The 1,153,433-nt window shown below is 45.5% G+C and overlaps 2 protein-coding genes across 2 annotated transcripts; one reads left to right on the top strand and one right to left on the bottom strand.

The window, feature by feature from the left end:
- The first annotated feature begins 496,074 nt into the window (after positions 1 to 496,074).
- CORO2A (coronin 2A) lies at positions 496,075 to 1,129,820 on the top strand. Its single transcript, XM_069626393.1, has 12 exons — positions 496,075 to 496,364; positions 737,495 to 737,695; positions 756,079 to 756,195; positions 780,197 to 780,346; positions 802,907 to 803,086; positions 814,913 to 815,029; positions 837,914 to 838,018; positions 864,797 to 864,893; positions 953,680 to 953,792; positions 990,758 to 990,848; positions 1,034,015 to 1,034,286; positions 1,125,391 to 1,129,820. The coding sequence occupies exons 2-12, from the start codon at positions 737,495 to 737,497 to the stop codon at positions 1,125,520 to 1,125,522; spliced, it is 1,575 nt and encodes a 524-aa protein (XP_069482494.1). The 5' UTR covers positions 496,075 to 496,364; the 3' UTR covers positions 1,125,523 to 1,129,820.
- On the bottom strand, positions 1,000,379 to 1,033,830 carry LOC138511101 (uncharacterized). The gene is made up of 6 exons (XM_069626586.1): positions 1,033,776 to 1,033,830; positions 1,028,994 to 1,029,112; positions 1,025,040 to 1,025,142; positions 1,024,363 to 1,024,437; positions 1,024,010 to 1,024,090; positions 1,000,379 to 1,002,466 (listed from the first exon to the last, which is right to left on the bottom strand). The coding sequence occupies exons 1-6, from the start codon at positions 1,033,828 to 1,033,830 to the stop codon at positions 1,002,255 to 1,002,257; spliced, it is 645 nt and encodes a 214-aa protein (XP_069482687.1). The 3' UTR covers positions 1,000,379 to 1,002,254.
- Positions 1,129,821 to 1,153,433: the final 23,613 nt, after the last annotated feature.

Here is a 1,153,433-nt window from a genome sequence, read left to right as displayed (position 1 = left end):
TTTTTGGATGATCCATATACATATGTTTATCCTAGGATACAGCCTGGTAAAAGGTATCGATCACATTCTCATTGGGGGATGGAGGAACAAATTTAGACCTGTGTTTGTGTTCTAAGAGTTTAAGATTATGTTGATGTATGCCTAATTCTTGTTGGAGTGATATTCATGAAAGGTGTAAATCGTCTGTAAGTGACATAGAAGCCGAGTGTCTTCAATGTCTGCTATGGTTAGATGGCTGACTAGTTCTTTAACCTGACTAGACGAGAACATTTTGACTTGATTATGAAAAAACATTTTCAATTTCAGCTTGCGGCTAAATTTGAACAGATCAATTTGAAAATCAATAAGATCCGACTGGCGACTGGGTGCAAAAGACAAACCTTTATTCTGAAGGGACAACTCTGCCATGGACAATACTTTGTTTGACAAATTATACACCATGTTTTGAGAATGGATTTGGACTTGAGATTCCTGAGACTGGACCGAGTCAGACGTGTGTTTGCATTTCTCCCTGTATCTAACCCTAAATCCTCTTCCTCTTCTTCCTTGGAAGATGTGGTTGAAGTTGTTGTAGTTCGCACTAAAGCGAACTTGTTTATTAGGATAAACATTGGGGTTGGGAATATTGCCCTTCTTATATCGTTTAATTTCGACCAAAAACCCCCTTCTATGGTGGGTTAGGGTGGGGTAAGACTGCCCTCCCCTTTATCGGATGTTGTGGGTTGTTCCTCTTCAGATTTTACCTTGGAAGAAACTGGAGTCACAGTAGGTGTTTTAACTATAGAGCTGATGTTATCATGATCAAATTTGGCCTGAAAGGTATATACTCGATCATTGTTATAATCTCTTGCGTCATGAAAGAATTTTCGAAATTTGCGTATTTTAATTTCATCTTGATATTCTTTAAGCAACACATACATTTTGTCATAATTCTTTTCCTTAACAGCAATGGGATTTCTCATGGTTTCAATTTCTTTTTTCAATGTCTCGATTTGCAAAGAAACCCGTTCATGTTCACGTTCCGCATGTGTTACAAGTAATTTAAGCATCCTTTCTGAGCTCAGGGTAAGATTCTCTTCCCACTCTTGGGCAAGACCTTGATGATCATTATGTGTGAAATTAGGGAAAATAAGAATATGTAGGCCCCTTGGGACCATGCTGTGTTCTATGTAGTTAACCAATGAAACCTTTTCCCAGTACCTATTAATTTCTCGCTTGGATAAGCGTTCTAACCTCACAAATGTATTCAAAAGTGTTTCAGCTGATTGGCTATTACTAGTAAATGCATTGCCAGGACTTCAGTGGTCGAAGTGGGCGGGAGCAGTTGGAAGCGGTCCTCCTATACTTGTTTTTATTATGTTTTACAATTCCTATACTTTTATGTTAGAAAGAATCTGTTCCGGAATGATTTTGCTTTAATATACAAGTTTAGTAAGAAGCTGAAAGTTGCACTTCAGTGCACTGCACTGAATGTTCCCTTAACAGCAGCCACGTTTGTTTGGGGGTTTGTATTACATCTGGCCGGGGAGCGAGGCCAGCCTAGCAGGGAACATAGTTCCACTACTTCTTTTTGGACACTTCTACCACTAAAGGACTTCCTTTAGGGGAGCAAAGAGCCAGCCTGTCTCTTTCGCGATTAACAAGATAGTCTGCCATACTGATCAGAGGGAATACAAATGGGTTGGCAGACCAGCAAGCCTCACCCTTAAAAGACTAAAGCACAGGGGTGAATTGTCGAAAGACACTCATTTAGTCGGATTGGAAATGTGATTTTTTCTTTTTCATATTTGTTTTTGTCTGTGCTCAAACATCCCCTTGTGGTTTGAGTTGCAAGTTTTGTTAGTCATGCTTACACAATGATTGCATGGCCATGACACACACTGACTGATTGGCAGTGCTCTGGCCCTTTCTCGACTAACAGAGATAGTAACAATTAATTACAAACACTTCATTTGACTGTTCCTATTCAGAGTGATTTCCTCTTCTCCGACTCCCGATCCCCGCTGGCCCATAGAATTTTATGTGTGTAACCCAGGTGCACAAATTCTGTCTCCACAGACACTCCATTGAAGTTTACGGTTGGGCCAGGCAGCTTGAATAGGCCCGAGGTCATTGTCGGGTGTGTTTTGCTTGAGGCCTGCTCCCTCCTCTGTAATTCACTTCAATATATGCCTCCATCAACGGTGGAGGCAAGAATTGCAAAAGCCGGGGGGCGTGGCCAACTGCGCAATGCAGTAGACGTTTACCTCTGGAGATCCCGCTGCCGCGGCTCAACATCCTTTTATAAACGACTACTCAAATATATCTAGTGACCCCCAAAATACGCTCTCCGGTGCGTGATACCCCAGGGCACATCTGGGCCGAATTCCAGCCTGAAACGTGCCGGGGCTGCAAAGGTGAGAGCAGGGGAAGGAGACGCCGGTGTGGCCCGAGGACGAACCAAGATGGCCGCCGGAGCGCTGGGCGCGCTTTGAGTGGAGACCGGAGCATCCACACACCCTGCGGTGGTTGTCAGCTTGCATCGGAGACGGAGCTCCGGAGAACTGGTGGGCACCGGAAGCGGAGGCGAGGCGCCTTGGGACCCTGGCTGGGGGACACGGTGTGCCAGGCTCTGAGCCGCCCGCCCGGACGAGGAGAGATGGACGCAGCCATTATCGACCTGGGCCAGAGTGTGGCAGGACCGTAATCTGGACACAAGAAGACGCCCAAAGGGCCCGGTAACGGACATGGGGAAAGACAAAACTAGACGGCCCACCATGCAAAACAGAATCGACCAGTACATGATTCCTCCATTGCAACCCCCTGATTCTCAACTGTTGCTGTCGGTAGAGGAGGACTCTGCATCCGGGCTCTCCTTAAGAGACGTCATGGCAGCTATAGCAGACTCTCGCACATTGATGGAGCAGAAGATGGACGGAATTAGCCTGGATGTGTCCCTCCTCCGACACGACTTGCAGAAATTGTCAGCACGAACGGGTGAGGTGGAACACCGTATTTGCAACACGGAGGACGGGTTACACTTGGTGCAACAACAGCTTCAAGGAGTCTCTGCCAAACTTAAAACTCTGGAAGCCAGAGCGGAGAAGGGGAGGGCAGGTCCAGGCGCAATAACATTCGAATTATAGGTATTCCCGAGAAGGCTGAAGGCCCCTGTATGGAGCTTTTCTTGGAGCAGTGGCTGATGGACCTGTTCGACCAGCAATCCTTTTCCAAATTCTTTTCTATAGAGAGAGCACACTGAATGCCCACTGGTAGACCAGTGCCTGGTGCTCCTCCGCGAACAGTGATAGCAAGACTATTGAACTATCGGGATCGAGACGCGCTGCTGCACCTTGCACGAACCAAAGGCACAATCACCTTTAATGGCTCCAAGATAGCCTTCTTCCCAGACTACACGCGGGAGGTCCAGAAGGCAAGTCAATCCTTTGAAAAACTTAAAAGACACCTGCAAATGATGGGAGTCAAATACGGCCTGCTCTTCCCGGCTCAGCTGAAAATCTATCATAAGGGCACAACAGTCCACTTCAATGAACCAAAAGAGGCCTGGCGACGGGCAGAGCAGCATATTGAGGGAGACTGGTCGGCACCTGAACCAACAGGGACAGAAATCCCAGACCACCAGCGGGCCACCCTCCGGAGCTGGACCAGCCACCCTCACCGAACCAACCGGCGGAAGCTGGGGACTGACTCTAACTGGTTCCCCGTGGGACTCACTGCGTTTTCTACCCTTGTCAACTGACACCAATGTACAGGAGGTCTTAAGGGCAGGGCCGCCCCCTGATGAGAATGGCCAAGATTCACAGGTGTCTTTGTTGCACCTAGCATCCCAAGCATGTAACCGTAAATACCCCATTACCACAGATTGGCCTAGCGAGGAAACAAAGTGGTATACTTTGAAAGAGGCAATTCAAAAGGTCGGAGAGCATGCTATGAAAGAGGCAATTCACGTAGATGCTCCAGGACACATGGGGGCCGTGCTGCTCTCAGTTTCAACTAGAAATATGGTGATCAGAACTGCACCACCCGCATACAAAAGTATCATTATGACTTTGCTCGTTGGTATGACGGGCAAACCCACTGATGAGGTAGTGGATGCCATTCGGCAACTGGCAGATTTAGGGGAGTGGGACAAGAGTGATGATAAGCCACAGGAGAGAGAGGGGCGTAGTGAGAGAAGAACTGAAGGCAGGAGGCAAGATAGTAGAGACTCCCGAGTGTCCAGAAAGGACATGTTTTTGGCTTTGTTAAAAGATGGTGTGCCACGAGAAGAAATTGATGGCATTGAAACTAGGGTAACGTATGACTTGTACAAAAAGAGAGGGCTTGCAGCCAAAGAGCACTATAAACAGGTTAAGAAACAGGTAGTAACCAAGCCACAGGGGGACACCTCACCTTCCGCTCCTCCTGAGGAAGAACAAGAAGAAGGGTCTATGGGGACACCTTCCCGTACCACCCAACATACGCTGATTTGAGGAAGGTGGTGAGTGCAATGCTAGAGGCAGAGTCAGGTCACACTCATTCAAAATGTGACTAGGGTTACGGCCAAGCTCCGGCAGCATCTGCTCGCATAAAAGTTGATAGGCGGCCCTATGTTAATGTTAAGATTTTTTGGGGGCCAGGAAATATGCAAGGGCTGCGAGCATTGATAGACACCGGGGCGGAGGCCTCTCTGATTCATGGCAATCCAGCACGATTCAAAGGCAGACAATTTACTATTAGAGGTCGCGGGGGAAAGGAGACCCCCGCAGTACAAACTGAAGTGGAGATGAAAATAGGCAATTTGAATAGGCAGAAATACCAAGTGTTGATTGTCCCGATACCTGAGTACATAATTGGCTTTGATATTCTCGAAGGGTTGACTTTGGGACTGGGAGGTAAAACGTACCAGTTTGGGGTGAGTGCATTGACCTGCACACCCATTACCGTAGGCAAATTGAAGATGCCCCCAGTGCAAGTGCCTGTGGCAACCAAGGGGGTAGCAATGAAGCAATACCACATTCCTGGGGGGCACAAGGAAATTTCAGACACCATCAAAGGGTATGTGGAGGCGGGTGTGCTACGCCCTATTACTACCGCATGGAACAATCTTCTCTGGCCTATCAAAAAAGGGGATGGGTCTTGGAGGATAACAGTGGATTACTGTGAATTGAATAAACACACTCCTCCCTTAGTGCCCGCGGTCCCAGATGCCATTACCTTGATTGAGAATGTCAAAAATTTTGAGGGGACTTGGTATGCAGTGGTAGATTTAGCCAATGCATTTTTCTCTGTGCCAATTGCTGAAGAGTGCCAAGAGCAGTTTGCATTTTCTTGGAGTGGGCGTCAGTACACCTTTACAAGGTTACCTATGGGGTACATACATAGCCCGACTATCTGTCACTGGCTGGTGGCAGAGCACTTAGACAAGATACTGTGTAAACCTGACATACAAATCTCTCACTACACTGATGATATTTTGATTCAGGGCAAGGATGAGCGCAGTGTGCAAAACCAGTTAGAAGTCATTATGGAAGGATTGAAGAAGGAAGGGTGGGAGATTAACCCGAATAAAATTCAAGGCCCAGCTGAAACAGTGATATTCCTAGGGATTCAGTGGCATAATGGGCATCGAGAAATGGTGCAGAAGGCCCGCGAGAAAATACTTGAGTTCACCACTTCAATGAACAAAAAGCAAGCTCAGCAGTTTATAGGACTGTTTGGGTTTTGGAGACAGCACATTCCCCATTTAGGGCAGATACTGGACCCCCTCTACAAAGTGACACGAAAGAAATATGAGTTTCAGTGGGGGGAAGAGCAGCAGAAAGCATTTCATCTGGCGAAAGACACGGTGCAGCAGGTGCTTGATCTATGGCCATTGAAGGAAGGCGAAGTGGAATTGAATGTGTCTGTACAAGACAATTATGCTAACTGAAGTGTGTGGCAGAAACAGGACAGGAAACGTGTCCCATTGGGGTTCTGGAGTCGTAAGTTACCCGACGCCGGTAACTCATACACTCCGTTTGAGAAGCAGTTGCTGGCATGTTATTGGGCCCTTGTTGATACCAAGCAAATGACGGTGGGCCATGATGTATTGATGAGGCCAGAAATACTGATTATGCAATGGGTAGTAAGCTCTCCTAAAACACATAGAATAGGACATGCTCAAGAAGCCAGCATAATTAAATGGAAATGGTACATTCAAGACAGAGCCAAATCAGGGAAGGGTGGAGTTGCAACATTACATGAGCAAGTAGCCAACATACCGCCCTCAGATTACATACCACCGGAAGTGCCTGAAAAATGCGAGCGTCCCGTGAAATGGGGAGTACCTTATGGCGATTTGACCGTGGAGCAGACAGAGCATGCTTGGTTCACGGATGGCTCAGCCCGATATGTGGGAGCAGAGCGATACTGGAAAGCAGTGTCGTACAATCCTAAGACAAAAAAGATTTTGACAACGTCAGGGAAAGGGAAGAGCAGTCAGTTTGCAGAGCTTTATGCAGTTTACCAGGCATTGAAACAAGAGACCCCTGGTCGATGTCATTTGTACACGGATTCATGTTCAGTGGCGAATGGGTTGGCGGTGCGGTTGCCAACCTGGCAAAAGAATGGGTGGAAGATTCATTCAAAAGAGTTGTGGGGAAAAGAACTGTGGCAAGATATTGCAGAAATGTTATCACAAAGTGAAGTCACTCTGTATCATGTGGAAGCGCATTGTGCTACAGACTCATTGGAATGTTGGCTTAATTCTGTTGCAGATGAACACACCAAGATTTCATCTGTGGATGCGGAGGCTCAGGAAGACGATTTGGAGGGTTTGGCCAAGTGGGCTCACCAGAAATGTGGGCACCTTGGAGAAAAGGCTTCTATTAGGCGGGCACAAGCTCGAGGAATCAGTATTCCTTTAGAGGTAGTGAAAACGATAATTTTGCAATGTCCAGTGTCCCAACACCAACAGCATAGGCCTATCCCTCAAATTGTTTGGGGTACATTGCGAAGAGGAAAATTACCAGGTCAAATTTAGCAGATTGATTATTTCGGTCCCCTGCCAATCAGTAAAAGTTGTCAGTATGCATGCACTATTGTGGATACATACTCAGGATACATGATGGTTTTGCCGTGCAAGCATGCCACACAACTGAACACCATTAGGTTGTTAGATCAGATCATATTGCATTACAGAGTGCCTTTGCAGATTCAAAGTGACAATGGGTCACACTTCAAAGGCAAATTGATTCAGGAATATTGTCAGGAAAAGAGCATTGAATGGCTCTACCATGTGCCTTATTACCCTGCTGCTTCAGGGCTGATTGAACGAATGAATGGTTAGTTGAAAGAACAGTTGTGCAAATCTGGAGATGGCAATTTGGCAGGCTGGCTTGATCGTGTGTTTGATGCGGTGCAAGTGCTAAACCATAGGCCTGTGAATGAGCATGAAACTCCTTTGATGCGGCTAATGACTCCTGCTTTACAGATTCAACCCTCAGTCAGAGAAACCCTATTGTACTGGGAAATGACCCTGGGTTCTTTAGCTCCCTATCGGGCGACTCCAGAGTCAGCAGGGGTAGACTTGCATTCCCATGAGGAAATCAGATTAGACCCAAGTGGGATTGCTGTAATTGAAACAGGGATTGGAGTACAAATTCCCCCAGAGCATATGGGATGGATTGCCCCTAGATCTGGCCTAGCATTGAAGGGAGTTCAAGTGTTGGGAGGGGTAATTGATGCTGATTACCAAGGCGAGATCAAAGTCATCCTGATGAATAGTGGGGACCAATTGTTACCGATCCACAAGGGTGATCGGGTGGCCCAATTAATTATTATCCCCGTTAATTTGTCCATGATTAGGAAGGGGGAGCCTCCTACAGTGTTAACTACCTGTGGGGATCGTGGTTTTGGCTCTTCAGACAGTATGGTACAAGGTGCGAAGGTGTGGGTGGAAAGGCCAAGTGGCCCACCAGTGCCCGCAGATGTCATTGCATCAGGCAAAGACCAAGTAGTTTTAGTAATGGAGCCCAGTGGAAAGAAATGGCAATATGTGCCCACAGACAAATGTTACCTCAGAGAGTGATTTACAACACTGATATCTCTTTTCTGGGTTTGCCTTGTAGATCCTGTGTCTGGCTGGTGTAATTGTGGGACTTAATGGACTCCGTTCGGGAGAGTTAAACGGCATGCTGCTACCAATGAAAAATGTCACATCTGTGCCAGCGATCAAGGAGAAACTGATAATGATGAGTAATGATGTCCAAAAGCAGCCTTATGCCGATGCCGAAAAAAAGCCAGCCAGACCGAAGACATGGATTTGTGAAATGCGGCAAACACGTCAGGCGCAAGTGAAAACAACATTGATGCCAGTTATGTGAGAGACATCTCAGGACGGCGAAAACATTCTCCAATGATCACCCAAATGGAGAATATGTGGACATACCTGGCACAACAGGTGCTCAATATTACGCACTTTTGCCTTACTGACGTGCCCAATGCTGAAGCCTTAGAGACTACGTGCTTAGTAGCAGTGCCGACGCCAGTTCTGGTTCTAAAGCATATTTTCGGTGTCACGCACAATAATTCTTTGGTTCAAGATTCCGATATCAGTCAATCCTTTTCTGTCTATGAGTACTGCAGGTTTTGTCAGGAAACAGATCACAAATGGAGAAATTTGACACGTATTATAACCTATAATATAACTCAAGGTGATGTGTGTTACCTTATGACATGCAATGCAAAAGAAATTGGCAAATGCCAACAGCTCAATTTAAACAAACAGCAAAATCAAACTGTGTTCGAGAAACGATTGTGTTCACGAATTCCACGCACATGTACCAGTGTGAATAACACTATGGGCCTCATTACACGGTAGGCGGTAACCCATGGCGCTATTAGCGCCATGGTTGCTGCCGGTATTTTACTGTGTCCGCCTTGGTGGATGGTGGAATTACCGCCCTACTCCAAGGTGAGCGGGGGCGGAAATTCCCCATTCACCAAGGCTCTTCCCCATTCCCATTTTTGCCCCCATAGGGCATAATGAGAATGGGGAAGGTGCTAATTACGGTACCGCAAATTGCTGTACCGTAATTAGCTCCGAGGTCCCTTGGCAGCACCCTACTTTAACGGCTGGTAAAACCAGCCGTTAAAGTCGGGTCCCGCAAAGGGAACTCGTAGTAAGGCGGTAGGGGTTTACCGGTACCGGTGTCCTTACTGGTAACGGTAAACCCCTACCGCCTACCGTGTAATGAGGCCCTATGTCTTGTAATCATACAGTGATAGCTGCCAGTCATCTGAATCATGTGAAATTTCCAACAGGATGTCTCATTTCATGTGGCAACAACACATACACTTATATTCCAGCTAACATTTCCGGAGGTCCATGTGCCTTAACTTGATTAGGACTAATAATGTTCCCTTTACACCCAGCGATATCTCGAGGCAAAAGGTCAACTTTTGAGTCTGTGGGTCTATCCCCGATTGTGATTCACATGTGCATTTGCTAACAGAAGCTGAGGTTCTAGCATTAACCCTTTCATTAGTGGGAGTTTGGGGTTTAGCTGCTGGGGGTTACAAATCTTTTATCAAATTAGCATGTTTAGTAGTCAAAGGACTCAATCATACTTCTCAAGCATTAGAAGAGTTACTCCTTGATAGCAAAGTTATTAGAAAAGCAACTTTGCAAAACAGGGCTGCTGTTGATTATCTATTGCTAAAGCATAATTTAGGTTGTAACGCAGTTGAAGGTATGTGTTGTTTCAATCTAAGTGACCATTCACAATCCATTGAAAGTCATATTCGAGGTTTGAGGGATCTCATTTCTCAAGTGTCCCAAGATCATACTGGGAATTGGTGGGATTGGTTATTTTCATGGATTCCTGATATTGGGGGTACACTGCGTTACACTTTTGCTTGGATTTGCATTATATTAGCTATCATAATAGCTTGTTGTTGTTGTATCCAATGCATTCCCAACTTAGTTTTAATATTTTGTGGGTTTCAGAGACCGGCTCCTCTGCCACTGCGCTATGGAAGATAAATATCCAAGGGTGGAATTGTTATGCTTGAGCTAAAACATGGCACTGGTGCGCAGTGTATTCTGGGGGCACTCAGAGCCATAATGGATATTTACTCCATGCCTCAGTGAAAAGCTGTACTTACTTTGCTGAGAGCTGAATTTACTTTGCTGAAGAAAACATGCTTTCCAAACCTGGTATGCAGTCAAGGACATTCTGCTGGGAAAGCTGGTTTTGTTATGTCTTGTTATGAGTTATGGGACTGTTTTCCGTGGTGTTTGTTCTTAGGATAGGAGGGAAGCACTTTGCTCCTTGAGGTTACTGTGGGTTGACCCAGCTGGCAACCAACGGTTGCCCATCAATGCGCAAGTGCATTGCCAGAAGGTTCGAGAAATTACCACCCCTTTTTGAGCAGTGCATATATGCGGAACCCCTCAATGGTCAGACGGGACAAGTACAAAGATCTCAGTCGGAAGGGGGACGCCTTTGTCCGGCATACCTGTGGGCTGTTGTGCTCTCGGCCTGGCTGTTATCGGGGTCTTCCAGCCGCTTCTGGCGAGATGAGGGATTCAGTTACGCCCACAGTGATGTATTTTCTTTTGAATTCTCTGTCTTTTCTGTGATTTATTTCTGTGTTATCACTTGTTGCTTCCAAGCTTTGACTAAATAGCCGTATAAGTGCTCATTATTTTCTAAGCGTGCGTGTGGTTGTAAGTCATTGCGTCGTCTACCTGCGTTTAAAGTATTGGCTCTGCAATGGCGCTGGTGATTAATGACTGTCCGTGCACTCTGGGCGAGCAATACAGTGGGTCTGATCCCACAAGTGGGTGTAGGACCGAATTGATACTACAGACTATGCTGGGTGGTTCCACAAAGCTGTTGTAAGTCGTTTACGTCATTAATAATGTGGCTAGCGGTGGCGTACCTCCATTGCACCTGGGAAAAGGCTACGGGGCCCCCCTAACTTCTTTAGTTTTAACTTGAACAAGGGTTCGCAAGGTTGACGCCCTACCTTTCTTTTTGAGTGTCAGCGATGTTGGGGCTACAGGTACTTCGTGTTGGGGTGGAGTATGGGGAGGGGGAGGGAAGGGAAAGTTATAAAGAGTTTTTTGTTACCCTGGGAGCAACACGCCATTGCAAGCTCCAAGGTCTGTTGAAGTTCATGGTAAAACGAGGCTACAGATAGTCCAGACAGTGCAATATTCATTACTCCAGGCACGCACCACAATACATCACCATTAACGGGGATACCCTCCTCGTGAAACACCCGCCCAACCCTTTATCCCGATTTCTGGATGGCATCCATACAACCCCAGTCGATCCCGACTGAACGCCCCAAGTCCTTCAAGGTGCTCACCTGGAATGTAAATGGGATGGGCTCTGCAATTAAAAGGCGCTTGATTAAGTAAATACTCAGTAGACACTCCACCGACGTGGCCCTGCTATCCGAAACACACCTAGCGGGATCAAACTGTGCTCACTTTCAACGCACAAACTACAGGGCCACCTTCCATGCGGGATATACAATGGGATCCAGGGGTACTCTCATTCTTATACACAAACACATCCCTTTTGCCCTCCAAAGCTTGGAACAAGACCCTTGGGGCCGTTATGTGCTGATCCTGGGAACGCTTTGGAATGAGAAGGTCGCTTTTGCTTCAATATACTCCCCACCCGGACTGGGGCAGGAGCTACTGGAGGAATTGACTACCCTCATAGGTAAACACCAACCTGATAGGTTGTTTCTGGGGGGAGACTTTAATGATGTCATGTGCAATGTCACTGACCATACACATCTCAGACAATGCAACCCGGACACCCCTACGAAGCTGTTTAACTTTGCGTCCGCCTTGGGTTTGGGTGATGTATGGCGAGAGTTACACCCGGACACCAAGGGGTACTCCTTTCACTCTGGAGCCCACGGCTCCCTCTCCAGGATTGACTATCTCTTTGTCCCACACACAGATCTCTGCAGAGTACGGGCGGCCGATTTCCTTCCCCGGGGCATCTCAGACCATTCACCCCTACTTGTGGAGATTCGCACACAGGGTGCGTCCCTCCCCCCTAGAACATGGAGACTAAACAATTACTATCTGGGTTTCCCCGAGCTCATCGACCACCTTACGGAAATCTCCACCGAGTACTTTGAAATTAATGATAACAGAGAACAGGACTCGGTGGTGGTCTGGGAGGCCTATAAAACAGTCTTGCGGGACACCTTAATCTCATGGGTGGCGAATAGGAGGCGAGAGAGGCTCCAAGACATAGCAGAAGCGGAGGGCGAACTGACCCAACGGGAGAACGAACACATCCTTGGCCCATCCCCAAAGACCCAGCTCTCTCTTAAACGAGCCACCGAGCGGCTCCGAAACCTCTCATTAGACAACGCTAAACAAGCCCATTGGGACTCCTGAGCCAGAATCTATGAACATGGGGACAAAGCCGGCAGAATGCTAGCGTGGCTGGAGAAAAGGGATGAGGGACAACGCTGCGTTCGCAAGATTGTCACCTCACAGGGTGAAAGGTGCACATCGGACACAGAGATAGCCGAGGCCTTTGCACAATTCTATGAAACACTTTATCGGGCCCCAACTTCGCGGCTGGACCCAACCCTCCTAAATGACATACTATTCCCAACTCTCTCAGTATAGCAACGGGCGAGTCTGGACTCTGCCCTCTCGAAGACCGAAGCACTAGCCCAACTGCAGACCGGGAAAACGCCAGGCCCGAATGGGTTCCCAGTTGAAACCTGGCAGAAGCTGGGGGGGCCAACATTACATACTCCCTCCATAAAAGGTTCTTGACTGCCCGGGAACAGGCCACCCTCCCGCAGGACCTCTGTAAGGCCACCATCGTGGTCATCCCTAAATCTTATAAACCCCAGGAGCAGTGTGCCCCCTATTGGCCAATCTCGCTAATCAATGGCGAGGCTAAGGTCCTCGCCAAGCTCCTAGCCAACAGGTTACAACCAGTAGCTGATGCCCTAATACACCCAGATCAATGTGGCTTTATGCCACACAAATTGACCCGAATGAATCTGCGTCGACTTCACTTGGCACTAGAGAGGGCTCCCACCATTAACAACCCGCTTGCTCTTCTAGCAATCGACTTTGAGAAGGCTTTCGATTTGGCCCGATGGGATGGCCTCTGGGAGATCATGGAACGTATGGGCTTAGGGGAGGGGTTCCTGGGATGGGTGAAGCTGCTGTACACAAATATCTGGGCGGAGGTCAAGGTGAATGGGTGGACCTCTCGCTCCTTCCGATTGGGCAGGGGTACGCGGCAGGGGTGCCCCCTCTGCCCCTTCTCTTCGCTCTCGCGATAGAGCCATTGGCCATATGGCTTCGCTAGAGCACATCCTGGATGGGATTCAGGTGGCCAGAGGGACACGAAGACCGGATATCCCTATACGCGGATGACCTCCTTATATACCTGGGAGAGCCCGTCCAAACCTGCCCCATAGTGACCCATATGCTTGTCCAATACGGGGAATTTAGTGGTCTAAGGATCAATTGGAAGAAATCTGTTTTCTTCCCGCTGAAAGGAGGGGGGGCAGCCCGACCCATCTGATTGCCCATACAACATAAAACAGCTTGGCTTCCGATACCTTGGGATCTGGATAACAACAGATCTTACCAGTTATAGCATGCACAATCTGAAACCTATCATGGACCGATTCTCTAATGATGTACAACATTGGAAGCTTCTCCCCCTGACCCTCATGGGTACAGCTGCCCTTTTTAAAATGTTAGCTCTCCCGCGATTCACTTTAAAGGTCGTTCTGGGAGGGTGGGATCGGAGTGCCCCACCTTCAGATCTACTATTGGGCCTCCCAACTGGTGGTGGTCAATGAACTACTGCACAGAGACCGGGAACTACCCCATATCAAAGCCGATGTGGGAGCCATATACGGCACCGATCCATTGCAGCTATTGTCCCAAGGCCCCTCTAGACCCTCCCCACTAACAATGAAGGCACAGATTATTACCACTTGGAGGAACGTACACAAGTTTGTGGGGTGGTGGAACAAAATATCAGCGGCGCAGCCCCTCTGGCGAAACGCCAACCTGAGGGAAATTGCGAAGCTCGAACCTTGGCCGTGCTGGGTGAGGGCTGGGATTCAGAAAGTGGGGGATGTCTTGAAAGATGGGAATCTTGCCCCGTTTGCAGACCTACAACGCAGATTCCAGCTCCCAGACACTGAGAGATACCACCACATGCAAATGTCCCACTCCCTAAGAGTCCACATATCGACAGAGGACAATATCCCAGAATGCTCACCTATTGAACGCAACATTTTGAATGAATATATCCCCTCCAAATGCACATCCATTCTCTATAATGCCATCACATCCTTCGCGACTCCTGAGCTGACCAGTCTAAAGGCCAAGTGGGAAATAGATGTAGGGGATATCGACCTTGAGGACTGGATCTGGGTACTAATCCACCCACGGGAAGCCGCCATCTCCTCGAGACTCAGACTGGTGCAACTTAAAATACTGCATAGAGTGTACTATCCTAGAATTGCACTGTTTGGGTGGAAAAAAGCAACGAACCCAAACTGTCTCAGATGTGGGGATGTAGAGGGGACCTTCTTTCACATTCTCTGGTCCTGCCCCCGCATCCAAATTTTCTGGGAGGCCTGTTGTCGGGAACTGGCCCGGATACTCTCCAAAACAATAGAAATGGACCCGAAGGTCCTAATCCTGGTAGCACCGGGGGAGCACAAACTGAATAAATGGGAAGAACTGCTACTGCATACAGCGGCCGCCCTAATGAAACGCAATATTGCACAAAAATGGGGAGCCCCGGACTCTCCGACGCTGGAGCAATGGACACTGGACATGGACACATGTGCTATGATCGAAAGACGGATCTATAACGCAAGAGGCTGTCCCAACAAAGTAAAATATGGGCGGCATGGGAGGAGGGAGGGCCCTGATGTATATGGACTCAGGGGATGTTACTCTGAAAACTTACACTGTGAACTGTAGTCGTATTTCATGAGAATGGTGATGCAAGACATATTACTACTGTAAAAAGGGCCATGTCGGCCCCATTGGATGTAGCTGCCTTGTCTTTCTTTTGTTCCTCCCCTTTGGTTTTGGTTGTTTTGTCTATGTTCTAACCAATTGATAATAAAAAAAAATGATGAAAAAAAAGAATTGCAAAAGCCACAAAATATTTCAAAAGGTTTCTTTCCTTATCTGAAGGGGTGTGGTTTCACATCCCTGCACATAGGAGATTAAAATATGATGCCGGTAGCGCTTAAGGTGGTGTCAGAGTGGGCATCTCAGATGCTCGCCTTTCCTCAGTTATTAACAGTTATCTACAGCGCTGTTGTGCATTAATGAACATGGTACAATAGTGGTTTGATAATCCATTTACATCCTCAGTGTTGGATATTATTAGGGGTACCAACAGTGAGAGGCAGATTTCTAGAAATACTGCATGTAATATTTCTGATATTGTGCGTCCTTTAATGACAGTCCCGCAGTTAAGATGTGACAGTGCAGTCACCCTGAGATTTCCAAATACAGACCCGCAGATTACCCATTAGAGAAACACGGACAGAACATCTGAACAATTACTAATGAAGGCTTCGTCGCCTGCTGTGTTATTGCTCTTGCATGCTGCGCTTTAATTCATGAAATGTTATTATTGAAAATCTTCTGGCACAGATTTTTGTAAGACACTTGGTCATATTCCTTTGAGTTATGTGAGTTATATGCAGAACAGCGTTTAGCAATCCTTTCTCAAGAAATCCATTCCTAAACATATTCTCACAGACACAAACACACACCCACTCCTTCTCACAGTAGACAAAGGTAAACCTATTGTCTTTGCCAATGCTCGTCTGTTATTAGGCTCAGTCACTAGCACAGTGCTGCTGAGAAGTGCCTGCGGGCACGCTTGGTGCAGCCTCATTGGTGGTCGCCTTTGGTAGCTATGACTCTCCAGGAAATAATCCCGTTTAATTAGGGGTGTTTTTTTTCGCAATGGAAAATACCTGCCTGACTAAGCGCAGCTCATTCCACAAATAGAGGTTGCTAGGAAGTGACAGATAGAAACCTAACCTGTAGGAACCACTGGGACCGTGGACAAGGCATCTTTGAGTTCTTCTGAAAGACCCTTGTAGAAAACAGCCGTCTTCTTGTCTTTCGGCCATTGGGTTTCGGCTGTTAATTGGTTGAATCGTGCGATGTAAGCCAACAGAGGTTGAGTGCCTTGTTGTAAATTCAGCAACTCCAGATCTGTGGCTTGAGTAGCGTAACGCATATCAAAGACTTTGTTCATAGCAGCCAGAAGATCATCGCAATCGTACAACAAGGGGCTATTTGATTCCAATAAAGGATTAGCCCAAGCAGCAGCTGTACCCCACAAATGGAAAAGCACAAATGCTGCTTTAGTAGTTAGATCGGGAAACGAATTAGGCCGGCAAAGGAAATGAAGTCGGCACTGATTAACAAAAGTTCAATAGGTTTTAGGATCACCTGTAAACCTTTCCGGGGGAGCCAAGGGAAACTGTGTGGGCATAACCACTTTAAGAGTGATAATGATGGTGTCGTAGCCCCAGATCCAGATGCAGTGGCTACTGGAACCTGTGCTCCCTGAGGAGTGGCATGCATGGCATCTTGCATAACATCCATTCGATGCCGTAGCATGTCCTGTGCCGTAATCATTTCATTTCTCAAGTCAGTGATTAACTGAGTCAAAACAGTTAAAGGATCCGTACCCTCCATGGCTTCTGATTCTGTCATAAATCACCAATGTATCAATTGAAAAGGATACGGTAACCAAAAAAGGATACAATTGGTAGGGCTCTTCCGGATCCTTTTTCACACGACTTGATTGTAGGTAGGTCAAATTAGACCTTCCAAATGATACAACTATCTGACTGAAAAAACAGGCAGAGGGATGGATCACTGGAAAGGGCGTGGGTATTGTATCGTAAGTATGCCTAGGACAGATTAAGTATCATAAGAAACTGTACCAAACTCAAATCACTATGATAGCACAGTATTAGCATTAATTCAAAACACTGACCTTATTGCAAACTGAAGAATTCAACAAAAGTCTCTTGAAGAAAACCAGGATTTGAAACAACGATAAAGGAGGGGAAGATTAGTAAGGGAGACTTATCCCGAACACCACGAGGCTCACGCTAGATAACGGGTTGGTGCACCACAGGATAGCGTCCAAAGTACTGTGCACAATCACCTTCCAATAGTTCATGAAATACTTCCTTTCCCACGAAGAACAAAATTAGATTTTCACCTGTTAACTGTCACAGGCACCAAAGGTTCAAAGTAGTTCAGAAAACCACGTGCAGGATTGCATGCGCCAGCGTACACGCAGCCAGGCCAGCCGCGCTTGGAGACAGCGTTTCTGCGTGGAGATTAAGCAAGCGAACAGGATACACGCAGCCCAGGACAGCCGCGCTTGCAAACAGCATCCGGGTGTGGAGATTTGGCACGCGAACAGAATACACGCAGCCCAGGACAGCTGCGCTTGAAAACAGCGTCCGCGTGTAGGGATTTGGGCCGCGCTTGAAAACAGCGTCCACGTGTAGCGATTTGGTACGCGAACAGGACACACGCAGCTCAGGACAGCCGCGCTTGCAGACAGCGTCCGCGTGGAGATTTGGCACGCAAACAGGATACACGCAGCTCAGGACAGCCGCGCTTGCAGACAGCGTCCGTGTGGAGATTTGGCACACAAACAGGATACACGCAGCTCAGGACAGCCGCGCTTGCAGACAGCGTCTGCATGGAGATTTGGCACGCAAACAGGATACACGGCTCCAGGAATTAGCGTGTGGAGGAAAACACGCTCAAAAAAGGCCAAAGAAGTTGCTGAAGGGAATACGAGGACGCAGGTCCGGAGTTCAGCTACAAAATGAATTAATCAGAAGCAGCGATCGACGTTTCCACGCTGCTTATGTACGAACTGCCGTGATACACGTGACGGAACTAAGTTCCGTCACGTGAATTTTAACGATGTGAAAAATGCAGACGTCGTTTTCCGGGCAATGCATCGAACAACCTCCATTTCAAATGGAATGGTCTAGTGGTTCTATGGGCGTAACTCATTTTGTATGGAGAGGTCGTTCCTGGACCAGAGATATTTCCAGCAGGCATGACAAGGAGGAAATAGAAGAGAAGGAAGCGGCTATTGAGAAATGGGAGGTAGGGGCTATTGAGACTAAGAGGAAGAATTGAAAACAAATGCAAGTGAAAGTATGGAGATGTCATGTATTGATGAGAACATTTTTATTTTGTTTTTTGAAAGATTCTTTTGGGTTTGATTTTGAATTGTATGTGTAGGAGAGCGGCATTTGGCAGTACCACGCCCCAAGAAGCCTTCAAAAATTGATTCTTTGGTTTTGTATTGGGGTGTTTCCATTGTGAACATCTTAAATCTGTAGAAGAAATGTTTATTAATGTGCGATATAATGCAGTATGTAGCAAATGGGATTCTTGTTTACACTGGAAGCCAGCGTAGGTCCCTGCCTGATTAACCCAGAAGGACAGGGATTCTCACATCCTCTGCATTTCCATATGGAATGCTGAGGATGTGGTACCCACATACTACATCACCTGCTAATCAAGGTGCGCAGTCGTGTGGTAAAAGTTCATGACAGGCACGCATTTCAACATCAATGTGATGTTATCACTGTTGTACCCTGTATGAATACAATATGTGAGAGTGAAGCAAGAGTGATATAATTAATCAATGCCTATCACACATATGAGCTTTCCTATGCGGTAACCAGTTTCTGGATGGTCAATGGTGCAGAGGCCATTTCACATTTAATAAAAAACTTCAAAAATGATGGCCTCAAGGAAATTATGAAGGAACAAATCAGTCGGTTTTCCATTTCCATGACAGGCCTCTAAAACAGAGGCGGCCAGTGGAGCGGCCAGTGGAGCGGGGGCACTGGGAAGGGGGGTGGTTTGAGGGGGGGATATTTGGGAGGCAGACAGGGGAAGGACAGATGTCCTGGGGGAATGGTGAAAGGAGGTGAGCGGGTGAGACCCAAGTGCTGTTGTGAATGTGGAGTGGGGTAGACGGTGCAGGGAAGAGCTCAGGGGGTCCTTGGACAGAGAGAGAGAAAAATACTGAGTGGCTCCACTTGGGGAGATGGTACCTAGATCATCCGAGGACTCAGATAGTTAGCGCGTACCATAGGTAAGGCTCCAGGTTCGAGCACTTTGTTTGCCAATGAGCCACTATGAGGTCACCTATCAGGTACTAATGAATCATGTGTTGCATGGAACCTGGGCAAATTATGTGTGAGACTGTTCCATGAATTCATTCATTCACGGTGCGTCACTCTTTCTCAACTCTCATGCTGGACTTCCTTTGCATCTTGTACTCATGGTGGCCCTGAATCATGCTGTTCCCATCTTCATCTTGTATCCTGGCTTGCAACATTATGTGTTACTACTGACTTCTGCAATTGTATTCGCTCTCCACTCTTGCTTCTCCACTCTTTCTGACTGCTTACTCTCTTTTCTCTCCTCCTTTCTCTTCTCCCTTTTCCTATCTCCTCCCCTTACTTTCTTCTATGCACATACTCTATCAGAATTGTCCCTGGACCTAATATGATAGCAACCTCGTCTGTTTCTTCCACCCTCCCATTACTGTTTTTTTCCTCCCACCACCCTTCCAGTACTATCTGAAATGTCGCCAGGCCTAGTATGATAGTCGCTTGTTTTGTTCCTCTCCTCCCTTTCTGCACCCCTCTCCCTCACCTTTTGTTTTTCTCCGGCTCTACCAGAAATGTCATCAGGCCTAGTACTGTAGTCGCCTGTCTGTTTCCATTTCCTTCCCACTCTTCCCCTCCCTTCCTTATCTATGTCTTAGCTCTTGCACTATCTGAAATGTCGTCAGGCCGAGTACGATAGTTAATTTCACATCCTTACTGTTCATGGCCTGTAAGGATGTGGTTGTATTTTCCCTTGTTCCCTCCCTTGCCTTGAAGCGCTTTGAAACACATTGTGTATAGGCGCTATATAAATAAACAATCATATAATATCATATAATAGATCAGGGAAGACAGAGCAGTTACACACATCTGCTTGTATCCTTCATTTCGTGGGGCTAAAATGTTTTGTACATGTGATTGTGCACAGCCTACATACAAATTTTGGTTTCTATACGTGAGTGTGCAAATATGTATGAGTGAATCCTATGGGAAGCCAGTATGGCGGTAGCTCGTGCAGTTCAAATGGCTTTGTTATTTTTACACCTGATAATTTGCGTGGGTGTTTACACTGGAGAAAGGTTCTCTCTGGTGACATTTAGCAGGATATAGACTGGAGCAATTTTGCAGATGCCAGAAAAATCGTCCTGCTTCTGATCTGTGAGCGGGATATGGTAAATCGCATTTTGAAAAAGCACCGGGCATATTGAACTGTGCTTCAGAACAAGTCGCCATCAATTAGGCCAAAGAGAGTTGTTTGCTAGACGAACAATGGTTTGGGAACAATACTATGCAAAGTTGATTAGGCTGCAGAAGGCATGCATTTCCTTCCTTTTCTCAGCATCCAGCCTGAGAAACCTAGTGAACATGGATTTGCTTTACCTTAGTAAAGGCAAGAGGAAGGGAGAGTGGACAGTCAAAGGGAATGTGATCTCCTCTCCAGGGCATTAAATGGCCCACTCCTACCCGGCCCTTAGTACATGCCCTTCTTAGTTTTGAGCATTTGAGTATGAACCCGGAGGCCCTTTAAACGAGGTTACGATTTATCGGAAGGATGGCGATGCAGAATTTACTGTTACACCAATAATAAGACCGACTCAAGAAGATGGCAAAACTTAGCTGTTTTGATTGCAATTATCTAAAACAGGGAGTACAACGGACATCAACGGAAGTCTCACAGTATTTCTCTCATGTTACATGAAAATACAGAGTTATATAGTAAAAACTTGTCATCATTGATGTCACACTACGTGGCCAAATAAGAAAACCTAAGTTGGATTGTGGTTGGTCTACGGGGAACATCTAGGTATACCTTCTATGGGGGATAGGATTGTGATTGGGTCTCTACAGTTAGGTGGACAACTATGCCCACCCCGAGTGCAAGTCATCCTCAGTGTGATAAAATACATGATGTTTCATTGGTTTTCAAGCTATAGTGCTCTTTGCTACATAGACCTCTATAATTGGTTGGCACGCTTGTACCCTTCTGGAATATTCCACTCGCTAGCAGCATGCAAGCTTGTACCCCAGGTGGTTGTGGGTGGACTTCACCATGCCTTCCCACCCAATTATCCCATCATCACTCCTGCTGTCTGCCAATTCGAATTGTCTTTGAACTCAGCCTTGCAAAGTATCAATGCATCTGAGACTAAGAGGGAGTGTGAGCACAGCCTTATCTTCAGTCTCGATGTGGCTTGCCCAAAGTCTATTTTCATCTATACCATGTGACAAGAGACCATAATTTAGCTCCTTCTTCACCTTTACTACTAATAAATGAATAAAACCTGGCACTCATAATGTTTTTCCATTGCACCTCAACAGGAGCTCGCCTCGCTTCTCACGTTCATTGTATCTTTTCGGATAGATAACTAGTTTCTTTGCTGCCCCAACCCTTGACACTGTTCCAGACAATCCTTCTCGAACCTTCCTTCATCGGCATCTGTCTTTTTCTACTGCGCCACACTTTCCACTTTCAGCCTTTTTGCAACTGAAGTCCTAGTTTGCTAAAATGTGACATGGATCATCCAGATTCTATATACATATATATAATGGCGGGACCGCCTGCAGTCTATTCACTATGTATAGCCAGACTTCATGCTTACTTAGTCTACTTGCATTTCAGTATCTGTACAGTTATAAAGCAATTTTGCATTTTCTTCTGTGCCCTTCACACGTGCAATCTTCATTCCCGCACATGAAATGTTACTTGACTCTTTACTTCGTCATCAGAATCTATAAGGTTTATATACTCTCTTTCTTGGCATCCCTTCTTGGTGCATCACCTCTGCTTCATGCAACATCACCAGTCTCTTGCCTTCACTGCTCTTGGGCTACCAAATCCTCCATGGTAGCCCAAGAGCTGGAGCTCCCCATGCACCGTGAACTGTTGGAGCAGCCCACCAACTTCTGCCAGCATGTAGCTGCACTCCAGTAAGACTGTGTGCAATATGGCTTTTTCTGTGTGCAACTGACTATGTTCAATGAGCTACAGCGCAACCCCGACCTGCAGCTCCACTTTAAAAGCAATATTCCCACAGATCGTTTCATAAGCGATTTATACTATGATTTGCTAATTTTTGTTGTATTTGAACTAATTCTACCTGTGCAAACCGTGAGGCTTGCATTCTCCAAGATGGCCGTTGCAATCTAATTAGCACCTCCAGAGCAGGAGAAGTGCCTTTTGATTCTTGATTAGTGGACAGACTGTCTTTAGCCAATCGATTGTCACCGGCAGGTGCGAGCCGGCCCCCCGAATAAGGCACTCGATCAAGGCTCCTGACTGAGCTGACCGAGTGCAACGAGCAAGAGGCGACCACTCGCTGCCAGTTTTAACATTTGCATCCACCTTGGCGCACTTATGCCTTCTACTTCCCTGAACACTCGCCACCGGACCACCTCTACGCTCCCTCGCCTGATCCAAAGACGCCATAGCTATCCTGGACTACTGCTGCGCTGCATTTTCTGCCCTTGCTACTAATCACGGTGAGACACTTATACCAATCTCCCAATATCTTATCTAAGCATCCCTATGAGCGTACGCCTCACAGCGTACCATCTGCACCGTTCATAAACCACCGCTCTGCCAGATTCGTCACTCTAACTCAACCTGACCTATTAGCTCTCGGCATCAATCACAAAGTTCTGCTTAAACGTGTCAAGTTACAGTTGCCCATATAACGCGGTAATACCGTATGCACTGAAATTGCCCATCTCGTAACGACCTTCAGTACGGTGATACCCTGGTCTGTCTACCTTGCCATGGTAAACTCAGGGCACTACGCCTCCCGAATCACGGTACCGTGCCTACTTCTCTTTATCACGGTACCGTGCCTACTTCTCTTGTATCAGAGACTACCACATTAATACTTAGCAATAGGACCTATCTGTTCCAACTTTATTACCTTGTATGGATCTTTTTAAATATTATTGCAACCTACCATGTCTTATGTGACCTGCATTTAGCATTTCTGTTGCCACTGTACCGCATTAGTGACGGTTCCCATCCTGCAAACCCTCTCAGGCTTTGCTGCTACAGCTGTTACAGTAGTGCCGCGGTAGTGTAACGACTAGCAAATTCACCTGTTCTCCCACCGTTCACACTGTACATGTTTTACTGCTACTGTGATTGCTGCCCTTGTACTGCTTAAACCAGCCTCTATTCCTGTGATTGCTACCAATTGGCATTATACCTTTGATGTGCTCTGCCAGCTGCTAAACACTATCCCTGTTGTTTTGACTGTCATACTTAAATACTGTGTCTGGTTCTTTCAAATTAACATATTACATGCCTCCATCCCGCTACCTGAGTACTGTTATCTTGTGTAATTGCCATTGCCTTGCCCCGATCTGTAGAACTACATTTCCTGCTTCACTAGGCACCACAGCCACTACTAGGCACCTAGGCACTTCACGATTTACTACAACCCCGCCAACATAGCGTTTGCCCACCAGATCAGCAGTCTAGCTTTACCTATCTGAAAATAACACTGTGCTCAGTATTTTTTCAAATGGCCCTTCTCTGCCGCCTAATTTATAATGGCTACTCTCCTTCCTACAAACTTCACTTTCACCCCCACCTTTCCTCCGCCCTCCCCATTGTTTAACAGCCCATCAGCTAGCTGTAATACTCTGGTTGCCCCTTGTCCAATTACGCCTGAAGAATAGATGATTTGCTTCGCTTCACCTCCGACCCCTTTGATCCCTTGCTCTCTCACCATGAGAAATGCAAGGCTAGGGTCTTGATTATGTCACAAGGCATCTAGTATCAAGACAATTGCCCCCCAGGTCACCACTAGGCTCACCCTTATACAGCCACCGGGCAACGCTTATCTGCCCCTTTCAAAAGTTAGAAATCCTGATTCGACACCACAACCTCACCCCCTTTCACCTACATCCATTGACATCAAGGGAGCCCTTATCAACGCTCGTACCCTAGTAGCCCATGCACTTGATATTGCTGATGTCATCATTGCCAAGTAACTAGACTTCGTGGCCATAAAAGAAACTTGGCTTACCCCAGCCTCAGGACCCTTGCTAGTGTTAGCCCTCCCAGATAACTATACTATCATCAGGGCAGATAGAACCGCTGGTAAAGGGGGGGAGTATCGCCTTCATAGCTAAAACCCACCTCCGCCTTAGAGAGTTTTCCAGCACCTCATTACCATCCGCTGAATTACTCTCAGTTAAACTATCTCTCACCCCCACCTGTACCTTATTCCTACATCTCATCTATCGACCTTCCGGCCCACTGTCCTCCTTTGAGGAAGACATACCAATCCTTCTTACTCAAAATACCAAACCTAGCTCTCAAATCATCCTGCTAGGGGGTCTGAATCTAGGCCTCCACGACCCCAAAGACTTGAACGCATCCTCACTTGAAAACACACTCCCACAACTTAGATTCAATCTACGCATAACTGGCCCTACCCACTGCAAAGGGAGAACTTTGGATTGGTTGGCAGATCTTAACTTCTCCACCACCATCCTTAATAATGAACCATGCTCATGGTCAGACCACCATTGTATCTCCTTCTCCAAACAAGATAGTGTCTGCCTCAGTCCAGGACCAACGCTGTCGCCCCTACCTTGTCTAGGAACAAGCGTAACCTAACCCTAGATCACTTATGGCCCCTACTACAACCCATTGTCAATCTACCTTCTGATAAAGGCCCAGCCTACTTAATTGATCGGTATAACACCACTATGGAGCACGCTATTAATAATAAGATTGCTCATTTAAGGGCCAAACCTATATCCCACCTAAGTAAATGGTTTACCACTGACCTAAAACTGCTCCGTAATGAAAAAAGATCAGCTGATCCCATTTGGAGAAAGACTCCCTCCTCCCTGAACAAAGATAAATTTGTCTCCACTGCCAATTCATACAAAGTAGCTATTCTTAGAACCAAAATAAAAATATACAATGAGAGAAATCAGAATGCTAAGTCAAATACTAAGGCACTTTTCACTATTCTAAAGGAATTAGAATCCCAGGCCCCACCCAATGAATCATGTCTGAAAGACGCTGCCTGGTGTGCAAATATTCAGAAGGCCCTCCGAGATAAAATAGCACTGCTACAAATTAAAATTGAAACAAAAAAATGCAACCTTCCCCCTAGCTCAAATAACACCAAATCCAATGTTCACAAAATTTCACCTTGCTCTCCTTTCCACTTCTCTACTGTCTCCATTAAAGAAGTCGAAAACATAATCCATGGGATAAAATCGTCCAATTGCGATTTGTGCCCAGCATCAATCATAAAAGATGGAGCTAAAGAACTAGCACTGTTTATAACAACTCTGATAAACTCTTCCTTCAGAAACTGTTCAGTTCCTGATAACCTCAAAGAAGCGTGGATCATGCCGCTTCTAAAAAAAAACAACCCAAACATTCTCACGAATTACAGGCCGATTACTACGGTTCCCTTTCTTCTAAAAATTCTAGACTGTGCTGCCTATATCCAAATTCAAAAACACCTGGAAGATAATTAATTATTAGGCCTTCGACAGTCCGGACTTAGACCGAGACACGGTACAGAGACAGCTCTTTTTGATCTAAAAATACAGATGGACGAAGCAAAGGATAAAGGGAAACTGGCCATCCTTCTATTAGATCTTTCAGCAGCTTTCGACTATAAAATCCTGATTAAACACCTAACCACAGCAGCAGCCTTTTCTCCGAAGGCTGCCAAATGGATCCAATCCTTCCTGACTGATAGAAGCACCAGGGTCTTCGTGCCTTCGGCATCTACGCCTCCAGTGCCCATCCATTGTGGAGTTCTGCAGGGTTCCTGCGTATCGCCCACACTCTACAATATATTCACAAAGCTCCTCTTCGACCGGCTTGATAATCAGGGTGTCACCTATACTAATTATGCAGATGACAACCAGATCCCCATTATACTCTCTGGCTGCTACGCTAAAGATACCAAGATTTGAAACAACATCTATCTGGAAATCCAAGCCTGGATGGCTACTCATAGTCTATGTGTAAACGATGATAAAACTGAGCTCTTGATCATTGGCTCCCAAGCATGTTTTAAAAAAGTAGACAAACGCTACTCAGCATTTATCATCGATGGGAACACCATCAAAGTTTCCAGTGAAGTCAAAACGCTTGGGGTTTATCTAGACTCCACTTTATCGTTAAAAAAACAAGTCAACACCACAGCCTCAACCACGGCCTACACCAACAAGCTCATAAACGCCTACTAACCGTTCTTATCGACTAACAGCTGTGTCACACTCGCCAGACCATTCATCCTTTCAAAGTTGGATTACTGTAACACCTTATTCCTTGGCTCTTCTTCACGGAAATTAAATGAACTCCAAGCTCTTATTTTCAAATATATCACTTATCTTCAGTTTATATATCACTTTTTCTCAGTCATACCCTGATGTTGAGTCGCTGTTTATGATCACAAGCAAACAAACTTTGTTACTCTCAGGAATTCATTTTTTTTTTTACAAAAGTTTCCTACAGATACAAAACTGAGAAATGCAAACAAGAGAAAAGTGATATCCACAATGCGAGAGTAGGCCGAAGATGAGCTTGGCCGCACTTATATTTGAAAGCCACGCATTGTTGTTAATTGGTCATTTATATTGCATTTAATACCCAGAGGGTTCTAAGCGTGGACGGGGGATCGAACCTGTGTTGCTCCACCAGATTAAGCCTCAGCATTGTTCTCCTTGTTCATTTTTCTTGGGGATTTCTCACTGCGGTACGAATGATACGCACAACTCCCTGGCTTGTGATGTCACAACCAATTTCACAATTAATGAAGGCCATCACAGTTCATTTCACGGACGGGTGAACGCACAGGACTGGTTGGCATGGTTTGGATAGAGAGTGCATGTTCCTAGCCATGGAATGACGCATGTACAGTGGTTGACAGTAGGACCATCATGCTCCGAAACTGTGCTGAGAGAGAGCATGCCACTGACACAAAATTAGAAATTATTATCATAATCACCACTTGTGATAAAAAAAACAGACCTGGTATAGTTATACATATGCTCAACGGCAGATGGCAGATTACAAACAAACACAAACCAGCCCTTAAAAGAGTTTGCAAATTGCACCTTCGTTTCTGTGATCTGGGTCTAAGCTATAGCTTGAATCCCAGTAGCGAGCAACTCCACCTTTCAACCTTAATTTATGGATAAAATGTGTTTCAACCAAATTGGTTAGTAGTTCTCACACCTTGACATTCTATTTCAAGACTAAGAAATACCTCCCAGGGCCCCCTTATGTTCAAGATAAGACTTGAGGCCCAGGCCTGCCAAACTCCTCCCATGAAAATGTGCAATATCGCCCTTTGCTTTAGTGCAGCGGTCCTCCATAGCGGTGCAGCATACCCAAAGTTCTAAAAGCGCTAGGAAGCACCACACATGAGGCCGCACCTTAGAAATTTCACAATAACATGAGGCGGGCTCTGCCCCGGCCCTGATGGCCCAGCCAACGTCCATGGCTCCACAGGCGATAGTCATGCATGTTGAAAAAACATGTTATGAAAGGACCGGCACTGCAATGTAGCCAACACAAACTCAGAGAATGATACTGCAGTGTCCGCCTGCATTGCCACAAGCACATTCATCTACCCCATCCCCTAGCAGCTCCCTTATCCTTACACCGGCAATCTCCCCAGAACGGAATCTCACCCAGACCCATTGTTTACCCTCGCAGCCGCAAACAATCTGCCAGTGCCACCAAAGCACGTCGCACAAATTCCATACACAGACAATTTGTCACCATGTCCAACCTCACCATTCACAGTCACACCCCATGCTTAACGCAAGCACTCGCTCCTACTCTTTCCCCGCAGGCACACGACACACACACCGCTTAGCGCTCCTCCCCAACCCATTCCAACCCGATGCCGGCCCGTCGCGGCCCAGCCTGAACTCAGGGGCCACTTTGACTTATCTTAGTAGGCTGAGCTTATGTGAGGTCTTGTCGAGTCTCAGCCTCTCAGGACTCCAGGAGGTCGAGTCGGCGGCCGCTTTGCAGCAGTCTGTCGGAGTCACAATCTCTCACACTGTCAGGAGCATGCATCGCTGCCTGGCTAGAGGCTTCTTCTGGAAGCTGAGGAGGAGGCTGTGCAGCAGTGCACTGTGCACTCGAGTCGCAGGGGCACATGCAGTATGTTCCCGGGCCTGGGCATGTGACGCTCCAAATGCGCAGGCGCGGGGGGTAAGGGGAGGGGGAATGCACAAGCGAGCTGCGAGCAGCAGAGTTGTTGTTGTAACAAGAATCTTTAACAGTACCCACCTCTGCTGAACTGCGTGCAAACTTCTGTCTTTGAAGTTTGCACGCATCACTGCACAGGTTGCAGACGTCCAGAGAGACACACAAACTGGAGGAAACTGGGGGGGGGGGGTAAATGCCATTGTATCCCCCCACACAAAATGTGTCCTCACTGTACCCCCATGTCCTACGTCCATGTCCTTTAACCTGTAACGCTAACTGAGATTGCTTTTTGCTCAGCCACTGGAAAGAAACATATGTCTTCACAACATTGGACGAGCTGCTGTAGCCAAGCAGGACAAGGGTAATCCATTAAGGTCTCAATGCAGCCTTGAATTGAATGCTAAAATAGGTGGGGTTTGTAAAATGCCTTGGAGCTGACTAAGGGGCTGATTCATGGAAAAAGGCATATTGACCGCAAAGTTTGTGCCTTGAAAGGTGCTTTGCGCATCCCTGCGCAAATAATTAAATGTGTGTGCTCCATGTATTCACAGAATTTCCCACGCAAAACAACCCTATGCATAAGGAGCAGGCGGAATGTCCATGAAACGCCCCAACACAAAGCAACTCCATCCGCGCATACAGACCTTTGCGTACTCCTCGACTGTGAAGCAACGCACCACAAAAAAACAGCATGCAAACCCCCACATCCAAGGCAGCACACTGGAGATACTGCATAGGGTCCCTCGTAACTATTCCCAGCACCCCCACATCATGCGTATCATGTACCTTAAAAGTAGTAATTTCCTGTTAAATATGCATGCCAACCCCAGTAAACCATTTCTGCACCTCGCTACACTCCTTACGTTCACCCCTAAATTCGAACAGAATCCCAACTGCGTGCACGCACCCCTAAATGCAGCATGTGATCTTACCTCTGAGCAGTGATTCCTATGCACAAGTGTCTGTACGCCTGCCTTCAGGTGGCGGTTAGATTGAGAGATTTGTGTGGTCATTTCCCTGACGTGAGGTTGTGCGGTCAGATCCATGAATATGATTTGTCCTTCGCAGTTGCGGGCATGCAATTGCTTCATGCGGGTCTTCCCTCGGAATACTCACAATTTTCCTTGTTCTTCCTCATTTTGCGTGTTCCGCCCCCATACTTTGATCTATGTGCAGGCCACGGCCATGTTCTGCAAGGAGTCTTGTGCAACCGGCCGAAAGAGTACGGATTTTTCCGACAAAGTCGATTCCATGAATCGGCGGGTGGTGTTTTGCATGCTGAATGGCGCGCAGAGCCACTATTCACCATGCAAATAATTCAATGAATCAGGCCATTAGAGTGTGGTGTAAATAAAATACTCATAGAAAAAAAACACACTTAAAGTTAGACTTTCTGGCGTTTCACCAGTGGATTTCTGGCCTTATTGACATGTATTGGGAACCTGTGGGTTGACAGCCGGCAGAACTTCCACCAGAAGTCAGCAGCCAGAAAGTGTAAACTTTAAACAATGGGCCTCATTACGAGTTCGGCAGTAGCTGTGCTGGTAAAACCGGCAGGCTGCTACCGGACTTGTGTATTTTCCGGCTACTGGCTCCATGGAAACACAGAGGGATTACGACCCGGTGTTCCTGGAAGTCAATTAGGACTCAATGGGAATGGGGATGACGGAATCAGCGGCACCGTTAATAAAATGCCAGTGCTTCCCAGAAAGTCTGTGGGACGCCAGCCGTCCGCAGACTCGGAGTGTGCCAGACCGGTAACAACGGTGCCGGCAGACTTACCGGCACTGTTGTTACCGGACCGGTGTGCTCGTAATGATGCTCAATGCCATTTTTCACTGGTGGAAACCCAGAGGAGTTTACCATTCACTAAATCTGCCCCGTCTATTTTAACACCCACATCAATACAGGCATTGGGATGTTTACATCCATTTGCTTTATGAGTTGGCATTTCATGTCAAAAATGTGCATATATGTTCCAGAAGTGACGGTCAAAATAGTTAAAAGTCCCTAAATTCATCAACAAACTTTATTCAGGGGGGCCACCAGGGGGCGCACAGGCAATGGCAGCCTGAAACCCGCGCTCCGTCAGCGGCTAGGTCGAATTGGGGATTGAGCCCCCCCGAGATCCCCCAACGGAGAACGAAGGAGCCAACACGAACAGTTAACCCCCGGGGTCCCCACTGAGAGAAACAGCGACATCGGAAGCCCCCCCGAAAGGCTGAGATCCAGAGCCGCGGCCTCGGCGGCAAAACCGTCTCCGGAGAGCTGAGCGGGGGAAGAGCTGTGGGCCGCTTAATCCCTAGGCCTGCTTCCGCGCCGTGCCTGGCGCCCCACGCGAGAAGCCTGAAGAGCAGTGACTCCATCTCCCTCCGCGGTCTGAGTCCACCACCTGCGGACGCAGCGACGACCTCCTCCCGCTCCCGATCGGGCAGCGCGGCGAACCGCCGGAGACCCACAGAGGAGGGGCCCTGCCCACCTTTCCCCGGGCCCAAAGACCGTCCCCGCGAGGGACCCCACCAACACCACAGGCGGGTCGGAGCATCTGTTCTCCACCCCGGAGGGAACGAGGCACCCCCCCTCCCTGGAGTGCGCAGAGGACCCCAAAGGCCCCAGGACCCTTGCTATCGGTGTGAGGCCCCCGCCGGAGGCCGGCGGGGCGTGTGCCCACCCGACAGTGCTCGCTCAGACACCCAGGAGGCCCGAGGAGGGGAGAGCGAGTTATCGGCAGACCCGCCAGGCGACTTTGTGGCCCCCGCGGGAGCGAGGCACACTCAACGGTAAGCGGAGCAATCAGATGTGGTGGAGGTGGAGATAGACATGAGGCTGTCCGCCCTTGAGAAACGGGAGGAGGAGAGGTCGAGACAAATGGACGATTTTGAAAACAGGGAACGGAGAAACAACCTCAGATTCTTTGGGGTCCCCGAAGCGGAAGGGGAGACGGAGAGAGAGGTCACCCGAGTGGTACGAGGCATTATTGCCCTCCTCTTTGGAGATGAGATGACCACTGAGCTCATATCTGATCGGGTGCACAGGGCAGGGGGACGGGCGGGTGGACCTCGATCGATACTGGTCCGGTTCCACTACTATGCCGACAAGACACGGGTGCTGGAGGCCACCAGAAAAGCTCAGGAAGTCACGTATAACAACTCCCAGGTCTCCAACTTTCAGGACCTCTCCGCATATACGTTGGCAAAGCGCAGGATGTGCCGTCCCCTCACATATCTGTTAAAAGAGAAGGGGGTACGCTACAGATGGGGCTACCCCTTCTCTCTAACCTTCGAATACCTGGGTCAGCGGATGACGTTGACCACCGAAGAGGATATCAAGGGGGCCATCCAAGACTACGTGATGGGCCCGGCCCCTCGGAGGGGGCCAACGGGACCCGCCTCGGGTGGAGCGCAGGGCCAGGGCCCGTCGAGCGAAATAAGGAAGAAATCTGGCCCAAGGAAATACAGGAAGATGAACACACCCTCCCCGACAAAGGAGGGAGAACGGAATGACTCAGAGGGATGAACGCCTGGTATCCCGGCCGAGATCGGCACGGGAGCTCGGAACATGGGGACGTGTAGTGGGGCATGACCACTTGATGGTCTGGAAATGAGAAACCGCAGTCTAAGTAGTTCCCTGAATCCCCTAGTAAAGCAAGTATGGCGGGGCCAACCGGGGGGACGAGGGGAGGGAGGGGGCTCAAGAATATAGGTGTTTTTGAAAAGATTGCCTGGCCAAGGAAGGCGGGCTGGTGGTCTGGCCAAAATGCCAGAAATGGCGGAACTATCTGGCTGGACGCCGGGGTGGGGGGAGGGGGAGTACGAATTAGTTGGGGTTTGTTTGTTGGGGAAAGGGTTTGGGGGGCAGTTGGGGGAAGGTTCCGAAAGTGTCCAAAAGATGAAACAAGGGGAGCAAGAAGGGAGTAATGATGCGACGACTGTGGCTAACAGAAAGGAAAACATAGACCATGGCTGATGCCCGACCGGCCCTGGGTGTGGGCACCCTCAACGTGCGGGGGCTGAACACCCCCACAAAGAGGTCCCTGGTCCATAGGGAGTTTAGGAGGGCGAAACTGGACCTGCTCTTTCTGCAGGAGACACACTGGGCAAAGGGAAAAGAGCCTAGAATGCGAGGGGGAAGAATTGGGGAGGTCTTTCACGCCTCCCACAAGACCAAAAAAAGAGGGGTGGCCATATTGGTGGCGAGGGACATGGACTTCGAGAAGGAGACCATCCAGAGAGACCCCGAGGGTCGGGGATCCCCCTTGACTCTAGCAGTAGTGTATAGTCCTAACGAAGGCCAGGCCCAATTCTGGGAGGAGGTAGGGGACAAATTGAAGCTGTTCGTACAGGGCCCACTGGTGGTGGGGGGAGATTTTAACATGGTCCTAGACCCAACTATTGACAGAAGACGGGTTGGCCCCCAGTACCTCAGACACACAGACGAGGTCATGGCGCAGCACTTCCAGAGGGTTACCGGGGACCTGGGACTGTCGGATATGATCCAATCCCCCAGAGTAGGGACCCCCTCCTTTTCCTATTACTCAGCTATCCATAACTCGTTTTCGAGAATAGACCACATCTTGGTAGACGAGGTCCTTACTCCATATGTAGCGGGCTACAGGATAGACCCAGTCCCCTGGTCAGACCACGACATGGTCCGAATCACCTTAGCGCTGGGTTGGTGTGAAGAACGTAGAGGGCGCTGGAAATGCAATGACGCCCTATTAAGGGATGAGGTACTAGCCCAGGAAATCCTTGACTCCATAACAGAGTTTTTTGAGTTTAATGATAAAGCAGAGGTGGCCATGCACACACTTTGGGACGCCTTTAAGGCAACCCTACTGGGAGTCATCATAAAAATAGGTTCCATGAAGAAGAAGGAGAGGGAAGCCCAGGAGAAAGCCCTGCAGGGTAAAATAGCCTGTCTCCAGCCGGGGGGCTCCCCGGACCAGGCTTTAGAGCATGACCGTGTGGCTGCACTGGAGGACTACACGCTTCAACTGAAAGATCTGCTCCTACACAAAACTGAGAGGAGCCTCTTAATGGTAAAACAAAAATACTATGAGAAGGGGGACAAAGCCGATAAAATCCTACCCTGGAAGCTAAGGGAGGTTCAGAGAAGCAGAAGGGTGAAGGAGGTGAGGGATACCCAGGGACGTATCGGTTGCGACTCCTCCCACATAGGAGAAGCCTTTTGCCAATACTATAGAACCCTATACTCCTCGGAATATGACGAGGATGATACCCAGATAGAGGATTTACTGAACTCCATACAGATCCCATCCCTCTCATGGGAGATGGCAGAGGGGCTGGAGGGCCCAGTGACAGAGGATGAGATTGAAAAGGTGGTAGGTGGGATGAAAGTGGGAACCTCCCCTGGGGACGACGGCTTCACCCTCTATTTCTATAAAAGATTCCGCTCCACCCTGGCCCCGATCTTAGCGAGAGTCTTCAATGCTGTGCTGGAGGACGGCATCCTTCCCGAGTCCATGATGGGGGCCATAATAGCAGTCCTGCCCAAGGAGGGGAGGGACCCCGCGGAATGCTCCTCATATCGACCCATATCTCTGTTAAATATTGACGTCAAGATCCTGGCCAAGGTGGTGGGGAGGCGGATGGAGGGAATTATGCCAAAGCTAATCCATGGTGACCAAGTGGGCTTTATTACGGGAAGGCAAGGGTCGGACAATATACCCAAGACAATAGACCTGCTCCACTTTGCCCAGACGTCGGGGTGAAATGCATTTGTCCACTCCCAGGACTCGTAGAAGGCCTTAGACAGGGTCGAGTGGCGATTCATGGGGCTCCTCCTCCAGAGGATGGGCTTCGGGCCCCACATCATGAGCTCTACAGGGCCCCCACGGCAAGGGTTTAGGTGAACGGGAGCCTGTCTGAACTATTCCCCCTCTCCCGAGGGACAAGGCAGGGCTGCCCCCTCTCCCCCCTGATATATGTCCTCACGATGGAGGCATTGGCAATAGCAATTAGAGCTCACCCGGACATCAAAGGGATCAGAAGGGGGGACGTTGAATTCAAACTTTCCCTGTTTGCAGATGACATCTGGCATATCTGGTGGACCCTAGGGCATCACTTCCCCCCTTCCTGGCGCTGGTGGCCGCGTTCGGTCGCTTCTCAGGTCTGAAGATAAATGCCGCTAAATCTGTCTTACTCCCCATGAGGACAATTGACCCGAGGCTCGACCTTCTGGACTGGTTTCACGGGATTGAAGCGGAGAAGGCCGCTGTACGGTACCTGGGGGTACTCCTCACTAGAGATATATCGAAATTGAGCACCGCTAACTATGACCCCATGACGGCAGAGATCAAATCAGATTTGAGGCGATGGGACAAGATGATCCTATCGTGGTATGGACTAATGACTGCAGTAAAAATGAATATACTACCACGGCTTCTCTATCTCTTCACGGCTCTTCCAGCCAACATCACTGCTCAGACTTTTAGATAGCTACAAAAGGGGGTTCGAGACTTTGTGTGGCAGGGGAAACCCCGAGAATAGGAAGGACCACCTTGACTCTGCCTAGGGAGGAGGGGGGATTTGGGCTCCCGGACTTTCGCCTCTACTTTTGTACCGCCCAACTGCGCGTCCTACTGGAGCATATGAAGGAGGGAATGAAGACGTATTGGACATACTTGGAAGATATGGAAGCCCATCCCCTGAAGGTCCGAGACCTCTTGTGGGCCCCTCGCAGATCGATTCCACAACACTTAAGGTCCCACCCGACCCTGGGAGTCCTCTGGGACATTTGGAGAGAGGGTCCCCGGACTGCTCAGCTCACCACCTGGCCGTCCCCAATGACCTCTCTCTGAGGCCACCCCCTTAGATTGGGAGGCAGGGGGTTCCGGCACTCTCAGGAATGGTCGGATAAGGGAATGGAATGGGCTGGACAGCTGTTCAGAGAAGGGGAATTCCTAACATACAAGGACCTCAGGGACGCTCTTGGTAGAGATTCGCTATCCATCTTCAAATACCTCCGCCTGAAGGGCATCCTCTGCAACCCGTCATGGGGCCCGAACTTTAGGAGACAGCTGACCCCCTTTCAGAAACTCCTCGATCTGGCAACCTCAAGGAAGGGGGCGGTGTCCAACATGTACAAAATCATAAACACCTACGACCTTCAAGGCAGGAGGAACTTTCGTATGTTTTGGAACAACCTAGCAGGGGAAGAGATCTCCAAGGACTCCTGGGCCAGAATCTTCAAGATAGCATTTCCCAGAAATTTGTTTACCTCGGACATGGAGCATAACTTTAAGGTGTTACAGGGGTGGCGCAGGGACCCCGCGAAGTTGTCGAGGATGTTCACGGGGGTCTCGCCTAGGTGCCCGAGAGGATGCGGACAGTCTGCATGGACTGGGGGATGGAGGAGTGGCGGGGGGGGGTTTCGGGTTTCTGAATGTGTTTGTTGTATCTAAAAATGCTAATAAAAACTAAAGTTTAAAAAAAAAACTTTATTCAGCAGTCAGGCCATTAAAGTACATCCTAATGCAAAACATTACTTAGTTTCCATGATTCCATGATAAACCATGCATTATGACATTTTAACTTCACAGACCCATACCTGAATTAATTCCCAAATTACCTGAACCTGAGAGGAATAAGATACACACCTGATAGGGTATGGTTGGTTATAGTCCTTCCAGGAGGACCACCAATTCCTGGACAAATGTGCAGGCTAATTACGATCCCACTATTGACAGATCAACCATATCACCCAGACCTTCCCTGGGAACGTTTCGCCACACTCTGGTCTCAAAATACCAATTTTACAGAATCATAGCAGTTGTCACCTTCACTGGTCATTCTATAGCAGTGCACCAAATCTTCTCTGTATACAAATGTACAACCCCTAATGGTGCGAAGCCGATGTAGGCATTTGTTTGAGAGTGCGGTTCTCGCTTATTAGCTGGCTTTTTGGGAACCCTGTGAAGGAAATTATGGCACTACTTAGATCCCCTGGTCGTTGCACTTGATTGTACTCTCTGTAGAACAATACCATCCTGCTCTGGGTTCCTTCACACTTGGCCCCTGAGTTCCTGTTATACTCGGCTCACAGGCCTTGGAGGCTGAGTGCTTTGCATGCAGATTGGTGACCTTGCTAAGCCTGTTATTCTGAAATGACTGTTCATGCTGGGTCTGTAGTTTGTAGGTGTGTGCGTTGGTCTCATAGGGTGCAGTGCCCAGTGGTGGGGGCTCACATGATCAGGATTATGTCCATGAACATTTTCTTTGGAAGTCAGTGGCCCAGATGAAACTGGGTTGGAGGGCCATTCCAATGTTGGGTAATGGGACACTATGAGAACAGGTGAAGCACTCCCCTCCCCTGATTTCTCTATCAATGCTAACAGCAGGTTTTTTTATAATAGCCAATTCACTCAAAAGCTGTTCACAGTTACATCCCCGGGAAGCATAGTCCTCAGCAATTGGATCAGAGGTGGGTAGGGTGCCCTGGTTTATTAATTCAGGAGCCCTAAGCAGGGTTAGTCGAAGGAAGGAGCTTGTCCCTTACTACATGAACGGCATATTGGGCCTCATTACAACCCTGGCGTTGGACCATGGTGCTTTTAGTACCATGGTCCATGCCGGATTCCGCCATGGTGGATGGCGGATTTACCGCCCCATTCCAAGGTTGGCGGGCGGTAAATCCCCATTCACCATGGCCCTTTCCCCATTCCCATTTTTGGCCCATTGGGCTCAATGGGAATGGGGAAGGCGCTAATTATGGCACCGTAAATTACGGTGCCGTAATTAGCACCAAGGTCCTTTAGCGGGTTGGACTTTAACGCCTGCGGCGCCGCAGCCTTTTACGGCGCTGTTAACCCCTTAACGCCAGGGTTGTAATGAGGCCCCTAAGTCTTGTGTAGAACCAGGCATGAGCAAAGAAGCAGGAACCGAGCAAATGTTCACAGTGGAGGACTTAAATAACCCACCCACCCCGGTATCCCAGAGGGAGAGAGTTGGCAGAGGGGGCTAGTGCATCGACTGTTGCTAATGTTGATCGTTTCACCATTTCGGCTAAGCCTTGGATAAAGGGTCGTTCCCACAAGCAGATGCTTTAGTTTTGACTTTGGGAATGTCTGTGCAGGCAGATTTTCCTGCAGTGGCTGGCGGTCCTTCTTTTGCTGCATCTTCCCAGTTTTGGGGTGTATGGCTTGGTTCAGTACCCATGGCGAATGGGACAGCCAGGCTTCCGGGAACTTCACCCCCATGCTGGTCACCTACTGCAGTTGCTACCCTTCCCAGGGCAACTTTATCAGGCCCCAGGAAGTGATGAATCTCTTTTATCGGGGAGGAAACCTCCTCCATCAAATTGAAGGAGCTACTGTGGGATTTTCCCAGAAACAAAGTCATTATCCTTGCCACGACCCAGTGGACAGTCCCCCTTTTTCTTCTCATGACTAATATCTTATGATCAGATTTGGGTGCACAGTGATCTTGCATCATAGTCTCGGAGGTGAGCTGCTTATAGAAAAGGAGCACAAGAATCCCCAGCCCAACTTGGACTCTCGCTTCACTTCCAGCAAGGTGCCTTTTTCTTGCAGCCTGGCAATTCGATGCCCCTGCTTACACGGACCCCCACACACCCTTGGGTCCCCCGCAGGCTTGGGCCCCAGCAGGCCTTCATTGCAGTTTTGTTGAAACAGGAAGAAGCAGGATCTCAGCGACGGTGGCTCTCCAGTGACAATCACAGTAGCCCCCTCCGGTGCGAAACACTCCACACCCTTGGGTCCCCCGAGGGCTCCCTAGATTTCTTTTTGAAATGTTCCTTTCCTATACAGGAGAAAAGCATAGGTGTTTCCCTTCAATACAGGGAACATATTTTTTGAATGGGGACAATGGGAGGGGTGAAAAAAAATTGCAACACTTATTACACAAACCATGTTTCCCTTGTAAGTGTAAAAGGGAATGAATGTACAATTTAATACAATACAAAATGTGCAGTAGTGGTGGAAACCACTATTATAAACTCTACATTTCTACCCTTAAAAATGAGTGTAAATTGATATGTGACAAAATGTCATCTGGGAATTATGTTTCTGAAAGGGAGGCCTGCTAATCAGACCTCCTTCGAAAATGCTCAATGCCAAAATGATAGTGCACAAATGTGCCTTGCTGTAACCGGTTTACTTACATTTACAGCGCCAGCTCGGCAGTGTCACAGGGCAGGTTCAATTTTCACCTGTGGATCCCAGGCAGCTTCTGGAACACACAGTGTTTACAGGCAGAAGCATTTTAACTCTTGATTTGGCATGGGGACTTCTAGATTCTCACAATTATTAAGTCACATCAATTTGATATCACACCAGTGTCAACACTGAGAGCAGGGCTAAACTATGATAGAAGTCAGGACTGATGGATATTGGTGTGTGGGCTTACTGTGTCCACTGCTGCCATATGCAATAGCTAGGATGCTGTCCTTTTGATTCCTCAAGCAGGAAAGGTCACACCTTCTCCCAGGGCATAGAAGCGTCCCACAGAAGATCTCCTGGGAATGGTGCTTCAAACACAGCACAGACATAACAAAACCAGCCTCACATAGAGTGCTGATCACTGGCATTCCTTTGAAGCTAGCAGGCATGGGAAAGGGCTGGAGTTAGAGTAGACAGAGAGGCAAGGTAGGCTTTCACAATGGTCCCAAAATCGTGTCTTCTGTTAGGGCTATCTTCTTTTTGCTGTCCCCTCAAGTTCCTGCACAGAAGGTACTCTGCATGTGATGTCATAAGGCAAAGGGCACTTGCTACAACAGTATTACCCAAATTGATCATTTAAAAATGATCGTATGGTAAATCTGGTTAAAGTCAGCCAGTACCATTCGATCATTTTTAAACTATCAGTTTGGGTAATCACTACCAAACATGAGGAGCAGTGGTTGTGGTGGTGGCCCCCGCACCCCTATGTTTGGTAGTGACGGTCTTTGGGGGCAGCAGGGGTGTCCCCCGCTTCCGGAGGTTTGGAGGTGGGGAATGGCAAAGAGAAAAAAAGAAAAGAAAAGAAAAGCGGACCCTGCGGCGTCGGATCCGACCCAGGTTGGAGGGACGGATCTGACGCTGCAGGGTCAGAAACAAAGCGGCTGCCAAAAAGGTAAGTAGGGGGCGGGTGGGGGAGTGTTTTAGGGGTGGTGGGGGGGTTAAATTTGATCTGATTTGGCCGTGGCAGAACTGTCTTCGTGGCCGAAGTGACCACGGTCAATTTGGTCACAAACAATTGTGCCTCGGCCAAATTGTATACATCCACTACAACAACGGGATTGAACACCTTACGGAAATCTTGCTTTGAACCAATCCCCAGTAGCATTTTAGTTTTAAAAGGAAATGGGAACCCGCTCATTCTTTGATTCATCTTTGGACCATCAGAAGACGAACTCTGTTGAGAGTGTAGTCAATTTCAAAGTCCTCTGCCATAGAGATGCAGACAGAAGGCATACAACGCAGAGGAGAACTCTACCCTAATCATCCATTGGGAAATGTGTGGGTGACTGTTGCTGCATCAAAGTTTCACTATGGCTGCACTGGAAACAGGACCCTGTCACTGGAGGTGAGGGCACCCCTGTAGACCTCAGCTAATGCAACAGAATGACTCACCTTGTTCTGGAGTCCCTGGTTTGGGACTCCCCAGGACCTAGAAGTCCAAGAGCAGCTGGAATCGTGTTTCACCACCTTGAGCCATCTTCACGTTGCTTCAATGGTGTTCGAGATTCTTTGAGCTGACACAGGGCCCGTTGTGCAGCGTTTGGCCCTCTGTGAACCTCAAGCTGATAACCTTCATCTTTGAGTGGTCTCAAAGCCATCTCTCACCAGAGAAGATAACTACCTCCTCGACTTGAGTGCGTGCTCATCACTGTACATGCATCAAAAGCATGTTATCCTGACCTGCGCATCGACCGAACAGAACCTCATCTCTACCCAACTTCACTGCTGACTCGAACCTCTGGAAGCCTTCATGAAACTCACAGACTCGACCCAGCAGAAGCATTGTTTCGATGCGTTTTGACCGCCGACTTGAACCTGTTTGGATCCATCGACTCACACTGTCTCAAGCTCTGACAATATCCACCCAGAGCCCTCTCTCGATGATGACTCAACTTTGACTTGATGCTCGATAAATGCAATTCACCCATCTTGACACTGGCTCAACTGCAGGGAAGTACATAGAAGTATGGCTCAACGCTGTCATGGACCCAAGACAAATAAATTAAGTACTCTGAAGAGGTCCTCTCCTCTGTGTCGCTTTTGTGACCGCAGTGACTTTTGAACCCTCCTTCTCTGCCATTTTATTACAGGGCACCTTCTTGAACACTGACACTGTGCCAATTGAATGCCTGAGAGCCCCTGCTCATCTACCCAGAGTTCTATTCTACAATACCTTACATTTTCTGTGTTTCTCTACAGGTGTGGGTTTTTGCCAGCTTTTTTAGTTAGTTATTTGCATTTTATTGATTAATTAAAAGTCTATAATTTTATAAAGCCTTGTGTGAGCATTCTTTTATTTAGGATTATTTGTACTATTGCTGTTTGTGTTGCTACTGTTATCCTCTCACACCATGCCTGCCCGTGGCCTGAGCTCCGACACAAGCCGAAGCAGGGATATCTTTCCGGCAGTGCCTGTTATTATTTGGATCACTACTGCTTTAGTGTAGCACTGAGAAGGCAGTTTAAACACTACTCATCATTTTACTTCTACAGAGCGGTAATTATTGTCACAGGATAGACATTTTATTGTTAAAAATAATACCAAGTTGATTTTCTGGAATACCACTGGCGGTATTGCAGGAAGACCAGTACCATTACCATTACCAGTGAACCGCTGGCAGTGCTTTTTTCCTCTGGATGATTTTCTGCAGGGGATGCCTGCAAATCTGTATTGAGACCTAAAAGAGATGGCATATAAAGCATATCCTCCACCGAGAAACACTGCTACGTGAGGAACATAGATACACTAGAGTATGTGCACTAGAAGTACCTAAACCTATGCTCAGTACATTTTCACCACACACCCTGATAACATGCATTCATTAAAAGTACTGGAATTCTGCTGTTGTGTGAAGCTTGTCCTATGTCATGTCAGTTTGTAGTTTTTTTTGTACGTCTTCGATAACTGTTCGGTCACAGAACTGTAGTGTCTTTGGTGGTTATCTGAGCCTCTTATCTCCATCATGCGCCCAAACCCTCCCCCCCCCGCCCACTCCTCCCTTCCGGCTAGAAGAAGCCCCTGCTTTTGTTGCTGCGCAAAAAGGGAGGCGGTTGGGTCCTTTGCTTGATGATACCGGATATAGATATTGAACAGTCAGCTGCTCAACTGAAACCCTGCACTGGATGGGTCCTTCAAGCAAGAGGCGGGTTCCTCAGAGGTAGCACAAAGCCCAAGAGCTTGCATTCTCTGAAGCACACGTTTGACCTTTGAAGGGACTGAACTCGTGCAGTGACCAAAGGACTCCATGTTAACCATGCCCGAGTCATGAGCTTTCACTTCTACCTCAATTGCATTCCGGGAGGTCATTAAAGAGTCACTTTAATTTAATGAATCTGAATAAAGTAAAAGCAAAGGCCAGAGCTGGACTGCTCTGACCCCATGGCATGGAGTCATGCTGTAGCCATATTTACATGTCATACAGTATCAAGGCCATTTGGCAGTTGTGTTGTTTTTCTGCATCCGGTAGAGATTAGGGATAGCTAGATAGACCACACCCTACCTCAGGATGCTCCCATTAGTGTATGTATGTTTATGTCAGGACGATAACACACAAACTGCTCTTAACACGAACTGGCTCATAGCTTTCATCTGATGAGAAACTGTTGTAATGCAGCAGTACACACTGCTGAAATATGCAGCAGGGCATCATTAGAAATGCCAGAGTCATGGCAGAGCTCCATGTCCCAGACATCCCCATGGTTTGGGGTGTGATTTGTACTTATTCTACAGGTAGGGGTGTTGACTCCCAGTAGCACTAACTGTGGCAGCAGCTGCGTCTCATCATTTTACACATTCCTTGCGTGCAATGTGTTTGCGTCTTCTCGTTTGCATTGCATCTTTGCTTCTTGAGTCAGCACGCGGACGGAGCTGTAACAGAAAACCAGTGACAGAGGGTTACAGGACAGCAGACCCTCTAGCCCAGCTGACAGGAATCCAATAGCCGCCCATTAGCAGCGCACTGCCGGTAGCGTTGTGTCTCGTGATCAAACGACTTCTGGTTGCGTCTAATCTGATGAAAGCGGCTGAGGGCGGAGCAGAGTGAATTTGGGAGCAATAATGACATGGGCAATCTCAGAAGCTAAAAAAGAATCTCGATAAGCATCTGCACTGACAATGCGGCAGCTCTTAAGGCACGCAAATACACGCAAGCATGAGTGGCATAACATGTGGTACCGGGCTGCGGCATGCTGCTGTGCATTTGCGTTTCTTTAATATCACCAATGTACTTGCTGTACAGTGTTTCCATAACTTGATCTATATCCAAATGTATCTCTCGCTTTAAAGGGCAACGTTGGGAAGGGCTGCTGAGGGCTGTCACAGGTTTTGGTGAGGGCCGGTGCAAAAAATGTGGTGAGGCCTCCTATTTTTTGCAATGTGTCAGTGACAGCACAAATAGAAGAAGCAAAAACTCTCCCACTGAGTTGCATGGAGGCCATAGATATGTTGATGAGGTTTCTGAATGCTGCTGGGCGAAACTAAAATGTTGCTGTTTGTCACCTGCCCTTACAAAACGATGTGTAGGGTAAATCTGGTGACAGAGCACACTGAGAATCTTTCAAAGATCATGTCATGGTCCCCCAATATATGTCACTTCCACCAGTATCTAGGGTCATGAATCAGGAGCCTGCTATGTACACTCTGGTCACATGAACATCACTCCTAATGTGTGCTGCAGTATGACATTTCCATCACAATACCACCTGCCAGAAGCCTTCCATATTCCATGTGTGATTTGGCTTTCTCTAATTTGATATATTCACAAAGGTACAACTGGAGAGCAGTGTTTGTCTTTAAAGGCCACTCAGACTGGATGCAAAATCCAGAGCTTGATTGTTTTATGCTTCTGAAGCCTATCATTTTGTATAAACATACTTTAAGTTTTTATGTCAATGTCAAGAAATGTTCCCCTATCCAGGTATAATAGTTATGATATCATATTTGATACATAGTGCTTCATGTCTGACCAGATATGTCATTTCACCAAAATGCCAGCGGTAGCGGAAGTGACATCACACGACCATAACCTCTATTGACATCACAGAGAGTGATGTCATTTGACCCCACTCTGAAATGACATCACGGAAAGTGATGGATCACAACCTTGTTGGGTGGAACTCCCAGGTATGCCAGAGCGATGCTGGAAGTCAGCGGACTTGGAGAGCCCAACTCCCTCCCCCAGTATACATGGAGAACTCAGTCAACGGCAAATTCAAACTGTGGTTTATTGCAAATAAAACCAACAGGGATAAATACAAGAACAGAGGTTGATTCCAGTACTTCTCAACATCTCCTGGCCTGCAGGCCAGTTTTATTGCAAAATTGCATCACTACTCCGTCATCTCCAAAAACCTATCATTGTGAGGGATTGGCTACTGAGAGTCCCTACTACCTAGAGTGGACCTATAGGTGTTATTCTACTGGCCCTTGCATGTCAGGTGGCTGGCCTGTCCCATCCCCAAGAGCGAAATCTAAAATATTTGCAGAGTAGTGGGCTTATGATTGGTCCTTATCCCTTGCCATCAGCCCCTTGGAATACTAAACTGTGATTGGCTAGAGCTGATACCCCCAGTCCTGGGACTCGAACGAGTTCTCAGCTCGCTGTGTACCTTTTCAAGGTGATATGAACGATTCTGGATCTGTATTGTAACTTGTGTACCCCACCTTTGCATAGGAGAATGTGCTCCATACGTTGCAACAAGTGTCTCAGCCTGCGTCTGCTTTGATGGGATCGGCTCCCCTTTCCCACCATGGAAGACTGCCCATTGTTTCATTCGGCTGTACCACATATTTAGGGACCACAAAATCAAGCTCTAAAGCGCCTAACTATGAGGATTTATTCCATTTCTCTGCAGCTGGTAACTTTGTCATCTGGGGATTGGAATGCCTATTCATATCTCTGACATTGGCTGTGGGCCCTGTCTTACGCATCTTGCTCTCTGTCCAGTCTCATTCAGCTTTGTTCATCTCCTGCTCAGTGATTTGAGGCCTGCTGTAATTTTCCTAAACCTTGTAATGTGGTTTCTACACTGTCCATATTATGCTATGTTATTTATAGGTTTGTCACACTTGGTTCTGTTAGTTTCCATATATATTCCTGTAGTCCCATAAGGTTATTTGTGTTAAGCATCAGCAAGCTTCTTCAGGATCTCTTGTGCCTTGCGGTTCTGCGTTTCTGCATTTGGCTAATGACAAAATAATAAAAGCAATGACAATATGCATATGTATCTGTCCTCCAGCTATAGAACTGTGCGCTCATGTTCTTCATGTATTCGAGTGTGTGTTTGTGTGGAGCAGTATGGACTGCACGTGTGCTTCATGTCTAACGCTGCTATGTCGTGGTGTCACTAATGACGTCAGTAACATGGCGTCTTGGTGCTTAGTCCAGGCTGTCCATATATGTGTCTCTGTTCATGATCATGGGCTCTTCTCCTACACATGGAAAGATTTGCATTGTATTTGGTCTGTATGGCTGGCTGAGCGGGTACAGCTCTGTGTACTTGTCATACATTGATGAGTTTGGGATTCGTCCAAAATAAGCTGGGTGGCTGCGAGCATTTCTTGCCTTTTGTCTCATCAAGAACTTAATGGGGCACAGGGGTGGGCTTGGGACCCCAACACCCTCTTCAACCTTACAATATCACTGTAATGTGACAATGTATGAACCTCAGAAGGATGAATGGCTGATTCAGCGCTGCTGAAATATGAACTTCAAAATTGCAGGTTGGCACGTGTCAGAGCTATCCAACGGTGACACATGTTTGCTGGTTATCACCTGTCAGTTAAAAGGAAACCTATATTAGGATACTTACCCACTACCAGCTGCTGTCCCTTCCAGTGTGTTTTCATAAAACATTTATAACACTACTATTATCAGGTTTAGTAGTAGCCCATGACATATTCCCGCTGCTACTACGTGTTATATTAATAAGAAATGTGCCCAGAGCCAATACATTACCAAATGCTGTGGTATGCACATTGAAGGAGAATTAACTGGTAAGATAGCTCAGTGGGTTGAGTGCTCACTGCCGTAATTTGTGTATGATCTGCAAGTCACAGGTCTGCATCCTAGCAAGGTCTTCTCAATCTGTTATTCTTCTGAGATTGAAAAAAAAGTATTAATTTCAGTTGCCTGGTACTTTAATCAACGTGCTTTGGCAAAAGCGCTGTTTAAGTAATGGATTATTATAAATGCTTAAATGTTAACATCAATCAATCCAAGCATAGGCTCAGAATATTTCATGGTCTTAAAACAGTGTTGCTTTAAGAGTGACTTCTGTAACTATTATTCAACTTCAGACATGCCTGTATACAAATCACATCAAAGTGTTTCTTGTTTTCCTTGAGATGTGTTCATCTCATTTTATACTGGCATGGCTGAAGCTGAACAAGGCAGGGTTATAGATGCATGGGTAGTGAGATGATGGACCCTTCACACAGTTTGCTGTGAGCAAATATAAAGGACCTTTTTTCTCTGACTGCCTGTAGTAGAACAGGTTTGCCCGCCATATTTTGAGTAAGGGCTCCCTCTGCAACTTAACTTCATGCCTTTTCACTTTAATTGGCTAAGCCACTTCTTGCAGATCCTAGAGCAAGAAATAGCAGCATCATACACCCTTAGCATCGCATCTTGCGAGGCATTTGCTAGTGACAGCCTTAGGGATACTGAAAACGACGATGTACATTGTTTGTTTCATGGCTACCCCTGTGCAAGCTGTATTATCCATTGAAAAACACGGGTTTGGGTTTGGCAGGGGGCACAAACCTCTAGACAAGCATTTCTTAATCAGTATTTTCCCTCTTTCTACATGATTATTTTTGTGCAAGTAAAAATGCAAAAGTATATAGGAAGGGTGGTGAGAAAAGACTGGGCAGATACCAACGGGGCAGAAGAAAAATAAACACTAAGCAGGTCTGTGCTAGAACTGAGATGTGGTTAGGCAACACTTTGATGTTCACAGGAGCCATCTTTGCATTATCCTCTTAAAATAGGTATGGTTGCAGCTCAGTGCGAGGACCCTGTAGAGAGCGAGGCCTGGGGCAGTTTGCCACTCCCCCCCCCCGCCCCTGCATCCTCCTTGTGACGGCGCTGAGGCTGAGACCAACAACCCAGCCCCTTGCATCCCCCCATACTCCCAAACGTCTAAATCGCTCTTTCTTTTCCTCCCCTGTTTCTGGTCATTTTCAGCATCCCACCTTTACTCTGCCCTGCCTCTCCCCGGGGCTGGACTGAGGATCAAAAGTGGCCGGGGAATTGTTTTTCAAAGTGGCCCCATGCAACGATTCTGGGTCTGGCTGTATGATGACGATCCTGCACAAATCACATAACTGTGCCATAGCCTCCTAAATTGGCAGATATTTGAAGAAAAGGGCGACAGAGTGTGCTATGCACAAAAAGAGTAATTTTCGGCATCAGGGTCATAAACAATGGCTCCCATCAGGAAGCAGTGAGTGGTTACTGGGACGTCATTTCACCAGAAATGCCAGGGGTAGCGGACGTGACATCACATGACCCTTGACCTTTGATGTCTTTACAGGAAGTGATGTCATTTGACCCCACCCCAAAGTGACATCACGGGAAGCAATAGAACATGACATTTACCGCTTGACTAAACAGGAAGTGTCATCACATAGTACACTATGAAAAATATGGTTACAATATTACTGTAAGGTGAAAAACATTTCATACAAGAAATTATTTCTGTTCCATCATAACAGAAATAATTAAATAATTTCTTTATGAACGTAACTACAAAAAGAAACTAATTATTTTTGAAGTCCGAGGGCTCCACCCACCCCATGACATGGAAGACTCTAGGCTGGAGGCCTCCATGTCATGGGGTGGGAGAGCTCTATGACTTCCACAAGAAATAAATCGTTTCTTTTTTAAGTCACTCTGCCTTCATAAAGAAATTATTTCCATTATGGTTTAGTCCTTAACGGAAATTATTTCTTTATGAAGTCGGATTGACTTAAAAAAGAAACCATTTCTTCTTGAATTAATAGGGCTCCCCTCAACTCCATGACGCATGTGTGTGTGTGAGTGTATGGTGAAAGGGTGCACACTTAAATATATAGGTGGCTGCCTGTGTGAGTGGATGGTGAACGGGTGAACACTTAAATGTATAGGTAGCTGCATAGGTGTGCCTGAATGATGAAAGGGTGCACGCTTAAATGTATAGGGTGGCTGCCTGTGTGAGGGTATGGTGAAATGGTGCAGACATAAATGTATGGGTGGATGCCTGGGTGTTTTATGAGGCACTTTGACTCATACACTAGTAATGCGATGAGGCAGAGGGACACGAAGGTAATGCCTGGCTTAGTTACCTGTAATTTTCATTATTCCTAGTCCCACTCTTCCTCGTCCCAGCACTTGCATATGAGGCTTCTTCCCTCATATGTTAGCACTGGGACAAGGAAAAGGGATGTGGATGTGCTGAGAAGCTGATTTTGGGGGTTGGGGCAGGGGGTGGGAGGGAGAGGGGATGTGTGGGGGGTGGGTTGGGATTTGGATTGTGCAATAAATCATAATGATCATCCATGTCCAGGCTAAGCAGGCATGATATGTGGAATTAGTCGCTAGAGGGGCATTTTGGTGCAGCATTCTAGTCATTTCTTAGTTTGCTTTGACTTTTTTTTAACTGGGAATCTCTGATAAAGCAGTCCTGCTAAGTGTAATTGCCTGGCTTCTGGCATTTGGGCGCTGCCAGTCTAGCCATTTGTTACTGCAGCATCGTATATATTTTTCTGGGCAGCTGTGATAAAAATAACCATGATAAGTGTTTTGCTTTGACTGACAGTTTGGTGAATCCAGTCTAGGTATGTCTAAATGTGGCCTGGCATGCTTTACTGTAATATGTTAGTACGTGTCTAGACTGGTCTACATTGTGCAGCCAGTTGGGCATGTTTTCATTGTGGCATGGCATTTCTAAAAGCAAAGCATTATATTAATTAAAGCATTAAGGTTCCTGTGCACTGTTGGTGACTTGCATGTATTGGATTTTTGGATTGGTATTGCCCTACAAAACAATTGCAAACGCTCTGGCCTTTTAGCCAATCTTTCTCCTAGTGCAGTGTGCAGCATACCCCTTCAGCAGCACATTTGTGTGTATTGTGAAAGCCTGGTAATCTAGGCCAGCACAAACTGTGGCGTGACCCATGATTTGTTGCTGAGTTGTGTTTTGGGCCCTCAGCATGGCTTGCATTTGCACCCAAGCACTGTGTTACGACACTGCTGAAGCCATCAATGTGCATAGTCCCCAATAGAGGTACACTGAGCAGAGACGTACGCCTAATTACAAATGAGCCTCAAAGAATTCAGCAATCCAACCATCATGTATCATGTGTGCACTGTATCTATATTGAATGGGTCACAATAAAGCCAGTACCCTGTCCAACCTGTGCTCTATGTATAATTTGAGTAAAATGAATAAGGGTATAAAAAAAGACAGCACTGTGCACAAACCCCAGGTATACACTGCAAATACAACCATCCCTACAGATAAGGGGGGCATCAGACCCTTTTACCTCCTACAAATCGGCAAATCTCCCCAAAAAAGGAAGCTATACAGTGAAAATACTCCCTACAAAAAAAAACGTCTTTCACCCACACAGCTGCAATTCATAGAGCCGAGTGACAGAAGCTCAACAGATGGAAGGGCCTGATGCATGTGTCTGTGTCTCAATGAATCCATAAAACAGCAGGGGCTAGAATGTGAATATACACCATTAATAGAGATTGGGGATGGCCCCGTTTGAATACTGGTGAATAACAAGGAGTGCCAATTCATTCGTTTGGAAGAAGGTACAGCATTAGGCATGATAGTTCAGAAATCACACTACAATGCTGTTTTAAATAACCCAGTGATTGGAAACATCCCAGAAAGTTATGTCACCTCACAGAATTAATTGCCTGTGTCTTAAGATTCTAAACCAGGGGGGATGGTCAGGATTCAGTCTGTATACCCTTATGAAGCAAAGGATGTGATTTGTTATCATCCAAATGATTGCATCCTATTTAAGGTGGGTGAATTTGAAAAGGGAAAAACAGCAAATTGAAATACAGCAAATTGAAATGCAAACTGATGTGCCAAGATACTTGAGGGTGGCATCTATCCAAAGAGGCACTGCTACAAAACTAGAAGAAAGCACAGGAATCCCTCCTTTAGAGGATTTCCCAGAATTCTCTAAAATAGTAGAGAAACAAATTTAAGCTACGGATGTTTGCTCAAATGGAGAAAAAAGAGATCAGTTAAGTAAAATATTCATGGAATCCAAGAGGTATTTGCCAATGACAACTATGATTGCGGGCTTATTGATTTGCATGTTGCCAAAGAGATATGGAAGGGATCCTGTATTTGGGTGACAATATAGGCTACCCTGCGCCTGATTGGAGTCCCTAGAATAAGTAATCAAGAATTTAGAATCCAGAGGAAACATTAGACCTATCCACAGTACTTCAAATACACCCACATTAGGTGTGATAAAACCCGAAGGTCAATGGCGCTTGTGTGCAGCCTTGAGAGATTAAACAATGGGGTACCTGTGCCAAGGTGGTAACTTCCATTTATTGGGCCCTTTTGGCATTTATATTTGAACTGTTATCCTGCACTCTATATATGACCATTTGACCAGTTCGTTCCACATACGCCTGTTGGCCTTACTGGATTTCTGGTCGTTCATAACAATTGTATTTCATGTCTAGATCTGGTTTACCTGTCATACCCGTCCTAGAATTTGGTGAATTCGATTTTTCTCTGCACCCTCCAATTGGATGTGAATCACGAGACAATGTAATGGTCAGTTTCTGCTCCCCGCCATGGGATTTGAAACACGAGTGATTCTAGTTGACACTCAGCATAAGGTAATCACGTCTCTGACTTGTTGGTAGTCTATTTTGACGGTCTAGCCAGGATGGCTCCATGTTGAAACCTTGGCAATACTTTTAATGGCAGGATCAGTTTCTAAGACTCTGCTTGACAGGCTTAAGATTGGTGATCACTGCTCTTGATGCTTTTCCGTTAGACTGACTTGTAATTACGGAATGTCATTTTTGTTAACATAGAGTGAAACAATGTATTTATTATAACAGGTAGGATCCCTGAACAACTTCTGTCCTAGTAACACAAGATCAGTATACCCTTATCCAACACAGGCTCATATACCTGTAGATCCCTACATAGGGGAACAGTTGAACTATAACAGTGTATTTCCTCTACTGTAGGCTAGAATATTTGAAAATGTTACTAAACCGGACACTCCCAGCCCTGAAGATGGATTTGATTGAATCAGAAACACGTCAGCATGAATCATTTTGAAAGGAGTGTGTTGGAGTACTTATTCCAGAATTATCTGGGATTATCTTGATGATTGTATAATGATGTAACACTATTGATATGTATTAATCTATTTTCTGTTGTATGTTGAAAGATTTACTTTTCTGTATTGGACACTAGCCACCAAGTACAGATAGTTATATTTGACAAAGTATAAATTCAGATATATTCTTTCATGGAATCTTTGTTCTGAATTACACTCATTACCTTTGGAGTTAAAACGAATATGACCATTGCGCAAGAATATGCTTTTTTGCATTTGATGTTTGCTAATTAAGAGATTAATCAGATATTGTAAAACAATCACCTTTGTGGTCTATGGAAGGGAGCCCTATACAAAAGGAGGTTCGCTAACTTGCCAGACCTATAATTACCCTGGGATATTGAGTCCCCCAAGGAGTGCAACATAGGGTTACCGATAGGCAACAACTGTTTTTTTTTTCGTGTAGTTTTCCGTTAGACTAGGCCATGGATCATTGGGGGACACACATTGCTCAGATGATGGCTTAATCTTAAGTGTTTTGGTAGAGGATGTAGTCTACGTAAAAATCACTAAACATATGAACATCTGTGAATTACAATCGTTATGAATGTGCTGTTAATAATGTTAAGAGTTTTTGTTTATCTATTAAGATGGAAGAATAATCTTTGTATATATATTGTGATGATGGTGTGACTACCCATTTGTCTTGATTAATTTTTTGACAGAGCTTTTCTATGTAATATCTTTTCCACAGTCCGTTAAGGCTCTTGAAGAAGAGGAAAGAGTCCTCGAAACGCGTCAGCCACAGAGAACGGACTTACATCTTTGCTTTGCTTTGTACATTAATTCCTTGTCTGTAAATCAAATAATATATATTTTTTCATAAAAACTAACTTGCTTGTCATGACATTTTTATTCGATTAACATGCTCAATCTAATATATATAAAACAAAGTTTCTCAAAACAAGATTAGCCGGTCTTGCCAGCATTTGACATTGTGCAGGCGACGGGAGAATTCCAATGTCGAATCTTCTTCTTCTCCTTCGACAATATAGGCTACCCTGGGCCTGTTTGGAGTCCCTAGCATAAGTAATTAAGAATTTAGAATCCAGAGGAAACATTAGACCTATTCAGAGTACTTCAAATACTCCCATAATAGGTGTGATAAAACCCAATGGTCAAAGGCGCTTGTGTGCAGCCTTGAGAGAATTAAACAATAGGGTGCCTGTGCCAAGGTGGCAACTTCCATTTATTGATCAACCCTTGCACAGATTCAAGGGTCAAAGATATTTACCACTTTGGATCTTACAGCAGCGTATTGGTGTGTGCCATTAGGTGAAGATATTCAAAATCTATTTGCCTTTTCGTTTAACCCACTACTGTATGCATGGAACCGTACTTCCTTCGGTTATATCAATAGTGGGAGTGAGTTTGGGATATTTCTGAGCAAAGCACTCCCATATGCATCCGAGAGGGCAACTGTGATTTATGTGGATGATGTCCTGATTAAAAATTAAGACATGAAAAGTCACTTCAGTGAAATAGGACTTGTGCCCAGCCAGTTGCAAAAGGCTGGGGCAAAGGTATCATTACAGAAAGCGCGGTGGTGAAGAAAAAGGGTAAACTTCCTGGGACATGAAGTAACAGTGCCAGGGTTAACCCCACAAAAGAAAAAGGTTGAAGCTATTCAGAAATTAAAATATCCCACCAATCTGAAGGGCTTGAAGAGATTATTGGTTAGTTGTTTCGTGTGTTTCTGAGGCCTACGGCCTGCTGTTTCCCCATCTTGCCATTTCTGGCGTTGCTGCTGAGGTGAGTGCAGGACTGTTTGTGACCCTCCTGGGCCTCCCTTAACTTTTTACTGCCTGTGATCCAAGCGCTGTCGGCGCCGTGGTGTTAACCCTCCTCCTCCCACCCCGGCATCCACTTCCTGATCCCTCCCGTCTCCCATCCCACCCCCTCCCCTAATCGGATGGGCTGTCTGTTCTCCCTGTCCCTCCCACAGCAGCCCTCTGCCTGGCAACCCCTGTGGCTAAGGGCCCCCAACACAAAGGGCGGCTCCTTCAGAGACAGCTCCAGCTAGTGTCTGCCAGTCATTTTATAGGTTAGGCCCACATGCTTCCCTGCCTACCCCCTGTCTACCTAGGAGACTCTCAAACTTAGGTGGGTTTCCCTCCTGTTTTAAAATTTGCATTGTATCAATATTTAAAATTGCATTGTGAAACCTTGGCCTTTCTCCCTCTATTCAGGATTCTCAAACATAGGTGGGTTTTCCTCCTGTTTTAAAATGTGCATTGTTTTCAACATCAAAGATCAAAGAACTAGTGTTTCTGTGTGGAAAGCTCTAACATAATATATACATGTAGACAGTCATTATCTCATCACAAAAAATATCTGATAAAGAAAAAAAATAATAATAAGTGTCCTGTGTATAACCAGTCAATGAGATGAAAACATTCCATTCAAATCAATGAACACTATGAAATAATTAAACATTTTTATTCACATATAGAAAAAACATCATAAAAACTGATCTCATTATTCTAAAAATCATCAAGTATGTCAGTATCAGTGCACTTTTAAACCAATTCGGAGAGTCAATGACTCAACTGATATGGCACAACATTCTCATCTTGTCCCACAACAAACCACACGCCAGACATACCTCATTCATACTCAATCAAACAACATAACATCATTCGCTATTTCATTCAATTATAACATCTAAAGCATAAATATAAAACAACATACTAAAATACAACCTCTGTTCATTACAAATACGAACAGTAAGATCTTCACAACTGAGCAACCATGAATTGTGCAATATAATACAAAAAACGCTCAGTATAGTGTTTGTCAGTGCTGTCAATAATAGCATCAGACTCCCCAACCCGACATGTTTCTTTCTGTGCTAAAAATCATTCAACAGAAATTCTTCAGGGGCACGTAGGTCCAGTGTTGTCAAGGGAATATGAGTAGGATTATAGACAAGTAGAAAACATCAATGACTCACCTATAAATATAAATCAATTGAACTGAATGTACAAATCTATCAATTGATCATTGCTACCACCATACCATTTGCATTGTATCAGTATTGAAATTGCATTCTGAAACCTAGGCCTTTCTCCCTCTATTCAGGATTCTCAAACTTAGGTGGGTTTTCCTCTGGTTTTAAAATTTGCATTCTATCAGTAATTAAAATTGCTCCTGTTTTTAAAATTTTGCATTGTGATTGTTCCTTAATTTTGAGTGTCGTCTTCTTGTCCAATTGCTCAACCGTCTTGCTTATCACTGTCTCATCTGCTTACACCCTACCCTGTGTTCTTGCCTAGTTTTCTCACCTTCCCTCTCCCTACTCTCTCTCCTCTCCCTCTCTACCCTATGGTGCTCTCTGTCTCTCCTATTTTTTTTATAACTGCTTATCTATCGACTATCCTGCTCTACTCAGTAAATCTGGTATGAAGAAGTTTAAAAAGGACATCCTGGTCTCCAACCCAGGTCTCCCTATCGCTGACACCTTTACCAGTGCCTCCTCCAGGCAAAACCTCACCGACATCCTCTTTGTCGTTCCCTCGCCAGACCTATGGACTCTTCATATAGTCTCTGTGATTTCTCCTTTCTCTTCTTCTCCCATTAATGGCAGCACCCGGTGGGATGCCCTCCTGGCCTCCTTCCAGTCCTCTAAGGTCATCATCAATGTTTATGTGAATGGCACCATCCTGGTCCAAGGCCCTCAGGTCAACCTCCTCCTCTTCGATAGACGCTTCCTGCGCCTTATCAATTTCTTTTCTTCCTCTGCTGTCCCCTCTCCCCCCACCACGGCTTCCTCACCTCCCTCTGTGCCTCCTCCTCGGCTACCTTGCACTCCCTTCGCTTTCTGGCCCCCTCGGCCTCCTTCCTCACCTCCGCAGGGCGTACCTCGGACTTGTACCCCTCCTCGGAAGTCCTTCAAGAATGGCAACTTTCTCCATATTTCCACTTTTAACTCTCGCTCAGCTGTCAAACACTCCTCCGACATCTGCCGCCTTCGATGTCCTTGGTCTCACTGAGACATGGTTCATGGTCAGCTATGTCACAAGCTTTGATACGCTCCTCCCCACTGGCTACAAGATCCTCTCTGCCCCCAGAACCAACTGTTCCAAAGGGGGTGTAGTCTTGATCTTCCCTGAGTGGATTCCTGCCTCTGTCATTCCTACGCAGTCCTACTCTTCTTTCGAATGCCTCGTCTACAGGCTCTCTCTCTCCCCTAGCCATTCCTTACTGTGGCTACCATCTATCGGCCACCTGGTCAGATGTCCTCCTTCCACTCTGAGTGGGTGGACCTCTCCTCTTCCCTCCTGGTCTCGACCACTCAACTCCTCCTTCTTGGAGACTTCAACATCCACCTGGATGCCTCCTGTCCTCCCTCTGGACTCTTTTATGACCTCTGCGACTCTCTCTCACTCCCTATTCTCCCCTCTGGCCCGACTCACTCTGCAGGGCACACCCTGGATGCTCTGATCTCCTCAGACCTTCCCCTTTCTGTCCCTCTCTCCACTCCTCTCTCCTGGAGTGATCACTTTCTCCTTTCCTCCCATCTCACCCTCTTACCCCTCAGGCCAAGCCACTTCCAGCATTACCACCCACCTTCTCGGTCATCCGACCCATGAAGCGGGTGTCAGTTGAGGCTTTTGCTGCCAATTTCTCGCCCCCCCTCCACCTTTGGCTGACTCTCACCCTGGCACAGCCCTTTCCATGCTTCACTCTGCTATATCTGATATTCTTGATATTCTTGCCCCTGTCATGAGAATCGGCCTGAAGCCCAAATCCAAGTGCAACTCCTGGTACGACTCAGACCTCGTCACCCTTAAAGGCAAGTGCAGGGTGGGCGAGAAGAAATGGCATGCTTCTTGTAGATCCTCTGACAAACTGGCCTGCTGCCTGCTCCAAAGGCAATACCGGCTCTCTGTCCTCACCAAGAAGAAAGCTCATATCCAGGTCTGCATCTCTGCGGCATCTAACAACTTGGCTGAACTCTTTAAAATCTGCAAGGAACTGGCCAACCCTGCTGCAGTCTCTATTTCTCCTGTCCCTTCCCATGCCCTCTGCACGGCACTGGCTTCTTACTTCATCTCTAAAACTCAGGACATCCTGTCCTCACTCTCCTCCTCTCCCCTCCCTCCCTCTACTTCCTGCTCTTCCTCAGGCCCTTCTGCAGCCACATCTCCTCCCTCCTTCTCTGCCTTTCCCCTGTTCTCCGCAGACAAGGTTTCTAGACAAGTCCAATCTATGAAAGTCTCGTCAAAACACGTTCACCCCTGTTCCTCCAAAACCATCAAGGACCATATAGACTACCTGGCTCCTGCCTTGGCCGATTTCTGCAAGCACTCCTTCGCCAGTGAAGTCTTCCCATCCCCCCTGAAGCACTCCCTTGCTTACCCTCTTCTTAAGAAACCCTCGGCCGACCCCTCCTACCCGACTAACTATCGCCCAAACTCCATCACTCCCTTCCTGGGCAAACTCCTGGAAAAGCTGGCCATCTCTCAGCTTAATCTCCACACTGAATCTGTTGGTTGTATTCATGACCATCAGTCTGGCTTCAGAGCTGCCAGAAGCATGGAAACTGCTCTCCTGGACATCCGTGAAGACCTGCTCTCCAACCTCGATTCTAACACCCCCTGTGTCCTCATCTTGCTTGATCTTTCTTCTGCCTTTGACACGGTCAACCATGCCATCCTGCTCAAATGTCTCTGCGATAACCTGGGTATCACTGATCATTCCCTGGTGTGGCTGACTTCTTTCCTCCCTGACCGACCCTCCCAGGTCCAATTAGGTCCTTCCTCTCTGCTATCTTTTTCTCTACATGTGGTGTCCCCCAGGGGTCTAACCTCTCTCCCTGGCTGTTCAACCAATTCTTGGCACTTCTTGCCCACCACATTGCCGCCCGCTGCCCCAACTTTCGGTGCTATGCAGATGACAGAAGACTCAGCTCATTTTCAGGCTACCTTCGGCCACCTCTTCTCCATCTCTGATCACTAACTGTCTGTCTGCTATCCAGGAGTGGTGTGCCACCAATGACCACTGCCTTAATGCCAGTAAGACTGAGATTCTCCTCATCGGCACCCCCAATCCCTCCTTTCCTGTCACTCTCTGGCCGGCCTCACTTGGCCCTCTTCCTGCTCCCACCTGCGAGGCGAAAAACCTCAGGGTCATCTTCGACTCCACACTCTCCTTCTCTCCTCACACCTCTGACGTCTCTAAGAAGTCACACTATCAGCTGCACCTCCTCAGAGGTATTCTTCCTTTTCTCTCCTTCCCACAGAAGCTCACTGTCTCCAGAGCTCTGGTTCTCTCTAGGCTGGACTAATGGCAACAGCCTCTTTCTAAATCTGCCTGCCTCTACTGTCCGCCCTCTGCAACTCATCCAGAACAGGACTGCAAGACTTATCCTTGGCCTCAAGCCCATTGATCTTATATCTCCAGGACTGAAATCTCTGCACTGGCTCCCAGTGGCTGCGAGGATTAAGTTTAAAACCCTCTGCATTTTCCACAAGGCTTTCTGGGGCCTGGGGCCTCCATATCTTCAACTCTCTCTACCTAAATATCTTCCTTCTCAAGCTCTTCGCTCATCCGCCTCCAAATCCCTCATGGTCAGTCGCTTCTCCAAGCAACGAGTTGGTGTTAGATCTGTTTCTTCGGCTGGTGCCTCCCTCTGGAACAGACTCGCTGCCTCCCTGAAACTTGAGGAGAACCATCTCCGGTTCTGAAAGCATCTCAAAACCCTTCTCTTTGCTTCTGCTTTTTCTCCTCCTCTCACCTGCTGACCTTGTGGCTGAAACTGGAACTGCACCGGTTACCTGGTCACCCTCTGACCTCGGGCCCAGGTCCCTCCCCCACCGGTCTCACACACCTGCACTGCCTGCCTGGCAACTCCCGCACTTGGGGACAGTTTCTGTATCCTGACAGTCCCACTACCAGCACTTGACACCTGACTTCTGTACTTACTTTTGCACTGCCACGCGATGTCCGTTACTTACTTATTGTTGTTATTCCTCCCAGGTATTGCACTCTCCCTTACCCCTCGCCCCGTGCTTTCCCCTTCCCCCATGCCATGCACTTGCGTGATCTGAATGACACTTGGCCTAGTAGGATCGCTGCCTGTCCTCCTTTCGTTCTCCCTCGCTTGCCCCATCACGCCTTGAAACACTTGTGTATAGGCGCGTTACAAATACCATATCATATCATATCATATTAGGGATGATAAGTTACAGCTGGAAATGTATTGAAGAATATGCCAAAATTACACAACCATTGACTAAATTGCTGAAGCAGAGAGTACCATGGAATTGGGGAAAGGAGTAATGTGAGGCAGTAGCAAAGTTAAAGAACTGTTTGATAAAAGTTCCATATTTGCCTTATCCAAAGACAAAGCCAAACTTCTTTATAGCGATAGGGTTGACAGATCTTTGTATGTGAGCAGCATTATATCAAAAACATGACTCAAATAACAAAACCATTGCATATGCAAATCATTGTCACAGGGGAAAGCAAAATTTAGCGAATGTGAAAAGACACTGGTGACCACAGTATGGGCATTGCAACATTTTTTTCCCATTATTCAGGGGGAACGACTGATTGTTGAAACAAATCATTGACCTCTGAAATTTTTGCAGAGTAAAATAATCAGATCAGGGAACTTAGCTCAGTCAGGAATCACATCATGGCCATTGGCATTGCAGGGATTCCCAGTGGAAGTGAGATATGGACAGAACAAAAAGAGCCCAGTTGCCCAATAGCTGGCAGACTTACATGATTGTGCGGCTATCTGTGCCACTGATGACATCTCCCAACCGTATATGAAGATGGATGTGCATATCAAGTAGGGGATGATTCTGAAAAAGAATTGGTGGCAGGAATAGGGAATGTGTGAGTTAGAAGTAATGGTATCCCAAGAATAAGCATGAGGTTTGGTTCCAAAAGCAATCAAGTTGCAGAGTTAGCTGCCATTTATAAGGGAATATCCACAGCAGTAGAAAATAAAATTAAAAAAATACTTTTGGTTACCGATTCTGATTATGCCTGAAACTGTTTTGTGGAATACTTACCGGGTGGAAATTGAGAGGAATGGTCAAATGTAACAAGATGCCACTCAACCATGGTAAACTGATTCAAGCCATAGATAAACTTTTGTCAGAGAATGACATGATCATTGACTGGAGAAAAATATAAAGCCATTTGAAAACACCAGGGTAAGACAAAGAGGGAAATGACAAATCAGATCAATTAGCCAAGATTTGAGCAGTGATGGGGGAATGACTTCCTATTAAGCACCTCCTTGGTGAAATCCAGGTGGATGCGATCACTTGTTCCAAATCTCGGGGGACAGTTGATCAGCCAGTGGCACAATGGAGTTTTAATAGCCCTGATCAGGACTTGGTTAAGGCAAAAAAAGAACATTCCCATTTTAGGTCTCTTCTACATCTTGTTAGATGCAGAGCAAAGTCATCTGACAGAGGAAGACTGAAAAGGGAGAGAAAAATTAAGAGGATTGTTAATGAACAGAAAGAGCATTTGATTACAAGATGAACTGATGGTTCGGGAGTCCGTGTCAGGCCAAATCCAGTGGTTTGTGCCTTTGTCATTTATGGGTTTGATGCTACATCATGCCCATGAGGCCATAACTGCGGATCACCAAGGTTCACAAAAAACATTGGAAAGAATATGCTTATTGGCCACACATATCCAAAGATGTAGAGTTATATACTAAGGTATTTTTGGTGTGTGCACAGTTTTAACCTGCCTCTCCAACACATAGGGCACCATTAATGGAAAGAGGTCTGACATTTCCCTGGTCAGACTTGCAAATAGATTTCATTGGTCTGGTCCAAAGATTAGCAAGGGGAAACAGATATTTGCTGATAGTCACCTGTTTAATGTCCAAATGGTTGGAGTGCATTCCAGCACCTGACTGCAGCGTGCAAACAGCAGGCACATTACCAGTGAATCATATTTTCACTATGTCTGGTTTGCTTCAAAGAATAGAATCAGACTGTGGAAGTCATTTTACTAGTGCATTGATGACTATGATGTGGCACATTTTGGGAGTAAAAAGGAAACTGCATATTTCCTATCAGCCATCTTCTCCTAGTGGTGTGGAACATTGCAATAGATCAATCATTGACATTTTGAAAAGGTTTGCCGCTGAAGCAGGGTCCAGCTGGGATGTGTGACTCCTTCTGGTGCTAATGGCTATCAGGTGAACACCATCAAAAATCCACAAGCCTACATGAAATTACGACGGGCAGAAAAATGGTTTTGCCACAACATTTATTATACAGGACTAATGAACAAGTCCTAGTAAATGCATCCATGATTCGTGAGTATGTGGAACATTTGAGAAAGCACTTGCAGCATGCATTTGCATTTGCGCAGCAGAATTTGGAAAGAGCAGCTGAGAGTGCAAAATCATACTATCACAAGAAAACATCTGTGATGTGAGGGAATATGAAGTGGGTAGCGAAGTATTCAAATTTAAGCACAGGAATTCCAAGTTTCTGGCATCCTGGCATGGCCTCTATGAAATTGTGGACAAGGTTTCACCTCTTGTCTACAGGATCATGGTGAAGGAAGGAGATTTGGCTGTGGAAATATGTGTCCATGTGAACCAAATCAAGCAATTCCACCTAAAACAGGCTTGAACTGGCTGCAGAAACCAGTAGGGAATGAAAAGTATAGCTGTTGCACTAAAACAAAAGTTAAAAATAAAATTAAAAAAGAGAATAAAATAAATAGTTCCAGGAAATTAACATTTTACTTTGAAGGGTTTAATTGTAGCAGGTGAGAAGGTGTGCATAAAAGTATGAAAATACATTTTTTTTTAAAGGGGATGAAACAGGTGAGTAGGTGTGCATGGGAGTATGCATGTGGGGTGTGTAAATAAAAGAAAAAAAGTAGAATAATAAAGAAAATGTAGGCTTGTAATATTGCATTTCTAGGTTAATGATGTGTAGGATACATTTTGGTTTCCAAATAGTTGAAAACAAAGGGGGGTTGTGATTGAATTGAATGTTTTTTATTATGTTTAATCCACATATTTCTTTCCAGTTGGGGACACAGATAAATGGGGTGATATATTTTGTGTTTGTATGTTGTATAATGCATACACATTTTTTTCAGGTTGCAAAGGGAAAGTGGAATGATGGCAATAAAAAAAAGCATTTGACTTGATACGTAACCTGTGTATTTCTTTTGTGATTTAGATGGCTAACTCGTTTCCTTCACCAATGCCTCTCGAGCTGGGCATGGGAGAAGTCCACTGGATTGGAGGACCCTGGACCAGAATCCCTTCGACCGAAAAAGGGGGGAGAAGATGGTGAAACTGTAAAGCGTAAAGGAGGAGCCCAGGTGGAGGGAATGGAAACCTGTATCCATGTTGTGAGAAGATTTGTGGCAGATATGCCACCAACAGTTGGAAGGAGTTCTCAGTTTCCAGTATTGTTGTCTTGACTATTGTTCCTGTTTCTTTAATCTTTGACTATCCTTGATATATGAAGATTTATTGCAATCTATTCCTAGGTTAGGATGTTTATTGCAATGTATTCCTAGGTTTGGACATGTATTGGCATTTTATTATTTTTCAATGTCATCTGTGGAGTGCATGGACTATTTTTGCTCATTTTGAAATCAGTGGTCCATTACCACTGTATTTTCTTTTTAAAAGGAAGAAAAAAAGCATGGTGGCTGCGATATTTAACAGACCACATATTTATATATGTATTAATAATTAATTTCTGAGTTGTTAAGCTTGGCAAAAAGTGTAAAGAAAAAATGCCTATGTGCAAAATGAATGTACAAAGAACATATCCACAGGTTTTATGCCACGAAAATTGGTGGACAATTGTTACTAATTGTGATTCTTAAAAACATATTTTCACACATTATCACCTTATGTGTCGAAGATCATATGGGTTGGTGGAGGTACAGCTAGGATTTGTGTTTCTTATTTATTTAGGTCCTTACAGAAACAAAGGGGAGATACAAGTAGGTATAATTAGTGCACACATTTCATCTGTGTACTAATTTAATCAGAGCCACTGATCTCAATCGGGAAGTAGGCACTAATGTAAACGGGATGTCAGTATGCAGTTTAGGTGTAATTTGGGGCTGATGTGAGACACTGATGAGAACCATACAAACCAAAGCAAGGAGTTGGGATTTAGCATTGCATTGCAATGTAGTGTGTTCCAGGGACTAACAATTAATTGTACTAACCCACCTACCATACTTACCTCACTAACTTTAAGACAACTAATGTTAGAGGATATTAGTAATTGTAATGGGTTTGCCTAGATCATAACCCAGCAGTTGGACTAGAGAAATAAATGCACATTAAAAACTACTTTTAATGTGTGTGCCGATCGTGAGGTTTAGAGTAAGGAGGAAGAAAAATGTGGTGGCAAGTACAGCCTTTTGTTTGTACAGGAAACTGCAGAGGAAGCTGCTGGATTAAATTGTTTCATGTTCATCCGGGCCTGGAGAATCAATGCTGTACAACAGTGATTGTCAAGGAGCAAAAGGCTTCTGGAAACTTACCAGGTATTTGTTAAAGGGGAGGTTTTTGATGGGTGACATCAAATCACTTGGTACACATGGGTGGTCAAATCATATACTTTCTTTATGAAGATATATGCAAAAGGGACAGAAGAGAAGTGGGGGTATAAAACACAGCAGGAGAGGAAAGGGGGGCCATAGTGAGATTGGATGGAAGAAGAAGAAGGAAGTGGGGAGAAGGGAAAGAAATTACGAGTTTGGTGTGATGGCTGTCTGTGTGCCGAGCTGAGTTGCTTAGAGACTGCATTTGAATTCAGTGCCAGAAAGATGGCTGTTTTGACAGAAAGCATTTCCCATGCAAGCTGAAACCTCTCTTTGGGATTGATAAGCATAAGTGTCAAATTAAGAGAAATATTTTTTGTTTTGAAATAACCTTACCCTAATAAGTGAAATACAAAATTAGGCACAACAACGGAAAAGCCATTTCTTCTTTATTCACTGGAGAAAACATGTATTTTTCTGTACAGATATAGCCACCTATTATAAACAAAGGAGTTAGTTGTACTTTCAAAGTTACAGTTCTCAATGTTGTACATAAAATGCATATGCTCTGCCAAGTTTGCTGATGGTGAGACCTGCTTTGCTTGAGCAGGGGTGAGTTTTTGCCTGGTGCGTGGGTATAGTATTATCTGCTAAATTGGAATATGATTTTTCCCAATGTTTTACATGTATTGTGATATTGCTCTCTCTGTGTTTTTGTTATTTTCTGCAGAAAATCTATAAAGTGAATCACAGAATCATGAAGGCTGCTTATGGTTGGTTATTGTGTGATCTGCTTATTTTGTGATGCATAGAGTGTGAAGCCTGGTGCATCTGATACCATCAGTGGCAAAAGTTTAGTGTTCCCAGCACTGCACTAAGTCTAGAATTGTAACCAAGAGGTCCCAAATAAAATAACATAACAGCAAGCAATTCCCCATGTTTTAGCAAACAAAGAATCTGAGATATATTATGCGTGCTCCTGCAAGTACTGGAAGTGACCTAGAGATATAAAACAAACTGCACAGCCACAGGAGTGGTGACAGTGGAGGAGGAGGAGTGGTTGTGGCCATGGCAGTGGTGGAGATAGTGGCAGTTCATGTAGTGGTGATGCAGGTGATGATCTACAAATCGTGTGGTCTCATGCCGTGCTAGATTTTGAGCGGTTAGGGGGAACCACCATCTCTGGCCACCTTATACATCCTATTGCGCTGCTTTTGCCGCCTGCTTTACCTTGCCCGCTTCTAAAACAACTCTGCAAACAAGCACTGTGGGCCTCATTACTAGTTCAGCGGTGCAGTAAAAAGGGGCAGTAATTCCGTTACTGCCACTTTTTAGGGCAGTAATGGAAATACCCCCATTCTTACTGCACCTCCGAATTCCGAGTTTGGAAGAAAAGAGGAGGATTTGCATCTAGCAAATAGCTGGAGGTAAATCCTCCACCTTTCCTCCCAAAATCGGTGGAATTACTGCGTTGGAATTACAGCTCGCGGGAAATCCCCCCAAAATCCACAATGGGGACCTATGGACTCCATAAATGGGACCTAACACTGCCATACCCCCACTTGTAATCCTCTGGTAAACCCAGAAGACCAAGTGGCGGTACCGATAACTGGTTTTGGCAGGCCCAGGGTATATCTTGATTAATTTCAAACTTTCTGTCTGAAGGTAGAAGAGGTTAGCCAAGCGTCGTTCACACCACAGATTACTTGAGGTGTTTGACCCCCTCTCTTGTCCCCTGACTGATTTCCCCTCTCATCAGGTGCAAAATCCACCCTCTCTTACCCCTACCCAGCCCAATTCTACTTCATGTCTACACCTCACTCCTATAAAGAATATTCCCTCAACTCCTCTAGCAATCTGCTACCTCATCCTTTGCCCAACAACACCTATCCTGAAATCGAACACTACCTGCGCATCTACACTATTTAAGTAAAATCTACCCAAATCACTTTTCCTAAAGCACTGATAATGTTCGGAACTCAATTCGACAAAAATGTGAAATATGTGGTGTTTCGCCCATACGTTTTTCCCAGGCCCAATTGGGATACAAGGCTCAAATATTTGATGTACTCCTTCTATACAGGCTTCATCTCTTAGAGGCTCCCTACATTCTTTGTTAAAGAGAAAAGGAATTGTTTTTCAATGGTCACAGCAGAAACCAGATCGAACCACCTCAATACAAGCCTTCCCTTGCAGGTACAGCTCGTACATTATTCTCAGACAATAGCTGTGTGTATTGATTCAGGCTTACATCAGAGGCGTGATTGTAGAACGGCAGGGCTTTGTGCGCAGATCTCTTCTAAGCTGCGCCATTGCTTTCGTTTTTGGTTGATGTGCGAGTCGATAGAAACCATGAAACTCACCTGACGGGGCTTTGGAGGGGAGAGGCTCTGGTTGATTGCATACAATTCTGCACTCTTTATCTTAATACGCTACATACTACTTGCATGCATAGGATTCCATGCACGAAATTAATTTTAAACAGCTTTTTTGTAAGTAGAGTTGTGATCATGTTATTAGATGTAAGAAGAAAGGAAACAGATTTAATCGTAACTAATGTCACAAGGGAACTTTCACTCAACAGAAAGTCCTCGCTCTCTTTCAAGTCGTTGTGCTGAGACAAAATGTGTTTATCGAAGAAGAAAAATGTAAGCAAAGTGAGCACCTAAGCACTACTGCAAGATTGAAGACCAGACCATTTTCGGTCAGCTCGTCATACAGTTTAAGCAAACTGCCAATCAAGAATATCGACTCAGAAATGTTTCTTACATTCAGAAACCTGCGTTATTGTTCTGTTAGGGGAGAATGGTGTGAAGCCAGTGATTGAAGTCCAATGTTACAAATTAAGATGACATATGGGATTAGCACTCGGCACGAGGGAGCCAGCCAATCAGCTCCCTCCAATTCCGGGCTTGCGCAGGCAGTGAAAGGCCATTGTCTGCCTGTAATCCAGCTCATCTTTTCACTCCACAACCGCACGAAGCACCCTCTACTCCTCCTCACGTCGACACAGATCCACCTCCCTCTGCCTGAAATTACATACCATCCTTTTTCATCAATGATGCTGGCCTGCCATTTCTCATCCCCATTCTCAGCCACCATAGACAGCGATAAGGGACTGCTTCTGTGTCACTGTCATTTCCTTCATGCCCATCTTTAATTGGACAATCTTTTGCTTTGATGAAGGGACACACAACCACATGGTTGAGGGATGTCAAGTGATATCTGATAGACAACAAGAGCCAAGCTCGAGTTTTCTATCTTGGCACTCAGAATCCCAATGTGAAATATAACTCTGAATTGATAGCTCCCCAACTACTTTGTGAGGAACCGTTTTCCAACCCTTGCACTGTCCCTTGTGGACTATCATTACATGGGGTAGAACATAGAAAATATCAAGTTCTCTCTGCCCATAATCCACAGCACCCTAAAAAGGCAAATACAAAACTGGCAGAGAAAATGGTGTACTGATTAGCTGTGAGATCATGGAAACTGATTATGAATTCTGGCGCAGAGTGTCCGCGTGCGATTGACTGCGCCAGGCACGTGCGCTAAAACCGATTTCCGCGCACAGCGTATTCATGGATTTTAGGCTCCCAAACCAGCCGTGGCGCAGAGTATCGCAGCAACCCTGCAGCAGCGCCAGTAACGCCCCCAAGAACGCCCTCGCGCAAGGAAAAGCCATCAAAATCGCTAAATCATCGCAAAGGGCTGCGCTAACCCTGGACCAGTTTACAGGGCTGGCAAACAAGGAACGCAAAGCGGGTAACGTGCATATCAGGGGTACGCGTGAAGTTATACACGCGATTAGCCAGGGTACGTGTATTACAGGGCTACGCGGGAAGTTTAACACGCGATTGGCCAGGGTACGTGTATTACAGGGGTATGCGGGAAGTTTAACATGCGATTAGCCAGGGTACGTGTATTACAGGGGTACGCGGGAAGTTTAACACGCGATTAGCCAGGGTACGTGTATTACAGGGGTACGCGGGAAGTTTAACACGCGATTGGCCAGGGTACGTGTATTACAGGGGTATGCGGGAAGTTTTACATGCGATTAGCCAGGGTACGTGTATTACAGGGGTACGCGGGAAGTTGAACACGAGATTGCCCAGGGTACGTGTATTACAGGGGTAGGCGGGAAGTTTCACACGCGATTAGCCAGGGCACGTGTATCACAGGGGTACGCGGGAATTATCACATGCGATTTGGCTGTGTACGTGTATTACAGGGGTACACGGGAAGTTTTACACGCGATTCGGCTGGGTACGTGTATTACAGGGATGCGATTTGGCCAGGTACGTGTATTACAGGGGTGCGCAGGAATTATCACACGCGATTTGGCTGGGTACGTGTATTACAGGGGTGCGTGGGAATCATCACACGCGATTTGGCTGGGTACGTGTATTACAGGGGTGCGTGGGAAGTCACACGCGATTAGGCTGGGTGGGTCCTCACAGGTGTTCCCTGTACACCCTCCACGGCCCCTGCAGGCAGCCTACAAAACAGGGGACTACCCTGCACACCTGCTCATGTCCCCCTGCACCCCCACCCCCCAGCAGTGCAGGGGCAGCCTCCACCAGGCCCCCACCCATGCCTCCCACCACCCCCAACCCCCAGCAGTGCAGGGGCAGCCTCCACCAGGCCCCCACCCATGTCTCCCACCACCCCCACCCCCCCGCCACCAGGGGCACCCTCCACCAGGCCCCCACCCATGTCTCCCACCACCCCCACCCCCCCCGCCACCAGGGGCAGCCTCCACCAGGCCCCCACTCATGTCTCCCACCACCCCTAGCCCCTACCATCCAGGGGCACCCTCCACCAGGCCCCCACTCATGTCTCCCACCACCCCCACCCTCCCGCCACCAGGGGCAGCCTCCACCAGGCCCCCACCCATGCCTCCCACCACCCCCACCCCCCCGCCACCAGGGGCAGCCTCCACCAGGCCCCCACTCATGTCTCCCACCACCCCCACCCTCCCGCCACCAGGGGCAGCCTCCACCAGGCCCCCACCCATGTCTCCCACAACCCCCACCCCCCCGCCACCAGGGGCAGCCTCCACCAGGCCCCCACCCATGCCTCCCACCACCCCCAACCCCCAGCAGTGCAGGGGCAGCCTCCACCAGGCCCCCACCATGCCTCCCACCACCCCCACCCCCCAGCAGTGCAGGGGCAGCCTCCACCAGGCCCCCACCCATGTCTCCCACCACCCCCACCCTCCCGCCACCAGGGGCAGCCTCCACCAGGCCCCCACCCATGTCTCCCACCACCCCCACCCCCCCGCCACCAGGGGCAGCCTCCACCAGGCCCCCACCCATGCCTCCCACCACCCCCAACCCCCAGCAGTGCAGGGGCAGCCTCCACCAGGCCCCCACCCATGTCTCCCACCACCCCCACCCTCCCGCCACCAGGGGCAGCCTCCACCAGGCCCCCACCCATGCCTCCCACCACCCCCAACCCCCAGCAGGGCAGGGGCAGCCTCCACCAGGCCCCCACCCATGTCTCCCACCACCCCCAACCCCCAGCAGTGCAGGGGCAGCCTCCACCAGGCCCCCACCCATGTCTCCCACCACCCCCACCCCCCTGCCACCAGGGGCAGCCTCCACCAGGCCCCCACCCATGCCTCCCACCACCCCCAACCCCCAGCAGTGCAGGGGCAGCCTCCACCAGGCCCCCACCCATGCCTCCCACCACCCCCACCCCCCAGCAGTGCAGGGGCAGCCTCCACCAGGCCCCCACCCATGTCTCCCACCACCCCCACCCTCACGCCACCAGGGGCAGCCTCCACCAGGCCCCCACCCATGTCTCCCACCACCCCCACCCCCCCCGCCACCAGGGGCAGCCTCCACCAGGCCCCCACCCATGCCTCCCACCACCCCCAACCCCCAGCAGTGCAGGGGCAGCCTCCACCAGGCCCCCACCCATGTCTCCCACCACCCCCACACTCCCGCCACCAGGGGCAGCCTCCACCAGGCCCCCACCCATGCCTCCCACCACCCCCAACCCCCAGCAGTGCAGGGGCAGCCTCCACCAGGCCCCCACCCATGTCTCCCACCACCCCCACCCCCCCGCCACCAGGGGCACCCTCCACCAGGCCCCCACCCATGTCTCCCACCACCCCCACCCCCCCCGCCACCAGGGGCAGCCTCCACCAGGCCCCCACCCATGTCTCCCACCACCCCCACCAGTGCAGGGGCACCCTCCACCAGGCCCCCACCCATGTCTCCCAACACCCCCACCCACCAGCACTGTGGGGCACGTGGCCAGCAGGCAGTCAGGCAGCAGCAGGTGGGAGCGTGCTCAGGGCTCTGGGGGGCAGTAATTTGGCCTCCTGGCCAGGAGCGTGGTCTCTCGTGTGTGAACGCGTGGACAGCCTGATAGGGAGTGAAATCCCACACGTCAGCAAAGGCCCTTAGCGCGTAAACCCGTCAACAGCATATGCGCGCCTATAGTCACCTGCACGTGCAGGAAATTGTTGCGTGACACGTCCCAGTGTCAAAGCGTGTGATTGGTGAAAATGGATCTACACGCAGAAGTGACAAAGCGTGTGATTGGTGAAAATGGATCTACACGCAGAAGTGACAAAGCGTGTGATTGGTGAAAATGGATCTACACGCAGAAGTGACAAAGCATGTGATTGGTGAAAATGGATCTACACGCAGGAGTGACAAAGCGTGTGATTGGTGAACGTACACGCCGCATAAGTGACGCTGTACGTGTGGGCCAGTATATAAGGTACATGTAGAACACCATTTCCTTGTACGTGCTTTTCGTGGAGAGCGAGTGGGTGAATTCTGTACTTCTTGTCGTTTCACACGCGATTTACTTCACGGCGTTTCCAGTTCGTATTCCCTGTTACCTCTGACAGCTTTTTCTCTTTTTTCTCTTTTACTGGTTTACCTGGGCCTGTTCCCTCAAACAGTGTCCCCTTCTACTGTTGTCCTGTCTTCTCAGACAGCGTACACATCTTCTTTTGGCGGGGGTTTAGCCAGCCAAACGCACTCATTTTTCACGCTCTTTTACCTGGCAGACGGTGAGTCACGCACGTATCCAACTTCTGTGCTTGCCCCGTGTGTAGCCTACCCCTTCAGAGGTCATTCTAGGCTGCGTGTGACACGCATACGTTCATTCTTGTGTTAGTGGGTGCCACAGCGTAGTGCAGGTTTTTCTTTCTGCACACGTGGTCTAGGAGGGGTTGCGTGCACGTCATCTCCCTTTTTTGGGCCTCCTGTGCGTTGCGTGACCCGTCATCTTTCCCCAGGGGTTACAATCAGCCGTGCTAGAGCACTAGGGTACAATTACCATCTGGTACCCAACCCCTTTGACCCCCAATTGCCCAGGACAATTGTCTACAGCCACTCCCATACGCACATTAATATCAGTGCCATGGCTGGGAGGCGAGGATTCCGTAAGGGTGGCAAAGGTGGAAGAGCCACAAGTGGTGGCCGTGGTGGATCCGGTAGGGGACGTGGTCGTAACTTGCAGGGTGAGCCTGTCCCCCCATGTGTGGAGGACCAGTCAAGGGCACCCATCATCCCCCCCCTCCCCCCCCTCCCCCCCTCCCGTTGAGGCTGAAGTGGCTGACACCATCCATGCTCAGCCCTTGTTGGACCAGCCCATTGTGGCACCAGACCTGGCTGACTCCATGGCTGACTTCCAGGTCAGCAGGGCTATGACATGTGCGCTGGTGCACGTTGATGGCATCATGCCACGTGGATCTGGGGCAGCAAGGTCATCTGCTGCACCAAGGAGGCAGGGCGGAGAGGCTGCAGGGGCAGCTGCGGCTCCATCCACCCCAGCCCTCACACACCCAGCCAGGACAGTGTCGGTCCTAGTCCATGCTGCTGACATTCCCCCTGACACCATCACACTAGAGCCAATGCCTGCACCAACTCCCATGCTGAGTGTGCAATCCCACACTCCTGATACAGAGTCCACCAGGGCTCCTGCCCCTAGTGTCCAGAGCGGCGCAGGACACTCAGGATCACCACCACCTTCCAAGCGGAAGAGGAAGAGTGCTCGTCCGGCACAGGCTGATGCCCCAGACACGGCTACACAGTCCGGCCCGTCCAGGAAGCCCAGCTTCACGGATGACGAACTGAATGCACTTGTCGAGTATGTGTCCGGACATGACAACGAGATGGTCATTGTTGCAGGATCCAAGACCACACCTGCACAATGCCAGGCACACTGGCAGACCGTTGCGGACATCGTAAGTGCCCTTGGAATCGTGAGGCGCACAGCCAATGATTGCTATAAGCGCTGGAATGACCTAAAGCGCAGGGCAAAGAGTAAGCTGGCCTCAGGTCATGCCGCAACTCTAGTGACTGGAGGTGGGTCTCCAGTAGTAGACATGGAACTCACTCCACATGAGTCAGTCGCTGGGACCTACGTCACGGAGGAACAGATCCAAGGCGTGGGAGATCTGGCTGATTACGAGGCATTGTCCGGTGAGTGCACATGCATGTGTGTGTCATCCATGTGCATGGTGTGTGTGTGAGGGCTTCTGTTCGGGTGCCAGGTGAGAGTGTGTGCGCCTGAGTCGTATGGGTCAGCCATGTGCTTCATGCAATCCTTCCTGCGCAGCTGCATTTGGCTATAGCAGTATCCCTTCTGCCAACAGTAGACATCTAGCACAACTGCACGCCAGTTGCCCTTGAAGTGTCACCTTGACACAACATATTTGCTTCTTTTTCACTGTTCATTCAGTCAGTTTGTTTGCATTCCACCACTTTCACTAGGCATGTCGCTGTCCACTAGTCACATGTCTGACATGGGTATGGTAAAGTGGAGTGACTTTGTTACCTGGATATCATTTGTACACACATGTCCCTGTGCAATTTGACCATTTCAGACTGGCAGCTCCAGGTGAAAAATCTGACCTGTTAGAATTAGAAAAGCTATTACATGCGGGAACTGGACTGAATGAATAGGTGCTGCCCTCCTCTCCATCTTCACTCAATAGCAATGGTACATGCCATCTGTGTGATGGCATGTGTGTTTCACCTGCCAATCACAGGCCAATGTGTGATGCCACTGCCAGGCAGCATGCAGAAAATGTGTTCATCTTCCATCTTGGTGTCATCAGTGTGTGCCATTTGCCTGCACTTCATACGCAGTGAGGGTGCATGCATGGGAGGGTTTTAGTCATGTGGGACATGTGTCAATCAAGTACTGGTTCTCTTGCTTCTCAGCCCTCAATGTGTGCCATGGTGCTAATGCCTGTTTCCATTTCTTTGTTTACATGTCTTTGCAGGGGAAGACGCACCTGATACTGCTGGGGTTGTGGAGATGGCGCAGACCCAGGAGGTGTCCCAGGGCCGACCAACCACCAGTGAGGGACGTGGTGTGGTGGTGGGGGAGAACCCACAAGTGCTGCCGGTCGTGCTCTCAAGGGGTGTCTCTGGCTGCACCTCCCCCGAGCTGTACTCAGGTGTTGATTCGGATGAGACCTACGTGCCGTCGCAGGTGAGTGTTCCAGGGAGGGATTCTGTTCTGTCTCACCCACCTGCACCAGGGTCAGTACCCTCCATGGGGATGTCAGTGTTGGCAGCTACGCCTTCGGTGGTTACGGATGCAGGGTCACACTCCGCGACATCTGATCCTGTTCCTGGGCCAGCAGATCAGAGGGGGAATGCAGTCCTGCAGCCTCAGGCAGTGCCGGCACAGCAAGGCGCAGTTCGCCTTGCCCCAGACAGGTGTGGTGCCCGCCGACGTGGTGGCCGTACGCCACCCGGCAATACCGCATGGGAGCAATCCATTTACGGTATGGCTACACAACAGGCTGCATCATCCGAGATGATGGCTCAGGCCATGGATAGGGTGGCCACTTCCATTGTCCCCCCAGAAAGGCTGATGGAGCGACTAGAGCAGGCAACCGACTCCATCTGCCAGTCACACAGGGAGGACATGTTGGGGTCCAACAGGGACAGGCGGGCGGCACTGGCGACTCTGCAGGAGGCCATCTCCATTGAGTCCCAGGGCCACAGGGAAGCCCTGAGGCAGGAGCTCCTACACCTCAGGACGACTCTTGTTGAGCTTGAGGCTTCAACACACCAAAGGACAGAACAGCAGCTGGAGCGTCTCACCCGTACGCTCTCAGCTGAGATGCAGGCAACGAGGGCGGAGGTCCGGGCATCCCGTGAGTTGTTGCATGGGGACCTCCGCACACTCATCCTCCAGAACCAGACCTACCACACCCGCATGCTTGCAGCCATGGAGGAGCAGACTAGGGCCTTGCGTGGGCTGCCTCCCATAGTGCAACCACCTCCGGATGCAGCTGCACAGGGTGATAATAGCGACAGCAGTGATACTCCCACAATAGGGTAGCCGTGTGGGCCATGAGCCCATGGAGGTGTTTTATCTTCCCAGGATCCACGCAGGTGGGTTCTGGTGTGCATCCTGTCCTCGGACCTCCTGGGTGGCCTCCCCAACCCCCCCGGGCCCATCAATGGCCATTTTTGATTGTTTCTTATTTTTATTTTTATTTTGATTTCTTTTATTCCCAATTTTTTTGGGACGATCTGTTGGCTTCGATCTGTTGGCTTCGATCTGTTGGCTTCGATCTGTTGGCTTCCGTGGTTCCTGTGGGCATACGCTGCATTGTGGCTGGGCACATGCAGGCTTGTAATGTATTTGGTTCAGATGCTTGGGTTTGAGTCACACACACCCCTCCTGCTTCCCGTTTCCATGGGCTTGCAAAGGGTGTGCCCAAGTGACAGTGAATTACACAGTGACGTTGGACTCCCATGAGCTGTGTGGCCAGTCTGTAGTCAATACTGTGTATACATTCATAGTGCATATTGCTGTTGTGTTGTACACTGCAGGTTGCATTGATGTGTAACTCTTCTTCTGTGTCTACCTCCCAATTTGCAGGTCCCTTCCTCAAGTCCACACAAGGACCTCTAGTCTGGAGATGGGGACCATGTTGGCAGCAGTGCACCTACAACTCTACATGGCGCCAACACTGCACAGTTGGTAGTGGTGGGAGTGCAGGCATTTCCAGGTGGTGAGACTACTAATATGTAACATTTGTGATGTCATGTTAATGGTACTACGTGCTCAAGTATGTTGTTGGTCCGGCATTGCTGTGAGCATTTCAGGTGTTGCAGGTTTCTAATAGTGCCACTGTACATAGTGAGAGTGATGTCATGTTGTGGGGATTACTTTGTTTACCTGCAATTAGCATGACATGGCACGGTGTGTCGTGTGGCAGTGCTGGGGTTGGGTTGGCTGACATGGCACTGTCCTCTTGTTGCATTTTGCAAGTGGGTATTCATTTTAGCTGCTTCAATGTGTAACTTCACAAAACTGCATTGGTGGTGTCTGTGTGGGTAGGGATGCACACATTGTGACACTTCCAGGTGAACAATCTCAGGCTGACATGGTATTCCCGGTTCATTCTCCAGACATTCAGGATCAGTGTCAGGTTGAGTCATCATTGATTGTCAGATGGAATGTGCCAGGGCAGTGTGCACTCCACAGGGGTGTGATTTCTATGTGAAGTAATTAGCCACTAGCTGTGTACGGGCTGCCTCCCCCGTGCCCTTTCCCCTCCCATGCGCAGCGGCTGTGCATGTGGTTGGGGATGTGGGGCCACCACCATGTCCACGGCCAGGCCCCGGCGTGTTGCAACGTTGTGCAGGACACATGCTGCCACTATGATCCTGCACACTACTGGGGGAGCGTATAACAGCTGCCCGCCAGAACGGTCAAGGGAGCGAAAGCGTGACTTTAGCACTCCGAATGTGCGCTCCACTATGCCCCTGGTTGTAATGTGGGCTGTGTTATATATTACCTGGGGTGGCGTGGTGGGGTTCCGAATTGGCGTCATCATGTGGGGGCTGAGAGGGTAGGCACTGTCCCCTGTGGTGGTGGGGATTGGTATCATTGGTGAGGTTGTGACCTTGCTCAGTATCCAACATGCATGCATGTGCAGTGGCATACATACTCACCAAGCAGCCATGTATCGCCATGCCGCCCAGCTTCTAGGTCCCGGCTTAGGGTGGACATTCGGTAAATGAAGCTGTCGTGGGTGGAGCCGGGATAGTTGGCATATACTGAGGTGATGATTCCCTTGGCATTACATGCTACCTGCACGTTGATGGAATGCCAGTGCTTGCGGTTCCTATAGATGTGCTCAGATGCCCTGGGGGGACGTAGAGCCACATGGGTGCAGTCGATGGCACCTAGCACTTTGGGGAATCGTGCCACTGCGTAAAAATCCAGGGCGGCAGCATGCCTTTCTGCAGGTGTTCTGGGCAGGTATATGTGCCTGCGGACTGATGGGCGTGCAGTCATGATGTTCAAGACCTGGTGTAGGCAGCATGACTGGGTGGCCTGTGACACCCCACCCACTGTGGCACTTGTCCGCTGAAATGATCCAGTGGCTAAGAAGTGCAGTACATTGAGGACCTTCTCCAGGGGGCTGAGTGCTTGGGAGCACAGGGTGGGTGATGTGAGGTCATCCTCCCACTCACTCACCAGGTCCAGTATGATGTGTGGTGGAAACCTGTACCTCCCATACACCTGGTCATCAGGCATCCCGAAAAGGCTGGTTCTGGGTGTGAATATTCTGGCCCTCACTATCCTCCTCCTCCTCCTTTGGTAGCCCACTGCCACTGCTGCTAGGAACGGTATGTTCATCCTGGCGTCTGAGCTTGTTATTGTTAAAGTCCGCAATTTTATGCTTTGCGCGTGTTCTAGGCGAGCGTGTGACCCGCGCACCCCTGGAATCCAGTTCCCAGTCCAATAGCGTGTGGAAATTCACACGCACCACGGGATACAGCGTGTGACCCGCGCACCCCTGGAATCCAGTTCCCAGTCCAATAGCGTGTGGAAATTCACACGCACCACGGGATACAGCGTGTGACCCGCGCACCCCTGGAATCCAGTTCCCAGTCCAATAGCGTGTGGAAATTCACACGCACCACGGGATACAGGTTCGCTGACGTACTTGCGTGTGTAAGTGGCCGCGCACCCATTAAATACACGTACATAGGCCAATCGCGTGTACGCGCACTTTTGTCCAATTACACGCGATGACACTCTGACGTGCAGTATCTCCACGTGTGCCCCGTCATCACGTGCTGAGTGGGGAACACCCGTGCGGGTCACGTCACAGACGCGCTTACGCGCTGAGGGACTCTGGTCCAATAGAATCGCGTATGCGTGCTGACGCGCTTACGCGCTAAGGGCCTTTCCTCGGATTTCACGCTGACGTGCAGGATATTCACGTGCCAAATCACTCCGTATCAAGCTGGCCACGCGAAAACACACGGAAGCCCACGCTCCTGCCCAGAAGGCCGAGTTACTGCCCCCCAGTGCCCCGAGCAGCCTCCCACGTGCCATCTGCTGCTGCCTGCCTGCCTGCCTGCCTGCTGCCACCGTGCCCTGCCATTTGGTGCCTGCACATCAGCCATCTGCAGGGGTCCAGTTGCTGTGTCCACCCCTGCTGGAACTGAAGACTCCCGACTGGGATTACATCGCTCCACAGCCCAGCCCCAGGACCCAGTTGCCCACCCACACCTGCCTCTGGGGTTGCCATGTCGGGCACTTCCACATCTGGCACCAGTGGCAACCCCAGGCCAGAGGGGCAGAGGGGCACCAGCTTCACTGTCACCGAAGTTGGTGTCCTGGTGGAGCATGTCCTGGGGCAGTATGATGCCCTCTTTGGATCGTCCCGCGCCAGCAAGGAAGGACGGCAGAGGATCTGGGCCGACTGTGTGGTTGCCATCAACGCGGAGGGGGTGGCAACCCGCGACGTCCTGAAGATCAAGAAGCGCTGGGAGGACTTGAGGTCCAGGACCCTTGTGAAGGCCCGGCGCCTCGTGGAGGGGGGCCGGGGCCGCATGAGTTCCATCCAGATGAGGGTCCTGGAACGCGTACGCCCAGCGCTCCACGCCCAGATCCTTGAGAGGGAGGCCCGTCTGGAGTTGAGCGGTAAGTGTCCATGCATTACTGTGTGAGACAGGGCATGTTGCGGTGTGCTGGTTCTATGATACTTGCCTGTATGTGTGCCTTAGGCCATGTATGCATGTATGTGTGCAGGGACATCATGGTAATGCATGTGCGACCAGTGATGTGTGATGCACATGGTTGTTGCATGTGTTGAAATGCCGCATGGGGAGCCCTATTCAGATTTTGAACATGAGAGCATGCCAGTCTCTGTACCTGGACATGGGTGGGGGTGAGGGATGGGTGCTGATGCCAGGTACATATATGGTAGCCATGTCTGTGTGCCTGACCTGCGTGTCTGTGACTTGTGCATGCCATGGATGCATGACACATGTGTGTGACAATGCAGAGATTCAGTAAAGCAGCCAAATTACCCTTGTATCCGCTGTGTTTGGTGTGTTTGGGGCCAGATGGATGTGACTGAGGTGAAGTGTGTGCATGTGATGGGCATGAGCCATGATGCATGTGAGTTACATATCATTGAATGTTTCAAGAGTCCATTGGACATGCATGGAAATGTCCATGGCATGCACCATGCCTGTTACTGTGTGTGTTTTGCCTGGACTGACCCATGTGTTGTGGAGGGACATGATGGAAGTGTACTTTGACAGTGGTGCTCATCTGCTATTGCTTCCTGTCTAGGGGACCATTGTACAGTGCCCTGATGCTTGTGTTCTTTGTCTCCCTCTACGCAGCGGCTAGTGAAGAAGAGGGCGGAGACGGCGCTGTGGAGCAAGGCGGCGGGGATGCCCCCACGGCTGCAGCGGAAGGGGTGGGTGAGCCCCCACAGGGGCCTGCTACGGTGGGAGACGGTGAGGAGCCATCCAGGTTGGTGGTTTGCACAGAGGAGGAGGAGGCCGCCACTGGGGCACACATGGGGCCTGGTGGGGGCATCCCTGCTGGTGCAAGTGGTGCAGTCCAGGGCCAGGGGCAGGAGGCAGCACAGGTCACTGTGGAGGGGCCTGTGCATGTCGCTGTCCCTGACCCTGTGAGTGCACCACCATGCACCAGCAGGGATGCCCCGTCCCAGGCCTGTCCGCAGGTGGAGGGGATGTCCATGTCACCTGACTCCCCTCCACCTGCGGACGTGGGAACCCCTGGCCGTGCGGAGAAGGTCCTGATTGGGGTCGCGATGCGCACGGCTGTGATTCGTGATGCCGTGCGTGCTTCCCGGGAGGAGCACGCACGTCATCACGAAGTGCACCGTGCCGACGTGGCCCAATTGGGATCGGCCATGTTCGGGGGTTTCCTGCATGTGTTGGCCAATGTGGCGGCCCTCTCCTCCTCTGTGCAGGCTATCCACCAGTCGTTCTCCTTGCCGTCTTCCAGCCCAGATGCCACCAGGGCCCCCTGTGGACCTGCCCCGACCAATGCAGCCAGCTCGGTGGGGATCCCATCCCTGCCACAGTCGGGAGTCAGAGATCCAGCAGGGGTGGACACCAGAGCAACTGGACCCGAGCAGATGGAGGATGTGACGGCATCATCGGGCAGGGCACGTGCACGACGGCGTCGGTGGTTTCCATCAGCCTGGATGCTGTCGTGCTGGCACAGGCAGTTGCGTCGGAGGCAGCAGCAGGCTCAACGTGGGAGGCATCATGGCTCGGGGCCATCAACATCAGGGGTGCAGGCATCGGCCGGAGGGCAGGAGAACCCTGGAATGGGAGTGGCTTCCGTGTGGGAGAGGTTGTGCCAGCGGATAGGTGCGGAGTGGCAGCGGGCAGAGGAGGAACGGCTCACGATGGTCAGGGCGGAGGACTCCATGCGGAGGGCGCTGAGGCGGGCTGAGTGCCTCGAGGGTCTTCGCAGGGAGTTTGAGCTTGACACTGCGTTATCCCTGCGGGACCTCGGGGCCAGGGAACATGCCCGCCTCCAAGCCATTGACCAGGAGTTCGATGATGCCCTGGCCCATGACAACAACCAGTGAGCCGTCCGAATAGCCCGCTGCCTTTGTATATAGTTGTATAGTTAGGGTTAGGTTTCCTTTGTTTTTTTGATTTTTTTTTGGTTGCGATTGGACAATGCACCACTTTTTTGTATATAGTTCACTTTTTAGTTAGTAGTCAGTTAGGTTTAATTTGGTAGGGCTCATGGACCCAGGATGATCTTCTTCATTGGCTTATTTTAATTTTTCAGATTATTTTCTTGGACATTCATCTTGTTTTGTTTGATTTGCTTTGTGTTTTTTCTTATTTCATTTCCATTCTACTTGCTGTTAAATACATATTATTTTTTTAATCTTCAATGTGTCGTATCATCTCATTGCTTTCATGCATGTCATGTTGGGTGTTTTGTCATTCACTTGCAGCCATTGTGTGTGACAGACATGTGTTAAATTGCATTATTTAAATTGGGGGTGTAACATGTAATTGCCTTTGATATGTGGGTGGGTGTGATAGTTGGTTGGGCCTTTTGGCAGGGGAGGATGGGCATTACGGACATGATTGGGGAATGTTGGGACCCAGGTGCAGGGGGGCATGGATTGGACATGGGTGGGGGCCTGCTGGCAGGTGCCCCACAGTGCTGGGGGGGTGGGGGTGGTGGTAGACATGAGTGGGGGCCTGGTGGAGGATGACCCTGCACTGCTGGGGTGTGGGGGTGGTGGGTGACATGAGTGGGGGCCTGGTGGAGGGTGACCCTGCACTGCTGGGGTGTGGGGGTGGTGGGTGACATGAGTGGGGGCCTGGTGGAGGGTGACCCTGCACTGCTGGGGTGTGGGGGTGGTGGGTGACATGAGTGGGGGCCTGGTGGAGGGTGACCCTGCACTGCTGGGGTGTGGGGGTGGTGGGTGACATGAGTGGGGGCCTGGTGGAGGGTGCCCCTGGTGGCGGGGGGTGGGGGTGGTGGGAGACATGAGTGGGGGCCTGGTGGAGGCTGACCCTGGTGGCTGGGGGGTGGGGGTGGTGGTAGACATGAGTGGGGCCTGGTGGAGGATGACCCTGCACTGCTGGGGTGTGGGGGTGGTGGGTGACATGAGTGGGGGCCTGGTGGAGGGTGACCCTGCACTGCTGGGGTGTGGGGGTGGTGGGTGACATGAGTGGGGGCCTGGTGGAGGGTGACCCTGCACTGCTGGGGTGTGGGGGTGGTGGGTGACATGAGTGGGGGCCTGGTGGAGGGTGACCCTGCACTGCTGGGGTGTGGGGGTGGTGGGTGACATGAGTGGGGGCCTGGTGGAGGGTGCCCCTGGTGGCTGGGGGGTGGGGGTGGTGGGAGACATGAGTGGGGGCCTGGTGGAGGCTGACCCTGGTGACTGGGGGGTGGGGGTGGTGGTAGACATGAGTGGGGGCCTGGTGGAGGATGACCCTGCACTGCTGGGGTGTGGGGGTGGTGGGTGACATGAGTGGGGGCCTGGTGGAGGGTGACCCTGCACTGCTGGGGTGTGGGGGTGGTGGGTGACATGAGTGGGGGCCTGGTGGAGGGTGACCCTGCACTGCTGGGGTGTGGGGGTGGTGGGTGACATGAGTGGGGGCCTGGTGGAGGGTGCCCCTGGTGGCTGGGGTTTGGGGGTGGTGGTAGACATGAGTGGGGGCCTGGTGGAGGGTGACCCTGCACTGCTGGGGTGTGGGGGTGGTGGGTGACATGAGTGGGGGCCTGGTGGAGGGTGCCCCTGGTGGCTGGGGGGTGGGGGTGGTGGGAGACATGAGTGGGGGCCTGGGGGAGGGTGACCCTGCACTGCTGGGGTGTGGGGGTGGTGGGTGACATGAGTGGGGGCCTGGTGGAGAGTGACCCTGCACTGCTGGGGGGTGGGGGTGGTGGGGGACATCAGTTGGACATGGGTGGGGGCCTGCTGGCAGGTGCCCCACAGTGCTGGGGGGTGGGGGTGCAAGGGGACATGAGTTGGTGTTCATTAGTTCAAGGAGACATGTGCCTTTGCTGGGGGGCATGCCCATGGTGGGTGGGCTGCCTGCGGGACATGACCAGGGATGCAGGGTAGTCCCCTGTGGTGTGGGCTGCCTGCAGGGGCCGTGGAGGGTGTACAGGGTACACCTGGGAGGACCCACACTGTCAAATCACATGTGGAACTTCCCGCGCACCCCTGATATACACGCGCCCAGGCTATTCGCGTGTGGAACTTCCCGCGCACCCCTGGAATACACGCGCCCAGGCTATTCGCGTGTGGAACTTCCCGCGCACCCCTGAAATACACGCGCCCAGGCTATTCGCGTGTGGAACTTCCCGCGCACCCCTGAAATACACGCGCCCAGGCTATTCGCGTGTGGAACTTCCCCCGCACCCCTGAAATACACGCGCCCCCAGCCTATTCGCGTGTGGAACTTCCCCCGCACCCCTGAAATACACGCGTCTAGGCTATTCGCGTGTGGAACTTCCCGCGCACCCCTGAAATACACGCGCCCAGGCTGTTCGCGTGTGGAACTTCCCGCGCACCCCTGAAATACACGCGCCCAGGCTGTTCGCGTGTGGAACTTCCCGCGCACCCCTGAAATACACGCGCCCCCAGGCTGTTCGCGTGTGGAACTTCCCCCGCACCCCTGAAATACACGCGCCTAGGCTGTTCGCGTGTGGAACTTCCCGCGCACCCCTGAAATACACGCGCCCAGGCTGTTCGCGTGTGGAACTTCCCGCGCACCCCTGAAATACACGCGCCCAGGCTGTTCGCGTGTGGAACTTCCCGCGCACCCCTGAAATACACGCGCCCAGGCTGTTCGCGTGTGGAACTTCCCGCGCACCCCTGAAATACACGCGCCCAGGCTGTTCGCGTGTGGAACTTCCCGCGCACCCCTGAAATACACGCGCCCAGGGTGTTCGCGTGTGGAACTTCCCGCGCACCCCTGAAATACACGCGCACAGGCTATTCGCGTGTGGAACTTCCCGCGCACCCCTGTAATACACGCGCCCAGGCTATTCGCGTGTGCAACTTCACGCGAACCCCTGTGATGCACGTACCCTGCTGAAATCGCGTGTTAGACTTCCCGCGCACCCCGGTATACACGCACACGTATTTTTTGTCAGCGGGTGTCCGTGTTTGTGGGTACCCCTTTGCAGGTCATTTTTCCTGGAGGGCCACAGTATGGGACATTCATCATGGCAGTATATAGGTGCGATTTGTTGGCGCACCTTTTGGCGCACATTTCTTACAGCCGCAGAGACGCTACCGCCTGCTTTCTTGTGGCGGTCGTGTTTGTGCCTGTGCGCTGGTTTGAGCGTGCGCTTTTTTCCCCTATTCTATTCCATGAATACGTGTTGTAGGCGAGCGTGTGGGCGTTCCGCGCACTTGTGCCCTGTACTTCCCCCGTGACGCCCACGTTTTGGCAAGTTGTTCCCCATTCCGAGTGTTACGCCCGTGTTCCGCCTACTTTTGTTGCGTGCGCCGCGCTATGTGCGAATTTCGCTGTGGCCTGTGCGATTTTCGCTGTGACCTGGCGCACGCTGTTAGATGGCCTGTGCGCCAACGTGCGCCGCACACTTTTTTATCGCACATCCGCTGGTTTTCTCGCGCACGGCCTTCCATGAATCGACGTGCGCTGCTTTTCGTGCGATTTTCGCAATTGCACTGCGATTTTCGCTATTCCACTGCGAATCGCACGTTTTTGCCCACTTGCGCCGCGCTAATTATTCCATGAATCGGCCTCAGAGTGTCTTTAGTAGTCTGTTCATGACAGGATCTTCATTTCCATGTGGCGCCTCTGGCCAATCACAGTCTATGAAAACATTCATCCTACCCTGAAGTCCTGTCCTTCTCCTCTTTCTTTGCGGCTGGGGCAGCAGATAAGTTAATTTACTATATATCAAGATCTAGCAATGCCTCTGACGGGAATCATCAGGTTCCGCCGCTGCTGGCATACTTCCGTGGAAACACTGGAAATGTGCAGACACGCTCGTCAGAGAGCAAACATCAAAGCAAGGAAATAAATAATAAATAATATTTGTCTCTAAACGAAAGTAGACAGCGACACAGAGAGGCAGCATCTGCTGGACAGAGGTGGCAGTGTGCCATAATAGGCTGTCTGACAGCTGCAGCTGTTAATTTTCTAAACGGGCATGGTCCCAAGGGAAATAATTATGGGCCCAGTCCCAAGTGAACCTGTCAACATCTCCAGGAGTATTGATCATACAGGCGCAGTCCCTGGTGAACTGTCTATACTTGATTACTCCCCCAGAACCCCTTTGCTGTGAAGGTTATATTGATGGGAGCAGACCCAGGTGAACTGCATTACCCACTAGCAAGCCCACTAAACATATAAATCAAGATGAGCTGGAGAGATAGTAACTCCATACAAGTTGTAGCAGGATACATCCCAGGGTGGAACATGTGGTACAGAAAGCATTGTGTGCCAGCTTAGTGCTGCTTCACAAGCGTCTGGGCATAGTGGATGAACTGTTAGCTTTCTATAAGGGCATGCAGGAGTTGAGAAGAGGAAAGAGAGAAGCTTTCAGGGAGAAAGGGGGAAGAAATAAAACCTGCAGGACACACAGTGCCCACACAACCCTGGGTTTACCACGCAGGAAACACAGTGGCAAGAAAAGGGCGAGGTCCTGGGGTAAATACGATCATGAAAGTTCAGACGACTTTGTAGAAGAGATCTTGGGAGGATAGCTCAGGGGCAACATGCTCGACGTGGAACAACACAGGTTCGAACCCCGGTCCGCACTTACAAATCTTTGGGTATTAAGCTCGTTATAAATAACCAATTATAATTAAATTATAATATAACAGAGCAGTGAAGACTCATCTGGTGGGAGTGAGTGCAGTCAAAATGGATGAGTCGTTATCCGCAGTACTATGAAACACAAGATTAAAAGGAAGAGACCAATGGTCGATTAGGAGCTGGGTGAAAAGTTTGACCGTGATTCTTTAGAACACCTCATGAGATAACGGCTTGTCTGAAAAAGATATTGAGGGCCCTTCTAAACAAGGAGGCCCAGAACAAGATGAGGGCAGAGTGCCCCAGGCCACTGTTATCAGGCGAGGTGGTAAACACACTGGAGATGGATGAGCGGATGCTCACGTTCATGGGGCAGTATGGTAAAGTTGTCAAGAGGGGCATTGATAGATCTTGGAGAGCATGCCAAGACAAGCTGTTAGATGTAGTGGGCACAACAACAAGAATTTGGCAGCTTGCCAAAGAGGCCAAACAGAAGAAAGAGGTGGTAGACACATATATTTTGGCAGGCTGGGCACATAGAGCAATTTGCTTATTAGGAAATGCCAATATCGCTATGGCAATGCAATGAAGACAGTGCATTTTAGTAATGATTGACCCCAAGCTGAGTGAACTAGCACCTCCAGAAGCGGCAGCAGCATCTGAAGGGAAATTGTTTGGTGAAGCGTTCATCAAAGATATGGCTAAGTTTGCCAATCCTTACGCCACATTGGACAAGACACAAGCCTCATGAAAAATAGGTTTTTTTTGGCAGAACATTTTTTGATAGGCTGGCAGAGGCAGGGGCCGCTCAGCCAGCCGATACTCCTCGTATAGGTCCTCTAACAACAGAGAAAACTGGAGAGAGCAAGAAGACCAACATCTCAAACTGTTCTTCCCATCAAGGGGAAGAAGTCGAGGGTCGAGGCAGATGATGGCGGTCCAACAGAAAGCAACAAAGCAATAACTCGGGTTAAAGCGATGCCAGCAGCTTGCAATGCACAGTCCAACACAGGATTCCCGCCTGTGGAGGGGAGGGCGGGGGGAGTAGTGCAGCGCACAGACAAGTGGAGAGAGATCTCCAGAGATTCTCGGGTGTTGGAAATGGTAGGAGGTTTTCACTTGGAGTTCTATCAAGAACCAGCACAGCAGCATCCGCGAGGCCCGTCATATTAACCCGAGAAGACGAAAGGTTATTAGATGTAGAGATAGAGGAACTATGGCGAAAAGAAGCCATTGCTCCAACAACAGCTGTGGCGGGGATGTTTGTAAGCAATATGTTTCGGGTAAGAGGCAAACAAAAAGTGAGGCCGGTTATCAACCTCAGGTCTTTGAATGCATTTCTGATGTACAGACATTTCACGATGGAAGGGATTCATCTCTTGCGGGACATTTTACACAAAGGAGACATTCTGGACCGAGTGGACCTCAGAGATATGTATCTGATGATTCCTAGTGTACAGAGACAGCATCACCTCCTTAAGATTTTCTGGAAACGACAGAGATGTGAGTTTTGAAGTCCTCCATTTGGGCTGGCTTCAGCACCACAGTGTTTCACCAAGCTGATGAAACCGGTGGTTGGCAGGCTAAGAGATCAGGACATCAGGATAAATATATATCTGGACATCTGTCTGATGTGTCAAGACAGGGACCTGCTGCTGGAACAAGTTCACGACCGACTTATTACAACAGTTGGGATTTCTAAACAACTGGGAGAAGTTGGAGGTAGTCTCAGCTCAATCGATGGAATATCTAGGCTTTATAGTGGACACAGAGCAGGCAACACTTGATTACTGCTAGGAAAGGTACATTTAGGGCCTCATCATGACTTGGGTGGTATCCTGGTGCTAACTGTTACGGGATACAGCCCAGCGCTATTAGCAATTTGCGCAAGATCCCGAGTTGCAGTGGAGAGGTAAATCCGTATTCCCATTGGGTCCATTGGACCCAATAATTTTTTTTGGGCACTATCAGAGCAGACGCAATTAGCGCTGCACTGATAGCTCAGAAAATGGTCGGAAAGGAGACATTACCTCCAGCAAAAAGCTGGAGCTAAACTCCCACTTTTCACCCAACTCGAGATTGGGCAGAGCTGTAAATGCAACAGCAATAGCGTTAATGATGCATTTTACCGCTCTGCACAAGTCATGATGAGACCCTTAATCAGTAAAGAAATCAAGAACATCCTTATGAAGCAAGTGATATCTCTCAGAGACCTGGCCAGGTTAGTAGGCCAGCCATCACCCTCTATTCAGCATATATTCCCAGGTCCCCTCCATTATCGAGCCCTGCAGAGGCTAACAATACAGCACCTCAGGAAGGGGCTGTCATACGAACAGAGACTTTCTACATTGCAGGAAGAAAGGACTGAGCTTGTTTGGAAGTACCACCACATGGAGGTTCGGAATGGGAGAGCAATATTTGTATCATCCCTGGACCTTGTAATAGAATCAAATGCCAGCCGATGGGGATTGGGAACCCGGTGCAGCGATATGAAAACAGGAGGCAGATGGTCAGAAGAGGAACTGACTCTTTCCATCAATTGCCTCGAGTTGTTAGCGGAGTCATTTACAATATAAAGCTGGACACAGGAAAAGTCCAAATGCTGTATACCACTCAAGATTGACAATGTTCCCACATTCAGGTACATCAATCGTCTGGGCTGGACAAGTTCCAAGATGCTAGCGTAGCTGGCAAAGGATTTTTGGCATTTATGCCTACAAAGGAATGTCCGTGTTACAGCAGAACACCTGTCGGGTATTCAAAATCAGGCAGCAGACTGGAATTCAAGATGCCAGAGAGATGCCAGCGATTGGCAGCAGGATGAACAGGTGTCTCTGGAAATCATGAGCCGTCGAGGACCTTCTCAGACGGACCTGTTTGCCTCGAGACTTAATAGGAAACTCCCCCGATTTTACAGCTGGAGACCAGATGCCAAAGCGACAGCAATAGATGCATTTTTCCAGGTGCAAGGTCGAGTCACGGAGTATGCATTCCCTCCTTTCGCCATGAGGATGCTGGCACAAGTAAGGAGACAGAAGGTGAGATTAGTCATTGTAACACCGGATTGGAGAGGACAGGCCTGTTTTCCAAACCTGTTGTACGACAACCCCCTTTTACTTCCCCAGATGGAATCAATAATTCGAGGGCCAACAGGAGAGTTTCACACACTAGTTCAGATGGGGAATCTGAACCTAACAGCATAGGGGATTTCCAGAGATCCTGGACTAAGCAAGAACTTTCATTAGAGGCTCAGAAGTTCATCATAAAATCCTGGGCGCCTGGAACTAAGAAAGCTTATCAAAACGCCTGGTCGAAGTTGCATAGCTGGTGCTTGGAGAGGGACATGCATCCATTCAAACAGAGGTAATTCAACTGGAATTTCCTAGCTGCTTTTTGCCGATGTAGGGTTAAGCATATCGGATGATCAATACATATCATTCAGTGATATCGGCTGAAAATGAGAGGGTGGAATGTAACCCAAGAGGGAAGCACCCTATAGTATGCAGACTGTTGAAAGGCATAAAGTCCCAACACCAAAATACTCTCGTTTGTGGGATGCTAATGAGGTGCTGAAGTTTTTCGAGGCCTGTCTGGATAAGGAGGAATTGTCCAGGAAAACAATATAGGCAAAATTGACTACTCTACTCTCTAATTTCTTACAAAAGAGTCTCGGATGGCAGAACTTCAATCGGAAATTCTTTTGCCGACAGGCGTCACTTTCTATGTCTTAAAAAGGACAACAAATGGGATTAATACGATTGAATATGTGGCTTTCCTGGAACAGCCTAGACTATGTCCAGTTAGATGTTTAAAGGCCTATGAGAACATGTCAGGACCGCTCAGACCTGCAGGCACGTCTCAGTTACTAATTGCCTTGCGGAGACCATTTGCGGCAGTATCATCAGCTATACTGGCCAGGCGGGTGACATGGTGCATGCAACATGCAGGCATTGACATTGATCAGTATGGGGCACATTCGATTCGATGCGCTATGGCGTATAATGCATTCAGTGTGGGAGCAAGTTTGGAAGACATCCTGAAAGCAGCTGAGTGGTCTAACATGTCGATTTTGAAAAATGTGTTTTTCAGGCCAAGCGACCAGGTGTCTACGTTGGGGGTGAGTAAGCTTTAAAAGATCATTATCCAAGCCTCGTGGTAGTGACAAAGAATACAGATTTTGAATACTAATGTGATAGAAAGTCATGATTCTATTAAAGATACAGAGGTGAGGGATTATTCCACTATTGCAATCGCAAACAGTTGAATGTAGACATGGAGTGAGTGAATCATATAAGTTGAAGTAATAATACAGTTGATGTCTATATATATGATTGCCCACCCAGTCAACGTCGTGTTCAACATGCTTTAAATATGTTTCTGCAGGTATGGAGGCCAAAGCACCAGGACCATGAAGGATAACAGCAGAGAGCAGTTGAGGTTCTGGTGTTTACCGGTTGGGACGTAAGATATAAGTGGTTGGAAGTAGCAAAACAAAGAGGAGAAGGACAGGACTTTCTGGGGAGGATGTAGGTGTTCATGGACTGTGATTGGCCAAGGTAATCACATGGAAATGAGCATCCTATCAACAACAAACTACTAAAGACACTCAATGTTCGAGGGAAATGTCATTTTTTAATGTTTGTACTTGATTTGAGAAGTTTTTTCATATGCTGCTCGAGAAGTAAAGAGTAGAGTTGAGCATAATCCCTCGCCTTTGTGTCTTTAGTAGAATCATGACTTTCTTATGACGTTAGTATTGAAAATCTGTATTTCATAATCCTCTGCCATGACGTAACAGTAGGAGGATACATCATTCAGAAAGCAAAATAGTTACTTATGGCTTAAAGTGGGAGCCATGCACAAGATACCACAATGTCCACTGTTCGTAAATAGTTTACCACTTGTTATTTAATGTGTCCAAGCACATTGCCCAACCAATTTACATTTCCCGGTTGTAATACAACTCTGGCTAACCTATCTCAGAGTGATCAGTATACACTGCTTTGTGCTCCTTAACAAAGTCGTCAGCCCTCCTTTTGATTTCCGAGCAAGTGATGATGAGATAATAACTCTTATTTCAGCCTTTGAAAGAAGGCCACAGTGTGGTTGGTTCTCTGCTATGCCTTTTGACTTGCACAGGTCACAATGCAGAACCGTTCAACATGTTTAAATATCTGATTCCTTTCTGTACCTGTGTGATGTATTCTTTAAGATTGAAACGTAAGGAGGCATGAGAAGTTTATCCAGAACAGTCTAGCTCTTAGGGGATTATTACGAGCTGTGTATGTCAGCAGCAAATCTTGTCTGGACGCTTAATGAGCTAGTGATGAGGAAGAGATATAACCATATCCTTCTGGACTCCACTCTACCAGCAGATGACAGGAATAGCTAGCAGACAGGTGTGAGCACATTGAGAAAAAAACCCACAGGGGAAACACCTCAATAGAAAGAAGGCCAGCTGACAAAATCCGCCGAAGGTAGACCAAGCACCAAATACAAGGAGGGGACCACAAATGACTGAACACTCTCCTAAAGCAGACGTCCTAGAAGTCAAGGAACTGAAGGCTATTCAGGAAGAACCAGAGTAGTACTAATAGGGTGGGCGTCTGGGGGCAGATGTCAGAAGCAAGCCAGATGGAGGAGCTGGAGTCTAAATGGAGCTTAAGGACTGAGTACACAAATAGGCTTTCACAGCGGAAGAAATGAATAAGAGGAACACAGCAATACAATGTAGCAGGTGTATTGAAGACAAGAACTGACTGCTTTCGGAGAGTTTATCCAGCTATATTGTTGCAGACATTCCCTGGTGGAAGTCACAGTAATATGTTCTTTTTTTATATATTCAAGATGAAAGCAACAGAGCGCCACAAAAGGAATGCCAATTTACATGTTCTCGATTCATGAAACTGATTGGCATATAGCAATGATTATTGTAGATGTACGTCACTCCTTCGAACCACCCCCAAAGTGGTATCAAAGTCCCCTGCTTCACTCTCTGGGATTTTTGGATGGGGTGATCAAAGGAGCCGGTGCCACCACCCACAGTGTCATTCTAGGCACAGAGACAGTATACATGGGATCACCCAGACCACTCCATCATGCCCCAGTTCTGTGGCAGATGACTGTAACTAGACATGTCACTATTCTGGCATTTCAGCTGTCCAAGCACTGGTCCTCTCTCACCTGGATGGTGGCAGTGCCCTCTTGGATGGCCTTTCCGATGACCACCCTAGCACCCCTGAGATGTGTCCTACATGCTGCAGAATGATCAACATACACTACAAAATCGATCACATCACCCCGACCCTTATTGAACTGCACTGGCTGCCGCGGCAAGCATGTATCACGTTCAAATCCTTCTACATCATCTAAAATGCTGTTGCCCTCAAGTACCCAAGCTGTGTTGCTGACAAGCTGTTCTCCAAGGGCCTACAAACCACCAGAAGTAAAGACATGTGCAGACTTGAACTCCACTGGTGCAAGAAGGACAGAACCTGAAGACAGGCCTGCGTCCACAGATTCTGGAACCTCCTCCCCATCAACATAATATTTGCCCTTTGCTTCTGCATTTCAGGAAGAAACTCAAGACCCTCCTCTTAAAGGAATGTCTCCTCTCTAACACTGAGGTTCACACACACTCCACACCTAACCTGAGACTGGGTGATCTGCTCCCCCCTGTTTTCTCCCCTGGTTGCTTTTTGATCCCATGTTACCCACCCGTCCTCTCCCTACCCTATTGCTAGCTACTTCTCCCTTGTGTCTCTACTTCTCTCAAGGGTATTACTACCTCATCTTAAAGGGCTGGGAGCTCCAGTTCACACAGTAAACCATTCCTGACCCCAAATCAATTATTTCTTGCAGGTGCAACCAATCCTAGTAAGCACACCTCTCAGACGGCGGGTCAGGAGTCCAATAAAAGCTGAAAAATATGTAGCTGTTGTGTAGGCATTAGAAGATGGTGTGATAGGCATGTTGATTTAGGGATAGAGGAGGTTGTAGTAGAGCAGAGAGATAATGTTGTTTTGGAGTGGAGAACAGAGATGGAAGGATTGTGTGGAAGGAGGATGGTTGAAGAAAGACAGTGGAAGCAGGAGAGAGTATTGGGAGGAAGTTTTGGAAGAACATAAAATTGAGGCTGGCAGGAGATGTGAGGAGGAAGCAGAGAGAACATCAAAACAATTTGAAGAAGCTGTGTGGAGGCAGGTGGGCTGCAAGGAACTACATGGAAGGAGGTGGAACTAACACCAAAGAGGAAGAGAGGAAAAGGCCAGCCTAAGAATGTATTTGGAGAAAGAATAGGAGAAGAGGGAGGGGAGAGCATTGCCAGGGAGCTTAGGGGGAGGGGAGAAATCACAGAATGCTGGGGAGTTTAAGCCCTATGAGGGCAGAGTAAGAAAACATGAAGGAGGAAGTTGAATGGAGTACCAGGAGAAAGGTGGAAGGGAGTATCCAGGTGGATGCTGGAGAAAACCATAAGTAGATAGATGGAGAGTATATTTAAGGTGGCAGCTGGGAGGATCATCAGCGAAGCAGTATGTAGCTACAGAAGGGGAGGTGGCAGAATGGAGAGGAGAGAGGAGGAGAAAGAAAGGACCCCTGAAAAGGGACTGTTACAAATCATCTAGCCAGAAGAGAAAACTGGGGTTTTGGGGAACAGAGCTACAAACTAGGAGCAGGAACATGTCACAGAAGATCACATTGAGGTGCACAGATTCCCCATTCCTTGGTGGGAGTTGTCAGGCTTTGCCTGCCCCAACCAAGCCCTAGTTTCAGTCCTTCAGTCCTTGCAATTACTAGTTTGAGGACCACATGGTCCTAGATCGATTGGCGGGATCTCCTACTTTATCCAAGCTGTAAAGTAGTCAATTGAGCTTAAAGAAACATGGGTCAAGAAAGAAAATGTCGGGCACTTGAATACCACAGGAGTGCAAGTGACTACTTCCCTGACAAGGGAGGCCTGATTGAGATTTGAAAAACGTTTGAAGTCAAGGAGAAGACATCCTGTTTTCATTCTTGAACCTTGTTCATTTATGCCCAAGGAAAAGTCATACCAATGTTATTTGTGTACCGCATTAGGCTGAGCTCAAGGACAAGTAATTATTCTGGTATTGTTCAAGAATTTAAGGTAAACCCAAAAGGGAACCATCCTGTTGTTGTTGCTCAACCTTCTTTCAAGTTGGATGCCACCACTTAATGAAGCCTATCCTGTAACTAGCTGTAATAAACCCTACTTTAACTATACCTCTCTGTGTCTGTCTGATGTTGATCCTACTTTGCTTCATGACAATCTACTAGTATGTTTTAGCATTCCTTTTGAGCTAAATCATTTTTCCCTAGGTTCATTGTGAACTGATGTAGGCAATGTAGTCTACAACCTCATTAGGATCTTCTGCTGGGCCAGATGGCCTTGCTAGGGAGAATGCAAATGTTCTAGGTCAACTGCAGCCCCCAAACATTAACAGTGGCCTGCATGCCCGCTGACGCCATGCATGACAATTGACATGCCAACATATCAGATCTCCAGATCGGTCATTTTGTCGAATGTTTCACCCTGCTCATCTTCTTACCTTACCACCATTGGGGGCTTACGCCTAACAAGAGGTCCTAGTTAGGCCTATACCTCCTCAGCTTCAGTGTCTCGCCAATGTGAGTTGCCTGTAGTTGTCTAAATGCTGCACAATAGCATTCCTGTTCTATCAATGATCTGTCACCTGTGCTTTGGGCACCTTCTTTCACTGAGTTACTTAGCATGTTCTACTGAACTAAGCAAGAATGTCCATTGACATTGCAGCAGAGTGGATTCAGACTGAAAGCACAATTAAAAAAACACATCAGAGAATGGATTCACAATCTCATGCAGCACCAAGATTTGAATTACTTTCTTTGCACATTGTACATTTTTCTATGATTGTCTCACCTACACCAACCCGGATGACTCATGTCACTGAGCAACTGTCTTGAGGTGGCAATTCTATTTCCATTATAATGTTGTTCTTGTCTAATGCTCCCCACTGCCCCCTTTGCTTAAGGTGTGCCAAATGATAGATTTGAATGAAAGGTCTAAATATAAGATCACGCTAAAGCTACCGGGATCTGGATGAGCCTGGTCCATTGATGCCTACAAAATCTTAGTGAAACAGGAAATGTGGTGTGGTGTTTGCCTTCAATTCCAGCAACCATTCACAGGCAATAGCAAAAGCGCCATAGTTAAGGACGCTCCTGAAAACAAGACCCTTCAATTGCTTCCCCTCATCCTGTCATCCTAATTGACCAGTCATCATCTAGTAGTAGAATTCTGATGTCCCCTAATGCATCTGTGGTGTAGTCCAAACCTATGTAACACTCTTGAATTAGCCGTACTAGACAATGTAACTTAAGAAACATGTTTCAAACAAGTGCGCAGACATGTTCATACTATAAGGAACATAGAAATAAATATTCAGCTGAGCCAGCACCGATGTAAATGGGTAATTCGGTTCATCCAGGCACTGGGAAGCACCTCATCAACGTGTTCCCAATGTCCTGTTGTTGTGACACACTTATGCCCTCTACGCTTTCTTAGGTTGTAAGGTAAATCAACAAATAGCCCAGAGAGATGGTCTAGTTAAAGCAATTCATAATATAAAAAATTGTTAAAAACATTTTGCGGGCGTCAATTCAACAGCTGCTGGTATGTTACTATGCATGGGGTGTATCCATGGGTGCATTCAAAAATGCTCCCGTTCAATAGCAAATGTGAGCAATTCACCCTTCAGGCCTGATCTCTTGAAGGACGGAAACAGCACAGCTACCAACAGCTACCAAAGTGTTGTGAAATTACATGAAGAATGCATGTGGATGGGCATAGATTGCAGTGTGGCTGTCATGGTTCTGCATCTTCACGACATCACAAACATCATTGAACGTTCTAGTTTGTGGGGGCACTGTTGAGCGGCCACAAAATGGCCACAACTTACTGCGCCTCCATGGAAGCACACGGCTGATTGACATCTAATCCTGCATCCCGGATACACTGACATGAGTTGAGACCATATTTCGAGATAGAGGGCACATCGCCACAACTTGTCTGAGTCTGAGGCCAAACATTCTTGGAAAGCCAGAGATCTGGGTCTTGTGGTCACAAGCGGCCTAATCAAATTGAAAATGGCGAGAGCAGGCACTCTCTGAGACCCGGCGACTGCAGGGGGAACTATTGATCAGGCGTCACAAGCTGTTCAATACAGCACCGGAGCAACTGGGATCCAACAAAACAAAAATCTGTTGTTATTGTGCTCTGCACTGCTGCATCCAGAGCGCAGCTGGCCAGCAACTCAAGGCTGCTCCGACAGACATTTTGACAGTCGCAAAAATGTAGATTTATGCAAAATTGGCGCCGTGAGGGAGAATAGCTGTAACACGTGGACTGGACTGCTGCTGAGCACCCCAGTGCTCGAGAATAACATCTATGCTAGACCGGTGCATGGGGGGTAAATCAATCAACTGATCCTACACGACCCTCACATGGTGCTGCCCCTTGCACCCACAGCACCATAGACACACGGGGGAAGCTACACTGAGGCAGACTGGCTTAAAATCTGGACTAAGCCTCTAATATCCTGTCCTCCGCCACTGAAACACCTTCACACGCTACGGTAACATAAAAATCCAGCTGCCTGAAGGGACAAGACGCAAAGTGAAACACAGCAGGTGGCGGTGAAGAGCATTCTGGCTCCTTAATTTGGTCACTGTATCTGCTGCTAGCAACCACTTACCTTCACGCTGTGCAATATAGTCATTACTGAAGGGAATGGGACTTGCAGTAAGGTTGATACCAGACGTGGCTGAAGCCTCAGCACTACACCCTTGTCAAGTCAGCTGTATACAGCCACCGCTAGTGATAAATCACTCACATTTAAAAGACAACACAACATTTTCTCCCAACTGCAGCACTAAATCTGCCTCCCAATAATATAAACATCACCTAAAAGCCAGCCTGGCTTTCTCAGCAGAGATAAAACCAACTATGCCCAGAGGGGGCACCAATCAGAAGAAACCAAACACCCTGGATGCCTTTGCTAGATAGCCCATCCCACTTCGCCCAGACAAAACTACTGACCTACAAACCGGGATGACGCCTGTGAATCCCCAGCTGAGCCATTAAGCCTCAAGCAGGTGCTAGACAGTATGCAAGCCGGGTTTGCTTCAGTGAATTATAAGACTAACGGCATTATGTCTAACATAAACACTCTGAATGGCAAGATGGAGAAAATAAGCAGCCGAATGATGGAGGCAGAAATGCAGATCGGTACTGAGGAGGACGACATAAGCACCCTGAAGTCCTAAATGTCAAGAGTCACTACTGACTTGAAAAAAGCCTTGTTCAAATGTGATGATTTGGAATCGCGATCACAGAGAAATAACATCTGCATAATTGGTTCACCAGAAGATTTTGGTAAAGGCCCCATGGAAGTGAGCATTGGGAATTTCCTGAAAGAACTATTTGACAAGCAAAGTTTTTCCTCAATGTTCGAAGTAGAAAGAGCACACAGAAGACCGCCGGCACGCCCTAAGCCCACTGCTCTTCCCAGGCCAATAATCTTGAAACTACTTAACTACAAAGACCGTGACACAGTGCTGCGTCTAGCCAGGGAAAAAGGGTTGTTGCGCCAAGATAACGCCATACTTTATATATACCTGACTTCTCCCTGGCGGTCCAAAAAGAATGTAGGTCCTTCATAGCAGTGAAGCATATGCTCCAAGAAAGAGTGATACCATATGCTATGTTATTCCCTGTGCGCCTACGGATCATACAACGGGGAAAGGCACTGTTCTTCACTCTCCTGGATGAAGCAGTGAATTTTATGGAAGCTAACATACCGATGGTCTCCAAAGAGGAGGAAGAACTACTTGGAAGAACACCTTGATCTCCACCTTAAACAGACCGATTGAACAATTTTGTTTTGCTGAGCATGATAGAATTGGCCCATTTATTCACTTTAACTCATAGTACCTGTTCATGTTGTAAATCATGTTGTCCTGGCAGCATGGTCATAAAGTGAAATTTAGCAAGACATCCCAGAATTGACCTACTATCAAGGGTATTAACTATCCAAATAGTCGATCACCGGTTCCCCCCGGAAGGCCGGTGAGTTTTAACAGCAGCACCCCTTGCAACGTTTGCGGGGAACTGGTTCCTCAGTGTAGGACTGCACAAGTTGTCGATGTGTACTGATATTTGGGGAAGCGAGACAGAGGGGAGGGTGTTATAAATGGGAGGGCAATGTGGGAGGCAGGAGGGGGTACACGTTTGGGTGATAATTGGGAAAAAACATTCACAGTATAGGCACAAGTATTCAAAGATACATACAAGACACAACAGCTGTGATACGGCATTCATATAATAGCATAGTATACATGAACCGGCTGAGCTATCATGGAGACCATTAGAATTCTCACCGGCTGTGATGAACCGCTTGCCTTTCTTTATCCTTGGAGTCAAGGTCAGTACTTCCGAGACCAGCGTCCTTCCCTGGCTTGGTTATCAGCTCAGGAGGGTCTTGCGTACCGTAGACATCTGCTGCAGCACACACTGGCTATTGTTCGCAGTCTTATACTTTCTGCAGAGGTTTCACGGGCCTTGGATAGAAAGGGAAAGGTTGCTTCTCTCCTTGTTACCCTCTCTGTCTGCACAGTCTTTCTCCTCCTTTTGAACTGCCGTGCTGAGTTAGCTCTCACGTCGTACATCTTCCTTTCTCGTCCTGTGCTTTCACGCTGCACCTTTTATCCTGGGGGGATAGCAAATGGCTATCAGGTGTGTGTGATTTTGGTCAGTTGCCTGACTTTGCCTGACCCTTAGGTTGAGACATGTTATGTGAACAGTTCTTGAGTTAGTCCATTAATCTTTCGTGTTGTGCAAAGGTGTTTGTGTCAGAAAGGGGGTAGTTAGAGTATTCGAATATCCTACGGGGTATAGAGAGAAAGAGGTGTTGTATGGGAATATAGTTCTCTTGCAAGTGGTTTGGGTAAGTTCGGAAAGGGTGAGATTTGTAGGGTGTGTGGAATAAACGGGAATTACCAGGTTATTGTCAGAAAATAAACAGGAGGGTTTGTGGGAACGATAGCGTTCTGTCTGAGCAGGTTGGTAATGCAGGAAATGATAATCAGAGGGATGGGATTGACAGTTTTGGCAAGGTAGATTGGATGTTCTGGAAGAATAATCAAGGGAACATGAAGAAGAATGACCGGGAGTATTCAGGTAGCAAACCGAGAAACAGGGATCCTGGGAGTTGTGGTTTTTGGGTGTAACAGGGTTTGGGTTTCCCGGGTATTTACCCGATATAGAGGGTCATCGGATTTTGATAGGAGAGATCTAATCGGAGAAATAGGGGCAAATGTGGTACAGCCCACAAAAGCCTCATCATCCTCTTCCGTACAGTACTGTGTCTCACCCTGGATATTCCCTCAAGCATAACCCTGGGTTCCCTTACCCAGGAGATCCTCCCTTGCTCGTCCACCCCTCGGGTTGGGATCTGAGAGGGTTAGTTCTTCTCTAGCCACCTGAATAAGGAATTTCCGGGGTCTGCTTGGGAGAATACCCTCAGGTTTCTCACACCTGTACCTCAAAAAAGAAAACCTTTAAAAAGAAAACAAATACAAACAGAACCTATAGCAGATCTCTCAGCAATACCACTCATAAAATAAAGAACTGCTGCTCCATCAAACAGGACAACCACAAAACTATCTAGTCCAAAAACAACTGCACGCCCATGAGAAGACAAAGAGACAAATGTCTCTTCTCAAAAAACAACAGAGGTACAGTTCTCTGGTGCATTTAAATTCAGCAACACAACTGGAGTGCATTGCTATGCAAATGTAGCGATCAATCTTCTATTCCAATTGCTACCAATTGTTCACAGCATTTACTTAAACTGCTCAGACCAGTTGTGTTTGAAAATTCTCATCCTTCATAAAAATGCCACAAATAATTCTGACAGCACTTATAGTGTCTCAGGTACAACGCAAGAATTGGACTACTGTACAGGAATGGTAAAATTCAACATAAACACACAGGAAGATCCACAAGGATTCCTAATGTACTTACTACTAGAAACTAAAAACATCCCTAAATGAAATCTTCCAGATTTCATACACGTGGAAACATACATGCACTCTCTGCAACCATGTTTCAAAACAGCACGTCCCTAATGAACGATTTGTGTATGTGTTCATACCAAATTGTGAATCCATTCCATTTCACCAGCTTCTGCAGAATGCAAATCATAGCATAGTATACCCTGTTTGCAATTCAGACACTCGTTCCACCATACAAATAAACTCACATAGCCAATATGTCATACTAATACTTCTATGGTACAATGCAGATGGTACCAAAAATAACTGTAAGCTTACTAGTTTCACACACGGCCAAGTATCTCTTGGCAAGAGAACCTTCAAAGCAATAGGCATAATCTATTACAATGGTGCCACAACCACTACAGGCCACTATATTGCATATATCAAAAAAACAAGTGATTGGTTTTAATTTAACAACACTTCCGTTACTCCAAAGCATAGGTTACCAGCAAATCTAACAAATGCCTACTTAATATTCCGTCAACACAAATGTACTCACTAAAGTATAGTACAATCCACAGTTACAATACGCCAATGAGTATCTAGCTACTTCAAAAATAATTTTCATTGTAATGCCCTTAAAATATGCTAACACAGTATTGTTACTGCAAAACTCCTTGTAGACTCCAATATAGTTAGAATGCTCCAACAGGTATCTAACTACTTTAAACATACCCTTAATTACAACACACTTCAAACATACATCTTATCACACTTACACTCACACAATATATCCATTCTACCACACACAAGTATTCTGTAAGATGTACATCTTTTAGAACTATGCAAGTGTCAAAAACATTATGTAATTGCAGTCATTTTTTTATCCACTATGGATCTTTTTTCCCAACAACCCAACCATTATTTTATGTCAATATAACAACAGTATATCACACACTAATGTTGTAACATTTTAAAAGGTTTTAAACTATCTTGTTGTACAAATTATACTTTTTTTTCACAGAAAAAGAACCAGAGATTCCATCTTAATTACCATATGCAACTAAGTAGCCATACCCAGTACTATCCTATTTTTCTTCTTCTCAAAGAAACAATACAGATTCCATAAGCACTATCCTCAATTCTACTATGATCCTAAATATATACACTTCAATTATATAATTGTGCCATATAAACAATACTGCATACTCCCCCCTACAGTACCTATAATGACTATATACACATAATACTATGGCCGTGGCCAGATTCTTGGGGGCAAGAGTCTGGCCACTGGCCACAACCACAACAATAGAATTAAACCATATAACAAGTACATACAATACACCTTCAAATAACAAAACTCACCCTGAAGCTACCCACTCCCAATGACCTCCACTGGGATTAAAAGTGACTGCGGACTCGGCGGCACCTGCACTGCTTTTTTTCCCCTATAAAAACAGCTCCCTATCAACTTTTTTCCACTCCTCCACCCTTGCAGGCCCTCTTTCGGCCACAAAATAACCCCAATTGTAATTTCCAGATTTCTCACTGTGCTGTCCGCGAACAACGACTGCTGTGGGTGGATCCAATAAAAATGATTCTGCACCTCACATTTTTGAACATCCAATCAGCGTGCGTCTTTGATGTCCGCGGACATCAACCCACCCTCTGATTGGTCCAGACGTGTCTCCGAATCAGGAAATGAGTCAGCAGACCGGACCTAGATATCACTAATTTTCTTTTACCTACATTTTGGCCATTTTTTTAAAAAATGACTGGACCGATTTATACCAAATTTGCAAAACCATACGTTTGAGACCAAGCCAACGCTCCTCGCGCATGTTTGGTGAAAACCCATACAGCGGTTTGGGCTGTAGGAACAAGCAACTAAAAAAATCTATTGTGTCTATGATGATTTCAAAAATGTTGGGACCCCCCTATAACTTTGCCCCCCCCTGGACCAAACCGCACCAAACTTTGCACAATCATTCCGAGGTGGCCATATACTTTTTTATGCAAAGTTTGGTGAGGATTTGTTGAACGGCGCCAAAGTTATAAGCCACACAAAAAGTGCTCTATCTATGAGTTGAGGAACTCAACTATAACTCCAGGGACACTACGTCGGGTCATGTAATCTGTGTATATGTGTGTGTTGAGAGAGAGAATCTGCACACTAATGCTAAGCGGTAGAGCAGCACTGTCCCACTAGCATAACATCTATAAGGATGGGTATCACAGAAACACTTAATTGTTTTTCCAGCCTCGATTCAGCTGTTGTAAAAAAAAAAAAAAGAAAAAAGAAAAAGCCAGCCGTCATCTTTCTGCCAGCTTTGTAAATATATTACTCATCGGAGCCCTGTGTGCCTCCTCCTAGCAGCCTTGTTGGGACACAGGGGACAAGAGAAACTCCACTGGCAGCAGCTGCCCCAGTGGTAAACATTCACAGGTGCAAAGTCGGCTAATGAAGACGGAAAGAATCCAAGAATAAAGGCCTTGTGCAGCTTTCATTTCTTCCCCCACCTGCGGAAATAAACAGTGATCAGTCTACACGGTCAATACACAGCAGGTACCCGGCTCAGGATTATATCTGAAAAGACAATAATTGGAATTACCGGCCTTATCCTTGCAGACACACTTTTTCAGTCGTGACATTTTTTACTGCTCTCTCCTTCCGTTGTAATAGTCACTTATATAAGGATTAAATAAATAGCCGAAGGTGCAAATTAGATTGGCTATGATGAGTGTAAAAAAGCTAGCCGTATCACGCCTATACATTTGTTACAGGGCAGCACACCTCTAACTCTTAATTTAACAAGACATTTGAATGCCAGTATTCTATAGATGTATTTTTTTTTTAAATTAAGGACGCTTCAAACATAGGGAAACATGTTGTTCTTAAACGAGGATGTTAGACACAATGAATCAGCAAAACACCTACATGTATGCACCGTGGCGATGGGTATACTGGAGCCATTTGCCTAGGGAATGTGTTGCTTTGCCCCTGCATTGAAAGGGAGCACTTGTAGAAAAGGGCACATTGAAGCACATATTTTGCTCCACATTAATAAATTAGCACACTATCTGTGGGTGTAGCGTCCTTCTTGGCTGAATCCCACATTTGTATTGCTTATCGTTAGTCACTGCTAAAACAAAATATACACTGGTTTCCGCCTTGCCTTCCTACTTCCTCGTATTGATGCAAATTGTTTGCACAACTACATTCTGCACAAGCAGTACATCTTTCACTTTGTTTGCAAATTCGACACCTTTTGTGCATGAGCAAAATGCACTTAATTTGTGGGAAAGGCTCAATTTGAGAGTAACACCCTTTTATAAATGAGGCCGCAGGAGGTTCCTATTAACAATGTGGAGAATTCCTGGTCTCCCATTCTGTCATTAAGAGCTCCTCAGGAAAGACCTCTATTTTTCTATTTGGGCCCACCATCCATCGAGTATTTTTAGGAGACACCATGACAAATATCCAAAATGCAGCACTGATTTTTCCCTAACCTGACTCCAAATGATTCTTTGGCTCCACTTCAGTGAGCTAATGTGTGATATCAGGAAAAAGCAAGCCAAGAGCAACCCCGGTGCTAATATGCTACTGTAGTATGAAATCCTGGCCATCAGCAATGGTCTCACTGCTTTCCCTAAGAATCTCAGTCACATTGGGTTTAACTGTTTATGTCAATTTCTGGTTGCAGGCTTTCTAAGGTACATTAAGTTTATTTCTGATGATAGCAACAAGCAAACAAAATGTCCGGCCACACAATCGGGCCGAATCCCTGTTCAGATTGACAAACGCGTGCCAACTTCCCAAGTTCTTTAATGTAGCCCTTCTGATGTTAGGATGTAGGTAGACTGCCTGAAGAATGCTCGCGAGACGTGGCACCGCCGTAGTCTCACGAGATCTTCCACAGGAAGCGCGCTGAGACGCCAAAGTGGCAAAAGCAGAGTACATGGCGCCTGAGACACCAAGTAGACATGCTCCTGGCACTCCTACTTTTTGAGGAACTTAAGACTGCTACCAGGCCCCTAGATCAGCGTTGAGGCTCCAGACAACACACCCCAATCCCAAGCAGCCCATGGACAGTATATGGACTCAATTTAGTGTTACCTGCAACCATTCCTGTTAAAGCAAATAAAGCTGTTACTACAAGCCATTGATTACCTGATTATTATACAACATATTTGGAAACAAGGACAGGATTTGACGCCCAAAATTCATCATGCAAGAAGCAACGCCACCCCCGCCATTCCTGCAAATGCCAGGAAGGCCCGTGATCCCATGGCCACAATGGAAACCACTGTTCACAACATACGTGGAGGCACTAGGAGGTGCTGGGTATATGGCTGCGAGGCGCAGAGCGATGCCATTGAATGCTTTAGGAGTAGAAGGACAATGAGTCTTCACCGACCTCATGCCTGAAGCAGCCATCGATGAGAAAGACAAAGTGTACAAGGAGGCTGTGAGGAGAATCGTGAAGTGTTTGCAAGCAAGGGAAACACAGTGCTGCACAGAATACGATTCTGCAGTCGAAAACAAGAAGCATCAGAGACCGTGGACGATTATGTGACCAAGTTGCGAGAACTAGCCGCAATGTGTAACTTTGGCAATAATGCAGAAGGAATGATCTGCGACATGTTGACGGTCCACACCAACAGCAGGAAAGTGCAGGACAAGTTCATCCTGGAGAAGGAGCTTCAGCTAGATAAGGCCGTAGACATAGCGAGAGCCATAGAAGAGACCGCAGGACGACAGAAAGAGTTTGGCGGAAGCTCCGGCCCAGCAGAGGTATAAGCAATCACGTTCAGAAATAGAAAAGAGAAGCAAGTGGACGAAGCAAGAGAAGCAAAGTGGCAAAGAAAAGAACTGGTAAAATGTCACAGATGCACTGGTATGAAAAACTTGGACAATGACAGACAATGTCCGACGAGGGACATGGAGCGCTCTGTGTGCAACAAAATAGGTCTTTTTGCATTGGCTTGCAAATGGTGCAACACGAAAGTGACGACCATCAATGCAGAACACGCAGAAGCAGAATCCTCTTTGGAAGAAGAAAGTAGACCCACAGTGCTGATGGTGAACAGCTCAAGAGCCAGAAAAGAGAAGTCCCATTGTGTGATCTTAGTAAACGGAATGGGAGCAAGAGAGATGGCTGACTCAGGCTCTGACTTGACCATATTACCCCTCCACACGTACAAGGAAATGATGGGAGCTGACAGAGTTGAAGTACTCAGCACGCGCCATAAACCCACTGTTTTTGGAGGCACGTCAGTGAACCTGTTAAGGTACATTAAGGGAGTTGTGGAGTCCAAAGGAAGGGAAACCTATACTTGTCCAAAGAAGACCCAGCGGTCAAGGGATGGGACACCAAGCAGAGCTCAAAATCATACTAGATACCAGCACGGAAGATCAGGTTTTAGCAGTCAATGCAGGAGGAGCACCGGTGGTGAAAGGAGGTTTCCCTAAATTGTTTTCAGAAGGGTCAGGGAAAATCAAGAACTTTGTACACAGAATAATGCTCAAAGCTAATGCAGTCCCTGTCAAACATAAAGTAAGGCTGGTACCATCAACCGCCAGGGACATACTCAAAAGCAAACTCAACAAAATGGTCAGAGAGGGCACCATCAAAGAAGTAGAAGATTCATAGTGGCTGAGCCCCATTGTGCTGATCAATAAGCAAAACATAAAGGACTTGAGAGTATGCATAGATCTTCGGAGCCTCAACTTGGAGGTCATTTCTGATAGCTACACCATCCACAGCATTAATGAACTCATCCTCATGATGAAGGAAACAAAGGTGTTTTCCAAGCTGGATATGAGGGATGCATATCATCAAATTCATCTACACAAATAATCCAGGCCTCTCACAGCTTCATCACCCCGTTAGGCACGTACCAGTTTACCAAGATGCCTTTCGGTTTGTCATCAGCAGCCTCGGCATTCCAGCGAATGATGGACTCACTACCTCGAGACATAGGAAACGTCTCCTATTTCCCGGGTGATATGCTAGTGTACGCTGATGACGAGCACACGCATGATGTCACAATGCTAGAGGATGCAGGAGTTAAGCTGAGTTACGAGAAGTGCATCTTGAAAGCACAAGAAGTCGAATACTTAGGGTACAAGATTCCTGCCAGAGGGATTAGCCCCAAACAAAACCTTGTGCAAGCCATTGTCAAAGCTCCAGAGCCTGTCAACAAGGATGAAATAAAACAATTTCTGGGACTTGCAGAATATTATGCCAAGTTCATCCCCAATTTTTCAGGAGTCCCTGCACAACTGAGGGATCTGCTCAAAAAGGGAACAGAGTTTAACTGGTCCGAAGCTAAAAAGGAGGCTGTAGACAGCATAAACAGACGGATAGTGGAAACACCGTGACTACAGCTGTTCAATCTCAAGTGGGATTCAGCCATCACCACGGATACCAGCGCGTGTGGGTTAGGTGCCATGCTCACCCAGAAGAAAGGAGATACAGAATAAGTGGTGGCATTCGCCTCCAAAGAACTGTCCTAGACCGAGAAGAACTACCCCACAGTGAAGAAAGAGATGTTAGCCTGTGCATGGGCAGTAGAGCATTTCAGAACCTACATATGGGGCACAAAATTCAAGTTGGTCACCGACCACACACCCCTCATCCATATGCTCAGTCCATTAGCGACAAAGTCGTCAACACCCCGCCCGTCGCGCATAGCTGCGAAACTGCAGGAATACATGTTTGCGATAACTCACATAAACGGATGGAGGAATGCCCAGGCAGTCTGTATGTCCAGATTGCCAAGAAACAAGGAGAGAGACATCACATTTATGCAGGTCGAATGTATCGTTGCGTCTATCCAGGACCTCAGGGGTCCAGAGTTCTTAAAGTTGAGTGAAGGCCACTGGAACAAGGAGGACAGTAAGGACCCCACCATGGTGAGACTCAGAGAGTGTGCCAGGAGTGGTTGGCCAGAAGAAAGAGCCATCCCAGAAGGAATGAGGCCTTACTGGAAGGTGGCAGATGAAATATCAGAAGCGGAAGGGCTGATCATGAAAGCCAACCAAGTAATACCACCAGTGGGAATGAGAAGAGTCATCCTGTGCAGAGCCCACTCAGGGCATTTAGCGAACACATTGACACATCGATGCATGAGAGAGGCGTAAGGTTGGCCAGCCATGGATCAGGACATACGCTCCATGATTGAGAGATGCCACGAGTGCATCAACAGTGATACACGTTTGAAGAACAGACAAGCCCCAATTGTTCCCTCTGAAATCCCTGAAGCAGTATGACACAAAGTGGGATTGGTTTTCATTGGTCCATTAGAAGCGATGGCTCCCGAACATCAGTATGGCATAGTGATGGTAGACTATCTGTCAAAATGGGTGGAGGCAGAATTCGTCCCCAACATTACCACCGCAACAGTTATAGACCAACCTGTTTCTGGTCTCAGAATTATGTGCCAGGACTGTATACTAGGGATTGTCAAATTAGTGATGGCCACTCAGTAAAAAGAGTGATATATGAACAAATATCTTCACACACCTTTTGTCAACTGTATGTCTTTCTCCATTGATTTCTTCCATTCTGCCTCCGGGTTTGGCTGACTCAACACTGACATGATGTACTCTGCGGATGCTTCACTTTCTTATTTGTCAATCGTGAAAGACAATCTGCAGTGTGATTCTTGACTTTCCGGTACATATATCACATCTATTGCATGCTCGTGGAGTTCTACTACCAACTTCTTTATTCGGTGAGACACTTTGTCCAATCCCTTATGCAGTGCGATTTTCCTTAATGGTTTATGGTCAGTATGGATCTCAATTGGCACTCCCCATATGAAAGAACCGAATTTTGTTACTGCCCATCTTGTGGCCACCATTTTTCCTTCTCTATTTTATTGTAATCTCTTTAAGCTCCTTTCAGCAATCTCGAGCCAAATGCAATTGTTTAATCTTTCTCCTGATCTTTCCGTATGAGGGCCGCCCCCAGGCACACATTGCTTGGTCTGTCGCAATTATAGTTCTCCTACCCTGCTTGTAGTTGCTTAACTTGGCAGCCTTTCTCAATGCATACTTTAATGCTTGAAATTCCTTGTTGCATTCTCTGGACCATTCATATCTTAAACCTTTTCTCACTAACACCCATAGGGCCACTGTCTTGCAGGCAAAATATGGTATGAATTTGGCATGATACCCCGCTATTCCCAGGCATTTCATCAACCCTTCCTTGCTCTTGGGTGGTGGTGTTCATTTGATGGTGTCTGCCAATTCTTTCTTTGTTACCATACCCTTTTCCAAAATTGTATGCCCAAGGTATTTAATGTGTTACTTATTCAATTTGCATTTATCTTTGCTTAATGACAAGCCCACTTTTTCTAGTTTTTCTAACGCATTCTTTAGCCTCTCGTTATGTTGCATGTCATTGTCTTTATACACTAGAACATCATCTTGGAAGAATAATACACCATTGTCTCCACTGAAAATATTGTACATGATATTCTGAAACCAGCCCAAATGGCATCCTCACATATTGATATAGGTCTTCTGGTGTGATAAATGCTGTAAGGTGCTTAGATGTTTCATCTACACGGACCTCATCATATGCAGGAGTGAGATCTAGGGTGGAGAATAACTTTGCCAATCCAATAGTTGGCAATAATTAATGAATGTTTGGTAAGGGGTGCAATACCGGGATCACACAAGTGTTCAGTGCCATAAGGTTGACACATATCCTGAGCTTCCACATTGGCTTCCTCACCACTACCAAGGGAGGTACCCTTTTTAATGCATGGATTATTTCTCTTATTGCTTGCTTTTCTAGTTCCTCTAATTCTTGCTTGACCATGTTCCTCATTGTGATGGGTACATGTTATGGCTTTTGCACAACTGGTCTTGAACCTGTTATCATCTTTATCTGGTGTACGTTCCCTTTCAGACACCCTAATAGGTCTGATTTATTTATCTCAGACTCCTCTACACACATGATCACTGCGTCTTCAGAGTTGGGGTCCAGTTTCATTTCCTGCTTTTTCTGGTGAGCCAAACTCAGTAATGGCATATCCCTTTTCTATATCACATATACTTTTTATTGTGCTACCCTGTCCTTAAACTGTGGGTTGCAATGAAACATGTATAGTTACAGAAGGCGCAATGGTGTAGAAAAAGGGTACATTTCTTGGGACATGCAATCACAGACCAGGAATTGAACCCACAGATGAGAAAACTAGAAGCCATTGAAAAGTTGAAGGGTACCGCACATTTGAAGGGTTTGAAGAGCTTTCCAGGGATGATAAGTTACAAAAGGAAATGTATTGAAGATTATGCAAAAATCATACAACCATTAACTAAGCTACTGAAACAGGGTATGCACTGGAAATGGGGACAGGCACATTGTGAGGTGGTGGCTAAGTTAGAGGATTGTTTAGTAAGGGTCCCATGTTTGGCCTATGCAAGGAAGAATCAGGAGTTCTTCATAGAAATAGTAGTCACAAACCTGTGCATGTCAGCGGCCTTGTATCAGAAGCACGTCTCGGGTAACAAGATCATTGCATATGTCAGCAGAGCTTTCTCACAAGTAGAAATCAAATTTAATTCATGTGAAAAATAACCATTGACAACTGTTTGGGCATTGCAACATTTCTGCACCGTTATTCAAGGAAAGGGGATAATTGTTGAAAATGCACATCAACCTCTACAATTTTTTACAAACTAAAAGAATCAGATCAGGAAATGTAGCCCAATCAAGAATTACATCCTGGACATTGTCATTACAGGGACTTCCTGTAGAAGTGAGATACAGGCAGAAAAAAAGAAGTTCAGTGGCCGAGGAGCTTGCAGAATTACATGATTGTGCATTTGTAGGAACTACAGACAGTACTGCGTTGGAAACTTATTTGGTTGAATTTGAACATTCACTTTGTAAAGCATTTGACGAAGAAATATTTAGCAATCTCCAAACCCTATATGTGAATGGGTGTGCATATCATGTGAGTAATGATCCTGAAAAGAAAGTAGTGGCAGGAATTAGAAATGTTTCAGTCAAATGTGAAAATATCCCATCATTGAGCATGAGGATATGTCCCAGGATTAGTCAGGTAGCAGAGTTGGCTTCAATATACAATATACAGCAGTAAAAAACAAATTAAAAGAAATAGTGATGGTTACTGACTATGCCTGGAATAGCTTTGTGAAACATCTACCATGATGGAAGCTGAGATGGATGGTCAATTGTAACAAAACAAAAACTCGAGCATGGTAAGCTGATACAGGCCAGCAGCAATCTTGTCTCAGAAAATGAGATGAAAATTAATTAGAGGAAAATAAGGGGAAATCCCAAAACACCAGAAGAGATAAGGAAGGGAATGATAAGGCTAATCAGTTGGCCAAAATTGGGCCAGTAATGGGAGACCCGTTTGCCATTGAACATTTACTCGGTGAGATACAGATAGACGTAGTGACATGTTCCAACTCTCAAGGGGCAGACAATCGACCAGTAGTTAAATGGAGGTTTGACGCACCTGATCAGGATTTGATTAAGGCACGAAAGAAAGATCCTCTGGTATGGATGTTATGACTATATGGTAGACGCAGAAAATAATCCCATTACAGAGGAGGACTGCAAGGGAAGAGAGGAGTTGAGAGTGCTGATGAAGAGTAAAAGACAGTTTCAGCTACAAGACCGACTGTTGGTCCGAAAATCCATTTCAGGTCATATTCAGTGGGTGGTCCCTATTTTGTTTCGAGGCCTAAAGTTACATCATGCCCATGATGCGATAACAGCGGGTCACAGAGGTACTCAGAAAATGTTTGAAATATTTAAGGAATATGCTTATTGACTGCATATTCTCCAAGATATGGAATTATACATTCAGGGGTATTTTGTGTGTACAGTTCCAGCCCACTTCCACAACACCTAGAGCACAATTAATGAAGAGAGGATTGACTTTTACATTGTTGGATTTGCAAATAGATTTAATTGGCCTGGTCCAAAGATCAACACAGGGAAACAAGTGTATGCTGAAAATTACCTGTTTAATGTCAAAATGGTTGGAATGCATACTTGCTCCTGATTGCAGCGCACAGACTGTGGCTACCTTGTTGGTGATTCACATATTTTCCAGATGTGGGTTGCCCCAGAGAATGCTGCAGAAGTCATTTTTCCAGTGCACTAATGACCAAGATGTGGAACATTTTAGGGGTGCAAATGAAGTTACATGTTTTGTATCAGCCATCCTCCAGTGGAGGAATGGAGGAATGCAAGAGATCAATAATCGATATACTAAACAAGTTTGTGGCTGAAGCAAGGTGTAGTTGGAATTTAGTACTCCCTTTAGTTCTCATAGCCATTAGAGCAACACTATCAAAATCTACAAATCTCAGTCCACATGAGATAATTGCAGGCAGGAAAATGGTACTTCCCCAACATTTGTTGTACAGGATCAATGGGTAGGTCTTGGTAAACGCATCAACAATTCATGAGTATATGGAAGAGTTGAGAAAGCATTTGCAACACGCATTTGCATTCACACACAGAAATCTAGAAAAAGCAGCTTATGGTGCCAAATCATACTATGACAGAATGTCATCTGTTAGAGAGTATGAGATAGGTGACCAGGTATATAAATTCAATTTTGTGAAAGGAAAAAGCAAGAATTCGAAGCTCATGGTGTCCTGGCATGGCCCATTCAAAATGGTGGACAAAGTTTCACCTGTGGTGTACAGAATACTGATGAAGTTAGGTGATCTGGCTGTAGAACAGTTTGTCCATGTGAATCAAATAAAACCATTCCACCCAAAACATGAAATACGAAGAGTAGAAATGACCGAGGATTGAAATATGTGATGGTTGTATTCGAATTAAGGATATACCCTGATCTAGGTGAGGAAATCAGTTCATGATGAGGGGGCGGGACGCGCGGTTAAGAGGAAAAGGATTCCTCGTAGCAGGTAATTAGGTATATTTAGTGTGCTTAAGGAAAAAAAAGAAAGCCAAGAATGATATTGAATGATTTAAAAGTGTTTAAGTTATGATATGCCTAGTTACATGGACACAGGCCACACAGGCAAATGGACAAGTTTTACTCAAGCTTTGTCCAGTTTCAGGCATTGTTGTAGAAGATGCCCCTGGATTCATATTAGGGAAGAGACGTCTTTTGTACCAAAATATTTATACTAGTGTAAATTCAGATTTAATTTTGGAAAGAAGTTTTTTTTTTTTTTTTTTTTTTTTTTTTTTTTTTTTTTTTTTTTTTTTTTTTTAAAACCTTTATTTTTGTTGCACTTGGTCACTACTTTCACTTGGTTACAGAGACATCATAATTATAGACATTACATTTTACAATATGAATCACATTACAGCATCAAGTTGTTCAAGTCCGCTTTTCTCGGCGAGATACTGTTTGTACCTGCCCCAAATGTTTTTCGGGCGCGAGGCTGGGAGCACAGTATCAATATACAGTTCCTCCATGTCGTTCGCCCATGCCATGTCCCTTTCCCAGTCCGCCTTAGTAGGGGAGTGCGCACTCTTCCATCTGAGGAGGATCGCCCTTTTGGCGAGGAGCAGACTTACATTCAGAAGCTTTCGCCAACTCGGGCTTATTTTCTCAATTGACCCCAACAGGCATAATCGTGGGGTCCACTCTAGTGGGTGGTCTGCCATCTCGTCTATCGTCTGACATACAGCTTCCCAGTATCCCCTCAGTGCACTGCACCCCCAAAGCATGTGATAAATGCCAGCATTGTCCGCATGGCATCTCGGGCATTCCCCTGTCATGGTTGGGTATATGCGTTTGAGTTTCTCTGGGGTGTAATGTGTTCTCTGAAGAATTTTATAGTGGATTAGCCTGTATTTGGAATTGCAGGATATCTGTTTCACGAGTGCACAGTATTGAGACCACTCCTCTTCCCCCACCTCTTCTCCAAGGTCCTGTTCCCATTTTGCCCTTGCCGGACGTTGCTCTTGTGGGCGTGTGTGGAGTATGGTCTTGTACAGTGTGGAAGCTGTTATTTTTTGGCGTCCCCCCATAAACATGTATCCCAGTCCCATGTTGACTGGGGGTTCATCAGGGAAGGTTGGCCATATATTTTGTGTAGCTGCCCGCAGACCAGAGTATTGTCGCCTAGCCGTAGGTGTGTTACCCACCTCCTCCCTGATATCCTCCCATCGAATGAACTGCCCGTCCACAAATATCTGCCCCCATTGTGTTATGCCCTTAGCAGACCAGTGGCGGGCCGTCTCTCCCTCTGACGTAAAAGGAGTCTGCGGCATACCCCAGAGCGGCATACTAGGGTGGTATATCCTTTCAGTATTGTACATTTCAACAATCCTGGACCACGCAGTGATCACCACTTTAGAAGGTCTCAGGGAGTTATAATGCTTAACACCTGACCGTGTAATTTGGTGGAGTGCTAGTGTGGCCTCTTTTTCCAGTTGGTTAGGTACTGGGCCCGCTGGGTTGATAAATGTCGTCGCCCATTGGTTCGCATGTTGTGCCTGCGCGCTCAGGTAGTAGAGTTCAAAGTCTGGGGCCATCAAGCCACCGTACATGTAGTCGTTTGTAAGTGTCCCCCAGCCCACTCTCGGATGGCCATCCCATACAAATGAGGAGCACGCGCCCGCAATTTTAGTGAATAAAACACGCCCCGGCCACACCGGCACCGTGCTAAATAGGTAAAATAGCTTAGGAAGGATTATCATTTTCACCAGTGCGATCTTACCCATCATGGATACCGGGAGGGCCCCCCAGCGCTTTAGTTTCAGGCACAACGAGTCCACAAGCAGGTTGTAGTTCAATGCTCGGGATAGCTGAGCAGTCCGAGCAATCCATGCTCCCAGATATAGAACATGCGTCGGGCACCACTGTAGCCCATGCAGGCCCCGTGGCTTCTCTGTGGCCCCTGTGATAGGGAACACTTCTGATTTATTAATGTTAAGTCTGAGTCCCGAGAGTCCACCAAACCTCTCCACCACCGCCAGGACCCTCCCCAGTGTTCTGTCTGGATCTCTCAAATATAGCAGAATGTCGTCTGCATACAGGTTTATAATGTGCATTGTTGCCCCTATTTTTAGCCCACAGATGCCGGCGAGAGCCCTCAGTTCGTCTGCTAATGGTTCAATTATCAGAGCAAACAGCAATGGCGAGAGCGGGCAACCTTGTCTCGTGCCCCCCCGGAGCTCAATCTGCTCTGTTAGGGTGCCGTTAATTCTAATCCTGGCCTGTGGGGACATGTACAGTAACTTTACCCATCTCAGGAAGTTCGGGCCAAATCCGTAATTTCGCAATACCCCAAACAGGAATGGCCAGGACACCGTGTCGAATGCTTTGCGCATATCCAGCGACACTGCTATCGCCTGCTGATCCGGGGGGGTCGTGGTTAGGACCTCATGGCATTTCCTAATATTAGTAGCTGCTGACCTGCCGGGGATGAATCCGGCCTGATCTTCGTGGACCATGAATGGCATCCACGGTGTCAGTCTTGTGGCCAGTATCTTTGCTAACAATTTGGCATCTGTGTTAATTAGTGATAGAGGTCTATAAGACCCGCAGTCCTCTGGGGGTTTACCAGTCTTAAGCAACAGTGTTATCACCGCTTCCCTCGTGGACGCTGGGAGCTCCCCTCCCTCCAGGGCCTCGGTCCACATAGCCAGTAATCTGGGTGCCAGTAGGAGCTTAAATGCTTTATAAAATTCTGCGCTTAGGCCATCTGTACCCGGGGCCTTCCCGTTCGGGAGAGCTTCGATGGCCCTTATCACTTCCGCCTCAGTTATCGGGCTTTCCAACACTTCTCTCGTGTTTGCAGCCAGCAGGGTCGTCGGGATACGGGATAGATACTGCTCGATCTCACCTTCAGTGGCGTCTGACTGGGGTGAGTATAGCTCCTCGTAGAATTTATGAAACGTGGAGCGTATACTGCCCTGATCTGTAGTAACCGTGCCCTCCGCCGTTGTTATACATGGAATGTCGGTCGGACCCCTCTCCCCCCTTACCGCTCTGGCCAACAGCCTCCCCGGTCGCTCGCTCTCACCATAGCGGCGAGCGGCCGCCGGTCTGTCAAAGTAGCGGATCTCTTGATCCGCCGCCTCATTGAATTCGTCCAGTGCGTTTTTTAGGTCTAAGGCTAACTGAGGCGTCGGTTGAAGCTCATATTGTGACTGTGTAGCAGCTATTTGTGTTTCGAGGCGCTGCATCCTATTCCTTATATCTTTGAGGATGCCACTCTCACTCGATATAGAGGCGCCTCTAATACACACCTTGAATGCTTGCCACAAAGTCGCCTGGCGAGACACAGAATTATCATTAAATGCAAAATACTCCAGTATGTGCTGTTCCAGCGTGTTCCTATAGACCAGGTCACGCAGCGCTGCAGGTTTAAACCTCCAAGGGGGTCTATGCACTGCTCCGCCCGGTATTCGGAGGTCCAGCACTATCGGTGAGTGGTCAGAGAACGTCCTGGGCAGTATCTGTGCTGCGAGTACCCAGGCCAACACTACGTTGTCTAGTAGCCACATGTCTATCCTGGAATGCATGTCGTGCACCGTGGAGTAATAGGTGTATCCCCTCTCGGATGGGTGTAATGTCCTCCATGCATCTCTTAGCCCCAGGTCTGCCATATGAGCCATTATCGCTTGGGCGGCCTTAGTCAAAGTTCTCACCTGTGTTGAGGTGCGATCCATGTCCACATTCAAAATGGTATTGAAGTCCCCCCCGCAAATCAGGTGAGCAGTTGGATAGTGGGCCAGCAACCCGAAGAGTTCGGTGTAAAACACCGGGTCATCCAGGTTGGGACCGTAGATATTGAGGAGGACCACCTCTCTATCTTGCAAATTGCCATGTACCAAGACATACCTGCCCCCTGGATCACACCTCACCTCCTTGCACGTAAATCGGAGGGTTCTGTGTAACAGTATTGCTACTCCCCTGGCCCTATTCGAGTAGGTTGTGAAGTATTGATGGGTTCCCCACTTCGGCGCCAGTTGTTCCCCGTGTTGCGGGCCAATGTGTGTCTCCTGTAAGAATAGGATTTGTGGGGCATGTCTGTTAATGTAGGCCATGATTTTCCTTTTCTTAACCTTGGAGCCCAGGCCCCGAACATTCCAACTCATGATTCTGATATTCTCAGAGCTCCTACCCGCCATCCCGTTCAGTGTGAATGCATTGTGAATCTGTAGAAGAGTGTCTCATATAGTTCCCATTCGTGCAAGTATGTTGTAACCTCGTGCTTTTAACTTTCTCCCCATAACAATAACACATCCCCACTTCCGTCCCGATCCCACCTCCCCCCACCCTCACAGCACCCCGAACTTCTACTGTGCTTAAAGAAACCCCCTCCCCCCCACTAACTTTTAGCATATGCACCTGCAATTGGGGGGCCTGCGGAGATCCCCAGGGCCGATGCTCTTTCAGACTTAGAAAAAAACAAAACACTTAATCGGGTCCGGCATTACTCTCACACATATTAATGGCGGCAAGGACAGTCCCCTCGTAGCACAAACCGTAGACACTGATTTCCCACCCTAATGAGTGTCCCCCTCCGGGGAGAACTGTTGAAGTAAGTGGAGCGGGCATGCATTGCCGTACCTCTCCGGGCCCTCCCCAGGGAAGTCATTCTTGATTAGCGTCCTCGGCGCTCCCCACGACCGTAGGGATGTGCGTCTCCACAAAGTTGGCGGCCTCCTCAGGGAAGGTGAAGAAATGGACTTTGTTCTTGTACAGGATCTTCAGTCTCGCCGGGTAGAGCATTGCATATTGGACCTGTCGTTCCCTTAGCAGTTTCTTGACACCCGTGAATTGTTTCCTTTCTTGTTGTACCGCCAGTGTAAAGTCAGGGAAGATCCGTATCACGCTAGCCTTCCATCTCAGCTCCTGCTTCTCTCTTGCCGTACGTAATATCAAGTCCCTGTCCCTGTAGTTAAGCACACGTGCGATTATTGGTCTCGGGTACGCACCGGGTTTCGGCTTTGGAGCCATAGATCTGTGTGCACGCTCTATTAGGAACATGGGGGACCACCCTGGGTCGCCCAGCAGGTCGCGGAGGAGGGCCTCAACTCCTTTCTCCATAGAGCCCTTCGTCGCATCTTCAGGCACCCCTACAATACGGATGTTGTTGCGTCTTGATCTCGCCTCCAAGTCCTCGCATTTAGATTTAACAGTTCCCAGTTCAATCGCCATTGTGGACACCGTGCTTTTCAGGTTTTCGAGCGCCTCCTCCGCGCCTGATATTCTGGTTTCCGCTTCGGCTATGCGCGTCGTAGTTTTATCCAGTTTAGCCTTAATGGATGCCACATTTGCAGTGATCCCGTCGAGTTTGTCGTTCAGGGCGCCGAACCCCTGCTGCATAGCGAGGAACACCGCTTGGGGGTCCATCTGAGCTTGCGGTGTCGTTTGTTGATCTGGGGTGGGCGCCGGGGGCTCCATCTGCGAGGTGGTTTCCTTCTGGATATTTGTGGTGTACTTGTCGATGGCCCCCCTAGTCTTCTTGGATCCCAGGCTCTTGGGCATTATCCGCTGTTATTTGTATGGACTGATCGCCCCAGGCCACCACGACCCTCAGCACACCCGCCGACAGGCGTCCCCGATGCCTCCGGTGCGCAGGGTCCCTCCTCGGCAACCCCCAGCGGACCAACTCTGGGCCCCCAATGTTCAGGTCGTGCGTTGTCAAGCCACGGGAGGGGGGGGGGTCAAGAGACCGTGCCGTAGAGGAGACCTCAAGCCTCTGGAGCGAGGGCCGTCGGGGGCCTTTTGGAAAGAAGTTTTAATTTCACAGAGGTGAAATCCGCTCCAGTCAAACATTGGATTGAAATACATAAGGAAGGAGCTCGAAGTGCGGTAAAAGAAATATTAACGCAGCTGGAGAAGACTTTTATAAGCACATCAAGCATAAGAGAAAAGGGTAACGTAGAATGGCAGTTTTTCTGATTGCTACATTTGTGGTCGCCGAAATTGGGGCCATTTCTGGGACAACTGTGGCAACAGCAAATGCAGAATCCGTGAGCACGTTGGATGACAAGGCCCGAGAGTTAGGCCAAGATTTGAAGATGATACAACAAAGACTAGACAAAGTTGGAGTGGAACAGAAGGAACTGATTCAGTATGTAAATCAAACTATTGTAATCCTGAGTGCTATTAGAGCATAGTATAAATGCAATGGTCAAGCAGGATGAGATATTAGAAGATATGATGAACTTTGTGAATCCGATGGAATTCTACTAATCAAATTTATACGGGAAGTTCAAGATGGGGTATCTCAGTTGATACAGGGTCACATTTCATTGTATTTTCGTGTCGTCTGATATCATCCGGCAAATGATGACACGGATAACCTGAAGAGAAATAGAAACAATTCAAGAAATTGAGATGCGAGGTGTGATTCCCATATACATAGATATAGAGCGGATGGAGGTTGGGTTTCTTTTGAGTATTCCATATATCACCCCCAAATTGATATATTAAGCCAAAATCGTACATAATGTAGGCTTCTGGTAGAATGCTACATTGTGACTCCTGAAATTGTTGCTTTTCAGACATGTGAGACGGGTTTGTACCTCATTCAAAAATTAGATACTTATATAAAGTTCAAAGAGCAAAATTACATATGCCAAGGGAAACCATTCATACCTGATGCAAAACATGCGCTATGTGGGTTGTAGGCAGATCTGAGTGTTCCAGAGAGATGTGTGGTATCAATAAGTAATGCATAACCTGAAGAGTTAGCACATGCCAAATTAATTAAGCACAAGTGGTTGGTCAGCACATGTGCAGTGAATTATACAGTGACACACCTCAGTCATGGGTCGTTTGTTGTCAGGCCATTACATTACAATGTGTTCTTTATAACAGTAGGTAAGGATTCTGTGGTAACAGTTGGAGGTCTAACATTGATTCATGTAGATTGTGATCTATGGGAAGGAAGAGTCAAAAACATTGAGCTATTCCAAAGAAACAAATTTACTATGGATCCTAATATAGAGCATCTCCTGAAACATAAAGGACCACACAAAATCAAATTGAAGATAGAATAGGAATTTCACAGTGAGTGATCTGAGTTCGACAGACGGAGATGCACACACATGGGAAACAATACAGTGGACAGAGAAGGGATTAATAATTGTAGGTGTGTCTAAAGATGACATCATCATATGGTTAGTGGTGCTAACAATAAAGTTATAAAACAATTCAACAGGGTTGACACCTACAGAAAATAATAGAATATGGGTGAATAGGGCGCATGATTTGTAGCCTTGGAAGTTGGTAGTTCTGCAGAGTGCCATGTTTTGATCAGTGTCCTCTGCAGAAAAGGGAGTAGATGTTAGAGTATTCATGAGCTGAACGATTTTTGCAGTATTTTCAGTGTGTACTGTAACATTTTACATTAACATTTAATATTGGGAGGGTAAATAGAGTGGGTCAGATTTGCTTAGGTGTCCAAAAGTGCTGGCTTAGCTGCAGGTGCATGAATATGGCCGGGTCTAGTAAATAATACAAAATTTAAAGCTGAACAGCAGTACTTCACAAGGAAAGATTCAGAGTATGCGATGTAACAGCGCAATGAGCCCTGAAAATAGAACATGTATTCTTTGCGCAAAGCAGGAAAGGGGAAGCAATGGTAAGGTGAAGTGCAACATTATTGGGAGATTGTGCTAAGCAGAAAGCTTCTCAAAGGTCGCAGAGGAGGCGATATGGTTGCTGTAAAGTTCTGGCACATGACGTGGCCAGAGGTGACATCACAAAAAAGACTGGTAAATATTAAAGAAATTTACAGAAACATATAAAGGAGGCGGTGTTGAATGAGGGGTTTGAAATAGAGGGGGAAGAAAAGGGAGTGTTTTTTCTCAAATGGCTGGAGCTTTGGCTAGGATCATCTGCTGATCGGTGTAGCTGGGAGTAAGAGCTGCAGAGGAAACTCATCGAAGGCCATGGTTCGGCTCTGGGGGCAGTGTACTTGCAAAGATGGGCTGGTGCATACCTAGCTGCAGGAAGGGAGATCGCTAGCCAAGGGCGAGACAGTCTTTCTGAAAGCCAGTTTAAGACAAGACTCAATTTCATGGTGAGCATAATAGGCAGACAAATAAGCAGGACCCCTCTTCAGGAAAATTGGCAGGGTGTCGGATTGGACACAAAATGCAACACTTCCTTAATCTTTAAGGTACCAAAGATTAATGGAGTAGCCTGAGTTCAAAGTCTTGAGTGGGGGGTTGTCCTTTCATGCAGAGGAGGCCATAATTACACACGCCTTCCAATGATAAGTGAGAGGGGGATAGTGTCAGTGCACTGGAACTTTAATGATTCTAAATTTGTTTTAATAACATTGTTAAAAAGAAAAACGTGTACATTTAAAATGTCATGCTAATATAAAATATGTTTTTTTCTACATGTGCCTTTTAATGAAGGCTTCATTGTGTTTCATATATGTACTCAACATAACAGAATTGGCTGTCTCTTGCTGATGAGATAAAGTGACTAACTGTGAAAGTGTGTGTTGTCTTTATTGTGTCCAGTAAGTAAATCAGTGATTAGCAAAAAGGGTACAGTGTGAAGCCTCACAATGCATAGATAAGGTCTTGAAGTATAGTAAGAGTGGCAGAAAGAAAGAAAAGTGAAACGTTTTTTGCTGTATCTTCACACTGTTCCGTTATCAATTCATAGTCTGTCTTTAATTCTGTATAGAGATGTATATAAAAAAGGTAAGGTTAGCTGTCTCACCTATCTAAATTTGCTTGAAGGTAGTTTCCGAATCGCAGCTAAGTCATTAACTTTGAATAGTTAGCAATGTGTGCATGTTCCTTATAAGAACAACTGCTGCAAGGCCAGAGTGTTCTGTCATAGCATATGTGATGAAAAACGCTTCTGTGGTTTAGAAGCTCTCTGAGTTCGGTCATATGATCTCACGTTACACTAAAATGTGTAGTATGAGTGTGCAATTTACGAAGGATGGCTATGTTGCAACTCTGCCTAGTGTTCATGTTATAAAAAGGCAGCCACATTAAACTGACCTGCCTATGATGCCAACCTTATTGGAAGAAATAACAGTTTGAATGATCACTGGCTCACTGTATATAATAATGTTTTTTTATGAACCACTTAAGCAATAAGCAATAAGTGCCAACAAGACTGGTATCCTCCTCATTGGTAGACCTTCATCATCCTTTCCCCTCATACTCTGGCCAGCCTCCCTGGGCCCCCTTAACCCCCCAATTGCGAGGCTAAGAACCTCAGGGTCATCTTTGACTCTACACTGTCCTTCTCCTCACACATCTCTGACCGCTCAAAAAAATCAAACTTCTTAATTCACCTCCTCAGAGATACTCTGCCTTTCCTCTCCTTCCCTCAGAAGCTCACTGTTTCCCAATCTCTGGTTCTCTCCAGATTGGACTACTGTAACAGCCTCTTTCAAAATCTACCTTCCTCCACTCTCCGCCCTTTAAAACTAATCCAGAACAGGACTGCAAGACTTGTCCTTGGCCTCAAGCCCTGGGATCGTATCTCTCCAGCTCTGTAGTCCCTCCATTGGCTCCCTGTGGATGCAAAGGTTAATTTAAAAACCCTCTGCATTGTCCTCAAGTCTTTCTGGGGCCAGGGTCCAAAATACCTTCAACTACCCCTCCGTGAATACCTCCCCTCTTAAGCCCTTCGCTCCTCCACTACAAATTCCCTCAGGGTCAGTCGTTTTTCAAAGAAACCTTCTGGGGGTAGATCTCTGTCTTCGGCTGGTGCCTACCTTTGGAACAGCCTCCCTGCAACCTTGAAACTTGAGGAGAACCATCTCTGGTTCCGGAAGCTCCTCAAGACCCTCTTCGGCTCTGCCTTCCCCCTATTCTCCCCTGCTGATTCTGTTTCTCTCTCTTGGCACTGTGCACCTGGCCAGCCTCTAGCCTTCGGGCCCAGGTACCTGTTGACCCTGCCACCCTGCTGCACTACTTCCGGGCCACCACATGCACTGGAGCCTGTATCTGTACCCATACAGTCCCCCATCCACTTGGTCTTCTGCACGTATCAGATACACCCTATCTGACTAAACTGGCACTTGCCACTTGTTGGCTGCACTACCACTGTTTATCGCCATTATCTATTTCTTTATTTTTTTATTAATATTTATTCTGTTCTCTCCTCTGTTCCGCACTTTCCACTTCTCCCCCCTTTCATGCACTTTCACCCTTTTCCCTTTCCCATGCACTTGTGTGTTCTTAATGTCACTGGGCCTAGTAAGATTGCTTTTTTTTTGTTCTCCCCTGTTCCCTATCCTTTGCCAGGTTGCGCTCTGAAACACTTGTCTATGAGCGTGATATAAATAAAACATCATTTCATTTCATTTGGCTAACTCCCACCCCCTACACCCCTCCCCGGCCCATTGCCTAGCTTTGTGAACAGGCTTTTCACCAAAGCAAGTCATTGTCCCATACATTATTCACGACTAACAGCACACCTGTAGTGGCAACGTTAAATTCCATGCCATCTCTGAGTGTCTGCTCTTCACATTATGCAAATGAAAACCGATCTCTTGAGCATTAATCTCAGTGGCATGGAACTTTTTGCTTCCTATTTTACCTGGACCTAACATTAATTCGCCCACAAACCATGGCCATGAACCACTGGTTTATTGTCAGGGAACTGCGTCGGCCTAAACACTTGGGCAAAACCAGAACTCATATACGAGCAAGGCTTCCACTCCCTAGTTCCCCCTCACGTTCGCACTCTCAGGTAACTGTGCCACATAATCCTAAGGCCGTGAATATCCGCCGTTTATCAGTTAGATGGTGTTGGGAGTTACCATGGAAACGAGGTCCCTCCGCGTTCATTCAAATACGTGTCTTTTCATGTTGAGCCTTGTTTCATCCTGTCATGTGATATATGGTTCCTATTTATGCCCCCCCCCGTTTTTGAATCACTGCTTCTTAATTTGTTTTCTACGGCCTTTGAAACTTTGTGTGAATTTGCTTTCTTGGTTTCCTACCCAGCTACGTCCTATGGATTATCCTTGTCTTGCTCCCTGTCTGTTTGTTCATGAGTGCCACATTACGACCCTTGGAATGCTTTTGACCTGCTACGCTTGCCGATTTTGTACTTCTTACTGTCTGCACGGATACTGACCCGGAACCCTCGACTATTCTTCCTGTTCGCGAACTTGGTATTCATTCACTGTCCCCGCACTACCTTACCTTGAGACTTTCTCCATCGCGTGTACCTGGACTGCCTTCAGGAACTTCATTAGGCGTCCTCATGCCGGCGGGTGTTAGGAGGAGCATTTCTTCACTTCAATTGAACTTGGACTGCTTCCTGGGAACTCTGCTAGGTGTCCTCGTGCCGGCTGGTGTTATGAGGAGTCTTCTTCACATCGGTTGACCTGGGACTGCCTTCTGGGAACTTTGCTAGTCGTCCTCGTGTCGGCGGGTGTTAGGAGAAGCATTTCTCCACTCCAGTGGGACAAGGACTGTATAATAGCGGGTAGGGCTTCCCAGTTTCATTTCCCCTCAAAACCTTTTTCGGATACCTCGATCTACAGAACCCCACATATGGTAAGAGGGTTGTCTTGTTTTGTTATACTGTTTGTGATACTGCTACTCTTCTTGGTTAACTAACCTAACTCATTATACTGTTGTCCACTTCATAGGATACGCCTGTTTACATATCATCAGTATTACTGATCTTAGTACTGGGACATTATCTGCTAGTCTGAAGGTACTATTTCCTCGATCTTGCCTTTTCATTTGTTGACGTGCATACATTTTGTACAAACCTTGACTTTCCCTTGCAGGCCAGCGGAATCCTGTGGCGTCCATCCATCCTTGGGTCAATTAACTCCTCAGGCGATTGTTATACATCCCTGAGAGGTACATTGGCAGAAAGAACTCGTCAACTACACGACTGGTTCAACGGCCCGAGCAGAACTCCAACCAGGAATACTCAGAAGCCACTTTCCTGAATGGACACTTCCAGTGACCCGTTGACCATTCTGGCTCAGATAGTGGCAGACCTAAGGGCTGACATGACAGCCGCTCATGAAGCCACTCAACGAAATCTTCTCGAATTTCGTGCCAGCATGCAACCTAGTGGGGTAAACACCTCGGGGACGGCATCGGGCTCAGTTTCCACTTCAAGCTTTTACTCCACTAGACAGGAGAGTACCCTCGTGTACATGGCTGCTCAATTCCCTCTTGCTCCATCGGAACGTTTCCATGGTAATCCTAAGCACTTCTGTACTTTCATCAATCAGTGTAAACTACACTTTTTGTGTCGACCTTCCTCGTTTCCAGGTTCTACCACCAAATCGGCCTTTATTCTGTCCTATTTAGGTGGTACAGCGGCGGTTTGGGCTAATCCGTTGCTGGAACAAGGGAGTCAATTGCTTCATGATTGTGATGCATTAATCACTGCTATTTCACGGGTGTTCCATACCAGATACAAATCCCAAGCTAATGATCTGGAACTCCTGTCCTTGCAGCAAAGGGACACCCCTTTGTTGGCTTATCTTGCCCATTTCAATCAATTGGTTGCTGAGACTGAGTGGCCTGATGAAAAGAAGGCTGCTTTGTTCTACAAGGGTTTGTCGGACACATTGAAAGATGTCCTAGCCACGGTTCCGGTGGTGCCCCCCACATTCCCTGAATTATTGGACCCAGTTTTGCAAATAGACGCTCATAGGCCGGAAAGTAAAGGGGAGAAAAGAGGCGTGTTTCTTGCTGCACCTCCAGTTAATATTCCATCCACAGTGGAGGGAGAACACATGCAGATCGGGGCAATTCGGGGTCCCCTAACTTCTGAGGAAAGAGAACACCGTAAAAAGAACAGTTTATGTTTCTATTGCGGTTCTGCTGAACATTTCCTAAGAGAATGCCCGAAAAAACCTAAGAATCAGGGAAATGCCAAGGCCCGGCAATAGAGAGAAACCCCTTTGCCGAGCATGAATCATCAGGGTTCCTGCTTATCAGTACCTTTTATTTTACATGCCACGTTGACTGTTCCATCTGAGGAGTCATGGTCTGTTCAGGCTGTTTTGGACTCCAGCGCAACCAGGAGAGACATTGATGCTCAATATGTACATGACTGGAAAATCCCGGTCACAGCCAAGGACCATCCAGAGTTAGTCAGCGCCGTGGACGGTACCACGTTGTTATCAGGTCTGATCACTGAACGTACCGTAAACCTTGTCATGACTCTCTCCTCCGGGCATGTGGAGGAGATACATTTTGATGTTATTGCAGTACCTCAGTTCAAACTCATTCTGGGTTTACCATGGCTAGTGTTGCATAACCCCTTGGTGGACTGGCAATCCGGTGTAGTCAGGTTCACTTGTAATCATTGTGAAAATCACTGCTTTGCCCCAACGTCTGAAATGTCCAGTCCATGTTTCCCGCTGTTAGATGCAGCTTCTGTGATTGGGGGCATAGCCTCTGTCCCTCTACCCAAGGAGTATGAAGCATTTTGGGATGTTTTTGACAAGGTAGGGGGAGAGAAATTACCACTGCATCGCCCCTACGATTGTCCCATCGACCTTGTGGAAGGGGCCAGGATTCCCTAAGGGAGGGTTTATTCCCTTACACAAAAGGAGAATGCGGTCCTGAAAGAATATCTGGACAAAGCCCTGGAAAATGGTTTTATACGTCCATCTCACTCTCCGGCTGCCTCTCCTCTCTTCTTTGTACCCAAGAAGGAGGGGGGCCTGCGTCCATGCATTGTTTATCGGGAACTCAATGCTGTAACCATACGCAATCACTGTCCTATACCGCTCATATCTGTCTTGCTAGACCAGTTGGGCACCTCCGAATACTTCACGAAATTGGACCTACGGTGTGCTTACAATCTCGTAAGGATGAAGAAAGGGGATGAGTGGAAGACGGCTTTTAAGACCAAATATGGCCTGTTTGAATACTTGGTTATGCCATTTGGACTTTGCAATGCCCCGGCCACCTTCCAGAGATTCATCAATGACATACTGTGTGACATTCCGGATAGATACGTAGTAGTATATCTGGTTAATATCCTGATTTATTCTCCTTCATACGAAGAACACGTCAAACACGTGTCTACTGCTCTACAACTGTTAAGAGAAAACCGCCTGTATGCCAAGCTTGAGAAATGTTTGTTCCATGTTAAAGAAGTGGAGTTCCTTGGATACGACATCACTATCATGGGGATCAAGATGAGAGATATCAAAGTAAAGGCCTTTTTGGAGTGGCCTACCGCTACCACTGTTAAAGCCTTGCAGTCGTTTCTTGGCTTCACAAACTTTTACCAGTGATTTATCCAGTCTTTTTCGGAAACCGTCACTCCGTTGACGGCGTTAACAGGTAACAAACATCAGTTCACATGGAGTTAGCAGGCCCAACTAGCCTTTGAGGCCCTGAATGTGGCTTTCACGACTGCAGCAGTCTTACAACACCCTGATCCCGGACTTCTGTTTCATGTGGAGGCTGACGCCTCGGACGTTGTGGTTGGGGCGGTCCTCTCTCAAGATTGCAATCATACTGGTTTGTAACATCCAGTAGCGTATCACTCACGGAAACTAACACAGTAAGAGCAGAACTATACAGTCACTGAACGCAAACTCCTAGGGGTTAGGGATGCATTCATAGTATGGAGGCACCATCTACTCTGTACTGTTTCTCCTGTACAGGTGTACACAGATCATCGGAACCTACTCGCATTGCAATCATTGAAATGCACCATGGCTCGTCATGGCACGAGTTCTTCTCTATGTATAACTTTGTGTTAACATACCGTCCAGGTCAGTTCAACTCAAAAGCAGATGCCCTTTCACGGATTCACGGTTCTCCATCCCGGACATGGAATGGTACCGTCCTTCTTGATAACCAGGTGGTCTGTTCATGCACCTTACAACCGACATTGAAATCCTTGATCCAGGAATGGGTGGCTAAAGAACCTATTGAAATCCAAGATTACAACATGGATGTGATCAAGAAATTGCCATATGTCCAAGGCCGTGTCTACATTCCCGATCAAGTTACGAAACACGTGGCCTTACGATGGTGTCACGACTCATTGGTGGCTGCACATCCTGGTAAATGCAAAACCCTGGAACTACTACAACGTTGGTGCTGGTGGCCCTCTATGCACAGGGATGTATCCGCCTAAATATGCTCTTGTTCCATATGTGCCCAATGTAAAGGTGCTACTACTAACCTTGACTTTCCCTTGCAGGCCAGCGGAATCCTGTGGCGTCCATCCAACTTTGGGTCAATTAACTCCTCAGGCAATTGTTATACATCCCTGAGAGGTACATTGGCAGAAAGAACTCGTCGACTACACGATGGGTTCAACTGCTGGAGCAGAACTCCAACCAGGAATACTCTAGAGTTCTGACATTTATCTGTGCACATTTCCAAGGAGGTAAGAGAATTAAAACTGCAAACCTATCTGGGCAGGAATGGAGCGTCTTACATAGGGGCGTGTTGCGGTAGAAGAGTTTGCTGAGATGCATAAGGGGTGCAAGAGAGGGAAGTGGGCTCCAAACAGAATTGGGGTTGAGTGGCCTGCACTGGTCCTCCCTACTTCCTTTCTTCCCTTCCATAGCTTCCAAACTGCCACTGTTCCCCCTACCCATTCCATTAACCACTGCAATCTCTACATGGGTGAGTTACCTAAGTGCAGCACTGTGTTGCTTCCCAGCTGGTTTGTGTCTTAGAAATCCTGACCATACAAATATACAAATAAATATACAAATATAAATGCACCAGTTGCCCATGCAGCTTGTATCTTGACATTCTTTGTTATGTTATGTAATGTTACCCTAACTTGATATAGTGCAGCTATTACCCTGGGGTATCTTGACGCTGTTACTGAAGATGGCGGGGGTCTCAGAGAGAGTAAGAAGCGAAAAAGCTAACTGGGTCGGTGAGGATATAGGAAGGTCTTGAGGGCTTTATGAAAGTTGAGATAGTCATCAACAAGGCTCAAAGTCAGGGGCAGGGAGTTCCAGAGGCGGGGCTCCGCCACAGAGAATGTCTGACTGCCAACCATCCTTTTTCCCCTCTGGGGTTCACATAAAAATCGGTGACCAGCAGAACATAGAACCCTACCAGGGACATAGGCGGTACGCTATTTTTTGAGGTACTGGGCCCCCTGACTTTGGAGTGCACGATAGATAAGGCACAAAACCTTAAACTTCACTCTGCCCTCCAGAGGGAGCCAGTGTTCAGAATGGGAGAAGCATGGGAACATTTTGTCGGGTGATTTTCAAGATTCTAATGGCGATTGGGTCAGGTGTTGCAGAAAACTGAAACATAAAGTGGCTTGGCTCAAATGACTTATTCTTCTTTCACATTTCAGGTGGAAGGTTTTTTTTTTACTCTAGCTGTTTTAAACCCACCTTAACTTTGCTGGCGTTTGATAAACATATACAGGTGTAGATTGTTGCGCGTATGTACAAATGTTCAGAATATTGAGGAATATCACGTTGTTGCAGCAATTGACCACGTCTGTTGGCCTTGCTGCGTGTAAGTAAATATGAATATCCAAAGGTTGCCCCTACTGCCACCCTGCACGAACAGGCTGGGATGAAGCCCCTACTGCCACCCTGCACCAATAGGCTGGAATGAAGCCCCCACTGCCACCCTGCACCAAGAGTCTTTAATGGAGCCCCCACTGGCACCCTGCATCAAGAGGCTGGAATGAAGCCCTCACTGGCACCCTGCATCAAGAGGCCGGAATGGAGCTCCCACTGGCACCCTGCACCAAGAGGCTGGAATGGAGCCCCCACTGCCACCCTGCACCAAGAGGCTGGAATGAAGCCCCTACTGGCACCCTGCACCAAGAGGCTGGAATGGAGCCCCCACTGCCACCCTGCACCAAGAGGCTGGAATGGAGCCCCCACTGCCACCCTGCACCAAGAGGCTGGAATGAAGCCCCTACTGCCACCCTGCACCAAGAGGCTGGAATGGAGCCCAATCTGCCACCCGGCACCAAGAGGCTGGAATGAAGCCCCTACTGCCACCCTGCACCAAGAGACTGGAATGAAGCCCCTACTGCCACCCTGCACCAAGAGGCTGGAATGACGCCCCTACTGCCATGAAACCTCTACTGCCACCCTGCACCAAGAGGCTGTAATGAAGCCCCCACTGCCACCCTGCACCAAGAGGCTGGAATGAAGCCCCCCACTGCATCCTTCACCAAGAGGCTGGAGTGAAGCCCCCACTGCCACCCTGCACCAAGAGGCTAGAATGAAGCCCCCAGCCCCCACTGACACCCTGCACCAAGAGGCAGGAATGAAGCCCCCACTGCCACCCTGCCCCAAGAGGCTGGAATGAAGCCCCCACTGCCACCCTGCACCAGGAGGCTGGAATGAAGCCCCCACTGCCACACTGCACCAAGAGGCTGGAATGAAGCCCCAGCTCCCACTGCCACACTGCACCAAGAGGCTGGAATGAAGCCCCCAGCCCCCACTGCCACCCTGACCAAAAGGCTGGAATGAAGCTCCCACTGACACCATGCACCAAGAGGCTGGAATTAAGCCCCCCACTGCCACCCTGCACCAAGAGGCTGGAATGAAGCCCCCAGCCCCCACTGCCACCCTGCACCAAGAGACTGGAATGAAACCCCTACTGCCACCCTGCACCAAGAGGCTGGAATGAAGCCCTCACTGCCACACTGCACCAAGAGGCTGGAATGAAGCCCCCACTGCCACCCTGCACCAAGAGGCTGGAATGAAGCCCCCAGCCCCCACTGCCACCCTGCACCAAGCGGCTGGAATGAAGCCCCCACTGCCACCCTGCACCAAGAGGCTGGAATGAAGCCCCCACTGGCACCCTGCACCAAGTGGCTGGAATGAAGCCCCCACTGCCACCCTGCACCAAGAGGCTGGAATGAAGCCCCCAGCCCCCACTGCCACCCTGCACCAAGAGGCTGTAATGAAGCCCCCACTGCCACCCTGCACCAAGAGGCTGGAATGAAGCCCCCCACTGCATCCTTCACCAAGAGGCTGGAATGAAGCCCCCACTGCCACCCTGCACCAAGAGGCTAGAATGAAGCCCCCAGCTCCCACTGACACCCTGCACCAAGAGGCAGGAATGAAGCCCCCACTGCCACCCTGCACCAAGAGGCTGGAATGAAGCCCCCACTGCCACCCTGCACCAAGAGGCTGGAATGAAGCCCCCACTGCCACACTGCACCAAGAGGCTGGAATGAAGCCCCAGCTCCCACTGCCACACTGCACCAAGAGGCTGGAATGAAGCCCCCAGCCCACACTGCCACCCTGCACCAAAAGGCTGGAATGAAGCTCCCACTGACACCCTGCACCAAGAGGCTGGAATGAAGCCCTCATCTGCCACCCTGCACCTAGAGGCTGGAATGAAGCCCCCAGCCCCCACTGCCACCCTGCACCAAGAGGCTGGAATGAAGCCCCCACTGCCACACTGCACCAAGTGGCTGGAATGAAGCCCCCACTGCCTCCCTGCACCAAGCGGCTGGAATGAAGCCCCCACTGCCACCCTGCACCAAGCGGCTGGAATGAAGCCCCCACTGGCACCCTGCACCAAGTGGCTGGAATGAAGCCCCCACTGCCACCCTGCACCAAGTGGCTGGAATGAAGCCCCCACTGCCACCCTGCACCAAGAGGCTGGAATGAAGCCCCCACTGCCACCCTGCACCAAGTGGCTGGAATGAAGCCCCCACTGCCACCCTGCACCAAGAGGCTGGAATGAAGCCCCCACTGCCACCCTGCACCAAGTGGCTGGAATGAAGCCCCCACTGCCACCCTGCACCAAGAGGCTGGAATGGATGTGAAAATGACCGACCTCAACAGACCTATGGCTTTTGACAATCCCAGCATTGCTCTTTCGGGCCTGAAATAATATTTATTTGGTATACGCTTTTTGTTTCAATATTATTTCACTATATTTCAATAGTAAATAATGTCTTGCATAATTTACGAAGGCTTGAAATAGTGAGAAAGGCAGACCCTGTTTTGTGCTCAGACTAGTTCAGGGAGCCTCCCACGGGCCTGCAAAGAGACATGAGATTCCACCCAGCGTCAGCCGGGAAGGTGCTCTGGCACTGTGCATGCAACAGCATCCCGCGTGCACACCAGCTGTCGCCAGGACACAGTGCCAGACAGTGTTGGCTCAGGCCTGTCACTGGCTAGACCATAGTGCGCCCACAATGCCAACTGTGAAAGGACAAGCCTGCACGCCCAGAGCTCTTCCTTCACAGCGGAGGGGCACCAGTAGGACCATCTCAGCAGATATGCGCTGAGGTCAAACTTAGGAATGTCCTTATCGGTTCGCAGACTGCTGCCTAATGGATTGCACTGCAGTCGGGAGAGGGCACAGGAATGTGCCTGCCTCACCACAGCACAGTGTGCATCCACAGAAGCATTCAGGCGCTGGGTAGGGGTTTGCTACAGGAAAAGAAATTATAAAATTGAGCAAAACTCATTTGCTTTCGAATTGTTCTCGGGAGGATAGCTCATGGGCAACACGCTCCCCTTGAAAGTAAAATGACACAAAGCAACACAGGTTCTATCCCCGGGTCAGCGCATTATAAATAACCAATGATAATAATTATATGGATGTCACAATCAAGAAAGAAAAAACCAAAAGAATTGGGAGGGTATACGGTAAGTGTGCTTTTAAGGGGTGGGAAGTGGAAGTCTTTGGGGAGAGCAAATAGCACAGGAAGCCCATTAATAAGGCCAATATCTTAATTCAAATTTGGAAATGTGCATTTGTAGGAAACACATAGGGGGTCATTTTCGTAATTAAATCGAGGCGTAATGCTTTCACACCTTCATTTGACACTCTCCCCATTTGCGCGCCGTTTTTACAAGGCACAGGAGGTCAGCAGAGCAGAGTTTGTATCTCTGCTTTCCTTTCCTCCTCCCACTTGAAAGAGCAAACAATGTTATTCCTGCATGAGATTATTTAAAGGCAGTCTCAAAATAAATGGATGCCAATGGAACACGCCTCGAATATAACCTTTTAATAGCCGGCAGTTTCCATTGGAATCCATTCTAAAACGCTGACTATTTTGCAGGAAAATTGAAGAGAAAAGGTGATCTCACCTTGATGCGTTTGCACTGCACTTTGTGAGTGTTGGGAATTGCATTGCAGGAGAAAGAGCAGCATGTAAGGGCTAACGTCGGCAGGTGCTCTGCATGCAAATGACAGTTTTTATAAAAATGACCCCCACAGAACCATCAGTAGAGGGCCGCAGGATGTATTAAGAGTAAAATGTTAGAGGTCAGACGGTGCCCCTCAAACAAGTCTCTGGGTGGATTGGAGTGACAGTCGGCACAATCCCTAAACACGAAATGTTTACCTCAAACGAGTCACCTGGAGACAGATGCATGCATAGCTAGTACCACGCCCACAATTGCCAGTTACTAACAATATGGTGAACACATGTATAGTGGCTTGCGTGCATTGACTATGTTCATGGATAGAAGGCATTGCCATTTTCGCCCATATGCTATGTTATGTTAATGGATCTTGTATCTCGCACTGTCTCCACTTGCGTGGTCACCTGGCACTCTGGCGGATCGGTAATGGGAGGGGCGGAGGTTGTTTGCTAGTGGGGTTCAGAGGGAGAAGAACAAGCTAACTTTCATGTGTTATTGGCCGCTTCAGTTCGGCGAAACCGGTCACTGAGCGTTGACGCGTTTTCGGTCGGTAGCCGTCATGTGCTGTTGAGGTCTGGTTTGGTTTTGTGTTGGGTGTTGCGAAGTGCGTGCGGTTTGTGGTGCGGTAGAGGTATGGTTATGTGTAGTTCAGAGTTTGAGGGGGAGTATGCAGAATGGTGAGTTTAAAGTATGGTAATTTAGTAACAATACATATCCTACCACCGACCATCCATCTAAGTGTGACAATTTAGTGTTCATATGGGTTCACCATTGAGTCTGTCTCTCCAGAGATGATCAAGTTTCAGGTTAACCCATTCCTAATCCTATTGTGGCCCCATAAGGACGGATACAGCTGGTTATGTGCACCATACAACCCCAGCTGCAACCACAAGGGAACAGATGGCATGAGTGCAATGATGGCTTGATGGGGGCAACTATTGAGACTTTTGCCCTTGCCCTTTGCCTGCTCTTATGGCATTTTAAAGTAATGCATTGTTAGTTTTACTAATAACATCTTTATCTGCATTTTGTGATTTCAATAAAGTTTAAAGTGGGGTGATGTCCCCTCATATGATTTTCATCAAGGTCAAAGATGGCACAATGTCACTTCACATCATCAGTTGGTGTCAAAGGGTGTGTGATGTCACTTCTGCTATACCTATGAATTATGTGAAACAACACCAGTGCATCATTTATTTTCCATACTAGTCAAGTATTCGAAGTCTACAAACAGAACTCTTTTGGGAATCGTTATGTAACGCCATTGTCCCCAAATTAGGTTAATTAAATGTGAATAAGAGTAGATATATGCTAAAAGGACTATTTCAAAATGTGTCTATTCCGTGCTGGACTACAGAAACTTGAGTAAGGGTAGTTCCAAGCAGCACTTCATCAATTCTTTGTCTCCACGTAGAGAGAGTTAGGGCAGGGCTGCCAATGTGTCTATGTATTACATAATGTGAGCAAATGTGTTTTCCTCTTTTTTTCGGGGGCTCGGGTGATTGAGGAAGTAAATACGTAAAAAAGAAGAGCCAATTCACCACTAACTTCCTCCTTTCCCACACAAATGTTAAATGTTAAATATTAAAGATATCTGTACCGCGCACCGTCACCAACGGAATTGGTCCCCAGGTGCTCTGGCGGATCTGTAAACGATAAGGTGGGATGGATTAGTAAGGTGGAGAGGGAGTAGGATTGTGAGAGGAGTGGTGTTCTGTTGGCAGCTTCAGTTCGGTAGACACCAGATACTGAGCTTTGGTGCAGGTATTGGATCGGTGTCAGTCCGCGTGTGCTGTTACTCCGGCTTATGTGTTGTTGCAGTGTTGTGAAGTGCATGCGGCTTGTGGTGCGAGAGATGGTTGTGTGAGTTTTTGAGTGAGATAAGTATGCAGAGTTTGAGGTTATATTGGTTAGTGGGCTGAGGCCATGGGATGAGTATTCCCTGAATGATTTTGACTTTCACTCAGTTATGACTTTCAACATCAGCTAAGGTATCAAAAAGGCATATTTTAATATGTATACACATCATATAAAAGACCACATGTAACAAAAATATGTGAACAATCAACTAAAACAAACAGACACAATGCCTGTTCAAGGCCAATACAACAAATAGCATTTTCATGAAGAGAGTTGAGCCAAATGCGTCACTCAAACAACATGTAGAGATAATCTTCACAGCTGCAGGCAGTGAAGTAGATCTGCATACAGTTTTTTAGCATTCACAAGTGTTACTAACATCACACCAGTTGACCTTTTAGCAATATGTGTGCCTTGCAACTCTTCCTTGCATTGAACTCCTGTAACAAGCAAGCGTTTGAAAGGCAACACTTCGGCTCGTTTACAGGCATTTGAGAGAAATTTGCCAGAAACGGGCATCATATACGCAGGTACTTGCCTCATTTGCTAACCGTTGTTATCTTATGACCATGAACTTTTCTGGCAGTGCCTGGCCAATGCCTAACCCTCACTTCTACAAACTCCTCTTGGCTATCCAATGCCCTTGCAGGGAAGTACCACTGTCATGTACATGTTGTGAGGAACTTGGCACATTTTTACTCCACGCGGTTCTTTTAGCAAAGTACCAGATTCAACGATTTTAAGATGGGGGAGGGAAACAAGTCTTTTAGGTGAGTTCAGATGAGAATATGCCGTCCAATGGTAAGCCACCCTCATCACAAAAGACAGAAACCAATGCATAGTGGCAATACAAGGTTACAGGCAGTGATTAAGTTCGACTGGAGCACTAAGAATGTGGAAGCGCTGTAATCAGATGAGCCAGAGGTTGGTGAGAGCATGCCGCAGGAGGATCCAGGCCACAGCTGACATATCCCCTCTATTGAGGACAGAGTATCTCACGGTGTACCCAGGCATACTAGAAAGCTGTGCATCAATGGACATAACACTGGAGGAAGTGGCATGTTCACTGTGAGAGCACATCTTGATTTTTGCTTTTAAACACAAATAACTACCAGCCCAGTCTGTAAGAGCAAAATCACTCTGGGCTCAGCAGATGCTCAGATTAAGGTAAAGCGTAAAGGCCCCTTAGAAAGAACAAGCCCTCAAAGAGTTGGTGCTATTCAAGTACAAAACGATCTTGCCTACTTTAAGTTGCCATCTGATCCTGCTGTAGTACTAAAACATCAACAATAAAGGCAGTCAGTGAAGTCTACAGGATCTTGAAAAGGAGATTCCAACAAGCTAGTCTTTCTGGATCTGTCAATGACGTCCAACACTTTAGACCACCAGGCCCTCTTCACTACATTATCTTCCAACATGAGCCTCACGACACAATTCCACAATCTAACAGGTACATTTGTGGAAATGGACCTCTCCAATTTCCCTTTGACCCAGCATTCTGCCATGCATCCCAGGGTCTCATACTCTCGCAAATACTTCTCAGTCTTAATAGGGAACACCTGTCATGACCCATAGAACTTGCCCTTTCTGGAACTCCTGGTCCTTATCGCGCCGGGGCTTGTATTCCTTGTTACTCCCAACATGGCCGCAACAAGCGACTAGCCTCACACCAGCTTTCACGTCGCACAAGGCACGTCCTATAAATTGGCCATGCCCCCGCGGCCCTGCGCGTCTCAACGCTATCATTAGGTAGTGACTTGATGTGTGTGTGCTGTTCGGCGAATCTTCTATCCAAGATCCTGGTTTCCTTCCTCCTTCCTTCTCCCTTTCCCTCTATTCGACTCCTGGAATCCCCACTCTTAGCGACCGCTACCTACTTTCCTGGACATCCTGGAACAGCGGCCTTCCCGGAACTCTGAACACGCTCTGCAGCCAGACGAGACTCGAGCGAGTCTATACAAGACCCGATCCGTCCACAAGAGGAATCCTCCCGGGGAACAGAGTAAGAAGCGATCCCAGGTGAGACGGGGGGGAGATTTATGACAGTTTGAGACGCCAAACGACCGACACTGATACTGCTATGGAGAAAGCAGTCTAGGACCTTATGCGTGGCATGCAAGAGCTCACAACTGAAGTACAGAACTTAAAGGCTGAAAATGCTGTGCTAAAGCAGCTCGTTTTGTCTCGCAACCCCGCTACCAAGGACAGTGTGTTACTTGGTGGAGTGGTGGACAAATATGATGGATCGGCAAAATCCTTACGTGGATTCCTGGATTCCTGCTTGGTGCATTTTACCTTTAAGTCCTATTATTTTTCAACTTCTATGGCAAAGGTGGGCTTCATTATCTCGCACCTCACAGGGAACGCGTTAACCTGGGCTACGCCCTTAGTCAACTCAGGGGATGCCCTCCTGGATGATTATGATGGATTCATTCAGGCACTCAAGACTATGTTCGACCGCCCAGAACAGGTTTTTAGTGCTCAAGAACGCTTACTTGATTTCCGACAGGGTACCCAGGATATGCTAACATACGTTACTAGATTGAAACAACTGGTCAAGGAAGCGGATTGGTCCTCTGAAGCAAGTTTCACTCTATTTCACAGGGGTATAAACAAGGACATTAAGGATGAATTAGCCTGGGTGGCTCGTCCTAGTTCCTTCCAGGCTCTTATGGATCTAGCCCTGCAGATAGACTTTCGAATCCAGGAAAGAAAGGCTGAAAGAAGAAAGACCAAGACACCTTTTCAAAAGAATTCCCTTGAGACCTCTGTTAAAACCGATTCTGAACCAACCCCTGACACAGATCCGGAACCCATGCAAATCGGAGCCTTCCGTGGGCCTATTTTCCCTCAAGAAAGGATGAGAAGGATCCGCACAGGCTTGTGCATGTATTGTGCCTCGGATAAACATCTTGTTAGAAAATGCCCTCTAGCCCCTCCACGGCTTTCGGGAAACGCCAGCTCCCGATCCTAGATGGAGCGAGGTGTCGGGAGAGAGATGTTTGCTCCACATCAATTCCATCCTTCAACTCTCCTGGACAAAATAGTTTGGTGATACTACAGGCCTTCCTCTCGCCCTCCAAAGACAAGACATATCCCATTCTGGCCTTGGTGGACTGCGGAGCTATGGGAATTGTCATTGATCAAGACTGGGTAGTTAGTCATCATATTCCGTACGAGACACGAAACACCATGCAGCCGGTGGAAGCAATTGACGGAAGTCCCCTTTCTTCAGGACCCATAAGCCTGCAGACTAAAGAGATCCAACTTTCCATAAATCATCATCAAGAGCGGATTACATTCAACATCATTAAGTCAGCCCATTACCCCATGGTTTTGGGTATGCCCTGGTTACAAAAGCACAATCCGTATATCAATTGGACAGCAGGATCATTATTCCTGGGCTCAGAGTTCTATATGTCCCACTGTCTATCCCTGGACCCTTCCTCGATAACTCCTAAAGAACCTCCAAGACACCAAGAAACACCACTCATGGTTTCCAATATCATACAAGTTCCAGAGTCCTATCAGGAGTATGCTGATGTATTTTCTACCGCCATAGTCCAAGCATTACGCCCTCACAGGCCTGAAGACTGTGCCATAGATACAGATCCCTCAGCTGTAATTCCCTTCGGCCGAATGTTCATCCTTTCCGAACCTGAGAAAAAGGCCCTTTGGGAATACCTCGACATCAATCTTGAAAACGGCACCATAAGACCCTCGAAATCTCCAGCGGGTGCTTCGTTGTTCTTCGTTCCCAAGAAGGACACCAAGGAACTCAGACCTTGCCTCGACTATGGAGGCTTAAACCAATGCACCCTCAAAGATCGATACCCAGTGCCCCTGATTTCGGATATCCTGGAAGCTGTGAGAGGACCCGTAATTTTCACGAAGCTGGATCTCTGGGGTGCCTACCATTTAATTCGGATCCGGGAAGGGGACGAATGAAAGACAGCCTTTAGAACACCCTTTGGTCACTTTGAATACCTAGTCATGCCTTTTGGACTAGCCAATGCTCCCGCAGTCTTTCAGCATTTTATGGACAGGGTGTTCTCTGATATGTTGGTCCTCTTCGTCATTGTCTATCTGGATGACATATTGATTTTTTCCAAAGATCCTCTAAAACATGAAGAACACGTAAAGGCAGTACTACAACGACTTTGTGAAAACAAACTGTTAGCCAAACCCGAAAAATGCTGGTTCCATATTACTTCTGTTCACTTCCTCGGATTCATCCTTAGCCCAGAAGGAATTGGCATGGACCCTTCGAAGGTAAAGGCCATACTGGCTTGGCCCGCTCCCACTTCTGTGAAACAGGTGCAATCCTTCCTGGGGCTCGCCAACTTCTACCGGAAGTTTATTTCTACCTTTTCCGAGATTGTTCAGCCGATCGTAGCTCTATTGAAGAAGGACACCCCCTTTATCTGGTCTACATCGCAAGATAAAGCATTCCAACGATTGAAGACAGAGTTCACGCAAGGCTCCATCCTGACCCTACCCGACACTAATCGCCCATTTCTAGTGGAAACGGATGCCTCTAACTACGCCATAGGGGCAATCTTGAAACAGGAACTTGAGGATGGACTGGAACACCCCATTGCTTACCTTTCACGAACCCTGACCCCCAGTGAGACTCACTATTCCGTCCTGGAAAAGGAACTCTTGGCCATCCGCCAAGCCTTCACTGAATGGCGACACCTACTTCTGGGTGCTAGATATCCAGTTCAGGTCCGCACAGATCATCAGAATCTCCAAATCCTACAGTCTATGGAGTGCAGGAACAGTCGCCAGGACCGTTGGGCCTACTTCTTTGCCCAATACCAGTTTTAAATCACTCAAGTTCCCGGATCACAAAACATGATTGCTGACGCCTTATCTCGACGTCCAGACTACAAAGCCACTGAGGACAAGGGACAAGGCCTATCCTAAGATGTTTCCCCAAACTATCTTTGTAGCTCAAGCAATCAACCTCCTGGAAGAAATCTGAGCGCAAATCCAGTCCTCTGACCTCTGGAAGGAAATTTCAAGGAAGAATCCATGGAATCTAAGAATCAAGGAAGAATATCTATTCAAGGACAATGCACTGGTCATTCCTACGCAGGAATTACAACACAAGGTAATAAACATCTGCCATGATACCCCTCACTCCGGTCATCGTGGTATAACTAACACCCTCCGTCTTATACAAAGTCAGTTTTGGTGGCCTCAAATGAAGACCGACATACAACAGTACCTCAAGGCTTGTACCTCTGCAGTCAAAACAAACATGATAACAAGAGACCGGCGGGTCTTCTACTGCAACCATCGCTGCCAACAAGACCATGGGAGTTTATTGCTACAGACTTCATTGTGGAGTTACCACCTTCCCGAGGGTACACGACCATCATGGTAACCATAGACCTGTTCACCCATATGGCTCATTTCACACCTTTGTATAAACTGCCATCCTCCTCAGAACTTGCTGGAATCTTCCTGGAACATATTTTCCGTCTCCATGGACTTCCTTCCAAGATCATATCGGACCGAGGACCTCAATATGTCTCACAATTCTGGAAACATCTCTGTCGTATTCTAGGGATCCAATGCGCTCTCTCATCAGGTTATCGCCCACAAACCAACGGAGCCACGGAACGTGTAAATCAAACTCTGGAGCAATATCTTCGTTGTTTTGCCACCAAGGTTCAGGATGACTGGTCTCTCCTCATACCCCTGGCCGAGTTTGCCTACAACAATTCCGATCACTCAGCACTCAAGCTCAGCCCTTTCTATTACAGTCAAGGTCTTCACCCGTCCGTTTTACCTTCTGTTCTTCTACATCCCACTCCAGTACCTACTCTTGGATACAGACTCTCATCAACATTCACAAGGAAGGCAAGGAACAATTGAAAGAGGCCCAAACACGCACTAAACTCTATGCGGATTCCAAGAAAAGACCAGCGCCCTCTTAATCTGTTGGTGATCAAGTCTGGTTGTCCTCGAAACTATTACCCCGACATCTACGGCCAAACAAATTGGCTCCTCGGTACTATGGACCATTTTCCATAAAGGAGGTTGTCAATCCTGTCTCATTCCGACTCAAGCTACCCGATTCCTGGAAGAAAATACACCCAGTCTTTCACACCTCCCTATTGAAACCTTACATCCAATCATCCCGAAAATCTTACAGAGCCAGTCCTGTTGTTGTGAATGATCAGCTAGACTATGAAGTGTCCCGAATATGCGATTCCAGGTATAAACGGGGTCGACTTCAATACCTTGTTGAATGGAAAGGATACCCTCCTAGCGAGAGAACCTGGGAACCAGTTTCTAACTTAAATACCCCTCGACTGCTTAGAAGATTCCATCTCATACACCCGGGCAAACCTGGTGGAACAGGTCTTCGCAGGAGGCATGCTGTCATGACCCATAGAACTTGCCCTTTCTGGACCTCCTGGTCCTTATCGCGCCGGGGCTTGTATTCCTTGTTACTCCCAACATGGCCGCAACAAGCGACTAGCCTCACACCAGCTTTCACATCGCACACGGCACGTCCTATAAATTGGCCACGCCCCCGCGGCCCTGCGCGTCTCAACGCTATCATTAGGTAGTGACTTGATGTGTGTGTGCTGTTCGGCGAATCTTCTATCCAAGATCCTGGTTTCCTTCCTCCTTCCTTCTCCCTTTCCCTCTATTCGACTCCTGGAATCCCCATTCTTAGCGACCGCTACCTACTTTCCTGGACATCCTGGAACAGCGGCCTTCCCGGAACTCTGAACGTGCTCTGCAGCCGGACGAGACTTGAGCGAGTTTATACAAGACCTGATCCGTCCACAAGAGGAATCCTCCCGCGGAACAGAGCAAGAAGCGATCCCAGGTGAGACGGGGGGAGATTTATGACAACACCTGGGTTCCATGCTCACCAAACAAGACATATGCACCAGTACATAGATGAGTTTTGGCTTCAAGTCCAGACCCAGGCATGATTTTCCGATATGCACCTCAATGTCTTCAACCCCTCCTTCACCACGTGTATCAAGACACTTCACTTATGCATTGGCCAGCATTTTCTTGGAAGGAGCAATTGAATCAGAAATCTTAAGAAGACTAGTATGAACTAAGCTCCTCGCCAACCAAAAGTAGTCCAGCCTCAGCCAGTTCTAATTAGCATTCCGGGACTTCATGATTTGTATTGATAATGATATGATATGAAAATCATTTATGGAAAAAGATCAACTTCTAATCAAATAGTGCAAAGAGTAAACACACAACTGGGTGGCATACTGAAGCCGACATAGGGTACTTTATGATGGTAGTTTGCTTTCTGTTTTTGCAAATGGTTAGAAAAGGAATTTCCTTGGAGATGCCACCCATGGATCGCCATGCACTCCCACCTCCTTACTTTCTGGCACCAGGTAGGAGGTCTGCATGTTGCAGTGATAATTGAGAAAGAAGAATTAAATAATGGAAAATCGACCAGCTGATTTTTATTGTGGGACTTTAAATTGATGTGTGCGCCCCCCCTGCTGCCCTCTGTTTTCCTTTGCCCGAGCACGATGCTGTGCTGAAACAACCTCATTTCACTTCTCTCTACAGACAGCCTTGCATCAATTCCATCATGGCCGCCACATTTTTGAGACCCTTGCAGCCTCCCCTTCTATCCTGTGCTGCTCACCGCCATTGGTCCAGGGCTATTGAAATCTGGCCTATTGTGGACCGGCAGGCTTCAGCCAGCCCACTTGCTCAAAGGCCCACTATCTAAGGCCCTGTCGGCCCCCTTTCCACTATCAGGTCATGTCAGGGGGTCAGTTCCCATGACCTACCCCTTCCCTCCTTTTCCTAATTCATCTTATCTGGCTGTCCTTCCTGTGTATGTATGTGCCTGTATGCCTGACTCTTGTATTTTGCTGGCCCTGTGTATGTATGTGCCTGTATGCCTGACTCTTGTATTTCGCTGTCCCCCCTGTGAATGTATGTGCCTGTATGCCTGACTTTTGTATTTCGCTGTCCCCCCTGTGTATGTATGTCAGTGTATGCCTGACTCTCGTATTTCGCTGCCCCCCATGTGTATGTATGTACTGTATGCCTGACTCTTGTATTTTGCTGTCCGCCATGTGCGTATTTACCTGTATGTCTGACTCTTGTATTTTGCTGTCCCCCCTGTCTATGTATGTGCCTGTATGCCTGAATCTTGTATTTCCTTGTTCCACCGTGTATGTATGTGCCTGTATGCCTGACTCTTGTATTTTGCTGTCCCCCCTGTGTATGTTTGTGCCTATATTCCTGATTCCTGTATTTAACTATCCCCCCTCCCATTAGGCTACCCTCACTTCAATTCCTCCTATGCTTCAACAATCTCGCCCTGCCCACAGTCAAAGTCTGACTGTCACATTATGTTGGTATCATCACTGCTTTGTTGCTGATGCTTTGAATTGACTTTTTTACTCATGTTGTTTCACCCATCTTGTTTCTCGTCATTCTCTTACTGAACTTCTTTGAAACATCACACAATCTTGGTGGCCTGATCCTTGCTGTGCCCCTCAATGACTTTGAATCTTGACTTGAACGTGCTGGACTCTGCAACATAGGGTGTCCAGTGCCCTTCAACGACTTTGAATCTTGACTTGCACTTGCTGGACTCTGCAACATAAGGTGTTCAGTTTTGACCTCTGCATCTTGGCGGTGCTCACTCCATCTGTTTGTTTCTCTACATCACGGTATTATGCCGGTTTTGATTCTTTTCACCTCATGCACTGTTCCTCAGTCTTCTCTTCTTCTCCCTTGTCTGTATCTTCTCTCCTCTACCCCCTTCCTTCCCCCATACTCTATGCACTTTCTCTATCGGAATTGTCGTCAGGCCTAGTATGATAGTTGTTGTTCTGTTCCCCTCCCCCCTTCCCTCTCGCCCTTTCCCTTACCTATTGTCATTCCCCTTGCACTATTAGAAATGTCATCAGGCCTAGTACAATAGTCGCTTGTCTGTTCCTCGTCTTCCTTCCTCCCCCCCCCCCCGTTCCTTCCTTTTAATCGGGTCATAGCTCTTGCACTCTCTGAAATGTCTCAAGGCCTTGTAATAATGTTATTGTATTTTTCCCTTGCTCCCTCCCCTGCCTTGAAGCGCTTTGAAACATGTTCTGTATAGGCGCTATACAAATAAACTATCAAAATCAATATTACAGAAGGCCATGCCAGGTTGTGTGGACTTGAATCAGGTAAGAAATACAAAACATATATTTGAGTGTTCATGTATGCAAGGGTTTGGGTTTGGAAGTGGGTGAGTGAATGAGAGAGTGTGTATTGTTTCCGTGGGCATGTTTATGTGAGAGGGTTTGAGTGCTGCATGGTTGCAAGGATGAATATGATACTGAATGAAGAATGAATGATTCTGAATGAATGCTGATGCGTGTGTGTGTGTGTGTAACAAATTGACTTCTGCCCTGCAGAAGTACAAAGATGAGTAGAAGCAAAAACACCCACTCAGCACTTAGACTTCTACAAACCAAGAGCCAACGCAATCATAATGGTAAAACAGGCACAGTCAAGAGATATATCTAATTCGCCTTTTGTGTTAATGTGGGCTGACGGATGGCTATGTTTTTAAGATGGGTGTGAACATGGTTCAGTAGCAACCCAAACAGCAAAGTACAAAATAAATAAATGTATTATCATAGTTCTATAAAAATACATACAATTTAATTAGACACTCCTTTACACTAATAGCTAACAAGAAACACACAACAAAACCTAAGGAAAGAACACAAAGTAAGCAAAGATAGTAGATGCAGCACTTTGGGTCATGAATCAAGGGTGAAAGGCAAGCAAAAGCAACAACGTTCTTGAAAAAGGATATGTACCTATGAGCAAAATAGGTTCAAAGTGACCTAACTAGTCTCTGGGGCCCAAAAATGGACCAAGGGGGCCATTAGCAGTCAATAACATCTTTGGAGTTCTTAGTGGTTCGGCAGTGCTGATCCAGACTTCTTGGTGCTGTGCGAAGATCATGAGAGAGCAAAACGCAGCAACGTCTAGTCCTGCTGGTTCAAATGTGTTCAAAAGTTCATGAAAACATGCTCTACGCGGTTCTGTAACGGTTTTATACCACGGCACACTCCAGCCAGGGACTCCTTCCACTGACAATGAATGTGGCGCACAATAAAACTGCGTTTATCTTTAATCAACCACAGGTTCTTTATTTGAGTAGGCCCCCAACCCGTCTCGCACCCACCTTAACAAACACCCTGTGTCGCAATGGACTAGGAACCAGGCCGGTGTGTAACAATATGATATTTATAAAGTTTATGGTCAAAATGAAAAACCAAGAAAAATCAAACAGATGGGCAGGAGCCACCCCACAACACAGTTAATTCAAACTCCTAACATAGTATACAGAAACCTTTAATAGCAAGCCAAAGAGAGATTGTTTTTAAAAGCAACAGATAGTGTTCAAGTTAAGCACTCCCCCTTCACACTCACCCCAAACTCATGCTAACTAAATTCTTTGTGGATGGAAGGCAGTGGCAAGGAGTCAGAATGAAGAGGGAAAAATTGGATTTTGAATTCAGCCCACCACCCCAAAATAGAAGGCCAGAAATGAAAATGAAACCCTTCTTTAGGACCAAAACAGCATACTCAGATTTCACTTGTTACTCGCAGAGCAGTTTACAAACGCAGTGTGATAGCTAGGACAGAAATTCTTGTTGCTACACTTGAAAGATAAGGAAGCTTACAGACTACTAGCAGGGCACCAAGGAAACGTGAACACAGGTAAGAAAATCGATTTGGGAATGAAAACAAATGCAAAAGAAAACACATGCGGCAGAATGGGAATTCTTTTCTACACAGGACTTGGGATAACAGGCAGCCACGGAAAGGGCTTGGCTGTCAAAAATCGGTTTTCAGGACAAGGAACAGAGTACATAACAGATGGGATTCTGATAGAGAAGTGTGACTCTTAATGGGACTAGAGTTTGGGTTTTTCTATGGGACAAATGCACAGTAGAAAATCGGAATTGGTGAGAAAGCACACAAAACACAGGCAAATTCAATTTTTATTAGAAAAACACTAATTCTATTTAGGCTATATTTGAATGACTATAGTTATTTAAAGAAAGACACTGATCGCAAGGGGGTTAATTTCAAATGTTAACCAGCTCGCACAATGAATTTCCTTATAGGGGAATTACTTAATTTACTTCAAAATGGTACTAAGGACTTACACAGATAACGGAAAGAACTATAAAAGGAATACACTACAGACACAGGCTAACACAGATTCTTCTATGGAAAGGTGAACAGATTATACAAAGAAATTTGGGACTTTGAATGGGATTTCAATGGGGTTCAAGGGTCGAAAAGAGCAGGATATGCAGTTTTGGGAACTTGGGGTTATGTGCTACTTATATGTAAGCTTGAGTTTGGGATTCTGGACAGCCAGCGAGGTCTCTGGACAGCTAGGCCAAGGGATCTGGTCATGCTGGATGTCTGGGCTAAGGGATCTGGTCACTGGGACAGCTGTGTCAAGGGATCTGGTCACTGGGCTCTCCTGGATGGGATGCTGGACAGCTAGGTGAGGTCTGGTCACTGCACTCTCTAGGATGGGACCAGATGCCTCCTCTCTATTCTCCCTGGATCTGGATGAATGGATGGATCTGCCTGGATGGATGTATCTGGTTTCCTGGATCTTGACTGGATTGTGATTCTTGAGTGATTGAGTCAGCAAGAGTCCCGTGTGTTTCTCTGTCTCCCCCTTATATATAGCCAAAATGGCATCATCAAATTTACAAGCTGGGGGGAAGAACCCTCGAATTATTCCTCTCCTGGGATAGGACCGCCTACCAGTCCTATCCCCCACCCCCTGGGCCGATTGGGTCAGGGGAAATGACATTCTTTATGTGTTTGCATTTATGACCTTTCTTTGTCTCTCCAGCCTACTTTTTACCAAAAATGAGTTATAGATCTAAACTTCAAACTTATACTAGCCCACGCCATGAGAAGTAGATATGCAGATTCACTAGGTCACAGGGAATTGGACAATCCGATCACCGACTCTGTGCGAGGTCACAAAGCCCTTTGACACATTTTCGCTGTTTTTATGAAATGCATAGTATTAAAAATTCTTCTGATGACTACACATACTCCCAATAACAACTCGCATCATCCCACCTAGTTTCATATTTGTCCCATTTATAATTCACCCCAACATGCGTCTTTCATGGCCATTTCAGTGCTAGAAACATGTACTTAGTCTTTTTACACTTGTACAAAAATCACATGTAAAACTGGCATAATACAAAATGATTACTTATTCAGGGTGCTGGGAGAAATGTCTTAAATACTGCAGTCCTTTAATGTCAATGGGGTGGATTCGTCACATGTGTGGCCGGTGCTGCAAATCCCCACAGCAAACTGTCTCTGCCAGGCTCGGCTTACAACAAAGGTCTTTCATGATGCCCTTTGATGTTTGACAGTTCCTCCTTCAGAGGGGTGCAATTTGAGCATGCTGGTTCAGCAAAAGGAAACAAAAGCCGTGTTGAGTGAAAAGCAGAACTCTCTGCCCGCATGTGATTTCTCGGTAGACAATGCCGTTCTTGGGAGGTACTGCCTAACATGTTGGCAATCAGATGAAATAAATCACGCATGGGTGTGTTTCAATGAAGTGCAAAACTTGGTGGTGTTGTAAATGAAAGAAAGTAAAAAGCAGGGCCATCTTGAATGTTGTGTGCAACTTTTGTCTTTCCGAGGACAGAAGAGCAAATGTAGAGCCGTTCTGAATGCAGGTCTTTTCTGATGATTCAACTTGAAAATCAAGCAAATGCAGACCCATTCTTTAAGTAGCAGTGTTCAAAGCTTGCCACACATGTGCCAGGAAAAGAAAAGCACTGCAGTTTTTGTGGCATTATTTCAATGTGGTTTTTGGTTTGAAGGGGATTTCTGCTGAGGGCCTTAAATGTACCCCACAGTTCCATGGCAAAAAACCCTATGATACCGGCTGTCATGGCTCTCAGGGTGCTGTGAGTCCCATTCCAGGTATTCAGGAACATGATTAGTCATTTTATCATGCTCCCAAACACAGGGAAGGTTGGCTCACAACTTCAGGGGCCCTCTAACATGGTGAGGTCCTGTGTACTTCTGTGTCTGGATGAGAGGCAGTCTTGCTCCAGCAGCAGGTCACGTCTTAGGTTGATGTGAGTCACTCCAGGGACTCAGGCTCTCAAACGCGTGGGATGCTGGCACACAACTGCAGGGGTCTTCCTACATGGAGAGGTCCTGGGTAAAACTTTGGCTGGCAGAGAGGCAGGCCCGTTTCAGCAGCAGATCACTCCCAATATTCTCTGTGGATGGTTAGGGGACAGAGCTGGTCTCAGCCATGGAACATCTGCCTCAACCTCACAACTGGAGGACTTTGGAGAGGACTGCTCTCTCAGCAAAGTCCAACAAGATCTTCCGGATGGTTCAAGATGATTCCAGATGACTGAAAGAAGTGGTGGGAGACCCCTTCCTTTATAGTCAAAAGTCCCCAGGTGATTGAACTAAGGCTAGCGTGCATTGGGGGCCAATCCCTGCTCTTTAAATGTGTGGACCTTGCCCTTATGATGTCACACCCAAAGTTTGCTCCAGAGGAAGTGGAGGGGACAGGAAAGAGAAAGAGAGCCACAAAGAATCAGGATGGCAGAAACCTCCAGAAACTGTGCAGACTCCTCTCTGGCTTACTGTAGGTCCGCCCGCTCCCCTCTCAATAGGATCAAAGGCCTTTATAAATGCAGCCCCATGGTGTGAAGCCTGTCTCTCTGTGATGGTTGTGCCTCTGGGTTTCTGTTCTGATACCAGTGTCCTGTGGAGTGGCTGTCCTGGGGTAGAGGGTGCTACCTGCCCTCACAAAGGAACAAAGATAAGCAATACTGGAAGGCCAAAAATCAAAACACGTAATACTTAAACAGACACCAACCAATTATAACACACTCTACATTTAAAAAATGTAATTTCACAGAAAACATATATCCCGACATGTTTCAGTTCTTATCGGCTTTGGATGCATGAACTTTCTTCAGGGGAACCTTTATTTGCACAAATGTTTTCACCACCATGCAATCCAGGGTCAGGCTGGGAGGATCCAAGTTCAAATGAGGGACCACCTACAAAGGACGACAACATACACCACCAAAAAAATAGTGAGCCAAGTTCTTAAAGTAACTACAAAAACCCCTATCTCACACCCAAATGGTGTCTAGAGGATCATGGTACAGGTCTCACCTGAGCCTGTCCTTTCGAACAATAACTACTTTACCTCTAAGTGGGACTTGGGTAGTGCTAGTGTAAAAATCCACACAACATGGAATTCAAAATGGCTGCCGGGACTGAGTAGACGTGCCGACAGCTCTCCCGTGGCTCAAAACTGGTTTGGGCGTCCCACCACCCCTCCAGAGCCCCCAAATCACTCTGTAGCTGCTGTGGGAGCCGCGCGATGCTGGAAGTGGACGCGGGACACCGAGCACTTTGGAGCAGTGGTAGCGAACTGAGCGGCCCACCATGGATGTGCTCGGGAAGAAAGGAGAGGGAGCTTTGACCTGAGGCGGGCGGCAAAGCAGATTCTGCGGGCATGAGGAAGCTGCACTTTTCTGACCTCTGAGGAGGAGCGCCGTGCGGGGGAGAGCAGGATCAGTGCAGAACTGAGGAGGTGTGGGCGGCCGGTGGAGCGGAGCTCTTGGGCTTGCGCAGAGGACGGCGCAGACAGCGGGCTGGTGGAGGAGGGGCGGAGAGTGGCTGAGCCCCGGGAGTCCCACAGGGCAGATGGTCCGGCGGTGTCCCGCGGTGGAGCCGGGCCCATGGAGAGAGACAGACGGGAGGAGCCCCTGAGAGGAGGAGGTAAGGTGCAGACCAAGGAGACTGGAGGGAAGGCCCCCCTGTCACTGCTTCATGGAGGAGGTGGCTGCCTCCAACACATAAAACTGAGACGCCCGTGCAGTGGGTAGCAAGGGGGAAGGAAACATCAGCTGCGGTGCCCCCCTGGAGGAGGAAGGGACAATAAAGGAGGTCTCCAAGCCTCCCCGTGGGAGGAGGAAGGTTGCGGGCAGGTCTGGGCCCGCGGGCACATGTGGACTGAGTCAGGAGGACTCTCTGTGAGCTAAAGAAGCTGGAGTTTGGGGAACTGAGCAGGGTTCTGATGGGTGCAGTCTCTTTGCAGTTTGGGCCCCGGGGGTCCTGTGAACTGGGCGGCCAGCTTGGGCCCCCCGGGAGTCAGAACCAGTTCTCCATCTGCGCGTGCCACCCCAGTAAAGGCTGTCAGACCAGTTAGATACGGGGAGAGAATTTCCCGCGCCGGTGTGGAAGGAAAGGTTGAAGGAGGGAGAGGAGACCCAGGAAGCTCCGGAGGGCAGAAAAATAGTGCGGGAGGAGACGGAAATCAGAAGAGTATGACTACGAAATCAAAAGGAAGAGGAGGAAAGCCTTCCCAAGCTTCAGGAGATACATCGGGCATCCTCCACGCAATGTGGTCTGGGCAGAACACCAGGGATGGAGCTGGCAACAGCCAGGAGGAGGTCGGGCAGGGCTCTCTTCCTGGAGTTACGGAAGGTTTGACCTCAATGTCCCGACAGGATCTTTTGGGTGAATTCCAGGCATTGCAGACTAATTTGAAAAAAACATTCCAAGACCAATTTCAACTAAAGTAGAGCCGATCTTAATGAGGCCCTCAGAGGGATCAGACAAGAGATGAGACAACTAGGCGTGAGAACTGATCTCTTGGGAAAGGGCCTTCAAGAAGTGGATAAGGAAACTACTGCGAATAGTGAAGCTATTGAAAGGCTCGATGTAGCAACACGAAACCTGGAAATATAAGTGGAAGAACTGGAAAATAGATCCCGAAGGGAAAATATAAGGATAAAACTGCTGCCGGAATCGGTGATGGATAAAGATTTAAAGATAGTGGTCCAGGAGGTGTTCGCAGAGATATTGAAGGAAGAGAACTCGAGCAGGATTGAACTGGATAAAATTCACAGAGTGGGGAGACTGGTTAAGGGCCGGGTGGCGAGACCAAGAGATGTCCTTGCAGCATTCACCAGATGTGCCCAGAAGGAAGCAGTCCTTCTGGCGGCAAGAAAGCAAGAACCTATTGTGTATAATGGGCAACAGATTGCATTGTATCAAGATCTGGCGAGTATTACGCTCATAAAGAGGAGGCAAATGAGCCCAGTGCTGAGAGCGTTGAAGGAGAAAGACATCCGGTACAAATGGACTTTCCTGTTTGGAGTGGCTTTTGAATGGGACGGGAGTCAAAAGCGCATTACCTCGGTGCAGGAAGGATCGGACATCTTGCGCATAGAGCTAGAAGGTGTCGCCTCAGGATCCGGCTTGCAGAGTGTGAGCAACCAGCCTAGACCGAGACCATGGGAGTGGTCAACGGCCGGGGAGAAAAGGAGAAGGGCTCTGCAGGAGAGAGGACCAAAACAAAAGGAAAACACAGAAGGAATAGCGAAGGGAATGCAAGAGAGCCCCTGATGTAATATGGTGGTATAAGGGCTGGTGGGCCTCTAAAAGGAGTAATGAGATTTTTGGGCTTGGTGGGGAGCAACCATTTTGAAACAGAATGGGCGGGACTGCCCGAGTTAGGAGTGGAGGAGAAGCGGGAAGGAAAAGTTCTTCCAGGGGGGGATGGGGGAGGGAGTGGCGGAGGGAGGGGGGGTGTAGGGAGGGGCAAAGGGTAGGGGGCGGGGCAACTCTTCCGGAAAAGAAGGTGAAAAAGAGGGACGAACGGCTGGGAAACAGAAGTTGGCTGGTGATCCTTCAAGTGGTTAACACATAATGTACAAGGGCTGAACACCCCTCTGAAAAGGAAGAAGTTGGAACAGTTCACAAGGAAAGAGGGGCCGGATATCCTGGGGCTTCAAGAAACTCACCTATTGTCCAAAGATCAGGGGCGGTTGAAATTGCAGGGGTTCGATCGGATCCTTCATGCAACTGGTAACAGCAAAACGAAGGGAGTGGCTCTGGCTTTTAGAAGTACGGTGGACTTTAGGATTGGGGATGTCATACGAGACAAGGAGGGGAGGTATATAATAGTTAGGGGGAAGTTTCAGGACATCCCCTATACCATAGCAGCAGTGTATGCACCAAACTCGGGTCAGGAGCAGGTTTTACAGCGAGTGCTGGGGGTATTGGAGGAGAGGGCCCGGGGCCAAGTGATCCTGATGGATGATCTTATCTTAACATTGCATGGCACAAGGAACGGTTAGACTTGGGGGCCACGTAAGAGGAGGGGGGGCAGTGATAGCGGCAGCCACCCTTCGGACAAGGCAACCTAAGGCACTTGAATCACAGCTGGAAGCGGATGTAGAGGCAGCTAGGCAACAAATGGGGGTGACTCCGTCCAGGTCTGCCATGAGGGAATACAGGAGGGCGGTGGGGCAATTAGAGGTTCTCCGGACCAAAAAAGCGGAGGGAGCTCTGCTTGCGGTGCACCAGAAATATTATGGAAAGGTGGGTAAAGCTGACACGCTGCTGGCACACCGCCTTATAGGAGTGAGATTGAGGAATTCAATTATGGGGTTAAAAACGGGAGCAGGAGAAAGGGTGACATGTTTAGAGGAGCTACAAGAAACACTCGCAGAGTATTACGACTCACTCTTTGCTTCGCAGAACCCTCGGGCTGACCTACAGGAGAGGTTTTTGGGGAAGGTGGAGTTGGGGAGAATAGGGAGGGAAGTACGGGAGTCCCTAAATCAGGAGATTACGGAGGAAGAAGTAGGGAAAGTGATTAGGGGAATGCAGGCTAATAAAGCCCCAGGTCCAGATGGGTATACAGGAGCCTTTTATAAAACATTCAGCACACTGCTGATTCTGCACCTGACCTCACTCTTTAATACATTTAGGCGGACAGGCAGAGTAACCCCTTTCATGGAGGAGGCTAAATTACCCCTTTTTCTCAAGCCTAATAAGAACCCAGAGGAAAGAACGTCCCATAGGCCCATCGCGTTGATAAACACTGACGCCAAGATCTTTGGGCATTGGGCGCTATCCCAGTGGTATTACCACCGGGATACAGCCCAACTCGTGATCAGGCCCTATGTCACTAAAAATAAAAATATTTAAAGAAAATAACTAACTGAAATAATGAATTGACAACTTCATCTGAGATTAAAGGTTTATTTGCTCGCACTTGTCCTTCACTTTCTCTGCAATAAACTGTGTATGGGTTTTTTCAATCCACCTTCGATTTTTTCCCAATGACCCAATGATTATTAAAAGTGACGGCAACAACAAATGTTGTATCAAATATAGTGCATACGATGGGTCAACAAAATTAAAGATATGTGGACAACTGTAGCTCATTTTATTTCATAAAGTATATTCTCTAATTATACTTCATTTTTTTTAACAGACAGAAACGCAGAAATGATACTATTCTCGCCATATCTAATTATCCATACCTAATATGATGCTTATTGGAATTTGTAAGCCCAATAACCACATTATTCTATTTACAATGTTCATATCCATTACATAATCACTGTGGACATATTACTGTGGCCATGGCTAGTGTCCAGATAATTGGGGGCATGGCCTACGGCTGTGCCCACTGTATGTAACTATACCATGGCCACAACTATATGACCAACTATGGCCACAACAATACTGGTGACATCAGTAATTACATTATGAATCACATCAATGATGACATCATCAAAGGCTATGCGTACTGGACACCTTGTGGAACTTAGGAACGGTTTAACTTGGCATGTTCCTGTTGCAAAGCCCAAGAGGACATATATTTTAGAAGAGAATGGCTTGACACTCACATAGAAAATGGCATTATGGGGATATAGCATTATGGCGGATAAGGTGAGAAATGTATCGCAACTAAACCCTAGAAATTCTGTGTATTTGGGAACTCAGGACTGGCTTAACTTTGGTTGCTACAGTTCCGAAACCCAATAGCATATATTTATTAGAAGAGAATGGTTTGACAATCACATAGAAAATGGCATTATGGGGATGTGGCATTAAGACGGATATCAACGGAAATGCACTGAGTGAAAGCCTGAGGTGTTTACATTTACTCTTTTGAACTGTCCAGCCAACCTACCCCCATTTTCGCTACTCCTACCTGCACTACCTGCACCCTCTCTACCCACCCCAACCCTACCCTGCCTTGCCTACTCCATCCTCTCTACCTCCACTCACCCACCCTACTCCGCCCACTGCTAACCCACCCACCTTTCCTCACCCTCCTCTGCAATTGCCCATGCATCATACCCCATCCTCTCTACCCCTGTCCACTGTAACCCCACCCTTTATATCGAACCCATCCTACCCATCCTCTTCTACCCTCACCCACCCAACCCCACTCTCAGTTCTCTCACCTACCGTACTCCCAGCCTCTGTCCTCTAACCCATCCTACTGTACCCTGTGTACCTGCACCCACTAACCCTATACCCACTGTCTATATTCCCACCAATCCACCCTACCCCACCCTCTCTTACCCCACTACCCTACTCCCACCCTTTCTCCTTCCACCCTCCATACCCACAACCTCTCTACCCCACCCAATCACCCTACCCCCACTGGTCATCAACACAACCTACATAAAATAGATCACCTAAGATGTAGTGATCTATTATTGCAGTTTCTGTTTTATTTCTTCTATTTTTATAACTTAGAGGTTGGCCCTGAAAAGGTCTGTTTTGGGGGCGAGGGAAGGAGGAAGGTGGAACTGGGAAGGGAAGAACATTAGGTTTCACACATTTAACTATGGGTAAAAAAAGGAACATTTATTTTTGGTCTTTTTTTAATTTTTTTATTTTATATTTTTTACAACGGGGGGGAATTGCCACTTAAAACAAATATATAGTCCTAGTGGCAGTGGGCCTGGTGTTCTGAAATGGCCTGTGCCCAGCCATCTAGGGTGGCATCTCCCACTATGGCCCAATTGTAACATCGACAGCACAAAACTTTGCAGTCCTTGAGATCTGGACAGGGCAGCAGTAGGGGGAGGTTAGGTCCTGGTGGAGGTTGTGGTAGGTACGGTGATGGAGGTGGATGGTGCAGAGATTGCATGTTCATTAATGGTGTTCAGGTTGACGCCACGGCAGCTGTTTTATGCCATACATTGTTCCGCCCATCATCAACGTCATCCCAGTGGACGGGGATTAAGTGCTGTATTAGGACGAAGCCCCGAAGCTCTGCATGGTACATTAGAAGGTCCACGGCATAGAAGTTTTTGTAGAATTTAAATTGCACCTTTCAATTTCTTTTTGTGAATGGTGCTCCTCCACCAGAAAATAGTGCCAACTTTCTGAAGTTGTTTTCATGGTGCACAATTCTTTGCGGGGGGATAGATTCAGAACTCAAATTACATCATTGATGATGCTGCTGCTGTGTTTAGACATATTGTGCAATGTCTGATTTGGAAAAAATAAAATAAAATAAAAAAGACACAACAAAAAGGACTATATAAAAATATTTTAAAACTAGAAAATAGCTAACTAAAATAATGAACTGACAAACAGAACAAATGGCAATACAAAGGAAAGAGGTGAATGGACAAAGGAGGGCAAAAAAAGGATTGGAAAAAGTGAGGAGTTTGTTCAAAACCTTCTACTTTACCGGCAACCTGCTCAGTGGTCAGAAGAAAAATCAATGAGGAAAAGTAAAGGAGTTGTTTTTGGGTGTGGTGAATAACCACAACCACACCCACTAACCAAATGGATGGCATAGATTATTGACGCGGCTATGAGTCATGTGTCACCGCATTACTGCAAGTGCAATCTGAATGGTCAATGGTGTAAGGGTGGATACGTCATTGTGCCTGGGCATAGCCCCGTTAATGCACCACATCACCCAAATGACTGATCTCGTACATGTGTAGGCGCATAAGCACAGTGTGCAATCCAATTGGCCATTGGCGTACACATGGCTACGTCATTGCGCTTGGGTGCATAGCCCCGTTAACACGCTGCATCATCCGATTGGTTATAATCATTGACCCAGCTATGACTCATGTGTGCTCACGTCACCTCAGTGTGCAATCCAATTGATCGGTGTGGAAGGTGTAAATGGGGGTAGCGATGTTAATGTACCATGCCACCCGATAGGCTAATCTTGTTGACATGGCATGATCTACCAAGATCAGGATGAACCGATATCCACCTGAAGTGGGAGGGTCAAGGGGACCGACAATGTTGACGCCCACCCTCTCAAATGGTTGGCCAGCCACTGGCAACGGCTGCAGTGGGGCAATGACACTGCCTCCAGTGTTGCCAGACAACTGACAAGTTGGGCAGGTCCTGCAGTGGGACTCCACTTCTACTCCCATCTGGGGCCAGTAGAAATGGGCAGAGAGCCTTTGATTTGTCTTCTTGCTACCAAGATGACCAGCTAAGGGCACCTCATGCGCCAACTGCAGTAGGAAGGGCCTGTAAACCTGTGGTACCACCAACTTCTTGAGGGCTCCAGGTTCAGGCTTAGTGGGTTCACTACAAAGAAGCTCAGCCATCCAATAAATCTGGAAAGACCTAGGCACTTCTCCTTGTGCCTGGGCCTGTTTTCTCAGACCCTCAAGACAGTGGCACTCTCTCTGACCCCTACAGAAGTCTCCCCTAGAGGCCCCCCCTTAGAGAGCAGGCATTGAAGGCCGGGGTGATCTTCTGGGTTGAGCACCTCTCCCGCAGGCGGGTCTTCTGCATCTTCTCCCTCAGGATTGAGTTTGGGTTCACCACTGGACCCAGCCCGTCCGGAGCATGAATCCCATTGGGTGCTGCTGAAGCAGCAGGAAGAGAAGGAGACCCCTTCGCAGAGGTGGCCTTCTTACTCTTCTGTCTTCTTGCCTTGGGTCGCCCCTTTGGCTTGAGTACCTGACTGGCAGTCAGACCCGGAGGTACCTGGGACCTAGTGACTGCAGCAGCAGTCAGGGGAAGAACATCAGAGATCAACCCCAACTCCACTAGATCATTGCCTAACAAAATGTTAGCATGTACATTGTCCTGAACAAGGACAGGAAGCTTTGCTGTATGGTCTCCAATCATAATGTTGACTAAGGCTACAGGCAATAATTTGGTAGGCCCACCAGCTAACCTGATAGTTCTCAGAGGAGCACCTACATAGTCCTCTGGCTTGAGCAGGGTCCTGTCCACCACTGTCATGCTCGCCCCAGTGTCTCTCAAGCCAGTAGAAGGCTGACCATTCAAGAGGACACTTCTCAAAAACCTATGGGTGTTCTGTGGGATTGTTGCCAGTACATCTGCATACTGGTCCCAAGTCCCAAGGGACACTAGGGAAACCTCTACAGGAGCACCGAATGTCATCCCTGTAAAGAAGGGGAGCACAGTGGCCTCCACCTCAGGCATGGGGTAAGGGTAGGTCAGGTTGACAGCCTGGATTCCAAGTGCCTTACCTTTACACTTGGGGTCACCCTTCTTGTGATCCAGAGCCCCACAGTCCCAATAAGTGGCAGGAATGTGGGGTACAGTACTGGAACCACTGGGAACCTGCTTTACAGCAGGTGGACCACTACTCTTACTCCCACCCACATAGCACTTATCCCCACTAGTTGTTTGGATCTTAGGAGAGGAAGGTTTTGGTTTACCCGACTGTGATTGCTTCTGGGACTCCTCAGACTTCTGAGAGGTCCCCTTTTCTTTGTCCTTGTCCTTCCCACTGGAGTCCTTAGGGGACACCCGGTGGCAGTTGTCAGCCAGTCTGGCCAGCTTAAAGGGATCTAAAATGTTCTGGTCAGCAACATACTGACGCAGCTCTGGTGAACAGGCTTCAGAAAAATGCTAAAAAAACAAGAGGTGGGACAATTCAACAAAAGTTTTCACCTTGTATCCATCAATCCACCCATTCAAGTTCATATGTGCAGCACTCACCCAGTCAATTCAAGACACATTCTCTCTTTTCTTAAAATCCCTGAAACTTTTAAGGTATTAGTTAGGTGTCTTGCCAAACTTGCCAATCAAAGCAGACTTCATGCACTCATACTGACCCCTTTCTTCCACACTCAGTTTAATAATACAGTCCTACCCAGTCTGCGGCACCCTGCTCAACAAACACTTAGCCCAATCTCTCTTATCAGTTCCATGTAATAATGTCCCCTCAAAAATAACGCCATGCAAAACAATTGCTGAAAAATGGCAGTTTTTTGCTGGGACATTATTAGATGGAACATGCGGGGGACACCCACGCAACCCCAAACCCTTTTTTTCTCCAATGGGAATAGGGGGACACCCCACAAGCCCCGCTCCCCCTGTCCCTATATATATGGTCACCTATATAATGTTGACACTACCTTTTCCCGGCGACATTATATACGGCAACCATATATATGGGGATATTATTACCTGATACCCTCTTATCAACATCATGGATTCCACAAGGTATTTCAAATGGTTCAATCCGTTGGAGGATATCAGAACCCTCCACATACACACCAACCAAATCTTTCATAAACTTGGTGGCTGGGGACCTGACACTCTCAACTGGTTTTGCTGAAGTCTCCACTCTAGCTCTCTCCAGCTGAATGTTCTGGTGCTCAGTGTCCCTATCTTTGAGTATCACTTGTTGTGCCAACTCCTATTTCTTCAATTCAGCTTCTGTTGCCAACTTTTTATATTGAAAGGCTAATTGTTCCCATTGTAGTTCCAATTTTAAAAGTTCAATCTTCAGGGATTTCCCCTGAAGTGCAGTGTTGGGGTTCGGAACAGAGGCAGCAGGAGTGGTGGCAATCCCAGAGTCAGATTCAATAACAACCCCAGGGGCGGGGCCTCAATGGTTGCATCCCCCCCCTTCAAGAGCTTCACAATCTGTCCGGTAGTCCACCAGGGCAGCTATCAGCTCAGCCCTAGAATTATCTTCAAAGTCTGACTCCCTGGCTTCACAAGCACTCTGGAGAGCCTCTAAGCTCATCCTAGTCAATTTACCATTTGCAATAGATTCCGTTGCTTGTAATTAGTTGTCTAGTACACAACTAAACCTCAAAATAACAAAGTGTAGATATGTTGTAAGTGGAAAGGTTACACACTGATTCTTAAAACCATTAGCATCCCACTGCAGCCACCAGTGTAAAGACTGGAGGGGGGTTTCTGCACTTCTGCTCTCTATATGGCAGAGTTGAAGCACAGAGTACCCCAGCCAAGATTCTCTATTCGGTAGCTATGGTCGAGAAATCAAGGCTTAAGCTCTCAGGAAGTGATTAAGGCTGGTTCTTAAGTACAGTTTAGTCCCCAAGCACCCACAACGGAATGTCCACACACTATGTTAGTGAAAACACAGTTCTTTAAATAAATAGGCTCAAGTTATGTACACAATCACAATAACACACTTTGTGCTGAAGATAATCTAAAATGGTAAATATATACAGTTTCTAAGTGGTACCACAATTACTCTTTGATTCCATTCAAATACATAAACTCTACTCAGTTCAAATGTCATACAAATCAGTTAAGAATCTGAACCAACAATGGACATAGGAGTAAAGCAGGTTGGTTAAAACAGTAGGCAGAATACTGGCCCTGTTACCTAGACACAGTTCTGTGTGAGGATCCCCCCACCTGGGCAACCTGTAAATAAAGATATGATACAAGCCCAGTCCATATATTGTTTATATGAGTCTTATTTCCTTCTAAATAGTTCTACCACCCCAATGTACCTGGAATAGCTGAGTTCGACGTCGGGTCGTCGACAGATCCTTCTTGAGCGACTCCCTGTAAGGCAGGAGCCACGGATCATCGAGATCCCTCGAAGAAGTGGTGAACAAAGGCATCGAGGCAGCAACTTCGGTCCTGGCGGTGCTCATCGACGATCGGTTGTGGACGTCCTGCAAAGATGAGGCATGCAGTGCACCTCGACAGCAATAGTTTGTTGCCACAAAAGAGTCTATGAATAACTTTGGCCCAGCAATGGCGTCGATTCGTCGAAGGCTCTGATGCACCGGCAGATGCTCCTCAGCTCGTCGGCAACCTTGACTTTCTCTGGCGGGACAAAGCGGTCAGCGGCACTGGCGAGAGCGTCCTTGAATTCAAAGTGTCTTAATCAATTGAGCATTGCGGCTCCTGTCGTTGGTGGCTCGGCATCAAGCGGTTACCGCTTCTTGGCAACACAGCTTCGATGGGCCTCCAGCGGTTATAGCAAACATGCGAACCCCGGTCGAAGACAGTGGATGGCTGTCTGGTGCTTCTCTTCGTTCTCCTCAGTGGTCCCTGTCGACAGTCTTTCGAAGGCTGACTTCCAATGCGCTTTGGTGAAGGTTTAGCGGTGCACAATGGTCCCTCATAGCTCGGGAAGAGGTCTCCTAACCAGGTGCTCTTTTGGATCAGTTTCTCGGCAACACAGCAGCTTTCAGATTGCGGTGAAGGTAACAGCAGTAAACCTTCTTCTTTGGGCTCAGCTTCGAGATCAAGCATCAGTTTCAACTTCAGCTTCCGAACAATTTCCAACAGTGAGAGGACCCAGATATACTGTTTGGTCTCTCATTCACTCTGCTGGGTCACACTCAGGCAACCAATCACTCAGAAAGGCATTCAGGCAGGCAGCCTATCAGACTCACAGTGCATTCAAGCCATTCTCCTCCCTCCAGACACTCACAACAAGGATTGTGTATTGGGACAAGTACCCAGCCATGCAGCACCCCACACTGCATTCATACCAGTTTTGGGCAGGGCTGTCTCATTTTTTGTGTCACATACCAGAAACCAGACACCCATAACAAGAAGTGCATATTGATCACACACTCCAATCACCCAGGTCCCACCCCAAGGGTGTACCCACAACATACAATCACTGGGAAGGCTCCAGCCAGTCTGGCCTGGACTTCCCCACAATTACCATATATGGAACTTCCACCCAACAGCCAGCCAGGGGGAAGGGACAGGGTCAGGGCTTACCAGGACTTTGTGAAAACAAGGTAACAGGCAATAGAAAGCAAGAGGAAGGGGCCTTCTTGTCTTCTATCAGGAATCAACTGATTCCAACGGCAGGCCTGGGTATCCCAAAATGGCGGATACTCAGAGCACCTGTCAAATTCAGCATGGAGCTGCCACCAGCCAATACCCTGTTCTGTGGGCCACACACAGGTGCCCGACAACATACACTATGGCTACAGGGCTGTACCCCCACCCATGGGTGCTGTAAGGGTATCCCAAGGGTCTGTACACCAAACCAAAAAGAGGAAGAGCTGCACTGCCAGGAGTCCCACATGGACTTCTGTGCAGAAAACAACACATAACACACATGAACAAGGAATACAGGACAAGGACAGGGAGGCCCTGTCCCTCCAATGCATTTCCAGCATCACACCAACCACACCCATCCACCCTGTACAGAGGGGGATCCAGCCCTGTGCTCTCAGTATAGGTGATTTCGGGAGATTGACGATTTTGCGCTTTTCCAAAAAAAGGAAGTTAGGACACAATGTTGGCATACCAGTCTGGGGTGTACTGGCGATAGTGAAATTTGACCAACCCCACCCATTTGCACTGCACAGGGCCGGGTATGGCCCTGTGCTATCAGTATTGGTGATTTCGGGAGATTTTCGATTATGTGATCATTGGCTCCAGCCCCAGAACAGTTGGTTGGCTGATGTTTTGGCCTGAGGTCGGCATATTAGCCTGGGGTGTACTGGCAATATTGAAATCTGACCAATCCCACCCATTCACACTGCAGAAGCTGCAGTCCAGCCCTGTGCTCTCAGTATAGGCGATTTGGGGAGATTGAAGATTTTGTGACTTTTCCAAAAATAAGAAGTTTGGACACAAGGTTGGCATACCAGTCTGGGGAGTACTGGCAATAGTGAAACGTGACCAACCCCACCCACTCGCCCTGCACAGGGGTGGAGTGTGGTATTAGAATCAGAGATTTCAGATTTTGTGATTTTTCAAAAATAGGAAGTTATGACACAATAAAACATACACAAGGCCATATACATATACATATAGCAGACCCCCACGTGCATGTCATCTACAGACGCTTGCAATGCCGGGTGATACCGCTAGTATCCCTATATAGTAGTGCTCTCTGGGTAATTATAGATTTTGACTGGTCCTGCCCTAGTCAGGCTTTCTACAGCATTCATGTCTATTTAGGCCCTGCTTTTCCAATCCCAAATGTGATCTAACAGTTACTCATATACCAAGAAACTGTTTTCTTCTTTTTACTCAACCAAATTGTATTTGATTCCTGTGTTTCCTAGGGAAACATTTCTCTCTTTTTGAAATATTTCCATCTGTTCAAAACTTACTTTCCTGCTACCAGTTGAACTTCATTATATAGTCATGCTTTCTAGTGAGAAATATAACGCTCTGTAAATGTGGAAACAATACTCCTCTGTGTATATTTATACATTTAGGGTGTGTGTTGTGCAGTAAAGCATTACATGCTTTATACATTTTGGAAATGTAATGTTGCACCACATGTAAGCTCAACCTTTTTGGTGCAGTTGTTTTCTGTTCCCACTCACAGTTCTATATGGGAAATGCAAATCTCTGGAGTAACAAGTGATGAATATGTGTGGGAATTACTCATCAGGTTATGGAATCACAATAAAGACATTAGTACATGTGAGCCTCATTCTGTTACTGGGAATCATATAAAGTGGTCTGTGTTAGAAAGAAAAAGTGATTATGCAAAATTGTTTAGATTTGGAGAATAGGAAAGGTTTTAATGGGTGAACCCTTGGCAGGGGTGCCAAAATGCTGAACATGAGTGTGTATTGTCCAGTGAAGCATTATCTTTTTTTCACTTTATATACCTGGAGTGAGCTACAACTTAATATTTCTGTAAACTGAGATTTCAAGCAAATTCACGTTTTGCTCCCTAATGAAACAAACATCTAGAAATGTGCACACAGTACTGCTGTACGCGTATTTTTAGATTTGGAGTGGCTGTAGGAGAATCAGGCTTTCTGTATCATACATCTCAATGTAGCCCCTGCTTTTGAAATCTAGATTCTATCTAATAAATTACCATCACAGCAAAAGGGAGCTTTTTTCCTGCTACTGAACACATTTTAACCTGAAAACGGTATGATTTACAAAATATTTCTGACCTGGTAAATATGTCAGCATTTTTAAACTTAGATTTCGCTAACCAGTTGAACCTCATGATAAAGTGGGATAAGTGTTTTCTATTCAAAGATTTCCTCCCACCCTATCTTCTCTACCCTAACCTACATTTCCTACCCCTAAAAGATTGGACCAACACATTAGACAAAATGTACCGGGCTTCCCTGGAATCACTGCTGGGCTTGGCGACGTTCAACCCACATGGGAGTCAGCTGCCCAAGGCCAGGAATATGACCCCCGCCTACCCTCAAGCTCTGACTGGGTTGTGTTATAGCTTCTCCCCCCAGGAAACGACAGGGACCCTGCCGAGGCTCCCTGGAGCCGCTGCTGGGCTTGTGGATGGCCAATCCACATGAGGAACAGTCACCCAAGGCCAGGGACATCACCCCTGACCATCTTGGAGCTCTGGATGGGCTGCATTAGAAAATGTCCCCCCGGGAAGTGATGGGGTCCCTGCCGGGGCTCCCTGCGACTGCCGTTGCACTTGGGGATTGTCAACCCACATGGGAAACAGGTGCCCAAGGCCGGAGACATCACCTCTGACCATCCTGGAATTCTGGCTGGCCTGCGTTACAGCTTTTCCCTTCAGGAAAGGACAGGGACCCTGCCGGGACTCCCTGAAACCGCTGCTGGGCTTGGGGATGGCGATCCACAGCCAGCAATGCTTCAAGGAAGGTGTTGTTGGAAAAGGGAGAGTCTCCCCTTTCCCCTTTCCAATGGCACAATGATGTGAAACTGAAGGCAATCCAACCCCTGGGCCGTGAGGAGGAACCTCCTCCTCACATAGCCCGGGGGTTGGATTTCAAAAAATGTGTGATCGCTGCTTTGCAGCGATCACACAAATTGAAGTGCCAAAAAGGACGAGGGATCTTGTCCTTGGCACTGTGAACGTAACACCAAGGACGAGATACCTCGTCCTTGGCACTTAAGGAGTTAAAAGACGCCTCAAAAATGTCACATAAAACTCAACCATGTGCTGCAAAATATCACATTCCTTGCTGCCATATCCCAGAGCATCTGATCAAGGCAGAGGACCCCCCCTCCTCCAGCCCATGCATTAGTCTCTTCAGATGCAGTCTAAGCGCTCCGTTTAGATTGGCTACGGTCCACAAGCACTGTCACCCGGCCAACCACCAACCCCTTCTCTTCCCCATCCAACCTCACCCCCTCTGCTCTAACCCTAGCTCACTCCCAAATGTTCCCCTGCCAACTCCCCTAGCTCACCCCTCTCTGCCTACACCCTACCTCACACTTCTCTGCCCGCACTCTACCTCACCCTTCATTGCCCTCACACTAGCTCACTCCCCCATGCTCCCCTGCCTACTCACGCTAGCACACACCTCTCTTTCCACACTCTACCCCAACTTTCTCTGCACACACCTTACCGCACCCCTCACTCCTCTCTGCCCATACCCTACCTCTTTATCATCAACCCTCCTTACTTAATTCCTGCCAACACCCACCAACACTAGCACACACATGGCAACCATGGGGAGTTATACAGGGTTCGGCCCTGTCTCCCATCCTATTCAATACATACATAAAACCAATGATGGCCATCATTCAGTCATTTGCGTGTTCTTTCTACCCATACACAGACAATATCCACTTCAAAAGGTGTTCCAGATTAAGCAAGAATGTATGGCAATTGCAGCAGACATCAGGAATTGCCTTTTTGCAATTGGCCAGTGGATGAACCAAAATTGGCTTAGGTTAAACGGGCACAAGACCGAGGTTCTGATCATTGGTCCTCCATCTGGAAAAAGCCTTTGGACCATGGAGTGGTGGCCATCAGAACTCGGTACTCCTCCAAACCCCTTGGCATGGTAAAAAAGCTAGGCATACAAATCTCGGAATCCCTGGCTCCGACACTCCAGGTCAGGGCTAGGTGTAATGCAGGGCATCGGAAACTGAAGATCTTATGGAAAGTTCTTTTATTTCTACCAGAGGAACTTTGAGCTTCATTGATCTCGGCTTCTATTTCGGGAACAACAGATCATTGTAATGCCACATTACTAGCACAGCCGAAAATTCACATTGAGCTCCTGCAGGTCTTGCAAAATTCAGCTGCAAGGCTTGCAACCAAATCTTCCAGATTGAGCCATGCTTCCCCACTTCTAAAAAATTGCATTTGCTCCCAGCGGAGGCCAGAATTAACTTTAAGACCCTGTGCCAAGTACATATGACCTATTATGACACAGGTCGAGAACCCTGGGGAAAGGCTTTTCAAGTACAGACCAGCGCGAGCGTTGAGCTCGGCATACAGATTGCTATTGATAGTCCCTCACTTTAACTAAAGTACAATGGACAGCCGCGCCTTCTCAGTGGCAGCTCCACAACTTTGGAATAGACTGCCATTCATGCTGCAGGCCACTGAAAGCTATTTAGTCTTTAGTAAACAATAGAACACGTTCCTGTTTCCAATGAAGGACTAGGCTTTTAGTAGTCAGTCTGGAGGCCTTGTTTGCAGGGGTGGACTGGCCTATAGGGAGCTCTGGAGATTTACCAGTAGGCCTCTGCACCCTGGGCCTCATTCGTGCAGTATTTCCAAATGTTCCCATAGGAAATGTTCTGGGCTTGCAGAAAATGTGTAATATGGGGCCACTTTGAAAATGATCTCCAGGGCCTCTTTTGGTTCCCAGTCCACCCCTGCTTGTTTCACAAGACTCTGCTTTCAACACTCTTTTCTTGCCTTTTCTCAGCACCAGGATACCCCATGGGTCACAGCTGTGCTTTACAAAATACCCTACCATTTCCACCCTGCCTGCCGTCCAATGTCAACCTGCACCCCCCACCACACCCCACCTGAGCTCACCCCTGCTTCACCAATCCAGCTAACCCCTGAAATCACCATACATACTTTAAAAGTCCTCCACATACCTGCAAGTTAGTGTTTGCTGACACATAACATTAGTAATAGAAATTGTTAAATGACTTTGATACACAGGAGCAAAGTCCTTATCATGTGATTATAACTACTGAAATAATAATAACTAATGCAAAAATAACTAATACAAAATACCTAATTCCAAAATACCTCATTCATTTTTCGTTGTTTGGGTTGGTTCTCCAACTCAAAACCCCCTTTTTTAAAATAATACTTTTTCCCCAGCCCCAAAACCACTATTCCCTCTCACAACAGCGTTTTTAGTTTTTTTCAACATTACTTATTTTGGTATTAGTTGTTTTTTCACTCGTTATTTAGTTGTTTTGTATTCTATGTAATCACTGCATACCAAGTAGAACCCAAGTATTGATTGCATTCTTACCTAAAATATAAAATGCATTAAACAACTCCAAACGTCAAAACTATTGGCTTTGCCAATTCTGGTTTCACTTTGTGTTGTTTTCCTAAGTTTGTTGAGCTTCTGCTGAAGCGTGTGCTTGTTTTCTTTCTTTCAAAGGTGATTGAACATGCAGCATTATGTCTGCAGCAATAGAAGCAGCATTTAGTTTGGCTGAGAGTCGTTCTTTGCCTCTTTAAAACTGAACCTGCGCGGATATTTTAGAGAGTATTGTGTGCGTTAGATGTTTTGGACAACGCACTCAATCAGTAGTAAAGGAGACAAGATGAGCATAGCCGTCCAAAGTGATTCTTTCCTCGCCGAAAACAGCATGGAGACATGCATGGATCGCTCTGACTTGACAGCGTAGCTGCCAAGGCCCCTCGTCATGGATGGCACCTCCAGACACTCCCAGCCCAACAGACAAATGCACTTTGCCTTACTAGTGTTTCTCTTTTTCTATTTCAAGTACGTGACTACAAGTTCCAGCATTCAAAGTGTTGCCTGCTAAAAAGCCAGGACCTGTTGAAGGAGTCTGTGAAAGATACACCCAATCGTCTGCCCACTGTATCAGTGCCCCTCAGCCCCTAAGATGCCTTCTCGTTAAAGGATAGTTCCGGGACTTTTTTTTTATTGTCCCTACAGTTCGGCCATGTGTTTTTAAGCATAAATCGGTAGATCGTAGAAAACTTTCCTATGGACCTTACCCGACTTTTCGTCCATTAACGCACTCGAAATCAGCCGCCATTTTCTGATAATCCTATCATTTCCCCCCATCGCCCTGGCTCACCTGCTTTTGCGGCACTAAATCAAATCCCCCGCCCCTGAGCCTGACATCAGCAGACGCGTACCGCCCATTTCCCAACGCCAAAGCACGTTTCGTGTCAACAATCGCTGCGCCTCAGCTAATGAAGTGTCGCCATGGAAATGGCAGGACGCCTCTTTCCTCAATAAGTATAAACACACCGTTTCACAACACACAGCAGCAGATTTTCGATTCCATTACTCTCTCTGTGTTACTTTGAGTATTCTGTGACTCGTTTCTGTGCTCTGGTCAGCTACCTTCGCCGCTTCTAGCCTTGTGAACACCTGTACTATCTCTGTAAATTATTTTACTTTCTTTACCCCACAATGGCTACAATAATGCCGTATATGTACGAGCCCGAGTACACCGAGGAGGAACTACTGGAAAGGCAAGCACGCGAAAACGATGGGGATTCGGACGGCAGTTGGGAGGACCAGTCAACGGATGAAGAGCCTGGACCATGTCGCATGGACGGCGTCTCCACCTGGTGCACGTGCAATCGGTGCGAGCTAATGCCAACTGAGGAGGAGAACTGCTGCTGCCGTGAAAATTCCGGGTGCTTGGCCTACATTTCGGAAGGCGAGCCAAGTCCGCAATGCATCACCGAGCTGCCAGAGTTCAGGGAGGCCTGCCTCTCACGGACCGTGTTGAGGATGATGATGGTGCTTATGCACGAACTTCGCGGCACTGTTCGTCCGCGTAATCCGAGTAACGAGTAAGTATACTCTGGTTGTGATGTCAGTGATGCCACTACTATTTCATGGTCGTCTCCCACATATAAAATTACATCTACATATCATTCGAACGCATGTAAATTGGTTCCATATTGTGCATTTTCTAGATAGAATTTTTTTCAAAGCAGAATGACATTTTTTACCTGAATCGACATTGATAAGAAAGTTTTGTCGTTTTAATACAGTTTGCATCTTTCTTTTTCACAGGTGGTACAGGCTGGTGGCCTATCGTTGCTTCACTTGGTGGCTTCACGGGAGGCTCGGACACCGCGTTTGGAGAGTAATACCTGCCTGTGCGGTACTTGCCATTAGAAAACATTTCCCCAGCGACAGTGGACAATACCGCGGATTTTCCCTGGATGTGCTGCAACCGGAACTTTACAATGTGTAATGTTTATTATTTATGTTTAATTGAAATTAAGATCTAAAATAAAACCCAACATATATTTTAACAATGGTTGTTTTGATTTTTTAAATGAATCTAGTGTGTCTCCATCCCGGCCTTGCCTCCTCCCCCAAAAATACTTAGCACACCACTTTGTTCAAGCGTTGGCAATAAAAGGCCGTTGGATTTTATTGATACAAAACATGGTTATAGGTAAATAATCAATATGGTTGATCATAATAAATCATCCTTTTGGGCACCGGGTACAGAGATGACCCCCTCTGGCCCGTGCCGCCTTGCCACCACAGGCCAGCCTGCTGCTGACTAACTGCCTAGGCACCCAGGGTCTCCAGGGTGAACTGCACCCATATATTCTCCTGGGAGGGTGAGGTATTTATAAACCCACCCCCCTGCCTTCCATGTACTAGATCCTGCAGCCTGCCTCTTACATGCAGTTAGATGACCTCTCCTTGGTGAGGCCCTGCGGCAAACGAGTCTTGTCTGCACGACCACCGCCCCAATCCACCCCCCCGCCCTATCAAAGGCAGTTCGCACCGGGGTACTTGCGCTGGCAAGTGGAGCTGTCAGGGAGCGATAAAGGCCAAGAGGTGCCAAAGACCATGTACACTTCAAAGTGGTCTATAGAGCATGGGTTGTTGTTCCCATGTCTACCTCCAGACCCTGTGTCTCCTGCCAAGCATCCCCCCTCACGCTGGACGCCCCCCTGCAATCCACATAAGTGTGTCTCCATTCAGGAGTCTTCCTGTGTCTTGTCTGCACGACCACTGCCCCAATCCACCCCCCGCCCTATCAAAGGCAGTTCGCACCGGGGTACTTGCGCTGGCAAGTGGAGCTGTCAGGGAGCGATAAAGGCCAAGAGGTGCCAAAGACCATGTACACTTCAAAGTGGTCTATAGAGCATGGGTTGTTGTTCCCATGTCTACCTCCAGACCCCGTGTCTCCTGCCAAGCATCCCCCCTCACGCTGGACGCCCCCCTGCAATCCACATAAGTGTGTCTCCATTCAGGAGGCTTCCTGTGTCTTGTCTGCACGACCACCGCCCCAATCCACCCCCCGCCCTATCAAAGGCAGTTCGCACCGGGGTACTTGCGCTGGCAAGTGGCAAGTATAATGCCACGACATATTCACGTCATTCATTCACAAACACACCCCTGTTTCGAATTCTTTATAACCCACTTCATATTTCTAATGAGAACTTCTTTGCGCTTTGCTAGTCAACCCGTGAAGGTGCTGGTTATCTGCTCTTCGTCTCTGCGAACTTCCGTGACCACTTCGAGCAAACTCGTCAGTTTGCAACCTGTGAACTGCTCCCTGTTCTACGACAAGAAACTACTCTGATCCCTGCATCTAACTGTTTGTTCGTCAAGGTAAGGCCATGTACTATAATCATTTTGCGTCCAATTTTTTAATTTATATCTATTTGCTAGTAGTCATCAAATTGCATCCATGTTTTCTTTTCGTTCAAGACAGTACATGCAAGGAACTAGTCACATGTTCTGAGTTTAGTCAAATTATTTTTCTATTTTTTTAAAGTTATTCAAAAACTTATCCGCATGTGAATAACGTGTATAGTTCCAAGAACCAAAACGAACCTTGCATTGAACCTTTTATGTGTCATTTAATTTTTTAACACATTGGTATTCATAGAGAATTGTTGATCTTTACTTTTCAGAACTTTCCACAATGCCTGCCTGTTCCATTGGCGGTTGCCCTTCGAAGACCCATAATAAATCTGAAGGTACTATAATGCATGTTTTCCCTAAGACAATAGATCAGATAAGAGAATGGGTCCGATATTGCGGATATCCACCGTCTGAGCTTGAAAGTAGAGTCCTAGAAGTCTTTGCGGACAAGAGGGGTGATCGATACCGCATCTGCAGCAGGCACTTTAGCTCAGACATGTACTCCACATCATTGCTAATAAAGAAGATCACACCGCGAGCGAGGCGAAAATTGCTCCCAACCGCTATTCCCACTCTATTCGTCCAAATCCCTCCACTGGTGAGTCAAGTTTACGGATTTAGCTCTCGGCCTTGCGTTAGTGTGTAGCATTAGCTAACAATAATTTCCCCATTTATGTATCCACTCAATATGAAGGCGGAAGATTCTCCATCCGTGTCGTTATTGCAGTCATCAGCCACTTCAAGCGCCTATCGGGTAATCTTACTTAGCTATTCTGCCACTGACTTGTTTTAGGCATGTAAATCAATAGTTTTAATTTATCGTGTAATTATTTTACTGAATGGTACACCCTTGTACTCGTCCTCTAGTCTTTGTCTTCAGTTATAATTATTGTTATCCAAAATAATGCAAGAACTGTCTTTCAGGGAGATGCTGACGTGTCCAACGCATTGACGACAACCGTTGATGTCACTCAGATGCTCGAGGTACGTTTCCGGACAGTTCCATCGATGGAGATCATCAGATCATGCATTCTTGTAGCGTGATTGTTACACACAATGTTTCTTTCGTTTTTAGCCATTGATATGTCCTTCTGTCGTCGCCCTCCTATGTGTCTTCTTTTTTCAATATTGTGTTCATTACTAATGAAAGTCCTATGTTTCAGGGAGTCGATGGAGCATTAGTCCAAGAGGAAGGGGGAGCATGCAGTTACGGGTAGGCGCAACAGCTTGCAGAAGTGTGCACCGCAGTTACAGCGTCCCTTGATGTTCTTATGCATTTCTAGGTATGGATACTGACAGTTCGATCAAGCAAGATCATATGACGTGATTACATCCGCTATACTTCCTTCTTTATTAACGCAAGTACTATGTTTCAGGGAGATGACGGAGCTTCTTCTACAAGAACATCACCCCTAGTAGTTGATGCAGATCTCTGGGTGGTGACACTTCCACCGATCGAGCAAATCGAATCATATTTCGATATCCATTACTTATTTTAGACAACTGATCATTTGTGCAGGTCTATTTAGATGAGCCGTTGACGCCTGCACAAAGTTTATGTTCTTTTTAACAAAATAGAAAACCATACTAATGCAATTACTGTGTTTCAGGGAGTTGCTGAAGCGTCATCTTCAATAATATCATCAATGGAAGTCTATGCGGAGCCCGAGGTATGGATCTTGACAGTTCCATCTAACTAGATCAACAATGCGTGAATAATTGTCGTTTGAATGTTCTACACAATGTGTTCATTTGTGTTTTGCTATTGAGATGTACGTGGGTATTGGTCCCCAAGTACATTTTGTGTTTTCAATATTATTATACATACTAATGAAAGTTCTATGTTTCAGGGAGTCGATGGAGCGTCAGTGCGTGATGGATGTGCTTATCATGAAAATATAGTCGTTGCAGCGCAAGAGGAAGTGGAGACATGCACACACGAGTCGGAGCAACAGCGTCCTGATGTTGAAGTTCGAGGCAAGAAAGTTTCAAAGAAAAGAAAGCAAAAGAAGGTTAGTGTCCTGGTCACCATATTATGTTGTTTTTCACTGTTAATAGTTCAATACTGTAAGTTGTGTTTAAACTGAACATCCCTTTTCCAATCTGTCCTCTAGTTGCGAGTGGGTGTACGAACTGGATCTACACAGACAGTGAAGCGAACGAGAGATGTTGCTTGTCAAACCTTTTGGCAGGGACTTGAGACTGGAGATGCATCGTGCCAATGGGAAGAATATGAAGTGATTGACAACGGAGCTATACCACCACCAGCCATTGATAGTGAATGTCCTCCTGGTAGTTCGGATGCAGTTGGAGATCAATTCACAGAATCCACACCCGCAAAAACTAAGACTGCGAGAAAGTTGAAGAAATTGTTTTATTCACCCATCGCCGGAGAAGGAACAGATGTTGCAATGGAAGAGAATGAAGTGGACGACAATGAAACACCATCAATATCACTGAACATAGCGGAAGACGAGATTCTACATTTCATGTGAGTGACATGTCCTCAACGTTACAGGCCGAACCAGCTGGGATGCAGAGTGACAGTATAAGGAAAGAGGCCAAATTCATTGTATTCGATAGTTGTTTGATTGATATTATTATTAGGATGAAATGTGGGCATTCGGTTGGTGGGGAAGTATGTGGGGAGCCATTGATTAATGTGACTCGTGCAATTCGAGGCACTAACCTTAAAATACATGCCACCTGTACAAAATATCATCCTTTCTCACGGTCTGCACAACCCATGCCTAGGCAACTGCCAGCAGGCAATCTACTTTGTGCAGCTGCCGCACTTTTTAGTGGTTCAAGTTTTAAAAAGTTAGAGTATTTCTTTCAGTTTGTGGGAATCCATTTCATTGCGAAAACTCAGTTCTACAAATACCAAATCGATTATCTATTTCCAGCCATTAGCGAAGCTTGGAGAATGGAAAAAATGTCTATTGATAGTACATTCGCGGGCAAACGGTTCAGGCTAGCCGGTGATGGACAGTGCGACAGCCCAGGATTTTCAGCCAAGTACTGCACCTACCACTTTCAGGACATGGAAAGTAAGAAAATTGTGAGTTTGGTGGTCGTGCAGGTGTCACAAAGTACATCCTCAGTGGCCATGGAGAAAGTTGGCTTTGTAGCATCATTGCAAGAACTACAATCGCGGGGAATGGTGATCGACCTGATAGCCACGGACAGACACGTTTCAATTGTCAAGACAATGAGAGAAGAGTACAAAAATATAAATCACCAATTTGACGTATGGCATCTTGCAAAAACAATCAATAAAAATATTTCGGCTGCAGGTAAAAAAAAAGATATGCAAGGTATTTCACAGTGGTCCAAGTCAATCAGCAACCATCTTTGGTGGAGCTCAAAAACATGTGGAGGGTCATTGGAAACTCTACTGGAAAAATGGCGGTCAGTAATGCTACACTGTAGCAACGTTCACCGCTGGACCACAAACCAACATTTCCACAATTGTGAACATGGCCATTTGTCCACAGAGGAGGCACGGAAGAAGAAGTGGTTGATTCCTTCATCACCCACTCACAAAGCCATTGAAAAGATTGTATTTGATAAAACTATAACAAGAGATTTGAGGGGACTCACGGAATTCTGCCACACAGGAGATTTGGAGGTGTTCCACAATATGTGCCTAAAGTACAGGCCAAAACGATTGCATTTTGGCATGGAGGGCATGATAAATCAGACTCTTCTAGCGGTCTTGGCACATAACCATAATGTTGGCCGTCAACAAAGTAGGACGACCGGAACTTTAGGGACGCTTCGCTACAATAAGGCCTTCACTAAAAGAAGTAAACAATGGGTGATCAAACCAGTGTTTGAGGATATGCAATATGAGTTTATTGAGAGACTTATTGTTGATGTCCTAGATAGGCACATACATGGAGTTGTGACCGAACCTGTGCAGGGGACAACTGCATTGCCACCCAACATTGCCTCTGTTCCATGTCCACCTAAAGCAGAGCTCATTGAGAAATACACATCACGGTTTAAATGATTGTAATTTGATTGTCTGTTCTCTAGAGTCTCCTCATGTTGCAGGCCCATTGAATATGTGTATCTATGTAATGTGTAAATAAAAGTGATTGCTCAGTGTACATGCAATGTGTCTCTCCACCCTTGCCCCTCCCTTCACCGTGCAGTTGTGCGAACCACCCGGGTGTCACCTGTGACTTTGCTCTGGAGTCTCCTCATGTCGCAGGCCCATTGAATATGTGTAGCTATGTATTGTGTAAATAAAAGTGATTGCTCAGTGTACATGCAATGTGTCTATCCAACCTTGTTCATTTGCGCATTAAATTAAACCAAACAGTAATATAAATCATTTTTCAAAAAATATAGAATGTCTCCGTATTTATGGTTCTCTGGGGCTGCAAATGCACGCAGACAAAATGCAAAGATGGAGTGTAAATTTCAAGTCCTGTGAGATGGCCTTACACTGAATGTAGCTAACTAGGAATGTGTGCTCGTTCAAAGTGAAGGTCAGCTGCTTTGATTTTTTGCTCGGGTGCCGGAATGGCCCACGACTCAGTATAAGGTTCTATTGTTATTTGACCTTGACAGGCCGGGACCATCCCGAAAGACTTCTTTTTGGGGGTGTGGTGCAATAACGTAAACGATAATGAATATAATTTCAGAAACAAAAGCCATTTAATGTTCGTTCATTAGAAGAAATAACGTCGGCATAGAAGGAGTGGTATTTCGGGGCTGCCCTACGCACAGACACAATGGAAAATGCAAATATAATGTAAGTAACTCTTTAGATGAGTTTATACCGCAATTTAATTACTATACAGTAGCTTTAAAGACGGGTTAAGTTGTACTTGTTCGTTCTGTGTGGCATATTGTTTTGTACCGCGCACTATCTTGAGGAGAACCATCTCCTTTTACGGAAGCACCTCAAAACCTTGCTCTTTGCTTCTGCTTTCTCTCTCCCTCTCCCCTGCTACAACTGGTCCACTGTCTGCGACCTCGGTCCTGGGCCCTTCCACTCTCCACCTGCACTGCCTCCCTGTCAACCCCTACACTGGGGGACTGTCTCAGTATCCTATAGCCTCCCCTTGACGTATAATACCCAGTTGCACTGTCCTAGCTATGAAATAATTTCCCGACCTAATATATAAAATGAATAATTTTAATAAAGATCTGATGGTGAGACTAATTTAATTTTTTATGTTTTTAAAACAGGTACATCCTTCATTATTGTCTGTGTCACGAGTACCAGACACCGGCGGATGGCTTTTACAACCGCCAGTTGCTTCTCCGCGTGAACAACGTTTCCACCCTGACCATTTTATGGGACAATCGCCAAGTACAAGTATGCCCTTACGCGGTACTAACGGCTAGATGCAACATACAGACCGTTGTGGTGGCCTAGTGCCTCGTTGTTGGAACAGCCATGCGATTATCAGTGCGACCGAAGAGCTTATTTTATCGTAAACCAACACCCTGTGTACTGCACACGAACATCGCTTGCCTCAAGACGAACTATTTTGGATCGACAGCAAAGAAAAATGCAAATCGCTGAATATTCTCTAAACATTTGATGTCCAATAAATGTACTTTGCCAAATGTACAATCTTGCCGTTTGCTTTTAAACCACAGTTTCATATTCCGAATTGTGGCGCTGTATTGTGAGATGATCTAAGATCCTGTGTACAGCAAAGGAACATCGCATGCCTCAAAACAAACTTTTTGGAACGTGAGCAAATAAAAATGCAAATCGCTGAATATTCTCTAAACATTTGATGTCAAATAAATGTACTTTACCAAATTTACAATCTTGCGGTTTGATTTAAAAGTACAGTTTCATATTCCGAATTGTGGCGCGCTGTGTTGTGAGCGGATCTGTGTTGGTTTCCGGGTTCTGTGTGGAGTCGCGTAGAAGACGCCTGGGCGCGTTTGCCTACGCAGCACAGTCACGTCACGGATAGAGGCGGGGAATATGAATGTTTTGATAAAGTCTGTTTCAGGGGCGGGGGATTTGATTTAGTGCCGCAAAAGCAGGTGAGCCAGGGCGATGGGGGGAAATGATAGGATTATCAGAAAATGGCGGCTGATTTCGAGTGCGTTAATGGACGAAAAGTCGGGTAAGGTCCATAGGAAAGTTTTCTACGATCTACCGATTTATGCTTAAAAACACATGGCCGAACCGTAGGGACAATAAAAAAAAAGTCCCGGAACTATCCTTTAAGCTTCAGACCTATCTATACTATAGTTATTTAATTTTCATCTGAGCCTCAGGCCTACCGAGCAGTACACGTGGTTTACCGGCAAGAGCCAGTCTCATGTCGTTTTCTTTGGCAAGCATTATTCCCTTGGTATTATACATTTATCCATGAATGTATGATACATATGTTCTGGAGACCATTGGCAATGTTATATTGGTTGGAGGTGTGCGTTTTGCTTACCCACCGTTTCAGCATGATGTCGACTGTGGAGTTGTAAAGAGAAGTGTAGCACGCCCATGACAGTGACTAATGGTTTTAGAAGTCTGGCAGGAAGAAATTGGAGACAAAGTACACGCTGTTTGCAAACTGAAACACGTACACAGCTGAAACCATTGTCATCAGTGGGGGCAGAGGAAACCTTTCGCCAGAAGCAAAAGAAGGCATCTCCATTAACACATGCACTCATCCTTGATTGTATAGAGATGAAATTCATGAAAAAAGCGTGTAATGTGAGAGCAAGCGTTTGTTCAGGTTTATAGTGTGCTCGTCGGTGGTGTATTATTCTTAAAATGTCATATATTTTTCCACATCCTGCTTCAAATATATTTACTGGCACAAAAGTTAACCGGAAAATTGAAGCATTTCGCCATTTTAGGCATTAGATATACTTTTGTGGTGTTATGTTAGTCTTTTGAAGGATTGTTCCCACTCATTTTGTTTCCCCTCCTCTATGTCTGCCTCTGGTTGATGTACAGTTTTGCTACATTCTACCTCCTGTAAGAGTGGCAACCCTAGTCCCCTTTCTGTGCTAACCGCTACAATAAGGCAGCAACAAAAAGAACTATCAAGAGAAGGGCATCCAGGAGTAACGTTTAGACTAATGTCATTACATTTTGCCTCATTGCAAGTAAGGGTGGGGTCAAACTCACACGTTGCCTGGGGCAGCATACATTCTTTCAACGGCCACGCACCTGCAATATGCACAGCGCTAAATGGCTGTTCTGTCGAATATGTAAAAATAGGTCTGATGAAATGTAGGTCAGTACAATTTACACCACCCAGCAAAATATAAAGTCCTAACAACAACACAATTTAACATTACTCTGGCTATTGTTCAAAGGCACCCTATGAATCTTACACAGATAGGGCCTCATTACAAGCCTGCCGGTCCGGAATTAAGGGTGCCGGTAGTAACGTACTGGCACACATTCGGGACCAGCAGACTACAACTGTACCTGCTGGGGCTTCTGACTGGTGCAGCGGCCCCAGTAGGCATAGTTGTCACAGAAGCACTGGCACCGTTAGCAACAGTGCCGGTGCTTCCGTTTCAGAACTCCCATAGAGTCCTATAGGACTCTATGGGAATGGGGAACAACATTTTCCACCGACTGAGATCCCAGGCCGGGACTTGTAATGTCCCGGTGGCACCGGGATCTCAAGCGGCAGAAACTGTGTTATGGGATTGGTGGCAACCCACCGGTGGCGCCAGCGGGTCACCGCCAACCTCGTAATGAGGCCCATAGTGTCATAGGCCCATAGTGTCATAGTGTCGAGAACGGCTTCATTTTTTCTTTCTTGTCAGTATAACTTCAAAATGTAGCTTAGCCTACATTTGTGGGGTTCCCAAGGCTCCAGTTTATCCCCCTTATCTCCACTATTTTTCAAAAACTTTATGACTCCCACCCCCCTTAGAAATCATCAGCATCTCATCTACATGCAACACCTATGCAGACAAGACCATATACAAATCATTTACAAGTGTGCCGTCACCTCAACCCCAAATCAATCAGACAATGGCACTTACCTCTCACATTTAAACTTACTGATGATGACAAATTAACTGCAACTAAACCCAAGCAAAATGGAACTCAAGATGTGTGGCGCCGCCACAAACAACTTCACATTGATTAATTGGTCTGAAGAAATGTGCAAATGTCCCCAGGGGACAGCGATGATAAAAAACAGTCCCCACCTGGGCATAAAACAATATTTGCTAAATTACTCACCAAGAGTTCAAACGATTCAGCTAGACACCACCTAACAGTTCAAAGATGGAAGCACATCTCCCTGTATTGCTGAGAACTGCACAGACTCCCGTCAAACCCTCTGAATGAACCAGCATGCCTTCCACAGCAGGACCCTAGAATCCACCAAGGAAACATTCATTAGAAAACTTGGCTCCAGCAACACCTTCAATAGGCAACGGCAAGGAGCACCCTCCTTCTCATTCCAACTTCCTGGAACGCAGTGCTAATGTAACTCATCTGGTCTTTAGAACATCTTTCAAAACCTGGCTGCTTACAAGATAACAGACAAACTAGGATGGCACTATCAAAAGAATGGAACAACCATAACCTTCAGCCTACTGGCCACCTTGGATGCAAAGACCCATTGAAAGTACACGGAAAATGAACATGGGCATGCAACTCCCGAAGGACAGAGCATTCAGACTTTTACAAGATAATCACCACCACTAACTGGGACAAAAAGATTGACCACAGCACTAACGTCATAAACAAGAACAAACCTCTGAGAGGACCCATTAGGGTCAGCCTTACTGACATGTACAAAGGTGACTGTGCACAACATTTAAATCTAGATTGCACCCGAGATCGGACTTGGGTGAGTCTCCCCAATTGTTCACCCCTAGGACATTAACACAATGCTTGCTATTATCTTAAAATCCAAAACATTAACAACACCTCAACTCCACAAATACCAACACGACAGGACGTCTGCTGTCAGCCTGATGACATACAGGAACTCTACTGGTTCAGCCTAGTCTTAATCGTCAATGACAGGACTCCTCAATGGCACCTAATCTATCTTTCTCTCCCACACCCAAAAAATCGACTTGCATTTTAATCTGCTCTTACCACACACACACACATGCCTCCCAGTAGCACCTCCACCACATTAACCTCAGTGGGCCTGATCGGAGCTCAATAATGGACCCGCAAAGTCTTTCGCCATATCCCACAGGCCTCACCCCTCCTAAACACTGGATTTCCTGGTGTCCCAGTCCCAGCACTATGAATGAATACATGCTAGGATTCCCCCCTCTGGATAAAGCATATGCCAAGCATCAGCACCACAAAGCAGGTAGAATCATACCGGAACTCAGGCCCAGGTACCCCAGGCCTTCAGCTCAGGTTTCACACCCACCTATCCCACTACCGCACTACTCTCAACTGTGCGCAATGAGGCCACCATCATGGCATAAGTGCACTATACATATCATATCTTATCATATCATACAAGAGCACTTTACACGAAATTACATTACATTAAGAGTATGCCCCTGTCATTGGTACAAGAAAGCAATAAGCACTCAACCTTGAACTATACAGTATGGTATAAACTGTTACTAAGCTTTGCTTTAACAGCCACTGTCTATGAATGTATATCTAGTGATGGCAAAACAAAACGTGAAAAAGAAACAATGATGTACTGAGGCAGCACCGCAGGCACCTTTCAGTTTCAGTCTGGAGACAGCACTTCAAACATCTCTTGCTCTCTCTCCTCACTATTTTGGATTGCTTTCAACTTGGGGTTTCCAACATATGTCCCTCAAAAATTCATTTTCAAGTAATGTCCAGCCTTCTCATTGAAGGGACAGAACCCAGACCCAGAAAAGGAGAAGAATTGCCCTTGTGTCTCGAGCATTACTAAGCAATGAGGTAGGCAATTTCCCCAAAAATATATGGACTTTTTCGTCATACATAATGTTGAATGTATTATTTATGCCACAATTGAACTGGAGAGGAATGCCAATGGAAATCATATTTTATTTGTCAAAAGTGTTTTTATGAACTTATAGAATTGCTAAATATCTGGGGTTTATATGTTCATCAATGATGTCTGCCACCTGTAATCCGTGGCAAAACCTTTTGGACATACACTGAATTGAGAGAATATTGCGCATTTCTGGCAAAGCAAGCAGTTCTTAATTTGATCAGTCCTTCTGACAAAGTGATGTGGGTGGTATGGGTGAAAATAGTATGAGTTTGGTTTCAGGATCAGTCTTGTTAGGCAGAGAATTAATCAGGAGGTTGCAAAAGCAACTGATGGAATAGGATTTAGATCAGGTAAAGGTAGAACATTTAAACAGACTTCAGCAGAGGAAGAAGTTGGAAATTAAAATAGGATAGGTCATATATTTGTAACCTCAATATCACTACTACTGACTCTATTACATCCCAGTGACCAGTCCACCTTGCCTGACATACACATGTGATTGTCAGTTTGAGGAGAGAGAATAACAGCACATAATTAGAGTCAGCCAAGAAATGTTAATACATTCAGGGCCCGATTCTGAGCTTGTGATAAAAGTAGTGAAGAAAGCAAACATTCGCCCATCCAATTCCAGCAACACCATTCCGCGGTGGGTGGAGGAATTTGAGGGGAGCTGTCGTGCTCTCCAACAGCAAAAAGCTGCTCAAATATATCCTTTTGATAGAAACATGTGCACCAGTGGCACTACGAGCATTTCTTAAAAGACGACACTTTCATTTAAGAACATTTTCTTAAGCTTTCAGTAAATTAGAAAAGTGGTGCTGAAGTCTAGGAAATACTATTTTTATAAAGGGAAAACGTGTGTAGTAGAGTTTGACGTAACCTTGCAGGTGCTGTTTTGTATTGACATGCAAAACCAGGTCTAATGGATGGAGAATTGCCTCGCAGTACCTACCCTGCAATCCTGATGGTTGCTATGGCTGTTCTCAAGCCATAAATCAGACACATGCAAAAGGCGAGGCTTTGATGCCAGGCTGCAACATTTTCACTTTCACAGAATATGGTGCTTATAAGGAAGGTGTTCTTCCTTCATTGAAGAACACATTTCTATTTTTGCATGCACCCCAGTGTCTGTAATTGAGTGCAACATCTCTAAGTGACCACACCAAATACTAGTTAGATGTTTTAGAGAAAGAAATCCTATATTTCGTGGTAAGAAAGAGGATATTATACCCAGTAGCTATACTGCATGTGTTGTCCTTCAGTTGCCATATGAAATACTATTTTCAGATAAATGCCCTAATTACGAGTTTGCCGGTATTCTCGCATATTGCCGCCAGGATACCGGCAACCTGTAACTTGATCTGGTGGAATTACTGCCAGATTACAAGTGTCGGTAAGGGCGGTAAATCCCTATTCCATGTGAGTAGTATACAATGATACCTTTTCTCATCAAACGAGCCTTGACAGCTTTCCACGCCCCTTTAGGGCGGGATATCCGGTCCCTACGACGTCATATCCTGGGCGTGGCCCCCTGGGGCTTCCCCCGGAAGTTCTGCCTGGGCAAAATCCTGTCCCGGAAGTGATGTAGGTGTGTTTAACAGGCCCTGGGTCCTTAGTGGGGGTGTCCCACCGGATGTGACATCATGGGGGCTATCGGGAAGGTCCCCCCAAGGGTTGGGGCCCCAAGGGGACTTCCTCTGGATGCCCCCCAAAGAACCGGAAGTGTGGAGCAGGGTTTTGAAGGGTGGGGCGTGGCGTGCAGGGTGTATATATATATATAGCAGTGTTTTGGCTGTAGGTCCAAGCCAATCCTGAGGACCGTGTTGAAATTCGGATTAAACAGCATCAGCGCGACCGGGCAGGTGCGGTAAGGTATACATAAGATTGAAGCTTTGGGCGTTGACCAGGGGTGGCTGTGTTAAAGAGGGTCTTGAGTATAGGGTGGCAGGGTGTCTACACTCATAATAATACAGGTAAGAATTAGAAAAAGAAAAAAGAAAAAAAAAATCGAAAATACATTTGTAATTATATAAGAAATGGGAAATTATTAAATATTAATTTTTCTTTTTTATGATTAGAAAAATTAATATTTCATAATTTTCTGGACGGTTGTGCTGGGGAGAAAACATTTTTTTTAAAAAAAAAAATAATAATAATTTATGAATAATAATATTCATAATAAATGTTGGGGTGATGGGTCTGAGTCCAACAGGATTGTGAAGCAAGACCCTATGGTTCTGCAAGGGTCCATTTGTGAATACTGGGCCATCGGTGGAGGTCTCTGTCCTTTTCAAGGCACTCAGGCTGCAAAATGACATGCACAAGGGTCTGCGCAAGCCATGTTCACCCCACACCCCTGCCAGACGTCTATACATATAGAGAGAGCTCAAAAGAAGATGTTGGGCCCAGCCCCGTGGTGTTACAGCTGTAATTCAACAGGAACAGTGCCAGTGGACATGCTGTTGATCTCTGAAATTCCAGGGGAGGCCGGAAATGGCCTCGGTGTCCGCATGGTCTGTTCTTGCAGCCCTCAGCAGGATGGGAGGGGTGGAAGTGCTGTGGTCTGAGCCCCAAGGGGCAGCTCTGATGGATCACTTTGAATTTCCGGGGGATGTTGCCACACCCATGCAGCCCCAGGCGGTGGAGGAGCCCTTGAAATTTCCGGGAGGATGGTATCCGGCTGACCATGCATCCCCCAGCCCTCCCCTTCCCCCAACACCCTTAGATCCGGTCTCAAAGTCCTAGGGCCTTATCTTGAGTGGCAGAAGCTGGTGACCATCTGGAGTTAATTTCACAGATATCTGCAAAGCCCGCCACTTTTGAGATACCATTATAAAGAGGGGTGGGTTAACTGTTGTCAGCCCTTGTGCGACGCCTGTTAAGAATTAACCAGCTGCAGACCCAGTGTGTGTGTGAAGTCATCGTGCTCGTTACAGCTACCATTCAGGAGCAGGATCAGACAAACTATCAGGTAAGGGATCTTTAAACTCTGACATGCTGCAGCCTCCATTAGTTTTACGTAAAATGCTAACTTTTCCTAATTTATCTACAGGACCTCTTCCCAGACCTTTCACTAGGGGTTGTGCTAGATTTTAGTCCTGCCCCAGGTACTATCTTTTATATTCAATTATTGACATGCCACTGTGTTTAAAAATATATACATGTGCATAGGTACAAAATATGTTTGTTTGTTAGACTCTGGGGTAAATGCTGGGGGCCGCTATGTTTAAAACAATGGTCAGCGTGTGGTGCTTTAAAGACATATGTGTAGTTGCACCGTATTAGCTTTTTAAAAAACAATTGCCAGTCTGGCCTGTCTTTTGAAAAAATAATAATAATAATAATGATAATAATAATGTGGCCCTTTGTATTGTGCATGCATAGCCATGGGCCCCGTGGAGGGGTGTGCTGAGGTGCCCCGGTTTTGCGGGTGTCTTTGTCTGTATTTGGGGCTCTGGTTCCCCTTTGCCATGATTATGCGCCCATTGGAAACTGCAGTGTTCCCTGTTTTATCTTGTTGTTGTAGTAGGGTCCTTTGTGCTGTGTGTGAAGAAATCAACACACTCAAAACCAAGAGAGGATATTTTCTTCTGATAGTGTTTCTGAAAACGTTAAAATGTGGGCATGCTTTAAAATCCAAGGCCGAATACAAATGTTTTCCCTGGATCTTGCAGAACCAAAATGGGACATTTAACTTTAAGTTGTTTGTTATTTTTCATCAGGCTGTATAGTGCACTGGTGAAGTGTCTGGCGGCAAGCCGCCTGATGTTTGATCCACGAGGTCGACTTTAACTCATAAATTCAAAGTGGCCAGTCAATGTTTCACATTTACCCTGACTTGAGCCCTGGTTTACAGTCTCTATAAAACACACATGAGGAATACCGTATTCATTTTTAAAAGACATGCATGTTCTTTTAAGACAAAAATAAATAAATAAATAAATAAATAAATGTTTACAGAAGCGTTAAAGCACCCGCGGGTTACAGGCATTCATTGAAGTATACACCCTGTTCTTTATAAATCAAAGGGATGATGGCACACCTGGTTTAGGCATTTTATTTTATAACAGTCGCATATTTACTGCTCCAATTAAACCATTAACTTTCAGAAAGCTGTTTTGAAATAACTCTGGAAGGCATTTGCACTATGTTTGATGTTATTGTTTGATAAAGCTAGCACAAGGAAACACCACAATGGGGCACTTTGGGTTTTTAAATAATATTTATTCATCAACCCCGGTCAAAGCGACTAGCCCCAACCCAGAACCATGGGTTGGCTGGGGTATGCCTGGGCCCTAAGAGTGTCTCAGGCACCAACGAAAAAAAGTATTCCACATTTGCAAAATGGCCATTAATTTCTTTTGTGACACGGTTTGACCCGCACACTAGGGATAAGGTTTATTTTTTTTGATAAAATGTGTGGTATATTGTACATTTTAAAGAATGTTATGCATCAAGCCTGGGCAGAACTATTAGCCTCCCCGTCCAGGTCCCCATTGAGTTGATCCCCAAGGGTCCACAGTTAATAAGGGCCCCAAGCAGGGGGTGTTGTGCTTCTTGTGCGTGCGGGTGTCTGTTACCCCCAAGGTTTGGGCATTTGCAGTATGGGAGACCCGAGGCTTATTTATTTATCTATTTATTTTATTTATTGCTTCCAGCAGATGGCTATGCTGCATGGGATGCCTCCTTGGAAGACGCATGTATAAATTCCGAAGCACTTATCGACCTCTTGGCAGAATACGGAATTCCTAGTATCGATACCGCCGGTGTGTACTTTTAATACAGATGTTATTAGTAACTGTTATTAATATACATAATGTAGTTTTATGGCATGAGCATAAGATGATTATAGTTATTTAATAATGGGTATTTACAATAACATATGTTGTTTCCTTATTTTCTAGCGGTGATCCATGCGGGCGCCGCTTCTGCAGATGTGCGAGAGGCATCGGCTCTTGTAGCAGGTAATTATTATAGGTGAACCCTGTAAAGCATGTATGCTTTTTTTTTTTATAGGAGTCCTGATGCTTTCCACAAATTGAGTCTTTAGTGTAAAACATGATTATGTATTTGAAGCATAGGTCTGCCATGTGACGATTTGATGTAGAACCTGGTGGTAACTGTTTTCTTTGGTTTTTATTGCAGATACACCCATTGTAGGACCAACGGCATCACGACCCTCAGCTCTTGTGGCCCCCGGGCTGTAGAGATATAACACCACCGCAGGCATACACACCTACGGTCCCTAACACCGAGAGATCTATTAGGACTTCTGAAGCTCTAGAAGGTGGGGGTGTTCAACCTAACACCAGGGTCGTCCTAGAGGCGACGCCTATTATAATAATTTCAGATTCCCCCATAAAAATAGGGTCTCAAAACTGCGGATATTCATCTGTCATCCGTGAAACAGGATATTCCCCGAAACCCCTTGATCTGTCCTACAGGGGGCCCAACGGTATAAACCAACAAAGACGCATACCCGTCATTTATTGTACAGATTCGAATATACAACCCTTAAATATCCCAGCGCCTGTGAATCTCAACACAGCGAACAGTTTTGTAAATATACGTGCTTCTAAAAAGGGACACGTTGTAAAAGAGTTATTTCGGGCCCCCGGTTTAAAAAAACTGCGAAAGGAAAAACACTTATCAGGCCCGCATAACAGCTCTAGATTATGACGCCAGGCCTGGCGCTTGAGACATCTGTTTGGTAAAAAAACATCTAGTAGACATGCGTAAGCGCGTGTCTAAGGCCAAACAAGCCCTTTTCGCTAGGGATTCTAAAAACAGGGTGAACACCATAGCTAAAAAAAGGATGAAAAAGAACACACCACCAACTCTTAAAAACAAACTTGAAAAGAAATGGGCGCTACAAAAGCATATACCGCCCCGGCCTGGTTTTGCAGAACCCCCAGAGCCTTTAAGCACAGGGGTGGACCCTGGGATGGGTACATCCGAGTCCTGCTTAAATGCTGCGCCCGAAACACTGCGGCCAGTGTTGGAAAACACAAACACCCCCTCAAACTCTGTTAAACAACGAGGTATCTCTTTAAAAGATTTACCGGCACGCCGTTTAAAATGGCTTCAAACCCTCAGGCAGCGGAAAATGTTTCTCAAACGCCTGAGAAAAGTTAAAATGATAATCATGCAGCGAGCCCTTAAAGATTTAGAGGCTCAACCCCAAAACACACCCCCTCCGGATGAAACTGACACGGTTTTCTTGCAGAGTATGGGCACATACCAGCGAGATCTACCAAAGTTTCGAAGCATTGAACACTATGAGGTGTTCCGCTTTATAAATCTGGATAGGTTAAGATCAACCGGTCAAGGTCTCTTAGTGATCACAGAAACTACTGAAAGGCTCATCTCTCAGATTCTTGAAACGGTTGGGCCTAACGATTTTGTCCAGATACGCCTAGACAGCACTGTTTTAAACAGGCCTCTTTTCACCAGGCGATCGTTTCAGCAGACCTTTGATGTTTTGCAGTTTCTAGAAAACATTGGAAAACTGCTACAAAGTAAGGCAGAACTGGTCGTAACCAAGCCCTTGCGACTTGTGTCAGTGGTTGTCAGGGCTAGAGAGGGTGGTGTGTACAGACCCCTGAAGAAAACCCTTTACAGTATGGTGGTTTCCAAGAAGAAACGCTGGCTCTTGGATTTTAATTACGGGGACCTGAACATATGTATGGCTGCAAGCATTATAGGCCTGCTAGAGCCTAGAACCGTTACAGATGGATACATTCAGGCAAGAGCTATGGAGGTTCACAGCGTATTGGGTATACCTCCTGATGTTATGGTTGGTTTTAATGATCTGCGTTTATTTGAGGATCACTTTGGTGTGCCTATCAAAATCCTGTATAATGAGGACAGGGTTTGGAAATACTTCCCGGCAGGTGACAATATGAATAAGAACACTATATATATTTTACACCACGAGCAGCACTATTATGGAATCTTAAACCTTCAGAGTTTCCTAGGGGCTCACAATTTATGCCTGCATTGTTGTCACATATACAGCAATAAAACCGCTCACAGGTGCCACTTACACTGTAACATGTGTCAGAGAGACGGTTGCGTGGTGACCAGTGAATCAGGCTTTAAATGTCCCCGGTGTAAAACATTTGCCCGATCCAAAGACTGTCTTCAACAACACGTTGAAAAGGCGGCTCAAGGTACAGTCGTATGTCATCTTAAAACAGACTGCAGTTCCTGTGGCCGTTTTATAAAGGCCAATCATGAATGTAAGGGTCGGATATGTCCCCGCTGTGATGTAGAAGTGGTCTCCGTGGATGAACACCAGTGTTATATGACACACCCGAAAGAAATAGCCAAAACCGAGAATTACATAATCTTTGATATGGAGTGCATGCAGGAGACCGGCATACACATACCCAACTATATCTATGCCAGGCATCTGACTCGTGACGACAGTTGGTCATTCGCTGGAATTGACTGCGTCAGCCGCTTCATTACAACATTTCTGACAAAAAAATTCCACGGGTATAGCTTTTTGGCACACAACAGTCAGGGCTACGATGGCTTCTTCATAATACAACAACTGATTAAAGAGAGAGTCGACGTCAAGCTGATAACTCAGGGTGCAAAGTTGAAACTCCTCGCTGTGCCAGACCTTAAAATCTGCTTTATCGACAGTTTGAATTTTCTACCCATGAAATTAAGCAAACTGCCTAAGGCTTTTGGCTTCCCTGGTTCCAAAGGGTATTTGCCCCATTTCTTTAATACAGTACAGAATCAGAGCTATGTGGGAGCCATCCCCCCTATGGAGTGTTATGGGTCGGAATACATGATGCCTGATGACAAGGAGGCGTTTCTGAAATGGTATACGGAGGCCCGAACACAGGTTTTTGATTTTAAGAGAGAACTAAAAACCTATTGTCGTGAAGACGTCAATATTTTGAGAACAGCCTGCAACAGTTTTCGAGACGGCATCATAGACATGACCCGACAGGTCCACACTATGGATGATCCTGAAAACCCCGAGATGAAGATACATTTTGTTACATATGTAGATCCCTTTACATTCATCACCCTGGCTAGCATGTGTATGCATATATACAAGCAACTGTTTCTAAAGTCTGAAACAATAGCCCTCATACCCCCAGACATGTATCATGGACGCCAGAAACGATTTTCCACACCCTCCATCCAGTGGCTAATGTATATGTCTGAACAGATCAAGACACCTATACAACATGCCCTGCGCGGAGGAGAGAAAAAGATCGGACCCTATTTTCTAGACGGCTATGCGTCTTTAAACGGTGTGCAGATGGCCTATGAGTTTAATGGGTGTTTTTATCACGGGTGTCCACAATGTTATAAGAAAGATGACTATAACACCCTGACGGCGTGTACGTATGATCATCTTTACAGGAGAACTCTTTTAAAAAAGAATTTTCTTGAGACCAGGGGTCTGCGCGTTATTACGCTTTGGGAGCATGAGTGGACCGAAATGTTGAAAAAAGATTCTGATTTAAAGATTTTTCTCAAGCATAAGAATTTACCAGAACCCCTAGAACCGCGTGACGCTCTTTTTGGAGGTAGGACTAATGCCATCAAGCTCTACCACGAAACAGCCCCTGGTGAGAAGATACACTACTTAGACTTCACCAGCCTCTATCCCTTTATCAATCATTCAAAACCCTATCCTTTAGGACACCCACGGATCATCTATGAAAATTTTGGGGATATTAAGAAGTATTTTGGACTGATCAAATGCCAGGTGTACCCCCCTAAGAAGCTTTATTTTCCGGTCCTCCCTCAGAGGATTTCTGGTAAGCTCATGTTCCCATTGTGCATGGCTTGTGCAGAGTCAAAACAGACTGAAAAATGCACACATAGCGATGAGGAGCGTTCGATCACGGGTACCTGGTGTACCGTCGAGTTAGAAGTAGCCTTGCAGAAAGGGTACCGTCTGGGGAAGATTCATGAAATATGGCACTTTGAGAACATTATGGTAGAACTCTTTTGCGAGTACATTCGTATGTTCCTGCGGAGCAAACAAGAAGCTTCAGGATACCCCGAGGGCTGCGATGACCCCGCAGCCCGCCAGAAGTACATAGATGACTATTACACACATCAGGGTATCCGTTTAAGACCAGAATTCATCGAGAATAACCCTTCCAGACGGCAGCTAGCCAAGCTGTGCTTAAATTCCTTATGGGATAAATTTGCTCAGAGAACAAATTTACCAAACACATCTATTATAACGGACCCTGATAAGTTGACAGCCTATCTTTTTGACGCAGGTTATGACATTTCAAGCCTGCAGTTTATAGATGAGGAAACGGCATGCCTCTGTTGGAAATACGCTGAGGAGTAGCCTACGTGTTCCAACAATATAAACATATTCATCGCCTGTTTCACAACCGCTCATGCCCGTCTGGAACTTTATACAGTCATGGATGCTCTCCAGGAGAGGTGTCTGTACCACGACACCGATTCGGTTATTTTTGTTAGCGCCCCCGGCCAGGAGAATCCCCCACTGGGTGATTATCTGGGTAATCTAACAAGCGAATTAGCTCCTGGTGAGCACATTATAGAATTTGTTTCTGCAGGGCCCAAAACATATTCCTATCGCACATCCTCAGGGGCGGTCTGTATGAAACTAAAAAGGCATCACTTTGAACGTCAGCAACAGCTTGAAGATCAATTTTGACAGTTTGAAAGAGCTGGTGCGTGAGTACACTTTAGAAAACACCATCAAATCTATTGTGGTGCAGCAGCCATTCATAGTGCGGGAGAAAAAACGCTGGGAGATCAGCACCCAGACACTGCAGAAGACTTTGAGGGTGGTGTTTGATAAAAGGGTGCTCACAAACGACTACAAAACATTACCCTACGGTTACTGAAAAGGAAGCATCGTGTATGATGGACACGCGCCTTCAACACCCTTTTTCATGCGTGCTAGCGGGTCCTTCCAGCTGCGGTAAAAGTTATTTTATCAAACAGCTCCTAGAAAATGCCCGCACCACCCTGTCGGCCCCACCTGATAATGTCATCTGGTTTTATTCGTGCTGGCAGAACTTGTATAACGAACTGGCCTCTAAAATACCGCATCTGAAGTTTGTGGAGGGGTTACCAGAGACTCTGAATGATGATCGGTTGCTACCACCAAACCTTATTAACATGATTATCGTAGATGATCTCATGATGGAGGGCGGTCAGAGCCCCGAATTGGAAAAGGCTTTTACCCAATACTCACATCATAGGAGCCTTAGTATCTGCTACATTGTACAGAATTTATTCTACAAGGGCAAGGGCAACCGCTCAATAACTCTAAACGCCAGTTATATCATTCTGTTTAAGAACCCCAGAGATAAACAACAACTCTCGGTTCTAGCATGCCAGATGTATCCGGGTAACAGCCGATTTTTCATGGAGGCCTTTGAAGACGCTACCCGTAAACCTTATGGCTAGTTATTGGTGGATTTAAAGACAAACACCTTAGAGGACTACCGACTGCGCACGGGTATTTTCCATCCGGATTTACCGGTCGTCTACATACAGAAGCCCTCTAGAAAAACCCGGTGAGGTGCAAAACAGACCTCATTAGTACCAGCGACCGACCATCATGACGGCACGTATACGCCAGAACTACGCTCTCCTTAAAATGCTAGTAACGGCACCGCCCCAGCAATGCAGGGCCATTCTGTGCTCGGCTTCTGATGATCTAGTATCGGCTATAGCCAAGATTGCCTTCAATACCGTCAGGGGGAACGTACCGCTATCCGGCCGTCAACTAGGTGTCTTAAAAAAGAAGAAGCTAATCCTCAAGAAGCTGGGTAACAAGCGGGCCTCCATAAAAGTTAAAAGAAAGCTTTTAAAACAATCCGGAGGTTTCATAGGAGCACTCCTAGGCCTTGCATTGCCTCTGATCACCAGGCTTCTAGGGGGCGGTTAATGGAGCACAGTCAGAAGATGTATCTGGTTGACAAGCGTCAGCTGGATGGTCTGAGCACCCATAACAGGGAAGAGCCTGATATTCGAAAATCAGCAATCCTCCGGATCGATTCAGAAATGCAAGATTTCCTACGTCGGCATGATTTATCAGACTACGACAAGGTTACCCTCTATTCCGCGATTCTCCAGAAATACTTAACACATTTTAGACAAGCCGCCAATGAGAAGAACTAACTAACATTATACATGCCCGCTGAAGAGCCTACGAGTCTCGGCAACACAAATCCCGGACACCCCGTTTCTGATCCCCTGGTCTCTGAAATCCTGAATACCATTAACCCCGTTATCGTAAGAATGCGGAATTATTGTTGAACAAGATGACTGGTGAGCAGGGGCTGGTACCCTGGAACGCAAAGGGGGAGTTTGTATATAAAGGTACGCCTGTCAAAGGTTCAAATGTCCATGATTTAGTTTGCAGCATTACCAACCCACAGGCCTTTGGAAGACACAAAAAGCCTAGAGGCTGGGATCTGTTCATGCAATCTGCTGCAGACTTAAACATTCCTGCCACTTTAGTGGGAAACATGGGGCATCGCGAGCTGCTTAAGACATTGAAAGACACTGGTGTTAAATCCACGTCCGAGGATGTTGAGTCCCTAGATATTTCCGTAAAGAGAAGAAGGCCTGGTTTAGTGTGTAACTGTGTTTTCTCTTAATTTTAAGAACAGTTTTTAACCTTTGTCATATGTATATGTATATGGTTTATGTATCTGTTTTTTATAAGTATACGCACACGTGTTGATTAAACAAATGCGCTGTTTGTAATAAAATACGTGTTTATGTAAATGTCTTTATATCTATACCCACTACAGCCTGTATAAACAAAGGTTCTGTTTGTAATAATAGAACATTATTATTTATACCAACCATACGTTTTGCGTCTAATTATTTCAAGCATGGCTAGTACAACATTTTGTTTGTTTAAAAAAAAATAAAATAAAAAATATTAAACATGACACAAGTAAGAAGGAGACGGTTGTTTAAAAGTACAAGATGTTTTTATTTAGCCCTGTACACATATCTACTGATTATTAACACACTTACATTTCTGGCAAAAACTATATACATTTACAGGTGGCCGGCGATATTTACGTTTGTTCACAAAAGCCGTCACCATCTGATCATTCTGCCTGAGATCAAGAGAGTAGGTTTGCATAACAGCCCGCAGTGCCTGTTTCTCAGACATTTTAGATACAAAGTAGCAAGCATGCTGCCCACATGTCACGGCTTCAGAATGCTGCACCTGTGCTCTATTATAATGTACTATGGGTGCTATATGTTTAACATCGTCCAGTAGATCGCCGTCATATATAGGGTGGCTTGGGAAACACCCCAGACTATCAAAAACAGTTATTGCAACAGTGTCTATAAACATAGCTATCCAGTGTGTTCCTTCTTGATGCTGGGGATCGGTGTTCACAACAAAGCTGATGGGCAGCTCCCCCGGTATACCCTGTGGAATGTTATCACACGAATACACGCCTCGAAATGTTTTCACAGCATGTTTGTCTTTTCACAGGAAACGCATGTTCTGGTAGGTATCCATTACATATCGTACAGCACCTGTCGCTGGTTGTTGAGTTCTATGACAGAGTCAAATAGGGCCATAATAATGAGATTCACAGTACTTGGTAAATTTGCAGCAAACCTGACCTCAAGTCGTAAATTACCATTCCTAATCAGATTATAATGTCCTGATGATGCATTATCGGGTCTCAAATCAAAAGCCAGCAAGGTGTAACCACCATCATAGTCGTCACGTGGTATCACAAATCCTTTATCGTGCATGTGCTTGCCGCTGATGGAATCTAGTCCCAGATACTCCCTAATTGTATTTTTCTGTTGAAAACTAGGGCTGTAGGCTCTGGCGGGGATGACGACCCCATCCTTAAAAAGGGCGGCGTAGTTAATGTTGTAATGTTTAAAATTAAAAGGATTGCTTGCGTAATCCCCTGAAAAAGCGGTGTTATCCACAAAGCCAATAACGATTATTTTAGGTAGCTGTCCCAAGAATAAGTTATCTTGACTGGCGACACGGCTGCCCGCTGGTACACTGAAGATTTTCAAGGAGGTCCTCTCCACAGGGTATTTCAAGTTAGATACTTGTAGAGCATCAGCATGCGCGAGTCTGACCGTCGGTGACACGTTGACCCTTTTAATGAATAAACTTGCTGATACTATTACCAGTTTGTAGGCTTCGGCATCATCACTGTTCAAACAGAAAGCATCTTTATTTCGCAAGAGTTTAATTTTCAGATCAACACCATTCACCATCAGCTTCTCCTGGAAAAACAGATCCGAGTGTAGACGCCCTAGTAAATCAAAGTTTCTGCTACCTGTCGCATACTCTGATCTCTTTATAAAGCCCTTGTTGTTTCCATTTAGAGCATAATCCTCCATATGCCCCGCTGTGTCCTTATAAAAAAGCCCTGCAGTCAGCTGGGTGTCCAAAGTGTCACTGCTGTAGTTCAGAATGCTTTCAATATACGCTGTATAGGCATACATATTGTCGCTCTGTGTAATCATGCGATCACCTAGAGTGATGTCCACCTGGTTGAAAAAGGTGGCCACCGGATAGGCAATCGTGGCCACCTTCGCCGCTGCACCGATAGCCGTCCCATCCTCTTTTGTTATTCTGCAGGTTAGGTAGAGCAAGGTGTCATTCAAATCCAGGTACGTCTCTGTTGTGCCCGATATGTAAAACTCGATGGGGGCTAATGGTGATAGTGCCGCTAGGGGCGCAACTTCCATGAAAAAACTGTTTTCAATGCTTGTCTGTGTCGGGGGCACGACAAACAGATCTAGTTCCGATTTCACACATTCCCCCGAGGCACAGTGGATAAAGGCCATCTTTTAGAAAATATTGATGCCGGGTCTGTTTTTATTTCGCTTGACCCGTCTGTTCTTTGACGTGCGCTTTCTCTTCTGAGCGGTTTTGGTTATTGTTCTTTGTTTTTTATGAGGCTTCGGAGGCCCCCGCCGGCGCGAAGCTCACCTTTTTCTTTTTGCAGGGCTTTTACCCACGTAAACCAGACCAGAGCCCTCTTGTGCTGGTTGGTTGAAACGATTTGCGATGGAGGTTGTTGCAGTAGACACCACATCCTTAGCAATGTTTGTAGCAGCTGTTTTCATATGCGGCTTGGCTAATTCAAACCCTTTGCGCAGGAAGGGCATGGCTCTCCGAAAAAGACTTCTAAAAATACTTCCTAGCCCCTCACCATACATCACAGGCGCACCTTGGAAGTAGGGCTGATTTCCATAACCGGCCTGTCTGCGGTAATAATCCCTATAAGCGTGCGGCTCCCCGTAATTCTTCATGATTACCATGTTCTAATTGTCTCTCTCGCGTCTAGGGCGCAGGTGTAGTTTCACCAGGACCTTCCCGTATTTAAATGAGACCAGATCTCCCTGATCGTCCCTTATCTGGATGTTGATGGTATCAAAATGACACTTAGAAACAGGAATATAATCAGGCTTCATGTATTGTATATTAACAATGCCGTTATTTTCGCCCTTGACTTGTGCGGTCCGCATCAGGGGGGTGTATGAGTCACCAACCCTTTGGTATTCTACTATATTGCTGTAGATCATGAGGCTGTAAAATCCACCATCAATATCTGTACGTGTTTTGTCCGTATTTTTAGTATTATTTTTTATATGCTGAACGTTCCCCAACACCATCGAGAGTTTCCCGCTACATATAAACTCCACGGTAAGATCGGGTGATCTTACAAATACTTTACGGCGTGAGTTATTTAGAAACAGGTGTATATCTGCATAGCGCTCGAGACTCGCGATTGATTTGTTGATAGTATCTAGCAGTGCCTGTATTGTGGGGTAGAAGCCGTGAGGAAAACCCACATTTATCAATTCAGCAGGTTCTCCACGTCTGATGGTATACCAGGAATCTCTTTTGTCCAGGGTGTCCCAGGTATGGGGGTACTGAATCTCCATCAACCCCGCTTCCCACGGACCTTGTAAATAAACGGGTTTAGCCAGTTTAACAGAATAATCCGATATTTCGTTTTTGGGGAATATATCTAAAGAGGCGTTACTGGGCAAGGTGATATAAAAGCCGGTGTTTTCCATCTTCTTCTTCTTCTCAGGGATCGTCTCTGCTTTTTAGATCCTCTAGAGAGGCCGCGTTGACCCAACTGTTGAATTTCTCAGGCCGTCCGTGCCATTTTACCAGGTGCTGTTTCTTAGACCCCTTACCTTTACTCTGAATAATTTTCTCAACCCTATAAAGACGCCGGGGATCGTCGATCACCTTTTGTAACTCCTCTGTGTAGAAATTACCGCTTACAACTTCACCAGCATAATCATTCAGCTGATATATGTATGCCCCCTCTTTCACAGATGCTTTTGCCACTATGAAAATGTCGTCAGTAAAGGACTGTTGGTAGCCTTTTGTAAAGACACCTTTTAACTTGGATACTCGGACGTGGTCCCCTACGCGAAAGGATGCTTTCTTGATCTTCTCCGATAGCCGTCCAGCATACAGGTTTCGCCACGCTGATAATGAGTTTTCAGAGGTTACAGCCCGGGGAGGCATTTTAATAGACCGGTGGTAGCTGTCATTATACACATCAATAAAAGTCTGTAATATATCCACATAGCGTTGTGTATTATAGGCTGTGAAATATCTCCATAGTTTAGATTTTAGGGTTCTATTAAAACGTTCAACAACCGCCGCTTTAACTTCCGTGTGGGTTATAAAATGATGCACGCCGTGGTGCTTTAGAAGGTTTTGCAGGGGCCTATTCAGAAATTCCTTACCGGCATCAGTTTGTAATTTTACAGGTACGCAACCCTTGCTGAAGATATGTTTGAAGGCCGCCGCCACTCTTGAACCAGTCTTATCCCGCAAGGCCTCTGCAAATGCATATTTTGATAAAACATCTATCACCGTCAGAATGTACCGCGCACCATCGTTCTGCTTTTCAAGGTTAGAAACATCCGCCAGGTCTGCCTGCCACTGCATACCTGCCGACGCGACAATGGTCATTCTTCTTTTAAAACGTTTTCTAGCATTTTTATGAAGGGTATACGTCTCCTGGCCGGATAGCCATGTCTTAATAGCTCCACGCGTGATGGGGTGTTTATCAAGCTGTAATTTTCGATAAAGCGCATCAACACCCCCATAACTCTCAACACCAGATTTATCATAATAGCATTCATGCAATCTTGAATGTGTGTTGTTAGCCATTGATGCACTACAAAAAAATAAGCAGACGCAGGGTTGGTGTATAGCGTTTTATTTAATTTTTCTTTGTACTGTTTGGTATACATGTATGGGGTGTCGAACAGTTACCACCCCTGATATTTTATTGGTCGCATCATATAACAGGCTATACACATCAACATGGTTACCCCGCCTGTAACTCTGTAGACACCAGACACTTGTAGCATTTAATAGTTCAGATAGTTCAGAGGCCTGTAAAACAAGACCTTTAAGGCGTAGGAATCTTGCATACATTTCAGCCTCAAAACGGTTCTAGGGCCCATGTATAAAGAACCCCAGTTGTATCGGAATACAGAACCGTATTCATCACACGCCGACATCTTGATGGTGCTACAAATTACACTTTGACACATCCGTGCATCTTGAAATCTCGGTACATCAAAACGCCACAGCCGGGGTGGGGTGTTTACCGCTATTCTCGCCTTCCGCATAGCGTATAAAAGTTTTTCCCCACACAGCCGTACAGGCATCAGATAGCTCTCCACACGTCCGGTTTTTCCTCCAGAAACGTTACCCTAGAAACAACGGTACACATATAAGGAGCAGTATTATTGTGTTTTCATCTTTTTAAAAAACAAGCTTTTGCGGAACCGGACACCTCTGCGGGTTACTCCTCAGCCTGTACAGGTTAGAAAAGTCTCTCTGTATTAAACGGGTTATATGGTTTCTAAAAATCACGGGGCCTGCCAGGCGTAAAGATTTCATTTTTTTCTCAGGCTTGCGACACGTTTGAATTTCCAAGATTGTTTTTGTTAGACAGGCCCCCCACACTCGCATGTACACGCATACCCATGGTTTTATAAACCCTTTTAAGCATCTGATAAACGTTATATGACTTCAACATCTGACATATCGCCCGTATTGCTACAGATTGATAATTCGGGAGTAAACGATCATGAGCATCCTGTTGCGGGTATCCGTATTTATGCCCTTCACACCATCGGTAATAGTCCCGCTTCAAACACGTTTTCACAACAGCCGCCGCAAACGCTTGAGCCGTTACAGTCTCCAAAAGGGTTATATTATCATCTTCTTCCTCATCAGAACTTTCAAAACGTTTCAAAGTATCGCATTTCTTACACATATCACCGACTGGGAATGCTGAACTTTCGATCCTTTTTGAACAGCACACGCAATAATAATTGACGGCGTTAAACGAGTTGTTCAGGCCCACAGTTCTGTTATGGTTATCTGGCGTTTTCTGCAATTCAAAAAAGAAAGAAGTTTAGCTCTTGAGCATGTGTTTTCACAGGTTTTTTCACACACACAAACACCCACATCGTCATACTTCATTACTTACCATAGCCAATGTTTCAGAACCAACATCTTCCAGCACAGAGGAGCAAGTAACGTCCATAAACAGCTTGTCTTCATCAGATGCTGTGTCTACCGTCGAGGTTATTGCGGCCTCTGGAAACAGTTGCTCTAAAACATTCAGATCTTCATACGGGGTCTCCTCCAGAGCCTTAACAGCCTCATCCATATCCACATAGTCTGCATCGGTGTAGGCGTCATCCACACCGGAGTCGATGACACCCGGCTGTTTCCCACTCCCAAGATTCAACATATCAAAATGCTCACATAATGTACCCTTAGCCGCTGCGTCATCAGGACCCCCATCGACGGATAGCACCGGTGCCGGCGGACTTTCAGGGCTGTAATATTTTTGAAGGGTTTTCAAATCCTCAGCAGCTGTATTGTCCTTAGAGTAGTAGCTGTAACGCTTCATAATTCCTGGTATTGAGGTCTTTTGAGTTTTCGTTTTTTTTTTTTCCAAGGCTTCAGGGACGGCTTGTACATCCCCCAATACGTATCTGTATATATACACCCTGCACGCCACGCCCCACCCTTCAAAACACCGCTCCACACTTCCGGTTCTTTGGGGGGCATCCGGAGGAAGTCCTCTTGGGGCCCCAACCCTTGGGGGGACCTTCCCGATAGCCCCCATGATGTCACATCCGGTGGGACACCCCCGCTAAGGACCCAGGGCCTGTTAAACACACCTACATCACTTCCGGGACAGGATTTTGCCCAGGCAGAACTTCCAGGGGAAGCCCCAGGGGGCCACGCCCAGGATATGACATCATAGGGACCGGACATCCCGCCCTAAAGGGGCGTGGAAAGCTGTCAAGGCTTGTTTAATGAGGAAAGGTATCATTGTATACTACTCATGTGGGATTTGACAGTATTACCAACGATAGTAATACTGGCTATTCTGCTGGTGAGGTGGTGGAATTACCTTCAGCTCCTCGCTGGAGGTAATTCCAGCCACCCGACCGGCAAACTTGTGCTTTGCGGGTGCTGTAACATGCTGCTAAATGGAACAACCGGCACATTATTTCCACACGGCAAAGCTGTAATGAGGCCCAAAGTGTTATATTTTGTGGTAGGGTGGTGGAGGTTATATTAAGTGGTTATCAGTGTGCCAGTTCTCAGTGTCTAGAGAAAAAACTATGTATTCCTAGTTGCAGAGAAAAGGTATTACATTTATCTGTAGCCATGAAGAGATTAGATCCAACACCTGTGAGTGTGTTTCCTTTTAGTTGCAGTGCCAAATAATAGTTGCAGAGAAAAGGTCTTCTTTTCCCCTATAGGCAGAATAATATATTCAGTGGCTGTAAGTATATGGGTCAGACCTGCTTTCTGTGACCAGCGCTAACACTAATAGTAGTTGCATAGAAAAGGTCTTATTTTTCTTGGTAGGATGGATAAATGATCTGCAGTGGTATTCATTAACTGAGTGTTTTGTATTTTATTTACCATATCTAATATAGTTTTTGCTTCTAAGCAATGCTCCCTCTAATTGTATTAAACTTTTTGAGACAAGACAATCCTTGTGTGTGCACTGTTTTATAGCCTTGTGTGCATCTGAATGATTGGATAAGACACAGAGGCGTACCCAGGGTTGTCTAACAGGTGGGCCCACCGTGACATTTACATCTGTAAATGCCCACACAGCGCTAAGAGAGGGTTGTGGGCCAGAACCTAATTTCAGGAGTGGTGTGGGGGGGTGCGAGGGGGGGTGATAAAAGCGTGTGTGAAATTGTGCAATTTTTAAATGTAAAAAAGCTGGAATTATATATTTTGTCTGCATTGTTTAAAACATACATTTCACAAGGATGTGTAGTTTATTTGTTTTTACCAATTCAGAGCAGTGTGAATAATAGGAAAATTAAATGACAAAGCTAGCCTACCAGCCTGCCCTGCTGGCTAGTGCATATGCAAGCAGACATGCATTCATCATGAGAGCCGTAGCACTACATGGCAAACATACGGGCCTGCCCTGGCGTGAGTGCAGCAATGCGATAGTACCACAAGTCATATTGTTAAAGCACAAACCTGATCTTGCCCAGTTTGTATTAGAAAACCGAGCAGCAGCGTCCTTGTGTGTATTCACACGTGAATTAGTACATTCATGTGTTTGCCACGGTCTGGCGCCTGAGAGAATTCTTATCCTTGGGTTCATACTCAGAATATACATGACGTTTTCATGCTGTTTTAACTGAAACCACTCGAGCAGGGTTAGAACTAAAGGAACTGCATCAATCATTTTTGATTTACGTCTTTGAAATCTGGGTAATCATTCAGAGAAAACTACTGGCAGTAGCCCTGAAACTGGACCAAAATGCTTATTACGTGGGTGGCCCGGATAGAGTTCAATAATATCCCAAAGAGCTATTCGGCTTTACGATTAGAGAGCATGGCAAGACTTCAAACGGAGCTTTACTTGATGAATGGCCATGTGGGCACCTGTGTATGTTTAGAAATAAACTACTCCACATGACTAGCTGCTCCTCCCATCATTGTGAGGTTAATTGCAGCCTCAACAGCCCCAGTAACAAAAGTGTTTCTCTGCATAGAGTCATGATGTCTATAGGGTGAAAAGGTAAACTGCTACATTACATAAGGACGTGCCTATCATGGGGTGTTTGGCCTTTGGTCAGGTCTAGATTTCCCCCCTCCCTCCTTGCATGGGGCAACGCTTAGAGTTACAATACAGACTACTCATCACTATGTTAGCAAATGCATAGACGCTGCATTGTAAGGTAAACACAGTTTGAAAACGGACATTTCAATACAAAAGGGGAAAACAAGTAGATACTTCAGAATGTTGCAGACTTATTCACGCCGTAGCAGCTGCATTGTAATGGTTAAAACAAGTTCACATGACAATATGACCCCACAGAATAGAGGAGTTTCAAGGTTACACATTTTGGTCACAGGAGAATGTTGAGATTTGACCACAGGTTTCCAGGTTTGGCCATAAGAGATGTGGCAAGTTGGCAGTAGCCCATATATTCTCCTCCCATCCCATCTTCAGTATAACCCCGTCATGAAATACCTTCGGCATAGTTGCCTTGCAGTAAATCAGGAAAGACCCTGTTCAATAAGGTTTGCCTTGCATATCACCAGAGAACCAGGTAAATCAATTGCACAATTTATAAGAAAACTTTATGGAAACAAACTAAGCTGGGAAGGTAGATTCACTCATGGCCACCACAGAGAATGCTTATCTTCAAAGGCAATCCCCATGTGGATAAACACACACATCTCTGTTGGTCACTGCAGAAAGTCACATGCAGGGGAGGAACCACTGTTAAAATGTTGTGGGGACCATTATTACAAGATGTACATGTAAGATTCTGGTGTTGGAGCAGTTTAGCGGCACTTAAGATAACATTACTCAGTAGCCTATGTTGCTAAGTAAATTAGCGATATAAAGCTACAATATGGTTTCTGCCTGCAGGAAGGAATGAGCACCCATCTATCACCTATCGGAAGGTTTAACTCAGTGAGGACTATCTTTCATTAAGGAAATGTGAGTTTTCAGAGAGGCGCTTACCTGTTGAACTTATGAGCTAAGGGGCTTCACCCATCCGCACGTACTATAACCTAAAAGATTGATGTACTCTAGGAGTTTGCCCATGGATAGAACATCATCAGTTGTAGAGGTTGGATTCTGGAGATTTGCTTATGGAAAAACTACCTTTCACCTGTAGGGGCGGCTACATTCTTCTTCCAAAGGCAAAGACTGTGCTACCTGTAGAAAGAATGCACTCTGAGGATCAGCATGAGGGGAGAACCTACCATTGACATTTGAAATTGTGCCATTAAGCACTATACAAAACACAATCAGTGCTATAATGGAAGAATTAATTCTGATGTTTAACAAAGAGGTGATGAGCCAGTCACCTATAGGAAAGATTGATTCTGGAGAGTGGCCCACGATAATCATCTAGTTACCTATGGGAGGAAATGGTTTTGTGGATTCAACAGAAACAGATAGATGTGTTGCCTGAAGGAAAGCTGGGTTCTGGAAATTTAGACACAGTTCAGGAACCTCTCTGGCTGTAAGCTGTATGATGCAAAATGTGCTCTCACAACACCCTACTCAATCAACCATAGTCAGAGACAGGCTAAGTTCCACCACAAAGTTCCCCTAGCTGACACATGGGTACCATATCCATCCTTAAGATGTATCGCTGCCAGATGTGCCGGGTGTTAATAACCCACAATCACAATGCAATTATGAAATGGAAGGACATTTATTTATTGGACATTTGTATTGCACCTATACATATGTGTTTCCAGGCACCATAAGACAACTGTGGGAGTGGGGGAACAAAGGAGAGAAAAAACAACAGTAACGGTCGTACAAGCTCTTGTGACATTCTTTCCATGCAAATGCAAAGACAAAAGTGCAGGGGAGATATAAAGGAGGGTACATGGTGGCAGTGCTGGGTTGGGGGAAGGGAACAGAGGGGTAGAATTGCAGGAGTAAAGGGCCCAGGCGGGGGGGGGTGAGCAGGTGATAAGGGAGCCACTGAGGACAAATGGCCAGGGGAAAGGGGGAAAGGGAAGCAAGTGCAGTGGACACTGGGAGACCAGATCCAGGCTGGTCCAGTGAGCATAGCATCTGCTGCATCAGGAATAAATGGTTTGCACGGACATATATAGTTTTGCTCTTTGAATTTCACAAATATCCAAATTTGGAATCAGATAAACATGAGGTTCCCAGGGTTGGAACGCTATTGTCTCCGGAGTTCAAATCTGTATGTATTTCTCACCCTGCCAAAAACCTACATTATGTACCAATTTACAGCCTGATTCATGGAATTATTTGCGTGAAAATCGCAGATTTGCCTGCCTTTCTGTCCGAAAATCCCTGTTTGAAGTATGGGGATTTTCAGGCAGAAAAGCACGCAAATCTGCGTTTTTCACGCAAATAATTCCATGAATCAGGCAGTTAGTTTGATAAATCAACTCTGGAGCAATGTATGGAATGCATAACAGGAAACCTATTTCCATCCTCTCCACATTTATGTATAACGGCATTGCACTTCCCATCTCAAACACAATCTTTTCCTGTATCATTTCCACCTCTCTTTGTGTGATCTGTGCCATCATTTGACTGATGATATCAGATGACACAAAATACAAAGGTATATGTCCTAAAATTAATTTGGGATATTGCACTTTGAATTTCCTGTAAATATTTCTCAATCAACCTCTCAATTGGGTTTACTATATTTAAAATCTCTTGTAGCAATTTATCATGTTTAACAATGACATTGGTACTATGCTCCACAATTCTGGCTTGTTCGTTCAGTAGCAAGATAGTCTCATTTACATATTTAATCACCTAATTTTGTCCACCTCTGATTCCATTTAAGGTTTGTTGCAACAATTTTAAATAATTTGTTAATTCCTGTGCCTTAGCACTTAAAGCACCCACAGACACTGCATTGGTTGTGGACATTGTTGTGCCCACTACAGCGCCAATAATAGTTATCACAATGAGCGCCACGAGTAAACCCGCCATTGGCTTCCCTCTCCTTTCTTTATACCGGATTAACTCACAAAAGTATTTTCTAACTGCAATATGATCTCTATGGTTGTCCTCTGAGCTTCCTCCTTGCGGGGTTGCATCCATTCCTTTACCTGATCTGATGTAATCTCTGTTTCATTCAAAAATCTTTCAATGATGAAGTCAGGATGTAGGCTAATATACATGTTCTGAAACAACAACCTTCTTTTCCCCAAGATAAAACCCGGTGCTTCTTCTACTGCAATCCCTGATGCCGGTCCTGGCTCTATCACGACCTGCGCCTTTGCTACCATGGCACCTGATACGGTCATAACTAGCATTATAAGAAACAGCCAGTCCTCATGTCTGGTCATCATCTTCATGGTCTCTGAAGACTTTATCTAAACCCCCCTTCTTCGGTCCGGGGGGCTTTCCCGGAGCCTCCGATCCAGTGGCATCCTCCAGAGGCCCAGCGCTTCCAGGATCCGGCGCTGACGAGTTAATTCATTTTCTAGAGTAAAAAGAAAAAGACACGTTAAGTACTCAGCACAATCCATTTTTCATCCCTCCTCTGCTGGAACATCTGAAAATAAATGGTATTATTATTATTTAGTGCCAAACATAGGTACCCGTCTGCCACGCTGGAACACCTGAAAATAAATGTATTATTATACAAATCAGAAGTATACATAACATTGTAAGCGATATTCAACCAACACTACAGCTAAGTCAATGCCTAGTCTGGGATGCTGAGGAAAACCCTTATTGATGTATTTTTATGTTCAGTTCAGTACTCTGGATGACAACCCTTGTATAACACCCCCCTTTGAGAATTCCCCTGACCCCACTGAGCCAAGAAGTAGGTTTGTTTTGCAAATTAAAAGGTTTATTTGAAAAATTAAACAATATAGATATCTCACACTTTATAATAAATTAATATCTGATAGTACACTTAGACATATGATGTTGATCAACAATGGGTAATCTGGCACTAGCACACTTCTTTACAATCAATGAGGAGTTAGTATAGGATGGATAAAGTACCAAAAATACTTTTATGATTTCAAGGGAAAAGCAATGAGGAATAAAATGCAGTACAGAAATACTTGATATGATTTTAGCAAAAGATAAGATAATCACTTTTTCTCTGGCGATTCACCCCCCTCCCCTATGCAATGTAAGAAATGGAAGGAGATGGAAAGAGGAGCACACAGTTCTCAGGAATGCAATCAAATACAATACGAAATTCAGTTCCCCCCCAGCAAGCTTAGAGGAAACAGGTAGGAGTTTGAAACACAGGCACAAAATGCTTTTTAAATGTGATGGCAATGGATCTGAAAATGTGCCAACTGATTTTAATTCCCTCTAGAGATTCAGGGTGAGTGGGAGATGCGTGTTGGTATTAGTTCAGGCTCACTTTAGCAATGCTCTATGAGTTATTACCAAGTTGCAACAGATTTTAACAAAAGAAAGAATGGAGCTGCTATTTTGACAAGTGGAGAAATTGAGCCAAAATCGCAAATCGCAGTAAATTTCGCGAGTGCGTAAATCGTGATTGCGGAAAAAGTATAAGGAGTAGGAAGTCGGTTCTAGGCTCGTTGGAAAGCCTAGATTCTAAGCTTTCAGATGAATTTCGTTCCTAGCCCAAACGGTTCCAGAGATACGGACGATTAAATAAAGGTAGCTTTTCGGATTTAAAGTAAAACTCAAAAGGACAGGTGACAGCTTGCAGCTTCAGAATTGACAGGTGACAGTTGTGCAGCTTTAAAAATGACAGATGACACGATTTCTAGGCGGCAGTTCTACTTAGGTTAAAATAGTTTGGATTAGATTATTTTAACTAAGAGATTGGTTCTGCACAGTTCTGCTAGGTACTCACAATATAAATTTGAACTAGGCCTCGTCACAGATCTGGTCAACACGTCCGGCTGCGGTTCTGTCTGCTCGGCGGGTCAATCAGGCACCAGTTCTGCTCACAGCGATCTGGGTCAGCTCTGCTCTGCTGGTCTAGCCTCTCTGGGTTCAGCGGCCTCTGGTTCTGGATACTGCTCTGCTTTCCGGTCTGGATCAAGTGGATTCTGGATGTAACACTGCTTTCTGGGTACTGGCAAGAGTTCTTGGCAAAAGAATTCAGACAGCTCGCCCGGCTGTGGAATAGTTTGCAAATGATTTTGAGGCCTGCTGACAAATACTTTTGCTTGCAGTGGGCCTTCTTGGTTCAAAGTTCTGTAGTCTCTGTTTAGCTTGGAAGTCTAAGTGTTGGATCTCTGGATGTGAAGTCATCGGTCAGCATGCTCCGCAGCAAATGGAATTGAATGTCTCTACCTGTCCAGCAGTCTCTTTTTATGTGTTTTGAAAATGGGTGTGTGCGTTGGTCATAACTAAACCCGCCCCTCTCTACTTGTCATTGGCCCAATTCTCCCCTCTCCCATTATTGGGGGAACTGAGTTGTGAGTCAGAGTGATGAAGTAGATTTTATGGCCAGAGGGCCCTCCCCTGTCATCTTTAAACACAAATCTATATTTGATCCAAATACATATTTTCCCAAATACACAGTTCTTTTTAAATCACCTACACACATCATATATCATATGAGGTAGGCACTGTTCTGACTCTGGCGTGTCTAGGAGCTTGGTTAAAGAAATGCCAACTTATTTTCGATTTTAGTGGCTTATGCAACATTGGTTTTTCATTAAAAATTATACACATATACACGGCCTGTCCATACATACTCCAGTAAATTCCCATGTCTCTAGCTTAAGCACAGAGTCTGTAGTATCAATAAATAGCTGGGTTTTGCCCCAGAACATCACACAAATTGGAGTTTGGGCTTGAATTGTGGGCAAAGTTTTAATTTTAAGGATCCCCAAATTTCACATTTCTGTCATCTGGTTACCAAGATTTATCAGTGTTTCTGTAAAATATATATTTGCTTTCAATTCAAAGTACTGCAGTGTTTGAGTCCGCCCCCAAAGTTTGGGGATGACAGTGATCACATGTCTCTCCTGGCTGGCAGATCTTTGTTGACAGGAAACAGTCAAAATCACCATATCCTATTCAAGGGAAAAGGTCTTTTGTGTGGGCTCCAGCAAGCTGAGGTCAACAAACCAGGGGGCCACTTTGTATTTGGTTAGCATGACCATGTGATATCCTGGGCTTTCTGAGGTGAGAAGGTTTCCCAGCCTTTTGGCCTGTTAATCAAATCAGATTTCTCTGGGAACAGCAGGTGGTTAGATTTCTAATTAACCCACAGTCTTTTGAAGTCCCAATTGTCACAAAAGGCTGATTAGCTTCTAAAGTAGCAGTTCTCCTGTCAGAGTTTAAACCGCTAGCGCCGCCTTGAGTCCAAAGCGGGTACTGCATGCATTTTTTTTTTGGATCAGTCTTGAATTAATGCATTTCAAACAAGAGATTTTACATGGAAGTATATTATCCAGGTTCAGCACATGGCACTGGTGTGGTTCTGCAGTAAAATAATTTTGTGCCCATAATTTAGCCATATTTGACCTGAAGAAAATGAATTCCCAATAGTTATGGGTTGCTTTTGGCAATCAGCATTGCCCCTTTTGCAATGGTTTCAGGCTACTGTGTGTAGCCCAATGGTGGTTTTAGGCAGTGCCCTTCTGTGCCCACAACATAGGCAAAAATGGGTGGCAGCATGCATTTCCCTGTGCATTTTCTGGGAAATCTGGCCATCATGATGTTTTCAATGCCAGTAAGGCACAGTTTTTGTGGTAGGGCTCGGATGCATGGGTAAAAACATCCCACAACATGTCATGCAACCAAAACAATTTCAATTTCAAAAATACACACCTCCCCCCACATTGTACCTTTATACTTGAACCCCTTAGCACTTTCCAGGCCCTCATTACGACCCTGGCGGAAAGCGACTGACCGGAGCGCCACAGCGTAAATAGCGTTTCCGCCATTGTACGAAGGAGCAAAGTGCGGCCCATTCCGACCCATCGGGCACGAGCACCACGCCACGGCGGAAGTGCAAAGTCCGCGATGGCGGAAATGACCCCAAAACGGCCCACACCGCCGCCGTACGGCGCCCTAGGTGCAATACCGCCACCCCTCTTAGCGGTCACCGCAGTGTGCGCCTACCGGAAAGTACGGTGCCCGGAAATATACGGAAACGGAAGTTAAAACATGGGCCCGGAACGGGAAACATCCCGGCGTACACCTATAAAAACACCAAAACAACACAACCACTAAAATCACTACCCTGAAACACACCCCAACCCGTCAACCACCCTAGCGAAACCAAGAAAAATGGGAAAAGTAGCGAAGAAAGCGTGCGACCGCAAGCGGCAGGTCCACTTCTCCCGTGAGGAACTCACCGTGCTAACAGAGACCCTCCAGGAGAATGCAGCCGTCGTCTTCTCCACGCAAATGACCAGGACGGCACTTGCAAACAAGAAGGCCATATGGGCTCTGGTGGCACAGCGGGTAAGTGCGGTGGGGACCGCACCCCGCACCCCACAGCAATGCCGCAAGCGATGGGACGACCTGCGGATACGCGTCCGCAGCATACTCTCTGCCAACCGCAACATTGCCACAGCCACCGGGGGAGGTCCTGAATCACCCATCAAGTTGACCCCCTGGGAAGAAATCTGTGCCTCCACCATCGGAATGGAGAGCATAGAGGGAGTCGGAGGGATGGAGAAAGGAGTGCAGACATCCGAAGATTCAGGTAGGTGGGCCAGATAAAACAATGCCAAATCCACACAGTCCATCCATGTGAAGTACCATGCGTCCACATAGTGCAACAGAAACACATGTCCAGGAGAACGCCCACACACATCGGCCTGATAGCGCACGTTAAAACCCACAATAAATACATAAATAATTAAAAACCCCTAATACACGCACTACACGTGCAGCAGGCACACCCTAACTGCAGGCTGCCAAACAACTGCACCCTCACTCCACACACAAATCAAAGCACCTCCAAGACCCCGACCCAAATCACCCTCAGGTACCACCCCAATGCATGTGATACAATGCCATTCCAATTCCCACTGACCCATCAATAACCCTCGCCCTCCTTTACTCCACCACAGGGTCCGATCCAAACGACGAGCTACAGGACACCCCTACCAGCACACCTGCAAAGAGGGCCAAGACCAACGGCCAGAGACCCTCCACCTCAGCTGCACGCATCAAGACACGGCAGCAGCACAAATCAGGTGGCAGCACAGAGGAGGGAACATCAACAGGCACCCCAGCAGCCAGCATGGCCACAACACCACCACCACAGGTCCCCCCAATGGATGCCACAGAAGGCACTGCCTCTGGTGGCAGCAGCACCATAGGTGACACCCCATTGATGGCAGCATGCTCGGACACAGAAGACGGGGATGTCGAGGTCAGATCCATCCATGACCTGTCCCAATCCCCCTGTCTGTCCCCTCCCGTACAACATGAGGATACCACGCAGGTGCAGCCACAAGACGACGACTGGCCATCCCCCACAAGCCCTGTGGCAAGGCAACATGAGGACAACAGCCCCTCTGTGACACCACCGCAAATGGCCATGGCCCAGCAGAGGCAACAGTCCCTCGACAAGTTAATCGTCCAACAGCAGCAAATGGCCACACTCCTCAAGGGCCATGCCGATGAATGTGGGGGCACCAAGGCAGACATAGAAACATCAACAGAGACACTTAGGGCAGAAATGGAGAGAGGTACAGAGACGCTAAGGGCACAAATTGAGAGTAGCACCGAGAGCCTGAGAGTCCAAATGGAGAGTAGCACCGAGAGCCTGAGGGGGGAACTGCATGCGACGTCCAAAGACGTATGTGCCGAACTTGCCGCAGTGCGCCGTGTGCTCACTGAGCTCTCGCAAACCCTTAGGGACATGCATGGACGTGAGCAGGCAGACACATCATCCGTTGCAAGTTCCGTCCAGGGCAGCCCCCAACGTAGATCTGGAAGGAACCTGCGCTCCACAGGCAGGGGTGCCCCTGATACCCGCAGAGGGGGCATGCAATAGCGACAGCCCACTGACAATGAGCATCTTTGGACACTGGTGTTCGGGGGGGAGGTAGGAGGGTGGAGGGGGTGTGTTGGGCTCACTTGGGTGGCGGGTCGATAGGGTGTTCAACATGATATCACATATGCCATAAAAAGTGCACGATCAACCAATGAGAAGTGTGGACATTGATCTTTGTGTACTAGGCCATCATAGGCGTACAGTCCATATTGTGCATGTCCCAGACACACGCAGTGCCACGAGTCCCGTGTCCATGTATCAGCCACCAGGCGTGAGTGCTAGAAGCATACATCAATGAGATGCTGACGAATGTCACGGGCCTCCGGTGCCTCGCAGACTCCATGAGGTGCTGCCACATCCCCACCCTCATCATGACCATCATCAGGTGCTTGCAGTTCTGCGTCAGGGGGCATGGGCACATTTCTACGTACGCACATGTTGTGGAGCATGACACATGCCATCACCATCTTTGCAACCTTCTCATGGCGGTACAGGAGTGCCCCGCCAGACCTGCTGAGGCAGCAGAAACGGGTCTTCAGTAGGCCGAATGCCTGTTCAATGACTACACGGGTACGTGAGTGGGCATGGTTGTAGTCCTCCTCATGCTGGTCCCGTGGGTTCCGGACTGGTGTGAGGAGCCATCTCTTCAGTGGATATCCAGCATCACCTGTATGTGGACGAGAAACGTATGATGTGGAATGCCATTGATACGTACGCACACCCCCCCCCCCCCTTCCTGGCAGGTCATTGACAAATCACATACCCCACATCATCATGCATGTAATGAGACTCACCGAGTAGCCAGGATCTGTTCCCTGCGTGTCGCTCCATGTAGCGTGGTATTGTAGAGTTCCTCAAGACCATAGAATCATGGGTTGATCCAGGGAATCGGGCACAACAATGTGTAATGATCCTGTTGGAGTCACACACCATCTGTACATTCAGGGAATGAAATTGTTTTCGGTTGCGGTACTGGGCCTCCATGGCATGTGGGACGACCAATTCAACATGGGTGCAGTCGATGGCACCAATGCAACCCGGTATGCCGGCAAGTGCATGGAATCCCACTTTTGTGTTGGTTATTTCCTGCTCCGAGCGTGGTAGAGAGATGTAGTCGTCTGCGTGCTTCAGGAGGGCATCGAGCACTTGCAATAGTGTCCGTGAGAACAGTGGCTGAGAAATGCCATGCAACTGTCCGACTGTGTGCTGGTAGGTGCCTGTGGCCAGGAAGTGGAGTACAGACACCACCTTCAGTAGGGGTGGGATGGCGGTTGGGCTATCTATCATGCTGACAAGGTCAGCATGTGTCATGTCCACAATGGCGGCTATGGTGTCCCGGTCCAGACGGTAGAGGGTGTGGATCTGCTCATCAGTGAGGTTGAACGGATGTGCTCGGAGGCGTTGAATTGCGGGCTGCCTGCGTGGTGGTAGTGGCTGTGCTGGTGGGCCTTGCTGGCCCTGCCTTGGCCTCCTCCTCCTCCTGCGTCTCCTCCGTGCGGCTGGTTGTAGTTGGTGTTCGTCTACTTCTTGGAGTCGGAGCACTTGCAGTGCTATCAGGTCCCCCAGGGCCAACATCGCGAGTCCTGCCGGTAGCATTTCGGTGTGGTTGTGGGAGGAGACTGGCTGTGCAATTTATGTGTTTTCAGGCTGTATGGCCTCCACCTGTGGTGATTGATTCCACCTGTGCAAACTGCTCTCCCCTTTGGCCGAGCACGTCCCGCGCACAACGCTGCAATTCGGGGAATTGTATCTTGCTATTGCAATCATGTATTTGTACCCGATGGCCGTGTAAGATTGGTTGATATGTTCATTCTGCTGTGGTCCCATTGTTTCACATACTATCTGTGCAGTCGCGAACAGACTTGTGAGGGGTCAGTGGGACGTAATACTCGAGTAACGGTGGGCCCTCATGCATCACTGTACCGAGTTGCAACGACGGGCGGGGCGTCCCATTCGTGGGTGAAGGCAGTTGCCATTTTCACACACAGCCGCACTCGATGGAATAATTAGTGATTTCAAACGGCCACAGATGCCTTTTCGACGTGATGTTGCAAATGAGGAATTCGAAGGGCGGCGCTTTCGGTTTCCAGCTAGCGGCGAGGAGATGCCCACAGGTCTGACTGCAAATGTAACGTTCTATTGTTCTATGTCCTTGAGACAGGGCCCATGGCGAGGGAGCAATGATTGATATGAATAGTTTGGGATGCGCAATAGCTACGTGGGCGATGAGGCCGTCCGTTACCAAATACATGTTACTTCACAACACTGGAATTACGGGCTGGGGCACTGTGGATTTAGCAGGCTGCATAACGCACAGACTCAATGGATGTTTCTAATGTTATGTGAGTAATTATTCTGGCATTTTGATCCCGGGATGAGGGAATGATGGATGGATGCATGGGCAGGTGATTTGATACAGAGTTTGCCATGTACAGGGCTTCTTGGGATCTATCCGCCTCCCCTACGCTATGTGATGCAGGGCTGCCATAGTGGGACCATCGTCCATCTGGCCTTGTTGAGCCCTCCCTGTCTCGAGGCGCCCTCAGACACTCGTTTGTGATGGTGTTTGCACCTCGATATAGATGGTTATGAGTCGCAAGTGGTTTTGGGGTGGTGATGTTCCTTTGGAGTGGGCTAGCATGCATATGGCTGTGGATTTCGTGTGATCATTGAAGTGAGTTGTTGGTATGTAGTTCTGATGGCCATTCTGTTCTTTTTCTTTTCTTTTGGTTGACAGGTATCTCCTCCCCTTTTGCCACTGCCATCTGTATGCCACTCCTGCAGATGGATTTTACTCCCGACACCTGCTGCTTCGTGTTAATCAGTGGAGCAGCATTACGATCTTATGGGACGATCGCCAATGGGCCACATGCCCTTACGCAGTACTGGTGGCTCGGAGCAACATTTCGGCCTTTCAGCTGGACTAGTGCCTCCCCATTGGGACGGCCCTGCGGTTCTGTGCGCTTCCATGTTGCCTTTTCGTACGTGAATGTGGCTCTGTGTACCATGGGGGAACAGGGCGACACACAGGTAGTGGCTGGTCATTTCTTGCGGAAGCAGCCCACAATGGTGATTGGTGTTTTGGAGTTCATGGCCTGATGGCTGTATGTGCTTTGTGATTTTGATGTGCATAAAATTTCTATTCTGATTTGGCCCGTGTAGCGTTTTTCTTTGCAAGTGATGTGGCATATGCCTATTTGGGGGGCGATGTATTGTGAGGAGATCTGCATTGGGTTCCAGCTTCGGGGTTTAGTTGCGTGGTACTGTGCTGTGCGCGTTTGCCTACGAAGCCCAGTGAGGTCAGGGATGGGGGCTGCCAATATGCCAGTTTGAATGTTGTCATGCTCAGGGGCGGGGGATTGGGTTTTGTGTAACAGATGCCGGTCAGCCAGGTGGACTGGTTGAATGATGTGGTCTTCGGAATATTGCTGGTCACAGGTGCCTGTGTTTGCGTGCGTTTCTTGGTGGGGGACTGTGGTCATGTCCATTGGGATGGCTTCTGTATTCGTGCCATCTGTGCCCTGCAGCTCCCATTGGCCCCTCTTGTGTTTCTTTTGTTCGTTGGCATGCATGGGTGACTTGTACATTTCAATGGTTGCATTGTGGCTTCATTGCACCTACGGGGAGTTGTACTTTGTGGGCAGGGAGCGGTGTACAGGCACTCAGTGGGGCCGTTTACGGTTGATTCGCGATGCCGTACTTCTCGCCATGGCGGAATGGTACATTCCGCCATGCCTGATGGCGTTAGGTACATGTCCGCTAGGGTCGGAATTGGCGTACCGTTGCACCATGGTGGTGTTTGCGGTTTGGCATGGCGCGCGCGCGCGTGCTTGGTGCAGTTAGCGTTGGCGTTCACTACGGTGTCGCTAATGGCTTCGTACTTTGCGGTGACGGGTCATAGTCGCACCGAGCGCTATTCGATGGCGGTATTGCATTTCCGCCATCGTTTTTCGATTTCCGCCAGGGTCGTAATGAGGGCCATTGACTCCCTGGCTAGGACAACCTTCCATTTTCCACTCATTATTCTTTTTTTTTTAACTAGCCTCAACTTGCTAAAGCTTCTTCACCTCATGTTTCGGGTGGAAATGTTTGATTTGGTTTACATGGACAAACTGTCCCACTGTTAACTCACCCTCCTTTTTAGCTATTTAATACACTTCCAGTGATATCTTGTCTGTAATATTATATGGCCCTTGCCACGCTGCAAGAAATGTAAAGTGTGTATGTCTTCCCTTTCGAAAATTAAACTTGAACACCTGATCTCCTACCTCGTACTCTTTTGTAGATGTCTTCCTATCATAATATGTTTTTGCCCCATCAGCGGCCTTTCCCAAATTCTGCTGCACAAATGCAAACGCATGTTGTAAGTGCTTCCTCAACTCTTCCACATTTTCGTGAATTGTGGAGGCATTTACAAGTGTCTGCTCATGGGTCTTGTAAAGTAAATTCTTACTGAAGCATAAAAATGTACATACAATTAGAATGAATCTGAAGAAGGATAATATTACTCTGAGAAGTCTAGGTTTAATAGAGGTGGATAGGTTCAATTGGGGGACATGGATTGAAAGAGGTTTAGTGATTTTGTCAGTTCGATAATACTGATTTTGGTATGGTTGATTGTTCTTACCATTAAGATGAAAATATTGATACTGGTTTTGATGACAATGGGAAGGGCGAAATTTAAATTGGGAGCTGCACATACATTTTAAAGCATTTGATTTTATTTCTCCTTCAGTGATGTCCAGTGGACACCAGCAGTAGAAAAAGGAGGGAGTATGTAGGAATACGTATGTGAGGTACAGGGGTTCATACATATGTAGTGGTAGGGGGTTAATGTAGAAATACAAACATCAGAAATGGCTGGCGCGTGTCATGAATGAAGTACACATATTCTGGCAATGAGCACAGGTTTTAAAAATGCTGCAGTTCAGGGTAACATTTCATCTGTCTGGCTTGCACTATACCTAAGTATTAATATGAACTAACAACCCCTTCTCAATAACCTATAACCTATCATTAACAAATTAGTGCAAATGAGCAGATGAAATAACCTGAAAATTAGTGTTCATCTGCAATGGAGTTAAATGTGCAAGCAGATCAGCTGTGTGGTTTCATTCAGCATGGCATGAGCTGCAAAATTGGAATGTGCCATGTTGAAAAACACCATTGTGTTTGCAGCAAGCTATGTTTCAATTATAGTTAGCAGTTTTCGAGGGGAAAAATACTGCGCTGAACGGATGAGGTGATATGTGCTAAGCAAGTGAAGGGTTATTCTTGAGTGACAGCAAGTGGTTTTAAAAGAAGCTGGGAGAAGGGGGTGATGTCAGACTTGTAGGTAGATGTGCATGAGTGACTTGGGAAGCAGGGATCCTCTGCCAGGAGCTGGGCTGAGCCAGTGCTGGGAGTGCAACCTTCTTTATCAGTGGTGAGCCAAGAGAGAGGGGTTTTCCACAGTCAGCAGTGCCAAGAATCTCATCAATTTCTATGTAATTATGGTTTTTAAGTGAGGCGATGCTGGAAGTGCCTGTCCATTAGTTAGTCAGCGGGTGCTCATTTCATGTGTAATGTTTCAATGTCAAAAGTAAATGCGGTTCTGAATTTACAAGGTTTTGTTTTAATAGTTGGATATTTATAAAGTGTAACTCCTGCCAAGTCCTGTACTCCAAGGTCGGGTTAACAGGACTGATTACAGTTCATTCTATTCTTGAGATGTGCCGTTTGTAATTGTTTTTTTTCCCACATTCGCACTAACAAATGTGTTCATTGCAGAGCTGTTACCATGTGTAATTGGTAAGTGTATCTGTCATGATAAAGACACAGTATAAAAATTACTTTGTGTTTGTTCTGATGCACTTTGTGACCTTTGGTTAGTCTATTTAATCTGCACACACAGACAGGTACGCTATATTGGACACTTTCATGGGAATGATTTGATGTGAAATCTATAGATAGAAAGTGAGCGAGTGAGTGTGCAGTATTTTGTTGTGCATGTTTATAACTGTGCATATCTGCACTCAGGGCATTTTTCAGCATTGTAGATAAGTTGCTGAATGGTAAATTTACTGCCAAAACCAAGTGCATTAAATCTAGTAACTGCTATTCAGAGAAACCCTGGGAAAAAAGGACAAGTGTTAGGATATATTTAGGGTTTCCTGTTTTAGTTTATTCTTTTTCACTTCTGGGGGTGTTTTTTCACTGTTTTCACAAATGTTCAGAATCTGTCTTTATCTGTGTTTTCCCATTTGCCCGCTTCAAATATAAACCAGGTAAATGTTTTTTCCAGTGTAATAACACAAATATTCTTTTATTGTTTCATTGCGTGTATAAGCAGGTAATGTCTATTAGAGCAAAATGTTATGAACACTTTCCAAAGAATAAAGAGGAATGTGCTAGTCCAGTAATATCTAACTCACTTTAGTGGAGATAAGGATTATTTTGACTGCCAAAAGAAATAAACGTCAAGCAGATAATAACTGTTTCTCAAGTGCTGCTCACTAAAAAATTAGAAGGGAGTCTCATTAAGGTACCCACTGAGGCTTGACTGGAGGGGGTGAGCAGGCCAAAACTGTTTGTTGGGTGTGGGAATATCAGTGTATCCTATAGCAGAATGTTGAAAAAGCAACTCAGCAGGTTGGGTGATTGTTGTTGGGAAGTTTTATGTTTATACTTTCCGATAAATCATATGGCTTTTTCCCTATTCTTTCTGCAACATGTGCTTTAAATTCTGTTTTGACTGGGGATGAGCATGGGTCTCTCGCTTCACCCTGTGTGGGAACCTTTGACCCTGTATCAAAAATCACCCATGAATATACTCACAGTAAGTGAACATATCTTAAAGTGAAATATACAAATGTAGTTCCCCTTAGAAGAAAGTGTGCAAGAGTTAAAAAAAAGTAATTAACACCAGAAAAATAACCTCAGAGAGGAAATGTTCCAATAAATGAAAAGTACTTATACTATAGCAAGGTATTCACACAAATATATAAATCCTTATAGAACTATGGTAGGGAAGAATTGTACAATTGTGACATTATTCCCCCCATCTTGACTGGGAGACTATAAATACCAGAATGCAATTCAGCAAAAGGCAAAAAATGGCCTTTGGGTTTTGAAAGGCTTATAACAAAATGTAATGTGTGAAAGGGTTACCTGTTTGTGTTTGACAAATGCAGGTTTCATCTAAGATGTGACAGAAATATTATATTCTGAAAATAATTTAGTTTTAAACTGTTCTGTGTTACATTTGCCTGGAGGATGGCATAGATTTAGGCAACTAACTTGTGCTTTCTGTGTGCTTTCAGAATTAAATGCCCATTTGCATTTCTTTACACGGAAAGGTTACAAGTGTTTTGTCCAAAACAATGGTCCCTTAAATGAACCATCATTTATAAATCGCTCCTAATTTTAAAACTCTCCTTGAAGGCAGAAAGTGCTACATAGCAATTAGGGGTCTGCAGCTTCTGATTGGCTGCTGGGTGCTGGTGCTCTAGAGTGGCAAAGTAGGTTGGTACGTGATTGTGACACTGTGCCCTCATGCCAGCCTCGTACATGGAAGACTCACACAGCTTTCCTTTTAAAGCTGACAGGCAGCTGAAACTTTTCACCGCTCCTCCAGACAGAAACACATACACAGAGGATATGTTGCCATAAACAGAGACACTATAAAATCCACGTTAAACAATTTTTTGTAAATACAAATATTTGCCAGTAGTCAAGGGCTACTCTGGGGAATTTTAGCCAATTTTAAGATGTGAATCATCAACCACAAAAATGGCTCAAATTTGTCTACAATTCCTAAAAATAGCCCTGATCAAATATGAATACAAATATTTTTTCTTTACAGAGAAAATGATGTAACATTGAATGTGCAGTGTTTTTGAATAAGGTCAGGGAACAGGTGGGGAAGCAATGGGAAAAAGCGAACAAGGATATATGGGGGAAGTAGGGCCCTTTTCCTATTGTCTGCCAAGCCCCCTCTACAGCCACCCCTTCAGCCCAAACATCCTCCCAACCCTGCTCACACTAAAGCACCACTGGGATAGAGAAAACTGTTTTTCAGTTTAAACCTAGAAGGCACCCTTTCTTCAGGGGGTGTTTTTCCGCTGTTTGTTGAATTTCACTGAAAACAGGAAAGCCTACATATATTCTGAGGATAGTGTTACTACTATCAATAGGAAAGCCACCAATGCATCACTACAATAATAATATACCACAATAATATATCACAATAAGATACTACTCTATATCACAATAATAAAACACCCCAAGGTTAGGTGTAACTACTCCAGAAAATATATCTAACAGTGCCCAAGGGCAAGTGCTGAAAAGGGGGCATGGGGGTCTGGTCAAGAGGGGGGCCCTGACCCCAGTAAGACTCAGAAGAGACCAGGCATCAGATGCAGTGGCAAAGGGACATTAGCAAGGGAGGGAGAGAGGGAAGGAGGAGGAGAAAAGGAAAGTCTTGAACAGGTTCCAGAATTTGAGAAGATCCGGTTTAAGTCTGAGGGGGCAGGGAGGGCATTCCAGTTGGAGGCACCTGCAGAGAAAAGAGATCTACCTCCACTCTCTTCTTGGAGAAGCATCTGAACTGCAGAGAGTTGGAGTTAAGAGGACCGAAGAACTCTAGCTGGGAGGTATTTAGGGAGATAAAGCTAGAGTTAGAGAGGCCCCAGGCCCCAGACAACCTTGTTGTCGATGCAGGAGGTCTTGAATTTGATCCTTGCGGTCACCAGGAGCAAGTGGAGTGATTTTAGGGCTAGTGGGATGCGGTCCCTGGGCTTGTGCAGCCCTATTCTGGATTAGTTGAAGAGGGCGAAGGGAGGAAAGATGCAGATAGGTAGATTTAGGAAGAGGCAGTTGCAGTAGTCCAGCTTAGTGGGAACTGGAGCTCTGGAGACAATATGCTTCTGGGGGAAGGTGAAGGGGAAAGGGAGAATGCCTCTGAGGAGGTGGAGCTAAAAGTTGGACTTCTTGGCAAGGTCTAGGATGTGCGGAAAGAAGGAGGGTGAGGAGTCAAAGATGACCCCAAGTTTTTTGCTTCACAAGATGGTGAGGGTAAGGGGGCCCGAGGAGGGGTGCCAGAGAGGGTTGGGAAAGCAGGGAGCAGGCATACCAATGAAAAGGATCTCTGTATTATTAGCATTTAGGCAGAGATCATTGGCAGATCACCATGTCTGGATAGCAGTCAGGCAGTCTAATATGAGAGAGGGAGGAGAGGAGGTAGAGTAGGGACGTTTAAAGAAGAGCTATGTGTCATCAGAACAGCACTGGAAGTGAGAAGCAAAGGAGGAGATCAAGTGCGCCAGCAGGTCAAGGTAGATGTTGAAGAGCCATGGCGATAGGATGGGGCCCTGAGGAACGCCACAGGTAGAGAGTGAGGTGGAGGCGAGAAAAGGGCCCAATTGTACTTGGGATGGTCGAATTGAAAGGAAGGAGGTCAGCTATGCCAGTGCCCAGTCGTGTTGCAAGGGTGTCACAGAGACGATTTATGAGGATGGCATGACTGACAGTATCGAAGGCAGAAGAAAGATCAAGGAGGATCAGAAAAGAGGGGGATCTTGAGTCCAGGTTAGAGAGCAGGTCGTCACAGGTGTTCAGGAGAGCGGTTTCCATGCCTCTGGATGCCTCAAAGCCAGACTGGTGGTCGTGGAGGCAGCCAACTGATTCAGTATGGCGGGTCAGATGGATAATGACCAGCTTCTCCATGAGTTTGCCCAATAAAGGGTTTATGTTATGTTATGTTACTTTGCATTTATATAGCGCCTTATGTACCATTGGTATGGTCTGAAGGCGCTGGTGGGTTGAACACCCTCGGGAACTGAAGTTCAAGTCAGTAGAGAGAGTCAAAGGTGCTTGTGAGCACCGGATATGTGTGCAGCTGGTGTGGCATTCGTGTAATAGCTGCTTCATAGCGGTAGGTGTGGTGGTTGAGAGATCAGGGGTATGTGTTCGTTCTGGCAGGTTTTATCCAGACCGGTTCTGGCTGCGTTAGGCCTGAGGAGAATGCCTGGCTGGGGGTTGCGAAACCAGCAGTGATTAGTTAGAGTGATGTGAAGTATGAGGTGGATGTTGGTATGAGAACAGCTATACCGAATGGTGTCATAGTATCTCTGTGTTCTAGTTGAATGGTGGTGTAAAGAGGAGAGTAAGCATGGTGATGTGATAAGATGGTTTACATGCTCTTTCAAAAGTTACATGTATTCCAAACCATTCATGTACGTCGTGCACTTCTAGGCGATCTAGTCCATTCCACGCACTCTAGTCCATTCCAAGCACTCTAGTCCATTCCACGCACTCCGAGCCATTCCACGCACTCCGAGCCACACCACGCACTCCGAGCCATACCACGCACTCTGAGCCATAACACGCACTCCGAGCCATACCACGCACTCCAAGCCATTCCACGCACTCCGAACCATTCCACGCACTCCGAACCATTCCGCGCACTCCAAACCATTCCACGCACTCCAAACCATTCCACGCACTCCAGACCATTCCACGCACTCCGAAACATTCCACGCACTCTGAAACATTCCACACACTCCGAACCCTTCCACGCATTCCACGGGTGATAGAGATAGAGCAATAGTTGGTCGTCACGATGATTCTGCAGACGGCATTTTTAGAAGAGGGTGCACAAGAGAATGCCTTGAAACCCATGAAACACTTGTGTATAGGCGCGTTACAAATACCATATCATATCATATCATGCTTGAGTGGTTGACAGAAAGAGCCAGTGGCAAAAGATTGGCTAAGGGACAAGAATGGAGATGTTGTCCTTGATAGTTTTGGAAGCGCAGGGGGGCACCTGTTTGGAGGTTACTTTCTTAGAGCATACTACTCTAGAGACATCATCTGGTACAATGGGAGAGTAGGAAGACAGTAAGGGGAGAGGAGACGAGAGGGCCCAGGGAGGCAAGAGAGGAGTGGTGGAAAGGAGGGGAGACAATGACAGTGGAGAAGTGCATGGCCAGTGCAATGCAGAGGGCCTTGGAGGGAAGAGGAGAGAAGGAGACTGGAATAGGATTGGCCAGTTGCTTGCAGATTTTGAAGAGTAGAGCTGTATTGTTGGTGGCAAGTGATGCAGGCTTGGACATGAGCCCTCTTATTGGAGAGGATGGTGAGACAATATTGCCTTTGGAGCAGGCGGCAGGCCAGTTTGTCAGAGGATGAACGTGATGAACTTGTTTTCATGCCTTTAAATTCAGTAGCTTTGCCGTGAATTGAATGTGTTTTTATTTCTCAATTTATCATTTTTAAAAGACTTTTAGGAAATCAATTTTATGTAGCCTTAGTTATAAGCACTAGAATGTATATTAGTTAATTCATAGTGAGCACCTAGCACTTTGTCATTCTTTAGCTGCGTTCGGCATCTTAAATTACTTGTTACATCGCCGGAGGGCTTGGAACTACATTTCCCACAATTCTTGTAGTTCCTTTGCCCTTTAGAAGACACAGCCAAGCGCGTCCATGCCAGCGCACCTAAGCCGGTTTGTGCCAGTTAGTGTAAGGTGAGTGTACCTAGAGTAGAACCCTTGTTTATCTCCTCTTTAATTTGTTACTCCTCTTTTATATCATGTCGACTCAATGCAGCCTTATTGCTGCTATCCAGACGACTTGCAAGGCCTGTTTTAGGGCTAGATCAGAGGAAAGTACATGGGAGGACTGTACCATAGAAAGAACATTATATCCCCCGGAAAATGATCTGCTTGGTGTCCCATGCAGCTCTACTCTGTCAGGAATTTCGAATGACGTCGCCCAGTCACACGTTTTTGCTCAAGGTATCCCAAGCAATGCTGAAAAGCATAATAATAGCACTAGTTTACTTTCAAATCCTGAGGTTGCAAATAAAACATTGAAATGTTGCCTGATTAATACCCGATCTCTGGTAAAACTTGCTCCTGAAATTGCAAACTTTATTCTGGAAATTAACCTTGACATCTTAGTGATTACTGAAACGTGGCTTCATGAGACAGCTCACCATGCTACACAAATGGCTACTCTTACTGTATACTCCTGCCTCCATAATGATCGAGTCGGAACTAGAGGTGGGGGAGTAGCGGTACTCTTTAAACAAGAGTTAAACTTACATTGATCTGCCCATCCAATTTTCGACTCATGTGAAGCTATGTTTATAAAAATGAATATACATCCTGTCAATTCTCTTAGTGTTCTACATTTATACAGACCTCCTAAGCAAACAGCACTCTTTGAAGAGAAACGTTTATCTTTTATCGGTGGAGCATCTAAAGACACAAAGCCTTTTATTATCCTTGGAGATTTTAATTCATAGGCTAATAATCCCCTAGATCATGAGGCCCTGTCTTTATTATTATCTTTATTCTTTCTTTATTATTATCACTCCAAACAATTGGCATCTCACAGTTTGTTCTGTGGGATGTTTTTACCCATGCATCCAAGCCCTACCATAAAACTGTGCATTACTGGCATTGAAAACATCATGATGGCCAGAACTCCCCAGAGAGTGCACAGGGAAAACATGAAGAATAGGCTGCCACCCATTTTGCCTATGTTGTGAGCACAGGAGGGCACTGCTTAAAACCACCATTGGGCTACACACACAACAGCCTGAAAACATTGGGAATGGCAATGCTGATTGCCAAAAGCAACCCAGAACTGTGGGGAATTCATTTCTTAATGTCAAAAATGGATGCAATACTGGTGCTCACCACTATCAGAAAGCCGGCGTTTTAAAACCACCAGACTTGTGTGTAAAACTGAACAAATGAACCGAAACCAGGCCAAGGAAAGACTTGCTAAGAGGTGGATACAATGTAAAACTATATTCTGAAATGACTTGATGGAAGTAATTATTTAATGTATATATAAAAAATAGCTCGGGATGTCAGCAGCTTAAGTGAATTTGGGTTTAAAGCCACTAAAACCGAAATGTTTAGAATAAATGAGTGACCTACTTGTGAGTGTCACATAGGTTGCAATTGTTTAAATGTCATAGTTTTGAACTTAGAATCAGCATTCTAGCTGCATGTGCAAAAATTGTAAGTTGGATTTGAATGTAGAAAACTGGGAACTAAAGTGACATTTAGCTGAATTCTGCCTGACAACTACCCCCGACAGGAGAAACCTGCTCAACAACTCTTCCCAGGCCTGGCTGCATCCTGCTGCCCCCACCAAAAGGAGGTGACACCTCTCTGATTGAATTAGAGGAGTGGTACCTGCAGACTGCAGGAAATTGAACAAAGCCCTGTCCTGGACTCAGGCAAACGTTATATTGGGGGGGGGTCGTAAAATGGCTTCCTCTTGGGAGAAACTGGGAGGGGCAGTGCCTGTGAGAGCCAGCTGAGCTTGGGGGAAGTGGATAAAACAGAAATTCCACCATGTGCTTTGGAAAACCACACCCCTTTGGGGCCAGAGCATGATTTTAAAAAGATGGATAATTCACAGTGCGGACTTGTCAAAATTATATAAATAACATCATCATTCTTGCGATTTTTCTGTGCACATTTTAAGAGGTGTTAGGACCCTGTGGAATGTTCTTGGGGATAGTAGCAGAAAAAAAGGTTGTTACTCCAAACGTATGCATGTTAAAAATCGGACACTTTATCATCTGAAACCCATATCCCTGGTGCACATTTGTGTAAAATCTGGAAAGGTTTAGAGGTCGTTATCTGGATGAAAAGGGGAGAATTCTGTCATAAGTGGACACAACATCGTACAAAGATAGGGATCGGATGGTTTGGTGCTACAGAAAATATGTTAACTGGACCTATAATATTAGAAAAATGGTACATAGATAAATATGTATTTGGGTCAGAAATAGATTGGTGTGCAATTTGACAAGGGGAGGTTCCTCTGACAATAAAACCTACAGCATCACTCTGACACTCCATTTCTTTCCCCCAATCAAGGGAGAGAGGAAAGCTTGGCCAATAATAAGTGAGAGGGGCAGGCTTAGCTGGGCCCAGACACGCACCCATTTTCAAAACACATAAAAAGAGCCACTGGAAGCCAGACAGGACATTCACTTTACACTTTCTTGCGGGACGCTTTGCCGGGAGACTTCAGACTTCACATCCAGAGATCCTGTCAGGATCCTCTGCCGATCCTCCTGGTTCGAAGACTCTCCCCTCCCCCTCCTCCTCACCTGAAGTCCCAGTGTCCGATATTTGGATCTGTCTCTTCTGCCATAGAGCCTTTTTTTTGTGAGTGGATAGGGTCTACCTCGGAAGGAAGCCACCCTGACCGAGGATTTGGAGGTCAAGGAGGGGGGCCCCTCTTCCGAAGTAAACGGAAAGGGGAAAAAAGCCAGTCGGCACAAAAAAAACCCTCTCTGGGCAATGTTGGTCGAGGTGTCCAGAGGGTAGCAAACAACTGTTCCAGATGACGGAGCACATACTGAAGGCACTGGAAGAAGGTGGGTAGAACTAGATAAACAGAGAAAAGAGAAAAAGTAGAAGCCAGCCGGAACGGAGGAAAAAAGGGAGAAACAAAAACAAACTAAGATGGAGGAAGAGGAGAAATGTAAACACCTGGGGGGGGAAGAAGAGCAGGCAAAGGAGCCGGGCGGTAAACCAGAGGCAGAAGAGGAGAAGGCAGAAAGAACGAAGCGAAGGCACAGCGAAGCGGAGAAAAACTCGAGCAGTGTCTCACCCGAAGCCTGACGCGATAGGGTTGCAACGCGCTGGCTTCCGGGTGAGACGCACAGAAAAGGCTAACCATGGCAGCACGTCCTGAGAGGCTAGACGTCACTGGGAGAAATGCGGAAGGTGAGACGGTACAATCAATGGCCGCTCAAGCGCCACCTGTTCCATAAACGCCAAAGACTACGGCGTGTGACAGATCCAGACTTCAAATCCATCAGTCTCCAGAGACCAGAAATTAACTCCAGAATTTGTAGCAGAGAGGCCTGAATCCACAAGCTGAATCCTCTTCAGCAGGCCTCAAAACAAACCAAACTATTCAACAGCCGGGCGAGCTGTTTGAATTCTTTGCCAAGAACTTTTGCAAGAACCTGTAGCAGTATCCAGAAAGCAGTGCTGTATCCGGAACCAGAGAGAACCAGAGACCAGATCGCTGTGAAGAACTGCTAGCAGAAGTCCAGCCAATCCTGACCCGATCGTTGACGAAGTCGCATTCCTGTCCAAAATCTAGTGTGAGTACCCAGCTAGCACTGTGCCAAAACCAATCTCTTAGTTTAAAATAATCTAATCCAAACTATTTTAGCCTATTAGAACTGCCTCCTAAAAATCATGTCATTCTGTCATTTTTAAAACTGAAAACTGTCATCTGTCATTCTGAGCTTTAAAATTTCAAATCCGAAAAACTACCTTTACTAAATCGGCCGTATCTCCGGAACCGTTTGTGCTAGGAGCGAGTCTTAATGGTCATCTTAAGGCTAAGATTCTAAGCTTTCCAACGGGTCTAGAACCGACTTCCTACTCCTTATAGTGCCTCCGTAATTGCGCTCGACGCACGTGACTAAATTTGCTGTGATTTGACATTTTGCTTAATTTCAGCCACGTGTAAAAATATTTGTCCTTGCTTTCCTTGCTGAAATTCGTGTGCAACCTGATAATCATTCATAGAGAATTGCTAAAGTGATCCTGAATTAATTTACGTAGCTGTCACCCACCCTGAACCTCTATAGGGAATTAAAAGCCTTTTTAGCATATTTTTCACTTAATTGCAACCACATGAAAGGATTTTGCCTGTGTTTAAAACTCCTACCTGTTTTCCTCTAAGCTTGCTAGGGGGGAACTGAATTATATTTGATTGCATTGCTGAGAACTGTGTGCTTTCCTCCCATCTCTTTACCTTGCATAGAGGGGGGGGAGGTGAATTGTCAAAGAAAAGTGATTACATTGTCTTTTGTTGAAGTCATATCAAGTTCATTTTCTGTACTGCATTTTCATTCATCATTGCATTGTCCTTGAAGCCATAAAAGCATTCTCAACTACTTTATCCTCTCTATATCAACTTCTAAGCATTAAAAAGAGTATACCACTATAACATTATCCATTGTTGATCAACATCATATTCTCAAGTGTGATATCAAATATTAATTTACTATAAAAGTGTGATAGATATATATTGTTTAGTTTCAAATAAACCTTTTAAATTTGCAAAACAAACCTACTTCTTGGCTCAGCGGGGTCGGGGGGGATTCTGAGAGAGGGGTGTTATGTAAGGGTTGTCATCCAGAGTAAATTAACAGGACATAAAAATACATCAATAAGGGCTTCCATCAGCATCCCAGACTAGGCATTGACTTAGCTGTAGTGTTGAATTGAAGTCGCTTAAAAATTGGGGGCTCGTAGCCGGGAAATTCTGGATTAGATTTACCACTTGTGCAGCTTAATACTGTATGTCAACTGACCGGATACACATATCCGGTTAGATCACCACGCTGTTTTACACTGTGAAAGCACCCCTCAAAGGAATGCTCTAAGGAAACGGTCTGTTTTGCAAAATAAAATACAAACTTCTGTAAATCAGGAAGGAACTCAAATTCCAGAATGACGACACTGGTAGACATCAATATAGCCAGAGAGCACTGCTTACATAAGCTATTTGTGAGAGGTGAATGGACTGAGCAGGGCCACTGCAACTTGGTTAGATATCTGGAGAGATCAGGGTCCCTTACATGTGGCCCTGAGTGAACTATACATGGCTCCTAAAGCTAAAGATGAACACGACAAGATGGTTAGGATAGCGGCATATTTGTATCTATATATGGGAGTCATGCAGGACAAATGTGCTGAAGGCCAAGATCTGGCAAATAGGCAACAGATAGCGTTAGAGAAGGCCCAATCTGACCTGGTCTCTTCTGAGCAGAGGATGCACAGAAGCCAGGAGTCAGAAAATGAGAGCAGACAGTATCTCATTAAAATCAAAGAGGACATGTGTATCCTGCAACAGGAAACGTGTGACCAGGATATCAGATTTCTGGCCTTGCAGAAGGAGTTCCAAGAAGGTTTGGACTCCCTACTGCAGAGCCAGAAAAAGCTGGAGCAACAATTAGATTTCAATAGGGCATGTGCTGAGCAGGTAGTCATCCTGCAAAGCCACCTAGATAGGGAAAAGGCAGAGAGCAATAAACTGATCCTGAAAGACCTGGATTCCCAGGCAGAGTTTGATCAGGAGCGCCAGAAAGCTGGTGCCCTTCAAAGGCAAAGGGACGACCTGGCGGCACAGATGCAGACTCTTAGTCAGGAAAGGGACACCTTAGGCCAGGAAGTCTGCCATTTAAAAAGAAAAACTGAAGAAAATCACTTGGCCGTCCAGGGGCTGGGTGACCTCCAAAAAGAGCATCAGAACCTGTTAGAGCACACCAGGAGGGTGGAAGAGGCTCTGGCAAGAAAGGAGCAGGCCAGTAGGGATGGGACTCAGGAGGTAACCCTCCTGCAGCAAAGACTGGCCCAGTACTCCAGGACCAATCAGGAGGCACAGAGAGAGAATGAGGCTCTCTGCCAGCACAATGATAGGCTCCAGCAACAGGTAGCCATGCAGGAGAGACTGATAGAGTCTAGTAAGGCCTTAACTGAGGAACTGAAAGTGCAGGCTCTTGCATTGCAACAGGGAGTAGGGGCTGATAGAGATGAGGTTCGCTGGGAAAGGGAAAACCTGAGCATAACCTCAAGAGCCCTAGTACCAGAGGCCTTCATCTCTCCCAGTCCCTGGACTCTGCCACCCCCATGCCCCCTGGCGCACATGAGCACAGGGCCATAGGGATGGCAGATTACTATCCAGCCAAAAGGATGGGGCTCATAGGCCAGTACCACCCAGGAATGGATGGGCGGGCATCTGGGTATGGGCACCTAAGTACAGTGCAATTTACTGGGGAACCCCAGGAGAGTAGGCCCACTAAGGGCATCCTGAAAACCTCTGCCCAGTTAGGTCAGTGGGGGGTGTACCCATTAAATCCTGGTAGCAAGGAGGGATCTGAAGACTCCTCTGAGCGTCACAATACACAGGAGACCAGGTCCCCACATTCTGCCAGCTATTCCCAGGCTCGCAGAATCCGGGAAAACCTGGAAGATCAGACGGGCACCTCTGGGAGCAGTGCTTCTGAATCAGAGGATGAATGGACCAGGGTTACCCGAACCAAAAAGGCCAATAAGGTGAAAAGGGCCTTGCTTAAGGACCCCTTAAAACAGATTAAGGCAATCAGGAGTGTTATCACGCCTTATCATAAGAACGCCAAGTATTCTGTTTGGGAACACTTGGAGCTCTATGAGCAAATGATGGAGACTTTCCATTTGAAGGACAGCAGTAGCTGCATCCAGTACGTCAAATGGACATTCTCCCCTGAACACTCCAGTTTCTTTGCGGGGCTGGAGGACCAAAACCATTCAAGATGGTCCACATATAGGGCGGCCATCTTGAAACATTTTTCTGTACATAGAAATCCCCAAGAGGCTCGCAAGGCAGCCTACAATTTGCAATGTGGGGAGGATCAGGCCCCACAAGAATTCATGCAATAATTGAAGCTTGCCTTTGCACAGACCACCAGAAGGGTGCACACGGACAGCAGAGAATTCATCAACACATTTTTCCATGCTCTTCCCAAGTACATAATGACCCAGCTCGTGAGAGATTTTCACGAGAAAAGATCTTTAGACTGGGTCATTGAGCAAGCCACCCAGATCTATGAGGTGCAGAAGCCCATAGAAAATAAAAGTAATGCGCAGAAAACCCCCAAAACCAACAGCACCCCTGCTGCTGCCAAGGTGGCAGAGGTAAAGGTTGCCCCCGTTTTAGATTTGGAGATGGGGGGGCCTGAAAACCTGCCTGCACCAAATAATTCACAGCCCAGAAGGCCCTCGGGCCAGTCACAGACATGAAGTCGAGGAGGTAGTCCCACAAATGGGGTCCCCCGCTCCCCTGACTATGTAAGTCCCCGCTACAAGGGAAACCGACCAATCCTGGGTTATGTGAGGACTCCTCCAGCCCAAGGGGGGGATCCAGCCAAACACCTGACCCAGGGAACTTCCCTCCTATCTTCCCACAGGAGGGCAGAAATTCCCCCAACACTGGGCAGAACTTTTTCCCAGTTATCCACAAGGTTTCCAGCCCCAAAATCATCCATCCTTCTTTCCCCAATTCCCTGAGCCCAGACAACCTAATCCGGGAGAGGGGAGGCCAAGGGTGGAGGGGTACCCAAATCTTCCCAACCCGGGGTATTACCAGGGAAGGGATAGCTACCCTTCCCGGGATCAGCCCAGGGGAGAAAACCGGACCCCGTATCAGCCTGAGCGGGTTTCCCAACTTGAGCGCCAGGTCCAAAATATGGCACAGGATCTGGGTCACATACTGAGGGCTCAACAGAACCCTCAGATGAGCATGCCACCGCAGAATGCCCCAAACTCTGGACCTGGTTCTCCAGAACAATGACGGGGGCAGCACCCCGATAACCCACCAGTTCCCAGGGAGGAGGCACAAGGGGAAGGGGGGTGTAAAGCCTTGGAGGAAGTTTCCTTCCCAACTTGTAAACAGCCCCTGGAAAACCAGGAACCGGAAACAAAATCTCCTACCCCTGAAAGTCTGCCACCCAAGGAGCAGAGAGAGGGTAGGAGAAACAAAGTACCCAAACAGACCCACTTTGTAGAGGAGGTACAGGTCTTCCAATTTGAGGGAGAGGGATCCCAAGAGGATCCTGGGAAAAGGACCTTCTCCTTCCGAGATGGGGGAACTCCTACCAAGGAAAAATGGGACCCAAGGGATTTCAACCCAGACTGGGTAGATGTGGGGATTGAGCTGTCGCCGCCCATCATCCTATCCCAGAACCAACAACACCAAACTTTCCTGGTTCAAACCCATCCTGGTGACTGCCTCCAAAAAGGCAGGGGCGGCCCAGAACCGGAACCAGGGGAACCTAAAACCGAATCAACAGACTGGGTAGATGTGGGGATTGAGCTGTCGCCGCCCATCATTCTATCCCAGAACCAACAATACCAAAATCCCATGGGTCAAACCCATCCTGATGACTGCCTCCAAAAAAGGGGGGCGGCCCAGAACCTGAAACCATTTCCAGTTGGCAACTTTTTCTTTCCGATTCCCCAGGCTCTCCACAGACTTCTGCCCAAATCTCTTCTCTTGCCATGTCCAAAACCAGAAAATTAGCCCACCAGTTGTCCAAAAATGTGCATTATCTGTGCCCCCTTGAGGAGAAGGAGGGAAGATACTATGCCCTGGTACAAGTACAGGGGCTGGGTACAATTTTGGCACTGGTGGACACTGGATCCCAAGCTACACTTCTGTCCAGAAGGGCCTTTGATTAACTAAATGCAGGAAGGGGGGAGAATTACCGAATTCCTCTCACCTCTCTTCCTGGACAACTGCAGAACTTTGACAGGAAGGAAAATCCTGTCGAGGGGACTGCAGATTTGGACATCAAAATTGGGCGACACAAGGTGAAACACCCGGTCATAGTAGTGACTCCAGAAGGCACCCCTAGTTTACTAGGGAATGACCTCCTGAGAAGGTTGTCACCCCTAATAGATTGTGTAAACAAGGTCCTCTGGACCCAGAGGAGCCGACCAATAAAATTAAAGCAGAGTGTCAACCATGTTAGTTTAAACGGCACATGCCACATGGTTGAACAAAAGTAGAATTTCACTTCCAGAACAACCAAATTCCAGACGTGACAGTAATAGCAGTAGGACAACAGACTGGTGATGGGGGGTCCTCTATTTCTGAAAATCAACCTTCCTTCCAGTTTAAGGTGGTATTCCACACTGGAAGGAAATACTCTGAAATTCTTTACCAATCCACAATCAGACACTCCCACTCCTATAGTCCAGAAAGATGTGAAATCAGCTCAGAGCCTGGCTGATATTCAGCAAATTGGAGAGCAGTTGTTCATCCCTGTTCAGATAAATGATGGGAAGGACTCTGTTCTCACTCGAGTGTGTGTGAACAACGGTAAGAGCTTCATTAGCGAAGCCATGTTCCGCCAAATCCCAAAAGATCCAGCTATTCCCACATTTAAACTGATAGACAAATGGGAAATGGATCTGGAATCACCCAATTCGAAACATCTCCTGCCAAGCAGGTGTATTCTCAAAATCTCCATTGGCAACAAGAGCATAGTCCATAATTGTTGGGTCGTGCGAGACGTCACTGCCGCCTTTTACTTAGGCAGTAACATTCTCAATCGCTTCGCCATTAGTTTGGACGTAATAAACTTCAAAGCTTGGTCCCGATTAGCGGATAATCCCATGGACTTTGATGATCAAGAAAAATCATTTAGGTCAGCTCAATTGCTACCTTATGCAGTTGAAATTCAGCTTAAAGTGGAAGTCACCATCCCAGAAAGGACCCGACAATTCTCCCTCGAAGTGAAAGTTAAGAGAGGACAAACATTGAAAAACCCTGATGCTTATATTCATCTAAATGCTTCTCTCCAACAGCAAGGGTTAGGGGTAAACTCAACCCCATTAGTCAACATAGAACATGACACCATTCCAATAGAGGTGGATAACAGCGACTTAAAGAGTATTACTCTAGCCGCAGGCACCATTATTGGAATGGCGGTTGATGACTGACATATCTCCATTTATTTAGGAAATGAACTGTTAGAACAAATCCCCAAGGACTGTTGTGACAGTGACAGTGAGGACAATACAACACCAGACAGGATTTTCACCCGGCATGGGGGGAACTTCCATGTGTACACTTCTTGCCCTTATGGTAAGGAAGATGTGACTTGTGACTTCAGGAGGGATGAGGTGATTTTCCAGGTCCATGAGGGCTGCCTTTCCAACCTGAAGCCTCCAGTCCAAATCAGCACTCTGACCAGGGACTTCTCCACCCAGCTGGAGGAGGCCGCTGAGATAGCCAAACCAGAAGTCTTTCCAGGCTTCAGGCAGATGGTGGAAGAGAGAGTCAACCTAGCTGATGCCTGTGTGACTCTGGAACAGAGGCAAAAGTTGAAACAAGTTTTCTTGGATTTCCAAGATCTCTTTGCGGTTGACTCATATGACTGTGGTCGCACTGACATCCACACAACAACAATTCCCACGGACCCTGGAATGACTCCAGTGTTTGTGAAGCAATATCGTTTGCCTCTCGCATCCATGGAGTCCCTTACTGAAATAATTAAGAACCTGGAGTCCCGGGGAATAATCCGTCCAGTACACAGCACCTTCAATAATCCGGTGCTGGGAATATTGAAGCCAAACGGCCAGTGGAGACTCTGCGCCGACCTTAGGGAGCTCAACAAACGGGTCCATACTTCCCGATGGTCTCTGCCCTACATTGACCAAGGGCTGGCCCAGATCCAGGGGTCACAGGTATTCACTGCAATAGACCTGACCAATGGATACAGGACTGTGCCTGTCAGTAGGGAGGACCAATACAAACTGGCTTTTACCTTTGGGTGCCAGCAGTACACATGGACCTGGACTCCCTTCGGATACGTCAACTCCGGCAATTAATTCAACATTTTCCTACATAAGGCCATTCCCGACCTGGGTGCGAGGGGTAACCTGGCTTATGAGGATGATGTCCTCATCAAAAGTTCATCTGTGGAAGAACACATAGCAGAGATCCGTATTGTTCTGACACAGTTGAGGGCCGCCGGAGCAAAACTTTCCTTTCAGAAAGCACAGTGGTGTAGAACCCATGTTAATTTCTTGGGGCATGAGATTACTCCTCAGGGTCTCTGTCCCCAGGAAAAGAAAGTGGAAGCACTTCAGAAACTGAAGGATCCCACAACTCTGCGGGAATTAAGGAGCCTCCTTGGACTGACCAATTACAGCAGAAAGTTCATTGAGGGCTACGCAGAGATCACCAGACCCCTGATTCATCTCTTGAAGGGGGGGGTCAAGTGGGAATGGGGTCCAGAACAATCCGAGGCAGTAAGACAACTCAAGAGAAGCCTCTCACAAGCGCCTTGCCTAGCTTACCCTGTCAGAAACAAGGAGTTCTTCCTGGAGACAGGGTTTTCCAATACATGCTTGACGGCAGTATTATACCAAAAGCATGACAAGGTCAATAAAGTAATCTCCTATGCGAGCAAAACTTTATCCTCTGTGGAGGAAAAATTCAACGATTGTGAGAAGGCACTCCTGGCAACGGTGTGGGCATTGAAGAATTACCGCCCGTTTATCCAGGGGGAACACATCATAGTGGAGACTCCACACCAGCCTCTGCAATATCTCCAAAATGACAGAATCCAAACCGGAAATGTGAGTAATTCCCGAATTACTTCCTGGATTCTGCCAATGCAAGGCTTTCCTGTGGAGGTCAAATATGGCCAAAACAAGAAGAGTCCCCTCGCGAATGTGCCAGAGAAAACTGTCTCGAGGACGAAAGTCTAAAAATCAAGGACAACATGGAGGCATACCTTAATTCCCCACACAAAGTCTTTTAAGAAGACAAGTGTGAGGGAATGGCCACTGTCTATGTGGATGGATGCTCTTACCATGTTGAGAACAATGGGGAAAAAGAACTGGTGGCCGGCGTAGGGAACGCATGGGTGAATGAGTCCCCAGAACCCTCCGCTGGATACAAAATTGGTCCCCGAAGTAGTCAGGTGGCAGAATTGATGGCTGTGCATCAAGACATCCTCTCTGCTGTCCAACATCAACTCCACAAACTGGTCATAATCACAGATTCGGATTATGTACGGAACGGGTTCGTGGAGCACCTGGTTAACTGGAAAACCAGAGGCATGCTATGTGCTAATAACAAACCCCTGAAACATGGGAAGTTAATTCAAAACATTGATGATCTGGTCACCTCGAATGGGATGACCATCTACTGGAAGAAGTTCAAGGGTCATTCCAAAGTAGAGGGACCAGACAAAACTGGAAATGACTTAGCTGATCAGCTGGCCAAATCCGGGGCCATCCAAGGGGATCTAATAGAAATAGAGTCCCTGTTGGGGGAAATCCAGGTCACTGCTATCACTAGGTCCCAGACAAATGCTCACAATGATCTTTCAACTGCACAATGGAGTAAGGAGACCCCATGCTGATTTAATTACGTCTCAAAAGGGGATCCAATAATTGGTAAGTTTTACCAACACATTGAGGACCCTGAGAACTTTCCCCTGACGGATACCGATTACATTGGGAAAGAGGACCTAAGAGTGTTGATGAAATGTCCAAAAAGGTTCCGAATCCAAGACGGTTTGTTGGTAAGGAAATCCCAAGCTGGCCATGATCAGTGGGTGGTTCCTACCTCATTCCGAAGCCTGATGTTAAGTCACGCCCATGATGCGGCCACCGCCGGTCATAGGGGGTTTCACACAACACTTGAGATCTTAAGAGACGTTGCATACTGGCCACACATGGGGCAGGACCCCGACCAATACTTGAAGGGGTGTCTTGTTTGTGCACAATTTCAGCCATCATCCCTCACACACCGTGCACCTCTCCAAAAGAGGGGGATGACACTGCCATGGTCAGATTTGCAAATCGACTTCGTAGGCCCTGTAATTCGCTCGTCTAGAGGAAACAAGTACATGTTGACCGTCACATGCTTTTTTACCAAGTGGGTGGAATATCTCCCGGCCCCAAACTGCAAGGCAGAAACAGCAGCTGCCCTGATGATTAACCACATCTTTTCCCGTTTTGGTCTACCTCAAAGGATTGAGTCAGACAGAGGTAGCCATTTCACCAGCGAGGTAATGACAAAGATGTGGGAGATACTGGGGGTTAAAAGGAAGCTACACATTGCTTACCGGCCAGCTTCTTCTGGAGCAGTGGAGAGATACAACCGAACCATTGTGAGCATCTTAAAAAAGTTTGTGGCAGATCCTGGGCCAAGTTGGGATATCCGATTACCTGTGGTCCTAATGGCCATCAGATCTACCCCTTCATCTGCAACTAAAATGTCACCATTTGAGTTGATGACCAGACGCAAGATGGTGCTTCCCCAGAATTTGCTCTACAGGACCCAAGAGCAGACACTGATAAATGCCTCCACAACTCATGAGTATGTGGAGAATTTAAGGAAACACCTTCAGCATGCTTTTGCCTATGCTCAGCGGAATCTAGAAAGATCAGCTGATAGCATGAACACCCCCTACGACCTGAAGACCACCAGGAAGGAATATACTGTGGGAGACCGGGTCTATCTATACAATTTCCAAAGGAACCAGGCCAAACAGCGAACATTTTTGCCTACATGGAAGGGACCGTTTGAAATTATAGACAAAATCTCCCCTGTAGCTTACAAGATCCGCATCCCCAAAGGCAGTTCGGCAGAGGGGGAAGACAAGTGGGTCCATATAAATCAGCTAAAGTGTTGCCATCCCAGGCACACTCTGCAGCAACTGGAGGAATCCTCTGGAATCCCAGAGGGGACCGCTCCAGATTAATCCAGTTCCAACCTAAATTATCCCAGGAAGGTAGTCTCTAAAATATTATGATTCTTATAAAAATATTTCCTGTTATATCTTGTTTTTAAAACAAGACTGAAAAATGTAACCGGATGTATAAAATGTATGTGTTTGCCACACCATTAATAGTGGTGGAAAAAGGTCTAGGAATGTGTATTGCCGCTTTGCTTTGTCGTCCTAGGAGAAAGAAAACCCAGAGACTAACCACGGAAGGCGACCTGGGGACCGGGAGCGAAGATCCGAGGGGCCCGGGGTACCGCCCAATCCTCCCATCAGGACCAGCAAGGGGAACTGATTGATCGACTGGAGGGAGGAAAAGATGCTGAACTGTGCCATCTACAGAATTGGAAGAAGATGAGGCGAACATCCCAGATCTTGTGAGTTCCATCAGTGAAAGATCAGAATGGCCATCACAAGAGGGGGGGCTTGTGGGTTGTTTTTACCCATGCTTCCAAGCCCTACCATAAAACTGTGCATTACTGGCATTGAAAACATCATGATTGCCAGAACTCCCCAGAGAGTGCACAGGGAAAACATGAAGAATAGGCTGCCACCCATTTTTGCCTATGTTGTGAGCACAGGAGGGCGCTGCCTAAACCCACCATTGGGCTACACACACAGTAGCCTGAAACCATTGGGAATGGCAATGCTGATTGTCAAAAGAAACCCAGAACTGTGGGGAATTAATTTCTTAATGTCAAAAAATGGATGCAATACTGGTGCTCACCACTATCAGAAAGCCGGCGTTTTAAAACCACCAGACTTTTGTGTAAAACTGAACAAATGAACCCAAACCAGGCCAAGGAAAGACTTGCTAAGAGGTGGATACAATGTAAAACTATATTCTGAAATGACTTGAAGGAAGTAATTATTTAATGTATATATAAAAAATAGCTGGGGATGTCACCAGCGTAAGTGAATTTGGGTTTAAAGCCACTAAAATCGAAATGTTTAGAATAAATGAGTGACCTACTTGTGAGTGTCACATAGGTTGCAATTGTTTAAATGTCATAGTTTTGATCTTAGAATCAGCATTCTAGCTGCATGTGCAAAAATTGTAAATTGGATTTGAATGTAGAAAACTGGGAACTAAAGTGACATTTAGCTGAATTCTGCCTGACAACTACCCCCGACAGGAGAAACCTGCTCAACAACTCTTCCCAGGCCTGGCTGCATCCTGCTGCCCCCACCAAAAGGAGGTGACACCTCTCTGATTGAATTAGGGGAGTGGTACCTGCAGACTGCAGGAAATTGAACAAAGCCCTGTCCTGGACTCAGGCAAACGTTATATTGGGGGTCGTAAAATGGCTTCCTCTTGGGAGAAACCGGGAGGGGCAGTGCCTGTGAGAGCCAGCTGAGCTTGGGGGAAGTGGATAAACCAGAACTTCCACCATGTGCTTTGGAAAACCACACCCCTTTGGGGCCAGAGCATGATTTTAAAAAGATGGATAATTCACAGTGCAGACTTGTCAAAATTATATAAATAACATCATCATTCTTGCGATTTTTCTGTGCACTTTATTATCTGAAACCCATATCCCTGGTGCACATTTGTGTAAAATCTGGAAAGGTTTAGAGGTCGTTATCTGGATGAAAAGGGGAGAATTCTGTCATAAGTGGACACAACATCGTACAAAGACAGGGATCGGATGGTTTGGTGCTACAGAAAATATGTTAACTGGACCTATAATATTAGAAAAATGGTACATAGATAAATATGAATTTGGGTCAGAAATAGATTGGTGTGCAATTTGACAAGGGGAATTTCCTCTGACCATAAAACCTACAGCTACACTCTGACACTCCATTTCTTTCCCCCAATCAAGGGAGAGAGGAAAGCTTGGCCAATGATGAGTGAGAGGGGCAGGCTTGGCTAGGCCCAGGCAGGCACCCATTTTCAAAACACATAAAAAGAGCCACTGGAAGCCAGACAGGACATTCACTTTCCACTTTCTTGCGGGACGCTTTGCCGGGAGACTTCAGATTTCACATCCAGAGATCCAGACTTCAAATCCATCAATCTCCAGAGACCAGAAATTAACTCCAGAATTTGTAGCAGAGAGGCCTGAATCCACAAGCTGAATCCTCTTCAGAAGGCCTCAAAACCAACCAAACTATTCAACAGCCGGGCGAGCTGTTTGAATTCTTTGCCAAGAACTTTTGCAAGAACCTGTAGCAGTATCCAGAAAGCAGTGCTGTATCCGGAACCAGAGAGAACCATAGACCAGATCGCTGTGAAGAACTGCTAGCAGAAGTCCAGCCAATCCTGACCTGATCGGTGACGAAGTCGCATGCCTGTCCAAAATCTAGTGTGAGTACCCAGCTAGCACTGTGCCAAAACCAATCTCTTAGTTTAAAATAATCTAATCCAAACTATTTTAGCCTATTAGAACTGCCTCCTAAAAATCGTGTCATTCTGTCATTTTCAAAACTGAAAACTGTCATCTGTCATTCTGAGCTTTAAAATTTCAAATCTGAAAAACTACCTTTACTAAATTGGCCGTATCTCCTAGAACCGGCTTCCTACTCCTTAGCTTACCTCCGTAATTGCCCTCGACACACGCGACTAAATTTGCCGCGATTTGACATTTTGCTTAATTTCAGCCACGTGTAAAAATATTTGTCCTTGCTTTCCTTGCTGAAATTCGTGTGCAACCTGACAATCATTCATAGAGCATTGCTAAAGTGATCCTGAATTAATTTAAGTAGCTGTCACCCACCCTGAACCTCTATAGGGAATTAAAAGCCTTTTTAGCATATTTTTCACTTAATTGCAACCACATAAAAGGATTTTGCCTGTGTTTAAAACTCCTACCTGTTTTCCTCTAAGCTTGCTAGGGGGGAACTGAATTATATTTAATTGCATTCCTGAGAACTGTGTGCTTTCCTCCCATCTCTTTACCTTGCATAGAGGGGGGGGTGAATTGTTAAAGAAAAGTGATTACATTGTCTTTTGTTGAAGTCATAAGTCTAAGCCATTAAAAAGAGTGTACCACTATAACATTATCCATTGTTGATCAACATCATATTCTCAAGTGTGATATCAAATATTAATTTACTATAAAAGTGTGATAGATATATATTGTTTAGTTTCAAATAAACCTTTAAAATTTGCAAAACAAACCTACTTCTTGGCTCAGCAGGGTCCGGAGTATTCTGAGAGAGGGGTGTTATATAAGGGTTGTCATCCAGAGTAAATGAACTGGACATAAAAATACATCAATAAGGGCTTCCATCAGCATCCCAGACTAGGCATTGACTTAGCTGTAGTGTTGAATTGAAGTCGCTTACAGTTCATACTCCTCCACATAGCCGGGAAACATCTTGAACTGGATTCTGTCGTAAAACTAAACCTTGCAGGTTACATCAGTGGAACAATGTATCTGATCTGATCACTTATTTCTTTCTTTCTTTCTTTCTTGATTTTGAGGTTCCCCTCCCATTGCTTTCTACTAAACCACCAAAAGTAGTTAGATCCTCCATACTAAATCGCAACTGTAAAAAAGTCTCAATTGAGGCCTTTGCGCTTCGAGTACTTCCTATCTTACCATCTATGGACGAGAGTCTTTACCTTGATGTATTTACATCCACTTTAAGAGCAGCCACTAACACAGTATTTGATTCTTTAGCTCCCTTAGGACTAGTTAAACAGAACTAAGTAGTTAGTTTCAACCAATGGTTTACCTCAGAAGTTCTGCATACCAGAGGGGTGAAGGGCTAGGCAGAACGTAACTGGCAGTATTATCTGTCAGAGGATACTGCGTGCAAATACAAAACTGCAGCTAGGACCTTCAAGGAGGAAATTTCCATAGCTAAACAGGAAAATATGAATGAAATAATAGAATTCACAGTATTACAAGAACTTAAAGAGTCTGTGGTTGAGTCATCCACTGGTGTAGACAATGACTGGTGCCAACGTATACACGACAGCTCTACCCAAAAAAACAATACAACATCAAAAATGTATACTGGATCAAGTGAAGCTTTTAAATCCAGCTGGAGCCAATTTTGCATCGGCATGCGATGTTACGACCCTCGGCACCATCTTGTTTTCTTTTAAAGAAGTATTGGAAGATGAGGTGTTGGACGTTATACAAAAAATCAAGCCCACATCTTGTAAGGGAGATATTTTCTTTGCAATGTTTTTCAAGGACTTTGACAAAACGCTTATGCCATGGACACTAGATTTGTAAATCGCTCCTTTCAAGAGGCTTACATCCCAGGAAATATTAAGGAGTTGTGGATAACCCCCTTAATAAAAAAGAAGAAACTGGATCCAACAGTCCTTAGAAACTATAGAGCAATTTCAAATGTACCATTTCTACTGAAAATAATTGACAACATAGCCTGTGTCCAATATCAGAATTTTGTGGAACAGAACAATGTCCTAGCGAATGAACAATCTGATTTCCGCATGAATCACGGGACAGAGACTGCTCTCCTAGATTTAAAATGAAATATCATGGAAATTATTGAGGAAGGCAATGCAGCACTACTCCTTTAACTGGATCTTTCTTCGGTCATTGAGTTGGTCGACCATGCGCTCTGAGAGACTGATCAAGGTAGGTAAATGTACCACCCAAGCTGCAAGCTGCTTCAGATCTTTTCTTGGACCCAGGACGGCTAATGTGGTGAAGGACAATGCCCAGTCTTTAAGAACACTTTTAACATGTGGAGTTCCACAGGGTTCATGCCTGTCATCATTATTGCTTACCATTTATTCTAAGCCTATATGTGACCTTCCTGTTTCCCTTGGGGGTTTATTTTGCAAATTATGCACATGATTCCTAACAGAGGCAAGCTGTATCACCCTCGCCAATGCGCTAATATTGTCAAAGCTGGACTATTGCAACACCCTATACCTAGTAGCCAACAAATATGCCTTCAACAAACTACAAACACTTCAAAATATTTGCCCTGAGAACTGCCCTGAATCTAACCAATAGAGAACACATTTCCAAGCTCAGAAGAGACCACCACTGGTTAAAGATAAGTGATAGGATCAGAGAGAATGATCAGAAAAACCTTGACTCGCCCATCCAGAGCGGCCAACTCCCACTGTCTAGAGATACCTAGATTCAAATTAACCAAATCGGGAGGATGTAGCTTCCCAGTGAAAGCTGCACAATACTGGAACACACTACCACTAACCCTCAAAATTGACCAATCTTATCTTAGGTTCAGACAAAATACTTTAAACTGTTGATATATGATCCCTGGTCACCATGTAATACACACTTGTGTACCTGTCTATAAATGTATGTTATCTACTGTACCTACTGTACCACCGTTACATGAATGTATGTAACCTACTGCACCATCCCTCACTGTAACCTATTTGTAGCTTTTCCGCGTGCATTGTACTGATTCCATGTTATAACTAAGTCTAAAGTATTTTTATCTGCTGTGCCCAGTTACCTACAGGTTCGGTGCACATTAACAAATAAACAAACAAAGATACCCAGATAGTGTTTAAACTATCTGGGGTCTACAGTGAAGATGTGATCAGAGTGAATGAAGTATTTAAGGCCATACAGATATGGATGGCTTCAATCTCCCTGGGCCTGAATGATTCAAAAATGGAATTGCTTATCATCGGCACCCAACATAAACTAAATAACCTTGACACTCGGTATAAATGTTTTGAAGTTAATGGCATTGTCATTGTAGTGTCTGAGACAGTTAAAACCTTAGGAGTCTTCTCTGACTCTCATCTTACCTTTAAGAATCATGTCTCCTATCTTAAATCTTCCTGCGCTTTCCTTGTCAGCCTTCTGTGGCCGATAAGCCCATATCTATCTAAGGATAATCGAGCAATGATTGCCGCAGCCCTTGTAAATTCTAAATTGGACTACTGTAATAGCCTCTTGGTAGGCACCTCCAAATCCAATGTAAGGAATTTACAGGTGTCACAGAACAAGGCTTTTCGTGCTGGATTTGGGCATAGTCGTCACTCTAATATCTCAGCTTCTCTTAGGAAGTTACATTGGCTTCCTGTTGAGCAGCAAATACAATTCAAGGGGTCAGTCTTGGTATTCAAATGTCTTTTAGATTAAGCACCTTCTTACCTTTCTTTGAGAGTCCAAAGAACCCCTTTCAGACGAACTCTCTGCTCAAATAACAATGTGACGCTACATCAACCCTGCGTCACCTTAAAAAAGATTGGCGTGCAGGTTTTAATGCCTGGGCACCCACCATCTAGAACTCCCTCCAATTGCAGCTTCGAGGATGTGGTTCAATGACCTGGTTTAAGAAGAAACTAAAAACGCTCCTGTTTGACAGGAGGATGGATTAAACTAAGTACATAATCTATCGTGCAACTGTACGGCTTCCCCCCCTCTACTCTTCCCCCTTTTTCTGTTCTTTGTTGTGTGTCATGTGAGTAAACTGAGGTCTACGGGCGTGTGGCACAATATAAAAAAAATAATAGAGGGATAGAGGCCTGCCACTTCCACTCAACAGCTTTGCACATGCGTTTCAAAGCTGCCAAGCTGGAGTCATACCAAGAGTTGCATTTGAAAGCAGAAAAGATCTGAACCAGCTTGCAGCTTGGGTGGTACATTTACCTACCTTGATCAGTCTCTTTTCTAAGAGAGCATGGTCGACCAAGTCGAAGGCCGAAGAAAGATCCAGCAAAATGACTGCCAGTCAAACCATATCATAGTGATAGGCATGCAAGTTTTCAGTACTGTTGCAATTCCCACCAAGTGTGTGATGGTGTAGAAAGCTTAACGTTGACCCTCTGGAGGTGTACATTGGTTGAAAGGAAGCCAATGGACAGATGACTAACGGCACTAATGGTTCAGAATGTATCTCAAATAAAGACCTTGACACAGGGTCGATGAATACATAGGTGTGAACATTTGAGCTTGGCTTGGGGTGAAGTTCATACTGAATGCGGACTGAGGACCAATTGGCACGGTGCATGGGGTTAGGACTCAACGCTGGGCCTTAGACATTTCTTTGCTAGGAGACTAAGCATTGCATAAAGCATTGAGGGGACTTAGGAGCATTCTAGGACAGGGTTAAACGGAGGCAGTAGTAGAAGACCAGCATCCTGGCATGCAGTGTAGGAAGGCTGCGCAGGCTAAAACAAACGATCACTGATAAGCAACTACCTACCTGTGGCAATAGCTAACAGAATAACAGGGAAAGTGAGGGACATCAAAACAATTATTTGATCAATTTTAAATCCATTAAAGTGTTTTCCAAGAGTGCCTAAAATGCATATTTCTGACAGAAATATGAAAAAACAAATAAGTAGGTGTTTTCCAACCCAATATTGAGAGGACACTTTTTATTATGAGCATGTTCCCTTTGCAGGAAGGGATTTCTTATGCCTGCATGGGGAAAAATTAGACATGGGGGAAGACTTGTGGCAGTAGTTAAAACCACATTTATAACAATTTATATTCTGGGAAGAAACCAGAATGGCCAGCATTGACCAAAGCGATCCAAGGACTTGAAGAGCAGTGGTGGAGGCCGTAACTCTTTACTATCTGCTTCTAAGAAAGCCCTCATGGACCCTACACAGTCAGACAATTCCCGGACGATTTCAAAACTCCCCTATACTAGGAAACTATTGGAGACTCTAGTAACATCAGAACTTCAATCTTTCACATAAGAAGCTAGCTGGCTACACGACATTCAGCCGGTTTCCGCCTGGGTTGGAATCCTTAATCAGTCCTGCTAGCCACATTAGATGACCTAGAATTCTGGATAGAAGCACTGGCGTATTTATTTGATTAGATCTATATGCATCCTTTGATATGGTCGATCATAGCATCCCTTTGAACTCTATCTGTAATCTCGGATTACAGGGAAAGGCATGGGAATGGACTATCATTCTAAAGTAAACACAAACAAATAGTGTGCCCTTCCCCCTTTTCCTCAGCTATGAGAGACGTCCACTGCGGGGTCTCTTAGGGATCCTCTTTTAGCTCTTTGATTTTCAACCCTTATATGCCTCCTTTGGCAGAGCAAGTTTGTAGCTTCAATATGATTTGTTGCATGTATGCCAATGATGCTAAGCACATTTTTCTCTTGGGTAATACAAACGTAGGCGTATCTGCACTCCTGATGTAGCCCCTCATATTATGAGGCATGGCTTTGCCATACTATGCACGTACCCTGATTGTGTCCTTTGTGTATCTGCACTCCTGATGTAGTCCCTGTACCATGAGGTGTGGCTTTGCCAGACTGTGCACCTACCCTGATTGTGTCCTCTATGTGTCTGCACTACTGATGTAGCCCCCATTCCATGGCGCTGCTAGACTGTGAACCTACCTTGACTGCGTTTTTTATGTTTCTGCACAACTGTAGTAGTCGCCGTACTTTTTGTGGCGTGCTCTGCCAGATCTTGTTTCCAAGAACCACCCGCATGTTGTAACCCTTTTGCGTGGTCCTGCACTTTGTAGAAAGTCACGTTGCACCTACTGTAACTAGCGCCGAGATGCCTGAGGGTTTTGTGCACTGCTATATATGTTAAAATAAATGAATTAACACAAACCTGATTGACCGGTTCTAGAGCTGCTTCGAGCAAATTGAAGAGATCGATGACAGCGAACTTTCTTCAACTAAGTGAACAAAAACAGAATTACTTATTTGTAATCCGAATAAGATTAATGTATCCGCTCAAGAATATTTGGGAAAGTGGGATTTCTGTCCGTCTATGCTGGGATCCTGTCCCAAACCTTCTTTTTCATTATATAATCTTGGAGTCTGGTTAGACCCTGAATGTTCCTTAGATGGACAAATTAGCAAAGTGCCGAGCAGCTGCTTCTTTCAACTAAAAGTTCTAAAGGGCTACCTGAGATATTTCTCCTTCTCTGAATGCAGTTTATGAATGCTTTATTTCCAGTCACCTTGATTACTGCAATTCGATCTGGGGCTCACAAAAAAATCTCCATCTAAATTTCAGCATTTCCAAAATGTGGTCGTAAGGTTGATTTTCCACCTTAGGGAATATTACCATATTTCCTCTTCTATTTGCTCCTTGCACTGGTTTCCTGTTGCTAAAAGAGTGGAATGTAAAGCCTTGTGCCTAACGCATAAAACTGCGTTAGAAGAACCCATTTCATTTAGCATGTTCCCTGACGACATCGTGCCTCCACCTCTGCTAAATTCTTGACCACTCCTAAATTGAAGAGACATAGATGGGGCTGCCACACCTTTGCTGTCCAGACTTTGACTCTCTGGAACTCTTTACCCTTTACAATTGGGGATGAGTCTGACCACTTCATTTACAGGAGTCACTTGAAGACCTGTCTGTTCCCTATAGTTTGACTTTTAACTGGTGGCCCGAAATTGAGATCTGTTTCCAGTGCCTTGATCCCTCGTCTTAGGAGATTTATTGCGCTTAACAAAGTTTCTATCTAGTTGCTTGATGGCTAAGCATAGAAGAGGCCCATTTTAGGACAGACCTCCTGGTGAGTTATTCCATGTGATGCCTCCGTATCTCTCATGATCCCAAAAAGGTGCAGGGACTTCCGGGATAGCTGTGTGCGGTCCAACCCATCAGTGAGCTTTTCAGTGCTCTGCAGGTACCTGATGGTGGAGCAGGGCCAATGGAATGATGTTACCTAACCATTGCCGTAAGAGTGAACAGAAGAGGTGTCTAGGAAAAGGGGTTTGAACATATATAAGTCAGAGGGACTCATTTTATAAATTTCAGACAATGAAAGAATGGGTTTGCAATGCTAGTATAATCTTCTGGTGTTCACACAATTCTTTGTAACAGATGCTAGATACAGCTAATTGCAACAAGCAATGGACACCACCTTCCTTTTAGCAGGTCCCATCCAGCGGGGTTCGGTGTTATGCTATGCAGGCACTGTGCTGTCTATAGAAGAATTACAGAACAACAACTCAGAGTGCTATACTTGAGGATAATCAAGAGGATGTGCAACCCACACAAACCCTCACACTAGGCCTACTGTAGTCACTATAAAGAGTAACGCAACCCAGGAATCCACTAACACTGAAAGCCAGGTGTCAGGATAAAGAGAATAAAGGAGGGAATACAAAACTAACATCACCACCAGGATTTCAAGAGAAACCAGAACTAACAGTGCATTATACCAAGGCAACACAGCACACTCACCGCTGCGCACCAATTTCAAAATCTAGTCTGGAAATTAGCTGTAAGTCCCACTATACATGTGCAGCCCTCCCATAAGTCTCACCTCTGCATGATGACCTATGCAGAACCAAACAACACAACATCTAGACCACTAGCAAGTAAGAGGTGATATGTATCTGTGCTGATCACTGCCCCTCCCCCTCACCGCTACTCCAGGCCTTGTCCTCACCCTTGAGCCTATGCTGTCACCAGGGCCTCTTCAGAAGCTGGCACCCAAGGTATAGACCATAGAAAGAACAATGCAGCAGCAGGATTCAGACAGTCTGTTCCCCAAAAGGCACTCATCGGATAGAAAAATGGGATTTGAATATTAGCTCAATGATATCCTTTCACCCAAAGTGTTTCAATCTTAATGGACATCACTCAGTGTTCAACTGTTGAGGTACTGCATATCGGCAAGGCTACATCAGACAATGCGGCCTACATGTTTATAATTAAGAGTTCATGGTTCTGGGGAGGAATGCTCTGAGATGATATTTTGGAAAACATTTGCCCCCAGTAAGGCAAGCATCAGCCTTGCTGGAATTAAGCTTCAGTGATGCTCTTTGTATAGGTACATTGTTGGTGATCAACAATTCGAAGTAATAACAAATAATTAATCAAATGCATGTCGATGGTATTAAACATTCGATCTCTACCTTGAAATGATTAAAGAAGCCCCAGAGAAATAACGTGGCAATAAAAGATGAGATTGAATCCTAGGGAACACCATTATTGATGTCAATCATTCTTGAATTGTATAATCCGAGACCATTTCAGAATGGGTTGAAACCTTTTATATCCTAAGAATTAATTAGTGGATGAACATTTTTTTTTCTTTTTTAATGTGCTAGAGTTTGTACAAACTTTTCACAGAATAGTTAAAATATTTGGTGACAACATTTTGCTCAACCAAAGTAATGATCGCATACCCTATACTTTTTAGAGCATTAAGTCCCACGTTATTCCCAATCCAGCACACTTCCCTGACAATAGAGAAATGAGCCCATGGGGTCATACAGTGGTGAGAGAAGAGATTTCACTCCCAGATGCACAGAGGCTAAACAGGAGATGTCTTCCAACCATAACCTAAAAGCCTGGAGTATCAGCCATCCTACCCATTCTAGCGCAAGAGAGGAAAAAGACGCCCCCTGGTTCCCAGGTGATTAGTCAAAACATGTCAAATCTCCTGGGTTTTCCTCCACATAATGGTCAAGAACATAACACATGCTTCATAATTACCACTTAGATACTGAGCCCGCAACTCTCCGCATTTATACTTAATGGTAAGTCTGCAGAGAGTAGGGGGTTTAGAGATTTGCATACTGCCAGGAAATGCTCAGCCGTTCCGAGCATGTCATCCCCACATGAATCACATGCTCTATTCTCTCTCAAACGGCCAGCCCATTTCCCCTCCAAGTGCAACAGCATAGAACTTAATCCTGAGAGGGTTGTTCAGCTAAGGAAAGCCTGGTGCGGTGGGATACATTTATGTATTTATGAATACATTCATAAAGGAGCATTGAAGAGTGTTATAATGCCATCTGACGACCACTTCAAAGCAAAGGTGGAGTGAGGGAGAAGGTGGGAGGTGGGTAGAGAGGTGACTGAATCTGGAGTGTCCTGTGGAGGTCTTCATAGTGTCACAGTGAGGCTCTCAGTCCAAGCAGAGTCCTGTTGATCCAGCACTCACGGCAGCCGGAAGGCTCATCGTCAAAGCACATGTTGACATAGACAGTTGCATTGTGATGCTCAAACTGGGATTGAATGATTAGTTTGGAAAGGATTTCAGGAAGGAGAGAAAGCTTGATTGTGAAATGCGACATTAAGTTGATCTTTTCCTTCCTACCCGTGCCCTTTAAACATTAACGCATGCAAAATAGGGTTTACTCGCTAGGTTGAGAGCTCCCGGTAACAGGTTTTCGTAATTACCATCATCTTTATTGCCCACATTGTGGTACTCAATTTGCAACCTCTGAGGGATGAAGCCATGAATCAGAACTGAGTAGTGCTAACACATGCCCATATTTCAGCTCCTACTCATCGGATATATGCACCCTAGGCGTAGAACTATTTTCTCCTGCCAGTGCTGTACACACACACACACGTGTTCTACTCTGGTTAAGTTTTTTCACAACAAACCAAGTGAAAAACACATGCTGCTTTAACTCCATCGATGCTTACTCCCCACCACCCCCCAACCAGCCACTATAAAACGTCATGGGAAATAATGACAACAGGGGTGCACAAATGTTGTTCCTGGAAGCAGAATGAACCAGTCAGGCCTACTATGGTCATCCAGATTGTCCAAGGGGCAATATAGGCAGCCTTTTGTGCTGCAAACGTCTTTATAAAAACTGGCAATACCAAACATTTTGAGATGCACGTATAAACTTTATTGCTCTATTTTGAAGTGTAATATCCATGTATGTATCAAAGCAAACATGTAAGGAATCAAGCTGTGTGAAGCTGTTTTAATTCCCACCTTCTTCTGCTTGCTCTCTGAAGTGTATCGATCCAACAACCGGAAACATTGAGATCCAGCGACTTGAGGGCGATACATCATACACTGATCACCCCACCTGGCATGTCGGACATATATTGTGCACTACTGAATGACACGATCTTGCGAAAACAATCTGTAAATGAAAATGTTCTATAATATAATCCAGAGATTAATTTACTATAATGTATAATCAGGTAGGTCCCAGCATCACCCAGATGGACCACTTGACAATACTGCTCTAGGTAAGATGCAATGGCGCAATAAAATGCTGTCCTCTGCCTCTCAGAAACCGTGATTGTTATTGGCTGGTGGCGACTTATTTCAACCACACTGTAATTCAGCAAAACATATGGAAAACAACCAGAAATACAAGAAGCCCTAAAAGCAACAGCCAACAATTGTCTTCCCAGATTAAACAGCTGTACTTGCTTTTACACAATGGCCTATACAGCAACAGAGTGTGATGCACACTTTAACCATCATAGAGCTGTTGATTAACACCGAGGGCCATATGCATGCTGCTACAAGAGATGTGGCAGAAAACCAAAGCTCTCGCCAGCAATGCCAACAAAAGGCAGCGCTTCTGGCAACTCCAGTAATCCAGTAGTGTTAGAAAGAGGTCCGAATTCCATATTTTTTACCGTAATACACATTGTTTTAACATGGTCGTTTTTTCTTGTTCATTAAATAACGTGTCTACACATTTATCATTTACAAGTGTCTTTGCAGGAGCCTTAGGTCATATTTGTGTAAGTGAAAATAAAGGGTCTGGCATGCCACCCTTACATGTTTAGTATGGGGTGGATGTGGTGGCCAGACTGTCCTATTGGACCAGTATAAAAAATAACAGACCAAAAAAAATGTGTGCAACCTTTACATGACTAAACACGCGTTGTTACGCGAGCCAGTGAATTGTGTGTCCACTGCTGAGATCTGTGTGGCATATACAGTCACTAATACCACCCCTCGTCGTTCTGCTCACCTTGCCACCATCCGTTCTGCGGCTGATACAATCAGTAGCCTTGTGCTTGCTTAACAAAATACCAGCATTTAAAGCACTTTCCTAGTGAAACCCATAACATGGTGCAATTTACATGTGTACTATTAATCATATTAAACATATTCTAATGCAGCTGGAGGTTTTCTTAAGTTTAGACAGCATCATTGTGCTGCTCGGTTTGTTCTAGGAGAGGCTTTGGCGTCTCGAAGGTAATACCTACCGTCCTTGAGCAACTTCTGGGAAGGGATAAATGCTGCACTCCTGGGATTCTTGACACGGCATCGGAGATGTGTATGCAGTTGACAAACACACTGACATGTGAATTTCAAGTGAATTGCCTGGGTGCAATTGACGGGCTTAACGCAGTTAGACAGTGACCATGCCGTGAAGTTAGTTGTGTTTGTCATATCTGGGGTCCTTCTACTTTGGTTAGGTTTAAATCTCGGTACAAACCCAAAGCAAAAGTAACATAGCTAATGTATAGTCACAACCAGGCTTCAGACACTGTGTACAGAGTAATACAGAGAACATTATGTGCAGACTTTCAAAGTCCAGGTGCCTCATCTGATGCACGACCGTTGGACAAGGGTCTTAAGCAGAAGTTGTCAGGCTGCATGAGAAAGGGGGAGGTGCAGCAAAAGGGATGGCGATACGCTGATTCCCGCCCTTCATGACAAGCGCTATGTCGCTCAGTCTGTGACTGAGAGGAGTAAATTGCTAGGGGAAACTGAAATAGGTGTGCATCCTGGCAAAGGGTGTGTGACAAATCAACTTCCAGGGCACCAGTGGTCCAGGGATGAATATCGGTTTCTAAACCATCAATCGGCCCCACACCTCTAGTACACCAGAAGGGATCCGAACAGATTGGAAACACAAGTAAATTATAAACCTCCTTGTCCAATTTTGGTAACGTGGATGGAATGGCAGGCTTTTCTCTGCAAGGTCGTGGATCGATGGTTAGTTGCAACACAGCGAAAATGCAATTATTATGCAATGATAAAAGGGACTGTCCAGTCAAGGTGGTATAAAAATAGGTACTTTATTATCATTACAACAGACAGTTCTAGCACACTACAAAATACAACCTGCCATGTAAAGGAACACAGAGGATAGACAGTTTCACGAAGAAAAGGGATGCACTCTGGATACCTACAGGAGGGTAGTTGGTAAAGCAATCAGTCTTAACTGGTCATGGTTATTTGGTTTCAGCACCAAGGGAGCAAGGGGTCGTAAATATCACTAGGCGTCTTCAGAGAAGGACCAGGGGGACAGAACCACAATGTACGTGGTGCGTGAGATGATCTTGATGCTCAACAACGTAGAGTCAGTTCCAGAATGCTTTGCAGCTCCTGCAACAGAGTTTAAGACGGGAGGCAGCTGCGGGTAAGAGGCGGCAGGCAGTTCGGCAAGCTAGGCTAGAAGGATGGCTGCAGGCTGGCCTACACGGCGGCTCGGGGTGAAGAATCATTGTCTCTGTGCTGATTGGCAGATCTGGAATGCTGATCGAGGCATCGCGGACAGCTGTAGTGACTGCAGCATGATAACAGTCAGTGGTGCAGCCAGTCATGGTTTGAGGGTTCGACTGCCTCAAAAACATCTTTCAAAGATGGACACTGGTTGATGCTTGCTCTGGCACTCCTCCTAGCTTCTTTGCTGGGCATGTGTCATCCTTTAAGGTGGGCAGCCTAAAGCTGAGGAGAGTGTTTGCAGGAAACAGCCTTGTCCTCTGGTCAGATACTCTCTGGCACTTCTGACCTGGCAAGTTTGCTGGCAGAACCTAGCAGGACACACTGTGTGCTGGCTGGGTACTGGTTCTGGAGCCGCTGGATGGTCCTCTGAGTTTGATATCTGCCTCTGGTCCCTGGGAGATGTTTAGGGGAAGCTGTAAGGCAGGCTGTATCTTCAGCCAGGGTCCAAATGAGTCATTTTTTTTACTCCTTTCCAAGTTGGCAGATGACCTGCCAAAATACGGGCTCAACCCTCTTTTAAAGCCAAATGGGCCCCAGTGATTGGTGCAGGCTGAGCCTACCTTAATAAAACAATCCTGGGTCCCCACCAACAATCTACTGTTATGTGTGAGGTCATAACCAGAGTGCTTTGCAAAAGGAACGGTAAGGGATGACAACATGTACTACTAAGTCCCACCCATCTTCTTGTCTGTTGTGTATCAAAGTGTCTCCCTGGTTAATTGAGCTCTCTGTGGGTCCTGATCAAAGCGCGGGTCTCCTTTGACCTTTGTGGCAAGAACAGACTTTCTGAGTCCATCAAAACACATACTTATTCCCTCTGAAAGGGGGTCCCCTTGCAGGGGTTGCCTGCTGTAAACCGTTGTCCCAGACATGACATTCACTGCCCTTGATACAGAGGGGTGGGAGCTAGCTTCATGTTTACACATGGCATATCAAAAAGGTGTTGAGGGTTTCCTGCCCTTAGTTAGTTCTGTGACCAGGCCTCTTCACAGGCCTGCTTCAATTAACTCTCATAGTATGCAATGCCACCACACAGAAATACAATGGGCAGGGCGGATCCATGGAGCCTTTGATATTTAATTAAGATGGCCATGGCAGGAGGAAGGTGTTGCCTTCCCCCTTCCTGATATGCTTTCATGTACTCCTGGCTGTCACATTCCAGCTAAATGTGAAAGGCAGGAGTGCGCCTGTAGGCTGTTTCCACCCACAATACACTTGACTATGTGGTTGTTGTGCGGCGAGCATTGGAAAATGTGTGCGAATTGGCCCCACAAATTTTCCGAGGTTGATCGCACATCATTCCATTTCTTACACATTTTCAAAAAAGCCCAGGCGAGAGCCCATTCCCTGTGTGGTTGGTCAAATTATCTGTTGGGTAAAAAGAGGTGATATGAAATATACAGCTTGGGCTGGCAGCATCTAAGCCTTGCAATTACTTATGGAGGACAGGAAATCGTGACCTGGCTAGATTTATCATGATGCTAAGATTTAACATTCTCCCCTGTTTTGAAGATGTAGGCAGCTGGATGGGAATACCAAGAGAAAAAAGAATATGTAGGCTATGCCTAAGTGAGATCGAAATGATAAGACACCTCTTAACTGGTTGGGATACATTATTGGAACAATATTATAAAGGCTACAAAGACTTCATTTATAATTTTAGAATGATTGCTACAGACCAATTTTGGTCTAGTATTTATGCGGCAGAACCAGTGATGTATATTAGTGCAGCCTGTTATTATGGAGAGAAATTTTAAAAAAGTTGTATGAATTTCCCAACATTAGAAATATGATTGCTGATTAGGGTTGACATCTTTTTTTTAATTAGTTGTGTTGGTTCCGTCTTTTTTTATAGGTTTATGGTATGTTTTATATGATATTTTAAATAGGTTTTAGTGTATAAATGGAGCCATTTTTCTTTCTCAATTTTGTATCAAATCTATGTAAACATTGTAATTTAGTAAATCTGAATCTTATAATATGTGATGTGGAACTATGATAAGTAATGTATTATGTAATGAAATGAAATAACAAATTTGATGATAGGCTATGGAGTGAAATATGAATGAATTTGATAGGATTTGATAAGATATGTCTTTTAAAAGTTTTTTTTCCTGTTGTTAAGTGTTTAAGGTTTTAATTAACCAATTACACTATAAATTAAATAAATAAAAATAGCTCGAAACACCCGCCCCTGTTATCATGAATCAAAAGTCAACACTTGGTATTGTGTTCAGACAACTTTTACATTCCCTTTCATGCTCACTCTCACACAATACATAGCTGTGCCACCACACATCGCCCCATGTCCAGACAGACAAAATACATCATCACAAACTCAGCTTTGCACCACTCTTAACATCCTCGTCCCCTCAAACCAACCCCATCATACTCCTGAATAATAACCAAAGCACAATCACCCAAGTATTCAACCAAATAGCCTCCCTAAAAAAACAAAAAACCCACAACCACTATGCAGGCCATCTTTCAACTGCTTCTTTCTCACCATCAAACAGGAATCCAGATAACTAGGAAGAGTCTGGCAAAAGAATCCATGTCATCCAGCAGGCAACCCCTCAAAGACTACTGATGCCAATACAAGATGCCATATGCAGCAGAAAAGCAGCCCACTACCACCAAGAACTTCAATCGACTCCCAATCACACACAGAAATCATTAAGTCAATCTCAAAACAACAGTTCACCACTATTGTTATTATTATTATTGTTATTGTATTTATTGAGAATGGACCTAGCTTCAAGATGCAGTGCAGCACTTTACAGAGGTATACAAAAATACAGTTACATGACAGAGCGCTTTACAGCGATGTAAAACAGTAGAGATGCATAACAGCACTTTTCAGAGGTAACAACAGAACAAATATACAGCCGGAGTAGGACATTGAGGGGCACAGTGGAGGGTACAGCTGTAACGGGAGGCAGTGAGGAGAGTTGTGGGTGGTCTCTAGAAAAACAGGTGGCACGAGGGGCGACGCGATGGCCTAGGTGTTGAGGAGGAGATGCTCCTTGAAAAGATGCGATTGCTCTTGAATTCTTTTCTGAATTGTAGATGCGTGGGGGCGAGCTTGATGCTGATGGGCGAGAGGTTCCAAAGTCTTCGGGCGTAGGCAGAGAAGGCTTGTTTTCTGGTCCTTTCCTGTTTGCAGTGGCAGATTTGAAGTCTGCACATGTCCTAGCTTCTGATGGTGTGGTGCCTGCCGGAGATGCTGAGTTTCTCCGCGAGGTAGCTGGGTGACTTCAGGGCGACTTACACATAGATGATTCAGCAAGACTTGAATGTGATTTGAGCGTGCAATGGGAGTCAGTGAAGGTCAATGGGGGCCAGCGTGTTGTGTCATCGTACCTGCATAGACCCTTGATGAGGCATGCACCTTCATGTAAGACATTTCTCAGGGGCACAAGGGAGGAAAACGGGAGATCTTTGAAGAGTGCATTGCCCCATCCAGGTGGCATAGAACTAGTGCTTGAACAGTGGATCTAAAGCTGTCCTGAGAGAGGAAGAGCTTGATTTTCCAGATGGTTCAAGCTGATACAATGCTGAGTTTTCTTAGCTATGTGTGTCTTGAAGGAGAGGTGTTTGTCGATGTGGAATCTGAGGGACTTGGCACAGGGGTGAGCTCGGGTGTGAAACCCTCAGAGTTCATGGTTGATAGAAAGGTCTGTATGTCTGGGTGTTCGGTGTTGGTGAGAAGTAGGAATTCGGTCTTGGAGGGGTTCATCTTCAAGTATGCACTGGATAACCAAGACTAGATCAGTGAGAGACAGGTTTTAAGCCTATGGATGTCCTTGATGGAGCTGGTTTTGAGGAATAGCTGTGTGTCATCGGCGTATTGGTGCATGTGGATGTTGTGTGTGGCTAGGAGGGCTCCAAGCAGCTCCATGTATAGATTGAATATCACTGGGGAGAGGATGGCTCGCTGCGGGTCTCCACAGGTGACAGGTAGCATTGGCGATCTAGAGGAGTCCATCAGAACAAACTGCTGGTGGTCGGCAAGGTAGCACTTGAACCACTTTAGGACAAGGTTGCTGATCCCCATTTGCCTCAGTTTACAACTTTCTCATGAGCTACTTCAACTCCAAACTATCATCAAACAAGCCCTTTTCTCCACAGATCCACTCCCACAGCCTACTCCCAAGCCCCCCAACACATGAAACATATTCCACCATATCAAGAAATACGCCCTCATCAGCCTCTCAGCAAAAACAAAACAAAACCACTTCCTGAATGACACCTGCCACATCTAACTACCTCACGACCCTGGCTCCACATCGTGTTAACCTTATCACCTCCTGTCTCTCACACAGTACCCCCATACTCAAAACATGACATATCTCCCCCATCTCAAGAAACCATACCTCACCTCACAATCCCAAACAATTTGCCACAAACCAACTCCAACAGAACATCACCACAAACAACATTCTCAACCGATTCTAATCAGGTTTCCACCCCAGCCACAGCATGCAGACTGCAACACTTGCCATTGGGGATGACCTCCACAACATCCTTGACCTCTCTGCATCTTTCGAAACGATTGATAACACCATCATCCTAAACATCTTGTCCAAAAGGCTGAAACTCCTCCCCAGGTATTATTCGCAACTGATTTATCACCTTGCTCAATTACCGGACACACTTTATCTCCATTCCCCCTTTTTTATCAGATTGCACCCCAATCAAGTGCACTATTCCCCAAGGATCTTCTCTATCCTCCTGTTCAACCTAAAAGTTGAATTCCTACAGGCCGATTCATGGAATAATTAGCGCGGCGCAAGTGGGTAAAAACGTGCGAATCGCAGTGGAATAGCGAAAATCGCAGTGCAATTGCGAAAATCGCACGAAAAGCAGCACACGTCGATTCATGGAAGGCCGTGCGCGACAAAACCAACGCATGTGCGATAAAAAAAGTGCGCTGCGCACGTTGGCGCACAGGCCATCTAACAGCGTGCGCCAGGTCACAGTGAAAATCGCACAGGCCACAGCGAAATTCGCACATAGCGCGGCGCACGCAACAAAAGTAGGCGGAACACGGGCGTAACACTCGGAATGGAGAACAACTTGCCAAAACGTGGGCGTCACGGGGGAAGTACAGGGCACAAGTGCGCGGAACGCCCACACGCTCGCCTACAACACGTATTCATGGAATAGAATAGGGGAAAAAAGCGCACGCTCAAACCAGCGCACAGGCACAAACACGACCGCCACAAGAAAGCAGGCGGTAGCGTCTCTGCGGCTGTAAGAAATGTGTGCCAAAAGGTGCGCCAACAAATAGCACCTATATACTGCCATGATGAATGTCCCATACTGTGGCCCTCCAGGAAAAATGACGTGCAAAGGGGTACCCACAAACACGGACACCCGCTGACAAAAAATACGTGTGCGTGTATACCAGGGTGCGCGGGAAGTCTAACACGCGATTTCAGCAGGGTACGTGCATCACAGGGGTTCGCGTGAAGTTATTCACGCGATCGGGCCTGGGGGAGCGGGCTACGTGTATTTCAGGGGTTTGCGTGAAGTTTCACACGCGATCGGGTCTGGGGGAGCGGGCTACGTGTATTACAGGGGTTCGCGTGAAGTCCCTCACGCGATCGGGCCTGGGGGAGCGTGCTACGTGTATTTCAGGGGTTCGCGTGAAGTTCCTCACGCGATCGGGCCTGGGGGAGCGGGCTACGTGTATTCCAGGGGTGCGCGGGAAGTTCCACACGCGAATAGCCTGGGTGCGTGTATTACAGGGGTGCGCGGGAAGTTCCACACGCGAATAGCCTGGGCGCGTGTATTACAGGGGTGCGCGGGAAGTTCCACACGCGAATAGCCTGGGTGCGTGTATTACAGGGGTGCGCGGGAAGTTCCACACGCGAATAGCCTGGGCGCGTGTATTACAGGGGTGCGCGGGAAGTTCCACACGCGAATAGCCTGGGTGCGCGTGTATTTCAGGGGTGCGCGGGGAGTTCCACACGCGAATAGCCTGGGTGCGTGTATTTCAGGGGTGCGCGGGAAGTTCCACACGCGAATAGCCTGGGCGCGTGTATTTCAGGGGTGCGCGGGAAGTTCCACACGCGAATAGCCTGGGTGCGCGTGTATTTCAGGGGTGCGCGGGGAGTTCCACACGCGATTAGCCTGGGTGCGTGTATTTCAGGGGTGCGCGGGAAGTTCCACATGTGATTTGACAGTGTGGGTCCTCCCAGGTGTACCCTGTACACCCTCCACGGCCCCTGCAGGCAGCCCACACCACAGGGGACTACCCTGCATCCCTGGTCATGTCCCGCAGGCAGCCCACCCAACATGGGCATGCCCCCCAGCAAAGGCACATGTCTCCTTGAACTAATGAACACCAACTCATGTCCCCTTGCACCCCCACCCCCCAGCACTGTGGGGCACCTGCCAGCAGGCCCCCACCCATGTCCAACTCATGTCACCCACCACCCCCACACCCCAGCCACCAGGGGCACCCTCCACCAGGCCCCCACTCATGTCTCCCACCACCCCCACACCCCAGCAGTGCAGGACCAGCCTCCACCAGGCCCCCACTCATGTCACCCACCACCCCCACCCCCCAGCCACCAGGGGCACCCTCCACCAGGCCCCCACTCATGTCTCCCACCACCCCCACACCCCAGCAGTGCAGGGTCACCCTCCACCAGGCCCCCACTCATGTCTCCCACCACCCCCACACCCCAGCAGTGCAGGGGCAGCCTCCACCAGGCCCCCACTCATGTCACCCACCACCCCCACCCCCCAGCACTGTGGGGCACCTGCCAGCAGGCCCCCACCCATGTCCAACTCATGTCTCCCACCACACCCACACCCCAGCAGTGCAGGGGCAGCCTCCACCAGGCCCCCACTCATGTCACCCACCACCCCCACCCCCCAGCACTGTGGGGCACCTGCCAGCAGGCCCCCACACATGTCCAACTCATGTCTCCCACCACCCCCACACCCCAGCAGTGCAGGGCAGCCTCCACCAGGCCCCCACTCATGTCTCCCACCACCCCCACACCCCAGCAGTGCAGGGGCAGCCTCCACCAGGCCCCCACTCATGTCACCCACCACCCCCACCCCCCAGCACTGTGGGGCACCTGCCAGCAGGCCCCCACCCATGTCCAACTCATGTCTCCCACCACCCCCACACCCCAGCCACCAGGGGCACCCTCCACCAGGCCCCCACTCATGTCTCCCACCACCCCCACACCCCATCCACCAGGGGCACCCTCCACCAGGCCCCCACTCATGTCTCCCACCACCCCCACACCCCAGCAGTGCAGGGGCAGCCTCCACCAGGCCCCCACTCATGTCACCCACCACCCCCACCCCCCAGCACTGTGGGGCACCTGCCAGCAGGCCCCCACCCATGTCCAACTCATGTCTCCCACCACCCCTACACCCCAGCCACCAGGGGCACCCTCCACCAGGCCCCCACTCATGTCTCCCACCACCCCCACACCCCAGCCACCAGGGGCACCCTCCACCAGGCCCCCACTCATGTCTCCCACCACCCCCACACCCCAGCAGTGCAGGGGCAGCCTCCACCAGGCCCCCACTCATGTCTCCCACCACCCCCACACCCCAGCCACCAGGGGCACCCTCCACCAGGCCCCCACTCATGTCTCCCACCACCCCCACACCCCAGCAGTGCAGGGGCAGCCTCCACCAGGCCCCCACTCATGTCACCCACCACCCCCACCCCCCAGCACTGTGGGGCACCTGCCAGCAGGCCCCCACCCATGTCCAACTCATGTCTCCCACCACCCCCACACCCCAGCCACCAGGGGCACCCTCCACCAGGCCCCCTCTCATGTCTCCCACCACCCCCACACCCCAGCAGTGCAGGGGCACCGTCCACCAGGCCCCCACTCATGTCTCCCACCACCCCCACACCCCAGCCACCAGGGGCACCCTCCACCAGGCCCCCACTCATGTCTCCCACCACCCCCACACCCCAGCAGTGCAGGGGCACCGTCCACCAGGCCCCCACTCATGTCTCCCACCACCCCCACACCCCAGCCACCAGGGGCACCCTCCACCAGGCCCCCACTCATGTCTCCCACCACCCCCACACCCCAGCAGTGCAGGGGCACCCTCCACCAGGCCCCCACTCATGTCTCCCACCACCCCCACACCCCAGCCACCAGGGGCACCCTCCACCAGGCCCCCACTCATGTCTCCCACCACCCCCACACCCCAGCAGTGCCGGGGCAGCCTCCACCAGGCCCCCACTCATGTCTCCCACCACCCCCACACCCCAGCAGTGCAGGGGCAGCCTCCACCAGGCCCCCACTCATGTCCCCCTGCCCCCAGGTCCTGACGATACACAATCATGGCAGTAATGGGCAGCATACCCAGCACAAACACCCAGGCAAGGATTGCATCCACCCACATAGTGAATGCAATTACATGACACAACCCCAATGGCAAGTATGTAAATGAACACATGTCCGTCACACACACATACACAATGGCTGCAAGTGAATGTCAAAACCCATATCATGACATGTATGAAACCAAAGACAAAATAAGACAAGTGGAAGTAAAAATAAAAAATGTATTAAAGATTAAAAATAAGTAAACAAATCAAACATACAACTATGTGGATAACAAAATAAATGGTCCATGTTGGAGAACAAAAGTAAAAATCAAAAAACGAAAAAGGAATAAAAAAACAAATGTTGACCAAAGCAATATCAAGTAGAAGCAAAAGAATGAAAAACCATTTCCACATGGTGAACACAATAATGAAAAAAAGAAAATTTTCCTTCAAAAAACAAACTAAATACAGGAATGTACCAGGGTCCATGAGCCCAACACCATAAAGGAAACCTACTACTACCTAATGAAAAAAATATATACAAAAAAGTGGCCATTGTCCGAGCGGTCCAAAATAATAAAAACAAATAAAGGAAACCTAACACTAACTAACTATATAACTATATACAAAGGCAGCGGGCAAGTCCTGCGGCTCACTTGTTGATGTTGCTGGCCAGGGCATCATCGAACTCCATGTCGATGTCCTGGAGGCGGGACTCTGTCCTGGCCCCGAGGTCTCGCAGGGATAACCCCATGTTCAACTCAAACTCCCTGCGAGCTTCCTCGAGGCACTCAGCCCGCCTCAACGCCCGACGCATGGAGAACTCCGCCCTGACCATGGCGAGCCGCTCCTCTTCCGCCCGCTGCCGCTCCGCACCTATCCGCTGGACCAACTGCTCCCACACGGAAGACACCACCATCCCAGGGTTGCCCTGCCCTCCGGCCGATGCCTGCCCCTCTGATCTTGATGGCCCCGAGCCATGATGCCTCCCACGTCGAGCCCGCTGCTGCCTCCGACGCCACTGCCTCTGCCAGCACGACGGCATCCAGGCTGATGGAAACCACCGACGCCGTCGTGCACGTGCCCTGCCTGATGATGCTGTCACATCTTCCATCTGCTGGGGTCCAGTTGCTGTGTTGTCCACCCCTGCTGGACCTCCGACTCCCAACTGTGGCAGGGATGGGATCCCCACCGAGCTGGCTGCATTGGTCGGGGCAGGTCCACAGATGCCCTGGTGGCATCTGGGCTGGAAGACGGCAAGGGGAACGACTGGTGGATAGCCTGCACAGAGGAGGAGAGGGCCGCCACATTGGCCAACACATGCAGGAAACCCCCGAACATGGCCGATCCCAATTGGGCCACGTCGGCACGGTGCACTTCGTGATGACGTGCGTGCTCCTCCCGGGAAGCACGCACGGCATCACGAATCACAGCCGTGCGCATCGCGACCCCAATCAGGACCTTCTCCGCACGGCCAGGGGTTCCCACGTCCGCAGGTGGAGGGGAGTCAGGTGACATGGACATCCCCTCTACCTGCGGACAGGCCTGGGACGGGGCATCCCTGCTGGTGCATGGTGGTGCACTCACAGGGTCAGGGACAGCGACATGCACCGGCCCCTCCACGGTGACCTGTGCTGCCTCCTGCCCCTGGCCCTGGACTGCACCACTTGCACCAGCAGGGATGCCCCCACCAGGCCCCATGTGTGCCCCAGTGGCGGCCTCCTCCACCTCTGTGCAAACCACCAACCTGGATGGCTCCTCACCGTCTCCCACCATAGCAGGCCCCTGTGGGGGCTCACCCACCCCTTCCGCTGCAGCCGTGGGGGCATCCCCGCCGCCTTGCTCCACAGCACCGTCTCCGCCCTCTTCTTCACTAGCCGCTGCGTAGAGGGAGACAAAGAACACAAGCATCAGGGCACTGTACAATGGTCCCCTAGACAGGAAGCAATAGCAGATGAGCACCACTGTCAAAGTACACTTCCATCATGTCCCTCCACAACACATGGGTCAGTCCAGGCAAAACACACACAGTAACAGGCATGGTGCATGCCATGGACATTTCCATGCATGTCCAATGGACTCTTGAAACATTCAATGATATGTAACTCACATGCATCATGGCTCATGCCTATCACATGCACACACTTCACCTCAGTCACATCCATCTGGCCCCAAACACACCAAACACAGCGGATACAAGGGTAATTTGGCGGCTTCACTGAATCTGTGCATTGTCACACACATGTGTCATGCATCCATGGCATGCACAAGTCACAGACACGCAGGTCAGGCACACAGACATGGCTACCATATATGTACCTGGCATCAGCACCCATCCCTCACCCCCACCCATGTCCAGGTACAGAGACTGGCATGCTCTCATGTTCAAAATCTGCATAGGGCTCCCCATGCGGCATTTCAACACATGCAACAACCATGTGGATCACACATCACTGGTCGCACATGCATTACCATGATGTCCCTGCACACATACATGCATACATGGCCTATGGCACACATACAGGCAAGTATCATAGAACCAGCACACCGCAACATGCCCTGTCTCACACAGTAATGCTTGGACACTTACCGCTCAACTCCAGACGGGCCTCCTCTCAAGGATCTGGGCGTGGAGCGCTGGGCGTACGCGTTCCAGGACCCTCATCTGGATGGAACTCATGCGGCCCCGGTCCCCCTCCACGAGGCGCCGGGCCTTCACAAGGGTCCTGGACCTCAAGTCCTCCCAGCGCTTCTTGATCTTCAGGACGTCGCGGGTTGCCATCCCCTCCGCGTTGATGGCAACCACACAGTCGGCCCAGATCCTCTGCCGTCCTTCCTTGCTGGCGCGGGACGATCCAAAGAGGGCATCATACTGCCCCAGGACATGCTCCACCAGGACACCAACTTCGGTGACAGTGAAGCTGGTGCCCCTCTGCCCCTCTGGCCTGGGGTTGCCACTGGTGCCAGATGTGGAAGTGCCCGACATGGCAACCCCAGAGGCAGGTGTGGGTGGGCAACTGGGTCCTGGGGCTGGGCTGTGGAGCGATGTAATCCCAGTCGGGAGTCTTCAGTTCCAGCAGGGGTGGACACAGCAACTGGACCCCTGCAGATGGCTGATGTGCAGGCACCAAATGGCAGGGCACGGTGGCAGCAGGCAGGCAGGCAGCAGCAGATGGCACGTGGGAGGCTGCTCGGCCTTCTGGGCAGGAGCGTGGTCTTCCGTGTGTTTTCGCGTGGCCAGCTTGATACGGAGTGATTTGGCACGTGAAAATCCTGCACGTCAGCGTCAAATCCGAGGAAAGGCCCTTAGCGCGTAAGCGCGTCAGCACGCATACGCGATTCTATTGGACCAGAGTCCCTCAGCGCGTAAGCGCGTCTGTGACGTGACCCGCACGGGTGTTCCCCACTCAGCACGTGATGACGGGGCACACGTGGAAATACTGCACGTCAGAGTGTCATCGCGTGTAATTGGACAAAAGTGCGCGTACACGCGATTGGCCTTTGTACGTGTATTTAATGGGTGCGCGGGCACTTACACACGAAAGTACGCCAGCGAACCTGTATCCCGTGGTGCGTGTGAATTTCCACACGCTATTGGACTGGGAACTGGATTCCAGGGGTGCGCGGGTCACACGCTGTATCCCGTGGTGCGTGTGAATTTCCACACGCTATTGGACTGGGAACTGGATTCCAGGGGTGCGCGGGTCACACGCTCGCCTAGAACACGCGCAAAGCATAAATTTGCGGACTTTTACAATAACAAGCTCAGACGCCAGGATGAACATACCGTTTCTAGCAGCAATGGCAGTGAGCTACCAAAGGAGGAGGAGGAGGATAGTCAGGGCCAGAATATTCACACCCAGAACCAGCCTTTTCGGGATGCCTGATGACCAGGTGTATGGGAGGTACAGGTTTCCACCACACATTATACTGGACCTGGTGAGTGAGTGGGAGGATGACCTCACATCACCCACCCTGTGCTCCCAAGCATTCAGCCCCCTGGAGAAGGTCCTCAATGTACTGCACTTCTTAGCCACTGGATCATTTCAGCGGACAAGTGCCATAGTGGGTGGGGTGTCACAGGCCACCCAGTCACGCTGCCTACACCAGGTCTTGAACATCATCACTGCACGCCCATCAGTCCGCAGGCACATATACCTGCCCAGAACACCTGCAGAAAGGCATGCTGCCGCCCTGGATTTTTACGCTGTGGCACGATTCCCCAAAGTGCTAGGTGCCATCGACTGCACCCATGTGGCTCTACGTCCCCCCAGGGCATCTGAGCACATCTATAGGAACCGCAAGCACTGGCATTCCATCAACGTGCAGGTAGCATGTAATGCCAAGGGAATCATCACCTCAGTATATGCCAACTATCCCGGCTCCACCCACGACAGCTTCATTTACCGAATGTCCACCCTAAACCGGGACCTAGAAGCTGGGCGGCATGGCGATACATGGCTGCTTGGTGAGTATGTATGCCACTGCACATGCATGCATGTTGGATACTGAGCAAGGTCACAACCCCACCAATGATACCAATCACCACCTCCACAGGGGACAGTGCCTACCCTCTCAGCCCACACATGATGACGCCAATTCGGAACCCCACCACGCCACCCCAGGTAAGATATAACACAGCCCACATTACAACCAGGGGCATAGTGGAGCGCACATTCGGAGTGCTAAAGTCACGCTTTCGCTCCCTTGACCGTTCTGGCGGGCAGCTGTTATACGCTCCCCCAGTAGTGTGCAGGATCATAGTGGCAGCATGTGTCCTGCACAACGTTGCAACACGCCGGGGCCTGGCCGTGGACATGGTGGTGGCCCCACATCCCCAACCACATGCACAGCCGCTGCGCATGGGAGGGGAAAGGGCACGGGGGAGGCAGCCCGTACACAGCTAGTGGCTAATTACTTTGCATAGAAATCACACCCCTGTGGAGTGCACACTGCCCTGGCACATTCCATCTGACAATCAATGATGACTCAACCTGACACTGATCCTGAATGTCTGGAGAATGAACCGGGAATACCATGTCAGCCTGAGATTGTTCACCTGGAAGTGTCACAATGTGTGCATCCCTACCCACACAGACACCACCAATGCAGTTTTGTGAAGTTACACATTGAAGCAGCTAAAATGAATACCCACTTGCAAAATGCAACAAGAGGACAGTGCCATGTCAGCCAACCCAACCCCAGCACCGCCACACGACACACCGTGCCATGTCATGCTAATTGCAGGTAAACAAAGTAATCCCCACAACATGACATCACTCTCACTATGTACAGTGTCCCTATTAGAAACCTGCAACACCTGAAATGCTCACAGCAATGCCGGACCAACAACATACTTGAGCACGCACTACCATTAACATGACATCACAAATGTTACATATTAGTAGTCTCACCACCTGGAAATGCCTGAACTCCCACCACTACCAACTGTGCAGTGTTGTCGCCATGTAGAGTTGTAGGTGCACTGCTGCCAACATGGCCCCCATCTCCAGACTAGAGGTCCTTGTGTGGACATGAGGAAGGGACCTACAAATTGGGAGGTAGACACAGAAGAAGAGTTACACATCAATGCAACATGCAGTGTACAACACAACAGCAATATGCACTAGGAATGTATACACAGTATTGACTACAGACTGGCCACACAGCTCATGGGAGTCCAACGTCACTGTGTAATTCACTGTCACTTGGGCACACCCTTTGCAAGCCCATGGAAACGGGAAGCAGGAGGGGTGTGTGTGACTCAAACCCAAGCATCTGAACCAAATACATTACAAGCCTGCATGTGCCCAGCCACAATGCAGCGTATGCCCACAGGAACCACAGAAGCCAACAGATCGTCCCAAAAAAATTGGGAATAAAAGAAATCAAAATAAAAATAAAAATAAGAAACAATCAAAAATGGCCATTGATGGGCCCGGGGGGGTTGGGGAGGCCACCCAGGAGGTCCGAGGACAGGATGCACACCAGAACCCACCTGTGTGGATCCTGGGAAGATAAAACACCTCCATGGGCTCATGGCCCACACGGCTACCCTATTGTGGGAGTATCACTGCTGTCGCTATTATCACCCTGTGCAGCTGCATCCGGAGGTGGTTGCACTATGGGAGGCAGCCCACGCAAGGCCCTAGTCTGCTCCTCCATGGCTGCAAGCATGCGGGTGTGGTAGGTCTGGTTCTGGAGGATGAGTGTGCGGAGGTCCCCATGCAACAACTCACGGGATGCCCGGACCTCCGCCCTCGTTGCCTGCATCTCAGCTGAGAGCGTACGGGTGAGACGCTCCAGCTGCTGTTCTGTCCTTTGGTGTGTTGAAGCCTCAAGCTCAACAAGAGTCGTCCTGAGGTGAAGGAGCTCCTGCCTCAGGGCTTCCCTGTGGCCCTGGGACTCAATGGAGATGGCCTCCTGCAGAGTCGCCAGTGCCGCCCGCCTGTCCCTGTTGGACCCCAACATGTCCTCCCTGTGTGACTGGCAGATGGAGTCGGTTGCCTGCTCTAGTCGCTCCATCAGCCTTTCTGGGGGGACAATGGAAGTGGCCACCCTATCCATGGCCTGAGCCATCATCTCGGATGATGCAGCCTGTTGGGTTGCCATACCGTAAATGGATTGCTCCCATGCGGTATTGCCGGGTGGCGTACGGCCACCACGTCGGCGGGCACCACACCTGTCTGGGGCAAGGCGAACTGCGCCTTGCTGTGCCGGCACTGCCTGAGGCTGCAGGACTGCATTCCCCCTCTGATCTGCTGGCCCAGGAACAGGATCAGATGTCGCGGAGTGTGACCCTGCATCCGTAACCACCGAAGGCGTAGCTGCCAACACTGACATCCCCATGGAGGGTTCTGACCCTGGTGCAGGTGGGTGAGACAGAACAGAATCCCTCCCTGGAACACTCACCTGCGACGGCACGTAGGTCTCATCCGAATCAACACCTGAGTACAGCTCGGGGGAGGTGCAGCCAGAAACACCCCTTGAGAGCACGACCTGCAGCACTTGTGGGTTCTCCCCCACCACCACACCACGTCCCTCACTGGTGGTTGGTCGGCCCTCGGACCCCTCCTGGGTCTGCACCATCTCCACAACCCCAGCAGTATCAGGTGCGTCTTCCCCTGCAAAGACATGAAAACAAAGAAATGGAAACAGGCATTAGCACCATGGCACACAATGAGGGCTGAGAAGCAAGAGAACCAGTACTTGATTGACACATGTCCCACATGACTAAAACCCTCCCATGCATGCACCCTCACTGCGTATGAAGTGCAGGCAAATGGCACACACTGATGACACCAAGATGGAAGATGAACACATTTTCTGCATGCTGCCTGGCAGTGGCATCACACATTGGCCTGTGATTGCCAGGTGAAACACACATGCCATCACACAGATGGCATGTACCATTGCTATTGAGTGAAGATGGAGAGGAGGGCAGCACCTATTCATTCAGTCCAGTTCCCGCATGTAATTGCTTTTCTAATTCTAACAGGTCAGATTTTTCACCTGGAGCTGCCAGTCTGAAATGGTCCAATTGCACAGGGACATGTGTGTACAAATGATATCCAGGTAACAAAGTCACTCCACTTTACCATACCCATGTCAGACATGTGACTAGTGGACAGCGACATGCCTAGTGAAAGTGGTGGAATGCAAACAAACTGACTGAATGAACAGTGAAAAATAAGCAAATATGTTGTGGCAAGGTGACACTTCAAGGGCAACTGGCGTGCAGTTGGGCTAGATGTCTACTGTTGGCAGAAGGGATACTGCTATGGCCAAATGCAGCTGCGCAGGAAGGATTGCATGAAGCACATGGCTGACCCATACGACTCAGGCGCACACACTCTCACCTGGCACACAAACAGAAGCCCTCACACACACACCATGCACATGGATGACACACACATGCATGTGCACTCACCGGACAATGCCTCGTAATCAGCCAGATCTCCCACGCCTTGGATCTGTTCCTCCGTGACGTAGGTCCCAGCGACTGACTCATGTGGAGTGAGTTCCATGTCTACTACTGGAGACCCACCTCCAGTCACTAGAGTTGCGGCATGACTTGAGGCCAGCTTACTCTTTGCCCTGCGCTTTAGGTCATTCCAGCGCTTATAGCAATCATTGGCTGTGCGCCTCACAATTCCAAGGGCACTTACGATGTCCACAACGGTCTGCCAGTGTGCCTGGCGTTGTGCAGGTGTGGTCTTGGATCCTGCAACAATGACCATCTCGTTGTCATGTCCGGACACATACTCGACAAGTGCATTCAGTTCGTCATCCGTGAAGCTGGGCTTCCTGGACGGGCCGGACTGTGTAGCCGTGTCTGGGGCATCAGCCTGTGTCGGACGAGCACTCTTCCTCTTCCGCTTGGAAGGTGGTGGTGATCCTGAGTGTCCTGCGCCGCTCTGGACACTAGGGGCAGGAGCCCTGGTGGACTCTGTATCAGGAGTGTGGGATTGCACACTCAGCATGGGAGTTGGTGCAGGCATTGGCTCTAGTGTGATGGTGTCAGGGGGAATGTCAGCAGCATGGACTAGGACCGACACTGTCCTGGCTGGGTGTGTGAGGGCTGGGGTGGATGGAGCCGCAGCTGCCCCTGCAGCCTCTCCGCCCTGCCTCCTTGGTGCAGCAGATGACCTTGCTGCCTCAGATCCACGTGGCATGATGGCATCAACGTGCACCAGCGCACGTGTCGTAGCCCTGCTGACCTGGAAGTCAGCCATGGAGTCAGCCCGGTCTGGTGCCACAATGGGCTGGTCCAACAAGGGCTGAGCATGGATGGTGTCAGCCACATCAGCCTCAATGGGAGGGGGGGGGGATTATGGGCGCCCGTGACTGGTCCTCCACACATGGGGGGACAGGCTCACCCTGCAAGTTACGACCACGTCCCCTACCGGATCCACCACGGCCACCACTTGTGGCTCTTCCACCTTTGCCACCCTTACGGAATCCTCGCCTCCCAGCCATGGCACTGATGTTAATGTGCGTATGGGAGTGGATGTAGACTATTGTCCTGGGCAATTGGGGGTCAAAGGGGTTGGGTACCAGATGGTAATTGTACCCTAGTGCTCTAGCAAGGCTGAATGTAACCCCTGGGGAAAGATGACGGGTCACGCAACGCACAGGAGGCCCAAAAAAGGGAGATGACGTGCACGCAACCCCTCCTAGACCACGTGTGCAGAAAGAAAAACCTGCACTACGCTGTGGCACCCAGAAACACAAGAATGAACGTATGCGTGTCACACGCAGCCTAGAATGACCTCTGAAGGGGTAGGCTACACACGGGGCAAGCACAGATGTTAGACAGTGCGTGACTCACCGTCTGCCTGGTAAACGAGCGTGTAAAAGGAGCACGTTTGGTTGGCAACACCCCCGCCAAAAGAAGATTTGTACGCTGTCTGAGGAGACAGGACAACAGTAGAAGGGAACACTGTTTGAGGGAACAGGCCCAGGTAAACCAGTAAAAGCGAAAGAAGAGAAAAAGCTGTCAGAGGTAACAGGGAATACGAACTTGAAACGCCTTGAAGTAAATCGCGTGTGAAACGACAAGAAGTACAGAATTCACCCACTCGCTCTCCACGAAAAGCACGTACAAGGAAGTGGTGTTCTACGCGTACCTTTTATACAGGCCCACACGTCCAGCGTCACTTACGCGGCGTGTACGCGCTAGGGCCATTTCCACCAATTACACGCTTTGTCACTTCTGCGTGTAGGGACATTTCCTCCAATTACACGCTTTGTCACTTCTGCGTGTAGGGACATTTCCTCCAATTACACGCTTTGTCACTTCTGCGTGTAGGGCCATTTCCACCAATCACACGCGATGAGACTCTGACGTGCAGTCTTTCCACGTGTGCTCTGTCATCACGTGCTGTGTGGGAAACACCCGTGCGGGTCACGTCACAGACGCGCTTACGCGCTGAGGGCCTTTGGTCCAATAGAATCGCGTATGCGTGCTGACGCGCTTACGCGCTAAGGGCCTTTCCTCGATTTTCACGCTGACGTGCAGGATTTTCACGTGCCAAATCACTCCGTACCAAGCTGGCCACGCATAAGCACACGGAAGACCACGCTCCTGCCCAGAAGGCCGAACTACTGCCCCCCAGAGCCCCAAGCACGCTCCCACCTACCATCTGCTGCTGCCTGACTGCCTGCTGCGCACGTGCACTGCCATTTGCTGCCTGCACATCAGCCAGGGGTGCTGTTGCTGTGACCACCCCTGCTGGTACCGAAGACTCCCGACTGGAATTCCATCGCTCCACAGCCCAGCCCCAGGACCCAGTTGCCCACCCACTCCTGCCTCTGGGGTTGTCATGTCGGGGCAAACACCATCTGTGACCACTGACAACCCCCGGCCAGAGAGGCAGAGGGGCACCAGCTTCAGTGCCACCGAAGTTGGTGTCCTGGTGGAGCAAGTCCTGGGGCAGTATGATGCCCTCTTCGGAAGTTCCCGCGCCGACAAGGAAGGACGGACTCGGATCTGGACTGACATCGTGACTGCCATCAACGCGGAGGGGGTGGCAGTCCGGGACTTACAACATGTCAGGAAGCGCTGGGAGGACTTCAGGTCCAGGACCCTGAACAAGGCCCGGCGCCTCTTGAAGGCAGCGGATGCCAAGGGGCGCCGGGGCCACTTGTCGGAAGAACAGATGGGGGTCCTGGAACGCATATCCCCAGCGCTCCACGTCCAGGTCCTGGAGAAGCAGACCCGTCTGGAGTCGAGCGGTGAGTGTACATGCATCCTGATTGTGAGCAGTGCGTGTGGTGATTATTCGGTATTGTGCAGGTTGCACATCTGTTTGTATGGGGTCGAGTATGGGTGGGGGTGTACATGGCCGTGGGGCTGACACATGCAAGGGCTGTAATGTGTGAGACATGGATGGTGCTTGTGTGTGTAGGCTTGCATGGCAAATGCAGTTGTGCGTGCACACATGTTTGTATGTATGTGTATGTAAGTAGACATGTCCGTGATGTCACGCATGTATGTTGTGTTGGGCTGCATGTATGAGCACTGTGTACATGTGCATGTGTGTGTATTTGACAAGGGTGCAACAGTGATGCAACATGGATGCATGTGACTGCGGTATGTGTAAGCCTGATTGGCAGATGTGACATGGATGCCCGTCTGAACAGTGCGACACTTGGCCGAGGTGTACACATGCATGCAAGTGTGGTGGTGTGTGTACATGTGTGGTGCACTTCCTGTGTTGCATGTGATGTCTGGGTCACCTCTGGCTGCTCATGCTGTTGTATGTGTATGGATGGTGGTGGCAGTTGCGATATGGCTGTGGTATGGCTCATGTGTGCGAGTTGCAATGACATGTGTGTTGGGGATTGTGATGACATGTCTGAGGTTTGCCAATGCCACTCATGTGCAACTGTCATGTGTGTATGTGTCCATTGTACAGTGCCCTGATGCCTGTGTTTTGTTTCTCCCTGTCTGCAGCGTCAACTGATGAAGAGGGCGGAGAAGGTGCTCTGGAGCACAGCGGCGGGGATCCGACCGCCAGCCGGAGACGCAAGGCCCGGCTCCCCTCCCGTGTTGTCATCTCGTCGGGGAGTGAGGAGTCCGGTGCCGCGTCCCAGGCCGCAGCTGCCGGGGGGAGGTCCAAGAGGCGGAGGTTGGAGTTGGACTCCTCGGCAGCAGAAGGGGCAGCTGGGACCCCACAGGGCCCAACAGGGAAGATGGCACGGAGTCATCCAGGTTGGTGGGGGGTCTGGTGGAGGAGGAGGCCGTGCAAGCACCAGAGACGGGGTCTGGAGGTGGGGATCCCACTGGTGCTAGTGGTGCAGTCCAGGACCAGGGACAGGAGGCAGCACAGGCCGCCGCGGAGGTGCCTGTGTGCAATCCTGTCCCCGATCCTGTCCCTGCATCATCTTGCACCAGCAGGGATGCCTACGTCCAGACCCGTTTCCAGGCAGGGGATGAGCTGACGTCAACTGGCCTTCCTCTGCCTGCGGACGTGGCTATCCAGGTCCGGGTTGAGCCTGTCCTGGCTGGTGTGGCGTTGCGTCAACGGGCCATGCGAGGTGACCTGCAGTCTTTTCATGGAGAGACTGCACGTCATCTCGAATGGCTCGTTGACCACGTCAGCCTGCTGGGACAGGTCACCCAGACCGGATTCCTCCGTCTGAAAGGGCTTGTTCCGACCCCCTCCTCAACTGGATCCCCTACGCGCCAGTCGTCCTCTGTGCCATCTTCCCACCCATCAGTCACCTGGGTGCCCTGTGGAGCTGCCTCTGACAGTGCGGCCAGGCTGGTGGAGGAGGCATCCCTGCCACAGTCGGGAGTCGGACGTCCAGCAGGGGTGGCCACATCAACAACTGCACCCCAGCCGGCGGAGGATGTGCAGGCAGCAGGAGGCAGTGCACGGGCAGAGGCAGAGCAGCAGCAGCAACATGGTGGGAGCCATGAATGCTCGGGGCCTTCGACATCGGAGGGGCAGGCATCGGCCGGAGGGCAGGAGGACCCAGGACAGAGAGTGTCTTCCGTGTGGCAGCGGTTGGGCCACGCCATAGGTGCGGAGCGGCGGCGGGCGGAAGAGGCGCGGCTCACAATGGTCAGGGCGAAGAACTCCATGCGGAGGGCCCTGAGGCGGGCCGAGTGCCTCGAATCCGCAGGGGGTTGGAGGAGGACACGGCGTCGTCCCTGCGGACCCTCGGGGCCATGGAACTGGACCGCCTCCGGGTCATCGAACAGGAGTTCGATGATGCCCTGGCCCGGAACACCACGGAGTGAGCCGCTGGACTTGCCCGCCGCCTTTGTATATAGTTCTTTAGTTTTAGGTTTCCTTTGTTTTTTCTTATGATTTGGAGTCGACGGACACTGCTCCACTTTTTGTATATAGTTGATATTTAGGTAGGTTTTTTAGGAGGTTTCCTTAGTTCAGTTGTGATGATGGACCCTTGTTATTTTTGTACATAGTTCTTTGTTGCATGGAGAGTTTTTACATTTCACTTTGGACAATATTATATGGATTTGATTTTCTACTTTTGTGTTTTTATGCGGACATGCAGCTTATTTTTTCACATTTACATTGTAGTTATTTTTCTTTCATTACCATTTGTATTTTTGTCCAATACATTTTTTTTTCCATTGTTCACTGTGTGGTTTCATCTCATTGGTTTCATGCATGTCATGTTGTGTGTTTTCCCATTCAATTTGAAAATCTGTGTGTGACGGACATGGGTTCATTTGCTTCATGAACATTGGGGGTGTAACATGTGTTTTCATTTCCATTTGGGTGAATGGGTTACTTGGTAGGGCTTTTTGGCTGTGGAGGCTGACCATTACGCACATGATTGGGGATTGTGAGGACCTGGTGGGGGCTGCACATGGTGGCAGGGGGGTGGGGGTGGTGGGAGACATGAGTGGGGGCCTGGTGGGGGCTGCCCATGGTGGCAGGGGGGTGGGGGTGGTGGGAGACATGAGTGGGGGCCTGGTGGAGGGTGCCCCTGCACTGCTGGGGGGTGGGGGTGGTGGGAGACATGAGTGGGGGCCTGGTGGGGGCTGCCCATGGTGGCAGGGGGGTGGGGGTGGTGGGAGACATGAGTGGGGGCCTGGTGGGGGCTGCCCATGGTGGCAGGGGGGTGGGGGTGGTGGGAGACATGAGTGGGGGCCTGGTGGAGGTTGACCCTGCACTGCTGGGGGGTGGGGGTGGTGGGAGACATGAGTGGGGGCCTGGTGGGGGCTGCCCATGGTGGCAGGGGGGTGGGGTGGTGGGAGACATGAGTGGGGGCCTGGTGGAGGGTGCCCCTGCACTGCTGGGGGGTGGGGGTGGTGGGAGACATGAGTGGGGGCCTGGTGGGGGCTGCCCATGGTGGCAGGGGGGTGGGGGTGGTGGGAGGCATGAGTGGGGGCCTGGTGGAGGGTGCCCCTGCACTGCTGGGGGGTGGGGGTGGTGGGAGACATGAGTGGGGGCCTGGTGGAGGGTGACCCTGCACTGCTGGGGGGTGGGGGTGGTGGGAGACATGAGTGGGGGCCTGGTGGGGGCTGCCCATGGTGGCAGGGGGGTGGGGGCGGTGGGAGACATGAGTGGGGGCCTGGTGGGGGCTGCCCATGGTGGCAGGGGGGTGGGGATGCAGGGGGACATGAGTGGGGGCCTGGTGGAGGGTGACCCTGCACTGCTGGGGGGTGGGGGTGCAGGGGGACATGAGTGGGGGCCTGGTGGAGGTTGACCCTGCACTGCTGGGGGGTGGGGGTGCAGGGGGACATGAGTGGGGGCCTGGTGGAGGGTGACCCTGCACTGCTGGGGGTGGGGGTGCCGGGTGACATGAGTGGGGGCCTGGTGGAGGGTGACCCTGCACTTCTGGGGGGTGGGGGTGGTGGGAGACATGAGTGGGGGCCTGGTGGAGGGTGACCCTGCACTGCTGGGGGGTGGGGGTGCAGGGGGACATGAGTGGGGGCCTGGTGGTGGTTGACCCTGCACTGCTGGGGGGTGGGGGTGCAGGGGGACATGAGTGGGGGCCTGGTGGAGGGTGACCCTGCACTGCTGGGGGGTGGGGGTGGTGGGAGACATGAGTGGGGGCCTGGTGGAGGGTGACCCTGCACTGCTGGGGGGTGGGGGTGGTGGGAGACATGAGTGGGGGCCTGCTGGTGGTTGACCCTGCACTGCTGGGGGGTGGGGGTGCAGGGGGACATGAGTGGGGGCCTGGTGGAGGGTGCCCCTGCACTGCTGGGGTGTGGGGGTGGTGGGAGACATGAGTGGGGGCCTGGTGGGGGCTGCCCATGGTGGCAGGGGGGTGGGGGTGGTGGGAGACATGAGTGGGGGCCTGGTGGGGGCTGCCCATGGTGGCAGGGGGGTGGGGGTGGTGGGAGACATGAGTGTGGGCCTGGTGGAGGTTGACCCTGCACTGCTGGGGGGTGGGGGTGGTGGGAGACATGAGTGGGGGCTTGGTGGGGGCTGCCCATGGTGGCAGGGGGGTGGGGGTGGTGGGAGACATGAGTGGGGGCCTGGTGGAGGGTGACCCTGCACTGCTGGGGGGTGGGGGTGCAGGGGGAAATGAGTGGGAGCCTGGTGGTGGTTGACCCTGCACTGCTGGGGGGTGGGGGTGCAGGGGGACATGAGTGGGGGCCTGGTGGAGGGTGACCCTGCACTGCTGGGGGGTGGGGGTGCAGGGGGACATGAGTGGGGGCCTGGTGGAGGTTGACCCTGCACTGCTGGGGGGTGGGGGTGGTGGGAGACATGAGTGGGGGCCTGGTGGAGGGTGGCCCTGCACTGCTGGGGGGTGGGGGTGCAGGGGGACATGAGTGGGGGCCTGGTGGAGGTTGACCCTGCACTGCTGGGGGGTGGGGGTGGTGAGAGACATGAGTGGGGGCCTGGTGGAGGGTGACCCTGCACTGCTGGGGGGTGGGGGTGCAGGGGGACATGAGTGGGGGCCTGGTGGTGGTTGACCCTGCACTGCTGGGGGGTGGGGGTGCAGGGGGACATGAGTGGGGGCCTGGTGGAGGGTGACCCTGCACTGCTGGGGGGTGGGGGTGGTGGGAGACATGAGTGGGGGCCTGGTGGAGGTTGACCCTGCACTGCTGGGGGGTGGGGGTGGTGGGAGACATGAGTGGGGGCCTGGTGGGGGCTGCCCATGGTGGCAGGGGGGTGGGGGTGGTGGGAGACATGAGTGGGGGCCTGGTGGGGGCTGCCCATGGTGGCAGGGGGGTGGGGGTGGTGGTAGACATGAGTGGGGGCCTGGTGGAGGGTGCCCCTGCACTGCTGGGGGGTGGGGGTGGTGGGAGACATGAGTGGGGGCCTGGTGGAGGGTGACCCTGCACTGCTGGGGGCTGGGGGTGCAGGGGGACATGAGCAGGTGTGCAGGGTAGTCCCCTGTTTTGTGGGCTGCCTGCTGGGGCCGTGGAGGGTGTACACGGGAACACCTGTGAGGACCCACCCAGCCTAATTGCGTGTGATAATTCCCGCACACCCCTGTAATACACGTACCTGGCCAAATCGCATGTGAGAATTCCCGCGCACCCCTGTAATACACGTACCCAGCCGAATCGCGTGTAGAACTTCCCGTGTACCCCTGTAATACACGTACCCAGCCAAATCGCGTGTGATAATTCCCACGTACCCCTGTAATACACGTACCCTGGCCAATCGCGTGTAGAACTTCCCACGCACCCCTGTAATACACGTACCAAGCCAAATCGCGTCTGATCATTACCACGCACCCCTGTAATACACGTACCAGGCCAAATCGCGTGTGATCATTCCCGCACACCCCTGTAATACACGTACCCAGCCGATTCGCGTGTAGAACTTCCCGTGTACCCCTGTAATACACGTACCCAGCCAAATTGCGTGTGTTATAATTCCCACGTACCCCTGTAATACACGTACCCTGGCTAATCGCGTGTATAACTTCACGCGTACCCCTGTATTACACGTGCCCTGGCTAATCGCATGTAAGACTTCCCGCGTACCCCTGTAATACACGTTCCCTGGACAATCGCGTGTTGAACTTCCCGCGTACCCCTGTAATACACGTTCCCTGGACAATCGCGTGTTGAACTTCCCGCATACCCCTGTAATACACGTTCCCTGGACTATCGCGTGTTGAACTTCCCGCGCACCCCTGAAATACACGTACCCTGGCAGCCTGGCTAATCGCGTGTATAACTTCACGCGTACCCCTGATATGCACGTTACCCGCTTTGCGTTCCTTGTTTGGCAGCCCTGTAAACTGGTCCAGGGTTAGCGCAGCCCTTTGCGATGATTTAGCGATTTTGATGGCTTTTCCTTGCGCGAGGGCGTTCTTGGGGGCGTTACTGGCGCTGCTGCAGGGTCGCTGCGATACTCTGCGCCACGGCTGGTTTGGGAGCCTAAAATACATGAAAACGCTGTGCCCGGAAATCGGTTTTAGCGCACGTGCCTGGCGCAGACAATCGCACGCGGACACTCTGCGCCAGCCGCTTGCGACACTTTTCTGCAAAATTCTATGAATTACCCTCTAAGTCTTCGATCCCACAACATAAATTTTCACTGATGAGCAGACAATTCACAAATACACTTCAAAATATCCTTCACCTCAGAACTTTGCACCCCCAGAGTCTATCTCTTCACAATCACCCATACCAAAACAGAACACCTACTCTTCCGCCCTAACAGGTAAAAACCCAACCTCGCCCCTGCACCAGAAGATTCACCACTGACACATCTTGTTCTCCACAACAGTCAAATTCCTAGGCTTTACTACTGACCCTGACTATCTTTCACAGACTATATAACGGCAATCACCAAGGCATGCAACATACAGATGCACTTCCTATGCAAACTAGGAAACATCCTTCCCTGTGATGACTTCCGTACACCAGTCCAGGCTCTAGTTCTCTCCAGGCAAGACAATGGAAACACAAACCTCACTGGACTCCCCAGCAACACCCTCGCCCCCCAGCATTCTCAGGACTCTTTCCTCACTTCCCCAAACAATCACACATCACCCCAGCCTTCCCCCAGGTTCAGTTACTCTCTATACCTCAGAGTTGCTTTCAAAGGGCTTTGCAGCATACACCGGGCCATCCACATCATAACTCCATCCTACCTTCACGTTAAACTGAAACCCATCACCCACACGAACACCAGACAAAACCACAATCGTCACCTACACATTCCACTCTGCAAGATAATCTGCACCCAAAAACAGATCTTCACCCAATGCACCCCAGGAGCCTGTAACACCATCAGACCCCGAATCCGTGCCACCTCGTCATCATCACCTTCCACAAAATGCTCAAGATGTATCTCTTTCCCCCCGCCCAATCCAGCTAGACCTCCTCCCCCACTATACTGTATCTCTCTTGGTCTTCCTATCCTGTTCTGAAAAACATTGCTACTTCTTGTTCACCTTCTCCCTTTGAACTTTGTATAGTGCTCCAAGACACTCCGGGTAGGGCCACCATCCTAAATAACAGAAAACGAAATAAAATAAAACAAAACAAATGGCAAAATACCAGAAACATTTGCCACTGGTTTAAGTAAAAGGGGAGTTCATTTGCAAACTAACAGGTCCCTTCTACTTTTTTCATTGTGGCCCCCTGGAAAGAAAGTAAGAGTTGCAAGTGGGCAAAGGGAAATGGGGTAGCCAATGATTTCATGTAAGAACGTCTGTAAATAGAGGTATAGTTTAAAAGGGGACTGCAGAGGCAAAGAAGACATGGAAAAGGGAGGCCTTTAGGGGAGGGTATACATGTCAAAGGGAATGTTTGGGGAGCAAAGGCAGAGGCCAACAGCAACTTTTGTAATGCACACTTACACAGGGGAAATAAAGAGCCTGTTTCATGCTCTCTGATTGGCTGAGTCATTTGAATAGGGTGTCTTGAACAAACTTCATCTCTATTAACAAGATCTGTATGTAAATACATTTGCAGTCCACCTATGGCTCTTTTTGACTGCCCACTTAGAAGAAGCCCTTTGTCTGTTTGGTCCCTGTTAGAGCTTGCAAGCACTTGAAGCAATGTTCCTATACATGAGTGACTTTACCCAGATCTCACTACATGACACCCTTGGAAGTCACTCTTTCGGCAGCGCTAGGGCTGTTTAATTCTTAATACAGCGGAGAATTTGGGAATAATGGAAAGGCAAAGCTAAAGTCACCCGATTGGAAAGAATAAGCCCAGTACGGAGCAGACTACTCGCAGCTGACATGTAACAAGACGGAATCCGTTGAATAATCGCTTGCGGTGAACTAAGGAACTGAAAACCTTCTTCTAAGAGGGACAAATGACGTTTTCAGAGCTTCTCTTTCATTGAACAAGCAAATGCATCCAAGAAGACTGTTCCTTGAGGATTTGCACCTGTGAGCATCTCAGAATTGCCCTGGCTATCCAATACATGATTTATAAAGACTAAAAAGTTAGCAAATTTGGAGATAGATCTTTCAGATGCTCACTGGAAAATGATTTCCTCCAGTTACATGCCTTTTGAATCAGTTTTGGGAGGATAGCTCTGGGGTAAGGTGTTCATCTTGGAAGCAGGTTCGATCCCCGGTCTGTGCTTAGAGACCTCTGGGTATTAAGGATTTTTATTATTTTTTTTAATTTTATTTATTTGTAGCGCGCCACAGCCCACAGACATCAGAGCGAGAACAAATAACGACTACAGGACAGAGACCAGGGTGGGAGCCGGCATTTGATAATGTTCTAAATAACTACTTGAAAAGAAGTGTTTTGAGTTTCTTTTTAAATGCTGTGAAGTTTGGTTTAAGTCTGAGCATGGCAGGAAGATTATTCCAGCTTGTAGCAGCTCTAACTGGAAAGGATCTTCCTAGGACATTGGTGTTTTTGATACGAGGGATTTTCACTAGGCCTTGGTTCATTGAACGTAGGGATCGTCCTGGTTGGTACAGTGATATTTGTTCTTTTAGGGATACTGCGGCAGTGCCATAGATGCAGTGATGAACTATTGAAACTGACTTAAAGGTGATACGATCTTCGATGGCCAGCCAGTGTTTGGATTTTCTGTCCTCTGTGACGTGATCCTTTCTAGTTTTGTTCTTAATGATTCTCACTGAATCATTTTGTATGACTTGACATTTGGATATGCTGCATTTATTTGCTCCCAGGAGTAGGGCGTTTCCATAGTCGAGTCTTGATAGGATAATGGCTCTGTCTATGGTTGTGCAATTTTTCTCATATAGGACCGGTCTTAAGTGCCTAAGTAGTCTTTGGTGGTATCTGCAGTTTTTCTTTAAGTAGGCTACGTGTGCTTTTGCTCCTAGTGTAGGTTCCAAGTACACAACTAATGTTTTTACTTTATCGGAAACTAGGATACTGGAGTTTTTTCTGTAAAATTTAGCGTGATCTGGGCTGAGTTTAGCCCTTGCCTGGGAAGATCCGAAGATAATTAGCTCAGTTTTACTGCTGTTTAAACAGAGCCAGTTTGTTTTCATCCAAGTTTCAATTATGCTGTAAATATTTGTGATGGCGGAGCTGTCTTTGTTGTGACATCCAGTCAATTCTATTATTAACTGAGTGTCATCAGCGAAGTTGGTAAATTGCACGCCCAAGTTGTTTAGGAGGGTACACAGGCAGCGAAGATATAAGTTGAAAAGAAGAGGCGATAAGCTAGCCCCCTGTGGAACACCACAGTTTATGTCTATGAGTTTTGAGCGTTTGTTGCCCCAGTGTATTTTGGAACTGCGGTCCTTTAAGAAGGAAGAAATCCAATCTATGGCTTCCTGGGGATAGTTTCCCCATGATGCTAGGACTTCTTGGAGTTTGCAGTGGTCTAGCAGATCAAATGCTGCTGACAGATCTAAGAGCATCAACATGCCATTTTTTCCCTTTTCCAAGATGTTTAACATTCTGGTTTGGAGGTCAAGTAACGCAGTCTCCGTACTGTGAGAGCCTCTGAACCCGGATTGTTGTACATGGAGTAGATTTTGATTGTCCACATGTGTTTGTAGCTGTTTGGTTGCTACTTTATCGAGAATTTATAGCAGGAGGTTACAGTTGGTGATTGGGCGGAGATTGGAGGATCTTTTTGGTCTAGCCCTGGTTCTTTGACCAGTGCGGTAACCATCACTACTTTAATAGCTGCAGGAACTATTTTGTCTCTGAATGAGGCATTTGTCATTCTGCAGAACAATGGTGCGAAAATGTTGCTATTTTCTAGCACGATTTTAGGGGGTAGAATGTTCTCCGAGCAACATGTCTGTCTCAAAGAAGAAAGAAGTTTCTTCATTTCTTCTATGGTGAGGGGAGTACATTTAAATTTGCACTCTCGTGAAGTGAAGGTTTCGAGGTTGTTCAAAGCTAATTTAGCTTCAGTAGATATCTGACAGAGGTCGATAGCCTTTCAAGCTTTTTTGTATTTGCTCGAAAAAGGCAAGTTGGACCCTGTCACAGTCATCTTGAGTGGGCTGAAAAGGGGGGAAGGGATGTGGGTTTTTCCACTGATTTTAAAATTTGGAAAAGTTTTCCTGTGGAGTTAGCAGCCCCAGATATTTGTTTATTATAGAAGTCGTTTTAACCTCTATAAGCTTGTTTTTGCACTGGCTGTCCATGTCCTTCCATTTCTTTTTATTTTCTTCAGATTGTTTTTTTTGCCATTGTCTTTCTAATTTCCTTTTGCCTTTTTTCAAGCTTTCGGTTTCTTCGTTAAACCATTTTTGATGATTCGTATTTAGTCTAACCTGGTTATGTCTTGTTGGAGCATGTAGGTCTAAGAGTTCTTGGAAATGTTTATTGTAAGTAGCAACGATATCGTCACATGAGTCCGTATCTGAGATGACTGCCATAATGTTGACAATAGTAGGTCCCAGCACGTCAGGCGTGAGATTTGTGTAGTTTCTATTTGAAACTTTTATGGGTATATTGTTGGGTTTTTCGAGTTTAGAATTAGGTGTAAGTTTTAATTCAATTTTATGGTAGTCTGACCAGATGCAGGGAATTGTTTTTTGTGTAGTGACGTCAATGTTGCTGGAGATAACCCAGTCCAGTTGGTTTCTTGTGTTCGTGGTGGGCTCATTATTTACTACCCTGTAGTTAATGAAGTTGAGGTCTTTTTCTAAGGCGCTAGCTTCTTTGTCTTTGCTATTGCCTCTCCATCTATTGGGGTCTCCTAGGACCACTGTCCCTGTGTTTGGCCCCTTCAGAGTGTTGAGAATCTGTAGTAGATCTTCGTTAAAGTCAGAGATCAGAGAGGGGGGCGGTAGATTGTTAAGAAGTTGATACAGTTGTTCTTAGAGGGTGTCATTTTAAGTAGGAGAACTTCACAACCTGGGCAGTGGATGGGTGAGGGAAATAAGTGTAGTTCCTCTCTAGCTATTACAGTTACTCCTCCTCCCTTTCCTAGGACTCTATTTTTATAAAAAAAACATTGTAGCCTGGGGGGACAGCTATGTCTATTGTGGGGCCTACTGGTTCTTGAAGCCAGGATTCGGTGAGACATAACATGTCTAGGTTTTCCTAAGTAATATAATCATGAATATTTTGTGCATGATCATTCATGGATCTTGTGTTGAGTAGAGCTATTTTGATGTTGGTACAGTTTCCAGCCTCTAGCGCGCTGGGTGGCGCAGTTGGAGGAGTTGACCGCATATTGATGTTGATAGTTGTATTTGTTGCGGGGGCTGATGTGAAACATATTTTAGGGGTTGACTTGTTTGTTACTTCAGTCTGTGAGATCGTTGGTAGGTAAGCCGGTGTCCTAGTGTTCTGTTTAATTTCAATTAATCTTTTATCTACAAACTGTCGTATTAGATTCAGTTGGTGTGCTCTTTTGGCCTGAGCCAAGAGGTCGCTTGTATCAGGGTAGCCCATGACTTAATTGATAGGGGTCTCTCCGTGAGGGCAGCGAAAGAGACCAGGCCCGAGCGCCGAGAGTCGGTGAGGACCGGCGAAGACCGGCATGCCGCGGAAGCGCTGGCGCTGAAGCACCTGACGTTTCCCTAAATGCTGGCTTTGGGCTGCTGTATGAAGTGCGTTATAAATAACCCATTACAAATACAAATGCAATTACAGTTATAAAGTAGCCGGAGCCAATCCGAGATGCTCACGGGCACTTCCTAATTTGCTGTTAGATAACTTTAATTCAACAATTTCGATGACTATGCCTGATATCAGTGATTTGTAAAAGGAAATCCCAATACTTAAGAAATATCCAAGTGAAATGAAGTCATCAAGTGACCTAGTGTTGTAAGACATCGACAAGTTGTTTTTGTCATTTGTGATACAAAAAAAAGTTGAAATATGAATCCAGTGGTTTTTATCTAAGGCAGCTGGTATTGCAATCTGTTAGGTTAAAAGCTAGCTTAATCATATTTTGCCAGACTGTAATTCCCATAATGCACCAGATGGGAAAAGTAAATAGCCTAGTCGGTTTAAGAGCTATTTTTGACACACACTTTTTTTCAAATACTAAATAGGATGTCTTCTGACCATTGCTGGTCTGCTTTTCTCATTACATCGCCGCCTGGAAAATCTCAGTAGAAATGCATTGAACTTACATGGGATTTTCCAGTCCAAAGCAAAGTGAATGTATGCAAAAGGTCTGCCAGAGCCAGGCTGTATGGATTTTCCACAACATGAGGTATTCTAGTCATTTTTTTCAAATGTGCCTTTCACCCCTGACATTCTTTATCAGAACCAAAGTGAAATGTCTTGACGAGGAAAGGATCCCCTTTATTGGGCTGGTAGCATTTGGGGGGTCCCCCCTAAGCATAACACAGCTGTCCTGTGGAAAGAAAGAGGTGTGGGCCTGCATCACATTTGCAGAACGGCGGCAAAGTATTTATCCTGCATATGTGACGACGTTTAAGGCAGGGGGTGCATCCGTCCAGGGACGCTCATGCGTAAGACTTTAAACTGCATAGTGCGAATCCCCGAATCACGAAAATAATGGCGGGTTTAAGAGTTGTGCAAGAGCGGTTCGAGCTAGTTGTCGTCTCTCCCATGCAGTTGCAATTCGCGTCTGTGATTGTCACAACCATGATTAAAACAAATGCAATTTGCAAGCGAGTGATAGAAGGAGAGAATACGCCTGAGTGCCTATATTTGGCAGTAAACCAAGTCACTTGATGTTGGCCCTTTTAAGGGAAGCATGTTTTCCCAAAGGTTGTGAGTGGATCAGGCAGTTGCTTCACGTGGTTTCAGGTTACAACACCCCATGGTTCATCAGACAGATAGCGTCTCATATAGTGACATAAATGGGATGGGGCACGTCATAGAGGGCTCGACTAAACATTGTTTTGTCGAGCAGGGAAACATTTAGTAGAGCTTGTGGCATATGGGAACAGTCCACCGACGTAGGTATTGGAGATTAGACTGAAGTAAAAAAAAATTTAAAAAAAAAAAAAAAAGAGATTAGACTGAAGTGGCACCTAAGTTGCAGCAGCTGTTGTTACAGGGAGATAATTACACCACGGGCCTGATTTACAAAAGCGTTTTTCAATGAGGAAGCCCCTTTGAAAAGCGCTTTATAAATCGGGCCCTACATCTTTCAACACGACTGAAATTCACGACTGCGTGAATTTCCGGATGTTATCATCCACCAAGCCTTTGCATGTTTGCTGTCTGAGCACATACCACGGATGCATCAATGCACGGCCGAATCAAGATGTGTGATAAGTGGAACTGGGTGAGAGGAGAAACGTCTACACATCCCGACTGAACATTCCAGAGACGTCACGTGTGCACAACGGCAGGATTAAGCCACAACATTGTATCAGTAACAAACCATGTCGATTCCATTTGATTTAAATTCTTCATTTAAATTGAACTGTTCTTTTTCATGTTTCTGAAGGTGTAAACCATGAGCAATAAAGCTAAGCTGTAATTACTGCCAATTTAAAACATACATCTGAGGGACTTGGGTCTATTGAACTGTAAGAGTGGCTTGTATAATGCTGTGGGGCAGATTTTAAAACAAATCCCCTTTTCATGTAAATTACTACAGCTGTAAAATGCTCCTAAGGGTGGTCTTACACTACATCTCCTAGCACGGGAGCCGACTTATGAATTTCCCAGGGGGGAGGGGGAAAGGGAGTAGGGGAGGCCCAAATATAGGAAGTGACATCACCAGCAGTTATGTGACTGCATTTGCACGTAGTCGCCAACTTGGTGCAAAGGAGTGTGAGGGGGGACACAAGACAGTGGAAACCTTGGCTAGCATGTACTGCATATACTAAAGGTGTTCTTGTAAGTCAATGGGGCTCATTCCAAGTATGGCGGTCCGGAAACCACGGTGCCGGTAAGGTTACGGCTACCGTTGTTTCTGGACCAGCATACTATGAGTCCGCCTGCCAAAGCCGCTGTGCCTGACATAATACCCAGGTCTTTCCGACAAGTCCACCGCAGTAAATATTATTTACGGGGCCGGCAGCAACCTGACGGAAGTACCTGGACGGTTACCGCCGGGCTCGTAATGAGCCCCAATATGTTTCAACAGATGGTCTAAACCACCTCATTTGGTTCTTGCAAGAAGAAATGGCTATTTGCAATCACTGTTCAAGTGGCAATTGCGATAAAACAGAGAATGTGCCACTTGTGAGCGTGTACATCTCTCTGCAAATATCATAAAAACTGACAAGCCCTCCTTATACTGTCTATGCCACTATATTTTCTGGCTAGTTCTGCCCCAAAGGGCCACAAATCTAAATCTCCTTTGATTTTCATTTAAGGGCTACTTAATTCACTTCATACCCTCTGTTAGTGGAAGGGCTATACTCTATGATTAATCTTCAATCTCAGGGTCTCAGGCGCATCCCTTTTTAAGTTCTGGGTAATGCATCATTCAGATTGTCATTGGCCTTACTAATTTCATGGGTAATATTTCATTTCATATTCTCAGGCACCAATGTGTTTAACCTCAAATGGTAATATTGCACAAGTGAGTCTCAGCCCCATCGATTCATAATTTCTGCCTGCCCAGCCTCATGTTCAAACTCAGGTTCCCCGTCACAGGCTGTTCCATCCTTAGAGGTAAATGAATCGTCTAAGATTGTTTCTCATAGCCCCACTGCCCTCAGGGCTTAAGCATTGCAGAACCTTTAGGATTGACTATTTGAATCTCAGTGTGAGTAATAATTTTACAGGCTCAGGTACTCACCTTCTAAATTAATGTCCCCTCGCAGGGTCCCCCTTAGATCCTCTCTCCCTAACTTCATCAATAATGGGGGGGGCTCGGTAGAGAACAGAATGGCAAAAAGGGAAGGAGCTGGGCAATGCGAGGCCTGAGGGGGGGACAGCAAAAAGGTGGAGTAGTTTGGACAGCACTGGGTTTCATGAAGGGGAAGAGTCACGATAGGTTAAGGGAAGAACGCAATGAGGATCAGTAAATTGTAAAGTAAAGTGTAAGGTAAATCGAGAACACCAAGGGAACAGGTAAAGGGCTAAAGAAGAGGGTAATGTAGGGGAAGGAAAAGGAATAAGTAATGGGGTGCAAATTGATAAGTGTATGGAACCAAGTAAAGGAAATGAAGCGATAAATGGCAAGTGAAAAAACGAAAAAAAAATTGAACGATGAAGATGAAAAAATTAAAAGACAAAATTGAAAAGAAAAATGGCCAGGAGGTAGAGAAGGACGGATAGGGATGGACGGGGCCCTAGAGAGGTCCGCAAGGACCTTAAAGGGGGTGTTAGGATGCTACTCTCAGCGCAGAATCCTGAGGGTAGCGGCGAAATGGAACACCTGTAAGATAACTCCTGACTTTATGTTCGTCTGATGCAGTGGATAAATTACCAGCCTGCAAGCCGGGGACGGCGGGTTTAATCCCAAGCACGGCAGTAATGCATGGGTTCTATGAAAACATTCAATGTGTATTTCGAGTTTAAAGGTGGATTATAATCATACCGCAATGCAGTCTCAAATTTAAAGAATTGCATATATGGCACGCACTGGCTTTCGATGGATGTGGTTGCTAGTGGGTTATGGAGAAGGCTGCTGTAAAACATGGCAATATTAATTGGGGTTGTTTTATCTTAGGTAAACAATTTAAAACTGAGATTGATACATTAGAAGTTGACGTGTTACGGCACAGAGAAAATAGAAGAGAGGGAACAGGCCCATTGACAAATATGACCCTAGATACGCCACTCACACACATTTGCAAGCATCTCCCCTTTTGATCGAATAAAAAAATACCATAGCCAGTGGGTAGCTGAAATAAAAGGGGAGGGGTCACCTCATATCTGGCCAGAAGGAAGGTCTTTTGATAAGAAGATATTGGGCAATGTAGCAACCTATTTAATGGCAAAGTACAAAGGGAAACAGCTTCAAAATAGACGGGAGATGCTACATTTGTGGAGGATGTTCGAGGAACCGCCCCCTACAAATAAACAGGAAAAAGAAATAGAGCACACAGCCGTGCCAAACAATGAAGGAGGAGATAAGGGGAAAGAAAGGGAAGAACCAAAGAAAATATACCCATTGCTTACGAGACCCTCAGAGGGGTACGTAGACCCAGTGTATATGCCAGGAGCCAGTGTGCCCGTAACTCCAGTCACTGCACCACCTCCTCTATACGTTCCATCAAGCACAACTCCTGCCCCCATAGGGCCCACCACTCGAGATCTAAAAGTAGCGTTAACATCTACCCAGGCAGAGCTAGCCCAATTACGAACATTGTGCGGGACAACGCTGCCCTTATCCAGGGGTGGGCAGCCACCATCACCACACATGCAAATGAGCACCGCTGCATTACCGGAAGATTAATGGAAGTCCGGGGATTTCCTTTTTAGAATGCAGTAGCCCAATACAAGCAGTACGAGTGGAACGAGAAGGTGAGTTAGAAAGCGTGGGATATGATACAGTAGCCTCAGAAAGGGATGAGGAATGTTGGAGTGACTTTGACGAGGCTGAAGAAGGGGCGGTGGGAGGTGTACAGCAAATACAATGGGCTACCCCGCAGATAACGGCAACAGAGGAAGGATGGGAGGGAAGGCTTCCGAAACAGGTTAGGAAGAATGGCATTGGCAAAAAAGAGAGGAGTAAAGGAGAGTAAGGGGAAGGTGAGATCAAAATTACAGATGCCTGTCATTCACAAGGGAACAGGATGACCTCATTATGTACTTTGGTCACTGATGGACAAGAACAATCTCCTCAAAGCACTTCCACCGCTTTCAGGGGGGGGCAGGAAATGGATATATGCATTTGAGAAGAATACAGCAGGAGTGCCATTAGCAATCGGGGACATTAAGAGCCTTTTAATATCTGTAGTGGGAGATCAGGCAGACGCAGTGTGGTTAAAGGCAGGGTCCTCAGGAGTGACCATGCATGCATGACTGGGCATCCTTTAACCATGTGCGGACACGAGTATGGGATGCACTGCGGAGGACCTTCCCTGACACCCCTGATTTACACTTGGTAATGCAATGTACCATGGGGAACGAGGAAGAGGCTGTGCAGTTCCTTCTTTGGGTGCAGGAGCTGTGGCTGGCGGAGACAGGCACGTCCTGGGACCAGTCCACCTCCCCCTTCTATTTTATCATCAAGCGAGGCCTCCCAAAGGAGGTACAGAAGGTCCCTGATAAAATTGCGGGGATAGAAGCCAAGGGGTGCCCAGAAATACAAAGCATTATAGTACACCACTGCAGGAGTATCAAAGAAAGGGAAAAAGAAATAGCTCAGAGGAGGATAGCGGACGAAGCAAAGCTGGTACAGAGTAAGTTAGTGAAGGTTGCAGCAGTAATTGCTGAACCACCCTCAGATTGACAGGGAGAAGAAGGGGAAGGGCAGCAAGTGCTACAGGCTAGGATGGCAGCTGCATGGGTAGACAACGGTCAGGAGCAATGGGTTCGAGAGGAACAGTAAATGGGACCTCAATGGCAGGGAAGACGGGCAAAAGGAAGAGGTGGGTATTGGGGACCGCAAGGAGGAGGGGGTGGGTAGACATATGGAGGGCAAGGTCCGGGGGGGTGGACCTGCACCATGCTGGTCATGTTGGAGATGGGGACACTTTGCCAGGGAATGTCATATCTGACCCGTAGCTAATTACCAAAATACACAGTACAGCAGTGAACAGCCGAATGGCCACCCACACCCAGGTAGCCCGTATGGACTCCCCATGGGCTCCCTCACAAAGGATGGGCAGCCAGCCTGACAATAGGCCCACACCGGGATATACTGCACAGACCTGTCCAACTCAGCAAAATCGCATCGCGCACACACAAGCAAACCCCTCGGCCATCACAGCTAACGGTGTGGTCCAGCACCTTATCAAGGAACGTGTGTGGTAAGTGAAAATGTTTTCTCTTGCCCAGGAACAAACAAACACCCACCCAGATTAAGACAGCCCACAGAGAGCGCTTGCGTGTCCAGTCCTATCCACTACCTTATGTCCAGATGAGGAACCACTGGTGGGGGCAGAGATAGGAAACAAACAGTTCATCTTTATGGTGGACTCAGGGGCAGAGAAATCATGTTTACGTGAAGGTGATTTTTCGTTATCTGGCAAAAATCTCAAGACGCAAGGATTCTCTGGGGCTGTAGTAATGGTTCCTTACACAGAAGAGCTAGATGTCAAAATAGGAGGAAGTACAGTATGAGCACCCCTACTGTATCATGAGGACTCACCTGTGAATTTACTGGGTCAAGACTTACTAAGCAGACTAAACATGACCATCGAGTTTACAGACCGAGGGATAGTATGTTCCACCCCAGGCATGTGCTCCATACGAGCAATGCTTCTCATCCAAACAATAGCAAAAGAGACGGCTTTCCGAGGGATACCAACCAACGCAGTGTTTATGGCATACAGCTGTTAGCAAGGGTGGTGCCAGAGATTACACATAAGGATTGGAGAGTGCCCTCTGATTTTGTTTTTCGTCCTGTAGCGACCCCCGAGATATTGCCTGCCACCATTTTGTCTCTCGATCTGCAGGGGGTTCAGGTTTCCGCAAAACATATTGTGGCTATTGGCCTGGACATGCATGGCTGTGAGTGGAGAACAGTATAGTGTATTGACCCGAACATAGCACTGCACGAGTTTACTGATGAAGAGCTGTTCAATGACAATGACACTGATGGCAAAATAATAATGGAAATGTATGCCTTGTACAATAATGGTACAAAACAGAAGAGTGACGAACCCCCTCATGACCGTTGTCAGTGCACCGCCATCTTTCTGTGACAAAGATCTGCAACTACTGCCACCCAATTTATGGACTATGAACCGCAATGATGTAAGGTTATTGAAGGAAGTGACCCCAATAAAAATAAAGATTAAACCAGGAGCAGTGTTGCCCAACGTCAGACAGTACCCCCTAACAAGAGAAGCAGAGGAGGGCAAAAAAAAAAGACACTATATAAGCACTATATATGCACTATATATGCACTATTACAGCAGGGCATCATTGTCCCCTCCAATTCCCCCTGCAATACCACAATTTATCTGATTAAGAAAGTGAAAGGGGGGTCATGGTATATGGTACAGGATCTCCGCCCACTTAATGATATTGTCCAAATAGAGTTCCCTCTTGTCCCGAATCCGGCGTCCATCTTGTGCAGTATCCCAAAGCAGGCCACGTACTTTACCGTGGTGGACCTTAAAAACGCCTTTTTCTCAGTGCCTCTTGATCCATACTCTCAATATCTGACAGCCTTTACCCTAGGGGGGAAAAGATACGAGCATTGTCGACTGTCCCAAAGGTACTGCGAAAGGCTGAGCATTTTCAATAGAATATTGTACGAAGACCTCTGCAAAATTCATGTTCAAAGCACCATCATTCAATACGTTGATGATCTCCTAGTGTGCAGTAAAGGGGAGGAAGTATGCAGGAAAGACTCAGTCACCTTGTTAACATTACTGGCCCACAAGGGGCACAAGGTAGATAAGAACAAACCCCAATCCTTTTCGGCAGAGGTGTTGTATTTGGGCCAATTAATCTCCAAAAATGGCAAGAGGATAATTCCCGACAGAGCAGCGACAGTACGAGCAACAGCTAGACCACACACAGTGAAAGACATGCAAAAGTTTCTTGGCATATGTAATTATTGCAAGGCATGGAGCTTAGACTATGCCGCATACACACAACCCCTACTACAAGCTTTAAAGGAAGTACAGAAAGAGAACACAGCCATAACATGGACACCTGAAATGCATACTGCTTTCACGACATTAAAAGAACTCATATGCACAGCACCTGTCCTCGCCACACTCAATTATGAACAAGAGTTTTTCTTGTTCTCACATTCAAACGGAACACAGATGACCGCAGTATTGACACAAAAACCTCATTGGGCCATAAACCATTAGCTAGATTCAGTGATGCAAGGTCATTTCGCGTGCGAACAGGCTCTCGCAGCAGCTGCAATTGAAAAAAGCTCCAACAATTGTGATAGGATGCTCATTAACATTATTTGTCGAACACTCTCTGTTTGCCATTCTTGAGCGGTCGAAGTCCACACTGACCACACAAAGGGCTACTGCCTATGAAATCATCATCTCAAGCCCAAACATAGATGTGATATGTTGCAAAACAGTGAACCCAGCCACATTCCTCACAGTGCCATGTGCATTGCATGATACGCAAACGCATGACTGTGCCACTTATGAGGGAGAAGGAGACATTCCCAAAGCAATTGAAATTCCTTTGAGTGAAGGAGAAGTATATTTTGTAGATGGGTCAGCGTCCATTTGTCCAGAGACAGCCAAAAAGCATGTTGGTGCGGCGGTAGTAATATTGGAGGGAGGGGAGTACAAGGTGTTAATACAGAAGAGATTGCCAATGCATTATTCAGCTCAAGCCGCAGAATTGGTAGTGTTAATTGAAGCATTCCATGGAACCAAAGGATGTGCAGTGACAATATACACAGATTCAGCATATGCAACCACCGCAGTACATGCTGGACTATCTAGATGGAGGAGAAGAGGGTTCAGGAAAGCAGATGGGTCACCAGGGCAACATGCGGGATTGCTAAATAAATTGATAGAAGTACTTGCAGAACCATCAATAGTAGCGCTGGTAAAATGCCAAGCCCATACTAAAAACAAAGACAAAATATCACTAGTAAACGCGGCGGCATACGCCGCTGCAAAACAAGCAGCGTACTTCCAGAAAGACTTAGCAACAGAATGCGTGATGAAACAATGAACAGAAGAGCCTGAAGACAGCGGCTAGAACTCCCTCCCCACATTGCAAATAATAGAGCTCCAAAAGAAAGCACCCCAGTCAGAACAAGACTATGGGCAAAACAGGGCTGCACGCAGTCACCCACAGACCTCCTATGGAGGCAGGACACAACAGGGAAAGTAGTGATGCCTGTAGAATTGTTGCAAGTAGAACATTGCCCACCTAATCGGACCTTTCCGTGGACTGCACATTGATTATGCAGACATGGGAGAAAGGTGGAAAGGGGCTAGATACTTAATAGTAGTGGTTTGTCCCTTTTCTCGCTGGGTGGAGGCTGGACCCTGAGCCCACCCAGATGCGAAATATCTAGCTAAGTTTCTAATAAGAGAAGCAGAATGGGGCATATGTGATGTCATACGCTCCGACAATGTAACACATTTTGTGAATGATGTTTTCAAAGAAGTGACTACATTATTGGAAATAAAGCATAAAATGTGTTCAATTTATCACCTGCAAGCGAATGGGATGGTAGAAAAAAATGAACGGCCTCCTTAAAAGCAGGTTGTCCAAACTGTGCCACACTCTTTAAAATAATTGGGTTCATTGTCTCCCACAGACTTTATTCCAACTGCGTACTCAACCCAGTAAGGGCCTCCATTTGTCCCCCCATGAAATAGTAACTGGAATGCAAACGCCCCTGTCCCCAGTAAGAAGAATGTCCGATGCCCATAGAAGTGCTACAGTGCTGGGAGAGGAATTTAAGGAATACCTCATTCAGCTCACAGGGGTAGTACGAGTAATTTCAAGACAAACGGCCCCACCGTTCACTAGAGAAAATAAAACAGACACTTCAGCGCCCTCAGTAGATAGCCCAACAAGTCCTTTAATGCCTGGCGAACTAGTATATGTCTGTAGCTTTGTACGCAGGTGGAACAGCCCAAAATGTCATGGCACTTATGAGGTTATATACTGCACACCCTCGGCAGCGAAGGTGAAAGGCCTAAATTACTGGATCCACCTGTCGGATGTTAGAAAATCACATGACAGTGTAGTACCAGAAACACTCCAGCAAAACAAACGTGAGGCAGCAACTCCTTAAAACAAATATACCGGATAAAACAGTATAGTGACACAAAGATACATGAGCAACATCGATATAGTGGTTAGAAGAAATATATGTATTAAAATGTACTGTGTACAAAAATAATGTATTACTTATCATGCTATTATCTCTTTCTCTCGCTCTCTCACTTTCTCTCTCTCTCTCTCTCTCTCTCTCTGTCTCTCTCTCTCTCGTTCTCTCTGAATTGCACCTGTACTTTTAAGGTTCGAACTTGCTGAACAACTGAAAGTATGTTTAACCCCTTATATCCCACTTTGTGGGTGCAACGATGGTGGAAAGTAGCTCATTGATTATAAATAGAATTCAGTCAGATAGCCATAGGAATAGTATAAGTGTGACTAGGGCATATTCGTATGAATGTGATATATTATATGATATGATATGATATGATATGGCATTTATAGCGCGCCTATACACAAGTGTTTCAAGGCCATTATTTTATGGCCATTGTGTTTTCCACAATATTATTGTGTTTGGGGTTGTACTGGAGAATTTCTTTTATTGTTGGAGACATTAAAAAAGAGGGAGGGTGGGGGAAACCTAATACAAGAAGGGAGCAAACTAATGGGAGGGTGTGAAACTAATATGGGACCATAATACCTCCTTGAACATTACTAAACTACACAAGAATCTTACAAAGGTGTCATCACAGTCTGGGCGACTTGGAATGAATGAAAGTGAAAATGTAATGTATGTATATGACGACGCGTTTTCCACTCCAGTAATGCTTACAGTACCACAAGCGACCCCTACACAGCCAGATATCCTACCTCAAATGTTGATAATATATATACTCTGTCTCCTGCTGACATGTCAGAAGCACTTTCGAGGACTAAATGTTGGCAGTTTAACAATGGTACTAATGTAACATCAGACGTGGGTCTCTTCCCGATCGATCACTCACATGTTTTCAGTATAGACAAACAGCATAAAAGGTCACTAACTGCTGGTAAAAACAAGTTAATTCACAGACGGAAGTGGCAAACAAAGCAATACCAATACGATGCATATCATGGGTTGGGGCTGGATAAGGTAGAGGATCTTCGTCATCTGGAAAAGTGGTACTCTGATATGAGTGCCACAGGGAAACAGGCCACAAACAGTAGATGTTATTTGTGTTCACTGATCCTTCAAGCGTCAGGGATGCCTAAGGTTTTAGTGCCACAAGAATCCCCCCTAGTGGAAGCCCAGTGTCTCATTCATATCACACTATGTACGAAAAGGAGCACATTCCAGGCACACACAGTAAAACTACAACTGCTTCCTCCAGATGAAAAGGTATGCAAGAATAAACCTAAAGATGTGACGTGTGTTAAAGAGCCATTCTTTGCAATTAATTGGACAAGGTTCGCTGAGAACAAATGGCAAGATGCAACAGTGATGTGCAAGGCAGAAGTGCTACGTGGTCTATCGTATAAAAGACTGCAATGGATGGAGGACACATGTGCCCACGTATGGTCTCACCACATCACAAAACTAACAGGGGTCACAGCTCTCAAAAAACCAATCAAGATGCACCATGAAGAAAAATACAAACTGTGCTACTGAGGAGAAGGGAGAGTGCGCATAGGTTCCAATATGCGCCCCAACAGAACTCTCGTAATACACGACATGCGAAAAGGAACTGCAGCTTTGATGGACCACTACTGGGTGTGTGGCAAACAGGCATACTTGCACATCCTGTCATCATGGAGGGGCCCCTGTGCTCTGGCAACGCTGCACTCTGCACTGCTGGTGATTCCAGAGGAGCACATCCAGGGGGAAGGGGGTGCCCAATCGATGGCAACTGGCACCCAAACCTGCATGCAAAGAGCCCCCAATCTATGATGTGTTATCAGTAGACAAGCTGCAAGATCAAGTGTACCGCAGAAAGAGAGAATCCAATTACCTCTCGAAAGACTCTTCAGACCTCTTGGTGCAAATCCCTGATCAATATAAACTGTTCAACCCAGCAGAGACATTTATTGCATCACTTATACCCAGCATCCAGGCACGAGCAAACGAAAAATGGGTACAAATAGTGCACTGGGAACTGATCCAGTTAGCCAACAACACAGAAGAAGGGTTCAATGTAATAAAGGTAGAACTAAGAGCACTTAGACTGATGACAATGCAGAATTGATACATACTAGACCTGATCACAGCAATGGAAGGCAGTGTTTGATAAAAAATCGAGAGTGCATGTTGCACGTTCGTGCCTTCTTCAGATGCTGAAAATTGAACACTCTCGCATGTAATGGCAGCAGTGCATGAACCTGGAGTGTGGATGAAAGAAGAATCCCCAAAATGTACCCCCTCCTTATTCCCTACCTTACCACCTTCTTCAACATCTGTTTCTCCTCCGCCACCTTTCCTTCAGCTTTCAAACATGCTACCATAATCCCTATCCTGAAGAAACCTTCTGCTAACCCTCTTCTTGCCTCCAACTTCCGGCCAATTTCCCTTCTCCCCTTTACTTCTAAGCTCCTCGAGCACCTTGCCTACTCTCAACTTTCTGCTTTGGTCTCATCCCACACCCTCCTCCCCACCTCTCAATCTGGTTTCCGCCCCAAACACTCCACTGAGACTGCCCTCACCTATGTCCTCAACTCTCTCCTCACTGCTCGCTACGCTAAGCAATCTTCAATTCTCATCCTCCTTGATCTTTCTGCAGCTTTCAATACCGTAGATCACCCCTTACTTCTTAGCACTCTCTCCTTATTCGGCTTCAAAGACTCTGTTCTCTCTTTTCTCACCTCTTACCTCTCCAATTGATCCTTCACTGTCTTCTGGGGCGGCCGCACCTCCTCCAGCCTCCCCCTGAACTATGGCGTCCATCAGGGTTCTGTGCTGGGACCCTTTCTTATCTCTCTCTACACCTCCCTTCTTTCCCCAGTCATTTCTTCTTTCGGCATTTCCCACCACTTCTACGCTGACACCCAACTCTTTCTTTCCTTCTCTTCCTTCACATCTGACCTCCACCTCACTCTTTCTTCCTGCCTCACGGCCATAAAAGATTGGATGTCATCCCACTTTCTTTCCCTCAATATTGACAAGACTGAGGTGCTTTTCTTCCCTCCTAACACTCTCTCCCCTTCTCCCCCTCCCTTCATCCATTTTCCACCTTCCAACCTCCCCATATGTTCCCATGCCCGCAATCTCGGCCTCCACCTCGACTCCTCTCTCTCCTTCTCCAACCACATCTCTCTAACCTCTCGAGCCTATCGCCACCACCTCTATAAAATCCGCAAGATCTGCTACTCCCTCACTTTCCATGCTTCCAAACTCCTAATGGCCTCCCTTATTTTCTCCCGCCTCTTCTATTGCTCCTCTCTCCTCTTTGGACTCCCATTCTCTCACCTAACTCCCCTAAAATCCATCTACCACTCCTCTATCCGTGCTCTATGTCTCCTCGGCCCTCAAGACTCTATTTCCTCCTCTCTCTCTCTCAACTTGACTGGCTTCCCTTCCTCTCACAACTGAAATTTCAATTCCTCTGTCTTGTCTACAAATCTCTCCATGACCTGGCGCCCCCCTACCTTTCCTCCCTCCTCTCATTTTACTCTCCCTCCCCCTCTCTCCGCTCAGCAAACCTCTATCTCCTCACTGTACCCCCAGCCCCATGTGCCTCCTCACGCCTCTGCTCCTTCCAACTCTTGGCCCCCCTACACTGGAACTCCCTCCCGCTCTCCATCCACTCCACCCCTACCCACTCATCCTTCCGCCACTTCCTGAAAGCTCATTTTCTTCACCCACCCTGACTTCCCTTCCCTACCCCTCCCCTCCTGCCCTTGACCCCCCTATTTTCCCCCATCCTCTCTCCTTCCCCTCTGACCTTAAATTGGTAACAAATACTACTTAAGGGCAATGAGGACACCAGATCACTCCCCCTTCCCTTACCTTCCCCTTTCCCCCTCTCTCCTCCTCCCCCTACCTCAAAACCTACACCGTAACTCCCTTCACCTACCCACCCCTCCTCTACCTTCCCCCACCCTCTCCCCTCCCTTGTAAATAGTTCTACTTATTGTTCTAATGACCTGTTCATGTTTGTGAATATGCTTCTCTCACTTTTGTACCTGTTGTTATAATGTAAAGCGCTTTGGCTTAAAGCGCTACATAAATTCAATAAACATAAACATATACATATGAAGGTGGCATTTAATCTAGTGACTGGTTCAGCGTGGCATTCGACTGGGTAGCATCATGGCTCGGAACTGCAATGAAGTTACTGGTCCCTGTTATTGTCTTCCTCCTGCTGATCTTCTGTGTGTGCCAACTGGGAGTACGATGCTGTGCAAAGGCGATTTCTAAAAGTGCAATGATGATGGTGACTATGGGCAATCCAAACAGAAAAGGGAAAATGCCTCATGATACTAGGGAAGCCCAAGTACAAACAGGCGAAACTGATGAACCCAAATATTGCATGGTGGCCATCCACAACACAGGGGATATAGTAGATACTCTATGGCACACAACCATCAAACAGCCCCAAGATTTGGAAAACCACAAGGAAATGTGGGTTGACCTAGCGGGGGATGGAAGGTGCATTTATATGACGTGTACTCCTGAGGAATATGCGCGGCGTGGGGAAAGTCTAAGAAGTGTGTGCCATTAAACGGAGCACCTGCATGGAATGAAGCAGTAAAAAGGGCAGAGGAATGTAGAAGTGCTGGAGGAGGGTATCCGTTACTTTAGGAGTAATGAAAGGGGGGAGTGTTGGGGGAGAGGTGGTCTATCCCGCCCCTCTCACCACTCCTGCATGCAACAATCTCACTTGTGCTGAAGGGGAGAGACGTCCCCATTGCCCCCCTGCCCCCCGACTGTAATCTGTGTTAATCACCTACTAATTACTAACAAGGAAAGCATGTAATTAGGCCTTACTAATGTACAAAGACTCAATTTTTAGGTAACCCGCCAAATCCATCTTTGTACTAGGCCTGGAAATGATCTCTAAAATCTTGTCTCTCCCTCTTCCCTGTGCCTCACTCCACCAGCTCAGGCCCCCACACCACTACCGTCTTCCAGCTTCGCACAAACACTGTTCTCATAGAAATTCAGCCATTCATTGTTGCAACCTTCAGTGCCGTCCCAGAACAGATTAGCTCACTGCACCGTGTGAGACCAGAACATGCCCCCGCCTGAGTGCCCATCCATCTCCAGTAACCTACTCATGCCCCTTCTGACGCCCACCCTGCTGAGCTGTAATCCACCAGGCCCATGCCACTCTGCTCTTTGATACAGATACACATCTGACCTCCTGTAGTGGCCAAACGAAGACACCCCCGAGAGACCTGACCACAGACACTCATATATTCTTTCTAATCCTAACACTTGTCTTTTCATATCATGAGGCATTAGGTAGATCAAAACTTCTGAAGGTGGGCACCTATGTTGGGGGAATTAGGTTTATGGGTACCGGGTTGCAGATGGTACAATGCATACCTATAACTTGTCTATGAACTCTGGAAAGCACCCACATTCCTACTAGACTTTAGGATTGTCATTTATCTCATGCTCTCAAATCCTGTTATTGCAAGATCAGTTAGTCTGGGAAAGTGTCATTTTTGCACGCCTGACCTTCACCTCACGAAGATGAGCCCAGCTGACCCACGTGCTGCGGGAGTGACACCCAAGCATCAACCAATCCTATGTGTTCGGCGCCTACAGATACATACAGCACCGACAAACCCAATTGTATTACAGAATTGTGCATTTGTAACATGATGTCACCAATGACAATTTTCGCTTTCATAATGTGCTGTCTGTGTAATGTTTGGCAGAGCGCTCTCTGGGCAGCAGAGTTCTCTGCGTGCACAATGTATCTTATATAAACTTTGTTCTACTTGCAATCTATCTCCTGGTCTCATTCCCTACTGGGGTGTGTCCATTATTCTGATTTTTGGATATTGTGTCAGGGAGTGGGCAACTTCAGGGTGTTGGGTAAATAAAATAACAGTGGTCGGGGATAAGGAAAAAGAGGGCAAAAATATGACAGAGAACGTGCTGCTCTCTGCTTCGGCTGGTGGCGTTGTGTTCTGTGTGCCTGCTGCTCCTTCCATAAACACAGGCGAACAGGAAGTGAAACAACAGAAGCTTCCGGTAGCCCCTCAGCACTCCCCTCCAGGACCATCCACCAATATGTGGCCTAGAGGGGACTGCTTAGTTAGAAATGTTTGCTGATTTTACCAGGGCCAGAGAGAGACACAGTATGGATGGAACAAAGGGCCATCCATACTGTGTCTCTTCTATCCGGCCAAGGGGGGGCGCTCATACCCAACTTCATTCTGGCGGTGGGTGCCCGGGCCAAGGAGGACCTGTGTACTCAGTGCCCATGTCTCCTAGTGTTATTCACAAAGAAATCGTGTGTCTAGGAATCCATAGATTAATTAAAAAAACGTCCCCTTACACCAAAAATTGTCGGGTTGGCATGATTAAAAAGAAAATTTAACAAAAAAAACGTGTATACAATTATTTCCTCGCACTCCAAAATATGTTTATACCTCAACTACCTTCTCAATTCTTATCAATCCGGCATTCGTCCTCTCCACTCAACTGAAACTGATCTTCTTAGTGTGACTAATTCCCTTTTCTCTGCTGCCATGCCAAACGTCTTCTATTCTGACCTTACTTGATCTCTCCGCTGCCTTTGACATTGTTGACCACCCTTCTCTCTTTTCTATCTTCTACAGAACGCTCTCGTTCTGTGTTTGAATGGTTTCATTTTTAACATTCCGATCACTCGGTTTTCATTTTCTTGGGATAGAAGAACATCTGCTGCTTTTCCGTTGCTTGTATTTCATGTAATTACTTTGTTATCATGTTTGTTTACTCTCATTTGTTCTACTACCAGTTATTTTGTTCAGTGCTTTGGTGAAAGTTCTTTATAGATCACAAAACACAAATACAGGTATGACTTCTTATTACATACTCATCTCATAGAGTTACATTGGGCCTCACGTTGGGCTTCACGGGGCTATTCCAAGTAGAGTTACATTGGGCCTCACGTTGGGCTTCACGGGGCTATTCCAAGTCCGGCGGCCGGGAAGTCAGGCACCAGTAATTTAGTTAATCCCATGGGAATGGGAGCACGGGAACACCGGCACCGTTAACAACGGTATATGTGCTCCCATAACAAGTCTGCCTACCGTGGCCGCCGTGCCCGGCAGGGTCAGACCTGTTGTGCACAGCGGCTCCGGTAGGCAGACTTGTAGTCTGCCAGTCCGAAATCAACTGTGCCAGTAAGCTTACTGGCGCCGTTGTTTACGGACCGGCAAACCTATAATGAGACCCATACACTTTGATTCACTTTGACACCTCAGGTTCAGCACTGGGACCATTCAGGTGTAAAGTAAATGTGTGCATCACAGTTTGTAAAATAACTTTGAAGTTCTGTAAAGAGATGTAAAATTACACATTTGTCAATGTGCTCCTCTGTTTCCAATCCGACACCCCCTAAAATCACCCAAGTTGAAGCTCAGAGAACAGAAAAGGCACAAATAATGTTGTGGTTCACTCATAAACCCTTTTGGGAATTCAGTGAAACTCACTCATGAGTAAATTACTACTTTTTGTAGGAATAAATCAAATGCTTTTCTAAGGAAATGTGGTCTCTGTATGATGAGCGAAATGTTGGTGTCAGTGCTATGAGGAATCATACAAACCTACCATAAAGCCTCAGCGGCAATCTGTTTATGCTCCTTGCTTAACAAACATATAATTTACAAGTAACAATGCACCTGTGTAGTAAGAAAATATCAGCGCTAATCCGTGGCTCGAAGCAATCGTGTTTGTTGCAAGCTCTGTCCTGCGTTGCTCGGAGCAGTGCTGTGACGCTCCAAGATGGTGACGGGTTGGAAAGCAGCCCATACCGAGAGGGTGCCAGTAAACAGTTCTACTGTTGATAAGCAGTGGATGATACGAAACAGCCCTTTGCTAGTGCCCTCTTGCTTCAGCAGGATTTACAATGTGGGAAGAGGTCAGCTTCAGAGATAGTGTGTTGTAAATGTTAAAAGATATACTTTTTACCAGTAGAATTCCTAACTGATTTCTACCTTATTGCAGCGGCTGGGCAAAGTCTCACTTGTCTCAGACCAGAGAGTTTACTCTGCAGGCCCAGGCGGCGTCAGTTTCTTTCACTCTTTTCATTTGAATCGGGCCAGCATACCTTGTGTCCTCCCAGCGCTCCATGAAATAATAGCTGTGTTCAGTGGTCATTTAGTGTTACAGCTCCCTGCTCTTCGCCTGCCTTGTTTCTGCTTTGCACCTGATCCATGAACATCTGCAGCAACCCATTTGCAGAAATGGCGATGCCTTAATATGTAGGGGCAAGCAATATAAAATGCCTTTCATTATGCAGTGAGGGTGCATGAAAAGAGCTGCTCCTTGCCCTCGTTATTTGTGCCTCCTACCCTGAGTTGTCCCCTAGATGTGTACCTTCAATGCAAGTTTTCCCTGTTTTTCTTTTCTTTTCGGAAAACAGTAAAACAATTTTCTTTTAAAGTTCTTTTTAGAGCCATTTATTTGGTCTAAAAATATTTGAATCTACACACATACAAATATATAGATGGGCAGTTATCAACTACAGGGATATCAGCCACCAATGGGTTCCGAGTGACAACCGATTGACAATAGATTGCTCTGAATCATCAGGTGAAATGCACAACATATTTTAAATCGACCCATCTGTAATTGTATTTTGTATATGGCCCCTTGTGCCCCTTTTCGAACCCCTGTACTGTTCCTTTTGGACCAGACTTTCAGGGAGTGTAGCGTGGAAGAATGATGAACTATATACGACATATAAATACCAAGGGCCTCACTACGAATTTAGCGGTGCAGATATAATGTGGTTTAAGTTGTGTTCATTCCATCACTTCCACCTATACATTTACTACAAACAACTAATACAAAGAAGGATATTCACTGTGGGAAATGAAAATCGAAGCTACGGGCGCATTATTGTTTGGATCATGGTTAGAGGGAAAAGGGAGAACAGCCTAAAGAAATCTTGCTAAACCCAAGAAAACCTGATTATTCGATTGGGGGACTTCAGTGTATTTGCATCCTTTCAGTGATTCTCGAAATATATCTGACATCTTCCCTTAATTTGATACTGCTGTTCTTCATTTCTGAGCAGAAATTAATTAAGTTGTCTATTCTTTGACCTAATTTTTTTATTCTTTACTTTAGCTGTTTAACATCACTCTTGTAAATCCGGACCTCTTACTCCTTCTGTCCCTGGACTGTAAAATGTACAGTTTCACCTGATGTACTCATCAAAAAGAAGAAGACAACACACAACAGTCCTTACCTATTTACCAGATGATGAAGCCGGAAACTCACAAAGAATAAGTCAAAAGGAAACAAATAACCATACTCTTAGGATGTGGCCTCTCACTAAAAGTCCTGTAACCCAAAGTAAATCTAGATTTCTATCTACATTTTCCAACTACCCTTATGTAAATGCATTCATGAGAAATCACTTGTAAGACAGAGTTCACTGTCCCCATACCATCTTCAAATATTGTATAATGGCAACAGTGTAACTACTTTCAACACTAACTTGTCACTTACAAATCAAGACATTCTACGATTCTCTCACAATAAGTCCATATTTACTGACCAATTTATAATCTTTCAGCAGTTACATTTTCTCAGTGGGAAGGTTCTCCTCCGGCCAATCCAGTGTACTTGCCATGTCTACTGTCCACCACGTTTACTCCTAAGTGTAAACCACCATGCCATGGTTGTCTAATTTTTTAAAACATCTCAGAACCCTTCTTCATAGGGCTGAATGAAAAAATAATAAAACATCAGAGTGGTGCAAACTTTCAACTCTATTTTTCCCTTCATCATTCTTGTTCCCTTTCTCTTATTCAAGTGACTGCTGATGAATTTCAATCTCTTATTCAGCCATAGGCCCTCGTTACAAGCTTGGCGCTGAGGGAAAAAAGTGGCAGTAATTCCATTACTGCCACTTTTCCTGCACCATCAAACTATAAGTTTGCTGGTTGGGGTTGACTGATTCATCTCCAGCTAAGAGCTAGAAGTAAATCAGGCCCCCACTGGCAGAAAACAGCCAGTATTACCGGTAATCCTCCCATGGAGTCCTATGGAATGGGGATTTACCTACCATTGCTGGCACCTGTAACATCCCATAAATTCCAGCATTTAAGGCCCCAGTAACAGTAGGTACATTTGGTGGCATCCCACCATATTTAATGGCAGGATACCAACAAACTTGTCATGAAGGCCATATTCTTCTTATACTTTTTTATTTTCTACTATTCATAAATTATTGACACCACCATTCCCCAATTCTCCTTCTAGTTCTAATTTAGATTCTGATGATTTCACAAACTTCTTCTTGTCTAAAGTTCAAGACATTAGCTCTTCATTAGATCACTCAAATTCATTGACTTCTGCATCTAATATCTCTAGCTCAATTCTGATGTTATATTTATCAATGTTCATTCTCATCCTACTTCTGCACTGTCTGACCCATTTCCAGCCTTCCTAATTAAGTCTATTTTACCTTAATTTGCTTCAGTTTTAGCTACTACCTTTAATCCTTCTGTAACTTCTGTGATTTTTCCTTATTCCTTTAAGGTAGCTATTAGTATTCCACCACTGAAGAAACCCACTATGGATGTTACTGATTTTTCTAATTTCCATCATATTTCTAACTTGCCTTATTTGTAAAAAAAAATACTTGAAAGCATTGTTCATTCTCAACTTACCTCCTATTCAAATTTGCATCATCTACTGCCTTTTTGTCAATCTGGTTTCTGCACGGGCCAATGTCCGGGCCATTCTAGAGAACCGATCCTGCTTTCTGTTTCAAATCCTATTCTCCATGCCCATCATCTGAAACGTTCATCCATACTGGTTCTGCTAGATCTCAGTCCGGCATTTGATATGTTGGACAATCCAACATTGCTTTATAGCTTCTCTACACTAGGTATCTCTGGATTGCCTCGTCAGTGGTTTCCTCTTAGCTATCTCATTGTTCTTTTGTTGTGTCTTGGAAGTGTTCTCACACTCCTTTCTTCTTCCTTACGGATTTCTGCAGGATTCAGTTTAGATCCTCTTCTATTTCCTCTTTATACTTCAACTTTGGCTTCCGGATTTCTGACCATGGATTTCAGGCACATTTTACATTAATCACACTCACCTTTGACATTTGTATTCATCAGCATCTCACTGCCTGTCTCCTTGCTGTTAAATCTTGGATGTTTTCATATTTTCTATGTCTTAATCCTTAGAGAACTGAAGTCCTTTTCTTTCCTGCTTCTTCAGCTATTATTTCCCCACCCCCTATTTCTTTTCCTCCACTTAAATTACCAGTTGGGCTTCAATCCCCAACATTGGTTTTATTTTCTCTTCATTTACTTTTCAGTCACAAATTGCCAACTTGGTTCAATCTTGTCATTTTCCTATTTGTAATATTAAGAATATGTGTCATCTTTTAACCTTTGCTTCTACCAAATTACTACTGAAAACCATTGTTCTATCTCACCTTAATTATTGTTGTTACTTCTACATCGGTCGTCCTGGTTATGCTCTTTTTCCTCATCATTCTCCTGTTAGGCTACTGCTTTTCTAATATAGCGCCCTATTTAGCTTACTATTACATTTCAATTGAGTTTCCTTTTCTTTGTTTGGTATTTAGGTGAGTTCATGCGTTGGTGCTAAGTTATTTCTCTCTGTTCTTCGCTCTCCATCTGCATCTTTTCGGTTCGATCTTTCTAAATTGTAGCTCCTAAATTCTGGAATTCCCTTCCCTTGGATGTTCGCTTCTGTTCTAATTTAGCACTTTTAAGAAATGGCTCACACTCAATTTCTATGGTGCCTCACATTGTTCTTTCTTGACTTGCTGGCTGTGCTGTGATTTTCATTTGTTTGGTTCATACTCTTGTCATTTACCACTTTTGCACTGTTTGAATTATTTGAGGCACTTTGGATAAAAGTGCTATATAAAAAGTGCTATATAAATGATGTAATAAATAAATAAATACCATGCCTTACCGTACATATAGTCCCAGGACAATATAACATCCAAACCCACAAGCTCCTTTACAGGACTACAACCAGACCCAATGGCAGTGACTGCAGTACCACATCACTTAGTAGCACACTATCAGGGTAAAAGGAATACCAAACCATCTTCACTTCCAGGGTAAACTGCCAATTGGGCCTTGCAGCCAAGCGTCATGGTCTGTTTACCCTGTCACTCAGGATGGTCAAATCCACTAGCCTATTTACAGGACTCCAAATAGACAATGTTCAGTGACACTGTAAAGTCGCCATAGGGCTTTACAACCAGACTAACAGCAGTCACTGCAGTACCACGAGACACACTAGCCAAGCCTGTTGGATAGTAACCAGGCCCTGTGGCCATTTTAAAACCAACCCAGTTATGGCATGCACACTAAGATAAGCACTGATCTCAATTCACACATTTTTGCATTAGAATGTTTTGATGTTTAAAACCCAAATGACTGGTGCTAAACGCATCAGGTACTCCAACTTCGACCTATATATAACTGTACACATTTGCCCAATAGAAACCCTATCTGGAACCCAGTTGCACTCAATGACCACAGCAGTTGCCAATCAATACTTTCTATATTTTATCATATTTCCACAGAACCAAAATTTCACAAAATATTTCAATCAATAATAATTATATTCAAACTAGACCATAAAATGAAATAAATTCCATTGAAACGTAGATGTAGTAGTAAGTAGTGGAAGGCCTACCCAGGAGCAACCCAGGAACATTCCTGCCCCTGCGATGGACAGTGGCAGTTGAAAGGACCCAATTCATGTCTCCCCTAGTGTCTAACATATTTCTCAGCATTACACCTCTGTCTCAAACTATGCCTCCAATACAAGATACTTGGCAGTGTTTGTCTATTAATTGCAGTGACACATCACGCATGCCAGAAACCAAGAAGAAGCCTAAAAGTCTGAATTCTGAGCAAGCACCCTGCATTCAAGCAAATCAATGCAGAAACGTAACCTTCACCTAGCTGCAGGAGTGATCAGCCATGTAGAGACCCACAAAAAGAGATTGAATCCCCGGTATCTATGCGGTCCTACACCACAGAGCCCCCGCTAGGAGAGAAAGAGCTGCAGAGAGCAGGTGCTTCCATATGCAGCCAGCAGAATGGCTGTGCTGTGCTGTCACACGATACTGGCAAGAACGCGCAAGGAGGTGGACAATCCCTAGACCACCAGGGACAAAAGGGGGATCGCCCAAGACCCTTTCCTGTTATACTTACCTCAGATACACCTAAAATCAGTCCCGGGAACACAAACACAAGCGATCTCCTTCTGCAGCCACCATTGTTTTTCTAAAATGGCCCAGGTGGGGAATAAGGGCCAGATTGACCAAGGTTAGAAGGCCAATACAAGCAGAGAAAGGGGATATAAGGAGGCAGTAGGAAGCAGGAAATGTGTGTAATTTGGGTAAGGTCACAGGTGGAAGTTGTGCATGACCAAGAGACCAGCAGGAGGAAGGAAAGAGCGGCAGAGTGTGGAGCCAATTTCTGGGGAGGCTGAGGCACTGGCTATTGTGAGAGTTCATGGTATTGGGGCGAGTGTGGTTAGTTGAGTCAGTGTATGGAGGAAGTGTGAGGCATATGGAACTGGGTGAAAGGAGGATGGCTGAGTAGGATTGATAGTGCAGAGGAAGGAGTAGAAGTGTGGTGAAAGGAGTAGTAGAGTGGAGGAGGGGATATTAATGTGGAGGAGAGAGTTGTAGTGTGGAAGAGGGAGTGGTAGATTGGAGGAGTCCTAGAAAGAGTGGAAGACATTGAAGGGACAGAAGAGTGAAGGGAGGAATGAGAAGAAGTTTGTAAAGAAAGGGAAGAGTAGGAGAGGACAAGAAGAGAGTGAGTGTGATAGGAAATAGACAGAATTCAACAGCATATCTGCCTGGTACAATTCCCAAATCCTGTAGCACACTCACAACTGGATATAATTGGGAAAGTTAGGAATTCCCTGAGGGAGCCTAACTAGAGAAAGCAGATTTGCCTTTAGGTCATCGTCTCTAGCATAAAACAGAAATTAGACAGAAAGGGTCAACCCTCTGTATTTACTAACCTGGGTCAGGTACACCTGGGTTAGGGAGGTGGTACTAAACAAGGCGAGAGAGAGGCCAACAAAATCATCAATACAAATCCTTGATCCTCCTCTGAGAGTGGGAGTGATTTGTGTGCTATCTGTGGCACATCATGTCAGAAGGGGGATAGTCCAGTCCCCCTGTAAAATTCTAAGAATTATGCCAACTGATGAACACAGCCCAGTGGCCCACTAGTGTCAAACCAGGGACAACAGGTTGTGACCTTATGGAGATAAAGAATTATTGACCGGATTGAAAATGGAGATACTGGAGGGAACCTATGAAGGAGAAAAAGAGAAGCTCCAAAAAATTGGGGTTGGCCCATAAACATTCCCTGGAAGTAGGAACAGGATTGATTGAGCAGAATTTTCAAGGCGAGGCCAGGTGATCCTGTTGAACCTCTGAAAAACTCCCTTTCTCCTGAAACAAGGCCAAACCATTGCCCAATTTATGTGCAAAAATATACGGGTCTCTGCTATAAAGGAAGCCGAAACTTTGGATACTACTAATCGAGTTGAAGCAGGATTCAGGGAAATGACCAAAGCATGTGAAACGGAAGTCGCACCATTGAACTTCACAGCTCTGCTTTGTTGGAGTTTGCAGAGGTGCAGAGTATGGATTCACTTATGTACCAAGTTCAGAAGAACCTGGTCTTGGAGGGCAGAAGACGAAAACTGAATACTCTGCATTTCATAGAAACAAGAGGACTCCTGTATTGAATCTGTGTAAACCACCAAGGAGCTGGCATCAACTATCACCAATTATTGTTCCAAAACCCTTCCAGAAGGCCATGATGGAATTAGCCCACTCCAATTTAACTGTTGGTCATACAGGGCTATTGAAGAGGCAGAAGTCACTACTTAGTCGGTTCTATTGGCCAGGAGCGTATGCTGAGACTAAACTATATTGTGCCTGTTGTCCTGTCTGTCAGAAGACATCTGCTGATGATGTGCCCAGAACACCTCTGCAACTATTACCAATAATCGAGGACCCTTCCACTGGATCGGTAGGGACCCCTCGAAATCAGGCTACATATATCCTGGTCTTTGTAGAACAAAAGTCTGGATATCAAGAAGCGTTTTCAATGTGTTCTCCAAATCCTCACAAGAGTGGGGTTTCCCGCAAAGTAGTTTAATTTCAAAATGAATAAGTGAAATGAAAGAACTGATGAATATCTGAACCCTGATGTCTTTGATTTGCCATCCCGAGACTGACGACTGCTTCAACAAAACCCTGAAGCACATTCTTAGGAAGTTGGTTTCCGAAGATTGACTTAACTGGGACAACCTAATCCAGAGGGCTCTATTCGCAGTAAGTAAGACCCTCCCCCCAGGCATCAACTGGGTTCTCGCTGTTTGAATTGGTGTATGGATGGAATCCCTGAGATGTTCTGGATATCCTATCAGAAGAACCTGAAGGTCCCAACAATAAGCTAACTGGTGACCAACTTGTGATCCACAACACCAGAGAATACATGGATAGAGTCAGGCAGCTGGTGAGAACACATATATTGGAGGCACAGGGCTGCCGGCAGAGAGTATACATTGAGAAGCCCAGCTACATACTTTCAAGTGGGGCACCAAGTGATGGTCCTGTTGCCCACCACACTAAACAATTCTTAGTCCATTGGCATGTACCATATACCATCAACAAAGTTGCCCCCATTCTAACATATAAAGTACATCAGTCGGATTGGTCTAAGCCCTCTCAACTATACCACATAAACAAAACGTAAAGCTGGAGGGAGAATAGCAACCCACATCTGCTCTTGCTGTATGCCAACAATACCCAGAAAAGCCCTTTGCCTATTGAAGCATGGGAAGTCACTGTCCCAGTTGGGCTAACAACCACCAAACATCAGGAGCTGGCACAGTGGGTTTAAAGTTATGCCGATGTATTCTCATCAAAACCTGGAAGAGTACAAGGGATAGTCCACACCCCTGCGGGTAGAGTAAAATGGCTTAAACCGTATTGATTACCAGAAGCCCAGAAACAAGTAATCCCTGATGAATTGTAGAAGATGCTCGATCTGTGGGTCCTTCAGTGGTCGCATAGCTAGTAGCCATACATGGAGGTTTTGTATCAACGTCCGAAGTCTGAACGAGGCATCCAGATATGACGCATACCCCGTGCTGAAAATAGATTAACTATTGGAGCGACTGGGGCCAGCTAAATACATTTCTACATTGGCCCTGGCAGGTACCTATGGATAAGGAGGCAAAAACCAAGACAGCCTTCTCAACTTCAGAGGACCTCTTCCAGTTCACAGTTCTGACCTTTGGACTGCATGGAGGGTCCAGCTGATGGCCCCCTGATATGCTTTGGTGGGGCCTACCTACCTAGAAGGCAATAATATGATATATAGCTAAACCTGCAGAGGACATTTGCAAAATCACACAGCCGTCACCAATCGGCTGAAAAAAACACAACTGACCTCCAACCCCACGAAATGTAATTTTGCCCAGCCATCAGTCAAATATCAGGGGTTCCAAGTTGGCCATTTTCAGGTTCTTCCCCAGAAGTTCAAGATTGGGACAGTCCAGCAGGTATTCCGACCAGCCATGAAGAAGGGCATAAGAGCGGGTATAGGGTTGGTTGAATATTACCACAGTTGTATCCCAAATTTCTCACAAGCAGCAAGTACCCTGACTGATGAACTAAAGAAGGGGTATTAATATTATTGAGTGGAATGACAAGGCCCAGAATACCTTTGATCAACGGAAGACATCTTTCTGTAGAAGCCCCATCTTGATTATGCTTGATTTTGCTAAATAATGTATTTTGTCAAATTAGACAGTGGGGGTCAACTTCTGTATATACTAACCTGGGTCAGTCACATCTGGGTTAGGTAGGAGGTGCTAAACAAGATGAGAGAAACAGGGGTGGCCCTAGGGCCAAAACACCAATAAACCCTCTTTAGGCTCCTCTATGAGTGGGAATGGTTACTATGATATGTGTGACAGTGACCCTGGGCCCTGACCTGCTTTCCGTTTGAAAAATATTTTCAGTGGACTGTCCGTGGAGTTCACATATGGTCGCTAACAGAGTGCAGATTTCGAAATATTATTCCATTCCCCAGGTTTCTTTATTAAAGAATCAGCTGTTTCAATAGACCCATCTGATTGGTCGAAAGTGACTATGGGCTTGAAACACCCATAACTATGTCTGCAGACCAAAACTAGATATCACTAATTTCTTTGCCTAATTTTTAGTAACTAGTTAATAACCGGAAGCATGCTTTTGTGACTAGACCGGCACTTGTCATGAATGTTTTGCACAAATGTATCCAGTGGTGTGGACTGTAGATGAACAGGAATATTTTCAAGTGCAAGTTAATGGCTTTTCAAAACTTTTGAGACCCTTCTTATAACTTTTCCCCCCTTGACCAAAACACATGCGACATTCCCAAAATAGTTCATAGTTGGGTTTGTAGTTTTTTGGGAAGGTTTCATGCAGATTAATCAAAAAGTACTAAAGTGCCCAAAATTGACTTTTCCTATGTCAGAGCTATTTGATAACTACCATAATTATTGGGTCACTATCAACAATATCCGACCCGTATTTCCTGTGCGTTTTCCCTCGCAGGAGTGGGTACTTGCTTGGCCATTACTTCAAATCTCAGTATTTAATGTATTGTTTGAAAACTTCCAATGCTGATTTAAAATGCCTGGGTAGTATAGCTTACCCGTAGCCCATGTTATCTGAGGAGATTTTATCTACATAAAAGTAAAGCGTCCATTCATATCAGTGTCTTAATGCTGTGTTTCATACAAAGATTCTCCTATAGAAAGTAGGTCTGAAGAGTTGAAGCTACTATCTATAGGGACTTGTCATACATTTGATCTGTGAGAAGTTATGTGTAATCAGGATTGGAGAAACAGGCTGTTTTCCCTGGGAGTTCAAGAGTATGTTGTTAATTTTAAAAGAGTTATACATGCCTTCTGTTTCACAAGTACGATCGTCAGCTGTTTGTTATTCTACTTTGGAACAGATGTCCATTTGTATGAGGAACATACATTAAAGAAATAGTGAAATAAAAAAAACAATGATTTCCGGACAGGTAAGAAATGCAATTGTAATTGTTCATTTGTAAAGCGTTTATACACAAGTCAAGTGCTTCAAAGCGCTTGAAGACAGTAAGGGAACAAGGGAATACAGAGTCGTTCTTAGGCCTTGAAGTTTACAAATGATCCAGCAAAATAAATAGCATACTAAGCCTGATAGCATTACTACTAGTGTAAGTGCATTAGAAGAAGGGAGGCGCATTAGAAGAAGGGAGGCGAGAAGAGGAGGAGAGAGGGAGAGGGGCATACAATCATTAAAAACTGTGCTAGGCCAACAACTTTTCAGATAATGCAAGTGCATGACAGAGAGTGAAGTGATAAGGGGGTGAAGGGGAAGAACATACAGGTGATAAGGGGGGAAGGAGAAGACATACAGAAACAAAGAACCACCATACTCGGCTGGCGAACTAGGCCTAATACATTCTAAGGTAATGTCAGTGCACAGACAGGAAGTGGGAGGGAAGGGGAGGGAACAAGTGCGCCCAGTCCAGCAGGGCCCTGGGTTAAGTGCAGAGAGGTTACGCTTCCCATGGAATGAATTCCAGAATTGCAGTAGTGGTGAGCAGAGTGCAGAGGCCTGGGGGCAAGTGCAAGGACTGGCGGGGGAGCCTGAGACCAGTCAGGGAATGGAGCAGAATTAGGGAGAGAGGGAGGAGGGAAGTAGGCAAGAAAAGTGAGGGGGCTAACAAGGGAGAGGGAGAGAGAAATAGGAAGAGAAGAGGAAGCTCTTGGGGAGTCTCTGTAACTTAAGGAGATCACGCTCAAGACGGAGAGAGGCAGGGAGGCTGTTCCAGAGGGAAGCATCTGCAGAGGATAAAGATATAAAGATCTACCCCCAAATCTGTTTTGAAAGTGGCTCACCTGCAGAGAGTTGAAAGAGGACGAGCGGAGGGCTCTAGAAAGAGAGTATTTAGGGAGAGTGAATTGTAGATAGTGCGGGGCCCAGCCCCAGAAAGCCTCGAGGACTATCCAGAGGGTCTTGAACTTGATCCATGCAGCCACAGGGAGCCAGTGGAGGGATTTCAGTGCCGGAAAGATGTGGTCCCTGGGCTTGAGGCTAAGGATAAATCTCGCTGTTCTGATCTGGTAGAGTTGTATAAGACGGGGAGTAGAAGTAGGAAGATTGAGATAGAGACTGTTGCAGTAGTCAAGTCTAGAAAGAACCACAGCTCTGGAGACAGTGAGCTTCTGGGGAAGGAGCGGAAAGGCAGAATACCTCTAAAGAGGTGCAGCTGGTAGTGGGACATTTTAGAGATGTCCGAGATGTGAGGGCAGAAGGAGAGAGTGGAGTAGAAGATGACCCCTAGATGTTTTGCCTCACTCGTGGGTGAGGACGCAGGGCCAAGGGAGGCCGGCCAGAGTGAAAGTGGGAAAGTGGGAGCAGGGGTCCTAATGAGGATGATCTCTGTCTTGCTGGCATTGAGGCAGAGATCGTTTGCATACCACCAAGACAGAATTGCGGACAGTCAGGAATGAGCGAGGAAGAGGAGGCTCAAGGTAGCCTGAAAGAGAGCTGCGTGTCATCTGCATAACACTGAAAGTTGGAGGTGAAGGCAGAGATCCTGCCGGCCAGAGGGGCCATGTAGACATTGAAGAACCAGGGGGATAGGTTAGATCCCTGGGGAGAAACACAAATGCCTAACAAGTGAATTGCTGCATAGTTTCTCTCAAATATATAACATCCAGGCCAGCACAGGCATGTAAACTAATCTTACTGTGAACATATTATAAGTTAATAAAACATGAAGCTGAGTTTAAGATATTGCCTCTGTCAACTATGAAAAGCCATGAAAGAAAATTAATAGCTCTATGTGCAGATGGGCCCGCAGCTTAGAAGGACATTAACTAAATGTATTGGCCCTCTACTGCCACCAGGAGTGTGACCTATGAGCTTTAGAAATAATAGTTTGTGTGAGAGAAAAATTAGACACTTCAAAAAGGTGTATGCACGAGATTTAGGAACAATAGAACCTCCTAGGTTATAACACTAAGCGCATATGAAGGGCAAATATGTGAGAAAAAAACGAAACACTTTAAAAAGGTTTATGCAGCAACAAACACACTGGTAGCATCTCAGAAATCCATGCTAATAAAAGGTATATGTAGTTAATAAATATGTGTGCATAAATACATTAGATAATAAAACTTAGCTGCATGACAGAAAGGCCAGAGTCAATCTGATTTAAACAGCTCGCGCTGAACAATAAAATGTGAATTATTGGAAACATTTAAAGGAGAGTTGTTCCGATATCTGAGGCTGGACCCACATAGTTTATCAAGTTCCCAAGCTCCCAGCCGAGGGGTATTGAGAGGTGGATTGTGTGTCTGTTCCCTTGGGTACAGTGGCTAGTGATCGCATATTAGCAATAGACCTGTGCCACATAAAACTAACTCTGATATTAGGGGTAAGAGGCTATTTAACACAACATGACAAGTAGGGATTCCGAAAATTCAGACCATGAGATAAGGAGCCATCAGACCGACGGAGAAGGAGAAAAAGAGGAAGAACAGAAGGGTGAAAGGCGTGCATTCATGGAGGCCCCTAAACAATACTGGTAGCAGCAGCAGCAGACCTCTTGACTCTAGGACTCAAAGTCTAGAAAGGGAGCAGCTTTCAGTTCCCGTCTTCCAGATCTTCTGCGGCCCTGCTGATTTCTTTCCAGAGGGGAACAACATCTGACAATAGCTCAGGAGAGCAGAAGGTGCATTCTGACAGAGACCCCATGCCTCACAAGTTTATATTGTGTCCCGCATTCCAGTTCCCAACTACGAGCTTTCAAAAGTAAGTCAAACTGATAATTCTGTATGCCAGTGGTCTTATTTTCATAATAAACAGAGAATTTGGGACATAGTCTCTATAAAAGAAATTAGTTCAAATTAGCCTTCGGTTTAAAATCACGTTCGCCGTTCACTTGGCTCAATGAGACTGAATCTAATTTCAAGTCCAACTTTCAAACTGTTCCAACGGTCAGAAAGCAATACAGACACCCTGACCATAATTCGTCACTCCAACCTAATGTTATTGATTTATATTCTCTTTAAAATGTTACCTCTTAAAGCACCAATTTGAAATTCCATTATCATTTCATTTTAATGTGGACACTGTTTAAATGCCTTTTGTGAATGTCACACCAGTCATTTAACTTACACAATTTAAACACATGTATTATTCAATTATATATGATCATTTAAATGTATGTACCTGTGTTGAATAGTGATGCCATTCTATTCTATATATCTTATACATAGTGAATATTGAGAGTTGAATGGAAAATCCCATTGCATTTTATGTGTCCTTTGTTCAAAGGCCATATTTGCTAACAGTATTTAGGTGATTTTCCCCTGTACTTGGAGATGGGAAACATCTGCATTTCATATAATGTTCTACTTAAATAAAAGAGAAATATGGTAACAAAAAAGTTTGTTTCTTTCCCAAAAATGTTGGGGAGGGTTGTTGTGTTATGGAACCATTTAACTGGATTAAGGATCTTAAATAATAATCATGTGAATCCAATTTGGGGTGGATTGCTAAATTTCTCTGGACAGAGGTTTCCCACTTAAAGCACCAGCATACACCATAAGGCAAAGGGGGTATACAATCTATGGATGCCCATTCATCTTTTTGCCTAAAACACCTTTGAGTCAATGTGTTGTGCCAGTTTGGACAATGCAACGCAAAGTCTTTGCTCCCCCAGTTTACTTATTCTGGACAGAATAGGATTTCATAACAATGGTGGCAGCAAGAGGATTCCACACTAGATTGTTCCTACAGCTAATTCCGCTAAAATATAAGAACTGTGCAGATAGTGTTAAAAGCACTAGTACAGGCTTTATCTATTCTTGAAGAAATAGGATCCATTCCAAATTTCAAAAGTCTCATCCACAAGCAAGCTTGGCAAGGAGAAAAGGGGTCCCCATAGCTGGACGGGAAAAGGACTGTACTAGTTGCTAGCCCATTAAGCTGTGAGTCATCCCTGGTGGATTAATGAGGAGCGCCATCTCCTGAGAACAGTAGTTCTAGTCCATGAGAAAGCAAGCTACTCAGAGTAGTGATGGGGACATGTGTAGAACCTTCCATGACATCACACTCATTATGCTAAATTCCAATAAAGTGGGAAAAAAGAGTGGTTATGTGGTGTTTAATAGAGTGCTACAATCCCCAGAAGGTAACTCGGTGCTATAGAAGAGATCAACAAGCAAACATGTTTAGAAGAGAGCCTAGTTCAGATTAAAAAGAAAGGTTTTTAGTTGCTTCCTGGAGGGCACTAGGTTAGGCTCTCTGTGTGGAGAGTACAGTAAGGTGTTCCAGAACCTAATTGCCTGGACCATGAAAGAGCGGCCCTTTGTCTTTCTTCCCTATATTTAGGAGTAGTTAACCTTCTGTCCTGATTTGATCTTGAGGAGCATGTTGAAGAATGTAGCCCAATTTAGTGAAGTGCGAATTGGCATTAGGATGTTGAAAGCTCTTGAAAACCAATCACATGCTTTTAAACATTATCCAGTTGTTCACAGTGAGCCAGTATAAGGAGCGTAAAGCTGGAGCAATATGGACACTTTTCCTCTATTTCAGAAGAATTCTGACTGCTGTGTTTTGAACTCTGCAGTTGAGAATTTGTAGCTTTAGTGGGACCCAAATAAATACTGTTGTTAAAATCCAGGTTGGAAGATACCAATCAGTTTGTTACCAGAACCTGGTGAGGAAAATATAGGTAGGGTAGGAGTCTTTTTATTATTTTCTCAATCATAAAAAAGCATGTTTTTGTGACCAATGCCATTTAGCTGTTCAGAGTTAGTTTATGATCCATAAGTATTCCCAAATTCGCAACCTCTATTTTCGGATTAGGGCAATGTCCAAATGTGCTAGGCCAGAAGGAGCGTCACTAAAGGGCATAGGTAGACATTAAAGAATATTGGTTGAGAGAGAGGATCCCTGTGGAACCCCACATTTCAAAGGAATGGGGTTTAGAGAAAAAAGGACCTAGGTGTATTTGTTGCCGGGTATCTTCCTGGAAGGACTGAACCCATTTAAGGGCGGGCAGTCTCTAGGATTATGATATTATGAAGTCTTTGAAGTGGAATTTGGTGATCTACCATGACGAATGCCGCCGACAGTTTGAGGAATATCAATGCACCTGTTTCATTCCTGTCTGCTTTCCCTATTAAAGGGTCATAGACTGAAGTAATGATTAGCTCTGTACTATGCTTTGGACTAAGTCCAAGTTCGCCATCATCTAGTATATTTGTCGATTCAACAAAGTTTAAAATCTGACTAACCACTACCCTCTTTAACTGTTTCGGTAAGAAAGGTAGTTGAGATATAGGGAGAAAGTTGCTCAAATCTGCAGGTTCCAAAGATGTTTTTTTATGAGGGTTTTGATGACCGAACATTTACAAACATCAGGAGCAATGCCAGAGGCTAAAGATGTATTAAACACAGTTAGGATTTCATCGAGAAAGAGAGGACTTACATCACAGGCGATTCTAGGAGAAAGTATATTTTGAGGATAACCTGAGCATTTAGAAGAAGCAAGCAGAGGAAGGAGATTTTGGTTGGCCAATGCTTAAATGTTGTTAAGTGGTGTATTGGTTGGGTTTATAAGTTATAGGATGTGTTCAGGGCACAGCAGATAGCTGAGTACTACTGGAGGACCACATCTATAAAACAAATTGTCCCCAGAGGGCTTATAGGCCCTGGTAGATTTTATGCCCCATCACAGGTACAGCTATACCCACACAAAAAGTACTCTGGCGGACCGTAATTTCCGTAAGTATAGGGAGATGTTTGTTGAGAGTTTTGGCATGTTCAAGCACAGGCTTAGGGACCTAATTCAAATTATGTCTCAAGCTCAACAGATAGGAAATGTATAGTGCAACTGGTGGTTAGAAACTAAAACTTTGCATGGCACTTTGGTATTGGTATTGTTTATTTGTAAAGCGCCTATACACAAAGCAAGTGTTTCAAAGCGCTCAAGGAGGGAGAGAACAAGGGGAAAAAACAACAGTCATTCAGAGCCCTTGAATTTCTGAATGATACAAGTCTACAATAGGCAGAGTAAGTGCATGGCACAATTGCATAAGTACAATTAACAGTGTAGATAACAGCAAATAGGTCTGACGACGATTCTGCAGTTTTTCCAAGGGCATTGAGGCGCGACCATGCAAGGCGGGGAGACAAGGGAAAAACAGGTACACAATCTTCAAGGCATGGTACATTAAGATTGTGCAAGTGTGCAGATAGGTGCTGGAGAGGAGATGGGGGAAGTGAAGGGAGTGGTGGTGGGTGGGGACCAAGTGAGCCCAGTCATTCAGAGCTGGGGTAAGTGCTGAGAGATGCCATTCTCATGGGTCAATTGACCAATTGCAGTAACGATGAGGCAAGGCCTGGAGGTAAGTGTGAGAGGACTGACGAGGGTGCCAAGGACCTGTCAGGCTCTCAGGTACACCAGGCGGCCAGTCAGCGGGTTGTGGTGAAAAGGAGAGAGAGAGGCATAGAGCGAGAGAGAGGATAGCAGGGTAGAGGGAGAGAGATGGAAGAGGAGAAGAGGAATGCCTTAAGTAGTTTCTGGAATTTAAGGAGATCAGGCTCCAGACGGAGGGTGGCAGGGAGGCTATCCTAGAGGGAGGCTCCTGCAGATGATAAAGATCTCCCTCCGAATCTCTGCTTGGAGAACCGGCTCACTCGCAGAAGTTTGGAGGGAGATGAGCAGAGGGTAGAGGGACAGTATTTAGGTAGGCATCATTGCAAGTAGGTAGGTAGTTTTGTCTGATTGTTGGCGCAGTGCCAATTACCAACTGTTGTCATGCAATTAAAACACTTTTGAATGCACAGTAGTGCACTGCAAAAGGTTCCCTCAGTAAGGAATGCTGTGGAGAGGGTCCTCACCCACAGGGGTGCTGGGCATCCCACCGGGGACAGGGTTGGGGATGGCTTGTGACTTAGTGTGTGGGGGCTATGTGGGGGGTGGGAAGGTCCTGTACTTTTGGCAGCAACCGTTTCACATCTAATCCATTCAAACGAGTCGGTAAGTAAAAGGGCGGGGAGGATATTGCAGGTGGGGGGCAGTGTCCTCTCTTTGTCTGTTAATCAATAGCATGCCATGTATGAGGGGGTGTCCGGGGTGCAGTTTGCGAGGCAGGGGCTGTGTGTCCTGAGGACAGGTTCCTGTGTTTCTTTCCAATGTAGTGTGTTTTGTAGGTGGGGCAGTGTGTAGAAAGTGGCAATGTCCTGAATACGGGTGGGGTGGGAGGGCATTTTGTCTCCTGCTTGGGGTACAGGGCAGCTGAGTACTGCTATTTGGGAGGGGACACTTGATTGTGGACCCAGAACTGTGAAGCACAACTGCTCAATGCACTACAAGGACACACCAATGACAATGCAGCGCTTTACCATTAAAGGAATAGTGCGTTGAAAATGTTATTGTCCCGAGCGTTCAGGCATGTGGTTTAAAGCAATCTATGATCGATCAAAAAAACATTTCCTATGCACGTTAGCATAGTTTTCCTCACTTTTACACATACGAAATCAAGCATTGGGTGCGGCCATCTTGTGCTAATCTTATCTGTTTCCGCATCACCCTAAGTTTAACTGCCCTCGCGGCACTAAATCACATCCCCGGCCCCTGAAGCTGACATCACTAGACGCGTACGGCCCATTTCACAATGCTAATGCGTGTCTCGTGTCAACATTCTCTGTTAGCCAGCTAAGGATGTGTCTGCATGGAAATGGCAGGACGCCTCTTTCCTCAAAAAGTATAAACAGACCACTTCTCATCAGACATCTGAGTTGCTTTTCCAATCGTTTTACTGTCTTTTTTTGTATATCCTGTGACTCGTTTCTGCTCTGTTCAATTATCTTCGTTGCTCTTAGCCTGTGCGAACAGATATTAGTACTAGCATTAATACCAGTATGAGCCAGAGTATTCCGATGCAGAATTAGTTGAAAGAGAAAGATGCAGAAACGATGGGGCATTGGACGACAGCTGGGAGGACGAATCACCGGATCCTGAGCCAGAGTCTAGTCGGCTGGAAGACATCTCCACCTGGTGTACCTTTAATCGGTGCGGGGCCATGCCAACCGAGGAGGAGAACTGCTGCTGCAGAGAAAACTCTGGATGCTTGGCCTACATATCGGAAGACGAGACACAGGCGCAATGCATTACCGAGCTGCATGACTTCAGGGCAGCCTGCCTCACAACGTCCGTGTTGAGGATTATGATGGTGCTTATGCACAAACTTCGCACAACAGTTCGCCCTCGCAATCCAAGTAACGAGTAAGTGTACTCTAGATGTGATGTAACTTAGGCCACTAACATTTCATGTTTGTCTCCTATATTGTCGTAACTTTGATCTATCACTGCTAAATGAATGTAGTCTGGCAATTCAATACATCTCTCGTGATTTGGGGAAATCATAGTGGTCATTTTATGTGTCTTTCACGTACAGCCAAGAAACAATATTTCTCTGTCCCCCAAACGTTATGGATTGCATGGGTGTTCACTTTTGTAATGTGTCTATACTTTAAAGCCCAAGTTGATTGATCCATGAAGTAACATTTGTACTGGCAACTTTGCCATAGGATACAAGATTGCATTTTAAACTTAGGTTTGTACACTTATCATGTTCATTTAAATACAGTTTGTATGTTTCTTCCACAGGTGGTACAGGTTGGTGGCCTGCCGTTCATTTACATGGTGGCTTCATGGGAGGCTTGGCTACCGCGTTCGATGTGTAAAACCCCCCTGTGTCGTTGGTACAATTCGACCCAAATTCCCAAGTGACAGCGGTCAGTACAGAGGAGTTTCCCACACTGTGCTGCAACCCGAAGTATACAATGTGTAGTACATTTGTGCCATCAACATCAGCAACAAAATAAAATAAAAATCATCTTTTATGAATAGTTGTTTTAAATTTTCATTGAATCAAGGACATGTTCACGTGTCCTGGCAGGGCTGGCAGGGTGGGAACGGCCAAGCTGCCAAACACCATGTACACTTCAAAGGTATCTTCCGTGCAGGGGCAATTGCTCACATGGCCTAGCCAGACCCAGTGTCCCCAGGCAGGCTCCCCTGAAGCAGGTCGCGCCCCTGCAATCCACATAAGTGTGTATGCATTCAGCAGTGTTCCGGCCCTTTTCTGCATGCCTCATGCATCTCCATCACCCCTCCAGTATTAATGGCGGTTCGCACCAGTGGCCGTGCGCTCCCAAGGGAGCTGGCAGGGTGGGAACGGCCAAGGTTCCAAACACCATGTACACTTCAAAGGTATCTTCCGCGCAGGGCCCATTGTTCACATGGCCTCCCCAGACCCATTGTCTCCAGACAGGCTCCCCTGAAGCAGGCTGTGCCCCTCCAATCCACATAAGTGTGTCTCCATTCAGCAGCGTTCCAGCCCTTTTCTTCATCACATACACACCCACTTTTCTAATTCTTTATAAACCCCTTTATAGTTATCCTGAGAACATCTGTGAGCACTGGAAGTCAACTCGTGATCGTGCTAACTGTTCTCCTGCTACTAACTGCCCTGCTTGCTGAATCCAATTGTTTGTTAGTCAAGGTAAGGGCAGGTCACTGAATCATCTCTGTCTGATCTCAAAATCCCTATCTATTTCGAGCGAATGTAATAGTAGTGTAATGTTCATTAATCTCAATTACTTTACCATTGTCTACTGTTTAAATTTTTCCGATCTCGATATATAGCAAATTTCATCATTTTCAATTGTGATAGAATTGCATCTTTCTCGAACCATGTCTATAAGCATGTTTCCTTTCAATGCATGAAAGTACATTCAACGAATGAGTAACACGTTACGATTTATGTCGCATCAATCAATTCTGTATGAAAGTTATCCCAGTGGATATTCGACTACGTTACACAGGTTTTGCTTCTTTGACCAAAAGAAACATTGCATAGAAAACTTTGATATAATCCCATCAATCTCATGCATTCAGTAGAATTATTTTGTAATTATGTGTACTTTTTTATACAGATTTTTCAAAATGCCTGCTTTTATGGTTTCCGGTTGCCGTTCTAGGAGCCATGTCAAAAATATGGGCACTATCATGCATAAATTCCTGACGAATATTGATTAAATAAGGGAATGGGTTTGACGTTGTGTAAATTGCTTCCAAATGCAATTCCAACTCTATTCGTGCACACGCTGCCTCAGGTGAGTCCCGGATGATGAATTGCATATTTACCCGATTTACCAGATTGTATTACTTTTTAACTATACCACATTTTACTACACATCTGTCCCTGGTTTATGGAGCATCATAGAAAGTAATTATGACCATAGACAACAATGCCATAGTGTCCTTCAAAAGAAGCATCATCTTTTCCTAATCGTGTGCTTGACATGTCCATTTCTTTAGGAGAGCATACTGACTGGAGCACAGACCCTTGCAGTGCCGACACCACCGACACATCCAGTATACCAATGGTGAGCCCTAGAGACTTGCAGAAGTTCATATTATCAAGAATTGGATCTTCCCACATATCTAATGCAAATCTAATTTTCCCTTTTACCACTTTGTGACAATGCACTGAAAATGAAGGAGCAAGATTCTGCATCCATTTCTTTTCCAGAGTCAACAACAACTTCTAGCGTCTATCAGGTGATTTAATTTAACTTTTCAATTACGAGAATGTATTATGCTTGGAATTTCAAATAATATGAAATCGTTTATGCATCCTGTGGGTTGTTTACACTATGTGTCACTTAAGGGTTTCTCTTTGTATGTACTATTGTCTGCATTTGTCTCTGTTCCATTTCGCTGTTTTCATCCATACTAAAACAAGTACTGTGTTACAGGGGGATGCTGGTACTTCGACTACAATTACATCATCCTTTGGAGCTGGTCCAGAGTATGAGGTATGCGTACTGACATTTCCCTTGAATGAAAGAAAGTAAATCCTACATAGGATAGTATTAGACAGTGACATTCTTATAAATGTGCAGTCTTTCAAACTTTTATAATTTCAGTTCTAACGTTACAATTTCTCCCTAATGAAGAATACATTGCAAAATGTTTGAGGGCAACATTACAATCAGTATGTTTGGCATGGCGATCTCTGATCAAGTACACTTGCCATCAATCAGGTGAAATTCGAAATGTATATTTTGACTAAATGACATACACTGTTTACGAGGGTATGTATGTAAGCGATGTGTGCGATGAAAGATTTTAATTTCAAAAATGTTTGATTCTTTTTTTTGTAATCAATATTCTATTCAAGGAATGTATACAAGGTCGAGAGGTAGAACAGGAGGCACATGTATCAAAGGTGGTGGACCAGCTTGCTGGTGCGGTCGTTACAGAGAAGGCCACAGTTTCACAGAAAATCAAGAAAACAAGGGTAAATAAAATAAATGTATTTGTTTTCTCAAAGTGTTTTGGGCTGGTGTTTTCTTCATAACATTTTTTTTTTAATTTAAAGTGCTATCTACTGTATGTGTGATTTACATTGAACATGTTTTTACAACCCGTCTCCTAGAGGCCCAGAAGGAAAAGAAGTATAAAGACACAGACAACAAATGAAACCAAAGATGCTGCTTGCCAAACAGATTTCACCATGTAGCAACTACTATTTGAGGTGCATCGTAGTCCAGTCAATAAGCAGACTCAAGATGCTTATGTCCAATGGCCAGAAAATGAATTGAATGTGACCGGTGAAGCCAGCAAAGTGTTGTTGGACAATTGCTACAATGTGAGAACATGACAAGATGAAGATGAAACTGAATATAATGAAGATGCATTGGAATTCCTCGAGGACCACTTGACACAATCTACACCCACAAAAAAACGTCCACCCAATTAACATCCGTTGTTGACGGTTTCTCCAATTCGTGTGCAAATAACACAAGCTGAACTAACAGAGACTGATTCTTCAATGCAATTGACCGAGGAACTTGCCAAAGATCTCGACAACAGTTTGCCTAGATTGGGCAAATTGTCCACCACAGTTGAGTCACAAACCACAATAATGCAGGACGATTGGCTAATAAAGGAGCAGAAATACATTGTAATCGAGAGCTCCCTGGTAGAGATTACAATGATGCGTGCATCCAGAAATGTGTGCATCCAGTGAGAGGGAAAATATGCGGGGAGCCATTGGTGATTGTGACACGTGTATTACAAGGCACTAACTTGAAAATCCAAGCCACCTGTGCCCACCTCCATGATACATTTTCATGGTCCGCTCAACCGATGCTGGGCCAAGTGCCAGCTGGGAATCTACTGTGATCAGCAGCTCTACTTTTCAGTGGCTCTACTTTTAGTAAGTTGTCCAGTTTCTGTAAATTTTTGGGACTTCCGTTCCTTGCTAAAATGCAGTACTACAAATATCAAAGAGAATTTGTATTCCCCGCTTTATTCCTTGCTATTAATCAAGCCTGGAAAATTGAACAAATTTAAATTGAAAGGACATTCTCGGTTCAGGCTAGCTGGCGATGTACATTGTGACGTCTCTGGATTTTCAGCAAAGTACTGCACATACCACTTTCAGGACATGGAAACTAAAAAATTGTGAGTTTGGAGGTTGTGCAGGTGTCTGAATGTAAATCCTCAGTGGCCATGGAGAAACATGGTTTCGTGAAATCCCTCGAACATCTCCAACCGAGGGGGATGCAAATAGAGCTTATAGCCACTGACAGACATGTTTCAATAGCCAAGGCCATGCAAGAGCAGTTTCCAAACATTTGCCATCAATTTGATGTATGACTCGTTGCCAAATCAATCAATACAAAATCACAGCTGCAGGTAAAAAAAAGGGTTCTGAAATTGTTTTACAGTGGTCCCATTCTTTCAGAAACCATCTTTGGTGGAGCCCCAAAACTTGTGATGGATGGGTCTGTGGAAATTCTACTTGAGAAATGGCGCTCATTGATGCACCACTGTTCCAACGTTCACTCATGGCATGAAAACCAACATTTTCACCAATGTGCACATGGACCTTTATCGGAAGAACAGGGACACAAGAAGAAGTGGTTGGTTCCATCTTCACCTCCACACAAAGCTCTTTAGAAGATAGTGTTTGATAAAACTCTTTCAAGAGACCTGAAGGGACTCACAGAATTCTGTCACACTGCAGATTTGGAGGTGTTCCACAATATGTACCTAAAGTACAGGCCCAAGAAGTTGCATTTCGACATAGACGGTATGCAATATCGAACATTACTAGCGGTATTAGCACATAACGAAAATATGGGGAGAGAACAATCCAGAACTGCTGGAAACTTTGGGATGCTTTGTTACACAATGGCCTTTGCAAAAAGAAGCAAAAAATGGGTGGTCAAGCCAATATACCAGGAAGTGGAATTCGATTTTGTGAAAGATCTCTCTTTGACTGTGTTGGACATGCATACTCATGAAATCAATCATGATTTTGTTCCTAGGACACATATATTACCACAAAAAAATTGCAAACGTGCCCTGTCCACCAAAAGCAGACCTTGTCGAACAGTTGACTTCCCGGTATAAATGATTAGCAGCGCTGTGTATGTTCCACAATGTTTGTACATTGTACATGGCCAATGGAAATCTATTTAACTTGAATTTAAAAGCTATTAAAAGTATTAAGAAGTATTAAGCGTCTAAATTGTCTTTTCAAATGCATTCTCTTTGTCCATTTTTTTTTTTGCAAGAAGTGCCTATTGGAGGATGACATACAGTGTAACTCTGTGTTTTTCCCCTTCCCGCTTTCGGCCAGTTCTTGCGGATCCTTCACTGATCAGGGCACGGGAGGGTCAGATGGATATCAGCATGAAAGTGACTGCGAGGTCTGCAGTTGCCTTAGCATGCACGTGTCCAAATAGACAGAATAAATACGCGTCCCACTAAGGAATGAGACCTAAGCTAAATAACAAACTTGCCATGCAAGAACTAATGACTGTAAGCAAAACACTGCATGAAAGTGGGGCTGTTGATGTGAAATATGTGCATTTTGACCTATATTTGTATGGGGGCATGTGTTAGGGATTGTTGCTTTCGGATGCCTTATCAGAAGGGCTGATCTTTAATTTGCGGCCTTAGGAGTCTTACGATTTCAAACACAGTGGGAATAGGTGTTAGTGTTACTGAAATATATGACCACTCTAGATTAGGTATATATGGTAGGTGAATTTGAGGTGGTGCATAAGAAGGGTCTGGTGACCAGATGCGTTGAAAGGGAATGGGGTCATGGGTTCAGGGGACCGCGGCCTGGCAGGGAGGGGTTGGTGATGGCATGAGTCAGTCAGCAGAGATGGATGGGGCACTCAGGTTGGAGCAGGCCTTGGTCTCACATTCTTGGATGAGCATATTTTGAAAGGGCTCTACTCGCTACTTGCAAAAATTAATAGCTACATTTCCGTGAGAACAGGAGATGTGCTGAGCTGACAGAGGACAGAGGTGGTGGGGGCTGGCTGTGCACCGCGCTGGGAGAGGGAGAGTGAACAGTTCGCCAGAGGGGCAGAGGGCCTCCAAAAAGAAGGCGTTTGGAAGGACACAAACTGGAGTTCAGAGTATGCACATTAGCATGAAACATGGGTGATGCAAATAGGTACAGGAGGGGAGGAGATGTCTCCCACCTTAGCTTATACGTCAATTGCCCGGTACGAGAATGGTACAGGGATGCGGGATATACCACCTCTCCTCCAACATTTGTTAGTGCACTGGAAGTTCAGTGGAGATGGAAGGGCACTTTGATTTATGACCTTTCAGTGTCTCACGTTATCCCCTGAGCACATTCCTCTGCGGAAACAGGGTGCACGCAGATGTGACAATGGGGAGGACACTAACTGGAATTTATGTCATAAAAAAACTAAATCACTATCAATATAGAAGAGTAAAAAAGTATTCACGATAGCGCGGCATTGGTGGATGCCAGCAAACAATTTGTTTGTTTTTCGAACATATTTCAAATGCCATGTCGGTCAGCCGGGCTCATCACTCCCATGGGAGTGAAGGTCACTGCGTTTGATGTTGCAAGTGGGCTATTCACACCGACGCATCCTGTACAGTATGTTTCTGATTTGTGGCTTTCCTTCACCAAAAGGAAACTTACCATACACGCTCCTAAGAAGGTTCAATTGTTGTTCATCCTTGGAAGAAAGGGAGGATTCGCTGTGGATTGAATGATGGGAGGTTTATAGTACCTGCAAAAATGATAAGGTTCACCATTTCAAAACTGGACAAAGGAACATGTAATTTCATTTTATGAAAACGGTTGATCCGAGCGGACACTCTGCGTTACGCCAAGATAATGGAAATACCAAATATAATGTAAGTTTTACTGTAGACGAGTTTATAGACAAACAAGTTAAGGTTTCATTTTCTGACCGGTATTGCTGGCTTACATTGTAATGGGTTGTTGGTTGGGGCATGTTGTGACGACACGCAAACACAACCTGGATGTATTTGTCTTTCGGCCTCATTACACGGACGGCGGTGGACCAAGGTGCTATTAGCACCTTGGTCCATGCCGGTAAAATACTGGCACCGCCTTGGTGGAAAGGGGAATTACCGCCCTATTCCAAGGTTGGTGGGGCGGTAATTCCCCCTTCCCCCATTGCCCTTCCCCATTCCCATTTTTGCCCCATAGGGCATAATGGGAATGGGGAAGGTGCTAATTACGGCACCGCAAATTGCGGTACTGTAATTAGCTCCCTGGTCCCTTTGCAGGTTGGTTTTTAACGCCTGCAAAAAGCAGGCCTTAAATTCCCCAACCCGCAAAGGGACCTCGTAGTAATGCGGTACGGGTTTACCGGTACCGGTAAAATACCAGTACCGGTAAACCCTTACCGCCATCCGTGTAATGAGGCCCTTTGTCTTTGTCCCGGGCACATGGGCAGTCCAGCACCGAAATGCATGGAGTCCACGTCTGGGTTCCCCCAGGTTCCCCCAACGCCAAGTTTGTTGCTAATATTCTGTTATAATGCTGTCTATGTTTTGTTCGAATTCTTCCGTCAGTCTTCTGCATCCGCATCCCATTGCAAGCTAAACATACTCCACAGTACTAACCTCCCAAGCACATCGTAGACTCCAACTTTCCACAATGTTTTCTCTGTGTTTCCATTGTTTCTGGTTTGTGTTCATTATTAGGTTTCACCCGGTGCAGAATTAAAGGTTAAATGGATAAATTAGAATAGAATAAAGAACGGCTTCTGAGATATATTTCTGTTATGTTTTCTACCCAGCTACATCGTTCCTTTCTGGGAATGTCATTGTTTCCAGCTACAAAGTGGCAGGTTCTTCAGCAGGCAGTGGCAGATACACCTAAATGGATGGCTTACAATTACGCTGATGTGGGACGATCGCCCCAGACCGCTATGCCCTTTCATGGTACCAGCTACAAGGAGCAACCTGACATCGTTTACAGTGGTCGAGCAAGAAGCTCATGCCGAAGCCTTGCGATTCAAGGTGCGTCCAATGTGTTTCATGTTCTCAGAGCGTTTCATGTGAAATAAAAGCACATTATAAATTGCAGAGTATTGGTGTTTCCTTTAAAAATAGGGTTTTCTAATCTGATTTGGGACGTGTTGTGCTGTGAAATAATGTGTGTGTTGTTATTCCGGGTTCTGCGTCAACTAACGTTAAGACATAGGTGATGCCTGGGCGCGTTTGGCTACGCTGCACACTAACGTTATGAAAATAGGTGGAGACTATCGCTAGGAATAGTGATGTCAGCATCAGGGGCGGAGGATACGATTTGGTGCCGCGAAAGCAGTTCAACTTAGGGCGATGGGGCAACGGATAAGATTAGCACAATATGGCCGTACCCCACTGCCTAATTTCGCATGTGTAAAAGTGAGGAAAACTAAGGTAAGGTGCATAGGAAATGTTTGTACGATTGATCACAGATTGCTTTAAACCACATGCCGGAACGCTCGGGACAATAAAACTTTTGAGCGCACTATTCCTTTAATACAGAACAGTGAAAACACTCAAAATAAGCTATTCAGGATGGAAAACTCTTCCAAGCCCTGAATGCATGACTTTCAAGAGCCCCCTCCTCTAATGCCTGTCATTATTATTGGGTAGGGGGTGACACTGAAGGGAGCGCTCTCTGGGCTGGCCACTTCTCCTCTGTATAGTTTACCTTTTCTGGATGTGATTTTTTTATTTGGGGTCTTTGGTCTTCAGTGGGGGTCAGAGAAGCTTGGTGGGGATTTCTCTCTAATGTTGCCAGCTCTGCTATGGGGTTAAAGCATCTTCTCCGGAGTGAGGCGTCCCTGGCCCAGCACTTGAGCTGATACTCCTGCCCTGTGTGATCCTCTGCCCTGCCCACTCCATCAGCACTTCCCACGCCCTTTGATACTCTGCCTGCTCGCTCCATCAGCAATGCACATGCTCTTTGATACTCTGCCCTGCCTAATCAAACATCCTTAGTACTCTATATGTGCTGTGTGATCCTCTGCAGTACCATGCTCTTTGTGATCCTCTTGGTGATACCCACCCCATTATCCTTGGAACTGCATTTGCTGTTTGATCTTCTGCAATGTCCGCACCATCATCCTTTTTTCACTCATCCTGCTCTGCGTGAGCCTCTGCAAAGCCCAGACTGTGTGATCTTTAGCAATGCCTGCTCCATCATCCTTGGCACACTGCTCATGCTCTGTGTGATCCTATGCACCTGTAGTCAGGCGGTCAAAGGCACTTCCGATGGTCTCTGTGACCCGTGTGATTAAATACACTAACTGATGTCATGAAACACTGATACATGCCTCTCCAGCACACCTTACTCTTCATAATGTGCTGGAGAGTTGGGCGGGAGCTGAAATGTTACACACCTCTAGGCTCATAATGTTCAATCCTGGTGGAGCTGGAGACTAATTTATTTGTTCTGATAAAAAGTGCAGTTTAGGAGTTCTGGTGTGCATTGCCAGTCATTGTTTGCATTATGTTTTATGTAAGCCTAATGCAAGAGCAAAGACAGAGCTTGAGATGTATTCATGTGTGTGATGTAGTAACATGCAGGCCAAGGGGCAGTGTTTTTTGTTATCTGCACTGGTGGGGTCAGATGCTTAGAGTGGCAGGTGGCGTGAGCAGGGGCTGGGGAGTCAGATGGGTCTGTGAAGGAATTGAATGGTGATAGGCGTGAGGCAGGAGATGGGGGTCCTAATGACGGCTGAAGAAGTTTTCTGTCTTCATTCCTGAAAGGGACAGATGGTGTCCGGGACACCACACCACGGGACTCAAGGGGCCATGTTGAAAGCAGGCATTCTACATGCTGGGCAGTTTTCTTGTAATGTGTTTTATTTTTTTGGCGGACACTCTGTAATTTGTGTGCCCCCCTTGCGTTGTGTTTTATCCCAGGTAATATTTATAAAGATGGTATATGCTTGTTAGACTGGTTAATGGCAAATCAATGCTTCTGTTGTGCTCACAGCAGTTATTAAGAAATTAAACAGTGGGTTCATGGGTGCCAACTTTTGATTTTAGCTCGAGAGGCAAAAATACCCCCACCGCCGCCCAATAGGCATGCATGATTATATTGGCGATCAAGTGGCCCATTCAAACAAGTGCTATGAAATGTGTTTGGCCAGGGGATGGGTGCCTCAGACTCGTTCACTGGTGCCTCAGACTGCTTTCCACCATAAGAAAGGCACGGTGGCTCAGTACGCTGAAATCTGACCTCTCCTCTGTGGGTATTTAAGACTCTGTGACTTGGTGGACATGCAAATTGGCAGTTTGTACTGTATGAGTATAGCATCCACTATAGATTCTGTCTTTATTAATTTCAGAGGTACAGATGTTAACAAAAGGTCTGCTTTCTTTGCAGGACTCAATAAGTAAGTCTGCTTGAGTGCTACTGGATCATTACCTGTTGGTATGAAGCAGGGAAACAAGTACAAGGACCACTTAGCTCAAGCTTCCACTATTGGGGGTAACAGAGACTGTCTACTGCCAGTGCTTATCAAAAGGGTGCATTTTCTGCATCTCTACTGGTCCCACAGTTGTATTATGTTTTTGTCATGTGCATATGTTAAAATGCCATCTGCTACTAACATCACCAAAAAAGCTGATATATGGGGGCATGAATTATATTGTATGGAAGCATGCGCATGCACTGCAGGCCGCTTCTAATGAGTTGAGGTGTCCAAAGTGTCCTGCAAAACCATTTTGTAAAGTTGACCACCCTAGATCTCGGGCACTCACAAGAGATCAATACGGCAGCTGCACTTGGGTCATATATTGATTGGAGACGCAGTTGCATACTGACAGAAAACCTGTTGCACAAGGCATTGAAATGACCGGCTTTCCGAATGCCACTTCAGTGGTATGAAGTATCATGCTAAGGGCATTGTATTTAAGCATCACCCACAGCAATTGGTATATTACATATCTAACTAGCAACTCACTGAGTATTTGAGCAACACAGCAATACACTTTGTGTGGTATCCTGATTAGGTGCAGCAACTCCTGATTGTATTTTTAACTACCAAACCCAGGAAGATTCATGCGCATGATGAAATCTTGTGTCACATTATTTAGGACAGGTGTATTTCCTACAGGGAAACTATATAAGTAGGACAAATATTTACGAGATGGCAGTGACATACGTACCAGGACTTGCCTTAATGATGGAAACATATTTGTGCCCTTTTAGGGGATGGTCACATAAAGGATTGACTGCTGCAAAATGGCCCTCTGTACTGTTTGCAACATGGCATCTCTGGTAGTAGAATATTGTGTGGGTTCTCCTCTGAGAATGGTTTGTATCTTAGGTCTTTTTGTGCAAGTTTTCTTGAAAATTGTGCTGCAGAATGCACCATTTCCACTCCTCGTTTAAAAACATATTCGGAGTCGGGCTTGTTCGCTTCACTCGCTTGCTCAAGCTGTTTGGGAAATACATTTACGCCCCACCACTTTAAAAGTTATCTGCCAAACATAAGGGAAATGGAAAACTGAAAATACAACTGTTAGTCTTGCCAAAGCTTGAAGCTAAAGTTTTTGCTGGCTTTATTTCCAATGAATCAGACATGAGACACTTGCAGCTCACAGATTGCAGCCTGTTTTGTGAGGCAACAGTAATGAAGTGAAGTCAAATGGCTGTGTAGGAGGCCTAGGCCTGTGCACAAGGGAGTCCCCTTTTCAGGATGGAAAACTCTGACTCACTGCTTAGGCGCTAGCTCTCTAGTGCACTTTTAACTGTGACATTTTAATCGGCTTCTGGGTTTTGAATTCACATGTTTTCTATTAGTTGAAATGAATTAAGCCTGCTGGAAATAGTTCATACTTGTCTGCTGTTGTATGAGATGATGACGTTAATATTTTGCATTGTGCTAATGTTGTTTTAAAAGAGATTTAAATGTATATTTCAGTCACGTGTTTATATATTTTTGCAATGGTGTATTGAGAATTTTAATGGTTTGTGTTTTTCAACTTGATGTGCAAAATTACCGAAATAAACCTGATGAGTGACTGATTATTGGTTGCAAGTCAGGCTTTATGACATTTCCATCCCTCGCCTTCTATCGAGATGAACATTTGCAAATGTGCATTTAATCGCAGCCTGACTCTTAAATCTGGATAGCTAAAATCTAACCTGGTCTGTCCAGAGGCATCCATTATTTCTCTAGACTTGCTCATGACCTGTCCTGAAACCACTCTGCTGACTGATGACATACAACAGACGCCCAATGCTGGTGCACCCCACTTTTACACTGGATTTTATGATAAGGGACACTAGACATTTTAGGTAGTCATTGGGGCCTGAATGTGCTACACTTACCTTATCCTAATGGGAGCCACGATGCAGCATGACCTACATATTTCACAACTTTCAAGTGCTAATAAGCAACGGCTGGATATGAGGTCAATGAAGGCATGAGTTATTGAAGAATCTAGGTGTGTTCACATCCTGCATTTGTTTTGTTCTGCTAGTTAAAAATCCAATTTACTCCCTTGCCCTCTGTACTGTTTTGTTTCTTGTTCCCTTGTACCCTGCTTTTAGCTCCCACTGCTTCTCCCATTCCTATTGTGTGCTTCCTTTGTGAGCTTGCATCCTCCTGTTAACTCCCTCTGGCGTGCCTCAGCTGCTCAGTCTGGTTAAATGCACCACAATCTGCGCCCCCTCACAATGGCGCTTTCTATCTCTCCTATCTTCTCTAACTGCTTCTCTATCTCCTATCCTTCACCGCTCACTAAGTCTGGCAGGAAGAAACTTAAGAATGACACACTTGGCTCCAGTCTAGGCCTTCCTATCGCTGACACCTACGTCAGTGATTCCACCAGAGAGCCTCTCACCGACATCGTCTTTGTCACTCCTTCTCCCGACTTATGGACGCTACATATGGTCGCTCTGCTCTCTCCCTACACGTCCTCACACATCAATGGTGGCATCCCCTGGGAGGTCCTTCTTGCCTTCCCCTCGACCTCCAGGGTCATCATAAATGTCTAACAAAATGGTACAGTCTTGGTACAAGGGCCTCACCTCAACCTCCTTCTTTTTCATAGGCTCCTCCCTTGCCTTATTAACTTTCCACCTTCCTCCTCAATGGCTCCTTTGCCAACTGCACTGATGTCTCCCTGGCTCCCTTGCCTGCTAGGCACACCTTGGCTACCTTGCCTCCGCCTGGTCAAACCGCCTCTCTTACAATGGCTCATTTGATGTCTTCTACTATCATGGCTCCCTTGCCCACGCTCTCTGCACTGACAACCTTGTCAGCCTCTCCCACACTGGTGCCCTTGCCACCCACTCCTTATGCATCTGGGACTCCCTTGTCCCCTGTGGCCCCTCTTTCACTGGCTCCCTTGCTGTCTATCACTGTCCCGGCTCCCTTGCCTGCACTCCCTTCAGCCCCTCTGCCTTCTCTTGCCTCTATCTCTCAGGCACCTGCACCGCTTAAAGGGGGGGACATCTGTCCCCTGCATCCCCCTGTAAATCTTTCAAAAATGACAATCTGCTCCACGTTGCCACACTTAACTCACGCTCTGCAGTCAAGGACTCCTCCGACATCTGCCACCCCCTTGAACAGCTGGACCTTGATGTTCTTGCTCTCACTGAGACCTGGTTTAAAGACAGCTCTTTAACACACATGAACACTTCTTGGGGTCCACTTTTTCAGCGTGGAGACTGACTATTATTCTGGTACCATTTAATGGGTGACCTCAAAGAACAATTTTCACAAAAGACTTCTCATAATATATGGGGGCTTCTGTCCTTAGGCGTGGGGGGTATAGGTCTGCTACCCATTTAGGGCTTAGAGGTTTTGTGTTTCAGAAGTGCTTGGGGCCACATTTCAGAGAGGAACTGTTTGCATGGGTTGTTAGACCTTTTTTCTTTTATTGACCTTCATAAGAAGTGTGTGGTCCCCGAGTCATAAGACACTTGATGATTGTTAAAGAAACAAAAAAGATATATTTTTGAAGAAAAATTAAAAACAAGGAACTACTTCCATAGCACAATGTTGTATGGTCTAGTTCACAGGGTATCCCTGGTTGGTTTCTGGGATATCCTTGGTTAAAAGGTGGTTGGCCCGGTTTCGATGATTGCTATTTATCATCTTCTTCAGGACTGTGATTTGTGTTCTTGTCTCGGTCAGATCAAGGGTTGGGGAGGATCGGGGAGGTCATCATCCCATCTACCTGAGAGAGAGAAAACCAAAAATGTTTTTCTTTTTAAATCTTGAGGTCACTATAAGTTATTTACTTTGACTTATTCAATAGTGGTTACTAGTTGTTTATAGAACAAATTAAGTTGTCTAACATTAAGAATATCTGAACAGTCTTTTTTGGCCACTCGAGACTATTTTGTGCTTGTTATTACCTTATTGCAGGTCTGGCATGTGGATGCTGTCAGCCGAGTTTCTGATGTGTATGGCTGTAGTGGGGCATCTCTAAGATCATGTAAGACACCAAAAAGGGAGGGGAAGTGTTAGGACATGCCCACTTGGTGCTCTGTTGTATTGTATTCACATGCTGCTCGGAATATTTATACTCTATAGTGTGCGCATTCCGAGGAGAGTCTGGGTTTGACACCATATTCAGTCCTGCGCACTCTCTTTTGTTAACAATAGACACTCTGCAGCGGGGGTCAGGGCGCTGGTGTGTGCCCGACTACCCGTCCCATGACTGGTGGGTTATTGCAGGTTGGCCTGGTAAGCCATGGGGTGATCGCGTGCGCGGTGGCCGAAATGGCTTGCCGCAGCTCACGATCGAGCGCGGAATTGGGGAATGAAAGCGCTTCGTTCTCATTAGGAGCGCATAATGTTAGTAATTGCGGGGACACCACTCACCGTGTATCTTGAGCGACTTCTGCTTGCATTTGGCCGTGGGATGCCAGAGTTGTTGCTCTATGTTTTAGCAATGGTTGCCCAGCAACGAGGACGTTTTAAGCGGTCCGTCGTTGCTGGTGGTGGCCCTCATTTTGGTGGCCATATTGAAATGTCTTAGGTCCCATGTAATTAATATGGGCACTACATAGAATGGTGTTATGTTAGGCAAGACTGTTACTGCGGGAGCCGCATCATTATGTCCGTTCCAGTTGTACAGTATGGCGAGAGAGCTTACATGCAGTTTGATATTCTTTTACAGAGTGTACAGTCCTTGTTACCATATTATAGGATCATATCAATGCATTAATTGTACATAATACACTTGTATACGCCTTCTTCCTTCGTCGTTAGTGCTGTGCTGATTGTATTACAAATAATGTTAAAGGAGGAGGAGCCAAATTGTCTATGTGGCGGTGTGATTCATGGCACTGACACCAATTGACTGCGGAAAGAGGGTTCCACATGTGTAATGCATACACAATGTCCTTCTTAGGAAAATACATCAGGCTGCATCCCTGGTGAACAGTGTTGCGGCATCTTGGATGTTCTTCATGCAATATCTTTTAGTATCGTTGTTATATATATTCATTTCATTAGGGCCAAGTTATTCCATTGGATTTTCTCATTCAATCCATTTTTTCCTGTGTTGAGTCTAAAAATCCACAGTTGTTCTCGTTTGAGGAGCATTTGTCCAAAGTCCCTGCCTCTTCTTGGTGGAGTTAATTTTTCAAGAATAGTCCACGTGAAATCATCCTGTGTATGTCCTTTTTTGACAAAGTGATTCACCAGAGGGGCCGTCAATTTTCTGGTTCGAATGCATGATTTATGTTCAATGAGTCTTTTTTTCACCTCCCTTGTTGTCATGCCCACATACCGGAGGGTACATGGGCATGTAATGAGATAGTCTACCCCTTTGGATTTACAATTGGTGAAGCTTCTTTGTTGCCACGGTGTGTGCCATACAATCTCGAAGGTCTTACTTCTGGAGGTTTGTGCGCACATGGAGCATCCCCCACATGGAGTATGTCCCATTGGTTTATTTGCTCCCCAAATGGTGTTCTCTGCCTCAGAGTGGATCCTGTTTCTGCCATTCCCACTTAGGTCTATTCCTCTTTCGAATGCCTGGTCTGCAGGCTCTCTATCTGTCTCCTGTCTCCTCTCTTACTCTGGCCACCTCCTATCAGCTGCTGGGCCAGTCCACCCTGGTCCTCTAGGAATGGGCTGACCTGGCATCTTCTCTCCTTTACTTCTCCTCCCAACTCCTCTTGCTGGTGGATCTTAACATCCATCTTGACTCTCCTTATGCTTCCGGAGCATTCTACAACCTATGCAACTCTATCTCTCTCTCTCTCTCTCTATCTCTCCATTTGACACTCTGGCCGCACCTTGGATGCTCTCATCTCCACAGACATCCCTCTCCCTATCTCTTTCACTACCTCACTCTCATGGACTGATCACTCTCTTCTCTCCTCTCACTGGAAGCTTTCTTCTCCTTTAGCACTAGCACACCCTGCACTGCCTCCCACCTTCAAGGTCACCCGAGTCAGTGGCTGCCTTTGCCATCACCTACTCTCCTCCTCCTCCTCCTCCTCCTACTCTTGCATCTGACTCCCACCATGACACAGCCCTCTCTAACTTTCACCTTTCCATCTCAATACCCTCGACATCCTTGCCCCTGTCATGAGGAAGCCTGCCAAAAAGTGCAACTCTTGGTACTACTCTGACTTGGATGACCTTAACGCAGGTGCAGGGCAGCAGAACGGAAATGGGGATCGTCAGGTGCACCCTCGGACAAGCTGGCCTGCTGCCTTCTGCAAAGGCAATATACGCTCTGCATCTGGTCCAAGAAAAGAGTCCAAATTCAAGCCTGCATCTCCGCGGCATCTGTTAGGTAAGCATTAGTGTAGTCCCACTGGTGAGACTACACCAGACTTATCTGCTTGGTATTAGGTAACCCAACTTTTGGTATAGGTCTGTACTACACAAGTTGGTAGTGTGTCTGAGAAACCAGGCCTACCTCAAGAGGGGTAAATGTGAGCTGTAGAGCTGTACAGATGAAATCAGTCAATACAACTAGCCAAGTAACACTTATACTCAAGGTCTAAGTTATATATAATGATTTATTTAACATCATTTTTGAATAAGCATTCTTTAAAAAGGCAATGGATTGTAACAATTCAAGTAAACTTTGAAATTACTTTTCAGAATCAATAAGCTAGTGGATAATCTTTGGATATGCTCAATACACTTCTCCTACACTCTGAGGTGACTTCAATCACAAGGATAGTATTTGCATTTATACATCACACCAATATACTTTGTAGGTTCTGAGTTGCAGAAAAGAAGGGTTAAGGGAAGCAAAAAGGTTAGAACAGTTTCTCAGCAAATGTGAGGACAGCTGAATCCTGCAATGAAGTCCAGATAAGTCTTTCCCAGCAGTAACAGTGTTCAACAAGCTACAACCTATTGGGGGATAAGCAATACCAAAGTCAATGGATTTAGAATAGTGCCTTTAGGGAGCCAGGACAGCCAAAGACTTTCGGACACATTCTATAGTTCTGATGCACTTCTTGGCTAAAAGTCTTGCACAAAGTTAGAGAGTTCAGAAAAATCACTTGTAGGAACACAAGCTGTTAAGTCTGTGCAAAGGGAGTTGAAATCAACTCAGAAAGTAACTAGGTGTGAATCTCAAGTGAGACAGCACGACTTAAGGCAAGAAGGTAAGTACCCCCACGTCTGAAAAAGTACCTTTGGTTAGAAGAAAGGGGTCCAGCTGGATTCCTTCTTGCTACAGCCAAGCAGACCCTGGTTCCTGAGCCTCAGTGATGGGGACAAGAGGGAGGACATCTGGAGAGCTCCTGCTGCAGTATTCGGGAAGGTCATCGGCAGCTACGGGTTTTCTACATTTCAGCAGCACTTCACGGTTTCAGTGCTTTGCAAACTGCACGGATACGGAATGGTTGACACTGGTTGGATTTTCCTTGCTCCCTCAGTCCTGCACTCTGGTGAGGGGACTCTGGATTGGGGGTTCCTGCTTCTGGAGTGTTCTGAGGAGGCTACTGCAGCTTTTGGCCTGATTCATTCCGCGTCAGACATTGCACTCGGTTATGGACACTCAACCCCCTTGTATTGGGCTTCTGCAGCAACAGAGAGGTACAGCCAGTTGGAGATTGCGCCAAAGTGGAGTTGGTCTCAGGCTTAGTTGGTCCCACTAATATAAGGAAGAAGCCATCTATCCGGAGTTTCTCTGTCAAGTTGAAAATGGAGGTCAGCACAGCAGCAGGGCTTCACCGGGCAAAACGAGGTCCAGGAGGTTGCAGCAGGCTTCTCTTCACAATTTCTTCTTCAGGTGTTTCTTCTAGTGGTCGACTCTGTCTGTTGTTCCAAGGCCCTTGCCTTTTAAGCAAGTGTTCCCATTCATGCTCAGCCCAGGCTGTCAATCACACAGCAGGGGGCTGTCCTTTCAGGACAGCCAGCCAGCCAATCAGGACTGGTTTCGATCAGGCACACCTAGATACAAAGGATAGGGGAGTTTTTGGACCCTCCCTCACATCCAGTCCTTCCAGACACACTGGAGCCAGGGTCTGGCTTCAGGGCTGAAGCCTGCCAATGACAAGACAAACAAAGGGGTCAAACCTGTCTCACCTGCAGAAGACCTCACAAACAGAACATGGTGAAAAAAGAAGACAGGAACCATTTTGACAAAATGGTCGTCCATGGGTGCTGTACTGCAGCTAGGGCTCAGCCTGCGGTAGAAAAGCACAATGGTAGGAAAAAGTAAACCACTGCCGCCAGCGATTTAAAGTAGTGAGAGTAACAAATAATGTTACAGGAGAAAGTAGGATAAGGGGCTACTAGTTAACCACCCCAGCACTCCACATACGATGGTGTGTGCTGGACCTACAAAGTGAAAAGGTAAGTAAAGCCAATTTCACTTTAGTATTCTTGGGAACTGTAGTTCACCCAAGAAAAGGTAGTTACACCTTAATAGAAATCTAAAGGATATCTCAGTGACTGAAGGTGAGGATCTACGTGATCCGACCTCGGCTGATTTTCCCGTGACGTAAATGTTTCCATGTGAAATGTACGAACAACAAAAGGTTTGTACATTTCCCAAATGCGAACACACATTCAAAACCCCTACACAACCAAACTCACAACCACAACACACCCACACCCCCAACATAAGCAAACCCTACTTACCTTTCTTACACGCTGAATCCCTGCGGCGCCCGTTCCCTTTCACTTCCATGATCGGGAACAAGCAGCGCAGGGTCCTTTTATTTTTATTTTTTTTACTATAAAGTATAGTGAGCGGGGTGTTGCGGGGGACACCCTCGCAGCCCCTATTTTTTTTCTTTGCTCGGGTGTGCTCTGGGGGTGTACCCCGCAACACCCCGCTTACTATTCCACACAGTATAGTGAGCGGGGTGTTGCAGGGGATACCCTGGCAGCTCCCGTTTTTTTTTAATGTCGGGTGTGCAGCAGAGGTGTCCCCTCCAACCCTCGCTCACTATACTGTATACTTTTGGTGTTCGAACCTTTGGTGGTATCATTTTTCTTTTTTTTTTCTGTCCGTTCGTACAAATCTGAAGCTACTGTGTGTCACTATAAAAAAAGCAGATGCCTATGGAGTTTGTCAGACTCCAAAAACAGTGAAAACATGAAATTCAAATCAGGGAAAAACACATGAGAGAGCGAGAAAATGTCCCACTCACTCAGGAGTTAAAATTAAAAAGTCCTAAGTTGAGTAAAAGAGCTGGGGGTCTCTAAGGTGGGAGTATTTTCGCACATAAATTAAAATTCTCCCCAACAGCATCCAACAACATGGCCAAACTCTTCAAAGTCTGCAAGGAACTGGCCAACCCTACTGCAGCCTCAGCGTCTACTTCACCCACCCAGGCCCGTTGCGTGGCCCTGGCTGCACAATTCACCACCAAAACACAGGACATCCTGTCTTCTCTCTCTTCCGCACCCACTCGTGCACCATCATCTCTTGGGCCCCCCTCGGCTGCCCCCACCATGTCCCTCTTCTCTCATCCCTCTCCCCGTCACACCTGAGGAGGTTTCTAGACATGTCTGGTCTATGAAAGCCTCTTCCAAACAGGTGGACCCTTGCCCCTCCAAAACCATCAAGGACAACATTGACTCTCTAGCTGCAGACTTGGCAGACCTCTGCAAACTCTCCTTCACCACTGGAGTTTCCCCACTTCTCTCAAGCATTCTCTTGTGCACCCTTTGCTCAAGAAACCCTCTGCTGACACTTCTATTCCAGCAAATTATCGCCTGATCTCTATCACTCCTTTCCTGGGCAAACTCCTGGAGAAGTTGGTTATCTCTCAGCTAACCCTCCACCCTGAATCTGTTGGTTGTCTCCATGACCATCAATCAGGCTTTAGAGCATCCAGAGACACAGAAACTGCTCTTATGAACACTGGTGAAGACCTACTCTCAAACCTTGACTCTAACTCTCCCTCTGTCCTCATTCTTCATGGCCTCTCCTCTGCTTTTGATACGGTAAACCACAACATCCTGATCTCCCATCTCCTTGATACCCTGGCATTACAGATCAGGCCCTTTCTCTCTGACCGTCCTTCCAGGACATGGTCCTTTCTCTCCGGTATCACTCTCTCTACTTGTGGCATCCCCCAGGGATATAATATATCCCCCTGGCTTTTCAATGTCTACATGGCCCCTTTGGCCCACAGGAGCTCTGCCTTCACCTCCAACTTTCAGTGTTATGCGGATGACACACAGCTCTCTTTCAAGCTACCCTCAGCCTCTTCCTCATCCTCATCCTCGCTCATTCCTGACTGTCTGTCCGCAATTCAGCCCTGGTGTGCTGCTAATGATCTCTGCCTTAGTGCAAGTAAGACAGAGATCATCCTCACTGTGACCCCTGCTCCCGCTTTCCCACTTTCACTCTGGCCAACCTCCTTCAGTCCTGAGCCCTCACCCACCAGTGAGGCAAAAAAATATAGGGGTCATCTTCGACTCCACTCTCTCCTTCTCTTCTCACTTCTCGGACATCTCCAAAAAGTCCCACTAACAGCTGCACCTCCTCAGAGGTATTCAATCTTTTCTCACCTTCTCCCAGAGGCCCACCGTCTCCAGAGCCCTGGTTCTCTCCAGGCTAGACTACTGCACCAGTCTCTTTCTCAGTCTTCCTACTCTTTGACCTCTTCAACTTATCCAGAACGGAACCGCAGGAGTTATCCTTGGCCTCAAGCCAGGGACTGCATCTCTCTGGCGCTGAAATCCCTCCACTGGCTCTTCGTGGCTGCAAGGATCAGGTTCAAGTCCCTCAGCATAGTCAACAAGGCTTTCTGGGGTCGGGGCCCTGATGATCTATAATGCTCTCTTCCTAAATACTCTTCTTCTAGAGCCCTCTGGATGGCCTCCTTCAACTCTCTGCGGGTGAGCCATTTTTCCAAACAGAGATTTGGGGGTAGATCCTTATCCTCTGCAGGTGCCTCCCTCTGGTACAGCCTCCCTGTCTCTCTCTGTCTTGAGCTGGACCTTCTTAAATTCCGGAAACTCCTCAAGACCTTCCTCTTCTCTTCCTCTTTCTATCTTCCTCTCCCCAGCTAACCTCCTTTTTCTTCTCTCCTGCTTCCCTCCTGCTTTCTCTTCCCCAAGTTGCTTAGTTCGCTGGCTGGTCGCCTGGTGCAACTCCAGAGCCTCACAGGTCCCAGGCTCCCCTGCCAGTCCTGCACTTGCCTCTGGGCCTCTGCACTCTGCTTGGCACTCCTGCCCTCGGAATACGTTCCATGAGAAGGGCAACCACTCTGCACTTAACGCAGGCCCTGCTGGACTGGGTGCACTTGTTGCCCTCCCCCTCCCTTGCACTTTCTGTCTGCACACTTACACGACCTTGAATGTACTAGGCCTAGCAAGTTTGTCTTTCCTGTCGTCCCTCTGTCTCCCCTCCCTAGCTTGGATGTGCCTGAAATACTCGTGCATAGGCGTATTTCTGATGACCAACCACCAATCAATCTGAAATGTCGCCAGGCCTAGTATGATAGTTTATTGTTCTGTATGTTCTTTTCCCTCTCCTCCCCTCCACCCCACTTCTCCCCCCACTCTTTGTCCTGCGTTTGCCCTATCTGACAAGTCGTTAGGCATGTACAGTAGTTTATTGATTGTATGCTCTTTCCAGCTCCCAACCCCTTCTCTCATTCCTTCCTGTCATGCATTCACATTAGTAGAAATGCCTCTGGCCTAGTATACTGGTTATTTTTGTTAGATCATTTGGAATCTTCAAGGCCTGAGAATGAAGACTCTATTCCCTTTTTCTATTCCCTCCTTGAAGTGCTTTGAAGCACTTAACTTGTGTATAAGTGATCTACAAATAAACTATTACAGTTACAACAGTGCAATATTTAATTTGCACTAGATTGTATATGGTGCACTGCCAGGTTTGGCCACCAGGGGCCATAGGTCAAAAACTTTACACTGGTGTAAGTACAATTTTGAAGCATATTTGCCTAGTGGGAAAACATTTGGGCTGCATTTAAAAAACCTTTGCACTATTACACGTACCCTTTTGCATGGTATTAGCAGTGGGGCAAAATGTGCCCTTGGCCATTAACCTCTTCTTTCAATGCATTCCTGCATCTGGGCAAAGCTTACCCTAGTGCTAATGTAGAATGGTATTAGCACTATGTCAAACTTTGCCATGCTGCAAAAATACATTGTAAGTATATGTTTTTTGCACTAGGAAAGTTTCTGCAAATTGCACTTGCCAGGGTACAAATGTCTTCTAATATGTTATTAATGTTTTTTGTGTTATGCCCTAGTGCTAATACTGGGCAGAATTGCACTTGCCCCAGTGCAATGTTTCTGTATCTGGCCCCAGTTGCTGGGCCTCATTATGAGTATGCAGTAGAATACCCGGTTACCATTACCGCCATTCATTTTGGTGGTAAATCAGGCAAATTACAGGATATTGGGTAATCAAATCACAGCAAAAATGTAGCTGTTAAAAAAAAATCACGGCAAAAATGCTGTGCTTTGACCCGGTAAAGGTGTACCTCATTATACCATTTAAGAGGAGCCAGGGTTGCAGGGGTGTCCCCCGTTTCCCATAAATGGTATAATGGGTCTGAGGGTTGCGGGGGTGTCCCCTGCATCCTATACATGTTTGTGGCGGGCAGTGGTGTTAGTCCCCATTTTTTGGTTTTGGAGGAAACCCCCCCATTGGGGTTTTGGAGGAATTACCACCTACAGTAATTTTGCTGGCAGTTATTATTCCATGGAAGAGAAATGTACAGTAATATGCTGGAAGCTTATCCCCCAAAGACACACACAACTCTGTTATCACCTCTTCTTTCCTGCACTGCCAGGTTGCTTATAATGAGTGCCAATGCACTGACACTCCCACTATGGGCTTAACATTGGCTTTTCACGGGAGTGGTGCTCACATTTGCATGGAAACTTTGGCCTTTGGCTACCAGCAAGGGGGTGGTCCTGAAGTGTAGGTGTCTAATGTCCTGGGCAGTACACAAAAAAAACACGTACCTCCCTCTCCATTGGCAACAAAGTATGTAGGTAGGTCCCTACAATATTACAGCACTGCACAAAGTGCACAGATATATTTATCTACTTAGTCAAAACATATACAGGGTAATTCATAGAATTCAGCGCACAAGTAGCGCACGCGGCTGGCGCACAGCGTGCGCGTGCGATAGTCTGCGCCAGCCGCGTGCGCCAAAACCGAATCCGGCGCACAGCGTATTCATGGATTTTAGGCTCCCAAACCAGCCGTGGCGCAGAGTATCGCAGCGACCCTGCAGCAGCGCCAGTAACGCCCCCAAGAACGCCCTCGCGCAAGGAAAAGCCATCAAAATCGCTAAATCATCGCAAAGGGCTGCGCTAACCCTGTACCAGTTTACAGGGCTGCCAAACAAGGAACGCAAAGCGGGTAACGTGCATATCAGGGGTACGCGTGAAGTTATACACGCAATTAGCCAGGGTACGTGTATTACAGGGGTATGCGGGAAGTTTAACATGCGATTAGCCAGGGTACGTGTATTACAGGGGTATGCGGTAAGTTTAACATGCGATTAGCCAGGGTACGTGTATTACAGGGGTACGCGGCAAGTTAAACACGCGATTAGCCAGGGTACGTGTATTACAGGGGTACGCGGGAAGTTCAACACGCGATTGGCCAGGGTACGTGTATTACAGGGGTACGCGGGAAGTTCAACACGCGATTGGCCAGGGTACGTGTATTACAGGGGTATGCGGGAAGTTTAACACGCGATTAGCCAGGGTACGTGTATTACAGGGGTGCGCAGGAATTATCACACGCGATTTGGCTGGGTACGTGTATTACAGGGGTGCGTGGGAATCATCACACGCGATTTGGCTGGGTACGTGTATTACAGGGGTACGCGGGAAGTTTAACACGCGATTAGCCAGGGTACGTGTATTACAGGGGTACGCGGGAAGTTTAACACGCGATTAGCCAGGGTACGTGTATTACAGGGGTATGCGGTAACTTTAACATGCGATTAGCCAGGGTACGTGTATTACAGGGGTACGCGGCAAGTTAAACACGCGATTAGCCAGGGTACGTGTATTACAGGGGTACGCGGGAAGTTCAACACGCGATTGGCCAGGGTACGTGTATTACAGGGGTACGCGGGAAGTTCAACACGCGATTGGCCAGGGTACGTGTATTACAGGGGTATGCGGGAAGTTTAACACGCGATTAGCCAGGGTACGTGTATTACAGGGGTGCGCAGGAATTATCACACGCGATTTGGCTGGGTACGTGTATTACAGGGGTGCGTGGGAATCATCACACGCGATTTGGCTGGGTACGTGTATTACAGGGGTACGCGGGAAGTTTAACACGCGATTAGCCAGGGTACGTGTATTACAGGGGTACGCGGGAAGTTTAACACGCGATTAGCCAGGGTACGTGTATTACAGGGGTATGCGGGAAGTCTAACATGCGATTAGCCAGGGTACGTGTATTACAGGGGTACGCGGGAAGTTTAACACGCGATTAGCCAGGGTACGTGTATTACAGGGGTACGCGGGAAGTTTAACACGCGATTAGCCAGGGTACGTGTATTACAGGGGTGCGCAGGAATTATCACACGCGATTTGGCTGGGTACGTGTATTACAGGGGTGCGTGGGAATCATCACACGCGATTTGGCTGGGTACGTGTATTACAGGGGTGCGTGGGAAGTCACACGCGATTAGGCTGGGTGGGTCCTCACAGGTGTTCCCTGTACACCCTCCACGGCCCCTCCAGGCAGCCTACAAAACAGGGGACTACCCTGCACACCTGCTCATGTCCCCCTGCACCCCCACCCCCCAGCAGTGCAGGGGCAGCCTCCACCAGGCCCCCACCCATGCCTCCCACCACCCCCAACCCCCAGCAGTGCAGGGGCAGCCTCCACCAGGCCCCCACCCATGCCTCCCACCACCCCCAACCCCCAGCAGTGCAGGGGCAGCCTCCACCAGGCCCCCACCCATGCCTCCCACCACCCCCAACCCCCAGCAGTGCAGGGGCAGCCTCCACCAGGCCCCCACCCATTTCTCCCACCACCCCCACCCCCCCGCCACCAGGGGCACCCTCCACCAGGTCCCCACCCATGCCTCCCACCACCCCCAACCCCCAGCAGTGCAGGGGCAGCCTCCACCAGGCCCCCACCCATGCCTCCCACCACCCCCAACCCCCAGCAGTGCAGGGGCAGCCTCCACCAGCCCCCCACCCATGCCTCCCACCACCCCCAACCCCCAGCAGTGCAGGGGCAGCCTCCACCAGGCCCCCACCCATTTCTCCCACCACCCCCACCCCCCCGCCACCAGGGGCACCCTCCACCAGGCCCCCACCCATGTCTCCCACCACCCCCAACCCCCCGCCACCAGGGGCAGCCTCCACCAGGCCCCCACCCATGTCTCCCACCACCCCCACCCTCCCGCCACCAGGGGCAGCCTCCACCAGGCCCCCACCCTTGCCTCCCACCACCCCCAACCCCCAGCAGTGCAGGGGCAGCCTCCACCAGGCCCCCACCCATGCCTCCCACCACCCCCAACCCCCAGCAGTGCAGGGGCAGCCTCCACCAGGCCCCCACCCATGCCTCCCACCACCCCCAACCCCCAGCAGTGCAGGGGCAGCCTCCACCAGGCCCCCACCCATGCCTCCCACCACCCCCACCCCCCCCGCCACCAGGGGCACCCTCCACCAGGCCCCCACCCATGTCTCCCACCACCCCCAACCCCCCCCCACCAGGGGCAGCCTCCACCAGGCCCCCACCCATGTCTCCCACCACCCCCACCCTCCCGCCACCAGGGGCAGCCTCCACCAGGCCCCCACCCATGTCTCCCACCACCCCCAACCCCCCCCCACCAGGGGCAGCCTCCACCAGGCCCCCACCCATGTCTCCCACCACCCCCACCCTCCCGCCACCAGGGGCAGCCTCCACCAGGCCCCCACCCATGCCTCCCACCACCCCCAACCCCCAGCAGTGCAGGGGCAGCCTCCACCAGGCCCCCACCCATTTCTCCCACCACCCCCACCCCCCCGCCACCAGGGGCACCCTCCACCAGGCCCCCACCCATGTCTCCCACCACCCCCACCCTCCCGCCACCAGGGGCAGCCTCCACCAGGCCCCCACCCATGTCTCCCACCACCCCCACCCCCCCGCCACCAGGGGCAGCCTCCACCAGGCCCCCACCCATGTCTCCCACCACCCCCAACCCCCCCCCACCAGGGGCAGCCTCCACCAGGCCCCCACCCATGTCTCCCACCACCCCCACCCTCCCGCCACCAGGGGCAGCCTCCACCAGGCCCCCACCCATGCCTCCCACCACCCCCAACCCCCAGCAGTGCAGGGGCAGCCTCCACCAGGCCCCCACCCATTTCTCCCACCACCCCCACCCCCCCGCCACCAGGGGCACCCTCCACCAGGCCCCCACCCATGTCTCCCACCACCCCCACCCTCCCGCCACCAGGGGCAGCCTCCACCAGGCCCCCACCCATGTCTCCCACCACCCCCACCCCCCCGCCACCAGGGGCACCCTCCACCAGGCCCCCACCCATGTCTCCCACCACCCCCAACCCCCCCCCACCAGGGGCAGCCTCCACCAGGCCCCCACCCATGTCTCCCACCACCCCCACCCTCCCGCCACCAGGGGCAGCCTCCACCAGGCCCCCACCCATGTCTCCCACCACCCCCAACCCCCCCCCACCAGGGGTAGCCTCCACCAGGCCCCCACCCATGTCTCCCACCACCCCCACCCTCCCGCCACCAGGGGCAGCCTCCACCAGGCCCCCACCCATGCCTCCCACCACCCCCAACCCCCAGCAGTGCAGGGGCAGCCTCCACCAGGCCCCCACCCATTTCTCCCACCACCCCCACCCCCCCGCCACCAGGGGCACCCTCCACCAGGCCCCCACCCATGTCTCCCACCACCCCCACCCTCCCGCCACCAGGGGCAGCCTCCACCAGGCCCCCACCCATGTCTCCCACCACCCCCAACCCCCCGCCACCAGGGGCAGCCTCCACCAGGCCCCCACCCATGTCTCCCAACACCCCCACCCACCAGCACTGTGGGGCACGTGGCCAGCAGGCAGTCAGGCAGCAGCAGATGGCAGGTGGGAGCGTGCTCAGGGCTCTGGGGGGCAGTAATTTGGCCTCCTGGCCAGGAGCGTGGTCTCTCGTGTGTGAACGCGTGGACAGCCTGATAGGGAGTGAAATCCCACACGTCAGCAAAGGCCCTTAGCGCGTAAACCCGTCAACAGCATATGCGCGCCTATAGTCACCTGCACGTGCAGGAAATTGTTGCGTGACACGTCCCAGTGTCAAAGCGTGTGATTGGTGAAAATGGATCTACACGTAGAAGTGACAAAGCGTGTGATTGGTGAAAATGGATCTACACGTAGAAGTGACAAAGCGTGTGATTGGTGAAAATGGATCTACACGCAGAAGTGACAAAGCGTGTGATTGGTGAAAATGGATCTACACGCAGGAGTGACAAAGCGTGTGATTGGTGAACGTACACGCCGCGTAAGTGACGCTGAACGTGTGGGCCTGTATATAAGGTACATGTAGAACACCATTTCCTTGTACGTGCTTTTCGTGGAGAGCGAGTGGGTGAATTCTGTACTTCTTGTTGTTTCACACGCGATTTACTTCACAGCGTTTCCAGTTCGTATTCCCTGTTACCTCTGACAGCTTTTTCTCTTTTTTCTCTTTTACTGGTTTACCTGGGCCTGTTCCCTCAAACAGTGTCCCCTTCTACTGTTGTCCTGTCTTCTCAGACAGCGTACACATCTTCTTTTGGCGGGGGTTTAGCCAGCCAAACGCGCTCATTTTTCACGCTCTTTTACCTGGCAGACGGTGAGTCACGCACGTATCCAACTTCTGTGCTTGCCCCGTGTGTAGCCTACCCCTTCAGAGGTCATTCTAGGCTGCGTGTGACACGCATACGTTCATTCTTGTGTTACTGGGTGCCACAGCGTAGTGCAGGTTTTTCTTTCTGCACACGTGGTCTAGGAGGGGTTGCGTGCACGTCATCTCCCTTTTTTGGGCCTCCTGTGCGTTGCGTGACCCGTCATCTATCCCCAGGGGTTACAATCAGCCGTGCTAGAGCACTAGGGTACAATTACCATCTGGTACCCAACCCCTTTGACCCCCAATTGGCCAGGACAATTGTCTACAGCCACTCCCATACGCACATTAATATCAGTGCCATGGCTGGGAGGCGAGGATTCCGTAAGGGTGGCAAAGGTGGAAGAGCCACAAGTGGTGGCCGTGGTGGATCCGGTAGGGGACGTGGTCGTAACTTGCAGGGTGAGCCTGTCCCCCCATGTGTGGAGGACCAGTCAAGGGCACCCATCATCCCCCCCCCCTCCCCCCCTCCCCCCCTCCCATGAGCTGTGTGGCCAGTCTGTAGTCAATACTGTGTATACATTCATAGTGCATATTGCTGTTGTGTTGTACACTGCATGTTGCATTGATGTGTAACTCTTCTTCTGTGTCTACCTCCCAATTTGCAGGTCCCTTCCTCATGTCCACACAAGGACCTGTAGTCTGGAGATGGGGACCATGTTGGCAGCAGTGCACCTACAACTCTACATGGCGACAACACTGCACAGTTGGTAGTGGTGGGAGTGCAGGCATTTCCAGGTGGTGAGACTACTAATATGTAACATTTGTGATGTTAATGTTACTACGTGCTCAAGTATGTTGTTGGTCCGGCATTGCTGTGAGCATTTCAGGTGTTGCAGGTTTCTAATAGTGCCACTGTACATAGTGAGACTGATGTCATGTTGTGGGGATTACTTTGTTTACCTGCAATTAGCATGACATGGCACGGTGTGTCGTGTGGCGGTGCTGGGGTTGGGTTGGCTGACATGGCACTGTCCTCTTGTTGCATTTTGCAAGTGGGTATTCATTTTAGCTGCTTCAATGTGTAACTTCACAAAACTGCATTGGTGGTGTCTGTGTGGGTAGGGATGCACACATTGTGACACTTCCAGGTGAACAATCTCAGGCTGACATGGTATTCCCGGTTCATCCTCCAGACATTCAGGATCAGTGTCAGGTTGAGTCATCATTGATTGTCAGATGGAATGTGCCAGGGCAGTGTGCACTCCACAGGGGTGTGATTTCTATGTGAAGTAATTAGCCACTAGCTGTGTACGGGCTGCCTCCCCCCGTGCCCTTTCCCCTCCCATGCGCAGCGGCTGTGCATGTGGTTGGGGATGTGGGGCCACCACCATGTCCACGGCCAGGCCCCGGCGTGTTGCAACGTTGTGCAGGACACATGCTGCCACTATGATCCTGCACACTACTGGGGGAGCGTATAACAGCTGCCCGCCAGAACGGTCAAGGGAGCGAAAGCGTGACTTTAGCACTCCGAATGTGCGCTCCACTATGCCCCTGGTTGTAATGTGGGCTGTGTCATATCTTACCTGGGGTGGCGTGGTGGGGTTCCGAATTGGCGTCATCATGTGGGGGCTGAGAGGGTAGGCACTGTCCCCTGTGGAGGTGGTGATTGGTATCATTGGTGGGGTTGTGACCTTGCTCAGTATCCAACATGCATGCATGTGCAGTGGCATACATACTCACCAAGCAGCCATGTATCGCCATGCCGCCCAGCATCTATGTCCCGGCATAGGGTGGACATTCGGTAAATGAAGCTGTCGTGGGTGGACCCGGGATAGTTGGCATATACTGAGGTGATGATTCCCTTGGCATTACATACTACCTGCACGTTGATGGAATGCCAGTGCTTGCGGTTCCTATAGATGTGCTCTGATGCCCTGGGGGGACGTAGAGCCACATGGGTGCAGTCGATGGCACCTAGCACTTTGGGCAATCGTGCCACTCCGTAAAAATCCAGGGCGGCAGCCTGCCTTTCTGCAGGTGTTCTGGGCAGGTATATGTGCCTGCGGACTGATGGGCGTGCAGTCATGATGTTCAAGACCTGGTGTAGGCAGCGTGACTGGGTGGCCTGTGACACCCCACCCACTATGGCACTTGTCCGCTGAAATGATCCAGTGGCTAAGAAGTGCAGTACATTGAGGACCTTCTCCAGGGGGCTGAGTGCTTGGGAGCACAGGGTGGGTGATGTGAGGTCATCCTCCCACTCAGTCACCAGGTCCAGTATGATGTGTGGTGGAAACCTGTACCTCCCATACACCTGGTCATCAGGCATCCCGAAAAGGCTGGTTCTGGGTGTGAATATTCTGGCCCTGACTATCCTCCTCCTCCTCCTTTGGTAGCCCACTGCCACTGCTGCTAGGAACGGTATGTTCATCCTGGCATCTGGCTTGTTTATTGATAAGTGCGCAAATTAATGCCTTGCGCGTGTTCTAGGCGAGCGTGTGACCCTCGCACCCCTGGAATCTAGTTCCCACTCCAATAGCGTGTGGAAATTCCCACGCAGCAGGCATACAGGTGCGCTGACGTACTTGCGTGTGTAAGTGCCCGCGCACCCCTGTAATACACGTACATTGGCCAATCGCGTGTACGCGCACTTTTGGCCAATTACACGCGATGTAATACACGTACATTGGCCAATCGCGTGTACGCGCACTTTTGGCCAATTACACGCGATGACACTCTGACGTGCAGTATTTCCACGTGTGCTCCGTCATCACGTGCTGAGTGGGGAACGCCCGTGCGGATCACGTCAGACGCGCTTACGCGGTGAGGGACTCTGGTCCAATAGAATCGCGTATGCGTGCTGATGCACTTACGCGCTAAGGCCCTTTCCTCGGATTTCACGCTGACGTGCAGGAATTTCACGTGCCAAATCACTCCGTATCAAGCTGGCCACCCGAAAACACACGGAACACCACGCTCCTGCCCAGAAGGCCGAGTTACTGCCCCCCCAGTGCCCTGAGCAGCCTCCCACGTGCTATCTGCTGCTGCCTGCCTGCCTGCTGCCACCGTGCCCTGCCATTTGGTGCCTGCACATCAGCCATCTGCAGGGGTCCAGTTGCTGTGTCCACCCCTGCTGGAACTGAAGACTCCCGACTGGGATTACATCGCTCCACAGCCCAGCCCCAGGACCCAGTTGCCCACCCACACCTGCCTCTGGGGTTGCCATGTCGGGCACTTCGACATCTGGCACCAGTGGCAACCCCAGGCCAGAGGGGCAGAGGGGCACCAGCTTCACTGCCACCGAAGTTGGTGTCCTGGTGGAGCATGTCCTGGGGCAGTATGATGCCCTCTTTGGATCGTCCCGCGCCAGCAAGGAAGGACGGGAGAGGATCTGGGCCGACTGTGTGGTTGCCATCAACGCGGAGGGGGTGGCAACCCGCAACGTCCAGAAGATCAAGAAGCGCTGGGAGGACTTGAGGTCCAGGACCCTTGTGAAGGCCCGGCGCCTCGTGGAGGGGGGCCGGGGCCGCATGAGTTCCATCCAGAAGAGGGTCCTGGAACGCGTACGCCCAGCGCTCCACGCCCAGGTCCTTGAGAGGGAGGCCCGTCTGGAGTTGAGCGGTAAGTGTGCAAGCATTACTGTGTGAGACAGGGCATGTTGCGGTGTGCTGGTTCTATGATACTTGCCTGTATGTGTGCCATGGGCCCTGTATGCATGTATGTGTGCAGGGACATCATGGTAATGCATGTGCGACCAGTGATGTGTGACCCACATGGTTGTTGCATGTGTTGAAATGTGGCATGGGGAGCCCTATGCAGATTTAGGACATGAGAGCATGCCAGTCTCTGTACCTGGACATGGATGGGGGTGAAGGATGGGTGCTGATGCCAGGTACATATATGGTAGCCATGTCTGTGTGCCTGACCTGCGTGTCTGTGACTTGTGCATGCCATGGATGCATGACACATGTGTGTGACAATGCACAGATTCTGTGACGCACCCAACTAACCCTTGTTTCGCCTGTGTTCGTTGTGTTTGGGGCCAGATGGATGTGACTGAGGTGAAGTGTGTGCATGTGATATGCATGAGCCATGATGCATGTGTGTCACATATCATTGAATGTTTCAAGAGTCAATTGGACATGCATGGAAATGTGCATGGCATGCACCATGCCTGTTACTGTGTGTGTTTTGCCTGGACTGACCCATGTGTTGTGGAGGGACATGATGGAAGTGTACTTTGACAGGGGTGCTCATCTGCTATTGCTTCCTGTCTAGGGGACCATTTTACAGTAGCCTGATGCTTGTGTCCTTTGTCTCCCTCTACGCAGCGGCTAGTGAAGAAGAGGGCGGAGACGGCGCTGTGGAGCAAGGCGGCGGGGATGCCCCCACGGCTGCAGCGGAAGGGGTGGGTGAGCCCCCACAGGGGCCTGCTACGGCGGGAGACGGTGAGGAGCCATCCAGGTTGGTGGTTTGCACAGAGGAGGAGGAGGCCGACACTGGTGCACACATGGGGCCTGGTGGGAGCATCCCTGCTGGTGCAAGTGGTGCAGTCCAGGGCCAGGGGCAGGAGGCAGCACAGGTCACCGTGGAGGTGCCTGTGCATGTCGCTGTCCCTGACCCTGTGAGTGCACCACCATGCACCAGCAGGGATGCCCCGTCCCAGGCCCGTCCGCAGGTAGTGGGGATGTCCATGTCAACTGACTGCCCTCCACCTGCGGCCGTGGGAACCCCTGGCCGCGTGGAGCAGGTCCTGATTGGGGTCGCGATGCGCACGGCTGTGATTCGTGATGACGTGCGTGCTTCCCGGGAGGAGCACGCACGTCATCACGAAGTGCACCGTGCCGACGTGGCCCAATTGGGATCGGCCATGTTCGGGGGGTTCCTGCATGTGTTGGCCAATCTGACGGCCCTCTCCTCCTCTGTGCAGGCTATCCAACGGTCGTTCTCCTTGCCGTCTTCCGGCCCAGATGCCACCATGGCCCCCTGTGGACCTGCCCCGACCAATGCAGCCAGCTCGGTGGGGATCCCATCCCTGCCACAGTTGGGAGTCGGAGGTCCAGCAGGGGTGGACGACACAGCAAGTGGACCCCAGCAGATGGAAGATGTGCCGGCATCATCGGGCAGGGCACGTGCACGACGGCGTCGGTGGTTACCATCAGCCTGGATGCCGTCGTGCTGGCAGAGGCAGTGGCGTCGGAGGCAGCAGCGGGCTCGACGTGGGAGGCATCATGGCTCAGGGCCATCAAGATCAGAGGGGCAGGCATCGGCCGGAGGGCAGAGCAACCCTGGCATGGCGGTGTGTTCCGTGTGGGAGGAGTTTGGCCAGCGGATAGGTGCGGAGCGGCAGCGGGCGGAAGAGGAGCGGCTCGCCATGGCCAGGGCGGAGATCTCCATGCATCGGGCATTGAGGCAGGCTGAGTGCCTCGAGGAGGCTCGCAGGGATTTTGGTGAGCACATGGGGTTGTCCCTGCGAGACCTCGGGGCCAGGACAGAGTCCCGCCTCCAGGACATTGACATGGAGTTCGAGGATGCCCTGGCCAGCATCACCAAGTGAGCCGCAGGACTAGCCCGCTGCCTTTGTATATAGTTTTTTAGTTAGTTAGTGCTAGGTTTCCTTTATTTATTTTTATTATTTTGGACCGCTCGGACAATGGCCACTTTTTTGTACATATTTATTTTATTAGTTAGTATTAGGTTTCATTTGTGCTGTTGGGCTCATGGACCCTGGAACATTCCTGTATATATTGATATATTTTGGGAGATACATTTTTTAATTTTTTTATTGTTTACACCATGACGTAATGGTTTTTCTTTGATTTCCTACTACATGGTTTTGCTTTGGACAAATTATATTGATTTTTTAATCCTTTGTTTTTTGGTTTATCATTTTTGTTCTCGGACATGGACCTTTTATTTACTTTGCCACATAGTTGTATGTTTTATTGGTTTACTTGATTTGTGTTTTTAATACATTTTTATATTATCTTACACTTGTGTTATTTTCTCTTTGGTTTCTTACATGTCATGATATGGGTTTTGACATTCACTTGCACCCATTGTGTATGTGTGTGTGACAGACATGTGTTCTTTTGCATACTTGCCTTTGGGGTTGTGTCATGTGATTGCATTCACTATGTGGGTGCATGCAATCCTTGCCTGGGTGTTTGTGCTGGGTATGCTGGCCATTACTGCCATGATTGTGTATCGTCAGGACCTGGGGCCAGGGGGACATGGGTGGGGGCCTGCTGGCAGGTTCCCCACAGTGCTGGGGGTGGTGGGAGACATGGGTGGGGGCCTGGTGGAGGGTGTCCCTGGTGGATGGGGGGTGGGGGTGGTGGGAGACATGGGTTGGACATGGGTGGGGGCCTGCTGGCAGGTTCCCCACAGTGCTGGGGGTGGTGGGAGACATGGGTGGGGGCCTGGTGGAGGGTGTCCCTGGTGGATGGGGGGTGGGGGTGGTGGGAGACATGGGTTGGACATGGATGGGGGCCTGCTGGCAGGTTCCCCACAGTGCTGGGGGTGGTGGGAGACATGGGTGGGGGCCTGGTGGAGGGTGTCCCTGGTGGATGGGGGGTGGGGGTGGTGGGAGACATGGGTGGGGGCCTGGTGGAGGGTGTCCCTGGTGGATGGGGGGTGGGGGTGGTGGGAGACATGAGCAGGTGTGCAGGGTAGTTCCCTGTGGTGTGTGCTGCCTGCAGGGGCCGTGGAGGGTGTACAGGTAATGCCTGGGAGCACACAGCCATATCGAGTGTGGGACTTCCCGCGCACCCCTGAAATCCACGTACCCGGCCATATCGCGTGTGGGACTTCGCGCGCACCCCTGCAATCCACGTACCCGGCCATATCGCGTGTGGAACTTCCCGCGCACCCCTGAAATCAACGTACCCGGCCATATCGCGTGTGGGACTTCGCGCGCACCCCTGCAATCCACGTACCCGGCCATATCGCGTGTGGAACTTCCCGCGCACCCCTGAAATCCACGTACCCGGCCATATCGCGTGTGGGACTTCCCGCGCACCCCTGAAATCCACGTACACGGCCATATCGCGTGTGGAACTTCCCGCGCACCCCTGAAATCCACGTACCCGGCCATATCGCGTGTGGAACTTCCCGCGCACCCCTGAAATCAACGTACCCGGCCATATCGCGTGTGGGACTTCGCGCGCACCCCTGCAATCCACGTACCTGGCCATATCGCGTGTGGAACTTCCCGCGCACCCCTGAAATCAACGTACCCGGCCATATCGCGTGTGGGACTTCGCGCGCACCCCTGCAATCCACGTACCCGGCCATATCGCGTGTGGAACTTCCCGCGCACCCCTGAAATCAACGTACCCGGCCATATCGCGTGTGGGACTTCGCGCGCACCCCTGCAATCCACGTACCCGGCCATATCGCGTGTGGAACTTCCCGCGCACCCCTGAAATCCACGTACACGGCCATATCGCGTGTGGAACTTCGCGCGCACCCCTGCAATCCACGTACCCGGCCATATCGCGTGTGGAACTTCCCGCGCACCCCTGAAATCCACGTACACGGCCATATCGCGTGTGGAACTTCCCGCGCACCCCTGAAATCCACGTACCCGGCCATATCGCGTGTGGGACTTCGCGCGCACCCCTGCAATCCACGTACCCGGCCATATCGCGTGTGGAACTTCCCGCGCACCCCTGAAATCAACGTACCCGGCCATATCGCGTGTGGGACTTCGCGCGCACCCCTGCAATCCACGTACCCGGCCATATCGCGTGTGGAACTTCCCGCGCACCCCTGAAATCCACGTACCCGGCCATATCGCGTGTGGGACTTCCCGCGCACCCCTGAAATCCACGTACACGGCCATATCGCGTGTGGAACTTCCCGCGCACCCCTGAAATCCACGTACCCGGCCATATCGCGTGTGGAACTTCCCGCGCACCCCTGAAATCAACGTACCCGGCCATATCGCGTGTGGGACTTCGCGCGCACCCCTGCAATCCACGTACCCGGCCATATCGCGTGTGGAACTTCCCGCGCACCCCTGAAATCAACGTACCCGGCCATATCGCGTGTGGAACTTCCCGCGCACCCCTGCAATCCACGTACCCGGCCATATCGCGTGTGGAACTTCCCGCGCACCCCTGCAATCCACGTACCCGGCCATATCGCGTGTGGGACTTCCCGCGCACCCCTGAAATCCACGTACACGGCCATATCGCGTGTGGAACTTCCCGCGCACCCCTGAAATCCACGTACACGGCCATGTCGCGTGTGGAACTTCCCGCGCACCCCTGAAATCCACGTACCCTGCCATATCGCGTGTGGAACTTCCCGCGCACCCCTGCAATCCACGGACCCGGCCATATCGCGTGTGGAACTTCCCGCGCACCCCTGCAATCCACGTACCCGGCCATATCGCGTGTGGAACTTCCCGCGCACCCCTGAAATCCACGTACACGGCCATATCGCGTGTGGAACTTCCCGCGCACCCCTGAAATCCACGTACCCTGCCATATCGCGTGTGGAACTTCCCGCGCACCCCTGCAATCCACGTACCCGGCCATATCGCGTGTGGTACTTCCCGCGCACCCCTGAAATCCACGTACCCTGACTAATCGCGTGTGGAACTTCCCGCGCACCCCTGCAATCCACGTACCCGGCCATATCGCGTGTGGAACTTCCCGCGCACCCCTGAAATCCACGTACCCTGCCATATCGCGTGTGGAACTTCCCGCGCACCCCTGCAATCCACGTACCCGGCCATATCGCGTGTGGTACTTCCCGCGCACCCCTGAAATCCACGTACCCTGACTAATCGCGTGTGGAACTTCCCGCGCACCCCTGCAATCCACGTACCCGGCCATATCGCGTGTGGAACTTCCCGCGCACCCCTGAAATCCACGTACCCTGCCATATCGCGTGTGGAACTTCCCGCGCACCCCTGCAATCCACGTACCCGGCCATATCGCGTGTGGTACTTCCCGCGCACCCCTGAAATCCACGTACCCTGCCATATCGCGTGTGGAACTTCCCGCGCACCCCTGCAATCCACGTACCCGGCCATATCGCGTGTGGTACTTCCCGCGCACCCCTGAAATCCACGTACCCTGACTAATCGCGTGTGGAACTTCCCGCGCACCCCTGCAATCCACGTACCCGGCCATATCGCGTGTGGAACTTCCCGCGCACCCCTGAAATCCACGTACACGGCCATATCGCGTGTGGAACTTCCCGCGCACCCCTGAAATCCACGTACCCGGCCATATCGCGTGTGGAACTTCCCGCGCACCCCTGCAATCCACGTACCCGGCCATATCGCGTGTGGAACTTCCCGCGCACCCCTGAAATCCACGTACCCGGCCATATCGCGTGTGGAACTTCCCGCGCACCCCTGAAATCAACGTACCCGGCCATATCGCGTGTGGGACTTCGCGCGCACCCCTGCAATCCACGTACCTGGCCATATCGCGTGTGGAACTTCCCGCGCACCCCTGAAATCAACGTACCCGGCCATATCGCGTGTGGGACTTCGCGCGCACCCCTGCAATCCACGTACCCGGCCATATCGCGTGTGGAACTTCCCGCGCACCCCTGAAATCAACGTACCCGGCCATATCGCGTGTGGGACTTCGCGCGCACCCCTGCAATCCACGTACCCGGCCATATCGCGTGTGGAACTTCCCGCGCACCCCTGAAATCCACGTACACGGCCATATCGCGTGTGGAACTTCGCGCGCACCCCTGCAATCCACGTACCCGGCCATATCGCGTGTGGAACTTCCCGCGCACCCCTGAAATCCACGTACACGGCCATATCGCGTGTGGAACTTCCCGCGCACCCCTGAAATCCACGTACCCGGCCATATCGCGTGTGGGACTTCGCGCGCACCCCTGCAATCCACGTACCCGGCCATATCGCGTGTGGAACTTCCCGCGCACCCCTGAAATCAACGTACCCGGCCATATCGCGTGTGGGACTTCGCGCGCACCCCTGCAATCCACGTACCCGGCCATATCGCGTGTGGAACTTCCCGCGCACCCCTGAAATCCACGTACCCGGCCATATCGCGTGTGGGACTTCCCGCGCACCCCTGAAATCCACGTACACGGCCATATCGCGTGTGGAACTTCCCGCGCACCCCTGAAATCCACGTACCCGGCCATATCGCCTGTGGAACTTCCCGCGCACCCCTGAAATCAACGTACCCGGCCATATCGCGTGTGGGACTTCGCGCGCACCCCTGCAATCCACGTACCCGGCCATATCGCGTGTGGAACTTCCCGCGCACCCCTGAAATCAACGTACCCGGCCATATCGCGTGTGGAACTTCCCGCGCACCCCTGCAATCCACGTACCCGGCCATATCGCGTGTGGAACTTCCCGCGCACCCCTGCAATCCACGTACCCGGCCATATCGCGTGTGGGACTTCCCGCGCACCCCTGAAATCCACGTACACGGCCATATCGCGTGTGGAACTTCCCGCGCACCCCTGAAATCCACGTACACGGCCATGTCGCGTGTGGAACTTCCCGCGCACCCCTGAAATCCACGTACCCTGCCATATCGCGTGTGGAACTTCCCGCGCACCCCTGCAATCCACGGACCCGGCCATATCGCGTGTGGAACTTCCCGCGCACCCCTGCAATCCACGTACCCGGCCATATCGCGTGTGGAACTTCCCGCGCACCCCTGAAATCCACGTACACGGCCATATCGCGTGTGGAACTTCCCGCGCACCCCTGAAATCCACGTACCCTGCCATATCGCGTGTGGAACTTCCCGCGCACCCCTGCAATCCACGTACCCGGCCATATCGCGTGTGGTACTTCCCGCGCACCCCTGAAATCCACGTACCCTGACTAATCGCGTGTGGAACTTCCCGCGCACCCCTGCAATCCACGTACCCGGCCATATCGCGTGTGGAACTTCCCGCGCACCCCTGAAATCCACGTACCCTGCCATATCGCGTGTGGAACTTCCCGCGCACCCCTGCAATCCACGTACCCGGCCATATCGCGTGTGGTACTTCCCGCGCACCCCTGAAATCCACGTACCCTGACTAATCGCGTGTGGAACTTCCCGCGCACCCCTGCAATCCACGTACCCGGCCATATCGCGTGTGGAACTTCCCGCGCACCCCTGAAATCCACGTACCCTGCCATATCGCGTGTGGAACTTCCCGCGCACCCCTGCAATCCACGTACCCGGCCATATCGCGTGTGGTACTTCCCGCGCACCCCTGAAATCCACGTACCCTGCCATATCGCGTGTGGAACTTCCCGCGCACCCCTGCAATCCACGTACCCGGCCATATCGCGTGTGGTACTTCCCGCGCACCCCTGAAATCCACGTACCCTGACTAATCGCGTGTGGAACTTCCCGCGCACCCCTGCAATCCACGTACCCGGCCATATCGCGTGTGGAACTTCCCGCGCACCCCTGAAATCCACGTACACGGCCATATCGCGTGTGGAACTTCCCGCGCACCCCTGAAATCCACGTACCCGGCCATATCGCGTGTGGAACTTCCCGCGCACCCCTGCAATCCACGTACCCGGCCATATCGCGTGTGGAACTTCCCGCGCACCCCGGTATGCACGCACACGTTTATTTTTTCTCTCAGCGCGTGTCTGTGTTTGTGGGTACCCCTTTGTACGTCATTTGTCCTGGAGGGCCACAGTATTGGACATTGATCATGTCTGTATATAGGTGCTATTTGTTGGCGCACCTTTTAGCGCACATTTCTTGCAGGCGCAGAGACGCTACCGCCTGCTTTCTTGTGGCGGTCGTGTTTGTGCCTGTTTGTGCCTGTGCGCTGCTTTGAGCGTGCGCTTTTTTGCCCTATTCTATTCCATGAATACGTGTTGTATGCGAGCGTGTGGGCGTTCCGCGCACTTGCCTCCTATACTTTCCCGTGCCGCCCACATTCTTCCCCATTCCGAGTGTTGTGCCCCATTTTATTCCCCATTCCGAGTGTCCCGCCCTGTGTTCCGCCTACTTTAGAGCTGTGCGCTGCGCTCGGAGTGATAGCGCAGTGGCCGTGGCGCACGACGTTGGTTGACCTGTGCGCCGGCCTGCGCCGCGCGCTTTTTCAGCGCACGTCCTCTGCTTTTCTTGCGCACGGACTTCCATGAATCGACGTGCGCTGGTTTCCCTGCGCTTTTCGCTAATTTTCGGCGCAGCGCACGTATTGGCCCCTCTGCGCCGGGATTTTCGGCGCACATTTATTCCATGAATCGGCCTGATAGTTTACAAACCTGGGGCTCAGTCTATGCAGGTGGTAAATAGTGTGCCCCAGATGGTCCCAACATTTCAGAACGTGAAGGCGTCTGTTCCTGTGAGTTTGCCCTCACCAGTGATTCCTTCTCTTGATTTTAAATATATGTCTGGACAGGCCCGTCACTGTGCTGCCTGACGACGAACCATAATCCTCTGGGGTTTTATTCCGTGCATTCCACATCAAATATTTGAATTGTATTTCAAACATAATTAAAATAAATGGAGACCGATAAGGCTGCGCAGCGTCCTATCAAGCTAATACATCAGGCTAATGATTGTGAACATTGAATTGAAATCCCCAAAAACCGGAACTTGCGCTGTTTGTGGCAGTTCAGTTCTGATGCCTAGTGTTGCTCAGGATGCAGCTCCCCAGTTTGTACACTGTTAGGTTATCAGCGTAATGAGAAATAGAAAGGTTTCAAATAGTACGGTAAAGAGATGCTTCGGTCCATCTGGCCAATATGCTTCCAGAATTCTCTTGGAGGAGCAGAACACTCTTTGGAAGATGTGTCCTGGCCTCATTCCTCTCGTGGAGAGAGATTCTCTTCCGGAGTGGAGGTTACGGTCAGCGAAGCAGCCTCTGTGATGTAAGAAGCCCGCCCTTTCAGTGCTGGAGGCGATGAGTTGTGGAACGCATCCGGTGAGTTTTGTCTGGAACGCAAATGCCACAGGCTACACTTTATGTGGTGCAGCTGTGTTCTACCTGCCCCCTCTCATTTCTGGACAATGACACATGCTGTGAAACATTTGCCTGCGCGTCTATGCACGTTCCATGTTGTAAACTGCAAACGGACCTCACCTCTATTTGGGGCAGTGGCTCTGTCTTTTTGCATGTGGTGACACACCAATTCCCTCAACGTTGTACAGTAGTTTCATCTTTGTTCCAATTGCTCCCAGAATGAACAATATGAATATTTTTTTAATAAGCAGTCGCAAATACTTGGTAATTGGGAACCCTGGTCTTCAACTTAATCCCCCTCTCCAGAAGTTTAGGGGTCAGTGCGGAATACAGCAGTAGGCCCACAACTACGGCATTCTCCCTGTGGACTACGCCAGCATCATCACTCGGGTGCCTCGACAACCAGCATTTCGCTATGAATTCAGGATTTGTGTTGCACACAGACAGCATCCTGAGGAACCCAGAAACACGTGTGAGAGGTTCAATCCAAGTGTCTCCCTCTCAGAATTTGTACCAGGCATGGCACTGGCTGCGGGAGTCCCGGGATTACGCAGCCAAATGAAACTACATCCGGAGTGACGCCATGTCCCAGGACTGGGCTTTCATGACTCTATCAATGACCTACTACGAGTTGTAGTGTTGGCTCAGTCCCAATGAACAAAATGGACTGAATTACAAGTAAGACCCGAGGAGAAAAGTATTCCCCATTACATAAAATTATCTGGCAACCCCACCAAGGGGACGGTGCACAGCAGGAGGTCCCATATGGCGCAAACTCCCTAGGAGCTGCAACCCTCATCATTCCCTGGCCACCACCATGACTGGTATTCCTTGACATGTACAGGATGCGGGTCACACACAGGGAAGGGCCGGGATGCCCTGAAACGCTGAAAGGAAGCTCTGCCCTTCAGGTGTACTTACATCGCACAGGTGAGTGCTGGGAACTCCCTGAAACCCTCGAAGGAAGCTTGGCCCTTCAGATGTCCTTACATCAAGCATACTCGCAAACAATGGCGGGACAAGATTTAACCAATTTACAGCAATTTCCGCCCATGACCACCTTCTGGATGTTTTTCCTGTAATGGATGTTTCAGTGCCACAACCTTCAGTCTCATTTTTCTGGAGCTAGGGTGGTTCTTAACTGTGGGCGATGATCAGCTGTTTGAACCTCTTGGAGTCTTGAGAGGGCCATATAGTCCAGATGCTCTGACCTTTTTTCCACATAAAACTATTTTGGATGGTTAAAAACTATCCAAAAATGAAGGTTGGCAAATCAGTCATCAAACACATCCTGGAAAACTGTCAGCTGGAAACACACAGGAGCCTAGACGTACAAGACATGGCTGAGAGCTGGCTTTGAGATGACCCCAAACATGTCCAGGATGACTGGATTTTTTTCCTAGATAAAATACAAAAACTCAACAGCCGTTTAGGCTTGAGTGTATCTGGCCTCTATCAGCACACTGGCGCAGCGCTAGTTGTTTTATTTTCTTACCCGCATGCATCAAGCATTGGCAGTCTTTCTTTGCTGTCCATCAGGCAGAATCACGGGATTTGTTCTGGCAATACAATGTGTCCACATAAAGAAACTACTACAAGGAAGCACAGCAAACAAGCACAGCAGGGATGTACTCGTCGCCCTGAAATTGTACCTAAATTAAGCCTGTCTGTGCTCATCCGTGCGCAGTTTGAGCCATGGGTATTACCAGTCTGTTCCACAGACTTGAGGAGAACCATCTCCGGTTCCGGAAGCACCTCAAGAGCTTCCTCTTTTCTTCTGCCTTCGCTCCCCCTCTCCCCTGCTGATCTGTTCTCTCTTGACACCGTGCACCTGGCCACCCTCTGTCTTTTGGGCCCAGGTACCTGCTCATCCTGTCACCCTCCCACAGTGCCTCCGGGCCACACCTTGCAATGGGGTCTGTATCTGTACCCATACAGCCCCCCTTTTTTCTTCCTGCACTTATCGGACCTACCCTGTCTGCTGCCTTAAACCTAGCACTTGCAAATTGCTGGCTGCATTACCACTGTTTGTTGCCTTTATTATTTATTTATTGTTATTTATCTGTTTCTCCTCTGCTTCGCACTTTCCACTTCTCCCCCTTCCATGCACTTTGCCCCTCCCCCCTCTCCCATGCACTTGTGCGTTCTCAATGTCATTGGGCCTAGTAAGATCGCTGTTTTGTTCTCCCCTGTTCCCCTCCCTTGCCTTGTCGTGCTCTGAAAAACTTGTGTACGAGCGCGATAGAAATAAAATATCAATCAATCAATCAATCAGGCACCCTTGTAAGTTCTTCTACGCTGTAACGTGAGAAGATACTGTGCTTAGCACCTACTGGCACAGTGATACCTCCCCTTGTTGAGTCCTGCTCTATACACTCCTTTCCTGCTGATAAATTTAAAGATGACCCGTATAAATGTAAGTTAATTAATACACGTTCTCTGGTTGCACACTCAGCGTTCTGCTATGATTTGATTGCTGAGTCATGCCGTGATTCCCTCTGTACAACAGAGTCTTGGTTTAGAGACTCCTCTGGTCCTTCAACTATTCAGCTTCATCCAGATACTTATGACATCATCCGTTTCGATCGTATGTCTGCTCATCCTGGTGGTGGGGTCGCGGTAATTTACATTACTCAATTTACTGTTACACCCTTACCCCTCCCACATAGCATTAAGCATGAGGCCCTCTTGGTACATTTCACAATTTGGGCATCCGTGCCGATACATATTTTGATGGTGTACTCTTCCCCTGGTGCTTACTCTTTTGAGCCCAGTTCTTGGAACTGGCAGCAGATTTTAATAATAAATGTTCTAATTTATACATTGTAGGTGATTTTAACTTCAAATGTAATGTTCACATTTCTCCGTCAGCTACCCAGTTATTTGATGCTGTGCGTGATTTGGGCCTGACGCAACTTGTTGCCAAGCCTACTTATTCATTCATTAGGGAACATTATGGATCTTTCTTGTCTTCTGAATCGCTCAGTACTGTTTTCCCTCCTTCCCAGATGATGTGGTCTGACCACCTTGTGGTTCCCTTTTTGATACATACCCAGGCCACATGGCCGGTCCCTATGGTTAAAGAAGTCTATAAACGCAGCTGGCATACTGTAGTCAAAGTGGAGATCATAGACCTATCCAACATAAGTGCAGCAATGCCCATTTGGTACATTTGACTTTTCTAACCCATACGCTCACTTCCCTAGCTGATTATTTTGCCCCATTGAAGCTTCGGAAGCCTCAGCATCGCCCCTCTGAATCTTGGTTCAGTGATGAGCTGAAAACTCTTCATCTCGAATGAAGGCAAGCTGAGCACAAATGGCGTTCACCTTATTTTTATGACAGGCTTACATTTCAGCAAATCACCAAGCAATATTATTTAGCCATCCGGGAAGCTAACTGTGTTTTTGACACTAATAAGGTGGAAAGTGACTTGAACCAAACCACGCAGTTGTTCTGCTTGGTGCTGTCACTTTCAACTAATACCACTGTTCCATTGGTTGACACCCTTTATGTGTGGTCCACTTTTCTGATGTTGCTTTCGGGTTATATCTCAGTGGCTACCAAGCTTCTTCAATCCGTTTCTCCTCTAGATCCCATTCCTCTTAGTGTCCTTGAGGAAATGAAGTTGGAGATTGCTCCCTGGGTGGCTCAATCAGTGGTTTTTTGGTGCACTCTGGCTTTTTTGCAGTCACATTAAAGCAAGCTATTTTTATTCTGCTTCTGATGAAGCCTTTGTTGGACCCTGCTATTCTTGCTAATTTCTGCCCCATTTCTCTTCTCCCTTTCTTCATGAAACTTTTACAATCTTTAATTTCTCCTCTTTTTAGTTCCATTTTGGAAAATTCTAAACTCTTTGACCCCTTCCAGTCTTGATTTCGGCCTGGTCGCGCACAGAGAGTGTTCTGGTCTCTGTGATGGATGATCTTACTCAGCTGGTTGACCAGGGGGGTGTAGGTGCTCTGATTCTTTTAAATCTGTCTCAGGCCTTTGATAAGCCCGAATGATGACAAAAGAAACTCATCATTGTTGGCTCGCCTTACCGCCTTAAACACCTAGACCCCCCCTTTGCCTCATTCTCTATCAATGGCAATGCACTAGCTGTCTCCAAGCATGTAAAAACTCTATACGTTTACCTTGACTCAGAACTATCTATGCAAAAACTTGCCAATGCCCTTGCCTCTTCCATAACGTACTCAACTATGCTCATCAACTCCAGCAGATAATTCCTCTCCTCTGAAAATTGCCTTACGCTAGCAAGAGCCACCATTGGTAGCAAATGAGACTACTGCAATGCCATCCTTGCTGGAACCTCAGCCAAAAACCTCACCAAACACCAACTGCTGCAGAACAATGCACTCCGGGCAGTCTAGGGTCTAAAACCCTCGGACCACATCTCGCATTCAAGATGAGAGGCTTACTGGCTACCCATCAGAGCACGCATCGACTTCAAAATTCTGTCTATCACATATCGTTCCATCCATAACCAAGCACCCTGCTACCTCAACCAGAGCAGTTCCAGGAGCACCAAACCGCGCTATCTACGTTCCTCCTCCACTCCATCACTGACTACTCCCAGATTCACTAGAGAAAGAGCCTGCAGAGCAAGCTTCCCTGTCACAGCCCTGTCTCACTGGAACTCTCTGCCTTGATCCATCCAAATGAACCCTCCAAAGCAACATTCCGCAAGAAACAGAAAACTGCCTTATTCAAAATATGTATAAGCTAATACTATGCATTCTTTAAAATGTGTCTATACCTGAGTATACCAATCTGTCGTAACAATGTACTGTAATCCATATAGCCCTGTGATACCACAGGCTCTGGGTGCTACCAACAAATGCAATAAATAAAAAAATACAGTGGACCACTCCCTCCTGATCGGCTGTCTGGCCTCGGCCAGACTTTCTGGGCGGGTCATGGCATGATTCGCCTCCTTCCTGGCTGATAGGGGCCAAACTCTTGCTCTTTTTCCTTTTCGCTCTCAACCTAGTACTCTTTCTTGGGGTGTCTCCCAGGGCTATGCATCGTCCCCAATCCTATTTAATAACTCAATTCAACCTCTTGTGTTACTCATCCACACCCACGGCGTGCATTGCTACTCCCATGCTGATGACACGCACATAATCCTCCGGCTTGATCGTGCTCAGCAGGACAAGGCATCTCAGCTTAGGGGTTGCTTGGTGGCAGTGGGATGTTGGATGAGTGACAACTGACTTATACAAGACGCAGGTACTGGTGGTTGGCCCCTGGTCTTGCTCTCCCTTTTCTCCTGTTTTCTCCACTCCTTCTCCCTGGCCTCCTGGTCTAGGGCCTTTTCAGACACCAGTTTCTGTGGTGAAAAATGTAGGCTTTAAAATCCCTGCCTCTTTGTCCATGGAGGCAGAAGTGAGCTCAGTTTGCCAAACTGGCCATTTTCATTTAAAGGTTCTTTGTAAGGTTCTCCCTTTTCTTTATCCTCATCTCCATGCTCCAGTCATTGCTTGTCTTATCTTGCGTAGCATTGATTATTGTAATTCTCTTTTTCTTGCTCAGCCTCTGTATCTTAACTACCGTCTTTAGCTTCTTCAGCATTTGGCAGCACAGGCTGCCACTAACACTCGTTATGGCTCCCATATTTGGCCACTATTCCGTTATTTGCGTTGGCTGAATGATTCCAAAGGCTTTGCGTTTAAGTCCTTATGCATAGTGCACCGTACATTATAATGTCAAGGTACAGAACATTTGCAAGCCAAGTTCGCACCTTACCTACCTGTGTTTTACGCTATCAGGATGCCCTTGTGCTCCCTGACCCTAGGTTTTGGCTACCAGGATGGGTGGTCGGTTTTTTACCATCGCAATGGCTAAACTTTGGAAATCTTTACCATTTTCCCTTCGGGCTACTATGCTCTTTGAAGACCCACCTTTAATGGTTCTCTGATTTAGCTTTTCCTGTTGTACCCTTGGTGCCAAGATGCCTATGGTGAACGTTCGCTTTCCAAGTATATTTCAGATAACTTATTTATTTATTTATTTTCACATTTATAGCAGCGCACCAAACCCTCAGGCATCAGGGTGCTAGTTACAGTGACAAGTAGGTTCAAGCTGCAGGTTTACAGGCTTAATATGTGACAATCGTTTTCATGAAAACATATTGTGAAGTGCAAGACATAATGGTTAGCATCTCTGGCGAAAGGAAAGGTCAAGCCCTGTCAGCTAAGTCCACGTGTGAGCACAGAGGTTTGGTGAGGACACAGCAGGCTAATTTAGGGAATAGGTAATCACTAGACGCGTCAAAGATAGTTATAATTCAAATTAGATCCCAGTTACATGTTGCCAGCACAGATAAGCCAGGAAATCGCAATAACAGTAGATTCAAGCATCCCTAAACGTGGCGAGACAAAGTGATAAAATGACTGTAGAGTGACAACATGCCCTGCCTGATAAGCCCTGATGAAATCACTATGGTATTGCAGGGATGCAGCAGTATCAAAATGAGAACAGAGGTGTGAGGCACCTGCTTGGAAAGCCGCCCCCTGGCGGTTGAAGGCTGAATCAGCGGTGCACACTGTGGAGTCAAAATCACAAGTATGTTAAAGCGAATGCTTTTGTGGACACAAGGTGAGGATTAGTAAGTCAGGTACTGCAGCGGCAAGTCTTTGTGGTAAGTTAGGAATGGGGGGTTTAACTCATAGTTCGGCGCATCCCGGCCACTCCAGGCCGCAGTAGGGCACTTCGAAGCAGTTGGAACAGGAAGGGTGTGGGGATAGGTAGAGCAGCGCTATGCTGGCAGCAACAAAACGGGACTGAGCAATTACATGTTGAAGCGGATGCGGGCGTCGGTAGCGATGAGCAGGGCTTACCTTGCATAGAAGTGTCATAACAGCATTCAGTAGTGGGGTGGGCATGTTGGTGTGCACCACGCCACTTCGCTGGCTGAGACCAGCAGAGACACACAATCCTGGCCTTATGTGCAGGCCTTGGGTAAAGGCTGGCATCGACTTCCGGCTCATTCCGAGGGCGTTGGTAAGGCTAGAGAGTAGCCAATCACAGGCCAGCAGTACAGCTTATGCAGGCAGGCAGCCTGGGGAGACCAGGACATCGCAGCCATCTTTAGGTGGTCAGGCCACCCTTCAAGGCCTAAGCAGGCATGTTGGTCGATGGTGCTGAGGGTATCAGGGGGCCAGGCAATAGATGTTGTTAGGACTGGCAGAGACACACAATCCTGGCCTTATGTGCAGGCCTTGGGCAAAGGCCGGCATTTCCTCCAGACTCGTTCTGAAGGGCATGATAAGGCTAGAGAGTAGCCAATCACAGGCCAGCAGTACAGCTGATGCAGGCAGGCAGTCTGGAGAGAACGAGGACATTGCAGCAGCCATCTTTAGGTGGTCAAGTCGTCCTTCAGGGCCTAAGCAAGCTTGTTGGTTGATGGTGCTGGGCGTTTCAGGGGTCCAGGCAATGGATGTTGTTAGGACTGGCAGAGACACACAATCCTGGCCTTATGTGCAGGCCTTGGGCAAAGGCCGGCATTTCCTCCAGACTCGTTCTGAAGGGCATGATAAGGCTAGAGAGTAGCCAATCACAGGCCGGCAGTACAGCTGATCCAGGCCGGCAGTCTGGAGAGACCGAGGACATTGCAGAAGCCATCTTTAGGTGGTCAAGTCGTCATTCAGGGCCTAAGCAGTCATGTTGGTCGATGGTGCTGGGGGTTTCAGTGGGCGAGTTCCATGGATGTTGCTAGGACCAGCAGAGTCACACAATCCTGGCCTTATGTGCAGGCCTTGGTCAAAGGCCAGCATTGCCTGTCGGCTCGTTCTGAGGGGCATAATAAGGCTAGAGAGTAGCCACTCACAGGCCAGCAGTACAGCTGATGCAGACAGGCAGCCTGGGGAGACCGAGGACATCGCAGCGGCCATCTTTAGGTGGTCGGGTCGTCCTTCAAGGCCTAAGCAGGCATGTTGGTCGATGGTGCTATTGTGGTGGCAGGAAGGCCACCATTGAGTGTGATGGCAGTGATACATCTGCCTGCAGTGGGACAAATGTAGCTACCTGATGGCTGCTTTGTCTTCAGTAACCCTGGGTTTTTCCATGGTCGCAATTTGTACTAACCGGCATCCAGTGGTTGGACAGGATGTCATGCAATGTCTCTGACCCACGCCTCAATGACTGGGGTCACCTTCAAGGTTTGGGCCAGCGATGACCTCCGCAGGTTTACAGCATATGGTGTAGATGCTGCCTACCAGTGGGATGGAATGAGTAATCGGGCACCTGCATCCTCCAGGACGTCCAAAGGGACGTCCAAAGAGGTGAAACTTGAGAAAAAGGAGGACAAAGGTACAAAGGTATTGTTAAGAACAGAGATGATGGTGGTTCTAAGCTGGGCATTGTGCAAGGTGAGGGGAAGCAGGTCGTACCTGGCTTTAGCAGGCATATTTGGGTAATGTGGCATGACTCTCCAGAAATTTAAAAAAAGTATATGGATCTGTTTTCTTAGCTTGAAAACCGTGTAACTGAGGAATCACAAAAGGATGTAAGGGATGCCAACACTGGGGACCAGAGGGTCAAGATGGTGCCGGTGGAGAGAACAATTGTGAATTGGCCTATGGGTTTCTCTGTGTATGGCAATAATGTTGGAAAAATACCCGGAATTGGCTCCCATGATGGTAGCTTACCAACACTTGATTTTGTCAGCAGAGAGAGATTGCTTGCCTGGCGCATGGGTAGGGTAGGTACAATGAGGGGATTAGAGAGGTAAAAGCTGGCAACCTGGAGTCAGATTGGGGAAAGAAAGCAGTTGACATTTGGTTAAACAATATTGCAATAAAAGAGAGCATAGTTAGCTAGCAGTGGGGCACAACTTTCCAGAAGTAGCGAGACCTTTCAGTCTGGGGTCAAGCAGGCAAGAAGAAAGGGACCTGCTGGCCATTTAATAAAACAAACATGCTCTATATCTGCCATAACATTCAATTTCGGATAGTCTGCTCATACTGGGGTCTGGGTTCCCACCCTGAATCCCAATACCACAAGAGGTCTGCATAGAACAGAACTAGCGCGGTAGGGGGGTCAGCCTACAGACCTCCAAGGAAAATGGGCAGGGGACGGTTGGTGTGCGTCGCAATGCAAAAGCCCCTCAAATTAGAGGTCCTGACATGTTAGTTGCCATCTTGCCCTGCATTTAAGGAGGCCTTGTTTTTACACTGGGGTTTTAAAGAGGATTTTCGCATACCAGCCTCCTGGGTTGCCGAAAGGCCAGTAGCATCTGCATTGATGAACCCAGATATTGTTCTTAAGAAAATTGAGAAGGGTAGGGTAGCAGGTTAATTTCCGGCCCTACCTTACAAGGCTTAATTTCTTCATCTTTGAGCGTGGTTCCCAATAAGGAGGACGGCCGATTTGCGCACATTCCCAATTTGTGGTTACTAAGGAGTGCATCCATGAATGATGCAATAGACCGGGACGGGAAGTTGCACAGTGAGATGCGCATCATTTGGTCAGGACGGCGAGCGATTGAGGTCCTCGGGAAAGGCTGCTCTACGGGCAAAGGCGATCCACAAAAAGGCCTTTTGGTTGTTGCTAGGACACTGCAAGGGCTGTCACCTCCTAGGTTTTGACTTCAAGGGGAAATATTATTTTGACCCGGGTATGCTGATTGGTTGTTCGGTGTCAGCAAGTTTCTGGAATGGGTGTCTAAGACGGAGTCAGGCTTCCTCCAGTTGTTGTATTTCCTAGATGAGTTCTTGTTTTTGGGGCTCATACATTTGCAGGAATGTGACCAGACAGTGGATCATTTTGTCAGAGTTATGGAAATGGTGGGAGTGCTTTTGACACATGAGAATACAGAGGGGCCTACAAGAAAGCAGACATCCTTATGCATCAAGTTAGATTCTGTGTCAGGGGTGTGTAGGCTGTTATTGGGAAAGCTGCAGGTGTTCAAGGAATCCATTCAGGAGTGTCGGGAGACAGAAAAGTTGACTTTGTACCAACTCCAGATCTTGGTGGGCCAGTTGAATTTTGCCCTCAGGATGATACCAGTGGGTAGGCCTTTCTCGATATCACTAAGGAGGGCAAATGCTGGGTTGAAGGAGAAACGCACTACGACCTGGCTAACAGGTGACTTTTAGTCCCATCTGAATGCCTCATTGTTATGGCCACTGGCAGAAGCATGCAATAGAGAGCTTGGTCTGTCCACAGATGCAGCAGTGCACGTGGGTTATTGGTGCCATCCTAGGTGCTTGGGAAAATTCTGCGATTGAGCTCCTTGAGAGAGGATGCACTAATGGCAAAGGCGGACTACAGAACTGTCTGGGTGCTAAATGGTACAAGTCTTAATGGACAGAGGAGTGGGTCACTTCAATGCTAGTTAGGAATGTCATATTTCTGGAGTGCTTTCTCATAATTGTGGCACTGCCCATCTGGAATACTGATTAGAAGCACAGGGGCATGGTGTTTTGTTCTGACAGTATGCCTGTAGTTTAGACCTTCAATGATCAGAAGACGATGTGCAAAATGGTGTTGAGATTGCTGAAAGAATTGATGTTGATTGACTTGAAGGCGAATGGGAATTTCAGAACGAATCATGTGCATATGGGATCAACAATAATGTAGCGGCTGCGTTATCTCGTTTCAAGATGCAGGACTTCAGGTGATGGTTTTCCAGCAGCAGAGGAGCAGATGACCGACTTCCTGGAGGCACTGTGGTAGTTTACTGCCCAGCCCTCCCACACCGAGTTGGAGCAGATCTCACTCAAAAAATGAAAATGGCCTATGAGAGGCTCCTTCCCATCTTTTGCCAAGGGGGGATGGGGGGTGGGGTGGAGGTTTCCTAGAGGTAACATACATTGTAATACTCTGTGTAATTTCTCAACAGGGGCAGGAGTGTGGCTTTTGCCAAAAGACTGGTATAGCATTCTTCCCTGGATTGTCAGGGGAGTAAGTTGATTCAAGAATTTCCTGGTCAGAAAACATTTTGCAGGTTGGGGTAGGAGGAAAAGGCCCCTGCCTATGGAAGGATGCCTTTGGATGTACAGGCATTGGGGATGGTAGTGGAAGGATTCAGGCAGGTCTGTGATGACAATTTCAAGTTCTTGCTCTTCAGGCCATTGTTCATTTTGGTATTTGATGGGAAATTTCGCATAGGGGTGTTGGTATCATATAGCCTGACGGAGGAAGTGGTGGTATTAGATGGCATAGTGAGGGCAAACAAGGATGGACGGGGTCATTTGTTGATTCACTGAGATGGGTCGATGCTGCCCCAGTTTCAGTTCAGAAGGATGCTTCAAAAAGCATTGTGGCTGTTAAGACTAAAGAAAACTGGGTAATTATAATTTTTGTTTTATAATTGTTCGTTTATAAAACGCTTAATACCAGCAAGTGGTATTTAAGCACGGGATCGTGATTCATACCTGTGTTGCGCTGCCTTGCTTTCAAGACAAACGCATTGCCCCTGTGCTATCCTTCCTCCCAACTTTGTACTCCTCACATTCTTTTAGCACTGGGGCAGGCACTACAGCAGTGGGTGCAGATATAGGGGATGAGCAGGTAGCGAGTATTAGTAGTTGGATGCTTTTAGGCACTATGACAACACTTTCACACTTTTTAATATTGTCTTGGTGCTTTCAATGAGGGGTTATCGTAATACCCAATTATTATGGCACTCAATTTATTGAGCAAGGAATGAAGAACGGCTGTAACCTCCAGGTTAAAGACAGATCTCAAGAGGGATCTCAGGGGGGATCTAGGTGTTCACGCCCAAACATGACTCCCCTAATTGGCTTCAGCTCTTCCCTCTTAGTGAATTGCTTTTAAGTGATTTGTCTCTTTCCCCTGTCCCTGGTTCTTTTTGACTCACTGGGGGGTTCGGAAAAGGGGGGGGCAGTGGGGCACTGCTTCCAATACCGGCTTGCCACTACCACTGCACTTCTCGATATGGGATTCCACCCTGTACTCCTCTCCAACCCCTACCGCAGCCAGCTACCTACCCTGCCCCCACCCAGGACCTCCTTTCCAAACTAGCCTGACCCCTCCCCTCTCCTCTCCTCTCAGTGTCTGTACTTCTCCCCTAACCCCTCACTTATGACAAAGCCTATCCCAAGCCCCATAACCGCACCCCCCATTTTATCCTTACCTCTTCTTCCATGCTGACTGATTCTCTCCCTGCCTCTTCATGGCATACACTAGTCTTCGATAGTGGACCATGCTTTGTATGAAACTGTGTTTGTTGTGCCGATGCATCAACAGGCCAGAGATCAAGTGAATGGCATTCGGTGGAGATGGATTTGGTGAATCCATCTTCCTTGAATATGGGTATATCCCACAGGACAGAACCCTTTATTCATGGAGTTACTCGACCAAGGCATAAACAGACAACAATAAGATCCATTTAATTCGTGTGGCACAGTGGCCAACATGTTCCAATCACAACTACAAGCTTTATAAAAATAAAACAGTTGCCTTATACTCTTCATTGACATCATAAGCCCAGATTCTCACATGATTTGGAAGTGGTTGCAACCTTATGCTCAGGTAGAACCATCATGTGTTGGGTAATGCCATTGCATGGTATGATTCAGTACTGAGGACATAAGACCAGTTGGGGCAAGTAAGTTATGAGTGAAGCCAATATTAAGATGTTCACCTTTGCTGGATTTGTTTTGTGAGAGGGTGTGCAGACTCACTGGTTCACCATTCCTGTTTTCCTATCATGAACCACTATTTCATCTCACTCATATTGGTGTAGGTATGCTTTAAAATAGAAGAATGTGACCCTTGACATTAGAATCTTGCTCACTGCTGAAAGAGGGGGGTCAGGTGTTATTAGTACCATAGGGGGACAATCAGATTGTTATGAACAATCTGATTGGTCCTCATCGGGCCCTTACCAGCCAGACAAAGCACCAGTCGCAGCCGTGTCCCTCAGCGTTCCTTTCCCAACTGCCTGCCGAAATCCCTTCTCTCCGTTCCCTAGTGGCCATCTTATTTTTTTTAACAAACAATCAATACCCGACATTGAAAGGGAGAAGGGACTAAGTGCAGTCTCTTCTTGCCTTTCCATGGCAGTCATCTTCTTTGTTTTCTTTTGTTTTCCTATTTGCGTGGCCGCCATGGAAAAGGAAAAGGGACTACTTATAGTCCATTCACTCCGTTTCACAGCAGCCATCTTTTATTTTCTTCTATTTTTCTGTTTAAATCTCTGCCGTTTCACAAATAAAATAAAGACACTATTAGTACAATGATCTAACGGGCCGGGGTACTAATAGTAATAAGCCCCTTGCTTTGCTGGGGCCTGTAACTATGGGCCACAGGACATTACCTGACGCTATAGCCGTCCCTGAGAGGGTATAGGGGCAATTGCCCCCCATTTGGCTTATTGCACCCCCCTAATTGGTGGCCTGCCCCCAACCCCCTCAGCAAATAACATTTTCCAGGAGACTTACTTAAAGGTGATCCTTTGCTCAGCCGTCATTCACGCGTTTGCAGGTTTCATTTGCTGAGCCTGAGGTATTGCTTCTGGCCTGAAAGGGACACCACAGGAATAGATGGGTCATTAATATCACTGGGGTGGATGCCATCACTGTTACAATCAGGCTACCTACATGCTGGCCACACTATTGGTTTCTAAATGTGCATTTTACACTTGTCTTAAAAAAAAGAAAAAAAAAGATGTGGCCAAACTGAAACAGGCTCTTAAAGCTACATTCACTAGTTTTCTTTAAAATATGTTTCTTTTTTTGTCAGACTACCACACAAATACCCTGTGATTTTTGTGCCCCTTCCTTTGTGTTTTATAACAGGATATTTTTTTAAGCTGTTATATGCTTGTCAACCTGCTTAATCACAAATACATGCTTCTATAGTGCTGACATCAGTCAATAGGAAATCAAACTATCAGTTCATGGGTGCCAGCTTTTGATTTTCACTATGGGGGCAGAAATTCCTGAATATAACCAAACTACCACCCCAATTCATCCCCTGGCCCACTTGATAAGATATACAGCCAGTTTTAAATATATAACATCTTAGCAACAGTCACTCAACCTGCTGAGCTGCCCTAGTAGCCTTCTACTGTAGAACATGTCTATGAGTCCCTTAATGTGTTCAAAATCACTGTATTAACAACAGTGCAGTTCATGTACATGACTTCAAAGTCAACAGTATTTAATCTCCAGCTACAGTGACCCTGTGCATAGATTCATTGACAGTGTACCAGTGGCTGCTTCTCCATAATGGGCGACGGGTGCCGACCCACAGGCTCCTTCATCCATTATGGAGGGGCCAAGGAGCCAACCCTGTGTAAACCCTGAGCTCTCCCTCAGCTGCTTTTTGCAGCTGAGGGAGCGTTTTGCGGCTGGCTTAAACTCTTAAAGGAAAACACGGTTTCCGTTTGACAGTTCTGTTCCCCAGCCTTGAATATCAAATGAGCCATACAAAGCCAGGAGCGTTTTGCTTCCCCAACATTGCATGGCCAATTGGGGATGCTAGCTGAGGAACTGCATGTTTTTATGTGCAATGGGAAGCACTATTGTGCCTCCTTGCACATACAAACAAAGCAGGCCCCTTCATCATCAGCGCTCCAGCTCTTGTGCGGAGGTGCACGAGCCACGAAGCGCTCTTTGATTGCTGCTTCCTGTTCATGCTACACAGAAGCTGGAGTGCTGGAATGGAACATCAGGACCGATGTAGAAGGTATGTTAATTTAAATATCTGTATGTATGTTTGTATGCTTGTCCTGTGTGTAATGAGTGAGTGTGTGATGATGGGTGTGCATGTGAATGAGCGACTGCATGTGAAGGTTGAGTGAATGTGTGTGCATGCGTGTTTGTACTGGGACAGGGAGCTTATTTTGGCAGAGGGTGTTGTGCATCTGTCAAAATCAGCTCTCCATGTGAGGCGATGGGGGGGGACCAGCGCCGCAGGCATGTTATATTTTGACAGGCCATCTATGATAGATGCCTAGTAAAAAATACCACGCCTACCCCTTGGGCCCCCCAGCACCTTGCATGCACAAATAATCACATTGTGTGTGGGCGAGGTGCTGGGGGAACCAGAGGGCAGGCATGGCTTTTTTTTACTGGGAATCTATGGTAAAGCAAGGATAATGAGTGTGGTTATGTGGCTAGACTGACATTTTGGTGCAGTCAGTCTAGCCATTTCTTACTGTCACGTGACATTTTGTATTGGGTATCTTTGATAAAGCCAGCACAATAGGTTTTATTATATAGCTAGAATGACATTTTATTGCAGCCAGTTTGGACATATTTTCATACTGTGGCAGGGCATTTTTTATGTTAAAGCCAACTGGAGTATGTTCTTAAGTGGGGCTACTGCCATATTTTGGCAGAACATGCATGGACATGATTTCTTATAGTATTATTACTGGCATTATGCATAAGGCAAACATGAATATGTGATTACATGGGAACACTGGCATACATTGGTGCAGTCAACATGGGAATGTATGGGTGCAGCCAGTGTGTAAATGTTTTTATGCTGGCATATATTGTGGGGAAAAACAACCTGAAAATTTGTTGGCGAAATGCTCCTCTGCAATGTTGGTAACTTGCATTTGTTGGATTTTTTCATGTATTACAGTACATAACCAATTGCAAACTGTTTTGCATTTTACCCAATTTAAGCATCATTTTAAGCCATTATTTTAAAAAAATCTCCCCAACACCTCTTAATTGGTTGGGCATCCCTCGCTATGCTCCGTCACACTGGCATGTTTGGGGGAAATATTTATGCCCCTCCAATAAAAAAATTCACCAGCCGCCACTGGGGTGTACAGCCAGAAACTGAAAACTGTGAATTCTATGGGGGAAAAGTAAGATTCTTGCAACCATTGCTAGCAGTTGCCTCCTTTCCCCTGTACCTTGCACCTTTATGTGATATTTCATCTGTTAAACAGACTGTCCTTGACTATCATTTCAAACTGAGGTTTGAGGACTATCTCTTCTGTTAAACTGACCATTTTTGACTAGCTATTATTTAAAGCTGAGCCGTAAGTGATATCTCTTGTGCTAAATAGCACCTCAAACTACACATTGTTTGAAGCTGTGCTGGGAGTGATGTCTGCTTGAAGTAAAAGAATGCAGTCTCTTGCTGAGTGCGAGAGCATTTTTGCAACTGATGAACACGATTTAACTTTTTAGGATGTATATTAACATGATGCAAAACCTTTTTATTGCATTAAACCTACTCTGAACATGCTTAATGACACATTTGTTTAAACAGATTGGTAAAATATAGGTATACTTAAATCAGTTTGGGCTGTTGACCCTTATTTGGTGTGGCAACACCCCGCCCCACCATGCTGTACTTTTGACCCCTCTAATACTGATTTCTAGTGATGCCACTGCCTGACGTAGTAATGCCCCCCACCAGCATGGGGTTTATTGCTTAATTAGAGACAAAGCAAGGTATTACCAACCCCATCAGTGATTTCTTTCTCTCTTCTCGGGTGACACAGTTTTTGCTGCTTGGACGTGAAGTTATTTTTCCTCCTCATGTCGTTGGCTTTAATATCCTGTGGCAGATCAAGTCCTACTGTTCTTTTTCCGGGGTTCCTCTTATGCAATTTATCCGGTCACGTAGGCCAGAAAGGGCCAAGTCCGCACGGACTTGTAGTAGAGCTCGGTTCATACATTTGTAAAAAGGGAAAGTTGGGTTTAGACAATAACCATAAAATGAAAAAAAATCTTCAATGCAAATAATTGTACGTACAATTTATCACATAAGCAGTCAACATTGTTATCCCAAAATATTACTAAAGTTAACTATTTGTGGAATGATGAGCCGGGCCCTAACGTGTAGCTCTAGGGCCTTAATTGGCTGCGGATAGGTCATGACCTCTTTGGGATTGTTTTGGACTAAAATGTTAAAATGTAATTGTAAAAGATCTGTTTGCCATATTGCTTGCCTTTTTTGCTACTTGTTACTTACCTGATTACAGGAAATAAGTAAAAACACGATTCTTAAGTTTAAAAACATATCTCTAACATGACTCGCATAAACTCTCAGGTCTACGTCTTTTCAGGTAAGTGTGAAAGGGGGATAATGGGTAAAGCGTTTTTTGAGATCCACTGAACAGTACATCGGGTCTTAAAATGACGCTGTTCCTTTACTTGGCAGTGTACGATGATTCCACAGGGCAAAGTGCGGCCTTGTTTACTTCCTTCATCGATTGGTCTGGCTGCAGTATGTTGAGCTTAGTTCATTGATTATACCTCCGCTTATCGCTGTTCGTCGAGAAAGAAAGTGGCCAGGGAACAGCGTCTGCAGTAACCAAGAAGCTGCCTGTGTTTAATGTCTGCAACATTACCCAGGAAAAGACCGGGGAGGGTGGAGCGGGGGCCAGCATTGTGCTTCAGGCACAGAAAGGTGAGTTCATGGATGAACCATACCAGGAAGCAACCTGTGTTCACACGCACAGACAAGCAAATGATCCATTGCAGCTAGGCACACCAGTGGAAAAACGATGGGGCCGTTAGGGACAACATTCAGCATTCCTATCGATACTGCATAGTGAAATGCATACATTATATATTGAGATGTCATATGTACTATGTTGAGGTACATACAGTGTATACTGAAATCTATATGATGCACACGGAGTTAGATATATTTTGTAATTAGACGTATAAGCAGTGTATTGCTATGTGTTTGTTATATATTTAAATATACAAGCACATACACAGAGATACATTGTATACCAAGATGGATGCACTGTATACTGAGATTCATGCATTATATATTTATTTATTGTATTTTTATAAAGTGCCACATGCACGCAAAATGTTTCAGAATGCTCAGGGGAAAAGGGGGTCTAGAGGCTGTTGGCCATTGTTATGCCGAGAAGGTTAGGCCGAAGATAATAATGAAATATATATGCTGTATTCCGAGATATAGACATTACAAACCAAGGTGTATGTATGGTATGCTATGTTAAATGTAATTGTAAAAGATCTGTTTGCCATATTGCTTGCCTTTTTTTTGCTACTTGCCTGATTACAGAAAATAAGTAAAGTAAAAACCCGATTCTTAAGTTTAAAAACATAACTCTAACATGACTCTCATAAACTCTCAAGTCTACGTCTTCTCAGGTAAGTGTGAAAGGGGGGACAATGGGTAAAGCGTACATTGGGCCTCATCACAAGTTGGGCGGAGCGGTAAAAATGCGGCGGTAACGCTATTACTGCCACATTACCGCATAGTTGGGCGGAAAGTTGGGGATTAATTTCCAGCTCTGAGCTGGGTGTAAATCCACTGACTTTCTGCCAACTTTCAGCGCAATTACCGAAAATGCCCCTTTGGGTCCAATGGACCCAGAATAAATGGGGACTTACCATGCCACCGCAACTTGGGATCCAGCGCTAATAGCGCCGGACCAAGTTACGGTAATGCTAATTCCATTGTGCGGTATCCCAGCGGTTTGCCATTGGGTTAACACCCAACTTGTAATGACCCCCATTGTCTGTTAAAATGTATATGTGTACAATGAGATGCATGGCACCAGAGAACTGTCTAGGCCAGTTTGATAGACCCTGCATGTAGCTAAGGGCACGTTTGGCTCCTCACGTGCACATACAAGTGGCCACTGCCTCAAGGCAGTGCTACTGTGGTTATTACGGTTCAACAATCAGCTGTGCTTTGTTCCTTAGTAAGCCTAGCAGGTCCAACAGTACAGCCTTTTTGGCAAAGTGAGAGAGAGGGTGGGGGAAAAAAGAGAGCCGGGAGAGGAGGTGAGAAGGAAAACTGAAGAAGCACTTAGAAGGTAAACATAGTAAAGGAAGATGAATGAAACAGAAGGAGAAAGGAAATAGGCCGGGTGGGAAGAAATAGGGGGCAAAAGGGGACAGAATATTGTAGAGATGTATGAGAACTTTACAATGGGAATACGAGCACAGGTGAGGTGGCAGCGAATTGAGACAAACGGAACAAAGAATAACAGTAAAGAAAACATGAGAAGAGAAGAGTAGGAGATGAGAAGGGGAGAGAGAGCAGGGGATGAAGAAGGATATAAGCCAACCAAAACGTGTAAGGAAAAATGACACAGGCAAATGGAAGTGGAGAGAAAAGAAAATAAGTGAAGCAAGTTGGAAAGCAAAAGACAGGGAAATAAGTAAGGAATGCATGGAAAAAGACCAAAAGAGGACAGGAATGCAAGATGTTATGATAAATACACAGTGTCAGGGAAGGAGAGGTAGGATAAAGAAATGGAAAGGAAGGAGCTAGGAATGAGAAAATAATGCAAGAAGAAAGTGTGAGGCTGTGTAGTGAGCGTTGTGAGGAATGTAGACGGAGGCAGAGAGAAAACAAAGGACAGTTAAAGAGTGAAAGGTTTTGAAAATCAGAACAAATCCCTGCCAGACATTTATTTTCAAATGAATACATCTCTACCCACAGACTCCCATTGATACATTTTACCAGTCAAGCCCAGTGTAGAAATGAAAGGGGCTTGCAAATCGTCCTTGACCCAGGTTCCACAAATGCTCCTGAATGGCAGGGAAGCAGAAAACCTTTTGGATTATAATTTGTGTAACAATGTCCTCAATGGGTGACAAGACGAGTGGAATATGTTTTTAGTTTCTATTGCAGAGATATATACAAAAAGAAATAATTGAGGCTCCAGGTCTAGGGGTGTCCTTTCCTGGCCCCTGTCCCTTTCCCTCCTCCGTATAGGGGGCTCAAACCTCCCTAGCCCAGGATCCCTACGTTCTTATTGCAACACAGGTCTTCTACAGCCTGAGTACGCCTACTGTCTATTGTTTTACTATCCTAAGGCAAGCCTGAAGGCCATAGCCTTATCTCTCTAAATCCCTGAAGGACTTCCTAGGTAACCTAGCATTCTGATCACCCGGCCGAGCCTTTCCTCCTGATGACTTTCTCTCAAACCTTTCCTCACTCTCCTCCCCTATACTATTTCCTCTCTTCTCCACTCTCCTCTCTGAGTGTCTCTTCCTCACTTCTATCCACACTCCATCTCCTGGTCTTATCTCTCCCTCTCCCTTCTGTCTCCACTGTCCAGCTACCCTCTAATCTTATCTACCTCCTGCAATCACTAACACCCACAAACTCACACAAACATCCAAATTGGTACCACCCCCTCAGTCACAAAACATTAACTTTACTCTCTCCAAACACTCCAAAGTCTCTTCCAAGTCCTGCTCCACCTGCTACTCCCTACACTGTGGTCTGTTTGTTTTGCTACAGCTCCTCCAACCTCGCCCAAATACCTCTCATAGAAAAAATAACTCTGCTGGCCCACCCCTTCCTGCCCATCTCTGCCTGAACTAATACTGGGCTGGAATATCCCCAGGAATTCTTCATAGGAGCTTTATCCCCATCAACATTTCAGTCTCCTTTTTCTTCGAGTCTGCCATGTGGTCTATGGCGTTGTTTGCTTTCTCTTCCACTCTGAAAATATACACCAAGGCTTTGGGGAGGAATCCATGATCCATGGCTTTGTCATTCTCTGCTAGTTCCAGATCTGCCTCGGATGCTACCTCTCCCATTCACCTCATAGTCCATTCCTGTTGGGGGTGGGGGGGGTGGGGGAGGGGGGGGGGAGAGAGAGAGAGAGAGAGAGAGAGAGAGAGAGAGAGAGAGAGAGAGAGAGAGAGAGAGAGAGAGAGAGAGAGAGAGAGAGAGAGAGAGAGAGAGAGAGAGAGAGAGAGAGAGAGAGAGAGAGAGAGAGAGAGAGAGAGAGAGAGAGAGAGAGAGAGAGAGAGAGAGAGAGAGAGAGAGAGAGAGAGAGAGAGAGAGAGAGAGAGAGAGAGAGAGAGAGAGAGAGAGAGAGAGAGAGAGAGAGAGAGAGAGAGAGAGAGAGAGAGAGAGAGAGAGAGAGAGAGAGAGAGAGAGAGAGAGAGAGAGAGAGAGAGAGAGACATCTTGCAAGATGAACCGAGACAGTAGGCAGGGTCCCTCTTTGATGCAATCTCTACCTGGTTTCCATGGGTGCTCTGCGGACAGAAGGTGAAAGTGGTCAGTTGGAGGAGGAGACGATAACGAAGGCCTTGAGTGAAACGACCAAATGGTGAGTAGACTGCGAGGAATGGCAAATTAAGGGGACAGGGTTGTGGTAATTTAAAAGTAATGGGAAATCTTGTCTGGCGATAGAGAGAGAAGCACCCAGAAGCCTGACCCAAGGGGGCCTAGAAGAAGTCGTCTCACACTCCAGTAGGAGTCACTAGGCTACGTGTGGACAGGTTCACATAAGGAGATGTTTTAAATCCTGTGACATGATATTTGAATAGGGTTGAGGAAAAAGGGTTATAAGGGAGTACTTTTAGTAAATGTGTAAAGTCAACTAGTCAGTCTGTGTTATGTGTTGAGTTAAAGTGTTGAAGAAGTGACAAAAGTTGTGAAGGAATTGAAACGAAGCTAAGGAGCTAGGAAAGTGGTTGGTACCAATCCAGAGATAGACAGAGATAATTGGAATGGTAGAGCCTCGAGAGGCTTGAGCAGTGATGGTTGGAGCACGCTTATATTTGTTGTTTTAAGACTACTGAAAAGTGACCAAAGTATTGTCTAAAACCTGGTAAGTATTGACAGTAAATTGAGACTCGTCACAATGGGAGATACTCCCCTGATGCATTTATGTAAGACATTGTCAAAGCACATGCCCAAGCTCAAACATTATAGTGCGGAATGGGTGAGAGGCACGGCAGATAAGATGTTCATGACGTGACCACAAGGGGATCACTGTCAAAAGAAATATTGCAACACATGACCACATACTTGCACGCTGAGAAATTGGAGAAAAGATTAGCTATCCTAGAGCTCTGGAAAATGTACCAGGAAGAAAGGGAAGGTCTGCCACCTGAGGAGTGGATGCTTAGCCAGTGAAAGGAGGAAGGTGTCGAGCCCTCAGCTCCCCTTACCTCACCTGAAGTAAAAGGTGCTAGTGTGGACGAAGTAGGGTTGTATCCTTTAAAGGAACTGAAAGTAGCAATGGGGTATAGTAATCCGATATACGAACCACCAGCCTATTGTAGTAACGATAGTCCATAGGAGAGTAAGAGAAAAGAGAGGATCTTTAAGATCATACAAGATAAAGAAGAGAAGAGTGAGCCATCAAACACATCGACAGAATTAGAAAGATAGATTAAGAGATGGAAAAGGGAAAAGGACAAAGCTGATGAGGTAACACTTGTGCAGAACGAATGGATGGGAGGACATATATTACTGGTACGTTTCTCACTGGTAGTTCTGTTGCAAAAGGGAACAAAACAGCAATCTGTTAAAACACATGTACTACCAAGCTCACACATGTTGATTGTGATGAATGAGAGGAATAATAACAAATATAAAATCCCTGAATACAGTGGAGCAATTAATAACAGAAGCTATGTCATCATAAAACATTGTCACGGTCAATGGCAATTAATTCCTTTTGCGACAGACTGTTTGAGTAATACCGAAGGGGAAGGTTTTTGATAAAATGTAATGCAAATTGTGCATTTTAAAGAATATATGTTCAGTAACAATGATCAAAACTACTAGCCGCTGGTGAAGTAACTTATCAAATTGGAAAAAGTGGTCCACTTGGACCACAAAAACTGGCACACACTAGCATTTTGCGTTCTTGGTTTGGGCATTGCCCTATTGCCCTATAGGCCAGTCCGAGCCTGAACATAGTGGGGATTGAAATGACATTACAAAGGGTATCAACAGTGCTAGTACATGTGTTTTTCTTTAACAAATTACGCTAGTGAGACACAAATTGAACTACAAATCAACAACAGATCAGACATTGTAAACATCTATTGCTTGAATATAATAGCATATGTATCAGCGCTTACAAGTTAATGTAATGGTTTTCTGTTATCTGGGTCAAATTAATTGAGTACTGCTCGTCTTTTCCTTGCATTTTATTGACTTAAGATATTCATGAGTTCTGTGACAATGCTAACAGATCAGTCACTAATATGGTCGCCCTTCATGGTCTGATTGAAAATCAACCAACTTGTTCTGGATTGTTCTTGCTGAATACTCGAGTTGCTTAGAATGGTTTAGACGGCAAAAATTTTACCCCCCATGCCCCCTCTGAATGTTTGATTAACATTTGTGTAGGGAAGGGACAACTGTGACATGTCATCCTTTATAATCAAGTGTGCCTAGGCCATTGTATACATGCCTCCATAAAGGTAAATGACCATGAAAGACAGAACATGTGATACTCATGCCTACGATAGCAGAGGAGTAGGCTACTCTAGCAGGAGCTCCCTGCTGAATGCTCTACATCCAGTCTGCGACTGAATTTCATATGATGCCATTCATCAAGGAAAACCTGCAAGAGATTGCTGGGTCCACAATCGTTCCGAGTAGCCTCTCTGGCCTCCATTTTCCTTGAAGCCTCCCAGATGGCTTGCAGCCTCTCTGTCCATCGCTCTGTAATTTCGACGCTTAGGGAAGTGCTCAGATGTACCAAGGAAAAGGGGAAGATCGCATGGAATCGCAACATTGGGTTTCGAGTGCAAGATGTTACCAGAGCTAGAGCCGTATGGAGCAAAAAAGTCTTTTAATTTAAGCAAACATTAAAAAAACCGTTTTAGAAAACCTGCTCTGAGAACGCTCCGCTGTTTCTAAATCATAACCGTCATGTCACGAGTGTGTGCTGACAGACAATCCGGGACGGGCAGGGGGAAGATGGAAGACGGCTGACAGGTGAGTGCCTGTTTGTGATTTTTTGGTAAGTTGTGGGGAGAAGGTGTGTGTCTGCCTGTGTGTTTGTGTGTATGTGTGTGGGGGTTCGTCAGCTATGCAGCTATGGTTATGCTGGGGGGGTTGTGTGGTTTTAAATTTTAAAGAGGAGGATTAGGGGTTTAACCCCCCCCCCCTCATTTCATTGGGCGAAGTGGAGGGGGAGTGATATATTTAGAATCTTAAAGGTCCCACCAAAACGGCTGAAAAGAATCAGTCTTTTTTGAGTGCAGCCTTTAATCATCGTGAATATCATATCACATAGAACCGCTAGCAGCGCCGGTCATTGGGCCGTCTCTCACCGGATCTGAGATCCGGCACCAGATGTGAAGCCGGATATTTGGATCCGGCCAGAGTCAGCCCCCAAACCCATGCTCTGGGTTACTTAAAAAAAGAAAGCACCCGCGACGGCGGGGTGCGGATCAGCTCCTTGCAGAGCCCGCGATCTAATCTGCCATGTACTCTTTGTGCACAGAGTTCTGCTCTCACAGGGCAGATTAGATCTCTGAGCCCCCACCTTGGTGGGCTCGGAGTCTAATCTGCCCCACGGTGCAATCGGACCGTGCACACTGCGCATAGCATTTTTGTTATTTTGCACTCTCCCCTCGGGTGCTTTAATTTTCAACGTGCACCCATTTCCTTTGTCTCGCTGGTGTTTATTCTTAGTTGGTTATACTTATTTGTATAACCAAGTCAGAACAAACACAGGAGAGACACAAGGAGCCAGCACACATTCAAATCTGACCTCTATAAAATGCAGCACCTCAGATACGTTATATATTATATGATGTGCTGCATTTGTTTAGAGGACAGATTTTAATGTGTGCTGTCTCCGGTGACCCTATGTACTTTGTCTTGTTTGGGTTCGTGCACAGAGTAAAAGTGTGGTTTGTGAGTGATGCTGTGGGCAAATGTTATGCGTCTGCATACTGATTACCAGGGTTGGACTGGGGCATAAACTTCTCTCGGCTTCAATGCAAAAGTGGCCTACAGTTGCACATGGCCATTCATTCCCTTTGTGCCAGAATGTTTGATATTGCTGTTTTAAACTATTATTTTGGACATTTCCTTTGATCGGAGGTCAACTGCCAGCTCCGCCCCCTCTAAGTCCCAGCTCCTCAGACACCTTCCCCAGCCCCAAACTCCACCCCGGCCTTTGTGGGATCCCCCACCAACTTTTTTCCATTTCCACCACTGACCTCTAGAGCAGCATGAAGAGTTCTGGGGTGGAGGGTCGTCCCCAAAACAGCTTAATGCCATCTGTGGCTTATTTCATACCTGCCCTTTTGAAGTCAATGGTACATCCATGTTTTGAGAGGCCATCAGAAACATCAAGCATGAAGACATAGAAGTGACTGAGCCCAGGGCAGCGGATGAAGGCTAGCTGCGTGAAATTCAGTGAACAGAAAATATTTCCCAATCTTGTATATGTACTTTCTCTGCTTTGACTATTTTTCCCATTGTTGGTCTACTTCTTAAATGATGCAACATATGTAGTTTTGCAATCCAGCCCAGTTTCTTGACCAATAATTGCTAACTCGCTTATTTTTCCACTACTCCTAGGCACAAAACCTCCGAGCAACAGCACTTGAAAGTAACATTTAACTGAACAATTAACATAAATGTTAGTCTAACTTAATGTATTTTTTTTTATTAGTTACTTATTAAGCATTAATTGCACTGCATGATGTAATGAGAATGAGTTAAAGTATGTATTGTTCCATGATTCGCTGTATAGCGCCCTCTTTAAGCCCTCTTTAGGATGCAGGTCATATTTGCAGTTTCTTGCGTTTTAATAGGAGCAACTCTTCCCGTTGTATATTGATCCCTATATCTGAATGTCTTCATTAGGGATATCAGCAGAGTCCTGTGGCATTGTTCATGGTCGGCTTCTTGCTCTATTATTATGTATTACTGCTATAAGATGTTCTGTATGTATATGTTACCTGTCAGTGGGTACACACAATCGTTTTTCATATCTTACCGCTATGCAACTTTTGTGGACTCATGGTAGCAGCACCACATTTGGCGGCTGCACACTTTTAGTAGAGTATTCACCACTAGGGCTTATGTATACCTCTGGCACTTTAGTCTAATTGGTGGTCTCGTGGTTGTCTTCTGTATTGCAATACCACATGCTAAGGTTTTCCATTCACTTATATTAGTGATGGACATGGAGCGAGAGGCCTTCTTAGTATCTGCGAAAGTAGAGATGTTCAATTCTGAAAGTCTTCTGATGACTGAGAAGTCAAGAGTCAAGTCTCTGAAAGATGTTCTTATGCGTGAATACATCTGCTGCCCTCTCCCAAGAAGAAATGGCACCTGCCAAGTAAGACATCCTGTGCTGCCTTCCTACAGCGGTGTGGTTACTTCATTAGCCTTGTTGATCTTTTTTGACACAGATAGGGAAGTGTGATGTCGACTTCCTCCCCATGCTGTTATATTGTTTCTTATTATTGGATAAGACTCTTGTAGATAGAGACAGATTTGAGTATTGTCGGCAAAGATGTGAGCAAAGGGATCAATTGGAGCGCAGCATGGAGCAGCAGAACAAAGGGTGGGTGGAAGTTCAGAAGGGGGGAGGGCAGGTGTGGGATAGAGTGGAAAATGTGGGGAAGGTGGAGTAGGATTGATAGAAAGATAGATAGGATGTATTTTGGGGATTTTAGTGGAGAAGTAGGAGGGTAAGTCATCCGTGAAAAAAGACAGTGGGAGGCAAAGTGTTTTTTTGGGGGGGGGACGATGGCCTACATAGTTCTGAATACTTTGTGAGGGTGTGAACAGAGAGAGGGAACCAATTAAATAATAGGAGGAGTTGGCTGTGCCAAGAGATGGGATCCCAGTAAGTAGAGAATACTTGCAGGTAGCAAGGATTATGGGAGGTCCATCTTTCGGCCAGCAGGCTGAGCAGCAAGTCATGGTTTTTCTCAGAAGCTGGATAACTGGTGGGGTCCATGCTGGAGTATGAGGATGTGAGGTGGCAAAGGAGCAGGAAGGGTAGTTAGCATTGATAGGTGTGGACAGTGCAGAGCTGAATTCAGAAAAGGCGAGATCAATGGCGTGAGAGAAGTGAAGGAGCGAGGAGAGCTTACAGCAAGATGTCCACTTGGTTGAGGTAAGGCCCATGGGGTTGGATTTGAGTTTAGGGTTGGTAGTAGATGAGGGAGGGGAATGGGAATTGTGGTAGGAATAGAAATTGTGAAATTAATGTGAGACTGGTCAGAGAGAGGGCTCAATTGTGGGAGCAGAGGAGACCAGGGCAGAGGATAGGTATATATGATTGAGAGAGTTCCTTATGTGGGTGTTGAAAGGTTCTTTAGCTTGACTGGTGTGTTGTCAGAGGAAGTGGTGTCAAGTTGGTCATATTCTGCCTTGAACTGAAAATGCAAGGTTTTTACTCTCAATACATCTTATTAAGCTTTAGTTAAACTTCAAATGGAATAGAATGCCAGATCCACCATAATCACACGTGATACCTTAATTCAAATGATAGAAAAATACCCCAAAGTCAAGAAGCAAAGACACTTGATGCCCACTGAAGTTAATTATAAGGGTGCAAGGATAATATCTGATGAAATTGCCAATGCAGTTGCTAATTGTTGGCAGGCGAGATGGCCCAGTGAACTGAGCACGCACCTTGGCATATATGTGTGTAAACTGCATGTCACCAATTCTAATCCCATTGGTGGTGACCCAGCCCTCCATACTCACAAGTCAATACTTTTAGCACCTGTTATTTGGGTGACAATAGAAGCTATTATTACAGAGGTTAGAGTGTGAGGAATCACGCATAAATTGTTATATTATTATTATTATTATTGATATAGAAAATGTGAAATTACACTATAAAGGCTTATATATGCACACCAGACTATACCCACTGGGTACCTCCTTAAGTAATTCGTAAGGAAGATGAGACTTCTGAATAGAAATAAACGGGATGACTCCTCTATCGAAATGATAAAATGCTTGCCTCAAGTCCTAATACCCATCAGCAGTTTTTGTAAAAGGGAAAATCTGGGTCCAGACGGCCTCTCTGTTGTCTTTTTGGGGATTTGAAAGATTTACTAGTACGACGACTGTTAACTTTATGCAACAATTTCAATTAAATTAATCTAATGCGAGGTACTTTTCTGGATGTGTCAATCTCTAACCTTTCCAAACTGGACAAACATTTGACATTCACTTACAATTGCATGTCTGTCATTCTGATTAATAGTAAACTGAAGCTGTTTGGGAAAGTATTTGCACCGAGAAGAGAAAGACTTCTGGCCATTATGTTTCAGGCTGACCAGACTCGATTCATCAAGGTAGGTCTCCTCGGGTAACACAATATTATCATCTGCATTACCTAAAGCCGATCGCACAGAGCAAAAATATTCCGTGACGGTGACAACAAGGAGGCCTTCAGCCATGTGGGAGGGCAGTAGCTTGGAAAGGTTATAGAATGACTTCAGAATGTTAGTGATTCTTCATAATGATGAGTCTACAGCAAAGGAATTTACCAGCAGTGTTTTCGCACCTCACTTTTCCCTGTACAAGGGTACTCGGTAGGGATGTCCCCTTCCTCCTCTCCTTTTTGTACTATCACATTAGGATGAGAGAGCAACTTAAAGCAGTATCCATTGCTAAAGAGACACATGTGACACTTTATGCTGATGATATACTAACATGTCACAATGATCCTGAGAAGTCATTCACGAATGGCATAGAAATAATAAACTCCTTTTCATAGCTTACAGTCTGCAATCTTAATGCTGAAAAGACAGAGGTCATGCCATTGACGAAGGGGTGCTTAAAGGATGATGTACGGACTTCTGTACTAGTTTGGTTACATAAGAAAATGAAATAATTTAGGCCACTCCTCATGCTTTCTCTAAATGCTACAATTAAAGGAGAAGTGCTCTCAGGAATTGTATTGGCCCAATGGATAGGGCATGTATTTTTGAGCATATATTGATCGATCCCGCATTTTTTCCAAAGCACTTTACCTTTGATTTTCTGACATTTAGACATTTAGACATGTGAACTGCACAGGTCAGAAACCGCCATCTTGTGATAATCTTATCAGTTGATCAATCGCCCTAAATTGAAGGACCCTGGTGGCAGTAAAACATAACAGACGTCCCTGAGACTGACATTGCCACATCAAAATGATATGCTAAGTCCCTTGTCAGGATGTCTGTGCACAGTGTACCCAAACGTCCGCTTTCAGCAACTACGCCATCACATTACCTAACACAAAACACAGAAGATGCTCACACACACACAGCTAATGTTTACTCACTTTTCATTAAAAGAAGATAACAAGTTCCACTTTTCAATAATTACTTGGATCTGCGTGATTTTTCCATCACAGAAAAGTGAGCGACGAAGAAGTTTGCATGAGAAATGTGCGAACCACAAAAGGTTTGCACATTTCCCATGCAAACACGCATTCAAAACCCCTACATACCCACACCCCCACCCACACCCACAACATACCCACAACACTCCCCCACCCACACGCTCAATACACCCCCACCCACACCCCCAACATAAACAAATGCTACTTACCTTTTTAACAAGCTGAGCCCCTGCGGCGCCAGTTCCCTTTTAGTTCCGTGATGGGGAACCGGCACTGCAGGGTCCTTTTCTTTTAAAAAAATGTTTTCGGGATATGCAATAGTGTCCCCCGCAATCCCTGCTCACTACACCCAAACCCCCCACCCCTGGCCCCTCCTGTTCTTTTTTTTTTTTTTCTCAGATGTGCTGCAGGGGTGTCCCCCGCAACACCCCTGCAGCCCGCAGTCTTTTTTTTGTATATACTTACCTACAATGCTACCACCAAAGGTTTGAACTTTTGGTGTTTGAACCTTTGGTGGTAGCATTTTTCTGACTTTTTGTACGGTCGGACCTTTTTTCGGTCCGATCGTACAATTCCAATTACTCATAGTCAGGAATGTATATATTTATTAATGCAAAGTAAACAGTCAAATGCATCCAACGGAGCAATAATGAAAGGAAGAACAGATTGTTTACTCCAAGCCATAGTAATCATGTTTAGGTCGATGGTCAGATGTTTTAATCCCAGTACTTGAATTGTGCATTGAAAGTTCTCTGTGTTGACAAATAATTCTATGGAGTTCCATCATCCATTTGGTGTTCCGTTTGTGAGAACAATTGATTTGTTACACTTCAGTAATAAAACATTGTTCATTGATGAAATGCGGCCATATTGGTCCCGATGACCAGCACTGCAAATGGGCAAGGGAGGGGGTGCACAATCGTCCACAAATATGTATATAACGGTTCTGTTCATGATGGTGATGCTCCAGATTTCGTTGAAAACTCATCTACGGGAAAATGTTGATCATGACATATACACATTTTTAGGACATAGCTATGTTGATGTAAGAAAGAAAAAATATATTTTAGTACCCATTGTCAAAATTAATAACACTATTAACTACATTTAAAAAACATATGCGTCCAGTTGAAGATAAATGTAAAACATCATTTCGAGTCAAGCACACATTTACATAAATAAAATAATAGTTACGAAAACACAACCTTCATGAAATGCTAGGTTTCCCTTCTCGCAATGTAAAAAAGCAGGTTGTTCTCTTTTGACAGCTATTCTAAAAAGAAATGTGAATTTTGCCTGTTGTGTTTCTTTCAACTTCATGGAATTTTTTTCCTGCCTAGTTACTAAATGTTATACTTGGAATTTTTAGTATGACCATTTCAGGGACAACAACTCCGAGAAAGGGCAGGATCACTCTCTGCCGTATTAACTACACCCTGTCCAGGAGAAGTCTGAACCAGGAGCATTCCACCATTATTTCGGGTGAGACCCAGGAGTACAATCGGTGCGCTTGAGCCCGACTTCTTGCTCCTCTAATATCTCCTACGCTAAAGCGTGCATCATCCCTTTGTGCGTACATGATTTTCGCCGACGCATTCTGCCTAACTTGTAGCATTTTGAAATAATCCCTCCTTTGTTTGCTGAGACCATAGCCACTTGAAAATAGCCGCCACATCATCTCTCACCTTGTAGAGATTTGCCGATCCGACCATTCGCTTTTACTTCACCGAAACGCCTTCACCGGAAGCGGAAGCCGGCCCTTATTCTCAAAAGGCCAGTTTTTATGAGGCCCTGTCTGAGCCTCAACTACATTCACACACCAACAACTCGGAGAGAGGCCAGGAGCCCTCTCCCCAGTATCAACTACGCCTGCTTCAGGAGAAGCCTGAACCAGCAGGATTCCACCATTATTTCAGGTGAGACGCAGAAGCACAATCGGTGTGCTTAATCCCGACTTCTTGCACCGCTAATATCTCCTAATCTAAAGCATGCATCATCCCTTTGTGCGTAAATGATTTTCGCCAACGCATTCTGCCTAACTTGTTGCATTTTTAAATCATCCTTCCTTTGTTTGCTGCGACCATAGCCACTTGAAAATGGCTACCACATCATCTCTTACCTTTTAGAGATTTGCCGATCCACCTGATTGGCCATTCGTATCTACTTCACCAAATCGCCTTCACTGGAGGCAGAAGCCGGCCCTTTTTTTCTGAAAAAAAAGGGCCGTTTTTATAAAGCCCTGTCTGAGGTTGTTAGAGACGCCGCACGCCAGGGACCCTGCGCTTCCACGGTTCCATCCCTACTGCCGCCATACTAGCTGCAACATCTTTACCACGCGACCGCTCTTCATTCTCCTCGACTACTACGTCTACTCTAGATTTCAAAGTTGAGAAGCCAACAATCGTTGTTTTATTACGGTAAGCGCACTGCACATGGGCATGCCATACCTGTACACGTGTATGCCTACACATGACTCAATCACGCCTGAGTGCTTTCTTGTATATGACATATTGCTTATCCTTGTGCCAGTCTCCAATAACCACAGGCTCTTGTCAACAACCGCCTGCAATACAGATTCAAGCAGATAAAAGTAAAAGCTTGCACTAGGGGCTGGCACTTGATTACTACACTCGCCAGTCTTACTGTGCTTACTTTACCGCCACCACATCACTTTGCTCCAATCTGCCACTTGTGCCGTCACACCCTAATGGTACTAGTTCATCATGTATGCTAGTGCCCACATTTCTCATTCCTCAATGTAACTATCAGCCTATATGCCAAGCCACAAGTTGATCAGTGCAAGCTGCTATTTTCCCAAGGATTAGTAGCAATACACTTCCGCTGCCTTTACGCTGATTGCTATTCAACCTACAAACGTATTGAATTAATGACTGCATATACTGCTTAAATGTGTATCTGTGTATATGCGTGTATGGCAAATCAACATTGTTCATGCTTTTCCCGAAAGTCTATAGTACATGACCGTATATCTGCTAGTCTACTACGATTGCCTGTCGTTAACTGATCTACTTACGAACTATACGCGCCCTAATGTCGATTTGCAGCATTCTGCACAATTGACCTTATGTGTTTTGTAGCTGCTTGACACTACACTCTGTAGTCCATTACTGCCTCACATTATAGTCTGACATAGTGCTTCATCTCAGCTCACCTAGCACATAGAACTCTACATTCCTATTGTAGCCTGGCATCACTGGTAGCAGCTCAATACAATGCCCACCAGTCTAGTCATGCACCTGCTCACGTTAATTATCACATGCTTCCTAAAGAGATGCACCCCACTATTGCTACTCATCAGTGGTCGAAGTGTACGAAAAGAAGTAGTGGAGCTATGTTCCCTACTGGTCTGCACCGCTCCCCGCAAACCCCATCGTCTCACCCCCTCCCATGCACAATATAAACCCCCAAATGCATGCACCTGCAGTTTAAGGGAATGTTCACTGCACTGCACTGAAAGTGCAAGTTTCAACTGCTTCCTACACTTTTATTTTAAAATGAAACCGTTCCGGAACCGTTTCTTTTTAAAATAAAAGTATAGGAACGGTAAAACTTCACTAAAAGAAGTAGAGGAGCACCGCTCCCGACCGCTCCCACCCACTTTGACCACTGCTACTCATTATGGCATCCCTTACCTCAGTCATCCTTGCAATAGGTAACAGTAATGACTCCCAGTTACTTACCACAGACCATGGTGCCTCACCATCTGAGCGGAGACACAGCATACATTGGCTAGCAGTCAATCAAAGAATCACATTCAAAACCTTATCACTCACATTCAAATGCCTCTCTAACCGAGCACCCAAAGACCTGAGTGACACATTTGTTCGAAACTTATCTTATCAACCTATTAGATCCTCACAAGTACACTGCCTTAAGATCCCTAGGCTCAAGCTCCAGAAGGCAGGGGGTAGCAGCTTCCCAGTCTTAGCAGCAAAAATGTGGAATACACAAACCTGTCGTTCTTAGAGCAGAACCATCGTACCTTAACTTCAGAAAAAACATAAAAATGTGACTTACACTGCAGGAGCCTTAACAACCTGTACTGCACCGCCGACTTCAATTTCCCTTTCTTTATCCATTGTATATTACTTAATTCCTGTATTATTCTAAATGGCTGCAATATATACTGCAATTGTAATTGATTTTTGTAAATGTGCAATTTATATAACCGCAAGAAATGTGCCTAGATACCTAAGGGTTGGGTGCGCTATATAAATAAATAAATAAATAAATAAATAAATAAATAAATAAACTTAAAATGAGACTCTTCTTTCAGTGTTCAGATTTCCAAGTTCCCCTTAGCTTTCAGTGTTGCCTTTACTGCAGGAATTAAAATTATTATGTTCCTATTTTTATTTAGACCTCGAGATAAAAATATTTTTTCTCTACACCAGAACTTAATATTTAGTTCAAACGTTACTATTAATGTACACATTCTTAATTAAACCATGTTAAATTATCATTAATTAAGCAAACAAGACTACATGCACACGTGGGAGAGTGTTCTTGTGTTATTTCTGGTCTGCCACTTTTACATTGCAAAGAGATTAGTACTGGTTTTCCCAGTCAAATTTATTTAGGTAAAATGAATAACGACTTACTTGTTTTTAACCCAAGTAAAACAGTTTTCTTTACTAACAACGATAATTCAATACCATTTTCTTCTGTTATTTGAATAAAGTAGTAACATTTTACAAAATAGAGTCATCTTGGTCTACAATTGCAAAAACCAAGTACTGTCTTACATTGTGGAAGAGACAACGATGGATGGCTGGATTCCCAGGGAAGGGAGGCGGAAGGGAGGTGGGATGAATGTAAAGTTACTAACTGAGCAACGATGTTTCTTCATAAGCTGGACCCAATCAATATTGTGCTTTGAAGTCAGTCTGTACAACAGTCTTTTTGAGAGTACAGGGATACAGAGTTACAAACAGAGATCAATACAATCAAACAATATTTCTCACATAGAGAGAGACAGACAAACATAGAGACAGTGGGTGGGTGCAACATATCTAGTGGGCCACATGTCTATCGAGTAACACAGAGCTCTAAACAAAACTGCAAAGATCCAGAGAGAGATGGATAGAGATAGACAGATGCATAGAGAAAGATGGGTAGATAGAAATGTAGATGGAGGGATATGCATGGAGATAAATGTATACTGAGAAATGGATAGCGGGATATAGAGAGATACATACAGGGAGATGCATAAATGTAGACGGATAGAGACCAATGTATGAAAAGATTTATAAATAGGAAAAAAGATACATACAGTTACATTTGCAGGGATAGATGGATAGAGAGCCATAGAGAAATGCACAATTTGAGATGTAAAATGGTATATGGATAGGAAGAGATGGATATGCAGATTGATATACATAGCTAAAGAGATATATAGAGTAAAATGTATAGAGAGATCTGGATAGAGATAGATAAATAAATGCATAGATGGGCATGCATATACATAGATACACAGCCATCGATATGTGTATATGAGAGATGTATAGAGGGTGCTCGACAGACAGACACACACATAAACAGAGAGATGGATAGATATATTGAAAAGCAAAAAGATGAATGTAAATATGCGTGTTGACATACAGAGATGAATGCAGTTAGAGATATTGATAGAGGGAGAAGTATGCAAACATAGAGAGGCAGATCCAGCCATGTATAGAAATTGGAGGAAGCCCGCGGCGGGGCAAGGGCGCAGTGTTTGATGCTGCAGGTCCCTGAAGGGACTTCCTGCTTCCTGGCCACACCCCCCTGGACATATTCCCATGCCACAAGCCCTGCAGCGGTGAAGCCTGCGGTGGGGTAAGGGCGCGGTGTTTGACGTCACAGGTGTTTGGCGCGAGCTGGCGGCGGAGCGCTTGTGAGCCAATGAAAGAAGATGTGGCACCACCAAGGGGTCTAACGCGCAAGGTAGGGTGGGCCGGTCTGGCATGACAGGCCTGGGAGCAACTTGAGGTGTTGTTGGAAACTGTTGGACCCTGTTGGGACTTATTCTTTGGGGGTGCGTATCCCAACTATACCCAAATTCCGCTACTTAATTTTGGCACTGATCCCCACCTACCTTAGCCCAACCAATGGAGTCCTCACCCCCTTCCCCTCTAACCCCGCTCCTTTTCTGTGCCCTTCCTGGCACGCAAGATGATGACCCTTCTGGACCTAAACCAAAGCGCAGGCTGGTGACACTGAGTAGGCGGAAACACAGAGGCCTGCACCAAACATTGCCCTGTGACCATGACACTGGGGGTGAACCTACTTTTGGGCAACCTGGGGCCCTGTCCATGACCTTAACTTCCCCCTAGGGGAAGGAGCTCATGCTCATTGATAAAATCTACCAATATCTGGGGGGAAGCCCTGGAAGGATGCCTATTGACTCCGTAGTATCTGTTGGTAAAGTCAAACTTTGTAACCCAGTGGGTCCACTCACCACCGCCACCAGGACTCAAGCCCCTTTGGATACCAATGAACCTCACGAGTTTTCTGAGCTTTGAAATATAGGTCCACCGATGACAATGTCTCCTGAACCCAAATCCAAAAGGCAATCTACAAGGGAGGAAGTCATCATAGGAGCACCTGTTAGCCAAAGTACGACCATCAGCCCTTCTTTGTTGAGCCCACACCCGGCCCCAGTTTCCACCCCTGTCTACGTCCAAGCACCTGTCCATTCACCAACGCAAGCTCAGTCCCGCCAAGAGGAACCAGGAGAAGTAGCCACCGACCCCCAGGTTACTAACCCAGTAGCATCGGGAGTGAATATATGCCAACTCCCACAGGGGCTACCTCCTATTTTCACCTATCTCAAATCAGGACACCGAAGCGCCCTCGGGCTGCAATCCAACTGGGAGTGGGGCCTGGTAATGACTCATCCCATGAGGGCGATTGCTCCCCCCGTGGGTGCAAGTGCACTCAAGTACTTGCTGAGCTTTTAACCATAAATATAATGCTTCAATCTCTGTTGTCAAGGTGCGGCGAGGGAGTGCCAGGGAGGGAGGAGCCCTGCATCACTCCCACAGCGGGCAGGGAGGCTCCCCCCCACCCTGTGGAACTTGCAGCTGTACACAGGCCCCCACATTTTTGTCAATCTGTTCTGGAAAATGCCTGCCATACTAGGGTCTTGGGAATCTAAGCCCCCTTATTATAAAAGCCCCCCATGATAAAACAGTTAAAGAAGGGGGGCTGGAGGGATGCACTACCACAAGCCAAACGTTACCCACCGGGCGGAACCTGTATCAAGTTCAGCGGCTCCAAATTCTCCAAGCCCAAGGGCAAACAGAATCCAAGCCCCCTGCCAAAGAAGGGGAAGGTGTAAGTCCACTGGTCTGGCCCCGCTCGGTAACACGGTGTTATATCTTCATGGGGTCCCAAAACCACTGTTGAACAAACCCGAACCAAAAGATGCCTTGCTAAATAAAAGTCTGCACTGGCTCCGGTCAGTAGGTGGCTGTGAATTTGTTTCAAGGGATACCATGGCGGGATGCTGTAGACTCTCAAGTACTAGCCAGTACACCCCTGATATTGTTGAACTGACCCTCTGGATCTGGAGAGTGGCCCTGGTGGTCTGGGAACGAGGGGGGAGGGATGGTCGATCACCTAATAGTGGGATCAGAATCAGTCAGTACCTGTGCCCTAGCTCACCTGTCCTTCTTAGCCGAAAACAGCGGAACATCCCCCTAACTGGTGCAAACCTCACCCCTTTTGGGTAGAGGAGCGTGTGGGGCTAATTGAGGGTGTCTCAGGACTGCTGGTGTTTGCCTATTTCTGGTTTGTTTTTTGATGGGCTGTACTTTGTTTGGCTACTTTAAACTTTATTAGATTGTATTATGTTAATTTGTTAGGATGCACTTTGCTGGCCGCTACCCGAATAAAGTTTCTTGATGATGAGAAATTGGGGGAAGGGATTCATATACATATGCAAAAATTACTAGAGATGGAGGCAGAGAGTAGGATGGAGCTAGACAGAACTATTCACATAGAGAGATGCAACAACAGATCTGCATGGACAGACAGAGAGATGGATACTGTGAGATATACAGATGCATAGATAGAGATGGAGAAAGAAATCTAGCTGAATATAGAGAAATGGATAGATATAGAGACAAGAGGAAGCAGTTGTTGTCAAAGAGGTATTAAAGAAGAGGGGCAGAAGAGTCAGCCTATCGTGCTCCAATCACTTGCTGGGCTACTGGGAAGATGGAGTCATGTAGAAGTTCTATTTCATTTTACTGACAGTCATTTTGTCAATTAATTTTTTACCCAAGAAAATCCATCGAGACAAACTCATCGACATTTCTTTTTTTAAATGCTGGGCCCCTCCCCCGCAAGTCCCTATTTCCCTATGTTATTAATCCCACCCTGACCCCCTCCTCTTTTAACTCCTTACCCACCCCATACATATTTTAATGAGTTTTTTCAATGGATTTTTTCTGTAAATATTACATTGAAAAAACTACTGTTGGAAAAAGGACACTGTACCCATGGACTCAATTCAGGAATGTTGCTAGTTTACCTGGTCAGCAAACACACATGGGCATACACAGTGTCTGATTAGGATGCAGAAGAGGCTATGCCCCAGACATATGATTATTGCACCCAGTGTCAACCCTTGTTGGTAATTTTAGCACCACTGTGTCACAAATATTATTGGTCTCTTTCAATCCTCATCATCTTCTAACAACTCTGATTTACCAATAAAGTCACAGTTCATACATCGTTTAGTTAGTCCTTTGTTTCATTCTTTAAGATAGCTGTGTCTATGCTTTTAAAAAACAAATTCTTTCTCAATGGTGACTTCATCACACAAATAGTCACCTATAATCTTCATTCTGACCCATCCATGTTACTTTATCGTGCTTATAGAAAACTGTTTTTTTAAATATATTCATGTTACGCTCCAGCAAAACAAATTCCAGGCGATTTATATATGTATTCCTCCTCTTTTGAGATGTTGTGAAAAATAAGCAGATCCAAAGCAGAAGTTCAGCCTGTAACACACCTCCAAGTGTTTATATGTAATACTGTCAGTGGTATCTGATCAAACGCAGAATTATTCAGGCAGAAAAAATGCAAGCATTTTCCAAATTCAAATCCTTTCAACATTACCACCAAACTCTGAATAACTACCCAAGTATTATATTTAATGTCTCGTACAGAACAGTCTTATGTGACCAAGAAAAGACACATATTCTCATCATCATATTCAAATATAAAAATATATAATCACATGAACAGACACATCTACTTTGCCCATTCACAATTACACTCAAACGCATCACCACTGTTAGACGCAAATATATAGACACAAGCCCCCACGCACACGCCCTCCACCTTCATTGAAAATACACATATATAAATAAATATGATAGGTCACTCTTAATTTCTCTACATTAAACCAGTCCTTTGTCTACTGCACTCGCAGTGAACTCTGCTTCCATGAACTGCAATCTGCAGCATACTTTACAATTAAGTGCATCTTTGTTGTACCCTCAGCCTCTTTGTTCTGCATTGTCCAAGTTCAAACCCAGATCCACAATTGCTTGCAACACCACAACTAATGTTTTTTTGTCTTCCTGTCTGGCTGAGGTTAACTATCAAATTAAGTCGGTCTCCCTTTTGCATTTGAGCCAGGGCAATGTATTTATAACTTATAGTATGAATGACCAAATATTAAACATTTAATCAATGCGTGCTAGCAAGGAGGCAGGATGGCAAGTGAGTTTCCTATGTTGTGGGTGGGTTGCTTTGACAGGTTGACAGATACAGGATTTGGGTTGTGGTGTCTGGTGGCAGGAAGGAATACATTTGTTTTGATGATCTTGCACGTCTTACTCTATAAGCAATCCCAGACCTCCTGATTAGTATCTGTCATTCCATTATCTAGCTTCTCCGCCCCTCTTTCCATTGGTGTGTAATCAAAGATGTAATGATATGTAGTTCGATGAGAGGACATGCATCATGCTCTGAAATTTCAAAATGGGACATGAGGTCACGTCATGTATCAGCTTTCACATTTTTAACTAATCTAATGTCCTGATGAAGTATTTGTACTACTTTTCCTAGGTGGGTAAGGATCCCTGTAGCCCTGGTCTGAAATAAACAACAATCATAACTGAATTATAAGTTTTATAAAAAAAGAAGGTAATGTGAATAATATTGATGATATATTCAGAGGAACCAGGAATGAGACAAGGACACAGAGGGATTGTTATACACCTTCATTGAAATGATAAACTTGTTTGAAAATGCCTAACTGTCCCTAATCTAGGAGGAATTTTGCAAACATCAACCAAAACTAAGGGTCTGTCTTGTGTCATGATGTCCAAAGCAAAAATGTCCTGTGTCCCAAATCCTACCCTAGCCCTCTCATTTTAAAAGTAACTCTAAGGTGTTAAGAGAATTGTCTTTGGCTTGAAAAGTGTGCAAATGTTCAATTTCAATAAAGAGGTATAACTCCAACAAACGTTCCAAATGGATAATGTTGACAGTTCCAGGGAATGGCTCCCTTCCCAAGGTTTCTCTCCAGCTAAACAAAAGTTCAAAAGAATAACCAATTTCTTTGTAGCCCAGGAGGATAGCACCCTCCTCTTGGTATTTATTTTCAATTGACTCCAGGGGAAATAACTCCCTTCCCCAGGTCTTTTCCACATTCAATGGAATTCCAAATCCTAACGGCATGAATCTTCCTTGGGATTCACTTTTCATGATATCGCAACTTGGGTGTGGTTTTCAACTCGCAAAACACCTGGTATACTCTCCTGCCAGGTTTTCACACACAGTTCCTTGATACAATTTGGGTGCAGGTCCCAGACTCGCAAAACAACTGGTATATTCTCCTGCCAGGTTCTCTCATATGTTCATTCACTTTCAGAATCTAGGGGCATACGTTTTCCCCAAGTTCCTCTTATAACTGGCACATATGAATCTCCCCAAATACTGGGTCCTTATAATCAGTTAGTAATGTAAGCCATATGGAATATGCCTCCTGAATCAGTTATAGACCAGGAATGCATCTCCAGCTGCCTCCCAGGGCCCTGACCTTCCACTACGGGCTCACCGGCTATCGGAGAGCTCATGTGGTTTATTTGGCCACCGCTCTGGTCCTACGCAGCTTCTGCTCTCTCTCTTCACTTCAGGCAGCGTGTCTCGGAGGCTGGTAGCAGTCTGCATGTTGCTCTGTATTCCCTTGGTGGTGCAAAGCTCCTTTGCCTTGCATCCTGCTCAGCATCTCTCCTGCCTGCAGGAATGCCTCTCTGTTCCAGACACTGCCTCCCCTTCTCTTTGTGCCACTTCTCTCATGCCCCGCTCGCTCTCGTGTTCCCCTGACAGCTAGGCTTCCCTGGCAGTCACTGGCCAAACAGATCGCTCTGCATTTCTCCACTTCTCTATCTTTGAACTCCTGCATTACTGACGGAAGCCGTTTGGAGTCAATCAGATTTCTCCAACAGCTAGACTGCTCACTTTGGTCTAGCTGAGCAATCTTCTTTCCATTTACTCTCTTCCTCTCGTCACTCTTTGTTACTGATGTAATGACGTGATGTTTAAAAGATCTATGAATAAGTGTTGGAGAATACTGAGGGTTAGTGCCACAATTACCATGAGGAGTTAGTGAAGGGGTGTCCCTAAAAAGGAATTGGGGATACCCTGTCTCACCAAATGATGTCACTCCACCCCCCTGAGGGTCGCCTTCCCCCACATGGTCCTCCCTCAAATAGCCAGCCCCATGGACAGGATCAGGTAGCAGCTGCCGTCCACTGGCCACATGTTGAGAGGCTACCTATGGGAAAGGAGTGATGACATCATCAGATTCTTCACAATATACTTCGTAATGTGAGCATGATGTAGAGTTTGTTATTGAGTTTAGTTGTTATGGAAGTTGGGGGACCTCATATTCCATCTTGTGCCACTGCACCATCTTCCAGAGTATTGTACTAGCCCCCCAGGCCAAACGTTTCAAGTTCTCCCTTGTGTACATGGTATAAGATTTACATATTTATGTGTACATGTGTATATTTTTTGAGGTGGGAAGCATGTCGTCTGGTGTTCTTTATGCATGCATTATGAAAAACAAAAAACAATTTAAAGTCACTTGTGTCACCTGTCTGATGCTTTGAATGCCTCAGTGCTGTTCATGGGATTTATGTGCCTTTTCTCATGTTTATCTATTACAACTAACACTATTTAAAAATGAAATGACACCCAAATCTATGTTTCATTTTAATAATCAATATACTCATTAATATGAGTGTGACCAAGAAGTACTGAAACTCATCTTTTCCTTCACATTTATTTTTTTAAAATAAAAAAGTATTTTTGAGAAATATTATACGCATTAGCTTAGAAAAATACTCAAATGTATTTGACAAAAAATAGATACATTTAAAATATATATATATACATTTATAAAAAAATATGTACATTAAACAAAATGTAAAATAAATGTTTATTTCATAGGATTAAAAAAAGAAATTCTGAAATATTTATTCAAACAGGAAAACATTTTAAAAACCATGCCACTTCATTTCAATCTTGATGTTAAATATTCCCCAATTTCACCTTTTGGAGGACCAACCATATTAGCAATGTTCTTTGTTATAGACTGCTGCCTGCAAACATAATCATTTGTCAGTTTGTGCTTTTGCGTGGCCTGTGCAGTCAAAGTCAAATCTTTCACAAAGTCAAATTGCATCTGCTCTAATATGGGCTTAGCTCCCTATTGCTTTTCTCATTTGGCAAATGCCATAGTGTAACAAAGCATACCAAATACACCTCCTTTTCTAGCTTGTTCCCTACTAACATACTCAATGTGAGCAAATACAGCCAGCCTATTCAGGCCTCCATACCATCTATGCTGAAATTCAACCTTTTAGGCCTGCACTTTAGGCAGATATTATGGAAAACCTCCAAATCACCAGTGTGGCAAAATTCAATTATGGCCTTCAAATCTTTGGTAAGCATTTTGTCACACGCAAGCTTTTGAAGGGCTGTGTGAGTAGGGGACCAATGCATCAACCACTGTTTCTTGCAATCATGCTCTTCACTCAAAGTTCCATGTTCACCCTTGTCAACAAAAAAAATCATTATCCACCCCTGAGTGTATGTTTGAACTATGATGGAGCATTGAACGCCACCTTTCAACCACTGAACTCTCACAAGTTTTTTAACACAACCATAAATGGTTGCTGATGGACTGTGACCATTTTAAAATTACTTTGGACCCCTTTTGTTACCAGCAGCCGTGACTTTTTGGGATATTGGTTTGGTGATGTGCCATACATTAAATTGATGCTTTATGTGCGGGAACTGCTCTTGCACGACATTTGCTATTCCCACATGTTTGTCCATTGCTATCTATTCTATTTGCAAGCACCTTGATTGCAGAAGTTCAATGGATTTAATGAAAACATATTCCCCCATTGCAAAAGAGTATGTACATTCTTAAACTTGCACCATGACAGAACTCACTATTTGTTGGTTGTCCATGTCCTGGAAGTGGTAAGCACAGCACTTAGCTGAAAATCCAGGACTGTTGCACTCTTCATAATCAGCAAGCCAGAGTCTTTTGCCTGTGAGAGCATGGTCTATGGCTACCTGTTTGTGATTCCAGGCCTGACCAATAAAAGGGAACAAGAACTGTCTCTGATATTTGTAGTATGCTGTTTTAGAAATTAATCCAAGTCCTAAAAATTCACAGAAACTTGAGATTTTACTAAACATTGATTCAATGGACAACAGAGCACAAGAACAAAGTACATTTTCAGAAGGTACTTTTCCAAGAATGGGTTGAGCAGACCATGAAAATGTTCAATGCTTGGGCACATAGCTCCCCTTGATCTTCAAGTTGGTGCGCTTGACCTCGAGTAAACTTCACCAATGGCTCTGCACAAATCCTCACACATTTCCCAAAGTTGCATTCAATCATTGTTATAATCTGCATCAGGCAGCTGCCAAAAACAATGCACTTTGGTTCCCTTAACAGCCAATCTTTCAGTGATATACTGGTTTCAGATTCTATGGTGGTGGATACGTCCTTTGCACTACCCATGGTGTAGTCCGGGTCATGCACATCATCGTCAATGCCTCAGTGATTTCAATCTGTGATACTTCTAAATGTTCAGAAGGTATTGGAACAGAAAATATTATGTCTTTCTTTGACAGAAATAGTTCAGAAGGCATAGATTGGGTGAAAGGATCAGCAACTAATGAAGGAGCATCTTCTGTTTTTCTGTCAGTTCCGGTGGATGTGGTTTGCTGTAACAATGAGTCATTGTTACTTTCCATGCTTCGCTTGTGATATTCAGTTCAAATTCTGGCCACTGCACATCACCATCCTGATTCTGAACCTTTGGCCGAGCAATCACAACCGCAAACATTAGTTGCTGCCAAGTGACATCATTTGTTAGAGGTGTGCTCAGAGTATTCATGTTCTTCTTCCTCCTAGGCCTCTTACAGATTAGAATAATAAAGATTATTTCTTTCCCACGTCCAAAATGTATGAACATCAACTGTGCAATCCAATACTGATAAACACATTTGCAAATAATGACTTTGAAACAAATTGAAGAGCTTAAATAGTATATACCCTGGTTTTCCAAGTGCGTTTTGATACAGTCAATCTTGATGTGCCTAGATCATTCCCCATCTGTAACAGAAAATTCAAAATAAGTTTTAAACAACCTTAAATATATTCAGTGGCAAGAAACATAAATACAATTACAAAAAGTAAACTATTTCACTGTGATAAACACGTTACATAATGAAATGAACATTAAATGGTGAATGGATGATAAATAATGACTGTCACTATTAGTTGTATACTTGTGGTCCTCGTGTCTCTTCCATCTAGACCACTTCAGTAGCAGACCCATTGTACATAAAATCACATGCAATAAATATCAGATAATAATTATCTAATCAAATTTTAACTTGTTTGATAATGAAAATGACATCTTGATAAGTGGCTGAGTATGCTTGATACATTTCAAAAACAAGTTATTGCAAACACCAAAGAAAATGTAAAGAACTTTCACTATTTATAATTGAAAAATCATTTGTTTTTTTATAAAGAGAAAGTCAACCATTATAACTCACTAAAAATGTGAACAATAACTGATTTTGAAATGTGTCTGTTGAACTTCACTGGTGCCAAAAGGAATTGGCGTTTGTGATAGCACAATACTCTCATCCTTTAAAAAAAATGAGACTACATTATTTAAACCAAAAATATGTAGTATTATGAGATATTAGATATTTAAATAATAAAAGAATCCATGTAATTATTTACAATCATACTTTTAGGAATGCCTTACTTTCAATGTTGCATGTTGGAAGGTGAATGACACTATTGACGATTGCATGCGTTCATATTTTTTTTAAATGGTATTCCTTGTAAACAAGATGTCAAACTTTAAATTATTCCCAGAATCCAAGATACCATTGATTATTTTCTGTAAATGTTATTATTTTTAATAAAATAGTTCCAATTTAACTGAATATCATTCAATAGTGCATCACGTGTCGTACTTCCTCCGCCTAACTGGTAGCAGATGAAGAAGAGTATGTCACCTAAGTACCGGCATCCTCCTGCATATAAAATGTGTTTAGTTATAATTATAGTGTTTGAAAAGAAGTATAGCAACATACATTAAAAAGATTATAAATACTGTTGCAAGGTTCTACATTCACTATATTGTCAAAAAGACAAATAATCAATAATAATGATCAATTTGTTAAAAGTTGTACTTGACCTTAGACATCTATAGTCAGACTAAAGGCCAACCTTTAAAGCTAAAGGTCAACCTTTATTCTGATTTAGGAGTGAGAATAGTCAGCTTGTTTTTCCTTTGTCATCAGATTAGGTCATTCTTACAATGCACAACCACCTTAGACGGAATTAATCATTGTATATGTTTAGAGTGAATAACACTGTATGGATGCAGTGCATTTTATTATTCTCTGTAAATATATAAAAGGTTTAATGTGAGGTTTAACATTGTCGTTTTTTTCCACCAGAACTTCTTAGTTTGCATTGTGGTAGAAAAATTAAAGTAATAGTGTCACAACTAGATACTAACCGCACAGCTTGAGAAGGTGTCCACTTTTAAATGTGTTTTGGGGCATCTAAGCATTTAGGTATAATGACGTGACCCAGTGTTGTGTAACATTGTTTGTGATATGAACTGTTTTTTGTCAGAAATTATGAAATATTAAACAGTTTTTTAACATATCTCTGGTAGACTGCAGAGGATTCTTTCAGCCATACCACAGAGCATAGTCCAAGGCTATTAGTAGACATGGCAAAGGGAGGGGTTGTCTGTTTTCTTGTTTTGCTTTAGATGTGTATATATGAACATACATTAATCATTCATGTTTACTACTCACATGACTGACTGTATGTGATGAAACAAAGTTGGAACAGCTTTGGTAAGTAACTTACGAGTGAATCTGGGGCAACGCTTTTTAGTGAAATTTAATGTTTCAAACATATCTTCCAAGAAGTGCATGCTGTAGGCACAGAATCGATTGCCCCTCACATCCTCCAAGACATCCGTGGCTCAGCTGTCAATCTCGGATACTGGAAAACCACAACTGAGCAATTCATATGAACGACATATCCTTACACAGAGTCTTATCATGGCTGATATCAGGCGACCCCAAAAAAATACATGAAGGCATTTTTTTATGCTCAGGTAAAAGAATTACAAAAAGTTAATAATTATTAAGGTATAATAGTGATTGATTCAACAATAAAAACATCTTGCAATTACAAAGTGCGCTTTAGAGTTTGGTAACTGCCTTGTAAGCTAGTCTGACCCACCAAAATGACCACCCACTTTTATGTCAATGTCTGCAAAACTAAGAAACATATTACTGGTACTTTGATCATCCATTGTGCCACAAAAAAATAAGAGTGATTACAAAACATTACATATTCTAAAAAGACTCTATCATGTAATATAGGAATTCAAGATATAATAATACATTGAAAGGTTGATAATGGAGAAGTAATTGGGATACATGAAAAGAAAATGTTGATATAAATTGAGTAAAACACACTATAAATGTACCAAGTTGAAAACGAGAACACTGTAATAACCAAGAGTTCAATTACCTGTACGTGGGATAATCTGTGAGAAAATCAGCAATGAAGATAACAAGCTCTGCGAGGATGATATCCATAGTAGACTGCAGAGATCTTTTATTGCTAAGGATTTGAATTTGTTTATAAACACTTCAAAAAGTGGATGTGTATGTGAATTTGCTGGATGAAAGGACTACCTCCAAATTTTGTTGGTCGGTTGTTTTTAGGGGGTGTGATGAGGTATCGGTACATAGACATATTTTGGTATCTGTAAATATTGATGGAGGTGAAGGATTGATGCTGTCAAATTTCATAAAAGAATGTAGGCACATACCAACAACTATTGCAAGCACATGTTCCAAGTGAGAACGGCCTTATGATAAGGGCGTGGGTGGATAAGGATGAAGCAACTGGAAGAGCCCAGGGCCTCATGAATGGTCACATACATGCCTTGATTGCAGAGCTAGGGTCTTCAAAGGAGGTGCAGAGACACTGAATGTGGGGTGGCCATGTGGCCTTTGGTCCCTAGAGGTAAGATCCCTTTGAGTTGTACATGGTATTCAGCATCTTGTGGGTGCCGATCCACTCATCCCCATTGCGAGCGCATGGCCCAAATGAAAACTGCCTTTGATGAGGGAGGGGGTGGATCTGAATTTAGCAAGCAGAATAGGCCAGGCACCTTGTCAAAGGACACACAGATATGTTGATTGCAAAGATGGAGTCTTCAAAGGGGAGTATGCATACACTGGCTCTTAAGTGGACAAGTGTCGACAAACGCAAGAACACATTGAGTTGTAAATTCACTGACACTCTGGTGTACCTGTTGGCCTATGCTTCCAATATGGCGCTCACTGTACGCTCCACTTGCCTCACACCCACCCCAGAAATATTGTGGCCTTGTCCATCAATATTTCAAAACCTGAATTTGCAATTTGAAGGCATCATTTGTAACATATTCAGCAAAATGGGGCGCAGTGGAGATTAGAGTGCAAGTGAGTTTTTATACCTGGCTAGTGACTTGCATCTTGAATTTACCTGGGCTAACTGGTGGCATGCAGGTAACATGTTCCTCAATGTAACTGTCCTGTGCAGTGTGAACCTTTCCACCAGTGCACATTTCTGTTACAACCTCTTAAACCCACTCAAATCCTTAATGTATCCAACTTCAATGCTACCACAAAGCTGCATCCGCTGGCTCTTTGATGTCCTCTTTCACTCATCTTCTCCACCCCTTCATCAGTAATTATTAAGGGTCACTTTTTCACTTGATTTATCCTGGACATTACATCACTTTCCAACTTATCTAAATGTAAATAAAGCTTAATCTTTTCTAAATGTAAATAAAGCTTAATCTTTTCAAAACAGCCACATGAACAAAACAACTTATGAAAATATACAATTTCAATCTGGTTTAGCAGAGACATTTGCCAATTATGTAACAATTACTGAAAGTGAAGGAGATTTGTGGAGAAAAGTCTTTAGAACTAGTGTAAGTACTTTTTTAGGTTCTATTCATGATAGTTGTTAGGGAGCTGAACAGGGCATGAAGGAGTTGTGGAGGATCAAAATGCAATCGATGGACACGAAGGCAGCAGAAATGTTGTCTGATCAAAAAGGTTTTGTTGATATTTAGGGAGCAAATAGGAATCTCAGAATTTCAAAGGAGAAACATCAATAGATTGTGTACAGAGGATGTTTGAATGAGATGTGCAGTGGCATGGTGACAAAGGGCATAAGCTTAAAGTTAGCGTCTGCTGATGTCATTCTGCATGGAACGGATTGGAGTGCATGGAACGGATTGGAGGGCATGGAACGGATTGGAGGGCATGGAATGGATTGGAGTGCATGGAACGGATTGGAATGCATGGAACGGGTTGGAATGCATAGAATGGTGTGACTTACATGGAATGGTTTGGAGTGCATGGAACGTTTGTAAGAGCATTGAAAGGAACGGTTTGAGTGCTCGAAACGGTTGTATGCATGGAACAATCGGAGTACATGGAACGGATGGAGTACATGGAACTATTGGAGTGGGCTCGATCTCAAGCACCTAAGGTAAACCACCATATCACATCTCCACGCTTACTCTCTTCTTTACACCACCATTCAACTAGTACACATCGATACTATGACACCATTCGGTATAGCTGTTCTCATACTATCATTTGCCTCTCACTCCCCATCACCCTAACTAAACACTGCTGGTTACACACCCTCCAGCCTAGGCATTCTCCTCAGGCCTAACGCAGCCAGAATCGGTCTGGATAACAACCTGCCAGAACAAACACATACTCTTGAGCTCTCAACCACCACACCTACTGCTAAGAAGCAGCTATCACACGAATGCCACACCAGCTGCACACTTATCCGGTGCTCACACGGACCTTTGACTCTCTCTATTCTCTCTACTGACTTGAACTTCGGTTCCTGAGGCCGTTCAACCTAACAGCGCCTTGAGACCATACCAATGGTACATAAGGAGCTATATAAATGCAAAGTAACATACAGTAACATAACATAACATTCTAAATGTCAGAAAATTGAAGGTAAGATGCATTGGAAAAGTACTGTCGTTGATCGATATATGCTCAAAAATACATACCCCATCTAATGGGCCCTATAAAATTCCTGAGAGCTCAACATTACTGTCTTCATAGATAAGTACAAAGGGGAACTCGTAAACGGACCCCTCTTTCATTAAGCCTTTAGGGGAAAAGGGTACCATTAAAATTGTGGGTCCTCCATTTGCCTTATAGCAGTTGATGATTAAGCATCCCTTGGCCCAGACCATTTTTGTTAAATTGGACATTTTCCTCAGTCCAATCACTTGGTGCAAACAGAATGCCAGGCTACTACTTTAAAAGGTGAAATCAGAAAAAGGTCTGGTTTCCTGACTTTCTGCTTGCCATACATCTTTACTGTTAGACAAATTAGCTTGTGCTTCCCCAGGAAGAGGTGAGAGGAATGATTGCCCGTGGCTCCTTTCATTGATTGGATTTACAGACAATTCATATTTGTATAAGGATTCTGTTAATAAAATGGAAAAAAACAGGTGATCTAATTACAAAGGGGCAAGCGTGCTCCAACAAAATGTTATCAATTTCAATGATAAACCAAAAATATAAAGGGGTCAGGGGGAGTCTATTTATCAAATCACTTGGTGTACATGCAGGAAAATGGAGGTGTCTCAGGTAGATGTTCTAAGACAAATTGAAATATTTCAAGACCTACTTAAGGATTTTGAGCTTCGTTTGAGTGAATTCCTCCATCATGTTCAGTTGATACTTTTTTCAACCTCTGGCGGAACTTGTTGCAACGCACTCATTCTGCTCACAAATCCCAGTTCCTGCTTTGAGAAAGCTGCAACGTTCAGCGTTGTGCATCTCTGGATCTATCAGGTGTATTATGTTCACCGATGAGTTAGCTGTAATTCAAGATGGTGGAAAAAAGACCTGGTCTGGGAACTAGATGATGACCTTTGGAAAACCCTGCAGCTGAAACTACAGCATACCTGAAGTTAGCAGCCAATACTCAATCTCAGGGTTTTATTTACCACAGAGATCTATGTGCCCCTACTATACTGTGCAGATCAAATCTGAAAGAAGAACACCATGGTCGGTCTTTCTCCAGCTCACTGGGATCACTATTTCATTTTCTATTCAAATATCCTAAAATAACTTGTTTTTGGGAGAACCAATGGCACAGAATATGTGATATTTATTAATGTATTGATTACCTTTTTCATATTTTTGTATTTGTATTTATTTGTTGTACAAAACCAATTTTACAGGACAATAACAAATTAGCAAAAGGTTACAATAAACAATATATGTTACAGGGAAGCTAACAATACAATTAAGGCAAAAGTAAGAAGGTCTTTAAGACAGAACGGAAAGTGGGGTAAGAATGAATAGACCGGGCGGAGAGAGGAACAGCATTGCAGTAAACAGGAGCCAGAAGAGAAAAAAAACGGAAACGAGAGGAAGCACAAGGGGAACGAGGAACAGTTGAGAGAAAGTGGGTATTAAAGCCTCCATGGGTAGGGTTGTATTTGATTTGCAAAATCTCTCTATGCTGCGTTCAGTGCCATGTAGTATTAATGGGTGTCAAAGAGGGAGAAGCCACCCTCCATGAATCTTTACCGCTCAGGGGGTCCGTGCTAAAGCTGTGTGTGAACACACTCTGGAACTCATTTTGCTCCTGGTGCACCATTAATTCAATGCGTAAAAGACCTGCCTAGCACTTTCATGCATTCAATGAATGGTGCACCACATTTTCATAAAAGAAAGGAGGGGCGGATTGTAAGCTCCGATTCTACCTGCCACTTTCTCTCCACCAGACAAATACTCCACGCATTTGCGCCAGCATGCATTCCCATGCTAGTGCAAATTCTGTGGATTCCCATGGACTTAACCTGCATTTTACACCACTAAAAAGCAGGCAGCTTCCATAAAATGCTGTGTGCCAATGCATACATGGTAGGCAATGTTTACTCATTTTGCACGGCAGGGTGCAAAAGGGTGGAGTACAAATGTTGAAAATTACATGGCAGAACCACGCCTACGCAAAAGTGCAGACATAGCAGGTTCCCTCCATGTAATTTACATGGAACTCCAAAATGGTCTCCTCTGAAAGGGCATGGGGAGTAGAGTAAAAGATATGCGAAAAAATGTTACATGTGATTTTTACTCTACTCCACATTTGCATTCCTTTTTATAGTGGACAGGAAACACGCAACAGAATTGGGGCCTAATTCACAGAAGCGTTTGCATATAAATGCAACCTTTACTACAGCATGATATGTTCATGCTGGTGTAAATGCTGTGGATTCATTTGGAATCCGCCTGCTTTTTACACCAGCAAACAGCAGGAGGATTACTTTGGAATCCATTGTAAACGCTGCCTGATATGTGCAGGTGCCACTTAATTTGCACTGAGAGGTGCATAAGGTAGGAGTACTGGTGATTTTAGCTCCTTTTTATAACTGACTTTTGCATAGAAAATTCCATGAAGGGCCTGTTTGCATAAAACTGCAAACGGCAGCGTACTGCATTCAATGTAGAGGCACTTGGAAGATTCGCTTCATTGTAAATCCTGCCTTGCACTGCATATGAAAATTGAAGTGCAAAACAATGCATAAAGCGAATTTGCCTGCTTTTACAAATGCTTTATGCACTTTGTAGTTCAAATTAGTAACAATGCACGGAGAGGACCTGTTGAAACCTAAGTGCCAACGTAACGTGTCCCCTCTGTGCAATTTACGTTTGCGAGGAAAATTAAGTTCACTGTATATGACTGAACAAAGGGAGCTCATATTTCCTGACCAAGAGCGTCATCGTGCATTGCTGTTTGGAACACAAAAGCAGACTTTGAGCCACAGGGAGGGGTGGTGGCCTAAGCATTTGCTGGAAGGACGTCGGCTGGGACTGAGTCTCTCTTGCTTGTCTGTTATTGGGTGTGCAAACGCCCTTTCCCCGCCTCATATGTGGGCGCCTGCTTGTGCAAACAGTGCAGACATTTCATGAACTACCGGCTTCAAACTGCTCACACCTGTGAGCGAGGAAGAACAGCTTAGATCTAAAACGGTGTTGAACATTTTTCACGCGGATCACTTACCCTTAAGGAGGTGAAAGGTGATCAGCCACTCCCAATCTGCATTTCCTTCTCGGAAATAAATCACCTTGTTAATAAATCATCTCCTTGACATTGACGGATTTGCTTTTTGCAGTAGAACACACGGAAGGGGCATTGCTGCATTCTGACGCATTGCTCACACAGCATTCTGCTGTGCCGAGGAACCATGTGCACTGGAAATCCCTCAGTTGCGTTTACAGCTAGGACACAGCTTCCCACCCTCCACTTCCCCTACTCAGTTTCCGGCTTCATTGCAAGTTTGGTGGTATCCCGCTGGTAAATCTGACGTGATATCACCAAACTGTATTACTGTTACGCAACTTGGTCCGGCGGTAAAAATGCCAGATTACAAGTGGCGGTGCCGGTGTAAATCCCCATTAATGTTGAGTCCAAAGGACTCTATGGGTCATTTTGCCAGAATTATCACAAGAGCAATTCCGGCGCTGGTAATTCTGGCAAAATCGTCCAGAAAGTTGGCAGATTTAGGCCCTCATTAGGAGGTTGCCGGTAGTACCTACCGCCAACCTCAGCTTACCCTTTCCGCTGCCCGATATCCTAGTAATACCAGGTATTACGGGCAGCACCTGAACGGTAAGTTTCCATTCCTGTGGAGTCCCATAGGACTCAATGGGCGTGGGAACACTGAAGCAGCGGCACCGTTGTTAACGGTGCCGGTGCTTCAGGGCGGTGCGTCAGGCCTGCCGGTAGTTCACTGCCCCTACCGGCAGACTCGGAATGAGCCATCCAGAAAAGGTGCCGGTAACGTTTTTACTGGCACCTTTTTTCCAGACCGGCTCACTCCTAATGAGGGCCTTACCTCCAGCTCTCAGCTGGAGGTGAATCCTCCAACTTTCCAGCAAACCTGTAGTTGATTGGTGCAGAAATGGGCCGGTAATATGTTAATACCAGCGTGTTTTTACTGCACCGCCCAACCTGGACAGATATTGAAGGTTTGTCCTTGCATGGCATGGGTTTCTCTTGTTTTCTGTGTCATCCCATATATCCCCTATTACCAGGGGTCAAGTCGTAAAAATTAAAGTGGGGGGACTCATCAACAAACACAATGGGATGTGACGTCACCAGAAATTACCATATCACGGTGAAATATGCACATTTCATTAAATTGCCTTTGCATAACCAATCAAATTGTACAGGACGAATGGCATTTGCATTTCATGAAATCAACAGACACACACAAAACCAAGTCAGGATATTTTCTTCTGTGTTTTTGAAAACGTTTAAAGGTGTGCATGTTTTAAACTCCAAGAACCAATACATATTTTTCCCCTGGGATTTGCAGTATCGAAATTGGATATTTCACCTTTAGTTGTTCATGATTGTTCTTCAGGTTATATAGTGCAGTGGTCAAGTGTCCGGCCTAGAACCTAACGACTGCAGTTTGATCCCTGAGGTTTGCTTTAATTCATACATTCAAAGAGGACATCCAATGTTCCTCTTTTATCTGGGGGGGGACTGAGTCCACCCTCTGAATAAAGTGGGTGGACTCCGTCCCCCCACGTGTACCCTTGACTTGAGCCCTGCCTATTACCCCATTGATTTCTGAGTCAGATATCTCTGTGTGACATTAATTCACAGAATACAGTAACGCTCTCATTACGAGTTTTCTGCTGTGTAGTATTTACATTTTACCAGACAACCCGCAGTACACAATATGCAGGCTTGGTAAAACGTGCAGTGTCTTAAACAATATGGTGAACTAAGTGGGCAGTACCACACATTCTAAATGAAAAAATATCACAAGTCTTGCTTCACCCTAATTGTAGCATGCTGCCAATAACAGCACGCCCTTCTTCATCCTCCTTTCACGAACCAACCCGTTGCTCCCCCTCCCCACCGGTAACACTGTGTGCCAGTGTCAGTATGCATGCGCACAGAACTGCCGACATTGGCCTCCTTAATGGTAGATTTCTTTGTCTACACAGGGCAGATGGGGCGCCACAGTACACACCATAGAAAGCGGGGAAGCTAGTTGTACAGTGCTCTCTCAAGAATCATGTGCCTATGCCACCAGGGAAGCATGTGGGTGAGGGTGGCGATCACGTGATAACTCTGCAATGCAACCACGTGCCACACCCAATTTCATTGAAAGACGACTCCTTACACATCGAGCAATCGTGATTGTTTTAATGCAGCAAAACCTGATCAAGCAGCAATATGTTTAAATCCATCTCATCCACCAGCATTCCATAAGGTCAACACACCCTCCCTCTGTTTCCTCTGCCTGGCCCCCATGAGGATCCCCACCCACCAGTAGGTCTTCCCCTCATTGTCTGGATCAGTGGGCTATCAGGTGGAGACACTTGATTGGGTGGTGCGATCGGGGTTCTCCCATTGGCCATTTGGTTCAGTCTCTGCTCCTGGCATTCCAGGACGATGGTGAGGGCCGTCAAGCCCCCTGGCAGCCTTACATATGCCCCCAGCCACACGCCTGCTTACCTGCTACTGTTCCTGCTGTCAAAACTTCAAACCTCCATACCACTCTAACATTGTAATATGTCGGACTCTTGGGGCCTGTGCGCACCCTCACAGAGCACCTCCTGCAGTGGTTCATGCCAGTAATCTAGTTCCTGGTCACAGTGTCCCACAGTGTCCTTCGGGCATACAAGTTCAAGCGATACTGGTGTGTCATCCCCATACGGATGCGTATGGGTGTAGGTGGGGTAGTGAGCGGGGCACCACTCATGCTCAGCACATCTGCTGATGCGCTACCTAGGTTTGATCCGTTTGGTAGAAGGGTTCGTGGGCACTCACCCCTGTACCTGATGGAGGAGCATGTGTGGTGGCAGGACGGGACACCAGCAGATATAGTTGTGGGAGCTGGAGGAGCAAATGGTTTGGAAGGCACAGACAGACTCCTCACAGAAGATACCTCATCACCTGAGCAGGCCTTTTCATTGTCAGACCTGTACCTGTGTGGTAGATGTGAACATGATTGCAAGAATCTATTCCTTCATGCTTAGTGGGCGTAGATGACTCAGTGTCACTGGGGCACCATTTAGGCAGTCCTTCCACCAGAGGTGTTGCTAGGGGGGGGAGAAAAGGGGGCTATAGCCCCTGATCTTTTGGTTGTAGCCCCAGATAGAATCTCAGGAGCTACAATCAAAAGGCTAGCTAGCCCCCAGTCCCGACAGTTCCGACATCACCGTAGCCCTGGGTCTTTTCCAGACCTAGCAACACCCCTGCCTTCCGCCCATATCACTTCCTGTTGCTTTCTGTGAGTGCATGGGGAGGCCAGGACTCGTCAAGTGGTGCCCACTTCTGGTACACTGTGAAGCTACCCTACACGTGCATCAGTACACTTTCCTGCAAATGACTGATAACCACACACCTTGATCATTGTCTGCTGCCACAGGAGCCCTACGATCTGCACCAGTTGATGGGTTCCATGTCTATGATGGAGCCAGTGGCTTAACAACATTTGGGTTTTAATGCATTATGAGAACACTTTCTGAGAAAAATTTGCTAAAAGGCCAGAGCGTTTGCAATTGTTTTGTAGGGTAAAACCAATCCAAAAATCTAATACATTCAAGTCACCAACAGTGCACAGGAACATTAATGCTTTAATTAATATAATACTTTGCTATTAAAAATGCCATGCCACAATGAAAACATGCCCAACTGGCTGCACAACGTAGACCAGTCTAGACACGTAATAACATATTACAGTAAAGCATGCCAGGCCACATTTAGACATACCTAGACTGGCTGCACCAAAATGCCAGTCGAAGCAATAACACTTATCATAGTTATTTTATCACAGATGCCCAGAAAAATATACGATGCTGCAGTAACAAATGTCTAGACAGGCAGAACCCAAATGCCAGTCTAGCCAGGCAATTACAATTAGCAGGACTGCTTTATTAGAGATGCTCAGTTAAACAAAAGTCAAGCCAAACTAAAAAAATGACTAGACTGGCTGCAGCAAAATTCCTCTCTAGCCACTAATACCACATATCATGCCTGCATGGCCTGGACATGGATGACCATTACGATTTAATGCACAATCCCCATCCCACTTCACCCCACCTACACATCCCCTCTCCCTCCCATCCCCTGCCCCAACCCCCAAAATCAGCTTCTCAGCCCAGAATTACCTTCACATCCCTTTTCCTTGTCTGACTGCTTATGAATGAGGCTCCTTGCCTTATAGGTAAGTACTGAGATGAAGAAGAGTGGGACTAGGAGTAATGTAAATACAGGTAACTAAGCCAGGCATTGCCTCCATGTCCCTCCACCTTACCCCAGTACTAGTGTATGAGTCAAAGGGCCTCATACACAAATACTGGGACGAGGAAGCATAGGGCTATGAGTAATGTAAACAAGGGATTAAACACAAGTAGTGGCGAAACACCATTGAGCTGACTGGGCTTCAGCCCAATCCCCTGCACACCCCACCTCAAATTTAGGGCTATGTTGACTCGACTTGGTTGACCTACAGAGCCGTTGTTGGACAGAGCAGGACACAGATGTTCAATGGCACCTGGATTTTGCTGTTAACAAAGGCCCAACAATTACTAACGTAAAGCATTCCACTATTAGGGCCTGCATTCAAATGCATAATTCTTTAGGCAATTGAAATCTTGATGTAGGTGTAAGTCTTGCATGCCAGGGAAGTGATTGGAAGGGTAGAGAGGGGACGGGAGACGGCTTATTCACAAAGCAGTCCATAACTGTGTGCTTTTAGACTTAAAGGAGAGAGTTACCTGCTTGTAACATTGAAGCTATACTAGAATAGTCTCATTAGAATGCATAAAGAATTTAAATGCCCCACACAAACACGTTTGCCACCACCTGTGAAGTTAGCACCTCTCCCAACATTTGAAGGGTTAGCACCCCTGCCACACCTGAACACAAGCATGCACACCATTCACCATACACACACATGCACACCCAGTCACCCATACATTTAAGTGTGTACCCTTTCACCATACAGGCACACCCATGCAGCCACCGATATATTTAAACATTCACCCATTAACCATACAGGCACACCCAAGCAGCCACCCATACATGTATGTATGCACCTTTTCACCATACACTCACACAGGCAGCCACCTATACATTTAAGTCTGCACCCTTTCACCATACGCTTACACAGGCAGCCACCTATACATTTAAGTCTGCACCGTTTTGTCATTTGGGTACACGTATCAAGCCACCCATGTATTTAAGTCTGCACCCTATTACCATACACTCGAAATGCACACCCAGCCACCCATACATTAAATTGTGCACCCTTTCACCATACATTCACACACGCACGCGTCATGGGGTTGAGGGGTGCCCTATTACTTCAAAAAGAAATGGCTTCGTTTTCTTTTTTAAGTCAATCCGACTTCATAAAGAAATGATTTCCGTTAAGGACCGAACCATAATGGAAATAATGTATTTATGAAGGCAGAGTGACTACAGAAAGAAACTATTTCTTTTTGAGGTCAGAGCTCCCTCACTCCATGACATAGAGACATGCAGCCTTGAGGCTTCCATGTCATGGGTGGAGGAGTCCTCAGACTTGAAAAAGAAATTGTTTATTTTTGGAGTCACTGTGCCTTCACAAAGAAATTCTTTCTGTAACAGAAATAATTTCTTTTTTTTTTAGTCCAATGGGGCACCCTCCCAGGACATGTGGTGGCGGGGCCCCTGCACCATGGAGTGTGCGGGGGGCCTCCGTTACACCAGTGGATGGAGCGTCCTGTTTGCTTTGTAGAGGGCGGCATAAAAAGTACCAACTCATGAAGCCACTGAGTCCACTGAGCTACTGAGCCCATACTGTGCTCTGAGACCAAACTACACACCACATATTTTAGATGTCTACAGTGAAGCAGGCCTGTCCACCACTGTGTTGACTCAGTCCCAGATGAATGATATGATATGAAGTGGCATTTATAGCGCGCCTGTACATAAGTGTTTCTAGGTGTGATATATGATACAATAGGTTATTTATAATGCGCTTAATACCCATAGGGTTATAAGAGTGGACCCGGGGATCGAACCGGTGTTGCTCCGTATCGTCTTGCTTCCAAGGCGAGCATGTTGCCCCTAAGCTATCCTCCCGAGAGAATACATGCTACCACATTGCCTGATGTTACATCATGCTGAATTTTGACCTGCCTACCAAAATGTTTTGTCTCCTGCAGCTCCACATCCTCAGCAAATTACCTGTATTTCTTCAACAGAGAACTTAAATGTTCTTTGACACCCCCACGTTCCCATTTCATCAGCTATCCTGATCCACACAGGTTCCAGGGAATGTGTATACACTTAAATGTGATACATTCATTTAAAATGTCTTCTCTGGTCGATTTTTTGTAACACAGTCGATGACAGTAATCTCGTTATGGCAGGGTAACACATGGAATTAGGGATGCAGCATTAGTTTGACTGCATAACAGGTGCACTATTAGTGTGTAGAGATGGAGCCAAGTACCCCCCCAAAGCTTATCGCCCATGCTGCCTATATGTTGGGAACCAGAGTGCGAGACACAGAAAGTACCAGTGAAAATACTGATACCAAAGAGAGTCTTGGAATTAAGGTTCCCATTGAAGAAGTCATACATGCATTCACGACAATATGATGGCCATTTGAATGAAATCCCGGAGGAAGTGTGAAAACCGAGTAAAAGAGAAGATTGGTGATGTCATGAAGAAGCAGAGCTGACGCACCCAGAAGAGATGCAAAAAAGAGAGAACATAAATATTTTATAGGCTCTAAAGAGGAGGTGTTAAAGATGAGCATCATTTCAGGCTCGAGATGAAGATGTTCATGCTACAGAAATAATGAAAAAGATATTGAGTCATTTTACAATTTTACAGATGCAGTAACGCAAGTAGACAACGTTTTAAAGGCTGGCTATGTAGTGAATAGATTGCGGCGATGCGCCAACATATATGCATAGAAAATGTATCGACTATGGATGATTCCATAACATACTTTAGCAGGGCTGGATCCTGTAAGCAGCAAGGCTTTTTCAGTGTGTCGCAGTTAGAAATTGAAAACTGAACCATGCAGGTGAATCAAAGAAACGCTTGGTCGGCCCAAGACCAGGAGGTCGAGGCCACCGTGGGCCTGAATGATCAAGCAATGGCTACAGAATGTGTGAAAAGAACAAAACTCCTATCTTAAGTGAGGAGTGAGAACATCAAAGACGTCAGAGGTTTAACATTTAATAGTATTTTAAATGCAGAAAGACTCTAAAACATGGTCTGCAGTCATGTGGTCAGATGAAAATAGACATTGCGACCAGCTGTATCGAAGCCGAGAAGACAGAGTATGCCTATACTGCCTCATATTCTCCAGCATAGAGAACATTTCCAAGGTCAAGTTCAAAGACTTAATTGACTAGCAAGCTGCAAAAGTCATGATAGATGACAGGCTAATTGGTGGGAAGCTATGGGTATGACCAGCCCATCAGCACGTGGATGCCAGCCTGCGTGCTGCTTACGTAGTTGGAATATTACAGAGGGGTACGAGGATGTCAACCAATTATAGAGGGCCACGTAATAGAGAGCCCTATAGTTTGTATAACCAATGGGACGTCATGTATTTGATGATGTTTCATAGAAACCTGCACTAGAGGAGGGCTTAGTTGCCCCACCTGATGGTAGAAACCCAATCACCTTCCCTGACAAGTATGGAACGTATACCTAGATGTTCCCTGTAAGCCTATCACCTTTCCAAGTAGGTTTTTGTAGTTTGCAACGTAGGTAGACGTCAATGATGACAAGATTTTACTATAAATGTTTTTTTTGTGAAATTCGCGGAGTGTGAAGATCGAGCGAGTTTGTTGTACTCCCTGTTTTAGTTAATTGATATTAAAACAGATGCACTTTGCCAACTTCCTGAGTCAGTTTGGTTATTGATGTTTGAGTATATTCTGCATCTCCATCCATCTCAAAGTATTGCTATCTCGTCTTAAAGGGCTGGGTCGGACACTCCAGTTCACGTGGTAGGAGAGAGATGATGGTTAAAAATCCATCGACCCAGTAAGCTTTGGGGTCCCGGAAATATCAGACGTCCTCTGAAATTTAGCTGAAGGAACGTGAAGCTCCTTGTAGATAGCGGTCATTAGTTTAAATAAAACTTGCAAGTACAGGTGGGACGGGTCCCTTTTTTTCAAGTGGAATCCCCTCCCGACTTCTACAGGAAGTGGAGCAGATCAAAGGTTGAAGCAGCTGTTTGAGGAGGAGACGATCCCGGGTCAGAAGTCGAATACGCAAGTGGTGAGTAGGCTGAGTGAGGTAGCAAACTGAAGGAGCACGGAGTGGAGAAGAGTGATAACGGGGATAGCGTAACAGAGGGTTGGTTGGGGTATTTTATTGTTTGGGTCAAGGTCAAGACGAAGAGCGTCATAGTTTAAGACAATGAGCGTCAGTTTAAGTAATATAGACGAGCAGCAATCTATATAATAAACCCAGAATCCTACATCATGGGCGTTTAGAAGGAGCTTGTCCTAAAGTCCAAGTGGAAGTTATAGGCTACGAATGATCAAGGATCGTTAACCAGGACCGATCATACTCCGATCGGAGTCATTATTAGGGGCAAGAATGGTCACGAGGAGCGTTGACGGAAATATATGTGGGCCGACCAGTCTGTCAGTCTGTCTGTTTGTTTGTATATTGTATATGGTGTATGTGCCAAGGAAATTAAATATTGAAAATAAGAAAGAAATAGACTGTGGAGGAAATATTGAGATTTGAAATTTAATTATTTATTTATATAGTTGACTGATGATGATCAGTGAATAAGTATATTGAAGTAAAAAACGTGACACAGAGATTTGGAGCTGTGACGATTGGTGCAAGCTTATATTGTATTATTTTTCTGGAAATCAGTTCTTTGTGTGAAATAACGACAAGTTGCGACAGTCGATTGAGACTAAGTCATGAAGGAGGATATTACTCCGCTTATACACTTGTGCAGACAACTATCAAAACACGCACCCAAGCTCAGGCAGTACAGTGCAGGTTTAGCTAAGGCTACAGCAGATAACATGTTCATGCCATGGTCACAAGGGGAATCGCTGTCTAAAGCAGTTTTGCAACATATGATGACATATTTGCATACAGCATACACAGGAAAAAAGTTGGAAAAGTGGTTAGCCAGTTTATAGCTTTGGAAGATGTACCAGGAACAAATGGAAGACCTGCTTCCTGTAGAATGGATGCTTAACCAGTGTAAAGAGGGGGGTGAAGAGCCTACTGCTACCCCTACTGTGCCTGAAGTAAAAGGCGATAGTAAAAAAGATGAAGGATTATATCTTTGTAGAGAGCTTAAGGCAGCAACGGGGTATAGCAACCCAACATATAAGTCACCTGAATGTAGCAATGACGACAGTCCTGAAAAGACTCCAGAAAGAGATGTGATTACTAAAGTCCCATGGGACAAGGAGAGAATTGATCGACCAGGTATGTCTATAGATATAGAGCGAGAAATAAAAAGATGGAAAGGAGAGATAGATAAAGCAGACAAGGTAGCGCTCGTACAGAACAAATGGATCGGTGGTCAGATATTGCTCAAACTTGATGGAAAGAGCATTGAGGAAGTAAGACAAAAGGAAGATCAGGACAAACAAGATAAAAAAGATAAAGAAAGAGAAACGATTGAAAGAAGATGAGGCCAAAAGAAAGAGTAGACAGAGGCAAAACAGCTGTTTCAAGATGAACAGTTGAAAAAACAGGAAAGAGCAGAGGAGCAAAGGAAGTATGATAACAGGCAAAGGGCAACCGAAGAACGAGATTGGCTAGAAAAGAGAAGAAGAGGAAGAACAGAAGTTAAGAGATAAAAGGATACAAAGAGACAGAGATGAAGAAGTACGTAGAGCAAATGAGAGAAGAGAGGTGAAAAGATAGGAAGATGAAAGGGTAAGAGAGGAAGCAAAGAAAAAAGATACTTTGATGAGAAAATAGAACTCAAGGGTAGGCAAAGGGCACGCGACATTGATCGCATAGAGAAAGAGTTAATGGAAACTAATCAAGTAGTAGCATGGGAGGACATAGAAGAGTTCTTCCCAACACAAGGACCAATGCAAGGGCCATCAAGAGCAGATGTAGAGGATAATTCTGATATAAGAAGCATTGGAGAGAAAATCAATTAGGTTTATCATGAAATGAGGACCAAAAGTGAATAAAAAAATAAGGGAAAAAACGATCGATTTGGAGGTGCAGAGACAGAGGTTGGTCCGGCCTTGAGATTAGAGCCTTTTCTTTGGACAAGTTGACTCTGAATAGAGATGAGAAAGAGGGAAGCCACACTAGTTGGGGACAAGATATGTCAGACGAAGACAGAGAAACCTTCTGTGGGGAGGAGGGAACTAATACATGTGATTCTGAAGGGTGCTCTCCGACAGACAGGGAAGTGAGATAGTCAGATCTGGACCTTCCTAAGTCGAGGATGCCAGAGCCCCAGGCGCGGCCAGATCGACCTAAAGGGTGATCCCATAGTGTGAGAAGGGACTCGCCACCTTATGTCAACAGACTACGGTCAATACCGGGAAGAAGATGGTGCAGAACCATTCCATTGTCCCTGCTATAGACAGGCAGACGATGGGGGATGAATGCGATTTTGGGATCTCACAGTTCCTGTTGTTAGAAAAAGGAGGGGTCAGACCACAGTATATACAGTATATACAATGGATAATGTAAGGTGTAAACTCCTGAGTCTGACGGGTGCTGGAAAATGGATCTATGAATTAGAGAAAATGACAGGAAGAAACACGGTAGCTATAGGGGACATTAATGGTCTTCTAGCAGCTATACTTGGGGAGAGAGCCAATGACATTTGGTCGAGATCAGGATACGCAGGTGTCACTGCTTAGAACACAGCTCATGATGGAGCACCGTTTAATAATTGTAGAGCGGCAGTCTGGAAAGAGCTTCGAGTACACGGATACGTCGGGTATGGGAGCTATAATGACACGTACGATGCAGGAACCGGAGGATTTGCTTATTTATATTCAGAATTTCCAAGAGCAGTGGAGCTTGGAAATGCGCAAACTGTCAGGAAAATCTATACCTGTATTCTATCATATATTATGTCAAAGGCTGCCAGATAAGGTGCAGAGACAGCTCAAGAAGCTGGTGGGTATGGAGGCAAAAGCACGGCCAGAAATACAGCTGACCATAGCGCTTCATTGTCGATTGTTGCAAGAGAAAAATCAAAAGAACGAAGACGGTAGGAAGCTTGGAGAGGGCTAAATTGGTACAGACAAAGCTATCAAAGTATGCTATAGAAGGGGCAATATTAACTAGTGGAGAAGGATCAGGATCACAACAAGTAGAAGGTATGCCATATGAGAATAACCAGCGGCAGTTCGATCAAGGACGGAATGGATTTATACCAAGAGGCAGAGGAAACCTCAGTGGAAGAGGAGGCTTTCAGAATAATCAAGAACATTTCCAGAGTAACCAAGGTGGGTTTCAGCCTATGCAGAACGATAATCAAGGCATGCAGGGAGGGCAAATTAGAAGGCTCCCTCCTGTATGTTGGACATGTGAATGACAGGGCACATATCACAAACATGTGGGAGCCAAGGGTATGTGCAGAATGGGCAGTTCTCAAGATGGGGACTACTTATCCGCCTGCATATAGCTCACAAAACAGGGACGGATTTGCCCAAGATCAAACAGTGTATCAAGCACAATCGCCGAGAATGCAACAGGCTTTGCAACCACAGCAAGCACCATTGAATCCGCCACAAGGGCAGTCACAGCATGCACCTATGCAGATACAGCAGAGCACAAACACAGGACAGTTATTGACTCCCAGTATAGGGGGTGTCACATTTGAGGGTTGGAATCCTTTCACAGGCACAGGAATAAGTATGTAGCCACAATAGAACAGCTCACTGGGTGACTTGATGTGTTCAGTACTATCAGTAACGCAAAAATCCTTAAGATGAACCAAGGGTTGACGTCACGATAGGAGGCAAATCCTTTTCTTTTTTGGTAGACATGGGTGCAACTCGCTCATGTATATGGGAGGGAAATGTTTTACTATCAGGTAATGCCATGAATGCTCAAGGTTTCACTGGAGCTTCAAGTATAGTTCCTTTTACTGAAGAATTGCCAGTCTCTATAGGAGAATGTGATTGATCTGTTCAATTTTTGTATTCAAAACAAACACCAGTTAATATACTGGGTGGAGATCTAATAACGAAATTGAACATGACGATTTCTTTTACTGATGAAGGCATAGTGTGTTCAATGCCAGGAATACATTATTTAAATGTGAGCAAATTCATTATGGCATTTACAGGACAAATAGCCATACGAGGAGTACCGTTAAAACCAGAAGTCTTTCATCATGGGGTATGCATTTAGTTAACATGGCAGCCTGGTTAAGTTGGTAAGACTATGAGAATATCTGATGAATTTCCCTTTAGGCCAGAAATTCCCATGGACGAAGAGGGGGGGATGGATTTTTCCCCTAGAGTTACAAGCATCTTTGGTGAGAGGGGTCTTGGCTACGCTTATAGGATTTGATGATAAAGGCAGATCATGGAGCACTGTGATTGCTATTGGAGAGGGTTACAGATTAACTGAAGTCACTGATAAGGACATATTTAGAGATAACCCATCTGATGACAAAGTAGTGTTCGAAATGAGCATTACATATTGTGTTAGGGCAGAAAGACGCAAGGTTCCACAGAGAATGATGATAGTGAGACAGCGTCCTGCATTTTTTGATGAAGACATGGCAAAAGTGGCAGTTTCATTATGGACTATGGGTCCTTATGACATATGCCTATTAAAGGGGGTTGGAGAAGTTAAGATTAAACTGAAGCCAGGAGCAATTTTACCTCGAGCATGACAGTATCCTATGTCTCAAGAGGCAGATGAGGGTATTTTTAAGACAATATCTGCCATGATGGATCAAGGCATTTTAGTGATGTCAGAATCAGCATGCAACAATACCACAGTGTATCCTGTAATAAAAAAAATCGAAGGGGGGGTTGTGGCATTTAATTCAGGACATGCGCCCAATTAATCAGATTGTAGAGGCCCAGTTTCCTCTAGTTCCTAATCCAGTGACGATGTTATGTAGTATTCCTTTTGAGGCGCAATATTTCACTGTGATTGACTTGAAAAATGCATTTTTCTTAATCCCATTGAATAAAGATTCCCAAGATCTGACGTTGTTTATGTTCAGACAGACTAAGTTGAAAATCACAGGATTACCCCAGGTGTACTGTGAGTCTCCATCGATTTTCAATAGAGTCCTGCAGATGGACTTAAGCAATATTTATTTGTCAAGTGTCGTGCTGCAATATGTAGATGATATTTTGGTCTGCAGCATGTCAGAAGAAGAGTGCAGATGTGATTCAGTTCAGCTGATGATTGTTTAAGCCGAAAAAGGATATAAGGCGACAAAGAAAAATGGCAGTATTACTAAAAAGGTGTTATGCATAGGTAAGTAAATTTTGCTTGAAGCAAAGAAAGTCACACCTGAAAGGGCTGAGGCAATTTTGAAAACAGCTAAACTGCACACAATAAAGCATATGCAAAAATTCCTGGGACTATGCAATTATGTAAGAGCATGGGTATTTGATTATAGTTCATTCACAAGGCTATTGTTGCAGGCCCTAAAAAAGGCTCAAGCAAATTAGGAAAAGATTGTATGGACTGAGGAAATTGAGGAAGGGTTTGATGAGTTAAAAAAAGGCAATTTGTACAGCTCCAGTTTTAGGGATTCCTAAATATTTGGGGGAATTCTTTTTATTCTCCCACACAAATGGAACAGTCATGGCAGCAGTATTCACACAGAGAACTACGTTGGGGTACAAGCTGTTTGCATATTATAGTGGGATTTTAGACACAGTAATGAGGGGGTCACTTCCCGTGTGAACAATCTTTGGCAGCCGCCGCGTTCGTCATTGAGAAATCTGCTAGCATATTAATGGGGTGTTCCATGATGTTGTTTGTTGAGCAGACGTTATTTGCTGTTTTGGAATAACCCAAAGATACACGGACGTCTCCAAGAGCTTCTGCTTATGAGATGGTTATATCAAATCCAGCGATTAAAATAATCAGATTAAAGACAGTGAACCCTTCCACATTTGTAGCTGAACCTCTGGCAGAAGATGAGCATGTACATGATTGCTCAAACTATGAGGAATTCTATGATGAGATCCCGAGAGTGCAAGAAAATGCTTTGGCATCTGGGGAGATTCTTTTTATAGATGGGTTTTCAAAAATTGTTCAGACTGATGGGCAAAGATATTCAGGCACTGCAGTCATAAGGCACATGGCTAACAGGGAATTCAAAGTAATAACAAGTGCTCGACTACCATCTCACATTTCAGCACAGGCTTCAGAATTAGTGGCGCTGATTGTCATGCTCGAGAACAACGGAGCCAGGAAGTAACCGTGTACAGTGACTCCGCCTATGTGACGTCGACAATACATGCAGGGCTAGCACATTGGAAAAGGAGGGACTATCTCCGAGCAGACGGCAGTCCAGCCGGCTTATTGGACAAACTTATTAAAGCACTACAACTCCCAGCAGCCATCCCGATCGTTAAGTGAGCAGCGCACACTAAGAGAGCAGACATTATTTCACGCCGAAACCAAGCCACAGACAAAGAAGCAAAAAGAGTTGCATATTCAACAGCCAGTCTGAGCTTTGATACGTCTGATGTGAATGAAAACATGGTTGTGATGATGATTGTAAATGAAAGCTTTAATAACTTATCGAAGACACAATTAATGGAAGTTCAAGGTAGAGCACCACAAGATGAGAAAGATCTGTGGCCACAGAGGGGGTGTTCTTTATCCCCCTCCGAGGCATTGTGGTGACAGGAAAGCACTGATAAACCAGTGATGCCTGTAGCCTTATTCAGGGTGGTGTTGGAACAGCTACACCACCCTGCACATGTCACTAGGGAAAGCCTCATCACAACTATTGTGAAGGACTGGTTTGTACTGAATTTGTTAGAATATGTGAATATGTTGGTTTTTATGTAGTAAATTGCATCGTCTGTCAAACTTTTACTGCTGGGCACATGCTACGAACAGTCAGAGGAGTTATACCTCGACCGAATGGTCCTTTTCAGCATTTACATATTGATTATGGTGACATGTTGCAGGTTTGCAGTGGTTATAGATATCTGATAGTGGTGGTGTAACCCTTTTCTAGGTGGACCGAGGCTGGTCCATGCACACACCCAGATGCCACTTGCGGTGCAAAGTTCTTAGTTCGAGAAGTATTTCCTAGATGGGAATATGTGAGGTATTTAAATCAGATAATGGCCCACATTTTGTGAATGAAGTGTTTGAATACATTAGCTTATTGCTCAGTATAAAGCATAGGTTTTGCTCAGCTTATCACCTGTAAGCAAATGGGATATGTTAGAGACTCATTGGTCTGCTATGGGAAAGGATAGCTAAGTTAAAATTAATTTTGAAAAAAGGATGGCCACATTGCCTGTTTCTTGCATTATATGCACTGCGGAATCAACCAGGCTCTGACCATCATCTCACGTCCCACAAACTAGTAATGGGGAGGCAAATGAAAACGCTTCTCACTCCTCCATCGAGGACTAGAAGTGATGCCCAAACAACAGCAGAATTGTTCGGCGATGAGTTACGTGCGTACTTAACATGTATGACTACAAGTATCTCTGTCATTTCAGATCAACTTAAGCAGATGGGGTGTCGCTCTCAGAGCACAGATGAAGACCATACAGCAACTGGACCAAATGAACTATTATTGCCAAAGTTATTTCTCAGAGATCAAATTCTGATCAGGAACTTTGTCCGCAAATGGCATCAACCCAGATTTAATGGTCCTTTTATCGTAGAGAACGTCACACTATTGGCAGTGAAGGTCTTAGGGAGATGCACTTACATATTCCTCTGCAACGTAAAGATCTACACCGGCGAGACTGCTTCACCACCACCCTGAAAGGGGCCCCTAGGGGTCCCCCGCATTATGGAAACAAGGCAAATCCCCACACACGATAGATACGCCAGACACGAGGTTGTATTCCCAAAGCTAGTTTTTATTGCAAAGCAAATAGTCTCAGTTGGCCAACTCTGTCTCACGCCCCGCGACGTGTATCTCTAGACCTCAAGGGATGCAAGAGAGCGAATTACGTACATCAGTTACATATATACAAAATGCATATCATACAATCAGCTGTGACATGTTTAACACCGCCCTTTATTGGGTTTCTTTGAACTCGGTTTAATGATGGACAATTTTGACAAATATGACACCTTCAAATATCTATTCTAGCAACAATATGCAACCTTGCAAGTGTAGAGACATCTTTTCTTTGTTGAACAGAACACAGTGCTTCTGTTCTTGTAAGCGAGTTACATACAGGGAAAAGAGTCACATTCCAGACCTTACTATCTTTGAGGTGCTATTTGTGTCCTAGGAGCCGACACGCTCTACAGGGCTCGGGAGAGGGGGGCCATAAGAAGAGCATAATTCAAGCCTTTAGCTGCTTTATTCTAACATTTTCTACCATATAACAAGACTGGCTGGCAGCTGTGAAATGATTAAATGCCCTGTGGCTCTCCTTCATGGCTATATTCGGGAGGGAGCTGGGCATTCCTCTCCTGAGCTGCCTATGTTGTGTTTCAACGAACTCCTTATTAGCCTCGTGGCCTTGCGGCCTTGTCCTTTCACTTTCAGACAACAATGTTAACAGTCGAGCAGTGTAAGCAAAAAATGTGCTGCGAAGCAGTTTGAACAGAAAGCAATGAGCAATCGTTAGAAAACAAAATGGCGATCCTTGTTACATCAAAATGGCCGCTCATTGGTCAAACTCGGAAATCTGTACTTCTATCGTTATGTACATGAGACGGTTGGTCTTCGGCCACCAAAATACGTTTACCGTCAATCGTGAGAGGTGTCCATTTTTCTAGACCGACAAACCCTCCTTTTGGCCGTATGCCAAGTGTCTCATTCATTCATTGTATCCTTCTCTGATGACGATGAGTCTGAAGTACCTATGTCTGAATTTTGCATGTTATTATAAGCATCATCATCGTCATTAATATCTATAGCCATTAATTCTTTCACTGTTTTCATTAAATTCGTGTCTCTGTCATCCCAGCCATAAGTTTGTTTTCTTTTTGTTATCATATGCATACATCCCTTAGTACATCCCTCAGGTCTCTCAGTGCAAACTATTGGTAGGCAGTGTATGCAACAACAGCACGTTATTAATATTCCAAACACTACTACTAATATTGCAATCAACTTCCATCCCCAAGAACGCAGTATTCCCCAGAACCAGGTCCCTATTCCCCAGCCCCCCTCTCCAGTAGGGAGTTCGGAGCTTAGGACATACATTTTTTTTATTGCTTCAGAAATCGTAGGGGAGTAGTCATCTACGAATATGCAGCACGCTGATCCCACAATTTTGCAAATTCCCCCACAATCAACCAGGATTACATCGAGAGCCATTCTATTTTGCAGCGTCATTAACCTAATTCCCTTTTCTTCCAACGTCATGTTAAATAGTATATCTGTCGTTGTGTTTATCGTATCCTTTAGTATTCTGGACAGCTGCCTTATGTTATAGGAGTTCACTATCTGGGACAAGAATGGTATGAATGATTTACTACGTCTACGTCCTTCGCTATCAAAACACCTTCGCTACTCCTTCGGTTTCTAGATCTGGATAGCCTGGCTATGTCTGCTGTTTCTAAGAGGAACACTCCCGGGAACAGTAGACCTAGGTAACATGTACCTCCCCAGTTTCTGGGCAACAAAGGATATGCTTTTTCTCCACATATATAACATAGACAGGATCTTCCACATATACTGGTTCTATTTCCCATTTTAGTACCGCTGTATTCATGCATCCAGTAAATGTTCCTACTAAATAGGAGCCTTTCTTTTTTAGACAAAAAGGGACAGTTCTCGGGTTGTAATTCACCGTGTAGGAAGGGGGGATTGCATCTTTGTTCCCGTCTGTCCTTACATGAAACATCATCACAGATGTTTTAACTGGCGGGGACAATCTATCTGGTCTATTTTGTCGTCTTATTTTAGGTTCTGGGATCATCACTCGCGCTTTATGGAATATGGAACAACCCACAGGCCTCATAATTATTTCCTCAAACTCATTCATGTTTGTTCTATTTAATTGACCCGTACTACTCTTATTCCACTTCCCATAAAACATTGCACTTAAAGATGCACTGCATGCAAAACTTAATGGTAATGGTTGTACACACCAGCCTATTCCTTTCCCCGCATGCTGCGGTAAATGGGCGCATACCCAGCAATTATTTTTCTTTAGAATTGCATGCGTCATGTTCATGATGAGTATTAATGTATTGTTTCCATTCCCTTCTCTGTGTCTCTCTTCCATTGGGGACAAGGTATAAGTAATCACCTGAGCCGGGCTTTCAGTAGTGGATACATTAACTATTGGTAAGAGCATTCCCAATGGGTGTATAGACTCCACATACCATAACACAAAGGCTGTCGTTATTGGTGCTACCACACTCATGAAGCACATGACTATTGTCAAGATCAGCATACAATTTTTTTTACCATGCGTTTTCCCTAAGTTTACAGTCTTTATAACTAACTCATTCTCAGCAGTGATGCAGGAGAATGCTGAAACCGGTCCCGACATTTTATCTCACCGTCCTTCTTCTTCCTGACAAAGTTCGTCGTGGATATCTCTCTTCATTGCACTTGTCCGGATGTCAATAAGTTCAAAGGAATTGTCAACAGTTTAGTCCGCCAGCTCTTTGAAGCCTGGGTTGCTTATTCGTTCTAGGCAAGATCACTTGTCCTTTCTCACACTGCTCAGAGGACTTCTGAACAGTTCTCTATTGCCTTTGTACCATGTGTGCCCAGCTTGTCCGCTCTGGTTCAGGACACATGTACTTTTTATGATTGCACCGAGGAGCCGCGAGTCTTGAATTGTCCGACTTGCACAACTCTCACGCTTCTCTCCTCTACACCTCTAGTTCCTTCTCCGTCCATGAGCGGAACCAGAGGTTAGCATAAACACCAAAGAACTGTGGATCACTCTGTCTTTCGAGGCCGCAAATCATATCGCCTCACTCCTGGTATTGTGTGATCCGTGAACAGTGCCGGTGCACTTCCAGATCCAGGCTCAGAGTCAGCCTGTGGCGCAATGACAGGTGCTGGTGTGCGCCGCGACAGTGATGCAGATTCGGTCTTTGGCTCTGGCACAATGGCAAGTGCTGGTGGGCCCCAAAGGGGTACACGCTTAGTGTCTGCCGTTATTTGCAATGCAGATTTTGTGTTGGCCAACAGTGATGTAGGTTCTGCTGGACAAGGTTGGAGCACTCTTTGCCCTTCCCCCTTTTTGGCAATCTTTTCAGGCTTTGTTTCGAGTTTCACTTCTCGCTCGGACAGATTTAGCAGCAGTGGACTGGCAGCAGTTTCTTTCGTTTCTGGGACCGCTGTCTCTTTCCGGTCATCCAGATTGGGCAAGTCTTTCAGTGAAGATGGGATCTTTTTGGCATGGGTGGCATGGATCCACGCCTTCCTCCCATCCACCCGTATCGCTGTCTATGTTGCCAGAAGCAATTGATAGGGCCGCGCCACCTGGGTGCTAACGATGATTTTCTCTCAAAGTTCTTAAGCAGCACCCAGTCTCCTGGCTCCAGCGCATGCCCCGGACCAGTATATCTTACGGGTAGAGCCTCCTGCACCTGCTGATGAATCAAACGCAATTTCTGCATTAAAAGGCCACAATAAGTGCTAAGTACAGGATGCTCTGCTTCACTCAGTCGCTTTGGCTGAGGTGCGCACCAAACATTCGCCGGCCTCCCTATCACAATCTCATATGGGGAGAGCCCAGTTCTAGCCTGTACAGATGTACACATGCACAATAGCGCTATCGGTAATGCATCCACCCAACTCAACTTGCTCCCTGCACATATCTTGCTAATTTTTGACTTGAGGATTTCGTTGTGCCTCTCAAGAAGACCGGCCGAACTCGGATGCCTCGAACTATGAAATCTCTTATCAATCTGAAGACCTGCACATATCTGTAATACCACTGCGCCCACAAAATGTGGACCGTTATCTGACCATATGACACGGGGCAAGCCAAAACGGAAAAAGTATTCTTTAAGCATTACTTTTGCCGTACTCATTGCTGTGCAGTCTTTTAAGGGATATGCCTCCACCCACTTGCTGAATGCACAGATCACCACTAAGACATATTTCAAGTTTTGGCACCTCTCCATCTCTATGAAATCAAAATGGATTACCTCAAAAGGCATAGATGGCGGGCCAAAACTGCCTATTGGAGTCGCTATTCCCTTCATTCCTACATTGTGTTGTAAACACGTAATGCAGTTCTGCACCAACCTCTCTGCATTCTTTTTTATATTTACATTCTTCCATACCGTAGATAGGTGCTGGATTATTTCCTTGGCACAGATGTGGGTAGGGCTGTGAGCCATTGTGACCATTGCAGTTACATAGGAATTTGGCAACATCCAGTTTTTAGTTCCCTTGTCCACCCAACAACCCTCTAAATCTAACTCAGCAGAGCCCTCTGCCCACCCTTGTATCTCATCGGCCGTGGCTTCGGCCTGCATTTCTTTGACAGTGGCAATTCCATCTTCTATCATACAGGGTACTTCCTCAGTCTGGACTGTCATCATTTTAGTATTCAAATCAGTGGCAGTTTGTTTCGCAATTCTGTCTGCAAATGCTTTTCCCTCTCCCACTTTGCATGTTACCTTTTTATGTGCTTTGCATTTCACTATTGCTAGGCACTTTGGAAACGTGAGTGTAGACAGCAATCGTACAATCAAAGGGCCATGTTGAATTCTGGCCCCATGCGATGTCAAGAAACCCCTCTCAGCCCAGAGTCGACCAAAGTTATGGACCACCCCAAAAGCATACTGACTATCAGTATATATATTCACGTTCAAATTTTCAGAAATCTCACAGCCTCTGGTCAATGCTATTATTTCTGCGGCTTGTGCCGAGTTGTAGGGGATTCTTTTGCTTTCTACAACGCTATCTAGGGTAGTGATAGCATAGGCGGCAGTTGCCGTGCCATCAGGTAGTTTAAAACAAGAGCCGTCACAAAATAACTCTCCATCTGGCTCCTTTTGTGGGATGTCACTTAAATCAACTCTCCCCTTTGTTTCTTCCTCAGTGACCATTAAGCAATCATGGGGTGGTGATTCGTTGTCACCAATTTCATCTGTGGGCAGTGGCATTAATTCTGCAGGATTCAAACAGCTACACCTCATAATTTGGATATGGGGCGCGAATAAGATAATTTCATATCTTGTCAGTCTAGCAGAGGTGAGGTGTTGCGTCTGTGTCCTATTTAATAGGACATCTATGGCATGTGGCACCATCAGAATTAAAGTATGCCCCAATACCATCCCTTCCGTTTGTTTCACCGACGCGGCAGCCACCGCGACAGATCGCAAACATCGTGGTAGTGCGCGCGCTACAGGGTCCAGCGCAGAAGAAAAATAGCCGCACGGCCTATTTCTTCTACCTTGTTCCTGTGTCAAAACAGCCAATGCACATCCTTCATTCTCGCATACAAACAATCTAAAAACCTTTTCATAATTCGGTGTGCCCAAAACTGGGGCAGAACATAATGCAGTTTTCAATTGATCAAACGCTCTCTGACATTCTTCATTCCACTGCAAAGGCATCACTGCATCCTTCTTAGTTAATAGCACCACTGGCTTCACAATCTGCGCAAAATTACTGATCCACTGCCGGCAATAAGAAGCCATGCCTATTATGGCTCTGACTCCTTTCTGTATCTTTGGAATAGGCATACAAGAAATACTTTCTATGCGTTCTGGCGTTATCCTTCTCCTTTCTTTCGAAAGTAGGTAGCCCAAATAAGCCACCTCCTTTCGATTATATTGAAACTTCTTCAAACTAGCTTTATGGACATGTGCCGCTAGGTGTGACAGTAGTAATACGGTGCTCTTTTTACAACTCTCTTCTGTATCAGCAGCGATCAACAGATCATCTATGTATTGCAGTAGTACACACCCCACTGGTAATTCTAGCATGTCTAGCTGCTCTTTTAACACTCTACTGTAAATACTCGGACTTTCCGTATAACCTTGTAAAATGCGCGTGAATGTAAATGATCGTCCCCCTAATGTGAACGCGAACAAATATCTACTGTCCTTGTCCACCGGAATGCTAAAGAAAGCATTTTTTAGATCAATTACACAAAAGTATTCTTCTGAGGCAGGTATCATTGTCAATATTTTAGTGACGTCTGGGACCAAGGGAAATTGTGGATCTACTACTTTGTTTTGCGCGCGCAAATGAATTATGAAACGATATGGTACTTCATTGCCTCCTTTCTTATACACTGGAAGAATCAGGCTGTTAAATGTACTGCCTGTAATTTCTTCAATTACCCCTAATTTCACCAAATCTGAAACAATACTTTTCAATCCTCTCTCTCCGTTAGCCGAAATTCTATGCTGGGGAATTCGCGGCAGTGTAACTCCTTCTTTCAAAATGATCCTCACTGGCTCTATCTTCAAGCATCCTACATCATTATCATGCATCGCCCATATACAGGTTGGCACTTTTCTTAACTCTTCTGGCAAAGTTTCAGACATGAATTCTGACACAGGGGCATCTTGTGACCAAATCGTCAAAAACACCCCGTCTGCCGTGCAATGTATAATCGCACCTAACTTTTTCAACAAGCTTAATCCCAACAGGTTCTCCCCACAATTTTCTGTTAGGAGAAAGGGACAATGTTCAGTGAATGGTCCTATGGTAACTGGGACTGGTTGGGACACTGGGTTTATGACTGGTGTACCTGCGAACCCTATAGAAATATTCTTTTGCCCTGACAGTGGTATATCCGGAACCAAGTGATGGTCTATTGAACACTTTTGTGCTCCTGTATCTACAAGGAAGCGGTGCTCCTCATTCCCGACTCTCATTTCTACGTAGGGTCCTCTCTGATTCATGGGAATAGACACTGGTTCCGACCCCTGCCCTGGGCTGTCCTATTGGGGAAATAACACATCATCCAATGTGTAGTCACTACTATTACTGTAATACGTATTTGGCTGTGTATTGAAAATGTTGCCATTCTTTCCTCTTTTTCCCCCACTCTGATTCCCATTCTGTTGGTTTTGCTGGCCCTGACTCTGGTTAGGAGCACTTTGGTTTTGGGCTTGGTTTTGATTAACTTCATTATTGTGGTGCTGCTGCATACTATTCCTATTTGGTCCATTTGCTCCTTGGTGCCCTCTGTGCTGTCTTCTCTGGCCAGATCCATTTCTATTCTGTAAATGTGGACATTGCGCTCGCCAGTGTCCTTCCTCCTTACAGTATGCACACTGATTTGGTCCCAATGGCCCCCCATGCATATTCGAATTACTCCTCCCTTGTGCGTTCCTTCTTCCTCTATTATGTCCTGCTACTTGCTGCAGTAACACCCTTGTTTTCAATATGCATGCTTTCAAGTCTTCCCCCACCTGTTTTAACAACAATAATTCGTCCACCATCGTCTTTCGCCCCGGCGATGGTAAATGTTGCCGTCGATTATGTGGCCCTAGCACTTCCTTCCTATCTCTCCTGATATCCTTACCCCTGTACCTAGGTGCAATAAACGTTTCAGCATAATCATTATCCAATTCATTTTTAAGCTCAAAAAGTCCATATACATGTTCCCTTACTTCTTCATCTCTTTCTCTACAGCGTGCTAATGCATTCAGATCTAACAATTGCTGCGGTGGTAATTTCCCAATTAACTGTTTCCATCTCTCCACCAAATATTCACCCATGCATTCCAACACTACCTGTCTTTCATTGCTTCTTCGGAAGCCATACATCGAAGCCAATGTGGCCGTCCCATCATTCCCGTCTATATACATCTCTGCCTGTTGCTGCAATTCCACCTTCCTTTCTTTGCTGATCGCACTGCGAGTTACCCTTGTGCATCCTTTTTGTTCAGTCCTGCCCCTCGCCCCCGTGGTTTCAACTTCAACCCCTGGAGGGACGGATGGTACCGAGTCTGTATCTAGGGTGGGAGGTGCGGATGGGACAATAGGAACGGGGAGTGTCTGCTGTGGCCTGGCTGGCTAATAGGAAGTGCTACGTGCGCGGTCTGTGGCTGTGGGAGGGCTTGAGCTACGGGAGGGAGTGTTTGAGCTAAGGGAGGGCCTTGAGCAATAGTTACTGGTGTGTTTGGCCTTGCTTCTGATCTTGGGCCTTGTTTTGTCTGGATCAATATGTTTTCCATCACTTCATCTGCTATGTGCAATTCCCGTTGTGGGTATATTTTTTCTATGTTCAACTGGTCCTGTCTACCTGACCTCCTTAGACTCTCCGTCCACACCTCCTCCTCCTTTTCGTCCGCTACTTCATCTTTCGATTTATGCCTGTGCGCATGCTTCGCTCTACTTCTAAATCGGAGCATTGCTTCCCTTCTCCAGTCCTTAACGATATCAAGTGCTGCAGGACGCGCTTTCTTTCTTATCAACACCCTTTCCAGGTTATATATTCTCGCTATCTCAAAACTACCATTTATCGGCCACTGATGGTCTTGTTGCTTTCTGGTTTGCCTATGCCAAGTCTCACAGAATATTATCACTCCCACACCATACTTTGCATACATCCCATACGCCGGCGTTCCCCTAGGTGGTGCAATTTGGCCATTCTCAAAAGATTGTCTACCGCAGTGGAAAAACCCTGCTAGGGTGGACAATACCCCAGGCATGTTTCAACCTCCCCTTGGTTAATCAACCTTACCCTGGGCGTTTGATTTTGCAAAGTCAACTCTCAACCAATATCAGGGTTATTTTGAATCGGGTTATGACTCACCTGATAGATCAAATTGTCCTCCAGGACACAATTCGTCTGTATACTGACGCAACCAATGACGTTGTGTCTGCATTTCTTGGCTTCTGCCTCGTTTTGGGACCCTCGCCTCCTTGTTCTCTGGCCAGATATGTCGATCAGGCATCAGATGTGTGCAGATCTGCAAAGGAATCTCTCATCACTTCTACAGGGCGCCCCGAACACCTCTTGATCCCGGCTCGATCGTCCTGTCCTCGTCGTTCTCTGCCTTTACTCTATTACAATGTACACGATGGAACACGTGGGGGAGGGTCCCTATTCGGGCGCCATCTTGAAAGGGGCCCCTAGGGATCCCTCGCATTATGGAAACAAGGCAAATCACCACACACGATAGATACGGCAGACACGAGGTTGTATTCCCAAAGCTAGGGTTTATTGCAAAGCAAATAGTCTCAGTTGACCAACTCGGTCTCACGCCCCGCGACGTGTATCTCTAGACCTCGAGGGACGCAAGAGAGCGAATTACGTACATCAGTTACATATATACAAAATACATATCATACAATCAGCTGTGACATGTTTAACACCGCCCTTTATTGGGTTTCTTTGAACTCGGTTTAATGATGGACAATTTTGACGAATATGACACCTTCAAATATCTATTCTAGCAACAATATACAACCTTGCAAGTGTAGAGACATCTTTTCTTTGTTGAACAGAACACAGTGCTTCTGTTCTTGTAAGTGAGCTACATACGAGGGAAGAGTCACATTCCAGACCTTGCTATCTTTGAGGTGCTATTCGTGTCCTGGGAGCCGACACGCTCTACAGGGCTCGGGAAAGGGGGGGCCGTAAAAAGAGCATAATTCAAGCCTTTAGCTGCTTTATTCTAAAATTTTCTACCATATAACGAGACTGGCTGGCAGCTGTGAAATGATTAAATGCCCTACGGCTCTCCTTCAAGGCTATATTCGGGAGGGAGCTGGGCATTCCTCTCCGGAGCTGCCTACGTTGTGTTTCAACAAACTCCTTATTAGTGTAACGCTCACCTGGTTCCCACGGGGGCGCTGGTCTAGTCTGGATTGCTGTGGCCTCTTCTAGCGTGATGCGCAGGACCCGGAACACCGATTGGACAGGACCTCCAAATCGTGCTTGCCTGGCCCGTAGGAATATACTTCTGCAGATGAGAAAGGGGATTAACAGTCTGCAGAATAGTGTGCTAGCTCCCTCCTTTCCCCCTTCCCCCTTCGTTCCTCTCTAACTTCCTCCAAACCCCGGTTTAAGCTCACCTTATGGTTTGGAAGGATGAACTCTCCATCCTGCTTCTGGTGCAGGGGCGCGTGTTCGTCCAGTTACTTCACTGGTTTTCAGAATGGCGCTGGCAAAATCCACTCGACTTTCCTGAGCGATGCGCCGTAAGTATGAAAGTTCAAAGTTCAAGTGAGGCCCCCTTTATGTTGTCTTTCTAACCTGTGATCTGTCCTTTATTTCAGGTGCAGAATGAAGGCGATGCGTCGAGGGGTTTAACTGCCGAGGTGAGTAGTGATGAGGGCGATCCCTCTAAATGTCCTTATCATTCCCCAGAAATGTCTCTTGTCCTTTCCCCATAGGGGCTGGGGTACGGTACCTGCCAACGGGGCGGCGCCGACCTGAAATGTGGAAGAAAAGCCGGTAAGTATTATGGCTGTTAATCAGGCTTTCCTTCTGTGTTCCTTCTGCTCACCTTTTGTTTCTTCCTCTCTCCCCTAGGTGCAGAGATGTGGCGTCCAATGCTGACAGCCGCGATGGAGCCGGGAGATGTCTCGAGGACAGGTGAGTGAAGCGTGGCGCTGCAGCGAGCAACGCGATGCTTTTAAATGGAAGTCTTTCTTCAGGGATGCTGGCGAGAAGATTCCGGATGCAGGTAAGAAGTTTGAAATAGTCCTTGGTTTTCGCCTTTCTCTTCTCTTCCTTCCTTGCAGGTCTTCCAGGTTCGAGGCGGGCGTGGCTGGAGTCCAGGAGCAGGAGCAGACACGGTGAGCGTTAAGCTGCAGGAAGCAGAACAATGCGAAGCATGAGCTGCTGTCTGGGCGTGGCTTAAATAGCCTCCAAAGAAGTCCCAGGTATGTATCCTTCCCCAACTAGGTATGTATCCTTCCCTGGCCACGCCCGAGTGAAAAAATAGTCCCTATGAAATAATAGTCCCTTTCAGGTCTCAGGGAGGCCTGAAGCGTGCAGCATGGTCTGCATCAGGTAAATGCACAAAACACCTCCCTTTATGGCGCCAGGACTGATGTCCAACATGAGCCTGGTGCCAAAGGCGCCAGGACTGAGTCCAAAGAGCCCCTATAAGGGGCCGCTGGGCTTTTACCCAAGGGCATGATGCCTGCTTCCGGGGGTGCTGGGCCTGGCCTGGTGCTCCGAGGGTAGGCATCATGACAGCACTCCCCCCCAAGGCCCCTCCCAAGGTCGTTCCTTCTGGAGGTTTCGGTTTGTTTGGGAAATTCCGATGGAACCTTTTTACCAGCCGAGGTGCATGTACGTGATCACTGGGTTCCCAAGACCTTTCCTGAGGCCCGTACCCTTTCCAATCAATTAGATAGAAAAGTTTTGATTTTGAGATCTTAGAATCCAAAATGTTCTTCACCTCGAATTCAGGCTCCCCATCTATCTGAATCGGTTCTGGTGGCTTTGTTAATCTGATTCCTGGGTGCACTGGTTTCAAAAGTGACACATGAAAAACGGGGTGAATCCGCATGTTAGCTGGTAGATCGAGCTTGACTGCCACTGGGTTGATTATAGCTTTGATCGAGTAAGGGCCTAAATACCTTGGATTAAAAGTTCGAGGCCCCTTGAGTGATAGGTGTTTGGTAGCCAACCATACTTGATCCCCTATTTGGTATGGAGGCGCCTCTCTTCGATGCAGATCTGCATTCTTTTTGTATTTCCCTTTCGCATGTTGCAAATGTGCAGTTGCATCCTTGAAGGCTTGAGTAATCGTAGAATGCAAATGGTCCACTGCGAGCATTTCAAGGCTCAGAGTTGAGTCCAAGTCTGAAGTACGAGGGTGATGTCCATATAGGGTATAAACGGGTCACTGACCAGTTCCAGAGTGTATCGAGTTATTGTATGCATATTCTGCCACCCATAAAATGTCCTTCCAATTACCCTTCGATTGGTGCAACATACATCATAGATATTGTTCAAGGGTCTGGTTCGTTCTCTCCGTCTGACCATCGGTCTGTGGGTGGTGGCTGGTTGAGAGTCTTACGTCGATTTGTGCCAGTTGACAACACTTTTTCCAAAAATGAGAAATAAACTGGCTTCCCCGATCGGAGACTAGTATGGACGGGAATCCATGCAAACGGATGATATTTTCGAGGAATTCTTTGGCAAGAACAAAGGCTGAAGGTAATCCTTTCAACGGAATAAAATGGGCCATTTTGGAAAATAAATCCACCACGACCAGAATAGTATTGTAACCATTACAAGAGGGCAGGTCCGTGATAAAATCTAGTGACAGGGTGTGCCAAGGTGCTGGTGGAATGTCTAAGGGCTGAAGAAGACCGGCGGGTCTTGTCTTTTGACCTTTGTTTTGGGCACAAACTCCACAGGACATCACGAAAGATTTAATATCCTTTCGCCAGGAAGGCCACCAGAATTGTCGTTTAACCTTTTCCTCTGTTTTGGCAATGCCAGGATGTCCTTCCATGAGGGTATCATGATGACGGGAAATAACCAGTTCTTGCAATTCCTTTTCTGGCAAAAATAAGCGTCCTTGGAAGTAAGGTAAGCCATCCTTGACTGAAAAGTTAGACCCCCTTTTGATCCAATCCTGCAAGGCTGAAGAGTCCAGGAATTGTTTCACTCGTGCTTGAATGTCTTCAAGGGTTTGTAAAGTGGTTATCCCCAAAATTCTTTGTTCGGGAATTATCGGCACAGGTTCTGAGTTTGTGTCTATTTCTTCCATTCCAATTCGGGATAAGGCGTCCGCCTTACCATTTTTATAGCCGGGGCGGTAGGTGATTACAAAATCGAACTCAGCAAAGAACAAATCCCATCGGAGCTGTCGAGACGATTGAGCCTTGCCAGTTTTTAAATATTGTAAATTTCGGTGATCAGTGATCACGGTGATGGTATGCCGGGCGCCGAGGAGATAATGCCGCCAAGCCTTGAAGGCGGACTTAATGGCTAATAGTTCCTTATCGGTGATCGCATATTTTATCTCCGGCGGCGAGAACTTTCTGGACCAAAATGCTACGGGGTGCAGTTGGTTGGTTTCAGGGTCTCTCTGAGACAGGACAGCTCCCATGGCTAAGCTGGACGCGTCGGTTTTGACTATATATGGGAGATCGGGACGCGGGTGCTTCAAAATAGGTGCGGACGTGAACTTAGCTTTCAACTCCTGAAAGGCCTGTTCGGCTTCCTGGGTCCATTCAAAACGTTTATTTTTTCACAAGAGTGCAGTGATGGGTTGCACCACACGTGAAAACTCCGGGATAAACCTGCGATAAAATTTGGCAAAACCAAGCATGCTTTGGACACCTTTCACCGAACTAGGTGATGGCCATTTGAGGATGGCATCCACTTTGCGTGAATCCATTCGGACCCCTTTAGGTGTCAGGATGAATCCGAGAAACTCAACCTCGGTGGTATGGAAAACACATTTTTCCAGCTTGGCAAACAGTTTGTGCTGGCGCAGTTTCTCTAGGACGGCCCTGACATGCTTTCTGTGATCAGATTCCAAAGAGGAGTACACAAGAATGTCATCGATATACACGCCAACACAGACATCGATGAGTTCCCGAAGGACATCGTTCATGAAGAATTGGAAGGCTGCAGGCGCGTTGCACAACCCGAAAGGCATCACCTGGTGTTCGAATAGTCCATATTTTGTACGGAAGGCCGTTTTCCATTCGTCGCCTTCTTTTACTCGTACCAGATGATAAGCCCCCCGGAGATCTAACTTGGTGTATACGCAAGCGTCCTTCACCTGGTCAAGGAGTTCAGGGATCAGAGGCAGAGGGTAACGATTTTTAACAGTTATCTGGTTCAATGCGCGGTAATCGATACAAGTTCTAAGGTCGCCTTCTTTTTTAGGCACGAAGAACAAAGCTGAGGATGCCGGGGACTTTGACGGGCGAATGAAACCATTGGCGAGGTATTGATCTAAATATTGTCTCAAATGCAGATTCTCTGGTTCAGTAAGGGCGTAAATCCTGCTACAAGGGGGTTGTGCACCGGGCACCAGATCGATTTGGCAATCGTACGATCTGTGGGGAGGTAACGTGTTGGCCTGTCCCTTTTTGGAAGACGTCCTGAAAGTCTTGGTACTCTGGAGTTAGTTGCACAGGGACAGAGGTTACTGATGCTAGATTAATCTTTGGATTTTCTGTGTAGCAGGTTTGTGCACAATCCGGGAAGGTTATTCTCTTCGCTCGCCAATCAATTCGAGGATTATGTGTCTCTAACCAAGGGATTCCGAGAATAAGCTGAAACTGTGGAGCCTTGATTACATCAAACACAACTGCCTCCCGATGGCCATCCGGACCTACAATTGTCACCTCAGCTGTGGAATGTGTTACCGGTCCAGAGGCAATTTCGGTTCCATCTACTGTGGTGATGACATCTTTGTTGGTTTTAGGACGCAGAGGGAGGTTTATCCTAGAGACCAATTCTCGATCCACATAGTTTCCTATAGCCCCGCTATCGATGTATGCCTTTATAGCATGCAACTGTTTAGGCTGTTCCGGATCTACGAGGACCATTGGCACAATGAAATGCGAGGTCTGAGAGTTAGTTTTCAAGCTCGGCAAGCGGACCCCTACGCTTGCCGGGCGTGGTCGTTTCCCGATACAGAGTTTCCATGGATTTTATCAGCGGCTCCTAACACCTTCTTGGGCGGCTTAACCGGGCAATCTCTTAGAAAGTGTCCAGAGGACCCACAATAAAGGCATAATTGTATCTGTCGTCTTCTTTCCCGTTCTTTTTGAGTTAGGGGTCCTTTAACACCTCTGATTTGCATAGGCTCCGAGGCATCAGCCCCCTTGGGGTTAGCGTGGGTCTTGGCCAACACCCGGGTTTCAAACTTGGACCGATCTGCTTTTCTGTTTTGCAGCCTGTGATCCAATTGGACCACTAAGTCTATATATTCAGTGCATTCTTGGGGCGGATTTACAACTTGTGCCAGGACATCTTTAAGTTCTCCGCGCAGACCTCGATAGAATAACGTGATTCTTTTATCCTCTGGCCAACCAGTTTCCACAATTAGTCTATTGAAGGTTGCAATGTAGGATAGAAGGTCTTGATTGCCCTGCCGCAGAGATAGAAGTTCGTCATCCAGAGCCTGTCCCTGGGAGTGTTGAGCAAATAACCTTTCCATGCTTGTTTGAAATCCTTGAAAATCACGAAGAATCGGGTCATCTTGAGTTACCAGTGGGACTGACCAATCGGCAGCACAGCCGCTGAGATATGACAACACAAAGGCTACCTTGGTCTGATCATTAGGGAAGGCCCCAGGTCTGCATAGGAAGTGCAAACCACACTGATTCATAAATATGGCAAATCGTTTTGGGTCCCCAGCAAAGCGTTCAGGTGGGGCCAGCGGCATGTTTCCAGGTAGATTAATCTGCACCGTGTTACTGGAAACCACAGCAGCGGGGTTCCCCCCGGAACCGGGTAAAGGAGTTTGTCCAGCTTGACCTTGCAAAAGCTGTCTAGCCAGGTCATCAGCTATATCCTTTATTACAATCACTTCCCTCCTGAGGGCACTAGTCTCTTGATGAGCGGCGTGTACTTCGGCCCGTAATTCCCCCAGTAATTGGGCCAACTGGTCAGTTTCGGAAGTTTCCATAGCGCCTGGGTGGGAATTTGTAGGAAGGCTTCGCGTTCTGTAACGCTCACCTGGTTCCCACGGGGGCGCTGGTCTAGTCTGGATTGCTGTGGCCTCTTCTAGCGTGATGCGCAGGACCCGGAACACCGATTGGACAGGACCTCCAAATAGTGCTTGCCTGGCCCGTAGGAATATACTTCTGCAGATGAGAAAGGGGATTAACAGTCTGCAGAATAGTGTGCTAGCACCCCCCCTTTCCTCTTCCCCCTTCGTTCCTCTCTAACTTCCTCCAAACCCCGGTTTAAGCTCACCTTATGGTTTGGAAGGATGAACTCTCCATCCTGCTTCTGGTGCAGGGCCGCGTGTTCGTCCAGTTACTTCACTGGTTTTCAGAATGGCGCTGGCAAAATCCACTTGACTTTCCTGAGCGATGCGCCGTAAGTATGAAAGTTCAAAGTTCAAGTGAGGCCCCCTTTATGTTGTCTTTCTAACCTGTGATCTGTCCTTTATTTCAGGTGCAGAATGAAGGCGATGCGTCGAGGGGTTAAACTGCCGAGGTGAGTAGTGATGAGGGCGATCCCTCTAAATGTCCTTATCATTCCCCAGAAATGTCTCTTGTCCTTTCCCCATAGGGGCCGGGGTACGGTACCTGCCAACGGGGCGGCGCCGACCCGAAATGTGGAAGAAAAGCCGGTAAGTATTATGGCTGTTAATCAGGCTTTCCTTCTGTGTTCCTTCTGCTCACCTTTTGTTTCTTCCTCTCTCCCCTAGGTGCAGAGATGTGGCGTCCGATGCTGACAGCCGCGATGGAGCCGGGAGATGTCTCGAGGACAGGTGAGTGAAGCGTGGCGCTGCAGCGAGCAACGCGATGCTTTTAAATGGAAGTCTTTCTTCAGGGATGCTGGCGAGAAGATTCCGGATGCAGGTAAGAAGTTTGAAATAGTCCTTGGTTTTCATCTTTCTCTTCTCTTCCTTCCTTGCAGGTCTTCCAGGTTCGAGGCGGGCGTGGCTGGAGTCCAGGAGCAGGAGCAGACACGGTGAGCGTTAAGCTGCAGGAAGCAGAACAACGCGAAGCATGAGCTGCTGTCTGGGCGTGGCTTAAATAGCCTCCAAAGAAGTCCCAGGTATGTATCCTTCCCCAACTAGGTATGTATCCTTCCCTGGCCACGCCCGAGTGAAAAAATAGTCCCTATGAAAAAATAGTCCCTTTCAGGTCTCAGGGAGGCCTGAAGCGTGCAGCATGATCTGCATCAGGTAAGTGCACAAAACACCTCCCTTTATGAGCCTGGCGCCTATGGCGCCAGGACTGATGTCCAACATGAGCCTGGTGCCAAAGGCGCCAGTACTGAGTCCAAAGAGCCCCTATAAGGGGCCGCTGGGCTTTTACCTGAGGGCATGATGCCTGCTTCCGGGGGTGCTGGGCCTGGCCTGGTGCTCCGGGGGTAGGCATCATGACAATTAGCCTCGCGGCCTTGCGGCCTTGTCTTTTCATGTTCAGACAACAATGTTAACAGTCGAGCAGAGTAAGCAAAAAATGTGCTGTGAAGCAGTTTGAACAGAAAACAATGAACAATCGTTAGAAAACAAAATGGCGATCCTTGTTACATCAAAATGGCCGCTCATTGGTCACACTCGGAAATCTGTATTTCTATCGTTATGTACATGAGACGGTTGGTCTTCGGCCACCAAAATACGTTTGCCGTCAATCGTGAGAGGTGTCCATTTTTCTAGACCAACAATCCCACTCAGAAGCAAGCCACGGATAATTCAGCATGTGCAGACTAGATCAATGATGAGGAAGGAGGACGCAGAGACTGTCCAGTAGACAGATAAAGAGTTAATGGGACTGAGGTTTGTTCGAGACACTCTTTGTAGCCGCTAAGCAAGGAATGAAAAAACAATTGTTCTTGAGCCAAAGGAGCTTGCTAACATTGTACTGAAACATATTGAAGTCTTGAAGGGAAAAGAAATGCCAGACCTAGAGTTCATCTTTGACGAATGGAAAAGGGAGCAGTTCTCCGATTCCTTCCTCACTGAGTTTCTCTTTGGAGGCACCCGTGATGGTGCCTAATGGCAACGTTCATCGGATCATTCTTGCTGTTTTCCTCTTCATTCTTCATGCATATCCTTCATTGATTGGGAGAACTGTTGACATACATGTGCTCCTGCAAGATCCTAAAAATTGTCCAATCGTGAGGAGACTGCTCATAGCTATCTAAGAGCAAATCCTCCAGCTACCGGAGCATAGTAAAGCAAGCACAGATTGTCCTGTCTGACGAGGAAGCAAGCACACAAACTGTTTGGAATGGTCTTTTATTTCTTGATTGAAGAGCATCCTTATCTTGTTGGATGACAAACCAATACATGAAATTCAAAGGAAGATCTGTTTATTGTCTGACACATCTCGTTGAAGGCATGGATGGTCTATCGAATGACGATATTCACAACTTATTGCCCCTGGTATTTTACTATTCACTAGAAGCACATCCTCATTTGATTTGGTGAAAATACGACTCTTTTGTATTTATTCGGAATTCTATCAACCGTCCTGCAATCAGCCATTTGCTTGTTCTGGAGCAGTCAACAGTTGCCAGAAAATGTTATGAGATTGTCTGATTAAAAATTGTTTTTTCCTTCCTTAAAAGTAATCCTAGGCACTATGGGCAACATTGATAGCAACAACAATGTGGCAAACAATGAGAGAGCACCACGACATGAAAGGAGCAATTTGTCACGCTCATCTGAATCTCTGCAGGAGCGATGGAGTCCGCCGACCTCTGCCCTGGGCTTTCTACTCACCTGGGGTAATGGGAATTCTGCCTGTAAGGAAAATAATGGGTTAGTGAGTGGTGCTATCTGCATCCAGGGAGCCCTCTTCCCCAGTTCCCTGTGTGCTGGAATACAGTGATTCAGGGGCTCACCTCTTAGTTTAGGATGGTGGGCTCTCCATCCTGCATCTGCAGGGGCGCTATGGTTCGGAACCTGTTGGCTGGTGCTCCGGCCTGGTACAGGTTTTGCTGGCTGATATGCTTGCACTGCAGTGATTCGCACTGCTGTTTAGTTGTGGTGAAGAGGCCACTTGGGGGAATGGGTTGGGTTGGTGGAGTTCTGAGGATCTCCTGATAATTGTCACCAGAGCCAGTTACCACACTGGATCCTCTGAGCTGCCAGGTTAGTAGATGAACACAATTGGATCACTGAAATCGGATTTGGTAAGTGCGGTATCCCTGCGGTTCCCCAGTTGCTTCACTGGGTTAGGGCACGTGAAATGTTCAGGTTCGTAATATTACAGTCTATGGTATTGCAACTTAACAATGCTCTTCAAGTTCTAACTTGTTTTCTCTGCTCCTTTCTTTTGCAGGATTTCAAAGAGTTGCTCGGAGATGGAAACCTGAAGGCGGCTGATGAGAAGGTGAAGTGGGAGTGACTCGCCGGACTGCAAGTCGAAGTGAGGGTCGCGGGAGACTCCGAGAGACAAGTTCCGAAAGCAGCCGCTGGGGAGGTAAGTGGGAAACAGCGGGATCTTGGCAGCAGAACTAACATCTTCTTTCCTTCTCTTTTCAGGCGCAAGAGTTCGCAGAGAAGAGGACTGACTTGCCGGCCCCCGCGTGCTGAGAAAATGCTGCAGAAGACTCTGGAGTCAGGAACAGGTAAGCGTGTGCCTGAAGCTACAGAATGCACACAAAGAATGGTTTGTTCATTGGGCGTGGCTTTTATAGACAGCCACGCCCAGAGACTAAAGCGTTCAACCTAGTTCTGGATTGGCACATAAGGATCCATTTTAGTGGAAACTGGAAGTCTCATGTTATTCTATGGGCGCAGGGAATTCGTATGGGTGGAATGGATGTTAACCTATTCCTTGCTCGCCATGCTCTCACCCACATTGCTCCGGCCCGTTTTCCCCCTCTGCCATCATGAATTAAGGACAAAGATGACTTGGTAGTGCTACTCAGGCCCGTACCCATGACACTATTGTTGTATAAAATGGACATACTGGTATATAATATATACATGCATCATGTTGATTGTCATTCTTCTTTCTCTTACAGTAAGTACTGTCTATAATGTAGATTCAAACAAGTCAGTAGTTCCTGTATATCTTCCTATGCAGCAGTAGGGTACAGATGTGGCAATTATAAGGCAGCCAAGGCCTTATGTGATTGTGCCTACTCCAGTGGTACATATGAAAGTGCCTGGTCCGATGCCAGATAGGTCTAAGCTTCCCTTTTGGGCATACATGATTCCTGTATGCCTTCGTATTATGCCAATAGGAAGAGACCTTATGTGACTGTTTCTACACCAGTAGCAAATGTAAAGATGCTGATTTCAATGACAAATGTCCCTATTATTCCCCCAGTGGGAAGGAATTATGCTGATATACTTCATGAGATGATTATAAAAAATCATGAGGCAAGAAAGAGACCTAAGAGAAGTGCAAGGAAGGATGATCATGATTTAAATGACTACCTAGATAGTACTGCACACTTGGGTAAAAATATATGGTATCAGCACATGAAAGAGGTAGGCAAACGAAACTCAGAGGAGGAATGCTATGTATGTGCACTCCTGCCTTATAGTATGGGGAAGTCTAAGATATTCATAGCCATTGAAATAGATGTTCAGACAGCACATTGTTTATCTCACATTGCACTCTGCCGATCAAGAGGTCAGTTCATGGGCAGAACAGCATATTTAGTATGGGCAACAGAATAGACAGATGCAGATGAATATGATTAGGTTCAAGACACAAAGACAAGAGCAAGAGCCCATCCATTTTCCACAACCATTGACGTTGTGGAAAATGGATGCAAACCGTTATGGCCTAGACTTGCTAAACTACTGACATGGGTCGAAGACAAAGGTGGGCCCTTGCAGATAGTGCCTTTGGATAGTGCAAAGCTATGTTTCAGAAATAATAACACAAGAAAACTTGGAGAGAATCAGAATTGTGGTCGAATCTTTGATGTACCAGGAATGAGCATTGGAACAACAGTGATAATGGATCACTACTGGGCTTGTGAATCCAGAGCTTACATGAAGCTGCCCAGAGATTGGGGAGGACTTTGTTCTATAGTGAATATCCATGTTCCAGCATTGGTAATTCCTAAAAGTAACCTGAACATTGCAAAAGCAGATGCTCACCTGAGGAAGAAGAGATCTGCCGATCTCCTGAATCGAATGAAGAGAGATAACTATTTCTCAGTTAAGTCAATAGAAGCCTTTGATTCTGTTACTCATGAACACAGATAGTTTAGTAAGACTTCTATTGATATTTATGATCATTTTCATGTCCAGGATACAGACAGATGCAAATACTAATAGGTTAAAGATAACCAGATGGGAGCTTTTGCAGACGATCAACACTACCATAAAGGGATTCAATGCTATCAAGGAAGAGGTGAGAGCCATACGACTGATGACTTTTCAGAATAGATATGTCCTGGACATGATTACAGCTATGGATGGCTGTGTTTGGGCCAACATTGGAGAAGCGTGTTGCACATTCATACCTTCTCATGATGATGAGAATGGCCCCTTGACATCTAGCAGATTTTAGTAGCTTTGGATACAATTAGGCACCACTATTGTGCGGTTGCATACGACATGCACGTTTTACAGTTTTCTCCATAATCATCTTTCTCAAAAATGTAGGTGAAGACACCAAAAACTTGAGTATTGTTTTATTGTTTATATCCATATGTGAAATATATTTCTGATATCACTTACCTATGTAACTTATAAGGGATTCTTATAAGTAGACTTCCCCTTATGTAGTCTGCTCTGAGTGGTAGCTCTCAACATGCTGTTACTTGAAAGATTGTATAACATCTACCTGATTGATTTGTACTATTATGAAAGTAAACTCTCTAAATGTATGGGTTGTAACACAAGCCAATATGTCTTTTTTTCTTTGTGTAACGTCCATCAACAGTCCTATTAGGCTATTGGAGAAGAGGAATTGCCTCGAAACACGTCAGCCGTCGATATTGGACTACTTGATGTGCTTTGCTTTTACATTTCTCTATGATTAAATGACTTTGTTTTATAAAATCTGCTTATGTGAACTGCTGGTTTAACTGACACATTGTAACAGTACATCATTGTAAATTGTGTATTACTGCTCTAATTGAATCAATAACCGCCATTTTAGGCAAATATAGATAGTGTACAGGGGACGGGAGGATTCCAACTTTGGATCCTCTTCCTTTTCTCTTATATATAGTAGGGCCTTGTGCCAAGGCCTTAGATCCTCCCCTGCACCTCTAAATTCCTGACACCAACTTTGCTGGACTCTGAAATATTAAATATTGTTTGCTTTAAGTACCAGTGTGCACCCATTACCCCATTTCTTTGCAAGAATGGAACGCATACCTAGATGTTCTCTGTAAGTCTATCACCTTTGTAAGTAGGTTTTTGTAGTTTGCAACATAGGTAGATGTCAATAATGACAAATTTTTACTATAAATGTATTTTGTATGAAATTCGCGGAGTGTGAAGATCGAGTGAGTTTGTTTTAGATAATTGATATTAAAAACAGTTGCACTTTGCCATCTTCCTGAGTCAGTTTGATTATTGATGTCTGATTATATTCTGCATCTCCATCCATCTCAAAGTATTTCTATCTTGTCTTAAAGGGTTCGGTCGGACACCCCAGTTCAAGTATGACTGCATACCAGGTTAATGCAGCAGATTACAGATTAAGTATTAGTATGACTGCATAGCAGAGTGACACACTATTCAGTGTTAGTACAGTGTTACAGATACAGTGTAAGTATGACTGCGCAGCAAGATATTTAGCTAGCTTCAGATGCAGTATTAGTATGACTACATAGCAGGGTCACACACTATTCGGTGTCAGTACAGTGTTACAGATACAGTGTTAGTTTGACTGCACCGCAGGGTATCTCATCAAGTTACAGATGCAGTGTTAGTATGACTGCATAGCAGGGTGACACACTATTCAGTGTTAGAACAGTGTTACAGATACAGTGTAAGTATGACTGCACAGCAGGTTATCTCAGCTAGTTACAGATGCAGTATTAGTATGACTGCATAGCAGGGTGACACACTATTCAGTGTCAGTACAGTGTTACAGATACAGTGTTAGTATGACTGCACTGCAGGGTATCCCAGCAAGTTACAGATGCAGTGTTAGTATGACTGCATAGCAGGGTGACACACTGTTCAGTGTTAGTACAGTGTTACAGATACAGTGTTAGTATGACTGAATAACAGGGTAATACAGCGGATTACAGATTAAGTATTAGTATGACGGTATACATAGCAGGGTAACACAGCGAATTACAGGTGCAGTATTAGTATGCCTGCATACCATGGTAATACAGCGAATGATAGATTAAGTATTAGTATGACTGCATACATAGCAGGGTAACACAGGGAATTACAGATGAGTATTAGTATCACTACCTATCAGGGTAACACATTATACAGTGGTAGTACAATGTTAAGAGTGTTACAGATAAAGTGTTACATGACTGCTAAGCAGCATACCACAACAAATTTCAGGTGCAATATTACTATGAATGCATATCAGAATAACAGAAAATGACATGTACAGTATTAGTATGACTGCCTATCAGGGCAACACACTATACAGTGTTGGTACAGTGTAACACTATTACAGACACACTGTCAGTATGATTGAATAGGAGGGTAGCACAGCTATTTACTGTTGCAGTATTAGTAGGACTGCATAGCAGGGTAACACGCTATTCAGTGTTAGTACAGTGTCAGTAGGACTGCATTGCAGGATATCTCAGCTAGTTACAGATGAAGTATTAGTAGGACTCCATAAAAGGTTAGCACACAGTACAGTGTTAGTACAATATTGCAGATACAGTGTTAGTATGACTGCATAGCAGCGAATTACATATGCAGTTTTAGTATAAATGCCTAGCAGGGTAACACACTATTCAGTGTTTGTACTTCATAACACTGCTATAGATACAAATACAGTGTTAGTAAGAATTAATAGCAGGGTACCTCAGCTAATTACAGATGGAATATTAATATGACTCAGGAGCGTACCGAGCGGGGGTGGGGGGCAGAAGGGGTAAGCTCCCCCCCCAGAGGCTCTTTTGAGAGTCAGACTGGGACATTTGTCATTGAGACACCTCTCCCGTTCAGCACTTCAATGAGGGTGCCCAATGGGAACGGTGTCCTGCTGGCAGGACAATGTGTGCTGAGCAATTCCTGCTCAGCACGCTCATTGTCCTGGCAGCAGGACACCTTACTCTTTCCGAATGGGAGTGGGGTCAAGCTCTGGGCATTGGAGGGTCTCTCACGTTGCTCTGTGTTAACAGAACATTTCAATGTGAGCCATTAGGCACTGATGGGAGGGAGGGGGCACTATTAGCAGGGACAGTTGTCACTTTAGAAATGGGAATGGGAGAGAGTGATCCGAAGTGAGAAGGGTGCATAATGCAGCATGCTTTATGAAATACTGACTATGGCTGTAAAACCCAAGGGGGATTTGTAAGGCTCATGTTAAATCGGCATGATTCTATTTTGACTTTCCATGCACGATGGGGAGAATAAAACTAAAGCCATTCTCTTATTGCTCAACATATTTCTATGACAATATATGTAGAGTATAGTTAGTTTACTATGAAAGGTTAGTTTATTATGTAATGTGGTTTGCTCCCAAGGTATTGCCTTAACAAAAGTATTATTTAAGTGCATGAAATGCAAGCAAAACCTTAATAAATATCCATATCAACTAAACCTGGGAAGATGTGCTCAGTTGCTTAAATAGTCCACATCCCGGTTTCACCATTTAAATATAGTGTGTGATCCTGGGCAAATCATTTAATCACCCTGGGCCTCATTACGGGCCGTAAACATTTACTGGCGCCTGACTTCCCGGTGCCACCAGGAGATTACAACTGCGCCGGCCCGGAAAATCAGGCGCCAGTAAAATGTAAGTCCCCATTCCCTTAGAGTCCAATAGGACTCTATGGGAGTGGGGACACGAAAGCACCGGCACTGTTGCCAATGGTGCCAGTGCTTCCGTGACTAGTCTGCCTATCGAGGCCACTGTGCCTGGCATGGTCAGACCTGTCAGGCACAGTGGCTCCGGCAGGCAGACCTGTAATATGCCAGTCCGGAAACAACAGTGCCAGTGACTTTGCCAGCAACCTTGTATCCGCAACGGCAGGGTCCTAATGAGGCCCACTGTGTCTTATCTGCAGCTCTGTAAGTGATTCACTTCATAGCTTATTTTAATATAGCATGCCTTGCGAGGTCCTTTTCTGTGAAGTCATTTCTGTTGGTGGAATTCATATGCAAATTAGAAGGTTTGCATGTATTTTCCCCCAGAGCACCTGGACAGAGTGCTAATAGATGAGTTTCATGCAGCTTCAATGATTCTGCAGTATAATTTTTTTTGTTATGTCATGAAATGCCATCTGCCAATAATGTTTCCCAAAAGGTAGATTGCAGCAGGGGTGGGCAGTTTGGGGGCATGAATGAGACTGTATGGAATTGCACGCACTGCATTTGGGGTGGGGGGAGTACCAGGACTTTTTTGTGGCTCGCTCCCCCCGGCACTCCCTCCCCCCACTCTTGCAATGCTGGATACTCCCCTGATATGACTGCATAGCAGGGTAACACAGAGTAACACAGAGAATTAAAGATGCAGCATTACTACGAATGCCTAGCAGGGTAACACAGCATACAGTTTAGTAAAGTGCAACACTGTTACAGATACACTGTTAGCATGACTGCATGGCAATGTAGCACAACAAATACAGATGCAGTTTCAGTATGCCTGCAAAACAGTAGTTTAGTGTGTTTTTTTTTATTTTCAACTCCAAATGAATTTGAAAGTGAGTTGATGATTTAAAGAGAACTGAATGGTGAAGGGGAAGCAATGCAAACCAATGTAGAACTGAAAAAATGACATTAAAAAAGAACTTCAAGAAATCAACCGAACGAATACCATAAATTCAAAAACAATTACAGAAAAGAAGCTAATCACTAAAAAGCGCACACACTAACAATCCCTTGGTCGTGATCTGTAGGCTTTGTGATGGCTCAAATGCTGGACAAATAGTTGCTTTTCTATAACTGAAACTCCCTCGGTGCCGCTAAGTGCATTGAATACTTGCATTTGTAAGAACAAGGGGCCAACATGATTGGAAGCTGACAAGAGACCGATTCTCCGGGTCAAAAGGTCAGTGCGACCCACAATTACACTCTTCGAGAACGGGAATTAACTTCTAAGAGCAGGTTAAACAGGTGTGACCACCTCGTGCACGTACTGACACAGTCGGCAAGTAGACGCAGGAGCAGCAGAGAGCTTGTGGATGTGGAATGTGCATAATGGTGCAGACCTGATGACGTAAGTGGGGTGAACAGGGTGCCACGGGAGCAGGCAACCCCGCATGCTGATTTTAGACAACGAAAGGGAAACCAAAAACCCAAGTCAAACTTACCTCCTAGAATTCAGAAAAAAAGTTATATTAAGGGAAGTTGAAAGTCAGATACGTGGTGGGAAAGCCTTATAAAATAGGCACATAAATATATATATTTGATTCAGAGTTCAAACCACTACTCCCAAAATCCATTTGTTGTGCTCCCGCCCAGGGACCTTTCGGGCTAAAAGCAGTGTTGAAAATTTGACCAATTTACTGGGAGATGCCTCTAATCATTGGAGTGGTGGGCCTCGGAAAGAAGGGGCAAGTCTGTGGGGACAAAGGGGCAGGCTGAGGGGTGTGGTCTCAGGCCAGGTCACCAATATAGTGGGCTTCATTACGACCATGCTGGTCCGGAAAGAACAGTGGCGGTTAAAACTATGCCATCGTTCTTTCCACAACGGCTGATTAAGAATCCTGCAGGCGGGAAGTGTCACTCCCGCCAGGTCTGACCTGGTGGGAGTATCGCCACCCGCCTGCAGGCGCAAATGGAAACACTGGCTCTGTCATAGACGGAACCAGTGTTTCCATTGTCCCCATCCCCATGGAGTCCTATTGCCCCAGTGATTCTGGGAATCACAGAGGCGGAATGGTAATACGGGTCCGGCGATAGCCTGCTGGTTTTTCCGGCACAGTTACTGCCGGACTCGTAATGAGGCCCAGTATCTCTTCATAGAACCCAATCCTGGTGATTTGCATAAAAGCAAAGAGCATTATGGGAACATATGTATGTCCAGAATTTTACATTTGACACATTTCTTATTGTGATTTAGCAAACCCTTTTGAGTGAATAATGGAAGATGAGCTCTGCAGTTTTAATTGGTCACACTACTCACCCTAAGAAGAAAATGTCTGTACATTGCAGGACATATATAACAATCTGTACAACTAGAGCAAGTAAGAGCAAGTATATAATGCTTTGCCTGTTTCTGTGTTCATTTTCACATACTGAGTCTAGTGAAAGTGTCTGTGGGTTGCACTTAGATGTAATATCCCAGCTTCAGGACTAATACTTACTGCTCTGAATCCGAGCAACAAGAGTTATCACATGCACAAACTGCTTCCTGCACTTTTATTTTAAAACAAAACCATTCCATAATGTTTTATTTTTAAAATAAACGCCTCCTGTGTAAATGTGTGAATGCCTCATTCAGTGAATGTCATGTACCGGTGGCCATTAAGAACACTTGGATCTCACCCCTGATTAAAAAGCCAGTTCTATGCCCTCTAAATCCCCTGAATTATAGGCCTATTTCTAACTCTCCCCTTCTGCTGAAGATCCTTAACCGCATAGCCTATACAGAGGCACGCCATTTGATACCCCTGTGGTCTCCCTTGATACCCCTAAAAAATAGTTTACAAAAAATCTTTTTTTTTTTTATTGAGGTTCCTGGGCTGTTGTCAGCAGCATGTGGTTCTGTGTTTCTTGAGTGGCTCGTTTTCTGATAGCTATAAATGGTAAGATAGCTCAGTGGGTTCAGAGCTCGCTGCTGCAATTTGCCTGTGCTCTGCAGGTTGCAGGTTCGGTTTCTGGCCAGGTCAACTCAGCCTTTCATCCTGTTGAGGTTGATAAATGAGTACCAACACAGGTTGGGTGATATTGTATGTATATTTGATCTATATGAAGTGCTTACACAAAAGTGCTATATAGTAGCACATCATTATTGTTTGGCCTTGGACGTCTGCTTGTATTCACAGTAATTTGGTAAACGAGCCTATATGTGCTGATTTTAACCATACATATGGTGATCCATTCTTGTATGCAATGTATAACACTTTACAGTGATATCATAACTATATTATTCGTAGTGTACTTAGAAACAATGTCACTTCCTGTTTTGTCGAGGGGTGAAATGTTATGTTCAATCGCTTCCCGTGATGTGATTTTGGGGTGGGGTCAAATGACATCACTTCCTGTGATGTCATCAGAGGTCAAGGGTTGTGTGATGTCTCTTCCGCTACCCCTGGCATTTTGTTGAACTTACATCGCTACATATACACAAGTTATTACGCAGCTACACGCACCATAAGAACAATAAGATCCTGAGCAAATAACAATCAAGATTTAGGGAAAACCATGGCACAGACACTGCCCTTCTTGATCTTAAATCCAGACTTCTCTGTATCTTGGATAATGGGCAGACAGCCCTTCTCATTTTGCTGCACCTCTCCGTCGCCTTTGATCTGGTAGTTTGAGTACTATTGCTTTCTCGGCTGAGGAAGGTGGCGGGGTTCTCAGGATCAGTGACTCGTTGGATGGAATCATTCCTTACCAATGGATGGTGTAGAGTCAGCAGCATGTCTGCTGACGCAAGACCGGTGTTGCTTACACATGCGGTACCCCGAGGGTGTGGGGTACATTTAAGGCCCTAAGCAGAAATCTCCTTCAACCAAAAACCACATTGAAATAATGCCACAAAAACGGCTGTGCTTTTCTTTTCCTGGCACATGTGTGGCGAGCATTGAACACTGCCACCCAAAGAATGGCTCTGCATTTGCTTTACTTCAAGTTGAATCATAAGAAAATGACCTGCATTCAGAACAGCACCACATTTGATGTTCTGTCCTCTGAATATTAAAGCAGCGCACAGCATTCAAGACGGCCCTGCATTTGTTCTTTCTTTTAAAACACTAGCAAGTTGTACGCTCCATTGAAACATAACCCTGCATGCTTTATTTCATCTGATTGCCAAAAAGTTAGGCAATACCTCACAAAAACAGCATTGTCTACTGATAAATCACATGAGAGGCAGAGAATTCTGTTTTTTACTCAACACAGCTTTTGTTTCCTTTTGCTGTGAACCATCGCACTCAAATTGCAGTAAATGAAAGAAATAACGTGGAATTTCTTTTTCCATTTCAATATCAAGGAAATTCTGTGCATTATCTATCTGTGTACATGAACCCACAGTACATGCAAACCCCCCCAGAAGATTAATTGAAAGTCATCCACTCTGAAGGAGAAACTGTCCAACTTCAAAGGGCCTCATTAAAGACGTTTGTTGTAAGCTGACCCTGGCAGGGACTGTGTGCTGTGGGGTCTGCAGCACAACCCACACATGTGACAAATCCACCCCATTGACATTAAAGTACTTCTGTAGTTTAAGACATTTTTCCCAGCACCCTGAATAAGTAGTAATTTTGTATTATGCCAGTTTTCCATGTGATTTTTGGACGAATGTTAAGAGACCAAGTACATGGTTCTAGCACTTGGTGAACTGAAATGGCCATGAAAGATGCATTTTGGGCAAATTATAAATGGGAAAAATATGAAACTAGGTGGGATGATGCAAATTGTTATCTGGAATATGTGTAGTCATTGGCAGAATTTGAAACATTAAGCATTTCATAAAAAGGGCTAAAATGTGCCAAAAGGCAATGTGACCTCACACAGAGTCGGCGATCGGATTGTCCAATTCCCTGTGACCTAGTGAATCTGCAAATCTATTTCTCATGGCAGTGGCTAGTATAAGTTTGAAGTTTTGATCTATAACTCAGTTTCGGTAAAAAAGTAGGCTGGAGAGACAAAGAAAGGTCATAAATGCAAACACATAAATTATGTCATTTCCCCTGAACCAATCGGCCGGGGGGAGGAGAGAGGACTGGTCAGCTGTCATATCCCAGGATAGGGGTAATTCCAGAGTAATTCCTTCCAGGTTGTAAATTCAATGATGTCATTTTGTCTATATAAGGGGGAGGCAGAGAAACACAAGGGACTCACTCACTCACTCAGGACTGACTCAAGAATCAAAATCCATTCAAGATCCAGGAAACAAGATACATTCATTCAGGTAGATCCATCCACTCATCCAGATCCAGGCACACCCAAGAATCCAGGGAGGAAGGAGGGGAGGCAGCTGATCCCATCCTAGAGAGTGCAGTGACCAGACCTTGCCTATCTGTCCAGGATCCCATCCAGGAGAGCCCAGTGACCAGATCCCTTGGCCCAGCCATCCAGAGTGACTAGATCCCTTGGCCCAGCTGTCCAGAGAGCTTGCTGGCTTTCCAGAATCCCTAACTCAAACTTGCATTGTATGTAGTACATAACCCCAGTCCCCAAACTGCATATCCCGTTCTTTTGACCCTTGCACCCCATTGAAATCCCAAATTGCCAGCATAATCCGTTCACCTTTCCATAGACTAATCTGTATTAGCCTGTGTATGTTAGTGCATCCCTGTTATAAATCTTTCAAAAGTCTGTATAAATCCTTAGCATTACTTGCAAGTAAATCAATTATTTCCTCTATAAAGAGATTCACAGTAAGTTGGTTGACATTCGAAATCAACCACCTCATCTCAAGTGCCTTTCTTTAATAATTGTAGCCATTAAAATATAGCCTCAACAGAAGTAGTCTTTGTCTAACAAAAAACGAATTTGCCGTGTTTTGTGTGCTTTCCTACCAATTCCGTTTTGCATTTGTCCCATAGAAAAACCCAAACAGTAGTCCCATTGAGAGTAATTCCATTCTATCAGAATCCCATCTGTTATGTGCCTCTGTTCCATGTCCTGAAAACCAATTTTTGATTTTGACAGCCCAAACCTTTCTGTGGCTGCCTGTCATCACAAGTCCCGTGTAGAAACAAATTGCCATTCTGCCGAGTGTGTTTCTTTTGCATTTGTTTTCTTTCCCAAAATCGATTTTCTCACCTTGTGTTCACATTGTCTTGGTGCCCTGCTTAGTAGTCTGTAAGCTTCCTTATCTCTCAAGTGTAGCAACAAACATTTCTGTCCTAGCTATCACACTGTGGTTGCAAACTGCTGTGTGAGTAACAAGAGAAATCCGATTATGCCATTTTGCTCTTAAATAAGGTTTTCATTTTCTTTTCCGGCCTCCCATCTTGGGATGGTGGGATGAATCCTAAATCTGATTATTCCTTCTTCATACTGACTCCTTGCCACTGCCTTCCATCCACAAAAAATTTAGTTAGCAGATGTTGGGGCTGAGTGTTGCAGGGGAGTGCTTAACCTGAATGCTATCTGCTGCTTTTAATAACAATTTCTCTTTTGCTTGTTATTAAAGGTTTCTGTATATTGTGTTAGGAGTTTGCATTAACTGTATTGTGGGATTTTTGCATTTGTATTGCCACAACCTTGGTGACTGCTGCCCAATTGTTTGATTTTGCTTGAATTTTCATTTGACCATAAAATTAATAAATATCATATTGTTACACACCGGCCTAGTTTCTGGTCCATTACGACAGGGGGTGTTTGTTATGGTCGGTACGAGATGGGTTGGGGGCCTACTCAAATAATGAACCTGTGGTTCATTAAAGATAAAAAGCGTTTTTATTGTGCATCACATTCATAGTCAGTGGAAGGAGTCCCTGGTTGGAGTGTGCCGTGTTATAAAACCTTTACACGGGGCATTCTGTCTCCCACTTTATATAACATCTTTACTGTGCCATTCCTTGACCACCTTGAGGAAAATAAAATTGATTTCACTAACTATGCAGATGATACACAGTGTGCCATCCCTCTCTCTGGAAATCATGCAGAGTATGAGTTCATATTACATCAAACTAATGACCCAAGCACGCCCTTTTATTTCTAGACCAAAACTTGAAATACTAGCCAGGGCCGTAATTAACTCTAGGCTTGATTATTGCAGCAGTTTTCTTGTTGGCCTGGATAAGTCTGACATAGGTCGCCTTCAAGTAAATCAGAATAATGCAGTTAGAACCATTATGGATCTCAAAAGAAGGGATCATGTCTCGGAGGCTAGAAGGAGTCTGCATTAGCTTCCTATAGAGGACAGAATCATCTTTTCGACCTTCCCTTAATAACACAGAAATGCCTGACAGGATTGTCGCCTTTATATCTGAGTGATGTGCTGGAGACAAAACTAAATGCACGCAATCTTAGATCTAATAACACCAACCAACTCAGGGTCCAAGTACATAGGATGACCCAGGTAAACAAGGGAGTGTTTTTGGTATTGAGCACTCCAGCCTTTATATCATTAGAAAACTGTTTCCCCGGTAAAAGAACTATGCCCCTATTGAATTGGAAGCTTTGACAATAAAGTGGGCAAAGCTTCCAATTAAGTATTACCTTAAGGGCAGGAATTTTAGATTGGTCACAGATCATGCTCCCATTACTGATGCCCTGCCTCTCTGTCCTCCACAGGCACGAATTCAGACATCAACAGCGATCATGTGGCAGCACAACCAAGAACACCTGCATGAAAGTCCAGGAGTGAGGGCGATGCCACCAGGCCATCCGCATCCAGGGGTGCAGCACCAACCAAAAGGAGAGCCAAAGCACACACCAGTGCCCAACAGGGTACACAGCCCCTACCACAGGCTGAGCAGCAACCTGCCCCTGTCACCCTGGAACACCATGGCGGAGGAACCCGGGCCAGGAAGGTTGGCCACATGCAACAATCAGCCCCCCAGGAGACACCTCTTACCGAGGATGAGCCAACATCAGTAGCAAGTGTCATGGATGGCACACAGTCAGAAGCCACCAGTTCCATGGGCGAGGTTGCAGCATAGGCCCAACACAGTGCTGACAAGAATGAGGGGCCTGAGGAGGATCCTAATGCAGGAGTCAGCATGTTGGAGAATGGCGGACACACGCCCAGCCCGCATGACACACCACAGGGTACCCCTGAGCACGAGTCCAACAGCCACTGCTGCGAGAATGAGGAGTCTCCACAAGAATACAGCTCTGTTTTGAGCATGTCACCATCGGACATGCAACCATCCCAATGCACATCAATCAGGGACCTAGAGGGCCGGTTGACCCGCATGGAGGGGAGAAAAGAATCAATGCACGATATGGTAAGGCAGTATTTAACTGATGGGGAGGCAACGCGCAAGACCAACAGAGACAACACTGTGGCCATCATCCGTGCTGTCAACCGTGTTGCAAAGCTGGTCCATGAGGGCTTCACATCTGTTGCATAGACCCTTGATCCCATGGCCAACAACATGGAACAACGCTGTCCTGCCGCACCCGAACCACAACCAACTACATCAATGAGCACCATGCCTGCAAGCTCCACACAAACTAGCCCTGTGTGCAGCTCCCTGCACAGCATGCGCCATCCAGAAATGCAACCCCCTCCATCAAAAAGGGGGCGGCAATAGCAGGGGACCCTTGGACGTTCTCTTTTGCAGTCCATTTTAAGACATATTGAGCTGTGGGTGTGTGGGGGTGTTCGGGGGTGGGGGGCAGGGGTGTGTGGGGGTGTTCGGGGGTGGGGACATGAGTTTGTGGGGCTGTTGGGGAGTGGGGGGTGGGACGACTTTGACATACTGAGGGTGGAGGGTTCATTCATGTAAATAGTTTCACCAGATCAATACACCTGTTGTGTCACAAAAAATCACATGACTGAACATTGCTTATTGAGTGTGTGTCAATTTATTATACAATAGTGTCAAGTGCCCAGAGTCCCCCAAACCCAGTGCCCGGAGACCCCCAATCCCAGAGCCCAGAGTTCCAAATTTCAAGCACCCTCTGCAGCCCGAATCCCAGTGCCCAGAGTTCCACATTTCAAGCACCCTCTGCATCCCAGTGCATCAGAAATGATGGGCAATCAATGATTAGCCGACAGCACGTCCCTCTGTGCATCGCAACCTGGCCAAGGTGCAGCATCTTCTTCTTCATCATCTTCATCCTCACCCGGTGGTGGCTGGTCCATGTCAGGTGGCAGTGGTACATTGCGCATGGTGTGCAACATGACACATACCAATATGATCTTGCCCACCTTCTCAGGCCCGTAGATGAGTGCGCCACCCGACCTGCTGAGGCAGCGAAATCGTGCCTTCAACAGGCCAAAGATCTGCTCTGTCAGCACATGAGTGCGTGTATGAGCACGATTGTAGTCCTCCTCGTGCCTGTTCTGTGGATTCCGGACAGCGGTAAGGAGCCACGGCTTCAGGGGATAGTCAGCATCACCTGCATGGGAGCACAATAATGTACGTGTGTGAATATTTATTCTATTCCATTTGTGTACAGCATGTACATTGTTCATGTTCATATGCATTGGGTCTTCAACAACAGTTATTGGCAACGCATCTGCGCAAATATCAGGAATGTGTACTACTTGGCAATCCATGATGGGGGGCATGGGTGACATACACGATTTAGGGGCATTAACATCAGATTCACCACTCACCTACATGAGGTGCGAATGTCCATGATATACTGACATGTGAGGGATGTGTGGCAGAGGATGTTACCATATGCATGTTGGGAAATTTTCAATGCATTAGGCTGATGTCCAACATGTTACAAGTGGTGTTGGCAATCATGCTTTCTGATTATTGATGATGCCATGCACATGTCCATCAACATCTTCACACATGTGACAATGGCACAATGTGGTTGTTGGTATGGTGCGCCAATGTAGGGATACGTTCCTTGGATGAGGCTTGGTGTCGACTGACATGCTGGTACTTAAGTACTGTGGATTGTTACTGGTCAAATCGCACACATGTTGCTGATGTTCACTACTTGATGGATTCCATTTTCCAAACCTTGTGGCATGGTATTTTTGAGTTTGCCGTCATATGCACATGTTGGCATGGTCTTATGCAGTGTTACTGTCGGGAAGGGGCAGTGAAGGGGGATTCCATGAGTGGCATTTTGTCTTGCCCAGTCATGGATGCATGACCTGTGAGGTCCTTTGATACGCTCTTGTGTATTTGGCTTTGTGACTGCAGGATGGTGCAATATGGTACCTGTGGCTGCGGTCTGATGATGTCCAGTGGACATGTGCAGGGGTGGCGCTTATTTGTATCTGACATTTGCACAATGAGGTACAGCCATGGTACGTCTGCATCCATTGTCAGCGTCATGCATCAAGTTGAAATGCACAAGGGCACAGTGTTTGCCACCAAGGACAGTGTCCAGACACCCAAAAAAAAACATTGCCAGGAAAGCAGACAGGTTGCATATGCATGTCACTCCCTCCCAAAAAAAAACCCATTGCCAGGAAAGCAGACAGGTTGCATATGCATGTCACCCCCCCCCACCCAAAAACACCCCATTGCCAGGAAAGCAGACAGGTTGCATATGCATGTCACCCCCCCAAAAAAAAAAACATTGCAAGGAAAGCAGACAGGTTGCATATGCATGTCATGCCCCCCTAAAAAACACCCCCATGGCCATGTGATCAGACTTACTCAGCAGCCAGGCACATCGTGCAGCATGGCGTTCTATGTAGTGGGGAAGCAAGGAGTTCCGCAGCACCATTCCATCATGTGTGGATCCTGGGAATCTGGCGCAGCAATGTGTTATCATCTTGCTTGCATCACACACCATCTTCACATTGATTGAGTGGTATAGCTTCCAATTGCGGTACACCACCTCCACGGCATGCCAGACTACCAACTCAATGTGGGTGCCGTCGAGGGCACCAATGACATTGGGCATGCCTGCCAGTGCATGAAATGCAATTTTGAATTCATGCACCTTCTGTGCTGTCTGTGGTAGGAATATGTAGGCCCTTGTGTAATTTAGGAGTGCATCCAGCACTTGGATTAGCACACTGGAAAAATATGGTTGCAAGATGCCATGCAGCTGCCCCACTTTGTGATGGTATGTGCCTGTGGCCAGGAAGTGGAGCACAGACACCACCTTCAGCAGAGGGTGGATGACGGTATGGATGTTAATCAGGCTGACCAAGTCATCATGCATTAGATCCACAATGGTGGTGATGGTGTCCCTGTCCAGGTGGTACAGGGTGTGGATCTGTGCTGGGGTTAAGTAGAATGGACTGGCCCTTATGCGAGGGATCGATGGCTGCCTGCGGGGAACCACTGCCTGCACTGGTGGTATTTGCTGTGCCAGTCTCACCCTCCTTCTCCTCCTGCGTCTCCTCTGTAATCCCTGGTGTAATGCCTGCTCAAGGAGTAGCAGTGCAGGCATGTCCTCCAGCTCCAGTTTTGCAACTGCAAGTGGAATAATTTTGGTCTTGGAAGAGGTGTGGTGTGTGGGCGTGCTCCTTTTGTGCAAGGCCAGGCTCCATTGCCTCCACCTGTGCTGATTGTGTGCACCTGTGGCAGTTGGGAACACAGCAGATTGCTATTAACGGGTGATCCGCGTTGCCGGTGTTACCGGAATCATGGTGACCCTTCTTACCGGCATCTGGATGCCGGTATGTGCATGTACGTGTGACTCGTAATGTCCTCTCCCTTGCGGCATGCCAGTTTTACTGGCACAGCATCCGTGCGCAAGCCTGTACGGTGGTGCACGGTCACAGCGGGTCCCTGTCAATGCCGGCAAGACCAGCATTGCAGGTCGTGATGGCCTGGTCCGGTTAACGATGCTGCTAATGCCTTACCAGGATTATTCTTACCGGACCGCCAACCTTGTAATGAGGCCCATTCTGTGTCTATTTGTTTCTATAATGTGTTTAAAAGTACACAGTCTGCACCACCTTCGTTCCAATAGGATCCCGTTCCTAGGGCCTGTAACTCCCCACGTTGGAAGTTGATTTAACCTCATCAACATGACAAAATGCCTCAAAACAGGGGTGGGAGATTTTATCAAGTATTTTTGAGAGCTCAAATATGATGTCTGTCATCCCACATACTGAGTATAGGTTTTTAGTTTTATTAGATATTCATGATTTAAATTCCAATCCCATAATTTCAATCCGCTGGAATAAAAATGTCTCCACCTTATGGTGATCCCTATCCCAGTTAGGAGCCCAATTTTAAATAGATTGCAGCAAGGATGTACCCCCTATGTTAGCTCTATATTGCGCCAATTCTCTAACTTTAGCAAAGAAAATTACGATTAGGTCAACAGGCTGCACTTTAAATTGCTTGCCAAATTGAGAAATCCCCCTAATAAACTGATTCATGCATGCCAATTGGTTTTCAGCATATTTGTGAGTGTATAATCACAGTGTGAATCACAACCCAAGGTAATAATAATATTTGTAAAAGGGAATTTGATTACCATTAGAGTAAATGTTCCTAGCAACAATCCTACGAGTAGCAGGAAAGGTCATGGCTTCATTGGATTAAATAACAAGCCACGCTCATTCATGTAAAGAAAACAGCTATCTGTAAAAGACCATAAAGCGTAAGGGGCATTTGTCAAAAGCAATGTGTTGTCCTCATAAGCCAGGTAGTGCATTTGAACACCTTCAGAAGATGGCACCTCAGGCTTGCCTTCTCATATTGTGGAGTACAATGAGATAGTATATCAATTAAAAGGAAGGGATGCTAAATTGTAGCCCTGTGAAACTTAATTTGTGACATTAAAAGAAGATGTAACATGCCCATTGCGAATGACACAGTACCACAAGAATGAAGAGACGTCAATATGTGGAGAAGCTCCTCTGGCATTTCTAGGTACTCTAAACTGGACCAAAATTGACCTCTTTTAACAGCATGAAAAGCGTTCCTCAGGTTCATGAATGCTGCATATAATGGTTCTCTTTTAATTATAGGGCGTTGGGCACCACCATATCGTTAAGGTGAAATGTATGAGCCACAGGAAATGCGAAAACTCTATTGCTGATAACTTTAGTAGATGGATTTGGATGAAATTTTACAAACAAAAGGTTTGTCACACTCTTCGTCCACCCCCCTACCCTGCCCTTATCCTCTGGCCCCAGCCCCATTCTGGTGGTTTTGGGAAAGATTTGTTAAGAAAGCCAAGAAATGCTATTTTCGGCCTACCCCCCATTCATTTTCCCATAGAGAAAAAGTCAAATATTAGGTCAGCTAAAGCATGAAAACCGCCCGACGGATTTAGACCAAACAAGAAACAACTTGGGCACAAAGGATTGACTCGATTTCTAGGACTGGTTTGGGGTAAATCTGTCCAGTAGTTTTTGAAATATTTGATGGGGAAGGGGGTGCCCCCAGATCCCAAAAAATATAGCCATATCTTGCATGGCACTTTGCATCAGAGAGGCTTTTGAGAAATGAAAATCCGCAATTTATTTTCTTTGCTCGATGCAAATGATTATTGCATTAATACCAAGGGAAGCCAAAAATGAAAAGGGCTCAAAAAGCTATTTGGAGGCGGAAAATGATGTAATGCCATCAGAATAGATGTGGGGGGTGCAAAGCAGCGACCATGTCAAGTTGGAGAATTGGGGGTGGTCTGGGGAGCCAGTTATGGGTACAAAATGTACGGCTTATCAGGAGAATACTGGGAGAATCATGCAAAATTGCCGAAGTAATGCGTACGGTATAGAAAATGCATCATACGACACAGAGAGGGATGGAGTAAAGGGATAGGGTTAGGTGATGAAAAGGTACTTCAGGAGAGTGTGGGGGCAAGGAAAGAGGAGCTGGGCACATGGTGAGTGCCTTCGAGGGCGGGGAGACTTTAACTGCTTCTCAGCTGGGAATTACCGCTGCTTTTCATGGGTTTTTATTATCGGGAGAATCCTGCAGGAATAGGGAGTGGGAAAAAAACATTGTTACATCTGCAGATATCACAACTATTAGGCAGGGGGTGATGGGTATCTGGGAAGAAATTGGAGTTGCAACATGTGCAGTGGCTACGGCCGGGGCCATGGCTAGTGAGTCCTGCAGAGATCACAAGTACTTGGCAGGTGACAATGAGTGTTTGGGAAGAAATTAGTATAGTAACATGTACAGTGGCCATGGCCGAAGGCTATAGCTAGTGGGCCCTGCAGAGATCACAACTAAAGGGTAGGTTGCAACGAGTCTTTAAGAAGAAAATAATGTTTTAAAATGTACAGGTGCCACAGCCAAAGGCTATGGCTAGTGGGCCTTAAAGAAACTATTGTACAACAACACCCTTGAAATTCAATGAAAAAAACCTTAGTTAAGGGAGAGTTAAGGTGATCAGATGTAACACACCAAAACCCTTGAAATTCAGTGGATGTGGGAAGAGATAATCATCTTACCTTGGGGTACCTCCTGTTGTAATCCCCATGAGCACACACATAACAGATGGGATTCACAATGACATAAAAAATTAGATCATGGTGTAGTAATGTGTTCTTGGGAGTCTGGCATTAAGGGAACAGGCTAGTTTCTTATCAACCAGCATACTATGGATTTAGCATGAATTTTAATCTGTATTTTAATCTGTAATTATGAAAATAATTTCTCCTGCAATGTGTTCACACAGTGGTGGAAGTGTCTCATTACCGCAGGGATTTTAATCCAGATGGCACTTTGTATTTCTGTAAACCTAATGTGTCCATAACAACATACGATAAATCCTTTTATTATGAAGGGATAAAGTCAGTCTCATGGCACTCTTAAATCTTCCACACAGCAAGGCTGAGTGGAACAGCTAAGCAGGGCAAAGGTGGAATTTTGACATGTGGCCAAATCAGCAAGAGAAACAACCAAAATAAGAATTGGCCAAAGCCATCTATAGAAAACCATTGATTTCTCATACATTTTCACATCTATGTATTCCCTATTTTAAAATATCACACATACCAATCCTTGTATAATCACCATAGGTTTTTACTTTCATTTAAAAAAGTAACTGTCAGCCTCATTACTGGGTCGGCGGTAGAACTCGCTGATAGGTGGCGGGATATTATGACAGGCGGCGGAACAGTAAATACACATTCCCATAGGACTCCACAGGAATGGGGTAACTGAAGCAATGGCACTGTTTCTAACAGGGCATGTGCTTCAGTGAAAACACTGCCATGAGGGGCCTGAATTTCCAGCAGGTCAGGCCTGCGAGGTGTTCCGTGCCCCTACCGGCAGACTCTTAGTTTGGCTGTCCGGAAAGGGTGCTGGTACGTTGCTACTGGCACCCTTATTTACAGACCGCCAAACTTGTAATGAGGCCCACTCTTATGATTTAAATAAATATATATTCTGAAGGAATGAGCAAAGTTTTAACTTTCTGTTGAAAAATGAAAGACGCTGTTGACATTGGAAGATTTCTAACACACTGGGCATTTTCACATGTTTAAAGAGATGTAGTTCCTTGATTCTTAAGGGATGAGGTGATTGTTGATGAAATACAATGCTTCTCTGCCCTTCATTGTCATTTCTTGTTTTTGTATTCCAATAACATGTTTTGTTTTAGTGTGGAAAAGGCACTTTTATTTCTGAATGTTGAGAATTGCATTTTAAACTGGGGGTTTATATTTACCATGCAAGACAGTATTGTTGCCGATATGTGACAAACTCTTCCTTTTGTCGGATGATGTCTCTCATGAAACCAAGTACCTATGTGCATCTCGCAGGTACATCCCATTTGTGGTCATTGAAAGAAACATATACATATGTGAATGAAGCACAGCATTATTCCGGCACCTCTTCACTTTAAACTAAGGCAGTCTCCGTGTTTCTTGTTATATGTTGTCTATTGCATGAGGTAACACCTATCTGCTAGCTTTATCGGTGCAATCTTTCTCCATCCAATTGAGCCATATGCACCACACTTGAAATAATCAGTGCAGCCTTTTAGCATCAGTTTGCTTTCAGGTGATTACTTTTTTATTCCTTTTATTTCCACAATGTATGGGAATCTACACCGAAGAAAAGGATGCATAGAAAAAAAGTGCTGAATTAAAAAACAAAAATGTGAGCTGCAACCTGTGCACAGCATCTGAATAAGGCACATGTTGGGAGCCCATCAAGAGCAAGAGTATATGTCCAAAGTAAACGAGAAGGCACAAAACAAATCTTTTCAGTTATATGGAAGAATCCAGCAATCTTTTGTTAATTGGAGAACAGTCCAATCTGGGATGAAAAGCAGAGCATTTAATAAGAAAGTCAAAAACCAAATTGGGGCCTGCATTGTGTATATTTTCCTTTACCGGACAAAGAATGAGCATTAGAAAATCAAAACCTACAGAAACTCAGAGTATAGGTCTTTGACATGAGTTTGATTTCTTTTATTGTGTTTGTGTTTTTAAATTAAACATTTCACATTTTATAAAAATGTGTACATAATAACACAATGAAATCGCAATGACTGTGAATAAATAATGCATGGTTAGTACATATTATTCACTCCATTCAAAACAAATATGGATAAAAAGAGCTAGCCTTTTACTTTTAGAAATTAGAGTATAGTCCTCTGGTAATCTCCCAATAAGGTAGAATCATGTTTCTTCCTTAGTATCCTGTATAGAAAGTCAATTAATTAAGTGCTACGTGCCTACATTACGATGATAAAAAAATGTGCCATATGTAGAGAAAAAAGAATACCTAAGTAAAGAGGATAAAATCCAGTTTGCAGGGACTCAACCTAAGGCAGCATGTTAATGTAAAATCAAGTTGAAATTCCCCTCCAATATTCAACAAAATAAACTGTGTAGAGAAGGAGCCAAGTACCCCCACCTCAACCACTTCGCCCATATTGCCTATATGTTGGGAACCAGAGTGTGAGACACGTGCAGTACCAGTGAAAATACCGATACTGAGGAGAGTCCCGCAGGCAAGGTTCCCATTGAGAAAGCCATACCTGCATACAGACAGTATAATGGCCATTTGAATGAAATACCAGAAGAAGCAGGACCAATGAATGGAAGAGCAGATTGATGACATCACATGAAGCCAGACCGATATACATGGAAGAGATGCAGAGACAAGAGAATGCAGATATTCTATAAGGCATCAAGAAAGTATTAAAGATAAGTGACACCTTGGCATCAAGATGAAGAAACATATGCTACAGAAATGATGAAGATATCAAGTTATTTTATACGTGTACAGATGCAAAGAAACACAAGCAGACGAAGTATTCTTAAGGCCAGCTTCATAGTGAATAGATTTTGGCATGCGCCAAAATATACATACATTGAATTGAGTAAAGAATGGATGTTTCCACTACACATTATAGCAGAGCTGGACTTAAAAAGGAAGGCCTCTTTTCCAGTGTGTCGCTGTTGAAAAAGCAATTGAATTACAGGAGCGGATCTCAGAAAGGCAAGGCTGGATGAGCCCCAAGAAGCCAAGGTCTTATCAGAATGGGGTGAGCAGACATGGGATACAAATCGTGTGAAAGAATGAAACTCTTGTTCAGAAGACATGTACAAAAACAAGGAAGACGTCAGAGGTCTTTTAGAAAATAGTATTTTAAATGCACTAGAGCTTGATGCTGTGGGATGAAGTTGGACGAGCATGACGACCAGACCTACGCATGAGGGCAGAGATTGCCTTCACTCCCCTGAATTCTCCTGCACAAAAGAACACTCCCAAGGACAAGGTCAAAGCCTTAATTGACAGCAGACCACTGAGGTTATGATAGATGAATATGTTAATTGGTGGGAAGCTATGGTTAAGACTAGCTCCCAGCACCTGGGAGACCAGCTTGGGTGCTGCTAACATTGGTGGAAAAGTACTGACGGAGGTTAGAGTGCCAACCAATTGTAGGGGGCGGCATGATTAAGCGTCCTATAGCTTGTGTAACCAATGGGACATTGTGTATTTAGTGATGTTCATAGTGACCTGTTTAAGGGGAGGGCTTAGTTGCCCCTCCTGATGTTAAGAAACCTATCACTTTTCTTCACTCTCTCAGACTAGTATGGACAGTATATTTAGATGTTCCCTTAGAACTATCACAATATCCGCTAGGTTTTTGTAGTTTGCCATGTAGGATGACGTTAGTAAATACCAAGGTTGAAGTCATCAATGGAAATTATTTGCTATAAGAGAATGCTTTCTTTTAAGATGCATTGAGAGATCATACGCTGAAACGTCCGTTGATGTCCAATGTACTCCCTGTTTTAGATAATTGATATTAAAACAGTTATCTTTTTGCCAACTACCTGAGTCGTTTTGATTATTGATATATGAGTAATTTCTGCATCCCCATCCATCTCAAGGGTATTGCAACCTTGTCTTAAAGGGCTGGAGTCTCCCAGTTCAACTGTCTATTTACAGTATAGCATACCATGGTATCCCTGATTCGTAGGATGTCTGTTTACATTCCACATGCAAGAATAGCCTAGATAAATGTATGAATACCTGGTCTTCACAATCAGTCTGAGCTATTGTCTGCAGCTAAAACCGCCACAATAAGGTCTACTCAATAATCATCTGACTATATATTGCATACATATCCTGTTTAAGCCAGGCCTAACTCCTCTCTAAGCCCAGGCCTAACTGGTCCAGGGGCGGAGTGGGCCTGACCTTCCCTGAATGGATCTCTGACTATCATACCCACTCAGTCCTACTCCTCCTTCGATTGCCTCGTCTGCAGGCTTGGTGTCTCGCCTATGCTCTCGCTGACTCTTGTCACCCTCTATAGGCCCTCTGGTGTGGTCTCCCTCTTCCTTTCAGAGTGGTCTGACCTCACCTCTTCTCTCCCGGCCTCCACCTCCAAGCTTCTCCTCCTCAGAGACTTCAGTATTCACCTTGACTCCCTGGTGCTGCCTCTGCACTCTTCCGCAACCTCTGTGACTCTCTTTTCCTCTCTATTCTTCCCTCCGGTCTGACGCACTCAGTGGAGACACCTTGGATGCTCTCATCTCAGCAGACATCCTCATCTCCAACCCTCTCACTACACCTCTTACACTACTTTTGCAAGCAGTATTTATGTTGGCTCACTTTGATTTTTGATATTTCTGGTCTGATCATTCTCTCCTGTCCTCTCACCTGGACCTCCTGGGTCCCCCGGCTAAGCCCCTGCCTGCACTGCCATTCTCCTTCTCTGTCATTAGAGCAATGAAGCGAGTGTCAGTTACTTTTTGCCACCACCTTCATTCCCCATCCCACTCCTGCCACTGACTCTCACACTGATTCAGCCCTTAGTAACCTTCAACTCTCCATCTCCAACACTCTGGACATCCCTGGCCCTGTCATGAGGATCTGCATTAAGCCTGCCTCCAAGCGCAACACCTGGTATGACTCTGACATAGCCTCACTGACACGCAAGTGCAGAGCCTCTTAGTAGAAGTGGCAGGCTTTGAGCACATCCTTTGACAAACTCTCCTACCGCCTACTCCAAAGGCAATACAGACTAATCATCCACTCAGAAAAGAAGGCCTATATCCAAGACTGCATTTATGGGGCCAGTAATAACCTGGCTGAACTTTTCAGAATCTGCAAGGAACTCACCAATCCTACTGCAGGCACCATTTCTCCTTTGCCTTCCCCAACCCTCTGCACTGCACTGACCTCTCACTTCATTACTAAAACATCCTGTTCTCACTCTCCTCTACACCACTCCTGTCTCCCTCACCCGCTCTCAGGCATCCCTTGGACCCCCTCTGCTCTTCCCTCTTACTCTCCTCTTTCTCTCCCTTATCACCTTATGAGGTCTCTAGACAAGTCCGCTCTATGAAGGTCTCACCCAAACAGGTGCTCCCCTGCTCCTCCAGAACTATCAAGGACAACATTTCGTACCTTCCCCCAGCATTGGCTGATTTCTGTGATCACTTGTTTGCCACTGGCTCCTTCCCGTTACTCCTCAAGCACTCCCTTGTGCACCCTCTCCCGAAAAAGCCTTCTGCCGACCCCTCGTGTCTGGCTAACTACTATCCTTTCTCAATTACCCCCTTCCTGGGAAACCTCTTGGAGAAGCTGCCCATCACCCAGTTTATGCACCACACTTAATCTGTTGGTTGTCTCCACAACCACCAGTCTGACTTCAGAGCACACAGAGGTACAGAAATTGCACTCCTGAACACCCATGAAGACTTTGCCTCTAATAACGATTCCAACTGTCCTTCAATTCTCATCCTTCTTGAACTTTCCTCTGCCTTTCATATGGTCAACCCTGCCACCCTTACAAATCAGCCCATCACAGACATGGCTCTGGACTGGTTGACCTCCTTCCTCTCTGACCAACCTTCCTAGGTTCAACTGGGACCTTTTCTCTCCTCCATCACACTCTCCACCTGTGGTGTCCCTCAGGGCTCTATCCGCTTGCTGTGACTCTTCAACATCTACACTGCCCCTCTAGCCCACCTGATCTCTGCCTTCTCTCTGTACATCCAGTGTTATGCAGACGACATGCAGCTCTCCTTCAAGCTTCCCCCCACTGCCTCCTCTTCTTCCTCTATCATTCCTGACTGTCTGCCTGCTCTTCAGGCATGGTGCACTGCTAACAATATCTGCCTTAATGCCAGTAAGACTGTGATCCTTCTGATTGGAACCCCAGCTCCATCCTTCCCTCCTACTTTCTGGCTGCCCTACATGGGCCCCCTCCCATCACCCTCCTGTGAGGCAAAAAACAGTGGTGTCATCTTCGACTCCTCGCGCTCCTTCTTTCCTCACACCACAGACCTTGCCAAGAAAGGCCACTTTCAGATGCACCTCCTCAGAGGCATTCTCCCTTTCCTCACCTCCGCCCAGAAACTCAATGTCTCCAGAGCTTTGATCCTCTCCAGGCTGGACTACTGCAACAGCCTCTTCCTCGATCTGCCTAATGCCTCCCTTCGCCCCCTTCAACTAATCCAGAATAGGATTGCACGACTTATCCTTGGCCTCAAGCCCGGGGACCACACCCCTCCAGCCCTAAAATCTTTCCATTGGCTCCCAGTTGTTTTGAGGATCAAGTTCAAGACCCCCTTCAGGGGCTTGGGTCCGCGCTACATCCAACTCCCTCTCCCTAAATGCCTCCCTGCTAGAGCCCTTCAGTCTTCTAGCTCCAACTCTCTGCAGATCAGATGCTTTTCCAAGAAGAGACTGAAGGGTAGGTCTCTCGCCTCTGTAGTTGCCTGCCTCTGGAATGGCCTCCCGCCCCTCTCAGACTTGAACCAATCTCCTTTAGTTCTAGCAGCTTCATGACACTAATTTTCTCTTCCACCTTCACTCCCTCTCCCCTGCTAATGTCCCTCTCTGCCTCTTTTTAACTGGCTGCCTGGTCCCTTCTGATTCTTACAGGACACCAAGCCTCCCTCGACCAGCCTACCCCTGCACTTGGTCTCCCCTGAACCCCCCTAACCCGCACTTGCCCTCCCGGGCTCCCTCACCCTTGCACTTACCATGTGGACCTTCTTTTCCGTGCACTCTCTACATTCCCCTGGCACTTGTCCACCTGGTCCCCCTTTAGCACTCATCTAACCAATGGGCCATTTTTACACCAAGACTGACACTTCCCTCCTCCCCTTTCCCCTGCACTTCTTGTTACTGCACTTGCACAATCCGAATGACACAACCGTTTTTGTTTTTCTTCATCCCTGCCCCCCTTGTTTTGTTGTGCCTTGAAACACCATTTGCTGTATATGCACATTATAAATACCCAACAAATAAAAATTAAATATAAAGTCCAATTAGGTGGATAGAAGGGAAACTCCCAGGCTCCCGAAAATGTATTGGAGAAAGATGTAAGTGCAAGAGTGATAGCTGTTTTCCCTGCAAACATCTAGCCTAGAATTGCTCACGATTCAAGGGTCTCTGGAATGCACAAAACAAATGAAGTGCTTATGCCTTTGCTCATCTAGTATTACTTTGGCAAACCCTGCACACCCTCTGAGATTTTTCAATATTCTTTATAGGACCAGTAATTTCAAGCATGTTCAAGATGTTTAACCGGAATCTTAAATACCAGCTCCTATTAGTATTGCAAAGAAATGTCCTCAAATATCCCATTGGTTGGTTCACGAGGGTGGATATTTATTGAATTCTATCATCCGAGTATGCAAGCTTAATTGTACCCCATTTTCAATGATATCCCATTGTTTCATTTTTTTGCTTAACTGTGTAGATTCTGTTACATAATTAGTTTTCAATCTCCTTAAGGTATCCCTCACACGCAATCACAAAGGATTTCATAACCAATTCGGCCTCTGAATTCGGGCCCAGGCACCTGCCCATCCAGTTGCAAGTGTGCACTGCCTACTGGCAACCCCTGCACTTGGGGTCTGTATCTGCAACCCTAGAGTGCCCTTACCTGCACTTGTTAGACACCTGTTGTCTACACTTTTAACACCTGCACTTGCCACCTCTTGGCCACACTACTTGTTGTTTCTGATCCCATGTCTGGCACTTGCCCACCTTACCCTCCCCCCGGCACTTTTCCCCTTCTCTCTCCTGTGCACTTGCGCGATCTCAATGTCACTAGGCCTAGTAAGATCACTGTCTTTGTCCTCCCTCTGCTTCCCCTCCCTTGCCTTGTCACGCCTTGAAACACTTGTGTATAGGCGCACTATAAATGCCATATCATATCATAACAACATCTTGCTTTTCTTAGCCATTTTTCCTAATTTTACAAACAAATTGTTATTTTTGGCAGGGGGCTGTTGACATTTTATAGTAAAATTTCAGCTTATTCCATTTAACAATTGATAACATTGATCTCAGATGTAATTCAGCAATATTGGTATTAAAGGTGCCACTCTCAGAACTGTCCTCCAAATTCGACCTTCAAAAATAATAAACCATGACAGTTTTTTTGTTTCACAGTACAGCTGTAGTAACTTTTGCTTTGTAAAATTCTAGCACGGGTTGGAGGGTAAATCGCCCATATTTTCTCAGTATGATTTTCCTTTGAGCTATGAATACCTCGCATTTAGGATACTGTTTAGCCCTAACCCCCAACATGTTTTTTATTTGTAATTACAAATCCCAGGCACACCCGTTTTTTTAATTGCTTGAGATGACTATTGTGCAGATACCATTTGTGGTGCTGGTATTTCGTGTGTCCTCTAAAGTTAATAACTTTAGTTTTAGAAAGGTTTGTTTTCAAGTTCTTCCGGGAGGCAAAGTTAGCAAAACTGTTTACGCTTCTCTGTAGGCCTACTGGTGTGGTGTCCAATAAAAGGATGTCGTCCAAATAGGTGAACCACCCTACGTGTAAGAGGTCCTACATTTAGCCAAATCTTCTTGTACACTGGAGATGTATAAGTTAAACAGTCAGGGTGCCAGGACGTACCACTGCCAAAGACCAGTGTATTTTTGTATTTCCTTTGTGACTGAGCCCCTCAAATCTAGACTAATTTGCAGGGACGTATCTGTGTGGAAGAGAATGACCACGTTTAGAAGTCCCAGTGGAATTTTCCATGTAGCTAGTTTTTGCCACCATAGGTTACGATCAAGGCATTCAAAGGCCTCGGCCATGCCTAAATAAAGCTACCCTGTGATCCCATAGCCTGCTTCAGGCATAGCCATTGCCTTAGGTACCCATGGAATTCCTGAAGCCTGCTTGGAATATGCTAAGATGTTTGGTAAAGTCTTCCCAGGAAGTTAGGTCCTTCAGAATAAGTGTTGCCAATACTATACTACTTACTTCTATTAATGAGCTAGGTCTGTAGTTTAGTGGTGAAGTCCTTGTGCCTTTTTATAAATAGACACTCTGATAGTCTTGTGCCAAGAGTTTGGGAATATCGCAGCAATTATTACTTATTCAAAGAACTTCAATAGGATATTGGACCACAGATGTACAGACTTTGAGTGTCCATCTGCCACGAGGGTCTTGAGTTGCTAAATCCCTGTAAGAGGCTTTGTAAGTCCTCTCTGTGAAAGCTAGGCTGCCAGGAAGGTAGTGAATACTATGGCACAGACTTATCTGCTGTGTTAGGGCTAGCACATACGTTTTTAAAATGTGTGGTCCGGGCATTGCTATTGATACAGTTAGATTGTTTCAAATTTTGATGTTCTGGATCATCATTCAACAAGTGCCACAGACCTTTCAAGTCGTTCTTTAGGAAACATATCAACGCTCGTTGTCCATCGCCTATGTTTAACTATATATTAAACATTTTGAACCCTTTTCGTCGTAGGTGTTTCCTAATTGTTACTCCGTTGACATTATCTAGCCCATATTCTCGGGTCACATTTTTCAGAGAAGTTCATAGCTCTCTTTTCTTTATAACCATATTGAAAGCACTATTTATCCTTTTTTTGATAAAGGGTTTCCTTCTACTTATGCTTTTGTGCTAAATGTTGCTTTGCCATATGTCAAGAGTTTTATTGAAGTGTTGTGGATTGCAGCTAGCACGCTTAATTTTTCGGTGACAGTATGTTGCCAATACCTTATAGTAGTGGAGTTTCGGATGCCAGCATTCCGTGTGTTACATTTCAATCTAGTGCCTAGAGTCTAGATTGTTCGCCATCACTGAGTGCCTGGTATATGCGTTGGGCAAATTGAATGATAAGTCTGTTAGTGTGCGAACCAATTGAGCATGATCACTCAATCTGTATGGAAACACATGCCTCATACAGCGTAGTTGATATAAACGTGTAATCAATCGTAGAATGTGATGTCCTGCAAAACCAAGTTTCTTGGCTAGGGATATAACCCTCTAAATCACCATTCATTTTAGCCATATTCCCGATAGAGCAGAGTTCAACCCTTATCCTTCCCCTAGCATTCAGAAGGCTTGTACCAGACTCATTGTTTGTATTAGTGCTCATTGTTGAGGAGGAATTAGTCAACCTTGTGCTAGAATGTCAGGACAAAAGCAATTAAAGTTGACATTACGTTTTGTGAGCACCGCCCTGGTCCACCCACCAATTCACTATATCCGACAACTTGGCTCTCATTAAGTCATCAGATTGTGTTTTGGGGTTAGAATGAAGATTTATCAAAATACGATCATCTTCTTTCATTCATTTTTTGGGTATACACCGCTAAAGCACATATCATATTCGTATTCAGGGGACATTCTATGTATGTTGCATCGATAGTATTTTTGACAGCCATCAGCAGCCTCCCATTGGATGGCCTAAATTCACCTTTTTAGCATTCTTTAGTTGGACTGTAAAGTCATCTATTACTGGCTGTTCGCACAACCAGACTTCCTGAAAAAGCAAGCTATCCATGTTAGCCAATTGATCGCATTAGTGGACAAAAAACCTTTATGGCCACTGGTGTTCCAGCTCATAATTCGTAAATTCTCCATTTTCAAAAGCTGAACGGTTTCTTGCACTCGGTTGCAAGATGGATAGGGAGCCATGACCGTGTACCATCCCTTTTGTCTGTATGTTGAAACCCATCATTTTCTCCATAGACAAGCCACCCCCCTAGATTCTCTATGCCAAACAATTGTTAGAGGATAGGAGTGATGCCTGGCCATGGAAATGTGCGTATTGATACTGAGTTCATACCACGGCATCACATTTAGTTTTCCATTGTTGTTGGGGCTATATTAACATCTATTCCTTTTTGAAGCAGAAGTGCCCATCCATTGCATACCAAAAGAAGGGCCATTCTGAAGTCAAAGTGTAGCAAAACTTTATTGACTCTGGAGTCTGATCCAAATTGCACCTGCCTGATATCTACTGAACTTATCTTCTGCAGTGCAGGAATCCCCCCCCAAAAAAGTACAGCATTGTACTCCTCCTCTACCATGAAGCATATGTAGCATCTCCTTGGTAATCCATCAGTGCATCAGTGCACATAGGGAACTGCGAGATGCTTGGGTCGGAGTATCCTGTGATATGTTCTCTCTCTCGGGGTGGGGGGGGGGCATATGTCTCCTCTTCCAATGGTATTTGGATGTTGGATTCACTGCAGTTCTCCCCCCTCCTAAATATGGTACCCTCTGTAACATCTACTATGCCCTCCATATTATTGATTAGTGTGTTATGTGGTTGTTCATGCTCTTGGGCAAAACACGTTGAATGTCCCTACATTGGACATTGTATTTTGTTTTTTAGTTGTTAGGCTCGCTCTGGTGTGCCTGCTTCACTGCTGACTCGCCTCTTATAGGCCCCTTAAGCTATATACTTCGCGCTAATGATCGTAAAAACGTATGAAACCCTTTCTTCTTGTCTTTTTGTATGTTCTTGATATTTTCAGATTTCTTCATATTAATCAAAGAGGCATTGATGCTTTCATCAAGGCATGCAGTTTTAGCACCATGGGGGTTGGAGGGGCCAATGGTTCCTTTTCCCGAACACAGCGATTAGGACTGATGGTGAGCCATATGATACCTAGCAATAATGCAGACATGTTATGATATTGCCCTCTTTAAAATGTCAATTGCAATGTGCAAAAGAACATTTCTTTTAAATGCTTCATTGGTGAGTGAAGCCAGGAGCTTTGGCATATTAGGCAAAATGTCAATTCTTTCCCCTAGCCACAACAACAGATCAACAGGAGGAGATTGCTTGCTTTAGAGAAGAGAAACCCAGGGTTTGAAACTCAACTATACATTTCATAACACTTCTTGTTTGCCTTGTTCTCAGAAGCATGCCTGGGTAATAAAAACAAATGCTTCCCCTTTACAGCTCCCAACTGCCACAGGGTCAAGTCTAAAACCCCTTAAAATTATAACTAATATGCTCTGGGAAGTGGCCTGCAGTGTTCTGCTCTCCAAGAAATCAGATCTTTCCATCATCCAAGTCTTCATAGCAGGCTGAAATTCACACCTTCGGAGGCTTGGAGTCTGGCTAAAGTGACAGAAAGTGGTTGTAATCACCAAAGGGCCAGTGGCCTGCATCAACAAACAACCATAAGTGACTGATTTTCGAAGGACTTTTATCATGATGACTGTTAGGAAAGATTTCGTAATTGTAGGTAATTTTCCTTCCATGTGGCAACCCCTAAACTTTTTGCTGTTGTTTTCACCTTGTTCTTGACTTTGCCAGAGAAGTGCAGCCTTCTGCCGCACTCCTCTGGGCTTTCGCTCTTTTCTTACGGGGAAACTGACATGCCCTTAAGACAGTCAGTACAGGGGAACGCTGTTTCCCGTAGTTTCTTTTATCGTGTTGCGGCGTTAGTGCAACATGACACAAGAGGGCACTGTAAGCTAAGTTACAGCTCTCTTGGGTCTCTAGCCTTCTACAGGCCCTAGATACTCTTTTAGGATGGTATTTGATCGGTGCAAGTCATTCAGGGACTCGAATGGTGGCAGCGATCGTTTTGTTTATTTTGAGCTCCTTTTGGCGTTCTGAGCACGTTTTTCGCACTGAACCCAAAATGGTGGCCTGGCTCCCAAAATGGCCAGACCACGAGGCTCCTTTGTCTTGTCCACTGACCGTCTTGCTCCCTTCACCTTCCCCAGGTCGAGAGACCCGGGGCCTTCCTTATTTGGGCATGTACTTTCCCGCGAAACGTGGTTGCTTTCGCGGGCTTCTACATGTCGTTTGTGTGCCTCCAGGGTGTGGGCTGGGATGTCTGGTCCCAATACACATCCTGGGTGCCAGAGAGTCTAGGGTGGTGTGAATGCCTGGGACCACCGTGGTCCGTGATTGGTCCACGTATGGTATGTGTGTTGATGAGCGGATCTCCCATTGGCTCCCCTCCGTTTTGGCGCGAAGGGAACCGTGGATAAGAGGGAGCTGGAAACACCACTGCCATGTCGATCTCCTGAGTTCTCACGAACGAAGGAATACAGGAGCCAAGTATCCTGCAACCAAGAGGCTGGACCGAGGAATCGCTGGTGACCCGCTGAAGGAATCCTCCTTTGCACTGCTGTCGTCCTGTGAAACCCTTTCCTCCTTGGATCGAACCAGAAGGCCTGTACTGGTGCTTCGACCTTTGGAATAGCAGGAACAGCTATTCCCGGCGACTTCATCATCTCCTGCCAAGTAAGCCTTCGGAAGTGTCTCTGGGCCATCCAGTTGACTGACCAGCTTACAAGGGAGTCCTGCTCTGTAACCGCCGCCAGGTTGTGTTGTATTCCGAGTCCTTGTCACTCTCCCACGCTTCGTACACTTGGCGTTCCCAAGTCTGAAGGGAGGAGTGTACATTTGGCTCGAATACACACGGCCGCTCCGTTGTCCTGCTGCGGCAACAAACTGTGCTGGTTTCGTCGATTGGGACGTCTTTTTGCTCTACACGACTACGAGGCGTTCCCTGCTCTTCTGAACCTGCCAGCTGCTGAAACTAACGTGGAGAAGCCTGGGTCTGCTTGCTTCGGGGACCGGTGAGTAGTTTAGCTAGGATCTGGTCGCCCTCCTGCAGTATCCCATTGCTTTTCCCTGCTGTGTAAAAACAGCACCCTTTTGGCCGTACTCGCGCTCTGCTTCTGCCCGCTGTGGAGGCTGCGCTTGAGTTGCGGAACCTGTTCTCCTTCTGCTGTGCACTAACCCGAACTGCCTGACTTCCTCCGAAGAGCTTCCCCTTTTGCCCGTTGGCACCGGCGTGGCAGGTACTTTGAGCACAAGGCTCCACTCTTCGCAGGGCTCGGACTTCCATCTAGTTAGGTGCCTCTGAAGGCGAACTGAGTCTAAAGCGTTATCGCACTGCCTGTTTTCCTTTCCTTTCAGGTGGACTACATATTTCGTGCTTTAAACGCTTGCGACTGTGTATTTGTATATATATTGTGTTGATATGGTATGTGTTGGTTTAATATTGTAATATTGTGATTTTCTCGCTACGGTAATTGTTTTAAAGGCCTTAAAATAAATGTGTATATATTTTTGATATAACAACTGTTTGGAGTAGTTTGTAAGCACTCTTGCTTTGTGTGCTCATTGCGGGCTTTCAGTCACCCTCACCCCTCTTGAGACCTAGTCTTGACCGCCGCGATCGCTACCTTGATTGGTCTGGCTTGTCCAGAGGTTACCCTGTTCCAAGTAATTAGGTTGGCCTTCTGAACTTCTGCGCCACCAGGACAGAGTTCAGAAATCCGTCTTAACAATGACTAGGCCTCTCTGGATCATAAATGCCACAGTGCTGAGCCTGAAAGGAGCTGATACCATACCGCCATGTTCCCCAGCCAGGAACAGGGGATGCCATTTAATATTTTGCAAATAGAAAACAAAAACGATTCAAATTTTACATATGGAATAATATTTCTGTTGATCACATTTGGGGGAAATGTAATATAAGCTCACATTTTTAAAATTGTTCAGGTTGGAAAGCTCTATCAGTTGAATGTAAAAGGCTATGTCTTGATAATTGTTTAATTATGCAAAATTAAACGAATGTAGATATTTTTGTGCAGAAACGTCACACCTCACTATAGCATCCATGCCAGCAAGCCCATTACTCTGAGATGGAAATATTATTTGTATGTGAAAGTATCATAGTGTAATACCCAAAAATCTGTAACACCCATTTCACATGTCATGCTGAAATCAGAATAACATCACCGAATGCACCTAAGTGAGAGCAATCTGACAAATCAATTAGTAACATGATCACAAGTAAAGGACATGAGGTTTCAGAAAACCACAATTATTTGATGTAGAGTTATCCAAGATGACATCACATTAAATGTGAGGGAACCAGATGTCTTAGTTACTTACCAGTAACTGTATTTCTCCAGCATTGGTATCTTTCATAGATTTTCATTCTTGAATATTCCCCATCAGCAGACTGGGAATCCTCAGATAATAACAGCATAACATTTTTCCTTTTGGAAAAAGCTATACCCACAGAGCTTTATAGGGCCTATGTAGGCCTTCACTTGTGCTGTCCTTCCACCTCCTTTTAGACACTAACCGATGAGGTGCCGTGGGTGAAGACTCCTCCCCAGTAAGCCATCTTCAGATTTTAAACGGTGAAGGCTAGCAACTGATGACTGACTGGAGAATAAGCAGCCTCTCCCCAGGGGAGGAGGGTGGGTGCATGTGAATCTATGAACGATACCAATGCTAGAGAAATACAGTTACAGTTCAGTAACTAAGACTTCTTCAGCATTGGATCTTTCATATATTCACATGCTTGAATAGAATACCAACCAGTTAACCATAAAACAAGCATGCCTGATAGCCGGAAGGTTGTATGTGTATGTGCATGCGCTATATATATATTTTTGTATAAAATGCGTATAGCATTCATTGTAAGGCTACCAGAGAAAAACATGCAATGGGAACACAGGAAAAAAACAATAATAAAAGTTAAGGAACATTAGGCTGCTCCTACCTTAAGCACTTTAGTGCTCTTGCCACATCGTTTCACTGCAGTTGTGTGGTTGCCAAACAAAGTGGGCAAAATTATTCTTATGCTAAAATAGATTCAGACATGAATCTGGGAATTGATTTAGGTTAGGTTGGAGAACAATCCTGTGCCTGAGAAAGTTGGTGAACAGTGGCTCGGTGAATAATGCTTGCAGCTCCCCAATGCACCTGGCTGAAGTGATGGCCATTAAGAGGGCTGCTTTCTGTGACAGGAACCCTGTGTCGCACCTGTGAATAGGTTTGTAGGGCGCTCTCATTAGCGCAGCTAAGACTGTGTTATGACTCCAAGCAGGTGTAATTCTCCTTTGTTTGGGAAAGGAGCGCATAAACCCTTTCGGGAAGGCTTTGACTGCCAGATCTGTTACCAAGGAGCCTTGGTGAGGTTTGGTGGTATGAGCGGAGATGGCCGAAAAGGTGGACCTTGATGGAAAAAAGGGCTAAACCGCTCTTTGCTAAATGCAGATGGTAGGGCAAGATTTGTTCCACAGATGCTGAGAGGGGGTCTGTGCCAGCTTCTAAGCACCATAATGTGAAACGCTTCCATTTTTTTCCAGAGCCCTGGCAGCTCGCAGTATGCCCCAGCATTTGGGGTCTAGAACTAGGTTGTGGAATTTACATTGCTGAGGAGCAAGCCATTGAGAGATAGGCTGGCTGGGTCGTGTAGAAGCTGTTTGCCCTTGTGCTGTGACAACAGGTACAGGTGAGGTTGGAGATGAATCAGCTTCTCCAGTACTAGTTGAAGGAGTGCAGGGTACCAAATTTGACGTGCCCATATCAGGGCTATTAATATCATGGTGCGGGGTTGCTCGTTTATCCTGCACAGCACCCGTGGGATCAATGGAGCCAGAGGAAACCCGTAAAAGAATTTCCCCTTCCATTCTATTGAGAACCCGTCTCTCAGGCAGTGTTTCTCCGGTACCTGCAAGTGAACTGATCACATTTCTTGTATTCAGGGGTTGCAAACAGGTCTATCATGGGTTTTCCCCGTCCGATGAATAGTTTGTCCAGGTCGTGGTTGTTGATTTTCCATTCTTGGGATTGGAGCAATTGTTGGCTGAGTTTGTCTGCCAACACGTTGTCTTTGACGGGGAGACGTTCTGCCCTCATGTGGACCTTGCAGAGTAATACCCAATTCTGGAGATGTTGATCCTTTAGCGAGAGGATGCTGGACTTGGAGCCACCTTGTTTGTTTGTGTAGTGCATTGACATTGTCCATTTGCACTGTTACCATTTGTCTGGAAAGCACTGGTAGGAAGGACTTCAGCACCCATCGAATGTCCCTGAGTTTCAGCACATTTATGTGCAGCTGGGATTTTGCTGGTGACCACACCCCACTGGGCTGTAGATTTCCCAGGTGGGCTCTCCAACCCGACAGTGAGGCGTCCATCCTTAAGAGTAGAGTGGGCATGGGTAGTTGCAATGGTAATTCCTGTAGAAGATCAGTGTGCTTGGCCCACCAAAGGAGGGCCTTGTGGAAGTTTGGCATGAGTTGCACAATGTCCTCCCATGATCCGTTCTGTTGAGCCCATTGCACGTCCAGCTCCTCTTGAAGCAGTCTCATCTTCAGTCTGCAATTTGGTATGAGAAATATACAGGAGGACATCATACCCAGGAGGGGCTTGTATTGTCTGACAGTGGAGCTTGTTCTTTTTTGAAACCACGCATTGAGGTTTTGTATTGTCGTCACTCAGTCTGTGAAAGGACAAACCCTGGTAACTGGAGGGTCCAGATCTGTACCTAGAAAGATCGCTGTCTGGGAAGGCAGGTGTGAAGACTTGTCCTTGTTGATCAAGAACCCTCTAGGTCCTGGAGCAGGGTTGTTGTTTTTACCACTGCTTCAGGGAGCCTCCTTTTACTAGCCAGTCATCTAAGTATGGGAATACCGGCACCCCCAAATGCCTGAGGTGGGCGGTGACTGATGCCAGGCATTTTGTAAACACTCTTGGTGCGGACTTGAGCCCGAAAGGGAGCACCCTGAACTGGAAATGTTGATCGCTGACAACAAACCGATGGAACTGTCTGTGGGATGGATGGATGGATGGATGGATGGATGGATGGATGGATGGATGGATGGATGGACATGGAAATAGGCGTCACCTAGATCTAGGCTAGCAAGGAAGTTGCCCTTTTTGAGCCATGGAAGGACAAGCTGAAGGGAGGTCCTTTTGAATTTTAGACAGCGAACATATTTGTTGAGGGCTTGCAGGTGCAGTAGCGGGCACCATTGGCCGTTTTTCTTCTTTACTAGGAATAAATGGGAGTAGAGCCCTTTCGCTTATTGCAGGGGCGGAACTCACTCTATGCAGCTTTTAGTCATAATTTGTCAGCTTCTGCCTTTAGGTAATGCAACAGAATGATATTTTTTCTATGCAGCAGGCGAGGCAGCAGTTGCCGAATGAAGCCTGTGGTATGTCCACCTTTGATCACCTGAAGTACCCATCTGTCTGACGTCATGGTGTACCATTGATTCAGGTGCCGTGAGATGCGTCCTCCCACCAGGATGGAATGTGGGAGAAGCACTGTGTATGAGTCAGTTTTTCTTGGCCTGGCTCTTGCCTTGGCCTGAGCCCCTCTTGCCACATTGATTTTGCTACCTGGTGGAACTCTGCTAATATCTACCTCCTGATTGGTATGAGGTTGAAGAGGACATCTGACCCTGGAAGGGCCTGCTGTATATGACCTATATTTGGTGGTGGCACTTCAAAGGGAATGAAAAATACAGCGGTCATTGTCCTTGTCCTTTAGGGAGCTGATAACCCTAGCGGTGTCGGACTTGATGCCCTTCAAGTTGTCATCTATTTTCTTTCCAAATAGGTTTTGCCTACCGAAGGGCATGTCTAGGATCTGAGCTTGCATGTCCGGTGTGAAACTTGTTGCATTCATCCAGGCCTGGCGTCTTAAGACTTTGCTGTGTGCTAACTCTCTGAAACCGCAGTAAGCAGTGCCGCAGGGCAATCAATCATGTGGTACGAGACCGCTTCACCATCTGCGATTATGGCTTTAACTCCTCTGGAAGGTGTTTCATGAGACAGGACATGGCACTACTTGCTCGTACTGTTAATGAAGCCACTGCTGAGACTTTACACCCCATCGCCTTCCGTTTACGTCCCTCCTTATCGGGTGGAGCCATGAGGAAAGAAACTGGGTTTGGTAGCCTTTTTCTCGCTGCCACCATGATAACGGAGTCAGGTTTAGGGTGGCCTCTGAGACACAATGGAGATGAATCCGGGGTTTTATACTTTTTCTCTAGTCTAGCCCCCAGCGCCGGAGTGGAAAGAGGAGTGGCCAGGATTTTTTCACCTGCGTCCCAGATTGTTTCCAGTATTGATATCGTCATGAAGGTCCGGCGTCTCTTGTCCCTCTGTTCATAGAATACTGAAGCCTTCTCTGCGGTGACTTGTATTTTGAACATTTTTGCCAATTTAGTAATGACAGAGCGGAAGGAGACAATATCCTCTGGAGGTGAGGACCCTCATGGTGAGTCACATGTTTTCTGTTTAGTGAAGACAATAGATTCCCAGTCATCTGGGTCTGTGTCTTGTGCATCATGAGGCAGTTCACCTTCTTCAGGTTCGTTGTGTGTATCAATGTTGAAAAACTCCCTGAAAGTGTCATCTGGTTCCCTGGTGTCGTCAGGCCATTCAGAAGTTGTGGCGAATAAGAGCGCTCTGGGAACTCTGGTTCTTTGAGGTGAGGACCTTGAACGGGATTCAGAGCTTCTCCTCTTCTGAAGCCTGGGTGACCCACTGCAACCATGAACGTTGCCCCTAATGGCTGGTAACTAATGAAGACCGCTGTGGAGTATGATCCCTGGCAGACCTGCTTCTAGCGTGGTGCACCATTGATGTGCTTTATGAGGGTCTGGCCTCAAGACCTGTCTAGGAGACAATTAACCTTGACCTCTTTCTCCTCCATTATAGTTTGCCAGTGCAGACTGTTCACCTTAGGTTGTACTGGCCTTAGCTCCTGTTAGTTCTGAAAACTGCTCCTGCAAGATGATGTCAGGCAGTTTGTTCATTTCAGTTATGAGGAAAGTGGAGTAGTGCCTTCCAGCCCCTCCAGATGTGGTCTATGGATGATTAGAACCTCCTCTGGGTAGGTAAGAGGTTTGTTGGTGGCGTCTGGTGATGGGAAGACCATTGACAGTCATGTTTTGGTCAGTTTCTTGGAGCTCATCGATGGTACATCTGTGGACATTGATGAGTCCTTCCTCAACGACTGTTTAGTCATCGACGGGTATTTCATGGATGAGTGTTTCGTTGACTCCTTCGTTGATAACGATGTCTTCGTCGACAAGGTGGTCGGTTTTGGAGTGGGTGCCGGTTTATCCATTGATGACAGAGCAGCCTTAGTGGACGGTCCGGCTGTAGATGATGAGACTTGTTTGGGCCTGGACAGTGTTCTCGTGGATGGCCATTTCGCTGATAAAGGAGAAGAAATTGAAAATTCTTTACCTGTGTCTAGATCTCCTTCTAGCAGGCCTTTAGGGATTCCTTTTGAGTCTGTTGAGGATTTCCCACTCCACTTCTTGGCCTTGGATGGTGGATAGTCTGCTCTGTTCACTGAAGAAGCTCTCCTCTTTGGAGCTTGCTTCTCAGGGTGCCTGGAGGAAATTCTAAGTGCAGGCCTGCTGTATTCATCATCAGATGACATCTGCCTGCTCTGCAGGTGTAGTAAGAGTCTCCTATGTCTGTCCTCCAGAGTTTTCTTGGAGAATGTCTGACATATTTTGCATGATTGAATTTTGTGTGGGTACAGAGTTTGTGGGGATCTCTGATGAAGATGACTTTTTGCCACACTTGAGCAGTCCCTGAAGAGGGAGGTATTTTCCTTTGCAGCCTGTACCTGAGTTTCAGCCATGAGGTAAAGGCAGGAAGCCTAAAGCACAACATTTTTAGGTGGAAAAGGGGGAAACCCTGAGCCCAGAAGACTAAGCCGGTAAGCCCCAGTGGTAAGTAAATAAAAAAGCTTTGAGGTATGATTTTTTTTCTAGAATTACGGTAGTAAAAAATGGAAGTAGCTCAGAGAGCTGAAGAGGATTCCCCTGTTCAGTAGACCACAGTGAAAAATCTGAAGATGCCTGACTGGGGTGGAGCCTAAGCCCTGCCACCTCATTGTTTAGGGTATAAAAGGACCAAAGAAGGTGGAGGGACTGCACAAGTGAAGGGCTGCATAGGCCCTATAAGGCTCTATGGGTATAGACTTTTCCAAAATTATTATTATTATTATTATTATTATTATTATTATTATTATTATTATTAAATTACTGATGATACCCAGTCTGACAACAGGGAATATTCAAGCATGTGAATCTATGAAAGATGCAATGCTGTAGAAGTAGATGTTACACCCATTAGATTGTCATCTCATTAACATGCCCAATGAACTTGAAGGGTATGGTTAAGTGTGATGTCACTTTTGGAACATTATCCAGTCACGCGCACTGACCAATGAAGTTAGAGAAATTATAGGCACCTCTAAAAAGAAGGGGTATCATCTATAAAATGTCCAAAGCCATAGATCCTTTGGACTCACTCACCCACTCATTGATTGACTGGCTGATTGATTGATCAGAAGAAGGAAAGAAAGGAGAATTCACAACAAGAGAAAGGCTGATTGAATAGATTGCTTTCCTTTTGGAGCAATTTTTGGATTACCAGTAGTATGCTGTAAGAGGTGCCTACCCAAAGGTAAAGCCACAGGCTGTCTTCTGTGGAAAAGACAGTAGACAGGCTCAATACAGAAAGAGGGAAGCCAGGATGTGGAGGGAAGCTGGCCCATCTTGCTGACTGATGCCCACATGTTCCTAGAGGAGGAGAATGGAACCAGTCCTTAAGAGAGTGTCTGCATGTTTATATTACGAGTTTGGAGGTAGCCATGCCGTTTTTAGCAGCATGGCTATCCCCAAACTCGGGTCTGGGTCCCGAAAAATGGGAATCACCGGGCCATTCCGACCTTTGTGGGCCCGGTAATTCCCATTCCCGGGACCCGGACCTGGTACGTCCCAATTCCCATTTGAGCCCCCATAGGGCTCAATGGGAATGGGGAGGATGCTAACAATGGTCCTGTTAATGACGGGACTGTTGTTAGCATCCTGTTCTGCTAGCGGGTGCCGCTCTGCACATCTGGTCTGACCAGGAGTACAGGTGGCCCTGCAAGCAGAACTCGTAATGAGGCGGTGAGGCAACACCGGCGCCGTTGTTGCCTTACCGCTAGGGTCGTAATGAGGCCCATTGTTTATTTAAGTATAATATTAAGGGAAATAATGACTGAGGGGAAATATACTCAAAAGGGGAGTAGATTAAATCTGAGCCCTTTTTATTTGTGAACGTTCTGAGGGTGGGTACATAAATTGACTGTACATTTTGGGAAATTAGTAAATATTTCAGAAACGTATATGTGCTTCTGGAATTATAGATTGAATAGAATAGGTCCTGTGGTGTGAATACTGGGAGGATCCTTGAACCCTTCTCTGTGTCATGCTCAAGCATAGAAAAGTATTTTGGGAGCCAAAAGGATATCTCATTGTGTACATACTTAGAAAAATCAGGTATTTGAAGGCATTCCCTAGTTACATCCCCAAGCAGAGTTCTGTTACTAGGGCTGAGGCACTCAGGAATCAGGGAAAAGGGTTATTAATTGCCACCCATTCTCCCAACTTTTAGTTGCTCATTTAAAATATCAAAGGTTCGCACATTAATGCAACAGGAACACCACTGAAATGGATCTTGTAAACATACATTTTCTTTTTGCAGGCGATTTACATGCAGGGATGAAAAAGTAGCTTGTCTTTTAAATTTAGTTTTCTGGAATGCTGTTTGAGATGCACACGTCTTTTGGGTAGAACAGAAATGTTTATTTTCAATGAATTATAATTGATCTTTTGTAACATGCTTAATACCAGGGACCAGTTTCTAAGCGCAAAACCGGTATTCAAACCTGTGTTGCTATGCATTGTCTTGCTTCCAAGACAAACATGTTGCCCCTGAGCTATCCTCCCGACCTAAATAAGAAGTAGAGAGATTTAGATAGGCTGAGATGTCCTGGTTTAATTTCATTTTTTATCAAATGAAAGCTTTATCCTGGATCCACAAAAATATTTCAACCCATGATGGTTGTGCGCTTAAGGTAAATAGGAGGCACAGATGATGATGTGTGTGTTTCCAAAAGTCCACATTCACGTAAACAAAGCAGAGAAATGTGATGCGACCAATGTGTTGATCATTCTACATTGTAGTCACCATTGACATTGCAATTTCATAGATGCATAATTTGTTTATATATAAATTGATTTATTTCTATTTTATTAATAGATTGACCTTCTGTGTAAGTCTCTGTGTTTAGTGTCCCGAAAGGGGAGGGAGGTGTAGGGAAACAATATTATGAAATTAGGATCCCAGGTTCAAAAAAAGAACTGTATTCAATAAATAAAGATTGTGTACATCTGATTTGGGGTGTGTGGAAAATGTCCCTGAACTAGTTGTCACAAGATTAAAACATCCCACAACATTAAACCATTGGATAAACAGACATTTCCTAAATTTCACACTGCAAAAAACTGAAGTTCTGGTAGCTTGCTCTTATTACCTATATATTTCTTTAGCCTGACCAGAAACTCTGAGTCTTTGCCATCAACTTGCTTTGGAGGTGAAGGATATAGGCATTCTTCTGGCTAAATAGCCTAGCCTGGAGCCCGAGATTAATCAATTTACCAAAATAGGGTTCTTCATATCTTACCAACTGTGCAAGTTGCTTCCTTACTTGGATCCCTCTCTTAGACGGTCATGTCATGCTCTCTTAACTGTATTTCATTAATTGGATTTACACAGACACTCCAAAGTTTCTAATTCATAGATTACAGTGGTTGTAGAATGTGGAAGCTTTAATCAACTTATTATGCAAGTTTTGGAGTATCAGTAGAACTTCCCAAGCAATATATTGGATGGAAAGACACTGGGCCTCATTATTGTCACCGATTTAAAGACACGGCACACTCCAGACCAGGACTCTTTCTATTGGCCAGGGATGGGGCGTGTAATGAATAGACTTTTAAGTTTCTTAAATTCAGATTCTGTTTAAGAAGGCAGCCAACCTGTCACACACCCCCCTTGACGTACACATTGTGTCGCAATGGGCCATGAACCACGCTGGTGTGTAATAATGAAATATTTATTTATCTTTAATTTTGAATAAAATCAAACTTATTCAGGATAGGGCAGCAATCACCAGTGTGGTGATAATTACACAGCAAAAAGAAAATGATAGGATACCCTTAATTTAACCTTCTAACATCAGACACATCAATACAAAAATGAATGAAAGCAAGATTACGTTTAGGTAATTCTTTTAAATAGCACAACTGTTAGGGATGCCCCTGCAACACTCGCTCAAAACCCTGTTAAACAAGTTTTGTGTGGGTGGATAGAAGTAGCAAGAAGTCGTGTATAATAGGCAATAATTGGATTGGAAATCCTACCTACCACTCCTGAATGGGAGGCCAAAATCCGATTAACAACCGTTGAAAAATGAGCAAAATGGCATTCGGAATTACTGAATAGTTATTTTACATGTGCGGTGTCATGGTTAAGACAGGAATTTGTGTGGCTGTACTACAGAAGAAAGAAAACGTACAAGCTACAAGGCAAGATACTAACAACATGCATACAGGTGAGAAAATTGACTTTAGGAAGGAAAAACAGTGCAGCAAGAATCACATGTGGCAAAACGTGGTTTAAAACACTCAAACAGCTTCAGAAATGAGCTAAACAGACAGAATCGGAAATCGGATTTACTGAGGAGGTACAAAGGTACATAACAGGTATGATACTAAACTGAAAGGTTGACTCTTGATGGGTGACAGTATGGGATTCTTTATTGGGGAATAAAATTGGTTTCTAAAAGGGAAACATTTTCACAGGCAAACTCGGTTTTGTTGCAAAAAATGATTTTTTTTACTGCAACTATATTTTAGCGGCTATAATATTAAAGAAAGACACAGTACTCAAGGAGGTTAATTTGCAAGGTTAACCTATTCATGCCGCGTTAATCTCTATTGGAAATTAATTAATGTATTCAAAATAGTACTAAGGACTTACATAACGGACTGAAATGTTTTGGAAAGAATTACGCTATACATGGAGACTAACACAGATTTTTTTAAGGACAGGATACACAGAGGATTCTGACAATTTAAGAAGTTACCTGGGAACTTATAGGATTTCTTATAGGATGGGACAAATTGCAAGGTAACAGAACAGTGTATGCAGCATTTTGGTTCTGGGGAATGGTGATACTTACAAAATACACTTGGGTGGGGTAGTTTGGACAGCTAACTGGGTCTCTGGACAGCGGGACAAGGATATGGTCACTGCGCAGTGGCGGCCAATCCTTTAAGGGAACAGCGGGGCAACCGGGGTCTGGTCACAGTGGACAGCGGGGTTCATCAGCTGGGCAAGGACAGGTCGGGTCACTGCATTCTCCCAAAGGGTTCATCAGCCATTCCTCCTTTTTCCCTGAATGATTGGGATTTTTGTAGGGCTTAATTCTGGATAAGTGGTTCTGCCTGGATAGGAGGTTCTGCCTTGATATGGATCAGCTACTTCTGGCCTGGCTATGGAGTCTTGCAGGGTGAATGTGGAATGTTGAATATCTGGATCTGGATTCTGAATGTGCTGAATTTTGAATGTCCTGACTCTCTCTATGCCTCCTCCTTTTATAGGCAAGATGACATCAGAGAATGTTTACTATGTGGGCGGATATAACCTGGACATACCTCTAAAATAGGATAGGTCAGGCTGAGGATATTGTCACCCCCCTGTAGGCAGATTGGACCCAGAGAAGTGACATCAGTTTTAGGGTGTGTGTTTTATGATTTGCTTTGTTATACAACAGTTACTTTTGCCATTTATGAAACAAAACACGTATATTTACAATTGTTATATTCCTGAAAATCAGATAGGTAGATCCCACATTTTATAAGGAATATGTCATTTCAAACTCCAAATCTGTGCAATGCTGTTTTGTCCTACTGGCAATCTTTCACCATTTCTATGTACAGCATTTCACCTAGAATTTGCCAAATCCACTACTGTGAAGTAGTGTGCCTGGGCAGGGACATTACAGAACATTGTTGTAGGGTTTGGAACCAGAGGATATTTGCCTCTTTAATGTTATTAAGAGGGCACAAATCCTGTATAAAATGCCACACCCCTCCTTTTCATATTTTGATCAGATAAATTGCCATGTTGCATGGTGAGGTAGACTCCTGTATAATGCATTGCTGCCATAGGATGTACAGTGTCTCATATTTGCCTTTGTCTCCTTGTCGTGGAAAGGGGTATTGCTTTACTCGTGGTAGCAGTGCTCCTTCCTTTATCTTAATCTGAACTGCCCCTGCCCCTTTTTGTATTCCCATGTCGTGAGGCCCTGTTGTCCATAGACTCTTTGGTACTTTCTCCAAATCCTCCTGCATGTATTTTGTTTCTTTTTTCAGCAATTGTGTTTTCTGGGGCACTTTGTTTCCAAAGTATATGTTGAATGCGACCTGAAATATAATACCTGCTTTTCATAGACTTTATTTGACACAACAATTCCGTTCAGGGAGGAATGGCCCTCATTTGATAGTGTTCAGCCTGAATATAGATGGGCATGACTGTGTATTACTGGAACCAAACTGTGTGATGTTTAAAGATGGACATAGCACCAGTGCAAGGTCGTTTTGAACGCAGAACATTTTCTTTTGCAGTTTTACATTTTTGAGGTGACAGCACCGCAGCGCTGAGCCATTCTGCCTTGAATTCCTCTTTTTGGGTGCACATGAAGAAAATAATGCAGCCATTCTCAGGGTGTCTGTGCTCCATCTTGCCCCATATGGGTTTAGTAGACACAGTGCAGCCATGATTTCTGTAACTGCTAAAATGCTGTTTTGAATCAAGGGAATATGTGCTCAGCAGCCACAGCACAGCCATTATTTCTGTAACTGATAAAATGCAGTTTTGTGATGCAGGGATTTCTGGTGGGCTGGTAAATGTACCCCACGGCGAGTTGCGGCCAACCTCGTAACACTGTTTTCAGCAGGTAGCTTCTAGTGCCACCAGGACATTACAAGTTCCAGCGGACTGGGAAGCTAGGGCCTGGAAAATGTTAGTCCACACTCCCATGGAGTTCCATAGGAATCCATGGGAATGGGTTCATGGAAGCACCGTTACCAATGGTGCAGGTGCTTCCATGATGAGTCTGCCTACCGGGGCCATTGCTCCCGGCAGATTCAGACCTGATAGGCGCAGCAGTCCCAGCAGGCAGACTTGGAGTGTGATGGTCCAGAAACAAGGGTACCAGTAAGCTTACTGCACCCTTGTTTCGGGACTGCCACACTCATAATGAGGCCCACTGTGTCTGCTTCAATATACAGATTTTGCTAAATTATACAAAGTAAAATTGGGATTGTTTTAAGCCACAGACATGCAGATAAACGCAGAGCCTGTGTGGACTTCTGTAGTCAACTTAATTGTTTTCAAATTAAAAGTGTTTCAGCCTTGGGCTATGGTGGTCAATGTCCTACATTTGGAGCTGAACCTTGACCATGATTGATGGCTTCTCTCGGGTTGATGGATGGTCCTATTGTAGATGAGTTGAAAAGATGAGCAATGGCGACATGAAGAACTATATGGATGAAGTGAGGGGCAGAGTATCTACCCTCAACTGAGCTGCTGGCAGTGGAACTATAGGGCATGCAGTGCTAGTGTGAGCGTAGGACCCTTTGGATATTGTGCATACAAGGTATGGGGATGCAGAAAAGTTCTGACACCAAATAATCGAACCAACTCAGGAGATGGCAAAGTGTACTGTTTTAATATCAATTGTCTAAAACAGGAAGTTACAACAGACATTAACGGACGTTCACTCGAGCTCTCTGTACATTTCATATAAAAACACATTTATATACCAATATTCACCATAGGTGATGTCATACTTTGTGGCAAATGAGTAAAACCTGCGAGGAGTTGTGATAAGCTCAAGGGGAACATCTACGTATATTTTCTATACGGGGTGGGCTTGTGATTGGATGTCTACTGTCAGGTGGACAACATATGCCTCCCTCTAAAACATTAGCCAAAACAAACAAAGTCCCAAAAGGCTACCCTTAGATGTTACATCAGCGGGGGACTTAAAATGAACAAACAGAGTGAGATACCATCTTTCTAAGCAAATATCAAAGATGGAAAAGGTCGGTATATAGAAAAATATATAAGATTTATTCAAAAACACATGTTGTAAAACTCAGACCACCAGGTCATGAGGACAAACAAATTGGCCCCCGAAAAAAGAGGTCCTTGCTTGTGTGCTTGTTGAGTATATAACTAATTTAGGACAACGCTGTGGTTGGCTGAGCTCTACCAGAAATCAGAATGGAAAGTGTTAATATTGTGTCATTCACTGAAGACACATATAAGAAATGTTTAGACATGGCCTCAATCCTTGGGAGCCCAGTCACGGGACCTAGCCCCACTCTTCCAGTCATTATTAATGACTTGGAACTCCTGATTCAAAAAACAAAGAAATTGATCCGAACCCAACTCATGGACAAATGATGATCGAATAGCTAAAAGCCGGGGTAATCCCTGAAGGTCTCCAGATTAAAAACATACTAAAAGTATCCCTTGAGAATCCTAGATTTATGAAAGGATTTAGTGGAGTTGGAAACAAATGTTCCTGTGACTGGGTTATCCTTATAATTGAGACGGCAGAACAGGAGGGAAAAAAACAGCAAGAAGAACTAGACACGCTAGAGAAAAAAATCAAAGACGACTCAGTGATTCCAGATATAAAGTCAGCACTAGAGAAAATGAATGAGGAAATGTCCAAATTCAAGATTTTCACATTAGACAAAATAATCTGGAAACTTAAAAAAGATGTAGAAAATTACAAGAAGAACATACTTATCCATACCTGGTCCATGGGTTTTTTCAACAGTACAACAACAACCAAACCAATTGGAAAGGACCACACACAAGGACTCAAAACAACAAAAGATTTGTTAGTTTTTCCAATTCCTCCAACAGTAGCGATTTGACCGCTACAAATAATGGTCCCAACACCAACGTGAATGGCCCACCCATAGAAGTCAGTTTTTTCAGCGGCGGAGAAACCGGGGTAAGACCCAACAATGGGGCAATCATGCAATGTGGACACTCCAATGGCTGCCACCACCCCAAAATTGAAGAATCCCATCTTTAATTTAAGCTCATATTCTCTGTCCCGGGTTGAACTAGCTGTCCTTTCAAGGACTTTCCTTTGTCCCAGTGTGCAAAGCAGACCTGTTTCAGACAGAGATTGAAATGCGTAATTTTTTCAGAATCATAAGACTAAAATATTTCTTCCATGATAAAAACGACCCACCCAAAGAAGACGACAATAGAATGGGGAAAAAAAACACCTTCCACCTTCACTCCAATTCAATCGATGGTATCCCCTGAGATTTTGGCATTTGAAAATAAAATTCTGAGAGATGTCAAACTTCTTTGTAAGAACAAAAACACATGCAAAGATAATCTCTCTAAAATGGAACGGCAAGCCCTCATAAAACTCAAGCCAGCCAATAAAGGAGGTGGAATAGTCCTATGGGACACCTTTCTTTACAAAGCAGAGGTTGAAAAACAAGTGTTTGACAATCTTGTCTATAAACCTATTGCACTTGGTCCTACTAACAAAATCCTGGAAGAAATCATTAGCCTTATGACACATGCGCTAAGCGAAGGCTGGATCAATGAGGATGAATTCTCCTTTCTCATTAATAAACAACCAGTAACTCCCACCTTTTTCTGCCTACCAAAAATACACAAGAACTCCTGGTCGGCCCATTGTGTCAGCAATAGGCTCTCTGTTAGAACCATTATCCATCTATGACGTTGTTTTTTAAGACCGTTTGTCAACAAAATGAAGTCTTTTGTACAAGAATCAACCTCCATGATAAAAAATTTTGATACTCTTTCCATTCTTCCCGATGACATCTTCGTCACCCTAGATGTCGAATCTCTTTATACTAACATCCCGCAGACTGAATGTACTATGACCATGTTCCAGCTTTTAGAGAAAAGAGATGACAAACGTCCACTCTCCAAGCTTATTGTTGAATGCATCCACCTTGCACTCAGAAAAAACGTTTTTCTTTACAATGGGATGTATTTTCAACAACTACACGGCACCAGCATGGGGCAACATTTTCCCCATACCTGGCGAATCTATACATGGACAATTTCGAAAATAAGTCTATTTATGCTGACCACAATCTTTCTAAAGAGAATATTATCTCATGGCATCGATATATCGATTATATTTTTTATGATCTGGCGAGGCAGTACGGAAAAACTGAATTCATTTGGAATTTGGCTAAACACCTGTGAAAGAACCATCAATTTCACTATAGAAGCCAAAAAAGACAAAATCTCATTCTTAGATCTTGAGATATTTCGTATGGCTGATGAGAAGATCGGTACCAGCCTATACAAAAAACCAACTCAAAAGAACACCTTATTACAATTTGAGAGTTTTTACCCTCAAAGCCTAAGGGAAAACCTCCCTTTTGGACAGTTTCTCTGTATCAGCCATAACTGCACTATGAAATAGGACTTAAAAAAAACAACCTAAAAGCCAGAGCATATCCCTCCTATATCAACCATAGAGTATATAAAAGAGCTGCCAACGTCTCCAGGACCGATTGTTTGTCAAAACAACCCAGAATCAGTCTTGAAAAAATCACTTGTGTATCGTCCTTTTCCCCTATCAGTAATGATTTAAGGAAATCCATACTAAAAAATTGGAACATCATCAATACTGAAAAATTCAAGATCACCATTCCTCGTTTTGCGTTCAAATGCATGTCTAATCGAAGAGATAAACTGGTTCACACCTATCCTCCACCAATAACTAATGCTCCCACACAAGGCACCCTCTGGAATCTCCCTCCAGTTATGGGGCACTTTAAATGTGAAAAATGCTCAATCTGCAATTTGACTCAGAATCTCAAAACCATTGATCTGTATGGAACAAGATGGCACTTCAATTCGTTCACTAATTGTGGCACTAAGTGGGCTATTTATTGTATCAAGTGCCCGTGTGATCTAATCTACATTGGGAAAACTAAAAGACCCGTTAGACAAAGAATTGGAGAACACAGATCTTGTGTCAAAAGCGGTATCACTGACATCCTCTAGTCGAGCATTTCAAAAAAGCCAATCACAACCACAAAGACATCTTTTGGTGTATTCTGCAAACCTTAAAACCACACCCACATGGGAGGGGCCTGATCTAAATCTTCATAAACTTGAGCAAAAATTGATTTTTTATTTAGATTCGGTCAATCATGGGCTAAATCTATACATTGAGTGTAATCTATTCTTGCGTAAATGAAAGAACATGAGGGAAAAATGTCCACCTTTCTCCTCATAACCTTTAAATGTATCCTATTTATTTAAAAAACACACTTAATACACCATTGGATATTTACACCACTTCCACGGGACCAATGAAATTCGAAAAAGCTTTTCCATTCTATGTGGACTTATGCCCCTTTTGTTGACATTAGGGCACACATATTGGTAAAAGAGATGTTTTTCAATCACATAATTTGATGTTAAAAGCACAATTTTGGCTATGTGAACATCGAAATATTGGTAACGCCTGCCACTCGCATTCCATTCATGGTGGATGGTCACTACATTCTCCTGACTAGTACAACTTCTCCACGCGCGTATGACCCGTTGTGGTCCATTCATTTCATCTTCACCCAATATGGCGGACTAAGTCCTGAAAACGTGCTGTCTTTTTGTCCACGCTATGCCGACCTCGTGATATATAACATGATCGCTCACTGCCGGATCCCCCGCACAACCGTTACGGATGCGACCGGCTAGCAAATGAAAGAAAAACATGCTCGAGTAAGTACGATGAGTTACTTTGATAATCCCCTTTCCAACTCAATCCATTGTAATGGCTTTCTATAATAGTTTGCAACAAGAAGATTCCATCGTGGCTACTTCTTCTTACAAACGTGACAGTGGTCAAGATGTGGCATACTTATAAAGGTAGGCTTGGCTCCAATTTATACTTAGTCTCCCAAGTATTAGAACACTACAAAATGGGCTAAAACCACACTATGTTTATATTTAAGTTGCCCAACCATGCAGTCTTCTACATAGCAATGCGATCTCACGTGTGCTTGCCCTGGTTTCACAACTACACAGCTTATCCACCTGGCAGTGCAGCCAGCTTGCGAAGACATCTTCGCACTTCACTTATATAAGGTACCATGACATCTCTTGACATCTATATTGAATATGAATGTATTTGGGAGCACACATTCAAAATAATCAATATAAGAAATGAATGGATTATTCTGTGTAGAAATTACCAAATTAATTTGCGATATATTAAGAGTCAACACTTACATGTGAATCAGGTAATGTTGGAACTATCTAGGGAAGGCTCTAGGAACTGTTCAAAAAAATTAAAAAAGAAATTATGAATTACAGAAACAGTGTTCTGAAGTCAATAGAAATGTAAACTAAGAAAGGAAATGATGTTCATCTATAATAATGATGCTGGGTGAACTTGCGAACCAATAGAGTGTCTTTATATAGTTATCTGTCTTATGTATAAAAATGGTTGATCGGTTACGACAACAGTATGTTGATACATCTTTCATGTTTGTATTTAGAATTGTGTATGCAGCAAACTTGAATCAAGATACAACATATTTTTCCTCTAACAAGGCACCTTATGTCCTGAAGAAAGCCTTTTATTGTTGCCTATATTTGTACTATTGACAAAAAGTCCCTTTTTTTGTGTTTAATCACAAGGCTGGAAACAGATTTAGACTGTCGACACCTATGTCTGTGGGGGCTGATGCATATATGAAGATAAAACAAATGCATTGAAATAAGTCACCCATAGGTTACTAACATCACCGTATTTTGTGTGTTACAGCTAAGTGGATTCAGAGAAGTTATTAGTTGATCTTCTCTCAAATTAATATGTCAGGCCAAACTGATGTTTTCATATGAAATGTATCCTTGATTTTTCAGTTTTATTATTGTTTGTCCTCATAAACGTGGTCTGAGTTTTACAACATGTGTTTTTGAATAAATCTTATATATTTTTCTACATACCAGACTTTTTCCATCTTTGATATTTGCTTAGAAAGATGGTATCTCACTCTGTTTGTTCATTTTAAGTCCCCAGCTGATGCAACATCTAAGGTTAGTCTTTTGGGACTTTTTTTGTTTCGGTTACTGATACTTATGTCCTCTCCCAAATTGGCCCCCGAAAAAAGAGGACCTTGCTTGTGTGCTTGTTGAGTATATAACTACCTCTAAAACATGTGATCATCAACACTATTAAGTACAAGGTATATCATTGGCTCTCAAACTATAAGGTCCTTCATTATATGGCCATCTATGAATGGTTGGCATGCTTGTGCCATGTCTAAACCATGCAGTTCACTTAGCAGCACGTAAGCTCAGACCCAGGTGCCAGGAGGTGGACTTGACTTTACCTCCCGGCCCAATTAGCCCATCATCTCTCATCACCCATGCCTTCTGCCATGAACATTGTCTTTGAACTTGGCCTTGGAAAGTATTCTTGTCTCTGGGAAACTAAGGGAGTGCGAGCACGCACTTGTGCTGTTCTAGAACTCCAAGCCAAACTCTATTTCCATCCTTGGATCATGTGACAGGAGACCACGATTTGGTCCATTTTGCAGCATTTAAATGTCTTAAATGGATTAAACTTGACACGCTTGGTGTCCTTTCGTCGCACCTTGACAAGGGATGATTTAGCTTCTTATGTTCACTGCCTTTGAGAATAGATGGCCTTGGCTGCCTCAACTTTGGCACCAGGCCAAACAGCCTCACCATTCATATCCACGATCTCAGCTAATTCTTGCTGCAACACAGTTCTCTGCCTTTCCTCTCAATGGGTCTGGGGTTACTAAAATTCATGACACCAATGTCCAGCTACTATACAATGGTGGCTTCACCTGCAGTTTATTCACTACGTATATTGCCAGCTTCTAAGATTACTTAATCCACTTGCATTGCTGTATCTGTACAGTTATTGAACGGCTTGCATCTTCTGCAGTGCTTCACACACGTGCAATTGTCTTTTCGCATATGAAAGTTTACTCGAGTCTTAACTTTTTCATCAGTTTCTATAAGGTCCATACGTTCACTTCAGCCAGTATTCTCAGTGTGTCATGTTCGTCTCTCGTGACGTCACCAGTTCCTCTTTCACTGGTTCTCATATTCCTTCAGGGAGTTCCTCCCTCAGATTATCGTCTCTTCGGGAATACATTTGATAGGGTTTCCTCAATGGGTATCTTCTCTTGAATATTCGCTGTGGTATGGGCACAATTGCTGGTATCAAACATGGCACAATCTCAGGCTTCCAACATACAGTAGGTAGGGGGTGGGACTTCCTGCAGAGGCATGGCATGCAACTGCTCCTCTACAAGTGCAATTACAAAAATGGCTCACATACATGCTTGACGCTCAAAATAGAAAAAAAGATGAAGGCATTGTGTAAAGCCTCTGAGCTTGCCTCGAAAATATAAAATCTTCTAAAATTGCCTATTTCCAGGAGCACCAGAATATGAGCCCCTCATGGCAAGGGCAAAGCCCACACTGGCACAGGATTTCCAAATTGGTTCTTGACCCCAGTATTAGTCCAACTTTGCCAATGCAACAATAGACCAGAATGTGCGGAAACCAGCACACACATTTTGGGGGGAGGGGGTGGAGGGTTAAGCATCCAACGCCATCAGAAGGCAGCTGTCTGTAGTGCATAATGGTAAAAGAACAAGTCTTCCTTGCTTTCGGGCCTGTAGTCTACGGGTTGCATCCAGCAGCCTGAGCAGGTCTTGTAACCCCATGAGCAATCCCAATGGTGGTAATGGGACCTGCAAAGTGCCTCAAACTTCCCTTATGTTAGCTGGTTAGAGGCTTGTAGAGAAATCTGCTGATTCATGGGCAGTCAGAATGGTTATCCAGCACCCTCGAATTTACTCTGATCACTAGAATAAAGTTTGAGGTGCCTGTGATTTTTTTTTGGGGAAATTCGCCCATGAGTAGTCATGACACTGGTGCACTAAGGATTTGTATTTCAGTTTTTTAAACGTTATATTTACCACAAGTTTAATGTGTTCCTATGCTTCTGGTTGAGGGTAAAACTTAGTGACTATATCATAGGAAGACTCTTCTCTTGCATAGAGTTGTCAGAGTAATATAGTTAAGAGGTATGGAAATGGAAAGTGTTTAGTCTCAGAAAATATTCCGCTAATGGAGCTGTCAATCACAACGTTTGCTGCCTCTGCAAGCAGGCATTGTGACATCATAATTCATATTTAATAATAAATCCTTACACTTGAGTAGTGCTTTCACTTTCTTATTACAAGTGAGTAGAGATGTTGCTGCTTGAGGGAAAAAACATGTGCAGGATTTCAAACAGGTATCGCAGACTTTCGTACAGTCGAGGGTCATAGTACATGGTTACCTGTTTTGTTGCCAGTATGTATAAACAAGTCATTTCCATTGTATTAAGCCATTGGAGTAGCAAGGACCTGGACATGTTGTTACCAACTGTGCTGAGTCCTCTGGTTCTGTATCACATAAGAGGATTTGCCATACTGGAGCTGCCACGTTCGGCGAATCAGCAAAAGACTGTAGCCGAGCCAGTGTGTCAGTGCCCAGCCTTACTTAAAAGAGGGCTAGGCCTTTATTTACCTGAGTTCAGGCCATGCCGCTGACAGCCTGCCCCGTATATACCTGCGACCTCAGGCTATCTGCTGCCTGCTGCTCGGGAGAGGCCAGCCAAGCCCCTCCCAGCGGCTCAGCTTCCCTTCAAAGGAAGGCTGAGTCCGCTGCAGGCTGCTTCCTCTGCACTGAGATGCGCGCGTGTCCGCATTGCCCACATGGATTGGCACCCGACGAGCTGAAGACGCTGGGTACTACTATCTCGTCTCCTTTGCCCTCTCCTCCTCCTTGTAGCCTGCTGCCTGCGCCGGTCAGTCTCGTGGGATGGCCAGCAGGACGTGAGGACTGAAGACCTCCAGAGCAGACCAAGCCCTCTCCTCCCTCCTCCTTTTTCTGCAGCAGCCTGCAGAGCTCGGAGAGGCTGAAGGTAAGGCAACACCTCTCTCGGCGCAGACATGCAGCATTGTGCAGGGCAGCCGACGGGGAAGCAACTCGATATTGTTTTCTGTCTCGTGACTGCCTGTTAATCTATCGCAACGCTCTGACTGGATTAATCTTTCCGTTAGGAAAGTTTAATGAAAATATCACCATACACCAACATGCTGTTTTCCGGATGTACTGTTTCTGACAGACTCGTCCACGGATCATACGGGCTGGGCTTGCTTAGTTTAACCGGCCAAGGAGCTGCTGGTTTCCTCGTTCACTATTCAGTCCCGAAAGACGGAGATAATCTGGGAAGTTATTTGATATGTGCCGTCGGTCACTGCAGCTGTGCAGGGATTGTCTGAGTCAGCCGAGCACCTTACATTCATTTTCTCTGAGGGATGTGTGTTTGTGTTTTCTTCTTTTAACTCGTTGTTTATGGTAAAAAATCAGCATATGTGGATTGGTTTGGGTTTGGAAAAAGAATTGCTGTTTTCCTTTCCGGTTGAAATGTAGATTATAATGGGTGATTTAAAAAAAAAATCCTATTGGGTGGATACAGAAACCAGATTGCTTGAAACGGGCGATGCCCGATTGCTTTGCCACTGCACAGTAATGAAGCAGTCTGGCGTTTGGTAAAGCGAACCCTGGCTGACACGCCTGCTGTGCAGAGCGGTGTGCCACCTGCAGGCCACAGACTTGCATGTAGTTGGACTCCATCTTTTGTAATAGTAGCACGGGTTTTAACATAATGCTTAGAAACAAACTTCTAAAACTACATCAAGTGGAATGTCGAATTGCAATGTATTTTACTTAGAATCTGCCCACTTGATGAAGTCAGGAGTATCCCTTGCTTCACACGGAATTGCTAATGCTTGCTTTTATCTCTTCGCGTGTAGATTATGGAAACACTGCAATATCTACTTAATGCATAACCGACTTAATCCGGGCGAGTTTGCTATAGTTATCAGGAGCACATCATAGCAAAGGTCTCGCATTGACCCATGACAGGCACTGGCGGCTGGTGAACTTTGAAACAGGTGGGGCAGAAATACCTGAACGAGCGGAAAGAGGAAGCCTGGCACCTCTTGGTGTGGAGGGGGGCGGGGGTGTTCTGCTGCCTCTCTAGACACCTTTTTATTAAAGTAATAGGATGAAATGGTGTTTTCTGCAGCACAATTTTCGCGACAATTTAGATAAGAAACCATGGGATTTAGAGGCAGTTCTGAAGAAGAGTGAGCACGTGCAACATTGCATTACTTGAGATGCGCTACAGTACAAGGGGACATTTCAGGGACGGCAGCTCATTAATGTTACTGTGCAAAAATAGTGTGTCTGATAGACATCTTAGTTGCACAGTGGACTGATCTTTTTGCTACATCACTGAGGCATTACCTGATCCAGCCTGTCAGTACTTCCACAATGGATGAATGCTAGTGTTCCTTATTTCGGAAAGAGCTATTTCACTAGTTTAAAATACTTTGGTAAGATGTATAATGTATATCATTGGTCCTGTGCTATTTAATAAAATACAATCATTTTGCCAAAAAATTAAATTCACTCACAGTTACTAATGTATGCAAGAATGCTGCCAACAGACACCGGGTTAATTACAAAGTATATTAAGGTATTGCTCCTAGCTGAGGGGTCTGCAACCTGTGGCTCTCCAGATCCTTAGGACTATAACTCCATGATCCCTCACCATTGACTATGCTGGCTATTCCTAATGATACATTTGACTAGGCAGCCTTAAATACCCAATTGAGTTAGCCTTATGTGTCTGGGCACACCACTGCTTGAGATGAGCCTAAGTGAAGTGACTCAGGCTGTGGGATGCCATTGCTCAGAGAAAGCCCAGTGAAAGCACTGGGTCCTGTGGGGTGTAATCAAAGGCCTCAAACCAACAGAACTGAATGGCCAACAGGGAGGGAACATGGGCGCATTAGGAATAAGATGGTAAGATAGAGTCAAACCTACTAGGCCTTGTGAGCATTCAGAACATGCAAGTGCAGAGAGCGAGAAGGGCTGGCGGAGTAGGGGTGAGTGCTAGGTGCATCGGGTGGTAAGTTCTAGGGAGTGAGCAGCTGTAAGTGCCTAGGTGGAGTGGACAACCACCAAAAAATAGGTAAGTGCAGGCCTGTGGTGGCATAGCCCAGTGGGTGCCAAGGCAAAGTGCTGGGAGGGGCGGAGGCTGTAGGTGATTGGGTGTGGGAGGCCAGAACCCATAAAGGCCATGGTCACCAATCTCAGCAGCTGTGGGGTTTATCATAGGAGGGAGGAAGGGAAGGGGGAGGGGAGAAGGAGAGTCTTGAGGAGCTTCCGAGAATTTGAGGGGATCCGGCTCAAGATGAAGAGGAAGGTACAGGAGGGACCATGCTGAGGAAAGAGATCAGCGTCCAGCACGCTGTTCGGCAAAGCGTTTAACACACAGAGGGTTGGTGCCGGAGGAACATAAATATCTGGAGGAAGAGTATTTAGTAAGAGCAAGTTGCAGATAGCGTGGTCCCTGGCCCCAGACAGCCTTGTGGATAATGCAAAGGGTTTTGAATTTAATCCTTGCAGCAACCCAGAGCCAGTGGAGAGTTTTTTGCGCTGCAGAGATCTGGTCCCTGGGCTTGAGGTCAAGGATAAGTCCTGCAGCCCTATTCTGGATTAGCTGGAGGGATCATAGAGAGGAAGAGGGTATATTAAAGAAGAGGCTATTGTAGTGTAGCCTAGAGAGAGCCATAGCTCTGGAGACATTGAGCTTCTGGGGGAAAGTGAGAAAAGTAAGAATTACTTTGAGGAGGTGGAGTTGAAAGTGGGAATTCTTGGCAAGGTCCTGAATGTGAGGGATGAAGGAGAGATGAGTCGAAGAGGACGTCAAGGTTTCTGCCTTGAGATGAGGGAGAAGGGGAGAGCCCATAGAAGATGGCCAGAGTGAAGGAAAGAGGGACCAGGTGTCCCAATAGGAAGGATCTCTGTCTTCCTGGCGTTGAGGCAGAGGTCATTGGAAGTACACAAGGACTGGATGGCAGATGGACAGTGAGAAGAGGATCAGAGGGAATTTTCAAGAAGAGTTGTGTGTCATCTGCATAGCAATGGTAGTTAGGGGAGAAGGTGAAAATGAGGTGTGCAAGCAGGGAAAGATAGTTGTTAAAGAGCCAAGGAGAAAGGCTGGAACCTTCGGGGGATGCCGCAGGTGGAGATAGAGGTGGGGGAGGAGAAAGAGCCCAGAATGACCTGGGATGGTTGGTCATTGAGAAAGGAGGTTAGCCAGTCCAGTGCCCGCTTCGAGATAGCTAGGTCATTGTGGAGCCGTTTTATGAGTATGGAGTGGTGGACTGTATCAAATGCAGAGGAGAGATCAACTAGAATGAGAACAGTTGGAGAGTGGGAATCAAGAGATGCAAGCAGTTCCTCATGGGTGTTCAGAAGAGCAGTTTCCATGCCATGCCTCTGGATGCTCGGAATCCAGATTGATGGTCGTGTAGACAACCAACCAGTTCAGTGTCCTGGGTCAGTTGGGGGAGGACCAGCTTCTCCAAGAGTTTCCCAAGGAAGGGGGTGACAGATATGAGGCGGTAGTTGGCTGGACAAGACGGGTCGGCAGAAGATTTTTTTCATGAGAGGGCGCACAAGGAAGTGCTTGAGGGAGGAAGGGAAAGTTCCAGCAGCAACAGAGTGGTTGCAAAGATCAGCAAGCACAGGGGCAAGAGAGACAATATTTGCCTTAATGGTTCTGGAAGAGCAGGGGAAACCTGTTTGGAAGAAACCTTCATGGAGCAGAGAGCTCTAGTGACCTCATCAGGTGTGATAGGAGAGAAGAAAGAGTGAGAGGCACAGGGGAGCCATAGGAAGCAGGGGGATGAACAAGGGGAGGGGGGAGAGGGAAGCAATGGTGCTCAGGGTGTTCTTAGTTTTTGTGGTGAAGTGAGTGGCCAGTGCTTAGCAGAGGGCCTGGGAGGGAACAGGTGAGGAGGAGACTGCAGAAGGGTTGGCTAGTTCCTTACAGATTTTAAAGAGTTCAGCTGTGTTGTTGGATGGACCGGAGACACAAGCCTGGATGAGGGCTCCTTTCTTGGTGTGGATGGAAAGTCTGTATTGCCTTTGGAGCAAGCCACAGGCCAGTTTGTCAGAGGGTGAGCCTGAGTTCTGCCACTTCCATTCCGCAGCTCTGCACTTGCATTTCAAGACTGCAAGTTCAGAGTCGTGCCAGGTGTTATACAAGGAGGCATGTTTCAGGCGGATCCTCATGACTGGGGCAAGAGTGTCGAGGGTATTGGTAATGGCAAGGTGGAGGTTGCTAAGAGTAGAGTCAGAGGATGAGTCAGTAGTGGGTGGAGAGGGGGGATAAATGTAGGTGCAAAGGCAGCAGCTAACACTCGTTTCATCGGATAGATGTTCATGTACAAGGTTGGCAGGGCTGATGGAGGAGCAGTTAGAGGGCCGAGAGGACCTAGGTGAGAGGAGAGGAGAGAGTGGTCTGACCAGGAAAGTGGGGTGGTCAGTGGGGAGGATAGTGAAAGGTCATTGTGGATAAAGGCATCAAGAGTGTGCCCAGCCGAGTAGGTAAGGCCAGAAGGGAGGGAGAGCGAGGTGCAAAGGTCACAAAAGAAAGTGGATGCCATGATTGAGAAGTCAACATGGATGTTGAAATCACCCACAAGCAGGAGTTTAGAATCGGTTGCGAGGAGAGAGAGTAGAAATCAGCTCATTCAGAGAGCAACAGGGTGGTAGAGCCAGGAGTCCTGTAGATAGTGGCAATGGTCCGCGAGGAGGAAGGAGAGATGACCAGCTTGCAGACCAGGCTATCAAAGGAAAAGTAGGGTTGGGTAAATATGAGGGAAGAAGGGACCCACTCAGGGAAGATCAGAGCCACTCCACCACCAGCACGGTTAGGGAGAGGCTTGGAGATGATCTTATAGCCATAAGGGAGAAGGGAGTCAAAAGCAGTGACTGAGCTGGCATTGAACCAAGTCTCGGTAAAATCAAGGATATCGAGGTCAATGTCTTCAAGAAGGAGGCAGATGTCGGCAGAGTGTTTGATGACTAAACAAGCATTACGCTTGGCAAGATGCACAAGGTCTCCACCTTTAAAGGTTTTCCGAGGAGGGGTACAGGGGCGTTGTGCACCAGTCAGATGGGGACAGAGAGAGTGGAGGAAGGAGTAGCAGATGTGGGAAGGATTTTGATGACAGATGGCAGGTGCTGGTCAAAGAGAAGGAGGTTGGGTGAGGACCCTAAACCCAAACAGTGCCAGTGTGATAGACATTAATGATACACCTGGATGATGCAAACCCTGCCAAGAAGACTTCCCATTTGATACCACCATTAATGGGAGAGGATCTGTATGTCGAGAGTGTAGAGGTGAGGAGTTCAAAGATCTGAGAAGGGGACAGAGAAGAGAATATCAGTGAAGACCTGTCAGGAAGTTGCGCTGACATAGGTGTCTGTGATGGGCAGGGTTCATGGTCAGGATGATATTTTTATGCTTTTTTCTTTCAGATTAGTGAGAGAGGGAGGATGGGTGATAGTGTAGCAGTTAGAGAAGATAAGGGAGATGGCGAAACTCACCAGGCGGCCTACTAGTTGCAAAAGGACATAAAATGCAATGCCAAAATGGGTGCAAAGATGTTAAAAAAAACACACCTTAATTCGAATTTCAAAATGGAGCCCGAAATGCAATGCAAAATGGGGTGCAGAGATGTTAAAAACACACACCTAAATTCGAATTTCAAATAGGGGCACCAAATGCAATGAGTGAGGAAGTAGATTAGGTGAGGCAAGGAAGGAAGAGTGATATAGTCTATTGGGTGCCCTATTCGTACCTATTTGGTTTTATTTCTACCTCGTCTGTTTGGGTATTCTCATCTTTGCAAGGAGAAATGGCATCTCCTACCTTAATTGCAAGTATCATTACACTGCTTCCATGAGACACACAACAGACATCATTACTTGGTACAGGCTCCAAATTAAGATTAATAAAATCACAATATCAGTTATCTATCTTGTTCCTTCTTGATTCCTCCTCTGTAACTATCCTTAGGTGATGTAAAGCCTTTATTGCTACACTTAAAGACCCATTATCCTTATCATTTGGGGGCTCATATGTGCAACATATACTTCTGATTTTCTGACACACACCTGCTTCCATTGCTGTGAGGAGGTCGAGTACCATACGATTCTGCAATGTCACGATTCGAAGCACTCACATCCCTACTTGCACGGCATTGAGGCCATGCTCTGTGGCTTTAGAGAGCTGCAGGAAGTTCCATCAAACAATTTGGAGCCATTTGGCATTTGTGGTGGCCTGTACTCCAGGGGCTAGATAAGATATGAAGAATAGTTCAGTTTTCATGAAAAGGCAGTAGTGCATTGGTACCTTCCCCTGGGCTTTGTCTGCTTCTTTTCTAAAGTAGTTCGATCTCTTTCTGCGTGATAGTGTCTGTGAGTTGTTCTGTTTTTGTACCTTTGGGGGCAATGCAGGGGACTGGGCTTTACTTTTTGGGATCGAAAGGTGTTCTTCCGGGATTAAAAGCACTACAGCATGAAGGTTCACTAGGGGACGCACCCCGTTCCATGATGATGGTAGATGGAAGTAGGCTTTGGTTCCGCACTGCCATAAAATGTCCATTATCGTAGCTGTACTGTCTCGTAATGCTGTCATTCGTGAGAGTCTTATTGCATCCTTTATTCCCACAGGTACATTACTTTCACCTCTGAAAAAAATAAATATTGAGTGAGTTTCTGTGCTTTTACTGGTTGTTCATGTTGCTGCAAGCTGGTTAATGCTGAAATATTATGCCCTAACTTTTTGGCACTTTCCATCTACATTCTTTATGACATCTTCTGTGTACTCCACCAGTCCCTCTGCTTTAAATTCTGCTTGCCCCTCCACCCATTTTTTGTTCTAGTATGTTGCACCATCTATGTTCATCTGAGGTCTTACTTCACACTTGTAGTCTGGTCCTTTTATCGCTTCACATTTACATGTGTCTGTTTCTTCGAGCCATATTTTTACTGTGTTGTCCCTGAAATTCCCCTTGTAACTTGCAAGTGCTAAATATGCGAAGCACTGTGCCTATAATGTTGGCACTTCTTAGCTATGAACAGTCTGGGGTTGACAACCGCATGTGGGATAAGCCAGTACACATAACATGAGTCGTTATACTGGGCCCTCCCTATTTCTTTCATGGTATTGTACCATATATGAATTCCTTCAGAATTATGTTCATCCACAGTACTGGCATTTATGCTTTCTTCTTTTTGAATATCTCTTCTATGTCTGGTCATGAAGTTACCTCTAATTGCTGTTACAGTCATAGACTCACTTTCATTTCTGTTCCTATTTCAAATCCCAATGGTCATTAATTTCATTATAGAATAAGAAGGGAGAAGAGAGATAAACAAACAACATACATAGTGTGTTTCATTCTTTTGCTGTTTTCTGCTTGTGTCTCTAAACCTTGTGTCGTCCTCTCAGTTCTTGCTCGCCCAAATGGTCGTACTCTTCGAAAACATAGTTTCTAATCTACTCAACTTTGGCCACTGGTTCTTCTTCCAGGATCTGATTCTCATTGGAGCTCTGTTGCTGTGTTATTGTCTTTTCGAATGTCTGATAGATGTACCCAAGATTTTCAGTTTTTCAGCTTCACCGCAGTTGGGGTGGCATAGACAACCTCATGGGGAATGATGAACTTGGGTTGCCTTCAGCTTCTGTAATTCTGTCTGGTGTAAACACTGTCCCCATGATGTATTTGTATGGGCTGTGTTGTTTCTGTGTTGCTTGAGAATACTGGTGCCCTTTGGTGTGCCTTGGTGGTTACCTTAGGGGACAAAACATTTATACATATTGACAGATTCTTAAGGTATGCATTAATATCTTCCCCAAGGATATCTGCACTCTTGTGAGCATCTGTCAGTGTTCGCGTTGGGGCAACCTGCAAGTGCATTTGCCTACCCGTCACCACCTCATGCAGTGACAAGTGGTGGTCCTTGCTTGGCTGGTTGCACAAACTGAACAGTGCTAAAGGCAGGCAATAAAGGCAGCACCCATTTAGCATTGCACATAGTTTAGTCAACTTATTTTTCAATAAGCTATTCAATCTCTCAACGGTTCCGTTGGCTTGTGGGTGGTACGCTGTACAGAGATTGTGTTTGATTCCCAGTAATTTTATAATCTCATTGAAAAATGTGTTTGCAAAATAAGTGCTGTTGTCGGATATCAGGACACTGTATATTTCCCATCTGGGAAATACCTCTCTGACCAAAACTTTGGCCTCCGATTTTGCATAACCTTGTATATAAGGACTAGCCTCAATCCACCAGGAAAATGGGCATACAATCACAATCATATAACAGCAAGTACTGCACCTGTTCATCAACATAGAGTTCCTTGAAAAGCCCTCACAGGTGAGGCAGTGTTGCCCTTAGTGTTTTCAATGTGTATCTGGGGTGGAACATGTGTTAAGTACTACAATTGGCACAGACTTATCCACTTGGTCTGCTAGATTTGATACAAGCCAATCTTCACAGATGTCAGCAGCAATGTGCTGCTTAGGTGCACGCGTTGGATGGCAGAGTTTCTCCAAGGCAACGTTTAGTAGCTCCAGAGGCATCACTACTTTACCTGTGCTGTTTTGTGTCCATACCATATCAGTGGATGATATTGTACATCCTCATTTCACCTATGTCGCTTGGTCCTGCAACTCTACAATGTGCACCATGGACACCGACCTGTATAGTTCTGGCAACTTTTCCTGTTGTACTGCTATAACAGGTGTGTTGCTTTCCATTGGAAAGGGGATATAAGCTGCTTTTTTGGCAGCTGTGTCTGCAGCTGCATTTCCACGTGAAATTGCGTCTTTTCCCTTGTTGTGCTCTGTGCACTTCACAATTGCTACATGGAGGGGACATGTCGGTGACCCATCTGATTTACTGTACTAATTGTATGCTGAAGGATCGCGTTGGAGTAAGGAAGTAAATCCTGGTGAAACTCACCCCCTCAGCACTGCGAGCTGAACGCAGCTCTTGCTGAGACCTCGGGCTTCCTGGAGGAGGCAGAGCCGAGCGACGTCACGTGACTGAACATGTGACATCTTTGGGACTCATATTGAGCCGAGAGCCGCCCGAGCGGCGTTTCTAATTGTATGCTGAAGGATCGCGTTGGAGTAAGGAAGTAAATCCTGGTGAAACTCACCCCCTCAGCACTGCGAGCTGAACGCAGCTCTTGCTGAGACCTCGGGCTTCCTGGAGGAGGCGGAGCCGAGCGACGTCACGTGACTGAACACGTGACATCTTTGGGACTCATATTGAGCCGAGAGCCGCCCGAGCGGCGTGTCTAATTGTATGCTGAAGGATCGCGTTGGAGTAAGGAAGTAAATCCTGGTGAAACTCACCCCCTCAGCACTGCGAGCTGAACACAGCTCTTGCTGAGACCTCGGGCTTCCTGGAGGAGGCGGAGCCGAGCGACGTCACGTGACTGAACACGTGACATCTTTGGGACTCATATTGAGCCGAGAGCCGCCCGAGCGGCGTGTCTAATTGTATGCTGAAGGATCGCGTTGGAGTAAGGAAGTAAATCCTGGTGAAACTCACCCCCTCAGCACTGCGAGCTGAACGCAGCTCTTGCTGAGACCTCGGGCTTCCTGGAGGAGGCGGAGCCGAGCGACGTCACGTGACTGAACACGTGACATCTTTGGGACTCATATTGAGCCGAGAGCCACCCTTGCGGCGTTAAGCCCGGCCGAGTAAAGCCCACTGGCTGTTGTGCGGCTGTTTGACGCGTGGGCGCATCAGCCACTAAGCCTCACTGCAGAACGTGAAGAATAAGGTAAGCCTAACCGCACAATTAAGTATCATCTACCGGCATAGTCCTGGGGAGTCTGTGGAAGATTACAATCTCCTTCGATCCTTACTAGGAACTAATAACCTTCTACATAGACCCTCTAACCTGAATTATACGCATCTACTGCTGAACGACTTGCCACTCCTAAAGATTGGCTCTTTCGGCTTACTACTTTTACTTTCTCCCTCGCTACTCCTCGGAGCCTAAATGCCACCTAAAGCACGCGGGGCAAAAGCGCCCTACAATTTACGGAAAGGCAGAACAAATCATCCCTATACACCTACTATCAATCCAAGTGGTGGGGATAGTTTGAAATCGCCAGCTAACGTTAAAGGCACCATTCCTGAGCTATTTAATAAAAAAAAAAACTTGCCTGAATGCATCGACGAACATACGGAGGTGATACTTCCAGCTGAACAGAACGCAAGCCGACCACTGGATGCTACATCCTTTGACGATATTGACAATAATTCGTTATTGGATTTATGCCTGTCCATACAAAAATCTATGGCCCCTCTTCCTAATTCAGGAGAATTAGGGATTATCGAGATGGGGACTGCCAAGAAAGCTGCAAGTATAACAGTGGAGGCTCAAGTGCTACAACCTGCCAATCCCCCTCAGAGATCTTTATGTTCTGGGCGACTGTCTGAATCACCAAATCTACTGATCGACTTAGAGGAGCTAGAGCAAAGTAAGGCCGACCAACCTAGTGAACTTTCACAGTTAAACTCTGCAGCTATTACTGAGATACAGGCGTCCTTATCCTCTCTCCAATTTGCCCTAAAAATTCTCCTAAAACTATGCGGTAGAATACACGTGAATACAATTCTACAGTTGAATCTCCCCGTTCCAGATTTAGATCATGAAGTAGGTCATGTAGAGGTAAAGGAGCCTCAGATTCCATCTAGCCCAATTAACGTCGAGGGGAACGAACACCCGACAAACGAAGGAAATGCTCGCCTGACTAAGAAACAGCGTAGAATGGCGAAAAGAGCAGCCTTAAGAAATGTTCCGGTAGAGGTGGCCTCTCCACTACCAAATACAGCAATTCCACAACAGAAATCTAAAAAGGCTAGGAAAAGGGCTCTTAAAAGAAAGAAAAACCGAAATAAAGGTCCGGGTACACTCACCAGCTGGATATTGACGGAAAAATCCAAAGAAATTTCCGCAGTGAGCAATGATAGCCAAGACTCTATTCTTACAGGAAATCATTCTATTGACAATCAGTTTTCCACCCCTCAAAGGAATAACCCCAATAGTACATTTGAAAGCATGGAAACTGATAGAGGCACACCGGCTCTAGCAAAGGAAGAGAATAGAGAAGGAAATAGGATTTGCATTGTGAAGAATCTGAATCAGCAATGCCGTGGCAAATGGCTTCCTCGGACAGGCATGCTCGAGAAACTTCACCTAATACCTCAACTAAGAGTTATTAGATCTGAGGATTTCTCATTTGTTGAGCCTTTATGTACCACTAATCCTAATGTTACAGCACTGCATTGTACGGTCCTGGCCTCAGCTCAGCTGATCCGTAAGCATAAAGTCAACTTAGCGCAAGTAGGATTGGGGGTAGATGTGAATCCTGACGATGCAGACCCTCTGATCAAAGAAGCTTCCGAGTCTACTAAAACTGACAATAAAACTAAACCACCTCCTCTTGCTGGGACCAAAGTCCAAATGAGTGACATCCAGAACAGTCTAAAATGGCTCGCAGAGGCCTTGCCCACGGTTATAAATCAAACCTGAACTTGCTCATTACTATCCTGGAATACCAGGGGTTTCAAACATATTACCGCAACTAATGGCTCGTTACCTTTCATTATGAACTATACCTTTTTTCTGCTGCAGGAAACTTGGCTAACTGCCCCAATTATAATAGATGGGTATAAATTGTACCACATTCTTGCCAAAAAAGGCCAAAAGGGAAGACCTTTTGGGGGCTTGTTGATCGGTGTAAGTAAAACTATAGCATCTAGTGAAATTACTAACGATCATGAGGATAATATTAATGCGGTGGAGGTGATTATACCGATCAAAAATAGTCAGACGAAACTCTTGCTGGTCAATGTTTATAATCCATACGATGCATCAATGAGTGATCAAATACAAGATAGACTACACGATTTACTCACTAAGTGGACGAATGAACACCAAAATATTTTTTTTGTTATTGCTGGAGATTTCAATTGCGCCATCAAAGGGGAGGGTGGTACATCTAATAACAAATATTTACACCCGTATCCCCTCATGCTTCAGAATTATAGCGATAAAGAAGGGGAGAAGTGGTTGTGTTTTATGAAGAGCTGGGACTTGGAATGCCTAAACGGTCGAACTATGAGCGACCGCCCGGGACATTATACTTGGAAAGCAGGTACTGCTCGCCGCACTCTTGATTACTGTTTCATTAGCCCGGAGGTGGCTTCCCTGGTTAATGACATGGAAATAATAGACAATGACTGGAGTGATCATAGAGGCCTGAGTTTAAGTCTGAAATGTGATCCGGTATCTCCTTCAACAATAGCTATAGGAAGTGTGTTGGTTAATCATGCTGGTTCACGATTAATATGGTCTGAGAAAAATATAGCTAAAGCTTGTCAAGATTGTGGTGAATGGGATGCTGATTATCACACTATGTTTGCTAACCTCTCAATAGAACAACTCGAAGGGTGGATTTATAATTTTACGGGTAAGTATGCTACAAAAAAATCATTACTTGTTATTAGAGAACAGGGCTCGATTGAGGTTTATGACAAAACAATTTGTGATGCTAAGCGTACTCTGAGAGGGGAGATACGTAGAATCAGAGCCCACTCCCATCTAATTATGGATACACATACTAAGATCAGAAAGATAAAAAATAGGTATAGGACATGGTTAAAACACTGGAACAGATCGAAAAAATTGGTAAACTGGCAAAAAACTGTGAAGACTATTTGCTCGAGAAATCCCCGGAACATCTGGGCACTTCTAGGAGAAGCTAGGGAAAGCAGGGTAACTCCCCAAATAAACCCGATTGATGCGGAGGAATGGGTTAATTTTTTGGAAACGCGTAATGGTATGACAGCAGTTAACCCCGGAACTCTTCCAACCACCTCTTTAGTTCCAAAGCCGTTTCCTATCTCCCTAGAAGACCTGATAGGTAAGATTACTAAACTTAAATCCTCCCGAGCCCCGGGGCCTAACGGTCTCTCTAATTTACTTATGAAGAGTAACCCAGTTTTCTGGGCTAACCTTTTGAAAATCCTCTTTGAAAAAGTCTTAATAGAGGGAGTAATACCTGAGTCCTGGCAAAGAGCAATTTTAGTGCCTATTTTTAAGAAAGGCAATAGATCTGATCCTGCCAATTACCGTTTGCTATCTATGTTAGATTGCTCTGGTAAATTATTTGCCTCCTTACTGTTACAGAAACTACAATCTTGGACTGAAACGGAAGGGATTCTGGACCGCTTTCAAAGCGGATTCAGATTTGGTTACTCTACCACTCACAATCTTCTCATCATGAACAGCCTTAGAGATAAAGCTCTACTCCCCAATAATCCGCCACTGTATGCCTTATATATAGATTTTAAGGCAGCTTTTGACATGGTTAATAGAGAGAAGCTATGGAGGAAACTTAGGGGCCTGGCGTGCCCTGAAGGCTTGCTCCATTATCTGCAACTCTTACACCATAACACCACAGTCCAGTTGAGGCTTGACGGAAGTGGATCTACAACTAGGGTGATAGAGCAAACAAGAGGGGTGAAACAAGGCTGTGTCACCGCACCCATGCTATACAATTTGTTTGTCTCCGATATTCCAAAATGTATCAGAGAGGTGAGTAACTGCCCTCCCAAAGTTGGCTCCCAACACTGTTTAATTCTGGCGAACGCAGATGATGTGGTTATTTTTGACCACACATTTAGTGGCATCCTACGCTCGGCCGAGCGACTTTGGGAGTATGCGGAGGAGAATGAACTCACAATTAATCACACGAAAACAGAGTTGATCCTATATAGTCAAGGCAAAGTGAGCCGCCCCAGAATGACTATAAGAGGTCAGGAAATTCAATATACCCATAGCTATAAATATCTGGGAGTTGAATTCGACTCTAAGGGTAATTCCCAATCATGTGTACAAGCCCGCAAAGCAAAAGCAGCGCAACTTACCTCTATGATATATCAGTTCACTCGTAAGAAGAGTGGATATTCCATGTGGGCAGCTCGCCAACTTTATATCCAGTGCCTGATACCCACGGTAATCTATGGACTGGAAGCCCTAGTTAACCTTAATTTGGACTGGTTGCAGAAACTGGAAGGACGTTTTTGGCGAAAGCTGTTGGGATTGCCACCGGGAATACCCATGGCGATACTAAGATTAGAGCTAGGTTTACCCTCTCTAAAAGCTCTGATCTTGAAGAAAAGAGCCGAGGTCTATATTAAGATGCATACTAACCCGATTAATCCCCTTTTGATAACCGTGAAAGAAGAAATCGACAGGAATAAGCAGGCCCGTTTTGTGAGAGAAATGAATGCTCTATTTAAGGCGATAGAATGGACCCCTAACTGGGAGGACAATTTTATAAATCTAAAGTCCCAAATGGTAGAACGACTTAAAATTTGGGACTGGCAAGACAATTTTAGCCATCTTGCGAGTCTTCCCAGTTACGGATTTATAACTCATGTTTTATATACCTTCAGGAGAGCACAAGGATATCTCAACCTTTGCCCCTCGGCTAATTTAAGACGCTTCCTATTACTCCTACGTATCAACCATCTACCAGTCCTAGCGGTGTTGGGCCCCGAATGGGCCATTTCTAAAACAGAGCGTTTTTGCAGGGTATGTAAGAATAAAGACTTACCTGAAACTGCAAGACACGTTCTCACACTATGCCCTAGATTGGGATTAACTTACATAAAACATTATAGCAGATACGTACACAATCTCGACCATATTAAGTCCAAAGACTTCTGGATAGCATGTATTAACACTTTGAATCCTAGCCTACATTTGGCCTTATACAGAGTATGGTATACAGTTAAGGGAATACTAGAAATTTGAAAGCTAGCTTACTCTCTTTGCATCAATAAATAATAATAATAAATGAGCTTTTACATGCTATCACATGAAACTGCACGAAAGTTCACTTCTGACTATAACCTGTGACATTTTTTAATAAGAATGAATATGAACATGATTTCAAACGTTTTTTTCTTTTCTTCATTTTAATGATGAATTGCTGTTTAAAAATTTCTGTTTAATAATTCAAAAATTTCTTTTTAGACTTATGTGTAAAGTTTTTGCTTTTAAAAAACTGTATCACATTAAAAATAAATAAATAAATAAATTTACTGTACCCTCTCGTTTTCCATCTTGGTAGGCCTGAGTGGACTGTGGATGTTACACGAGCTGAATCTGTATATATGGTGACCTCATCATCCGATGACGCTTTGAGTGCACTGAGGTCTACTGCTTGTGCTGAGTAATGTGAAGGAAGTCATTTTACATTACTGTCTGGTATTCTTCCTCTTATCTCTTCACATATTTTACCACTGCTGCTTCTGTGTGCCTTTGACCATTCCCCTCATTTTTCGTAAATGACACGTCAACAAAAAGTATTTCTCCTGTTTCAAGTACATCCTCACTCAGGCTGCTGTTCTTTCCTGGATCTCCCTCATGCACTGCACAACCATGTATCCGATCCTGTGATTCAACAGGCTTGGCTACAAATGATGCAGGGTTTACAATTTGACACTTGGCTATGTTAATGGCTGGGTTGAAAAATATAATGTCATACCCACATGCTCTCTGTATAGTGAGGGTAGACTTGTTCCTCTTTAATATGGTGAAAACTGCATGTTCGACATATAACACTAGTAGGCATCCCATTGTAATGGTGACAGATTTCTGAATTCCAAATGTAGCGATACTAGAGCCTGTTCGTATGGCAAATGGCCTTGCATAACTGGATCCACGAGCCCACTCTAATAGGATAGGGGCTTGTTTTTCTGAGAAGATCGATGTGTAACAGATGCTGTCATTACCTGTCAATTTGCATGTGAGAACAAATAAAATTGTGTATTGTAATCTGGTGTTGTTGACACTGGGGCATTGCTTATTGCTTATTTTAGATTGTTTGAAACATTCTGTCATCCTGTCTGTACATTGAAGGGTTCCTTTTCTTTTCGGGGCATCTTTTAGTGCTTGTAGCAGGTGCTTGCCATATGTTGAATAATCAAAGATTCATGTCCTGCAGTAATTAAAAAACCCTAGGAACTGCTGCGTCTCTTTTACTGCACTGGGCTGTAGTCTGTTCCTGACTCCTGTGGCTCTGTCTGGTGTTACTCTTCTCCCCGCTGAGGACAATATGTGCCCTAAGTGCACCACTTCCTTTTGGCAATGTTATAATTTATCTTTGTCCACCTTGCATCCATTGTCTGTGTCTTCCCTGCACTGATCTTCTGTGGTGCTATACTAGCAGATCATCTACGTACTGCAGCACTGTGCTTGGCATCTGTATGTTTCCTAGGTCCATCTGTAGGACCCTATTGAAGATACTAGGGGAGTCACAGTACCCTTGTGGTAAACAAGTGTGTTGGTGCCCCTGTCTGTGGTAAGCTACTGCGAACCTCGGTGCAATGGCACAGACAAAAATGCATTTTTGAGACCAATCACTGTAAAGTTTGTTGCCTCTGGGGATGTTGCAGAGAATTAAAGCTGGGTTTTGCACCTAGTACTTCTACTATATTGTTTAGAGGCTTGAGATTTGGGATGAATCTCCATGATGAGCCATTTGATTTCTACACAGGGTGTATAGCCATGTTGCATGGTGAAGTGGATGGTACTATGATATCTTGCTCAATTAGTACTGTAATGGTGTCATACATTGCCTCATCTGCTTCTCTGGGTAGCGAGTATTGCTTCACTGTGGGGATTATTGCACTTGGTTTCAGTTTGATTCTCACTGCTTCTATGCTGTTCAGTAATCCAACATCATGGAGATTGTCTGTCCATAGTCTACTGGGCTCTTTTGACAAATCTCATACAGTCGTAATGGTAGTGCTGTTGCAACTACTATTGTCTGTGTTATCTCTCTGTGTTGTACTACCATGTGACAGGGTATACAGATTTCAAACGGTATTTCCCGCCTTGACTCTGGGTCTTCAAATAATTGTTTGTCCCCTCTTTATCTGTGCCTGTTAGAATGATGGAACTTCTTCTGGTGATCACTGCTTCTATATGTAAAGTGAACATTGTTCCTGATCCCTTATCTTGTGGGACTACTGGTCTAAATAGGAATTCCGCTGACAAGTGAAATATCATGCTTTGTACCCCTGGGAGCCATCCAATCAGGACTGTCACTGCGTACATTATCACCTATTCGTGCACTGGTAGTGCTCGAATTGCATCAGGGCTGCATCGTGCTTGTACTACTGTGGCTACTGTGGAATAATGCATGCCTGGTGTGGAGCACATTCACATTCCTTTATCTGTGAATGAAATTGTCATATTTAGTTTACTCAATAGGTCTCTACCCAGTAGGTTTACTGGGGTCTCTGTGCTGTACAAAATTGGTGCTAACATTTCACTTTGTCCCTATGCTAATGGGTATATATTCTGTAAGTGGAACCTTGGTAATAGCCCCAGAGAATACCTGTGTCTCCATGCCTCTGTTGGTAAAAGGAAACCTTCCTTCCTTCCTTTTATAAAGGACATGCTGGCTGCTGTATCCACCATGAATGGGAACATCCTGTCTCCTATCATCAATCCCACATTTGGTTCCTTTTCTACGTTCGGGGTGACTGGTAGGGCTTGACATGTCAGGGCTTGCTATGGGCTGTCCGGTTGTGAATACATGTTTGTCCCTGGGAGTGGGGATATGACATCTCTTGTGACACTTGGTCCTGCATAATGTGTTAACATCCCTCGTGGCAGTGCATTCTGCTCACACAGCAGTGTGGTGGCTTGGGAAGGTGCCTGCTGCGTAGCATTCTGTGTGGTATTCGGGTTTGGGTACTGAATGCGCTGTACATTTGTGGGTGCGGCTATCTGCATTGGGCCTGCATTCTGTGGCTGTGCAGACCCCAGACATATCCCCCATATGCTGGTGCCCTGTATAATGTATCCTTGGCAGGATACTGGTTTGAGGTTGCACCTGGATGATATTGCATGGCTGGCCTGTTCGACAATCTCACACTGCATGACCCACTTTTCCACATGCCCCTTCAAATCTTGGTCTCAATCCTCTAAATCCCCCACCTTGCCCTCCCTGAGAATTACCTCTTGCTCCTTGTACCACTCTCATGTTCCTTGCATCATTTCCTTCATTACCTGACCATCCCAGTGGCAGCTCCTGTTATTTTTGCCCATCCGTGGCTTTCATAACCATTGCACCTTCCATGCATACTTTTGCTAGCTTTTTCTGCACTAACTTTGCTTCTGCTCGCTGCGCTTGCTCTTCTTTTTCTCTTTCTTCCTCACACTTTTGCTTAGAGTAGTGTACTATATGTGCTTGTATCTCACCTCATCCTTTTTCTCCAAATCCCACTATTTTGTTTAGGTTCACCTGTACCTCTGTGGAAGACCTCTGCTTACCATATGGTTGAATTTTGGTATGGTTTTGTCCCACGCTTCACCTTTTTCCTCTGTCCACATATCCTGAATTAAATGTATGTATAATGCTGGGTCTTCATTGGCTTGCATCATGCATGCAATGATTGATCCCATGTCAGATTTAGCCTAATACACTCTTCTCGGAGCCTTCCATACATGGATTCGGGAATTATTAAATGGAGCCCCATCATGTGCATCATTTTCTAGCCGAACTCCTGGGTACCCTGCCTTTTCCCAAATAGTGTTTGTCTATTCCCCTAATATGGTGGTAAGCAAGCCCTTCATGTCTCCCATTTCCAATGTGACCCCCGCTGTCTGTTTTTCAAGTGCATTTATCTACTTTCCAGCTCCGATTGTACGGGTGGGAAGTGCCTTTATCAAGTATGTATGTCTTTATGTGGCGAGGGCACGTAATGTTATCTCCTTATCCCCTTCTGTATTCATGAAAATGGTGTCCCCTTCTTCTCTTTGTTGAATATCTTTGCCCTTTTTGTCCCTCTTGCTACTGCTATTGATAGGGGCCTTTTCTAAGCTTTTCACCCCATGGAGTTCTCTTCCTCTGTTTCCCAGTCTTCCTTGTCTTCTTCCTGATCGTCACTATTTTCTGTTGCTTCTGACTCCTAGTGGAAGTTTTACTTATTTTGCCCCCACCGTGACATGCTCTGCTCATTTCTCCCTTCTGTATGCATGTCTTCTTCTGTTTCTATTTTCACATCCTTAATCACTGCACTATTCATTTTCCATAATATATCCCCTACTGTCCATATATAAGCATTTATCACGGGCATGGTCTTTCTCATTTCTTCTCTCCGCTATCCTTTGAAGCTCTTTCTCTTTTTCTGGATAGCTGCTTCTAAATCCCTATGTACTTCATTGTCTAACTGTGTTATGATTGGATCTCAACCTTTATTGTTCTCTGAAGCACCCCATGACGCTGTCGGTTCGGAGTCTGCTCTGGGTTTGTAATAGCGATTTAAATATCCCGCTGCAGGTTTTACAGGATGCGTTCTCCAATTGAGGGTGGATCTGTTGGCTGCACATGTGCTGGAGCCTTTGCCAAATTTGTGCCTTTCCCTAAAGTGCCTTGCAGAAAAAATCGAATCTTGGTATTTTACATCTGTGTAGCCATTTTCACTGTGTCCTTTACAGATGTACATAGAAGGTGCAACATACTGGAACAAAAAATGGGTGAAGGGGTGAGAAGCATTTAAAGTAGAGAGACTGGTGGGGTTAAACACAGGGTGATTTAGCAGTTTACATAACATGGTGGTGAGGTTGTTTGTGCTGGACAGTAAACTGTCGATGGGCAGAAAGAAAAAGTATGCAGCAGGTCAAAGATGGTGGTTACAGTAAAATAAAAGTTAATATACAGCACACTGCTGAGTGTGGGTCAAAATGGGTCACACATATGGGGTCGGAGACAATAGGTTGCGGAACGCATGTGGAATCGTCGAGCGATGACCAGCCTCACATGGATGTGTAGGAAAGGATAGGCTGAGGTGGGAATCAAAGGGTTGTGGGGAGACACAGCCATGTATTTCTGATCTGTGTAAGGAGATGAAGAATCTCCTACCTGTTGGATCAGCATCCACACAAGACAGGGAAACACAGGGACTGCAGCCTTAGAACTGTGCCTTTGAGCAGGGCCCAGCTTTGCCTCCCGGCTTACTGGAGCTACTCCATCTGTTATGGGTATTACCGAATCAGTCATAAACAAGAGAGGGTTGGCCCCTACATTTTTGTTCACAGGGGCTTTCACGTATAAATTGGGGGAATACATATAGTATAAAGAACTAAGTGAACAGCTACCCGTCACTCAGATCTCCAGTTCTAGTCGGGACTCTATTTCTGGTGCATATATATCATTAGAAATGCACTACGCCTTAGTGTTTTTCTTGGTGCATACAAGAAATTTTTATTTCTGCTTGTTAAGCACTCTCCATAATAAGTCAAAATATTCAATACATACAAATCATGACAAACATTAAAACATTCAACAACATTTTCTCATACATTATGCGCTAGGCTTATTTTCCGATTTGCCTCTCATGTGGGGTAAGTATTCAAAAGTGCTTTCATTGCAATCACAATATCAGTGTTGATTTCAGAGTTTTGTACAATGTTTTAATGGGTGACTGCTAATAACTAAGGAGTTCTTACATCTAGTTGGAAACACTATTGTATCACTTTTCCCTATCTAGACTACAGTCTGTTTTGTTTACTTCCGGTTGTATAATAAAGCTTGAAGCACCCAGTCGCTACACGCAAGTAAACACAGTCACCATTGTTCAGTTTATTGCTCGGATGTGATTTTTGGTAAATGCGTTGACACAGAGTGTTTCGGCCCTTTTGGTAATGGTGCGTACATTCAGGCGACCATACCGTATGGTGTTCTAGTGGGCCTTCATCAGGATGGGGGAGAATTAAAGGCACAATGTAAATCAATATTCTATCCCTTGAGTTTTAAATGCAGATCTGGCAGTGACTCAGATCCTGGGGACAAAATTATCTCATATGGTGGATGAATTCTTCAAGACCGTTGAGGTATGCTCTGGCTGTTACTCCTCGAGCACTGTAGTTTAACAGATTGCTTGGAGTATTTCTTTTACAGTGTCCACCGATATGGCTATCCGTGCTGTCAACGAACAAGAAGTACTTCATGATAGGTCTCCTAATCACCTCTGACCTATTGCTACCAACATTGTGAACACAACCGCTTGTAGGAACTTTTTATGACAATTTAATATGTTATCTCATCAGTGATGTCATAAATTACATTTTTTATGTCATCTTTGATGTCCTTGGTGTTATTGCTAGCAGTGCACAGTGGTGCACAAGTTATGGTTGCTTAGCTTACCATAACTGGCAAATGTCTGCATTTTATTCAGGTTTACTTGTAAACATAACGTCCCTGTAACAATGTTTTCTTCACTGATTTCCATAGGTTTTTATTAGTGCAACTTAACCATAATGTCCCTTTAACAAAGTTTGTTCTTTAAATTTCATAGGTTTCATTAATGCAAATTAACCATAATGTCCCTTTCGCAACGTTTTTTCACAGAATGTCATGGATTTTTACCAGTGCACCCTAATTTGCTACAACTTCCTAATATGATACTTACCCCCATATAGCCACATTTCCGACCGATGTACAAAGTTTTAACTTAAAACATTGGCATGCCTCGCCTCCTTGCAACATTTTTAACACTTCCATACACTTTTCGCAATTTTGTCCACTGTTCTTATGTTTGTCGATGCTCGCGAACATCTGACATCACTGCAGACTTTCTGGACAGTGTCACATGACCTTGCACGTGTGCAGCATGATGATGTGTTCGTGAATGCATCCGTACTTCAATTCTATCTGATTTAGGTAGTTTAAAACGGAAAATGTACCCTTGCACAGCTTCTACACCCATTTTTACTGATTATCCATTTGCAATCTAGGACACAGCATATGTCACAGAAATTGTTCAATATCAAGGATGTACAACAAATAAAACTGTGATAGCTGGAATTTATTTAATGTGATCCACAGCCGACACGTGTATCGACCATCTGGTCATTCTCAAGGCCTAGTCACAGATGAGGCGACTTGGATATTTGGAGACTATTAGTTTATTGGGAAAGGACTTTTTCAAGATATTATCTACCCGTCTAGGACTGGACATTCCTTCCAGGAGATTGAATCACATGTGTCAGAACTAGGCCTTGAGAATGACCAGATGGTCAAAACACGTGTTGGCTGTGGATCACATCAAATAAATTCCGGCTATCACAGTTTTATCTGTTGAATATCCGTGATATTGAACAATTTCTGTTTTACCTGAGCACGAGTCACCTTCCCAGAACTTCCAATATTCTTGCATACTCTTTTCAAACCCTAGTGGGTGGGTTTGTAAGATTTGGGGTGCTCGCTGCCGGAAGTGTGAGTGTTCCTCAATTTAGAGTGGTAACTAGCGCACAATAATTATATCGAACCCACTTTTCACATTCATTTTCTGATTGGTTTACTGACTACCCTCCTGTCAGTATCCAGAGTGCATCCATTTCCTTCGTGAAACTGTATGTCCTCTGTGTTTCTTTACAGGGTGGGTTCAATTTTGTAGTGTGCAAGAACTGTCTGTTGTAATACTAATAATAAAGTAGATATTTGTATACAACCTCAACGGGACAGTCCCTTTTATCAAGGAAGGGATTAAGTAAAACAGGAACACAAAAGCACAGTTTTCTGAAGTTTTCTGAACATAAGGAAGTCCAGCTCAAGTATTAAAGGAGCAGGAAGGATGTTCCAAAGAGAGGCACCAACCAAAAACAGAGACATACCTCCTGCAGAGTATAGTAGTTACATCAGCGGAGCGCTGTAGCAGTGCAGTGTTTAGGGAAACAAAGTGGGACATGTTATAGTACTTGCAATTAGCAGGACCCAATGTACACATTTTCGTACTGCAGAAGTATCATCCATGGGCTTCAGGCCATGGATAAGTCTTGCAACCCTATCCTAGATTAGCCAAAGGGGGGTATAAACAACAAATGAGGAGGTTAAGGAAGAGGTTGTTGCAGTAGCCCATCCTACACAGTACCAGGGATCTACAGACAGTAAACTTCAGGGGGAAGGTAAGGAACAGTACAATGCTTGTAAGGAGGTCAAGCTCAAACCATGGGGTTCCTTTGGAAGCGCCAAAATGTAAGGAGTAAAAGAGAGAAAAGATTTAAAGATAACCCCAAAGTTTTTGGCCTCACAGAATGGTAAGAGTAAATGACCCAAAGACAGCAGCCATAGGCTAGGAGAAAAACAGAGTACAGTTATCATAATAAGAAAGATCTCTGTCTTACTGCCATTGAGGCAGATATTGTTAGCCACACACAATGCCTGATTGGCGGTCATACAGTCAGGGATAAAAAACGAGGAGAACAAATTAGTTCAGGGAAGTTTAAGTAAAGCTGTGTGCCATTAACATAACACTGGAAATGAGAAAAGAAGAAAGACATCAGCGAGCCAAAGGGGAGAAATAGATATGTAATTGCCACAATGTTTGGATAAAACCCTGGGGTATTCTTGTGAGGCATTTGACCATCCTCATGGGGAATGTCCGCTCACCTGGGCTTTTTTGACATTTTGTAATGAAAATGAATGATGGGAGATCGACCTCAGAAAATGTGTGGGGCTAATCCGCACACATTTTCCTATGCTCGCCACACAACAAACACATAATTCCGGGGGGACACAGCCTACAAGCGCAGTCCTCCCTGTCACATTTAGCTGCAATGTGACAGCCACAGGTACATCAAAGCATCTAAGGAAGGGGGAAGGCTACACCTTCATCCAGCCATGGCCAGCCTAATTAAAATATCAAAGGCTCCATGCATCCACCCTCTCTATTGTCTAGGTTCTGCTGGTGGCATCACATACGATGAGAGTTAATTGAAGATGGCCTGCGAAGAGGCTTGTTCGCAGAACTGACAAAAATGAACAGGAAACCCAACACCTCTTTGATATGCAATGTGTCAACTTTAAGCTAGCTCCCACCCCCTCTGTATGAAGGTAAGTATATTGTACCTCTGGGACAACTGTTTACAGTAGGCAACCCATGCCGGAGACCCCCTTTCAGTGAATTGATGGAGACAGAAGTCTGTTCTCACTACAACTTTAAGGGAGACTTGTGCTTTGATCAAGAGCCACAGAGAGCTCAATTAACCAAGGAGACACTTTGATACACAACAGATGGGAAGATGGGTGGGATTAAGTAGTACATATTGTCACCCCTTACCTTTGCTGTTGCAAAGCACTCTGGTTATGACCCATGATTGGTGTTTATGGTAGGCTTAGCCTGCATCAATCGCTGGGCCCCATATGGCTTTAAAAAAGGGCTGAGCCCCTCTTTTGGCAGTTCAGCCAATGGCTTGGAAAAGAGTAAGAGGAGGGACTAATTTGGACCCTGGCTGAAGGTACAGTCTGCCTTACAGCTTCCACCAGTAAAAGAAGGCCAGGATTTCCGAGAGGGAAGCAAGATCCTTCCCCTAAACATCTCCCAGGGAACAAAGGGAGATACCAGACTCAGAGGACCCGTCCAGCAGCTCCAGAACTGGTACCCAGCCAGCACAAAGTGTGCCCTGCTAGGTAACGCCAACAGGCTTCCTAGGTGGGACGTGCCAGGAGTCTTTGAACAAAGGACAAGGCTGTTGCCTGCAAGCATTCTCCTCAGATTTGGGCCATTCTCCTTAAAGGATATCATTAGCCCTGCGAAGAAGCTAGGAGGAGTGCCACAACAAGCATCAACCAGCGTCCATCTTTTAAGGAAATTTCTGAGACAATCGAGCCCTCAAACCGTGACCGGCTGCACCACTGACTGTCTTCACGCTGTAGTCACTAATGCCGTCTGAGACGCCTCGACCAGCATTCCAGGTTCACCAACCAGCACAGAGACTACGATTCTTGACCCTGATCCACTGTGTAGGCCAGCCTGCAGCTGTCTATCCAGCCTCTCCTGCCGAACTGCCTGCCACCTGATACCCACAGCTGTGTCCCGCCTTGAATTCTGTCACTGCAAAGCACCCTAGAACCGACTCTATGCTGTTGAGCATCAAAATCATCTCAAGCACCAGGTACATTGTGGTTCTGTCCACCTGGCACTTCTCCGAAGGCCCCTAGAGACATTTACGACCCCTTGCTCCCTTGGTGCTGAAACCAAATAAACTTGAACAATAAGACATATTGCTTTACTGACTACCCTCCTGTCAGTATCCAGAGTGCATCCATTTCATTCATGAAACTGTCTGTCCTCTGTGTTCCTTTACAGGGTGGGTTGTTACTTGTAGTGTGCTAGAACTGTCTGTTGTAATAATAATTACATTGAGTGCATTTATTGGCCAACAAGGTGGGTTCTCTGTCAGCACTATTGTGCTACTATATTCCTCTAAGGTGGTATCATATCTGCTTTATGCTGCAGAAATATGGGGAGGTAAATTTGTTAGCAAAATTAACCGTTTTGAAGTAAAACTTCTTAAAATTTTATTCAGAATGCCAAAATCATTGCCAGGAGAGTATTTGTTTTTAGAATGTCATGTTATGCGAGCCATAGACCTTTTATAATACAAAATGGCTATGTTTTATGTGAAACTATGTAGACTGTGTAATAACACTTTTATTGTGGGAATTATGAACGGTTTTGTAACAAATCCCAACCTGATGGACATTGGAACTGTAGCAGTAAGTGTACCTGAAATGGGCCAAAGGAAATGCAGAAACTTGGTTACAGTGCTCTTTTGTTAAAACTAAATTGATATTTAATTATGCACAAGAACGTGATATGATTAATTTGGGGACCAAAGTGAACAGTGGCCATTTGTTGAAATAGTGGATGAATTTAACATCTAAACCAATCTATCAAGCAGCTTATCCTGAAGGTAGAACCATAAGACAATCTCTATTGTTTAAATTTAATATGTGTGGCACGCTGGAGATTTTAGGAGCTAGAATTGGAACTGAAAAACATATGATATAATAGAATCAGTTGACCATTTATTATGCCAATGTGAAAGCTTGATTTTACTTAGAAGAAAATATCTGAAATCATATGACAACAGTTACAATAATGATAATATGTACAAGATCTGGCAATTACTACTGTCTGGAAATGACTTGAATCTGATATTTCATATGATGAGATTTTATGAACTGGTTTTATCTATTTTAAAGGATTTGTATGATGGTACATTTTATTGATTTTAATATTGTGGGATTGATTTTAGTATGTTAATGTGTTTTTAAAAGGAATTGTATAGTATGCAATGATGTTTATATGTAAAGCCATGTGTCTGTATGCATATTAAATAAAAATGAAAAAAATGAAATGAAATCATAATAAAGTAGATATTTGTATACAACCTTGACGGGACAGTCCCTTTTATCATTGGGTAATAATTGTAATTTTGCTGTGTTGCAACTAACCAACGATCCCCGACCTTGTGGAGATAAACCTGATTGATGGTTCAGGAACTTATATGAGCGCAAGGGGACCACTATGGTGGTGATAGTGCATGGTACAAATATCCTTTAACATTAACATCCCTGGACCACTGGTGTCCCAAAAGTTTATTTGTCACAACTCTGCAGGTACACGGTGAGGTGGTGGAGAACAAAAAGCCCAGTTTCAGCTGGGAAGGGTAGTTAGTGAGGAAAACAGATCAGCCTGCTTTGAGAAACCTGAAGGTGTCTCCCTGACTAGTCCCTGGGGGGACTTTCATCCAGGTGGCCAGGACACGGCCATCACTATTGGATCCAGTTCCTGCGAGTGGACCAGTGAGGGAGGATCACCTGGATTGGGGGTCCTCGGGGAGTAGAAGTGGGACATTGATGAGTGAAACGAGGTATCCCTCTTCTTATGACACCTTTTCCACAACCTACTATATATGATACACAAAAAATAACACTTTACTCCCACCCCTATTCGACGTGAATACTTTCGCATATCACGAAGGATGAAGGACTAACACTAGTGCCATTTACCTGACTTGTCCCAAAAACAGGGTTAGGCAAAGGTAGGCAATTGACCAGAACTGCACACACCTGACAGCCCTTTCCCTTCCCCACAGGGATAAAAGGTGGTGCGCAATACAAGCAAGGCAGACCATGCCCTTTCCAACCAAGGCCCAAGGAAATTCTGCAGAAGGAATCGTAAGATCATGAACAATAGCCACTGTGTGTTGCAGCAAATGTCAACGGTACACAAGACCCTCCTCCGCTGATAACCAAACCGGGGAGAGACGCTTGTCTCCAGGGTATCAACCGTGCCTCCAAAGAGAAAGAAAGCCAAACGGTTCATCACAGCCAGTGAGTCGAGGGGAGAGTCGATAGAAAAACAGAACTGTGTTGAAGGAAAAGTAGCAAACGGCTAATTGAACTGTGAAAGATTAAAATAGCTATTGCTGTAAAAAGGGGGAAAACCAGCAACAGAGGAGTCTGGCACCACGTGGGTGCTCACTAAGGGAAACTATGGGCGATTACCCGATTGTTGAAACTACCATAGCAAGAAGGCCTTGGGAAAGGCGAAAAGGGGGTCAAAGTGGTAATACAGGGGTCTTGTAAAATCCTCTGTACAGTCGAAATTCTTTGACCGACAGATGATTGTCAAGCCAAGGGAAATGAATCCTGCATCGTAAGAGTTGAATGAGAAAGGCACAAGTGACAAGATTGGCAAGAGTGAATCTGAAGGAGGCATGCCGATAAAGAGGGGGTGAAGTCTAAAGTCCTAAAATAAAGTGTGTTGACAAGAATGATGTTCACAGTGAACTGTCCAAAAAGACATTAAGATTTGTGAAAGTCACCAACTAAATTACATTGAAAGCCACATTGAATCGAGGGAGGTAGACAGTCGAGTCAGATCTGAGCCCGGAAGAGGGGGATCCAAGGGTGAGAAGCCAACACCCACCAAACTGTGAATTCCACAAAACAAAGTACAAAAGGGAAAGCCTTTGAATGCATGCCATGCCAGAGTGAATCCAACCCCCAAATTAAGAGAATAACTTTTTGTTGAACTTTTGTTTTGATACTTTGAACCACAGGCCCTCGAAAGAAAGAGAACATAACTATCAGAGGTCCTAGTTTCATTAAGGAACTTTCTAGGCATCTGTGCCGGGAAGAGTGGGATCCAGGGATGAAAGACATCACCCAATGTATATGTGAAAAGGAACTCTTTGTTTACTATTTGAATACATCAGGCCTACGGCAACAAGAAACTTTTTGGTAGAAAAGAGACTTAACCAACGAAAGCCCTGATTGCTGAAAGCAAAACTTTTAGCTTGTGCTGGTAAGGCTCGAGCGTGTGTTGTGCTCCAAAGTCCTACCTTTGCCCGTACTGAAAACGTGGGGAAGGGAGACCCCAAGTACCTCATCCTGACTTATCATTTGTGAACACTTGCTTCTTTCTTATAAACCTTGTCCTACACTTCTTGTATTTAGCGTAAGGATTGGCAATGGGTTTTTTAGTATAGGCCCTTTTATTTGACAACAACACCACTAGGACTGCCTTAGTATTGTTTGATGCTCGAAGGTTGCTCCCATCTTAGATGTAGGTTTAGATTGGGTGTTTTTCCAACCTACCTATACGGTTTAATAAACACCCTTGAACTGTGATCACTTGTGTCTGTCTTTACTGTTGCCACCATGAGTTCGTTACACAGCCCGGTGCCCAGTCCATGATGCTAAAGGTATCATGTAACCGTTTAATAAGGATACAATGGTTCACTGTATGAACGGTGGTCGAGACATCAAGGAGCACCATCCTCAATTGCACTAAAATCATAAATACTTTATTCACTTTAACTATATTATTTCACCATATTACAAATACTGTATACTCCCCCTACATTGCCTATAATGACTATACACATATTACTATACTATGTGTTGTCGGTGGCCAGATGAACTTTAATGTTAATGACATTTTCTAGTGATGTTTATTCTTTCCTCCTTACTGAAGTTTCCCTCTATGTGTCTCACATTTCTGTACATTGTGGCTTTTCATATGTATTGGTGTTACTAACACAAGTGTGTAGTGAGTCTTCAATTCTTAGTTATTTATTCCATAATTAACATTAGTCAAAATTCTGATAGGATTGAAATTATTATTTTACTGGCCAATATTACCAGATTAAACATTCTGTACTTCTATGGGGCATGGCGGAGCCATTGCCTATGAGTATGTATGATCAGATTCCTGTATTAACAACAACACTTAAATATAATGTTTTGTTTAGATGTTTACATTCTTTAATGCATTAAGTATTTAATGATAGGTATCCCGATCACCCCAAACACCTTGTTACCAACATTATAAACATAAGCCCTTGTAAGGACTTTTCATCAAAATTAATTTAATATGTGATGTCATCAGTGACATGTGTGATGGCATCTTTCATGTCCTGGGTATTAGTCTTAGCAGTGCATGGTGGTGACGCACATTATGGTTGCTTAGCTTACCATAAATGGCAAATTGCTGGGGGGTTTCAGTTTTACATGTCACCATAATGTCCCTTTAACAAAGTTTTTCACAGAATTTCATAGGTTTTTATTAGTGGAATCTAACCATAACATTCATTTAACAAATATATATATATATAGAGGGCCTGCAGTAGTGGCCCTGTAGATATGGTTAAGTTGCTCAACCCATAGGATGAGCACTTTTTGGTGGCTGCTAACTTCGCCCCCCACCACTGAACAAATCCTCACGAAACTTTGCAAAAAAAGTATATGGCCCTGTTAGATTGAAACTGCAAACTTTGGTTAGATTTTATCAAGGGGGGCAGTTAGGGGAGGTCCCAAAATGTGTGGTTTTTCCCATAGATGCAATGGGAAAGAAAATTGCTCACATCTACAGCCAAAACCAATGGATGGATTTTCACCAAATTTGCAGAAGGAGCAGCGGCTTGGTGCCAAAACCGTGCTTTTGTAAACTTGGTGTAAATCTGTCCAGTAGTTTTTATATAACAACCAAAAAGAAGGTACAAAAAATTAGTGATATCTGGGTTCAGTCCGCAGGCTCACTTCCCTGTTCAGTCCGCGGACGGGCCTCCATTTGGTTCAGGGGGCGGTGTGAAGTCTGCGGATATCAGGCGTGCCCGCTGATTTGATGGTGAAGAACATGTGATGCGTCACATTTTTAGAAGTGCCCGCCATGTTGGATCCTCGCACAGTCACAGCAAATAGCACAGTGGGGAAAAAGTCTGTAAAACACATTTTGGGTCATTTGGTGGTGGAAAGAGGGGTTGGGAAGGGTGGGGGAGTGGAAAAAAGATATTGGGCTGTTTCTGTAGGTTGAAAAGGGCTGTGTAGGTGCCTTAGCGGGAAAAGACATTTGGGGTAATTTGATGGCTGAAAGAGGGAGTAGAAATGGTAGGGAAGTGGAATGAAGGTAATGTAGAGCTGTTTTATAGGTGAAAAAGGGTTTGGAAATGCCACTGGGTCCGCGGTCATTTTCAGGGTCCGCAGATATCATTTTGATTGCAGGGGGTTGGGGTGAGTTTTATTAGTTGACTGTATATGATACGTACTTGTTATACAGTTCATTGTGTTGTGGTCAGTGGTCAGATTCTGGGGGGCATGGCCACCACAGAATATGTACACTGGGGACCATCTCCACAGTAGTAATATGCATATTGTAATTATAGGTAATGTAGTAGGAGTATGGCCAGAATCACCATAGTAGAAATATGTATAAAGTATTTGTACGTAATGTAGTGAGAGTACAAAGTGTTTGTAATATGCAGGAATTATGTAATTGAATTACATACAGTACTTCTGATTGTAGTACAATTGAGGATAGTGCTCACATAATATGTAGTTGATTAAGATTGTTGTGGCTACTTAGTGTTGTAGCGTCATGAAGCTGCAATCTCTGGTTTCTTTTCTGTGGAATAAAAAACAATACAATTCTTTAAGCATGATAGTTCAAAAGCTGTAGTGGTATACAGTTTTCAAAATATATTTTCTTGTTTAGACCCTCATAAACAGTAAACTATGTTCGGTACAACATTAGTGTATGACACACTGCTGTTGTTTTGACCTTACATAATCATTTGGTCATTGAGGAAAAAAAATCGTACTGGATAAAAATAACTATTACATTTACGTAATTGTAAGGGTGATAGTATGTTTGTTTGAAGTATGTTGTAATTAAGGGAATCCATGAAATAGTGAGATACCTGTTGGCGTTTGTCATATAAAAATTGAGATGGCGTATTTGATGTGCTTTGCAATGAAGGGTGTTTTTAAAGTAGTTAGATACCTGTTGGCGTATTTTTAACTAGATTGACTTTCAAAAGTGCTCTTGCAGTATTATGGAGGTAGTCTGATACCTACTTGTGTATTCTAACTGTTAATTGTGCTATAGTGTAGTGGCTAAATTTGTGTTGAAGGAATATTAAGTAGGCATTTGTTAGATTTGCTGGTAACCTATGTTTTTGGGTAACAGAGGTATCATTGCATTCAAACCAATTACTTTTTGTTCCACATATGCAGTGTAGTGCCCTGAAGTACTTGTGGCACCAGTGTGGTATATTATACCTACTGTTGGGAAGGTTTTCCTTCCAAGAGATACTTGGCCGTGTGTGAAGCCTTCAAGGTTAAAGTTATTTTTGGAACCACTTGCATTGACATATTGGCTATGTGAGTTTATTTGTATGCTGGAACAACTGTCTGAATTGTAAAAAGGGCATAATATGCCATGATTTGCATTCTGCAGAAGCTGTTAAAATGGAATGGATTCACAATTTGGTATGGATACATATAGAACTTGTTCATTAGGGATGTGGTCTTGTGAAACATGGTTGCAGAGAGTGCAATGTTGGTTCTTTGTGTATGAAATCTGGAAGATTTCATTTATAGGGATGTTTTTGGTTTCCAGTACTTGTAGTAAGTACATTAGGAATTCTTCTGGGTCTTATTGTGTGTTTATGGTGAATTTTACCATTCCTGCACAGTAGTCCAATTCTTGCCTTATACCTGAGACACTTTAAGTGTTGTCGGGATTATTTGTGGCATTTCTGTGAAGGATGAGCATTTGCAAACACAACTGGTCTGAGCCGTTTAAGTAAATGTTGTTAACAATTGGTGGCAATTGAAACAGAAGATTCATTGTCAAATTAGCATAACTATTTAATCCAGTTGTGTTTCTGAATTTCAATGGACCAGAGCATTCTGTTTGTGGATCGTTAGATGGGCCTGCAGATCTTTCTGGAGTAGAGACATTTGTATCTTTCTTTACAGATGGATGTGATGTTGACTTTGTAATAGACAGTTTTGTGGTTGTATTGTTTGATGCAGGAGTTGGGTGTTGTTTTTTACAGGTATTGTTGGGAAATCTGCTATAGCTTCGGTTTCTATCATTTGTCTTTTAAAAGGTTTATTATTTTGAGGTACATGGTACATATCTAGATGGGGGTGTATAGTGCCCGTAGCCTGTTGTATTCTAGGTTGCAAGGAATTTCATCAGTGACTTTGCATCAAAGTTAACTAGGAATAGAGCATTGAGTGTATGCAGACGTGAAAGTGCTGCGTAACTCAAACCTTCTTTAAAGACTGTGCTGCCAATGGCAATCAATGCTTGATCTAGGGTTAGACATTGTGATTTGTGAATAGTGACAGCATATGCAAGTGACAGAGAAAATTGCTCTCTGCGTACGTACATGTCTTTGAAAAGAAGGAAACGTCATATTGATCGGCCAATTTTTTTGCCTTCTGCAAGTTTGTCAAAGCGGATATTGACAAACTGAATGTTGTTGTCATGCAGTTATGTTTGGATACCAACAACTGTACCAATGGCTCATTGACTAAGCCTCGTTCTACGTCAAGGTTATGTTTTAGAATTACTCTGCGGTTCAGACACAAAGTTAATATTTTCTCCAATCTGGCTGTGTTGGAGATACATGTTCTAAGCGATCTAGTCGTGTTGTTGCTTGTTGACACATAGGAAATGTCATGCCATGCACTTCTAGTTTGTCTGTGGAGCTGATATGCCGAATAGGTTGCATTTCTTTTTTCAACATTGTCTCGTTGAATTGACTACAGCTTGCAAAGGTTGTCATTAAGGACATACATTTTAGATTTTGTTGAGTTCATTGTTCTGTTCCATGACATCAGGAGCAGATGTGTTTCACCCATATAGCTCATGGATTAGTCTACTATTTAAAATGCATTTAGCATATTCAGTAAGCAGACCAGTTCTAACGCTTTTTTAAATGTTAGCCTATGTGAGGTCTGCAGAGTGGCACATGTTGTGTTAGTTCTCTGTAGTGAATATGTTACCAGAGATTTACATTTCCAATGCTGCCAAGAGTATTACGCCATTCTTTGTGTCCTAATGTTTTGAAAATAGGTTGCCCTTTCACTGGTGTTAACTGTAGGAGGTCCCTGAAAACAATAACATGTTTCCTCCAAACAGTTCCTCGTAGTTGACTTTTAGGACTTCTTGCATTCTGAGATGAATTAAAGTCAACATGAGGTTGGACACCATGCTTTCTTCATCTATCAGGAGCACTTTTATTTGTTTTAGAATTCTGCATAACTCAGTAGCAGCTTCGGCTTCCAATTTGTAGTATTCTAATTTGTTTGGTGTTCTATGGGGAGGGGTAGTAGTCAGTGTAAAGTGACACAACCTATGTTCTAAGCAGCTAAACCTGTGGGGGCTGTTACCACAGCCAGAAGGTTCTTTTTTGTTCAGTTTTATAGAAATGTGCTGTTTATTTTCATTAAGAATGTTTTGCCAGAACCAGCTTCACCACTTACACACAGGAGCAGAGGATTATAATTTGTACAGGTTTTAGTTTCATGTTTAAAACCATGCTCAATTTCTTGAGTGACTTATGGATAAATGGTGAGTTGTTCATCATTTAGCTGAGATTCCAGAACTGACAAGTTTTCCTTAGATTGTTTATATTGATACTTGGTATTTTCTACCTCAGTCATGGCTATTTCTGCTTCATGTAGAATGAGTGCTTCTCCAAGTGGGTTTCGGCGCCCTGTGAGGGAAGGTTGACTGCCCTCAGGAATGTCTTTGTCTAGTTGAGCTTCAATTTCTTCCTCTTGTTGGCGTTCATTGTCCAACATTTGTTTGTATTGTTTGAAATTGTCATTTGTTATACTGCTTTCATTTGCTTTTAATGCAACTTCAAATGACTCATAGTCACCAAATAATTATTTTTCTTTTCACCAAGGTTTAAAAAGTTGGAGTAGGGCCACGTAATATAGTTCTCTATATTGTGGAGTTTTAAATGATAACTTTACATGATTAATTAGACTGGGTTTGTTTATTTGCACTAGGCTTCTTTCACAAGTTGAAACTGAATATTTGTCAGCTGTCTCATTTGGTGTGACATTGTTTTTTTGGGTAGTATGTATCAAGTAAATTGTTTTTTAAAATGTCCTGGCTGTTGGGATCATTTGTGGCTATGTTTTCTATCTCCTGGTTTGATTTTAGTACTCTTTTTCAGAATGAAGCTAGTCCAAGGTTCAGCCAGACAATGTGCTCAGATTTGCCATAAAAGGCTGTACCTGTTAAATGGTCTGCAGCTTCGTAGGACCCGCATTCTCTGTGGGTGGGTATTTTTTATACTGAGGCTGTACACTTTCTGTGATAGTGTTTTGTCAAATGATATGTCATCCCAGAGGTCCTTTAGCTCTGTTTTCTCAGCTTTGGTGAGATAGGCTGTGACATATCTTGCAAATTCAGTGGAATTGTCTGCAATGTATTGTATGCCTATGTTTGCATTCCACAAGAGGACAATGATTGCATTGTAATCATTGATGTACTTGAATGCTTCATTCCCTTTAATGTTGTATGTATTTTTAGGGGATTTGCCTTTGACGCTGTCTCTAACAGAAGACATCAAGCTGTTTACTTGTCCTTTTTTCAACACTGGTCTAGGGAAGCCAAGGTGACATTTGCTATAGTATTTCCCTTTGTTTTTATATCTACATCGGCCGTATTTGCCACATTTATGTTTTTGAAAGCGTACCACTTGTGTATGTAAGTCACTATCTGTCGTTTCTGAAGGGATGTCGCAGTTAATGTATTTTTCAATAAACTCTAAAACAGTGGCATCACCATCATGGCCAAATTTTGGAGCATCATTTATCCATAAAAGCATGTGGATGTGTAATGCTCCTCTGGATTAATATTCTTTTCTCCAATGGTGTTGCACTTCTCCGAGCTGAGGGGTAGTTTTAGTGCAGATAAAATGCAACACGGCTATGAAGTGATGGTGAAAGTACCTTCATACATTTTATAGGGTCAAAAGAATAGAATTTTCCTGGTTTTTTATGTCTATTCCATCTTTATTTTTGTTTGCAGTGCGTAAAGACATGCAAGTCATCCCATGTGTACTCTACACAACTTAAAGTAACAAACAATGTGGGTGAGCCCAGGTTCCTAAGCATACAACGTACATCAGCGTGACGTCGGAACCAGTATTCTTTTGTACCACTCATGTTTGCCAAGAGATTTGTGATACTTGAATGCAAAACTTCATTGTTGTCTTTTATTTTTTGAAGCAGTTCGTTAGCAGATATGTTAAAGTTAGAGCCTGTTTTTAATGTGTGTGCAACTCCATAACATAGAGTAGCTAGTTCCCTTTCAAAGGGAAGGTGGAAAATGTATTTGGCATTTTGCCTGAATCTGGGGTCTTCAGAAAACATTCGTAAAGAGAGATATACTTATGCACTAATGTGTGCGGACCTTTCATCACATCTTCCTCCTTTTCCTGTAGGAAAGAGTAGAGGAAAAGAAGGTGCTTCTGCACTTTTTTCATATGCTCCTTGGGGATCCTTTTGCTTGATTAATTTGATATGTTTCTAATGCATCATCAATTGTGTCTTTGGAGTACAGTGGGTGAATGGTATACTGGTCCAAAATGTTGGCTGCTGTAACAGGATCTACACATTCAAATTGGCCAGTTTCTGGTGACTCTTGAATAATGTTTGTGGTTTCTTTTAAGTTTTCCTCTATGTTTATATCTTTGTAGTATTAATTGGGCCTCATTACAAGTTTGCCGGTACAGTAACAAGGTAAGGTTAAGCTTGTCGGTACTGTTGCATTTTCGGGCGGACCGGCACCCGCGAGCATAACATGTCGGATGCACCGGCACCATTCTGAATGGTGCCGGTGCATCTGGGCTCCTGATTCCTATTGAGCCCTATGGGGATCAAATGGGAATGGGGAGCATTTTTTTACCAGCGCCCGCGAATGGGCAATTACGAGGTCCGGCGGGGCCGTAATGACCCGGTAATTGCCCATTCCCAGGTACCAGTAAAATTTGCAAGTTTGGCGGCAGCCTGAAGGTTTTACCGGCAAGGCTACCGCCAAACTTTTAATGAGGCTCATTGTTTTCTTTTAGCTATTGTAGGGCTTGTCTAACTTTCTTTAAGTCAACTAGTTGTTGCCAAATCTTTTTGTCTTTTGTTGGCACACCATTAACTAGTATAATCAAAGAGTGATTTATTTCCCATTGTACTCCTATAGTTTGAACATTTTCTTTTAGATCCAATGGTAAATATACTACTTTGCCACAGACACCACTCAGTAGCTCAGAATGGAGGTAATTTGGCTGATTTTGAAGGTGTATGTTAGCTTGAAATTTGTGCACTGCTTGTCTTACAATGTTCTCATACAAGTTAAGCTGTTGGAGAGCTTTTGGAAGTGCAAATATGTCTAAGGTATTAGTGGTAGCACGTGATGGCATTTGGTTATTGTCAAGCTGTGTGTTGCAGAACGTAAACACTTTTGAGGGTTTAGTTACTTTGTATTTAAATTCTGCTGTTAGATATAAAGCTAATTAGAAAATTTGGATTTTTCATTGTCTTCTATTTTGTAAGCTAGATCTACTATTTGTGTGCTCTTTTTATAAAACGTTCTGCGGCAACAGACACATATTTGGTCTGGTATTTCAGCAGATGTGTTTTGAAATTAGCTATTTCTTTTTTGTATGTTGGTGTTTATGAGATTTTCTGTAATGTTTTCTGAAGGTACAGAATTCTTTAAGTCACCTTCAGTTCCAAAGTATTTATGTTGGATGTCTTCTATTTCTTGAAGGAGTTCTTTGGCTGTTCCATGTAGGAGAATGTTATATAAATGTTGCAGTTCTAGAGCAGGAGCAAATTATAGTCGATGCACAAGATTCTGTATAGGAGAATGGTGTGGCGCTAACATTTTGATGTGGTGGAAAGAGCTTTTGCAAGCAGTTCCTAAAATACAGCTAATAAATGCCCTCGCAGACCTGTGTGGTTGTGCACTGGACAGGAGTATATGGTTTGTAAAGTTTTCATTTTACTTTTGTCTTTGGTCTTTTAGTTTTATATTGTGTTTGAGGAATTGTCGTAAAGATTTAAAGGATTGTTGGTGTACATTACACATTGAGCTGCATGTCCATTTGTACACTGGACTGTATGGGTGAAAGGAGCATTTGGTTCAAAGTTTGTTGGGGACTTTTTTTTCAAAAAGGGTTTCTTGTTCCACCATTTCATACCCTCGACCACTATTGTCTATGGCTATTGTTTTTTGTTGTTCTTGTTTATACGCTTCCTCATTGAAGTATGGTTCTGTGCTGCTTGTATGAATCCATTCAACATCACTGAAGTTTGAAATAATTTCTATATTGCCACGATACATGTTTAGAAGTATTTGTTATGTATTGATTAATTTGGGTAGTGGTTTCATTCTGTTTAAAATCAATATAAATAATGTTCTCTTCAGTAGAAAAGTGCTGTCAATTAGAGCTTGCAGGATTATTCTTCTGCTGCAGTTTTTAAGGAAAGACCATGACTTTTCAGATGTTTTTATAAGTTTGTGAGGAACTCTATGGTGGAACATTTTTGTAAAATAATGTTTTGGATTGCTTTACCGTGACTACGTTAACACTGGTAGATAGAGGATTGTGTTTGTTGGTAGGTCTGCTTTTCTTTGTACATAATCTTTTCCTTTTTGTTTTTGCAAGAGGGGCTTTACCTTTTTTAATCGTGGTTGGCTTAGTTTTGTTGGGTGAGGTTACTAGCTCTTTTGTTTTAATATGTTCTACACATCGTTTTAGAGGTGGATGAATATATGATGTGCTCGTAGTCTCATCTGCTCTACGTTTTCTTTCTTTTCTATGCAGTTGCTATTTAGTAGGCATTTTGTTGTGCCTGTTGGGAAAAGAGAAAGGTTGTATTGGAAAGTTGTGCAATGTATATGAATGTATGGTGAATGGGTGTGTGAGTGTGATTGTAGAGATGAATGGAGTGCTGTTTGATTGTGAGGTGGTACATTAGGTGTGGTTGGGAAGGTTGTGATAGTACGAGTGTACAGAGGTGTGATGTGTTGGGTTAGTGAGGCAGTGGTGGTGTGATGGAAACTGTATGGTGATTGTGCTGTTTTGAGGAACAGTGGGTGTTGCAATGGTGGCGTGTAGATGGGAATAGTATGATTGTGAATGGTGGAATTTAATGGGCTATAGTGAAAGAATGCTATAATTACATAGATATACCTGGTACATTAATGTACTTACTTTGTCGGGTGCGAAGGGTATTCGTTATTTGCTTGTTGATTGCAGTGATTTGCTTCTTTCCTGTAATTGTAAAAGAAAGTTAGTGGGGATATGTGGTAATGGCGAAGTACTGTTAGGAAGCAAGGTTCATATTTACAATGGAAGGAGAAGTGGTGAGGAAAAAGTTAATAAAATGGTCACTGGTTAAAAATGGTTGCTTTTAGCAGCATTTTCCTGATTTTTAAGAAATGTGTATGTGCATTTGCAGAAGCTCTGTAACATTTTGTAAGAGAGAGGAAAAGATGATAGAAAACAGTAGTACACTTTTAAATGGGAGTTGTTGTGTATACGTTTAATGTGTTAGGAGTATATGCATACCTGCCAACATGATGCATTCTAATCTGTAGGTGTTTATGTAGTCCTAGAGTTTTTGTTTGCATAATGGGACTTGTAGTTCTACTTTTACCATTGTGCAAGTTGAAGTACAAGTCACAGAATATAGAGAACAAAGTAGTACTTATCTTTATTAAACGTATAATGGTGCAGACAAAAACATAAAAACTGCATAAGCAGCTGCAGTTTGAATGGGTTATGTTAGGAAGTATACATGTAATGTTAATATATTCAACTTGCACACACTGAGTGCTAATTACAAATGGTGTACAAATCTATTTTTCAGATTTTACTTTCTTTTATGAAAAGTGGAACAGTGCTGCTGGAAAGGCACATATGTATTTTTTTACTTTCTTAAAATTGCTTAAAAAATATTTTGAAAAGCACAGCCTTTTATATGTTTGATATACTTGTCACAGTTTCGAATCTTGAAGTTCAGTCATGTTTTTGTCTTTCAATTCTGGGAAAGACTTGAGAAGCACCTATACATTGGAATGGGTGATGTTGGGGGACGTATGCGTGTGCTGCCAACATATTAAATTGCGGGACACTAAGTGCCACTTCAAAATGGTATACGGGTCTATTTTATCTGGTTTTCTCTTATTTTATGGAATAGTGACACGGTGCTGCTGTACATGCACATATGCATTTTATTAAACTTTCGTCAAAATGTTTGGAAAAAGAACATTTCAAAATGCAGAGCATTCTAACAGTTTGCTGCTTCATGTGAGCTGGTGATAAATGCTGCACTGCATGGCATTTGTTAGAGTGTTTAAAAAGAAAAGAGACTATGCTTATTGAGAAGCTTATTACATGGTAAGTAGCAGGAACTCTCTCTCTCTCTCTCTCATATATATATATATATTTGTGAAAGAATTCAAGAAAATATTTTTTAAAGTATAAGCATACCTGTACTATGTTTTGTTAGATGCATATCTTGTTGAATCTGGAAATAGTAATCTTGGGCAGTTGCACAGTAGTTTTTGATGCAGATGTCTTTCATTAGCAGATGATAAGTACTCTGAGAGTTCAACTGTACATCTGAAGTGTTGAAGTGAGATGACAGGGTTAGGTGTAGAGGTTTTGGATGTGATTGGCAGATGGATGTGTGACTTTGAAAGCAGCCAATGAGGGAGTGCTGAGAACATGAATGCGGAAAGGGTAGAAGAGCTGCCCCTGTGTTAAGGGGTCCGCGGACACCGCGGTAATCCATGAATGGCACATGCCACAATCGGGTCTTTGGAGGATGCGTGGCATGGAAAGGGGACTGTGGGGACTGTGGGCTGTGGCAATCAGGTTTGCTGTGTGTGGTGTACAGGAAGAGAGGATAGTAGGAATTTTGTTTGCGGGAGTTGTGAGAGCAGTGATAATGGCTATGGTGTGTTTGAGAAGGCAGACTCTGTGGATTCTGAGGGACTCTTCAATTCAGTCATTGAAGCTATATGCTGATAATCCTTGGAAATATTGGATTGGCAGAAGTGGACGTTTCCTGGAATGCACTGTGTGGCTCAAACTGGGCAAGCTTGCTTTCTTTCTGTGAGAGTATGGCTCACTTTAAATGTCCAGATATTGTGATTGTCCATTGTGTAGGGGACAGTTTGGGGTTTGTGACTCCAGTGTCTTTGCAAGTTAAGCTGAAGATTATTTTAACAGCCTAATGCAACTGTTTCCGCTGGTCAGATTATTATTTCGGAAATAAATCAGAGACACACATGGAGATGTCCAACAAACGTTTTCAGTCCTCAAATTGAGCAATCAAGGCAGATTGTCAATAAAGGTGTATCTGCTTTTTTGTATGCTGCAGGAATATCATATTTTGGGAAGGATAGTATCAATTATCAGGGTGTGAATTTGTTTTGTCCAGATGGAGTTCACTTCATAGATGTCAGAAAGGCAATTTTCCTTTACAATCCTAGGAATGCATTAAAGAGGTTCCTGTGAGGAAATAAACCCCATAAAAGATTTTAAAAAAAGAAAAGAAAAGGTGTTTGTTAACAACACCCCCCCAAGAAAAGGTTCAAGAGCCACCAGTAAAGATTAAATAACTTATATTGTGTTTAATTCCATTGCCCAACCCCTTCAATTGGATTATCTGTCCGCAGACACCACAGTAGGCCACGGACGGAACGTGCCACATCCGGGTCTTTTGAGGATCCCTGGCACGGGAAAGGGGACTGCGCAGGCTGCGGACTGTTGTGCTGACAGGATCAGCCAATCAGGTTTCCTAAGTGTGGTGTACAGGAAGAGAGGATAGCAGGAGTTTTGTTAGTAGGAGTTGTGAGAGGATTGAAAATGACCATGGCAATGGGGGTCATTATGACCCAGGCGCTAATTGCGCCAACTTTACCAAGGTGAGTGGGGCGGTAAATCCCCATTTCCCATTTTCCCTTCCCCATTCCCATTTTTGCCCCATAGGGCATAATGGGAGTGGGGAAGGCGCTAATTACGCCACAGTAAATTACGGTGGCGTAATTAGCATCATGGCAGGTTAGCGCCATGGATTTTAACGGCTGCTAAAAGCAGCGGTTAAAATCGGAATCAGGCGTTAAGGGTTAACAACGGCGTTAACCCTTAACGCCTGGGTCATAATGAGGCCCAATGTCTTTTACCAGTGTTTGGATTTTGAGGGACTCTTGGGACTAGTGGGTGAAGGTGTATGCTGAGCATTGTGGACTAGCCAAAAATCTTGGATTCCCTGAATTGAAAGTGTTCTGGTATGGAGTGTGTGGAATGAAGTGGGTGGACTTGCTCCGTTGTTGGGCTAATATGGTTCAATTGAAGTATCCAGGTATTATTATCATTCATTATAGTGGGAACAGTTTGGGGAACGTGACTGGAATCTCTTTGCAGTTTGCAATGAAGGAGACATTGAGAAAGTTGAAGGAAATGTTCCCTAATTCCAAAATAATTTTTTCACCAATTGCCCAGAGACAGTTGTGGATGCGTTCCAGTTCATTTGGTCCGCAGCAAGGCGCAAAGTCAATAAAGCTGTGTGTGTGTGTGTGTGTGTGCGTGTGCTTTTGTTTGCAATGTTGGCATGCCATCGTTTCATAATGAGAACCTTAAATTTGATAGGGCCACAATTTTTCGGCGAGATGTTATCCATTTAACTAACGTGGGTAATCAGATTTGTGTGTGAAACTTTCAAAATGCTTTGAAGCAGTTTCTGAGAACGTGAGAAGAAATAATGAAAATGTGTGAAATGTTTTCTTAAATCAGTTTGTCAAACCATTTTTTTTTAAAATGTAAAAGCCACAAAAAAACAGTTCTTATAAGAGCCACCCTTTTTGAGCGCAAAACAAATGCAGCCTGTGACTTTTTAACTCACTTCTATTTTGCAACTGTGAAAGGTGGAAGGAACCGTGTTTTGTGTGTTTTTTGGGGGGGGTTGTATTTTCTTTGTGTGGCCGTTTCAGTTTTATTTTGCAGGAGAGGGAAGGTAAGCTGGGGAAGGGAAGGGAGGGAGGCGAGGGAAGGGGAACCAACCACAAGACATTGGACGTGCCTTAAATTGAAGGTAGGGGCCACTGTTTCTCGTGCTCTTTGACAACTGCCTCAAAAGCACTGTTGAACTGTTCCTCCCTGCAGAGTGGTGTGTCACAGTACATGCAGCACACTGTGACCCTCGAAAGCTAAGGATCTACAGTATCCCGTATGATATGATATGATATGGCATTTGTAACGCGCCTATACACAAGTGTGAGGCGGCTGGTTGGATCCTCCGCCCGACAGGAGTACCCTGTATGCTGTCGGGAGCGGGAGAAGAAGATGGCACAGAGAAAGACAGCCTTTCTCAGATCTACCGGGTGGTTAGAATGGACGTGGCAGGGTGTCCCGCCCACATGGGCAGTCTTTGTCCCGCCCACATGGGCAGTCCAGCACCGAAATGCTATGGCAATTCCTTTCTGAACAAGAGTACCAAAAGCAACCCCATACACGTGTTTTAGCCTTGTTGGGCCTCATCAGTGAGGTGAAGTTTTGCCTCTCTGAGCACAGTGAGCAGGAAGTCCACGTCTGGTTGCCCCCAGGTAACTCAGGGTGACCAACCCTGACCAAAGCATTGGTGCTTTTGGTACTCTTGATCAGAGAGGAATTGCCATAGCATTTCCGTGCTGGACTGTGGGATGTATTTACCCATGCATCCTAGCCCTACCTCAAAACTGTGCAGTACTGACATGAAAACATCATGATGGCCAGAGCTTCCCAGAAAATGCACAGGGAAATGCAGGAAGAATAGGCTGCCACCCATTTTTGCCGATGTTATGGGCACAGAAGGACGCTGCCTAAAACCACCATTGGACTACCCGCACAGTAGTCTGAAACCATTGGGAATGGCAATGCTGATTGCCAAATGCAACCTAGAATTGTGGGGAATTCATTTCTTAAATCCCAAAAATGGGTGCAGTACCAGTACTCACCACTATCCAAAAGCCGGCGTTTTAAAACCACTCTGTTTCCCTGAAGGCAAGTCAAAATGCCTATTTTCAAACATTGCAATATGTGCAAAATATTTACTGAACACCAGCAGACATTTGGCAGAATGGAGTTTTGTGTGCCTACAAAATCTGGGAAATGAAGATCATAAGACAAGGTTTATAACAAGACTGGCTGCGCTGTGGATTTCAGCAGTTTAAGTTGCACTGGATTGAAAGACACTAAAAAAAAAAATCTAAATGTTTAAATTGACTGAGTGACCTACTTTTGAGTGTCACATAGGTTGCAATTGTTTAAATGTCATAGTTTTGCACTTAGAATCAGCATTCTAGCTGCATGTGTAAAATTGCAAGTTAATTTAAAAAGCAACAAATAACATGACAGTAGCTGAAAGTCTGGCTTAAGGAACTTGATTCTGCCTGGCAACTACCCCCATCAGGAGTGAAATTTGAGTCACCACTGTGTTCCCAGGCCAACCTTCCTTTTGCTGCCCACACTAAGGATATGCCATCTATCTGATAATTGAATTACCTGTGCTCTGCAAGAGAGTGAACAAAGCCCTCTTCACTCAGGCAAAGGTTTTTATTACCGCAGTCGTAAAATGTAGCTTCCTCTTGGCAGGAGCTGGGAGGAGCACTGCCTGTGAGAGCAAGCTGGCTTGGCAGAAACTGGAAAGACTGGTTTCTATACCATGTGACCTGGGAAACCACACCCCTTTGGAGCCAGAACATAACTTTAAAAAGATGAATAACTCATAGAGCGGACATGTGAAAATTTTATAAATGATACCATAATTCTTGTGATTTTTCTGCCCACATTTTAAGAGGTTTTTCGACCCGGTGGCATGTTCAGGGGGGTTTTAGCGGAAAAATGGATATTACTCTAACTGTATGCATGTTAAAAATCTGAAACTTCTTCAGTTAATGTCCATACTCCCTGCACACATGTATGTAAAGTTGGGTCAATGTCAGAAATTGAAAAATCAGTTAAAAAGTGAAATATGTGCCATTTCTGAATGCAAGCTCTTAGAAACAGCAGATTTGGACAGAGACATGGCTAAATTCAGCCACACCATGTATATGTAATTTCAAGCAACTGTGTAACTGTGAAATATGTCTTTTATTATCAAATATAGGATATGTGCAATCTGACAGAGGAGTGTCCTATCTGCAAGCCATAAAATGACATCCCTCTGACTCACAGTTCATTCCCCAATCAAATGATAAATGGAAGTTTGACCAATTAGAAGCTGAGAGAGAGGTAGGGTCAGTGATGCTAGAACACACCCACATTCTAAACACATAAAAGCAGACAGACAGGACAGATAGGGACCTTCCAAATCCATCTGCAGCGGGACGCTCTGCCGGAAAAATCCATACTTACCTCCATACAACATCCAGAGATCCAGACTTCAAATTCATCAATCTATCCAGAACTAAGAGACCAGACCAGAGAGAAAGCAGTGCTGTACTAAGAGACCAGACCAGAGAGACCCAGACCAGCAGAGAGAGTGACCAGAGCCCAGTCTAAAACCCTGACCAGATCCGTGATGAGGCCCATTTAATTCAAGAATATAGTGTGAGTACCCAGCAGAACTGTGTAGAACCAATCTCTTAGTTTAAAATTCATCTAATTCAATCTATTTAACCTAAGTAGAACTGCCTCCTAGCTGTCACCTGTCATTTCTAGTTGCAAGCTTTGAAATTTGCAAACCCAAAAACGACCTTTATTAAATCGCTCATATCTCCGCGACCGTTTGGGCTAGAGACTTGCAGTAACTTTCCTCTGATAGCTTAGAATCGTAGCTTTGAATCGCACCAAGAACCGCATTCCTACCCCTTATAGTTTTACCGCAATCGCGGAACACGCATCCGCGAATTTTACCGCGATTTGCAATTTCTTCACATGTAAAAACTGCTGCTGTTTGCTTTCCATTTGCCAGAAATTCGTTTAACCTGCTAACTATCCCTGCATCATTGCTAGTGTGAGCCTGGACTAATATTAACTAGATACCACTCACCCTGAACCTCTGAAGGGGAATTAAAAGCGTTTCCAGCATATTTCTCATTCATTGCCAGCACATATCAAAGCAATTTGGGCCTGTGTTTTCAAAACTCCTATCTGTGTTTTAAACTTCTGTTGTCTAAGCTTGCCGGGGTAAACTGAATCACATTTGATTGCATTTCTGAGAACTGTGTGTTTCCTTCCATTTCCTTGCCTTGCATCAAGGGGGGGAGGGGATTGCCAGAGAAAAGTGATTACATTGTTTTGTTGAAATCATATTGAGTATTTCTATACTGCATTTCATTCATTGAATATTGCATCCACCTGAGCTTACATAAAGCATTCTGTACCACCTTCTTCTTTTGTTCCTATTCACCTGTGTGCTATCTTATCCATTTCATGTCAACTCATTAGTGATTATAAGAAGTGTGCTAGTGCCAGATTCTCCGTTGTTAATATTTATCATATCAGATTAAGTGTGATATTCAATTATTAATTTACTATAAAGGGTGATATATATCTATTATCAAATAAACCTTTTAAATTTGCAAAACAGAACTACTTCTTGGCTCAGTGGGGTCAGGGGGATTCCAAGAGAGGGGTGTTATATAAGGGTAGTCATCCAGAACGCATGAACTGGACCTAAAGATATATCAATAAGGGTTTTCATTCAGTATTCCAGACTAGGCGTTGACTTAGCTGTAGTGTTGAATTGAATCCTCTTACAAATTGGGGGCTCGAGCCGGACGTTTGGGTTAGAATACCACTTGTGCAGCTTAATACAGTGTGCTAACTGACGGGATACATACATCCGGTCGGATCACCACGCTGCATTACGCTGTGAAGCATTCCTCAAAAGGGACACTCCAAGAAAAGTTCTGTTCTGCAAAAATAAAATACAAACTTCTGTAAGTCAGGACAGAGACCAATCTCTAGAATGACGACCTTAGTAGACATGAAAATAGCCAGAGAGCACCTCTTGCATAAGCTATTTGTGAGAGGTGAATGGACCGAACAGGGCCAGGATGCCTGGTTGCAGGCCATCACGCGACAGGTCACTGAAACAGGGTCAGATATATATAGAGATCAGGGTCCCTTACATGTGGCCCTGAGTGAACTATATATGGCTCCTAAAGCTAAAGAGGAACACAATAAGATTACCAGGATAGCAGCATACCTGTACCTATATATGGGAGACATGCAGGATAGATGTGCTGAAAGCCAAAATCTGGCAAATAGGCAACAGATGGTGTTAGAGAAGGTCCAATCTGACCTGGTCTCTTCTGAGCAGAGGCTGCAGAGGAGCCAGGAGTCAGAAAAGGACAGCAGACTGTACATCACTAAAATAAAGGAGGATATGGATGTGCTGCAAAAGGAAAAGTCAGAACAGGATACCAGATTTCTGGCCTTGCAGAAGGAACACCAAGAAGGTTTGGACTCCCTACTGCAAAGCCAGAAAAAGCTGGAGCAACAGCTAGACTTCAATAGGGCATGTGCTGAGCAGGTAGTCACCCTGCAAGGCCACCTAGATAGAGTGAAGGAGGAGAGCAATAAACTGATTCTGAAAGACCTGGATACCCAGGCAGAGTTTGATCAGGAGCGCCAGAAAGCTGGTGCCTTCCAAAGGCAAAGGGACGACCTGGCGGCACAAATGCAGGCTCTTAGTCAGGAAAGAGACGCCTTAGGCCAGAAAGTCTGCCATTTAAAAAGAAACATGGAAGAAAATCACCTGGCCCAACAGGGGCTGGGTGACCTCCGAAAAGAAAACCAGAACTTGGTAGAGCACACCAGAAGGGTGGAGGATGCTCTAGCAAGAAAGGAGCAGGCCAATGGGGACATTGCCCAGGAGGTAACCCTCCTGCAGCAAAGACTGGCCCAGTTCTCCAGGACCAATCAGGAAACACAGAGGGAAAATGAGGCTCTCTGCCAGCACAATGAGAGGCTCCAGCAACAGGTAGCGATGCAGGAGAAACTGATAGAGTCGAGTAAGGCCTTAACAGAGGAACTGAAAGCACAACTGCAGGCTCTTGCATTGCAACAGGGAGCAGGGGCGGATAGAGATGAGGTCCGCTGGGAAAGAGAGACTCCTGACCATAACCGCAGGAGCCCTAACACCAGGGGCCTTCATCTCCCCCAGTCCCTGGACTCTACCACCCCCATGTCCCCTAGCGCACATGAGCACAGGGCCGCAGGGATGGCAGATTACTATCCAGCTAAGAGTATGGGGCTCATAGGCCAGTACCACTCAGGAATGGAGGGGTGGGCATCCGGGTATGGGCACCCAAGTACAGTACAGTTCAATGGGGAACCCCAGGAGAGTAGGCCCATTAAGGGCATCCTGAAAACCTCTGCCCAGTTAGGTCAGTGGAGGGGGTACCCATCAAATCCTGGCAGCAAGGAGGAATCTGAAGACTCCTCTGAACTGCGCAGGACACAGGAGACCAGGTCCCCACATTCTGCCAGCCATTCCCAGGCTCGCAGAATCCAGGAAAACCTGGAAGAACAGACGGGAACCTCTGGGAGCAGTGCCTCTGAGTCCGAGGAAGAATGGACAAGGGTTACCCGAACCAAAAAGGCCAATAAGGCAAAAAGGGCCTTGCTTAAGGACCCCTTAAAGCAGATTAAGGCGATCAGGAGCGTCATCACGCCTTACCATAAGAACGCTAAGTATTCTGTTTGGGAGCACTTAGAGTTGTTTGAACAAATGATGGAGACTTTCCATTTGAAGGACAGCCAAAGCTGCATTCAATATGTAAAGTGGACCTTCTCCCCGGAATACTCCAGTTTCTTTGCGGGGCTGGAGGACCAAAATCATTTAAGATGGTCCACCTATAAGGCGGCCATCCTGAAACATTTTTCTGTTCACAGAAATCCTCAAGAGGCTCGCAAGGCAGCCTACAATTTGCAATGTGGGGAGGATCAGGCCCCACAAGAATTTGTGCAGGAGTTAAAGCGTGCTTTTGCACAGACCACAAGAAGGGTGCGCACAGATAGTAGAGAGTTTATAAATACGTTTTTCCATGCCTTGCCCAAATATATCATGACCCAGCTCGTGAGGGATTTTCATGAGAAAAGATCTTTAGACTGGGTCATTGAACAGGCTACCCAGATCTATGAGGTGCAGAAGCCCATAGAAAATAAAAGCAATGCCCAGAAAAACCCCAAAGCCAACAGCACCCCTGCTGCTGCCAAGGTGGCAGAGGTAAAGGCCACCCCCGTTTTGGATTTGGAGATGGGGGGGCCTAAAAACCTACCTGCACCTAATAATGCTAGGCCCAGAAGGTCCTCGGGCCAGTCACAGACAGGGAGCCAGGGAGGCAGCCCCACAAATGGGGTCCCTCGCTCTCCTGACTATGTAAGTCCTCGCTACAAAGGTAACAGACCCATCCTGGGTTATGTGTGGACTCCTCCAGCCCAAGGGGGGGGATCCAGCCAAGCACCTAACCTTGGGAACTTCCCTCCAAACTTCCCACCGGAGGGCAGAAATTTACCAAACCCTGGGCAGAACTTTTTCCCCAGATATCCACCCGACTTTCAGCCCCAAAACCATCCATCCTTCTTTCCCCAATTCCCTGAGCCCAGATCACTGAATCCGGGAGAGGGGAGGCCAAGGGTGGAGGGGTACCCAAATCTTCCCAACCCGGGGTATTACCAGAGGAGGGACAGCTACCCTTCCCGGGATCAGCCCAGGGGAGAAAACAGGGCCCCGTATCAGCCTGAGCGGGTTTCCCAGTTAGAGCGCCAGGTTCAAAACATGGCGCGGGATATGGGTCATATACTGAGGGCGCAGCAGAACCCTCAGATCAGCATGCCGGCGCAGAACGCACCCAACTCTGGACCTGGTGCTCCAGAACAATGACGGGGGCAGCACCCCGATAACGCACCGGTTCCCAGGGAGGAGGCACAAGGGGAAGGGGGGTGTAAAGCCTTGGAGGAAGCTTCCTTCCTCACTTGTAAACAGCCCCTGGAAACCCAGGAACCGGAAACAAAATCTCTTGCCCCTGAAAGTCTGCCTCCTAAGGAGCAGAGGGGGGGTAGGAGAAACAAAAGACCCAAACAGACTCAGTTTGAGGAGGAGGTACAGATCTTCCAATTTGAGGGAGAGGGATCCTCAGAGGATCCTGGGAAAAGGATCTTTGCCTTCAAAGAGGGGGGAACTCCTCCCAAAGAAAAATGGGTCCCTAGGGATGCAAATTCAGACTGGGGAGATGTGGAGACTGAGCTACCGCCGCCCACTATCTCATCCCAGAACCAACAGCAAGAAAATCCCCTGGTTCATACCCATCCTGGTGACTGCCTCCAAAAAGGGGGGGCGGCCCAGAACCGGAACCAGGGGAACCCACAATGGCTCTGATCTCCAGTTGCCAACTTTTTCTTTCAGATTCCCAAGGCTCTCCACAGAATTCTGCCCAAAATTCTTCTCTCGCGATGTCCAAAACCAGAAAGTTAGCCCACCAGTTGTCCAAAAATGTACATTATCTGTGCCCCCTTGAGGAGAAGGAGGGAAGATATTATGCCCCGGTCCAAGTACAGGGGCAGGGTACAATCTCGGCACTGGTGGACACTGGATCTCAAGCTACCCTTCTGTCCAGAAGGGCCTTTGATGAACTGAATGCAGGAAGGGGAGAGAATTACCAAATTCCTCTCACCTCACTTCCTGGACAACTCCAGAACTTTGACGGGAAGGAAATTCCCGTCGAGGGGACGGCAGACTTGGACATTAAGATCGGGCGACACAAGTTGAAACACCCGGTCATAGTTGTGACCCCAGAGGGCACCCCTTGTTTACTAGGGAATGACCTCCTGAGAAGGTTGTCACCCCTAATAGATTGCGTAAACAAGGTCCTCTGGACCCAGACTAGCCGACCAATAAAATTAAAACAGAGTGTCAACCATGTTAGTTTAAACGGCACATGCCACATGGTTGAACAAAAATCTGACCAAGTAGAATTTCACTTCCAGAATAGCCAAATTCCAGACGTGACAGTAATAGCAGTAGGACAAGAGACTGGTGATGGGGGGTCCTCTCTATTTCTGAAAATCAACCTTCCTTCCAGTCTAAAGTGGTATTCCACGCTGGAAGGAAACACTCTGAAATTCTATACTAATCCACAATCTGAAACTCCCACTCCTATAGTCCAGAAAGATGTGAAATCAGCTCAAAGCCTGGCTGATATTCAGCAAATTGGAGAGCAGTTGTTCATCCCTGTTCAGTTAAATGATGGGAAGGACTCTGTTCTCGCTCGAGTGTGCGTGAACAATGGTAAGAGCTTCATCAGCGAAGCCATGTTTCGCCAACTCCCAAAAGATCCAGCCATTCCCACCTTCAAACTGATAGACAAATGGGAAATGGACCTGGAAGCACCCAATTCAAAACATCTCCTGCCAAGCAGGTGTATGCTCAAAATCTCCATTGGCAACAAGAGCATAGTCCATAATTGTTGGGTCGTGCGAGACGTCACTGCCGCCTTTTACTTAGGCAGTGACATTCTCAATCGCTTTGCCATTAGTTTGGACCTAATAAACTTCAAAGCTTGGTCCCGATTAGCGGATAATCCCATGGGCTTTGATGATCCAGAAAAAGCATTTAGGTCAGCTCAATTGCTACCTTATGCAGTTGAAATTCAGGTTAAAGAGGAAGTCACCATCCCAGAAAGGACCCGACAATTCTCCCTGGAAGTGAAAGTTAAAAGGGGACAAGAGTTGAAAAACCCTGATGCTTACATACATCTAAATGCTTCTCTCCAACAGCAAGGGTTGGGGGTAAACCCAACACCATTAGTCAACATAGAACATGACACCATTCCAATAGAGGTGGATAACAGCGACTTAAAGAGTATTACTCTAGCTGCAGGCACCATTATTGGAATGGCGGTTGATGACCGACATTTCTCCATTGATCTTAGAAATGAACTGTTAGGGCCAATCCCCAAGGACTGTTTTGACAGTGACAGTGATGACAACACAACACCAGACAGGATCTTTACCCGGCATGGGGGGAACTTCCTGGTGTACACTTCCTGCCCCTATGGTAAGGAAGATGTGCATTGTGACTTCATGAGGGATGAGGTGATTTTCCAGGTCCATGAGGGCTGCCTTTCCCACCTGAAGCCTCCAGTCCAAATCAGCACTCTGACCAGGGACTTCTCCACCCAGCTGGAGGAGGCCGCTGAAATAGCCAAACCAGAAGTCTTTCCAGGCTTCAGGCAGATGGTGGAAGAGAGAGTCAACCTAGCTGATGCCTGTGTGTCTCTGGAACAAAAGCAAAAGTTGAAACAAGTTTTCTTGGATTTCCAAGATCTCTTTGCGGTAGACTCCTATGACTGTGGTCGCACTGACATCCACACAACAACAATCCCCACGGACCCTGGCATGACCCCAGTGTTTGTGAAGCAATATCGCTTGCCTCTCGCATCCATGGAGTCCCTTACTGAAATAATTAAGAACCTTGAGTCCCGGGGAATAATCCGTCCAGTCCACAGCACCTTCAATAACCCGGTGCTGGGAATATTGAAGCCAAACGGCCAGTGGAGACTCTGCGCCGACCTTAGGGAGCTCAACAAACGGGTCCATACTTCCCGATGGCCTCTGCCCTACATTGACCAAGGGCTGGCCCAGATCCAGGGGTCACAGGTATTCACCGCAATCGACCTGACCAATGGATACTGGACCGTGCCTGTCAGCAGGGAGGACCAATACAAACTGGCTTTTACCTTTGGGGGCCAGCAGTACACATGGACCCGGACTCCCTTCGGATACCTCAACTCCGGCAATGAATTCAACATTTTCCTACATAAGGCCATGCCCGACCTGGGTGCGAGGGGTAACCTGGCTTATGTAGATGATGTCCTCATCAAAAGTTCATCTGTGGAGGAACACATAGCGGAGATCCGTTATGTTCTGACACAGTTGAGGGCCGCCGGAGCAAAACTTTCCTTTCAGAAAGCACAGTGGTGTAGAACCCGTGTTAATTTCTTGGGGCATGAGATTACTCCTCAGGGTCTTTTTCCCCAGGAAAAGAAAGTGGAAGCACTTCAGAAACTGAAAGACCCCACAACTCTGCGGGAACTAAGGAGCCTCCTTGGACTGACTAATTACAGCAGAAAGTTCATTGAGGGCTACGCAGAGATCACCAGACCCCTGATTCATCTCTTGAAGGGGGGGGTCAAGTGGGAATGGGGTCCAGAACAAGCCGAGGCAGTAAAACAACTCAAAAGAAGCCTCTCACAAGCGCCTTGCCTAGCTTACCCTGTCAGAAATAAGGAGTTCTTCCTGGAGACGGGGTTCTCTAATACGTGCTTGACGGCAGTATTATACCAAAAGCATGACAAGGTCAATAAAGTAATCTCCTATGCGAGCAAAACTTTATCCTCTGTGGAGGAAAAATTCAACGATTGTGAGAAGGCACTCCTGGCAACGGTGTGGGCATTGAAGAATTACCGCCCGTTTATCCAGGGGGAACACATCATAGTGGAGACTCCACACCAGCCTCTGCAATATCTCCAAAGTGACAGAATCCGGGCCGGAAATGTGAGTAATTCCCGAATTACTTCCTGGATTCTGTCAATGCAAGGCTTTCCTGTGGAGGTCAGATATGGCCAAAACAAGAAGAGTCCCCTCGCGCAAGGTCTGGCAGACTTGCATGATTGTGCCAGAGAAAACTGTCTCGAGGACGAAAGTCTAAAAATAAAGGACAACATGGAGGCATACCTTAATTCCCCACACAAAGTCTTTGAAGAAGACAAGTGTGAGGGAATGCCCACTGTCTATGTGGATGGATGCTCTTACCATGTTGACAACGACGGGGAGAAAGAACTGGTGGCTGGCGTAGGGAATGCATGGGTGAATGAGTCCCCAGAACCCTCCGCTGGATACAAAATTGGTCCCCGAAGCAGTCAGGTGGCAGAATTGATGGCTGTGCATCAAGCCATCCTCACTGCTGTCCAGCATCAACTCCACGAACTGGTCATAATCACAGATTCGGATTATGTACGGAACGGGTTCGTGGAGCACCTGGTTAATTGGAAAACCAGAGGCATGTTATGTGCTAACAACAAACCCTTGAAACATGGGAAGTTGATCCAAAACATTGATGATCTGGTCACCTCGAATGAGATGACCATCTATTGGAAAAAGATCAAGGGTCATTCCAAAGTAGAGGGACCAGACAAAACTGGAAATGACTTAGCTGATCAGCTGGCCAAAACCGGGGCCATCCAAGGGGATCTAATTGAGATTGAGTCCCTGTTGGGGGAAATCCAGGTCACTGCTATCACTAGGTCCCAGACAAATGCTCACAACGACCTTTCAATTGCACAATGGAGTAAGGAGACCCCTGATGCTGATTTGATTACCGCTCAGAAGGGGGATCCAATAATTGGTAAATTTTACCAGCACCTTGAGGACCCTGAGAACTTTCCCCTGACGGATACCGATTACATTGGGAAAAAGGACCTAAGAGTGTTGATGAAATGTCCAAAAATGTTCCGGATCCAAGACGGTTTGTTGGTAAGGAAATCCAAAGCTGGCCATGATCAGTGGGTGGTTCCTACCTCATTCCGAAGCCTGATGTTAAGTCACGCCCATGATGCGGCCACTGCCGGTCATAGGGGGTTTCATACAACATTGGAAATCTTAAGAGAGGTTGCATACTGGCCACACATGGGCCAGGACCTCAACCAATATTTGAAGGGTTGTCTTGTGTGTGCACAATTTCAGCCGACATCCCTCACACACCGGGCGCCTTTACAAAAGAGGGGAATGACACTGCCATGGTCAGATTTACAAATCGACTTTGTAGGCCCTGTGATTCGCTCGGCTAGGGGGAATAAGTACATGTTGACTGTGACATGCTTGTTCACCAAGTGGGTGGAATGTCTCCCAGCCCCAAACTGCAAGGCAGAAACGGCAGCTGCCTTGATGATTAACCACATCTTTTCCCGTTTTGGTCTACCTCAAAGGATTGAGTCAGACAGAGGTAGCCACTTCACCAGTGAAGTAATGACAAAGATGTGGGAGATACTGGGGGTCAAGAGAAAGCTGCATATTGCTTATAGACCAGCTTCTTCTGGGGCAGTAGAGAGATATAACCGGACAATTGTGAGCATATTAAAGAAGTTTGTGGCAGATTCTGGGCCAAGTTGGGATATCCGATTACCTCTGGTCCTAATGGCCATCAGATCTACCCCTTCATCTGCAACCAAAATGTCACCATTTGAGTTGATGACTGGGCGCAAGATGGTGCTTCCTCAGCATTTGCTCTACAGGACCCAAGAGCAGACACTGATAAATGCCTCCACTACTCATGAGTATGTAGAGAATTTAAGGAAACACCTCCAACATGCTTTTGCTTATGCTCAGCGGAATCTAGAAAGATCAGCTGATAGCATGAAGACCCACTATGACCTGAAAACTTCCAGGAAGGAATTTCAGGTGGGAGACCGGGTCTATCTATACAACTTCCAAAGGAACCAGGCCAAGCAGCGCAAATTTTGGCCTACATGGAAGGGACCCTTTGAGATCATCGACAAGATCTCCCCTGTGGCCTACAAGATCCGCATCCCCAAAGGCGGTTCGGCAGAGGGGGAAGACAAGTGGGTCCACATAAACCAGTTGAAATGTTGCCATCCCAGGCACACTCTGCAACAACTGGAGGAATCCTCTGGAATCCTAGCGGGTACTGTATCAGACTAATTCAGTTCCAATCATAAAACATACCACATCTAGTCTCTAAAATATTGTGATTTGCATGAAACTGTCTCTTAGTTATACTGTTGTTTTTCAAAATAAGAATGTAATGTTTCGTGATGATGAAATGCATATGCTGCCCCACTATCTCAACGGTGGTGGAAAAACGTCTATGAATAGGTATTGCCGCTCTTCCTTTGTCGTCCTAGGAGAAAGAAAACCTTGAGACGGGCCAAGGAGGATGATACGGAGACCGGGAACGAAGATCCAATGGGCCCAGTGGACCGCCCAATATTCCCATCAGGACCGGCGAGGAGAACTGATCGATCAGTACCGGATGGAGGAAAAGATGCTGAACTGGGCCATCTATTGGAAGAAGATGAGGAAACATCCCAGATCTTGCGAGTCCCATCAGTGAAACCGAATGGCCATCGCAAGAGGGGGGCTTGTGGGATGTATTTACCCATGCATCCTAGCCCTACCTCAAAACTGTGCAGTACTGACATGAAAACATCATGATGGCCAGAGCTTCCCAGAAAATGCACAGGGAAATGCAGGAAGAATAGGCTGCCACCCATTTTTGCCGATGTTATGGGCACAGAAGGACGCTGCCTAAAACCACCATTGGACTACCCGCACAGTAGTCTGAAACCATTGGGAATGGCAATGCTGATTGCCAAATGCAACCTAGAATTGTGTGGAATTCATTTCTTAAATCCCAAAAATGGGTGCAGTACCAGTACTCACCACTATCCAAAAGCCGGCGTTTTAAAACCACTCTGTTTCCCTGAAGGCAAGTCAAAATGCCTATTTTCAAACATTGCAATATGTGCAAAATATTTACTGAACACCAGCAGACATTTGGCAGAATGGAGTTTTGTGTGCCTACAAAATCTGGGAAATGAAGATCATAAGACAAGGTTTATAACAAGACTGGCTGCGCTGTGGATTTCAGCAGTTTAAGTTGCACTGGATTGAAAGACACTAAAAAAAAAATCTAAATGTTTAAATTGACTGAGTGACCTACTTTTGAGTGTCACATAGGTTGCAATTGTTTAAATGTCATAGTTTTGCACTTAGAATCAGCATTCTAGCTGCATGTGTAAAATTGCAAGTTAATTTAAAAAGCAACAAATAACATGACAGTAGCTGAAAGTCTGGGTTAAGGAACTTGATTCTGCCTGGCAACTACCCCCATCAGGAGTGAAATTTGAGTCACCACTGTGTTCCCAGGCCAACCTTCCTTTTGCTGCCCACACTAAGGATATGCCATCTATCTGATAATTGAATTACCTGTGCTCTGCAAGAGAGTGAACAAAGCCCTCTTCACTCAGGCAAAGGTTTTTATTACCGCAGTCGTAAAATGTAGCTTCCTCTTGGCAGGAGCTGGGAGGAGCACTGCCTGTGAGAGCAAGCTGGCTTAGCAGAAACTGGAAAGACTGGTTTCTATACCATGTGACCTGGGAAACCACACCCCTTTGGAGCCAGAACATAACTTTAAAAAGATGAATAACTCATAGAGCGGACATGTGAAAATGTTATAAATGATACCATAATTCTTGTGATTTTTCTGCCCACATTTTAAGAGGTTTTTCGACCCGGTGGCATGTTCAGGGGGGTTTTAGCGGAAAAATGGATATTACTCTAACTGTATGCATGTTAAAAATCTGAAACTTCTTCAGTTAATGTCCATACTCCCTGCACACATGTATGTAAAGTTGGGTCAATGTCAGAAATTGAAAAATCAGTTAAAAAGTGAAATATGTGCCATTTCTGAATGCAAGCTCTTAGAAACAGCAGATTTGGACAGAGACATGGCTAAATTCAGCCACACCATGTATATGTAATTTCAAGCAACTGTGTAACTGTGAAATATGTCTTTTATTATCAAATATAGGATATGTGCAATCTGACAGAGGAGTGTCCTATCTGCAAGCCATAAAATGACATCCCTCTGACTCACAGTTCATTCCCCAATCAAATGATAAATGGAAGTTTGACCAATTAGAAGCTGAGAGAGAGGTAGGGTCAGTGATGCTAGAACACACCCACATTCTAAACACATAAAAGCAGACAGACAGGACAGATAGGGACCTTCCAAATCCATCTGCAGCGGGACGCTCTGCCGGAAAAATCCATACTTACCTCCATACAACATCCAGAGATCCAGACTTCAAATTCATCAATCTATCCAGAACTAAGAGACCAGACCAGAGAGAAAGCAGTGCTGTACTAAGAGACCAGACCAGAGAGACCCAGACCAGCAGAGAGAGTGACCAGAGCCCAGTCTAAAACCCTGACCAGATCCGTGATGAGGCCCATTTAATTCAAGAATATAGTGTGAGTACCCAGCAGAACTGTGTAGAACCAATCTCTTAGTTTAAAATTCATCTAATTCAATCTATTTAACCTAAGTAGAACTGCCTCCTAGCTGTCACCTGTCATTTCTAGTTGCAAGCTGCACTTGTCATTTTGAGCTTTTGAAATTTGCAAACCCAAAAACGACCTTTATTAAATCGCTCATATCTCCGCGACCGTTTGGGCTAGAGACTTACAGTAACTTTCCTCTGATAGCTTAGAATCGTAGCTTTGAATCGCACCAAGAACCGCATTCCTACCCCTTATAGTTTTACCGCAATCGCGGAACACGCATCCGCGAATTTTACCGCGATTTGGAATTTCTTCACATGTAAAAACTGCTGCTGTTTGCTTTCCATTTGCCAGAAATTCGTTTAACCTGCTAACTATCCCTGCATCATTGCTAGTGTGAGCCTGGACTAATATTAACTAGATACCACTCACCCTGAACCTCTGAAAGGGAATTAAAAGCGTTTCCAGCATATTTCTCATTCATTGCCAGCACATATCAAAGCAATTTGGGCCTGTGTTTTCAAAACTCCTATCTGTGTTTTAAACTTCTGTTGTCTAAGCTTGCCGGGGTGAACTGAATCACATTTGATTGCATTTCTGAGAACTGTGTGTTTCCTTCCATTTCCTTGCCTTGCATCAAGGGGGGGAGGGGATTGCCAGAGAAAAGTGATTACATTGTTTTGTTGAAATCATATTGAGTATTTCTATACTGCATTTCATTCATTGAATATTGCATCCACCTGAGCTTACATAAAGCATTCTGTACCACCTTCTTCTTTTGTTCCTATTCACCTGTGTGCTATCTTATCCATTTCATGTCAACTCATTAGTGATTATAAGAAGTGTGCTAGTGCCAGATTCTCCGTTGTTAATATTTATCATATCAGATTAAGTGTGATATTCAATTATTAATTTACTATAAAGGGTGATATATATCTATTGTTTAAATTATCAAATAAACCTTTTAAATTTGCAAAACAGAACTACTTCTTGGCTCAGTGGGGTCAGGGGGATTCCAAGAGAGGGGTGTTATATAAGGGTAGTCATCCAGAACGCATGAACTGGACCTAAAGATATATCAATAAGGGTTTTCATTCAGTATTCCAGACTAGGCGTTGACTTAGCTGTAGTGTTGAATTGAATCCTCTTACAGGACTGCCCATGTGGGCGGGACAAAGACTGATATGCAAATGGATATTTCCCATCTGGGAAAGGTACAGTGAGCAAAAAGCGTGTGCTGCAAACTCTCACCTCAGAACAGATTATCATGCCATGTTCTTTCTGGAGAGGAGCGCCTGCTACCTTTTTTGAAATATTTGCAAGGAACTTGGGGTTGGTCACCCTGAGTTACCTGGGGGCAACCAGACGTGGACTCCCTGTTCACTGTGCTCAGAGAGGCAAAGCTTCACCTCACTGATGAGGCCCAACAAGGCTGAAACACGTGCATGGGGTTGCTTTTGGTACTCTCCTTCAGAGAGGAATTGCCTTAGCATTTCGGTGCTGGACTGCCCATGTGGGCGGGACAAAGACTGATATGCAAATGGATATTTCCCATCTGTGAAAGGCACAGTGAGCAATAAGGGTGTGTTGCAAACTCTCACCTCAGAACAGGTTATCATGCCATGTTCTTTCTGGAGAGGAGCTCCAGCTACTTTTTTTAAAATATTTGTAAGGAACTTGAGGTTGGTCACCCTGAGTTACCTGGGGGCAACCAGACGTGGACTCCCTGCTCACTGTGCTCAGAGAGGTAAAGCTTCACCTCACTGATGAGGCCCAACAAGGCTGAAACATGTGTATGGGGTTGCTTTTGGTACTCTTGTTCAGAGAGGAATTGCCATAGCATTTCGGTGCTGGACTGCCCATGTGGGTGGGACAAAGACTGATATGCAAATGGATATTTCCCATCTGTGAAAGGTACAGTGAGCAAAATGCATGTGCTGCAAACTCTCATCTCAGAACAGGTTATCAGGCCATGTTCTTTCTGGAGAGGAGCGCCTGCTACCTTTTTTGAAATTTCTCTAACCATTCACATGTGCTTGCCATTTCTGTGAGAAAAAAAGGCCTCTGTCTTATAACACATGTTTATGTAATGAAAGCTAATAAAAGAGAAATAAATACAATGGGGGTCATTCCGACCCTGGCGCTAAGGGGTTAACGGCACCGGTAAAGGTGCTGGAGCCGTCAACCCCTTACCGCCTCATTACGAGTTCTGCTCGTGGGACCCGCTAAGACGCCTGGTTTTAACAGGCAGCCTTAGCGGGTCCCGCGAGCAGCCCAGCATGCTAACAACAGGCCTGTTATTAACGAGCCCGTTGTTAGCATGCTCCCCATTCCCATTGAACCCTATGGGGGCTCGAATGGGAATGGGGATGTACCGGGTCTAGGTTCCTTGAATGAGGAATTACCGGGCCCTCCAAGGTCCGAATGGCCCAGCAATTCCTCATTCAAGGAACCCGGACCTATTACCCAGTAAGGGGGTAGCCTACCGCTAATAGTGGCATGGTTACCTCTTACCTTGTAATGACCCCCAATGTAATTACTATTTAGTGAGAAAGTCTTGTCCAGTATGCGCCTGCTGTTTCTTAATCTGTATCCAGAGTTGTATTTAGGAGATTATATGAAGTGTACAGTTATGGTTTGTAATTGGTGCATTCCATTGCAATGTGTCTTACATAAAGATTGGAATGCTTTGGGGAATTTTGGATTTCAGACCCCCCTTACTGAGCGGCCTGTGTTGGGGAAGCCGGATAAAAAGGTCAAATTAATTTAAGAACAAAGACACCCCTCTTCCTTAAGAAGTCGGGGTCAGCTAGACAACAAGATTACCCAGAAATGACATCACCAATTTTACAATCATGGGGAATTACCCTGCAATAATCCCTGCCACTAGGATTGGACAGTTACCTCTCTCTGTCCTCCCAACCCCGCCTCCAAGTCAGGATTGGTTTAGGGGACTAGAGCAATATATGGCAATTGCGATTCGTCATCATCCTTTATTCTCCTTTGAACTTTTTGGCAAAAACTAGTTATGTATCACAACTTCATAATTTTACTAGCAACTGCCATACTAAACATATTTTCTGATTTAGGTAATCATGGAGAATTAGATAAGCCGACCACCAAATGTGTACGATGGAGCATGGCCATGTGGGATATTTCTGCCGTTTCCGTAAAAAGAACAACAGTTATGAATATATAAGTTATTAAGCATATCCCTAATTTCATGTTCCACCGGCTCACCAACTCTCACATTTGGAACATGTTCAGATTAGCCGCGCCAGAGACCTAGTCTAACTGGCCATTACATTTCCCAGAGTCACAGGTAGATGCATTTTATATCCCCAAAACCACCTGGAAATTACATTAAAAAAAGATACAAAAATGAAATCAATCCACATTATGGTTGCTGGAAAAAGGCCTAAATGATTATAGTCCTTTTAACTTGTGAATCTTTATGTTCAGCAAATGGGAGACCTGCTTCATCCAGCACATCCATCTGTCTCCCTGGCCCAGTCTGTGACCAGAGATTTCTTTATGAGTCTTTTTGAAGTTGGTAGTTTGCTCTTTGAAGTTGCAGCCCCCATTTTCACACATACTGGTCGTGCTAAAGCCAAGAGTGAATTTCCTTGAAGCCGCTGCTTTCAGAGCCAGCAGATCTGGAGACCGCTGGTCTTCCATCACCTTCAGCAGCACATTTTATTAAAGGGGTTATTAGATGGGAGATCTGACATCCAGATTGAAAGTGGGAGATTTACTTTGTGACGTTTTGACCACTGCCAAAAACAGGTTTTCCTTGGGCTGACATTTCTTTCATGAAGACAAAGTGGCTCTTCAAATGTCACTTGAGTTTTGTAGGTGAAACATAATATACATTGCTCTTTGTCAACACACACATCATGTTTTGTTTTCCTGACATTTTTCTGTGATTATTTTTCCATGGGCAGGTCTTTTTTTGTTTTCAATGTTTCAAAATCCTGTTTTCCATGTGACAGGGATCTTTGATTCCTCCTTCTTTTGTAAATTAAACTGCTGCTTGTCCATTGATGATAACTGGTAGGCCCTTTCCACACGGCTCTATAACTTTGCTTGAAAAACAAAAACAAATGCCAGGCCGTCTTTGTTTCAGTGTTTAACATCTTGCTATTCATGTGAAAAGGACTTCTGGTTGGGTCCTTTAAATGCACCCCATAGCTATGGCGCAGATCATCATCCCTGTGGGCCCTGGGAAGAGTCCCACACATGTGCTGCAACTCTCCTGGACAGCAGGGATAGGTCCATGGCAATGAACACCCACATTTAGAACAGCTAGGGACTCGTCCTTTTATGAGTGTTTTGTTTTGGATATGAAGTCTGATGGTAGGGCTGCAGCTACATGGGGCACGTACCCTTGCAAATTCAGCCTCAGTCAATTGCTGTCCATTAGTGGTGTGGGGTGTTGACTCCCGCTGGCAACAATCTTCTTGGCATGAGCCTCTGCCTAAAGCTTTTAGAGTTGTGGAATAGGCAGACCACATCACCCGCAACTAGGACCCATATTTTCTGTTTAATGAGGACCAACGTCCGGGCCTCGTTCAACTTTCTGACCTTACACCTCCCTACCATTCAGAATAGGCAGGATGTATGTAATGTGCATCGGGTTAAATCCATATCAGTGGACTGAGCATCCATCAAGGCATGTTAAGTAAGAACTAAAATGGGTGGTGCGTTATCTTTTTTAAAATATATATATATTTGTTTACAACCTTAAAATGTAGCAACCTTATTTTAGTTGTTCACCAATTTATGGCATTGTTTACGTTTCGTTTTTTGGCCTGTTATTTAAAAACACACATTGATCACTGGATATTGCATTATGTATAACTGTTCCAAATGTTAATGGCAGCTACTTATTTCCATTAAGCAACTTTATTGCCCATTAGGAACCTTTTAGTCACAACATTTCAAATGCAGGGAGCAGAACAAAGTAGGCGTTCTAGGTAATCGACCAGCCGCAATCTGAGTTTTAGAAAAAGAATAACTCCAATAGTTGAGCCCTCCTATCGTACTGCTAGACCTTTTTTCTGTAAAAGGGCATGACTGGCGAACATGATCGTTGTGGCTCTTCGGATCCAGTCCCCTTTCCATAGTTCATCTGCTGCCTAGACATCTATCTTTGGGAAGCTGGTGTGCCGTGCTGTCTGTGTGCACCTCCACTGTGTGGGCTGTTTGTAGCAGGTCACTCTCAAGCACATGCACCGCAGAGTATTTTCTAAATCAAGCTGGCTCTGGGCAGAAAGGACTTGCAGCAAGCTAAGTGTTCATGACCTCCAAACCTATTAATGGTACCTTTATTAGAGCATTTTAAAACGCTAATTATTGAAAAAAGGAATTTGTTATATGATGTTTGTTGATAATTTGGATGTACTGTTGTATTACTGGGTTAATGGACGCACAGTCTGAATACATTTCATTTCTGTCTCTAAAGACTAAAGACTCACCTCGGCATACCAGAGTTAAAATTAAAGCATCTTAAAAAAATCTCTTACGGGAGGAAAACGGGCTCAGATTGTCATTCAATGGGTTGTTACTTTAGCAGAGCTGGTCATGTTTCTGGTGTAGGTTACCTAATGGCACCATTCCCCAGTCTAGTAGCGTAGTCCACAGTCACTACATCAGTCTGGTTCAAACAGTATTCATCTGTTTTGTCCAATAATGATACATATCAAACACAAGATTAATTGGGAAGGTGACGTTCAAACAACACAGGAAGGAATATGTTGAAATCTCCACCGACCAATGTATCCAATAAGACTCTGTCTCGGCGGATTCTAGGATTTAATAACATGACGCCCTGATGGTCTGAGATCAAGTATACCCAGATTTGTACTCTCCTACTGTGGCACATGTTTTTTATTGCTGTTATAAAACCAGTGAAAATACCGGGACCCTTGTCACACAGTATTATTATCCCAACCTAAAACACGCTTTGGCAGAGAAAACAGTTTTAACTTTTGTGTAGGCAAAGGTTGGCTTTGTCAATGCTTGATTTTAACAGGATCTCAGTGCAAGGAACAGATATAAAAAAGGGACTGAAGACACAGGGCCTCATTACACGGATGGCGGAGAACCATGGTGCTATTAGCGCCATGGTTCATGCCGGTAAAATACCAGCACCGCCTTGGCGGAAAGGGGAATTACCGCCCCATTCCAAGGTTGGCGGGGCGGTAATTCCCCCTTCCACCATTGCCCTTCCCCATTCCCATTTTTGCCCCATAGGGCTCAATGGGAATGGGGGAGGCGCTAATTACGGTACCACAAATTGCGGTACCGTAATTAGCTCCCTGGGTCCCTTTGCGGGTTGGTTTTTAACGCCTGCAAAAAGCAGGCGTTAAATAACCCAACCCGCAAAGGGACCTCGTAGTAAGGCGGTAAGGATTTACCGGTACCGGTATTTTACCGGTACCGGTAAATCCTTACCGCCATCCGTGTAATGAGGCCCACAGTCTCGAGAGGATAGCTCAGGGGAGGCACGCTCGTTTTGCAAACAAGACGACGCAGAGCAACACAAGTTTGATCACCGGGTCTGTGCTTAGAAACCTCTTGGTAATAAGCGCATTATAAATAACCAATTATATATATATTGTATATTACACCAGTACCACATCTGTAACTGCAATTAAGACATTAAGTTTCAGCAAACTGCTTAGAAATAACACTGGCAGGACAAAGTTTAAAGTTACTGCTTGATAGCGAGAGCTGGTGACCTGGTGCTGACTTGCTTTGTTTGCCATTTAAGTGCAGTTTTCACCCATGAAGGTAATCCCCCAAAAGGCCTCCACCTTGGGCCCTTCTTAGTACCCCTGGATTATTACCTCTTCTAGGTCCCATGTTTCTTGAAAGGTGATGACATCATTGGCCCTCATGAATCTCACTCAAGTGCTTGGTGAGCCCTGCAATGTTCCATGACAGGAACTTAAGGGGATTAATTGATTTATCAGTTATAGTTTCAGCCATCAATGCCAGTCAACCAACTACCTCTAGGCCATTGTGTTTGTTATGGAAATTAGATTTAATGGGAATACCAACTGGGTCTTGGGGTAGGCTTCTTCCATGGGGGGGCGTTATGCAGCCCAATGAATGACTATAGGTGCCTGAGTAAAAATAAAAAAGACTGCTCAATTGTCATAGAAAAGAAGCAAGCACTTGATCTTTTTCACTGACGGAATGTCCAGCGTGGTTTCACTATTTCTTCATCCGTGTCATTGATCTGTAATTTGAAAAGGGGTGGTCCTAGGAGTTGCCCTTGCTAAACTCTTTTTTAGTTTGAGATGAACAGGGTCAGATAGTTCACCTTCTATGACAGATGTCTACAAACATGCTCTCCAGATGTTTGGGCCTGCAGTTCCCCTCAACCCTAGTCAATTTAGTCAAGGAAGAGGCTTCATGGGAGTCGTAGTCTAAATATTTGGAGAGCCACAGATTGCAGACCCCTCTCCTGGGATAGCCTGTATTTCCTGTACAGGGGTGTGTATTTTCTTTGTTTTCTTTTTTGATTGACCAAAATAATTCCTAGTGCACAGTAATTCTTTCATAGCTGGATCTTTCAATTGAATAGAAGGGAATGTTGGCTGGAAACTTGTTGGCTGAGGACTTATCTTCCTGTGTGGGTCTATGAAGGATGTGGTAGAGTACACTGACCTGATGAATGGTTGTGAGACCCTCACAGAATCCCCATAGAGCCAAGCATAAGATATTTCAATTTTCCATCCAATCCTGATGATCCAGAAGGACCTCTCTAGTACAGAGGTTGGTATTGATGTGAGGAGGCTATTTAGTCAGCTGGAAACAGGATCAGACATCGGTCCTATTTTTGTGTATTGGAACTTTAGTGTTTTTCCTCCAAGAATCTGGGATGTTGCCAGTCCTCAATGTCTCGTGGAATGTTCACATCAGAACGGTTTCCTGCCACTGATGTTTTATGGCACTTGGTCACAAATTTTGATCACTTTGGTTGTTATCCAAGCTGAGTTGACGTTAATTAGACCCATTATTTGGTGGGTGATTTCTTTATTTCCATCATAGTATTCGGCATCGCTGCAGTTAGTCCATACATCCACAGGAATTTTAGAATCCTTATTTCAGTGAGATCTGTTTCAAACTTTGGAAACTAGCTTCCACAAGTGTTGTATTTTTGTCCTCTGCAGCACAAAATAAGATCCACCATCTCCTGTCCCCGAAAGCTTTATTCTTTTACTTGTTGCTATACACTAAGGTCTTCACGGAAGAGGGGCATTGTCCTGTGATTTCTAAAGCAAGCTACTTCCGGCACTCATGGATGAGAACAAGCAAAGGCGAACCACCTGTCATTGCTGTCACTGTTCTTTATTATATATTGCATCTTTCTGAGGGATTAACTTGACAAGCGCCACAAGGTGAGAGGTATCCCACCCATAAAGATGTTATTGCAAACATTCTTCACTGCTGCTTCTTGCCAATAGCGCTTAGACACCATGGGCCTCATTACGAGTACGGCAGTAGGGGGTTAACGGCACCGGTAAGGATGCCGGTGCCAGTAACCCCCTTTCACCGCATTCCGAGGTCCCTTAGCGGGGCCAGCCGCCCTTAGCGGGACCTGCTAAGGGACCAGGGAGCTAATAATGGGCCTGTTATTTGCGAGCCCGTTATTAGCTCCTTCCCCATTCCCATTGAGCCCTATGGGGGCTTGAATGGGAATGGGGAATGGTTTTCAGAATGGGGACTTACCGGGTCCTCCAAGGTTGGAATGACACGGTAAATCCCCATTCTGACTACCCAGACCCGGACACGGGTTTGGAGGGAGCCATGGTGCTAACAGCACCATGGCTACCTCCAAACTTGTAATGAGGCCCAATGTCTTGCCTTCTACATTCACTGGAAAACTGAGCCATCAGCCCAGTTTATCTAGCGGATAGTCATACTAACTAATCTATTACTCCCAAAAATGGGGGATTTCTTCCAGTGGGAGCAGTGCATATTCTATTATTGATCTATTCCCCGTTTGCATGTTATGTGCGTTCTGAGGGAATATGGCGAGGATCTTTCTTCCCTTTTGTATCATCTTTCTGGCAGGGTTATTGGAATATTGAGATGATGTAAGCTGTGCCTAGAATAGTGCACCCAGTATGATTGATCCAATCTTGTTCATTTATGACAGCCCCCTTATGCATCCAATTCAGGTAAATGGAGACTATGGGCCTCATTACACGGAAGGCGGTAAGGGTTAACGGTCACCGGTAAGGGTACCGGTGACCATTAACCCTTACCACCTTACTACGAGGTCCCTTCGCGGGACCTGACCTTAACGCCTGGTGTAGACCAGCCGTTAAAGTTGGGACCCGCAAAGGGACCTTGGTGCCAATTACGGTACCGCAATTTGCGGTACCGTAATTACCGCCTTCCCCATTCCCATTATGCCCTATGGGGCAAAAATGGGAATGGGGAAGGGCCATGGAGAAAGGGGGAATTACTGCCCTGCCAACCTTGGAATGGGGTGGTAATTCCCCTTTTCTCCATGGTGGTACCGGTATGGTACCGGCGGCAACCATGGTGCTAATAGCACCATGGTTTACCGCCTTCCGTGTAATGAGGCCTTATGCATTTTTTCAGGGTGGCCAGTACATTTTCCCAATTTACTTTTTTGTGAAATGGCCGTCAGCTCTAGCCATAGACTGTTCTTGTGAGGGCACCTTTATCATTCATTTAGACTCATTTTTTTGCAGAGGATGTTTTGCATTTGTTAGTGATGTTACAGCAATTGTACTTATAGGGCTTCCGAAAACCTTTTTCAACAAGCAATGTAGAATTTAAATAGGTGTTTTCATCGCCTCATACTCTTATAGGGTCTCGGACATTTTGAGATCAGCACAGATCATGAATTGCACGCTGATATTCATACATTTGCCAGATCTTCTTCTCCGCCCTGATGCTGATATTATCAGCTTTACTTTTCATCCTGAAATAGCATCTATTGCAGTGCCTGCGATCTGATATTCAGGGAACCCGACAGGCACAGATCTCGAAGCAGCAACAGTAGTTTCCTCATGTTGTATGTTACTGGCAAAGAAATCTACAGCTGCATTTTCAGAACCTTGAGGTCAGGCTACCAGAACTCGGCATTCTTCGCACCACTCGTCTCCACCCAGCACTGCCAGGCCCAGGGGCGTAGGAGACACATAAAATCTGGTGGGGGACAGGGGACATTTTGGGGACTTTGCTTTATTTATTGTGTTTTAAGTCAAAGAACTCGACTTTTCACAAAATTAGAATTAAAATAGCAGTACGTATTAAATTACAAATATCACTGTATAAAACAAGAGAAAAGAAGAAAAGAAAACAAGAAAATTAAAGGATGCAGCAGCAAAGAACATGTCTTTGTATGTTGCATTTCTGGATTTTTCATCTGACTATGAGCTCATGGTAAGATAGAGGAAATAACAATTACTTCCAGTGGGCCACAGCTAGGACGCCAGCATGTAAGAGGCAGATGATCACCTGTAAGTGGACTCCTGCCAATTAAAGGAGTTTAAGCCTTTTCTACCAACTGCAAGTTGCTACATTGTTGTGTCAGGCAAGGAGACGTGTGTGTCTCTTGGAATGGAAGGATGGGGATTTCAAAGAAAGAGGAAATCTTGTTTGTACCCCTGAGTAAGACCTGTAATAGGAGTAGAGGGACCAGGTGTGTGATGTTGCTGCTTTGACTGTCCTCTGGGGGATCGGGTGGGGGTGTACAGCAAACGAGGAGGATGAGCGATCGCAAGCCCACCCCTTATAAGCACTCCCCAGGTCCGCGGCCGGATGCCTAGTAGGTGGGGTGTATGTGGACCCAGGGGGGTGGCCAGAGGGGCCGCCCGCTATGTGGGCGGCCCCTCTAGCACCCTGCGAGGGCCGGGCCTGCCTCTCACGATGAGCCTGGTCCCTCTTATTCCATCTAATGCTGGCTTCAGAGCCTAGCCTTTCTTTGCCTTTGTTATTCTGAATGCAGAGCTGGACTCTGTTCCTTTCTCGTTTAACATTTGCTGCAAAGCCTGATCTGTTTGATTCTCTCATATGTTACTAGGACAGCAGAGCATGGGTCCTCTGCCCTGTTACATTATTCAAAGAGCCCCTCTGGCCTTTCTTTTTCCCTCCCTTGTCTCACTGCTTGCTTGCTTAATACATAGCTCCTTGCTTGAACACTCAACATATTCTCCCTAACACAGCAATGGCAGCTGCAGTCTGTCTTAACTTCTATTTGTTCTGTGTCTGGAATTGGCCTCTTATTTCCGCTTTTCTGTCTGCAGGGGAAAGGCATTTTCCAGTCACTTCCATGATGGTTCTACCTGGCCATAAGAGGGCAACAGCTAGCCAATACTGGAAGAACATGGGCATATTATGCCAGCGGCTGGCAACTGCCTTCCTAATGCCTACACAAGAGACACAACTCTTGCCTTTGTTTCTAACAGTAATTCAGTGGATGAAGAAACGCGAGAACACACATATTGCTTATAAATGAAGGCGATGATGTTGCACTTGGTTAAGACATTTTGATCACGCCAGGAGCTAATTTCCAGCTGCAATTAAGCGATTACCTTTTAGACTTCTGGCTTTAAATAACGTTAGTATCACCTGGAAAGCACTTAGGTTTCTCAAAAGGGTTCCTGGAGCATGAGGGGTACCATACTCGTAGGCATGGATGATTGGAGGGCATTCTTGCCCTGGTTTGGAGCGTGGCCCCTACAGCCATGATGGTGGGGCCTATTAATTTTGGTTGTACGTACCCTTTGAGGGTGGGCAGACATTGCCTCCTGCTTTAGCCCACTAACAGCTCTGCTTTGCAACTTTATCACAGATACCTGTCAGGTGGCATGTAACTCAATGCTACTAATGTTATCAGCCTCAGAAGTCTGGAATCCTTTGCCACATCAATTAGGGTACAGGCTTGCCATCTGAGACTTACCCATGTCTGAGTCGGCATCTGTCGCCCTGTGGGGAAGACACACACAGAAAGAGCAGGGCACAGTGCCCTTGTGGGTTTTTCACACTTCTTCCTTGGGGTGGGCACAATTCACTTTGCAGAGGAAGTGTCACATGCTGGGCAACATTCTCCCACTTTGACAATGTCACCCAAAGAGCGAAACTGGCCATTTGAAATACCTCTGTCGACTGCTTAACGCGAGATGGCAATTAAGGGCATTTGCCAACGCATTCAAGAAGCACAGGGCACCCTTTTACCAGCGACATGCCATGCTCACTCATTCTGATCACGAATTGCCATTTATCTGGGGTCATGTTAAATGTATTTATTTATTTATTACATGTGTAGCATCACACAAAACCCCCAGGCATCAAGGCGCAAAGTAAACTGCATGGAGTGGACCACTTCCATTGTCGCTCGTTTTTACTTTTTCCGCCACAAAAGGAAAAAAGGCAGGTGAAATCACATTGCTTTTCAACTTTGGAAGAGTGTAAATACCTTGTGCAATTAGCGATTGCTGGCGGAATTGACAATGGCTTCCTCTGGACTCCACCCACTTTTACCAGGTTTCATTTCCAAGCAGATCCCAGAGGAGTCCCCTTCCTTATTTCCAGCATGAGAATCCATGCTGGCAGTAAGGCCGCATTTGTCTGGTGGAGCGGGAAATACAGGGGGTCCTGGTGTGTCCACTCGGCTCCCGAACTCCACCCTGAAAATGCACGAAAATCTGGCCAATTAGAAAAAGCAACACTAATAGTGTTTCCCACCACTTTTTCTGAACCAATTGACCTGAACAATGCTGTGTTGCATCGGAAGCTGAATGCATTCACTCTGCCTATTATCCCACCGGAAGATTAAGCCAGGTGCTGAACACAGGTGTTACATATTCCTTTGCACAATCTGCATTTGGAGCATTAACTAACTGAGCTACCTTACAAATGATATCTCCTCTGGGGCTTTACCGTCTTAACCCCTTAGCTGCCATGGGTATTTCCCCCCCAGTGCCAAGGCCTTTTTTGGTGATTTAAGTATGTTGCCATTCAATCCCTTGTAACTTCTTTGTTACATGAGATATCTCGGCCAAAGTTGGCCCCTTTTTCCCCACATGTAGGGGGCCATAACGCCACCCAGGAATCCTAGTTTGCTGTAGGGGGGTGAGAGAAAATAACCAAAAAGGAGAACATTTGTTTTTTTTCTTCAGAAAATGCCAATAAAATGTTGTACAATGAAGCCTGTGGTGTTTTCCTTGTAAGGATTTTTGTATGTGATATAATGGACTGAACAAACATTGGAAGGGAGTTGGAGAGGGAAGAAATTAGGAGGGGGTGAGGTGAGGGTTAATGTTATTTATGTAATTTGATCAGTGATGGATTCATCAAAGGTTGAGTGAAGATACAAGGGAGCAAAAGTGAAGTCATTTTCAAAGGGGAAGTTGATGGCATTCAAAGACAGTATGAAGTCAATGCTGCCTTCACGCAGCCTGGTCCTGGAATGTGAATTTGCATGTCTACAGTATTGCTTTGGTTTCAACATCACAGCAGGCAAATATAAGCGCATGTACATTGTCGCGTGCTGCGTGGATAAGAATCTTTAACACTATCTGAAAAGTTCCACATGTTCTCCAAACTTGCTTATCTTCTGCTGAGGGCTTTCTAAACCCGTCCTCTTACTCTTAATTTAGGAGTGTGAAACCATGCTCTCACTGGAACTGTTAGTGAGAAAGTGCGGTATCAGCCCAATCTCGGCTCCCCATCTCTCTGACTGAGAAATGTCCCTTTGAGGAAAGGACCTGCAAGATCTGCATTCATCCTTTCTTCCCGCTGAATGGCACAAATGACCTGAGAAAATGTTTAGAGATCTCATTAGGAGTATGTCGGTGCAGTGTTAACATGCCGGTAATTCTGTTTACGGGCACATTACCTCACTGGCATACTCCCAGTTGGCCGTTGGGGGGCCTTATTTACCTCCAGCCAAGAGCTGAAGGTAAGTCAGGCACCCCACTGGCAAAAAACAGCTGGCATTACCAGCACAGGTATTACCGGCAATCCCCCCACAAGGAGTCCTACGCGACTCCATGCAATGGGGATTAACTTACCCTTACTGGTACTTGGAATCTGCCTGTAGTTCTGGCAGACCATGTGCCGGTAACAGTAATTCCGTTTGGTGGTATCCCGCTGGATATACCGGCGGGTCACCAACAAACATATAATGAGCCCCAATGTGTTTCTCCTTCACAGGGGCGTAGGAGACACATGAAATCTGTGAACAAATGGTTTGCTGTGCTGGATTTGCCATTTTCCAGGCTTTCAAGAAGATATTGAGTGGAAACCAAAATGACATATTTTGATACATACATTTCTGAAAAGTGGACAATATTCCAAGTTTAGGAAGGGGTGATTTGCGAAGGTCAGGCAACAACTATGCAGGGAAAGATTCCATAGTTTGGGGGGAAATCGGGAAAATAACACACTTTCCGCACATTTCACTCTGGTCACCACCCGAAACACACAGCCAACAACACATGACCTACCTTCCCGCATTCCCCTAGGTTTCCAGACGAAAACGGTACCTCACATGTGTGGGTGCACCTACCTGGGTGCAAATGGAAAAGCCTAAAACACTGGTAACCCCAAGTCTTTTCGCACAGCAGATTTTCAGGAATTTTGCTCATGTGGACAAACTACAGATTTGGGCTTAGGGTGTCGAAGCCACAAAGGAAATCGGGGAACCCCATGCATTTCCGAAAAGAAGACACCCGTGGGAATCCACAGAGGTCTGACTTGTACGAATCGCCCCATAATTTATGACCCACAATCCCTGATAAAGTCTGATATTTGGTGGGAAAAACACAATTTTCACTTTGTCTGGGATTGTGGGTCATAAATTCTGGGGCGATTCGGGCAAGTCAGACCTCTGTGGATTCCAACGGGTGTCTTCTTTTCGGAAATGCATGGGCTACCCTGTTTTCCTTTGTGGCTTCGACACCCTAGGCCAGGGGTGCACAACTGATTTTGACAGAGGGCCGAAAGTACCTTACATGAGGGCTATAGTGAGCCGAAAAGTAAATGTGGGCGGGGCGGTAGGCGGGGCGTAGCAGGAGGCTTTTTAAACCCCAAATTTGTACTAAACACATGGAAAAAGAATGTTTTTGAGGGGTAACGATTTTTATTTGCATTTCAAACTTACATTTTGTACTATATTTTATTGACCCTAGTTTGGACATGCCGTTATTTTGGACTGCTACAGTTTGCTATTTGAGTTGCCCAAGAGGAGTATGGCCTTCGTTGAGTCAGGTTTCCTCAAAAAGCCAAAGATGAACATCTCCTAACTGTGCCTGTTTTAGCTTTATTATTGGGTTCACTCTTGGAGTGCAACACTATGCCCCATGGCCCCCTCACCCCCAACCAAACACTATGCCCCATGTCCCCCTCACACCCAACCAAACATTATGCCCTATGGCACCCTCACCCCCAACCAAACACTATGCCCCAAGGCCCCCTCACCCCCAACCAAACACTATGCCCCATGTCCCTCACCCCCAACCAAACACTATGCCCCAGGGCCCCCTCACCCCCAACCAAACACTATGCCCCATGTCCCTCACCCCCAACCAAACGTTATGCCCCATGGCACCCTCACCCCCAACCAAACACTATGCCCCATGGCCCCCACACCCCCAACCAAACACTATGCCCCATGTCCCTCACCCCCAACCAAACACTATGCCCCAGGGCCCCCTTACCCCCAACCAAACACTATGCCCCATGGCCCCCTCACACCCAACCAAACACAATGCCCCATGGCCCCCTCACCCCCAACCAAACACTATGCCCCATGGCCCCCTCACCCATACAGACCCGAACCCTCCACCCCCCAACTCTCCACACACACAAACATGCACCCATACAGACCCGAACCCCCACCCCCAACTCAGCACACACACAAACCAGCACCCATACAGACCCGAACCCCCACCCCCCAACTCAGCACACACAAACATGCACCCATACAGACCCGAACCCCCACCCCCCAACTCAGCACACTCTCAAACATGCAAACATACAGACCCAAACCCCCACCCCCAACTCAGCACACACATAGACCCGAACCCCCCACCCCCCAACTCAGCACACACACAAACATGCACCCATACAGACCCAAACCCCCCCACCCCCCAACTCAGCACACAAAAAACATTCAAATCAAAACATTCATACACATCCGACAACCCCCCCACCCCCGCATCTCAACATACACACAAAAAACATTCAAATACAAACATTCATACACATCCGACAACCCCCCCACCCCCGCATCTCAACATACACACAAAAAACATTCAAATACAAACATTCATACACATCTGACACTCCCCCCACCCCCGCATCTCAACATACACACAAAAAACATTCAAATCCAAACATTCATACACATCCAACACCCCCCCACCCCTGCATCTCAACATACACACAATACATTCAAATCCAAACATTCATATACATCCGACACCCCCCACCCCCGCATCTCAACATACACACAAAAAACATTCAAATCCAAACATTCATACACATCCGACACCCCCCCCATCGCAACATACACACACAAACATAAAGCAAAACAGACCCGACACACAAACACAAACAGACCACTTACTGGAGACGTGCTGGAAGGCAGGTAAGCGGCAGGTAAGCTGGAAGTCACTGGAATCGTACTACGGTTGGCGTGGTCCAAGGCTGAAATGCCTTCCGGAATCAAGCCTTATGGACCACGTCAGCCGTAGTGCTGGCCCTCCATTGGTGCAGCACACACGCATTACGTGGCTCGTAGGAGCTATGTGGTGCGTGTGTGTGCTGAGCCAATGAGGGCCAGTGTTTTGTCCGGCCCGGAAGACAACAAAGACTTTCCTAATGGAGGGCAGCCGTGGGCCGCCCTCCATTAGGAAAGTCTTTGTGCCTCGCGGGCTGGACAAAAGAGCATGGCGGGCCGCAACTGGCCCGCGGGCCTTATGTTGTGCACCCATGCCCTAGGCCCAAATCTGTAGGTTGTCTCCCCAAACCCTTTGGGGGTTACCAGTGGTTTAACATTTTCCCTTTGCGCCCAGGTAGGTGCACCCACACATGTGAGGTACTGTTTATGTTGGGACACCTGTGGGAATGCGGGAAGGTAGGACATGTGGTGTTGGTGGTGTGTTTCGGTGGGAGGCAAGAGGGAAATGTCTGAAAATTGTAGTTTTTTCACCAAATTTCAGACTTTGCTGGGGATTGTGGGTGATACATTCTGGGGTGATTCGCGCAAGTAAGACCTCTGTGGATTTCCACGGGTGTCCTCTTTTTGGAAATGCATGGGGTTCCCTGTTTTCCTTGGTGGCTTCCACACCCTAGGCCCAAATCTGTATGTTGTCCACATGAGCAAAATCTGCTCTGCCGGAAGGCTTTGGGTTACCAGGGGGTTAGCCTTTTCCATTTGCGTCCAGGTAGGTGCACCCACACATGTGAGGTACCGTTTTCGTCGGGACACCTGTGGGAATGCAGGATGGCAGGACATGTGTTGTTGGTGGCGTGTTTCAGTGGGTGGCCAGAGTAAAATGTCTGAAAATTGTGTTTTTTACAACCAAATTTCAGAGACATTTCCCTCTGCCCATCCACCAAAACAAGCCGCCAACAACAGATGTCCTACCTTCCCATGTTCCCACATGTGTCCCGACAAAAACGGTACTTTACATGTGTGGATGCACCACTTCACATGTGTGGATGCACTTATCTTGGCGCAAAAGAAAAAGGCTAACCCCAAGCCTTTCGGCAAAGCAGATTTTGCTCATGTGGACAATCTACAGATTTGGGCCTAGGGTGTCGAAGCCACCAAAAAAAGAGAACCCCATGCATTTCCGAAAAGAAAAGAAGACACCCGTGGGCACCCCCGCCTTTACACTAAAAACATCCATGGTGGTTTAGTGACCCCCACACCCACCCAAAACAAGTTATAATTTTTTTTGTTTTGCCTCTTTCCTAGGGGAAGATTGTACTAGCAATCTGCCCCCAGGGAGGGCTACATGAGATGCCCCCATCCATTTGGGGTGGGGAGAGGGTCACCCCCTTTCAACTAAAAACATCCATGGTGGTTCAGTGCCCCCCCACACCCACCCAAAACAAGTTATCTATATATATTTTTGTTTTGCCCCTTTCCTAGAGGCAGATGGGCACATGTGTGTGGCCATCTGCCCCCGGGGGGGCAAAACGCAATGCCCCAGGCTTGGGAGGTGGCTCTGCCAATATTTGCAGTGGCCTCCCCCCCATCCCAAATGGATTGGGGCATCTCATGTACCCCTTCCTAGGGGCAGAAATCTACCCACAGGGAAGGCTACATAAGGTGCCCCTATCCACTTAGGGTGGGGGGAGAGGGCCACCCCCCCTTTTAAACACAAAAAATCCTGGTGGTCTAGCGGGCCCCCACCCAAAACAAGTTATAATATATATATTTTTGTTTTGTCCTTCTCTAGGGGCAGATGGGCCCATGTGTGTGACCATCTGCCCCCGGGGGGGGGGTGGCAAAATGTACTGCCCCAGGCTTGGGGGTGGGGTGGCTCTGCCATAATTTGCAGTGGCCTCTCCCCTCACCCCAAATGGATGGGGGCATCTCATGTATCCCTTCCTAGGGGCAGAAATCTGCCACCAGGGAGGGCTACATAAGGTGCCCCCATCCACCTAGGGTGGGGGGGAGGGCCACCCCCCTTTCAAACACAAAAAATCCTGCTTGTCTAGTGCCCCCCCAGACCCCCACCCAAAACAAATTATCATATATATATTTGTTTTGCCCTTCCCTAGGGGCAGATGGGCACGTATGTGGCATTCTGCCCCCGGGGAGGGGTCAAAACATACTGGCCCCGGTTTGGGAAGGGTGGCTCTACCAATATTTGCAGTGGCCTCTCCCCCCACCCCAAATGCATGGAGGGGATCTCATGTACCCCTTCCTAGGGGCAGAAATCTGCCCCCATGAAGGCCTATATAAGGTGTCCCCACCCACTTGGGGTGGGGGGGGGAGAGGGCCACCCCCCTTGCAAAAATCCCTGGTGGTTAGTGTTCCCACCCGCACCCACCCCACCCAAAACTATGTTTTAAAAGAAATCTTTTTTTTGTTAGCCCCCCTTCCCTGGGGGCAGATGATCACCCATCTGCCCCCAGGGTATTGCCCCCATGCTTTGGGGGACAGTGGGGAGAGGGCAGCTTACATAGTAAGCAGCCCCTCCCCCCACTTCAAAAACAGATCCCTGCACGACAAACCAAACACATATTCTGGGGGGGATAAATGATATTACATCCCCCACTTAAAATTGTGAGGGGGATTTGTCCCCACTGTCCCCCCCATGTCCTACGCCCATGGCCAGGCCAGGTTGCATTTGAATGTGGATGTTCCTCATAGAAAGACGGTGCACCTTGTGCCAATGCAGTCTGCCCCCAGAAATGGTTGTGCAACTCCAGACCTACTGGTCTTACTAATGTGGATGTGTTTTGAATCTGGTGAGCACAGTGTTGTGGGCGGAGTCCTCAGGCCGTAGCCCACCTTGGGGAGGTTGGGTCAAGATGTGAGGGAGACGAGGAACAACAACATTGACCATCCCATACCATGGCCATTTCTGCTGCGCTTTCAGGAAACACCCAGAAGCATTCAAATCTCCTACGTAGTAAAAATGGGCCATTTTACCACTTGACCCGGCAGAGAGTACATTCTTTGTGTAAAATGCTCAGTAAACACTTAAGCAGCTGCCAATGCACCCCACCCTGACCGGCAGTTCCTCTACCGTAATGAGGGCCTACAACCTTTCCCAACCAGTGTTTTTGCTAAAATGTGAATCACTCATGTATGTGTCCTCATAGCAGCAACAATGAGTTGCTGTTATTCGGCGGTAGCTCAATTTGACGAAGAGGGCAGATTGTAGAAGCATAATAAATGGGCCTGCATCCAGTGGCGTCACTAGAAAACAGTATTGTGGGGGAGGGAGGTTAAACCAATTGGCATAAATAGAGTGAGGGGGCAGGGTGGTGGCACATCAACTATGGGTGAACTGGCCAAAATGGTTTTAAATAAGCATATATTTCACCCAGCTGGTTAACATTATTCATGTTAAAAGTAAGATTAAGAGAATAAAGTTTTTCCACCAAGTTAATATGCACCCTAAAAAGCGAACTCCTCTTCAACAGTTGCAAAAATGCCTTCAAATGGCATTTAGTCTTGTTTACTGTATGTTTTTCATTGAACACATTTTATCATCATTGGTTGATCGAGCTATACAACAATTAATGAAAAATGACACAAGAAAATAAATAAACTGCCTGTTATCTTCCTCTACTCTTCCCTTTTATCAAATACTGTCTGGGTCCAACCCACAGCACCTTGAACGTGCATATTACAACTTCATCATGACAGTTCAATTGTCTTGCTTACTCAGTGTTTTTAATAGATAACCCGTTACAATGCTCCATCTAAGCCTGGACCATTATTTCAAATGTAATAATAACTAGCAAGTGTACTGTGCTTCGCACGTTAATTCCTACGTCAGTCCTAGTTTGAAGTTTATTTAATTAGGTAATCCAATGCTTCCTTGTAGACAATATTGCTAGTCTTCCTGTAAGAGTGTCAACAAATTGTCATTCTTTACAACTCTGGAGCAAGCCACATAAAGCTGACCATGAACGAAGCATGAATCCCGTAAATCAGTTCCAGCTACTTTGAGTTGGAGCTTTGAGATTGCACAGCAACATTATTGGTGTCCGATCTACAGCCGAGGCAGCAGCGACCTTAACATAAGTGCCGTACCTGTAGGGCTGAAGCATGTAAGCTTGAAGTGCCGTTCCCGTACATGTACAGCTGAAGCATGTGTGCTGTGTACTGTTGACATGCATTCATCAACATCTGTGGGAAATGAAGTTTCTGTAATAATCATGAGAGATTTGCCATGATGTGACAAAAACATCATTGTGGTCACTATTGTAGAGACATGCACCTTTTCCTGTCACCCGCATTACTACGAAAGCGCTGTATTGTGTCACCCGCATGACTTCAAAAGTAAGTGCTGCTAATGTGAGCTAGAATACTGATAGTGTGGAAAGCTAAGAAACAATGAACTGCTGAAGTTTTAATGAACTGCTGAACTTTAGGAACAATGAAGCTAGAATTATGTCGAACAGAAACACACCCATATCCTCAAATGTCCCTTTTATATATAGAGGGATAATGTCACGTTTGTATATGGTGCTTCATGGTGGATACCCCCTCGTCCACATGCTCTAATAAGTGGTATTGTTACACAAACTACTAATGGTAAGGTAGTATAATGTAACGTGGTATTCTGTAGTACATACAGGAAGTTTGTGGTAACCTTGTGGCGTGGAGTTTTGGAAAAACAAAAGATGGTGTGTAAGGGAGAGGCAAGTACTAAATATGTGGTGCTGATGAATGCGGCCGGAATTACTAAAGTCCTGATTGGTGCCATGGTTCTGTGTGGTTTGTGGGATTGACACTTGAGTATGTGTCAATCTAGAAGGAAAATTAAAGATCGATTAGATGACTGCACCGGGACAGTGAGAGAGCCCTTGACAGAACACAGTAGCAGGTGATAGAGCTAAACATGTAGCAGGCTATGCAATGAGCCCAGAGATGCTGGCCAAGGCTCTTTTGGTTGGGATGGTGTTAAGAGGTGTACACCTGCTTTGTGTGTTGTAGTCCTTATGTGTAGTTTAAAGGTGCTAGTAGATTAAAAGTTTGGGGAAGCAGTAGGTGTTTTCAGGCTCCTGAGGATTCTTAAGGCAATTGTAGGATATACTGAATCGGTGGATTCCAAGTTGTATTTTTATCCATCTTGGTGAGGTGGTGTCACTATTCTGGGTTCCATTTTTATTACTGACCCAACTGGCTTCCGATCTCCAAGGTGCTCTGATTTAAGTGTTGTTATATACAAGCATTGTGCACATGTCGTGAGATGGATCCAAATAGATGAGTCTCTTCCACGTCCTGTTTGTGAGCCTGGTGTGAAGTTGGTGCTCTGACCAGTTTTTGTGTCAAGATTTATAATAGCTAAAATCCAAATGGTCCATCCTTTGAGATTTTCAGGACCTTGCTGGTTCATCTGTGTGGTTCTGGTGAGTCTTACAGCCCCAGCCTGGTGTGGCTGGAAGTTGAATGTTCTGCCTGGTCCAGTCTTTAGAGTGTCACATTCTAGTTTGTTGGTTACAGTCTACTGAGCAGCCAGGTTTGGTCAGGTTTTCTGAAGACTAGGTGACCATCCTCTGTTTGGAGTTGCATTGGCATTGAGTTCCACAGCTTAGTTGGTAGAAAAGAGGTGGCAGATCTTCAAGGTGCTCAATTTGTCAACTTTTGAAGGATGAAGAGCCAAGTTGCCTGCCAGAATTAAAAAGTGTGACCTCAGGTTGCACACAAATGAAATAGGTGAACGCCTAATTATTCTAACATCAAACAGCCAGACATCTTTATTTTGAAATGATCTGCCTACACTACCCACAATAGGCCTGCACTGCCAGCCCTGTACTCACTTCTGAGCAAAGGGTCATCTTTCAAAGTTTGGTTTTGACTCACAGAGAATACTGAGGTCCGTCTTGGGGGTGAAACATGACTCTGGCATAAATCAAGCATAAACATTTAGGAGGCTAAGTCTTTGGGGTAGGTGGGTGACCTGCATTGGAAAGAAACATTGGCAAATAATCAAATGTATAATAGAAGCAGGTGGGCTGGGTAAGATCAATGCGGTTAAAGGGAGAGAGGGACAAGTAGGGGGTGGTGTAGGTTTATGTCTAGATTGCAATTTCTCTTCCTATACTGTATGATAGAAGCTTCCACTTCTGCTGCCCATGCAAACATTCTGCCTCTGCTGCACTAAATCGAATTTCCCTGATGGGGCCAGTTGGTGCTTACAACAATTCTGACTATGTAGCAATTAACATTACATTTGGATAGTTGGATCCTTCTATGCCCAAACTACCCTTAAAGGTTTTAGCTCCCCTTTTATGTGCATATTGATTGCTATAACATAATTATAGTTGTGTGTCAGTTAAGGCGTGGGGTTGACTAGAGTGACCACATTACTACATGTCACTGAGACACCTTTTTCCAGCCGCTTTTAATTCCTGAAAATATCCCAACAGTCTGAAGGAATGGCCATGGTGGTACAGGACTGCTGCGGACAGAAGGAAGCTCGAAAGGGGAGTCCTGTAAAGGTTCAGATATTCAAGTCTTTGTCTTCAGCACATCTTATGCAATATAAATGCTCAGCAATTGTAGTTCTACTTTCAGACTACAAAGTCAGGCGTATAAGTATCAGAATGGAAGGTAATGATAAGAACTTGTTTACCATCTCATTTGCCTGACATGACATTATTAATTTGAGATGCCCTTAATCTTCCCACTGGTTTAAACACTTGATAGTCCCCTGCACTTAGTTTTTGTTTAATAAAGACTTGTGTAGCGTGTTGCTATGCATGATGTGCATATAAGCAAGAGAAAGCATACCTTTAATGTGAAGACATCACTCATAGTTCAACCATTTAATAGTATGTACTCAGCAAGTGACTGAGTGCTTTTAACTAAAACAGACGTCTCTCCTGGTTCTGCTGCAACTAATATGGAGTTAGAGATGGTGTTTAGCAGAAGAGACATCACTCCTAGCTCCGATTCAACTAATATCCAGGGCCTCATCACGAGTTGGGTGGTAACGCCAGCGCTAATAACGCTGGCGTTTTTAGCCCTACCGCCAAACCCACCGGCGCTATTAGCGCCGGATCACGGGTTTGGCAGAACGGGAAATCCCCATTCCCCATTTGCCCCATTCTGGAATTTCCCATTCCCCGTTGGGCTCAATGGGGAAATTTCACGCTTTTACCGCAGGCGGATTTCCCGCCAGTGGTAAATGCTGCGAAAATCGGCAAATTCTTGGTGGATTTCCCCCCAGCTTAGAGCTGGGGGGAAATCAGCCAAAGTCGTGATTTGACAGACCCTTAAATCCGGCAGTAACAGCGCTACCGCCGGATTTGAGGGCTACCGCCAAACTCGTGATGAGGCCCCCAGTCTTAAATAGTTTAACTAAAGAGATAGCACTCATAACTCAGTTTGAAATAGGTAGCCAAAGACAGTCTGTTTAACAGATATAACCCATTGGTGCTGGGTACGGGAGGGAAAGGGGGAAACTGCTCCCTTAATTCGTTAGCAAAGGGGGCAGGAACCTCACTTTGCCCCCGTAGAAATGTTTACAGTTTTCAATTTGTGACTGTACATCCTAAATGAACCTGTGCACAGTACCAGTGTGGCTGGAGATGAAATACTGTTGGCTTTAAAGCAGTTACAGCTGTTGAATTATTTTCACTGGTGGAGCGTAAGTGCTTCCCCTGACTATACAGGAATGTTATGTTATGTTATGTTATTGTGCTTATACCGCGCCAAAGCCCGTAGGCATCCAGGAATGACTGAGTGGGGACACCAAACAAGCATGTGGGGGCTGGGTTTGGGATTTTTTGCAATATTGGGTTAAAATCCTGCATTTTCAACACACTTTCTCAGAAAAATTGGGTAAAAAGCCACAGTTTGCAATGGATTTTGGTAACACATGCAAACATCTAATAGATGCAAGTACTCCACACTGCACATGAGCCTTTTCAAGCTTATTTTCATGATGCCTTTGCACACAATACATGCTATTATAAAAAACATGTTTCCATACATGTCCATGGAGACTGCATCAATATATGCCATTATTATCAAATGCCATTATTACCATATAATAACATACACATGTTGGCTTTACCACTTTCAAATGCCATTCCATTTTAAGAAAATATGTCTAGACGGGGCCCACCAATGTGGGCCAGTACCATGTAGGATCACTCATGCAGCCTGCACCCTTGATGGGCAGTAACAAATGCCAGAACACAGTAAAGAAAGGTGTCAAGACGGAACCCACCTAAGTGGGCCAGCAGCAGCAGTCCTTACGCTTGCTTCCCCTTTGTTTTGCCCAATGATAAAATGCCATGCAACAGTGAATATGTGTCCATACTGGACACACCAATTAACAAAAACGCTACTGGCTGCCGTCCTCCCCTACTCCCCTCCCCCAACAAGAGGCCTGCTGCCCAGCTGGTACACATTCATTGCATTTGTCAATGATCATTCATACATCATATGTTCAAACGCATCAACATTCATATGGCAACATGTATCCTTTGTTCACTCTCACATTCTCACACACATGCATCAGCATTCATACAGTATCATTCATTCTTCATTACCTCAACTTCCCTCTTCCTTGTCCCTCTACCTAGTTGTGACAGAAGTGCTGTGAGGAAGCAGAGTTGGACTAGGAGTAATGAAGATTACTGGTAAGTAATCCTCACATTCACTCTCCCATTCACTGACATGCATCAGCAATGAAGACACTCTCCCCTTCATACACGCGCATCAGCATTCATACACCATCATTCATTCTTCATTCACTCTCCCATAGACACACACACCTCCGCATTCATTCGGCATCATGCATTCTTCATTCACTCCCCGCTCACACACGCATCAGCATTTACATTCCTTCTTCATTCATTCTCACATTCACCCTCTCATCCATACAGCATTTTTACACTCTCACATAAAAAGTGCAGCCAAACAACACACACACTCGCTCAATCACGCACCACCTTATTTATTTATTTTATTTTATTGTTCACTTGTTAGGCGCTCATACAGCAAGTACATACTGTTTCAAAGAAGCTACAGGGCAAGGGAGGGAACAAGGGAGTGATACAAATTGAATACACAACAGAGGATAAGAAAGGAGAAAAACGACGAACCTTCCAAGCCTTGTGAGTGAACGTGCAAGTGCAACAAAGAGGAAGGCAGAGGGGGAAGGTGCTTCAAACACAACCCTTGCTTACAATCACACACACAAATATTTCTTTTGCTTTCTTACCTGCAGCCCCACTACGGATTCTGGTCTTCTCAGCCTCGGGTTGTCTTCTGTAGTAAAGGCACTCCAACTCCCGTGCTGCATACAGGAGCTGGAGCTTCTCCATCATGCCACCCCTTTGGTCCTGGATGCGTGGAGAGGTGCAAGAGCACCCCTCGCACATTCAGACATGACCAACAGTAGAAAGCTAGTAGGGTAGCTCAGCAGGTTGAGTGGGTGTTGCCGAGATGTTGCATGTTTAAAGCGGGCTGTAAATGTTATGGCTTTTTGCAATTCCTTAAAGTGCTATAAAATGTGTTCAGCCAGGAATGGGTTTGGCTGCTCACTTGCACATATTCGTGGCAGGGATGGGGTAATTTCGGTCCCCATAACAAACAACAAAAGTTGCCACCCAGAGTTCAGTTTCCTAATAAGACCTGTTAGCAAAATGGAAGCCTTTACTTCCAATTAAGCAGTTTTACAAGAACAATGTGGATGTAAGTTAAGAAGCATGATTCACTTTGCACATTTCTTTTTGGTTGTTTCTGTGACATTGAAAGCTGCACAGCATGTGTGAAACCTGCTTTTAACATCGATGGCCCCCACTTCAATGATGGTCATGCAGGCCTGGACTGACCCACGGGGACACAGGGACTTTCCCCAGTAGGCCGTGCGACATAGGGCCTCTTTTCCTTGGTGGAAGGATCCATGGTTATGTGCCATGATTCAGCGCAGCAACATTAACCTTGCACAACGCTGTCAGTGGCACGCCTCGCGCCTGCGCATTATGGTGGTGGGAGGGCACCACACGGGCGATCCGCACGTGCCCTTACGCGCTGCTGCCTGCTACTCGCATGCGCAGGCACAGTCCACAGCGAGTGTACGACGTGAGCGCTGCAGCTGCCGGCCGCCTGCTCCCTCTCTGTCGAATTTCGGAAAAACCCAAAAGGGTTCCCTGGCAGTGCCAGCAGGCAGTAGAGCCAGTGGGGCAAGGTTCCAATCCTGTATCCTGACCGTCTGTTGTCCCCCATACCCGTTACTTCCGCTTGGGGTTTCAGCAATAGGGAGCGATGCCTGGGGTGCCACTGCCATGGTTGGGATGCAGCTGCCAGCAGTCTCCGCTTTCAGGCTTTTGGATGACCTGCACTGGACGTCTCCATGTTAGGGTATTTGCACGCTTGCCAAAGAATCAATGGTCTACAATTGAATGTAAGCAACAACAACAAAATCTCATAGCATAGCCTACTATGACGTACTGTGATATGATCGCATGACATGACGTTTGAATGCGGTTCCCCCCCTTTTGTACATTTAACCAGGACTACTTCAACCTTTTTTTGCTCATAAAAGCTGTTTAGCCTGCCCAGTGCTCTGGGCTTTCTGTACTGATACTGAGCAATTATTATTCGGTCACGAAACCATCTGCTCGAAGCCCTCGTGTGATTTGCTTCGAACACTCCTGTGCTTATGACCATCAGGAAAAAAAAAAGGGGGAATAAAAAAAACACATGGCTCGACACATGAGCTGAAGAGAGGGCGCTTTAGAGGTGGAGAGGCGTGTTCTTCACTATGGAGACTGTCTGGCTGCTGCTTTAAGGAGGAAGACTTTGGGGGCCAACAGTAGCCTCGGATGCTGTCTGGGCCTTACGGGATAGAAGCATTTTGGAGGCAGAAAGATGCTTTGGAAATCAGCGATGCGTTGGAGACAGATGTGACATGGGTCATTTTGTGCATTCCAGTTTGCTGTCGAAACAAGCCGGATTGGACTGAAACTAAGGCTGAGCCCATAATACCTCATAATGAGGTATGGCACATTCTGGCTAATTTGTCGCATCCTTCAGTGCGCTTGACAGTTTGTTCAGGGCAGATTGATGCTCGACAGGTTCCATCGCCAGGCCTTATTGCTGCTCTCGAGTACTATACTGGTCTGGAGAACAGTTGAGACAGCGCCCTTAGGTGACCAAATATAGAGCATGCCTTGTGTGTGGCTCTGTGCGTTGACTATAAATGCAGGTAGTGGCAGGGCTAGTCCACAGGGCCTAGGGACACCCAGACAGCACTGCAGGGGTTAAGGTTAGGCACAGAGGAAAGGTTAGATAAATGTCGCTTTCCAGGCTGGCACTCCACATGTGTGATGAAGACGGGTGGTGACAAAGAAGCTATTCGTGACCATGTCTGAGATCTCTAAGCACTCCTTTTCCATGCTCCTATATGAACTGCCATTTAAAACTGCCTGTACTATTTAAGTGTATAGACTAACTTATTGTGATAGCTATGAAGAAATCATTCAGCACAACGAGAGGCAAAAACATGTTGCAATGTGTGTCTGCCATGCATGGATTACAGACTTTTTTTTAAAATAAAAGATCATATGTCACCGATTCAAACCCAAGGCAGCAACTGCTGCCGACTCAGAAAGGAGACACTAATGGCTACTTTACAAAGTAATTGTGCTTGGCCTAGCTTATGTGCTGCACAGCACTTTTTTTATACATATTAATTAGGCAGCTGTACTTAGAAGTGAGAGCCATTCACCTTCCGCGCCTATGGATGGCCTTCCTGCATTTGGGACGGGAGCGCACCCCGGCATCATGGCAATAGCCTGGTGCCTTTCATAATATGCCACTCAGCCCCCTCTGCCTGAGGAGGGGGCCCAATGCTTTTGAACGCTAGCCATGCCTTTGCCCTAGTAAAGCCATCTAGCGGAGGGCATTGCTTCTCAGGCCGGACTAAGCTTATATAAGGAGTCTGCAGCTGTACAGAGGTTTTGTACTGCGACTCCGTGATTCCTCAGCATTGACTATGAAGGCTAGGAATGATGGACGTTGCAGTTAAAAAATATGGGGGAGCCAAAGATTGCAGACCCAAGGTGTAAATGTTTAATTCATGTGAAATTCAATTGGTTCACGTTGCGCTCTGTTGAAACTTTTTCCAAGGATGGAATGCACGAGGATAACGTGTATTTTGTATATGTCAGACTAGAACTAATAAACAAACACCAGGGGTAGGATTAAGGTGCATTTGAACATGTGCCATCAAATTAGGACATGTACAAATTATATTTGAACTTGTGCAATCACATTAGCACATGTGCAAATACACCACAACTAATTTGCACTGTAGCTAATGTAGTTTGCAAACAATCAAATACCTTCCGTTCACGTGAACATGTTTTGTAGTAGGGACCCAGGGGTCTCGTTACAGAAACGTTGCACCAGTGCAAGGGCAACTTTGCAATAGGTAAAAACCGCCTAGGCAAAAAAATCTTCTTCAAGGCATTTTTCTCTAGGGTGATCTTTGTCGTAATGTTAATATGGAACAGTATTAGCACCAGGAAAATTAGTCCTGTTGCAAACATTTTTTCCCCTTGTGCACCTGTGGTTCAAAATCACGTTTGCACCAGCACAACTTTTCTGCATAACAACCTCTAGTATTGTGGCACTTTCTGTCTCTAGTATTGTGGCACTTTCTGTCCTGTGCATTATAAATTGCAAGCTGCAGACCTGCTGCCTGCCACGCCAGCAAGAGAAGTCTTCACGCAAGGAAATGCTAACAATTCGAATGTGCAGGTTGCTGTGAATACGCAAGTCCACTTCCAGGGCGCTATATTTTGCACAGCAATGTGGTTTGCACATTTTATTCCTAGTGCGTTACTCACCTCCCCCAACCCCCCTCTTCGCTGCACAGGTGTTAATCAACACCTCAGAATGTGATTGTATTATGGGTAATGAGTTAGGTGGTCTCTGCCCGGGTTCTGAAGTTGTTCTTCCTGTCTCCACGTTTAGTTTGCTCCTCCACGCAATTATCCCCATTGAAGAGGCATGTATTGGGAACAGGGATGGACTGGCCTATAGGGATTTCCCAGTAGGCCTCTGCAACCTCGGCCTATTTTCTTTGGTAACCTATTTTCTTTCCACATTTTCTCATAGGAAAAGGCTTTTGCTTGCTGAAAATGTGCAATATGGGGGCACTATGAACATTATTTCCAGGGCCTCTTTTCGTTCCCAGTTCACCCCTGTGCTCATGGCCTATCTATTCCCATGATGTCATGTTTCAACCCAGAAGAAAGAACAGACTAATCACCAAAGGCTGTACATGTGCGAGCACAGACGTCATTTAGGGGTTGCCAGAGGTCGCAACTGTGACCTCTGAGGTCTCCCTTGCAACCTCTGGGGTCTCCCTTGAGACCTCTTAAAAAAAAAGGATTTTTTTAAAAAATGTTTTAACATTTTTCTTTAATTTTGTAATGCAAACTCATGGCTTGTGGCCAGCACCATGTTGGTCTTTACCTCTGGAGAAGAAAAATAAGAACAGGACAAGTCTAACTCTTTCAGCACTGACCCTAAATAAGAAAGATTAGGAATACCAAATAATGTGTCTTTCTGGAATACTATACAATAATTGCTAGACTCATTAAAGGTTTATTTCAGGCACACTTCAGGGGCTGAGTCACTGATTTAGTATGTTCTGAACCACCTCAACTCAGCCTTTCATCCTTCTGCGGTCGATAAATGAGTACCAACACAGGTTGGGTGATATTGGGTGTATATTTTTTCTACATAAAGCGCTTAAGCATAAGGGCAATATAAAACACATCATTATCATTTGGTCATGGACGCCTGCTTACATTCACAGTAATTTGGTAATATGGGCCTATACACACTGATCTTAACGATACATATGGCGATGCATTCTTGCATGAAATTTACATCACATTATAGTGATATCGTAACAATATTTTTCGTAGTGTACAATGCTATGTGATGCCACTTCCTGTTTTGTCAACGGGTGAAAGGCTGTGTTCCATCGCTACCCGCGATATCACTTCAGGGTGGTGTCAAATTACATCACTTCCTGTGATGTGCTCAGGGGGTCAAGGGTCGTGTGATGTCACTTCCGCTACCCCAGGCATTTTGGTGAAATGATGTTCCTGCTTGCGAGTTTGACAGCAGGTCGAAGAGCACCTTTACGACTTCTGAAAGTGTTCATTGTTGGGCAGACCATGGGGGACAGACCAAAAATGAAGGGGTGCAAAGTAGTATGCTGCCCTCTATGCACGCCTGTGACTGCATCCCATTTCTCTTTCTCCTCCTATTGACCTCAGTTTAGGACAGGCAGATTTTCTTGAATGAATGACTGCACGCTTTAATTAACTTTTCACATATGGTAATTTTCCAAACCAACTACATTACAACAAATCTGCCATGTTGGCGGTAATGGAAGTAGATGTCCTGAAATACTGCTTGTAGTATTCCTGGGAATCTGCATACATTACTATTCTGATATTTTGTAATCCATTTTCGTGCTAATTTCGAGAATGTAAATTGACTGTCTATATCAGCAGTTTATGCAGCTAATGTAAAGCATTTTCTAAATGCACAGGTTGGTCATTTCTGACCCTTTTTTGCACTACCTGGCAGTCCATGAGAAATTCCCATTTCCCCTCCCCCTCTAACCCCTTCTTGAGTGTCCACATACAAAACAGTTTTTGTTACTTTGGACCCGTAAGTACTTCCCTTCAGTGCAAGAAACAAACGGTTGATGGAATTTCAGGGGGAGTTTTTAAAATGTTTACCAACACCTTTTTGGTGGAAGTAAAATAAGAGTTAAACATTCAATATTGGACCTCCTAGCAGCTGAGATTACTGCATGCAATCGTCCTATGGGACAGAGCATGCATTCAATCTGCCCAAGGCATAATAAGATGGGTGGGGAAAGCGGGTTATTTCCGAATACCGCCTCTTTTCTTCTGTACCACCTTGCTCCCAATGAAGGCCTGTATAGTCAACTGCGCCTAGTGGATTCCCAGCTTAGCGGGCTCATTTTATTCCAATGACATTTAGAGAACTCGGTGCTTTGGGAGCATTTTGCAGTCAGAACGCAACGCTGCCCATAATTGCAGAAGAGGGGCCCCTCAACGCTCCTAGAATCTGATCTCCTTCTGAGCTCATCACATAAATAGAGCATCTTCGGCCTGTAAAATTAGAACGCTTCCAATCTGGAGCTCCTCGCATTTTCTGCAAAACGTGATATTGTTTACTATGGCTTGGGGCCCAGAATACTGTCAGAATCTGCTACTTCTGTTGTAATTACATGAAGGTTTCATAAAGGGGCAATCTAATTTTCATCAGTTCAGAACCACCATTCCCGAAGCAGTGGTATATATAGTGCATTATAGCCTTTGGTATTCTATCAATGTGTACCATCTCAGGAAACAGTGTTTCACTAAAACCTGCACTAGTTGCGTTTCTCCTGCATTCAATCTTTCATCGCTTTGCACCACCCGAGACACTTTTTTTCACATGCATTTCCATCGGTGTTCAGAACTCCCAGAATCCAGCATTCTGGCAAGACACCTAGGACCCTCGTTCATAATGTTAGCCTAATTGCAGCAAGTACAGCCAATTCGTGTTTACCTGCTGGTGCCGAGTGCAACACACCAAACCAGCTTTTCTCTAGACCAATCATCTGGTTAACCCGAGCACCCCGCCCCGACTCCCCGCTGCATGGATAAGACACATGCATTTAAAAGATGACAAAGAAGAAATGAGAACATGAATTCCCCTCTCCGGTAGGTTTCATCGCGTATGACGCAGCAGACCTAACGCCGCTTTCAATGTCCAAGCATGTTTCCCTCATGTATCACAATCGCCGCTCCCTTCTGTAGAAACCCTTTTCTTCTTTGCGCTGCTGAATTGCATTGTTACTTTGTTGGCGGGGAGACGGAATCGAAACTAAAAGTTTGACAAAGGGAGGGTCCGCACGTTTTAAGAAAGCTATTTTTTTCCAAGAGCCATTATTTCATTCGTTTGTAGACTGCACAAACACTTCCTTTATTTAAAAAAAAAAAAAGAATGGCTGGCGAGGATGAAAGAATGTTCCCATGTCTAAGAATAAGTCTAAAAATAAGTGACATAAGTCATGGCTTTGAAAAAGCCACCTGTGCCGCACCTTGTTTTACGAACAACGATTGCGTGGATATGAGCCCTGCTGCAGACTGCCCTTCCACTCATGGAAATTCGATGATGCAGCATAAAGAGCCATCATGCGGCTCTCTGCGTCCATTACTTAGCATGGTGTAATAGTTGGAATGTAGCTGGGACAAGTACCACTATATTCAAAACCTTCTTTACCAAAGGAGTGTGTTAGGCAAGGACATAATTTCATCAAAATGCCAGGGGTAGCGGAAGTGACGTCACATGACACGTGACCTCTGAAGACATCACCAGAAGTGATGTCAATTGACCCCACCCCGAAGTGGCATCACGGGAACCGAAGGAACTTGACCGTTTACCCCTTGACAAAACAGGAAGTGGCATCACATAGCATTGTTTCTAAGTACACTATGAAATATATGGCTACAATATTACTGTAATGTGATATACATTTCATACAGGAATGGATCACCATACGTATCGGCAGAAAAAAATCATGCTATAACTGCATAATTGTGAAAAGCAAAATACATCAATAGGCCCTCATTACAACCCTGGCGTTGGACCATGGTGCTAATAGCACCATGGTCCATGCCGGTAACTTACCGACTCCGCCGTGGCGGAATGGGGAATTACCGTCCCATTCCGAGGTTGGCGGGGCGGTAATTCCCCATGCCGCCATGGCCCTTCCCCATTCCCATTTTTGCCCCATAGGGCTCAATGGGAATGGGGAAGGCGCGAAGTACGGTGGCGCAAATTGCGGCACCGTACTTAGCACCAAGGTCCCTTTGCGGGTTGGTTTTTAACGCCTGCAAAAAGCAGGCGTTAAAATCTCCAACCCGCAAAGGGACCTCGTAATCAGGCGTTAAGGGGTTAACAGCGCCGCCACCTTTTACGGCGCCGTTAACCCCTTAACGCCAGGGTTGTAATGAGGGCCATAGTCTGAAATGGATGCTTATTGTACTCTAAATGCTTTTTTTGAGGATTTTGTCTGCATTGTGAATTTGAGGTGTTACAGAACAGACAAAATCAGTGACTCACCCCCTGAAGTGTGGCTGAAATAAACCTTTGATGAGTCTAGCAATTATTGTATGGAATTCCATAAAGACAAATAGCTCAAATAGCCACATGCCCAGGAGTTTCAATTGGTAAGAAAGTAAAAAAAAAAGGTTGTTTTAGGGGTAGCAAGGGAGACCCCTGGCAACCCCTAATTGACATCTCTGGTGTTAGGGAGATTTTGCTTAAGCCCTGTGCTGAAGGTCTTTAGGTTTATCTTCCTGACGTATGCATTTTTAGGGATTCCCTCAATCTCGCCAGGCTCTCCAAGTAGTAGTGGTGACAGAGCAGATCAGGTCTAAGTCTCAGGAGGTGAGGTGGTTGCCAGGTACTGCACACACGTTTCATTAATACCCAGTGCGAGAGTGTCCACACACTATATATATTTATAAAAATACATTCTTTATATTCGAAAATGCAAAGAGAAAAATCTCTGAATTTTGCAGGAATGTAAACATTTCAAAACCAAAATGGTTAGCAAAACAGTTTCAAGAAGTGTTCAGAGTTCAAAAATGTATTTCCTAGAAGAGGAAAAATGCAGTAACAGGTAAGCAACACACTTTTTCTATCTAGGCCAGTAAATTAAGAACAGACCAAGGGGAGCAGTTGCACACATTTGGGTCAATCTTTAGTGTCAAAGGGCTACCTTTGGCAAAGGCTCCCAAAGAGAAGTTCCCGGAGTTACGATTGAGTTCATGTGACAAAATACCCTTGAAGAGGAAGAGAGGGTCCAGGGATGAAGAAATAAACAAAGAAAATGCAATGCCTGTCAAACAAGAAAGCAGTTCTACAGCAGTGGGTTGAAGGTTTCCTGAGGTCGTTTTTGAGAACATTGTTTGGTGACTACCTTAGGTTCTAGTGATGAGATACCAGTGCAGGAGGGACACCAATACCCTGAGGAAGGATGATTAGTCACGATGCTGTGATTCTGTGGTTGTGGAGGAGATCGGCAGTCAATGTTGTGGTCGATACAAACTTCCCTTTGTCATCCTCGGGCACACAGTTCAGCTTTTGAGGATGGGCATCAGCTTGAGAAGGCCCCAAAGAAGAATGCATATTGAAGAAAAGCTTGCAAAGTCACACCAAAGAGGAGCCAGCCACAGAAGAAGGACTGGGAGGTAAGTTTGGAGGTGCGGTTGGAGGATCAAATGCAGTACAAGCCTCTGGAGCTTCTCAGAAGAGAGATAAGGAACCAGAGTACTTTTCCAGATGTCCTGAGAAGAAGAGGCTCCGGTTGGTTCAGTTTGTGGAGTATTCAGAGCCCAGGCCCCAAAGGGGTCCCTGCTACTGGACATGGTCAGGGGGTTCAGGGAGATGAGGCCTTCAAACAGGAGGTGTGATTCAGTTGTTCCTACTGTATCAAATGGAAAGAACACTGCAGTCAGCCCCTTCTGGTCTGATGGAGGAAGCCTGGGCAAATCTCCTCAAATTCTCCTGTAAATCCCTGCTGGCTCAATCATTGAATTCAGGTGAATCCGCAGGAGCAGGTGGAATAACTGTGAAGTTCAACTTTCTATCTCTCGAGATCAGATGAAAAGATGGAATTGGGCATGCACACAGGGTTCAGACATGAGCATCATAGTGACGTTGGATTCAGGTATTCTCGTGTGAATTTGGGTGAGGTCGGAAGACTAGTTCAGAAGCCAATATAGCAAACCATCAACTTTCTGTTTCCTTTGTGGCTTGTTTAGTGGCAGGAAGGCAAGAGAAGACTAATCCACGCTATGAGTTGGAGAAAGTGACACATGTTTGAGGGGTTGGAATGATTTTAGTTTTCGTTTTGAGGACTCTGTGTGTTATTTTGGATTCTTTTTTTAATTATTCTATTTTTATTGTGTTCCAGCTCAAAATGAAACTTTCACATACAAATACACTAAACATCATGTATATAATTTAAAAACTTCAATTTGAAAACAATATATGATACATCTCATACAATGTTATTGAATACTACCAATTCCTAGTCCAATAATGCAAGAATTCATATCACGGTCTGCAGTAATTTATGACAAGATTAAAACCATCCTATTATATTAATTTAACTCTCTGAATCAGTGTAACTATCTTTTAGCCTCCTAATGTCTTTGATTCAGCATAAGAATCCTGCTCTAAATCTATACCATGTAATTACACATCAGACCAAACAGCTTCACCATTGCTAGCATTCAAGTTCTACTTTTTCACCACCTCAGCAATATTAGGAAACGCAGCACGGAAATATCTAATCACAGAGGCCCTCATTAGGACTCCGGCGGAAAATGCTGGAGACCGCCATGGCGGAATGGGGAATTACCACCCCATTCCAAGGTTGACGGGGCGGTAATTCCCCATGCCACCATGGCCCTTCCCCATTCCCATTTTTGCCCCATAGGGAATAATGGGAATGGGGAAAGCGATAAGTACGGTACCGCAAATTGCGGTACCATACTTACCTCGAGAGTCCCTTTGCGGGCCCCTACTTTAATGGCTGGTCTAGACCAGCCGTTAAGGTCGGGTCCCGCAAAGGGACCTCGTAGTAAGGCGTTAAGGGATTAACGGCGCCGACACCTTTTACGGCGCCGTTAACCCCTTAACACCTGGGTCCTAATGAGGCCCAGAGAGTGATAAGGACGTTTTTTTTCTTACTTTGGGAGCCAGTCAGTTTATTTGGGAAGCCATTAAGTTAGGAATACTTTTCTTTTGTGTTATGATTTGAATTTGAAACCTTTGTTACTTAAGTTGGGAAAACCTTTTATTTTGTTTCTTTCTTTGGAAGCCAGTTTTTTGATTAGGGAATCCTTCATTAGAGAAATAAACTTGCAGTTTTATCTTGTTAAGGTAAGCCTCTTTTTTTGTTTGGAGAAAAATTGCAGGGATGTGGGGAAGGAATCTAATGTGGTGCCATCTGTACAGAACAATTACAGGAACCTATATCCACCAGTGGACCTGGATCTCGTATTCTCTGTCTTGGGAACTGGAGAGGGGGAGAGAGAATTCCAGAACATTCTGTGATGAGGCACACAGATAATCTGCCTCCTCTAGCGGATTATGATGCTACTGCACATGTTGGTGATATTGGTGGTAGGGATGATGATGATGGTGGGAACAGTGGTGATACAGAGGCAGTGGAGGAGCCTATGCAGTTGCACAGCCAGTGCCAGAGGGGTCCGGAGGAGAGCCAGTCCTGCAGGTGTAAGTAGGAAGAGATTAGTACTGCAGGTGTCAGGAGGAGGAACAAAGCCTGGTAAGGGGAATGTCCAGGAGTTCTCTAAAAGCAAAGGGGCGGGGGTGCAGGAGGATATGATGTGCCCGTCGTCAAAAACTGTTAGGAGAGGACAGAGCTCTGCTACCATTTCACCCAGAACTGGATGGCATTAAACAGTCTATGTCTTAACGATGAGAAGACGGAAGTCCTCATCGTAGGAGCTCCAGCCAAATTAGCAACCCTCCAACCAGAATATTCAACCATCAACATCGACGGCACCAATATTCCAGTATCAAAACAAGTAAAAACACTGGGAGTGTACTTCGATGCTAGCCTGACCATGACTAAACAGATCAATGTACTTTCCTCCTCCACGGCCTACACTTCCAAATTAATTGCACTCAGCCGCCAATTTCTGACTCCAGTTAACTGCCTCACCCTGGCCAGAGCACTGGTCTTATCGAAATTGGACTACTGTAATGTATTACTACTGGGCACATCCAACACCAACCTAGCCAAAATGCAACTTCTGCAAAACAAAGTCCTGAGGGCAGCGCTAGGTATAAAAAAATCAGACCATATATCCAAGACCAGGAAAGATGCCCACTGGCTCCCCATCAAAGCCCGCATCATTTTCAAAACATTATGCATCACCCACAAATGCATCACAAAAAAAGGACCCATCTACCTCAACAACACTCTGCATCCTAAAACTAATATTAGACTTCTGAGATCCAATGACAAACTCCTCCTGGACCCCCCCCGATTCAAAACCGCAAGAGCAGGGGGCAGCAGCTTCACCACTCTAGCCCCCAAACACTGGAACACCCTACCCACCACCATCAAAAAAGCATCCTCCTTCACGACCTTTAAGAAACAGCTAAAAACCTGGTTATTCAACCAATATTAGCACCCAAAGATAGGTCCCCTCCCACCGGATACTGCTGTGAATACCTAGGCCACTGTATATTATTGTGAATATGTTTGTAACCTATATCATGTAAAGCAACTAATGTAATGTATGAATATGACTAATTCCTAAGGCATCTTATATCCTCGCCGTGACACCTGAGGGTCTGGGCGTGTAACAAATAAATAAAATAAATAAATAAAATAAATAGAAGCGCTGGCACTGGGTTTGTATGGCAAGTCCACCCACCCCAAGCCCATCAGAGACTGCAGTAGGACCGCCCAGGAAAGTGAGGAATGGAAACTCTAACGTAAGTGTAGGTTTAAGCATGCAGTGAGCGAGTCTTGTTCGTGTAGTGATGAGGTGGTACCTACACACAAGGACTAGGCCAGTCCCAGGTGCCATTTGCCATAAACCTTTGTTTATGACAGGCTATTCATCGTTTTATTTTCGCCTTGCTTCCCTTTAAAAAGTAACACAAAATTACAAAAGATCAAAATTTTAAAAATAAAACCACAAAAAACAATAACAAGATGGGGTAATGCTTTGAGTGTTGAAGACTAAACATTCAAGGGGGAGGTAGAAAAGTAGGTCTCTGTCAGGATTCTGGATGAAATTCCTTTGGCAAGGAAAGCAATCATGTGACACTCCCTAAGACATTATTAAATATGGGCCTCACTACAGTTGGGTGGTGTGCGTAAAATGTGGTGGTATTACTGTTTACCACATCATTACCAAATTGGCAAAATATAAGTTTGGCCATAAGTTGGTGGATTCATCTCCGGCTATGAGCTGGAGGTAAATCTGCCAGCTTTCTGCCAAATTTCAGTGGATTTACTGTGATGGAATTACCACTGCAGTAATGCCGCCAAAAATCCCACATACATTCCTACAGACTCAAAGTGGGGACTTACACCACAACCGCCACTTGCAATCTGGAAACAATACTGCTGGACCAAGTGGCGGTAACGGTAAGGCAGTTTGGTTTATCTGGGCGGATTTACTGCCCAGATACCACCAAGCTCATAATTAGTCCCTATTGTTATTTTCTCTCTTTCCTCTTCTATAATGGTGGCACACAATTCACTTGTCTAGGGAGGTAGTCTGTAAATAGGGACAGTTGTCTTTCCTAACACAACAAACACAAATTAGTAAGACTGCTTGTGAGTCTACCCTTTGGGAAAGTTGTAGTATACCTTGCTGAGATTTGGTAATGATGTTTTGCAATACATCCCATCATATGAAGGTACTCAGTTCAGACTTAAGAGTGATCCATTAATAAGGTTCTCTCTATTCGGGCTCAATTATCACGCAAGAGGGACATCAACATTCAGGTTGTGCTCCCACTGCTCCTGAAAGTGTTAGTCTGAGCACCCACCCCAAGAGAGGAAATATGTAGAAATGTAGTCCAAATGACTCTGTTCAATCATTGAAACATCTAGGGTACATTGATCATGCACAGCTGTGTTATGTTCTGATAGTATAGACAAAAAGCAGCACACTTAGGGCACGGTTGGTTCCTCTGCGATTGGGTCTTTGTGCCTCCAATCATGTGGCAGTAAGATTGCAAGCACTGCGTGCATCTTTCCCGGAAGTGATGTTGCGCATTCATATCTATGAATACGCTTGGTTTTGCGCATTGCTGGGTGTTCGATTTCATTGTGTAGCCCGTACCTCAACACACCCACGTAATTCCTTGTTCGTCATTCTGCGTGGGGAATGGGGGATATGCATGTTCTGCCCCCTATTTATTTCCTTGCATAGGCCTGTCCCACACTTTACGTGGAGTCTCACACAAAGTGCTCGACTACACAGAAAGATGTGATGGACCTGCGATAAGTCCCTGCAAGGTCCTGGAAAAGTATGCAAAGTCGGATCCATGAATCGACGAAAGGAGTTTTGCGTGTTGAAAAGTGCACAAAGTTACTTTTCAGCACGCATAAAATTCTAGGAATCGGGCCCTTAGTACTTAACAACCTGAGCATGGGCGTCATCAAATGTGCTGTTGATCATCCCCTCCGGTCACCATCCGTCACTATCACAATACAATTTAATCTTCAGGTCATGAGCTAGTAGCTCCACTAGAACCCAAACCAGACACCTCCAACTTCCCCAGCAAACCCCCCTCATCCCACTGGCCGAACTGCCCTCTCCACTGAGGCAGAGGTTATCCTGACTCAACTATGCCCTGATGCTGAGTTTGAGGATCTTGTCACTGTGCTTGCAAAAGCAACAGTATAATGTCATAATTCACAGGGTGCCCATTCATGAATGCCCATTCTTCATGCACTTCCTCCTAGGTACCAGCTCTAGATCCACTGTAAAGTGCTGAGTCCTGTTTTTTAGGACAGGGGAAACGCTGTTGTCCCCAGGCTGCTCATCACGCCCTAGCTTCAGCATATGTATGACAACATAACAGCCACGCAATCATCAAATGTCAACGCCTGCCTCTGCAAACACGCATCCCTTTCAAATCCAAATGCACAATGTGCAACACTAACTCCACACATGCCCACTCTTCCCTTACTGACAGTCACCATCTGCCTGTCAGCCCATCACCAGAATTCCGGACCTGGCCAGAGGGGCGCAGCAGAAATGCAATAAAAGAGAGACTCGGTAATCAAGCATTCTCAGTCCATGCCCCGCTTTCCTCTCCATCAGCATTGGACTGCCGTTCTCCCCTTTACAGTTCAGGAAAGAAATCAAGACCCTCCTCGCCTCTTTCACGTGTTGTAAGATATACTCCACTGACGGAATACAGCCACCTAACTATCCCTCTTGATGGCCATCATCTACAGCCCACACTTGTATGCCCCAACACCATTTCAGCACAGTTACATGCTACCCAGCCACCGTCACTGTTCACTGCTCCCTGCTACCCTAAATGATATACAGGTGATGCATGGTCTATGGTCCCTTCCCTGAGTAATCATCTCGTGTATGCTTGTAACCCCTATTGGTGGACTGTGCTCTGTTGCTTTTCAAGCCAGGTTTACACAATAAGACACATGCTTGGTATCAAGTCCATCTTCTGATTGCACCACTGATCACACCCTGGATCATTTTACGGACAACCCCACAAACACACAAACCTCCTCCCACTCCCCTCCATCACCCTCCTTCCCCTTTCTCCTCACTGGGGCTGGAGCAATGGGGCAACTGTCTAAGCTGTCTATCAGGATCCCCTCCCCAAATCATCTGGTCTGCTTCCATTTCCTGGCTTCTAACATCTTGTGTGTCTACTTATGGATGCTATAGACCCCCAAATAGGCATTGGTCGGAAGCTGTGTGGAGAAATTCGCTTGACCCGTGAAATATGTGAGTTTACATCTCATAGCTCCTGATCCTGAAAAGGGCCCACGCCACCCGCATTTCCCCTCCTAAAAGATTGTACAGGCATCCGCGCGGATGGGAGCGCATTGTCACAGTGGTACTTCATGCAGGCTTTTGCTATATCCACAGGCAGGAGCAAGGAGGCTTTCTGCCTGAGCGATCATACATATGTCGCCCAACACTGGGCCTAACATCACATGACTTTTGACCCCTTCTATTATAAAAACGCTAAACGTGTACATAAAAGTTCAAATTCAGTTTACCACTTAAAAAAGCGAATGAATTCGAAATATTGTAGATGAATTCGCAGAGTGGACACCACTTTGGTATATAAGCAAGTATGTAATGTGCTGCAAAGATGTGGAGTGTGTTTCCAGCCACACACGTCCTTCTCAGTAACGTGTGTGTGGGGGTTGAGGGGGCAGAGAGAAATGCAAGATGTCCGTTCCAATCTCAATAGAAAAAGCGCAGTAGCTTTAATGCCTGCTGCGGAGATCAGTCTGGCCTGCATGTCCCAATCTACAATAAAATGTGCAATGGGTCATATAATCGCTCAGTCGGATGTTTCAATCCCAGTAAAATGGCAAGATGAGCGAATGCACTATCCCCTGACATCCTTGTGTAGCCTCTGTGTCCGGTGTTCTTAGTGTAGTATGACAGGCAATTGAGTTGATGTACTTAATGTGGAGATTGGTTTGCAATATATTGGTTACGTGGTAGTCCCATTTGGATAGCTTGATGCGTTGGGCACTTGCTGCAGACTATTGTGTTTGAACTGCAGGTCGCAGGTACCAATCATACAGATAAACCAGTGGGTCCATGTGCCTACTGTGAGAAATGAGTAGGCTGAAAGTTGTTTTCAAGTACCAGGAAGACAGTTCTAGTAAGATAGTTCAGTGGGTTAAACTGTGGGAAAGCTGCACAACACAGTCGAACCTCGTCAGAGGGGGTCATTACGAGTATGGCGATAAGGGATACCGGGCACCGGTAAGTAGACCGGTGCCAGTAATCCCTTACCGCCCAATTCCGAGGTCCCTTAGCGGGAACCGTAAAGGACATGTGGTCTGATCACATGTCCTTTACGGGTCCCGCTAAGGGACCAGGGCGCTAATAACAGGCCTGCTATTCGCGGGCCCGTTATTAGCACCTTCCCCATTCCCATTGAGCCCTATGGGGGCTCAAATGGGAATGGGGAATGGTTTGGTGAATGGGGACTTACTGGGTCCTCCAGGGTCGGAATGACCCGGTAAGTCCCCATTCACCCAGACCGGACCCGGTTTGGGAGGCAGCTATGGTGCTAATAGCACCATGGCTACCGCCCAACTCTGAATGGCCCCCAGAATATGTCAGTCTGTCTGATCACAGGTGAATTCATGTTATAAAAGAAAGCTCATTGAGTCATTTCAACCTCTGCACAAATACATGAACCGCAAGTTACGCTGCAATCACAGTGAGATAGTTCAGTCAGTGGAGGGCCTACTCAGAGATGTATGCAGGATTAATTACAGGTCATGAGTTCCTTTAAGAATGTATATAGTAAGTTATTTGTGGTGGGTTTGAAGTTATTTGTGGTGGGTTTCCGTAATCAGACTCTTAAAACACTGCCACACATTTCAAAGATTGTATTCAAATAAAGTTATTGGCATCAAAGTTCAATTCTTCCTGCCTATGGCAGTCTGTCACTTCTGTTCACAATCTTTCCCTAGTTCTTTGTCACTACATTTTCCAAAAAGCGCCTTTTTAAATTTGAAGTGTCTCTGTAGTTCTTTGACACTACAGGTCCCATAATGCAGTTTAGCCTTTCAAGCCTCTAAGTTACTTTTTATCTAGGTATTGCTATGCCATCTCGGTTCCACAGCATAGTTTGCTTTATGTGTTGTTCTTATCCTGTCACTGGGCTTCAGCGCTTGGAACTGTTTTCTCTTTTTTTATTCAACAAGATTTTCAATAACGACCCAGCCACGTCTTTCCCTCTGGGTTACTTGCACGTGTAACAGTGATTCTCACGTTCATGCCTTTTATACTTTCACCATCTCACGTCTGCATACCTCGTACCGAGGTTTTGAACTTGCAACCATTATCTACGCTGTCTTAACGGCAATACGCATTGCTGTTTCACGTGCGCATGCGTAGAACCCTGCAACGGTTATCCTCCATCTCTGAATGCCAGTGATCTTAATCATCACTTTGCTTTACCTGCTTTCTATGGTAGAACATCCTTTTGTTACTGTACTCCTCCCTCTGAGATATCACTGGGGAATGTTAGTCGCGTCCTCAGTTTACTATGGCGGCACCTCTCAGCCTTTCTCGGCTACCTTGTCCATCTTGATGGTTCCCTTCCCCCGATCCCACTTGTCAGCATCCTCTTTGAGTCCTTTTGTGCATTCCTTTTGCTTCTCGCCTGGTGTACTCCAGTCCTGTCCTTCTTTCATAAAGATGTGCAAGCCAAGGGATGTATAGGGAGAGCCAAGCCAGAGCCGAGCCAGAAGTCTGGCTTGGCCCTACGAGCCAAACCAAGAACTGAGCCATTGGAAACCAAATTGTGTAAATTAGACAGCCTACGTGAAATAATAAACATGTTGCATTTATCATGAACATAATGTATCAGAAAAAGGTCAGGTTTGCATTACCTCCATGCAAAACTGGGCTGGTTCATTCCCCTTATTACCAGTAACTAAAAAGGTAGGGAACTTGAACTGGAGAGCGCCTACACTCGTGGTTTTTTAAATATAAAAGAGAGTGGTTATAACCTGGGCATTTGTCCATTAGCTATGCCATTTGTATCAAACATTTCTCATTTTGCAAGCCCCTTTCCTTTCCCCTCCAGTAAGGTGCTTCATGAGACACTTCTTTTGTTTTGGCATAACAAGGCCGCAGATTTATTTTTACATATACATAACCACTGCAAACAGGTATTAAAAATTAGATCCAAAAGGTGTGGCGACTGCTCCTCGTCCTGCTTCCCCCTTTACCTCCATGTTGAATTGCAGGCACAACTCCCCCAAGGCCTTCGAGCCTGAGAAACTGCCTGCCCCTGCAGGTCTTTGCGGACTGGGGGAGCGCCGTTTGTTGGGGGGGGAAGTTGAGCTCCAATTGCTACCGCCAGACACCCCCGCCGTTTAGGCTCCCAGGAGGCGCTGTCTAGAATGGGCGAAGCCCCTTCCGGTTGAGCAATGGCTCATTCGGAGTCTTTGTCTTATCATAGGTTGCCACAACCCGCCTGGTCATCCTGCGACAACGACGTCCAGGTTTCATCATAACTGTAGGGTGGGAGGGTGGGAAAACGAAATCCTCCGATTTTGGCGGGCGCCCGGCTGCTGGAAGAGCTGCAAGTGCTCCTGTGCCGGGTGCCCGCCGCTTATGTAGCCGAAGCTCCTCCTTCTTCCTTTGTTACCCTTCGCGGGCTTTTGCGGGCTTTTGGCGCCCTTTCCTCTGTTCACCTTGCCGCCCTCTCCCCTGCCCCTGTGGGGGGAGGGACGAGAGAGCGGAAGGAGGAAGGCCCCTGCCCCGGTTATCGGGGTGCCTCCTCCATTCTCTTCGCTCACCCGTTCGTCACCTTCATAACCTGGGCATTTGTCCATTAGCTATGCCATTTGTATCAAACATTTCTCATTTTGCAAGCCCCTTTCCTTTCCCCTCCAGTAAGGTGCTTCATGAGACATTTATTTTGTTTTGGCATAACAAGGCCGCAGATTTATTTTTACATATACATAACCACTGCAAACAGGTATTAAAAATTAGATCCAAAAGGTGTGGCGACTGCTCCTCGTCCTGCTTCCCCCTTTACCTCCATGTTGAATTGCAGGCACAACTCCCCCAAGGCCTTCGAGCCTGAGAAACTGCCTGCCCCTGCAGGTCTTTGCGGACTGGGGGAGCGCCGTTTGTTGGGGGGGGAAGTTGAGCCCCAATTGCTACCGCCAGACACCCCCGCCGTTTATGCTCCCAGGAGGCGCTGTCTAGAATGGGCGAAGCCCCTTCCGGTTTAGCAATGGCTCATTCAGAGTCTTTGTCTTATCATAGGTTGCCACAACCCGCCACGCCAAAGGTGGGTTACCGCCCACCGTGGCTCCCCCCTTTCCGGGCTTATAACTCCAGTAATTTTGTGCAGATATTCCAGAAAAAACAAATCCATTCCTTGCTCCGACAAATGCACTCCGTCTTTCAAGTAGTGCTCCCTGTTTTTCAGGTTGATCAAACCATGTCTGATATGCTGAAAGCCTCTCCCTTTGCAAAACTTAACCATGGCCCAATTCAACTTCCTTCTTGAATTCTCCCCGGCCGCCTGACTCTCAGCGGCCCTCCATTCGTGCCTCGAGATGATTTCTGACCACACGATTTCGGTCTCCCCCATTTCCGCCGATAACTCCTGAAATGAAGACATCATTTCCCTGAGCAAGATCCCCCTCCCCAGACCAGCCAAGTCATTGCCACCGAGGTGCACCACCAGAACATCAGGCCTCCGATGTTCCCTCAGGAGTCTGCGCACGTGCCCCCGCAGCTGTGCCCACTCCATACCTGGCACTCCATGCCATTGCACCCGGTATTCCCCGGCGGTCAACTCCTCTTGCTTGGCTTGACACAAACGAAAGGCCCACCACCCAGGCGGACCGTCGCCTTCCTTTCGTCGATGCTACTGAGAGGAGATAAGAGGGGGGGGGGGAACCATTAATCTTACATTTTGCCGGGCCTGACATATCGCTTAAAACAACCGGACTTCCATCCCCCAATCAGCTTGATTGCTTCTGCTCCCAGGCCCATCCCTGCTGCTGACGTGGCTGCCCCTATCCCGAAGGAATGTGTCCCGTAGACCCCCATCGAGAACCCTGCTTCCACCAGTGCCATGTCCATTACCTATTTAAAATGAAAAAGGCTTGAAGCTGACCCATCGCTATGCACCAAAACAGGCTCCTCCTCCCCCGTGCGAATCCTCAACCTCAAATACGCGCTTACGCATCCTACTAGACAAACCGGGCTGTCCCGTGTACCTCCTAACATGGTGCTTCTGCCTTTCCCTGTTTGATCCGTCTTGGATCTCCTCAGCAACATGTATACCCGCTCTCCTTGTACCCCTATGTCACAGCTCCTCAGGAAACTCAAACCTTGACCCCTTCTTGTTGGCTGGCACCAATTCGCTTACCCTTAGCGCCCCACTTTTAGCAATATAAATTTTGCGATAACATTTTTCCCGACCCAAGAACGCTCCCCCCTTGTGTTTCACTTGAGCATTTTTAATTCAACCCACAGGCCCCTTGCATCAAGCAACCTGGCTGCCGTACCGTGTACTCCCACTGTCGTTCTTGTCTGTTCTGGAGACTATGTATCTGACATATTATGTTATGATATGTTATTTTGCTTTTATATAGCGCCTTAAAACCCATCGGTATGGTCTGAAGGCGCTGGTAGGTTGAACGACTTTGGGAACCGAACATAAGATATGCATGAACCCCTGGTCCTACGGCCAGATCATATGCCACCAAAAAGTCCCCTAATATCAAAACTCGAAACTGTTTGTGCCTGTACCTTGCCAATGGGTCCTCCTTTGATAATCCTGTCACAGACGTCAGCCAGTTAATGCACACCCGATGCCTTCCTACCAACTCCAATACCTGTCTCCTAGTCCGTTGTAAAGGCTGCCTAAGCCGTACCTGTTCGGGTCATGTTAATCGGCACGCATCTTCATTTCAAATACAAACCATTGTGAACACATTAAAATCTCGACCCTGGGGCCCACAAGAAGTCCCTGACGCGGAGCCGCCTCTCTGCTAACATCATACAATATGCTTAATGGCCAGCATTTTCTACGGGCGGACCAGGTGCTGGACTCCGGTCTGGTTAGTGTCGTCCTGCTCCCAAGCGGGATGAAACTACTTCTGCATTTATATAGCGCTATGAACCCTCAGGTATCTGTGCGCTGCTTATTCTTACTGAACAGCTGAGTTTGGCCCTGCCGGGAATCGAACCTGTGTCCCCAGGTTCAGCCCAGATGTCAAAGTGAGGGCTCCCTCCTGTCATGCAGCTCTACTTGATGCTGGCCTCCCGCGAAAGAACGTGACTCCGTACCGCAACTTGCGATGCAGCCGGCTCTCCCTGAGCATCGCAAGGCCAGCCCTCATTCACCCGCCGCCCCCGCGCAATTTGTACCACAATTACTGATTGCAGGTGCCCGTAATTAGCCCACCTATCCCTGTGCAATGGCCCTGCTCACGCGTGACTCCCTTGAGGAGGCCATGATTAACCCCTTCGCCAGACCCTCAACCGCCACGTGAAATCTACTGAACCTGCGGTCTTTACGGTCATAACTCCCCCATGGCCACATTAATCCCATCTTTAGGAAACCTGCTATGCGCATCCGTTCCAAACGTGGTGAAGGACATCGTCTGGCCACCATGCTGGTTAATTCCCCATGACAGTAATGTAGGTGATCGTAATTGTGAACACCTTCTGTTCACAAATGTAACCCATAAACTGATGGTGATACTCCCAGCCACGGATGCCGACCCTCCTGCACCAGGTGAAGCCTGACATTTTGAATAAGTGGCACACTAGCCGCTCGAGGCACCCTGGTTCCTGTTTCCCCTTCACACGGGCCTACCTCTACGCGCTATTGTGCACTAAGGCTGTTCCTCCAATAAACTCGCAGAACAATTGAAGGATTTGCCCAAAAGCTTTCTCCCCAAAAGACATCGCCCATAATACTTGATTTTAGTGCGTACAATTCCCTTATCCCTACGACATTTTTCTAAGCACACCAGTGCCCTAGAAACCGTGTGTTTTTAAAACCAAAAGGGGGCCTTCCACCATGCTGTGCGCGACCTCAAAGGAACTCCCTTTCTCCTGCATACCTAATGCGCAGCCTAGCGGCAAATAGCCAAACATTTAACCCCACGACCGCACTGGGGATGCGCCCTGTGCTCAAAGGGTGACATGGAGTGTACATCGTAGCAACCTACCTTCCTAACACAACGACAACCATCTGCAACCCCAAGATAAATTTACAGAAATTATTTAAAAAGTGTATCCACCTATATTACAATTTCACCCAATGCGCAGACGCATTTTTCTCATGAACCAAGCCGAACGTTCCAATTAACTCGCTACTTGACGTCACTGCGTCACTGTTTGCTTCAATTCACAGTCATCCCCATCCGATGTTCTTCCTCCCAACTTCCGAAACTGCCTGCTACAACGTGGACAGGCATCCTAGTTCACATTCATGTGACCACCCACGACACATGTTCCCCCACTCGTCAACCGCCGACTTATGAAACACCTCGTGTGTGGCGGAGGTCCTCGCTCATGCCCCTTGCAACTTTTCTCATATATCGGGAGACCTCTTCACAACTTAAAGATGTTGCCCCGCGTTGATACACTGCTACTGAATTATTCCAAACTCGCACATTACAAAAGCGCAGGGTCATTTCGGTAACTCATGTCATGTACTACTTTGCAGTTCTATGAGCTGTTTATATTAGGAGTGCTCTATAGATTTACCACAGCCTGCATTCCCGCAACCCATGCGGGGTGGTTACATAACTTCATGCCTTGCAATATTACACGGACGTCCTGTAATGGCAACGGCAACCCCCTACACCACTAGCCAAGAGTTCACAACTGGAAATATCGCCTGATGCCAGAGCAGGTGGCAATGCGGTATACAACAACACCATACACGCTGCAGTACAAACTAAAACAACTCACAGCAATCTACCAACACTCCAATATAGCACAGAACGCTGCCAGTGATGCCCAGACGCCATGACCTATACTACTGCAAGCCCCACTACAGATTGTAGCACTGAAAATGCCTAGCTCACAGGTTAACACACGAGCCGTGTACCATCCTAATATTCGCTGGTGCCACCGCGCAAGGTTTCACCCCCCTGAAAGTCGCTGGTGCCACAGCATAAGGTTTCACCCCCCCGAAAGTCGCTGGTGCCACAGCACAAGGTTTCACCCCCCTGAAAGTCGCTGGTGCCACAGCACAAGGTTTCACCCCCCTGAAAGTCGCTGGTGCCACAGCACAAAGTTTCACCCCCCTGAAAGTACAACCTTCGTTTTATCAAAAGGGGGGCTTGCTACAGCCGTTTCGTACCCCTATACCATACAACAGTTATGAATCTACGCAATTAAGTGCCACTCATTATGTTCATTCCAGTAAAGCATTAAGTTCAAATCAAAATAACACTCGGATGAACTAACAGTCTGTTGATACAATTTGCACAAACAACGATACGAAATATACACAGCAGTTTCAAATGCGTGTATTTCCAAAATACATCGACTCTGGTGGGACTCGAACCCACAACCTTTGAATTGCTTCACAGCATCCTTAGAAGTCCAACGCGCTATCCATTGCGCAACAGAGCCTCCTAACAGGCTTAGCACAGTGTGCATTTTTATAGCGCTACGAATTTTTACCTACAGTGTGCGGTGCTCATTTATCGACCTCGGACGGATGAAAGGCAGAGCTGGGCCCCACCGGGTTTCGAACCTGCGTCAGCATGTTCTGCACAGATGTCCAAAGCGAGCGCTCTGCTCGCTGTGCCACCTGACTGGCTGGACGGGGGCCTTGGACATTTTGCAGAACCCCAGTGCAAAAGTCTGTAAATATGAGGCGATGAAGCCCAGGCTCGGGGACTATTTATTTTCCAGCCCCTTTAAAAACCGGGTGGGCCGTTTCAGATAAGCCCTGCCAACATCCTGAAAAAACCAGCCCCCGCTCGCTTTATCTCTTGCCTGCCCCGCACGTGCCATAAACTCCCCCAACTCAAGTCCAGCGGAGGAAATGCCTGCGGACTCTTGGCCTCGCGGCAAGGGTGGCGCTAACACCACACCCTACCTTAGGTAAAGCTGACGAACTCCCGAATAGACGCCCTGCTCTTTCCGCCTCGTGAGCAACTGGATTCCTTCCTGTGCTGGAATTTCTGCCGCCACTCCAACCGGACCGCTTCTCTCTCCATAACCCCCGAACAAGGAACAGGAAAACTAACGGCACTTGCACTCCGAAACGAAATCCTTCTTCCATGGCGTGTAGGAACGAAAACGAAATCCTCCGATTTTGGCGGGCGCCCGGCTGCTGGAAGAGCTGCAAGTGCTCCTGTGCCGGGTGCCCGCCGCTTATGTAGCCCAAGCTCCTCCTTCTTCCTTTGTTACCCTTCGCGGGCTTTTGCGGGCTTTTGGCGCCCTTTCCTCTGTTCACCTTGCCGCCCTCTCCCCTGCCCCTGTGGGGGGAGGGACGAGAGAGCGGAAGGAGGAAGGCCCCTGCCCCGGTTATCGGGGTGCCTCCTCCATTCTCTTCGCTCACCCGTTCGTCACCTTCAGAAAAAAGGGTGATGTGCTGCAGTAGCAGGGGATCTGGTGACTTCCCTATATACAAGACTTTTTCATTCAATTTCAAAATAAATACAGCCACACAGGCCGAAAATCCTTTGAGCATCTCTTTTGAGATTAGTATCTTCTCTGGAGTAACAAACAGTAACTCTGTTGTTGAGCGCGGCAAGTAGAGGACAATCATCTGTTTGCTCATTATTACCATTAACCACTTGCGCTGAAAAGGCATTTGTGCCTAACAGAGCACTGTCTTCAAGAACTCTGGCTCACCCCTTGCACTAAATGGTGTGGCCCAAAATCAATGCAAAAGCAGCATACATTGCAAGTAAGGAGCCCTCTGTGTTCCAGGCATTGGGCTGGGTTGAGTCCCACAAACTGTGGTCACATTGCAGGTTTGCAGTGACAGATGCAGTTTTCTAGATGTTCTAAACATTTTCTAAAAATACACCTGAAAATGATTAGATTTCTGGCTGTGGTGCATCTTTGTGGCTTGGACTGTTTGGGAAACGGCATTGATTGTAATTCACTATATATATCTTGGCCGGCAGTAGTGACTAACGTCTCTCGGCAGTCAACCTAGATTTCACCCATTCATAGCTTATCAAGGACTCTCGCTCACTGATGAACCTCACAGTGAGTCAAACACAGAAGTACGCAGCCAAAGGACTGACGGAATATTGTGAAGGTTTATAGCAATAAATGGGTCATTTTAGGCTATTTAACTAAAAATGAATCAACCAACCGCATCAGGCTTTCCAAAAGGGGGTCACTGGCAGACTGTGGAGAGTGGAGACTCCTTTTAACTTTGACAGGTTCAGGTAGTAGAAACCTGAGACTACTGCGCCATGGGAAATAAGCATTGTACAGTCGGCAGCCTGGTATTCAGTAATTAACAGAAGTGACATACGTGATATTGTCGTTCGCATCACCCATGTACTCTGCACTAAATATGATTACTTTTTAATTAGACAGCAAGTACAAAGATAGAGCTCTCCTTTTACAGAGCGCTGTGCACCAGTCGCGCAGTCAGAAAGGGGTTGGGCGATAGATATTAGGCTGAACGCTTCATGCTGGATCCATCCCAGTTCTATGCGCTGCAATAATCCGTGCTATTGCTCACCACATGAATGGTACTCATTTTGACAACCTCAGAAGGATAAAGGGCTGAATGGCTTTGCCGGGATTTTAACCTGTGACTGTGGAGTGCAGACATTTGAGACCAGTGCTTACAATGTTGCTTTTTCCCAATATCCTTTCATGTGCAACAATGAATGAGGAAGGCTTGTGCTTCTAGACTGACACTGCAGAGTGTGTTTACAGTGTCTTTCACAGAAGGGGCTGGAAAGTAGATGTTTTCAGCTTCATAGTCTTGCACGTGACTGCATGAGACATCCTTTCCCAGTTCCCTGTGCTCTGATTAATCCGCCTATTTCATGCAGTGATGCAAAAGGATATTAGAGTGGAGGCACCAAACACGGGCAGCTTGTGCTGGACTGAAAGGTGCCTGTGCTGGAATATGTTTTCATTGTGTTGCGTTGATATTCATCATGCGTATTCAATGAGGTGTGCGGGACTCTTTGCCTGGCAAACACATTTCTAATGTTTTATTTCACAGCAAGATTAGACTTTTCATTGGATCCTGAGATGATGGTGTTTGCTGAACTCTTCCCCCACATTTGGTGGACTGATGTCCCCCACATTTATTTTCCATGCGCTTCACTGGGCTTCACAAACCTTGCAAGTGCTGTTGCAATCCTTTGTAGGTTTATGTAAATGAGTGATCGTTGCTATGATCCCCAGGCATCCTAGTGCCATTCCAAGACAAATGGACTCCCACAGCACTGAGGAAACTCTATACAATCACCTCCTTTTCATCCCGCTTTTCATGAATATATACATCTCCCTAATGTTCCCATTTCTTGTCAGTCTTTGTTCAAATGCCTTATTTCTCCTTCCCCTATCTTGTTCAGCACTCCCTACTACCGCCACCGCTCTTTTTTTGTCATCTCCCCGTCTGCACACATGTTTGCCTCCTCCCAACTCCCACCTCCGGCAAGGACTTGCACACGAATGTCTGGCTTGGCTCTTGATACCCGGGGGGCCTAGAGCGGAGCCAGAGCCAGACATTTGGCTAGAGCCAGGCCCGAGCCCTCATTTGCTTGCTCACCTGTACTGTTTCCTCCTCTGCTGTTGGCTCCGCCTACACAATGCGCCTTGCACTGCTAGGCTCCTCCACCACCGCCGAGGTGCTGTCTAGCAGCAGGCCTCGCCAGGCTCCCACCAGGGTCGCTTCTCATCTCTTTTGCTGCACAGAGGCTCGGAATCCGACATTGCTCGTGAGTGCTTCCATGTGGTGTCTAATCCCAGTACTTCACTGCGTCCTCTTGCAGGGTGGCAGTTTTCTGTTGACTCCGCGTTCAGGTTCTTGCTACTGCGCAGCTCTTAACTCAACTCCTAGCTTAGACTTCCTCAATCTCTCTGAAATGCCAGTTAGCTACAGCTGCAGCACCGAGACATGGTGTGCATGAATGTAGTGAGGGAAAACCAGCTCCGCTGGGGGTGGGGCTTCTCCTCCTTGGTTAATTCACACAAGTCGCACATGTGTCCTTACCCTACCGCTCTCCATTGCATGCCACTGTGCCATGCCTTCTCAGTCTCCTCCTACATACGTTACCCTTTCGGGTCTGCTTGTCTAGCTACAAACCCTCCCGTCGATTTGTTTTTATTCTTTTGAATCAATTCACCAAAAACAAGCCTTAACGCTCCAGTCTCCAGCCCCGTATTCAGAACACCCTTGGCAGCCGTTTGTAATTGCCTTAAGTAGAACCGACAGCGGAAGGAACAAACCACCTTGCAAATTATTAACTCTCCCTGGTTGGACGTTACTGTGCCAACAAAAACGTGCTAACCAGAATGTGAATGTGTGCCTCACTACAAGAGAGCAAGGAATGTGGGTGCATTGTGTGGACATTGTCACACCCACGAGGGAATTAGCAGCGCACTCTCTTCCTGAGTCTATGTAGGCATTACTCAGCTTGTGCAATGAAAGCCTAATTAGCTACCTTTAAAAGTAACCAACAGTATAATTCGCCACGCCTTGCCCTTCTATCACCTCCACCAACCGCAGGTGCTCTGAAGAAGCCATGCCCGCAATGGGTGCCTTATGAATGAATAGAGGTGTCCTCGTGAAAAGCGGGTTACGAGTGGGAGCATCCACCGAACCAAGCCTAGGGTTGTGGCCTCTGCATTGTGCCAGCCTGGCCAGACTAGCAATTACACGAAACATCCCAATATCACACTATGGACCCGATTCTAAGAATTTTTTGCACTGTTCAAAGTGACTTTGCACTGCCGAAAAGTGACTTTGCACTGCCGACACAAACCCTGATTCATGGAACTGTGCAAAGCACATTTTTGCAGTGCAAGGTCAGTGCAAAGTCATTGTATACTGCACAAATAACCATTTGCACTGACTTTGCACAGCAAAAATACACTTTACACAGTTCCATGAATCAGGGTTTGTGTCGGCAGTGCAAAGTCACTTTTCGGCAGTGCAAAGTCTCTTTGAACCTTGCAAAAATGCCATGAATCGGGCCCTTTGGCTCTGTTGTTGAAGGTGGCAATGGGACATTCTGACATGTTGTGCTGTTGGCCTGTGGTTATGGTTACTTGCCTGACTACTCCATTAATGAACACTTTTACTTTGCCTGTACTCGAAACCAGGAAAATCCATCGAACGCACTGGAAACTAAAATGCAAATGAAAAGACCTTGGGGCGGGGAGGCGGGGAGAAAGGGGGGGATTTGCCTTGCTGTAACATGTGTGTATTTACTGTAACCATCTCCAAAATGTGGTAGTGCCACATTCTACAGGAAGTCAGATTAGTCCTGTTTCCGGCAATAATAGAAGGTATGGATGCGTGTTGAAAAGCTTTTTTAAAAAATCCTGTCTCATTAGGATACGTGACCGTCTTTCGAGAACAACATTTTCTGAACAAGTGACCATTTTCCACGTAATATGTTATCCATCTGCGTTTTTAGACGGGTTGCCATTTTATAATAAGAAGACTTGTGATTCACTGAGCTACCAGCATGATAGCTCCATATCAGAAAAAGACTGACAAAGACAGTCATTGCGTCGTCCAAAACTGTTCTAAAACTGATGTGTTACATGAATGTGTCTTAAACAATCTGACATATAGAAGGTGGCTGAGCCTTTCTTAGTAGAGTGCTATGATTCGGCGTCCTTAACGGTTTGAAACTGCTCGCACACCACCTTCTACCACTCCCACTCCAGATTCCATCCACTGCATTCCCACCTCCCTCGCTGGCCCGCGACAAACCCGCCTCTCCTTTTTGTACACTTACATTTTAAACAGGCAAAGGGAATCGTTTTTGCGTTTGTTGTTGCTCATTACGTTTTACAATAATAGATAAGAATGCAGTAAATACTTGGGCTATACTTAGCCAGTACTTCCAAACATGTCTGAAAATTACTGCGTGCAGAAAAATAGCATTAATGGTAGATATAGTAGAAAGACTTCTCTCCACTGCAGTGTATGGAAGTCTTTGTTAATATGCATGTTACTAATGTTCGTTGTCAGCAAACACTATTTTTTGAGGTTTTAAGGGTGTGCTAGGGTTACAAGAGAATGGGGAAGCTAAGGTGGAAGGGAAAAGGGTGAACTAAGGTGAGAGGTAGGCTGGGGTGTGCATGGTAGGTATGGATGAGCTAGGATTAGTGGGGGAAGTCAGAGGTGATCTGGGGAGGGTGGATTGGAGGAGATGCGCACGGGTGACGTAGGATGGGTGTAGGATGATTATGGAAAGGTGGTTGACAGAGATACGTTAGGGAAGCTGAGGTGAGAGTGGGGTGGCGTAATATGGGTATTAACTATGATGAGTCACGGTAGGCAGAGGTGAGCTAGGGTAGGTGGGTTGTTGGTCATAGGCAGGGGTGAGTTAGTGTGAATATGGTACTGAGGCAGGGAATGTGTGAGTTGTGTGGGGTGAGTAATGTTGGGTGGGGCAGAGTGGGGTGAGGTGGTGAGGGTATAGTGGGATAAGGGTGTGTGCGGTTATAGAGAGGTGTATCATATAGAGGGGTGAAGTGGGTGGAATTAGAGAGGCATGAGGCAGTGTGGGGTGGTTAGAGAGAGGTGAGAGAGTAGGTGGGGTAGAGTGGTGTGGGGCGGGCTGGACATATGTGATGATAGAATGAAGGTTAGAGGTTGAATTGAGAAAAGGGCAGAGCTGGGAAGAGGGGTAGAGTGGGGGCATGGTGTTAGATTGGAGCAGGTTAGAGTGGGAGGCTTTGACTGGAGGTGTGGAGCAGGGGATGTGGTGGTGTGAAGTGTTGTGGTACGTTGATAAGGTGTGTTGTGGAATGATGTGTTGGAAGGGTGTGGTGTGGAGGTGCGCTATGGTGATATAGGGTGGGGAGTAGTGGTGTGGAGTTGGGGTGTCTGTGGAGTGGTGGAGTTTGGGATGTGGTAGAATGGCATGTGGATGTGGGGTGTAATGGTGTGGTGATGTAGTGTGGGTGTGGGTGTGTGGAGTGGCATGTGGGTGTGTGGTGGTGTGGAGTGGTGGAGTGTGTTGTGGGGGTTATTATGGTGTGGATTGGGGATGTGGAGCCGGGGTCTGGAATTGTGTGGTGTGGAGAAGAAGTGTGGATGCGAGGAGTAGAAGTGTGAAGTGGCTGTGTAGAATGAAAGGGTGTGGGGATGTGGGGTGGGGTGTGTGGAGTGGTGGTTTCAATAGGGAGTTTGGATTGGTGTTGGAGTGTGTTGATGTGTAGTGGTCAGGATGTGATGAGGTTGTGTTGTAGAGTGTAGTTTAGTATGGTGGAGGGGTGTGGTTGTGTGGAGTGGTGGTGTGGTCATAGTGTAAAGTGAAGTGGGGTGAGGTGAGATAGCTGACAGTGAGGCAACCAAAAAAAAAGCAGAGTGGGTCATGTGTCTCTGCCGGCTCCAGACAGTGCTGCAGCATGCTGAGAATGAGGCTGCTGGGTTGAGGTTTAGACGCAATTCTGAGTGGGGGAGTGGAAAACAAACCCTGCCTCGCTTCCTGCTGCACAGTAGGACTAACCAGCTGTCTTGTCTCTTTGAAGTTATGTGGCAGTGAGCGGCAGGATAGTCCGGCAGTGGCATGGGTTGGATGCAAAATTGCTGGGATGGGGAGGGGGAGTTATCCAACAAGGGGGCATTCTGTGAATGTTGGGTCTAAATAGTGATGGGCAGGGCCTAAAGCGGGCACCGCCTAAACTAAACAAGACACCATGAGGCCCTGCAAGCAAGTACTTTGGGGACACTCAGTATGGTCTTGGATGTTATTGTTTGCATTCAGTCTGCATATAATTGATTCATTTGTCTGGGGTTTGTAAATGGATCACTCGCTCACCCAGTATGTAATCCATATAATCTATGAGTAAATAAATCATTCTCATTCTAGAAATAATGTATGAGAAAGGGGAGAGGTAAAGAGACCAACTGTGGTTTATTTACAAAGTGCATAAAACAAAAGAACATCTTTGTCACATAGAAATGACCACATAATTTAACATTTGAAATATGTCTGATCCTATTTTAATTTGAGATTATATTTTATGTTTATAGTTTATATATGCCTGTGATTCATGCATGGAACCCTGCTGAGTATCTCATGCATACTGGACTCACTGCTCACTCGTGTGACCCAAACCTGACCCTAACAGTAGAAGGTGTGCACACAATATGCCATATGTTCATATTTGGACAATGTTAATTGATGAAAGGCTTTGGCTCTTCTGCTTAAACAGAAGCGTGTAGACCGAGCACTATGTCCCGGTCACTTATCGTGAGTCCCCAGAAGTGTGTTTCTAGGACAGGATAAATTACATGGGCTGCTTTGGGAAGGCAGAGGGAGCCCAGCATGGCTGGCGGCCAGGTCAAAGATTTTCAGGTGCCATGTTTCTAGCACTGTGTTAACCTTGTGCTTAACACAGCTAGGCCTGTATGGCGTCCAGGGTGGTTGATAGGGGGATATTCACATTTTGTGCAGTGACAACACGGGTGTGAAAGAAACATAGTCAGTGGGAGGTGTACAGTGTTTTTTTTTAGAATTTTGGCTAGTGGTTCACTCAGATGTGACACACCAATCATACACACCCATTTATACAATCCCGCCGCACAATTCAAGGAAAGGAACAGACAGCGAGGTATTAAAAAATCGAGATTAAAAAAAAAGAATAGTTCTGTTTTAGACCACTGGGTTTATGGCTTTACCCTGGCACCCACTACAATTGGGTATACATACAATTATATAAAACAAAACGGTAACTGGCTACAGGAATCTCCCTATTCTCCAGCATGGGGTCTGGCATGGATTCACATGCTCATGAATATTCCCCGTCGTCAGGCTGGGAATCCTTGGTAAAGAAAAAACCAATATCAGTTTCGTTTCTGATCTGTCTTTCGTAGTAATAACCAATCACTGGTCTCTGCGTCATACTGACCACAGCCAATGACTGCCCTCTACCTAAGCACCGCCTCTGGCAGCCATCTTCAGATTTTTACCGCACGTTCATGTGTTGGGATCCTCGTGCTATTGCTCTCGAGCGTTAGTGCTTTTTTTCGCGCTTTTTCACAAAAAAACTTCGATTCTTTCGGTCAAAAGAGCCTCAAGCTCCACCTATCCTACATCCGATCAACGGGGACCCGTGTCGGATTCATCTGTGCCCCTCAAGGGTGAAGATTTCGTCGAGCTACGCTTCGGAGGACTCCAGAAGCTTCTCAGGCCCGGTCTCGGAGATGGCCCAGGAGAAGGGAAGCTCGACGCCCGGAAAGCTGTTCAGGGTCTGCCCTGGATGCCAGCTGCAGAACGTCTTCAAGGAGGACGAACACTCTTTCTGCCTTTACTGCCTTCATGAGGACAAGACGCACGTGGAGAAGGACTGTGCGTTTTGCGGCAACATGTCGGAACGGACCATGAAGGACCGCCATCAACGTCTCGCCAACTGGCTGGAGGGTAAGAGCCCGTCTGGCGAGAAGAAGAAGAAATCCGAGCGGTCTTCTAAGACCTTTGAGGGCGCCCCGGCGACGGGGGCCCAACATAAGGCCAAGCACCGCGAGTCCGCTGGCACCGGGAGCGCCGAACGGTCGGGCTCTACGGGCGCCAGGCAGGGCGCACCCTCCCCGGCACCATCAACCACGAGCCAACGCTCTGGGTCGGGTAAGAGGAAGGCCGAGCACCCGGCGAAGCTCCTGGAGAGGCCCCGGTCGAGCTCTAAGGCAGAGGAGGAGCGTGGCAGTGCCCCCTCCCTCAAGGATAAGGCGGTGAGCGCACCTAAGGTGGTGAAGGCCTTGATCCATCCGACCAAGCCCTCTATCGAAACGGTCGCGGCGGCCCTGGCTCAGCCTGTGGTGGCTACACCAGTGGTGGCGACCTCAGGGCCCAGAATCTCCCTGCCTCCTCGGAGGGAGTCTTCCTTTGTGCCCATCGATAGGACCCCCGTGAAACCCTCCGTGGGGAAGAAGAAGGGGGGGCAGGGCGTCGTCGTAGATTCGGCCTCAACCTCAGAAGAGGAGCTGATCGAGGTCTTAAGCCACGGCCTAGGCGTGGAAGAAGGCCAGCCCGTCGGAATGGACCCCGACGCAGGTGACGACGACGACATCGTCGAGGATACCGACGGGGCCCCTGCTCGCCCGTCGGATTCCCCTCTGCCAGCGCCGCAAGACAACTCGGCGGCCATTTTGTTGGCCATACAGTCCTTATGCTCCGAGATAAGGACGAGGCTACCGTTACCGACGGAGGAACCTCTCCCGTCGGGGGATCCAGAACCGGGACCTTCTGGTGTTCCCCCTACCAAGAAAAGAAGGATCCATCCACCACCTCCTTTTCAACCGTCGCGCCCCGTCCAGCCCTCCTCCCCGTCCACCCGAGGGGATGATACGGGGACTGACACGGCAGCGACGGGTACGGACGACGAGGCATACGACGAGGATTTTCCGTCGTCGCCTCCCACCAGGGCTTCTCCGCCCGACGAGATCGGATCTTTCCACTCCATGATCTCCAGGGCGTCCGAGCTTTTCCAACTCTGCCCTGAGGAGAAGAAAAAGGAAGGCTTCCTTTATCAGCGGCGCGAGGCCAAGAGGAAGACGGTCCTCGCAGTGCCTCTGTTGGACGACATTTGGGATGAGGGCCTTTCCCTCCTCAAGAACCCTTCCACGACGCCAGCTAGAAGAGACCGGTACGAGAAAAAGTACCGGGTCCCGGACACGGCCCCCCTATGCCTCCGGGCGCAGCCTACCCCGGACTCCGTCGTCTCCGCGGCAGCCAGAAAGAAAGCGGGGGGGGTGCGGCCTCCACATCGACTTCCCCGCCGGACGGCGAGGGAAAGAAATTGGATGCTATGGGACGTAGAGTCATCTCGTCGGCAGCGACGACGATTAAAGCGGCCAACGCCTTGGCTATCGTGGCCCGCTACGACAGGGAGCTCTGGTACAAGATAGCTCCCCTGCTGGATTTTCTGCCGGACGACAAGAGGGCGGAGGCCCTTGAGATCCTGCAGGAAGGTGAGGTGGCGTCGGACCACGCCATCACCGTGGCGACGGACATCGCCGACACTGGGTTCCGCCAGCTGGGCAACGGCGTTTGCCTTCGACGTCGTGGATGGCTCAAAGCTACGGACTTTCGGCAGGACGTCTAGACCAGAGTCCTGGACATGCCCTTCGACGGGAACAACCTGTTTGGGAAGACAGTGGACGATTCCCTTCAGGCCATCAAGGCGGATACTGAGACGGCCGGGGCCCTTGGAGTCCTGCAGCAACGACGAACGCCCTTTCGGAGCGGCGGAGGCAAGGGCGCCTCCAAAGGTTCCGGCGGCGGTTTCGCTTCCTACCGTCAAGCGGCCCGCTCGTCGTCGCAAGAGGCCTACAGAGGACGAGGCAAGTCTAGCGGACCCCGCCGTCGTCGCCAAGGAGGTCAAGGCGGCAAGGCCGCGTCCAAGCAGGATTGAACCGGCCGTGGGGTCGGGCCCCCACCGAAGCACCCCGGTGGGAGGCCGGCTGGCGGGCTTCGTCAGCGTGTGGGAGTCCATCTCCACCGACCGTTGGGTGCTGGACGCCCTGGCCCGGGGCCACGCGCTCGAGTTTCTAAGAAGGTGCCCGCGCGTCCCCCCCGTGGCCAGGAAAGAACTTCACGTCCCTCAACTTCTCCTGGAGGTAAAGGCGATGCTCAGAAAGGGCGCCATCGAACTCGTCCCAAAGAGGCTTCGGGGCTCCGGAGTCTACTCGCGATACTTCCTCGTGAAGAAGAAGACGGGAGGATGGCGCCCCATCCTAGACCTGCGACGTCTGAACAAGTTCATCAAGGCGCAGAAGTTCCGGATGGTCACCCTCCAGCACGTCCTGGGTCAGCTGGAGGAAGGAGACTTCCTATCGTCGTTGGATTTGGAGGATGCCTACTTCCACATTCCCATCCTAAAGGGGCACCGAAAATTCCTCAGATTCGTGGTCCAAGGGCGTCATTACCAGTTCAAAGCCCTTCCCTTCGGACTACGGTCGGCACCCAGGGTATTCACCAAGTGCCTTGCACCGGTGGCGGCGCAGCTGCGCCGCGAGGGGATTCACGTCTACCCCTACCTGGACGACTGGCTCATCCGCGCCAAGACGAGGGAGCTCGCCGTGGTCCACACGGCAAGGACCGTCCAACTCCTCACGGACCTGGGATTCTCCGTGAACTACGCCAAATCCCACCTGGTGCCCGCGCAAGTCGCACTGTTTCTGGGAGCGAGGCTCGACACAGTGTCCCTTCTGGCCTCCCCGTCGGAGGAGAGGACCAGGACCATCTTGGGCAAGGTGCAACGGATGTTGGTGGCCGACGCGGCCAAGGTGAGGTCCATCAAGTCCCTCCTCGGGATGATGTCTTCCTGCATCTACCTCATTCCCATGTGCAGGCTCCGGATGCGCCCGTTGCAAGAATTCCTGGATGCGCGCTGGATCCAGACGACGGGCAGCTTCGAGGAAAGGATCAAGCTCGACGAGAGTTTCCGACGAGCGATACGGTGGTGGGGCATCCGCGCGCATCTGACGGCGGGCATGGACTTCCAGACCCCAGCCCACCAGGAGACTGTGACCACGGATGCCTCCCTGGAAGGGTGGGGAGCGCACACCGAAAATCTGCACGCAAGGGGACTCTGGCTCCCGACGGAGAAGTCCCTGCATATCAACGTCCTGGAGCTCCGTGCAGTGTTTTGGGCCCTCAGGTCCTTCCTTCCGTCCCTCAAGGGCAAGGTGGTGAGGATCTTCACCGACAACACCACCACCATGTTTTACATCAGGAAACAGGGCGGAACCAGGTCCCCAGCGCTGTCCAAGGAGGCGCAGGACCTGTGGCATTGGGCCGTCGCCCAAGGGATTTTTCTGGTGCCGTTTCATCTGGCAGGGATAAAAAACACCATCGCCGACTCACTCAGCAGGGAGCTGCGCTCGTGCCACGAGTGGGAACTACGGCAGGATCTGGTGGATCGCCTCTTCCGACGGTGGGGCACACCCCAGATCGACCTGTTCGCGACGGCGACGAACACCAAGTGCCGGAGGTTCGCCAGCAGGTTTCCCCAGACGAGGAGCATGGGCGATGCTTTCTCGTTCCCCTGGGAGGGCCTGTTCCTCTACGCGTTCCCTCCCTTGCCTCTGCTAATCCGGCTCGTCAACCAGCTCAAGAGGTCACGGTGCAGGATGATCCTCGTCGCACCTGCGTGGCCGAGGCAGATATGGTTCCCGGACCTTCTGGACTTGTCAGCGTCCCCGCCGATCAAGCTGCCGGCGGACGCGGATCTACTCTCCAGGGAAGGAGGCGCCATCCTCCACCACGACCCGAAGTCGCTGAACTTGCAGGCCTGGCTCCTGCAGCGCTAGAGTTTGGAGGATACGACATACCGGCCGATTGCAGAGAGGTTCTTGCAAAGGCCAGGGCGTCCTCGACTCTTAAATGCTACGGACACAAATGGAAGAGGTTCTCTGTCTGGTGCCACGCACAGAAGATTAACCCTCTACGGATTACGGCTCCCCAGGTACTGCCGTACCTGCTGACGCTGGCCAAAGCTGGTCTGGCACACGCGTCCATCAAGATTCATCTTGCTGCGATCTCCCGATACACCAGAACCACGGGGCGGACGTCCTTGTGGTCTCATCGTCTGGTGAAAGAGTTCATGAAGGGACTGTTCAGATCGTTCCCGCCGGTGAAGGCTCCGGCCCCGGCGTGGGAGCTCAACGTGGTGCTGACCAAGCTCATGGGACCTCCGTTCGAGCCTCTGCACTCGGCCCCGTTGAAGTTTCTATCGTGGAAAACAGCTTTTCTTGTGGCCATCACCTCCGCACGACGAGTGGGAGAGATCCAGGCCCTTTCCTGCAAGGCCCCGTACTTGACTTTCCACGACACGAGGGTAGTGCTCAGGACGCACCCCTCCTTCATGCCCAAGGTACCGTCGGACTTCCATCTCAACGAACCCTTGGTGTTACCTGTGTTCTTCCCGTCGCCTTCATCGCCGGCTGAGAGGACTTTGCACTCGCTGGATGTAGCTAGAGCGCTGAAGTTCTACGTGGACCGCACGAAGGGTTTTCGGAAGACGTCACAACTCTTTGTGAACTTTGGACCTGTCAATCAGGGGAAGGCTCTCTCGAAGGCTTCCATCTCCAGATGGCTCTCCGGCTGTATCATGTGCTGTCACCGGTTGGCAAACCGACCGCTGCCTGGCCGTCCGAGAGCCCATTCCACCAGAGCGATCGCAGCTACCACGGCGTTCCTATCTGGTGTGCCCCTGCTGGACATATGCAGGGCTGCTACGTGGAGGTCGACGCACACCTTCACGAAATTCTACTGCGTCGACCGGGATTCCAGGGAGGAGTCCAGGGTCGGCCAAGCAGTGCTGCGCAACCTGTTCGCCTGAGGTGAGCCTGGTGAGGAGGTAAGATGCTTAATGTTGAGTTGATGTGATGCTTAATGTTGAGCCTTTGCCACCTCCCGTGGTTGTGCATGTGTGTACTGCTATGTATTCTTTATTCATGAGCATGTGAATCCATGCCAGACCCCATGCTGGAGAAGGAACAAGTTACTTACCTGTAACTGTTGTTCTCCAGCATGGGTCTGGCATGGATTCACATGCGAACCCTCCCGCCTACCCCTCTGCGGCTCTTCACTTGGTCATACTGCCACTTCACGTGCTTCCAAATCTGAAGATGGCTGCCAGAGGCGGTGCTTAGGTAGAGGGCAGTCATTGGCTGTGGTCAGTATGACGCAGAGACCAGTGATTGGTTATTACTACGAAAGACAGATCAGAAACGAAACTGATACTGGTTTTTTCTTTACCGAGGATTCCCAGCCTGACGACGGGGAATATTCATGAGCATGTGAATCCATGCCAGACCCATGCTGGAGAACAACAGTTACAGGTAAGTAACTTGTTCCTTATAAGTCCACAAAGGCAACCACCTTCAATCACAACAATCACTGTATAAATATGGTGTATTCTAATAAGCACGAAAAAATAACATTTCTGGTTTACATTGATCCCTGTATAAACATCACCAATCTTTCTTAGTAGGGCCTTTTACATTATGCAAGTATGGTTAAATATTTGATTTTCTCCTGCATCAAGACAAGTATGGTACCAGAGAAAATTGGATCAATCAAGATTCAAAGTACATATATAATACACCAACTCCCATGTGCAGGTGGGAGCTGGGTGAATATATTAGCTATGTAGAGTCTACTGGATAAATAGACAATGACTGGCTAGGATAGGACTAAGTGTTAAGCCACGGACGTGCAAAACGTGACTTGTTTGCATTGGCTCATGCATGATTACATTCACAAATACTGTTTTCGGGAATCCATATTTTCTGTTCTGAACCCACCTGAGCTCTGCGTTTTCTAAATGTGTGGGTGAAGCTTTATTTATACCTGTATCTATACATGCTTGTGTGTAGGTGCATGTAGGTGTGTGAGTGTTTTATGTCCGCTAGTGCATGTATATTTCAATGTTTATAGGCTGCCCAACATTAATGCACCTGTGCGTGTATGTTTCTCTAAACCTGGATATGTTCTTTTCAATTTATATACATGCACAATTTTAAATGGGCCTGCATGTGATGCTTTCAGTCTCTTTATATAACTGGCTGGAGATGTACTATTCTCCCATAACAAATGTTTAAATATCAAATCCCCTTCTCTCCCACATTACACCTGACTTTGCCTATGCATGGAGGACAAAAGGAATGCAGACAATTTGCACTTCACACAGTTATTAATGAACAGACTTATTTATTTCAGTATGCAAATTGTGTCTGAAACGTTTCAGAGGAGACTGAACTATGTGTCGGTTGGTGAATAAAAATGCTTATTTTCAATAAATCAGAACAAATGCATCACAGTGGATGTCAGTGCTTATACGTTAGGGTCCACCCTATGAAAGTGGAAAAAACATGATGGTCTTTGCCTCAAAGGCATTATCCCAATTAGGACAGACCTATTCCATAATTGTAAGAGTTGTGCATTTCAGCAGTGTGAGTGTTCTCTGGTTGTCGGTTGATCCTGGTGTATGCTGTTGAGTGGATACCCAATGGACGTGTTCTCCTCATGTCTACATGATGCAATCTGATGCATTACCTGTAACAAGGAATATAGAAGAGGAAAACTACCGCATTGTTCTACACCTCTCTCGCTCCAGCTTGGTCTCGTCAACTACAACTTGAATATAAGAAACTCTTTACAGAAAGTAGCATCCATTTAGTATCCCACAAAATGGTGGAACTGTGTGTACGGGATGTAGGGGAACCAAAGCTGATGCATGATATGAGATATGCCATAAGAGCACTGGTCATTCAACCTAGAGGCTGGGTGAAGACTCAATAAAATTACAAAGGCCGAGAACCCTTTCTAGGTATAGTAGCATAGCTACAATCATGAAAATAGGACGAATATTGTGTCACAGAAGATAGCAGAGTGTAAAATAGAGTGAGATGTGGCATTTGCTTTGGATAATTGAGGTTGACCCCAGCCTAATCCCCCTCTCAGAGTCGTCAAGGTTGGAGGAGAAAAGAAGAAGTGATAGCACATTTGGAAATTAGTCTTTTAGTGAAGGCAAAACAAGTATTCAGTCTGACAAAGATGGAATATGAGTTCCAGCAAAAACAGTTGGGCCGTTCTCACCTGAGAGGATACTAGGACAAAATCAACGACTTCCTTCCAGTTGTAAAGACTGTGAACAGTATTGCCGTTCTCGTCAAGGACATGTCTTTGTAGGAAAAGGTGGCGATGTCCTATAAGTGCCTAAGAAGAATGGGACATGTGCAGCCAGCGTGCAAATAGGGTGCCCGTGTGCAGCACGTAGGTGAGCAGAAACACAGAGGGGACTGATGGAAGGGGGCACAGCAGTTGAGAGGTTGAATCTGCTTGGTGATTTAGAGATCCCAAAAAACCCACTTGGCCCTCCACTTTGTAGCATAGCTTGAAATCGCATGATAAACAAAGCTGAGGTACAGTAAACCTATCTGCCGTGTGGGCTTCATGTGTCATAAGGGGAAGCACTACAACCCTGCTCTCTTCTCTCTGTCCTTTGCCAGCATCCCTGCCTTAACAGATCCTTGACAGAGCCTTTTTCAAGCCCATGAATGCATGCCACCTTGCCATTAGCCAGGACTCTTGCCATCCACAGCCCCCATTCCTTACTCTCTAGTCCCCACTCCAAGCCTCATCTCTACACTTCCTCTTCCTCCTTCATTGAGTCGCTTTCAGCCTTTTATTGCCTTTCCCACACGTGTTCACAGCTGTGTCTCTGCCTGCAATTCTTTTTTGGGACATTAAGGCATGTTTATGTATCACACTAAAGTTTCTGACTTTTGAAATGTCCATATCCTTCTTTGGACTGAGATATTGTAGTTTTATAGTTTTTTTATGGCCGGTTTCTCTTCAAGATGGAATTTTATATATGCATGGGTGAACAGGAACAGAGATGGCAAAAAGATAGAAAATCAAATTGATGAAAGTGTAAAATGAATGGATTCCTATGAACTCCGCCTCGCATAAGCACCTGCTAATGAGCAGACTGATTGCATAGCAGTCCATTAATAAACACCACCAGTAGAGCGTAATTTGGAAGCAGAGCTTACATTTTTGAAATGCAGAAAGTAAAAGTAAAAAATGAAAGGCCAGTTTGCCTTGTTTTATTCTTTACCTCTTGTAAACGGTGGACATTGCATGCAGAGGACCCCTGAGCACATAAGTGCTAAAGTCAGAGGTCCTCTGCAAGCGAATGGCATTTTGATCAAAGCGCCCCACTAGCACTCTACCGTGGAAGCTTGGCTGCCAGCACAGCACTTTTGAATGCACGTCACTGGCTTACTTTTAGCCTTGGCAGTTATGTCGACGGAAGGTTTTGCACTAATGCATTGAGTATGCATCGCATTCCCAGTCCAGCTATTGGCAGATTGTCTTGATCCTTCCAGGGGAGAAAAGTGTGCTTCTTTGACTTTCCTTCTATAATGTACAGACATGTATACACACAATGGTTTTCCTAATGATGATTTGATTTAATCACCAGGTTTTGGGGGCTGCTGCAGGGATTTGCTTGTTCTTGTTTCCATGTAGCTGTTATTACTACTTTCTGTTATTTTCCAATAATTATAAGTACACATTATAGGGTGGGGAGCTCACGGGTTAATTGCTTGCCTTTGTCATTTGGACTATGCTGCACTTCTGAAGTTAGGGTCACAGCTTGGCCCACTCAGGCCTTCCTCCTTAGGAGGTCAATGCTTTCAGTACTATTATATCGGGAACATGTAAACCTCTTCTTCTAAATCACTGGGACGCGGCAGCGCTTCCGAGGTGCTCTCTTGCTGTGGGGCGCAGGCTTGGAGAAGTGTTAGAATGCATCTTGCGAAATTAGCAAGTGCTGCTCACTTCAAAGTAGGAAGGCCCCTCGTGTCCTGTCATGTCTTTTTGTCAAATACCTCGTGCAATATGTGCTGTCAAATGTCTCGGTTTGATCGGGAGTTCTCTCACTTCGCCCAGTGTCTGAATTTCTGCCCTGTAGCGAATATCAAAGTTAGCACCCCTAATAATTGCAACCCATTCGTTCTTAGACCAGTTAATTGAACGCATCCCTTTGGCCATAAGCAAAGAAATCCATCGAGGAAAACCCAGCAGCATATCAGTAACCAAAAATGCAAATCCCATTTCTAAATTAGAATATGAGGAAACCGATAACTGAAAGCTCAATTAAACAGGAATAATTTAAGTGTCGACAGTTGTTCCTAGTTTTATGTCCGAAGTATCGCACAAAAATGTCTAGATTCTAGATAAAGTTCAAGGCAGCGGCTGGCATGATTGTCTTGTTTGGCATCAATGTTTTGCTCAGAAATAGCCATTTCTCACCATCTGAAAATGGTGAGCTGCAGTAATAGCATAATCGGGACAACTTGTGCAAGATCTTGCCTATACCTTTTCCTGTACCAAAGGGCCATTCCTTATCTGTATTGCCCTGTGTAATTGTCTCCTGGGAGACTCTGCGTTATCTCGGTCAAGGCTTTTGGTCGTCATGTGCTTTGCAGCACCAGGTTGTTCCTGGGAAAGTGGAAGATATCTTAACAGCAGACTGGATGACTCCCAGCATGGGTCTCTGGGAACAGACGGTAACATAAATGCTAGGATAACATCTCTGCAATGGCCCTCATCAAGCAGTAGACATGTAGGCAGCCCGAATAGAGGGCTCGTTTATTTACTGTTCATTTGAAAGCTGCCCACTCTGGGACTTTCCAAGTGTTCTTTTTTTGGCAGCCCCTTTACCTACGACTGGCATAAGCAGTCATCCCTCTACAGCCACCTTTGCAATGTCCTAGTGGATGGTATGTGGTTGGTAGTGACCCTCCCACAGATTCCTCTGAGACCCTCGCCATTGTCACTCTGAATGGTAATGGGGATCCATAGATCTGGCATTGAGAATTAAAGTGTAATTCCGTTGCAAATTCCTCCACGCTAATGTCTTTTCCTGGTTGAGATACAATTGTGCTGAACTGGACTGACTGACTTTGTTCATCCAAGCCTTCTCGGGGCGGTGTGAGGGGCGGGATGAAACAGGCCATGCATATGGGCCCTGGCCCTTATCTTGACCCCACAAAACGGACATAGATGCAGTCACATGCCAAAATGGTATCAAGCCTTGCACCCTTTTCTTTGCAGTGCTCATTTTTCATCATATAACATTCATCGGAGGTCAATGTGCCAAACCATAATCCAGATGTTGTTGGTTTGACCCCACACACATCTATAGATGGTAAATTCACACAATTGTAACATCTTCTGTAAACAAATCAATTTCACTTGGAGGCAGTGAAAGGTTTTTTAAGCGAAGAACATAAAAACTGTTTTGACAAAAAGCTTTTTAGTGTGGTGATGGAACTTTGGGGTCACTTTGCCAACAGTATATATGTTTGACAATGTTGAAGGGCAGTGCCATCTCAAGGTGCTCTTCCATGAGGATAAGAAAAGCCCTGATTTATTTTGGTCTCATTGGACAGAGTAAGAGTAATGCAGTTGATTCTAATACACATTACACACTTTAAGACGACATGCCAAGAAGCCTCAGTTTGTCACATGTCATCTTCAGTCTAGATCTTTGGTTGAATCACCTGCGGACTCCTGTACCAGGTCCTTTTTCAAATGTCTACTGGGTTACTCTACAGTGACAGAAGCCACAAGGATCCTGACCTATACCCCCATCGGTTCAGGGTCCTTCCCATATGAGTTTAAATACTCCCACTATGAACCCTTACTTATTAGGCTTGTATCCAACCAACCTCGATAATTAGGGGTGGATTGCCAACCGCAAATTCCAAGCCAAAGGATAGTTAATGAACCCACAAACCTCTAAACTTCCCTCAGTGCAAGAATCGCCTAAACTCAGCCAGGGCTGACTTCAGACCTCTGGTGACACAAATTCCGCGCTCGATATGGTATGATCTATAGCAACTAGCACACATTAAGAGGGGGCAACAGGTTTGATCTATTGGCTGCTTTCAATACCACACATTTTAACATCCTTTGACCTAGGCATCGGAGCACCTCTACTGGAATGTTGCTTGTTATCATGTCTTTTAAGTAAAGGAGTTTGGATAGGGCAAAACTCACAAAGGAGTGCCTAGTAACCAAATGACAGTCAATTGTTAACAAAAAGGTAATGCTATTACATCTGTACAACAATGTATTGCAACGTACTTCACACTCGTCATGATATTGGAGAGGAGGTAGCCTAGAAGTCTGCACACTACAAGAGACACACGGAGAGCGTGATTGTCTAACTAGACCTGCCTCGTAGGATGCTAGGATGCTAATACTAAGCTTCACTGGTGTGCCTGAGGTTTTTTGTTTTTACTTGTAACCATAACATCCCTTTAACAAAGTTTTTTCTTTGATTTTCATAGGTTTTTATTTGTGCAACTTAACCATAAAGTCCCTTTAACAACGATTTTTCAGTGAATATATATACTTATATATATTCAGTGAAAAAACTTTGTTAAAGGGACGTTATGGTTAAGTTGCGCTACTAAAAACAATGACATTTGTGATGTCATCTTTGATGTCCTGGGTGTTAGTCTTAGCAGTGCACGGTGGTGGCACGAGTTATGGTTGCTTAGCTTACCATAACTGGCGAATTTCAAGGGTTTTTCGGTTTTACTTGGAACCATAACGTCCCTTTGAAAAACCATGATGAAACCATAACGTCCCTTTTTCACTGAATTTCATAGGTTTTTAGTAGCGCAACTTAACCATAACGTCCCTTTAACAACGTTTTTTCACTGAATTTCATAGGTTTTTAGTAGCGCAACTTAACCATAACGTCCCTTTAACAAAATCTTTTCATTGAATTTCATAGGTTTTTATTAGTGCAACGTCACCATAACATCCTTTTCAATAGATGAAGACCACTAACATCTAAGTGGGAACGCCGGGTGGTAAAAAAAAAAAAAGATTTTCCTTCCTACCACCGGGACATCTTTACCAAGATGTCCACCATGGAAAGGGAAGGCGGGGTGTATAAAGAGAACTCAACAGGGCATGAGCGGGGGGTGGGGGGAACAGGGGAGACACATGGGCATGAGCGGGGGGCGAGAGGGAACAGGGTACAAACGGGGCATGAGCAGGGGTTGGGGGGAAAGGAAGGAAACACGGGGCATGAGCGGGGTGGGGGGAACACGAGAGAGACATGGGGCATGAGCAGCGGGTGGGGAGGAACATGAGGGAGACACGGGATATGAGCGGGGGTGGGGAAGAACACGAGGGAGACACGGGCATGAGCGGGGGGATACAGGGCACACACAGGACATGAGCGGGGGGGAAAGGAGAGAGACAAGGGGCATGAGTGGGGGTGGGGGGAACACGAGGGAGACACGGGGCATGAGCGGGGGGGTGGGGGGTAACACGAGGGAAACACAGGGCATGAGCGGGGGTGGGGGGAACACGAGGGAGACACGGGGCATGAGCGGGGGGGTGGGGGTAACAGGAGACACAGGGGGCAGGAGCGGGGGGTGGGGGCAACAGGAGTCACACAGGGCTTGAGCGGAGGTGAGGGGGTACACGATGGAGACAGGGCATGAGTGGGGGGTGGGGGAACATGAGGGAGACACAGGGCATGAGTGGGGGTTGGGGGGAACACGAGGGAGACACGGGGCATGAGCGGGGGTGGGGGCAACAGGAGACACACGGGGCATGAGCGGGGGATGATGGGGTACATGAGGGAGACACGGGGCATGAGCGGGGGGTGGGGGGAACACGAGGGAGACACGGGGCATGAGCGGGGTGGGGGAACAGGGCGCACACGGGGCATGAGCGGGGGTGGGGGGCACAGGGCACACATAGGGCATGAGCGGAGGTGGGGGAACAGGGCGCACACATGGGGCATGAGCGCGGGGTGGGGGGAACAGGGGAGACACGGGGCATGAATGGAGGGTGGGGGGAAGGGGAGAGACACACAGGGCATGAGCAGGGTGTGGGGGGAAAGGAGGGAGACATGGGGCATGAGCGGGGGGGCGGGGGGAAGGGGAGAGACACACGGGCATGAGCGGGGGGTGGGGGGAAGGGGAGAGACACACGGGGCATGAGCGGGGGGTGGGGGGAAAGGGGAGAGACACACGGGGCATGAGCGGGGGTGGGGGAGAAGGGGAGAGACACACGGGGCATGAGCGGGGGTGGGGGAAAAGGAGGGAGACACGGGGCATGAGCAGGGGGTGGGGGTGGGGGGAAGGGGAGAGACACACAGGGCATGAGCGGGGGGTGGGGGGAAGGGGAGAGAGACACAGGACATTAGCAGGGGGCTGGGGGCAGGGGGAGAGAGACACGGGGCATGAGCGGTGGGTGGGGGAAGGAGAGAGAGACACGGGGCATGAGCGGTGGGTGGGGGAAGGAGAGAGAGACACGGGGCATGAGTGGGGGCTGGGGGGGTAGGGGAGAGAGACACGGGGCATGAGCGGGGGAAGGGGAGAGACACACGGGGCATGAGCGGGGGAAGGGGAGAGACACACGGACCATGGGCGGGGGTAGGGGGGAAGGGGAGAGACACACAGGGCATGGGTGGGGGGAAGGGGAGAGACATAGGGCATGAGCGGGGGTGGGGCGTAGGGGGGAGACACACGGGGCATGAGAGGGGGGTGGGGGGAAAGGAGGGAGACACGGGACATGAGCGGGGGGTGGGGGGAACACGAGGGAGACATGGGGCATGAGCGGGGGGTGGGGGCAACAGGAGACACATGGGGCATGAGTGGGGGTGGGGGCAACAGGAGACACACGGGGCATGAGCAGGGGCTGGGGGGAACATGAGGGAGACACGGGGCATGAGTGGGGGGTTGGGGGAACATGAGGGAGACACGGGGCATGAGCAGGGGTGGGGGCAACAGGAGACACACGGGGCATGAGCGGGGGGTGAGGGGGTACACAAGGGAGACACAGGGCATGAGCGGGGGGTGGGGGGAACACAAGGGAGACACAGGGCATGAGCGGGGGGTGGGGGAACACGAGGGAGACACGGGGCATGAGCGGGGGGTGGGGGAACACGAGGGAGACATGGGGCATGAGCGGGGGTGGGGGGAACAGGGCGCACACGGGGCATGAGCGGGGGTGGGGGGAACAGGGCACACATGGGGCATGAGCGGGGGTGGGGGGAACAGGGCACAGACACGGGGCATGAGCTGGGGGTGGGGGGTAACACAAGGGAGACACGGGGCATGAGTGGGGGTTGGGGGGTAACAGAGGAGACAGGTCATGAGCGGGGGGTGGGGGTAACAGGGGAGACACGGCGCATGAGCGGGGGCGGGGGGAAGTGGAGAGAGACACAGAGCATGAGCAGGGGGTGGGTGGGAGGCAGAGAGACACACGGGGCATGAGCGGGGGGTGGGCGGGAGGGGGAGAGACACACGGGGCATGAGCGGGGTGGGGGGGAGGGAGAGAGACACACAGGGCATGAGCGGGGGTGGGGGGAGGGAGAGAGACACACGGGCATGAGCGAGGGTAGGGGAAGGGAGAGAGACACACGGGGCATGAGCGGGGTGGGGGTGGAGGAAGAGAGACACGGGGCATGAGCGGGAAGTGGGCGGGTGGGGGAGAGACACACGGGGCATGAGCAGGGGGTTGGGGGAGGGGGAGAGACACATGGGGCATGAGCAGGGTGGGGGGGAGTTAGAGAGACACACGGGGCATGAGCGGGGCGTGGGGGGAGGGAGAGAGACACACGGGCATGAGCGGGGGCTGGGGGGGAGGGAGAGAGACACACGGGGCATGAGCGGGGGGTGGGGGGAAGGGAGAGAGACAAACGGGGCATGAGCGGGGGGTGGGGGAGGGAGAGAGACACACGGCTTTCGTGTGCAGGCGGCAGATCCCGCTCCTTGGCCCTCCACTGGCCACCATGTGCCGATGGCATGAGCGGTGGGCTGGAGGAACAGGGGAGACATGGAGCATGAGTGGGGGTGGGGGGACAAGAAGGACACACGGGGCATGAGCAGGGGTGGGAGGAACAGGAGACAGACACGAAAGACTTACTGTGAAGGCGGCAGATCCCGCTCCTGGTGACAAAGCCTCTCATGCGAGGAACAAAGATGGCGGCGTCTCTGAAGCCAGACGCACTGCACGCTTTCACCGCATCCAATGAGAGAGCACTTCAGATGTCCGCGGACATCACGCAAGCTGCTTGCCCAATCACCGTCCTGTCCGCGGAGCGAACAGGGAAGTGTGTCAGCGAAGCGAACACAGATATCACTAATTTTTTTCACTTACATTTTTGTCATTTCTTTAAAAACTACTGGACGGATTTACACCAAATAAAGCAAAGCACGCTTTCGGGACCAAGCCGCCACTCCTGACACAAAGTTGGTGTAAATCCATCCAGCGGTTTGGGCTGTAGGCGTGAGCAAAGTTTTTTCCCATTATGTCTTTGGGAAAGAACAAACGTTTTGGGACCCCCCCTATAACTTTTCCCCCCCTGGACGAATCCTCACCAAACTTTGCAAAAAAATTCAGAGTGGGCCATATACTTTTTTGCAAAGTTTGGTGAGGATTCGTCTAGGGGGAGCGAAGTTATACGCCGCCCAAAAAGTGCTCTTCCTATGGAAACACCAACTTAACCATAACTACATGGCCACTAGCGTGGCCATGTAATACATATATATAATGTGTGTGTATATATATATATATATATATATATATATATATATGTACGTTTTAAAGAGAGTACTGTAGTTAATAACTGAAAAAAGCACCAATCAATGGGTTTATTGAAAAAGAGAATAACACATATTCTTGTTTTTAGACTTGATGTTTAATATCAAGCTTACATGATTAACATCTTCCAAAAATGACATTAATCTTCTCAATTTCCTCATTGATAAAGAATCAATTATAATTTCCACATTAGTTATTTATGTGTTTTTTGTAAAATCTCCTCTACACGTGTTTCACTGCCTTGTGGGGTGGATCTTCAGGAGGGTTTTATTCCATTAATTCCTTAGAATTTTGTCAGAAATGGAACAAATTTAGACAAATGTAATTTGTTCCATCATTAACTAAAAAAACATCTTCTCATCTCATCTTCTCAAAAATAATTCTTGGCTACCTAGGTATATCTGGTTTTGGAGAAAAGGCACTAAAGTATGCCAAAAACATTTCAATGAAATATTTAGTTTAACACCAACAAAAGGTTACTTGTTTAGCAAGGTGCTCTCAAAAGAGTTTTGAGTAATTATTCTGCACCCAGAAGAATTATAAATGCAGAATCAAAAGTTGTGTTCAATGGCTTTAGCAACATTCTTGGATTAATTTTAGAATAATGTTACCTCAACATTTTCAATGCCTACCTTAGTATCTTCTGAAAAACTGGATAGAATAACCCAAATGTCTTTTGGTGTCCATGTTGTTTCCCCTTAATAAATGGGGAGATTGGATTTGTTTTTTCATTCTTTCTAGTTCTTGTAAGTAGATGTAAATTGAACACTCTAACCTGGTCTCTTTTAATCACACAATATATCTCTAAACTAAATAGAGTAGCAAAAACAATTAATCCTGCGAGGACATACTTGTTTCCATATTAGAACTGGGCGGCTGTTTTCATTCTGCGTGGTTTCCTGCGGTTCAAAATGCCAGCTGTTTGTTTATAGTTAATGACATCTCGCTGTTATTTTAGCACGTTGCCCGTAGCCATCCTTAAAGTTATTGAATTCCATCCTTTTAGTGATCGAATCAATATTTATGGACAGAGCTGTTATAGTGGACACAATTTGTACCACATTTCAAAGATCTGTTCTGAATATTTGGTGATTCTAATTTCTAAATTGTCCATGCTAATTTGCAGATGTTTTAGGTATTTCTCTGAGCATCACACCAAAACCGATTTTCCCTTGTGTTACCCTGCTTCCTGCCACTGCCTTCCATTCAAAGGAATCGAGTCAAAATCAATGTTTGGAGGGTGAGGGTTGTTGGGGGGGAGGTGTTGCTACATTCCATGATTCAATTCCATGATTAGTTTAATATTGTGATCATTATTGTTCAAATAGTCAGTGTAATCTTTCAATGATTTGTAATCTCTGTTCCAGATCAGCAAAATATCATCAATGTACCGCCCCCAATAGACTATGTTGTCTTTTTGAGTGAAGGCTAGATGCATCCAGGAATATTCATGTTCAAAATTGCCCATGAATAGATTTGCAAAGTAGAGCATATTTCGCTCCCATTGCTGTGCCTTGCTTTTGGCAATAGATATGACCATTAAAGCAGAAATTAATATTGAGTGAGAACTATGTATGTGCGATCTGATTGTGTTCAAAATATTAAACTGACCCGGATTTAAGAAAGTATTCTGCCGTTGTAATCCCTGATTGTGTTCAATGCAGGTATACAACAAAGTTACATCCATAGTGACTAGCATGTAATTGTAATTGTCTTGCCACATTATTGCTTCTGTCAGTTGAATTACATGCTTTGTGTCCCTTATGTATGATGCCAAGTTCTGTGCAAGTTGGTTTAGGTGGGTGTCTAAACATTCTGATATTCTCTCTGTAATAGATCCAATTGCATTGATGATCGTTCTACAGGTTGGACATTTGGTGAATGTTTTATGAATTTTCAGTAGGAAATATAGTGTTGCCATTATTGGGTGTTGGCAATTCATGTCATTTTATTCATCATCTTTAAGGAGGTCCATGAGATGCCACTTCTTGCTAAGTATCTGCCAGTTTTCAACTATCTTTGTAAGTGGATTTGAATCCATTTTCTGGTAGCAATAGCTGTTCTTAAGATGTTGGTTGGCTTCCTGAATATAGTCTCTTCTGTTCATTAATACAAGTTTTCCTCCTTTATAAGCAGATTTTACTATATTTTCTTTATTTGTTTTGAGATCTTGTATTGCATTTCTTTCTTCATAATTCAAATTTTCCTAATTTGGAGGGATTATGCAAAAAGTTCTTTCTTAAGTCATGTGTTACAATTTGATTAAAAGGTTGATGGTATTATCCTCTGTCAGATGTTGTGTACATTTTGGTTTGGGTTTTAGTCTGCTCTCTTCTTTTATATAGGTGTTTATATCATGTTCAGATATAAATTCTTCAAAGCTGTAATCTTCGTCTACCCCTTCCAAATTCAAGAGGATGAAAGTGTTCTTAGCTAGGTCTAGAGTTAGTCTAGAGGGAACTGCTTTACATTCCTGTTTATCCATTCTGATATTTGTATTAAAATATTTCTTTAATTTCACATGTCTACAACATTTATAGCTGCCTATATTAGTTTGTAAGTAGTCCCTGGTATTAGTTAGGCTGAAAGAGAGACCTTTGCTTAAACCAGAAATAAGGTTGTTGGAGGGATGCATATCTGATACATTCAAAACTAGGTTTTCTTGTAGTACATTCTGATTTTTTGGGACCTTATCATAATTCCCATATTTTCTTCTTCATGTTTTCCCTGTTCTTTTGCCTCTTTTGTGTGCTGGAAAGTGGTTGTGATATTTACTTCTCTTGAAAAGTGTCCTGCATAGAAGATTTGTTGTGTGGTATTTTGATTGTTCTTTTTTTAGAAGAGTTCACAATATACAATATGTTGCAATTTCAGGAGTGTTTTGGACTTTGTCTGTTTCCACATCACTACTGAAATGTGTTTGCCATACTTTAGTGTCTTTTTCTCCAAAACAAGATATTAATAGGTGCCTACAAATTACTTTTGAGAAGATGTAGAGTGATTATCAAAGAATGTTTATTAGTTACCAATGGAACAAACTACTACATTTTTCTGAATTTGTTCCATTTCTGACAAAATTCTAATGAATTAATGGATTAAAACCCTCCTGAAGATCTACCAGACAAAGTGATGAAACACATTATTCTGTTAGACTCAGTATCTGCACGGTGGCTGTGAACTGATGATGCATCAGAGAAAAAAATAGAGCGCACACGTCTCTTTCAAAGGACAACAGCAATCCTAGGACTGTTTGCTGTGTTATAACACAGAAAACAGCCCTTTGATTGCCAGTTCACAGCTAAGAAACTAGACCACACAAGTGAAGTGGCAATCGTTTCACACCTAAAGAACTAAACCACACAGGTTCCTATCAGAGGACACCTGCAAGTGTCTTATGTGGCCTAGTGGTTAAGGTTTAGCCTGTGCAGCCATGTGAGTTGGGTCCGAGTCCCGGTCTGTTTATGTCTCTGGTGCATCACATTTTTTTTTTAGAAACTGAATTTGAGAAACAAAAGAAACACCCAAGCTAGGACGTGAACCCAGGTAAGAGCTAACCCTTAAACCCTAGACCACCCGGGTCCCTTTCAAAGTACAAGGCAATTGCACCCTGTTTAATTGAATAAACAGGGAGTGCTTGTCTTGTTAGAACATTCATATAACGTGCTCAGAAGAATGAAAAGGTTAAATGTCTTTATAACGTATTAACTAATAAAAGATTTAATCTATAAGGAAAGAAAAATAACAACATACAATAACAAATTTGTGTTTTTTTGTTTTTTGGGGGTTCCCCTAAACCCCCGTTTTTCCAGCTAAAAACCCACCCCAACCACTGCCCCACAATATTTAACCATTTGCCCCACCCCCACATATATTTTAATTCTTTTTTATTTATTTATTTTTTATATATAATCATTTGTTAATTATTTTTCGTAATAAAGACCGTATAGCAGTTTAATATACGGTCACAAACAAGTCAGGGATCTCCTTCCCCTACAATGAATGGGGCGCACAATAAAATTGCTTTTATTTCTACAATGCAAGTCCTTTTTCAGAAGGCCTCTACCACTCTCCCAGACAACCCCAATGAATACCCAGTGCCCCCAATGGACTAGGAACCAGGCTGGTGTGTATTAAGAAGATATTTATTAATGTATTGTTTATGTCAAATTAGAATAACCATATTACGCCAGCCACCAATATTGTGGCAACAGAAAACAAAATAACCTTTTGTAAGTAGCACACTGATATAACTCAAGAATAGACAGTGACAAGAAAATGAATGCACACAAAATTACACTTTTCCCCCCAACAACCCTCACCCTACAAACATCGATTTTGACTTGATTCCTTTGAATGGAAGGTAGTGCCAGGAAGCAGGGGAACACAAGGGAAAATCGGTTTTGGTGTGATGCTCAGAGAAACAATATGGGCGACAGAAAGGAAAGGGGAACATTTGTTTGCAAAACGCAATGGTCAAATGGGGTTTTAAATTATTCATCACAACTGCTATGGGAAAGAATAGAAAGGAAGGGAATTTGTTTTTCTTACATTAAAAGGACAGGCAGGCCTGTGGGGAATCTTAGTCAGCACACAATGTGAAAATTGGATTTTAGGTGACTTGATCACAAAAGCAGAAAGAGGAGACAGAGATGCAATGAATGGGAACAATTTGTTTTGCCACACCTGACAATGACGCACAGGGCTTTACATTCTATCAGAACAGGATGGGAACATCGATTTTGGGATGTTTAACACAAGGGCAGTGGGAGGAAGAAAATGAAAATGGGAATTACTTTTTTCAGAACACAATGGACACAGGGACAATTTTGTTTTTACACCCTGCACACACACGTGGAAGCAGGGCTGGGGGGTTAATTCTTTTGGCAAATCTTTATGACTATACCAGCTCAAAGAACACTCTGAAAAGATTGTTGGTTTTGAATTCCACCAATACAGATCCCGTGGATTCAATGGGGGAATTAATTGATTTTCTTGTATAAATATGCTAAGGATCTACACAGACAATGGGGGATTTTTCAAGGGGACAATTACTAAAATACACAGGCAAGAAAGGGATGGGATGTTTCCATGGGGAAATAGCTAAGGGAATGCTGAAAGAATATATGTCTTATACAATCTATGGCTTGGGGTATTTCTACTTACAGGAGAGGTTTGGGCTGGGCATCAGAGCATCAGGGAACACTGCTGGGACAGCAAAAGGGGGTCAGTCAAGGTCACTGCTGAGTCCTCCAAAGGGTCACAAGTAAGCTTCTAAATCTCCTGCCTCTTGTCTCCACTTTTAGATTAGGCCTCCCTCTGCTGGGATGTTTCTCCAGATTTTGGCAGTAGGTCACCTCATGGAATTAGTGGGAAAAGTCCTGCTCTTAGGCAAGTTAGCTTATTTATAGGGCAGATGACATCACCGATGTGTCATGATTCCCGCAGAAGGGATTGGCTAATGCTCACTACCCGACTTCCCCCCTGAGTGCTGATAGGACACAGGGATGTGGAAGTGCTTTGGCACTCTTGGGAGGAGAGACCTTCATCATCTCCCTGTGACAGGTGGGCTTGGTCATGATTTTGCACTTATATCTCACTATCTTGCAAGTACCCTTCCACGTTTTGACAGATATGAATGCATTTATGTAAACAACATTTTGCTGTGAGTCCAATGGCACTAATCATAAGTCTGTATGTTGTTCCTGTGCAGAGCTACAGTTTTCTTCGTTTACTCCAGAGCCATATCATTGAAAAACATGTCATTTTACAGGCGTCATCATGTAAATTAAGTTTGCAATGAACTATCGACTTTTTGCATGCCTGGAAATCACAGGAAGGCCCAAAACACATTTGCATTCTCCTATCTACTCCAACTGCTTCTCTATCAACTATCCTTCCCTTCTCACTAAGTCTGGTAAGAAGAAGTTTAAAAAGGATATCTTGGCCTCCAACCCAGGTCTCCCCATCGCTGATACATATTCCAGCGCCTCTTCCAGACAGACCCTCACCGAAATCCTCTTTGTCGTTCCTTCACCAGATCGATGGACCCCTCATATGATCTATGTACTCTGTCTTGTCTCTTCCTCTACCATTAATGGTGGCACCCACTGGGAATTCCTCATGGATTCTTTCGACTCCTCCAGAGTGATCATAAATGTCTACCTAAATGGCACTGTCATGGTTCAAGGCCCTCAGACCAATCCCCTCCTCTTCGATGGGTGGTTCTGCTGCCTCATCAACTTCCTTTTATCTCCGGCTGTCCCCTCCTCTTCTCCCTTGACTATCTTGCCGTCTCTTCCCTCCTCCTCTGTCGCACCTTGGGCTTCCTCCACACCTCCGCAGGGTGTACCTCTGATCTGATGTCCAACACTCCCCTGACATCTGCCACCTCTTGGAAGACTTTGACCGTGATGTCCTCGGTCTTACTGAGACATGCTTCACAGCCAGCACTATCACAAGCTTTGACACTCTTCTTCCTGATGGCTACAAGATCCTCTCCGTGCCCAGATCCACCCGGCCTGGAGGGGGTGTAGCCCTTATCTTTCCTGAGTGGATTCCTGCCTCTATCATCCCCACTCAGACTTACTCCTCTTTTGAATGCCTTGTCTGCAGGCTCTCTCTCTCTCTCTCAACCAATCTCTCACTGTTGCTACTCTCTACCGGCCCCCTGGTCAAATCACCTCATTTCTCTCTGAGTGGGCAGACCTCTATTCCTCCCTCCTGGCCTCAACCACTCAACTCCTCCTCCTTGGTGACCTCAACATCCATCTTGATTTCTCCCTGTTCCTCATCCCTACTCTTTCATGACCTCTGCGATTCCCACTCCCTTTCTATCCTCCCCTCTGGCCCGACTCACTCTGCAGGACACACACTTGATGCCTTGATCTCCTCTGGCCTCCCCCTCTCTACCCCGTGACCACTCCTCTCTCCTGGAGTGATCACTGCCTCCTCTCCTCTCATCGCTCCCTCTCTTCCCCCCAAGCAAAGCCTACCCCAACACTGCCACCTACCTTCTCAGACATCCAGACCATGAAGCATGTGTCAGTTGAGGCTTTCGCTGCCACCTTCTCCCGCCCCCCTCATTCCCCTGGCTTACTCACACCCTGACACAGCCCTGTCCCTGCTCTACTCTCCTATTTCTGATAGTATCTGCAAGGAGCTAGCCAGCCCTGCTGCAGTCTCTACCCCTCCTCTTGCCTTCCAGGCTCTTTTCAATGCCCTTGCCTCTAATTTTATCTCAAAAACCTAGGACATCCTGTCCACCCTCTCCTCCCATCCCCCTCCTCTCTCCTCTCTGCTTGCGCTTGCTGACCATCCTTCAGCCACCCCCAACCATCTTTCTCATCCTTGCCTCTTTTCTCCCCTGATGAGGTCGCTAGACAAGTCTGATCTATGAAAGCCTCGTCAAAACAGGTTCATCCCTGTTCCTCTAAAACCTTCAAGGACCACATCGATACCCTTCCTCTGGCCCTTGGCGATGTCTGCAACCTCTCCTTTGCCTCAAGATCCTTCCCCTCCCCTCTAAAGCACTCTCTTGTGCATCCTCTTCACAAGAAACCCACAGCTGATCCTTCTTGTCTGGCTAACTATCGCCCAATTTCCATTACTCCCTTTTTGGGTAAACTCCTTGATAAGCTGGCCATATCTCAGCTAAACCTTCATTCCGATTCTGTTTGCTCTCTCAATGACCACCAGTCTTGCTCCAGAGCGCTAGAAGCATGGAAACTGCTGTCCTGAACATCTGTGAAGATTTGCTCTCCAACCTTGACTCTAACATTCCCTCTGTTCTCATCCTACTCAATCTCTCTTCTGCCTTCAACATGGTCAACCATACCACCCTGCTCAAACATCTCTGGGATAACCTGGGTGTCACTGATCAGGCTGTGGCCTAGCTGACCTCGCTCCTCTTTGATCAACCTTCACAGGTCGAACTTGGGTCCTTCCTATCATCTATCTCCCTCTCTACCTGTGGTGTTCCCCAGGGGTTTAACCTCTTGCGATGGCTTTTCAACCAATACCTGGCAACTCTCGCTGACTGCATTGTCATTTTCTGCTCAAATTTCCAGTGCTATGCTGACAACACTCAACTCATTTTCAGGCTGCGCTCAGCCACCTCCTCTCCTCTCATCTCTGATTGCCTAACTGCAATTCAAGATTGGTGTGCTGCCAACGATTTTTGGCTAAATGCCAAGTAGACTGAGATCCTCCTCATCAGTACAACTGCACCATCCTTTCCCATCACTCTCTGCCTGGCCTCCTGTGGCCCTCCTCCTACCCCTACCTGTGAGGCTAGGAACCTCTGGGTCATCTTTGACTCCACACTTTCCTTCTCTGCCCACATCTGTGACGTCTTTTAAAGTCAAACTTCCTACTGCACCTCCTCAGAGGTACTCTGCCTTTCCTCTCCTTCCCCCAGAAGCTCACTTTCGCCCAAGCTCTGGTTCTCTCTAGGTTGGACTATTGTAACAGCCTCTTTCTAAATCTACCTGCCTCTACTCTCTGCCCTTTACAACTAATCCAAAACAGGACTGCAAGACTTGTCCTTGGCCTCAAGCCATGGGATCTTATCTCTCCAGCTCTGAAATCCCTTCATTGGCTCCCAGTGGATGCAAGGATTACATTCAAAACCCTCTGCATTGTCCACAAGGCTTTCTGGGACCTGGATCCAAAATACCTTCAACTAGCCCTCTGTAAATACCTCCCCTCTAGAGCTCTTCACTCCTCTACTTCTAACTCCCTCAGGATTGATCGTTTTACAAAGAAATGAGCTGGGGGTAGATCAGTCTTCGGGAGAGGCCTCCCATTGGAACAGCCTCCCTGCCACTCTGAAACCTGAGGAGAACCATCTCTGGTTCTGTAAGCACCTCAAGACCTTCCTCTTTGCTTCTGCCTTTGCCCCCTTCTCCCCTGCTGATCTGTTTCTCTCAGCACTGTGCACCTGGCTACCCTCTGTACTCTGGGCCCAGGTACCTGCTCACCCTGCTACCCTCCTGTACTGCCTCTGGGCCACCCCTTGCAGTGGGGTCTGTATCTGTATGATACAGTCCCCCACACCCTTTCTTTTCTTCTGCACATATCAGACACACCCTGTCTGCTAAACCCATCACTTGCCACTTGCTGGCTGCACTACCACTGATTATTGCCTTCATTATTATTTTTGTTTCATTTATTTATTATTTGTATCTGTTTCTCCTTTGCTCCGCACTTTCCACTTCTCCCCCCTTCCATGCACTTTTCCCCTTTCCCCTTTCCCATGCACATGTGCATTCTCAATGTCACTGGGCCTAGTAAGATCGTTGTTTTGTTCTCCCCTGTTCCTCTTCCTTGCCTTGTCACGCTCTGAAACACTTGTGTGCAAGCTCCATATAAATAAAATATCAATTCAATTCAACTTTAGTTATGTTTATCCCACCAAAATCGTTTTTAGATGTTAGAAGGGGTTCACTTTTACCTTTCCAAAAATTCTACAACGAGTGTGGTGTGATGAATATTGACAATTTTACATGATAAAATACATTTCTCCACTTTTGCACAATGGGCAGTCACACCGCTCCTTGGCTCTGGCCCCCACCCTTGCTTTCCCAGTTTCGTTTATCTTCAAGTATGTGACATCAAGAGAGGGAATCTGTGTTTAGATTAACTTACCCATTCCCAGAGCTAATGACCACTAATTCAGTTTTTTATGGGTTGTCTGACCCGCAGGTCATTAAGGCTAGGGAACAGACCTGTCTTTATCTGGTCCACCCCGTGAATTTGATCTCAAAGCATCTTATTTCCCGTATTTATAAGGGAAGGCACTGATGTTTGAAGTTACAGGCCAGGGCTAGGTCTCCAGGACAACCATGGGAAAGAATGCAGTTTCACATCTTGTAAAAAAAATGGCAAGCAGCACAAGACCTTTCAAACTCAGTTGCAAATGGCATTTTAACTCACATTTTACTTTTAAATAAGCTATTTAGAATGTACTCAGTTTCAGTATATATAAGTGTCCTGCAAAGTTGTCCCTTGCATACGGTTGTTAAAGAAGAACATCATAATCACACTTTTAGTGGCTTTGGTGAACATTTTGCTTTGCAGATTATCACTTTGGAGGAAAAACGAAATGTCGTTCTATTTAGTTCACACATGAAATAAACTCCATTTTACTGCAGCTGCTTAACACCAATTCAGCATCCCTTTATAGATTCTGTGCACTGTTGTTTAATATGTGATGGGCTAGTGGTGGACCGAAACCAAGTTCACATTTTGAAAGTCTTGCAAACATTTTGCTAAACATATTATTATTAGTTTAAAGGAAAACATTGAATTAAAGGTATTTGTTTATTTCACAGTAAAAAAGGCTTTGATTCCCTGTGACGGCTTGAAACACAATCTTGGCATTTTGATTCGAGATTCTGGGCACTGCTGTTTCTGAGAATGTTATTTCAGCTTGCCAAGAATTTTTCAAACATTGGGGGTCATTCCGAGTTGGCCGGTAAGGGTTAACGGGCACCGGTAAGGATGCCGGTGCCGGTTGACCCTTACCGCCTAATTCCGAGGTCCCTTAGTTGGAACCACAATGGATGTGTGGTCAGACCACACGTCCTTAGTGGGTCCCACTAAGGGACCAGGGCGCTAATTATGGGCCAGCTATTTGCGGGCCCGTAATTAGCGCCTTCCCCATTCCCATTGAGCCCTATGGGGGCTCAAATGGAAATGGGGAACGGTTTACTGAATGGGGACTTACCTGGTCCTCCAAGGTCAGAATGACATTGTAAGTCCCTATTCAGCCAGAACGGACCAGGACCCGGGTTTCGACCTCCAAATTCGGAATGACCCACATTCTCACATGTCTTTCCTTTATGCAAGGCAGTTTGCATCTTTAAGCATCTTGAGGTTATGAGGCCCAATTTCACTCCTTTTTGCTTGGATTTCATTGGCCTTATGTTGGACATCATCTCTGTACAGGCCTAGGAATCTGGTGAGTCCTCATAACATTCATAGGACTACACACTCCTATGAATGTATGAATGTTCTAAAATTCGTGTGTGTGTGTGTGTGTGTGTGTGTGTTTGAATTGACTTCTGTGACAGCAGTAAATAAGTACAAGCTTCCTTGAAAAGCAGGACTTACAAGCACATTAAGTTACTCACTTAATATTCGATTTATTTGTAAAGATTTGCATATTTCTTTACATTAACAATATTTTTGAGCTATCATATTTTTTGAGTGAACCTCTGCTTTAATAAGGAGTCTGGGAATTACCCATATTAAGTTTGTGTGAGACGCTAGTATATTTTGTTCTACTGTGTGCCCGCTATAGACAATTTAGAAACAAATAGATAATACCTTGCATCAACCGGGAAAGCATTAGACAAACCTTAGTGGCCATGAACTATTAGAGAACTGGAAGCTCTCATGATCCAATTTTAAGTATAGCTAATTTCCGAGATGGTGTGTGGTGCCTTCATAGTAGGCTTATGAATATGAACATTAATTTTATGTAAAATATTTATGTAAAATATAGTTCTTTTGTTATTATTTTATTTTATACAAATATCTGTATGATATTGGTAATGTGATGGAAATGTATTATTACCAACTAAAATGATGCTCATATAGTGATCTGCAAAATCCATCTACATTTGGCTTAATCACCAGCCCTGCAAGGTGCCTTTTAACTAATTGTAACAATTGATCCATGTTTTAGGTTTAGCTAGTCCATGCATTACTCATTGACCATATTTCAATGAGATACATATTAGAGAGGTGGTCTTGGTGTCTGTCAGCTTGTCATGCATAACCAGTGCATCCTGCTGTAAGCACCTTTACACTAGGAGTCATTTTGAAGGAGGAAATTAAGCTGCTGTTATTGGGATGAAAGTTGGTAAGAGCTTTTTGTTTTCATATTGCTTGCTGCATTGATGTTTTTTCACTTTTGTGCTGTGAGTGGAGGTGTCTACATTCGTGATAGAGGTGTTGAATGATTTGAATTGTATGGTTTCTTTCCATGGTTCTTGTTCAGTTTAATACCACATGTAGCTAATAGCGGGTGGTGTGCAATCTGGCACAAGTAATGTAACTGCAGCCAACCTAAACATGTGTCACTTTAGTGCAAGTGGCACCTAGGGCCATGAATTGGGCTTCCTTACTTTCATTTTTTTTGCAGTTCGTTGGTATTTATTTCTATAATCTGCTGCATTCAGATGCATTGTACTTCTATTTTTGAAAAGGGAGCTGGTTGATGACTGCAAGGGCTCTTTTAGTCTACCCTGCATAGTGTCTTGATATGTTTTCATCTGTGTACTACATTTATATCCATTTTCATTTATTTGTAATGGAAGCGGCCTGCTTCATGATGCATGCTTAAATGTCAACAAATATTTGGCGAGGGGTCCTGTCTGCTAGTGGACATGCCACCACTTTTAACATATGTATCATGTCATTGCACAGAACCGTGAAACCAAACAGCAGCACTTGATGCACAGGAGTCCACTATCACAGACTTTCATATTCAAGATTGTGCAGTTGGGCACCAACAACTGATATATAAGGTTTCAGGGCCATAAGCAGTCACTAAATGGCATTATGCAGTCTGGCACAAAAACCTGCCTGCAACAATCGAGTACCACATGTGATTAATAGGTCATGCTGTGAAGTCTCGCACAGGATATAATTCTGTCATTTGTGTCCGGGTGAAGCACAGGGCTTAGGATCTTTGCTTCTTTGTTTTTCATACGTTTTTGCAGTGCATTGATATTTTATCCACCTGTGTGCTTCATTCATATTTACTCCGCTCATTTTTCTATAAAGCGAGGTGGCTAGTCCAGATGCAAAGCCAAACACAGTTGCATATTTTTTGTGAGCGCCCTCCTCTACCAGGACTTCAGAATTAAACAGATGTTAAAGCTGAAGAGGGAGACCTGCAACACAGTGAAGAATCATGGAATACTCTTTTAAATGAGCACATGGCTTGTGAGTGGACACGATCATCCATTGTGTAGAAGCCAGTCCCCCTGTGTAACGTGAGGCTAGAGTTGTAGAATGTTGCCTATAAGAGCTCCGTTAGTCTACCATGCCTATTGCATTGATATGCTTATGTTCCATCTATATGTATTCTTATTCTTTTGTAAAGGGAGCAGGCTGTTCCATGATGCATGGCTAAACAGTGACACATGTTTGACAAAGGGTGCATTCTGCTGTGTGGGGGCAAGCCACAGTTTTGATCTACGTACCATGGCATCATGGGGTACTGTGTTTCCTGGCACCAGCACTTATCTACAGGAGTGCACTGCTCAGGCTTTATTATGCAGCATTGCACAATTGGCACCAACATTAGATGTATGCGATTGCAGTGCCTTAGGCATTTAATAGGTGGTGTGATGATGTCCTCTTGGGACTGGTCTGGGCGGAGGCAATGTGCCAGTCCCCTACTCTCCACATCTGGATTTATGGCGATAGCCAGGGATTTCCTGCATGCCAACCTCTGCGCCATTGGTCAGCCCACCATCCACTACTGTGGTGTGGCAGGGGACTGCCACAGTGGTGATCTGCAGTCTGGCACCTACAGTTCAGTACCACACCAGGTTAGTAGGTAGCACTGTGCAGTGTCTCAAAAACAATGAACCTCCAGCCAAGCAACACCTGTGCCATAGGGCTATGAATCTCGGCTTCTTTATCGTTCACATGATTTTCCATCAGCTGAGCTGTTCCACTCATGCAGGCCTCGAAAGGCAGCATTGTGCAGTTGGGCCCCTACATTGGATGTGTAGGGGTGAACTACCAAGAGCTGTTAACAGGTGCGGGTGTACAGTCTGTCACAAGTATTGGATGTGCAGTCAAACTGAACGTGTGCCTCTGTTCTATTTGACACAGTGAAATATCAGGTTGCGAAAGCACACATATTCATGGACCCATTGTAGAATTGATGTCCTCATTGTTATGCTGTTTACAAACGGGTCTTGAAAAGCCCACACGTGTTCCTATATGTATTTTGTGATGTGCAGAGAGTTCTCATTTATGTGTTAACTATTTACTCTTCTGCCATGGTACCCAAGTGTTTTCACAAACAATGGTTGCTACACACGCACATTTGTACCACAGAACACGAAGGTTGACTCCTTAAGCCCTTGCGTTCTGGTATACGTTTTTCCAAGGGACGTTAGCAATGATAACCTGAACGTAGGAGCGTAGGAGACACGTCATCTCTTTTAGGGAGATCAATAAAAGCCACAGGGGCTGGTACTGACACTTCTCATCTCAGCCCAAACCAAACTGAATTATTTCTGTGTGCCTTCGAGGCACTATCTATATTGCTATATTTATGGGGGAAGCACACCAAAGTGTGCCAGTTTTACAAACATTGATGTGCTTTGAATTGCAGTTTACTCGGGTTTTGTGCAATCTTTAAAGATTATTTTAACACATTTTGTTTCCAGCTGGTGTTTTTTGTTTTACTCATTGCAGCACAGTCACCGCTCTAGGCTATGGTTACACATTCGAGATATTAACCCCTTCCTCAACCATGTAGAAAAGGGGCAGAGTGCTGAGGACAGCAGAGAGATTCTCACCTGCTCTGTTTGAATAAAGAATCCCAGTCATGGGCTATTCAATTTGCAAACTCCAAAGACCCATCCTGTGACTTTCTCACAGAAAGAGGGATATCTGCTATTTGGTCGAGGAGCAGACTGACAGCCCTTTGCATTTTAATGGCTGCAGAAGCTGATTTCAACTCTTGCCGTTTACCTGTGTCTTGTGGACAACATTTGATTAAAGAGGCCGCATTGAGCATGTTTACGCTGCATCCTCTGCTCAGGTAAGTGAGGGGAAAAGGTCCTCTTCTTGCCCCCATACAGAAAAATGGGGGTATAAGATCTTGATCCCTCTGGTTCCTACTCCTCCACTTCAATGCCATTTTAGAAATTCAGGAAACCAGCATATGCATTTGAAATATAGGGAGTTTTGGGACAGATAATATTTATGTTGTAATCAAATCAGATTCTCAAAAGTAGGGACAGTTCTGGATAATCTATTTACAGACATCCTTTAGTTGATGTGGTCTTCGAAGTCATGGTTGGGAATTACTGTTGTCTGACTATTTAAAAAAAAAAGAAAAAAACATTCAATGTCAATACAGTAAACGGAGGATAGCACAGGGGCAACGCGCCGCAGATGCAACAGAGGTTCAAATCCCAGAAACCAAACTCCGGTATGGTATTAGGTGTTATAAAAAAACAATTAAAGTAAAGTAATACATGTGAGTTTGTAAATTTCGAGGTTAAGCATTTTTTGTAAATCACCCACAGGACAAACAAGTGATCTAGATCCGAAAATTGCTCGTATATTCAGCGACATTGTGAAGGGCTTCATGCCTAAGGCCATTCATTGTACGATTTGTCTCTGCCTCTCCACCCTCGACACTTTTGCGAGGGTCCCAGCACACTTATGCCTTCCTGTAGCTCCCCTGTTCTGCCACTCACCTGCCCCAGACAGGTACTCCGGACCCCACTCTATTTGTGATGGTCTTCTGTGTGTCCCACTTCTCCCACGCAGCCAGTAGATGGCCAACGCAAAAAGGATTTTTTCTCTGCATATTCAGAACCAGACCTATTGGCTTGTCTACTGCTTGTTATACTTGGGGTCACCTTACAAAAAGCATTCACCCATATTATTATTGTTGAACGCTCATCAACGTCTCTTTAATAAATAAGAAACATGTGAGTCCCGAAATCTAAATGTTTGAATGCAATACAACAAGCAGAGTGTGTAGGAGCAGGAAGGACCCAGGTGATTGGATGATCTATTTCTTGGGAGAAAGTTTTCTTATCCTCTTGTCTGTCTATTCAGCAAATTTCCAAAGCACAATGTTTATAATGACTTGATTAAAATGGCAGCAATCTCACTCCCGAGAATTGACCCATACACTCTACCGGGAGCACCACTGAAAAAGCTTCAGAGCAGTTGGTGAAATCTTCACAACCTTCTTCAAGTGTGTTAGTCACTGGATGTAATAAATGAATGAATGTGCAGACAGTCGGAAATCAAAGCAAGGGTAATCGATTTAATTTAATAATTACTTAAAATAAAACAATGGAAATCAATAAGCCGGAATGAACTTTGAAGCATGGCAATAAATGTAACGGAAAAATGTAAACGAAACTCAAAGCCAAGAGATTGCAGAAGTGGAACAAGGCAAAAAGGTCGGCATGCACAGGATAGACTAAATAAGCTCATCACTGGGCATCAGATGTAAATGATACATGAATGCCTTGCGAAAGGGCCCAAATCCCAATGCTCCAAACATGTCCCCACGGACATCAACATATCCATCCTTTCTATGTGGGGTCTCCTGGAAGTATTTAGTGTACTGCTGGGGATAGTCAGTCAAGCCTACTGGGCTTGACTGTATTCCATGTCACGTCCAATGTAGCCAAACCCGGGGCCGATGCCAGGTGTCTTAATAGACCAATCTTCATCATGCCATGGTGCAGTCATGTACAGAGTCGCTGGGCTTTGGTACAAAGTGGATCTTCATGCATCTAACAATTGCTTTGCCTGTCCACTGTATAGAGCATTGTGCAGTAGTTGTTTTATTTGATAAAACCATCAAATTCCTCTGTCTGCACATATTGTGATTTAATGTCGGTATTATTTACAGGGGTAAGACTTTTAAACCTTCTAGAACAGCTCATTCAACCGCACATGGGATTGCTCCTCTATAATGTTTCAACTAATGGAAATTGCTTTGAACTAAAGAAGGCAATATTAAAAGAAATGCCAGACATTAACTCTGGCATGCAAAGGTTTGGGAAACATCCAATATTCCTCAACTCTCACAATCTGCCTTTTCTACAGCTGCTTGATTCTCCCTGCAGACTACATTTAGCAGGTTGCTGTACTATTGTAGTTGTGTTCAAGAAGACGGCTCGCCTTGTTTCAAGGTCGTGTCCTCTTTCTTGCCTTCTCGCTAGCCATTTATTGTTTTCATCCTCACACCTGTTCTTAGTTGATTCTCCCATTGTTCTCTCGGGGCCCATTGTTGGTAGCCCCAAATGGGACTCCAAACTGCTTACCAAATTCCACCTACTGCAAAAAATACCAAAGTTAAATTCTTTGTGGGATCAAAGAAAAATGGAGATGCCTAAATCTCTTCATGAAAAGTTCTCCATTTCTCATTGCCCCCACAACAACCCCCACATAAGTGCATTTTAAAGGCTTACTTGGTAGACCACCATATCCTGTTAGAAGAAATGTTCTTTATGAACATCACAGACCAAGCTATGGTACTCTCTGAATGCATTCTCTGCTGCAGGCTCATTTTTTAAAGGGAAATCTTCTCGGATGTAATGGGTATTTCATTCTATATGTGGGGATTTCAGAAGGTATTGTGCAGAATAGGAAAATGTGAGCTAGACGTGCACCTGATAGTTGGATTATTGATTTTTATCAAATAGGAAATCTTGATCATGTTATCAATGGTTCAACAACATTCTTCCACCAATAGTGGGTATGAATGATCATGCAATGAAGATCCGTATGGACAAGCTATTGAATGGAACTTGCTGTCCGATACATAGATCCTGAGGAATAAACTTTGATGACGCAAAGAGCGGAAGGAGCCATGTCAGAAAGCAAAGATGACGAATTCACATTGGCCTACAAGGAGCATTGTATCCCTACAGAGCACCACAAGTGAAAACCTTACCAAAAAAGCAAACCAATACATTCAAGCCAATTGATGTCACTGATTCAATATTGAGTGCGACGACAAAAGGTCAGATTTACAACTTGAAGCCAAATGTAATCACAGCCTGTCCCATCTAAGAAAGCAGTATGGAGAATATAAAATACTGATTGGTTGGAAGAAAATTGAGTTATTTTAGAGAAGAAGGTCGGAGATGCTAAATTCCATTTGTGCAAATAGTTATAAATAATGTTTCCTATTTTGCGTGTTTATTCATTTTTTTATTCTAGATTTGTTGGTCAGTGTTTTAAAAAAGATAGATTCTGCCATTGTCCATATGCTGCTCAAGAAATCACTGACCATTGTGATTTCTGGCATGCATAAAAAAGGTTTACTTTTTTTGTTTCATGTATAATACGACATATTGAAGCAGTAAAGTCACCCAGTTTACAAAGTTATTGGACACAGTTGTGTTTATATATAATATTGACGAGACCAAAGTTACAAAGAACTCAAAATTCAAACATTGAGGCCTATCCATTGGGATATTTATAAAAACTATGCAAAAGCGATTATGGTAAAGCTACAATCTTATTTGATATTAACATAGACAATCAAATTGGTGCACAAAGGCAAGATGAATATCTGTGAAATTAGATAACTAATAAGGTGGAGTTGAGGTTGGGGCTACTTTTTCTTCCAAATGTTTTTTATTTGTTTTATTTTGCTGCCCTTGCCAGATTGTAGAATATGGACTGTCTACACCATTTGCTGTATAGGCGCATTGTAAATACCCAATAAATAAAGTATGATAGACAATGTCCCTCTTGTGATCTTACAAAATCAGTGGCAAAAATCCCTTGAGCTCATCAATAGATGACTCTATTAACCTTCCTATAAATTGTCCTCATATAAAATGGCAATCTGATTTTAGCTGGTTTTAGCTGGTTAAACATCTCAGACAACTGGCTACGAGGTTCCAGGCAGAGTAGAAAAACATAACTCTGCCCCCTTGTCATTATTGCAAGTGGTCCCTTCTTCTGACAATGAAAATGCATTGGCAATATCGGGCATCACTCACGTGATCCATCTTGCATCCTGGAATATTGGTGAATTAGCCTCTAACATGTCAGATGAGGATTGGTATTCACTGATATGCAATTCTGAACTTACTATGTTTGAAAAAACATATTCCAAGGACATAGGGCCTCATTCCGAGTATGGAGGTAGCCATGCCACTTTTAGCGGCATGGCTACCTCCATACCGGGAACCGGGTCCGGGTTCCCTGAATGGGGAAATACTGGGCCATTCCAACCTTGGAGGGCCCGGTATTTCCCCACTAAAGGAACCCTGACCCTGTACATCCCCATTCAAAGTCGAGCCCCCATAGGGCTCAATGGGAATGGGGAGGATGCAAACAATGGGCCCGTTAATGACGGGCCTGTTGTTTGCATCCTGGTCTGCTCACGGGACCCGCTAGGGACGCCTGGTAAAACCAGGCATCCTTAGCGGGTCCTGCGAGGAGACCTTGTAATGGGGCGGTAGGGGGATAACGGGGCCGGCCCCATTATCCCCTTACCGCACTCCTCGTAATGAGGCCCATAGTTAACACACAATGAATTACTTGTTTTGCTGTGCAGTGCAGCTCAAAGTGTTGTCAAGAAGGGCCAACCCTCGGGACGGTGGGGAGAAATGTTAGCAATTCGTGTCAGTTAGTTAGTTTCATTATACCTTCAATTCACATAAATATTTTGAGGACAATATGGACGCATTGCTCCTACTAAAGCCTCATTACAACGTAGGCGGTAGAGGGTTAACAGCGCCGGTAGAGCTGCCGGTGCCCTTAACCCTCTACTGACTCATTACGAGGTCTGATTGCTGGTCCCGCTAAGGACGTCTGTTAAAACTAGGCGTCCTTAGCGGGACCCGCAAGCAGACCAGGATGCTAACAACGGGCCCGTCATTAACGGGCCCATTGTTGGCATCCTCCCCATTCCCATTGAGTCCTACGGGGGCTCAAATGGGAATGGGGATGTACTGGGTCCGGGTCCCGCAAAAGGGAATTACCGGGCCCTCCAAGGTCGGAATGGCCCGGTAATTCCCCATTCCAGGAACCCGTACCCGGTATGGCTACCTCCATACTTGTAATGAGGCCCATGTGTTAGTACCAACTAATGAATACAATAGGAAGACCGGAAAGCTTGGTTAGGAGGTTGAAGCATTAAAAGAATTGCTGGGGATGATTCATGAAAAATGGGGCCAAACCACACAGGAAGAGTGCATGTTGGTATTGGGAGTGATTTTAATACTAAAATGGGGAATGGTCCTGATGTATCATTTGATTTAAAAGAGAATTACTTTCAATTGAACCCAATAACTGCATCTTTATCACACCTTAATTCTTGTTGTTCTCTAAATTCGGGTCTTTTAAATTATGCGCTCTTTCACCTTTGCTCTGTTTTGCATTCTCCTGTGAGAAACTTGTTTGGTTTACATTGGTTTCCTTGCTCCGTATTTGCCTTGACTGCGTTGGCATCCTTTGAAATTAAAATATGAGTACCACTTTCTTTATTTGGCCTTTAAATGTGTTGATGCCTTAGAGTCAATGTATCTCTGTTATCCTGGTTCCTTAGAATCACCCACCCTGGGCTCTCCTTTATGCTTCTCAATTCCATCTTTCTGCTCTTCGTCCTCCTTGTGCGTCCTCTCATTTTCATTCATTTCAACTGTTAGTGCCTACATTGTGGAATTCTCTTCCCTTGGCTCTTCATTCTTGTTTAAATTTAATCCAGTTTAAGAAACGGTTTAAGATTCATTTTTTGCACCTAGCCTTTACACATGGTGTAGATTCTTGTGTTGATTTTCCTGGCTTTCCAGCATATGAGTTAATATTCATGTTTATTTTCATTTATACTGATATTAGTATTGCTTAAATGCTTCTTCAGTGCTTTAGATAAAAGCACTATATAAACATTGTCAAAAATAAAATAAATTGAATAAAAATAAGTTGTGTCTTAGGAGCCTACATTTGTAATAACTATTGGATGAACCCAGATTAGAGTCATAAGTGTTAGAGTTGACCTGGACAATTCGTGCCGTACACCTTCAAGAACAGCATGACCAAAAGTGTAATAGATTGTTTTACTGTGGTTGAATATTTGGGCCAGTATAAAACCAAATGGAGAAAGTGACCCCAAGCCTTTATCTCTCAGCCTTCATATGAGTTACTGATGTGGTGTATAATCCCAAAGATGATATGGATCAAGTAAGGCTGACATATACTCTTAGATGAGTGAGATGGATGTTGGTAGCTCAACCAGAGATATATACTTTTCTACCTGTTGCTGGCCAACAGAAAACCAGGCAGTGTCTAGTAGCGAATTTAACAGAAGGTGAACAAATTGGAGGTTTTGAGAGTTGGTTTCATTACGTTTAAGAAGACCCTGACTAGGCCATCTAAAAACATGACATCCTCTGCAAACCCTCTTGTATAGATGTATCCTTTAGATAAGGTAAAAAATGATCTTATACTGCTTGTGGTAGCAGCACAGTTGAAACAGGGTAGGGTCCATTAATCATGTACTAAATATAGTTGTATGTTTGGGTTGATACTGGGTATCTCGAAGAGTGTGAAGAAACTGCTATCAATTTGTATGATACTGGTGAAACGTTGTCTATTCATGCTCTGGCCGAGCCCAACAGCCCGGGCAGTGTCCAAATGGTTAAGAGAATTAGCTTGGTGCTGTGGCATGGGGCAGGAGTGCTGCAGAACAATACCTTTGGGCTTCTGACCAGCAGATATCTGGGACCCTGTGCGGACTATGCTTTCTTCAAGCGAGGATCCGGCCTGAAGTGGGAGGATTACGATTGGGGTGCAATGTTTGGAGATGCATATTACACCACTGGGGTGGCCCCGGCGAAGCAAGGGAAGCGTTGGTTTATTGTGTGGGAGGTGGAAAGGTACAGGAGAGCCTTTATTTTTTGTTTTACGCTGACAGCGATATCTAATGCAGGGACATAGCCCTTTATGTTAACATGGCGGTGCACCAGATTTCTGTTGCTGTAAACATGAACCTATATAAATAAAGTTTAAAAAAAAGAAATAATATACTTAATATAAAAGGGCACAGAAAAAAAGGAAGGAATTATAGGATTTAAATGGCATGAAAATGTAATGCTGCAGCTAAGCATACGAATTCTGTAGATTTTTGGAAGATTGTTGCTAAAAATTGCGGCGTGACACATGGGAGGCAGGGCTGAAAACACACATTGCCCCAAACAAAGGCGTGGATTACTCTTCCAACCATTATAATGACAATGCTAGAAGTGCATTGGGTGCTTTGAGATTCGCCCCCTTTATTAGTTACCACTATAGATGAAGATGTTTGCCTTGACTGTAAAGTAGAGCCATTACAATGCAGAACTGACAGAAGAGCCCTACCTTGGATGGCATCCCGGCCGATATACACAAATATCAGCCCATTCTCTTGTCTCCCTCACTGAGATTGCTATCATAACATCAGGAAACTATACAGCATTATGGAAGAACAGTATTATAGTTCCGATATATAAGAAGGATGCCCGGGCACTACCTGAGACCTATCGCCCAATAACACTACTCATTTTGACATTTAAATTATTTGATATTATTTTACATCTGGTACTTATGGAGTGGGTTGGTAAGAATAACATAGTTTACCACACCCAACTGGGGTTTCAGCAATATATGGGCACTGACTAAAAATGCATGCTTCTCCAATTGATTTGCTTGAAGTATGCTCATGAGGACATTTATGAATGTAAAATAGCCTTTGATCATGTGGATGGGGCATTGTTATGATATAATTCACAATGCATGTGTGCACTAAGGAATCCTTTGGCAATTCATATAACTTGATATGGAGTCTGGCACATATGTCAGGTATGTCTCAGGGGGAGGAAGATATTCTTGTTGGAAAGCAGGCACCACAAGGCTGGATCCTGGTACTGACCATTTATAATATATCTAAGTCAGTCCATGAGGTATTCTAGATGGCCAGGGTTGAAGAAATCTGCCAGTAAGATACAAGGCCACAATATGACCCATATGGAATTTTCTTTTGAATTTAGACTAATGGAAGGCACTCTATCTTCAGTCTTGTTGGCAGCATTTTACATTGGCTTGAACAATTCCTAGGCAGATAGCACAATTTGACCTCTCTGCAGGATGGGTTCCACACAAGTTGCTTAGTCATATGACCAAATATGTCTGTTAGGTCTTCTCCCGGCTGCACAGACCTATTTATTTTTAGTATGCCATGTTCTGGTTTATATTAACTATATATGGGGTGCACTGATCAAATGTACTCTAAAGTATAGCCAATTGGTCTATAGTTTCCAATCATATCTTATGGTCTGAATAAATGAAAACTAATTTGAGGAAAGCTAAAGTCAGGAACTAAAGTATCTTGTAATCTACAACAATAAGTCAATGTCGTGGTATGCCATGGGCAGGATTTAATCAAGCTTCCTCCACCTGATGTTCCATCTAGTATGGCCAATAAGAACCAAAGGCGCCCGCCCTCTGAGACTGTAGGATCTCCAACCTTCCACCAGTCCTAGAAATGATTCCCTTACCTCTAGCACCAGTGGATCATGGGCACTTTCAGCTCTAAATTGGATACTAAAGCCTTCCACGTGGTGACATGCCTCTAAATTGACCAAGACATCATCTATTCTACGTTGGCCCAGCTCATTCTCAAAAGTTGGGAAGGCAGGGTCATCCCCAGGAAAGCGCCCATTAGACGCCTTGAGATTGGGAACAACAGGGTAGCTACCTCCTCAGTGTTCCTGTGTTACTTTTTTGGTATACGGCTGCCTACCCCCCAATGACTGTCTTCCTCCTGTAATTATTCTGGAATATTTCTGCCATACTGTTTAGGGGATCAAACTGAATGTGCAAGTCCCCCCATGACCAAATTCTTTAAGGAGTCAGATGGACTGGTTCTCTAAAGGTAAACACGCTCAGTCACCTTTAAGATGAAATCAGCGCCTACTCCAGGCAAACCCCTATTACACAAATGTGTGAAGAAGATTATAGAATCATTCTTGAGTTTCAAATGGAGTTCGAGTATGTCATGGACCCATATAGATTTTGAACAATGCAACATCCACCCACATCACCAGCCCCCCACTTGGGCAGCCCTTCTTACCCTGACATTCTGGGATTGAAAAAATAAGCTTACCCTTGTAAATTGGGTGCTTCAATAGCACAGGTTTCCTAGAGACTTACTCTCCCATGTCCCTGGATAATATTCTGCAGTCGTTATCAGGTAGGTATTGTTTACCCTGGCGATATTCCAACATAGGACACTCACCCCAGGACTTTGGTGGTCAGGACTACCAAGGGGATGCTGAGGTCCATTGCCCCCACACCCATTGGATTCAGCTCCCTTGTTAGTTCAGCTGCAGCCTGTCCATGGTTGGGGTGCCCAGCACCATCAATCCACAGGATTCCCAATTGGCTTCCCTTACCCAAACATCCCAGAACCCTGACCTCTCGGTACAGAGAATCCCATGAGCTATATTAGGGCCATTCTGACCAAGCATCAGCCGTGGGGGACAGAGATCCAGCAAAGCACTACATAAAGCACGAAAACACAGTCAGAAGGAACCAGAAGAAACAGGATATCTGGTGAAATCACAAACAGTACAGAATACTCCATAAAAAGCGTAAGCACACGGTGTAGATCCGCAAAGGTCCCACCACACTTGCCCTGCACAAGAAGCAGTAGAAGCAGTGTTAATTCCTAAACAACCGCCAACTCCAAAAGGCAACAGCCCTAATCCTGAGAGATAACAGCAACAGGTCGGTGAACATTGTTGGCCTTCTGCAAGCCAATTCCAGAATCTTTGAGTCTTTTTATCATGCCTGATCTATCTCACAATGGAACATCTATGTAGCCTCTGCCTGTGATCTCTTGTCATGATGCCTACCCCCGGAGCACCAGGCCTGGCCCAGCACCCCCGGGAGCAGGCATCATGCCCCCGGGTAAAAGCCCACCGGCCCCTTACAGGGGCTCTTTGGACTCTGTCCTGGCGCCTTTGGCGGCAGGCTCATGTTGGACATCAGTCCTGGAGCCATAGGCGCCAGGCTCATAAAGGAAAGTGTTTGGTTCACTTACCTGATGCAGACCATGCTGCATACTCACCTGATGCAGACCATGCTGCATGAAGACCCAAGCCAAATGAGGCTTAGGAGGGACTATTTTGTTACTTGGGTGGGGCTGTGGAAGAATACTCACCTAGGACTTCTTCCAAGACTATTTAAGCCACGCCCGGACAGCCACACGTGCTTCGCGTTGTTCTGCATCCCAGCAGCTGAACGCTCACCGTGTCTGCTCCTGCACCTGGACTCCAGCCACGCCCACCTCGAACCTGGAACTCCTGTAAGGAAAGAAGAGAAGAGAAAGGTGAAAACCAAGAACTTATTCAAACTTCTTACCTGCATCCGGAATCTTCATGCCAGCATTCTTGAAGAAAGACTTCCATTTAAAAGCATTGCGTTGCTCGCTGCAGCGCCGCGCTTCACTCACCTGTCCTCGAGACATCTCCCGGCTCCATCGCGGCTGCCAGCACCGGTCGCCACATCTCTGCACCTAGGGGAGAGAAGAAGAGACAAAAGGTGAGCAGAGGGAACACAGGAGGAAAGCCGAATTTTCAGCCAAAATACTTACTGGCTTTTCTTGGTGAACCATTCCACATTTCAGGTCGACGCCGCTTCGTTGGCAGGTACCGCACCCCGGCCCCTATGGGCAAAGGACAAAAGACATTAATGGGGAATTATAAAGACATTTAGAGGGGTCGCCCTCATCACTAACTCACCTGATTTTACCATCGGCAATTTAACCCCTCAACGCATCGCCTTCGTTCTGCACCTGAAATAAAGGACAGATCACAGGTTAGGAAGACAACATAAAAAGAGGCTCACACTTGAACTTTTGAATCTTCATACTTACGGTGTATCGCTCAGAAAAGTCAAGTGGGTTTTGCCAGCGCCATTCTGAAAACCAGTGAAGTAACTGGACGAACGCGCGCCCCTGCACCAGAAGCAGGATGGAGAGTTCATCCTTCCAAACCATAAGGTGAGCTTAAACCGGGGGTTTTGGAGGAAGTCAGAGAAGAACGAAGGGGGAAAGGGGGGAGCACGCACACTATCCTGCAGACAGTTAATCCCCTTTCTCATCTTCAGAAGGATATTCCTACGGGCCAGACAAGCAAGATTTGGGGGTCCTGTTCAATCGGTGGTCCGAGTTCTGCGCATCACGCTTGAAGAGGCCACAGCAACCCAGACCAGACCAGCGCCTCCGTGGGAGCTAGGTGAGCTCTCTGGACAGAAGTGCCGCTGTGGTTGTCCCCTCTGGCGCCCCTGTGCAACCAGGATGGAAGAACATATTTCAGCATTGAGATGGGCCAGGTCCAATTGTTGTAAGGGAAGAGTAGAGCAGAGCATAAGTGAAGACCCAGTTTTACACCCTGCTCTCTGAGCCAAGCTCTCACAGCCCAAAGGGCCTTCTGTTTGGACAGCATGGTCAGAGCAGGAGCCTGGAAAAGATTAACACTGGTGTCTCTGAACCAGACTGATTTTTGGGACATCCACAGGATTTTCTCCTTCAACCAGAGGAAATGGACTTGTGTCTTCACCCACGACCCATGTCATGACATTTCGAATAAGGACTTTTTCTTGTTGAAGGGGCATGCAAACCTGATGTGTCCAAAATCACCTTAGCACTGTCAGCTAGAGAAAAGATACAGTGTAACAGTTTCTGCACTAAGCCCTCCCAAGAACCCTGTACATGGTTTGCAATGCCTTGCACTCTGGATGTTCTGATCTCTTCAGACCTTCCCCTTTCTATCCCTCTCACCACTCCTCTCTCCTAGAGTGATCACTTTCTCCTTTCCTCCCAGATCACCCTCTCTACCCCTCAGGCCAAGCCAACTCCAGCACTGCCACCCACCTTCTCCGTTATTCGAGCCATGAAGCATGTGTCAGTTGAGGCTTTCGCCGCCACTTTCTAACAACCACCACCCTTTGGTTGACTGACACGCTGACAAAGCCCTTTCCATGCTCCACTAGGCTCTATCTAATACACTTGATGTTCTTGCTTCTGTCATGAGGATCTGCTTGAATTCCAAAGCCAAGTGCGACTTCTGGTACGATTCAGACCTTGTCACCCTCAAATGCAAGTGCAGGATGGCTGAGAGGAAATGTTGTGCTTCTGGTACATCCTCTGACAAACTGGTCTACCACCTGCTCCAAAGGCAATACCGGCTCTCTGTCCGCCCCAAGAAGAGAGCTCACATCCAGGCCTGCGTCTCTGCGGCATCTAACAACTTGGCCGAACTCTTTAAAATCTGCAAGGAACTGACCAATCCTTCTGCAGTCTCGACCTCTCTTGTCCCCTCCAAGGCCCTCTGCACAGCTCTGGCTTCGCATTTCATCTCTAAAACTCAGGACATCCTGTCCGCTCTCTCTTCCTCTCCCCCTGCTCCCTCTACTCCCTGCTCTTCCTCTGTCCTTTCTTCGGCCAACAGTCCTCCCTCTTTCTCTGCCTTTCCCCTGTTCTCCCCAGACAAGGTTTCTAGACAATCCGATCTATGAAAGTCTTGTCAAAACAGGTTCATCCCTGTTTCTCCAAAACCATCAAGCTCCACATTGACTCCCTGGCTCCTGCTCTGGCCGACTTCTGCAACCACTCCTTTGCCAATGGAGTCTTCCCTTTCCCCCTGAAGCACTCCCTTATGCACCTTCTTCTTAAGAAACCCTCTGCCGACCCATCATGCCCGGCTAACTATCACCCAATCTCCATCACTCCTTTCCTGGGCAAACCCCTGAAAAAGCTGGCCATCTCTCAGCTTAATCTTCACACTGAATCTGTTGGTTGTCTTCATGACCATCAGTCTGGCTTCAGAGCTGCTAGAAGCACGGAAACTGCTCTCCTGAACATCTGTGAAGACCAGCTCTCCAACCATGATTCCAACACCCCCTATGTCCTCATCTTACTTGATCTATCTTCTGCCTTTGACACGGTCAACCATGCCATTCTGCTCAACCGTCTCTATGATAAACTGGGTATCACCGGTCAGGCCCTGGTGTGGCTGACTTCTTTCCTCTATGATTGACCCACCCAGGTTTGGGGTCCTTCCTCTCCTCTATCTCTACCTGTGGTGTCCGCCTGAGGTCTAGCCACTCTCCCTGGCTGTTCAACCAATACCTGGCACTTCTTGCCCACCGCATTGCCGCTCACTTCCCCAACTTTCAGTGCTATGCGGATGACACTCAGAGGTATTCTTCCTTTCCTCTCCTTCCCCCAGAAGCTCACTGTCTCCAGAGCTCTGGTTCTCGCTAGACTGGACTATTGCAACAGCCTCTTTCTAAATCTGCCTGCTTCTACTCGCCGCCCTCTGCAGCTCATCCAAAACAGGTCTGCAAGACTTGTCCTTGGCCTGAAACCCAGGGATTGTATCTCTCCAGCACTGAAATCTCTGCACTGGCTCCCAGTGGGTGCAAGAATTAATTTCAAAACCCTCTGCATTGTCCACAAGGCCTTCTGGGGCCTGGGGCCTCAATACCTTCAACTCTCTCTTCCTAAATGTCTTCCTTCCCGAGCTCTTCACTCATCCGCCTCCAGCTCCCTTAGGGTCAGTCGCTTCTCCAAGCAACGAGTTGGTGGTAGATCTTTCTTCGGCTGGGGTCTCCCTCTGTAACAGCCTCCCTGCCTCCCTGAAACTTGAGGAGAACCATCTCTGGTTCCGGAAGTACCTCACAACCTTCCTCTTTGCTTCTGCTTTCTCTCCTCCTCTCCCCTGCTGAACTCCTGGCTGAAACTGAAAGTGAACTGGTTATGTGGCCACCCTCTGTTCTTGGGCCCAGTTCCCCTCTCCCACCAGTTGTACACCTGCACTGCCTCCCTGGCAACCACTGCACCTCGGAACTGTTTTCTGTATCCCTACAGTCCCCTACCAGCACTTGACACCTGATGTCTGCACTTACCCTTGCACTTGCCACCAGCTAGTCGTACTTCTTTGCTTATTGCTTTTATGTGTTCTATTCATCCCATGTACTGCACTGTTCCCTTCCCCCTGCTCCCCCCACATTTTTCCCTTTCCCCCTTCCGCTACACTTGTGCAATCAGAATGACACCTAGCCTAGTAAGATCGTTGTCTCTGTCTTCCTTCTGTTCCCCCTCCCTTGCCTCATCGCGCCTTGAAACACTTGTGTATAGGCTCGTTATGCATGCCATATATCATATCATGAAATGCAGATGTTGTTCCTTATAGACCTATTCTCTGCAACGGTTTGCAGAGCTACGCATCATGCTTCCAGGGCCTTCACTCTTGGACAACTCAGAAGTTTCATAAACCAGGTCCCTAGCAGTGTTCTCCTCTCCATCCAGCCATTTCTTAGCCTCCACCACCTGCTTAACAAGAATTAAAATGTCCAAGGCCAGTTCAGCACCACTACAATGGATTTCTTTCTTAACATACGTCAAGAGCTATTGTAGACCTAATTTAGTGGCTGGGGCATTAAACACCTTGGCACTGGGGTCACCAGGAAGCTTACCAACATCCTCTAAATCTGTCTTTCTCCTCTCATCCTAACCAGACTTCAAAGTGATATGTCGCCACTCCTGAGGCCTTGTGGCCACTTTTCCATCCTGGTTGTGTCCCAGACAAAGAATGCACAGAACTCTCACTGATACTGAACCCTACCACCCAGCAGGCCTTTCCATCTGGCAACCAGTGAAGAAATGCAGAACACAATCTGCTTCAGTAGATCAACCAATGCCACTTCTGGGCACCCTCCAAAATAGGGTGGCCCAGGCCAAGAAGTTATGGGGAACCCAGTTCTGATGATTTGCCTATAAAATGAACACATACCTCTGCCCAATTCGCAATCATATGGGAACTCCTTTCACTGACCTAAACGCTGCACAAATCCTGAGTACTCCACTCCATTAACAGGGATTCAGATTCCAGCTGCTGGCCAGTGCCTCAATTCTGAGCAACATGCAACCTTCAATGGGAAAGACAGGGCAGTAGCCCATCTAGCACAGGCTACCCTCACCTCTAAGGCAAACCTCACTGCACATGCTCCGGGACTCCTCACATTCACTCCCTCGTGATTCTGTAGGAGCAAAGGACCCTTATTTATCCTCCTAACTCTCCTTCCCTTGCCTCGATCATCTCTATTGGTTTTCTGAAGTTCCCCCTTTTCTCTTCTTTTGAATATCACGTCCAGACTTTCTCCAAACCTTATTCTGGGACATTTCTTACTATCTGCCACCCTCCTGGCCCTCTTTCTAACTTCTATGATGACCTGGATTGTCTTCTTTCCTTTCCACGTCCATGCTCTCTAACCTTCTTTCTTCCCAGGGCCTTTAATTTACATGTGTCCTTTACTCTATTCATCTGTCATCTCCCCTGCTGCCACTTCTGGATTCCTTTTCTCTCTTCCTCATCAGTACCCCTACCTGTCTCATATCTCTGGGTCATATCTTGAAATGATCTTTTCCTCTGCAGCTCTCAATGTCTTGATCTACTCCCATCAGATCTACTTGTTGGATCACCTTCTTCTCTGACTTTCTTTTCAACTTCTCCCTTCTTACAATCCTTCTCCCTCTTCCATTCCTTTCTACTGCCATGATCTGCGCTACTTTTCCCACTCAGCTTTCACATCCTCTATTCGTTCTGCACTTCCTCCTACTGAAAGCGTGTCTACACTCTCCTCTGACCATGCTGCTACGACCTTTCACGACACCCTCTCTTCTACTACAGACTTGCTTCTTACTTCTAGTCCTTTCTTTCCATCTCATGTACCCCCTCAGCCTTGTGCTCCTTGCATGATCTTAACTGACTGTCATTCTTCGCTATTCCCATGGCACTTTACTCTTCATGCAAAAAAGCAATAACTTTCATCTCTCACACTATCTCTTTCCTCGTACCCTCACTGTCTGTTTCAAGGGATTAATACACTACTTTCTCTCCCCTGTCCTGATCCAACTCCTCTACACGTTCTGCTACTGATTTTGCTGATTCCTTACCCTCTGAAGGCTCCAACCTACTTTACACATTTTATGATTCCCCCTCCTGACCCTACTAACTCCCTCTCTTCCTAATCTACAATCTCCTAACCCACCATCTCTTCATTTTCTTCCCTTACTGACCCGGACACTTCTCACTCTCTTCTTCCTCTTAGCTGATCTGGTTTTCGTTCTGCACACTCTACAGAACCTGCCTTTCTTCACATCTCTACATCTGTGCTCGGCACAACAGGTCTACTTTCATCCTTCTGGATGTTTTAGCTGTGCTTGACACTGTGAACCATCCTACTCTACTTACTGCCCTCTGCTCTCTTGGTTTCTCAGGATGGCTCTTGTTCTGGTTTCAATCCTATCTTTCTGAAAACGCTTACTCGGTCTCTCGGGACCGCCACACTTCCTCGACAGTGTTCCTCAATGGTCAGCACTTGGTCCTTTACTCTTTTCTATCTATACAATTCCATTCACTTCAGTTTTTGAATCCTTAGGTCTCTCATGCCATTTCTATGCAGACGACACCCATATCTTCTTCTTTTCCTCCTCTTTCTCTGATTCTCTTCACTCTGTTGTTTCTGCTTGTCTTTCCTCTGTCCAATACTGGATGTCTTCCCGATTCCTACACCTTAACCCCTCTAAGACTGAGCTTCTCTTTTCTCCCCATCTTCTCCCTCCCCCTCCAATCCCCTACTTCTTTCTTTCTCTTCCTCCTTCCTACCCTTCTCAGTGATGGCTCGTAATCTTGGTATCACATTTCATTCAGCTTGCTCTTTCTCCCACCATATTTCTATTACTGCCCAAACTTGCTGATATCACCTCTTTAATATCCTCCATATTCACCCTTTTCTCTCCCTTTGTGCTGTTAAACTCCTCATCACTTCATCAATATATTCTTGACTTTACTGTTCTGTTCTCCTTGTTGGTCTCCCTTTCTCTCACTTCACTCTGCTCCGCTCTGTGTTTATTCTGCTATCCATCTTATTGTTCAGCTTTCCCAACTTTTTCCACTCTCTCCCTCTCTTCTCTCCATCTCCCTTCTTCCCATTGTTCCTGGGCTCCTGTTCCACTTTCTCTGTATTACGTTTAAGTGCTATCATGGCCTTGGCCCACCCCACCTCTGTTCACTGATGTCTGTGTAACTTCACGTCCCCTTCGTTCCCAATATCTTCATCTTCTTGCTGTCCCTAAACCTCAGTGTACTCTTTCCCGCTTACACTTTCTCCCTTCTTGCCCCCCGACTCTGGATATCTCTTCCACCTGACATTCGATCTTCGAAAGCCCATCTTCTCGCCTCTTTTACTTCTTCAATCAGTGCTTGCTTATTTTTGTAATCTTACCATTATTTTTGTACCGTTTCTTACATTTTCTGTGCAGCGTTTTGTCGAAAGTGCTTTATGAATTGCAATAAAATGAAAATGAAATGGACCCACACCATGTCACCTGACTGTTACTGACTCTAATGTGGCTAGAGTCCCCTCCTGGGGACTCCTCCTGTGAGGCTGGGTTGATAGAACACAGCATATTCAGCAGGTCATTAGGTCAAAGGGAAGGAGGAGGAGGAGGAGTAGGAGGAGGAGGAGGAAGAGAATGTAAGGGTTGAGGCATGGTGATGTGTGCCGCAAGACGATATATATCAGTGGTGGGTGTCTTCCACCCCAACCTTTGTAGGAATGCCAGATCTCTCTCTCCACTTGCAGCACCACCCACGGGTGCAACAGCAGCTGCTGTTTCTTTTGGTCTGCCCACACGCACCAGCTTAGCATCCTGGCAGGTAGGTGACCTCTATCTTAACCCTCTTAGTTGGAATCTGCACAGCCTATAGATCACTCTAATTCCAGGGCACTCCAAAATCAGATGAGAGTGGAGGAATTCTGCATTCGATGCCATGTTGCTTCCATCTTTTAAAAGAGCAGTTGGTTGCAAAGCTGAAGGGCTTCAGGCCATTCAAGCCACGCTGGAGGGATCATGCTTGGCAGCCCAGCAAGTCATTCTTCTGCCAGGATCCTCAGCCAACACACCTGTGGGGACGTCACGTGATCGCGGGAGCGCGGTCTCGCAAGATCTCGGCATACTGAGAACGTTGGCGCCAGAAGGTTGGCGGAGCGCCAGACAGTGGTCTGAAGACAGCGCTGCTCCTGATAAGGAGCCACCGTAAATGAGGCACAGAGGAGCCTATGCAGCCCAGCTTCCAGGGCATAAGTCCAATGCCATAGGAGGCCTCATGGGGGTCCTGGAAGCCTACAGCGTGCCATCCATGTGCACACCCTGCCTCCAGTGAAGTAACTGGGAGGTCCAGACTGAACTGGGAGTACTTGCCCCTGTTCTGCACATGGACAGTTTACGCCTACCTGTTGTGTCCTTTAAATAAAGGCAGTTAGAACCACTTACAGCGTCCTGTCGTCCTTAGAGGCCACCACACCACCCCAAGGTAGATCCTTAAGTGTAATACTAGGGATGGCTCATTCATAAATGGCAACGGGATGCCGACCTGCCCCCATTTTGGAAAACCTGAGTGCTCCCTCAGCTGAAGCATGCATCTCCTGGGTTGGCAGTGTTGTGAGGAAACGATTTCCCCTTGGGTAAAGTATCCCAGCTGTACAAGCCCAATGATCCATACATTGACGGTGTTTTGTTTCCTGAACCTTGCAAGACCTACTGACCATGCTGGCTCAAGTAATGCACCCTCAAAATGCCCAAGGGGTGCAGAGACAGGTGTTTGACACCGCTCCCTGCTTCCTGCCTGGCGGGTTTGCTGGGAAGGCCTACCGGAGTAGCTGTGCAGTGAGTGGAAGCCTGGAGCCGAGCCGATTAACAGGTAAGCATTTTTTCTAAGTGTGTCTATATAGATGTGCTTAAAGGTATGTCAGTGATTGTGTGTGTATGTTAGTGAGCGCAGTATGTGTATATGTGAGTGAGGGTGTATTGCTGTGAATGTGCACATGAATGAATGCAGATGATTGCTAAATATGCGAGTGAATGAACGCTGCAGATTGCGTGAGTGTATGAATAGGGAACGTGCAAGTGAATGCATTATCGTGACTATGAGAGTGAATGAATGCTGCTAACTGGGTGAGTGTATGAAGGGGAACTGTGCGAGTAAATGTTTGCTGGTGACTGTGCGAGTGACTAAATGCTGCTTATTGCATGAGTGTATAAATGGGGAATGTATTCCAGTGAATTTTCTTTTTCTTTCTGAGTAAATGTTTGAATGCGTGCATGCGACTGGCTGTATTGGTGCGTGTCTGCTTGTCGGATGAATGGCTATGCATGTGTATGTACATGCGATGCTGGAGAGCAAGCAGGGACGGCTGAAGATGTGACAGGACTGATGCAGGCCCATCTTAACATGGTGTTTAGGTGCCCCACTTGCATTACAGTTGGGAAAAACAGTCAGAAGCGTCTGTGGGGTGTTTCCATTATAATAAGGCTAATGTGCGTTTCTAGTCTACATTTAATGAAGACAACTATTCTATAAGAATACAATATTATAAAAGTTTGCTAATGTATCCTCGCAGACATTAGCAAATGTGCTAATATTGTATTATTATAGAATATGTATCATTTTAATAAATGTTTGTTCATCATACATTACATACTTGCAGATGAAGTATGTATGAGTAACACAGGTGCAGCTGCATCATTTTGATAATAGTACAAAAAGCTAGAAACATAAATATTACAATCACAGTATTTGGGTGAAATTACTATTCACACAACCTGTGAATTTATATGTAATAAATTATAGTAAGGTCAAAGGAATGCAGCGAGGTAGTGAATAACTGCAGATCATCATAGGACAGGCAGCCAGCATGGGGCTTTAACACGGCATGTTCGCTGAAAAACAATGAATTACACTTTGACTGCAAGAGGACAATGTCGGGGAAACCTGAATAAAAAGGCAATGAGGTGCTAAGAACGTTGCTGGAAACTGCCGGTGGGAGATGGCGCCCTGGGGCCACAAGCAAAGGCAACCTGTAATGTGAGCGCAGCACACGCTTAATGTCCCGGATTAAAGGTGTATGCTTCTGCATCATAAGACTGCCAACACAGTGAAGCTGCTCGGGCCCCGCCAGAGCCACAGGGCCCATTTGAACTGAAAAACTTGAAAGGCCCTGACACTATTCCTGGGGGAGGATTAGTGCACACAGCCAGCAGGGGCATGTTTGCTTACTGCAGCATGGCATTTCAGATACACAGACAATGGCCCTCATTCCAAGCTGGGTGCAAAGGGATTCCGGGCACCGGTAATGACACCGGTGCCGGTAATCCCTTTACGCCCTATTCCGAGTTCCCTTTGTGAGTCCTTCCTTAACGCCTGGTTTTAGCAGGCGTTAAGGACGGGACCCCCAAAGGGATACCGGGGTCAATAACGGTACCATAATTTACGGTACCGTTATTGCCGCCTTCCCCCTTCCCATTGAGCCCTATGGGAATGGGGAATGGCTTTTCAAATGGGGACTATCTAGTCCCGTAATGTTCGGAATATACTGGTAAGTCCCCATACCACCAAGTCGGTGGCGGTACCGGTATTGGTGCTAGTCATGGCGCTAATAGCGCCATGACTAGCACCAACCTCGGAATGAGGCCCAATGTCAACATGAGTGTTCTCACATGTGGGTGCTGGCATAGGGGCATTTGCATTTGTGTTGTCAGCAAAGATTTGGTGTTTTACTATGGCATGGCATTCTATACTGGCTTTCAGAGCAAAGAAAACACAATTATGTTTCTTACATATGGAGGGCATTTGTATACCCACCAAAGATATGTTTTGTTACGATTTCATAGCATGTTATACTGGCATTAAGTACAAAACAAATAATCATGATTGCCCTTACATATGGGAGGTGAGTTAATAATAGCCAGCAAAGACATGTTTCCTTACTATGGCCTGGCATTTTATACTGGCTTTAAGGGCAAAGCCAACATGATTGTTTTTACATGGGGCGGGCATTTGTGTAGCCAGCAAATACCTGCTATTTTACTGTGACATGGTATTTTATATTGGCTTTAAGGGCAAAGTCAACATGCTGATTGTTCTTAGAAGGATGGCGGAGCATTTGTGCAGCCACCAAAGACTGTGGCATGGCATTTCTATTGGTATTAAGGGCAAAGCGACCATCATGAGTATTCTAACATGGAGGTGGGAGGGCATTTCAGCAGCCAGCAAAGACTTGTTTTTGTATTTTGGCTTGGCTATTTTTCCTGCCATTATGTGCAAAGCCAAACATGACAAGTGTTTTTACATGGCCATACTGGTGCAATCAGTCTGGGCTATATTTTATTGCTGTTGATGGCAAACCCAACAGGAGTATGTTCTTAAGTGGAGATAATGTCATACATTTGCAGAGCAAGTGTGGACATGGTTTCTTATAGTATCATACCTGGTATGATGGGCAAAGCAGAAATGTGTATGTTCTTATGTGGAAATATTGGTATGTGTTGGTGCATCCAGCATGGACCTATATTGGCACTGTCAGCATTAAAATGTTTTTCGCACTAGTATATAATGAGCAAAGGCACCATGAAAATGTGTTAGAAAATGCCCTTGTGTACTTGGACGTTTTTCCCATCTTTCCCTACAAAACTGATTGTAAACGGTGTGGCCTTTTATGTGTGCTATGCAATGCACCATTTTAACTCATATTTTAAAACACCCTTCAATTAAAAAATTCACCACCCGCCATTGTGTAACACAGAGTCCACAACAAGCAAATATAGATTTTAGTTGTCATACATTTCTAAAAGCATTGTTCAAACAATACTAATGAAAGGCACAGACACGCCTTTACGACGAGTAAAGTGCAAAGTCTGAAAAACTGCAAACTTTGTTGGTCGAAGAAAATAACTAGACCGCAGAAATGTATTCAGTAAAACGAGCCTGGTAAAGCCCATTGGAAAGTAGCAAATGCACAAATTGTTGTTCAAAGGCAAGAAGCTTGGTTTTCCATCAAAAAGTGACTCTGAGAGCACGACTGCTTGAAAGATGCAAGCTGCCTTTCACATGTTGCAGGGTCGGTCACACAGATCGAATCTCTACAGAATGTGCTTGTGTGATAACAAATCAGTTGCACATCAATGGTGCAACCGCAGAGACCCATAAATCCAAAGTCCTGATAGAGGCCAAATGGTGTGTAATTAAAGGTTCTAATTTACCTTAGCTGGCAATATTCTAGACCATCTTAAGCTATTGATAACTAATGAATCATTTAAGCTGTGCATTGCACCAATCAACAGGGATGCCATTTCACCAAAACGCCAGGGGTAGCGGAAGTGACCTCACAGGAAGTGATATAATTTGACCCTGCCCCCAAGTGACATCACAGGAAGTGATGGCAAACGACCTTCAGATTTTTTAGATGCATCGAGCACCTGTGTTTCCAGGTGCTCTCATTTCAGCCAGATACAAGAACAGAGGCACAGAGGGAGGCATGATTTGTCCACAATTACACATTTGGGGAATGCTATTTTCCAGATTCGACGTGGGGTCTATATGTAAAACATACATAATGCAGTATTTCTTACAGGGTACCCCAAATCTGTAACGCAGGCTACAGCTAGTGTATGAAACATCTATAGATCAATGGACACAGAAGTACGTGTTATCTGTGGTGTTGCTGTGTTACGAAAGCCAAAAAAGCACTGACCTCGGGAGGAGTGCTCTGCTGTTTAACCAGGAGACAATACTGCATGAGCAAGGCCTGAAAATTAAATAATTCACCAGGATTTAGTATCAACAAAATTCCCTGGTTATAAATGTATATATGATTCAGCTACCACTACGATAGAAGAACCCAGTGTTGCCCAATGGCATAGCACAACATTTGGCAGCTCCCCTGCGAGCCATGCTGTGGGCCCCCACGCCCAAGCTCCTTAACTAAGCATAGAGCACGCCACACCCCGGGCCGTTGCGAACACCACATATGCAGAATGTACATGATGATTATGCCGCTGCAGGGGCATGCACTACTGCAAGTGAAAGAAGTAAATATGCTTTTCAATCAAAGCTTAAATCTTTAACTTAACACAGAGAGAAGGGGGCGGTGCCTGGTTCACAAATATACCAGCCACCATTGGTGTCTGGTGAGTTGTTGTTTTTTTTTGTGGGTGTAAATATTTGCCAAAGTATGTGATCGCGACTGAGCATAGCGAGGGAGCCCGAACTAACAAATGTGTTGCGGGGGCCCAGGTGGATTTGTCTCCCTCTCCAGAGTAAATGTTTTGAATAATGTGTTAAAATGGTGCATTACAAAACACACTTAATGGGAACATTTAGGTAAAAGGCTAACAATGTGCGGAAAAGGCCAACAATCGGTTTTGTAGGGTGTAGGGTAAATCATGAAAAAAAGTATAATAGATGCCAGTCACCAAAAGTGCACAGGGCATTTCTCAATGCATTATCATGCCGGTGCCTGCAATATATGCCAGTATAAAAATAATTTGTATGACGGCTCCACTAACATATGCTAGTATTCCCTTACAAGACCATACTTGTGTTCATTTTAAGATGTTTTTCTATAGTATCATTACTGGCACTGGGCACAAAACTGGCTCTGCCAATATATGCCAGCACTCCTATGTAAGTACATACTCCTGTTGGTTTGGCCATTAAAAGTGACATCTCACAATAGGAAAACCTGTCCAAACAGGTTCCAATGTAAGCCAGTCTAGCCCCATAAGAACACTTATATTGCTTGATTCATCATCGATGCTCAGTTAATAAAATGTCATGCGACAGTAAAGAATATACAGGCCGCTACGCCAAAACATTAGTCTAGCGAGGTAACACTACTTATCAGGCTTGCTTTCTAAAGATGCAAAATAATAAATGGCATGCCACTGTAAGCAATGGCTAGACTGACTGCACCAAAATGCCAGTCTAGCCAGGGAATGGCACACAAGAAGTTGCCTTTGCCCAAAAATACCAGTAGAACATGCAAAGTTAATAAAGGATGTGGCAAAAGTGCTCCAGTGATCCCCAGTCTCTAAGGGCCTTACACACACACATGCATCCCCTTTCACCCACTGGTCACTCACTCATACATCTCCTCTCGCACTGTCTCACACTGGATTCACCACACAGGCACACACCGAACCCCACCCAGAACATTCAAACACACACTAGCACATGTATGCTCATTCACCCACCAGTCACTCACTGAAACCTTCTCTTACATGCGCTCATTGCATTCTCTACACAGGCACACACCTACCCAGAACATTCGAAAACACACATCACATCACTTCTCATTCACCCACCAGTGACTCACACCTTCTCTTACATCCACTCATTGCATTTTCTACACAGGTGCCGCACACACCCACCCACCCAGAACATTCAAAAACATTCCATCACATTCATACTCATTCACCCACCATTCCCTCACACACACATTCTCTTACATCCACTCATTGTAGTCTCTACACAGACACACACCCATCCACCCAGAACATTAATAAACACACATCACATCACTTCTCATTCACCCACCAGTCACTCACACATTCCCTTACATCCACTCATTGCATTCTCTACACATGCATTTACCTACCCACCCAGAACATTAAAAAACACACATCACATCACTTCTCATTCACCCACCAGTCACTCAGACCTTCTCTTACATCCACTCATTTCATTCTCTACAAAGGTACACACCCACCCACCCACAACATTCAAAAACACACATCGCATCACTTCTCATTCACCCACCAGTCACTCCAACTTTCTCTTACATCCACTCATTGAATTCTCTGCGCACAGGCACACACCCACGCACCCTGAACATTCAAAGTACACATCACATCACTTCTCATTCACCAACCATTCACATACATACATCTGACACACACTTCACATATACAAAACACACATCATATTACAAAAATAAAGCCTTCTTAACTTTTTCTTGAAGCTTCGGTCCATCCTCCCAGGCCCCCTCGGCTCCTCTGTGCTGCTCACAAACAGGAACCAGGAAGCTGCGAGAGCCTCCTGGTTCCTTTATATGAGCTGCAAGGAAGCCAAGGGAAAAGGGGTTGGAGTTGAACGTGGCATGTGACGTGCCACATGTCAGGGTCAGTTCCAACTCCTACTGAGTGCCTCCCCAGCCCAGCCTTCACCCTTCTGTTTCTTCCTCACATTAGCATTAAAAGTCAACAACAATCTCCAACTGCTTGCAGACACCTACAGGGGTTAGAGACAAAGGTACTGCATCATCCGCAAACAGCAAAGCTGGGAGCTTATCACCCACCATGGAAGGAGTGTCGGTCTGCGCACCCAGGAGCTTTTTGAAGACTTCATTGATGAAGATACAAAACAATTTGGGAGCCAAAACGCAACCCTGATGGACCTTATCCAGATATCAATGCTGCTAGTGGTGCTTCTGTTGACCCCCCAATAGACCGCCACAGTGTTCCCTGTATCCAAGCTCTGAATAGCTGAAAGCAGTGCACCTGGGATGCCGAGCTCCGCTAACATCTCCCAGAGATGTGATCCTGGTACAGTGTCAAATGCAGTTTGTAAATCAACAAATACTGCGTACACATTAGACTTTCTGAGAATAGCATATTTCTCACACACCAGGTGTAGAAGGAGGCTTTGGTCTATAGTGCTCAAGCCCTCACAGGACCCCGCCCATTCATCCAGGTGAAACAGTAATGCCCGGGTAAATGTTTTCCCCCGGCATCCAGTAAGGAAATCGGCCTTATATTTGAGGGGTCATCGCAGGCTCCCTTTTTATATATTTGTACAATTTCTGCAGTTGTCCAGTACACAGGGACCGGCTTCCTACACAATGCTGCAATTGAATAATTTGGGCAGGCAGGGTACCCAGACAATAGGCTCATTTCTTTAGAAGTCTATCGTAATCCTGTCAGGTCCAGGTGCCTTACCTGTTTTTTGACGCACCGGTGCCAATTCTACTTCGTTTGTAGTGAGTATCAATGGAGTTGGGTAAGTCTCCCCAAATGAGGCAACACATGCCTTGACTGAACTCGGTGTTGTGGGTGCTACCGTTTCTTGCCGATGTAGGTTGTAGTGTTCTAACCATACTTGTTCAGGAATCGAGCCCTGCAATTGGTTGTGGTTCCTTCGCTGACCTGCCCCCATCTTTGTCCAGAGGCACCTAGTATCTCTTCTCCCTATTACTTCCAAGAGTGCCTTCCATAGATTTTCATGTCTCCCCCTCTTCTTCTCGTTCAGCAGCCTGTTGTATTTCCCTCTTGCCAGCCTCACCTCAGCAGCCCACTGAATCCCTTGGTTCTTAGCAGATGTGAGAAGCCACCCCTTGGTCACCCTGCATTCCTTGTTGTACCAAGGAGTAACTTTCTCTGTAAGCTTGCAGACCACTTTTTCGGGCTTTGAAAAACGTTGACCCACCTGCACCATTATTTCCTTGTGAAGGGAAATCAGTGCTAAAGCGTCACTAGGGTCAGACTTTGCATACGCCTCTAACAGGTGGCAGATATCGTCATACATCTGGGGGAGAACTCCATCCAAGTCAATGCCGCCCCACCTCAAATTTATCCTAGCGTGCCCTATGGTTTCCATAAAAACTGCACTTTCCCCAGGACCTACTTGTCTCTCGCCTGGACCCCCCCCAATTCCTCGAACACCTCAAGGCGCAAAGGGTGATGATCACTCTCCACCCTCTTGATAACCGAGAATGCTCTAAAGGCTCCCCATGCCTCGAGGTTGACAAAGATATAATCAATTTTATTTGACAGCAGATTAGTGTCAAAAGTTGGGGTCGACAATCCCCAGGAAATCGGCCATTACATGCCCTTAAATTGGCCAAGACTATCAGAATGATATGATATGATAGGTTATTCATAATGCACTTAATACCGAGAGGTTTCTAAGCACAGACCCGGGGATCGAACCTGTGTTGCTCCGTGTCGTCTTGCTTCCAAGATGAGCACATTGCCCCTGAGCTATCCTCCCGAGACATTGCTATTTCTTCCGCAGACTTGTGCTGTCTCGCCGGAAGTGAGGAAATCGGGGGGGCCCAATCCCCAGTGACTGTCTTCTTCTTCTATAATGTCAGCAAGACCATGGAGAGGCTCAACCTGTAGGTTAAGGTCCCCATTGACTAGGACTTTTGGCAGTCCAGTAAGAGATAACCTCCACTCTAAGATTTTACACATGGTCCTCGCAATAAATACCACACCATTGCCCCCTACAACCCTGTTATAAACATTTATAAGCAGCAACGATGTACAGTCCTGCAGTTTTACATGTAATACTAAAACATCTGGCGAATACATGTCTATCACAGTAATTGAGTTAAATAAAGCTGTGTTAACCCAGGTCACAAAGCCCCAGAAGGGCGTCCCCTTGCTCCCTTGGTCCGCCGCAATAAAAAAAGTTGTGTACCCTTGCATATCAGTGGCTTCGAAAGGCCAGGATTCCTGCAGAGAAATCACCTCAAACTCACGGACAAAGGCAAGCCAATCTTTGTCAACAAGATACTTTTTAAACCCTGCATATTCCAAGACAGAACCTGCACCCCGGGCAAGGATAAGACTGAACCTTCAGCCAAACGGGGGTTTGAAGTTCCTTAAGCATCCTGTCATCCCAATCAAGGGTGACAGCAGATGGAATAAACTTCTGTCTCTGCCCAGGATGCCCTGACCTTCAGGTGCTGTGACCCGTCATCTGGTACTCACTAAGCTGAATCAGCCTTTGCTGGATCCCAGCCTATTAGAATTAAGCACCCTGGGATACCTTCCACTCCCTTTGATGACTCTAAAAGCACTCTTGTTACTAACCCGCCTACTAGGGAGCTGAGTATACTGTAGCTGAGAACGTAGTTTGCCCTGGGCTCCACTTCCCCAGGCAACATTTTAATTGAGATCAACAACTGGTTGGGGGGGTAATGCCCGCTGTTCCATTTTTAGGATACCGATAATGAGGCCTGGATCTTTCACCCTAACGTTAATGGCATCCATACCCTGTGGTAATACCAGTCTCTTACACAATGCCAAGTTGCATTGATGACTGAGAGACAAACCCTTCTATTCCTCAACCAGTGTCTAACCTTGTTGGTCAGGCTATAGCCACGCTCCTGATGAGGATGCTGGGACTTGGGCAAATTCACAAGAAAGAAACTATCTTTTATCACAGCTCCCGCACCACCATAGGTTGGGAGATATGTTGCTGAGGGCCTAGTTTCCCCTTTGCTACCCACTGCCAACATCCTTACAGCATTGGGAGGAGGGAAGGCGATGAGAGTGTCAGAGGTTACAGCGTTCCTGGTCAATGGGCCAAAGTGACTACCCAACCCCTCCTCCCCAACACGCCCTACGCACACTCCACTCCCATCCATGGAGGTATTCCTTTCCACTCCAAGCGAGTAGGGGGCACACGTCATCAGATCCTCCACCAGTTTTACCATCCTACGATTCTCACATTTGAGCTCAGCGTTCTCTAACCGCATGAGCTCTAGGAATTTTAAAGTACTCCTACACCCCTCACGCCCCATTGTATTCTGAGCCCCCTCATCAGCAGCAGTATGTGAAAGGTTAACCCTGTCTAAGGTAGCTTGGGGAAACCGAGAAAGTGGAGCTGTATCCCGACACCTCCCCATAGCCATGGTTGGGGGTGTTTCACTGATTGCAGCTATTGTAGTTAAGGTCTCGAACCTGTTACTAGTGGGAACCCCTGGGGATAGTGTAAGATAGTTTCTGGAGTACCAACCCACTCAGGACACCCACCCACAACCTCACCCTCTTCCAGTTTTACCCCGACCTTGCCGACTGCAACCTCAACCAGGATTTTGTAGTGCATCCCCTCCTTCCGATTCTGAGCATGTTGGACTTGGTAGCCAGGGAGAATGTTGCCCACATTGACGAGGGCACCCAGACTTGCCTTCTTCGAGCCCAGGCTTTCCTTAGCCAAGGATCGCATTTCCTTAAGGCTAAGCTTGCCCTTGGGACCTGCCTTGGGTCTCTGCACATTGGCTGAGCCGTCCTTATCATACATACCAATCAGTTCAATCCCCTGAATAGCATGACTACTATAGTTTGAGGACGTCCTTGGGCCTGGTAATCCCTGCTTTCCCCCCTTGGCGGACATTCCTGGGAACCCAGCCATTTCTTTGATCATGGCATTTGCCTCATCAATTCTTTCGATGTATGCTTACTTGCAGAACTTGCAAAAGAGCGGCTCTGAGCCTTCCTTTTAGACATATTCACCAAATATTAAGCACCCCAACCCAATCCGATTAAAACCCATAGAATCCTAAGAAAAACAAAACAGTAAAATAACATCTAAATTGACCAACAAAGCCTGTGCAAGGCCTATGTAATTTTTAAAAGCTTTAAAATCTGTATCTTAAATATTAGATGTTAAATTGAAGAGAAGGTCCCATCACCCTCTCACTATAGGCCTTGGCACCCCTGGGTCAGGAAAGGCATGCTGAAACACATCAGGACACTCAGGCTGGTTTTCAAGAGACATCGGTTTATTCTTTTCAGCGGACCAGGACACAGCATACACAACACTAAAGAAAACTCTACAACTCCTAACTTCCCTCAGATTCCAGCTCCTTATATACTATTTTAAAAAGTGATGTAATGCAACGATCAATATAAAACATCCTGATTGGCTTTGGTGCTTGAAGACAACCCCTTTTCCAATCCCTGGTTGGTTGCCTTAGCTGCCACTCAGAACTAGTTTAAACAGGTTCCACCTATCTCATTCTACACCAGTGCACTCTCCATGAACTTCTATGAAAAAATTATCCACTGACCTCATCATAACTTTACACAAATCGATCATTTTGTATGCTCAAGCATCCATTTTAGAGTTGCCTGACTTGTCTTAACAAAAATGGCCGACCAAATTACAAAGTGCCTGACCAATCTATTTTTACTCAAAATTTGGTACCTGCTCAGTTTCGAATCTAGTTTATTTGGTAATTTTTAATGAACATGTACTACTTGACATATTCTCTACCGTGCCCAACATTCTGGCCCCACAAAACAGATCGCCTTTAAAGTGCTTTTCTGAAATGTGCTACATTTCTGATTTTCGCAGTATTAGTCATTGATCAACCCGGCAACTTATCTACATTTGGTTTGAGGGAGGTGGGGCTTATCTCCTATGTAGTCAGTTTGAGGGGGACGGGGGGCTACCCCCTGTACAAAGTGTTTGCCGCTGCAGTGCCAGTGATCACTGCTCAAGTGTCACCAATACCTGCACCACCAGGAACGGTCTCAGGTTAATCTGCCGGCTCAATCGATTAGTCACTTTAGACAGGTTAGAAATTGCAAAAAGAGCATGGAACACCCAACAGCTAAGGAGGCTGCCTGAGTCTGACTCCTCCTCCCTGCTCCTAAGCATGACAGGACGCAACAGCAGTTTTCCAATAATATTAGGAAGTCCCCTGCTACAATCTCTCCAGAGCGGGAAGAGTGCTTAGGTGCATCCACAGTAAACGCAATAGTCACAGTGGGGCGACAACAACCATTGTTAGAGACCTCTGTCGTAGCCAGTCATTCCCACTCCTCTGATCCCTTCGATCCAGTAAAAACCTCTGATTCTCAGTTCTCAAGGAACAATAGCCTAGAGCCAGCACGACAACCACAGCTATTGTATTCAGTAACACTGGTCAAAACTACTAGCCGCATGGTGAAGTAACATCAAACTGGCCCACATTGGCCCAACAAACTGGCCCACACTAGCATTTTGCGTTTTTGGTTTGGCATTTCCCTACAGGCCAGTACGAGTCTGTTTCAGCTCCGAAAACAGCTTTAGCATCAACGACAGACGCTATCAATTGTATGTGCATTTGTTTTATGGTGTTTTGTAATAGCGGATGGATGTGTACTTTGTGATTACATATTTGTATCTGGATTTGCACATTCAAAAACTTTAGTTGAAATTACGTTATTATAATAAGCATTCAGTTTTAAGGACCTTTATAAACTTTATTTGAAGTGGCATTAAGGTTACTGTTAAATGCAACAAATGCCCAGAATTCGCCATTTAAGTTTGCAACACAACCTTAACTTCAATCAGCTGATGAGCTCATTGATTACATCAGATACACCATGCTAAAGACATCCCATATGACATGAAAATAACATCATCAATAACTTCCCTAATTACCTGAACAATTATCTCATAGGTGGAATAACCCGAAAGAAAACGATACTGTGTGTAATTGAAAATTAGGTGCCTCTAGCTCACCTACGCATCTTTGGAGGCACTCTCCAATGAACCCCACCCCTTTGGAGTGTGTGTGGCCTGCGAATGGAGGTTCTACAATGGCCTCCATAACTTGGAGATTTGCCAGCAAGTATATCGTGCTCCAGTCCACCTCACTGCTTTGAATATGCACACCTGTCAGGGGGGTGCTTGGCTATGTTGTCTCTTATACCCACCATTTCTTTGGTGAGCCTGTGGCAGGTGCTCTTTAATACACCTCAAGACATTGGATACACTCGCCAATGCACCATGCCATTTTGGGAAGCATCTAGCCAATGGCTGGTAGATCTCCAATGCCCTCCACTTGGGCAGCGTTCAACTTCTGGCCCTACCTGTCTGCAGTGTGGGGACCCTGCCTGGGATCCTTTCTGGGCTTAGTGTTCAGCCATGCCACATACATGAAGCCCCTGCCGACCATGGGCATTGAGCAGTGTGTCTGGTGCATGGCCCTTAGCTGTACCTTGGGCACAGTGACCCTAGCTACAGTCCCCTTGGTGAATCACCTGTGGCCATGCCTGGCAGCAACCATAGCCATTGGCCATGCACTGCTCACACCGCCACTGCCTGCATGGGCAACTGTACATGGCCTGGGTAATGTGCATCATTGGCTTGGGCATGGCCTGCACACTTACCCAGTAGTCAGCCCACCTAACCGGGTTATGGCATTTGGTTGGGTACATGGATTATGTCTACAGTGCCCATTTGGCACCGCCTATACGCTTGCCCCACAGAGAGAACCTTTGGAAACTTTCTACTTAAAATTAGCGTGGGCTATATATTATTGTTGGTACTTGTCATGCTGTTCCACCAAAGTGGGGCAGAAATCTAGGACAAATTATTATTATGGGATAGCCTCATAATGTTGTACATCGGGCCAGTTTCCTTACTACCCACTGAAAGAATCTCTACCAAATCTTCAAGAGGCACTGCCAGGGTTGAAGCCTCATTAAACAGAATGGGCCTGTAATAAACATGTATAACTGTTCTTGTCCAGACTGGTCTAGCACAACAATGATATAAACCCATAATTCATCCTCTGGGCACCTGCAACCAAATGCATCCAAACAAATATCTGGCTGTTGTAATTTGATGGTTTAATTTCGATGGGTTCTCCACACAATTCACCACGAGTTGAAAGTCCCTCCGATGCACCATCGACTAAGACCTCTCCTTCGAAACCCACACTGGAAAGAAGATGCTGCCTGTCAGCATCTGCAATGAGTGTTTTGGGTTTGGTTATGGCAGTCAAATGGTCACAGTCCATCAAAGAAAGAAGTCGCAGCATACTCCACAGTCTTTCCTGCCCCTTGCGCATAGAATGCATAACAATTCTGTTAAAAAACACTGCGCATACAAGATTAGAAAAGTCTCCCAAATCCTTTTAGGACCGAATGTTTTTACACAGGTTTATCTCTACTTTGTATAACCCTGGAGGTCTACAAAACGGTTCGGGGAAATTACTCAAATGATACTATCTATGGTGCTGTAAAAATATGCTGCTAAACACGACTAAACTGTTGTCCCATCATTTCTTTTTGTATAGTCCCTTCTCTCTGCACTTATGAGCCACCTGCTGGCTGAGATTGTGAGTTAACTGCACAACCCCTTACCATCCCCCCTGGAACTTCTCCCCTTCTCTCTTCCCCGCACTTGTGTGATCTGAATGACACAAGGCCTAGTAAGATCGTAATTTTGTCCTCCCTTTGTTCCCCCTCCTTGTCTTGTCACGCCTAGAAACACTTGTGTACAGGCGCGTAATAAATGGCACATCATATCCTATCATATCATATTTGTTTCTAGACAATTAGCTTTGACTGTATCCAAAAAGAATTTATCAAATTTGAAGCTGCCTGATTTCCACAAGTGTCATTCATGAAAGATGCACCAAAGTCCTCATTATGAATATGCTGGTAAAAGTAAAATCATGTTTTTCTTTAAATATAACCAAATTATCAGTTGGGATCACAGCTAAATATGTGCTGCATGCGGTAGATAGAAAGTACTGCATGGGATGAAAATGAATTATTGATCAACTTGTCTCTACCTCCTCCGCCTCTCCCTTTTCTCTCGTAGCCACCTCTTTGCTGCACTGCCACACACTTCTGAATATCTGCACACCAATCCTAACCCCCACACCAATAGGCTTGCCCCACCATGGATCCCTCTCCCAAAGGTAACTGGGATCCAGACTCTGGGACTAGTTTCGCCTGCAAGCTTTTTGAAAAGGGGCTTAGTAATTATCAGGTAGATAAATGAACTACCATGGCAGGAAATCCATTCTAGGCACTACGCCCTCATGCTTCAAGTACATGGTCCACTATTTTGGACTCGTGTTGGGAGTGGCCGTCATTCCTGAAACACTCAGTGTGATCTGAGTATGTGTGCATTGATATTTTTCTTCCACCAAAACCAACAGGAGCCCCTGAAAGGTTGTGAGCAGCGTAATTGTATCAGGGATGAACTGGCCTATAGGGAACTCTGGAGAACAGCCTCTGCACCCTGAGGGTGAGAGGCCCAAACAAACTGGACTGAAAGGCCCACTGTAAAAGTGACCTGCAGCCTTCAAACACCTTCACACTGAATATGGGCCTGTTAAGGCAGACTATGTGAGTATCTTTCTGCAATTGAAATCCAGAGAAAGCTGATAAAAATGTAATCGGAGTACAAATTGGAAAGACACATCACTGTGCTGGCTGAGAGATACATGCAGCATTTTCACTGCAAATGCCACCCATTGAAAGGTGGTGCATTATGACAACTCATTCCCACTTTGCAGTATAAAACAAACAGCATGTAATAAAAAATGCATTATATGAAAGACTGAAATAAACAGTCCTGTACATTGAGCTGTCATATTTAAAAACCAAATGCTGTGTGAAAAGAAAGAAGAAATCCACCAATGCAAAAGCAAAGTGAATGATGATCAGTAAAACACACAGTATTTCTAAGGATAAAGGCAGATATTAGAAAATACAATATTTGAATTCATTCAACCAAGGACAATCAGTGGGTTTCAAGGCTGAATTAGCAAATGGCTTCCCCACTGCAAGCCTGTCAGCCTGTGGATCTGGAAAGGGAATTCCCTTGCAGATCTTGCATCCCAGCTATTTACAACTACATCAAAATGGGGCCTGCCCGTAATGGTGTTCAAAGTAACCCATGGCCAGACCTGGTGTCTCTGAAGGCTAATTTCTTTGCAAGACAAATGGCCCAGCCAGTGCGTGACTGGAATGTGGGAGATCTGTGTAGCCTGTGTAGCCTCCCAACTATTTACGACTTGCAGCCTACCACCTTCAAACAACAAAGAAGCTAATAATAACACAGGCCAGGAAGCTCTGGTCACATGCTAGCCAAGAATGGAAACTGGCCTGAAAGAAGGAGAGCTCAGATTTGCATATATGTTAAGATTTCCTATTAGTTTAAATGGACTATCATAACTAATGAATTTTCTCAGCAACCTCAAGTCGCACTGCATCCATTTATGTGTAATTTTTAAGATCATTTCAAGGTGATTTTATGGAAAAAAAATGTATCGACATGCAATTTATGGAAATGTAATAGCAAGCTAAAATGTGTTTCTGGCTGCTCTGAAAATGTTCTGAATTTAAGAAGTAGTGGGCTGGTGGAGTGCAAAATTAGTTATTTGGAGAGTAAATTGCATGTTCATAGCGATTATACTTTACAGTGAACATTTTACACACGCCCTTGCAGCATCGTGCGAACCCGGGTGTCATTTTATTAAATCCCCCATGATTAGCTGAAGCAGAATATATATATATTATGGCAGTTATTAGTAAATTACGAAGTTTTGCCCTATAGCTACTTTCTGGCTGATGTTGACATATGAAAAAAAGGGGAATTTCAAAGGGGAGTTGCAATACTTCTCTTCTCGACTCCTGAACCAATCCTTAGACAAGGGATGGGCTGGGGTTTGGAGAGAAATGTGAAGGTCCTATCAAAGGCGTGAGAATTCTTGCAGGGCACTGCCCAAGATTAAAGTCTTGATGGTGTCATCACTGGTATATAAAGTGGGTGCACTATGAGAGAAGGGAGAGCTGCTAAAAATCACAAACAGGAGAGCTGCTAAAAATTACCACCAGAAAGAGCTGCCCAAAGATTACCAAGCGGGACAGCTGCCCGAAAAATTACTAAAGGAGATTTGCTGAAGTTTCTTCTGGGTGCAACGATTACTGGGGAGAGTAGGAAAAACAGAGGCTGTGATTCTTCACTGGGGCTAGAGAGAGAGAGAAGTGCTGTGAGATCTAATTCACTGAAGGACTGGCTAGAATCCTGTTTTAACCCTACAAGCAAAGCTGCTCAGTCCCTGAATGGCAAGCCCAGAGATTCATAAATGTAAGTGGACTGTCCAACAAAAAGTCAGCAGTGGGTTCTATTTAATTAACCCATTGCCTTTCATTGGTAGGTTTTTTTTCCATTAGTGGGGGGGATCATGTAGATCCTTAGCCTATTTGACTGAATATAAATGTAATTAATTGCCATTTAGCAAAACACCTGGGGTGATTTCTGTTAAAATTTGAAATTAACAAATCTCATTCCCAGTGTATGCTGAAAACTATAGCATGTGATGTAATTAGGTAATCCTATTTTTCCTGTTGATCCCGACTTCTTTAAAGAAGAGAGGTGTCTTTGTACCAAAACAAAAAAATCCCTAAACTGCCAAATTCCCCAACACAGGCCAGGGGGCTGAAAATACAAAATTTCTAAATCATCACCATTTTACTGTCCATCTTCTCCAACACAGGCCTTTAAGTGGAGGGTGGTCTATAAATCCAAAATTCCTAAATCATCGCCATTGTACTGTTCAGCTTCTCCAACACAGGAATTTAAGTGGAGGGTGGTCTATAAAGCCGATATTCCTAAGTCATCCCCCTTTTACTGTCCAACTTCCCCAACATAGGCCTTGAAGTGAGTGGGGTCTGAAAAACAAACATCTAAACTGTGCCTACTCCCTAGACCTGGCCTTTGAATGGAAGTGTGCTGCATGTAATTGATGCTTGGGTTTTGGGGCTGGGGGAGAAGTGCTTGCAAAAGTGAGATCTTGTGGATCCAACATTGTAAACCAAACTGCTAGCCCTTGCAGGAAAATAGAAATTGCATAGCACTCCATATGCAAATTAATTTTGTTCATTGACCAGTGTAGATTATTCCTTGAATTGAAATCTATATAAAGTAAAGTATTGTGATTTGTGTTTTCCCAACCAACTTGTTTGATTTATTTATGTAAAAAGAAGTTTAATTGTGAGCCACAGAGACGGTGGCGTGTGTAGTTTTAGGGCGATCACCATTACTTGCTATTCAAATAAATATAAATATATTTTCTGTGCACCAGCCTGGTTCTTGGCTCATTGGTGCACGGGTAGGGGCACCCAAGGGGCATGATATGAATCGGAAATGGGGCTGAACAAGAAGTCCATTAAAGAGTTTGTTGTGTGAAACCTTGATTGGGGAGGGAAGGAACTCTCCGTGTTGATGGTGGCCTCTCAATAAACTGTTACAAATTGGGGGCTCTGGCCGAAATTTGACTGGCTATTTTACACTCTTGACATGTGCATTGTGACAGACTATTCATTTTGATGTTATTGCATTAAGGTGGAAGAAAAGGTCATCTCTGCTTTGTAAAACTGCCACAAGGACTTGGCCGCTGAGTTCCAGGTAGCCATATCAGTGAAAATTTTAAATTGAGTAAGAATTGATTTTGATTTTGCATTGTGAGTCGAGATTAAGCGGGAACAGGGTGATGTTTGCCTCTGTGCAAAGGAAGTTCTACAAACAATTATTACAAAAAGCCATTTTAAAAGGACTACCATATATGTGTGTGATGCCAAAACATCTCCTCGCCAAGCGGTTCATTCGTGAAGAGTGAACAGAGGTGCATGAGGGGAGCTGACCAGCTAAAATGATGCAAGAGATTAAATCAGAAGGAATCGACGTTTGGCTTGAAGATGGGAGGTTGCACAAAGCGTTAGAGGCATTTTACATGAACCAAACTACACATGAGGAACAGATTCAAATGGCTCAACTTGCGGCTCATTTATATTTGCAATTAGCTGAAGAGCAGTTGCAAATAAAAGAGACCAGTGTCTTGAGTCAAACTTAGGCCCTAAAAAAGGCTCAGCACACATGTGAACAAATGAAGGAGAAATGGCAACAGAGCCACATTTTGGGTGTGAAACATGAAAGTCTCCTATAACAACTGCAAGGTGAGTTAAGAACCCATGTACAAGCCAGTGCAGAGCGGGAATTAGAGTTTGCAACTCTACAAGATACCTATGGGGAGTGTGCGGAAATGGTAAATGAAATTCGAAGGAAATTGAATGATCAGACGGTTCATAGTTGTGCATTGCTGGATGAAATAGTGGCTAGGAACTGAAAAAGGAAAATAACCAGTTAATTATAAAAGGGGTTGACTCCCAGAATGAATTTGAACAGTTGCACCAAGATGTAAAGGCTTTAAAACAACAGAAAATGCAACTGGTGAAAGAAAAAGAAAGCTTACAGCAGGATAATAGTGTCCTCTTACAAAAAGTAAATCAATTAGATGGATTCAGAAAAGGGTGAGCCTGGGTTCCAGGAACTCACCAAAGTGAGAGAAGAAAGGAGTGAGCTAGTAGAATGTGTGAGACAAATAGAAGCTGAACTATCAAACTGGCGCATTGTAGGGGTGTGTAAGAGAAGATTAGTCTCCTGAAGGAAACATGCCTTGAAAATGCATGCAGCATACAAGGCTCCCAGAGGGAGGATGAATCACCTCAGAATGAGGTGCAGCAAACAAAAGATTGGTCGGTAGCTCAGAGCAGGGTGCTTTTGACTAATCAGGCCTTAGTGTCAGAATTGAAAAGCCAGCTCTCTGAATACCAGGAGGAAATCTGGACATAGAAAGGCAAGAATGACAAATTAAATGAGGAAATTAGGAAATACAAACATGCGCTGAGGTACACTGGTCAATAAGGATATGTTGAGGCTGGCCTCTCAATAAAACGTTACAACCTTGGGCCTCTTTGTGTGGTAACCTATTATATTTCCAAATGTTCTCATAGGAAAAGGGTTGGGCTTGCTGAACATTTTTAACATGGGCCACTTTCCAGGGCATCTTTTGTTTCCCAATCCAGCCCTGCCCTGTATCTCCTCACTCCAGGGTGCATTGACTTTACGGTATAGCTCAAGGATGCCCGCAGGAGTGGGACGATAAGTGGCATTCATTTCCCTCCAAGTCTCTGCTGATGCCTATGTAACCAACGTGAGAGTTTGGTAGGACTGTTATCAGACAAGGCTGGGTATGGAGTGGTGGAATACTTCCCTATGTACCACCAACTGCCTCACTGACCGGGTGACAGTCCATGCCCCCTCAGATCACCCAACTCTCAGCCTCCAGTTTGTGACTTCATCACAGTACTCCATATTGTGAATTTCCCATATAGTAATCTGCTGTAGACGTATTCCGAACAAATATGGGCAAAATAATATTGTTGTTCCTTTCCCGGTCTCCATTGCCGTGTCACCAGAAGACTGATGCACCAAAACTGTGTCCAGAAGCATCAAATGCAGTGCGTTGGGATTCTTGGGATATGTCCTGGAGACTGGCAGAGAAAGCAGCAGGGGACACAGCAGGTAAATGGAAGAGGCAGAGGGGCTGGGCAGTAAGTCCACGTAGGAGGGTGTGCATGGCGGGGACCCCCTGAAAAGGACCAGGAGAAGGGCACAGAAACAAAAGACTGACCGCAGAGGATGGCCATCACGGGCTGCCTTCCGCAAAGTCTGCCTTTTGTTTTTGGTGTTCGCACACCAAACTCTTTGTTCATGTGGAAAGAAGACGCCTTGTCAGTGAAGTCGGAGCCTGTCCGTAAACCATTTGTTCTTGTGAAATGTTAGTGTGGACCTTCAGTAAATAAAACTTCCAATTTAGCCACTCTGCAGACTGTGATGGGCACCAGAAAAAATCCTGTCCGACAATGGAGTAAAGGAACATCTCCCATATGTTCAAATGGTGTGCCCTGCATTGCTTTCAAGACCAGTGGCATATTCTATGATGGCAGTAGTGTCCATGTTACAGGACATTGCAGTGAGAATCTCTACAGTAGTCTCATTGCGAATCCCTCTATTTGGGTCACACTGTTCCAAATACCCCTTCTCCCACAGGGCTTGAAGAGCTAATAGCTCAACACAAAATGTGATACAGATAAACAAGGATTCTAACCGGATTCAAGAAAATACATGTACTGCTGCTAATTAAAGGGTTTATTCCAGGGTGCATATACCGTAAATCGCAAGAGATATTTTAATCATTTATTCAATTATGTTTTAATCAAACCTTTTATAGGTTTAACCGTTAAGCATCCTTTTCAATTTTTAAATATGTAAAAACTCCATCACTAAAGGTTTAATTCACCTATCATGATTTTTCCCATTTTTACCATGCCTTCAGAATTATTCTCTGACCATTATTTCCCCTCATTAGCGTACACCAAAAATCCTCAAGATACTCGTTCTTTTAAAAAAAAAAAGGCATTGAAGTACTTACTGTGCCAGCGGACACACAACTTTTGAGCAAATTGGGAATGCCCTTGAACTTTTTGGGGCCTTTACGCAGAGGGCATTTACATCTTATTTCCCTGGCCCTTGGTACCTCGTTTGTGTGTCTAAGTGTGTATCCCATATTCATATACTTCTTGCGCCTAACAGAGCAGGAAAATGGCTTTTCAGGATCTGGCACACAATTGGGCATAGCCGGAGTCAACATTTTGGAGAGAGAGTTTTGGGGGGAGGGCAGGCGGGCCGGATGACAGTTTTAAAAGCTGGTAGGGAGTTGGGCCCATAAACCCATTGTGATGTTGGCCTCCCCACCTAGGCACGGGTTTGGGGACTTTCAGCTTTTTCAGTAGAAAGTGGTCCCAACTGGCTGCCTCATGTTGACAGTTTTATGACACAGAAACATACTGATAATCTGCAGCTATTAGCCCCCTTGCTGCATTCAACCTTATTATTAATTTAACCACTCCACTGGTGCCTCAACCTGTTTTTCACAACTGTAAGCCAAGCCCCCCAAACACCATAAAGAAATGGGCCCCCACCAGCCCTGACTCCTCTTCAGCCATGTCTGTCCCCACTTCCTCTGAGTCCAGGAGCCTGAATAGCTATTTTGCCTTCCTTTTGCCCATTTGATGCATCCTTCACCTTAATTCAGAGGCTATTTACTCTCGCAATGCCATGCTACTCATTGGAGGCGTAGGCCATCTAAAAGCCGAGGCCAGCTTTGGCTTTGTCACTGTTGACATCGTCTGAGCATGCTTTTTCCCTCTGCACGTTTGATTCTGCTTCTGCCACACGTTAATGACTGTTTAAACGTAAGCAAATACAACGCTGCCCGAGTTGAGAAATGTCACAAGCTCTTGCTGTTGCCATCTGAGCCAGGGGCTGGGCATCATCACAAAGAGGACATCTGCCTCAAAATGGGAGGGCTCCAGCCAGTGGTCGAAGTAGGCGGGAGCGGTGCTCCTCTACTTTTTTAAATTACCTTTTATGTCTCCTATACTTTTATTTTAAAAAGAAACCGTTCCGGCACAGTTTCGTTTTAAAATAATAGTGTAGGAAGAAGTAGAAAACTGCACTTTCAGTGCACTGCACTGGACGTTCACTTAAACAGCTGGCGCAAGTGTTTGGGGGTGTCTATTGTGTGTGGGAGGGGACGCGGTGATGGGGTTTGCAGGGAGTGGGTGCAGGCCAGCAGGGAACATAGTTCCACTACTTCTTTTCGTACACTTCGACCCCTGGCTCCAGCACTCCCAAGGCAGTGGATGGCACCGCCCATAGACACATCCCACGATATTTGGTAGTGAATATTGTGAGAATCCCGGTGGTGGCACTTGAACTGATTTGCGGTCGGCATCCTCGTCCCTAAAAATGTGGGAAAGGGTGCTATTTTAGGTTGTAAATCATGAAGGTCTGCCTTCGTGAAATCTTAACAAAAGGGTTGTTTTTGTATATTGCAGGCCTAAGTCATAGCCGGGCTTCAGGGGCACATTCCCCATGACTGCTTCTTTCAGGTCGTATCTTTTATTACTGGGTTGGCACAGACACAAGTGTGAAATGGGATGTGCTAATGGCCCCCCTATCTGTGAAGTCACAGCTCACTGGGAAGAGGACGTTAGCATCCCAAAGCCCCTCATCCTGTGTATACTGTACATTAGTACCCGGCAAGGGTCAACCAGAATGCAACATGCATTCCGTTTGGCTCTCACCGGGGCATTACCCGGCCGGGAATCCCTAGCACGCTGTACGTGCCTTTGGTTCCCAGCGGAGGGCGTGGCGGCCCGTTAGCCAATGAGGAGGCTTGAAACTGTAACTACGGCCCTGGGGGCATTACCTGGGGCGGTATTGGCCCACCGTCTTGTGGCTTATTGCCACAGTAAATGCCTCCACTACACACACCTGTATGGTAATAATGCATTGTATGCTTACAAATCGTATTCAAAAGATTCTTGTGGAAACTGAGCCTAATTCAGAGAAAGTTTTCCTATGGGATGGAGGCGTTATAAGGTGCTTCTGTAAATCAGGCCCAGTGACTTTTGTGCTATTAAAATAATATTGCACTACACAGAGATATCCGGTTAGTTCTTAGATGGCAAGACATTTTCATACATAAGGGTGATGTAATTGATTTACTTGCACCTTGTTTTTGGTAATAAGGGGTGTTTAAAATGAATGTTGAAAACGAGGAAAGCGGGTGTTTAAAAAAAAAAGTGACTGTTCTCACCCACTACCGGGGTGAGAACAGTCACTTTTTTATAGTCTTTTGGTTTGATAATGACTTTAAGCTTATCTACCTCTAGTCCTGCATTGAACACAAGGACTGGCTGGAGTAAATGACTTGGGTAGGACAAGACCCAACTTCGAGAACATTCCCACCTCTGTCTTAAACCAATTTGGGTTATCAAAAGCCTAAATCCCAGATCTATACGGTACTAGGGACAGATGGATAGCTCTACCCTGAGCGTGTGTGCGCCCCTCCAATGAGGGAGAACTGCCGCCGCAGGGACAAGGGTTCATAAACCTGCCAGACCGACTCAAGCCTTCATCCTTCAGAGATCGCAAATTGAATGTCACAATTGGTAGTGATAATGGTTTATTTATAAAGCACTTAGACACAAAACAAGTGCTTCAAAGTGCTCTAAAACCGGAGGGGAACATGGGACACAATCATTCATAAGGCCTTGGAAATTCCAAATGATATACAATAATGATAAGCATGGTAGGCCTGATACTATTTCTGCTAATTCAAGTGCGTTAACAGATAGTGGGGAAAAGCAGGCGGGGCAGAGGGTGTGGGGTGGTACATGCAAAACAAACTGACCATAATGCAAGTGTGTGCCAAGCAGTGAGGGTAGGAGGGAAGGGGGAGAGAGGTGGAGGCACGTAGCAACATACCAGCCTTACTAGAGAACATTTCTTGCTAGAATTAACACAAGTAGACATTGGGCTTCATTACGAGGAATGCGGTAGAGGGATATGATATGATATGATATGATAGGTTATTTATAACGCGCTTAATACCCAGAGGTTTCTAAGCGCGGACCCGGGGATCGAACCTTTGTTGCTCCGTGTCCTCTTGCTTCCAAGGCGAGCACGTTACGCCCTAAGCTATCCTCCCGAGAGCTGCCGGCCCCAATATCCCTCTACCGCCCCATTATGAGGTCTGCTGGCGGGTGCCGCTAAGGGCGTTTGGTAAAACCACGCATCCTTAGCGGGACACCAGGATGCTAAAAACGGGCCTGTCATTAACGGGTCCGTTGTTAGCATCCTCCCCATTCCCATTGAGCCCTATGGGGGCTCAATGGGAATGGGAATGGGGATGTACCGGGTCTGTGTCCTGGAATGGGGAAATACTGGGCCCTCCAAGGCCGGAATGGCCTGGTGTTTCCCCATTCCAGGAACCCGGACCCAGTACCCGGTATGGGGGTAGCCATACTGCTAAAAGCGGCATGGCTACATCCATTCTCGTAATGAGGCCCATTGACTTAAGGTGAGTGGATCAGGGGAAGGGAAGGGGAATGGTTGAGTTGGTTGGGCATTTTATAATGTGCCACTAACACAAGTGTTTCAGGTGCACAATGTTAGGAGGGGGGGGACAAGGAGAAACAGAGGGGCAGACAGACAACAAACTTACTGGGTTGGGTGCATTCAGTGTATTTAAGTGGGCAGACAGGAAGGGTGAGGGATGGGGAAAGGGATAAGTGAGCCTAGTCCAGGAGGGACGGGTTAAGTGCAGGGGGTTATCTCTTTGGGGAAGTGTGTAGTGCAGCAAGTAGTGCGGGCCGGAGGCAAGTTCAGGGACTCGTGTGGGTGCCTGGGACCTTTAGGGTTCTGAGATGATCCAGGAAACCAGTCAACTAGCTGAGCAGAAGGAGAAGATAGCAGGTAGGGAACTGAGGTTTGCAGGGGAGAGGTAGAAAGAAGGCAGAAGAGAAGAGGAAGGCCTTCAGGAGTTTCTGGAATTTCAGGAGATCCGGCTCCAGACGGCTCGATTGAGGTTAATAGTTGGTAATCATAACACCTGTTTACCAAAGTGCTCTCAAATCACTATCCTAGGTATGCAATGCTTTACAAAACACCAAACACAATTATTATTATTGGTATTTTTATTGTTACTACCATACTTCTTTTAGTCTAGAAGCAGTAATTATTGGCATCATACTTTAGCCACCATTCCGCAAATTATATCCTTTAAGAGGTGACCTGAAGTTGTTTCATTTTGTGGGTGTTTTCTTTCTTCCGAATTTTCCCATTGTATTTTTGATTCATCGCCATTCCCAAATCATCAATGCTGCACACTATCTCTATCTGGTTGCTTTCTAAAGACCACCTAAAGGTGTGAGTTTTTTTAGCGTGTAAAGCATTCGAATTTTGTCTTTGATGTATTTATTTCCAACTCGAGCCTTCTGAATACTTAGCTAGAAAAATGATCACCCTCTGCAAGTCAACAGGGGTGTGGTCCATCGCAACCAATCATCCGCATTCCATAGACTTTGCAAGTAGGTATTGCCAGGTTTTGTGATGGGCGTGTGGGTGGGTTCTACTTTTCCCCCGAACTTCGAATATATACAAATTAACAAGCAATGGCCCCAGAACACAGCCTTATTTGAGCCCCCCGTGGTTTTTGGTATTTCTATTGCCAATTATAATTGTACCCTGGCCTTTACGTTCATATTCGTGTCTAGACCCACTATAATTTTTTATTAAGACTGGTGAACTACCCCACTCACATAATGTTGCCCAGAATTGATTGTAGTTGACGCGGCCCTGCGCCCTTGAGTAGTGAGCAGATGTGGCATCCACGGTCAGTCCTGAGCCTATGCTGGTCTCAATGTGTGTGTTCACCAGATTCAGCATCTTTGCACTAGTCGAGAGGCCACATCTAATTCCAGTTTGGACAGGCACCAGCAGGGGGTTCTTGCCTGCCTATAGTGCAGGTTCTTATCTTGGCATACAGCTTCCCTGAGTGGCCAAGCAAAGCCAGCTGATTATAATTCAGTTGGTCTGTCCTCGCACCCTTCTTGGGGACCGGACCTGAACTTGCGCTTTTCCAGGAGCTAGGAAGATCTGCCTCCTGGCTGTTTAATGTCCTACTGTAAGAAACCGCTCCCCAAATGGCAGGTGCCTGCTATGCCTGTCCAGGCAGGGGCTCCTCATGTCAATGACGCTTGTGCAACCTGCGCACGCGTGCTCAAAATGCCACTCGGCTGAATGGCTATGGATCTGAGGGCAATGCAACAGCATCCTTCCATTGAATGATAGCAATAACTGTTATTTGAGGAATACACAATGGCACAACTACAGTAGTTGGCTTTATAGAAAACGGTGCAGCCCTGAGGAGTTCGAACGAAAGAGAAGTTGTATGTCACGAGTGGTTTGCACCCGCAGGATTTTCTTGGGATGCTAGACTGCTTCCTCGTGATGTCGCCACTGGATGTGTTAAAGATTGGAACTCTTTCCAACCCATAATTATTGGGAATTAAGCTGAAACCGTGATAGTTATTATGTCCGAAGAAACCAAACATTGACAAAGGCCATAGTTTGGCTTTGTGTTTAAAGACAGCGTTTTTTGCAAGGGTTCAGAGGAATGAGGCAAGTGCTCTGTGGCCAAACGAGTGTGGTTGGTGTGTGCCTGCCACACAGTCCCAGCCCCGCATGCTTACATTTGGCCTCCTCAACGCATGTGATGATTGCCCTGGTAAACCACCACATTCCTTAAGAAAAGTGCACGAGCTGAAAGAAAGCACATATGCAAAAAGTGATGCACTGGCATGATACAAGCATGCCGTCATGCCAAGGAGTTATTCTGGTATCTTTTCACACTTTCTAATGCTCTGCTTTGGAGGGTAAAGAGGTCAGTCATACTACATGGCCAGGCAATCCCTGCCTTCACTATTAAGTTGTCTATTAAAACAACAAAACTAGACTATACGCAGTGTTTTAAATGGGCCAGGGCCGAGCCCCAGCAGGCTCTGAAATCTCGTTATCAACGGTGCCGGTGCTGCCGTCATCCTCATTCCCATTGAGTCCTATGGAACTCAAATGGGAATCAGGATTAACATTTTTTTGACGCCTGACTTCCAGGAACACCAGGGTCGTAATCCCCCAGTGTTTCTGTGGCGCCAGGCCCTGGAAAAATACACGAGTCCGGCGGCAGCCTGCCGATTTTACCGGCACGGCTACCGCCAGACTCGTAATGATGCCCAATGTCTTAATTCCAGCTGTAAATGGGCTACCGATCTAGTCTTCAGACACTTGATTTAGATCTGTTACTTGCACTAAAATTCTGCTAAAAGCAAGCATTGACCAAGTTAACAGTTTTGGCTCGTGTGTGGGTATTTGATGGGCATTTGCCCGACACTGCTATCAGATGCTCTTGTAATGACACCTAATTATTGCTATTTCATGGTGGGGTAGCACCATTATGGGCATTATTAGAAAATGCCTAAACTGGTGGCTTTGCCAATGCTGGTTTTATTGCACATGTATCAATATATGCTAAAAAAGGTATCAGGTAATAAAATTGCAGCAAAAATGTCGCTGGTAAAAAAAATCACAGCAGGTCTGACCCGGTTAAAGGGTACCCCATTATACCATTTAAAGGGAGTGGAGGCTGAGGGGGTGTCTGTCCCCCGCTCCTCTTAAATGGTATAATGGGTCTGGGTGTTACGGGGGTGTCCCCTGCATTCTCTACTTGATTGTGGTGCAAAATACCACGCCATTTTGCTGCAATATTTTGTATTCACAACCATTTTTGCCGCGATTTTAAGACATGGAACCCTAAAAAAGCAGCCTTGTTTTTCCACCACTTTGCATGTCGTAATTAGGGGAAAAGGGTCAGTAAGTTCTATCTCCACCGAGACCCCAACAGTGTCCTGTGGTTAACAGTTTTTGTGAGAAAACTCTCGGCCCGGGAAAGGAGCATACAAGGGACTTTGCTTCCAGATTGAGCAAGTAGCCGCGTGTGGCATTGGGTTTGGGCGTTGAGAAACGCATGGCCCACTTCCAGTGATAGCCCACGCATTCTCCAGTCACTGCTGTTGTCCCGGACCAATAAATGAGTTCTCCAAACTTACTTAGAGTGAACAGAGGGGACCAGTGAGGTTAGTGCAGGCCCTGCTGTTGGTGAGTAACCAGTCTTATCTCCTCGTGATGGGTGAGATGCTCACGAAGTGGTCATGGAATACTATTTTGATTGGGGGTGTCTCTTTATCAGACTAAAGTTGGCAGCTATGGCAGTTAGGCAAATAAACGGACACAGCCGTTCATTTTGCTTCTGCTGTGATATTGGGCTTCTAACGTGCTCTCTATGTCCAAATCCCATTTCACAACACTGTGCTGCACTCGGTTGAGCAAATAGACTTGTTTTATAGAGCGGTCACTCAAGTTAGCATCAGGCGTTTCCAGATATTCAAGGCTTTAACTTTAATACAACAATCTGTCCATAATGCTAGATCGTCAGGAAATGACCCCCACCATTAAAAAAACAGCGGTGTGACCTCAATGTTAACCTCTCATTTGTAGGGTGCATGAGTAAAGGGACTCAAGGCGCCTGCTCCTGAATTCAAGACCCCTAGATTGTGAGTCATCCATCAAAGATATCATGGCTCCCAGAAAAATTCTACCTTTCTAGGGCCAGGATACAAAAAGTGGGGAGTCCTGCCCCACCTGCTTGTAGATGTAAAACATGACATAGCCGGTCTGATAGCACAGCAAATAGATTGCTCGCTTTGACATCTGTGCAGAGCCTGCTGACACAGGTTTGAATCCCAGCAGGGCCAAACTCAGCCTTTCATCTTCTGAGGTCGATAAATGAGCACCACATAATGTGGGCAATAACAAGCAGCGCTCAGATACCTGAGGGTTCGTAGCGCTATATAAATGCTTAATGATTATTATTATTATTATTATAGTCTGTGTAAACCAGCCTCTGAACCCCAAATGAAAAGATTTAAGGGCTAAAAAGATTGCCTCTTATTCACCATCATCATCATTTAACTTTATTCGGCCGTAAGACCATCGAAGTACAGACAACACATCATAAACATTACACATGCCTCATGTATGATTAAAAGAATAACATCAACTGAATCCCTGTACCACAGGAAATAACTGCCAGTATCGACCACCCCAGGGTAGTTCTGGTGTTAGCTGCCTCTAAAAAATTAAGATACTGCATATATGACATCTGTCAAATACTCTTGCATCCATTAGTGACCTACTCGGGTCTTTGCCCCAATGGGGCTAAATCGGCTCCAGACAGTTGTTGATGCAGGGACCTTTTGCCCATGGGGTATATATTTCCCAATGTTTTGGCATTATTGCAGTAGGGGGAGGTGCTAATTACAATTGGGCTACTTGGCGGTTGGCAGCGTCTCATTCCAATGCCTAATATGCCAGCGGGCAGTCTTGAGTCCCTTAATTCATTATGGATGATGTCATGGATGCTTCCCTTATTATGGCTCAGACTTTTACAGGTTGTAATGTCCTACCTAATTAGAGCACAGCATCCATAGACGGGTCTGAGCCAATGGGTGCGTGAGTTTGTAAGGGATGCTCTAGCTTCTGCCAGATCAATAGGACATTTGGGGGCGCCATGTAAAAATACCACTCCAACCCTGCCGGGCCCTCTCATTGTTCCACGCCCCATACCTTGTCCTGGGTCATTTTGCAGCTTTGGGATACTGTGGGACACCAGTTCTGGGACCACTCTGCAATCTACTCTTCCTTATCTCCACACACCAACTTACCATGCAGTTAATTATACTGACCCCCGTGGTTGCCCTCCCCAAGAGCCAGCCCGCCCGGCATTTGTACTGGTTTGTAATGAGGTTTACTGGCTACGGGGGAGAGAGGGGGAATGCCACAGTCACATTCTTTCGAGGGCCCCTTTTTTACTGTCACTCTAGATCGAAGCTCGGTGTGAACAGGGGGCTGGGGGTGCATTTATAGCTGACTGAGACTCATCCATGTTTGGGGTGTGGTAAGACTTCTCCACTGCTGGTTCAGGCCAACTTGAATTAGCCTCAGTGCTTAAGTGATGCTGCGCCACCGGGTTCTGCCACCTAAACATCTACAATTGGCAAGGACCTGCATGAAGAGGTTCTTCATGGCCGCTAGTTCAGTGAGGACAAGAGAGCATTGGCAGCCCTGTGCTGGTTCCATGGGGGTTGAAATAGGAACAAAGTTAGGGGCAAAAGTATGATATGATATGATATTTTATTTATATCGCGCTCGTACACAAATGTTTCAGAGCGGGACCAAGCAAAGGGAGGTGAGCAAGGGAGAACAAAAAATAAAAACAACGATCTTACTAGGCCCAGTAGATTAAATTCCTGGTAGGGTCCCTATATTATCTAGATTAATACACAAAGGGGTCCCTTTCTTAGCAGACTAGGTCTAGACATCGAAAACCTCGTCCCTTGTGAATCTCTTTCCAAAGTGCTCGATATATCATTTGGAGATTTGGCAACCTTGGTTCCCTCCAAGTTCAGATCTAAAGATGCCGCAGCAACTGATTCATATGTGCAGTTCCCGAGGTCACCTTTTAAGGATAAAGACATTGGTAAAAGGGGCGGGTCAGTTGCAACAATACATGTAATGATTTTTAAGTCAGAAGCCCCCAAAGGATTATTGTCACAAGATGGCGTCCCACAAAGTATCAGGTCCATTGAAAACGGATGACCCTTCCCATAACTAGTTATTGGCGCTGCATAGTCTTGCTTTTCATCGCACTTAACAAGGTCACCCACTGTGAGAGTCTTGCGTGTATTGTTCACCTTCACGATCGTAGCACCTCCCAGCAAATGGATAATTTCGTTAATTAGGCTATAGGCCTCGCCCGTAATCATGCTGCAGGCGCCCACCTTGGTAACACCTTGGTCAGAGGCTGGAGTGGGCTGCTCATGCCACCTTTGTTTCACAATCAAAAGTTTCCTCTTAGTTTTACAAGGCACGGGAGAGTTACGTGGTACCAAGGGGGGGAGAGAAACCCTTCACTGCGGGAGTTGTCGCCAACATGGCAGTGCCAGTAAAAGGTGGACAGGGGGAAGTATGACCTGGACAACAACTGGGGGCAGTGACGACAGTTCAAAATGGACCCCCATATCACACTCCTCACCTTGGGTCATTTGCCTTCGCTCTTTTGGAAACTGAGGGCCAACGACAAACAAATGCCCCCCTTCTGTTGCTTAACACCCCCTGTGGAAACTCAATACCACGGTCTTCACCCTGCATGTGGATTATGGGTCCTTTTATGTCCAGAGACCGTGGAGAAAGTGCAATGAGCACAACAGTGGCAAGGCAGGAAAATGAAGAAAGCGCCCCTGCGGGAGCTCAACAACCCATGCCTTTGTCCCGCGGGCTTCCTCTTATTCAGAGAGGTACCCAAGCCGTAGTCGGAAGATCTGTGGTGATGAAAATTGTGGGATCTGGTTTGGCAGAGAGTAGCCATGAGGATGCGTTTGATATTGACTCAATCATCGAGCTGGGAGGAAAGCTAGAAAGTTAGGCACCCCAGGAAAGGTTTTGTGTGGAACATGCTGCCAGAGTTTGAATCTTAACCTTTCATTCATTTGAGGTCGATAATTGAATATCACATGAGTAGGTTACCAATATCATCAATTGTGCAGCTCTTAGATACTGGAGGAAGCTGATCTGTGACCTTATATAAAAATTAAATCATTATTTTTTTATAGTATCAACATCAAGAAAGATTGAGCCGGTCAAAGCTTATAAACTATAAGCCAGATGCAATTGCATCTCCTCATTCTGACAAAGGCAAAGTGAACCACCAAAATGCAACAAGACATCAAGCCCAAAATTTGGTAATAAAAATAACACAAAGTGTCTTGGGGACCGAATTTGGACAGTCAAGCTTTTTTATTCCTTCACCAGCTCCAGAATGGGTAAATCCTGTCCCACCCTGGTGTTCTCTATGTAATCAATAACACGTGCAGTGGTGGTCTGAGTTAGACAAGAGACCACAACAAAATGCAAAAAGTGAAGCATAAACTAGGGTACCAAAGTATAGGGTGGAGAGGACGCTCTAATGAGCAAGTACAGCGAGGGGGAGACTGGCATGTCTCTCTAATTGGTCACCATCACACAAATATCCGTGGAAAAAGTCAGAGGAGCAGTGCTGGGACCAAAGCAGAGGGATGAAGTGGTACTGTGAACCAACTGCTGCAAAGGGAAAGACCAAATCAGGATATGGAGATAGCCATCCTAGATCAACCACCACACACATAATCTGACATCTGAAGTAGGGAAATAATCGCAATCACCTTGAGACTGGCTCTTGATGGCCTGGACCTGAGACTCAAGATGTTTGCACACAACTCCTAGGAGGGATTATCCATGGGTCCAGAGTGCAATTTCTCCATACTGGAGCTATTTTATATCAATATTAAAGCCACACCTAAATCTGTACCATACCAGCGTCAACACTGTGACGTAGTCCAGCCATGGACAGGCTGTGTGGATTGCCCCTAGACTGGCTGTCTCTTCTGCAACCAGCAGGGCAGCAGCCAGTGGGAGTTGCCGCTAGTGATCCTTTGTGAGGTTGGGGAACCTCTCTCTGCAACAAGAAAATCCCTCAACAGGAGCTGTCCTGTGAAGCAGGAATCAAAGGGCAAACCCTACACAAAAGTGCTAGCCTCACACGAGAGTGCTGCATACAAAAAGAGTCTTTGATACTATGGGTCTGAGAAGGGGGCATGACTACTGTAGCCAGAGGGGGCTCTGCACAAGTGGGGAAGTGTTCCACCACTATGTTTCACCCTTTAGCTCACCTTACATCCTGTCTGCTCCACTTCCTTTAGAACACAGCACTTTGGGTATGATGCAAGCCACCAAGCTCACTTGTCACACGAACAGGGAATGGATCCTTAAAAACAGGCTTGCTTGCCCAATCACTTGTGGATTTTGCCTTTACAAGAGGGGGTCTCCCACTCCTTCTTTGATTTACTTTTGGACCACCTAGGATTTAAAGAAGAATTAATGTTGACCTCTTTTGGAAGAGTTGACCTTTCCAAAGCCCTCGGCCATGGAGGTGAATAAGGATTCCAAGGCAGAGGCAAGCTCTGCTCCCTATACACTCCCTGGGCACATTGAAGGTGACCTGCCACTCTCAACCAAACATCCTACGCTGGGAAAGCAAAATCTAAAAGGACTCACCCTGCCCTAAAGCCCCTGTAGTGGGTCTCACAGCATCTGGAGGGCCAGATCAGTCAGGATCCTTGTCACTGGCATAGTGTGTGCCCCCACAGCCCCTGCAATGCAGGGGACCCTACAGCCCCTTGTCCAAGCCGGGTCCCTCACCAAAGACCACCCTCTAACTAAAATCAGGGTGAGGGCTGGGCTGGAGCTGACAGCAGCTCTCCCTGCTTCTTAGTTCCTGCCTACATGGAGCACTGTAGCCGGATGCCTGGAGTGACATAGCACACTGGCGGACCAAAGCTGCTGTGGGAAACAGGTAAAGCTTTTTTTGTATGTGTAATGTAAGTGTGTGTGTGTGTGTGTGTGTGTGTGTGTGTGTTTGTGTGTGTGTGTGTATGTGCATAATATGCATGCGTACAGTGCATGTCGGATGTATATGTATGTATATGGTGTATGGGTGAGTGGCCGGTTGGTGAATGGGTATGAATGTGATTATGTGTATGTCTGTGAATATTGTGGGTGTGCCCATGTGGCAAATGTAGTGTGAATGATCTGGGCGCGCATGTGAGTGCATGTGAGAGAAAGTGTATGGGTGAGAGACTGGTGTGTGAATGGATATTAGTGTACATGAGCATTTTCCAATGCATTTTCATGATGGCTTTGCCCACTATATGGCAGTATAATAAAACAGGCACATGCTGGCTGTGCTCATATATGTCCATGCTTGCTGCAACAATATATTCCAGCCTTAGTAAGAAAACATGGCTGTGCTGTCTACTGTCTGCTCAAATGAGCCATCCAACCATATGTAAGACCACTCAAGATGTTGGCTTTGCCTGTCACAGCAGTATAAAATACCATGCCACAGTAAGGAAACATGCCTTCGGTGACTGCAAAATCAATTGCTTACACCCCATGTAAGAACACTCACATAATGTTGGCTTTGCCCTTAACTTCAGTATTAAATGCCCTGCATTATTATTAATAAACTATCTCTTTCGTGGCTACACAAAGGAACCCCTGGTATATAAGAACCCTTATCTTGTTTGTTTGGCCAGGAACACCAATATAAAAGGCTATACAATAGTAATGACATATGCCTTTGCTAACTACACACATGCACCTCTCCTGTTATGTAAAAACACGCTGCATGTTGGCTTTGCCCTTAACGCCCGTATGAAAAGCCATGGCATAGCAATAAAACTTGCTTTTGCTGTCTACACAAAGGATCTATGTGATCACTGTGCTGCCGAAAACGTCGACCAAAAAAAAAAGCTGACTGCAATTACGGCGAGATCACCTACTCCTTTTCCCCATATCCGCTTACCATTTCCTTTTTCTGTGTGTGCTATCGACTCCCCTCTATCCCAGCGACGTCAGTTCCCTTCAATTTACGTGGGTCAGAGCTGATGCTGCAGGGTCCTTTTATTGATTTTGTAATCTTTTTTTAAACTTTCTTGTACCCTGCTTTCCATGTAATGGAAGCAAGGCCCACCCCGCAACTCCTGACTCCCATTCAAGAGGAGCGGGAGACACCCCTGCTACCCCCACAACCCTTAATCAGTGTACAATACTGCACATGTCTGCCGTACCAGTCAGAATTTTGGTACGGCATAAATGCTCAGTACTGTATTAGTCAGAATTTTGGTAGCGAAATGTTCGTATGATACCCTACACAAATGCCCCTTCCATATGTAAAAACACTGCAGCAAGTTGTTACCCTTAACACCAGAATAAAATGCCAATCCGTAGTAAAAATAACATCTATTTGCTGGCTACCAAATGTGGGCTTTCCCCTTAATGATGTTGTTATGATATATCTAGGGACAACCATTAGCATGGGGATTTCTTTCCCTCTCCAATCAAAACTGCCACACCGATATACTATGACGTTCAGTCTAGTCCTGTCTATGATTTGTAGTTCCTTCCCCCTTTGCCACAGATAAGCCAAGAACCAGGCCAGTGTACAGAAAGAATATGTTTTTACTTATCAGTATGACCAATTAATATGTGGAAAAGAAATCACTATATACAGCACTTTCTCTGTGGCACAAAACCTCAATACAAAGACTCACTCTTTGGGAATCAACATTAAGGAACAGAATCTGAAATTACACCTCCTGTGTGTTTTCACTTTTGGGTCTCATGGAAATAGAACACAGGTCAAATAGACAGTTCAAACCTTCTATCACAAACTCAGAAATCCCTTAATGCCAAAGTTAGACAGTACCTTGGAACATTACAAGATCATGGGCATTGGCAATCCTTGATAATAAAGTTGAAATTGAAATCAAATGCACCATTTTTCTATTTTCAAAAGCAATTTCACTCATGCTGCGCTTTGCATATTGTATTTCCTTGTGCACTACAAAATGCTAGCCTTTTCAAAGCACAATTGACAATGTTTTTGATGCATAGAACTCGTCTTCCTTCGCCCCTAGGTAATGGAGGATCTCTCCTACCAGGAGCCACTTTCTCACTCTCTGCAGAGAGTGTGCATTTCAATTAGCGACTTCACTTTATTTCATTTAGCAAGACACCTTTTTGCCCCGACACCAAAACCCAGACATTCAGTTTACATTTAGCACCACTCTGCTTAAAGGCAAGTTCTAATGAATGGTGAACAGTTAGGAATTTTGTTTTTAATGTACCCCTCCCTTCAGGGAATTTTGCGGTTGGCAAAAATAAATAGGATTACCCAATTATTTTAAAGACCTATATTTCTATTCATGCTGGAACAATGTTGTTGATTTTGAATTACAACAAAATCAGCCTGTGTAATTTAGCTACATGGGAATTAGTTAAATTATTGTTTAATAAAATGCAAAGGGTCTACTCAGTTTGCTCCCACCCACTCACTCCAGGAAAGGTATTAACACCACCAGATCCCCAACACACTTGGTTCTGTTAGGCAAATTACTTACATAGAATGTCTCTACTTTTGGTGCTCATGAAAGACATCAGTATTCTGTACCTGCTCTTGGAAAACAGGGGTCTGGTCTGGCACTTCAGTCATGGATAGCCACCAGCATTCATCCCTCTATTTGGCTTCCTTGCAAAGGTACCAGTATCTGTCTCTTTCCTGGTGGTTAGCAGTTCACCCATTTGATCTTAGTCAATCCATGTCCTTTATTTCCCAGGTGGTTCTCCCTGGTTTCCTGTGTGTGTGTCTACTTAAGAATCTTTAACCACACTCCCAGAAATGTCTAAATGCCAGTTCATTGTTCATAGGTTTTGATTGGACAACCATCTTCTATCTCCTCATTCAAGCCTAGCCCCCTCTCTTTGTGTAGGCCCCTGTTGTGATTAAGTTTGAATTATGGGAGGCATCAATCCACCCACTGAAATGTACATTTGTACACATGTACATTTTTTTCTCAAAAAGTCCTACATGATAAACTTGTTTATTTTGCAAATATGTTCTAATGTGTTCAAATATGTTCAAATATGTTATAGGTGTATCTAATAATGGCAAATTTATGAGGTGTCTCCCATTTCAGGACGAAGTTGCAGGTGCGAACAGCAGTTTTCCTCAATTTACTCAAAAATGATGTCAGGATCACCATATTTTACATACAATTACATGAATCACTAAGCTAATAACGCCCCCAAATTCCTGCTGTATAACATTTTCTGGGGAGCCATAATCACATTTCAGGTCGTAGCTCTGAGTTCCCAAGGTCAAATTTGAATGTCAATTACATCACCAGATTGGTCTTGTGATAGGTTTTCCAATGATACATGTCCCATTTCTATAAGTATCAATGTTCCAAGGGTAATGGGCAAAAAGTGATTCCTAATATAAATCTTGGCAAAATATATACATTCTTCTGTGTCCTTCAGTTTTCCATTTCAGTTTAATTTCCCTTCTGAAAATAAGATCTGGGCATCTGCTGCCTTCGTTGACTTTGGCCTGCAATCAACCCATCAGCCTTTCTTCTCGCAGTGCTGAGGGATTATCTTCAAGAGCAGGCCCCCATAAAATTCCTTCTTGGTCACTGCCTGAGTATTCTGAATAGAAACTGAAGCCATTTCTCATGAAAACCAAAATTGGTGTTTGAATGTCACAATTACATTACAGATGAGGCCGTGTGTTAATTTTTTATATAATTGTGTCTGGCAAGGGACATTTTGACTCCATGTGTTTGTTATTTGAGGCTGCAAATATACACATTTCCATTATAGCAGTTTCTGTGTTTGCAGATTCCACCCTTTCAAGGGAAAGTAGGGCTCAGGTTTTAAGCTCTGATAACTGCATGCAAGGCCCTTTGAGTAAGTGTACTACTCTTTCTTTGAAAACTACATTCTGGTGTCTGGCATATGAAAATGAAATGCTGACTTTTTCAGTTTGGCAGTCATCTCTGTGTGTTTTCAATACTCTGCATTTTGGGCCCAACGGAGCCAAATGCATTTTTTCTTTTGTCTTGGGTTTAACACACCCCACACAGTATAAAATGCCATACCACTGCAAGAAAGGATGTCTTTGCTGGCTACACAAATGTCCCCCCTCCACATGTAAGAGCACTCTGCACAAAGGTTTTGCCCTTAACGCAGGAATAAAATGTCATGCCGTACAAAGAAAACATGTCTTTGTTGGCTAACAAAAGCCCCATATGTAAAAACATTCATGTTGGCTTTGCCCTTAATGCCAGTATAAAATACCATGGCAAAGAATTAAAGCATGTCTTTGCTGCTACCAAATGCCCACTCATCAAGTCGGCTTTTTCACTTAATGCCAGTTTAAAATGCCATGCCATATTAAGGAAATATGTCTTGCAGGCTTAACAGTGGTGTCTCTAATGTGGGCGCATGGGAGGCACTGCCCCCCCATTCCATAATGCCTAGCCACACCTCCGCCCCCCTTGCAATGAGCAGTAGGAGGCCCAGTAAAGGACACATGCAGCATACAGACACTATGATAAGCATCTGCCTTCAGTTTACAAGAAAGTTCATTTCCACTGAAGTCAGCTGAAGGATGCACACATTGTAGTTAATGTGGGCTGCACTATATCACTTCTAACACATTACCCCCCTGGCAGAACTTGAATCCTTTCATGTGTGTTTTGGCTTTCTTTCAGTGGCTAATGTGATCTCTTTGCAAGGGAACCAGCAAAGGGTAGTAGTGTTGGTTTATATAGGACAGAAAGGGTATCCAGTTAAAATGTCGAAAAAAGTGTTTTCGAATGCAATATTGTCGAAAATACTTATGCAGAAAAATGTTATTTTGAATGTGTATTTTTTTATTTGTATGTTTTTTTGGGTCTAGCTAGTAACTATAAATTGTAAATAAAAACAAAACGGGGTTGGGGGGGAACCCCCATTTAAAAAAATGTTTTTTAAAAAACCAAATCATTATTTTTGGCTTTTTTGTTCGACATTATGGCATTCAGAAAAATGTCATTCGACATATTCACTATAAACCGACAGAAAGACTGCATGCCTCTGTCCTGGATCTTGGAAGTTGTATGTTTCTGTGGCCTATCATTTTGTACAAGCCAACATTTTGATGTTATTGCAGCCTATATTTTCCAGTATACTGCTAGAACAGTGAATATGACATAACATTTGTATTTATAGCGCTCATGCCCGTTTCCTGCCACTTTTAAGCACTGCACATCAGTTGTTATTACGACCACGTGTAATAGCATGCCATTTGTTGATCCTCACCCTCTAACATCTCGGGTTCCTTCAAATTCCTTTGCAATACAAATTATATCATTAAAATTATCACATTTACAAGGTGCACCATGGCACAATCCTCTCCCTTCTAAGCTCGTTAATAATAGGTGTTGCATTAATGAGAAATATAACCCCAGAGACAAAGGCCTCATTACACGGTAGGCGGAGGACCAAGGTGCTATTAGCACCTTGGTCCATGCCGGTAAAATACCGGCACCACCTTGGTGGAAAGAGGAATTACCGCCCTATTCCAAGGTTGGTGGGGCGGTAATTCCCCCTTCCCCCATTCCCCTTCCCCAGCCCCATAGGGCTCTATGGGAATGGGGAAGGCGCTAATTACGGTGCCGCAAATTGTGGTACCGTAATTAGCACCCTGGTCCCTTTGTGGGTTGGTTTTTAACGCCTGTTTAACAGCAGGCGTTAAAGTACCTACCCGCAAAGGGACCTCGTAGTAAGGCGGCAAGGGTTAACGGTCACCGGTACCATTACCGGTAAGGCCGTTAACCCTTACCGCCTTCCGTGCAATGAGGCCCAAAGTATCAACACGAGCTGTGGATGTCCACAGTTAGGAGAAAAGGCTAAAGTTATCATAAACCATTCCAAACAAAGGCTCTGAATAATGTCAAAGCCTTAAAATAATGTTGCTTGAAGTGTGACTTCTGTGACATTAATTCAACTTCAGACATGCCCTTATACAAATCATAACACAAGCTTTACATTATTTCATTGAGATATGTACCATTTATATTTGTATAGTGGCAGGTCTGAAGCTGAATGCGATTAGGTTATGGAAAGGCAGTCAGATGACATTGCTTAGAGGGAAAAATCTGGATGGTATATAATATTAAATACACATATATTCCACACAGAAATTGACAGATGTGTGCTGCTATCGTCAATTAAAGGTGGCCCCGACATTTTTCCTATCAATTCCTGTGTGCCCCCAAATATAGTTTCTGGAGACACCACTGGCCGGCTCTGAGCACTACTGTCACCCCTAGCCTCGCATACACATACACACACACACACACACACAGACATTCAAACCCATTCATACAAGCTGTCACGCACCCATTCAGCCCCACACATGCACACATGCATGCATCCTCCATTCACACCCTTGCACATTCAACAGCTTTCATTTACTTGCATATTGTGCGTTAATTCACACACACATACACCAGCATCTTTATTCATTCACTCGCACATTCACCAGGCCCACCTCACACAACCTACATACACCATCACGCATATGTATACTGCACTCACAAACACACACACACAATCTCAAACACAAAAAACATGCACGTATGTATACAGAAATATACACTTTTTTTTAATTAATAGGATGCTTACCTGTTTGTCGATTCGGCTACATCCACAGTAGCTCTGGAAATCCTGCCCTGCACACCCTCCAGGGAGGAAGCAGTGAGAGGAGTCAATGAAACACCTCTCCCTGATTCCTGGTGCCTGGAGTACGAAGCGGAGTGTCCCCAAATGACTGCCCCAGGCTCTGCTAATGCATGGGAGGTACGGGAGCGCCCCATGAGCATTGTGAGAGTGCAGTAACCCAGCCAACATGGCCAGTGTGCCTTGCAGGTCCGGGGCAGCAAAATGTCCCAGCCTTGCATGGCTAATTTGCCATTTGCAGCTGGGTTAATTCAACCAAGGGAACCCCTGTTTTCCCACAACATGGCCAACCCAGGAGCATTTCCTTAGCTGCTTGCTGCGGCTGAGGGAATGCTCAGGTTTTCACTGGGCTGACTTAGGCACCTCCATAATGGGTGGTTAGGGTCAGCGCCCCATGGCACATTATGGAGGAGCTGCCACTGGCTCAAAGGATCAACACAAGGGAGCAGAGATCTTACATTGAGGTCAATTAGGCAGCAAGGGATCTACAAACAACCAGGGGAGGAAACTGGGAGGAGCAGATTGCCCAGTCTTTGGTTACGAAGTGAGGTAGACCTGGGTGTTAAAGAGGAGACATTCCTTCAAGAGGAGGGTCAAAGCTCTTTCCTGGAATGTAGAAGTGAGGTGGTGAGTCTTGTGTCGACAAGGAGAGGGTTCCAGAGTCTCTAATCATAGACCAAGAAGGCCAACCTTCTGATGCCTTCCTCACTGCACCAGTTAAAGTCTACATGTGCTGGCTTCTGGTAGATTCTAGGATCTGGCGATAAGTAGTTTACTTTTGCTTTAAACTTTTCTTTTAGCCCCCGACAAATAATATTTTCTGAAGTGAATACACCAATTGCATAAATTACATAAACATTCTGAAATATTTCTAGTGCTGACACTCTTAAGGTCTTCAGCTAAAGCCTTGAACAAACTCCAAAAGTCAATGTACACAGTGTAACACAAAATGTGCTCATATAATGTCACAATATTAATTTATACCAAATTGTGGGGTTTTTGCCACATTTCGGACTTTGCTGGGGGTTGTGGGTAATACATTCTGGGCTGATTCACGCAAGTCAGACCTCTGTGGATTCCCACGGGTGTCCTTTTTTCGGAAATGCATGGGGTTCCCTGTTTTCCTTGGTGGCTTCGACACCCTAGACCCAAATCTGAAGGTTGTCCACATGAGCAAAACTATACATATATCAATGGGAATAAATAAAAAGAAGTTTGCAAAGGTAGCGGGCGCCCCTCTCTCGACAGAACAAGGCCTGATAACCTGTTCAGTGGTTATTAACCACTTGAGAGTTCGCAGCCACTGCTTTTACTCACTGTGCCTTTCACAGATGGGAAATATCCATTTGCATATCAGTCTTTGTCCTGCCCAGGGGCAGTCCAGCACCGAAATGCAATGGCAATTCCAACCTGAACGAGAGTACCACCAGCAACCCCATACACGTGTTTCACCCTTGTTGGGGATCATCAGTGAGGTGAAGCTGATGCCTCTCTAAGCACAGTGAGAGGGAGACCACGTCTGGTTGCCCCCAGGAGACCTAGGGTTACCAATCCCAGGTTCCTTGAAATTTAGTTTGCAAAGGTAGCGGGCGCCCCTCTCTCGACAGAACAAGGCCTGATAACCTGTTCAGTGGTTATTAACCACTTGAGAGTTCGCAGCCACTGCTTTTACTCACTGTGCCTTTCACAGATGGGAAATATCCATTTGCATATCAGTCTTTGTCCTGCCCAGGGGCAGTCCAGCACCGAAATGCAATGGCAATTCCAACCTGAACGAGAGTACCACCAGCAACCCCATACACGTGTTTCACCCTTGTTGGGGATCATCAGTGAGGTGAAGCTGATGCCTCTCTAAGCACAGTGAGAGGGAGACCACGTCTGGTTGCCCCCAGGAGACCTAGGGTTACCAATCCCAGGTTCCTTGAAATTTAGTTTGCAAAGGTAGCGGGCGCCCCTCTCTCGACAGAACAAGGCCTGATAACCTGTTCAGTGGTTATTAACCACTTGAGAGTTCGCAGCCACTGCTTTTACTCACTGTGCCTTTCACAGATGGGAAATATCCATTTGCATATCAGTCTTTGTCCTGCCCAGGGGCAGTCCAGCACCGAAATGCAATGGCAATTCCAACCTGAACGAGAGTACCACCAGCAACCCCATACACGTGTTTCACCCTTGTTGGGGATCATCAGTGAGGTGAAGCTGATGCCTCTCTAAGCACAGTGAGAGGGAGACCACGTCTGGTTGCCCCCAGGAGACCTAGGGTTACCAATCCCAGGTTCCTTGAAATTTAGTTTGCAAAGGTAGCGGGCGCCCCTCTCTCGACAGAACAAGGCCTGATAACCTGTTCAGTGGTTATTAACCACTTGAGAGTTCGCAGCCACTGCTTTTACTCACTGTGCCTTTCACAGATGGGAAATATCCATTTGCATATCAGTCTTTGTCCTGCCCAGGGGCAGTCCAGCACCGAAATGCAATGGCAATTCCAACCTGAACGAGAGTACCACCAGCAACCCCATACACGTGTTTCACCCTTGTTGGGGATCATCAGTGAGGTGAAGCTGATGCCTCTCTAAGCACAGTGAGAGGGAGACCACGTCTGGTTGCCCCCAGGAGACCTAGGGTTACCAATCCCAGGTTCCTTGAAATTTAGTTTGCAAAGGTAGCGGGCGCCCCTCTCTCGACAGAACAAGGCCTGATAACCTGTTCAGTGGTTATTAACCACTTGAGAGTTCGCAGCCACTGCTTTTACTCACTGTGCCTTTCACAGATGGGAAATATCCATTTGCATATCAGTCTTTGTCCTGCCCAGGGGCAGTCCAGCACCGAAATGCAATGGCAATTCCAACCTGAACGAGAGTACCACCAGCAACCCCATACACGTGTTTCACCCTTGTTGGGGATCATCAGTGAGGTGAAGCTGATGCCTCTCTAAGCACAGTGAGAGGGAGACCACGTCTGGTTGCCCCCAGGAGACCTAGGGTTACCAATCCCAGGTTCCTTGAAATTTAGTTTGCAAAGGTAGCGGGCGCCCCTCTCTCGACAGAACAAGGCCTGATAACCTGTTCAGTGGTTATTAACCACTTGAGAGTTCGCAGCCACTGCTTTTACTCACTGTGCCTTTCACAGATGGGAAATATCCATTTGCATATCAGTCTTTGTCCTGCCCAGGGGCAGTCCAGCACCGAAATGCAATGGCAATTCCAACCTGAACGAGAGTACCACCAGCAACCCCATACACGTGTTTCACCCTTGTTGGGGATCATCAGTGAGGTGAAGCTGATGCCTCTCTAAGCACAGTGAGAGGGAGACCACGTCTGGTTGCCCCCAGGAGACCTAGGGTTACCAATCCCAGGTTCCTTGAAATTTAGTTTGCAAAGGTAGCGGGCGCCCCTCTCTCGACAGAACAAGGCCTGATAACCTGTTCAGTGGTTATTAACCACTTGAGAGTTCGCAGCCACTGCTTTTACTCACTGTGCCTTTCACAGATGGGAAATATCCATTTGCATATCAGTCTTTGTCCTGCCCAGGGGCAGTCCAGCACCGAAATGCAATGGCAATTCCAACCTGAACGAGAGTACCACCAGCAACCCCATACACGTGTTTCACCCTTGTTGGGGATCATCAGTGAGGTGAAGCTGATGCCTCTCTAAGCACAGTGAGAGGGAGACCACGTCTGGTTGCCCCCAGGAGACCTAGGGTTACCAATCCCAGGTTCCTTGAAATTTAGTTTGCAAAGGTAGCGGGCGCCCCTCTCTCGACAGAACAAGGCCTGATAACCTGTTCAGTGGTTATTAACCACTTGAGAGTTCGCAGCCACTGCTTTTACTCACTGTGCCTTTCACAGATGGGAAATATCCATTTGCATATCAGTCTTTGTCCTGCCCAGGGGCAGTCCAGCACCGAAATGCAATGGCAATTCCAACCTGAACGAGAGTACCACCAGCAACCCCATACACGTGTTTCACCCTTGTTGGGGATCATCAGTGAGGTGAAGCTGATGCCTCTCTAAGCACAGTGAGAGGGAGACCACGTCTGGTTGCCCCCAGGAGACCTAGGGTTACCAATCCCAGGTTCCTTGAAATTTAGTTTGCAAAGGTAGCGGGCGCCCCTCTCTCGACAGAACAAGGCCTGATAACCTGTTCAGTGGTTATTAACCACTTGAGAGTTCGCAGCCACTGCTTTTACTCACTGTGCCTTTCACAGATGGGAAATATCCATTTGCATATCAGTCTTTGTCCTGCCCAGGGGCAGTCCAGCACCGAAATGCAATGGCAATTCCAACCTGAACGAGAGTACCACCAGCATCCCCATACACGTGTTTCACCCTTGTTGGGGATCATCAGTGAGGTGAAGCTGATGCCTCTCTAAGCACAGTGAGAGGGAGACCACGTCTGGTTGCCCCCAGGAGACCTAGGGTTACCAATCCCAGGTTCCTTGAAATTTAGTTTGCAAAGGTAGCGGGCGCCCCTCTCTCGACAGAACAAGGCCTGATAACCTGTTCAGTGGTTATTAACCACTTGAGAGTTCGCAGCCACTGCTTTTACTCACTGTGCCTTTCACAGATGGGAAATATCCATTTGCATATCAGTCTTTGTCCTGCCCAGGGGCAGTCCAGCACCGAAATGCAATGGCAATTCCAACCTGAACGAGAGTACCACCAGCAACCCCATACACGTGTTTCACCCTTGTTGGGGATCATCAGTGAGGTGAAGCTGATGCCTCTCTAAGCACAGTGAGAGGGAGACCACGTCTGGTTGCCCCCAGGAGACCTAGGGTTACCAATCCCAGGTTCCTTGAAATTTAGTTTGCAAAGGTAGCGGGCGCCCCTCTCTCGACAGAACAAGGCCTGATAACCTGTTCAGTGGTTATTAACCACTTGAGAGTTCGCAGCCACTGCTTTTACTCACTGTGCCTTTCACAGATGGGAAATATCCATTTGCATATCAGTCTTTGTCCTGCCCAGGGGCAGTCCAGCACCGAAATGCAATGGCAATTCCAACCTGAACGAGAGTACCACCAGCAACCCCATACACGTGTTTCACCCTTGTTGGGGATCATCAGTGAGGTGAAGCTGATGCCTCTCTAAGCACAGTGAGAGGGAGACCACGTCTGGTTGCCCCCAGGAGACCTAGGGTTACCAATCCCAGGTTCCTTGAAATTTAGTTTGCAAAGGTAGCGGGCGCCCCTCTCTCGACAGAACAAGGCCTGATAACCTGTTCAGTGGTTATTAACCACTTGAGAGTTCGCAGCCACTGCTTTTACTCACTGTGCCTTTCACAGATGGGAAATATCCATTTGCATATCAGTCTTTGTCCTGCCCAGGGGCAGTCCAGCACCGAAATGCAATGGCAATTCCAACCTGAACGAGAGTACCACCAGCAACCCCATACACGTGTTTCACCCTTGTTGGGGATCATCAGTGAGGTGAAGCTGATGCCTCTCTAAGCACAGTGAGAGGGAGACCACGTCTGGTTGCCCCCAGGAGACCTAGGGTTACCAATCCCAGGTTCCTTGAAATTTAGTTTGCAAAGGTAGCGGGCGCCCCTCTCTCGACAGAACAAGGCCTGATAACCTGTTCAGCTTCACCTCACTGATGATCCCCAACAAGGGTGAAACACGTGTATGGGGTTGCTGGTGGTACTCTCGTTCAGATTGGAATTGCCATTGTATTTCGGTGCTGGACTGCCCCTGGGCAGGACAAAGACTGATATGCAAATGGATATTTCCCATCTGTGAAAGGCACAGTGAGTAAAAGCAGTGGCTGCGAACTCTCAAGTGGTTAATAACCACTGAACAGGTTATCATGTCTGTTCTTGCGAGAGAGGGGCGCCCGCTACCTTTGTTAAACTATTTGTTAAGGAACCTGGGATTGGTAACCCTAGGTCTCCTGGGGGCAACCAGACGTGGTCTCCCTCTCACTGTGCTTAGAGAGGCATCAGCTTCACCTCACTGATGATCCCCAACAAGGGTGAAACACGTGTATGGGGTTGCTGGTGGTACTCTCGTTCAGATTGGAATTGCCATTGTATTTCGGTGCTGGACTGCCCCTGGGCAGGACAAAGACTGATATGCAAATGGATATTTCCCATCTGTGAAAGGCACAGTGAGTAAAAGCAGTGGCTGCGAACTCTCAAGTGGTTAATAACCACTGAACAGGTTATCATGTCTGTTCTTGCGAGAGAGGGGCGCCCGCTACCTTTGTTAAACTATTTGTTAAGGAACCTGGGATTGGTAACCCTAGGTCTCCTGGGGGCAACCAGACGTGGTCTCCCTCTCACTGTGCTTAGAGAGGCATCAGCTTCACCTCACTGATGATCCCCAACAAGGGTGAAACACGTGTATGGGGTTGCTGGTGGTACTCTCGTTCAGATTGGAATTGCCATTGTATTTCGGTGCTGGACTGCCCCTGGGCAGGACAAAGACTGATATGCAAATGGATATTTCCCATCTGTGAAAGGCACAGTGAGTAAAAGCAGTGGCTGCGAACTCTCAAGTGGTTAATAACCACTGAACAGGTTATCATGTCTGTTCTTGCGAGAGAGGGGCGCCCGCTACCTTTGTTAAACTATTTGTTAAGGAACCTGGGATTGGTAACCCTAGGTCTCCTGGGGGCAACCAGACGTGGTCTCCCTCTCACTGTGCTTAGAGAGGCATCAGCTTCACCTCACTGATGATCCCCAACAAGGGTGAAACACGTGTATGGGGTTGCTGGTGGTACTCTCGTTCAGATTGGAATTGCCATTGTATTTCGGTGCTGGACTGCCCCTGGGCAGGACAAAGACTGATATGCAAATGGATATTTCCCATCTGTGAAAGGCACAGTGAGTAAAAGCAGTGGCTGCGAACTCTCAAGTGGTTAATAACCACTGAACAGGTTATCATGTCTGTTCTTGCGAGAGAGGGGCGCCCGCTACCTTTGTTAAACTATTTGTTAAGGAACCTGGGATTGGTAACCCTAGGTCTCCTGGGGGCAACCAGACGTGGTCTCCCTCTCACTGTGCTTAGAGAGGCATCAGCTTCACCTCACTGATGATCCCCAACAAGGGTGAAACACGTGTATGGGGTTGCTGGTGGTACTCTCGTTCAGATTGGAATTGCCATTGTATTTCGGTGCTGGACTGCCCCTGGGCAGGACAAAGACTGATATGCAAATGGATATTTCCCATCTGTGAAAGGCACAGTGAGTAAAAGCAGTGGCTGCGAACTCTCAAGTGGTTAATAACCACTGAACAGGTTATCATGTCTGTTCTTGCGAGAGAGGGGCGCCCGCTACCTTTGTTAAACTATTTGTTAAGGAACCTGGGATTGGTAACCCTAGGTCTCCTGGGGGCAACCAGACGTGGTCTCCCTCTCACTGTGCTTAGAGAGGCATCAGCTTCACCTCACTGATGATCCCCAACAAGGGTGAAACACGTGTATGGGGTTGCTGGTGGTACTCTCGTTCAGATTGGAATTGCCATTGTATTTCGGTGCTGGACTGCCCCTGGGCAGGACAAAGACTGATATGCAAATGGATATTTCCCATCTGTGAAAGGCACAGTGAGTAAAAGCAGTGGCTGCGAACTCTCAAGTGGTTAATAACCACTGAACAGGTTATCATGTCTGTTCTTGCGAGAGAGGGGCGCCCGCTACCTTTGTTAAACTATTTGTTAAGGAACCTGGGATTGGTAACCCTAGGTCTCCTGGGGGCAACCAGACGTGGTCTCCCTCTCACTGTGCTTAGAGAGGCATCAGCTTCACCTCACTGATGATCCCCAACAAGGGTGAAACACGTGTATGGGGTTGCTGGTGGTACTCTCGTTCAGATTGGAATTGCCATTGTATTTCGGTGCTGGACTGCCCCTGGGCAGGACAAAGACTGATATGCAAATGGATATTTCCCATCTGTGAAAGGCACAGTGAGTAAAAGCAGTGGCTGCGAACTCTCAAGTGGTTAATAACCACTGAACAGGTTATCATGTCTGTTCTTGCGAGAGAGGGGCGCCCGCTACCTTTGTTAAACTATTTGTTAAGGAACCTGGGATTGGTAACCCTAGGTCTCCTGGGGGCAACCAGACGTGGTCTCCCTCTCACTGTGCTTAGAGAGGCATCAGCTTCACCTCACTGATGATCCCCAACAAGGGTGAAACACGTGTATGGGGTTGCTGGTGGTACTCTCGTTCAGATTGGAATTGCCATTGTATTTCGGTGCTGGACTGCCCCTGGGCAGGACAAAGACTGATATGCAAATGGATATTTCCCATCTGTGAAAGGCACAGTGAGTAAAAGCAGTGGCTGCGAACTCTCAAGTGGTTAATAACCACTGAACAGGTTATCATGTCTGTTCTTGCGAGAGAGGGGCGCCCGCTACCTTTGTTAAACTATTTGTTAAGGAACCTGGGATTGGTAACCCTAGGTCTCCTGGGGGCAACCAGACGTGGTCTCCCTCTCACTGTGCTTAGAGAGGCATCAGCTTCACCTCACTGATGATCCCCAACAAGGGTGAAACACGTGTATGGGGTTGCTGGTGGTACTCTCGTTCAGATTGGAATTGCCATTGTATTTCGGTGCTGGACTGCCCCTGGGCAGGACAAAGACTGATATGCAAATGGATATTTCCCATCTGTGAAAGGCACAGTGAGTAAAAGCAGTGGCTGCGAACTCTCAAGTGGTTAATAACCACTGAACAGGTTATCATGTCTGTTCTTGCGAGAGAGGGGCGCCCGCTACCTTTGTTAAACTATTTGTTAAGGAACCTGGGATTGGTAACCCTAGGTCTCCTGGGGGCAACCAGACGTGGTCTCCCTCTCACTGTGCTTAGAGAGGCATCAGCTTCACCTCACTGATGATCCCCAACAAGGGTGAAACACGTGTATGGGGTTGCTGGTGGTACTCTCGTTCAGATTGGAATTGCCATTGTATTTCGGTGCTGGACTGCCCCTGGGCAGGACAAAGACTGATATGCAAATGGATATTTCCCATCTGTGAAAGGCACAGTGAGTAAAAGCAGTGGCTGCGAACTCTCAAGTGGTTAATAACCACTGAACAGGTTATCATGTCTGTTCTTGCGAGAGAGGGGCGCCCGCTACCTTTGTTAAACTATTTGTTAAGGAACCTGGGATTGGTAACCCTAGGTCTCCTGGGGGCAACCAGACGTGGTCTCCCTCTCACTGTGCTTAGAGAGGCATCAGCTTCACCTCACTGATGATCCCCAACAAGGGTGAAACACGTGTATGGGGTTGCTGGTGGTACTCTCGTTCAGATTGGAATTGCCATTGTATTTCGGTGCTGGACTGCCCCTGGGCAGGACAAAGACTGATATGCAAATGGATATTTCCCATCTGTGAAAGGCACAGTGAGTAAAAGCAGTGGCTGCGAACTCTCAAGTGGTTAATAACCACTGAACAGGTTATCATGTCTGTTCTTGCGAGAGAGGGGCGCCCGCTACCTTTGTTAAAATAAATAAAAAGAAATCTGCTGAATCACAAATGCAACAGAATTTTACAAAGAAAATTTAACATAGACCATCAACCAGTCACAATTTTGATATCTTGCCAAAATTAAAAATAGTCACATAAGTATTTGTAATGACAGTAATCCTTAACAAAGAAGATGGGGATATTTTGAAGTTTCGGACGATGCTCCTGAAGAAGGGTGCAGCATCACGATTTCAACAGTGGGCCCGATTGAAGGTCTATGTAACCTTTTCTTTGTAAAATTCTGTTGCATTTGTGATTTTGCAGATTTATTTTTATTTCAAGATTCAAGTTGCAGAAAGCAGGTGGGTCCAGCTTCGCAGTCCTAGCCTCAAAATTATGGAACACACTCCCTAACCCTCTCAGATCTGAACTGTCTTCCCACTCCTTCAAAAAGAAAGCCAATGCATGGCTATTTGATCAGGATATAGCTGCCGCATGTCCACAATAACGATCACCAATCGCTGGCTTTTGTACGACTACTCAATAGGAATGATTGAACCACCATCATTCTGTATCCTTTTTATCCTTCATATAACTCCCTGTATAATTCTCTGCAAACGTTGTAAATGCTTTGTTTAATATTATGTACATTTTAGTATTTATAATGCACAATTCTATTAAAAAAAACTTTATTTACTGCTTATTTTATGCTCCCTCACCCTGGACTGTCTTGTACATTACTTCAAGTCTATGTTACTACGTATGACTCTATTGTTATCATTACTTGTAAACTATTACTGTAAGAAATACGCCCAGATGCCTTTGGGCCAGCTGTGCAATACAAATAAATAAACTACAAATACAAATGTATTCCTTTTGACATATGTATAATTTCGTTTGGTACAAAATGATATGAAATCATTCTTGTTGTAGCAAATGTCCAGAAGTTCTGCCTAAGGATAGTTTACAAAGGAGGGGGAGCAATAGTTGCCACTTTCCCAACACCTTACAGTCAGTAGTGAATGTCTTTTTGGCTCATGCTGGTCAAGCTTTAAGTCCTTCTGAGACACTTGGATGTTCATTTTACTACAGCGATTACAAAATCGTGGCTTGGTATTGTACAATTTCATTACTGGTTTTAGAGTATTTATACTATTTTCCTTCTATAAATTGTAAAAGAGAAGAAAGTGGATAGAGCATTCTTCCGGTAGGTTGTTGCATATACTTATGTAATGATGTAATTTAATGTAATGACGTTTTACATAGGACATCTTCTGCCATTTGGGGGACCTCTAATGCCTTGCCTAAACTTCTTTCAATGGTGAGCTGTTGAAATCACATTTTTGTAATCTATCTTCTCATGGGGGTCATTTTGAATTGCTATCACATATGATTCCAAACCCAATCGTGTTTGGTTTTGTGCCTTCTAGTAGTTTTCTAATTAAGTATACCTCTTTCATGATTTATTTTCCCTGCGGGTCAATGTTCCCTTCTATATAGGGTCTGTAATGGAAGCAGTTATTGAATCCCATCTTATATTGGTCCATTCTGATGTGTTTTAACCACTGTACCTTTAAGAGTTGCCAACATTGCTACTTCATCAACGTCAGTTATTGTTGCCTATAAATTGGACTACAGAGATGTACACAAAATGGCTGGGCCTTTTTTAGATGATTTTCTAAATGTTTTACTCGGAATACTGCACGTGCCAGATTGGTTATAGTTTCTCTTGGAACAGCCAGGATACTACGGAATAAACATGTTCTCAATCTTCTGTAGATGTATTCCTAGATACAAGTGGCATAGATTTGCACAGATATTGATTTGGTTTACTATATTCTTAGAGCAGAACCAATTGATCTGTATACAAAACCATTAGCTATGGTTCATCTGCTGGAAAAGCTAAATGAAGGATGCCATCCCTGCTAAGGGGAACCGCAGGCTCACCAAAAGCACCTGAAGCAAGCAGGCTGGAGGGGACTGAACTGACACTTCATCCGATGCTGTTCAGTCTGTCATGATTGGAGCAGGAAGGGGGTGACATAAATTGATAGTGGATGGATCTCGTTGATGAGATCCACAAAGTACTCCCTCATGAGCAATGAGATTATGAACCTATACAACATTCAGAGGAGGCACTCTTGTGAAAAGCATTGTACTTCCCAATGGCATGGAGTAGCACCCTGGAGAGCATGGACTGATGGCAGACTGAAAGCAGGAGAACTGCGGTCAAGCCCTTGACACAAGTCATCTAGGGATCCCCAAGTGCAGAGCAAATGATGCTCAGGGAACATGGTTTGTGTGAAGATATTAGTCGGAGGACCAAGATCCACCCCATTCACCGGGCATTCTATCATCAATGTGGATGAGTGAAGTTTCAGAAACCTCTGGCTCTTTCGTCCCATTAACGACCAGCAGCGTGAACAGGACCAGGGGCATCCTAGAAAATGCCTGTGCATGAAAGGGCTCCCTGGAGCCACTGCATCTGTAACCAGAGGGACATAATGGCCTACACACTGATCTCTGCGCTCCTCTGTTTCTCTGTGTGATATCAGGTTCTGGGGGCCTACATACAAGGCAGACCATTTCTGGGCAGCAAAGCAGGGGAATCCAACATGCTCCAAGCTTCCCTAAGTGAGGCATGATCCAAGAACATAGTGCAGTATGAGATTAATGGTGACATTCATTGACATTGTGGGTGATGGCTTAGCGATAGGCCCTGGTCAGCCCTCCACATAGATCCAGCATCAGAGTCATTAGGCTGCAGCAGTGGTTCGTTATGGATTACTTTGGTACAGTGGCAAGTAGCTCCCTTCAGAAGAAGATCACCAGAGTGAATGCTGATTAACTGACAATTTAGGCCATGGAGGCATCTCTGGATCTAAAATACTGGTGTTAGAGCCCGGAAGCGACACCTTAGAGTAACCTCTACTATGGCTGTTACTGTTCAAAAGACGGCAATCCCTCCAGGGGTACTACACCGGGCCAGGGAGATGTGAAGGATGCTCTTACCTGCCTGCCTTTCTTCTCATCAGCAACGAAGTCAGCTGATAACCATGGGGAAAGGAATACAATCCTCTCCCAGCACCGAAGCTGCGAAGAGAGAGATGTGCAGGGAACTGCACCATGTTAGATGCAGAGCTGCCAAGAGGGGTCTGAGCCCAGACACTCCAAACAGAGCTTGGGCTGCTCAGAATTAGAATCAAGCTTGTTGAACATCATGCTCCTTTTAAGGCGTAACTTAATGGCATCATTGGTGAAAAAAACCTTATAAAGCGCTGCATGGGGAAATAATTAAGGAGAAATACAGACACCAGAGGCGTCTACAGCCCTCTTATGATCTTGAGGCCGGTGTGGATATACATGCGACCTGGCTCCCACAGATTTATTTATTTTAAATACTGGCTGTGCAATCCTGAGGTCCCCTCCGTAGAGGATGGCTATCCCAACAACATGGTGGAAATGGCACCAAGGACTAACAGCCATGGCGAGCTTCACGTCCTGTCATTAATGTGTTCGCATAACTGGGCAAACGCTTATTGGGTTACCCTCGGTACGGTTTTGGGAGTTTCAGAAGTTTCAAGGCCCATTTCGGAGTCATGGTAACTCTACGGAACCCAGGCAACGGATTTAGGAAGATGTGAATAGGGAGATCATGTGTGACCGGAATATAGACCCAAAGGAGAGTGTCTGAAGTGGTTGTTAGTCAAGGTAAACACGCAGCACAGGGTCTTAGAGATAGACAGGCACCAAGACAGTCTGCCTGTGTCTCTGCCTTTCTCTGTGTCTCCAACTTTCTTTCTTTCTCCTTGTCTGTCGCTCTACTGTTATGCTCTGCCTCTCTAGATGTTATTTGTTAAGTAAGGGTCATATTTTAACAGCTGGAGGGTACACACAAAGAGGGTTAATAGCAACGACACTGGTGAAAGAGAGAAGCCTGATTTATGGTCCAGTTCTAACCATAGGTTGGAACACATGACGTCCCAAATAATGCAACCCACAATGGGCAGCTATGAAGCATGAGGGGCGGATTGTAAAACCTCCTTCATGGGCAGGAATTCGGTTCTGGATCGATCAGCCCTCAGAGGAAAAGATGGTAGGATTTGCAGAAGCAAAGAAACAATCGCTGCATGTTTGCCATGAGGGTTGTCGCTTTCCTGATTTCACTCCCACCTTGGGAAATACAGAAGTTCGGAAGTGTGGACTCCAACTGATACTAATGGGTGCCTTTAGGTAGCATCACAACGTGTTTACTAGAGGAGTACCCATAGAAACAGGCCGATGGGTATAAATGCATTCCTGTGGACATTTGTGGGACCTAACTGACACAACGGTGCCCTACTCACAGGCCTTCAATAACTTGCATTTGCCTGGTAATGATAGCCAGCAGCGAGAGATCCATTATTTCGGTTTCTTAGCAGCCGACTTGCCATATGAGGTAAGTGGGCCACTTCATCTGTTCATCCGAGGTCAGGTTGCCAATGCAGCCCTACATATGCTGTACTTGACAAGAGACATTTGCACATTTTACCTGAAACTGATGTGTCATCGAGATATTTTACCACTATGTTGCCTCCAAATCTCCCCAAGGTGTCCCCAAAACAGTTGTGTGAAATGAGGCCTATTGATCTGCCACTAGGTGTCTCCATGTTGTTCAACAAAGTGGGCGTGTGCATGTGTGTGTGCCCTGTCCACGGTGCACCGGGGCATCCTACGATTAAAGTAGGTTTGAAGGCTCTCTGCTTCCCATCCTCACCAGAATGTTGGTGGACCAGAGGTTGAACTTGCCGGGGAAGTCAGGAGCTGCAGCAACTGTAGTTTGATCCTCCCTATCAATTAATTTGTAATATTAATTTTAACTATTATTAATCTTAATGCGCCCATGAATTATGATCCTAATTCTGTGCCACGCAATGTGAAGAGATCTTCAGCCTGAAGGTGATATTTGGCAGTTGGAGAGACTAGGCCGGTTTCTTTCCCTCCAGCATTAGCCACCTGAGATTCATCAGACTTTGTAAATGGACATGTTTGGCTGATTCGGCCATTTCATCGAGAGGACCACCGCTCTGCAAGGATCTGCATGCTCAGGTTGAAGTACCCGTGTGAGCTTTTGCGTTGGTATGTTATGGGGGAGCGCCTTGAAGGGCTGGAGTAAAACCTTGCTAGGGATGTAATTCCAGTCTACCGGAATGCCACACTAGCACAGTGCACCCTTGATGGTTAGAGCAGCAACTGTGCAAGCTTTGTCTGCGTGGAATTGTAGAGAATACAGAGCCAAGATATTGGGGGGGTTACTGTAATGAAGCCAATAGAAACAGCCATCCATCACGTTACACATCTGTAAGTCACATACATGTCCTCACAGAACATTCCTTTTTAAAATGCTTGTCAACCAACGACTAGTTCTCCTGATTTGCCCACTCTAAATTCAGGACGAAAAGTCCCTGAATACAAAAATAAACCCTGGGCAATTATGTCCCAAACAATAATGTGTGAGGAATAATTAAAACAAATCGGTTTTATAACCCTGAAATTAAAATGAGGGATTGAAACTGCATTTTGGAAATGATTTGCATTTCCAGGATGCTCCCTCGCCGTTGCTGTTTTCCCTCCAAATAGATGAATACCAAATGCAAACCTACTGTGCAGGGCCTTGGGCTGGGTCAGGATGATGATAGAAGAGGGGCCCCCCTTGGATCCTATGATTGTTCTGCTCGGGGTGTGCAGAGTCTTATATAAGCTGCGGCAACCTCGCGTTTGTCCTTGGCGATGGCAAATCAAAAGAGAGGATTCGTGAGGTGTTGCACAGGATTGTCATGGAGACATGTAGACACATACTTCACAGCATGGGGCAACGCGCTGCCATCAGGTACCAGGGCCCGTCCATCAACGCATGTGCATGGCCGCCGTTCGTCAAAGCTTGCTGAGGCATGTCCTGAGGCAGCTGTGCGAGACACTCGCGGCCCTGTCCGGACATTGTGATTCGGGCCTAGCCCTGCGTAGCCCACTGCCAGAGAAGATGCAGTTGCTATGAAGAAGTACCTAGTGCCAGAGGGCACGCGCGGCTTTTAGCATTCAGCTCACCAGCAGCAGATCGAAGGACAAGGGACTGTGTGCACGTGGACTAGTGATAAAGGAATGTGGCTTGGGTGCGCTGTCTTTCTGGTATGCATCCCGTGGTGGCTTCACTCTTGGAAGCAGTGTTTCGCGATTGTGTATGGTGTTTACGAGCTAAGACACCAAGGACTCGCCAAGCTGCTCTGCCTACCCGCTGTGCCCCCTCCCGCCCATCAACTTCCTGTCATCCATGATGAACTCTGCTGAAATGATCAAGCTAGACACTTCGTGGCCGATGTTAACATGGCGTTCATCCTCTTCCCCGGCCACTTCCATGCACACTGACGCCGTGCTGCGTTATGGAAAGTGTATCTGCAGAGTGCAATTATTGTTCTGTTTCTGCTGTTGGTCACCCCTGCACAAACATCTGGCGTATTATCTCCCTGAGTAACCTAAGCAGTCCAGCCATCGCCCTCCTGCCTAACACGTGCTGACTCAATGCAAGGCTCCACTCATCCATGTGCATTGCAGACATTACAGGAGAGAGCTGTTCCAATACATCCCCAGAAAGCTCTGCGAGTTCAGTGGGTGCGAGAAAATAGCATTTAGCGTGGTGTCGTTTTCTGTGTGGTTTTGCACCGAGGGCAGGATCATTTCCCTTCAGAATCCTTTTTGCTGACCTGGATCTCACAGCAGGCCTGGCAGTCCGCATCTGTGGAGGAGGCGGGGTACGTTTCAAAGCAGGAGCGATTCAGACTGGCTGCTTACAGTGCAGCGGCTGAAGTAGCCTGCTTCCAAAGGTTACCTCATATTCAGGAAAATGTGCGTCATCCGTTATCGCAACGTAGTGAATTGGAAGGAATCTGCACGCATCGCTTATTCTTACATTCTCTTGTGATGATAAAAACGAAGCCACTCTGGTTGCGGTGTTAACCAGAAAACCAACGTCCGTTACAGTTGTGTAGCCTGGGAGCGTGGTGGGAGTTGAGTGTCTGTAGGAAGATAATGAAATGGAATGTTATATGAATGACACTAAGGGCCTTATTTACATAGCGTTCTTCAAAGGAATTCTCCCATTGAAAAACGCTTTTGTAAATCAGACCCTAAGTGTGAAAAGTGTGTTGTTTTAAGTGAAACGCAGGAATCCTGCTTGCATTCACCACGCAGGAGCCGCACATAATGATAATGCTCCATGACAGCAGGCAGCTTTAAAACTCGCTCCTGGTCTAGATACTTCCAACCCAGAAGCCAAAGGCACAAAAGGTTGCGCACAAAACAGAGCTTGGGGTTGTGCTGCCCAGACTGCCATAATGAGCCAGACAGGGGGTGGGAGCGGGTGAAGGGCGGTGGAGTGACACCTTGCAGTAAACGGAGGTGCGGGGCTAGACCCCCAAAAGGTAACGGGTTAGGGACTCTTCCAGATGCAGCCTTCTCGCCCTGGAATCCGCAAGGGTGGACTTTTGTAACAGCCCTTTGGACCCAGAACCTCAAACTTTGTCCCGCTTCTGGACACTTTCTGTGAACCCCCTAGTAATTCAGCTGCTGAATCCCTGGGTGAGTTGCCTACCAGTGTTACAGCAGAATGATCAGCATCCGCACCATTGGGGTAGCTCCTTTCGAGTTCAGGGACAGTGGAGGAGACAAGCTCATAAGTGCTCAAGCTTGATTTGAGGCCAAAGCCTAATTGGATTTCTGCTCTAGCTCATGTGTTGGTAGGGAACCAAACCAGAGATGAGTCAAGTCTCCTGGTTCCTGCCATCCTCCCAGCTACTTTCTTGTGGACCTCCGTACAGTGATAATAATAAAACTCTTTGGATTAACCCTGTGGGAAGCAGGGACGCGGGATTTCCACTTAGCCATGATCCTGTCAGAGTTGTAACGAGAAGGGTCCATTCAGAATTCTGCTTTTTTAAAAATTTCTAATTAAAATATTCATATTTTCCTTTGGTGACCCTCTAACGTATTCCTCTAGCCCAATACTCACAACTGAGAACTTTTGGATTTCACTTGCCCTGAGCTTTGTCAGCAAGTGAGTTTAGTTGAAAATAGCAGGCACTGGACCGACGTCTGGGCATACTCGACCCACTCAGGGTGACTACAGCTAAACAAAAACATGATGACTGGAAGGTTTCGAATTAATCTGAACCTCTGGCATTGCTCTGGACAACCCTTCAGACCATCGTTTTTTCGCTTGCCAAGGCTTTACAAAAGGCAAAGAACATATGCAAATCAGGCTTGGTCCCACCCCAAAAGGGGTAGTTCAGCCCAAACTGCTTGGTCTCATCCCTTGTGCTTAAGACCACAAGCATCCCCAAACATGTTTCAGCCTTGGTGGGCCTCATCAGTGAGGAGTAACTTGGGTCTCTAAGCTCAGCAGGCATGGGACAAGGGTGTCAGTCCTTTGAATCCACCTAGGGTTCCCAGTCAGATTCTATGTCTCCTGGTTCCTGTCTCCAATGCAAGATTTGGGCCTCTCTGTTTGGATGTTTCCCACAAGAGTTCAGCAGCAGGTTGCCTCCCGGAATAAGTGAAAAGCCCAGATTTAATGCAAACTGGTCTGCTTAAAGGGCAAATGACATCATAAACTTGTCATGATTCCCGCAAAAGGGATTGGATGGTTTTCCCTACCCACTTCCCTCCTGTGTGCTAATAGGACAAGGAGATGAGGGGTGTGAGTTATGACAGCTGGGGGAGGAGAAAGCTTTGTCATCCCAATTTTCCAGGTGGGCTCGGCATGGACAAAACTCTAAAAATGTATCAACATGGCAAGTACCCTAATTTTTCAAATCTTTACATGTATGAATATATTTTTAAGAAATACATTTTAAGACAAATCAGATGATGCTAATCTGAAGTTGGCACACCATTCTAATGCAGAGATAAGTTTTTTCTTCATTTACTCAGGAGCCATAACAGTGAAAAATAGGACACTTCATAGTTTTCATGTTAATTATTTCCTTCACCCTCACGCCAACTTTCAAATCTCAAGGAACAAGGGAAGGGCCAAATATAATTTTCATTAATAACTTTAGTTATTGTTTATCACACAAAAATAGTTTTAGCATGGTTCAAAGGTTACTGGCACCTTTAATAAAAGTCTAAAATGACCGCTGTAGCATCTCCACCGCCCCTTTTATGCAATGAAATGTATTTTTCTATTAATTCAACTGCAGCCCTTTTCCTTTGTTCTCTTAAGTGGTATTTACCCTTAAGCATGTGACCAACCATAGCTGGCTCATGTTTATGTTTGCTTCCCCCTTCAAGACCTGTGAGGGCCCTGATAGCAACTCTAATGGACATTTTATGGGAATTGTGACCTCAAGGTCATTCTGCTCAAAGAACAGGCGTAGCCTTATCTGTTACACTGTGGTTTCAATCTAAGCCATGTATTTCTTTCTATATTTTTAAGTAATGGCTCTGATTGATGGTTGACAACCAAACCCATCTCGCCAGGAGAGCAGAGGAAAGGTCTTGGAGTTTAAATTTCATCTTTGGAGAAATGACCGGCTGCATGTAAAATTCTGCAATAACTGCTTTTAAACCCACACACAATGCATTTTATATGACATTTTATAAGGCACCTCAGCGTTTTCCATATGTAATGTACTGCTTTAATTTCACAGTTTCAAAATACATGAGTATCACTTCTGGATTGTCCATAGGTATAGCACAGTTATATGAGAAAACCATGTTCAAACTCTGAAAGTCTAGTGAGCACTTCTCTCTGCTTACTGTCATTTGGATGAGGAAAAACAAAAGGAAATTATTTTATTTCTTGTAATTGCAAGAAGCTTGATTTCCATTTAGATGACTGGGGCACAATTTGGTATTACATTGAAGATAATATGCGCACTGCTGTCTCTATAAGTAAAAGTGCAGCTCTCCATGGATTGAGTAAAACAGCATTGTCACATCACCATTTCTGTGCTTGCCTTATACTTTAATGGGCATTTACAAATCATTCTGGCCTCTTTATTTCTGGCATTCAGGGGCTATATTTCACCCCACAGTCTGCCCCACCACAGTCCTTTGTCTTTTGTTTGTGGTGCCCCTCACCACCTGGTGCACCACTACATAATGCCTTTGCTAAACCAAACATTTCCTCAGGTGGCCTGTTTGGCCAGGGGACCGGCCGCACTCACTGCCTCAAACCCACATTCTTTTGGTTCTTCCAGCAGCCTGTCTTCCACGTGGGGCAGCCTCAAGCACTGCCATGGCCCGCCACACTCAGCTCTTCCTCAGCAGGCCCTATGCGTTTGTGGGGCTGTCAATGTCCCAGCATCATGTTGTTTCTTCAGGCGGCTGCCCCATTATCATGGATTTTACTCCACCACCCTGACCAATGCGGCAGGGCAGACATTGGGTGCCTCCTCCCTGTCTTTACCTTCCAGGCTGAACCAGGCATAAGCAGCCCAGGAGGACTTATCTTCTGAGCCTGCCACGCTGGGTCCATGGAAGTCCGACAGGGGGCACGCCCTGGTCACCCGTTTATGGCTGCCTTGCACATTCGGCCCGGACTGGGTGGATCTTCTTTTCCCCAGACAATCCGGTTAAGTGCATCCGGTTCAACCCCTGGGTGGGCTGACAGCACACAGCCCCTTGGTTGTGCTGGGCTGTTCCGGACACACAGACCAGGCTCATGGTAGACATCTAGTCAACCCACAAATGAGGCCCATTTTAATGTCTTTTGAACCCTGCAGATGCACTCGATGCCAGAACCCCTCAGGGAACCACCATCAGCAGGCTCTGCTCTTCTTCCTCTCTCAATGGTTCACCACAATGGTCCTTTTTTTAAAGATCTTCGTTCCCCACTGCCCAGCCCACATCTGGGAAGGAAAGGTTCTGTACAATGTGCCCTTTTCTTTTTTTTCATATTCCAGTTTTCATTGAGCCTAATGGTGCGCTGAATGGTAAAGTACAAGTAAGAAAATACAGAGCACTTTTTCTAAAACCAAGTGTGTGTGTCTTTATTTCGATATGTCACTCAGAGGACAAACATGTGGCCCTATCTAGCATGGCCTGCTGCTCAAGGAAGTGGAATACCCTGGACACATGATTACAGCTGAACATGTAAAGGTCAAATTGTATCTACTTGAAGCTATTTGGGATGCAGTCCTCAGATGTAAGAGAAGCCATTTTCGTTTTTGAGATTATGTGAGCTGTTTTCAAAATTTGTAAAGACCTTTGCATCTATGGTTGAGTCACTATTAAAGTTGTTAAAGAACCTCGTTTGGGTAAAGGACCATGAAACATTCTACAGAATGTCCAAAAAGCTGCTATTGATGCACACACTTTGAAACAATTTGCCACTTGATGATGCCAGCAAAAATGGGCTATGAACCTGGCACAGCCGAGGGATCAACAGATGACTCCACACCACATATAGCTTCTGTTTGTTTTTTTTATTTTGAAGTCCAACAGAAAACAAGGATTGGGGTTTTGACTCAGCCTTTCGTTAGGACTCTGCTCCTCAGTCCATTTTTCTCACTAATCTAGGTCCACTCTCTTGATAGAAAACAGTCACTTAATATTTGGGATTATTCTTCCACACATCTTTCTAGGTCTTTGCAACGTCATTCTTGATTGTTCTCCATGGAGCCAGGATCCGGCGTTGGTTCATCTGAATTCTTCTACCAGTTCCCCCACCTGGGCCCGAGGTCATCTGACGGGCTCAGGCATTATGCAATTGTATGGATGGTAAGAGCCTAGGGGTTAGCAGGCTCCTCCATCCCTCCAGAGCTCCAACTATTCTGGTCTGACGAGCCTACCAGCTTTTAGGTTATTGTTTTAGGTCCCAACTACACCACTGTATGTATGATCCTGCTTAGAAAAGACCATCTGGGAACTATATCGCTTTTACGCCCTTTTTCTCCTTCCACATTTCTGTAGCTTTTCCTGTCAGTTGCCTCCTACTCTCTTCTCCTCCTCCTGGTCCCCTTTCCTCTTGGCCACTTTTTCTTTTCCTCCCTGCCCTTCCCCACCTCTCCTTCATCTGGTTCTCTCTTGTGCCTGCTCGCCTCCTCATCGCCCTGCCACATTCTCTCCTTCCTCCTTTCCTACCCGCACCCGTTCATTTTCCGCCTTGCTCTTTTTAGCCCTATTCTCTCTTCTATGCCTCCCCAATCTGTTTCCTGTCTACCTTTTCTGCCATGCTCTCTTCTCCACCTCGTCTTCACACATCTTTTTTCTCCATCACCTCAGCACTTCTGTCTCTCATTTCTACCTAATGACCCCCTTCTCCTCTTCTCATCCCCCTGCCCATTCTCCTCTGGTCTCCCCTCCCTCATCTCCATCCCCTCCTCGCTGCCCAACCTCACACTAACCTGCACCTGCATTTGCACCTCCACATTAAATCTCACAATCCCGTTTTGCATCCAGCCCTTTTTAATAAGCAAGCTGAGACGGTACGACGTTCTTTCATCGTCAGGCATTTCAAAGCCTGCAGTTTAAACGTGTTTGCCAGTTCATCGAATTGTTTTTGGGGGGGGGTGGGAAAGGGCAGATAAGTCGTTGGGGTGGTTGGTTATAGGTAAACATAGGTGCAGGAGGAGGGGTTGGTGAGGGGACCCCCACCCACAAAATAATTATTTGATGAACTGTCAAACACGTTTAAATTGCAGGCTTTGAAATGCCTGACGATTAAATGACATAGGACCGCTGAGACATTATTAGACCTGTAATCGTTTGGCTGTGCTCAGCTGGGTGAAAGGTATGAGTAGGGCCTTTGACTGTTTATGGCCTGGGTGAACTATTGTTACTCAGCTGTTGACTGTTGGCTAGTAAACCTCCTTTTGGTCTTCTAGCTGAGTTAATGTGGCTCCGCCATCTTGGATAAACTTGGTGAGCAGCTCCCACTTCTGTAGATTCACTTGAGGAATGATATGATATGGCATTTATAACGCACCTATACACAAGTGTTTCCAGCGTCTCCTACTTTACCTTCATGTACGGCATCAGTGTTATTTCTATTGTGTAATCCATGGACCCTATGAAAGAGGTCCATTGTCCTATTCACATGCAGTGCTTGTGAAACCTTGCCTCTCAGAAAACCCAGGGTATTTACCCATTGTCTGAAGCTTACCAACATCAGTGGTTTTATAAGCTACTCAGTTCTCTTTCCAAATGGTTTTTACTACTCCGCTAACATTTTCCAATCATGAAGAGGATCATAGTTAGGACACATTGTCGTACACAAAAGGCTAGGGATGGATGAGTCAACCGCCATGAACGTCCTCTGGGTCTGACTTCAGAGTGGCAGTCCCCAGCCAGCAGGGTCAGTACAGGTCCACTCCTAGCCTACAGCATGAGAGTTTGTTACACAACATAATGTCACAACTTTAAGGAATGTCTGAGGTATTTATGTCTTTGCTCCTTGCGCAGAAATTAACTATTCAGTCATTGAACGAGAAGTGGTGGGGTCGGCCTTGTCCCCTCTATTATTCAATCTATATGTGCGGATGTTGGCCAACGTTATCTCTGACTGTGGTGTGCTCTTTTTGGCTGGACTCTTCTGTGAGCGGCCTCCCAATCAACTGCGCGATTGCCTGCAGAGGGTGGGTTCTTGGATGCCAGCTAACTGGCTCCAACTAAATGGCAGTAAGCAGGAGGTGCTGGTGGTGGGACCAAAGGGCAGCAACCATCTCTGGAATGCACTATATTGGCCAGAATCCCTTGGCCCCTGCCTGGTACCTTGTGCTTCTGTTAAAAGCTTGGGCGTGAAACCCCTACCTGATGGGTCGTGTAAAGCCCACATTTCTGCTATTTGTGGGGCGGGCTTTGGAAAATGTAAAGGCCTGCGTAATGACTGGATATGATTATTTGTAAAATGAAGATGGCAGCATAGCCTATGTGGACAATAGATGCAGTAGTAATGCATCTTCGCGGAACAATGTTTGCTGGCAGACAAAATGATCAAGAATTCACCAGCTTGATTTTCCCACTGGGACACATGTATAATAAGTGTGCAAAACCTTCCAGATAGTGGATATTGAATTGCACTTCAAGATGAATTTGGTTTTTTAGGGATAAAAGTACAGGACGTTCCTTCCATGGGTCTGAGAGGAAGGTTAATGTGTAATGCTCATCTGCTCATCAGGGGCATTTAGGTTAGAAATCCCTTCCAGCAAGAGAACCCTTAGAGCAGGCTTTTGCTGGCCAGCAACTCCAAAGTGTGTTTAGAGACACAGGCGCTGGGACAGCATTTAGTGGCAGTCAGGGGTAATCGCATCTACCCTTGCCCTCCCCTTTGCTACCCTGGCATTGCTTTTGCAGCCCTTGGCTGTGAGGGGACAGGAAGCAGGCAGGGAGGATGTCATGCATGAATCATGTATGAAGGGATTGCATCTTAAGCATGAGGTTGTGTAGGCCGACATCCCCTTGCCCACCTTTCATCCCTGTCCCCAAATGTATGAGTGTTAAACATCACCGCAGGGTGTACCAAATTCTGAAATGGAAGTCATAAACTGCGCACTTATTGTCTGTTCACACCATATTCTTAGCGCTGGCCAGCCCTAATATTGATCAGATCTGACGCAAAGAGCTGTTTTTATATAAGTGAGGAACATTTAGAGGTTGATCTAGCGGTCTTGCTTTTACTGTGTCTGAAACCATCTTACGCCACTATGCGTTATGCTGTTATGCATGGGATGTCCTTTAAACTGAATTAAGCATCATGTGATGATCAATATACATGCATTTATTAGCAAAATTATTGCACAATGTGTGGTATTTTGCTAATATATTAGTATGCAGCATTTGAAGATGCTCTTGGCGTTTGATGGTAGCACCAGGAAATGAAGGGCTGCGACTGTTCGATGCATAGCGTCAGGGTGGGCAACTCAAGGAGGTAAGCATTCGCCTAAAACATGGGCCCAGCCTGAGCTGTACAAGGGACAGTTCAGAGCCCTTCAGTATTCCTATTAAATTGACTACTGTTACATTGAGTAAACTTGGCTCTTCGTCTCGAGAGGATAGCTCAGGGGTAACCTGCTCGCCTTGGATGCAAGACGCCATAGAGCACCACAGGTTCGATCCCGGATCCGCACTTAGAAACCTCTGGGTATTAAGCGTGTTCTAAATAACCGATCATATCATGTCACTCACACAAGCCCCGTGGCCTCACTCTACCTTGCAGCGCCACCTGTATCATTGATACATGTGATTATGTCTATTCAACTATACCTCACGATGCTTTGTGACTTACTCATCTATGTTCTGTAACTAGCGCCCAGATACCCCCGGGTTTGGCGTGCTGTACAAATGGAAATAAATACATTAAAAAAATATATAATAACATACAGAGGGAGGAACCGGCGTACAGCCATAAAGAGGAGAGCTATTGTTGACTGAATATTGCTGTATTGTGGTAATGTGCACATTCCATGGAAATTGTAATGAATACTGTAATGCCTACATCCCTACGCCTCTGTACTCTTTCCAAAAGGAAAGCGGCTCTGCAGCACATGTACCCACTATATTGGCCATGTATCCTGGCTCTACTTCAATTCACTGTGACATCCTGAGCAATGTAGGCAGCCCCCCTGCGCCCGGCAGCCCCCACGCTCATCCCTGATCTTCACAAAGCCTTCTGCTCCCAAGCAACAAAAAGGGGGCAGAAGGAGATGAAACGGCGCTCATTCCAGCAGTCATTTCTTCATTCACTTTAGTAGATTTATAACGTGGGAGCCAGGCCCCAGGGGCGAGAATTCACATTGCAAAATAGCACTACAAATACAATTACAAAAGAAGGGGCAGAATACCAATAAAGCATGTATCGGGCGGGGCACCTGCTGATTCCATGGCATTCTTAAGACATCTCTTCATAGTTTTTATTGCAGGCAAGTTGCAGAATGTAAGAGTGCTACAGCACAGTTGTGCCGCCCCAATTAATGGCACGGGACTGTGTGCTGCAGCAGGTGCAGTGGGGCAGGTCATGATGCTCAGAGTGGACCAATGGCACTAATGCTTATTTCAGTAGGAACTGCTTCCGGGTAGGGTGGGTTTCTAGCATCAGCTGAACGAATTGTCATGGTGGCTCCTGTTGGTAGCTGAAGAATCCTGCCAGAATAAAACCCCTGTAGCATCCACCGAACGTCAGCAAATACCTAAAGTGTGGTGGTGAGAACTCGTGCAACAGTACTGGCCTCCATGACCTTTGGATGAGGGTTTGAATTCCATCCGGTAATGAGTTGGTGGATTTGGCGGCGGGTGCGGGTATGAGGAGAGGCGCGGTTGATGTGAGGAGACCTTTGAGTGTGGATGAGGTGAAGGCTGTGGTGGTGAAGCGGGTTATGGATGAGTGGCAGGAAAGGTGGGAGAGTGGGGTGAAGGTCAGGTGGATATTTGGTGTTTGTGAGAAAGTGTCTGTGAAGGTGGATGCAGGGAAACTGGAATGGAGGAGGAGGGTCGAGGTGATGCTGAACCGGTTGAGGATAGGGCATGTGGGGCTGAATGACAGTCTGTTTCGAGTGGGGAAGCGTGAGTGGAGGGACTGTGCGGTGTGTGGGGTGCCTGAGACTGTGGGACATTTTCTGCTTGCGTGTGAGAGGCATGTTGAGGAGAGAGAGTTGATGAGGGTTCGGTTGTCTGCGCTGGGAGTGGCTGAACTGAGTGGGAAGGCTTTGCTGGGAGGAGTCGGGGTGAGAGGCAGGGAGAGGAGTAGTGCGCTGCTGGATTTTGTGGGGCAGACGGGGCGGTGGGAGGAGTTATGAGAATGTGCGGGCTGTGTGTAAGATTGGTGGGGTAGGTGCACATCATCCTTTTGGATGGGGAAGCGCCTGCGAGGGTCCGCCCATTCATTCGATATTTTGAAGAAGGAGAAGATCCTAATAGTGACCCCCACGCCCTGTCACAGACACGTCTCTACCTCAGACTAGTGCAGGGGTCCTGCAGTGCCACGACACACCAGGGTGCTTCACAGCTGCAGTCACACTGCTTCAGTACCATACCGTAAGTGAACTCATTGGAATCGATACTGTACAGGCCCATTAATTCACCGGCTGTAATAACGCAGAGAACCCTGGCCATCACAATAGCCTGCCCGCAAGAGCTCCGCCAACAAGGCGCCAAGTCCCATATCGGTATTGCGTGCAGTTACAAAATGTCCACACCTTCGCCCATGCATTGTGCAGAATGCAGGTTATACCTTTCAGCAGTCAGGCTCTGCGGTAGTGCATTAATGTTGCCGTCTATTAATGTCTGACCTTTGTGACACAACTGAGATGTCAAATGTGAACATTAAAAATGCTTTCACAGAGCGGAGCATGCCAGGGGAAAACGCTGTCCAATCCTGGGCACGGTGGGAGTAACGTTCTGCTTGATGGTACAACGTCAGGCACAACTCGCCTCATTACAGATGACACTGCGTACCGGTAGGGGACACCGAAGCTCTCTTTTCCAGTGTATCATCGCAAACGTATCTCCCAGCATGCGTGAAAGTCATTGAGGCTAGGATCATTATTGGGGGGCCCAAACCAAAGTGATTACTTTTACAAATAATGCTGAAAAGGGGGCCTGAAGAGGAGAGGAGAGGGCAGGACATTGAAGGCAATGTATTCAATTTTAAGAAAAGACAATCGGCCTGCTGCTCCATATAATAGACACTAGGTAATATCTCCAACATGGCAAGAAATACATGTGTACAGAGCACACGAGTTCAGAATGAATACTGTTTATCCAAGATCACATAGTTATACTGCAATGCAATCCTCCCAGCCACCCATTGAAACAGTAACTTCTCTCCTACACATTCCTTACTGGATGGAAATACTGGCAGTACGGGACTCACCCCCACAATATGATGTTTGCAAAAGTGCCAGACTATGTTTTATTTTTGTTTATAACAAAATACACATTCACTTAAAAGGCCACAAGCGCACAATGGCCAGCTAACATTTCCATTACGCAGGGACAAGAGCATTCCAATTTTACAATTCCTGCCACAAAAAACTGTGCCAAAGAGTAACCCCCGTCCCTTGCTACAGTTGGTGTGATCCGCATGTGTAATTGCGGCAGATATTCTGTGTCCACCTTGACCCGGAACGGACCCTGTGCACTTTAGCTTGTGCTGCTTGTCAAAATGAAACTGAAGGGAAAGGACTGTGAGCAATATCCTATTGTACAGCTTATGCAGCACAATGTTCTACTCCAGCAAAACACCTGCAGCTCCGGTCACGCGTGTATCCTTGTTGCGGGACAGCCCTTTCAAGCACAATAGACTCTCTGGCCCACCGGGTATACAGAGTGTGTAGGGAAGTGCTCATACCACGGGGAAGTGCCCTTCAGTGATGGGGGGGCGGTGGGGCGAGGAGAAATAGAATAGCCAGGGGCCACTCAACGAGGCAAGTGGTCTGAATTAGGGTCAAGTTGGACATGAGCTACTGGCCGAAATGACACATCCCAATGACACTAGAGGCGAATGGCCTTAGCCAAAGATGTTACAGTGTTGAGGGGTGGTTTGCAAACTGTCTTACTGAATGGGCTGGTAGTAGAAGAGGTGATTAAATGTAACAGTCTCTTCACTCATTTGCATGCTGTCAGATATGCAATGTTCCAGACTTGTGAACCTGAGGCGCTTGCTGCATTTCCCGAAACCAAATGCATGCTGGCATGCCTTTATTGCTGTCTCCTGGGAGATGAAACCTGACCATTTCGTCTTCTTTGAAACATGACATTTACTTTCCTCCTTCTATGAAATCCTTCTAACATCAGCATCGGCCAATTGAGCACATTCTCGTGCGCCTCTTCTCTCCTCACGTGAAACTCCATCCTCTCACCATCCACCATACTGTGATAAGGCGAGTCTGCACTTACTGCAATACCCCAAACAGTTGTATGTTCTGTTGTTGTTTCACATTAATGCCCTGTCGCATTTCACAAAGCTGGTACGTGTAGCACACTTCATAAAATGCCCCAAATGGCCAGATAAATAAATCCTGTATATATAAGTAGCACCCCGTTTATGAGAAGAGCCCTATCACCCAAAGCAGACCATCAAAAGCAAGCTGGCAAGCAGGCTCTTCACCACACTCGGTCCTTTGATGTAACCTTCTAGAAGGGTCGCCCCCCTGGATTAATGGCTGAGTAGCGTATACAAGCTTGGATTAGGCAGATTAACTCTCAAAAGAGCCCAGCCTCAGCCCAAGGAGAATTCAGACGCCCACACCTCTATAACCATCCCCGTTGGCCTCATTCCAGGACATTGCTCCCAAAAAAGCCACAAGTCAAAATCCATCCTTATTTAAAATTGTCCGTAGTTCCTCCCAACTTTGCTCTCTATGGAAATGGTCTGTTTCGAGCGAGCCAAAGGAGTAAGTACAATGGTGTTTGCACGTGTGTTCCCTTGTGTTTTGTTTTAACAGACCCTGCCATGCGGATTGAAGGCCCCAGTCTGACTATCCCTGAGCCAAAGAACTACTCTCACTGCTAGAACATTTTACACAGACAGCTGGCCTGTCCCTTTATATTTACCCTGTCTGTCTCAGTCAACATTCCCCTTTCACACAGTCTATTCTTTACTTAGCCATTAGGCTTGGCAGTCTCAAAATGACTCGCTTGAAGTGTGTGCTTGAACACATCTCAAGCCCTTCACACAGCCATAATCTAATTTCATAATACCTACTTATCTCGTTGAAACTACCCTCTTTCAGATACCTTAGAGTTTACTCTCTCAATTTTTGGCAATCCTGATCAAAGATCTAATTTGTCTGGTTGAATATGCAGCAAAGCTATTACAAACAATATCCTAACCTGCCCCACCTGTTTTTGCACCACCTGTTAGTGTTATGTGAACCCTCGGCATCCACCACTTTACTCCTTCCCTTTTCTCTGCAGACTACATTCAAAATACCCATGGTTTAAGTACAATATGCCTACTTCATGACAGGTCACTGAACAAGAGCACTATGGGTGGTAATTTGGCACAATATCAAAGATCGCTAACCTAACATGCTCAATTACACAGCTTTGCATTCCACTACATTTTTCTTCAGATTTCCTTTGGCAAACTGATCATAAGAGATCCACTCCAGGCATATCATGTTTTGTCGTCCCATAGGCATTCAAGTGGAGTAAGGAGAGGGAGTATAGGGGTCTACTTCCCTTACCATATTACAGTGATCTCTTAATCACCTCTCTCACAAAATGGCCTGAAGGTATGGATCGCGAAGGTTCTGGTTTTGGTTTTTCCCTTCTTTAAATTCTCACCTTCCTCTTTGTGTTCACCAAATTCTCATGTATATGGGCAACTCTTATGTCTGGCACTGCTGTCAGTGGGCTGTGTACTCCCAGATAACCCCTTTGGTGAATGGGGGAGAATTTAAACTTTATCTGGGAAAAAAGCCTCCAAGGTTTAAGGCCACGTATGAGCGCCTGTTTAATCCATCACAAGGCCGTGTGCTGACTAATTCTAGTATCACACAACATTGTACTAGAAAATGCCTTCACGAAAAATGTTTGCCATTACAGACATATTTCATTCCCAATTCTCATGATCAGCGCGCTGCATGATCCATTAGCAAAAATTACACAAGCGCCCCAACTACCATAATTGGAGACGCTTGCCCTGCAAACTCTCGTACCTTTCTAATTGTTCGTCAGTTAGGTTCTAATCAACTGCACTTTTCTCCTCACCTCTTTGCCCTCTTCAGACCACACGCGTGTTAACCCTGGCATCGGCACTATATATGCCACTATCCAGCCGAGCCACAATGTAGTTCAAATCGTATTAACACGACATAACATAGCAGAACTACAGAATCTTGTGTTTCTGTGTTTACTGTGTTCACCTGCAATGCTTTATAGTAGAACATCTGGAATCAAACCCAATCGCCTGTAGGCCGCAATCCATTTTTGGATTGTGCATTGCCGACTTTCTAGATGCAGTTAGGTACCGTCGCTCACTTCCAAGCGGAACCTTTTTGTTGATGTGGGTTTAGTGGGGCAATCCTGCACTAAATGTCCCGTGTTTCAAGAGCACCTTCATTACCACCCATACTTACGTTGCTTTAGCCATCTTTCCTCACTGAGCCATGAGTTCAGTCACTGCCGGAGACTCCAGGCACAGGCCTCTGTTTTTGTGTACCTGCATCCTGCTATGAGTCTGAGCCGTGTGTCTCTTGAATTCCAAATACCTCTCGAACATGTGACTTGCATCAGAACACGGTTACTTTAGGAGTCAGCGACTCTCTTTAGCACTGTACTGCCTCTCCAGTGTTCCTGTTCACGTTGCACTAGTTAGGAGGGGTCTACTGTGTTACCCCGACTCACCAGGGCTCAATTGGGCTGGATTTTATCTTCCACAGATTTTTATCTCTACTCATTTGTATCCGTCCGAGTGATATTTTTCAGCTTTGCAAATGAAGGGAGGTTATCACGCCCCTTTGCATTGCATTCAAATATGAATCTTTTTAGGATTCTCATATCTCACCTGCACTGCTTCTTGTAATGTGTGAGGCTTTGTCTTTGCGGGTGCCTCTATAGCTCTATGGATTCACCCCAAAGAGGTACAGAGGGGACAGAAGCTCAACAGAAGGGAACCATTCGTTTTTCTGCCACTAGTGGCTTAATCAACACCAAGGTTTTTCCTAAACATTATTTGTTTGCTTTCACACAAATAATATAGATGAAAACCACAAGTCCAGTAATGAAAAGAACCCTAATATATCAGATTTTTAACAGAACACGCTGATAATCAGCATCCTTCTTGATGTGGTCCGGCAGCCTAAATATTCAATGGCTTGGTCCAATAAAGGCAATATTCTTTTTATTTTGCACTGTGTTCTCCAGAGATCTTTCCACTTGCACACTCATTCTGTGCAATTTGCAATACTTACCACAGGTGGGTCACAGTGAAAATGTGCATAGCATCATATGCTTCATACGCCTGAATTCAAAACTTCTGATAACTATGTGTAATTAAAAGGCCTCAATGATTGCATACTCATTATCCCATGTCCTTGACCTCAAGCCCAGGGATCGTATCTCTCCAGCACTGAAATCTCTCCATTGGCTCCCAGTGGCTGCAAGGATCAAGTTCAAGACACTTTGCATTCCACAAAGCCTTTTGGGGCTTGGGATCAAAATATCTCCAACTTTCTCTTCTGAAGTATCTTCCTACTCAAGCTCTTTGCTCCTCCACCTCCAACTGCTTGAGGGTCAGTCATTTTTCCAAGCAACGAGCTGGGGGCAGATCTCTCTCTTCGGCTGGTGCCTCCCTCTCGAACAGCCTCCCTGCCTCTCTGAAACTTAAGACTTCCCTCTTTGCTTCTGCCTTCTCTCTCCCTCTTCCCTGCTGATCTCTTGACTGATACTGCACTGGCTACCTGGCTACACTCTGAACTACGGTCCCAGGTCCCTGCCGTCCCAGTTGCACACCCGCACCAGCTCCTGCAACCCTGCACTTGGGGCTATATCTGTAACCCTACAGTCCCCCTACCTGCATTCTCTATCACTTGCTGCTCTGCCCTTAACCTTGCACTGCCTCCTGTTGGTCGCACGTCTTGTTTTTCAATGTTTAGATCCTATGACCTGCACTTGCTCCTCTTCCCCTTCCCCCAGCACTTTTCCCCTTCCCTCTCCCCTGCACTTGTGCAATCTCAATGTCACTGGGCCTAGTAAGATCATTGTCTTGTCCCCTCCCCTGCCTCATCGTGCCTTGAAACACTTGTTAATAGATGCGCTATGAATAAAATATCATATATCATTAACCTTTAGCTTGCCTTACCAATGTACTTTCTTTTGGAAAATAAATTCTGTTTAATTCTACAAATGTTTGTTTTGAAATAATGTATTGCATGAGGGTAACTGGCTGTGAAGCTACTGCATATTCTTTTTTTTATTCTCTCTAAAGAATGATAGATCTGGGTTTTCAGTGACTCAAGTTTATTTTTGGGTCAGTGGGTCAAACATTTTTGAGATAGAGTGGCAGAGAGAGAAGGGTCGCCAATGGTTACGGATGATAAGGAGTAGAAGGGGTTATTAACAAGCCTCGACTACAAGCCAGTTCTTTACTTTGGTTTTGAAGGACCAGAAGGATTGTTCGGTTCTGATCGAGAGCGGGAGAGAGTTCCAACATTTGGCGGCCAGGACTGGGAAGCTGCACCTCCAGCAGTTTTTAGGTTAAAACTTGGGATGCTGAGGCAATGTGAATAGAAAGATCTGGTGGGTCTGGTTGGTTAGTTTCTGGAGAATGTGTTTGAGAGGTATTTCGGTGCGGTATTGGATAGACATTTGTGCGTGATAGCAAGCGTGCAGAACAAGATTCTGTCACGAACCAGGAGCCAGTGGGTGTCCTCTGTGAGGCTTGAAATGTGGTGGGACCTAAGTATGTTTAATGCTGCCCTCAAGGCATTATTCTGTATGGCCTGTAGTCTATTGAGGTTTCGTTCTGAAGTGCCTAGGAATAGAAAGTTGCAATAATCCAACTTAGATAAGACTAAGGCCCTGGCTAGCATGATGCAACTGTTAGGAGATAGGTATAATTAGCATGCATTGATGAGCTAATTAGTGTAAGTAATGGAGGAGGCAGTAGCGCTCACTTGTTTCTTGAGTGAGAGAGTGGAATCTAGATAAACTCAGAGGGTCTTGTCCTCCTTGGCAACCTTAATGGTGTTACCGTCAATGTTGAATGACGAGTAGCGAGGGTCAAGTTTGTTTAAGCGAGATTGGGTACCAATGATCAAAAGCTCTGTCTTGTCATCATTGAGACACCGGCTGTGAGCAGCCATCCAAGTCTGTATTTCATGATAGTTTTCATTTATCAGGTTGGAATCATTCTCATAGCAACCAGTGAGCGTAATGAGAACCTGGGTGTCATCGGCGTAATTCGTGTAGGTGACACCCATGTTATCAAGGCGGTCAAAGAGAAGCTTAGTGAATATATTGTAGAGCGTCGGGGAGATGCAGGAGCCCTGGGGTACTCCAAAGGTAATGGGAACTGGCTCAGCTGAGGCTGAAGGTGCAAAGACTAGTGGTTCGGTTGGATAGGAAGGATTGGATCCAGTTTGTTGTGATTGGGGAGAAGGCAGCAGCTGTAGTTAAGTGTTCTGTAAGGATCTGATGATCTGTTAAGTCATCCCCCAAAATTCCATTGGCTTAACCTGTAAAAAGAAATCTAATCCCCCCTGTGATCTCTTACATAATTGGAAACATTGACAAACCACAATTCCCTTGTCCACATGCTTTCTTTCCATAATCAATCATAACATTCTAAACATAATACCCTTATTATCTAAAAAGAAATAAATTTATGACTTGTCCCATTTCGTAGGAAACCTTTAACCAAATATGTGATTTGCAAGACTTTTACAAGAACACTTCAAACAAGAGGAGAGAGAGCAAAAAACAACCATGTCTTTGATCAAGCAATAAACATTTTATCCCAGACGCGCGGGTGTCCCATGTTATTCCTTCTGCATTCCTTCATGTCACCTTATTTGTGACTGCCGTCACAGATCATATAGCCTCCAGCTCAGGTGCTGCTTATCTTCCTTAGTGCTCAAACAAACCCATGAAACACTGGCAAACTATGCCCTTCAGCACCCCTTCCATGTATTTTATTAACTTACCACAATTCGACCATTTGGCCAGACATACCAATAAGACTCTGTTCTCCCAGGAAGAATTGTTCCCTATATCCACAAACCCATCTAGTCGTAAACACATAACCCAATGGCACTTCCTTTAATCTTTGCCTCAAGTAACCATTTGAGGCCATCAACAGCTGCCCAAATGTGGTTTGCTTCATTCCTCCTTCCTTGACATGGTCATTCAACCCTTCAGACCATTCAAAGTTCAACTCAGCAAACCAAACTCTCCATGGCCTACATGGAATCAGCTATGGGGGAACGGTGATCTATGATGTTTCCATGTACTCACAACGGAACCCGTACTCCCCTAATATCCCTGAACATGTCTCCCATCTAAAACATTATCGAATCCCACATGTACATTGTTCAGGACTACTGCACCCCTCACAGTGGCATTCCCATTGTGGACTTCGCTTTCTCCCATGCATAAAGCTCCTTGCTTCCAACTCTAGGCACTAAATGTTGAACATTGCACAATTACATTGTGTCCCCATGACTTCTATTTTGTTGCAACATAATGAAAATCTAAAATGTATCCAAACTAAACACAAAGTAATGCATATAGTAACATTCATCCCAATCCATGTACCTAGACTGAACACATGTAAAATTGCAACATCGCATCTAACCTAGCCACACCATTCTTCTAATACGACATGTACATTGTGAACCTCGAAATTCAAACTGTAGCTTCCCACATAACTCTATATCTCCTTAAACACAATCCCCCCCACCCTTTAGTTCATAGTATACTCCACTGTGCCCATACACACTCCTTTTAGACACGGGTGACTAGCAGGCTCTTGTCCACCCTCACATAACTTTTTGTATTCCAGTCCCTCAGAAGGCATTCAACCAACAGTATTTTGGGACCGTAATAATGGTGAAAGGCACTATACAAATGTCAAAATGAATGAATGATTAACCTCTCCCTACGTTGGGACATGTTTTATAGCTGGTGGTTTAGTGTCAACATTATTCTTGGCAATAGGTGGTGCTTTTGCAATACCATTAGTTGTGGCTCATGGATGGCACTTTGTTATGCTTTGTGGTCTTAAACAGTCTTGTATAGCACACTTTTTGGCATCTGCATGTCTCTTGACGCACTATGTACTGCAAGAGGGAATGGGATGGTTAGTGGGGTAGTTGGCAGAGAGGTGGTGCATAGCACCACTTTCTGCGGATGTAGTGTAGGTTGTTAGTGTAGTAAATCTCCCTGGTCTCACTGACTGGAAACTATAAAGGGACCTGCGCGGTCAACGGCGTTCCCCTTTCCAAATATACATGGGTGGGCTTTGCCAATTCTCATTTTAAAAGTAATGATTTCATGAAAGTTTCAATTTCATGTGTTTCATAAATGAATACTTCTAGCAAATAATGCAATGCTATCGTTGTTGCATTGTTTAATCGCAGTGGACACAGGCCCACGAGTGTCAGAACACTCAGATTTCACCCAATTAAGGTTTTTGTTTTTATATGTAAGCTTTGATATGTCTTGCATAATATTGAAGTAACTATAATGCAGTGGGTTAGAGCCAGAAACCATGTGATACGTCGTTATCTGAAAATCTTCACTGGCCCTTTATAACTGTTGCTGATTTGCTGCGTCTTTCTTTCTTGTCTTTGCCCATTTTCCAGATGTCATGGCAGCCTCAATACCGAAGCTCAAAATACCGTCATGTGTTTGGCAAGGCTGCGACCAAGGAGAACTGTTATGACTGCGTGCCGATAACGAAAAGCGTGCATGAAAACCACTTCTGTGCGGTCAATCCCCACTTTCTTGCTGTTGTGACAGAATGCGCCGGCGGTGGAGCTTTCCTGGTCATACCCATACAGCAGGTGAGCACTGCTTGCAGCAGTTACTTCATGCCTGGAGAAGGCCTTCGCAACTACGAAGCAAAACGTGCCCATGGCTAAATACCAAGGAGCTCATTTTCCAAGGCCCTGGAGCGTAAATGAAGGTGCAAAAGACGGGCGCAACAGCGTCTTGTGCGCGCATGGTAAGCAGTGTTCCCAGTTTAAATGAAACCCTCCCCATGTGAGAGCATGTCGGGCAGGGTTTCATTTCATTTGTAAGCACTGCTTGCCAAGCAAGCATGGCAAGTGGCACTCGCAAACAAAAGTAAACGCTGCCAGGCAGCATGCCAGGCAGCTTTTACTCACTTTGCGCCGAGGGGTGGAAATGTGAATGGCAAAAGATGACAAACATGCTCGTATGCTGCCTTTTGCCCTTTACATTTGGAGTCGGGGATCTCCTTACCTTACAGTGTAAACGTAATGGCTCCCAACGTCAAATTACTCATTTGGCAAAGATGAGCTTCTCTGAAGCTTATTTTATAAGCCCCTAACTGCAGAAGAAATGCATAAAAGCAAGGCATTGCAATTCGCACCTTCATTTTACACTTCAGGGAATGTTCATCATTTAGAGGTGGAGAAGGAGCACAAAACATTTCCGCCATGCATTCCTCTTCCGACTTCAAAGGGCGCATGTGTTTACGCCTGGGGGCAGTTTCTTTATGAATCGAAAGTAGATGCTGTGTTTCGGCATCTACATTTTTTACAAAACAGAAAGTAAAAGCAGATAGTAAAGGCGATTTCAGCTGCTTTTACTCCTTACATTTGCAGCCTGTTTCCTAAAATCTGAAAATTCCTGGCAAGGGTCCCAAGAGCACAAAGTGCTAACCTGTGCAGGTCCCTGAACACTTTTGCAAAAGGATCCCCGATGAGTTACTCAAACACTACTGAAGCGTTGAAGGCCGCATCGAAGGGCTCTGTTGTGTGGGAGGTAACTGTCGTCCAAGTGAATTGCCCCATGAATGTTTCACTTTTTTTACTGACTTACACTTTTGCTGCATTTCTCTTACCGAATTTACCACTTTTTTACTGCAAAATCTGGGGATACCCCATACGCCCTCACACCCTCCTTCTATATGCCTGACCCCAACATACCATCTGCATTTTGGTATAAAAAAGAGGAAACACATTTGTCAAAAAGCGAATTCAGAAAGAGTGTAGGTCGGCAAAAAGTGTGTAATACTCGACTGTCACCTAGTACCCAATGGGGTCCAATTGTAAGGGCTGCAAAGCTGTCTAAAGAAAAGAAAACATGATCTAGTCAACCTAGGAAGTGGAAGAAGGCAAAACTAAGAGAATTGTCATTTGCTCAGCACTAGCAGACTCGACTGTGGAAATCCAGTCAGGACTGTAAAACGTTGCAATCGATAATTGTTGCTCCAAGAGACGGATATCCTGTTTATCGGTCACCACTCCGACTGGACTTGTCCTCTACATTGCTTAAATGGAATGAGAAATCAGGGGGTGGGGGAGGGGGTAATAATGGGACATGGTCTAAGAAGTTCAAGGCATGGCCTAAAAGGGGTGGTGGGCAAGCTGGGTTAGGGAATGCATACCGGCCCCAAACACCACATAATCTTTTTTGTGGGGTATGTGGAGGCAACCCACACATTTGTAATGAACAAACATTTCCTAGTATGTGAATATGCTACAACAAAGAACATCTTTTTAATATCCACGAGTCATAATTATTGGTTTTGTCAATGCTGCACCATAGTCTTGTAAACCATGAGTGTGGCTTTTCTGGAGTAGCATTCACTGCAAACACAATCACTTCTGTGGACCCCACATTTTAGCAATCAAGCAAAGTGAGATTAACTGTTTTGCTCAGGATCTCATACTTTTAATATGTGGTGTATATGGGATTTGAGTACAGTCTGCAACTTAGTCACTTGACCTGATATTTTCCTGATTCTAGTAATCAAATCACATAATAAAACAAACTGAAAGTATATAAACTGATATACAAACATGTTCAGCACAAAGGGTATGGCTTTTGCTTCATTCTCCCCATCCCAAAGTGACTTAAATGCACAAGGAAAATAAAATAAATTATAGTCACCTGTGTGTAGTTTCACACAGCACAGAGTTTACTATGCACTGGTCCCATTTTTAATGACATAGCATTTGCAGTTGTTAATGGACATCCCACTAACAATAACAAGTGTCATTCCCTCACTGCTGTAGCTGCAGTCATCTAACAGTAATCATCCATTTTAAATGCTGTGTTGGTAATAAAAAGACACCTGTTTCTTACTTTATGCTCGAATTGCAAATGGGCATTTTTTAAATAAAAAGAATAACACCTGCACAAGCAGTTGGCAAGGAAGGAGTGTTTAGGCCAAGAGATATATACTCCAGTGGGGTAGCTGATAAGCTATGCATGTGGATTACTATTATTATTTCAAACTCTAAGTGCCTTTAATAAATCCTTACCTAGTGCTGTAGACCTCCCTTCCTGACAAAAACTAAGTGTGATAGTGTGCTCTAGCACCTTGAAGCATCTTTGTGCTAGATGGAATTACCAATAAAATGTCTCAGCCCGAATAACCAGACAGACTCAAAGAAGATGGTAAAATACTGCTTTTATCTCAATGAAGGAAAGCAGGGTTAATCGTCATTCATCAAATTGATTTATGCGGGATCACAACGTCTTCTTGGTTATAATTAGTTTATATAATACAAGATGCATCATCTATCACGCCATCCTACGTGGCATAGTACAAAAACCTATTGAGGGGTTGGATTGGTTTAGGGGAATATGTCTACATATGGAATGCATGAGTGTTAGTCTCTCATTGGCGGGCCCTTGTCTGCAGGGCACACCCTGAGCTACTTCTACTCGCATAGTATACTGATTACAGCAGATAATATGGCAGCAAAATAGTAATTTGCAACATTGTATGTAAAAGTGCATGTCAGGCTTTTCTGATTGGTTGAGAATCCAAATCCAACCTTGGACATTTGGCTCACTAACAGCACATACACAGAAACGAAACCCAAGTGCTTTGAGAAATGTCCCCTTGTTTTCCCCATTAGTCTACCCTCTCTCATCGGTAGACCTCATGCCAGGGCCCTCTATTTGAATATTTAACTTGCCAGTCTGCACTGTCTTGGAACATTCAAGGGAGTAAAGGCACACCATTATCTTAGTTTCAAGCCTAATGAAGAGCCTCTGTTTGTGAGCTCTTCATCACATGTTAAGAGACCATGAATTTGTTAATTTCAACAATGTATTTAAAACTATTTGCTTCAATTATACTGGGTGCAGTTGCTCTTCTTGGCCTTTAGAAACTTGCTCACTGTATCCCATATAAACTGTATACACTTTTAATTGTCCAATACTTGGGATCTGTAAATGTTCTTGTTCCTCCTAATCTTGAACAACATGGCCTTCGCACATGATCTGCTTGTTGGACTCCCTTTCGTGCTTTACCTTCATCTCTCGAAATAGCATGCTTGGTCCCAGGCCAATGTACTCCTCTATTATGCAAGGGAAAAACAGCCTCTTCATCGTCTTTTCACTTCTTGATCCTGGACTCGTATTATGAGGTAGCTAAATTGATTGACAAACGCTGTTGACCTCTTATAAGCATGCTTCTATATGTTCTTTCTGCCATGCGTTTCAGCATATTTACAGTTATTGACCAGTGAGTAACTTCATTCTTCATTGTGTTCATGATTACTGTATCACTGGGTACATGTTTCTCTTAGATCTCTAGTTACATCGTCATTCTTAAGTATTTTCATATAATCTCAGCATAGGTTTTATATCTTCTTTATGACATTCTTTTGCTGTCCTTAGACTTTGTTTTAACGTACATCCATTCTATTCATGGCTGCAGTTCGACAGCTCGGCAAGGGACATCCTTCTCGGTAACATGCCTCCATTATATCAGCTTGCGGGTACACTCTTGTCGGGGGGAAATTCTGCCGGGGTCGGCCAGGCCATCCGCAGACCTCCGGGCAGGGAGGCCCCAACTCCTCCCGTATATCCCAAAAGAGATAGAGTATGAGACACACGCAAGAAGCAAGGTGATTCTGCTGTTTATTAGACAAAACGGCAGGGATGGGTCAAGGATCGTACGCATCCGTCCTGACACACACACAATCGTGGGGCTCGCAGGCCCTTTTTACCTTAGTATGACGCGCTACTTGCATCACCTTAGAAAGTTTAGCAAAAAACCTATCTCCACTCTGGATTGGTTACTCGAGTGGTAGGGTTAGTATAGCATACGTATAGAGAACGGTGTTAGTGGTTGAGGGTTAGTCAGGTGATATACTTGGGTTGTCCCTTCAGTTTGATACATGAAAATTGTTACATGAAGACCCCTGAGGATTGGTCAATGCTAATGGCGTCAGTGATAAGAGCCCCATGTTCTGATTGGTCCGCTCGCGAGCCTCCCAGTCTGGGACCATCGCTGTTCCCAGCTCGCGGTGTACCTGTCATTTGCAACAATGTTTCACTATGGGTAGGTGCAGACAATGTGAGGATTTATTCATCTGCTGGAAGGCCGACTACTCCCACTGTCGCAGATGTCCATTGAGTCTTTTAATTGTATCTGCCTATGTCTTGAAACGTGGGATTCAGGCGTCTCTTTCCCCTGGCTTTGGCATCCTGTCAGGTTTGGCTTGGTCACGTGAGGTGGGACCGTGTTTGAGGCAGAATTCTGCACAATTAATATTGTTTTTTCCACTGTGTGCCTGGTTTAATTTGCAGGTGCGACCTTGACGTCGGCTTGCGGCGTGCGAGATTGCAACATTGTACCCTTGGCTGTGTGCTTTCGCCGGGCTCATTCTGCAGGGTCAGCAACTGAGCTCTTGCTCATTTAATGTTCATGGAAGCTTTTGCTTGCGGCCTACTTGGGCCTGGTGCATAGGTGGGACCGTTGGTGCACTGCGCTTTAGGTTACGGTATCATATTGCTCTATCCCCAGTATCGTGTCTTCGTTATATTCTTCATTATGGTACATGGTTTTAGAAGAAGCGTGAGCAAGCCTTTTTAGATAGGTTCATTATGCGTCTTGCGTTTCTGCATTTTGAGAGCCTATGTGGAAAATAATAAAGATGCACATCCGTGGGTGTGTCCGTCACCTACGTCATAGCACTGAGTATGTTCTTCGTGTGGATTGGTGTGGGAGTGTCCGGTGTGTATGTTTTGCACAGGTGTGCTGACCGTTGGCTAGGTCGTCATGGCATCTCTAACGATGTGTTGGTTTAGTCGAGTTGATCTATGCCGCAGGTGTCGGCATGGGCGGGTCGGGCTGCTGGGCAGGTGGGTGGGCACATCCGTATGTTCCTGTACCAGGGTATTTGGTCGTCTGGTAGATAGGCAAACTCCTCTCGTGGCGGGTGTCTAGGCCGTGATCCTCTAGGCCAAGCGCGAGAGGGGATTGGCGGGAGCTTGTTCTTCCATTCTCCCACTTCAGTCACCCCTCTGGTCGACTTGTCGACCACAAACATATCCTTTTCTTTATCTCCTCTCACTCTCCATATTTTAGTTATTCCTCCCAAATGTCCATAGTGGTTAACATGGTCTTCAAATGACCAATACATATATGCACAGGTTCCTCCAGGAGTGCAGTATACCCACTTCCCTATGTAGCTCCTTGGGTTTCTTGGGTTTTCGAGCTTCACAGATGGTGGGTCCAGGTGGTTGGTGATGATCTGGTTGCGCAACTTCTCTCTCTCTTTTATGATTGTGCCTGTGTGTTGGCCGTTATCTGTTGGCATCAAGGGGTGCATACCAACCATTTCGATCATCTCGTCTGTGGTGCGTGCTTTCCGGGCTTTCCAAAATCTTATTATGATCAGTGTAGCTCCAGCCAAAATAGTACATCCAACTATAATCTTCAGTCCATCCGACAGCCAAGATGGCATCCATGACCATAATATTGAAAACCAGCTCTCATCCTTTTTCACACCTTTACTTTCATCTATCATTTTGGAGTGCATCTGGGCCAATTGTGAAACTGCTTCTGTCAGTGTACCATTGTCAGCATCGTTGGCAGGGATGAATGTGCAGCATGATTGTCCTATCTTTGCGCAAACTCCTCCTTCCATTGCTGTGAGGAGGTCCAGTACATATCTGTTCTGAAGTGCTACCATCCTCACAGCTCGCAGTTCCTCTTTTATTGCGTTGAATCCATTTACTGTAGAATTAATAGTCATCATTAGTTCCCATCGAGTTATCTGGAGCCACTTTGCGTTTGCGTAAGCCTGCAGTCCTGGATGTATTATTGAGGAGAAGAACATTGCTGCTCTGCTGAATAGTCTGTGTTCTGGCGGAAATGAAGTGAGTGCTGTTTCTGACCTTCCCCATAGGTAATTTCCTGTCAGAGGTTCTCCTTGTCTTTTCTTTCTATTCAGGACCATATTATTGCCGTTGTTTTTGTTCTCTGGCCCCTTCTGAGGTTGTACAGATCTCTTTTTCCTCTTGTTCCCTTCATCCATTTTGGGGAAGTTCGCCACATTGACATGTTTCTTGGGTACCACTAGTGATGGTACATTAATATGCACCATTGTGCATATACCATTCCACAGAGGGGGCAGTGTGTGGTATGCTTTTTCTCCACAGGCTCAGTAATGGTCCATTATTACTGCTGTTCCTGCTCCCCCCTCAGGTAACTCCATCACGCTTGCACAGTTGGTGTTGTATCCTACGTCCACCTCTCCTTTATGTTGGTAGCATACCTTAGGCGCAGTTAGCGGCAGTATTGTTATTGGGTCTTCATCCTTCTCTATCCACGTGAGCATGGGTACGTTCTTGACCCAAGTCATCCAACACCTATGGTTGTGTCTATCAATAGTTGAAATATTTTCTCTTGTTACCATGTTGCTGCCAACCACTCCTATGTCCCATTTGTTGTCCATGTACACCTTCCCTGTTATTGTCACCAGTGGTCTTTCCCAACATCCTTGTTTACCAGGAACTTCAGTGGCGTACCAATCACATGGTAGGTACTGCATTGTTACTTTCTTTGTTTCTCCTTTTTCAGGACCACTTGTTATGTATCTGAATGCTTCAGCATGTAAACTGCTCTTGTGGTAACTCAAATAAGTCTTGAGGAAGTTGTTTTCATATGGATATTTATCTCGTGTTTTCCACACCAGCTGAACCACTGTCCCTTGAAATCTTCCTTTCGTCTGGAACAGTGCCAGGTATATAATACATCGTGCTACCTTTTCATCTATTTCCGTGGCAACGAATGTTCGAGAAGCGCTCATGGCGTATGGGATCAATGAGCAAACGTAGCAGCTGTCTTCTGTTGTCTGCTTACCTATGTGGGTCATGTGTTGGTACCATATGTTGTTTGAGATGTGTGCTGAATCTTGTAGGTAGTTGTCAATACCTTTATTATCTGAGTATGTGCTGCGTTTAACTCTATTTCCCTTGTGTGGGATTTTACTAGTACCACCTGACGTAACACCTGTTGCAGCTGGGGGTGGGGGTGCATTAGGTTTGGGTACAGCAATAATATTGATAGCATAGCTGTACTGCCATACAGAGGCAGCCAAGAAACCGGTGATCATTAAAATCCCTATCAACTTTATTACATATGCTAATTTCACCGGCATTTTGCTCTTACCTTGCTGCAGTCCGGCAGCTTATTCTTGCGACGTTAAAGTTGCCCGCCTGAAAATTCTCAATATGCTTGTTATTATTGTTAGTTGTTGTTTATTAAGCTCTCCCTATCAAATAGTCATTCAGTGCCCAGGCGAAGAGCTATTCCCACGCCAATCTAAGCGATCTATCTCTTAGGGCAGGCAAATATGGTTGGAGGTGGGGCATTGAATGTTCTATGGCCAAGAGGAATGTTGTGTAGTAGACACGTACCCTCCTTCTTTTCAGGTACGTTGGCCTTTTTATTTCATATACAAATTGGTGTGACAATTCTTCTGGGTAGTTATCATCTGAGGGTACCATCTACTCCTGGGCAGTGAATTTGTTATTTATCTACTTTCTTAGCAGTACAATAATACGCTGTACCTGCATGTGCGAGAGAAAAGAAAGAGAACATTCAAGTGTTTACATGTGTATATGTGCAAGACAGTGTCCTTCAGTTCAGTTATTAACTGCAGTGGGTAGGGGGTCAATGGGCAGAGGGTTTGGGCTCAAATGGCGGAAGTCTCTTTACTCTTTGACCGTGTGACCATGGGGTGGGCGGTATGGGGATCACCCCTTTCTTTTCTGGTAGTTGTCTCTGGGGAATCTGGGGGGTGGCAGGGTATGGGGACACTTTGGCCGTTAGTTGTGCTAGAAGTCTCTTCCTCCGTTGGTGACGCTGTTGTTGTTCTTCCAGTGGCCCTGTCGGTGGCACTGGGGCGGGTCTGGGATTTGTAGATCTTTACGTCATGTAGGTGATTCCAGGCACGTTTGTCTTGTAGCTTTACTGCTCTTGTTGATACCTCCTCTACCAGATGAGGGCCAGTGAAGCGTGGGCTGTTCCACTTTCTGTTGAAATTGCGTAGTAGTACGTGGTCACCTTTAGCAATTTTGCACAGTCTTTCCTTTTCCAGTTCTTTGTCCGCGTCTGCCTGTTGATCGCTGTTAGACCCGCCCCGCGTGCGCTCGAGCTGTTGAGACACAAACACTACACTAGTAATCAAAGAAGACACATATTGGTACATTTCATCACCAAGAACAGTTGCAGTATTCTCGTGATCTGTGAATGCTCTTGATGTTGGCGTTAGGGGAAGGCGCATTTGATGTCCGGTAATCACCTCGTGAGGAGTGAGGTGGTGGTCGGAACCTGGTCTATTCCTTAGCTCAAATAGGGCTAGCGGGAGGCAGTACAACCAACTCTTCTTTGTTGTTTGCTGTATTTTTGCAATTGCCTCCTTTAGTAGGCCATTCAGGCGTTCGCATATACCGTTGGCCTGTGGGTGATATGCACATGCACATTTATGTTTGATGTTCAGTAAGGATGTGATGTGCTGGAACATTTCGTTTGCGAAATGAGGGCCATTATCTGACCGCAGTACTTCGCACACTCCCCACCTGGGGAAGTCCTCCCTCACTAGGAATTTAGCTGCTCTGAATGCATCTGGGTGTGAACAGGGCCCTGCTTCAATCCACCTTGAGAATGGGCATACTACTACAATCATATACCTATTTCCTTGACATACGTTGATCATATCAACATAGTCAATATGGAGATGTCGGAAGGGTCCCTCTGGCCGGGGTATAGTACCTTTTATCACCTTCAGCGTGTGACCGGCCGTGAACTGTTGGCATGTGAGACAATTGCTGATAAAATTTGACACATGGGAATTTAATTCGGGGCAGAACCAATCTTCTCTAATTCGTGCTGCAATTACTTCATTGCCTGTGTGGGCTGGGTGGTGTAGTTGGCTCAGGGCGGTGTTCAATAGTGCCAGTGGCATTACAATCTTTCCAGTGTTACCCTGGCGCCATAGTGCGTCAGTTGGTGACATTGTGCATCCTCTTTTTACCCATGTTTCTTTTTCTGCCATTGGTGCAGCCACTTGTAGCTCCATTATCTGTGTGGCTGGGAGATGGGTGTACCCTTCTCTTATCAACATCTCCTTAGCCATTCCCCTCCCTCTCCCTCTCTGGCATCTTCCTATAGGCTGATCCCGTCGTACTAGTCCGCTCCCCTCCCTTGTGGACACCTGTCACTGCATATGGTGGCGGGCTGTATGTCGGGTTCGAGTACCCCTCAGCCGCCCTTAGTTGTTCTCTTCCTATTTCTCCTAGTTCTCTTAAAGGATACAACCCCCCTCCCTCTGTTTTCACTACCTTTGCTAGGGTTATATCGTCGCTCTGTTCCTTTTTAATTTCATTTTCTTTTGGGTTGTTATTCTTTTCTCCTCCCTCTTGTCTGTTCCCCGTGTTCTTTGGGCCTTCACTCTCCTTTTCCCCATTCTCTCCTTCCTCCTTGATCTCTTTTTCTTCCGGTGTTTCCCCCACAGTGAACATTCCATTTGGTCCTGGTCGGGACCTCTGGAACATCCTCCATAAGTTAAACACCTCCACGTGGTGTGTCAACTTCTTCCCCTTGTATGTGTTATGCAGATGGTTTAATAGTGAATGTTGAGTATATGGATCGAAGCTACCATTAGGCGGCCATGGTGTTATCATTTTGTTATCCGTCCCCTGTGTCCATTCTATGCTATATTTGATCAGTTTCTCCCTGTGGGGTGACAGTGTTTTACATATGTGTTGTAGTAGGGTAGTGAGGGTGTTCCCCCACCCTCCCGATCCTGCCCCGTATGACATAGTAGCGCTCCACTTGTTATCTTTCCCCTATCTGGTAGCTATTACTTTACTAACACTTACGATACACAGCCTTATACCTTTACCTGGCCCCGTAAGTTTGGGGACTTGCGATAGTCCGCTGAGGAAAATTATTAAAATATAGTATTTACATTTGTATATTATTTTCTTTCTTTTCTTCCTTTACAGAACACCCTTACGGCCCCCTACGGCCGAGGCGCACGTAGCCCCCTGCGGCTGCGTACCCCTTATGACGTTCTTATATAGCCGTCCTATTTTCATTTGCTCCTCCTCCCTCTTCAACACGTGCCGTGGCCGGCGTTCTCCGTGCACAGCCACGTCCCCCGTTTCGCCTTCCCCCGATCAACTCATTACCGTTAATCTCCGTTTCCACTCCCTTACCACAATTCTCTTCCCCACCACTCTCAGAAAGAAAGATGCCTTGTGCTCGGGATATCCTATGAAAGCCCTACTGGTGACGTCACCAATCTCTTCAAATTATTAGTAAGTTCTTAATACACTTGCACTCTACCCCCGTTAACCCCACAGCTGTCTTCCTGTCACGCCTGGAACAAGGTAATCAACAATATATAATCGGACTGCGCACACTGCGTCGCCTCGCGTGTGATACGCCCCTCGACAGGAGGGCTTAACCAGCCAATTATCTTCCGTATTGGGCAACTAGCTAGCTACCGCCTACAGGGAAACGTCATCTACCTATCGAGTTTCTTGCTCGAACAATAGGGATCCTCATCTACTCATTGATCAATAAATGCCAAATCGTAGGAAACCACACACACACCCTTACACGTAGTCGCGATCTAGGCCAATCAGTGTCTACGAGCGGCCGCACGTGATGTTTTCGTGCTCCGCCCCCTCTCTCGCGTAACGTAGCCGACTGCTCTCGCACTCGTTCGGCTACCATTCATTTCATTGCCAACACTAAATTGTCAAACCTTCGCCGCGCACCTGTGCAACACCTCCCACCTCCCGTATTTAATTCCTCCCCCCTCCCTCACAATTTCACATTGCTTGTTGTGCGTGGCATGCTCACCAAGTTCTCTTGATGCGGGGCCGCTCGACTGCATGCACCCCTCCAAGCGGCTTGCCACCTCCCCTCGTCTGGACCACGTCTGGACACTCGCCAACCGCGGGCGGGATACTTCTCAAACGGCTCCCGAAGGCCAATATCCGGATTGCGCTGTCCGGTCTTCTCGCAGTTCCGCGATGGTCCTGTAGTCCTCAGTAGGGGGCAGCGGCAGAGGGGGCCGCGCCGCCGGACCTCCTCGCAATGGGAGTACCTGGAAAAATAAAAAATAAAAAGATCTTAAACAGATCTTAGCAGTGCCTCCAACTTGTCGGGGGGAAATTCTGCCGGGGTCGGCCGGGCCGTCCGCAGACCTCTGGGCAGGGAGGCCCCAACTCCTCCCTTATATCCCAAAAGAGATAGAGTATGAGACACACACAAGAAGCAAGGTGATTCTGCTGTTTATTAGACAAAACGGCAGGGATGGGTCAAGGATCGTACGCGGCAGTCCTGACACACACACAATCGTGGGGCTCGCAGGCCCTTTTTACCTTAGTATGACGCGCTACTTGCGTCACCTTAGAAAGTTTAGCAAAAAACCTATCTCCACTCTGGATTGGTTACTCGAGTGGTAGGGTTAGTATAGCATACGTATAGAGAACGGTGTTAGTGGTTGAGGGTTAGTCAGGTGATATACTTGGGTTGTCCCTTCAGTTTGATACATGAAAATTGTTACATGAAGACCCCTGAGGATTGGTCAATGCTAATGGCGTCAGTGATCAGAGCCCCATGTTCTGATTGGTCCGCTCGCGAGCCTCCCAGTCTGGGACCATCGCTGTTCCCAGCTCGCGGTGTACCTGTCATTTGCAACAATGTTTCACTATGGGTAGGTGCAGACAATGTGAGGATTTATTCATATGCTGGAAGGCCGACTACTCCCACTGTCGCAGATGTCCATTGAGTCTTTTAATTGTATCTGCCTATGTCTTGAAACGTGGGATTCAGGCGTCTCTTTCCCCTGGCTTTGGCATCCTGTCAGGTTTGGCTTGGTCACGTGAGGTGGGACCGTGTTTGAGGCAGAATTCTGCACAATTAATATTGTTTTTTCCACTGTGTGCCTGGTTTAATTTGCAGGTGCGACCTTGACGTCGGCTTGCGGCGTGCGAGATTGCAACATTGTACCCTTGGCTGTGTGCTTTCGCCGGGCTAATTCTGCAGGGTCAGCAACTGAGCTCTTGCTCATTTAATGTTCATGGAAGCTTTTGCTTGCGGCCTACTTGGGCCTGGTGCATAGGTGGGACCGTTGGTGCACTGCGCTTTAGGTTACGGTATCATATTGCTCTATCCCCAGTATCGTGTCTTCGTTATATTCTTCATTATGGTACATGGTTTTAGAAGAAGCGTGAGCAAGCCTTTTTAGATAGGTTCATTATGCGTCTTGCGTTTCTGCATTTTGAGAGCCTATGTGGAAAATAATAAAGATGCGCGTCCGTGGGTGTGTCCGTCGCCTACGTCATAGCACCGAGTATGTTCTTCGTGTGGATTGGTGTGGGAGTGTCCGGTGTGTATGTTTTGCACAGGTGTGCTGACCGTTGGCTAGGTCGTCATGGCATCTCTAACGATGTGTTGGTTTAGTCGAGTTGATCTATGCCGCAGGTGTCGGTATGGGCGGGTCGGGCTGCTGGGCAGGTGGGTGGGCACATCCGTATGTTCCTGTACCAGGGTATTTGGTCGTTTGGTAGATAGGCAAACTCCTCTCGTGGCAGGTGTCTATGCCGTGATCCTCTAGGCCAAGCGCGAGAGGGGATTGGCGGGAGCTTGTTCTTCCATTCTCCCACTTCAGTCCCCCCTCTGGTCGACTTGTCGACCACAAACATATCCTTTTCTTTATCTCCTCTCACTCTCCATATTTTAGTTATTCCTCCCAAATGTCCATAGTGGTTAACATGGTCTTCAAATGACCAATACATATATGCACAGGTTCCTCCAGGAGTGCAGTATACCCACTTCCCTATGTAGCTCCTTGGGTTTCTTGGGTTTTCGTACCAGGGTATTGGTCGTCTGGTAGATAGGCAAACTCCTCTCGTGGCGGGTGTCTAGGCCGTGATCCTCTAGGCCAAGCGCGAGAGGGGATTGGCAGGAGCTTGTTCTTCCATTCTCCCACTTCACTCTAAATGGTTGCCTGAGTGCATATCGCCTCTCATATACTCGACGTAGTAGAGGAATATTGCAAGGATTCATGCATGGGTCCCCACTTGTGGCTCTTCGTCTGTCATTCCAATGGGATGGTGCTAAGGGGGCGGGGTCCAGGGAGAAGGTGTCCACCTGCTCCTCTAAAACAGGAACATAAAGCAAAATAGGAATTGGAGACTTGCACACTCTAAAAACCAAGGCATAGGCTGCAGAGAGAAAGAGGTTTAAAACCCCACTTCTTTACAAACGAAAGTGCTAAAGTCCACCCACAAAGATGATAAAATGGTGGTTATAGAGGCCAAAAAAGTGTATTATAATACGCAGATAACTACTTCAGAAAACTCAACTATGACACCTTTTAGAATTCTTACACAACTCGTCACACCAGCTTGTGCACCTTTGGGCCACACAAACGTCTAAGCTTTGGTGTGTTGAGCTAAAGCATTTCTTTAAAAACAAGATCGGGGAAATTCGAATGCTACTTCATCCAAATCTCCCACCTCTTCTGGTCCAACACCTGACATATTTATGGCACATCATTAAACCCTTTGCTAGGAAGAGTTCTCCTTTCATTCTCTTAGCTTTGATGACATTCACCTGATCAAACAATCACTAACTCCAACTTTGGGTAGGGATCCATGTTCCTCTATGGTCAGCAAAACTCATGAGGATGTTTCAGAACCTCTTGTCACAGATCTCATTAATCTTTCAAACTCCTGATTCGTTTTGAAAAGAGTTGGCCACTCTATTTTTAAAGAACCCCTCCCTCAACCTGCATTTTTCTCCAGTTATAGCGTTATATCCAACTGCCCCGTCCTATTAAAGATTTTGGCCAAGGTAGCTTCTCTCCAGTTAAAGCAGTAAATTAAGGAGTTTCAGCTCCTTGGGGATGGTCAACAAGGCTTCAGGTAAAATCATGGCACTTAAAACATCTATTAGATATAAATGAGAATCTCCTACAAATAATTGAACCCAAAGGATCGGACATATTGATGCTGCTCAACTTGGCAGTGTTTGACACCATTGATCATCTAATGGTACTGGATAGATTCGCTACAGTTCTACACCTTGATTGCATAGCCACCAATCATAGCAATCCTTTCTTCACAATAAGGTCTCCTCTATCAATTTTGAGGATTATAAATCCTGTTCCAGCTTTGTGAATTGCAGAGTGCCACAATGCTCCTGCCTTGTCCATAGTGTTTGATAAGTACATCAAGCCCTGCCACAATCTATTATTCCGGGCTGTTGTGTCACAACTGTGCTGATGCCACTCATATCCTGCTGAGATTGGCTGGTAATCCAGAGAAGGATTCAGAGTATTTGCAAGCTCTTTTCACCTGCACAGAGGTATGGATGAGGACAAATTGTCTGTGCTTAAATCAAATGAAAACGGAATTTCAACTTTTAAATAATGATTGTTTAACCTGTAAGATTTCGACTGCATATTCACACATCCCCATCGCTCACACAAAAAGCCAACCAGTGGATAAAGCCAAATTGTTAGGTGTTTTGTTGAACGCTATGCTGTGAATTCGTTATCAAGCTAACATCATTATAAAGTTGTCATCTTATGACTTGATGCACCTGAAGGACACCACATGATAGAGATCTGGGAGTTGACTTAATAATAAAAGCAGCACTATGACTTGCTTCAAAATCTGTTGTCTATTGCCACCTTTTTAAAGATAATGATAATAATTTGTTATTTATCCACCAAAGACGAAAATATGTCCACCACCCCATCCTCAAGGAGCTTGGTTAAAGAGGGGAATCAATTTGTGAGTCTAGGTCAAGGTCGTTGTGCACTACTGGATCAGATAAATCAGCTTGCAATAAATTAGTTTTGAGTTGTGTTTTAGCTGGTCGCCTTGTCTCAGTTAGTTTTGCTGTTCATTTCTGGTCGAGATTCAAAAGGACCTCCTTCATTGGCACAGCTTTTAATTGGACCATTGAGCCCTCAAGTGGCAAAGATCTAAACTGCATGTCAAAAAGTCTTTGCCTCACAGTATTTTGGCCAGTGTCAGTCTAATGACATAAAAGTGGTTATTGGCATTAAAACAATGTTCTCTCAGTAAATCTCTGTGTATGACTGACGGGCCTCCTTTTGCATGTCTCAACCAGTGACTCCACTTGTTATGTAACTAAGGATTGATTGATTCTTATACCTAAAAGGCTAAACGTAGCACACCATCACTAAACCAGGGGATAGTTCTAAACCAGATGGAAGAGGAATTTCTCTGCCTGTGTGAGTGTATTTTTTGTCATTCAGTTGCTTATGGTTGATTAAAGTTTTAAGCAAATAGATCTGAGGATTAGCATAGAAGTGAATTTGGTGATGAGCTGTGAGTAGCAGCAAGATTGGCTATGTTTGAAATGAATCGATCAGAGTTCTTCAATATCTTAGCTTGTTCATTAGTATCAGAATGGCTGCCAAGTGTGGTTAATGCTAATGGTGGTCAGACTATTACACTATTTACATAAGGTGCTGAGCTGGTTGGTGTGATGGTAGAATAACTGGCATTAGGTTTCACATTGGGAAAAACGTTATGGGCTGAATAATGGAACTGTGCATTTCTTTTAAATGACTCTGTGGTTAACTGGCAGCCCATAATATGCATCTATTTCATTTGTGTATGACTAAGCGGTCGCAGTTTCTCTTTCTCATACCTACAATCAGTTAATCATGAATCAAAATAAAATTACCAGATAATATTGACATTATATTTACAGTTCTTTTCCACCTCCATGCTAAACGTCGAACATAAGAAATTGATTTGGAATGTTAATATTGGTGATTATGCCCATTTCACAAGCAACTTTATGAAGTGATTGGAATACCGATAGGATCCGAATTCTCAATGATATGCCAGCTGTATACTGTTTCTGCAGATTCATGAATTTACAAATAAATCTCGGATCTCCCTATATCAATAGTTGCTGTTGCGATCATGCTTTGGGAGAAAAAATCCAAAACACTATTTTCCCTTACATAGAATGTAACAAAACATGGAAGGATGTGCCATATTAAGGAATTATGTTTCCCAATATCCTTGTATGCTTTGTTATGACTGAACGCTGGCCGTATCTCCTAGCCGGGACAACAAAAGAGTTCAGATACCAGGATGTGGTAAAACTAGTTTTATTTAACACAAAAGAACCTTTCCTTGACAATACAAATAAAATAAAAGAATCAATACATTTTTTTTTTAGTTGTGCCGGTTTCAAAGTGCTCCTTCAAAAAGTGTAATCATTTTCATTTTATTAATCAGCATAATATTCATTATAATAAAACAAATACATTTAGAATCATTGGACAAACTAAAACAAAATTCAAAAATAAATATACAAAAACAAAATCAGTATGTTTGGTGGTAATCAATCACCTTACAGCTCCCCCTCCTCCCTTTAGTTTCCTTCTCACATCCCATGCCCTGCTGATATAGTGTGCTACTGAGATCACCAATAGGGGGGCAGCAGTACTGTGTGTGCAGGGCATACCCTCACTAAGGTGTCTGATGTGGGAATCCCTCAACAGTGGCTTCAGCCAAATGGATCTGAAAAACTTATAGAAGGGGCACAGAAACGATGCTATGGGTTCCACCACACCTGCACAGTTACATGTGCACTCCGACGGATAGAAATTCTTCCACCTCCCACCACTGCATTTTGGAAGAGATCCAATACAGAAACTAATAGAAAGTAAGCGCATATCCACAGCAATATTTCGCATGCCCTCTTTCCATCTTCAGCTATCGATACTGGGATTGTCGTTCATGTAAAGTGGCCCTCATCCAAAAATAGTTCCCTTTTTAATTTCCATTATCTAGCCTTGGCGAGCCAAGAAAGATACCCGGTCTAAAAGATGCACACCCTGCCAAATTGCCTTAAACCAACTCAGGTCTTCGTTCCCAGGATGATTGTACTTATCTCTTATAAACAGAGGGATACTCAGCTGTCCATTATCTAACCTAAAATATCAAAGGCTGGAGTGTAATGTCATCAAAAATGTATCTTACTCCCATTTCTTCATGAGCTATACCAGAAAAGGTGAACAGGAATGTTGATCAAATCTGTTGCATGCACTGATTTCCGTTTAAAAGCACACATTGGCAAATTGAACAGTTTTGGCTCTTGTATATGCATTAGATTGACAGTTTTCTGGCACTGCCATAATATGCACAGTACGGGCAGTAACATCTTTTGTCAACAAGTGCTATCTTACAGACTGGTAAAACCATTATGAGAGTGCCTGGAAAGGTGTATTGCATGCCTTGACAAAATCTAAAACTCTTTGCTATGCTAGTATTTCTGAAATACTGTATCATTTCATCAATTCATGTAGCAATCACGCCCCAGCAAGGGGGCGTGCATGGCTGGGGGCCTCAGCGAGCGTTGTGGGCTGTGGGTTGTTACTGGTTTGTATGTACCCCAACTGGGGCGTGATTGTTAGTAGCACATGGTGGTTAGCTCAGGTGGTGCAAAAAGGTATTTTTTTTTCTCAGGAGATGGGCCCGGCACTATTGCGCAAACCCAGGCTCCCGAGAAGAAAAGAATAAAAAGATAGCAGCCGCCTTAAGAAAAGTGACTACGTCCCTTTTCCATTTCCATGGCAGCCACCGGCGGGAGGAGCGCCTGGATCGGAGCACAAAGCTGGGGGGAAGTGGGAGGGAAGGGTGCTGATATCATTGGGATAGGGACGTGGGAAGGCTACCCACAATCAAGATGGTGCCACCCAGGAAGGGCCTTGGGTGACTGTAAAGAGCAGGTGGTGCACACTGTATTCTCACCCGCTCTTCCAGCCACCTAATTAGCTCTGCACCCTTTCCCGGGTGCAAATTTTGTATCATGTATCTCTCAAATTGGACAATGTTTAATGTAAACTTTTCAAACAATTTATTTTTGTAGACTGGAAAACTGGATCCCCATCATCCAAAAATCTCTGGGCACAAAGGCAACGTCTTGGACATAAAGTGGAACCCATTCAATGATTTTGTAATCGCCTCATGTTCTGAAGATACCACAGTAAGAAACCTCTTTGCTTCAGGTCTTTTTGTCTTGGTTGTGAACATTTGCAAAAACTGCTGCTGCCCTGGCGTAAGCACGTTTATAGCGTTTGAGTCAGCGGTCTAGAGGGGACGGTGATTAAACAGGTGAATATCTCTGTGTTCCACAGGGAGAGCTTTGCATGTGTATTGAAAAGGACAAACTGAGATAAATAACCAACCACTGATGTATTTATCACTGCACAACTCACAGCACCGCTGAAGCGGAGCAATTGTGGCACACACGTCGTCGTACAGTAAGTCCAAGCCAGAGGCAGCTTCGGGTCACTGTAGGAGGGATACCTAGCCTGGTTTAAATGTTTGCCTTGCTGGCCCGCGGGTTTGTGCAGTTACCAGCAGGAATTGTAAGGATGGACAATTCACAGGCTCAGTAGGCCTCTGATGTAAACTACAGATGCTTTATGACCACTATCTTTTAGGTGTCGGGAAATGGGTTGTGTGCTAAGAGGGGGGCGGGATGTACTGGCTCCAGTTGTAAGCATGTTAGCCGTCATGTTTTAGGGCCAGAGAGGTGACCCCGTTGTAGCACTTTCTTGTTTCTGCATGCAGTGGGTGCTGGTGTATGTATGAATGATGCTGGGTGCATGATAGAAATGCCCTGCGTCCTTCCAGGCGTGTCCTTCCTGTCCAACATGTGTGTCCACTGTTAATGTTGATGTTAATTATTTCTTATAAGGCGCAGGTCACACGTAGGCCTCAGCGCACAGCAAGTAAGAGAGCTCAGCAGAGAGAAGCAAAGGGTAGACCAGGGAGAGGCACTAGTCATAAGAACAGTGTGGCACTAGCTAGCTTTGTGCATGATGGCCAGAGATGTGCTCCAATCTTGCCACTTTATGCATGCTTGCTATGGCAAACTTTGCTAAGGTGTTGGATGGAGATTCACAGATTCTAGGGCATGCAGAGTTGCTCACACTTGCCCGTACTTGTATGTGAAGGGAAAATGTAATATATTGTAAGGTCGATACAGTTGAGTGTTAAGTTGGGTAGTCCAGTGACAGTGATGATATCCTGCCCCCCAGGCTATCAGGGTGGACTGGGGCATAACATTGTCTCAGGCACCGATAAAAAAATGGCCCACGGTTGTAAATGACTTCATTTCTGTTAGGAAAGATTTCCATGTATGTGTAATTTTCCCTCCAGTTGTGAACCCCCCCCCAACCTTTTGCTGTTGTCTGACCATCCTAGCCTGACTTTTTCCAGTGTATCCCAGCCTTCTGCTGTACTTTGCTGGCCTTTTGCTCATTTTGTTATGGAGAAACTGACATGCTCTTAAGACAGTCAGTACTGGGAGATTTTGTTTCCCTTAGTCTTTCACGTTGTTGCTATTGCTTTAGCAACATTTTATCAGTGCACAATGTACCTTACTTTACAGTGCGCTGGGGTCCCTTTTTCATTTTTAAGGCCCTAGACACACAAAGGATTTTTCAGTGAATGTATAAATGTGCATTGGACAGAGCTGGTGGCAGCTGTTACTTTTCATGTATTTTTAACCCTTTTCTGTGGTCCATCCCAAATTTACCACGTTTGGCCCAGGACAGTGGCCAGTGCCTAAAATGGCTATGCCACGAGATCCTTTGTTCTGTCTTCTGGCCAGCTTGTTCTTTTGACTTCCCCAGGTCCTTATTTGGTCAAGCAGACCCCTGACAAACCAAAGCTTTGCAGGCTTCTGCATGCCTTGTGGGTGTGCTCCCAGGCTGTGGGCTGCACTGTCTAATTCCACTGGACTGCTGGTGCCAGGATGTCTGGTGTGCTGAGAATTATTGGCACCACTGTGGTCCGTGATGGTCCATGTCTGGGATGGCTGTATGTGAGCAGACCTCTCATTGGGTCCTCTTCGTTTTGGCGCAAAGGAGATTCTGGATAGGAATCCTACACCCATTCCATGTTGATCTCTTGAGTTCACACCGAATTTAGGAAAGTAGCCTAGTTTCCTGTAACCAAGAAGCAGAGCAGAGGAACCGCTGGTGACCCGCTGGAAGGTTTGACACCCTGAGCCCGTTATCATCCCGTTGGGCCCCCTGTTTTTGATCAAACCTAGGTCTGCAAAGGCACATTGACCGGTTGGAATAGTGGGACTAACTATTCTCGGCATCTCCGATTTAACCTGTAAGCAAGCCTGCTCTGAAGTGTTTCTGGACCAACCAGTACATGGACCAGTTTGCACAGGACATTTACCCTGGAACGGCTTCCATCTTGAGTTGACAATTGAGCATTTGGAGACTGTAAACACTGGGTATAAGGCACTCTCCCGTCGAGTTTCGTACACCTAGCATTCCTAGGTCTGGATTTAGGAGAGTATGCCTGAACCTGAGTATACGCAATCACCAAGTATCCCAGCTGTGGTGATGAACTTCGTGGGTGCCTTGCTGCTGTGCCCCCCTGTGCCCTCAGACTCGCTGCAGAGGAATTGGCCTGATCCCTTCATCAGGAGCAGAGAAATCGCCAATGTCCCACCACAGAATCATCCCTGAAACACAGCCCCTGAAAGCTGCAGAGCCGCACAATTGCAGGATTTGAACCTGTGACCAAAGTGGGCTAGATTGCTGAAGTTTGGTCTGCAGTGTGCCTAGGGTCAGCAAGTACTTGCAACTCTTACCGGTGGCCCCATGAGCATCCATCCATTTTTACGCACGTGTCCCCTGAGGGCCACTCTTCTTTATCGAGGTAGCCTGTGCTACTGAGCTATTCCCAACTCTTGGATCCTGTTCAGCCCTCTTGGGCAGACTCTCCTTGAATAGTGGGAACTTATTCTTCACTGCCTCACCCACCTTTCTGAGTTGCTACAGCCCCTGAAAGAGACCCCGTTCTGGGTCAACCGCAAGATTGCGTGCAACAGCACCGAAAGTACTTTTGAGCAGAAGCCTCCACTCCTCTTAGGGATTGGACTGCCTCTCAGTTAGGGTTTGAAAAGGGTTTGAAAAGTGAAGGACTTCCTAAACGATATTTGCACTGTATGCTCCCTTTCTTTACAGGTTGTGGACCCTTACTGTGTACTATTCCTTTAGGCCATTGGTAACTGTGTATGTGTTTAATAGTAGTATTGGGTTGGTTTAGTTATAGTTGTTGAGATTTGCTTTGTGTATCATTTAAAAGACCTTTAATAAATGTATATGTATTTTTGATATATACACCTGACTGAGAGTCATTTGTAGTGTAATTTACTGTGTGTGCTCATTGTGGGCTTTCGATCACCCTCACCCCCCTGAGACCTGATCTTGACCACTGCCAATGCTACCTGGATTGGTCTGGCTTGTCCAGAAGGTTACCCTGTTCCAAGAAACTAGGCTGGCCTTCTGAACCTCTGCCCACCAGGTCAGAGTTCAGAAATCCATCTTACCAGTTGCTTTTGTGACACTGTATGAATAGTATGCAAGGGGGAGTTTTTTAATAAAATGTGGTGCAAATTGTGCATTTTAAAGAATATTTATTCAGCAACACTGGTCAAAACTACTAGCCCCATTGTAAAGTAACCTATAAAACTGGCCCACATTACTAGAAAAACTGCCCACTTTGTCCCAAAAAACTGGCCCACACCAGCATTTTGTGTTTTTTGTTTCGGCCATGGGCCTATTGCCATATAGGCCAGTCTGAGGTTGCATGCTATTATTCTATGGCTGAGAAGACTTTAGTTCTTGGAAGGCTGGGATAACAGTCGATTTGGTGATTGGTGTTCCGGCCATAGCAAGATCAATGTTGCCCTCCGATCCTAGAAGAAGGAACACTGTTTTTAAGGGGTCTCTGGAAGCAAGGTAGTTATAGGCCCCACAGATCCCGAAGGAGTTGGAATTCCAAAGCTTTATGGTTTGCGCCGAGATTAAGCAGCAACTATTAAGTGAGGTTTTTGAGAGGCTTTGGATTTCCCTCCAGAGATGGCTTTCAGAGCAGGGGCTGCATATTAGGCAGTACCTGAGAAATGTTCTTTGTTGAAACTTGTGTCCAGTTCCATGGAATGTCTGGTGAGGGATTAAGTAAGTAATCTTTATAATACGCTTAATACCGTAGACCAGTCTCTAAGCGTGGCACCGGGAATCAAACCTGTTTTGTTCTGCGTTGTCTTGCTTCCAGTACAAATGTGGTGCCTCAGAGATATCCTCCCATCCGAGATGTATAACTCTTTGCAGAGGATTTGGTGACCTATAGAGCACCTCTTCTCGGGTGGAGTAGATGCGGCATGAATCTAGCCTCGGAATTCTGGACATGCTTCAGGTTCTGCAGGCAGTACACCATGCCTATATAGAGACCATTGGCATAGACTAGACAAGATGGGATTAACACCTTGGTGTCCCTGACTCTGCGAGGGAAGCCCAGACATGGAACATTATGCCTCAGAACCATGAGAAGATGGAATTGGGTCTTGGCCATTGAAATTAATTTGAAGAGCTAGATAGAGATGCAGGTCTAGATAACCCCTAGATTGTTCATTGCCTTGGATGGGGTGAATGGATTGGCAGGGCAAAACAGAAGGGGCTCGGCAGCTGCTTCCTTTGCCAGAGGTCATAATCTCTTCTGGTTCAAATATATTTTAAATTCGTTTTTAGTGGTGTCTTTTGTACCACTGCTAAGCAAAAACTATTGAATTGGAGTGCATACACGAGTGAGATGTCAGGAGGGACACACAGCGTTTGGGTGTTTGAATTCTTTAAACCTTATTGAAAGGAAAAAAAGGCCCCAGTGTGAAGAGTCACACTGAGGATGTGTTTATACTGTATCATTAAGACCCACATATATTGGTTTACTTGTGTTGTTATTATGTTGTTTTTTACACAATGTTTTATGTGACGTGATCTTTTTATGACTGTTAAAAAAATCTTGTGACTAATAAAATGTGTATTATTATATATGTATGAGAACAAGATGCAAGTTGCATAATTGTTTTTGGTTACCCATGTATATAGGCACATTGACCCATATCTTCTTTTTGTAGAACTGATGAATTCTTTACTCATTTTTTTTTTACCACCAATGGATAGCCTAATCCCTATGGCCATTTCCAACCACTTGACTTTGAGATAGCTCTATCACGCAGTAGCATCAAACTGTGTGCTGTATGGGGACAGCCTGTGTTATTTGAAAGCAACCCTCTGAGATTGAATGGCTTAATTGCAGCTGTGAATTAACTCCTGCTGAAATCAAAATGTTTTAGCCATGTACGTATTCAGTCATTTGATTTATAAGCAATATGTAGGTTCTCAAACACATGCTTTACTCGGAAGTCCTATTAAAACAAGCATTGGCAAAGCCAACAGTTCTGGGTATTAGATAGGTGTTTATCAGGTACTGACATCAAATGCCCAAGTACTCAAACTACTTTCCAGTTGCTGACATCTTATGTAGTGCCATTATGTCAGTGCCTGGCTAATGCCTATCCCATTCTAACACAAAAGGAAAATCTTGCATCTTTGCCAATGCTTATTATAAAATACCACCTAATAATGAGATCAGGTCACATCCAATATTTTCGGCATGGGGGTTCATACAAAGCCCTGCATAGGGCAAACATTGGTTATTTGCCCAATGCTGTATTATCTATGTACAGCTGAAGGTTGATGCCTGGAGGTTTATGAATGAACCACAACCACTGGCATTGCTCTTGCTTGGGACAACCCTCTAGACCCAATTTGATCATTACAGAAGGGGAAAGACCATATACAAATCAGACTGCGTCCCACCCCAAAAGGGGCAGTTGAGCCTGGTGTAGGTTGGGGCTTCGAGGCACAGCAGGCTCTGGATCGACATCTGGGCATAGCCGTTCCACTCAGGGTGAACAATATAAAACTGAAGTTGGATGGCTGGAAGGCTTTGAATGACCACAAGCAACCACAGATCGGATTCAGCCTCAGTTTTCCTTATAATGAGCAATACAATACCCCCCACTTAAAAATATCTATGGTAGAAGTGTAGATCCCCAAATGCTCACAAGATCATTTTTAAGATCAACTGACTCTATTTTTGATGGTAATTGCTGCAATTTTCCACCATCCGGTTCTTCTCTGATGATTCAGTGTGATCTTGTATTCACCTCCGGCAGCAAAGTTACCAGATGTGTCAATTTTAGCACTACCAGTAAATATGCTTTAAAACAATCTTTCAGTCAAGCGTTAAGCCGAACATGTGAGGACCCCTATATTAAGTGTGAACAACCCCTACTGAGGGGGTGTCTTCTTATTCTATAGGAATAGGAAGATGCCTTCTCATTAGTGGTCTGTAATCCTATTTTATCCTTGTCTGGTCTCACCCACAGGGACAATCCAGCAGCAAAATGCCAGGAAATTCTTCTCTGAACAGGACTATCAATAGGAACCCCAATAAGGGGGGCGGTGGTCCAGGTCTGGATTACCTTTAATAACTTAATGTGAAACCGCAAACATTGCACCTTTTTAAAATAATGTGAGAGGCTCTCTGCTGACATTGCACAAGGCCAAAAAACATTTTGTTTTGGATGGTGGAAACACAGGAGGATCTGCAATCAGAGGTCAACTTTGTGCCGTACCAGAGGAGAAATATCCATGTTGCTACTGTCGTGCATCTTAGGGTGGCCAGATCTAAAAAGTAAAAAATGGGCACAGGGCAACTAACCTAAAAGTAGGACTAACTCTTGAAAGTGGCTGTCAAGGCACTACACTCCTTTAGCGTTTGGAGGAGAAGGGGGGGTTAACTATTACTATTTAAATGATCATATATTATAATTAATTTATCACAAACTAACACTATCTTAAGTTTAAAATACAGCATTTTTTTCTGTGTGAGATTGTGCATTCCTGCCTGCCAGCTATGAAGACCTACTACAAAAAAACGGTACAGCTGCAGTGTCCAATGGAAGCATAATCCCGGGAGAGGGGGGCAGAGCAGCAAATTCCAGGACAGTCCCGGCAAAACCGGGACGCCTGGTCACCCTAGTGCATCTAAACATCGCCTGCAAATAGACATTACAACAGTATCTGATTTTACAGTGAAGTAGTGTTTAACCCTTCCATAATTGGGACTATTTAGCAGCTGGAGTGTTTGTTAATTACCATCAGTGGCAGCATTACCACTCTCAGGATGAGAAGCTCTGGGGTTTTAACAGTGTGAAGTCTGATGACTACACGTGGAGCAATGTAGTGTGTTTTGACCTGCTAAATCCAACACTCCTCTCTCCCCTTTCACATCGGGGAAATCATCCCTCCCCTGACTTCTGTGCTGTGATCTGTAAGGGAGGGGAAAGAAAAGTGGCAAAGCTAACTACAGGGGCACTCTCCCCAAGTGAAAGCTTACGTTTAGCGTAAGCCTCTTGCATGAGCCAGGAGGGCAGTAGACACCACAGCATGGCCCCACTTCACACCGTGCACAGGTCAGTCTCTGGCATGATCATCGCTCTCCTCTCCCTTCTCGCCTCTTTATTTGCAGATGCTCGCTCTGTCCCTGTGTATGATTCGTTCTTGCCCTCCTCCCTCCATGTGTGTCACAATGCAGCGATGCTGTAGAGTAAATGGAACTCTGGAATCCCTGCTCTCGCCCATAATGTGGCTACACATCGGACACAAGTAAAGCGCTTCCCGTGTTTTCACAGTGGCTGTTTTCGAGGCATCTTTGTTTAAAATAGTTATTTGTTGTGTTTTTGTGGTAGGTTATTGGGGGGCGGTAGGTGGCTTGGTGAGGTGGTCACGGCGGGTTACATAAGGGTTGGGTGGTGGGAACCAAGGGCACCCACCCATTTAAAAAAGAAAATTGTCGATACCAGCTGAGGAGAAAAAACCACGAGGAAAATGACAATGTTGAACACAGCCGCGATGAAAAACGGGAAACCAAATAAAGCATTCTTAAGAAACCAAAATGAAATTGGAGATGTTCAAGAAGTGTAATTTCTTCAGAATGGGCACTAGGGGAGAGGGGCAATTGACACTCACAAAATTAAAATCAGGACACAGACAATAAAACCAGTAAGTTGCTAAAACACCTAGGAGCTCATGTTAGTCAAAAACGTTATTTAATGGCGGGGACCTGGTATGTTTGCACTCAGACGTAGCCAGCTCCACTCTGTCAATTTTTTGTCATTTGCACAGCAGAGTGCCAATGTGCATTGCAAAAGGTGGTGTACAAGTGGGTACACTGACTTTTGCACTCCGCTGTGCAAAGTGAGCAAACCCTGCATGGAATGCCTGCTTGCCGGGCAGCGTTCACATTTAGAATTGAATACTGCCCTACATGCTCCCATGTCATCCACCGTGATAGAAAACCTGGGAATACTCATGGACAACGGACTCTCACTAGTACCACAAGTCAATGAAATAGCAAAGAAATGCTTCTATCTCCTGCGAATAATCTGAGGGACACCCCCTACCTCACCTTCCCACAAAGAACCCTCACAAATCTTATTCCGGGTACTATCAAGACTAGACTACACAAACAGCCTCTACCATGGAATGCCAAAATTCCTCACAAATACTGCAGCAAGACTACTCCTGAGACTAAACAGAAGAGACCACATCACGCCAGTGCTGTGAAGCCTACACTGGCTTCCAGTGAACAAACACATTCACATTAAAGCCCTATGCATCGCTCACAAATCACTACATGGACAAGGGAACACATTTCTCCAAGCCAAAATCAACTGCCATCTACCAGGATGAAACCAAAGAGCGATCAATAATCTTCACATATAAACGAAACACTAGTACAAGAGGACATTTTGGAGGAACCCCATTCTCCCGTTTGATAGCCAAACTATGAATTTGATACCGAAGGAAATAAGAACAACAGAAGATCATCTAACCTTCAGAAAATGACTGAAAACCTGGTTCTTCAATTTACAGAGACAAGCATAAAAACAGACACCATTCACAACTCCTATCTGGAATCTCTGTGGCCCTCCTGAATCAGCCTCCCACCTCAATGCTTCTCATCGTTCTTGGTTTAGTGGAAAGTCTTTGTGGGGACTCTGCAGCCCTCCTGGATCAAACTCCTGCCAAGGGGCCACCAAAATGCTTCTCAACACTCTTGGTTTAGTGGAAAGTCTCTTTTCCTTTACTTTTTGGAATTTTGCTCCCACTTCGGATTTCACACAGCTCCCCTTTTTAGGATCTCTATTTTCCTCGGTTTTCATATTCACAGGAGTTTCCTATTCAACTACAGAGTCTTTTTCAACAACGTGTACTCCTGCACGTGACCACTTTGTTACTTTGTATCAGCAGAATCCTCTTTGTCATTTTCACCCGACGCATCTTTCACCATACGCGTTGAGCAATAACATTGTATCTTGCTCAAACACACCGGGCTTTCTCATTGCTTGCCTCTCCGGTTGTCTTTCCTTGCCTTTTACTAATAGTGTTCTTGTAGTCTGAGGTCAGGGTCTTCCCACCTGCCCCTCAGACACTCCTGGATCTCCGACTCAACCCAGGCGAACGAGCACATGGCATTTACATAAAAAGGGATTTGCTCGCCTCCCGGCTCCAGTGGAGTAACTTTGGGAAAATGTTGGGGGGGGCATGACATCTGAAGAAAAGGTGCCCCATCCAAATGAATGGGGACAAAATGGTGTGCCATGAAAGTTGGAGGGGACAAACACCCCTGCCCCCCCTAAAATTACACCCATGCCCGGTTCCCTTTTCCAGATTATTTCTCACAACTGGAGGGGTAGGCTTCTGGCCATGATGTTGTAGGGCGCTCCCTTGTGTAAACCCTAAGCATCTCCGCATCCTGGATTTCCTCATCTGGTCCTGGGCAGCCACGGTACCATAGCGAGTGATTGAGTACTTTTTATACTGTTCTGTATACCTGAGAGGCTGTAGGTGTGCATGGTTAATGTCAGTTGCCTTACCTAGCCTGGCCTCGTTAGTTGGACATAGAAAATGTAGAGGTTTATATGCCTTGATCTGCATCTTCTTCTCAGTACTATAATGGTGTTTCTCATAGGAAGTCTGTACTCCTCTTGACTTCCTCTTCTTCATCACAGTACTTAGATAGTACTCAGGGAAATAAAGATGGTGTGCCTTATAACAGGAAGGTGGTTATAGTTCTTTCACTCTAATATCCTTAATAAATGAGGTTAACAGGGAAGCAAAAGATTGGGTAGTTTATACGATTAAAGAGACGGGAGGACAAGTCAGTGTTGTAGTTAGAGAAAGGGGTTTGCTGCCCTGGGGTTTTACAGTCCCTTACTTTCCTCTGAGTGTGAGTGTTTGACGGTAGGTCTTGGCGTAGGGCAGGACATGCGTGACAATATCCTATGACAGTAGAGGGGATGTAGGATAGATTGGGATTTCGAAGTGGAATACCATGACTTACCCTCAGGCATCCCACATATGTTCTACAAAGACCATCTATCCAAGTAGTTCTCACTTGCAGGCTCAGCCCTGGGGTCGGGATCTGTCAACTTTGCCTTTCCCTTGTTTACCTGAGGTGGGTCCTAAGGGGGCTAAATATTAGAACGCCCTCTGATTTCTCGCACTACATGCACCACAATTTCCGATTGTTCCTCATTCTTCATCGGAGAGGGGGCTCTGGATCTTCTGAAAATAGTCTCTGAATGAGCTTGTTCGCTGCACTCTTCACTGTTTGGTGGAGCAGTCATTGAGTCTGTGGGCTGGTGAATGTTTTGTGGAGAGCACTGGTTCACAGTCTCAAGCTGGCAGCACATCTCTCTCTCTCTCTCTCTCTCTCTCTCTCTCTCTCATGATGTGTAAGTAGCATGGCCTTGCAATCCCTGTAAAAAGGGCTCTCTTGTGGTCAGGCAAGCAGTCCATCAGACTAGTTATATCCTGAGTCGATACATCAGACCTGGAGTAAAAAATACAAGCTTCTTTATTTGGCTCGAGTGCATTCTGGGTGCCGTAGGAGGAGTCAAACCAGTTAGGGTGTACGTAATTACCCATGTAATTGAAGGAGCACTTGGACTCCACTCTGAGCTTTGTCATTGTTGTTGCTTTTTTAGCCTGTTGTTCCTTGAGCCAATTTTTGCATTTTGAGAACGTAATTATTTTAGTAGTACAGTTAGAGGGAACAGTACAAAATAAGGCAAGGTGTGGTTATGTCAGCGCTCACACCTTGACTTATTTTGTACTGTTGTTATTTCAGAGACGTTGATGGGTGGCTCTGTTGGTCTGGTTCGCCCACTGCCCCCAACCACATAGAATGTATGTAACAGCTTTGTGGCACTTTAGCGCCTTCCAACTTTGAGGATCGTACCCGTTTCCAACAGTTAGAGGGAACCTCAGTTGTCATCTGTGATTGCAGTTTTTACTCTCGGAACATCAATGCGAATAGTTTTAGAATGTTTCATGGCACTCACTGCTTCCGTTCACTTGGATTCGTTCACTGTAGTTCGCAGAGCAGCAGAACACGCACTCCCATTGTCATTCACTGGACACTGGAGGCTCTATGTCACCTGTTCACGTGCAACTGGGAGACGGTGTGATATTGATGTGCTTTGCGTGCATCGCGCATGCCGCTCTCACTGACCAGGCATATTGGTGGAGGTCTATCTATATCTTTAAGCCCTAGTGACCAGAAATAAAGCATGTGACTTAATGTAGGAACTCATTTTAGAATTTGTCAGTCAACCCGGTTCAAAAAGTAACCCGCCACAAAAATACACAAGCCATAACCTAGAACAAATGTAGTAAGAAAACAAACACATCTGTTATCTAGAAAAAGAATCACCACATAACAGCAGGACGCAAATGAACACACACACATACATGCACACACTCACACACACATACACACATCGTGTTTTAGCAGACTTGATCTCAGACACCTGCTTGATCTTCTAGGGGACTGTTCTTTGGTCAATGTTGTGGTGATAGGCTGCTCTGCCATATCTCCCGCCCGTAGAAGGATTAGGAATGATAGAAATATAATAGTGACCGCACTAAGGAATGTGTTAACTATGGACCTGAAAGGGATTAGGCCTGGGAGAGCCCTCTCACAAAGGTGGAACGTGCACCTTGCAAATGCCAAACCATCTGTAAACATCAACGGATTTGAAAATACGTATTGTGTTTCCTGGGTGCCTATATTGAGACTGTAAAGAGACTAAATCCACTGGCTTTGAGTGGGGATGTTCAACTCAACAGCTGCAGTTTTCTCTTCAGCGGTAACATCTTGCATTCTGTCTCTGTTGCCTACAAATGGGTTGAGGTCTTTCATGAAGGACAATGTTGAACAAGTAGGACCAACTCTTTAAGGCAGTTGAGGTTTTAGCTTGGTGTCCAATAGATAATGAATAAGATGAAGGATGTATCCATGCTGACTGTAGAATGAGTTGCCATGTACCCAAAGGAACTTGGTTACTTTGATTGGTTTATAGAACTATAACAGAAATTAAATAAGATTTCAATACACAGACATAATATCATAAAACAAGGGTTACTGCGGCCAAACAAGTGAAAAAGAGTAAAAAGTGAAAACCTATAATGTCTATGTCTGAAAAGGTGATAAGGGAAAAATAAATGTGTTTAAGGACAGGTGACAAGGCTCTCGGGCAGTCACTGATATGGTTTAATAAATGTTTGTGGCAAAAGTCAAACTACAAATTCACTCAAAGTTCCTAGGTCGGCTTTCCTATCCTGACTGTAAAGCAAGTTGTAGATGAGCGCTAGGTGACTGTTCATTTCTTCCTCCTCAGTTGTGGGTGGGGGTGAACTCTGTCATCATAGCCTGGCGCACAGGGAATAATTTCGCTGGACCTGCCTAATGTAGTCCGCACCTGGGCACAACCACCTGGACACATAAGGGGGCCTCTGGGACAGTAGTTTCTGTGTGTGCAGTTGCTGGCTCCAGGCTGATGGACATGTGTCCCTAATATCATGTATGCACTTGCCAATCCCACCTGGCACATGCTAGTCACTACTTTCTATATGTACTCCTAGTTATCAATTCAGTTTCTCCTTCCCTCCTTCTCTGGATTAGCAAGGGGTCTATATTAATGCTGGTCGTTTTGCTACTTCCACTGGATTGCTGGGCTGCTGCCCAACTGTCTTGATTAGGGCAGTCTGGGCTTGATCCTCACTAGATCTTGAACCCAGGCTAATCAGGCTTCCACGAGTTCCTGTCCTGTTGCCTTGGTAGTCTGCCAGTGCTTGTCACAAAGATGCCACATACAATCTCTTATTGACTCTACTATTCCCTGGTTCTTTTGTCTTAGCTACCCTTGGGGTCTGTCAGCTCCTCCACCCTCTCCTCACTCTCTAACTTCTCTCCTCCTTCCCTCCTCCTTTCAGATAGTTCTAATTAATCCTTTCTCCACGTACTTTCTTCTGTGTCCCGTGGTCCTTTTCTCTAGCAGATGTTGACCTCTTTGACCTCCTCCTCCTTTCACCTCTCAATGTGTCTTTTTTTCATTAGCTCCTTCTGCTATTTCCCTCTCTCCCACTCCCCTTCTTTCTTCTTCTACCTCATACTTCCTTCATCCTACTCCTGCGCTCATTGTTCTTGTTCCTCTCCCGCTCCTTCCTTTTCTCTCTTTCCTTTCTAACCCCCTGTCCATTTCCAACTTCACACCATCTCCCCTGGCTCCATTCCCTCATCATACACTTCATGAATTATGGCCCTAATGAAAAAATACAGGGAAATGGTATCACCTGTGCAGAGAAATGAATTGGGCCTTCTGATGTTCTGAGGCTAATCAAAGTACCATTTTACAACGTGTGAGTGTTTGTGTGTTTGAATGAGCTGCTGATTTATTAACCAAGGGTACAAAATAGCAGACTGCAATCTAGAGTCAGGTGGCCCTGCCCAGGTGGCCACCAGACTCCAGCATGGCACTACCGGTCTGTGTCAGCGTGGAGGTTTGCTGCCTATGTGTTTCCCAGTACTGCTTTTTTGACCATGAGCCGCTGACTCCCAAATCTGGTGATCTGTCTGAGTTACACAGCTATCATCCACATGTCCTCTTTTCCTCGCTGGGCCAAACCATGGCTCCTGTGATCCCACGAGCAAGGGCTCTTGAGCCACACGCATTTGCAAAGGCAGTTATGCACTGACAGGAGCCTGACTACAAGCCACATTTTGGGACTTTAGAAAGAGGGCACAGGATATGAAAGCTCCTTCTTGTACCACCTTTGGGTTGGCATCACTGAGCAGGTGATCTTTCCCTGTCCTCAGTGTCCCCTGGCACGCCCTTAAGTGTGTGTCAACAGTGACTCTGTCAAAATAGGTCAATGTGCACTCACTAACCAACTGATGTGTAGCCATAAGCAATACATTTTAGTTATCCATTAGTTGTTTAACTGGTATACCTTTTAGTGCATGCTACTGTACAGACATCAATGAAGAGAATATGGACTGGCAGCTTTAGTAGGAGGAAACAGATATTCCATACACACTTATATATGTTACAGCATTCATGTCACAAATTCTTAATGGCCCCGAAATCTCCAAGTGTACCTAGTCGTGTTTTGAAGAAATTGTTCTTAACCAAAGGAAAATATGCTTGCAATAGCAGATTGGATGGATGACCAATAGTGGGATTTTAATGGAAGCACAACCATATTACGCTCCCCTGCTAATTATGTTTATTGCCTGGCGATAAATATCTGAATAGCAATGTTCCTTTTTGAACCTTGAAATAAAGGATGCATTTTTCTGAACAATTAGGTTCAGTAGAACAAATAAATGAGTATGACAAATTTTTACCTAAAAGTGATTTAACGTCAGTCATTCAGAAAGAGACTTGACAAACATAAATCATCGCTAAATGAGTGAAAAATGTCCCTTCTATAAACAAGATATAAATCCAATATAACAAAGTTGGAAAGGAAAACAATCGCCTCTCTAAAAAGAAAGAGGGTCAAATCACAATCGGAGGGGAAGATGAGGAAGGTGAGTGATCTGGTTGTTATGGAGGCAAAGGAATACAAAGCGCAGATTAGCGTCCGCTGTCCGATGGTGATCCTATCTAAGAATGGAGCATGAAACGACCAATCAGTCATACACCGGTGTTGGAATAGAGGTTACATCACTGAAAAAGCAGCCAGGTAGCTTATGCAGACGGCCCTACAGACAGTGGACCTAGATATGTTGCCAAAAAACATGCACATCTGGAATACCATTGTTGGACGACCAATAATCCCACAATGTAGTTGCATTGTGGAACCACTGCCAGCTGCATAGAGGATTTTATTGAAAAATGCCATAACTAAGGTACCAGAATACACCACGGATACTTTGTACTTAAGAGGGAAAACAGAGAGTGTAGACTTATGGACAGCAAACACAATGGTAGAGGCAGAAGATGTTATTAGGATCAAATATTCTATATGGTGAAGGCAACAAAGTCATTCGAGTAGCATTACTGAACAAACAACATACCTGGTGTACATCATGAATTTGTAATATGCCTTCTCAGCTTATCTCTGTATAACAACTACTTTAGGTTACGGAAAACTTACGTCAAACAGAGAAAATGCATCCATGGCCATTCATTGTATGGCTTAATATGCAAACGTATTCATGGACAATGAAAGGCCTTATTACGAGTTTGCCTCCAAACTCATACACCGTTACCTCATGCAGTAAGCACGCAGTAACAGGAAAGGGGCTCAATTCAGAGTAATGCAGACAGTACAATTTTTGCCCATTCCAGAGTCCCCTATGACTTCCATGGCGACAAGCAGTACTAATGCACTTGTAATATCACATAGGTAATTCCCAGGGCTTTAAAGGGGCCGGGGCAGGTTATGGCCTCCCTATTAACACGCAACTATTTTCCTCAAAAATCATGTTATAGTTAAGATTCCATCACCACTCAGTGGGGATGATGTGAAGTGTTTCGGTTTTACATGGAGGAAGACCTTTGAGTAATGTTGTTTGTGTTTGTCGCCAGTAGTCTGGCTTAGGGAGCACGTTTCAGCTCTAAGCAGAGGGGGCAGGGAAGGGACATTATGGATCTGTCTGCAGCCTCCGCAGGAGCATGAAACCACTGTTTGTTCTGGATGCAGACCACAGTGGATGCATGCAGCCTTCTGCAGGCAAAGTGAGGGTGGCAAGAACACATAAGAGTCAAATCCGCACCTGCTGTCATGCTGTTATCTGACGCGGACTGCATGTGCACTTGCTTGACATCAAGCGAGAATTTAACTGTGACTTGTTAATGGTGCATCACACCTCACAGGACCATGTATTGCCTGCAGCCAGAGGTATTGCCAGGGGGGCAGGGCAGCTGAGGGGGCTACTGTCCTGGGTCTTTGGTTGTAGCCCTGGATAGAAGCTCAGACACTTCAACCAAAAGGCCAGCCCCGATGGTCCCGATTTTAGCATAGCCCCAGATCTTTTACAAAACTAGCAACACCCCTGCCGGCAACAGGCCCCAATTAATCTGATTTCCAGGTTAAGAAAATGATTTCATCTTGGACTTTCATCTACGTATTTAGAGAAGCTGCAATACTGTGTTGCCAAGATGAATAGTGCACATTTTCTGTTGGAGCAAAAGACAGACGATCTACAGGCTTAAAGTAAGCCCTCAAGATCCTGTGCTGTTTTTTGAATTGCAAATAATATGCACTGTTCAAAAAGACGAAATAAAAAATTACTGTAAAAAAAAATCTTAAACTGAAATCCACTAATTGATTCCTGAAAATGAATGGAATTTAGTGTTTTTGTGAGAATGTAACTTGCAGTCAGTGCTTTAAGTGGGGTAAGAAATTGAGAGGGGGCCCTCGTTTGGAGGCGTGGCCTCCATTGTGGGCGTGGCCTAAAAGTGCACAAATCATAGTAAGGTGCGCAAACAAATATATAAATGTATTTGAACATTTATATATTTGTTTGCGTACTACTATGGTTTGTGTATTTTTCAAGCCTTCTTTTATATTCATAGCAATGTTACATATTTCTATGTTTATAAAAGGTGGCTTGAAAGTGCACACACCATAGTAAGTTACGCACACTTGTGTGCTTACCTTACTATGGTTTGTGTACTATTCAAGCTGCCTTTTATAAACATAGACATTTGTAACATATGTCTATGTTTATAAAAGACGGCTTGAAACGTAGGCATCTTTTATAAAGCGTTGAGGGCGGACAAAACCCAACGTGACTTTGTCCGTCGACAAAGCTTTATAAAAGTTGCTTTGAATTGTGTACGATTCAAGCCATCTGTTATAAACATAGAAATATTTCTACGTGTATAAAAGATGGCTTAAACGTACACAGTTGAAGGCATCTTTTATAAAGCCTTGCCAAAGGAGAAAGGCGCCTCGGGCTCAGTGATCTCTGCTCAGAGCACTGACCCCGAGGCGTCTTTCACTCTCTGCGAACCCGCGGGCTCCGTGATCTGATCTACATATTAGATCACGGAGCCCGGGTTCGCTGAGGGTCAGTGACCTGGCGAGGGGCACTAAGGGACTGTAGCTTCCTCTGATGGCCCCTCAGATGAGGGGTCATCAGAGAAAGTTACAGAGACTGACGGAAGTGCCAGCCAGTCACAGCGACGCTGTGGCTGGCTGGCACTTCTGTCAGCTTGCCTGACGTTAAACTGGCGGGCGCATCTCTCGTTGCGGCTGCGGCCACGGCGGGATAATGCGTCCTGCCATGGCGTGGTGGGGCTGGGGGGCCCCGGCAGGGCCCCGGCTCAGCCTCACTTTTTGGAGACTGCCGGGGCCCGGCCCCGGCAGGCCCCGGCCCACTTAAAGCACTGCTTGCAGTCACATGATACAATCCACCATGGCCACCCACAGGCTAAGGTATTGTTTAGAGCAGGCTCCTATTGCATATGTCACCATCACCTGCCCCCACATTAGGCCACGCCCAACACTGGTAGTACTTTAGTGTAAATGTAATTTCCTCCTCACAAAAGCAAGCAGTTTTCAGGATGTTCAGTTATGAAACTCGTTATTTGGCAGAGAGTTTTTTTCTAAAACAGCTGACCTCGTAATGACGCCTTTAGAGAAAACCAAAATATTTGATGAACTTTTATGATTCCAAGGCAAGTCTATTTGGACCCATTTTATAGATGACCTATTGGTACTGGCAGATTATTCCACAATGATTTTCAATCTGTTCTTGCATATTTGAAAAGCACTGATACAACAATAACATTTACATTTAACATTGGTCCAATATTGTGAATTAGTTTGACACAAAAGTCGAAATAGATTCCAACATTGTAGTATTTTCCTTGCAGAAGAAATAAGACATTAAAACTCATTGCTGCATACGAGGTCCATATTCTGAATATCATGTGATCGTTACCATATTCCCAACACTGAGAATGAGGTGGATCACAAACAACCCTGAACAATTTGAATCCTCTGCACAAAACATTCCTAGTCATTTTCTTCAATGAAAGTGTTGTTCTGGGATTAAAAAAAAAGGACAAGCAATACCGCACACTGAAGCAATATCCCCCAAAAAGCTCCAAAAGAAAGTTAACATAAACTGTACACTAACATTTAGTCCAAGCAGTCAATTAATGTAACAGAGCATCAGAAAACATTTTTTTTGTAAAACAAAATCTGAATGTCATGTTTTAGCCACGTAATTTAAGATTTGCATTTAATACAGCAGATATGCCCATTCATTAATTCAAGGTGGTTTACTTCAAATGGAAGATACCCAGAGACAGTACAGTCAATTCCCATGCCCTCAGCGCGCCTCTTTCAATAACATAATTGAAGGTAATGCAGTTTCTCATACGATTTCAAGAAACACATTCAGCAATTTGATTATGCCACTTGCTTGAGAGCATTTGTAGTGCAATCCTTAAAATGTCCTTGCAAAAAAACTGTTAATAAAAAAAGAGAACATTTAAAGAATGAAACATAGCGCTTTTTAAGACCCCAAAGTTCAAAATCTAGTGTGACAACAGTTTATGGAACTGAACAATTTGGTCATTTAATTGAGAGGACGATTGCTTGAGGTTGTCAAGCGCCACATTTTAACAGTGATTGTGAATAGTAACTGCTCCAGAGAGAAACATTGGACAGATTGTTTGGGTAGTGAATTGCTGATTGGTGTGACAAAATGACCAAATGGGCATTATTTTTGTAATTACATTTGTACTTTGGTAATGTATTGTTTTGAAAAATACCATCAGATAAAATATTTTTGCCAAGAACGCAGCATTATTTTTCATGTCGATTCATCACGCCTTGATATGACAAAGTATCATATGCTTGTCTTCCATGTTTATTCTCTGAACAAGAAGTGGCATGATGCTAGTTATGTTATATGGTATTTGTAGAGCGCCTACTGCCATCAGTATGGCTTTGAAGCACTGTGGGGATGAATGCCCTTTGGAAGACCCTAGCCAGCGGTTTTAGAGGTGATGAAAGAAATTCTAAACACGTGTGGGCATTTATAGCCAGCACGAAGGTAGGTAGGGAATGACTAGGTCCCTAAAATCAGCCAATAATTATCAGGTGAGAGGACGGGTGCTGTGACAAAATGTCAAGTGAGACAGGAGAGTCAAGGGAGTTAGAAGAGTTAGAATATATGAACGGCTGGACCACATTTTGCGTGAGACTCAGCTATATTCTATTGAAGGTGGTGGTGTGTGTTTTGGGAGGGTGGGTGTGGTCGAGCAGGGTTGGTTGCAGATGGATGGAGATGGGTGCCTGAACCCCCAGCGTAATACAGCTGTATTCCATGTGATCGCGTGCATGACGTTCTGGTGAAGAAAGACTAATGCATAGTTGGATATGGTCTTGTCAGCGTATGATAAAGGCCTGACTCATTTGCAGTCTTGGGGAGTGTCCCACCTCTTCGGCATTTCAGGTGTCCCTGGTATTTCGTCAGGGGTGCGCGATCATCCACACACAAGATAGGCTAAGTCTGTGAGGCTGCTGAAGGGAAAAGCCAGGTTTGGAGGGCCTTCCTGAAGGCGAGATGGTCTTCTATGCGGCAGATGGTTAATCGCATTGAATAACAGATGGTGGGTGCTTGGACTGAGAAAGAGGAGCCGCCCATTCGGGTGTCATCTGTGTAATTCTAGCTGCATAGGCCATGGGATCGAATTAGTGTGGAAAGGGGGCTCTGGTAGAGGAGTGGACAACTGGGTGGGGAGTCAAGGAGAAAGGAGACAATTGTATTATTTGGGATCGTTTGGAGCAGGAGGATATCCACTTCAGAGCTGAGTTCCAGATGCCAGAGAGTAACGTCTGTCCGGGAGGATGGAATGGTAAATGGAGTCGAAGTCTGCCAAGAGGTCAAGTAAGATTAGGGCTGGGCAGCCTTCTGACTCTGAGTGTATTTAAGATCACTCCAGCTGGACACATGGCACAATTCAGTTCCTCCATAGGGTCTGAAGCTGGTCTGGGCAAAGTCAAGCATCTGTTTAGATTCTGTGAAAAGGCATAGTTGTGAGAATGCTGCTCGGTTGGTTAATTTAGCTATAAAATGGTTGTTTGAGATGGATCTGCAATTGGTTGCGACAAGAGGGTCAAGTGAGGACTTTTGTTAGCAGGGGATTGATGTAGGAGATTCTGAATTCTGCTGGTGTGAAAGCCAGTTGTTTGGTTAATTTTCACTTCAGCGATTCATTGGGATGGATTATGACTGAAATTAGCAGGGTAATTTGCTTAAAGTTCTAGGTAAAGCTCTTGGTTTAGGTTTTTAGCGTTTGTATTGTATTTATTGCTTAGCTATTGAGATACACATATACAGTCTCAGATTATTAAATATATTTACGACTTGATTAAGGGGAAAGGTAATGGATTTACTTGAATATAGTGAACTAATATGATTAATGAAAACATTAGTATATCAAACTGTGTAATGCTAATTGTGACCGAGTGCAAGGTAGGATTGAGAAAATGTAATCTAACAATACAATAAAAGGCCAGATGTATCTTTATCCCTGTATGTTTGTCTGATCCATAGCTTCACCTGTTGTCAACCCTGGAGGGAGCTGTTGCCTAGGATATATAGAGACAATGCCAATTTGCATAGCTATGCTTGTTGTTACAGCTAGAGGGAGCTGTTGCCTCAGGATAAATAGTGGTCCTACTTAAACTCCATCCTCCTCTGCATGACAAAGACACAAGACATAGAGTATCTCACTGTCACCATCCACACTATAAAACCCTGAGTGCTGAAAGCACAATAAACAGGCGCTGCATTAGGATTTGTGGTTCTAAGGAGGAGCAGCCCAGAGGCTGGGGGTGCTGTTTCAAGAGCAAACAGGCCATACCTCATAGCTCCTCACAGCTGCGAGGCACAGAGCTCAGAAGAAAGCTCTAGGCATGGTTCCGGCATCAGAAATAAAAAAAGTCAACAGGCCCTCGCACTTTCACAAGCATTCTGTTTGCAGGTGCTCTTTCAGACTGAGCCCAGAGACTACACACACACCGCCGGAGACCACACAAAGTGGGTTGGGCTCCCTCGCACGCACCACAGAGAGGCTGGATGTCAGTCTGAGAAGCAACGCCTGGGAGCGGGGCCGAGCGTGTGAAGCATTACTACTGCTGTGGCCCAATCATAAACCTTGCTCGGAAAGCACACCGGTCACTGCCTTCTCCACTAATGACTCCAACTCGTGCTAACGCTGGCCTAATAGGCGGGGAAAGGCCTACAAAGAGTGTTTTTAACACAAATTAACCTGCTGCCTCGTGTCAAAATAGCCTAACCCCTGTGCTGAAGTCACAGTCAAAGTCTCAGGTTAACCTCCGGAGGCTGGATGGTCAAAGTCACTGGAAAACCTGCACTTTGTCCCGTTTACACAGGCTCTGTAGGGTATTTTGTGGAGATTTGGGGCCTGACGGTATTTTATTACCGCCGAAAAATAACTTAGCAATAATCACTCCTCGTATTCACATTGGGCCATGTGCAACAATAATAGAGTGGACATGCATTATTTCAGCACCCAGACATGCATATTTGGTATGCGTGGTTGGTATGCGTGGTTGGTGGTATTTTGGTGAGCATAATTCCCTTGTTTTATTTGTGGCCCCAATGTCCAGAATCCCTTATCTTTGCTTAGATTTTTCGTGTAATCACTAGAGAGACCTCAGACCTACATTTTAGGAATACCACATTTTCAGTGTTAGTGTTAGTGTGCCACCATGGGCGATCTCACTGACTTATTTACGACAGAGAGCTATATGTGGTAATTTTGTGGTAATTTCCACTACCTTATATATGGTAGGGAACTATGTTCAGAGAGTCCCTCTTCCCGTTGGCTCATGTACCTCCAACGAGCTATGCTACAAACAATCACTCTCAACTGTCCATACTGAATATGATCATGCACACATCTGTCTTAAAATGACAATTGCATTGTTTAAAAATCTCCCCTCATCCTCAGCACTGTATTGGTAAATATAAAATACACCACCCGTCTGCTTTCAAATATTTTTCTGTATTATAAAAGTTGCATTTAAACACGATCTCACTCTTTACAGAAATAAATAAAACAGCACATTAACAGCATTGTCTGTAATACACTGAAAAAAAATGGCGGAGAACAGAACACAATTTGCAACATTAACGTGTGATTAAGGCACCGGAATCTCCTTTCCTACTCTGACTGAACATTCTCGTACACACTCAGCTCCCACACTTATGTAATTACCTTATCTGTTCAGAGTTTTCTTCAGCTGTTCTCTTTCTGAATGTGGCTCCCTTGAAGATTAACCCCAGTGAAAAGGAGCGCCTTTCCTTCTCAAACTGGGGTCATTGCCTGGAATTCTCAGCTTTTGCAGATAGGAATGCTCCAACCAGGAAAAAGGTCCTTCTCCCAGCTCTGCCAAATCTTGACTGCCCTTCTCTCTCCTCAAACTCCCCCCAGCAAAACTCTGATCACTCCCTCTAGCATGATACTTGCTATGACGCTGCTCCAATCAGAATCAATCATGCCATCTCCTCCTTCTCTACACAATGGCTCATTTTTATAGTAATACTTTGTAACCAACTGATTTCCTGTTCTTTCGAGCTCTTTTGCTTCCTATAATTTATGTGGACAGGGCATCAGAGAAAAGAAAAAAAAAATGGATGTGCATTTAAAAGTTCACTTTCAGAATAGGCCTAATTCTGCAGTGGAGACACATTTTTATTAGTGGATTATGTTAACTTTAGTTTCATTAGTCAGGTTAGTTATAAGTAATGTTAGTTATTATTTTCAAATGTGTCTCTCGCACCATAGGCATTTCAGGTGAAAAATAGTGTGCATTTTTGAATGTGCACGTGTGCTTTTAACTGTAAAAATAGATTTGCATCTTATATGTTAAAATCGTTTTTGACTGAATAGCCTGTCTTTCCTTGTTAATCGGGTAATACATATAGCAATGCACCGCACCCTTGTTGTGGTGCTGCAGAAAAATTGCTACCTGTGCAGTAGTGCTGTACTCTGTGCTGTTTGCTACCTATGCAGTAGTGCTGTTTGCTACCTGTGCAGTAGTGCTGTACTCTGTGTTGTAACACGCCAAATATCCATACAGCTCTTTCACTAGTCATATATAATGTGCAATAGCTATAAACAAGCTTCGCTTCTGCACATGTAGGCATGAATCTCTTATCACATGTATGTATTCAGTATGATTAAAACGGCCCTTGTCACCCCAAAAACCGACATCCGCCGTCCAATCAACTCCCTGAGCAAGCGATTCTTTGCACGCTGTCAATCGGTATTTCCTAAATTGTTTGCATGTCTGAAAACGAGCTGTGCTCCGGAAGGCAAATAAATAGCAAGGTGGCATGTAGCACCCAGTTACAGAGGAATCCCTCTGGATTCGAGGATTCGTTTGCTTGATATGAATACAGACTGTAAAGGAAAACAAAAGAAAGGGAAAAACCACATTTGAGCACTTTAGGCCAACGGATGTCCTTTTCAGAGGCATGTCTAATGTGGGAAACATTCGTTTGAACATGAGCTGTGTTTCAGGCTTAAACTTCTAGGGTTTGATGGTGTCCTCGTCATTGGGGCAGGGCATAGATTAGCCAGTTCTGTTCAAGCAATTTCAGCTAAAGGTTGTAAAGAACGTGAGAAATGTAAAATGGCAATAAATAGATCTAATGAAGTTTTCAATTTATGTTGTTTGCTTCCCTGCAAGGTTAAAATCTGGGAGATCCCGAAGCATTTCCTATCAAAGAGCATCACAACGCCTGCAAAGGAGCTCCTCGGTCATGCTAGAAGGGTTGGTCTCATTGAATGGCATCCAACTGCAAACAATATTCTCTTCAGCACAGGGTACGATTACAAGGTAAAAGGCATTCAATATGTACACTAGCTATTCATTCCTACCTTTCTGAAATCTCTATTGCTATTTCTTGCATTAAAGGCAATCAAGTGGATCCCTCTGCTCATTATTTTCTGATCCCTGTCTATACCTGCCCTTGTCAAACACAAACCGGAAAGCATCTCCACTCAAATGTAATAATTCTTTTTTCAAGTGGTTTCTCACTTTCTGGTTTTGGCGCTTTGGTGGCGTAAGCCACCTAATCGCTAAAACATTGGTAATGTAAATGTAAAAAAAGGAGAAAGGGAAGTTCGGGAGCAGTGTATGACGTTTGCATGGCAACTTGCCAATGCTTGGCTATGAAATGGCCAAAGCACCATTCATGCCTTCAGCCTCTCGCTCACTTCTGGTGGGCTGCTGCTGTTGGCGGGGATGTGTGTGCACGCTCCAAAGTAAGAGCAAAATGACTTTATTAACTATATTCCAGTTATTATTTTAATTTCTATGCACCAATGCTTTTTTTAAAACTTAAACTCCTGGCGGACTACGTTTAAAGTCTGCTGCGGAGTGATCTGTTTTTGAGGCAAAGCGCTGAAGGAGGTGGAGCATTGCTATGGTCCATTTGGTGTCTCTGAGCTTGTACGAGAGCTACGCTGCCAAGCTTCTCATACCTGGTCTGGTTATAGCATTCCTGTGGAATGAGGTGTCGGCTCGTGGTTTGTCCATGCCCTGGTTTCTGTTTCTCATGTTCCGACAGTGAACCTTTCATATAAGAAAAAAAACATATGCCAACAATTCTGTCTGGGTCCAGAATATTTTTGAGGTTTCGGGTACTATACATTTATAGTGTGGCTTGCAGTAAATGTGTTTTGAAGTAACTGCGGAGGCAGGACTGGAATAGGAGCCCCACTGTGAACTCAGCATATAAAAAGAAACAAGTGCCTTATGTGACTGCAAACGCATCTCAGCTGGGCTAGTCTATCGGTAAAACCTTGCACCAGTATGTGCAACTGTGGAGTGTGCCAAGAGAAATGTGACACCTTTATGTAACCCTTTGGCCATGACCATGCACATCCTAAATCGTTGAGTCTACTTTGTTTACTCTTAGGACTTATTAAAATGATGCAATGATTGTCTCTGGTGACTGGTATGGGCTGTGCTCCCATCACCACCCCTCCCCCCACACACACAGAAACACCACCCCAACTGCGTGCCACCACCCAGTAAATGGTTATAAATATCCCTAACATATAGATGCACTGGAACCAGTTGCATGGTAAAGGTTAAGACACTGGACGTTGCCCTTAAACAAACTTTACAACCACTTTAAACACACACAACCGGAGCCCATTGTCCTCTATGAGTTCCCTGAATTATCAAATATGTACAAATGGCAGCTGGGATTTTATCATTCATTACATTGTTTCAAAATTGATTGCTTGGTTTGGAAAAGTGTGCTCTATAGGCAAGAACCGTATCCCTGAACACAAAAGGGCCCCACTGATTGTGAGGAAATAAATATTATTATGATGTACATTCCAAAACTCTCAGAAATGTATAACTATGTGCCTATAGAGTACACCCTCCGCCTGCCAAAAAGTCTATTCACTTTCAATTTTTTTTTTTTTACAGATCCTCTATTACCGAATGCATGTGTTAGTTATTCTATCAACCTGCTGGGATTCAACCCTGTCCGCAGCAAATCAGAGCCAGATGTCTGCAGCTGGTGCATTAATCTGCTGAGCTGATCTGTCTGGAGAATTTGACAAACAAATGTTATATTTTTCTCACAGCTTCACACTTTACGTATTTACTCTTGACGCCGCTCAACGGAAGACTTATGTAGGCAAACTCTATCTTGTACTGGATTCAGCTGTCCGAAATGCTGAGTCTTTGGCTCCAAATTTCGATTTTCTCGCCTGTCTTTAAATTCGGTTAATGCACGGTTTATTCAAGATGCCCAGGTTCCCTGTAGGATGTTGGCTCTGTCTCTCCTCAGGGCAGCGTTATGCCACGTGTGTATCATTCTAGCGCAAGAGACTCAGCAGGGCGGTTTACCAAGATGACACCAATGAATATGAAAAGAGCTTTTTCGATACAGGTATAAACCAAAGTGCATTGCCAAATGGCTGCTCATGGCTCAAACAGGCTGTATGTAAAAGGCAGCATGCCGCGTTGCCAGGAAAAGCAGCATTGTTGAAGCCTACCCTGAACCACATACTAGCCCCAGCATTATTATTACATCACCACATCAGCTTCAAATTTCCTTCAAAACATATTTACCTGCATAAAAGACTCTGAAACTTTGCAGCATTGCAGTGTGATTTTGCACTGGTATTTGCATCAGGGTAAAAAGGCACTTGATATACAAATAAATTGCTCTAAAACTTATTTTCACTTGGACAGCATTTAAGTTAAATACTCTGTGGCTTATTGTGTTTTATTTTTAATGTAGGGTTCCCCCACATCTCCCTACCCACTTTCAACCCACCCCTCACCCCCTACACTTCCCACCCCTCTTTTGCCTCTTAACCCCAAACATGCCTATTTAAATTACTTCAGCACAATGAAAATGCATCAACATAAATTACCACAAACAGCAAAGTATACGCTAAATGGATCTACAAGTTTTTGTAATTGTCTATTGAAAAGGTACTGCATATTTGAAACGAAAACTATGTTGCAATGTTGAGGGGTTGCAATGTTCCACAGAGGGTGCTTGAAAAGGCACTGGTAATACCTCAATATTTTCTAAAATCCTTTCGGAAGAGGCAGCTATTATTAAATCAATGAGTAAGCAATTAATGCAGCTTTGTGAAACAAGGTTAATTAGACGTTTCAGCAGTGCCTTAATTGATTTATTTATTAGCATTTTTAAAGCATGCAGCAGCCCTTAGGGATCGTGGCGCAGTTACAGAGAATCTTGCTGGTTACATAGCATAGCAAGCGTGGTTACAATACCATCTTAGAAGTTACATAGGATGCAGTTAACTTAGTTATATGATATGTTGTGCGTGGGAGTGGAGGAGCTAGTTGATCAGAGTGGTTTTGAGGGTTTTTCAAAAAGTGGATAGGGTGTTGGTTAGGGAATTCCAAAGCTTGGGTGCTATGTGAGGAAAACCTATACCTCATTGTTTGCGCTTTTGATGCAAAAAATGATGCATTTGTGCGTTAGAGTGAAGTTCTTGAAGTTGACCCTTTCCCTGACTGGGAGCCAGTGGGCGGCTCGTCTGGCCTGTGAGATGCGGCCTCTTTTGGGGATGCTTAGGGCTGTGCCGAGCGTGTTGTTTTGTACTGTTTGGAGCCTATTACATTTCTTTGCTAAGGTGCGTGCAAGGAGAGCATTACAGTAATCCAGTTTTGCTCCTATTGTGGCACAGGCGATAGAGAGGCAGTTTTGGGTGGTTAGAAAAGGTGTTCTGGCATTTATAAGTTTGGTGGTGTGGGCAGAGGCAGAGGCAATGGCGCTAACCTGTCTCGATATTGATAGGGTCGAGTCAAGGTAGACTCCTAGGGTCTTTACTGAGGTGGAGACAGGTATGTTGGTGTTGTCGATAGAAAAGTTGTCATATTTTTGGTTGAGTTTGGGCAGTATTTCCTTTGGACCTAGGAGGATGACCTCGGTTTTGTCCCCATTTAAGCAGAGGCCATTGGCTGTCATCCAAGTTTGGATGGTAGTGTAAATTTGAAGGAGTGCTGCTGCGTCTTGGTCATATGAGCCAGAGAGAGGGAGGAGAACTTGGATATCATCGGCATAGTTTGTGTAGGCTATGCCGAGCAAATCCAGCATGTTAAAAAGTGGCTTCGTAAATAGGTTGTAGAGGGTAGGTGCAGTACATGATCCCTGGGGCACTCAGCAGTGGATGGTGGTGGGAGCTGTATTGGCCTGATCAGAGTAGACCTTCATGGCTCTGCTCTCTAGGAAAGAGGTTATCCATGAACTGGCTTTATTTGAGAAGTGGGCTGCGTAGGGGAGATGGGAGGTCAAGATGTTGTAATCAACAAGATCAAACGCAGCGGATAGATCTAGGAGAATCAGGAGGGCAGGTTTGGCCTTGTCCATTATTTTGGTGATTTGGTTTTTTAGATCTAAGAGGGCGGTTTCTGTGCCATGGCCTTTGCGGATGACTGATTGTGTTTTGCCTAGGATGACATTTGATTCAAGGTAGTGTTGGATTTGGTTGCGGGCAGCTTTATCTAAAATTTTGAGGAGGAAGGGGAAGGTGGTGATGGGTCAGTAGTTGTTAGGGCACATTGGATTTAAGGAGGTTTCTATTATGAGTGGACGGACCCATGCTTCTTTTAGGCTTTGTGGTACAATTCCTGAGGAGATGGAAGCATTGATGAATGCAGTGATAATAGGGTTCAGCACGTCAGTGCACTCTTTGATGATGGCCGGTGGGCAGATGTCCCCTTTACATGTGGAGGGTATGATGTGTTGGAGGAGATCTATGACTTCTGTTTCTGTGACGTCACTGAAGGACAAGAGAGGGGTATCGGGCTGAGGAGTAGGGGAGATGTGCGGGGGCAGGCTGTCCTGTTTGGGTTGTGCTTTGCGCTGTCATTGGATTTTTATCTTGGAGAAGCTTGACTTTGTTAATAAGGGCTGCTTGAATGCTGGAACACCAAGCTTCATCTTTGTTGACTTCGTCTGGACTGGTGGAAGGGGTGATGAGGTCTTTGAAGATCGAGAATATTTCCTTAGATTTAGAATTTGCTGTGGAGATTGTACAGTTGAATGATTCAGAGTTGGCTTTAAATATAGCTTTTTTGTATGTTGAAGAGATATTTTTAAATTCTGTCAGAGTTGATTGATTAGGCATGGATTCCCACTTGACTAGGGCCAGGCGTTTGTTGGCACGTAGGGCTGATAGCTCTTCCGTGAACCAGGAGTTGGTGCGCATAGATTTTTTTTCTTTCCTTCTTTTCTTCCATTCGGGCTATGGACTCAAGGGCTTGGGTGAGGGTGTGGGCATAGATGTTGGCAAGAGAAGCAGGGTTGTTGTCAAAGGGTGGTTTTAAGTTCAAGGATGTCAAGAAAAGGGAGGGGGTTGGCCTTGGAAAGTTTTTTGGAGCCTCTGACTTTAGCTGGGTGGGCATATGAGAGCACTTTGGTGATGGGTCTAGTAGGGATAATGAATTAGATACAATGGTGGTCAGTCCAAGGGTGCTCTGAGATATTGGTAATGGAAGAAAAGCAGTTGTGGTCTTCAATCCAGTCAATGGAGCGACCTTTACAGTGAGTTGGCTCTGTAACTATATGGGCAAACCCTAAGTCTATGAGCTCTTTCGCAAGTGAGGAGGCTGCTTTGTCCTTTGGGTCATGCAGGCCTAAGTTGAGGTCTCAGAGTAGGATAGTTTTAGTGGAACTCTTTAAGTTATTTCCTAGGATTTGGAGGAGGTTCTTTTGGTAGTCTGGGGCTGTACCGGGAGGTCTGTATGTGACCAGAATATTTATGGGGAGATAATGTGAGTTTGGCAGTGAGGAAGTCAGTGTTGTTTTCCCATGGCTGGTTGCGCAGTCTAATGGTGAGAGTCTCCTTAGAGATGCGAGCTACGCCTCCACCTTTGGATGTCTTGTGGTCCTGTCTCAGGATGGTGTACCTTGGGGGAGAGCAAGAGAGATGGCTGGGCCTGATGATTCATGGAGCCAGGTTTCTGTGATAGGTTGAGGTCATGGGAGGTGATAAGGTCATTAATCTCAAGTGCGTGCGCAGGGAAAGAGTGAGCGTTGATGAGGGTACATTTGAGGACACAGGTAGGCAAGAGCTTTTTGAGGGTAAGATTGAGATGAGAATTTGTGGCAGAGCAGGTGGGAATGGTTGTGGTGGGTATGAGTGTTAGTTTAGAGCTGTGAGTGGTGAGCAGGGGGGGCTGGGGGGATGAGGCCAGAGGGGCGGTTGGAGTGTTGGTGTCTGCTGTATGTATGAGGACATGATTGGGGTGCGAGAGCTTAGTCTGTGATTTCTATAGTGGGTGGTGAGAGGGATGCATGGGTTTATGTGCAGCTCTGAGCGTGCTCTGAGCCTGAGGAGCCTGGACTGTAGGAAGGTTTGGTCTTCTAGTTTGACAGTGTGGTAGCTAGGACAGGTAGCATGCATGGTGGTTGTGGTGGGGTACAGCTGGGAAGGTAGTGGTGAGAAGTGTGTGTGAGTGGGTGGCATGATGCTGGTGAGCCAGGGGGTGGCTAAAACGAGAGTTAAGGTGAGGATGGGGAGATGTAGGGTGGTAGTGGTGGATGTGAGTTGGCAAGGAAGCAATATTGCTGGTCTGCGTATCGTGGTCGGACACATTTGTGAGAGCGGGAAGCGCAAGGAGGTATAGATAGGAGATTGTGTGCACTGTGAACAGATAGTGAAGGGGGTAGGGTGCTCAGTACAGTCACAATCAAAGTTAGTTACAGTACAAGTGGGGGCAGCACAATCTGGGCAGTTGCAGTCAATATTTGCAATTATACTCAGTATTAGAAAGTGAGAGGCGGCACCCCTTAACAAGGCGGTGGGTGCGCCGCATACAGAGCGGGGAGCCCTTACTGAAAGCGGAAATATGCCAAGGGGAAGTACCCAGACAGGCATCACTCATGAGTAGAGAAGTGGGCCTTCAAACGTGCTGTGTGCACGGGTGAACCAGCTGATCACCTGATTCCCTGGGAGCTGTGAGTTAGAGAGCGGGAGGGGAGGGCGTTCTGAGTACTGGTACCCGGGGCAGGTTAAGCCATACAATACTGAGTACTTGACCAGAACAACGACAAAGGGGGCAGGCACAAAGGAGGGGGGCACAATGGACTGCTTTACCACCCCAGTGGCAAACTTGCTGCAGGGCCTGGAGAGCAGTCTTCAGCACCGGGAGCTGCGGAGGCCCCACAGATAGCAAGCACACCAGATCTGCACTGTGTGCTGGAGACAGTACAGCAAGGATTCGAGTCAGTCAACACCAAACTGGACGGTATCACTGTTGATGTATCCTCCATAAGGGCACAACTTGAAAGAGAAACACATCTTATCATTGAAGTGGAGGGGCACATTAGCAGCACATGGGATAATGTGACAGCATTGCAAGCAGCAGTGTCCACCCTAACAAGTGACATGAAACAGGTAAAGGCCAGAAACAACGTGTGCATTATTGCAGTTCCCGAAGATGCACTTTGCGGCAATGTGGAATTAGCTGTGGAGGGACTGTTGCAGGAGATGCTGGGGGAACCTGGTTGGTCACCACACTTTATAGTGGAACAAGCACACAGGGCCTTGGCGGTGAAACCTAAGCCAGGAGATTACCTGCGCCCTATTATTGCTCGCATAATGAACTACGCCGATAGGGACTTACTACTGCGTGCTGCAAGGGAAAAGAAGGAGCTTCAGCTGGGGTCAAATACCATTCATATTTATCCTGATTATACGGTGGCATTGCAGCAGGAGAAGCGTACCTTTCAGGGAGTTAAAAAGCTACTGAGAGAAAGTAATGTGTTGTACAACATGTTGTTCTCTGTGCACCTCAAGATTCAATTCAAGAACAAAATTAATTTTTTCACTGTGCCGCAGGAAGCGACGTCCTTCATCAAGTCCAAAATCCCTCTCCCAGGGGACCATGCTGGAACTGCAAACTGAATGCTAGGAAAGTTCCAGGAGATGGCGATTATTGCTATTTGCTAATGATGGTTTGCAGGAAAATGGCATTAATTCTGATCAGAGGGTTCACATATGTATCTTGGACCAAGGTCCGTCTCATAGTTCGTGGTACCACCCTGCGTGGCAACAGCCGCTCCGCGTGCAGGTTCTATTGGGTGGAAGTTTGTTGGGGAATGTGGAGGTGGGAAATGACATGAACAGAGTTTGGGTGGTACTGAAGGTGGGTTCGGGGAGGGGAAGGGTTGTCCTTAGTTGGGGAAGTAAACAGAAAAAGCACTTGGTGAAGACTCATAGGGTACTTTTGAAACGAAAACAGGCTCCAGTTAATAATGAAACGTGGCAAATACAAATATGGCACGTGTGTTCGGACTGAATACACTGATTACTTTATTATCCTGGAATGTCTGAGGGCTGGGAAACCCCATTAAAACGCGTAAGGAATTTGATGAAGCTGCAGGCAGAGAGTGTTGCGAAAGGTTGGGGGGAGCTGCAAACTCCTATACCTCATACTCTACAAGGGCCAGGAGGGTGATGATGTTGATACACCGAACCTTACAGTTCACCCTTATTGGAAACGTAGTAGGCAAAGGGGAACATTATGTCCTGGTACACAGCATGTTATGCGGGCGGGAGGTCCTATTGTTAAACGTCTATGGTCCTAATATAGATGTCCCTGGGTTTTATGAAGGGATATTTGGCCTCTGCTCTAACTACCCAATGGCCTTAGTGATATTTGGAAGGGATCTGAACACCATACTAGACGTGGATCTGGATCGGACCTCAACTACACCCCGAGATCCTACCAATGCTGCTAAAATCATACACACCTATATGTCTGATTTGGACTTGATGGATGTGTGGAGGGCAACAAACACGAGTAAGAGAGGGTACACGTTCTACTCGACTGTGCATAATATGCACTCCAGGATAGATTTGTGGCTGGTGTCTGGGCCTTTGCTGATGGAAACAAATGAGTGTCAGATCCTTCCCTGCACTATTTCAGATCACTCTCCCATATTGCTGACATTACACTTGAAGACAGGTGGCCAGAGGCTGACGCCATGGTGCTTGAAACCTGCAACACTTAGAGACCCTGTATTTGGCGCCAACGTGCGGGACCAGATTGCATTATACTTTGAGACCAACGTGGGTACAGTAGAATCTATAGCCACCATATGGCAGGCGTTTAAGGCATATATACAAGGTGTGATCTTATCTACTGAATTTGGGGTTCTAAAGGTTATTAGGGCAGAAATGAAGTGATATGAGGCCGCATAGCCTGGCCTCCAGCAGACATATGCCACGCATCCCACCCTTCGACTCATGCATGACATGAAGGTATGCCTGGATGCATTTAGGGAGGCAGCTGACAGAGAGTTGAAATACCTGGATAGACCTATAGTGGCGACATGCTATGGGGAAGCAGATAAGCCCATCAGATTTTTAGCCAACATGGCGAAAAAAGAGAGGGGGAGCACACATATACCTTGCATTGTGGATACAGAGGTGACCCAGCACACTCAGAGGGGGACATTAATGCAGTATTCCACAAATTCTATACAGAATTGTACTCGCCCAAAGGCGTAACAACTGCAGCTGAAATAAATAATTACCTGGGTAAGATCCCCACAACCCTATTATCAGCAGAGACCAGGGAATTTTAGAGGAGCAGCCGAACACCTCTAAAGGGAGTCCCGCGCTATTTTGCCTATATGTTGGGAACCGGAAATTGCTACATGTGCAACACCAGTAAGAATATCTATAATGCAAAGAGCCTGTGAGACAAGGTATCCACTGAGAACACCCTATATGATGTATCCCCGAAAGGATGACGGCCTCCTAAGGGAGATCCCTGAGGGAGTGTGAAGATGTAAGAGAAGGGGTTGGTGACATCACGAGAAATGAGTGATGCACTAAGAAAGAAGACAAAGGAAGACAATGTACAATAATGAAGAATCTGATGGCGAAGTGAAGAATCGAGAAGGCTTTCATGTGTGGAATGAAGATTGCACATATGAAGAAACACTGTGGAAAATGCAAGTCATTTTATAACTGTACAGATGCCGTAACGCAAGTAGACCTAAGTAATCATAAAAGGCTAGCTATACGTAGTGAATAGAGTGCAGGCGGTGCCGCCAATTTATATATGTGTAGAATCTGGATATTCGATGCCAAGATTTTAGCAAGCTTAACCTGTGGAGAAAGGAGGATTGATAGCTGTGCATGTGTCACAGCAAAGAATAAGCTGAAGCACGAAGATGGACCAAAGGAAAACTGCTTGGCCCGATGTCAAAGGCTAAGTTATCAGTCTTTGAAGAACAGTGAATGTGAGACACAGAGGCATCCCTTTATTAAGTTGCAAAGAAAGAACAACATGGGTTCCAAGTTCCTCTATTCAGGACGATTGAATGCTATAAATTTGGCCGATTCACGGTCTCTAACCACGTGAGTCCAATATGGAAAAAGAAGTGCGCGTGCAAGCCTGAGCCCGGATAAGAACGTGCCCACACTCCCTAATATTTCCAGAGACAAGAAGCTACTACAAGGCCAAGTTCAAAGACAATCTGAATGGCAGACGGCATGAGTGATGAGAGATGATGGGCTTAAGTTGGTGGGAAGGAACGTTCAAGTCCACCCACCAGCACCTGGGGTACCAGCTTACATGCTGCTAGAGAATTGAATATTCCAGAAGGGTGCTATTGCGCCAACCAATTGTAGAAGGCCATATAATGAAGGACCTTATAGTTTGATAGCCAATGATATCTTGTGTACTTAATAACTTTGACTTGCACCAGGGGAGGGCATGAGCTGCCCACCTGATTATGGAGACCCAATCGCAATCCTATCCCATATAGAAAGTATACTTAGATGTTTCCCTTGAGCCAACCACAATCCCATGTAGGTTTTGAAGTTTGTCAGGTCGTATGATGTCACGTATGATGAGTTTTTGCTATAAAAGTATTGTTTTTTATGAAATGATTCGAGATCATGCTGTGCGACGACCGTTGATGTCTGTTGTGTTCTCTGTTTTAGACAATTGATATTAAAACAGAAACGTTTTGGCAACTTCCTGAGTCGGTCTTCTTGTTTGGTGTGAAAGTTATTCTCCATCCCATCCATCGTACAATGTGTTGCCTCAATTAAAAGGACCATACGGGTTCACTTTGTAGCATGTCGGTGTCATACGCCAAGGCGAACAGTGATTGCTACCACGTTGGTCGTTATGCCGCAGTCTACGCCGTCATTAAAGTCCCCATAACATTCACCTGAACGTGCATTACCGGTCTAGTTCTTTTGCAATATGGCCGCCACTACGAGGTACTTAACATACTCACTCCCAGCGGCCGGTGCGTTGCAACCGTTACGCGATCGTGTTCTCCTCTGTGGTTAAGACGCTTGTTTCCCTTTCACGCTTCGCACAAAGCTCTTTACTATTTCTTTCTGTTTCTGCCTCTTGCCAAACATACCTTTGAGTTTTTGTCTTGCCAGGATTTCGCAGGATCTTTGCTTCTTGTCCTGCCTTCTTCTCCTCCTTCTTCTGGCGTCCTAGTACCTGCATCCAGATTATTTTCTATTCTTCTACTCCCTTCTTACTCCGTTCCTCTTCCCTCCTTCCTATTTTCTTACTTACGCTTCTTACGGTAATTGTAGGGTTCTTTCGCCCTTGGAATACTGGATTGCATCTTCCCAGTATTTCCCGCAGTTCTGTTTCCTTTCTACACCGCTGGCCTGCATATTCAACTGCCACACACTGGATTCTGGTATCATTACGTCAATCCTTCAAGAGGGATTTTTTTTAAGCACCCTGCTTTTTTCCCCTCGTTTACCGGCCTTCCCCCGGATAGGAGTCCCAGGTCTGCAGTTTACACGCAGCCAATGTGGTTTCTACTCGAGATAATCATACTCTGCAAAAGAAGGAACAGGAATATTTGACACAAAGACATCTGTGTGAAGACACATCACCACCAAAAAGCTCAGATGCAGTGGAACTTGAAGGGAGTGGGTTGGCTGAACCACGAAAGCAAGACAGTCAGATGGTTTAAAAGAATGACCCATTGACCTATAGTCTCTAGAGTTTCGGACGATCGAGAACCCTCTGCCATCTAGCCGTAAGATTGCAAGGTTTTCTGTGGAGAGCGGCCGATATATAATTCTTGCAAGAAAATCAAGACAGGTGGGACGGGTCCCTCTTTGATGAAATCCTTCCTGGTTTCTACAGGCGCTTTGAGGAACGGAAGGCGAAAGTGGTCGATTGGAGGGGGTGAGTCGATACCGAAGGCCTCGAACTGAAAGAGCGAATGGTGAGTAGACTAAGGAGAATGGCAAACTGAGGGGATTGGATTGTGGTAGTTTAAAAGTAACGGGGGATTAGAAAATAACAGGGAAAAGTAATCTATGTTTTTTGTGTGTAATTAAGAGAGAAGGCCCGAGAGTCCTAACCCAAGTGGGTTCAGAAAGAGTTGACATAACACTTCAATTGAAGTAATGTAGGCTAAAGATGTCAACTCAAATCCTGTGATCAGGGTATAATTAGGGGCGGAAACAAGAGGAGTGATCACTGAAGATAAATGTGAAGTCAACTAGTTTGTCTGTTTGTGTATCTGTAATATATTAAGGTGTCGAAGAGCGACAATTTTGTAAAGAAAGTTGAAAAAAGGGAAAGGCAACATAACGCCTATCTAGGGAAGCTGTCAGTAGCGACACAGAAGTAAGCTGAGACTATTGAAAAGTCCAGGTTTTTGAGCAGCGATTGTTGGAGCGCGCTCATATTTGTTGTTTTCGTAAAGGTATTTTGTGTAAACACTGGTAAGTATTGACAGTCAATTGAGACTCGTCACAATGGGTGACATTACACCCTATATGCACTTATGTAAAACGTTGCTGAAGCATATGCCCAAGCTCAAGCAATACAGTGCAGAATGGGTGAAAGGCACGGCAGATAAGATGTTCATTCCATGGCCACAAGGGGGATCATTGTCAAAAGCAGTTTTGCTGCACATGACCACATACTTGCACGCTGCGTACACGGGAAAGAAACTGGACAAAAATGTTAGCCATTTTGGAGCTTTGGAAATTGTATCAGGAAGAGAGAGAGGGTCCGATACCGGAAGATTGGATGCTTAATCAATGTGAAGAGAAAGGTGTTGAGCCCTCTGCTCCCCTTCCCCCACCTGAGGTAAAAGGTGATAGCACGGAAGACGTAGAATTGTTTCCATTAAAGGAACTAAAGGCGCAACGGGGTATAGTAATCTGATATATGAACCACCCGCTTTTAGTAGCAACGATAGTCCAGAGGAGACTAAGAGGAAACAGGAGATCTTTAAGGTTTTATAAAACAGGGAAGAGAAAAGTGAGCGATCGAAAGTATCGACGGAGATAGAACAAGAGATCAAGAGATGGAAAGGAGAGAAGGATAAAGCTGGCGAGGTAATGCTCGTACAGAACGAATGGATGGGAGGACAGCTATTACTCAAGCTAAATGGGAAGAGCATTGAGGAAGTTAGGCAAAGGGAAGATTGAGATGAACAGGATAGAAAAGACAGGGACCGAGAGAGGAGACTGAAAGAAGACAAATATAAAAGGAATAGTAGACAGCGGCGAGAACAGATGTACCAGGAAGAGCAACAAAGAATAGAAGGAAAGGCAAAGGAAGTATGACAACAGACAGAGAGCAATAGAAGAACGGGATAAGCGAAAAAGGAAGAGAGAAGAGGAGGAAGAGCAGAAATTGAGAGATAAAAGAATACAAAGATGAAGGGAAGAAGTAGAAAGAAGAGCAGGGTTAAGGAGAGATGAGAAAGGAAGAAGAAAGAAAGAGTTAGATGGGAAGCAACAAGCAAAGAGAAGTAGATGAAGAATTAGAACAAAAGAGGAGACAGTGGGAATGCAACATTGCTCATATTCAGAAGGAATTGATACAATGGAGCAGTATAGAAGTGTTCCTCCCGTTACAAGGAGCAACGTCAGGACCATCCAGAGTAATCCTAGAAGAGAACTTTGATATAGGGAGCATTTGAGATAGGATTGATAAAGCCTATCAAGACTTAAGACAAGGTGGTAAATCAGGAAACTGAGGGAAGGGAGAGCAAACCCTAGTCTTCCAATCACGAAGCGAAGAGAATAATCCATTCAGTCTTGAGCATAGAGCCTTGTCTTTAAGTAAACTGACCTTAGATAAGGGTGAAGGGGATGAGAGTCATACTAGTTGGGGACTAGATATGTCAGACGAAGAGAGAGACTTCTTCTGTGGGGAAGAGGGAGGAGATGCATGCGCCCCCGAGGGAGGCCTGCAGGCAGACAAGGAAGTGGGATGGTCTGATTTAGAGCAACCTAAAGATAGGACGCAAGACCCTATAGCATACTCAGATCGCCCTTAAAGACAATCGTGCAGCAAGAAGGGGGAGTCACTGCGATATGTAAACAGTTTAAGGTCATTGCCAGGAAGGAGGTAATCAGGAACCAATGTCCCTACTATGGATAGGCTGACGATGGGAGCTGATTGTGAATTGAGATTTACACAGTTTCCCTTATTGGAAAAAGGGAGAGCGAGGCCACAGTATATACCATGGCCACAGAGGGATAAGGATAATTTAAGGTGCAAACTCCTCAATATAATGGCGGGTGCAGTAACATGAATTTATGAGTTTGAAAAAAAGACCGGAGGAAACAGGCAATAGGGGAAATTAAGGGTCTCTTGGCAGCCATTATTGGAGAAAGGGCTGATGACATCTGGGCGGCAGCAGGGTATTTCAAGTGTCACGGCACAAAACACAGCGCACAATGGAGCGCCATTTAATAATTGTAGGGCGGATGTCGGGAGAGCTCTCAGAGTGCACTATCCCGATATATTGGACATGGGTGTGATGAAAGATGAACAGAATCCGCTTGCTTATATTCAGGACATTCAGGAGCGCTAGACTCTTGAAACGCGTGAGCCATGGACAAATATGGTGGCAGTATTTTACCACTTTTTATGTCAGGGATTGCCTGAACAGGCACAGTGGCAAGTGGAAGCCTGAAATACAGTTGTCTATAGTACACCATTGTCGGCTGCTGCAGGAGAAAAACAGGAAGAAAGACGATGTTATAAAAATGGAGGAAGCTAAGTTAGTCCAGAAGAAATTGTCAAAAGTACTTCATAGAAGGAGCAGTATTGGCAAGCGGAGATCGGTCAGGAGCACAGCAAGCAGTGGGCCCATCGCAAGCGAATAATCAGCGCCCGATGGACAAAGAGGGAATGGGTTTGTACCAAGGGGTAGAGGCATGGGCTATAGAGGAAGGGGTGGATTCCAGAATAATCGAAGTGGATTCCAGAATAATCAAAATGGGTTTCAGAATGGACTGAATAAGGGTCATAATGCGCAAGGAGGGTTCAGTCAGGGGGGACTAGTCAGATGATGTCCTCTTATATTTTGGACATGTGGGATGACAGGGCACATTGAGTGCACATGCGCGAGCCAAGGATATGTACAAAATGGTCAATTCACAAGAGGGGGGACAGCTTATCCTCCAGCATATAGCTCACAAGCTAGGGAAGGATTCACCCAAGATCAGACAGTGCATCAGACACAAGCGCCGCAAGCGAAGCAGGTACAGCAACCACAGCAATCACAACAAGCACCATTGAATTCACTGCAAGGACAGTCACACCACGCCCCCAGGCAGAAACAGCAGAATGCAAACACAGGACAATTATTGACTCCTATAATAGGGAGTGTCACTGTGGTGGGAGGGAAACCTATCACAGGTACAGGGGTATGTATGTATCCACAATAGGACAGCTCATAGAGCGACTTCATGTATTCAGTACTATCAGTAATACCAGACCCCCAAGAGGAACCAAGGGTTGATGTGACGAGAGGAGGCAAATCTTTTTTTTTGTTTTTAGTAGACACTGGTGCAACTTGTTCATGTATATGAGAGGGAAAATATCCAATATCTCAAAATGCATGAATGCTCAAGGATTCTCTGGAGCTACAAGTCGAGTTCCTTTTACCGACGAAGAACAAGTCTCTATAGGAGAGTGTGATATGTCTGTTCCATTGGTGAATTCACAGCAGACACCAGTTAATATTTTGGGAAGAGACTTAATGGCAAAACTTAACATGACGATTTCCTTTACTGATGAAGGCATAGTGTGTTCCACTCCTGGGCTACATTATATGAATATGGGTGAGATTATATTGCCATTTACAGGGCAGACTGCTCTGCAAGGTGTGCCAATGGAACCTGAATTTGTTCTTTATGGGGTGAACATTCTGTTAAACATGGCTCCTGGTTTGGTGGGAAGAACTATGAGGATACCTGATGAATTTGTGTTTAGACCACAGGTACCTATGGACGAAGAGGGGGGACAGACCACCCTCCTACAGCTAGATGCAGCCATAGTATGAGGGGAAATGGCAATGCCCAAAGGAACCGATGCTGAGGGTAGACCATGGAGAACAGTAATTGCCATCAGGGAAGGGTGCAGATTGACTGACGTCACTGATGATGACATGTTTAGAGATGATCTGTCAGATGATGAAGTGGTGTTCTTTATGAGCGTTATATAATGGTTCAGAATAGAGAAAAGGGAGATTCCACAGCGCATGGCAATAATACAGCAGCATCCAGCATTTTTTGATGAAGACTTGGAGTAAGTGCCAAACGTTTTATGGACTAAAGGCCCATATGATGTAGGCCTGCTAAAGGGATTAGGGGAGGTTAAAATAAAGGATAGCTGTAGTAGAGATTGAAATGTCTCACGCTCTGCCTCTTGAAATTAAGTGAACTAGTTGTTTGACATAAAAATTAGTTCAATGTGTCCTTGGCAAATTCTTCCAGTAGAATTTTTTTTAACAATCGCCAATAACAACTAAATAAATAAACAATTCAAATTCATCACTTTTTGTCCCTTGCTCTCTCCCCTCCCCTCAATTCCTCTCAACCGTCATTCCCGCTTTCTCCCATCTTCTCCCTGAGGAAACGCCCCTCCTTCTTCAATACCTCTTCCCCCTCTTTGTACCCCTGGGGTAGCCTGTTCGTGCAAACAGCAATACCAATTCTCCTTACCACGATAATAATCATTCGGCTTCACCCAACCATCATTTCACCAACGGTGTCCCCAGCACCAGAAAAACCCTCCCCGGAGGTGTTCTTTCTGCCCCACCCCCCATAACTGTCCTATTTAATTCTTGTTTAATAGTTCCTTCTCCTTCCTTCAATTTAACTCTAATTTATTTATTTATTTTGAAACATTCCCCACAACAACCTTGTTTCTAGACATAAAAAATCCCAAACTAAGAGAACCGTTCTTTATTTCCTCTTCTTTGTAATTCATCCTACTTCCTTTCCTCCAACACTACCCCTTCACATTGCTCACCATGCCAACCTCGCTTTTGTCTGCTCTTTCTTCTAACAATGGCAACTCTTCGTAAACCCGTCAAAACCAGCTTACCCCATCCTTAAATTATAACTAAAACTCCCTCCAACTGCCATGGCCAACTGCCATGGCCGTACTTACTTCTCTACTTAATCTTAACAGGCCTCATGCCCTTAATCCCCGCCATCAAAACATTCTCTTGGGAGAAAACACTATACCCAAATGCCGTAAAACCTTTATACGCCTACATTAACAGACACCCTGCATACATTGACTGGTCCATTATAATCGTTTTCAAAACACCACTTTCTGCTGCATCTGTGAAAGAAAATTAAGCACCACACGTAATTGAACTCAATCCACCTTACTGCACTCCGCTACTCCTCCTATCATACCTAAAACCTGACACTGTAAACCTTATATTACCTTTCCCCCCCAATAATTCCTTGCACTTCAGAAATCTTTCTCCTCCTCCTTACTCACTATATCCCCTTTCTGGCAAATCCCTCACCCCTGTACCTTTTCCTGTGCTGCTCATACACTCAGAACCCATCCCCTTACCGCTTTTCCTGGTGTCCAATTCTCCCAGATACCAAAAACCTGTTCTCAATCTTTATGCGTATGCCCCATGTTCTGTTTCCTAAACATGGCAGCACTGACCATCCCTTCCCCAAGCAGCCAAATAACTTCCTTTCCCTCCTTGTTTATTGAATTTATTAATTAATTATTTATTATATTCATGACCACTTCTTTGCCCCAAACCTCTTGCAATTAAACTATCGTCATCTGCACCAGCACCCTTATTATGCACCCCCCATGGACCCTACACCCCCCCCAAACTTTGTTTGTCCCACCTCGTCCAACCTCTCCTCCCTAAACTGCTGCACCCACCCCCATTTTTCCCCAAGCCCTTTATCTACTATTGAACTGTCTAACACATTCTCTTCCCTGCCAACTCCTCCTCAGAGCCCTAAAAGGTCATTTTCAACATCTAGGCCCCTTTGTCCATAATTCCTGTTTCCCCATTTTTTAAAATGTTTTATAATTATTATTTATTTACTTATTTCTTTATTTATTCTTTTTCTTTTGAAACACACCCTCCTGCCCCTATACACCATGCCCATCTACTAACTGCACTCCGACACCACGTGCCCACCAGCCCACTGCTCCCACCCACAATTTTGTTCTGAAAACCTGAAACTCCTCTGATGCTCCCCTTGTTATTATTTCTCTTTATTTATTTAATTTCCCTACCCACAAGAGCCCTAACCTGTCTGGTGCAAATTCATTGAGTATTCTTGCGGACATCGCCCTGGTCTCCTCTATCCATCATATGCTCTCCAATCAAGTACCCCCAACTAATGCCGCAAATAACCCTTTTCTTTCCCATATTCATCACTTCAACCACAAAACTGTCTCCTCTCTTCTGCCAATCTACGTGATATCTTGTAACCCAACCTCATTTTATATGGGGCAGCAACCTGAAAAGTATCTCATGGCTATCTACCCACCAATATACCCTTGTATGGGTACTCCACTGTACCCACCATGACCATGCCCAATTGCTCCCTGCTCCTCACCATGCACCCTGCCTTATTGCTCCCCCACTGCACCGGGGGCCGTACCTGCTCCCTCCGTCCATGCAGTTTAATCCCCCCATGCAGTAACTCCACCCCCTCCTCATTTTGTCCATGTACCCCTGTGTTCACTGTTGTCAATACTTGCTCCCTTGCTCTCTGCTACACACCTCACATGCTGTCACCCCTTTTTCCGGTTGCCGTACATGCGTCTTCTGTCCGTCCATTTAATTCCCACTGCGCACTGCCCTCTGTGACACCACATCCCTTCTTCTAGGCCACTGTGCCCCCATGTTCACTCTTGCAAATGTTCCATATCATCAATGTTTCCACCACTGCACCAGAGGCCGTAAATGCTCCCCCGTCCATGCCGTTCAAACCACACACCCTGCTACTTCACGTAGCATCACTGTCCACTTTATCCCCCTGCCCTTGTGTGCCGCTCTTCCTCCGCTCCTTCACCCGAGTGCAAATCCACTGATATAGCCCTTTTTCACTCCATTTTTGTTCCTTGATTTTTGTAAATCCTCAATTCCTTTCCCTTCTTTTCCTTTTACATTTTCTCCTCTTATTATATATTTTTTAAACCATCCTCTCCATCCCTGTTTCGAAAAAGTATAACTCCACACTGCTACAATGTTCATCTCCCCCATTCCTCTCTCCTTCACCTTCTCCAAACCTCCCCCTTTAAATGACATTCTCTCCAACCTTGATCATCCACTACCCCCGTTACTCCACATTTTATTTCTTTCTCTTTTGGACCTGTATTCACCCATCTTAACTGTCACCAAACTCAACTGACACCCCCATCCACTCCCCATAAATCCACAAACGAAACGAGGTACAATAAATGATTACTGTGTTGTCGTTCATGCAAACCCACCAACCTCTTGACCCGATAATGTTCCCACCCCCCATTCCTTCATATAGGAAATCCTTTCCAACTGATCACCTCTACCCCTCCTTCGGCAACCCTTCCCCCGAAAAATGTGCTGGCTCCCTACTTCTTCCTGCCGCCGCCCAGTCCTGCCCCGGGTGGCGCAACCAATAACTGGGCAGTAAAGTGGCACAGGCCAGATCTGCACTTTCAACGATCTCCTATACCACAAGGCCCAGAGTGGCCATTCAACCACCAAATTCCCGCACCTTGCTCTGTGCCGGGTCTTATACCTCATCCCAGAGTAGGCCAACCCATATTTCCCTTTAATCACTACACTCTTCTCTCAGTTAACCAATCACCCCCTAACCTACCCTCAAAAACCCTATATTCACTTTAAAATAGAAACCAAAATTATCTTCCCCTTCCCTCCATCTCGAGCCCTCCTTCCAGTCACTGCCAATTTCTGGTGGTCAGACTCTTCGCCAGGAAGAGAGTGGGGGTAGCGCTCTCATCTGCAGTTGCCTACATCTGGGACGACCTACCTTCCCCTCAAACTTGCTGTGCCACCTGAAGTTCGGAAACGGCCCAAAACGTACTTCTTCACTTCCACTATCTCTCTCTCTCTCCCCTGCTAACCAAACTGTATACTGCGTTGACTGGCTACCCTCAGACTCTCATGGGTACCAGGCCCCTATCCTTTTTCCTGTATCCCCTGCACTCTCCCCCTTCCTGCCGCACACTAGGAGCTGTATCTGGAACCTTAACAGTCCCATTCCCCTCTCACTTCCCCTTGCGCTGTGTGTCTCGCACTTGCACTATCTGACTGACACAAGGCTTAGACTGATCGTTATTTTGTCCTCCCTTTGTGTTTATCCCTCATCTTGTCCTTCTTAGAAACACTTGTGTACGGGCTCACTATAAATTAATTATCATATCCTATCCTACTCCCCGGGCTCGTACCACTGTTACGCTTATTGTCCTCAACATCCCTTTCAAACCACCCTTCTTGGCCCTCCAGTTCTCCAATGCCATTTCTTTTTATTATTATTACCCACCCAAACCTGTTCCAACCTCGGATATCCATTCTTCCTTCATAATTATTCTTTATTTTCATTTATTCATTTAATGTGTATTATATTTATTTAATCACATCCTTTACCCACAAATACACCTCCTGCATCACCTGCCGCCGGCCGGGCAGCCAACCAAAATCTCTCCCCATTCTCAGTGCAGGTGACGGCATTCTGGCCATCTCCCTGCACCAACCTATCTGTCCCAGGGACGTGCTATTCCCTTCTGGTCCTGTTGTAGAGGGGGCACCCTAGCCCCTCCCTGCTGCTGCAGCCATGGATGATGACGTTCGCCAACTCCCTACACACTCATGGACAAACTGTGGCCGTACTAACCCCTCATAAAGCCGCCCTATAAAGTAACCCTGTTGTCCTCCTCGGTGGCTCCCCCCAACTTGGCATATCCCCCTCGCCCCGGCTCCCTTACACCCCTTCCTGATCCTAACTAACCCACCAGCACTTTTAACTTACGTTATCCGCCTGCCCTCTGACCACACTGCCAGAGGTACTTCCCTTTACTCCTGATGCTCTTCTTGGGCAGCGCCCCCCCTAGTCCTGCCCACTAGCTGCTCCATCCCCGCTCCCAAGCCCTTGTGCCCCCCCTCCTGCTAACTCCGAAAACAAAAACTGGGAGAGGTGCCAATCTAACACCCCCACCCTCTGGATGACCCCCACCAACTGCCCCTTCGGGTCTCCCACCCCGATACACACCCCCGAGGATCACCCCTTCACCATACTGCCCATTGAAAAACATGGGGGGAAAGGTTCCCCTAGCAGGGACAAAAGGGGGCTCTGCTATGCAGGTCCCTTGACATCCATCACATACAACCTGTAACATTTTTATTAAATTGTCCCTAACCGTATATTTTTTTAACCTCCTCCTACCTAAACCACCCATTCTGTCCCCGGACTGCTGGAAAACCGGGAGGGCCGTGCACCGCACTGCCACCTAGTGGTGAGCGATGTGTAGCGCAGTATACCCTCCACAGAGAAACGACAGCATGGTCACAGCTCCATCCTGCTCTCTCCCAGCCAGCACCGCAGGACAATCGGGCCGCGGCCAGGAGACCAGACTGGACAGGAAGGTAAGTAAAGTTATGCCCACACATAACCCACATACATAATAAAATATAAACCCCTACTAATCGTTTTATATACAAATATTAATAATATATATTTCTTGTATAAAGCCCATCCTCATCCTCTATTCCTCAACCCTCCGATTGCCCCGTAGGCCATCCACACGCCACCACAGCAGCAGCGGGTGCCGACGAAGGTACAGGCAACATGGAATGGTGTTAGCCGCCAAATGTTCCTGCACCGTCGCCGGCACCCGTATATAGCAGCGAATGGGTGCAATCTAGCCTCCGCCCGACTTGCTGGTCGGGTGCAGTGCCCAAATCCTCCCCGGGGAGCAACGTGTAGCGCGTGCTACCCGGCGCCCCACTTGTAGTGCTGTGAGGTGCATGGGTTAGTGGGGTGATTGCAGCGGTGCTGCTGTTTCCAGGGAGGCTGGCATTCATATATTGATGGAAGATTATGGCTAGGCCCACAAAGGAGGATTGACTACAAAGGGTACCTGATACCATTTTCATTGAGAACTTGGCAAGCGCCTTGCATTACAGCTGGTTTTCTGTTAATAAACTGGGGAGGTGCTACTAGAGTACTGGTTCAGAAATGCCAGTAGATAAGGCATCGGGATGACATGGGGGGTGGGGGGGACAGCCGCGTGGTGTGGGCTGACTGAGCATAGGACATAGGACTATACCTCGTATTCCGTGCCATTTGTGTGTCATCTCATTTCATGGTATTTCTTTTTATTATTGCAATTGTCGGCCCAAGGTTTTTTTTAAGAGCAATAGGTAACAGAAGAATGCTTGCAACCACTCAAAAAGCCCGAAATAGTTTGTAAATGTCATGCAATTTATTTGTATTTTATGACTCTGTTATGAGGTTTCTCTGTATAGGAACATTACAAAAAGGTTTTTTTAAAAAAGCCTCAATGTCTATGATGACTCCAACCCTTGAAGCGGCCTGCCTGCTGACATCTTCAGGTGTTGTTTTTCAGGTACTGATATGGAACCTAGATACCCCTGAGTGTGTACTTTGGAACCCAGTGAGGACCATCGACGTGCACAAGGATGTGATCCTCTCCCTTTCCTTTAACACGGATGGGAGCTATCTAGCCACGGCCTGTAAAGACCGAAAGGTCCGCATTCTGGATGCGCGTTCTGGAAAACTTATACAGGTACAAAGGCCCTCTGCCACAGCATGCAATTGCTTTGCGACATAGTGATGTTCGGTGTGTGGATTCTGTGTGTGCACCATGAAACTGGCTCGGAGGGAGCAAAGCACCGTGACAGTCTCGTAGGAGGTGGCCAGGCCCGTGCAGATTTAGGTAATTTGAGGTCTATGGCTCTCAGAGAGGGTCAGAACAATAAATTTGTTGTTTAAAGATTTCAAAAAGGCTTTAAGCAACAATGGTAAATGGCATGCTTGATGGCGCACTTCAAATATGGGTTTAACTGGGGCAGGCTAGCCTAGTCCAAGGGATCACCTGGGCTGAGCTACCATGCATTTGCAAATATTGGATCACAGTCTGCATAATCAACCCCACTTCCTACTTCCCTATGGCAGAGGCGTACAGGAACGTGTGGAAGAAATCCTTAACCTGGGCCAGTCCTGTAATCACTCTTCTAAAAAAACACTGAAGATCAGCATTCCTAAAATACAGGTTATTGGTTAGATACGCAGGCGTGTTAGCTGGTGGCCAGCCTGGAATCAATGAACTGGTCATGATGTCTAGACATTCCTTCACCTGCACAGCAGGCATTGCCTACTCCTACAGTACTGTAGCATGAAACGGGGTGCCGCCAACTTTAACCAGAGCATATCATTTGCTGATAACCTTCCAACTGCTTTAAGTGGCCTAGGGCGCTCTACCCAAGGAGCACTGGCAAATAAGACCAAATCCCTGTCAACACCCGGCGAAGGATTACTCAGCCCTACTTCCCTTGCATATTCAGCTCAACGTTGGATGACAACGAGGCACTGACGTTGCATGAGGAGACTAAATCACATTGCAAGATCTCCATGAAAGATTATATGCTTTTATGATCACCAGGCCATACATGATTCAAGTGAATGTTTTACTGTACATATGTATATAAGATCCTCTTGTAAATGTATATAATGATTCTTTGTTATACCTGCATATCGGATCCCATGTGTAAATGTTTAATGATTCTCTGTTATACCTGCACATCTGTAACCTTTTACAAATTGCGCCCTGATGCCTCCGGGCCTGTTGGTTTGCGCGTTATGAATAAATAAATACAAATAAATGCGAGACAACATTACCAGACTAGAATTCTTAAAAATACACCCTATGCCTCAACATCATTGTGGACACCTTCTACATCACAGCACGGAAAATCAAAGACACCAGATCCAAAAGCCCCAAAGCCTCCCCATTTTTCTTTCAACACTACATCTCTCCTTTGACTACTTTCAGTATGATCATCTACACCAAAGAAATGGAAGCATCAAACCCTCAGCGGATCCCTAAACGGAACCGAGCGTAAGGGAATTCCTGACAATGGTAGATGCAAACATCACCCAACACTGATCCCATCCCTTCAACAAGTTAGGATCCCTGACCTTTTAATGCATGCAATGATCCCCCCCCCCTGAAAAAGCTACAGAAGATCCAAGAACTTGGCAGATACTGCAACCTAACATCCACCACAAATATCCTAAAATGAAAAGTCAGTAAATAACTACAGAATGTATGGCTGCAAATGTATAGTATGCCTATTACCCAATCACACTTCGAACTCACCAGGAGAACTAAACATCACTGACTTTCCAAAGGTGCTCCTCTCAACATGTAACTGCAACCAACGTTCAGCTTTGAGACTTCTCGACCTCTCTGCAGCCCATGTTTGTGTTTTAGGATGATTTGCATGTATTTGTTTGTTATGGGTTGACGCTTGGACCAGATGTTCTGTACACGGACTAAAACAGTGCGCATAAGAAGTCCCTTTGCATAATTACATTGAGTATATGCGTGTATGAAAGCTGGGTCACGTGAAGCATGGTCTGGAGAAATAACAAAGGAGCACTAGACGGCAAAGGGGCATCCATTAATATAGTACACATTCAGCCCTGGGGTAAATGCTTCTATAAGTAAACATATGCATATTTAAGGTTTCACCTGCAACAAGGTGGGATGGCTGTGAGGATAAAGTGAGTGTCTCTAAAGTGAGGTTAGAGTATCCCCTTCACTGGCTAAGATGTGGAGCTGTAGCCTAGTCATAAATACTTCTGTCCACTGACAGATTATGGAGACGTGGTTGGTGATATGCTTAGAGATGTCTCGGCCAAAGAAGTTTCCCCAATAAGGAGGAATATAGAGTAAGGTGCGGTGGGCCATTACAGAGGATGTATGAGTTCTACGAGATGGAGAAGGATCTGTCTGAGAGGCTATCCATTTCAGTGTCATGCCCTTGGAGGAGGCAGGAAGGATCGCAGTGTGGAAAGAGGCTGCAAGCTCAAGTCGAATGTGGATGAAGAAAGGTATGAGCGGTGAACAGTGGTTTGAAATTTGGAAACATGAGCTAGAGCAGTTTCGGTGGAGTGTCTGCTGTGCAATCGAAATTTGTGGGGCTTCATAGTGTGTTAGCCTCGAGGTATTTGAAGTGCAATTGAGTACAGGAAATTGGAGCTTTAAGATTTTGAATTGGTGAGCCAGAAGGCTGGTCTATTAATAAAAAGGGATTGGTATTACCAATCATGTTTTTTTTTTAAAGAGGCATGTGACTATAGTCAACTTATAAGCAGGGTGGCTAGTTGCCAGTTGACCAGAGAAGTTGAAGATGGAGGAGAGATGTGAGCAGGTGATAGTTGCAAGTTCCTTGACCATTGGGGTAGGAAAGGGATTAGTAGGAGGGCAGGGTGGTTTACCCTTGCAGATGGTAGGTGAAAGTTTGGCTGGGGAGCTAGTAGGGGAGTGATATAGAAGAACAAGTTACTTACCAACTGTAACGTTCTTTCGACTTGGTGTTCCTCCCACGTATTCCTCATCTTGTGATAAATCGTTATCTCCAGCATTGCTGCTTCGGAAAAAAAAATTCTCGGCAGAGGGCGCTGTGCTCGAGGTCGTGGCATCGATTGTCCCTTGCCGTACTCCGTACTCTGTCGACGTCACCGATGGTATAAATAGCTCGAGCCGCGCCCGTTGCTTCAGTTCTGTTTTTTCGATGATATATATATATATAGGAGGAACACCCAGGCGTGTCCCATGACCGATACATTCTTCGTGAGAGGAAAGTGTAAGAAAACGTAAACTGTACTCTGGGGTAGGATGGGAGGGTCGATGAGGAATACGTGGGAGGAACATCCAGTCGAAAGAACGTTACAGTTGGTAAGTAACTTGTTCTTCGAATGGATTGTGTCCTCCCATGTATTTCTCATCTTGTGATAGGCTCCCATAGCAGTATCAATTTTTGGAGGTGGGAATACTAATTTCAGTTTTCGTGGACAGAATGCATAACTGCCTTTGCAAATAAACCCTTGTTAGAGGAGGCAGTGTCCAAACAATAATGTTTTAAAAAAGTATGCATTGTTTTCCAGGTTGCAGCTGCACAAATATCTGCTGCCGGGACTCCCCTCTTTAGAGCCGTAGAAGTAGCCATTCCCCTTGTAGAATGGGCACAAAGCCCATCTGGTGGTTCTTTTCCCGCTAATCTGTAGTAGCATTCAACTATGGCTAATATGATCCAGAGGGAAATGGTCTGTTTTGTTACAGATAAGCCTAATTTATGACCAGTATAACCCACAAACAGTTGGTCATCCTGTCTCAATTTAGCCATCCTTGAGATGTAAAAACTAAGAGCCCTCTTGGGATCTAATCTGTGTAATCTCTCCTCTACTTTGCCCAGATGAGGAGGATAAAAAGTTGGTAGTACTATTTTTTGTGACAAATGGAAGTCTGAGACTACTTTTGGCAAGAACGAAGGTTTAACTTTAAGGACTACCTTATCTTTATAAAAAATAGTATATGGTGGTTTGCATGAGAGAGCCTGAAGTTCGCTAACCCTGCGGGCTGATGATAGGGCCACAAGGAGGACAGTTTTTAGAGTCAAAAGCCTCAATGGACATGAGTGCAGAGGCTCAAAAGGTATGCAAGTCAAGAATTTTAATACTAAATTTAAGTCCCAAGTTGGTACATGAAAAGGTACTGGAGGGTATACATTAGTAAGCCCCTTTAAGAATTGAATTATTAACGGTATTTTGAAATATGAAACCTCTTCCGAGGAGCGCTTGAAAATGGACAGCGCAGCAAGGTATCCTTTGATTGTTCCTATCTGGAGCCCCAGATTAGCTAGATGTAGTAGAAAAGAGAGCACGATTGGGGTGCCACACTGAAAAGGGTCCACATCCTTGTCTTTGCACCAGTTACTAAACCTGTTCCAGTGACATCGGTACAAAGACTTTGTTGCTGGTCTTCTGGCCGAAAGCAAGATTTCCATTACGTCATCCGGAAGATCCCAATCCTTGTATCTCAACCTCTCAGAAACCATGCATGAAGGTTGAGTGTCTTGACCTTTGGATAGAGAACCTGACCTTCCTCTTGCGAGAGAAGATCCTCTCTTTGCGGAAGACGTATTGGAGGGCAGATGGACATGTCTAGAAGGTCCGGGTACCACATTCTCCTGGCCCAATCCGGGGCAATTAGGATCATGGTTTTCCTGAACTTTCTCAACCTCCTGGTTACTTGAGGAATCACGGGGACTGGGGGAAACGCGTACAGCAGTGGAAACTTCCACTCCACAACAAATGCGTCTCCCAGAGCTCCTCTTTGAGGAAATTCCCTTGAGCAGTACTGATCGCACTTCCGGTTGATCGCGGTGCAAACAGATCCACTTGAGGGGTTCCCCAAAGGGCGAAGATCTCCAGAAGGACTTCCTGAGCCAGCTCCCACTCGTGAGAGACCGTGCTCTGCCTGCTCAGAGCATCTGCCGCCATGTTCTTCTCTCCGGCTAGGTGAATTGCCGACAGAGAGATTCCCTCTCGTATTGCCCAGAACTAGAGCTGCATTGCTTCTCTGCACAGTGGCAGTGACCGTACACCTCCTTTCTTGTTGAGATAGTACATGGCCACGGTATTGTCCGTCATTATCAGGACATTCTTTCCCTGTACAGAGGGCAGAAAGGCCTTCAGAGCTAGTCTGATTGCCCTCAGCTCCAATAGGTTGCTGTGTTGTTTGGACTCCAATGGAGACCAACGACCGCTGATTGTCAAATCGTTGGTGTGTGCTCCCCACCCCGTGAGTGAGGCGTCCGTCACTACCGTTATCTCCGGCCATGGTTGCCAAAAAGACTCTCCCTTGAGAATGTTGTCGTTGCAAGCCCACCATAGAAGATCCTGAGCAACTGCGCTCGGGACTTGCAGAAGATCTGACATATTCCCTGAGAACTGGGACCACTGAGTTCTGAGTGCCCATTGAAGGGATCTCATTCTCAACCTGGCCTCTGGTACTAGGAAAATGCAGGATGCCATGAGGCCGAGCAACCTGAGAAAATCGAAGGCCAGTAGATGTTGGGCATTCTGAAACTTCGTTACCATCTGCTGGATGTGGAGAGCTCTCACTTCGGGAGGCGAGGCTTTTCCCGATGAAGTGTCCAAGACTGCTCCGATAAACTGCAGTTTCTGGGATGGAATCATGTGGGACTTCTTGAAATTGAGGGAGAAGCCCAGTTTGTGGAGGAAGTGGCAGGTGATCGAAAGATGTTCCTGAGCTTGTTCTGGAGAACTTGCTCTGATCAACCAGTCGTCCAGGTGGGGATATATGTGAATACCTCCTCTCCTGAGACTTGCTGCCACGACCGCCAACAGTTTGGTGAAAAACCTTGGGGCGGAGGTCAACCCGAATGGCAGAACTCCAAACTGATAATGAGAATTGCTAATCGCGAACCTCAAGTACTTTCTGTGCTTTGGGTGGATTGGCACATGAAAGTAAGCATCCTGAAGGTCCAATGATACCAAACCAATCTTGGAGTTGGAGAGCCTGAAGGATCTGAGAAAGATTCACCATCTTGAACATGTCCTTCCTGAGGAACTTGTTCAAGTTTCTCAAGTCCAAGATGGGTCTCAGTCCTCCGTCCTTTTTTGGGATGAGAAAATATGGGGAGTACCAACCCCTGTTCCTCTCCGCTACAGGTACCAGTTCTATGGCACCTTTCTCTAGCAGGGTTAAAATTTCCTGCAACAGGAGCGGATCCAGAATTTTGGCAGAGTTGGCTCCCGGTGGATGATTCTGAGGCCTTTTTAGAAAGGGGAGACAGTAACCTTGGGCTACTGTTTCCAGTGCCCAAGCATCTGAGGTAATGCCCCGCCATTCGTTCAGATTTTGACAGATCCTGCCTCCCACTGGTGTTTTTTGTGTAACAAAGTCTCAGAGGGATTTGGAGGCGGCTGCAGGAGTGGCTGAGGGTACATATGCCGCTCCTGAGGCTGATTTTGCACCTCTTCCTCGTGCTCCACGAGGGAAGTTTCTTTTGCCCCTTTCAGAAGCCTGTCCTCTTCCTCTACCAAAAGAGGAGTAGTATCGAAAAGAACGACCCCTCCAGGAAGATGAGCTGGAATAGGGTTTTAGAGGCTGGCGCAAAGAGGTGCTAAGTGATTTAGCTGCCGCTTTCGAGGTCTGAAGTTTTTCTAGCCTTTCATCAGCCTTTCTGCCAAAGAGCCTCGAGTCATCAAAGGGCATGTTGAGGAGTCTAGCTTGCACGTACGGTGCAAATCCCGACTTCCTCAACCACGCAAATCTGCGTAGCACAACGCTTGCAGCCATGGATCTGTTGATACTATCAGCAGTATCCAGTCCAGACTGGAGGCATTCCCCCAATGCCTCCTTCCCGTCTTTGACTATATTCAGGAAGCCTTCCCTTTCATCGCCTTCCGGAATATGATCAGCCGCCGCTGAAATACAGTCCCACAGGGTATGGGTAAACCTGGCTAGGGTACAGGTGACATTTGCTGACTTAAGTGCCATACTGCCTGACGTGAAAACTTTACGTGCCCAGGCATCAATTTCTTAATCCTCTCTATCTGGAGGGATAGTTGGATAAGCAGTTTGTTTTGAAGTAGATGCTGCCTGAATGACTAAACTGTCTGGAGTCAGATGTTTATTCAAATATTCAGGATCCGTTCCAGCTGGTCTATATTTTCTTGGAAAAGTGCTATCTGCAGCAGCAATAGTTTCTGGTTTTTCCCAGTTTTTCTCCACAGTCCTTTGAAGGGCCCTGTGAAAAGGGTGAACAGGATCTTTCTGAGGTCCCTTGACGATTATATCCGTCATGTCATCTTGTTAAAAAATGGGTGAAGTATTACCCCAACCCATATATTCAACTACCCTGGTCATAAGACCCCTGTACCCAGCATCTGCATGCTCTGCAGGATCAGGTTTGGCGAACTCTAATTCTGGGTATGTGTCAACTCCACTGGCAGAATGTAGAGTATCACTCAGGTCTCTCATTCTAGATTCCTGGTCAATAAGTTCCTTCAGGAACTTGTCTTGTACCATAAGTAACTCCCAAAGGAGTAACCTCGCCTTCTTCTGAAGCAGACTCTTCATAGATTGCTGACATAGATTTGAAAAAGTCTGACCTGGGCAAAGGAATGAATCTCCTTTCTTCCTCTTCCATCTGCTTCGAAGGAAATGGCGAATCCCTCGAAGTTTTCAAAGGTGTCTTCGAAGTCTTCGAAGTTTTCGAAGATGACTTTGATAATGGCATCGATGACGCATTTGGCTTTGTCGTCGAAATTATCGACGTCGAGGGCGTCGACGAAGTTGTCGAAGTCTTCGACGACTTGTGTTTCTTGCACGGCCCCGGAGAGGTGCTCGACTCTCGAAGATTCTTCGACGGTTTTACGTCGACTCGAGGTTTTTCGTATTCCTCGACGCTACTGGTCTTGGCCATGGTAGCCTTGGACTTCCCTTTGTCGTCCAATGGAGCGACTTTAGGGGTATGGCTTTTTCGAGGGTCTTTCGAGGAGGTCGGGCCGCATTCTCGAAAACCTCCATCATGGTTTTGCAGAATTTTTCCCACTTACTGGGAGAATCCAATTTAGTCGGACAACGAATTTCTTCAGTCGACTCTGAAGAAGAAAATGATGAGGGAGATCTATGTCTCCTCTTCATTTTTTTCGATGACGACGAAGAGTGTCTCGATCTACTCCTAGATCGAGATCTCTTCGAGTGCCTATGGCGATCCGATTCCTTAGAATCAGTCGCTTTCTTGTGTCTTTTTGACGAAACCTTTTTTGAGGCCTCCCTCCCCACCGACAGTTTACCTCTCCTCTCACAAAGAGCTTTTTCGGTCATCGATTGGCAGGACCCGCAGTCGTCGGTTCGGTGACTGGAACTGAGACACCAGAGACAAATCCGGTGGGGATCGGTGATCGACATCTTAGATCCACAATCTGCACACTTTTTAAACCCAGTTCTGGGTGTCGAAGGTGTCGAAGATGACGACATTTTCTTCACAGAAAATAGAAGCGTGCCGTTCTCGATAGCGAAGCGATCGGAAAAACAGAACTGAAGCAACGGGTGCGGCTCGAGCTATTTATACCATCGGTGACGTCGACAGAGTATGGAGTACGTCGAGGGACAATCGACGCCAAGACCTCGAGCACAGCGCCCTCGGCCGAGATTTTTTTTTTCCGAAGCAGCGAAGCTGGAGATAACGATTTATCACAAGATGAGGAATACGTGGGAGGACACAATCCATTCGAAAGGAGAGGTTTGAAGTGCAGGATGATGTCAAGGAGAAGGGAGGGTGATAGAAGGATGGGCAAGCTGTCTTGTATTTGGGTAATTTTAGAGGGGAAGTATGCAGAACAGATTTTGCAGTGGGTTTTAGGGAGTTACTCTTGGCCTGGAGGATCAAGGAAAGTATGCACGTGTGTGAGCACAGAGAGGCTATGAGATCATTGTAATGGGGAGATTTGGCAGCCCTGAGAGCAAGGAGAAAGTCTCCATATGCAATGAGGCAGAGAGGGGAGCAAACCTTGCTCCATCGGGGTAAGCAGAGCCACATGTAAGCCGCTGAATGGCAAAGGAGATCCAAGGTTGACGATGGAGGTGGGATTGGTGGGAAGTTGTGGGCTGGATAGAGATATACAAAGGCATGAGCAAGTGTGGGGGGGGCTTGGAGGGAGGACCAGACTTGCTTGAGATTGGAGACTATTGAGTCAAGGGTGAAATGTCTTTTCACATGGATGGAGGAGTGGAGGAGGAGGAGAAGGTAGTTGGGAAAATTAAGTTTAAGTAGATGGGAAAGTGGTCATGGGTGAGGGGTCAATAGCAAGAGCAGAGGATTCAAGACAGGAGGATAGAAAGATGACATCTCGTGAATTGGTGCAAGTGTGCATAGGAATGTTATGAGTATTGAGTGGTCAAGAGTAGAATCCAGTGGTTATTAACCAGCCTTCGTCATGGTCGTGAAGTGTAACGTCAGGCATAATGACAGCAGGTGCATCAGCAAAGAGTGTTCCAGCAGTAGGTAGAGTTCAGTGAAACAGAGTTTTAGGGTGCCAGGTGGGTAGTCGATGAGTAGAATAGTGATGGGGTGTGAGCAATAAGTTGGACATAAAGGGATGGGCGGCAGAAGAGTAAACAGTGTCTCTTTATTAATTATTAGGCCAACACATTGTTGAGGCTCACTAAAAAGATGTTGGTCTCTGCCCGCGCTTTTGAAGGTACATGTGTAGATAGACCCTGGTGCCAATCAGATGCTCCTTGAAGCAGAAGGCCTCCCGAAGCCTTCAGTTGTTATATTTTGGTGCAAGACTTATTATGCAAGCTATTTCCACCAGTCTCCCCCACCTCCTGTGTACCATTATCCTCCCTGGCCTTACAGCATACTTGTTGTTTGTCACAGCATGCATTATTCTGGCTGCCTGAATGGCTCTCATTTTGGATTGGCTGGTTTGTTTGAAACTGCAGTGGTGTGTAGTACTAATGTCCACAGCCTGAGCCTTCTTAGTAGCCTTCTGTATTTTGATTACCCTTTTCTAGCTCTCCCCTTCACTGTGTGCTGTTATCCCTATTTGTGTGTATTCCTCTCATAGCTGTGCCATCCTCAGTAAATGTTAGTGTTGGGTTGTTGATGCCAGGGATCGCTACCCAGTGACAGCCTAGCTTGCAGACTGTGGGTGACCACTGCTGGGAGATGGGGAGCTAGTGAGGAGTGCAATGCTGACATATTGTTTGTAGCCAGCATGAATTACAGATCGGGCCAGTGGTGGCAGGGCTGAAGAGTAAATCCCTGCCCCAACTGGTGAAGGAGAGTGGATCTAACCATGGGTCCTGCGCTGGCGGCGTGGAGACATAATGTGGTAGTATTGCCCCACACACTCCCCCTACTGGCAGCAAACGGAAGGCAAGCTACTACATCAAAGAGTGTGGAGGGCAGTGTGAGAGAAAACAGAGGACTGGGTTACGCGGTGTTACCCATGGATAGACTAGGTCTTTCAGGAAGCGTGAGTGGTGTGAGGGTAAGTGGCCGGCAGAGAGAGAGTGTGCCTCACTGCAGCTGTGCGGCCTATCCAAGGATTGGGCTTTGTCAATTGTACTATTGCATCAGAGAAGGGTGTTAGTAATGTGCTCTTTGAAGTCTCTAACTTCAGCTGACTTTCTAATTCGCTACCCCAGCTTTTTATTTCTTTTTTTAAAACAAATTTCAAATCCTATAATTAGGGAGCACTTGGGAATATTTGGGCTGCTTCATGAGGTTTGAGAGAAAAGGAGGAACCACTGGGGAGAAGGGGCTGAAATAAAAGCTGGAAACAGTTCTAGCAGTACGTAGAGTTCAGTGAAAAAAGAGGTTGACGGTGCCAGGTGGGTGATAGAAGAGTAGGATAGCAAGAGAGTAGTGTTGGCAATTACGACTTGGAAAAAAGCTACACATCTGTTTACCCTTTTCCATGTTAAATGTAGTTCCCATCCTTTCTTCGGCGGTAGTGATGTGTTGCAGAGAAGGGGATTGGTGATTGCGCTTCTACATTCCCAGGCCAAGCTGTGCAAGTCCCGCTATTGGTAGAGCTGGCGATTGGATGGCGTATGCACATCGGTGCACTTTGCAGCGAGGCAGGGATTTGATGGGAACATTGGGGAAAGCTTTCCAATGTTCTGCAATACAATGGTGCGGCTCGAGGCAGCAGTGAAGGCTGGAACCCTCCAAGTGTGCGATGGTGATGGATGTTGCAGGCCCACGGCGCATGCGCAGGAAGCTGGAGCTAGTTTAGAATGTGTAGAAATCAAGTTAACTTAAAAAGTGTCTTTGTGTCCTGCACTACATGTTGGTGTGCGCACGGCCAGGAGTGTATGCAGATCAGATGTGGGTGTTAGTGCCCATGGACGTGTGAGTGTTTATCACATGCTGGCAAACACCTGCGGTAGTTCAAGGTGAGACACCCGCACATCGTTTTCGAAATCAGTGTATGCGCTGTACATCACCTGTCTCCCCCTGTCCACCATGTGAGGCTTTCTTGACACATCTACAATCCTATTCCAATACGTAGACAGAGCAAACACGTAAATGCTCAGAACAGCTCAACAGTTTGTGCATGTCTCGGGAGGATAGCTCAGGGGCAACGCGCTCGTCTTCGAAGCAAGACGAAGCTAAGCAACACAGGTTCGATCCCGGTCCGCACTTAGAAAGCTATGGGTATTAAGCACGTTGTAAATAACCAATTATGCCATTTAATTCGGTGGCTCAGAAAAGGAGGAGAGTGTGCCGGGTGAAAGGACAGATGAAGCAAGATGCCAGGAAAGGCCACGTTTCCTTGGCATAGTGGGGACAAATGGGAACACAAGACTTGTACCAACCAATACAACCCACGGTAGGAGCAGGCGGAATGGCTGGAGGCCTGGTGTAGGTTGCTAATAACTATATGTGCTATAATGATGGCTGTTGGACCCTTGAAACATTCTAGTTCTGCCTGAGTTGTTAAAACATTAATATTTACCCCAACTTTCCAAATAATGTTATTTGTCTTGTCACTCTAGGAATCCAACTGCAAGTCTCACAAAGCAAGCAAGGTGTTATTCCTAGGAAACATAAAAAAGGTCATATCCACAGGAACTTCCAAGTGGAACCATAGGCAAATTGCCCTTTGGGATCAGGTAAGTGGATGCAAGAATTGAGTGTATAACATCACATGTATGAGTAGTATGTAGGTGGTGTTGTGGGAAACAGGCCAGGGAAAGGATCTCGATCTCGAGTGGGCTTGATTCTTCAAATCATTATTTGCCTAACTGCCGGATGGATACAGGCAAGAAGAACATGGGGGCCCCCATACAATCCCATTCTGGGTTCCCCACCAGCTGAATCAACCTCTTTATTCCCTTTCCAGTACCCTGGTCTATGTGCAATGTGTGGAAGGTTCCATGGCCTTACCAGCGAGGGGTTCAGTCTTACCCAATGCACACAGAGGCTAGCACTGCAAAGGCAGGCCAGTTTAGACATGGTCCGTTTTGAATCTACATGGAATATGCCACACAGCTGTATACATTGAATATAATTAAACTTCAAGATACCTCTAATGGCAATTGTCTGAAGCACCTTTCAGCGCCCTCTGATATATTTCTGGCTGTGAAAGCCGGCCTGTAAGCCATGTTGTTGGTGCAGCAGATGGCATGCGTGTGAGTGAATACACAGGGAACTGCTACCCTTCTGCATTCTGCCTGTAAGCACCCATTTTGAAAATGGATACATTTCCTCTGCTGAAATAGTTCTGCTGCGACCTAGTCCTTCTTGCACCATCATACGCTTTACAATTGCATTAGATTAATTTACAATTACATTTCCATCTACATGCTTTAGGCTTACATTTGCATTTTTGCATTTTTCCCTGACCGTGGGAAATGTGTTCAGCAGCAGAGTTGCTGAAATATGTGCTTGCCTAAACTCATGATAAATATGTTAAAAGTCTACGGCTGGGCGACCTTAATTAGCAGAACGACAAACCTGTCAACCTATTTTAAAAAATACAGTGTTCTCAGACATATGTTCTTCAGACAGTCACGTGAAAGGTATGTGGCAGTTGGTACATATAGATATCAAAGCAAAATATGGATACCTTATTTGGCGAAACAGGTGTGGCTGACCTGTGATTACTGGTACCTGCTCCTAGCAATGTCCGCTAGGGCCCACTGACCTTCATTGCTGTTCAAGCTCAGTTGCAGACAAGGGAGAAATCTCTTCAATTGCTAGACTGTGGATGCCTTTAAATACTCATCTTAATTAGCCGGGCTAATGAGATGCCTGGGGCGGCCATATCAAAATAATGAAAGAGCTGTGGAAGCACATGTCTGGCACACATGGGAGCTTAACATTCTAGCAGCTCAGTTTGGATTCTAAGAGAAAAGAATTGCAAACTCTAATTTCATATTTTGCATTTAGAATGGGCCTCATTTGGAGTGTGCCGGTGCAGTGATAAGGTGCCGGTATTACTGCATACCGGCACGTTACCACACCGGCACACTCAAGTTTGGTTGTGGGGTGGCTGCTGGATTTACCTGCAGCTCCGTGCTGCTGGTAATTCCGGACCCCACCACCAAAGAATTCCGATATTACCGGCACCACTGTTACCATGCTGGTAATACCGGCAATTCCCCCTAAACCCCCAGTAAGTTTTTAATTTGCAAAAATGGAACAAGTTATAAGTTCACTCTATTGCATGCAATTAAAGTTACTGATGGGCGTACATGTATTGGCAGATGGACGTGCAGTGCTTATTACCAGCACAACTCTCCTAAGAGCATACACCATGCATGTTCACTTTCGCTGTGTGGTAAATTGAACCTTCACGTTGTAAAAAGACCATTCTGGTGGTGCCCAACACCCACTGTGGAGTAGTTCTGTGCAGAGCAGACTGTTCGGTGTCGCACCAGCAACGGTTTACCTGGTGCCGTCTAAGAGTATGCACTTACTCCACACGCCCATATACGCCAGGCTGCACTTCTGGGCAACATTCGTGCCTGCCATAGACATGGCGCTGCTACTGAAGTGTGCACCTAGGAGGCCATTAGCGGCCTACGCGGCACTCCACCTGCAATGCTTTTGCAGTGACCTTGTGTGAAAACAAGGAAATAATATGAGGCAGGGTAACCAAAAAGGAAACACACCAAACACAGGTTACAGAGGAACATACAAAGTACTTTATTTTATGCTGAATCCAGTTACAAAAGAACAGAACAAAATTCAGATAGCTATCGACCCTCAGTACAACACAGCGAACTCCGGCGTGGTTCGGTGTGCTCAGTGAGTGCAAATATTCATTGAAACAGTCAGGCTTTTATACATTTCTCCAGCCTGTTGTCCAGCCTTTCTGCAGGTTAACCATTCCATAAATAAGTTACTGCTCTAGGGTCCCTTGCCAGGTCAAATCTAGTTCATCTTAGGTTTATACATTAACAAGAAGAAATGGTAATAATGTATGCTCTAGGCCTAACATTACAATGCGGGACTTAATTTATACAATATAGTTAAGCAGGTGTTCTCATTCAATTATAGATCAGTTTCGGTGATACAGGTAATCCATTGCACACAGGTCAGCAGAAGGACAAGGTCTCAGCTCATGACCCTAACAAGTGGCCTGCAGGCAAGTTATACAATAGCTGTACAGAGGTCATGACAATCAAGTTCTGTTCTGAATAACATAGGCTACCAATTTAGCTCACATGGTGACTTTATAGAGCAAGAAAACCTAAAATGGCGGCTTGACCCAAAATGACAGTTTACATGGTTTCTAAGGTCAGGACCTTGCAATGCGAGTTTATTCACATGTAGTTTATAAGCAGCTTGTTAGCAGCTTGGCGTAGGCCAATATACATATATTCATAGCAATAGGAGGCACAATATAATTTCTAGTTTGACAAACCCTCCTTTTGGCCTATGCCAAGTGCTAAACTACTTCTGATCTCCCTGCAAATAACTCCATGTGTCATCGTCCATACATCCTGAATAGCTGTCCTTAATATCTATCGCCATTAGATCTGTTACTAAGATCTCTTTCAGTACATACTCCTTAGAGGTTTTATCCGGGGCATACACTTTATGTCCTATTGCCTGAGCGCAACATCCCCCTAGCATTGAACATATACTTGGTAGACATTGGATACAACAACAAAGAAATAGCAGAATTCCCAAAATAATCAGCAAGACTGAAAGCACTTTCCAACCCCATGACCGCAAGAAGTCCCAGAACCAAGCGCTAAGATCCCAATTTCCCTCGGGAACATGCACTTCTGAACTAAGAATGTGCAGATTCTGTATTGCCTTAAAAATAGTTCGGGAGGAATCCGGTACGAAAACACAGCAAGCGGACCCCACTAGTTTACATACTCCACCACGTTCAGCCAGAATGACATCTAATGCCATCCGGTTCTGAAGCGCTACCAATCTGATCGCTTTCTGCTCTAAAGTCATATTATAGAGTATATCTGTGGTCCGGTTGATGGTTATCTCCAGTACTCTCGCTAGTTTCCTGATATCCTCGGAATTCGCTATCTGCCCAAAGAATGGAAGAAATGATTTTGCTACATCTCCTAAAACCTGTGCTGGAGTGTCGCCATTCTCGTCCCGCTGTGGACGAGCCTTCGAAACCTCTACAGTACTTGCTATAAACACCCCAGGTAACAGGATTCCTAGATAACAAGTTCCCTGCCAATCCCTGGGCAACCATGGAAATGCTACATTACCGCAAACAAAATAGATAGGTTCGCCTACATAGAAAGGTCTGTCTTCCCCAGTCAAATTTGCAACGTTGGCACAACCTTTAAAATCTCCCATTGACCGGGTGCCATTCCTCTGGATGCAGAAAGAAACTGAATCGGGGCTATGGTTAACAGTATAAGAAGGAGACACGGCATCCTTATTGCCTATCGGAGCCATTTTAAAGGAAATCAAAGATTGGAAAGGACGAGACAGTCTATCAGAAGGCCTAATAGAAGCAATATTGAGCTCACTCCTATTTGCGAAAAGCGAGCATCCCAGGGGAGTCAGAACACGTTTCTCAAAACTATTCAAATCAGTGCCATCAAAGTTCCCCGAGATGCTATCGTTCCATCGGCCAAAGAACAGTGCTCTATGTGAAGCATAACAAGCAGTTGTCAAAGGCGAAGGGTGAATATACCAACCTAGCCCCTTATCCCCATGTTGCGGTAAATGTGAGCAGACCCAACAATTAGTCTTATTAAAAATGGCATGTTTTGCATTCATTATAAGCAACAAGGTATTATTGTGATACTTCTGTCTATGCTGTGAGTCCCTAGGTGACAGAGTATGCAAATGTACAAAAGCTGTAGGAACAGTGGGTACAATTTCAGTTGGCAGCAAAGACTCTAAAGGATGAGTTTCTTCGAAATACCAAAGGCCTAAGACAGTGACTATTATAAAACCAAATATCATCATAAAAACACAGCAATACGTTTTCGGGGCCCAGGCACATTGTTCATTGTCCGAGTTGGTCACCCCCTTATTTATAAGTCCAATACGAGCAGCAGCGGTGGCGGTTGCAGGCATTGTAGATTTTCAATTGACGACCCAATGTTCGTTGCTGGCGACACTACGGTCGCGCGGCTTCTTAGTCCTTCCACAACCCCTAGCCAACAGAATCCCCTTCCTCAACTTTTTGGGCAAAAGCAAGCCCTTGATGATCTTTTCCTTCCTTGAATGCACAGCCGAACCGTGCCGTATGTCTATCTTCATGGCCGGAAGTTGTATCTTGTTGTGTCTGGTATTGTTTGATCCGAGAACAAGATGTTGTCACTTCCCGTTGGAAGCAACGTATCAGAGGCAAGTGAAGTTGGAACAGCAATTTCCGGGAGCAAAATTTTCGGAGAGTGCGGAGACAAAATGGCAGCTTCACCAAGTCCCATGGGCTCAGAAAGATTCTCTGACGCACTCTCAGTGCTACTCACCGCTTTGGGATCATTGGTTGCAGCGTTAGCGAGGGGTTCTGTTTCTTCTGTAATGTGTGGCACTGGGTGAGGAAGTTTCTTGACATGCGTCGCGTGGATCCAATGCTTCCGGCCTGCGACACGCACCGCTGTTTGGGTGACCAGCAGGACCTGGAACGGGCCTCGCCACCGAGGTGCAAGGCAGGAAGATCGGTCAAAGGATTTGACCAAAACCCAACTTCCAGGTTGTATACTGTGGCCTGGGCCCTCGTATCGCGCGGGTAAAGCGTCTCGTACCTGGTGATAAATGAAATACAGGTTTTTAGTCAACTGGCTACAATAGTCTGAAAGCAATACATTTTCTACATTCCTCAATGCCCTAGGCTTCGGAAGACCCCAGATATTGGCAGGTCTCCCCATTACCACCTCAAATGGAGAGAGCCCAGTCTTAGTTTGAGGGGTTGTACGCATGGCTAGTAACACGATCGGTAAGGCGTCCGGCCATTTTAGTTTGGTGCCGACACACGTCTTAGCGAGCTTGTTTTTTATGATACCATTGTGTCTTTCCACTAATCCGGCGCTCTGAGCATTTCTGGCCGAATGGAATCGTTTGTCAGTTTGCATTGCCGTACATATCTGTAGAATTACAGCAGCGATAAAATGCGGACCATTATCCGACCAGATAACTCTCGGCAAACCGAACCGTGGGAAGAATTCCTTTAACATGGTCTTTGCAATGGTTATGGCTGTAGCGTCTTTAACAGGGAAAGCCTCGACCCACTTACTAAAGGCGCAAATGACCACAAGGACATATTTTAGATTGTTACATAGCTCCATTTCAATAAAGTCAAAGTGAATCACTTCAAATGGGATAGAAGGAGGCCCAAAGCTACCTCTTGGAGTTTCTGTCCCCTTTCCCACATTGTGTTGTAGGCAAATCATGCAATTTTGGACATAATGCTGGGCAATTTTTGAAATCTTATCATTTACCCAGACTTTCTCTAACATTCTCGTGATCTGTTGAGCGCACACATGTGTGGGACCGTGTGCCATGGTAACCATCATTACTATTTAGGCATTAGGAAGCAACCATTTCCCTTCAACCATGTCCACCCAACACCCATCATCATCGAGTTTCCCCAAGCCCTCAGCCCACCTCTTGGATTCTTCTAATGTGGCATCGGCTTGGATATCCCGTACAGACCCGACACCCTCATCCATTGCATAGGCATCTACAGTCTCCCTTGAAACATACATCTCCGTGAAGAGATCAGAAGTAGTTTGTCTAGCTATTTGATCAGCGAAAGCATTCCCTTTCCCTACATCATCTATAATCTTGCGATGTGCTGCGCACTTAATGATTGCTAACTGACTAGGGAGCGCAAGCGATGAAAGCAATTGTACTATCAGGGAGCCATGTTGGATCTTGGTGCCATGCGAAGTTAAAAACCCTCTCTCTGACCAAAGTCTCCCAAAGTTGTGAGCCACCCCAAAGGCATACTGGCTATCAGTATATATGTTTACTGTTAGCCTTTCGGAAAGCTCACAAACTCAAGTCAATGCTATAATCTCTGCGGCCTGCGCAGAGTTATGCGTAATTCTCTTGGTCCCACAACAGTACTCAATGTAGTGACTGCATAAGCAGCTGTGGATGTACCATCCAGTAGTTTGAAGCAGGAGCCATCACAAAACAGCTCCCCTTGTGGGTTATCCAAAGGAGTGTCCCTCAAATCAACTCTGCCTTTTGTATCTTGTTCAGTAGTATACAGGCAGTCATGTGACTCTTCGTCACTGCAAACAGTATTTTGCGGGAATGGTAGGAGTTCAGCCGGATTAAGAACGCAGCACCTCCTAATTTGAATGTGGGGAGCAAACAAGATTACTTCATATCTTGTCAGTCGTGTGGAAGTGAGGTGTTGCGTTTGGGTTTTGTTCAATAGAATATCTACAGAGTGAGGCACCATCAGGGTTAAATCATGGCCTAGGACCATTCCCTCACTCTGTTTTACAGACGCAGCAGCAGCAGCGACAGCGCGCAAACATCTTGGCAAAGCGCATGCAACAGGATCAAGGGCAGAAGAGTAGTAACCGCATGGCCTATTCTTCCCTCCATGTTCCTGCATTAATACAGCCAAAGCACATCCATCACATTCATACACAAACAACACAAAGGCCTTCTCATAGTTCGGTGTGCCCAAAACTGCCGCCGAACATAATGCAGTCTTGAGCAACTCGAATGAATGTTGATGCTCCGTATTCCATGGCAAAGGCGAAGAAATACCCTTCTTCGTCAAGGCCAACATCGGTTTTATCACTAGTGAGAAGTTTGGGAACCAAAACCTACAGTAAGAAGCCATACCTATCAAGGCTCGAACTTTCTTTTGTGTATTTGGGACAGACATGCCAGAAATGTGTTTTATTCTTTCAGGGGTCAATCTTCTTCCTGGCAACAATATTGAAACTTTTTAAGCAAAGCTTTGTGACCATGCTTAGCTAGATGGATGAGCAACAACACAGTGCCCTCTTTACAAGAGCTCTCAGAGTCAGCGGCTAAAAGCAAATCATCAACATATTGAAGCAACATACAAGTAGGGGGCAATCCAAGGGTATCAAGCTGCTCTTTCAAAGCCCTACTATAAATACTAGGACTCTCAGTATAACCTTGAGGTGCACTATTAAATGTGAATGAGCGTCCCCCTAAGGTGAACGCGAACAAGTATCTACTATCCTCATGTATAGGAATACTGAAGAAAGCATTCTTTAGGTCCACAACACTGAAGTGAGTAGCCGTAGCTGGAATCATGGTTAATATTGTCGTCACATCAGGCACAATTGGAAATTGCGGAGCGACAACTTTATTAATGGCACGTAAATCAATTATAAAACGAAATGGAATTGCATTATCACCTTTTTTGTACACGGGTAAAATCGGAATATTGCACAAACTTCCTGCAATCTCCTCAATCACCCCACGATGCACAAAATCGGAAACAATGCTCTTCAAAGCTCGCTCGCCTTCAACTGAGATCTTATACTGTGGAATAAGTGGCAGCTTAATTCCATGTTTCAAAACTATTTTAACAGGCTCAATCTGCAAAACACTGACATCATTGTCATCAACTGCCCACAAACACTCTGGTACATTACTGAATTCTGGCGGCAAAGGTCTAGTCAAGAATTGCGAAACAGAACATTGCTGTGGTGAAATCGTCAAACGCACTCCATCAGAAGAACAATGAATTACCGAATGTAATTCCTTCAACAGATTCAACCCCAGCAAATTCTCTGCACAATTCGAAGTCAAGAGAAATGGACAGTGATCCGTAAAGGGACCCAAAGAAATAGGTACCGGTGAAGAAACCGGACAAACAACTGGTGTGCCAGAAAACCCTACAGAAACATTGGTTTGCCCTGACAGTGGAATGTTTGGAACCCGAGAATGATAAATGGAGCACTTCTGTGCTCCAGTGTCTATCAAAAATTGATGTTTCCTATTTCCCACTACCATTTCAACGTAGGGACCTTTCTGATTAACGGGAATAGGTGTAGGTTCCAAAATCTGCTTCGGGCAATCCTAACGAAACAAAATATCTTCAAAAAGAAGCTCTTCAGATAGATATGCAGCAGAAGGATGATCAAATATGTTTCTAGTATCCACACTCGAAGTCTGATTATCCTGTGAAAAAGGTTGTTGGGGATCCTGCGAAAACTGGCCTCTACCAGGGCCCCCTACACCCGGGCGACCTCTGGATCGTCTACCCATATTTCCAAATGTGTTATTCGACCTCTGTCGAAGGACGGGGCATTGTGCACGCCAATGACCCTCCTGGCGACAATAGGCACACTGGTTAATATTCACAGGACCCCAGGGCACATTCCCTTGTGGAACATACTGACCTCTAATCTGCGAACTACCCCCTCTGGGGCCTCTAACAATTTGCTGTAACAATACTTTAGTCTTCAAATCACCTTTCCTCTTCTCGACTCTATCTTTTTCATTATTGACACGGTTCTCGTAGTACTGAGCCATGTGCAGTACTTCTGATTGGGATTTCGCCTGCCAAGCGCTCTCAGAAGACATAATTTGTGACTGGATGTCAGGCAGCAATCCACGTACAAATTTGTCCACAAATAATCTTTTCCCAGACTCTGTGCCTAAGTCTTGTCCACTGAAATCCGAGAATACCTGTTCGAACCGATTAAAGAACTCGGTAGCACCCTCAGATTTTCCTTGGACACAGGCCGTAAGCTTGTCCCAAATAATTCTCTTTTCGGGGATTATAGTTTTCAGTTTTGCAATGATTCTGTTAGGCAAAGTTAGTATCACCTGAGGTGGTCTCTCACCAGCTGGCCTTTCCCCATCCAGCCTAACTATGTTAGCCCATGTATCTCCCAACCCTGGTACATCGTCTATAGTTCTAACTTGTTTCCACAAATCTACAGGCAGGAGTACAGGGAATAGCAAATCAATGTCGCCTAGGGTAAACACTGAGGACTGCAAAACGGACTCTATCTCTTTATAGAACCCTGTCAGATTTTTCCTAATGTCAGGAATAGTTTGTCTAATAGTATTCACTTCCTGTTGTGAAAACGGGACGTGAACAAACTGCGATACATAATGTGCAGGAATGTCCACAGCAGGTGTACCTGCTGCAGCATTAGCAGGAATCTCAACCTTTGGGACAAATGTCGGATTAACCTCTCTCATAGGCAACTGAGATGTAGGCAACTCCGGACGCTTACTAAGCAACAGAGCTAAGTCGAGCGCTAAAGCAGTTGAAGAAGTGTCAAGTGAAAAAGCTCTCATATAAATGCTCAATAACTCTGTGGGACAACTAACCTTTCTCTTTAAACATTCATCCTGCAGGTACTCTACCATTACCTGTATCACTTTCCTCTGCATTTCTAGCGTATATTGACTGTAGGTGTCATATACCTCAACTGGAGTTATAGATATGTCTGAAATCCATCTAATCGCATCTTTTGTACACATTTGCGCTTCCTCAGATGTCGATTTACGACACGGAAGAAATCGTTTCTGTACATACATACTTTCTTCTTCATCATCCTCATTCCGTAACCTTTCCAACTCCTTTCTATACTCAAATATCCTCTCAACATGCTCATGTACCTTCTCCACAGTGTCTCATGAAAACGCTAAAATATTCCTTGTGGGAGGTCTGCATTATTTAATTTACCCCACATTACACATAAATGAATCCCTAAACCTTCAATGAAAACATTTTTCTCAGGAAAATTATCCATATTAGAAAGTGTGGCAAGAACATTAGCTCGATCATCTCTCTCCATACAATGCTTAGCCCATGCAAACAAATCCTGTTTTTTTTCTATAGGTACAGTATTACGAGTAACAATCCTCGACCCCGCACCCTGATCAACTACAGGCGGTACGGAACTACTTGGGAGTGAGGGTGCAGGCAAATTCAATGGAGGTACTATTACTGGTGCAATGGGAAGAGGCAGAGGAGCAGGTGGAGGAACAACAACCGGAGGAATAGGAACAACAGGTTGAGCAGGAAGAGCAGGAATAACAGCAGGAAGAGGTACAGCAGGAGGAAGAGGAACATACAGAGGTGGTGCAGAGGCACCAGGCCTTCGTTCATTTAACAATTTGTCGATAAACTCATCAGAAACATGAAGATCTTTAGAAGGATAGGTTTTCTGAATACCGAGTGAGAAAGCCCTGTCCATATTCCTAACCAACTTAGACTGTATGTCCTGATCATATAACAACGCATTTTCAGCATTTGTTTTATGACGGCGCACATGTTTTTCCCTACTTTTAAGTTGCTGCAACGCTTCTCTTTTCCAATTTTGCAAAACATCAAATGCTGCAGGTCTGGCCTTCTTTTTTAACAAGACTGACTCTAAATATTCAATACGAGGGATCTCAAAACTACCATTGACTGGCCACTGAAGTTCGGAGGCATGTCTGGTTTGTCTGTGCCAAATTTTATTAAATACTACACTTCCAATGCCATGCTTACAGTACATAGTACATGCCGGTGACCCCTCCTGTGGTGCCGGATGGCTAAATTCCAAAGATTGTCTATCGCTGCGGAATAATGCCCTAAAGCAGCTAGACAATTTCCCAGGCATTTCTCAAAAACTCGGTGTTACCTGGTCAATAATTGTGTCTGCAGATACAATGCGCCAAATTCAAATTGTCAGGGTTGAATTAAGAGTCGGGTAACGACTCACCTGACCAAACCTAAGGAGGACCGATCGGTTTACAAAAGGATTTACCTAACAAATTTTACCTTGTGTATGGTGATTTCGGCAAATCTGCCCGCCTCAAAAAATTGACCCTCGTGAAGATGCCGTCTCAGACCACACGGCTATCGTCCAGGGAACGGATCGTGCAGCGCTGTTGAGGTGTCGCGTCTCGTTCAGTCGGGCCCGTTATGTCACACCGTCCGATCCCGGTCCGATAGCGTGCATCAACCTTCAATAATCCGGCATCAATCTTGAGGGTCCCTATTCCGGGCGCCAACTGTGAAAACAAGGAAATAATATGAGGCTGTGTAACCAAAAAGGAAACACACCAAACACAGGTTACAAAGCAACATACAAAGTACTTTATTTTATACTGAATTAGTTACAAAAGAACAGAACAAAATTCAGATAGATATCGACCCTCAGTACAACACAGCGAACTCTGACGTGGTTCAGTGTGCTCAGTGAGTGCAAATATTCATTGAAACAGTCAGGCTTTTATACATTTCTCCAGCCTGTTGTCCAGCCTTTCTGCAGGTTAACCATTCCATAAATAAGTTACTACTCTAGGGTCCCTTGCCAGGTCAAATCTAGTTCATCTTAGGTTTATACTTTAACAAGAAGAAATGGTAATAATGTATGCCCTAGGCCTAACATTACAATGCGGGACTTAATTTATACAATATAGTTAAGCAGGTGTTCTCATTCAATTATAGATCAATTTCGGTGATACAGGTAATCCATTGCACACAGGTCAGCAGAAGGACAAGGTCTCAGCTCATGACCCTAACAAGTGGCCTGCAGGCAAGTTATACATTAGCTGTACAGAGGTCATGACAATCAAGTTCTGTTCTGAATAACATAGGCTACCATTTTAGCTCACATGGTGACTTTATAGAGCAAGAAAACCTAAAATGGCGGCTTGACCCAAAATGACAGTTTACATGGTTTCTAAGGTCAGGACCTTGCAATGCGAGTTTATTCACATGTAGTTTATAAGCAGCTTGTTAGCAGCTTGGCGTAGGCCAATATACATATATTCATAGCAATAGGAGGCACGATATAATTTCTAGTTTGACACTTGGACTAGGTCTTCTTCTGGTTGGGCGCTCAGGTGTATGACCCAAGGAGAGAAGTTATTGACGCCTCCTCACCCTGAGTCCTGTTTCCTGCACACTCCAGTGGAAGGACCATAAGCCATCAAGACAGACTAGGCCATGCGTGGCTAGCCCATTGGAACATTATGGGCGGTGCCCGCCTTCCACAAGGAAGGCCCCTCGTACCTGCCATTGACTGCTTGTATACAGTATTGTGTGCAGTGGGGAGCGCTCTGTTGAGCCATCCCCAATGCACATGCTCACTTGAGTGGTGAGCAAAAGCTCTGTAAACCGGCTGAAATAGAAGCCTAGGGGCGTACAAATTAAAACACCCCAAGGCACATATGTCCCTTTACTCTGCCCCTATCCATTCTCTCACGCAAGCTGGGGTGGGGTCAGTAGCTTGCTGTCTCCACCCCAGCCAGTTTATAGATTGGATCAGGGTGTGGTCAAGAAAGATATCACAAGGTGGGATCTTCTGACCTCTCTTTGGCCCTCTCTGAACTCCTGGTGTTCGTGAACGTAACCCACCCAAAACAGTGGGGCGAGGAAAGCAAGTGGCGCAACACCATTGCACAGATTGGGCTCTAGACCCCACAAAATGTTAGGGTATGGTGACGCGACCAGTCTTACCTACAGAGCTATGGCCGGAAAGAGCAGGACAAAGATGTTAAACAACGACTGTGCTTCACTGTTAACAAAGGCCCTGCAATTACTAATGTAAAGCATTTAATTGTTAACACCTCAATTCACATGCATACCTTTTTAGGCAATTGGAATTGTGATGTGGGTTCATACTTTCCTGCCAGGTGAGTGACTGGAAGGGTAGGTGCAACAGGATACAGCTCATTCTCACAATAGTCCTTAAGTGTGTGCTTTCAGAGGTGAAGGAGGGAGTTAGCTGCTTGTAACATTGAAGCTTCAACAGAATATTCTCATTAGAATGCGTAAAGAAGTTAGATGCCCCTTGTTAAGATGGATTTCTGAACTCTGTCCTGGAGGGGCAGAGGTTCAGAAGGCCAGCCTAGTTTCTTGGAACAGGGTAACCTTTGGACAAGCCAGACCAATCAGGGTAGCGATGGCGGCGGTCAAGACTAGGTCTCAAGAGGGGTGAGTGTGACTGAAAGCCCGCAATGAGCACACAAAGCAAGGACGCTTACAAATTACTCCAAGCAGGTGTTATATTAAAAATATAGGCACATTTATTACAAGGCCTTTGTAAAATTGACCATAGTAAAGAATCACGGTAAAACTCAAGTAAACCAACACATCACAATCAAATACAATATATATACAATTACCGAAGGGTCTAAAGAGTTCGAAGCACGAAATATGCAGACCACCTAGATGGGGAGGCAAACAGGCAGTGCAAGTAATCGTTAGACCCAGTTCGCCTTTAAAGGCCACCTAACTAGAAGGAAGTCCGAGCCCTACGAAGAGTGGAGCCTTGTACTCAAAAGTACCTGCACATGCTGGTGCCAACGGGCCAAGGGGAGTCTCTTCAAGGAAATCAGGCAGTTCAGAGCGGTGAACAAATGAGGACGAACCGATCTCTGCTACTCAAGCGCGGCCTCCATTTGTGGGCAGAAGCAGAGCGCGAGTGCGAAAAAGGCGTGCTGTTTAACACAGCGAGGAAAAGCTACAGGCTACTGCAGGAGGGCGACCGGTTCCTAGCGTTGCTACTCACCGGTCCCTGATGCAGGCAGACCCAGGCTTCTCCATGTCAGTTTCAGTGCTGGCAGGTTCAGATACGAGCAGGGGACGTCTCGGTGCCGTGTAGATTCCGCAGCAGCAGAAGTTAGAGTTGAGGATGTCCCAAACGCAGTGAACCCGCACAGATTGTTACCACAGCAGGGCAACTCAGCTGCAGTGTGTATTTCAGCCTAATGCACACTTCTCACTTCAGACCTGGGAATGCCAAGTGTACGAATCGTGTGAGAGTGCCAAGGACTCGGAATACAACAGCAACCTGACGGCGGTGACAGAGCAAGGCTCCTGGGTAGGCTGGTCAGTCCACTGGATGGCCCAGGGACGCTTCCGAAGGCTTACGTGCAAGAGATGAGGAAGATGCTGAGAATAGTTGTTCCCACTATTCCAAAGGGTCGAAGTACCAGTACAGGCCTTCTCGTTCGATTAGAGGCAGAATGGTCTCACAGGGCGACAGCAGTGCAGAGAAGCAGTCCTTCAGCGGGTCAGCAGCAATTCCTCGGTTCAGCCTCTTAGTTGCAGGATACTTGGCTCCTTTATCCGTCGTTCGTGAGAACTCAGGAGATTGACATGGTAGTGGTGTTTCCAGCCTCCTCTTATTCAAAGTTCCCTTCGCGGCAAAACAGAGAGGACCCAATGGGAGATCTGCTCACAAAACACTCACACCATACGTGGACCTATCACGGACCACGGTGGTCCCAGGCATTCAAGACACACTAGACTCTCTGGCACCCAGGATGTGTATTGGGACCAGACATCCCAGCCCACATCCTGGAGGCACACACAAGGCATGCAGAAGCCCGCAAAAGCATCTGTGTTTCGCGGGAAAGTACATGCCCAAATAAGGATGGCCCCAGGTCGGCTCGACCTGGGGAAGGTGAAGGGGTAAGACGGTCAAGGGACAGGACAAAGAACCTTGTGGCATGGCCATTTTGGAAGCCAGGCCACCCATTTTGGCCAAACGCGAGAAGCGCGGTTAACAGGGCAAAAGGGAGTTCAAAATACAAAGAAACGATCGCTGCCACCAGTCCCGTCCGTGACATACTTGCACAGTTCGTTATAAATCCATCGAGAGTTTCTAGGGCCTGTGGAATGACTAGAGACCCAAGAGCGTGGTAATGTAAGTTACGGTGCACTCTTGTGCCATGTTGCACGAAATCTGCAACATGAGAAAAGAACTACGGAAAACAACGTTTCCCGGTACTGACTGTCTTAAGGGCATGTCAATTTTCCTGTAAGAATGGAGCGAAAGCCCAGAGGAGTGCGGCGGAAGGCTGTGCTTCTCTGGCAAAGTCTAGATCAGGGTGTAAAACAACAGCAAATAGTTTGGGGGTTGCCACATGGAAGGATAATTACCTACAATATGAAATCTTTCCTAACACCCCCACACAAGAAAGTTTGCCCCTCCCACACAGTCTCTGAAATTAGTGCCTCTCCTCAGTGCACTCCTGGCATGGGCAGAAGCAATTCTCAACAAATCAATGAAGCAGTGCTCCCAGACAGTGAGCCAGGCCGACTCGCGACAAGAGATGAAAAGGCCCTTGACTGGAGCAGGCACTTTGGTAAGTGATGTTGTAGCCGCCCTGATCCGCACACAGTTTTCATTTGCCCTGACCCCTTGGACAGCCCCACATATTTCAACAACAGATTGTGCCGTGAACAAGCAGGCTTTGTTTAGAAAAAAACAAGACTGCACACCACTGGCTCATGGTAACTTAAGGCCCGATTCATGGACTTTTTTGCACGTTCAAAGGGACTTTGCACTGCTGAAAAGTGACTTTGCACTGCCGACACAAAACCTTATTCATGGAACTGTGCAAAGTGTATTTTTGCAGTGCTAAAACAGTACAAAATTACTTTGCACTGACTATGCACTGCAAAAATACACTTTGGGTACAACATCTCGCCACCAAAGTGGCATCAAGGCGCAGAGGGGCATAACTGTCTTTCTGCTGTGCACCCAATCGTTCTATCAGGTGTACACTTTTCTATTTGGCACCTACAAAGTTATTCAACCAATTAGTCATGTGCCATAAAACACATGTTGGGAGCATGAGTATACAAAAAGACATACCTAGTCACAACGAATTCATTGGGAACAGTGCATGAGAGCCTAAGTATTCAAGTCAAACATAACACAGAATAATTCATTAAAATCAGTACATGAGTAGCAAATGTAAAACATTTTGACCTACAGATGTAGACTAGGGCATGTACACAGAGCAATCCATGCAGACCATCTTGGGTTAATGGATTTTCACTGGTGTTAGAGTCTCGTGGGCTTCTGGCACGTTAAGAGGGAGCTTTGGTATCAAATTACAGGGATTCCATCTTTTATCCTTTTCGCTCTTACAATCCAGGCCTGTGCTAAATAACTTGCTAGGCAGCATACCACTTTCATTCCCTCACAAGTTTTAAAAAGCTTAAGCGTGAGACTTGTGCGTCATATGCCATGCCTATTTCATATTGTTTTTAAAATCTTACAGCGTGCTACTCAATAATCCTGGCAGAAAAAAAGGAAATGGAGTAGGGTTTCTCTAGCCGAACCACAGACTGGACATATGTCAGTTCCATCAGTGGTCCAGTTTTTTGTTCGGTATGGAAGGTTGAGGTGAGAAAATCTGAGGCTGCGTGCCAAAGGAGGCCTGACATGATCAATATATTTTTCAAACCCCATTGCTGATTTATGGGACAAATAGAGGGTGCCAGCAGAAGAACTCATGCAGTCGTTAAACATCTCTGCCTCAATCATTCTACGGGAGATGTTTTTTGCTTTAGGTATGTCGCCCTGGGTGATTCCCTGAGGATTCTGCCATAGATCTCCCAGCATGATTTTAACATGCCTAAAGCAAGGAAACGACCTGCACCCTCTGCCTCCAGGATATGCGTTTTTGCTTCCCGATAGATATATAGTTCTGGGACCGACCACACTCTCAACCAAAAGAGGGCTGGTCTAAAAAGGACCTCTTTCTGAATTCATGTTAGGCACAATTCAGCATAAATGTGAGTACTCGGACAGGATTTAAGCAAACCCAACCATTTAAAAAAAAAAATCTTTCTCCCCTCTGTAGTTTGTTGGTGTCTGAATAGCCCCAGATTTCTACCCAATACATTGCAGCAGACTTGGTTTGGGCTAAATACAATTTAATGGCAGGTGAAATGGGACCTTGCCTGTGAGAATAAAAGAATCTCAGTATGCCTCCCCCATATTTCCCCAGAGACAGGCTAGATTTGGACATCTGAGGATAGTTCCCAGATAGTCAAATTGTTTCACCTGCTCCAAGATGGTGCTGTCAATTGCCATTCTGCATTTAACGTATTTGCTAAATCTTGGGCAAAAAAATTGTGATTTGCTTTTTGCCATATGGATGTCCAGTTGGTGCTCCAGTCATTTGCCCGAAAAGTCCTCCAGCGCAGTCGTAAAACCGCTGGCAAATGTTGATGGATGAACGGCATCATCTGCAAAAAGAACGATTGGGCATCCCTTTTGGCCTAATTTCGGACAGTCTTGGCAATGCAACTTGACATACCGGACCACCTCATCAATATAAATCAGAAAGAGGATAGGGGCAAGGATGCATTCTTGCCTCACACCTCTCGATACCTTAAATGGTTCTGTGAGTCTCCCCTATCCCCCTCTTACTAAGGCTGTGTTATTAGAATAGAGATGGATAACTATTTGTAGTAGGCCAGCAGGTACCCCCCTTTTTGGTCATGTTGCCCACAATAGTGCCCTAAACACACAACTGGTCCTAAGATCGACGAAGGCTGTATAAATCAGCAATGAATATTTCTGGATGATTAAGTGGAGACGAAATACCTCTTCTAGGATGCCTATCTTTTTGCAAAAGCCCGGCTTGCACATGGTCTATCACCTTGGCCTCAATGACCCACTGTTGCAAGTGTCCATAAATGGCTTTTGCTAAAACGTTCGCCACTCCATCGAGTAGGGAATTTGGCCTATAGTTAACTGGATCTTCCCTCCCTCCCTTCTCATAAATCAGAATGATGGTTGCCTTTTGCCAGGAGGGCGGGACCCTATTCAGTTTAAGGGATGTATTGAAAATAAGCCACAGTGTAGGCACCCATACCAGTAATTCATCTTTAAACCAGTCAATGGATATTATGTCAGGCCCCGGGGCCTTCACCCACTTCTGGGAAGATATTGTATTACATATCTCCCTTAGCTCTAGTTGTAATGGTTCATTTGTATTTCTGCCATCTTGGGTTTGTTGGAGAGTAACCGGTTCCTGCGGTGGGCCCCTCAATCTTGAAAATATTATTTCCATGAACTGGGGGATATCTCTGCCACCACTCCCCTTTCATGCCCTGAAAAATTCCCACTCACTGTCCTCCAAAATGTGAGGGAATCTCCAGCTTTGGAAGTTCCTGCACTTTGCCCCATTCTTCCCGTAAGTGGACCTCTTTTTTTAATGTAACCAATTTATTTTGTGTTTAGGCCTATAAGCACTCAACACAGTTTTGTCTGGGCCTTGACGTTTTTTTTTTTTTAGACAGTTCAATATATCCGATTTAGCTATTCTACAGTCCTCATCAAAATATGGATGGAGTTTGATTGCCCGGCTTCTAATTCTTTTGCTAGGAGTGGTGACATAGGGTTGGATAATCTCGTTAATGCTATAAAAAATTGTGTAAAATGTCGGGATCCTCGGGTGCCATCGATGAAAGATGTACTAGCTGGGGCAAAATGGCATCATAGATGTATGGTTTTACAGTATCCCGGACCAGATCTACAAATCTTATACACTGTTTTGATTGGCCCTGGATGGAGACATCCTGGCTTGTAGTACTATGATGATCTTTCTCGTGGTCTCCCATATTGGTTAATTTCAGGAAGAGCGGCTTATGATCGCTCCCAGATGTACTTAAGATTTCAAAGTCTTTTATTTTGCTCCATATTCTCATTGATAAAAAGATGTAAGCACTGTGGGAGGTGCCATTCGGGCCATCGAAGGATGTCTTGGTGGCTGATCTTTTTTAAAGCAGCCATTGCATGCCCTGGACACTAAACCCAAAAGCATAGTGGCAACACTAAGAGCCAATGGGTGGGCTCTAACCCTCTGTGGGGGGGGGTCCAATGGCCGTATGTCCCATAGCTCAGCCAGGTCATCCCAAACCCCCTCAAGACTTACGAGGGGTTCTATTTGGCTATTTAAATTGCCTATGAATATTATCTTGTGGTCCAATTTGTCCTGACACAATCTTGACTCCAAGAGGTCCACCGTTAATTCAATGGCCTTATCGAGTCCTTGTTAGTGGCTCGGTTGTACACATTCCCGATAGAAAAAGGTGGAAAGCCTGAAGAGCTCAATACCAAATACTGTACATCGCAGGAGCCAGATTCTATATTGATAATTTGGTAGTCAAGCGCTGTGCTTATACAGTGGGCAAGACCGCCAAAGAGACTGCCTTTGGGTCCCTTTGTAGCTGGCACCCAAAAGACCTCCTGGAGGTAGATGATATTGTGTCCCCATCAAAGTCACACCAGTCGGTCTGATGGTTCATAATACCAGCAATGTTCCAAGAGATTAAGCTAATTTCTCTCCCACTGGTCCCAACCATTTGTCCATTTGTGTGGTGACTGCTTTGTGTGAATCTACTGCTTTCAGATCCATGCAGGCCCCACTGTGGAGTGTATTTGTCCCCCTTATATACATGGGGTACATTGGGGTGGGTGTGCAAGCTTTGGAGGGATGGTTAGCAAATCGATCACCATCCATCTGACTATCAACCAATGGTCTAATTGATATTCTTGAGCCCATGGGTGTATATTTGCTGGCTTCTATAGATAAAAGTCCATTTACCAGCCATTAATTTTTTAGGGAAACCACAATCTTGTAATCGCCATTATTGGGAGAACATTGCCTTACACCCTTCATTATGTCACTTCTTATGACTGTTTTTCAGCTTCTTGTTGATCCTAAATAGTGAGTCACCTTGTTAATGAGAGCTTCTTGTGGTTCGTAGGACCCGTCTGACATTTTCCCCACATTGTGCAGAGTAATTGATGGACATATCTGGTGACACCTTGCGCCATCTAAGTTAGATGGGTGCATGTGTGGTCCCTCACCCTGATTAAGGCGGTGGTTCCCCGCTGACTTGAATCCCAGTTGAGTGGTGTTAGGTTCTAAGATCCAGGGGTGTGTGATTATGGGGTGTTTCTGATAGTGGGATGTGTGTGGCCCAACCCGGGGTCCACGGTCCCTCCCCTTACCTCCCTCAACCCTTGTGGCCTACCACTGGCCACATTCAAGGGTCCTTTAAGAAAATGGGGCCCATTCCCCTGTAACCCTAAGTTGCCCAACCTCCCCCTCTGGGCACTAGATTCTCCCTGGTTATGATTGACAGTCGTAATATTGTGGGCTGTTTGGTGATTACATGACTGTAAAATGTGTAAGGGTTGGTCGAGTAAGAGGCTCCTATTTTGTAAAGACCCTTTTGGCAGGGGTAATATCAGCCTTTCTCTGATATATAATATATCGGCTGCCAGTAGTTTAAACTGTTCCTTGCAGAATTTTTATAGGTTGGAATACCTATATTCAACATGGCTGCAGTCTTCCCCTAAGGGGTCCACCAAGGAATTTTCCTGCCCCGTACCCATGGGATTAGGGGGAGGGATTCCCTCAGTTTTCATGCCTGCATCTATGCTTGTGCTTGATTGGATCTTTGCTCTCTGTATCTTACTCTGGGCACCTTTAGGGGTTATGTCAATGACACTAGCGGCTCTGTTATTGTTCCCTTTCATGGGTTGCCTGATCTCCAGGAGCTGGAATGGATTTGAGATGGGGATTGTGACTTCTAACTCCACTTCCCTTTCAACCCGGTCATGGGTGTTTTCTTCTACCTCCCACTTTCCCTGTTGTTGTTCAGTGGTGCCTCCTATTTTGCTTGGAGTAGTGAGCTACTTAAGAATAGGAGGTCCGTGTTAGTCGTATGTAATTCAATTACTTGGGCACCCCCTCCCCCTTGCACAATGATCAGGATTGCATAATTGTTTCCTCGCTTCTGCCTCTCATAGCAAACTATTTCATATACCACCATGTGATCCTTCGATTTCCCCTGCTGTCTGGACAAGTGAGATTGGACTTGCTTTAAGGGTTTTAATACTGGGGCTACACTTTCTATATCCTCCATGACAGATACGCAATTTAGGGCCGCCACAGTTTTCCTTTGCGGTTGGTCTTTTATTATCTTGTTATGGCGGCCTTCAATACCATTCTGAATACCCTTTATTTCCGTGGTTAACACATTAACACCATCTAAGCGTTCGAGCAGTTTATGTGCCCTCCTGCAGTTCCCCACCAATGAAATGGGTTCAGCTGCCTTACGTTTTGACATGTTACCAGTGGAGTAGCAAGTTAAAGTGAATGTGTGCATTAAATTAAGACAAGGAAATAACAATCAATCACAGTAAGAGCGTTACACACTAATAAAACAGCGTTTAAGAACCTAGTCAAAGTCTTGGTTAAAACATGCTCACCAATATTAAAAGACCTAGAATAAAAAGTTCACAAATTAGTCCTTGTCCCTACAGTTACAATGCATTAGAAGGAATAAGAGCAATGCAAGGCGAGAGGAATGGGCTACAATGGTATGTGGGCTTATTGATCTACGGAGCTTTGTGGCCCCAATGATTTTTTTAGACAAGACCGCTATGCTTAGCAGGTTGTTGGATCCAAAGTCCAGGCTAATTCCAACAAGGAGACCAGCTCAATTCCTGAAAGGGCTTTTGAATCAAATCCTTTTTGCAGGCACTGCACGGCGGCACCAATGGCGTGCAGGGAATGCATCGGCAGCTTAAGGAGCTGCCACAGTCCGTCTCTCCCACCTGCCCCACCTAACGACACTGAGCAATAGAGGCAGGCAGGGAACGCCTCAACAGCTTGGGGAGCTGCCAAAGTCTGACTCTCCCCCCTGCCCCGCCTGCAAAGCTCACCGGCACTCACACCGACGCACACTGGCGGGGAGGAGTAATCAGAGGGTCAGGATATACAGCAGATAGATGAGCATGAGTCTAGGGGTTTTCAGAGTGCTCCATTCCGCCCTCTCCTCCTTTCGCTGCCCACACTAAACACTAGACACCCTTTTAGCAAGGTGCTGGAGGAGACCACAGAGTCAATGGCCTACTGGGACACACTGCAAGACCTCCGAGGAGCTCTGCTCCATGACCCAAGATTTAATCAGCACAGTTAGAGTTATCGAGAGGGTCAGCGTAGACGGCACACCACTCAAGGTTTCTAAATTCCTTGTTCTCCGAGAGTCAATAGGAAGCAACCTGCAGCCAGAACCAGCCTCATGAGAGCACCGCTCGCAGCCCGAGCATTAGTAACTTCTGCCGCGGAGTAGAAGAACCAGCATGGGGCAGTGGATAGCAAGCTACCTGGAAGCGGCAGAACAGTGGTGGCAAACCCCAACAGCTGCCCAGATGACAGTGGCCAGGAGCAACCGGCAGCAAGCCACGGTCTCAAAGTGAAGGTTAGATAAAGGGATTACCTTCCTGAATTCCCAATTAGGCGCTCTGTCTCTCCGGTCCACTCTGATCCGCAGTCCACGGACTGCGCGGACTGCAGCGTCTGTCCTTTGCCGTCCTTCAACACACATACATGATGTGCTGCTGCTGAAAAATATATCCATTGAACAAATTCTCTCCAACTTTCGCGCACTGTTTCGCTTGCTCACTCTTTCTGACTCTCTCACACTCTCTGCTTTGTGTTAGTCTCGGTCTCGATTTCTGTCTTGTGAATATAAAATGTCTTGGCATTAAAAAGAAAATATGTGCTTTGCAGATGGAAAACAATAAAATGACTCGTACACAGATTTCAGATATATATCAAAGAAGTTATGGTGAAAAGGCAAATCTCTTGTTGGTTGTCACTGGTATTTTAAACTCTAAGGTCTGGTGTGCAGTATATATTTTTTCAATGCAGTTTAGATTCGTAATCTGAACATTGACTCAACTATTGTGTCTTTATTCCCCCCCCCCCTCCATATTTGGGACAATATTTTCATGCGAAGTGTCTATAATGTATTCTTCAACTTGCAGGACGACCTTTCTGTGCCTTTACAAGAAGAAGATCTGGACGGGTCCTCTGGTCTGCTGTTCCCGTTTTATGACGCAGACACGCAAATGCTGTACGTGGCAGGCAGAGTAAGTTGTGTAACCGATCACAAGTGATTATTTCCTGCAGTGATTGAATTGACCAATAGGTCCTGTTTTTTGGTGATTACTCTTACTTGTGTCATTGTCTCACTTTACACCTAGTCTCCTAAAACATCTAGAAGCTTACCCAAAGAAGAGAACCCGGTTACGTCCAATCTACACATATCAATACTGCAGCAACAACTACCTTGTTCTCCCCCTCTATGATTCCATTTAAATGGTTAAATGATTTGATATGATAGGTTATTTATAACACGCTTAATACCCAGAGGTTTCTAAGTGCGGATGCAGGAATCGAACCTGTGTTGCTCCATGTCGTCCTGCTTCCAAGGCGAGCGCAGTGCCCCTGAGCTATCCTCCCGAGAGGATAGCTATGCGTGCTATGCATGACCCAATAACCCAACATACCCTGTTTAAATCTGTAAGATAGCGTGAAATGTGCACACGAGATACACACAAACGGGTCTAATGTTCTGACAAGGGATAAAGAGACTTAGCCAGAGAGGGTGTGTGATCCTCATGGAAAACAAAATCCCCTTTCTTCTACACTTTGTCGCGTATGATGCAATAGGGTACTACTCCTACTTGGAATAATCCAGCAGGATGATTGACTTTAGAACCTTAAAGGTGAGTTCAAAGTTCATACTTGTCAGCTTGTGGCCCCCATCAAAATCTCATACACTTAAATTTAAGAATGGAGAGAGAACGAGAGAGACGCAGTCAGACCCAGGCCCACTGGTAGAAAAAAGTGAATTAGAAATTATACCAATAAATACATTAAATTGCATTCACAAAACAGTGAAAATATGTTATTTAGCAATAAGGCTGCCTTGGTTAATTGAACCTGAGCCAGAGGAGATGACACGCACAAGGTATTCTGGTAAAACTTTGAACACATTACAAGCTATTCTGACGAACAAAGAAGATGTTTAAATAATTTAGAAAAGACTCTAGTAAGAATAGAAGCGAATAATAAGGAAGTGAATCGTGCGTGTAAACACCCCCAAGAGCCATCCACTCAAAGGCCCAATGATAATAATGAAGATTTGAGACGGGTTCAATGTGGCTAGAGTGCCCAGGCACTATCCAGTCCCACACTCATTTGGAAATGCAGGCATTGGCCTGGTGGTACGTGGGCTTATAATGGTATTGAAAATGAGAACATATTGGGCGTGTTGAGGGTGGGCTGGGTGTGTAGAATGCAGAATGGTAGACTGGGTTGCTGCGTGCTGATCAATCTTGATAATGTGAACAATGTAGCATCAATATTGCATTTTCCATCCCTCCATATGAGTTGGTTGAGCATTATGATGTGATATGATATGGCATTTATAACGCGCCTATACACAGGTGTTTCAAGGCGCGACGAGGTATGGGAGGGGAAACAGAGGGAGACAAAGACAATGATCCTACTAGGCCAAGTGACATTGAGATCGTACAAGTGCAGGGGAGGAGGAAGGGGAAAAGTGCAGAGGGAAAGGGGAGGGGATAGTGCAATACATAGGATAACAGTAAGATAATAAAGACAATAAATACAAGTGCGGCCAGCAGGTGGCAAGTGCAAGGGTAAGTGCAGCCATTGGGTGTCAATTGCTAGTCGGGGCTGTAAGGGTACAGAACAGTCCCAGAATGCAACGGTTGCCAAGGGGGCAATGCAGGTGAGCAACTGGCGTGGAGGTGACCTTGGCCCGAGATCAGGGGGTAGCCAGGTAACCAGTGCAGTTTCAGATTCAGTCAGGAGATCAGCAGGGGAGAGGAGGTGAGAAAGCAGAAGCAAAGAGGAAGGTCTTGAGGTGCTTCCGGAGCCAGAGGTGGTACTCATCAAGTTTTAGAGCGACCAGGAGGCTGTTCCAGAGGGAGGCCCCAGCAGAAGAAAGAGATCTACCGCCAACTTGCTGCTTCGAGAAGCGACTGACCCTGAGGGAGTTGGAGGTGGATATATGATATGATTGGTTATTTATAACGCGCTTAGTACCCAGATGTTTCTCAGCGCGGACCAGGGGATCGAACCTCTGTTGCTACGTGTGGTCTTGCTTCCAAGGGGAGTGTGTTGCCCCTGAGCAAGCCTCCTGAGCGAAGAGCTCGAAAGGGAAGATATTTAGGAAGAGCGAGTTGAAGGCATTGAGGTCCCAGACCCCAGAAGGCCTTGTGGACAATGCAGATGGTTTTGAACCTAATCCTCGCCCCCACTGGGACCCAGTGCAATGATTTCACCCCTGGAGAGATACGGTCCCTGGGCTTGAAGCCAAGGACAAGTCTCGCAGTCCTGTTTTGGATGAGTTGGAGAGGGCGGAGAGTAGAGGTAGGCACATTGAGAAAGAGGCTGTTGCAGTAGTCCAGCATAGAGAGAACCAGAGCTCTGGAGCCGGTGAGCTTCTGGGGGAAGGAGAGGAAAGGAAGAATACCTTTGAGGAGGTGCAGCTGGTAATGTGACTTGTTGGAGACATCAGAGATGTGCGGAGAGAAGGAAAGTGTGGAGTCAAAGATGACCCCAAGGTTTTTAGCCTCACAGGTGGGAGCGGGAAGAGGGCCAAGGGAGGCTGGCCAGAGAGTGACAGGAAAGGAGGGAGCAGGTGTGCCGATGAGGAGAATCTCGCTCTTACTGGCATTAAGGCATAGATCATTGGCGGCACACCAGTCCTGGATAGCAGAAAGAGAGTCAGAGATGATAGAAGGAGAGGAAGTGGTGGAAGAGAGCCTGAAAATGAGTTGGGTGTCATCCGTATAGCACCGAAAGTTGGATCAGAGAGTGTTAATGCGGTGGGCAAGAAGTTCCAGCTATTGGTTGAACAGCCAGCGGGAGAGGTTAGATCCCTGGGGAACACCACAGGTAGAGATAGAGATAGAGGAGAGAAAGGACCCAAGTTGGACCTGGGAGGGTCGATCAGAGAGGAAGGTGGTCAACCAAGCCAGGGCCTGATCAGTGATACCCAGGTTATCATGGAGACGGTTGAGCAAGATGGCATGGTTGACCGTGTCAAAGGCAGAAGAGAGATCAAGTAAGATGAGAACACAGGGGGTGTTGGAGTCAAGGTTGGAGAGCAGGTCTTCACGGATGTTCAGGAGAGCAGTTTCCATGCTTCTGGCAACTCTGAAGCCAGACTGATGGTCATGGAGACAACCCACAGATTCAGTGTGAAGGTTAAGCTGAGAGATGGCAAGCTTTTCCAGGAGTTTGCCCATGAAGGCAGTGATGGAGATTGGACGATAGCCTGGCAGGAAGGATTAGCAGAGGGTTTCTTAAGAAGAGGGTGCAGAAGGGAGTGCTTCTGGGGGTAGGGGAAGACTCCAGTGGTGAATGAGTGGTTGCAGAAATCAGCCAGATCAGGAGCCAGGGTGTCAATGTGGTCCTTGATGGTTTTGGAGGAGCAGCGGTGGACCTGTTTTGACAAGACTTTCACAGATCTGACTTCTCTAGAAACCTTGTCAGGGAAGAAAAGGGGAAAGGCAGAGAAGGAGGGAGGAGAGGTGACCACAGAAGGGCCTGAGGAGGAGCAGGGAGGAGGAGGAGAGTAAGAGAGAGAGAACAGGATGTCCTGAGTTTTAGAGATGAAGTGAGAAGCCAGGGCCATGCAGAGGACCTGAGAGGGGACAGGCGAGGTAGAGACTGCAGCAGGATTGGCCAGCTCCTTGCAGATTTTAAAGAGTTCAGCTGAGTTGTTAGATGCCGCAGAGACACAGGCTTGGATGTGGGCTCTCTTCTTGGTGTGGACGGAGAGCCAGTATTGCCTTTGGAGCAGGCGGCAGGCCACTTTGTCAGAGGATGTGCGGGAAGCAAACCATTTATACTCAGCCATCCTGCACTTTCATTTAAGGATGACGAGGTCTGAGTCGTACCAAGAGTTGCACTTGGCTTGGGGCTTCAAGTGGCTCCTCATGACAGGGGCTAGTACATTAATAGTGTCAGATATAGTAGAGTGGAGCATGGAAAGTGCTTTGTCAGGGTGTGAGTCAGCCAAAGGGGGAGAGAAGGGGAGAAAGGGGCATCGAAAGCCTCAACTGACACACGCTTCATGGGTCGGATAACCGAGAAGGTAGGTGGCAGTGCTGGAGTTGGTTTACCCTGAGGGGTAGAGAGGGTGAGATGGGAAGAAAGGAGAAAGTGATGACTCCAGGAGAGAGGAGTGGTGAGAGGGATCGAAAGGGGGAGGTCTGAAGAGATCGGAGCATCCAGAGTGTGCCCTGCAGAGTGAGTCAGGTCAAGAAAGAGTCCAGTGGTAGGACAGGAAGCATCCAGGTGGATGTTAAAGTCTCCAAGAAGGAGGAGTTGAGTGGTTGAGACCAGGAGGGAAGATGGGAGATCCGCCCACTCAGAGAGGAAGGCGGAGATCTGACCAGGTGGCCAATAGATGGTAGCCACAGTAAGGGAATGGCCTGGAGAGAGTGAGAGAGTGCAGACAAGGGATTCGAAAGAGGAGTAGGCCTGCGTAGGAATGACAGAGGCAGGAATCCACTCAGGGAAGATCAGGGCTACACCCCCTCTGGAACGGTTGGATCTAGGTGCAGAGAGTATCTTGCAGCCATCAGGGAGCAGAATGTCAAAGCTTGTGATAGAGCAGGCTATGAACCATGTCTCGGTGAGATAGAGGACATCAAGGTCAAGTTCCTTCAGGAGGTGGCAGATGTCAGAGGAGTGTTTGACAGCTGACCAAGAGTTTAGAGTGGCAATATGGAGAAGGTTGCCATCCTTGAAAGACTTCTGGGAAGGGGTACAAATCTGAGGTACGCCCTGCAGAGGTGTAGAAGAAGCCTGAGGGGGGGGCAGAAGAGGAAGAAGGAGAGGGCAAGGTAACCGAGGTGGAGACAGCAGGGGTAGGCAAGGAAGCCATGGAGGGGAGAGGGAAGACAGCAGGAGAAGAACACCAGGTGCCACCATTAATGGGAGAAGAGGAGAAGGGAGAGAGCACAGAGACCATATGTAGAGTCCATAGGTCTGGCGAGGGAATGATAAAAAGGATGTCAGTAAAAGTTTGCCTGGAGGAGGCGCTGGTATAGGTGTCAGCGATAGGGAGGCCTGGGTTCGAGACCAGGATGTCCTTTTTAAACTTATTCCTACCAGATTTAGTGAGGAGAGCAGGATAGTCGATAGAGAAGCAGTTAGAAAAGATAGGAGAGACAGAAAGCACCATAGAGTAGGTAGGGAGAGGAGAGAAGAGGAAGGGAGGACACTGGACAGGGTGCAAGCAGACAAGACAGGTTGACAATTGAACAAGATGACCGGCGCTTAGATTTTAAATACTTTCACAGTGCAATTTTAGAAACAGGAGAAACACACCTAAGTTAGAGAGTACTGAATAGCTCGGAAGAAGGCCTAGGTTTTACAATGCAATTTTAAATACTTTCGCAGTGCAATTTTAGAAACAGGAGAAACACACCGATATTTGAGAGTCCTGAATAGTGGGGAAAAAGGCCTAGGTTACACAATGCAATTTTAAACACTTTCACAGTGCAATTTTAGAACGGGAGAAAACCACTTAAGTTTGAGAGTTAATGTTAATGTTAATGTTAAAGGATATTTGTACCGCGCACTATCACCACCGGAGTGGTCCCCTGTTGCTCTGGTGGCTCTGAAAGAGGGAGGGGGGTGAGTTAGTGGGAATAAGCTGGAAAAGTGCAAGAGAGCAGTGATGTGCTGATGGCAGCCTCAGCCCGGTGGGTCCGTCGGCTGGGCTTGGGGTGTTTTACTGTCGGTAGTCGTCGTGTGCTGTTGTGCAAGTCTATGTGGGGTTTGTTTTGTTGTTGCAGCGTAGTGAAGTTAGTGCAGATTGCTGAGTTTTAGGCTTGTGGCTGTGTTTGGTTAGAGTTTGAGAAGTGTATGCGGGGGGATGAAATTGTTAGTGGATTGGTTAGTTGGCATTGCTGTCCTTGCAGTTATGTCTATGTCTGATGTTTGCTATCATTCACTATTCCATTGTTGCTCATTTTCAATATTCTGTCTAGATGTGAGGCAGACTAGTGATCACGATTCCAGTCAAGTGTTGCACTTACATCATTCACAGTTTCATCCAAGTGTGGCACATGCTAACATTCACATTTCTATCTAGATGCGACACAAGCTAACGTTAAGAATTCCATCTAAGTGTGGCACAAGCTAACATTCACATTTCTATCTAGATGTGACACAAGCTAAAGTTAAGAATTCCATCTAAGTGTGGTACAGGCTAATATTCATAATCCCGTCTAGATGTGACGCAAGCTAAAGTTAAGAATTCCTTTTAAGTGTGGTACATGCTAATATTCATAATCCCGTCTAGATGTGACGCAAGCTAAGAATTCCTTCTAAGTGTGGTACATGCTAATATTCATAATCCCGTCTAAATGTGACGCAAGCTAACGTTAAGAATTCCATCCAGGTGTGGCACATGTTAACATTGTTACACCTATCTAAAGATGACACGGGCTAATCTTAACATTTCTGTATAGGTGTGGCACTAGTTAACATTGGCTAGTGTGTTAGTGCGTAATGCAATGCAACATTTACAGTCAGGCCAAGAATGGAATTAGGCATGTGGTCACAAATGTCTCTATGAATGCATGGCGTAATTCTATGGCAGTCTATGTTATGGAGAGGTGATGTAGAGTGGTGAGGGCTTTCTGGAGTAGAGTAATTGCTCTACACCCCACCCATGCCACACTTACAGTTTTGTTGGTGTCTGTTGGCTGCTGGCTTCCTTTGCTTCCCCTGCGGACACCTGTAGACACGCCTTGGAGCCGCTACTGTAGGAGCCGCCCTTTGCCTCGTGGCCCTTAGCCGAGGGGGCTGCCGGGCAGAGGGCTGCCCTGGGAAGGTCAGTAATGACTGGTGATCAAGCCAATCACGGGAGGGCTGGGAGGAAGGAGGGAGAGGGAAATGGAAAGAAGGAGAGGGGACAGGGAAAGCTGCAAGGACCGCGGCCCTGGGGGGGCCTCAAAAGAACAGAGCCAAGAGGGTCAGCCAAATGCAGCACTCACCTGGGTCACCGAGGGTAAAAGTGGGCGAATGCAGGCAGTGCCGGTAAAGGCACCAACGAGGAAGAGAACCAGCAACCAATAAGGATATCCGCCGTCTCTGCCTGGGTTACTTTAACCCAATAGGATCAGCAAGTTCAGTAGCTACTTGTGTTGCCTGACTATGGTCCAACACTAGTTAATTGTCAAGTGGGCGCAGTACAGAGCCTTAATAGTCGGCTCATGGTCGTCTCAGGGAAGAAATTGGATAAGGTTGGTTAGGACATTAGAAGATCTCTACTTTGACTTTGTTTAACAGCTTTGCTGAACCTGATCCCGAGGAGGCCCAGAACAATTAAATTGATGCCATTCTGTGAATGAGGCAATTGAAGAAAATAAGATTCTGCACAAGCTGAATAATGATGAGGTTGATTGCAACCAACTGTTAAAGTTAATATTGTAAGATATTTTGGTGCTTTCCCAAAAAGCGGGCGATGAAGGTTGGAAGCTGTATATATTTCTTTTTTTACATCGTTATCTTGCAGAAGACCTAAATGTGTTCCCAGCTTTTTCTGTACATATCTCTCAAACGAAAGGCAGAATAAATAAGGAGAGTTATGGATGGGTATTGCTTTGTCACTTAGCCTGAAAGTGGCTGAGATTAAACTGCCTACATAATAAATGTTTGTCTATGAGAGAGAGGTAGAGTGGGCCAAGGCCATTATGAATGTCTAGGGGTCTGAAACCTATGGCTTTCCAACAGTTTTGGAGTATAACTCCCATGATGCTGCTCCATTGCCTATGCTGGCTAGGGCTGATGGGATTTGTAGTCCAAAATATGTAGACAACCCTGCAGACTCCTGGTCTATAGCAATCAGTTTGGTCTAGGAAGAGTGTGTTTACAATGATTTGAATAACTTTTTAGAAACAATGCAATATGATGGCACTAGACATGGTCAAAATCCTCCCTTTATTCCAGGAGCAGGTTAATCGAAATGAAAAGTGAAGTTGAAGCAGGATTTGATTATTGATGCACCTGATGGCAATTAAGAGCTAATCAGCAGCAGCTCAACAATTAGCATTAAATGGTAGATAGGGAAGGACCCTCTAACAATGAGATTCAGTGGAGTCAGGTAATTAAAGTATTAACGAATGTACCAAGGAAGATGTACCTGCTCAACCTACATATATTCTAGCTAACACTTTATCTGTGATAGACTAATTCCTAAGGTGGATGTGACTGGCTAGTAGAAAGGGGATTGGAAAGTTTTCATAACGCACTAAGAATTTTCATACAACCAGTCGTATCTAATAGCAACCCAGAGTTGGTGCGAGTTGGGAGGTCTTCACTTAACATGAATCTGAGGAGACTAGTTTGGGACTCTGTTCCACATTGCAGAGTATTGGAAAACCTGGTAAAAATAGCAAACCGGAAATATTGCCTTTACTTCAGCATGGTTATAGCCAACACAATGGTTTAGTTTTATTCGATAAGCTAAAGAACAAGTCTCACGAATTGGTTACATTCAAACTTAGTAGTCAGGACAAAGGTCAGTACCAGGGGCTGGTTTCCAAAAAGATTGCAGAACCAAGGAAAATATCTGTTCACAAAAGTTAAAAATGGGACAGAGGTTAATTGATCTCAAACTAGCCAGACTGGAATACAAGGCAGTGATTGCCCACCTCAAAAAGGAGGCCAGTGTGCAATGTTGCCAAGGATTAGACATATCATCCAAAGCTAAAGGTGTTCTGGGACTTAGAAGCCTATGGGTTGAATGTTCTGGAATATTTGGTCCCAAGAAGAGTGGATTTGCTCTTATAGTATCTTGTCTAATCTTAAAGCTGTAATGTTTGACCATACGCCAACATGGTGCTAGAAAAGGCTCCCTTCGAAAAATTGCCCATAGTGTCAAAGTGGAAATAATAGCAATGATCAGGATGCAAAAATAAGGAAAGTCCCCAGAGCCAGATTGGCTTACGATGGCCCTATATAAACAACAAGACCCACTATTGACCACTTTATTTAGAGCCTTATTTATGATGAAGAACTTACAATCACTGTGGCTAGGCATTATAGCCCCACTATACAAGAGGGAAACAAAAACACAACCATCTTGCTACAGGCCACAATAACTCACAGATGTGTCTGTTAAAATAATGGGAACCTTCCATGACTAGCAGAATGCTTCAGGGCTAACCATATATTATATTATCAGATGCCTAATATGGCTTTCACCAGCTTATGGGTGTGGCAAAACAATGTTTAAATTTGGCCCTGTTAGAAAAACAATACTTGAGGAAAGGAGTTGGGTTCCTAGAGCTAGCTTTTATGAATATTTCCGAAGCATTCAATTGTGTGGACAGAGTCATACCATGGAAGACTTTGAAGAGAACAGGCCATAAACAAGGGATGTTGAGTACATTAATATTAAACTAAACAGTACTATCGTTTATGGCAGCAGGCGGTTAATATCAAATTCCGTCCACACTATCTGAGATTTAACGAAGGGATACCTCATTATCCTCCGCTATTCTCATTATACATCAAGAACCACAAACCATTTCCAATATACTATGAGCAGTGACCCAACATTGGAGAAGAGGCACCTCCAACTCTTGCTATATACGGATGATGCCAGCTGACAGCCCACAACCCATACCATCGCAAAGATTAGTTTCCATTTACACTTTATTCATGCAAGGTGAAAGCTAAGCCACATCCCTTTGAAATCTACAGGCAGGTGGATGGGCCCTCAAAAAGCAGAAATAGGACTATCTTCCTGAATCGAGGACATTTTGAGGTTGTGAAATATTACATTTGTCTGAGTCAAAGTTTTGCGGAACAATCAGCAGAACATGAGGAGCAATATACATTTTCAAATAGATAAGGCCATCCTGAGGCTTAGTGGAAAGGCATAAAGTAAAATAGTATTAACTAGAAATGCTGCAGAGAGTAGGTGCAGGAATGAACAAGAGTCTGAATCTAGCAGGTTTCTTTTCATCTGAAGGATGATAGCTCTTGGTTCCTCTGCTTGCTGGTTTGGTGATCGGGAAGAATTTAATCTTCAGACCACGTAGTCTGTGGAGCTCATGCCAGTTACTGGCGACTGTAAAACGGTTGTCCATAGCCAGTAAATGTTCTATTTGTCTCTACTTGAGTGACCTCTATGTTCTGGCAACCTAGGGTTTCTTTGCGGGTGTATGATGTGGTTTTACACCTTATGAAGGATGTTCCCATGTTATTGGTGTTATTACCGAGGGTATGTGGACAGTGGTGCAGGTGCTGCACTTTGAAAAAACCTACTTTTAGGTGCAAGTCAAGTAGTAGGTTCATTATTAAGGTTATCCAGGTAGATGGGATGTACTACGTCTGTTACTGTCTTTGAACATTTAAAGATGAGTTTAGGTCTCTCTTAAGTATGTGTCTGATGGTCGCTGTAGAATCTGCCTGTGCGGCCAATGCTTTGTGTTGATGGGGTGACTTTGTGTAATGAACCCAAGCTTCTGTTGGAATTTAGGAGCAGTACTATCAGTTGACTTTCCAATAAATAAATGCTTTTGTTAGAGCCCACAGGCACTAATGTTTCCTTAACATCGTTTCGGGGAGATGCGGGGGGCGGCTTTCTGAGAATGTTGCTTATTTTTTAAACACAGCTTTTTTGCTGCAATTGCTCTTTGCTCTCAAAAGTTCGCCTTTAGGTATATTGATAATGGCGTTTCTGTTCAGTTGGTGAAAGGAAGACTACATTGGTTTCAGTGGGCTTTCTGTATAGTGTTTTCTATGTAGAGCTCTAAATTAATTATCTTGCTGTGTACCGCTATGAACTTTATATTGCACTTACTTTCATATAAAAATAACGACTGTTTAAAACATTATAGTGGCATTTCATATCATCGGGACATTGTTGTGTCCCTATTCCATTGTATCACACGTGACCTGATTTTCCAGTGTTCCCTGCGAGCACAATGTATGTTGTAATGAGCAATGAACAGATTTGCTAATGAGGGTGCATACTGCGATCCTATCACAATGCTGTTCCTTTGATGGTAGAAGTCATTATCAAGCAAACATTTTGCAATGCGCGTTGTAAATACCAACATTTCTAAGAACATTTTTGCTATGTAAAAAATCTTGCAGCCTTTCTGGACAGTTGTGTATTGCAATGAATACTAGATAATATTGGATAAACAACATTTTTATAGCAACTGGACTCTGGTTCCAGCCAATCAAGATGATAGGATTTCAGGCTTTACTGACTGATGAAAGTCTGCATTCCATCCTGTCTGCTGCCACTGCCTTGCCCAGGACTACACATTCTGCCCAGCCTCATACCCCCAATTTTCTTCTTCACTCAACACCCACCTCCCAATCTCCTGCTACCACCGAACTCCAGCCGCACCTCCGTCTTTGCTCCCTGATCCTGGCCGCAATGGAAAAGATGGTGGGGTTCCAGCTGGAGCCCCAGTGCCCATTTCCATGGTAGCCATCTTAAATCTACAGACAAAATGCTTGTGCTGACGACTTGCGCTAAACCACCCTAAAATAAGTACATTTGAGTGTCTATTGAAGATTTGCAAAAGTCTATAGTTCTGGAGCCATTTATTGGTACTTTTCGATCACAGCTGACACGTGTTTCGACACTAGGTCGTTCTCAAGGCAACTAATTGTTGGTGTTGGTATACCTAAGTGTTGGTGCTTTAGTATTCATGTGTGCTATTTCATTCTTTTGTGTATTCACTCAGATTCTAACGTCAGCTTCCACTCAGTTGATCTCTTGTTTTGTGCCTCGCTGGCCAATGAGCTATATTCCAACAAATCCCTTTATCAAGTCCCAAAACCTTAATAGGTGTAATAAGTCAATGGGCTGGATGTTAAATATAGATTTGCTTGTGCACTCAGTGTGTCCTGCTTTTCAAGCAAACAAATGACCCATAGTAATGAAAATGTTTGGCCTTTGGTACTAATGGCAATATTGCTCTATTTAGTGGGCCATACCACTTGCACCTACTAAGTTAGGCAGTGAGTCATTACCATCTGGTACAGCCCGTCCTACACAATATTATTGGGGCAATATTACCTGAGGCAATGGGTGCTGCCCTGTCAGTAATGGCCCGCCGCACATGTTAAGGGGTCGAGTGAAGGTAATATCCACCATTGAGGGTAATATCTCCATTAGCACCCGTGTAGTTTTCTGTGCAGGTGCTAATGGTTTAACTTATTTTATTTTAAAAAGATACTTTCCGTGCTGCGCGCCCCCAGCAGCGCAATGTTTCCTCAAGTCCGTTTTCAATGTTGATGTCCGTCACGTCAATGAAACAGACCCGAGAAAAGCATGGTGCGCGTTCAGGCCTATGCAATGTGGTAACTTTCTTTTTTTTTTTACACACTCGTAGCAACCACATAGGAAACTACACAGGTTCTAAAGAAGGGAGGCAGGAGCCTGTGGTTCGAGAATCCTGATTGGCCAGCGCCCCCTTCCAGGGTGCTAATGCTTAATCTGTTAATATGGAATGATGTGATCGAATAGTTTTCTGGAAGCTAGCAGAGAGAATGGTGTTTAAGTTCCATTGGGTGCACATTGGAAAAGCTGAGCTGTGTGCTCCTTTTGAAGTTGTGAACAACGGTTTATGAGCATGTATAGTTCTGAACAGCACTTTTTGTTTTGAGAAGTATGTTTTGTCTTGAGTTGGGCAATACATTGGTCCATACGTGTTTTAGATCAAGCGCACAGGACGTGAGTCTTTCTAATTTGAGAAAGGTCCTGGGTTTAAGGGACAACCAGTGAAGCTCTTTCAGGATCTTGGTTATGGGTTCTGGTAGTTAGTCTGCAGCAGAGTATGCGATAGCTTTTAGAGGTGACTGAAACAATTGGGGCAAGCCAGTGAGCAATGCAATGGCAAAGTTCAGATGTTGGACGACCAGAGGTTGTACCATTGAACGAAACTCAGTAAGAAAGCAGCTATGTAATGTTTTTGAGTTGTGTGGTTGCAGAATTAAAAGGATGGTTGATGATGGTTGTCATGGAGGGCTGTGGATGCTGAGAGATTTGGCCTGTGGTGGGAGTAGGTGAAGAGATTTCTGGTGCTGAACAAATAATTTGGGGGTTTAAGAATGAGGAAGGCTTGAAGTGTATCCAGACAGGAAGGAAACAGTAAAATAACATAGATGAATAATATTCAAAGGTATAGTTGAGCGTCCTTGGCATGCTCGTGAACTTAACACCTGACCGCCCCATCAACATTCTTATAGGCTGAATCTAGAGATGGATATGTGGGGAGGCTATTATTAATCCTTGATGAACCTTGATTAATACAGTTGCTATAATAAACATGATTTTGTCATCAGTATTCCATAAAAATCCTATCACTTACACAGGAATTGACAATTCAAAATATTTACCTAATGGGCCTGATTTACAAAGTATTTTCCAACAGGATTGCGCCATTAGAAAAAGCTTTTGTAAATCAGGCCCTATGTGTTTAAAGCACTGGTGTTTTCTTATTTTGGTTCTCATCAGCTGAGCTGCGTATAACCTATTTATCACAAAATAGAGTTTTTCAATTTTTTTCAGATTGTTAATAGATTTGTGGGAGTACATTTATGAATTGTTATATTAAGCCATGCAATGTATATTTTTAAATAATTAATTTCATACTTTACAGCCATACAAAAAAAAGCCTAAATCATCTTGTGCTTAAGATCCATTTAAAAACTATACAACTAAATTCCCTACAGTTAAGTCCTTACATGGTATTTGAAAAATTCTTCTATTTGATAGCCAAACTATGCAACTCAGTACTAAGGGAAATTAGAATGACGGAGTACCACCTAACTTTCATTAAAACGACTGAAAACCTGGCTATTCAACCCACAGAGGCAAGCATAAAAAGGTGTGCCCCCACAAACCATACTCTGAAACCAAAGCAAGCAGGGGACAAGATGGATTAAAGAACCAACAATAAAACCATCACGTACCCAGAGACAAAAAGAAAACCAACTACCCAACCCCCTCTCCTTTTCTACACCTGCAAACCTCTCAAATACTTCCCATGCCGACAAAGGGCCCACAAAACTACACACCAAAAAAACGTGCATACTGTACACCCACCGCCAACCACTCCACAAAACCAAATAATTGCAAACAACAAACAACCCAAACACTGGCCGCTAGCCCAGTGCACACAACAAAGCACACGCAGGAAGCTCACATGCACAGATGCCAGTTTCTGCTGGTTCTGCATGCATCAACAGAAGAGCACAACAACTATTCTATACCTCGCCCCCACTCACCAACCCCACCCATGTTTCTTACAGAACATGAGCACCTGGAGACCCTGCAAATGGCAGCAGTGTGCGGTATAGATCACTGCAACAAAACATAACAAATAGCAATGCAAAAAACACACGTTTATAAAATATCCGCATGCAACATAGTTGTTCAAAAGCGTGCACATCTAACGACATGGACGATAACAAATATTTGGTATCAGAGCAGAGTGCTGACTGATGAGGCAGCTCTTCCGAGGGTGGGTGCCTTTCCATGTGCTGCTAGAAGTTCTTACTAGTGAGCCCCAGGTGCCAGAACACAGCCATTAAAGCGTAGTGTAGAGGCATAGAAGCTCGATGTAGTTAGACCCGGTCTCTTGTTATGGAAAAGAGGCAGCTTCACTTTACACTAATGAATGAGAAGCATTGCAGCAACCGCAACCCAGACAGTAGATTAGTTACTTTACTTTTCCCTGGCAGCTCTGCAGAGGAAAATCAATATGAAACCCAGTCCTACCCACAGGAATAGATTGTATTAGTTTCTCCTTCTGCCAGGAAAAAGAAAACGAACACATGCAAAGATAAAATCTACTGAGAATTGTTCTCCCACTACAGCAAGCATCATAGTAGATGAGATGTTTCTGACAAAAACAACACACTTCCCTAAGCTTTCTGGAGGATTTCCTGAACATGATGTCCATGCAGAAATGTCCCACTACATTTTTGTGTCTGTCTTTCTCACTGCCTAATGCTTTGTGTCTAAATCCACATTCCAACCCCAGTCTTCCACCAATTACCTGTTGCTATAGGCCCAACATTGGTGTTCAGTGCTTCTGTTGGTAGTCTCCACTTCCTGGTGGTTTAATCTCAGTTGGCAGGCCATGGATTTACCTTTTTGCCAACTCCTTCTAGACGCCTTGGCCTTGTATCATCAGTCATATTGCCCAAGTGTCTTAAGACGTACACTTGACCTTTTCATGGGCTGTGTCTGAGGTCTAAATTGAGTTGTCTTGGTCTCTGGCCCTCCGCGAAGGCCTCCTTTGCCACTATCCCTGGGCCAGCTATATGACCATGTCGCAGTTCTCCTCCTTCAGCCTGCCTACATATCCATCTGGTGTCTTTCTCACTGCCACCTTATTTCCCAATACCCTGTTCACTTTCTTCCAGCTCTACATGTGTGGTGCTCTCTCTGCCCTTCTCTTCTGCACCTACCAACATTTCATTGCGTCTTGGATGATGATGGACTTGGGTTTCCTGTATTTTGTATGACTTTGGAATTGTTTCCTGAATCTCCCTTAGTTCTATCATTGTGCCATACGGGTGAGCTCCTTGCAGACTATTTTTCATTTTGTAAAGGTCCTTGTGCCATTGTGCGGGTTTTCTAGCCTACAGAGGCCAGGCTTTCATTTAGCTCATGTTTCTTTTTTTAAACCGCATTAACCACTATTAGCACTAAGGACTAGTGCTGATTGCCAATTGCATGAATCACTTTGTTGCCCGGTGGGCTGGGCTATTAACAGTCCAGAGCCATTGCATGTATTGGGCCTCCAAAGGCTCAGGCTGGCTAGCAGGTCATTAACCACCAAGCCCGCCCTCTAGCAAAGTGATGAATGCTACATTATCATCTTCACATTAGAGCCTAGCCCTCCATTGGGCCCTATGATGTGGAATGCTAGCTTCTCCCAAAGCTTCTCGGGACTGCCTCAAAGCTGGCTCTACCTTATTGCACTGGGCACATGGAATGCAATATTTTGCTATGTCTTTAACCTCTTGGTCCATTCCTGTTCACCAATTGCATTCCTGTATTGTTATGTTTGTCATCCTTCTTTCTAGGGGGCCTTTAAGTGAGGAATGCATAATAACCAACCCAACACCATCAGCTGGAACGACTTCTCACCCATGAATATTAAATGGCCAACTAAACTTTTATTTCCACATGAGCATCTCAGTATTTTCTTTACCACACACTTTCAAAGCTAAACAAGGTGGACAATCGCCACTACTTTCTGCAGATCTGAAATGTATTCCATGCAAACATTTTTGCATGTTCAAAACCCACTGGCTTATCAGAGGGGATATATTCAGGCATCTCTTAACTACCAATGCACAACATGGAGGTTTATGATGTATCCCCTGCCCCACAAAAAGAACTGTGTTCTACAGCCCACCCACTTAACAAAGCATATCTCCACTGGGTATCTTTGTTTCCAATCCCTCAAACACCTGGAAGCAAAGGCAACTTTTATTGACTTACCTTATCTCAAATAAATGAAAACGGTGCCTAATTCTGTTCATCTGACGTCTGTTGACTACACAAGTGTGTGTCACCCGGATCGGACTTGACTAATGTCGGTGCATACACTCTGCCCCTATTCCTTCCACAAATTGCATCCTTGCTCTTATTCATCCAGCGAAAGGGTATCCCTTTTACAACAAGCCTCTCGCGAGATCACACTTTCATGCAAAGTTCCTTGTGAATTTTTAGTAAGATGCTGCCAGGCCAAGATATGCCCTCAATTCTTCCTCGTGTTTTGGTGGGGGTTTATCCCTTAACGCCTCTACAGAACTGACTTTTGGACATTTCCTTACCGTTGTCATGTCCCAAGTGGTGACCTCCGACACCCACACTTGCATTGTTTCATTTTAATGGTGAGAATCGCCTTCTTTAAGATAACCAGGGCATTTTACAACAAGAACCTACTATGTTCCTCAATAAGTTTTTGAAAAAAACAAGGATGTCGTGTATAAAGACTTGAACTAACTTGTTCCACCAAATAACTCCTCGATCATCTGTTGGAACTCCATATAGGCAACAGAAACTGGAAGGCCCCTATGAGAGTTATGAATTGAGTACATTTTCTGGTTCTCTCCACAGTACAATGTGCTGATAAACGTTGACGTCCTTGGCCCTTTTGAACAGTGACAGCAGTTCATTCACCTTCAGTAATGGATGCCAGTCTACCCACATTGTTCTATTTGACAAGCTTAAGTCTAAAATCAATCTAATTGAGCCTTCATCCTTGCACGTGACTATCTTCAGGGTCTCTTCTCCGAGGGCTCTTTAAGCACAGAGGAATGTCCAACACAGGGGTGTTGCTAGGTCTGGAAATGATCAGGGGCTAACCTAATGTCGGGACTGGCGGGATTCGGGGCTAGCTATAACCTTTTGGTTGTAGTCCCTGAGCTTCTATCCGGGGCTACAACTAAAAGACGTGGGCTATTGCCCCCTTAGCGCCCCCTTAGCAACGCCTCTGGTCCAACATCTTATGTTCCAAGATAATAGCCCTGTTCTCTGTTTGATCTTGAATTTAAAATGCCTCAACTTCTCCAATGTTTATTTAACACTTTAGGTGACTACTCCCATAATTCACTAAAATCCACAAGTAGCACACGATTGTCTGCAATGGTATCTATTGGCTTATCTGTCCCCCAGATCCTGCTCCCTCTTCCTCCTTACTCTGCTTGCCTTCGCCTCCATTTCGCCTGCCTGTGTGGAATTTGCTTTCTCGATACTCGTTCTGTTTCCGTTTATCGTGTTCATTTATTTTTTCCTTTCACCTTGTTTTTATGTTGTGTTGTATCAGTTATCCATATCAGACTTAATTTAGAGCTAGTTGGAATGCAATAAGAATGTAGACAGTCCATTATTTCACATTTTAATGCATTTAATGCTCACGTTATATCTGAACTATTTGATTGGCCAGTAAGTAGCCGGGAGTTGCGGTGGTGAGCCCATAAAATGAATACACAACGGAATATTAACTAGAAGAGCATTCTTTGCAGAATATGAAAACATTTGCACCATCAGAGACTCACTGAGGCTATGACTTTGCAATTCATTTTAGTTCTGCTCTTTCCCTAAACTGAACACTCATGCCAACAACATTATCAGTTTCTCAATGTATCATCACATTATTAAGGCAGCTTAGACCCCTTTATTTCAGAAGACAATTCTGTGATTATTGCCAATGCTATAATTAGGGCAAAAATCGATGAACGTATTATTTCTTGATAGACAGCAATTTATGATTCAGCTGTGCCAGCTTCTAAATGTATTTGCTTGAGTTGTCACTCAAAGAACAGAACATATCTTACCCATCTTGAAAGGACTATACTGCTACGCGATGAAAGTTCGAATTGCACTTACCTAAATCCATTTACATACAGCACAAGATAAGTCAACATGACCCGCCAAGACCTTACAGTGGCAGTAAAAAGGTATCCTCTCTGACCCCATAGCTTAACAAACCAGAACCAATGTGAGATCTTGTGGTGTGTTGGCTAGCAAGCTCTGCAGTGACCTTCCACCAGAAATGTTCTCCATGATTTCTTAGTGACATTTAGATGAGAGATCAAATCCTTGCAGTTCCAACCTTTCAGGCTTATGACTTAGTTATCGGCATCCCCTTGCCCTTGGCCTGCCCTAGACAGAGCCTCCTATGAACAAAGAAACAGGGTTTCTTTGCACACAGGGACGGTGAATGCTGACACTGTCTGGGGATTCACATGGATATTGTAATGATACAACTGACCTCTGCCTGTATATTGTAATGGCAGTAGTTGCCTGTAATTGGTTATTACAACTGCTAGTTGAGTGATGGTTTTATTACTGTCAAGATGCGCCAAGGGTCAAGCAATTAGTCAGAATAATACCCAATGATGGAGGACTCAGGTGCATATCAAAACTCAGCTTTATTCAAACAATGAATCAAAGCCGGGACAGCATACAAATATTTCATTCTAATAGCTCTCACATTTTCAATGATTTCAAACAAGTTTTGGTGTGAAACTATATGAACAATGACATCACATTACACTATCAGTTTGCAAAGCGTACAGGGAAGTGGGGTTGGTTAATGACTCAAACTACATATAGGATGTTTAGGGGTTAGTCACTCTCCTGGTTGATGTATATCTGATGGCACCTCCTGGACCCATCCCATTACTGATACCATTTCTAATACATAATTATTGGGACAGTTCGTTGGTTGGCGCTATCTATCTTAGGTGGTGTGGCAAGGGGACTTCACATTGATTGGCATCTAGCTTCCGAACCTTGCACAACCTGACATGGCATCAAGATATGTGCAAGACATAAGTGGGGGAAGAGACTTCCATGGTCAGCCATACTTCCAATTAAAGAATACTCCTAATCAACCGAGGCAATGAAGCCTTCCCTTTCCTTTTTAGTTGGCCTTGTGTACTGTCTAGTGTCTGCACGTGTACTGAGGGAGTTCTGCAGGTAGCCTGTCTTTGGTTGGCTCATAATGAATAGTCAGTGTTTCTTGTATATGGATCACATGTTAGGGTACCGTGTTTGAGAGTTGATTTCCTTCTGTTTATTGAGGTTTTGCCTAATTCTAACATGCATGTTGTGTTCTTTGTGGCCACTCATGGTGCTATTCAGTTACTTTCTTTAAAGTTTTTTGCTTACTGATCTTGTGCACCTGGACATCAATGGTTGTTTGTGCTTTTATTAAAATTGATTAACTGGGGAGTCTACCGCTTCTCATCCTAGTAACTGTTATCTCGTGCCTGTGTTCCGTTCCTCTATTACTCCCGTCCTAGTTTCTGACCTTGGCTCTGGCAGTGAGCTACTGTCTGGGCTCTACACGAGTTTCTAGAATCATGTAGCTCATCATCTTGGGTTTTGATGCCTTGTCCATTCTGAGACCTCTGCGTTAAAAAAATGGCTCCACTCCTGTCTTTCTGGCTCCATATTGGCGACCTATACCCACAACTATTTATCCTGTATGTCTGTCATATGATGTTTTCCATGCCTGTGTATTCAGCATCTTCGCTACTTGTAATTCAACTGTCCTATCAGTATAGTGAGTCCTTTTCTTGGTATTCAGGAACCTCCTGTCTTCTTATAATGTTTTGTACTATTTATACCGTACACTACTTATGCATTCTACAAACTACATTCTACAAACTACATTTAGTCCTTACTTGTGTTGCGTAATATAATTAATCCTTCATGGCAGATTCTATGTTTATCCACTTTGGTTAAGCATATTGCTTCACATGGCTCAGTTTAACTCATATTATCAACCACCTCAAGGTTTATGGAGTGATAAGGCTGTCTCAAATTGTACTGTTACTCGCCTTTGCTATACTGGTGCAGAAGATAATAATGGCATATTCATCTGCATTATCACATTACAAGTGAGATGTGGCTGTAACTCCCCTCTTTTGGGTTTCAGCTCCATCTCACCTACACGGTTGAATGTTTCACCCTGACCAGCCCATTCCCATAATGTAAGCATAGTCTTTACTTTTGAAGTCCTGTATCATCGGGCAGGAACAGGGAGAGTTAAGAAGTAGGCTTCGCACACCATGGAAAGTCCAGCTTGTTGTTTGGCCTGGTGCTGAGGCAGTCTGTGACCGGGCTGGGTTCTAATATATGCTAGAGCCGATTTACAGAAAGATATGGCTATAGAATTCATGGGATAAATTTGCCAACGTTTCTGATACTGCAATTCTCTATACATAAGATCCTGGATTCTCAGATTGAAATGGCATGCACCAGAGTGTAATGAGGGATGTTTCAATCGATAGTGGCAGCCTTCATTTTCATGGACAGTGGGCAGTCATTGGAAATACTCAAAAACTACAATGCAATCCCAGATGGGATACTGTTCTTTCCCCCCACAGCATAATATGATGATACATGCCACCTGATAAAGGTTGCGCATAAATAGATGAATAGAGTGGGAGACTTGAGCCCACATTTTGTAAAGGGTATTACCCAAATTGTTCCAACACAATTGTTTGAATTACCGAATTGACCGAAAGTCGAGGGTCCAAATTGACCTTTGCACAATTGACCGCACATATATATATATATATATATATATATATATATATACATATATATATATATATATATATATATATATATATATATTGGTTTGGTAATATATATATATGTATATATATATTTATATATATAATGGGGGGTTGCGGGGGGTTTCCCCCCGCATATATGTAACAATTGACCTTCACAATTCGGTCAATTGTGCAAAGGTCAATTGTAATTCGAACAATTGTAGTTCGAACAATTCATATACATCCTTTGTAAAGAACGCAGAAACACCATACTGGTCTGGCAAGTACCAATACACTGAATCATTAGGGGAAAAACAGAAAGGAACCCATCAATTAAGCAGCGTCTCAAGTCTTGATGAAGGTCACTATATAAAAACTTGATGAAGGGACACATGGTATAGGGTGTACCCTGAAAGAGAAAAGCCGAAATGCAAAGTGTCAGTATTAGGTCTGCAGACTCTCGTTTGGATGAGATTAGGTATCATCGTGAATACAATCCATGTCACAGAAATCCGTGTGAAGGAATTATGTGACAAAAACATTGGACAAACTGATTGAGTTAATCCAGATGTAGATCATTACAACAGTTTGTTCTGTTCACGATGTGTGACCTGTGAACGTTTTGTTCTCTTATATGTTAACATTGTACTTTTGACATGCTTTGTATGGAATGTTTTTTTGTTCGGTAACACGTGTGTACTAACCACAAGGCACGTTTATAGGCGACAGGTCGCAAAAAGAATGTTTGATGTTTTTAACTTTTGTCATCTTTGAGAAAATAATCAAATTAATGGTGATGTGTCCTCAAATAGGAAAATCATTAGTTGACTTTTTCAATGTTTTGAATTCATCCATATTACTAACTTGTTGAAAGTACTCCAACACACACAGGTGTCCAGGTGGGGGATCCTATTGCTTTCCTGGATTTAGTTTGCACCGACAAATGATCTGACGTCATAAGGATTAATAGGCAGAAACAATAGAATGTCAGTTCGACATGTTTATTTCATGGTGTTCTAATGAATTGAGCCAAAGAAAAGATAACTAAAACTACAATCAAACAGGATGAAAACTTCATGGCTGATCAAAGTTTCTAGTGACCACTCCCTTAAAGGAGCTCCTCAGGTGTAGTTGACATTCCAGCTTTTTTGTTCTTCCTAATTTCTTCAACTTCTGGGTTTCTTCGGCCCCTGTCCATCTTGCACTCAGTCTCCAGGATTGCGTGCAGCCGCATGCTTTTTTCAGGAATGAGATTAATGCAGAGTTGGAATTTCCCTGCTAGTCTGAGCTCACGCCACTCAGAAACAGACGGTTTCCACAGGTGGTTTACTAGGTCCTCCTTCACCAACCGAATCTCAGAGTCCTGATATTATCAGCCACCTGCCCACTGCTGCTGTCCTCCTTGTTGTCTCACCCCCTCATAGTCTCACTCTCTTCTAGTCACTACTCCTGTGCCTTATTGATACTTCGCTTCATGACCATTCCTCTACCCTCGACAGGCTCGCCCTTTTTGGCTTAAGGTTCAACTTGAAATCCCACCCTCCTCAGGATCAGGCATTCCCCCTTCTCCCACCTTCTTCCAACCTAACTCCTTCTGCTGCCTATGGGTAATACCTCCAATCTTCTGATGCTGCTCTATCTTCTTCTGTATGTTACTTATGTACCATCTTTCCTCCTCCTGTCTCCCAACCTGTTCCTCCTCACCGCCTCTTGACTTCACCCAAACATCTTCCTCACACTTTGATGTGCCTAATCATGATCCCTTAATTTTTCCCAACCTCCTCTTTAATCTTTTTCTCCATCTCACTCCACCACCTCTGCTCCTGCTCCAACTCTCTTTGCTTTCAGCCCAAACCTCCAGCTCTCCTTCAACTTAAAACAGCACACTGTCTGGGTTAGTTCTCCCCTTTTAATAGCTCTGAAAGGCCTATAAGTGCAGTCTTACTTATGGAAGTGGTTTCACCTCGTGGAATATTGGATTTCAGTGTTTGGATTTGGTAAACATGCTCTGAAATACATTTTGTTAGGTGTGTCTATTCTTTGGGAAATACATGATGTGGCCAATCAATTAATTATAGGGGCTGCCATCTTTGTTACCCACTTTGGCATCGGTTCCTCAGAGAGTGAATCACTTGTGCTGGCTCTCCTTCTCCATGTTGTATCTCTCTACTTCACCAGTGTGAGTCACTCAGACCACATCTCAACCTGCCCAGCCGGCTTTCAGATATTAGCACAAACAGGAGACTCGTCTCATTTTTACTGGTATCGGGTAATATTATCCACATAAATAATGTCGCCATACATATAGTCGCTGGGAAACAGGATAGGCAACATTATTTTGGGGGATAATATATGGGGTAAATGGGAGCAGGGATTTCAGGGGATCCCCCACTCCATTAAAAAAAATGTGAGGGTTGCAGGGGTGTGCCCACAGGTGCCATGTGCTAATATTGCCGGAAAAAACGGAGGCATTCTTGCATGGCGACTTTTTTTGCGTGGATACAAATTACATGGAACCTTTTCACTCTGGTTGTGCCACTACATACACCCTAATGATGCTTGTTTCTCATTCAGGCTAAACTGCCAAGTATGTTTGGGTTATATGAGTGTTTAGCAGGTTTGGGAATATTTCTTCACAGGAAAGAATTTTCACAACCTCTTCAAAATTCATCCCCAGGGTCCTTAAGGAGACATTACCATCTAAATGGTCCAGGTGACAGTACAACGTTCATTCAACGCCCGTTTTTTTTTTTCCAGAGTTTTTTGCTGAAAACGTTTGGCCGAGATAAATATTGGGGTTGGGTAAGGGCATATAGCGGAGGGGGTGGGAAGATAGGGAATACATAAAAGTTAAAAGGCGGTATGGGGCAGTTAACCCACCCAAATCAATAAAAATGAAATACGTCTGCCCACCAGTCAGCCCAAGGACCAGGCAGGGCATTTAGTCACAATGGGCAGATTCACTTTATTGAATGATTCCACCCAAAGAATGCAGGATTCTGACATCAATGCTCATGCAAGTCCCGAAAATGTCATAAATCCAGAACTATCTATACTTAGGGCTCTATATTAGCTTGGACTTGACAGCTATGGAGGTGAGGTTCTAGCCACAGGCCTTTCCTTCCACTGCTGCTCTGTGATACATGAGAAATGTTAAGAGAAGGCCTCGGGTTTTCATCAAGGAACTGTAGCAATGCATAGGCCCAAGTAGTACTGCACATCTTTAGAACAAATGTAGGAGTATACTTGTCTAAAGCTGTTTCCATTGCTGTGTCTTCTTGGAGTGGTTCCATTTGGCCTTGTAAGCACTGTCTCAGCTGATGCTACATCCAGAGGGCTTCTTGCTCAGATGAGATGAAAACGTTCCTGCTCATGCATTAGCAGGTATGCTTGATGGCTGGTACAAATCCCGTGTTCCAAAGATTGTCTACTTGCCCAATCCAGTCTATATAGGTCACACAGTCATGAGGGTAATATCTTCTGGGCACACGGACGTGGATGGCGCTAAACACTTCTTTTCAGAGGAATAATCGGTGTTCTTTCTATTTGCAATAGTTGAGTAATGCTAGGAAGTGTCCTGTAATCTGATTCGGGTACTTTACATTGTTATAGTGTAACAATGTTTAAATTGTATGTAATCTGTGTGGAGAGACCACCCGACCTCATATTTCCCTTAGGCCGCATACCAGCTGTGTTCCCATACAAGTCACTTCCACCCCGCAGTATAATCAGTACACACTTAACATGCCTGGCCAAAAATGAAAGAATAGTGAGCAAAAAAAGACGTTACCAAAACACATATTGAATATAACTAAGCTAAGAATGAAGACAACGAAAATGGTAACAAAAAATTGAAACACAAAAAAAACCCTCTGGCTAGGAGCAGTATGGTTTAGAGCAGAGGAGGGTCGGGGAGGGAGGTTGGAAAGGTTCTTGGGGGTGCGGGATGGTGGAGCGACCATCTCTCGTGAACATGTGCTATCATGGGTGGAAAGAGGTGCATGGAGAGAAGTAGAGCAGAGTTAAGCCTGGACTACATGAGTATGTGTACATGATATCACAGCAACAACACAATAAATATCTTTTCGACAGACAAAATATATTTTCAGAAACAGTTAAAACGTTCTTCATTTAAAAATGCTTTCCCTTTTTCTATTTTATTTACTGTGAGTGTACCATAGGTGATTTTTTAATCTTGTTCATTTTTATCTTTTGAGTGTACAGAAATTGATTTTTCAATCTTGTTCGTTTTTATCTTTTGAGTGTACAAAAAGTGATGTGATACCTTCTCGTCTTTACCTCTTCATTGTAAGTCCAGGTCATTTTTCCCCACTTTGTTATTTCACAGAACCACTTAATAAGGCAGAAGAATCGAAAGACTGAGTGTTGCACAGTTAGACTAAAATGGTTGCACTTCCACATATTGGCGAATAATGTGCTCTTTTTAATATGAATCTCTTTGGCTGCACATGTGTGACGCAATATACAATTTCTCAAGCTCATATTGGATGTTGAAAAAACTGTTTAAGGTGAAAACAAAGTGTAATGTACACATATTCACTTGCTTTACATGAAAACTGAACCCATTCACAGTGCGTTTGACCCAAACGCGTTTGGTGTAGAAGAGATAAAGCCAGTGCCAAACTCCACCAATGCCTAAAGAAAATTACATCGAATTGCTGGAAACTAAACACCAAACACAATTTAAACAAAAACAAAAGAAGCAACCAGGGATCAGAAAACCGCATCAATACCAAGCCACAATAACCAAGCCTGGGGACGAAAAGATGTTATTGAAAAGAACAAAATGCACTAAAATGTTTAAGTGCAATCATGTAATTCCATGATCACAAGAACTATGCAAAACCCAGTTTTACAGAAACTTTGCACTGGTGCAATTGCAAGCAGCACTACGGCAAAAACATTGCCCTACTGCAAAAAACATATTCCTTCAATACACTTTTTCACTGGGGCAATGTTTGCCCCAGTGCTAATTGCACTTGTATCAGTGCAAAGTGTCTGCAATAACTACCAATTCCTTTTCTTTTCCACTTGGACGGAGACTGGGCAGAGAGCCTGTGGATATTTGCAGCACCACAGATCACGCGTGTTGGCAAATTTGTATCTGCCATCTGTTTTCCTTCTCATTGATCAATGTATATGTAAAATGGATCTGGGATGGAAGCACGTGATGGAAATTTTGGAGGGAGAAAAGACCGAAGATTATTTTTCCGAAATAGCCTTCGGTCTTTTCTCCCTTGAACTTTTCGGACTTCCCCCACTCCCACCCAGACCCACCCCCCTACTTAGTTTGCGGCGGCACACTTGGCTGTGTGCCGCCGACTGGCTGTGTCCCTGCAATGCCTGTTCACTTTCACTTCTGTGATCTGGAACCAGCACCGCAGGGTCCTTTCCTTTTTTTTTTGGGCGGAGGACACGCCTGCAACCCCTTCTTACAATATAGTGAACAAGGGTGCAGCCCTTAGCACCGAATGGGGGATTTGGTCAAACTTTCGGCCGTTCTGAACTTTTCGAATGGCCGAAATTCAGCCAAATCTCCCATTCAGCATTTTATTTGCTAGCTTTTTGGGTGATTCCTGTAAAATATGCTCATTGGTAGTAATACATTGTAATAGCAAATTAGATGGATATGAAATATTGGTATCTTATTCCAAATAATAAAATCCCATTGTGCTACTGACAGAAATGCCATGTTCTTCCTATTTCCTTGTTTTCTGCAGGGAGATGGGAACGTCAGATATTATGAAATAAGCACTGAGAAGCCTTACATGAACTACCTGACAGACTTTCGAACATCTTTACCTCAGAAAGGGATTGGTGAGTTTATGGCTTGCGAGAAGCTGTCAAGGCTACGTTTCTTCAGCCTTGGCCATGAATTGTAAAATGAAGAGATAACAGTTGTGCCCATCCCCTGTATGTGAGCTTGTACTTAGTTGAATTGTGTTGATTTCTCTGTGGTATGTATTTATGCATGTTTTTTTTTTACGTGTCTCTAATAAGCCGCATCTCAGAGTGGATGCCACGCTTTGCAAAGAGATCTAAAAAGCAAAAAGATCAATACGCCACAAGAACACTCCAAAGACCCGTTTGACCCATGGGGAACCGGCTGATACGCACATGGATATTTCTTCTTTGGTGAGGCACGGTGAGCTGAAAGTTGATTTCAGACTCTCTTGACTGGGTGCCTTCCAGAGGACAGGTACATGCTCTTTCTTCGTTCTCAGTAGAGGGTCTCTCATTGGTCTGGCTCATTAATACTCTAAGGCTGAGTTTCAGTGACATTGCAAGGGAAGGCGTTTGTGGAGGCAGTCTCCCCCGAGAGCGCTTTTCATCTCACAATGCAAATGATATGATATGATAGGTTATTTACAACGCCCTTAAAACCCAGAGGTTTCTAAGCGCAGAACCGGGGATCGAAACAGTGTTGCTCTGTGTCGTATTGTTTGCAAGGCGAGCACGTTGCCCCTGAGCTATCCTCCCGGGACAGATGCCCCGTATGCCTGCAAAGTAGTGAAATATTATTGACCATGAGAAGCCAAACGTGTTTTTGCCTCTGCTGACATTATTGGTCACGCATGATTGCGTGATGTCGCACTGGATGCATTTCTCAGCATGGGGCTGATTTACAGAAGTCTTTTCGTATCGGAAATCCCACTGGAAAACAATTTGTAAATCAGGCCCTATATCTTTAGCTTACAAGTTTTCGGAGGAATTTCTGCTCTATTCAGCGCTTCTAACCTTTTACTATTAATATCCAATCACTATATTTGTGTTTATTTTGTATGCCTTGGAGAAGGTCTTTCGAAACAATTCACCCAGATATGTGGGTGCAGAGACTTGGGGCCCCTTTGCCCAGGCATATCTGTACTCGCAGAGCCACCTTGCAAGGCCCTCATTCCCGGAGGGGTCTTTCGCGGTGGAGCGGATGGTCTTGGCTGTTAGGGAGTGAATTGACGTTCATGGCCTTCAACTGACCGATCACTGCAAATATATTCGGTAAAGGAGGTGGAAATGTAAAAGATATCGCTTTTGGAGACTGCATGATGTTTCTGTTTTGAGATCAATGCCGCCAGGTTCCATTCGTGACAGCGTTTTGTTTTTTTTCTGTTCCAGGAGGCAGGGGCGAGGGGGGGCTAGGCGCACAGTTAAATGCCACCGATCTGAAGCTGATTAGGCACTCCCCTTTGTCGTTCCCCACACTATGCATTCATGTGCGATTCACAAGTGAATCGCACAAATGCAAACTGCTGGTGCTGTGTCCACTGGAGTGTGCCCTGCACACACACAACTTAAAACATGTGTGAATCTGGCCCTGTTGATGTGAATGTATGACTGCATTGTCGGTATGAATTAAACATTGAATAATAGGAATATACTCTAAGGACACAAGGGGCTTTCAATTGTCTCCTGTTCAGCAAAGCACATGAGACTCTTTTTGGTAGTGCAGGCCTAAAACACTTCTACGTGATAATAGTGTGTGCAAGTACGGAAAATCAGACACACTGATGTAAAGTGGTTTGCCATCAATTACATAGTTTGTTTAAGTACAGAAGCCAGGATTTGAGTCCAGGATTCCTACAGTTTGCAATGTAGGTAATACATCTCCTCCCTTCCCATCATTAGCTTCCTACATAGTTAGCTCTGTTATGGAGATTTCTCATTGTTATGCTCTTTTTATGAGACGCCCGGCACTTGTTGCTGGACTTCTGGACCTTTTTCTTTGTGTCCTGAATGAACGTAGCCTTTTTCCCCTCATTCATTCATTCATTATTTGCTCTGACGTTTGGAACTCTGTTCTCTGTGTTTGACCTTTTCTATGTTGTCTGATTTCCTCCAAATCTCTTTAAAGGCATCTGTGTTAAACGTGTGGAGCACACAGCACCTTATGTGCAGTGTTGCTGGGAACCCCTTGGGTTCTTCTTTGAGATTCTTTCTTTATCCTTACTAACTACAGTTCTTAAGGATATAGGGCTACTTTATATCCTTCCTAAAACTTTATACAATGAGATATTAGCACACACCACCTTATATGGAGTGCAAAGGGGATACCTAGTGTCAGGGGTGTTGCTAGGTCTGGAAAAGATCTGGGGCTACGCTAATGTCGGGATGTTGGTACTCGGGGCTAGCTAGCCTTTTGATTGTAGCCCCTCAGATTCTATCCGTGGCTACAACCAAAAGACCTGCAGCTATATCCCCCTTAGCCCCCACTAGCAACGCCTCTGCCTAGTGTCCCCCTTCTCTCTGCTACTGTAACTTTATAGTCACAATGACGCCCTACAGTTTTGGCTCTGGCAGTGGATGTGTTCTACCAACAATTGTACTATTTTTTACCGCAGACTGTATTCACAGTCTTGGTTGTGCACAATAGGGTCACCTATGTTCTAACATGGTAGCTACTTTCTTTTTTCACTATTTCTCATGTGGTTGTCTTGTGTTAGACCTTCTACCATTCTGAGAGGGGGAGGTCTGTGTGTTTGTTTTGTCTTAGTCGGGAACCCTTGGGTCCCGCCTAGGCTCCAATGTGTCTGGGCAGGCAGGAAGTGGTAGAGTTCTCCTTTGCCCTTTGTCTGACAAGAGTGCATGAATGGGACCAGTTCCCACTGGCGGGGCAGGCTATCCTGATTGGACAGTCACCGGCCCTTCCTGTAAAATGCTGAGAGTTTGCAGAGGGGTGTGTGGGAAAACTTAATAAAAGGTGAGGTACCTGAGGTGAAAGGCAAGTCGACAACTGGAACAGAGGAACCAAAGCTGAAGATGATCAGAGAAGCCTGCAGACTGTTCCAATCACCGTGAAGTGCCCACTGCTGTCCTGACCCCATATTTTAATTGACAGAGGAGCTCCGAAGTGGACGACTCCTTCCCTTTGGCTGGTGGGACCAACCAGCCCTGAGACAAACTACAAATTGAGCCATCTCCCGAGGTGATGTGCCTTTCAAGAGCTGCAGGACTTGAATACCAGGAGACCTCCGACTCATATGTAGAACAATTTCTTTGCAAGGCCGAATCCATCCAGAACTTTGCTGAGCTGCAGTTAGACCTCCAGAGGCACGATCCAACTCATCTAAGTCCCCTCACCAGAGTTCAGGACTTCAGAAGCGATGTCCTTTGTGGGTGCTGAGAAAAAGGTGCAAAACAGCAGACCGACCAAGACGACTGAAGAAATCTGTGCCAAGGATCCTCTCTTGAGACTGCTCCAGATGCATCCCATTCATAGTCCATACTTTTGTCGCCAGACCAAAGATCAGGAGACCGGGTCCATCACAGCTGCACAGAGGAGAATTCAGCTATGTTTAATTTCTTCTAACCTAAGGTACTGTGGGGTGATATGATATGATATGGCATTTATAACGCACCTATACACAAGTGTTTCAAGGCGCGACGAGGCAAGGGAGGGGGAACAGAGGGAGGACAGACAACGATCCTACTAGGCCAGGTGTCATTTAGATCGCGCAAGTGCATGGGAAGGTGAAGGAGGAGAAGTGCGAGGGAGAAAGGGAAGGGGACAGTGCAGTACATGGGGTAAAGAAAACAAAATTAAACAGTAGGTAAAAGTACGGCCAGCAGGTGGCAAGTGCAAGGATAAGTGCTGACACCAGGTGCCGTGTCAAGTGCTGGTAGTGGTACTGTAGGATACAGAAACAGTCCCCAAGTGCAGGGTTTGCCAGGAGGGCAGTGCAGGTATGTGACTGGGAGGGGAGGGGACCTGGGCCCGAGATCAGGGGGTGACCAGGTAACCAGTGCAAATTCAGTGCCAGCCAGGAAGTTAGCCAGGGAGAGGAGGAGAAAAGGCAGAAGCAAAGAGAAAGGTTATGAGTTGCTTCCGGAACCAAAGAGGATTCTCCTCCAGTTTCAGGGAGGCAGGGAGGCTGTTCCAGAGGGAGGACCCAGCCGAAGAAAGAGATTTACCACCAACTCGTTGCTTGGAGAAGCGTATGACCCTGAACTGAAGGTGTGAAGGGTGAAAGGTGTAACATACCTCGAACCGAGAAGTTGCTGCAGAATGACTGGAGTTGCATGAAGAGGTGTCCACTCTACCTCTGACCCAAGTTTGTATTCAAGTATTTTATCCTAGATCCTGAAAGTATCCTGTGGAACTTTTGCTATTCTGCTGCTTCGTAAGACTTAAGCTTCACTCCTACACTGACATTTTCATATGGTTAGGGATTGGACTTTAAAAGCATTCGAAGCTAGTAAAATTGTCTCTAGAACATTGATCTGTGTTGCTGTGTGTATAACCAACCTTTTTAGTTCCTAAAGACTTTATCTTATGTGGTTTTGCTGAAGTACCGATAATACGACAGAACTGTCATTAGTGTCAAACTCTGTAACAATTGTAACTGCGAGCAACTACTATTGAAGTAATCACCTTTAAAAAGTATCATTAAAAAATCCTATGTGTGTTGGCTAGTGAAATAAGTATTTATCTACCTTCCTTGTGTAAATAAGAATAAATGTATATTTTTAATGTAACAATTACTCTGTAAGAGTTTCTTTGGACTATTGTACTTACTGGGTTCAGTACAGCTCACATCTTCCTCCTATGATAAACATGGCTGCCCCACCATTCTACCTTTGGGTAGCACCGACTTGTAATAAGAGTTGAGGACCTGTATACCAAGGGATAGTTGTATGAAGTCTTACCTCAAGTGGACATTAGGAAAACTCCCCTAACACGCTGATATGAAAAGCACCAAGCTGCACGGTAAATCAACCAGTCAAACTACAGGAAGGTGTTATGGAAACATGTTTGGTTAAAAAGAAGGCATGATTGAGAGGGCAAAAGGGTCCAACACAGAATGCATATCTGCAAAAGACATGGAATAAAAATGCATATATGTTGTTCTCTACAGTATACTGTTTTCCTTCGATACATTTAACATCTGTGTATGTATACGGGAATTGCACTGATTTTCCATGAGATACTATTTGACCTACTTACATGTATTATTTAGAGAAAGATTGGCGTGGGTTGTTCAGATATGAGCAACACGATATCCCTTAACAGTCAAGAGAATTATGGCAACCTGGTTCTGCGTGGTTGATGGCCTACCTCAGCAATATGTGTGATCTCAGTCACAGGCTTGAATTTTGATAAGGCTGACCCAGTGTTTCATCCTTCGAAGGTCAATAAGACAATTCTTATTGCGTCCATTGATAACCTCTATTTATAACATGTACATCTGTGAAAAAAAAATCAAAATATCGAGGCTGAGTACCCCAAAAGGAAACACACCGAACACAGGTTACAAAGGAACATACAAAGTACTTTATTTTATACTGAATCCAGTTACTAAGATCAGAGCAAAAATCAGATAGCTATCGGCCCTCAGTGCAACACAACGAACTCCAGCGTGGTTCAATGTGTTCAGTGAGAGATGCTGTATTTTAGAATGCATTGTTTTTTTAATACTTTTTGTGAGCACAATGTCCAGCCCCACTTCGGGTTAATATTCCACTAATACATCACCGATCAAGGGTTCATGCCAAGTCTCACACATCCGCATATAACTGTTTTGCTTTTTTAATAAATATATCAACAAGCCTATACAGCAACTGTGTATTCTGGGATTTTCCATGTAGGTCTTCTTAAACATTAATACAATATAGCTAAACAAGTGTTCTACGTTCACTATTTGAATACATTGTTCTTATCGTATACTCGTGGATTAGTTACATTGCACGAGTAATCCTTTACACACAGGTCAACGAAGGACAAGGTCTCAGTTCATGACCTCAACAAGTGGCCTGGAGGCAAGTTACATATTAGCTACGTACAGAGGTCAAGACGGCCATGTTGTATTTTGGAATGACATCGTCCACCATTTTAACTCACAGGGTGACTTTTACAAAGCGAACCTAAAATGGCGTATTCACCTAAAATGGCGGCTTACATTGATTCTAAGGTCAGGACCTTGCTACATGGATTCCTTCGCAAGCGACTTATGGGCAGCTTGGCGTAGGCCAATATACATATATTTATTGTGATAGGAGGCGCGATATAATTTCTCATTTGACAAACCCTCCTTTTGGCCTATGCCAAGTGCTAAAACTACTTTGGATCTCCTTGCAAGTAACTCCATGCATCATCGTCCATGCACCCTGAATCACTGTCGGAAATATCTATTGCCATTAGGTAATTCGCTAAAATTTCTTTCAACACATATTCTTTGGAAGTTTTATCTGGGGCATACACTTTATGTCCTATCGAACCTTCGAACATATACCAGGTAGACACTGAATACAGCAACAAAGAAACAACAAGATTCTCAAAATAATCAGCAAGACTGAAAGTACCTTCCAACCCCAAGATCTCAAAAAGTCCCAGAACCAAGTGCTAAGATCCCAATTTCCGTCGGGAACATGCACTTCTGAACTAAGGACGTGCAGATTCTGTATTGCATTGAAGATGGTTGGGGAGGAATCTGGTACAAAAACACAGAAAGCGGACCCCACTAATTTACACACTCCACCAAGTTCAGCCAGAATGACATCTAATGCCATCCGGTTTTGAAGTGCTACTAGTCTTATCGCCTTCTGTTCTAACGTCATATTATAGAGTATGTCCGTGGTCCGGTTGATGGTTCTCTCCAGTACTCTCGCTAGTCTTCTGATATCTTCGGAATTCGCTATCTGCCCCCAAAATGGCCCAACTGATTTTGCTATATCCCCCAAGATTTGTGCTGGGGTGTCACCATTCTCGTCCCGCCGTGGTCGAGCCTTTGAAACTTCTTTTGTACTAGCTATAAACACCCCAGGTAACAGGATCCCTAAATAACAGGTTCCCTGCCAATCCCTAGGCAACCATGGGAATTCTACATTACCACAGACAAAGTAGATGGGTTCGCCTACATACAAAGGTCTGTTTTCTCCAGTCAAATTTGCAACGTTGGCACAACCTAGAAAATCTCCCATTGACTGAGTTCCATTCCTCTGTATGCAAAAAGAAACTGACTCGGGGCTATGATTACCAGTGTAAGAAGGAGGCATGGCATCCTTATTGCCTATCTGAGCCATCTTAAAGGAAATCAAAGATTGGAAAGGACGAGACAGTCTGTCAGAAGGCCTAATAGAAGCAACGTTAGGTTTACTCCTTTTTGTGAAAAGCGAGTGGAGTCAAAACACGTTTCTCAAAAGTATTCAAATTGGTGCCATCAAAATTCCCTGAGATGCTATCATTCCAACGGCCAAAGAACAGTGCTCTAAGAGAAGCATAGCAAGCAGTTGTCAGAGGTAAAGGATGAATATACCAACCTAGCCCCTTATCCCCGTGTTGGGGTAAATGTGAGCAGACCCACCAGTTAAACTTATTAAAAATGGCATGCGGAGCATTCATAAGTAGCAGAGTATTATTGTGGTACCTTTGTCTATGCTGAGAGTCCCTAGGGGACAGAGTATGCAAATGTACAAAGGGAGTAGGAACAGTAGGTATACTTTCAGTAGGTAACCAAAATTCTAAAGAATGAGTTTCCTCAAGGTACCACAACCCTAAGGCAACAACTATTAAAAACCCAAATGTCATTATAAAAACACAGCAATATGTTTTCGGGGCCCAGGCATTTTGTCCATTGTCCCGGTTGGTCACCCCCTCATTTACAAGTCCCATACGAGCGGTAGCGGTAGCATGCATTGTAGTCTTCACACGGATACCCCCAATGTTCGTTGCTGGCGACCTCCCGGTCCCGCGACTTCCTAGTCCCTCAGCAACCCTAGCCAACAGAATCCGCTTTCTCAAATTTGGGCAAAAACAAGCCCTCGATGATCCTTTTCTTCTTCAAATGCACAGCCGAACTGTGCCGTAAGTCTATCAGATGCACAGCAAAACGGTGCCGTAAGTCTATTTTCTTGCACGCAGATTGTACCTTACTTTTCCCGGTACTGCGTGATCCGGAAACAATGTGTCGTCACTTCCCGCTGGCTGCAACGTATCAGAGACAAGTGAAGATGCCGAATTTGGAACAGCAGTTTCTGGATACAAAACCTTTGGAGAGTGTGGAGACAAAATGGCAGCTTCCCCAAGCCTCACAGGCTCAGAGAGATTCTCTGACACACTCTCGGCGCTATTTACTGCTTTGGGATCATTGGTTGAATCATTAGCGAGGGGTTCTGTTTCTTCTGTAACGTGTGGCACTGGGTGAGGAAGTTTCTTGACGTGGGACGTGTGGATCCAGTTCTTTCTTCCAGTGACGCGCACTGCTGTTTGGCTGACCAACAGGACCTGGAACGGCCCACGCTAGCGAGGTGCAAGGCAGGAAGAGCGCTCAAATGCCTTGATGAGCACCCAACTCCCAGGCCATATACTGTGGCCCGGGCCCTCGTATTACACAGGTAAAGCTTCTCATACCTGGTGATAAATCAAATACAGGTTTTTAGTCAACTGGCTGCAATAATCTGAAAGTAATACATTTTCAACATTTCTCAATGAATTGCATGTAGGAAGGTTCCAAATATTGGCAGGTCTCCCCATTACCACCTCAAATGGAGAGATCCCAGTCTTAGTTTGAGGGGTTGTACGCATGGATAATAACACGATCGGTAAGGCGTCCGGCCATTTTAGTTTGGTGCCGGCACACGTTTTAGCAAGATTGTTCTTGATGATACCGTTGTGTCTTTCTACTAGTCCGGTGCTCTGAGCATGTCTGACCGAATGGAACCGTTTGCCAATTTGCAATGCTGCACATATCTGCAGAATTACAGCAGCGACAAAATGTGGACCATTGTCCGACTGATGACTCTTGGTAGCCCGAACCACGGGCAGTATTCCTTTAACATGGTTTTTGCAGTAGTCATGGCTGTAGCATCTTTAACGGGCAAAGCCTAAACCCATTTACTAAAAGCGCAGATGACCACCAGCACATATTTTTTATTGTCACATCGTTCCATTTCAATAAAGTCAAAGTGGATAACTTCAAAGGGGACAGAGGGTGGCTCAAAACGTCCCCTTGGAGTTACTGTACCCTTTCCCACATTGTGTTGTAGGCAAATCATGCAATCCTGGACGTAGCGCTGAGCAATTTTTGAAATTTTGTCATTTGCCCAAACTTTCTCTAACATTTTGTCATCTTCTGCGCACATACATGCGTAGGACCATGGGCCATGATGACCATCATCATTATATATGCGTCAGGGAGTAGCCATTTCCCTTCCGCTATGTCCACCCAACACCCGTCATCATCAAGTTTCCCCACGCCTTCAGCCCACCTCTTGGATTCTTCTAACGTGGCATCGGCTTGGATATCCCATACAGACCCAACACCCTCATCCATTGCATAAGCATTTACAGTCTCCCTTGAAACATACATCTCCGTAAGGTAATCGGTAGCAGTTTGTCTAGCTATCTGATCAGCGAAAGCATTCCCTTTCCCTATGTCATCTTTAATCTTTCGATGTGCTGCACATTTCATAACTGCTAACTGAGTAGGGAGCGCAAGCGCTGAGAGTAGTTGTACTATTAGGGAGCCATGTTGGATTTTAGTGCCATGTGAAGTTAGGAACCATCTCTCTGACCAAAGTCTCTCAAAGTTGTCAACCACACCAAAGGCATACTGACTATCAGTATATATATTTACTGCAAGCCCGTTGGAAAGTTCACAAGCTCGGGTCAATGCTATAATCTCTGCGGCCTGCACAGAATTATGCGTGATTCTCTTGGTTTCCACGACTGTGCTTAATGTGGTGATTGCATAAGCAGCTGTGGATGTACCATCCGGAAGTTTGAAGCAGGAGCCATCACAGAACTGCTCTCCTTGTGGATTATCCAAAGGAGTGTCTTTCAAATCAATTCTACCCTTTGTTTCTTGTTCGGTAGTATACAAACAGTCATGTGACTCTTCATCGCCGCAAGTAGTATCTTGCGGGAAAGGTAGGAGCTCAGCCGGATTAAGAACACAACACCTCTTAATTTGAATGTGAGGAGCAAACAAGATCAATTCATACCTTGTCAACCGTGCAGAAGTGAGGTGTTGCGTTTGGGTTCGGTTCAGTAGAACATCTACAGAGTGAGGCACCATCAGGGTTAGATCATGGCCTAGGACCATTCCCTCACTCTGTTTTACAGACGCAGCAGCAGTTACAGCACGCAAATGTCTTGGCAAAGCGCCTGCTACAGGATCAAGGGCGGAAGAAAAGTAACCGCACAGCCTATTCTTCCCTCCATGTTCCTGCATTAATACAACCAAAGCACATCCATCACATTCATGCACAAGCAACACAAAGGCCTTTTCATAGTTTGGTGTGCCCAAAACTGGTGCAGAGCATAAAGCAGTCTTAAGCAAATCAAACGATTGCGGTGTTCCGCGTTCCATGGCAATGGCGAAGAAATGCCCTTCTTTGTCAAAGCCAACATCGGTTTGATCACTATTGAAAAATTTGGGATCCACAACCTACAGTAAGAAGCCGTACCTATCAAGGCTCTAACTTCCTTCTGTGTATTTGGGACAGACATGCCAGAAATGTGTTTTATTCTTTCAGATGTCAATCTTCTTCCCTCCCTTGACATGAGATAGCCTAAATAGGCGACCTCCTGGCAACAATATTGAAATTCTTTAAGCGAAGCTTTGTGACCATGCTTAGCTAGATGGATAAGCAATAACACAGTGCCCTCCTTACAGGCGCTCTCAGAGTCAGCAGCTAAGAGCAAGTAATCAACATACTGAAGCAATGTACAAGTAGAGGGCAATTCAAGGGTATCAAGTTGTTCTTTCAAAGCCCTACTATAGATGCTAGGACTCTCTGTGTACCTTTGAGGTGCACAAGTAAATGTGAACGAGCGTCCCCCTAAGGTGAACACGAACAAGTATCTACTATCCATGTGTATAGGAATACTAAAGAAAGCATTCTTTAGATCCACCACACTAAAGTAAGTAGCTGTAGCTGGAATCATGCTTAGGATTGTCGTTACATCAGGCACAATTGGAAATTGTGGAGCGACGACTTTTTAATGGCACGTAAATCAATTATGAAACGGAATGGAATTGCATTATCGCCTTTCTTGTACACGGGTCAAATCGGACTATTCCACAAACTTCCTGAAATTTCTTCAATCACCCCGCGACGCACAAAATTGGAAACAATGCATTTCAAAGCTCGCTCGCCCTCAACTGAAATCTTATACTGGGGAATGCGTGGCAGCTCAATTCCATGTTTCAAAACTATCTTAAAAGGTTCAATCTGTAAAACACCAATATCATTGTCGTCAACAGCCCATAAGCTCTCTGGTGCATTAATAAATTCTGGTGGGAAAGGTCTAGGGAAGAATTCCGAGACAGAAAATTGCTGTGGTGAAATCGTCAAGCGCACTCAATCAGAAGAACAATAAATCACTGCATTTAATTCTTTTAACAGATTCAAACCCAGCAAGTTCTCTCCACAATGCGAAGTCAACAGAAATGGACAGTGGTCCATAAAGGGACCCAGAGAAATGCGTACCGGCAAAGAAACTGGACAAACAACTGGTGTGCCAGAAAACCCTACAGAAACATTGGTTTGCCCTGACAGTGGAATGTTTGGAACCCGTGAATGATCAATGGAACACTTCTGTGCTCCAGTGTCTATCAAAAACTGATGTTTCCTATTTCCTACCACCATTTCAACGTAGGGACCTTTCTGATTGACGGGAATAGGTGTAGGTTCCAAACCCTGCTTCGGGCAATACTAACGAAACAGAATGTCATCAAAAGGAAGCTCTTCAGATAAATATGCAGCGGAAGGATGATCAAATATGTTCCTGGTGTCCACACTCGAAATCGGATTGTCCTGTGAAAAAGGTTGCTGAGGATCCTGTGTAAACTGACCTCTACCAGGGCCCCCTACACCCGAGCGACCTCTGGATCGTCTACCCATATTCCCGAATGTGTTATTCGACCTTTGTCGAAGGACGGGGCATTGTGCATGCCAATGGCCCTCTTGACGACAATAGGCGCACTGGTTAATGTTTACAGGACCCAAGGGCACATTCCCGTGTGGGACATACTGACCTCTAATGTGAGAACTACCCCCTCTGGGGCCTCTAACAATTTGCTGCAATAGCACTTTAGTTTTCAAATCACCTTTTCGTTTTTCAACTCTATCTTTTTCATTATTGACACGGTTCTCGTAGTACTGAGCCATGTGCAGTACTTCTGATTGCGATTTCGCCTGCCAAGCGCTCTCAGAAGACATAATTTGTGACTGGATGTCAGACAGCAATCCACGCACAAATTTGTCCACAAATAACCTTTTCCCACACTCTGTGCCTAGGTCTTGTCCACTGAAATCCGAGAATACCTGTTCGAACCGATTTAAGAACTCGGTAGCACCCTCAGATTTTCCTTGGACACAGGCCGTATGTTTGTCCCAAATTATTCTTTTCTCTGGAATTATAGTTTTTAATTTTGCAATAATTCTATCGGGCAAAGTCAATATCACCTGAGGCGGTCTTTCACCAGCTGGCCTTTCTCCATCGAGTCTAGTTATATTCACCCATGTATCTCCCAACCCTGGCATGTCGTCTATAGTTCTAACTTGTTTCCACAAATCTATGGGCAGGAGTACAGGGAATAACAACTCAATATCACCTAAGGTGAACACTGAGGATTGCAAGACAGACTCTATGGGCCTCATTACGACCCTGGCGGTAAGTTCCGTAAATTACCGCCATTGCGTAAATTACGTTAACGCCGAGTAGCGAAGACGTAAATAGCACCTAATTTCGACCCATCGGGCACGTGCTTTACGCCATGGCGGAAACGTAAAGTACGCCATGGCGCAAATGGGCCAAAAACGGCCCTTACCGCCATCGCACACCGTCCATGGAGCACTACCGCCACGCACACCCTAGCGGTCACCGTACTTAGCGGTCACCGCAGTTAGCGGTCACCGTAAATAGGCGGAAGCGGAAATAGCGCCATCGCGCAGGAACGGGAAATGGCATGGAGGCCATCTTTAAAAACACAATCCATCGCCATCCTCCACTACCATACCTCATCCGGCCCCCATAACCATCCACACCCATCACCCCCCCAAAACCACATCCAACATGCCCAAAGTTGTAAAAAAGGCATGTGACAGGCAGCGCCAAGACCGCTTCACCAAGGAGGAACTTAACATGCTGGCAGAGACCCTGCAAGAGAATGCGGAAGTCGTATTCTCGACACAGATGACAAGGGCGGCTATCATGAAGAAGAAGGCGATATGGGCCCTAGTGGCACAGCGAGTGAGTGCAGTGGGGGCCGCACCCCGCACAGCCCAGCAGTGCCGGAAGCGCTGGGATGATCTGAGGCTCCGTGTCCGTAGCATCATTTCGGCTAACCGCAACCTAGCCATGTCAACTGGCGGAGGCTCAGAATCACCTATCAAGCTCCAGGCGTGGGAGGAAATATGCGCATCCACCATAGGGATGGAGAGCATTGAAGGTGTCGGAGCCATGGAGAGAGGAGTGCCGACCCCAGGAGACGCAGGTAGGTGGCCAGAGCTATGCATGCCACACTCAACAAAGCCCCACTGTGCGAAGTACCCAGTCGCCCCATAGTGCACATGCAACACATCGACAGGTGAACGTGCACAGACACATCCCAACACCACCCTGCAAACAAGCAGCATGCACACCCTAACTGCTGGAACACACATAGCACCATGCTACCTCCACACAAAAGCCACCAAACCTGTATGAAATGCGCTGCATGCACCGACTGTATAGATGTCATCCCCTAATGCACGTCCAATGTCCGCGGACCCATCAATAACACATCCCTCCTTTGCTCCACCACAGATTCCGACACAGAGCCCCAGGAAGAGGGCAACACCGCATCCTGTTCCTCCAGAATGGCCAGCCCGCAGGCATCCACCCCAGCCGTCCGGAAGGGAACCCACCGGCAGCCACCAACCCTGCCTGGGGTAGAGGACAGGCAAGTGCCAGCCCCCACTACTGCTGACACAGACACAGCAGCAGCAGCAGACATGCCACTAGTTGTGGCCACTGAGGGGACAGCCTCTGCCGCAAGCAGCACCCTTGGGGAGAGTGCAGCCATAGCGGCAGACTCTGACAGCGGGCCAGGCAGCATTGAGGACATTGATGTTGAAGGGCCCACTGCCCATCCACATTCCCACGCAATTTCCCTAAGCCCCCTGCAGGCGGATGCCACACAGGGGCAGTCCGACTCCGACGAATGGCCAGCCACCCCATCCCCCCAGCCTGAGGTGGGCATCGCACCGGAGATGCAAATGGCACTGGCCATAGGCCAGCAGAACCAGCAGGCACTACAGGACATTGCAACACGGCAGCAACAACTAACTGACCTCCTCAATGCACATGTGGCACAGTGTGGTGGGCCAAGGGATGCCATGGAGCGGTCAGCTGACCGTGTCACAGCTGCCATAGAGAACTCCACAAGGAGTATATGCACTGAGCTAGCGGCTGTGCGCAATGAACTCAGTGAACTTGTGCACACCATCAGGGACATGCGACCGGATGTGGGGCGTGGAGCCTTATCAACCACCAGCTCAGCACAGAGCAGCCCCGTCCGTAGATCTGGGCGCACTCTCCGCAGCACGGCCAGGGGTGCCCCAGGGGCCATGGGAGGGGATACACATCCTTGACTTGCCTGTTCAGCAGGACTACTCCGCACCTTGTAGCACGGACACTACTGCACCATTGTTGGGGTGTTCAGGGGGGAGGTGGGAGGGGGGAGGGGGTGTGTTGGGGTGTGCAGGGGGGAGGTGGGAGGGGGGAGGGGGTGTGTCACAAGATTTCACTGTTGCAATACACATTTATCATTACCACAAACCAAATGTGTTGACATCTTTATTGCGTCCATGTGCTACATTGTTGTAGAGTCCACAGTGTGCATGTCCCACACACACACAGTGCGCCGAGTGCCGTCTCCATGTGACACGCATACGCTGTGTGTGCTAGAAGCATTGGTCAATGAGAGTCTGACGCATGACACGCCCCTCCTGTGCATCGCTGCCTCCTTGAGGTGGTGCCCCATCCCCACCCTCATCATCCTCATCGTCAGGTGGTAGCAATTCTACGTCAGGGGGCAGGGGCACATTTCTTCTGACGCACATATTGTGTAGCATGACACATGCCATGACGACCATTGCAACCTTCTCATGCCGGTACAGGAGTGCCCCGCCAGACCTGCTGATGCAGCGGAAACGTGCCTTCAGTAGGCCAAAAGCTTGCTCGATCACTACACGCGTACGGGAATGGGCACGGTTGAAGTCCTCCTCATGCTGGTTCTGTGGGTTTCGGACTGGTGTAAGGAGCCACCTCTTCAGGGGATAGCCTGCATCACCTGTATGTGGGCAAGAATGTATGCGTCAGGGATGAGCTTGAGTGATGTACATGAAATGCCACCATGAATTGCATTGAGCATTGATTTTGCAGCAGTTTCTTCTGTGCTACTGGTTTCACACCGTGCAACCGCTATATTGTTATTGTTATTGTTATTTTGCACTTATATAGCGCCTTATATACCATTGGTATGGTCTGAAGGCGCTGGTAGGTTGAACGTCCTTGGGAACCGAAGTTCAGATCAGTAGAGAGAGTAGGGAGAGTCAAAAGGTGCGTGTGAGCACCGGGTATGTGTGCAGCTCGTGCGGTACTTGTGTAATAGCTGCTTCTTAGCGGCAGATGTGGTGGTTGAGAGATCAGGATAATGTGTTCGTTCAGGCAGGATTTATCCAGGACGGATGTGGCTGCGTTAGGCCTGAGGAAAACGCCTGGCTGGGGGTGTGAAACCAGCAGTGTTTACATAGATTGATGTGGAGTAAGCGGTGTTAGTATGGGAACAGTTATACCGAATGGTGTCATAGTATCTCTGTGTTCTAGTTGAGTGGTGATGTAAAGGAGAGAGTAAGCGTGGTGGTGTGATTTGATGGGTTATATGCTCTTTCAATGTGCACATTTATTAATGCAACTTTTCCCAGAGAGGGTACCGGGCAAACTACAAAATTCATTTTCCCACGAGAGGCTAATGGGCGGTTTTCTAAATACTATTTTCCATAGAGAGGCTATTGGCCACACTTCTAAATTCAGTTATCTAGAGGCTATTGGGTACATTTCTAGGTGCAACTTTATGGAGCGTCTATTGGATATACCTCTATAATCGACTTTCACAGAGTGTGCCACTTGTCTCACATGTGCCGCTTCTGAATTCCAAGGCACGAGGTATGCAGGGGTGACATGTGCCTTGTGAGTGCCGATCCACTGTCTCCGTTCAGGCTGTTTCTGTAGGTGACCTGGCACGTGTCCCGTGAGGGTTGCATTCACATGATAGCGGGAATGCAGTCTGGCTCATCATTACCCCAGTGAACAAGACTGTTGCCCATGGGGACAGTCTGTGGGCCTTGCTGTCTGTGTTTTGGTGCATTGTTCTTCCAGTCCATCATGTGCCTCCTTTGGGCACAGTCATGGGCAACAGGCCTTTCAGTAGGAGCTGTTGGTGACGTGCATGGACGTACATTTCTTTGGAGTGTATGTGGTCACGGTATGGTCAATGCACTTGTAGGTGGTTGTGTCAGGGTTGGGTGACACCTTCATTGACATGTCAGGTCTTCTTAGGTCAGGCCTCATGTATGCAGGTGTCAGGTGACGTGAGTGCTGCCTCAGGGTGTGTTGTGGCTAATGCTAGTCGCAGCCAGATGGAGCATGCATCATTCCCCCCCCCCCTTCCCGCCAGTTGGAGTATGCATCATTCCCCCCCCCTGCATTGGTATGTCAATTACACACCCACTTCACATTTCAATGCCCATGACATTGGACTCACCGAGTAGCCAGGTTCTGGGCCCTGCCTGTTGCTCCATGTAGCGTGGTAATGTTGAGTTCCTCAGGACCAATGAATCATGGGTTGATCCGGGGAATCGGGCACAACAATGTGTGAAGATACTGTTGGAGTCACAGACCATTTGCACGTTGATTGAGTGAAATTGTTTGCGGTTCCGGTACGGTACCTCCTGGGCACGTGGGACCGTCAATTCCACATGGGTGCAGTCGATGGCACCGATGCAACCAGGTATGCCAGCTAGTGCATGGAAACCCACTTTGGTGTTGGCAATCTCCTGGGCAGTCCGTGGTAGTGAGATGTGGTCATCTGTGTGCTTGAGGAGTGCATCCAGCACTTGCGTCAGTGTACGCGAAAACGATGGTTGTGATATGCCATGCAAGTGCCCTACTGTGTGCTGGTAGGTGCCTGTGGCCAGGAAGTGGAGCACGGACACTACCTTCAGTAGGGGGGGGTGGCGGTGGGTGTTTCAATCATGCTGGCGATGTCGTTGTGTATCATGTCCACGATGGTGGTGATGGTGTCCCGGTCCAGTCGATACAGGGTGTGGATCTGCTCAGCGGTGAGGTTGAATGGGTTGGGTCTGACGCGTGGGATTGGGGGCTGCCTGCGTGGTAGCACTGGCTGTGCTGGTGGGGCATGCTGGGCCTGCCTTGCCCTCCTTCTCCTCCTGCGTCTCCTCTGTGCAGCCTGTTGTTGTTGTTGTTGTTGTTGTTGTTGTTGTTGTTGTTGTTGTTGTAGTTGCTGTTGTAGCACTCGCATTGCTATCAGGTCCTCCAGCCCCAACATTGCTAGTCCTATCGGTAGCATTGTGGTGTGTGACTGGGTGTGGGCAGGGGTGGGGTGTGCTCTTTTTGTGCTTCCTGTGTCTGTATTGCCTTCACCTGTGCTGTTTCTGTGCACCTGTGGCAGCTGCATTCACTTAACTTGTCCCTTTGCGGTTGATTCGCGATGGCGTTGTTAGCGCCATGGCGGTAAGGTACTTTACGGGCTGGGTGATGGCGTAAGGTGCATGTCCGCTTGGGTCGGCATTCGCGTACCTTACCGCCATGGCGCTAGTTACGGTGTGGGAGGTCGCGTGCACGCGCCCTTGGCGCAGTTAGCGGCAGCGTTGTCTACGATGCCGCTAATGGCATCGTAGTTAACGGTCAGGGGTCGTAATCGGCCCTAGCGGAAAATGATGGCGGTAATCATTTACCGCCATCGTTTTACGCTTAGTGCCAGGGTCGTAATGAGGCCCTATTTCTTTCTAGAATCCTGTCGGATTTTTTCTAATATCAGGAATAGATTGTCTAATAGTATTCACTTCCTGTGTTGAGAACGGGACGTGAACGAACTGTAATACATAATGTGCAGGAATGTCCACAGCGACTATACCTCGTGCAGCATCAGCCGCAATCTCAACCTTTGGGACAAATGTCGGAGGAACCTCTCTCATAGGCAACTGAGAAGTAGGTGGCTCCGAACACTTACTAAGCAACAGAGCTAAATCCAGCGCTAAAGCAATCGAAGAAGTGTCAAGTTTAAAAGCTCTCTTATAAATACTCAATAACTCTGCGGGACAACTAATCTTTCTTTTTACACAATCATCCTGTAGGTACTCTATCATTACCTGTATCACTTTCCTCTGCATTTCTGGTGTATACTGACTATATGTGTCATATACTTCAACTGGAGTTATCGAAATATCCGAAATCCATCTAAGCGCATCCTTCGTACAAATTCTTACTTCCTCAGATATCGATTTACGACAAGGAAGGAACCGTTTCTGTACATACATACTTTCCCCCTCGTCATCCTCATTCTGCAACTCTTTTAACTCCTTTCTATAGCCAAATAACCTCTCGACATGCTCATTTACTTTTTCCACAGTGTCTCTAGAAAACGTGAAAGTATTTAGATCCCTTAACCCTTGCGGGAGATCTGTATTAGTTAATTTTCCCCACATTACACATAAATGTATCCCTAAACCTTCCATAAAAACATTTTTCTCAGGAAAATTATCCATATTACAAAGTGTGGCAAAAACATTAGCTTGATCATCCCTCTCCATACAATGCTTAGCCCACGGAATCAAATCACGTTTCTTCTCTGGTGGTACAGTATTGCGAGTGACAATCTTCAACCCTGCACCTCGATCGACTACAAGCGGCTCAGGACCACTTGGAAGAGAGAGAGCAGGCAAATTCAATGGAGGTACTGTAACTGGTGCGATAAGAAGAGGTGGAGGAGCCGGAGGAAGGGGAACATAAGGAGGAGCATGAACAACGGGAACAACAGCAGGTAGAGCAGGAATAACAGGAGGAAGAGGCAAAGCAGCAGGAAGAGGAACATACGGAGGTGGCGCAGAAGCACCAGGCCTTCGTTCATTTAACAATTTGTCTATAAATTCATCGGACGCATGGAGTTCTTTGGAAGGATACATTTTCTGAATTCCAAGTGAGAAAGCCCTATCCATATTCCTAGTCGATTCAGAATGTTTATCTTGGTCATACAATAATGCTTTTTCGGCGTTCGTTTTATGATGGCACGCATGTTTTTCTCTACTTTTAAGTTGCTGCAACGCTTCTTTTTTCCAATTCTGCAAAACATCAAATGCTGCAGGTCTAGCCTTTTTCTTTAATAGAATTGACTCTAAATACTCAATACGAGGGATTTCAAAACTACCATTGATTGGCCACTGAAGTTCAGAGGCATGTCTCGTTTGTCTGTGCCAAATGTCATTAAATACTATACTTCCAATGCCATGCTTACAGTACATAGCACATGCCGGCGACCCCTCCTGTGGTGCGGGATGGTTAAATTCCAAAGATTGTCTATCGCTGCGGAACAACGCCCTGAAGCAGGTAGACAATTTCCCAGAAATATCAAATTATTGGTGTTACCTGGTCAATAATTGTGTCTGCAGATACAATGCGCCAAATTCAAATTATCAGGGTTGAATTAAGAGTCGGGGCACGACTCACCTGAACAAACCTAAGGAGGTCGGATCGGATTTCAAAGAATCTTACCTAACTAATCTTACCTCGTGTATGGTGATTTCGGCAAATCTGCCCACCTCGATATGTGGACCCTCGTCAAGATGCCGTCTCGGACCACAAGCTAATCATCCAGGGATCGGGTCATGCAGCGCTGCTGAGGTGTCGCGTCTCGTTCAGTGGGGCCCCCTTCTGTCACACCGTTCGATCCTGGTCCGATAGCCTGAGTCAACCTTCAACAATCCGGCATCAATCTTGAGGGTCCCTATTCGGGCACCAACTGTGAAAACAAAATCAAAATATCGAGGCTGAGTACCCCAAAAGGAAACACACCGAACACGGGTTACAAAGGAATATACAAAGTACTTTATTTTATACTGAATCTAGTTACTAAAATTGGAGCAAAAATCAGATAGCTATCGGCCCTCAGTGCAACACAACGAACTCCAGCGTGGTTCAATGTGTTCAGTGAGAGACGCTGTACATTAGAATGTATTGGTTTTTTACACTTTTTGTGAGCACAATGTCCAGCCCCACTTTGGGTTAATATTCCACTAATACATCACCGATCTAGGGTTCATGCCAAGTCTCGCACATCCGCATATAACTGGTTTGCTTTTTAATACATATATCAACAAGCCTATACGGCAACTGTGCATTCTGGGATTTTAAATGTGGGTCTTCTTAAACATTAATACAATGTAGCTAAACAAGTTTTCTACGTTCAGTATTTGAATACATTGTTCTTATCGTATACTCGTGGATTAGTTTCATTGCACGGGTAATCCTTTACACACAGGTCAACGAAGAACAAGGTCTCAGTTCACGACCTTAACAAGTGGCCTGGAGGCAAGTTACATATTAGCTACGTACAGAGGTCAAGACGGCCATGTTGTATTTTGGAATGACATCATCCACCATTTTAACTCACAGGGTGACTTTTACAAAGCGAACCTAAAATGGCGGATTGACCTAAAATGGCGGCTTACATTGATTCTAAGGTCAGGACCTTGCAACATGGATTCCTTCACAAGTGACTTATGAGCAGCTTGGCGTAGGCCAATATACATATATTTATTGCGATAGGAGGCGTGATATAATTTCTCATTTGACACATCCAGTTAAAAACGTGTGGCTTTTTGCTATCTTCTGGATCCATTTCCCTATGCTCTTAGCAAACAAAAAGCAGATTCCACTCTACTGGGTGGTAAAATATTAACAGGGCGATGTCTTAGCTATGTCCCTTCAGAGTGTAATTAGGATGAGATGTCCAAACTAGCAATGTGGGGAAGCAGCATAATATGGATTGTTTATGCACTTAATAGTAGGCTGCATGTCAAGTAATTATAGAGTAAACATTTTGAAGGCCTGTGAAGCTAGTAAAGCTGCCAAACCTCTGTACGTTGTTGTACTCTCATCACTTCTTAGTTTAAACTCTCCTGAAAAATATGCAGCAACATGTCACCTCAGTTTTCACATGTCGGATTTCAGATGTTCTGGCAGCTGTTTTATGCAGTTCATGCCTTTTTGCTCCCTTACACAAAAATGACGTTTAATTTCCCCATGATAAATGCTGGACTATGAGTAGCAGGCACACTGCAGCATTTTCGGCCTGCAAGCCATGACCGGCGGAACATCTCACACTTGACATTGGCCAGCCTGATAGATCTACAGACAGGAGACTACATTCCAGCCAAGTGCGAAGTCTTGTAAAGTGGTCCCATGAACTGTCTGGCACGTCCACCCAGCAGTGGGCTTTCAGCCGCCAACAATTCCATGCTGTAACTTGTAGTTTTGGTTTTGCAATAGGTTTCTGCCCACACTTGTTGCATTAATTGGGACCACCCTTAACCTGGGGAGTTCCTTCCCACTCCCAATCAAGAAGCCCTGCAATACTTGCTTATGTTCTTTAATGCTGGCTGTACTGAAGACCCGTATAGAGTCACAAAAATCTGCCCCCTGTGCCCACAGTGAGGCAAGAACCAGGCTGGGGCAAAGAAAGAATATATATTTATTTTAATTATAAACTCAATGAATAACAACTTTGTTAAATCAAAGCCGCCACCTACTTTGTGGCAGAAAAAACTGCTTCAATTACGAAACACAATTGGTCTACATTTACATTTGTCTCAAAAACATGGAACATAGGCTAAATAAACAGTCAAAACATTTTTGTCAAAACAAGACATACATCACACATTCTGTGTTGGATAAATGAAGTCTCTGTTTTGCAAAGCACTTCTCCGCAGCCCCAAAAACTCAAGCATCAATGATATGCAGCACCCTTCTGTTCAAAGCCCAGGTCTAGGGAGTGGGGAAAGTTTAGGAATTTCGTTTTGCAGACACCCTCCCCCCCACTTAAAGACCTGTATTGGGGAAGTAGGATGGTAAAATGGGGATGATTATGAATTTTGGTTTTTCAGATCCCCCTCCACTTAAAGGCTGTTTTGGGGAAGTTGGGCAGTTTAGAATTTCTTTTTTTTGTTGGGCCACAGGCACGACATGGTTAAAAACAATGTTGAAAAAGTGGTGACAATTGATAATTTTGTTTTTAAGATTAGAATACCTTATTTTTAAAAGTAAGTTTAGGGAATGGGTTGCAAACAAGGATCCTTTGGTTTGAACGGCAAGGTTTGGGGATGGTGACAGTTGTCACTTTTGTTTTAAAGGCAAATACACCCCATTTGCTTGAGATGGCTATAACATTATTCCCGCTAAGAGGGAGGGTCAAAGTTTTGTATTCTTCCAAACTCCACCCTACGTCAATCAATTTGGGAGTTAATTTAAATAATATACATTCATATATGCTAAGGTTCCACACAATTTCCCCCCACCCACTAATGGAAGATAACCCACTGTGAAAGGGAATGGGTGGATTAAATAGATCCCCACGCTGACATATGTTTGGACAATCTACTTACTTTTGGAAATCTCTAGGCTGGCACGTATGGACTGAGCAGGGCTTCACATTTTGGAAAACAGGGTTCTGCCCTGCAGTGCAGTCAATGGCCCACAGCAATCCTACTTCTATTATTCCAGGTACATTTCACAGCCTCTGTTTTCTAGTCTCCCCAGCAATATTTCCATCCAGATGAAATTTCAGCAGAGCTCCTTTGGTAATCTTTTAGCATCTCTCCCCGTTGCAAATTTTAAGCAGCCTCCCCTTTACATGGTGCAAGACTTTTTAACCATCTATGCCCCTCCCAACATCAGGAGGTGCTAACTTATGATCTTGCAGTCAGGATACGGCCTTCACATTTCTGCCCATGCCCCAAGCCCAGCCCCTGTCTGAGGAATGGTTTAGGAGTCTAGAACAGAAATATAGCAACTCCCACTTGAAATTCACATTTTTGTTGTTGATGTCCATTTTGGCCAAAATGTAGCTACATGGCAAAACGTTGTAATTTACTAATAAATGCTGTAATATATATATTACACGGCCCATGGTAGCGGCCGTGTAGTTAAGGTTAAGTTGCTAAACCCATAGGAAGACCACTTTTTTGGCGGCTTAGATCTTTGCTCCCTGTGGACGAATCTTCACACAACTTTGCCAATAAAGTATATGGTGCCCGCTGAATTGTTGGAAAGTTGGGTGAGGTTTCGTGGAGGGGGGGCAAAGTTATAGTGGGGTCCCAAAAAAATGTTTTTTTCCATAGACTGAAAGGGGAAAAATGTTGTGCATGGCTACAGGCCGAACGACTGGATGGATTTTAACCAAATTTGCGGCAGGAGCAGGGATTGGTTCAGAAAGCGTGCTTTTGTGTGTTTGGTGGAAATCCGACCAGTACGTTCGCTGCAAAGAACTGAAATGTACGTCTCAAAAAATGTGTGATATCTGTCTCCGCTCTGCGGATCCATTTCCATATTCGCTCCGTGGATAAAAGTCTCATTGGCTTGTGGTATGCCGCGATGTTGGCGAACATTGGACGCGGCCGGTGGTTGGCTGGAGGGAAGCGTGCTGTGCATCAAAGTTTTTGGGAAACGCCGCCATGGTGTATCTGAGGATAGTGTTGTGCTGTTTGTGTCAAGCCCCTAAGGCATTGTGTGCTTGGCTGGAGCTCTTGTAAATAACAATGTGCCACTAAAATTAGTCATATATGGCTCCGCTCTGGCGTCCCATTTCCCTGTTCGCTGCGCAGTCACAAGTTTGATTGCACTGCAGTGTGTGGTGACGTGATGTGCGTCATAGGTTTTCGATAACACCAGCATGTTGTATCCGAGGACAATGCAGCGGCAAAAGGGTCTGGAAAACATACTTTATGGCATCTGGTGGTGGTAAGAAGGGATGGAAAGGTTGGGGAGTGAGAAGTGGTTCATCTGATATATCTCATTAGAAGAAGACAGTGGTGTGCCAGCGGTATCCGTGCATACTATGCCAATTCGCAGTTACCTCAACAGGCAACAACGTTGTGTGGTGATTGCAGGCAGCCTTCATTATGGCATGACAGCTCCAGCAGTGATCTCTTTGTGTGATGAGTGATGGCAGGCAGAATTGCAGATGAGGAATGCATTCCACATAACATCAATATTTAAACATAGCATCTACTATGGTGTGTTGTGTGTGATAAATCCGTAGCCCCTTCGATGCATGGCTTGAGCCCTTGCACAGAAAAGTATGTCCACTAGTTGAAAAGCTATGTCCACTGGTTGGACTAGGTTTGACATTGTTGCTTTGTGTGTGTGGTGTGGCTGCATTGCATACATTGTTGGTTCCATGGGTGTGGTGATTGTTAGAACATCCTACAGTTGTTGGTGTATGGGTGGAGATGCTGCATTGAGCAGTCCTGCAGTATGTCCACTGAGTGCAGTGTTGGAATAGTGTCCATATAGAAGACGGTACGGTTTTTCACTTATATGTGAGGGAAAAAGTGCTAACCTCACAGACTGCGCGCTACCATATATTCATATCAAGCATTTAGAATGAAAAAATACATTACGAACAGTGCGATTAAGCAAAAAAGAAAAAACATCCTGGAGTCAAAGTGAATTGTTTTCACCACTGTATTGTTTTTCATACTAGTTGGCAGTATCATAATCAACATACATGTTGTATAAAGATGTATTTTTGTAAATTTCTGTATTGTTAGTACATATTCATACAGATTCATCATGCATCATGCCTGTATTGTTAGTACATATTCATACAAATTCATCATGCAGACACGTGTTTCAACCCTAATAAGGTCGTCCTCAGGGCGCATGACAATATTGACAATTTATACTGCAATTGTTAATCAAAACCTACGTTTTAGTGAGGGGCATTTCAACAAAATGTCCCCCTAAATATTCTTGGAAATACCAGTTGCCAATCGAATATCTGTTTAGTCACTGGAGAGATCTGTTTGTTGTTTAGACTGTGACCACATAAGCAATCTCTTAGTTGAATCCAATATACCACAGCAGGTTTCCCTTTGCGAATATTTTTTGCCGTAATCGGCTTACACCTGGGATGTCTCGCGCACAATGGCGAAAACATCGTCTGTGTATGCGGCTGCACCGGTCCGAGGCCCATAGTAACACTCTGTGGTGCACTTTTTGAAAACATTTCTAAATTGATGGATGAAACCTTAGTGAATTCTGTCACCATTTTAGCATCGTATTGAAGAGATACTAAGGAATTTTTGAAAAAAATGGATGGCATTCCCTAGGAAGCTACTTTCTTGTTAACAACATTGGATGTAGTCTCTCTATATATATCGATAAGACATATCAATGGTTTGAAAGCATGTGAGCATTTCTTACAGACCAGAACACTCAATTATCTACAACACGGGAAGATGATTTCAGAGATGATCAATCTATGTTTGACAAATAACAGTTTCCTGTGCAACAAAAGTTTTTATACACAGCTGCAGGGTACAGCGATACGGACTACCTTTGCCCCCTCGAATGCTAAACCTAACAATGAGCTGGTGGGAGAAGTTAACGGTATGGCACCCGGATAACAGTCATCACACAGCCAAAATCGCACTTTGGCTGTGTTACATTGATGACTTATTTATCATCTGGGATGGAACGATTACAGAATGATTGGATTTTGTCAAGTTATTAAATGTGAATGAACCCACGAGTTCCAACGTACCATTACATGCTAAGAGCAACCACCCCAGAGCCCTGAAATGGAGCATACCCTATGGCCAAGTCATTTGAATAAGGAGAAACTGTTCCCAAATTGAAACTGTTGATAAAGAATGTAGGCACGTGGCCTCAAGGTTTCAACAGAGAGGTTATCCCAAGAGAGTGCTAGAAAGAGCATACAGTAAAGCATGAGACAAAGATCGCTCCTCTTTATTGATGTCCAACTCAGTGACCCAGGAGGACCCAGATTTTACAGACAAGAGACTTATTTTAACATTTAGTAAAGGCTCTGAGAATACACGTCATATAATGCACAAACATTGGCATATACTCAAACAGGACAAACATCTGGGTAACATCTTGGGAGACAATATTAACATCACCTTCAGGCGCTCCACCTTGTTAAAAGACAATTTAGTATCAAGCTATATGACCCCTAAGGTTACTCCAGTTGGCCAAAGGTGGCTTGGTACCAAAATAGATGGGTTTCACAAATGTATGAAATGCAATTTACCAAAAATACCAAAGATTATTTGCACCCCATACTGTTTAAAAGTGTTATCATCAAGCCAAGGATCACCTGCGAAACTGAGTATGTGATATGTGTACTCACTTGCCCATTTGATAAATGGTATGTTGGGAGTACAATAGGTAAACTAAAACTGCGGGAGCTTCAACATATAAGAGCTATTAAAACTGTTGACCCGACATACCCGATGGCTTTACATTTTCAAGAGAAACACAGAGGCAAGCTAGAGGGTTTTGCTTACCTTGTTATACATACTGTTCCAAAAGCACCCATAGGAGGGAACCGAGAGCTCCTCCTCAAACAACTTGAGACCAAATACATCTTGGATCTGAAAACCAAAAAACCTAGGGGTCACAATCTTGATGACGAACTGTACAGATTCTTTGGTACCTGAAGATGGAACAGAGGAGTTGACCAACCAAGTATTATATTTGATACTACATGCAATCACAGCTTTCTATACATATATTTCATTATTTAGCTTTGGACACCTGTAGCTCCTTTTAGAGCTAGGTATGGGATTCTCTCACAGAAGACATATGGTGGCTTTAATTAAGAACGGTACAATATAGGCTTGCATGTTTAGGAGCAGGGACCGCTTTTCTGATGCAATGTAGGTAAACATATATGAAATTTTATGACAGACTTTATATAGATTTATTGAATGTATTTTAGATTACCACAATTTTTAAACACATTTTAAAATTGTTCTTTTTTCCAGGGTGGGCAATGTATTTGCCTTTACATATAGATAGATAGGTCAGCTAATTTTTATTATCTCTTCATATAACCTTTGCTATACTTTTAATTGGCTTTGGTTGGACATGTAAACATTTGGTATTTTAGGCGTATTGTGATGCAGTAGGACTTGACAGTGCTGCTTTTGGACTTAGCTATATGAGATGCACTAGCACTTTTCGAAGGGATTGTATCTAAGCACTCAGCACTTTAAGAATTGCTGCTATTATACACATAGCACTTTGCTATAAAAGTATAGTTACGAAGCTGCTAGAAGCACTATGCACTTTATTGAGAGTAGGCAGCTTATAGCATATTTGCACACAGCACTTTTGAGCCCGCAGTAGACTTGTATCACACAGAGTCTAGTCAACATTAAGCGGGTAACGAATGGGAGTCTGTATAATATTAAGACATTGTAAAATGATAGATATTAGACAGTGTTGACAGACAACCACACACCCGCCCTTCTCAACAGCAGCCCTCACATATGCACTAGCAAAATAATGCAACATGTGTTTATCTTGTAGGTAATTTAGGAGTTTCCCATTGCAACCGTTTCCTGTTTCCATTTGTGCAGAACGGAGACGGTTTTCGTTTACGTTTTTGGATTTGTGATTGAAATGGGAAATTACTGCACCACATGACACCAGCAGTTTGTTAACTATGCACAGATATATTGCATATATGAGTGGACTGTTATGGAGTTAGATATTTTAATTACTGTCAACATGACTCATCTGTCTTTATTATAACATGTAATGCATGCTGAATATTACATACCCTGCCTACTTGATGACCACCACATAACACTGTTTCAAGATGTCCGATCTGATACCAATGTAATTAATGTTATCCATAGACTGCATACTATCTTACAAGGGATGACCATAGGTAGTATGAGAGCTTTATAGTCCTGTACCTATCTTTACACCCTGAACGTGACCAAGCGGTGTGTGTACCGCGAAACGCGTCGTTTTTGCAGTGCTTTTCTATTTTCCATGAAATTATACTTAGTAAAGGAAAATATTTTTGCCTGGCGTACTTCTGGTAATTGGACTTAGGGTTCGGAGATTATATTTGCCCCTCTGCACTGCTCTTGGAGTGCACTCCAACTACTCTGAACTGTGGTACAAAGTTTCTACTATATATATATATATATATATATATATATATATATATATATATATATATGTACACTAAGTCTCCCAATGGTCACAATCTAGATGAGGAGCTGTATACATTTTTGGGCACCTAAGTTGGATTTACATACATCTATGTTGCCTCCTTTTTTTATGATACTTTTTGAGTTTCCTTTGGTTTAATTGTTCCCTTTGGGTATCTATTTCCGCTCACTTTATCGTTGGCCTGTCTGGATTATTTTTATTTTTCACCTTATATCAGTGATCTTGTCTTTTCCTTTTTTTTAGACCTATTTTGTCTAAATTCTGTGCTGCTACAGTTACGATTCTGTGGGAAACGAGCCTCTCATTATACAATAATTCTTTTGATTATGTCTCTGTAGTCCTTTGCTCTCTTACTCTTAGTTTGCTCACATGCTGCTTTCTGGTTCTGGCATTTTTTGTTCTGCATACTTCGTCATTTAGAGGCAGCCAATTCTCTCTTCATTTGCATTCCATCTTCCCCCAGCTTGTGCCAGGATCATGACTAGTGTTATTTGTAGCTACTGTATATTAATTTTAAGACTTTGATGGTTCAAAATGTACTTTGCAACTTTGCACATGTTTATGCTGCTATTTCAGCTTTGCATATTTGCACATATTGATGTTGCTATGCTCTTTCGGAGCTAGTGCTGTATCTTGCAATCTTGCACACATAGTTGCTGCTATCATGTTACTGCTGATTTGCACATGTTTATGCTGCTATTTCTTGTTTGCACTTGCACTTTACCTTAACCATTGCCTGTGTCACATTGTCATATTGATGACTAGCTACTAGTTACATGCATGAGCTTCTTTCATTCCAATATGGGGTTGGGAAATGGTCGCCTTATGTTTTTATCTAGTGTCATTTATGTATTTTTTATTCTTGCATTCTATGCAGTATTTTCACTTTACCAATTGTATGTATACTATGACTATGGGGGTTTTCCGTGTTGAACTTGCAAACTAAATTTGATTCATAGTGGAACTGTGGGCGTGCCTGGCGTGGACCTGTGGTACCAACCTTATTATTTTGGGTCCTTTACCATTCCAATGGTATTTTGTTATTTTTGTGCACTTTGCACTGTATAAGACACTCTAATCCAATGTCCCCTTTTCATTGGGATTTACCTCTGTTCCCATTGTTTGTCGGCCACTGCTGCCCTCCATTCCAACATGGCTGCCACCCTTTCCATCCCTCCATGCACGTTCACAGTTTCATTGACATAGCAATAGGACTGTACCTTCCAGCTATGAGAGTGCTCTGGTCCATCTTTCCCTCACGTGATCAAGCGCTCAGTTGAGCGTGAAACGCATTGTGTGCGGGTCGTGCCTCTAGGCATCCTGCCTCTGTTTTTGCTGCTGCCTTTCCGGAAGTGTTTTTATTCCATTTTTGTATTACATTTAAATTAAATTTATGACCATTCCTACGTTGAGAGCTGCGCTCATTTTTGTTCACTTGGGCACCTTTAATCTGTCCGCGGAGAGTGCGGTTCCCTTTTCCTCTTTGTCTTTTCTATATATATATCCATATATATATATATTCATATTCCTCTCCTCATGACTAATCAGTAAAGCTTATTTTGATTTCGGCACCATATTGAATGGGCGTGCTATAATTATTTGCCCTTTTCACGAAGAGTATACTGGTTATGAACATACAATTTAATCTCCAGATACCTAATTTTATGATCCATCATCCTGCCTATTCTTAAATTCAGGACATTTTTGGGCAAGCCAGAAACAGAATTCATGTGATAACACGCATGGGGATCAAATTTACATCAGAATAACTGGCTCATTACCAGCTTTCTGATGACATATGAATGGACTCTGTGCATCCTTTGGTTTGAGAGTTATGGAGGAAAATGATGTGTCCAATATAAATCTACAGGCACTTATTGATATATATGATCTTTAGTTTAATTTCTTCAAAAACGGTCAAGCTCAGATCTGCTGGTTTTTATTTCCTTGAACACACGTGACACAGAGCCTCTTATGCAGCAATTTTGACACTGTCTGCAATACATCCTCTGGCCTTTTATACTTTGAAAGTTAATGGGCTGCTGGTCTTAAATAGTTGGGATGCAGAGAGCTCCCATTGCGGATAATGAGCCAGTCCGGCCCTGTGATAACATGAGGTCATGCTGACTGGCATTCTGTCCTGTTATCTGAAGTCAACCACCATTTCTATCTTCAAACCTTCTATTTTCTTGTATGTTTCAGAGTTCAGCTTCCCATTATTGCAGCCCTTCCATGCATTCCAGTCATACACTGACAAGACCATTTCCCATGCATAGAAATTAACCTTCAGAGACAACAGATCTGGCAATAGGGGGAGTTTGTTTTGAACACCCATGTAGAAGTCCCACTGACCAAAATGCTGTACTTTGTCACAATATCTTTCTTTAAGCATGAAGCCTTCCTTATAAAATGCTCATTTGGTAGCAGAACACTTTTCTCCATGGGTTCATTTATAGTTGAAAAATACACACACTTCAGAACATTTCATTTTCAATTCCTTGATTTGCACACAACAATTTTTATTAATGTTGCAATCTTTAATGAAGGGCTTGTGTTTTGGAAGGTGGGCATTATGTCGCTTTACATGAAAATGTTACTTGGCTTTATCTCTCACATGCGAGGACCAGTTTCCCTTATTTTAAGTGTACACAGCATTTCAATTTGCTGCAGTTTCAGTGAAAATGCTGCATTTATCTTTCATCCAGGAATGTGATGTGCCTTTCCAATCTGCACTCTGATTGTATTTGTTCACAATCCTGTGGATTTCAACTAGGTTCATTCACCAGGCCCTTTCACTGTACTACGGTTTCTTTTAGGCCTGTCATTTTCTTTTGTGTATCTGGACATTAGATGCAATATCTCTCACATCAGAGGCCTACTTGGCCTTTCAGTTCATGTCATGTGAGGCTGTCATGTAACCCAACACACTTCCTGAAATGCAAAGTGGTATTTGCTTCAAAAGTAAAGGCTGGACACTATTAATGCGATTCCTTTCCTACCACTACCTACTTGCAGTGTATAGTGGTTGTGAAGCAGAGCCACGTGTCCCCTCATGCAATGTCCCTGCCTTCTTTGGTTCTTTGGGCTTCTTGTAGCCATACTATATGCTTATTCCACTATAAGTGTAGAACTGTTGGCAGCGGAATCCAAAGTAGAAAGATATTCTGTACTGGATGGACTTCTCACATGCACATGGTGGTCAAAGTAATCAAAGTTGCGCTTCAAGAATGTTTTAAGTCTGCAGGGAAGAGTGTTAGGTGAAAGTTGCATAGGGAGAAAACTGATCTTGAGACTCCAGTCTATACTCTGGTTAGGCGGCATACATAAAACTCTACCACTGCAAAGCAGTTGGCCGGAGATTAGTCTCGAAGATCCAGCCCTTAGAGAGGTAGGATATATTTGAGTAAATGAATACAATCCAGACTGATTTTAAGCTCCATGTAACATAAGAAGTATCAATGCATGGTGAAATAGCACTATTCTTATGTGCTTTACATTGGGCGCCCATGCCCATATTTATATATATACAGAATATGGAGCAAAATAAAAAAAAGTGTTTGTCATTCACAGAATGGAGATCAGAATCAGGCCCTACCTATTAGCACCAATTTGGTGATAAGCCTGACAATCCTCTAGCTTGGATGCTGTCAAAAACACACAACAGAAACCAATAACTTGCAAGGAATTGGAAGATGACAGTCTCACCTCTAACCTGCAATTGATCAACAATAACTTTTTTAATAAGCTATTAAGAGTTTTCACATGCTCAACAGGTGAGAACTATCTAAAAGTGATAGGGAATTCTCTGGCTATTCTGCTTAGCCAGCAAGTTATTTATTTAGCTATATGAAATTTGTTAAGTGGGAAATCATATGATCCTAATGTGCTATATGTTGAAGTTTGTTTCTGGTGTTCACGGAGGGAAAGGATGGTTACCTGGGTCTATGTTGGAGGTATTCATCATGCTATTGTTGAAATGTAAGATGGATACTAAATGTGACTCTATCAGACCACTATGTAGCAATCACCCCCACTTATGTGGGCATAGAGGGCCAGTGACAGCCCGCCAGCCTGAGCCTAGGAATGCTCAAGTGAAGCAAGGGCCTTGGTGAAGGCTTATGGCCTTTACCAACCCTGTATGCTATGCCCCTTGTGATGAATACGATGGTGTCATCACTCCTTTCCGACAGTGACCTCTCCACATGTGGGCAGGGAACGGCAGCCGCTACCTGATCCTGACACTGTGGGCTTCTATATGAGGGAGGGTCACTTGGGGGAGACATCCTCTTGGAGAATATCATGGCACTATCGGACGAGACATGATTTCCCCCTTCTTCTTTTGAGGATACCCCACCCATGCCCAATGCCTTAATGGCATATTGTCATACCTCCCATCATCCACCTAGGAAGGGTATTGAAGAACTTTTCAGAAGATCTGTATGCAAGCTGTAAAAATCTGACTGGCCTTTAAGACTCATGAAAACACCTTTTCAGGCACTACCTACAAGTCATCCAGAACTGACTTGTCCTTAAAGATCACCGAGAACACTTACCAAAGTTTGTCAGTGTATGCAATACACACATACGAGAAGCCCTGGCCAGATAGTATACCGGACAGATAAATTATCACATAAAGCAAACATAAGAGACTATCAAGTTTATAAGTGTGCGCAGAGCCCACATGAGAAAAGCCCTGGTCGGAGACTATACCAGGCAAATTAAAGGTGCAAGAAAATACATATATAAGAAAACCCTGGCAGGAGAGTATAGCAGGCAGTTGCAAGTGTGTTCATATAAGAAAGCCCTGGTAGGGAAGAACACCAGGCAAGTACAAGCTGGATAGTGTATAGGAAATACATCACCAAAAGAGGTCCTGAGAAATATATATCAGTACTAGCAAACGTCTGTGTTGATCAAGAGAAGAGGAGTGAAAACCTGAGAGGAGAGTACACCAGGTATCCTAATAAGATAAAGACAAAGAGCCAAGTTGTTTTGTGTACCAGTTGTGTTGTTGATCAAGAGAAACGCAAGGAACTGATATGTCTGAATATACAACAGAGTGAAGAGAAATCCAGGGGAAGGGAACCACCCTCTGGATTAAGGAACTCTATCCTTCTGGAACTTTTGTGTTGGAGTTACTCATTTTCTGTTTTGAACATTTATAAACCACTCAAGGCCAAGGACATTATCCTTTTCAACATAGAGTTCATTTTCTTGGAATGTGAGGGCCAGAACAGTACTGTGGACACAGGACAGTTTTGTTTCAGACATTATGACATTGACAGACCCTTAGTTTTGGTTTTAGGTATGGAAACACCTCTAGAGCAGGGACAGAGGTACATTTCCCCACCTTCTTTTATTTTAACAAAGGTTTTTGACCAAAACCATGACTCCCTAGTGTTCAAGTCTCTTTCCTGGCTCCTCACACCCCCTAAGCACGGGATGCGATTATTTTTTTATGGGAAATGGTTTGTGCACGTATTGCGCTGAAAGGGGCCCCTAGGGGTCCCTTACGTCTATGGAAATAAGGCGAGTCACCACACACGATAGATACGCCAGACATGAGGTTGTATTCCCAAAGATAGGGTTTATTGCAAAGCAAAAAGTCTCAGTTGGCCAACTCGGTCTCACACCCCGCGACGTGTATCTCTAGACCTCGAGGGACGCAAGAGAGTGAATTACGTACATCAGTTACAAATATACAAAATGCATATCATAAATCAGCTATGACATGTTTAACACCCCCCTTTATTAGGTTTCTTTGAACTCGGTGTAATGATGGACACTTTCGACAATTATGACACCTTCAAATATCTATTCTAGTAACAATATGCAATTTGTAAGTGCGGAGGCATCTTCCAGTTGTTGAACAGAACACAGTGCTTCTGTTCTTGGAAGCGAGCTACATACGGGGGAAGAGTTGCATTCCGGACCTTGCTATCTATGAGGTGCTATTCGTGTCCTGGGAGCCGACACACTCTAACAGGACTCAGCAAAGGGTGGCCGTAAAAAGAGCATAATTCAAGCCTTTAGCTGCTTTATTCTAAACATATTCTACCATATAACGAGACTGGCTGGAAGCTGCAAAATGATTAAATGCCCTGCAGCTCTGCTTCAAGGCTACATTCGGAGGGAGCCGGGCATTCTTTCCTGGCGCTGCCTACGTTGTGTTTCAACGAACTCTTGTTATCCTCGCGGCCCTGCTGCCTTGTCCTTTCACGTGCAGACAACAATGTTTAATAGTCGAGGAGTGTAAGCAGAAAATGTACTGCGAAGCAATAAGAACAGAAAGCAATGAGCAATGGTTAGAAAACAAAATGGCGATCCTTGTTACATCAAAATGGCCATCCATTTGGCAAACCTGGATACCTATATGTCTGTCATATCGTGCATGAAACAGTTGGCCCACGGCCATCAAAATACGTTTGCCGTCACATATAAGAGGTATCCATTTTTCTAGACTGACAAACCCTCCTTTGGCCGTATGCCAAACGTCTCATCCATTCATTGTATCCTCCTCTAATGACGATAAGTCTAAAGTACTTATGTCTGAATTTTGCATGCTATTGTAAGCATCATCATCTTCATTAATATCTATAGCCATCAATTCTTTTAATGTTTTCATCTAATTTTTATCTTGATCAGCCCGAACATGAGTTTGTTTTCTTGTTGTCATCATATGCATACATCCCTTAGCACATCCCTCCGTTACCTCAGTGCAAACTATTGGTAGACAGTGTATGCAACATCAGCACGTTATGAATATTCCAAGCACCACTACTAATATCAAAATCAACTTCCATCCCCAAGAACGCAGTATTCCCCAAAACCAGGACTCTTTTCCCCAGCCTCCTTTTCCAGTAGGGAGTTCGGAACTCAGGACATGCATTTTTTTTATTGCTTCAAAGATTGTAGGGGAATAGTCATCTTCAAATACACAACACGCTGATCCCACTATTTTGCAAATTCCCCCACGATCAACCAGGATCACATCGAGAGCCATTCTATTTTGCAGCGTCATTAACCTGATTCTTTTTTCTTCCAACGTCATGTTAAATTGTCGTTGTGTTTATGGTATTTATTAGTATTCTGGACAGCTGCCTTATATTATAGGAGTTCACTATCTGGGACAAGAATGGATTGAATGATTTTGCTACGTCAGTCGCTATCAAAACACCTTTGCTACTCCTTTTGACTCTAGATCTGGATAGTCTGGCCATGTCTGCTGTTTCTAAGAGGAACACTCCTGGGAACAGTAGACCTAGGTAACATGTACCTCCCCAGTTTCTGGGCAACCAAGGATATGCTTTCTCTCCACATATAAAATAAACTCGATCTCCCACATATACTGGTTCTATTTCCCATTTCAATACCACTGTATTCATGCATCCAGTAAATGTTCTGACTGAAAAGGAGCCTTTCTTTTTTAGACAAAAAGGGACAGTTCTTGGGTTATAATTCACCGTGTAAGAAGGGGGAACTGCATCTTTGTTCCCGTCTGTTCTTACACGAAACGTCATCACAGATGTTTTAACTGGTGGGGACAATCTATCTTGTCTATTTTGTCGTGTTATCTTTCGCGTACTTTTCCTCGTAGGCTCTGGGGTCATTACTTGTGCTTTATGGAATATGGAACAACACACAGGCCTCATTATTATTTCCTCAAACTCATTCATGTTGGTTCTGTCTAATTGACCCGTACTACTCTTATTGCATTTCCCATAGAACATTGCACTTAAAGATGCACTAAATGCAGAACTTAATGGTAATGGCTGTACATACCAACCTATTCCTTTCCCAGCATGCTGCGGTAAATGGGCACATACCCAGCAATTTGTTTTCTTCAGAATTGCATGTGTCATATTCATAATTAATAACAAGGTGTTGTTCCCAAACCCTTCCCTGTGTCTTTCTTCCATTGGGGACAGGGTATAAGTAATCACCTGAACCGGGCTTTCAGTAGTGGATATATTAACTATTGGTAAAAACATTCCCAATGGGTGTATCGATTCCACATACCATAATACTAGGGCTGTCGTTAACGGTGCTACCACGCTCATAAAGCACATAATTATTGTCAGTGCCAGCATACAATTATTTTTACCATGCGTTTTTCTTAAGCTTACGGTCTTTACAACTCACTTTCTTTATTGACTCATTCTCAGCAGTGGTGCAGGAGGAGGAGGCTGGAACCGGTCCCGACATGTTTCTCATCGTCCTTCTTCTTCCTTATTACAGTTCGCCGTGGATATCTCTCTTCGTTGCACTTGCTCTGATGTCAATAAGTTCAACGGAATTTGTCACAGTTCAGTTCTGGCAGTCCTTTATATCCCGGATTTGCTTCTTTTGTTTTTAGGCAAGATCACTTGTCCTTTCTCATACTGCTCAGAGGACTTTTGATCAGTTATCTTATTGCCTTAGTACCATGTGCGCCCAGCTTGTCCGCTCTGGTTCCAGACACATGTACTTTTTATGATCGCACCGAGGAGCCGCGAGTCTTGAATTGTCCCACTTGCACAATTCTCACGCTTCTCTCCTCTGCACCTCTAGTTCCTTCTCCGTCCATGAGCAGAACCAGAGGTTGACATAAACACCAAAGAAGTGTGGATCACTTTGTCTTTCGAGGCCGCAAATTGTATCGCCTCACTCCTGGTATTGTGTGATCCGTGAACAGTGCCGGTGCACTTCCAGATTTAGGCTCAAAGTCAGCCTGTGGCGCTACTGCAGGTGCTGGAGTGCGCTGTGCCAGTGATGCAGATTTGGTCTTTGGCCTGCTGGCAAGTGCTGGTGTGCGCCAAAGGGGTACACGTTTAGTTTCTGCTGGTATTTGCAAGGCAGATTTCGTGTCGGCCAACAGTGATGTAGATTCTGCTGGGCAACGTTGGGGCACTCTTTGCCCTTTCCACATTTTGGCAATCGTCTCAGGCTTTGGTTCGAGTTTCACTTCTCGCTTGGGCAGATTTGGTGGCGGCTTACTGGCAACAGTTTCTTCCGTTTCTGGGACCACTGTCTCTTTCCGGTCGTCTGGGTCAGGCAAGTCTTTCAGTGAAGTTGGAATCTTTTTGGCATGGGTGGCATGGATACACAACTTCCGTCCATCCACCCGTATCGCCGTCTGCGTTGCCAAGAGTACTTGATAGGGGCCACGCAACCTGGGTGCTAACGATGACTTTCTTTCAAAATTTTAAGCAGCACCCAGTCTCCTGGCTCCAGCGCATGCCCCGGACCAGTGTATCTCACTGGTAATGCCTCCTGCACCTGCTGATGAATCAAACGCAATTTCTGCATTAAAAGGCCACAATAAGTACTAAGCACAGGATGTTCTACCTCTCTAAGTCGTTTTAGCTGAGGTGCGCACCAAACATTTGCCGGCCTCCCCATTACGATTTCGTACGGGGAGAGCCCAGTTTTAGCCTGTACAGACATACGCATGCATAATAGCGCTATTGGTAATGCATCCACCCAACTCAACTTGCTTCCTGCACATATTTTGCTGATTTTTGACTTGAGAATCCCATTGTGCCTCTCCACAAGACCGGCCGAACTCGGATGCCTTGAACTGTGGAATCGCTTATCAATCTGAAGACCTGCACATATCTGTAACACCACTGCACCCACGAAATGTGGGCCATTATCTGACCATAGGACACGGGGCAAGCCAAAACGGGAAAAATATTCTTTAAGCATTACTTTTTCCGTGCTCATTGCTGTGCAGTCTTTTAAGAGATATGCCTCCACCCACTTGCTGAATGCACAGATAACCACTAAGACATATTTCAAATTTTGGTATCTCTCCATCTCTATGGAATCAAAATGGATCACCTCAAAAGGCATAGAGGGCGGGCCAAAACTGCCTATTGGAGTCACTGTTCCCTTTCCTACATTGTGTTGTAAACACGTGATACAGTTCTGCACCAACCTTTCTGCATTCTTCTTTATGTTTACATTCTGCCATACTGTAGATAGGTGCAGTATTATCTTTTTCGCACAGATGTGAGTAGGGCTGTGGGCCATTGTGACCATTGCAGTCACATACGAATTTGGCAACATCCAGTTTCTAGTTCCCTTGTCCACCCAACAACCCTCCAGATCTAACTCAGCAGAGCCCTCTGCCCACCCTTGTATTTCATCGCCCGTAGCTTCGGCCTGCATTTCTTTGACAGTCGCAACTCCATTTTCTATCATACAGGGTACTTCCTCAGTCTGAACCGTCATCATTTTGGTATTTAAATCAGTGGCAGTTTGTTTCACAAATTCTGTCTGCAAACGCGTTTCTCTCTCCTACTTTGCATGTTACCTTTTTGTGTGCCTCGCATTTCACTATTGCTAGGCGCTTTGGAAGCATGGGTGCAGACAGCAGTCGTCCAATCAAAGGGCCATGTTGAATTCTGGCACCATGTGATGTCAAAAACCCTCTCTCAGCCCAGAGTCGACCAAAGTTATGAACCACCCCAAAAGCATACTGACTATCAATATATATATTCACATTCAAATTTTCAGAAATCTTGCAGGCTCTGGTCAATGCTATTATCTCTGTGGCTTGTGCCAAGTTGTAGGGGATTCTTTTTCTTTCTACAACGCTCTCTAGGGTAGTGATAGCGTATGCGGCAGTTGTCGTGCCGTCAGGTAATTTAAAACAAGAGCCGTCACAAAATAACTTTCCATCTGGCTCTTTCTGTGGCGTATCACTTAAATCAACTCTCCCCTTGGTTTCTTCCTCAGTGATCATTAAGCAATCATGGGGGGGTGATTCATTCTCCCCAATTTCTTTTATGGGTAGTGGCATTAATTCTGCAGGATTCAAAGCGCTACACCTCATAATGTGGATATGGGGCGCGAACAAGATAATCTCATATCTTGTCAATCTAGCAGAGGTGAGGTGTTACGTCTGTGTTTGATTTAATAGAACGTCTATGGCATGTGGCACCATCAGAATTAAAGTACGCCCCAATACCATCCCTTCCGTTTGTTTCACTGACGCAGCAGCCGCCGCGACAGATCGCAAACATCGAGGTAGTGCGCGCTACAGGGTCCAGCGCAGAAGAAAAATAGCTGCATGGCTTAATTCTTCCACCTTGTTCGTGTATCAAAACCGTAAATGCACATCTTTCACTTTCACACACAAACAGTCTAAAAACCTTCTCATAATTCGGCGTGCCCAAAACTGGAGCAGAACATAATACAGTTTTCAATTGATCAAATGCTTTCTGACATTCCTCATCCCACTGTAAAGGCATAACCGCATCCTTTCTAGTCAAATTCACCATCGGTTTCACAATTAACGCAAAATTACCAATCCATTGTCGGCAATATGAAGCCATGCCTATTATGGGTCTGACTCCTTTCGGTGTCTTTGGAATAGGCATACAAGAAATACTTTCTATGCGTTCTGGCGTTAGCCTTCTCCCTTCTTTCGAAAGCAGGTAGCCCAAATAGGCCACCTCCTTTCGATGATATTGACATTTCTTCAAACTAGCTTTATGGCCATGTGCAGCTAGGTGTGACAGTAGTAATACAATGCTTTCTTTACAAATATCCTCTGTGTCAGCAGCTAATAATATATTGTCTATGTATTGCAAGAGTACCCAACCCACTGGTAAGTCTAGCATGTCTAGCTGCTCTTTCAATGCTCTACTGTAAATACTCTGACTTTCCGTGTAACCTTGTGGAATCTGCGTGAATGTAAATGATCGGCCTCTTAATGTGAACGCGAACAAATATCTGCTGTCCTTGTCCACCGGAATGCTAAAGAACGCATTTTTTAAATCAACTACACTAAAATATTCTGCTGAAACTGGTATCATTGTCAATATTGTAGTGACATCTGGCACTAAAGGAAACTGTGGATCTACTACTTTGTTTAGCGCGCACAAATCAATTATAAAACGGTATGGTACTTCATTGCCTCCTTTTTTATAAACTGGAAGAATCGGGCTGTTTCATGTACTGCCTGTAATTACTTCAATTACCCCTAATTTCACCAAATCTGTAACAATACTCTTCAATACTTTCTCACCTTCAGCCGAAATTCTGTATTGGGGAATTCGCGGTAGTGTAACACCCTCTTTCAAAATGATCTTTACTGGCTCTATTTTCAAGCATCCTACATCGTTGTCATGCATTGCCCATATACAGGTTGGCACTTTACTTAGTTCTCCTGGTAAAGTTTCAGACATGAATTCTGACACAGGGGCATCTTGTGGCCAAATCGTCAGGAACACCCCTTCTGCCGTGCAATGTATAACGGAACCTAATTTTTTCAACAAATTTAATCCCAACAGGTTCTCCCCACAATTTTCTGTTAAAAGGAAAGGACAATGTTCAGTGAATGGTCCTATAGTAACTGGGACTGGTTGGGACACTGGGTTTATGACTGGTGTACCTGTGAACCCTACAAAAACATTCTTTTGCCCTGACAGTGGTATATCCGGAACCAAGTGATGGACTATTGAACACTTTTGCGCTCCTGTATCTACAAGAAAGCGGTGCTCCTCATTCCCGACTCTCATTTCTACGTAGGGTCCTCTCTGATTCACGGGAATAGACACTGGTTCCGACCCCTGTCCTGGGCTGTCCTATTGGGGAAATAACACATCGTCTCATGTGTAATCATTACTGTTACTGTAATACGTGTTTGGCTGTGTATCGAAAACATTCCCACTCTTCCCTCTATTTCCCCCACTCTGGTTTTCTATACTGTTGGTTTTGCTGTCCATGACTCTGGTTAGGGGCACTTTGGTTTTGGGCTTGGTTTTGATTACCTCCATTATAGTGGTGCTGCTGCATACTATTCTTATTTAGTCCATTCGCTCCTTGGTGCCCTCTATGCTGTCTCCTCTGACCAGACCCATTTCTATTCTGCATATGCGGACATTGCGCTCGCCAGTGTCCTTCCTCCTTACAATACGCACACTGATTTGGTCCCACTGTTCCCCCATGCATATTCGAATTACTCCTCCCTTGTGCATTCCCTCTCCCTCTATTGTGTCCTACTACTTGCTGCAGTAGCACCCGTGTTTTCAGATTTACCCTATCCTTCTCCTCTTTTTCTTTCTCCGCAGTCACTCTGTTCTCATAATATTGTGCCATGTGTAATACTTCGCCCAGCGTTTTTGCTTGCCATGCACTCTATGATGTCATTATTAGGTTCTGGATTGGAAGTTTTAACCCCCTCACATATTTGTCAACAAATAACCTCTTTCCCGCTTCCGAGCTCACATCGTGCCCACTGAAGTCTGTAAATACTTCTTCAAACCTGTTAAAATAATCTGTAGCTAACTCATCCTTGCCTTGTACACATGCAGTCAATTTGTCCCATTGAATTCTTTTCTCTGGGACAATTTCTTTTCATTTCTGTACTATGCGTGCTGGTAATGCTACCAGGTTCGGTCCCGGTGTTCCTCCAACCGCTTTATTCCTGTCTTCTATTATCAAGTCCGCCCATGTGGCGCCAAAGGTTGTTATGTCATCCACCTTTCTTATTTGCTTCTATATGTCTGTTGGCAGGATCACTGGGAGTATTAGGTCTATGTCACCCATGGTAAGCACGGATGATTGCAGGCAGGACTCTACTTCCTTGTAAAACCCTGCAGGATTCTTTCTTATATCAGGAATCGTCTGCTTTATGTTGTTCACCTCCTGTCTGGAAAAGGGGACATGCACATATTGGGCGGTATAATGGGCTGGTGTTACCTGCGCCGCGACATTGCCCGCTGCGGGCACCTCTACTTTAGGCACAAAGGTAGGTGGGACATCTCTCATAGGAAATGCCCCACTTACTGTCCCTCCCCTTCTCTTATGTGTAACAATATTTCCAGATCAAGCGATAGGGCTGTTTCTCCTGTCCCTCGCTCAAGTGCTCTCTTATATACTGCCATTATTTTGGGTGGGCTGGCCTTATCGTTTCTTATATCTTTGTCTAATAAATGTTCAGCCATCGACTGAAGTGCTTTTCTTTTCATGGGCATGGAAAATTCATCAAATATCTCATGTATCTCCATTGTGGGGATACTGGGATCCGACATCCATCTAAACGCTTCTCGTATGCATACTTTCAACTCGTCGCCCCTCTGCACTGACGACATTGAATGTCGTTGTTGTATATATGGCAATACCGGTTCCTTCCTATGTCTCCCGATATCCTTACCCCTGTACCCAGGTGTAGTAAACATTTCGGCATTATCATTATCTAATTCATCTTTAAGTTCAAAAAGTCCATATACATGTTCTCTCACTTCTTCATCCCTCTCCCTACAGCGTGCTAATGCATTCAAATCTAACAATCGCTGCGGTGGTAATTTCCCAATTATCTGTTTCCATTTCTCCACCAAATATTCACCCATGCATTCCAACACTACCTTTCTTTCATTGCTTCTCCGGAAGTCATATATCGAAGCCAATGTTGTCGTCCCATCATTCCCATCTATATACATCTCTGCCTGTTGCTGCAATTCCATCTTCCTTTCTTTGCTGATCGCACTGCGAGTTACCCTCGTGCATCCCCGGTGTTCAGTCCCGCCCCCGTGGTTTCAACTTCAACCCCGGGTGGAACGGACGGTACCGAGCCTGTGTCTAAGGCGGGAGGTGAGGATGGGACATGGGAACAGGGAGTGTCTGTTGTGGGCCTGGTTGGCTAATAGGAAGTGTTACATGTGCGGTCTGTGGCTGTGGGAGGGCTTGAGCTACAGGAGGGAGAGTTTGGGCTCTGGGCGGTGTTTGGGCACTAGTTACTGACGTGGTTGGCCTCCCTTCCGATCTTGAGCCTTGTTTTGTATGGTTCAATAAGTTTTCTATCAATTCATCTGCTATGTGTAATTCTCGTTGTGGGTATATTTTTTCTATAGTCAACTGGTCACGTCTACCCGACCTCCTTAGACTCTCCGTCCACTCCTCCCCTTCCTTTTCTTCTGCTACTTCACCTTTCGATTTATGCCTGCGCGCATGCTTCGCTCTACTTCTAAATCGGAGCATTGCTTCCCTTCTCCAGTCTTTAATGATATCAAATGCTGCAGGACGCGCTTTCTTTCTTATCAATACCCTTTCCAAGTTACCTATTCTCGCTATCTCAAAACTACCATTAATCGGCCACTGATGGTCTTGTTGCTTTATGGTTTGCCTATGCCAAGTCTCACAGAATATTATCGCTCCCACACCATACTTCGCATACATCTCATACGCCGGCGTTCCCCCAGGTGGTGCAATTTGCCCATCTTCCAAAGATTGTCTACCACAGCGGAAAAACCCTGCTAGGGTGGACAATACCCCAGGCATGTTTCAACCTTCCCCCTGGTTAATCAACCTTACCTGATTTTGCAAAATCAACTCTCAACCAATATCAGGATTACTTTGAATCGGGGAATGACTCACCTGATAAATCAATTTGTCCTTTCGGACACAAGTCGTCTGTATACTGACGCAACCAATGACGTTGTGTCTGCGTTCTTGGCTTCCGCCTCATTTCGGGACACTCGCCTCCTTGTTCTCTAGCCAGGCACGTCGATCAGGGATAAGATGTGTGCAGATCTGCAAAGGAGTCTCTCATCGCTTCTACAGGGCGCCCCGAACACCTCTTGATCCCGGCTCGATCGTCCCGTCCTCGCCGTTCTCCGCCTTTACTCAATTACAACGTATGCGTCCCTATTCGGGCGCCATCTTGAAAGGGGCCCCTAGGGGTCCCTTACGTCTATGGAAACAAGGCGCGTCACCACACACGATAGATACGCTAGACACGAGGTTGTATTCCCAAAGCTAGGGTTTATTGCAAAGCAAAAAGTCTCAGTTGGCCAACTCGGTCTCATGCCCCGCGACGTGTATCTCTAGACCTCGAGGGACGCAAGAGAGTGAATTACGTACAACAGTTACATATATACAAAATGCATATCATACAATCACTTATGACATGTTTAACACCCCCCTTTATTGGGTTTCTTTGAACTCGGTGTGATGATGGACACTTTCGACAATTATGACACCTTCAAATATCTATTCTAGTAACAATATGCAATTTGTAAGTGCGGAGGCATCTTTCAGTTGTTGAACAGGACACAGTGCTTCTGTTCGTGGAAGCGAGCTACATACGGGGGAAGAGTCGCATTCCAGACCTTGCTATCTATGAGATGCTATTCGTGTCCTGGGAGGCAACACGCTCTAACAGGGCTCAGCAAAGGGGGGCCGTAAAAAGAGCATAATTCAAGCCTTTAGCTGCTTTATTCTAAACATATTCTACCATATAACGAGACTGGCTGGAAGCTGCAAAATGATTAAATGCCCTGCAGCTCTGCTTCCAGGCTACATTCGGGAGGGAGACGGGTATTCTTTCCTGGCGCTACCTACGTTGTGTTACAACAAATTCTTGTTATCCTCACGGCCCTGCGGCCTTTTCCTTTCACGTGCAGACAACAATGTTTTACAGTCAAGCAGTTTAAGCAGAAAATGTACTGCGAAGCAATAAGAAGAGAAAGCAATGAGCAATGGTTAGAAAACAAAATGGCAATCCTTGTTACATCAAAATGGCCGTCCATTTGGCAAACTCGGATACCTATATGTCTGTCATATCATGCATGAGACGGTTGGCCCACGGCCATCAAAATACGTTTGCTGTCACATATGAGAGGTATCCATTTTTCTAGACTGACAGCGAAAGCCCAGTGTCCCATAAAAAAAGATGGCCACCACCATACTAAATAGTAAAAGAAGGTAGTTTCTTTTTTATTTCCATTGCTGCAACAGCCCCAGGCAAGAAGGGGCGCCTGGAGCGGAGCACAAAACTCTGGTCCAGCAGATAAGTGTGGAGGGTGTGAGAATGGTGCAGGTTGTGTTGGAGAAATGGGTTGGAGGGCATTGGGAGGTAGCAGGGGGAAGCTCCCTGTTGCCTCCCCACATTCAAGATGGCAGAACCCGAAAATGGGGGTCGGTGGCTGGAAAACGTGGGTCGAACATTGTGTTCTCATCTGCGTTTCTAGCACTTAATTGCTAAGCGTCCTGCCTCAGGCGTGAATCATTAATAAATAGCAATGATATGAAAATGCAAAGTAAATACTTGCTGGCAGACCGTCTGTCTAAGTTAGTGACTGAGGATCCTGCCAGGTTTATACGAGGTAAAAATATCGAGCTAAGTTTAACAAGGCTTTTTATAAATTTAGACTGATTGAACTCAGCTGTACAGGCTAAAACTGGGCTCTCCCCGTACTCAGCTGGTAGTTCAGCGGTTTCAGCACTCACTGCTGTGATCTGTGTTTGATCTGCAAGTCACAAGTTCGAATCCAAACAAGGCCAACTGGCCTTTCATCCTTCTGAGGTCAATAAATGAGTACCAAATTCGGATGGGTGAACATTGTATGTAAATATGTTCTCTGTAAAGCACGTTGGCATCAGCGCTAAGAAGGATTTTGATTCAGTTGATTGGGAATGTATCCATGTGATACTCCAGTTGTTTGGTCAACCTGTGCTGAATTGGTTGAGGTTACTGTATAGCAACCTGTATGATTCAGCACAAATGACCATGTATCTGCGTCATTGATAATTGGTTGCGGAAAAAGACAGGGTCCTCCATCACCTCTGTTTGCACTTATTGTGGATTCATTTGCATGTAACCTCAAGCGTGACTTTGCTTAACGTGGCATATAAGTGGCATATATATGCCACAATTAGCAAAATCGTGCTTGAGCTTACATGCCAATCCATGTCATTTCACATTACGCGGATATTTTACTATATATTTCTCAGCCCTACAGTTCCATTACCTGCTCTGTTTGACTTACCAGCTGAGCACAAAATAGAAGTGGTGATCTCTGGCTGGAGGTGGGTGAAGAATTCCAATCTATGTAATGCTGGTTTGCCTGATCCTGCTTCTGTGAATCTGAGGTCAGGAGCATATGGGGGAGATATTTGGCAACCCCCAATCAATTGGAGACAATGTGCCATTGCATTGGTCATCTTCTTAATGAAGTCTCGATGATTGCCTCATTGAAACATGTTCATTATAAGTTTGTGCATAGAGCATATTTAACCACAACTTTGCTACACACATCTTTGCTCTGTCAACCCCTATTGCTGCCCAAGGTGTGCATATCCATACACCATTTCATGCACATGGTGTGGGACTGTGAGTGTGAACAGTTTTTGGGGTGTCAGGGAGCAGGATGTCTATCTGGAGTTCATCGGTGGAGATATCACCTAAAGTATGGTTTCTTGGCAAAGTGCCATCACGTACGTAGAAAGGGTACACCTGTTTCAAAGTTCATAGTGCAGATTGTTTCTGATGAAGTGCCTTATAATACAACATTGAAAGAGTTCCACTTTACCAATCTTTGAGACATGGCCAAACAGACCATAAAGTTATGGCAGCGATTTGGGGCTCAAAACAGAAAACCTGAACATTTGTTATTTTTTAATGTGATACAAAATGTGTGAAAGGCACAAAATAATTTTACTCATCTGTCGCTTATAGTAATTTTTGTGATAATGTTGCTTTTTGTACGTCGCCCAACAAAAAGACCGTTTTTTAGGCCGATTTTGGCAGTCTACAAAAAGCAAAAACCCACATTGCCTTGCAACCCCCACCCCAACCCTCCCCTAATGGGATTTCTTCAAAATCGGGGGCTTTCACCCCAACCGCTCTCCCTCAATCCCCAAACCCCTCACACTCTCCGAAAATAAACATTCACACACACAGACATGTGACACACACACAAACACACACGCAACACACAAACAACACACATTCTCTGTCGTGGCCGCTTCCTGGCCCTGGCGTGCCTGTCAGCACCTGCGCACACTCGTGTGCGTGGCATGGGCTAGAAGTTCGATTTAGAAAGACCGCTCTGGACGGTCACAGAGCGGTCTTTCTAAATCTTTTTTTTTTTATTTCGTTTTCCTTTAAAAGGTCTATTCACCTAATACCATTGTAATTATTCTGACTGACAAATCCCTATCAATTTCTGATATCCAGTGACCAGAGCTACAGTGGCCCCAAGCTCCACACATCATTTATCTGCAGGGATTCCATTATTGATCGATTGTTTTCAATCCAGAGAACAATAAGGGTAATAGAGATTAAATTCTGTAAGTGTAATAGCTACCCATATCTATTTTAATTAAGCATAAATGATGCAAAATGTATGCATTTATAACGCAATATTGAATGTTTTTCTTGCAGCAAAATTTGGCAATCAATGCTCCAATATCCTTGGGGACTGGCTAAAAGTTCAGGTTTGTTGGTATACCACTGACAAAGATTTACAAAGAACGACCACTGGCAACACTGGCTTTGATCCTTTATATTCTTTTTGCTATTTTCTTTCATCTACCTCTCTGAACCTAGGCCGTCTTAGATTGTAAGATTTTCATCATGTATTTATGTTGCCTTTGTGTTGTAATGATTACTCTTATCTTACAATACCTGATTGTATGTCTGCACTATGTCCTGTGGTTAACGAAGGCTGGACATTCTAATTTCTTTGTAGTTTGTTGGGTTCTTTTTCACTAAGCCAATTTGTAAGGAGTTCCTTATGTTATGAATTTAGCAGAAATTGAGTACAAATATATATATATATTTTTTAACTATTCGCCATTTTGAGGTCAGGCAGAGGTGTAGCAGAGGCACAGCTCTACAAGGCTGAATGGACTAGTTCCTGAATGTGTGTCAATCAGGGGGCTGATAGGGAAATGTCCCGTCGCAAACTAGACATAGAAATAGTGCAGTTTTCCTGACCAGGACTATGATGATATATGCAGGGCTAGGGAAATCGACACAACACACAGATGCATTCTCTGGACAATGTTAATGTCTGAAGTGTACGTTTTGCCTAAGCCTATAAGGATAACTGAGCTGGGCTACTCTATTTCCTGCTCTAGCACCCAGAAATATTATGGCTCAAAACTGGTTGGGTATTTCTAGGGAATCCCCTGTAACACGCCTTCAGGTAGCTTTTCCCACAGCTGCTGAGCGTTGGTGATAACTAGGTTGTAAAGTGCAGGTGGGCAATCACTTTTAACCATTCCAACATTATCACTCATCATATAGGTTTGACATTTTTCACATGAAACTGTCACTAAAGATGAACTTGCCCCCACAACCGTTTTTCCATAAATTTTCGTTTGTGGGGGAATCTTTACCAGAATGCGAGAATTGTGAATTGCAGATACAAGAAAGCGGACAGAATAAAACTGCAGTACAAAGCTTAAAAGGAACCTCTGATGAACCACAGTCACGACTGCTCTGGCCACTATGCGCATCTTCCGACCTGACAGAACTCTCTCATTCCAACTGAACACTCTCAATCTGACCCCAGTGTAAATGTGGTGAGGGTGAAACATGCCATTGACCCTCAACACCCCCAAAGTTGTCCCCCTACTGTGCCCTAGCCAGTGCCCGGTGCAGATAGTTTGGGGGCGAAAAAAACAGAAACTGCCCTGTTACCTTTGTCAAGGGATGGTGTCTTGTGTATAAGTCTAACTGCTGAAGGAAGGTCAGAGACATACAATCCTAGTTTTGTAACAAATTGTTAGCTGTTTCAATCTGTATGCTTCTGGGTTTCATTGCAAATCTTGTTTCGAGCAATTGATTTGGCATTTTTTCATCTTTAAATGTGATACATTTGTGTGGCTATCATTGAGTTGCTCCTATGGCAGTGCTTGTTGGATCTTCTTGAAGTAAGGATGCGACAGCGGGTGGAAGAGACAACCTCCTCTTTATTACTGCCTCCTTCCCTTAACATACAGGAACTGCCTAATCCCTTATGGCCCGCCCCTTCCCTTTCCTTCTGCTTCCTGCCTACTGTCTCTGGGTTCCTTAAAGGCACACTGCCCTGTAACATCACCCCCAGACAAATGTTCTGAGGTCGGCCACAACACTCCTCCAACAGGCGTGCGGGTCTCCTTATGAAGCGTGTGGACGAGACCTCCCCTCACACGGTCCATCGGTCGCAGGAGCTATGTTTCAGTTCCATTTGTGGTCCTCGTTCTCCCTCTGGGGGAGTCCACAGGTCTTCCTTTGGCTCTCTCAATTCCTCTTCTCGGTCAGGGTCGGGGCGTCCAGCTCTTCGCCCTTGGTGAGGTTCTTGAACTGTGAGCTGTTCCTCGTTATCTCTTGTTTTGTATTTTGTACCGTTATCATGGTCCCCTTGAGGGCCACCACTTGGAGGGGCTTTGGCGAGTAGTGCGCATCTGTCTTTTTGTTCATTGCCTGTCTCACCAGGACCTCATGCCCTATTAGGAACGTTTTTGATGCTGTCCTCCTCCTAATTCCTGAGTCATACTTGGCACGTTCCATTCCAATGGCGTCTCTGCGTGATATGTCTTCATCCACCCTCCCCCGGTCAGCAGTGTTTCTCACAAGTCTGGTGAATACTTTGTAGCGCATCATGAGCCCGGCCGGTGATCTGTTTGTGGCTTCATGGTGTGTGCTTTGATAACCTCTGAGCATCCTGCACAAAGCTTGGTGGGGGTTTGCGGCATCTATGTGCGCCCTTTTGATGGTCTTCTTGATGGATGCCATGAAGCGTTCTGACGTGCCGGTGACCTGGGGCCACATGGGTATGATTTTCTGGTGGGTGAACCCCATGTGTCTCGCAAATGCTGCCAAGTCGTGTCCATTGAATGGTGGTCCATTATCTGATTTGATAGCCCGGGGTATGCCCCACTCGCCGAGTAGTTCGTCGAAAATAATAGCCACCTGCGGGTATGCCGTTGTTGTCATCCTCTTGATGATGGGGACTCTTGAGTATTCATCGATGAAGACTAGTAGGTAGTCTCCCAACTCCATGGGCCCATAGAAATCTACCGCCATCGGTCCCATGGCCCCTCTGGTATTTGTGTCTCTTGTAGCAGCATGGGGACTTCTGCTCTTGCAGTGCATTGGCATGGTAGACAGTTCTTTATCCAGTTCTCTACTAGAGAGTCAATGAACAGGAACCCGACATGGCATCCCAACTGTTTCTTCGTATTGTCAGCCCTTCTGTATCATTTGTGTGCTGTTCTTATCACTTCGGCTCTGAGTGTGGAGGAATTACTCATTTGCATCCTTTCAGCAATATGGAGTTATCTTTAACTGCTAGTTTCCTGTGAATTTTTGCTAGTCTCTTGATCTCTTGCTTTCTCGCCTGTGGCCCGTCTCTGGAGTGCTCGGCGATAGTGTCTCCACTTGTTGTTGTTCATTTGGATGATGGCTAGGGCCATAGATGGGTCAGCCACTGATGCTGTTGTGACTGTCTCCATCAACAGTGCGGGGGAAGAGCGTCCACTGTGACGTAGTTGATGTACTCCACGTCACTCTTTCTTGTCATTGTGCCACCTGCCGGGTGTCGCAAGATGTAATCTGCAGGGTTTTGGTCCCCACCCGGTCTGTGGATGATGGCATAATCATACTCCTATGCCCCATGTTTCGATCCTGGCCGGCATTTTCTTGTCGGCAGTTCCGAATAAGGAGAGTAAGGCTTGATGGTCAGTGACCAGTGTGAATTTCTTGCTTATTATGAAATTGTGGAAGTGACCGCATGTTGAGACCACCGCTAGGCTCTCTTTTACGGCCTGGGAGTATGCTGTCTCAGTAGGCAAGAGGGATTTGATTGCGTAGGCCACGATGTGTCTGGGGTGTATGTCAGCCGCACTGGTTTGGGCAAGGATTGCGCCCAGCCCTGCCGGGCTTGCATCAATGATGGTCTCTGTGTGCCATGTTGGGTCAAAGTAGGCTAGCCTTCTTGCTTCGGTGAGCGCTCTCTTGATGTTCTCAAACGTGGTCCGGCACTCCTCTGACCAGTGGAAAATGGCATCTTTCTGTAGTAGTCTGCTCAGGGGTTTGATGTGGTTCGCGTAGTGGGGAATGTATCTGGCACAGTAGCCTGCCATGCCGACGAATGATCAGATGTCTGCTGCTTGGATTGGTGTTTGGAGGTTTGTAATGGTGCCGACCGTGTCGGGGTCGGGTGCCATCCCCTTGTCTGAGAAAATGTGGCCAAAGAATTTGAGCTTTTTCTTGCTGAATCTGCATTAGGCTATGTTCAGCGTTAGTCCTGCGTCTTGTAACGCTCCACAGATCTCCAGTAGTGCTGCATCGTGCTCCTCTTGGGTCGTGCCAAAGATAAGGATATCGTCATTGTAATTTAGTGCTGGCTTGATTGGGCAGATGACTTGTCTGATGGCCTCCTGGAAAATCTCAGTAGTCGAGGAGATGCTGAAATTCAGCCATCAGTTGCGGAAAAGGCCCTTGTGTGTGGAAAATGTGGTGATGCCCATCGACTCGGGGTGTAGTTCGAGTTGGTGTTACCCTTGAACATGGTCCAGGTTGGAGAATGTGGTTGCTCTATTCAGCTGCACTATCATGTCCTCAGTACACGGGTTGGGGTGCCGCTCCTGCTGGATGGCAGCTTTAGCCACTCTCATGTGGACAGAGAGTCTTATGCATCCCCCTTCTTTGGGGACAATGACCAAAAGGGAGACCCATGGAGTGGGTTCGGTGGCAGGCTCTATGATCTAATTTTTGAGCAGGTCCTCCAGTTCTTGTGAGACTGCATTTTGGAGGGGAAATCCCACCCTCCTGGAGTGTTGGGTGATGGGCCGCACTGTATAATCAACAGGTAGCTTAACGAGTACACCTTTGAGTTTACCGAGCCCCTTGCACAGGTCAGAAAGATTTGCCTCGATGGTGTCTTTTGTCAACAAGCCAGCTTCCACGGGAGTCCTCTCTACTGTTCACACCAGCTCTGAGCAGCCCGGGGGTTGCTGATGATTGGATCACTTCTGCCTCCTGGTAACGGATGTCAATGAGGCCCAGGCAGCTTGCTGTGGGGTAACTCAAAAGGCATTGTCCTTTGTTTGGGCTGCGGAGCACATGGATGGCGGTATCAACTGATAGTCCATTGTACAGTAGTGTGCGTCAGAACTGTCCAATTAAGTGTAGTGGCTGTGCAACACCCCACTGGAATATTCTTGCTGTGCTCTTTGAGAGTTCAGGTCTTTCCGGCACCTGCAGAAATTATTGTTCCCCCATTATTATATTTACAGTTGCACCCGAGTCAATCAGGAAACAAAAGTGTCTATTGCCAACGTTGATGGATATACTGGATAGGGGTGTACCGAACTTCGGCTTCGAGTAAGTATTCGGCTGAATTCCGGCTGAAAAAAGCTATTCGGCTCCGGCCGAATAGTTTCTTATTATTCGGCTCTTGCCAAATAACTTGACATTCTCATTTGAATACAATGCAACATGAACTCAGACTTCAGTTGGCAAAACTGAATAGAATTAGACCATACAAATTGCTATCACAAAGCTGAAAAATATCTTATATTGTTATCTGCTCTTTAGGACATGTTCTGTTACAGATTCTTAGACATAAAAGGTGCTCATCTTTTATACTTAGCCTGCAACAATACAGGAACATCTTTTCTTTTGGCAAATGTTTATATGCAATGTGCACTTATTTCAGTTGGAAAAGATAAACTGAAAGAAATGTGCAAAAATACTTTCAGTTCCTGTCATGTCACTTCCCATTGCATACGTCATAGTCTTCCCTTTTCTTATTTTAAGGACTTGAGTCCTTAGTTTAACATAATCTGATATTTTATCAGGAATGATAAGTTGCATATGTTTGTGCATTGGCGAGAAGGAGTGGCTAGGATAAGTGAAAAGTGAGCAGCATTTGTTTGGGTTGGGTGAATAGTTGTGAGATGGAGTTCACGCATTTAAGATTTCCTCTTGAGTTGTGTCCTGCATGAGCCGACATGAGCCATTTTATGCATTTCTATGTGAGCTACAAAGAAGTTTCAAAACTAGACTGCATCAACTTTGCAACTGGATAGAGAATGCAATGCATCTGATTCACAAAGGCAGTTCTTTTGCATTTGTGAAGCCTCCTACTTTAACTGGCACTGAATATGCAACAATCTTCTGTACATTTGGTCCCTTCATTTTGGTTAAATCTGCTTTTTTCTGGCTTTTATACTTTAAATAAAGATGATACATTAATTACAATGAAGAGAAATAAAAGTATAGAATGCATTTAAAATGTTGCTTTATTTGTTATTTTTTTAATAAGTGTGTTTTTTGAAGTTTGGATCATGATTTACTAAAAAAAGCAACTATTCGGCTTCGGCCGAATAGTTGACAAACTATTTGGTATTCAGCCCAATACTAAATATGCTATTCGGTACAGCCCTAATACTGGATGCCTCCTTTGCATCTCGGTCATCTTGGATGAGATTGACTTATTCATCTAATTGTGTATGGTCATATCCTTTGTCGTAGTCATATTGGTAGTTCTGCTGTTGCTTCCTGTAAAGTTGGTATGGGTGGAGGGGCTCATGGTATTCGTCTCCGAATTGGGTGTACTGGTCGGGCCGGTCGTACCCCTGTTCTTGGAGTTGTACTTCATCAATCGCCGGCACAAACCTTCTCTGTGTCTGGTAGTGCGTCGGGTGGGGCCTCGGCACATAGAGCGCCGGCGGGGGTGCTCAACTGTATTGCCTCCCTGGGGGTGGAACATGCGTGATGGGCAGAGGAAATTGTCTCCCTTCGCGGCATACGAATTGGATGTGTCCCTCTCTCCCGCAATTGGAACACTTTTGGGTGAGGGCTGGGCATGTCGTTGAGTGCAGGAAATTCATTCCGCATCAGTAGCATTGTCTTTGTGTGCTGTAGGGAGGCGGGTTGTTTGGCCTTCCTGAGGGCATCCCCTGGTCTCTGGATATCTGTGGTTGTATTATCGCTTTTGACTCTTTGTTCTCGTGTTTGGTCTGTGGGTTGCCCTCGATGGGGGCTACCTGTGCATCCACCCTCTCAAATATTTTGGCTAGTTCGTTCACTTTGTCGATGGTAAGTGGTTTCTTGAGTAGATGCTTTCTAAAGTTAGGCGATACGCATCCTTCAATCATGTGTAGCCTTCTGGCTTCGTCCATGGAGAATACATAAAACTGGCAATGTGTGCTCTTCTGGCGGCAGCAAGTAATGAACTCGTCTAGGGTCTCTTCGGGTCCTTGTGTGCATTGGTTGAACATGTAACGCTCATAGTCATCGTTGGGTTCAATGATGAGTTTTTTTTGTTGAGTGCGGTTATGAGTGCTGTGTAGCTATCTTTTTCATTTAGGGGAATTGTTTTGACAATGGTTTTAAATTCACCACCCACTAAGTTAATGAACATGTCACACAGCTTGTGCGATTGTTCTTCTCCCACTGCTTTGATGAAATAGTGAAGTCCTCTACCCACTCGATCCATCTCAGCCCTTTGTCGCTCTGTGGGACCAGTGTGAACATGAATGGTTTCCATGGTAGTGCCGCCTTAGAAGTATGGGGCATGGCAGGAATGGGTGCTCCTGGGCGTGCTGATGATCCTGGGCTGCTCAATATGGTTGAGCATTGTGGGTTTGGCAATGGGGGTGCCAGACTCTGATTCGTGGCGTGTGGTCTCAGCCTTCGCTTGGGCATGCAACGTTCCTTGGAATTCACTGGCATGAGTTCCCGTTTGTGTGGTGGTCATCTCCACCTGTCTCCTTAGTGCGGTTTCTGTGGGCTCTGCTAGCTCCAAGCATGTGCTGTGTAGCTTTTGCAGGCTCACGTGTCCTTGTGCTGTGTGTTTCCGGCTATTTCAGCCTTGACTGGCAGCTAGCGCATGTTGCGCAACATCAGCTGTGTCTGTAAGGCTTGCAGCGTTGATGTTGCATGAGGGACGTGCTTCACTGCGCGACCTGTGGGGTCACTGGAATATTTTGGATCGGCGAGCTGCCATGGAGGAGGGACAGCTGCTGGGGGGATCTCCGCACTGTGAGAGGAGGCAGATGGCATCATCGGATGCAGGAAGGGGAAGCAGACGGCCTCATTGAATGTTGGAGGAGGAAGCGGACAGCCTTGTTGGAAGTGTATGGCGGGATCGACGGATGCACCTGGATAGGCGGTGCTGTGGGTGGGATCGCCTCTGGCGACGGGCAAGTGGGATCATTACCCTGGAACTGCAATGCGCAGCCGGTGCGTGGGTAAATGAAAAACTTTCATCGTCATAAATGTACCTTTTTGAAGTAAGGACGCGACACTGGGTGGAAGAGACAACCTCCTCTTTATTACTGCCTCCTTCCCTTTGCATACGGAACTGTGTAGTCCCTTTTTGCTCCACCCCTTCCTTTCCTCCCGCTTCCTGCCTACTGTCTCTGGGTGCCTTAAAGGTACAGTGCTATGTAACAGTGCTGCCATTATTCCCAGTTCATAATAAAGTAGACTACTTGCAGCGACCCACTGAAAACACAAGAGATTGGATGCAGTAGAAGAAACCGGATCTATGACAAAAGTTTGTTTAGAAAATTATTTTTGTGTCTAGAGTTTAACTCATAACTCAACTGTTTAACTTTTTATGTCTGACAAGAAAACTTTCCTTCTATTTTTTATTCACCTTTTCCGACAATAAGGAATTGTATTTACCCTTGCCTTCTCAGGAAATGTGCACTTTATTTAGCCGCCCCTTTTTCTGACAAATGTTCCAGTAATATGCATGCAATGTCTTGCTATTCTTTATGCATGTGCTGCGCTTCTAAACTTTGGCAGAGCCCTCAACTGTCAACAGTTGCTCTAGGGATTAATATTAGTCATATGGTTCCACCTGACTGCCAGGGCTGCACCCTATACAATACTGCTGAGTGCCATTGATAAATGTGGGTAGCGTTCACATATCCATCAGCACAATTCTAAAGGCTGGACCATACATTCCATACACCTAGGCTACTTTAATGCTTCGCTAGTCCTCTCTGACTTTAATTGAACAGTCTTTTCACTAATCCTATTTGCATGCATTGCAATACCTTTTCAAGTATTACAAGTATTGATGTATGTTCAGTCTGAGGTCGGCCAAAAGTTATCAAGCAACATCGCTCCGGGACCATAACCATGATAGTTAGGCAATGTATAAATAACAAGTAACATAGCATATTATTGTTGTGGTTGCTTATTCACAGTCATGAAATACAGTATAAAAACGATGCAAGTTTATATTTAATAACTTTAGGTTCACACCTGTACATCCCTGAATGGGCTTTATGATCATGGCTTGCATTCTTTGCCACAATTGACGCACTTGAATTTTATATTGATTTCCCACCTGCATGTAGAAAATGTTGCTCTGTACCAGTGTCTTACTCTCATCTGATGGCAAACCCTACATGAGTAGAACATCAGTGGACAACTAATTATATTTTTTAAGGATGCTGAGATTGTGCAGTGTTATACATGTCATCCTCATCTTGGTTTTATTTGACGATTGTTTTACAACCAAATACATTCAATTAAAAAACACATTTGATTAAACCAGAAAAAGCTAAAAACAAATTCATTACAGTTTCTTTATAATAAGACCATATGACATTGACCTAGAAAACTATTTTAAAACAAAGTCGTACTTGTAGATAATGTACAAATGTATGCTAAGTAAGCGACAGATCCACATGTTTGGTATATAATATTTAATTATTAGCTACCCAATTCCTCCTACGTTACCAAGCTTTGTGTATAGAATTCACAATAGCAAAGGTCATACAAGCATCAATATAGTCCATTTACAAACCAATTCCGCATCGATCAGGGTTCCCACCCCAATTTGTTTCAAAACTGATTTCTAATTTTGGCATCTTAAATCATTGTATAGTGGTAACAAAACAGAAAATACTGCAGTGTTTCATCAATTCCCACACAATGTGGGCAGGAATTGGAGGACAGCTGGATGGAGTGCTTTGTAAAAGTTGTTAATGGAAGAACAACTAACCTTAACTTGTGGGACAAGGAGCATGCAAAGGAAAGTTCCACCACATCAAGATGTCCCTCATATCCAGGCACAACCTTAATCAGACAATAGTCGCGTGGTGGTCTCTCGGCATTTGTCCACCTGTGCTTCTATCCCTGTGTTTATACAGGCATCTTTAACTTATAACTTGGAAGTTTCATGTATACTCTTTGTTTATCCCACAAATCTGCAACTTCCATCTTCTTTCTATGTTTAAACTGAGGAGGAGATGGTTTTGATCCAATTTGATTCACTATATGAGCAAAAGCCCCTTTGTATTGTAATTACTTGAATAGGTGTCCCTTTTCTATAATCTGGCGAAAGCACAGCCATTTGCAGTGACATTGCCATAGGATGCACACAATTGAATGAAATCTAAATTGGCGATTGCGCATACATAGTTTTACAAATGAGAGGATTTTATGTTACTTTCAAGACAACATACACACATTAAGGGGTAATTTTAAAACTAGCCTGAGAGCAAAATGAAAGCCAAATGCAACATATAATGTCTTTGCACTTTTATTTTGCGCCCCAGACCATTTTCATTCCCTTCTAATGCTTAGGAGTGGCACGAAGTAGAGTTTGGATCTCCAACATGCTTGCTTCCTCCATCTAATTTTTAAAATTTTGTATTTATTTATTTTCATTGTTACACGCCCAGCCCCTTGGGTATCACGGCGAGGTTACAGACAGCTTGTCAAATTTCTTATACAATGCTACAGTTCTTCAAAAACAGCCAAGCTCAGATCTGCTGGTTTTTATTTCCTTGAACCTACGTGCCTCTTATGCAGCAATGTTGACACTGTCTGCAATAAATCCTCTGGCCTTTTATACTTTGAAAGTTAATGGGCTTATGGTCTTAAATAGTTAGGATGCATCGGCCACGCAGAGAGCTCCCATTGCAGATAATGAGCCAGGCCGGCCCTGTGATAGCATGAGGTCATGCTGACTAGCATTCTGTCCTGTTATCTGAAGTCGACCACCATTTTGATCTTAAAACCTTCCATTTTCTTGTATGTTTCAGAATTCAGCTTCCCTTTATTGCAGCCCCTGTTTACACAGCCCCTCCATGCATTCCAGTCATATACTGACTAGACCATTTCCCATGCATAGAAATTAGCCTTCAGAGACAACAGATCTGGCAATAGGGGGAGTTTGTTTTGAACACCCACTGATCAAAATGCTGTACTTTGCTTGTCACAATATCTTTCTTTATGCATGAAGCCTTCCTTATAATAAGCTCATTTGGCTCATTTGGCAGGGGAACACTTTTCTCCATGGGTTCATTTGCAGTTGAAAAATACACACACTTCAGAACATTTCAGTTTCAATCCCTTGATTTGCACACAGCAATTTTTATTAATGTTGTATACTTTAATTAAGGGATTGTGTTTTGGAAGGTGGGCATTATGTCGCTTTACATGAAAATGTTACTTGGCTTTATCTCTCACATGCGAGGACCAATTTCCCTTATTTTCCAGTATACAGAGCATTTCAATTTGTTGCAGTTTCAGTGAAAATGCTGCATTTATCTTTCAGCCAGAAATGTGATGTGCCTTTCCAATCTGCACTCTGATTGTATTTGTTCACAATTCTCTGGATTTCAACTAGGTTCATTCACCAGGCCCATTCATTGTATTAGTTTCTTTTAGGCCTGTCATTTTCTTTTGTGTGTCTGGACATTAGATGCAATGTCTCTCACAGTTGGCATTTCAGTTCATGTTATGTGAAGCTGTCATGTAACCCAACACACTTCCTGAAATGAAAAGTGGTATTTGCTTCAAAAGCAAAGGCTGGACACTATTAATGTGGTTCCTTTCCTACCACTACCTACTTGCAGTGTATAGTGGTTGTGAAGCAGAGCCACATGTCCCCTCTTGCCATGTCCCTACCTTCTTTGGTTCTTTGGGCTCCTTGTAGCCATACTGTATGCTAATTCCCCTATAAGTGTAGAACGGTTGGCAGCAGAATCCAAAGTAACAAGATATTCTGTACCAGATGGACTTCTCACATGCACATGGTGGTCAAAGCAATCAAAGTTGCACTTCAAGAATGGTTTAAGTCTACAGGGAAGAGTGTTAGGTGAAAGTTGCATAGGGAGAAAACTCATCTTGACACTCCAGTCTATAATCTGGTTAGGCGGCATACATAAAACTCTACCACTGCAAAGCAGTTGGCCGGAGATTGGTCTTGAAGATCCAGCCCTTAGAGAGGTTCAATATATTTGAGTGAATGAATACAATCCAGACTGATTTTAAGCTCCATGTAAGATAAGAGGTGTCAATGCATGGTGAAACAGCACTATTCTTATGTGCTTTACATTGTGTGCCCATGCCCATATTTATATATATACAGAATATGGAGCAAATAAAAAAAGTGTTGGTCCTTCACAGAATGGAGATCAGAATCAGGCCCTACCTATTAGCACCAATTTGGTGATAAGCCTGACAATCCTCTAGCTTGGATGGTGTCAAAAACACTCAACAGAAACTAATCACTTGCAAGGAATTGGAAAATGACAGTCTCACTTCTAACCTGCAATTGATCAACAATAACTTTTTTAATAAGCTATTAAGAGTTCTCACATGCTCAAGGTGAGAACTATCTAAAAGTGATAGGGAATTCTCTGGCTATTCTGCTTAGCCAGCAAGTTATTTCTTTGGCTATATGAAATTTGTTAAGTGGGAAATCACGTGATCCTAACGTGCTGTATGTTGAATTTTGTTTCTGGTGTTCACAGAGGGAAAGGATGGTTACCTGGGTCTATGTTGGAGGTATTCATCATGCTATTCTTGAAATGTAAGATGGATACTAAATGTGACTCTATCAGACCACTATGTAGCAATCACCCCCACTTAGGTGGGCATAGTGGGTCAGTGACAGCCCGCCAGCATGATCCTAGGAATGCTCAAGCGAAGCAAGGGCCTTGGTGAAGGCTTACGGCCTTTACCAACCCTGTATGCTATGCCCCTTGTGATGAATACGATGGTGTCATCACTCCTTTCTGGTGGTGACCGCTCCACATGTGGGCAGAGAACGGCAGCCGCTACCTGATCCTGACACTGTGGGCTGCTATATGAGGGAGGATCACATGGGGGAGACAGCCTCTTGGAGAATATCATGGCACCATCGGACGAGACATGATTCCCCCTTCTTCTTTTGAGGATACCCTGTCCATGCCCAATGCCTTAATGGCATATTGTCATACCTTCCATCATCCACCTAGGAAGGGTAATAAAGAACTTTTCACAAGATCTGTATGCAAGCTGTAAAAATCTGACTGGACTTTAAGACTCATGAAACCACATTCTCAGGCACTACCTACAAGTCATCCAGAAATTACTTGTCCTTAAAGACCACCGAGAACATTTACCCAAGTTTGTGAGTGTATGCAATTCACACATACGAGAAGCCCTGGCCAGATAGTATACCAGGCAGATACATTATCAGATAAAGCAAACATAACAAACTATCAAGTTTGAAAGTGTGTGCAGAGCCCACATGAGAAATGCCCTGGTGGGAGACTATACCAGGCAAATTAAAGGTGCAAGAAAATACCTATATAAGAAAGCCCTGGCAGGAGAGTATAGCAGGCAGTTGCAAGGGTGTTCATATAAGAAGGCCCTGGCAGGAGAGTTTACCAGGCAGTTGCAAGTGTTTTCATATAAGAAAGCCCTGGTAGGGAAGCACGCCAGGCAAGTACAAGCTGGATAGTGTATAGGAAATACATCACCAAAAGAGGTCTTGAGAAAAATATATCTGTACTAGCAAATGTCTGTGTTGATCAAGAGAAGAGGAGTGAAAACCTGACAGGAGAGTACACCAGGTATCTTAATAAGATAAGATAAAGACAAAGAGCCAAGTTGTTTTGTGTACCAGTCGTGTTGTTGATCAAGAGAAACGCAAGGTACTGATATGTTTGAATATACAATAGAGTGAAGAGAAATCCAGGAGAAGGGAACCACCCTCTGGAACAAGGAACTCTATCCTTCTGGAACTTTTGTTTTGGAGTTACTCATTTTCCTTTTTGAACATTTATAAACCACTCAAGGCCAAGGACATTATCCTTTTCAACATAGAGTTAATTTTGTTGGAATGTGAGGGCCAGAATAGTACTTTGGACACAGGACAGTTTTGTTTCAGATATTCTGACACTGACAGACCCTTAGTTTTGGTTTTAGGTATGGAAACACCTCTTAGAGCAGGGACAGAGATGCATTTCCCCACCCTCTTTTATTTTAACAAAAGTCTTTGATCAGAACCATGACTCCCTTGTGTTCAAGTTTCCTGGCTCCTCACACCCCCTAAGCACAGGGTGCGATTCGTTTTTTTTATGGGAAATGGGTTCTGCGCGTATTGCGCGAGCCCAGTGTCCCCTAAAAAAAAAGATGGCCACCACCATACTAAATTGTAAAAGAAGGCAGTCCCTTTTCTATTTCCATTGCTGCAGCAGCCACAGCCACAAAGGAGTACCTGGAGCGGAGCACAAAACTCTGGTCCAGCAGATAAGTGTGAAGGGTGTGAGAATGGTGCAGGTTGTGTTGGAGAAATGGGGTTGAGGGCATGGGGAGGTAGCAGGGGGAAGGTCCCTGTTGCTTCCCACATTCAAGATGGCAGAAACCGGAAATGGGGGTCGGGTGGCTGGAAAACGTAGGTCGAACATTGTGTTCTCAACTGTGTTTTCAGCACTTAATTGGTAAGCGCCCTGCCTCAGACGTGACTCATTAATAAATAGCAATGATGTGAAAATGCTAAGTAAATACTTGCTGGCAGACCGTCTGTCTAAGTTAGTGACTGAGGATCCTGCCAGCTTTGTACCAGGTACAAATATCAAGCTAAGTTTAACAAGGCTTTTTCTAAATTAAGACTGATTAAACTCAGCCGGTAAAATAGTTGAGAGGGTTCAGCACTCGCTGATATGATCTGTGTTTGATGTGCAAGTCGCAAATTTGAATCCAAACAAGGCCAACTGGCCTTTCATTCTTCTGAGGTCGATAACTTAGTAACAAATTCGGATGGGTGAAAATTGTATGTAAATATGTTCTCTGTAAAGCACTTTGGCATCAGCTTCAGTTGATTGGGAATGTATCCATGTGATACTCCAGTTGTTTGGTCAACCTGTGCTGAATTGGTTGAGGTTACTGTATAGCAACCTGTATGATTCAGCACAAATGACCATGTATCTGCGTCATTGATAATTGGTTGTGGAAAAAGACAGGGTCCTCCATCACCTCTGTTTGCACTTATTGTGGATTCATTTGCATGTAACCTCAAGCGTGACTTTGCTTAACGTGGCATATAAGTGGCATATATATGCCACAATTAGCAAAATCGTGCTTGAGCTTACATGCCAATCCATGTCATTTCACATTACGCGGATATTTTACTATATATTTCTCAGCCCTACAGTTCCATTACCTGCTCTGTTTGACTTACCAGCTGAGCACAAAATAGAAGTGGTGATCTCTGGCTGGAGGTGGGTGAAGAATTCCAATCTATGTAATGCTGGTTTGCCTGATCCTGCTTCTGTGAATCTGAAAGTCAGGAGCATATGGGGGAGATATTTGGCAACCCCCAATCAATTGGAGACAATGTGCCATTGCATTGGTCATCTTCTTAATGAAGTCTCGATGATTGCCTCATTGAAACATGTTCATTATAAGTTTGTGCATAGAGCATATTTAACCACAACTTTGCTACACACATCTTTGCTCTGTCAACCCCTATTGCTGCCCAAGGTGTGCATATCCATACACCATTTCATGCACATGGTGTGGGACTGTGAGTGTGAACAGTTTTTGGGGTGTCAGGGAGCAGGATGTCTATCTGGAGTTCATCGGTGGAGATATCACCTAAAGTATGGTTTCTTGGCAAAGTGCCATCACGTACGTAGAAAGGGTACACCTGTTTCAAAGTTCATAGTGCAGATTGTTTCTGATGAAGTGCCTTATAATACAACATTTAAAGAGTTCCACTTTACCAATCTTTGAGGCATGGCCAAACAGACCATAAAGCTTGTTGCGGCGATTTGGGGCTGAAAACAGAAAATCTGAAAATGTGTTATTTTTTAATGTGATACAAAATGTGTGAAAGGCACAAAATAATTGCACCCATCTGTCACTTATTGTAATGTTTGTGATAATTTTGCTTTTTCTACGTCGCCCAACAAAAAGACCGTTTTTTTTCGGTCGCTTTTGGGAGGTCTACAAAAAGCAAAAACCCATATTGCCTTGCCCCCCACCCCCACCTGCACCCTCCGCTGATGGGATTTGTTCAAAATCAGTGTGTTTCATCCCCAACCTCTCTCCCTCAACCCCCAAACCCCCACACTCCCTGAATATAAACATTCATACACACAAACATGTGACACACACACAAACACTCACACAACACACACACACAACACACATTCTCCGTTGTGGCCGCTTCCTGTTCCTGACGTGCCTGTCAGCACCTGCGCACACTCGTGTACGTGCCAGGGGCTAGAAGTTCGATTTATAAAGACCCCTCTGTGCGGTCACAGAGCAGTCTTTCTGAATCTTTTTTTTTTCTTTATTTCGTTTTCCTTCAAAAAGTCTATTCACCTAATACCATTGTAATTATTCTGACTGACAAATCCCTATCAATTTCTGATATCCAGTGACCAGAGCTACAGTGGCCCCAAGCTCCACACATCATTTATCTGCAGGGATTCCATTATTGATTGATTGTTTTGAATCCAGAGAACAATAAGGGCAATAGAGATTAAATTCTGTAAGTGTAATAGCTACCCATATCTATTTTAATTAAGCATAAATGATGTAAAATGTATGCATTTGTAATGCAATATTGAATGATTTTCTTGCAGCAAAATATGGCAATCAATGCTCCAATATCCTTGGGGACTGGCTAAAAGTTCAGATTTGTTGGTATACCACTGACAAAGATTTACAAAGAACGACCACTGGCAACACTGGCTTTGATCATTTATATTTTTTTTTTTTTTTTTTTTATATTTAATCAAAATTAGATTTTTACAAGAGAAGAAGTAAACTTTCTTTGTTATCAACTGAAGAGAAAGGAAAAAAAAAGTCTACCGTTTCCTGTGTACACTGGTGCGTTCATACCGCTGGTTGATTGAGGGTTTCGATTGCTGAATTTTTTTGCAGAATTTTCTCCAAAGCAATGTCTATTAGCTTGGAAGCCGCTATTAGCCATCTAGTTTTGGCTCCCGTGATCAAACGATTCCACCAGACATTGTTGTTGATGACATATGATGATTTGAACATAGGGCCTAGAAAGGCCTCTCTTTCGTGGTCAATTGAAGGGCAAGCCATCAAAAGATGTTTGATTGTTTCTGTTGATTGAGGATCTCCACAAGTCTGCAGGATTTTTCTTTTGATGTGGCCCGAATTGCCAGGACTTCTTGATTCGGTAGAAGATTTAAACGGGCTTTGAGTAGAGTTCTCATGAGGCGCTTAGTCGGATATTTCAGACAGTACTCCATTGGTTGCTTTAATTTGTTGTAAATTGGTGGCAGGTGGGTTAGTAACTTTTTTGTAGTTGTCGTTTGTTTTTATCCAATCCAGCCATTCCATTTTAGATTTTATTCTCATGGGATTCTGAATTAGTTCCTCTTCTGAGCAGGCTATTTCTTGCAGCGTAAGCTTTTGTTTCTCAGCCCAGTTGGTAAGGGATTTGTTTGTTCCCTTCGATATTTCTTTAGAAATCATTTTATATATTTCCAAGCTGTCTTTGTTCCGCAGTTTCCTGTAGAGCTCAATCGTGCTCTGCGCAACTACAGCCGCCAGGGAGAGTAGGCCGAGTTTGCGCCTTATAGGAGCCACTGCTGTCGATTTGGGTAAGCCTAGAGTTGTTCTCCAGATGAAACCTTCTAGCTTTGCCCATAGGGTCATAGGAATGGAAAGATTCGCGTCCATGCCGTATGTCAAGGCTGGAATTATTTTGGACTTATAAAATTGGATTGCAGGGAGAAGACTGAATTTACCATATTTTCTGTCCACTGCGCGTAGTTGTGCTGTTAAGTTTTTAGTTTTACACCACAGGATCTTCTGCATGCTAAGAGATTTTTTCGAACTGTCGATGGTTACTCCCAAATATTTGAATGTGGGTACTATTTCGATTTTTGATTGGTTCAAAAACCACTTCAACGATTCTTTTTTCTTACGACCTAGCTTTTGAAAAATCAATATTTTTGTTTTTGAGTTGTTAATCTCCAGATTGTTCTCCTTTGTGTACTTTTGCAGATTGTCCAGTTGTCGTTGGAGACCCACCTGGGTGTGGTCTAAAATGATGAGGTTGTCTGCATATAGGGGTCTGGCAACCATTGTGGTTCCTATTTTCGGAGGAAACGATCTAATTAGTTCTTGTGAAGTTTGGAAATCACTGAGAAAAGAGATAAAAAGAGCTGGAGCCAAAGGACAGCCTTGTTTGACTCCTCGATTGGACGGTATAGGATTGGAGAGTAGTCCACTGTTGTTTAGCCTGACTGATATATGAGTATCCGTGTGTAAAGCGATGATTGGGTCGAGAATCTGACTAGGGCAATTCCAGTTTTTCAGCTTGGCCCACAGTTTGGCTCTGTCTACTATGTCAAAAGCCTGAGACAAGTCCACAAAGGCAAGGAAGATTCTCGGTGCTCCAAGCAAGACTTTTTCTTTTAAGATGCTTAGGATCATTAAGTTAGCCGCTGTGCTAGCATTTTTTTGGAAACCGGTTTGGAGAGGGTCCATTGCTGGCGATGTTGTTGTCCAGTTCCGAAAGTGGGTCAGGAGATAAGTGGCAAAGACTTTTCCGATAACATCCAATAGGGCAATTGGGTGGTATTTGGAGGGGTCTTCTCTCATGCCCTTTTTGAATATCGGGACGATAATTGCTTGTGTCCAGGAGCTCGGAATTATCCTTCGTTCCTTGCAGTGTTTGAATATCAGGCTCAGGGCTGCTGACCACGCCTCTGGGTATTGCTTCAAGTCGGTGTTAGCTAGACCGTCCAGTCCAGGTGCGCGCGAAGATTTCAGTTTCATGATAATTGACTTTATATCGTCTGTATCGGATAGGTCGACCCAGTCGGATTTGGTTGGTGGATGTGCCCTCTCAGTATCTGAGGGAGGATGATCAAACAGTTTAGAGAAATGGTTAAACCAACATTCTTCCAGCACAGCATTTATCATTGACAGATTTGGATGAGATTTCATATCGTTGATCAGTTTCCAAAATTCTCGGGTTTTTTTGTTAGCTATGATCATGATCATGCTTTCAGCATCAGCTTGATAGAGTAGTGATCTGTTTTTTCTTAGCCACTGTTTATATGCTCTGAGCTCCAGACGGTAAGATTCCCATATGCTAGGGGAGTTCATCGTAGTTGCGAGTTTTTTTAGTTTTCTTAGGTGGCGGCGTCTGATCACTAAGGTCCGGTTGTAAGTATGGGTATAGTTCTCACTTCGGTTGTCTAACCTTTTCCGAGGTTTTTTGAACTGCAGGAGCAGAGAGATGTAGCTACTCCTGGATGTTGCATCATTGGCTTTAGTATCCATGATGAGAGTTTCATAATCGTTAGTCAAGCATTTGATGTCGTTGGCGCTCATGCGTAAACGAGAGAGCTGCGTGTTCACCTCAACCGGGACGTTATAGAATTGCTGGTCATATCTCTTGGTTCTGCATGTGAGGTTTAACAGGTTGTGGTCACTGCTTTCCGTTCTGATTACTTCAAAAGACGCAATGCTTGAGTAAATATTTTCTGCAATGAAGATGTAATCAAGGGTTGCTGTAGATTGTTCGCGCTCCCATGTCGGAATAGTGAGATGATTATTGACATTTGCGGCGTAAAGAAGGTTTTTAGAGTTCATTAGCGAAAGCCACAGAGTTCCTCTTTCTGATGCTGGCGTGGAATCAGTCGCTTTTAGGCAATTGCAGTTCAAATCTCCACAGACAAGAATATTAGAGGTTTTGTGTTCAATCATTATTTCGTTGATGGTATTGGCAGCTTCATCACAAAATTTAGCGGACGACATTCTTTGAGGATTCCAGTAGGTATTAATAATTGCCCAGATTTCGGAGTCATTTTCGTTGTTCGTTCTTACAAGCACTACCAAGAAAGCGTAAGTGGCTATGATTGTCTTGATGATTTGTAGATTAGACCCAGTCCGGATGGCTATCAGGAGGCCAGAAGATGGTCTGCCAAAAGGCCCCTTTAGCGCCGGCGAGATCGCGATGTTATAGCCATCAAGTGCCGGTTTATTCAATAACCACGTTTCTTGGAGGCATATAATGTCGTGGATTCCCAGGTTGTAGCTGCCAATTTTAGTTAGATGCATGTGGCCTCTAGTGTTTCATGACGCTATGGATAAAGTAGCATTCATTTGGACTTCATTTCTGGATTCGGGTCGCCGACGTGGTGAATTGGCTCCCCTTGATTGCTGCTATTTCTTTAGACCCGGAGTAAAGGCATTTTGGAGCCAGGGCCACGTATCATTTGTTGATGTAGGGTATCGTGTGTCGTAGACTGGTCTACGTCTTGTTTAGGTCATAGATAATGTGCTGGAGATGGTGGTCTTTGTTCGTTTCGGCGCGCTGACAATGTATGCGATGGCGAAGTTGATCTTATATGATCATTCCAATTTCTTGCATCATTCCTGTCTTCCTTTCTTTCATTAGCATAGCGGTAGTGTCTCGAATGAACAGTTCTAGATGGGACTATCCCCGACGTTCTAGTTTCATGATAGACTAGTTTATCCCAACGAGGCGGTGTTCTTCCCCGTCTTCTTGATCTATACAAATCTTCAGTCTGTGATTTATATCTATATTGTTTTACTGCTGGGGATTTATTGCTTTCCATCTGGCTCTTGGTGGTTTTTTGAGACGGGATCTCAGTCAGGATGAAGCCCTCTTGGGCCACTTTTGCATAAGCTTCTTGGGGGATTGCTTGAAGAGCCGAATTCTTAATATGGAGATATGCTTTCGCTTGCTTGTTTCTGTGATACGGCTCTATGAGCGTAAAGTCGTCAGATTTTAGTGTGTTAAGTATGTCGACCTGTTTGAGAATTTTGAGGACAGTTCTTCTATTCAAGATCATGTAATGGTATTCTGCCGATTTTTGTTCGATCTTGAATAGGCGCACTGAATCACGGATCTTGCCGTTGGTTCTTACTGAGGATTCATGTTGGTATTTGGTTTTCGCCACTTTTTCCTTATAAGGAGACGATTTACTTGAGATGGTAGATTTAGTGGATTTTAATTTTTCATACAGTTGGTTGATACTCAAGTCACCCGCCTGGTTAGGATCAGTCTCACCCTTGCCAACGTGGCTAGGTGCAGATATGTTTACTTCTTCTTTTTATAGGGGCGATTGCGTTTCATGAGGATTTCTGTCGCTGTCTCCCGTCACAGTATCAAGATCAATAATTTCTGCTGGGTCCTCATATTGAGATACATCCATCAATGAACATATCGAGGCGATTGGATAGGGTGGTAGGTGCCTGGTGAGCCATTTTCGTATGCCGTCACTTCATCTGTAGAGTAAGTTCTAATCTCTTTAGAGATTCCCTTGAGAGAAGATGGTGGCTCTATTGTGGGTTCATTATATCTCTTGGACGAATCTAGTTGAGGACTTTTTGTTAACTTCAATAGAGGTTGATTTGACGTTGAGGGTAATGTTTTTTTGGAATTGGCTTTTGTAAGTCCCGTTTTCGGTGGCGCCATTTTTCTGTGGGGTGATTTACTTTTTTCGTTAAGAAAGAGCGGTGCTGTTTTCATAGGTTGTGTTTGTGGTGAAGTCTGAGTTTCTTTCTCATCCAGGGAGCTTTTTTCCGGGTTTGAAATTTGTAGCAGTCTTAGTTTTTCTTCCAAAACTGATTATTTCATGTCCCAGGTTTCTCTATGTTTCTTATTAGTTTGCTCCAAGGCGGTAAAAAATCCTTCTACAAATATCAACTTTGTATGCATCATTGCTGAAACTGTGATGCTGTCCTTTAATGAGTCGTTAATATTTTCATAAAGCTTCCCAAAAGGAGCTAAGGATATTGTAATAGCCGACATGATGGTTGCTAAGTCGTTTTATTTTAAAGGAGAGTCTTTTGAATTTGGGGGGGTTATTTCACTAAGTCTCCTGTTCCTTGGCGGCGAACGTGGACGTGGTGAAGAGTGCAGCAATTGCTCTGGAGAGAGTAGATTTTCATCTGTTTGGGTAAGCTGGTCTTGGTTTTTCGGTTTTTGCATTTGTTGTTCCAGCGGCAATTGCGACTCTAGCTCTGTCTCCGGAGGTTGCTGGTTGTTTGGGACTGAAGGAGACAGTGGAGCATTTTCGCTGACTGGTTTTTTTTTTTAGAGGCAATTCAGCGATTAGGGGCAGCAGTATGCCAGTTCGATCTTTCCCTTTTGGAGGTGTGAAAGATTTGATGTTATTTGAAGCCTCCGTTGTACCCAAGCTAGTCATGCTCGGTGGTGGTAATTGCACGGGTTTCAGAATGTCGGACATAGTCTAGGGTGGTTTCTTTTAGATTCGGTTTGTTTTTTTCCGCTTGGATTTTCATAGTAGAACTTTCCCTATTCTGGACATTGTTTAAATTAGAATCGTTTTTGTTGGCACCTAAAGAATTCATTACTTTTTTGGGATACAAGGATGTTTTTCTTGCCTTGTTGGCAGGGGGGAGGTCCTGTATTGCTTCCAGGATTTCTGCATCCGAGAGTTCATTGACCTCATCCAATTTTCTTTTACATTGTTTTTAAAAAAAGTCTTTTAAGGCCGATGATAGCAATGGGCAGGGTAGAATTTATTTCCCTGTATCTTTTTTCTTATATTTCTTTTTAGGGTTTTGTGTTTTTTTGAGTTGAACATCACTCTTTGGGTTCTTAGCGGCTATTTGGGATGCGGGAGATTCAGAGGCCGGTTCTTCCACAATTTCCTCAATATGTTCATTCGATGTGTTGACGTTGCAGGGTTTAGTTGTTCTAGGATTAGAAAGGTTTTTGGGACTTGAATGGTTTCTGGGATTTTTTTCCCTTTGTGGACTTATTGAAGGTAAATGTTCGTTGGTTGCGTGAATTTGGGCCAGGATTCTGACCGGTAGCTGCGGAGTGTTTTCATGATTGCTGATGGGCTCTGGTAAATCAGTTGCAGGCTCATCCAATGCGGAGGAGATTGCCGCTGGAGTAGACAGAGCATTACCAGGGGCAGCGGCGGCGCAGCCAAGAGGAAAGGGTTTCGGCATCGGTACTTGAGGCTGCGTCTCTGTGTTCGTGTTCGTAGTTTCGCCTCCGTCGTCCTGTGGCCTCCCCCCCTCAAGACCGTCTGCCCGGGCTGCGAGCACAGGGGTAGACGCCGGCGGTCCTCCGACCGCCGAATCGTCCGCACCTCTCGCCATCGTCGGAGCCTGGCGGGAAGGCTGGGCAGGCTGGACGCCGGTACAGGAAGGGGAGGAGGGGGAAGAGCCCCTCAAGCCCCGCAAGGCAGACGGCGAAGATGTCGAGGAAGGCACTGCGCCCTGGAAGCTCGGTGAAACCGAAGGGTCGCCAACACAGCGTCCCCTCCCAACTGGGGAGACGAAAGGATCCGAGGTAGGCGCATCTTGGTTAGTTGAAGGATGCGAGGAATATAAAAATATTCTTTTTGCTATTTTCTTTCATCTACCTCTCTGAACCTAGCCCGTCTTAGATTGTAAGATGTTCATCATGTATTTTATATATGTTGCCTTTGTGTGCTGTAATGATTACTCTTATCTTACAAATACCTGATTGTATGTCTGCACTATGTCCTGTGGTTAACGAAGGCTGGACATTCTAATTTCTTTGTAGTTTGTTGGGTTCTTTTTCACTGTAAGCCAATTTGTAAGGAGTTCCTTATGTTATGAATTTAGCAGAAATTTAGTACAAATATGATTATTTTTTTTTAAACAATTCGCCATTTTGAGGTTGGGCAGAGGTGTAGCAGAGGCACAGCTCTACAAGGCTGAATGGGCTAGTTCCTGAATGTGTGTCAATCAGGGAGCTCATAAAATGTCCCGTCGCAAATTAGACTTAGAAATAGTGTAGTTTTCCTGAACAGGACTATGATGATATATGCAGGGCTAGGGAAATCGACACAACACAAAGATGCATTCTCTGGACAATGTGAATATCTGAAGTGTACGTTTTGCCTAAATCTATAAGGATAACTGGGTTGGGCTACTCTATTTCCTGCTCTGGCACCCAGAAATATAATGGCCCAGAACTGGTTGGGTATTTCTAGGGAATCCCCTGTAACACGTCTTTAGGTAGCTTTTCCCACAGCTGCTGAGCTTTGGTGGTAACTAGGTTGTAAAGTGCAGGTGAGCAATAACATTGAACCATTCTAACATTATCACTCATCATATAGGTTTGACATTTTTCACATGAAACTGTCACTAAAGATGAACTTGCCCCCACAACCGTTTTTCCATAAATTTTCGTTTGTTGGGGAATCTTTACCAGAATGCGAGAACTGTGAATCGCAGATACAAGAAAGCGGACAGAATAAAACTGCAGTACAAAGCTTAAAAGGAACCTCTGATGAACCACAGTCACGACTGCTCTGGCCACTATGCGCATCTTCCGACCTGACGGAACTCTCTCATTCCAACTGAACACTCTCAATCTGACCCCAGTGTAAACGTGGTGAGGGTGAAACATGCCATTGACCCTCAACACCCCCAAAGTTATCCCCGTATTGTGCCCTAGCCAGTGCCCGGTGCAGAGAGTTTGGGGGCGAAAAAAACAGAAACTGCTGTGTTCCCTTTGTCAAGGGATGGTGTCTTGTGTAAAAGTCGAACTGCTGAAGGAAGGTCAGAGACATACAATCCTAGTTTTGTAACAAATTGTTAGCTGTTTCAATCTGTATGCTTCTGGGTTTCATTGCAAATATTGTTTCGAGCAATTGATTTGGCATTTTGTCATCTTTAAATGTGGTACATGTTTGTGGCTATCATTGAGTTGCTCCCATAGTAGTGCTTGTTGGACCTTCTTGAAGTAAGGATGCGACAGCGGTTCGAAGAGACAACCTCCTCTTTATTACTGCCTCCTTCCCTTTACATAAAAGAACTGCCTAATCCCTTCTGGCTCTGCCCCTTCCCTTTCCTCCTGCTTCCTGCCCACTGTTTCTGGGTGCCTTAAAGGCACAGTGCCCTGTAACATCACCCCCGGACAAATGTTCTGACATCGGGCTCAACACTCCACCAGGCGTGCAGGTCTCCTTATGAAGCGTTGAGGACGAGACCTCCCCTAGCATGGTCCATCGGTCGCAGGAGCTATGTTTCGGCTCCATTTGTAGTCGTCGTTCTCCCTGTGGCGGAGTCCACAGGTCGCCCCTTGGCTCTCTCAATTCATCTTCTCTGTCAGGGTCGGGGCGTCCAGCTCTTTGCTCTTGGTGAGGTGCTTGAACTGTGAGCTGTTCCTAGTTCTCTCTTGTTTTGTATTTTGTACCATTTTCATGGTCACCTTGCGGGCCACCACTTGGAGGGGCCTTGGCGAGTATTGGGCATCCGTCTTTTTGTTCATTGCCTGCAGTGCTTAATTTGTAAAAAATATTAGCCCCATAATGGTGGGAGCGGCATCGCCCGCAGTGCGGGCGTGCCGCCCAAGCCAGTTCAGTGCTAGACCTAGATCAGCCCACCACCAGCCCATCACACTGCTGCTGCTACATGTCACATGTTTGCAGCTAGTTAATAGTGTATTTCGATGCATTTGTTTTCCTTTTCTTTGTCACAAAGAGGGCAACTGTGACCCCTGGGTGATGCACTGCTGTCTGACTGGAAACCCGGTGTTGTTCGCAGCATGCCTGGTTATTTGGGCAGTTATGCTCTGTTCTGTCATAGAATACAGAGCAGCTAAAATGTTGAATGGGTGTGCCAGGCTGAGCCATGTACTAATATTCAATGTGCACTCTGGGAATATACTGTTGTCGATGGTGTGAACTGTGAACATGGTGTGATAATGCAAATTGTGAATAGACTTGGGGATTCAAAATGTCAACATAGCAGGGTGGGCTAAATTCGATGTATACTACTAGGTTTCCGTATTGGGAATGCACTGTGATTTTGCAGCCTAGGCATAAGGGTATACGATGGGCACACTAACACTGTGAGTATTGTAAACCGAGATAATGAAGGAGTTGTTTATAATGAAACACTGGCATAGTGCAGCACAGGAGTTTACTGGACCTGTCAAACTGGGAGCATACTGGGTTTGTCCGTACTTTATATAACTTGGGATTTTGGAAACTGCAAGCACTTTGCAATTGTGTAAAATTAAAATGAGGTTTTACAGTATGCTACAAACTAGATGTAATACTGGGAGTACACAGGGATTGTGCAAACTGCATTTACATTGGGATTGGACGAAATACTGAGGTTGTCAAACTGTGCAGATATGCATGTGTTACGCAAATTGCAAATATGCTAGGAGTAGATTTTGATTGACAAACTGGGAACGTGCTTTGATTACAAAAAACAGAGCACATTTGCATCGTGAAACACGAGGCTTATAAAGCGGCCCTGTGCAAAATCGGAGCAGAGTGTGATTTTCATACTGGCGTTGGACACATTGGAAATATCCTGAGACTATTCTGGCATTGTGCAGAACTATAATAGGATTGCGATAGCTCCGGCAGCACTTAATGAGTTACCTGCACTTCTCCACTCCCTCCTTCCACCACTTGCGCGATCTAATTGACACAAGGCCTAGTAAGATCGTTGTTTCTTCACCGTGCTCAACTCCTCTGTCTTCTGAGTGTGCTTCTTTGTGTGCCTCCATGAGATGTTCATGCAGGCGTACAACTACTAAAGAAACTGCCTCGGTTCTGCAACTGGTTCAAGACCAGGCAGATCCTATAGGAATCCATTGTAAATGCTGCTTACAATACACGCATTTGCAAATGGCGTTCACATTTTCACCGACGGGGTGAAAAAAATGAAAGAGAAAAGGCGAGTTTGCCTCGCTTTAACTCTTTCCTTGTCCACTTTACATCCTGGACTTTTAAATGTTCATCTCGGGGATCCCCCAGAGCACAAAGTGCTAATGTTGACGCTCCCCTGCACAGCAGTGCATCAAACCAAAAAGAATTGTGCATGTTTCTATTCTTTACGTTTGCACTGCGTTTTGTAAAAGATGAAAATTGCATGCAGGAGACCCAGCAGCATGTAAGTGCTAACGCTGGTTGCCCCCACATGCAATTTGCATTTTTTAGTTTTTCAAAAATTGTCTCCTGCGTGCAACAGTTTATGTGTCCTTGTTCATTGCATGTATCATAGCAAATGTGTGCATTTAGCAAACTTATGGGTGGTATTTCTAAACAGAAAATTGGATTCCCTCATAAACATGATGTTCTTAGATATGCGTGAGCAAGTGCCCACGTGCGTATCCTGGCAGAGGTTCTGTGCCAACCGTGCATGTAACACGTGGGTCATAGAATCCCAAGAAGCGCGTCTTAATTCACTACCAGTTAACAATGCGGAATTGTTACCCTTGAAACTCAATTATTAAAGGGCAGTGCAGGCAAGAATCAGCGCACCATCTGCTGAGATGCGGAAACAGTGCCATACGAGCAAAAATGTTCATATGCCGAATGTGATCTTGCGCCGATATGCCTCTGCTCCACATCGCCGGATTATGACATTCGGCCCATGCCAAACTGGGGAGAGCGCTCCTTCTGCTGGGCGCTAGCAAATGGAACGATTGATATGAAACGCTGGAGCAGACAGCTGTGGAATACAGTACCGTGTGATTTAGCAAACTAGGAAATACATAGGACAGGGAGTGGGGGCAGGAGCCTGCCCCACCTCCTGTGAAAGAGAACACACAGGATCAAAGCAAGTCAATTCATGTGCTGGAATAGTCTCACAAGGGAAGAGAACCTTGCCTCAGTTGCTCATTGGGCACAGGAACACAATACTCGGGCATTTGCATATGGTTACATCATCGATTAAAAAAATAAAACATGTGAAGGGAGAACGTGCAGCATGGCAGATTGGCATTTAATTTTCTCTGCACTATGGCCAGGTTTGCAGTAAGCTGCTGGGCAAGTTACAAGCACAAGATGACACGGAATATAGCCCCAGCCCCTAAATTCCCTTCCTCCATCCCAAGGAATCAAGGAGCTCACCATCCCAACAGAACATGAATAAGGCCTGGCTAGCTGTGGATAAGTGTGGGTACAATCCTGGATTAGTGTCATCTGGCAGTGATGTCATGCAACATGGGGTGCAGCACAGTTACTGGAGTGCAATCGAGGCTACCTGTTTAACGATATGTATTTTTCAAACGTGTTCATCTGTATCCATATTTTAAACACCTACACCTGCATTGTTCTTTCTGAAAAAACAAAGCCACTGCCACGGCTGCTATTTCTCGACATTGACCCAGTGGGTGATTCTATAGGAAAAGGGAGTTTGTAGACCCGGCCAGCCCCTTCCTTGTTGACTGACTGCAGTGTGAGCCACTTAGGAGAGCATCTTAGGAGAGCATTACTACCTATAGAGACCAGGCAGTGCTTGCTACACTGCTATCACACTGGGGACCCAGTGGCCGCCCTGTCTCCCTCTTGGCATTTTATTTACAGTCTTTACAAATACATTCAGCAACCTGTTTCTTTCTTCATTTTTTGTATTCAACAGTAAAAAGGAAATCCAAGACTCTCACAATGCACTGCAGTCTAGAATGCTAATATGAAAACTGTGCATACTGTTCTCAATGAAATCTCCTTGCGCCTCAAAATAATAAAAACAACTGTGCGTGCAAAGAAGCAGAGAGTGCCAGGGGAAGGCAGAGATGTAAAAACTATACGGGTGGGCACATTAAGACCAAGTTAAAGCTTGATGGAAGGTCATCTTCCACGAAATGTTCACGTGTGCGATGAGACTATCACTTCATTACCTTAGAGTTAATAACATACAGCAATTGAGTTGTGGGGTCATAGCATCTTCTCGATGAACTAGAAAGGAATTTTAAGAGGAGTTTCCTGCTATTGCGTCCATTTTACACTTGGTTCATTTGCTCGAATGGAGTGTTATGTACACGCCTGTGACATATACGCGGCGGCCGCCGCAATTATAACGTAACGGTATTAGCAGCAGCCTTGGTCATCCGAGTCCAATCAAGGCTGCTGCTTACACCTTACATTATTATTGCGGCCACACCACCACTGGGGGCTCCGCGGGCGGCGGCCACAATTATAATGTAATGGTATTAGCAGCAGCCTTGGTCGGAGTCGGACATTATAATTGCGACCGCAGGCTGCACTGCCTAGCTGCCTGATCACGGCAGCTCACGTTGCCTCGCGGTTGCGACCTCACCTGCCAGCTCTAGTCGGGCGGGCAGGCCACGCCAAATCCTGGCCTGCACTGCACACGACGAGCAGCACGCACCGTGCCACCGGCCACCGCCACACCGGCCACGGTCAAAGTTGGGGGGGAGGAGGGCAGTGTGGCGCTGCCCGTAATGACGGGCTTACGCGGTGGCGTGACATTGCACGCCGCCGCCTAGATTATAAATAAAGGGGCGTTCCTGGCCGCGGACAGAGTGACCGGGAAGCCCGAACCGAAAGAGTGTGTGCGTGTGTGTCCTTTTGGGAGGGGGCTTGCAGGCCTGCTGTAGGGGCACAGGACCGCCCCCCAACAGTGGCGACGAGCGAGTGCGGATGCCCGGGCCCGGCGGTGAAGGCTTCCGAATTTTTCTGCATGTACGGAGCGCCTGGATGCTCCGTTTTACGCCATGGCTGCGGCTCGTACACGCAGCCGGCGGCCATTTTGTCTGGTAGGCCGCGGATGTTCTCCGAGCTCTGGTTTGGAGGGGGAATTGAATCCGGGCCAAATTTTTGGAAATTCTGCTTGCAGGTAGCATGATCTGCACACCCATGGTTGGATTGTGGATTTTCATGTAGTTTTGGTGCTACTACGTCGTGTGAAAGCCAGGAGAAGGGTTAACATGGCTGGACCTGCTTAGCCTACTCCATGCTTATGGCTTCATTTTTGGAACACCTATACATTGGTGGATGCCAGCGGATGGAGACAGCATTTTTCTTCGTCCCCTTCATCATCAAGTGGCTGTAGTATCTTCTTCGTCCTCTTCATCATCGGAGAAGGCTGTGATTGAGAGACATTCACACCTGCACGCTTTGTTCCTGGTCCTTGGAGCTGGTGCCCGTCCCAGGTGAGCTGTCAGGCCCGTAGTGTGTATCTGGTATCGGATTTGACTGTTATAGACACTCACACTGTGGATGGTGAAGGGTGGCTGAGTTGCGGCCTCCAGGACAACTGGTGGGGGTGCCTGTGCGCTCAGACCTATGTTTGACTCTGAAGATTCGGATGACGGGGCAGGGGCTGCGCCGATTCCTCAATGGGCTGGGCAGCCTCCAGTAATTCCAATGCAACAGCCGATACCGGCTCCACAGTTGCCCCTGCAAGGACCTCCAGCAGTGCTGCCAGCTGCCCAACCTGGACCCCACATCATGGCTCAGGCAAGAGCACCTGCGGCCCACGCTGCTCTGCAGCCCATTCCGGAATTTGACGCATCAGGGCCACCTTCGAGCATGGGCCCCCGGTGGAGGAGATGAATGAGTCGCCTTGATATGTATTTCAGGGCCTCTCAGGTGACGGACGATGACAGCAGAGTGGCCACCATGCTGTACTCCGCAGGGCCTGCGGTCCAGGAAATATTTGAATCCCTCACACCTGCCAATGCCTCCTATGATGCGGCCAAGGCGGCACTCCTTGCACATTTCCTCCCCCTTGCTAATGTGGACTATGAGAGATTTGTTATGCTGTCGGACAAACAGAAGGATGATGAGACGCTGGACACCTTCTATGGTCGTTTGCGCCGCCTCTCCCTAGGATGTGCGTGGACGGACGCGGAAGACATGATGCGCACAATGTTAATCCAGGCATGCTCCTCCGGCAAACTCAGGAGGCAGGTCCTGAGAGAGCCAGGCATCACTCTGCCCCGCATACTGGAGCTCGGCCGTTGCCATGAGGTGGCGGAGGCTCGGGCCAATAAGATGGAGGCAGGATCCCGGTCAGTGAGGTCGGAGGAGGTGTGGCGAGGTGGCAGAGGCATGAGATGTCCTGGTGGAGGACCCCGCGACAGGGCAGGCAGAGCCGGGGAGTCGTGCCATAAATGCGGGTACGACCTTCCTCCCCCGACAGAATGTCCGGCGGTGGGAAAGACCTGTGGCAGATGTGGACTGGCCGATCACTTTTCAAGGGTATGCCGTGCAGCCCTGCCGGTGATGGTGCCGAGAGGCCAGGCACGGACGTGGAATCCACGCCAGAACCCGCCGCCGAATGTGGCCCAGGTAGATCAGGGCGAAGTGGATCCCCAGGCAGAGGGTGCCGAGGAGGAGGACGAGGAGAACATCTTTTTCGTCTCGAGCGTGGAAATCCTGAAAAGAAAGAGCCGGAGGCAGCCCAGATGTGTGGTGGAGGTCAACCACTCCCCAGTCCCGGTGCTCGTGGATACGGGGGCCTCCGTCAATGTAATGGCCAGAGGACATTATGACACGCTTAAACCCCTCCCAGGTCTGGACACACCGAAGGCTCGCATATTTGCGTTTGGAGGGCTGGAACCGATACCACTGGATGGTGCCTTTATAGCCAGTGTTGAACATGACGGCTCACAGATCAAGGCTCGCTTCTATGTAACTCCTGTGAGTGACAACACCCTGCTCAGCTGTGCCGCTGCCGAGGCCCTGGGGATTGTCAGTTTCGCCTGTTCGGTCTACATGGAAGACATCAATGATCTCCTAGACAAGTACGCAGCACTCTTCAGTGGGATCGGAAAGATGACCGGTGAACCGGTTCGGCTTCACATTGATGAGTCGGTCCAACCTATTGCCCTGAAACACCGTAGGGTACCGTTTCATCTAAGGGAGCAGGTGGACAAGGAGCTGGACAGTTTGGTAAACCTGGACATCATCGAAAAGGTGGAAGGCCCGACCCCCTGGGTGTCTCCGATCGTGGTGGCCAGAAAACCTAAGCAACCTGATTCTGTCCGCATCTGTGTCGACATGAGGCTCCCTAACGAGGCAATAAAGAGGGAGCGGCACCTCACACCCACGATCGACGACATAATTGCTGAAGTACAAGGGGCTCGGTTCTTTTCGAAACTGGATCTCCGAGCAGGTTACCACCAGGTCGTTCTCCACCCCGAGTCCAGGTACATAACAACGTTTACCACCCACCGGGGATTGTACCGATATAAGAGGTTGAGTTTTGGAGTGTCATCTGCCGCTGAGGTGTTCCAGAACATCATTAGGGGTGCCCTGGCAGATCTCGAGGGCGTCCTCAACATCAGCGATGACATTCTGGTGTTCGCGAAAACAGAGGTGGCCCATATGAGGAGGCTGGGAAAGACCCTGGAACGGCTCCAGTCACTGGGCCTTACCCTTCATAAGGAAAAACGCGAGTTCATGCGCACCTCCATTGAATTCTTCGGTTTTGTGTTCAAGGAGGGAGGGGTATCGCCCGATCCAAGAAAGGTCCAGGACATCAAATCGGCACAACCTCCCGGATCGGTGTCTGATGTGAGGAGTTTCCTGGGGATGGTGACCTACTGTGGGCGTTTCATCCAAAACCTCGCCTCAAGATCGGAACCACTCCGGGCCCTGACGAAGAAGGAGTCAACGTGGCACTGGGGCCCACTTGAGCAGGCCGCTTTTGAGGACATTAAAGCTGCCCTCTCGACGGAAGACACCATGGCATTCTTCGACCCCGCCCTGGAATCAGAGATCGTTGTTGATGCAAGCCCTTTTGGCCTGGGGGCCGTGCTAACTCAGGTGGATCGCAACGGGGGAGTTCGCCCCGTGGCATATGCCAGCAAGGCACTCTCAGAGACTGAGCAGAGGTACTCCCAGATCGAGGGGGAGGCCCTTGCGGTGCTGTGGGGCTGCAGACATTTTCGACTCTATGTCTTGGGTCGTCCGGTCACGGTGGTAACCGATCACAAACCATTGCTTCCAATCCTGGTTGGGACATCGTCAAAACCCCCGGCCAGGATTGAGAGGTGGATGCTTGCCCTCCTTGAGTACTCCGTTACCTTGGTATACAGGCCCGGGGCCAACAATGCGGCGGACTACCTCTCCCGCCGCCCGGGGGTGTGCGGGGGAGAGGGGCATGATATCTGCGAAGAAGAGGCTGACAGCCATGTACGGATGGTGGTGGAGGCGGCCACACCAAACGCGATGCCACTGGCGGAGCTGGAGGCCGCGGCGGCCCAAGACGAATGCTTTCAAATACTGAGGCACTCGATGCAACACAGCTCCTGGAAGTCTGTCCTCGAGGCTGTGGCCGGGTGGACACAAGAGGCCAGAACAACACTTGAACAGCTGTGGAAAGTGAAGGACGAGTTGTCGTTTTCGGAGTCGGGCCTGCTGCTGACCGGATTGTCGTCCCCCTTTCAAAAGTGAAGGAGGTCATCACTTTGGCCCACCATGGACATCAAGGTGCAGCCAAGACCAAGGCACGGCTCTGGTTGAAGGTCTGGTTTCCTGAACTAGAGAAGAGGGTTGATGACTTTGTAGCGGCATGCGTGTGGTGTCAGGCAGCCTCTCCTCTGCAACGGGAGCCGGCAATAGAAGCGATGCCCCGAGGCACACGGCCTTGGGAGGTCGTCCACACGGACTTTGGATCGACGTCGGTGGGCACCCACTTCCTGGCAATTGTCGATGAGTACTCTAGATATCCAGAGGTGGAGTTTGTCGAATCTGTGGCGTTTGAGCATGTGGTGGTGGCGGTGGAGAAGATCTTTGCAGCCCACGGGTTTCCCCACACTCTGTTCTCAGACAATGGGGCTCCTTTCCAAAGTGAGCGGTTCTCCGAACTCATGGAGAGCTGCGGGGTGCAGCACAGGAAGGTGTCCCCGCTGTGGCCCCGAGCCAATGGCGATGCGGAGAGACTCATGCAGACTCTTACCAAGACATTCCGAATCGCCCAGGGACAGGGTCAGCCCCTACAACGGGCCCTGTACCAATTCCTGCGGGTGTATCGCACCACCCCGCATGCCTCAACTGGAGTGGCTCCCGCAGAAGCGCTGATCAAGGGATGCCCCCGGGGCCTGCTACCCGAGGTTGGGGAGAAAGAGCCTGGAGTGATTGATAACCAGCGGGTTGAAATGGAAAGGCGAGTGAGAATTGACCAAGAAAACCTGCGAAGGGGTCTCCGGCCTCAACGGCTTGAGCCGGGAGACGAAGTTCTAATCCGCAACCGACACCCCCATGGGAAACTCTCACTCCCCTATGAACCCGAGCCCTTGGATGTTGTGGCGGTCAAGGGATCCATGGTGACGGCCTCGGATGGACGATCTGCCGTCTCCCGGAATGTGAGCTTCTTCAAGAAACTGGGTGATCCACGGACTGAAACTCCGCCTGAACCTGACCCACCAGAGGACCCCGATGATGGAGATCTCCGGGAGGATGTCCCAGACTCCCCAATCCGGGGAGCCGCGGCTGAGGGACGTCACTGGCCGGAGGTAGGCAGGAGGTACCCCCAGAGGGCTGGGCGAGGGAAACCTGCTTACCTCAGCGAGTATGTTCTTGGACACTTAGCCAGTAAACTGTGATGAAGGGATCCGGGTGGTTGACAATAAAGGGGTGTTGGGTGTGCAGTGGTGGTTTGTAGTGTAGCTGTGTGTTAATAGTTATTATAGTTAAAAGTGCAGTTGTTGTGGTTCCTCCCGAAAAAGGAGGAGTGTGGCGCTGCCCGTAATGACGGGCTTACGCAGCGGCGTGACGTTGCACGCCGCCGCCTAGATTATAAATAAAGGGGCGTTCCCGGCCGCGGACAGAGCGACCGGGAAGCCCGAACCGAAAGGCTGTGTGCGTGTGTGTCCTTTCGGGAGGGGGCTTGCGGGAACGCTGTGGGGGTTCAGGACCGCCCCTCAACAGGCAGGGGCTCTTCAGACTCATGAGGGAATGATCCAACCTTATATTATTATGGCTCCGCCCGCCGCCGTGGTGGATGGACATATTCACGGTGGCGGCGGACGGAGGCAATAATAATGTAAGCTTAGCTCACAGCTCACTCAGCCGGAAAGTTTAACTTTAAGTTACTTACCACCGCATTGTACAGTCTAGGACTAGGCCTGCAGCAGGAACGTAAGCTGCAAGTACGGTTAGTAGGCCTGCACAGGAACCGAACCACATGTGCAGGGGCAGGCTTTCTCACAAGTCACTCACGATGCCACGCCTTAACAAATCAAGCATGCTCGTGAAGTGAAGTGGCCTGCCTCTGCAACAGACCCACGTGACCCCTCCACCCCCACGTCATCGTGTCATTTCCTTGGATAGAGAACAGCCAATGAAAACTGTACATTCTGTGTTACTATACAGAATGTATCAAAAACTGCATAGTAACAACAGAATGTTGGTTTTCATTGGCTGTTTGTGTTGTTGTGCTGTACTCCCAGGCCCCAGCCAGCCATGGCCTGCAACTGGAAGAAGAGCAGCAGAGACTCAGAATGATTTACGATCAAACTGAACAAACAAAGGAATTACACATGCCCAATCATGTTCCGGTCCCCAAAAAAGACTGCCGGTGTTTGCCACCGCCAAACACTGGCACAAATTAAGCACTGCCTGTAAAGTTGGTATGGGTGGGTGGGGCTCGTCGTATTCATCTCCGAATTGGGTGTACTGGTCGTACCCCTGTTCTTGGTCTTGGAGTTGTACTTCATCAATCACCCGCACAAACCTTCTCTGGGTCTGATAGTGCGTCGGGTGGGGCCTCGGCGCATACAGCGCCGGCAGGGGTGCTCAACTGTATTGCCTCCCTGGCGGTGGAGCATTCATCCTGGGCATAGGGAATGGTCTCCCTTCGCGGCATACAAATTGGATGTGTCCCTCCCTCCTGCAATTGGAGCACTTTTGGGTGAGGGCTGGGCATGTCCTTGAGTGCAGGAAATTCATTCCGCATCAGTAGCATTGTCTTTGTGTGCTGTAGGGAGGCGGGTTGTTTGGCCTTCCTGAGGGCATCCCCTGGTCTCTGGATATCTGTGGTTGTATTATCGCTTTTGACTCTTTGTTCTCGTGTTTGGTCTGTGGGTTGCCCTCGATGGAGGCTACCTGTGCATCCACCCTCTCGAATATTCTTGCTAGTTCATTCACTTTGTCGATGGTAAGTGGTTTCTTGAGTAGATGCTTTCTAAAGTTAGGCGATACGCATCCTTCAATGATGTGTAGCCTTCTGGCTTCGTCCATGGAGAATACATAAAACTGGCAATGTGTGCTCTTCTAGCGGCAGCGAGTAATGAACTCGTCTATGATCTCTTCGGGTCCTTGTGTGCATTGGTTGAACATGTAACGCTCATAGTCATCGTTGGGTTCAATGATGAGTTTTTTTGTGGAGTGCGGTTATGAGTGCTGTGTAGCTATCTTTTTCATTTAGGGGAATTGTTTTGACAATGGTTTTAAATTCACCACCCACTAAGTTAATGAACATGTCACACAGTTTGTGCGATTGTTCTTCTCCCACTGCTTTGATGAAATTGTGAAGTCCTCTACCCACTCGATCCATCTCAGCCCTTTGTCGCTCTGTGGGACCAGTGTGAACGTGAACGGTTTGCATGATAGTGCCGCCTTAGAAGTAAGGGGCATGGCAGGAATGGGTGCTCCTGGGCATGCTGATGATCCTGGGCTGCTCATTATGGTTGAGCATTATGGGTTTGGCAATGGGGGTGCCCAGACTCTGATTCGTGGTGTGTGGTCTCAGCCTTCGCTTGGGCATGCAACGTACCTTGGAATTCACTGGCACTTTGTGTGGTGGTCGTCTGCTCCAGTCTTCTAAGTGCGGTTTCTGTGGGCTGTGCTAGCTCCCAGCATGTGCTGTGTAGCTTTTGCAGACTCACGTGTCCTGGTGTTGAGTGTTTCTGACTACTTCAGCCTTGGCTGGCACATAGCGCATGTTGCGCAACATCAGCTGTGTCTGTAAGGCTTGCAGCGTTGATGTTGCATGAGTGACGTGCTTCACTGTGCGACCAGCTGGGTCACTGGAATATTTTGGATCGGTGGGCCGCCGTGGAGGAGGGACAGCTGCTGGGGAGATCGCTGCACTGTGAGAGGAGGCAGATGGCATCATCGGATGCAGGAAGGGGAGGCGGACGGCCTCGTTGAATGTAGGAGGAGGAAGCGGACGGCCTTGTTGTAAGTGTGTGGTGGGATCAACGGATGCACCTGGATAGGCAGGGCTGTAGGTGGGATCACCTCTGGGGACAAGCACGGTGGGATCATTGCCCTGGAACTGCAGTGCGCAGCCGGTGCGTGGGTAAATGAAAAACTTTCATCGCCAGTTGATGGACCTTCTTGAAGTAAGAACGCGACAACCCCCTCTTTATTACTGCCTCCTTCCCTTTACATACGGGAACTGTGTAGTCCCTTTTTGCCCCGCCCCTTCCCTTTCCTCCCACTTCCTGCCTACTGTCTCTGGGTGCCTTAAAGGTACAGTGCTACGTAACAGTGCTGCCATTATTCCCAGTTCATAATAAAGTTGACTGCTTGCAGCGACCCACTTAAAACGTAGGAGATTGGGTGCAGTAGAAGAAACCGGATCTATGACAAACGATTGATTGAAAAATTATTTATGTGTCTAGAGTTTTACTAATAACTCAACTGTTTAACGTTTTACGTCTGACAAGAAAACATTCTTTCTATTTTTTATTCACCTTTTCCAACAATAATGAATTGTATTTACCCTAGCCTTCTCAGAAAATGTGCACTTTATATAGCAGCCCCCTTTTTTGACAAATGTTCCAGTAATTTGCATGCAATGTCTTGCTATTCTTTATGCTTGTGCTGCGCTTCTAAACTTTGGCAGAGCCCTCAACTGTCAACAGTTGCTCTAGGGATTTTTATTAGTCATATGGTTCCACCTGACTGCCAGGGCTGCACCCTATACAATACTGCTGAGTGCCATTGATAAATGTGGGTAGCGTTCACATATCCATCAGCACAATTCTAAAGGCTGGACCATACATTCCATACACCTAGGCTACTTTAATGGTTCGCTAGTCCTGTCTGACTTTAATTGAACAGTCTTTTCACTAATCCTATGTGCATGCATTGCAATACCTTTTCAAGTATTACAAGTATTGATGTATGTTCAGTCTAAGGTTGGCCAAAAGTTACCAAGCAACATCGCTCGGAGACCATAACAATGATATTTAGGCAATGTATAAATAACAAATAACATAGCAAATTATTGTTGTGGTTGCTTATTTACAGTCATGAAATACAGTATAAAAACGATGCAAGTTTATATTTAATAACTTTAGGTTCACACCTGTACAGCCCGTAATGGGCTTTACATGCTCATGGCCTGCATTCTTTGCCACAATTGACGCACTTGAATTTTATATTGATTTCCCACCTGCATGTAGAAAATGTTGCTCTGTACCAGTGTCTTACTCTCATCTGATGGCAAACCCTACATGAGTAGAACATCAGTGGACAACTAATTATATTTTTTAAGGACGCTGAGATTGTGCAGTGTTATACATGTCATCCTCATCTTGCTTTTATTTGACGATTGTTTTACAACCAAATACATTCAATTAAAAAACACATTTGATAAAACCAGAAAAAGCTAAAACCAAATTCATTACAGTTTCTTTATAATAAGACCATATGACATTGACCTAGAACACTATTTTAAAACAAAGTCGTACTTGTAGATTATGTACAAATGTATGCTAATTAAGCGACAGATCCACATGTTTGGTATAGAATATTTAATTATTAGCTACCCAATTCCTCCTACGTTACCAAGCTTTGTGTATAGAATTCACAATAGCAAAGGTCATACGAACATCAATATAGTCCATTTACAAACCAATTCCGCATCGATCAGGGTTCCCACCCCAATTTGTTTCAAAACTGATTTCTAATTTTGGCATCTTAAATCATTGTATAGTGGTAACAAAACAGAAAATACTGCAATGTTTCATCCATTCCCACACAATGTGGGCAGGAAGTGGAGGACAGCTGGATGGAGTGCTTTGTAAAATGTGTTAATGGAAGAACAACTAACCTTAACTTATGGGACAAGGAGCATGCAAAGGAAAGTTCCACCACATCAAGATGTCCCTTATATCCAGGCACAACCTTAATCAGACATTAGTCGCGTGGTAGTCTCTCGGCATTTGTCCGCCTGTGCTTCTATCCTTATCTTTATAGAGGCATCTTTAACTTATAACTTGGAAGTTTCATTTATACTCTTTGTTTATCCCACAAATCTGCAACTTCCATCTTCTTTCTATGTTTAAACTGAAGAGGAGATGGTTTTGATCCTATTTGATTCACTATATGAGCAAAAGCCCCTTTGTATTGTAATTACTTGTATAGGTGTCCCTTTTCTATGACCTGGCCAAAAGCACAGCCATTTGCAGTAGGATGCACACAATTGAATGAAATCTAAATTGGCGATTGCGCATACATAGTTTTACAAATGAGAGGATTTTTGTTACTTTCAAGCCAACATAGACACATTAAGGGGTCATTTTAAAACTAGCTTGAGAGCAAAATGAAAGCCAAATGCAACAAATAATGACTTTGCACTTTTATTTTGCGCTCCGGACCATTTTCATTCCCTTCTAATGCTTAGGAGGGGCACGAAGTAGAGTTTGGATCTCCACCATACTTGCTTCCTCCATCTTGGAAGAGCACTGCATTTTTCGGTTGCATGAGGTGTGGCAAATGTACGTATTCTTAAGGAATCTGTCCCAAATGAGTACCTGCTAATGAGCATCTATTAGTAGATACTTTAAAGCCAAATTTGCGGGTCGCTTTTAGATGCAGGATAGAAGTAGAGTAAAGGTGATTTCCTCCTGTTCTACCCTTTACTTGCTGAAGTTGAAAATTCCTTGCACGGAACTGACAGCATACAAGTGCTAATGTGTTGATACCATGCACGCAATTTGAAGTTACTTTTCAAATGATACCCTAAATATGTCCTCTTATCAATTATGTTCAATAGTGAAACATACGTGATTTATTTTGGACCTGGCTATCAATTGGTTTGTGCGCACTTAAACGTAAGGCCGTGCAGTGTAAATTTGGTTGTGGTTGTGATGCAGGTAGATGGCTGCTCGTAGCTCTTCACCCTCGTGGAGATCCCAAGCAATGAATAGTGATGGGTACATGCATGTCACCTGCGTCTTCAGAAGGGGCTGGCCCCTAGCAGTCGCATGCAGTTAGTCAGAAGGCCCTATGGGAATCGCACACATTCTTTGAGCATCTGTTTATTTGTTATTTTTTTATTGTATCCTTTTGCTAACGTGAATCATCGCTTGCTTGTCCTAGCTCTACACTGAATAGGGAACATTTCAATGATTGTGTTTCGGGTCTGAATACCCGTGAACTTGAGCGTCTGCATTCCTTGGTGGACGCATTGCCATTGTGCTAAGCAGCACAGGTTGATTCCCTCTGTGAGGATTCCATTTGCCAAGCATATGTTCACGTCAAAGACTGGACATAGATCTTCGCCAAACTGCCCAGACTTGTATCCTTTAAATGGGATCGCTACCATCCTTGACAACTATCGCCTTCTGTGAGATTTAGCTTTTCTGTGCCTACATTAAAGAAATTCTGTATTAGGGAAAATCACAACTAGGTATATGTGTTCTGAAAATTGAAGTTTGTTTGGGACTACTAATTCCTAATCACCTGGTCTTGGAATTTGAATACATTAGTGCCAACCAAATATATGGGAATGATATTAATTCTTTAAATGCTAAATGTAGCTTTCAAGATATGCACATGCAAGCATACACACATGACAGCTTCACTGCCTGTGAACAACAACCTTGAGCTAATTAGAATGTACAAACCTTGTTGTCTATGCACGGTCCACCATGTGTGAGGCACTTCCTTATATCTAGTTGTTCCTTCTGTGTGATGATACTTCAGGAACATCAGATGCTGCATATAAACGGGGCACTGGGCATTCTTATTGAAATGATTCCTCAGGCACTCTGTAATTGTTTAGTTTTGGCACAAAGCCAGATGTATGAGAAAAAAGTATTGGTATACAAAGTATGTGTCGATTTAGCACTTTTTTATGCTATTTCTGGAAGGATACCTATGCACCTGTACCTTGACCTTCTCTGTTAGCTAATTTTAAATAACAGTAATTGATTTAAAACCACTATTAGTAATGGCAAACACAGCTGCCCAAAGAGTAATGGCTACATGTGCAATGATAATTGTTTAGCCAAATGTGCCCTAAGCGACTTGATTTCGGAGCAATGCAGTGCACAGCACTTAACTCTGAATTAAGGTACTTTTCTATTTTTTTGTATAGAGCCAGTTAAAGATTAGTGCTAACAAGGTATTTTTTGGAGAAAAGACAAACTTGCAACATGTTATTAGTTCTATTGGAATGATGTGTAGAAAATTGTAATCCTTAACAGTTGACATGTAAAAATATATGCATAAGGGGGCTATGTCTGTCCACACAAAGGTCAAAACTGCTGGCTTAGCCAATGCTTGTCTACTATGAGCTGCTTAAGCTGGTCTTAAAAGAAAATGGGGCTCAACAAGGCCACATCCTCTTTGAGTTAGCTCTTGACACCTTGTGTACTGTTTTTTTCCCGACAGGTGCCATGCCAAAGAGGGGACTGGACGTGTCTTCCTGTGAGGTTTTTAGGTTCTACAGACTGATCACCATCAAGAGCCTTATTGAACCAGTCTCTATGATTGTGCCTCGGAGGGTGAGATTAGAAGACCTTTCCTCATGTTTTTCTTTTATTTGTTTGACATACGCCCATAAATCATCAATATTGTTATAGGTATCAATTTCCCCAAAGACTCTATAAACTTTAAAATGTCACATTTATATGATTTCTAGGCAGCATACATATTGCTCGCTCTTTTACATTAACATATTTTTGTAATTCAAGAACATTGCAATACAATACATGACACTGATTCAAATGGGTCATATAATGAAAGAGCTCATGCATTCTGTAATGGCCAAACTACTCCAATGCCACAGTGCAAGGTTTTCATGTCAATGATCAACAAGCACTCCCATCATGATGTTCAAACAGTATCTTTATTGGGTATCAAGACAGGTAGGGTTTAGGGGCCATATTTCACTCGAGGGGCTACAGGAAATGCTGTAATTAAAGCGGCAGTTCTGAATAGGAATGTTCCAGGATGTGTGAAACTAAATATTGAATCCTTAGAGGTCTACCAGTTCGCCCTCTTGATAAAACATAAATGTCCAAAACCTATTCTAATAGGTCCTCGGTCTTCCCGGTACCGCGTAGAATACAATGCAAGATTCAAATGATATGGCCAATAGAAAAGTCTAACTTAATCTTTATAAGGCAGTAGCCTCCTGGCATCTCTAAGCTAATAACATAAGTGTTGCAACTATTGGCCAGAGCAAACATTTAACACTCCTACCCTTCAAAATCCATTGCTATTCTAATGTAACAAAACAACTTGTTACTTGATTCTCTAGAGGTTTACAACAGGGTCCCCCTTTACTTTGGCTTCATCCAGGTTTCCTAACTGGTCCTTCTTCTGGACATTAAGTAAGTTGAGAATTTTCAATATTTCTATCTTGATTCCGCATTTGGATTAGGATTCACAGCAGGTCTCTCTCCCAGACCTTGGGGTTTCAGGATTCACAACAGATCTCTTCGCAGACCTTGAGGTTTTAAATCTCCCCTTCCCCCTTTCAGGGTCTTTTTTAGGCAGCTGAGATTCCCTTGTCCTTCTGCAATGGCCAGAGACCTTCCCAAGGGGTCGCTGGTGGAGAACCTTTAGTTCTGACTTTTCAATTACTCCCGGGGACTTCAGGGGGGCTGTTGTGACCTTCTGATCAGCCCTTTTTGTCCAGGGGTTCCTGGGTTTAACAACTCTCTCCCGCTCCTTCCAGGCTCCCCAGGCTTGCATTGCATCCCTGCAAGTAGCAGCCCTTCCAATTTCTCCCTCCAGCAGACTCTGCTTGTATCAAGGGAGCTTCTGCAGATATGTCTACTCCTCTTGCTCCAAGACACTGAATGACTTCCCCCAGCCAATTTTACAACCATAGTGCTTTGGGTGTGTTTGCATCTTTGCCTGGGATTAGTCGCTGTTTCGGATGCTGTCTCTGCCTCTTTGATTGCCCGCCTTCTGCGTGGTTCTTTGAGTGGTGTCTATGGGCTTCATTAGTTTTTCGGGTGTGAGGGAGATTGCCATAATTAGAATTAAGAGCTGCCCCAATCATTTTAAGTATGGCCCATGCCCTGTGGCAAACTTGGATTTCCTACTTTGCTGATATGTCTTTGTGATGCTCAATCACTGTGGCAAAGTGCTGAGCTAGTGCAAGTCCTCTGCATCGGAGTGTGGTAACGTTGATTCACCCCAACACCGTCCACACACTCCAGCAGGTAAACATCTCTCTCTGCTTGCAGATCGCCCGATTGGGTTTGCATCTTATTCTGCTCCAATAAGTTTGATGACTGTTGGGATCTGTAGTCCTTTCCCACCATGTTCTTTGAGTGCTAGCATTTACAGGCTGAAGGATCACTGTGTCTCAGACGGAGTGAGGAGTCCAGCTTGTCCACTTCCTCCACCTTCTTTGGCCGACCCCAGGCTGCGTCTGGGACCATCCCAGTCTCCTGTGACTTAGTATCCCCCATAGAAATGGTCGCAAGTGCCTTTTAATCAGTGCAACAGTTACATACGTTCACACCAAAATACCTCAAGCCATGTCCCTGTAATTTCTGTGGCGTTATGTACCTGTAACCCCAGTTAACGGCCCAAGCAAAGTGAGGGCCATTAACGTGGGCCCAAGGCCGTTACCCTCCGTTCTTTCTCATGGAACGGGTACATAAGGCCATTAGCACCGCGGGTTACCAAAGCTGCAACCCGGGGTGCTAAAAAAAAGGATTTTCATTTCTACAATGGGATGCCGCACACGTCCTGTTGTAGGAAGGAAAATCCTTTACCGAAATGGCCACGATGGAAAGGGAAGAGGGGCTCCCCATGGATCCCCTCTTGCCTTTCCATGGTGGCCATGGGAAGCAAGGAGGAAGCTGCGGCTGGGGCGGTAAGGGCTGCCGCAGCCGAAATAAGGTAAGTAGGGCACGGGGGGTTGATAAGGACAAAGAAAATGGGGACGAGGTTGGAGGGAAGATGGCGGCGAGGGGAGCCGGCCTTCAAGCAGTTTGGAACATGGGCTTGTACTGGCGGTTCAAGCCTGCAATCCTAGCCATCTTATTGGCTGCCAATTCCTCAAGGCCGAAAATTAATGTAATCATTCTATGTAGGAATGGACACCTGCCACATTGAAGATAGTTACACCAGGACTCTGTAACAATAAAACAGCTATACATTCTTAGGGATACCATAGTTGTTATATTTTAACCAGCCTTCTGTTTGGCATATCCACTGACATGCCCCACCAACAGTCCTTTAATTTCCCATCCACACCCAATCCATTCTGACAAAGCAAATATTGTGTATTGGAATCATTGATGGTATTGAGTGTATCAAAACCTGTGTTATTAGCACATGTGAGCATCTTGTCAAAGGCCATTGACTGCCTTTAAGCCTCTATAGGATAGAAATAGGAGCCCCAATTCCTGGCGTATTAGACCTCTATAAGTACCTTTTGGAAACCTTAAAGCTTTATGACAGATATATCACTCAAACATGTTTAGCCGGCACATTAAGTTAGTGCCACATGCAGGTACAGCATAAAGAAAACTATGCAACATCTTATCCACACATAGTTGATCCCACTCAGTTTGGATATTGTGAAGGGTTGGGCTGTGCTGAACACACACTGAAACTCTGTTTAATGATTTCTATCGGGATCTTCTTTCCAAGGGAAGTAATTTGCATTGCTTTTATGGACATCTGACCAGCTTTTGATTCAGTCAACTGGAAAAAGCTGTGGTAGATGCTGAGCTTCTTGGGATATCCGGCTGATTTAATCAATGTATTGTCTTAAAGAAGAACAAAAAGGCATGTGTGGGTTCAGGCCCAGATGGACATTGTGCATGATGGTTTCCGGTCAAAGCAGGAGTCTGTCAAGGATGTGTTTTAACAACTTTATTGTTCTCCCTTTACATTAATAATCTCTATCAACATCTTTGGAAATGTAAAGCAGTTGTCCCTCAGTTGGACTGTATGCAATTACCAGTACTAACCATGTGGCTGGATAGTTGCAGCGGGTGATTAATGCATACGCAGTATTTATAGGGAACTTTGCTTTATCAATTAACACATCTAAGTCTGCAAAAACCTATTTTCCAAATGGGTCGTAAGGGCCTTAAACTTTCCGTTTTAGTGTGGAGAATTGCATAATAAATGTTTGTGCTAATTATGACCATCTTGGCTATACATTGGCATCCAGGCTAAAGGGAGATATTCACATTGCATCAGAAAACCAAGATGTTACATGCTGTTGGATCTATGACCCATCATACCCGGACCTTTAAATGATAACCGGTCAATATGATTCTGAGGATTTTAAGTGCTAAAACAACGGCTATTGCAAAATATGGGGTGAATCTGTGGGCAACCACTGATATAACTAGTTTGCAAATAGTAGAGAATGCTTTTTTATAAGCCATACTAGGTTTTCCCATTTCAGCTCCTACTTTTGCAATCCACAGTGAGCCTGGTATGCACTACCTGGGTGATGAACTAAACTTACTGCCTGTTAAGTTATGGCTTTGAGTTTGGGGCAATAAAAAAGCAACCCTTTCACATTTAATATTAACTCACATGATTTCATCTGAAGTCAATTTTGTCTGTATGCCTTGAATAGAGCACATACAATAGCAACTGGGTCTGGTAAACTACAATGCCAGCATCCATAACGCCAATGTCATCACACGAGCCAACAGCATAAATCTACTGACCAACATTGTATTAACACAGAACATGAATCGTGAACAATAAGAGTTATCCAAAATGTTGAATCCTTTTCATACTGTTCTTACTACCTTAAATGTAGCGGGTCATCTCATATCGGCAAACCATAGGCATGAACTGGTATTGATAGCAAGGGCACGATTCAACATGCTACCTCTTAGGGGAATGACTGGCAAATAGTCAATGCAAAAGCTCTTCGTAAACGTAATTTCGATTGTCTATTTTGTAACGATCAGCAGGAGTATATGTTACATTACATGATCTTCTTCCAAATGTATTCCATGTTAGAAATGAAACCCCCCCCCATAGAACAGTATGGGATTCAGACAACGTAAACCAACACTTGTATACCTACTGGTGGTAAACTCTCTACTGACAGCATGGACTATGCTTAACTATCTTTGAAGTGCCGTACAAATTAGGAAAACTCTTATGAAGCTTGACTGATTGTTCCGAACCGAACTCGGGTGTAGAGGAGCAGCAGAATGCCTCTTCAGGAAATCCCACACCCCTACCTCCTATATGTTGGAGGCCTGATATTGAGCCATGTTTGACACCAGCAGTTGTGCCAATAACGCAGCGGATATTCGAAAGAAGGTACCCACTGAGAAAACCCTATCAAATGTATCGTCGAAGAGACGACAATCTGAGAGATGAACTCCCTGAAAGAATATGAGAAGGAGTAAAAAGGAGAAGATGTGACATCAAGAGACGAGCGTGACGCGTCAGGAATACTGGCTGAAGAAGAATGTATGAATATTACAGAAACTGATAACGAACTTAAGAATAAAGTAAACTTTAATTTATACTAAAAGAAGATTGCACGTGTGCGAAGTGCAGCAGAAAATCAACCGTTCAATAATTGTACAGATGCTAAAATGCAAGTAGACTAAATCATCATAGAAGCTGGCTATATGTAGTGAATAGATTACAAGTGAAGCCACCGTTGTATAGGAGCTGGACATCCGTGTCTGTGGGACTAAGGGGAATGGCAAATAAAGGGTATGGAATTGTGATAATTTTTTGAGTAACAGGAAATATTGTGGAGAGAAAAGGTAGTTCCTGGAGTCCTGACTCTAGGGAGTTTCAGAGTTGGACATCTCAAATCCCAACAGGGGTAGAGCAGAAACGTATAACGCGGAATCAGGATTACATATCGTATAGGCACGTTACAAATGCCATATCATATCATATCATATCATAAGGTGACGTCTCAAACCTTGTATAGGGTATAGAATGAAGGCGAGAGAGATAAGGTGATCACAGCGTTTATAAATGTGTAATGTCGACTAGTCTGAGTGTTGTTTGTTGAGTAAAAATATCAAAGACTGATAGAAGATGTGAAAAAATTGAAAAAGTTGAGTAGCAACAGTGATTGAGCTTAGTGAAGTGATTGGCGCAAATCAAGACATTAGAGTATTGAGCAGCGATTTATGGCGCATGCTCATATATGTTGTTTTAAAACACTGAAAAATGGTGAATTAAGCAAAGGTATAAAGATTATTTAACAATCTGGTAAGTATTGACCGTCAAGTGAGACTTGTCATTATGGGAGACACTCCTCTTGTGCACTTATGCAAAACATTACCAAAGCACATGCCCAAGCTCAAACAGTATAGTGCGGAATGGGTGAAAGGCACGGCAGATAAAATGTTAATGCCGTGGCCACAAGGGGGATCATTGTCAAAAGCGGTATTGAAACACATGACTACATACTTGCACGCTGCGTACATAGGGAAGAAATTAGAGAAAAGATTAGTGATTCTAGAGCTCTGGAAGATATGCCAAGAAGAAAGAGAGGATCCGCCACCTGAAGAGTGGATGCTTAGTCAGCAAAAGGAGGAAGGTGGTGAGCCCTTTACCTCACCCGAAACAAAACGTGCTAGTACAGAAGAAATAGGGTTATATCCTTTAAAGGAGTTGGAAGCGGCAATGGGGTATAGTATTCCAATATACAAGCCCCCTGATTAGATTAGTGATGATAACCCAGAGGAGAATAAGAGAAAAGAAGAGATCTACAAGATCATAGAAGACAAAGAAGAAAGGAGTGAGTGGTCAAATCTGTCACAGACATAGACAGAGAGATTAATAGATGGAAAGGAGAGAAGGATAAAGCTGATGAGATGGCGCTTGTCCAGAACGAATGGATGGGAGGACAGATATTACTTAGAATAGATGGGAAAAGTATCGAGGAAGTTAGGCAAAGAGAAGACCAGGATGAACAAGAAAGAAAGAAAATATAAAGAAAGAGAGAAGAGATTGAAAGAAGATGAGCAGAAAAGGAAGAGCACGGAGTGAAGAGAACCAATATCAGGAGGATCAAGAAAGAAAAGAAGAACCGGCAGAAGATCAAAGAAAGTATGACAAAAGACAGAGAGCGATAGAAGATAGGGACAGAAGGTAAAGAAAAAGAGAAGAGGGGGAAGTGCAAAGATTAAGGGACAAAAGATTATAGAGGTGAAGGGAAGAAGAGTAATGAAGGAAAGGAATAAGGAGAGAAGAAGAACAAAGGCAAGAGGAAGAAGGAATTAGAAGGGATGCAAGAAAGCAAAGAGAAGTAGATGAGGAAATGTAACGAAAAAGAAGACAACAAAGTCTTGATACCAGTCTCATTCGTAAGACATCAGTAGGGCCAAGCCCAGATAGACGATGGGATAGAATAGAAGAGTGCCTTCCGATAAAGGAAGCAAAGCCATCGCCATCTAGACTAATACTGGATGAAGGAGGATTTGATGCGGAAAGCATCAGAAAAAGGATAAATAAGGCATATCAACAGTTAAGGCGAAAAAGCGAGTATGAAACTCAAGGGAAAGATGCCCGATCCCCAGTACTTCAAGTAAGAAGCGAGGAAGAAAATCTGTGCAGTCACGGACAGAGGGCACTCTCTTTAAGTAGACTTGATCTGGATAAGGTTGAAGGGGATGATTGCCACACTAGTTGGGGGACAGATATGTCAGACGAGGAAAGAGAGTGCGGCTTTGGGGCAGAAGGAGGGAGCGTGTGTGCCCCTGAAGGAAGTCTGCAAATAGGTAAAAAAGTAAGATGGTCAGATCTGGAACAGCCTAAAGATAGGACTCCAGATCCTATAGTGTATCCTGAGCATCCCGAGCACAATAACACAGTGAGAAGGGAGAGTCGCCATATGTGAGCAAGATAAGGTTGTTATTCATGAGGAGACAGACAGGAACAATAGTCCTTGCCATGGATAGACCAATGATGGGATCTGACTCTGGGAGGGGATACACTCAGTTTCCCTTATTGAAAAGGGGGGGTTCAAGACCACAGTATATCCCATGGCCACAGATGGAGAAGGATAATTTAAGGTGTAAGCACCTGAGTTTTACTTCAGGCACTGGGAAATGGATACACAAATTAGAAAAAATGACTGGAGGAAATAAATTGGCCATAGGGGACATGAAAGGTCTCCTGGCAGCTATTCTTGGGGAGAGGGCTGATGACATATGGAGAAGAGCAGGATATTCAAGTGTGACAGCACAATATACAGCACATGATGGTGCACCGTTCAATAATTGTAGAGCAGATGTTTGGAGGGCTCTCACGGTACATCTGATATGGGTGCAATTATGACACGAAAGATGAAGGAAGATGAAGACCCTATTGCTTACATTCAGGATATATAAGAGAAATGGCAGCTTGAAACTCGCGAGCCGTGGGAAAAGACAGTGGCATTATTTTATCATATTTTATGCCAGAGGTTGCCTGAGCCAGTACAAAGTCAGATGAAAAAACAAGTGGGGATTGAAGTGAAGCCATGGGCTGAGATATGGCTGACAATAGTACATCGCAGTCGGTTATTACAAGAGAAAAATAAGAAGAAAGATGACAATCGGAAAATCAAGGAAGCCAAGTTAGTTCCGAAATATTTTTCAAAATCTGCCATAGAAGGGGCGGTATTGACAAGCAGAGAAGGATTGGGAATGCAGGAAGCAATGAGTGCACCGCAGGCGAGTAATCTGTGCCCGATGCATCAAGGTAGATATGGGTTTGTGCCACGAGGTGGAGGTACAAGCCACAGAGGAAGAGAAGGAGGTGGATTCCAAAATAATGAAGGTGGGTTTCAAGGTACGCAGAATGAGAACCAGAGTACTCAAGGAGGATATAACCAAGGAGGGCTTGTCAGGCGGGCACCCCCAGTATGTTGGACTTTTGGGATGACAGGGCACATTGCGCGCATATGTGGGAGCCAAGTGAATGTACAAAATTGTCAATTTTCAAGAGGGGGGACAGCTTATCCTCCACCATATAGCACTCGGACTAGAGAAATCTTTGCCCAGGATCACACATTGTATCAGACACAAGCGCCACGAGTAGATCAGGTGAAACAGCAAGAATGAGTGCAAATGAATTCACATCAAGGGCAGTCGCAACAACCCCCTATGCAGACCCAGCAGTATGAGAACACAGGACAAGTACTGACCACCAGAATAGTAGGTGTCACTGTGGTAGGAGGAAATCCTTTCACAGGGACAGGGATGATCATGTACCCACAATAGGACAGCTCACATGGTGACTTGATGTGTTCATTACTATCTGTGACACCAGACCCCCAAGAGAAACCAAGGGTCAATGTGACGACAGGAGGCAAATCTTTTTTTTTCTTGTAGTCACTGGTGCAACTCGTTTGTGTATATGAGAGGGAAAATATCCAATGTTGGGAATTGCTATGAATGCTCTCTGGAGTTACGAATCGAGTTCCTTTTTCAAATGAATTACCAGTCTCTATAGGAGAATGTGACATCTCTGTTGCTTTGTTATACTCACGACAGACCCTGGTTAACCTTTTTTTGGAAGACATTTAATGACAAAACTGAACATGACAATTTCATTTACTGATTAAAGAATAGTGTGCTCCACTCCAGGAATACACTGTATCTTGCCATTTACAGGGCAAGTGACTCTGCAAGGCATTGCAGTAGATCCAGAGATTTTTCTATGATATGATATGTTATTTATAATGCGCATAATACTCAGAGGTTTCTAAGCTCACGTTGCCACTGAGCTATCCTCCTGAGACTCTCTGTGGAGTGAGCATTCTACTGACATGGCTACCTGGCTTGGTGGGACAAATTGTGAGGATGCCTGATGAATTTTTGTTTAGAATACCTATGGACGAAGAGGGGGGACAGACTATTCCTATAGAATTGGAAGCAGCCATAGTACAAAGCGAAATGGCGATGCTTGAAGGAGTAGATGATGAGGGTAGACCATGGAGAACAGTAATAGCTCTCGAGGAATTGACAGATTGACATAACTGATGACGACATGTTCAGGGAAGACCAAACAGATGATGAAGTGGTGTTCTTCATGAGCATCAAATACTGGATAAGGATAGAAAAGAGGGAAGTCCCACAGTGAATGGTGATAATGCGGCAATGTCCAGCGTTTTATCAGGAAGACTTGGAAAAGGTGCCAAGCATCCTTTGGACAGCAGGCCCTTATGACGTAGGTTTATTAAAGGGAATAGGAGAAGTTAAAAAAAGCTTAAGCCAGGAGTGATTTTACCTCGAGTAAAGCAGTACCCATGTCTCGAGAAGCCGATGAAGATATATTTCAGATCATTTCAGCACTGATGAAACAAGGGATTCTGGCGCTATCAGAATCAATGTGTAATACCGCGTTGTAGCCTATTAAAAAATCAAAAGGAGGATTGTGAAGATTTATACAAGATATGAGACCAATTAATCAGATTGGAGATGCAGAGTTTCCTTTTGTTCCTAATCTGGCGACGATACTGTGCAGTATCCCGTGCGTGAAAGCTCTATATTTTACAGTGATTTATTTGAAGAATGCTTTCCTCTCGATCTCGTTGCACAAGGACTCACAAGACTTGAATTCTTTTACATTCCGCCAACTTCGACCGAAACATACTAGGCTGCTCAAGGGTACTGTGAGTCCCTATCGATCTTTAACAGAGTCCTACAGATGGATTTAGGCAATAGTGATCTCAAAAGTGCTGTGATACAGTAGGTAGATGACATTTTAATTTGCAGCACCATAGAAGATGAGTGAAGATGAGATTCTTTTCGGTATATGACCATTCTAGCAGACAAAGGATAGAAGGTAGACAAGGAGAATTTGCAATATTGTCAAGAAGAGGTGTTATACATGGGTCAATTGATTTCACATGAAGGAAAGAAAGTGACACCTGAAAGGGCAGAGGCAATTATCAAAACCAAATACAGTGAGACAGATGCAACAGTTTTTGCGGTCATGCAACTATGTTAGAGCCTAGGGGCCTCATCACGAGTTGGGCAGTAATCCCGGTGGTATTACCGCCGGCGCTATTAGCCCTACCGCCACACCCACCGGCGCTATTAGCGCCAGATCACGGGTTTGGCGGAGCGGTTAGTGCCCATTCCCCATTGGGCCCATTCGGGAATTCCACATTCCCCATAGGGCCCAATGGGGAAAATTTGCGCTATTACCTCCGGCAGATTTCCCGCCGGTGCTAATAGCGCTGAAAATCAGCAAATTTGCTGCAGATTTCCTTCCAGCTCATAGCTGGGGGGAAATCCGCCAAGAGTTGTGAGGAAAGGAGGAGGAGGCACTACTATGGGTTACTTGTGCTTTTCTATTATTTACAAATAGCGGAATTATCCGTATGTTGTTTATTAATGGTATAATTAGGATTTCAGGTGCACCAGGGCGAATGTCACGGGGCCACTCGGGACTGGTAAAAGAACTGGAGAGAGAGAGGCATGTATTGCTACCTGCCAACCCTTAGTGCACTCCCAAGGGAATATAATTCCAAAACGTATCAATGTTGCAGGCACGTGAGCTCTAGTAGACCACTCACTGCTTGCGATTCTGAATTTAACTAAGAGTATCGGTCTCTTTTCTCTAGGATTCAGAGTTGGTAGTGTAAAAGAGGTTGGTAGGTGTGTGATCCCTGCTAACAAATAGAGTTGGCAAGCGGTTATGTCTTCCTTTTTCAATTCACTTCACATAGTTTTATAGTGTGTCTATTGATTCATTGATGTAAGACAATACAACTTTAGGAAAAGTAAAAAGACCCGTCATGGGTTATTTTTAATCAAACCAAAGTATTATTTTCTTTCTTTCAGAACAAATCAAAATCTATAATTCGTACAGTTTACGAAACCTTATTCATAGATATACTCTAAACCATAAGATTCGTTATGTTTGCATACATAAATTCACATAGTCCCTTTTGGGTAACAACAGAAAGTGATTGTGCGGTAACGACAAAAAATGAAGTCAAATAAATTTCCTGGTTTAAGTCACCAAAACAAAATAGTATCGAGATTTATCAATGTGTTGCCAACGCGTTTCAGACTTTTCTGACAGTCCATCTTCAGGGCTAAATGATACTACTTCTTCCAATATTACATATGTTCTTTGATTCAATTCCTATAGGAAAAACATATAGATGGTATTACACTATAGGTGTTTCAACACTTGTTCAAGATAATACAACTTAACAACAAAGGGTTGTGGTTTGTGATAATACATTTCTGACTCTTAACGCACCTTTGTCTAATGGCACAGACACCTTGCTTCCTGATGCTTGGACAACCTCTTGTAGGTAGGTGTAGTTGCACCTAATATGTTCTGTATAAGGACACTCGTGCTTCATTGGATTTTTCTTCAAAAAAGTTTCTAGAAGAAACAGGAAGAAATGGTGGTATACTTAGTGTGTGGGTCACTGGAATGTGTTTATAGCTTTGAAAGGTAAACCGCCACATTTTGGAAGGCAAAAAACCGGGGAGTACCTCTCCCCCATACTGTAGATCTGGCTGTAATGTGCAAGCCAGGAGAGTAGTCTGGCTGTAGTATACTGGTCAGGTTCAAAACCAGTTCAAAAACCAGTCTGGCCTTTTAAAATTTCCAGAGATTAAAGGAGTGTGATGTTTCAAGAGCTAAAAATTCTGCCCATTAGGTTTGTGATATTTGCTCTAAGCCTGGCTGTATCATGCAGATAAATAGTCTGGCTGTGAGGTACTGGTTAGACTAAATCCAGTCTGGCCCCTTAAACCTTGCACAGAGTTTATACGGTGAAGTGGTTCATAGTCAAAAAAGTTCTATCTAATAGGTTCATATAAGACCGATCTCTCACCTTCATATACGGCATGCGTGTCTCTTCTGAAGTCCTGAGGTCCGCGGGGCATCGAGTGCGGTACTCCGGTCCCTAGCGTTCTTCCTGGTTACTGTTTTATGTGTTACCAAGGGGGTTAGTGCGCATGTCCGTCAGCGGGCTGGACCGCTTATTCCTAGCGCATGCGCATTAGGCTGGTCTCTACACTACGTTTGTACGTTGGCGCGTGAGCGGGCTAGACCGCTGATCAGTCGCGTGTGCGTACGTGTGGGGACTGATTAAGTTCTTGTCGCACATGCGCGGGTGTATAGTGTGCAGCCAATACTGTGTCACGTACTCCGTGACCCATCACAGTATGGTGCTGAAACACTGTGTCCTCGCGCATGCGTGTATGTGTTTCTTCCGTTACCTCGGGAGAGGACTATGCGGAAACTTAGATGGCTGGCCAATGCCATGAAAGGTGACCTGTCGTGTCCAATAAAAGTAAGAAGGTCATGTGTATAGATGGATCCAGTTGGCTTGAGAGCGTGAAGGTTACGAAAATTCCTAATGAGGAAGTGTATAGTGGTTGCCCATCATGAATGAGTGGGGAGTAGCGCAGATCACTGATCTGCTTGGGTCCCCATTGGCTCCAGGATGTGGGCGAAAAACGAACGTTTGAGAGGTTCTGTACAGATTGTCATGATCAGTTAACCTTAGTGTTACCTACTGCACGGTTTTCTTTGTATTTCACTATAGTGTAAAGTCCACCAGCTCTAGCTCCTGCATCTATACTGCAAGTACAATCTGTTATTTAGCACCTAAATGAGTTGATCTCTGCCAGTTAGATGGCTCACATTCTATGCATGCAACTATTGTGTCACAGTTTCATGTTCCTAAACAAGGATAGTGCATTACAATTCGCAGTAAAGCATTTTTAAACATATGCATCATTTTTACAACATATGATTTTACAACATATGATTTCAGGCTGATGGTGCGTATTTATAACAGTGTTGCCACTTCCCATGTCAGGTGCTAAGATGTGGATCAGAAAGAGACACATCTTGTACAATCTATTTGTGTTAAGTCCAATTCCGCTTTTTCATATAGTCCAGTATCACAAGATGCAAGATGTTTGTAACATGTGCTTTGGACAGTTGGTATTATATATACAGGTGTTCCAAAAGTCAGTGTCTGTTCGACCGAGAAACACATTTACACATTTCCTTATATAGCCCAAGTTGTGCATGTACATAAATTCAAACATAACACATTAAATCGAACTCTACGTTCATGCCTCTAGGACTAAGGCAGTCAAGCGTGTCAATCCATACTATCTCCCTCTGATGGAGAGTTCTTGAGATGTCTCCGCCTCTAGGGTCTAGAATTACATGTTCAAATATTACGCATTTCATTTGAGCTACCGAATGTCTAGCTTGTAGGAAATGTATTGCAATGGGAGATTTTTGATTTTTAGTTCTAATATTGGATTTGTGCTCCGACCATCTGGTTTTCGCTTTCCGCGTGGTCATGCCTACATAGAATAGGCCACAGGGACACTTAAGTCCATAAATAACGTTTACTGCATCACATGTGCATGAGTGTTTCAGGGGGATAGGTTTTCCTGTGTATGGGTGGCTGATGGTATTGCCTTTTAATATGTTGCCACAGTGTTGGCAATTGTGGCAAGGGATAGTCCCCTTGAATGTCGTTTTCTCGGTTCCAATTGTGGTTAAGTCTGCTCTGACTAGGGGTGTACCGAACTTCGGCTTTGAGTAAGTATTCGGCCAAATTCCGGTTGAAAAAAAGCTGTTCGGCCCCGGCCAAATAGTTTCTAGCTATTAGGCTCTTGCCGAATACTTTGACATTCTCATTTGAAAACAATGCAACATGAACTCAGAAAGGCAAATATAGACTTCAGTTTGCATAACTGAATAGAATTAGACCAGACAAATTGCTATCACACAGCTGAAAAATATCTTATATTGTATAAAATGTTTTCTCACAGATTCTTGGACACAAAAAGGTGCTCATCAACAATACCGGAACAACTTTTCTTTTGGCGAATGTTTAAAAGCAATGTGCATTTTTCAGTTGGAAAAAACAAACTGGAAGAAAAGTGCATAGATACTTTCAGTTCCTGTCATGTCACTTCCCATTGCGTACATCATAGTCCCGCCTTTTCTTTTTTTAAGGACTTGAGTCCTCAGTTTAACATTATCTGATATTTTATCAGTAATGAGAAGTTGCATATGTTTGTGTTTTGGAGAGAAGGAGTGGCGAGGATAAGTGAAAACTGAGCAGCATTTGTTTGGGTGGGGTGAATAGTTGTGAGATGTAGTTCACTCATTTCAGATTTCCTCTTGACTTGTGTCCTGCATGAGCCGACATGAACCATTTTATACATTTCAATGTGAGCTGCAAAGACGTTTTCGAAACTCGACCACATCGACTTTGCAACTGGATAGAAAATGCAATGCATCTGATTCACAAAGGAAGTCCTTTTGCATTTGTGTAGCCTCCTACTTTAACTGGCACTGATTATGCAACCATCTTCTGTAAATTTGGTCCCTTCATTTTGGTTAAATCTGCTTTATTTCTGGGTTTTATACTTTAAATAAAGATGCTAGATTAATTACAATGAAGAGAAATAAAAGTATAGAATGCATTTAAAATGGTGCTTTATTAGTTTTTTTAATAAGTGTGTTTTTTCAAGTTTGGAACATGATTTATTAAATAAAGCAACTATTCGGCTTCATATTCGGCTTTGGCCGAATAGTTGGCAAACTATTCGGTATTCGGCCGAATACTAAATATGCTATTCGGTACAGCCCTAGCTCTGACCAAGTTGTTTCGTAAGGATTTGTTGTTCCTGTAGGCAAATGTGGGAACGTCTGGAAAGAGTTGTAGCAGTTTCGGATCCATTTGCAGCAGCGGCCAATGTTTCTGGAAAATCCTTTTGATTCTCTTGCTCTGGGTGGAGTATGTCGTGACATATACCAGTTTCTGTTGATCTCGGTTGGTTTTGGGAGTAAGCAGGGTATCCCTTTGAATCAGGTTGGCTTTGTCCTGGATTTCAGAAATTAGGTTTCTGTCATATCCTCTTTGAATAAACTTCATTTGTAAATTTGAAGATTGTCTGGTGAACTCTGACATTTCCGAGATGTTTCGCCTGTATCTTAAAAATTGGCTCAGGGGTACACTGTCCAGCGTTGTTTGGGGATGAAAGCTTGTTGCTAGTAATAGGCCGTTTCTGTCCGTCTCCTTTGTGAAAATCTGTGTTTCTAGCTTTCCTTCTTTCACGTAAATTTCAACGTCCAGGAAGTGTATTCTGGAAGGACTGGTAACTGTTGTAAATGTAATTCTAGGATTCATCAGGTTCATCATTGAAAAAAATTGTTCCAATTCGTCCACTGGACCAGTCCAGATTCCAAAGATGTCGTCAATGTAACGTGTATAGAGTGATAGGTGTCGAGACCATCTCGGGGGGGTTAAGACATTTTCATATTCTAGGTAGAACATGAATATATTGGCATAGCATGGGGCCATTGCTGCTCCCATGCTAGTTCCTGATACCTGTAAGACGTAGCGTTCTCCAAATTTGAAAAAATTGTTCATAAGAACCAATTTTAACAAAGTCAGTACAAATATTCGGTCTGCCTTACAGTCTGCTGTTCTCAGGAGCATCCACTCCACCGCCTCTAGCCCAGTTTCGTGGGTGATATTCGTGTAGAGGGATGTAACATCCATGATGAAGAGGATGTCACGGCCTTCCATAAATTCCACATCTCGTAATTTTTGTAAGAAATGTGTTGTATCCTTTAGATACGTTTCTGTATTCTGGATCAACGGTTGCAGTATCCGATCCAAATACTGAGCTAGGGGTTCCAGAATGCTGTTTGTAGCTGCAATGATTGGTCGACTTGGTGGTTTCAATAATCTTTTGTGGATTTTGGGCAGAATATATAGTACTGGCATAATCGGATGTTTGTTGTTAAGAAACTTATGAGTTTTCTCCGAAATCTTGCCGAGTTCTTCAGCTTCCTCGAGGGTTTCCTCTATTAGTATCATAACATGGTTGGTAGGGTCGGAGTTGATTTCAATATAAGTTCCTGTGTCCGCTAGTTGTCTCTCAATTTCCTCCAGGTAGTCGCTCTTGTCCATTAAGACAAGTGCGCCTCCCTTATCGGCGGGTTTAAAGATTATCGACTGGTTGTCCAGTAGATTTTTAAGGGTCTGTTTTTCCCATTTCGAGAAGTTCCCATAGCCACTCTGTTTGTATTCAAGCTTTTTGAGGTCTTGGAGTATCATTTTCTCAAAAGTAGAGAGCACATGGTCCTGTACTTGGGGATAGAAATTGCTTTTTGGCTTGAGCTCAAGGAACTCCGATGTCTCGCTGGGGTCTTGATCTTCTTCGAGGTCATCAAAAAATATTTTTAATTTCATTTTCCTCAACAGTCTAAAGAAGTCTATTTTTTCTTTCAATAATGTACTATTACTCTGGGGGACAAAGGATAGGCCTTTGTGGAGTACTCGGAGTTCCAAATTGGTGAGGGTATGTGACGAGATATTGATCACTAGCTCATTTTCTGTGCCTTCTTCCTTTGCACGTTTTTTCTTCTGTCCACGTCTTGTTGGCCTTTTTCTAAAAAAGGCGTCTCCTCCATTGATGGTGTCTCTTCCTGTGGAGTGGTTGGTTGAGAAGTTTCTGGTATTACTGTCGGATCCATTTCTGTACTTGATGCATCTGAGGTGGTAGCTTCGGCTTGTGATGTAGCTGGTTTCGGTGTCTGTCCCTGATATGGCTTGTGGGGACGTTGTCCATAGTACTCCTGCCATGTGTACACTATATCCAATTTATAATCCAGTGTATCCCTGCGAAATTTGCGTATCTTCTTAGTTTCCAATTCCTGTTTGTATTTCTGTAGTTTCAGGTTGGTGTCGTCCAACACTTCTTTAAGTTGGTCCTCCGTGTAGCACTTGCTTAGTGAGTTTTTGAGTATATCCACGTCTTCACTTAGTGTTTTCAAATTCTGTGCCAGTTCTTCAATCGTGAGGAGTATGAGGTCCAGTGAACATTTATTCAAAATCTGGTGCCATCGTTTGACGAATGCAGGGTTTTCCTTACAAAGGGTCGGTTCCAAGTTGACTCTAAGGCCACGAGGTATTCTATGTGCCTTATAATATCGTGCTAAGGTGGAAGCATGTAGTTTCAGATTGATTTCACGTCTTATTTTCCACTCTAGTTGTCTGATAAGTGCCTCTGGTTTCTCAGATGTTGTCAGGTCGTCACTCGTTAATTTGATTAGTGCTAAAATGCATTTTGCTTCTTCTTCGCTGAAGCCCAGTGTTTCAGCTCTTTTGTCTGTACTTTGTTCAATTTTGTTAAAGGACATTCTATTATAGTAAATCGCTAGATGTATAAATATGTGTGCTCTCCCAAAAATCGTGGCCGATAAAGCAACAGTTGTGAGGAAAGGAGGAGGAGGCACTACTATGGGTTACTTGTGCGTTTCTATTATTTACAAATAGCGGAATTATCCGTATGTTGTTTATTAATGGTTTAATTAGGATTTTAGGTGCACCAGGGCGAATGTCACGGGGCCACTCGGGACTGGTAAAAGAACTGGAGAGAGAGAGGCATGTATTGCTACCTGCCAACCCTTAGTAGACTCCCAAGGGAATATAATTCCAAAACGTATCAATGTTGCAGGCTCGTGAGCTCTAGTAGACCGCTCACTGCTTGTGATTCTGAATTTAACTAAGAGTATCGGTCTCTTTTCTCTAGGATTCAGAGTTGGTAGGGTAAAAGAGGTAGGTAGGTGTGTGATCTCTGCTAACAAATAGAGTTGGCAAGCGGTTATGTCTTCCTTTTTCAATTCACTTCACATAGTTTTATAGTGTGTCTATTGATTCATTGATGTAAGACAATACAACTTTAGGAAAAGTAAAAAGACCCGTCATGGGTTATTTTTAATCAAACCAAAGTATTATTTGTAAATCCGCCAAGACCATGATCTGGCGGACCCTTAAATGCATGGTAATAGCACTACCACCACATTTAAGGGTTACCGCCAAACTCGAGATGAGGCCCTAGATGTCTGATTACAGTACGTATACAAGACTGCTTCTGCAAGCTTTAAAGAAAGCACAAGTGGGTAAAGTAAAAATAGAAAGGACTGAAGAAATGGAGGAAGGGTTTGAGGAACTGAAAAAAACAATTTGTAGAGCCCCTGTTTTAGGAATTCCTAATTATGCAGAGGAATTTTATTTGTTTTCACAAACAAATGGAACAGTCATGACAGCAGTGCTTAGGCAGAAAACCACATTGAGGAACAAACCTTTATCGTATTACAGTGGGATTTTAAACCCAGTTATGAGAGGACACTTCCCTTGCGAACAATCTTTGGCTGTTGCCGTGTTTGCAATTGAGAAATCTACAAGTATTGTCTTGGGCTGCTCCATGACTCTTTTCGTGGAGCATGCTCTATTTGCCATTTTAGAGAAACCCAAGGGCACATTGACATCCCAAAGAGCTTCAGCTTATGAGATAATGATTTCAAACCCAACGATCAAGGTTGCAAGATGCAAAATCGTGAATCCTGCCACGTTTATAGCTGAGCCAATAGAAGAAGGTGATCATGTGCAGGACTGCGCTAACTATGTTGAATTTGATGATGATATACCCCATTTGAAGGAAAATGCTTTAGCAGGAGGGGAAATTCTCTTTGTTGATGGCTCTTCGAAAATTGATCAGACTAGTGTGTAAAGGCATTCAGGCGCCACAGTAGTGAGACATAGATTAAATGGAGAATTTGAAGTTGTAGCAATTGCTCCACTTTTCAGCGCAAGCAGCATAATTAGTAGCACGCAGGAAGTGATGGTGTACAGTGACTCTGCCTACATGACATCACGCAGGGTTAGCACGTTGGAAGATGAGGGGCTACTGCCACGCAGACGGCACTCCAATGCAAAATGCATCCTTACTGGACAGGCTTATTAAGGCACTACAACTCCCACTGGCCATAGAGGTCGGTAAATGCGCAGTGCATACTAAGCGAACACATTTTATCTCTTGCAGGAACGAAGCCACAGACGAAGAAGCCAAAAGGGTTGCGTATTCCCCAGACATTTCGAGTTTTGATACTGAGGAGATTAAAGAAAAAGTAGTCACAACCATGTTAGTGCAAGAAGGGTTTAATACATTTTCAATAACTCAATTAATGGAGATTCAAGAGAGTGCATCCCAGGAAGAGCAGGAACTGTGGAAATGAAGGGTGTGGTCTTTATCCCTGCTGAAGCATTGTGGTGACAAGACAGCACTGGAAATCCAGTGATGCCAGTAGCATTATTAAAGGTCGCGCTTGAACAGCTGCATTACCCTGTGCATGTAACTAGGGAGAGTCTTGCTGCTTTTACTGCAGAAGACTGGTTTATTCCTAATTTGTTGGTGCATGTTGCACTATTTATGGTGAACTCCATCTTGTGTCAAAAGTTTACTGCTGGGCGTACACTGAGGACAATTAGAGAGGTAATACCTTGACCGAATGGTCAGTTTCAGCATTTACATATCGACTATGTCGATATGCTGCAAGTATCTAATGGATATAGGCATCTATTAGTGGTGGTGTGTCCCTTCTCTAGGTGGATCGAGGCAGGTCTGTGTACACACCCTAACGCCACTTGCACAGCAAATGTTTTAGTCTGTGAAGTCTTCCCGATGTGGGGTGTATGTGAAGTGCTATGGCGTTTTGGAACAGGCAGAAAAAAGCCTCACAAAATATGCCCACCAAAGGGAGTCCGTTTTCCCTTTCCATGGCGGCCATTTAAAGTGTATTGAAAAAGGTAAACAAATGAAATGGCCACCATGTTGATAATTTTACTGCCTATTTTAGGGGACTGCTACCCGCCCTCCCAACTCCACTTACCTTCTTTTTGGTCCTTTTCGGGAACGGCCACGCTAGGAACACTTCTGTCCCCAGTGTGTCCGCTCCCGATCCATGACAGGCTACACGTAGTCCCTTCTCTCCTTTCCATGGCAGCAATTTCTTTTGTTTACTTTTTTCTATTTATTTCAATGGCCACCATGACTACATCATGGGTGTCATTTTAGGGAGGGGACAAGGGTGTTTGTCCCCCCACCCAACTTTTGTGGCACACTATTTTGTCCCACTCATTTGGCATGGGCCCCTTTCATTCAAATGGCATGTCACCCAACATTTTCAGCTAAATTACTCCACTGACTACAACCCCATTGACCTTCACCATAGTATATACCGGTTAGGGCTGATGTGAGTTGTAGTACAAAATATCTGGAGAGCCAACGGTAGCAGTCCCCTGAAATAGGCAGGCAAATTATTAACAAAGAAGTTAAGTGGAACTGGGCCAACATACATCCCTGTTTAGCCACACACATTACCAAAAGAGGGCTAAAGTTGGATCCATCTTGAATATTCTTAGTCTTGGCCCAATATTTAAAATGAAGGGCAATTCGATTTTAACCTCTTAAATGCCACCGACGAGCCGGCTTGTCGGTAAAAACCGCTCCAGGTTGCCACGACGAGCCGGCTCGTCGGTGGCACTTAAGGGGTTGATGACGGGGGAAATGTTGGGCGGGTTTTGCGGTGGGTACCGCGATTTTTTAAAAAAACCCGTGGCACTGGGGGGGGACAACAATGGCACTTAAAGGGTTAATAAAGCTGGACATATCCCATTTTCTCAACATTTTCTCAACAATGAACAAGTATCATTTTTAATGTCCACAAAGCAGGACAATAAACAAAATGAAGCCCTTGCACAGTACCCTGAGCCTGATGTCCCATTGCAAACATCGATTGTGCATTGACAACTTTGCTGCATTTCACTTATTCTGAGTCCTGGTGCTCATCACATCCCTAAAACACAGGATTGTAAGAGTGTTACAAAGACCACACATCTGGCATCTTCTCCCACATCCGATTTGCCCCACATAGACCTAATTATTGAAGCAAAGCTACCTGTGGGCACCATCTGTGAGAGACCTGGGTTTCTAGCACAGCAAATGGCAGACGGTTCTCAGAGATGGTGGCCCTATAATCAGAGCGGGGCACTAGGGGAATTCAAATAGGTTGTGATGTCTGCTTCCCCCCACTTAGCCCTAAGGAGTTTGTCCTATGCCGCAGCACTGATTTTGAAGTAGACTGGGGGAATCACCTTATGCTCGAGCTAAGGGGCGGGTGCTGGTTTGTGAATGGAGGGGGTGGTTTGCACCTGGGGGATCCGAGGCACACTGTTCATTCCCATGCATTTATAATTCAATAGGTGGCTGGTGAGTGTTCTGGCCCGACCATCATTTGCTATTTGGGCAGGCTTGACAATCCGTTCAAGTCCCAAAAAATGGAATCCATATGTCCTGTACTCCACTACAGTCATCAAATGGCAGCCATATTGTATTCCTTTGACTAATCTTTCTCTTGAACTCCAGCTGGTAGAATCAAACACTTGGTGAAATGGTTGGGCTCTTGCTTCTTATTTCTTAGAGGCCATGATTGCTTAAATCATTGAACTCAGTTACCTATGTTATCCTTGCAAGGTTCTATGGTAATAATCCTTAGATAAGCTGTGAACAAACTGGGGGGTGGGGGGTGATTAGAAGTCCATGTTAAGTTTGCTTATACTAACACCAGATTCTAGCAAAGGTGGGGTTGGAGCCATCATTATTCGACATACATTATGGTTGATAACAATAATCCAAAAGCTAAACTCTGTCTTGATGTCTAAACTTTCATTTTCTTTGCCCTTACTAGGCAAATCTGGCAAGGGTGTCCTTTGCCCCACCACCTTCCCTTTGCCCTCATGGTTGAACCGTGGCCAGAAAAAAATAAAATGCATTTGGAATATTCAGAGTACAACCTTTGGTAACCATTGATGAGCAAATTGAAACTGTCAGTGGCATTCTGGGTTTAAAATTGATATCCAGAAATCAGAGCTCCTCAATTTAAAATATCCTCATTAGCACAAACTTCAATCCAGAGGTCTGCTGAAATGGGCAACTAACAAAGTTAAATATCTGTGTGTGTTTGTTAGCAACCACAGTAGCTTCCTTTATAAAACTAATTACCTAGCATTGTTTGACAAAGTAAGAACATTTTTACATCAGTGCAGTAATTTGACAATGCTGTGCCTAGGACAAATAGCCTCATAAAATGAATGTTTCCCTTCAGCTTGTATATGAGTTCAGCATGAGCTTATTCGATTTATTATAAACTTTGCCCTTTCCAGATATCTGTTAAAAACACATTATTGAAAATATACAAATATAATAAATAGTAGGTAAACATTAATATATTCAAATCTAAATAAAATGTCTTAAAATTGTCCAAAAGTTAAAGATAATAATTTGTTACACATTGCATTTAAAATCAATCTGATGGGTTTGCCCAAATTGCTGTCCACAATCTTGGCAGTACTAATGATAACTCTGCTACTCCTTCTGTCGACCCAGTTTCTATACATAATAGCTTTTACATAATTTCCAGACAATTTTGATACATATCCTGCTGAAAGTGCTTAAATCTAAATGGTTTTCTATTCAGGTTTTACCTCGAATAACCACAATCCCCAAACAGATGTGTATTGTTACTTGGACACTAATTCTAAGGGTGCGTGTCTGCCCAGATCTCCCCAAGTATCATTAAGCAGCAAATGTAAGGCCAATTACATATTGATTGAGACTGGTTTCACCTAAACTGTTGTGTATCATTAAAAATTATATAGCTAGTATGTTGTTTAAGCATGCCATTTTCCTCCAAAAACGATATGGGGTTTTATCTCTATAGCCTAACTAGCACCGTGGGTTTATGGGAAATCGATTCTGAGAAGTGCTAAACCACTTTCTATGGCAATTCCTATTCTCAAAAAATGAGACTTCTCCCCTGTGTTAACACTCTTCCGCCTCCCACCGATGGTCAAAAGAAGGATGTGAAATTATTGTTCACCTTTTTTACGAAGAGAAATATCTGTTGACCAGTGTACAAATGACCTTTTGATTTTTCGAGAATAACAGATTGGTCTACTGTCAACTCTGACATTGAGTTCTTAAACCCACCATAAAAAAGAGCCGGGACTCTGCTTAAAGTTAGGCAAGTTTGCCAAATGTTTTGGTCGGGGTAACAAGATGACAGATATTTTATAAATATTGATGCATGCTAAGCCCCCACTGAGTTATGGTCTGTATTAACTTGGCACTCAGAGTTTAACCGAATTAAATAAATGGTTGCAAATAAGAAACACCAGGGCTGAAACCTGCTTGCATATTGGGCAAAGACACATTCTTATCCGCCCGGTTATGCAGAAGTAATAACCATATAGAGAACAGTATTTTGACTGGAGTGCTAAAATCAAGATCCTCCTAAGATTACCCACAACATTCCAGAGTGAGCCTAGGTGTGTGAAACCTGATCTCAAATGTTAAGGGTGATGGCTGGGAGGTTTTGTATAAATCATCAGCACTGGTAATTGATCTGGGCAACTCCTCCTCCCGCAACCATTGGTTTTCATCCTGCACAGCCATTACAAAAGGGAAAAGACCATAAGGAAATCAGGCTTGATCCCACCCCAAAGGCAGACCAATCTGCTAGGTCATATCCCTTCTACACGCGATCACAAGCAACCCCAGACATGTTTTGGTCTCATTTGGCATCATCAGTGGGGTGAAGCAGGCTCTGGAAGCAGGTTTGGACATACCCATTCCATTTTGGGCACTTAAATAAAACCAAAGGATTATGGCTAGAAGGTTTTGAATCCATCATAAGGCATAACACTGGGCAGCCCTACAGACCATTGTTTTTCTGCATGCCAAGCCATTACAGAAGGCGAAAGATGATGTGAAAATCATGCTTGGTCCCATTCAAAAAGTATAGTTTACTTGTTTACTTGACAGAGCCCAGTAAATAATTCTGCAATATTGTAGCATTTAACAAACAATATGCCAAACTGTTAGGATATATAGTTAATGGGGATAAATGAGAGTTCCTCCCATTCAATAAATATTACTCCCCAAACATGTTTAGTGGGGGTCCCATTTCCTAGAAGCCCAAATGCTTAAAATATTTAAGCATGATTTTTTCTTTCTCATGAGAAGACACAGCCTCAGTTAACACAAAGAAGATTCTAGAATGCTCAGAGCGTTAAGTCGCTCATCCAACAATTGAACCTTCATTTCATTTCATGGTGGGGTCATCTACAGAGAATTAAGATGGTGATGTTCCCAAAATACTTTTTCACTACATTATACACTAAACATACAATACGACATTGTCAGGGTTCATGCTATTTTCTCAAGTTAAGAAGGTTCCAAGAAAAGAAAAAGCCTTGAGGGATACTTTTTGCCTCTCCTCTCAAAGCCCTGCGGAATCGTATGAGGTATAACTTGTGGCTCCCCTTCCTTTGAAGATCCTTTTGTATGTGCACAGAGACGGCTTTATGAGAGGGCAAAAGGGGCACTTGCCCCGGGCCCCACAAGCCTGCTGTATCTAAGTAACTTACATTGTTCACCAGACTTAAAAGGCACCTTTTATGGCATGCTGCTCAGACTCTAAGCCTATTTTGTATTTTTTGTTTACAGATGCATTCTGCTCTGCTTTCTGTGTTCACTGTGGCATTTATAGTTTGTGCAGTCACTGCAGCACAACTCCTGTAGCATTCCTCCTGTAGTGGATGGGGTGCTAGAGAAAATACACTGGACCAGACATTGCAGGCCTCTGGCAAGCATATTTTTCTTATTTGACACAAAAAACGGGTTGTCCTTTTGTACAATTCAAAGGTTTTTCTGCACGTCTAAAAATAACAGTTGCACAAGCTTGCGTTTAGGGTGTATTTAAAGCTTTGAAATGCAAAATAGAAACCCGGATAAAATCTATTAGGATCACATCAATTAAAATAAATAAAGCTAGAATAATTCCCATTCTGCATAATATGCTTCTATAACTTTTTGTTTTTAGAAATTGTCATGTTGGATTATGTGAATTGTGTACTTTGCAGGTCAGTTCGATCAAATGGGATTATTTTAGTTCATAGTAAGAACTGGAAAAGAAAATGGTAAAGTGCAGACATTGCAGAGTGCGTGCAAATCCCAGTGTCACCTCTTAACCAATGTGCGATCCTGGTTATCTCATTTAATCTCGTATTGCCTAACCTGTCAAAATGAACTGCCCCTAAAACTTTGGAAATTGTCACTCTTCAAAGGGATTGTGTTCTCAGTGTGTCATCTTTAAAAAAAGCCACACTCAGGTGATCCCACTGTGCTCTTGAGGCCGTCAGCAGCATCCTGACAATATCCTGAGAAAACTGCTTTTAGACCGCAAGAAAAACACACATCCAGCTACCGGAGTCTAGCTGCAACAACCTGTGGTGATTTTGGACAAAAACTCTGTCTACAAGAGAAGAAATAAAGGTGGAAAGCTGACTGAATTGGTGCCGAGCTGCGCGCAAGATGGCTGCCGCGAGGATCGAGTGAACAACCCAAGGTGGATCGGCTGGCCCGGACCACCACAGGAGCTGTGTACTGCTCCCGAGACTCCCGTGACCCGTGGGCGGCGCAGATGAGGAGGAGAAAAGAGGCGGCAGAATAAGAAGGCCGCGCTGCCATCAGGGGAGAAACGAACGGAATGGGAGGTAAGGAACGCCTCCATGGAAAATCCTTGCGGCGCCTTCTTGGGTGCGTGTCGCTGTCCCTGGTTGGACCCCAGCACGTGCTGTGGCGACGCGTCCCTCCTGGGGGTCGCTCTCTCAGGGCCCCCGCCTCTGCGAGAGCGCACACCTGCGACGCCCGATACAGTGCTGAAACTGGGAGCGGTGGGAGCGGCCACCCAGGTTGCATCTCCAGCGCTTCCCTGAGCCGGGCCGCTGGAGCAATAGCAATAGTACGCCTCCCCGTGCGGTGTCTCCCTTGGCCAAACAGCACAGACACTCTCCCCAGCCAGATCCCAGCATAACGTGGTCTAATCTGAAGGCTCCAATATACGGCCCACTGCAACACAGGGACATAAGATGAGCGGTGGAGTCCCCTGCAACGCTATTAGGATTAGTAGGAATCATACACTGAAGAAGGTTTGAACTGCTGCCACCTCCTACGGCACCCAGCCGCCTGATAACACCTGCACACGAGAATAAAAGCAACTGGCAGGTGATAAAACGCACGTTGTTGCTGCAAGGTGCCACATGGCAGTAAACCAGAAAGGCGGTGCGGATATGAGGCTAACAACCCGAATTCTACAACGTGACACAGCAAACACAGCGCCTGTCTAAACCACGCTAAACAAAGAAATTATCGCCCTCAATAGCAACGAGCCTCTCAGAGTGACAGAAAGATCAGGATAACCCCCTGGCACAAATCATTGCACCCACGCAAGACCAAGCGACCCCAGCTGGTCCCGGGGGGGTCAGAGACAGTGGGACCTCTTGGTCCAGACCCATCGGTTGGAGGAGCTGCAGCCACTGAATACCGCTAGCCCCCTGCAACCTATGAACCCAGCACACTTAAGCAGCGAGATTCCCACTACTGCCAGCGCTTGGATGGTCAGCGGCACGCAGTATCCGTGACCTACTGCTGTCCCTCGCCTGTAACAGAGTGTGCGGTCTGGTGAGAATCCCCTCCCGCCCCGCACTCCGAAACGTCTGCGTCTGTGGGAGGAAAAAAAAAAACCATTGAAACCTACTGAAACCCATTACAGCCACTGTCTACTACCTACTCTTAGCAGTCACATAGACCTACTGCCTGTGGCCTGCAAGATCCCTACTATTTCCATCGCCTTTTATGTTGCTGGGATACCATAGCAAGATCTGCTGCTGGTCCACGCGGTCAAAGAGACATACGGGCCGAGGCACATGCTCCAAATTGCTTAAAACTGTGTTGAGACCTGCCCCCATCAGCATCCAGGTTCCGGGGAATCGTCCTGAACACTTTCTTACTATTGGCGCCGGGAATCACACCAGAACGACACAGGATCGGTGATCCACCACTCCTCCTGTAAGGTGGGCGCCACCTGGCTGATGTAAAACTCCCCCCAGACCTCAACGGCACGCACCATAGGCAAATCTGCATAGACCCCCAATCTGCCCTAACTGCCCTCTGCCGTATTGCTGGTGCTCCAGGCGGACCTGTCGAGCGCTAGCGGTCAGCGGGGAACCTGTGGAGGTGAATTCCAGCAGCCACGCAACTTCAAGGACAATCGCGCCTCGGTTGCGAGCGGTCTATACCCACAGTTGGAGGGTATCCCCCTACAGAGATTGCTATCTACACATGTGATGAGTGAGCTGGGTTGAAAACTCCCTCTGTTACTTCCACAGGTTTAGTAATAAGATAAAATTGGCATCTGTCACGTGAAAGTCACACACAGAAATCTGACGTGCGGAGAGCACGAGCTACAACACTCCTCCAAAGTTGCTACAAGTCCTGTAAGCAAATGTGACCTTAAGGCACTCCAACGACCCAGAGAACGCCACAAAAGACCACAAGAACAACCAGGAAGCACCTTACGGCTCTACGAGCTCTAAGCGGTGAAGGAAGCGTACGCTTGGACTCAAGGAGTCATACCCCTTCGACTTCCGAGTAGCTCTGTCTGCTCCCGACGGATCAGCCCTGATGCCAGGGGTCAGAGGTAGAACTGGACAGTCAAAACCAAGAATCCAAGTCAAAGCTCAAGTAGGCCAAATTGAAAAGTGCTGGGGTCAGAGTCGACGAGAGGAGAGTCAGTCACCCCCCCTACTGGTTGAACGTACAGTAGAAACAATACCACCCACAATGTCATCAGATAAGGAGGAACTTCTGAACTGTCTGAAGGGAATGGAAGCCCGACTTACGAACTCGTTCCACAAAAAGCTGGAACAGATGAAAGAAGAATTGAAATCCTCCCTCCAGGAAGTAAGCAGAGAAATGACGGACCTGGGAAACAGAGTAGATATAGTCGAAAATGGCTTATCAACTGTTGCAGAAGAATCTACCCAGAACAGTGTCCTCCTGGAACAGCTGGCCAGCGCAACAACCAACTTAGAACTACAGGCAGAAGACCTTGAAAACCGCTCAAGAAGATTCAACATCAGGGTCAAAGGCCTCCCCGAAACGATCCAGGACTGTGACCTTAAAGATACAATGCAACTGTGCTTCAGCAGCCTCCTGCCGGAAACTCAATCAGACCAAATCGGCTTTGATCGTATACATCGAGTAGGCCAAAAACGGAATGACCCTGTTGCAAGACCCATAGATGTACTAATAGCGGTAACATCTTACTGTCAGAAAGAAGATATACTGAGGGCAGCAAGATTCCACAACGACCTCACAATCAATGGCTCCCACCTCCAACTGTACCAAGACCTGGCACTTATCACGCTTCGCAAAAGAAGAATGATGCAGCCGATTACAAAAGTACTACAAGCAAAACAGATAAGATACAGATGGACTCACCCTTTCGGCCTCGCATTTACATGGGAGGGCAAACAGCGGAATATCACTACTTGTGAGGAGGGTGGTGCAATCCTGCAGCTAGAAGATATCCAAGATCAACCGATTGCCCGAATACGTCCCAATTCCCAAGACACAGCGAGTAAACCATGGGAATGGTCAATTGAGAAAAAGCATGAATCCAAAAAAACAGAGAAGGCCAAAACCCAGCAACAGAGCCAGGAATGACAAGTTGTGGAAAGAAGCTCGCAGAAGCGACTAATCGGGGAACGAATAACAACTGTATAATGATGAAGGCCTACAACACATCAAAACATATGAAATATACACAGAGGAGAGGGAAATGCACTCCTAGAAGGTGGGAGCTGAGAGGGAGAACTGCTGGGCAGCGAGAAGAGCAAAACGAATCAAGAACCACAGCAATAGCACGAACCCGAGTCCTAGGGCACCCAAAAGTAAACGTGGAAAACACGGATGTAGCCCAATCCAAGCCTATACCAGCGCAACCCCTCCTATACCAAAATGGCTGAGTCAAGAGTCATATCTCTGAATGTACGGGGCCTGAACTCACCAATAAAACGCCAAGCGATACTAGACAGGCTGAAATCAATGCAGACGGCGATTGGGCTTCTGCAGGAGACACATCTCCTCCCTAAAGACGAGAAGCGCATGGCCAGCCGGTGTTTTCCACAACAATACTTCGCTTCAAGTGGTGAGAAAAAAAGAGAGGTGGCCACACTAATTGGGAAAGCACTCAACTTTAAAAAACTACAAACTCGCAAAGACAAAGAGGGCAGATACTTGGGGCTCAAAGGGCTGATAAACGGGAAATTGTACACAATCATAGCAATTTATGCTCCAAATAGTCGTCAAGATGTGTTCCTAACGGACCTGCTGGGCAGTCTTGGCAGCAGGTGTGAGGGCCAACTGATAGTGGGTGGAGATTTCAATTGTGTTATGGACCCGATGTTGGATAAGACTCTTACCCCAACAACCACTGATCAGAATGACAGACAAGCTCTGGGTCGGTTCTACAGAGAATTAGGAGTGATTGAAACCTGGCGATTTTTCCATGGAGACCGGAGAGAGTACACCTACCACTCAGCAGTTCACCTTAGTTATTCCAGTTCACCTTAGTTATTAGTTAGTGGAAACAACTACAGGGAGACTTGCGCAGATGGGACTCCCAGGAGTTGTCATGGTTCGCCCACATCACTGCAGTCAAAATGACCATCCTCCCCCACCTCCTCTATGTGGTAAGCTCATTGCCAGTGCCAATACCACCAGGCAAGATCCGAGAACTGCAAGATGCGATATTCAAATTTATATGGCATGATAAGAAACCTAGAATTCAGAAACGAATCCTAATGCGCTCCCCTCATCAGGGCGTTCTGGGAGTTCCAGAAATGTACAGATACATTATGGCGGCACAACTAGCACCAATGCTGCGTTGGGCGAAACCAGAGGATCATAAAGGTTGGTGCAGAATCGAACAATCAGTCTCATTCGTCCCCCTAGTAGCCCTCTTGAGCCTGAGCAAAGAAAACCGAAACAACAGAGAAGCTTTACTAGAAATGACGAAATGGACTTTACTAAGCTGAGACAAAACCCAGAAAAAGAAACGCATTCCTGGTGGAATGAGTCCATATACGCCACTGATGGGCAATCCAGACTTCACACCAGGTCTCCGGCGGGGACACTGGGTGGGCTGGTCAGGGGCAGAAACAATGCAACTGAAAGACATGTACAAAGACGGCACTCCACTGCTCTTCACAGATTGCCAGTTAAAATTCAACATAGGGAAAAACGAACGCTATAGATATGCGCAAATCAGGCACTGGATTACACACCCAACGGTGAAGAAAGTGGGCACGAGGACACCATCAGGCCTAGAACTGTCCCTTCAAGAAGGCAATACTGCGAAAGGGGTCTCTAGACTCTACAAACTCCTCTCCAATGACCTGCCAACTGATCATCTCGCATACAAAACAAATTGGGAGAGAGATATGCAAGAGTCACTAACGGAGGAGGAATGGTCCCAAATATGGGCACGTGCACACAGCACCTCCAGATGCACCACAATAAAAGAATATGCGTACAAACTGTGCCTCAGATGGTATATGTCCCCAAACCGCATCCACAAAATTGCAAAGTCTTACTCACCAAACTATTGGCGAAACTGCGGTGAGAAGGGAGACCTGTTCCACATGTGGTGGACATGCCCTAAAGCAGTTGCCTACTGGAAGGAAATACTAAGCTACATAAAAGACATCTCAGGGGTGGATCTACCGAGATCTCCGAAGACAATCCTCTTAGGAGTCCCTATAGAAGGGAAATACGCGATGTCAGGAGCGACAGCTAAACTCATCACCCACCTACTATCAGCAGCTAGAATGACTCTTGCACAAAATTGGAAAAACAAAGAAGGTCCAATCTCAGCATGCTGGTGGGTTAAGATCTGGGGGGTGATGGCTATGGAGAAGATATGCGCCATCAGCACCGGCAAATACCTAAGATTCCTAACTATATGGATTCCATTTCATGAACACGTATGGGACAGAGAAGCCCATTTCTTCAAACCCCACCTGTTCCGAAACACACATGTAACCTGAACTCTCTCAAAAATAAAGATAAAGAGACGCTGTGGTTATGAAAGGGAAGAAAACGGTAAAAGCCTGGAATCTGAAATATAAAATAATACTTTTAAGGGGGGTTGAGGATTGTATAGCGGTGGGGGGATTAATAAAAAGAAATGGGGGGGTGGTAAGAAAGGAGGGATGAGGGAGGGAAGGAGAGAATTGGGGAATCTCAGGAGGTAATGCGAACTATAACGTTCTGTAAGACAAGAACATGAGTAAAAATGTAGAACATAAGAGTTCAATGTGCTCAAAAGCTATGCTGTATTAGCTTATATGCCCTGGACCCAAAAATAGACATGGAAGCTAGACCGAAATGGTAATGTCGGACTGAAAAACAGCCTTGGAATGGACTGTCACTAAAACACAACTCAATCCTATATAACGTATGTAAGGAATTGATTTTGTACATATAAAGCTGGTTAAAAGCACAATTTCTTTTTGAAACAATACCAAAAGAGTATGGCCTAAGCACTGGTGGTAATTAATTGAGTTGAACAGAGTTGTCATTTACAATGCCTTCAGAGGTAGTCCGAATTTATTAACGCTTCAGTAAAACATTGACGGGGAGACGAAGCAGGGAAAGCAATGTATTGCAAAGTTTCACAACGGGAACCTTAAGTTAGAATCCATTGTTACTGGCAAAATACTTCCCGAATGTACCCCTATATGTTGCATATTCGATCTCAAGCCAAATCGGACTATGTAATAAGGTTGCTAAGTGTAGTGGGGAGGATAATCGATTTTTGTTTATTAACTGTTCAATGGCTTTAGGAGATGACCTACTGTTGCGCTTATTCTTGTTGAATTTACTTTGGAAGACTCTATCGATCTGTTTTATCATTACTGCTCTATGTGTTATTAATTGAAAATCTAATAAAATATTTGTTTAAAAAAAAAAAAGGCCACACTCATGGTTTCACTGGCTCTAGTGTTGCTTCCGCTATAATAATAGTGAGCTTTGATATATTGCACACCAGAGCTACTTTGCTCTCTAATGGCAACACTTATTGATATCCAGGTCCCTCTCAGTATGCCCGACTATGAACTCACTCCTGTTAGCTTCTAATCTTCATCCACTAGCTATGCTATGGTATGGTATCTGTATCTTTCTCCTTGCTGTCAATTGGTTTCCCATAAGCATGCGCGAGCACTTTTGCATTCTTCTTTCTAGGCACCTAATTGGAGTCATCTGTCTATTCTGGATTATGTGCACCTTTTTCATACAATCTGTATTCTGCCTTTAGACTATGGCCACTCTACCTTCCTTGTGCCTGCTATTGATGAAAAGTGTCCTGTACCTATGCTAGAACACAAGTACCCTTGTCGTTGACTTCTAATGTTGGTCTTGAAATGCTACTTGTTTATCATTCAGATTACAGCAAGAATTAAGAGGGTAGAGGGACAGAAAGGGAATACCCATGATTATTTTTATCACTGCAAAGCAGCACATCAAGCTATGGATTGTGTGTACGATGAGGGGGGCACGACCAGATATTTTGGATCTTTTAATTCCTTTGGTTCAGTGGAGGGTAGCCCCAAAGGTGTCTGTGCCCTGGGCCCCAAAAGTGTTTAAGATGGCGTTGCATGCGGACCCCCAAAACTGTTTCTATCAGCAAGCTGGTGATTCTCTTTACACTTCAGGTAGTCTATGTGACCGACCATCTACATACAGAAAGCGCAGTGGAACACTGCACTATAATATGATTTAACAAAAGAAAGAATTAGGAAAGAGGGAGTATGGGGCCCACTTGGGTGAATTATGGTATACTACTGTAGAAGCCCATGTGCACGGGCCAAAGTGCAGGTTTTCATTAACCTAGTGGACCACCATAACGTAAGGCAACAACTCCCTATAGCGGTGACAACAGGCAAAGCTTTGAGAATTACCATTGTCTCCATATAGCCTACGGCAACAGCTCCCTCTAGTTGTGACAACAGGTGAGGGAAGATATAACTGCATCTGACAAACATACAGGGACAAACATACATCAGGCTTTTTAATGATATTGTTAGATTAGATATTCTATGAACAAATGCATAAGTGTGAAGAATTTCTAAAACCAGGGTAACTGTCAACACGTTTTTTACCTAGCCAGTTTAGTAACTAAATGGCATCTCCCTTGTAGTATTCATTGTGGCATTGGTTATTTGTTGACCACATCAAATCAATAGTCTCAAATATATCAGGTTGGCAATCTAAATAATGTATTTCTCACTTCAAATATGTGTTTTAATCTTCCTGATGTTCAATAATGCTTATGCAATCTTTATTTTTTCATAAACCTTTTAATGTATGTTTTTTTCTTTCTCCTTAATATGAAAGACTGCTTTGTTTTGCAAGTTGGTCTGGATGACCTGCCTGCTGTGTCTTTACTGCTAACAGGCTTAATATTTCCTCCCCATAATATTGCTTTTTTTTTACACTTTGTATTTTTTACGTTTTTCTATACTTATTTAAAAATCCAATAAAATGTTCCAAAAATGATTCAATGTTACGTTTTTACAGTTTTACAGTTGTTGGTAACGCAAAATGAATCTCAACATGTTATTATTAATAAAAACGAAATTCTGTTTGTTGATGGTATGCCTACTGAACTTGCTACTGAGACGTGTGGATTACATTTCTCCTGGGGCAGGGGATCCTTCTCTCTGCAGATGTCCCATCAAATTATTATTATTATTATTATTAGGGTAATCATTAGGCGCAGACCTAGCTTCAATGCATAAAGAAAAAGACCAGAGGAACTACGCAGCAATTAATTAGATATGTATGTGTTTTGTGGCAATGGGATTAAATGGAAAGTTAAATGCGAGGTTGTAAAATTGATCTATCGGGTATTGATCTAGCTTTGATTTTAGAAACATGTAAAAAACAATCTGCAATGTATTTTTGATTTGATGAATACACCCTTAAAGAGGGGGCAACATGATCATGCCAGAATGGAGGCCATCAAAGATGTCCGTTCAATGGGACAGATTCCTGGTCATTTTTCAACTAGAAACGGTGATCCCCTTGATTCTGTACATTGTGCTCTTCAAGTGCAATTCTCCACAGTGAGTCCGTTTAGGGTTTGTCTCCACAGTGAGTCCGTTTAGGGCTTGTCATCGCCAAATGTACAGTATATTAGCAATGGCTAACATGGGTGAACCGTCTGGGATCTAGTGACCACCAAGCTCTGATTTGAGCAAAGAACAGTAGCAGGGTTGGCATAATGCCAACTGTCTACGTTTCACTGTAGGCTTCTTTGCTAAAATAGAAGATTTTCGAAATAACAAGCTTCTAGGTGGAGGAATCTTAAAGGTTTAGTGGGCAATCTGATGGAAATAAAGGGGAGCACTGTGGTTGCTCCAACTCCGCAAACTAGGCAAGTTGTATGCTGATGTTCAATGTTTAAGGTAGGGAGGGACTTCAGGAGTCCAGCAGTGGATCGCCAGTCCACTATGCAGACCCTGGATGCAATATTCAGGGGGTCCCTCAGAGCCTCACTGTCCTGTCTAGCTTACAATACTTAGCAATCATGTCCCAACAAAATTAGAGCGGGAGTTAGGAATAGAAGGTGAGGTGTCACTCTGGGGGACTATCGAAAACAATCATGAGTCACAAAAGACTGACTCTGAGAGAAAATAACGTGAAAGAGGCATACGAGAAAAGGTCACAAATTGTCTTGCCCATGTGGTGCACATAAGAATAGAGAAGAGGACGCCACAATGGGAGGAGCCTTGGGAAACCATCTCTGGGTCAGGCAACCTCTATCTTGGAAGTGCCTGATTGCGAGATGGTTGCAATCAACCCCTTTTAAGCTTCTATCTTGTGTAGCCAAGGAAGTGGCAAATAAGATTGATTGGAAGGAGATATACAGGACATACCTGGGCTTCTAAAAACCTCATCAAAAATACCTGGGAAGGAGGGGGAGTAGCCTACACCAGTTATTTACAAGGACCCGTGGGACACAAATCCAAACAGAAAACATGTTATGTTTCTGACAGGGTCCAAGAAAAAGGGATCAAAGCCAATTAGGCAGGTATGGAGTAAAGACAGCATTCTGAAGAGGCGACAGAGAGAGAAAGCTAGAACAAAAGAGAGAGGTGCACGTGAAAGGTTAGAAAAGAGGGAAGATCAGAGGAAGGAGGTTGATGAGGACTTAAATCAAGAGCAGATCTGAGGGACACACAGGAGATGAGGAGAGAAAGGGACAGGTTGTAGAAGGATGCAGTGCAGTTGGGGAGAGGTGGGTGAGTGGAGAGGAGGAGGAAAGAGGAGGTGAGTGAGAAATCAGCTCAGACTGAAGCAGGTAGTTCGTTCTTGGAACCTGCTAGTGAATGACCATGTCCACAGCCTCTTGTTGGGGGGGGGTGATTACATAGCCCAAAGCCTGGTGTAAGGCATACATAATTAAAGAAGAAAGAGGCAAGGCTACTGGGGGCCAGAGCCTACTGGAGTCTAGAATACCTGTAGTGAGGGAAACGCTGTTGAGATTGTGAGCCTGTTCTTGACTCCTGTTATACTTCATCACTGTTGCCTGGAGAGCCAAACGCATTAATGCAGGCAATGAACCCAGGTCTGAGTTTTGGCAGAGAAAAAGTTGTCATCACACAAAACGTGGAGGAACCTGAAGACTGTGGGCCTCATTACACGGTAGGCGGTAAGGGATTACTGGCACCGGTAAGGGCACCGGTGCCGGTAAACCCTTACAGCCCTACTACGAGGTCCCTTAGCGGGTCCCTCCCCTAACGCCTGGTTTTACCTGGTTTTACCAGGCGTTATGGAAGGGACCCGCTAATGGACTTCAGAGCTAATAACGGTACCGCAAATTGCTCCTTCCTCATTCCCATTAAGCCCTATGGGGGCTCAAATGGGAATGGGGAATGGTTCCCGAAATGGGGACTTACCGGGTCCTCCAGGGTCGGAATGACACAGTAAATCCCTATTCCGGGAACACGGACCCGGAATGCGGTAAGGGGGTAGCCATGGCGCTAATGGTGCCATGGCTACCACCTACCGTGTAATGAGGCCCTGTGTATATAGTTAGGATGACCCTACAGTATCAGGAGTCTTGACGTGTCCTGGGCAAACACTGCTCTGACAGTAAAAACAGAATTCCAGGATGATACAGGCTACCTATAGGCTTTGCTAGATTATGCAATCATGGACTCTGGCAGTAGGTCCTATTTACATTAGGATATGTCAATAAATTGCACTGCTTTCTCTATGTCCCTCAAATCTGCTTTCACTGCTATGTACAGGTGTATCCATGTTATTCCTTCTTCCAACTTCTATGATTTGTACGAAAGAAAAATAAAACTGAAAACCTGACTTCCTGTGCCACAAGTCTTTTGTTGATCCTTGCCATGCTCTGACAGTAAATAAAAGTAATGAGTTGCTAAGAATGGAGAAGCACACGCGAGATATAGAAGGATAGCTCAAAGCTCAGAGAAAGTGAGACTAGACAGTCAGCCGAGCAGAGGTGTAAGGACAGGGGATGCTGATTTTCCATTTAAGAGTTACCCAAAAGGTCTTAGGTATGTCTGCAAAAACATTAAATGCACGGTTGTTAACTTGAGACTAAAAGAAGGGGAGAGTAAGAAAAACGTAACTGTTGAATTCCATAATGATTAATTCAATTGTTTCCTAATTCAAAGTTGTCCTTGTGTCTTTTGCAGTCAGAATCGTACCAAGACGACATTTACCCACTGACGCCTGGAGGACAGCCAGCAGTGACGGCAAAAGAGTGGCTGAATGGAATTAATAAAGGTGAGACTACCTTTGTTCTTTCAATCGTCAGTGTGAAAAGTATACATTTAATAACAGTCAGTGTCTTACATCGTCAATATGATTTCTTCTATATGGGATTCTTCAAAGGGTGATATGGTTTTGAATAGATTGGGAAATACCCGGCTAAGGAAAGAGGGTTTAGGAGCTATTTTTTAAAAATTACTTCCCTTGTTCAAGTGCCACAGGACTATCTCTTAACCTCCTTGATTCATCTGGTTAACATTTTGTCAGATGCTTTCTAATGGAAGTGTCACCTGAAACCAGCTTTACACTCTGCTTTGCCACTGATTGTTTTAACTAAATTGCTAAAGTTTATCGAACTCAGAGTACTTTTCATCACTTCTACTTTCTCAATTCTGAAAGTTCTTTTAAGTTTTCCCCTGTATTTATTTATTTTGCAACTTTCATTTCTTTCTCTGGCAGTACATTTTTTGACATTTCTTGTTTTCGTAATGTTGATGTCGAATTCCATGTCATGGAGAAAAAACTATTCCAGTAATTCAGCTTCAGGTCTGGCAAGTTCAGTGTTGGCGGTCTAGCTGAAAAGAGATTTGTTAATAACGTGCAAGAAGCATTTATAGTTCCAGCCACAGAATCTCTGTCAGAAGACATTGTACTTTAGGAAAATAGTGGCTGCTATCCCTGGTTCTCCTTGGCTTCTTGGTGCTGACGAGAAAGGGGGCTGTTAAAAAGAAGAAATCAGTCTGTTTACTGGTGTAAAATAATTGAGATCTGCTGGGCAATAGCCTGTTCTAGTCAATAAAGTGACAAATTCCTAAGAACATAAAAAAGCCGTGTCCTAATTTTCACCACCCATCAAAACGAGAATCATCTCCACACTAGTGCAATCAAAACTAGACTCTTGCAACCTTCCGGGCCATCCCAAATACATCTTCAGATTCCTTCAACTCACCAAGAGCACAGCAGCATACTTGCCCATTGGCAGAAAATGTGACAAGTACGTCTCTCCTATTCAGGCTGAGGTATATGTGTTGTCAGTATTGTGAGGAATCTGACGGCATCCTAACTTCTTATCCCATTCCCAATATAGCCTCCTCCCAGATGGCCAGGGAAGGGGTGTTGCTATCGGATCCTGACCCTGGGGGTGGATATACGAGGGAGGATCACCTGGGTGGAGGAGACTTGGGGAGTGGGGATGAGGCACCCTTGGGTGAGACACGATATACCCCATTTCCCTTTTCTAATGAGTCTAATATCCCCCTGGCCTTTGTGGGTTACTAAGAGTCCATTTCCTATTGTTCACATAAATATTTCCCAGCAAACACCAGTTAGTTACTATGACGAGGAAGAGACACACCAGAGCCCTACATGCTCTCTTCATTGGCTCTTACACACATGAACATCACTTTGGTACTGGGACAAGGAAAAGGCATCATACACTGAAGAATGAATGTTGGTTTGACAAGGAGCGGTCTAGTCTTTCTGAAAACTTATTTATGCCGGGAACTTTAAAATGAGGAAGCAATGGCAAGAGGATGAATTTGGTTTTCTCTTGGGAACACAGTTGGACACGGGATGAGAGGCAGAGACCCGCAGAAGCTGCAGCAGCAAAAGGGCAGGAACTGGAGAGAAGCCAGGTTGAGACTTGCGAGTGAGCCAGGAGAAACAAAAACTGCATTGTAGAACGCTGCAGAGATGCTGGGAGCAGAGACGCTTATAGCCCAAACTCTATTCAGTTGTCTGTCTACTTCATGATGCCTTCACAGTAGGCAAAAGAGTATGATTCAAAGCCTGGGGCATCACAAATCACATCTGCTACAACTATGCCACTTCACTCTCTTTAATGGCAGACTCTCCTCCTGGGACCTTTCTCTATCTCCCACCTGAGCTCTATGATCCACTGGTTCCAAGATTTCATGATTCAAGGTAAGATCCAGAGTCTGCAATAATATCCATCTGTGTGCACAGAAATAACCTCTGACGATGGACCTCTGATTGTCTGGCATTTTGGAAGCAATATGACACACTATCTCAAATTCCAATTGTCTCCATCAATTGACTAGCATATATTTCTACTAAGCTGTTTGTTACTACAACACACAGACAGAATTTTGAGATTTGCAGTCAGAATTAATTTCAGGTTTTGTTGTAAAGGAATCCAAATAAAACATTCATATTATAATACAAGATACACAGGGACGGCTTAATTTGAAATAATACTTTTCTACCAGCAAGCCCCACCCGCCCAGGCCTCAATTAAATATGACCCCTTTCATTTAAAGGCAAGGTGCAGGGAGTGAGAGCACAATGGAAAAATCGTTTTGGCTTCTTACTAGAAATACAATATTGGGGAAAGGAATACAGTGGGAAAAAATGTTTTTGCAACACGCATGAAATGAAACCAGAGCTTTGTGATTTGGGTCAGAGGAAAATGGGAACCAATGAGGAAAATGGGAACCAAGGGGAAATTTAGTTTTGTAAAATACATACAGATGAGATGCAATGCTTTGTAATTCTGATTTAAAATGGATGGGAATGAATGGAAATTTTGTTTTGCACCCTCTCCATTCACTTGAAAGGTAGCATTTAGGATTACTTATTTTGGGATTATGGGCATCCCCTTTCGGGAGAGGAGTCGTGGGTTTCAGAAGGACAGTCACCCAAGTCTTTATGGTCTATACCGACTCTAACACACTGGGCATGAACTTTGTTTGTTTCAAATTCTAACACTCATCCCGTGATTTTCTATATGGGAATTAATTTATGTAACTTCAATTAAATAAGCTAAGGATCTACACAGCGTCTCACAGCCCACAATTTAATGGAAAGGATTAAGGCGTGTTGTTCCCAACACAATGCAATGGAAATGGATAGAGTGATTTTCTATAGTGGAATTAATTTGAATTGGACTGACTACAATGTGTCAAGGGCCTACCCAGTTTCAAACCCCCTAACCACTAATGGAAAGGGATATGTCAGGCAGCTCCCCACACAATTCATGGCTTTTGGATTGGTCTTCTTACATGGGAGGCTTTGGTCAGGGAAAACAGCAGGGCTCATCAAAGGACAGAGCAGATCTGGTCAAGGGCTTTTAGTCAAGGATTTTCTCCTGCACCCAGATTCCTTCTGCTCCTCTGATGGGGACCCAGCTAGCTTGTAGATTTCCCTGTCACTGTCTCCAATGCAAGGATTGAGCCCTCTCTGCTAGTTGTTCTTTGCAAGAGTCCAGCAGCAGGCTATTCCCCTGCAATAAAGTGAAAAAGTCCTGTTCTGATGCAGACATGTTGTCAAGGATGCCAGAGTGGCACAGGGCCCCCAGGTACGGTTTGGGTGACTGTACTGTAAGGTGACAGATAAGTACACACACAACAGGAAACTCAACAAGAAAGAAAAGTAGGCAACTGTAGTTGTGAACAGAAAGGGGCAGGAAATACAAAGATAAAAACAAACTGGATTCCCTCTTGGGGTGTATGCACAAATGGAAAAGAGTGTTCCAAGGACCTTTGGAAACTCCAGCCTTCAGCACAGATTACTATTACAGGGGCCCACTCTGTATGCTCATAGCTGGGAACAACAGCTGTGGGTGTCTGTAACACTGAAAACGCGACAAGGGAAGGGGCAGAGGTTGCCTGCTGGAAACCAACAGTCAAGCTCTGTACAAAGGATCAACATAAGACACAAGAGAGACAAGAACAGAAATAATCAGGGAAAAGGAAGTCTAAGAGAAATCTAGCAGAAGGGAATGAAGGAAAAAACAGTACAATAGAAATGGGGAAACTAAAGGGGAGGACAGAGGACTCAAGGAAGAGAAGGACAGGGATCAAGAACAAGTGGTTGCAAACAAGGAAGAGAGCAAGGGAGCAGCAGCCAGGAAATAGGGGGGCTGCAAACAAGGAAGCAGGGCTGCAGTAACGGATGGCCCAAAGTGCAGAAAATCTGTAGTGGATTGCAGAGGACTGTAGTATGCTGAAAGGCTGAGAGTCCAGAGGAGCAGGACTGAGAGCTGTAGTAGGCTGCAGACAGAGAGCCCAGAGGAGTAGGGCAGCAAGGAGCGAGCCCAAAGGAACAGCGCGTTGAGGCAGGAAGCCCAGAGGGTCAGGGCTGAAACCAGAAGAGAGTAGCAGGAAGCCCAGAGGACCCAGGCTGTTGGCAGCGGAGGATTGCAGGCTGCAAGGCAGGGAGCCCAGAGGAGCAGTGCAGTGAGGCAGGGAGCCCGGAAGGCTAGGGTTGTAGGTAGCATAGTGTAACAGACTGCAAGACAGAGAGCCCAGAGGACCAGGGCTGTAAGGCTAGGGCTGAAGACAGTGGAGTGTAACAGGCTGCAAGGCAGGGAGCCCAGAGGACCAGGGCTGTAGGCAGTGGAGGGTTGCAGGCTGCAAGGCAGGGAGCCCAGAGGAGCAGGGCTGTGAGGCAGGGAGCCCAGCAGGCTAGGGCTGTAGGCAGCAGAGTGTAGCAGGCTGCAAGGCAGGCATCCCCGAAAGAGCACTGGATCAAAGCAGGAAAATGCAGCAACAGGAACAGCACACAAATTCGAGTCACAAGGCAAAAAGGGGCTGGAAGGATTCTTGATGCAAGAGACTGAGCTCCTGCAGGCAGCTGCTTAAATACAGCCCTGCCCTGTACTGAGGCAGGGTAATTGGCAGCACCTGGAGCAGCACACCTGAAGATAATCTGCCTCCTCCCTCTCTGGTCCTGAGATGGTGGAAACAGCACTGATCGCTAGGGCTTCTGGGGATTGTGGTTCCAATAGTGACGAATGGGAATGGCCAGGAATTGATAGCTGTAGCAAGGTGCATTATGGTACATGTAGTTAGCTGAATTAAATAGGAAAGTACCAATGTTGTACACATGGAAATTAAGGACCGAAATGTGAATAGGGGTTGTTTAAAGAGTATTATGAAGATAAACGAGTACCATATTGTCCATGATGGTTGCCAATGTGTGCGCCAGTGGCACAGGCGTGACACATGCCCTCTTATAGTGCTAATGACACTTCAACATGATCATAATTCCCACAGTAAGGATTCGCTAGCACTCTCCCTTCACCTCCCACCAAGATGGCCACTGGTTGCTGATATGACCAGAAGTTGGGAGATATGTATGATGTAGGCTGAGGGAGAAGAAAGATTTGTCAACCCAAAGTGACATGTGGGTTTTACATGTTGTGTTCTGAAAGATTTCATAATGGGGTAACTCCCTTAATCTTTCAGATAACCACATGAATATATATATTCTTGAGTTCTATATGTTATGGCAAGTCAGACAATACTCATTTTATTTCAGCACGCCCTTCCTGGGTAGAGCCACCATTTTCTGTGGTTTGCTGCTGCACTGAAATGGTTACAATTCCGACACTACATACTCCCAATCTTAAATTCACTGTCTATTAGTCTATCAATATCTCCAAATCCTCAGATTTATGAAAATGCCAGAATCATACTTTTTATCATAACTTATGTTATGTACATCACACACATATGTTTTTACATGGTTCCGACTGGCTTTTCATTGCCTTTACAATGAACCTGGGGTGGGCTCGATAGGACAGATGATGCTGTTTTTATTTAGGAAAATGTGTTAAATGTTTAATCAATGGCACTGCATGCTATGAGCGGTAGTTTCATTTCTACTTCAAGTTTCCATTTCTCCTGAAGCATGTGACCAGCCATCTGCTCAAACCAATGTTTATCTTACCCTTTCCCCCTGATCTTCAAAGAGTATTTGCTCAGAGCTAATGCACTTTGTATGTGAATCCTGACCTTAAAAGTCATTTCTGTTGGTCATGTTATTATTACGCTCACCTGGTCTCTGCGGAGGCGTTGGGGCACGGTTGCAGCCCTCCCTGAACTTGAATCACCCCCATCAGGCCTCTCCCTCAGTAGAAAAGCTGTGAGCGGTGGTACGTGGTGATACTGCTCCTGTGAATTATGGAAGATAAGCTCTCCGTCCTGCTACTTCTGGCAGGGGCGAGTCAAATGGGATCTAGTTCCTTCACTGATCCCTGATAAGGATTAGTCCAGTCCAGCTGCGACTATGCTTCTCCTTATGATTGGTAAGTCTTTCTTGAGCTCTTGTGATGCAGTTTGTTCTGTTTAATGTCTTTATATGTTGCTCCTATTTATGCCTGCAATAATGTCTCTCTTCTGTTTTCTTCTTTTAGATGGAAATGCAGCCTCAATGCAGCTGTGAGACGCAAGATGCGGCCGCATGGAAGATGGATGCTACCGCAATGTTCGACAGCAGGTAAGTGATGGTTTAAGTGAAAAGCGCGAAGTATGGCGAAGCGCAACCTTAAACTGACTGTTTTTTCGATGTCTAACCTTGTCTTCTGTTTTTCCTTGCAGGCGCTGCTGTCGACGATGGAGCGTGTCGTGCTGCAGTGCAAAGATGAAGATTTCAGCATTCCGGAAAGTGTAAAGATTAATACTTGGTGCGCCGAAGAGATGTACAGGTAAGAACAGCTTCTCCCAGTTGGTAAGTATGCTGTCAGGAAGCAGGATGTCCAGGAAGCAGGCTCTTCAAAGGTAAGTCTGACCTCAGGCGAAGGTGAGCGTTACGCTGCATGTAAGTGCAGAATAACGCTAAGCGTCTGTCTTGAGGATCGTGGCAGCTTACATAGCTGAGATCGTGGGCACGCCCATTAGGGCTGGCTTACCAGCCACACCCTGCCACTCCTAGAGAGTGAGCATGTGCAAAGGCAATCCATTAGCATCCACACCCAAGAATACACTTGGGGCTGCTTAATGGATGGAATGTTCAAGGTTAATGCATCCTGCTTAATGGATGGAATGTTCAAGGTTAATGCATCTGAAGTGCTATGTCCATAATAAAACCTTTTTGGTGTTAAATGGATGTTCTTGTTTACTTTTGTTCATGAGCCTGGCGCCAAAGGCACCAGGACAGTGTCCACCCAGGTCTCCTGTGCATGCGACCCTGCATGCCTGTGCCCCTGCTTTCATGACCATGACAGTTATCTGTAAGCCCTATACATTCAATCTACTTCTTTGTATATCTTAGCATTTAAATTGGCAACTAGACCTGTATCCTTGGTGGGACCAGCCCCAAAGGACTTGGGGTCAAAATTTCATCTCGGACAGAAAAACAATTTGCAGTTCACAATTTTGAAAGGCTAGCATATTGCATTTACCTACCATGTGCATGTAACTTTCAATACTGCACCAGGGCCTGTTGTTCACAATATAATCTTTCTTTATATACCGTATAAACAGAAATAAGTTCAATTATATATATTGTAATTTTTATGTGATGAATTAAGTCTCTTCATTCCTCATGAAGGCAATTTGTCATTCGACTTTATTTTTCAAGGGTAAGGTATCATTCCTCCTTTTTAGCTTTCAGATGCACAGGATTTCAAATGTCTTTTTATCCCCATGTGCACTGTTGCAGTTTTGAATGTCAAAGTGGGCATTAACATGAATTCAACATCTGCAGTGCCCCATGTACTTGGAATCCATCGGCCGCAGTTAACAATATTCCAGTTCTAAGTCTCACTCTTTTCCAGCTGAATGTCTGTACATTATATCAAAATGGAGGGAGGACCATTCTCGCTCATTCACTAGGCCTCATATTGAAATCACTTTTTAGTACTGGCTTTTATATTTCAATTTAACTCCACACTGAGCCAGCTTCACTTCTCACAATGGGGCCTAGCGTGGCCTTTCCATCTCTGTCGCTCTGGGGCTGTCTTTTTAGCCCACAACCATCAAAAATATCATGTCTTTCTTTAATAGGAGGTAAGTTTACAATAACGGTAGTAGGCACCCCTCAATAGAAAGAACATGGCATGATAACCTGTTCTGTGGTTTTTTCCCGCTTTGAGAGTCGGTAGCCATCACTTTTAGCTCACTGTACTTTTCACAAAGGAGGAATATCCATTTGCATATCAGTCTTTGTCGCACCCACAAGGGTAGTTCAGCACTGAAATGCCAGTCAAACCTCCTTTGAACAAGAGTATCAGCAGCAACCCCATACATGGCAGTTGGGGAGCAGGTACAAATGGATCTAGGTCACCTGGCCTAAGCCCCGCCCACCTGGTGCCTTCCTGTTGCCGCTCTTTTTCCCTACTTAAGGAGCCCTCCAGCCTCTTTTCCTTTGCAGATGGGGAGCAGGTGCAAGTGGATCTAGATCACCTGGCCTAAGCACCAGCCACCTTCTTAGCCCTGTCTCTTCCTTCCTGCTTTTAACTCTTAGATTAAGGGCATCTCTCGCCCGGGCATCCAAAGTGAAGGGCAGACGAAGAAAAGGACAATTCCTGTTCAGACCAGGAGGACCCAGGGTCCGACCCCCTGCTCAGACAGCAGGTAAGCACGCACCAACATGAGTTTACTCTCTCTGTCCCCCCAGGACTCCTCCTGTGATGTTCCCTTGTGCCCCCCTCCCTTCTCGCACACAGGTGTTGCCTGTTTTGCTTGATTCTTCTACCCTGCTCCCCCTCCCCCTCCAGCCTACTTCTGCAGGAGTCTGTCCTGATACATTTTGGTTTCACCATCACTGTCTTGTGGCCAAATCTGGATTTGACTTTTATGGACTCCATTGATTCACGGTGCGTCACCCTTTCTCAACTCTCATGCTGGACTTCCTTTGCATCCTGTACTCTTTGTGGCCCTGAATCATGCTGTTCCCATCTTCATCTTGTATCTTGGCTTGCAACATTATGTGTTACTACTGACTTCTGCAATTGTATTTGCTCTTCCCTCTTGCTTCTCCACTCTTTTTGACTGCTTACTCCCTGTTCTCTCCTCCTCTTCCTATATCCCTTTTCCTATCTCCTCCCCTCTTCCCCTTACTTTTTTCTATGCACTTACTCCATCAGAATTGTCCCTGGACCTAGTATGATAGCAACCTTGTCTGTCTCCTCCCTCCTCCCCTTACTTGGTTTTTTTCCTCCGCCCACCTCCTCCAGCACTATGAAATGTCATCAGGCCTAGTATGATAGTCGCTTGTTTTGTTCCTCCCTGCTCTTTCTGCACCCCTCTCCCTCGCCTTTAGTTTTCTCCGGCTCTACCAGAAATGTCATCTGGCCTAGTACGGTAGTCGCCTGTCTGTTTCCATTTCCTTCTCAGTCGTCACCTCCTTACCTTTGTTTTAGCTCTTGCACCATCTGAAATGTTGTCAGGACGTGTATGATAGTTAATTTCACATCCTTACTGTTCATGGCCTGTAAGAATGTCATTGTATTTTCCCTTGTTCCCTTTTCCTGCCTTGAAGCGCTTTGAAACACATTGTGTATAGGCACTATAAACATAAACTATCACATCATATTCATAAAATACAACTGTTTCAGCCTTGTTAGGCCACATCATTGAGGTGGAGCTGTGCCTCTCTGAGTACAGTGAGCAAGGTGTCCACGTATGGGTTCCCCCAGGTAACTTAGGGTGATCAACCCCAAGTCCCTTGCAAAAATACAAAAAAGGTAGAAGGTTAGCTGGGTCAGTTCCAATTTACACTATGACAAAATACAATCAGCTTCTGGACTGGCATTCAATCTTGGGACTTAGATCTGAGGTACAGGCACAATTTATTGACATTGTGAATTAATAAGCATGTGGATGGCACTTGAAAAAGTAAAAACAAAACACTCTTATAGGTCAATGTGGGTTCTCGCAACTATGCTTTTGCACTGAATGGGAGCAACCACAAATAATATCTCCTAGGAAATCACAGATCTCTTAGACACATTGCTCTTTATTTCAGGTCTGGAGCTCGTAATATCAGGAGCCAACAGGATCCTGTAAAGAAAAATACAAATTGCCCAATCACAAAGGACTGGTCGAGGTGGTTCTGAAACAGTAGCCACTGCCTCCAATCTGTGACTACCACATTCTTCGGGTGAAATGATGTAAAAACATCAGTAAACGGAGATGGGTGCTAGTTCTTGACTGCAATTGCATAAAAGCTGAAGAAAGACCTCAGGGAATGCCTCAACAGTACTCAAAAGTATATGTCTTGATATGGCAACATGTGACTCTTGTCTCTTTGAAAATATAGTGCTCTGAGGCTCATTCTAGACTTGGATGATTCGGCATGCAACAATTCAAATCGACCATGCTACAGAAAGCCATTCCATTGATGCAGGTCAGAGATTTAATGAACACCATCAGGATGTATATTTACATGCATGTAAGACAGCTAAAGTACTAAGAGTGTTCTAGAGTTGTTTATCTGTAGTTACTGCACATTTACACAGGAATTCTGACAGTAAGGCCCTTTGAACACCTAATAGTTTACACAAATGGGTCTAAAAACTTGAGGTGAATTGGCAACCCCGGTCAGAGACTATCCTTGCAGGGAGGCCATGTAAACGGAATATCGAATGTAAAAAACATTTAGCCATCTGGGGTGCAGAGGGTACCTGGCACATGGGATCGAAATGAGCCTTCTTGGTTAATGAATCTACAGTGACCATGATGGTGGTGTTCTTGGAAGAAAGCGGTAATTCAACCACAAAATCAGTGGATATGTTTTCCCAAGGTTCAGAAGGCAAGGCAGATTGCACTAAGAGACCGAAAGGATGATGATGGGGTACTTTGGACTGTAATCAAGTGGAACAGGCTGATACATAGGCCTTTGTGTCTTCTCTGAATGAAGAAACAAAAAATAGGGCTCCTGGTATGGAACCTATTCTACCCAGGAGGGTTAGTTCAAGACAAAATATACAAATTAATAGGTCCAACGGCGCTATGCTCGTACACACATACTCCCAAGGAAAGTTTTTGTCGACCTCTGCACATATATAAAAGGAATAACTCTTCACTGTTGCTTTATGGAGATGAATCTCACTTTTTTTCATATAAAGACATCACAAGAAAGGTTTGTTTTCACAGAACAATAGAGAAACATAGTACATTTTAACACACACCATACCAAAACATTTTTGGAATGAACTCCAACACAGTGTGTGTGTAGCAGAAACCAAAACAACTTTAGGATTTGTCGAAAGGTTCACATAATGCTGTGTACATATTTCAAAGACAGATTAAAAGATACAAATAGAACAGTTGTACAAAAACACAAACAAATCATTAATCTTGTGTAAAACAGCATGGATTTGCTGTAAGTTAAGGGAGTGGTCTACACCAGGTGTTTCAGCCACTTATCGGTGGGCTAGGTGTGCCTCATCTTTAGAACCTGAAGAAAGCTTTTACTTTGGCTCCCATCCTAAAGCCCCCTAATCCAGACCATCCATTCATTTTAGAGACCGATGCATCTCACACGGCACTAGGGGCAGTTCTAAAAAAGAAATACGAAGGTGGCTTTGGACACCCGGTGGCCTGTCTGTCTAAACGAACTACTCCGTTCTGGAAAAGGAACTTTTGTCCATCAAACGAGATTGCCAGGAGAAATTTGCTTCTAGGATCCCCTTATCAGATCCAAATTATGACCTACCCTCAAAATCTCAAAGTTTTACAACAAATGGAATGTCAAAACTGCCAGCAAGCCAGGTGGGCTTATTTTTTTCCTCAATTTGACATTTGTTTCTACTTTTATTCTGCGCCGTGAGAACATTGAAGCAGATGCTTTGTCCCGTTCGGATACCGTATCTGGTAGAGTCCTTCCCACAGAGAAGTTACTTCCTCGAGCCACCTTTCTGTTTTTGGTGTCAGATTTCATCAGTACTGTGAAGAAAGCAACAATTGATCATCTACCCTTGTTACAAGATGTTTTTTCCAAGTATGCATTGACTTCAGATCAGGATCTTCTGTTTCAAGACCACAGGCTGTTTATACCCACAACTGCCTTACAGAGGCAAGCCATGTCGATGTGTCACAACACTAAGGCTGCAGGACATTGGGGAGTATGCAACAATACCAACCTGATACAAAGACATTTTTGGTGGCCTTCATTCAGAGAAAGTATACAAATGAATAGGTACAATGGCGCTATGCTCATACACACATACTCCCAAGCAAAGTTTTTGTGGACCTCTGCATATATATGAAAGGAATAACTCTTCACTGTTTTTTCATGGAGATGAATCTCACTTTTTTTTATATAAATACATCACAAGAAAGGTTTGTTTTCACAGAACAATAGAGAAACATAGTACATTTTAACACACACCATACCAAAACATTTTTGGAATGAACTCCAACACAGTGTGTGTGTACCAGAAACCAAAACAACTTTAGGATTTGTCGAAAGGTTCACATATTGTTGTGTACACATTTCAAAGACCGATTAAAAGACACAAATAGAACAGTTGTACAAAAACACAAAAAAATCATTCAGCTTGGGTAAAACAGCATGGATTTGCTGTAAGTTAAGGGAGTGGTCTGCACCAGGTTTTTCAGCCGCTTATCGGTGGGCTAGGTGTGCCTCATCTTTAACACAGCCTTCTTCAGGACGGGGTTCTGCGTGAAGTGACGTCTAAGCTGCAGGGAGAGGATACTATGGTCAGGGAGGAGTATGAGCAGAGAAGTTTTTTAGACAGACTTAATCGGACAAGTTTGCGATCAATAGAAAATTCCAAAGAAACACAGTTTACCTGTGGATAAATGAATTTCACAGGTCAGGTGCTAGAGATGCAAGAGCCACAAGGGCTGGTCTCTGTATTATCCTATCGTGCAGGACCAAAACAAAGACAAAAAGACAGAAGAAAGCAGGAAAGCGTGATTAGTGACGGTCCCTCGCTAGTCTATCCATGAATCATGGAAACATACATAAAAAATGAAGTATCATACCTCACAATGGGGGCATTTCAGTCGAAAAAGCCAGTTCCAGGGTAGTTTTCTGGCAAAAAAAACACTGCACCGCTTGCACAGCTAAAAAGTGAAAAGAAAACTCAGAATGAGCCTTGAGAGCGCCTGGGTCACAGAATTCAGAAGGGAGAAAACGGGCCGTAGTAGTGGCAGTTACCTCTCCAAATGTCAGAGCGTGCAGCCTCTGTGCGGCATTGCTGGTGCTGACTCGTGGCTGCTGAGTCAGGCGGGAATGCGGGGGCCTGGTGGCAGAGCGTTAGTAACGCTGTTGCTAGGGCCCCGCAGGCATTTATACGGCGGCCATATTGAAAACACCGCCAGAGCGATCAGTCAATGGAGCCACGGAATCCACAAGAAATGGGGCACAATGAATAAAACTAAACTAAAGTGGATATGCTACATGGCAGTGCGCATCCGAAAAAGTAATTTAGGTGTATTTGTTTACAAAAGGTTGTCATGGCAACCAGAGGCTAAAAACCTTGGCGGCCCTAGAAAAATGGGGGGACGCTAGGGAACAAACAAACGGGAGGGAGGGGGCCTCATTGGTGGCGAGCTGAAACCCAAAGCCGGTTTGAAAACACTGTGCAGACCGACCCAACATTTTCTCATTCCGCCATAAAATTGAAGTGCCCATTACATATAGGTGTGTCCCATAGCACAATTGAATGACACATGCAACCTCAGTGTAGGATACATTGACAGCAAGGAGACTCTATGGATCATTAGTGACCATAAAAGAAAACGCAAACACGTTACTAAACAATGTAATGTTTCACGTATGGATAAATCTACATAAGACTCACTAGTGACACTGTTGCTATACATGAGTGACTTTCAGACGGTAGTATGATTTCAAGAAGAACACAGTCTGTGCAACGTTTTCGTAGCAAATGGTACCCAGACACGTATATCAATGACTCATGTCGGAAAAATTACAAGATACAAGATTACAGGAAAGACTTCCACTCAACAGAGACATTTAAACCTGCCTGTACAGTGTTCAGTCTATGAACCCAGCGTTGTTCTAATTGGGTGAGAGTTTTATCTAAATCACCCCCACGTTTGGCTGGTTTTACTTTCTGCAAGACAAACCATCTTAGATCAGTGTCACTGTGGTTCTTGTTGATGAAATGTTCCACTAGGGGCTTATCAGCTATCTTGTTCCTGATGCAGGAGCGATGCTCAGAAATCCGCATCTTGATGGCACGTATGGTTTTTCCCACATAGATGAGTTTGCAAGGGCATTGAATTATATATATGACACCCTTGGTGTTCCAGTTAGTGAAATCTGTCATTGTCCACTTCACTCGTGCATGTTCGAAAGTTTTGTTTTGTATAGTCAGGGGGCAAGCCACACAGTGACCACATTTGTAATGACCTATTAAAGGAGGTAGGCCCCAAAGTGTGTTTTGCGCTTGTATAGGTGGTTCTATAAAGGTATGTACAAGGGCATCCCGTAGATTTCTATTTTTCTTAAAGGCAAAACATGGGACAAGCTGTAGAGTACCTGGATTCTTTACCAGATGCCAGTTTTTCTTGATCGTTTTCTGAATCAAAAGGCTCAGGGGTCCGAAAGTGGTGACACATACCAGTCTGCCCAAATCTTTTTTCGGTTTGTTCTCCAAACAAATTTCTCTGGGCGTATGTCTGGCTCTTTTTTTGGCTTCATTGATCGCCTTTTTTGGGTAACCTCTCTCTGCAAGTCGTTCAGTTAAACCTTCTGCATGTTGGTGGAATTTTTCCAAATCTGAGCAATTTCTACGGATAGGGAAGAATTGCCCATAGGGTAAATTGTATTTTAACCCCATCGGGTGATAGCTTTGGAAATGCAATAAACTGTTGCGGTCTGTTGGTTTATGAAATAACTCGGTCTTTAGTTGGTGTCCTGTTTTGTAGATGTGTAGATCCAGGAAATCTATTTGGTGGTGATCCCAATGCATTGTGAATTTGATATGAGTATTCCTTAAGTTGATCCAACTGTGGAATTGTTGTAGTGCACATCCAGTCAGCCACTGGGCTTGTTATGAGATAGATATGCCGCAGTGGCTTCTGCCACCAATCCTGCCTGGGCACTGTGTGACCTGACCCAGATACCCAGACAACGAGAAGCACTGATGGGATGTGCGTTCATGCTGTCACTGAGTACTGCAGGCTTCTCTTAACCATTCCATGCTAGCTAGACCTAGCCCCCATACCCATACTGGGTATGAGCAGAACAGACAGCCCCAACTCTGAACCCAACCATTCAGGTATTCTTCACTAATGGACTGCAACCTGTTGGTGATGGCAGCTTCATGATTTTTTCTGCATCCCTATTATTTCTCCAGCTAACGAGATCTAGATTCCATGTGAAAAAAAGCAGTGACACATTTAGCTATATTTACAACTGCCTTTTTCAGGTGCAACACAGATATCTGTTCTTGGCACTGCCTTTTTGTCCAGTCCCACACGTGATCACAAGAACAGGTCTAGGGGTAGCAGAGGGGAAGCCAGGGGTAGCAGCTGCTACTCCAGGCAACCCCAAATAACATCCCTGAACTGAATATGGAATGTAGCGCTCTGCCACAAACTCACGAGCTTCCACTATCTTTCTTATATATTGATGATGAATGGACAGTTCCACTGCAAAAATGTGCAAGTATACCCAGACCTTTTGCCTCATTGATCAGCATTTATCAGCTTATCAAACATTATATGGTGGTTTTCATTACACTGTTGATTATATGTGAGTTTCAAATCTAGGTACGTTGTTCCACTGCTCTGTGCATTTTCAAATGTAGGTGTTTTCCCACTACTGTGTGTTTAAAACCTATGTGCATTATTCCACTGCTCTGTGTGTAAAATATTGGTGTTCTTCCCGCAGCTGTGTGTCTCCTGTGTGAATTTTGCCTGGTCATGCTGGTTGGTGTATTGTAGCGTTTCATCTGATCGTGCTAGTTTGCCTGAAACTGCATTTGGCTGATTGAGTAGGTCAGGTTAGTCACTACAGTAGGTGACTGTAGGCCACCCACTAGGACCACCTACAGTCACTGGCTTGTCACCCCAAGGTTCAAACATGCTAAAGCGGGGGGTTCCTGTTTTCCAGTCTGGGCGCTGTCTCTCTGGAACAAGCTATCCCCTCACCTGTGTGCAGAACCCTCCTACAATTTTTTCAGAAAGCATCTTAAAACACTGCTGTTGAACAGACCCCCCCCCGTCCCTGCCCCCACTGACGTTTGTTTGCTCTCCATGTAACTAACGGCTAGATGCCATGGGCTTTGCGCGCAGCTATAAATGTACAAATAAATAAAATAGCCTAGTTTCACATCTTGCCTGACTATGCTAGTCAGCCTAAAACTGCATTTTGTGTGCTGTAGTAGGTTAGCCTAATTTTTGCATTTTCCCCCAATTCAGTAGGTTAGCCTAATTTTGCATAACGCCTGATTGTGCTTGGTAGCATTGTTACTACACTCAGCAGCCCTAGCCATGCCTGGACCTAGATTATTCTACTTTCCTCTGCACTTGGAAGATACTAGCCTCGTACAGCAGGTGGGAGATGGCCTAACACAGGATTGCTTGAAGTACTAGGTCCGAGAAGGTGCAGCCATGTATTTCAGATGGAGCTGAGTTCATACTAGACTTAGAGGTTCCTAACATAGCAGATGCCCATAAAGGGGAGCATAGTTAATCTGGTAGGCACAGGAAGGCAATCAGAGAGAGGAAGGTCTCTTCCAACCGCACACACCTCCCTCAACCCTAACTCTCTGCTCAGTACAACACTAGAATGCAGCTATCCCCCACAATCAATTCGACCTAGCTGCACACATAACTATATACCACCTTGCACATTGCAACAACATTTAGAATGCAGTTAGTTATCCCCCATGATAAATTCAGCCTTGCTGCACACATAATAGCCATGCACACTGCAACAACCTTTAGAATGCAGCTATCCCCCACGATAAATTTGGTCTAGTTGCACACATACTGACCTGGAGTCTGGGCCGCAAGGGCGTTCAACCTGCAGTGCGTTGAGACCATAGCATGATGAAAGGAGCTATACAAATGTCCATTAACATAACAGAACATAGCATAACATATGGCCTAATTAAAGGTTTGGTGGTATCTCTGCAGTAAATCTGCCAAGATACCACAAAACGGAATTACTGTTACCCCACTTGGTGCAGCAGAATTACCGCTGGATTAGAATTGGTGGTAGGCGGTGTGAGTCCCCATTAATTGGAGTCCATAGGACTCCATGGGGATTTCAGCGGAATTGCCACTGGTGGTAATTCTGACGATTTTGCTGTTTTTTGGGGCAGAAAAGTGGCAGATTTTCCTCCAGCTCATAGCTGGAGGTTATCCTCCACTTCTTTGCCAAACTCCTCATAGTATGGCAGTGCGGGAATGCGGCAGTAACATGGCGCCACGTTACCACCGAATTCTCCTCCACCGCCATACTTGTAATAAGAACCAAACATTAAAAGCAGCACACTGCAAGCAAGCGTTGCTGTATTTGTTAAAAAGAGCCATTTAAAAATCTTACAGAGACCAGATTCTAATGCAATGTGGTCCAGTACTTCCACCACAATTATTCCGCTATCCATGTGAAGATGATCATCATATATTCCTGGGATCACTTCTCTGTGTTGCCTATTTATGTGACGCACCGTAACCAAGGTAATGGTTGGGAAATGGAAAAAGGAATGAGAAGGCAGACTTCCATTAACAAGCAAGCATTGCAGAATTCGGCACAAACAGCGTACGTCCAAGGAAGAAATAATTTCTCTTAATGCAGTCAGACTTCTGAGGCTCTCTGCAAATATACATTTCTTTTGACTACATCTAATGTGTTAGTGTGTGTGTACACTGTCTGCCTCCACCCTGTCTGTCAACAATGCTGTCATTAAACTCCGTAATTGAAAAGTAAGGCACATCATATTAACGGTACCTAAGCACTCTGCACTTTGAAGTTATGAAGTTTAGAAATGTAAAGATATACCTTGCTATATTGCTCGGCAAATAGCCCCTCCTATGGCGGCTCCGTAATACATGCAGGGACTGTGGCGCCTCTCACAGCAACCAACACCCAGGTATACTCAAGTGGTGTAACGAAACAATATACTGTTTGTCAGTAAACCAGCACACAGGAAAGATCCTCTTGCCACAAGCATATTGAGTCTTAAAACGCTACAAAGCACCAGTCCTCCCCTAGAAACACCAATTTGGACCCACCCCAACTCCATATTAGAAGAAATAATGATCGTAAAACAATTAGAATTAATATATATAATAGCCTTCTCAATTAAAGGAAAATTGAGCCAAAGTGGGAAAAGGGAATCTCACAAGCAGCACAATAAACAGGAAACATTTATAGGACAATAAGCCGTACATTTACAAAATGTAGCACGTGCCATGTACTGTAAATCTGATTAGCTGTAACTTGCGTACCATCTGCCGCTCAAACGCTCACCTCTGTCTCATTGACTCTACCTCTATCCAGACATATCACGGTCTGAAATGGAAACCGGTCAGTTGCATTCATACAGATAACACTTCCATAGTTATTTATGGAAATGGCCCATAGGAGTTAGAGTAGAAAGGGCTAAATTGTAGGACACGTTTTTTTTCTGTTACAACTATATTTGGATGTCAGAATTATTCTTGGAGTAAACAAAATTGAAATAAGGGAATTGAGGAAATCTGATTACTACCTAATAAGGATCAAAGAGACTGATTGAAAGGGAGCATTTTCAACATATTGTTGTACATTTTGAATGCTAACGACAATTACTATCAGCACTGAATTTAAGTATGGATAGCAGGAAAACTTTAATTAAAAGGTTTATCGTTTCAGAAACTCAATCAAAATTCTGAAGTGTAAGCACCAAATTAAGAGGAGAATGTTTGGTTAAGACAATATAATGAAGATTACCCCTGCTAATAGCGCAGGGAGTCTTGCTTCTATTAAAGACAGGGAGGCAAGCATTATGCTTCATCTTCATTTATTACCTCTCTCCAGGAGTTTCAACAATAACACAAATTTCCACGTGACCTTGTCCATTCACTTCACTTCCTGTCCTCTCCCTCTTATTGACTGCTTCCCAACTGCAATCCAAATGGAACTGAAATGCCAACTAGACCAACATAGTCTTTGTTCCTTCAATAACTCTGAAGGGCTGCTCTTCCAGATTCCAACTTGCGGACTTGCTCACAACCTCTCCGTTTCTTCAAGTCTTTGGCTATTTCCGCAAATAATCTGGACTTTCATGCCTCCTAAATGATTCATGTATCTGACCACTGATATGTTGTCCATTTTCAGCAGGATACATGAATTCACCTTGCCTTTCGTGAAGGCCTTGATCGCAAAGGACCCGGCTAATAGTTATAGATAGTTGATGTGTAGCCTGAGTTCTTCCAAGCTCCACTTCCCTCCTGTCTGCAGTTCTCTGCAGCGAGCTCCCCAGCCCGCTCTGCTGGCATCTGACTCTATCACTATGTCGGGCCGGTCTCCAAATATGTCTCTCTCGTTCCAGGCTTCATGTTCTGTAACCAACATTCTAGTTCTGTCCTGGACTCTGGATCTAAAGGTTCTAGTTGGTGGTACCGTAAGCCTTGCTGCAAGTGTTTTATCTTCAGCCGTTGAAGAGCCCAATAATGCAGGGGCCCTGGAAATATTTCCTATATTGATGCTGCCAACAGGCCTACTACTTGCGCTATCTCTCGGAGAGAGAAGTCTGGTTTGCTGATGCAACTCCTTATCTCCCATTTTATATCTCTTATCTTTCTTTTTGGCAATTCCAGGGTCGCTGTCCTGGTGTCTTTGACAAACCCTAGAAACCCTATCCTCTTTGCAGGTATCACTTCGGATTTCTCTCGATTCACTAGGAACCCGAGTGAGGTCAAGAGACTCACCACCCAGTTTGTCTGGTATAGGAGTGTGTCTCTGTTGTTTGCCATCAGCAGAATGTCATCTAGGTATATGATGATTTTTATCCCTTTCTCTCTGATCCCTGCGCGTATGGGCCTCATGAGTTTTGTGAATGCCCATGGTGCCGATGTTAGCCCAAATGGCATTGTCGCAAATTGCCAGAATCGCCTGCCCCAATCGAATGCCAGGAAAGGACGGTGCTCCTCCAGCACTGGCATTGTAAGATAAGCATCTTTTAAATCTATCCTCGAGAGCCAGTCGCCCTGTCTGAGCGTGTCTCTGAGCTGATGGGTGCCTTCCATCTTGAAATGATGGTAGACTACCCAGCTGTTCATTTCCTTTAAATTTATCACTGGCCTTACTTTCTCTTTCCTGTGTACCAGGAACATATTGCTTATAAACTTTGGAGTTGTCTTGCAAGGTTCTATCGCTTGCTTCTTTACTAGGCTCTGTAGCTCTGTGTGTAATGTTTCCTTCTCTCCTTGTGCTGAGTATAATGGGCGGGGTTTTGGGATTGGCTTGGGATCTCTGTAAACTCTATGTGTAGGCCTCGGCTGTCTGCAGCACCCAAGCGTCGCTGGAAAGTTGCGCCAGTTTACCCAGAATCTCGCTGTTCTCCCCCCTACTGGTGGATATGTGTGATTTCTCACCTGTGGGGAAGTTCTGACCTCTTTCCTGCCCTCTACTTCGCCTTCCTCTTGGGAAACAGCCTCTTGGCAGAATGAAGGTGTCTGGTTGTTTGTTCTACCAATATTGGGCTCTGTTGTACTGAGGCCTCTAGGAGGTTTGATAGCGACCGGTCGCTCAGCCACTGTACCGAGCGGTCCCGCCAAAAACTCTTCCCGGGAATATTTTCTTTATAGAGGCTTGCGCCTTCTCCAGGGATGTATAGGTTCCGTCAAATCTCCCCATTTCCTTTCCAAAGGTTTCCCCAAATAGCAGTCCCTAGGCTGCTTCGCCACTACATAGGACGCCAGGTCCCCTAGCTTGGGGTCTATTTTAAGAAACAGCCCTCTTCTGTGCTCAGATGAAATGGCGCAGTTGGTGTTTCCTAAGAGGCAAACTGCCCTCTGGGCACAGTTAGCAAAAACTTCCGGGTCTACTTCCTCCTCAGTGTCCTTCGCTCGCTCGGCCAAATCCATGATTTTTGCTAATGGTCCCGCTAGATCAAGGACCTTTTCTTGGCAGCTTCGCCATAATCGGTCAATCCCTTTTCTGGGATGTCTGTTGCATCTTCGGGTCCAGCTCTGGGGCCTCTGCCACTTTCCCTGGCAGTTCTGGCTTCAGGCATTCCGCCCTCATCCAATGCCTCACTTCTTTTTCTAGTGCTTTTCGCATTCTCTGGGTCATGTACTTAGTGACCCTGGGAGATGGCACTCACTCAGAAGACTTTGGGTTACGTATGTCCTCTTGGTGGAACATTTCCAATATTTCTTCTTCCTCTATATTGTTGAGCTTCCTCAACCTTTTCTTCGGCGGAGGCGGTACCTCCCCCTCTCCCTCTTTGTCGGCGTCCTCTTGCAATGAACTCGGAGACCCAGCGGGTTCCTCTTTGGCGAACCCTTTATTTCATCGCCCATATTATCTTCCCCTGGGTAGGAGGTCTTGAGGCTCGGCATACCCGACTTAACTAAGAATGCGTCTCGGAATCTGTTAAAGGCGTCCATAGCCTCAGGGGCCTTTGTATTTGCCCCGTCTGTCTGGCCTGGGGGGGGGGTCAGAGAAGTTCTTGCTCTTCCGGGCCTTGGTACACCCCTGTGCGTCCTCAGGCATGACCTTTGTAGACGTGCTGGCTTTTGCTAGGGTTCCTGTCTCATTCTGGCTCAGGAACAATTTGATTGTTTCCAACCTGTCTTGGAGGGGCTTGACCCATTGAGACACTACCTCAATTAGTGAGTCCTCCAGCACCTCTTTAAAACTATAGGCTAGATCTGCTGAATAGGCTGCTTCTTCCTCCTCGCTCCATTCAGAATCTGCCATGTCTTGTGCTGGTAAGTGCCTTATGCTACCTTGACGGTGTAGTGGCACGTCGACTAGCTCACTTTACTGTAGTAGAGGCTGCACCCTGGTCTGCTAAGCAGGCTTCTGAAATGTGGTGAGACAGCAATGTATCAGCCTGTTAGCTGCTCCTTTCTTATAATGCAGCCTTTAAAGCTGGGATTTTCGATCCGTGAAAGCGTGTGCGCACTTTAATCACTAATGTCTCTCTCTGTAGCTATTTGCTGACGTATGAGACTTCTGAAATGAGGAAAGCGTTATCATCTGCTTTCCTCCCCGAGGGTGGGGGTGCTTGCTCCTCCAATGGGTTTTCCGCTTCTGGCAGACACTGCCGTGTCAGAGGGGAGTAGTTACGCCCCATGAAGGTGGGGGCCGCTTACTCTGCCTCGTGGGAGCGTTATTTCGCGCCTATGGAGTTTAGCTCCGCCCCAACAAGGGTAGGGGCCGATCCCTCCGAAGTGTACGGTGCATCTTCGCTGTCTATTCTCGGAATGTGGATGGGGTCGGCGAGACCCGAACGTCCCGAAAATGGGGCAGGGGGCCAACGGCTCCGCTGAGGAATTATACCTATGAAAGTACTAGTAATACACTGCATGCCTTCCTATATACGTTACAGATTATGCGCACGCTCTCAATCTATATAAATTAGCCTTGGGTCACACGTACAAATACACTTATAGATGTTTAACTGCGCAGCCAAAATTAGAGGTACTTATCTTTTGGAGAGCAGGAAAAGAGGGAGAGGACAGGAAGTGAATGGACTAAGGTAACGTGGCCAGAACTCTGGGACTACAGGTGGTCTATGACTGAAGGAAAATGTAGTTTTGATTTGAAAAAGTAAAAACATGTTTTTTATTAAAAGGAAAAATTGAAATTTGTGTTATTGTTGAAACGGCTGGAGAGAGGAAATAAATGAAGATGAAGTATAATGCTCGCTTCCGTCTTGACATAGAATGTGCAGCTCATAAGGAGCTAACAAATAATTGCCAATATAGATCAGTGCCTATGTGGCCCATTAGATATGTATGTGTGCAAGGCATGCATAGTTGTATGTAGGTTCATGTACAACTACTAATTTTTTTTTTTACTCATTACAAAATCTCTTATTTGTTGTACATTACTTTTGCATTGTTGCAGACTGTAAAAAGGTTTTGAATGGTGGGATAAGACCTTAGCGTGAAACTTTTCTCAGTCTTGCAGTATTTTATTTGCATCTTTTAAATTATCATTTTTTGAGGTGTGTATTATTTGTCACTGAATCCATATTTTATTCTTGTTATAAAAATATATCTTGTCAAATAGCATTTGGAAATGGCCCATCATATTAATTCATATTATTATTAGGCATAGATATTATCAGAAATGGAGCACATTTCATTTTCCATAATTCAATGACAGTAATAGCAGGGAATATGTTGTGCAACAGACATGTTCTTCCAAAGCAACATAGTCACACCATGCCTGTTGGAAAAGAGAATGTTGGAATACCAGAAGTACCCCATAATATTTCTAAAATCACTGCAAATATAAAATCAACCTAAAGAAAATACTTGGGGTCTTCATGCACAGTTCTGTGTACTGTTGTCTGTATAATGCCAAACAGTGGGGGCATTTCTGATGGCAGCACCCTGTACAAATACATCAGCAGTCAGTTCTATCAATACATGTGGGAAGTGTGTGCATAAGGGAATGCTCCACCCTGGTGACAGTTTTCAGTTAAGTCAACTATTGATGTTTGGTAGTTCGACTTCATTCTTTTGAAATTATTTTCCCCATTTTAATTGGGATAGAATGCAAATTGGAGAAAAGTGAAAATGCAGAGCGCCACCCTTGATTTTCTCATACCAAACATTGAGTGCAGGCTAGTGTTCTCTCTTTTATCTAGCAGAAACCCCTATGCCACACAACCAGCAATCCAACCCATGAGAGAGCAAGCTGCTGTAGCTCCAACTACAATAGGTCCCGGCGGTCATCACGGGTCACCAGCAGAGACACCCTGGAAAATGGGGCAGAGAGAAGGTGAAAGGGGAGGTCAAGGGGCGAGGAGGTGGACCCAGTGACCAGGGGGTGGGATGATGGTGAAGCGGAGCATGGAGGAGACTGGCAGAGAGAGTTGGAGCAGAGGTGTTGCTTGGTGAGAGAAAGTGATTGAATGAATTTGTAGCGCGCTGTGCTTTGTCTGCTCAACATTTTAGAGAATATCTTTACTTGGAAGCCTAATTGTGTATTGATTGCATTTGATTATTTTCAACACGCAGTGGGAACTACATTTCCCAGAGAGCTTTGTGCTGTTTTTGGTACCTAACCAGGGGCATGAGTGCCGGTGCGTAGAAGCCCGTTTGGGCCGGTATATAAGAACACCTGGGTCAGTCAGATCATTTAAATAGTTAGTATTGTATTTGTAGCGCACTATGCTCTGTCTGCTCAACATTTTAGAGAACATCTTTACTAGGAAACCTAATTGTTTATTGATTGCTTTTGATTATTTTCAACAGGCTGTGGGACTACATTTCCCAGAGTGGTTTGTACTGTTTTTGATACCTAACAGGGTGTGTGAGCGCCGGCCCATAGAAGCTGGTCTGTGCTGGAGTGCGTCCGGGTCGAGGCCAGTGTGGCCTCTTTCTGATGCTCTGTGATATTCATTTTATTTGACTATTCCTTGACAGGTCAGTTATTCCCTGCAGCACTTCTCAGTTTGTCCCTATTGGTAATTCTGGGTTCCTCCTCCTACTGCTATTATGGGTCACGAGGAGACTATTGCCCAATTGCTAATTCAGCATAAGGGTGGCCATCAGGCAATTAAACGCAAATATTTAGACATGAGTAGAGGGAGATGATACCTTTAATCATCATATAAGCTTGACAGGTTTCCACGCCCCTTTAACCCAGATGTCCCGCCCTAGCGGAAGTCCCGCTCCGGAGGTGACATCATGCGGGTGACTCGGAAGGCCTGCCCTAGCGGAAAGCCCATCCCGGAGGTGATGTAGTGGTGTTTAACCAGAACTTCCCCTGGATGTGACATCATAGGTGCTAGCAGGGATGTCCCCCAAAGCCTGGAAGTCCAAACATGTTGGGTGACCTAACCCGAAAATGTCCTATTGAGGTTCACCTGAAAGACTCACCTCTTTGAGGTTATGGGAATGTGTGTTGACCATTATGACCCAGATGTCCCCCACAAAGACCCAGAAATGTGTTGCAGTTTGTGCATGGTGGGGCGCTCTGGAGATGTCTGTGATGTGCCACCTTTAGAGGCGTGGTATGAAGGGCGTATATATACATCTGGTGTTTGGGAGGGAGGTACAAGCTGCTCCTGAACACCTGATAAAACCTGATAACGCAGTGACCGCTATACCGGGAATTATGTAGCACTACAGCTACTACTCTAAGAATAATACAGCGACCTAGGATTTGAACACTCTTAAAAACTATTACAGCCCTGAAAGTCCGCCGGCAACAACTACAGCCGTCGAAGGGGAACCTGATTACGCTGCGGCTATGGATAAACTGTGTGAACGCCAGGATATGATGGCTTTTGATGACATGTCACAGGCTGTTTCTACTATCAAGGCCTCTGATGAATGCGGGATTGGTGTAGATGCCGCCTACACAGATGCAGAATACATAGATATGGATGAGTCTATTAAGGCTCTTAAAGAGCCGCTGTATGAGGACCTAGGTGTTTTAGAGCACCTGTTTCCAGAGGCCGCCATGACACCAGAGTTAGAACCAGCTTTCGATGAAGACAAGTTGTTTATGGACGTCGCTAGCACCTGATGTAAGATGCTGGTTCTGGAATGTGTACTATGGTAAATAATAAAGTAAGTCTCGGTGGGTGGTTGCGGGGGTGTGAGAAAAAAAACCTTTAAAAACACATGCTCAAGAGTTAAACTTCTTTCTTTTTTGAATTGCAGAAAATGCCAGATAAACTTGACAGAGCTGAGAGCGAGAGCTCCTCATTCAATACAGTCAATTTTTACTGTGTGTGCTGTTAAGAAATGATCGAAAGTACAGCAGCCCAAGGCGGTAATACGTGTAAGAAATGTGATTTTTTAAAACGCTTTGAAAGTTCTGATGAAGAAGAAGATGAAACTATGACCCTTTTGGGATCTTTAATGGTTCAAGCTTTTGCTGCGTGATATGATATGATATGATATGACATTTATAACGCGCCTATACACAAGTGTTTCAAGGCGCGACTAGGCAAGGGAGGGGGAACAGATGGAAGACAGACAACGATCTTACTAGGATCAGTTCAGATCGTGCAAGGAAGGGGGAAAAAGAAAAGTACGGGGGGAGGGGGGAAGTGAAGTACATGGGATAATAAAAAATCACATAAAATAAATAAAGAATGGCGAGCTGGTGGCAAGTGCAGGGTGAGTGCAGACATAAGTGCTGATTTGGGGATTTTAGGGATACAGAGAACAGTCACCAGGTGCAGTGGTTAAAAGGGAGGCAGCGCAAGCGTGCAACTGGCAGGGCTAGGGCCCGAGTTCAGATGGGTGGCCAGGTAACCCATGCAGTCTCATTGTCGGCCAGGACTTCAGCAGGGGAGAGGTGGGATGAGAAAGCAGAAGCAAAGAGGAAGGTTTTAGGTGCTTCCGGAACCGAAGATGGTTCTCTCCAGGTTTCAGGGGAGCGGGGAGGCTCTTCCAGAGGGAGGCCCCAGCCAAAGAGAGAGATCTACCACCAACTCATTGCTTGGTGTGTTGTGAAAATATGTTTGAAGCGTGATTATTACCGGGGGTGCTACGGACATAAATGTGAAGACCCACAGCAGGATGCTCATGATTGTTTACTCCCGCATTATCATGCTAGATCAATACGGCGGATATGTTTTATGTTGAATTCATATAAGATTTTTCAGATGCTTAAATGTGTTTATAAAGCCATGGGGATGTGTGTACATGCTAGTGTGGAGGGTCTACTAGCAAAAACATTCCTAGAAATATGCACATGTCGCAATCTGGAGAAAAAAATGAGATCTTTACAGCTGGCAGGGCCTGTGGTGTTCAGAAACCGCGTAGAGCGTTTAATGCACAAAGACCAACCTATATCGTTTTAGGAAGAGCCATAAGGAGTGTCTGGTACGCCGAAAGCTTTTTTAAAGATAAAAATACAATAAATCTGCTCCTCATGTGTACCATTGTTTCTAGAATAGCGTTTCTGTAGGACAAGCCGGGCATGTGGAGCGTGACCTGAAGCCTGGACGTATGTGTGTGGAAAAACTGTTATACGCTGTCCTGAAAGAGAGAATAACTGTAAACATCCCACACACATTGTGGGATCTTGTGATACCGATACTCCGACATGAGAGGATTTGTGAAAGTGCAATCTGTATAAGAGACATCTGTACCATCATCATATGCCGGCGGGGGATGAATACGGTTATGTATTCCGATACGATGTGGGGTCTTTATACTTGTGTCCTAGAACAGTGTTGCAGCAACACGTGGATGAATGGTATGCAGGATACTTCCACCTTAAAGGTCATGTTTTACAAGCCTTTGAACTGTTAAATGCTGCAAGTATCTGGTGTCTGTAGAGTTATAGACGTGGCGCCAGGGTGGACCTGTATAGCGTGCTTCATAATGCGTCCTCGAAAATATCAGAGGTTGTAACACTTCATCAAGCCCTACATTTATAACTCCCATTATAAAAAATAAAACTTTGTGCACCAGTCTGGTCTCTGGTTATTTTTTTGTAGTGCTTAAATGGATAACAACACACTTTCAAGATTGCATAAAAGCTATTATGATAAAAGAGGTGTTGGGAGTTATGGGGGTGTTGGTGCTCTTTATCGAAAATTACAATGTGATAAACACCCCATTACATGTGGAGCTGTGAAGGCCTGGCTATATGATCAGGAGACATATACCCTTCATAGGAATGCTAGAAAACGTTTTAAAAGAAGAATGACCATGGTATCTTCCAGAGACCACCGGTGGCAGGCTGATTTAATGGATGTTTACCATTTTGAAAAGCAGAACAATGGTGCAGGCAACATCTTGACAGTGATAGATGTTTTTATCAAAATACGCTCTTGCTGAGGTCTTGAGGGATAAGACTGGTTCAAGAGTAACAGCGGTTTTCAAGAATATCTTCAGCAAGGGACGAGTACCTGTAAAATTACAAACTGTTGCCGGTAAGGAGTTTTTAAATAGACCCCTCCAAAACCTTCTAAAACAACACAGTGTGCATCATTTTATAACACACACTGAGGTTAAAGCAGCAGTTGTTGAACATTTTAATAGAACCTTGAAATCTAAACTATGGAGATATTTCACAGCCTATAATATATACAACGCTATGTGGATATATTACAGTCTTTTATAGATGTGTATAATGACAGATACCACTTGTCTATTAAAATGACTCCAAAGTCTGTAACGTCAGAACACTCATTAGCCGCGTGGAGAAACGTGTATGCTGAAAGGTTATCAGAGAAGATCAAGAAAACAACCTTACGCACAGGGGACCACGTCAGAGTATCCAAGTTAAAAGGCATCTTTACAAAAGGTTACCATCAATCCTTTACTGATTAAAGTTTCATAGTGGCAAAAGCATCTGTGAAAGAGGGAGTAAACATATACCAGTGAACTGATTATGATGGTGAAGTTGTAAGCGGTAATTTCTATACAGAGGAGTTACAAAAGGTGGTCGACCATCCCCAGCATCTTTATAGAGTTGAGAAAATTATTCAGAGTAAAGGTAAGGGGTCTAAGAAACAGCACCTGGTAAAATGGATGGGCTGGCCTGAGAAATGCAACTCTAGAGGATCTAAAAATCTTCCCTGAGAAGAAGATGGAAAAAAACGGTTTTTATATCACCTTAACCAGTAACGCCTCTTTAAATACATTCCCCAAAAACAAAGTTTCAAATTATTCTGTTAAGCTGGCTAAGCCTTTTAATTTACAAGGACTGTGGGAAGCGGGGCTGATGGAGATTCAGTACCCCCCTTACGTGGGACACCTAGGACAAAAAAGATTCCTGGTATGCCATCAAATGTGGAGATCCTGCTGAACTGTCACACGTGGGTTTTCCTCACAGCTTTTACCCCAAAATACAAGCATTGCTAGATACTATCAACAAATAGATTGCAAGCTTCGAGCGCTATGCAGATATACACCTGTTTCTGAATAGCTCACAGTGGAAAGTATTTGTAAGATCGGCCAATTTTACAGTGGAGGTTATAGGTAGCGGGAAACTTGCTATGGTGTTGGGGAGCGTTAAACATGTAAAAAATAATAAAACTCTAGACAGAACATGTGCTGATATTGATGGTGGTTTTTACAGTCTCATGTTCTTCAGTGATATAGTAGAACACCACAGAGTTGGTGACTCATATGCCCCCCTGATGAGAACCGGCCAAGTCAAGGGTGAAAATAACGGTATTGTTAATATACAATACATTAAGCCCGAGTATATACCTGTTTCTAAGTGTTATTTTGACACCATCAATATACAGATAAGGGACTATCGGGGTAAACTGGTCTCATTTAAATATGGGAAGGTCGTAGAAATGACATATGCGCCCTAGACGAGAGAAAGACAGCTAGAACATGGTCATCATGAAGAATTATGGAGAGCCGCACAGTTACAGGAATTATTACCGCCAACAGGCCGGTAATGGAGATCAGCCTTCTTTTCAAGGGCCACCGGTTATGTATGTTGAGGGTCTAGGAACTATTTTCAGAAGTCTTTTTCAGGGAGCCATGCCCTTCCTGTGCAAAGGGTTTGAATTAGCCAAGCCGCATATGAAATCCGCTGCTACAAATATTGCTAATGATGTGGTGTCTACTGCAACAGCGTCCATCACAAATCATTTCAACCAACCAACACAAGAGGGTTCTTGCCCGGTTTACGTGGGTAAAAAGAAAAAGGAGAGCTTCGAACAGACGGGGGCCTTCCGAAGCGCTTAAAAAATGAAGATCAATAACTAGAGCTGCTCAGAAGAGAAAACTGATGACAAAGAACAGACAGGGCAAGCAAAATAAAAACAGACCCAATATCAATGTTTTCTAAAAGATGGACTTTATCCATTGTGCCTCAGGGGAATGTGTGAATTCGGAACTAGGCCTGTTTGACGTACCCCCAACACAGACGAGCATCGTAAACAGTTTTTTATGGAAGTTGCACCCCTAGCGGCACTATCTCCTTTAGCGCCCATAGAGTTTTACATATCGGCTCAACGGAGACGTTCCTGGATTTGAATGACACCTTACTCTACCTATCCTGTAAAATAAAAGAGGATGGGACAGCTATCACAGCACCCGCTAAGGTCGACATGATTGCCTATCCCGTGGCCACCCTTTTCAACCAGGTGAACATTACTCTAGCGATCGTCTGATTACGCAGAGTGACAACATATACACCTATAGAGCGTACATAGAAAGCATTCTGAACTACAGCAATAACGCTTTGGACACACAGCTCACTGTGGGGCTTTTGTATAAGGACACGGCAGGACACATGGATGATTATGCTCTAGATGGCACCAACACAGGCTTTATAAAGGTAGCATTGTATGCGACAGGTAGAAGAATCTTTGATTTACTAGGGCGTCTACACACAGATCTATTTTTCCAGGAGAAACTTATGGTGAATGGTGTTGATTTGAAAATTAAACTCTCTCGAAATAAAGATGCCTTCTGCCTTAACAGTGATGATGCAGAAGCCTACAAGTTGGTAATAGTATCAGCGAGTTTATTTATTAAAAGGGTAGGTCAATGTGTCACCTACGGTCAGACTCGCTCATGCTGACGCTCTACAAGTATCTAACTTGAAATACCTTGTGGAGAGGACTTGCTTTGGAAATCTTCAGTGTACCAGCGGGCAGTCGTGTCCCCAGTCAGGATAACTTATTCTTGGGACAACTTCCTAAAATAATCATTATTGGTTATGTGGATAACACCGTTTTTTCAGTGGATTACACCAGCAATCCTTTTAATTTTAAACATTACAACATTAACTACACTGCTCTTTTGGGGATGTGTATACCTGTCTCTTGCATGCACTCCATGTCAAAGACTATGTATTTCTTGGTCTTGGCTACATCTTTTGGGAGTGTCATATAACACTGGTGTTCATCCAATGAGACAACTTCCACATCACAACAGGGACAGATTCTACCCTTACAATTATGGTTGACCTTTATAAAAACGGCCGCAGGACCTGAAGTCTGTTTTAAGATGACATTCTGCTATACCTTGAGATGCTTTCTCAAACTGTTTTTGAAGACATTCTTTCGACCTGGCAAATGTTTTACACTAGGGACATTTAAAGCCTGATTCACTGATCACCACGCACCCGTCTCTCTGACACATGTTATAGTGGACGTGGCACCTGTGAGCCACCTTATTGCTGTATATGTGACAACAATGAGGGCATACATTTCGAGCCCCTAGGAAGCCCTGAAGATTTAAGATCCCATAATAGTGCTGCTCCTGGTGTAGAATATATATGGTATTCTTATTAACGGTGTCACTGGCCGGGAAGTATTTCCAAAGCCTGTCCTCATTATACAGAATTGTGATCGGTACTCTGAAGTGGTCTTCAAATAAATGCAATTCATTAAAGCCAACCATTATATCAGGTGGCATACCCAGAACTTTGTGAACCTCCAAAACCTTTGCCTGTATGTAGCCGTCAGTAAACGTTCTACCCTCCAGCAGACCTATAATGTTTGCCGCCATACATATGTTCAAGGACCCATAGTTAAAATCCAAGAGCTAACGTTTCTTCTTGGCCACAGCCATGCTGTAAAGTATTTTCTTCAGGGGTCTGTACATGCCTCCCTATCTAAAACGCACAACCACAGACACTAGTCTCAAAGGTTCTGTTATGGCTAGTTCCTCCTTACTTTGTAACAGTTTGCCTATGTTTTCTAGAAACTCCAAAAAGGTCTGCCGAAACAAACGCCTGGTGAAAAGAGGATGTTTAAAACCGTACTTTCTAAACGGATCTGGATGAAATCAGTAGGGCCGACCGTTTCAAGGATCTGGGAAACAAGCATTTCAACTGCATCGGTTATCATTAATAACCCTTGTCCGGTAGATCTTAATTGATCTAAATTTACAAAGTAGAACACTTCATAGTATTCAACACTTCTAAACTTTGGTAGATCTCTCTGGTTTGTTCCCATACTCTGTAAAAAAAACTGTCAATTTCGGACGATGGGATTGTGCTTTGGTTTTGTGACTCTAAATCTTACAGCGCTGCATGATGATTATTTTTGCTTTTCTGAAATGTTTCAAAAACATTTTCCTCTGCCTATGGGTTTGAAACCATTTTAAACGCCAAGCCGGTAAATCTTTTTGCAGGTAAACCCAATTTTTTACAGGGTTTGATGGTGTTATTGTATCCTTCAACACTAACAGCTGTGTTTTAGGCTCTGCGCTTAAGACTACATCGTCAGAACACAACCCGGTGTCGGCCCCCGATTTTAAAGACGTTGGGGGGTCTGCAAAATCAGGCCTGTTATGTATAAGTTTTTTTAACAACTGTTTCTTTTTTTTTAGTGCATCTTTTTTAAGAGATAGGCGTCTTTTATTTTTCATTATTTTTTTAGATGGGAGTTCTCCCTGTTTTTAGTGTCCTTAGTGAAAAGGACATGTCTGGCCTTAGAAACATGCATACGTATAGCTGCTAAAGATTTTTTGACAAGGTTGTGTCTCAATCTACAAGCCCGGTGTCATAATCTAATGTTACGTGGCCCTAATAAATGTTTTTCCTTTCTCTGTTTTCTTAAACTTGGTAACCGAAATAATTGCTTAACAACACTACTCCTTTTAGAGTCTCGAGAATATACACAGACGTTCTGTGTATTAACATTTTTAGACCTTGGGTATTTTAAGGTATGTATATTATGGTCTGTACAATAAATGACCATTATACAATGCTGTTTGTTTACACCATTGGGACCTCTGTAGGAAAGATCAAGGGGTTTTGGGACACAGCCTGATCCACAGATAACAGAGGCATATACAAAATCTTGAGGCTCTATTTTTAAGGGGGAGTGTCTGGAATAACTGACCGTCTCTTTTATGGGTGAATCAGTAATTATTGTAACAGGCTCAGAATCTAGGGTGGCACTGGTGCTCAGGGTGAACCCTCAGGCCTTCTATATCTTCAGAATTAGTAACATTCAGCTCAAGGTTGGGGATCGTTGGTGAGAACACATGGGGTGGGGTGATCTCTCCAGAACTCGAGGCACCATGGCCAGTGGCTACCCAAGGCTCCGACTAAAAGGGTTTCAGAGCTCCCTATCGGAAGCCTGGGGTCCTGTATAATTGCACCCCTGAGCTGTGCCTCCTGGGTAGGTCTAACATTCACAGGGTCTAGAACAGGCGTGGCATGCGCAGGTATGCAAGATTCAACATGCTGGTGTGTTGGGAGCATTAACACATTGTTGATGAACGTTTTTCAAACCCTTGAGGCCCCCTCCCCTTATTAACAGATAATCTTTTTTTTTTAAATTAACATATTATGTAAACCATCGGCTACCACATAAACAGCGCTGTTTGCGTTGTACATGGCTTGTGTATGCACCTTACCTGCAGGCATTGGGATGTCCGAGGGTAGGTTCACAGAGGTTGTTTGTGCTAGGACTTCTGCATTCGACGCAATACAAGACCCTAAAATTAAACAAAAAAAAAACTGTTTTAACGTGGTATTACAGAAGAAATAGTCCAACCAGTACTTTACAATGAAATTATATGATATAGCTAGGGGGTTGCAAAACCACATTGAAATTTTAAAGGGTGTAGCTGAGAAAAAAAAAGTGCCCAAGCAATACTCTATAATGAAATTAGAGGGTCTGCCTAGGGCGTTACAAAAAACACATTGAAATATTAATGGACGTTGCTGTGGAAAAAGGATTTGTTCGTTAGTAGTCATACAAACGTACAATGTGTATCCCCCACATGTTGTTTCCGCTTTAACAATGGTGTAGCCGTTGGCGTTGATTCTGGTGAGTATGAATCTGAAATTCAAAAAAGAAACATTTACCAACATGCCTAAACAAAGTATCCACACTGTCTTCATCTGCTTCAAATGCATAATCATATTTTACACAAAAGAGCAAGGGCCTCATTACGACTTTGGAGGCAGCCATGCCCTTAATAAGGGCATGGCTGCCTCTAAAACTGTGTCCAGGTCCGGGTTCCCTGAATGGGGAATTACCGGGCCATTCCGAGTTTAGAGGGCCCGGTAAATCCTCCTTCAGGGAACCCGGCCCCGGACCTTCCACATTCCCATTTGAGCCCCCATGGGGCTCAATGGGAATGGGTGCGGGAGCTAACAACGGGCTGATTCCGACCGGCCCGTTGTTAGCTCCCTGGTCCCCTCGCGGGACCCGCTCTGGACGTCTGCTAAAACCAGACGTCCAGAGCGGGTCCTGCGAGGGAACCTCGTAATATGGCGGAATGCGTTTAACAGTGCCGGCACCATTACCAGCGCCGTTAAACGCATTCTGCAATAGTTGTAATGAGGCCCAAGTCTTGGAAAACAACCTGTAGCAAAAAAAAATCAGGTTTTTCAGTGTTGACCTTTAACTAAAATATCTACAGTGACAACCGTCATTACCTGCTACAATGACCGATGCCTCTCTCCCAGTCTCAGAATGCACAGCATCAAGATGTTGAGTATCAGCGTCATCGGTCTTGGCATAAGAATGGTCATCAGTCATCTGTAAAAAATAAAGAAAGAAAGAGCATACATTATTGTAAAATGAAAAAATGCAATGTGTTTAAAATAATGAAAAAATTAAAATCGAATTCTAATTATCAATATTTAATAAAAACGCATAACATATAGCCGATTAAAACAATATTAATAACAAATATCTGATTAATAATTATTAATTACAAATATTAAATTAATAAATATTAATAACACATATTAAATTAATAAATATTAATACCAAATAAGAAAAAATATTAAAGGTTATTAACTAAATAAAAATTCATTAGCTACTTAAAAATACTTAACTAATTAACAAGAACAACCCCAGAAAAATATACATTCATAACCTCTTAAACAGTTGGGCTAATCTTATAATACACACCATAAATCTCGAAATTATTAATTCTATTTTTGGCAAAGATCACGATAAGTGTTTCAGAATGTATACACATGTCACCCAAGAGTGCTTCCCATGCAGCATATGCCTCTGCTAGAATAATTTAAATAATAAAGAACAAAAAAGACATCATAAATCATAATGAACAAATGCACAGTACATCTCCAAGAACACACCCTGCTAATTCGTGGTTGCTATATAAACATTCTTTAAAATACAGATGTTGCCTCACACTTTATTAATAAAAAATCCCCCTGGGGTACTACTCAAACAGTGTCACAAAAGGCCTGAATAGCTATTTGCAGCTGGGGCCCACGGTGGTAGTTATTTTGAGTTAATTCGCTCTGTGCAGGCTTCGTCAGGCCTATAGGGCAATAGGCCCATGGCAGGACCAAAAATGCAAAATGCTTCTGTGGGTCAGTTTTGCGGGTCAAAGTGGGCCATTTGGGTTAATGTGGGACAGTTTGATGAGTTACTTCACTATGCGGCTTATAGTTTTTGAACAGTTTTGCTGGATAAATATGCTTTAAAATGTACAATTTACATCACATTTTATCAAAAACCTTCTCTTTTGGTACTATTCAAATAGAGTCACAAAAGAAATGAATTCCCATTTCCAAATGTGGGCCACTTTGTTTTTTTCCGCTGGTGCCCGAGACAATTTTATGCCCCAGGCCGACCCTGCCTCTGTGGCTGGTAGTTTTGACCAGTGTTTCTAGATAAATATTCTCCCTGCTAGCACCTATGATGTCACATCCGGGGGAACACCCACATTAGTGCCTAATGTTGCCAGTTAAACACCACTACATCCCTTCCGGGATGGGCTTTCCACTAGGGTGGGCCTTCCGGGTCACCCGCATGATGTCAATTCCGGAGCGGGACTTCTCCTAGGGCGGGACATCTGGATTAAAGGGGCATGGAAACCTGTCAAGCTTATATGATGATTAAAGGTATCATCTCCCTTTACTGACATGCTGTCAGAGCCATCTAAAATCCAAAAGGCTGATGCTGATTTAACTTTCTCCAGTACTTACTCTTGACTTAATGGCTCTGGCATCCATATGATAATTGCAGGTAATAAAGCCCTGACAGATATCCCTATAACTATTGTTGAAACTTCATCTACCTCGTTGAACCAAACTGTAACTAATCATGCCTCTACTTGACACCACATATCTCTGCTATTATCTTATATCAATCATCGCCCACGTCTCACCCGTCCCATGTATTGCTGATGTCACATGTGTCTCTGACAATAACAATGATGTAGATTTTCCAACACATGCACCTGCGTGTAGCAGTGTTATTAAGAAGCTAACTGACACTGACTTATTTTTTCTAAGGCTTCGTGTAAAGCACCTGTAGCCATCCCAAAAAATGATGGGCTGACCTGTGCTCTCCTTAATACGTGGTCATTGGCCTAACACGCAGTTGAAATCACTGATTACATTATTGATAACAACATCGATATCATGGCTATCACAAAGACGTGGCTCACCAGTACTGCTGGTCCAGACTTAGCTATACCAAATGATTATGCTGCTATTACTAATGATAGACTGACAGGCAGCGGGGGTGGGGTGGCTATAATCTTCCATAATACTTGAATATAGTTGAGGTATCCATTGAGGAACCTGTTTGTCGAACACCTTGTGAATCCATATGTCACATTTAGCTTTTTTATTCTGTATAGACCTCCCACCTGCGACTTTTTGAGTCTCAGCTCATGTCTAGTCTTTTATTGTTACTTAAACCCTCTTCTAATTTCATGCTTTCGGGTGATTCCAACTATTAGTTCAGTGACAGTTCAGAACCTGCTGCTGTCTCACTGAACCATGCTCTTAACAACTTTTGCCTCAATCAAGATATCATTATTCCAATGCATAAAGAGGGTCATAATCTAGGCTGGGTATGTACCCATGAGATATCTCTTTACAATCTTACGGCATCACATTGCCCATGGTCCGGTCATTACTTTAAGTTTTCAATGTCCACCCTGGACCTTAAGCCTAAAGTACATGCTACCAAAGTTACGGTAACCCAGCAGAATTTTCACAAGATTACTAAAGGCTCTCTTTCCCTGTTATTGTGTGCCTGGGTTGTTTGTTGAATGCAAATGTTTGTTATGTTGGTTGTGCTTTTCTTGTTTAGTTTGGCTGGTAGTTAGATCATGGGCACTGGCTTGTTGTATTTGTATGCAAGTGTTTGTAATGTTGGGTATGTGTTTTGTGTGTTTCATGTGTAGTTTGTTTGGTGGTTTTGATCGTGCACATTGGCTTGTTGTATTCGTAGGGGTTGGTCCCTTGTCTGGGTTGTTTGTTGTATGAGAGTGTTAGTTATGTTGGGTGTGTGTTTGTGTGCGGTTTGGCTAGCCCATAGGGTGTATATAGGACTTGGGAGGTATGTTAGAAGGGAGCAGGAACATGGTGGTTAGTACATTGCCTACTCTCAAAGTTCTTCCAAGTATGCTCTCAGAGCTCAACCAGCTGTAACACAATGGTACCCTCCAATTCATCCAAGTGCAATACACTGGCCACGTCCACAAGCCCTCCAAGCTCAACACACTAACCACTTCCACAAATTCCTCTAAGTGAAATATATTAGCTGCTCCCACAAGCCTCTCTATGTGCATCAAGGATTACTAGACACAAAGTGTGCTTCTTAGCTAATATTCACAATTCTATCTAAATGTGATGCATGGCTAATCTTCACAATTCTTCCAAATGTGACGCATAGCTAATCTTCACAATTCTTCTAAATGTGACGCATGGCTAATCTTCACAATTCTTCTAAATGTAACGCATGGCTAACATTCACAATTCTTTCTAAATGTGACGCATGGCTAATCTTCGCAATTCTTCTAAATGTGACGCATGGCTAATCTTCACGATTCTAAATGTGACGCATGGCTTCATCTTCACAATTCCTTCTAGATGTGACACATGGCTAATCTTCACAATTCTTTCTAAATGTGACACATGGCCAATCTTCACAATTCTTTTTAAATGTGACGCATGGCTAATCTTCCCAAGTGCAACACTTTGCTTACCCCCAGAATTCATCTTCTGAGTTCAGCATACCGCCCACACCCAAAATGCACACAGGGGCAATACACTGCCTACCCTATGAATCATCTCAGTGCGACAATGGCTAACTATGGATGATGACAGAGTTTAACACACTGGCTATCTAGAGCGCCCCCCACAGTAATGGACAATAAAAGTGACAGGGTTTTACTAGAGCACAGTAATGGCTGTGCTCCTCGCCCGTACCACCTTACCTGATTGTCGCTGTAGGGTGTATTGTCGGGTGCCCATGGGTGAACAGGGGCCCACTAGGAATGAGAGCTGCCTAGAAGAGAGCAGCCCTTTGCCTTGGGTGTGAGATTGAGTGTATGGTGAGTAAGCTGGGTGAGCGAGGCTAGGTGGTACGGTAGGGGAGTAAGTGTCAGATCTCACCTGTTGATCTGAGTCACTCCCACTGGCAGAGGCTTCGGAGTCTGAGAATTCGGTGGTAGTTTCCTTGAAGCTTCCCTTCTTCTTTTTGAAGAGATAGGGTCTGTTCTGGGAATTCGCCACTGTTTTTGATTAGGAAACAAACAAGAAAGAATGGAGTCTCCCCTGCGCAGCCCAGGTCTGGGGAAAAAGCCTGAAGGCAGAAAAAACCCTTAGAGATGTTGTAGCACGCTGGAATGGTCAGATAGAAGTGTTGGTAGAATTCCAATTGCATAGAGTGAAGAAGATTCCTTGTGTCGTACAGATTCCATGGAAAATTCCAGGTAGCCACTAAGAAAGAAGGTGGTCAGTGTGGGAACAGGACCACCAATCCTAAAGAGAGCGGAAGCCAGGAAGTCTGAATATAAAGAAGGGAATGAACTAATCCAATGAAGGAAAACAGTATAGACAGAATCCTAAGAAGAAAAGGGAAAGGCAGACAAAGTACAGAAGAAAAAGAAAGCGAGTGCCCAGCAATTTTCTAGAATGGGGAAGCAGGCACAGAGCCAGCTGAGCTGAGGAGACTCACAAGGGAAAGTGGCTGGAGGGAGAGAAAGGCGGAACATGAAAGAAAAGTAATGCAAGTGCCCAGCAATGCCCTGGTGTGGAGAGGAAGGCACAGAGCCTGCAGAGCCGAGGACCCTCGCGAGGGACAGCGGTAAGAGGGAGAAAAAGGCAGATGACGTAATGCCTAGTAGGAAAGCAGGAATATGCGACGGAGGACCACCGGGAGAAGACCAACAAGAAACCAAAGGAAAGTTAGAATGAAATGGAGGAATACCAGTGAGTCGCCGACAACAGGAGGAATAGGGACAGAGGAGCTATGAGTGATAACTGGCAACCGGAAGAACGGCGAAGGACGCAGAGAAAAACTTTGCAGGAGCATATTGCAAGAGAAAGCTAGAGTTGCAATGCACTGGCAGTGGGGCCAAGGCAAGGATAAAGGCCGTGGAGCGGAAAGACTAGACTGCACTCTGAGAAACGTGGCAGATGAATTAATGGCAGCTGCTCCACTGGCTCCAGAGCTTCCAGGTACTGTCATTCATGACAGTAAGAGAAAGGCAGCGAGAAAGGTGATTGGGAGATTGAAACGAGGGTGAGTGCAGGAGTAGGCGGGGTGGACTGTAGTATGCAGTGAAGAGTAGAGGGAAGTGGAGAGTAGTGTAGTGTAGAAGGGAGTGGAGTGTAGTAGAGAGTGGAGGGGATTGGAGAGCAGTAGAGAGGAGAGAGTAGTGGAGAGTAAAGTGGAGGGTACAAGGAAGGAGTAGATGTGAGAGGGAATAACATTGGAGGGACAGACGAGAGAGAGGGGCAACTAGAGAGTGGGGGGATACGGAGGAAAGTAGAAAGAAGGGAAAGGAAGAGTCAGTAATGAACATTAGGGTCAGGTATATGAAATCATGATAGGGGCAAGAGGGAGTGAGAGCTGGGTGGTTGGAAGGCACCATGTCCTGTTTTAAAGACCGTCCTCATTCTTGTGGGACCCAAGGCTACGATCCACATAGAAGAACCCGGAGGAAGTGAGGTGGATAAGACTGTTGCGCTTCACAATTAGCCAGTAATATTTTAGATAGTAAGGGTTACCGATCTCTAGTGACCATCTTGAGGATTAGGGAAGTTTGGGCTAGGATGAAAGGAGTCCACAGTAAAATGAGAGAGAGAGTGACAGTGCTTAGTTAGACTCCCTTAGACATTAGAATAAAAACCCTTGAACTGTCTCTGAGAGTTGGCATATTCTTGCGGCCATCTATGGCATATTGTATATACATGTGGATGGATGGATGGATGTATGCATGGATGGATGGATAGTTAGATGTAGTAATGAAAGATCTGTAGAAATATATTTCATGGAGTTCCACCAAAAGGGTTGCTATTAGTGTTCTAGTTATTTTATCAAGAGTATGCTTGAATGATTCAAATATTTCTCAAAACTGTGTTTCATGTAACATGAAGAGCATAAAACACTCTGGAAGTGCAGAGCAGTGTAACATTGTCAAGCATTAAAAGCTCTGTATCGTACTATTACACAAAAACTAGAATTCTCCACATGTAATGCTCCCTCTCTCTCTTCCCCCCTGTATTGAGTTATATTGCACTGCAAAGCGAACTTTGACTGGTAAGTAACTGATTCTGTGGGGTTTTAGAAGCCAGGGGATTGATTAATAAGTAACTCCACAACCTGTGCGGTCAGCGCTGCAGGAAGTGGCCATGAGCTGTATGGTTTCATCAATATCACAGATGGCAGAAGATAATCTTTGGATGAATGGGAGCGTAATAGAAGGGGTTTAATTTGTTTTAGCTGGCAGTCAAGCACGGGTGAGCCAATGCTCAAGGCTAAACTAATAAGAAACTAGGAGTTGCAATTATATAGTCAGCTGTGCCTCATGAGATAAAGCTGCAGGCTATTTAGATTAGAATTTTCCACTCAGATTAATGATATGGGGAATGAGATTGCATCACTAACTCAAAGAGAAATCATTCACCCAGCCTTCCTCATATCGCTGGTCATATTCATGCAAACCATGTGCAAATTAGTTAGGGTTTAAACGGCTTAGGCCAGTTTTTTGCTAGTAATTAATACTGTTTAATTACCAATGTTTAACCATGTGCTAACATCATGACTTACTACGGACAAATCCTAAGAAGAGGTGTGTTATGAATATGATCTAAAGATAACCATTGAGATAAAACTGGCTAATGAAAACGTAGGCATTGGGAAAACATGGGATTTCTTCGAAGAGGTTTTTGTCCAATCATGTTTGGGGTGGATTGCAATAAAGTATCTGGCAGTGTTTTAACTATTGCAAAAATGTATTAAAGATGTTATCTGATGTGGTTTGTTGAAACTTGGGTTAATTTGTTCCTGCAATACAATCTAACTGTTCCCCGGATAATTGTACAATAAACTTGCTTTATGAGCAAAGCGTGCACTGATTCTTCAAGTGGCGGGCCTGCTTGGGTTGAGGTGACACAATAACAATTTGCTTAGCTAAGGTAAGAAGATGAATGGAACATGAATATAAGGAATGAATCATCGATAGTATGTCACACTTAAAAATCAGAACTACTTCTTGTTGCCTGGGTCAGTTCCAAAACCACACCAGAAAAGCACTGAAGGCATAACATTAATCTTTCTGAGTGATATAAAAACGCTGCGCCTATCGTAGCTGATTGCAAGGGGGTTGGACATGTTACAAATTATGGCACATACACCAGACACTTTGCGCTGTTGATTGGCGTACAAATAGCTCAAGGGATAAACCAATGTTGGTTTGTCACAGGAGGGAATGATATTGCTAAAATTGTATCATGACATCTGGACTTCGGCAAGACATGATGTTGGGACATTGTGCAGGTGTGGCATGTGGTTTTTGTGCTACTGCATAATGATTGGCACTAAAATAATAGTGCAACATAAATTGATGCTGACCTGCATGTCATGTTGTTGCACTGGATGAGACTACAAGATAACAATGATGAAATGTGTCTCTCTGCTAAATGGTAGTTCATGGGTAAAGAACAATGCTGCTCAATCTGTGCTGCTTTTTGTGGCTAAAATAATCTGCACATGAAAAAGCAGCGTACATCACATATTGGGTTGCTTTTGCAGAAGACTGGGCCGAGCGCTCCAAAAAGACTCTTCGTAGTTTTAGGAAAGCATGAAACCCTCCAATCTCTGCAACATGCTGAAAAAAGTAAGGGGCCACAGATTTTCCCTCGTCTAGGAGTAACAGGGTGTCTGTTACTAAATACCTTCTAAATATCATCGCACACTTCTCTTGTCTGGGGACAGCCTTGCAGTGCCACAGAACAAAGTGCTGTAAGCTTGATGAGGCCAGAGTTGTAGGCCTTGGCATGCAGCACTCATTCAGGCCTGAGTGAGTGGGGGTGTGGGTGGGGGTGAGGTGAGTGTGGAGAGATTAGCTTCAGCTGAAAAGCACATTTGAAGAAGTGGTTGCTCAACGGGACGGGAAGCGCCTTTATTAAGTGTAGGTGTTTTGACCGCTGCTGAATAACAAGATGCCAGCTAGTAGTGACATGATAAACAGCGTCGCAGAATGCTGTCAGAAATCAAACCGGCCCAAAATAGTATTGGATTTGTTGGGAAGATGGCGAATTCGGCTGATAAAAAGAGCAAAATGTAAAATGTCTCTCTGAAGAAAAGTAAACCTGGGCTAAAGCTTAGGAAGCTCAGGAGCCAGCTAATAATAATCAGGCTGTGCGTTATTCACCTGCAGCAGCAATCCCTTACTCATGTTAAAGTGGATGTTGGCTTTGATGAATGGTTACATGAACTGTTTATGAAAAAGTGCTTTTAAATGTTTGGTTTCACTCTAATTCCTCACACCCTCTGTACATCCTCACTCTTGAACTCCCTCCCTTGCATCTCATGCTTCTCTTTTTCTTTCTCTCACTCTCTCTCTAAAACCCTTGTTTGCATCCAGCCTTTTGCCTGCACCCTGGCGCTCTCACTCATGCTTCCAGCTGCACCTCCGCTCTCTCTTACCTTCCCACTTTCACCTTGCTGGATATCACGACGTCTTTCCCACCTTCTCTCGGAGGCGCAGCAAGGAATGCCTATCAAGTGGTGACATTAACATCTGTACATTCCCAGACTGTGCTGCTGAGGGGCATTTACAGATTTTGGATGGGCCTTGCCTGCTCAGACCCTACCCTGTCTACGCCGCTGCTATCTCTTGCTGGCATCCACTCTCTCTCTCTCTCCCCCCTGTCACTCTCACTCACTGTTGCGCTCCTCATAGCATTCCATCCCTTCTCGCATTCTCCGTCGCGCTTTCATGCTCGTCTTTCTCACGCCTATAACAGCCAAATGTAACAAACACAATTACCAGACCTGTTGCCTTTGCCAGTGCTTCTTTTTTTGTTGTGTAACTGGTGAATGCTTTAGTGGCCTCCTTTTGAGTTTGACTGTGACGTGTTCTTTCAACATAAGATGCTAAATATCTGTATGCTTGCACTTTTAGGCCCTCTTTTGATATCACTGAAACCAGGCACAGAATCGTTGCACTCCTTGTCCAGTAAATCTGAAATAGTGCCCGTCAGAAATTATTCACAGCCAAAAATGTATCATGATACGCCCGAAAGGATTCCAATCAAGGTGAGCCATCAGAGGTCTGAGGTTCGAGAGGAAGCAGGATTGAAAAGATCCCAGGAAAAGGCACAGGATGGGAAAGGCAACCCAATGCCCAATGGCCTGGATGTATTTGAATGTCCTCCACCCAAAACAGAAAATGAGGTATGGATGTTTTGTGTTGTACAATGTATTATAACTAACAGGGCAAGTTAGAATGACCATAATACATAATACATCTAACTGTAGTTTCCAGTCATCTGGTAATCGCCAGCATGGTAACACCCAGTGGCCGTCACTTACTTTGGTGGTAACCAGGCCCTGGCAGCTGTTCAATGGGATACCTTAAGTATCACTCATGCAGGCCCGCCCTGCCAGGGTGATACTTAAAATATCCAATTGAACCGAAAAGCAGACCTTTTAAAATGTCATTTGAGTAAAATCATAAACCTGCTTCTTGTAAACAAAAGTGTATCCACAACTTCCAAGTGATTGTTATTCACCTCAGATTTCTGAAACCCTTAACTTCGGGCAAGAGGTAAAACATTCTGTTGTGCTGGAATTGTTTGCGAAAATGCATTTTTCTGTTTTCCCACTAAAACGCCAGGGTGAAAATGTAGGTGACTGGCTGATCTATTTTCTCTAATTTAGGACAGCCAGCGCTCATACTGTGCTATTTTATCCGACTTTTCATCTGGTCTTTTCTTATAAAAGAGTTCTATGAGATGGATGTAGAAATTCGTTTCTTACAGGAAATATCATTTCTTCGGCACAAATTACTCTAAAAACCAATGCAGGTTTTTTTAATGTTAACCTTGCTTTGCTTCCTTAATCCCAAATAAACATTTCCTGTGGGAAATGTCACTGAAACAGAGTTTGCCCTTCGAGTATGTGCTGTTTTCCTCTAATTGCCCCCTATCGGTAGGCGATGTTCTCCACTCTAATTCAATGCAGCTCCCCTCCATTTCTCGGTATACTTGCTGGTGCAGACACCTCTTCTACAATATTCTGTGATGAAATTAGTCAGGCTGCAATATGGGTCCTACTTCAACAACTAGGGTAAAACGCAACAGCAGGAACAATATCTCCCCTTACTCCACTATGTTCATTCCTAGGTTTTCGGTGATTAACTGAGGGTCTATAAATCTCTTGACATCATAGTTCTGTACTTCTGTTTACCTGTTTGTACCATGACGTCGTCCCACTTCTGATTCATATGCTTTGGTGGTGCTTGGGATTGGCATTTCGGTGCCTTGTCCTACTGCACATGCCTCCTAGTCACTGATGTAATCTTTCTTCAACGTTTAATTTGCCATGCCACTGTGTCAGGGCATTGCACATTATGGAGCTCTTGCCTCCTGTATCTTTAAATTGCTTAGTGTTGCTTACATGTTCTTCCTCTATGCCAATCCAAACCTACTTGTTTAAATTATCTTTTGGTTGGTATTTTGTCATATATAGGGTTTCAAGGACTGACATTTCTCCTAAGCCACATTACACTGTTTTTGTTAAGTGTTACAATTCCCATGCCCAAGAATTAAACAGATATGAATATTTAAAAGCTGTTTCTGTAGTCAGCATAACTTTCTCATCATTCTGGAAGTGTTGATCTTTTCTAACATCACGCAGCCGAATGAATTGTGTAATAAGGAATATGAGGAATATTACCTTTTCATTTAGTAATGGAATGGCTTCCTCATCATTATCTGTTCATTGTTGACGTCTGTGTGGGTATTTATTTTTTTACTACTGTGTGTAATGCAATTTACTTTCAGTATGTCAAATATAACCTTTTATTCCACCCTTCACCACACTAAACTCAACTGGTTTCACTCTCTCCTAACGTCAATACCTTACCTGCACTCTGAGCACTACCATAGTCGCCTCAGCACCCCACTCTGCCATCCCCCTCTGTCTGGGCTCTTGATCCAACACCATTCCACCTGATCTCACCCGACCATCTTCCAATTGCCTCTGTGCTGGCTGGGCTTTTATGGACCAGCCGGACCCCTTCCAACACTCCTCCTGGCTCCCATTAGTTTCCCTGGTCATATGTTCCTCTTGGCCAATCTCTGGCTACGTTATCCCTCTGCGGTTTGGGACTTGTTCTGGAAAGCTTCAAGGTGGCTTGAAAACCCACCCGCTTTCTGATCTCCATTTTCAGTATGGCAGCCATGTGCCCAGGCTGCTCATTTTAATTGTGGCCTTCTTCATGTACTGGTGAGGTTTGTGTCCAATTGGTTTTGGGAGGATGTCTGTGTCTCCTCTGCTCCCCTGCAGTCCCTTCTCACTCCATTTTCTGTTGCCCCACCATTCCGTACGGTCCATCTGGGGTTCGTAGGTCGGGTGTTGGCTGTCTCATTTCTATGGAGCCAAAGCATTTCCAGTCCATTCCATGCCAGATCTCAATGTCATTCTTCTGGTGGGTCTGGTCCAGGTTTCCTTGGTTGCACCCAGATGCATTCTGGAAGTTGTGGTTCTGAAAAAGAAAAAAGAACTCTCTAGCCAGATAAGAATCTGACCAGGAAACATGAAAATAGTGCCTGTGTAGTTGACTAGATCTGCATACTTGCCAGTGGATACATGCATAAAATACAAAGCCACAGTTGCACTGCTAGAATGGCACGTGAATTTACAAACATGGAATAATGCAGATGTTTATATTGAAGGGGGTTTTGTAGGCGCTTTCTTCTAAAGGTCCTCTCTGCAGATAGCTATGCAAGTTGATTGATGCATCTGTGGTGGAACTCAGTGTATAACCGGCACATCGCAGGTTTGAATCTCGGTAGAACTGACTTTCCTTTCATTCACGTTAGCTTGTTGAAATGAGACCCATGGAGTTAGGTGTTACTAACATCTATTGGTACTGCGGCTGTAACAGCGTTCTGAAAAGAACGTAGCATTGCTACCTGATTCGATTTTGCTTTTCGATTAAATGAATAATTTAATGTTGTTCAGTCAGTCAGGACTTCTATTATATATGTAGATATTATACAAAGTGGACTACTCCTCACGTTGCAGTAGCGAACCCCAATGGTAAATTAAGACTTTGTGTAGAACTCTGGTCGCTCGACAAGGGTGTAGTTCCAGACCATCATCTTCTTCTCAACATTGCGGAAACACTCTTGACACTGGGTGAAGCAAAAGTATTGTCATCTCTAGATCTTACTTCTGCACATCATCAGATCAGACTCCACCCGAAATCTAAGGAGCTGACAGCATTCATTACATCAGAGGGCTTGTTCCAGTTAATTTGCATGATATTTGGTTGGTCTTGGCTGCATCTGTGTTCCGAAGGATAATATATGAGATATTTAAGGATGAGCCGGGTGTGGTATGCTTTCAAGACAGCATACTTGTATTTGGACATGACCGATCTTCCCATAATAGAAGGAGTAACTGAGTAATGAAAGCATTAGAAGACAAAGGTCTCACCTTGAGTAAAGATAAATGCAAATTCAATCAATATAAGATTAACTGGGACACAGGAATTAGGATGAGTAACACTCTTGGGCATGGCTGAATACTATGCAAAATGTATTCAAAATTTCACAGACAGATCAGTCAACATGAGAGTCATGATGGAAGATACATTTAAATATGGATGGAATGATGAGTGTGCCAATGAATTCATTTCAATGAAAGATGAGTTGGATTAAATGCTCTCTCTTAAAAATGATATAGCCAGGTGACAAACCATATTATCGATGGATGCCATTAACACAAACCTTTGTGCGGTCATAACGTAAGTTGGAGATGACAAGGAATGTCTCATTGCTTTTGCTTCTAGACTCCTCAAAGGGGCAAAGCTAGATCACTCAACCATTGAGAAAGAACAATTGGCGATAATGTGGTCCAGTGAAAAGGTCAGAACCTTTTTATGGGGATTGAAGTTTGTGTTTCGCACCAACCACAAACATTTAAGCAAAACCCTGCAGATTAAGGGTTTGGACAAAGTTTCATCCTGGATAAAGAGATAGGTTATGAGTCTCCAAGTGTATGTTTTCAAAGTAGAATATGTGCCGGGAAAAAGGAATATACATGCTGACTGTCTCAAATCGTGGCTCAAGGAGGAACGGATAATGAAGTCCAGTAGGTGAAGAAGTAGACTGTGTACTAAACATTGAACAATCAATGGTTTCAAATTATTAATGGAATGCAAGTTTACAACTCAATGATTTGCTGAGGAGTGTAAGGTGTAAATTAGTCAAAAATGGTTCAATATCCAAAAGAAGTGTGGAATGACTGAATGCAGAGGGATATGGCCTGTTAGGGATGAGTTGCATGTAGTTGGTGGGAATGTCATGAGAGGTGACAGAGTGTTGCCTCCTCGCTGCGTTAGGCAAAGAATCATACAAATGGCTTACCAAAGCATCATCAAGATGAAACAGAGTGTTTGTTTAGAATATTGGTGGCCGGTTATGACCTGGAGATTGAAATGGCAGTAAGAAATTGCATTTCTTGTGATTTAAGTAAGGAGAGTCTTAAGCTGAGGAACAGTCTTATGATGCGAATGGCTGTTCCTAAAATGATGTGGGACAGAGTTGGTATGGATATTGTTGGGCCTATCTGTAGCCAAGGAATACTTTTGTTCTGCATTGTTTGGGTGGACACTTTGTCTAAGTGAGTGAAATGAGAACTACAAAGAATAGAACGACAAGAAAAGTAATCAGGTTCATAGAAGAAATCTTTAGTAGTTTAGTCCTTCAGAAATTCTGACGGATAATTGAGTACAATTAAGTTGGGAGAAATGCAGGTGTTTCTTCAGGAAAATTGTATTGAACATAAATTCACATCTATTTATCATCCCCAGGCCAATGGTGTCACAGAAAGGTTTAATAAAGTCATAAAGTACTGCATCAGATGGTCTAGGAGTAACAATGAAGATTGGGAGAAATCAGTTGTCGATAGGATAACAGCTCATATATTCTCTCCCCACACCACCACAGGATTGTCACATTTTGAGATGAGTAGGAGGAGAACGACTAATAGTAAAATGTGTCCCCACTGATTGGAAGAGCAAAATGGATTTGGCACGATGTGGGTAGGGCAAAGTCCCTTATTCAAAAGAAACAGCATTACAATAAGTACAGATATGATGTAAGGAAGGCAGTGTTGGAGAGAGAAATAAGTGTGGGCTATTGAGTGAGAGTGAACTGCCATTTTCCCTGAGACAGGGTCAGATGAAGTGGTCAACACCCCAGAGAGGTATGGAGGTGTTTCACCATGCAATTAAAATTGAGGATCGGAGGATATCTGAACATTAAAACATTGTTGTTGGATGAAAGGGAGATGTGTAATATCTTACCTGCATTTGGAATGTGGAATGTGGAATGGAGAAGGACTGATTGCATGTTGAGTAGAGGAGTTGTGAAGGACGGAGCAGTTTGCAGTTGGTGGGGCTTTACAGTAAGATACATGCATTTGAATAAATACTTGTGAAAAATCTATCTGGCTCCTGAATCGGACACTACAAAGTATTTCATAATAAGGACACATTTTAACCAACAGTTATTGCAAACGGATAAAGTGTGCCTCAGAGAAGAGGCAATACATACATACTGTTGTCTTAATTTGCATATATAGCTAACAGAAATCCAGAAAGGTTGAAATATTTCACCAATTTTAACTTCAAATTTCACTTTCATTTATCTTGATTGTTCAATTAAATACTTTGATCATAGACTACTGAAAATGTGTAGCTTTTCTACAGGGTTGATTTTTCTTGAAACTCACTCTTCCAGTTGTCCTAAACGATGAATGAGGAAAGATGGATACATCAGAATTTTAAAAGCCTACCTTATACAATGGCAAGTAATCTCCTAAAATACATTGTTGTGGACTACATTCACTTAAGTAATAATAGCTATAGTAAGAGCATTCAGTAAGGACTGGGATTTGCCTCAACAGCACCAAGTTCCACAGACTCCCCTTAATTAGCATTTTTGATAAACGCAAGAGACAAACTACTCAACATAGATCAGTTACCAACACTGCAGAGGACCATTGACCTATATGTTTCCATACCAAAAGCCTTCCACATTTTGGTGTCCCACTCATGTATGACACTTTTCAAGCCCCTGTTAAGTGTTCTCAGCATTGCAAGTTGGACTTTTAAAACAATGTAAACTGCATAGCAACAAAAGGTTATAAACAGAGATGATGCCAAATGAACTGGATTGTTCTTCAGGGCCTTCAGTTGTAGCATAGGAAATGATAATGTAAATGAACACATTCTCTGGCATAGAGCCCATCAGGTAACCTTCCGAATTGGCATCAGCTTAAGGAAAGCATGGCAGGCATCGTCTACCTGTTAGTGACAGGAGCAAACATTTCCATTTTTTCACTCACTATCAGAACTCTCCAGAGCACAATCATTTAAAGTATGAAGAAAAAGTATCCCTATATATTTCCCAAAAAACAATCAACTTAGACTTTGACAGGGTAACCTGGAGAGAGTCTTCTACATTAATCATTCATGGTTTTAAGGGATCCCTGGAGGCCAATATATGTACAATGTAGTAAGAAAGCATCATCAGGATTTATAAGGGTAGGAATGTGGACCTTGCCTTGCATGTAGTAAGAAAGCATCATCAGGATTTATAAGTGTAGGAATGTGGACCTTGCCTGGTGTAGGTGTAGGTGCGAAGTTCCTAGCATTCTCCCGGTCTTAATTTGCAAGATTTGAAATGAATAGTGCAAGAATGTGTCCCTGTTCTAAAACATCACTGGTGGTAAACAATGATTGTTCCCAATTGAACCTCAGACGTACACATGCCCAGATGCTGGAATAGAGTTCAGTAGTCAAGGTTAACAAGTAATATGGGGTACAACAGACTGAAGGCTTCTGCAAAAGGCAATAGCACCTTGCACTACTGGATGGCAATCAAACTGTCATTCTATGGAGACTATTTTTGCCCCTTGTATAGATGGGGCCAATATGACCACTTGGATTTTGCGGTGTCCAGGAATGAAGAGACTGATTAAGTGGTGCACTAGTGGTTGCTATAGACTTTCATTAAATAATAAACTAAACCCATCCATCCCTAACTCTAAGAAGGTTTTCCTACCTAAATTAAAGAAACTCGGATGCTCATCAGGAAGTCTGTGTGCGTCAAAACAAAAATACACCTTTCCGGTCAAAATGGTTCCTATTGTTTCCCTATCACTACAACAAAATACCATAAAGTCTAGCTACTGTTCATAATCCAGGACACTGACTCCCTTCTCCTGGATGTGAAGCATCCAAGCACTTCTCAGGTTATTCAAAACAAAAAGTTCCTCAAAAGTTCTGGGTTCTCCATAACCTAACAAATGTAAACAGTTGCATAAAGTTCTCTTGGGCTAGGAGAATTACTTCCTTCTCCTATGTGGTTCACAGGTGTCTCTCAAAGTTCTCAGTAAGTTTTGATGCTCCCTTTTGGAGGTTCTCACAATCTCTCAGTTTCTATCCTCAATTCACAGTCCACCCTACTGGGACGATAAAGCTGTTACCCGGAGTCTCTTCTGACTCTTTAGTACCAAACTCCAGTGGAACTAGATGGGAAACTCTATCATAAATTGTTTTACGGCTTTCTCTCTTTATAGTTGACAGTCACAGAAGGTTTCCTTCCTATTTTTCTTGGAGTTTTACACTCAAAAGAAAATTACATTAACGGTTCTCTTCTTACCTCTGATGAAGGTAAGATTAAGGTTATGAGCTGGAAAGACGTGACTCTTGGCAGGATCTGGTATTGACCAATCAGCAATGAGTAACAGTGCTATCGACAGAGGATTATTGGGGTTTGGCTTGACGGACAAGCCCTAGACAGTTCTGGGCTGTGTGCAGTGGATCTCTCCTTTGACACAGGTTTTCCCTGCTACTCAATGTTTAGATAGAGAAGGAGAGCATATATTATCCTCTGGCCTCCAAACCTTTTAGGCTCCTTTTACTGTACTTTTCAGGGTCGATAAGATAACCCCCTTTTATTTTAAGGAGTTGGGGTTTCGAGTTCAACCACTGAGGTAGGTGTTCGCAGTTCATATAAATCACTGTTCACCCTTGTTGCCTTAAGTTTCATGAAATGTCTAAGAATTTCTTAAACAGCTCATCCACTCCCTCCTGGAAATTTTGTTAGTTCTCGTTAGCTGTCCTGGGGTCAGGACACTTCACCGGGTCGGTATGATTCCGAATGATGGTCAATTGCTTTTTCCCACTCTCGTCAGGGTTTGCTTCTTGGTCCCTGTTCAGCTGGCTGTCAGGAAGTGGTAAGGGACTCAACGTTCATTGCCTGCAGAGAATGTCCATGCACCACCTCTCTGGATACTGCCCAGATTGGTGTAATTAGAAGGGCAAACAGATAAGGTTAGCGGTTTTGGCACAGTTGTTGGACTGCCCAGTCCATCCAGTACAGGTCACGCCATCACGACCCAATCACTGTCCTTCTGTAGGGCCAACTCTTAGAGGACTGGTATGATGCTTCCCCTGTATCTTACAAACAATGTACTTCTGGCCAACTGGGGTGTTCTGCCACTCCTTCGCTTGCTTGGCTTGCCTCTCACCCACCGGCCACCAGCTTTCAGTTGTTTAGCCTCCATGCGGGATACTGATTCTCTTCTTCGGTTCTGCTTTTTCCACAGCCAACACCCCATCGGCCTGTAAGACATCCTGGTGCGTTCCCTTGAACCACACCCTCCATGTATCTTGCTTGGGCTTCTCTGGTCTGCCTTCAGGTGTTCTCTCGGCTTCGATCTCTGTCTGATTCTCGACTTCACTCTCTCCACCTTGACTGCTCTCTCTGATTCTCTCTCTACTAGTATCTCTGGTATCCTTGCTGGTACCCTTCCACCTTCGTTTGTTTCTGACACCCTGATATAGTAGGGTCCGCCCTAATGTAACGTCCATTCTATCAACCACAGCTGTTCTGGTGTTTTTCCCGCTCCCTTGTAGCCTTCTCTGGAGCTTCTACATCTCAGTACTTTAACCATCAGGGTTCAATGTTACACAGTAACACATGGTTTTAGACATAAGTTTCGACTCGGTTCATGTCCTACCGTCATGGGAGTAGGACATGGAGGGGATGGGGGGTCAAATCCCCCCCACAATTTTAAGTGGTGGGATATAATAGCTTTGATCTCCCCCAGATTATTTGTGTATCTGCTGTAAAATACGACTGCAGCCCGCAGAGCTGGCTGCTATTGTCGTGTAAGCTTGCAAAAGTTAAAGTACAGTCTACTTTTACTTTTGCAAGCTCACAGTAGACTGACTGTCTGCAACTTCTGCTGCTGCCCCGCGCCTGCGCATAATGAACGTGCCCAGGCTGGGAAACAAACAAACTGCAAATGACCTGCATGTGCAGTGCACTGCTGCGCAGCCTCTGCCTTCATTTTTCAGAACAAAGGAGAAGCCAGGCAGCGACACGTGCTGCAGTGATTCTGTGCTTGTGACAGCGTGTGTGTTATCGAGTGAGAACAAGCTGAGCAGGCAGCAGCTACCATAAGGTAAGTCAGTCAAGTGCCCCCCTCCTCTCCCAGGTGCAGGGCGGCATGGGGAGGATTTATTGGCTGGAATGTGCAGCTGTGCCAATGTCAGTTTCTAAACACGTGCAGCGCATTGCAAAACTGATCATTGAATCCTGGCCTCTTAATAAAACATCAAGAGGCCAGGATTCCCTGATCAGTTTGCAACGTGCCGTGTGTGATTATAAACTGTATATCTGACGTTATGCTCGTGGAAGTACAGTTGTAAGTACTGCTTTGCCACGAGGACTGCTGTGGCTGCTGCTACTGGGACCGCTTTGGATTTCTCCCTGGCTGTTTGCTGGATGCCTATTCCAAGCTTTGGTGGCCCACCCCCAGCTTGCAAGGATTGGTTGTTTCCTCATTTGTTGTTTTCCTATAATACGAGTACGCTCACGCAACAGCGCGCACGCACTCGTTGAAGTACCGTTGTAAGTACCACTTTGCCGCGAGGACTGCTGTGTCTGCTGCTACTGGGACCACTTTGGATTCCTCCCAGGCTGTTTGCTGGCCACCTATTCCAAGGTGACTTTGACACTTCTGGTGCTTAGCACCTGCTTTATTGACTGTCCTGGACAGTGACTTTGTCACGTTCCTCATGTCACGTTTAAAGCAACTCCTGCTCATTGTTTTTTTTTCTTTGGTGTTTCTTTGCAGCTTTGGTGGCCTGCCCCCAGCTTGCAAGGATTGGTTGTTTCCTCATTGGTTGATTTCCTATAATACGAGTAAGCTTGCGCACAAGCGAGCGCCCCCTCGTGGAAGTACCGTTGTAAGTGCCGCTTTGCCGCTTAGCCACGAAGCAGCGACTCATCGGCTTGAGTGGTTGAGTTACTTTCACAGTATTCATTTTAGTTTTGGGCATTTGGGGTTCTGACTGTTGCGGGCAGGTCCTTTTTTAGGATTTGGGTGTAAATGATGTTTACTGCATATTCCTTGAAATCAAACATGCCCGCTTACGTGCATAAGCCTTTGCCTTCAACGGCTGCACCTCGGGTCCTCCAGTCTTACCATACTTCTATCACCCTTACGCCAGCGAGTGTGTCGCATCCTGTCAATCCTTTGATTGGCATGAAGCCCCCAAATACTTTGCAAATGCATACAGAGGCTTGCCCCAGAACGCCCTCACATTCTGTTTCACAATCCCTTGGTCACTTGCCTACACAATCGAATTCTGTACATTTGGCAGGTAAGCAAGGGTTGTCTGATACTGGTGCGTGCAACCCCCTGCCCCTATCAGATAATACAATTTTGGCAACGGTAAAGGGTGGTGTCACCAAACAGGTGCATGCCCCGTCTTTACCCTTATCGCCAATAACTTTCCGGATTTTGAGTCGCAATAGTTCTGGCATTTCCATCTTTGCCAGTCATTGTGAATCCCCAATTACCATCATAGATTAAAACAGCCCGCACAGCGTGTCTGTTGCAGCCACGCACTCCACCTTTTCGCAGGCTCACTCCTAAATGCAGTCTTTTGTCCACCCGACACCCAGAGCACATAGACCGAACTCGCATGAAGGCCTATCCCAGAGTCTATCCTTGATTCAACCTGCGTTGATAGCGATCAACACCACAATACTGAGTTTGTTTAAGTTGTTTGACACATTGGATGAAAAAATAAATAAACAATGGCGTCAACTTGAAGAGTTGTTAAAATGGTTTAATGATAATTGCAAAGGTTTTAGGGACAACATGCAGCATACACCTAGCCAGCGAAATGCATTGTTAGATTCCGTTATCATTTCTGATGAGTGTATTCCACAGGTGTCTGCACCCTGTCCCCTGCTTCCATCAGGTGCTCGGCCAGTAACTATAACCCACGTACCGGCGTTTGTCGCCATTATTCGCCCAATTGCTGATACGATTGACCACTCAGGTAGCCCCCTAAATGTTGAGTCAGAGATAATTACTGTGTCTCCGGGGCTGAGTGCAGCCACTTCTGAGTGTTTGGCACTCGGTGTAACACTTCCTCAGGAAGCGTGCAAGGTTGGGCCCGCAGAGAACAAACAAGTTAAGTCCCTGCTGGAAGGGCCACGCAGCTTCTTGAAAAAACCTAAAAACATGAAGGGGGCCAGAAACATGAAAAGTAATCTCAATGCGTTCTTTAAGGCTTTGGGGGGATCATCAAAAACAATGACTAAAAAAATGATCCCTCATGAATATGTTCAAAGACCGACCGATAATTCGGCCCAATTTCCAGTAGAATGTGCCATGTCTAACAGTGTCTTACCCGTAGCTAGTCAGCAAGACACTACTCAACCACCACCTCCTTACTCACCTCAATAATCTGCTTCACGTAATTCAACAGGCAGCGGAGCGAGATCGAAGATCTGAGACTGACATACCAGTCAGGAAATTAGTAACTTTCCAATCGCCTGAGCCATTACCATCATCTTCAGAAAGTGATAAAAGTAAGGATGTGATGGTAAAGTTAAAACAAATGGTGGATGCCTATTTAGCAGAACGTTTACCTAAACATACAGTACATGCGCTATCTGCGCAAAACCCCTGTGGGGAGGAGGAATACTCTTCTGCGTGGCATCACCCAAGGGGCAACATTAGACTTCCTAAAGTTCCATCTACATTACTAAATCATGTTGAAGATCCTAGCAAGTGCCCCACGAGTCACAGTCATACATTGGCATCTGGGCAACAGCAACTTAGTTGCTCCAATAATGAATTATCGACTCATAAATTGTCTCGACAGACAGTCTTTCACTTCACCTTGTCATACCCTCATTATGAAATGTAGAGAAGGTCATTTTAAATCCTATGACCTTAACAGGAGAAGTGTTTTGAACATATTCAATGATGTGGTGCAATTGGAGGATGTCACTACACGAGACATTGATCAGGTTGAGTTTATTTCTGATTTCTCTTGATCGCTGGTCAGATTATGGATCCCGTCGGGTGTTGTATTGAACACCATCTGGCTAGCCAAAATGCACTTGTTTGAGATGGGGTTTTTAATTGCTCAAGATTCGGAGAGAATTGCTTCAATGACTCATTGTGTAGTTCCCACCCCAAACATCTACTTAGGCCCTCAGTCAGATTGCAATCAGTGGGCAACGGGCCTGCGTCTTCTGAATAATTAACCATCAATCAAGGAGGCAGTACCAGCTCTGAAAATCGCGAGTTGGAATACTAAAGGTAACTCACAGCTACAGTCTTCGATCAAGAATTTGTCCACCACACATCATATTATAGCTTTACAAGAAATGTGGATGCTCACAACACCGGTGTGGGATGGCTATGATGTTATTCTATTACCTGCCATTGCTGGTAAAGCCAGACCATCCTCAGGAATTCTCGTTGCTGTCAACGGGATGCTGGGTGGTGCAATCTCTCCATGGGCATCTGAGAGTGCGTACATCCAGCTAGTCGAAATAACTTGCAAACATTATACTCTGGCAGTGGAGAACCTTTATCGTAACACTGCTGACATGGTGGACGAAGCGTTCTATGCTGGATTGACCAGAATTTTAGATTTGGTTTACATGACCACACATATCACCCATACCATCATCATGGGAGATCTGAATCTGGATTGCTGGAATGAGAAACAGGCTTCAAAAGAGGTGCTGAAGTGGACTTTGTTCATGGCTGATCATAACTTTCACATGGTTAATGGTGCAGTTCAGGGCGACATTCCGCCGCAACACACTTGGCACAGAAGTCTAGGGCCAGTATCATTGAATACATTTATGTTGACGTGCAGCTCCTGCAGAAAATACAGAAATTAGATATTTGTGAACAAGAACATAGTGATCACAAGTTGTTATCCTTAAAATCGCTTGGAAGCTGCCTCAGCTAAGATTGCATGCTCCTTCACAAACATTAGTTATCAACTCTTCCAGGTCAAGATTGTGGCGGAGTGCACCAACACTTGTTGCTTATAGGTGTTCCATTGAGAACAATGTTGCGTCTTTACTTCCACCACAGTACACTGATGTATTACTACCATTTGTAAATACTGTCACCATCTCACACAAAAATGGAGTTTTACATAAACATGTTTTCGATGCTGAATTACAATTTAAACGAGCAGAGTTCAGGCACATCAAGAATGCCATAATAGCAGCACAATCTCAATCTTGTCGGCAGGATCTGCAAACTGCTAAATGCCGATATAAAAACTGGCTGAAAAGTAGGAAATCTCTCATGTTTCAAAGAGACAGTGAACACATGGCGCGAACCATGGTGAATAAGAACTCGGCAGAAATGTGGCTGCTGTTGAACACTCACTCTGGCAATGTTCAAGCAGATGCCCAGCCTAATGGTGTGTCGGAACAGCGTTGGATCAAGTATTATACTGATCTATATGCGGACACCTGTTATGACAAGCTACAGTATGTCCAATTCTCAGCACTATCCTGGCATGTATCATACAAGATCTGATTATGAAGGCAAGTTCATCAAGGCCCAGATGGCCTAAACAATCTAATGCTTAAAGCAAACTCACATGAATGGGCACTGATCTTGGACAACATTTTCAGGCTAGCCTTGAGGTCACGCACAGTTCCCTTGTCATGGAAAACGTTGGTAATTATTCCAATGTTTAAGAAGGGAGATCATAGTCTCCCTCATAATTACCGGCCGATTGCATTGTTAGATGCGCCAAGGAACATCGCTGAGGAACGATCTACGCGATCCGCAACAGACAGGATTTGTTGATGGTATGGGCACGAACATCAACTTGATGTGCTTAAATGCTTTAAAGGCACAGTGTCATGCTTCCAAACAAGCAGTATATTTTGCTTTTGTAGATTTACATTTTGCGTTCGACTCTATTTCACGTGTCATTTTGCTGTCCAAGTTAGTAAGAGACCATTGCCCTGCATCTCTGTGTGATATCATTCATGCACTACATTCTGACACATCAATTAGCATTCAGCTGTCTCTTGATGGCCAACTTTCGGAAGCAATCTCCACGCCCGTGGCCTTAAACAAGGGTGTTTATTGGCCTCAGCAATTTTCAATTATTTTATCCATGATGTAAGATATGTTTTTTAAAAAGGTCATGTCAGACACTCCCAAGTTTAACGATCATCTAATTAAAACCTTAATGTATGCAGACGATCTAGTCTTAAAATAGAAAACCCAAATGTGTCTTCAGAAATTATCTACCTTTAATGATTACATCCAACAGAATAAATTAAGGTTAAATACAGAAAAGATCGGGGCACACATCCTTCTGATGGGCCATTGATCAGATCCCTTTAGTTACAGTCCCTCACTATACCTACCTGGGTACAATCTTTGAGGCTAACCTAGATGCTAGGGGCCAGTTGGAGCGTGTGGAGGGTAAACAGGACACAGCAATTTCCCAGACAAAAATCATCATTTTTAGGTATGGCAAATTCTCCATTAAGCTGGCATGGTACTTTTGGACCCAGAAAACAGTCCCGTGTTTATTATATGGTCTTGAAATATTTCCAATAAAACGCATTTCCTTTTTGATAAATGGGCAGCAAAACATTTTAGACAAATATTACATATGAGCTGGGCCTAGTTTCCCTCCACATGCTGCATCAGTGGTGACTGTGTGCTTTGTTCTGCAAGTGCTTAATATCAACGGAACTAAATGTTATATTAGAAATACTAACCATGTATGTTTTTTCAGCTCAACATGTTTATGTAATCACATGGACAAACAAGGTGTATCAAATTCTGGCAGATGCTGATGTTTCTCTCGACATGTTGCTTACCAATCCCATTATGGCCAAAGCTAAGGTATATGATGCTGATTGGATTAAGACACAAGAATTGTGTATACAATATGCTGATGGTCTATCTAGGTTTCCACCCAAAAATGTTTCCTTACTTGCATCATACCTGGTTAAAGCCCCTTCCTTGGCATGTCGCTCTGCTATATTGCACATGCGTTTCAATCTCTGGCCACCAAGAGATGTACAAGCAAGGCGAAAATTGATCTGGTCTCAGAACAACTATTGTCATTTTTGTTTGAAATTGGATGTAAATGAAACCTTAGAACATCTGCTAACTGAGTGTAAAGAGCTGAGGCATGCCAGACATTGCAAATTCTTAGGAACTTTAGAGACAAATCAGTGTTGGTGTCTGATTCTGTGTTCCAGGAATATGCCAATTCAGATGGCAGCGATTCATTTTTTGAGTAGTTTAACATTGGAAGGATCAGCATAATGATACCAATTGAGCAAGATAGCTCTGATATACTGAAATTAACTAATATGATTGTATCTTCAGAGAGATGCAGAAAAGGCATGCATTTGACTTTGTTTTTGTCTATGGTTTATTTGTTTTAAACTTGTCTTGTTTTGATACCATGTATGTTTTGATTGTATTATTGTTATTTTTGAATATTTTATGTATAATTTTGAAAGGTTGATTTAATTCAGCTAATTCAAATAAAAACATGTTGTTTTAAAAAAACATTGCCTAGAAGCTGAAAGCATCTAGCATGAAGGGCTATGACCAAAGTGTTATTATATTCCATAAAACAAACTATTACCAGCACGGACCTGAACTCTGTTCCTGCCCAAAATAAACCATTTGTTGGTGCCTATCCTGTGCATCTCTTAAAAGAAATCAAGTGCTAATTTTCTGTAGGTTTTAGCTAAGCTTCACCCTGTTTTATTCAGCCTGGCTGTTTCTGTCAGCGTACTTGAGTGGTCGCAGTGCAATCAGAGTTTGGGGGTAGAGCCTCGGCAGTACATGGATTTAGTGACTTCTGTGTCTGTCTCCCCCTTCCAAATATCCATGCTCCCGACTATTTCTTAAGAGTTATTGCTTGCAGGTATCAATGGGCCCTTTTAAGGTCATGGATCTGGCATGCCCGTTCCAGCTTATTCTGAGAAGCTATATGGAGTGGTTGGTCATACAAGGCGTGCAAGAGAAAACCTGTGAAATGTAATCCAGGATATCGAGGGTGCTCTAAAGACTGAGGAGAAAGTGCTGAGTAAGTGTAGATGAGAGTTGTGGGGTGCTGGCCATGGGGGAATGGGAAGCGATGGACTAGGGTGCAGTAGAGTGTGGGACTGCAAAGTGAAAAAGGGTAGAAAGTGTGCATAGGACAGAAAAAGAGAGGAGCAAGGGAGGGGAGAGATGGGAATAAGAACAGAGCGCAGATGAAAGATAGGGATGGTTTGCAGCACAGAGTGACCAGTGTGTGCAGGGGATAGAGGGGTGCAGGAAAGACCAGAACACAGGGAGATTGGTGTATGGCAGAAATTGCATAGGAGGTCCTTCGGGTTTTGCAAATGAGAGAGAAGTACAGACAAGTTAAAAAGGGCAGAGGGCAGTGTGTCAGACCTGGTTTGAGGTGCCGGGATGGGACTTGGGAGAAAAGTGTGTACAGTAGACGAGAATGTCGAGTAGAGAAGGGTACAGAGGGGAGATTTGTACAAGGAAGAATGGTGCCTCGCCTCATGTTCCCAGATAAAGGGTGGAGTCACAAATGCGTCTTCTTCTAACGCTTGACAAATGCTCATGAGGCCTGCATGAGGACGATTAGAAGTCGTTTGTTGAAATAATTGCAGATATATACACTACACCATATCTGTCTGCGCATTGATTGGGCCTGATAATACACAAAGTGGCCCCCCTCTCCCAGGTGCAGGCCGGCATGGGGAGAATTTATGAGCGGGAACATGGGAGCTCGGGCTTGGCGCTCTCACACCGCCCCAGTGTCATCTGCGCTCCTGTCTGGTTCCTCTCCAGGAAGAGACAGTCACAACAGGCTGTTCCTGCATCAACTCCCTTTTCACTCAATCCTACCTGCAGCCTAGGTCTGTAGTCAGAACTAACCTTAAATGAGGTATATATTCACCTTTGACCTGTCCTGTAGTGGGAGCTGGTGCCAGGGTGCGTGGCATCTTGCCTTGAGACACAGCATCATGTTATTTGGGCATCTTAGCAACTTTCACACTAAAATGATCTATAAAGGGCACGTAAAGTGCCAGTTCTGATTTAGATAAAGCCACTGACTTAGGGATGTTTGCTACAAAGCCCTCGGTAGTTAATAACTTAATTAGAGCTGGGAACATACTACTGATGTAAAACAAATGTCTCATCCAGGGATGCCTTCATCAAATCCTTTTCTCCTTAATTGGTCATTGCACTTGCACTATCTGAAATGTCGTCAGGCTGATTTATGATAGTTATTCTTCACATTCTAAATTGTTTCAAGGACCTGTAAGAATGTAACTGTATTTCTCTCATGCTCCCTGCCCCCCTTGAAGTGCTTTGAAACACATTGTGTATAGGCCCTAAACAAATAATCAATCAAAAATCAATCAATCACTCTATTAGCACTATGCATTTCCTTCACTGAAGTCATGCTAAAAAACAGCAATGGCAAGTGTTTGCTTGTCTATATGTATTGGGAATTTGCCAGGGTTGCTATTAAATGTTCAGGTACTTGCACCATTTTGCAGCTGCTACCATCAATGGGTACCTAGTACCACTATGGCGGTGCTTGGCAAGGGCCTTTTCCATGCCTACATTAAAGCCCAAACGGTTAGCGTTGCCAATGCTTGTTTTAAAATAGGGGTGCAACTGCATTTTTGGTACCCACCATCAGCTGAATAATGAGTTGTAGACAAGTTTTAATAGAAGCCACCATAAGCCATCTGGGTGACCCAGAAAAAAATAAAGCGGAGCCTCAAGATTCAAAACAGCACTTGTTCCGCTATCCATGTAAATCCAGTGAATACCCTGGTGCCGAGGTATAATTGCAGCCCATACACTGCTGTAAAGTGTTCCATCATTGAGGGTTCAAGTGGAATAGGATAGGAAGGGTTGGCAAAACTCCATAAAACAATTTGCACTTAAAGAGCAGGTGAGAGTATTATAAAAGATCTCTCTAAAGGTCCATCGCTGGGAGGATTGTATACTCTGAACTGCTTTTCTTTTTCTTAATTTTCTTTGGTTTTCTTTTCTTCTTTTCTCTCGTCTTATACAGTGATGATATATGTAATTTAATATGTACTGCTATTTTGATTTTGTGAAAAGTCGAGTTCCTTGACTAAAACACAACAAATAAATTAAAAAAACAAAGGCCCCAAGGTGTCCCCTGTCCCCCCCAGATTGTATGGGTCTCCTACGCCCCTGACTACCGTAAGCCTACCGGGTGGAGGTTTAATGGGAATGTGCCTCTCAATCGCATCCTTGTCCCCAGAAGAGGAGTCCCCCACCCCATGAGAGCCTCACGCATTTTACCACCCTGAGGGGCACTATTGGTTAACAGCCTCACCCCCCTAACCTCATGGGAAGGGATTCAATGAAGGATCTGAAGGATCATCACATACCCTTCCCCTTAGGTTTTCGGCTTCCCCATCTAGCTTGGCTTTGGGACTGGTTTTCTTAACACCTTTATATGTGTTTCCTGATAGATTCTCTGCCCAGTCCCAAACTGGAACATCAGTTACAAAGCCCTCTTCCTCCCAAGTATCCGTAGGAAGGTGTATACTTTAAATAGTGTATCCATTTTTTAAAGTCTGTACTAATGATGGCTTATTTGGGGAATCCTGGGACTACGCCCCAACTCATGACGGTTTTTGATATGATATGATATTTTATTTCTATCACGCTCACACAAATGTTTCAATTGACAGTTAACGAAATAGGGGTTCAGGATATATTTCCTGGTCCCCATGCACACATGTAATTTGTACCTGTTTGTTACATTGAGGTCGTTTGGATATATCAAATCGGACCTAATGGCTGTCTGCTTGCTATTGTAGTCTATTAAATCCGAGACACATACCCCATTAATTTCCACTTTTTCGTGAGCCTTAAAGGGTCTTGAGAGACACACGCAACTTGTGGTGGACTCTACCTCTCGGTTTTCTAGGTCATCAAACCATTCATACCTGTCACCTACTTTCCAACCCATTTCCCTGGGTTCTTCCTTAATGTTACAGGGACAATGTTGGGCCAGATAACCCTTTTCTCCACAGGAGAAACAAGTTATAGTCCTGCCCAAAGTGGCTTTCTCAAAGGGTTTCTCCCCGAGAGGGGGAAACTTAATTTCCAGTTTCCTTTCATCCGCTTTGGGAGAAAATCAAATTTGTTTATTAGGGGGGTTTTGAGCACTAGTTTTATCCCCATCTTACTTTCTTCGCCTAAATTTAGATTCTCCAGTTGTTTAGCTGCCTCTGCATGGGCTTGCGTGGAATCAACAGACAGGGTCAGGCTTGGTCTACTGATCGGAAGTACGGCCCGCTGTAAAATAATTGGGAGCCCATTCATTAATTGATCTAAGGCCAGTGCCTCCATAAGTCTGGGCAAAGTCTTTTTTCCCAACCATTGGAAAAGAGCATTCTGTATGCTGGCCCATAGCTCTAACTGTGTTTCATTGGGGCCCAGATGAATCTCCCTAAATTCGGCTCAGTAGAACCCTTCGGTTTGGACAACTCGATGTAGTAGACCCTGTTTAATCTCCAAAAATTATGTGGTACCTAAGGGATTCAGAGTATGATAGGATGCCTGCAGTTCTCCCTTTAAGAGGGGTGCGGGGTAAAAACTCTTTAGTTCCTCGGTCCAGCCAAACTGTTGGGCAAGCCTCTCAAATGTTAAGAAAATAATTCCCAAGATCATCTCCATCCCAATAGGGCTGGAGTATGCCATAGACAAGGTTTTGCTGAAGTTGAGCAGCAGCTAACCTATTCAACCCCTCCTGGAAGTGTTGATCAGCCTGGATGTGGTATTCCACCAAGCGATGTAATAGTGCCTTGTTTGTTTGTTTGTTTGTTTATTTATAATGCGCGCCAGACCCAAAGGTAACCGAGCGCAAAAGAGAAAGAATATGCAAAGCTTACAATGTTACAAGAGTCTGGAGTTTACAATGTTACAGTATTTACAATGGTTCATAAATGTACATTTTACATATTTACACTGATGCAGTGTAGGCCAATGGTAAAAAAGCATAAGCAGTTAATATACAAGGTGCCATCTATGTTTAGGTTATATACAAGTATAGAACGATTTCTACTAATACATATATACAGTCCAGTTGGCTAGGGATGCAGAAGGATCTAAGGTGGTGACTACAGATTATTAGAGTTGATGTGTTTGATAAAATGTCTTCTAAAATGAGAGAATGGTTGGTCTACCCTCAGGTTATGTGGCAGAGAATTCCACAGTTTGGCTGCTATCACAGGGATGCTGATGCCGCCAATTTTGGCAAGTTTAAATCTTGGTACTACCAGACAATTGGAATTGATAGTTCTTGTCAGTCTGCTAGATACTTTTCTCTTTATTTTGTCTGTCAAGTAGCTAGGAGCTGCATTGTTGAGAGCTTTGTGGGTCAGGGAGATCATTTTTAGATGGATTTTGTCGTCATTAGAAAGCCATTTATGTTGGCGTCTAGGAGAGGAGATATGCTCAATTTTATTTATGCCAAGTGCAGCTCTAAGGGCATTATTTTGTAGAGTTTGAAGCCTTTGGGTAATAGCTTTGTTGGCACCACTGTGAAGGGCATTACAGTAGTCGAGTCGGGAGAGTATTAAGACTCTCGCCAAGATCATACAACTAACATTAGATAGGAAGGGTTTACCTGCTCTTATTAATTTACAGGTTTAGGCTGTGGTAGATGCTAGAGAATTGACCTGTTTAGTGAATGACATGGTAGAATCAAGGTAAAAACCGAGAGTTTTTACTTCCCTAGAGACCTTGATGGCGTTGCCGTCTATACTGAACACGGCATAGTCAGGGCCTAATTTATTGATATTGGTCTTTGAGCCCAGAATGATCAGCTCGGTCTTATCATCATTCAGGCATAGACCATGGGATGCCATCCATGCTTGAATGATAAGATACACTCTATTCACCAACTCCCCAGAAAGCGGGAGGAGAATCTGTGTATCATCTGCATAATTAGTGTAGGTGATACCTAGATTGTCCAAATCATCGAAGAGGGGTTTTGTGAATATATTGTATAAGGTCGGGGAGACACAGGAGCCCTGGGGGACTCTGCAAGTGATCGGTATAGGATCTGTTGCTGCCGAGGGGGAAAAAACTTGCATAGTTCTCTCACTCAGAAAGGATTCTATCCATCTGACAGCCTGTGTGGAAAAGTGGGCAGCAGACTCCAGATGTCTACAGAGGACCTTGTGGTCCACAAGTTCAAAATCAGCTGAGAGATCAAGTAAGAGGAGGAGTGCTGTCTTTCCTTGATCTCTCAGTTAATCTATTTGGGTCTTTAAATCAATGAGGGCTGTTTCGGTTCGGTTTGAATTTGTGTGTACGCCACTTTGTCCAGAATCTTCAATAGAAATGGGACCGTGGTAATTGGTGGGGATAGAAGGGTCTAATGTCTGTTTCTTGGGAAGCGGAGAAGCGGGAGCACCCAGGATTGTTTTACGTTGGCAGGGATGTTGCCTGTAGAGAATGAAGCATTAATGAGTTTGGAGATGAAAGGTGATTATTATCTGTGCTGGGCAGATATTGCCTTTACAATTAGAGAGTTTAAGGGAGAGGATAATTTTCTCTACCTCTATTGTATTAGTTTTGGTGAAGGAGAATTTGTTAGTTTGGTCGTTGAGGATAACATTAGGTGGTGACTGAGGTTGATTAGGAAGGTTTAGCAAGTCTTTTGTTGGTTGGATTTTGTTTTGGAGGGCGGAGTTGCTGAGTTTCTCCACAAGGTAGCTTCGTTACTTGTGGGACACTGCCTTATAGATGATGACCTTCTGGTCAACTGGGGTGTTTTGCCACTCCTCTTGTTCAGCTTTCCAATCACCCACCGGCCACCATCCTTCAGTTGTATAGCTATTAAACTCTGAAATATGATATTGAGGAAATTTATTATTTCTTTTTAGTTTGCCTTGCACACTATTTTGGATTCCACCCAAAAATTAAAATGCATTTCTGCTGTTATCTGCCACATTAAATCCTGGCTCATAAATGCCCAGAAATGTAGGCAATTTCATTTATCATAACAGTTGGACATGCATCCTGAGTGGTTTGTCATATGACTGAGAAGGCGCTCAATGTCAACTAGCTATTCCCCTTCACCCTCCCCGTCCACCAATAATCCCCATGAGCCCTTTCCTTCATCTTCTCAATTTCTAAGTGACCATTGTGGCAGAGCTTCATTTTCGTATTCCACACTCCCAAGATGAGGAATCTGCTTACTGTCCTACACAAGAACAGCGCATTGGTACAGATCACATCTCTGACCTTATAATACACATTAAGATCCTCCTGTACTTCCACTTTTCTGGCCATCAGCCTACCGAATCTGCACCAAAGACATCACAGACTGTAAAATATAATTCTTGATAGCTGCAGTGTTTTCCCATCATTTACTGTCTACCTCATGTGAAAGGCCTGTACCTCTCCCTTACTAAGCACAGAGTCAATGTATTCTGCCCTATCTTCTTACTGTCCTTACAGCAAAGGAGCCCATTGCATAGTCCTCCTTGAAACACCCTCCTCCTTGGATCACCCTCCAAACCTTTTGTAAATAAAACCCCAAACAAGAGGTTTGTGCTCAGTCCTTCTGGTGAAAGGTCTGCCACACAAACATTTGCTTAACTTTTTCACTCCCCACACAGAGATGATAACTTCCTACTATCTTCTGCCCCTTTCAGTATTCAAAGGGAAAAGGCAATCATCATGTCTACCACTCCTTGATTCTTAACAAGTTGTTGGGACAAACTCCTGGGTATTCCAGAGAGCTACCAGGAGTTTGCAGACTCTCTGAAAGGCCCAATACCTTTCTCCGGATAAATAGAGGACTCAGTCAACGGCAAGTTCAAACTGTGGTTTACTACAAAACCCAACAGGGATAAGCACAGAAACAGGAAATATCCCAGCACATCTTAACTTCTCCTGGCTTGCAGGCCTGTTTTGATGCAAAATTATACCATTGCTCCAGCATTAATTGGGACTTTCTCCAAAAACCTATCGGCGTGTGGGATTGGCCATCAGGAGCCTAATAACCTATATGGGCACCTATACGTGTTATTCTACTGGCTCTCACATGTTAGGTGGCAGGCCTGGTCCATCCCCAAGTCACTATCTATAACAATATTGCAGTGTGGTTGGCTTACCATTGGTTCTGACCCGTTGCTACCCACCCCTAGGATACTAAACCTTGGTTGGCTAGAGCTGACGTCCCCAGGCCTGGGATACGCAAAGGTTCTCAGCTCTCTGTGTACCTTTTCAAGGTAACAAGAATGAATGTGTCTGCATTGTAACTTGTGTGTACCACCTTAGTTTATTAGAGTGCTCTTTCACTCGGGGCAACACTTGCCTCAGATTGTAGCATTTTTGTTGCAGTCCTCTGTCTGGTAGCCTGTCATTGGCTCCATTTCTCAGTGCTGGTCACTGTCCATTGTCTGTGTTGGCGGCCAGGTCACGTGTTCAAAGACCATGATTCTGATCTGTGCAGCTATGAATTATGAGGAATTATTAGTATTTACTGCAGCTGGTGCCTTTGTCATCCAGGGAATGGAATGCCACCCGTATCTGGTGGCCTTAGCAGCGGATTCCGTCTCACACATTTGGCTCCTTGTCCAGCCTGAATTCAGCTCGGCTCCACTCTTGCTGAGTGGCCCGCGGCCTGCTGTACTTTTCCTAAACCATTATAATGCAGTTTCTACAATGTTCGTGCTGTGCTACATTCTCCATAGGTTAGTCACACTTGGCTCTGTCATTTCCAATAGGTGCTCCTGCAGTTCCATAGGGTTATTCGCATGTAAGCATCTGCAAGCTTTGCGCAGGATCTCTTGCTTCTTGCGGTTTCTGCATTGCTGCATTTAGCTAATAGCAAAAATAATAAACAATGACAGTATGTAGATGTGTCTGTCCTATAACTATAGAACTGTACACACGTTTTCTTGATGTATTTGTGTGTGTGTTTATATCCCAAAGTGTGGATGGCACGTGTGCTTCGTGTCCAATGCTGCTAAATAGTGGTGGCTCTAACGACGTCAGAAAACATGGCTTATTGGTGCTTTCTTCGATACAGTCAATAGAGGTATCTTTGATTATAGCCTGGGGCTCCTCATCCACTCTGGGGTAAATTTGTACCATACCTGGTTGTGCGCGTATGACTGGCTGAGTGGGTATCTCTCAACATATTTGTAAACTATTGGTCTGTTAGGAATTCATTCAAAATAGAAAGGGTGATTGCAGTGTTTCCTGGCCTTCTTCTGTGTCATGAATTTCTTAGGAGGGGAAAGATGGAGTAGGCTTCCCCATCCCTCTCAGTCCCCTCTCTGGTCGACCTGTCAACCACATCCTTATTTGATAGTCCTGTTGCTCTGGGCTGCCATATCTTCGTTATTCCCCCAAGGTGTCCATAGTAGTTTGTGTGTTCATCGAAGGACCAGTGCTTGTAGCAACACACTCCTTTGGGATTGCACCAAACCCACCTCCCTTCATATTACTTTGGGTCATGAGGATTGTCCAGCTTCATTGATTTAGTTGAGAACAGTTGGCACTGTGCAATATTCAATCTGGGCTTGTACCTCTCTGCTGCATTTTCGCCTTTTGGTACTTCTATGTTCACAATCATCAGGATCTGCATTCCAATATCCTTTTCTGCGGTCTTCTTGCATCTTGCCATGCATATTTTCATCCCGCGCATAGATGCTGCTCCCAACACGAGAGCGCCCACTATCACCTTCAGTCTGTATGACAGCCATGATGTCATCCATGACATCATAGATCTGTACCTCTAGCTCTCCCAATTACGCAGTAGCAGCCCTCTGCGCTACTACTCGCCCAGACCCTCTCCCCCACAGGTGTAACCTTCCAGTTACCCTACGGTTAGCCAGCACCCAGCCCTCCTCGCCTAAATAAACTATGCCAGGTTGGTTATTGCTCATGATGGTGCCCTTTTGTGCTGTACCACATGATACACCCTGCACAGGCTCCCACTTTATTATCCATGATAATGGCCTCTCTAGAGTAGCATGCCCCCGGCACCACTCCATCCCCTGTCCCAGGCCCTTCTTGCCCCCCACCAAACCGTTTTCCCAACAGCACCATCTGATTAACGGACAAACAGACCACTTAGGGATCCAAAAGCCACAAAGAGCCATTACTCATCTACCACTAATAAATTACCTAAAACGACTACTCCGGTCCTTAGCTCACTTAGACGCATCAGACTTAGATCACAGACTTTCACCAATATCTGTTCTCCAAGTAGGGACCCCCCCCAAAGTCAAGCAAACAAAACAAACACCTCTACTAGGATTCATAAGAACCCAAAGACTCAGATCCCGACTCATAAACCATCCTAGCACAAGTGTCTCTACCACCTCTGCCATTATAGGAAGCATACCTCGACTAGAGACCCAATCTAAATCATCCAAAAGGATCACCACAACCAAACAACAATCCATTATCATAGGGACCACCAACACACACCCATCTCCTTGAGTCCAAGAGCCATCCCCTCCTATACACCTCAAAGCAGCCCTCATCAATGCACGGTCTATACCTGCTCATGCCACAGAAATACATGACTATATCACTGAGCAACAACTTGACCTATTTATAGTGACAGAAACCTGGCTCCACCAAGCTTCCGAACCTTCCCTCTCTATTGCCATTCCTCCAGACTATACCATCCTTAGGACGGACAGAATGAAATCACTAGGTGGGGGAGTAGCTATTATTGCTAAAACCCATCTCAAAATAAGAACCTGCACTATCGAGAACCCGGACGGTTATGAAGTCCTACTAGCTAAACTAGCCACGAACCATAAGACTACTATAAACATAATAACCATCTATAGAGCACCTAACGCCAAATCTCAGCCAGAATTAGATATACCACTATTGTTAACGCTACTTATAAAACCGAACACAAAATGTCTAGTCCTAGGGGACCTGAATCTAGGTTTTAATGATACCCAAGACCACAAAGCAGAAGCACTACACAATGCGCTCAAAGACATGGCATTCACACAACTTGTGAACGCCCCTACCAATACAAAAGAGAGAACTTTAGACTGGATACTACCACTCAACACCCTAGTATCCATAGACTCCATTAATCCGGTACCCTGGTCAGATCATTACGGTATAAACTTCACTATTTTGGCCAAGGAACAAGACCTACCTAAGACTGTCATTGAGGAATCCTACGTAACCAGAAACATCCGCAAACTTACAGCAGAAAACCTCAACCCATTATTAGCCATCTCCCTCAACAACAAAAAGATTAATACTGAAAATGCCTGTGCCCTGGCCGACATTTATCATAATTGTCTCACCAGCACAATTGACACCCTAGCTCCTTGTGTTAACAAAACAAAACGCAAAGACAAAAAATCTTCTTTCTGGTTTAATGAGGAATTAGTCACCCTTAGAAGGATTAAAAGATTGCTCGAACACCAGCTTAATAAAACCCATACCTCAGAAGCCATGGAAGCATTCAACTCCGCAAACAAAATTTACAAATCAGCCATCATTCCCCATGAAGCAGATGCTTTCAATACCAGAATCAGCAATGCATCCTCTGATAGTAAAGAACTATTCACCATACTCAAGGAGTTGGAGAATCTGATCCCCATAATCAACCCAGTCCAACCAAGCAAAGAATGGTGTACCACCATCCACCATGCCCTGGCATCAAAAATCAACTATTACAAAATAAAATAATTTCCAAAAGAAATCTCCTATCTGACAAGCACACCACATCTAACCAAATCACTATGAACATAGAAGATACCACCCCTCTCTTCAACTTCACACCAGTCTCCCATGATGTAGTACTTAGTACTATATCCAAACTCAAAGCCTCAAACTGCAAAGGAGACAACTTTCCGGCGCACTTAATTAAATTATGTGCCCCTACCCTCACACCTATAATTACCAATTTCGTGAATGCCTCTTTCCACACCAATCAGGTCCCAGTCAGCATCAAAGCGGCATGGGTCACCCCCCTACTGAAAAAGTCCACCTTAGACCCATTAGTGCCCACGAACTACGGCCTATAACGACTGTCCCCATTTTACTTAAAATCATTGATAAAATAGCCTACAACCAAATACAAACTCACCTGGAACATAACAACCGATTAGGAGCTAGACAATCTGGCTTTAGGCCTAAGCCAGTACGGAGATATCCCTTTTGGATTTGAAAATCCAACTGGACTCTATCAGAGACTCAGGCAAATTAGCCACCCTACTGCTACTGGACCTATCAGCAGCATTCGACTTGGTAGACCACGATAAATTATGTGACACTCTAAAAAAAGACTTTTAACTTTTCCAACAACGCCACCCAGTGGATCAAATCTTTTTTAATGGACCGCACATCCAGAGTTGCCATTGGAAATCATGCAGCAGACCCTATAGTTGTACCCATAGGAGTCACCCAGGGATCCTGCCTCTCCCCCACCCTCTATAATGCATACACTAAACTCCTATTCTCGGATTTTGATGATATGGGTGTCATCTACAACAACTTTGCAGATGACACCCAGATCATCGTCCCCATTACAGGTGACTACATCCAAGACACCTACACCATCAATAAAGTATACTCAATAATTCAAAATTGGATGGCTCCTAACAGCCTCTGCCTCAACGATGAGAAGACGGAGGTCGTCATCGTGGGCTCCCAAAAAAGTATAAGCACCCTCCATTCCGACTACTCCCTATCAACATTGACGGCACACTGATCCCAGTACTCAAACAAATCAAAAGTCTTGGTGTTTATATAGATGCTAACCTCTCTATGCACAAACAAATAGCAGCCCTCTCCTCGTCCACAGCCTACACAGCAAAACTCATTGCACTCAGTCACCAATTTCTCACCCCTACAAATTGCATTACCTTGGCTAGAGCCCTGATCCTAATGAAATTGGATTACTGCAACATCCTCTTTCTAGGAACTTCTAAAACTAACTTAAACAAAATTCAATTACTATAGGACAAAGCCCTTAGAGCGGCACTAGGTATCAAGAAATCTGAATATATCTAGCATCAGAAGAGAAAATCATTGGCTGCCAATTGAAGCAAGAATCATTTTCAAAACACTTAACATCGTCCATAAATGCATCACAAACAAAGCACCTAGCTACCTCAACAACACCATCAAGAAAAAAATCTCCTGCAGGACAATTAGATCTAGTAAACTGGCCCACTTGGAAATTCCTCAATACAAATACAGTAGAGCAGGAGGATGTAGCTTCAAAGTCCTAGCCCCATCGCACTGGTACGCACTACCCCTCAGCATCAAAAACGAGGACTCCCTACTAAAATTCAAAAAAGCGCTGAAAACTTGGCTATTCAACAAATATTAACCCTAACTAGTCCTACTCTACCTCAGTACTAGAACGCTTCAGGTTTACCTCCTTTCGTTGAACCAAAACATTAAATCCAGCACCAATGGTCCACATGTATCTCCAGGGGGCACTTTCAGACCCGCAACTAGTGTTTTAAATGTGACCTGCTACTTTGACCCATTGTAACATAGTATATGAAACTTGATTTATGACTCTATGTGTAACTTAGTATAAATGTTGATTTATTTGTCTGTAACTGTAACACTGTATAAAAATGTAAGAATTCATCTGCAATTTCGCCGTGATATCCTCGGGTCTGGGCGAGTAACAAATGTAATAAATAAAAAACTAAATAAATATATATCCGCTAGACAGCTCTTGTCCTTCCCTGTTCCTCATGCCTCGTCTTCCATTTTGGCGTGCATCTGTGCAAGTTGGGCTACTGCATCTGATAGAGTTCCGTTATCTTCATCATTGGCAGGTCTAAATGTGCAACAGGAACTCCCTATATTTGAGCAAACTCCTCCTTCCATAGTCGTGAGGAGATCCAGAACATATCTATTCTGAAGTGCCACCAACCTTATTGCTCTGAGCTCTTCCTTTATGACATTGAACCCATTCACAGTAGAGTTAATTGTTACCATCAACTCCCAGCGAGTGATCTGTAACCACTTGGCGTTTGTGTATGTCTGCACAGATGGTATTATTGATGCAAAGAACATGTCTGTCTTGCTGAACAGCCTGTTCTCTGCTGGAATCTCGTCCAGTTCTGTTTTTGATGCTTCTGAGAAGTAATTCCCTCCTCTCTTCACTCTGCTCAGCCCTTCCCGTTTCTCTGCCTTGGCCGTTGGTACCACCTCGACCGATCTCTTCCTTCTCTTATTGTTGTTCATTTTCCGGAATGCACTGAGCTTTACATGCTTCCTGGGCACGACCAATGAGGGCATGTTGATGTGCACCAATGAACAAACTCCTCCCCATTCGAGTGACAGCTTCTTTTATGCTTTCGAACCGCAAGCCCAGTAGTGATCCATCAGTACTGCTGTTCCTGCCTTCATAGCTGCGAGTTGTTCAATTGTTTTGCACCCGACATTCTTACCAACTTCCACCTCACCATTATTCTGATAGCACAGGGCTGGTCTCGTAGAGGGATTATCGGCAACGGTTCAGCTTCATTCTCCACCCATGTCAGTAATTTTGTGCTCACATCCCATTCATTCAGGCACTTGTCATTTTCTTCCTGCACTTTGTTTACTGATGACTGGGCTAGTGTCAGTGCTTTGCTTCCCACCACTCCATCCTGCTATCCATCATTAGTATACACTTGTCCATTCACTAGTATCTGTGGTCTTTCCTAGCATCCAGGCTCTCCTCCTATCTCCTTCACTCATGCCCAGAGACATGGCAGTTCCTTCAATTTAACAGTCTTTGTTTCTCCCTTCTCAGTTCTGTCAGTTATGTACTGTATAGCTTCATCTAGCTGCCAGTAATTGTTCATCATGTTTAATGTCTTTATGTAAGTATCTTCGTAAGTGAATGTTCCTTTGGACATCCATCTCAGCGTTGCTGACTTACCTTGAAATCTTTCTTGTATGTGCACCATCACGAGATACATCAGGCATTGTGCTCTTGTCAGTATTTCAGTTGCAATGAACGTTCTAGAGGCACTCATTGCATAGGGGATTAAAGAGCAGACATAACAGCTCTCCCCAGTGGTTTCCTTACCTACTTTTGTCATGTGTTTGTACCACATGTTGTTAGACACTCGAGCATTGTCGGTGAAATACATGTCTACTCCCTTCATGCCTGTGTCAGCACTGCACTTACTTCGCCTTACCTTATCAGCTGTGTTTTCTCGTCTACCTGACATGGTCGTTCACCTGTTCAGGTTGGGGGAATGTAGGTAGAGGGTACAGCAGTAGCAGTAACAACAACATATAATTACCAGAATATGAATCCCATCCATCCACTGGGATTTAATAGACACAACATAATGATAATGTTCTTTATTGTTCCCTTCATTTCCACATACGCTGCTTCATCCTTGCAGGCCGGTGATACAGTTGCCCGCCTGAAATGCGCAAAGAAGTGCATTACTGTGTTAGTAGTGTAAGTGCCCTATGTCCCGTGGACCAAATACTCACTGATGGCGAAGGCAAACACCTCCTCCCAGACCTTTCTTACTGATGGGTCTCTTGATGTGGCCAGCACTGGGGCTCACCGTGCTCAAGTTGCGGGTATGTTTGGGCCAAGTACTCTACGAAGACAAGATAATATACTCCAGGGGATTGGGCTCTGAATTGGTTTGGTCTCCTTACAGCATGGAAAAATTGGTCAGAGAAAGTGTCTGGGTGATGGGTGAAGGTTAACATGGGTGAAAACAAACAGTACAATCCTGCAGAGTTCACATAGGCCCTGCATGTGCAGAAAAAGAAAATAAACCTACAGTGTATCTTTAGACAATTTCTACAAGTGTTCCAGTCGTTGCTTCTGATGCTTGGGATTGTGTGACCATGGGGTGCCCGGGTATCCCTAGTCGTGTAAGTTCAGAACGTACTTGTAGCTTGTCTAGGTGCGGAACGTTGGCCCTATCGGTCACACAGACTCTGTTGCCAGGTGAGGCCAGTGCTTAATAGGGCTTGATGTCCTGCAGATGGTTCCAGACCACCTTTCCAACTAACTTGACAGCACGGTCAGCCACCTGCTCCACCACGTGAGGTCCAGTGAGCCTAGGCGCATTCCAGTTCTGTATAACATTTCTCAAAAGCACAATATTGCCCACTTTCACAGGGTGTTTTAGTTCGCAGTCTTGTGGTGTGTCGTCACCGTCAATCTGTTCGCTATCTTGTGGGCCCCCTTGGATTTGCTGTATCTGGGGAGAGATAAAAGAAGGACTAGCCAACAGAGAAGTAATGTACTCATACATTTCCTGTCCTAACACATCTGCACTATTCTCACAGTCTTTCAGTGCCCTTGTGGGAGGAGCCAGGGGAAGATGCATGTGTCATCCCATCACCACCTCATGGGGCGTAAAATGGTGTTCAGAAACCCTGGTTTATTGCGCAGTGCAAACAGTGCAAGGGGCAAACGGTGCAACCAATTTTTTTGGTGCTTTGCTGGGTCTTGGCTATATACTCCTTTAGGAGTCCGTTCAGACATTCAGACATCCCATTTGCTTGCGAGTGGTATGCACAGGCAAATTTATGCTGGATGTCTGCAGGGTTGTGATGTGCTGGAACATTTCATTGGCAAAGTGAGGGCTGTTGTCAGACCACACACACGCCCCATCAGACCACACAAACCTCCCTGACCAAGAACTTGGCCATTCTGAAGGCGTCCCTATGTGAACAGGGACCAGCCTCAGTCGACCTAGAGAATGGGCAGACAGACACTATTATGTAGCGGTATCCTTGGCAGACTTGGATCATATCCATGTAGTCCACATGTAGGTGCAGAAATGGGCCTACTGGTTTGGATATGGCTCCTTTCACAACTCTCAAAGTATGCCCTGCTGTAAACTGCTGACATGTCAAGCAGTAACTCAGAAATCTGGCCACATGTTCATTTAAATTGGGGAAGAACCACGTTTCCCCAATGCGTGTAGCAATGACCTACATCCCTGTGTGTGCTGGATAGTGCAATTGTGCTAGCGCTGTCTTCAATAATTGCAGTGGCATGACCACTTTCCCTGTATTGTTCTGTCACCATAAGGTGTCTGTCTGAGACATTGAGCACTGTTTCCTCACCCATAGCCCTTTCTCCTCTTTGGGTGAAGCTCCCTGCAGCTCCATAATCTGTGTCTCTGGTAATACATTGTTACCCTCCTTCAGTAACATGTTCTCACCCCTCTCTGAGACTTTTGTCTCTCTCTCAGTTCCCACAACTCCCCAAAATACGCGGTGCATTTTGCCTCGAAATCTGCTGCTTCTTTTCCTCTTGAGATAGGGTCTTCCCCTTTTGTGTGGGCTTGGCACTTCAATATTGCTACCTTTTGTGGATAAGCAATCACCTCAATCAATTTGTGCCAATAGTAGCGCATGCTGCACTGTGGTCCCGTCTGCTCTCCTGAACCCTCTCCTGAGCCATCGTGTCAGTCCTGAATTTACTGTTGACGTCACGTAATGGAGTCAGAATAGATCGTCACCTCTTTCTCTACGCTGCTTTCCAGTGCTAATATGAGAGCCACTAGTTCTGCTGCTTGTGCTAAATAATGGGAAGTAACTGGAAAGTGCTGTTCGCTGTGTTCGCACGCTCTACTGGATCATCTGCTGCATGGAAAGTCTGCTAGAAGATTGGTTCAGGCTCCTCCTCTACCCAGAAAGCACTATAGAAACAGGCATGCACGCGCACCTGCACTCACGCATTGGGAAGTGCCTGGAAAGTGCTGTTTGCTGTGTATGCCTGCTCTACTGGATCATCTGCTGCATGAAAAGTCTGCTACAAGATATCCACGGTACGGAAATTGGAAATGTCTTGGACTTAAAATTTGAGGGATAGCATAACCTTGCATTAGGTATACAAAGGTATGCTGGAAAAGCAGGCCATCTCCCAGCTTAATCTTCACACTGATTCTGTTATTTATCTCCATGACCATCAGTCTGGCTTCAGAGCTGCCAGAAGCATGGAAACTGCTCTCCTGAACATCTGGGAAGACCTCCTCTCCAACCTCGATTCCAACACCCAACACCCCCTATGTCCACCTCCTACTTGATCTCTCTTCTGCCATTGACATTGTCAACCATGCCATTGTCATGATTCCTGCCCCTCATGTCCCGAGCCCTCCAAGATGTCAGGCTGGAGCCAGGCCACGATCACCTACATGGCCCTCAAAGGCCTCTCCATCCCTCCAAAGGCCCACTTGGAGTCAGACTTGGCGCTTGTGGCACCAGACTCACTCACTCCCATAGGATCACATTGGGGATTGGACTTGTAGTGCATTGATGGGGACAAGATGGATGCCCCCACATATTTTGGTTCCCAGAACTGCATGTGCAGTCTAGTCTTTTGGGTGTGGTTCAGCCCAGAGACACCTGGGATACCCAGAGACTATTTAAGCCACGCCCAGGCTGAGAAACATACTTTGCGTTTTCTGCACCTGCAGCGTGACACTCACCGTGTTCGGATCGGTCTCCAGTAGGCCTGCATCTTTCTTCTGCGCTCAGCTCCTGCTAGAACAAGAACACAGTTAGGAACAGCCTTACCTTGCGGCGCTTCTGCCCATCATTTATCGCTCCTTCTCTTCTGCGGGCATCTTCGGCGGTGTCATTCCCATCCCGGCACGCCGCTTCCTAGGGAAAAGGGAAAAGAACAGAAAAAAGGCATTAGGAAGCATTCTGCAAATCTTCGCTTATTTTTAAATACTGTACGAGCTTCAAACGCTTACCTGAATCCCAGCCGCTCTGGGGGAACTCTGTCTCCGGAACTTCTCATCCATCTGCAAGAGGGAAAAGACACTCCAGGTTAGCGTGGAAACATCTAGAGGCGCCGCAAACCGCGCTTACTCACCGCATTTGTTCTTCATAACGGCAGTCACGCTGAAAACGTTGCAGCACCTAAAAGACAAAGAAAAAGAACTCAGTTCAATACAAATACAAAAGGGGTGCATTGCGCATCGCGCTCTCACTAAACTTCAGCGCTACTCATCTCAGCAGCACGCCACCATCCCTGGACGCCGGCCATCATCTAAGGAAGGAAAGGAACGAAGTTCGAGAACTGTTCAAAAGACTCATTATACTTACCTGTCGGACTCTTGCCAGTGAAGTAACTAGGCAGCAACGAGCCCACATCAATCAACGCGTCCCTGCGCTGAAAGCAGGATGGAGAGCACACTATCCAAGAAAACAAGGTGAGCTGTGGATCAAAGGGAAGGGTTGGATCCCGGGAAAGAAGGGGTTCAAGCACACAGAGACAATACGGAGTTAAACTCTACCAATCCTGTGTTTCAGGCCCAGTCTCCAGTCGAATAGCCTCCAGGGAAGGGTTCAAGGTCGTAAGAGGTCAGAACAGGCTGAGTGACGTCCCCGTGGATACCAGGTGAGCGTTACAGCCATCCTGCTCAACCATCTCTGTGATAACCTCGGTATCACCGATCAGGCCCTGGCTTGGCTAACTTCTTTCCTCTCCGATCGACCCTCCCAGGTCCAACTTGGGTACTTCCTCTCCTGTATCTCTGTCTCTACCTGTGGTGTTCCGGGGGGTCAAACCTCTCTCCCTGGCTGTTCAACCAATACCTGGAACTTCTTGCCCACCATGTTGCCGCTCTCTGCCCCAACCTTCAGTGCTATGCAGATTACACTCAGCTCATTATCAGGCTCTTTTCCGCCACCTCTTCTCCTTCTCTCATCTCTGACTTTCTGTCTGCTATCCAGGAGTGGTGTGCCAGCAATGATCTCTGCCTTAATGCCAGTAAGACCGAGATTCTCCTCATCAGCACACCTGCTCCCTCCTTTCATGTCACTCTCTGGCTGGCCTCTCTTGGCCCTCTTACTGCCCCACATGTGAGGCTAAAAACCTCAGGGTCATCTTCGACTCCACACTCTTTCTCTCCGCACATCTCTGACGTCTCTAAGAAGTCACATTACCAGCTGCAACTCCTCAAAGGTATTCTTCCCTTCCTCTCCTTCCCACAGAAGCTCACTGTCTCCAGAACTCTGGTTGTCTCTAGTCTGGACTATTGCAACAGCCTTTTTCTAAATCTTCCTGCTTCTACTCTACGCACTCTGCAACTCATCCAGAACAGGACTGCGAGACTTGTCCTTGGCCTCAAGCCAGAGGATGAGCAGGGAGTATAGGCAGAGTCGGACTAGGACAAGAAATAGGCCCGGTCACCCAAATAAAAGTGGCCCACCCCTTGCCTCACGACCCTTGATCTCTGATGACATCACCGGAAGTGATGTCATTTGACCCCGCCCAGAAGTGACATCCCGGGAAGCGATGAAACATGACCTTTCACTCCTTGACAAAACAGGAAGTGGCATCAAATGGCATTGTTTCTTAGTACACTAAATCACTGTGAATCCAAGCAGACGTCCCAGGCCAAATGATAATATGTTATTGTATAGCATTTACGCTTAAGCTCTTTTTTATGGAAAAACTATGCATACAATATCACCCAACCTGTGTTGGTATTCATTTATCAACCTAAGAAGGATGAAAGTCTCTATAAAAAAAAGAAATGTGAAAAAATATATGTATATATTTTTTCAATATTTTTTTTCCAAACCGGCCCAGGCATAGCCAGAAACCGGCCCCCACTCCCGAGGCACGATTTCGGCCCAGCCACGGGCCGAAAGGCCAACGGGCCAATCCGACCCTGGGGATAGGGAGGGAGCGGAGAGGAGGAGAGTGAGGACAGGATGTGTTGAGTTTTAGAGATGAAGTGAGAAGCCAGTGCCGTGCAGAGGGCCTGGGAAGGGACAGGAGAGGTAGAGACTGTGGCAGGATTTTCCAGTTCATTGCATATTTTAAAGAGATGTTGTAGAGATATATCCTCCTGTAAGGGGGATATTTTTCCTGCAAAACTTTATTAAGACTTTGCTTAGACCCTGTGTTATGCACCAGCCATGGAAGTTATGGTATAGGTGGAGATACACCTAACATGGTAGCCTACTATGTCTACGTAACGGTCTAGCCTCCCACCAAGATGGCGGCTGGAGCGTATATACGTATCACGCACAATAACAACGGTGCGTTGTATCATCGTTGATTTCTAACTTTGTTCATTGCCCCTTGCTAGTACTACTCTGTTTTATAGAAGGATCTTACCTCCTTATCCTTGCCTTAGCCTTTTTCTACCCTTCTGCTTTCACTCGTGGTGATACCCCTCTCAGGTGTATACTCAATAGCGGTTTACTCTGGTAAGTTCACAGGAGTTTCTTTTCTAGTTTTCTTCGATTGTCTGTTCCTACCTTAACTTTTTCTGCTTCCTTCTCGCCTGTCTTATACTTCCAGTTCTTTTTTCCGCTGCTCTCTTTCACCGCTTTAATTATAGTTCTGTGCCGAAGCCCCGGTTACCGCAGCCTCCACGGAGCCACTGATCCTCCGCATCTTCTACCTTCTGCGGTGCCGTTAGGATCCTGCGGTTTTCCCAGACAACGCCTGCCTTCTACGGCGTCTTCTGGGTATCAGTACTCTTCAAAAGGTTGCCTGTCTCCTGTGGTGCCTGCTGGAACTTGTAGTTTCTCCATACTACATATCTGGTCTTGTCCTTTGATTGCCTCAAAGTTTTCAGAATATATCCACCTTTAAAGACCTTTTTCGCCACAGCGGAATTCACAAAGAAGAGATAGGATACCCCTTCTGACAGGAGAGAAGACCTGCTACACAGGGTTTTTTGCCAGACGGCTTTTTCCCTGACGTTTTGGGACTGGCTCCTGGGGGATCACCGGACTTGGTTCCCATCCGGTCAGGGTGGCCTCCGAGGAGCCACGTCCTTATTTACGTCAAAAGAAGACCAAGGAGAAGACGGAATCGAAAAGGTATCGAAGAAGACAGGATTGGTCGACTTCTACGGGATCCACTGGAGATTCAGGTGAGGAGGAGTTGGGCACAAAGAAAGGGGAAGTTGTTAGTCTTGACAGTATACAACGCCAAGAAAGTACCCAGATGGCTACTCCAGAACAGATACAGGAGATGTGTAATGCCATCCAAAACCTACGAGTCGATATGCAAGCACTCCAGGCGGAAAACCAAACATTGCGTAACCAAGCCGCAATCAGGGATGAAGGAAGAGGTGAATTACCGGCAATGCCTTTTTCCATGCCTAAGTACGACGGAAACCCAAAGGGCTTAAAGGATTTCCTGGATTCATGCTTTGTGTACTTTTCTTTTAGAAGAAGAACCTTCGAGTCCGGAAGAGCCCGGGTAGGGTTCTTGATTTCCAACCTGACAGGCAATGCCTTAAGATGGGCAACACCTTTGGTGACGGCTGATGATCCGTCAGTGAACGACTATGCCTTATTTGTTCGCAATTTACAGACACGTTTTGAGAGACCAGAGGTCCAGTACTCAACGTATGAGGCACTGTTGGATATAAGACAAGGAAATCAAGATGTACAATCCTACGTATCTCAATTCCAAGGGTTGGCTACCTTGGCAGGATGGCCGGAAACGGCTCAGCAGACATTATTCCGTAGAGGTCTCCAAGATGAGATAAAGGATGAATTAGCTCGAGTAGCCAGACCAGAAACTTTTGCGGAACTAGTAACCTTGGTTCTACGGATCGAATACAGAATTAATGAGAGACGCCATGAGAGGAAGAGAGCACGAGGAGGCCAGCTGAACTATAACCCTCCTACGATTTCAAGGGAAAGATCCTCCACCGAGGAACCAATGCAGATAGGTGCTACTCGTGGACCTTTGACATCAGACGAAAGAAGACGCAGGCGAGAACTGAACTTATGTATGTACTGTGGTTCTCCCAAACATCAATTGAAGGATTGTACCGAGACTCCTTCCCGACGTTCGGGAAACGCTCAGCCTCGTCCCTCTGCAAGGGAGGTAACGGGGAGAGTAGCACAAGTCCTTGCAACCCCACAGGATCTGGGAAAGGAGTAGAGAACAACAGCCTAATGATTTTCCAAGTATCACTAACCACAACAACTGGAAGTTGTATTTCGGTTCTAGCCATGTTGGACTGCGGAGCAGCAGGCAACTTTATTGACATAACCTGGGCTAAGAACAATATGATCATCCTCCAACCCAAGGAGAAGGCAATACCAGTAGAGGGAGTTGATGGCTGTCCTTTATCCTCTGGACCTATAACCATGGAAACGCTACCCATGCGAGTTTCTATGGGTAATCATCACGAAGAGATTACTTTCGATGTGATTAGAGCAGCACACTTTCCTCTCATACTGGGAATACCTTGGTTGAGACTTCACAACCCGTGCATCAACTGGAGTACCAACCGACTGAGTTTCGATTCCGAATTCTGCAGCAAAGACTGTATCAAGGTTCCGTACCCAGAGGTACAATCCGCCAGCCTGGTAATTCAACCTCAGTTGACGGTATCAGCTATTCCGATGCAATACAAGGAATACGAGGATGTATTTGAAGACGTCCTGCCTAAACTCCTCCCACCTCATCGCCCTGAGGACTGCAGCATCGAACTGAAGGAAGACGTACCCTTGCCCTTTGGAAGAATGTATCCATTGTCCCAACTGGAACGGACTGCACTTAAGGAATATCTCGAATCCAACCTCAGCAACGGATTGATAAGACGGTCAAAGTCTTCAGGCGGTGCATCTTTGTTTTTTGTAGCTAAGAAGGGTACCAAAGAGCTCCGTCCCTGTATCGATTATCGTGGATTGAACAGTATTACAGTTCGGGACAGATACCCTATGCCACTCATTAGGGATATCCTAGAGGCTGTTAAAGACTCCCAAATCTTCACTAAGATTGACTTACGAGGAGCCTATCATTTGCTAAGGATGTTCAACGCTTTCTCGGTCTGGCGAATTTCTATCGCCGCTTTATACCACATTTCTCTGAGATAGTGTTACCCCTTACCTCACTCCTTAAGAAGGGTGTTCTTTTTTCCTGGAATCCAGCTGTCCAGAAGGCATTTGCCACACTAAAGGAACTGTTAACCACAGCACCTGTTCTAATACAACCCGACCAGTCGAAGCCTTTCATAGTTGAGACTGATGCCTCTGGTGGCGCTCTGGGAGCGGTACTCTTACAGGAAGACAAGGAAGGACAAGAACACCCTATCGCCTACTATTCACGAACGCTTACCATCAGTGAGCGAAATTATTCTGTGCTCGAGCGAGAGTTGTTGGCCATGAGAATGGCTTGTGAAGAGTGGAGACACCTCTTACAAGGAGCAACCAATCCATTCCTCATACGTACCGACCATAGAAATCTAAAGGTTCTCCAGCAAATGGAATGCCATAACTCACGTCATGCTCGCTGGGCCTATTACTTTTCAACTTTTGATTTCCAGATTACTTACATACCAGGTTCATTGAACGGAGTGGCTGATGCTCTTTCCAGAAGCTGGCCTGAATCCGGACAGGAAAGGACGGCGTTGGCCAATGCAGAGAAGTTGTTACCCAATCAACGATTCATAGCCATGGTCAATCTTTATCTCCAAAAGGTACAGGAGGGTTATAAAACATGCACTAAACAGACACCCTCTTCCAAGGATCTACAAGAGATAAAAGGGTTATGGTTCTACAAGTCTGCCCTTTTTCTACCTTCTCCAGAGCTTCAACGACAAGCACTCAGTTTATGTCATGATCTTCCTCTGGCTGGACATAGAGGACAAAAGGCCACACATGAGCTACTTACTCGAAGTTTTTGGTGGCCTTCGGTGAATTCTGACGTCAAGTCATATGTCCGGTCTTGTTCAGTTTGTGCCAGTGCAAAGGTATCTAGGCAGAAACCCATCGGTTTACTACAACAACCCGAGCTTCCCACTCGCCCCTGGGAAAACATCTCTATGGACTTTATTGTGGACCTACCTCCTTCTCAGGGAAGAACAGCAGTAATGGTAACGATTGATTCGTTTTCCAAACAAGCCCATTTCTCTTCTCTGAAAGGAGTACCCTCGGCAGCAGAAACTGCCTCGGTGTTTCTTAGAGATATAGTAAGACTACATGGACTCCCTCGAGTGATCATTTCCGATAGGGGCGTACAGTTCACTTCAAAATTTTGGTCCATACTTTGTAAGGAACTAGGAATTCATAGAGCTATGTCATCGGGTTATCACCCGCAGTCAAATGGACAGACGGAGAGACTCAATGCCACTCTTGAAGAGTACCTACGTTGTTTCTGTAATAAGGAACAGGACGATTGGAATTCCTTGATCCCCATGGCAGAGTTTGTTTACAACAATACTTATCACACCTCTATCGGTATGAGTCCGTTTTTGTGTACCTACGGCTATCACCCTCACTCCTTTCCCAAGATCGGATTTATCGATACCAAGGCACCATCTGTGGATAAAGCCTTGGCTGAGATCCAACAAATACATACCTCTGCTCTACATACCTTGGAAGAGAGCAGAAAAAACTCCAAGAGGTACGCGGACAAGAAGAGAAGACCAGTTCCTCAATGGGGTCCAGGGTCGTTAGTCTGGCTATCCACCAGGTACTTACCCAGGTGGGCGAGGCTAGGCAAATTCACCCCAAGATATATAGGTCCTTTTCAGATAGAGACTAAGATCAATCCTGTGGCATACAAACTAAAGCTACCTGCTCGTTTCAGTAGAATACACCCAGTATTCCACACTTCCTTGTTGAAAGAACATGTTGAGGATCCTTTTCACAGAAGAACTAGGAAGAAGGACATCAAGACGTCTCTGATTCCTGAAGAGTATGAGGTAGCCAGATTGATGGATTCACGTTACAAACAGGGAACATTGCAATATCTGGTCCATTGGAAGGGATACCCGGATTCTGAAAGAACTTGGGAACCTAGATCGCATCTACATGCCCCAGAACTACTCAAGAGGTTCCACAGATTGTTTCCCGGTAAGCCGGGAGGGTTCCGGCATAAAAGGGGGCATACTGTTATGCACCAGCCATGGAAGTTATGGTATAGGTGGAGATACACCTAACATGGTAGCCTACTATGTCTACGTAACGGTCTAGCCTCCCACCAAGATGGCGGCTGGAGCGTATATACGTATCACGCACAATAACAACGGTGCGTTGTATCATCGTTGATTTCTAACTTTGTTCATTGCCCCTTGCTAGTACTACTCTGTTTTACAGAAGGATCTTACCTCCTTATCCTTGCCTTAGCCTTTTTCTACCCTTCTGCTTTCACTCGTGGTGATACCCCTCTCAGATGTATACTCAATAGCGGTTTACTCTGGTAAGTTCACAGGAGTTTCTTTTCTAGTTTTCTTCGGTTGTCTGTTCCTACCTTAACTTTTTCTGCTTCCTTCTCGCCTGTCTTATACTTCCAGTTCTTTTTTCCGCTGCTCTCTTTCACCGCTTTAATTATAGTTCTGTGCCGAAGCCCCGGTTACCGCAGCCTCCACGGAGCCACTGATCCTCCGCATCTTCTACCTTCTGCGGTGCCGTTAGGATCCTGCGGTTTTCCCAGACAACGCCTGCCTTCTACGGCGTCTTCTGGGTATCAGTACTCTTCAAAAGGTTGCCTGTCTCCTGTGGTGCCTGCTGGAACTTGTAGTTTCTCCATACTACATATCTGGTCTTGTCCTTTGATTGCCTCAAAGTTTTCAGAATATATCCACCTTTAAAGACCTTTTTCGCCACAGCGGAATTCACAAAGAAGAGATAGGATACCCCTTCTGACAGGAGAGAAGACCTGCTACACAGGGTTTTTTGCCAGACGGCTTTTTCCCTGAAGTTTTGGGACTGGCTCCTGGGGGATCACCGGACTTGGTTCCCATCCGGTCAGGGTGGCCTCCGAGGAGCCACGTCCTTATTTACGTCAAAAGAAGACCAAGGAGAAGACGGAATCGAAAAGGTATCGAAGAAGACAGGATTGGTCGACTTCTACGGGATCCACTGGAGATTCAGGTGAGGAGGAGTTGGGCACAAAGAAAGGGGAAGTTGTTAGTCTTGACACCCTGGCACCTTGGGTGGTTCAGTTTGTGAACCAGTCTTTCGATGATGCATATGTCCCAGAGGAAATAAAAGAGTCATGGATTACTCCACTTATTAAAAAGGAAAACCTGGATCCCTCGGTTCCTGGTACTTTCAGGCCCATCACGAATGTGCCATTCTTACTTAAAATAATTGATAGGATCGCGTACCTCCAGTATTAAAAGTTTGTGGAAACCAATAACATACTGGTTAGCGAACAATCCAGCTTCTGAGCGAAGCATGGTACAGAGACAGCCCTTTTAGATCTCCAAGCTAACATCACTACCATTATTGAACGAGGCAGCACGGCTTTACTTTTGCTGTTTGATCTCCCCTCGGCATTCGATCTTATAGACCATGATCTTTTCGCCGAGAGGCTTACAACAGTCGGTAGATGCTCCCCATTAGCAGCCAAATGGTTTAAATCCTTCTTAGGTCCAAGGATGGCGCCAGTGGCAAAGGGAAACCTCTCCTCCCTTAAGACTTTGTTGACGTGGCATTCCGCAGGAATCTTGGTTGTCCCCGCTGCTTTTTAATATCTTCTCTAAACTTCTGTGAGATATGTTACAAACTTTGGGTGTCCGGTTTACTGACTGCCGACGACACCCAATTGGTTTTTGAACTGTCTCGAATTCATGAAAAGGATGCGCAGAGAGTCAACGAGGTGTTTAGCGCCATCCAAAATTGGATGGCGACAAACTCTCTAGCACTCAATGAAGGGAAAACCGAACTATTAATACTTGGTACCCCTCAAAAGATAAAAAACTGAATGATCAATACAGAAAATTCAAATCAATAACACTTACATTGAGGTTTTAGACCATGTAAAAACAATGGGAATTTTTATGGACTCACATCTCTCTTTTGAGCGACACTTGTCATGTTTGAAATCAACCTGTGCTTTTTATTCAAATCTTATTTGGCAAATTTGCCCCAGATTTAAATGAGCATAACCTCGACCTTGATTGCTCGGGCCATAATAAACTCAAAGTTAGACTATTGTAATAGTCTCCTGATGGGCACCTCTAAGAGCAACATCATTAAAATGCAAACTATGCAAAATGGAGAGGTTAAAGCAGTTTTTGGACTGAGCCGACGTGCGAAAATCTCAGCGGCCAGGAGGAAGCTCCACTGGCTTCCAGTCGAACTGAGGATCGAATTCAAAGGCACAGTTATAGTCTATAAATGCCTATCTGGCACTGCCCCCAACTATCTCGCTAACAAGATAATGAAGGCACCTATTAGAAGAGACCTTAGATCAAATAGCAATTATGATCTGCATCAACCACGGCAAATCCTTAAAAGAGTAAGTGGCACAAACTTTGCCTTCTGGGCACCTATAGTTTGGAACTCTTTGCCCCTATGGTTAAGAACAGCAGGTCTCTTACTGTGTTTAAGAAACAACTTAAGATCCGTCTGTTTGATGAGGGAGAAAACTAGTGAGATGCTCTCTCTCTCTACACCCTTGATATCCGTTTGCAGCATCAACATGTTTATCTGTTGTCCATCTCTGTGGGCGATTTTGTGCTATAAAAACAAATATAGATAGATAGATAGATTAGATAGATAGATAGATTATGCCTTCTCAAATGCTATGGGACTACCATTCATTCCAGATATGGAAATTGTGCCCCGGGATGAGAGTGATCATTTTCCCCTATGTGTTTTCCTCAATCTGCCAGAGGCTCATAGCGCACCGATTGTCTATGATCAAAATGGACACATTTATCTTAATGAAGCACAAAATCGGATACACTGGAATAGAAAGAACCTCAATGTAGAAAATCGTGCAGTTGCAAAGATAGTCCCTGGCTTAACTATGCAATGTGAGAATAGTAGAAATAATAATGAAGGAGAAATAATCCCTAGGTTTTCTAAAATGATGGCTACCATAGGCAATCCCAGGTGCTCTACTAGAGCCTATAAATCATCCCTTGAAAGATCTAATAAAGTAATTAATAATAGACAATATGGTGATAAGAAAATCACTGAGGCCAAAAAGAAGCTGCGCAAAGAAATAGCGGCAGTGATTTATCCTGCACTCAAGAGCGAGTGTGACCATTGCTTTTATCAAATCCATAAAAAATACTTATCTTTAGATGGCTGAAAGATCATAAAATGAGTCGCAAAATAGAAAGATGGCAGAAGATAGCTAAACTCGCATCTTACACAAATGACAGCGATATGGGAGGTAATTCGAGGTACAAAAAAAGGGAGTTGACCATCAACTGTATATCTGAAGATCAGTGGATATTAGATCCTTGTTGGGGTCTAAAGATGGTAATGATGCGCTGATATTCTCATCGGCTGATACCTGGGTATGTAAAGCGTCTGTTATTTATATCACAATGATCATTGAGCCCCTAAACAATTCACGAGCAGCTGGCCCAGTTGGAGTTAGCAATAATTTGCTGAAATTGTCACCTGATATATGGGCTCATATCCTCCATATTCTATTCCAAGAAATTGGCCTTACAGGGAAAATGCCAGATACATGGCATATGAGTCATCTCCTGACAGTCTATAAAAAGGATGCTTGGGACAATCCAGCCAACTACCGGATGACAGCAATGCTAGACATACGGCCAAAATTTTGGAATGGTCTTGTTGGCAGAGTTGAATCAATGGATTGTCTCAAATAATATTCTACCACCCAATCAAACTGGTGTTAGGGCTAAATACAATACGATGCATAATCTATTGATTTTAACATCAGCTGTAGAATATACTTGGAAGAGGAGAGAGTCTAGTGTATATTACGTATAAATTGATTTATGCGCTCCCTTTGACTCCTTCATTCGGAATAGGCTATGGAAGAAACTAAGTACATGGACTATTCCATCGGGCCTATTAAAGATGCTCAAGTTGTTATATACAGACACCACGGTTTGTATTCGATTGGATGCACAAGGGAAACTTTCTGCACCTATCCCTACTTGCCATGGAGTGAAACAGGGTTGCATTGTTGTGGCGACCCTTTTTAACTTATACTTAGCAGACTTGCAATTTCACTTCATGAATCTGGCTACGTGTCGAGTGACAGTTGGATCAGCATCTGTTGGGTGGCTTGCATATGCAGACAACCTGTTGTTATTGGACCACACTCCTAGAGGATTGCAGAACATGTTAAATATGTTGGCAGATTACACACAACAAAATGGTCTGAGAGTAAATATTGACAAAAGTAAGACAATGGTCTTCTCAGTTAAAAAATCTCCAAAACAAATTGTGTGGTCCTTTGAAAATATTAGACTTGGGCAGGTCAATGAAAACAAATACCTGGGCGTGCTCGTAGATGATAAGCTAAAATGGGATAAGCACTGGATAACAACCAAAGCCATGTTTTTGGAATCAGCAAACGCAATTAGCGTGTTTATTGGTAAAAATGTGGGATTTTCAGCGCATGCTATACTGATGTTATATGCAGCAAAAATCACTCTGGTGGTATTGTATGGCATAGAGATATGGGATCATAAATATTATGCTGCTTTAAAAAAGTTTGAAGCCCTGATACTTTGTAAAGTGCTAAGGATGCCCTGCAATGTAACAGTTGAATTTCTATAGCTAGAACTTGACCCTAAATGTATTGTGTCTGAATGTATATGCAGAATAGTAATGTGCTTTGAAAACCTGAAGGCGATAGACAATAACACCATCATTGTATTGTACATACAAGCATATCTAAGGACTGACCATTGTAAAACTACGGGAATATTTGGTAAAATCATGTCCTTATGCAACAAGTGATCTGCAGGTTTGGAGTATGTCCCTCTATGTAGCCAACTCCTCCAGTTCAAAGGCTGGCTGAAAAAAGAAAACTGTAGTGTATAGTCAGGAGTATCATCTTGTTGAGTTGGCCACGAAGAACCAAAGTAGCCCATATTGCCAATATAGGATCTCACCCACATTTCTGCCTTTGTACATTATGGCTTATCCCAATCCACAGATTTTTAGATGTTATCTTATGTTGAAGTTTAATCACTGTGAAGTTCTTGGGATAAAAGAGGCAAGAATGGGAATGAGTCATTTGGAAAGAATGTGTCGTTTATGAAGGTGCTCTCAGCTGGAATCCTTAGAACACCTTTTTGCAAATTGTGATAGCCTAATCTTGAGTTGCAGCAGCTTTTTAAAATCCTTTAATAATCTGTTTGACACTAGCAACGTATCATTGATATGGAGCAAATGTATGCAAGGCACTGCCATTAATTCAATCTTTTTTATGGTTAAATTGTATCAAAAAATTATTGTAATTTTAAATTGTTTATCTTAAGATGTTTTTTTTCATTTATTGAATTTCCTTTATAATGTGGCTGTGAATATATGTATTGGATAGATTAATCATGATTAGCTATTGTTTTGAATATTTAATTGGATGTGTGTATTGTTTTTGTATGTAATATGTGTTGTACATACAAAGTCGTAAGGCTAAAAGTATATTATGAAATAAATAAATAATGGTATTGTAGCCACACACTTGCAACCACCTCACCTGTCCCCTCCTCCTTCAGTCTTACCACTGCAATCCCAGTCTGTCTGACCCCATCAGTTTGATCAATTGCCAACAAACCATCAATGTAGAGCATGTCTCCCCACTCAAGTGCACCCCTAATCTACCTTGCGTGTCTCACTGAACATCTCTGTTCTTTGTGTAGTCATGTGCATAGTCTCCTGCCTGGAGAACATCTGGCAAAAATGTTGCTGGGTTTACAGTATTGCATTTTACTATCTTCAATCCGGCATTCAATAGTATCACCTCATACCCTGATGATCTCTGTGTGGTCAGTGTGCTCTTTGGCTTCTGCCATATCGCAAAGAGGGCATGCCCCACATAAAGGGTGGTGGTGCATCCCATTGTTACTGCTGCTGACTTCTCCAATGCGAAGGCCGCAGCTGCCAAAGCTTGTTCACTCAGATTAAGTCCTCCCATCACTGGGTCAGGTTATCCACTTTAGTAAGCGTTTGGCTTATGGCCCATGCTTGTATTTTGTGTCAGTACTACCTTCATCACAGTACCGTCAGTGTGTGAAAATAGGGGAAATTATTTTTGTAGTCTGGGATCCATAACACTTGGGCAGTGCTTATTGCTTCCTTAAGTTCCTCAAAGGCCCCAGTCATCTCTGTGGTCCATGTCAATGTCTTTGTTCCCCTCTGTGCCTCTTTCAGGGTGCACAATAGTGGCCTCGTGTATGTGCCGTAGTCGAAGACCCATGCTCTGCAGTAGTTGCATAACCCCAAGAACTGTTGAATTTCCCTTATCGTTGAGGGATGAAATGTTTTATGTATTGTCTCTGCTCTCTGCATATCCTTCTGACAGTATTATAACTTGGCCTTGTCTACCTTGAACCCTTTGTCAGCTAACACCATCAGCATGTGCACTGAGTCCCTCCTACACTGGTCTTCTGTCTCACTGCAAATCAAAATGTCATCTACATACTGTAAACGGGTGCTTTCCATCTGTATGTAGCTCAGGTCCATCCGGATTACTCTGTTAAAGATAGATGGTGACTCGCAGTACCCCTGTTGGAGCCGAGTATGTTTCCACTTCTGGTTTCTATACATAAAGCTGGTCAGATCTTGAGTCTGGATGGAATGGTACTGAGAAGAATGCATTCTTCAAATCAATGACCGTGAAACAGGCAGCTTCCACCAGAATGCTGCACAAAATTGTCGCTGGATTTGCAAATAGAGGATACTCTGCTTCTACAATATGGTTAAGAGGTCTTCAATCCTCTATGAAATGCCATGACCCTCCCTTTGCCTTGAGCACGGGGTACACTGCTGTGTTACATGGAGATTCTGATGGCACCAGGATGCCTCTCTCAATTAGGGCTGTGATAGTTTCAGAAATGCCTTCATCTGCTTCCTGGCTTCAACTTCATCTTCACCCCCCCTATGCTTTTTATGCACCCCATGACATAAGGACTTGTGGTCCATAAACAGCTGGGTACCTTGGCCATCCACCATTGCCGGCACTTCCAACACCATTGCCATTCTCTCTGGCACTTCTCTGTAGTGTATCTGTAACCAGTAACTCATTTTGAATACCATTTCCAGTTCCTGTCTCTTTTCCTTGAATAGTTCCTCATCTGTCACTGTGGTCAGCCTGCACCCCTCTCTTGCCACCAATGCTTCTATTTCTATGGACACTATTGATCCTTCTGGCTCGTCCAATGGTGTTTCTGGCCTGAAGAGGTACTCGTTTAGGACCCGCCACACTTGCCCTGTAATGCCTGGAAGCCATGCAATGGCAAGGGCAGTCCCATACTGGAACATCTCTGGGTGCACTGGCACCCACCTCTGTACCGTGCGTTAGCAATATGCTTGGACAATCTGCCTTATGTTTAGCATGTGTATGCCTGGTGGTGAGCACACTATGCCTTTGTCTGTGAATGAGATGGTCATGTTCAGTCTGCTCATAATCTCTCGTCCCAGTATGTTTACAGGTGTCTGTCTAGAGTAAAGTAAAGACAGTGATAGATCGTGATCTCCTATAGATAGTGAGATGTTATCTGTAAAAGGAACCACTTCATGAGCCCCATAGAATCCTTCAACGTTCATGGCATTTCCTGACAATGTAAATGCTCCTTCCCTAATGCATGACCTAGTTGGCCCAGTGTCAACAAGAAAGGAAAAAGTTTTGTCACCTATCGCCACCCCTATGCAAGGTTCCTCCGCAGGGTTGGGTCAGGAAGGGACACATCAAGTTTATCTGTGGGCTGTCCTATTGAGGGTACTTGGACATCCCATTTCCTGTAAAGGGGTTGTTTGCTACAATGGTAACTCCCCCCCAGCCCCAGTCATTGGATGGGTAGTGTTGCTAATGTGTCTAGGTGTGCTGGTGCATCATCATTCTGTATCTCTGCTAGTGGTTGTGTGCTCCCTCGTATCTGTGGTGCTTGTAGATACTGTGGTACTGTTGCTGGCATCTGTGGTACCTGCATCTGTGCTTGTGGTGCTGGTGCTTGTGCTTGTGGCATTTGTAGATATGCACCCTGCTGTTGGTCCTGTGCATAATAAAAGTCCTGATCCCCTTGATATGGCTGCTGTCCCTGCCCTCCCCAATGCTGTTGCATCCACCAGGACCTGCATACCCCCGAAATGTGTCCTATCTGCCCACAGGTACAACACTGTGGAGGCTCCCTCCCTTGCCCTTGGAAACCCCCCAGAAACTCCCCTGTGTTTGGCTGCATCTGTTGTCCATATCCTAGAGACCCTCCTGGAAACGCCCCTTGATTGTGATGCATCTGTGGTCCAAAGCCACACCCCCTTTGTAGGCCTCCCCTTCCTCGGATGCCTTCTTGTGGTCCGCCCCGTCCCATAAACCTTCCTCCCATGGGTGGTGCAAACTGTTGTGGCTGCTGCTGTACATGTGAGGCAAGGCTGTTTATAACCGCCCCTTCCATCGAATACTTTGATAGCTTTCTCTGCACTAATTTCGTTTCATCTGCCTTCCTGTCTTCTGCTTTTTGCTTAACCTTCTCCTGCCATAGTCTGCAATGATGCACTATCGTAAGCTGTATTTCTGGCCAACCTTTCACTTCCATCCCTACCAATTTCCTCAAACTCTTCTGAACTTGCTCTTGTAGTCCCTGCACTAATATGTGGTAAAATATTGCTACTGTTTTGTCCCAAGGCTCTCGGGTTTCGAGTCACAAAAACTCTTGAATCTCCTGAATGTACTGCACAGGATCTTCAGCTTCCCTCCTTTTGCATGACGTAATCACCTCTATGTCTGACGTGTATGGGTATTGTGTTCTCAATGCTTGCCATACTGCTGCCCTGCAGTTTGCAAATGGCCACCCGTCCGGTGCCTTTTTTCTGTGTCGTCACCCCGGGAACCCTGCCCTCTTCCATATGTCATTGGCTGCGTCTCCTAAGATCGATATTAGAAGCCCCTTTACGTACTCTACTGCTAGCCTATTGCCAGCTGTCATTTTCTCTATCTCATAAATCCACTTCCCAGCTCCCGCACTGAACGATGCTAGTCTGCACTTCACATTCGCCTTGTCTGTGTGCTTCCATGGCATGTACTGAGGTATCACCCCTCCTCTTTCCAATAAGGGCATCTGTGTGTATGCTGTGACCTTCTAGTCAGTCTAATTTGCTGATCCCCCCCTCTCGTTCTAAATGTCTGCGCATACATCTACCGGTTCCAATATGGGCACTCTCCTGCTGTCATCATAAGCCCTAGTCACTCATCCCCTTGAACAAGCTATGGCTATCTCCCCTCTCCTTTGGCCTTGGAGATCCCTTAGTCTGTTAATATAGGTGCTGTGTGTGGCGCAAAAGTCATCCGCCTGCTCCTCAATGTATGCGTCCTAAACTCCCATGACACCTGTTTGTTCTCCCCTTCCTTCTCCCTGTGTATGCGTCCTAAACTAACATGACACCTGTTTGTTGGTTCCTGCCCCAACTGACTGGGATTGGAGCTGTTTTCAAACCCTGTGTCCATGTTGCTACAGAAATTGTCTGTAAAACTCAGTCTCCTCAATGTCAAGTCTGTGTTGGGCTTCATGCTGAGATCAATGTCTTTCAAGTAATGCTTGCTTCCTCTTCGTGGGCCCCTAGGCTGGCACCTCCTCCTCCAGTTGCGCCCCTGCCCCGAGAGCTTGTACTGTCTGGTTCTGTCCGACTGTCCTCCTCAAATCTATCTTTTCCCCTATCTAGTGCTACTTGTGTCTTTACTGCTCTTATTGCTCAATCGTCCTCCTCCCTACACTCCCGTTCCCTTGTCAGTCTGTTCAACTGTAATTTCCTCTGTTTTCTCTTTGCTAACTTGCATTTTTCTTGGTCTGCTATCTCTCTCCGTCGTTCTGCCTTCTCCAGCTCCTTTTCCCACTTCTCCCTCATCTCTCTTTCTGCCCTCTTCCATTGCTTGAGATCCCTCTCGATCCTTTCTTCCCGTTCCCTTTCCAGGTATTCCTTCTCTTCCTCCCTTCATTGTTCTCTCTCTTCCCTTTGCAACTTCTCTTCTCTCCTTCTCTCCCTGTCTTTGCGCTCTAATCTAACTTTCCTCTCCTTGTCCCTCCTGTCTTCCTCGTCCATTATATCTGCCAGTCTGTTGTGTCGCTGTTCCTCTTCAGGCTTTCTATCGCCTCGCTCGCCCTTCTGCTTCTCCATTTGTCTTCCCTTGAAGCTTCAAATGTACCTGTGCTGCTATCCATTCGTTCGTGCTTATGTCCTCGAGCCCCTCCTTCGTGCCCTGCTGCACCCCTCTGCTTGCCTCTGGGTTGCTGACTGTCTGGCCTGCACCTTTCGGCTTCTCCTCCTCTGTGTATGGTGGTGGCTTATATGTCAGATTGGAAAGCACCTCTGCTGCCCTTAGTTCCCTCATTGGATACATTCCCTGTTCATCGTCTGTATCATCGGATGCTACACTTGGGGCGGCAGGGGGAGGTGCGGAGGGATGGGCCCCTGGGTCCTTCAGCTCCTGCTGGCTTAGCATCCACTGACGCCTCGCGGCATCCCCCTCCTGAAACATGCGCCACAACTCGAATATGGCCATGCGTTTTGTCAATTTCTTCCCCTTATAGGTACCCTGTATGTGTGTCAATAGTGATTGTTGCACGTCTTTGGAGAAACTTCCACAAGATGGCCATGGTTAGTTAATTTTCCCCTTGTACTTTTGGACAATTCTATGAGATATTTACATATCTTTTCCCTATAAAGTGTCTTGCACAAATGCTGAAGGGGCGCCTCTCCCCCGCATTTGCACTGGTACATTTTGGTGCCTTTATCTGACCTCAAGTCGAGGGTTTCGATAGTCTGCTGTTTGGAAAGAAAAGCCTCTCTGGCTCCACAACTTATTCGGCGTGCTCCACACACCGCCCCTCCTTCACAACCTCTGCCCCCTCAGGCACACCCACAATCTTGGACATGCGCATTCCGCGCACCACCACTGGTTCACCTCGTCTGCCAATGCCAGTCTTCCTGTACTAGCTCCTCACTGTCTCAAGCTCTCTGTGTCCTATGTGCAAATCTAAGGGTGACATCACCACAACATAGGGAAATCAAATATCGCATGCACAATGTAATAGCCCGTTGCTCCCAAACCACACAAAAAACCCACAGCTGTCTTCCTGCACTCCAGGCAGAGAATACCAATATTCTCTTGTGATCTAACTGCACCCGCTAGTCGCCTAGAGTGCAAAACGCCTCACTCCAGGAGACTTAACCAGTCAACTCACCTACCACAATCTAGGCCAGCTCCCTTGTTAACCCTCACAGGGATACCATCATCTATGACCCAAGCTAAAACACCCAACCCACAGGAATACCGCTATTTACATATCTTTTGTCATCCGAGCCCTCAAGTCAATAGTCTAGGTTATTCACCAGAACCTTTTACCTCTAAGACCGTTTGTGCGCTAAACATAGAACAGGGACTTCTAACTCAGCTCCTGTCCCTACTCAATTGGCACTACTTAACAATGTTTGGACAATACTCAATGTTACTAACAATACTCATACCCTCCCTCACACCCACAGTTGCCATTAGACTGGGTCAATACTTTCACTCTGCGGTTTGCTAGCGCTGTTCGGCTGCCGGCTCCCCGTCAAGGTGCTCGCCTCTCCGTCTTAGTCTGCCTGGACAACTCGCTGAGTTTGGGCAGGATGATTCACAAGCGGCTCCTGACAACCTGTACATGGGCATGCATTTTCCCGTTGTTCTCAAAATATGCGAGGGTCCTGCATTCTTCAAGAAGACGACGTGGTGCCGGGCTGGCGCAGCCAACCATGCCTCTGCTACCAACTTGTTGGGAACAACTCCTGGGTATGCCAAAGAGCCACCAGGAGTTTGCGGACTCTCTGAAGGCCCAACACCTTTCTCAGGATAAACGGAGGACTCACTCAACAGCAAGTTCAAACTGTGGCTTATTACAACAAAACACAACAGGGATCAGCACAGGCACAGGAAATAGCCCAATGTCAACTTCTCTTGGCTCGCAGGCCTGTTTTGATCCAAAATTACCTTATGCTCCATCATTACTTGGGTCTTTCTCCAAAAACCTATCGGCGTGTGGTTTTGGCTGTCAGGAGCCTAACAACCTATATGGTCACCCATACGTGTTATTCTACTGGCTCTCGCATTCCAGGTTGCTGGTCTGGTCCATCCCCAAGTCACTATCTATAACAATGTTGCAGTGTGGTGGGCTTACCATTGGTGCTGACCCATTGCTACCCACCCCTAGGATGCTAAACTGTGGTTGGCTAGAGTTGACATCCCCAGGCCTGGGATCTGCAAAGGTTATAAGCTCTCTGTGTACCTTTTCAAGGTAACAAGAATTACAATGTGTCTGCATTGTCACTTGTGTGTACCACCTTAGTCTATGAGAGTGCTCTTTCGCTAGGGACAACACTTGCCTCACTTTGTAGCATTCTTGTTGTAGTCCTCTGGTAGCCTCAGATAGGCTCCCTTTCCCAGCGCTGGTTGCTGTCAATTGTCTGTGTTGGCCGGGTCACGTTTTCAGAGACCATGATTCTAAGCTGTGCAGCTCTGAATTATGAGAAATTATTCGTATTTACTGCGGCTGGTGTCTTTGTTGTCCAAGCAATGGAATGTCACCCGTATCTTTTGAATAGCATCTCCAGTTCCTGTCTCTTTTCCTTGATTAGTTCCTCATCTGTCAATGTGGTCAGCCTGCACCCCTCTCTTGCCACCAATGCTTCTATTTCTATGTATCTGGTGGCCTTGGAAACGGGTTCTGTCTCACATGTTTGGCTCCTTATCCAGCCTGAATTCAACTCAGTTCGGCTCTTTCTGAGAGGTCTGTGGCCTGCTGTACTTTTCCTAACCAATAATAATGCGGTTTCTACAATGTTAGTACTATACTACATTCCCCATAGGTTAGTCACACTTGCCTCTGTCAGGTCCCATGGGTGCTCCTGCAGTTCCATAGGTTTATTTGCATGTAAGCATCTGCAAGGTTTGCTCAGGATCTCTTGCTTCTTGCGGTTTCTGCGTTGCTACATTTAGCTAATGGGAAAAATAATGAATGATGATAGTATATATATATATATATATATATGTGTCTGTCCTCAAACTATAGAACTGTACACTCGTGTTCATGTATTCGAGTTTGTGTTTATGTCCCGGAGTGCGGATGGCATGTGTGCTTCATGGCTAACACTGCTAAGTCGTGGTGTTTCTAACGACGTCAGCAACATGGCTCTTGGTGCTTTAGTCGATACTGTCAATTGAGGTGTCTTTGATTATAGCCTGGGGCTCCTCGTCCACACTGGGGTACATTTGTACCACATCTGGTCTGTAGGGCTGGTTGTGGGCGTATGGATGGCTGAGTGGGGATCTCTTGACATATTTGTCAACCATTGGTCCAAAATAGAATGGGTGATTGCAGTGTTTTCTGACCTTCTTCCGTGTCATGAATTTGATAGGAGCGGTAGGCTTCCCCATCCCTCTTCAGTCCCCCCTCTGGTTGACCTGTCAACAACATCCTTATATGATAGTCCTGTTGCTCTGGGCTGCCATATTTATGTTATTCCTCCAAGGTGTCCATAGTAGTTTGTGAGGTCGTCAAACAACCAGTGTATGTAGCAACACACTCCTTTGGGGTTGCACCATACCCACCTCCCTTCACAGTACTATGGGTCATGAAGATTGTCCAGCTTCATGGATTCAGTTGGGAATAGTCGACACTGTGCAATTTTTGATCTGATCTTGTCCCTCTCTGCTACAATTTCCTTTTGTTCCTCCTATGTTCACATCAATCAGGATCTGCATTCCGATAGCCTCTTTGGCAGTTGGCTTGCATCTTGCCATGCATATTTTGATCCTGCACTTAGATGCTGCTCCCAACACGAGGGATCCTGCTATCACCTTCAGTCGTCTGACAGCCATGATGGCATCCATGACCATAAATACGCTAGACAGCTCTTGTGCTTCCCTCTTCCTCGTGCCTCGTCTTCCATTTTGGCAGGCATCTGTGCCAGTTGCGCTACTGCATCTGATAGAGTTCTGTTATCTTCGTCATTGGCAGGTATAAATGTGCAAGAGGAACCCCTATCTTTGTGCAAACTCCTCCTTCCATAGCCGTGAGGAGATCCAGAACATATCTATTTTGGAGCGCCATCAACCTTATTGCTCTGAGCTCTTCCTTTATGGCGTTGAATCCATTCACAGTAGAGTTAATTGTTACCATCACCTCCCAGCGAGTGATCTGTAACCACTTGGCATTTGTGTATGTCTGCACAGATGGTATTATTGATGTGAAGTACATTTGTGTCCGGATGAACAGCCTGTGCTCTGCTGGGATCTCATCCAGTGGCGTTTCTGATGCTTCTAAGAAGTAATTCCCACCTCTCTTCACTCTGCTCAGCCCTTCCCGTTCCTCCATCTTCTCTGCTTTGGCCGTTGGTGCCACATCGACTGATCTCTTCCTTCTCTTATTGTTGTCCATTTTTGGGAATTTATCAAGCTTTACATCCTTATGTGCACCAACGAGCAAAACTCCTCCCCAATCGAGTGGCAGCTTCTTGTATGCTTTTGATCCTCCAGCACGGTAGTGATCCATCAGTACTGCTGTTCCCACCTTCATAGCTGTGAGTTGTTTTGAACCCGACGTTCTCGCCAACTTCAACCTCACCATTATTCTGATCGCACAGTGCTGGTGTCCAGCTTCATTCACCACCCATGTCAGTAATTTTGCGCTCACGTCCCATTCCTTCAGACACTTGTCATTTTATTCCTGATAACTGGGCTAGTGTTAGTGATTTGCTTCCCACCACTTCACCCTGCCATCCATCGTTAGTATACTCTTGTCCATAAACTAGTATCTGTGGTCTTCCTAGCATCCAGACTCTCCTCCTATCTCCTTCACTCTTGTCCAGGGACATGGCAGTTCCTTTAATGTGATAGCCTTTGTTTATCCCTTCTCAGGTCCGTCAGTTATGTACTGTATATCTTCATCTAGCTGCCAGTAGTTGTTCATCATGTTTAATTTCTTTATGTAGTTATCTTCATATGGGAATGTTGCTTTGGACATCTATCGCAACGTTGCTGACTTCCCTTGAAATCTTCCTTGTGTGTGAACCATTGCGAGATACATCAGGCATTGTGCTCTTGCTGTAGGCGTTTCAGTTGCTATTAACATTCTAGAGGCACTCATTGCGTAGGGGATTTAAGAGCAGATATAACAGCTCTTCCTGGTGGTTTCCTTACCTACTTTTGTCATGTGTTTGTACCACATGTTAGACACTCGAGCAGTGTCGGTGACATACATGTCTACTTCCTTCATATCTGTGTCAACACTGGGCTTACCTTTGCTTACCTTATCAGAAGTGTTCTCTTATCCACCTGACATGGTCGTTCCACCTACTCGGGTCAGGGGAATGATAGTAGAGGGTACAGCTGTAGCAGTAACGACAACATATAATTGCCAGAATATGAACACCATTAATCCACTGGGAATTAATAGACACGACATAACGATAATGTTCTTTATTGTTCCCTTCATTTCCACTTACGCTGCTTGTTCCTTGCAGCCTGGTGATACAGTAGCGCCTGAAATGCGCAAAGAAGTGCGTTACTGTGTTAGTATTGTAAGTGCACCTAAGCCCTGCGGACCAAATAATTACTGATGGCGAAGGCAAACACCTCCTCCCAGAACCTTCTTACTTTGGGGTCTCTTAATGTGGCCAGCACTGAGGGCTCCCGATGCTCAAGTAAGTTGTGGGTATGTTTGGGGCAAGTACTCTACGAAGACAAGACAATATACTTCAGGTGATCGGGCTCTGAATCGGTTGGGTCGCCTTACAGCGTGGACAAATTGGTTAGAGAAAGTGTCTGGGTGACAGGTGGAAGGTAACATGGGTGAAAAAAGACAGTACAACCCCCACAGCGTTCACATAGGCCCTGCATGTGTAGAAAAGCAAAATAACAAACTGACAGTGTATCTTTAGTCAATTTCTACAAGTGTTCCAGTCTCTACTTCTGCTGCTTGGGATCGTGTGACCATGGGGTGCCAGGGTCTCCCTATTAGTGTAAGTTCAGAACATATTTGTAGCTTGTCTAAGTGCTGTACGTTGATCCTGTGGTCATGGAGACTCTGTTGCCAGTTGAGGCCACTGCTTTGTAGGGCTTGATGTCCTGCGGGTGATTCCCGACCACCTTTCTGACCAACTTGACAGCACGGTCGGCCACCTGCTCCACCACGTGGGGTCCAGTAAATCTAGGCGCATTCCAGCACCGTATAAAATTTCTCAAAAGCACAATATTGCCCACTTTCACAAGGTGTTTTAGTTCAGTCTTGTGGTGCGTTATCGCCGTCGATCTCCTTGCTGTCTTCTGGGCCCCCCTGGATTCGCTGTATCTGGCGAGAGATAAAAGAAGTGCTAGCCACCAGAGGAGTAATGTACTCATACATTTCCTGTCCTAACACATCTGCACTATTCTCAGTCTTTCAGTGCCATTGTGGGAGGAGCCAGGGGACAATGCATGCAGCGTCTGGTCACCACCTCATGGGGCGTTAAATGATGGTCGGACCGTGGTTTATTGTGCAGTGCAAACAGTGCAAGGGGCAAACAGTGCAGCTAATTTGTCTTGGTGCTTGGCTGGGTCTTGGCTATACAGTCCTTTAGGAGTGTGTTCAGGCGTTCACACACCCCATTTGCTTGTAGGTGGTATGCACAAGCGACTTTATGCTGGATGCCTTGCAGGGTTGTGATGTGCTTAAACATTTTGTTGACGAAGTGAGGGCCGTTGTCAGACCGCAGGACCTCACACATGCTCCATCTTGGGAAAACCTCCCTGACCAAGAACTTGGCAGCTCTGAGGGCATCCACATGTGAACAGGGACTGGCCTCGATCCACCTAAAGAATTTACAATGAACATAAGCAATCACTTGATCTTCTCGCTCTCTTTACTTTTAGAAAAAAAACAATATTTATAGCAAAAACTCGTCATTGCTGATGTACAACTTGCATACGTACTAACGTCATTCTGCGTGGGAACCTTAAAAACCTAACATGCAACGTGAATGGTTATAGTAAGGTAACTTAATATAGATACTATATCTGTATATGGTAACGGGGAGAGGGGATTGGATAATCAATGTCAGGTGGGGCCACTAAGCCCTCCCTTCAAAATGGCCACTATGACCGTCACTAAAAGTACGACGTCCCATTGGCTCTACTCACTATAGGACCCTAGATTACATAGTCCACTATGATTGGGTCGGCATCAACTCCACTCAGTTTTCCACCTACATCTAGCAGCACGCAGAAATAACATCCAGGTGCAGAGAAGCTCGTCTGCACCCCAGGTTCCCACCAATTATGCTACAATCAATCATCACCTCAGTAGTCATGTGTCAACTACTTCTTTGTAGTTTGGCCTTGCGTCTGCTCTGTGTTCTGAGAACTTTTAAGGAGTATGGGCATGGCAGGGAACCATGTGTAGGTGTTAAAGTCTCACTCTTCCAGCCTCCTTTTGTCACGTGACTGGACACCGTGAAATCGGCTTTTCTCTGTGTCTTTTCATATATCTGACTTAATTCTACAAGTTCTCTGATGTCTGTGGCTTATCTTGACCTTTCTAAACAGGATCCTCTGTTCTCTTCTCTCCTTAATTGTATCCAATGTCGGCTTACTCCAGCCAGATAAGACCTTGGCTTCTTGGCTTGGTCATCCTTAGCTGAGTTTTGCTCTGTCTCGATTCTCAATTTTCTTGCTGCAGCACGCTCCATTTGAGGCCTTTTGTAACCTTTGTTCAATTCTGCTCGTGTGGGTAGTGAACTTGCATTCATACATAAAGTGCTTCTTGAGGTATACACTTGTAAACGTTTTGTGCTTGCCGCAATCTATCGACTATTAAGCATAAGATGACTTCATGATTCTTTTACCTCTTGCAGTTACTTGCATCTGTACACGTTTAAACTAACTAAATATCTAAATCATGTATGTGGCATAAATTTCTTCATATTGACATCAACTTCTTCACCTTGGGCTCAAGATGTCACTTATCCATGGTATCTCCTTGGTATTTCGTCTCTTGTCAGTATTCTAAGGTCATTATATCTTCTATAAGTGTGTCAGTTCGATTTCTTATGACGTCACCATTCATCTTCCTTCATTATCTTCTTTGCTTCTTCAGGTATTTTATTCAAACAACCATCATATTGTTTAGAATGTAGCTATGGCTTTTTTAATGGATACCTTACTGTCCAGGTTTTCTTAGGTGTCGGTATATTAATAGGTGCTCTCATACTGATAGGTACTGGGCAGAGGCCATGTGCTGCTTTCTGCTGATTTAACTGTTCTTCATACGTCACATACTTTTATGTGACCTCAATAGGCAATGGGAAGGGGGCAATTGGAGTGGGGGTGATACTCGACACTTCCTCTACACTTCCTGTTCACTCCCCCCTCTCGGCGATTCATCAACCACTCTCACTTCTTTCTTTGCATCCACTTTTTCTTCATCCTTCACTTTTATTTCGTCCTCTGCATCGAGACATCCTGGTCTGAAGAAATGCTTCCTTGGTGTCCATATCTTTATGACTCCCTTCAAGCATCCTGCTGTTCTCACATGCTCATCCTTGTTCCATGTCATGAGTTGGCATTCTCCACTTGGGCTGCAATAGATCCATCTTCCCACATATTTTCTTTGATCCCTTGGATACAGGAACTTGGTTACTTTGGTGCATAAATGCTGGCCTTCACAAAGTCTCTTATTTCTTCATCAGTCAGGTCTTTGGGCTTCCATCCTGACTCAACATCAATCATGATCTTCATCGCTATGGCTTTCTTTGCAGTCTTCTGGCATTGAGAGATTATTAATTTGATAACACAGAATCCAAGTAATATCATGACCAACAGGGCTCCAAGGAACTTGAATGTATCTGCCATCCATTGCGGAACCCATGAAAACAGTGCTCCAAACCAACCGTCATCATCGACTTTGTCAACGTCATCTATCATCTGATTCTGTAGTTTGTCAGCATATCTATGGCCCCTGTTAAGGTTCCATTTTCGTCCATCATGTGACAGTATAAATGGGCAACATGATTCTCCGATTTTTGCACAAACACCTCTATCCATAGCTGTGATCATGTCCAAGACATATCTGTTCTGGAGTGTCATCAGTCTGATTGCTCTCAACTCTTCTCTGATTGCATTGAATCCTTTTATGGTCGTGTTGATGGTCTGCAATAACTCCCATCTGGTTATCTGCAACCATTTAGTATTTGCTCCAACCTGAATTCTTGGCATCAAGATCAAGGTGAATACTAAAGAAGTCTGACTGAACAGGCTGTGTTCATATGGGATAACATCGAAAGCTTCTATAGATTTTGCAGAGAAATAATGTTCCCTCTTCGTTCTCTTCATAAGCTCCAAAGACCTCTTCTTCCTCAAGTGAGCATCTGCTTTCGGGAAACTGTCAATGTTCACATCACTTTTTGGAATTACCAACACTGGAACATGGACATTCACCAATGTGCATATACCTACCCAATTTTCCGGCAATCTCATGTATGCCTGAGATCCACACGCCCAATAGTGATATGTGATCACTGCAGTACCATGCACCATTCCTGGAACATCAAAGACTCGACCACAATTATGATTCTCTCCCATTTTTCTTGTGCCATTATTTCTGAAACAGAATTTAGGGCTCTCCTATGGTATTATCTGCAAGGGTCCTCCTCTGTCCTCGCCCCATGTCAGTATTTTAGCAAGCTTCGGACACAATGGCTTGCATCCTTTCTGCACTATGTCAATGGTAGCCTGGTAACAACTGATGACTACCCATGCTCTGCAGATCACTACTCCTTTCTCCCATCCATCTGGTGAAAGCACTGTTCCCCAGATTTGCATTTGACCATTTCCATCTGTAATATTCTTATGAAGTTTTTCCTGCAGTCTCCAATTTCTTGTTCACTTCTCTTCTGATCTCCGCTCCTTTTACTCCAGGTTTCTTGTATCTGATCACAATATTCTTCGTTTTGGCATTGTTTCTTGTCTTTATGTCTTGAACAAAGTCATCTTCATTTGGATCTGTTTTTTCAATTCCCCATTTGAGAGAAGCATCACTTCCCATGAACTGACCTCTGGTCTTGCATGTGCTATGTGTGACAGACAGTGTGCTGTCTGAACATCTATCTCGATAGCTACAAACGTTTTTTTCGCTTTCCCATGCTGTAAGGCAGAAGTGCACATACAAAGCATTCCTCATCCGAAGTTCGCCTTCCAACTTCCTTCATGTGTTGGTACCATATATTGTTTCCCAAATGTGCTGTGCTATCCAGGTAATCATTTAATTCATTATTGTCTTCTTGTATGCTTCTTCTGGCTCTTATCCTTTTGATATGAGCTTCCACAAGCATGTCACACAGTACTTCTGTATAGCTCATTCTTGCTGGAGGATTCTCAGCCATCTTCATCATTTTACAGCATTTGTTTCTTGGGCGATTTGATTGTCTCTCCTCCTGAGGAAGAACAATGCTACTGCTTTGACTGCCCATCTTGATCATCTAAGGAAGCAAAAACTGGTTCTTTAATACATTTTCATTATTATCTCTTCCTTCTGGGTTCTGCTGTCTCTGCTTCATGGATCAATAGTTCTGGACCAGTTGTCCTCTGAATCTGGATAAGGGATTGTCTCTTGTCTCTGGAAACAGTTCTATTTTGCAATGCAATGTTCCACCAATGAACAATGACCTCAGCAAGTCTATAATATGTGTTCCATATAGACTAGTTCCCAGTCTATACCTCGAAAATGCTACATTCCAGATGACATGTTGCTTCCCTGTCAGCAAAAAGTGTATTTCTTGTCAACACTTCCACAATCTGCCCCTCGAATGAAAGTCTCTACACTCTTCTGTGATTTTGATGAGCTTGAAGTGCAACCTAAATAATGATACTGTTCAGGATCACGCCCAAATGTTCTGTGTTCGCTGGATCTCGAAGAAAAGTCAGGGCATCGGTATGTCTCCCAACAAGATCTGGACAGTCTTTAAATGAAAGAATAGCACGCTGACAAGATCATTCGCTGCTTCTTCTGATTGGGACATTTGTCTTGTCCTCGCTGTACTCTGGAAGTAAAAGAAATTGTTCTGGGATCACTGTGAGTAAGTTTGATATTGTTTGATATTTTCTTTTCGTTATCAGGATCTTGCAAAAACTCTGTTATGCTTGTAAGTCTCCTCACCAACGGCGGGTAGGACCTCAATACTAATTTGAAATAGGTCAGTATGTTACTGGTGAGGTCACTAGTGTGTGACACCATAAGTAAGTCCAAACAAAGACTCTGTATTGAATGACTCGCAATACTGTATTCTCTTCCAAATTATATATCCTCAATCAAAATTCGGCATAGCTTTTCTTATCAAGGCTTCAGTGCGCCTCAGTCCATAGTCAACAAGCTAGTTGTAGTCCAATGAATGCAATTCTCTTCTTTTACCCTGCAACTAGGATAAACAGAGTATTCGTATTTGTGTCCTTTTTCCCTCATTTTGCTCAAAGGAAATGTCTTATAACTGGGCCACAACCTTATCACAAAGGTTCATTGCTTCTTCCTCATCATAGATCTCGTCTGCACGTGCTGTGGTTCTTCCCCGTTGTCTGTAGCATTCTCGGGTTGGGGTGCGTGCAGAGGGGTCTCTCTGATATATGGCTTTGATGTCACCAAGGAAGATCCAGGCTCTTCTTCCCAGTAACTTGAATGCAGATGGCATAATGTCCTCCACAATAAAAGGGCTGTGAAACCTTGGCTCGTCTCACCTTTCCCTTGTGTGATTCTGAACTAAGACCGTATCCCCAGGGTATAGTTAAGGTACACGTAACTCCGGAACTTTGTCTGTTGTAGTATCTCCTTCTGTGTTCTGTACTGCCCTACACCCTCCTCATCACTACAGCTGTCCTGAAATTACAGAAATCTAGATATCATGCAGTTCGAGTAGTTTTGCATTTCCAATCCTAGCACTTCTCCTGTTGGCTGAGCATCAAATCTAGCTCTAGTTCAAGGCATTAAGGTCGTCCACATTCTTCTGTCCGTCACAATTTCATGTGGCATAAGATGATGGTCAGAACCAGGCTGGTTTCTGAGTGCATACAATGCCAGTGGAAGGCAGTTCAACCCTCCTTTCTTCAGGGTAAGCTTCAACTTGGCTATCCTTTCCTTTAACAAGCCGTTGAGCTTCTCGCATATGCCATTCCCTTGCGGATGATACGCCGATGAAAACTTGTTCTTTACACCAAGCAACATGCGTTCAAAAACTGCATTAACAAATACTGCATTAACAAAATGAGGACTGTTATCTGACCTCATCACTTCACAAACTCCCCATCTGGGAAACACTTCCCTTACCAAGAATTTGGCTGCACAGGTAGAGTCTGGGTGTGTACATGGACCTGCTTCTATCCATCTAGAGAATGGACCTACCACAACAATTAGATACTTGTACCCGTTACATACTTCAATCATATCAACATAGTCGATGTGCAAGTGCTGAAAAGGACCATTAGGCCTTGGGATGACTCCTCTGATCACACAGTGTATGCCCAGCCGTACCGTAACGTTCTGACAGACTATGCAATTTATCATAAAAAAGGCAACATGCTCTGCTCGGTTTGGTACAAAGCAGTCTTCGGCAATGGTTGCTGCTAGATTCTCTTTTATTATATGCGCTGGATAGTGTAACTGCTATTTTCAGTAGGGCTATAGGCATTACTGCTTTACCAGTGCTGTCTTGTCACCACAAAGCCTCGGAGGGGTTTAAAGAACACCCTCTTTGCTTCCAAAGGTTCTTTTCTTCCTGCGGTGCCACCCCTTGGAGCTCCATTAACTGAGTATTTGACATATTACTATAGCCTTCCGGGTCACTCCTCGCAATAATCATTTTCTCATGCACATCAAATATCTCCACATCCATCATTATTTCATCCTCATTTGCCACACATTTGGCTTCAGCATCTGCTGCTTGATTTCCGCGCAAGATAAAATCTGTCCCTTTCGTGCGGGCTGCGCATTTCACGACTGCTATACCCAGTGGGAGTTGTAGTGTCTTAATGAGCCTGTCCAATAAGATGACGTGCTGAACTGGTGTGCCGTCCATTCAGAGGTAGCCCCTCCTTTTCCTGCGCGCTAAGCCTGTGTGCACTGTCGACGTCACATTGGCAGAATCACTGTACACCGTTACTTCCTGGTCTGCGTGCTTCTCAAGTGCGAGTATCAATGCCAATAATTCTGCAGCCTTTGCTGACTAATGAGAGGGTAAACATGTACTAATAAGTACTTTAAATTCCCTATTTACCGTGTGCTTCAACACAACGGCACCTGTACATCTCTGTCCATCATTTTGATCGATCCTAGAAGAACCGTCAATGAAGACGATTTCTCCTTCTGCCAATGGATTTTTTTTACTCTGGGGATCTCATCATAGAATTCTTCATAGTTCGCGCAATCATGTATTGGCTCTCCTTCAGTAACTGGCTCTGCTATAAACATAGCTGGGTTCACTATTCTGCATCAAACTATTTTAATCGCTGGATTTGATATGACCACTTCATAGACAGAAGCTCTTTGTGATGTCAATGTACCTTTCGGTTTCTCTAAAATGGCAAATAATGCGTGGTCAACGAATAACGTCATTGGGCACCCCATTACAATGGTTATAGCTTTCTCTATGGCGAACGCGGCGGGAGCCAAACCTTTTTTACACGGGAAATGACCTCTCATTACTGGGTCTAAAATCCCACTGTAGTATGCCAAGGGCTTGTACCCCAATGTGGTTGTCTGTGTAAGGACTGCTGTCATAACCGTACCTTTCATATGTGAAAACCGGTAACATTCCTCTGCATAATTGGGAATCCCTAAAACTCGTACCGTGAAAATGGCCCTTTTTAGTTCATTAAACCCTTCTTCCATGACCTTAGTCCACACAATGTTTTCTTTCATTGCCTGTGCTTTATTTAAGGCTTGTAATAAGGACCTAGTATAAGAGCTGTAGTCAAAGACCCATGCCCTGACATAATTGCATAATCCTAGAAAACTCTGCATTTGTTTTATTGTGTGTGGTTTAGCTGTTTTCAAAATAGCTTCAGCTCTTTCAGGGGTAACCTTCTTTCCTTCATGTGAAATCAGTTGGCCTATGTACAACACCTCTTGTTGACAATACTGTAACTTCTCTTTGTCAACTTTATATCCTTTCTCAGAAAGTATTATCAATAATTCAATGGAATCGCGTCTGCACTTTTCCTCTGTTGTGCTGGAAACTAGAATGTCATCCACATATTGCAAGACAACACTCTCTACTGAAATGTTGCTCAAGTCCATCTGCGGGACTCTATTGAAAATCGAAGGGGACTCACAATACCCATGAGGCAGCCTTGTGCTTTTCAGACGAACTTGCCTGAACGTAAAAGATGTCAGATCCTGCAATTCTTTGTGCAATGGGATTGTGAAGAATGCATTTTTTAAATCAATCACCGTGAAATAACGTGCCTCAACAGGTATGTTATATAGAATTGTAGACGGGTTAGTGACTAGAGGGAACTCAGCCTTTACTATCTGGTTTATCGGGCGAAGATCTTGTACTATCCTCCAAGACCCCCCTTCCCTTTTTTCACTGAGTAAATCGAAGTATTGCATGATGACTCTGATGTCACTAAGATGCCCTGATCCATCATTGCAGAAATGGTCTTAAAAATCCCTTTATCCACCTCCCTAGACATGGGATACTGTTGTGCTTTTGGTAAAATTGCTCCTGGTTTCAATTTAATCTTCACTTCTCCGACTCCTTTCAGTAAGCCTACGTCATAAGGGCCTGTAGTCCATACTGAGACAGGCACCTTTGCCATGTCGTCATCAAAATATTCAGGACGTTTTTGTGCCCGCATCATTCTCTGGGGCACCTCTCTTTTCATCATTTTCACCCAATAAGTGAGGTTTACCTCAAATGTCATCTCATCCTCACCTATTTGTTCTACAAACTGATCATCATCAGTGACATCAGTCAATCTGTAACCTTCACCAATGACGATTATTGCACACCATTGTCTGTCTTCATCATCACAACCATCAAGCAATGCCATCTCTCCTCGCACTATGGATGCGTGTATTTCTAAGGGAAACACTCATCCCTTTTCCTCATGCATAGGTATTCTTGGTCTGAACAGAAACTCATCTGGTGTTCTCATTGTTCTGTCTGCAAGGCCTGGTAGCCATGACATTACTATGCACACTCCATATGCGAATATCTCAGGTTCTAATGGAATAGCTCTCATAGCCATTCGTCCTGCATATGCTCTAATCATTTCGCACACGTTTAAATAATGCATTCCTGGAGTTGAACAGACTATTCCTTCCTCAGTGAACGAGATTGTCATATTTCATTTGTCATCAAATCTCGTCCCAATATATTGACGTTTGCCTCAAATAAATCAGTGGCACCTTCCTGTCACATTCTCCAATAGAAACTGGAAGTTCTTTTGTAAAAGGAACACAACTTGTAGCTCCTGTAAAACCTTGGGTATTCATGGCGTCGCCGGAAAAAAAAACTTGCCTTCACATATACACGAGCGTGTCACACCCATGTCCACTAAGAACGAATATTCTTTACCCCCTATAGTGGCATCTACCCTTGGTTCCTCGTGAGGGTTTGGTGTCACTGATAGAATGGAACACATCAGGTCTCCCAGTGGGCTGTCCTAGTCCATGTACATTCTCGTCCCACAGTTGTGAATGGATTTCCTCCATCACCAGAGGCATTTCCTGCTCTAGAGTTCAATACCCATCCTGTGCTTGTAGTCTGTAGAAGTTGCATCGTGGACTGTTGAGGCTGCCGTTGCAGGAAATTGGTCACAGTCTGCTGTGGCTGTAAGCTTTGCTGCATTCTCGGCGCTTGCTGCTGTACAGTCTGATTCTGCTCAAATCCATTTCCACCCTGCTGTGAAAACGCAGGCGGATTCATCATCCCCCCCTCTTGTAAATTAGTCATTTTGCACCATCTCTTGACTTCTGCATATACACGCTAGATGCCCTATCATCCCACACATCCAACACGTTGATGGTGGTCTGATTATTTGCCCATTTTGCATATTCTGATTTTCGCCTTGCATATTCTGAAAGCCTCCCTGATTATTTTGCCATCCTCTTCCTCGGTAGCCTCTTCCTCTTGGGCTAAACCCATTATTGCTTTGATCAAACTGCCTTTGGTTATTGACCTGTTGTGCATTTGATCCATTTGTGCTAGTCAACATTGCCCCTTCTCTGGCATATTTTGACAATTTATTCTGCACTAATTTGGCCTCTTCGCCTTTCCTTGCATCATTCTTCTTGCGATTTTTCTCTTGCAGCAGCCTTACAATAATGTGCAATGGTCAGTTGTATTTCTGACCATGGCTTGGCTACGATTCCTACCACCTTCTTGAGCTGCTTCTGCACCTGTTCTGGCAGCCCTTGACATAATATATGGTAAAACACAGGTATAAATTTCCCCCCAAGATTCATGAGTTTGCAGTACCCATGCGTCTTGAAACGTCTGAATGTAAAGCAACGGATCATCTCCCTCTTTCATCTTACGCGTCATTATAGCTCCCATGTCAGAAGTGTCCGGGTATAGCACTCGAAGCGCTTTCCATACCGCGGTTCTGCAATTGTTAAATGGCACTCCGTCATGCGCAGTGTTGACTGTAGTCACACCAGGGTAGCCTGCACGTGTCCAAACATCGTCAGCTCTAACGCCAAGTATTGTGATCAAACGACCCTTGATATCCTCTATAGCCAATGTATTACCTCCCGTCCTTTTTTCTAACTTGTGTATCCATTTCCCAGCTCCAGATATCAACATTGGGAGCTTGTTTTTTAGATTCTCTCTATCCATCTGTTGCCTTGGTATATACTGTGGCCTTGTCCCTCCCTTCTCTAATAAGGGAAACTGTGACACACTGAACTCCTTTTCTTCTCTCATCATTTGATTGTCTACCGCAGGGGTAATATTCCTACATTGATCTGCCTGGCAATGTCCTTCATTTGCTTGCATATGGTGAGGGAGGCACACCCCTCTGACCGTGTGACAATCCATTATGCCGATCTGACTGTGTCACTGACTCGGGTACTTTAGATGGGGACACAGTTGAATCCGACCAACTTATTCCCTTACCCCTAGAGAGACGTCTCTTGCGACCTTGCTCTGTGTCTCTTTCTTCTCTTTCTTCTCTTTCACAGGCTTCCTTTCTTCATCTGATATTGCCTGTGCCATGCAGCTTCTCTCATCTTCCTCATTTCTATTTAGAGTCAGCCTATCTAAAGACAGCTCTCTATGGCCCTCATTACAACCTTGGCGGAGGACCATGGTGCTATTAGCACCATGGTCCATGCCGCTAAGGTTACGATTCCGCCATGGTGGAATTACCGCCCCATTCCAAGGTGAGTGGGGCGGTAATTCCCCATTCACCATTTGCCCTTCCCCATTCCCATTTTTGCCCCATAGGGCATAATGGGAATGGGGAAGGCGCTAATTACGGCACCGTAAATTACGGTGCCGTAATTAGCTCCAAAGTCCCTTTGCGGGTTGGATTTTTAACGCCTGCTAAAAGCAGGCGTTAAACACCAACCCACAAAGGAACACTTGTAATCAGGCATTAAGGGTTAACGGCGCTGACGGCACCGTTAAACCCTTAACGCCTGAGTTGTAATGAGGGCCTATGTCTGCTGCTGCGTGAAGCGTCCTCAGTATGGTACAACTGAGTGCTTTCAAGGTGCTCATCCTTCCCCTTTCCTTGAGGTACCTTTTCTAGTCCCATCTCATCATATATTCTATCGATTGTCTCTCCAATACTTCTGGTGTCGAAGTCATCTTCTAGATTTACTCTAGACATGCTTGGTACTGGATCGTACTCAGGAAAGAATTCTTCTATATCTTCCCATTCTACCACTGGATCAGGTTTTCTAACCTCCCTTTCCAGATACTCGAGATCCTGCGTTCTCTGTCTTGGCTTGCGTTCTATGTGGTCATCAAATACTCTATGCTTCCTCACTTCCTCTCTAACCCTGTCTTCCTCCTTTTTCCTATTATCTCTTTGTTCATTAGCCCTCCGTATTTCCTCATCTTTCTGTCTTTTTATTCTCTTCTCTCGTATCTTTTGCTCTTCTTCTTCTATTCTCCTTTGTTCTATTCTTTCCTGATCATCCGCTGTTCTCTGCTTATTATCAGGTTTTCTTTGTTCTTCCGCCTTTTCCTGTTTTCTGACCTGTTCATCATGATACAACTGCTCTCGTTTCTGCCTATCCTTTTTTCTTGCCCCTTCATCTCTTAATCATCCTTTCTTTTCCTTATCTCTTCTTTTTGATTTGTCTCATTATCCCCTTTGTCTCATGTCCTCAATGCCTTTACCACTGAGTTTCATTAAAATCTAACCACCCATCCATTCGTTCTGTGTGAGTGCCATCTCATCAGTTCTATCTTCATCTCCTTTCCATCTCTTTACCTCTCTTCCCGTACCTAGAGATGTACTTGCTAGTGTTTGATCACCTTTTTCCTTTTCGCGTCTTTCCTTGTCCCGCTGGACTTTGGAGGTAATATTGCTTTCCCTGTCTTTCTCTGGGCTTTCGTCACTACATTGCGTAGGTGGCTCATATGACGGGTTGCTATATCCCGTTGCTGCTTTAAGTTCCCTCAGTGGGTGCAATCCTTTGTCTTTACTAGCTTTGTTCTTTGTTTCAGATGGGCGGGTGGCGCAGAAGGCTCTTCACCACCTCTTTGCATATATTCAGTATCAAATCTAACGGCGGCTTCTCCTCCCTTTCTTCCTGGTGCATCTTCAAAAAAATCTAAACCAGTCAGGCGTTTGTCTAACTTTTGGGACAGACGGGTACATCTTAAATGCAGTCCCTGCAATGCAGAGATTAGGCTGTCACTGCAGCGGTCAAGTGACCTTTGAACCTGCGCTATGTAGAGCAGGCGTTGTGCATCAGGGTACTGATGCAGTAGGGTACAAGTACACTATTATTTACCACCCCCATGGTCCAATTGCCAATTTTATTGAGCACCATGGCAACAGATGCTCTCAGTTATTTATATTACATTATTTAATAAATTGGTGGCTGGAATGTCCCACAGGACATGCAGTATCCCTGATTGATATATTTAATCATTTTGGCCTTGACCAAAAAGTATTCTACACACTCGACCGGTCATTTACTTGACTGTAGTTTTACAACCGGTGTCCGGTCAAAGGTTCAAATGCAAAAGGATCGAATGCAATAGGGTCGAGACAATAGGACCTAAAACAAAAGAGTCAAATTTTTTTTTTTAAATGTATGTTTTTTTGGGAGGTTCCGTATAGGAAAAAAAGGTGATTTTTACACCAAAAACAGGGGTTTAGGGGTTTTCGGTCCTTTTGATTCGACCCTATTGTATTTAGATCCTTTTGATTCAATCCTTTGACCTACAACCTTACAACCATATCGTCTGCAATAGTTGACAAGCCTCTATTCTTTCCTTGGTCAGATCATGCACTAGCCCCTTTCAGAATTCCTATCGTTCACCCTATATTGTTATAATCGGTTTTCCAGCTTCAAAATGTACTTGAAAATGAAGTAATATTACAGTGGATGCTTTTGCCAGAACTTTCTCTAGTCCCTCTAAATATTGTATGATTCTCTTGCTCCACTTAAAGTGAAAAATGTGACAACATTTTTAGAAACATTCAATTACATTTAATACTGGGCCAGGGAATGCCCTGGGCCAGGTAGAAACCTAAGCAAAGTAGGGGCTTTATCATTAGCCCGGGGCAGTACCAGTCCTTGTAATGCCCCCTGCTAGGGTAATATCGCTATTAGTGTCTGGAATGATGTACCAGATACTAATAGGTTGTTTTGTTAAGTTGATAAGTTGAAAAAGGAGGCAGTCATTTCTCAACTTAAAAAAATAAAATAAAACGGCCACCATGGTCCCTTCTCCCGTTCCATAGCAGCCATTGAAAAAGTGAAAAAAAATAAACAAACAAGATGGCCTCCATGCAACGGGGAGAAGAAACTACACGTAGCCCCTTCTCCCTTCACGTAGTCCCTTCTCTCTTTCCATGGTGGCAATTGAAAAGTGAAAATAAAAAAAATAAACAAACAAGGTGACCACCTTGGAACGGGGAGAAGGGACTACACATACAGGGAAACAGCTACAGGGATGCGCCGGGAACACTGCTGTTTCCAGCCCCGGTGAGGGATCAGGCAGCAAAAGTTAAGTGGGGTGACAGTGAGAGTGGGAATTATGTGTAAAAGGGGGGAGGGGAGTGCGGGGGAAGAGGACGTGGGGTGGAGGGGAGCACTTACCTGAGCACCCAGTGAGGGATGCTGGCGGCCTCCAGCACTGAGGAGGCTCGGAACGGTGGGATAAACGTATGGTAATGCCCGAGCCTCATCATTGCTGGAAGGACTAGGCCACGCCCCTGCCGGGTACTAATCCCAGGTATAACGAGTAAATCAAGTCTGAACAAATGGCTTGTCTTTTCAAACATTATTGGCAGAAACATAGAGATCCTCTCTCTCGAGGACCAATTATTTAAGACACGTACGTGGCTACAAAAAACAGATCAAGTGATCTAAAAAAGGATACCTTGCCAATCATCTCCTTATAAGTACGAATAGTAGTAAGGAAAGTTTTAAAAGGATGCACAGTACAAGCCATCACTTCAAATATCATAACTTTAGTGAGAAGTTGCTCAAATTCTTCAACTCTAAGATCTTGACTATTAGAGAACAATTGCTGAAGGTATCCCTAGCATGTGATCCTGAAGCTTATTTTTAATCTAACTCAGGCATCCTGGATGAGGCCAAACATGGTGATACATTTGCAGAGCTGTCAGAGAAGTCTGGACTCCACCTTATGACTGAACAATGAGGCTCTCCTCTTGATCCCTGTCACGCTCATTTTATGAAAATGGTTGTGCCTGTATATCCGCAGATATTTGTAATACCATTAACTAATCTCCGCTCTCAGGTTGTATACCCAGCTCTTTGAAAAACGTTGTAGTGGTTCCTCTAATTATAAAGCATACTTGGGCCCCTCCTGCCCAGAAAAATATTAACCCTATGTCTCAATTGCCTTACATTGCTAAACTGCTAGAGACAGAAGTGGCTCATCAAGTTGTGACTTTTGCCAAGAAAAGCAAATGGTTTAATGAAGTTCAAGCAGGCTTTCGTCCCACCCACAACACAGTGCCAGTAGTTGCAGTGGCACTCAATGACTTAAAAAGTTGGATTGACTCTGGTGGTACTGGAATCTGGAACCTATTGGACCTGTTTGTGGCATTTGATACTGTGGACTACTGAGTCATTTTGGGTCGCTGATGTAATATGTATGGGCTTGAGTGGAATACCCTGGAAGTGGGCTAAACTATTCCAGACCAAGTGAACACATCAGATTTCGCTGTCCCTCTTCCAATCTTCTCTAAAATCCATTAACTGTAATGTCCGTCAGGGTTCATTTCTGTGCCTGCTTCTTTTTAATTTGTACATGAAACCTCTGGTGGTTCTTATTTGTTTTGGTTGGTTGCATTTCTATATGTATGCTGATGACTCCCAACTTTTTATTCACTTATATGTTATTGAGCCAGTGCCTATGGAAGGTATTAAAGCATGCATTGGAATCCCACCAGATCGACTATTGCCTAATTCACACAAAACTGAGATCTTGCTTTGCAAACATAATCCTTCTCGGTCTTTAGGGGTTATATACCCCTAACACCGTAAGAGAACAGGATAGGCTTAACCTTTGCCATCCTTTGTGTGTCACTTGTCCTACACCAGTTTCTTCTGTCTGTAACCTGGGGTTCTGGTTCGACAATGACCTCTCCTCCTCAACCCAGATTTAAAAAGTCTCTAGCAGCTGCTTTTATCATTTAAAATCTCTGAAACTCATCCTCAATCATTTTCCCTTTGCTCCACTGATTCAGCTGATGAATGCCTTAATTTCAAGCCGTCTTGACAGTTGTAACTCTGTATACTTGGGTCTCTCAAAGAAAAAGATCTTCAAACTTCAGCTCATTCAAAACGAGGTCACGTGCCTTCTTTTCCATCTAAACAAACAGGCCCACATTTCTTCAGACCTAGAAGACTTGTCCTGGCTATCAGTGAACAGTAGGATTGAAATTTAGACACTGTGCATGCCTCATGAAGCTCGCTATCACAAGGGACCAGCTTTTTTCCATGATTGTCTACCACGCTATTGTTCAGGCAGATCGTCTTCCATTAATTTGCTGGCAATACCGAAGATTAAATATCAGTGTTGCTCCCAAGTTGTGGAACACTCTCCCTCCAGGCTGACTCGAGTCACACTGAGTTTCGACGCAGGCTGAAAACTGAAGACTTGGGCCCCATTACATTACCGCCAGATTACAAGTGCCGGTGTTGGTTGTAAATCCCCATTCCATGGAGTACAAATGGACTCCATGGGGGATTTTGCCGGCACTACCAGCACCAGAAATTCTGGTGATTTTTGCCGGTAAGGTGCCTGAATTACCTCGAGCTCTTAGCTAGAGATACTTCAGTGCAGATACGTGCCAGTAAACGTTAATACCAGCACGTTAATTCCACACCAGCCAACTCGTAATGAGGAACTTTGTTGTTCCCAAGATAACCAGCCTGACAGGGGTCTCTCTGTCAGCTGGTGTTGTTATTTGATGTTGTTAGCGCCTCACTGCCCCTTCTGAGGCAACGTATTGTGCTTTACAAATCTACTAACATACCATATTCTGTTTTTGGCATGGGGATTACAAAAAGGGAATCTGGATAGCAGATTACACTTTTGGAGACAGAATTACCCGCATCATTTTATGTAATACATTTTTTTAATAGCCATGGCTTTGCGCCTTTGCTAGATGGCAATTCCTCAAACTAGCCCACTAGTTTATCTGCACCCATTGCGTGGCAACTACACAGTTTCCCACATGAATTCAACAAACAGGAAAGATGCGTGTCTTTTTCTGCTAAATTTATTTAGCTGCATAGCAGATGCCCCTGCCACGCAAACCATGTCAGGTATGATGTCTGCTGCACTGATCTCTTGTGGGGCGTGTTTGAAGAGATGCTGAATTTATTGTCCTTCTTCAGTTTCTTGAAGGGTCAGCTTCACACCACACTTGCAGACACAACAGGGTGCATGTGAGCATCATTGCAATATGTCTGTGCGGCACACGTGATCACACACAGGTACTCTACTCTATGAGAGTGTCTCCCTCCAAACCGCAAATTGGAGCCTGCATAGAGGGTGGTGATCATGCAGCGTTGATGCCGTTTCCATTGGAGCCACACTTTACAGCTGGGGCAAGCAGTATATAAATGTTGCAGCACCGCACAAGAGTCTAATGTTAAACTTAACACAAACAAATGCTTGAATAGAGACTCAGTAACGTTACTCAAACAACCTCCTGGGGGCCTGCTTCGCTTTGTTTCATTTTCACTCATCACCAGCAGTATGCGCATCACACACAATTTGATAAAATGCCCAGATTAGTCGGCACAAGTTGAGGGGTTGTTAAACAGATCCATGCAGAAGAGTTCACCACAAACCCCCAGGAGTTGGTTTACCTCCATCCATCATTATTACCTCTCAACTTTATCCTTTGTAATTTCGCCACCTTTAACACTCTAGAATACGCTGTTCCCAGGATTCCACATGGTGTACAAATGATACATGGGGGGAAAGAATGCAGGCAAAGGGAAAGGAAAACAAGGTGGCAAAACAAAAGAACATCAGATTCAACCATTGTAAATATTGATATCTAACAATACCATTTGGCACTCTGTCGGGTCACAGAGACACATCGCTCTGAAGTATGAGCCTCATGTTATTTACGTAGGACACACAGTCCTCTTTAGAACTAATAAAAGGGGTCTTATAGTAAGTAGACCCATAGCTATTTTCATAATAGTACCCGGTTTCATACAGTTCCGTTTTATAAAATAGCCAAGCCTTGGCCACACATTTTTAATACATTTGAAAGTCAATGGGAATGTCCAGGCAGACTGTCCTAGTAAGGCTACGTGGTTTGGACCAGTGTCCAGCTCAACAATTGATTTTATTTTCACCTCAAATCCACTCAGAAATAACATTACCTCTCTAACGATTTCTAAAAGTGCAAGCAGTGACAATGCAATTTTAGCATTAACAATTGGGCGGAATGCGGGGGCCTTTGTGTGCAAAGTTCTGCGTGTAAGAACATTATAGTGCACACTACAGGAAATCGTGTTGGTAAGTTCTTTATCAATCTGAGAAATGTAAATAACAATGAAGGGCATTTGGAGTAGCTGGTCATGTATTGAGAGAGTGAGAAGATGCTCTCCCAATTGCTTCTCCACAACCCTAAAGAATTGGCACATTGTCCTGTCCACAAAGGAGAGCTGGAAGCGGCGCCCCTTTAGTACATCAGATACACACGGGTTTGACAAAGTGGTTAAAAATCATAACAGAAAGATGTGGCTAGACCTCAGGACATTGATGATGGATGGTCAATTGAAGGTGAAGAAGATTGAAGGGTCCAGGAGGATTAGACAGATGTACATACATTGGCATTAATCATAAAAAATACATAAAATAAAGTTAAATCAAGAGATGATAAAATGGCTTTTCAACAATGACAAAAGCAGGATTTGGAGAGTGTTAAATGGTCACCACAATATTCAAATGACAAGCCAAGCAAATTGTATCTCGGAATCCTCCTTGGTCCTCTATTTTCTTAACCTATTTGCCAATATGAAAAACTCTCCCTCAGATAATGCTGAGATTTCCCAAACCACTTGGACTCATTGGACTCAAAATGTTTGATTTGGACAATCTCCAATCTACTGTCGGTAGGTTGAAAAATTCCATAGCCTGCGGTCCTAACGGTCTGTCAAACGTGGCTTTAAAGGAAAACTCAAACTTGTGGGCTAACATTCTACTAACTATATTTTCTCAAATTACCACTGACTTAATCATATCGGACTCAAGGCATGGGGCAGTTATTGTCCCTATTTACAAAAAAGGGGACAGAATGTCCCTTACTGGTTATAGACCTATCTCCCTGACATACACCACCAGTAAGGTGTTTACCGACGTTGTTCTGAAAGATCTGCATAGCTGGTTAGAAAGAACAAAGAGATTAATCATTTTTCAAATAGGGTTTCAGAGAGGTATGGGAACCACACTAAACACCCTATTTTACATACTATGTCCATTGAAAGCTTCCAAAGTCAAAGACGGGTTCTATACTCAGCAAGTTTGGAAATAACCGCTGCTTTTGATAAAGTGGCTCCTGGCGGTATGTGGACGAAATTGTCCAACTGGGCATCCGGCCCGGTCCCGTTAATATAATTTAACTTTTTCATTCGGACAGCACTCTGGGAGTCTGTTTAAATTCAGAAGGGTCACTTTCTAGAGTTGTACCAGTCAAACTAGGGTTAATACAAGGGTGCATATTATCCCCACACCCTTTCCAACTTGTACATCTCTGATCTCCAGGTGGCGATTCAGAAGGCCAAATCTTGCCCCCCCAAGTTGGGCTTTCTGGAGGTTGGATGGCTAGCCTATGCAGATTACCTAATCCTTCTTGCCTTCACCCCAATAGGGTTACAAAAGAGCTTGGATGGACTTGGTGCATATACTCTAGATAATGGACTGAAAATAAATCTGGCCAAGTCTTGTATTTTAAAATGTAATAAACCACCAAAGTAGAAACACTTCAGGTGGTCGATCAATGGCGACAGAATTGATTAAATCAATAACCTTGTGTACTTGGGATTTATATCTATATATATATAAAAGTCAAAAGTTGTGTGTGGGTTTGTGATGTGAAGCGTTGTTCCTTATACAGTTCCACACCGTTTCACCGATCTGCACCAACATTTGCATAGTTACCTGTTAGGACCTTCCGGACATTATTGGCTACATGACATTTGGACACCCCAGCTCTTCCCCTGGATTTCAGCAAAAGTCAACATTTGTTTGTGGGTTTGTTCCTTATACAATTCCACACCGTTTCATTGATCTGCACCACATTTTGCATAGATACCTGTTAGGACCCTCCAGACATTACTGGCTACTGGACCTTTAGACACCCCACCTCTTTCCCCGGATTTCAGCAAAAGTACACATTTGTTTGTGGGCGTGTGGCCTGCCGACGAAGCCATAAACCATGCTCACTAAGAAGGGAAACAAACAATGTATGAGAGGAAAATGGAACTGAGAGGCGAAGGTGAACGCAGGTAGCATTCCAGAAGTTTCCAAATGTTTTCCGCATCAGGTGAAATTACTTCTCCAGAGGATTTTTGTGAGATGGTGCCTGCAGACAAAGACGTAAACCATGTTCACTGGGAAGGGAAACAAACAATGTTGTTTCTAAACGAGCTTTACAATGCCATAATCCATGTTCACTGGGAAGGAAACAAAAATGTTTGCTGCATCAGGTGAAATTACTTTTCCAGAGAATTTTTGTGAGATGGTGCCTGCCGCCGAAGCCGTAAACCATGTTCACCGGAAAGGGAAAGAAAACCGGTCCCGACACGAGTAACAAAACTCACTGTCACGTTTCAAGGCCCCAGGATGCCCAATTTCTGAGATATTTGAATTGCAATGCACCGCAACAAACTGCACCCCGGCAGGGTAAGGCGGAACATCGCCCTACAGGATCATTCATTTTCAACAATTAATGAGAGTGTTATGTCTGTATACAGAACCCGTTTGGAGAACGGGTACTTTTGCTAGTTTACGAATGAAAACAAATTGGGTCTTATTATGGAGAAGTTATGGTGCAAAATCAAAAATGTTATTTCCCAAATGAGGATTATTTTGGCAGAATATTGCTGTTACTCTCTGAAACCCCTATTAGAATTTGTTTTATGTTAAGGTTACACCACCATCATGTATGGCCTCTAGCTCTTACATATCAAGAACAGGAAGTGACTTAACATATATGGAAAAATCTGGCGGGCCATCTTGGGAATGCCTCTGTCCCTGCCTATATGGTTTATTCGATTAGAGCGCAGAGTCAACTGATTGTGCTTCTGGCATGAATGGAGCAAACTTCCTATACATGAAAATTAAAGATAATGGCAGTGACTCCTTGTTCAGTTAATTAGTGGAAATCTTCTGCACAGGCACTGACCAAGGGTTGATTGACTTCATGAAGATAAGTGAAAGTATTTTGGTAGAGGCCGGTATTGGCATTGATTCCCATACAACTATAATCAAGAATAAATTCTGAGCCTGGAGCTTTGTGGAAGATAGAGCTAGTTTAACGAATCCAAAATTATCCAAAAAATATATTAACTCTTCTCAAGGTGCCGATGGTCTAAATTTTAAAGTCGCCTTTGCGTTAATCACAAAATGTGGCTTTTGAATGTAGAGCCAACCGTTTACACTATGGTGGTGCTTGGACCAACAACATTTAGGTATTCCTGTGGAAAGACTGACATGTAGGCTCGTTAGAACAGAGAATTCTGAAATGCTTCGATGTTTGATATTGAATTGTAGTTATCATCTATCATCGAGAAGATTGTTCCATTTTGAGAGATTCATTCACTTTCCCGCTGCTTTTATTTCACAAAACGTCTGGGGGAGATAGCTGAATAGTAACCAGTTGTCTCTGTCAATTGCATTGAGTGCGTTTTTCATGGAAATGCTGCCTCTGTTAGGGGATATTCTGCAATTGATGAGCTTAGTTTTAAGTTTACTTGAGTGATTCGACCCAAAGTCGGGTATCAAAAATTGTTCACACAGTTTGTCGAGTGCCATTGTAAGGAATTCCATAGAGAGGACTGAAATGTAATGGAGTAACGTTGTCACCACTGTCTATAGGACTAGAACTTCTAATCTTATCAATGTAAAGTTAGGGTAGACGTAGCTGACTCGGCTGTAGAAGGGTTTTGCCCTTTGTATCTGCCACTGAGTCCATACACCTACATTTATTTTGTGCTTAGTTGTCTGTAAGTTAATAACTTTTTACAGGGTTTAAGGGATGATGATTTATTGAGTTGTTTTATCGCAAAGATTTTTAACAGGATGTTTGTAGTATAGTGCAATTTGTGTTTTTAATGTTAGGGAAAAGTTTAAATGTTAAACCGTAACAAAATATGTAAATACAGAAAGAATATAAAATAGCCAAGACTCCTTGGAAATCAATATTGAATCTAGCTCTGCATTGTTTTGTGTTGTTGGATGCCGGACGTCTCTAACATAGTTTCGATTGATGACTTCCATCATGCCTTTTTGCAGATTGAATTTTGGTACCTTTCAATTAGATGCTTTAGATAGTTTTAATTGCTGAATTTCTTCAGCAATCATAATGGCATGCAACGGTATGAGCTCCTAGCAGAACAAAATGAGCTGCAACCATATTTTCAGTTCAAACCAATTCTTATTATGGTGATGCAAACAAATCCCACCTTGTTATTGATAATGCTCAACATATTTGCCAATATATTGTGGTATTCCAGAGAGTCCTTACTGTCAAACACGAATTGCCATCAACACTGAACACCAGTGCTCATAGCAATACCAATGGTAGCCATGGTACGATTATAGCATGGCCCAAACTCTAGGTCCATACTATTGCTTGGTGGACCACCCTTCACCTGTCTTCTTTCCAAGCCCCTGCATTAATGTTCAAACTAGAGGAAAGTGATTAGTCTCTAGACTGAAACCATATAACATCCTTACAATGGTTCCCAGTGACAAAGGTGGAATCCTTTACAGCGTTTGGCAACCTAGAAACATGGGAAACACAAGCCAGAGAGCCACTTTGTTTGGGCGTAATTTGAGAATGTTGAAATGGCAAGACCTGCAGTATCTTATGACTCCATTTTAGTTTTGGCTAAAATGTCACCTATAAACTGAAACTATTGCATTAGATTACAGCTAGGGAGAAATGGCATATGAGGAGGGACACAAAGCTTGTGTTATTTGCCCACCCACTGACTGCCCATGGCATTGCTAATACCTCTGCCCATTCCTACCCACTTCCTGCCCCTCCCCCAGACCATATCCTCATGGGATCTCTTTGAGCTAAGTTTTTTAAGCCTTACCATCAAACTTTGTGCAAGTCTTCATAAGAGTTGATGACCCTCATTACATGTTTGCCGGTCCGGACCAGCAAACTACGAGTTCTGCGGATGGGTGCTGTACCGCCCGCCAGGTCTGACTCCACGGGAATGGGGATTAACAGAATTACCGGCGCCAGATTTACCAGACCACCGGGGTTGTAATGCCCCAGTAAATCCGGCAAGTCTGTTGTCAGTAATTCACTACGGGTCTGGCGGCAGCCTGTCGGTTTTACCGGCACCGCAATGGCCAGACTCGTAATGAGGGACGATTACTTAATTGGAGCTGCAAAGGCTACTGGTGTAATAAAAATGTCCGAAACAGGTCTGCCTTCAGCCACTCGACTTATAAGCACTATGCATGTCCTTCACTGCGATCCTGTTAAAAACAAGCATTGGCAAATCCAACAGTTTTATCTGGTGTATAAGTAAATTAGGCATGTGCCAGGCACTACTATTATATGCTGCGGTACTTGCATCATTTTGCAAATGCTACCATTGATGGCAGGTAATACCCCTATGGAAGTGCCTGGCAACTGCATTTCCCATGCCTACACAAAAGTCCAAACTGTTGGCATTACCTATGCTATTTTTTAGATCGGTTCAGGGGGAAATAGATATGAGGATCTCCCACAGCATATCCAATTCAGAACAATCTTTACCTTACCCTAGGACAGCTGGGAATTTAACATTAGAATTTCTTATGACATCCTTTCTCTGTGCTCGCAAGGGCCTAATTATGAGGTCAGCGGGGCGGGCAAAATCAGCAGGAATGCAGCAGTAATTCTGTTACCGGTGTATTTGATCCCCGTTGAATTACGAAATTGGTGGTAAGGAAAAAGCTGGGGGTAAATCTGACCCCTCTACTGCGAATATTCTATAGAATTACTGAGGTGGAACTACCATTGGTGATAGTTTCAACAAAAACCCACTGGAAATGCGGATTTACACCACCATATCGCCACTTGTAAACCCGTGGTAACCACATGGGTCCAAGTGGTGGTAACAGTAATCGATTTTGGCGGCAGCTGAGTGGGAATACCGCTGAACTCCTGCCAAATTCATAATGATGGACTATGTTCTGTTGCACGTCATGATTAATCTATACCACAATCTTGGACTTGTTTGTGCGTGTAAATTATTAAGTTAGTAAATTGTTGTTAATTAAGGTTTTTTTAAATTATGGTTGTAGGCTCATGATTAATGTAATTTAGGCCTCATTACAAGTTTGGCAGGGCTGGAAAAAATTGCCGATAATTCCATCACAGCCACTTTTCCTGCACCACCAAATTATAATTTTAGTGGATTTACTGCATGGTCATTCTGACAGCAATAAATCCACCCAAAAAAACATGGGGTTCTATGGACTCCAAAAATTGGGAATTGCCACCACTGGTAACTCCACAGGCCCATGTGGCGATAACAGTAATAGAGTTTGGCAGTATATCAGTGGATTTACCGCGGGGCTTTAAACAAAACACCATTTCCGTAAAGAGGTCACAGAAAAATCTCTAATATCGGGGAAAGTAAAAGTTAATTATTAATTAGCACTCTTTTGGGAACGTTTGAAATTGCTGAGACAATCGAGGATTACGTGCAAATTCAGGACACTAATGCCCAGTAGACGCTCTGAATTTTTCAATCTGGTTTGTCCACCCAAACGTCTTTCGTACAGTAGTTGCCTGTCTGCCACTGCACCCTATTTTTCTCCCCTCCTATCTCCCTATTTTTACTGACCAAGTCTGTCACGGCTGGTCACCTTTACCTTCCCAGCGCCACCCTGGACTGCTTGCTCAATCCACTTTCTGCAGCAGCCCCTTTTCCCATTTTTTGCTCTCCACACATGTTGCTGTCTTTTGCAGAGCCCGCTCTGCATTACCTGCACACCTCCTTGTGGCACCTTCACTGCCTCACCTTCTCACATTCCCAGCTCACCGTACCTTTCTGCCCAAAGCTCCCCGCTCTAACCTGTGCTCGTGCTCTACCTCTCTTTCTCTCCTTTTTGTTTCTTTACAACACTGTTATCAGCGCCATTATGCCACTCACTCTGCCGAGCAAGAGGTCAGTTCATGGGCTGAACAGCCTATTTAGTATGGGCAACAGAATGGACAGATCCAGATGAAGATGATTATGTTCAAGACACAAAAACAAGAGCAAAAATGCATATGGAAAATCATCTCCTCTATCTCTATCTCTACCTATGGTGTTCCCCAGGGTTCTAAACTCTATCCCTGGCTGTTCAACCAATCCCTGGCACTTCTGCCCCACTACATTTCCACTCTCTGCCCCAACTTTCAGTGCTATTTGGATGACACAACTCATTTTCAAGCTCCCTTCTGCCAACTCTTCTCCTTATCTCATCTCTGACTGTCTGTCCGCCATCCAGGAGTGGTATGCCGCCAATGATCTCTGCCTTAATGCCAGTAAGACCGAGATTCTCCTCATCTGCACACCTGCTCCCTCCTTTCCTGTCACTCTCTGGCCGTCCTCTCTTGGCCCTCTTCCCGCTTCCACCTGTGAGGCAAAAATCCTCGGGGTCATCTTAGACTCCACACTTTCCTTCTCTCCTCATATCTCTGACGTCTCTAAGAAGTCACACTACCACCAGCACCTCCTCTGAAGTATTCTTCCTTTCCTCTCCTTCCCCCAGAAGGTCAGTGTCTCCATAGCTCTGATTCTCTCTAGGCTGGACTACTGCAACAGCCTCTTTCTAAATCTGCCTGCCTCCACTCTCTGCCCTCTGCAACTCATCCAAATCAGGACTGCAAGACTTGTCCTTGGCCTCAAGCCCAGGGATCGTATCTCTCCAGGACCTAAATCCCTGCACTGGCTCCCTCTCAGTGGCAGCAAGGATTAAGTTCAAAACCCTCTGCATTGTCCACAAGGCCTTCTGGGGCCTCAACTCTCTCTTCCTAAATATCTTCCTTCTCGAGCTCTTCGCTCATCCGCCTCCAACTCCCTCAGGGTTAGTGGCTTCTCCAAGCAGCGAGTTGGTGGTAGATATGTTTCTTCTGCTGGAGCCTCCCTGCCTCTCTGAAACTTCAGGAGAACCATCTGTGGTTCGGGAAGCACCTCAATACCTTCCTCTTTGCTTATGCTTTCGCTCTTCCTCTCCCCTGCTGATCTCCTGGCTGATTTTGAAACTGCACTGGTTACCTGGCTACCTTCTGATCCCTGGCCCAGGTCCCCTCCCCACCAGTTGCACACCTGCACTGCCCCCCTGGCAAGACTTGCACTCTGGGACTGTTTCTGTATCCGTAGAGCCCCTTCTAGCACTTGGCACCTGATGTTTGCATTTACCCCTGCACTTGCCACCAGCTGGCAGCACTTTCATAAATTATTTATTGTCTTTATTTATTTTACTGTTATCCCACGTACTGCACTGCCCCCTCCCTTTCCCCCGTACTTTTTCCCCTTCCCCGCTCCCCTGAACTTGCGCAATCTGAATGTCATCCAGCCTAGTAGGATCGCTGTCTCTGTCTTCCCTCTGTTTCCCCTCCCTTGCCTCATCGTGTCTTGACACACTTGTGTATAGGCGCGTTATAAATGCCATATCATATCATGTGATAAGATACGAGCAGCCTGGAGTGAAAGGGGCTGGAATCATATGAGAAGTAAATAGAAGACTCGAGAGTCCAGGAAAATCTGCAGAAGAAATCGGAAGATGGAAGAACAGAGGCCAGATGCAGATTTGGGGATCCATACTTTCTCCAGATGGATGGCAAGAAGGTGTAGTTATCTGCAGAGCATGGGTAGTGATTGGATGCTACAAACCAACTATTGACATTGTGGAGAATGGATGCAAACTGTTATGGCCAAGGCTTACTAAGCTACTGACATGGGTCAAAGACAAATATGGGGCCTTACAGATAGTGCCTCTGGAAAGTGCAAAGTTGTGTTTCAGAAACAACGGCACAAGAAAGCTTGTTGAGAATCAGAATTGTGGTCGAATCTTTATTGCACCAGGACTTAGTATTGGAACAGCAGTGATAATGGCTCACTACTGGGCTTGTAGTTCCAGAGCTTACATGAAGCTGCTCAAGGATTGGGGAGGACTTAGTTCTATAGTAAATGTCCATGTTCCAGCATCGGTGATTCCTAAAAGTGACCTGAACATTGGCGTGTTTCCACAAGTAGATGCTCACCTGAGGAAGAAGATATCTGCTGAACTCCTAAATCGAATGAAAAGAGAAAACTATTTCTCAGCTAAATCAATAGAAGCCTTTGCCTCCATTCCATATGAACACAGACTGTTTAGTAAGACTTAATCGATATTCACGATAATCTTCATGCCCAGGCAGATGCAAACATTAAGTGGTTACAGATAACCAGATCGGAGTTTTTGCAGACGTTCAACACAACTCTTCAGAATAGATATGTCCTGGACATGATCACAGCTATGCATGGAGGTGTTTATGCCAAAATTAGAGAATCATGTTGCACGTTCATACCTTCTCATGACGACGAGAATGGTAACTTGATAGTGGCCGTAAAGATGCTGATGAAGTTACACTTCCAGATGATAGACGAAGTGGAAGATATTGCTGATGACAGTTGGTTTGGATCACTCTTTTCATGGATTCCACAATGGATGACAGATATGTTCAAGTTCCTTGGAGCCCTGATAGTAGTACTATTGCTTGGATTTTGTGTGATCAGGATAATAATCTCACAATGCAAGAAGACTGCAAAGAACACTGTAGGAATGAAGATCATGAATGATGTTGAATCAGGATGGAAAAGTAAAGAGCTGACAGATGAAGAAATCAGAGACTATGTGAAATTTAGTATCCATGCACCTGAGGGAACGGAGTTCCTGTACCCAAAGAACCACAAGAAGTATGTGGGCAAATGGATTTACTGCAGTCCAAGTGGACAATGCATGGTCATATCCTGGAGAAAGGATGAGCATGTGAAATCGCCAGGATGCCTGAAGGTAGTCATAAAAATGTGAGTCTAAAAGAAGCATTTCTTCAGGCAAGGATGTCTAGATGTGAAGACTGATGAGAGAGTGGTCGATGAATCGCCCAGAGGGAGGAATGTAAAGATGGAGCCAAGTACCCCAACCCAAAGCTCCTCAGCCATGTTACCTATATGTTGGGAACCAGAGTGTGAGACACGAGCAGTACCTGTAAAGATACCAATAACAAGGAGAATCCTGGAAGCAAGATTCCCATTGAGAAAGTCATATATGCACACACATCAGTATGATAGCCATTTGAATGAAATCCTGGAGGAAGGGTGAAAACTGAGAAAAAGGGAACGTGGCTGATGTCATAAAGAGCAGAGCTGACACACCCAGAGGAGATGCAGAAACGAGAGAACATAAATATTCTATAGGCTCTAGAAGAGGAGGTATTAAAGATTAGCAAAACTTCAGGCTCAATGTTATGTTATGTTACCTGGCATTTATATAGTGCCTTATGTATCATTGGTATTACCTCAAAGCGCTGGTAAGTTGAACGCCCTCGGGAACCATAGTTCAGGTCAGTAGAGCGAGAGTGTGGTATGATACGTGGGCGCATCGGATATGTGTGCAGCTGGTGTGGTTGTTGCATGGTAGCTGCTTCATAGCGGTAGGTGTGGTGCTGAGGAAATCAGTTGGATGTGTTCAGTCTGGAGGGTGAACCCTCAGACTGAGTTCTAGCTGCGTTAGGCCTGAGGAGACGCCCAAAGCTAGCCGAAATGTGCTCGTCTAGCTGTGTTTTATTAGGATGATGAGTTGTTAGTGGGGTCATGTTCGTATGAGAACAGCTAGGCCGAATGTGTCATAGCATAGCTGTGTTCTAATTGAATGATGGTGTATAGGATAGAGTAGGCGTAGTAGTGTGATATGGTGGTTTATCAGTAAAGTTTTTCGTCTACTTCATCAGTTTCATCCACAGCATCACTTTCGCCCTTTTCATCTGTTCCATTCTTTTTGTCAGTTCCATTCTCTTCATCAGTTCCATTCTCTTTTTCTCTTTGTCTGTCCCATTCACTCTATCGGTTCCATCCACTTTATGCCTTCCATCTACTCTATGCGTACCACCCACTCTAGCGGTACCACCCACTCTAGCGGTACCACCCACTCTATCCGTGCCATCCACTCTATCCGTGCCATTCACTCTATCCATACCATCCACTCTATCCGTTCCATCCACTCTATCCGTTCCATCCACTCTATCCGTTCCATTCACTTCATCGGTGCCATCTATTTCATCCTTTCAATCATCTGCATCGTCAAGTCAACCATTCTGTCCACTCATCTCCTCCATCCACATGATCTACTCCATCCATTCCACCCACCCGTTCAGTCCTTCCCATCCACTTCATCCTTTCCATCCATTTCATCCATTCTATCCACTTCATCCGTTCCGTCAGGTTTCATCAACTCCATCCGTTCGATACCACAGTTGGATGATATTATTCACACTTTCTAAGTTTAGCTAAACCAGAGTTAGGCACACTTTCTAAATTCACTATGGCACAAGATGATATTATGTACACTTTCTAATTCAGCTATACCAAAGTTAGGCACACTTTTTAAGTTCAACTATAACACAGTTGGATGATATTATTCACACTTTCTAAGTTCAACTATACCACAGGATGATGTTATTCACACTTTCTAAGTTCAACTATACCACAGGATGATGTTATTCATACTTTCTAAGTTCAACTGTACCACAGGATGATATTATTCACACATTTTAAGTTCAACTATACCACAGTTGGATGATGTTATTCACACTTTCTAATTCAGCTATACCATAGTTAGGCACACTTTACAAATTCAACTGTTCTAACAGTAGGGTTTGTAGGTTTGGGTGGTAGGGTTGGCTGGTTGTTGGTGGTTGATGTCTGGTTACTGACTTGCTGCTTCTCCTGCGGATACCTGCAGATACGATCAGGAGCCGTCACTTTGGAGCCATCCTTTGCCTCAGGGTCCTTAGCTGAGTGAGGCAGCCGGGCAGAGGGCTGCCTTGGGAGGCCAGTTAAGACCGGTAGGGAGAGCCAATGGGAGCAGGGGTGGGCGGGTTTGGGATGCGGCAGGGAACAGGAACCAAGAAGAGGGCACGGGGTGAGTTTGGGAGGCACATGGGCCTGCGGGCGGAATCGGGGCCAACACAATATGGGCAAATTACTTCAAATCAATGCTGCAACACTTACCGTGCTCCTGATGGGAAATGGAGCCGGTGAGGATTCATGAGTCGTTAGAATCGATGCACAGTGATCACAAGCCAATGGGAGTAGGGGTGGGCAGGTTGGGAGGTGGCAGGGACCGGGAAACAGGAAGAGGACGCGGGGTGGCTTTGGGAGGCACAGGGGCCTGCTAGGGGACTAGGGGCCAACACAATATGGCCAAATTACTTCACATCAATGCTGCAACTCTTACCATGCTCCTGATGGGAAATGGAGCCGGTGAGGATTCACGAGTCGTTAGACTCTATGCATAGTGATCGCGAGCCAATGGCAGGAGGGGTAGGCGGGTTGGAAGGCGGCAGGGACCGGGAACCAGGAAGAGGGCACAGGTAGGTTTTGGAGGCACAGGGGCCTGCTGGGGGACTCTGGGCCAACACAATATGGGCAAATTACTTCAAATCAATGCTGCAACACTTACCGTGCTCCTGATGGGAAATGGAGCCGGTAAGGATTCACGAGTCATTAGACTCGATGCACAGTGATCGCGAGCCAATGGGAGTAGGGGTGGGCGGGTTGGAAGGTGGCAGGGACCGGGAAACAGGAAGAGGGCGCGGGGTGGGTTCTCGTGTTACAGAAATAATGAAGAAGTTATCAAGTCATTTTGTAATTGTACAGAAGCAGTACCGCAAGTAGACAAAGTATTCTTAAAGGCTAGCTATATAGTGAATAGATTGCGGCAGTGCGCCAACGTATATACATAGGAAATGTAAGGGCTATGGATGATTCCACAACGCACATTAGCAGAGCTGGACCCAGAAGACAGAGAGGCTTTTTCAGTGTGTTGCAGTTATAAATCGAAAACTCAACCGTGGAGGTGAATCAAAGAAAGGCTTGGTTGACCCAAGACCAGGACATCAAGGCCGCGGTGGCCGTGAATGTGCGTACAACAGTTATAGAACGTGTGAAAGGAACAAACTCATGTCTTAGGTGAGGAACGAGAACATTAAAGACGTCAGAGGTTCATCATTTAATAGTATTTTAAATGCAGTAAGACTCGAAAACATGGTCTGCAGTCACATGGTCAGATGAAAATAGACACTATGAGGAGCTGTATCGAAACCAACAAGACAGAGTATGTCTATACTCCCTCGTATTCTCCAGAGCAAGGAATACTTCCAAGGCCAAATTCAAAGCCTTAATTGACTAGCAGACTGCAAGTGTGATGATTGATGACAGGCTAATTGGTGGGAAGCTATGGTTATGACCAGCCCACCAGCACCTGGGTGCAAGCCTGCGTGCTGCTTCTGTGGGTGGAATATTAAAGAGGGGTGCAAGGGTGCCAACCAATTATAGAGGGCCACGTAATAGAGAGCCCTATAGGTGTTATAACAAATGGGACGTTGTGTATTTGATGACATTTGTAGTGACCTGCACTAGAGGAGGGCTTACTTGCCCCACCTGATGTTAGATACCCAATCACCTTCCCTGGCAAGTATGGAACATATACCTAGATGTTCCCTGTAAGCCTATCACGTTCCCAAGTAGGTTTTTGTTGTTTGTCATGCAGATTGACGTAAAAAATTATACGTTTTTAGTATATAACCTGATTTTTTATGTAATGCACCGAGTGAGAAGATCGAGCAACTTCGTTGATGTTTGTTTTAATTCCCTGTTTTAGATAATTGACATTATAACAGGCGTACTTTGACAACTTCCTAAGTCAGTTTGATTATTGATGTTTGAGTACGTTCTGCATCCCCATCTGTCTCCTGCCTCGTCTTAAAGGGCTGGGTTGAATACCCCAGTTCAACAGTGTGTGAGGGGTTGCAATCAAATATTGCTTCTTTGACCTCCGAGATTACTGATCCTGTTTTCGAGTTTAGGATGGTTACGGATTCTGAGGTTTTAGTCATTGTGCAATAGCTTAAGCCCAATGATTGTAAGGGAGATACCTGTCCTACTATGATTGTTAAGGAATGTGCCTCACAACTTATTCCTTTCACTGTGAAATATATTAATGCCTTCTTTAGGGAAGGCTCTGTTCCATCATAAAAAGCAACACTTGACCCAAAGGACAAATATCCCTTTGAATTATAGGTCTAATACCAACACTCTGTTTATGCTGAAAATTCTGGATAGGTGGCCTATATTCAAATACAGGATTTTCTGTCAAGGAAAAGGATCTTGGGCCAATGGCAGTCTGGTTTTCGTAGCGCTCATTCTACAGAATCAACTCTATTGGATTTGAAGGCAAATATGCTTCAGGTTTTTGAGAGAGGTGGCACTGCAATTCTTATGCTCCTTGATCTGTCGGCAGATTTCAACCTAGTTGACCGTTCACTGCTGGTATCTAGGCTGCTACTTTCTGCCTGTTTTTCACCTGCAGCAGCCCTCTACATCAAGTCGTTTCTGTCACCCCGCTCAGCTAGGGTATTCTCGGGTGACTTTATGGCCAACGATTTCCTGGTGACTTGAGGGGTCCCTCAGGGATCCTTCTTGTCATCTACATTATTTAATATCTTCACCCTTCAACGACACCAAAACCTAGCTAATGATCGCAGGTATGGAGGCCCAACTTCAAAAGCTTGGTCTAGAGTTTCGGGAATTGAAATTGGCTGGTTGTATGATTGCTACACTTCCTAGGGTTAAAACACTGTGTGGAATCCTGGATCAGGAGCTTTATATGATGGCGTATGTGAGCAGTCTTGGCTCATCATCTTCATATTATCTGAAATTACTAGCACAGCTGAGACCGTTTTTGAGCTATGGTAATCAGGCAACTAATGCATAGGGCTATAGTGGCAGCCAAACTAGATTATTACTCAATTCTCTAGAATGGCAGTGGTAAAGGGGAAATTGCCTGACTGCAGAACGTGCAGAATAATAGAGTATGAGCTATTGAGGTTCTTCACAGGAGGGATCACATTTCTGAATCCAGGAAATCTTTTCATTGGCTCCCGGTAGCCTCTAGAATTACCTTTTGCCTAATCTCTGTTACACATAGGTGTTTATATGGCACAAGTTCAGCGTATCTGTCTGACAGAAACCTACTGTGAGGGCACTTAGATCTAACAACTCTTCACTTTTGTCTGTGCCCAGAGTTAGATTGACTGTGGTTTCTCAGAGGTCCTTTCCTTATGCTGCGCTAAGATGTTGGAATGCACTTCCACCCAATCTGAGAGCATGTCGTTCCTTTGATTTCATTAAGCGTGCTCTAAGAACTGCTCTCACTTTCCCTGGCCTTTGTCACTTTTCTGGCTCTATGACTGGATCTGTATGTCTTTTTCTGTTTTAGTGCTCCCATGCCTGCAGGCCTGTCCTTAGCACTAAATAAATAAATAAATAAATAAATGCAAATAAATTAACATACCATCTCAAATTATGTAGTTGCAAATTCTTCTTAAAGGTGATGATCTTGGATTTTGTTGGATTTATTTCCAAGTTACTGTCCAACGCTAATTTTCCAAAATAGTCTATCCTATGTTGTAACCCTATAAGGATGGAACCAAGGGGGATTATAATCCTTTTTCCCCCAGGTATGACCTCCAGCCCCCTTCCTAAATGTGTGAGACATCTCCATAGTAATTCTTTCGCAAATCTTTTCCTTAGTGTTCGCTTCATGAATAACAGTGAGACAAATATATGCAGCCTTACACCACGAGTCCTACTTTCTCACTTCAAAATCTTCCCCAACTACTGTCTGCACGGCTCAGCCACTTATCTCTCACGCTCTGAAGTGACTTTGTTACAAATGTTTTAAATGGCAATGAAATAACCTCATTAAAAAAAAGAAAATAACATATCTTTCATTGTTCTCCAGCTCTTACAGATTTTCTACAGGCAGCAGGATGAAATCCGACGACTCCGTGAGCTTGTAAACCAGAGGGATGTCCAAATCAAGCAGCTAGCACTGGAAATAAAAAATGTGCGCAACAGTCCCGATGGCCACTGAGCCAATGGCACAAGAGTGTCACCACCACCATTGGATTGTAATTCATCTCAGAAAAAGCCTCACGATAATTGATTGTATGTTTTTTTAACGAGAGACATGTTTAATTTCCTGAGACGTGCTAGAAGAACATAGCGCAGAGGTTTTCTATTTATTGCCTTCTGATAATTGCACGCAGATTCGCCATTTTTTAAACGGTCTATCTGTGCTCAGAAATGCGAAAGCCGCATGTTCTCTCTGAGACTTGTGCCAGTAGACCATGGGACCATGGCTGCACACCTGCCCTTCAGAGGTTTCCGAAAGAAAGTTGAAGCCAAAAATACAGACAGATGAAAAATGGATTCCTGCAAAGATACACATTGGTCTTCAAATTGATCTTTCCCAGTTTGACTTGAATAGGGACAAAAATGCTGGGATGCTGGAGTAACCTCTGTTTTTTTTTCATGAAATGATGTACGGGATGATTGCCATTGCGGCATATTCTCTGAAAAGGTGAGGAATTACAAGATCATGATTGGTACCACTGTATGATCTGATCATGGCAAATGGTCATGGATGCCATCAGGTCTGCCAGCAATACGGCCATCTCATATCACTCCTGGGACCAGCGTCTCTCTCTACTTTAGCAGATAACTGTCACAGGATCATTTGATGCTGATGAGTAACTTTTGAAAAACAAATTCCCAAAGTACGAGACAAGACCTTTTGACGCCCACCAAACTGATATCAAGGAGAAAACTCTTCATCACTTGCTTGTAATGCCCCGCCTCAAAACATTACAGGAGCTGAATAATTCAATGTTTTGGCACATAGCCAGTGAGCCTTATACATTAGGCGGCCATGTGAAAGCTGCCCTATCTCAGGTGAGGTTGCAAGGTTTACCAATCTGGCCGTTGTTTGTTGACCTTTGTGGAGTGAATGTGTGATCCATTTCCCCAAGGCTAACATGGTGTACACCGATGTGAATGCCTGTCAACCATTGATGAGAAAGAACCAGCATAGTGGCTGTGGAGTGCTTCTCAGTGCTTCTCGTCTTTACGGTCAGTTCCCTCCAGCACAAAGAAAGCAGAATGGTCACACACTCTGAAATATCCACTTTGCCTTCTCCTGGAAGGTATCTGTTTCTATATGGGATACGTTTCCATTGGGCCAAACGCACACGCACACACGCACGCGCGCTAGGAAACAAATGCATTGGGTTTACCCATGGCTGACAGTGAGACCATTGTGTATATCCGAAGTACAAAAAGAAATGGGAGGGTCTGTAGGGTTTGCTCCAAGTGGTGCTATATCATTGTCCCAATCGTTACCCGGAGTAACGCTTCAGCTGCAATGTCCCCCATGACCCCAGTGTAAATTATTATGATGGCGAGACTGCTTTTGATTCCTTTCCTTCTCAAATAAATGTTGCTGCAGTGCGTTAGCAATCAAACCTGACTTTTTCAGAGAGTGAGTGAAGCAGTGGCCAGTCAGGGAAGCAGCTGCTGCATACTTCCACGCAGCCGTAGCGATATTCAGAGGAGCGGAGAATGATAAAAAGACAATAGGATGTAGGCTGACTTTACACCTTGTAAGCCCTCTTTACTGTAAATATTTTTTTTTAAAGAAACTGGAATATGATTTGTGCAAGGCCTTATCTGTGCAAAATGCCTTATTGTAAAATAATATTAATGGATGACAGAATAGTAGAAAATATACTAGAAGAGAATATTCACTGGAAACTATCGCACTGAAGTTGTACGTTAATGAAAACATACTTTAAATCATATCACGATAAATAATGTGTTACCATTGCCCAGCTTTCACGCAATACCCAACAATATATAATACAAACTATTTTAGCCAGCTTTTATGAAGAGCGCTATCCCCCTATCTGGACGCAATATTTGCACCACAGAATATCTAAAAATTAACAGATTCATAATCCGAAATAGTGTAACTTCTATTACTGGACGCTTTTTTCAAAATCAGTATGGTAAAATGATAATGTAAACAGTGCAAAAGAACACCTTACTCGTCGTAGTGACTCTGTAGTTGCCTTCCGCGTTCCACCACAGTCATTGGATGTGTAGTGGCATCAGAACATTATGTACCCAACAAAGAATTTAAAAAAGAATTCAAGCCTGGCTGCACCTGCACAGGCTCTAACAACATCATATGCCACAAACTATCGGAATCTCAGTACTCATCGCTACATCATGCAGTACTATGGAAATGAAGAGGGAGTTGAATGATAGCAACCTCCACAGGAAGTGGGGGCTGCTTCCTAAAGTACAAGGGGTCATTATATTATATAGTTGATACTTCCTGATTCATCCAGACACACTTTCACCATACTCAGAGGAGGGAGTGGGTTTAATTAGCCTAAGAGGTTCTTTAGCAGAGCTTGAACAAACTGCTGAATGCCTGTTCTTTAGCAAACATCCTCAAAGTAACACCGAAAAACATGGCAGCAGTACATCTATCTGCCATTCAAGCTATATGTAGAGTAACATGGCGCAGACTTCCACCTTGTATATAAAACAGCTTGCCTCTAGACCGAACATCCTTGTGTGAGTCAAGATTTGGAGACCTCTGTGAACCTCTCGGCAAAGGATAGCTCTCTCGGGCTCTAAAGACAGATTCAGAAAAAAGGAAGGTAAATCTCCTGATTAACATGGTACCCAAAGACTACTTTAGGGGAAAAGGATGTTCTTGTCCTGAGACCCGCACTGTGCTTAAGGCAACATTTCAGGCAAAAGTCATACATTCCAAGCTTACAAATGTGGACGTCCTTCTACCATTTAGCAATGGAAAATACTGCCATGCTTAACATTTTAAATGGTTGGAAGTAGTTGGGTAAGAAGATGTGAAGTCTCTTGCCTTCTGTTTCTAAAGTCTAAGAAAAAAATGTCAGAAACAAGCAATTGGATTGGTAAAAGGTCCAATCTTTTCAGAGGAAGTGAAAGGGAGCGACTCTGGCAGAGGTTCAGATTAAATAAAAATACTCCCATCAGATGTGTAAGGACACTTTTAGAGTCTCTACAATGGGACGTTCTATTTTAAATTATATGCAGTGAATTGAAGTCTTTGATTCCCGGTATCCTATTTTTTAAGTTTTGTGGCTTTTTCTGAATGTAAAATATATAAAAGGGTTTAACTGAAGCACACAAGGTGGTTCTTCCTTTTCAAAGTCTACATAAGGTTCAGAGGAAGAAATAGCCTATAGCTGGCTCAATAAATACACTAATTGTCATTCCTCTTAGCAAAGCTTATTGGCACCAGGAAACCTGTCTTCCATATCACTGCTTTAAGGTCTCTCGATTCAAAGAATGTTGTACTAAAGCAAAGCGAAATCGATTCCAATCAGTCTAAGATGGGCGAGTGCTACTGAATAGGTGGACAGTGGTTGAGAAGGGGCAAGCTGATGGAGAGAAGGAAGGAGGAGGATGGGGCTGAAAGAGGTTATTCTCAAACCCTTTGAAAATACTAAGAAGGTGATTAGAGTGGCGAGTACACATGAGCGGAACAGTAATCATCAAATTATGCGTGTCGGAAAAAAACAACTGGGGGACAAGGAGCTGTATTTGATAGAGAAAGTCAGTTTGTACTGTTTTATACGATACCTTGCGATATAGTACTGTTTCCGCCCATCTCTCCTGAACCTGGTGCGAATGGGGTTGTACAAGATCTAATCATTGTTTAGTCACTACGCCATTTTTACTTCCTGAAATACCACTGGAGTCATCCAATTCAGTTTCAGCACTGTGTTTCTTAATTGATAGGTGGAATTCGTTGCATTTTTAAAGTTTACATGAGAACCGATTGTTTTAATCTTTTAATCAACATCCTGAATGCATTATTTCAATTATCTGGAAGTGGAGGAAAAATAAAAAGATAATCTTTATCCTATGATTTTTGTTCAAAAGATCCATGATTGTATTTGTGTTTTTTGTTTGTGACCTTACCTCATAGCAGCTATATGTCACAATACAACCCTCAGCCAATTGTTTAGGTGAAATAAGTTGTGCTTAGTGGTGGCTGAGAGCAAAGACTTTCCCATCAGTACTTGAAGGGTTGTTCAGGGCACTGCTGTACAGCTTTCCTTCCTTACCATCTTATCTTATAGTATACACTCAAACCTCTGAAGGTACAGAGTTTGGTAAGGACAGTTGGTTCATGCTTTATTACATTGTGCCTAAATAGATGAACCCAAGCATGGACAATGTTTACTAGATTCTTTGTATCCTCATTTAAGAACAGTAATTGAAAAAGGGATTTGCGGAATTGTGCAATGGAAATAAATTAATGGAAACAATAAATATCCGATATGAGAATTTTACTTTTTTTTGATTTACAGTGCCTTGTAATTAATGTTGACAATTTTACTAACATGTTTCACTGCAAACAATAGTTAATTATTGGTGGGAAATATGAACAGCCTATATAAAACACTGGGAAATACGGATGATATTTAAAAATGTTCTATTAAAGTATGTGCATGCTGAATTAGCTTCCGTTTATACAGAAACTGCTGAATTAGTTATGTGCGGCCCCTATTTACTCTAGTTGTGAGGAGCCCGTAGCATCACGAGGGCACATCCGCTTTTTTAATTGGGCCCAACATCGGATTATCACAAACTAAACTGTAATAAATCAGCTACTATCAGTGCTTTATTTGTGGGATTATTTGCCCCAGGTGGCACTCATTTTGTAGCCCCAGACTCAATTAGATTATGATGTACTTTTTAGCAACTTTATCATTTTAGCTATCATTCAGCAGTAGCCACACCACAAGCAGTAACAGTGTGCACTGGCCATGCGTCTGCGTATTCTAGGCTGGCACGTTGTAATTCATGAACCTGCGGAGACCCACTGGCTTGGCAGTGCTATTTATCCATTTGTATTAATAACACTGAGTTTGAAGGGGACAATCCTGGGCGCCCATGCTGGTCATGTCTGCACACTCCTTCAGTCAGCCTGCATAACACTGGTGCTGCTCGGCTACGGCAGTAACCAAAAGCACTGCCACAGCAGAGTGGGTTGACAACAACAGGACAGCCAGCAGCTCCAACGCTGAGGCAAGGCCAGGAAAAAAAGCCACTGCCGAAGAGTGCCTGTCCTGAGGCCAACCTACAAGAGAAGATCTTGCTGCACTGTTTAAGAGGAAAGTCCATCTGTTCAGTAATGATTTTGCCTGCATTTGTCCATCAATTTAACATAGAAGGAAAGCAAGTTCGCTCTGTTTTCTGTGACTAGACTTTCATTAAGTTCCACTTGCCAACTAAAGAACCAGAGAAATTGTTAACAATGATTATGGGCCTCATTACGACCCAGGCTGAGGACCATGGCGCTATTAGCACCATGGTCCATGCCGGTGTCCGCCATGGCGGAATGGGGGATTACCACCCCATTCCGAGGTTGGCGGGGCGGTAATTCCCCATGCCGCCATGGCCCTTCCCCATTCCCATTTTAGCACCATAGGGCTCAATGGGAATGGGGAAGGCGCTAATAACGGTACCGCAAATTGCGGTACCGTTATTAGCACCAAAGTCCCTTTGCGGGTCCCTACTTTAACGGCTGGAAAAACCAGCCGTTAAGGTCGGGTCCCGCAAAGGGACCTCGTAATCAGGCGTTAAGGGTTTAACGGCACCGACACCTTTTACGGCGCCGTTAAACCCTTAACGCCAGGGTCGTAATGAGGCCCATATGTGTTTAAAGAAGTACTTAAACACGGGTCTCATTTGAAGACACAAGTACTATGTTAGGTTGATAGGTAGTCATATATTGTGTCTGCAATAATCAGTGCATCCTTCAACCAGCATGAGCCTGTGTGAGTCACAGCTTTAACCCCACATAAATTAACACTGTGGGTAACAGCCTTGGTTGGTGGCAACAGTGGTGAGGGAGCTGCCTGTTCCGATGTGTCACAGACATACTAGAATAAATGTGGTATATAGCCGGTATTTTATTTTTCAAATTAAGCACTGGCTACTATCATCTAATATGTGTTGAGCCTCCAGTCAAACATTTCTGTGGTTCTGTGAATCTGAACTCATTCCCCCATCCAGAAAGGTCAGAGTTGTTCGCAGCTATGAATTGAATGTATTGGTTTTCCTTTTTGTATTGCAGAATGCCATACCTATTCATGCAAGCCTTTGCCAAGTTGATAGGTCTCATGCATCGTTCCCCCAAAGTTCTTGCCTTTCCCCGACCCTATTTAACATTTATACAAAACCCCTTTTCGATCACCTGGAGGTCCTCGGCATCTCCTACATGAACTATGCCGATGACACCCAAATTCTCCTCCCCCTCTCAGGATCTTACCACCAGGACATGGCTACCATCAACTCGGTCTACAACATCGTCCAAAACTGGTTGACAACACACATGCTATGCTTAAACGACAATAAAACTGAGATTCTCATTGTTGGCTCCCCCACCACTCTACGCAACTTGGATCCGGCCTACAATTCCTTCAACATAGACGGCAACCTAATCCCCATCTCACCCGCTGCCAAAACTCTGGGTGTCTATCTGGATGCTTCACTCAACCTCTCACGTCAAGTTAACGCCATCTCCTCCGCTGCCGCCTTCAGAGGCAAACTGATCAATGCCAGTAAACCTTTCCTCTTCATACCGAATTGCCTCACAATTGCCAGAGCCATCACCGGGGCTAGGCTGGACTGCTGCAATGCCCTCTTTGCTGGCACTTCAGAACGCAACCTGAAGAGGTTACAAATCATCCAAAAAAATGCCCTCCCAGCTGCCCTCGGCCTTACCAAACATGCACACGTCTCAGAAGCCAGAAAAGACGCTCTGAGGGTGAATCAACTTGAAGATTCTCTCCATCGTTCACAAGTGCCTCTCCGAAACAGCACCTGCCTACCTTTCTCTGTGTGTGGAAAAATGCACCCTCTCTCGCCCACTAAGATCCTCACACAACCAATTGCTCAGTGCCCAGCTACAATCACCAATCTGCAGGATGCTCAAACTTCCCTGTTCTCGCCGTCAAGCTGTGGCACAATCTCCCCTTGTTCTTGTGTATGGAACCCTCCTATTGGTCATTTAGGAGGAACTTGAAAAACAGGCTTTTTGCCTAAGCTCCTCGGAGCTAAGACACTGTATTACTGCTCAACACCTTGAATGTACACGTCCTACCTTTGCCGGTTACCTTTACCTGTACACCCCTTCCCCTTTCCCTAATGTAACTAGCACCTAGATACCTGAGGGTTCAGTGCACTGCTACAAATGCAAAAATAAATAAATAAATGGAAGCCAATGCCCCATTAAAGGTTCAACAGGCGCCCAGGTCAGGAAAAAGCCTCATGAGGTCCAGGGTTGTATATCTCTAATGTGTTAGAAGGGAATGTTCCCTTTGTTATATCTAGTGGAAAGAAGAAGGCGTTCAGTCAGGTGAGCTTGAGGTTTTTAGTCAGTGTTCTAAGAATATTCGGTTTTGGCCCGAATTGGATGAGATGGGTAAGGAATCTGTATTCGCCTTGTATAGGGATAATACATGGGGTGGTGTCTCGTCAGTTTTGCCTTCATAAAAATGCCAGGCAGAGTTGCCTGTCCCCTCTCCTTTTTCCAATGGTGATTGAGTTGGTAGCATAATTTATTAGACTAACTGGGAAGAATAGGGGGATCCAGGTTTGTGGCAAGGAATATAAATTGTGTTTTTTTTCAGATAATGTTTCATATAATGTTCTGTTTATATTTGACTGAGCCAAGGGATTCTCCCCAATCCTTATTACAAGTGTTGGAGAAGTAAGGTTATTATTCTGGTTTTAAAACTAATGCTGAGATGTCAGTCATGATACCTCTCTGACCCAGGGCATGGGAGGGGAGACATGATCCCTGCAGCACGAGGCGCAGAGCTGGTGTTCACAGCCAAGGACGGTGGCGGGTGGAAAATTCCTGGTTCCCGAGGCAGCAAGCCACCTGCAAGAATTCAGAATAAAATCCTTATCATTGCAGACAGAAGAGCTGTTTTGTGGTCCTCTCACACGTGACCCAGCAGAACAGCACAATGCTCATTTACTGGTCGTGGGAAGATAAGATGTTCACAGTGAGACGCAGTGGAATGATTCAAGTGTTGCCCACCAAAACTGCAACCTGCAGGCACACTCTCAGGCTTAGGTGATCAAACAATGGTAACAATATGGAACACAGAGCCTTCCACATGCTTTCCCATCACCTTGAAAAGGTACACTCAGCTGTGTGACCAGACAGGGACCCAGGCCTGGGAGGACCCGCTCTAGCCAATCCAGAAGCTGGATTGTGAGGTGGTATACAATGTTGCACAGGCCAATGGTCTTCCTGTGACCCTGCAACAGTGTAGTTTGTAACATTTAGGGGTAGTCTCAGGTGGAGCCACCTGATATGGGGGACCAATAAATATACTAATGTATAGTTTTTGTATATATAGTTTGTCCAAACTGACCTATGAAAACACCCCATAGGTTTTTGGGGTGGACCCGATTAATGTGACATCATACGTGTATAAAGCCATGTGGCACAGACTCCGAAGCTGGTAATGCTGGAGAATTGTTTTTCCTGTGTGATCCCTTTCTGTTTTGAATAATAAAGACAGTATACTTTGCTCCATGGCTCAGTCTTCCATTCTTGCAGTGGGGAGTCTTGGATGGGCCCAAGTTTCTCTGCTAAGTGTCTGGACAAAGGCTGTGAGGTCCGATCTGCAAATGCTTAAAAGCTGGCAGCAGAGGATGGTCACTACGTTCGATTGGCAAGAGGCCATCTCGTCCCGCTGTATGCCTGGAAGGCTGTGAGGCGACCCGCGGAAACCGAGAGAGACACAGCAAGTGCACACTGTGAAGAGGTCGTCAGGAACTGCCTTGGAGAAATTCCTGCCCACTTTCCTTGTGACGCCCAGCAGACCGGAAAGGCAGAGTGGCAGGTTGGGGGAGAGTCAGTGCTTGAATGACGTCAGTGGACCATGGAGTGTAAGCATAGACTCAGCTATATGGCAAACAAGGAGAGGGAGTGGACAGGTTCTGCTTGATGTTTGTGTTGGAGTTTTGATTTGGTAAGGAGCATTGCTGGTTAACTTTTGTTCTTGGCTAGGGAACTTTCTGTCTTGGGACGATTAGTTTGGCCAGTCAGCTTGTACGATTGACTTAAGGGTATGGATGACAAAAGGTATGCAAATATCGATTTCCTGTGGATTACGCGTTTTAGATTGGGTCATGGATTTTGATATTCCTGTATATAGGACTTAGCAGACAAAGCTAGCTTGTATCACGGAGGGTGCTCTCCTGGTTAAGTCTTGCAGAGACGTTTTATCTATAAGGGGATGCTATAGGTACAGGTGGATCATATGTATTATTGGTTTTCCTTAGTAGGCAAGAAGGCGGCCGCGTATATGTTATTTATGTTCTGTCAGGTCTGTCATTGACTTCAGGGGGTGTATAGGTGGACGTATTGGAAGGACAGGTATCATCGATATTTGTTCCTCATTGTAGAGGTGACGTCACCAATAAGGTTGTTGTGTAGGACTTAAGGTGCACGAGAGGTGAAGAGCTTTTAGGTGGATGAAAACTATAATTGAGTCTTGAAACAGTGGTCACGCCTTTGGGGCGGAGCGTGGAAAGCGCATGAGCAGAGCCTTTGGGGCGGAGAGCTGCAGAAGGGCTGTGCGTGGAACACACCTGTGGTATTGGGCAAAAGCCAGAGAGGCTGAGGTTGATGTGGTGATTTGATGGTCATAAGTGGTTTTTGTTTCATGATATTGAGGTGAAAAAAGTTAAGTGTATCTTAAAAGGTGGATGTGTCAAAATCCCGATTTGAGGTCAAGTAAGTATTGATATATGATATATTCAGGTAAAATCATTAGGGACACACCCCTACACCATATGTGCAAGTCCCTCCCGCGATATAAGGACAAAATATGTAAATATACCATTGAATGGAGCTGTGGTACATAGGACAATTTGGCAAAGCCCTGCCTAAAGTGGGGAGCTTTTCCAAATGTGTGCAGCAACAATTACACATGTACATACACAAAGCTTACAAAGGCAAAATGTTAAGCAAAGAAATCGCCATATTAGAGTTGTGGAAAGTATTTCAGGACGAGGAAGGGGACCTGCCACAGCGACAATGGATGCTGGGCCAGCGATATGCAGAGAGTGAATCGCCCTCGGCTTCCCCACCTCCTCCTCAAACTGAGAGCGAAGGAGCAGCAGCGGGAACCTAGGGATTACATCCCGCAAGGTAGTTAAAAGCAGCGGCAGGTTACACTGATCCCACATTTGCACCTCCAGCATATAGTAAGAAGGAGGGGCAAAGCAAGGTTGAACAGGTGACTAAGGGAGCGCAGAACGCAGGCGGCGAATGCAAGGAGCGCAGCGAGATCCAGGCGAGGTTGAAAGACAATGGGCCTCATTACGAGTCCGACGGTAACCGAGGTGGTAAAACCACCTGGTTACCGCCAGACTCATATTACCATTCCGCCTCCGTGACTCCCGGAAATACCAGGGCATTACGACCCTGGTGTCCTGGGAATTCCGGAGAAGGAATTTGGTAAATCCCCATTCCCATTGAGTCCCATAGGACTCAATGGTAATGGGGAAGTGGAAACACCGGCACCATCTCGTGATGGTGCTGGTGCTTCTACGTCCGCCTGCAGGCGGGCGGTGTTAAACCCACCAGGTCAGACCTGGCGGGAACATCACCTCCCACCTGCAGGAGTCGGAATCGGGCCGTCTGGAATTAACAGTGGCGCCGGGTTTACCGCCACTGTTATTTCCGGACCGCCCGACCTGTAATGAGGCCCAATGACCTGGGGAAAGGAGGAAGCATTGAAGGCCAGGATCCAATAGTGCTGAATGAATGGGTAGGCAGAGAGATATTGCTTAATCTGGATGGGAAGGTTGCAGAAGAGATAGGGTGCACAAACAGGGAAGTCGCAAGTAACAAAGATACAGAAGAGGCGAGAGAATGGGCACAAATAATGGAGGAAGTAGGAAGACAGGAAAGGGAAGAGAAGGAAGAAAACGAAAGGATGCACAGAGAGAAACAGAAAGTGGAGGCACGAGAGGAGCGGGAAACGAGAACACAGAGAGAGCTTGAGGATATAGCAAAACAAAAGGCAGGAGAAGAGAGGGAAAGGCAAGTGGAAATAAAGAAGGACAAAAGAAAGCACAGGCAATATCACCCCATATGCGCAGAGGCTTAGGGATCTGCCAGGGCAGAGGAAATGAGAAATGACAAGGGTGTTTACTGCCACTAAAGACACTGGGAGACAAAGCAGAGGGATATGACTGATACAGTGTCCTCTATTAGAGAAGGCAGGAGGGAGACCTCAATATATACCGTGGCAGCAGATGGAGAAAGACAATTTAAGATGCAAGTTACCATTGTTGACTGCTGGGGCTGGGAAGTGGATTCATGAGCTAGAGAGACTGACCGCAGGGACAACATTGGCTGTGGGTGACATAAAGAGTTTGCTTTCTGCAATTCTCGGGGAGGTAGCAGATGATGTATGGAAAAGTGCCAGTTAACCCAGAGTAACAGTACAGAACACGGCACACAATGGTTTGCCGTTCAATAATTGTTGAGCGGCCGTATGGCATGCTATAAGGGTACAGTACCCAGATGCCTCGAACATTAGCGTGATTATTGCACGCAAGATGAGGGAGGACGAGGATCCCATTCAATATAGTCAAACTATTCAAGAGAAATGGAGGTTGGAAATGTGTGAAATGTGGGACAAAACAGTGGGATTATTTGATCATATATTGTGTCTGGGGTTACCTGAACAGGTGCAAAAACATCTTAAGAACCTAGTGGGCATGGCGCTCAATCCTTGGTCAGAAATTCAGCTTACTATACTACACTATTGTGGCTAAGGCAAGAGAATACAAGAAAAAAGCATGAGCACAGAAAGCAGGAGGAAGCAAAAGTAGTGCAAAACTAGTACAGAAAAAATGATCAGATTATACACTGGAAGGGGCGATGTTAACCAGTGTGGCAGAAGCAGGAAGGCTTTGCGGGGCAGGGCGCCATGCACCAAGGGTTTTAGAGGGAGTGGAGGAGCACCCAGGGAAAAAGGGTATAGCCATCAAATGCAGCAAGGACCAGAGGAGTCTCAGGGAGGCTATCGGAGACCAACCGGAGGACTACCACAGTGTTGGTTGTGTGGACACATTTCCCAAGTGTGTAGGAGTAGAGGTGGGTTGCAACAGAATGTGGGAATGCGGCACCAACCCACATAACAGGCAGAACAGACTGACTATCATGCCCAAGACCAAACACAGCGACAGGCACAGACTCAAGACACATTCATGCAAGCATATCAGCGTATGACACAGGCGCCACAAATGCAGGGACCCATACAGCCATACCCATGCAGAGACACATGCAGCCACCACAATCAGCAAAGCAGGATGCTGGGACACTGACACTTGCAGACTCCATGGGATCAACTTCCATTCAGAAGTTAGGAGTGGTGGCTTTTGTAGGGACAGGGATGTCATTAAATGATATGAATATAATATGATATGGCATTGGCACTTATAACGCGCCTATACCCAAGTGCTTCAAGGCGCGACAAGGCAAGGGAGGGGAACAGAGGGAAGACAGAGACAACGATCTTACTAGGCTAGGTGACATTGAAATACTGCAGGGGGGGAGTGCGATAGGGAAGTGGGAGGGGAAGTGCAGTACATAGGGAAACAGTAAATAAATAAAAACAATAAATAAGAACAATAAATAAGAGGTGCGGCCTGCTTATGGCAGGGGCAAGGTAAGTGCAGACATCAGGTGATGAGTGTTGGCAGGGGGCTGTAGGGATACAGAAACAGCCCCAGAGTGCAGGTGTGCAAATGGTGGGGAGGGGACCTGGGCCCGAGAAACAGAGGGTAGCCAGGTGACCAGTGCAGTTTCAGATTCAGCCAGGAATTCAGCAGGGGAGAGGAGGAGAGAAAGTAGAAGCAAAGAGGAAGTTCTTGAGGTGCTTCCGGAACCGGAGATGGTTCTCCTCAATTTTCAGAGGGGCATGAAGGCTGTTCCAGAGGGAGGCCTCAGCTGAAGAAAGAGATCTACCACCAACTCATTGCTTGGAGAAGCGACTGACCCTGAGGCAGTTGGAGGCGGATGAGCGAAGAGCTCGAGAAGGAAGATATTTAAGAAGAGAGAGTTGAAGGTATTGAGGCCCCAGGCCCCAGAAGGCCTTGTGGACAATGCAGAGGGTTTTGAACATAATCCTCATCACCACTGGGAGTCAGTGTAGGGATTTAAGTACTGGAGAGATACGATCCCTGGGCTTGAGGACAAGTCTTGCAGTCCTCTTTTGGATGGGTTACAGAGGGCGGAGAGTAGAGGCAGGCAGATTTAGATAGAGGCTGTTGCAGTAGTCCAGCCTAGAGAGAACCAGAGCTCTGGAGACAGTGAGCTTCTGGGGAAGGAGAGGAAAGGAAGAATACCTCTAAGGTAGTGCATCTGGTAGTGTGACTTCTTAGAGATGTCAGAGGTGTGAGGAGAGAAGGAGAGTGTGGAGTCGAAGATGACCCCAAGGTTTTAGCCTCACAGCTGGGAGCAGGAAGAGGGCCCAGAGACGCCGGCCAGAGAGCGACAGGAAAGTAGGGAGTGGGTGTGCCGATGAGGAGAATCTCAGTATTACTGGAATTAAGACAGATATCATTGGTGGCACACCACTCCTGGATAGCAGACAGACAGTCAGAGATGAGAGAAGGAGAAGAGGTGGCTGAAGGTGGCTGAAGGGAGCCTGAAAATGAGCTGAGTGTCATCCGCATAGCACTGAAAGTTGGGGCAGAGTGCAGCAATGCGGTGGGCAAGAAGTGCCTGGTGTTGGTTAAAAAGCCAGGCAGAGAGGTTAGACCCCTGGGGAACACCACAGGTAGAGACAGAGATAAAGGAGAGGGAGGGCCCAAGTTGGGCCTCGGAGAGGAAAGAACTCAGCCAAGTCAGGGCCTAATCGGTGATACCCAGGTTATCACACAGATGGTTGAGCTGGATGGCATGGTTGACCGTGTGAAAGGCAGAAGAGAGATCAAGTAAGATGAGGACACAGGGGGTGTTGCAATGAAGACTGGAGAGCAGGCCTTCACGGATGTTCAGGAGAGCAGTTTCCGTGCTCATGGCAGCTCTGAAGCCAGACTGATGGTCATGAAGACAACCAACAGATTCAGTGTGAAGATTAAGCTGGGAGATGGCCCGCTTTTCCAGGAGTTTGCCCGGGAAAGGAGTGATGGAGATTGGGCGATAGTTAGCCAGGAAGGACGGGTCAGCAGAGGGTTTCTTAAGAAGGGGGTGCACAAGGGAGTGCTTCAGGGGGCAAGGGAAGACTCCAGTGGTGAAGGAGTGGTTGCAGAAGTCGGCCAGAGCAGGAGCCAGGGTGTCAATGTTGTCCTTGATGGTTTTAGATGAACAGGGGTGATTCTGTTTTGACGAGACTTTTCTGGGGAGAACAGGGGAGAGGCAGATAAGGAGGGAGGAGAGGTGGCCGAAGAAGGGCCTGAGGAAGGGCAGGGAGTAGGGGAAGGAGGGGGAGAGGAAAGAGAGAGGACAGGATGTCCTGAGTTTTGGAGATGAAATGAGAAGCCAGAGCCATGCAGAGGGCCTGGGTGGGGACAGGAGAGGTAGAGACTGCAGCAGGATTGTCCAGTTCCTTGCAGATTTTAAAGAGTTTGTCTGAGTTGTTAGATGCCGCAAAGAAGCAGGCTTAGATGTGAGCTCTCTCCTTGGTGGGTGTATACCCACAATAGGACAGCCCACAGATGAACCTGATGTGTTCAATCCTATTGGTTACACCCATCCCTGCAGAGGAACCACATATAGGGGGCGCTGATTGGTGACAAGACTTTTTACTTTCTCGCGGACACAGGGTCAACTAGATCCTGTAACAGGGAAGGGAGATTCCCAATGTCAGCCAATGCCATGAATGCCCAGGGATTCTCTGGGGTGATGGACTAGGTTCCTTTTACAGACAAACCTTCACTCTCTATGGGGAGCATGACCTAGCTTTGCCACTACTGTATTCCTGACAGACACCAATGAACATAATGGGAAATGACATAATGGGCCTCATTACGAAGTTGGAGGTAGCCATGCCCTTAATAAGGGCCTGGCTACCCCCAAACTCGGATCTGGCTCGGTTTCCCACAAAAGGGGAATTACTGGGCCATTCTGACCTTGGAGGGCCTGGTAATTTCTCTTTCGTAGGACCCAGAGCCGGTATGTCCCCATTCCCACTTGAGCCCCCGTAGGGCTCAATGGGAATGGGGAAGATGGTAGCAGTGCTACCATTCATAACGGTACCGTTGCTACCATCCTGCTCTGCTCCCGGGTGCCGCTCTGCATGCGTGGTCTGGCCAGGTGTGCAGAGCGGCACCCGCGGCAGAACTCGTAGTGTGGCGGTCCGGTATGAACGGTGGCGGTGCCTTACCGGCACCATTCATTCCGTGGCCGCCACATTTGTAATGAGGCCCAATGAGTAAGCTCAATATTACCATCTCATTTACAGACCAGGGGATAGTGTGTTTGACACCAGGAATTCATTACATGAGGAAGATGGGCAATTCCTGTGTTATATGATGGTTTGTAGAATAGCTAAGCAAAACTTTGGAGGGCTACCAGAGGAACCGGCAGAAGATGCGCTTTTGTCATTATTGTTGGAAGTCGGAATTAAGCCGACCACTTGCATATATGAATGCATTAGAGGGGTGAAAAAAATATGCATGCCAAACTGAGGGGCAAGTGGGAGGTGGATGTAGGGTACAGATCAATGATGTACAGTGGGAGCAAGTCTTGTCTTTTGTCAAGTATGTATCGCACAATGAGAGGTTTCGCTTAATTCAACTTATTGTACTGCTTAGGATATACACGGTCCATTGCGGAGTGGCTAAGTTTCGAAAGAGGGGTAACTGCTGTCTGCCCATGGTGTAACTCGGAAGGAGCAGACCTAATGCACATGCTATGGAGATGCACTAAGGTGCACATTTTTTTGAACCAAATAGAACAGACCTGCAGAGCCGTGGGAATCATGAGATTTGAGTGGACCCCTTTAGAATGCCTCAAGGGTGTATATCCCAGGCCTGCCAAAATCTAGGTGTACTTATATCTGCTCTAATGACTAAATCACGAATTGCTTGACTTTTTTTATATATCTGAAAATTGGTACTTTAGGAAATAATCTAACCAATGTCGAATCCAAATGTAGTATGTTCCAGTTAGATTTCAAAATGTTGGTATGAATATGTAGTCACATACACCATATCTGATGAGGAATCCTTCACTTTTGTTACTAAGCTTGTTACTCGAGTAATCTCATTGGCTTTCTGAGCGGCGTGTTGAATATTGGTCTTTGAGTATCCTCTTTTCAAGAAGATATTCAACAGTTCACAAGATTTTTTGTATGTATTATTGATTGTTTGAAATTATACGTTTATATATCTCAGAAATTGACTGAAGGGAATGCTCTCAATTGTAGTTTTCGGATGGAAACATATGGCAAATAAAATACTGATCTTGTCAGTCGGTTTGGTGTAGACTGGTATTCAAACAATCATGTACATAGACTTCGACATCAAGAAATTCTAGTCTGGTCAGGCTATGTTTCATGGTAAATTTAAATCTGGGAGGTATTTGATTCATAGATTCAAACAATTCATCAAGTTGTTGTACCGAGCCCCTCCAAATACCAAAAATATCGTCTATATAACGAAAATAACATTTGATATATTTTGTACAACATATACGTATTAGCATAACTGGGAGCCATGGCAGTTCCCATTGATGTACCCACTATTTGAATGAAGTAACGATCTTCAAATCTGAAAGAATTGTTACTTAGCATGATCTTGAGCAAACTTAGAACAAAAATGTGGTCTGCAGGACATTCTGGTGTTGGCAGCAGTAACCATTCTATTGCCTTGATTCCACCTTGACGAGTTATGTTGGTATAGAGGCTTTTAACATCAAATGTAAACAAAATGTCCTTTCCACTTTCAAACAGGATTGTCTAAATTTTTGTCAAAAAGTCATTCGTATCTATGAGCTAGGTATTGGTCTTTTGCACTAACAGTTGTATGTTGTAGTTAATATATTTGGCTAATGGTTCCAATAGGCTGTTTGTGGCCGCAATTATTGGACGCCCTGGTGCTTTAGTTAAGTTCTTGTGAATTTTGGGAAGAATGTACATGACAGGCATTATTGGATGTTCATTTATAAGAAAAGCCTTTGTGTGATGGTTAAAGAATTCATTAAGTTCAGCTCCATCTAGTACAGACTTAATAATCTTCCTCACTTGTTCAGTTGGATCACAATCAACCTCCATGTAAGTGTCTGTGTCTGAGAGTTGATGTTCAACTTCTTGTTTGTATTTGACGATATCCATGATGACCAAGACTCCTTCTTTGTCTGCTGGTTTCAATATAATCTGTGGGTTAGTCCATATATGGGTTAAGGCCTGTTGCTCTTGATGGGAAAAATTGCCTTTCAGTCACTTTCTGAAGTTAATTTTCTTAAAGTCGTTAAGTACTTATATTTTAAAGATATATAAGTTAGAGATTAGTACCAGTGACATAAATCTACGCTTCAGGCATCGTTCCAAATATTGGGCCTCATTACAACTTTGCCAGTCTGGAAACAACGGTGCTGTTGTTGCCGGACTGGCAAAGTACAAGTCTGCCTGCCGGGCACAGCGGCAAGAGTGCTGATGCTTCAATGTTCCCCACTCCCAGAGAGTCCTATAGGATAATGGGAACAACATTTTACCGGCGCCTGACTTTCCGGACCGGCGGGGTTGTAATGCCCGGTGTTTCCAGCAAGCCAGGCGCTGGTAAAATGTACAAGTCCGGCAGCAACCTGCCGGTTTTACCGGCACGGTTACCGCCAGACTTGTAATGAGGCCCATTGACACTCTTCTTCTGATTCTGTTGATTCCAACAAATTCAAAAATGATTTGACTTTCAAAGTGAAAAAAATCAATCTTCTCCTTTAAAAAAGAACTGTTGAAATTAGTTACCCTTTTGTAGATTTCAAATTTGGTCAATTCATACGATTAAATATTGACAACTATGTCTTCTTTTGTGGAACTGTTATTTTTTATTTTATTTTTTTTAAAATTTTATTGTGGTATAAACCAAACCTGTTTTTTTTTCACAAGTACAAAAAGGGAAAAAGAAAAAAAAACTTACTAAAAAAAAAAGGAGATAACTTTACACTTTTTTGCAACTTATTAAAAGACAATTGATAAAAGATTCAGCATTTTCCTCCAACTTTTCTTATCTTCCCTATTTCAGTCTGGATACTTTGAAAACTTTTAATTTCCAGTGAAGCCTAACTGTTGTAGGACTCTGACCATGTTTATAGTCAATGTCGTTTCGTGACCTGAAGTCATTCTCACCCAAAAGTCTTCTGATAACAACCAGTCATTAGAGCAAACAAAACATTCCAAAAGTTTCTTTCGCACCTCCCATGTTCATTCGCGAAATCTTAAAAGATGCTCCAATGACTGGTCTTTTGGGTCTCGACATTTGGCACATAAGTAATTGCTCCTCTCCCCCCAACCCCATCTCGCAAGAACAGCTCCTGTACGTATCAAACCCAGACGAAGTCTGAGAAAATGTTGTCTTACTTCTGCATCTGGGAATTTCAACAAATAATTTGCTAAAGAACTGAGGCTCTTGTCCGTTGGTGAAAGTGAGGGAGCCACTGTCGACGATCGTGTACTATCTATTGTCATTATCCAATCTGATGATTGTAGCTCCCTCTTGATCTTCATGGGGTTTGTGGTTAAAATATCTATCTCACTATCACATCTGCCTAGAATTTCTTGGGATCTTTTTTTTAAATCATACAGTACCCCCACTAATGCATGGCTCAAATCGACTCTTAAATCTTCATATAATGTGTTATGCCTTGGGTTGGTTATCAGATTAAACAGAGATAGAAGTTTCCAATCTGCTTGGACCCCTAATGATGAGAGACCCAACTCAAAGCGCAAACTGGCCATTGGCAAGCTGTTTGGAAGACGTAAGGCTTTTTTCCAGATCTTTGCTTCTAATGTCTGCCAGCCCATTGACCAAGCTAGTGGTTTTGCCTCTAAACCATATAGGAGAACAGGAACGTTCTTTGCTCCATAAAAGCGGATAGCAGGGAGGAGAGAGAACCTGCAATATTGCTTGATGATTTTTTGCAGTTGAGCCGTCAATTGGGTGCATTTTTGTAGTATCTCTGCCCGCATCGTGCAAACTCTGGGTGTAGCATACAGGATATAACCCAAATAAATGACCTCCTCCGTTACAGGTATTCGTTTGCCCCCCCACTGTCCAGCAGTATTTCCCTTCTTTACCACCTTTCTTTCCAAAATTCACTATTTTCGGATTTACCTTGAGGTCGTTATCTTTCATGTATTGATCCAGGGCATTTAGTAGCCTCTGGAGCCCCACTGGTGTCTTTTCCAGGAGGACAATATCGTCAGCATACATCAGCCACCTAATTGCATTTGTGCCTAACTGATATTTTCCTTGGAGGATTTCTTCTTTTTGCTTCTTCTTCTTGGTTGACCTTTTCTAAAAAAGAAGATCCTGTAGGAATCGATCCTGGTAATTCTGTTTGATCTCCTCGTGGGATTGGGACTACTCCTCCCTCTTGGATGTTGTCAAAACTCGTGGAAGGTATATCTGCTCATACATCTGCACTGGATGCATACAAAGAAGATGTACCTGAGTTTGGCTTACGTGGTGTTCTTGTAAAGTTAGGATTATTTGATCTTAATTGATTATTTCTCTGGTAGTAATATTGTTTCCAGGAATACAAAATGTCAGGTTTGTAATCAAATGTGTCCCTTCTAAATTCTCTAATTTAAATAGACTCAATCTTGCGTGTAAAACCGTCAAGTTGACTGATCTCTTTCCTAATCAAATGCTCTAGTGGAGTTACAAGTTCATCAGGTGTTTTAGTTTGTTACAGTATTGTCAGAAGGAGGTGCTGCACATTGGACAGCTAATCTCACAGGAAGGGTTGAGAGTGACACCAGAAAGGGTGGAGGTTATCCGTAGGATAATGACACCTACGACAATAAGACAGATGCAACCGTTTTTAGTTCTCTGTAATTAATGCAGAGCTTGGGTATTTGACTATAGCACACACACAAGACCTTTGTTAAGTGTACTCAAAGAAGCACAAAGTGGGGAGGGTTCACTACAATGGACAGAAGAGATGACAGATGCATTTAATGAGCTGAAGAAAGCAATATGCACAGCTCCCGTATTAGGGATTGCAGATTTCCAGGGCACATTTTATTTGTTCTCACATTCCAATGAAAAAGTGATGATCACAGTACTCACTCAAAAGACTACTTTAGGACACAAGCCATTGGCATACTATAGTGGGAAATTAGATCCAGTAATGAGGGGACATTAAGCTTGTAAGCAAGCAATGGCTGCTGCTGCTGCATTCGCAGTAGAGAAGTCAGCGAGTATTACAGTGGGCTGTACCACCACTCTTTTTGTGGAGCATGCTCTCTTTGCAATACTTGAATGGTCCAAGAGTACTCTGACCACACAGAGGGCTTCAGGGTCCGAAGTAATACTCTCGAATCCAGCTATAAAGGTAGTAAGATGCAGGACTGTGAAGCCGGCCACATTCGTAGCTGAACCAATAGTGGACGGGGACTACATGCACGATTACACTACATACACAGAGCATTATGATGACCTTCCAAAAGTGTGAGAAAAGCCACTTGACGGGGGAGAAGTGCTTTACATTAACAATTCTTCAATGATAGACCAGACTATGGGGGAGATACACACAGGGACGGCAGTAGTGAAAAGAAATATGGGACAGCTAAAGTAGTAGCCAGCACACACTTGCCATCGCATTTTTCAGTGCAGGCAGCAGAATTGGTGTCTCTTATATTGGTATTAGAGCAGAGCAAGGACCATGATGTGACAGTGTATTCAGACTCTGTCTATGTGGCTTTTACAGTACACTCTGGGTTGTTACGATGGCAGAGGAGGGGCTTCCGACGTGCTGACAGCATGCCAGTGCAGCACATGCCACTATTGGGCAGACTCAGAGGCGCTTCAACTCGCAGCAGACATAGCGGTCGTGAAGTGGCAGGCCCACACGAGGGGGGAGCACCCCGTCTCTAGCCGCCATAAAGCAGCAGACGCAGAAGCAAAGCGTGCAGCATATTTTGTCACATTTCAGATTTTGATACCCCATCCCACACACATATTTGTGTGTGCACAATTACATTGCAGGAAGGGTACAGCGGGTTGCCAGTGACACAGATAATGGAGTTACAGGGAAGTGCTCCAAGGCAAGAACAGGAATTATGGGTGAGAAGGGGATGCTCTATAGCTCCATCAGATGCCCTATAATGACAGGAGAGTACAGGCAAGTTGGTGATTCTACTATTGTTAATACAGACTGCACCCACACAACTCCATCATCCTGTCCACACGGGGAAGGATGTACTTTCTGCTCAAATTGTGGAAGAGTGGTTTTGTCCTAATTTATCTGAGTATGTGACCGCTTTTGCAGAAAATTGTTTAACTTGTAAAAGTTTTACTGCGGGGCATACTTTAGGGGTAGTGCGAGGAGCCATACCTCGTCTACTAGGCCCTTTCCAACATCTCCATGTAGATAATATATCAATATGATCCAAGTATGTCGGGGCTACCACTATATAATCGTGGCTGTGTGACCATTTTCCCGATGGATCGAGGCCGGTCCCTGTTCACACCCCAATGCTCTTAGAGCTGCAAGGTTCCTGGTTAGAGAGGTTTTCCCACGCTGGGGGGTAGTGGGGTGTGATGTCCTTCGGTCTGACAATGGTCCTCACTTTGCTAACAAAGTATTCCGGCACATAACAACTTTACTGGGGATACAGCACAAGTTTTCCTGTGCTTATCACCCACAAGCGAATGGAGTGTGTGAATTTCTAAATGGCCTGTTGAAAGAAAAACTAGCTAAAATAAAAGCAACTCTAAATAAGAGTTGGCTACATTGTCTGCCCTTAGCCCTGTTTGCATTGCACATCCAGCCTGATCCGACCACCATTTAAAGCCACACAAGGTGGTAACCAGACAGCGCATGCAACTGCCTCTTACTCCTCCCACTAGAGCTTTGGCTGATGCCAATCCTGTTTCCAATGTTTTTGGTAAAGAGTTGTAGGAGTGAATGGCTTCTTTGATGGCTAGTGCGTCTTTCATTTCTCGCCAACTGCAGGCACAACGGGAGATGTCAAAGAAGAGCGAGGCCGACAACATTCCAGAGGCTGACAAAAATCGCCTAGCACCACCACTACTTTACCCTGGGGACTCGGTGCTACTAAGGAATTTTATCCAGAGTTGGTATAAACCCAGGTTTAGTAGCCCCTATATACCGTGCAAGAAGCAAACGACTGAGCAGTAAAAATACAAGGAAAGAGTTTGGAATTACACTGGAGACGTGAAACCCTTTCGAGCAGAGGCCTCTCCCAGCCAAGAAGAAGAAGGCAATTTGAGGTGAGGGGAAGAACCAAATACCAAGCCAAGACAAAGACCAACAGAAGACTTGCAGCCAAGACTCACACGCCCTAGAGCGAGAGAATTAGGGCAAGGACTTCCATACACCTAGATTAGTCACACTGTCTTTTTCTTACAAATAGCTATTCTGCGTGAAAGTAGAAACTGTTATTTATGTGTTCCAAAATTTCCCAGAGGCTCGTGAAATTCCAGGATTACTTTGCACAATTGGTCATACAGTCTGAACAAGAGAAAAGGGTGCCCCTGAGTCTATTTGTTTATGCTTTTTTGCTTTATTTGGACCAAACTTATCCACAACTTAATCGTGGAAACCCATCTGCCATAGAAGTACTCAGTGACACCAGAATCTGTATTGTGTGGGAACTTCTGTTCTTCATCGCATTTGCACAATACTACACCCATAGAGCTTGATTTAATATATATTAACAACATAATCATGCATTTTTGAGGAATTTCAGGTGGGTTTTTCATCACATTTGGAGCAACACAAGGTACCGAAGAGGAGTACATTATGGGTACCTTTATTAAAAATGCAATTGTGATATTTTGTGCCATCTGTTTTTTCCTTTTTCTTTACCCTCATCATTGTACAAAGATTATTTTTGTAGATACACAATCTGTGACCCATACTAACATAACCCCAATCCAGGCAGGCATGGCCACCATATAAGGAAAGACGATAACCACTGCCAAACCAGCAAAGAGAAGTAGGTGCAGTGTAGACTTAGATTTAAGTCAGGTTGATTCATATCTAACTGATTTGGCCTGGGTATCTAATAACATGTGGTCTAAGCACATGACCAAAGTAGGTAAACAAACTACTGGAGAAAGCTGTTATGTTTGCTCTCTCATCCCCTATGCCATGAGTGCCTCCAGAAAATGTGTGGCAACTGAAATCACAGCAGCAAGAGCACAATGCCTTATGCATTTATCGTTGTGCACCTCAAGGAGAAGATTTCAAGGGAAAAGAGCTACCTTGAAATGGATGTCCAAAAAGACTTGGTCATATGAGGATAACTATATCAAGACTCAAGAAATGATGGATGATTACTGGAAGAAAGATCAGGCCATAGAATACATAACTCAAGGTCCACACAAGGGAGAAACAAGGGTAGTGACACAAAAAGAATTGCCATGTCCCAAACGAGAAGCAGTAGAGATAGGAGAATCAGGATTCTGGGAAAGACCACAGATGCTGGTGTATTGACAAGTATACACAGCAGACGGATGGAAAGAAGGAGTGGTGTGGAGCAAGGCACATGCGCTCCTAACAGTTCCAGTTCGAATAGTACAAGAGGAAAATGACAAATGCCTAAAAGAATGGGAAGCAAGTGCGAAGTTACTAACATGGGTAGAGAACGAAGCTGGGCCATTGCAGATAATACCAATCAAAGGAGCAGTATTATGCTTCCAGAATGATGGTCCGGTAAATGTTGGAGAAAACAAGGAATGTAAGCAGAGAGTAAAAGTTCCAGGTATGAAGGACGGAACAGCAGTATTAATGGACCACTATTGGGCCTGTGGATCACAAGCATATGTGAAACTACCACCCAACTGGGGCCGGGGGGCGGGCTGACTGGTGCATGTGAACACCCCAGTCCTTGTAGTACCCCAAAAGGACATCAAAGTAGATGGATTCCCCAACATGGACTCTACCAAGAAAAATAAGAGACCTGTAGAGCTAACAAGAATAAAGAGGGGAAACTATGCATTATCCAAAATGGACGAGTCCCTGCATGCAATCAGAGCATAGACTGTTTAGCAGAACAGAAATATTCTTTGCATCCATCATTCCAGCAGTGCAGGCCAGCACAAACACAAAATGGCTCTAGATTACGAAGTGGGAGCTGATGCAGATAATAATGCATTATACCGTCAAGGGATTCAACACAATCAAACAATAGCTCCAAGCAATGAGGTTAATGGCACTACAGAAAAGATATGTTTTAGATCTACTAACAGCCATAGAACGAGTAAAAAGTAGGTAAACAAACTACTGGAGAAAGCTGTTATGTTTGCTCTCTCATCCCCTATGCCATGAGTGCCTCCAGAAAATGTGTGGCAACTGAAATTGCAGCAGCAAGAGCACATTGCCTTATGCATTTATCGTTGTGCACCTCAAGGAGAAGATTTCAAGGGAAAAGAGCTACCTTGAGATGGATGTCCAAAAAGACTTGGTCATATGAGGATAACTATATCAAGACTCAAGAAATGATGGATGATTACTGGAAGAAAGATCAGGCCATAGAATACATAACTCAAGGTCCACACAAGGGAGAAACAAGGGTAGTGACACAAAAAGAATTGCCATGTCCCAAAAGAGAAGCAGTAGAGATAGGAGAATCAGGATTCTGGGAAAGACCACAGATGCTGGTGTATTGACAAGTATACACAGCAGACGGATGGAAAGAAGGAGTGGTGTGGAGCAAGGCACATGCGCTCCTAACAGTTCCAGTTCGAATAGTACAAGAGGAAAATGACAAATGCCTAAAAGAATGGGAAGCAAGTGCGAAGTTACTAACATGGGTAGAGAACGAAGCTGGGCCATTGCAGATAATACCAATCAAAGGAGCAGTATTATGCTTCCAGAATGATGGTCCGGTAAATGTTGGAGAAAACAAGGAATGTAAGCAGAGAGTAAAAGTTCCAGGTATGAAGGACGGAACAGCAGTATTAATGGACCACTATTGGGCCTGTGGATCACAAGCATATGTGAAACTACCACCCAACTGGGGCCGGGGGGCGGGCTGACTGGTGCATGTGAACACCCCAGTCCTTGTAGTACCCCAAAAGGACATCAAAGTAGATGGATTCCCCAACATGGACTCTACCAAGAAAAATAAGAGACCTGTAGAGCTAACAAGAATAAAGAGGGGAAACTATGCATTATCCAAAATGGACGAGTCCCTGCATGCAATCAGAGCATAGACTGTTTAGCAGAACAGAAATATTCTTTGCATCCATCATTCCAGCAGTGCGGGCCAGCACAAACACAAAATGGCTCTAGATTACGAAGTGGGAGCTGATGCAGATAATAATGCATTATACCGTCAAGGTATTCAACACAATCAAACAATAGCTCCAAGCAATGAGGTTAATGGCACTACAGAATAGATATGTTTTAGATCTACTAACAGCCATAGAACAAGGCGTTTGCACCAAAATCGGGTCATCTTGCTGTCCATTTGTTCCAGCAAATGATGAAGACAACAGCACACTCACACAGGTGGTTGACAGGTTATCAGAGATGCATGCCAAAATGGAGGCAGAGACGAACGCTGCAAGAAAAGATGAAGTTTGGCTGTCATATATTTTCTCATGGATACCAACATGGATGACCAATGGACAGAAGGTATTATCAGCATCACTAGAATTAGTATTACTGACTTGCTGTACTATCAGAATATGCATCACACAATGCCAAAAGATGACAGAAAAGAGTATAGGGATGAAAGTACTAGTAGATTTGGAAGCAGACAACGACAAGATAATAGAGGCTCGAGATACACTGGGGCCAAGATAACAGACTGTCCTCTGTTTCGAGCTGGAGTATTGTTCGAGTATCCCTACGACACTAGGGGAAAATGGGTTTGGTGCAACCCTGGAGGAGACTGCAGTTACTTGACATGGAGCTTGGATGATCATGTGAGATACTATGGAAACCTAGGGGGAGTGACAAAGATCTGGCTCCCAAAGCTGAAGATGAATAAGGCTGGAGGTGTGGTCGACAAGTCGACCAGAGGGGGAATGAAGAAAGGGTCCCAGGAATTGCCCTTTAGACCCCTTTGCGACTGTCAACCCGCAGAATGAATCACAGATATGACAAGAACCAATGTATCACAGATATGACAAGAGATATTTGCTCAGCCACTTAAACCGTATCCAGTTGATGGTTTCGAGGAGACAATGGTTTCGAGGAGACAGAGTCGGGCACGGAGCTAATGGTCGAATACTGCCCAATCACCTCCAACAGGTTGAGAAATTCTCTGCCTATATGGCCAGGACCAAGCCGATTCTACTGCTGGCTTTTCAATGGAAGATTGCGCCAAATAGCCTGAACCAGGTAATGCTGCAATAAATCACGTGCGGAGCAAGGTCACTGCAGCTGATCCTTCTGCAGCTATGACTCAGAGAACGGACCCAGAAACCACCTTGCTTTGATTAATTATTCTGGGAGGTGCATACTCTAGAATGAGAGATCGAGCACACCAACTCAACTGGTGTCTCCATAGACAGCCCCAGAGTATGACCTGTGACATTAAGTGGAAGGGTTGCACCAAAAAATACAGGTGACATAGTGGCAGAGGACGCCGGTGCAGCCACCACCTGTAGTGACATCCAGGCCACCAGAGTGCAGCTCTACACCACCATCCAGAGAGAGAAAGAGAGAGAGAGAGAAGAGAGAGAGAGAGAGAGAGAGAGAGAGAGAGAGAGAGAGAGAGAGAGAGAGAGAGAGAGAGAGAGAGAGAGAAAACCAACTCTCCGGTCATGTTCAAAAGTCATGGCAGCCCAATTATAACAATGGCATACCGCCTGCTCCAGCCCCGAACAGTTCTGCCATAGGTGTGGACAGGAGGGCCACACTTTCCGTATGTGAACAAACCCACCAGATTACATCAGTCCAAGATATTTTCCAGGCCTTGAATACACTAGCACATTTGATGGTGCGAAACGCCGGCAAGAACCAGGAAGCGGAGCACCTGAATCCTCACTACTACTATGCTCCAACCAAGTAGAGGCAAGACACAACAAGACTGCACCACCAGATGGGTCCAAGGCAACAGTGACACCACCAGTGGGTAAGTAATCTGGCAACCAGCATCCGCCCAGTCCAGCTAGTCCACATGAGAGGAAGATCACTTGTAGTCTAACTACCAGCAAGCACAGCACCCGAATATCATAGGGAATACGCGGGGGGGCTCGTAGGACCACCAAGCACCATGACAATTGCTATTGCTGGATGTTATGCACAAGTGCTCCAGGATAGCGGCTCACATGTGACCATCATGTATGAGTCATTTTACAGATGACACCTGGGAAATATCCGATTGGAGTCCTTGGCTGAACTGAACCTTCTCGGCCTGGGAGACAACCCTTGCAAATATCGTGGGTACATTCGGGTCAGACTGCAGTTCCCACATGATGTAGTTGGAGTCAGCACTCCTATTGACACCTTGGCTCTAGTCTGCAGCAGTCGGAGTGAAGATCCCGCAACACCAATGGTGATTGGAACCAATTCCTCAATGTTGGACGCACTGGCAGCATTATATCGGGAGATGGCTGTACCACGAAATGCCAGCACGTTGTCCATGCAGCCCATGTGCAAACAGGCGTACTTGCAGAAAGAGATCGGGTCCAGAGCTCCACCTGATATACCAATAGGAAATGGTTGCACCACACGGTTCAGGCAGATGA

The sequence above is a fragment of the Ambystoma mexicanum genome, chromosome 6p (assembly GCF_040938575.1).
Source record: "Ambystoma mexicanum isolate Mex_15411 chromosome 6p, UKY_AmexF1_1, whole genome shotgun sequence".
Taxonomy (NCBI): domain Eukaryota; kingdom Metazoa; phylum Chordata; class Amphibia; order Caudata; family Ambystomatidae; genus Ambystoma; species Ambystoma mexicanum.
Note: the sequence above shows the minus strand (reverse complement) of the source record. Positions and strands in the feature narration are given on the sequence as shown.

What these genes read in the sequence shown, in the direction of transcription:
- CORO2A (XM_069626393.1), top strand. Translation starts at nt 737,495, where the DNA reads ATGTCATGGCAGCCTCAATACCGAAGCTCAAAATACCGTCATGTGTTT. An exon ending in TGGTCATACCCATACAGCAG is followed by an intron (nt 737,696 to 756,078) that starts GTGAGCACTGCT and finishes TTATTTTTGTAG; the next exon opens with ACTGGAAAACTGGATCCCCA. An exon ending in GTTCTGGAAAACTTATACAG is followed by an intron (nt 803,087 to 814,912) that starts GTACAAAGGCCC and finishes TTGTCACTCTAG; the next exon opens with GAATCCAACTGCAAGTCTCA.
- LOC138511101 (XM_069626586.1), bottom strand. Translation starts at nt 1,033,830, where the DNA reads ATGAAAGCGCGACGGAGAATGCGAGAAGGGATGGAATGCTATGAGGAG. An exon ending in ATGCTATGAGGAGCGCAACA is followed by an intron (nt 1,029,113 to 1,033,775) that starts GTGAGTGAGAGT and finishes AATCAAAAACAG; the next exon opens with TGGCGAATTCCCAGAACAGA. An exon ending in GGCATCGGTCATTGTAGCAG is followed by an intron (nt 1,024,438 to 1,025,039) that starts GTAATGACGGTT and finishes TTTGAATTTCAG; the next exon opens with ATTCATACTCACCAGAATCA.